At 44.1% G+C, this 1,118,729-nt stretch overlaps 13 protein-coding genes, 4 long non-coding RNA genes and 1 pseudogene across 62 annotated transcripts; 11 read left to right on the forward strand and 7 right to left on the reverse strand.

The window, feature by feature from the left end:
• Positions 1-12,371: 12,371 nt before the first annotated feature.
• Positions 12,372-12,957, forward strand: LOC311604133 (fatty acid-binding protein 5-like; the record flags this gene model as incomplete). Its single annotated transcript, XM_084793652.1, is given in 3 exon segments — positions 12,372-12,593; positions 12,597-12,622; positions 12,624-12,957. Coding segments are annotated over 3 exon segments (582 nt in total).
• A 9,476-nt stretch (positions 12,958-22,433) lies between these two features.
• On the reverse strand, positions 22,434-65,812 carry LOC311602812. 3 transcript variants are annotated; one of them, XR_014780855.1, is made up of 6 exons: positions 64,708-65,812; positions 64,526-64,616; positions 62,332-62,395; positions 57,589-57,723; positions 53,291-53,375; positions 22,434-23,710 (listed from the first exon to the last, which is right to left on the reverse strand). It is a non-coding gene; the product is annotated as an uncharacterized lncRNA (long non-coding RNA). The 3 variants fall into 3 exon arrangements; XR_014780856.1 differs by lacking the exon at positions 64,526-64,616 and having other exon boundaries at positions 64,636-65,812; XR_014780857.1 differs by having other exon boundaries at positions 64,526-65,812.
• Positions 65,813-65,832: 20 nt separating this feature from the next.
• Positions 65,833-360,406, forward strand: KLHL29 (kelch like family member 29). Of its 2 annotated transcripts, XM_084791398.1 has the most exons (14): positions 65,833-66,075; positions 148,648-148,755; positions 232,937-233,266; positions 301,144-301,285; positions 303,891-304,403; positions 337,132-337,270; positions 344,823-345,025; positions 346,171-346,430; positions 348,453-348,651; positions 348,785-348,967; positions 349,172-349,352; positions 355,496-355,689; positions 355,988-356,132; positions 358,193-360,406. In XM_084791398.1, the coding sequence occupies exons 3-14, from the start codon at positions 232,982-232,984 to the stop codon at positions 358,374-358,376; spliced, it is 2,628 nt and encodes an 875-aa protein (XP_084647524.1). In that variant the 5' UTR covers positions 65,833-66,075; positions 148,648-148,755; positions 232,937-232,981; the 3' UTR covers positions 358,377-360,406. The 2 variants fall into 2 exon arrangements, with proteins under 2 accessions (XP_084647524.1, XP_084647523.1); XM_084791397.1 differs by lacking the exons at positions 65,833-66,075; positions 148,648-148,755 and adding an exon at positions 178,985-179,005.
• On the forward strand, positions 102,306-105,740 carry LOC311603353. Its single transcript, XR_014781066.1, has 2 exons — positions 102,306-102,860; positions 103,278-105,740. It is a non-coding gene; the product is annotated as an uncharacterized lncRNA (long non-coding RNA).
• LOC311603690 lies at positions 200,580-209,308 on the reverse strand. Its single transcript, XR_014781214.1, has 3 exons — positions 209,094-209,308; positions 203,380-203,465; positions 200,580-202,053 (listed from the first exon to the last, which is right to left on the reverse strand). It is a non-coding gene; the product is annotated as an uncharacterized lncRNA (long non-coding RNA).
• Positions 360,407-381,890: 21,484 nt separating the features above from the next.
• ATAD2B (ATPase family AAA domain containing 2B) lies at positions 381,891-522,454 on the reverse strand. 7 transcript variants are annotated; one of them, XM_084791892.1, is made up of 29 exons: positions 522,350-522,454; positions 520,870-520,983; positions 488,619-488,770; positions 485,985-486,034; positions 485,441-485,594; positions 481,388-481,490; positions 479,782-479,890; positions 478,207-478,323; positions 472,676-472,751; positions 469,975-470,073; positions 466,639-466,750; positions 463,619-463,734; positions 463,078-463,252; positions 460,374-460,462; positions 454,235-454,394; positions 451,779-451,869; positions 445,352-445,663; positions 442,442-442,577; positions 436,914-437,100; positions 424,233-424,418; positions 420,090-420,225; positions 415,161-415,357; positions 411,775-411,934; positions 404,165-404,287; positions 401,760-401,897; positions 396,848-397,531; positions 394,769-394,896; positions 394,319-394,447; positions 381,891-385,244 (listed from the first exon to the last, which is right to left on the reverse strand). In XM_084791892.1, exons 5-29 carry the CDS (start codon positions 485,524-485,526, stop codon positions 385,203-385,205), a joined length of 3,891 nt encoding a protein of 1,296 aa, XP_084648018.1. In that variant the 5' UTR covers positions 485,527-485,594; positions 485,985-486,034; positions 488,619-488,770; positions 520,870-520,983; positions 522,350-522,454; the 3' UTR covers positions 381,891-385,202. The 7 variants fall into 7 exon arrangements, with proteins under 7 accessions (XP_084648018.1, XP_084648019.1, XP_084648016.1 ...); XM_084791893.1 differs by lacking the exons at positions 520,870-520,983; positions 522,350-522,454 and adding exons at positions 512,953-512,971; positions 513,440-513,462; XM_084791890.1 differs by lacking the exons at positions 520,870-520,983; positions 522,350-522,454 and adding an exon at positions 512,953-513,542 and having other exon boundaries at positions 415,176-415,357.
• A 59-nt stretch (positions 522,455-522,513) lies between these two features.
• Positions 522,514-550,279, forward strand: UBXN2A (UBX domain protein 2A). The gene is made up of 7 exons (XM_084791894.1): positions 522,514-522,700; positions 527,687-527,740; positions 530,668-530,809; positions 534,542-534,648; positions 539,898-540,035; positions 541,220-541,378; positions 545,972-550,279. The coding sequence occupies exons 2-7, from the start codon at positions 527,700-527,702 to the stop codon at positions 546,159-546,161; spliced, it is 777 nt and encodes a 258-aa protein (XP_084648020.1). The 5' UTR covers positions 522,514-522,700; positions 527,687-527,699; the 3' UTR covers positions 546,162-550,279.
• A 1,439-nt stretch (positions 550,280-551,718) lies between these two features.
• Positions 551,719-563,494, forward strand: MFSD2B (MFSD2 lysolipid transporter B, sphingolipid). The gene is made up of 14 exons (XM_084792588.1): positions 551,719-551,791; positions 554,790-554,915; positions 555,821-555,945; positions 556,620-556,743; positions 557,056-557,134; positions 557,220-557,350; positions 558,441-558,531; positions 558,639-558,760; positions 559,259-559,342; positions 559,585-559,665; positions 559,881-559,990; positions 560,262-560,405; positions 560,706-560,879; positions 561,914-563,494. Exons 1-14 carry the CDS (start codon positions 551,726-551,728, stop codon positions 561,936-561,938), a joined length of 1,482 nt encoding a protein of 493 aa, XP_084648714.1. The 5' UTR covers positions 551,719-551,725; the 3' UTR covers positions 561,939-563,494.
• A 5,620-nt stretch (positions 563,495-569,114) lies between these two features.
• WDCP (WD repeat and coiled coil containing) lies at positions 569,115-585,858 on the reverse strand. Of its 4 annotated transcripts, none has more exons than XM_084793422.1 (4): positions 585,761-585,858; positions 577,356-579,189; positions 572,600-572,714; positions 569,115-570,944 (listed from the first exon to the last, which is right to left on the reverse strand). In XM_084793422.1, exons 2-4 carry the CDS (start codon positions 579,168-579,170, stop codon positions 570,700-570,702), a joined length of 2,175 nt encoding a protein of 724 aa, XP_084649548.1. In that variant the 5' UTR covers positions 579,171-579,189; positions 585,761-585,858; the 3' UTR covers positions 569,115-570,699. The 4 variants fall into 4 exon arrangements, with proteins under 4 accessions (XP_084649548.1, XP_084649547.1, XP_084649546.1 ...); XM_084793421.1 differs by lacking the exon at positions 585,761-585,858 and adding an exon at positions 585,184-585,318; XM_084793420.1 differs by lacking the exon at positions 585,761-585,858 and adding an exon at positions 584,677-584,796.
• FKBP1B (FKBP prolyl isomerase 1B) lies at positions 585,290-596,423 on the forward strand. Of its 5 annotated transcripts, XM_084793456.1 has the most exons (5): positions 585,290-585,395; positions 585,583-585,724; positions 590,263-590,310; positions 594,639-594,751; positions 595,817-596,423. In XM_084793456.1, exons 4-5 carry the CDS (start codon positions 594,641-594,643, stop codon positions 595,943-595,945), a joined length of 240 nt encoding a protein of 79 aa, XP_084649582.1. In that variant the 5' UTR covers positions 585,290-585,395; positions 585,583-585,724; positions 590,263-590,310; positions 594,639-594,640; the 3' UTR covers positions 595,946-596,423. The 5 variants fall into 5 exon arrangements, with proteins under 5 accessions (XP_084649582.1, XP_084649584.1, XP_084649581.1 ...); XM_084793458.1 differs by lacking the exon at positions 585,583-585,724 and having other exon boundaries at positions 585,307-585,395; XM_084793455.1 differs by lacking the exons at positions 585,290-585,395; positions 585,583-585,724 and adding an exon at positions 586,360-586,587 and having other exon boundaries at positions 595,772-596,423.
• A 3,890-nt stretch (positions 596,424-600,313) lies between these two features.
• On the reverse strand, positions 600,314-611,013 carry SF3B6 (splicing factor 3b subunit 6). Its single transcript, XM_084791235.1, has 4 exons — positions 610,719-611,013; positions 607,876-607,994; positions 600,666-600,804; positions 600,314-600,552 (listed from the first exon to the last, which is right to left on the reverse strand). The coding sequence occupies exons 1-4, from the start codon at positions 610,746-610,748 to the stop codon at positions 600,463-600,465; spliced, it is 378 nt and encodes a 125-aa protein (XP_084647361.1). The 5' UTR covers positions 610,749-611,013; the 3' UTR covers positions 600,314-600,462.
• Positions 611,014-615,220: 4,207 nt separating this feature from the next.
• Positions 615,221-625,798, reverse strand: PFN4 (profilin family member 4). Of its 4 annotated transcripts, none has more exons than XM_084793452.1 (5): positions 625,675-625,798; positions 624,737-624,947; positions 620,294-620,431; positions 619,331-619,436; positions 615,221-616,816 (listed from the first exon to the last, which is right to left on the reverse strand). In XM_084793452.1, exons 2-5 carry the CDS (start codon positions 624,851-624,853, stop codon positions 616,788-616,790), a joined length of 390 nt encoding a protein of 129 aa, XP_084649578.1. In that variant the 5' UTR covers positions 624,854-624,947; positions 625,675-625,798; the 3' UTR covers positions 615,221-616,787. The 4 variants fall into 4 exon arrangements, with proteins under 4 accessions (XP_084649578.1, XP_084649577.1, XP_084649576.1 ...); XM_084793451.1 differs by having other exon boundaries at positions 625,472-625,682; XM_084793450.1 differs by having other exon boundaries at positions 625,120-625,682.
• Positions 625,784-651,097, forward strand: FAM228B (family with sequence similarity 228 member B). 12 transcript variants are annotated; one of them, XM_084793435.1, is made up of 10 exons: positions 625,784-626,115; positions 626,551-626,684; positions 632,507-632,575; positions 633,348-633,539; positions 635,937-636,017; positions 642,044-642,131; positions 642,218-642,374; positions 645,060-645,167; positions 647,179-647,323; positions 650,937-651,097. In XM_084793435.1, exons 2-10 carry the CDS (start codon positions 626,586-626,588, stop codon positions 650,952-650,954), a joined length of 957 nt encoding a protein of 318 aa, XP_084649561.1. In that variant the 5' UTR covers positions 625,784-626,115; positions 626,551-626,585; the 3' UTR covers positions 650,955-651,097. The 12 variants fall into 12 exon arrangements, with proteins under 12 accessions (XP_084649561.1, XP_084649551.1, XP_084649550.1 ...); XM_084793424.1 differs by lacking the exon at positions 625,784-626,115 and adding an exon at positions 626,123-626,464; XM_084793428.1 differs by lacking the exons at positions 625,784-626,115; positions 645,060-645,167 and adding exons at positions 626,123-626,464; positions 645,210-645,272.
• A 1,045-nt stretch (positions 651,098-652,142) lies between these two features.
• FAM228A (family with sequence similarity 228 member A) lies at positions 652,143-671,009 on the forward strand. 4 transcript variants are annotated; one of them, XM_084793446.1, is made up of 8 exons: positions 652,143-652,271; positions 652,787-652,897; positions 655,918-655,986; positions 657,758-657,946; positions 659,949-660,036; positions 660,157-660,316; positions 666,949-667,090; positions 670,258-671,009. In XM_084793446.1, exons 2-8 carry the CDS (start codon positions 652,805-652,807, stop codon positions 670,420-670,422), a joined length of 906 nt encoding a protein of 301 aa, XP_084649572.1. In that variant the 5' UTR covers positions 652,143-652,271; positions 652,787-652,804; the 3' UTR covers positions 670,423-671,009. The 4 variants fall into 4 exon arrangements, with proteins under 4 accessions (XP_084649572.1, XP_084649573.1, XP_084649571.1 ...); XM_084793447.1 differs by having other exon boundaries at positions 652,179-652,271; positions 652,773-652,897; XM_084793445.1 differs by having other exon boundaries at positions 652,201-652,338.
• Positions 671,010-672,006: 997 nt separating this feature from the next.
• Positions 672,007-783,148, reverse strand: ITSN2 (intersectin 2). 6 transcript variants are annotated; one of them, XM_084793402.1, is made up of 40 exons: positions 783,130-783,148; positions 759,357-759,419; positions 752,227-752,319; positions 750,360-750,423; positions 748,985-749,148; positions 747,315-747,521; positions 747,117-747,213; positions 746,293-746,432; positions 745,055-745,118; positions 744,108-744,245; positions 743,614-743,699; positions 742,436-742,698; positions 741,473-741,622; positions 739,484-739,624; positions 738,099-738,186; positions 734,545-734,684; positions 733,238-733,318; positions 725,486-725,622; positions 721,556-721,692; positions 720,566-720,663; positions 718,820-718,995; positions 718,412-718,556; positions 715,311-715,516; positions 713,421-713,485; positions 711,572-711,738; positions 710,211-710,256; positions 710,004-710,125; positions 708,205-708,301; positions 707,615-707,806; positions 686,701-686,822; positions 683,704-683,810; positions 682,773-682,956; positions 680,268-680,366; positions 679,465-679,632; positions 678,852-679,070; positions 678,210-678,331; positions 677,464-677,546; positions 674,401-674,484; positions 673,321-673,494; positions 672,007-672,902 (listed from the first exon to the last, which is right to left on the reverse strand). In XM_084793402.1, exons 2-40 carry the CDS (start codon positions 759,385-759,387, stop codon positions 672,745-672,747), a joined length of 5,055 nt encoding a protein of 1,684 aa, XP_084649528.1. In that variant the 5' UTR covers positions 759,388-759,419; positions 783,130-783,148; the 3' UTR covers positions 672,007-672,744. The 6 variants fall into 6 exon arrangements, with proteins under 6 accessions (XP_084649528.1, XP_084649527.1, XP_084649526.1 ...); XM_084793401.1 differs by lacking the exon at positions 783,130-783,148 and adding an exon at positions 782,060-782,081; XM_084793400.1 differs by lacking the exon at positions 783,130-783,148 and adding an exon at positions 781,617-781,799.
• LOC311604012 lies at positions 680,982-686,478 on the forward strand. Its single transcript, XR_014781358.1, has 3 exons — positions 680,982-681,342; positions 682,824-682,958; positions 684,967-686,478. It is a non-coding gene; the product is annotated as an uncharacterized lncRNA (long non-coding RNA).
• A 25,190-nt stretch (positions 783,149-808,338) lies between the features above and the next one.
• Positions 808,339-809,239, forward strand: LOC311603017 (small ribosomal subunit protein uS5-like; annotated as a pseudogene). The gene has a single exon. The product of its transcript is annotated as a small ribosomal subunit protein uS5-like (transcript).
• An 83,623-nt stretch (positions 809,240-892,862) lies between these two features.
• On the forward strand, positions 892,863-1,113,419 carry NCOA1 (nuclear receptor coactivator 1). 7 transcript variants are annotated; one of them, XM_084793413.1, is made up of 25 exons: positions 892,863-893,272; positions 895,745-895,817; positions 959,926-960,059; positions 990,812-990,895; positions 1,019,462-1,019,619; positions 1,026,238-1,026,343; positions 1,031,974-1,032,140; positions 1,034,926-1,035,023; positions 1,039,188-1,039,365; positions 1,045,456-1,045,635; positions 1,047,209-1,047,304; positions 1,052,153-1,052,293; positions 1,062,239-1,062,386; positions 1,063,615-1,064,944; positions 1,068,664-1,068,844; positions 1,080,011-1,080,128; positions 1,081,697-1,081,865; positions 1,082,061-1,082,375; positions 1,085,740-1,085,841; positions 1,087,972-1,088,377; positions 1,094,650-1,094,824; positions 1,098,804-1,098,987; positions 1,106,973-1,107,062; positions 1,110,935-1,110,991; positions 1,111,079-1,111,218. In XM_084793413.1, exons 6-24 carry the CDS (start codon positions 1,026,255-1,026,257, stop codon positions 1,110,977-1,110,979), a joined length of 4,212 nt encoding a protein of 1,403 aa, XP_084649539.1. In that variant the 5' UTR covers positions 892,863-893,272; positions 895,745-895,817; positions 959,926-960,059; positions 990,812-990,895; positions 1,019,462-1,019,619; positions 1,026,238-1,026,254; the 3' UTR covers positions 1,110,980-1,110,991; positions 1,111,079-1,111,218. The 7 variants fall into 7 exon arrangements, with proteins under 7 accessions (XP_084649539.1, XP_084649538.1, XP_084649533.1 ...); XM_084793412.1 differs by having other exon boundaries at positions 1,111,076-1,111,216; XM_084793407.1 differs by lacking the exon at positions 1,110,935-1,110,991 and having other exon boundaries at positions 1,111,076-1,113,419.
• The last annotated feature ends 5,310 nt before the right edge of the window (positions 1,113,420-1,118,729 follow it).

The raw sequence follows: 1,118,729 nt of genomic DNA on the forward strand, positions 1-1,118,729 counted from the left end.
TCTTTGGTCCTGTGGATTGTAGCATGGTTATCCTGTACTTTATGGCTAATATCCACTTATAGGTGAGTACATACCATAAGTGTCTTTCTGAGTCTGGGTTACCTGACTCAGGATGATCTTTCCTAGTTCCATCCATTTGCCTGCAAATTACATGATGTCTTTATTTTTAACAGCTAAGTAGTATTTCATTGTGTAAATGTACCACATATTCTTTATCAATTCTTTGGTTGAGAGATGTTTCCAGTTTCTGGCTATTATGAATAAAGATGCTATGAACATAGTTGAGCAATTGTCTTCGTGGTATGGTGTAACATCTTTTGGGTATATGCCCAGGAGTGGTATAGGGGGGTCTTGAGGTAGATCTATTTCCAATTTTCTGAGAAAGCTTCATATTGATTTCCACAGTGGTTGTCCAAGTTTGCACTCCACACAGAATGGAGGAGTGTTTCTCTTGCTCCACATCCTCACTAGCATGTGCCATCCCTTGAGTTTTTTATCTTAGCCATTCTGACAAGTGTTAGATAGAATCTCAGAGTCATTTTGATTTGCATTTCCCTTATGACTAAGGATGCTGAACATTTCTTTAAGTGCATCTTAGTCATTAGAGATTCCTCTGTTGAGAATTCTCTACAAGGCTCTGTACCCCATTTTAATTGGGTTATTTGATTTGTTTGGTGTTTAATTTCCTGGGTTCTTTATATATTTTGGATATTAACCCTCTATTGGGTGTAAGGTTGATGAAGATCTTTTCCCATTCTGTAGGCTGCTATGTTGTTCTATTGACAGTATGCTTTGCATTGCAGAAGCTTTTTCAGTTTCATGAAGTCCCGTTTATTAATTGTTACTCTTAGAGGCTGAGCTGTTGGAGTTCTGTTCAGAAAGTTGTCTCTTGTATCAATGAATTCAAGGCTATTCCCCTACTTTCTCTTCTATTAGATTTAGTGTATCTAGTTTCTCCTTTTTCTTTTCTTTTCTTTTGTTTTTGTTTTTGTTTTGTTTTGTTTTGTTTTTTGGAGACAGGCTTTCTTTGTGTAACAGAGCTCTGGCTGTCCTGGAACTCTCTTTGTAGACCAGGCTAGACTTGAACTCACAGAGATCATCCTGCCTCTGCCTCCTAAGGGCTGAGATTAAAGGTGTGTGTCACCACACCCAACTAGTGTATCCAGTTTTATGTTGAGGTCTTTGAAGAAAGTAATGCTAAGAGGAAAGTTCATAAACCTAAGTGTGTTCATAAAGAAACTGGAGAGATCTCATACTAGTAATTTAAAAGCACACCTGAAAGCTCTAGAACAAATACACCCAGGAGGAGTGGATGGCAGGAGATAATCAAACCCAGGGCTGAATTCAATAAATTAGAAACAAAGAGAACAATACAAAGAATCAACAAAACCAAGGGGTGGCTCTTAGAGAAAATCAACAAGATAGATAATCCCCTAGCCAAACTCACCAAAAGGCAGAGAGACAGTACACAAATTAACAAAATCAGAAATGAAAGGAGGACATAACATCAGACACTGAGGACATCCAAAGAATCATTAGGTCTTACTTCAAAGCCTGTACTGCACAAAATTGGAAAATCCAAATGAAATGGATGGTTTTCTTGATGATGATACTCTAATACAGACTCAAGCATGAAGAAAAAAAAAAAAAACGAAGTGCCCAGGAAGATAAGACACATCTCTGAGAGTATAGATATGGGCGTCTCTAAGGGAAATCCACAGAAAATAAGACATACCAAACTGTATAAGCACAGACCCAAGGTAGAGTCGCCCCTTCACATTTCTTAAACCCTATCTGCCAATGATGAATTCGGGAACAGATGCTTGCAACTCCCGTACTCAACCCGGCTGCCCCCTCTCTGAAACTCTTTAAAAAAAAAAAAAAACACCTAAAAGATGCCCTCGTTGTGCTTCCCAGTCTAAAAGTAATGCCTGTTCTGTATGATTTTTGTACTGTGCATATATACACATACAGGGGGACACATGCCTCCTGGATGACCCTGCTGTAAGTTCCAGGCAGACTGGAGACCTTGAATCCAGGCATAGAGCCATCCCGTCGATGTTTGCTAATATGCAGGCTGCAGGCTGACTTTCCTAGTAGTCCTGACCTTTTCGGGGCTCTTTGCAGGAATGGCTTATGTGGACCCAGCAAGGGATAGTGATAAACTTAGTCACACAGCCGTGCCTGGCCTCCGGGACAGGGTGAAGGCAATCCTCCAACCACCAGCAAAGGGGGCAATCTCCTCATTCCCCACCACCTTCACTCTAACTGCATGAACCCTAAGGGAAGATGCAGCAAAATCCGCTCCATGAGTAGATTTTCTGTCCCTCTCACTGCTCTGCATTTTTTTTTTGACTTAAGAAAAAGGTAATATGGCCTTTCCTTTCCTTTAGTTTACAAAGATTTTATTCCTAAATGAATTATGAATAATTAAAACTCTACTCCATTTGTTCTATATTGTTGTTAATTGAAAAAATTAAAGATGCATGTGCTGTAACCTCCAAGGTTGCCCCGGGAGAAGCCAGAGGATTGCTGGGAGGGCAGGGAGGGGGTGGGGGGTGGGCGGTGTTGGGAGAAGGCAGGAACATGCCCTGATATCTCCCAGGCCCGCTGCCAGCACTACCTTTACCAGGGTCCCCGCTGACTGCTGGGATCACTCCCCTCTCCTGTCCTCACCACTTCCCATCAAGCGCACTGAGAATATAATGTCATTTCTTTCCTTAATGCACATTTCTCTTGCGCCTGTGTAAAAGCCACAAGGTGAAAGGAGTATATTCATCATATGAGAAATGGAGAGAGCTGCCCTCGTTTCTCTCCGGTGGCCTCTCAGGGAAACCCGAGGCCCCAGATGCCAAAGTGACCTGCTGGGTGTGAGATGGGATCAAGTCTGAAGTGTGAAGGCCAGACTGTTGCACTGTCTGGTCCCTGCTGCCCTCAAAAGTCGGCTATAAGCCTAGAGCTGCATAGAGCAAGGACAACGTATTATCCGTCCGATGCGAACTCTGCGTAGGAACACACTCAGTAGGGTGTACCTCCATCCTTGAGATCCTCCTCTTCACTCTGGGGTTCCCTCCGCTGTTTTCAGGTTGGGTTCATGTAAGCTGCCCCGCTATCTTGCTTAGCATGCAATTGTTGCCTGAGTGATCTGTACCCCTATATCCCGTTAGGCCAGATAAACTAACAGTGTAACAATCAACCCAGAATCCTAGTGGCCCGGCGCTATAAACATTCCTCAATTACCTCCAATGCAACAGTCCACTGCTCTCTGGGTGGCTTTCAAATAGCAACCCAGATGTCCAAGGCCTTCCCTTCTTGCAGCGTCTTTACTCCCTGCTGGCTCCTGGGAGCATTTTCTATCCAACTGGTGAATTGAAACATTAACAAAGGACGCCCAGCCATGCTCTGCCAGCCCTTCTACACTCTCCTCTGCCTAGGGGAGGGGCCGATGGTGGCTCACATGACGCTCCTAGATCCCAAGCCTACTGCTCTTGCCTGTTCAGCACTGATGATGCCGCATCTCGTAGGAGTGCTGAACCATGATCTCATAGATTTTCTTCTCGGAGTTTCCCTAGCATGCTACGCCTTAACACGCTCCCCATGGTATGAGATGAGCTACTGCCACTGATAGGAGCCCTACCACTGAGGAGAGACCTCGCTGCTGCGGCGGCTCAGGGTGACCCTTCGGCAGAGACTCTGTCATCTTGGCAGGCGTCCTTCACTTCACGGATAGATGAAAAGGCCCTCCCCTAACTATCCTGTTACCAAGCTTACTTGTCACGACAAGCGTGAACAGCCCCTTTCCCAGGCAAGTGTACAACACGTGGAACCAGAAAACATGATTACTTCTCCAGGACAATTGCCCAATGGGAGTTTTGTTTCCCTTTGCACTTTTGGCAGTCCTGTGAGGCAGGGACTTGGAATTCACATCCGGGAGCCCAGGGAGAGCCACATTCTAATTAGTTGCTTTTCTGCTTGGTTGGTGAGCAGTGCTTGCTCAAGGTTGTGCCTTGCTGTGAGTCCCGCTTTATGCATTTCACTCCTCTACCTTTAATGTTCCCGTGATCCAATTTCCTTTGAAATAAATAAATAAATAAACAAACAAATAAATAAATAAATAAAATTAAACGTTTCAGCCGAATACAAACCCACTCGCTGCAAGAAGCCTGGATGGCACGCTAAACTACGAAAGATTCGTTTTCTTCGTTAAAGCAGCCAGCCCTTAATCTCCACATTTTTTTTGCCTCCCCCTAGTCTGGCCTGCTCATATGAAAATAAAATCCCAGCGTCCTCTGGGAGAGCTCAGTCTCAGAGACTCAGACACTCTCGAGCCTCACAGCCAGCCCAGGGCGTAGCAGTAAACAAGCAGAAGGATGGGAATGAAGGTTCTGGAAGCTTGTCCCTGGAGTTTGTTTTGCTGTACATACGTCTCTGCAGCAGGAGGTCCCACAGGATGCATTGGCACTACATAGAGGACATGCGCCCTGGGCGCACTGCACCTGCATGGCCCTGTGATGCCGCTGTGAGCACTGCCTCACGACCACCCCACCTCCAGCATTTCCTCAAAGCAGCTTCTAGGACATTCTTTACAGGTTTCAGGGGGGCTGTGGCTGCACCCCAAAGGCTTGTCCTTGCCTCCGACACTAGTGGTACTGTCACCTGCTGCCAGCCTGACGGGTGGATGGATACAGAGCTGCCTTGGACAGGATGCTTTTCAGGAGAGCTCAGAAGCGCCTCCAGCCTCCTTCAGGGAACTGAGTGTTTGGGTGAGCAGAAAAGGTTTGGATAATAATTAGCACTGTCCTGCTCAGCGCAAACCCACCAGGCTTGGCTAAGCATGGCTGGATCTGAACTTTTTGCAAGGCTGCCTTAATTAGACTTATTGACTTGCATCAACCAGCCACCTGTTGGTGAGCATGTATGCTGGGCCTTACCCTATCCTAAGATAGGGGTAAGATCAAGATGGAGCTTCCGTCCTTCCAAGAGCTCAGATTAGCCCAGTGGGCCAGGCATATGACCAAAGGACAAGGTGAAACAGGAGCAGTTTAAAGCCAAATGAGAAGCTTAAAAGAAGGCAGGAAAAAAGTTATAGCAATAGCTATCCCCAAATGCACTCCCACTCTGAGTCTCTCAACGACCTTTCATCTTCACGAACACCTTCTAACCTCGGGAGTGTCATTAAGCCTGCTTCATGGCGAACCCTGGGTCTAGAGCTGTTATGTAATTTTACTGAGATCACACAGCTAATAAGTGAGAAATTGGGCATTTCAGCTCCACTCAGTGGGTTCCAAGGCCCACACACCTAATCACCACACAGCTCACAGGCCACCAACCAGGGGACTAGTTTCAGGAGTAGCTTCAGCAGACAATGGCTCCTTTAAAAACCTTTGGTAGGTGTGTGTGTGTGTGTGTGTGTGTGTGTGTGTGTGTGTGTGTGTCCATGCGTGCATGCATGCATGCGTGTGTGTGTGTGTCCGTGCATGTGTGCATGCGTGTGTGTGTGTGTGTGTGTGTGTCCGTGCATGCGTGCATGCGTGTGTGTGTGTGTGTGTGTGTGTCCGTGCATGCGTGCATGCGTGTGTGTGTGTGTGTGTGTGTGTGTGTGTGTGTGTGTAAAAGTGTATCAGGAGCATATTGGGTTCCCCCGGAACTGAACTTAGAGGTAGTTGTGAACCAGGTCACACAGATACTATAAAAAGAACTCAAGTCCTCTCCAAGAGCAGTACACACTCTTAACCACTGGGCCACCTCTCCAGCCCTAAGGACCCATTTTTTTTTTAATGTATTTTTACATTTATTTATTAAGTATGTTTGTGTGCGTGAACACCATGGCACTCACTTGGAGGTCATAGGGCAAATTAAAGGAGCTGTTTCTCTTCTTCCACTAAGAGGAATATGGGAACTGAACCCAGGTCACTGAGCATAGGAGTGAGTTCCTTTACCCATGGAGCTGTCTGACCTGCCCAATGACAGTTCTTTTTAATTTATTTTTAAATTTTGTTGTTTAAGTTAGCATATAAATGGTCATGGGTTTATTGTCACATTTTCATACATATGTCATTTACTTTGCTCTTATTGCCCCTCCTGCAGCCCTCTCTCTCCCTCCCCCCCCTTCTGTGGTCCCTTGCCCAGCCCCAATTGTTCCTCTTCTGTCTTTATGCCGTTTATGTTCCATTGTTCTCTCTCTTTCTTTCTTCTTCTCTTTAGCTCTCTTCCCCCTCTTGCACAGTCCCCCTTTTACTTTCATGTCTAACATATGTATAACATATACAGACAAAGATTAAATAGTACATAAATATACATATATTTTTTAAGTCTAGATTCCATATATGGAAGAAAACTGTTTGTTTTGTCTCCTGAGTCTGGTTTACTTCACTTAACATGATCGCCTCTAGCTCTATTTTTCTATAAATGTCATTTGTTGTTCTTTATAGACAGATAAAACTACACTGTGTATATCTACCATACTTTTAACCCATTCTAAACCAATTCTTTATCCCAGGTGTTGTGAGTAGAAGAGTAATAAGCAAGGATGTGCCAGTATCCCTGTGGGTGCTGACTTACCATCCTTCGGGTGTATACCCATCAGTGGCACTTCTATTTTTCTCTTCTTCTTCTTCTTCTTCTTCTTCTTCTTCTTTTCTTCTTCTTCTTCTTCTTCTTCTTCTTCTTCTTCTTCTTCTTCTTCTTCTTCTTCTTCTTCTTCACCCCCATACTTATTTCTACAGGATACACTAGCTTACACTACTTAGCCAGCAGTATGCAAAAGTTTCTTTTTCTCTGCATCTTTACCAGCATTTCTTGTCATTTGTTTTCTTAATTATAACGATTTTGACCAGGGTTTTCATTTCCCTACTGGAGAAGGATGGTGGGCATTGTTTTTCAAGTATTCTTTGGTCCTTTTCATTTCTTCCTTTGGATACTATGTATACAGTTCATTGGCCCATTTGTCAATTGGATACAGATATAACAAAAAAGAAAACTATACGCCCAATTCCCTGAGGAAAATAGGTGCAAAAATGCTCAATGAAATTCTTGAAAGTCAAACTCAACAACATCAGGATGTCATTGCTAAGGCCCAGATTTCCCAATGATGGAATAGGCTATGTGTAAAATAAATAAGGAGCTCAGAGTCTGCAAAGTCCTCTTGCAAGTGGAGAAGAATCCAGTCTAAATGGAGACCGGACAAACTCATTCAGATGAACGATGTGACATTGTTAACGACATAGGATGTGACAGGCCCAAAAGAAGGAAAAGCAAGCTGCTTGGCAAAGATGCAGAATAGGACTTATGGATGTATTTGTTTGGTAAAGCTGATTGGTGAACTTAGCCAAATTCCCCCCTCTCAATGGGCAGAATTTAGCAAGGTACTGGGGTTAGGGAAACTTAGAACAAATAGGGAAGGTGAGGAGAAATGAGCGTTGTTGCATCCTTGAGAGAGCCACAGTACAAAGACAGAGAACTTAATCTCAGCATTCAAGGCTATCTGCTCACAGAAATAAGAGGTTGGGTCACCACAGGGTCAGAGTCAGAAACTGGTTAATAAGAGCCAGGCTCTTGGAAGCGCCACTGGCTTCAGTGTCCGTTCTACACAACCCTTCCCTCAGCCGTGTGGTTTGCAGGTACTGGAGTTAGAGGCATAGTGTCACATGTGGCCAGTTCCCTTTATGCAGTGGGACTGGCCTTACAACCCAGGAGACGGATGACCCAAGAGATGGCCCGCCACCCACGGCCTAGCAGAAGCCTGGAATGATGAATAGACAATCAGTCTCAGGGACCAGAATGCCCAGCACAGAGCATGGTGACATGGCTCCTGTCCCGGAACATCCATCTGGCCAGAGACAAGGAAATTGCATGCCTGAATCTGCTCTTTGCCATTTTCTAGAAAATGGCTTCACTGGTTCACTTAGAGAAAGAAGGAAAGTAAGGAATACCGGCCAATTCCGAGGGCTAATTGCCTTTGCTCTCAACGACTGCCCGTGCTTTTTCCGGCAAACATTCTCCCCTGTCACTATGCCGCCAGGCGCACTCTCTGTTTCCAATCAGCCCTGAAAATAGTCCTTGATAGAGATAATAGGAAGAACAAAGAGAAATTTGGAGGAGCAGAGAGAGGCGAGCAAAGCCATGCCTAACTGGCGTACAGGGCTTGTTTTCATAAGAGCCCTCCAGGTAGGCCCTGTCTCGTCCCCAAGTGCAAGGTATTAAGTAAACCCTAAGGATCAGACCTGGACTGAGACCAAGGGTACCTTGCTCGTTCTTTTTCTTTTTCTTTTTCTTTTTCTTTTTTAGGTCAGAGGTTCTTTTGAGAATCTAGAAAGGCCATAGACCCTTTCTCATTCATCAAGACAAAAATGCATACACACATATGTTCAGCATATATATTCAGAGCTCATGGGCTCCCCTGGAAGCCATGATATACACAATCTTTTTAAAAGTCTCTGCCCTTTCCCCTTGTGTCTGGAAGGGCATGGAGTATGTCTGTGTGTCTCTGTGTCTCTGTGTATATGTATGAATATGTCTCTGACTATAGGTATATATGTGCATTTGTATCTGTGTATACATATGTATATGAATGTATCTGTGTATACATACATGTACATGTGCATTTATGTTTGTATGTCCGTACTGTGTCTGTATGTGCATATATCTGTGTAAGTATTAGAATATGTGTAATACGTGCTGTGAGTATATTTGTGTGTCTGTCTTTGTCTATGTATGTGTATGTGTTTATGTGTGTGTCTGTATGTGTGCAATTGTATCTGTCTGTATCTGTGCATTTATGTGTATGTATCTGTATATCTGTGTGTGTGTGTGTGTGTGTGTGTGTGTGTGCATTTATGTTTGTGCATATCTAGATGTATATAGTTGGGGCTGTCTATATCTGTGCATGTATGTATCTATGTGTATATATCTGTGTGTGTATATGTGTATATGTATTTTTATGTGTAGCTGTGTCTGTGTCCACATGTTATTAAGGAAAAGTCTGAGCTGCATTATTTCAAGCAATCTAATGGCCAGAGAAGCACTAAAGGTCTTCTTGCTAATCAATGAATGTGAAAGTCTAAAGAACAGGAAAGACATTTGTTCCATATGAGCCAAACTCAGAAAAGGCAGACACAGTCAACACTCAGTCCTGGTACCGTAACAGGAGCCTGCAGACATAACTGACTCACTCACAGGCCTAAGCAAGAACAGGGAGCAAGCAGCAACGGAACAAGTAGCAAGGACCATGGGCTGTGGAGGGGCTATAAGAGCCTCAGTCCTCAAGCCAGGTGACAGGCTGTGACAGGGCTTGGAAACTTCCAGCATGCAGGCACACATGTTAGTGTGCAGGTTCTGGTTCAGCCTGGGACTGAGCTGCTGTCCTGCCTTTCCAACCAGCTCCCGGATGAGGCTGGAGCTGCTTTGAACAACAGGAGCCTATGCAATTATCAGCTCCAGCCGGAAGCCCCAGCACAGACCGTGAACTTTTATCCTAGCAGACCTCTGTCAGGATGCTACAAGATAGAAATGTTTCTTCAATTAGGTGTAGTGCTGACAAAGCCCCTAAGACAAATGCGTCCCCATCCAGGGCCTGAGAATGGGACCTCTTCCTTAGTCAGGCAGGGGTGGGTATCTTAGCATTACTATCGCTGCAATGAAGCACCATGGCCAGAAACAATTTGGGAAGGAAAAGTATACTTAGCTTACACGTCCTGAGTCAGAGTTCATTGAGGGAAGCCAAGACAGGAATCCGAACAGTTCAGGAACCTAGAGGCAGGAGCTGATGCAGAAGTCATGGAAGAGTGCTGCTTACTGACTTGCTTGCTCCCCATGGCTTGCTAAATAGAACCCAGACCAGCCCAGGGGTCTCATTAACTCACAAAGAATGGGCTGGGCCCTGCTCCATCAATCACTAATGCCCTACAAGCTTGCCTACAGCCTGATTTTATGGAGGTATTTTCTCAACTGGGCTTCCCTTCACAAAACAAACCAGCACAGGTGGTATCGTGAGTTCTCAGGGTTCTCCCTACAGAGCTGGACTTCTGAAAGGAGGGCGGAGGGCCTCTAAGGGCCTGTTTGTTCTCAGAGGTCTGGCCTGAGGCAGAAAAAAAACCTATCCAGTTAGTCTCTTTTTATTAGATGCCATTTGTGCAACCACTTCTGTTCTAGGACATGGGAGCAGAGATGAGCAAAGAATAAGAAGGAAGCAGAGGTCAGAGAGAAGATCATTTGGACACTCTGTAGCCCCATCAAGTCATTTTACAGATGGGAGATACTAAAGCCCAGAAGGGCACTTATGACCTCATAGTTGGCTGACAGCTGAGCTAGGACCAAACACTGGTCCCCTGACCCCTTCTAATCTCTACTCTCTCCTGGGATCAGCTAAAGAGTACATAGTGGTTCTTAATGAAAGCAAAATGGTAGTTTAAATAAAATAATCCTGGGGTGCCTGGCACCGTAGGTCATGTGTCCATCATGACATCCTCCCAGGGTAGCCTGTGGTAGACAAGGCTTGAAGCTAGGATAGCTCAGATGACCCAGATATAGCTGGGGAGTGGGGCTTCTATTGACCAGAGGTCACCATCAACCTCTGTTGCCAAGCAGGTCTCCTCTCTAAAGCCTGAGGTCGTTGACGATGGCCCCTCTCTCAGTTTGGCTGCCAAGCAGCTCCTACTCAGTCTGGCACAGGTCCCAGAGTACTGTGGGTGTCAGAGAGCATCCTGGATGCAGCAGACGAGGGACAGAAGAGATGCTGACCCAAGAGCAGCGTTGACACAGGCCTCTCTAGACACATTACAGACTGTCAGCCTATTAGGCCAGGTGCCAACTGCCCGGGGGAAGATCAGTTCCAATCAGGCCACGATCTGTGGCATCAGACAAACCCAGAGTGAAGGCAGGAGATCTAGCTTTGCAATGAGAGTCGGCCTGGCCCTTGTACTCCCTCGAACAAAGCTCAGTTCCGGAAATGAGTATGAAAAATGAAAATTGGATTTTTCCCCACAACCAGTAAAAGAGCCTCTCTTCCACATTTTTTTTTTTGATCCAAAAACAGCATTAGGAAGATAACTAAAGGCTTGGCTCTCTCAAGACACTGAAATGGTCAAATATTAGTAAACCCCTAGCCAGGGCAGCCCAGGCTCAAATTCCTGACCTGTGTCCATGGGCCTCAGAACCACAATCACAACCACAATCCCTGCATGAGTAGGCACATTTCTTCCGAAAACAAACAGAAAACACTTGGCCAGCCCTGAGACCTCAGATCACAAACACCTAATTAAAAAAAAAAAAAGCATATGAAGAAGCCAGGCATGTTGGTGCATGCCTATAATCCCAGCGCTGGGGTGGATGAGGCAGGTGGATTGTGATTTCAAAGCCACCCTGAGCTACACAGTGACAGAATCTAAGTAAACAAACAATAAAAGAAGGAATCTTGAGGAATGTGAAGGAAGCCAGAGACAGACAAGACCCGCTGACTTCTTTGCAAACAGACTCAGAGGCAGGTGTACATCCCTAAGTAGTGGCTCCAATTAGTTTCACAAATGCCTAAGCACTCACTGTGGGCCGCTCTGTGTCTTCTGTTGTCCCAAGGCTGACCCAGCTTGCCTGAGCTCATCTTCCCTCACACAAATTGAAAGAATCCAACGCTACAGTGCCTTGCTTTCTACATCCAAAACACACCATGAGAGACTTGCCTGATGTGGCTACATTTCAAATGAACAGCTGCCATTAGCCTTTCAAAGGTGTGCATGCCTCCCTTCAGAAATCTTCAGCTAGCCACCCTGTACCAGCCTCTCCCCCTGGAAAGCATCCTTACCATCACTTCTTGCCTCCAACTTTTAGCATCCCACTCCCAGCTCACAGACTCAGACCTCAACATCCCCATCTCTTTTTGAATGCAAAAGTGATTAGTTGTACTCATAATCCTCCAAAAGTCCCAGCATCCTTGGGCATTATTATTATTATTATTATTTGCTACTAGGATTAAATTTATTTATAATTAAGCAACTCTAAGCAGATCAGGGGTAAGTTATTAATTAACAAATAGAAAGATAAATACTGGATAGGGCAAATTTGGGCATTATTGATACCCACACATTGGAGCTGGTGTGAAAGCCACTTTAGCATGCAAACAGTACCAAGAAAGCCCTCACTAGATGTCAGCTATATTGTCAAAAAGATGAGAGGCAACAAACACTGGTAAAGGTGTGGAGAAAAGGGAACTCCATACGCTGTGGAGAAAATATAAATGAAGGTGAAGTGACAGGTTAGGCTTACAGGACTGATTTGATCATTCCACAATGAATAACCTCACATTGTACTCCATAAATGTGAATAATTATTTTTTTCAATTACAAATAACTTAATAAGTAGTAGCTGTGGTTGTGGTCCTAATGGATGGGGCTGAATATGTATGGCAGCAGTGGATGCAGACCCTGGCCCCTGGTTTCCCTCTCTTTTTCCCCTGTTCTTTCCAGGAGCAAGAAGTGGAGGCAGATAGCCCCCCTGCCACGCATCTTCTTGCTGCTTTTGTGCTTGCCCGCCTGCCAGGCTGCCGGACCACCCACCTGCCCACCGTGGCCACCATTAAGGACCTCGAGCACAAGTGGCACCTGTAGGAAAGCCAAGGCTCTGAGGAACACATGAGAGATAGTAGTAGGACTGGCACTTAGGAAAGTGGGGGCCATGGCCAATCCAAACTGTATCATTTGTGACGGCAACAACAGCACCATCAAAATGGACAGCACTTTGAAGACGACACAGTTTTCTTGTGCCCTGGGAAAGAAGTTGGAGGAAACTACAGCTGACGGTAGACAAATTCAGATGGTCTGTACCTTCAGAGATGGTGCCCTGGCTCAGCACCAGCAGAGGGATGGCAAGGAAAGCAAGATAACAAGAAAACTAAAGGGTGGGAAGTTGGTGATGGATGGCGTCATGAACAATGCCACCTGTACTTGGGTCTATGAAAAAGTGGAATAAGGATTTCTTCATCACCCTGGGTGGGAGTTAGCTTGTTAGTAAGCTCAGTTCAATGAGCAGGTCATAAACATCCCACACTGCATCTTTTCTTTGGTTTTATTTTTTATGACTGTTTGACTATCTTTATCACAATCACATTATGTGAAACCCATGTCAAAGTGTTGATTTACCTAGAATCATTCCTTTGGTTAGTAAACAAATGTGTTTGTGCGAGAAGATGGAAGAAGAAGAAGAGGAGGAGGAGGAGGAGGAGGTGGTGGTGGCAGTCAAACTAGAACTAGAAGCCACTGGATTTCAGTTGTTTTATACCAAATCAAGACCCACTCTCAAAAAAAAAAAAAAACCCTCTGTCATTTCTGGTATATACCATCCCAAGAATGGTCCCCCCTGAAAGAAGCCAGCTCAGAGGACCGCACTGGTAGGAGGAGACCTTGGGACAGGGCCCAGGCCTGTGATTGAGTTGCCACAGCTTGCAGGAGTATGTGATGTACTTAGCTTTATTAAAATACAACAGAAAATGGCTTTATCCATCACCTCCCAGGGAAGCGAGACTGGCAGAACTCTAAGACTTCAGTGGTGCTGCTTTCGGAGCCTTGTCTTTTACACAGACTATTTTTAGCATAAATAATGTGCTCTCCATGTATTGTCAAGCTGACAGATGAGCATGTTCCTGGTACCCACAGACCACTCATTCACTCGTGAAAATGCTAGAGACCGTCCAATAGGCTGCTGTCGACTATGCAGCAAGAAGCCCCTCCATCCTGGAGGTCCACAGCCTCTCCCCTCAGAACTCAGCCAGAAGTGCCATGATCTCTGAACGTTGCAGCAGGAAATGAGGCAACACACACATACACACACACACACACACACACACACACACACACACACCAGCCAGAAGAAGGCAACTCCAGGAAACCTAGATAGACAACACATTGTCAGAAGTGTGTATTACAGAAATGGAGAGCACATAACGAACTCTCCCCTGCCATCATGGGTCTGTGAGACTCCATTACCCAGAGTTAGATGTCCTCCTTGTTGTCAGCCACTGTCCAAGGATGCTGAGAAGGTCAACAACTCATTTGACTACTCAATCAGCCCATTTCTCAGATCCCGTTGAAATAAATACTTTCTTTTCCTCTTTGATTAGATCATAATATCATTTCTGTTTTCTCTTCCCCCTCTATTCATTATATGCTGCCAAACTTGAATTGTAGCAGGCTGTATTGTGGCCAGACGCTTTTTTTTTTCTCCTCTTCTCACCCAGGCTAATTCTTGCCATTCCTTGGAGCTCTACAGAAATGCCACTTCTGCAGCCACCTAACTAAAGTAAGCCCTCCTAGCATTTACTTCTCATTACTCTCCCTTGTTAGTATGCAGGGTCCCCAAGAGCAGAGTTACACTTGCTCTGTTCGACACCATCCAGCATCTCTCAACACAGGCGAGCAGAGGCTCCAGCACAAAGCATGGATCCCTTAAGTGACATTTGGTGAGAGGAATGAATGAGTGAAAAAATGAAGAAAAGCGGGGGAGGCAAGATAGTCTAAGCTAAAGGTCTTAGCTTTCCAGAATTCATCACATTGCTTACCCCCATTCATTCCATCACCCATTTTTGTCATCTATAACAGATGAAATACATGTTAGGATGCAATTATCTATCCTTCTCAATGACTGAGAAAGAGCCCAAGGATGGGCAGTGAAGACGCAAAAAAATGTTTCTCCCGACATTGAGGGGCACAAGCAGATCTATGGATGGCCCCGTGAGGCTTATCACACAGTCTGCATTCAACCAGAGCTCCATAGACTAGCTGCCTCCCTCTGATACTGAGGGCCCTTCCTAACTGCCACAGCTGTGCTGACCTTGTCTCTTCTGGGCACCTTTTGCAGTTAACTGCATTACAATGGGACTGGCCTCACTGTGCTTCTATACCATAATCCACTAAAAGATGAATTCTAAGGACTATCTGTTGTCACCCCAAGCGAGCAGGGGTATGAGAAGCTCATCAAGGCTTGTTAGTTTATTGGTTGATCATCTGTATAGGAACACAAATGGAAAAAATTCAAGTCCTAAATAACATAGAAGAAAAAAAATGCAGGCTAGAAACAAAGAGCAGAAACTAGAGACAGGTCTCACTGGCCATGTGTGTCAGCACAGATTCACATCCTGCCTCTTTTCATTTGTTCTTTTGAATCGCAATGTGTCCCCCCCATTGTGTGCTAGAAACAGATCTGGAGATTGAGAGGAAGGAAAATCAAAAAGCACGTGGTGGGGCACGAAGTAAGCAGAGCAAGATTCTACTTGGAAGAGCCCTGTCTGGTTAGTGCTAACAGTAGACATTGATGCTACTCCCACTGTAGGTAAGTCATAAAGAGAGCCAAGGAAGATAGTAAATGTGTCTCACACTTAGTAGAAGTCTCCAGTGGGTGTGCCCTCCACAGTGGCACCCCAGAGCATTCCTTTCTTCCTGAGGTTGATAATCAGTCTGAAATGACTGAACATGAGATACAGGTAGACGTGCGGGCAGTAGAACACCACAGGTGGAATGGAAACAGAGAAGAAACACTAGGCCACACCTGCTAGCAAGAGGAGGGGGAGAAATCAGGCCCAGAGGACTTAATGTTAAAAAGAAAAACCCAAAAAGAGGAGGAGGAGGAGGAGAGGAGGAGGAGGAGGAGGAGGAGGAGGAGGAGGAGGAGGAGGAGAAGAAGAAGAAGAAGAAGAAGAAGAAGAAGAAGAAGAAGAAGAAGAAGAAGAAGAAGAAGAAGAAGAAGAAGAATTATTCACGTGCACATTCAAGATTTCTAGAGTAGGTTGAAATCCAAAGACCACCATCCCAAGACAAGGAATGTTATATCAAACTCCCAGACATCTCACAAGGCCCAGAGATGCAGAAAACACTAGCAGGAAGCTATAAAGGACCGGCAAAAAAAGAGAAAAAGAAGGAAATGGAGACAGAGAGATGGCATAAGTGCTCACTGAAAGCTGGTGTGTATGCTGTTCATTACCAGGCATGACAATGGCTTCCTACAAGTGAGCATCGCTCTGCTCCTTTGATAAAGAGTTCACTATGTAGGGCTGTAAATGAATGAAAAGGTCCTATACCTTATCCTATTTATGAGTCATCAAGATGATTTGATGTATTGTTGCAATGCTGGTAAAAGCCTGAGGCTCATAGGTCAGAAACAAAGCATGTTAACACTCACAGTCCACCAAGCAGCAAGGTTGTGGCATTTTAGGGATTCCTCTTGCCTGCCTAAGTCTCGGATGGCCATGGGGAGAGGACCAAAGGATAGAATGTTCCTTACACAATGGGTTTGCTTCACAATGAATGGCCTCATGGTTAGGAAACCCAACCCTACCTAAATGAACAGAAACTTAGATGACCTGAGCCCAATTAACCCATGGAGAAACACCGTCTCTATCCTTCAAGGCTGTCTGCTACATGGAACACAGGTCCTTAGTGCCTCTGCTTACAGCTGTGCAGACATACAAAAGGTCTACAGAGAATACCTCTCATGTTCCCTTGCCATGAAGAGAGAGTCCTACCTAGCCCTGTCCCTTCTCTGAGTCAGCGCAAGGATGGAGAAAGTAAGGATGCTGGGTGAAAAGGAAGGAGGAGTAGCAGAGACACCTCGTGTGATGGGATAGCTCCCCTTCCATCTCCTCTGAATTCCACTCTAGAGCAAGGACCAGCAGGATGCAAGAGCAAGGACCAGCAGGAGGACACAGAATCCCTGACTGGCCCAGAGAGCAAGGCATTCTAGGGTGTTTAAAACCAGTCTCCAGCCACTGAATGAGCAACTCCTTGGAGACCCTGATATCTTTGCATTCTGTCTTTGGCAAACCTCACTCCCATTGCCCGGACATTTCAGCTATCCAAAGAAACATATAAGCATCCTGCTTTCCAGGCTCATGGGCAGCCAGAGGAGGAAGTGTAGCAAATGTGCCTGTCTCTCACTAAGAATGAGGGGTAGTGTCTAACATAGACTTCCGCTTTTGTTTGTTTGTTTTTGCTTTTGTTTTTCCAGACAGAGTTTCTCTGTTTAACCCTGACTGTCCTGGGACTCCCTCTGTAGACTGCCTGTCTCTGTCTCCTCAGCTCTGGGATTGAAGGTGTGTGCCATCAACAGGTCTGTAATAGTGTCAAGTCTAGAGTTACTTGCTTTCTCATCTAGGCACACTGAGCCCAATGCTAACTCACAGACTGCACTCTTAAATGGCAGCTAGGAAGCCATTGCAGTTACTCCCTCCGATCTGTTTTTTCTTCTGCAGCCTACCTACCCAGAATTCCAATCCTGAGGCCCTTGTTCTGATCTCCAGATTTTCAACCACAAGGCCCTGCCTAACCCCCAGCCTTCCCTTTTTCATTGAGTTCACAGCAGGGAGTCTACAAGGCCCTAATCTTCTTTCTCACTCTCCCCAGCATCTCTTAAATAAACGTTATATGATCAGTTACAGCATTGCCCTATTTAATTGATTTATATGCACTTTAAAAAGCTTTACACTGCACGGAAAATACATCTATCATAATGCTTGATTGAACTGAAGAAAGGAGACGGGAAAGGGGGGGATTAAAATTTATTGAGTGCTTACTATGTGCCAGGTAATGCACAAGGCACTTTACGTGCATTACCAACTTTAATCTGCACCATAGTCCATGAGCAGGGCACTTCTCCCTATACAGTAGATGAGGATGTTGAGACCAACAGAGGTGAAGAGACTTGGCTGTGACGGAGCTTCTGGCTCTGAGCAGGATTCACTTGCAGGCCATCTCTGATTCTAAGCCAACATAAGCCTCAGTACTAGTATCCAGTGCCTCTATAAAATGGGGTAACATAAATAGAGGCTGAGGAGACAGCTGGGGGCTGTAGAGTGCTTGCTTTGCAAGCATGTGGACCTGAGTTTGGATCTCCAGCACCCACATAAAAGCTAGGTACGGTGTAGATATTTATAACCCTAGCACTGTGGTGCCAAAGACAGGTAAATCCCTGTACCTTGCTGGCCAGCCAGTGTAGCAGAATAGCGAGATACAGGCTTAATGAGGGACTCTATCTCAAAACATATGATAGATATCAATAGAAGACAACCAGCACTGAACTCTGGCCTATGCGTACATATCATAGCAGTACACACATATGCACACACAAGAACATGTACACATATATGCACTATATGCATGTACACAAACAAAAACATGCTATAAATAAAAAAAATCCATATTAGTATTGTGGAAGTTTTTGGCTTCTTTAAAAACTCAGTTATGTTATGTAAACATGTTTTTGCTTTAATCCCAGGTGTGGGATATGGGTGCTACTCCAATTTGCCCACAGCTGGTAACAGCCTAAGGAGACGGCAAGTGTTCTTTGTCAACAGAAAACTGCCGCCTCGTGTGGAGGTGTGGTCTTTGCCAGTTGGGAAAAATACTAGAGTCCGGGGATGAGTGAGGCGGATGAGGATTGCAAGAACAACACTTGGAGAAGATGGTCAAAGGAGGAAGAGAAGGTTACTGCTGCTGCTGCATTTGCTGTTGCAGGCTGAATGTACTGACAATGGAGACTGGTGTTGCCCCAAAAGAACATGAAGATGCTAAACAGCAGGAAGCAGCCAAAGAGAACTGTCTTCCTTCTCCCCACTAACCTTTCTCTCCTACCTAGTGTTCAGGTGTTGGAAAGGATTGGGTGGGATGGAGAAGAGAGAAAGATATATAAGATATATATATGCAGATATAAGTGAGTATATACCATTTGAGTCTTGAAAGCCTTCACTTACCAGGAAACTGAGACAGAGGGGAGGACATTCTAGTGGGACTCTAGATGAGAGAATCATGGGAGAATGGCAAAGTAGAAGGATCCAGAGGGTCCTAGAAGCCTACAAGTAGAACATTATGATAGGCAGATTTGGGCTTAGGGGTCCCGTTCAAACTAAGGCACCAGCCAAGGACAATACAGGCGGTAAACCTTAAACCCCTACCCAGATCTAGCCAATGGACAGAACACTCTCCACAGTAGAGTGGAGAGTGGGATATTACTTTCTCACATACTCTGGTGCCTCACCTTTGACCATGTCCCCTGGAGGGGGAGACCTGGTGGCACTCAGAGGAAGGACAGCAGGTTACCAAGAAGAGACTTGATACCCTATGAGCATATACAGGGGGAGGTAATCCCCCTCAGGAACAGTCATAGGGGAGGGGAGTAAGGAGAAAATGGGAGGGAGGGAAGAATGGGAGGATACAAGGGATAGGATAACCATTGAGATGTAACAAGAATAAATTAATAAAGGAGAAAAAAAGAAAAAAAAAATATATATATATAGAGAGAGAGAGAGAGAGAAGGGGGAGGGATAGAGGAGGAGAGAGAGAGAGAATTTATTGGAATGATTTGCAGGCTGCGGTCCATCTACTCCAACAATGACTAGTTGTGAAAAGTAGTAGTTAGTTGCTCAGTCCCACAAGGCTGAGTGTCTCAGCTGCCCTTCCGTTTATGCTGGAATCCTGAAGGAGCAGGTTCCAATGGATGTGCTGACAAGGTGAAGACAAAAAGACAAAGAGCAAAACCTCCCTTCTTCCTTGTCCTTATACAGGCTTCCAGCAGAAGGCGTGGCCAGACTAAAGGCATGCGTCTTCCCACCTCCATATCTAATCAGAGGTGTGTCTTCCTATCTCAAAGGTCTGGACCAGAAGTGGATTCACCTACCTCAAACCAAGCATAAAATCTGTCACCGGTGTGCCCTCCATAGTTGGACTGTAGTTCATTCCAGATGTAGTCAAGTTGACAGCCAAAAACAGCCATCGCACACCCCTTGTCAGAAAGGTTCATTGAGAAAGAAGACGTCACTCTCACTGTTTCTTCAGATTGTATCTGTTTCTGTAACTGAATTTCCTGAGTACTTCATTTGACCATGACAGGACATGAGCAGACTCGGGCCATAAGCTATAAACATTTCCAAAGTTTTCTTTCTATACGGTTAACACTTTCATAAAATGCTATCAAAAAACAAATAGGAGATGGCTCAGTGCTTACTGTGAAAGCAAGAGAACCTGAGTTCAAATCCCCAGCATCCACTTTTTTAAAAGGTGGACATGGCCACTTATGCATCAACCCCTCCCCCCCTCCCCCCCCACCCCCGGCACAGGAGAGCAGAGACCAGAGGCTTTAGGAGCCAGCTGGCTAGTTAGCCTGGCCAAAATGGTGAGCTTCGGGGTCAGTAAAGAAATACTGTCTTGAAAAATAAAGTGGAGAGAAATAGAGTGATCCTCTTGTCTCTTCATATGGTGGGGGGGGGGGGCAGATACCCCTGCATGTGTGTGCATATGTGTGCATGCAAACACACACACACACACACACAGACACACACACACACAAACACACATACACACCCCTCCTAAACAATTTCTATCCAATATTACTGTGGGAAGCTAGAGAAAGCATTTATTGGTTTCGAACTGTGTTTATGAAAGACAGCGTGTGGACAATAATCAGCTACCCAAGGCCCCTCAAAGCTGGCGTCCTAGAGGCTGGAGGGACACACCATAACTGCAGCAGACAGCTAGGCAGGGCATCGGGGGTAAATGAGCAGAGGACGCAGTGCTGGACAAGCCCAGAGAGAGGGCAACAGAGACAAAGCAGAGTGGCTTTCACTCAGGACATAGGGTGAGAACCTCAAATTCTTCCTCATGGACCCTAAGACCAAACAAAGCAATCCTTGACATGTACTTGGCCCTTGTACTGAAGAGAAGTAAACTGCAGATTACAAATACAAAATATGCCATGGAGAAAATCAGATGGTGAGGCATTTTTTTTCCATAATAGCTATGACGTTATACTCGTCTCTGCAACCAAAAGCCTGACTTTTTTAAAATGCAATTTATGGGAGGAAGAATTGACTTTGACTCACAGTTTGACAGTGTAGGGAGAAGGTGTAGTGGAGGGAGTTGCTCACGGCGGTAGCGGCTGGATACGGGGTTATGCCTTCATAGCACAGTGGACCAGAAAGTGGAGAAAACGAAGCAAAATGGGGCTATAAACTTCAAGATCTACTCCCCAGTGGCCCACTTCCTGCAGCTAGACACCTCCTCCTAGGGCAGGTTTCACCACTTGCCAAAATGCTGCCACCTGCTGAGGCCCAAGTGCTCAGACACCTGAGGCTGAGGAGGCCATTTTATATTCAGACCCTAGCAGCTCTCTCCTAGTACATCTGGGAGACTTTGTCTTATGGTGTCTCTAATTGGAGCCTGGTAACTCTAGAGGTCCCTGACCCTGCACATACAGGGACCTTTCTCCAAATTCAAATTCACTCTGCCCTTGGAATCATAGACTCTTTCCACAGGCCTGCGTTTAAGATGTTCGAATGCCCACGATGGAAGGCGAACCTGTGTAGACATCTCTCCGTCTTCTCAGGTACACTTTGCCTCTATCCTGAGTCTTAGCCCTGTGACGTAGGCAGGGGAAGTATTCTAGACTGCTTTCTGCTGCTGTGATAAATGCTATGACCAAAGCATCTTCGGGAGGTGAGGGTTTGTTTCATCTTGCACTTCCAGGCCACTGCTTGTCCTTTAGAGCAGTCTGGACAAGAACCTGGAGGCAGGAACCATGAAGAAAAGCTCCCCCTGGCGCATGCTCAGCCAGTTTTCTTATTCAACCCAGAAACATTTGCCCAGGGCTAGCCCCTCACACATCAATCAGCAATCAAGAAAATGACCCACGTGCCCACAAGGCAATCTGCAAAGGAAATCCCCGAATTAAGATCCTCTCAGCTAACTAGGGGCTGTGTTAAGTTGGCAGCTGGCGCTAACTAGGTGAGGAGATTTCCGGCTATTAGAAGGCTTTCTGTACCAGGATGAATCAAAACAAAATTGTTGTTAACAACATAAAGGGTGACTCGTTGGTGCAAGATGTGTCTACAACTTCAGTTAGTAGGAAGGACCCGAAAATAGAGCAGAAGCGAAGCGAAATCAGCCACACAGAACTGACACCCCAGACCCCAGATCTTTCATTTGTTTAATTTTACCCCAGGAACAATTAACCTGTTCTCAAGTCAACGGAAGAAAAATCCTCTGTGGTTTCCCATTAAACTGCCAGACAGGTTTCACTGAAGAGTTTCCCAAAACAATGGGTTTTTACTTTCATGAACCGATCAGAACAGTCAGTGCTGAACAGGCAAAAGTACCCGCCCCTCTGCTCAGCACCATTTTACCAAGTACGAGTGTCAAATTCTTCACAGCTTCAAATTAGCAATGAGGAGCTGCAATTCCAGTGTTTGTGTGTTTGTTTGTTTAAAAAAAAAAACAGCCGAGATTTTTCTTTGTGTTTGTTTAAGCTTCATTTAATTCGGGCTCCAATCTGCCCGTCTTTGATTGCATTTCCAAATCCTAAAGAAAACTGATAACTCTTTCTGCCAATTGTAACAAACCACTGGTGTCAGTTATTGCTTTGGGGGAAGAAAAAAAAAAGGCAAGAGGAAAAGAAAAAATAAGACAGGGAAAGGAAAAAAGAAAATCTTTTAATACTTAGCTGACAGCTTTATCCAAAAGCGGGGAGAAAACCCTGGCTTTTCAGAAGCGCCCGCTATACTTGTAACAGCCTCTTTCCTGAGTTCATGTATCTTCTTTATTGTCCTTCATAAACAGCCTATTGGATCTCGCCAGCTTGCAACGTGAAAAATGAAAGAATTTCCTCCCATCCATGCCTCTCTTATCTCATAATTGTTTTGTTCTGAGACGTGGGGGAGACCTGTATAAGTGTCTCTGCTGTTTTATTTTGTCCTCTCCAAGCCTGTCTGTGCTTTCCTCTGGGCCTCTGACTCCTTCGGTTTTGTTTCTGCCTGAATCCAAATCTCTGCTGACTGTTCGCCACATCACAACCGACTCGGTTGGGAGCGATTTCATTCCAGAGAGCGAAGCGAGCACAATAAGAAGCAAAGGCACTGGAAACGCCACTCCCCATCTGCCAGCGATGGGTAGCAGGAAGTGGCGAGTGTTTACATGATGCCCACCTCCCATCACAAAGAATACCCTAGTTCGGACACGTGCTGCTTCACCTACGGTCACGGTAGGCGGGCAGCCACTCCCCTTTGCTGCTCTCCCAGGAGGTCTACCCCTGGCCCAGCCAACCGAGGGTGTCTGTGCTTTTGCTTTACCTTCAAAGACCCCCCTCATCTCTCTGAGTTCCACCTGCTCGGTGTTCTCATACACCTGATGTCTTCTCAGCCCGGGCAAAGCCACAGGCAGGATTGAGTGGCTACAAATGGCTGAGTGGGAGGGAGAGGAATCTTACAAATGTGATGGGTTACCCCGTGGGCGTGAGCATGCGTGCTTCAGGAAAAGGTCATAGAAGGAGTTCTTCACGGTAATCATGAAAAACATTTCCTAAATCTAGATGGCATGAAGCAAAGCAATTATCTCTGCTTGATGCCCTCAACACAACGGTCTAGGCGATGCAGTCCATGCAAAGGGCGCTATAACATGCCCGTCAGTTAGTTTTACTATGCTAATGCTGTATGGCAGATAATCCCAAGTCTCACAGCCTTACAGGAAAAGCCTTTCTTTTCACTCGTGGGTTTGCAGGTTTTCTGGGGTTGGCTGCACCGGGCTGAGCTTGAATTGGGCCAATTGCTTGAGTCTTTTCCTTCTCCGACTGTGGCTTATCCAGGTTGTCTCACGCTGAGAGGAGAAGGCCAAAAATGCAGACGCCAGCAGCCCAAGCCTGGGTATACTCTCACCTCCATGCCCTGTTCCCGAGGTGATGAGGATACACCATCCTGGGGAGGAAGGAAGGGGGAACACTAGGTGATTATTTACTCAATAATAATCCAATCTGGAGCTAGAGCGACAGATCACTCAGCTGTGTAAACACAAGGGCCTGCGTTTGGTTCCAAGGACCCATGCCAAAGGCCAGGCCTGATGACGTATGAATAGCTGCAACCACAGTTGAGGGGAGAGGAAGACAGGAGGCCCCAAGAGCTCATCAGCTGGCCAGTGCAGCTTAATCAGTGAGTCCCAGCTCCTAGAGAGACCCTGCCTCAAAAACACAATGTAGACAATTCCTAAAGAATAATACTGAGGTTGAACTCAGGTACATATATATATATATATATATATATATATATATATATATATATATATATGTATGTATATACACACACATACACACGCACACGCACATGCACACACGAACATGCATATATACAAAAAATAATGACCCAGTCTGCAAAAGTTGCTACAGGTGTGTTGTGGTAGGGTCTAAAAGACATGAAGTAATAAACTTGTTAAGGAGGGCTGTGTTCTTTCCATGCTTTCCTCTGCTGATTGAAACTACCCTCCAAAGACATTTCAGAGTCATTTTTCAATGTACAGACATTTCAATTTGATGGTAACTTCAAAGGTCATCTAGCCCCATAGCCTTCCAAAAGGAAATTTCTAATATTGTCTCCACTGATGAGGAGATCACTTCCTTTAAGGCCTGCTACACATACACACACACACACACACACACACACATACACACACACACACACACACGCACACACATACACACAGAGCACATGCACACATGCGAGCAGGTATGCACGCACGCACACACAGTACATCGTCTCTTTCTACAATATGGCAATGTTCCAGCATCAATGGGCAGCTGTTAGGGATCCCAAGCCTTCTGTCTCGTTACCCTTGCCAACTGGACACAGCCTAGAGTCATCTAAGAGGAAGGCATAAATCAGATTGGCTTGTGGGCATATCTGCGGGAGTTGTCTTGACTGCTAATTGATGTAGGAGGGCACAGCCCCAGTGGGTGACATCATCCCTAGACAGGTGGTCCTGAGTTATATAACAAAGCTAGCTGAGCAGGAGCCTGTGAGTCCTCTACGGTTCCTGCTCCAAGTCCCTGCTCTGATTCCCCTCCGTGGTGGACTGTGACTTAGAAGCATAAGCCAAATAAGTCCTTTCTTCCCCTAAGTTGCTTTTTGTCCGTATTTTATCACAGCAACACAAAGGACCCTAGCACACCTTCCCCTTTCCAAGTGAGAAACAAAGTACCGAGTTGCTTTTCCTTAAAGCCCTCGTTCCCAGCCACCATGTTTCCCACACATGTGCAGTTCTGTTGTTGTGTTACTACGCTAATAGCCTGTGTCTGATCCCAGTGCTCCAAAACATCAGCCAGAAAGTGACAGGTCGTGGCTTTCTTGGGTTGAGGTGAAGTTACTGAGAGTACAGACATGCTTACACATGCTGTTCAGCTGCTCATCTACTGACTGGCCATGAACTGTTGCACACTTTGCTTCCCACTGGGCTTGGGGAATGCAATAGCAAATACAGCTGACGTGCCCCAGATCATGTGAAGGCTACCTGGAGATGCAGATGTTTGTTTGTTTGTTTGTTTAATGTGGAAAGGTGGGTACCATTGCCAGGGTAATCTTCGCTTAAGAGGCAACATCTTGGCTGAGACCTAAAGCACAAAAAGGAAGCTGGCCAAGGGGGACACTCAAGGCCATCTGGCTGAGCAGCGCTGGGTCTTTAGTTTGGGCAAGAGCTTGAGATATTCAGAAACCAAAGCAGGACGGCCAAAGAGGAAGCACCACAGCGGCAGAGTGGAGTTCCACAGACATGGCCGGATGTGGAAGGAGCCCAGAACTTATTCTGTGCACAATCGAAAGCCACTGGTGCAGTTGAAATAGGTAAGGGTACGCAAAGCAACAGCTCCCACATTCCTTGTACATATACCCATGCTGGATTTGTGAAGAGATAAGCCTACCCAAAGAAGCTGATAAATTAGGCCCCATTAATCTAGCCTATTAGCCAGCAAGCCTTACGTTTCCCTCAGGACATACATAGCAGCCACATTTGCGCCATGACTTTATGCAAACTAAGAAAAGGCACAACTATAAAGAGGTGAACAACAGCGCCCCAGGAGAGAAAGAGTATAGTAGAACTGACAGGGCAACTAAACAGCAGAGCCTTAAGGGGCTATAATTTTCATGGCCAAGCAGTTTATCCGCTCAACTGGCCAGCCCAACCACCAGAGGTTGGGACTAAATCTTAGGTGACGAGATCTGGGTGTACAAAGGTGCACACTCAGGAACCCCCTAACGAGAGCATCTGTCCTGGTGCGCCATGTACAGTTGCTGCCTTGTCCCATCAACTACCTCTGGATTGTGGTCTCGTCCTGTCCAAGAGGCCCAGCTTTATGATGCGCTTCTCATCCAAGGTCACCTACATGTTGGTCAAGACTGCCCGATTGGTGGCCCAGTTACACAAAGATGCCAATGCTTCTAACTTCTCCCCTCTGTGACTACCAATGTCACCATCATCACTGGCCACTTTGTGAGACTTGATTGTATGGAAAGGATGTGTGAAGTCAACAGTCCTTAAAGTTCAGACCCTTGGCCGAGGAGACATGGAATTCAGACAGAGGAAGAACTATCAGTACAAATAAGTCAGGCCACGGGAGAGCTGGGCATAATTACAGGCCTGGAGTTAGCACCACAAGGAGGGACCTTAGGATAGACAAGGAGACACCTGGGAGCCTTGAGAAGCCCAGGTGACAGGTACAGACGTGGATGTAGATAGGGAATAGAGAGACATATAGAGATAGATATAGACATATAGATATGGATGATTAAGATATGGATTAAATAGATGTAGATACCAAGATAGATAATTGATAGATGATGATAGAAATATAGGTGATCGATAGATAGATAGATAAATGATAGATAGATAGATAGATAGATAGATAGATAGATAGATAGATAGATGTCCCTGTCTTTTGTTATGGTCTGCCTCAAGAATCAGGGAGCTCTCAGAAATGGATAGCATAATCACATCCGAGACAGTCGCAACTTTTGTTGCAGGATGTTGGCATCACTCTGTTCCTTTCTTTGGTTCCTGTCCTACCCAGCCCAGGGTGGCACCGTCATAGCCCCAAATGACATCATTCCCTTCCTGTCCCTTTGGTTATGGAGCATCTCCCCAGTGCACCCCTCTCCTCCTGACCTTAGCTCACACATGTACAGACTCAGGAAACCAAACATTCATGGACCTTCGATACCAGACAAGGCATAGAATCTGTGTGACCAGATACTGTCTGGTTCATATAGCTTCTTTGATTTTTTTCTATTTTTTTTTCCTGTGTATCTGTTTTCTCATTCTTTATGTGAACATATAATGACAGTGTATCAAAAAAGAAAAAGAAGGGGGCAGCTTCAAAGCTGGCCTTCTTGGCCTGGGGTGAACTCTGTACCCACTTCTACCACTCTTCTCCCTGAGCTCCTGTCACTCAACAAGGCCCTTCTGCTGGTGTAACATAGCCTCAGCTTCTGGCTCCATTACTCCCCACTGGTCTCAGTGTCTGTTCATTGCTCACCAGATGCCCCTCCCCTCTTAGGCTCTAGGAACTCTCAGAGCTGGGGTTGGACAGCTGTGCAGAGCCCCATGGTCTCGGAGAGGACACGGGGCTCTTGGTTCACCCAACAGTGGAGAGGCAGAGGCAGGAAAGGTGCTAAATGGAATTTCTGCTCAATGAACTGATTCTGAAAATAAATAAGTTCTTTTCTCCAAAGACCTGAAAAAAATCTGTCTTCTCATTCCAATACACAAAAGTTATATTCATTTAATAAACCTCCTCATGGACATGAAGTGGGTAGGAGCTTATTAATCATTAAACCCATTTTGTGGACTGGAAAAGCAAGACCTAGAAGGAAACTGGAGCATGTAAGTAAGCACTGGCAGTGCTAATATCCCTGAACAGCATCCTACATAGGGAGAAGGCAATCAGAGCCCCATGCTGGCAAGGGGAGCATAGGACCAGAGCCCTCCTGTAGGTCCCTATGGATCTGTATTGAATCTATAGGGAGCTCTGTGGCCACCTACTTTCTCTCATTGTGAGCTCCCCGAGGACCAGTGTCAGCATCAATCCTGCCCTCTTCTCTGTCCTCCTAGAACCCAGAAGAGCGAGAAAATGACCCCCCTGACCTGTGGATCATCTGAACCCTTGCAAAAACCTTTTGTTTAGTCTGGGATCTCCTATTTTCCAGTGAGGTTTCCAGGCCATCTTCTCCTGTTCTGCCTCCAACTGTCAGAGCTCCCAGCCTCCAGGTAACCATGGCAATCACCAGCAGTGACAGGAGCCTCAGCAGGCCCATTCTGACCTGCTCCGTGCAGATGGGGTACCATCTTCCTGAAGCTTCTGTGCGGAGCTGTGGGTAGGCTCATATCCAGCATCTACCCCTTATACACCTGCTGCTAATGCTCAGGAGCTGCTAAGAGAATCAGTCTCCCAGACTCAAAGAGCCAGTGCAGGAAGGGGAAGATGGGCTTTGAGCCTCCTGCTGCTATTAGAGTAGGGCTTGGATCATCAGAGAGCTAGTATGTGGTCCAAGAACACGGAGGGCATCTAGGTGGTAGCCAAGAACAAAGGGCTTTGCTCGGAACACCCACCATTTCCAGTCTTAGGCACGCTTCCCAAAGGAGGCTAGCACATAGGACACTAGCACAGCTGAACGAGTGGGGAACCTATCATGCCCCCAAAACAGGGGCATGCACTAGCCATCCCATGCTCCTCTTACCCAACGACTTGTTAAAAAGCCAAAGCGGAGATACTAACAAGCCACGGGTGCTTGCCCCACACCCACTCTCCGTGCCTTCGGCAGTGCTAGTCCCCTCTTTCAGTTTCTTCAGCCAGTTCTCCAAGCTCTTTCCAGTTCTTTCACATTGGCACAACATCTACCAGTCTGACCTCACTTTACTTCTCTGTCTTCCCTCTTCCTGTTAGGCACCCCAGGGTTATACAGGCCTCAGTAGGCACCCCCAAGTCAAGATCCATAAAGCAGGGGTGGGGTGCTCTGCAAGCCCTGCCCAAAACTAAGGATTTCGGGTCCAGTTTCTTCTGAAACATCTTTAAATGGAAAGCGCAAAGGTGAAGAGAGTGAGTTCCTCAAGAACACCCAGTCCCACAGTTGCCTCGCTGCCAAAGCCCTGGCTTCTGGCTAGTCCGCTTTGCAGCCCCAAGAGCCCAGTGCGGATGATGTAGAACGTCGCAGTGCTCCCTCTAGCGGCCAATGTCTCGCACGGAGTCTGCTCTGTGCTCTCCCGCCAGATCGACGCAAGGCTACTGCACCCCCCTAGTTCTACACCGGAGAGACGAGTATTTGTAAAAACAGGCTTCTTCAGCTAGATCTCCTGGCCTGGGAGAGGGATCCACTCTGTTACCCTGATCAAGCAAGCCGGAATGAGGAAAACTGCCCAGCCTGCCTCAAACTGAGCTATCCACCAAATACGAACACCTGAACTGCCTCACCAAGCCAACTTGCTGAGTCAACTTTCTTGTTTATTTGTTTGCTTTATGCAACGTTAACGTCCCAGGAAGTCCTCCTGGGGAAAGGCCCCGTATCCCAGACTTCTGGCACCTGTGGGTGATGGCTGTGTGCCTCACACTCAGCCCTGGAGAGGCTCTTTTGTTCATCTCTGCACTTCTGGCACCCACACAGCCGATGTCTGCTGAAGTCACATAAGGACTCTTTCAGTGTATTCGCTGTGACTAAAGATGTTTCTCAACACACTCTCTGAGGCTCCAGAAATGCCCAGTTTGTGCCCACTGAGCAACATCCTATTTCTAACCCCTAACACACCTCTTTGGCACTCTGCTGGCCACGCCTCAGCTCAGCTCTTGAAAGATAACCACCCACCTGACCCAGCTCTGGGTGAAGGTTCCAGAAGACTTAAGTGGAAGATGGAAGGAAGAAAGGAGAAAGAGGAGGGGGGGGGGTGATCAATTATCTACACATCTAATCAAAGCTGGCGTTTGACACAAAGCCCCACCTCGCTCCCTCTTCAGTCACGCTGTCATCTGAAAGCCAGGCTGCTCTCACTTTAATTCAATAAATTAATTAATTTGAACAGCTTTATTGAAATATAATTCACATACCATTAGAATTCACCCACTGAAAATATAACTCTATAGTTTTCAGTATATGCAAAAAGTTGAGCATCCATCACCACCATCCATTTTAGAACATTTTCATTACCCCAAATAGAAATGCCACATCCATTAGCAGTCACTCCAAATTCCTTCCAAACTCCACAGCCCAAGGCTACGAGTAATCTACTTTCTTTCTACTTCTGACTCAGTGTCATAGCCTGGCATCCTACATGGCTAGCTTCTTCCCCAGCATGTTTCAGGGTCCATCAATGCCGTGATGTTCATCATCATCTCATTCTTTATTGCTAAGTGATACCTCACTGTGTGGATTATACATTATATACATAGTATTCATGCATCCATCAGTTGATATATATAACCGGGTTATTTCTACTTTGGGCTATTGTGATCCAAATGAATATACATAATGATCAATTATCAAAGTGAGTACTTTCATGGTACTAAGAACACATGTTTTCCTCCCTCCCACCAAGAATAAGAGGCAGTCTATCATAAAAATGGTCAGGACATGGTAAAATACAGGAGTATTACAGGATATTTGTATTTAATTTTGGACTTCTCTGTAGAAGGCAGAATGTTAAGTATCCTCAGATAACATCTATTTCTAACGGAGAACTTTGTGCTAATTTTTGCATGACAATTGAGCCCAGGTGAGACAAAAACAGAATAAGATTAAGAAAATGTAAGTGACAAACTTGCCCATTGTCACCACTGTGGGGCTGGAGCCATGTCTAGAATTAGGACAGCAAAGCTGTCTTGTGTTTTCCCTCTGTCTTAGCATCTCTTCCCTAGTGTCACCGTCACCTGCTTGTTTCAATTTGTGGGCTCAAAATTGATGACACTATTTTTTGGCACGATGAAGGAGATACAGACAGTATTGCCCTCCTGGATTTCATGCCCCAGGCAGGAAGCCAGGCCATGGGGAAATGGACAAGCAGGTCATTCCACAACCCGGAGCACTGTGACTGATACAGGAGGAATCTGTGCCTGGTCTGTCACAGTGGGCAGAGAGGCGACTCCCAGGGAATGGCCAGGACAGACCTAAGGAGGATATACTGCCAGGGAAAGGATGGCACTCACTGCAGAGATGGCCACAAGCAAGCCAATGCAGTTGAAACAGATGGAGGCTATTAGAATTCTCCCCAGGAGAATACAGTTCAGGGCTAAGGATGTTTGCCTAGCAGGCATGAGACCCTGGGATCCATCTCCAGCAGAGTGACGGGAGTAGAAGAAAGGTGGGGTAGTGTGGACAAGAACAGGAAGGAGCCACTGAGGAGAGAAAGCAGGAGGAAGCACAGGACAGGGTCCCAAAGATACTCAAGAACCTTGCAGATCTGGACACAGAATTCAGATTTTATTCTAAACATAACAGGAATTCAATGATGAGTTTTGGCCAGGTCAGTGTTCTAGCCCAACTTCAGATTGTTTGTTGGTTGGTTGGTTGGTTTTTTTTGTTTTGTTTTGTTTTTGTTTTTTGAGACAGGGTTTCTGTAAGCAGCCCTGGATATCATGGACTTGCTTTTTGTAGAGCAGGTTGGCCTCGAACTCACGGAGATGCCACTGTCTCTGCCTCCTGAGTGCTGGAATTAAAGGCGTGCGCCACCACGCCCAGCTCCAACTTCCATTCTAAGACTGCCATGAAGAGAGAGTAGGTTCTGAAAGCAGAGTCAACAGGGCGGCCAGGTGAGCTGGCAGACACCTGCAATCTTAGCACTTGGGAGGCAGAGGCAGGGGGAGGCCATCTTCAGCTACAATAGGAATTTTGAGGCCAAACTGGGATACATGAGAGTTCATCTCAAGAAGAAAAGAAAAGAAAAAATATATATACTAGCAAAGGGACTGGCTGGTGAATGGGCTGTCAAAGGGACTAAGGATAGGGACAGGAGGAAAGGGTCACATGAGGCTACTAGATTCTGGTTTGTGGGAGCACCACCCCCTCGGGTGGAAGGATGGCAAGAGGGATGATTTGAGGAGACATTGTTTTAAGATCTTGTGCAGCAAGCATGTGGAGACTCCAAGCAGGTGGCTGAACGCAGGAGACTGAAGCACTTCCTGGAGAGGGAATTTCAGTGGAGTGGGGGATGGGGGGCAGTGGAGTTAGGATGAAGCAAACATTTTTTTTTTTTTAGGCATGGGTACAGATGAGACGTTTCCCAGGAGACATCACTGAAGTTTCTAAAGCCTTTTCTGTATGTTCTACATTGTATCTCTCAGGTAACAAAGTGGTAAATCACTTCCATCCATTGGGTGTGGGATGGGGGGGGGGGGGGGGTAACCTCACAGGTGAGCCAGCCTGGCTATGTGATGCCATGTAAATCTCACAGGCAGATTTTCTTTGGCCAGTCATGAGTATCTTTTCAATGCGGGACACATAAAACATTCCCACTCCCTGGCCAGATGATAGTGAAATGGGGACTTGGCAGCTGGCCTGACTCCAGACAGCATGTAGGCTAGCCCCCAACATGGGGGGGGGGGGAATGTCCTATCATAGTTAGATGGCATTTCGACAGGTTACCACAGCAACAGAGAAGTTATCACAACACAACCATGGCTAACCAGCAATGCAGAGCAGGATGACACATTTGAGACAATGAGAAAACAAGAGACTGAAATTCCATGTGTCCATGCTCCATCAGGAAAGGGAGAATAGGTCCAGCCAGACCTGGCCACACGCTCACCGCCGTCACTGTTGTTGTCGTGTTTAATCTTGAAACAGAAGAGATGTGCTGTGTTTTCTAACCTCTATGGACAAATTCCAAGACCTTATTTTCCAAAAGAATCATTTGCCCTGGCTCCTGATGGAAGATTGTCACGTTTCTGAGACACGGTCAGTCTTTTCATTCTTTTCCCAGAAAACCTGGGTGAAAAGAATTCTCAAGAATCTCAGTGCAAGGCCAGGCATGGTGGCGCACGCCTTTAATCCCAGCACTCAGGAGGCAGAGGCAGGCGGATCGCTGTGAGTTCGAGGCCAGCCTGGTCTACAAAGTGAGTCCAGAACAGCCAAGGCTACACAGAGAAACCCTGTCTCAAAAAACCAAAAAAAAAAAAAAAAAGAATCTCAGTGCAGAGATAAGACAAGTGTACCTTTCCTGTCTACAAGCAAGACAGCGCAGCCACCTCTCCTCAGCCACAGGGACCCTGCATGGGAGGGAGTGAGGCAGTAAGTACACGCTGAGCTGGGGGGAAAAGAATTAGCCAGGTCACGTTCCAATTTGGCTTTGTCCAATCAGTCTTTGAATGATGAGGGTGATTCAGATATAAACGAACTAGTGTCGGTCGGGTTTTAGTTTATGGAGGGAAAGAAAGGTGTCATCCATCACCCAATTGTCAGTTATTGATTGCCATGATGGACGGAGACCCAAGGTGGATGACACACGAACAGGGAACAGAGAAACGTGATGGTCTACTCCTCAGGAAATCAAAGAACATTAGAGCTGAAGGCGAGGCCCACGTCCGTCCTGCAAAGAGCGGGCAGCGGAGCCCACTGTGGGCACTGAAAGTCCAGACCTTCTGGATCCAAAATGGCTGGGAACCGAGGGCAGAAATCACACCTTCCAGAACAGTGGAGGCAGCCCTGAGCAGGGAACAGCTGGATTTGAAAGGCACCTGTAAGATATATTGAGAAAACTGGAGGTGGCTCCCCACTGCCGGGGAAGAGGTTAGACACAGTTCCACAGGCCCTGCCTCCGCAGCTGGAAAGGGAGACAGGGTTTGGGCAAGCATCAGAAAGATTAGCCTAGGTAGATACAGAAGGGGAGGGAACCCAGAAGGCCAAGTGACAGGGAGTTCCCAAAGGAAAGGCAAAAACCAAAACAACAACAGCAACAACAACAACAGCATTTACATGGGGTCTAATCACTGACTTCATTCCGTGATTCACTCTGTCCCCCCCGGAGCCGTGCAGTGGCCACAAGGAGTCCTGTTCTAACTGTATTCTCCCTCCAAAGCCAGGAGGCCAGCCATTGCTGGTCCGAACAGAGAGGCAATTTGTCAAAAGGTCTATCAGGGCCCTCCTATGCTAAGCTTTGCAATTACGGGTGCCAGGCATGGGAGAAACAGGTTGACAGATCTGTGTTTCTATCCCAAAGTAAACCACGACCCCCTCTGCGAGCCCCGCATCCAAACCTCCCCGTGATAACAGACTCTTACAGAGCCATTGTGTTTATACTACCCATGATTTGTATTTATTCTTAAAGACCACAAAGATTTCACAGGGCACAGGGCACCTCTGGGGCAGTTTATTTACTGAAGACTTGACCCAGAGTGAGTAAAAACATGTTTTGTTTAAAAATGTGTATTTTTAAAAAGACAGCTTCAGAATAGTCTTGTTTGGATGCTTGCAAAGAGACATTAGAAATTAAGAGAGCAAATGTGAAACCTTCCACAAACGTCGAAGTACTATTTGTGCTACTCACAAGCACAATTTTGGGCAGGCGTCTCTACAGTACGTGAGCTCAGCCCATACAGAGGCTAAGGCAGGAATGGGGGTCTGTGGCCTTGGTTCGTTCATGACGTTTGGCTGCACGGTCGTCTATGGCCCACGCGGAAAGGGAGCCAGGTCTGGGGCTATAGGAGACACACTCAAAGGTAACCGAGTGACCACGTCCAAGGCTTCTTCCATCCATGCTGTCACTGACACTACAAAATACCGTGGCATTTGGGAAATGACATGGGGAAACAAAACGAAATTACGTTTCGGAAATCAAATTTCACTAAACCAGTTTTTGGTTTTCTTTCTTTCTGTGCCCTGCATCCCTTCTGCCAGTCTAGATTAAACAGCTTGTTGCTTACTGAAGATAGAAGGAGGTCACAGAATGCGCAAGCCGAATGTGGCATAGATACACCCCCAGTGAACTGAAGGAAAGTGGGTATCCTTGCCATGATAGCAGGGCCAGGAGAAGGCGAATAAAGGCAAAGACTCCCCGCTCCTTCCAGCACGTGGACGCTCTAGGGTAATGTGAACTTGACAGTCAGCCTCAGCCTCCAGCTTCACTAGAAAACCCCAGCAAACAGCCAGGGGACTCCTGAGCTCCAGGGCACAGCCCAGGAAAATCAGATGGTCCTCAGCAAAACAGTATGTGGGCTGGGCGTCCAGCATGGTAGAGAATGGTAAATCAGAAATGGCTGGTTCCGGGTGTGGTAGCACACTCAGGAGGCAGAGGCAGGTAGATCATTGTGAGTTCGAGGCTAGCCTGGTCTGTAAAGTGAGCCTAGGATAGCCAAGGCTACACAGAGAAACCCTGTCTGGAAAAACCCAAAAAAAAAAAAAAGGCTGGTGTTTATTCAGATTACATCCCAATTGTTATCCCCTCACTTGTCTCTTCGTGTTCCCATCCTCTCTCCCTCTTCTGTCCTATTCTCCTCCCTGAGACCTCTGACAGAAGGGGACCTCCTCCCCCACCATATGACCACAGCCTATCAGGTCTCATCCGGATAGCCTGCTTCCCCTTTCTCTGTGTGCCGCTGGGCCTCCCCACCAAGGGAAGGTGATCAAATTGGAGGGCATGCCAGAGTTCATGCCAGAGGCAGTCCCCGCGCTCCCCACAACCACAGAGAGAATGAGCTGCGGTCCCAGTGCCTCCGTACAGTGCCTGGCAAACAAGCAAGTTTGTTCAATAGAGGCAAGAACTAAAAACTCTGTCTACTCAGCACCTTGGGTTCGGTTTTATACCGTGTACATAGTGGGGGTTCAGAAGGTGGTAGCTGTTTATCTAAATAAAGATGGAACGTTCTTTTCCTTGTTTGTAAACAGCTTTTAACTAATCTGCTTGAAGGAAATAAATTCATTGCTACAAAGTTAAAAAAAAAAAAAAAGAAAAAGAAGTGGCTGGTGGAGTTTTCTAAGGGGCCAAAGACACCACCCCCATCTTTCCAGGCTCCATATTGAGCACTAGGTAGGAACTGAGAAGTTACCTGACACCAGGGGACTTGAGATCACTCCCCAGGCTCGGCTTCAGCCAAGAAAATAGGCCACAGGTTTTCCATCAGCTGTGGCCAAACAACGAAGGAAAGAGGTGGACAAAGACGTCCTGGGCACAAGTACAGACAGCACAGTGAGTGGGTCAGATGAGTCCAAAAAGGACAGCGCTGTCTCAAGCCCAGATACCTTCTTAGGGAAAGTGGGCAAAACCAAGAGCCTGCTTGAAGAGGGAGTCCCACACCAAATCGGGGTATGAACTGTCACTGGCTTATCCTTTCTCTGGGGCATTTTGAACTAGAAGAAATCTGGTTAATTAGACTGGGTGGTCAGTGTGGTAGGCATTGTAGCCATCTTTGGGATCGCCACCATTTTTCGTACTGTCCCCAAAAATGAAAGGTCGAACCCGTTCCGGACGTTTTCCCAAAGCTTCATTTTCTTACATGCATCAATATTTCACTTGAATTTCAGCCCTTCCACCACCTACAATAGCCTAGAGCGTCTATGATAAAAGGCCCACACCACCACCACCACCACCACAGGAAATTCAGGATTGTGCCAACTGGCAAAACCCCTTTGGTGACAGCAGCTTTGTTGCAGTTCAGGGCCAGCTCTGTCGAAAGAGAACTCTAGCACCAGCCACAGGCACAGGGCAGGGACCCAATCTTTAGCAGAGATCGGGTGCAAAGTCCAGCCAAGCATTCGGCACAATAAGCAATGAAGACCAAGGCTGAAAATTGGCATGACAACCCAAAAGACGGTCTGGAGAGAAATGCCGTGGGTTCCCAGGGAAGCCAGCTGGTGGGGAGGCACGGGCCTCTGCCAGACCTTCTCACTGAGAGTAATTTCAGTGCCCGCTTCTGATAGTGCACCACCCACCTTGGGGGCTTGACTCCTATAGAAACAAAGATAGATAGCTCAGTCCCCAAAGAAGCCAGCTTCCTTGCTCTCCCGCTCCTTCAGTCTCCCACAGCACACGATGAGAAGAGATAATGGATTCAAAAGCACAGTACAAACAGCATAAACTGCAAAGCACCGTACAAAAGCTAGCATAATTGTTAATATTAGCAGTGGGTTTGTTTTTTCCAAAAGGCAGAGATGCCAGCAAGCACGTGTTGATGAAACCATAAAAAGACTTTCTGCCTGGGCCTGCTTTTTCTCCCATTCTTTTTTCCTTTGACCTGTGAAATTCTCAGTGAGTCATTCCAATGTGGATTGTTTTTTTGTTTGTTTTTTGTTTTTTTCCTTATAGCAAATGAAGAGTTGCTCATCTTAGGGCCCAGACCACAGGAGGCCTTTGATCCAGGCAGGTGGAACTAAACAGAACACCCCTAGGCCAGTATGAGAAAGCTTGGGCAAGAAGCATGGTAACCTCAGCAAACACTGCCTGAGGCTACCCCACCAGGAGAGGAATGTCCCTTATCTCTGCAGTGTTCCTGCACACAGTACCTCTCAACCCACCAGTGTCCATGCCAGGACTTAACAGACACATGCACAAGACAGCGTGGTGATGCACGCCTTTAATCCCAGCACTCAAGAGGCAGAGGCAGGTAGAACGCTGTGAACTTTGTAGACGCCTGGTCTACAAAGTGAGTCCAGGACAGTCAAGGCTACATAGAGAAACCCTATCTCAAAAACCCGAGAGAGAGAGAGAGAGAGAGAGAGAGAGAGAGAGAGAGAGAGAGAGATGCATATCACAGAGGAGATGCAGGTCTAAGGGACATGGGTCACAGCTCTGGTTCTTAACTGCCAGGATTAATATGTGACTTTGGATAAGTCCACTCCATTCTCTGGACTTCAGTCTCTTCATCCGTAATCTTTAAAAAGTGAGCACAAAATCGTTTCCCTGCGAACCCATATCCTACGATCTCATCTATGTCCCTAATCTCCTGGGTAATGCAAACAAAACAAAAGCCAGCAAAATAATCTCAACAATTTAGAAAAAAAAAAAAGAGCAGCCCTCCTCTTAATGAGATTCCAATGAGGTTAAGGCTGGCTTTTATTAGATTCTGCAATTGTTTAATGCTATTAGAATATTGTTTGCAGAATGATTAAAATTATGAATAAAATGTAAATAAATGATTCATTGAAATCCGAATCCAAAGAGGCGAGAGAGCCACTGAGGACCGGGAGTTCAGTCTGTTAGGGAAGGCAAGAGGATGGTGAGTCCAGAGCATCCAGGGCTGGCTCACCACGAGACTCACCTGCAGCCTCAAAAATGGACACAAAGCCAGGTGAGGTGGCACACACCTATAGTCCCAGCACTCGGGAATCTCTGTGAGTTCGAGGCCAGCCTAGTCTACAAAGGGAGTCCGGGACAGCCAAGGCTACACAGAAAAATCCTGTCTTGAAAAAACCAAAGAAAGAAAAGAACGAACACAAACAGGAGAGGGATCTAGGCCCTTTCCCAGATTTTTTTCTGAACCTAACAGCACAATGCTAAATCACATTTGGCATACTTTGAGACTTCGGTGATTAGAAATCATCAAAATTGATAGTATTGTCATACACACACACACACACACACACACACACACACACACACACACACCCCTCTGAGAATCTGTGGAAATCCTGGCCTTAAGATATGTAAGAAGTGAGTGAGCCCTTGACTTCAGTTGCTACCTGGAGTCCCCCATAAGAAGCCATCATCTAAGGCCCACAATATAATGGGTGCTCAACAGATATTAACAAGGAGGAAGAGTGTCCGTGCCCTTCCTGATCAGCAGGAATAAGACTCAAGACAACCAGGTTCCTTCTCAAGGCGGTTTACTCAGGAATGAAGTTACAGCAGTATCGCTTTGTGGAGAATGGCCCCGCCCCCAGGCGGGCAAAGGCTTATACCCTCAGCAAGAGCCAATCAGGGAGAGCCACGTGTAGCCTCTCCATAGGTCCGAAATGAGTCACAGAGACCGTAAGGCTTGATGCCCATGCTGATAGCCGTATAAGGACTTGTTTACCAGGGAGAGCACTCACCGGCGGGACGGTGGAAGGCGAAGCCAGCGCCATCTTTAGGCGTGGCAACATCGCAGCTCTCGACAGAAGAGGAAGGGGGAGAAGAAAAGAATAGGAGGAGGGGGCAGGGAAGAGGAGGGCAGTGACTAGAGTGACATCATCATCATCATCATCATCATCATCATCATCATCATCATAACAAGAAACCTGTAACAAGAAGATCTAGCCCAGATGAGAAGCCAATGGCCCTTCCTGGAGGAAGTGACAGCCTGACCAAGCAAAGTAGGAAGAAGCCTCCCACTTCCACTCATACACAGGCCACGGCATTAACTGGCTGCCAGGAAAGCTCTCCAGTGATGGAACATTCATTTGATCACTGTGTGGCCCTCCTAGCAACCTTCTAGATCTAAGCTCTGGACTAGAGCCCTTCTTGCTTCACTTCTGGCTCCCTGACTGCCCACCTGTCTCACTGCAGTGCCGAGTATATCCGCCCCTGGGAGCTGCTTTTAAAAATAAACCTTTGATGTGAGTTTGTTTCCTGGGCATTTACTCCTTATCTACCAGCAACCCATTTCATCATACACGATTCTTTAAAGCAGGTAACATCATCTTTGCTGAATGGGAGCACATTAGGAATCACGTGAGCTGGAGGCACTGAGAGTTCCTCTACGAAAGAGAAAACTGAGGCACCTGTGTGTAATATCCCTTGCACAGACTGACCTAGCAAACTCTGTGAGACCCCCCTAACTCGGTCTGTTTAGACACACCTTAGTCTCAGAATTCCAGGCTGTTTTGCCCACCAAGCTGTGAGCTCTACAGGGCCACAGGCATGGCCTTTCTTGTCCACAGCTGTATCCCTCAACACAGTGCTCAACTAGAGTATTCACCCATGTCTCAATAGATATTTGTTGGATGAACAAATCATACTGTTTATCTCGGGAGGTGATAAAGGAATGGAAGCAAATGTGTTTCAGAGATGCTTATATTACATATGGACAAAAGTAAAAGATGTTGTAAATACAGTGTTTGGCTACTACATCAATCAGAATCTAAATAATAAAGCATCAGTCCTCAAGGTGCTCAAACAGAGCATGCTGAAACGGTAATGCTGGCTAGTCCACATAATGAAGAAGTTAGGGTAAGAGGCAGAGGCCCCAGAGGCCTTAGAGATGCTCACAGTTCCAATCTACTGGCACCCTCAGGCTGAAGGAACCAGAAAAGCCACAGGGTTGCCTGAGCTGGGATTCAGATCACCCAGGAATGCTCTAACCGTTGCTACTCCATCTTAGAAGAGCCAGGGCATGGAAGTTGCAGCTTTTGCTGAGGATGGGGCCCAAGGCAGTGGAGAAGGGGGAGGATACACTGACTCCCTCTGTCTCTTCCCAGCACTCCATCACTAAATCCAGCCAAGAACCACTAGACAGTCAGCCTTGACCTGCCATCTTCCTACAACGTGGAGCTAAGAAGGGAAAAAGAAGGAACATCTCCGAAGCTGCACCAAGGCTGACTGTGAACCCAAGACTTGAACTTGGACCAGTATTGGTTGCGGGGAGCCGGCGGGGGAGGGGGCTTCTTATAAGACCACGTATAAGAGACATCAAGAGGCATATTCTTGAAACAAGTTTGGAAGGAGACACTTCTAGACATGAAATTCCCATCAGGACGGGTTGGATGATGAAGGTTGGGGACCTGATGATGCATGAGATGTTTGTTGTCGTTCTCTCAGGAGTCCCTGTGAGATACACTGGCATGTTGTATGTCCCTTCCCCCCATCGATAACAGACCCCACAATCACAAGGCCAGCCAATTTAAAAGAATAAGTTCTATGGCCCTAAGAACCATTGAAGTGTCTTGTTGTTTTGCCAATTCTACCCAAAGAATAAAATAAAATAAAAAAAACAGATCCATCAGCAGAGCCAGAAGGACCCTGCGAGTGTGCCTCATTGGACCACCTCCTCTCCATCACCCCTGTTTCCCACGAAGATGCTGACAGCCAGGGACTGCAAGAGGCTTCACCATAATCAAGAGGAATCAGAACACCAAAGCCAACATTCCCAGAGGGGGAAGGAGGGTAAGTATATGTGTGCATGTGTGAGTTTGTGTCTGTGTGTTTCAAACTCAGTGCTTCACAGGACTCTAAAGGAAAAGGCCGTAGACTCCACAGAGCGCTGTTGAAAAGGTGTTAGAAAAAAAAAAAACCAAGTGACCCAGTGAAGAATAATCATTCTTGGCATATCAATCTCAATTTTAAAGCACTACTTGCAAATCCCACTCAGCAGTACTTACTAAGATGTTTTGATGGTGCTGAAGACACCAAAAGACCTTGCCAGCCCCACACTGAAGATGGCTCCCATAGATACGGGAGATACAGCTGAATGTGCAGTGGCCTCGGGACATATCGTGAAAACCACTTTTAAAAATAAATCTCTGGAGACTTTGCTTTCTGTCTATGACAGAGTAGCTTGTGTCAGGTTAACTGTCCTGCAGAGAGCAACTATAAAAGTTAAATATATTGCAGAAAACAGCTGTTGGGAATCATCAGAGAGTCATAAAAGCAAGCAGGACTTCAGGGACCAGGATACTGAAAGAAAGCACAGTGAGAGAGCCTTCTATTTCCTTCACCGCTTCCCCTCCAGTTCCAAATGGGTGTCATGAGACTGCGTCAATGTCGAGCTAGAACCACAACAGTCACGCCAGCCTGAGCAGACCAAACCTAGAATTCATAGCCACTAAGAGGACCCCCGACCCTGGAGAAAGAGACCGGGCAACACCAGCCTTCAATTTCCTTTCAAAGAATCTTCCTACTCCAGAACATCGCATGTGAAAGAAGGAAGCCAGGAAATCAAGCCGCAAGAAGCTTCTAGAAGGCAGGATAGGAAATAGTTTCAACATAGTGGGAAGAAAGCTGAGGACACACCAGGGGGAAGGACACAGGAGAGTCACCCAGACTTGTAGAGACAGCAGAAGGGCTGCGTGCCAACGGAACAGATAAGGCAGCTGTAGCCCTGGCCTGACACAGACCGAATCCCAGTCCCAAAATCTCCGTTCGTGATTGGATCAAGGTGATCTATTATCTCTTCACCTCCTGCTAGGAAAAAGAAAAAAGGAGAAAAAAGTACTCTGTGAATGACAGCAGCATCCAGAGGCTCAACGATTTCTCATTCACAGTGCCTAATTTTCAGTAAGGCATTGCCCAGCCTGCCGGGAGACATAAAAATGAAAGGAAATTTAAAAACAAAATAAAATAAAACACTAGAAAGAGACACAGAGTTATACTGTCAAAACTTTAAATGTCCATAATTGACAAAAAGTTTAATTTGTTAATATTAATAAATATGTTCATGCAAACAAAATGAGAAGATGGAGAAGAGAACTAAGAATTCTGGAGCTGGGAAGGAAATAACTAGCTAAGGATTCAGTAGGTGTGTTTAACAGCGGAAGATGGGGTTTCTAAACCAGAAATCAGGTCCGTAGAAAACGTAGAAAAACAGCTAGACGGAAGGACAAAGGAGTAAAAGTGTACATATGCACATACAGAAATTGAGAGAGGGAAAGGGAATGGGGAGGCAGAAAAGGGGAGGGAGGGAGGAGAAGAGAGAGAGAAGGCAGAGAGGGAGGGAGGGAGGGAGGGAGGGAGGGAGGGAGAAAGAAAAGCAACAGATACCAAACCAGCAAGCTAGAGAGGGGGAAATGGAGCAGACACAGTACTTGAAGAAAGGCCAGGGACAGTGGCTCTAGGGAAACTCACACTCAGGCAAAGGGGTCTTTCCACCTACTGCCACCACAAACAAGGACAAAGGAACTTCCAAATGTATAGAGAAAAGGCAGGAGAGCAGCAACGACCCTATCCAATACCAGCAACAGGAATTTCCCATCCAGTGAAAATACCATCGATAAAAGCATAGCCGGGCATGGTGGCATACACCTTTAAGCCCAGTGCTCAGCAGCAGAGGTGGACAGATCCGTGAGTTCAAGGCTACATAGCCAGTTCCAGGTGCCCCCACCCCCAAGGTTACATTTTTTTCATTGTTTTCAAGGAAATGAAAAACAGAGAAATGTGTTATCAATATTTTACACATTGGGGAGAAAAAGGCAGGAAAATAGAAAGGCAGGCTTTGGAGGAAGAAAGCATTTAGCAGAAATGGGAGGGGCTACAGGAGAGGATAATATGGGTGGATATATTATCAAGATGGATTATATGCATCTATGAACTAAAGAATACATTTTAAACTGTGCTTTTTTTTTTTTAAACGAATACTACAGGAGTTATTCAGGGGAAAAAATGATCCCAATTTGAATACTGAAGTGGAGAGCAGCAGTAAGAGCCAAAAGAGTAAACTTGAGAATGAGGGTAATTGAGTATAGACTATTTAAAACAGCAATGTCTTGGAGGATCTCAAATACGTAAAGAAGTAACGTGCATGACCAAAATAGCATAACAGGAGAAGAGTCAGGAAATGGGATTAAAGTTTGCAAGGCCCATGTATTGTTTAAGAACCATGAAATTATTAATTGAAGGATGAATTCTGTTGAGACGTACAGTGAATCTCCAGCAGATACCGACAGACTAACAGCAAGGCCCACAGTCTGTTGGTCCATCCTGGAAGCTAAGAAATGGTGAGGGCGGGGAGGGAGGGAGAGAGGGAGGAAGGAAGGAAGGAAGGAAGGAAGGAAGGAAGGAAGGAAGGAAGGGAGGGAGGGAGGGAGGAAGGAAGGAAGGAAGGAAGGAAGGAAATGGGGAGAAAGGGGGAAAGGAGGCAGAGGCGGAGATGGGGAAAGAGAAGGAAAGGAGAAAGGGTTGTCTGTGGTCATGAAAGCTTAAAATACATAAAATAAGGAAATAGAGTGAACTCTCAGAAACATCTGGAATTCATTCGATTTAAGTAGACTCAACACCCAATTTAAACAGACTGTCAGACCACAAACAAACAGACAAACAAACCCAGCTACGTGTTATTTCAGAGTCTCAGTCACAGTCATAGGGGAAGGGAGTAAGGGGAAAATGGGAGGGAGGGAGGAATGGGAGGATACAAGGGATGGGATAACAATTGAGATGTAATATGAATAAATTAATAAAATATATTTTTAAAAAACAGAGTCTAAAAACTGTTAAGGGGAAAGATATAAAACAATATGCCATGAAGACACTAACCCAGAGAAAGCTGGCTTAGCTCTGCCGCTATCAGGCGAAACAAGACTATGAAGTAAAAAGGCAAAAAAAAAAAAAAAAAAAAAAAACGAGGCGAAAAGTATTCCCGCAGATAAAGAGGAAGCGCTCACAATGACAAAAAGTCAATTCGGCTGGGAGATTGGATCATCTGAGGCCTGTGCGTATCTAAGACATGCAAAGCAAAGGAAAGGCAAATCAATTATCATAGGTGAAGATTTCCAACACATCCTTCAGCGACTGATAGAAAAACTTACAGACAATAAGCCCAGAAAGATAAAGACTTGAACGACACGATAAACAAACTTGACCTCAGTGACATATGTAACCGCACGCTCAACAACAGCGGGGCTGCATTCTTTTCAAGTGTGTGTGGAACATCCCACAAAGGAAATTTCAAAGCAAATTTCAAAGGACTGAACTCAAAGAATGTCCTCTGACAAGAAAGAAAATACACTAGAAATCAATAGGAAATACTTTTAAAGGCCCCAAATGCTCGAAAATTACTAAGTACTTCCAAGTAATCTATGTTTCAAAATTAGTTAATTAATTAATTTTTTTAATTAAAAAAGAGAAATGTCAATTGAAGTTAGGAAAACATTCTGGATTGAGTGATAGTGGAAAAAAAAACCCAACATTTTTAGGCTGAGAAGATGACTCAACACCCCATAGTACCTGTGGCCGGGAAGAGTAACACCCAGTATAATCTCACCCCCAAGGGGTGCAAACAGGTGGAGCCTAGGAGCTTGTTGACCAACCAGTCTAGTCTGTGAGTAAATTCCAAGTTCAGAGAGAGAATGTCTCAAAAAAAAAAAAAAAAAAAAGTAAAAGCAATAAGCATCACCTCTTACCTGCGCACATGTGTGTTTGGCAAGTACCAAGAAGAACCCACAAGATAAAACTGATACCCTTAAGGCAGGTGTGGAGGCTCACACATGATCCCGCACTTAAAAAGGTGAAGAAGCGAGACTGTGCTGTCCAGTGTGTCGCCAACCTGGGCTACAGAGTGAACTGCAGACCAACCTGGGCAACGGAGTGAGACCATATCTCAAAGCAAACAAAAAGAACGACGCTCTCAAACATATATTAGGATGTGGGGCAGGGAGTGGGGTGGGGCGGGGCGTGGGGTCCGGTGAGGCATGGCATGGGCGGGGCAGAGCGTGGGGTGGGGCAGGGAGTGGGGTGGGGCGGGGCGGGGTGGGGGCGGGGCGGGGGGCGGGGTGGAGCGGGGGGGGGGCGGGGCGGGGGGCGGGGTGGAGCGGGGGGGGGGGCGGGGCGGGGCAGGGAGTGGGGTGGGGCGGGGGAGGGAAGAATAACAGAAAAGCAAGAAACTAGGAAGAACACCAAATTTAAGGCAAGTAAACTGGATGGAAAAAAAATAATAAATACATAAGCAGAAAAGGGAATAGAAAAACAACATAAAGTAGGGAAATGATCGGCCTAGTCAAAACATGGTTCGTTAAAAACTAATAAAATCTACAAATCCTTAGAAATATTAAGAAAAGAGAGAACGCAAACTATTAACAATGAAAGAATTTTTATCCTTAGAAACATGAACAGTAAACAGTTAATGAGATAGCATCATGAACAGCTTTGTGCTGATAATAAAATGTGCAAGTTAGATAAAATGGACATTTCTAAAGCTTCTGTGGTTTGATGTGTAGGAGCCCCTTACGTTCGTTCATGTGTCTGAACACTAGTCCCCGGCTAGTGGCACTGCTTTGGAGGGTTGCAAATTCTTTAGAAAATGGAGACTAGTTGGGAGAAATGAGTTACTGGGGACTGATCGTGAGATCTTACAGTCCAGACCCACTTTCCATCTGCTCCAGGCCCCCTGAAGGCACAATATGGTCAGCTTCTTCTTGTGTCTGCTGCTGTATCTTTCACATTGCGATGGGCTGTATTTCTTCTTAATCTGTAAATCAAGTGAGCCCTGCCTCCTCCCTTCAGTTGTTTCTCATCGGCTATTTGGTCACAACAAGGAAAGTAACTCAGACAGTTGCCCGTGTGGGTTCACTGTGTAATGCAATGTTGAGGAGGCCGTCATACAGGTGAAAGGCTGCAGACTGCCCAAAGAGAAGGAAGGTGTGTTTCTACAACAGGACACCACACACAATATCGTAAAATCTGAGCTATTGCCCGCATGGTGGCACACACAATTCCAGCCCTCGGGAGGCAGAGGCAGAGGCAGAAGGATTATGTCAAGTTGAAGTTCCACTAGGCGAGTTCCAGGCAAGCCAGGACTATACATGCCCTGTCTCAGAAAACCTATACAAAGAACAACTGTTCTAGGCAATGTATGATGAGCAGCACAGACAGGGCGATTAAACAGTGAGATGAAAAAAATGCATACTGTGATTCTATTTTAGTACATCAAAAAAATAATCAGGTTTGATAGAAAACAGATGTTGGTGACTTTGTGGAGGTAAAGACTGTGCGGGACATCAGAGAAGTCTTGGGTTTTATTTGTTCCCTATCTTGATGTGAGTTTGTTCATAGTGTAGAGGCTGTCTCTTTAAGGTAGTAAACCTTTTTGACTGTATGATACATTCTGTTTTTAATTTAAAAATAAGTAAGTCTGTAATGCACATTTAGTTTGGGGTATCTGTCTTTGTCTCATTAAAGTAGACAGTAGAACCATGTCCACCCCTCATGTCCTCACAGACAAGACTCCAGGGCATTGGAAGGGTTTCCAACATAAGGGCGTGCATTTTGGTTTTGTTCCTCAACTTTGATAGGAAAACTGATTCTATTTCACCTAGGGATAGGTTTCATCTTTCATGAGCCTACAGTCTAATAGCAACAGAGCAAGCTGATGAAGGGCAGGAATGTGTGGTACACTCAGCAGGAAGGTTCTTCTGAACTCCCCCCTCTCTCTCTCCCTGCCTCCCTCCTGCCTGCCTCCCACCCTCCCTCCCTGTCTCCATCCCTCCCTCCCTCTCTCCTTCCCTGTCTCCCTCCCTGCCTCCCTCACTCTCTCCCTCCCTCCTTCCCTGCCTCCCTCCCTCCCTGACATTAGGGTTTGAATCCAAGGCTTCATACATACTAGGTAAGTGCTCTACCACTGGGATACATCCCAAGCCCTCATTTTTCTTCTCAGTTTGAAGTAGGGTCTCCTTAGGTTGCTCGGATCGATCCTAACCCTGCTCTGTAGCCCAGACAGGCCCTGCACCTGTGATCCTCCTGCCTCAGCCTTCTGAATAGCTAAAATCACAGGACTGCACCACTAGGCCCAGGTATCCTAAAATGGGTGTGTATAGCAGACACCACAAGACTGTGTCTGCAACTCCACATTCTCTTCACTCCCGGGGGCCTGGGTGACTACATGGCACCTTTCATGCTGTGAGTGGCCACTTTCACAAAGGCTTGGAATTGGGGTGCTAGTCACCAACAAGCCAACTCAAACAGTGACTTCTGGAGAAGAAGAAAATCTTACTGGAAATAAATAAATTAAATTAAAAAGAAAAAAAAGGTAAAACTGTTTTTACCATGGTAATGAAGATTTGCCTAGACCTACATCTCTTTCCTTGGCTGGAGTGGTTTTGTGGGTGTAAGTGATTTTTGAAGAGCAAATTAAAAAGACTTCTTATATGTCCCAATAGGCAACAACACAGCACTGGCTAATGGCACTTTCCATCTCTAAAATAATTACTTTTGTAATAATCTGTTTATTAATGAAGTGATCCACAAAATAGATAATGATTTCTTAAGATTTTAAGCACACAGATTCTTCGCCCTTCTGCTTCGTTTTACTTTTTTTTTCCCCAAAAGCATACCACGAAGTAACTACTCAAAATACACTGACGGATTTTCCTAGGTACGACCACTTCCAGTAATGTGTGTTCAAGTAGGCCCTGTGAGAGCTCACATCCACTGTATTGTGCCCTTAAATTATTCTCTCTGATAATTGAAATGCTCTGAATCTGGATGTGAGGGCAGTTGCACATTTCTATAAATTTACGAAAATTCATTTCGTTTCATACCTAAATGGATGGCTTTTATGGTATATAAATTATCACTTAATGAGGTAGTTTGTAAAGAAAGTCAATTGAACAGCTTTAGAAGTTGTCTCATGTTGCTCCATCTAATCACAGGCGTGCTGACTGTCAGGATAGGATGCTTCCAGGGAATGATGCTGACTAGGAAAAAGCTGATTAGGCCCACACACAGGAGGATTAAGGAGTCCTGAAGGGGAAAGCATTACTACTACTATTTTGCTGAAAGAACATGGTACCAAACTGCCTTCTAAATGCCTCTCTGTACATCCTTAGTGTCGTATAAGTCTCACTCCTCATCAGAGACACTTCTTACAGGAGATGGGGTTAGCACAGAAGATAAATGACGGTGGGCTGCTCTGCCCTAAATGGACTGTATTACACTCTGTCCTTGCTCAAGGCTCAGGGACCATTTCAGAAGAAGAACCATAAACATAAAGAGCCCAAGATCCAAGAGTACCAGGCCTAACGCTGTCTCCCAAGCACGACAGGACCGTTGCACTTGTAAACTCACAGTAGATGTGGTTGCCTGCACAAGCTCTGCACAAGATCAAGCCAATCAATACTACAGTTGCAGGGGAGTGGGAGGGGTACTCACTAACCTTCAAAAAAAAAAAAGAGTCTTTTTTTCCTAAGGGTGTGGCCAGTGGTAGGTTGCCCATATTCCAGTAACTGGCCCTACACCTATGACAGGCACTAATTGGGCTCAGTAAGTTTCAGTAAGAGAGATAGAAAGAGGGAGAGGAGAAGGAGGAGAGGGGATGAAAGGGTTTAAGGTGGTCCAGGAAGGAGTTAGAGAGGTGGTTAAATGAGAAATAACTATGACCAAAATGCATTTTATAGATGTGCATGATGGAGGAATGGTCCAACTGGCTATAAAGCCATCAGTGAGCACAGCAGGAGGGTGTGAATCTTAACAAACGGGGTACTCTTGGTAGATGAGTTCTGAAAGTGGCACCTCTGGGTTAAGGTGTAACTCAGTGACAGAACATTTGCCTAGCCTGTGTGAGACCCTGATTTCAAACTGCAGTAGTATGTGTGTGTGTGTGTGTGTGTGTGTGTGTGTGTGTGTGTGTGTGTGGTAGGTGTGTGTATACATGTGTGTGTGCATGCATGTGTGTGTGCATGCATGTGTGTGTGCATTTGTTGCTGTGATAGCCTTAATATCCCAGTGCTGGCTTAGAAAAAGAGGCTTGATGCTCCTGGACACAGCTCTCCTTCACGTGTTCTGGGTTACTATTGCTACACTCTTTATTTTCACTGAGAAGTACGCTGTCCAGTCCCTGTGTTGCCTGAGGGTATAGCCTTAGCCTTGTAAGGTTTGCTCTATCTGAGGGAGTTGTGTTGTATTCTTCCTTGTCCCCAGAGTCAGTGTGTGTCACAAAACAGATGCCCAGGAAGGGCAGCTTCTATCCTTCTAGCCCAGTATCTGGTGATTAATTTTTTAAGTATTTTTTTATGTTGTGTTCTTTCTTTCCTAGAATCTGAGCCCCCCCCCCCCATCACTGGTGGAGCCCATGGAGTGCACGCGACAAACTTTCCACAGCAGTGCTGTGTGAATCATCTAGAGATCACTGGCTCAGGCAGTCAGGTACTGCCCACAGTTGGAGAAGGTCCGAACCCAGTGGGTGGGAAGCCTTTTAACCACCTTCCCTCACCACAGTGGACGCAGCTCCTAACTTGAAGCCATCCCTTCCTGAGTGCTGTGATGCTAGCAGATACTTCCTGAAATCCTGCCCACCCACCACCCACCCCAGATATGCACCTAAGGCATTTTTCCTCCATCCAGCTGGGCACCGTTCATATGCAATTCTGCTTTGTCCCAGGGCTAGTGTAGCACAACATCGGCCAGATCTGGGCTGTGAATAGATAACGAAGCCACCAGTGATCAAAATGAAACCTGTTGCAAACAAGACCAGGGAAACGATGTGACACACTCTCTGCCCCAGGGACAGAGTAGAACTGGGGTCCCTGAATGTGCCTCGCCCTCTACCCTGAGTTGGTTATGCAAACCACCAGTGTTTGAGGCTCAGGATCCCATCTACAGAGTGGGGGCCTCCCTTCATTTTTTTTCTTGCTTTGCATGGAGGTAAACCAGGCCACTGATGCTCAGATGTGGGAATACATGTCCCAGCACAAGGGCCCTGAGCAGCACTTGTTCATTGCCCACCTCCGCAGGGCTTGAGCACCTGTGCAGGAAAAGCAAGCGCTTCCATTGGACGTTGTGCACCACATCACCTACTCCGGCTTGTGGTGACATCACTGCTCCTGTTGGCTGCCCTGAAGAATCGCAAGGCTTTTGGACAGAGTTTCTGGAAGCCTTGTATGTTCTACCTGACAACTCTATTACTTTGGGTTAAAAACAAAACAAAACATTAAAACGTATGCAGCCATGTAACCTTTAGTCTGCAAAGACTGTCAGATCCTAACTCAGAAAATAGCACTGTTCCAAACTCCTGTAGCTGAGAAGGCCCAAGGTGACAAAATCCAGGAAGGGAAGAAGCTGCTAGCTGAGGAGGTTGGGAAGATAGCAAGAGAAGATTTAATATTAGCCAGACATGTCTGACTTATGTTACAGTTTATAAAAATAAATCACAATAATGTCACAAGTAAATTAACACTAGTAAATAAACATAATTATTATTACTCTGGCTGAGCACAAGATAACACAGTAGTACAACTCATGGTGGTCCAGGACCTGACAGTGAGCTAGAATCATCTGTGAATCCCAGCCATGGCACTGGTGGGTCTACTTACCTTCTCTGGACTGCTCCTCTCTGTTTGAGTAGAAATGGTACCCAACCCCCAAAGCCAATGAGGCTGGGGTGGTGTTAATTCTTAATGTCCAAAGCTGTGAGCATCTTGCTTTACATGAAAAGGGAGCTACACAGATATGGTCCAGGGCCTTGAAATTGAACCATCAATTGTTACTATCCAGATGGACCTATACAATACCAAGGTCAAAATCGTGATATGAGTTGCTGAGGACCTTGAAGATGAAGGGAAGGGCCAGGAACCCCAACATGCAGGGAGACCCTTGAAACTTGAAGAGCAAGAGAAAGGATTCTCCCCTGGAGTATGCTGAAGCAACAGCCCTGCAGATGCTATGAGTTCTAAGTTCCCAGGTAAGATAATACATGTGCAGTGTGTCAAGCCAATGGCCTCTTGATAATTCGCTACACAACACAAGAAAGCCAGATGGAGTCTTTTGAGCCTGTTTTAGCTAATGTCGGGCACATGTTAAGTTCTTAGAGATGGCATCCAGCAATGGCAGCTACTGACATCTGGAAGGGTGCCAGGCATTCTTCTCTGCTAAGTCATCACACAGAGGGACCACCTACTCTCTGCTCTCTCCATGGGCAGCCCATCCCTGTGGGCAGCTGATAGTGGCTTATAGAAGGTTCATTTCTTGGAAGCACCTCAATTGCCCTCTAGGCCATTTTTTCCTAAGCCACTTTGCTTCTGAGGCCCCTTCAGATAAATACATACAGGTCTCAGGTGACCCCAGAGGCTTCACGTAACCCCTGCATTTTCTGGACATCAGACCCACTTTTCTCACTTCTTTAGATACTTTTCAAGTGAAAAGATTTTGACACCCACCAATATATCTCCACCTGGTGAAACCCTGGCAGGCATCCTCTGAACATCTTTAGCATCGTACAAAAGGGAAGTCATGCCTAAATTCCACCTTCCAGGTAGGGCATGAGTCCCAGGAAACCTAGAGAGCTTCTCCATCAGGCTTCCCTCAGTTAAATGGCTTCGTGACTGGAGCAGCTAAAAAGTATGGCCACTAATGCCACGATGTCATTCATGTGCTGCACACCCTTGCATTGCAGCCGATGCCCTCTCTGTATTGCAGCTGATGGCTCTCAACCTAACCGCTCAGGGGACTCTTTAAGGCGTGGATGTCCAATGCTACCATTTCTTTGTTGCATCTCATACCATGAGGTTTACCTTAGTACTCTAGTAAGTTCTTTGGGTCTTGTCATGTCAATAAAAGTATTTTTTTCTGCATTTCACCTAAAAATCTGTTAAGTATGAAATAAGTTATATATGTCTGTGATGCTAGTAAGGATATCAAATGTATTTTTTTACAGTGCCATTGGTCAGCATATTTGTGTATGGCCATAAACAACTCTAAATCTACCTATTGGGTATTCTAGTATGCAGTTAAAATTACAATTGCTGTTTGCTGCTGTCCTGGGAAGTATTCCAGTACCTCTGTAAATATAAAACCCAAGAATTCCCAGATCCCTTATATAAAGTGCCATCACTGTGTACCATCTATACGCATGCCCTATATGTATGGTATATCATCTCTAGATCACTTATAATACCTAATGCAATGTAAATGAAATATGAGTAGTCACTACGCAATAGTGTTTAGGGAATACAGACCAAAAACATTAATCCATTTGATGTTCAACATAGATGTAATTTCTTCCCACTAGTTGTGAGCCTTAGTTTGCTCTACTTACAAGTGTGGAAGGCCCACTGTACTTCATCTTGTGCACAAATTCATCATGAGATACCCTAACACATATTCAGGCTGGCTATGCTTTATGTCTACCTAGCTAAAGCAGCTGTCTTTGTTTGCTTTCTAATGATGTGATAAAACACCATGACCAAAAGCAACTTGGAAAGGAAAGGGTCTATTTAGCTTACACTTTCCAATCACAGTCTATCACTGAAGGAAGCCAAGGCAAGAACTCAAGCAGGACAGGAACCTGGAGGCAGGAACTGAAGAAGACTACTGCTTACTGGCTTGTGCCCTGTGGTATCAGTGCCCAGGAACACCAGGACCAGGGGTGTCAATGCCCACAGTTTTCTGGGACCTCCCACATCAAGCATTAATCAAGACTTGACCACTTTGACCACAGGCCAGCTGGTGAGACATTTTCTCAATTGAAGTTCCCTCTTCCCAGATGACTCTAACTTGTGTCATGTTAACAAAAAGACAAGTCAGTACATGAGCTTACGATAAAACTGGCAATACGACAACTTTGTTGGGCTTTTACTTTTGGCTTCTAGAGAGTTCTGCTCCATTTTTTTTTAATGCGCTCATGAATTATCCTCAATAATCTGATCAGGGAATTTAATGAGGATGGATGGAAGAAATTTGCTTCTGTAGATGCAAGCTCTTTTCCCATCTTTAAAAATCAGAGCTGTTTTGTCATCTCTAGCATTCCTATTTCTTTCAGTCTCTACATTCCTTAAACATTACCAGTGGAAGATCTGCACTACATCTTCAGTGGTGAGCTATCTCTACTCCCTGGAGTATAATTTGTCCTGGCCAAGAAACTTGAGCTCAATTACAGCAGCTTGGTGTTGTTAGACTATCTTTCCTCATCTCAAACTTCAATTTTCTCTTACCAAAGTTCTCTTTTTCTCTTTCAGTCAGTAGATTGTTCTCTTCAGCAAAGATAAGGAGGCAAATTTCTTCTCTCGGCTTCCCATCCTACAAGGCCAATAGCATTGTGTTACTCGGTCTGCCATAAATCTGCAAATGACTGGGTCTGCTTTGCCTCCAGCACTGATTCTCAAACTCTCCTGGAGTATTTGCATATATATATTTCTCCAAATCTCTTTTCAGAGGCTGAGTCTATTGCTATGTTGTGGGAAGAGTAAGTGTTAAAACTCATCTCAGTGTGCATGGTAGTTCAGTAACAGAATCTATTTTTCATTCTCTTTTTTAAATGTTTTTATTTTTTATTTAATTAATTTATTCAGATTACATCTCAATTGTTACCCCCTCACTTGTATCCTCCCTTTCCTCCCTCCCTCCCTCCCTCTTTCACTCTATTCCCCTCCCCTAGGTCTGTGACAGAAGGGGATCTCCTCCCCCACCATATGGTCACAGCCTATCAAGTCTCATCCTGGTAGCCTGCTTAGCCTTTCTCTGAGTGCCACCAGGTCAAAACTCAAATAAACTTACTAGATCAGTGGGCAACCATCTACAAAGGTTTCTCCAAGTGTGATGATCTGCAAGTCGTTCAACACTAAAACTCTAAGGTACTTTTGTTTATCTAAACTTTTTTTTAAAAGAAGAAAAAGAGAATGGAAAAGGTGAAGGTCAAATTTTAATGGGTCAGGTGAGGAGATAGCACAGGTTACTTCCACTTGCGTGCCGTTGGCTAGACCTCAGTCACATGAGTACACTTAACTGTAAAGGAGGCTATATGAAATAGCATAGCACAGCTGCAGAGGATGGTGGGAAATGTAGTCTAGCTTCACCAAAGGAAACTGGGAAATGTAGTCTAGCTGCAAAGGAATCTGGGGAGTGTAGTGTAGGAAAAGAATTGTGAATAATCTGCTCAAGTGGATGAGAGGTTAGACTTAGGAATCTGTATTTTCAGGATTTCCATTCGCTTCTTATGCAAGTCATGCTTTATACAACTCTGCTCTGCCCATTCTGAAATCTGTTCAGGTTCCCAGGGATCTTTGCAGAGTGGCCTCCACCTTCCTCTCAAATTACTGTGATTAACTTGCTGTAACCATATAAAGCACAGCATGTGCTCTGCACCACCTGTAGGTTGGGTGGCTCTTGTTTTCTCTGCCTTTCTTTCCTCTGACTGCTCAGCAAATTCATACTCTCCAAGATTCTTGGGCAAAGTCGTTCTTCTGTGGCTCACCTGCCCCTAGGGGGCACTGATGTGGTCTTTCCTGCCCACGTTCTACCTGGACTGCATCTCATTATGGTATTGATCATGCTGAGTGGCATTCATTTAGGTTTGCTATCCCATTAGACAGGAGATCCTCAAGGGCAGTGTCCTTTTCTTAATTATCTCTGTATCCTCAGCATCTGGCACCTTGCCTGGTTCATGGTAGCACTCGGTAAGAGTTTGCTCTGCAGAAATCCTTACCATTAGACAACTTTCTGCAACCACTTATCTGTCCCTTTTTATTATTTTCTGCTCGTGACAAGAAAAGCTTTTCAATGTGCTTACAATTTTGCTGCCCTGATTAACATAATTAGCAAAGGTCTCTGTGACTCTTACATTTGCGCCCCTTCATCCCGCCCCCTTTCCACTCTACTCAAAGGTGACCTTCCACATGAGCCACTGGGATCTCAACAACAGGTATTCCAACACTGGCAATTACACATTAAGAATTCTACTAGGATAACCTCTACCATCTTGAGCCATGTTCATTTCAAGTTCATCTTCAAAATCCTGAATTCTTGAGATCCAGGAAGTACATCCTACCATGCTTATTCTTCAACTTAATAAACAGATTGGAATCTAAGCTCTTGGAATGTCCAGCCTTTAAGAGGCTCTCTCTGAACTCTGACTCTCTCTCTCTGACTTTGTCTGTCTGGCTCTCTGTCTCTGTCTCTTTCTCTGTGTCTCTCTGTCTTTCTCTGTGTCTCTGTCTCTCTCTCTCTCTCTCTCTCTCTCTCTCTCTCTCTCTCTCTCTCTCTCTCTCTCTCTCACACACACACACACACACACACACACATACACACACACACACTTGATTTCACACCTTGAAGCAGCCATGTAAAGACATACTCATTGACAAGGGCCTAAGGCCTACAGCCAATAGTCTCATGAATGAGCTTGGAAGTGAATCCTTTGTCTCAGTCCAGCCTTAAGAGTTCAGAATCCTTGGGCCAGTGACACAGCTCAGCACATGAAGCCAATGACCTGATTTTCATTCCTGGTGCCCACGTGGTTGGAGGAGGGAACTGACTTTCCTCTAACTTCCAGAAACGTGCCGTGGCCTGTGCACACCCACTCACACACATAGTGCATATATACATATTCATACGCAAAAGAAGTAGATGAATGTAGGAAAGAGCTAGGGATCCTGCATATCATTTTGGGGCTGGAGATCTCAACAGTCTTAGATTCTCTGAGGCCCATGAGTGGAAGAATGTGCTTCCTGGATTTCAGGAATGCTGAGTTCACAACTCCAGCTCATATCTAACGGCAATGTTATGAGCGTCCCTAAGCCCCCAAAGCACCCTGCTATACTCCAGGACATCTGGTACTGCGGAAAACAGTAACTATTTGCTATTTTAAGAATTTTAGGTGATGCCTAATACAACTGAGCCTGCCATGCTCGTTGACATATTAACTTCCAAACTTTAGGTCAGAGTACAGCACCACAGAGATGCGATCATCAGCCAAGAGCAGCCAGAGTTTACCTGGGGGAAGGTACAGTACAACTTCCATTTGTGAGTTTGAGACTTGTGTCTACAAGGAACCAACCACATCCTCTACCTGTTGGATGGCTCAAACTCCCTGGTAACGGCAGACTACCTCCCTTCTCTCTGTGCGTCTGCACTGAAAATTTTATACTCTGGATTCATTGATTTCCACATCTTTTGACGTGAGGATTAAGAAAAACAATTTAACATTTAAAAAGGAAGAAAGGAAAAGGAGTTTTGAACAGCGTCTGACATATAGTAAGTGCTAAGTGAACGTCCGCTGTTATTGGCATTTTCATCATTGGTACATCTTTATTTCATATTCTTTCACCTCAACTCGTAGGCCTCATGCTTTTGAATAACACATACACATGTACCACCACATGTCATTCTTTATTCCCAATAAAAACAATCTGGATCGCAATTATGAGGTCCTATCGGCTACCATTTTGAAATCTTAAGTTCCGCTGAGTTGGATTTATCCTGTAGATTGGTGTACAAAGATCCTAGAACCAAACAGTATTCAAATTCTGAGCTTTCTGCCCAAGTTGTTCTAACTTCCACCCCTTGTTACGTTTAAATCCTAGTCGTTTCTACCAAACTTTGATGTCACCCAGAACTCTCAAGATAATCTTGAAATTGTCTGAAACCATACTGACACTGACTGAGGGCTGAGGTGCCAATGGGAAGACATCTGTTGCTGTCTAGAAAGACGCAGGCACCTACAGAATGCATCTCATTTGCCCCTTTCCCTGAATCTGCAGCCAGAAGACCTATAAATCATTAGGTCTTGTAAAGAAAACCCTCTGGTAAATATTGTCCAGTGCTTTGAGAGTCATGAAGAGAGTGAATGTACAGGGTTATGATAGCATGTCACTTTCTTCCCAGAGTGCTGGGGCTGAAACCTTTTTTAATCTCAAGAATACTCGATTCTTCCAGTAACAATGGTTTATCATGTTTAAGTAGTTTCCACTCAAGGCGGTTTATGACATGATAAAAATGCGCCTTCTTTTGTATAATCAGATGGTGTGGCACACCTGACCTGTTTTCCTCTACAGCCTAATTGTGGTGCTTTTTTTGTACTTTGGCTTGCGGCTTCTCCCCTCTATCTTCCTTTTAGGTGCCATCTAATCTACCTCACTCTTGAAGACCTCCTTTCACCGTGTGTTTTAACCTGTGAGTTGCTTCAGACCTCTTAGAAGTCGGTAAGTGGTAAGTCTTAAATAAAAATAGTGTGTTTCTGAGCAGTCATATGTGAGTGGGATTTTCAGTAAGACAGCCAGCAATGGAGCATCCAAGAAAAAGGCTACCCTTAGCAAGGGGACTGCATGCATCCTTTTGGTGTGAAAGATAGCAGAGTTTCTGCTTAATCGTTTAGACTTTTCATTTTATGTTTTCTTATAGCAAGGTATTCTTGGGCCAGGTGGTGGCTTGTATCACAAGTTTGAGGCTATTCCAAGGATGCAGCGGACACTCAATGACCTTTTTTATGAGGCTAAATACATCTTTCTCTACTTGCCTTGTCCCCCGTGGTTCCAGCAGTGGAGCCTCTGCACCATGTTGCTGACAGTCATCTTTCTACTGGCCATTGATTCAGGAATTCTTTCTCCCGACTTCCTCTATAGAGAAAGTGCATGGTGCAGCTTCAGAAGTTCTGACAGAGATCAGTAAGGAAGATAAAGTGAAAATTTACATATCCAAAAGATACCAAACAGCTAAAACCATTAGATGCTTTGGCACTGCAAAAACAGATGTATCTCTGTTGGGGTTGGTCTGGAGCTACTATGTATTCAAATGTTAATTGCTTGTCCCTCAAGATTCGAGGAACAAACTCTTACAAATCCAAAATGATGTTGTGGTTGTATGTAAACCTTGCCTCCCAAGTCATCTCTGATTGGCCAATAAAGCTGCCTACACCTAGGCTGGGCAGAAGAGAAGTAGGCGGAGCCAGAGTTGGCACGCTTGGGGGGGAGGGGGCCACAAGGGGAGAGAGGAAGGGGGAAGAAAGACAGCAGGTCGCCATCCGTTAGTGTGAGCTAGAAGCAGGCAGTGGAGAGCAGCTTGCTCTGAGGATTGGCATGACGGAGAGAAGCGACCCAAATAGAAAACATGTGCAAGTATTTATGGGAATTTTGGCTGGGAAATGGACTAGATAGGTTATTGGGTTAATATCTGCCCAGCCCCAGTGCGTTAAAGCTTATCAAAATCTAACAGGTTTCTGTGTGTTTTATTTATATAATAGCAGGCTAAGGAATAACTGCCACCTTAATAATTATATGAATCAGTATTAATTATTAATAAATCATTTTATGTGTCTTAAGCCTCCATTGACAGTTAGGCATCATATTCTATTTTCAATTTGTGGAGGCCATAAAGGATATATTCCCCAGAGGAAGGACTTGTGTGTTACTTGTGGGTGCCATAGGATGCCCCTGCTTTGAAAGTGCAAACACACAGTAACTCCTTAGATGAAGCCCTGGCCCAGGCTCGATTGTTAAATGGCTGATAGAAATAAGACTTGCTGCCTAAAGCTGACCACTATGATCCTCCTGCCTCAGCCTGTTACTCTTCCAAAGCACATAGGGGCTGCAGCATACAGCCAGACAGCCGAATCCTAGTGACGAACATGGAATAAGGCAATAAAGCAATGATTTTCAACCTGTGGGTCTAGACCCCTTGGGGGTCTAATGATTCTTTCACAGGGGTCATATATCAGCTATTATAATTGTGATGTAATAGTAGCAAACTTACAGTTATGAAGAAGCAATGAAAATAATTTTATGGTTGCAGGTCATCACAACATGAGGAATTGTATTAAAGGGTTTCAGTATTAGGAAGGTTGAGAACCACTGCTTTACTCATTGAATAAAGGGAGCAAAGAGACTACAAGATCCAGAAGATGGAAAAAGAGTGGTGTGAACTCTGTCTTCTGGACACTACATAACCATTGCATTGATAACTCTCAGCAGCTGTGGTTACCTACACAAGACCCACGCAAGATGCAGCCTGTCAACACCCCACAATGGATAAGGGGAGGACCCACAAAGCCCTACACCTCCTAGAAGCACTACTGACAATTCATGGTTGCTGGGAGCAGGTGAGTCATTTTTTTCCGTGCTGCAGCCACTGCTTAGTTACCCATGCTCCAGCAAATATCCTCCCACTCATGCGCGCACAAACAACCCTAATTAAACCTAGCAGGTCACTATAAACAAAACAAACAAACAAATGACATAAAAAAAAAAAGGAGGGAGAGTTGGAAAGAAAGAGTTCCACAGAAGTGGGAAGAGAAGGAAAAGGAAGGGATAAAGGATGAAATAACCAAATTATATTATGGACATGTATTAAATTGTCAAAAACTAGTAAATGGATGGATGGATGGATAGATAGATAGATAGATAGATAGATAGATAGATAGATAGATGATAGGTAAAACAAGGAACAATCTGGGTCCCTATTCTAGACAGGAGGCCACTGCCCTGCCTCTGATCTAATTCAAGGCTTCAAAATGACCAGTCATGACATGATCCTAGCCTTCAGCCCTGCCAAAAACCCAAAGGGAGTTGACAAACAGTGGCATCAATGGACTCAGGAAGACAGCAGGGGTCAAGCAAGCTCATTGCCTCTTTATTCTTAAAAACAGCTCAGAAATGTCAGAAGCCATCAGGGCTCAACCTTCTCTTAAAAGTCTCCTGAATTTTGTCCTGACTGAACAGGCCCCGGTGAGTAAAAGAATCTTCTAAAATGCAATTAAAGTTTCTTTTCCAGATCCCTCCAATCATTTGGGTTTTATTTTTATACTCTCTCATAAACACTGGCCTCTTCTTAAACATTCAAAAGTAAAGTTGAAGTTTGATCATTATAAATAATTCATCAGCCAACGACTGCGTTCTGAGCGCCAGCCCTCCATCGGCCCCCTCCCCTGTGGATGTGTCACGGCATCAATGGGGAGTGAAGAAGCCGAGCTCAGAAACACATAGACTATGTCTCCTGCCAGTTTGGGAGTCGGTGCCACCCAGGAAAATTGTTAGTGGCTCTGTTTAATTAGCACTCCTGCCACCTGCAAACAAGTGGTACTAAAAAAGGGTGCTGAATCCCTGCCATTGAGAATTCCCAAAAAAGACAGCCGTGAGCTTCATTCTGAGCCCTAGCATCTAATACTTCACTGATTTAGGCAGCAAGGGAGTTATACTTTCATTTTCACCCTTCCCTAAAAGGGTTTTTAGCAATGAGTTCTGCTTCAGAAACTGCCTTCAAAATCAGTCCCTTAACCCAATGCTCAGACTACCCCTGACCTGCTAGAACCTGCCCCATCCAAGAAGCCATCCTGACCAGCCTTGCTCCTGGGGATATCCGATATCTGTGACCCCCTTCACACTTGGAGACTCCTCCCACGCCTGAGCACTAAGGCATAGTTCTTGCTAACACCGTTGTTATTCTAACCCTGATAATGAGCAAGTCAAAAATGCTATCGAGTTGCCTTAATCCCTTTGAGGGGAATAAACAGGGTGAAAATGATGACCATCTAACCATCTTATGCCATTAAAAGTCCCCAGCTTAAATGGTTGCCATGTGCCTTTGTGGCACATCAGAGAGTAAGGTGGCCCCAGAAACAATTCAGCAACTCTGTCTTCCTTTTTGAATCAATGGCGTGGGGTCAGATTGCAGGACACATAGTAGGTGCTAAACAGATTTTTATAGGCTGATTTAGCCACTGGAAGAACAGTTGGTTGATTTATTAATTCTTTTGATGCCAAGTAGCAGTGGTTTTAGTGGAGCACTACAGCAGAAAAAGCAGGTTTGTGATGGAAACACAAACTCCAGCTAGCACAGAGGCTGGCAGCTGCTCTGTTTATATCCACGGTGCTGCTGGAAACAGATGTCCTGTCAAAGCTGAGGGTTCTGATGAGCCTTCCACTCTTCCAAGTAGCCCATGCATTCACGGATCTCACACACACACACTTGCCCCTCGTCTACATGAGCGCTCTGTATTCTAAAACTGTTTCTAGCTCTTGGTCCAGAACTGACTATGAATAAAGACAAAAATCAGCAACCACATGCCCATGGCAAGGGGAAGACAATGAGCGAAAGGCAAAATAAATTGCATTGGTATTTTCAGTAGAGTGAAACAAACAAACAAGCAATGGGGTTGGAAGTAAGCAGGCTGAAATTCTACTGATATCACCTGCTTGCTGTGCGACTGCGGGAGCGCATCGTACCCTCTCTGGATTTAGGCGTTGATAATTCCACAGGTCGCCGTGATGACTGACGAGGTAGCTTTTAATAAGAGCAGTGGTACGGTGGTTGGCATGTAGTAGCTACCAAGTAAGTGTCTATGTTGCTGAGGTTGTTGCTATAAATACAAATAAAAGGAAAAGTCCATCCTGGCACAGAAGGTATATGTGTCTCCCTGACCATCCTGATGGTGGCTTCCTACAGATAAGATCAGGGGATTTCCAGTGCAAAGCCCCTGTCTGTTTGGCTGCACAAAGAATGTCATACACTCTGAGCAGGAAATGGATGTTCTGGAGTGTTCCAGTGTACTTCCCTGTGTATTATGAGTTCATTCTTTCCTAATTTGTCCACATGATACATGCATATTAATCTTGATCCTAGAACTCAGCTTACAACTCAGCAGAGGAAGGGCTGGCCCTGGAAGCTACAGAGCCAATGGAGAAATCCTCAGCTATGACCAGAGAGGTATCTGTGCACAACCAACAAGACCCAGGTACCATGCAGAGAGATCAGTGGTAGACAGACATGGGCTTTGACCCAAGGAACACAGAACAGGGCAGTGGGGCAACGCAGAAGAGATCTAGACACAAGTCAGATCTATGAAGGCAGTAAAAAGATTTCCCACACAGCAGGGACCCAAGGCTTTGGGTGCATCTCAAGTGGTGGAATGAACTACAATGATCCAGCTAGAGTGGGGTTCTTGACAGACCAGGGCTGTGCTAGTCTGCATCCTATTGATGTGATAAACAGCATAGCCAGAAGCACCTGGGGAGGAAAGAGCTCATTTCATCTTAACAGTTAACAGTCCCTCATGAAGGGAATTCAGAACAAGACCTCAAGGCAGGAACCTAGAGGCTAAAACCGAAAGGACCCTGCAGGAATGCCACTTACTGGCTTGTTCCCCATGGCTTGCTCAGCCTGCTTTCTTATAGAACCCAGGTCCACCTTTCCCAGGCATGGCACCGCCCACAACAGGCTGAGCCCTCTCACATACATCATTAATGGATAAAATGCACCATAGGCTCACCTGGAGACTCATCTGATGGAGGCATTTTCTCAGTTGAGGGTCCTTCTTCCCCCATGATTGCAGCCTGTGTCAAGTCGAAAGAAAAAAAAAAAGAAAAGGCAAAACAAAACAGCACAATTGATCTCTTGTCAATCTGAAACACAAACACATCACTATTAAACCAATAACCTCCTCTTTCTGATTTATTCCAAGACCTCCTACTAATGTCACAATTGAAAACCCAGTAAAATCATCTTTTTAAAGTTTTCAACATGTTTAACAGTCCAAGTTCTTTATAAAAGCCCAACATCTCTTTTGACGTCTACAGCCTCTCAATTGTGGGTTCCTATAAAATAAAATCAAAACAACTTAAATACGTTCTTACTACAAGAAGGAAGGCCAGGGCACAGTCAGAAGCAAAGCAAAGCAAAACCAAACTCCAGCATTGTAAGTAACTCAGTGTTCAACATCCAGAACTCACAATCTTCTGGACTCCAAACTACTTGGGTAGATCCACCTCTCAAGGTCTGACACCCACAGCACATGCACCTTTTTCTCCTGGCCATAGGCCAGTCTACTCCACATATCTTTGGCAGTTATCCAACGCTCCTGGGGTCTCCACTGTAACTGAGGCGGTACCTTTACCAATAGCCTCTCTTGGACCCTCTAAAAGCTCTAACTCTGTCCTATGTGACCAGACACAGACGTTCCTTCAGATCACGCAGGTGGAAGTACCTTCTCAATCCAAGTTCCCTCTTACAAAATAACTATAGCTTGTATCACGTCAACAACAACAAAACTAACTGGCACCAAGGGCAGAGTGTTGTTCCAACAGTAAGCTTCACGGCAAATGGCTGGTAGCTAGGTTTCTCAAAATCCTATTTGCATTCAGGCTCAGATGAAAAGACGGTAGGATGAGAAAAATGTGGACACACCCTCCGTGACTCTAATCCACATAGCTCACCTCTCTCCCCCTGACATTTTGACCCCCTTGTGAGCGAGCAGGCATTGTTATTACCAAAGAAAGCCGTCCTCTGGGCGAGGCTACCAGCCTGCCCCTCTTCTCTAGCAATGCTTAGCTGGGCAACTGAGAGAGTTTTTCTATCCTGGATTCCTGGAGTGTGCTGCCCCTTCATTCACTTGAGGACTCTTCAAAAACGGTTGGTCAGAATCTATTCATATCCAACTTGCCAGATTCTAACCTGTTTCAGACCCTCCATGTCTTGGCCACGTTCTGTAATGCCCACAGCTAACCGTAAGGAGAAATTGCACAGACTATAGCTGGCGAGATCACCCTTGGTGAGCACACGCAAACTATCTCGGAGGATGGCTTCCCACTGAGCTGGCACTGCTTGTGGCTTCGTTCTTCTCTTTGCATTGAGTTGCCTGAGACATTGCCTCGGCATCTATTTTAAATCCCCAGTGATCCCTGCCTCTCTTTCCTACACTCTATGCCCGTCTAATACCTACCTCATTCACCATGTTGCCAACTTAGTATTCAAACCACACCCATCATTCACCTTCGGGTGTAGTTTGAGGACTTCTAGGAGTTGTTCTTCTCCCAAACTCCCACCCTGTCTCCTTTTTTGAGGAGCCTCTGTCACTGCCTTAAAGTCTCACCAGCTAGCTGCCCTGGACGTCCAGTCATAGGGGTAGAGTCCTGTGGGATGCAAGCACTCTGCGCCTGCCCCCAACCCACCTTTCGAGCTTTCATACACCAAAACTTCTTCTGATTCCCCCCACCCCACCCCACCCCACCCCGCCAGGAAATGCAGTTACTCTAACACCAACCAAATGGCCATCTCCCGGGTGTCTTCCTCTTCGCTGACAGTTCTGCTACCCTCAGTAGATTATTATTATTTATTATTTATCAGCACGACACTGTACTGTGCTTTCTACAAGATATTAAAGGATACACAGCCTCTGCACTGAATTTACAGCCAAAACAGCAGAGCTGTGGCTTTGACATCACAGGAGGCCACTGAGAGACAGGACCTTTGGGAGGACCTCCTGCTTCCCAGGCCAAGACATGGGTGGAGCCTAGCAAAGCCTCTCAGGCCAGCCCTCCCAGACCAGCCCTAAAAACCAGCTACAGTCTCTACTAGTACCCACCCCACCCCCTCCCAATTTCTAGCCAGACCTTAGGCCTCGGAGTATTTTCGGGAGGGGTGTGTGTTATGGGTGGAGAGAAGTGAAGGAAGGAAAACGAACCCACCGACCGACTGAACTGAATCAGACTTTTCCTCTGACTCTCAAAACAGGAGTGGCAGGTGGCGGGGGGGGGGGGGGGCGGTGGCGTCTGGGGTCTGGGAATAAGAAACAGACCTGCCTAGTTAGCAAGCCAAGGAAGACAGGCACAAAAGAGAAATATTCTGGCGGAATGAAAAAGCTCACAACCCAGTAGCCACAGGTCTCCAGCCAAAGTTTCCACTTAGTGTTCCAGTTAGGGTCTGCGTAGACAGCTTGCATTGGGAGAAGGGAAGACTGTCGGTGTGGACCTTGGGAAGGCTGGCTGGGTGTTGGCGGCAGCTGGAGTGTCAGAGTAGGCAGACAGGCTTGTGTGGTCTGAGCAACCCAGGGAGGTCTGTGAAAACCGGAAAGTTCCCATATGCTCAGGAGTCAGGGCAGATGCAAGAAGACAGGTTTGGCGTGTCTCGCGGTGGTCCTTCCGAGATGTGGACATTTCTCCCGGTCCTTCCCGTGGCTGGAGTGTCATAGGGAGGGCGGAAGCTGAAAGTCGATTGGACTTCTCTTTCTCAAACTTTTCCACCAGTTTCTTCTGGAGTTGAAAGCAGAATGAAAGCCCCCTTCAGTCTGGGTCCTTCAACCCTGGGCTCTTGAAACCCGGAGGCCATGGCCCAGCAGATCGGCCACGCGCCGGGATTCTATCCGGAGCAACCACAGAGCCCGGCGAGCCGGGAGTCATCGCAGGGGGCGGGAGCGGCGGATGGACGATAGACACACCCGCTGGCACTGAGCCTGGGGCCCGGCGCGCGGCTGCCGGGGATCCCTGGGGCCCCGGGAGCCGAGCACTGAGCCGGGTCGGGGGCGCCCCGCCTCCCCCACCCTCCGCCCCCGCCTACTCGGGCGCCTGTGATTGGCTCCGCCCGCCCCTGGCTGCGCGCCGAAGCCCGCCTCCCTCGCAGCTAAAGCAGACGGTACCCGGAGAGGAGCGAGCCAGAAGGGAGCATGGTCCCCGCGCCGCGGCCGCGCCAACCCCCGCGCCGCCGCCGCCGTCGCCGCTGTTCCTGCCACCGCCGCTCTAGCCGCAGCTCCAGTCCTGGCCGCGGCTCCCTAGCGCAGGTCCGCAGCCCCGGCCATCGCCGAGCCTGAGCTCAGCCCCCGCCCGGAGCCCGAGCCCCGAGCCCGGAGCCAGCCCCAGCCCCGCGGCCGCCGCGGCTGCGGGGAGAGGGCGGGGGCGATGCTGCCGGAGCCGCCGCCGCTGCCTCCGCCTCGATGAGAGCCGCGCTGCACCGCTCATAGCCGCGCAGGCTGACAGGCAGAAGGACTGACTTCCCTCTCCCGGGCATCCTCCCTGGGCTGCCGGGAGGCGGCGGCGGCGGGGGAGGAGGAGGGAAAAGGGGAGAAGGCGGAGAGCAGGAACGCGAGGAGGTGGACCTGGATCCGTTTCTCCCGGCCAGGACGCGAGCGGCCCCAGCTACCGCTACCCGCCGGCGCCGTCCCCTATCCATCAGCCCTCCTGCACCCATCCGCGACCCTGGGCTCTCTGCGCGTCGGGCCGGGGCCGGAGCGGCGCGGCCGCAGGTAAGAGCCGGGTCAGGTTGGAGCTCTGGGGATGTGGAGCCGGGCGGTGGGGCCGGAGGGGGGCGAGGGGAAGCTAGGGTCCTGGTAGCTGCTGGGCCAGGCAGGACTTGGGAACCGGGCCCGGAGCCCCGAAATGCTGGGGGTCGTTTCTGGCAGCGGCGGTGGCTGGAGCTGGAGCCTCCCGCGTCTAGACTCGTAAGCCTGCAGAAGCCCTTGCGCCTGCGCTGCTCCGGGGATGAAAAAAAAAACGGGGGAAAAAACTTCCTGCCCCCGGGTGTGTTATGCAGGGAATGCTTACAGGCACTGCCGCGGTAGTCGGAGGTGCTGGAAGCAAATACGATGCCGGAACCGGGTAGCACTGGGCCGGGCTAAGCAGTATGCGCCCTTCTCCTGGCCACCACCCCCTGCGCGGCCCAGGGCCCCAGCAGTGCCGGGGGCCCAGGAAGCACTGGAGAGCTGGTCCCCACCGCTGCTGAGTGCCCTGCCGGTATAAGAGGTGCGCGCCTGTGTGCCAAGGGAAGCTAGATGATGGATTCTACCCCTTGCTTTCTCACTCAGCATCTGGGGACCGGGCTTCTTCACTGGATCCCAAGTAACTTTCGAGGTGAAAGATCTTGAAAATCATCTGGATGGAACCCACACAGACCGTGTTGTGACCTCCCCTTCATTCCCTTGACACCTTGTGGTTTCCAGCGGGGGTTGGAGGTGGGAGGACAGCTTCAGGGATTCGAAGGGCGGGGAGGTGGTGGCGAGTGGGGAGGGGTTGTTTATGTGTGGGATAGTGGACCCTGAGACACGTAGGTGGGAGTGTGGCCGCGCGCCCGGACTGCCACGAGCGGTGAGGGCTAGCCGCGGGCTCACGTCCGGGTCTCGGTGGCCTGGAGCTGGCCGAAAGCAGGAGGGTTATCTGTGGTCGCGCTCGGCTGCCTGCGCTGGGCAGTGTCGGCCCCAGGGCCCCAGGGGAGAGAGGCGTGCTCGCTCCAGCCCAGATCTCGGAGCCCAGAGCCCAGTTTGGGTCCGAGGCTGATCCCGGGGCAGGTTCGGGTGTATGTTTCCTGGGGAAAGCAGAGACGCACTGCCTGCCTGCGGCTGTTCTCAGTGGAGCGGGCTACTGCAAAGCATGAGTCGTGGATGCCTGGGTCCGCCTGCTGAGAAGCCCTTTCTCTCTCTTTGCTGGCCTCTGGAACCGAAAGGCAGCAGCGGTCAGTTGACAGATCTCCCGCGGGTCCCCAGGGATGAGGATGGGTGAAGAGCAGCCGGTGCTGCTACACGCGTGGCTCTGCGAAGCGTATCCTCTTTCCCTGTGGTGTTTGCGACGCGGCGCGCCCGGGGCGAATCGCGAACGCAGATATTTATGTAGCATTAGGCGAGACCTCTTCGCCGGAGGGACTAGACGTGGAGGACGCCAGGCTGCGGCTACCGAGAAACTTCCACACCTCAGCTCTGGGACATTCAGCTCTACCACTGCAGGTTCCGGCCCCTCATCAGCTGAGCCACGCTAGGATTTGGACTCCTCTTGCAGTGACAGATCTGTCCTGGTTACAGCTGTATTTATCCTCATTTCATTCTCTTTAAAGCCATTTGTCTAGTCACTACAGAGTTTCTCCCCTGCCGTGTGGTCTTACTGCTAACTCAGCCTGGGGAGGGCAGATTTGAGAAATTCTTTCCGTTCAGGATGAATGACAGCACATTTAATTAGCCTACCTCATTCCTGACTTTTTAAATTTAAATTAAGGGGGGAGATGAAGAGCTAACTTTTTAATTATTTTTCACGGGGGGGGGGCGAGATGCTGAACAACTGTATAGATTGTTCATCCTGACACTTTGAGAAACGTACGTGATAAGCACAGAATAATTTAAGGGTTGGTTGCCACGCATGCATTACGGAGCAGTGTCTCAGCGTCTATGGTCCCACATATTGTTCTGGAGTGCATTAGATTTACCACCTTGCTACAAATCAGGAAACCAGTAGCATGTGAGCTCTTAAACCCTATATGAATTTAATAATATTTAATTTGGCTTATGGGCTGATGCATTTAGCCAATTTTAATAACTTTTCTGCACAGGGATCTTACTAGTCCACGGTTCAGAAAAACATTGTCTTTGGTCCAGTCTTTCCATTTTTACTCTAGTTGTGGAAATGAATAGGTCTCCAACTTTCATTTGCAAGCAACCACCCAAACGAAATGCCTAAGAGTTTTACTGAAATAAAATATCCTATGGTAGCCATGGAAACAAATAGATTAAGGGTTATTGGTTTCTTCTGTATGTGGTGGGGGTGGGGACTCAATGTTGGGTCTCTTGAGTTATGTTTCTAATGAATGGTGGTCACACTCCAAATACTCAGTGTGGGAGATAAGCCACACCAGATTTCAGTTTTGTTGGGGGCTTATTAGAACAAAGACTACCGAGAAGCTCAAGAGAATGACTTCTGCTAACTGCGGCTCCTCACATCCAGAACAGAAATGCATAAAGGCATTTTTGGGTTTTTGTTTTGTTTTGTTTTGTTTTTTCCAAGTAGATGAGACTTGAGTCTGCATTTTTTTTAAGACTAGAGGATGTATTTGGCTTGTAAGCCATTACTAAAGGAATCATTAAATCCAGTCCCTATTTTCTAGGAATAAGCATGTTAGAAGTGTCGATGTTGGTGTAGATGGAGCGTCACAGTTACTATCAACACCTGTCAGTCCAAGTGAGGCGTCTCATTAGTCTATTCAAATCTTGCCTGCTTCAATATTCATACATTTCCATGGTGATCCATTCTGGCTTTGTTTACTTAATCAACCTTATAAATCTTTGGCATCAATTTCAGTTGTGCCATCTTTTCCCCCTCCCATTTATCATTTGATTTGGCTGCAGCTCATTCCTAATTGAAAGCATTGCCCTGTCTCCCTTAACTACTTCCCAAAAGTTTATTTGATTCCCAGTAACACAGAGATAAAAGGGTTAATGCAGATAACACCATCAGTATCTTACTTGTTACAGCTGTGTGTGTGGTGGTGGGGGGGTGTTTTTCTTTTTCCTTCCACAGGCTTACTATAAAGCCTTCTTACTTAATGACCAAGAGATGTCAGTTTTAATCTAACAGAATTGACTAAAGTTTTGCCTTCCTGCTTTTCTCTCCCTTTCCTTTTCCCTCTTAACCTCTTTTCTCATCCCCCCCCCTCCTTTTGTGGTACAAAGATTCTTTGTGTCTTTTCTGTCGGGCTTGAGGAGCCATCAGAGCCGTGTATCAGAGTCCCTCTATAAGACCTTTTCTCTCCCAGTAATGGTTAGAGCCAGAGGTTCCAGAACGCCAGAGGATTTCCCCAAATACAACATACATTTAGTCATAGTGCACAGCCCCTAGGATCAGGGTAACATTGTAAGTCCTCAGAACAGGCAGTTTTACTTAACTGCAAGCGATGATTTTGCTCATCCGCTTTCAACTTTGCTTTCTAATGATGCAGTCCCAAGCTAATCGCAGCCCTGTATATTTCAGAAATATCAAGGCAAGCATTTGCACGCTGCTGACTTATTAGGATCAGGCAAAGTAATTGGAACACTTAAGTTCAAAGTCAGAAGGAGAAATGGAATTATAGCCAGCCCTATGATTCTATAATCAGTCAACTAAGCGCCTACTTGGGGGTAGGAGGAGGGAGAAACACTGTGAATAAGGAATCCAGCCTTTGAGGGCCGCAGAGGAAGCCAAACTGCTGTAGTTACAGTAAGGTGACTAGAGAAAGAGACATCTCTGTAACAAATATGCCCTCTCAGACCTTCCTTAGTGCTAAGCACAGCTCAACACAAATGTTTAGAAACTGGGAAAATATTTCTACTAGATACAGATGAGTAATTTTCTATGGCTAAAAAACAAAAACAAACAAACAAGCAAACAAAAACTAAGGTCCCCATAAAAGTTCTTCATATGCAATGACTTTTACCCTAGAAAATGGTTAAAATGATGTTGGTTGGTAAGGAGAGGTATATGTTAGAATTCAGCACTAGAATCAAAAATGCTGAGATCACAGCCATCTTAACGTCAAACTCCAAAGCTCTCCAACACTTGCTCTCCTCGAGTCAGAAAGGCAGACTCTGCGCTCTTCGAGGAACCCATCTGAAACCAGGGCAATTGAAGCTTCAAGTTAGGAGGAAGCCAGGTGATCACCAGAAGCTGCAACAGAGTCACTGGTGAGATGAACTACATCATTCACAGGCATTTCCACGTTTAGGGTGGGAAAGGAGAGAGTTCTCTCCGGTGAGGCAGAGTAGCTGTGTGAAATACAAATGGTTCCGAGAGGCCATGCTGCAGCTGCACAGATGACTCAGACATGGAAACAAGAACCCTGGAGCATGGGCCCTGCAGGGATCTGGGTTAGCTGAAAAGGACAGATCCCCAGCCGCTAAAGGCTACCGCTGGCCCTACAGGTGTCTCTTCTAGCTTTCATGTGATGAAGTGCCGAGACCTTTAAATCATTGGCCAATTTTAGATAAACATACACATATACATATAGACATGTATTTGTCTTTATGTACACAAATATGTACTGTGCCACTTTTAAAAGTCATGATTTAAAACAATAACCCAGAACTTAGCATCTTCACCATTTTTATGTGAACAGTGTTGTGGTATGCTCATGTTACTGAAACTTGCTCATCTTGTGGTACGGAAATCCTACACCCCTTAAGTGCCAGTGTTTATTCTCTCTCCATGCTGGGCAGCCATCATTCTATTTTGTGTCTCAGTAAACTTGACCATTTTAGATACTGCATGTAAGTGAAATAAAACATTCGTCATTTCATAATTAGCTCATTTCATTTAGCATCATAGGATCACGCTTTCATCCATGCGGTATCATATGTCAGAATGTCCTTCCTGAAAGACTGGTTAATATTCCATCGAGTACATGTATGTTTTGTTTGTTCATCTGTGTTGGTGAGTGTAGGGGTCATTTCCACCTCTTGGCTACTGTGAGTAATGATACAGTGAATTTGATTGTGTAGATATCCTTTGAAATGAGGCGTTTCATTCTTTGACGGTATGTACGCAGAAATAAGATCACTGCATTCTGCCACATTAGCACTAACAAATATGGGCCTCTTGTTTTAAGAACTTGGTAGGATGCAGTCAGTCGAATTAATGTCAAACGGTGACTGCAATAGGTTATCACTGACATTTTTCTTTCTTCTTTGGTGTGTGCATTCCCTCGCAAGCCTGGAGATTGTTTCCCATGCTTCGCCTTGGCAGGGTTTGGCTGAGTTTCAGTGACAGGTAGAATGGGTAGCTGCAGGGGTCTCATGTAGATGTTGGATTCCACTCTCCATGTAACCTTGGGACGAGCTTTGTCTCACAAAGCCCCTGTTTATAAAAATGGGAGGAAACACAGTGGCTGTGTAGTGCTAGACGGGACACCGTTGAGCCCGTGAGGTAGTTTAGTGAAATGGTTCTCAACAAGGGTCGCATATCCGCGGTTTACATTACAGTTAATAACAGTATCAAAATTACAGTTACGAAGGAGCAACAAAAATAATTTTATGGCCAGCACAACTTGAGGAGCTGTATTAAAGGGCCACAGCACTATGGAGGCTGAGAACCACTGACTTATACTTGCTGCCAAGCCTGAGGACCCGAGTTGGATCTTTGGAATCCATATGGTGGAAGGAGAGAGCAAGTCATGCATCCCCCCCCCCTTTGCCCTGCAGCCTGCTGTGGCACGTGCATACACAATTAACATTTTTTAAAAAGACTCAGACACAGAAAAATAAATTAACTTAAAATATTTTTTTTTAAAAAATGAAGAGGGAACCCTGCTAAAACCTATACCACACACACACACACACACAGCGAGAGAGAGAGAGACAGAGACAGAGACAGAGACAGAGACAGAGACAGAGACAGACAGAGACAGACAGACAGACAGACAGACACACACACACACACACAGACTCTGGAACATGGACATTCAGAGAAGTGAAAGCAAGTCATGGAGCGGATTGAAATGGGACACTGAGCCTCCAGGTGTTGATCTAAGTATTTTAATGATATGTCAGGGTGTGTGTCTGCTGCAGTGGGTAAGCATTATATGATAATATGAGTTCTAAAGCGCATAAGATGATTTGCATCACAATTCCAGCGGTTCAAAATACCCTTCATGGATTTGATGTATGAATTTTTAATTCCATTTTTCGTATCATAATTTTAGCATTGTCTTGGATTTCAGAGGTCAGCTAATCTACCTATTATTCAATCAGCAAACCTTTCTCAAGCCCCAATAATAAAATAATAATAGCTTCTGGCTATGGCTGCCCACCATATTTTAGTGCTTTACATATATTATCTCTAATCCTCATATCAACACCATGAAGTAGGGATTATCTACACTTTACAAATGATGATGAAGCACAGAGGTAATCAACTGGCCTGTACTCACAGGCCCAGCCAGCCACTGATGTAGCCGATCAGATTTCGAACACAGAGCCCTCAGCTACTAATTCTCATGTGTGTGTGTGTGCATGTGTGTGTGGGGGGGGGGTATGCGCACACACGTGTGACAAAGCTACACAATGCTGAGGATGGAACTCAGGGCTTCATGTAAACTAGGTAAGCACTCTACCAACTAAAGCACACCCCCAGACCTCTGTACATTTCGGACAGCATACACAGAGTCTCAGGATACTTGTACCAGTTCCTGCCGCCTTTTGCGTGTGAGGGGTACTTTTAAATTTTATTTTAAATTTTAAATTTTATTCCCCCCCCCCTTTTTTTTTCCTTTTTGATACAGGGTCTCTCTATGTAACCCAAACTAGCATAGAACTGGCTATGTAGACCAGTCTGGCCTTGAACTCACAGAGATCCTCCCGCCTCTGTCTCATGAGTGCTGGGATTAAAGGTGCCTCACTCTTGCTAGTTAATAGTTAATATATTAACATTAGAAGGAATGTGAGTGTAAGACTATTGACCTAGTCTTGCCAACGCTCACTGTCAGGCTTAGTTTTTGCATTGGTCTACCTAGTTCTATTTATTCCTGGAAGGCCAATGAGAACAACTTTCATATGCTTGAGTGGGACCTGTTTCTATAGTGCGTCTGTGTAGAAAAGAAATTGCTGCAAGGAAAAAAGCAATAGAGTGAGAGTCAAAGATGTACTTAGACCTACTAAAGACTAGCTGGACTTAACTTTTTTTTTTTTTCATGTCAGGATTGTCTAGCGCAGTGTCTGGCATTAACTTCCTCAGTGCAAATGTTTGCCTGTGTGCCTTTCCATGCAGAGACGGTATCAGGTGATAAACATTAAAGCCTACAACGGTTCAGATTTGCTTTTCACTCAGTGACTGTGTAGTTACATGTTCAGAGTTTGTCATTGTGTAGAATTTTAGATGCTATATTTGGGCCTATATCTATTAAATATGCTTGTTGATGAATTCTAAGTAATCTAAATGGAATCTTGGAGGATTTATGACTTGAGACTTTGAAGACTAATTTTCTCTTGGAACTTACATCATTCTCATGATAACTAGAGCTGTCTGGGACTTTGGAGAGCCCACACAGTCTTGTCTTTCACAATGTGCTCACTTGTGAAGTTTCTTCCCTGTACAGATTTTTAAAATCTGTGGTGTCTCAAAAACTGCATTGTTTTAAACAACAAAATAAATAAATAAATTATATTAAATAAAAATAAAACCACAGCAAATCACAGAGACAACCTTGGGAGAAGAGTAGCCCTGCGTCTGCCATCCATTCCTCTCCTGGTTTTATTCTTTGTGATGTGTGTCTTCTGGGAGACAGGAAAGGCCATGTACAGAGCCTCCAGCGCCGCCACAGAATCATCTCTGCTCTCTCTTTTAAGGCTCCTAACTCAGGTGCATCCATGCTCACTGGACAAGGGGTATTCATTCAAGACCTGAGGTCAAGCCTGTAAGGAAGCCATCACACCAGCAGTGCTGGGTGAGGGCATCCACTACAAGAGCTGGCCACCTCTGGGCTGGCAGGCCCCTCCTATAGGCCTACCCAGCCAGCACACCACCTGCCTTCTTCCCTTTGCTGCGTATAGAACAGCAGTTCCCAACTTTCCTATGATGCCACCCTTTAATACAGCTCCTCATGTTGTGGTGACCCCAGCCAGAAAATTATTTTCGTTGCTGCTTCATAACTTGTAATTTCACTGCTGTTACAAATCGTAATGTAAACAGCTGTTATTTCCAATGGTCTTAGTCAACTCCTGTGGCAGGATCATTCAGCTCCCAAAGGGGTCATGACCCACAGTGTGAGAACCTCTGACATAGAGGGTAGCTGGGGGTGAGGATGAGGCGCTTTATCCTTAAGGCGTCCAAGTTTGAGAAGATGAAAAAAAGAGCACACGGGAGGATGCTGTGGCTGTTTTCTGAAAATCAAATGCCAGCCATAGACTTGGACTGAATTAAAGACTGAATAGCTTCCTTTTTGGTCATTTAGTAACAATGACAAGTGTCCAGGAATAGTGAAGTTTGGGTTTGAGAAAAAAAAAAAAAAAGAAACAATGTTGCTTTTTTTCCTTTCACTTTCTTTGTTCCCTTCTAGCTGGAGACACTGGCTTCTGAATCACAATGGCTATTAAACCACCGAGGGAACCTGACTGGTACACTCTTACTGGTACATGTGCCTTGAGCGTAGATGCAATTCCTGTTTGCAGAGAGGCACCAAGAAAGGAGTCCTCTTTGTCCTGTGCTACCTTATCCTGTTGCTCACCTTGTGTGTGAGTGACGTCATTCCCACTTTGTGGATGAATTAGAGAGGAAGACATGTGCCTAAGGTCAGATCAAGTATGGGAAATGGATATAAGATATCCAGGCCTGTCATCTACACAACTGCCTGCCTATAGAGAAAGGGGAAGGCCAATATGTCTTCTGTAAGGACTATAAATGGCCTATTGTATTATGAAAAATCCTCTCATGTTTAACCACATGGCTTGCTAATTACCGTGGGTGATATTATAATAAGTAGAGGTCCAGTTAATTTTCTCTTCAGGTGTAAATAAACTCAAAGAAACAGAGAGACCTACTATTGTACTTTATCACACATAAAATTATTACCGTAATCTTTTGAATTGAGCAAAGGTTTGAGCATGAGTCTATAGCTGAGGCTCAGTTCTCCCTGGTGCCTATTCTTTGAGGTCAGAGAGGCCCCAGGGGTGCTCACTTGCATATATGAGGATTGAATATTTTAGGATTAATACATTCTTATTTGCAAAATACTTATAACAGTGGCGGCATATACCAAATACTGGAAAGAAGCAGTTATTTCTGGATGCATAGAGTTTGTGATCCTAAAGAGATAAAGGAGTGCCTTTGTCATTAGACCCAGGTTTGGCTGGGCACATCTTGATAGTTACTGGTCACCTACGCTGAAGAATCTCTGGTCTACTTGGAAATTGACAGATGTTTCAGGGAGGAGATTTGGCTCATGAATACAATGTTGCCCTGACCCCTGGCATCCATTCACCTGCTGCTATTGCTCAGTCTCTCCAAGTCAGTGGAAAGGTGTCGCCAAAGGTAGCTTTCCAACAGCAGCTGGTGCCAAAGTAAACAGAGAGCGAGCTGTTAGAACCTAGGGTTGCACTTAACATTGCTTTGGTGATCAGGAATACACTGGACGGCTCCTCTCGCTGAAGTAAGCAGATAGCAGTTGGAGTAGTGTGAAACGCGCATCAACAGAGCTGTGGATGGTGGTCTAGCTGTGCATAGTAGGACCACGTTTCGGTTGGTTGGTTTGTTTTTGCGATGTGAGGGGATCAACCCCAGGGCACATATCACTGAGCCACATCCCCAACTCTACATGTCAGTTCCTGACAGACTGGAAATAAAAACAAAAACAAGATCTGGGGGAGATGGTTCACTGGGTAAGAATGTTTGCTGCCCAAGTACAAAGACCCCAATTCAGGTCCCTGGGACTCAGGCCAAAAGCTGGGTGTTGCTATATGTTCCCCAGTGCTGGAGAAGAGATGGGGTCAGGACAGGAGGCTTCTTCCGCTTGCTGGCTGCTAATCTAGGTGAAGAGGGTGCGCTCCAGGATCAGCGAGAGAGCTTGTCTCCAGAGAGAAGACAGAAATGGGTAGAGTACAGCACCTGCACCCCCCCCACACAGTAAACACATGAAACTTAATGCACGGAGAAACACAGTGCACACATGCACACACACAATAAAAACATTAGAGACCAGAGAGATGGCTCATTGATTAAGAGTACTAGCTGTTCTTTCAGAGAACACGTAGTATCCACATAGTGTGTTAACCCTCAATAACTCCAGTCCTAGAGAATACAATGCTGTTTTCTGCCCTCCACTTATACGAGGTACACTGGTATGTGCTCAGACAAAATACCCAAATGAATACATTTTTAAGTAAACAAAAATAAAATATAAAAAAAAAAATCCTATACCTCTTATTATCAGATAGAGATAGAGAGCACTGTAGAAACCTAAATATAGTTGTTTGGTCAAAGCATGGGCAGGATTTTAGAACACTTGGCACTTAGAATCTTTTATTATCAAGGCCAGGTTTTCCACCACTGGGGGGTAACAACAGGTGGGCTGACTTCTGCCTCGTTCACTAGTGCCCAATTTAGCAGGGGCAGCTGCCCGCTGTCTTCTGCCTAGTACATGATTACCATTTCTGGTAAACTGGCTTCATATGCATGCTCAGTGGCTTCTCTAATGTGACCCTGAGGATCCTAGCTCAGGCACCTTGTAATGCACCCACCCACTTCCACATGAAAGCCGTTCTGTTAAGATGCCTTGTCTTGAACTCTTGGGATTTAAGGGGGCGAGGGAGGATATTTCATCATTGAATTTGCTTATTGGAGTAATAGAAGGAAATTTATGATGACCTTACTCACAGAGCCTGAATTGGGTTTTCTGAGCAAAACTCAAGGGCCCTGGAGTTTGGGGAAGTGCAAGGGCCACATTTAGAAACTAGACTCGTTAGACCAGGAGGCCCTGCGTGCAGCAGCGTAGCTAGCGTGCCCTTTTAGTGAAGAGCTTTTTTGTGAGTGGAATGCTATAATCTATTTGGTTCATGCTGTTCCAGCCAGCTTTAATCATCAAAACTGGAAAAAAATATTCCAACTGTGAAAGGAGCACCGCTCTTGCTAAAGCCTCGATGTGCCACAGGGACACGCCGGAGCCTCTCAGTCCACCAGTCCACGCAGCGTGCTGTTGAAAAGGAGCGTGGCTCACTTCATGCGGTGTGAGGCAGCTGGCTTTTTCCATGGTGAAATGGCACAAAGGCTTAACAGTTTCTCTTCCCCCAGAGGAGAAAAATGATTTTCCTGGAAACCATATTTGAAGAAGTCACGTTTTGCTCTGTACAGTCTTCGCCTCTCTTGTGACAGGGAGGGGCATTTCCTCACCAGCCCCAGGTGTCTGACGAGGTCCGCTCGGGCAGCCCTGGTTTAGGAGTCAGATGGTACAGTAGACAGAGTGCCCAGGAGAGGAGAGATTTGGCTGAGAGACTGGCAGGCACCATGGACTAGGACACAGAAAAGAAGGAAGCAGGCAGACAGGTGTACCCAAAGCAGCCCCTGCTGCCGCCTGGCTGAGATAAAGATATATCAGATTCCCATTGGCTGTGAGCTGTATCCTCAAGCAAGCGTTGCAGCCCTGGGGTCCAGTTGAAGAAGGCGATGATGAGCTGTTACTCCAGCTAGGCTCTCCTTCCAGACCGTGAGAGGCCATGGTGGGCTCTCCTTACAATGCATGAGAGACCAGGGCATTCCAGAGCCTTGGCCCTGCTCTGGTTCCCACCTAAGGATTTAAAATTGCAATTCAACTCTGCAGAAACCACAAGAGGAGCTGACTTTAGGAGTCCTAAGGGAGGCTTTGGGGGTGGGTGGGCACTCACTGAACTGCGAAGTCACAATTCAAGGGCTTGTCATTGTTTTTATTCTTGGTTTGCCTCCCAGAATGTGTGGTCTCTAGACACTTTCTTTTTTTCTTTTACTATCTAGAGTAGACACCTGGGCCACTTAACTCTCCTTGGTCCCAGGCAAAGGGAAAAGCAACTCACCACCTGGTGCTTGTTTCCGTACTAGACGTGACCCATGTGCCCCCTGGGATCAAGAGCAGGGTAAAAAGGAATAGGGACAGAAAATTGTCTAGAGACTGAGCATGTGACAAGGAGGGAGGGCAGGATTCTGTTCTCGGGACTTCCTGGTAACAGCGAAAAATTGTTCGACTCGACAACAGTGTGATTAAAGGATGAGCTAAGGGACCGAGTGTGTATTTCTCTAGAGGAGATAGCCCAGTGTCTACTAACACTCAAAACCACATTCAACGCCTCAACGATGAGAGAAAGGCACTTCAGCAACACGGTGAGATGCCACACGGTGCGCATCAGGATGACCGTTATCAAACAGAAGCAGCACATACCAAGTATAGGGGAGGGTGTGGACAACTGCAAGCCTCGTGTGCTGCTGACACAACTCATAATGGGGCAACCACTGTGGAAAATACAATGGATCCTCAACAAACTAGACATAGAGTTATCACATGGTCTAGCAGTTCCACTTTTGAGCATTATCCACAAAGAAGCAAAAGCAGAGACTGGACCATGGTCCCGTATACCGTGCACCCCACCACCCCACATAGCAGCAGGAGTAGTCATGATTTCCAAACGTTGAAGTAAACATGTACATCAGTGGAAGCAGTACCTGCATAGCGAGAAATAGCACCCAGAATGCAGTACCTGCATAGCAAGGAATAGCACCCAGAATGCAGTACCTGCATAGCAAGGAATAGCACCCAGGAAGCAGTACCTGCACAGAGAGGACTAGCACCCAGGATGCAGTCCCTGCACAGAGAGAAATAGCACCCACGATGCAGTACCTGCACAGTGAGGAATAGCACCCAGGAAGCAGTACCTGCACAGAGAGGAATAGCACTCAGGATGCAGTACCTGCATAGTGAGGAATAGCACCCAGAATGCAGTACCTGCATAGCGAGGAATAGCACCCAGAATGCAGTACCTGCATAGCAAGGAATAGCACCCAGGAAGCAGTACCTGCACAGAGAGGACTAGCACCCAGGATGCAGTCCCTGCACAGAGAGAAATAGCACCCAGGATGCAGTACCTGCATAGTGAGGAATAGCACCTAGTCTTAGGAAGGAAGGAAGTCCTCTCACATATGTGAAATGTAGGGGCATAATAGGTGAAATATACCAGTCACAAAAGGACAAATGCTGTGTGGGTCGACTCGTATGAGGTATGGAAATTAGCCACATGCACAGGAAGAGAGACAGAATGGTGGCAGTCAGAAGCTACTGCTTAATGGATTAACAGTTTCCATTTGGAGAAAATGAACGTGTTGTGGAGATGGCTGGTAGTGACCTTTACCCAGGAAAGTGAGTCTATGAAAGGCCATGGAACTATATTTTGATAACTGGCTGAAAAGCTAGATTTTTTTTTTTTAGTCTTTGTGCTTTATTGTGATTAAAAACAGATTTCCAAATATTCCCAACTGACTCTTTTTAAATTAAAATTTATATTTTATTTTATGTGTATGAGTGTTTTGTCTGCATGCGTATTTGTACACCACCTGTATGCAGTGCCCAAGGAGGCCAAAAGAGGGCGTTTGTTCCTCTGGGACTACAGTTAACATACAGTTGTAAGCTGGGCTGGAAATCTATCCCAGGTCCTGTGGAAGACCAGCCAGGGCTTCAAACTACTGAGCCATCTCTCCAGCCCCCACCCAGACTGAGTCTTTAATTGCATAATTTTCAGAATTCATTTTGGGGAAAATAAGTTTCAAGAGTTCAATAACGTTTATATGGTACTTGCTGTATACCTCGTCCCAACCCCGTGCTGCACACGTACTTATTTGATTTATTTTGTAACAATTGAGGCAGTATAATGAAATTCATAGATCGGAATGTTCATTACCCCAAGCTTCAATAATTGCAGATGCCTACGTGGTCATCATTCAAAACAATAGAAGGCTCTCGCCGCTCCACAAGTTTTCTCGTGCCCTCTCCAATCAGTCTTCCTTCCTGGCCCAAGCACTTTCTGGTTTGACTTACTGGATGGCCTGCATACTTAGAGGTAAAGGCATGTTGTTGATTTTTCTCTCTGGAAGGATGACAAGAGGGCCAGATGCTTGTGTTGCTGCTGAGCAGACATCGCCCCTGCAGGAACCTAAAGCAAACTTGGGAGGCTCCTCAGTAACTGCACGGGGATAAGGACTTGATGGGTGACCGCACATGTCCCTGAACTGTAATAGCTTGATACACCCATTGATCCCCCAGATAATTCTGTCAGTTACCCACAGAACTGACCAGACACCCATCTCCTGCAGGCAGAGGGGTCAGGTGGCCAGTGCACGGCTTAGCCTCTTGGTTTTTGGCTTGGGCCTTTGGGGCTGGTTGAGACATTCTTTAGGCATGTTGATGCCTTTAGTTCTGGAATGAAGCACGGGGCCCAGCTCTGCAAACCAAGGCCTGGACACAGGGGACTCAGGGCAGAGAAAAACACCTGCTTTTTAAGAGACTTGCTTTCCTGTAGAGGCTGGAGGCTCAAAAAGGTCACTGCTGAGCAAGAGGGCCTCTAGCTAGCTGCCTAAAAGAACTCAGTTCTTCTTCCTCTGCCCTGCCCCCTTCCGCTTTCCTGTCTGCCTTTTCTGGTCCTGCTCACCATTCTAGGCTGGAGGGGACTCCCTGGTACAGGAGGCTGTTTCCCCTGCTGGAAGCCCCCTGCTGGCCTGCCTTGTGCTCCTGGGGGAAATGGTGGCCTCCGCTTTTGTGTATATTCCTTTGTTGATTTTCCTCTAAAGATCTAGGCCAATGCTTGCGTATTACAGTTTGGACACAGGAGGCCGAGAAAAGGTTGCCACGTCTAAGGTGGGTTAGGTGGAGCCAGAACCAGTCCCAAATAAGCTAGCACGTGGAAGAGCCAGGAAACAGCCAGGCCTCACTTCTTCAGCTTCCTGCACTGCTTCCAGCTGTCCTGCGTGGAAAAGTGCAAGCCTCTGTAGAATTTCCTCTCTGAACCTGTTAGCCTCAGTCACATGCAAATAGGGATGATTTCTTAAAGCCTGTGACTTGATAAGGGATCCCCCTTCAGCAGGGCGTGAAATGACTTTGCATCTGAATCAGACCCAGGAAAGATAGCTACTGGTCCGTTTCCTCACAGGCTGGCACGTGGCAGGCTGTGCAGTTCTTGGGCTTCCTGGTCAAGTCCAGCCTGTGCTTTGCACATCTTGTTCCCATGCCTCTGCTTTGAGTTCCCATCTCCCTGGTACCCACCGGAGTACTGTTCTGCTGTTCTGCCTGGTCATGGACCATAAAGCCCGGCTCATCACGGGAAGAGCTTGTTCTTTTTCAGGCGTTCAGTACAGAGGTGAGGTTTAAATTAAAAAAAAAAAAATAGCATGAGAGTTTTTCTCCAGGAGCTTCTTTGAAAATTGAGAATGAAGTTTCTAACGTGACTTTATCATATGTTTGGTTGAAAGAATGGTTTTTAATTATGATGGAAACATGATTAATATTAAAAGAAACCAGAAACGTAATTACCAGTATATGATGATGAAACTGAAGCACATACACAAAAAAGATGAAAATACAATATAATGCTAATAGCAACTGTCTCCCTACGTTAAAAATTTCCAATTATTAAAATAATCCTTATTTTTTTTATACTGAAAGGAAAACTTACCTAGCCCAGGAATGAAATGTTGCTGTAAAAGAAGGCTAATTTCTCTACTTCTCTGACCCCAGAGTGGGCAATAGGTGCCTATGTACAAGCCCACATTAATCCTAACAGAAACAGGGAAATACCATCTCATAATATAGAGGAAAAACTTAAACAGCCAGTTTTTTTTTTAAGGGAAGGAATCTTAATCAGCTTCACATAATCTACTATATAAAATATGTGCAGCACAGTGATCGAAGTCTCCCCTTAAAAACTAATTCTCCAGGGTGCTTTCCATTTTAGGTCTTTTAAAAGAGTCAGGTTTGTGGACTGCCTTAATGGTAGCAAAGCACACTTCAAACCTTAGGAGCTTGCCTCTCACAGCGATGGCAGTGTTCTCAAATAACTGTGCCCCCAAGTGGTCGCGCCGACCTGTAAATAATATCCAGCAAAAAATGGTTGCAGTTAACCAGGTCTGGGACTGTAGAGCTTGCAATTTAATAACCATAATGAAAGTAGCAATATGGTAGAAAGGAAAAAAAAAAAGTAGAAAGAGGGAGGAAAAACCCCCAAATGTGGTGTGGTATGTGTGTGTGTGTAACATAGTGAAAGAGGGAAGAATTGTTTCAATGTTTTCCTTCCTGTAGCTTCTTGTTAAAAGGATGATTAGCTATGAGGGTGTGTGTGTGTGTGTGTGTGTGTGTGTGTGTGTGTGTGTGTGTGTGTGTGTGTGTGTGTGTGTGTGTGTAAAAAATAATGAAAGAGGGAAGGATTGTTTTCCTTCCTGTGGCTCCTTGTAAAAAGGGTGGCTATGGTGTGTTGGTGTATGTGCCTGCATGTGTGTGTGTATGTGTGTGTGTGTGTGTGTGTGTGTGTGAAATAATGAAAGAGGGAAAGATTGTTTTCCTTCCTGTGGCTCCTTGTAAAAAGGGTGGCTGTGGTGTGTGTGTGTGTGTGTGTGTGTGTGTGTGTGTGTGTGTGTGTGTCTCGGGCAGGGCTGGTCAGCAGAGCTGGAGTAGGAACAGGCAAACTCCCCCCCCCCACCGCCCCACCACTAGAATCGGGAGGCTGCATCCTCTTTCTTGGGAGCATCCTCGGTGCCTTTGACAAACTGCTTCTCTGCAGCAATAGCTCCATGATAGTCTCCTTGGCAGACTGCCAGAGGCTGTGAGCGGACCGAGAATTGTGTTTTAATAGAAGGCTTTACCTCTGATACAGATTTAAAATGAGGAAGAAACTTTCTGTTCCTCAGCCGGAGCAAAATGCATTTTGCTTCTTGTAAAATGCAGGTGATTACAAGCTCATCTTACATAATTTTATTATTTTCAATTGCTGCCTGTCAATCTCAGGTGATGGGTTCCTAGGAGCAGAAAGGAGGCAGATTCTGAGTGATGATTAGGGGGAGAAAAAAAAGTCACCCAGTCATTATCAAATTGCATAGAAGTTTAGAAAAGAGAATAATTATCTTTGTAACGCCGCACATCAGCAGAACTTGCTAAGTTGGATGCGGCAGACGTGATCCTCAGTTCATTTAATGGCTTCTCGAAAGATGTATTTGCGCTTTAACAAAGGGTTGGTATTTGAGAATTAAAAAAAAAAATACATCTTCAAATCAAATGAAGGAATTCTCCTGAACAGTCACATTTTCAGAAATCTGTGACACCACCGAGGTGGTCCACTGTCACGCCCACAAGAGGGCATTTTCTCATCAACTTCTGATAAAAGATATTCGTTTTATAAAGGGAAATGGAGAGGTCTGGGGTGAAGAGAGTGTTAATGGGGGGGAGGCTGGAGAGCTGCTTGCCACTGAGGCATGTGTCCGCCTCCAGGTTCCATGTCCTGCTGTGTGCCAGCCCGAATGCTCTTCCTGTGTGTATTCACTTTTTCAAATGTCTTAGTCCCACTGTGACTTGGTCTGAAGAATCCTTTCCAAGAGTTATCTCCAGGCCCAAGATCCAGAGGACTCCATGTAAGGAGTTTACCGCTGAATTTGAATATTTAGAATTTTGAAACTCTGGTCAAAGACCCTTCACCGCCTTCAGCTTCCGGTCTCGTCTCTATTTATTTGACCCATATTTATCAAGTATCTACCCCACGTCAGTGTTAAGTCCAAATAAACTTATCTGCATGGAACATACAGTCTCCATAGGGAGACTTGACATTTAAAAAAAAAAAAAAAGAAACAAAAAAATAGATACCATCCAGAGTACAGTTTAGATAATTGTAATTACAGGAAAATATAATTGGCAGAGGAGGAAGATGGTATATTGTATTGAGTGAGAGATGCTTCTCTGACGAGCGGCAAACAGTCCAGCTCTCTTTAATTGGCACTAATATTTGGTTTGCAAAGGTAATAAATTATTTAAACTCTCTCTTCCCATTCAAAAAAAGAAAGATTAGCCTTAATATTTATTCTTTTATGGAGCTGGAAACATGAAAAATAATAGAAGGAACATGTGATTGTCAGGCATCAGTTTGAGAAATAACACTAAAAATTCCCCCTCTATACCTCATTATTTCAAAGCACAGTATACATTTTTTCACTAATGAGTAGGAAGGCTATAAGCCCAGAATTTAGAACAGTTAAATCCATTTAACTGTTTTGGAAAATTCACCACATCATCTGGAATTTTCTCACCCCTCCCCTCTTTTTTTTGTTTTTGTTTTTGTTTTTGTTTTTTGTTTTTTGGGTTTTTTGTTGTTGTTGTTGTTGTTATTTCTTCCCAGACAGGCAGCCAACATTCAGGTTCATAGCTTCTGCTCATGATATCATCTCTGCCATCCCCCTCCATGAAGTCTAGGCCACACTCAGGGATGGCATTTCTGTGGGCACCAGTTCTGCCAGCCACAACATAGGAGGCTCCAGAGGAGGACTAAGATCTTGACAGGGAGTCCAGTCCAAGAGCCATGATGTCATAAAGAGACACAGGAGAGTTTCTGAAGCCACGAGCCAAAGTTTCACTTTGTTGTTGTGTATTTACTCTGTGTTTGGGTGGGCACAGGCGTGCCGCAGTGCACGTGTGGGGCTCAGAGGAGAACTTTCCACAGTCAGTTCTCTCCTTCTACAATCTGGGTACCAAACTCAGGTTGTCAGGCCTGGCGGCACGTGCCTTTACCCATGGAAGTTCCAAGCTGCACTTGGAGCTTCGTGGTCTGACCGAGACAAGACTGCTTCACGGGAGAAGTACGCTTTGGCCACGGCCTTAAGGGATCAGCAGGGATCAGGAAGAGGGATGTGGGAGCAAATAAATACTCACTGTGTAAAACGAATGTGGAACATATTTTGATGCATAAAGTAGAATTTTCAGGTCTGAAGTAATAATGTCTAGTTAGCCTATGGTCTGGAGATAGCCGTTATTAATATATCTCATCATATTTTCTTCTGGCCTTCTGTTTTACATTTCTCAACAGTTATCACCAGGATTGCCTATGAATTTTTTTTTTTTTTTGCATCTTGCTTTTTCAGTTCAATATAAGATAAATATCATGCCATCATTAAAAATAAACCCCAAGCTGTTACTCAGCCATCCCCATTGCACGTACCTGGTTTTCCTCTCCTGAGACACTAAGGCGGCGGCTATTCTTACTTACTGTTTTGGTTCACAATTTTGGTAACAGGCAGATCTGCCAAGACCCAGTTCTGAGGGCGATATCCAGGCATGTCACTGCACCCGGATCTGTGATTGAAAACATTAATATGAAAATAATAGGACCAGGCTATGGGATGGTTGAGTGTTAGCGCCACGTTCGGATGGAATTCTAGAAATAGAATCACCAAGGTTTGATCTTTTAAAACTTATGCAACCTTCCAATTATGAAAGTAATGTTCTTTATGGGAAAATTTGACAGGAGGAAAAACCAAGCACAGTCTTACCACTCAGAGATAAAAATAATTAACATTTTACGATCTACTGTGTTTCGCCTTCAGTTGAATTGGGGTGAAACTATGTATCATTTTATATCATGCTTTTTCCCTTCTGCATCTTGTATTGATTGTGCCATTCCTCATTCAGAAAAAAATATCTTAGAAAACTGTAGTTCATTATCCTAATGTATCATGTTTTATTTAATTTCACAAGGTTGGCTATTCAGAACATACGGTTATTTAATACTGTAAAATTTTACTATAAAATACACTGCAATAAGGTACTGTTGAACACATATCTGCGGACACTTTGGAGTATTTCTCTAGGAGTAATTCCTGGAAATATCAGTTGTCATACAGAGGCAGGCATATAAGGAAGGGCTGGAGGGCTGGGGTCTTTCAGCACCACGCCCAGCCACCCACCACCATAAACAGCGTGAACACATGCTTTGCCCGACTCCTGCCTTTTGTAATTTTTAAATTGGAGTCTGTTAGGTGGGTGAGTAATGGTATCTCGTGGCCTTACTTTGGACTTCCTTAATTACCAGTGAGCTAGGACATTTGTTTCAGCATTTATTGACACTCCTGTCCTTTGCTTTTCTTCTATTTATATTTATCCTTTTTTCCCTATTGATTTATAAGAACTCTTTATGCATAAGAGGATATTAACCTTTTGGTGTAACACTAGAATATTTCTCTGGTTTGTCATTTGTCTTTGAAATTCATTTATGGCTTCTCCGGTGCTTTGAAGGCCTTATTTTTTATGTCCTATTCATCAGCTTTGTGTGCCGGTTCCCCGACCCCCCCACCCCCGGCCCCCCCACCCCCCCACCCCCTCCCCCCCCACCCTCCCACCCCCGCACCTCTCTCTTTCCCCCCTCTCTCTCCCTCCCCCCCTCTCTTTCTCATGCTTACAAGATCCTTCCCATTCCTGGTTTTAGATTTCTGTTCATTTGCATTTTCTTCTACTTGTTTGAGGATTCATTTTGCACATTCAACTTTTTGTCCCGGTTTCTCTTTTTGTTCTGAGACATAAGAGAAATTTAACTTTTTCTTAATAGCTAATTTTTGCAGCCCTGATTAGGGGAGGATTTTTTCCCCCATTAATTTAAATCACTGCCTCTCTTACACTAAATTCTTGAAGGGTGAGCCTGTATTTTTAAGCCCATTTATTCCTTCCACCCTGGCCTAGTACTAAACCATATTGTTTTAATTACAGAATTTTTATTTGTGTATTAAAGTCTGGTAGTACAGACTATCTATGTCAGTATTATTTTCCAGAAATAATTTTTGGCTACTATATCTGACACAACTAGCCAACCAGTTGAACTTTAGAACTGTTTCCCTCCCAAAACTAAAAAATAGCTTGTTGAGTTAGCATTGCATGATGTCTGCCTGAATTAGACGGTAGCTATAAATTGATTTATAAAGAATTGACATCCTACTGACAATATTGAGTCTTCTCCTTCAGGAATGTGCTCTTCCATTTACTTGCTCTGTTTATTTGAATCTGCTTTCATATGCTCTGTAAACATCTGTACGTTTCCTCATATGAGCTCTGCACTGCTCTTTAAAAACCTCATCCCTAGATGTTGGATGGAGTGAGATATCTCTGTCTCACCTTGATTTCTAATGATTCATTACTGACAAATAGGGAAACTGTTAGTATGTTGTTGTGTTGTTTTTTTTTTTTTTTAATTATTGAGTTTTTTTGGGCTGGGCTAGGCTTTTTTTCTTTTCTTTTTTTTTTTCTTTCTTTCTTTCATTTTTTCTTTTGTTATTTTGTTTTTTTTTTAAGTGGTTTTTCAAGTCAAGGTTTCTCTGTGTAGCCCTGGCTGTTCCAGAACTCGCTCTGTGGATCAGGCTGGCCTCAAACCCACAGAGATATGCCTGCCTCTGCCTCCTGAGAGCTGAGATTAAAGGAGTCCCTGGTAGGTAGCTAGACTCCAGAAAGACGCTGATAATTTTGCTCTGTGTTTAATCTGTAGTATCTGGTGTCGTAGTTTTTTTAAGAGTCTATTTATTTGGAAGCAAAGGGCCTATCATGTCTTGTACACATTTCGATGCAGATTCGTTCTGACTCTGGCTTTCCTTGAGACATACCATCTTATCGTGAGCAGTGTTCCCCTCAAGCAGTAGACAGCAATGGTGACTCTGATGGGCTGAGAGGGAAAAAAACAATCTCCAGACAGGTATTTGGGGTTCACAGCCCTGCTTTGTGTGAGAAGAACTGACCATAAAGAAACCCCTGGGATCTGGCTCTACGCGTATGTCCCGGGATGCGCAGAGAAAGCCTACTGATGTTAGCATTAGATTGCACATTGCCGAGATGGATGCTCACAGCCGCTCAGGCATCCCTTGCTCCCAGAGTTGGTCCCCAGTGGATACTCAGAATTGCCATTCACAACACAAAGGGAACCAACCCCTTGAAGAGAGTAACAGAGGAGCGATGGCCAGAGATGTGACTGTACTATCAAAACACCCCTTCCCAGGCTCGCTTGGTGTGGTTGCCTTCGGGACATTAAGGCCTCCTCTCAGGAGTGAAGAAAGAACGAGTTTCTCCTAGCCTGATTCTCCCTGGCATATGGCTTTAGGTGGGGGTGGAATCTCCCCCCATCCCACACAGACGGCTTGCGAATGTTCCGCTCGCGTGCATTTCCTCTGTTGGACGAACAGCTCATCTTTTTTACTCTTTGCTTTCCATGCCAGTTTGGGAAGGTTGTTTTTCTCCCACTTGAAAATCTTCCTCGGAAGGGATATGTTGCCATCAGCAATGCCTCTGTGTTGTAACTATCTCCTGGGAAGCCAGACTGCGAGGAAGCCGTGTCGCCCCTCAGCAGAAACCCAAATCCATTATTTCGCACTTCAACAAATATCTGAGTGCCTTCTAGGTGCCCAGCACTGTGTGCGGCACTAGAACTGGACAAAAAATTAAAATAAAAATAAAAGGAGAGCTGGTTCTTTCGATTAAGGACAGCGGTTCTCAACTTCTAGGTCACGATCCCTTTGGGGTGTTGAAAGATTGTTTTACAGGGGTCGCCTAAGTCCGTCAGAAAATGCATAATGTGCAATCAGATTTACATTATGATTCATAACGGTAGCACTGTGACAGTTATGAAGTAGCAACAAAAATAATCTTATGGTTAGGGATTGCCACAACATAAGGAGCTGTATTTAAAGGTCACAGCATTAGGAAGGTTGAGAACCACTGGCCTAGGGGCTTAGAGTTGGCTAAGGGAAAATAGGTGTTTCTATCGGCCGCATTCACAGCACTGCCACCAGGAAGGAAGGTACGCTGTGCTGTTACAGGGAGTCTTGCCTGTCTCAAATTCAGAGAGTGGGCGGTGACTGATCTGAGATCTTAAAAGAGCTGCTAACCTTGATTTAACTGTTACAGCTGAGTTTTAAAGGGCAGGTGTGCTGGATGGAGCCGTGGTTCTCAGTCTTCCTAATGCTGTGACCCTTTAATACAGTTGTTCATGTTTGAGTGACACCCCCCACCCCCCCGCGCGCTGCTTCCCCACCACCGTAAAAATATTTTTGTTACTTCAAAACTGTAATTTTGCTACTGTTAGGAATTGTAACGTAAATATCTGTTTTCTGGTGGTCTTAGGCAGCCACTGTAAAAGAGTCTTTTGACGACACCGGAAGAGGTCACGCCCCACAGGTTGAGAACTACTGTGCTAGTGGTAGGGTCGGGATAGTGGACTAAGCAGAAGGGGAGCCCTGTATGGGAGAGACTACGGGACATCCAAGCAAAGGAGAGAAGCCTTCGCTGCCGAGGCTGAGCTGAGAAAGCAAGAATTAATTTGACAGGGAGAAACCACTGAAGAGTCTCGCTGGCCACCTAAAAAAATCGATCTGTCTTTATGTAAGAGTGTGGACTGATTTTTGCTGGCTTTTAAGAATGTGTCACTTTGGGCTGCTAAGATGGCTCAGTGGGAAAGGCACCTGTCTCTAACAGCCCCGGCTGCCTGAGTTCAATCTCTGGGTTCCACATGGTACAAGGAGAAAAACAAGCTTTGCTTAGGGCAGGGTTGACGGAGCCCAGCCCCTGGGCTGCATGGTAGGCGCAGGAGAGCTGTCAGATGTGTGAGTCTCTCTCTCTCACTCACAGGAGCGAGCAGGGTCAGAGATATACATTCCAATAGATCCCCCTCAGTTTGGAGACATTCTTAGTGCTAAGGGGCATGCTGCTGGCCCCCAGTCCTCCAAGGACTGTCCACTCTTTAATTCCCAGAGGTGAGGCTTTCCTGGGCGTGAAGGTGGATGGACATTTCCTGTGTACCTTCCACCATATGCAGCTGCACAAGGCAAAATGGTAATAAAGTGGTCGTAGACACAGGAAGCACACAGCTATAGAATCCTGGCTACCAACTCCTGCTCACTCTCCAGACTCCCAAGGCCTCCTTTGGGGTATGATCCTGCATTCAGAGGGGGAAACCAAGGAACCTCTCTTTCCCCTCCTCTCCCCTATCCTAAGCTCACCCTCCTCCCCTGCCTCGTACAGAACCATGAACTTTAAAATATATTGATGATATTTAAACATGTTCATAATATAATCTTGTTACTTAGGCCAAGAGGAAAATTAAGCTTTCTTGAATTTGAGATCATTTATACATTGAGCAGTCAATAAATACTCATTAAAGTCCAGCTGTGTTCGAGGCATAGTATCATGGATAAAAATGGGAAAGAAAACACACACACACACACAATCTAGTACAAGGCAGGAGACAAAAGACAAAACTGATGGGATTAGAATATTAATGTAGCAAATATTGAAATGGAAGGGTACCCAGAATCCCTTGTGAGGCCACATGCGGAGGTAACCATTCGGCTGACCAGGAGGCAGCTAAGGATACATGTGATTAACAAGGAGCTAAGGGTAAAAAACGGGGCATGTGAGGGCAGAAGAAGCAGGAGGTACTCAGGTCAGGCAGAATGGTGTCCGTGGCTGCTGTATACCATGTCTCTTGGAAAGGGGTGTGTGAGGAGGAGAAGCAGGGGCCCAGGTAACCCATCGTGGAGAAGATACAGGGATGTGGGGTATGACATCTAAGCAGCCAAGGTGAACAGCGTCCAGTTAAAGCCAGACCTCAGGAAGAGAGCCCACGAGGTCGGCCCGATTTCCTTCTGCTGTTGCGTATGCCAGAAGACTTTTCTCAGTCTCGTCGCTTCCTGCTGTCAGGAGATGAAACGAGACAAAAATATCCTCACTCTCCTTGCACTGGGGCACAGAGGCTTGGGCTTGGATTTTAATAGGTACTGATAACATCTGATGTCACTGTCCCCAGATGTGAAAATGGCAGCTCCCAAGTGTCAGCAGTGTTGAGTGATTGACTCTGAGGGTCTCCTCAGGCTATTTTGGCAATGTGAAGATAGAGTCTAATCTGGCTCATGTAAGCCAGTGCACAGGCCCAGGCTCGTAACTAACAAACTGGGGAGGAGCCAAAATTTTAGGCTTGGGTATTTTCCGACTCATGTTGACATTGGCTTGACCTCTATTTTAGTTCCTTTCAGGCTTCTTAAGAAGTGTTGCAGGGCCCTGACGTAGGGCAGTTGGAGCTGGCCTTCCTCCAGCACTCTGAATGATGCCCTGGCCTGGCACCCTGAAGGGTTGTTGAATGACCAGGTCGTGCCTCGCTCTGCTCGAAGACCGTCCATAGCTGAGGAATTTCAGGGTTAGTGAAAAGAAGGCCACACCATTGTTCAGAATCCGTGTCCCAGCAGAGTTAGTGCATCTTGGGCCACAAAGAAGGGGCAAGGATAGGAATCTGCCTAACCAATGCTGATAGGTGGGTCACTCTCCAAAGCTGAAAAGAGGCAAGAGGATTACAGTCTCAGAAAGAAAGGCCCGGAATTCTTAGACAGAGTAGAGCGATGAGAATTGGGGACACTGAATGCATCGTGGACCGGATGCATCTTGGAAAGTTTCCCAAACACCTGGGGCTGGACAAAAAGTACTTCTTAGTTTCTTTAAAAGCAAATCATCCTGCATTCATCAGATTGCAAAGGAGAAAGTAGGCGCCAGTGTCAAGCCAATGCAGGGAGTCAAAGCACTATGGAAGTTCTCTTCCAGGCTGGCGAGGCTGGCCACATGAGGTTCTAGGGATTCACTTCTCTTCTCTTCAGGTAGCTTGTAACCCAGGTATCCATTTGCAAATGGAAAAAATGGCCAGTGTTGGGCCTGCCATGGCTGATGGCTGGTTTGGGGCTGGCCCAGGCACCCTTTTCCCTGACTGGTGGGCAGTTTCTGAGTCACCTTTAATGTTGTAAACCACTGCTTGTCACCTCGCCAAATTCCCATGCACTTACTGAAAAAGTGATGCCCACACTAGATGCTTTTGACATTTGAAGATTGCTTGCTTCTCTGGGCAATTTTCTTGTTTGCCTTCAGGAAAATGCCTGTAGTTCTCCATTCATTTGGGGGAAAGGTGAGGCTCAGGATGTGTGTAAGAAGTGGGTAGAACTATGAAGGGGTCAAGACAAGTGACTCATGGGATGTAGGTATGGTGTAAGATTTTTGCTAATACACAAGGATTATAGTGGCTTCTTAATGTCATGTTAGGGGTCATTTTGAAGCAGAGATAATTCATCTATAGAGTCACACCAGCACTGAGCTGGCCACATAAGGCCCGTCTCTCTACAGGAGCTAGTGATGGGATGGGTCCGTGGATGGAGAAGCAGTAAAGGGCTAGATGCCAGGCTTGCTTTTCCTACTCTAACCAATGGCCCCCAATGCTGTGCGACCATATTTCTGTGTGGCAAAGAGCTTGTCGCTCCAGACCCATGGACATGGTTGCCATAATATTATCATTTATTGATATTTACTGAACTGGGGAGATGTTAGTTAAGACTCAAAGCTGGAGAACTGATCACTGGGAAAAGCACTTACCACCACACAAGCCTGAGTGCCCAGGTCTGAGTGAGTCTCCAGAACCCACACAAGCTGGGCTTAATAGCACATGTCTATAATCACAGAACTTCTACAACAACCTGGGAGACTGTCACAGGTGAATTCCCCAGAAGCTCAGAAGCCAGCTAGCCTGGTAAACAAGCAAAGAGGCTCTGTGTCAATCAAGATGCAAGGCAAGGACCAACACCTAAGGTTATCTTTTAACCTCTACACGTCTGCCTTGGCAAGAAAGTTAAGAAAAATATTATATATATATATAATTTGTCCACTTCCTCATTATTGTCCCCCTTCCTATCCCTTCTCTAAATCTAGACACAAGAGGAGACAGAAGAAGAATGGCATGGCTCCCACTTTCATTTAAGAAACAAGTGATGTAAGGGTGAAAAACCCCTAGCTTCATGACTAGGTAGCTTTACTCCCAAATTATCACACATTCCTTCTCCTCTCAATTCCCTGTTTAGATCTTGCATTTCTTCCCCCGGAATGCAGTGTGGGGCTCTCGGTGTTTGGGGACCCTTGTTTTGCTTCTGGCTAACCCCCCTCACCTGGAGCTGAACCTCCTCCTCCTCCTCCTCCTCCTCCTCCTCCTCCTCCTCCTCTCTGGCTTCTGTGGGACCAGGTGCTCTGCCACTGTGGGGTGGGGTGGCATCAGGCTAGGACACAGTGAGCTAAGTCTGGTTTGGCTCAAAAGCAAGGCCGTTTCCCTTGACAAACAGTCTGAGAAGAGGCCGCTGTTCTTGAAGATGCCTGTAAACCCCATGCCTGCACTCCTCAGCCCTCCCAGCTATGTTGCTCCCCGGATGGAGTCCTCTCCATAAAAGGACCGGAAAATAGAACTCTTGAAGGCAGGATAAAGGATTAGGGATAATTTCATTTCACAGGAAAGAGGCTGAGGAGGGACTTAATTGTCTTTGAAGGATCCTCCTGCAGCGGACAGAGATGGGTTGTTCTCCAGTTCACCAAGACAGAAAACAAAGTGGATCTTGAATGGGTGGGCAGAGCCTCCAGTCTCTTTCATGGAGGGCTCGGGGAGACAGGACAGATGAGGTGGCTAGTTCTGATGGGGGCATTTTATTGGAATGAAAACAATTTACAGCAAGGAATTCCTACGGAGAGCTAGGCTGGAATACCTTAGGAGCTGGAGAGAACAGCAGAGTCAGAGGCAGTGGGTGTTCAGCGGGCTGTTAGTACCGGTGGAAAGCGGGTTTGATGCTGACTGCCCTCCAGACAGTGGAAACCACCTCTCAGATAAAGGACAGAGCAGGAGGCAGGAGAAGGGGCGGGAACATACGGCTGGAGACCAGCATGCACCGGTAATGCTTTACCCATTATGGTAATTGCTTTACTGGCCTTATAAAGACAGCGCCTTTTGAGGAGGCAGACGATGGCTGCCCCAAACTCTTCTCTGCAGGACCTGACCTGTCTCAGATGGGTCTGCAGCCAAAGGAGAAAAATGCAGACACCGCAATTTCCGTAAAACCAAATGCACTCCATTTGAAGTGCTGGCCTTTGTTCCGACTGTGGTCCATCAGTCAGAACTCTTTGTTGCAAGCAACAGAAATGGATCCCAGCTAACTGAAGCAAGAAAGGGAACTTTACAAGGACGTTAGGCAGTCCAGAGTCTTGAGGAAGGTAAAACACCAGGCTCACTGACCATGTGGTCAAGAATGACTGACATCCAGGCACACCCAGATCTGGCCCAGTGAAAGTCCCTTTGCTGCATTTTTCCCCCTCCCCAAATTCCCAGCATGTGCCACCAGCACTTTAGTCCCAGACAGTGGGTGCTACTACCACTGTCACGCCACACAATTCACACTCCTCTGCATCACTGGCATTTGATGGAAAGTGTGTCTGTGTGTCAGATTGGTAGAACAGCGGAAGCAGGTGGGCTTGCTTGCACATGCAAGTCTGAGTGTATATGTGTGAGTGTCGAAAGTGTTCTTTCTTCTGTTAAGATGACTAGCTATGATGTTTTACACTAGACTGTTACTTTGCAAAACCTGATGCTGACAACCTTGGTATATACATGCCCAGATGCTTTAAGAGCCTGGTAGTCCATGAGACCAAAGACTGGAGAGTTGGGTACTAGGACACGCGCTTATGAGAACAGGTTTCTAGGAGTGACACAGCATTCCTCAATCCCATTTCTGATGTCCAGGGTCATAGTGACCAGTGAATAGGAAAGCATGACTAAAATGTAAAACCAGCCAACCAAGAAGAGACTACTGGGAACTGAGGACTGGAACTGATGAAGTCAACTCTCTGAAGGACAAATCATGCAGGACACCTGAGAACCAGCTCTTGTGCCTGCTGGAGGCATACCACTGCAGTGATTGGTCCCTAGGGATGCTGACAGTCCCCCGAGGGAGCATGCTTATTCCTTCTCTGTTTCCACCTGTAGGCTGGAAGGAAGCTGCTTCCTTCCCAAATGCTATACACATCATCTCAATTCAGAAACTTTAGCCTGAGAGACAGAGGGTCCCCCAGTGGGTGAGTTGATGGTGGAGTTCAGGCAAGGCCTGTCCTGGCTGGAGGGCTCCAGGCTCCTCTGACCTACGACGAGGTTCATGCCGTGTGGTTCAACATGCTTAATCTCCTGTCAGCAGATCTACTATGGCTGCCTGCTTCCTGCAGCAGTGGGTTTTCTAAACTAAAGAGACCTTACCCTTCCGACCCACCTTGTCTGAGTGCCCTTCCCGTGCCACCTGTGCCTTCCAATTGGCTAAGGCCTGGCCCCTATATTGGATGGATTGGCCAAGGGCTCTGTTATGTCCACCTACTGTGGAAGGACTATCCTATAGTTGGCAGTCCTCAAAGGGATCTTTGAATGAATCCCTTCCAACCTCCTGCCTCCCCTCCCCCCCCCCAGCCCCCAGCAGCAACCTGTGGCCTGTAGAAGGGCATCATGGGAAGCTGCCAGGAGCCAGCAGACCAAGGGCTTTGCTTTGGAAATGTTAGACCTCAGCATGATTTAGTGGCCTGGCATTTCTGGGCTAGTTTACAGTAATCAGGCATTTGTTAATGCTCACTTTCTCCTCCACGGACTGGGTTGCTGACACAGGAACTTTCTTTGTTGATTAGATTTTTTAGCCCGTGCTAAACAGTAGCCAGTGCGGGGTAGCATAGACTCCAACAGCTGCAGCAATGTGCAGAACAGAATGAGCATGCCGCCCCTGCCCCTACCAACTCTGTTAGCAGCTTAACCCAGAGTCACAGCTATTTCCTCTATGAGACGGGGCAGCCACACTTTTCTACCTTAAGGGTATTAAGAAGATTAAAAGAGAAAGAAAAGCTCAAAGCTTACATCATAGAGGTTCTTAAAGCTCTAGATCCCTTTTCCTTGCCCTTTAATGGCCATGCTAGTGCCACAGAAGGACCGCAGAGTCAACTTCCGGTCCCCAGCACATACGTACGTATGTACGTACGTGAGATAATCATGTGAAAGAGAGAAATGGTGAGTTGAGTCGGGGCTCCAGAGACTTCAGTTGGTCCTCTTGCATCTGTGTCTGTGAGGAGGTGTTACATCACGATGGGGAGCACGTGATATTATAGAACTTCCCTGATGCCTGGGAAAGGAAATGATGACGAGGAAGATGAGTCTTGGGCCCCGCATCCCCCTCCAACTGCGTGTCTCTGGAGATCCGAAGACCACCTGCTATGTCCCACCTAAAGCGGGGACCAGCTGAAAGAAGTGACTTCGCTGGAGACTGAGCCTTTACCGGGACTTTTGCAGGCACATTTCAAATCCATATTATAGCAAAGCCTAATAAAGAAGAGAATCTATGGGTTGTGAAAGGATTTCCCTGTTTTCTCAGTATTGGGACCTCTGTCCTGCCCCATTCACCATCAGTTTTGGTTTTGTTTTGTTTTGTTTGTTTCTGGTCTGCACTTCTAGATACTGGTAAACTGTCTTGCCAACTAAATTAAAATGAATTCAGTCAGCGTGCCAGGCTTCTAGATTCCCAGGCTGATGTGACCCACCAACAGAGAGCTTCTGGGAGTCCAATTTTTGACCGGAAGTTCCTCTCTCTTTCTCTCTCAGCTCCATCCTCCGCATGGCTCAGAATCACCCCACAGCTTCCCTCCACTTCTCTCTTGCCCTCTTAGCATCAGTCTGGCGAGGGCACCATGTCCCTAGTGGCGCTCCCCCTGGCTGGAGAGTCCCAGTTAGGGTGTAGACAGCCGCAACATAACTGCCTGTCCACACTTTTTAATGGGGCCTCACCTGGGACAGTGGACTGCAGGAGGCCGCGCGGCTCCCGCTGTTCTTATCCATGTCATATCACGCTTGATTTATCTTCCTTTAATCACTCTGGGGCTTGGGTGTTTTATGTTATTTTCAGGATGTCGGCTCAATTCCTTTCTAAAAGTATGTCTTTACTGCATTCAGAATAGATTTTTAATTGCCCTTTTCCTGAGAAATGTTGAGCAAAGTGACTATTCAGGATAATGGTAGCCTTAATGAGGAGCCCAGGGCTCAGTTTAGCACCTTCCTGCCCTGCTGAAAAGCTTCTGGTAGGCTGCACTTTGAGGAGTAGCCAGGTTTGTTTTTGGTTTTTTTTGTTTTGTTTTGTTTTTTCTCATGTCAGCCACCATTGCCTCAGTTCCAGGGATCCTGTTACTAGCTTGTGGCTACTTGGTTGAGAGAAAAAGACTGGAGGCTGATTCTCTTGCTTAGAGTCGGACTACCTCTGCAAGCTTGGTCTTCGCGTGGCTGGGTGATTCCTTCCTCAGAGGCCTCACGGACAATGCCCATGGAAGTTAGTTGTGTTTCTTGATTGATTGATTGATTGATTCATTCATTCATTCATTTTTGTATCCCTGTATGCAGAATGTTTTCCCATACTCTGGGATCCAGGCTCCTTCTGTGACCAGCCTGGATTATCTGGCTGCCCAGGCACTGTGGAGATGATGTCAGCACCTGGTGCCCCCCTCCCCCCAGTTTCAATCACTGTGGGACCTTCAGGACCCCATACCCTTGAAGAACCTCACTTGCTGTGTCCGTGTCCTCTCCCGGCCAGTTCTGTCCACTGACCCTCACTGAACCCCCATGACCAATCACAGAAAGTTGGCTCAAAGCTGTGCACTGCTCGGATCCACCCGGCACTCTGCTTGACCACCCCTGCCTCCCAGTGTTCTTGGTCCCTTGCCTTCCTCCAAACTCACCACGGCCCTGCCACCTCTTGCCTGTGACTCTCACCATAAGGGGGCCCCCAGTTGAGTCAAGATCCACATAGGCTACAGGGAGAAAGATCTTGTTCTGTGGCCTGCCAGGTCCCAGCAGGGACCAGAATCTGATCCCTCCAAGCACCAGGTCCTGTTGTTGGTCCCTTTCTCGGGCCACAGGCGCTCGTGTGTCTTTATTCCAGTGTTCTGTGGACAGGCATTGGCCCTCTCAACCCAACTTTTCATTTCATATCTTGCCTGTGTTGTTCCTGCTGCCAGCTAATGTGTTTAGTTAACTGCTGCTGCTCCTCGGGGCGGAGTCCACTGTGCAGGGGCCTCTCCCCGGTGCCTCTGAGGCAGTTGAAGTGATTGCCAAGACAGTTGGGCCCAACCATGGTCCTTCCTTGTCTACCCTTTGTTCTAGCAATGCACTGCTGTGCCCTCTTCCTCAGTGAGGCCTCTGATAATGACAGGCATGGTGAGTCACACGTATAGCATGCGTTCTCTAGTCATCCCTTAAGTCCCACCTGGTTAATGAATCACAGCAAGAATGAATTCTGGCCCTGCAATGGACTGTCCAGTTTGGCGGTCACCTTCGACAGAGGCCACAGAACGTGAGCCAGGGCTGGGCTAGATATATTCCTTGAGACCCTGCATCATGCCCATTCTATCCTGTGTTGAGTCCTTTGGACCATCCGTTGCAGTTACCTGTTGAGTGAAGTCAAGGATGCTATAAGCCATCCTGTGGTATCTCCTGGATGTGTGGGTAGTTTATCCACTGCTAGAAGGTAAGTGGGGGGCGGGGTCAGGTTCTAGGCAGTCCTGACTCCCTCATCCTCTGCCTGCTTGTAAACTCCTAGAAGGAAGAAGAGATTTCTTGTCCAAAGAGTGTTCTGCTTCTCCTGAGTATACAGTGGTGGTGGTGGTAGTGTGTGTGTGTCTGTGTGTGTGTGTGTGTATGTGTGTGTGTGTACATGTCTTAGTTATAGTTTCTATCGCTATAATGAAACACCAAGTTGGGGAGTAAAGGGTTTGTGTGACTTCCATTTCCACATTGTAGTCCATCACTAAAGGAAACCAGGACAGGAACCGAAGCAAGGCAGGAACCTGGAGGCAGGAGCTGATGCAGAGGCTATGGAGGAGTGCTGCTTACTAGCTTGCTCTCATGGCTTGCTCAGCCTGCTTTCTTGAAGAGCCCAGGACCCACCAAGCCCAGGCGTGGCCCCACCCACAATGGGCTGGTTTCTCCCCCCCCCCATCAAAACAGTAATTAAGAAAATGCCCTACAGCTGCATCTTATGGAAACATTTTCTCAATTGAGGTTCCCTCCCTTCCTGTAACTCTAGTTTGGATCAAGTTGGCATAGGACTGGCCAGCACAGTACACTAATCTAAGTTGTATGGGTGTTTACGTGTGAGTGTTTCTGAGGATGGTTGCGTTCTGTATGGCCATTTACTGTGTCTCTCTTGTGTATTTCTAAATATGTGCATGTGTGTATTCATGCATATGAGTGTCTGCGTGACTGTGTATGACTGTGTATGGATATCAGTGTCAGTGTTTCCATGTGAATGAGTATATCTGTGTCTATGAGTATGTCCGTGTGCATAAGTGTGTCCGTGTATGCCCATGGTTCGTGAGTGTCTGTGTGTGTGTATATATGAGCATGTCCGTAAATATATGAGCAGGCAGGCAGGCAGGCAGGCAGGCAGGCATGGCCTGGTTCCTAAATCTACTGATGATGCCTTGTCCCTTCGGCAGCCTCTAATTTTCTGTTTGTACTGTGCCAGGCCTGTGAGGGATCCAGTCACTCGCCCACACCTCTGTCTCTAAAATGCCAAGCAGACGTTTATGTTCCAGTTTCTTAGAAAATGAAAAACTTAAGTCATTCAGCAAAGGCAGCCTATGAATGGTCCCTATTGAGTTGCCTTTCAGGCCCTTGGAGGCCAGCCTCTGAGAATGGAGACTCAGCTAAGCTCCAAGCCACAACTGCAGGGGAAAGTAGAGCATGCTAGGGCCTGTAGATGGATCTGGAGGGTGTGTGTGTGTGTGTGTGTGTGTGTGTGTGTGTGTGTGTGTGTGTGTGTGGTGTGGGGGGGTATGTGGGTGTGTGTCTGTGTGTCTGTTGTATGTGATGTGGTGTGTGTGTGTGTGTGTGTGTGTAGAGCAGAATGCTTGGCTGTGCCTAAGGGTGGGAGGACCTGGGAAGAACTGGGTCAGCCTGAGCCTTAGCTAAGTGTGTTCCGCCTTCAGAGACAGTGGGAGCCCAGATTCCTGAGCACAAGGGGCCCACATTGAATCCCAAGGGGCAATGATGTGTTTGGGGGTAACTGAAAGGGGGGGCTTATCTTAAGACTCTGATTCTATTACAGCACTGCCTAGGTGGAGACCTCTGAGGTAACCGAGGTGAGGCAGAAGGCATGGGCAAACAGAGCTGATATTACAGCCTGCTGTGGAGCTGCAGCTGGGTTCTGCTCTTGATTGTGGCCCCTAGAGAAGCTGTTTTGAGGCTTCTCTCCCACTTGTACACTCTTCCCTTTCCCTCTGGAATGCCAGGGGCTGCTCTGCTGGGCCGAGCATACCTCCACTGGGGACAAAAGAGGTGACTGACTGCCAGCTGCCTGCCACAGCTCAGCCTAGTCACATGACCTCAGGGCCAGGCCAGCTTCTGTCCTGACTTACGGTTTGTTCAGGTGCTTGCATTCACATCCTCTCTGAGAACTTCCTACGATCCTGTTCGGTAGTGTTTTCGCCCACATCCTCGGAGGATCTAAGGACTTCTTGGCCTGGGTCCCGTTCAGAGGAAAACAGCCTCTGATTTCTTCCGTGTTTGATTCCTCTCTACAGTTGAGGCTGTGTCGGTGTTGACTAGATTAAGCCATCGAAGCTTGGCCTCAGAGTTGGGGGTGGGTATAGCAAGGACATACCTTCCACCTGCCCAGTGCCAGCTTGAATGTGTGGGAGTTCGTTGTTTGAAGCAATGCTCAAAGCCTTTGCCTTTGCCTTTGCCTGGAGCATCCTAGCCATGTAGCTAGCCCACACACAGTTCTGTCCCTTTAGCACCCAGGCCCCATCAGGGATGCATAGGACACATCCTTCCCTCTGAGGAAGGATGCAGAGCTTGCTTCAGAGGGGCTGCAGCCAGCTCTACCTGTCTCTTCTCATAGTGCATCCAGAGTCCCATTGGAGCTTCTCACCTGGACATTTTCTAGAGCACATCACAGCTCAAACCTCTCCGGCTTGTCATCTATAGTGATGTTGCTAACGGCTCTACCCACCCCACCCTCACTCCCCTCCTTTGCTCAGATCTCCGTACCTCTCACCCACCACAGACCTCACTTACCATCTGCTCCCTGAAGGACAGCATCACGCTCCTTGCTCTTCCTGTTATAAATGACAGTACCACCCAGCTCTTCTCAAGCTAAAGAAGAGTAGACTCAACACTTAAAGAACAGATGCTTGGAGCTTGCTGTTTAGAAAGGTGGGAAATGCATCAGAGCCAAAAGATTATTAAAATCCACCAAATGGATAGATATAATTGCACCTCAAATTGAACTTGGGTGGCCTCTATGCCCAGCTGTGTGTACCCTGTGTGTGTGTGTGTGTGTGTGTGTGTGTGTGTGTGTGTGTGTGTGTGTTATGCATGCGTGCACGCCCGATCGTGTGTGCCTGTGTATGTACACATTGGGAGCAAGTGCGCAGCTAATGGCAATCAGACCCAGCCACCAATTAGTTTCTCACTTTGGTTCATTTTGGCTGCCGTATGCTATGAAGTTGTCTTTATTATTTGTTGGATATGGTTTTGTTTGTAACCAACGTAGACCGGTTCAGCAATAAAAAGTGACAAAGACAGGAAGCATAAAGAGTTTATGTTGAGCCACAGCCCAAGTTAATGAGGAGCCGAGGAATGATAATTCTGCAATTCACCTCAAGGTTATTTTTACCAGCTCCATAAGTTAGGATCACCTGATGCGGGCCCTTATGTAGGTCATTGAAGTGTCTTTAACACATCAAATGAAGAAAGAGACAGGGGCAGGGGTGGGGGGAGGAACAGACAGGTAATGCAGAGATCATTTGAATTGCCTTTTTTATTGATTAAAGAATCCTGTGATTGGTGTGTGCATTTGGAGGAATATATGACTGCCTCTGTATCTTGTGTTATCCTTTCATTTAAATAGCATGAATGTTGCAAAAACATCTTTGTTGAATTTTCTGTGAAGCATAAGAGGTGAAGATTCTAAAGACCAGGTCACCAAAGTAGTTTATAAATTTACTTTGGAAGCTGATGCATAATTAAGTTTTAATTGTGTTTTAGACATATCTTGGCCCCATAACCAAGAGTGTCATTTAAATAAAAAAAAATTGTCAACAAATTCACCCTTTCCTGCACAATTAGCTTAAAGGAAATGGCATGTTGTGTATAATTTATTAAATGGAAAATGTTGAAATATGCCCCTATGTGATGAACATTATTAAAAATAGCCTTTTCATGCTCATTTAATATAATCTGAATAATATACTCATATAAAATATTTAACTTAAAATCTTTTTAACGTAAGCCATGTAAGAATGAGAAAATGATTTGTTTAATTGTAGGGGTTTATAAAATTATAGATGACTCATTAGTCAAAAACAGGATTAGAAATACTGATCTGGAAACCTGGGACACTCGATAGGAGGTGGGGACAAGGAAAAATGGGTGAGGACAAAAGAGACATCGTACCTGCATGGCATGACAGGCTAAGTTCCTCACTGGCCTCTGGCAAAGGCCTGTCACCCAACATCTACTAGACCTAGACCCAGTAATAAATGCCAAAAGCTAAGCAGGGCTGAGGGCGTTTGTAATGCTGTCTTCACCTCATTTCCTCAAAGCAAATCACAGTAAAAAAAAAAAAAAGGGGGGGGGGAGTGCATCGTTAGAAGAGTGCAACCTCCGGGAATGTCCCAGGGCCGGGTCCTCTCTTCTGCCCAGTTCTAAGGGCAGAGAGTGAGCTACAGCCACAGATGGGACAAAGGGATCCCACACACAGAGGCCAGGGAAGGCGCACCCTCCTGCTGATCCCACATAAGCTGCTTTGCCAGCCCAGGGCACACGAAGTCATTTCTGAGAACTGGCTGTCATGTGACTTGGCACAAGTAGCATCGGGCAAGGTTTCATCCCCTGCACAGTTTGTGCAAGTGGGAAAGGACCGCAGGACACTGGTCGCTGAAGTGAGTTCTCTTCATTTTATAAGAAACAAATCAAAGCTTTGAGGTGGGAAGAAGCTGCCGGGGGTTGGGGGGCGGTGCTCTTAATCAAAATCAAATAGCATCCCAAATGCGCCTTCTTCCTGGGAACCTCCACGAGTGGCCTAGGGCAGGAATGCCTGCCATTTAAAGAGTGCTAATCATGGAGGATGATGGCGTCCTTCCTGTGCTCTGGAAATACTTTGAGCATAAGGAGGTGACCTCAGGGTCATGGGAAAGGCTCTTGGGAGGCACAGCGCAGACCCTTGTAGGCAGGCTGGGAAGCAGGCTGGGCTCAGGACAGAGGATTTTTCTCAGCAGCTACAAGACACTACTGTGGTCAGGGCTCTGCAGGTATTCCGTGGCCCATCCTGAGGGAACATTTATTTGTATCTATTCCAGTTGGTTGACCTGCCACAGCCCATCCTCAAATGTATCAATCCAAGGTACCATTATTTATAGAATCATTGGCTCACGAGCTCCCTACAGGCTCTCCTGCCAAGTGACTTCCCCAACCGCTGCTGGTCACCTCCAGGGACGAGAACAAGCTGCCTGGCTGTCCATATCTGCCGGCCCAGCCTGAAGGAGGGGAAGTCTCTCCATCCACTTGTCCTCTCTCCTGGCTTGTTCTGCTCCGTGGATTCCCCCGCCACACTCAGGATGGCCTTTCAGACCGGTATAGACAGTCACAGTGTCCTCCCCACTACTACAAATAAATGCCCAGGCTGCACTAATGTCTCCCCTTCCTGCTCTTCACACTGAGTGTTCATGTCATCTCAGCATCCCCGGCACGGGTCTCTAAATGGGCCGCAGTTTGTAGACATCCTATGGAGCGCACGGCCTGGGAAGCAAGTGTAGCTGCAGAAGCCACCAGGACAGCAAAGGGCAACCTTGCCAGCTCCCCGTGCCAAGACCTCAGCGCACAGCTGGTCCCAGCTACAGCTGACGGCTCTTCTGGACGCTTCTGTGTTCTAGCAGAGGCAATGCAGTTTGCTAGGACGGGTGACGTGTTCCACGGTGGGGAGGGATACGGTGGGGGGGAGGGCTGGAGAATCTAATCTCTATAATGGCTATATCTGATGTTAGAGAGAACACTGAGATCATTTTCTTTTCTATTCTATAAAATTAACTTTGCTTTTTTTGTGTGTTGTTTTTTCCCCCCCTAACAGTGTGGTACGGACTTGAGTTGTTTCGCTATTTATAAAATCATACTCAGGTCTTTTGATCCGGGGTTGTTTCATATGTCAGGTGACTGCAGACTGTGCCTACTCTCTTTCCCAAACTGAGGACCTTAGACTTAGAGCCCAGGTCCCCTGAAATGTCACACAGGGCATCAAATGGGTGCACAGTGGGGGAGCTCCAGGAGCTGCGGCTAAGAGACCCCTCTGAAGGACTGTTCTAGGCCGAAAACTCTTACAGCTCGCTTACCTTTACACCAAAATGGAGGTGAACGGAACAGCATGGCTGCTGCCGCAGGAAACGAACAAATATCTGTTAAGGAACAAAAGCAAAACAAAAGCCAATCTGTCCTTCCTGCATGACTTCCACCTGGGGTGCCAGAAGAGCCTGCCGCAAGTGGAACGCCTAATTTAAATGAGGAAGAGAACGTGATAGTGGTGGAAATAATATTTTTAAAGCTTACAGGTACTAACAGTAGCTTTGCGCTTTTTTTACAAGGGGGTTTGTGGGGTGTAGGTTGTCTGGCATGTCCATGCCCATGTTTTTTGTTTTTATAACTTTCTGCAGTGGCGCTCCATCATCACAGCAAAATGGCAACCTTTCAGGGCCTGTGGACAGTCGGGTTAAAACGGCTTTGAGGGAGAGATGGCTCATGTGGTCAGGCAGTTTGATGTCACACTCAATTGGCTAAACATAGTCATTTTGGGTTCTAGTATTGACTAATTTGGGTAATTCACCTACTGGGAAATGTTTAAAGATAAAAATGTAAAAAAAAAAATCCTGTCAGTGTATGAGCGAGGTCCTTGATGTCAATTTTGTGACATATTTTTAAACACTGGAAACTGTTCTGAGGGATATTCTGTCGCGTGGCAGTTAAGCGAAATAGTGTTGGAAAAGCCCATCAGCTGTCTGTCTGCCCCTCTCCCTGGGCTCACGCAGGTTGCTATCAGGGCAGCTATTTTACACCTGGGCGGCTCTGGTTTAATGGAGACTGCCATTAACAAGTGTGCCAGAGTGTGTCCCTGTCTGCAGCCTTGATTAGCCATCGGCATGCTCGCAAGCTCATTTCTTGATTGGTGTTGAAATATGTCACACCCTGACAGAGCGTTGCAGGCTGTCGCTGCTGATGGATTAATGACAGAGCACCTGCTGCACGTCCTCACAACGGACGGACGGCCGAGGCCCCAGAGAAGTGCCTCCGCCTTGGCAGTTCATGGCGCTGTGCTAAGGCTCCCCTTTGGCTTTCAGAGTACAGGACTACTTCAGCAAAAGTTTAAGAAGTAGAAACACAGGGAAGGGAAGCCAACGGTCACGCTCCCTCCCCTACAGCTCCAGCTCTCGTGAGTCAGTTTCCTTCCAGCGGCTTCCCAGTCTAGAATGCTTCCTTGCTACTTGGCTCAGGCCCTTGTTATAGATCCAACTACTGGAACCAAACACCCCTAAAATCCACTGGATAGGAATTAATGACGCCCATGTTATAGCTGAGAGAAGCGATTCCGTATTGAGTTCCCAGGTGTGTCCAGATGCTAGATCTGGGATTCGAACCCCCTGTGCCATATGACTGTACAACCCCTTTCCTTCCCTGGCTGTCCTGGAATGTGCTCTGTAGACCAGACTGGCCTCCAACTCAGAGAAACCCGCCTACCTCTGCCTCCCAAATGCTGGAATTAAAGGTGTGCGCCACCACTACCTGGCTATTGTTGAGTTTCTTTTCTTTTCTTTTTCTGTTTATTTTTATTTATGTATTTATTTATTTATTTTGGTTTTTCAAGACAGGTTTTTTCTGTGTAGCCTTGGCTATCCTGGACTCATTTTGTAGACCAGGCTGGCCTCAAACTCACAGTAATCTGCCTGCCTCTGCCTCCCAAGTGCTGCGATTAATTAAAGGCATGTGCCACCACACCCAGCTTTTTTTTCCCTTTTTTAAAAAAATAATTTATTCAGATTACATCCCAATTGTTATCCCCTCACTTATATCTTCCCATTCCCTCCTCTCTCCCTCTTTCACCCTATTCCCCTCCCCTAGGTCTGTGACAGAAGAGGACCTCCTCCCCCACCATATGATCACAGCCTAACAGGTCTCATCCAGATAGCCTGCTTCCCCTTCCTCTGAGTGCCACCAGGACCCCCCACGAAGGGGAAGTGGTCAAATAGGGGGCATCAGAGTTCATGTCAGAGTCAGTCCCCACTTTCCACACAACTGTGGAGAATGCGCTGTCCATTGGCTAGATCTAAATAGGAGGTCTAGGTTTACTGCATGCATTGCCCTTGGTTGGTACAGCAGTTTGTGCAGACCCCCTGAGTCCAGATCCGCCAGCCTTGATGGTCTTCTTGAGGGTTTCAAGACCCTCTGGGTCCTTCTGTCTCCCCATCCTTCCATACCTCTCTCACCTGGAGTCCCAGTAGCCAGTCCCAGCATCTGTCCTAATCCCCTGCTGAGTGAAGACTCTCAGAGGCCATCCATGTTGGGCTAGTGTCCAATTGTAAGTGAATAGATACCATGTGTGTCTTCCTGGGTCTGGGTTAACTCACTCAGGACGATCCTTTCTAGTTCCCTCCATTTGCCTGCAAATTTCAAGATTTCCTTGTTTTTTATAGCTAAGTAGTATTCCTAGCATAAATGTACCACAGTTTCTTTATCCATTCTTCAACTGAGGGACATCCAGATTGTTTCCAGATTCTGGCTATTACACATAAGGCTGCTATAAATATAGTAGAGCAAATGTCCTTGTTGTGTGGTGGAGCATCTTTCGGGTATATTCCAAGGAGTGGAACAGCTGGGTCTTGAGGTAGAACTATTCTCAGTTTTCTGAGAAAGCACCAGATTGATTTCCAAAGTGATTGTATAAATTTGCACTCTTGCCAGCAATGGAGGAGTGTTCCCCTTTCTCCACATCCTCACCAGTATGTGCTGTCACTTGAGTTTTTGATCTTAGCCATTCTGATGGGTGTGAGGATGGAATCTCAGGACTGAGGCTAGACTTTCGGTGAGCTCACAGGCAGTGTCATGCAGCCAGCATGGAAACCTCCCACGGAGAAGCCATGGGTTTACCCACACTGCTGCCAAATACAGATGTGTTTCTGTATCCCGGTACCCCCAATCACAGCCCCAACCCTGACCTATCTCTGCTTGTCCTGGATGAAGTCCCTGCTGTTGGTATTCAGCATCACCATCATTGCTTTTGGCAGCTACCTGGTATGGCCCAGGCTCTGTAAAATTATCTCTGTGAATAATTTGATGCTTTGGGATTCACAAACCTGCCCTCAGCTTGGAGCCCCAGGAAATCACCCATGGCTAGAGCCTGTCATGAAAAGGAGGGTCCCCAGGCACTCCACCTGCCTGAAAAGGGGCCAATAGGGAATCAGTGCCTAATACTATCTTTAACCACCTTAGCACCATTTAGCTGCCACCTCCCCCAGGAAGCCCGCCCTGCTCACACCAGCCCACAGGGATCATGTTTTCCCCACACTGAGCTCCCAGTGTCTGTGCTGAGGCAGCATATAGTCTAACTTAGCATCACGCCCTGGAGCAACAACAGCCTCTCAATGCCACAAAACGCTTGCCTCCAATGGCCTCACTTGATCGAAGGCGAAACTGAAGTTCAGGGAGAAGATACTGTACCAGATTCCACCGAGCCTGGTCCATTTTAAATTAACTCAGGATAACCGTAGATTTGGTCTTTGTCCTTGTGGTTGATTTTCGGTTAGCGCTGAAACGGCTTTTCCAGCTATCTCAACACTCGATGATGTGGGCCAGATACAGCAGCTTTCCTTACCCTCCCTGGCCTGTGAGCAGGAAACTGTCCCAGCAGCCATTGGTGAGGTCTTAGGCAGGATCCCATTCTGGATGTTTATGAGGTGTCCGGTGAATCCAAGGCCTCATCAGCTCTTCCCGGGATTAGAGCCGAAAGTCCAGGTGCCCGGTGTTGGCAAATGGGTCCCTTCTCTAAGCATGGAGCCCTGCGTTCAGAGCTTGGGGTGGAGAATAGCTGCGGAGAACCACACGGAAGGCAGCCACGGCTGCTCTCTCTCCGCGGGAAGGAATATGCCCCGGGGACTTCCGCTCTTATTATCTAAGAAGTGTATCTTCTCTGAGGTCGGCTGAAAGTAGGAAGAGACTTGCTATTCCCAGCAGTTCTGTCCAGGGATTGGCTGTCTTCAGGGACTCTTTGCAGGGACCCCGCTCCCCCCCCCTCCGCCCCGCCCCTCTACCGCGCCCCCTGCCGCTGTTCCTCAGTAGGTGGTGTGAACCCGTCTGGCGGATTACCTTGCCTTCCACCGTACTCTTGCCTTCTCTTATTGTGGAAGCCATACGCATTCATTATTTAAAAACCAGAAAATATGAGCAAAAGAAATCAATTGAAATACTTCATAGCACCTGCCTCGGAAGTAAACACAGCTTAAAGCTGCGGGGCTCGAGCCCTGATCATTCTCACTCGATTTTTTTTCCTTTGCTCTCATTTAAGTTTTTTTTTTTTTTTTGTGCATCTATGTATGTGTGTGTTATTAATATTAGAAGGGTTTTTTTTAACCGTCACTGAATCATGCCTATGCATACTGTAACCTGCTTTTGTTATAATATCTTGGGCATCTTTCCACACCAGTGCTTGAATAACTAGCTCATCCATGCTAAATAGCATTCAATAATTAATCATGCCAAAGCCCTGATTGACACGAGCCTTCTTTTGTTGGCTATTTAAATTATTTTCTTCTTTCCCCTTATGAGCAATACTGGCATGTGTGCCCTTGCCCAGTTACCTCCAGTCATTTCCCAGGTTTTTTTTTCCAAACGGTGAGACTTTATTCATTTATGAAAGCAAATATTTACTGAGCACCTGCTACGTGCCAGCCATGGCGACACATGCTGGGGGTGTGGTCGTGCACGCAGAAGCTTGTCCTTTCACTTCTGGAAAGGGGACGCGAGTCTTAAATAAGCAGCAGATCGCTTAAAGGTGTATTTTTGGATGGTGATGAGTGACACTCAAACTCCACAGGGTGCACAATAAGGTCATTAGGGGAGGAGGCATGGGATTACGGGGGACAAGGTATGCGGGGGAACCTTGCTGAAGAACATGTTTGGGCTGAGACCTGGAGGGGATGAAGATGGTGTTGCTAGGAATGAGGATGGAATGGAGTGGGAGGTGGTGAGGCGGCCAGGACATTCAGCCTAAGAAGAGGATGCGATTGACTGAAGTCAGATCACTACCCAGTGTGCTGGTTCATTTATTGTCACCCTGGATGGCACAAGCTAGAGACATCAGTTGAGAAGATGCCCCCATGAGATTAGCCTGTTGGTAAGCCTGTGAGGCATTTCCTTGATTAGTGATTAGTATGGGAGGGCCCTGTCCACGATGGGCAGTGCCACCCCTGAGCAGCTGGCCCTGGGTTGTGTAAGAAAGGTGTTCTTAGCTGATAATGACAATATGTGATGGAGATTGATTTACATTCAGAAATTTAGATGCACCAAGATAGGAAAGATGTCTTCTTCAAGGCTGTCAAATACAAATAGCCAAAACACTAAGAATGTGACATTTATATAATTCCTGATTGTGTCACAGTTCTTCTTGCCATAGATAATGTAGTGTGTGTGTGTGTGTGTGTGTGTGTGTAATATAAAAGTATGTGTACAAAAATAAAATAATTTTTTTTTAAAAGAAAGAAAGCAAGTTTAACGAGCCAGGAAGAACAGGCCAGGAAGCTGCATTCTCCCACGATCTCTGCTCCTGTTCCTGCCTCCAGGTTCTTGCCTTGAGCTTCCTCCCTGTCTTCCCTCAGTGGTTGACTGTAACACAGGAAGTGTAAGGCAGATTAACCCTTTCCTCCAAGAACAGTCAGGGGTAGGGTGATGAAGAAATGGAAAAGGATCTGGGGGTTGTTTCAGACTTAGTGAAAGTGGCTGAAGGGATGGGGGCTGGCCCCTCGCCTTCCAGAGTCATGGCCTGAGTTGTCACAGGGGTTGTGGCGAGCGCCTGTCAAAAGGTCTCAGGGTCTCACAGCACATGTCTGCCTTTGTGAGGATCCCCCAGATTGGCCAGCCTGGCTCCTGCACCCGAGCAAAGCAGTTAGCGCAGCAGAGAGAACGCCCTGGAAAGCATCCTTTTCCACAGTTACCAATGCTCCTGCACTGTGGTGGCTGCAGACCCCATAGGAGCCTTCATCAGAATGAAAGGAGCCTCTTCTCTCTTCTCTGACCCTTTGGTGCTGCTGCTGGGGAATGGGGCAGCCGCAAAGGGCCCAGACACATACCCAACCTGGCATGCCCATCTCCCCCTGAACAGAGGACTGAGGGAAACTGCAGCTCTAACAGCAGCTGGTATGAGAAGTGTGGCAGAGAGAGAGAGGCACTTCATGCAGAGGGACAGAGTCCCTGAATGCAATGCTCAAGCAAAGTAACACTCTCCCCTTTGGATGCTGAGGGCCATTGGGAGTGTTCAGCATCATTTATAGGACCGCTGAGCCAGGATGCTACTGTAAGCCTCTAGTTTCTACACTCCAGTGGCTGATGTAAGGGGGATCACAAGTTCAAGGCCAGCCTGAGCTACATAGCAAGAACCTGTCTCAGACAAACAAACAGGAAAGGAGCTGCGTGGCAAAGCACAGCTTCTCCACATGACAGAGCTTGTTCCTGCTCAGACTTCTCCTGGGGCTGGGATACCAGCAAGGAGTATACCCCTAGTTACAACCCCAGGTGGTCAGCGAAAGACAACCCAGAGTGGCTAAAGCTCTCCCAGTTTCGTGCTTGGGCCTTTTACACAGGAAGAAAGAAATGGAAATATTAAGATTCCTCCCCCCCGGCTATTTCTGGTGAGCCAGTTACGGGTGTTTTATATACACATTTTGTACAAAAGGAGAAATATTTGGGTCAGATGAAGTGTCTTTGCAGGGGGCTGGGTGTTGACGTGCTGTAAGTGATTATCCATAATGGGGTAAGACCAGTTTGCTTATCTGTGGCTGGAATTAAGTTCTCCTCCTCCTCCTCTTCCTCCTCCTCCTCCTCCTCAGGCCTGTTTGCTGTCAGTCTAGCTGTGAATAGAGTACCTCTTCCTGGCATTCTGCGGTAAAGCCAGGCTATGCCTGTCCAAGCCTAGAGAGGGACAGTCACTATCAATGGCTGTCTTGCCACCTGCCAAGGCCTCCGCTGGGCCTGACTGGGGAGACTGATGGCATTGGCATTGACAAGACACCCGCTTCCCCGCACACACTTGCACAAAACTGACAGAAGGACCATCTCACAGCTCTGCAGGCTCAATGCTGTATGAGGAATAGACTGGGTGTGATGGAGGGGTGAAGGGTGGGTGAGAATTTCCTGAAAAGAAAAAAAAAAATCTAAAAAGTAACAGCATTCCCGATCTGGGGAGATGTCTCAGCCAATGAAGTGTAGGGTGTGCAAGGGTGGGGTCCTGTGTTCAGATCCTCCGAACTCACATAAAGTTGGGCTCGGTGCCATATGTTTGTCATCCCAGTGTTTGAGAGGGTGATGGGAGGTAGAGGCAGGACACTCCCTGGAAGCTCATAAGCCGACGAGGCGTACACAGCTACCAACAGCAAAGAGACTGTCCCCAATGAGGAAGAAGGTGAAGGCCAGCACACAAGGTTATCCTCTCATTGCCAGACTCGTGCTATGATATATGCGTCATCTTCTCTACCATCTCACACACACATACACACACACACACATACATACACACACACATACACACACATACACACACACACACACACACACACACACACACACACAGAAAAAAGGAGAAAAAGTGACCTTCAGAATGAGCCACTGTGTTGAGCAAGAGACTATGTTGGGGAGGAAGTATTAAGATGAACCAGTAAAGGCAGATTTAAATGCCCTGGAGGCTGCTCTGAAGTGAGTCTTTTTCGGAGTATAGGGAGCCCCTTGGGAATTCTGTATGTACTAGCACTGGGCCACTGGTACACCCTGAAAAGTAATATTGTTACACCAAGGCCAAGCTAGACTGGACTAGGCTACCTACCAGAGGCCACAGTGTCCAGGAGACAGCTTGCCATAGTGAGTATAACGGAATCCCCAGGCCTCGAGGAGTTCTTTGGGTGACATGGTTAAGGGGAAGTTAAGGTCAAACCCCAAGTTTGGGAAATGAGCTCTGGTTGCACGTAAATCAGTTTTCCACCTCACTAAGTGTATGCATTTCAGTGCCCACACTTAAATGAACTCTTTTTGGACGGCAAGTTTTCCAAATAGTGACCCCTGGACACCAGCCTCTTGCCTGCTTAAACAATGGATCTAGAACTTGCGGGGAGCACAGCATGATGGGACATTGCTATGAATAGTTGTAGCTATCCTCATTGCTCTCATAGAGTTGCCTCAAGGCCTGTGGAGGTGTTTGGGTCCCTTTGCCCCATCCTTAATGGCCCCAGGCTGTTGTACTTGGCTGGGCCGGTGGCTTCTATTTAAGAAAACAAAACTATTGCTCGCCTCCCTGCTCTTACTTCCTTTGCTGTCAGCCCTCATTTCTCCTCGAGATTCATCCTCCTGCTGTTTCTAATCTTCTGCCCCAAGCTTTTCAAATCGGTAACTTTTCTTAAAACGCAGCCGATAGCCATTGTGGTGTTTACGCCTTCGTCAGCTGGTGAGTTTCTTACCAGTATTTCCACTTCCATGGCTCTATTTAAGAAGACCAAGGAGCACTGAGACCATGGGTCTGTTCTGCATTTCTTTGGCATTACCCCCAATGCCTAGAACTGAGTTCACTGTCCATACTCCGGAACATCTGTACACTTGTTCAATTTTCTCTTCTTCTAAGGAGTCTATCGTTAGTCCCTTGAAAGTTGGCATTTCTAACACACATACACACACACACATACACACACACACACACACACACACACACACATACACACACACACACACACACACACACACACACACATATATATATATATATATATATATATATATATATATACATATATATGCAAGTTTTTCCCTCCCTTAAATGCAGTGTTAATAGCATGGCAGTAGCCTGAGACACGGCATGGCAGGCTGGGCTTCAACTCTGGGTAACTCTGACTTCTGTCCTTCCCTCCTGTCTGTGGGTTTAGGCACACCTGGAGATGAGTCCCCAGTGTGAATCTGCCAGGCGGCTCTCACGGAGAGCAGCACAAAGCCACAGGTGTTCCTTCAATGCTACAAAGCAAGAAGAGATGGCTAGCCAACTGTGTGGGTCTAGGTCAAGTTAGTTACGGCGGAGACTGGAAAAATGCTTTAGAGAGGAAATGCTGCCAGTCTTCTGCAGCCATGGAGAAAAATGAGAATGATCCTCCTGTTTGCCATCGGGACACCATTTATGCCCATGTCTTGCTAGGTCACCGTTTTCACGGCCTGAGCTGTAAGTTAAAAAGAGAACTCAGACTTGGGTGCTGGTTCCCTGACTAGAAGCTGTGTCCATTCAGTCCCCGGCAGCTGCTGGAAGCATTTGTAGACCCAGAAGGAAGCGAATGGACGATGAGTGATTAGAAAGCATATTTTCCAAGAATAATGAGACCACAAACAAATTCTCACGGCACGGAAAGGAACTGGTCTCCTCCCAGTCGCGTAGCAAAAGCTCGCGGCAAGATCAAGATGCCGAAAAATCAATCCCCTGGGCTACGGGTTAGCTGAGCCAGTGGCTTGATGGAAGGCCCGGATCAGCAGAATATATGGACAAAGTGTAGCAAGCAGGCCAAGCTAACATCTGAGTCAGACACTTGAAACAATAGCCTTGGGTGGAATTGACAATCATGCTCATCTCATTGAGCTGGGAGAAGCCATCTATCTCACAGAGCGGGCACTTAGTGGTGGGGGGGGGGGGGGCTAGATGCAGGCTTCCTGGTATATGAGCTTGTGACTTCCTGTGGTGTTCTAGCCTCCTTCATTCTAATGTGGCCATTGTTGATTTCGTCCCTCTGTTAGAAGACGTGGCGGCCTCAGTCTTGCTACAACGACAGGAAGGAAGGCACTGCCTTCTCACGAGTAGTCTTTGTTTTATAAACCCTGAGAGTGTTTAATAGATACAACGCTCTATCTAATTATCATAATCAAGGGTTGATGGCCCACAGTGCAAAGCTGAAGTTAACGTGCTTGATGCATATCCTCCAACATTTCTCTGGTTTAAAGCAAACAGCTACCTCAGTTTGAGTGTTAATAGCGTAAGAGAAGAACAGTCATCCATTTGCTTATGGTTTGGGCTGGGCTCAGCAAGGAGGTTCATCTCACTCTTCCTGAAGTCATCCGTACTGACTGGACCAGGAACAGGAGGTGCATTTCCAGGATGGTTCCCTTGCCCATTAACAGCCTGGCAAGTTATGCTGGGTACGCCCAGAGTCATGTGGCCTCCCCACTGCCTGACTTGGGTTCTCCGCTGCCTGGTGGCTAGGTTCTAAGAGAAAGAATCCCAACGGCAAAACATCAAAGAGGAAAATATTTCTGTGCAAGTACCTTATCAAGCCTCTGCTTGTATCTTGTTGACCATTACAATCACCTGTCCCAGCGGGAGTACAGTGGATCCCAAAGATGTCTGCACCCTAATCCTGGCTGCATTATCCTTCAGAGAGTGGAGATTTTGCAGTTTTTACTCTCAAATTGAGGATCTTGAGATGGAAACGTTAGCTGCAGTTACTTGGATAGGCTGGTTGTCATTACAGGGGTCGTTATAAGTCAGAGGCAGGAGAATCAAGGGCAGAGAAAAAGATGCTGTCACCGTAGTATTTGTTTTTGAAGATGGAAGAAGGGGCCATAAGCAAAAGAAAGCAGACAACTTCTCCTCCCCTGAGCCGAGCCTCTGGAAGGAACCTCACTTCTGGAGTTTTGAGTTTAATCTTCAGAGGAGTCACTTCAAAATCCCCGCTTCTGAAAGCATAAGGTAATAACTCGGTAATGTGGAAAGCCGCTGAATTTGTGGCAATAGGACACTGTGTGGGGGTGCCCTGGAGCGGGGGCTTCATTTCATTTAGAAGTCACCAAGGTCATGGGTCGTACCAAAATCAGAATGTCATCTTCAGAAACTAACTTTGTATAAATGTATGAGTTGTCCTAGTAGATAAGCTAATTACCTAGTCTCTGTAGTCATTTGTCCCAACCTGTGAAATGGGATACCATTTTAGCCCTTGGACTGGAACCATTCTAAGAGCTGCCCTCCAAAAGAGGCTAGCCTTAAAAAAAAATCTGCCCCAGCCTCCTGAGTGCTGAGATTGTGGATATACATCAACACGCCTGATTTTTCCCCTAAGTTTTTGTTAGGGGAAAAAAAAACATTTTAACTAGGTGTGGTTCATACTTACAGTTCCATGACTCTTGGAGGCAGAAGCAGAGGATCAACAGTTTGAGGCCAGCCTGGGTTACATAATAAAACCCTGTCTCAAGGAGGAAAAAAAATTAACTCAAATATTAAGACAGCCTTAAGAATAGTACAAGGCTAGAGCCAGAGCTCCAGATGGAATGTTTGCCTCATGTGTGGTCCCCCGACTGCAACTTTAAAGAAGGAAAAGAAAAAAGAATGATACAGTGAAGCGCTCGGCTGCCCCCCAGATCAATGGCTGTTGATATTCGCCGTGTTGGCCTAATTCATATGTGCATGCACACACATGTAAATGAAGGAAGTGTGGATCATTCTGCGTGCGGATTGCTGAACTGCTCTACGCGTGGGGTGCCGAGCCTCTTAAATTCTTTAACTGGCCATGTAACTACTTTATCTCCGTACTGCTGTATCACAGCTAAGAAAATGAATAATTCATTTCACGTGAGGTCCACATTCAGATGTCCCCATGGCCCCAAAGTCTTCTGGGTAATTTTATCTACTCGTCAAATAGCACTGAGCTGTCGTCTTTCTGGTCCTTCTTCTAAAGCAGCCTACTCCCTTGTTCTCTCTTTGCATGGCATTGACTTTCCTGGGTATCGATCGGCCCATTTGTCCCATATCCTGCCTTTGCCCAGTTATTTTCTTTCATCTAACGTGCCCACCATTGCTGCATTGCCTGCAAATTAGAAGTTATGCTTAAAGGCCACATAGAGTGAGAGTGTGCCCTGGGCACAAAATTTGCATGTAGGATGCTGTGTGTGGCACCACATTTAGAGGCTCCATGCCAGGTGTCACTTGCAGGTGAAGTGGTTTCATCCCTGGGTTAAAGTGGGAATCATGAAGTCACCCCCTGGAGAAGAAAACTTTTTTTTCCGGGAACTAACAGGGAACTATAAGGCTACAGTTTGACGTGGGGCAAGTCAGCTGTTGGCCTCTTTCCTGTAGATGGCTGCTGTACTTTTTGATAACTTGGAAGGGTGGGACGGTTTTTTTTTTGGTTTTTTGTTTGTTTCTTTATTTTGTTGGTATTTATGTTTTTCAAGACAGGGTCTCTCAGTGTAGCCCTAGCTATCCTGGAACTCACTCTATACATGTGAGGCTGGCCTTGAACTCACGGAGATCCTCTTGCCTCTGCCTCTTGAGTGCTAGAACTAAAGGTGTGCGCCACTTCTGCCAGGGGATGCTTTTTTTTTTTTTAACTGTTATTCTTTCTGTGTTTATTAGCTGAAATTTGTTATACTTGAGCCTTTCCTTGGTTTTACACACAGCCTTTATATTTCCACGGTTTCAAACATAGAATCAGTCCTTTTTCTGAGCTATTTTGTTTATGCTTAATAAGGAACATAGTAAAAATCAAGATATAACCCTCCTTAGAGATCTGGAACCCCTTATTGGATAAAGCTAAGAAACGTGTTTTTATGTTCAGTCCAAATTTAGCACATAAAGTGTATCCTGAAAGTTTTTAGTTTTTAAGTGTTTTGTGTCATGTCTTCTCCAACTGAAATTTTGATTCTTGTATATGAATATATCTAAATAAAGATACCTGCATAAAATAGCTTCACACTGATAACTCACATATTATTACTAACAGTGAAATGACCAAGTGAATTTTTTTCATTGTAATTTGTGTTTGTGTGTTTGTCTTTATGACATAGCCCGTTACAGACCCAGAGCACTGGGCTTAAAAGCCATGTCATTTATTTCTTTATGTGTTCATACTATCAGTCTGATAAACAGGTTCCCTTTTGAATATATATTTTATTTTTTAATTGCGTATATGCATGTGTATCTGTATTCGGCAATATTCACATGAGTGCAATAAAAGGGTGTCAATGTGTCCTGGAACAGGAGTTGAAGGTTGTTGTGAGCCCTTTGACATGGGTACTGGCAACCAAACTCAGGCTCTTTGCAAGGGCAGTTGGTGCTCTTAACTGCTGAGCCATCACTCCAGCCCCAGGTTGTGTGTTTGTGGGTTTTGGGTTTTTAGCATCTATTTACGATGGCTAAATCTCTTTCACCAAATTAATTTAGTTCTTTTGGACAATGTAAAATATTTTCAGGACTTAACATAACATAGTAACCTCATAGGAATCAATATCCTCGTGTCTTTTCCAAGACCCCCTCTACACGAGTTTGCTTTGTTTCTTTTTGATTAGTCCTTGGGCCTCTTGCAAAATAAACATGGCTCACGTCCGTGCCTGTTTCCCTTCTCTCCTAGGCAGGACACGCATACCCTGGGTGTCTTCTTCGCCTTGCACTGTCTGCTTTTCATTACAGCCTGGAAATTGTTCCTTGGCGGCCATGAGGGCTGTCTTCTTTCTCTTCGGTGTGTAATGGTTCATTGGGTGGGTGAACGTGAGCAGATTCAGCCAGCGTCTTATCAGTTGACTCGGGTTATTTCTTATCTCTTATTTGACAGACAGCACTGTAATGAGTCATCTGTAGAGCCATAGTGTCTTGGTACCCAGGAAGGTGGTATCTTCAAGTGCAAATGATGTTTGAGAAGATGAAAATTGGTGGGGTTTGTTGCTGTTTTATTTTGTTTTGTTTTTTGTTTTGTTCAGTATGACTCGGTTCTCCACCCAGGGCTTCCAGAGCTTTGTACTTTCCTGCCCTTGAGAATTTGTGGGCATGTCTGTGTGTCCACAGAGAAAAATGCTTTTCAGAATTTTGGCTCTTTGTTAATATGGTAAGTGAGAAATAATATTTCATTTAGTTTTATGTTTATTCTTTTATCAGAGAAGTTGTATAGTTTGTCTTAAGAGTGTGTTTAGGGGCGGGGAGCATTTCCTTCCTTTTCCAGTAAATGATACACACCTTTTATTTACTTTTGGGTCACGCTTTAGCCTCTTGTATCCTATATTTTAAGAGCTTTTTCTAATATTAGTGAAATTAGACTGCTGTTTCTGACATAAATTGCAAAAGAGTTCCCATCTTAGTTTGGGCTTTTCTTAAATATCCTCTTTTCATTGTGCTATGCATCCATTTTATTTTACTTTTATGCCGACAATTTTATTGGTCTTGTGAACAAATTTATCAGTCTTGCATAGCAAATGATAGTTTCAAGGGCTTTTTTTCCCACTTCTGTATTATTAAGGATTCACCAGTGCCTTCCATGTTTAATTTCACTGTTTACTAAATATCCAGTACATGTGAAGGTTTTTATGATGACTGCCATGATAGTTGGATTGGGTTTGATGCTATTCTAAAAGACCACTCATCCTCCAGCCCACCCCCCCAAAAATTTAGATAACAAATTTCTACGTGTTTGTCAACTTCCTGTTCTGTCCACTGATCTGTAAGACCCAAGAGTTGTTTAAGATTGCCTTAGTATATCAGTACAGAGAGGGACGGAACACCTGGCTGTGATTTCTACAGTCTGGAGCCAGCCCAGCTCCAGATGGTGAAAGCCCATAGTGGAGCACTTGCCCTCTATTGTAGAGTAGTCGTGGTCTATACTATTAAACCTGTAATTGGCATATCAAACTCTGCAATGCACATCTACCAATAGATTCATCAAAGGCAGCAGCATCTTCAGAAGGGGCCTGGGAACAGCTGGCACATCCCTTCCTCAGAGGGAGATGCTCTCAGAGCTCTTCCCGAATCATGCTGGGCTCTCTGGGTACCATGAGCTAGTCTATACTCTTTGGCTCTCTGTGGAGTTGCTTTTGATGAGCAACACTGTAGTGACAGGTCAGGGTTCTATATTGAGAGATGTGCTTTAAATAAAAAAAAAACCCTGTGAAACTCAAGAGTGTCGAGAATTCATTAGATCGTTCTCCTGCTCCTGGTTTTATCTTATTTCTTCTATATTTATCCCGATTTCCCTACATTACTTTCCCTTTCTTATTTATATAAATCCTTGCAAGCTGTTTTGGAGTACGGGAATGTATTCCAGCTGGGGGAGGAGAGGAAGCAGGGGACTCGCACAAGACTGATGGCTTCGTGCCGCTGAAATATTTGAGCAACACACAGTCCTTGGTTTCGGGCTAGATTTACTGCACCCTTCAAAATAACTACTGTTGGGCAAGTTTAGTTCACGCAGGAGAACACCTTTGCTTTCAGGTCAAGTGGGTTTCGTCCTTTAAATCTTACCATGTTACACAGGGTAGGAATAAGTGCCGGAAGGTGTTTAAAGTCTACACAGGTGCAAACGGGGACTTCAGTGGCCACAGTCAGCTGAGGCACTGGCTTCGATTTTGTTGAGCGCATCTGCATCTTGGCTCGGTGCTGGTACCATGCAGGTGTGCTGGAGTGAAAGCCAATCCTTCCCTGGGAACTGATGGTGTTTCTCTTGGGCTTCCGCCTCTCACTGTCTACCTCCTGGGTTTGTTAAGAGTCTATGTCTCCCTCTCCTTGGGGCATTTTGATGACCCAGCAGCCCTCCTGACCTGTACAAGGGCTTCAGGAGAAAGCTTTGCTTGCTTTTGCCCTTCATGTTCCCTTTGGTTCTAGTCTTCCAGCCCTTTGGGGAGTTCTCGCACTGTTGCATTTGAGCAAGCATCCCTGCAGATATAAGAAGGCAAGCCTCCCCTGACTCAGCCTGAACGACAGTGGCTTTGATTGGAGCCCAGGTGACCCTGCGTAGCTGACCCTGCTACTCTCCGTCTCAGCACCGTACATACTCCTGCGTTCCATGTCTTGTCAGAGAACATGAACCAAACTGTCATAGGGCAGTGTTTACTGCGGTGGAGGCGGACGCCTTGGCCTTTGCTATAGTGACATTCCTCTGGGGCTGGGCTGCCAAATGGCACTTGTCCTCTGAATTCCAAAACAAATCTGGTCCCACGCTCAAGAATAAGGGATCATAGTCCTGGAGAAAGCCAGAGGCTCAAGACACCTGTCAGCTGACTCAGTGAGACCATTGGGATGGCTCCTTCCATAGACTTGGCCCCTGTGTGGGAGCATGTGATGCTGAAGACTGATGCTCAGGCCTTGTTAGCACAGGAGGAGTCTGCATCCCTAGAAGATCCAGGACGGGCATGAAGCCTAGGAAACGGGTCCGGAACTCAGAATGGATGCTCTTCAGCCTCCAGAGTTCTTTTTAATATTAGAGTGCCCCAATACCAGCAGTTCTCAAGATTCATAAATATAATAAACATTAAGAGCTTGAACATTTTTCTGTGCGTCAGGCGCTGCTGCACCTTGATTAGATAACCTAATCAAATCTTTAGGCGATGGTCCTCTGAGGCAGCTGATCTCTGCGCGCCTTTACAGATAAGGAAACCAGAGGTGTGTGGAGGTGAAGGGAATCCATTTCAGTTCGCCGGGGAAACAGAAACTTCTGGGTAATGACGTAATCAGAGATTAATGGAGGGAGAGGGACTAGGAATTTCCTGAATGATTCGGTGACACTACAGAACAAGACCACAAGAACACTCTTGGCTTCAGAGTGTCAGGAGTCAGAATTGCAGGCACACTCACTGCAGCAGCAGCAGCAGCCACCTCCTGGACTCCTGGAGGGGTTGCGGCGACACGGTTTGCATATTTATATCACTTACTCGGGGTCTGCGCTGCTTTTCAACACGCCCATAAAAGCAGTACCTGCTCTCCTTGCATCTGCTTGCCAGAGAACTGGAAAACTTGCAGCCATGTGGTTCCTCTCATGCCCCTGGGCCCTCAGACCTACACAAGTGCATCTGCTCGGGTAGCTCTAAAATCACATCTAGAATCTGCATAGTGCCAGGGAGTAGGCTGTTGTTGCTGCTTTCTCAACTCGGAAGCACAGGAAGGCACACTAGGAGGATGGTGTAGTAGACGTTGGTGAGGCCACCTGCAGAGCCACATGTTAGCACACTCCTCCCCTTTTCCCCTCCCCCATCCCCTACAGTTATACAAACAGTGCTGTGCCACAATTCAAAGGCAAGGTCTGGGCTGGGCAACCTGCTCTGCCTTTCCCATCGCACATGCTCAGGACTACTGGATGACTATGATGGGGATTATTTCCAGTCTCCCCCTTCACAGATCTGCAGTTGGTCCTTCTATGCTCTCTCTGAGTCTGGAGGTAGCCTCCCTCCAAGTCTTGGGTAGGGCTGGGATTGATGCTCTCCGCCTTAATGTCAACTAGCAAGTATCAGTTCCTTACTGATATAATGGTACTGTGTAAAAAGCTGTCCCTAAACTCGTTGACTTAAACAACAAACAGATTCCCCCCCCCCCCAACTGTAGATTAGCTAGGTCTTTTGTCCTTGCCTGGTTTTATTCATGCAGATCTGGCCAACTATGGGTCAATTAAATAGTCTTGTTTTTCTTTTCTGAGGTCTCTCTGATACTTGGAGCAAGTTGAGAGTTCTTGCACTGGGTGAGCCAATCTCTCCAACAGTCCTGGCCTGAGAGGCAGAAGATGAAGTAGGAGGTCACATGCATTTCTTCCAGGGCAAGTTAAGTGGTCTTGCCTAAGGTCAAGAGGGAAAGAGCCTCCAAACCTGCAAGCTAAAGCGTGAGATACCAGGAGTGATTTCCTGAGGCCATCAGTGTAAGCATTTTGCTTTACCTGGGGACTTGAGGCACAATATTCAAGTGAACACCTTAGAAAACAGAAGACACAAAGGGCCTTATGCACCCAGCTCACGTAGACTGAGCACCCAGGGGCTACCCAGCAAGGCTTCTTATAGGCCTGTTCCTTCTGGCTCTGAGTTGTGTTCAAGCCAGGACTTCCCCACCCCCACCCTACCCCCACCCCTACCCCCACCCCCACCCCACCCCAACTCAGGGACACAGCCATTAACTGGCAGCGCCTCTGCTTAACAGAGCTGCCCCTGAACAGTTTGACATCTCAAGCGGCACACTCGATTGCCAATTAAAAGGCCCGTGTCCTCAGTGTGACAAATACCAGTGAAAACAATGCTCCGATTCAGAACACAAGCAGGAGAGTGCTGGCCATGCGCTGCAGCGTTCATCTGCCTCTCAGCCAGACAGAACATGACACCCCCAGGATTTCCAGGGTTGACTTGCTCCACCTGGGTAAGACACGCCACTGCCAATCTCAGAGAGCTTGCCCCAGCCTCTCAGGATCACGTGAGGGGTCAGGATTGTTTTTCTGTAGCTTAGACTTCGGCTTGCCCATCTGATGTTTTCTTAGTTCATACGTAATAACTCTCAGACAGCCGTCTCCTAAGAGCAGGGGACCATGACCTGCCTGAAACCTGATCCTCTGCAGGATCTGGAGGACTGCCTGGAGCCCCAGAACTGGCAGGGCAGGAGGGAGGCGCAGGGGTGTGGTTAACATCTCTGATACTGGAAGAATCTAATGAAAGTAGACTAGATGTTTCTCCTGGTTTTCTTTTGCAGCCATTTTCCTTGAAGCAAAGTTGTCTACCCTGACCTTCACATGGCTTGGTCATCTCAGATTTGTTTTAAGTAAAATAATGATGGTGGTGGTGGTGGTGGTGGTGATGATGACAATGACGATGACGATGTGACATGTGGTTTGCAAGTTGTACATTTCACCCATTTGGAGTTTACAATCAAGTGCTTTTTAATATATTCACAGATATGTGTAACATCATGGGCACAGCCAGCCTCAGAATATTCTCCTCTCCCCATTACAAGTCATCCCTCCATTTCCCTGGCAACCACGAATCTACTTCCCTCTCTGTGGTCCCTACTGTGGATCACTGGTGTGAAAGGAATCGTATATCGTGAGCTCTTTTGTTGACTATGCTCTTTCATTTGCCACAAGCTAGGTAACATCTTAAATTTTTATCAGCATGTACAAGTAGTGCACGTGCATGTTGGAAAATATATGGGTATACGTGTGTGCAGAGGTAGGTGTGTGTGTGTGTGTGTGTGTGTGTGTGTGTGTGTGTGTGTGTGACTCACATATGTACACTAGAGGTTGACTTCCTTGATCACTCGCCACCTTTTATAACGAGGCATAGTCTGCCATTTAAACCAGGAACTGCTTGACTGGCTAGCCAGCTTGCACCAGGAATCCTCTGTCTTTTCCTCCCAGCTGCTTGGATTACAGACTTGTTGTCGCACCTGCCCAGCATTTACGTGGTGCTGGGGATATAAATTCTCATCCTCCTGCTTATGTGGCAAGCTCCTTACCTGCTAACCTGTCTCCCTGCCCCTCTAAGTAACATTTTTTTAAAAAATACTTTGCTAAGAATCCTGGCTTCACAACCAATTGGCTATGTGGTTTTTAAGCAAATGACTTTTATTTTGCTGTGCCCTATTTCTTCATCACAATATAGGAAGCATTCCAATGTCCACTCCTATGGGGCTCCTGAGGCTTCAGGCTGTGTCTGGGACGTGGGAAGGGCCTAAGAAGTCAAGTTCCCTGTTTTTCTGGTAGCTTTTTCTAGAGTGTACATGTGCTCTCTTGTTCTCTCTCTCTCTCTCTCTCTCTCTCTCTCTCTCTCTCTCTCTCTCTCTCTGTGTCTGTCTGTCCGTCTGTCTGTCTGTCTGTCTGTCTGTCTCTCTCTCTCTCTCTCTCTCTCTCTCTCTCGTGTGTATGTGTGTGTGTGTGTGTGTGTAAAACCCTTCTCTCTGGGCTTTCATCTTGCCAAACAAATCATTTCCAGCATTTTACTCAGATTTTCCCATATGCACCACACTGTGTCCTAGACACAAGCTCTCGCTTATTAGGAACCTTCGGTACATATACCACCCTCCCTAGGGCAATCTTAAGGGCCCTCTTTGCCTCTGGAGTCCTACTGTTGGAGACGTATGAAAATGTGGATTTTCCCCCATGCTCCCAATAAAAGCACATGTTTATTTGTTCTGACACACGGGGCCATGCCTGATGTCAACTGATACTCTGTACATAGTCTCTAGTAGAAAGGGAGAAATTTGGGTTTGGCACTAGTCTATTCTGTCATCTTCCTTGGGTCATGCCTGTAGAAAGAGTTGTTCGGTAGGCTGCTAGTAGGTGGGCATTTGGGAAAAATAACAGCTGACCCTAAAGTAGTTGTGGGGACATTGGCTGGAAATGGACTTGAGCCCATTCAGACTGTTGACCACTGACCGTGTCCTCAGGCTGAGGTTGTGAGAAGGATAAGTGTAACCGCAGCCCGGCTGAAAGGAGCCATTATCACACTGCCCTTCCTCTTGGCAGTGCCTCACAAAGTGACTGGTGACCTCCAGTGATGCGCTGACTATTAACATCAACTATAAAAGTGACACCAACACATTTAGGAAGGTCAGAGGATAGAACAAAGAGAAATACACCCTTCAACTCCAACACACTTGCTCACTTCTCATTTGCGCATCCTTCTCAGATGTAGCTGGACAGAGCTTTGTGACAATCAGTGGACTCCGCTGGGGTACTCAGAAGCCAGACCTGGAGAGCTAGCTCCAGGCTCCTGAGTAAGCCAATCAGTTCTGGAACTGGAACTGTGGTTTCTTTGTGCATTTTTATGTCTTTTTCTCGTCTGGGTTTGTCTCCCCTGAGACACTGATTTTAAACTTGTACAGACCAAGAACTGTGTTGTGTCCTTTTATAGGAGTGTGCATTTTGTCAGACATAAGTAGATTTTAAAAAAAAATGTTCATGCCCACACTGTTCTTTTATTGACTTGTGGAAATTATTTGGCCAACATCTGTGGAACCCACCACCACCACCACCTTATCATCTTAGTTGACACAATCCCAAGGGAAATTCAGCATCAAGCCAAGCAGAATTTCTGTGACTACCCCACTCCCTGGGACTTCCTACCCCTGTGTGATGTCACAGACCTACCCCTGTATGGTGTCACAGACCTACCCCTGTGTGATGTCACAGACCTACCACTGTGTGATGTCACAGACCTAGCCCTGTGTGATGTCACAGACCTAGCCCTGTATGGTGTCACAGACCTACCCCTGTGTGATGTCACAGACCTACCCCCTGTGTGATGTCACAGACCTACCCCTGTGTGATGTCACAGACCTACCCCTGTATGGTGTCACAGACCTACCCCTGTGTGATGTCACAGACCTACCCCCTGTGTGATGTCACAGACCTACCCCTGTATGGTGTCACAGATCTACCCCTGTGTGATGTCACAGACCTACCCCCTGTGTGATGTCACAGACCTACCCCTGTATGGTGTCACAGACCTACCCCTGTGTGATGTCACAGACCTACCCCTGTGTGATGTCACAGACCTATCCCTGGTGATGTCACAGAAAACCTGTCTATATACTTCAGAGGGAAGGAGTAAGGTCTCCTTGCAGCTTCTAGGCTTTGCTGGAGGTGTGGCTCCCGTAGCAGGACTTCAGAAATACTTTTGGAGCACGCAGCAGAATGTCTTTGTGCTGTAAGGGGATTCTGTAGCAAGGACGGATGGAGCAGAGCCATCCTTGCCTGGAGTGGAGAGCCGTCCTCTGCGATGCCTGTGGGCCCTGCCTCTCGGAACACTCTGAGAAGTGGAGTCCAGTGTACCTGATACGCTAAGACACTGTTTCCATTAAGCTGGAGAAACACCGCTTATGACCAGCATGCTTTCTGTCTGTCGCAGCCAGTGCCTTGGAAAAGTCAGCTTATATGACTATTTAGAAAAGACAAGGCTACAAAATAAGAACTTGGTAATTTGCTTGTTGGGGTGTTTTGTTTTTCTTTTCCTATGAAGAGGAAAATTCATGCACACCGGTAACTGTCATTTCAATTACTGTTCGTCTTTTTTAAAAGGAAGCTGTTTGGGAACTGCATTTAAAGAGAACTTCTGTGTGGAAGGATTTGCCAGTGTTGCGACCCAGGGCAGTGAGCTCTCTCTCCTTGGGATGGCAGTTTCATAATGGCTGGTGTCCACAGAGAGGGTGAATTAGGAGTCCAGGCCTGCTTTTAAGGAGTCCACTGCATGCTCAACTGTTCTGGACTTGTTTCAGGATGGCTCCCATTTCACTAGGAGCTTTAAACCTGTGAGTCATCTTTGGAAATACAGATGTGATGGAATCAGCTCTCCTTTTGAGACTTCTGTCGGCTCCCCAAGATCCTTCACACAGCTCTGGCTCCTGCCTTTCTCTTTAGCCTCCTTGCTCTGCCTCCCTCCCCTGTCTCCAAAGTAGGGAGACTCAGTGGATTATGTTGTAGGATAAGCTTAGGAAAAGATTAAGCTGGTATGTTTATTCTTTATTTCATACAGCAATTGTTTTTTTTTAAAAAAAAAGAATCCCGTTTTTATGCTTAGTAGAATGGATTTTACTTAAACCTCTGGGCAAAGTCTGTTTAAATATGTCTAGAAAATATATAGTCTTGATGGTTTGTGGAACCTTGATATACTTTCTTTATAAAATCTGGTTTTTTTTTTTAAGATACAGATTGTACATTTTAAAGCAATTATTTAGTCAGCTCTTTCAGATTCTTCCTATAATCATACCAGAAGATGGAATAATGATTTCAGTGTTTCATTTGAAGTCTCTCATGCCTGCTAAAAGGCCTCACTCGTAGATTCTCTGTCATTTATGTAGTTTCTCTGTTCTTGTGATTTTTCTAACCCCTCCCTAACCCAGATATCTCTTATGATAACTTTAAAAAAATAAAATAAAATAACAGCTATTTCTTGGTGCCTCTTGCTTATCTGGCCTGTAGCATCATGTTATGTGCTGATCAAACAACCACAGGGCTCACCCCTGGCACTTGGCCCCCAACTGCCTCTTGATTAAAGAAAGTAGGAAGCTTTGTAACAAGTTTGACAACTTAGAGCGACAGGAGCTGGCGTGAGGAGACATAGTTATTTTTTCACTTGCATGAAACATTGTGCAATGAGCTTGTAGCCTTTCGAGATAAATTGGTAGTGAATTAAAGACTACGCCCCACTCCTTGAATGAGCCTTCTTCTGAAGCCTGGCTCCTCCTGCACCAGCTGGTGACTTCAACCTCTTATGTAAACAGTAGCAAAGCTGTAGTTCACTTACAAAATTGCATCACTTGGTCCAGGGGCTCTTGAGACTGATTTATAAAAGCTCCATTTAATAAAATTAACTGAAAAATATTTTTAATGTTTATTTTATTTGTGTTTCTGTCTCTGTATCTCTCAGTGTGTGTGTGTGTGTGTGTGTGTGTGTGTGTGTGTGTGTGTGTGTGTGTGTGTGTGTACATGAGTCCAGGCGCTTCTACAGCCCAGAAGATGTCAATGGACCACTGTTCCCAGGAGCTGGAGTTCCAGGTGGGAGCTGCCCAATGTGGGTCCTGGGAAGTAAACTCCAATCCTCTGCAAGAGCAGCAAACTTTCTTAACCACTAAGCCATCTCTCTAGGCCCCAATTTAAAACAACAACAGCAACAACAACCAAATGCTATGTATTGTAATTCATAGTTTCATTTTGAGTCTAATGTTTTTCAAACTTGAACACTGTGGTTTTGCTCAGTTGTATTGGTTGCTGGTTACTGTTAATGTTAACACAATTAGTACTGTCATCAAAATTGATTTGTCTGGTTTTCATGAAGGCCTGAGTTGAAAAAAAATAGGAATGGAAATGCATGGATTTAAGATACTTGAAGCTTAGAATTTAGTTCAGCTTTCTGCTGAAGAACTTCCTGAGGACGGGAGGAAGTTTGCCATTATATAGTGAAGAGCGTAGGTCAAAGTGAGTTTCTGAGCCTATTGATGCTGCCATGACGTGGACAAGCATGCCCTGGCTTTTCTGACTCAACAATGCTTACAAGATGTGTCATCTCCACCACACCCATACTCCAAAGCCCTGATCCCCTGGACCTCAGATGGTGACTGTATTTGGACACAAGGCTCTTGGAGGGGCAAGAAAGGTTTAAAAGGTCATATGGGAGGACTTCAATCCATCTGACTAGGGACATTATGGAAAGAAGCCCCACAGAAGACCGAGTGAAGATACAAGGAGAAGGTTGCTACCTGCAAGCTGTGGAGAGGGCAGTCCAGGAGACCGCCAACCCGAGGACACTTATCTTGGACTCACCAACTAAGAAAGCTACTTTCTGTGGTTTAAACTTCCAAGCCTGTGGTATTTTATCACGGCAGTTGTAGCAAATGCTTGAGGCCGGTGTGCACATCTTAAAGGAGTCCCCCCCCCCCCCACACACACACACACTTGGCAGTTTCCTGTGTAGTAACCAAGGCAGAGAAGACCCGAGAGCAAGGTCCCTTGGCACAATGGGGCAGTGCCAGCCACAGGCTAATCAGGACCCATTTTCACAGAAGCCCAGCCTGGTCCCACAGGCAGAGTGCTCATGGGACTATGCAAATGACCTGGGAAGAGGCAAGTAGAAGCATTTTGTTGCAGGGGACCTTGTGGCAGGGAACTGGCCTTTCTTTGTTCTAGAGGACTCTTTCTCTCTCTCTCTCCTCGGTGGATCTTAACATCTAAGAACTAATTCTGAGACTCTGTCTATCTAGCAAAGCTGCGTGATGTGCGTCTAGCACCCGCGAGTGAGGAACGGAAACGTTCCTCTGCCAGTTGGGCAGGTTTCTGGCGATTAGTGCTCAAGTTGGCGTTTTCCGTTCCTGACATACTGAACGGCTTCCGCCGCATGCAGCTTTGCCACCGCTATGAGGCTCTTGGACAACTTAGGAATGTTAAGATGTTGGAGTCTGCCCCTGCTGTAAAATGCAGGCAAGGTGGCTACTTCTCAGCTTTGGAAGTTTCTCAGGATGGCACCTCAGAGGTAACTTCAATAGATGCCAGTCCTCCACAGGGCAGGTCGTGGATGTGCCTTTCCTTGTGATCGCCGTCTGGTTCCAAATGTCCGAGAAGAACTAGAATGGATGAAGGCGGAAGAGAAGCACAGGTCCCTCCATCTGCAAAGGCCACTGCAGAGACCGGCAGAGTGCGCCTTCCGTGGGCATCACATGTGTCCAGGGCAGAACGGCAGTGACGGGTACACTCAAAAACCCTTCCCCGGGCATTTCCTAAGCCCCTGTTATGTACCTGCCTGCCTCTAATGTCATCTGTATCCAGGGTTAGCCTTGAAGGATCTGGTGACAGTCTCTGGAAGAGGACAGAGTTAGACTTGCAGGGTATGTCCATAGCAGATGAGGTCACCAAAGCCAAACCCATGTGGGCTATGAATGCGGAATGGCCAGGTCTTTGGGGCTTAGGTGCATCTTTTCTTGTGGGAAGCAGGGCTGTGGGCCTATATGGAGCTGAAGGGGAGGTGGTCGGGGGTTGCTAGGTCTTTCCTCTCTCTTCTTTCCCTTGGTTCGTTCCTCTTCACCTGGAGGGATTCTGTGAAGGTTTCTTTGTCACTTAGAGCTCTTTTTCTGTAGAGTTGAGACTTCCCCCCAGAATCACTGCTTCTCTCGAAACTGGGTGTGCCTTTAGGTCTGTCACAAGGATTGTGACAAGGTCCCATACCAGCCTCTTCCAACAAGAGTTTCCCCAACTTGAAACAGCAAGGATAAGGTCTCCATAGTCAAATGGAAGATCTGAAAGAGCAACCTGCCAGTGAGCTGGGAAAATGAAGAAAATCCCAGGGTTCCCATTCCTGAGGAAGAGTGAGGGCAGGGTGATGATTTAAATATAAGTTGCTCACCATGGGTCCTTTTGTTGAAGACCAACTGGTGGTGGCAGCATTCTAGGGTGGGAGGCTAGCCTGGGAAAGTTGATCCCTGGAGAGTCCTCCCTGGGATCCCTTTGGCTCCCTGTAGCTTTCTGTCTGCCCAAGGCGATCAGCTTTGCTCCCACCGGCTCTCCACCATCAGCTCTGCCTCACCACACTCAGGCCCAGAAGCAAGTGGGCCAACGTGACTGGTTGGAAATTTCACTGTAGCAACAAATGGCTGAACAGCACTGTTGGTGGCTGTGCCCCCAGACTCCAGTACTGTGCAGGTGGCCAGCATTACCTGAGAGATGGAACACTGATGTTTCTTACAGTGCAGACTAAGGATCTACTTGAAGCTTCTCTCTATCTCCAGCTTGCTCCTCCAAGCATCCATTTAACGAGCACTCACGGAATGCCTGCTTCCTGTTAAGCACTGTTGCTCCGGGCTGTTTTAACAGAGTTGGAAGACTTCTATTGCAAGTCAGTATTTGAGGCCGAGAGGACCATACATCAATCACAGCTACTCATTTCTCATAGGTTAAAAGCAGGGCAGATAGTGCATATGTACCTGAATATAGCTTTGGGGGTGTTGTTGTTGTTGTTTTGTTTTGTTTTGTTTTGTTTTGAGACAGGGTTTCTCTGTGTATCTTTGGCAGTCCTGGACTCACCTTGTAGACTAGGCTGGCCTTGAACTCACAGAGATCCACCTGCCTCTGCCTCCAAGAGCATTAAAGGGGTGCACCACTGCTGCCACCACCACTACCCGAGGCCTTGGGATAGTTTACTGACCTCTAAGCTAGAAACTGATCTGACACAGACAAAAGAGGACATTATCTACATGGAGCTTGACTTGAAGGAAGGAACTGGCCAGAAGCAGTCATAAGTTATAATCAGAAACAAGTTCTATGGCTCCCCAAAGAGGTTTAATTTCACCGAGCCTAGGGCTCACCAATCCTGCCTAGTATAGTCAGTTGTCCGAGGGATTATCTGTTTCTGCCTCTTTGATGCTGGGATTGCAGGTGGCCACCCTACCTGCTTGATCCATACATGGGTGCAAGGGCTTTATCCAGTTAGCCATCTTCAACCTGCTTTTTTGTTGTGCATGTGTGTGTGTGTGTGTGTGTGTGTGTGTGTGTGTATGTATGTGTGTACATGCGCGTGTGTGCTTGTGCCTGAGCACCATGGGGTATAATCATGTGTATGTGTTCATGTGTGTGTGTGCAAGCGTGCACACGTGTGTGTGTGTGCTCGTGCACATGCACTGTGTGGTATATGCATGTGTATGTGTTCAGTGTGTGTGTTCAGTAGTGCACACATATGTGCTGTGTGTGTGTGTTTGCGTGCATGCACTTTGTGGTATGTGTATGAGTTGATGTGTGTGCATATATGTGTGCTGTGTGTGTGTGTGTGTGTGTGTGTGTGTGTGTGTGTGTGATGTGTCTTCTTATCACTTTCCACCTCATTTTTTGAGACCGTCTCTCACTGAACCTGGATGTCACTGATAAAGCTAGTCTAGCTGGCCACTGAGTGTCAGAGATCCCTCGGTCTCTGTCTCCTCCAGCACACACTAGGATTAAGGCACCAACTGTCACACTCCACATTTTTTGTTTCACATGGGTACTGAGGGTTAGAACTCAGGTGCTCTTGCTGTGTAGCAAGCACCGTTACTGACTGAGCCCAGCTCTGCTTCTTTGTTTTGAGTTGCCTGGGTCAGAGAGGGCCATGATGGGCTCTAGTCACCTTTGAGACAACGTAAGAGTAGAGGTGTCACGTAAGCAGGTCAGGGGCATGGCTGTGGCACTTGGAGGTGGGGCTGGAGATAGTTCATTTGGTCAGTCACAAATCCATGGAGGGAAGTTATTGAATCCCTGAGCAGAGATTAGATCCTGAGGAGGAGAAGGGAGCTTTAAAAGAAGAGAGGGAGTAAGAGAGCATCCTGAAGAGCCCTGTTGCTTGATAGCTGGAGAGGAGATGCGTCCTGATAGGCCAGGAAGCAACAGAGGTGATGGAGAACGCGGACGGTGAGGGAGTTAGGGATTCCCAGGAGCCATTCTCGCTGGCCAGGCTTGCCCCAGAGGCAGTGCCCAGGCTATCACCAGTCACTACATACCTCAGTTATCCTCTCCGCTTTCAAGAATGGCCACCAGTACGGATGGAGGCTTCTTGGAATAGCAAACAAGCTGAAGAGCAGAAACTGACCGCTGACTTAACAACAACATGGAGACCCCTGCAGACCTCAGCAAGGAAGCAGACAGGAAGCCCAGACAACACTGCCAGAAACTTACTGTGACGTGGAAGAGATGCACAGGACGACTACATCGTACTTTTGAGGAGTATGTTTACTGTGAGTTTTAGTTCACTCCTTTCTTTCCTTATGGACAGGCATTTATTGAGCATTTACTTTATACCAACCATGAGACAAGGCCCCAAGGACAGAGATATGAATTGGGTATAGCCTATAGGTTTGTAAGGCATGCAGCTTAGTTTACTTCACTGATTCTCTGACAAAGACGGCTTTATTTTTTATCTTCCTCCTCTTCACCCTTAGGGACTTTGAGCAAAGTCAGATGTTTCTGATTTCTCTGACTCAGAGGGGAAGTGCTACTGGCACCTAGTGGGTAAAGGCCAGAAATGCTGATAGCCACCTTCCAGGATCAGAGCGTCCATGACCAAGAGTCCAAACTGTGTGTGTATGGTTGCCAACAGGGGCTTAGTGGGTAGGCGCTCGACCATGGGTAGAGAAGCTGAAGACGAGGAGCTGATGGGAAAGGGGTGGACACAGATGTGATGTGACAGAGTGACACTAGCCCAGGAGCCTCCAAGAATTCACAATAATAGAAGCACCATGGCTGCTAAGGGCAAAAGTAGGGGGCTAACCCTAGAAACTGTGCTAGATGGTTTGGATTTTGCCTAGGATTCCACACAAGAGGAACCAGATACACATCTTAAGAATAGCAGTTTTAAAAACATGTTGATAATATTTTTTTATTTTGTGTGTGTGTGTGTGTGTGTGTGTGTGTGTGTGTGTGTGTGTGTGTGTGTTGTGTGCTAGTAACTGAAGGAGCCGAGTCTTGACTTCAAGATGAAGTTTATAAACAAACCTGAGCTAGCCTGTGCTTCTTTCTGCCTCTCCTTCCTTCGGGTCTTGACTCGAGGACCAGTTGTGAGCATCACAAGACCTCAGTTTGTAATTCTTATGTACTAGAGATTCCTGTGGATGCTCCGAAGATGCTAGGCCTCCAGATTGCTGAGGAATGGCCTTCAGGCAGTCGCTTCAACTCCTCCTGGTTGGGAGTTCTCACGGAGCCCTTAAGTGTTAGGCACTCTGGCTGCAGTGGCCCTGTCACAGATAGGCTCTTCAGGGAAGTGTGCTCATGGGGAGTCACAGTCACTGCTGCTTTGATCTGTGTGTGAACCTAGTGCCCTCCCATGATCCCTGTGCAGAGTGCTCCGTATTCTGCCTTCTCCGGGAGGCCACTCCACCCCATCATCCGGTGCATTCCTTCTCCTTCATCTCCTGGAGAAACGTGGCTCGGCATAGTCAATGAAATTTAAAGGAGGCTTTGGCTCCCAAATCTCTATCCAGTACAGGTCACACTTTCAAGCCGCCCTTCCTCTTAGGAGGCCCTGACTGTATATGATAGTCTCTCCCCACCCAGGACCAACTGGGAAAGAGAGACCAAGGCTTGCAGGTGGAAGGGACTGGTGGGGCCAAGAGGGATAAAATTTTACCTAAGTTTCCAGGGAAACCAGGGGTGAGATAATCGCACCCGAAAAACTCCATGGCTAAGCCTCCCATTAGGAAAGAAGTACCGAGGCACATTTGCTTGTTCACTAAATGCATCTTAATTCGTTGTATAACCCCCAAAGTGGGGTTCGGATGGGGCCTAGGAAACGTATGGGCACATGGGCACATCAGTGGCTAACAGAGCTCCCTGCAGGTGCGGTCTTTGAAATGTCTTAGTACCTGTGTGTCCACAGCCTAGGATAATCCCTGCCTGGAAATGAAGAAAAGCCAGGAGCTTGATCACAGCGAGTCCATGTGCGAAGCGAGCTCTGATAAACAATGCTCTCTTGTCCTCTTCCCGTGGTGATCTCATAATAGGGAGCAGAACCCTTTGGGTTTCTGTTTTCCCATGTGCAGAGTGAAGGGATCGTTATACTAAGAACTTGTGGTGTTCCTGGTGGCTTTGATTGTGTATTAAATTCAGACTTTTCCAGGGTGCTAGTCACCCACCTGTAGAACTAAGAAAATTAATTTTATACCAAGCTCCCCCCCACTTCCCCTCCCCCCAAAAAAAGTCTCAAAAAACGTTTAGTAACCCAAATGGATTTTTTTTTGGTAGATGGAATTTTTAAATTTTGTTTATTTGTATTATTTAATTAATTCTTTGTGTGGCATAGGTTTAAAGTTGCGCACTATATAAACTGATAGTCTATAGATACATAAGTTTTCCACTTATGTTCTGTGAGTCATGAGTGATACTTGTCCTTCACAGGGCCCCCTCCTGTGTGTGTGGTTCTGTGTATTTTCTTAAGCACTGGGCAGCTTCTGGTTTCCTCCGACAATTCTCACAGCTTCACTACTCTTAGAGAGGCAGCACTTTTTGAATCATAGAGTTACTTAGACTTTCCTTGAAATTTTTAACTCCAATCACATGTCCCAGGTCCCAGAAGTGGTTTGGATTTTGTTTGTTGTTTGTTTGTTTGTTTGTTTTGGGAGGTGTCTTATAGATGAAGATTTGCGATCTCTTGCAGCAGCTAACCCCAGCTTGGGTTGCTTTTAACCTGATCTTTAGAGGTTTGTCTATGGGGGCGGAGAGGTGACTCAGCATGCCTCCTCCTGTGTCAGAGGATTGGAGTTCAGTTTCCAGCCCCCAAGTCTGGTGCCGCTGTGTTTTCAGCTCCAGCGCCCTTCTTGTAGTCTCTGGTGGCACACATATGTGGATGCACCCCTGCAGACACACACACACACACATAAATAAACATTAAATGAATCTCCAAAAAGTTTTTATATAAAGTAAATTATATACTTGCATGAAAATGACCTTATGTAACCCAGTATAGTATAATTAATAAAGAAAGAAGAAAAAATGTTTATAACTATACTAATATGGTGAGGCCATAACCCCAAGACTACTATGGCTTATGTCAAATAAATTAATCAATGGGTCCTTTTTACTCTTATACATTCCATTAATTGATATAATTGGCTATATTAAATAAAAGGCATCATACTCTTTTGAGGGATAATAAAGGATGAGAGAAAGATGGCTGTGCATATAGACATAGACAAAATTGCTAATATGCAGAATTCTCACATAAAGCACATTAGCTTACTATATGGCACGCTGGTGCATTTCTCATTGGCCCCTTGGTCACTGGTGCCTGTGAAATAGGTCTGCGAGGACCAGACTGGGTGGGCTGGGCCCCCTAAGAACTCAGGCCGATCTTTACTCCATTCCAGACACCAGGAACTGTGAGGCCCTCCTGACCCCTTTCTGTGGACCCTCCACTGGGCTTTTGTGTCAGTTAATGAGCTCAGAGTCATTTGGAAATCCGCACAGTGCTCCACAAAAGGAAATAGTAATATAATCAGAAATGATTATATTTCAGCACTTCAGCACTATTGCTGCTATTAATGTCCATTATCACTATATTACCTGAAATGTGTTTAACAATCACAGCCACTAATCAGGGTGCCTGTCCTGGAAAAAATGTGCATTCTCTCCATCTGGATCACACTATGTATTGTGCCATTTGCTGTTTTAAATGTTTTTCAGATAATTGGAACCTGCTACCTCAGACTTTGAAAAGTAATGTAGCGGGTGAAGCCCTGAGAGGTTCAAAGCCGGCACTTCCATCGGGCGAAATAATGCAGTTTTCAGGCAAAATGATTATGATATTATTCCATGATTACATGGGGGGTTGGGGGTAGTCTGTTTTTGTTAAACTTTTGAAAGGAGCAAATTGAATCTCATCCAAGTAATCAGAGGTTATGAAGCCCCAGCACTGCGTGTTTGCACTCGTTGGAGACTCTGCCCCCAGACTCCTTGAACCCTTTGCTGACCACTTGGGGCAGGCCCTGAGTGCCAGGGAGTTCATTCCCTGCCAGTGACCCTCAGCCAAGGGCAAATGGGAGCTGAACAAAGTGTTCCAACTTCCTGGCCTCTGTGATGAGATAACAGGAAGATGTACTCCCCTTAGCGCTCTTACCCACACCGTGTTCGGCCAGGGCAATTCCCATTGGCTCCTTCCTTTCCACTTGCATCCCTAAAGCCCTTCTGGAGCATCTAAGATAACTCTTCAAATAAAGCTCGCGTTTCACATCCTTTCCCCGGTTCTGACGGGAGAGTCCACCTGACCTCGCCATTCTTTTTTCTCTTGTTCTGGAGCCATCTAGAGTCTTATGTCCCCCTGCGCTATTTGTGGAGGACCTTGGCAATAGCCAGAAGCCTTGATGTTTTAAGTCACCATCTCAAGACATGAAAACTCGCAACGTCTCTTCAGGTCTGAGAGGTAGCAGGCATAATTTATTTTTTCCCACCTCCTTTCTTAAACATCACTACTCCATTCAAGTGCGGCAAGATGAATTAATCCAGGCCGCGTGTAAAGTGCCCAAGATCAATGCCCTCCTTCTGAACATGTATCCATGTACTCTTAGGTAATTTATGGTTAATTTTAATAGATTTGTCAACAGCAGCCCTTCCTCATCTAAACAGGCTGCTTGCAGACAGACCACTTAATTTGCTCCTCAATGTTATTTTTCATACATGGTTGCTGCTCGGCCGACAGATACCAGATGATCCCATTATAAACACATTTGACATGGCTCCCACTGAAGGGATGGGCATACTCAAGGTCTGCTCCCGTGGCAAGCAGTGCACTCCCAACCCTCACATAATAGTCTGAGAATAGACACTGAGGCTGTAGTCACTACCCGCGAATGCATGCCGATGAGAGCCCAAGTCAGCCGCTAGAACCAAGAGAGTGGTTACCTGCTAGCAAGTCCTGCTTCTTACCTGTCTCTGCATAACGGTGATTAGCCCACTCTTGGGGCAAGCTGGGGATGTAGGGTGGGACATTGTGCATTAGTAATAGTTAGAAGAATTATCCCAGCTTCCTCAGGTCTCGGTGGACAGCTCTGGGGTGCTCCCCACAGCCTTTCATGCAGAACTAAGTCCAGGATGCCTACGTGGTAACCCAGTTACTAATATACTCACTATTACCTTTTCCTTTCTCAGATCCCTATTCTCTCATGATGCTTCATGAGTTAACTCCCAAAGAAAGAATTTAAATCCAAATCCTTGTTTTGGGACATTGTCCCTCTGGCTAACTCTCTATTGGTCTTCGGACTCTCTGATCCTCCCAGAGTGGATGGGCATCATGCCTTCCCGGTCCCGCCTAGCCCAAAAAAAAAGCTCTCTCACCACCAACCACAGTCAGTCTGGCCAGCAAATTGGATGGAGGTGGGTCAACTAATGGGGCAGAGGCCAGCTGGGCCTGCTTCCAGCTGCCTTGAGTGTTTGACTCAGAGGTGAGGGTGCTCTGTCCAGGTCATCAATTTGGAATGAAGACCAGAAATGGAAGGTGATCACCAGGTAATGCCAACAGTACACTCTTAAGAGGGAGAGATGTTCCCTTTCTTCCGAAGACTAATGGGAGTGCTGATGGATTACTTGAGCCATTTCTGTTCATTGTGGTAACTTCAAGGAGTGCCCAGTGCTGTGAAGGAAAAATGTTCTCTGGGTGGGGTAATCTCCACAGTGCTTCTTCATGACAGAGAGAGCAGCATCACTTTCTAAATTTTCTCAATGGAATTCGATGTGTGTAATGTGTAATAAAATATAAATAGGCCCTTCAGAAGCATCTATGTGTTTCATTTTATCAACCTTTAGATGCGTTAAAGCCAAGTACGTTTTTATATGAATTCTAGATGATATGTAGTATTTTTATTTGCTACTCCATTGCTAAATGTTTCATATAAAACTGAAGAGGGAAAAAAAATACACAGTCCCACATAAAAAAAAGAAGAAGCAGATGGCTAAATGTGACCGTGGGAAGAGACAGAGAATGGAGGGCCCCTCCTTGCCGGGGTGAGATGGGGGCGGAGCAAAGAGAAACTCACTCATTAGCCATTGGCGGCTTGCCCTGCATTGGGAGTAGACTGTCTGGGTTCATAAGAATCTACAGGTGTCTTTGTTATTCCTTTATCCTTTAAATGTACATCTAAATGAGTATGTATTATTTATAGATGTCTTTGAATTTAGAAACATCAAGCTTGAAAAGTAATGCAGCAAGGAAGATTTGATTTAATGCTTTCTGGAGAGCTGGAGAAAGGGGTTTCCTGCAGGAAGGCTCCGGTGTTATCTAACCTTTTTGAGGGACTTTCCCACTAGCTTCTCGGTGACAGTTCAAGGGTGGAAATATCCTAAGGTGGAAGAAAACACAGGAGTCAAGGAGCTAGCAAACCTGAGTTCTCATCCGAGCTCGTCTCCTGCCTAGTTGTGTGACCTTAAGCCTATCGTGCACACTTCCTTGCAGGGGTTCTCCCTGCCTGCATCAGGACACCATCCCAGCCAGTCTATGGTCCTGAGACTGAATACATTCCCACAGACCGTCCTGGACTTGGCCTGGCTCCATAGTCACTGCTTTAGTTTGCACAAGAGCAGTGTGATAGATCAGTGAGCCACAGTGGTGTGTGTGTGTGTGTGTGTGTGTGTGTGTGTGTGTGTGTGTGTGTGTCGGTCTTCCTATGCATGTGCACATGTATGGTACTGGAGATCAACCCCAGGGAATTATGCATGTTAATCAAGCACTTAAGCACTGAGCTACACCCCCAGCCCTGCCCCCACAGTTTTCAGGGAAGCCCCGAAGCCCCAAAGCCCCGAAGACCCTGTACATCAAGCCACTTACCTGTACATGTCGGGAGAGATCAGGAAAACCAAGTCAGCTTCTCATTCTATTTTCATTTCCTCGGCAGTTTCTACATTGGCCAAGAAAAACAGCATACTTACAGAAATTCCTGGTAATAACTGCTTTCTGCTTGGGTATGGAGAAACATGCCTGTCTGTGGTTTTTTTTTTTTTTTTTTTTTTGAATGGATAATTCATCATATCTGGGGGAAAAAAATCTCATAATCTCCATAGACTTTCTTTCACAATTTTGTTTCCTTTGAGAGTATAGGAACAAACTCAAATCCATTCAAGGGAAATAGCTCTTTAGTGGCTTAGAAAGCAATGCCTCTCAGACCCATTTGAGGCTAAAAAGGGGAATTCTGAGATGCTGGCCTTAAAGGCTTGGACTCTGGGCCTGGACTTTGATTTACCAGTTGCAGGGGATGAGTGGGGCCAGAGGCCCAAACTGAATGTTAATTAACTCTCAGAACAACCCTGATGTTTAGTGTCATCACCCCTTTCAGATGGATGAGACTGAGGTGAGTGGGAAAGGCAGTTGGGTATATGGAGTCACCGTGCAGCTAGATAGCAGAGCTGAGACAGACCCAGGTGTCTTAGAGCAGGGGCTCTCAACCTTCCGAGTGCTGCAACCCTTTTTAATACAGTTCCTCATTCCGTGGTGACTCCCAACCATAGAGTTATTTCTCCTTGCCATCTCATAACCATAATTTTGCTACTGTTGTGAATCTTAATGTAAATATCTGTGTTTTCCAATGGTCTTGGGCAACCCCAGTGAAAGGGTCATTCTACCACGAAAGGGGTCGCAAGCCACAGGCTGAGAACAGCTGTCTTAGAAGGCAAATCTTCCACCCACAGTACAGAGATAATCTCCTGCCCCAGTGCACCTGAGACATGAAACTCCAATTATGCCATGCAACTTATAAGCCAGGTTCCAGGCCCTAAACCTAGAGAAGAGCCCAGGCCTCTATCTCTTTGAGGAGGCAGAAACCTACAGAGTCTGAAGCCTCCGTGGCAGTACCCTGCAAGGTGACTTTCTGTTAACACTCCTTTTCAAAGCTCTTAAGAAGTCAAGGCCCAGGGAAGCAGAGGATGCTGAGGGATGCTGAGCAGTACCAGGTGCAGCTAACCTAGGATGATCCAGGTAAGAAGATCTCCTAGCCCTACTCATTCTGATACTGTCTCAGCCCCAGATGTGCTCACTCCAGATGTGCTTCTGGGGCTTTGTAATGCACTGGCCACCTGAGAAGTTGAGGTGTGGATTGCAGGCTCCCCTAAATAGCTAGGTGAATGTTCCCAGGAAGAGACAGGCCTTAGATGAAAGGAATCATGCTCTCAGCTAGGTGTGAGGTCCCTTGGGGTTGATGCTGAGTCCTGGCTCCTGCTAAGCTGCACCTAATGCTGAGGCCTGGGCTGTCCTGCAAAGCTAAGCTGAGCCTAGCCAGAGCCTATGGCCCCCTGAGAATAAGCCAGAGGCCAGCTTGCCTGCCTGTGGGTTGCTTTCCTTCCGTGGCTTCCCCCCTGCCTCCTGGCCTGTTGTTTGGTTTCATTCCCCAAGACTCTCAGCAAGTCTTGATTAAATGTTACAGCCTGGCCCCAGGAGCTGTCATGGGGAATCCAGGGGAGAAACTTGTCCACACTTGAGTCGGAGCTTTAAAGAGACAGCATCCCTGAGAGCTGTGTGGAACAGGAGCGGGCATGATTACCACACATGTCTACCTGGACGGGGCTGGACAAAGGGGTGCCATGTATCTCCCTACACGAGCAACGAAGGGAGCCCACACCCACCCTGGTCTGCTTGGTAGAGCAGCAGCTGGCCTGCCTGTCCGTGAATTAGGGATGTTGGCGCTGTCCCGCCTCTCAGGGCACTTGAGGCGGTCTAATGAGGCAGAGGAGATGCAGAAACGCTCCAAACGGCCCACAGTGCCAGGCAAATGTGAGGCGTCATCATGAAAAGCTTAAATTTATGGGTCTGAAGGAGAAGCAACATCTGGGAAGGAATTATTGCAATTTAAAGGGAGGATGTGGGCCTGTTTATAAGTGCGGAATCTGGAAGCGATGTCTGGTTTTTTTTTTTTCCCCACAAACTAATTTGTATTCCAGTCAGAAAACTATGGTGTGACTATCTTCCAGATGTTCAAAAGAAAATTGTAGAAGATGAGTTACATCTTGGAGGCATTTTCTGTCTTTCAATAGGCTTCACTGAGCATCTACTACATGCCAGGTGTAACCCTCTGCTCACATCTTTGAAGCCACTGTGGGCAAGCCAGGCTGTGACAAGTGCAGTCAGTGCTTTACGGGCCCACTCACTGTGGAGACTTTAGGAGGTGCAAAGATCCTCCCAGATTGGCTGCAATGACAGAAACGCCTTTATAAACATGTGGTGGGGACAGCGGGTATGTGAGGTGGCTGAGTTTGCTGCAACCACTGTTCATTTTGGAAAGGCATTCCGTTTAACAGTACAAATGGTTTGGGCAAGCGTAATCCGTAAACTCTTTCCTGAAGTGCTTTGCCCCCAAATATCTGGCAGTCTTGTGGTAGCATAATAGGATCTATTCAATCCATGCGCACCTCACTTTCCTTCTCTCTGCATTCTTTTACCCCAAGACAATGAGGAGCCTAAGGAATGGGGCCCATTGAGGCCACGTTGGCTTGTTAGGGAGGTTTCGTGGGTGACCCTCGTGCTGATATTGGAACTGTCACCATTGTTTGCCAGCAAAGTGTCTGTGCCCCCAGAGTATGCTGGGAAACCTCTGGGGGTCAGATAAATGGTGAGTTATAGGCTAGAGCCGGGGAGTCTGAGATCAGGACACTAGGAAGAGCCTTACTCACCACAGGACTCCCCAGGCTCCCAGGACTATGAGTGACGCTTCTTGGCTGAGAAGCTCTGTGACCAGCCCCAGGGATTAGCACAATCCCTGTAGTAGTAACAAGGCTACTCTGGAGCCTGTTGCCATAGGACAGGTGTGACTTGGCTCAAGCTGACATCACAGAATGCCACAGTCTGGGCAGCTTCACCATTCAAAAATGACTTCATGGTTCTGGAAGCTAGCAAGTCCCAGAGCTGCCCTCATAGGCAGCGTCTATTATGGTGCTCTCCCGGCCTCGAGCACCTCATGGGAGGTGTGGGGAGACCTGTGAACGAACGACTCTTCATTCTTTAGGATGGTACCAGCTCAAACATTCTATCCGTGTGGGGGCTCTACCCTTTATGTCTACTCTTACAACAACTGCAGTAAAGTCCCTACCTTCATACACAGTCACGTAGGGCATTCAGGTTTCAACACCGACGGGGTTGGGAGCAGGCAAGTCAATCTGCATAGTAAGATGAGAGATGAAATGGCCTAACTTGAGCATCAGTAACACAAGCCACTGGTAGCTAATGTGTCTGCTTAGCCTTCTGAGTAGTGAGTGCTCTGTGTGTCACAGAGAGAGGGAAAGAGGAGTCAGGGCTTTCATGACAGGTAGGTGGCGAAAGTCATGCCCTGAAATAAGCATCTAGGAATAGCGTTTTTTTGTGTGAACCAGTCGGTACGTGCGCGTCGTCGTCGTTATCTCGATGGAGGGAGAGAAGGAGGGAAGACCCCAGGAGGAATGAAAATTGGTCCCTGAAGTTAAGGGAGGGTGAAGAAAAAGCTTACACATCAGTGGTTTGTGGCTCCAAAGCTCCCTCTGACAAAAATCTTACTCTTCAGAACGTAATTCCTCTTATTAGGAAGAATTTAAATGCCATTTAACTCAACTTTGGTCTTGTGGGATGGAGGAGGATAACGAAAGGACTGAGTGGCGCGTGCTGGGGTAATCGTCTTACTGATTGCAAAGACCTGAAGAGAGTGGCTCACTGTTGACAAGTGCGGCCGGGGAGTGGGGGGGGGAAACTATGTAGCAGGGCGAGGCCACCTGACCCAACCAGGCTTTTGGGAGCGCTGCGAAGTGGGGTGTGGATTCACCAGGGACTGATGCAATGAGATGGCTCCCTAACACCTTAGGGTGGTGACTGCACAGCAAGCACAGGACAGGTCCAGAACAAAGGTAATAATACAGAAACGCCAAGCACCCCAGTTTCGTCTCGCTCATTGACTTTCTGTGTGACTCGGGGTGACTTCTTACTTGCGGGGAGCCTCTGTTTCCTTGTTTGGATAATGGGGGATAATAAAAGCAATCAGTTCATCAACTTGTTAGGAAAGGTGAAGGAGAGAATGTGTGTTGAGGTAGGTTTTGCAAACCTCAAGCACTGTGGAAATGTTATTTCTCTAAGCAGGCAGCATGGCCTCAGCAGACACAAGCTTGCTTTGAGGAATCTATGTCCACAATAAAGCTTGCCAGGCAGGGCCTCACTAGCAGCTGAAAACAAGTAATGGATCTCATCAGTGGCCAACTCTGGACCTTAATGGAAATGGGAAAAGCCTGCGTGATGCTGGGTGGACTTTTCAGACTGTGCTCTGTCTTTGCCTCTTCACTCTCCACTTTAAAAGCAGAGCCTTCTGGACCCCTCGGCCCAGTGAACTCTGAGGAACCTAATGGATAAACCTGATGCTTAGTTTTGTATTGGCAAGATGCCTGCCGGTTTTGGTGAGCCCATGCTTGATATTATTAATGGATGGTCTGTTTTTCTGTCTTCTTAAAAGAAAGCAACTATGAATGAGCGTTCCCTCTGCGGGATGTGTTTGGAGCGGAAGTCTGAGCCCGATGCCAAGGCTGCTGGGGAGCCCTGCATCCAGGCTGACGGGAGGTGGGCTTGTGGCTAGTTCTCTCCTTTCAGTATATGGCCTCGAGCTCCTTTCCTTTGCTTTCCAAGAAAGACGGAATCTCTGTTCCCTAGCCAGTCGAGGGGTGCTGGACTGCCGAGTGCTGGAACCGTAATTGGGTTGTATGGTCAAGAGTCAGGCATAGCTACTTTCTGATCCGGTATCAAACCGGAGACTCTCCCTAATTGGTTTCTCTTCTCTGCGGGCAGTTTCTCTCAAAAAAAAGAAAAAAAAAGGTGTCTTTTATAGAGACGTAAAAACTCCTAGGGCCTTTGTTTATAATTCTCCTGGCTATCAGTTTGGTTTGTGTCAGGAATCACCTACAGATTTTGAGTTGAAATGGCTCTCTGAGTTAGATGTTGAAATCTTTTCAGCATTTAACCCAAAGGGCCCATTCCTAGTTCTTGTCTTCATAATGGTCTTTGTCTTGTCAAAGGCAGTCTCATCGGGTAAGTACCTTGGGCAGGTATAGGCTATATACCCCCATTTGAGCTGTGGCGTTAACCTGGTGTGATTGGGGTTTTTGTTTGGTTGGTTGATTGGTTGGTTGGTTTTGTTTTGTTTTAAGAATCTTCTGTCCTTTTTTTAATGTTATTTTTATTACGATTATAAGTTGTCCTTTGCTAATTCAATTAATGGAAGAGAAGGGGTCAGTTTGACTTGAAATAAGCAAGATCAAGTCCCCAGGTGAGGTGCTGGTGTCATGTTCCCCGAGACTTCTTGGGTTCCATGCTGAGATGCTTTCCCAGGCCACGAGCTTCGGAAACTGAAGGTCCTACAGGGTTAACTTGGGATCAGAATTATCACCAGAGCCAGAGCCAGACCTGATGGCGTACCCATTTAAGCCCAGCTCTCAGAAAGCAGAGACAGGAGGATCTCCATGAGTTCGAGTCTGGCAAGGTCTACACAGCGAGCTCCAGGACAACTGGATAGGGAGACCCTGTCTCAAAACAACAACAGGAACATTACTAGAAAAAGGGTTATTCATTTTTATTGAATTTTTACTTTTTTAATTCAAATCTGATCATATAATTTTCCTCCTTCCATTTCCTCCTTCCACTCACATTCGTGTACTAGCTCACCCCCTCTCAAAATAAAGGACTCTTTAAATACACACACACACACACACACACACACACACACACACACACACACAGTCCAAATATATAAACGCAACCTGATCCATTTCATTTAGCATTACTTATATGGGTATGATTTCAGGGCTGACAATTTGGTATTGGGAAACCAACTAGGGAGCTTGGACTAGACTGCTTCTGCTCTCAGCATCCTTCCTTAGTTGCCTGCTGCTCTTTGTCTCTGAGTGCGGCCTGTGGGATTTCCCCCTTCCATGTTAGCAGGTCTGTTGGTGTTGTCATTGTTCAGGTCTTGTGTAAGCAGCCATGTTGTTGAGGCGTCATGACTGAAGCTTCCCTGCAATTTCTAGGAGACAGACCTCACACCAGCCTTCTTATTCCTCGCAATGTTTCTGCCTCCTCTTCTGGAAAGCTCCCCCAAACCTTAGGTCCAGGCATTGTGTTGTAGTCGGGATGGGCACCCCACACTTGTTCTTTTTCTTTTAACATCTGCTGTAATGGGGAGTCTCTTTGATGAGGAGTGAGGGCTATATTTATCTGTGGGTCTAAGGATAAATATTTAGAATGCAGTTAGGAATTGTCCTCATTTAGTAAGGGAGCGGTAGTAGGCTCACCTCCATGATCCGTGACCTGACCAGCCCAGTTTAGCAGGCTAGATTTCTAATACCAGCCATGACTTCCCTCTCATTAGGCATTGCTGGTTAGCACCAAGATATGAGCACCACCATTGCACCCTTTCGGCTATGGCTCCACTCTGGCATCAGTTGTGGCTCATGAGCATAGAAACAGGTTTCTGATCATTGTAACTGGGTTTCTAATAACGTAAAATTACTTCTGACACCAAGCAGCTCATTAAAGCAGAGTGTGGATGGGTGAGTGGGTGTAATTTGTAGACCATCTTAGAAGAAAAGACGATGAGTCATGATCTATTGTGCACAGCCACAGACCTGAGATTCAAGTAATGATACTATCTGTTTTCAGCTCCCCCCCCCCCCCGCCGCCACATCTGACTGCGAGAAATAGAGGTTGGATAGGATGAAAAACATTGAGAATGGAAAAATATGACGAGATAAATAAAACCACTGAAACATGGACTAGGGGTGGATATAAGCTAAGAATAGTTGGGTTTTTGTTTGTTTGATTGGTTGGGTTTTTTGTTGTTGTGGTGGTGGTGGTGGTGGTTGGTTGGTTGGTTTTTGTTTTGTTTTGTTTTTGTTTTTTCAGCCCTTAAGGGAGGAGCACAGGGCAGAAACAGGCTAGAGCATGATGGCATGGGAACTCGTTGCTGGGGTGACTGGTGGTGCCCTCGAGTTAAGTGATGCTGAAGAGAGGATGATGCTGATGAGAGGAGGGAGCGCTCATAAACCCCTTCTCTAGTTTGAGAAATAAGAAACAGGCTCTTAGGAAAACTAGTAACTCACCTGGCATCACAAAACCATGTGGCTACATACAAATTACTGTTGTAAAATCCTATGATCAATCCTCTCCAAAAGTAACCAATAGGCTCAAATGTATCCATTGAGGGGACTCAAATAAAAGAACAAGTCACAGGAGTGTAGGTACAGTATAAAGGTACCACAACAGTATAATAGTCCAGTACTAATAATACTAATTATTACTACTACTACTACTAATAATAGTGATACTTACTGCCTATAAGCTTCAGGATGCAGAGGAGGCAGCTAATACTGGAACCTATTGAGGAGGGGGGGTGCCCTCTCCCTCACGTAGCGCTACCACCTCCATCTGAGGAGCACAGCTAGCACCTGAAGACACAACAGGGCCAAGGCCAGTCCATACCTGGTCTCCTACTGATGCCCATGTAGGTTGAACCTAGCCAGAAGTCAACGGCTATCAGGACCAAAGCGATGCCCCCTAGAGATCAGATACAGAGCAGGTGGTGGGGTAAGGAGCTGGCCTGGATGAACAGAACGGTTCCAGCACGCTAGCAAATGGGTCATTTCATATCAGGAAACAGCCTGGCTTTGCATGTGGCTTATTCCATGCAGGACTCTTACATGGTCCCCTCTACAAATGAGACCTAACAGATTAAGAGGAGGGACACAAGGCCATTGTTGTAAGTCATAGACGGCTCTGTTCTGCCTCCCCACCATTGCTCGTTTTAGCTTCCTGTCTAGCCTGTGCCATATTCATTCTGGTACAGCCTGGAGCATGGGTATCATCTGCCTGGAGGGATATGAACTACCTGGATTGAGGAGAAGAGAAGCAGGTAACCTGACTTGGATTTCTAAGAGATTCTTCTCCGATGTCCGGTAGCCAGGATCCTCATGCTTTTAGTTACTAGCCTGTACAGTGGCCTACAGTACCCGCCACAACCAGAGTACCCAGCAGTTGAGTTTCATCTTCTTCTGCAATGTCCCAGGTCCCCCCCCCCCAAGACTTTCTCATTGATCTTAGAATGATGTCCCAATTCCCAGAGTCCTTTGCACTGCCTCTTCCCTCTGTGCTAAACTCCTATGGGACCCATCCCCCATTCCCTCCCAATATGTACATAAATGTCATCCCCTATGATCCTGACCTCACACTATTGGAGTTGTACAGCAGTCCCCAGATAGCATCCTCACAACCTGTTCTAGTCCATCCCTACATACAAGTCTCACCTTCTTCTAATACAGTTTTCACCTTTTAAGTTCATTGTTTCTTGTTTGTTTCTACCCACTAAACCGTGAACTCCGTAAGGGTGGTGATGTTTGTTTTGTTTTGTTTTGTTTTGTTTTGTTCATTCATGCATTTCCATTCCCTAGAACGTGTCCTAATATGCTATAGACACTTGATAGTTGTTGGATGAATGAAAAAGAATGAATGAATAAATGAGGGAATGAATGAGTGAGTGAGTGAGGTTCTTGAGACCCTAAAATCAGTGTGACCGCTATCTTCTAGACTTTTCTCTCCACCAACACCTATCTGCTGAGGGCCTTTCCCAGAAATTCATTGATCCTCCGATCACCATTGTTGCCAATACCTTGTGGCTGGAGTGATCAATGTCCCCGCATGCGTCACACTGGCTTGGTGGAGGAAATGTATTCACGACTTTGGCTCTGTATCAAAATTAAATGGTGACCTTGGCTCCCTTTGCCTCCCCACAGAGGTTATTTCTTAATCATAAAGGGAACACTCTGTCCTTGGGAAAAGTAATATTTCTGCCACCTTCAGCTTTCAAATGGCTATTTGATATGGCTCACGGGTGTCCCTGTCAGAGGCAGCTGAAAAAGCTTAGGTAGAGAGAGGATCAGCAAATGACCTGTCGTGTCGTCAGAAGCTGGCCATGAGGTGGGATTCGTTTACAATAACTTATTTACCTGTCCAAATCCTTCATAACACATTAAAGCTTTCTCCTGCTATCCAGGGCCCTGGAGTGCTAAGGGGGAAAAAGAAAATCAATTGCTAATGATATATTCCATTAAAAAAATATATTGATTCCAGGTAATGACAGTCCCATGCTTTTGCAGGGAGGGTGCCATTTCCCATCATGGCAATGGCTTTCGCATATATTACGTTTGAAAGCATGAACAAGGAATCACCCTGCCTTGCCATAACAGATAGCCTCTTCCTAGTAGGTATTAAATCTATATTTAAAACATTTCTCTCCAAGGATTTCATTCTTTGCCTCCTCAAGGTCTTCTTCCCCATTGTCTAAAAAAAAAAAAAGTAATGATTTGTTATTGTAATTCTGGAGTTTATGGCCTTTTCAGCATTAAAGACCAAGTTCCTTGGGGTTTTTCCACCTTGAACTGCTTTGCGTGGATTAGGTGGGCAACACCGCCATCATTCTTAGTCGTGTTCCGTGGCAATGGCTCAGGAGTGGGGATTAGGGCTAGCCTGTTTGGAAGATGGGCAAGATGACGAGGTATTGTTCACTGTACCCCGTCATCCTGGTGTGTTATGATAGGGTGAGGTACCCTCGTTTGAGAGAGTCCACAGGAGGAGGGTCAGCATCAGGGGAAAACCTGAGGTAGGGACAACGTCCATTAAGGGTGGGGCCATCTAAGATACTGGGACTCAGAATATATAAAATGATGGCCGTTCCCCACCCCAACCCTGTTCTTTCCCCCTTTCTCTCTCCAGACTGGCTGGCTTCCCCGTTATGCTCATGCATTGCTAAGTGCTGGTGGTCATCGGAGGTTTTGCATCCTGGGGACGAATCCTGAGCTCACCAGAGACGGACGGCGCAAGGTAGGTCCCTGCTTAACAAACCTGGAATGAGGAAGCCATCCACCTGGACAAAGCTGGCTGTCTTCTCTCATTCTGAAGGGCTAGGGGAGAGGGAGATAGATCTGGTCCCTTACTTGATGGTTGATGAGAGTATTACCACAGCCATGTGAACCAAGGATGCCCAGGGCTCTCTGAGCCTTCTTGGCCCCAGTCAGATCTCAAGTGTCTGTGGGGAGTTCAGCAGCTACATCAAGTACTTCAAAACTGTTGTTCTTTTTGTAGGTTTAAAAAATTCAAATGGTATAATTCAGCTTTTTAGTTATTGAAATGTATCATTAATTATCATAAAATACTGTGTTTTGCCAGGCATAGTGGCACACATCTGTAATTCCAGCACTCCGGGAGACAGAGGCAGGTAGATCTCTGTGAGTTTGAGGCCAGCCTGGTCTACAAAGAGAGTCCAGGACTGCCAAGGCTACACAGAGAAACCCTGACTCAAAAAAAAATCAAAAATTTTAAATTAATTAATTAATTAAAAATATTTTTAAAATATCTGTTTTAAAAGACCATCTCTAAAAAAAAGTGTGGGCATCGCTCAGAGGAGTTCTTAGCATACACAAGGCCCTGGATTCAACCTCTAACATCAGAAAAATCCTTGTGTGTGTGTGTGTGTGTGTGTGTGTGTGTGTGTGTGTGTGTGTGTACACATACATATGTACATAGAGAGAAACCTGAAATTATATAAATGATATAATTATATTCTACAGAGATAAACATGTTGGTCTCTTTTCTCATGTACGTGTGCACATAGGTCTGCATACATATGTACATGGGATCACACTGCACCCACTACTACTTGGTAAATGCTGTTTTGACTCAACAGTATGTTAAGGCAGCATTTTATCTCAGTGATTCGAAATCTGTGTCATTTGTCAAAGCTTCCTATTTTTAGGGATATATAATATACATACATCCTATACATAACCTACTTAATGCCCTAGAGATGGACTTCTAGGGTATTTTGAGTCGTCTACTGTAGCAGTACCACAAAATACATTTCTGAGAATGTCCTTTGCATAGCCATTTATTTTCTGATGTTAAATTTAGAGAGATCTGGCCTAACATTCAGATGCAGGGCTGTCAATCCAGGAGAGAGCGGGCTGGGGATTGGCAGGCAGGGGTTCGGGGGGAGTTGTGACCTACCTGGTGAGAGCATAAATCTTCTGAAAAGCAACTGCAGCATTGTTCTGTCACCTGCCAGCAAGCCAGACACATGCCTGCAGCAGTGATGGAGCCTGCAACTGAACTCGCCAGCATGCACACATTTGCAACCACTCAGGGGAAGACCCTCGCCTGCGAGGAGGCAGGCTGAGGACAGGGTGGGAGTGTAGGCTTTCAGGATAACTACGGCTCGGCTAACCTAGCCCCATGTTCTTGAGCACCTCTGACCAGGAGCATCTACCCGAGACCAGCAGATGCTCTGAACTCAGCTTAGACCATCAGGATAACAAATTCTCTTGTTGGTCAAACTGCTGTATCTTGGGACCCAGTGACAGTGCAATTGAAGGTAGCAGTATATTCTAGTATTCTTCAGAGCCAGGGAAAAGCCTGTGCTTCTAGGATCCCAGATTTTAAGTGGCCGAGATTGTATTCAGGAAGTTACAGGGGGCTACAAACTGGTGCTAGATGCCACCATGAAGGTGCCCAGCACCCACCTATGCCTGCAGCAGCTACCTCCTAGTAATATAGCAGGTATATCACAAGAAGGAACTTGTGGGCCCCTGACCCAGAGACCTGCTGGGCTGTTTCCATGCACCTAATACAACCTCTGACGGGAGTTGGGTGGATGGATGGACTGCCTTGTCCATTGTCCTAGGCCTTGGGGGAGATGTCTGACTTCTGTGCTGTTGGGTCAGTGAAGCATGGGGTTTGGGAACCATCTCCTTCCCAGCTAACAGAGGGATAAAGAAGAAATGTGGAGGTGTGCTTCACTTTAAGTCAGCTTTCATTGGCTTATTCTGCACTGTTTGTTTGCCAGGAAAGAAGGGGCTGGGGCCTGGGGGCACCTGGAGTAGTGTTTGGGTCCTTAAATGTTTACCCTTAGTTTGGTTCTTCTTATTCCCTGTTGCCACTGCAGGTTTGCCATGGGGCTCAGATTCAGGACGGGGGAAGAGGTTGATCTGACAGTTCTCACGTGGTATGCCAAAGAGAGAATCCTTTAGAGGGCTTTAGTATCTGTATGCCCCTAGACTGTTGTCCCTATAGTGGATATTTGTCTGACCCACCACTGGTCCATTCCTGAAGGGTGAGAGCTGTGTCTAATGCAACTCTGAATTACGTCTGTCACATCCCACCAGCACCAGCTCTGCACCCAGCCAGGACTGTCCCTGTGAGTTACCCATCATACATGGGCCCTGTACTGGATGCACTCTGTATTCCTGGTTGGAATACCCACTAATACCTATAGAGGGTAGGAGAAGATGTGGAAGCCCACTATCGTCCCTATGGACCAGGAGAAACATTCCTGGACCGGTTTCCTGGGTCCTGCTATAAAGCAGGCCAGTTTAGGAACAATGTGTGGAGAGCTGCTGCCCGCCCTCTGAAGTTGATGGAAATCACTCAAGTAATAATAGGGTCCCAGAAGCAGGGAAAAAGAAATCTAACATCTGTGCCGCCAGGGGTGGTGCGCTGGAGACTCGAGGCTGTGCAGAACTGAGGGTTGAGCTAAGAATGGTAGGAACCGATCTCTGAGCTCTTGAGCAGGTACAAGGTCACTGCCAATCTCCCTCGTCACACTGAGGGCAAGCCTGTGCTGTCCCCCTTGCCTCTGTCACTGGAACTGTGGAACCATCCCATACAGTCCTTCCAAGAATCCTCCCTTTCTCCCCTCCCCCCGCCACCCCCAGCAAACAAAATCCCCATATGTCATACACCTTCAAGATCCCAACACGTGCCTCCTGAGTGAATGGGAGCTGTTCGTATGCAGGCTCTGGGTGTCCGCACTCACTACAGCTTCACTTCCCGAGACGTGACCATCCCCCAAGGCCTAGGACAATGGACAAGACAGTCCATCCATCCACCCAACTCCCGTCACCACACACTGTCCTCTGCCAGCCTCATGCCCCCCACTTAAGGGAGCCTCATTTTCCTGAGCTACCCAGTTCTTCCTCTCCCGTACTGGCTTCTTGTCCATCTCTGTTAGACCTCTGTACCCATGACCCCAAGGATAAGCCATGAAGACATCTCAGTAATGCTCTGGACACCATATATGCTCTGCCATTCCCTTGCTGCCTTTCTTGGTCTACCCTGGGGACCCCCATAGCCATCTCCTCCACTGGACATGTGAGCCCTTGAGAAAGCAATGTAGCCATGGCCACCGTCTGGATCCCAGTCCCTCATCATGGCCTTACCTGGGCCCCGCCCCTGGCTGGTATGTTCTTGCATGCCCTCTGTCTAGGACCTCTTTGCCTTTCCGTCAAAAGTTTCTCCAAGACCTCAGTGGCTTCCTCTTATCCTTATAGAGTCCTAGGGCCTTGCCCTCCCTTGCTGTGTGAACTGAAGATCTCTGGCTCCTCTTCATCCCTTGCCCTAAGGCAGTGGTTCTCAAACGTACTAATGTTGCCACCCTTTAATACAGCTCCTCGTGTTGGGGTGAGCAACCATAAAATTATTTCCATTGCTACTTCGTAACTGTAATTTTGTACTGTAAATCTCAATACGCAAGATATCTGATACAGAACCCTCTAAGGGATCGGGACCCACAGGTTGAGAACCATTGCCCTAAGGCTTCCCCCCCCCCCCCCCCCCAGTTTTTCATCTCTCTGTTGTCCTCTGTTGTTTCTGCATCACCTGTGCCCTGGACTCAGCTGGGTCTTCTGTCACTGTCTTTCAGTTACCTTTCAGAGTCCTTCTTGAGTTAAACCCTTCTAAAATAAAGTCCCTTTGTTGCTATTTCCTGTGGCTTTTATAGGAGAGTCCTCGGCACTCCACATTCTGACTGTGTTTACATCCTCTGTCTTAGGGTCTCATCTTCCTTCTCTGACCGTTAGGTTCTATGGATCAGGGTCAGTCCGTTCCTCCACAGTGCCATCACAGGGCTGAGTTGGTACCTGAGTATAGAGGATCATGTTCTGACAGACCCTGGAGAACCGCAGACCATACCCTCATAGGCAGTATGATGGAGAGGCCCCTGGAATTGGAGACAGTGCACCAGCTTCAAGTCCAATGTACCAGTAACTGTGAGAGCATCAATCTACACAGTGAGACTAACCCTGACCTCTCCTGTCAGGAGACTGAGGAAAGATGCGGGGAGACCATGAGGGACAATGAAGGGAAACTGAGAAAAGACTACAAGGGGACGCTGAGGGAAGGGTCACTTATGCCACCCAGGCAGCAGTGCCCAGCCTTGGGGTACAGGGTCATGGCCCAGACAGTTTTACCAGTCTAGAGGTTTGGGTCTGTCCACCAGGAGCTCTAATTGAATTGTTCTCACTGGATAGCATCTAGCTTGAATTGCTGTTCCCAGTTTAAACTGTCACCCAATACCTGGGCTCTCAGAAGGCAGGAGATACACTGGAGGGAACCCAGGAGCTCAGAGCTTAAATGTGCACAGAACTTCCACTTAGCTGGTAAAGAGGGGTGAAGAGGCACACCCCAGTTCCTTCTGTCTTCAAAACCTTGTTTTTCACCTAAGCTGGAAATACTTTCTCAGAAAACCTCAGAGTTTGATTTTGTGTCAAAGTTTGACTTTTTAAGTGGCCTTCCTTAGCTCCTAGGCACTCTCGCTGGGAGCCAAGACTGCTGGGAACAGCTGAGAGTTTGTCCCCTCTGTGGAGACAGCTGAGGGTAAAGCATTGAGGTTCTCCCCAGCCTGGATTCTGTGATATGCCCAGGATGGAACACTTGTCCCTTTTTTTTTTTTCAAATTTGGAAGGAAAGAAAAAAAAGAGAAAGAGAGAGACTAGACTCACAGCGACCTTGCCAGTATTGCCTGGTAAAGGACCACACGTGCATTTTTGAGTGGGCATGCTCTCAAACTTGTGAATCTCCATCCATGATAGATGATCAGACATCACCTACAATTAAAAACTGCTCAAAAGTACTTTTAATCCATTTTATTAATATATGCCTATAAGCCTAGTACTAAGGAAGCAGAGAAAAGTGGATCTTGAGTTAGAAGTCAGCCTGGGCTGCATATTGAGATGCTGTCTCATTAAAACAAATAAAACATTCTTTTAAACTTTCACTTTATCACCCTGAATTTCTCTCCACTCCCTCCACCACCACCTCTGCTGGAGCAGACATACCGGAAGCAGTGGGGGTTGCAGGATGCACGCTCGGCACACCGTGAAGCAGAAGGTTGCCACAGCACTCGGCCCTTCATCCCTTGAGGCATTATTGGCAGCCACGCTATGTATTATCCCACATCTGCTACCCAGATTAGCTTCGACCAGTGCTCTGTCCTTAATGAGATTTCCTGCAGGGAAACCAGCAACCAAACATACTGTGATAACATGGGAAGGATGCAACGAGACTTTACCCAGAGTGCTATGGGAGAGTGCGCTTAACAAATGTTCCTGAAGCAGTTTCTATAGCACAGGGTACCACGCTAAGCATGGGGAGATGCTGCAGTAACCATATGGAACTCCCAACCCAGGGCTCACACTGGAAACTGAAGTAGCATCCTAGCCTGGAGACCATGCCGCTTGCTTCTGGATCCCCCAATCTAGGCTTCCTGGAAGCTGCCAATAAGTCTTTTGACTCTCACCTATAAGCAAGCTGGATATGAGAGGATGGAGATATGTAAGCCTGCCTTCCCAGCCGTGTGAGACTGAAGCAGCCTAGCAACCCTCGTGGGCCCTTCCTTTGATTTGTAGCAACTCATTTAGATAAAAGCATCTGGATTGTAAGGTAGCAGCAGCAACAACAACAACAAAAAGAGAGAGAGAAATCATTAAAAGCATATTTCTGCTTTTACAAAGTAAACTAATAACAGCACAGAGGTAACAATTAACCTGCCCCACCCCCACCCCAAACCCCCGCCCCTTCCCCGGGTACCCAGGCAGATGCTGACCATGGGAAATAAAATCAGAACACAGAGAGAGTCTTCAGAAGGCTGCTTCTGGGGCTCAGTGCCCGCCTGGGGATGTGCGTGCATCAGGCAGCCCTGGAGCCCCGCCCTCCCATTAGCACATAGAGTGGTACCCTGCCTCTCCATCCCAGAATAAATAGTGTGATTATTTATTTAACACCAGTTCTGAGGCTTTCTAACATGCATTTGGAGTGCTCTGCCATCTTGCATAGGCATGCGCTTAGGTGCAGCTGCTGACACATTTGGATCCAAAGAGAGAACACTGCCTTGTGCCAGCCAGCGTCTGATGACTTTGCTCCCATCCTGACTCGTGGGCTAATAATGTGCTCCTTGGAGCGCTTTGTCCTCTTCAACCTAAGTGACTCATCTTTGCTGGCGCAGTGCTTCTGTGAGAATGCCCTCCTCTAGTGAAAGCCTGAGGCTGAGACACTCCCAGCACCCACTCAGCCGCAGGCTTCTCTCGGTGCTGCTGTGGGCCTTCCACTGTTTCCTGTGCATCCTCTTCACCTGGTGGCTGTCCGGCTCTAGGCATGCGAGGGTGGCCCAGCAGAGCCAAGCCAGAGCCCACACACACCAGGAACTGCTGGCTGACTGCAGACATGATCACTGGGGCGGGGATGGGGCCCTGGTCCCATCCCATCCTGAGGACAGTGGCGGGAACTCCATCTCTGGGAAATTCTCCGAGGTGTGTATGTCACAAAGAAGATTTGGAAACATGGTCCATGGTTTAGGAGTCAGGAAGATCTCCCTAACCTTCGCTGTAACCCAGACCCTCAATATACTATCTCGCATTCGAGCCACACTTAAATGTACAATACTGACATTTTCATCTACTCTTTCTTTCATTCTGGACACATTTCCAGTGAGCTGCAGAGGTTCAGAGCGTTGCTCCCTTCCCAGTGCAGACATAACCCCGAAGCCTCAGTTACGTCAGATGCAAATAAAGGTTCTGAAAATGTTTATTTAACGTTATGGAGTCCTATCTGGAATAGTGCCTAAAGTATGGCACTATATAGGTATCTGCTGTTAGTCTGAGGGGCCAGGGCCCCAGCGGAGCAACGGAAGCTAATGCCTGCTCTCTTCAGTACTAAATGCACCTTCCAAGAAGGTGTCCTGGGTGTGCCTATCCACAGGCCTCCACTAGTCCATCCTCCTGCTGCAGTGGCTTGCTGAATACATCTGTCAGCTGGTGAGGTTGGCCCTTCATACAGGAGGATCCCGGACAGCCACCAAGGAGCATCCAGTTCCCATTGCCCATGGAAGCACAATCCTCCCGCTGATTGGAGCCCATATTCTTTACCTGTATCATGGGTGGTTGGATTTACTGTGGATCCCGTAGGGCCTGTCAGGCTCTGTCCCCAGGAGTGACACTAGATATGCCTCCATGAGAGCTTCTGGGACTCCACCACAATTAGCACTGTGGCTTTAGAAGATATGTCAGCATGTCCTTGGGGCATCTCTCATTAACAATTATGAAGTCATTATCTGGTAAATAATTCATAACCCGAGAGATGGAATAAGCGGCCAATAAACAATAATCCATTTAAATGAGGCTTGGAAGGGTGAGGGTGTGGCCATGAGGAAGTTCTCCTCTCCTCACCTCCGGTGTCATTTACCTGTCCCTAAGAGTCTTGCTCAGGCTTGGCCTCTGCTACCCACTCCAAGGTCTTACCTACCTCTAAGCTAAGGCAGGAGACAGTCTCTATGGTGAAAAAGAAAGGCTACGTGTAAAATGCTGTATTTGCCCATGGGTCCTGCTCCACACCGCCATCACCTCACCCTCACCCTGTGCTTGTCAGTACTGCCTTGCTCTCTACAGAGGAATAACCTTGGGTTGGGGTGAGGTGTTGAGTGCCTTGCCACAGTTTCTTTTGTCAGAACCGTGGGTCTGGAATCCAGGGTTCTATGACATGAGAGCCGTGACAATTGGCCAGAATGTCTCGCTCCTCTACTGTGAGTCTCATTCTTTTCATCGCTTGCCTAACCCTTGTCTCTGTACGGCCCATGACTCCCCAGTGGGACAGGGAGCATGGAAGGCCCATGTCCCCTGCCAGCCCCATGACTGGGTTGGACCCTAGAGGTACCTGTATAGACTACTCTGTGTGGTTGCTAAATTATGTAGTTAGGCTTCTTAGTGGTCTATGGAGACACAACCATGGGTACCAGGGAGGCAGCGGGAAAGGATTTTTTTTTCAGGACGCTAATCCCGAATGTGCGTCTTCTAACAGACTTGTTGGTTTATGCCCACAAGAGTAGAAGCTGTAGCCTCTGGCGGTGCTCAGAGCCAAGAGTCTTGTGTACCATATACCTTAGTTCTGGCTGTGCACTGGTGATTAGGACCAGGTTAGCTCCACAGGAAGTGCCCCTCTCCTGCCTAACTTATTACCCTATCCACAGAGCAGGCTCCACCCTCTTATCTGCGGGGTCCCTTCAGAGACCTGCCAGAGAGCCTCTGGGTTCCAACCTCACTGCTAAGAGGCCCCATTCTTCTTCTCCTGGATGCTGCTGCAGCAGACAGGGCCCTTGCAAGGTGTGGGTTCATGCAACATACTCACCGGGCTTCCCAAGCAGTCTTGGAGTCGAGCTGTTTCCTCCAAAGAACAGGGTGGGGTGGTGGTGACTATGTAATTGTCACACATCTGGAATGCTGCACAGATGTCTTGTGGCCAGGCTTTGTGGTAAAAGTGGCCACAGTGTAGACTTGCTTAATTCTCAGTGGCCACACTAACCAGCTCCAGGCGAGGAGGTTCCTCCTGGCCTTTTGACCTCTCCTCCTGCAGGCAGCAGGGTGGTCGGGCAAAGGAGGGCGTGAGGGCAGGCGACTGCTTGCTTCTTTCTAGAAGAGCTTAAAGCAGCTGGAGCTCCCACTCCCATCCCCTCACCCCCACCTTTGAAGTGTGTTGCCCCTCGGGATGCACTGGCCCTCACTTAATTAATGGCCAGGCTACCACCGAGGCATAGCCTCCACTTGGAGCCGAGCCCCATGCTTTCAAGATGAGGGTAAGTGCTATCCTGGACATCTTCTGCCTCTCCGTGACCAATTCCAATCGCCTGCAATTTTCCACCATGAATGTCCTAAAAAGGAAGCTGCTGCCTTTATTTCTAGGGCCTGGGAAGGATGCTGGACCCAGCCCTGAGCCAGGGAGGAGCATGGAACACCGACACCTCGCTCCCTCCTGCCTACAGCCTTGCTTAGTTCTAGAAAAGAATTCAGGGGACACAGAGGGACCCATTAAGACATCATAAATCAAAACAGGAGTGAGAATGAGTGTAGGAGAGGAAATGGAGCAGAGAGTGTCATCTGTGGGAAACACATATAAAAAGCTGCATACACAGGCTGTGAGCTGCCACAAACCTGCCTCCAGGCCTCCTTTGGAATAGCCTGGGATTCTGGTCGTGAATGTGAAACCATCTGCCTGTCTCTTGCCATGCAGAAGAGAGAGTGCATCTCCAAAACTGTGTGCTCAGAGGCTTGCCCCAGGCTACTACTTCCTCTGCTTCTCCAGCTTGCCTGGTCCTGTGGAGGCTGGGGAATTGTCACTCCAGCCCACTGGGACAGGAGTTTGTGTGCTTTGGCTGTGGGCAGATGGACAGGGCTGGGAACTATATCACAGGCAGGGGAAAGGACGATGCTCAGCCCCAGTGGTAGGCGTGAGAGAAAATGGCTTTTGTCACAAGGCACAGAGAGGATGGCATGTCTGTGGATTACGGCAGAGAGGATATCCTGACAGCCCCAGGAACAGATGATCGATGACAGCCACGTCCACATACAACACAGAGTCTCCTGCTCTCAACGAGGGGTCCTCTGGGCTGCTAACTGGTGTTCCTGGAGAGCCCTGCTCAGAGGTGAACTTTACTGGGCTTTGCTAGTCTCCCTCCTCCATCTACAGCAAGCCCTGGGGATGGATTGCCTCTGACACTAAAGCCTCTGCCCAGACATCTCCAGGGAAGGAAATTCCATCAGCTCCCAAAGACCCGTTCCAGTGGCTCCTGAAGGCTTTGCTTCTATCTGACCTAAATCTCCCTTGCTGCAATTTAAGCCCATTTTTCCCTTGTTTTGTTTTGAGTGGAAATGGAGAACGGCTAGTCCCCAGATGCCTCAGAAGGCAGGGTGAATTAGAAGCCCTACTCTATCTCCTGCCACACGGCAGCACGTACAGAGTCCTGTCCTGTTGGATCGGTCTCTGCGGCAGCCTCCAACAACACGCACACTCATGACAAGGTCTCGCCCTGGTGGGTGCAGGGAGCACAGCGGTGAGTGCAGCAACCACTGAGGTGCCCCCAAGACCAGGGTGTGGCTACTGTGGGGTCAGGAAGACAGGTGTGTGACCAGAGCGGCATTGTTAAGCAACATGAGATGCCGGGGTGGGTTGGTACCTGTTGGGGGCCTCCCCTTCTCTGAGAAGAAGAGGAGAGGAGTAAGGGGAGGGGCATGAAGGTAGGCCTAGAAGGAGAGGAGAGAGGGGGCTGGGATCAGGCTGTAAAGTGATTAAATAAATAGACAAATAAATGGGGAAAAAGTAAGTCTGGTTAAGCAGCCAGGGCGTCCTCAGTAGGGATGTGCTATGGAAGGGATGACGAAGTCTAGAGGAAGCAAGGAGTCACGAAGAAGAGTGAATTACCAAGAGAACTTTGTCAACTTCAGGTCACAGACTTAGGTTTAAGAAAACAACCCCCTTGGTTGTAGTCCCCTCTACTCCTCTAGCACTCAGGTGGGAACTCCCAGCTCTCCACAGCTCATGCAAGTCCCAAGCTCTGCATACCACACATCGCTCACCCATTCACCTGGTGAAGTCTGTGGAAAAGGGGTGCCTCAGGCAAGGACACCCACTCAGGTGCAGATTTTAGCACTTTCTGCTGACATTCTGGCCTCCTGGCCCACTCAGTTTCTCCCTCTCTCTTTCTTTCTCTCTCTCTCTCTCTCTCTCTCTCTCTCTCTCTCTCTCTCTCTCTCTCTCTCTCTCTCTCTCTGTGTGTGTGTGTGTGTGTGTGTGTCTGTGTATCTTTTTTCCCTGGGAGTAAATAACCTCCTTTTGTTTAGGCTAAAGATTAGCCATTTTGTAGGCCACTGAAGCCAGTTCCTGGAAGAGCTGGGTTCATAGTGTGCTTGTTTGTTTACTCTGATTGGGAAGCAGTTAGAACTTGCAGCCGCTATGTCAAAAAAGCAACAACGTGAGTAGCCCTGACAGCACTGGGACGGCTCATAACGAAGGCAAGAGACGAATTTTGATTTTTTCCTAAGCCAATGGAATTAAAACCTTTCCGCTCTAAAGGAGAAATGGAGAGAAATTGAATCCTTTTTCCTACTCAGTTATCTTTCTGCAGTACTGAGATGTGAGCAAGGTCATTGGACCTTTTTTTTTCCACTGCTTAGTCAAAAGTTACCCCACACACACACACCCACACACATACAATACTTGGCTTTAGTACAATAGAGGTGGGGGTGCTGTCTGCATTGATTGGATTTAAATAATGGAATTGCCATTAATATCTTCCATAAAAGATGATTGATTCTGACTTGGATTTATGGGAAGTTGGGGCTTATGAAAGTAAACAGAGTGGCAGTCGTTCAATATGAGGGCTACTTTATGCACCAGCTCCCCCCTCAGGGCTGGTTAAAAGGATGGGCTCCCAGCCTAACCTCCCCTATGCCAGCAGCTGGGTCATGATGGTCCCTGCAGGCTTTGGAAGGCTGCCTCGGCTAATCCAGGAGACAGGCTGAGCTCTCCCCCTCCCTCCTCCCTTGCCTCAGATCTGAGGGTGAAACTCTCTGACTATGTTCCCAGGGAGAGCAGCTCCCATGGCTATTGTACAGGAGCCTATTGTCCCTTGTATGGCAGAGGACTCCTAGTAGCATAGAACTTTTTCCCTACTCTTTTTTCAAGCTCCCTCGCCACACAGACACCCCAAGCCCTATGACAGGTGGGCGCATGTGTAATAGCATCTCCTGAGATGTGTTCTTTCTAGAACCTGAGAGTTCAAGTGCAACGGCTTTTCCTATAGGTGTTAAAACTCAAGCACTCCCCTAGGCAGCCCTCAACAACTCAGAGTTAGCAGCCACGTCATCACTAGCCACGGACACATGTCCCCTTTTCAAGTGCCACCCTATCATGACCTCCCCGCCCCCCACGTTCCCACTCAAAGGTGGCCTTTCAATGAATCCCCTCCCCGCAATAAACCTCTTTTGTGAGATCTGTAGTGTGATGTGATTGTTGTGGTATACCCTAGCCCTGACCTACCAAGACACTCTGCCACAAAACCCTAACAATAGGGACTTCAGTGCTGCCTGGGGACCCCGAACAACTTTCTCTAGCTGTTTTCCTCCTGTTTGAGAAAAAAAAAAGCCCTCTAAAAAAGGAATAATGGGGTTTTGAGGAGCCTTGGTGAGTGATGGAACTAAAGGGAGGGGTCCAAAGCATTAAGTTTTGAGCCGCAGTGTCTAAGACTGGTAGCTTGCACAGGCATAGGGCTCTTCAGTGCTGGTCATCAGTCCCTAATCCTCTTACACTCCCAGGTGGCCTCTTTCATCCCTACAGGTCTGGATCCCTTATCACTCTCTTCCAGCCTTCCAAGTACAGTTGATCTCCTGTCCCTCACCTATAAATTGGCAACTCCCAAACCTGTCCCTAAGCTCCTGTCCCACAAGTCTGTCCACCCTCTCCCCACTGCCCCCCACCACCACCACCAACGTGCCCCTCAGGTACCATAGACATGGTTGGACACACCTCTGTCCTGAAGCCCCTTCCTCAGCGGTGCCCCCAACTCCTAGGAATGGCAAAGCATCACCTACTCAGATCTGTGTCACCTAGCCATACTCCAGCTTTCCCTCCCTGCCTTTCTGTGCCACACACCAGACTCTGGGCTCTCTCCTACTTGTCCCTAAGTCTCCTTCCTCTCTGCTACCTACTGCCCTTGACTTTCCCCGCAGGCTCTCGCCAGTCTAGCCCAAGGGACTACTGAGTTCCCCTGCATCTACTGGTTCATCCCCCTCGCTGACCACATCACACTGTCCGATTCCCTCATTCCCTGTAGGCCAAGGCGAAGCCAGGCATTTGCCCCTCTCATGCTAAAAAGTACACCAGAGGATTGCACTCTGGAATTTCTCGACACCATGCCCCTCATATGCTGTTGTCCCCCATTGAGAACTTTGCTTCTGCTGTCCTCTCTGGATGGGCCCATTCCCTCCCTTTGCTCCTTCACTCTGCAGGCCAAACCTCTAGGTACAGGAAAGGAAAGAAACTTCTGATGGCCTCTTCCATTACACATGACTAGGGCCACCACCCTGGCCCACCCCCACCCCACCCCCATCAAACAACTGCGCTCACTCAGTACCAGCTGTTGGCAGCACTGTCATCTGGTCTCAGCAGGCAGGGCCTGATATCTGAGTTAAAGGACGCCCCTCAGTTCTTAGCGACGCAAGATGGGGCGGTCCTGGGTTTAAGAAATGAGCTATCAAAATGGGATTTCTGGAATGATGACTGTGGAACTAAGAGGACCAGAGAGGGCTACTGGGGCTCTCCGTGGACATGGATGTAAGGAATATTGCAGAGTTCTGTGAAGAGCGCATTTGCAGCTCAGAGGCTGATTGGCAGGGAAACTGATGCCCCAAAGGAAGAGGTGTGTTGAGCAAGAGGACCAAACCTCTCTATGGTCTTTCCATGGCCTTACAGAACCCTCCTTAAAAAAAAAAAAAAGATTTAGTTACTTATTTATTATGTATACTGTGTTCTAACTACACGTACACCTGCACACCAGAAGAGGGCATCAGATCTCATTATAGATGGCTATGAGCCACCATGTGGTTGCTGGGAATTGAACTCAGGACCTTTGGAAGAGCAGCCAGTGCACTTAACCTGTGAGCCATCTCTCCAGCCCCACAGAACCCTCCTTTAATAGGAGCCATTGTGAATGAGACCTCTGTGGTGAAACCCATAGAACTCTTATAACTTTCACTGGTGTTGTTTTGTTTTGTTTGTGGCAGGGTTGCACGGTGTAGCTCTCATTGGTCTGGAACTCACTATGTAGACCAGGCTGCCCTCGAACGCAGAGAGATCCACTTGCTTCCTGTGTGCTGGGAATAACCTTTTGAGTCCTCATATAACCTTTTGAGTGCCTTGCAGTAACCCTGCCAAGTAGGAATTGTTCCCATTTTCACAGATGAGTCAATAGAAGCTGAAAAATATTAGATGGCATGTTCAAGGTCACAGAGTGAGTGCTAAAGCCAAGTGCACACCAGTCTCTGACTGGAAACAAGTGGTCCTTTTTCAGCACTTAGCAGTTCCCATCCTGTGTCCGGCTCCCTCTTCTCAAAGGCGCTGGCCTTTAGTCAATGTGACTGTCGCCTTTGGTCAACCATGGTCATTGGCAAAATGCGGGCACTCATATACCTGCTGAGACTTTTGCGGTCCATAGATACAGCATTGGATCCTGAGCCTGCAAACCAGAATTCAAGTCCAGCCTCTCCTTGATGCACTGTGTAACCTTGAAAAGCGAATTACTTCTACCTTTATTTCCTCTGCCATGGTGGAGGCAATCCAAGACATAATGGGCCATTGACAAGACGAGCTCCAAGGTTCTTTTCTGCCTCAGCATGTCATAGCTCAGCCATCTTGCCCTGCCTTCCCGCCCCCACACCCCCATAATGACAGGAGGCGCTGCACAAGTGCAGAGCTAAGTTCACCCCAACCTGGTCTCACCCGCAGCACCACCCCTTTACTGCCAGGAGAGCTCTCAGGAGGTTCCAGGCCAGGGGGTTTGCTGTCTGTGCCACGTGCTGTACCACGGCTAGGCAGACCACAATTTTCATATACCCCCAATGGCAGCTTTATCTAATGAGAATGAGACGCTTACACATATTTTCATTTTTTAAAAATCGGCTATTAATTTGTCAGAATTATTCATATTTTACTGATGATATTTTCCATGTATCTAATCAAGGAGCTCATGAATAGAAATGAAACTATTTAAATACAGAGATGGTGTACATTGTAAGATCTTGTTTTCTCAAGCTGTTTCATAATGCAGTGAATACATTTATTTCTTCTAAAAACAGGTTTTGCAACCATCAAAAAACATTTTTGAAATCCTTGTTTAAATATGGCTCTATTCAAATATGCTAAATTAGTGTGAGCGGTGGATGCGTGCGGGTGTATGTGTGCACATGTATGTGTCTCTGTGGTACTAGAAGCAAGTGCTTTGTCTTCTGGGGACTGGAGATTGTTTTCTGTTGAGAAAACTGAAAATACACACACACACACACACACACACACAATTTTGGATCAAATCTTAAGGACAGATAGATGGCAAAGTGGAGGTGCAAATTAAAATTGGACAGAATAATATTCAAGATAATTATTTGTACAATGTAGACTTTTCACCTGCTCAGAATTCCAGCAGCACTTACCTACATTGAAGGAGGGTTAGAATCATTAAACAAAGCCAGATATTAAATATACTACTGCTATCTCTCGAAACATTAGCAAGTAATGTAAAACACATGGCGTCTACTCAATGGAAAATCTGAGAATACAAATTATAATAGTTGTCTTAAAAGACCTCTGGGAAGCTTGAGCTAAATTGCTTAATTCCATTAATAACAAACTATTACTCTAGCTATTAAAGTAACATAAGGTAATAGAGATCATGTCGAGAGATTGTGCCGAGGCTCTTTCTTCACCTAGCACAAATTTATTCAGGGGCATTGATAGATTTTAATTGACTATGGCAACTGAATAGCAACAAAGGAAATTGAATGTCTTTTTGAAAAGCTCCACATTTTGTAGAAGCAAATAGCAACACCAAAATGAGGGTTTGGGGGAGCTGGGATGGGCGGGAAGGGATGTTGGGAACATCTGTTCCAGCTGTTCCTCCGAGGAAACGCCTTCTTGTGACCCTAAGGAGACATTGTATGGGACCAGGCCCATCACAGCCAAGAATCCTTTTCAAATATAAAGCCCATCAAACTGAACCCAGACCAATTTAAGCTGCTGAGGATCATGTGACTTATCATGAATACCCCCATGGGCATTTTTCCAAGAGTCTGGACTGAAGGGACCTTCCTCGGGCCTGCTGAGCTCTCTTTAGAGAACAGTGCTTTTTATTCTTCCTTAAAGCTTGACGGTGGTGCGGATGACCCCTCATTATGGCCTAGTGATAGAGTGAATGGCTCTTAGTGGCACCCTGGTGATGCACCCTAGATTCCCTCAGCTCCATCTAGACACTAGTATCTGAAGACTTTTGTCTCTCCACCTCTTGGTATTCTCCCCATACCCAACCACATTCCTGGAGTCTTTTGTGTCTGACTCCTGCTGGCCCATCTCCACCCTGCCTCTTGGATAGTGGGGGGCGCCTACTTCATCCCTTGGGCCTCCTTCCCCCACAGAAACCTAACCTCAGGTTCCTCTGGTACCTCAGGTAGCTCTGCCTCTGGACCATTTTTGGAAGGAAACTCATTTTTAAAGGAAACTGGAACTTGCCCCTTAAGGATGGCCACAGGAGGTCCGAGGGATCCCTAGTCACACCTTGCTTTGCTATGATTGAGGGGGTTGTAGGCCATTGTCGCTGGTCCCAGGGCAGGTGAAAATGTTGCTGCTGAGGTGTGGGTTGTCTTCTGCTCTCTGCTGGGTTTTCCCCTTTGCTTTTGTAACCATCCTGAATGGCATCTCATTGGAAGCTATCCAGTGCTCGTCCATCTTCTGCCCTGGGTGGCAGAAAGCGTAATGATTATTCTACTGTGTCTCCTGAGACCAGGGACCTTCATTCTCCATCAATTTCAGCTCCTCACAGTGGATCAGAGAAAGGCCTTGGAAATGTAGCTCACCACTGCACACCCCCACTGCTGTCCCCACACCTCCAGCCAGGGTAGCTCTTTTTCCACTGTGTCAGAACCAGAGCTCTGGGGTATGAGCTCAGAAGCAAGGCTCCAACTCGCGGACACCTACTTCATTGGCACTGAGAGAATCTAATCCCACCATGCCTGCCGCACTCGCATGTGTTTGAAAACCTCCTTGGCAGGCAGGACCTCCTAATTTTTTCCACTTCTTGTGATTAGCGTTGCAGACTAATCCTAGCACCAGACTCAACACCAGCTGTTCTTCCCCCATTGCTTGTTTTTACTTATAAACCAAAGCCTGGAGCCGCTGCCTGTTCCCTGTGCCCAACTGCAACCAGTCACCTATGGCATGGACTTGGGTGAGTGATCTTTCTGCCTGGATGCCTTCACTGCGCCTGCCAGGTCTTGGGGGGTACGAAAGGGGCACACTCATGGCAAAGGCGATGTCAGCTTTCCCTATGTGCTAAGCTGCATATCTAAGTGAGGACAATTTTAAAATTGCGATTTTTTTTTTACTTACCGGCATACCATAGACAGTTTTTACAAGACAGGACGTATTTGAGATAATACATTGCCACATTTAGATACATTTTCTAAAAATAACAACGATATGCACGGGCACGATCCATAACACCCTGCCTCTGCCTTTAAGACCCAGAACATCACTGGATTGTTGAGATTCCCAGTTTTCCTCCTCCGTTCTTTGCAAGTCCTCCTGAATTTGGAACGAGGCATGAAGAAACTGATCAGCCCTCCACCCATGAGGAGGCCACGCACTAGCCCCCTTCCTAAAGTATGGCGAGAAACTGCCCCCATACTTAAAGATTGGGAGCCTCAGAGTGTCTCCAAAACTGCGGGAGGGGCTGTGCCAGGGAGCTCTCTGTGTTGTGCCTTTCTCTGGGATCTTTCGCTCCTGCCTGGCTCCCCTGGCAGTTCTGGGGAGAGGTGGCTATTTCCTCAACACAGACAAGTGGGCTGTTGCTCCTGCACCTACTCCGTGCACTGTTATGTTTCTATACGGGTATCTTTGATACCAGCAAGCCCTACAAACCAATCAGAGAATGTGGCAGAGGGCACTTTGACCATGCCAGCACAACTGATGAGTTGTTGCTCATCAGAAATAATCATATTCCTGTCAGAAGCACGTGAAGCCAGCCCTGTTACTTGAGAAGAGGAAGTCACATTTATATTTATTCTATAACCACATAAGAATCACGAGTTTCTCATACGGTAGAGGGGGAAGTCTAAACTGCAAGCCCTTTTGAACGACTTAAGGTCCCATCATAGTCGCTCCTGCCCAGCGCTGTTTCTCTTGGTAGGAAATCCTGGCTCCCTTCAGGCCTCGCGGATCTTGGCTGAGTTGATTTCTTTCTTGGCAGCTGCGATCACTTGAACACAGAATGAAAGAGAGTGACTCTTTTTTTTTTTTTCTCCCTGGCAGTCTGTCCGTGTTTTACATCTCCAGCACACTGTCCATTTGGTCCACCTCCATTCCTCCTCCCCTTACTTGGTACAGAAGCCCCACTGGGAGCCAGGACAGGGATCCAGGGTTTCCTGCGGCAGAGCAGATGTCTGTTCCCTTGGGCAGTATACTTGGGCTTGAGTGGGCCTGAAAGCATTTGAGTGTACAGACTTATAGGAGGCTCCCGCAGACAGGATTAGCCTTCTATGGGCCCAGTGCACACAATAAGCAGGGAACATGCCCCCCTTTCTCTACCAGGAGCTACAAGTGCTGCCCACACACAGAAGAGGCAATGACACAGAGGACTGGGGTGTGTGTCTGGGAAGGTCTCTCAGCACCCTGGGGTGTCTTCCACTGAGTCTCAAAGGTATACAACCCTGAGCCCCATGGGAAAGAGGGAAATTTTAAGCTATCCCCAAAGGGTGGCTGGGCCACGCTCTCACGTATGCAGAATATGAGGCACACCTGAGCTGGGAGTGCTCAAGGGTAGAAAGCTAGGCTACCATAAGGATGCTCAGTTTTAGCACACCAACTGAGTAGTATTAGGGACAGACTGGCCACTATAATAAAAAGAAAGGCCCAACTCAAGCTTTCACGCCAGTATCTTAGGATTTTTGCCCTCAATTTAAAGTATACAATATGTTTTTGATAGACTTGTACATAGTGAGATGGTTCTTGTAGTCAAGCAAAGTAACGTATGACAGACATAGGATACATAAGTGCCCTTTCATGTATCTGAAAATCTGCATCATTAGCAAATGTACAGTTCAGAATATAGTAATTATATGCTAGCATTGAACAAGATACTATGAATTCTCAATCTCAAGTATCAAGTGGGAGGGGGTCTGTTGTAATTTTAGATGTGAAAGTCATTTCTGAGAAATCTAGTGTGGTGGTTTGAAAAAGAACGACAACCACAGGCTCACGTATTTGAATGCTGAGTTACCAACGAGTGGCACTGTTTGAAAGGTTTAGTATTAGGAGGAGTGGCTTTGTTCAAGTAGGTGTGGCCTTGTTGGAGGAAATGGAAGTGTCACTGGGCTTCGAGGTTTCAAAGCCCAGGCCTAAGCCTTCTTTCACAAAAGTTACCTTGGACATGGTGTCTCCTCACAGTAATAGAATCCTGACTAAGGCAATTCGCAAGGATTTTAATGGAGATCATAGAGTCTCAGGTTTGGGCAGAAGCAAACCTTCCTCAGAGATCCCCAGACTCCCTTGCCCACCTCTACCTCTTTACCTCAGAACTTTAAGGCAGAGGGAAGCCCCTTATCCAGGGTGAGTAAAGGGCTGCAAGGTTGGAGAGCAAAGTGGAAAAAAAATTTGACTCTGCTATATCCAGCTCCTAGATTTCTCCGTGCTTTAGGCAAATCTAGAAAACAAAACAAAAACAAAAACAGGACCTTTCCGCAACCTCTTCTTCCACAGCCTAGAACTCTAAGCAGTAATGGAGCTGTTCTGCATCATGCTGCTAAATGCTACCAAAAACTCTGGATGCAGCTCATATAACTAGGGAGCTCAACCTCTAATTCCTCTTAAGTTAAATTAATTTTAAAAAGAAATAGTCACGTTGGCTTGTGACTACTGTATTAGGTACAATCACTCTGGGAGACCCAAGGAAAGGGCCCTAGCGAGGCTAAAGACTACAGACAGGCCAGGCGTGGTGGTACACACCTTTAATCCCAGCACTTGGGAGGCAGAGGCAAGTGGATCACTGTGAGTTCAAGGCCAGCCTGGTCTACAAAGTGACTCCAGGACAGCCAAGGCTATACAGAGAAATCTTGTCTTGAAAAACCAAACCAAACAACAAACAAAAAACTACAGACAGATCTTTCTGTTTGTCACTTTCTGTTTCTTAAAGTGACACAACATACAGAGACCTGGGAAAGAGATTATCCTGAAAAGTCATACCAAATGGGCCAAGCATGCCCAGGTCCCTGCAACACAGCTGGTCCCACAGTGGCAGAGAGTTGCCTGAGGCTTCAGATGAGGTCACCCCAGGTTTTCTCCAAAGCCCCCCTCTCCTGCCGCGTCAAGTTTCCGCTCCTGTGGCTGCCCGAGGAAAGCAATTTGCAAGGCTTTATTATTGTTGTTTTTTATTTTTATTATATATTTATCAGTTTTGTGGCACACACGCTGAACTTGTGCCTGACTTTGGTTTCAGCTCTGGGTTTGCTCAGTCAGGCACAGGTGGTAGGCTCTCTCACAGCCCATCCAGCTAGGCTTGTGTGGCATTTTTAATGCTGCTCCCTCCCATGGTGGCTCCCTTTCTTGGGGTGACTGGGGAGGACTTCGAGGACCCATGACCACCACTCATGAAAAAATCTGCAAACTGGAGTAGTTTTAGCGAGCATTCCACTCATGGTCCTGTCTCTTCTGGTGTAAATTGAGACTTCCAGGCTGGGTGTTGCTCTTCTTACCCCAGAGTTGTCAGACAGCTGTTAGCTGGATGGGTTAACGATGTGCCCTGGGCTCTGGGGCACATCAAAATGATCCAATCTGAGAAATCAGACTCCTCGGAGGGGCCAAGAAAATGGTTCGGCGGGTAAAGATCTTGCTGCACAAGCCTGAGAACCTAAGTTATGAACCGTAGAACCCACATAAAGCTGGGCACAGTGGCACTTATCTATAGTCCCAGAACTCCTAAGAGGAGGTGGGGAGGGGGGAGATGTGAGACTCTTTAGACGCCCCCAGGTCAGCCTGCCTGCTTCTGTGCAGCAACAAGAGACCCTGTGTCAAGCAAGGTAGAAGTCAAAGAAGAGCACCTGAGATTGTCTTCTGAATGTTCTGTGTTCTGTATGATGCGTGTGTCTACACTCTTACATGTTTTTACACACACACACATACACACACACACACACACTTCCTTTGAACTGGACAGGGTCTCACTGTGTAGGCCAAGCTTGCTGTTCAGTCTCCTAGACGCTGAGGTTACAAGTGTGGGTCACAAGGGTGTATCTAACAAGATACAGATCTTTAGGCAGTGGAGACTCAGAACAGTATTTGTGTTTCACCAGCTCCGTGTAAGTCAAGGGTGGCCCTGAGATTCTGGATCTATAGAACCCTGGGCTATTTCTTAGAAGGCAAGGGTGCAAAAACAGTGGGGCAACGTTGCTGTGTTGTGATGCGTCTTTTCTAGGTTCTGGTTGAGGTTCAGAGAACACCTGGGTAGGATTGATCGACTTTTTCTAGGGAAGATAGCCTCGTGGTTTGTTGAGTGCATTTATTCTGGGCAAGGGTCTTGCTTTCTATGGTGTTCTTGCACCTGTGTGAATTCTTACTGCTGCCCCTTGGCCAGTAGACCGTGATCTTTCTACCAAAGAGTTAATGGTGGTGGAGAATCCCTCTTTCTAGTATTTTCCAGCCTGGACAGGGAAGGCTAAAGAAGGAGGTGGTACTTAGCGCACCAGCAAGGAAAGACATAATGGGGTACATTTGTGGTAGACAGGATGCCCAGAGGCGGGTGCCCGGGACGTGGTGCCCGGGGTGTGGTGCCCGGGATGTGTTCAGGGAAAAGGGAGAAATGAGGTAAGAAGTAGACTTTTGAAGTCTGGAAAGAATATAAAGAACTTTTGACTCATCAGAATGAAAGAGTAGAGAGTAGAGCTGCAGGTAAAAGTACAAGAGGCGTGAAGAGCATTTTGCCATCATGGTTTCTACTTATTTTGGTGCCTCGGATGTTTTATGCCGTATGGATTTACACTTCTCCCGGTTGGAGTCTTACTACGTCCTGGCTTTGTGTTTCTGACAACTGCAGTGGGCATCAAGAAAACCATGTCCTCACTGCTTAGAGACACCACTAATTATCACACCTGGTCTTTTCCCTCCCCCGCTCCCTGTCCCTGTGCAAGATGAAGGAATGTCCAGCAGTGATGTCATGATGCTTACGTGTTACACAACAGCTGTGACTCAGAAATCACGTCAACGTACTTTTTCTGATTTAAAAACCTATTTGGTATTTTGGGAGTTACTTGGGTGTTTTTTGGGTTTGGGGTTTTTGGTTTTGGTTTTGGTTTTGGTTTTTTTGGAGGGGAGGTTGGTTTTTGTTTGCTTTAAAAAACTAGGCACTTACAGGTTTGGAAACATAATTCTTAAAAACCGGATTTCTCCAACACTCTATCTCCTCCGATCAGTTTGGAAGGGGAGGGGGGAATGATGGGCCAATCCAGAACTCAAATTGTGCACGTGGCGTAAAAAGCCTGTCCAAGATCATTGCACGAGCTTGCACTCTGACATGCTTTTCGTGATTTGAATATTTTGACAAATCATGATTCTGCTCCTTTTCCCTGAGAACATAAGTAGAATACCATCTGCTTGCCTGCCGCACAGCATCTCCGGCCCTGAGCGTGCTGTCTGAAACAGAGGTGGCCCAGCCTGGAGCTGATGAGGGCCTTGATGAGCTCAGATTGCTTCCTGCGCTAGTTTGGGGGCGGGGGGTGGGGTGGGCAGCAGTCCTGAGACGAACTAGGTCATCTTGGGGATCTGGAATGCAGAAGTCACCTTGAGTTTCAGAGGGGCTGTTGGTCCCAGGCCATGCCACAGATACCTGGGGCCTCTCCACGTGGTCATGTGAACCATCTTTCCTTCGCAGGCTAGATCAAGATCTTGGGTTCTGTTTCTTAATGGGCTGTGTGCTTCCCTGGGGCTGTAGTTGGGACCCATCCAAGTTGAAGGGAACCTAACTGTGAGGCACTGTGGAGATGAGGCTGAGCCAGCGCAGGTAGACTCTCTAAGGTGAAGACCAACAGTGTGGAAAATGCTCTACATAGGCCACCACTTTGGATCACTCATCCCATTGAGTCATTGCTGGGCGTTGTCGCTGCTGTTCAGGTTGACAAAAGAGTTTAAATAATTAGATCTCTTTTATTTACTAAGCTTTTACACTACCCTGTTCCAACTAGTAAAACTATTTTTTAAATCCTTAGAGTATTGCTATTCTTATCCGGTAAGTTCTCTGACCTGCATCTCTTACCTTACCATTGGCAGATGGCCTGAAACTCCTCTAGACAGAGTTATTTTTATTACTTTTATACAAGAAAAATCAGAATCTAAAGCATGTGGTTCAGTCAGTCTTGCACAGACCTATGCCGACCTCTGCTGCACATGTCCCTATCAGGAAAAAGAATGTTTCCATCAACCGCCTTCGAGGCCGGCATCTCAAACCAGAAGCAGTGAATGGTTTGTTTTGAACGCACCTTTTAGCGTAGTGAGAGCTTTTAAAACATCACCTGCATTCGAAACTGAACATCTTCCTCTGGGGACAACGGTCTGCTGCCAGCTCCTGGTACCCAGGTTCCATTGCTGCAGGCTGGTCAGAAGGACAGTCTTTCCATGTGGTGAAGTCCCCTGGCTGGGTGGGACCCAAAAGTCCTGAAGTCTAGTCAGTGACACACCTCTCTCTCTACCTGGAGCTGCAGGCATTCGAAGGGCCCCCCAGAACAATGGATGGCAAGGAAGCATATCCTGTTTCCAGGATCGCTTGCCTGCGATTGTGCCTGCTGAGGAGGACTTCGGATTAGAGGGAGAGAGGGAGAGGCCCACTCATCGGCCTGCATAATCAGCACTGAACAGATTTCTCCTCCAACAAAGAGAACAGTGTGTTCCCGAGACTGCTGTGCGTGCTGAGGCTCGCTGGTGGGCGGTTCTCCTGTGAGGGAATCAAGTTTTTCAGCATCCTTCACATCTACCACGTCCCTCTCTGTTGGCCCCAGACTTTGTGGCTCCTGAGAGCTGGTTCTTCACATGAGGTGGCTTTAGCCTTGGTGCCCCTTCATCTCCTGATTCTCTTATACCACCCCACCCCCAGATCCAAGGAAACAGAGTCTCATAAACTCACCTACCTGATGGACTTTTCTGTTAAGTCCTTCCTACTCAGGTTACTAGGTGGTCAGTGAGTGTTCAAACCACCATACGGTCCCTTTGTTTCTCCTTTTATTCTGATGATGATGGCCTGATGGCCACTCCATATGCTTACAAGGACTGCACCCTGCCTACACCTATAACCCCTTGACTATTCCCCCACACACACCCCCACACCCCTCTCTCTCTCTCCCCCTGACCTGCACTGTGCTGGGTGCTGTGAACACTTCCAAATGGAAGCAATCAGATTGCTGACTTTCAAGACACCAAGAAAGAACAGCCAGATTGCCGAGAGATTTTAGACCCTCCTAGGTCTCTCTCCCATGACCCGCTGCAGGTGGTTCTTTTCTGGTTCAAATGGTTAAAATCTCATTGGAACTCAGGGTTGTTTGGAATAGCCAAGACTGTGTGTGTGTGTGTGTGTGTGTGTGTGTGTGTGTGTGTGTGTGTGCACGCACGCCTCTCTTGCAATTGTTTTTTCCCTCTTTAATCAAAGGGATTTAAATGACCTGAGAATGTATGTGCTTTTTTTGAATGTCAGAGTTGTGCCCTTTATAAAATTACCCCAGGGTATGAGAAGAGAAAGTGTAAGCAATTAAAATGCACAGGACAGCAGCAGGGGAAAGCAATTCAGATGCTAGTGCCGGCCTAGAGACCCAAGGGGCCTGGGCCCTGGGTTGGAGGATACAGGAGGTCCAGGCCTACCCCGTGTTCTCTTGCGAGGGCTCTGGTGTGGCTCTGACCTTTGACAAATTGCCGGGTCCTCGGTCACCCCATCTGAATACAGACACTGGACCAATGGTCAAGAATGACCCATGTTCCTTTAGCTGTTGCCTGAGATCATGGCCAGTTTAGAATGGAAATGCTTAGGTTTTCGATGCGCAGAGTGGTCGTAGATTTCCTCTTTCATCAGTGGTGTGTCACTGCCCATGGGAGCCAAACCAAGGCAAAGCCCTGTTGTCCAGAGCGCAGCACTGTGGAGAACTCATGGCCCCTTCATTTCGGCAGGCGCTCTCCTCGCTGGTGCTCTGGCTCCCGTCAAAGCTCCTGAGAGAGAGAGAAGCCACAACAGCTACCAGTGAAGAGGAAGGGAAAAGGCAGATCTTTTATGCCAGCTCCCAGACCTGAGTCCCCAATAACTCCAGACCCTGCCCATATTGCTGTCTCTGTTTATATAGGAAGGGGGTGGGCCTCACTCTGCCCAGCAGCTCCCCATCTTCTCAGGGATCTTCTTGTTCTAGCCCACTGCCTGCGAAGGCCACAGAAAAATTACTCTTGAAGCTAGTCAAAGACCCCAGAGCCTCCATGGTGACTCCTGGGAGCCTGGGAGGGGCTGCCCAAGTCCAGAGCTTCTGAGTCAGCAAACTGTTCTTTGGGACAATTTGAGGTCATGCGGGGCAATTCCAGGTCTGTCCAGGGGGCCAGGCAGAGCCTGACACATTTTAGAAGTGGTTTTCATTTTTTAAAATTATTGAAATGTCTTTTAAAAATAAATATTTGATTCTTAAAGAGACAAATGTCAGGGACCTACCCATCCCGTCATTCGGACAAAACTGGAACCCAGGCAGGTGCCATCGGTGCACTCTTCCAAAGAAGATCCCAAGACACGAGAGCCGCTGTGAAGATGTAGGTGTCACCAGCAGATCTCTGACTGCTCCGTGGCCCACCCTCTAGTTTCTATGGCTAAGGTCAGGGCGTTTATGTCCACGGAGGCTGGGGGCTGAGAGATGATGGGCTGGGCCAAGGGCAGAGGTACAGCCTTCTCTCAAAATGGCTCCTGGCTCTTGCTTGCAGTTGGAGCTAGAGAGATGGCTGCTAGTGGGGCTGGATAAGGGCTTCTGCCCGGTGCCAGATTAAACTCGAACTTCTGATATTCTGGGGGAGGACTGTCTTTGAGCCAGCAGGTGACTGAGGGGCCTCTACTGACGGTCACTGCCCCCTGTCCTCGCAAGCAGCTACTTCAAACCCTCTCAGGGCTAGCACTCTCCACCTTTCATGTGTCACCCCCCCAACCCTCCAGGACATCTGTTTGCCCTCTGTCTTGCCTGGGAACCGACACCCCCACCTCCCTCTCCCTCCTCTCCCGGAAGTCCTTCTTTTTTTTTTAATTATGTTCTTCTAGGTGCTGAGGCTGAACATTTCTCACCTTTCAAGATTATTGCTGTTGTTCCTCCCCTTCTGTGGTTGACCCGAGCCTTCTCCGGGGCTCCTAAGGCCCTGTGGGGGCATTGAGGAAACGGTTGAGACCCTAACATTCATGGGGTTCATAAATACTGTTCTCAGAGCATTTGCCAGCCCCATGGACTGCTTCTCCTACTTCCAAGAGGTATCTCTAAATTGTGCTTAGAGATTCCCTCTGCTTAGATGGGACATACCGGGGCCCAGCAGCACCCTAACCCCAAGATCCACTCTGCTACTCCAGTGTCCTCAGCTGCTCCCTTCCGTCAAGCAGGCAGTGTGCGGCTCCTCAGCCCATCCCACTCCGCCTCTGTCCATACCTGATTCCGTCCCTCTGCCCTCAAGAGAGGCACCTTATCACATTGTCCGAGCGACTCTCTTGGTACAGCAGAGCACCCTGGTGGCCCCATTACTGCATCTTCCGTGGGCTCTCGAAACCCTGTTATCCAAATCACCCTAAACACATGCAGAGAGCAGCTTGTAGAAGGTTCCGGACAGAAACAGACATTCCCAGTGCACAGCCTAGGTGACGCATTAGTTCCTTGGGCTAGAACAGGCCTCAGGCATCCCCACCACAGGCAGGTGCTCAGTGTGGCTCAGAAGAGAGGCCAGAGCTGGGTGGGGACTTCGCATCTAGCTATGCTCCAGGTTCCCGTCCTGACTGTTTGAGCTTCACACGGTGATGCCTAGGCTGCTTCAGAGGCCACTGCCCTGGCCTGGAGATCTCTGATAGTCCTTCTGCGGCCACAGTCGCCAAGCAGCTCTAGGCATGGCTAATTAGGTCGGCTTCTCCCTCCTCATGCAGCCTGTGGCTGACCACGAGGACCAGTCTCCAGAATAAGGAAGCAGCTTCAGCTTCGTGAGGCAGCTCCGCACCACTTCTGCCAGCAGCAGGGAGAGTGCTGTGCGCCGAGAATCCCTGGAATCCTTCTGTCCTTTTCCTTTCAAGAAATCACTGAGAAAGCAGGCCAACTTTTCCAGGAGTGGTGGGCAGGCCCGCCTGTACTCCTAATGGTGAAAATCTGGTTACTTTTCCCCACAGGCCTATGTTGAAGGGTCTTGCACTACTGGGTATGATGGACTGACGTTTCTTGGTGACCCTGAAGGCACGGGAAGCCTTGCATCCTGTCCTGTCAACCATGCACGCCTATCACCATGGTGTCTCTGCCTCACACCTGCTGTGTCCCTTAGTGAAAAAAGGTCCTCCACCTCCAGTTTGCAATGAAAAGAATCCTACACGGAGGATGGCCATGGGGCCATCACCCTTACCCTCCCTGAGAGCCACTGCTCCCATAGCCTTCACTTAGTAATCCGTGTCACTCCATTCTCTGCCAAGGACTCTAGTACTATCTTTTTTAATACAGTGGCATAAGTGAGGTGTGTATGGGGGGGCCGGGGGCGCTACTGGATGCTAGACCCTTCTCTCTAGCTGTTGATATGGTCAAGGGGGCATCCTCGAAGGCCACAGAGGGAAGCAGGAAGGTGAACTCAGAATATCACACAACTGGATGGCTGGCCCCTCCCACACGCCTTTCCTCTAAGAACAGCCAGCTCCCGCTCTCTGGGGTCCAGCCATGTACTTACTGGTCACCATCATGATGTCCTGAAGCACACACCTGAACTGCCTAGCTACTCAAAATATCCACACACAAACAAGTTGGGAGAATTCCAGGCTTATGCTAGAGACCCTAGGTATTCGAGTCCTTCCGTAGCCTCTTTACAGAATGTGAGGAAGCTGTGGCTAGAGCCAGCATGGGGGAGGGGACAACCTGGGCTTCTGAGCACAATCATGAGGTGGCCCATGCTCTTACTCACTCTGCCACACATGTAGTCATGGCTTTCTTGGTGTAGGGAGTGAGCCTGAGAGTATGTGCATCAGGGTCCTGTGACATAAGGGCCAAGAAAGTGACAAAGGAGCCCCCACCCCAAGAATGGTGTAGGTGAGAGACAAAACAAATCCCAGGAAAACAGGATTCGTCTTCAGATTGCCCATCCTCCATCCCCACCCCAGATGTGCCAGAGCCAAAGCCAGAGCGCTGGGGTAGATATCTCCCTGGCCCTCCTGCTGTGGCGCATCATCCTTCATCCAAGTGCCATTCCCTAGAACCACTCGCTTCGCAGGGTTCCTGTAGCACTAGGGAACCAGCTTCCCTGAATCCACAGAGCTCAGGGAGAGTGTCCTCCTCTATGTCTGCCTTGGGTGTTACTTCAGCCATCATTTAGTGCAGACTGAGGGCTCAGGATGGCCTTCTGGCATCCTCCATCTGTCCCACACCACCTTTGCGTCTGTCAGGCCCCTCTTCTCAGTTTCCCAGCAAAGATCTGGTCCAAGGGCCCACGAGACCCTCCCTAGACCAGGAAGATGCACCAGTGCCAGGCACCATGGAGACTACGTGTGACTCAGCATCCGTTCTAGTTCCCGTTGACACACAACAAACTGCCCCAAAACTAGGGGTACAAGAAGCCGTCCTGTTAGTCATAGACTTTGTGGGTCAGGGCTTGAGACAATGCAGAGGCTGGGAGGGTTTGCCCTCACCAATGCGGAGCCTTGACTGGGAATGCCTGGAGAAATCGCTTGCAAGGAAGGACCAGGGACAATCCAGAAAGTTATAGCTTAAATGTGAAGCATCTCCCCTCAAAATGACCCCATATTGAGGGCTTGATCCCCAGCTGTAAATGCAATTTTGGGGAGACAGTGTACACTTTCAAAGGATCTAGCCAGAGGAAGTAGGTCACTGAGAGTGCTCTCCTGGAGGCACCACCCTGGCCCATTTCCTGTCCCTGTCTCTCTGCATCCTATCCAGCATGAGAAGAACATCTCTCCCCCACCACATGTTCCCACTGTTAATGGTCTTGTCCCTAAGCAGATGAGACAAACAGCCACTGCCCAAAACCATGAGCCAACATAAGTCTTTCCGTTGTTTCTGTCCGATGTTTTTATTACCATGACTGTCTTACTTAGAGTTTTATTGCTGTGAAGAGACACCAGGACCATGGTAACTCTTATAAAGGGAAACATTGAACTGGGGCTGGGTCCATTATTGTCATGGTGGGAAGCGTGGTGATGTGCAAGCAGACGTGATACTGGAGAAGGAGCTGAGAGTTTCTGTACATCTTGATTTGCAGGCAGCAAACGGAGACTGTGTGTCACTGGGCGTGGCTTGAGCATATATGAGACCTCAAAGCCCGCCTCCACAGTGACACACTTCCTCCAACGAGGCCACACCTACTGCGGCAAGGCCACACCTCCTAAGAGTGCCACTGCCTATGGGCACCCTTGTTGCTATGGCTGAGCTGAGATGCCATCGATGTTGTCCACTGTTCACACCTAAGAGGAGCTCAGCCTCCGTGGAAGAACCCACATGACAGGTCAGAGCTGTGTTGCCTTTCACAGGATGGCTTCAGAATCAAGCCCTGTCACTTACGCTTTATTGTTCCACTTATACACAAACCAACAGCTTGTCTCAATTCAAAAACAAAAAAGAAAGCATAGACTCCACTCCTTGCTGGCCATAAGGCTACGACAAGACTGTAAAATAACCCCAGGTTATAGCCTGCCACAGCACCTCTGCTGCAGGTCCACCTCGCAGATGAAACCCAAGGCCTGGATGAGGGGTCTTGTGGGTCCTTCGTGTGCAAACCCCTTGGGTGTGACTGCCTCCAGGTCCTCACCAGGTTCCTGTAGTCCACGGACTTAATTCAGGCCATTCAGCAGACATGGCTCAGTCGCTGTCATTTGCTTTCCTGTATCTCAAACCGAATCGATGGTTCCAGTCTCGGATCTGTTCCCTCCTGCTCGACCTTGAACAAGTTACTAAAACTCCCCGTGCCTCTGATCCCTTGCCTGAAGAACGTAAGTAGTGAGAATAGTACCTCAGGCGTGAGAATCGAATGAGCTCTGAGAGGTGTCTAAAATAGTATGTCCCATGCGATCCCGGCTACACAAATAAGGGGTTTGTGGCTTCTTCAGGCCTGGGGTGTGTGCTATGCGGTGCTCAGAGTGTTTGCTCAAAGATCCAGGGCAGGAAGCAGCTGCTGCAGTGTCTACGGGCTGGTGGAGTCCTGGGGACATAGGTCATTTCTGGCTCTGTGTTGCAAGGACTCATCTTTAATGAGAACGGTGAATCACTCCCACATGGGCCATGATGTGCAATAGTGTCTGTGTGTGTGATGCGGGGGATATGTGTGATGAGACTGCCTGCCAAGTTCAAGGTCTTACATTGGATTACAAGATGGATGAAGACTTTTTCTTTCCGAGAGAGAGAGAGGGGGAGAGAGAGAGAGAGAGAGAGAGAGAGAGAGAGAGAGAGAGAGAGAGAGAGAGAGAGAGAGAACGTGTGCACGCACGTAAGCTCACAACTTATCCTCATCCATAGATTCGAGAGAGCATAGGAGAGGAGCCAATGATGTCTTTAATTAAATATTGCCACTCCCTCCTCCTTAAGGTCATTACAGTCGATAAGGGGGAGGAGAAATATCTTTTTAGAAGGCCTTTCAAAGGAAAAGGGAAACGAACCACTGAATGCAAAAACAGCCTTATCTAGCCAGCGCCCTTCCTTCGGCTGTGATTTAATATGTGCCTAGTGCTATACAAAAAATACAAAGCAGCTTGAGAAGTCTCGGCCCTAAGACTCTTACAGTGTTAAAAACTCAAGTAATCCCACACAATAGAAAAAAATACAGTAATGCCTGAGCTTGGCTCCTGCAGACCTGAACACCCCAGCCCTGTAACCCAGGGACTGTGGGACATCTCCCCAGTCACTGCAAGCTACTTTTGACAGTTGAGTTTTATTAACTGGTTTTTTCCCCATTACTCCTGACGGACTTGGCAATGAACTCTTATCAGTGTATTGTGGTGAGTACAAGTCAATTAATTTCTTTTAAATAACTTCAACCGGAAATCTTACTTGATTTATATTCCAAAAATGATTTCCATTCCTCTGCTTCCTGAGATTATAGTCCCAGTGAGGTTAATCATACTGGCTGTACAACCACCCATACCCCAGGAAGAAAACAGGATCAAGGGGAGGAAGAAATGAGAAAGAGGAAAAGCAGAGAGAGCATCCTAAAGACTGTTTATGTAGGATGAGGCCACATGACAGTGACAGGAGAGCTGGCTTAACTCCTGCCTTCCAAAAGCTTGACTCTACTCCTTGTTCTTGAGGATGAATTAAGTGGTACCCAGAGCTATCCAAAGTATGGAGAAGAAGCCAGTAACCAGTGACAATGCCTGCTGTAGTTGCTGGAATTTGATGCTGAGTCTCTCTCTTGTTTGGTACCCAGAGTTTAATGTATAGTTCTGGGAACCTCTTGCTTCACTAAGCGTAGTTCTGAGCACCTATGCTGTAGAAAGCCTGCCGTGTAGGGATCACCCTTGGCAATGAGTGGGTCACTGTGGATTGGACTGTCACTCTTGAGCAGCTTTGCTGTGGATCTGACCACCTCCCGGACACAAGCAAAGGTGCCACCTTTCTGAAAGCTGGCCCTTGGAGCCCTGATTGTCACCAGCCTAGCCTTATAGGTGATAATACCAGGCTTATCTAGCAGGCAGGAGGGGCAGCCACACCCTGTCCAAGGAGGTGGCATGAGCTGGCATGAACAGCGGCTGTAGTTAGTGTCTGTTGAGTGTCAAATGGTTGGAGCTCTAGCAGGAGAATGGCTTATACCCTCAGGGAGAAGCGAGTGGCTGAAACCCAAGGCGGGCAGGTGTGGAGCCGATGAGAGATGTCTTGTCAAGCCATCTTCTGTGCCAATGCCAGGCTGCCATATAGGGTCTAGCAGGCTGCTGAGCACAGCAGGGCAGTGGGAAAACTCAAGTGAAGGATACAGGCAGTTAAATAGCTTGCCAAGGCTGAGTTTAGAACCCAAGAGGGGAAAAAAAATGCATTACCTGTGCATGGTGGGCTCATTTCCTGGAGTGACTACAACACAGAAGTGCAGGCCAGAGGGCCTACTCGATGGAACAGTTTTGTCTCATGACCCTGGAGGGTAGACATCCAAGATCAAGATGGCAACATGACTAGTTCCTTCTGAAGGTTATCACAGTGCCAATCTCAGAAGCTTCTAGAACATGCTGTGTGTGTGTGTGTCTGTGTGTGTGTGTGTGTGTGTGTGTGTGTGTGTGTGTGTGTGTGTGTGTTCTAAAGACACACACCCCAAATAAAAAGTCTCAGGCTAGACTCATTAAAGCCATTAATTATGGCTCAGCCATTAAAGGCTAGGCTCAAAACCAAAACAATATATATATATTTAAATCTCTAAGAGGGATCCTAGAGATGTGTCACAGTTAAGATACTTGCTGCCTAAAACATGAAGACCTGAGTTTAACTTCTTGGCACCCACATGAGCAGTTAGGCACTGCCATGCTCTTACTCATAACCCAGTGCTGTAGGAGACCGGAGGGAGACTCACTCGGGATTGCTGCCTGCCGGCCTAGCTCTAGGTTCAGAGAGAGACTCTGCCTCAAAGAATAAAGGGAGAATGACAGCAGGACATCCAGCACCTTCCTCTGGCCTTCACACAAGTGTGCATAGGCATACCCTATGCATACACAAACACCACACACACACACACACACACACACACACACACACACACACACACACCACAGCACACTCATGAATGGAGAAGAAAAGCCCCTATATGCATGTAGAGCAGGACTTACCATTTAAATAGACCCTGAGCTCCCAGGAAAGTCTGGTGCCCACAGAGGTTCTGCTCCCTGCATGAGGAAACGAGCCCTTGTGAGACAAGTAAAGGAAGCATAAGACGCCATGTGCTGGGGTGACCAATGGATGCATGAAGAGACACAGAGCCTTGGAGATAGGGAAGAAGGTCAGCAGAGGAGCGGAGAGTTAGGGAAGCCTTGTTCCTTGTGCGTCCACACAGGAAGGCTTCAAAGCTGAGGGTCAGAAACATGTTTGGACAGGCACCCTGGGATGTGAGGGCCTTCATGAAAACTTAAGAACCGGGAATGTCTTTGAGGCATGATTCACTGTTGTCTTTATCAGAAAGCAAATTTTTGTGTCTTCTGCAATTGCTGTTTGCTCTCTGGGGACATGCTATCAGAGTGTGACACATCAACGCCCGTCAAAGGCCTGCCACCGTGACATTTTTAGATGTTCTACGTGCCTCGGAAACCGACCGGATTTTATCTCAAGAGGGAGAGAGGCGGCTGGGAGGAGACGGGGAGACCACTGAACAGTATCCAGGCAGGGTTTGAATGTCGACAATGACTTGTGACGCTAGCAGATGAATGTCAATGCCGTTGTTTTAGGTGACATTCTTCCTGTCTTAGTACACATGTATTGATCCAGCCACCAAAGATGTGAGAAGGGACCTCGTAGAGAGAAGCCTGGCAGGGCTCGCAATGGAAAAAAAAATATGTGTGGCTAGGTAGAAAGCAGACCAGGTTCCGTGGACTTCAGAGCTGAGTTCACAGCGCCTTCAGCACTCAAACTGAGTCCCTGTGACTCAGTTTCCCCATCTTTACTGTAGACGTTCATCTAATGTAGGAATACCCATCACCCAGCACTGGGAGGGTTAAACAGGTTAATTATGAAAGGAGTTTTAACAGAACCTAGAGTATACATCCTCAGTAAACGTTAACAATCAATACGTTTTCTTTTTCCACCCAGACAAGTGGTGTTCAGAGAATTTACTGCAAGCAAGATATCATGGCTGTTCTCAGAGGGCTGGGCAGTCACTAACAAATCCATTTTTCTTATCGGGATCTGTATAGTTCAGTGATCTTTCTGCTTTCTGCTCCAAGCTAAGAACAGAGTGCTTCGCCTCCCAGCCTGAAATTACATGTCAGCTGCTACAGAGCTATGTGTGTACCTTTCAATCCCCAGGGCCCAGGGCACTGGGGTTGGTTAAAGGGGGTCTCTTTAAGGTCCCCAGAGATTCCAGGTGATGCAGCTTCAGTGCCCACGTCCTGTGCTTTTCTGTCCACGCAGTGGGCGCTCTGCTTCGTAGGAGGAGCCTCCCAGTGCACTCTTTACACTCAGTACACCTTCATATCAAGTCCCCGAGTTATGGCCAGGGTCGCTTGGAGCAGCCTAGCCACTGTCGTGCCTATGGAGCCTCAAGTGGGTGGGGACAACAGCGTCAGAGTGTCTGCTCTGTGGGGCCTCACTGGAGTACTCTCCTGGTATGTGCTGGTCCTTGTCCCTGTGCTGTTAAAATCAGGAGGAGATGTTGAATTCGGTGGAGTGGGGGCGGAGGGGCGGGATAGGTCAGAAGCAGAATTTACTTTTATTGGAAGACTAGTCCTCTGATCTAATCTTTCCCCGAACAATCTTATGGAACACACTAGTGCAATAAATAAAGGCAATTCCTTGAAGCTGGTGTGGCTCTTTCAGGGGACACTAAAAAGCCCATATATGATCCTTAGACTTCTCTGGATCCAGTTTGAAAACACCAGTTTTGATATGGGAATCACGCTTGCTTCCTAATCCCATGCTGTGTTGCTGGGCCTCTGTTCCTTGAACAGTGGCTAGAATGCAGGAGTCAAAGGGGCACTTAGGCCAGAGAAAGCAAACTTTTGTTTTTTGTTTTGTTTTGTTTGGGTTTGGGTTTGGGTTTTTGAGTGGTCACTGTAGACCTCATAAATCAAATATTCTGTGCCAACTTGGCCTTTTAACTTTGCCGGAATCTAGCTTCAAGGGCCAACTGAAGCCAGAATGAGTATATTGCATAGCTTATGTGACAAGCCAGGCTGTCACTCACCCCACTCCAATTATCAGTCTCTTCCTCCATCCCACATCACTAAGGAGGACAGTGGGAGGAGTGCTGGGCATCCGGAAGTGAGGACTCACTTAGGGTACATGAGGCATGGTTGTGGGGAGCCTACAACCCCCCACCAATGGCCCTATCTTTGGAGTTTCACATCAGCCTACAGCTATCCCAAATTTTCTATTATTATTGTCTTAACATCACATTGGCCCTATTTTTAAAATCTGCTGCATTTGAGCAATTTTGTCTGACGTCAGCTGGCTGCCAGCAACTCTGGCTTGAAAATAGGAATAACCAAATCTTTTCAAGAGTAATGCCAAACCTGCTTCAAATGCAATAAATCACACACACACACACACACACACACACACACACACACACACACACACACGGCCCATTGTTTACGATAAGTGGTATCTTATTGCTGTTAGAACCTGTGTTTATTGCTTCTCTGCATTATGGTCTGTTGTAATTTGGACAGCCAGGAATTGTATTCCTTTATGTAGCGCGTAGGAAGGGTTTGTGAGGAGGGAGACATCTGTAATTACGCTACCAGGGAGTGGGGCTAGGGAGCCTCCAGGGAGTACAAAATGCAATTGCCTGTTTGCCATCTGAGGAACTTTGCAGCAAGCTCTCCACTTTCTCCATGCTTGAAACCCTCCAGGCGCCTCAGAGAGACCTGGGCAAGGGATTAAAAAAAAAGAGAGAGAGAGAGTCTCGGAGACAGGAAATCCTGGTCTGAGAAGCTTTAAGTCAATTCAGGAAGCAGAGCACGAGAGGGGCAGGAAAGAAGCTGGGCTGATAGTTTTCCTTGGGAGTTGCCGCCAACATCCTGCAAGCATCTTCCTTTACTCTAGCCTGTCCTGAACGGCCCCACTGGGCTTCATAGGCGAGGGCTCATAGCATGGATCCAAGAACAGCTGGTGGCAGCGATTTGACACCCCGCCTCTCTGAACACTTTGAGAAGCATCTTGACAACACAAGATGCACAGCCATCACTGTAGATGTCACTGAATTTCTTTCAGGTACTGTGAAACTGGTGGAGTGGCAGTGCTTGGGGCTGGGGTCTGTGCTTCCATTAACTCGAGGCCCCTAGACTCTGAAGATAGGGTCTAGTCTTTCTCTTTGGCGGAGACCATGGGCCTCTGTCCTTGCCGCTTTTTCCTTATTTGGTTCCCAACATGAAATACCCCTTTTCATGTACTTCCTCTGTACGAAACCTGCCCACCCTTCAAGTTCCTGCTCATCCACTGAGGACTTCGCTGCAGTCCCTCCTCTAATACCCTCAATCTCTTCCACTATTCAACACCAGCTTTCTGGTCTTTCAAACATACAACCTAGGGTTCGTCTTCAGTGGGTCACTCCCTCCATGCAGTGGCCTGGCAGCCACAGGCTCTCATGAACTATATGATGAATCAACTAATGATCTTGAGAGCCAATCAACTGCCAGGGCTCGCCAGAATCACTTGCGGATATTGCTCCAAAATATTGATGTTTTTCCCATTATGACCATCCTAGCCCTAGGGAGGATTCTTACTGGTTCTCAGTATCTTCAGATACCCCTCAGTGCCCTCCCATATCCCCTGGCTCCCTGTGATTGGACAGTTTGGAGTGTGTTGTGGTCTCTGCCTCCCCCTCTACCTCCTCCACCTGCCCCCACCCTGCCTGTTTTGTTCAGTTGGCTAAACCCCTCCCAGATCCTAAGCATACGACTCCTACCTCCGTTTTCATCACCAAGGACATCTTTTCTGCACTGGACATCCTTCCCCCTCTCCACCTTGCTGCCTCTCTTCCAGTGCTGGACTCAGACTCCATTTCCTCCAAGAATTCTTTTTCCAATCTGTGGCTATAGGCCTTCACGGGGGCTGGGGTTGTCCCTGCTCTACAGCACCCATGTCTCTCTGTAATTATTCTTATCACAATTGCAGCAAGCCCCTAATAGCCCTCTGTAAAGGTCTGAATGCTCTGCTGCCTGTCCCATCTTGACAGCCTCGGGACCCAGCACAATGCCTGGATGGGAGAAGATCTCCCATGAGTGAAGTCATAAATAGAATTGACAACACTGCTCAAAACAGCATGCAAAGGGCAGGGTTCAGCTCAGCATGGCGTTGTTGGCAATTGTATGCTGGCTTAGAACAAGTTCATAGACAGCTACCCAACAGAACAGGCCCTCTGCATAAAGGAAATAATGCCTCACACAGCCTATCAGTGGCCCCAGTGCAACCCGTCTTTCCCCCGGGGACCTCAGCCATCCTTTAAAACAAGGAGGAAGTGTTGCCTGAGAAAAGACAGCCCTGAGCGGTACCCAACCCAGAGCTCATTTTCCTTAGTGGCTCCCTGAGTAAGTGGGTCTGACACACTGATTAACAGGTAACCCCAACAAAGCCTGGAGCCAGAGCAGCATGCCTTATTAAATAAATAAGTTTGTGTGCCTCAGAAGCTGTAGGTTCTAGTCCAATCACCCAAGCCCTGGCATTAATTAGACTCTGAGCTGGTAAGCAGGGTCTCTTACCCCACCTTAGTACTGAGAATGGTTCTCTGAGGCTCCTAAATTTGAGCTTCAGGATGACTACAGACACCCACACACACACACAGCCCCACCTGCTCTTGTCTAGCTTAGTCTGCATAGCTGAGCAGTAAGGGATATCCTCTCCCTTTGTTGGCACCAACAAGTAGAGTAGATGTAATCTTTTCTTCCATTATCATTATCATCGTCATTTATTATTAGCATATGTATATATGATGGGGGATGGACATATACCACACCACGCATGTGAAGATAACTTTGTGGAGTCAGTTCTCTCCCCCCCACCTTTACATTGGCTCCAGGAACCAAACTCCCCGAGCTGTTGACCCCATTTCTCCTCCTCTTCCTCCCTATACTGCAGACATTCTTTTGCACCATGGCTCAGCGAGCTCCATTGTGGCTATATCCACCTCCTCGGTCCAGTCAGACACCTCACGACCACAGTCAGCTTTGTTTCCACAGGAAAGTATAATCTGCACTATAGACAGCTGGCTGCCTGGCAGATGTTTTAGGGTGCACGCTGTCTATGAGCAAGGGCTTGGGAAGCAGACCCTTAGGACAGTTGGTCAACCAGTAAATCCTCCACCATTCTAGTCCTGGCCTGGTCTGGGCACTGGGGAGACCACAGAGGAATTAATGGACAGACCCCAGCTTGTCATCCGCTACTAGGCTGATTAGGGGGTGGCACAGGGGTGGAAGGACCTCTCTGGCTATGGGTGCAGAACCCCAAGCCTCATTCCTAGCACCCACACCAAGGCTCCAAGGGAAGGGGAGGCAGAGCAGCCTTAGTTTCACTGGTAGCAGACATCCTGGGAGCAGGAACCTCCTCCGCCATGCCTGCCTATTACACAGATCTTTGATCCACTGCTTCATGGCACTACAGCCTCACAAGCTACAGAGAAACCTCACCCAGGAAACTGTGTTCTTCCTAGGCTGCTGTGAGTGTGATGTACCCCGCTAGCCTGGAGCTTGCCATCTGCTGACATGCTTTTTTCCCATGAAACTTAGAAACATAAGCAATTTGACTTATTTTTTTTTAAGAACTTAATTAATATGAACTTAGAAGTTGTTGGCCTTTCCAAACTCTTGCCCATCTTTCCAACAGAGCAGATACTGGGTTGTTGTGTAGTTTGGGGTTTTCCCCTAATGGGACCTCATGTGTCATCGGAGGCTACATTAGGTAACTGGGTGGCCATTAAGGAACTTTCATTTCTAGCTTATGTACCAGCTCTTTGTGTAAAAGATGTCTGGCCCCACTTTCACCACTTGAAAATCACATTATTATAATATCTTTCCCAAAATGTTCTGGTGTTCCAGACTTTGAGCCTAATGCAGCTAACTGTCGGGTCCAAAGAAAACCCTGTTTCTTCAAATTTCAAAAGGCAGAAGGGACAAATGGCAATCAGTGATGCCTATTCATATATCAACGTGCATGCAGCCTCCAGGCTTCCCCGGAATCACAAGTACCTGCCACACATCTCAGCGTCCCTGCTAGCATCCTACCCTACCCTTCTCACCCCCTACCCTACCCTTCTCACCCCCTACCCTACCCTTCTCACCCCCTACCCTACCCTTCTCACCCCCTACCCTACCCTTCTCACCCCCTACCCTACCCTCAACTCCTCCAGCTGACGGGTTGCCCTGCCCCGCCCCGGCTACTCATTCTCCTCAGAGCCAAGCTACTTCAGCTGTGCTCTTCTCTTTGTCTTCCTAAGCCTCCGCTCTATCTCATCTTCCTCCTCCCCTTGTCTCTGCTCTCCTGTGCTCCCCTCTCCTCTCTCTGAGCTCTGCTCCTGCCTCTCTCTCTCTCTCTCTCTCTCTCTCTCTCTCTCTCTCTCTCTCTCTCTCTCTCTCTCTCTCATGGCCAGGACCAGTCTGCTGGCCTTGTACAGTCTACTGCTTTCCCACTCTGCTCTGGACTCTTCCAGATTTCCCCCCCCCCATATATCTATAGTATTTTTTTTTATATAAAACCTGCCCCCTTGACAATACCATGGAGCGGTCACATCATCAGATTATACACTAACCAGATAGAAAAATGAGATTGGCACGTCTTTCCCTCAGGTTGTATTGTTCCAAACTTGACCCACTTGGCTACTTCTTGAAAACATCATTTGTTACCTCTGAATCAGTTTTCTTGTCAACAAAATGGAGTCGCTGGGGATGCCTAGTCCATGGTATTTGATCCCAGGAGTAAATGAAATAATATATGTCACATGATAAATGGGGGGTGGGGAGTTAGTATAGAAATACCAACTGTAGTTGTTATTTTTAGTAGCTGTAGTAATATTGAAAAGCAGTTTTGTGAGCTGCGAACCTACTTTGCCATCACGCCTGCATTCTCAGGAACACACACTTAGCTGTGGTGGACCCTAGCTTACCCTAGCTACTCTCTGCATTAGCCACTGTGTGCTGATCCTGCGTGGGGCAGTGGGGGTGGGGGTGGCGGCATTAGCGGTAGCCTGTGATTCCTTTTTTTCACGTTAGCCCTGACCCTAACCCTGACCCTTAAGGAGTTGTATAACATCCTTTGTGGGAGGGAGCTTATGGGAACATTTTCCATTTTTATTTTTCTTACTTAGAAATAAAGACCAGCTGTTGCTCACCACGCCTCCTAGCTGGCTGGTGTCTGAATACAGAGGTTCCCTGGGAGGGTCAGCGTCTGGGCCATAGGGCTTAGGGAGCAGGAACGAGGCTATAAGGAAGTAGGGAGCTGGAGCAGACTCAGGCCTGCCTGCCTCTGTCTGCCACATCCCACTGTCTTGTGTAAACCTGTGCTTCAGATCTCTCACTGGCCTGGAAAGACAACCGAGGCATCCTTCTAAGGCTTGGGCCCTGACATCTTTTCCAGGAAGGCTACACATCTCCTCCATCCTGAGGTAGGCTCCCTGCAGCCCAGTCTGAAATGACACCCCCTTCTCGTGTGCCATGCTCAGCACTTTAACACTGTCCGATCTGCACTGAAGCCAAGAGCATCACGCCGCCCTCCATGATGCCCTACCTGTGCTCAGGGGTAGTCCCCGCTGGGCACACCCCCACAGCTGCACGCCTAACACATACCCCTAGTCCTGGGTTACACCCAGTCCTTGTCCACCACGGTCACTCCAAGCTGGCTGGTTCCTGACAAATCAGGTGACCATCCCTGAATGTGGCTGAGGGTGCCTTGCATCAGAAGCAGGTGGCGTCTCTACGGAGTCCTGTGGGAAACACTCTGTGATGGTGACTTCCTGTGGGCAGTCCTCATGATGGGAGAGAGGCTGGACCTTTTGAGGGCCCCTGATCCTGCCAGGCAATTCCAGGGAACCAGCTCTGGGATCCTGCATCCACTGTGGCCTCGAGTGCATTCTCCAGCTCCAGGTTCCTCCCAGGCCTGGACCCATACAGTCTCCAGCCTCACACAAAAGACCCTTTCACAGCTAAGTCCAGCTTTTTCTTTTTTGGTCAGGATTAGAAACCCTCCAGGGTCTGAGCCACAGCCCCTCATTTGCCCCTCCCATGGGGCTCTGCAAGCTCGGTTCCACACAACCAACTCTATAGTATCTGATAAATCCAGCTGGCCAGACCAGAACAGCCTCTAGTAGGCTGACGCAGCATCATCAGTCCAGGACTACCCAAAAGAGCCCAGACATGAACACAGGCCTGGTATGCCACTGCACCTGGGATCTGTCATCAGAGAGGGTGTCAGTATTAACCCTTTTGTGATGTCACCTACCCGGCCCAGGAGAAAAGGCAGGCAAAGAAGTAACAGAGAAAGTGGGGGGGGCGGGGTACAGACCTCCTAGACCCACTAAAGGTGAGCATCCTAGGGGAGGGTGGAGCCTCATTAGATAGACTGCAGTCCACCAGGCTGTCTAAAGCAATGCTTCTCAACCTTCCCAATGCTGGGACTCTGGGATACGGTTCCTCACATTGCGGTGACCGCCAACCATAAAAGCATTTCATTGATACATCACAGCTGTAATTTTGCTACTGTTATGAATCATAATGTAAATATTGCACATGCAAACCCAAGGGAGTGGCGGCCCACAGATTCAGAACCACTGAACTCCGCTTAGATTCTTTTTTCCCCCTGTGAAACTATTACTGTCTAGTCTTCAACCCCATCAGAGACTTGAGAAGGAATAAAATACTGCTTAAGTAGGACGTGCAGGCAAGCACCTTCTAAAACTAAGACATGACAGGGACTGAGTGGAATACTCTGTGAGATATGTGCTGTGTTCCTTTTGTCCACTTTGGCCTCCTCGTTTTCAGGGGACTTGGGATCAGCACTTGGGACGCAGCCGTGTCTCCTTCACCCGGGTGTTTCCATCTTGGTAGACATTTGCTTGCCTGCCCCTAACGTAAAGTCAACAGGGATGATTGGAAGAAGAAATGTATGTGGTGTCCTGTGTGTTTCTTCTGTTCCCTTCCGCCTGGAACCTGGGGCAAGAACCTGTGGTGGGTCATGTGCAGGTTAAATGGCAGGGGGTGTAGGTGGGTACATGGGGCTCCCTTAGGTGGCTTTCCTGTGATGATCCAGAAGGCCCTGGGGCAAAGTGTAGTGGGAGGGCTCGGGAGGCAGAGGGGCCTTTCTGCCTAGGCTTCCGGGTTCATGGACAACTGTCAACAGAAGCTCGGCTCCCTGGGCAGAGGAAACATTGAGAACAGAACATATTGTGCTGGACGCTAAGAGTGGAATTCCCCCTCTGGTGAGAGGCCAAGGTCAGGCCACTGCCCTGGCCTCTGTTTCCCGGGCCCTGAGACTTCAGTAGCAACAGAGCCTTCTGGGAAAAGCAAGTGTTGATAATTAACACCAGGCATTGTTTCCTTCGGGAGACTCCTTATGTACCCAGGCATCAGCTGAGGTGCAGCTGCATGAATGTTTTCCCTTGTTTAAAGCTGCTTTTTCGTATACTTCATAGTAGGACAAGCTCCCATCCTAGATATCTTCGTGTTTTAGAAAAAAAAAAACTTCAGCTACAGTATTAAGAGCCCCCCACTGCAAATAAAGTCACTTCATTTTCATGTTTTCCCTCTCTGAATATTAAGGCAGCTAAACATGTTACATTATCATCCACCAAAGCTGAGGTTGTGGAGAGGGCTCTGACAGTGGTCCTTTGTCTCGAGACACAATTTCTGCCGCAGCCGTGTCTCCTTCGCTTGGGTGTTTCCGTCTTGGTAGACATTTGCTTGACTGCCCCTAACGTAGAAGCAGCAGGGATGGCTGGGAGAAGAAATGTATATGGCGATGCCCTGTGTGTTTCTCCTGTTCCCTTCTGCCTGCCTGGAACCTAGACCTGTGATGGGTCATGTGCAGGTTAAATGGCAACGGGTGGGTGCATGGGGCTCCCTTAGGTGGCTCTCCTATGACAATCCAGAAGGCCCTGAGCCAAATCCCTCCTGACTGGCCAACCTGTAGAAAAAGGAGACCAGAGCAGGGGGTGTGGGGTGCGGAGACGTAATAGAGTGCTCTTGGAAATGGGGTTCATCCACTGGGAGCTTCCAGGTTCTTCTCTTTCTAAGGGGTCTGAGTCCCCACTTGCTCCCTAGGACACCGAAGCTGTGGGTGTGGCTTGCCCTTTAGGCTCCTTTGCTGGCCTTAGATCCAGCTGAGCAAGCATGCCGGCGGCCCTGAGCCTGCGCAGGCCGGGCTGCTCTTTTTGCAGCTGGTCTGGTTTAGAGCACACAATTCAGTGTGTGGATCCTGGTTATGAGCTGCGCAGCCCTGGGAGAGCCCCTTCCCTTCTGTGCAAGATCCATCACCACCAGTCAGCCGGTTTTACAGCTGCCACAGAGCTAGGACGGTGAGCGAAGTTTGAACGGATGTGTCAAGCCCTTCGCGGAGTACTTGGAAGCCGAGGTGTGTCTTCTGGAAATAGGGCATGGGCCTTCCTTGGTTGCCCACCTACGCATGTGTCTCTTCTGGCTTCTTCTTACATTTGTCATTTTGACTCCCATTAAAAACCTAAACTTTTACTTTAACCATACTGGGGAAATCTTTCAGGAAGAGGACTAGCTGTCTATGCCTCTCTTCCTTGGTTCCTTGTATATAGGGCATAGCTTCTGTAGGGTCCGGGTGCTAAGCATCTTCTTATAGTACCCTACTTCCTCAACGAAGGAACTGCTTATTTTCTCGTTTCTTGAGATGAAACAAGCTCAAATAGTTTAAGCAAACTGCTCAAGGACACCCAGATGATAAATATGAGATGCTGGAGAGAAAGGCTATTCGGAAGGCAGACGCCCACGCACACTTTTACCTGGCCCATCGCCTTACTAGAAGCGTTTGTTAGACAGTGAGGTGTGGGTTCTCTGGAGCCTGGAGAGATAGTTAGGCCACTGGCCCCTGAACCAAATGGCCAAAGCTGGCTCTGCTTGCTGAACCGTGTGCCTGATCGTCACGGACTTCCAGCATCTTTTCTCTCCTTGTCCTTTAAGCTTGCCATGGCCGTTGTTCTTGTCTGAAGCCCCCAGGCCCTCACGGTTTCTCCAGACCTGCTCAGTGGAGTGCTGTGCAGAGACCTCCCCAAGCCGTAGGTTATCAGGCAGAGACTCCCCCGAGAACACTGAGCTTACGCACTGTGACGTCATGATGGCCTTCTACGGCTTTGGCTAGTGGGTTCTTAACTTTGAGGAATGTTTAGAATAAACAAAGGAGGCTTTTTGTTTTGGGGGGTTGTTTTGTTTTTCAGTTCTGGGTGTCCAGTTCAAGCCCTCACATGTGCAAGAGAAGAATTCTACCAATAAGCTATATCCCCAGCCCTAAGGTGGCTATTTTTCATTTTGAACATATTAGATACTTTTGCTTTTTTTGTTTGTTTGGTTGGTTTTTGTTTTTCAAGATAGAGTTTCTCTGTGTGGCCCTGGCTGTCCTAGACCTCTCCCTCTCCCTCCCTCTCTCCCCTTCCCCTCCCCTCCCCCTCTCCCTCTATCTGTAGACCAGGCTGGCCTCAAACTCAGAGATCTACCTGCCTCTGCCTCCCAAGTGCTGGAATTAAAGGTGTGTGCCACTGTTGCCTGGCTACTTCTTGCTTTCCCAAGCTTAATCAGAAAATAATAATGAGCCTGGTCACAGGGCGGAGAGATATTCAATCAAGTTGGACGGGAAGACAAGTTAGTCTGATATTCCTCCCAACTAAAGCTCAGCGGCCAGCCTCTGTGGAGGGAGCTTTGCCTCTTCCACCTCAAGCCCTGGCGTTATGAAATGATTCTTCCTCCTGAGGATAGAGTCAGCTCTCTCCAGAGAGAGGAAAGGCCTCTGCCATCCCCGCTTCAGAGCTCACACAAGGTCCCAATTCTCTGTCAAATAGTCATACTTCCCAGAGCAGACCCTGCCCGAGGTTTACACCAGCTGAGCCCACCCTGCAGTCGGGACAAGCTGCGTGTGGATGTCAGGGCTTGACCTGTCAGTGCGTGGATTGCTGTTCTTGCATTGCCAGCTACATGCCAAAGTGTTGGAGCCGTCCCTAGAGAACAGGGTGTGAGAAATTCGTGCCTGCCCACTGGTGTTTATAGGCACTGGGAGGAGAGGGGGATGTTTTCCAGAACCAGGCATTTGGGATAGCACAGGCCCCCTGAAGTGCCTGGCATCCTGACCTCCGCTGCCTCCCTTACCGGTATCCACCCTCACCCCCCTACACACTCAGAACACTTGTCGCCTGGTTGCTAGCCCATGGCAGCTCAGTACATCCATGGGAAAGAGACCCATGTCCCACGGAGAAAGGGAGCAAACTATCTGAAGAGTAAATTTCCCAACTGCCTACGATCCTGCCTTCATTCTCAGCAAAGGACATAAGTGCTAAATCCGGCCCTTGCCAGCGCTAATGAGAAAAACCAGAGAACACGGGAGTCTCATTTTTAAAATCCCAAAATTTCAGTCTTATCACCAATGCAACATAATACAGTAAGTACGTTAATTCTAATCTCCCTGGGCCCCCCCCCCCAGAATCCCTTTCAGCTAAGGCTGGCAAGAATGAGCCGCCCACTTGCTGCAGACAGGAGCCAAGTCCTGATTTGGATTCTGTCCCTTGCCTAGGCTTCGAATAGTGACTATCAAGTTTGAGTGGACATGGCTTTGCCCCCTCGGCTCCCTTTACAGTTATTCAGTTCCATACACAATGAACAGAAGCCTACTGTGTGCAAGGCATAGTCTTAGAAGCGAGGAAATGTCAGAGTCCAGCCGAGTTCATCTCTCAGTGTGAGCCAGTAAGCCGAGGAGGGCACAGTGATTTATAGGCCAAGCCTGCCAGCCGACCTTGTCCCCAGCAAAGACTCATTTCCACAAGCCTCTCTTCCAAGCGATTATTCGCTGTTTGTGCTGCTTGGGGCTTGGCATGCTTCTGCAATTCCTTTGACCAAAGAGAAAACGGGAACCTTGAAGTAAGTACTTATCTCGCAAAGAGGAGGTTGGTGGAGGCAGAGCTGTGCCTCTTTGCCTCTTGTTGGGGGAGCCTGCCTGGCCCCCTGTCAGTGCTGCACTGTAATGATAATGGATTTCTGCAGTCAGAGCTTTCTCCTGAAGAAATCCTTCCTCACTCAGGGCTTGCTTTTCCCCCCCCTCCTTCTCACCTCTCTGAGGCAAGTAAAGGGAACCCTTACAAGGCCAGGGAGGTGGTTGTCTGTGTTGTGTGAGGGTGTAGCAGAGCCCGCCCAAACTGGAGCACCCAGCTTTTTTATCTGCATCTCTTTCCACTACACCAAACCCAGAGCTGGCAGGAGGGTGGAAGAGACACAGGCCGAAGTGCCTGCTTCACCAGCTATGAGCGCCGCCAGGGAAGACGGGAGGTGTCCCACCCTGAAGTGAAGTGTCGAGCTGCCCTGGATCAAGAGGTGCCGAGGGGAAAAGAAGCTGTGAACCACGGTGATGGATGTTCACGGCTCATGGGTGGGTGACCGTGTGCACACCAGTGCCAGGGTGGCCCAGGGCTGGCAGGAGAGGGCAGGTGTCCCATTTCGGCAATATGATCTCAGTATAGTCCATGAGGGAGGCTAGAACAGTCAGGGAAACCGAGATGCAGGAGAGACCTCTTTGCTGCTGTCTGGTAGCATGACAGTTCCTGAGGACAAGGATTGCTTTGTGTCCCTTCCAACGTCCCCAAAGAGAAGACTGGCTTCAAAATTCCAGAAGTCTCTGAGGGACCTCACAGTACAAGGAGCACGTGTGGTTTGGAGATATTCTAAGAATTCAGACCTTCTCCTTTCTCTAGCTTCCACGCAGAACTGGGAGGCGGGCTCTGTGGGGAGGGGGGAGAAGGGAGGCTACTTTTAAAAAGTAAGTTCTCCCCTGTAATTTCCATCCAGACTTAAGTTGTTGTTCCCGGCTTGATGACTTGGTGACGCTGTAAGAATCCATACCGTTATTTCCAGAGCATGCTTTGTTTTTTATAATACTTCCCTGAGCTGGCCAAGTGGTCCAGGTACAGCCACAGTGCTGACACTCCGGTCAAACGTGTGACTGACTCCTAGGTACAGAAATCTGAGTATTCCTATCTAGACACATGGTGGGGGGGCGGGGGGGGGGAGAAGAATCAGAGGCAACCTGAGCTCTGAAGCTTTGAGCCTGGGAAAGAGCACCCCCTTTTATTCCATTGCCCACTGTTTTTCCTGAGCCCGCAGTCTGGAGGGCACTGGAGATGGTAGGCTTTGGCCTTGAGGACAGCCGGCTTCTTTTCTGCTGTACCTCGTGACCACAGAGCAGGGCATTTCCATTTGATGCTGTCAGTGCCTTGGGCTGAGGAGAATGTCTGTGTTGCGGGGTCCCTTGGCCAAGAAGGGCTGCCCAGAGCTCATTGGCATCTGCTCATGTCCTGCCTCCTTTCCCTCTGCCACATGACCCAGCAGCAGCCAAGGGACAGTTCCTTCCAGCTGGCCAGGAGGACAGAGCTAAAAGGGAAGAGACTCAGAGCCAGGCCCCAAACCCCACCCCCAGTCGAGATCTTTTATGCTAGCTGGCTTTCCCCTTTGCCGGGAAAGGGGAAGGTGCGGGAACAAAGACTTGTCTCCCCCTTTAAAACTTAGTTAGCAGCCACTGGAGCCCTGCCCCTGCTCCGAAGGAGCCTGCAGAGCCAGGGCCCCTGGCTATTTTTAGAAGGTGATCAGGTATACAGTACCCAGTTGTCTTTTCCACGTGCTGGGCTTATTACAGCGATCCAGTGTCGGGGTCCTGGTCCCTGCCAGTATTGCAGGGGAGTTCAACAGCAGCCTAGGCCAGCATGAAGTCCCTCAGGTCTTCTCAGTGTAACTCGGCCATCTTTCTGGCCCCATCTTGCCATGCAAGTGACATCACCAAGATCTTTGGGAAAACAGACATTTTGTCCTTAAGCGCAGATATTGACACTGATGCTAGCTAGCTTCCTCTGCTTTGACAGGCAGGGGAAAGGCCAGGAGGTAAAGATGTTTTCCGGAAGATTCTTGAATTAGAAGTCTACCATAAGGAGTGTTGAGTCATGGAGCAGAAGGTTCCAGAGTTTTTGTTTTATATCCAGAAAATGCACGGGGTATACGGGGAAGCCACGGCATGCCCACGAGCACCTACAAATGCAGGATATTGTGGGTACTCAGGAAATTATAGAGAAAAGGGTACAGGGTGTGCCCTGGAAAGAGACTGACTGGGCTGTGGTGCAGGAGGGCCAACACTGCAGCAAAGGGGCTGCAACAGCTGCACTTGGAGGAGATTCAAGGTACTGGTATGGAGTGATCTTCGGAGACTCTGTTAGGGTTTCTATGGCTGTGATGAAACACTGTGACCAAAATCAAGTTGAGGAGGAAAGGGTCTTACACTTCCATGTTGTAGTCTATCACTGCGGAGAAGCTGGGACAGGAACTCAAAAGAGGGCAGGAACCTGGAGGCAGGAGCTGATGCAGAGGCCACAAGGGGTACTGCTTACTGGCTTGCTCCCCTGGCTCACTCAGCCTGCTTTTGTATAGAACCCAGGACCACCAGCCCAGGAGCTGAACCACCACAATGGCCCGGGCCCTTCCTCATCAATCACTAATTAAGGAAACGCCTTACGGAGGTATTTTCCCAATCGAGGCTCCCTCCTTTCAGCTAACTCTACCTTGTGTGTCAAGTTGATGTAAGAGCAGCACAGAGACATACGAGGTAAGCTGAGCAGTAACAAGTGTAAAAATCCAGGAATTCTAGGAAAGGTTGTCAGAATGCAAGAAATGCCTCTGTGGCTCAATGCAGAGACACAAGGGGCATGAAGTCCTGGTTGGCTGCTCTGTTCCCTACCCCGCAGAATGCCCTGGGTCCCCTTGGTTGCAGCACCATCTGGCTTAGACAGCATCTTCGCCCCTGCACCTGGTTCACAGGTGAATCTCTCAAGCGTAGTGAGCTAGACCTGGGGATGGAGCTGACCTGACTGGGGTCTGTGAGTCCATTGTTAATGTCTCCGCCCAGCTTCACGATCAGGGCCATCACGTAATTCAACATTATCACAGTGGGAGTATTTATGCAACAGAGACTAGTGAATGCTACTAATCAGGGACAGGGTGGGTTTTGTTTGTCTCTGTTCCTGTCGCCACCACAGCTGGGTGTTAAATGTTTACCAGTACAGCTGTGGGGATGGGAGCCCAAGGCAGGGTTTCTGCTGCAGGATCACCAGGGTGGATCAGCAGCAGCCATAGACACTGGTACAGTCTGTGGAGATGTGTGAGACATGTTGATGAGTCTGGGCATAGGAGAAGGGTTGAGGCACTGCTCATTGGTTGCCCCATCATTCTGAAGCCGAGCTTACAGAGAGGAGACAGACAGACAGACAGACAGACAGACAGACAGAGACCGGCAGACAGAGACAGACTTCCTGCCTTTCTGCTCTGTTATCAGAGTACACTCTGCCCCAGCCACATGAAAATTCTTTCAGCTCCTTAAATGTGACCTGCTACTGAAATGGTAGCATCCAGGGACAGGAACTGGGGTGTTGTCTAGACTCTGTGTGCATGCCTCTCAGTAGCTCCCCTGTTGTGTGCATGCAGGGCAGAGGAGGCTTAGAGGGGTCAGCAGGTCTTAGAGGCTGCTGGACTTTTGAGCAAAAAACTGCTGTCTCGGTGATGAGTCTACCTGGTGCAGGGTGAAGGGCAGCAAGATTTGTTCAGAGATTTTGAACTACAGAACGGCCCTCAGTAACCCTGTAAGGTGAGGGGGGACTCCGTTGTAAAGATATGGAAACTGAAGGCTCATACACGGCGTGAGAGAAGTAGGTAGACTCCAGGCCTTGAACCTGACTCCTGGAACCTCAGATCCTAAGTTGGTTCTCTATACTGGGGGCTTTATGCGATTGGTCCAAATAAACCCAGATACCCGACTGAAGCCAGTAGTGGTGTGTAGACTGTGCCAGCACTGTCCCTGTGGGACTTGCTTCTCAAAACTGGACATTAAGCAGCCGCAATAAATACACTGTTGCATTTTGTTGCTCTTTTGGAAAAAAGAAAACCTGGCTTCTTAGAGCTGTTGTATTTTATTTTTCTATAAAGAAGGAATTAATTTTAGTCTTTCTTTTTGGTTTAAAATGTTGTTCTTTGCTTTTTCCGCCCTACAATTTAAAAGGAAACATTTGTCTGTTGAGAAAAGAAATGATAATTATAGACTAAAAATTGTTTCTATTCTGATTTGAAAAAGTGACAAAAAAAAATTCTATCGCACAGATGGGGCCCTGCTGACAGAGGGGGTTTAGCAATGAGGCCCTCGGCCAGTTTGGGGCTCAGAATGGCATTTAAGGGGACTTTGGACTTGGTGTGTTGTTGGGGCAAGGGTCTGTTTTCAGGGCTGTAGTCCTTCCTGTGGGGTCTAGAAAACTCATCACCCTCCTGTGGTTCCCCAGGAAGAGAATCATGTCGTAGGGGGAGGTGGCATCTGGGTGGCACAGCCTGTGTCAGATGAACTGCGTGCGAGAAAAGGCAGGGGCGTCCTTGCATGTGTCTGAGCCCACAGAGCCACTGGCTTTGCTCCTTCAGCCCGGGGTCTTGCTTTTCAGCCTCACACCATTGCAATTGCTCCAAGCCTTTCAATCGATAGAGCAGGAAACTGATTAGACTGTGAAAATTAAACTAATAATGCCTCGCTATTAACCTTCAATCAATGGGGAATGAGCTCAGAAGGAAGGCTATTTCCTGGATCCATACCAACCTCTAGATACATGTGTGTGCTTTTTGGAAGAAACGTCAAGATGCACACACCTACACATGCACACACCTACACATACACACACACACACACACACACACACACACACACACACACACACACTGACCACCTTTCTTTTCTGCAAAAGCAACGTGGTTTACAGTGCTGTCCCTGGCAACCCTGGTGAAGTGGACAGCCTGTTTTTTTATTTTTTATTTTTTATTAATTTTTTTCTTGTTACATCTCAATAGTTATCCCATCCCTTGCATCCTCACATTCTTCCCTCCCTCCCATTTTCCCCTTATTCCCCTCCCCTATGACTGTTCCTGAGGGGGATTTCCTCCCCCTGTATATGCTCATAGGGTATCAAGTCTCTTCCTGGTATCCTGCTGTCCTTCCTCTGAGTGCCACCAGGCCTCCCCCTCCAGGGGACATGGTCAAATGTGAGGCACCAGAGTAAGTGTGAAAGTCATATCCCACTCTCCACTCAACTGTGGAGAATGTTCTCCCCATTGGCTAGATCTGGGTAGGTGTTTAAAGTTTACCGCCTGTATTGTCCTTGGCTGGTGCCTTAGTTTGAGCGGGACCCCTGGGCCCAAATCTGCCTATCATAATGTTCTACTTATAGATTTCTAGGACCCTCTGGATCCTTCTACTTTGCTGTTCTCCCATGCTTCTTTCATCTAGAGTTCCAATAGGATGTCCTCCCCTCGGACAGCCTGTTTTATATGGGGGTTAAAACAGGGAGACACAAGGCTGAAGGTTGGCTGCGTCTGGGACTTTGGGAGGGTGAAAACTCCTTTCAAAGCATCTGCTTGTGGGCGTAATTGCCATGGGCCCCTGCCCAACCTTAACCGCCCTGTGTTACCTAAGACTTTGAGGTTAATACCAGTTTTCTACATCTGTTTTGTGATGCTATAGCTGTATAACTATATATAGTTATATATATAATATATTATATATGCATAAACACATATATAATTATATATAATATATTATATACAGACATATACACACACACATATATAATTAGTTCTGGAGACTGGGAAATCTAGTGGTGAGGACCTCCACACTGTGTCATCCAATGGCACAAGACAGAAGGATGAGAGCCTGCACAAAGTAGATGGGGAGAGCAATAACTCATCATTTTATCTCATAGTAATTAACCCACTGCAGCAACGAAGACATTAATCTCCTTCTAAGAGTGAAGCCCTTATGACCCAGACATATCCCAGTAGGTCCCACCTCCAACCCTGTTATTTTGGGGCATAAATCCCCAACATCCAAACTTTAGGAAGCACCTCCAAACCGTAGCACTGGGTCACCTGTTAACCAGAGTATGGACCCAAGTATTTATGGTTCTTCATGGCTAGGGGAGTTGGGCCCTGGCAGTGTTTTCTAAAGAACCCTTTGTGGTTAACTTCGGGAAATGGCTGAGTTCAATCCTCCTCGCATTCCTCCCCGTCTCCCTCACCTGTCTGTCTATCCCAGGTGTACCTCAGGTGAAGGATAACATCAGTGCCTGAGAGTAAGGGAGGATGCTAAGAGCAAGGGAGGAGGCTGTGGCTGTGTCCTGATACAGGTGGCTCACCACTGAGACTTAACTTGTATGTCTGGTCCAAAATCCCAGTACTCAGCTTGGACCAGCCTCCTTCTCTGAGCCTTCCTCTGGGGCACATTGAGACTGGGTCAGGCTCCAACCCTGAGCTCGTTCCCTTTCAGTCTGGACATAGACAACCTGAGTGGCCATCACTCGCAGACTACCAGTGACACCTGACACAGTGTCAGAGGCTGCCTCTCGGATAGTTCTGTGTCCTGAGAGGCCACCACTTGTCACTGTCCAAAGTGACAAACGGGGAAGGATTTCTCTGAGCCCTGAACAAGCATCAAGACCGGTTCAGACGTAGTAGGATGTTAGTCCTCTGCTTCTTTTTCATTTGCTCTTCACTTCATAGCCTCACCCCTGCAGACCACTGAGGGCAGTTGCTCACCCCAGTTTCTAGAGTAAACTAAAGCATGTGATCAGAGAGCTAGTAGTTCGGGTACCCTGATTGTCTCAAGGGCTAGCCTCGAATTTGCATGACCTTTGCCCTCTTCTGGCCAGAACTTTCAGGAGGAGGGGTAAGAGGCTAGCATGCCTCTACCAAAAGCCCTTCCCCCGGCTAGGTCTCCCAGCCAGCCTGTCAGTCCCATCACGGTGGAGCGTTGCCAAGGATCAGACCCCGTCTCTAAAAGTGGTGATGGTATTTAATAACTAATTACTCTAATGATCCTGCAGAAATGCTGGAGACCTGTTGTAGGAGAGATGTCAATTAGAGCCATCTGCACGGTGAATAAAGGAGCCCTACCCCAGCTGTACTGTTGAAACATGTTAGCGTTTTCCTACCAGCGGCCATATGGTACTTAACGAAAGTGAATTGTTCACACTGCACAGCCCGCGCCTCCTGATGAATACTAGCATTTTGTTTTGGAAAATAGTTCTTCCATCGTGTGGAATATTTTTCAATGCAGTAAACAGCAAGTTGGAAACTGGCAAGCCCTAGAATGGAGGGGGGAAAAAGAAAAGATTTCCTATTACCTTAAGATGCCTTTCCTTCAAGCCCAGTCCTGCCTGCCTGCCTCGCCCAGCTCTGCACCCCACCTGGACCCAGTTCTAAGCATCTGTTTCTGAGTCTGTTCTGGGAGCAGGGGCCACGGAAGGTTCTCGCCCTACCCATCTCTGCTTTTCTACTCTCAGGGAACCAGGAGCAGGAGATCTGCAGCTGTGTGAAGTTGGAACCCCACACTCCATCTGGAAGGGCGCAGACCTTGGGTCAAGGGGTCCCCCTGCCAGAGGCAAAAAAATAAGTAGGGAACGATGTTTCACTGTCTGTGTAGCTTGAGAGAAGGAACATTCCTATATGGAATGTGCTCAGTGTCAGAAGTGCTAAGCAGGCTGGCAGTGGAGGGTGGGGTCAGCAGGGGACAGGGGGAGTCAGGAGGTGGGGGGGGGCAGACTCAGTGAACATAGCATTCACTTACAAGTATTAGGACTTTAATACTTGTCTAGGAGTTTAAATCCTAGAACCCACATAAAAAGCCAGGCAGGCATGGAAGAGACAGGGGGATTCTTTGGGCGAGCTGGCTATCTAGACAGTACAAAATCAGTGAACTTCATTCAGTAAATAAAGTAGAGGGTAACTGAAGAAAACACTAAACACTCACAGGCAACTTTGGGCCTCTGCACGAACACATGCATGCACCCCACCCCCACCTACCACACACACACACACGCACACACACACACACACACACACACACACACTTTAAAAAATAATCAGTGAAAAGCACGGGTTGATATCAGGATGCTAAGTGAGACTTAGGGGGAGCTGTTACTAGCCTGGGCTGACAGTCTCCTCTTCCTTGTCACCAGTGTAGACAAACTTTGAAAGCCATGGTGGACAAAAGCCATGGCCACATAGAAACTGGACAGCTGGGGCGAGAATATGGGCACCCTGTGAACTGAAGACAGGCATGTTGGGGTTTTGTCATGTTGGATGTTTCAAACAGTGCTGAACTCAGGGCCTGTCTTGTGCTTCTGGTCCGTGTTTCTGCTTCACATGTGATAAAGGAGCCAGCCAGGGCGCCCTGACTGCTGCTGTCAATCAGAGCTTCATGGGAGGAGCCATTTTAGTGCAACCTGCTCGAGGACCAATAAGATCTCACTCAGCAGCTGCAACTATTCTGGAGCTTGTCTTGAAAGGAAGCCACTTATTAAAACTCATTAAACAGCAAGGTTGACTTGACTGGCAACAGAGACCCTCCGCTGTAGGTTAGAAACCTGAGACATTTTTCCCACATCCATAGGCCCATAAATCTCACTTACCTCCAGCTCAGCAGGAACTGATCCCACGTTACAGAGATGTTCCTAGGATTCTGCAGCACGGGTCTTCAAAGGAAATCCTTTGGGGCCTAAAAAAAATTTTCAGAAACATGTTCTCACATGCTCCTCATCCATAGGATACACCGTTTATCTAGTTTCATGTCTGTGTCCCGGGCATTTTTCCATGCCCTGTACAAGATATATCCTAAAATAACCATGTCACCATGAGTCCCAGGTAACTTCTCGCCAGGCTACCTCAGCTAAGCCAACAAGCTCCTCCAGCATTTGTCCGTGGAAAGCGCATCTCACATGTGCCATCTACCTCTCCTTTTATCGTATCCCAGTAGAATCCCACAGACAAGAACCAGTCATAGCAATTTCCCAGAAGAGTCACCCTTTCCTAAAGAGGGAGAGGTGGGAGGTGCCAGTGTAACCTGTGCCACCCAGCCTGAACATGAGAGCCGCGTTCAGACACTGATTTTGATTAATTGCATTATAAACTTCACGTTTGAAACTCAACTAACATCCTGTAATGGCCTCCCAGAGCACAAAGGCAGTGGGGTTCACTGGTGGCAATGGGAAACATGCCAGTTCGCAGGGTGCTTGGTTTTGCAGAGTGGGGGCCGAGGGAGCAGGGACAGCAGCAAGTAGCGAGCCAAAGCCCTTCTGCACCTTTCCCTGTCACCTATACCCAGGGCATGCTTGTCACCAAGAGCAGACTTGGGCTCACTCAGGCGCTCAAATATAAATTTGTTTTCTTCTGACCTTGAAAGGCTTCCTTTAAAAATGATCCACAGAAGCTGAGCCAGCCAGCTACTTGAGAGCTCAGGCGATCTGCAGATCCAAGGCTTGCCTGGGCTATAATTTGAGTTCAGGGTCAGCCTGGCCATGTGAGCAAGACCCTACCTCAGAAATAAAAGGTGAAACGAGTCTAAGGCTGCAGCTTAGTAGTAGAGTGCTGCTTGCCTGGCATTTTGGAGGCACTAGATTCAATTCCCAGTGCTGGGGAAGTGAGAACAAACCACAAGAGTGACAAGGCTATAGGATTATCTAATTTGAAGAGGTTGGGGAGCCTGGAGACACCAGTGGCCTGTGGTTTGTGGGTTGGCATATGAGTGTCAGGCTGAACAAGGCTGGGTCACCCACACTTGGGAAGAAAGGCCACAGGGCAGGGCGTCTGCAAACAGAGGAACATTATTTAGGCCATGAAGAATATTGGCTCAGCTCCAGGCCACCAACTGCAGAGGGATGGACTCTTGTTGGGAGCGGAGATGGGCCTGAGGCTGTGTGGGCACAGGGACAGAGAGAAGGGGCTCAGCTGGCATTGGGAAAGCTCAGGGAATGAGGGGAGAACCCCTTCTGTGCGCGTTCAGCTCGGCAACCTCTGCTCTGTAACGTAAGAGGTTCTGCGTGGCTGGCCTTTGGGGAACTCTAAAGATACGTTACTTACCAGCGGGTGCTGCCCAGCCCTTTTCTATGCAGGTAGTGTAATATGGTGATGTGCACGGGGCTGGATGGCCACAGGCAGCGGGAGGGGCCATGTGTGCTGAAGTGGGAGGAGCTGCAGATCTGGGCGTGTACTGGTAAAGCGTGGCTCCTCTCTGGCAATTCCTGGAGCTGCCAGTTAACATGGACTCTTGGATCTAGCAGCCGAAAGTGTCTTCTTCCAAAGCAGTAGGGAAATGGTTCGTTTAAGGGGATCGTTTAGGGCAGGTGTTCTTCCTGTTTAAGTCTAGGATGTACTGGATCAGGGTAGCAAGGAGACTCAAAGCTTCCAGCCCAGAAGGACTGTAGCTTGTGACATCAGAGGATACACACACACACACACACACACACACACACACACACACACACACACCCCTCACATCTCTCTTGGGAGACAGCTGATCCAATGCAGGAGGCTCTGAGTCAAGCGTCCCACCGCTCACAGTCTCTCTAGAGCCTCGGCAACAGGTAGCAGCCAGGTAGACCAAGGGGCTCTGGGTAAGTGGGATATCCAGAGTGGGTAGAGAAATGGTGTCCATATAGTTTGAGGAGCCCCCCCCCCACCTCAGGAGATGAGCAGTGTTAATAGGAATTAGGTTTTGCAGGAATGGAAAGACCCAGATCTCTTTGCGGTTACCCACTGTCCGTACTCTCGGACAGTCAGAACGCTAATTACAAGCTAGCTATGCCTGCAACCCCTGTGAACCTGTTTGGGGCTGTTTTGCATAAATAAGACTGCTCTCAGCACAAAAACAATCTTACTAATTAACTTTAATTTAAATACATGAGTTTTCATGTGGAATTTTTAAAAAGAAGTATATGTGTGTACAATGTAGGGTTTGCATAACTCTTTTTGTGGATATAGCATTATTCCTACCATTTTAAATTGTAGTTTGAGCCAAGTGAGGGCTCAAAGTTATAAAGTCTTTATTTGATTCATTTGGTTGGTTGGTTGGTTATGGTTTTGTGCATTTTGTTTTGTTTCGTGGTTTGCTTTTGACAGAATCTCATGTATCCAAGGCTGGCGCGGAACTTACTAGATAGCCGAGGATGACTTTGAACTTCTGACCCTCCTGCTTCCATGTCTGAAGTCAAACCCAGAGCTTCATGCATGCTAGGCAAGGGCTCTACCAATTGAGGCACATCCTCTGCCCTGTGATGTCCCAATTTTCAGGGCACCACTTAAGAAAGACAGTGGCCTTTTCCTGCTTTCCCGCACCGCCAGCACAAGCACCTGATGCTTCAAGGTTAGTACGCTGTTCCCCACAATGCAGGAAGCAGAACTATACAAAGCGTCAAAGCCACCCCAAGCTCTTCTGAATCTAGGGGTGATGTTTTGTGAACCTGAGGATGTCACTGGCTGAAAAGCACCAACAATATTTACCTTGTCAGATACTCCAAACCATCACCATTTACTTTTTTTCTTCTTCTTCTTCTTCTTCTTCTTCTTAAATCACACACTTTGTACCCTGTGCCTCCTCCCTCATAGGCATTCATTAGATGGTTGTTCTCACCCCGTGCCCCTCCCAGCCTTTGGCTGAAATCTTAGGCATTCTTTTTAAAATGGGACTGCTCTGAATACCCCCTATCTCTGAAAAGCCTTCAATATTTGCCTTAACCTTTCAAGCATTGCAAGATTCCAGCTTGTGTTCCAGCCCCAGATGGCTTTCTTCCTCTGCGCTGTGTCTCCCCGGCTGCACTCAGCATCTTGCCTCATGTTTACCCCTTTCCCACCATAGCAGTGCCCAGCCCCGTTCCCTGACACGGAGGGTGCTCTGAAGACAGACCTAGGGAGTGGATGGACTCTGAGTTGTTGAGTGAAGAAGGGAACTCCCGTCTATTTGGGGGCTTAAGGGCTTCAGAACGTCCCTTGCCAGGCAACTGCAGGTGGCTAATCAGTTGCAGAATTAAAAATAAAAAGTGCCATTTGCAGTAGTTCGGGGCTGAAGGCATCGTCCATGTTGCAGCTAGATCTCCTGCCAGGCTCTGCCAGCCCCTCTGCCCGCTGCAGCTGCAGTAAGTCTCTGGCCCTAAGAGAGGCTTGTGGAAAGAAAGTACGGGCTGGCAGAAGAAACCTTCACGGCTAATGGAAAAGGCCCATATCCTGACTGGGGTGGTGGTTGGACAAATGCATACATTTGTCAGAACCCATCAAATTATACACTTCAGATGGGACTAGTTACTTTATGGAAATTATGCCTCCATAAAATCAGCTAATTAAAAAAAAAAATGTGGCCAGACTAGATAGGGCGGGTACACAGGGCCCTCGCTCTGGTTTTCCTTCTGTGATCTTGCCTCTGCTGTGGGAGAGGTGGCATTAAGAAGTGTGGCTAAAGCCAGCGTGTCACAGGATTGCTCTGGAGGGAAAGGACAGAACAGCTTCTGTGTTTGTGGCACTGTAATCCCTAAGTCATGAGCCGGGGCTCCAACGCATAGGCACCTCCCCACCCTATCCAAAGACCTTGTCCTCACCTGCCCCTAAAGTCAGCAGAGCCAAGCCTCGGACAGCTTTAAGCGGGGTGTACCTCCCCCGGAGTGGGGTGGCTTTGAATTCATCTCTGACAGAGACGGAATACTGTGCTTCCAGAAGCAGTACTCGCAATAGACAACAGGTAAAAAGGGAAATGTCAGCCGGGGGTGTTCACCCGCAGAGGCGCTCATAAACAAGAAGTGACCGGCACACACAGACCCTGGAGTGTTATCCAGCCACAATAAGGAAAGACACTTCAGGCTGGGAAGATGGCTTAGTGGATAAAGTATGTGCTGGACAAGCCTGGAAATGTGAGCTCAGATCACTAGCACCCATATAAAAACCAGCTGAGAGTGACAACTCACCTGGATTGACACTTCTTGGGAAGCCAGCTAGCTAGACTACCCAAGCCTGTGACCTCTAGATTCAGGCTGAGACACTGCCTCAGAAAGGAAGACGGAGAGAGGTCAAGGAAGATGTCTGGCATCAGCACGTGCACACACATCCACACACATATGGATAGTGGTGTATACACAATACTGAGAATATATTTAATGTTCCTAAACATTTAAAATGGCCAGGAATGTAACATGTGGGTGTGTGTGTGTGTGTGTGTGTGTGGGTGTGGGTGTGGGTGTGTTTTGAATTTTGGTTGTCTTAAATTCTGATGCCCCACAGGTCAGAGCCACGACTTGACTAGAGATTTTCGTTTCTGGTCGGTGCTGGAAACCATGGGGTAGAAAACAAAGCCTATCTGTGACCGCCAATGCCATTCTTCAAATCAAAATGACACTCCTTTCACCTGACAAGAGTTGTTCCTGAACACCCAGGGCCCTTTGGTTGAAACAAAGGCATACTGTCACCCCCCTGGCCAACTTGATTTCCTCGTGTTGACTAGCTTAGGCGCTGTGAAGCCTCAACCTGACAACCAGTGGGTGGATTATACTTTACCACTCTGGAAAGTCACATCATCATAATTGGGGTGACCCCGTGCTTAAGACCCAAGGGGCTGTAAGCTGCTGTAAAAATTAGAGCACATTCTATAGTAGGCAGCCTGGCTGTCAGGGTGGGTTGGCTGGTGCCCTGTAATGCAGAGTGACACGCAGGCACTTGTCGCAGCAGGGAGTCTGGAGCTGGGACTGTCTGTGCCCTGCTGAGCACTCTTTGGGCGTAGGGTAAAGGGTTTAGAGGAGGCCGCGCTCCCACCTTCGCACAGGCTAGCTTTTGATGTGTTCCTGGCATGCGCAACCTGTGCCCCTCCTCACCCCACTCTGCAGCGGCACTCTGTCTGCTTGGAGGAGTGAGAGCCTTGGGGCAACGAGTTGGACGGGGCTGCTGACCTTTGTGTTTGCAAAACAAAACTGGAATTCTCAGCCCCCAATATCACTCCATAAAAGGTCTGTTGCATTTAGGCCTTTGTAGAACAAAGAAGATCTGTGGAAAATTCCCAAGCCTATTCTACAGGAGACTGCACGCTCCTCACCCTAGGGTTGACGTACGTAAGTGCATTGTGCACATTATAAAGAACAGTAGATTCTCCTCCTACCTAGTAAAGTAGTGAAAAACAGAACACACACATGCACATGCACAGGCATGCATGAAAGCGCGCACACGCGTGCACACACACACACACACACACACACACACACAACTCATGCACATGACCTCGTTCCAGACTGTATGTCTGGGCTGTGATGTACCTGACTGGTATTTCTCTTTGTCTGCCTTTTCCCTCTTCTCTGAAAAGACTTGACATACGTACATGGTGAGCCATCTCTGGAAGCCCCTCTTCCGCAATGTGGCTCCTATATCTGCTTTGGCTGAGTTCTTTCTGGAGCCCATTGGTAGCACTCAGGTTCAGCTGATGACTCCTACTGTAGGCCTGGGGTCAGAGCTGCCGCAAACCTGCCTCTGGCTTCTTGGACATCCTGTGGCCTCAAAGGAGGAGTGTTTGCACCCCTTTTCCCCTTTCATTATACCTCTGTGAAGAAAAGAGAATTTACAGGCTTTTAGGGTCATGGCTAGAGGTGAATATGAGCAAAGTACATGAAAATGTCATAATGAAATCCATTATTTTACAATGGTAGTTTTTAAAATGCTGCAAAAATAATCATAAAAGCCTTTAGTCAGGGCAACTTACTCTCAACTGGGTTGGAGCTGTAGAGTGGGCAGAAAACATGAGATCCATGACGCTTTCTGTGGAAGAGAGGTGATGGAGACGAAGGAAACCCTGAAAGGAGCATCTTCCCTCCATAGCCACCTGCTCCCCAGGTTGTGTTGTAGCATTAGTGCTAGAAGGCAGGGCTGGACCCGTACTTTGCCGGGATCGAAGAAGCTCCGTGTTGAAGGACAACTAAAGAGGCAGGACAGGGACAGCGAGGAGCTGGCTCGGCAGGCCTGGTAAGGAGGGAAGGGTTGGCCTCTGGTCATTCACAGTGCATCTTGGTTTGCTATTCCTGGGTGCAGGAATGAGTGCGGGATTGTGTCCAGCCACTGTTAGAATCCACTCTTGAACCTTTGTGATGTACCATAAGTGTCCCATAGTGAAGGAAAGAGGCCATGGCCTGCAAAAGAAGGTTGCTTTGGAGACAAGAGTGCCTGGGGACACTGCATCAAGGGTGAGGATATGAGCGGGTCATTGGGCTGATTGTTCTGGGCCCTAATTACCGCTGGGAAGGACAGGGGCCAGAGAAAGAGCATTTCCAAGTGCGTACCCACAGTGGACACGTGAGGCAGGACCCCTCATTGATGGCTCCTTTATTTCTAACCAGCTCTCAAGCAAAGGAGCTGCTGCAGTGGAAATTAGGACTGCACTTTGAGAAAACGAAGATGCATGGCATCAAACTTCACTCACGGCAAGCCCAGCACCCTTAGCGCGAGGCTGGGATCCCCAATTCTCCATGATATCTAGTTGTCCCACTGTGCTGATGGACCCAAAACCACTAGCCCAGACCCTCAACAAGGAAACCAAAGTCTGTCCCTTTGTCGGAATCTTGCTGTGGACACTCCATGCCTATTCTGCCTTCTCTCTCTCTCTCTCTCTCTCTCTCTCTCTCTCTCTCTCTCTCTCTCTCTCCCCCTCTCTCCCTCCCTCCCTCCCTCCCTCCTCCTCCCTCTCTTCTTCCCCCTCTCTGTCTCTCCCTCCTTCTTTCTCTCTCTCCCCCTTCTCCCTCCCTCCCTTCCTTCCTTCCTTCTGTCCCTCCATTCCTCCTCCTCCTTTTTTTCTTCTCTTCTTCTTCCTTTCGCATCTCTCTCTCTCTGTGTCTCTCTGTCTCTCTTTCTCTCTCTCTCTCTCTCTCTCTCTCTCTCTCTCTGTGTCTCTCTCTGCCTCTCTGTCTCTCTGTCTCTCTCTCTGTCTCTCTCTGTCTCTGTCTCTGTCTCTGTCTCTCTCTCTCTCTCTCTCTCTCTCTCTCTCTCTCTCTCGCCCTCTCGCTCTGTCACGTGAGGAAGCAGGATTCATGACTAAACTATGCACTCCAGTCTCTGGAGGAATTTGCTTGTGGCTCTGTGGAGGTGAACATGAGGGATGATCTTTGTGGCAGGGGATATGCTGTAGAGTATGTCACTGTGTCACTTGTCTGGACTTAAACACAGTCTGCCCTTCGTGATTGTGACAGTTTGTGCCACTGACCTCTTTCAGAATAAGAACTCAGTCGTCCATGGTAAGAGTACCAGGGGTCTGTCTTTTCCACCAGGTGTCTCTGGTCTGCAATTGTCTTCCAAAACTTTGGAATCCCGATAGAGACAGAGCAGATGGTGCCTCAGAGAGGTTGTCTGTACAAGTAGGAATCATGGCATGTGTGCACCCAACGTCCTAGCCACAGTACTTTTCCTTTCTTTAGTGTGACCAAAACTAAACCCCTATTGGCTCCAAAAATGTGTGTCCCTGGGCTTCTGCTACCTCTCTTGATGTCCTCCCACTCAACCCATGTCCAAAAGTGCACGTGCTCATGCGCACACACGCACGCACGCACAAACACACACACACACACACACACACACACACACACACACACACACACACACCTACCTTTCTCAAACCTGCAACCTTTTCTCCTCCCTGATTTCTATGGATGGGTCACCAGCCGTGGACCTAAGGGTTAACTCAGGGTTAACTCAGCCTGCCTCCCTCTCATTTCCCATTCCTCTTGGTCTTCAGCACTACATAGACCCTATTTCATTTCCCCCCACCCCCTCCCTGGGCCATTTTCATCAGTGTTTAAATGTCCTCTAGTTCCTGGTTTCCCATCTCCCAAAGAAGCTCCAGCAAACCTGCCCCAGCTCCTGAGAGGTACTGTCTCTCCTCTCACATCTTCTCTGTACTTGGACTAGCCAATACAGTAGCCACTATCCAGGCGTTCTATTTAACTTACATTTAATTTGCTATTTAACTCAAATAAAATAAAATCAATTTTAAAATTCACTTACTCAGTCACACAAGTCAGTTCTGTGTTTTGGTTTGGTTTAGTTTGTTCCGTGGTGCTGGGGTGGAATGCACAGCTACACCCTCAGCCCTTGAGTGAGGCTTTAAGTGCTCAGCAACCATGAGTAACTCGTTACAGAGAACCCAATCATCACAGAAGTTAACTGGCAGCGATGGTCCACGTCTCTTTCATCTTCAGCTTCTCTCTGTCCCTGTGCTTCTCTCTGAAGTGAAGCCTCCCTCTTTCTCAGAGTCACAAAGATACATCCTGTACCTCATCTCCAGCAGCACAGGACTTGATATGTCTCTGACAGTATATTAGTGCCTTGAATGCTTTGGGGTACAGCAGATAGATGGAAAGCCAGTTCACACTAACTGAAGCAAAAAAAAGGAGCTATGTTGGCTCTTGTCGCTAAAAATCCCAGCAGAAGCTTTTGCACAGCTAGAGCCATAGTTAGTTCATATGACTGTAAAACTGCTAGTCTCTCATCTCCCTCTCTTCCAGGCTGGCTTCACTCTCTGCCCTACATGTTGCTTTCTCCCTGCTACATGAGGCGAGGTAGCTGGGGAGTGAGCCCAGTCTTCAGCATCCTTGATTTTGAAAAAAGAACAGTTTCTAAGTTCATATATCAGATTCAGAAATTTGGATCCATTTGAGAACTGGACCTCAAATCACTGATTATGGCCAGAAGATAAAACACATTGATAAGCCTGGCCTGGTCACACCTTTTCCCTGATGGTTAGTTAGAACAATCAAACCATTTCCCACGGGCTCCACATGGGTGTCTGATGAAGGGAGAAGGGACATCAGATAGATAACACAACACCCACCACTGACTCTGTTGGGATCTTTCTTGCCTTCTTCATCTGGCCATAATCTGCATGTCTGACAAAGTACTTAGCCAGATGCCCACGTCTGGTGTGCTAATGGGTGAGAGAGAAGTGAACTGATAGGCAGGTGGTGAGTGAGTGGGCGAGTAAATAGATGGATAAATGAGTAGACATGTAGGTGAATGGATAGATAGGATGGATGGATGGATGGATGGATGGATGGATAGATAGGATGGATGGATGGATAGATAGGATGGATGGATGGATGGATGGGTGGATGGATGGATGGGTGGATGGGTAGGATGGATGGATGGATGGATGGATGGATGGATGGATAGATGGATGGATGGATGGATGGGTGGATGGGTAGGATGGATGGATGGGTGGATGGATGGATGGATGGATAGATAGGATGGATGGATAGATAGGATGGATGGATGGATGGATGGATGGGTAGGATGGATGGATGGATGGATGGATGGATAGGTAGGATGGATGGATGGGTGGATGGATGGATGGATGGATAGATAGGATGGATGGATAGATAGGATGGATGGATGGATGGATAGATAGGATGGATGGATGGATAGATAGGATGGATGGATGGATGGATAGATAGGATGGATGGATGGATGGATAGATAGGATGGATGGATGGATAGATAGGATGGATGGATGGATGGATAGATAGGATGGATGGATGGATAGATAGGATGGATGGATGGATGGATAGATAGGATGGATGGATGGATAGATAGGATGGATGGATGGATAGATAGGATGGATGGATGGATGGATGGATAGATAGGATGGATGGATGGATAGATAGGATTGATGGATGGATGGGTGGATGGATGGATGGGTGGATGGATGGATGGATAGATAGGATGGATGGATGGATAGGATGGATGGATAGATAGGATGGATGAATGGTTGGTTCATTGGATGGATAGGATGGATGGATAGATAGGATGGATGGATGGATGGATGGATGGATGGATAGATAGGATGGATGGATGGATAGGATGGATGGATAAATAGGATGGATGAATGGTTGGTTCATTGGATGGATAGGATGGATGGATGGGTGGATGGGTGGATAGATGGATGGGTGGATGGATGGATGGATGGATGGACGGATGGGTGGATAGATCGATGGATAGATGGATGGGTGGATGGATAGATGGATGGGTGGAGGAATGAAGAGATGGTGATAGGTAGATGGATAGAGTAGTGAATCACTGCATAAAAGACTGAGTAGTTATCTGCCTACCTTCATCCAGGGAAGGCAAGAGGAGACAGACTTCAAGGGAGTCATACCAGTGCCTAGCAGAAGACACAAGTCTTGTTTCTCCTAAAGCAGTGGTCCTCAACCTTCCTAATGCTGCCACCCTTTAATACAGTTCCTCATGTTGTGGTGGCTTCCCACACACACCGTAAAATTATTTCATGCTGTCTCATAACTGTCATTTACTACTGTTATGAGTCAGAATGTAAATATCTGATATGCAAGGGGGTCTCGACCCACAGGTTGAGAACCACTGCCCTAAAGAAATGGTCCAACCCTGCCAGATAGAGTAGCCTTTAACCAGCTTGCTTCCCAAAACTGAGACCCACCCAGCAAGGCCTGGCTAGAGGACTAGAAGTCAAAGTTCTGTGTATCTCTTTGTTTCAGCTGGGCAGAAGGAGCAAGCCAGCAAAGTAATGAGGTTCTGGGGTGTCTGAGGCAGCCACTGTCCCAGGACTTCTGTTCTCAAATGCTCACTTACCACTCTTACTCAGGCCCCTAGCAATTAAAAACACGTTCTTTAAGAATGAAAGGGGAAAAAAGAGTTGCAGCCTTAAACACACATACACACACACACACACATACACACACACACACACACACACACACACACACACACACACACACACACAATTGGTGCTCCCAACAGAAGCAACCAGGCTAGAGCCTTCATGTGCAGGAGGATTTGCAGACTCTGGCCCCAGGTCCAGATCCAGGGAAACAGTAGGAGTGTCTTTCTTCCAGAAGCCCTTGTTTCTGGCAGTGGCTATGTTGCTGTGGCTGCTGGAACTGTCTAGCAAGCTGCAAAATTAATCCTGGGAGGTAATTAGCACTCCTGGGAGGGGTGGGCTGTGGACCGCCTGTTGTTATGTCATTGTAGTCCCACTGGTGGCCTTGGGAGACAGCATCCAGGCGCCTGAAGGGCTCAGGCAGGCACCTGGGGTTGTGGTGTTTCCTTTTGTTTTGTTTTAATTTCCATCCCTGTAATCTCTTGTCTAAAATAGCCTCTCAGAATTTGGCAATCGTGTTTCTTCCCTGGTTAGTCCCTCTTTCCATCCTAGCTTTAATTGCATCTTTCTCTGTGCGTGTGTTTATTAAGGACCAAAAATGAGCTAGGCATTTAGAGGACTTATTTCAGTCTCATTAGACCCGCCCGACTGGAAGATTGGATGCCCAGGGCAGCTTCTGCAGATGAGAGGGCACAGTCTGTGCAGGGATTAGCCCCTGGGCTGTCACCAGGTCTGATAGGGGTGGCTGCTGTCCCTCCTTAGGCTGACTGCGTCTCTGGGATAAGCTCTTGGTTGGTTTCTGTGGCGTATGTGCGTGCTACTGGGTGGCTTTCTCAGAGTTAGGCTATTCAGGGAACCGCTGAGCCTCCTGCTTTCTGGTCTTGACCTTTGCTGCAGAGCACGTGCTGTCCTTGGGGCTTGTCAGCATTTGGAAGGAGCCAGTTGGTCCCCAGGGAGCCAGTATCCAGCCTCTGTCCTTCCTGCTTTTCTCCCCAGAGTAGAGTCAGAGAAAGGACAGGTCTTGCAGGGACATTCCTGGCTGCATCCTCAATGCTCCCGCCTGAAGGAACTGAACTTGGAAAATGGACTAAAAGCAGCTTTATAGACCTTATATCTGGCACACTTCAGGGGGAACCAGGTCTAGTTAACCTAGCATGTATTTAAGTGAATTCAGGGTTTTTGTGACCTTGGCCAACTGGCTTCCAATTCAGGATCTGTTGTTTTTCCGCCTGATAAATTAAGCTTGTCTGAGTTGCTACAGGTTAGCCGCTAGAGCACCAACCCAGAGCTGTAGTGGCTTCCTCTCAGAAGGAGCTCATTTCTTTCCCAGGTCACAGTTTGGGGTGGGCTGATGGGAGGTGCTATATGCTGTGAGCCCTACAGAGAACAAGGCTCCTGCTGTGGTTTGTCCCTGCCGTCCCGTCTCATTCTCCTCTGGGGTGAGCAGGGAAAGAGACAGTAAAGGTAATGAATGCTCTTGCCTCTAACTAACCAAGCCTGGAGGGACCCAGTTCACCTAGACACACACACACACACACACACACACACACACACACACACACACACAGCCAAGACAGGGCTGGAGGGGCAGAGAATGGAATCCAGCTGTGGTCCCCAAGATAGAAGAGGTCAGGGACACAGAGCTCCAGTGGCCTCTGTCTCAGAGATGGTGACACAGCGATATAGTGTGTGTGTGTGTGTATGTGTGTGTGTGTGTGTATGTGTGTGTGTGTGTGTGTGTGTGTGTGTGTGTGTGTGTGTGTGTGTACACGTGCATGCATATCTGCTGCTCACAAGAGTAAAATGTAAAATACAGTCATTCTTCAGGTGCAATGCCCGGCTCCCAGTAGACAGGCAGGTTTTGCTATTTTTCTTGTCTCTTCCCTACTGGTTATTCCCTCGAGGTATATGCAAATAACAGACCAAAGCAAGAAATTAAATACACGTCCCTCACCTCTGCAGTTCCTTATTTCCGCGTTCCTCGCAGTGTAACATTTCATTAGACCTTCCAGATGGGGAGAGAGCAAGCTGACTGAAAATCAGACAGCACCTACAAGCTGCTTCATTGGTTTGGGGAGAGAGGCTGGAGCTTCTGAGCAGCTCGATGAGTGTAGTTGTGTTTTAATAAATGGCTGCCTGAGTCATTTCCCTAGAAAGAATGGCACCACGGATGCGTGTGCCCCTGGCAAGAGCAGGATGCTCACTCTAAATGTTCCTGGTACTCATACATTAGGGATAGGATGCTTGGGGTGCTAGTAGCAAAGCGGAGTCCCAGGCTTCCCAGTGCTTAAGGAGAGACAGCACAGGAAGAGTACAGTGGGAGCCTGAATGCACCTGTGTGAGGCTTAGGCCCAGCTCAAACGCTGTGACAATTAATTTGTTTATCTGATCTTGATTCAATTTTGGCAAGTGGAATCGATCTGTGAGAGAAGAAGATGGGCAAGGTACCCTGATGGCGTGGAATTAACAGCACTCATTTCTACTGAGCCCTCCAAGGAGCCACTGTGTCTGACCCCTGACACACAGTGAGTAGAGATGACAGTTAGGGATCCTAGTGACAGAACTCAAGAGTTATGTTGCCTGAGTCCTGTCTCTGCCACCTTCTAGCTGGGTGACATTGGGCAAGTTGTTTACCTTACCCCCGTGCCTCAGTTTCCTTATATGGGCAGCCATCCTAAGAGCTGCTTCCCAGAGCTCTGATGTGTTTATAGTACATTGCCTGCAAGGCCTGACATCCCAGTGTTGAGGAGATAGACCTCTAAGTAAATTACATAGGCTGAAAAATAAAATAAAACAGCCATCCAAAAATAAGGCGTAGGGGTGGTGGGGGGCGGGGGAAGAGTCGCCCTTTTAAAAATAGGATAGTCAAGTCAGATACAGTGGCACGTGCCTGTCATCTCAGAGACAGAAAAAACAGGAGTTCAAGGTCAGCCTGAGCTACATGATATTGAGGTCCGACCTCATAAAAGAAACAAATAGATAGGATGGCCAGAAAAGGCCTCCCTGATCTGACAAAGAGACCGGAAGGAAGTGAAGGCACTAACTATGTGGCTAACTGGCAAAGGAGTAGTATGTTGTATGAGGTCTTACGGCAAGAAAAGTCCTGCGCTGGAAGAACTGGAGGAGGCCAGTCTGCTGGAGCAGAGGTAGTGATGGGGAGACAGGTCAGGATGAGAGAGTGAGCGCCACAGACTTTGAAGCTTTGAGAGTTTTTGATTCTTTGTCTGGTGATTTGAAAACCATTGCGGGACTTGGGAGGCATACCTCGAACTGACTTGCGTTAAGCACTGTTGTGAGGCATGCACAGGCAAGATGGGGGGAGACCAGTTAGGAGACTGGCAGAAATCCTGGTGAGAGGCTCAGAAGAAGGCATCCGAGATGGGGGTCAGTGAGAAATGAGGTTGGAGTCGCAAGGTCACCCACAGCTGTTAAATGTGGCTTGATCTGAATAGAGCATGTTTGTCAGAGTGTTGCGGGTCTGCGAGCCAGGCCAGCAGGGGAGGCCCCCAAAGAGTGTGTAGAAAGAGCCCTCAGGGTGGAGCTGAGCTTTTGTCCTGAGCCAACACTTGCTCCTTCATGGCTGGGGACCAGCCCTCTAATCTTTTTGCCTTAATTTGCCCCTCCATAAAGGATAGCCAGTGACTTCTTGGCTGCTGGGCATGCAGCACTGCCCTCTAAGTACTCCTTGCCTGTTCTCCCTTTGCCACCTTGCTCCAGTATGAAGCACAGACAGACACCAGCCAAGGTCAAGGATGTGGAGAAGGACAGCAAGAAAAAGAGGAGGGGGTCCCCCCTCAAATGTGATGAGATGTCCACCTTCTAAGTGAGGACCATGGGATGTCTGCTCTAGGGAGTAGAGTCTCTTCCTAGTGCCTGGGAACAGGGCACCAAGCCCAGCATATTCTTTGGGAAACTACTGACACTGAGTTCCTAGGCCATCCTGTGGTGCCTGGCTAGTAGACACCGACCCATCCAAAGCCTGATGTCTGAAGCACCATTGTTGAACTTATTGGACACCTGGACCAGCCCTGCAGTGTGCCATGACTACTGGCTATAAATGGACTGCTGTGTATGCAGATAGAGCGAGTCCAAGCCAAGAACAGATGGTCACCTCCTCATTCTGGGGGCTACTGCAGTTGAGCTCTGGCTTGTCTGTAGTTCCGCATAGCCCACTTGGGGGTCCTGACCCTACATTCGCAGTTCTCCACAGGGCCTGGCTCTCTCACGCTCAGGAGACACAGGATAGCTCTGGGCGGATATGTGAGTCAGGCGGTGCCCAGGGCTTCCACTCAAGAAACTGGCTGAGTGGGCTATGTTACGTAACTTCAGAGTATGGCAGATGATAAGGCACATAGGACCCTGTAGAGTGAGGGGACACAGGATGGGGGACACAGAGCAACATGGACTAACCAGGCCTCTTAGAGGGGGTAAGTGGAAATGGAGGTAGGCGGCCTTGGTCACAGCAGAGTGTTACCAAGGCCACCCTCTATGCAGAAGTCTCAGCTGAAGTGCCAGGCTGAATATGAAGTATGTAAGAGCCCCCATTAAAAAGAGGGATTGGTACCAGGCGTGGTGGCACACACCTGTAATCCCAGCACTTGGGGAGGCAGAGAATCTCTGTGAGTTCAAGGCCAGCCTGGTCTACAAAGCCAGTTCAAGACAGCCAATGCTGCACAGAGAAACCGTGTCTCCGAAGAAGAAGAAAAAAGGGATTGGCAACTTTAGGGCCCCTTGGAGCTCTTTATGAGATTGGCCATGTGTGGTGAGGTGTGCCTATAATCCCAGTATTCCAGAGGCTAAGACAGAAAGACCACAAGCTCCGGCCCTACCTGGGCTAAGTGGTAACTTTGAAACCACCCTGGGCTACAGAGCAAGAGGAATAGAAAGAGGAAGAGAAGAAGAAAATTGTTAAACTACCAAAAAAAAAAAAAAAAAAAAAGAAGGAGGTTGAGAACAGATTTGGGAGGGCATATAAGACCATGCCCTTCCCCAGGCGAGGAACTCTTACCTGGCATCCCCTCCTTGTAGCACTTGGTCCCTCAAGCCTTTAAGTACATAGGCCTCTCCGTGCCTCAGTTTAACAAAAGTGCTCAGAGGTTTGCTCCTCTGATGTGTTGAGGGCCTATAGTTCAGCACCAACTGAAGCTTACTTTCAGCCCAGCGAGTGTGGGCTTTCTGGGGGCGGATATAGTTACAGCATCACCAATCATGCCTGGGGTACCTCAAAGTCACCCCAGAAGTAGTTTGGGTTAGACAGGGTAAGTTGAGATGGAAATAATGGGAGAAGAGGATAAAAGAAGAAGAAGAAGAGGAGCAGGAGGAAGAAGAAGCAGCAGCTGACATCTGCTGCCATCCCACTGAGTCTAGCTGTCTAAAGAACTGGTTGTGTAACCATTGTGTCATAGGCTCTGCATTTATGGTAGGGCTGAGGCAGGGAGTCCTGGCTCCACTGTCCTCACACGCAGTAATCAAGGAGGGCTTCCAGGAAGAAGGTCACCAAAGTAAGGTGGGACCAGTACAGAGGTTATAGGTTGTAATACCTTGAGGTAAGAACACAGTCAGAGGTCTTCATTCATGTCCCTTCCCACAGCTCAGGACAGCTCGGTGGAGCCTCTGCTGTATGCCATGGCAATGAGACGAGAGGCTCTCCTACTGGGCTAAAGATAAATGTAGAGTTGCATTTCTCGATTTCAAGTTAGACAATGGCCATGTGATTTGCTTTGGCCAATGACAGGAAAACAATGGGGCTGGAGAGACGGCTCAGAGGTTAAGAGCACTGACTGCTCTTCCAGAGGTCTTGTGTTCAATTCCGAGCAACCACATTGGTGGCTCATAACCTGTTATGAGATCTGGTGCCCTCTTCTGGCAGGCAGATGTATGTGCAGGCAGAACACCATATACAAAATAAGTAAGTCTTTTTAAAAAGAAAAAAAAAAAATTAAAAGCCAAGAAATGAATGGCCAATCCATCTTTCCCTTTGCCACAGTGGCCAGCAGTACCCGGATAGCACCCTGAAGGACCCTTGCTGGCTTGCTAAGATGTTCACAACTGAATATTCGTTATAGTCTTATCCCGATTGAGTGGAACACATGTAGGAACCTAAACCAAGATGGTGCTGAGGCTAAGGTGCGTAATAAGCCCTATCTAATATTTTTAAGTGATAAATTTTAAAATTAAAGTAACCCTTAAAATGGCCAAAGTGGCCCAGTTTAAATCTTTTCTCCAAGCCCCGGTTCTTGCTTTATTTTAGTCCCTTTGTCCCAGGCATGGACGGACGCTCCTGGTCTCTTCATTGGTCACCACCAGGGTGAAAACAGTAGATCTCTGTTTGGCTAGTCTCCCAGAGCTGCTGTGAAAGTTTAGCAAGTCAGAGAGGAACCATCTTCAGAAACACGGAAGGTGGAGGGCAGCCCTCATCCCTCAGTTTCCCTGCCTGGAGACCTTGGTCAGGAGGGTGATCACAGTGAAAGGCCACTTCTGCCCAGAGTCAGTCAGTCAGACAGGAAAATCCAGAAGGGAGACCCTGAGGAAACATGATCCTGGTGTACATGAGGCCAGCAGTCCTGGGCTGCCAGGTGGGGTCCAGCCTGGCAGCCAAGTATCCTTGCCTGGCTAATGTAAAAAAAAAAACAAAAAACAAAAAACAGAAAGGCAAAAAAAAAAAATCTATGTTTCAATTACTGCACTCAAGCTGTTCAAACAGCCAGCTCAGGACTGGGGATGTGAACTTGTCAACGGAGGCCGCCTCGTTTGCATGCATGGGTGGCCAGGAAACTCAACCTCGCAACAGGCTGCCCTCTGCTCTTGGCTCTTGCTTTTTTTTTTTTTCTTAATTTAATTAAAAACATGGACATAGAATCAAGACAAGGAAAAAATCATAGGCAAGAATACTAGAGTGGTGGCTTCTAAGCATAGACAAAGAAGACTCTGTGGTCTGAAACTGGCTGGACATTGGCACAGAGGTCAGCGGGAGGGTGGAGAAAACATGTGGTCAGTGGCCAGGACAAAATCTCTCCCATGTGGCCCCAAGCTCTTTTCTCCTGAGACTCATTGGAGACCCTATAAAAGCATGGGCCTTGGGTTCCTGAAGCCAAAGTGATGGCCTGATGGCCTTTGAGCGAAGGGGATCATTCTTTGTCTCGGGGAGAGGTCTCTACAGGCAAAGCCAGGGCTTCTGTCCACAGCCACATGATCTGTACTCACTCACATGCGGCCGTAAGCAAGACACAGTCTTCTCTCCAGAGGGAAGTGAGTCCCGCTCCACTGCCTGGGTCCGGCTGTGGCCGGCTGCTCCCTCCCTTAAGTCCATAAGGATTTTCTACCTTCCGCCTGGCCTGCGCTGTGCTTCTAAGAAGCACTAGTCGCCTGCAGGCAGGAACCAGTGAGGTCCCTGCCCTTACCTGCCCCTCTGTGTCTTTCAGCCAGCCAACGGTGATGGGGAAGGATGTGGGAAGTTTCTCCCTGCAGCTCCCTGAGATTTGGCTAGCAAATCCCACCCAGAGCATGCGTGGAGATTTGAGTGTGAGCGACAGGGTGCAAGGTCCCAACTCATGGGAGGGAAACCCGCATTGACCAGGAAGGATTTGTATAGGCAGGACACCTCCAACCCCAGGTCCCACCAGAGAGAGGAGCCCAGAAAACCAGGCAGCTGCACTTAACTCCAACGAAGGCTCCACAAATCCTGCACGCTGAAGTAGCTGTCGGTTGGTTGGTTCCGCGTTCGCTCCAGACAGGGATTTTTAATGTCCCCAGCCCCTCGGAGCAATTCTGCAGCCATCAGCCCAGACGCTAGTTACTTGGCGAAATAAAAGAACAGGCAAGTCTCTCCCAAGGAGGATAATATCCTGTCATGGGCAGTATGATCTGCCGGCCATGTGACAGTCGTTGCCTAATGTTTCCAAATAGACTTTTGAATAGACTCTTGTCTAGAAGAAAGCAAATTGCAAGGGCATTTTTGGCAGCCAAATAGAGCACGCGCATCAGTCTTTTTTTTTTTTTTTTTTTTTTTTTTTTTTTCTTTCTTTCTTTTTTTCTCAGCAACTGGCTGCTGGGTCTGGTTCCAGGCACCGAGTAGGATCCATTCATCAGCCAGGGTCACTGATGGACACCATTTCCTGTGGAGCGCTAGCGTGTTGAATTAGTCAATTCTCCAAGATTCCGCATAATCAGGCCTGCCTGAGAGGCAGCCAGGAGCGAGTGGGAGGCCCACTCAGAGGAGGAAAGTAACTGCAGAATTCAGCTCCAAAGACCTCTGCCGGGGCTTCACAACACTGTGGAGGGAAACAGGGCTCCAATTTCAGGAATTCCATCCTCTGCAGAGCCACAGGAACGCCAACAAGAAGGAGCCAAGATGGTTATTCATAATGAGAACACTAGTTAGTCCTCGCAGACCCACCATAGCTCCCTCATCGATCCTGGTGTTTACAAGACTCTAATTTATACGCGCCTCCCCCTGGTCCCTCAGTTTATGCTGATATTATGTTGCAAACTGTCATTTCCAATATCTTTTTTATTTTTCATTATCACCATTATAATGATTTACACCAGAAGCGATAGCACAAATGCCTAGTCAATTAGTCCCGTGAGAAAAGTCTCTGAGTCATGTATGCTTTTTTTGGGGGGGGGGGTGGAGAAAGAGAGAGGGAAATCAGTGCTACATCAAAGACCTCAGCCAGAATCTCTCAAACCAAAGGTGCACACAGAAGGAAGGGAACAAGGAAGCTGCTCTTTCAATATTGTTCATCTGAAGCAGGCTAGGTGCAGCCTCACCCAGACAGAGAGATTGCTTTTTTTTTTTTTTTTTTTTTTTTTCTGGTATGAGAAATTGGGCCCAGAAAAGGATTCTGTGGCATTTTCCCTCAACCCTATCATCAGAAAAGCATTTTGAACATTTGTCATTTTAGGTCATATATTAAGCCCTGAAATTATGGAACATGGTTCCCCCCCCCCCCCAAAACACCTCCACTCTCTCCCACACCACAAGGCCATCCAGAGTATTGAAAGCCTAGCCCTAGGGCCAAATCCTGGCTGGCTAACCCAAATGGCTCCCAGGCTGTTGTGTTCTACCTACAACCTGTTAAAAGACGCAACTCTGGCCAGCACTGCTGGAATGGGGTCTGAAATTCTGGTTCTTTTTTCTGTTCTTTTCAGTTTCTCGAGGCAGTGCTTCTCTGTGTAGCCTTGCCTGTCTCGGACTCACTTTGTAGGCCGGGCTGGCCTAGAACTCACAGAGCTCTGCCTGCCTCTGCTTCCTGAGCGCTGGGATTGAAGGCGTGCGCCACCGCCTCCCGGCTGATGCTGTGTTTCTAGATGGGCAGCTGCTGGCCGACTGACAGACACTTTGAAGGAGTCTATAGAGTTTATTAGGAGGCCCGTCTCCAGCCATAACTCTTCCTCACTTACAAAATGCCAAGATGAACGCTACCCTACCTCCAACCATCAGGACACTGTGAAGAAAATATGGTTGGCTTTAAAAGAAGCTTTTATTGGGGTGGGGGTGGGGCCCAGTAAGTTCTTATAAATCCCCTCCAAGCGCATGCAGAAGACAGTGCAAATGCCCTGTGGTTTGTCGCAAGCGATAGAACCCAGGGGATCACCGCTCCTTCTGCAGTTTCTGTAGCTTTTGACAATCGCCACCTGATACAGCGCAAAAGGAAGAAAGGAGGAGCAGTCAGAGCGAGCTATTAAAGGTGACGGCCGTTTCTGTAGACAGGGTGGGTAGCTGTAACGTCTTGAAGGCTTCTGGGTACACACTTGACTTCAGTCACATCAAGTTGTAACACTAAATATCTGCATCTCCTTCTTTGTCAGCCAGGCCCCAATACAGCAATTTAAAAGAATAATGCTCTTAAAAAAAAAAAAAAAAAGGTCAGAGATGTGGTCCATAAAGTCAGGCTACTGTCATGGTAACCCACTGGGTATTTAACAGAGGACTCCCCTATTACTAGCTGAAACCCATCTCACCCCAGGTCACCAGGTGGCCTGGGGACAGGGAGATGCTGCCAGATTAGCTGGCGTTGGAGAAAACCTGCTCTGATTGTCGTCTTTAAATAACAAAGGCCATCCTCTGAAGCTCTCCAGTACAGAGAATCGTGCCACAGGGGTGGGGAGTGGGGGAATGGGGGTGCATGTGTCCAGGAGTGGGCACAGAAGTCGCAGGTCATGGCTCTGGTTTCTAATTGGATTTGTGGCATTCCTGGCTTCCCTCTCCACTGCCCCCTTTGCCCTCAGCCTGGGGGTGGGGCAGGGGGTGGAGGGTCTGAGGGAGGTTGCTTAGCTAAGTCCAGTAGCTGTAGTAAGGCTTGCTGGAGCCTCCTGGATACTAAGCTTCAAGGAAAGGCTGGGGGTTCCAGCTTGGGGTTCATAGTGGGGGAGGCCTGACTCGGAGCAGCGGTGGGGTGGGGGGAGGTCCACACTGGCCCCTCTTAGCTGGACAAGGTGTGGGGGCAGAAAAGATCTCTTTCAGAATGGTGTTGACATAGGACGGCAGTGCCATGTATGGTTTATCTGGGGCTTTGCTATTTTAAGTAAAAGAACTAAAAAGGCCACTGCCCTCAGGTTCCTCACCTCACAGAGGGCTGAGGGAGGCTGGGTAATCCACAGTTGCCTTGGTTTCTGTGCATACAGAGGATTTGAATGTGGCACCTGTCCCAGGCAGGCATCTACATGCGTCCCCCATGACCCATGTCCCTGTAGAGGCCCTGACACCTGCTCTCCCTATGGGAACACATCAACCTTGGTGTGTTGTACAGGGCCAGGACTGGAGCCTTACTCGGGCTGTGAAAGTGAAAGTGGGCCCCAAGATCAAGGCATACTCAACTGTTGGCACCAGATGCCTCCCTCACCTCTAAACCTCCTCCCTGCCCTGCCCGGTACTCCATGATAAAGAACACTTGTCACTTTAGTCTGGAGGCTCCTGGTCCCTGCCCTTGGATACCCAACCATGCGAACTATCAGCTGCAATGACAGAAGCAGGAGGAGCGAGACAGCCTGACCACAGGGGTGGCACCAGAACTCATGCGGGGAGTTGGCCATGCCGGTTCATCCCTGAGGCAGATGCCTGGTAGTCTGGACTCTGCCTCTGTAAACAGAGGGCTGGCAGAAGAGGCAGGAGGGGGCAACGTGAGGCCTACACCAGCCCTAGGCAGAAGCGAATCATTTAGCTACTCGGAGTGGGCGTGAGGGTCTCTGCCCCGGGTCACATCACATGTACATCCAGGAAGTACAAGAGCATTTTCCAGGGCCATCCTCAGCTCCCACCAACATCCATAGCAAGCAGTGGCCAAGCTGGCTCCTCAGAAAGGCACCCAGAGAATTCCTTTGTGTTGCATTTGTCAAGACAGCGTTCTGGCTGCCGTGTAGTGTTTTGTTCCAGAAGAAAAGCTAAAAGATGCAGAGAGGAAAACGAAAATAATAAAGATGGGCACAGGCTGTTCCAATTGACTTGGCAGCACGTCTTCCCCAAATGAGGCAATCATCCATTTTCCAATCGGGCCGGACGGCCATGGCTCATTCCTCAGCCAGCCACCTCGGCTCCCTGAGTCTGGAGGCAGCCAGGGCTCCCCTGCCTTCCTGTGGATTAATCACGCCTTCAGGGCTCTCGCAGCCAGCAGCCCACTCCTTCGGCGTGTCTTAATGATAAGAATGAGGAAAGGGTCATTAGCCACCTGTGATCCTGTGTGCAGCGTGTACACACCACGAATGTTAATATGCGAGGGCCAGCATCGACATCCAGAAACCACAGCGAGCCACTGGGCGCAGACCACAGCTGTCTTGCTTGTATATTCAGATAGACACAGCATACTGGTCCTGAACAGGGTTTTCAGGGGCCAGTGCCCAGAACTCGGGAGACATTACTTTCTGGGCTCCAGCCCTATGTGGGCAACACACACACACACACACACACACACACACACACACACACAGTGACACATGGCAATCCTTAATTATTTACTGATGAATTATTCATGATGAAGGCTTTCCAAGCAAATCTGTGTAGCAGAGCTGCGATCTGGTATCTAGCAAGAGTCTAACAAGTGTCCAGGAGGTGGGGCCAGCCAGCAGCTGCTAAGACATCAGAGGCACGGCTGGGTACCAGCACTGAGTATGGCTGTCAGCTGACTCCCCTCTCGTGTCCATCCTCAGACTCCCAGACCTTCTCTGAACTGTTGTGGTTCTCCCTGGGCTACAGGGAGACGTCCATCCATCAAGGCAGTGCCTGAGACTAGCGACATTAGTCCCCACACCATGGCCGTTAGCTAGCTAAGGATAACCTTCCTCCTACTAGCCCTGGGTGAGACTGTCCTGAAGGCTCCCAGCTGCCTAGCACAGGAGGTCTCAGTAGCTGTGTGCATTTGCTGTGTGCACCAGACATCCACTCGGCCTCAAGATTGACAGTTTCCTGTGGACTCGGTGCAAAAGCCTGTTCCTGCTGTCCTTGAGGCTGCAGGCCTATCCTTTCTACCTGAACTAGGGCCATGGCCATCCCAGTGATTGCCTCATTCTCATGTGCAGAGGCTCACAGGATGCATTTCTCAAGCCTTGTAATAGTCCAGCAAAGGGGCTATTTTTATTTTTATTTTTATTTTTTTATGTTGGAGAGGAGTGAGAGGATATGAAGGCCCTAAGGGAAGGTGATAGGTGAAGATTTGGGGAGGCTGGAAGTCGGGGACTGAGGTCATTTGCTTTCCTCAATTTGGTCCTTAATGATATCTGGTGCCACCTGCAGGGGAAGGGCACGTAGCCTCTGGAGATGGGCCAAGCCTCCGTTCCTGTATGTCTCAGATGCTCTGTCTTCCTGTAGTGTTGAGCACAGTGAGGACATAGTTCCACCAGTCACCAGGGAGTAAACCACTGTGACCATCCACTTCCAATGAATGAGGGAGGGGCCTGGAAGGAAGTAGATCCATGGAGCCACCAAGTCAAGTAGCACACTTGCCTGAAGGAAGCGGAACTGCCCTTTGCCCTCTCCAAGCAAGGGTCAGTGGAAGAGAAAAGGCCCTTCCCTTGGGAGACTTTATGCTAGTGACACCCAAAAGGTGGCCTTTGTGCTGACTCATGGGGTAGCTGGTTTTCCTAAGAACTGGTCAGTGTGACATGGCTGGCTTTGAGGCATGCTCAAAGACTTAGCTCTGGCATTTGGTGTGCTCCTGTGTGTGAGACCCAGAAACACAGATAGTTCTAGGCTAGGGGATGCGTTGCTAGCAGCGACTACATTTTCAGAGCGGTGCTTCTTGCTGTGTGCTGTGATGCTCTCAGGAGTCGGCTTCCCTAGGGAAGGGGAAAGGCCTGACCCAGCTTCCTGAGATGTATGCAGAGCCTGGGTTTCAAGTCCTAAACTGGATCTGATGCTGAGAAGCAGCCAGCAGAGTGTCCACATAGAGGGTGCTATAAAAGATATACAGGCAATACACAGAAAGAGGAGGCAGGCAGTCCTGAGGAGACTCGTAGTCTGGGGCCAGTTGGTAGGGGAGAAGGGCTCCTCCTCTCTGAGGACAAAAAGGAAGAGAATAGGGAGGAGGAGAGAGGGACAGTAGGACCAGGAAGAAACCAGGGAGTGGGGGGGGGGGGGTTATGATTGGGATATAAAATGAATAAATTTTTTTAAACAAATTTACATTTTTTTAAAAAGGTATACAGGCAAAATCATGGAGATGCTTGGTTGTTCTGGAACAGTAAACTATACATAATGAAACTTAAATGAAGTGGAAGCAAGGGCCCCCTCTATCCTGCACCCCAGGCAGTCGGCTGGTCCTCTTCCCTCCTCTCCTGCCTCTGCATCCTTAGGATAATTCAAAGACAGTGCCGCAGCAGGGAAAGAGTTTTGCTGCAAACAAGATCCAGAGCCAAGTTGCATACATCACGTGTTTGTCACCGAGATTTCAGAATTAACCTGGGGCATGAACAAACCATGCTCTCAGACCCTGGGCCTCAGTATGGCCTTCTTCCTCTCTGCCTCCGCCTCTCCACAGCCGGGATAAGTACAAGCTACCACACTAGGCCTGGAAGCATTTTTCATGACACGTGTGTGTTACACAAACAGGTGCTGCCAAGGCACTCTCTCACCGAGGTATGGGGCCTGGATTCTCTATAAACTTGGAGACTGCTCATTACACCTCCCTTCCTGGTGCAGGGCCCCATGCCAGGCCCCACCAGTGCATAGGCCGCCTGCCAGGAAAGGGCACTCCCTCAACAAGGAAGCATTTTTTTCTGTGTTTTGTCTGGAATTGCTTAACCAGTCTGGTCTGAGGCACCGTGTCCATTCGGAGCCTCCTTCCTCCACATGGGCACTTCCTGTGCCTCCTGCAGTACCATTCAGGTACACGTGGATGTGCACACGAGACCTGTGTGACATGCTGGCTCCGTGCCCAGCAGGAAATACTTACATTGCCACCTCTGGAGCTGGCACTGTGCCGACTGGCTCAGAGTAAACTGCCACGTGTGTTTCTTTCATTCATTTGAAAAGGGAAATTAAACTGAGGAACGAGGTCTGACCCAAGCGCTTGCATGCGAATGGTTGACCTTTGTTTTGAATACAATTAATGAGACTGAAACCAGATTGTGTGGCCTCCAGCTGCCTGAGTCTCCACTTCCTCCCTGGCATTTGAAGGAGACTGAAAGAGGTGGCAGAAAGCTGAGGGTGGTTAGGAGGGTAAGCTTTGTGGGCCTTGTTTTCCTCTTACACGCCGGAACTGTGAGGTCTAGCACGTGGTCCCTGAGGTAAGCAGCTACATCCAAAAAGATCCCTTTGACCTGATCCCAAGTTGCTCAGCTGCCTTAAGACACATCTTGGTACAGGGGTCCTGACCTCCCTGAGCCACTCTGCCCCCCCCCCCCCGGAGAGAAAATTATTTCTCCGCGATATGTGAGGCTGTGTTGTCCTATGGAAATGAAGGGAGGCTGGTTGAGTGTATTAGACTAGATGAGACTGTGCTGAGGTAACAAGTGGACTGTCACTCTCAGCATCTGAACATGATACAGGTTTATGTCCCAGGCATGGGACACCTGGTGCAGGTGGGGCGCCTCTGGCTGGGAACAGCTGCACGGCCTTGAAGGTTTGACTTTAAAGTTGTTCAGGTGGCAAAGGGAGCTGTGGAGTCTCAGAAACTAGCTAGGGGTGGGAGCTAAGGAGACACCTCAGTTGGTAAAGTGCTCACCTTGCAGCAAAGACCTAACTTCAGGCCTGCCGAGTGTGAAAGCGCTCCCTCGAGGTCCCATTGCTGGCTTGGCAGATGCTCATTTGCTGCCCAGCCAGTCTAACTTAGAGGTGAGCTCGCTCCAGCCTAGTGAGACCCTGTCTCAAAAGAGGTGGGTGGCATTCCTGAAGATGAAGTGGGGCTTATCCTGCGTGAGCTCCCACACACTCATCCGCACACCCACATGAACATACATGCATTTTTTAATTAAAAAGTTTTATTATACTTATTTGTGTGTATGTGCCCAAGCATGTGAGCACGCGCGCGCGCACGCACACACACACACACACACACACACACACACACACACATACACACACACATTCACACACACATCCTCGCTCATGCTATGGCACATGTGTGTAGTCAAATGATAACTTTCAGGAGTCATTTCTTTCCTTCCACCAAGTGGTACCCAGGGATTGAGTCCGGGTCATCTGGGTTAGCAGCAAGTGCCTTTACCCAATGAGCTAAACTGCTAGTCCAAAAAGAGACATATTGTCATAAAACCAGGTATAGAAACCATCTTCATCACCCACCCACTCTCTTTGTCTGCCAGATCCAGGTGAATCAACCACCGAGGTATTTGGGGGAGATCTTCCTGGGTGCTTAAAGTGAGAACAGAACATGATCTGGCAGATACACAGCACAGGCTCTGCCCACCTAGGACCCAGCCAAGGGAAATCCTGAGACTGTGGCCACACAGTGAGCTCTGCCTTAATGGGCAAAGATGGGGACACAAGAGCCCAAGGTATGAGGTCCAGTATACCCTCAAAGTGCAGATTCATCTTCCAGAACTGCTCTTGGAGGCTCAAGGCCTACTTGTTTAATCTAGTGCCTCCAAATTGCCAGTCAGAAGACTTTAGGATTAATGTCTAAGATCTCCCCTTCCACGCAGATGTGTCTGTCCTGTATGGAAATGCTCAGTTATAAAATAGCACGTGCTAGATATGGTTTCATGTCAGACACTGCATGTTGGGAGTAAGAGAAGATTCTAGAACTGTGGGCCAGTCCAACTCTCCAGTGTCTTCTGGGCCATCAAGGAGAGTTGGGGCTTTAAAAGAATGGGCTTTATGCATGGAAAAGTAAAAACAAAAACAAAACACTGTACCAGATTTGTGCTTTTAAAACAACTAAGTGGAAGAAATTAGGGAACAGGATCACATGTTTGAGGGTCAGCCTGAGCTACATAGAACTCTAGGCTAGCCTGAACCACAGAACATTCTAGGCTTGCCTGGGCAGCATAGGGAGACCCTATCTCTAAATAACACATAGTGTAAGGAGGCAGGATTTGGGGGCAGGAAGCCAAGTCGATCCAGTTGACACGGAAAGATTTCGCAGACGGAGTGGCCATCAGATGAGGACAGATTTGACAGCTGGTGGGGCAACAGGATCTCAGACTCCACTGTGACAAGGTGGCTATCTCTGAGGCAGCGCATTCCTAAGAATGGGGGTTCAGGTTAAAAAATGATGAGCGTTTGTGGACACGTGGCCTTTAGGAACCTGGGGTGCAGCCAGGTAGTATAGAGCAGGCTCAAGGAAGATGGGGATGTACTCAGGAGTGGCATGGATAAAGGGGAACTGTTACGTGAGATCATCCAAGGAGAGGCAGACTCAACAACTGGGGGGGTGGGGCAGGAAGTGAACCCAGAAAGAGGAAGGTCAGTTGTAAATCACATGAAAGAGCTCAAAGAAATAATGTCATGATGGTGCATCCGATTTAACAAATAGACCATCTGTGACCTTAGCAAAAGCAAGTTCCTCTGGGGTGGACATATCAGGGGCTACAGGAGCAGGGTCCAGCCCGAACAGGAGCCCAGAAAGTAGAGCTAAGTTTAGACCACTCTTCCATAAGCCCCCGTTGGAAAGTGTGAGGGATGGCTGGCAGGGGGTTAACAATTATTTTTTTTTACTGTGGAATATTAAGTCAACGTTTTAAATGAAATTTTTGTGACATTTTACAACCTGGACACCCAATGATGAACTGAACAGGGAACCAATATTCGTCTTCAGAGGCACCACTCATCTCTGCCACAGGCAGAGGTTCAGCCCAGGCCGCATTTAGTCTGCTCTGCACAGATTTACAGAATGACTCACAGAGCCAGGCCATCACGTAAGCAAAGCATGGTAGCAGGTTTCCTGGGCCAGGTCCAGGCTCTGACTCCCAAGCACAAGTCCTAGGCAATGAAGGCAGATATGCGAAGACCAGAGGAGCCTCCTGTCTCCTAGCCGGCAACTCCAGAGCTGCACTGGCAGGTTGGGAGGTAGGAGGCTGCAACCTAGAGAGGAAGCGGATGAAAAATGGAATAAAGCCAGAGCACACTAACGGGTTCTCGAGCCACGACCAGGGCTGTGGGTGTGAATTGTCAGGCAAGCCCTAACCCTCAGCCACTCGTCTCTGTCCACCCCGCTCCCCTACTGCATTGCCTTGCATTCTCCCCTCTGCCCCACCCCCCGCCTCTCCCCTCCCTCTACAGCTTTGTCTCTCTCCTGACTAGAGTAACTGGTCCCTGCCAGAGTAGGAGCCTGCACTATCATAGTGATGCTGAGCAAAACACAGTTCCTGGTGACTCAGAGGGCCCTTCCCATACCATGGTGCGTCTGGTCTCCATGACAACCCTGAAAGGCCTTCTGTTCAGATGCTCAGGAAGCCGCGTGGGAGATGCAGGGAGTGGAGGCCAGACTACCCAGGCCCCAGAAGTGCAGCATTGAATCATAGGGTTGAGGTTTTGAAGGAAGAGTTGACCCCTAGAAGCTAACATCTTTCGGAGACATAGCGACCTTTTTCACCTCTTAGTTCCCTGACTTCAGGGGGAGGGTCACTTGTTCTCTATGAGTCTCCTTGTCTGTAAATTGGGGGCCAGCCGAGCATTGCTGCCTCACAGGTACTATATGGAACAAATGAGTTTTCAGTCAAGGCTGTGTCCACTGTAAAGTGAGTACGTGTGTGGGTCGTGTGACCTGTGCTTGGAGAGTGCACGGTCAGAGGCCTTCTATCACAGTGGGGATGGCAGAGAATGCTGCCCCTGCCATAATTAAAACGTGGACTTCATGTTGCTTAGGGCAGGGTGACATGGCAGAACTAAAAACTACTACTTGACTATAACGGGGTTCAAATCCTGCTCATTACACTCTGCCATGTGCTCCCGGACAATCAATTCTTCATCATCCAAGAAGTGGGGCTGACAGATGATGGAGGATTTACCAACTTGCTGAAACTCTGAGACTGGCTAATATTTGAAAACCCATTACTGAGCCCAGCGCAGGGGCCTGAACATAAGTTACTGGGGGTGGCCGCCTCCCTGTGGCCAGGCAGAGCTACTCTTCGCTTAAACCGTCCTCCCGTGTTCTGTGCTGGCAGGTCCGGGCTCTGGTTCCCTGTGAGAAGCTGCCACGGCCCACCGAGATGTCCAGGCACCATAGCCGCTTTGAAAGAGATTACCGTGTAGGCTGGGACCGCCGTGAGTGGAGTGTCAATGGGACCCATGGGGCCACCAGTGTCTGCAGCGTCACCTCCGGTGCCGGTGGCGGCACAGCCAGCAGTCTCAGCGCACGACCGGGCCTCCTGCCACTGCCCGTGGTGCCCTCCCGGCTGCCCACACCCGCCACAGCTCCTGTTCCCTGCACGACCGGCAGCAGTGAAGCCATCACCAGTCTTGTGGCCAGCTCGGCCTCTGCAGTCACCACCAAGGTAAGATATGGTATCCTTTCTGGGAAGGAACCAGGTAACCAGGTGACAACACAGGTCCAGGCCATCGCGCAGGCCTTATCCCCTGGTCTGTGTTCCCACAGTCGTGGCCTCCATGGGATGCAATTCAGTTGGGTCTGAAAGTTAAAATGGCCTTATTTACCAGACAGTCTCTATCTGTAACTAACTTGTCAGAAGACGAGCAGATGCCGACGCCACACACGTGCTGATTAAAAGCTACTGCGTGAGTGAAGAGTACTGCCAAGCTGGCAATACTCACTTCCCTAAATAGGAACTAAAAACATCTAAGTCCCCCTGAGGGTCATCAGTGGCCTGTGGTTTACAGCTGTACTAGCCACACAGGGTCAAGAGCCCATTGCAGACTGACCACCATGGTGGGTATTGTTATATCTACAGTCCCTATGAGCCTCACAACAAACGTGTAAGGTCAGGGTACACATGCCTGCCTGATTGAGGGTCCCCAGACATTCTCAGCTCATCCCAGCAGTTGATTGCAGTGCAGAGGTATCACCTCCCTTGATCCTTCTTCTTTTTTTTTTTTTTTTTTTTTTTTTTTCACGAAATGGTTGCAGAAGCCTCAGGAATGGTGGCAGAAGCCAGTCTGTATAAAATGGAATGTGGAAATTAATGTCACCAAGGCTCTTGGCTGGATTTGGGCTGAATGGAGGGCTCCGAAGCCCCCTCTTGCGTGCTGTGCCAGGCCCCTCACAGACTGAGCCCCAGAGGGACAGCTGGTGGCCAAGGCAAGAAACACATTCATCCCATCATGCTCCTGGGCCGAGCAGAGGCTCTCTAGGCCGTCTTTGCCTCTGCCAGCCAGTCAGAACCACTTCCCAGGAGCCCTCTCTAGGCTTACGTGTGTGTGTGTGTGTGTGTGTGTGTGTGTGTGTGTGTGTGCTGCATGGGTGTGCGCGCACACGCCTTTCTTTCCTGCTTTCATAAAGGTTGCAGGAGAAATTAAAGGCGGGAAGCCCCAGGCTGGCCATTGTGAGGCAGCCGTAGTGGGGGCCGATGCTCTCCAGGTGCTCTGTTCCTTTGTCTCTACGATTTTCAAAACTCCCTTTCAGCCCTGCTTCCCATTAATAACAGCACTGCTGGCCGCAGAGCCCGGCGGAGCCCCGAGACAATGGAGCTATTGGAGGCCAGCTTGCAACACACTGACATCTTGCTGCAGTGTCTTATTGATTTTATTTTCCTGTTATGAAAACACCACCCCACCAAGGCAGGGAAGGAAGGAATACCAGACAGGAACAGAAATGGAGGAGTATTCAGGCACACTTTCCCCAGGCCGGCCAAACACATTCCTGTCCTGGGCGCCAGGTCCTGGCCACTCTGACTTGGTGACCTCTGTCTAGGATAGCCTCCTTGCCAGCCCTGCTGGCCACATCTGGCAGGCAATCATCAAGGCCAGCTGTTCGCCATCTGGAGAATGGCGGGCCTCTGGTGCCAACAGACAGGGCTCCAGGTATGAGAGAGAAGCTGGACCTGCAGACCCATTTGATGGCTTCCATCCTTTCAGGGTGAGTTCCTCAGAGCCAGTGTTGAGCTGCTTCTGGGCCTATAACCCAGGCTTCTGCCAACAAAAGACAGTGCCCACGCTGCCCCTACCCTGGGCACAGGACATCTGATCTGTTCCAACATTCACTAGCCCTCCTCTCTAGCCAGACCCCAAACCATAGCCACATGGGAGGAAAAGAGAGAAAACAACAGCTGGGATGAGGAATGAGCCAGTGGCCAACCAGTAGTGGGAGAAAGAACAGGCCTGCTAGGAAGGTGAGCTCCATGGCATGTGACACCACAGAGGCTAAATGCCATCGCCACTATGAAAGCATCCCAGCCTGGTTTAATACCTGCAGGGCATAGTTTAGATCTGGTCGAGGTTTCAGTTCTTTGGGTTACTGGAGAATTGTACACAGGGAAGGGTAGGGCAGTAGCAAGATAGTTGTCCATGGTGGATTCTAGCCAGGGCCCTTGTTCTCAGCCTGTGGGTCCTGCCTTTCACAGGAGTCACAGATTAGATATCCTGTATATCAGATGTTTGCATTATAATCCATAACAGTAGCAAAATTACAGTTCTGGAGTAGCAACAAAAAATAACTGTATGGGTGGGGGGGGGGGGTGGGGTCACCACAACATGAGGAACTGTATTAAAGGGTCGCAGCATCAGGAAGGTTGAGAACCACTGTTGTGGGCACTGGTGTGGCCTCCTGTCACTCTGGTCTTACTGCTACTGGCCCAGATGCCTGGCCTCTAGCCTGTGTGTCTACCCCTCTGCCAAGGTCACATCAGTGGAGACCCAGGCCAAACTCCGGTGTCTATCAGCAGTTTCCCTGTTCACCCAGCCACGTCTTCACCAGGCAGCCACTGAAGGGCTGGTTCTTACCATTGGGGAAAGCATGGGCCAGTATATACTCAATGTGGGACCCAGTATCTCTCGTATTGGAGGTACTGGTAGAGGCAACTCAGTGGAATAGATCAAAGCAGACTCCAGAGACTGTCTAGATTTTATTTCCAGTCAGCTTCTTGCTGAGCGATGCTGAACAATTGTCTGCCCCACCTGAGCCTCAGGTCGAGGATTGGGAGGAAGTTACCTGATTCCCAGACTTAGCATGAGTATTGCGTGCATGGAATTCCATCTAAAGTGCTCAGAACAGAACAGGGTGGTGGTCCATCCCCTCGGAGATGAGGTCACCCCTTCACCATTCCCATCAGGCATTGACCCTGGAGGAACAAAGTTGTGCTGCTGTGAGGAGAGGTGTTCACTTCTAACATCACCCCCTCCATTCCCCCCCCCCTGCCCCCGTCTCCCCTCTCCAATGGAGTCGTGAATTCTCCAGATGAAGTACAAAAGCTGGAGCCATGAGCAGATGAAGAAGGGAACTGCTCGAGTGGTTAGGATTCAAGAGGACGTGGAAGTAAGAGCAGACCTAGGAGGGGCGAAGAGAGGGAGAGGGTGACTTCTTGACCCCAACCTGAAACTGAATCAGCACACGTGGCAAGCAGGTGATCAAAGCAGGGGACCTGAAAGCTTTTTATCAGTCCAGAGGGCTTTTTACTTGAAGGAAAGTAGAGACCCCATCACCCCAGACGGCGAGGAAAAGAGGGGGCAGTGATAGGATTAGAAGCAGCACTGAATTCCCGCTGTTGTGAGTATGTTCGCTGCCCCGAGTGTGCTAAGGCTACTTGACGTCATTGACCTGGCTCTGGGCAGAGAGGACCAGTACCACTACTCGTGGGACAGGACCACCCCTAGCAACCCAAGCATGCTGACGCAGACACAAGGGGCAGCTCTCAGGGCTCTGGGGACAGGAAACAGGTTGGACATTCCAAGCTCCAATACTCAGGGCATCCCCACCACTCTCCAGGCCAGAGGTCCAGTGTGAGGGTCTGTCCCTGCTCGGAGCCAAGACTGAGGGTCTAGACTCTTGTCTGGAAAGGCATTCATGCTTCCAGAGACTGGGGAGCAAGATAGTGACAATTCTTTTTTTGTCATGGCTGCCTTCAGACCTGGTTTGATTCTTCTGTGTCTTTAGTTGTCTTCGACCTAAAGAATTCCTGCATATTTTGATGAAAAGCCAGGTGGGTAAACATGGATTCCTATGCTACTAAGGTAGCAGGAGGGTCTAGCAGGCTATCCTACCACGCCCCCAACACATAGGCATTGCTCTCCAGCTTCTAAGTCATGAATAGCCCGAGCCTGAGGAAACTTTCTTGTTGACCACCCACCCAGCCCTAATTTTGCAGCTCAGAATAGTGAAGCTCAGAGAAAAAGCAGCACAACGACTTCCCAAGACAGAGCCAGCCTGGGCCAGCCTGCTCCACCCCAGGCTGCAGAGCAGCATCCATTCACCATGGAAACCATAGCTGCAAGAGGATGACAGCAGCTTTGCCAGCACCAGTCCACCTAGTGACCATAAACTCTGAATTTCAGACCAGAAAATGGGCACATTTGCTTCGAGTGTCATAGAAGGGAAAATGCAAGTCAAAGATTACGTCAACTTTCACTGCACTGCCGGCATGAGCTTCTGGATTAGACAGATTCTAGTTGAATCCTGCCATTAGCAAGTGAGGCTTCGGTTTCTATGTCTATAAAATGGACATGATAATAGTATCTTTAACGTAATTAATATGTGTAGAAAACCCTAAAACGATATGTGGCATTGAGGAAGCATTCAATCAGAGTTCATCTTAGGGCTGGAAAGATGGTTCGGTTGATAAAATGCCTACTGTGGACCTGAGTTTTGGTCCCTAGCACCCACATAAAAATCCCAGAGATCCCAGAGCTAGGTGGCAAGGACAGATGGGTCCCTGGGATTCCCTAGCCAGCCAATCTAGCCAAACCTGTGAGCTCCAGGTTTAGTGAGAAATCTGTTTCAAAAAACAAGGTGAAGAGTGACTGAGGAAGACACCTGATGTCAACCTCTGACCTCCTTACATATCTGCGCACACATGCATGTGCGTGCGTACGTACACACACACACACACACACACACACACACACACACACACACACACACACCCCTAGCAGTTAATTCTGTCTGAGAAGTTCTCCATCTGGGAGAAATCAGCCTGGTGCTTGCTGCTTGGAGGTTGAAGGAGCTATCCTGTCCCGCACTGATGTGGCCAGAGGTGAAACTGAGGAACTGGCCCGGCAGCGCATTCTTACTCCCACTGGCTGTCTGGGCACGGGGAGAGGACACTGCTGAGGAGGAAGCATGGCTCCATGCCAGGCCTGTTTGTGAGAATGGAAGGGAGGCAGCAGTGCTCTGCAGTTGCTGCTGCATGAAATTTAAATTATTCTCAGCAAACCTGCTTGACAGATGAAAACAGAAAAGGGACGGCTTCATAAAATGCAATTCTGTTAGTGAAAGAATAGGCTGGAGCAGCCTCTCAGACGCCTGCAAAGCGAATGTATGAGGCCTCTTTCTCCTTGTGGTCGGGGGCATACAGGCTGAGACATTCCCAACACCCCTTAGAGCTCAGCCTTTGAACATAAGTCTGGCTAAGGAGCAGCAATGTAGCCTGTGTTAGAAGCCTGAGGAAACCATAGAGGGGCTGGGAAATCAGTGCTGAGAGTACCAGACACCTGAAGGATTGACATTTATGACCATTGGAGGCTGCCAGGCTTAGCAACTGCTCACCTTAAAGGATGTGCCTCCCCGAAGTACACCTCAGCTTCCTGGGGAATGCTTCTCTTGAGGGGGGTGACCTGGGGGCCTCCATGGACATCATGGGAACAACTATCAAGCCTCATGCACAGCCCCTCTTTCTTGCGGTTCTGGAATCTGTGGGTGAAGAAGAAGAGGAGGAGGAAGAGGAGGAGGAGGAAGGAGAAAAGGAGCTTTCTCAGCTCTCCAGTCTCTTGTATTCATGTTAGAAGTCAAGGCTGCAGAGCAATGTGCTTGGAAGAGTGGCTTCAACCCTTTTCATAGCATATTTCCCAACTGTGGACGATTTTCAGCCCAAGGCCATGGGTTGGTCTACCAACAGGTGTTCTTGATTTCCCTTGTGATAAATTATCAGGTCAGATAAAGCATTGGGAGACAGCTTGCGCATCTGAGTACTGAGCTAATGGCTTTCGCCTGCACCTTAAGTCCTGTTTACACTGTGGATTGTATCTTCATTGACTTAAAAACCATCTGTCAGTCACAAAGTGTGTACAGAAATGAGAAATGTCACGTCTCCAAAACACTCGTTTCAAGGCTGCCTTTTGGGGAGGGCAAACCTGAGTGGTTTGAACTTCAATTTTTGACTAAAGAGGGAGACAAAAGTGTGTGTGTGTGTGTGTGTGTGTGTGTGTGTGTGTGTGTGTGTGTGTGTTTAGTCACATTTCTAAGAGATAAACGTAAGTCAGGAGAAAAGGCAGGGAGAAATTACAAAGCAAAGACGTGAGAAGACACGATGGGCAGGATTCGGCAGGGTGTACAAGTTAGTTTTGCCATGTAACAATGCCCCTTAGACTGAGATCTGTGAGCCCTTGTGGCTTAGCCTCCTGAGGATGCTGAGGGCGTAGCTGCAGCTGGCTCAGCTGGGCTCCACTGATAAGGTTGCCTTACCCCCACACCTACAGGTAGTGGACTGTCAAACCTCAGTCCTCGGTTCTCAGCATGACTTCCGGCTGTCTGGGAGGTCTCTTTCACATGGTGGTTTGGGGTTTCAAAAGCAGCAAGAAGGCAAGGCCAGTGCTCGGGTGCTTTTCTAGCCTTGGCTTGAAACTAAAACCCCATTGTCAAAACCAGAGTCCCGGAAAGAGGGAGAGACACCACAGCACCACACTGCTAGAGGCAAGCTTCACGGACGGCTAGACTTGAGTTCACTTTCATGGTATACCTCAGGTCCCCAGCACATTCTTTTTTACCAACATATTATTGTTGATTCTTTGAGAATTTCACATCATGTGCCCCAATCACACTCACTTCCTGGTCTTTCCCCACCTTTGTGACCCCGTACCCCAAAATAAAAAAATATGTTTTTAAAAGTCCAATCTGTGTTATCCATGCCCTCATTGGATCACAGTCAAGCTCCAAATGCCCTGCCTTTTAAGTAGAACTGAGTCCTTCCCCTCTCATACCACCCCACAAGAAGCCATCATTTGTAGAGATCTACACTTTAAGAGCTTCCTAATTAGGCTATTACTTTTTTGAGGCGGAAGGAATTGTCACAGTAGCCTTCCATGTCCCTCTTTCCCAACTGTTCAGCACATTTATTTAGCCATGGTTTATCTGCCCTCTGGCTTCTGGTTAAGGCTTTTGTGCCCCAGGCAGGAAGCACAGAACCCACCTACTCCCCCAACCACTTAGCCTGAGATAGGGCATCAGGATGAGACACCCGAGACCTAGACAATCCCAGTGTTACATCCTGTCTACAGAGACCAGCATCGGAGAGGTGTCCGACACAGAGAGAGGGCTGTGCTACTAAGAAGGCTGGCCCCTGCAGCTCCTACGGGACCAGATTTTGACAGAGCTCAAGAGTCCACAGCTAGGCCAACATTGTGCCCTTTATTCTGAAGGTCACATTTGACCCAGTCATTGCCTCTCCCCCCCCCTACCCCCACCCCCAAGTTGGAGAGACAGGGACATTTCTGTCCCCCAATATAGGGACAAAGCTAGATGCCAACCTACCAGTTTGGGGTGTTGATATCGTTAATGTTTGGGGTAGTTGGTTTCTTTTCTTTCCTTGTTTCTTTCTTCCTTTCTTTTGTTTGTTTGTTGTTGAGACAGAGTCTCAGTCTGAAACTCCCAGCTAGCCTGGGTCTCACTGTGTGGTTTAGGCTGGCCTTGAACTCTCAGCAGTTCTCTTGCCTCAGACTCCCAAGTGCTAAGAATTACAAGCATGTACCTTCATTCCCGGCCTGCTGATTTTAAATTAAAATAAATAATCATCCCAAGGAGATGCCCTTCACGGGCTTGTCCCCAGGAAAACTCACAGAGGGAAAGATTCTTTCGGGAAGACTTTGGGAGGAGAGTGAAATCGGGAAAGGGAGCTAGCAACGTGACACAAATGTTTAGCAACCACAGATTCAGTCTGATGCCTCTTTCCCCTAATAGAATAAATTTGATACAGTCCCTGCCCAAACCCTCAGAAGGGCCCCATCTTCCATGAAGATTTGGGGAACAGCATCATTCAAGATCAACACAGATCTGCTTCTTATTCAGTCGTAAAGGTTTTCTGTTTCATTTAATTACTCATGTTGCAATTAAACATTTTTTTTCTCACTGCACAAGGACAGTGTTTAAGCTACATTATGGGTCAAATAGGCTTTGGAGGACCAACCTGAAAGTCTGGTCACAATTTGTCACGTTTGTTTTTTTGTTTTGTTTTGTTTTGTTTTTTAATAGGGAAACTATGTTGCAAAAATCTAAACAGCCAAATCGCCAGTTGAACTTTCAGAGCCCAGCGCATTTGTTACAAGGAGCTGTCTGCACAGCCAAGATTAACCCAGGGAGACAAAGTCCAGGATGGCTTCTGACACTTAAGTGTCATCTCTTCTCCGCCTGCCCCACAGAGGGCCCTCCGTTTCAGTGAGGGAAATGTGGCTTGTTGACTTGTGTTGTGAATTCACCTCTCTGGGATCCATGGACCAGAAACCCTGAGAACTGGGCAAGACATGTGGGCAAGGCATCAGGCCTCTGCTTCCTAGAGAAAGTAGGTGAATACTATGTACCCCTTAGCACCGTGAGGAGGCTGTGGGGCTGGGACTTGAGCTAGAGGCACGTGTGGGAGGCAGAAGCCAGTCTGTCCCTGCACCCTGACTCGAAACGTCAGCTGTTGCCTGCCACCCACCTCTGGGAAACTGTTCCTACTGGCCACCCACACCTGTTCCTGAGGCTCCAAGTGTCTTGGATTACTCAGTCCCCCAACTCATCTGCTCTTTTGTTCACAGACAGCCACAGGTTGGCTATGTTTCCCTTTAGCTGTGAAAGGTAGGCCTTCCGTGCTCAAGGTGAGCATGTTGGACAAGGCATGTAACCGATGCTCCTAAGGTATCTAGCCCTGGGCTGCAGCACTGATATCTATGTAGTCATCCCTGCTAGTCTGGAAAAGCTCCAGACTTGCAGTTCACCCAACTAAGGACCAGACTGGCACAGAGCACAATCTTCATTCTTGACCTGCTACTTAAAAAGAATCCTGGCTTCGGGTCAGAAGTGGTCCTCCAGCAGGTGGGAGAGATGGGACTTAGGGGTGGAGTGGTGATGAGCTCAGGGGTGAGCAGAGCTAGAAAAGATCCCAGGTCTGGGAAGCCCTTGTCCTTGTCTATGGCAGACGTTGCTAGTCGCCTGCCTGGTGTCTGCTCTCTCTCCATCTGCATTCCTAACGGAACTCCTTCTGGTTCAGCATCTAATGCCTACTAGGTCTCAGGTCAACAAACTCCAGTCCCAGCTTGGATTACAATGGTTCTGAAATAGGTATATGATCCTAACAGCCCTGTCCATTATTGAGTTCTGGAAAGGCCATGTGACCCAGTTCTGGCCAATAGGTCCTGAGGGCTTCTGGGAGAGCTTTTCTTGCTTCTAAGGAAGATAATTCCTACCTCTGGACCATGTCATTTCTGGATAGGATGCCTTGACCTGCTGTTGCCATCATACCGTGAGCCTGAGGATGGAGCCAATAGCAGGAACATTCCAGAGACAATAGAGCCATGGGGCAGCGTTCTCCGGGATTCTTGAATGCACAGGTGGGAACCACCTCTGTTGTAGGGGTGCCTCATTAGGAACAGTGGTGCATCCCTCGACCCCCCTAGACCTCTCCTGGATTTTGGGGGTTCCTAAAACAGCTGCAGTGGGCACCGTGAGCATGCTCTCCCTATTATCCACCCGTGAGTACTTACTACTACATACAGGAAGTTAGCTCCCAGGTACCTCCCATAATGCCAATGGCCATAGCGTGGTTTTGCTACCCTCCTTAATCTTTTTACTCTTAGGCCTTCTGAGAATGTGCTGGTGTCTGAGGAAACTCCCCCAACACACACACACACACATGCATGCATGTACATGTGCACATGCGCATGGGTGCACACACACACACACGCATGCATGTACATGTGCACATGCGCATGGGTGCACACACACACACACACACACACACACCAGACTACAATTCCTTGACCCTATGAAGATCTCTCACACCCCAGGGACTTTGCACTTGCCGCTCCTTCCTAGAATCTTAATTCCTTCGCTTGTCTGCCCAGAAGATCTCCTATTCTTTCTACAACTGACAGCCTAAGTATGACCACATCAGAGACAGAAAAAAAAATGCTGTTATTTCTCTTGTCCCTATAACAGTATTGCTATGGTACTATTTGATTAACTAAATAATACACACCCATTTGTCTCCTTATTAAATGTAAGCTCCAGGTGAGGCTCAACATGTAGAGGTTCTCAATGCCTGTTTGAGAGCAGAATAAACGAATGAATTTATAATGCATTTTTTCATTCATATGCCTCTACCATTGGGTGAGGGAGGATGATTTTTTTTTCTTTTTACATCATCTTTGCCTGTCAATCAAAGGACTGCAGTGGAGCAGCCATTCGTCAAACAGAGAGTAGTTTCTAGGGCTTCTCTTGATGAGGATGAAGAAGGAAGGACCACATGGTGAGCAGCTTGGCTCAATGTTGGTACCCACATTCGATGAGGTGATATTGGCAGTATGGATTTTATACCACTGAAAAGCATCTCTTTCCTTTAGGTCCTCCATCTCTCCCAAAGCATGTAGGATCGTGTGTGTGTGTGTGTGTGTGTGTGCCACTGTACATGTATAAAGATCAGAAGACAATTTGGGGTGTCAATCCTTATTTTCCACCCCAAGCCAGGGTCTCTTATTCTCAGGGGTGTAGACCAGGCTAGCTGGCCTCTGATCCATCTTACCACAGGAATACTAAGATCACACATGTGTTGCTGTCAGGTCCAGCTTTATGTGTTTTCTGGGGATCCCAAATTTAGGCCTTGATTTCTGTGTCATAAGCTCTTTACCTATTGGGCCATCTCTCCTACCCTCAATGCATCTTTTTACACATACCAGTCTTAGTAAGGCAATCATGCAATAATTGGTTTGTTCCAAGCACTTTTAGCACTTTGCACCCTCTCCTTCAGTCCCCACTCTAACCCTCAACAGCATTGTCATTAACTTCACTTGAGAGAGGAGACAAACTATGTTTCTTACCCACAGTCACCCAAGAGAGCAGACACACATATCTTGCTCAGGAGCTGAGACCCAGCCCGATGCAACATACAGGGAAATGCTGGATGAACAACAGAATGAATAAACACTGGTGACAGTCTCCTTCCAGGGCTGGGGATAGCACCTAAAGGCTCGGCTCGAAGCTCATCCCAGCAGCTTTGTTCCTCTGCGGTCTGAAACAAGGCCACATGGGAGGACCAAAACATGGATGAGATGCTGTGGTCCAGCCCCACACCCCCTGGATGCCAGCTACAGTTCTCTTCAGCTTGTCTGATTGAGCTACACCTTTTCCTTACACTCGGCTCACACTCAGTGGCATGGATACTGATCAGGTACAAGATGCCCAGATGAAGAGAATGTGTGTGTGTGTGTGTGTGTGTATGTGTGTGTGTGTTGCTGCTCCAGGATGTCACTCAAGGCTGGATGGCTAGATGTAATGCTTCTGTCCTTCAGTAGCTTGAATCCAGGATGAGTTAGGTTGGGGTGTAGGGAAGCACTCCTGAGAAGTGGGCTAGAAGATGCCCCAGCCCTAGGGGAGCTTTCTGGGCAATTGTGAGCTTGACGCCCTCCATGAGGACATTCCCTGACTCAGGTGATGGGCCAGAGGAGAAACGCTCTCAGCTCCCCCATTTTCTCTTCCCCAGCCACAGCTGCTCCAGAGGCACTTGGCTCCCATGCACAGTAGCACAGCAGGAAAGCCAGGCCCTCAAACGGGAGGGTTCTGGAGAGTGCTGGAGTCGTCAAGGACAATGTTCAGGGTCAATACCTCTAGCACCGCCAAGAGCCTCAGCTGCACTGTGTGTGGAGGTGGCTACAACCTCATCATCTTCAAGAGGCTCCCTGAGAGTGAGCATGTTGACCCCGAGGTCTTACAAACCATCTCAGAAGCTAATTAAGAGTGCCAGCCAGCCAGGCAAGACCCAAAATGTGCCCGTGGGTTTGTCAGTTTCTCTGTCACCGGCTTTTATTGAGTGCTTGCTATGAGCTACCCACATTCTAGCGATTTCGCCTATTGTTACTGTGTCCTCACAGCTATATGAGGTCAGTGCCATAATAGATCTTATATAATCTCTGGAAAGTAACTTGATACCCAGGGTTGCATCGCCAACAAGGACCTGGACCTAAGACCTCCACATCTGAGGTCGGGATACAAGAACTGTTCTGCTTTGGGTGGAATATTCCCCTGTTCTGTGCATGAGTCTGATTCCGAGAAGAAAATAATGGAGGAAGGAAGATTCACTATCCAGGATGCTAGCATCTTGCCTTCCACCAAGATATGTTTTTCCATTCCCCAGCCAGGAACACCTAACCTGGCAAAGGAAACAACTTCCTGCCCCACCATCGCCTCTTCCATCAGAAATATGCTGAGGATGTGATTTTCATTCCCTCAAAATATTAAGTTGAGGAAATTATATTGGGCAAAATATATTGTGCCCGTAATTCATATTAATGGGAATTCAATAGTGGCAACTTGTCATCTGCTAAGATTAGGGGAGACTGTTGAGAATATTGTATTATAAAGGCATTAAAACACATCGTGAATTAGACTCCATTACAGCGCATCATGTTCTTTGTAAATAATTGAGGAAGAAACTGGTGCTTGAAATTTGGGATGTTCCATTTTTGAGACCCCAGCAGTTTCCCCTACCAGGCTGATGAAGGCTGTTGATCTGACAGGACTGCGGGGAAGATGTGCACCTGGCAGGTCTGCAGGCTCTGCAAAATGAGTGTTTTGCTTCCTCCCAGCAGAAATTAGTAACTGCCACATCCAACACTAGACTATGTGTTTTTCTTGCCAAATCTTCACAAGTCCAGATATCCCATGTCCCTTGTCTCCCATCCATGGAACAACATTAGTTTCACGGTTGGCATCCAGGTGGGCTCTGAGAGCATCACAGAATTAGCAGCTGCCTTCCCCCACCCCCACCTCCCACATGCCCACCTCTGCCCCCCCCTCCCCAACTGACAAAGACTTGAGCTCCAACAACAACCCCACAGGCAGGCTATCAATCATGTACCAGCAGCTTCATCCCTGGTGGATGATGGGCTCTGGCTGGCCAACACCCGTTTTCAGGTGTGTTCCTCAGCCCTGCTATCCCAGCCTACTCTACCACCTGCTGTAAGGCATCCTGGAGTGTCTCAGGATGTTCTGCAGGGATCCTCAACTTTAGCTCAAGCATTAGGTTACCATGTGGCTCCACAGAAGTTAAGCATTGCCCCCTGGATGGGGTTAGGCTCTGTCTCTCTCTCTCTCTCTCTCTTTTTTTTTTTTCTGGTTTTTTTTTTTATTTAAATAATTTGTTCAGATTACATCTCAATTGTTATCCCCTCGCTTGTATACTCCCATTGCCCCCTTCCTCCCTCTTTCACCCTATTCCCCTTGCCTAGGTCTGTGACAGAAGGGGCCTCCTCACCCACCATATGGTCACAGCCTGTCAGGTCTCCTCTTCCTGGTAGCCTGCTTACCCTTCCTCTGAGTGCCACCAGGTCTCCCCACCAAGGGGAAGTGATCAAAAAAGGAGCACCAGAGTTCATGTCAGAGTCAGTCCTTGCTCTCCACACCACTGTGGAGAATGTGCTGCCCATTGGCTACATCTGAATAGGGGGTCCAGGTTTACTGCATGCACTGTCCTTGGTTGGTGCAGTAGTTTATCAAGTCCAAGAACATGGCTTGGAGCAGAGGTTCTCGTAGACAGTGTGAGCTGAGATTGGGGATTGGGAGTTCTGGGAATGTGCCCCTCACAGTCTTGGGTTCTTGACTGTTTAGAATACACTCTGTGAGTGACGCTCCCATCCAGGGTACCCAAGAGCTGGAGAGAGATACTCCTGGGTCTACCCCGAAACCTCAGGGCATTGGTGAATGATACCTAACCACCGTGTCATCTTGTTTGCTCCACCCTTTCCCCTCGCCTCCTGCCTGATGGCATGCCTGAGGGCTACAGAAGGAGGAGGAGAAGGTTGTGGCTGATGCCTGGAAGGCAGTCAGGTCCAACAAATTATCTGTACACACAGCATAAAAGGATCCGTTGGTTAGCCTACCACATTAGCCGGTCCCAGTGAAGGGTACCAATTGCTTATCAGCTGTGTACCTCACAGCGATGGGCTAGCAGCCCAGACCAATCAGATGACCCAAGTCTGAATCCTCGGGTCTCTGCCTCCTCGATGTGGGCCTTTAGCCTGTTAATTTGCTCTCTCGCCAGCTCGGTTTCCTCTCCTGTAAAAATGAAATCACCGTCCTGTCGATTTCATTGAGTTGCAGAGGTGCTTAAATAATTTAAAGCTCTGGCAGTGGTGTGTCTGAGATGTACTCGGTACTCTGTTATTTTGACCGTGGCCTTCATTGTGTGACCTTCTCCTCTCTCCTCATCCGTCTGCCTCAAGAACGTAGGTCCTTGAGACAAAAGACCTTGTCTTCCTGAGTTTTTGAATTGCTCATACCTCACACTTGCCGGTTATGTGCTCAGTAAATATGTGTTGAACGATCACGTTGAATTGTGGGTAGAAGAAGGTGTAGTCATGGAAATCCATTCGTTTCAAGAAAGAGGCGGGGGAAAGCTGTACAGTTCTGGACTCACATTCAGCTTTTCCTCAGCATGCTCTCAATTCTGAGCAGCTCCATGGCTGCCCCTTGGCTTCCCTGTGACTTTATGGTGGTAGCAGCCAGTTGTCCACAGATAAGTCAAATCTGTACTGAAATACACATAGCAACCCCCCCCCCCATTAAAGGAATTCCAAACTAAGGGATTTTTGCCAAGCAATTTCTATACATGCACGAAATGAGAGATCACTCACCCTTTCCCCATCTCAAATCCAAAACCTATGTCCTTGAAAATTCTGAGTTCTGACTCATGTCCTGTGTCAGTGGTTGTGATTATAGGTGCATTTTGGGTTTTTTCTTCTTTCTTACTTGTTAGAGGCCTTTACAGAGCCAGGAACTGCATTGAGAGCTTTACACATTTTACCTGAGGTCTTACAACAATTCCATGTGGCAAGTGCCCTCACTAACACTGGGAAGCCGAGTCTCAGAAAGCTGGGAGTTTGCTCGGTGTCGTAGCTTCTAAGACATGGAAAATGAGATTTGAACTCACAGTTCCCTCAAAGCCCGGGCCTCTAGCTCCTCCCTCTTTGCCCTGGGTGTTTACCTGAAGCTTATTCCGTGTACAATGTTCAAAGACAACCTAAACCTACATTTCCCACTCTGTGCCTGGCTCAGGGACCAGGCTCACCTTCCACCTGGCTGTGTAACCCCGGAGGCATCTCACTTTGATCTTCCCTCATCTTCCTATTGCCTATCATAGGACCACCTTCCATCATCTCTTCAGTCTATCGTCCACTCAGTTTCTCCTCCTGTTGCACAGTTCAGGCCCCTACTGCATCTCACCAGAGGGACAGAGAGTCTCCCAGGTCCCTATAGTTGTACTGACATCCCTAAGCTTTGCGTGTTACCTCTGCACGTGGGCACACGCGCACGTGCACACACATACACACACACACACACACACACACACGCGCGCGCGCACGCGCGCACACATACACTCACCCACTCACACAGCTTCCCAGATGGACATCGGTTGCATACATCAGCTCTTGCACACATGAGCTGAAGCAGGTATGTATCCAATAAAAAGCTGTGGGCAGAGCAAGTACCACGAAGAAGATAGGCATTCAGGTCAGGAAGCTTGGGGTCCTGTCCTGCCATGGCTTAGTGTCTCCACCATCCTGTGGCTCTATCTTGCTCATCTCTGAGAACTACAAAAAAACTCTACCTCTCAGGAGGTTCGGGTCTGTTCAAGAAATGCCAGGCAAAGAGTCTAGGACATTGCTGGGCCAACAGCAAGTGTACATGAAATACAAATCTTACCTTATGGATAAATCCCTTCGAAATATGGAAAACATCAACATTCAATGACTTGCTGATTTTCCCCATTCCTAAGATGGCATCAGTCATCTCTTGTACTGTGCTGCAGCCAGACCCAGCTTTGGCCTTTCCTTGTTTGTGGCTGATCTTCTCTGGTCTCCATCTCCCAGCTTCCTCTGTCTTCTCTCCTGCCATCTTGGATCCTTCTTCCTTTCCGATTTCAGCCAACCTTCATATATACTTCACTTAGCAGGTTCTCACACCCGGCCTGTTTGGGTGGGACCTTGTAATTAGAGAATTACCTCATTTGTAACATAGAGACACTTCATACAATAGATAGACAGGGACACACACACACACACACACACACACACACACACACGTCCCTATGGTGCCAACAAAGCAAGCAGCTACTCCTTGGTGCCAACCTTCACCAGAGGCCTCGCAGAGGAAAGATTCCGCTTCTTCTGCCTCCTCCTCCAGCCCTTCCCACTCCAGGAGTTTGCTCATCCGAGCAGACCACAAAATGAGGAAGAAAAATCTTTTTAGACTGGAAAAATAGGGCTGCTGCTGTTTTATGGTGGGGTGGTTTATGGTTTTCAAACATTTTAATTAGTTTCATTTTTTAATATAAATGCACCCTGATGTTTTGTGCAGGAAGGGCACCGTTCTTAAAGTCTCCAAAATAAAGTAGGAAAGTGATAGATCGGCTATTAAAGCGTCATACTCAGATGTGTTATTATTATTGTTGTTATTTAACATTTCTAAGCCCCAACTCTGAACTAAGAGTAGATGGGGAAGCCCAAGGTTCCTATAGCTCAACGGAATGGGGAGGGAGGTTTGGTGGACTTGGCAACAGTTCTGTCAGCTGCCTGGGTTGTTTTTCACCATGGGGACCATCTCGGAATGCCAGCAGCTGGCGGAGGGGGGCCTGCGCTCCATGCCACACCTGCCCTCCCCTCACTTGTGTCCCGTCTTATTCAGATATAAAGAACAGGATTTTAGGATGGGCCCATTCCAAAGAGTTGAGTCTTTTCTCTAATAGTTGAATGAATGACAAAGCAGAGTGTGTGGTACTCTCTGTGTGCTAAACTGTTACATTGCCGCAGGTCAAATATTACCCCTCAATTGTTATCCAGCCTGGTTCTTTAGCCGTGACCTTAGTGCACCTCACCCTGCTCACCTGGCTCAGGGGTCAGGCCTATCTTCCTCTTAGCTCTGAAAACTAGAGTTCTGGAGTCTCCCTCTCTATGTCTCTATGTCCCTCTGTCTCTCTCTCTCTCTCTCTGTGTCCCTCTCTGTCTCTCTCTCTGTCTCTCTCTCTGTCTCTGTCTCTCTCTCTGTCTCTCTGTCTCTCTGTCTCTCTCTCTCTCTCTCTCTCTCTCTCTCTCTCTCTCTCTCTCTCTCTCTCTCTCTCTCTCTCTCTCCCCCTCCAGCATTGTCCATCACTATCAAAGGGTCACCTTCAGACACTTCTGCAAAGCCACACATTTACCTGGGTGTGGCCTAAAGCAAGAATAGGCTTTCTAAGAAAAATACAAGTAGGTTGATGTAGTAGCTTATAGAAGATACCATTTAAAGCGAGAGGCAGAGACTAGAGTGGTGCCCTCAAAAGCCCAGGAACATCTAGAGATGCCAGATGCCAGTAGAAGGAAAAGACTCTTCTTTAGCATTTGGGGGGCGGGGCAGGGGGCAGAGTATCTAGCTTAGCCAATTCCTTGACTTTGGAGAACTGGTCCCCAGAACCACAAGAGAACAAACGTTTGTTCTTTGAGGCCCCTAATCTGTGGCCCTTCATTCCAACAGCCGTGGGGAATTCTCATGCCCAAGGCCCTCCTGAGTGAGGCTGTGAGTTCGGGCACCCAGAGCAGATTAGATGACCTTCAGGCCTGCCCAGCGCTGTGTGGAAAGGAAGTACCTTCAACCTTTCCCTCCATGTAGAATGTTTTCACTGGCATCCTACAGACCATGTGCTTGCTTCCTGGAACAGATGGACTCCACTCTGGCAGCCTTCCAAAGGGCAATTAAAACAGAAATCTGCGCCACTAGCAGATACCCCCTCACTACCCACAGCAGTGTCCCTCGGGAAATGCCAAGGGCTCCTGCGCCACCTCTGTGTACAGAGTCCACAAGAGGGTACAGAGCGGGGATTGGGTGAGGGTGAGACTTCTGCGTGGCCTCCATTCACGGCAAGCCCTTGGTGGGACTTCTTGCCGTGTCAGAGAAGGAAAATGGACACGGCTAGTCTCTGATACTCAGTCGAATTGGGAGAGCCACCAAGGAAATTCTTGAGATCAAACACCACACAGGCCAAACAAAAGCTCCAAACACTGACCACTCTCCTCTTGTTACCATGGCCACTCACAAGAAAATTCTCTTTGCCACCGTCTCTGCTTCTCTATATCACTGGAATAAAAAAAAAGAAAAGAAAAAGAAAGAAAGAAAACTGTGCTGGATCTGTGGACATGACACTCCTCCCATTAGAGTTTGTCCCTGAGTAGGCTGTTTCCAGCTGTGTGCTGCATAATTCCCCGGGGAAGCATGTCCACGATCCAGGGTGATGCAGGAGGCCTTGGCATACCGACACACCTGCCTAGAGGAAACTGGACCCAAATGTCAGCCAGGCCTTCCAGGCCTATTGCGGAAGATTTGGAATCCCACATCGACTTCTGCCGGCTCCTAGCATCTGTGATGCTGCTTTGCCCAGTGCTCACCGAGTCTGGGCCTGGAATTAGATGACAGTTGAGTTTGTTTGCCCAGCTGCTGCTGAACCCAGTGCAGCCATCTTGCTGCTCGTGGGATATTTGTTCCTCAGTCACTCAAGGCTATCAAGCAGAGCTGAGCTCTGTGCCTAGAAGGAAGGAGGCATCACACATGCACCTGGATTTGACCACTAGGGTTTAGAATGCAGAAGCCCCGGATGGAGGAAGGCCTGCATTTGGATAGCACTGATGTTACTCAGTGTTCACACTAATACCTTTTATATTGGAAGTAACATAATGACTTAACTTTAGTTTCTTCAAGAGAAGATATGGACTATGCCTTCTGTCCATGTCTTTGTGGCATAGGTAAAGTCAAATGGTACAGGCAGAAGCAAATCTTTTGGTGTGCCATGAGTATAGGGGCCAGAAGAAAATGAGAAGGGAACAGCATTCTGTCTAGAAAGTAGACTTAGGACATGGTTCAGTCGGTAAGGTATTTGCCTTGTAAGGATGTGGACCTGACTTAGGTCTCCAGAACCTCCATTAAAAAAAAAAAAAAAGATATGGTGGCACAAACCTGTGATCCCAAACACTGCAGATGAGAAACAGAAAGACTGAATCCATGGGGCTCAGGGCCGAGCTACCCTCACCTACCTGGCAAGTTCCAGCCCAAGGTAGGCAGTGCTGAGATAGTCTTCTCATCTGCACACACACGTGATTGCACATGTATGTGCCCCTCCGTGTGTGTGTGTGTATGTGTGTGTGTGTGTGTGTGTGTTCGCACGCGCGCGCGCGCGCGCCACCATCACCACCACCACCAAAAAAGTTATTCCCAGCCTTTGACACAATACAACAAAGCACGGAACCAGACGCCACAAAGGACATGGCCATGAGAGTACACATGTGCCAGTGATGCCAGGCGGGCCCTCGGCAAAGCTCAGGAATGAGGGAATAACCAGGCTTAGTTGGCCTAATCGGCAAGCAGCTGCTCTGGAGAGGAGCCCGGAAAGGTCAGGGCGGTTCTCCCAAGCGCTCGGCAACATGGCAGCTGAGGTGGGTATAAGAAAGGAGATAGATGGCAGGAGGCAGAATCCCTTCCTGAAAGATTCTTGGAGTCTAGTGGTGATAGCTGCAGCTCACTGCTAACCAGGAGATTTATGTGACAAGATTATCGATGGTATTAAGCACATTTAGAAAAGGGGATTAGACCTACTTCTGGGTCACTTCGATGCCACCAGGCCCCAGTCTGGCCAGCGTGTTAACAGATGGACTGCCGGCTGCTGGCTGGCTGCACGAAGGTGAAGCTAAGCTTTTGCACAGTTACAGGAAGGGGGTGGCTCAAAGGAGTTCAAGACCAGGGGATGGCTGAGTTCAAACCCACGGGAAGGATCTGGCTTCAGGTTCTGCCAATGATGTCTACTCTACGCCTTCCCTTTCTTCTCCCTAGCTTACCCCACCCCTGCCAGCCAGCCCAGATTTTTGGCTTGGTGAGCTCCCTCGCCAAGGGAAGGAAGGGCCCATATGTAAGTGGGAGGAAAGGGAGGGGGGCTTTGGGAGGCTTCAAGAGGTGACAGGAAGGAGACAGTGCCAAGCCACCAGCCACTCTCCCGGAAATGAACTACTTCTTCTTCTTCTTCTTCTTCTTCTTCTTCTTCTTCTTCTTCTTCTTCTTCTTCTTCTTCTTCTTCTTCTTCTTCTTCTTTCTTTTTTGGTTTTTCGAGACAGGGTTTCTCTGTGTAGCCTTGGCTGTCCTGGACTCACTTTGTAGACCAGGCTGGCCACGAACTCACAGCAATCTGCCTGCTCTGCCTCCTGGCCAGAAATGAACTTCTAAGCAAGCACAATCCCTACTCAGGAACTGTAGTGGCGTTGTCATGGGAAAAAAATTTAAAATTAGACGAAGCAGAGCTCAGAAGGATATGATGCTGAGAGCCATGCCTGGTGGCCTTTAGAGGCAATGGCTGCCCTGTGACCGCCCCTCCCTGCCCCCATCGGCTTCTCCATCCTTTTGGCCACCCAAGAGACAGAACTGTGTGGAACAGGATGGGGACAATTGACCTTTTAGGGACAACCTCTGCCAACAACCAGGGATTGCTGAGGGAACTCATGACGCAACTGCAAAGTAGGACCTACGTGGACAGTGACCTCAGAAAACCTTGGATTTATTTTCAGTTATGCTAAACTACACACAAAATCAAATTTACCATCTGAAAGTATATAACTCAGTGTGTTTAGAACTTTCACAAGACTATGCAACCGTTAACTGCTGTCTAGTTCCAAAAGATCTTTATCCCCCTCCTTCCAAAAGGAAATGCTGCAGCCAGAGTTCAGCTGTTCACCAGCTCCTACTTCATGCAAAGCGTTGTCACCGTCAAAAAGCATTATGCGGGCTTGGGGGACTGCTCAATGGAAAAAGTGGTTACCCCACATGCATGAGGAACTGAGTTTGAACCCCAGAATTCATGGTGGTGCATCTACCTGAACTACCAGTGACAGAGATAGGCAGACCCCTGGGGCTACCTGCCTATCTAGCCTAGCTAGTCTGATTGGCCAACATCACACCAATCAGAGAACCTGTCTCAAAAATCAAAAACCTCTTCTGAGAAACTCTACCAAAGGTTTTCCAGCCTCTACACACGTGTATGCCCCCGTACACATGTACAAGCACCCACATGCACAAAGGATCATGGGCTGACCTCAGAAAATATTCACTTAGCCAATGTGATAGGGAGGAATAGCGTCCGTTCTTGGGGCATCTTCTCTTCTTGATGCCCTGCAGCCCCTTGGGCACAAAGAGCATCCTCTCAGCACACTTGGTACTGCGTTTAGCCTGAACTCCATTGTGCATGCACCATCTACCGATGGTGTCCCTATCCCAGCCCCTAAAGCCACCACTGCAACAGTGGCCCTCAGCCACTCACACTGGACGGGAGGATAGCGGACCACAAATTCTGTGGCTGCTCTGCCACCTCGCATTGTTTGGGGGCTGTACCTCTTCGGCGTCCTTGTGTTGTCATACTTTTGATTCCCTGCACAGGAAGATGTAAAACTCAGACCAGGAAGAAAAGGCCTTTCATGTCGCTCCTCTTAATTAGCTGCCCTGTTAAATTGCAGCAATTTTGCACGGTGCTTCCTTCTCAGCGTGCTAAGGCACTCCAGTGATGCTCCTAGCCCAAGCCGTCAAGAGAGCTCGTCGCTTGGTTTTCTCCCATATTCTCTCTCAAAGGCCAATTTGCTTTTTTTTTCCCCCCTAAGACGCTTTCCTTTCTCTGCTCTGCTGTTTGGAGAGATTTGTGTATGATGTGACAATGCTGTGTTCACAGAGGTTAGTGTGTGGTGTACGGGGTCCCCACTAATCACTGATGGAGGGAGACTGGGAGGGTCAATGACTCCACCTCAGTCTGAAGAAATCCCCCATCCTGTCGCTCTCTTACAAGGAGACAAGCGTGCAGACCTCCCGCTCCCCTCACCTCCACGCCTCCACCCCACCCCCATCCACCCTCTGCTCCCTGGTGGGACCTGGAAAGATCAAAGGGACAGATGACAGTGCTTGCTGCCCATTTGTCACTCCATTGGAGGGAACCAGTTGCAGCGTTAACAGTCAGGCCCGGTCCCATGTTTCATGAATATTTTAGAATGTTTGCTGGCAGAATTCTAACGGCGCCGTGTCCTCGGCAGTGTACGTGTCACCCATATTCCAGAGTTTAATCGGAGCTCTGGGGGAAGGAAGCATTCACCATTAGATTCCTTTATTATCCTAAAACATGCCGGCTAAGCTGTTTCGTGTCCAGGGTCCAAAAGTCTGTGTGGTCCTCCTCATCACTGCTCCTCCTTGAATCCTGACACGTGGGCAAGGAAAGTGGTTTTGTTTTTATTGACTGATAATCTAAGGGCTCAGGATGGAATAGCCTGTATTACACACACACACACACACACACACACACTCTCTCTCTCTCTCTCTCTCTCTCTCTCTCTCTCTCTCTCTCTCTCTCTCTCTCTCTCTCCACTTTTCCACTCCCTTGGATTTTTTTCCCTCAGGTGGTTTCTAGCAGATTTTTCTGGATTTCTTTTCTGGAATGGCTCCTGACCTCCCCTCTGCACCCCCTCCGTGCCTGTCCAGCATAATCCTGTGGTGACGCACACAGCCTGTCGGTATCACAGTGACCTCTAACAATTTAGCCACTATTTCCTAGAGTGTTCTGACACCCTGAACACAGGCCTACAGTGGCAGAATGTCCTCATCTTCCTATCACAGTCTCCACACTAGCCAGGCACAAAGTCAAGGGAAACTGAATCGGTAAAAGGCCAGATGAGATCGTCCTGTTTCCCCTCTTGGTCCAAGGGGAAAGCACCATGGCACAGTTGGGAATAGGCCTCAGTACCACCATGGCCTCTACTGGTCCCCCTCTGCTCCACGGGGATGCCCACCCACTAAGGGTCTTGTGAGCATCCCCTAAGGCACCTGGGCCTTGGAGGCATGTGGTCCTGTGTGTGGCTTTCTCTTCACACAGAAGTAGTAGCTCTCTCAGCTTCTCCCCAGAATTCTGCCCCAGAAGTCCCAGCAGAACACTGTACCTATCAGCCTGCTATCCAGGAGCTCTCAAGCCCCTGAGGGGTTCGTCTCATAGTCAGACCCTCAGACGTACCAGTGTTTATTGATTACGCATCTCCTGGGCTGCGGCCAAGATTTGTATCTTTAACCAGCTCCCTCAGGACCTTTTATGCACTGGAGTTTATATTCAGGGCTTGTCCAGGCCCCGCTGGCAGAGGCAGAGAGATTGTAACCCTGTCTCCCACCCCAAGCATGGAACACACATCACCCCCGAACCCCAGGGAAGCTGGCTGACTAGAAATGCCCTGGCTTGGCACGGAGGAAGGGAGGGCTGTGCCTAAAGACAAGTACTTCAGGCTCTTTGTCTTCCAGCCATATCCTAATGGCCCACTTCCATGGGCACTGTAGCAGTTTATGCATCTGTCTCCTGGTGTCACGCCCTGGTTACATGTGACCTCCCAGACCCCCAAGGATACCTCTTATTCATCTGTGTCCCCTCCTGGCCTTTGCTGGCTTTGAAACATTGAAGGCTCATGGTAAACGTGTGCTAAATTTAATGTAATCAAATTGCTGGGTTGAGGCGGAAAGTGTACTGGTGGACTTTGTTTCCACTTCCCAGGCTCAGGCCTGGGCCGGGAGAAGATAAAGGGGGCCTATCCTACAGTCCGAAGACCCTACACCTCCCTTGGTGAAAGAAATATTGATTCTGCTGTTTGTTTTGCAAGGAAGCTGTTCCCACAGGGACAGCCAGATCTGGTGCAAGTGAAATGGAAACTCTGAAGAAGGCGGGGCTTGTAGCTGAGCTATTAATAGGGCTGCCCAGGCACTGCAAAGCCAAGAAGATCCTGTAGCCTATGTCTGTGTGATGCCCCTAGAGCAGTGGCTTTGGGGACCAGGGTTGCTTGGGCTAAACTCAGCTCAATCCTGTTCCACTCGCAGAATGTGGTAACTTCTTTGACAGGATGCCTTTAGTGGAAACTGAGGTGAGCAGCCTTGGCCCCAGGATCCCAGGCAAGAGTTCCTGCCACCTGTTGGCCATATCAGAAGAGTCCGCAGACAGAAGGCCCATTTGAGGTCTGGAGCCGGGCGGGGCTTGGGAAGCAGGCTTTTTTTACTCTGCCTTAGAGGAAACTGTGAGTTGAACCATGATGGGATAAGCTCTCTGAACGCTGCCCAGCGCGGGAGTTAACTCTGCTCTGCCAGGTACACAGAGCAAGTCTCTGAAGAGCTTTTCCTAGTTTAAGACTCAATGATCTTTAAAGGGGGTGCTCATGATACCCAAGTCCAGGACAGGAGAGGCTGCCAGGGGCAGCTATATATGGGGTACAGTTAACAGCTATCCACATCCATCCTAGTCTCTGCCATCTCTTGGCAGTTTGCAGAGGCACACAGCTGACTTAGTAGGAGAACCTAGCTGCCTCTGCTGAAGGAGAGCTCCCTAGCCAAACCCCTGCCTTAAAAAAAAAAAAAAACCAGAAGCCTCTAGACCCGTGGTTCCCAACCTTCCTAATCCTGTAACCGTTCCTCATGTTGTAGTGATCCCCAACCATAAAATTATTTTCTTGCTACTTCATAACTGTAATTTTGCTGTCGTTAGTATTTGATCTGGACCCTGTGGGAGTCGCAACCCACAGGTTGAGAACCGCTGCTATAGGGGCAGCAGGAAACTCACACGGCATCTTGGTCCTTAGTAGGGCAGCTCACATTCTGAAGTCAGAATGCCGTGTCCTAAACTCTAGAAGGCCCTACACTGCCTTGGCCCTTCTCCCTGCTCTGTTTGCTCAGGCTCTGGCCCGTGTGTTTTGTGCATCTCGTGTTCCACCTCCAGCTCTCCCAGGATTGTTTCCTGTAGGCTTTGATTTGGGTGTTTTGTTTTATATCTACCTCCCCCCCCCCAACAAAAGTATGTGAGTTGTTGCTATTCAAGACCTTCAAACTCAGGAAGCTGCGGGTGCAATAAATTCCATCCACACTCCAGGCGTGTTGCCCAGGCTCTGCATTCCTCTCCAGGCCTATTTGAGGGTCTGAATGTGGCCAAGCATGAACTGAGATCCCCACCCACAGAGAGGCTAGACTGTCTCTCTAGGCCTGGACTTTTAGGGGCAGCGTCTACTATTAGCCCTCCAGCAGCCCAGCCTCCCTCTAGGGCCTCATGTCTTTAGTGGCCCATGCCCAGAGCGCACCACAAGTGAGCAGCAGACAGAACTGTTCTTTACCCAGGGAAGGTGGGTGAAGCTGTAAGTAGACATTTGTGTGTTTATTTCGACCAGACTCTATGCACGTATTTCGTTAGTGCCTCCTGCGTGCAGAGGGCACTGGGAGCTAGAAGGGAACCAAACCTCTGCCTTTGTATAGAGCTTTCTTGATAATACGGAGAGACAGATATGATATTTAAAAAAAATAAATACGATTTTTAAAAAACCAGGTCTGGTTAAAAGTACATACTGCTCTCGCAGAGAAACAAAATTCAGACCTCAGCACCCACACTGGGTAGGGTCAGAGCAACCTATAACTCCAATTCCAGAAGACCCAACGTCCTCTTCTGCACTCTGAGAGGACCTGCACTCAAATGTATACATACACACATATACATCTATTTTTTAAAAAATAAAAATAAATCTTAAAAAAAATAAGAACCGTCGGGAAGCTGAAATATTAATCTGGGAAGAGAGGTTAGAGAAGCTAAGATGGGAAGTCAGACTAAGATTTAGCAAATAGGAGAAATGTCTGGGTCTCTAGGTATGCTAGCCCTGGCCTAGTGCTATGGCATAATTCTTTAGGCTGGATCACTTGTAAATTGCATACATTTGTTGCTCACGCTTCTAGAAACTGTAGAGTCCAAGATCAAGACATTAGCGTAGTTATGTCTGAGAGAAGCCCTCTTCTTCCAATATGGTGCCCCCTGGGTACATCAAGACCTGGTGTACGGCCCTAAAGCTCTTCAGGAGGGCTGCACACTCCTGACATGCTCACCTCCCAAAGCCCCCACCTTCAGATGCCATCACCTTAGGGTAGGTTTTCAAAGGCTAAGACTTGAGGGGGAACATTCAGACTACAGCCCCAGTGAGAACATTTGTAAGCTATGCCAGGCTGTCTGCTGAAAGACAAGGACAAAGCTGGAACTCGATTCCTGGATTTTACATCCTGCCCCAAGGCCGTCCAGCCCTCCCTGAGATCCACTCTGCTTTCTGGCCAAGGCATGGGATTCAAGAACACTTGCCTTACTTCACCCACGTGACCTCGTGAGTTTTCATAGCTCAATGTTTTTCCTGAAAGGCCCCACTCCCACTACTGTTCCCCACTCCTCACCCAGGCATTGCTTCTGGGTCAGGAGCTAGGTATCCTCCCTGCTCACAGCTTGGTCTGGGAATTCAGCTCTTGACCCATAAGCCCCATCCACACCAGTGTGTGTGTGTGTGTGTGTGTGTGTGTGTGTGTGTGTGTGTGTGTAGTGTGTGTGGTATGTGTGTGTGGTGTGTGTGTGTATGTGGTGTGTGTGGTATATGGTATATATGTGGTATGTGTGTGTGGTATGTGTGTGTGGTATGTGTGTGTGGTGTGTGTGTATGTGGTGTGGTGCGTGGTGTGTGTGTGTGTGTGTGTGTGTGTGTGTAGTGTGTGTGGTATGTGTGTGTGGTGTGTGTGTGTATGTGGTGTGTGTGGTATATGGTATATATGTGGTGTGTGTGTGTGGTGTGTGTACACACGTGTGTGTGGTATGTGTGTGTGGTATGTGTGTGTGGTGTGTGTGTATGTGGTGTGGTGTGTGTGGTGTGGTGTGTGTGGTGTGTGTGGTGTGTGTGTGTGTGTGTTCTTTACTATGTAGGGTTGTAGGTCTTTAAGGTCCTCCTAACTCTTCAGGGACATTCTTGTTCAAAAAGCAAATTCTATGGCCTTTGTGTTCATTGTGGAGTGACACAGAAGTGACCAGGTGAAGCAGGCGAGGACATTTAATACCACGAAGACTTGGAAGTCACTCCAGATCTCTGGTGAAAGGGGATTTCCAGGCGTTCTTGGCTGCACAAAGGGCATTCCAGTCCCCAGGGAGCCTCAGATGGAGGCTTTTGGAATGGTCAGTGGCTCCCTGTCTCAGATTCAAATATGCAGAAAAATCAGTCACGGCCCTGAGGTTTTCACAACAAACCCTGTGTGGTTGGGAGTTATTCAAACACTAGGGGAGTTGGGTTAGATTTCTTCCATCCTTTTCCACCTGGAAGAGCGACACCATCACATCAAGAGTTGAACGTGGTCTTAATTGAATGGTTTTAGAGACCCTTTCCTCTCCCTGAGGCCTTGGCTCCCCAACATGCTGATGATCCTGAGTCCCCTTGAAGAACAGTTTCAGCTCTCTATTTCTTGGGGTGCAGTAGTACGTCTCACTACTCCTTTGTAGCAGTGGTGAGAGGGGGAGGTGATAAGTGGGCATAAGGAGACATGAGGCCCGGACCAGCATGGTCCAGAGAGTCGGCTGCCTGCATAGTTCCATCAACACACAAGACACAGACTTTGAAACAGTGGAAAGGGCTCCATGGGCTATTTTTCCTGCTTAGCTTAGGAAGACTGAATTCCAGGAAAGGATCCGAGGTTTAAATATACAGGACAAGAGAAGCAAGGTGCACCTGAGATGCACACCACCTAGGTGCTTCTTGCCCGCAAGCCTCAGACTTTGGAGAACTGATGCCTTCCCTGCCACTTCCTCACCTGTGGGCTCAGTGCCTCTTTTCCTGAAGTGTCAGAGGCAAATAATCACCTCCGCCCAGCCTCGCAAGGTTGAGACCGGCATGAAAGGCTATGTGGAGCAGCCCCTGGAGAGTGGTCCAAAGGAAAAGCCTGCTGGCAAGTGCCTCAGATGGTGCCATTGCCAGCGGCTGAGCTTTCCACCTGATGCACTACCCTGTAACTTACAAGACAGACCTGACCTGGAGAGGGATGGCGCTTTAGGAGCAGGCCTCATGGAACATGCAACAGTCTCGCTATTTAGCAGGTCACTTGGCCGTCAGTGTCAGGGGCATCTTCACCTGAAAATGATTGCCATCATCCCAAAATCCAGACTTTCCTCAGACTTCCTGCTCTGGAACCACTCTTGCCCTGGACCCAGCACCAGGGACATTTCATTTCCCACCCCACCCCCCTAGACAGTTGCTATTCCAAGCCCTCCAGAGCTCACCGCAGCCAGCACCCCAGCAGGCTATGCCAATGTCTCTGTAAACATGTCAGAACTGCCTTCCGATCCTCCGCTCTCTGCCTGCCTCTCCTACCGTGCTCTGGCCTCCCCCGATTTCAGCCTCCAGGAGTGAAGTTCTTCCTGCTGCTCTCCATGAGGAATTGGTGGAACAGAAAATGCAGGAAATTAATGTCCCAGCCTCGAGGCTCCACACAGCATTAGACGGAATTAAAGTAGAATAATGAGTCGATACACACACAATGCTGTTGTTCTTTGATTTTCCTTTCAAAATTCATGTAGTGAACACTCCCGCCATTCCACACTGTCTTGGGCTGGGAGCCTTGCTAGCATCCTGAATGAATTTACATACCAAATGGGTTTTAATTTTATATTTTCGCTTAAGGTCAGGACATTTATTTATTATCATTATTTATTACTGAAGCACGAGTGGTTTTAATTATTTTAGTGTCCCTCCTACAAAGCAGGAGTGCTGCTAGCTACAGAGCATTTTCCGTTTCCGCTCACATAAATAATATAGTTTTTAATTTCATGAAGATTTAGTATTCATCTGCTTTGTAAATTAAAGTCATCGTTTACCACAACAGAGACGGAGTGTTTGGTGTGTCTTGGTGGACTTTTTCTGTCAGCTTCCTCTGGCCATCACTTTTCCTATCCTTGGATCTCTGGTGAATGCCTAGAAAGAAAAAAAAAAAAGCAGGCTAGTGTCACCCTGCAGAGGGATTCATTCAGATATGCTGAGGTTATCCGACCTCAGGAGCTTTTACAACACGACTCCCTCAGCTGTGGCTCCTAATTCCTTCCCGTTGCACTTTCCCGCCTCACCTCTGTAGGGAAGGCCATCATGTCGGGAAGTTCTGTACTCTTTGGACCCTGCCCAGATCATGCCCCAGCCATATGGTGATTCCCTGACTCGTCAGTCGCCTTCCTTCTGCCTCCGCATGACTTTCTGGAGCTAGCTTCATTCTCAGAAGCCACAGTGAGATGTTTGCACACTTGACGTTGTTTGTCAGGAGGACATTGTTTCGTGCCACTGGGTTTATGTCTGCTGCCAGCATAGCCTCTGGAACATACAGGCTGTTTGTGGTTGCCATGGAGAAGCGGGGCTGATTGGTAGTTTAAACTGTGCGATGTGTATCATAGAACGCCCTCACCCGCCAGCCAGGCAGCAGGCCTATAGCAGGGCAGTAGCATCACACCCAGGGCCGCTCCCTAGGCTTCGGGTACCTGCTGCTCGGACACACTCAAGAAGCTGCCCCTTGGGGCTAATATCAGATCAAAAGCATGATGTATTTAAATGACGCCAGCTTCGTTCTGCGGAGGTTTTCTTGAGCCCTCCTCCAGCCTCCAGTTACCCATCAGTCCCTGGGAAACTCGGTCTCCAAGCAGAGGTCCTGTTTCCTAGTAGCTGTGTCCCGTGGGAGAGGGTGAGGGACCTGAACATCCTCATGCTCGTGTCAGAGATGAGCGGATGAGGAGCTGCTGGCAGCCTCCTGGGGCTCTATCGAGGGCCCTGCCACACTGTCCTTGAACACACACCAAAGCTTGCAGGCTTCCTCACTCTGAGCCGTCTGAATCACAGGAAGAGGAGACGTGCTAGTCGATGCACCCAGGGAAACACACAGACACACTGCGGTTGGGCATCTCCACCTGAGTGAAGGAGGCAAGAGAAGTGCACAGAAGGGCAGAGTGACTCCCACACAACAACAGCGGGACTTGGCTCAGAATCCAGCTTCCCAGAAGGACATAAAGGGAGAGGACATTGCAGGTGCACACTCTGCCCCTTTTTCTGATTTCCTGCCTTCTTACCTTGGCACTGAAAAAGGAGGCACTTGTGGACTGGATCAACCATCTAGGAACCTGGGGACACAAGAAATCTCTAGATTGTGGTTAGAAACGAGCAGAGCGAAAGGGCAAAAAGGTCTCTTCCCACCGAAATGGGAAGTGAAATACTTGAGGGTTGGATAGTTCACTGCATTGCACAGACATTCTGCTTTGGGGATATGGGCTCCTTGTGAACCCTGAAACAGATTTAAAGTAGTCAGAAGACATTTTCCTGTTTAAAAAAAAAAAAAGAAAAAAGAAAAAAAGAAATAAAATGCAGCCAGGCAACTGTTGGCCATTTTCCCTGTAGATCAGAAGAGGAGGTTGACATCTCTTGGCTGGGAAGAAACAGCGCCCCCTACTGCACTCTCAAGGGTACCATTTTTGCCACTCTGCCTAGCACCTAAAGGACCCTGTAATCCTGCCATGGAGTTAGACAAGACACAGCAAAGGTCAGGGAGCAGGATGGGGCCACCTATAGCTATGATGACAGCTCCAGCAGGCATCTCAGCTATCCTGAAGGTGTCTGGGAAACGCAGACAGAGGGGCTGAAGGACAGAGGATGGCTGGAAAGAAACTCACCTGTGAGAGAGAGGGAGAAAGGACCAGGGCTCAAAACTCCAGGAGGAGATCTGGACCTAACCCAACAAGGGAGTCCCCACTTGGGAAGGCCAGGCATAGAGAGCTACAGTCACAGAACTCCTCCAGGTCGGGTCTCAAACTCACCCCGATCCATTTCCTGTTTCTAACATAAGAATCTGCAAGGTTCCATCTAGATCTGACTTCAGACAGACAGACAGACAGATATTAGGAAATGGAGACACCTCCACCACCTAGAAGGTTCTTCTTTTCTACAGACTGGAGTCTTCTTCCTGCTTCCTTCCATCCCCTGCCTTACAGCTCAGGGCTTTGTCCCCTCTTTGAGGCCCTGAGGCCAGACTGAGGCTCTAGTCAGCAAGAGATGAGGCTGGGTGCTCCAAAGGACCTGGATCTGGAAAAAGCATCAGCAGCCATGATTAGCACCAGATTGTGCAGGCGAGGCTGTCAGTAAGAGCAGCCGTGACAGTAGTTGCCATTTTTGAATCTTTACTACCTGCCAGGTGTGAATAAGTGCCTTGCACACACTTGCATCAAATCCTGTGAGCCTGGTTATTATCATCAGGATTTTAAGATGAAAAACTGAGGGTTATGGAAGTTTGGGTTTTGTTTGTTTTGTCGTTGTTGTTTTGGGTTTCTTTGTTTATTTGTTTGTTTGTTTGTTCGTTTGTTTTGACCCAGATCATTCGCAAGCCTTACAAGATTTTGAACTCAGGTCTGGCCTGTTCCAAGACAGACTACCAGTCCTTGCCAAAAACAAAATTGAAAATACAATTGGCATTCACTGTTAGAGCACACACACACATGTTCACACATGCTATTGCAAAGCACCCGTACCCCTTTCTTGCTTGTTCCCCCATCCCATGATATCTCTGCAGCCATGGCCATGTGAGAGCCGTCATCGTCACACAGTCACAGATCTCACTGAGGTCAGATCATAGCAGGATCTGCAACAGAGATGACTCTCGGGCCTCCCGTGGTGAACACCAGCTTGCAGGTCCACAGGCAGGCTTCAGCTTGGCTGCTTTGGTGTTTTAGACAGGGTCCCATCCTGTAATCTAGGCTGGCTTTGATCTCATGATCCTCCTGCCTCAGCCTCTCAGGTGTTAAGCTAATAAGCTTGCACTGCCATCCCCAAATGAACTGCGGCTTCTCGTCATTCTAAGCACCTGGGCTGCCCTCCTGCCAGGGTGGGTATAGGGAGCCCGATAGATCAAAATGGCTAACCCTGAAATGGGCTCAAGAATTACAAAGTGCCATTGTGTCTCTGGTGGATCATGGGACAGGAAGCACGGACAGGGGCAGGGGCACGGAGAAGCCAAATGTGGCATGACAGCCATCAGGAACTGCGCCACCATCCACCCAGCTTGCTTAGAGCCCTGGGAAACCTTGGCTCTTATCCCAGGCCGTCTGTCTGGTTCTAGGAGCACTCGTTCCTGAAGCTGAGACCCTGGAGCAGGCAGAGGCAAGAAGAAGTGGGCAACACTGGTTTCCATTCCAAAGAACAGTAAAGCTGGCAGCAAGGACTCTGGCCTGGCCTTCCAGCTGCAGGCTCAGGACCACAGGCACCCCCTACTTTGCCTATGTCTTTTAGTGTAGCCTTGTCCACTTTTTCATTTCCTATTAAGCAGAAAAAAAATAAAATAGACCTCACAAGGAGCTGAAAAAAAAAAATGTCAAGGAGCTCTCCAAATGAGGAATCCAAGGCCTTTCTCATCAGCACTGACAACGAGGACAAATCATGGGAGGACCTGTCTGTTTCTTTAGCCATCTTTTCAATGGCCCTTGGCTCCTAAAGCTATAGAGTATCTTTAATATAAGTTTTTATCATAGTATAATTTAATATATATTTCACATGTTTAAAATATCAAGTATAGCATTTTATATATCATATTGTAAATGATCGTTATATTTAACAGTAACCATAGTTTTTACATTATGACACATAATTATGATTGTTTACACACTTAACTCCCTGAGTGTATGCATGGATACAAACAACATGTTTTGGAAAAGCAAATGAATTCTAAATATGAGTACCAGAATTCCTCTCAATGGCAGGAGTGATTCCCCCCCCCCCCCTATCCTCTAGTCTACGGCTAGGGAGTGTTCTTATGTGTTATTTTAAGATGAAGGAAACCGAAGCCCAGTGCCTGGGATCCATGGCCCTCCTCTGTACATCTTTCTGTGTGGCAGGTGCCTGTGAGCCTCGGCTACCCAGGTGCCTCTTTCCCTGCCTTCCTTCCAGGGGTGCCACTCCCCCTCACATGCCCCACTTCAGGCAAGGCGGCACACTCACCCAGAGGTTTTCTCCTATTTTAAGTGCAGGGTTAGGGGAGAGCTGAGGAGGGAATTTGTTCTCACATCTTAGCTGGAATGCAGCCTGAGCTGGAGGTCGATGACACTGGAATAATTGGAGGTAAGAGCTGTGAGGCCATTAAGATAAATTTTTGACATAAAAATGTAGGCTGGTTCATAAAAGGTTGCAATGACAATAGGTTATAGTGACAACTTTTCAACAGTTGTATAAGCCTCCAGATGGAGGGGAATTCGGCGTGATGAATTATGGGCGATTGGGATAACATAGCATCCTTTTATAGGCACGGATGTAAGGAGGAAACAAGGTTATTCAGACTGCTCATATTAACTAACATCACTGGGAAAGCATGGGGTGGAGAAAGAGCGAGAACAGCAGCGGCTCAGGGACTCCGCTCCTGGAGCTGAAAGGCCTTGATCTTCCAGCCTGAGCTCACTGGTCAATTCTCTGGTCTAATGAGCATCTTTGTCAGCCAAATATCAAGGCTGAACCTCCACACCCTGCTGGCAGGCTCCAGGGCCTTCCAGCTGAGGAGGTCCTGTTCCACCCCCAGCCTGGCTCTTGTGCAGTTTTGCCCCTTGAAAAGACACGTGGGGCCCTTCTTAAGTAAAGTGTTCTCTGGATAGGAGACTCCTGCCCAGAAAGAAGGAAGCTTCTAGAAGGAGGGTGGAGAAAGACACGGCTCCCATGAAGTCTACCCACCTTCAGGTCATCTTTCTTCCCTAAGCCAACTAGTAGAAGCCACCAATGCTCCCAACCACCTCTACTAAGAATGTTAATGACTATATATATGGTGACCATCACTGTCTACCCACAGTGGCTCCAAAATGGCTGTAAGTGCTTCCCAGTGCCTTGTTGCATCTCACAACAATCCTAATGTAAATATTATTATCCCATTCTACAGCTTAGATCACTGAACCTACAGCAAGTGTGCAGATTGTTGAAGAGCCCAAACCACTGACCATTCATTGAGCTACAGTGATCTGTGAATACACACACACACACACACACACACACACACACACACACACACACACAATTGAATTAAGGTGTTAGAACAAAGGATCCCAAGTGTGTTCTAGGGGTCCCCAGAATTCTTTCCAGCCTGTACCCTACCCCCACCCCACAATTGAAGGCAGCCAGAATTCAGGGCCTCTTTATCCTGTCAAACTAGGGGACAGCTGTGCACCTGGTCAGTGAGACATGGCATCGTCCTCAAGCCTCAAGGATCTCCTGAGTCATCCCCCACCCCCACCCCCAGCTTTAGGGCCTGTGCAAGGCAGGCATGTGCTGTCTGTATCCTTGGGCTTTTCTTAGTAACAGCAGTGGCCGCGGCTGCTCCTGGCCTTCCTGAAGACCGGCTGTCCTGGACAGCTGAAGGCTGTGCCTGAGTCAGCAGGTCCACTCAACCTAACAGGCCCCTCCTCCTGCCACCCTGGATCCCACGTGAGGTCAGCGGAATACCATTCATAAGCCACCAGAAAAGCTGGGAAAGCCAGAGCCCATGGCTCAAGACAGGTATCCTAAGTGAAAATGTTTATTGAGAGGCTGGGTTCTTTCTTCCCAGTGGTCTGATTCCTGGAGGGAGGTGTGAGGCTAGGTCTCATGTGGTTCTCCGGGGCTCAGCTGGAGAGTGGAGGGTAGAGCATTCCATTGACTCAGAAAGGCTGGTGATTGAGACCTCTCTTCCCAGCCTGGACCAGCTAGGGCTTGCCAGCAATTCTGCAGTGGCTGGAATCCTCTGATTGCCGAGGAAAGGCATTGCAGCTTTTGCCAAGCTGGAAATGAGTCGCCGCCGAGTGTGAAGACAGCTGCCCCTACACCTGACCTGATTGTAGGGAATCCGGTAAGGTCACAGATCAAGACAGTGCCTTTCAGCAAGGTGGCGACTGAGTCCCTCCTCCGAGGCTTAAACAAAAAGAATTGATAAAGCAGGTCCAAGGTCACAGAGAGCTGGCCACAATTCTCAGGACCCTAGGATGTGAGTTATACCCAGCTTACAGCCATTTCTATGGCTAATGGGGCCAGGAAATCTGACAGAGGTGAGACCTCTGCCAGTAAATCCTACTGGTCTCCTCAGGATTGGCCAGACCCCCCACCCCCCTCACAAGGTACCAGAGAGCTTTCTGAGCTTGTGTACTGAAGGCTGGGACAGAGAGTGCCTGCCCAAAAGCCATCAAGGTTATGGGCCATGAAGGACAGCCTGGCTCAGAACCATTGAGCTCTCAGGGACCTCTGCTTGGCTTTGAGCCCTGTGCCTGGGGATAAGAATATTAGACCCCAGAACTGCAGGAGCCCTGGGGTCTTCTAACCCAGCTGTGCTTCCCAGGTCGGCTCTGAGCCCAGGCCTCACTCACTAAGCACTTGGAGTAGGAACTCTGAAAGAGCCAATTTTTGAAAGAGGGAGATGGAGGAGCCTGACGAAGGGGAGCCTCTCCCCTCTGGGGCTGCCAGCTCTGGTGCTGGCACCCATAGAAGCCATAAACTGAGTCAAAAATCCACCCACCCCGTTCCCAGCCAGGCATCATTGTGCCCATGCCTGTCTTGTTATGACGCAGCTGCAAGCAGACTCCAGAGGGAAAAGGTGTGCACATTTGGTTTAGCACAGAGCTAAGTACAGGAGCTTCTGGGGTCTCCCTGGCCACCTAATATTGTCCCTGTCCTTCCTCCTGGAGGATTGTGACCAGAGGCATCCAGGGGACTTATGAGGAGGTAGGTGTCAACCTGTGAAGTCAGTTCCGGGCTCAGGCCTGGGCATGTGAAAGACAGTCCTAGTGTGTCCTGGTCCTTGGTACCCAAGGGCTGGCATAGCCCCAGTGGGGACTTCATTGCTATCGAGCATGAAGTGCCTGTACCAAGGATGCCTGGACAACGAGAAGGTAATGCCTGCTCTCAAGACTGAGGCAGGTGGTGTTGGTAACAGGGATTGCTGATAAGTGGTCCCATTGGGACATAAGTGTCACCGGAGAAAAGAATTGATGTGATAAAAGTGGCAGATTTCACGGGAGACAGCATCCCTTCCAGGCAGCAGCAGGAGCCCTGGAGGTGGACACAGGGACCTGCTCCTTCTGGTTCTGACACTGAGTGTACCCTGAGGTCTTGGGCCCTGGGAGCACTGATGTCCATCCGCCAAATAGAAAGCCCAAGTCACTTCGGGGGCAGTTTGGCTAATGTTCATATATATGAGTAAGCAGCAGAAATGGAACACACAAGAGGGCCTAGAACTAGGTATAAATTCCACTGCAGGCCTCTGATGCCCCAGGCGGTCACCTCTCTTCTCTCCCAGGCAGCCTTCTCTCTACTCCATGGCTGGCTGCCATGACCCATGCACGCCCTCTGTCCTCACTCGGGCTGCAGTCGAGGCCTAGTGAAGAAATGTCCTCTCACCACAGATGGGACAAAGGCCAGGCCCCTCTAATGGTGATACAAGAAAGCCCTAAGGGTTGAGCAGCCAAGCCCGTCATTGACTCACTCGCCTGTATTTCTGGAATGAGGCCTTCTTCAGCCTGCCATTCTATTCGACCCTGGAGTAAGCCCTCAGGAGTGTGGATGGCAGCACAACTCTGCTCCCCATTGGGTGGCTTCTACTGTAGGCTTGTTATCATGGCTATAGGTGGTCCCCAGAGGAACCAGGCCAGAAAACGGGGAGGGGTCCTGGATCCCCATCAGGGGCTATATTGTGAGGAACAGAACAAAGGAATCTTGTCCCTCCTTCAGTTTTCCTGTTGGGGTAACAAATAGATTAGGTCCTATTTGCAGAGCATGTAAATCCTTACTGATTAAACTGCCCATGAAAATTGACACATATCCTAGCCTCTGGGTTTGAAGAAAGAGGATTATAATGAAAGTAGGAGTTATATACAAGCCTTCTGTCTCCCCGGTACTGTGGCATCACAGAACTTCCCCGTCTCTGGCAAACCGCAAATCTTTCATGAAAGAAAAATTTGAGTATTATGGGAGTGAGAGCCAACCTGTGCCAGGAGGAGGGGGACGAGAATGACTGATTCTAAAGCATTCCCTTGTGTGTAGGTGTGTATAGTTGTGCATATTTGTGGCAGTGTTAAGTGCACATGTGTGCATGGACATATAAAGGTCTCAGTGCAACCTCAAGTGTCATCCCATAGGTACAATTGCTTTGTTGGGGGACAAGGTATCTCAGTGATCTGAAGCTTGCTAGGTAGGCTACTGCCTAGCTGTCAAGCCCCAGAGACCCACTGGTCTCCAGCTCCCCAGCACTAGGATGACCAGCCTGTGCCCAGTGCCTAGCCTTCTGTATGGGTTCTGAGAATCAAACTGGAGTCCTTGAGATTGTGTAGCAAATACACAATAGACTGAGCTATCTTCCCAGCCATGCCTCCCTCTTCTTTTAGATGCTAAAGACTGACCACAAGACTTCACATCTGCTAAGCAGTACTGAACCACCGAGCTACATTCCCAGCCCCCAAATAGTCCTTCGACACACAGGGGCTGCCATAAGAGGCTGTCCTCCCTGGGCACAGCTGCATCTTGCACGGAGCAGGTGTTTGGGGGAAGCTGGGAGCCCTTTCCCTGCCCAGCTAAGATGGAGGTGAAGAGGCCTCTTGAGGTCATTTTTAAAAGGTCTCCTGTATGGCTCTGAGCGCCCTTCCCGGGCCTCCCTCTGCCACTGCCTATTCTGCCAGCTGATGCTCAATTCCCCATAGCCAGCAGACCTGAGGCCCGGCGTGAGGCACTGCCTGCAAGCATCTTGAGGGAAATGCCCAAAAATTCTGTATTCATCCTGACCGATTTAACAATTAAATGTTCGCTTTATGAAATTCCTTTTCTTATAAGACGCAATTAGCAGTTTTAACCTCTGGAGGGAACACATCACTCACAGCTTGGTGTGAGTTGGTTTTTTATCAGAGTTCTTCTTCTCCAGCTAAGCTGAAATAGGAGCAGAGAGGAAGGGAATGATCAATTCGAGGCGTGTGGGGGGTAGAAAGCCAGCAACTATGGGCATGTCAGCAAAGAAAGAAGCCTGGCACCTGCTGAGCTGACCCCAAAGGCCAGCGCTGGGCTAGTACCTCAGATGCTCCCCAGAATCCTTAGGGTGTGTCTCAGTCCCTTGTAGCTGCTATAACAAAATCCTATAAACTAGGTAGCTCCCGACCAATAGAAACACCCAAGGTCAAAACACCAAAAGTGTTTTGATGTCTGTGAGGACCACTTCCTAGTTCATGGACATTGTCTTTCCTGTGTCCTCCCTTAGCAGAAGGGATGGCTTTTAGACTCTTAAGCCCGTTGGAAGGACACTAAACCCATTATGAAGTCTCCACTCTCGTGACGTATTCACCTCCCAACCACCCTACCTCCTAATTCCTTCACGCTGGGGATCTGGCTTTCCAGCACGGAGACTTTGAAAGTGTCACACCGTTCGCATCACAGCAGAGCATAGCCACTCTACAAGTAAGGAGGTGACCACTCAGGGAGTCTTCCCAGAGAACACAGGAAGTCAGAGATGGACGGAAGATCTGCAAGAAGGGTCACTCTGACCCCACACAAGAATCTCTTCTCTCTCTGCTCTTTATGAGGTGCCAAGAGGAATGGGGTGAGCATGCGCAACTCTTGAGAAGCACAAGGGAGCATACAATCTGTCCCAGTGTTTCAGCCTTGGGCCAAATGGAAAGGTCATTTTTAATTGAATATCTGAAATCAAATCTCATTCTATCTACCCAGTATCTCGCTCTTGTATGTGCACATGCATGTGGGTGCTCATGTATGTGGGTGCACATGTATGTGGGTGCTCATGTATGTGGGTGCTCATGCATGTGGGTGCACATGCATGTGGGTGCTCATGTATGTGGGTGCTCATGCATGTGTGCGTGAGAAGGCTTAAGGTTGTCAACAAATCTCCTCCTCTACCACCATCCACCTTGGTTTTTGAAAGAGGCTCCCACGGAACCCGGAGCCCAACAATTCAGCAAGATTAGCTGGTAGGTAAACTCTAGGAATAGGTCCTGTCTCGCCCTGTGCCCTGGCCAGTTGCTGGGATTACAGATGCTCACCACCACATCCAGCTTGTTTGTGGGTGTTGGGGATCCAAGCTCAGGTCCCCAGAAAGCATTTTGCCAACTGAGCTATCGCCTCAGCCACAGCATCTCAGTCATTGGAGGGTTCTGGGCTCATTTCTTATGTGAGCAAGGCCCTGTCCTTCTGTGAACCGCCACGCTCCCAATTTACCCCTTCAGTCAGTTTAGATTCTCAAGCACTCTTTTTTTTTTTTTAAACTCCAAGTAATTTGAGTTGTCCAAGGGCAGGAAAGGGGAGGTGTGGGGAGAGGGGAGAGAAGCTGATGATTTAACCAAGAGGTTATCATAACTGGTCCCAAATGTCACCTTTTGGTATCTGTTCCCAGCAAAGCACCAATACCCATATCTTTCCCTGAGATGATGCAGAAGAAAAAGGCAGGACATGAGAATCATCTGACCAGTGTTCCTCAGAAGGGAGTAATGCTGTGTCTGTACGTGTGGCGACTGCAGCTTTTCATAGCCCTGGGGTCTTTCCTGTTGGCTTGAATGCCTCTGCAGCACTTGCTTTTGTGTTGTCTCCTTCCCCAGCAAGAAACTGGTCTCCTTGGAGGTGGGGCTCAGTCCTGGTCCTCTTTGTCTTATCTTCAATGCCTGCAATATCATAGGAGCTCAGAAAATGTTTGTTGTTTTGTTTTCATTCAAAGTTAGAGCTATAATTCACAAAATACACACCTCACATTTACTCTGGTAAATTTATCCTTTAATTGAAATGCATTCATTTGGAGAACGCAATGCTGATAGGAACCAGATAGCTACAAGACTTGATGGTTTTCCGAGTGCAGTGGGCCCCTTAGGGTGTAAATTACAATATGGAGCATTTAGATACCAAACCTATTGGGGTGACACGGAGGATAATCCATCCTCAAACAGAGCACTTGCTACAAACCCCCAACTCCTAGTAATTAAAAATTCTAAATCACACAATTGAGTTTTTTTTCTGCAAATACTTTTATTTTGTTTTATTTATCGCCATCAATAATAACAGTAATGATGATAATAATAATAATAACAATAAAACCACTGTGTGATTAAGGTGTAGATAAGCAATTAGGAAACAAAATATTTACATGTTTTTGGAGAGCCTTGTGCCAGGAATGGAAATAGAACAATTACAAAGGAAGTCAGTATGAACTCTGGTTCCAGAAGATTCAGCAGCTGGGAGATGAAGCCAGGCCCTGGGTTCTGTTTCACTGACCTCATCTCAAGAATTATTTAGTCATTTGTTGATCTGACAAATGTGTGTTAGGTGTCGTGAATGTGTCAGGCAGTGTGCTAGATCCTGAGTGTGTGGTAGTTAGGGAGAACTGCCCTCACTCATGTGTTGTGCATGCTCCGAAGATAGTTACAAGCATCTGTTCTGTCTGTTACAGCAAGGTGACCGTGATCTGCAGTGACTGTGGAAGACACTGCGTGCTATACTGTCCCTGTGGGTGTTATGTCTAAGCCAGTGGTTCTCAATCTGTAGGTCCTGACCCCATGCATATCAGCTTATTTACATTACAATTCATAACAGTAGCAAAAGTACAGTTATGAAGTAGCAATGATATCATTTTATGTTTGGGAGTCACCACAACATGAGGGACTGTGTTAAAGGATCGCAGCGTTAAGACGGTTGAGAACCACTGAAACCTGTGGCTGTAAGGAGCTGGGGGAAAATGAGCCAGCGAAGGCACAAGAGCTCCCTGGAGGGGCCCAATGATAAAAAGCAAGCTTCATTCCTTTGAGGACTGAGAAGTAGATCATTCACTTCTTGGAAGAAGTTGACAAGCCTAGAAGGAGCAGCTACTGTGGAGTGCACCCCAGGGCCTTGGAAAATCACAGGGGGACTTCCATGGCACAGCAGTCTCAGAAGCCTCTCTCTGGATGGCCAGGAAGGAGCACCCATGTGGAGACCCATGCAGAAAGCCACAACGGTGGTAGCCTAGAAATCTGGAATAGCAGTGGGAAAGGGGGAAGTGGGAGGATTTGAGAAATTCAAGACAAGTGACGATAATAATGATGATGACAGATGCTTCATAAATTCGTAGTGTGTGCCAAGACCGAAAGCAGACACTTGGCCTGTTCACTTGGAAGTCTTTAAATGAAATCTGGAGGTAGGGTCTCTTATCTATATTTTATGGCTGGTGGGAACTGAGACACAAAGAAATTAAAGGAGTACAACACTGCACCACTAGCATACGTGAAAAACGGGAGTCAGACTTCTCTTTAGACTTGAACTCAGACCTTTGTTTGATCCCAGAGCCCACGGGCAGAACCTACTCTATAAGTTACCTTGCTCTTTGCTATAACCAAATAACGGACTTAGCAGGAACTTAAGAGAGGCACGCTGCATCCTAACGGCCCAGCCTCCTGCTGAAGACAACTAGAAAGTTAGCAACATGTGACAGCCATGGCATTGAAGACTCTGAAGAGCTAATTGGATGGTGAGATGATTGTTAGATCGGGGTCCGGGGAAGCAATGAGGCCAATGGCAGGAGACTGGGTGTTCTTTTACAGTCAGGTTCCATAGAAGGAATTGTCCGCTCTGATCAGACACCCAAAAGCTTAGCAGGACGTGTGACAACAGTCTGGCAGGGTGCAGGGATTGGAACCCAGAGGCAGCCAAGAGATCCAGTGGGTATAATGACCCCTCTGCTGCCTCTGTGGGACTCAGAAAACCATGCCTGGATGCCCTCAAGGGCTGCCTCTCTACTTCAGGTCATCTTGAATTGAGATGACTTCGTGTTGCTGGTGTGCCCCGCTGCCTAGGAAGAATATGTCCTCAGAGCGTTTTGGAAAGCCACGTGCAAAGGCATAATCTGGAGTTCACTTGCTGGATACAGGGAAACAGCATTAACAAATGTCTCTAGACCAGAAATATCAAATATTGAAAGGAAGACGGTGGGGCTTCAGATATATTCACATTACCAGATTATTGTTAAACTATGCCATGGCATAGCTAAGGGATTAAAAGACAAATTTGGAGTTGGTTTTGGGTTGTTTGTTTGTTTGTTTGTTTGTTTTTCATTTTGTTTTTTGTTTGGGTTTTTTGTTGTTGTTTGGTTTTTTGGCTAAGAACAAGCAACCCTATGTTTTCTTAAAAGAAGCAAATAACAAGTAACTCCTTATTACTTCTGACTAAGGTGCTAATAGTTACTTTAACAGATGCAATGGGGCAGAATTACCAACCAAAAGATTGATCTTTTAAAACACAATCCAAGAGCCAGGTGCCTGTAATCCCAGCACTCTGGAAGGCAGAGGCAGGAGGATCTCTGTGAGTTGGAGGCCAGCCTGGTCTACAATGTGAGTCCAGGACCGCCAAGGCTACACAGAGAAACCCTGTCTCAAAAAACAAACAAACCAACAACAATAAAACTCAACAAAACAAACAAAGAAACAACAAAACCAATCAAGAGTTCAGAAGAGCTGGGACATGGTTTAATCCCAGCACTCAGGAGGCAAGTTTCTGTTAACCCAAGGCTAATTTGGACTACATAGTGAGTTCCAGGTCAGCCAGGGCTACATAGTATGAGCCCGTCTCAAATAAATAATAAATAAACCAGATTTTTTTTAATGCAGCATTAAGACGAGAGACACAAGGGGTGATACAGAAAAGGAAGGTAAGAGACACTGGAGTTACACAGTAAAATGTCTTAATGCATACAGAGTGGTACCCTGAGGAAGAGAGAGAAAGTGAGGTAGAGGCAGTACTTCAAGAGAGAATGGCTGACACCGTCCCTAAACTGTTGACGACTTGAAGTCACAGATGCAAGAAGCACTGAAGCTCCAAGAGGGATAACTGAGGAGAAGCCACATCAAGGTACTCATAGGAAAACTGTCAACAATGAAAAACAAAGATGAAAATCAGAAGAGCAAGAACAAAGAGACGGTTTGCTTTTAAAGATACAGTAGGCAGGCACATGACGCTTTTCAACAGAGATGCTGGACACCCAAAGACAACAGGATAGCGCCTTTAAAGCCCTGAAACGGCCGGCTTCAAACTGTATGCCCAATGAAAACGCCCTCAGAACAAATAATATGGGTAAAAATTTTAAAGTAATGAATAAATAAAACACATTCAACAATCTACACTTAAAGGATAGGCTAGTGTGTTCTGAAGACAAAAAAAAAAAACTAGTCCAAGAGGAAAAGTTAGAGGCTGAGCAATTAAAAACAATGAGAAAGTCAGCCCCTGCCTTCATGAATATTGACCACACTAAGCAATTTAAAATACTCTTCTTGGGAAATGGCGTTTTTTAGAGACGGAGAATGGATGCAAAGAAGCTTAGAGATGGGGTAAACAAAGTTAAATTATTTTGAGGCTTTTGAATTGGCAAGGAAGCAAGGTAGGTATTTTGAGACTTTGGTAGATCCAGGGTAGTTGGGATAAAATAATCCAAGGCACACAACGCACAAGCAGGAAAGGACAAAGGAAGAAAAGACAAAAGAGATGTAGAGTGAGATGAACAGAGGACACTGAGCAAAACGGCGACTTTAAACCTGAGGGTATCAGGTTTAAACATGCTGACCCAGTAAAGAGAAAAGGATACAGGGAGGTTAATGGTAGCATGGTATATAGCTTTGATTTTCACTTTTAAATCAGATTTTATTTTAAATCAAAATTAGACATTTTTTTTAGGTAGGTTTTGTTATTTTGGACAGTTTTTCATTTGATTTTTTATTTGTGTGTGTGTGTGTGTGTATGTGTGTGTGGTGTGTGTGTGTGTGTGGTGTGTGTGTGTATGTGTGTGTGTATATGTGTGTGTGTATGTGTATGTATGTGTGTGGTGTGTATGTGTGTGTGTGTGGTGTGTGTGTGTGTATGTGTGTGTGTATGTGTGTGTGTGTATGTGTGTATGTGTGTGTGTATGTGTGTGTGTGTGTGTATGTGTGTGTGTGTGGTGTGTGTGTGTGTGTATATGTGTGTGTGTGTGTGTGTGTGTGTGTGTGTGCATGCATGCATAGTGCAGCACATGTGCTGTACTCACCATAGAACTCACCACAGCTTTTGGGAGTCAGTTTTTTGTTCCCAGTTTGGGTTCCAGGGATCTAACTCAGTCATTGGGCTTACGTGGCTAGCGCCTTGACCCACTGAGCTGGCCTGCTGGCTCTAATACTAAAGTTAGAAGGAATATGTCATGGTTATTTTGTAGCAGCTCTAGCTCCCAAGATAAAGAAAGGGAGGAAGGAGGAGAAGAAGGAAGGAAGGAAGGAAGGAAGGAAGGAAGGAAGGAAGGAAGGAAGGAGAACCAATCTACAATTACTTCAGTTAACCTAGAAATTATAATTGCTTGCATTCAAGACCATAGAACATAGCCTTGAAATATATTGAGGGAATACTAATGGAATTCAAGGGAAATTTTTGTTTAATTCATAATCATTAGGATGTTTTAATACACTCTCTAAGTAGCAGAACAAGCAGACAAAAATAATAATAAGCAAAGGCACCAAAGATTTGAAAACATAATAAATGTGACTTACAGATACTTAGAGAATATTGTATCCAAAGTCTAGTTAACACCAGATCTTTGGACTCTCACAGCATTTGTAAGCACAATTGGATAAAATAGGCATGTAATATTGGGTGTGAGGGAGTGTCCTGTTCTGTTTGTTTGGGACAGGGTCACACATAGCCCAAGTCAGCCTAGAACTGCTTATGTAACCTAGGAAACCCTTGAACTCGTGATCTTCCTCCCAAATTCTGGAATTATAGGTGTGTACCACCACATCCTACTTGGGTGTAGGGTTTTAAACAATGGAGTAAAAAGAGACTGCCACACTGGAGGGCTGTGGGGTCAGAGACCTAAGAGCCTCCCACATATCTCAGAGAGCAGCTCATTGCCAGCTCAGGACTGAGGCAGAGCCAGGCTGGTGGGTAGAGGAGTCCCCAGAACCCACCAGGGTGAGAAACTGCAGCTTTACCCTATGTAGGTAAGAGGTACCTGCACCCGGACACTGGCCATGAGACTTAAAACCCACTGTTCCCTGCAAAGCAACGTCAGCTTGGCCTCCATCCAAACAGAATTCCTCCAAAATTCTGCGGGAGCCATCAGATGTCCCTGCAGCCTACCTCCCGCCTCACAGATCAGCCTTTCCTCTTGTGCCGCCACGATGTCACTTGTCCAGGGAAGCTGTAATATCTGGTGTTGGTGAAGGGTCTTGTTGCTGCTAAGCCTGAAGTGTGACTGGCCAGCCCTCACCTGTGCTTCAGATTTCAAATGGCCTCTTTGGGTGTGGGAATAGGCACCACTGCCCCCACTTCGCAGATGGGAAACCTGCCTCTGAAAACACAGACCTCCTGCCCTTCCACCCTGACACTGGGCTCGGCCGGCACAGTCCTCCTAGCTGCACGCTGGCACGGTCCTCCTAGCTGCACACTGCACTTAGCCTGGTAAATATCCTCCATCCTCCCTCACTCAGCTCTGCAGATGACCAGGAAAAACAGTATGTGTTTGCTCTTCAGGGTACCCAGCTCTGGGAGCTCCAGCCTTCCTCCTCTCACAGAGGGTGGTGGTCATGGGGGCCTGATGGAGCAGACCCATCTGCTAAGAGCCTTTGCCTGGAGGGACTGCTGAGGCAGCAGCTTGTATGACCGCCACCAGCTCTGACCCTTTATTCCGGTCTAGGTGGCTTCACATCCACAGATCCCCCCCAACACACATTCCTCGTTTGCGGCTGGGTGGCCGTGCACTTGTCAGGGTCACTGAGCAGACAGCACTTGTGCTGAGGGTGTTGGATTAAAATGAGCGCATCAGCACGGTTCAGCAGCACCAGCTTTGGGGCGCTGCATTTTCACCGCCCTCTCTGTTCAGCAAGTGCCATGGGTGGCTCCTGTTCGTGTCAACAGATATTCTGTCACTTGTCCTAAGGTCCGGTAGGACCCACTGGGCTTCTGTCCTGGGAAATTGGGCTTCTTATGGCCTCCAGGACTTGCAGGCCTTGTTTTTATAATTCCTTCTCTTGAGGGATCCCAAATGTCAACAGTCCCTTAAACATGAATGGCCTTGCTGGGCTTGTGGGACCCAGGTGGCGGTGTGGCCCTGTGAGCCCTATGCACGATGTCACCCTGCCAGTACCCTGCCTTCTCCCAGCCCCACGGGGGCTCCAATCATCTCCTGCCCCGGAAGCAGGGACCAGTCCCTCCTCCGTTCTGCTAGGATGCCCCGCAGAAGGTCACACGAAGCCTGGGGCCCGTTTGACTCATCAGCGCCGTGGCGGGAAGGCTGCAGAGGATGTCAAGGCCTGGCATACTCATTTCTTCCAAGTAGCGTTTCTTGCAAGGGAAAACAAGAGAAAGATAAAGGCGAAAAGCACAAACACGGCAATGTACGTTAGCGGGAGAGATTTAGCGAGTCTCTAAATATTATCTTCCACACACTCCCGAGGTAGAGTGCCCTCGGGCCCTTTTTAAATCAAGATTTTTATTAAAAAGAAACATGGCTGCAATCATCAAGCAAACAATTCACAGAGACATTTTCTAGAGTGATAAGAGTAATGGAGGCTATTATTTGAGGGATGGGGAACAGAGCTGACACCAGACCTAGGATGTGGCTTTCCCAGCCATTATTCTGTGCATGTGATGGTGTGTGTGCCTGTGCCGGTGCCTCTTCTTTCCTGTCTTTTTGTTGCGGCTAAAATCTAGACTCTTATATGGTGTGCTTTTTGTCTGTCTGGTTTTGAGTTATTTTTTCCAGTTTCATGCCTCAACCGTGTGTATACGCCATACCCTCTGTAACCATTCGCCCACTAGTGGGTACCTAATCTGATGCCATCACTTAGCTATTGTGACTGGTGCTGCAGCGGATGTGACTGTGCAGGAATCTCTGCTGCGGGCTGGCTTGGCTTCTTCCTGTATATACCCAGGAGTGAGTGGCATAGCTGGATTATATGCAGACTCCACCTTATTTATCTGAGGAGCCTTCCATACTGATTTCCACAGTGGCTGCGTCACCACCAGCACTCCGGCAGGGTCCTCCGCCCTCACCCGTCCTCACCACCACTTCTACTTTGCTTTCTTGACCCAGCCGTTCTGACCTGCGGAGAGACAGAATCTCGATGTAGTTTTGCTTTGCATTTCCCCAGCTCATCTATATCGTCCTTATCCGTCCCGTAAAAGATCAGGAACTGGGCTCAGAGCAGTCTAGTGATCCACCCAAGGCCACGGAGCACCTGTGCTGCAGCGTTGATCTTTCCACTGGTCATTCACAGCAGGGCCCATTCAGAGCTGGGCAGGCCGCAAGAGAATCGCATAAAAGCATCTGGTTTCCAAGGCTAAGGGGGCACCTACGTTGTGTCCCTGCTCCCCGTGTGCCTGGGCTTTCTCTCTCTGTGTTAGAGCAGTGACCATATCCCAGGCTATTTGCTCGGCCAGGTTTAAACTGCGAGATAGAGAAGTGGGACTATCCTGCAGACAGAGGAACGCCATCCACTTAGCAGAGGCAAAGGAAATGTCTCCGTGCTCTATTTTCAGGCTTTTGTCTCCTCCTCGCTGCTTGCATTGATTACCCATAATACTACCTTCAGAAAGAAATGAAGGTAAATAATACAGCAAATCCAAGCGTCCCCTTTCCTGCCTTTTTGTGCTCCTCTGGCCAGGTGTGGCACATGCCACAGACCAGGGGTGGGGGCGGTAGTCGCCTACAGAGGTCTCTGCATATTCTTGCACCCCAATGCATGCCGGAGTCTGGTCATCTCCACACTCATACTAAATCCATTGAACTCTCCCTGTTTCCTGGCTGGCTTTTGCTTTGCAGAAGCCTCTTCGCAGGTCCTTGCTCACAGCTCCACGTTGAGGCGGGGAAAGCGGGGCATGTTACTGCTTGAGACAGGCAGTGTTATTTTCAGGGATATGGTGTTAATAGGAGAAGGCTGTTTCTTGGAAATCATTGCCTCTTTGAGTCCTGTGACTCTTTTCAGACTCTGTAAAAAAGCCCATTAGGCAAATACTCCGACAGGCAGCCGCTTCCTCCAATGGTAGGTGGAAGGGTGCTGGACCTGGGGCGTCAGCCACAGCCGCTGGGAATAAGAACTGGCTGCAGTTACCTTCTTAGCCAGCCCACACAGCCTGGATAATATCAGCAATCCTAAAGGTTACCGCCTTTCCTGTGATGTATCGCTTCTTCAGAGAGTATTAAAGATGTTTTGAATCTATTTTTTAGGAATCTTGAAACCGCCAGTGGAACATTTTTGATGTTGTAGTAATGCTCCGAGCCGCAGCGTGGGAAGGCTGGGCCCCTGAGCTACCCCCGGGAGCTGGAATGGAAGACACCGCTTGCCCGTTGTAGTTTTAGCAGTTAGGAAGCAAGCTAGGCAGAGCATATGCCAAGGTGTGGGAGCAGATGTGCCGGGGAACTGTATTATTTCTTTCCTTTGCCTGGGGGTGGGGGAAAGTCACACTCTGTGTCTCCAGGGATTGGGGGCGGGGCAGGGGCAGGATTTATTAGGAAAGAGAGTCAAAGGGAAAGTCCCATCCATCCTGGTGGAAGGAGTTCTCCAGCCCTGTTTAGTATTCTTATTGTTTGCCTCTCTCTGCCCGCCCCCACCTCCCCCCCCCCCACCTGGGCCCTTCTTACCCAGAGCACAGATTCAAATAAAAATTCAACCAAAGGCAATATAATTGTGGGGGTTGTAGGAGATGGTATGATGGTTAATTTTATATGTCAACTTGACGGGCCTCCCAGATATTTGGCCTAACGTTATTCTGAGGATGTCTGCGGCAGTGTCTGGGGAGGAGATTAACAATGAATCTGTAATCAGTAATCAAAGAAAAGCAGGTGGCTAGTCCCAGTGTCCGCTCAGACCACAAGGCCTAAGTGGAACATCAAAATGGCCCAGCCTTGACTACGGGGAGCTCCTGCCTAACTCTTGAACTGGGACCCTGGCTTGTTTGTTTGTTTGTTTGTTTGTTTGTTGCCTTTAACTGAACTGAAACACCAGCTCCTCCTGGGTTTCTAGCCTGCTAGCTTTCAGAGCAGAGGCTCTCTGAGGCTCTCCTGGGTCTCAGGCCCTTGGACTTAGATGAGAGCCATGCCATCTTACCAGTCTTCAGTTCCTTATAAAATGTCAGCTGCGTCTGGATGCCAGTGATTAAGGCAGGGAGTGAAACACTGACGCTCTCCCTGAGTCCATGGTCTGGCCCTGGAAAGGAGTGAGTCACCAAACCCCAAAGGATTTGCAATGAGGCTGCTATCTTCAGAAAGTGCTTCACCTCTCTTCGCTGCTGAGAGAAATGGGAGCCTTGAAGCATGTGAAGGGAATGCTGTCTTCACAGGCAAGTGCTGGCCCTGCCCTTCAGGGAGGGGGCCAGGATTGTGCACACTGGGGCCCCTCCCCTGAGGCAACCAGCTGTTAAGCCCAGCAGCTGCAGGCTCCTCAGCCGGGGAGGGCAGCATGTCTGTTGGAGGTTGGGAGTATTCTAGCTCTAGTCCCTGTTGCTCAAGCTTGGTGACCACCCCTCTAATCCCTGCCTACTAGAAAACAGGAGAAAATGTGAATGAAACTTTGGGTGTGTGTGTGTGTGTGTGTGTGTGTGTGTGTGTGTGTGTGTACACACTTATGCGTGTAAATGTGGATGCACATGCCACAGTGCAGGTGTGAAGATCAGAAGGTAACCTTAAATGCCAGCCATCGCCCACCTTTCAAAGCATCAAATCTGTATTCTCAGTTCTCACCCAGTAGTCATGGCTGAGGAACCGCACTTGGCCTCCCTGATGGAAGTGCTCTGGGGCGGTGATTGGAGATTGCAGCCACGCCTAGGCCCATTGCTGCTTTCCAGCTGCCATTATCCCTTTCAGCTGAGGCCCCACAGGGACAAGCGGGCTCCGCGCTAGCCTGCATCTCTGCACTCCCTCCGTGTTGCCTTCTGGGGAGCTTGCCAATGGCTTTGGCAGAGACTGAGGGGTTGTCCGCTATGGCTGTCTGGAGAGCCTGGGAGAAGAGTAAGGAGAGAAAGGTGAGGTGGGTGACAAAGAGGAGAGGAGAGAAGGGAGGAAGAAAGGAGTGAGAAGAGGAGGAGAGAGAAGAGGGGAAGGAAAAAAGGGGGGAAAGGAGGGAAAAGTCAAGAGGGAGAGAGAAGAGGAAGGAAGGAAGGAAGGAAGGAAGGAAAGAAGGAAGGAAAGAAGGAAGGAAGAGGTAGAATAGTAGGAAGAAGAGGAGGGGAGGGATGGGGAGAAGTTGGGGAGAGCCCTGGTGTGAAGGCGACAGACTCCTCCCTGCTGGAAACGAGCACCCCTAAAATGTGATGCTGTGTTGCTGAGAACAAACGGAAGCATCGTGCTTTCGAATGAACAGCCCGTGGTGCCCCCACTCTACTCTGGAAGTGGTACTAGAGGGGCTGTGATGCACGCTGGTATGGGGCAGCCCTAGATGTGGTGAGGCAGGGAGAGAGAGGCCTCCAACCCGGAGCTGCCCCAACTTGCTTCCATCTGACACTCCCAATAAGCCTGGAGTGATATTCCTCTAGGGCAGCCACAGCCTTTCCCAAGGCTAATAGGAGCTTGGCAGAGAGCAAAGCCAGAAGCAGGTGTCACATGCCAAGGTGCCTGAGGAGACATGTGTATGACAACCTATGTGTGTGAACATGTGCAAGATGCCTGTGAGAGAACATCTGTGGTCACTGGCATGTCGGGGGGGGGGCCATTTCTGCTGCATGGGGGGTTGTGTGAGGAACATAGCAATGTTCAGGGGAGTCTGGTCCAAAAGGCAGGGGTATAGCAGCAGCCTGCGGTGAACCATGGGGCATCCTAGGAACCAATGGATGTAACCTACAGTCTCACCAGGCCGCGGATTCAGAGACTGTAATTCTCAGAGTACCAATGACAAAATAGCACTTATGGAATGAAGGGATAGGACAAGCCCCTCATTACTGTACCCTGATTTTGTGATTCCACCCCCCCCAAAAAAAGCACTGGGTATCCTTTCCTGGAAGGGCACATCATCTCCATCTCTTGTGTCCACACCCTTAATCCTGACAACAACCCACCCCCACCCCTGCCAGACAGGGACCAGTCATAACACTGGGCCTCCTTGGATTGTCTTTGTTTTCTTGGCTGACTCTTTGCTCACTTAATATGCTAGAGAGCAAAGCCCTCATCGTACCTTTACCACAAAGGGTAGACACTTGGCAAATCCAGTAGGATGGACCATGGTAAAGTCTTAACTCAGGACTCTGGACACTGGCCATCTGCTCTCAGACCCAACCCTCCAGCCCCCCAACTCCACCAGCAGGCCTTACCCTCTCAGCTTTGATTCAGTGTGTCGCCCCTGCCTTCGTGACCAGCTGGAGGCTGCCTCCTCAGCCCTCCACTTGGCAAGTGTCTAGGGCTGTTTACTGAGCAGCAGACACGAAGCTGGCCATCTGCATGGGGACCGACTGCCATCGGAGCTTCAGCACACAGCACCCACTGTGCTCTGGGTGTGGCGCTGGGACTTCTGCACACATTTATTCACAGTCATATGAGGAGGGTACTTGAAATAGCTGCATCGTATGGGGTGAGGCCAGGACAGCACCAGCAGTTTTCTTAGTTCACCCCAGGCCTTCCTACTCATAAATGGCACTTGGGCTTATACCCAGCAGCCTGAATCCAGAGCCCAGTTCTTAACTGCCATCCCGATTGAGAGAGAGTAACCCCTGTCCTCAGGACCCAGTGTATGACATGGTGTCATAAGGAGGCGGAAAAGGCTGCCCAAGCAGCACCCTGCTCTCAGGCCTCTGGTGATGGGGTCCCAGGTTCATCTAGGACAGCGTAGAATGTCCAGGAAAGGCTTTTCTTCCCTCCCTGGAGAAGCACGAGGCCTCGGTTTCCAATGGACTTGCTTCAAGGTGCTCTGTAACCCTTGTGACCCCTGTAGTGCTGGCCTGCCCCTTGGAGTGGGGATTGGCCCCCCGAGAGAGCTCCATGCCCACGTCTACCCCAGGAGTGGCTGGAAGACAACCGCTGTCTGGGGAGCAATATGCTCGCCTGCCCCTGGTAGAGGGAGCGAGCTCTGTTTTCTCCCTCCTGTAATTGTTACCATCTGTTTCCCTGCCTAGTGTTTGTTGATGTTTTCTTGTTTTAAAACTGAAATGAGTCAGATTGGAAGCTGATTTAGGAAAAAGTGTCTGGGTTAGGGAAACTCCAAGTGGCCATGGGAGACTGTGTTGGAGCCACTGAGGAAGAAAAGTTTCTAGAGCCACAGAGAGCTGTTGGCCAGCTGCTCCTGCACAGTGAGGCTGCAGGCCCCGTGTGTGTGTGTGTGTGTGTGTGTGTGTGTGTGTGTGTGTGTGTGTGTGTGTGTCCCAAGGTATGTGTCATTTGAGGACTGTGGCTTGCAGGTTCGCTGCAGGCCCCGTGTGTGTGTGTGTGTGTGTGTGTGTGTGTGTGTGTGTGTGTGTGTGTGTCCCCCAAGGTATGTGTCATTTGAGGGCTGTGGCTTGCAGGTTCGGTGCTTGATAACTGCCTGGGCAAATAGTCCCTAACTCTATCTCTGTTGACGTGTGTGCAGCCATCAATAGATATATAGGTTGACACTCCAAAACTACTAGAAAGGTGTCTCAGTGCCCAACAAAGACAAGCAAAGAGGCTGGGCTTATTTAACCAAGCATTTAAACTCCGTTTTAAGAGGTGATCCCCAAATTCTAGTAAGAAGCCATGTGACCTCGAGTGGTAGGCTGTGATAGTGACCACCTGCACGGTGCGCCTCTGTGGCACTGAGGACCAGAGTTCTTAATCCAGCATTTTCTGGCCCTTCCTGTCCCTGTAGGACTAAACGTGGAGCAAGACAGGGCTGGAGCTGGCTTCCCAAGACCAACAAACACACAGCAATGGGGCCACTTGTCCCCAGTCCCATGCCAGCATCTCCCAGTCACCTGGACTCTTGCTTTCCTAATTTTGGTTATTTAAGCAAAAGGAAGGTGACCTGTGGTATTGCTCCTGGTCACTGGGTCTCTAAGATCAATGCATGGCTAAAATGTTCCATGGAATTTAGCTTAGCCACAGAGGCCACAATGCCCTGGCTGTGACCTGGTACCCCCAAAAGCTTGGCTTCCCAGGCATCCTGAAATTGGCTTCCTTTCCTGGTGATCTAGAGCCTGTGGGAGATACCTGGGCCTCAGCAAGCCAGAGAAAACGGATTCAGAAGAAAGACTGGTGCTTGAAATGCCTTCCTTCTTTTCTTTTCTTTTCTTTCTTTTTTTTTCTTAAGATTATTTATTTATTACGTATACAGTGCTCTGCCTGCATGTTCGCCTGCACACCAGAAGAGGGCATCAGATCGCATTATAGCCACCATGTGGTTGCTGGGAATTGAACTCAAGACCTCTGGGAGAGCAGACAATGCTCTTAACCTCTGAGCTATCTCTCCAGCCCCTGTATTCCTTGTTATAAAACATTTGTGTGTTCTTGGATCTTCTGATAGCAATGACTGCTACCACTTGCTGACATCCACCACCAGCACCACCAGCACCACCAGCACCACCTCTCCCTTGTCCCTGGCAGTAGCAGGTGACCATTTTTCACTGAAATCTGTCTTGGGGGAAGAAATTCTCATGACTGTTTATAGATCACGTTACCAACTTTCCTGACAGCAGTAAACTGATGAAGAGGGAAAGGTCATCTTGGCTTACGGGCTTTAACGTTTGCGTTCACAATCAGTTGCCCTGCTGCTTTGGACTTTGCACAGTACATCATGATGGGAGCCAAGGGTGAAGCAAAGCTGCTCACCTTATGGCAGCCAGGAACAAAACTGCAAAAGAAACTACGTCTCCAGAACTAACCTAAAACCTCTCACTAGGCCCCTATGCGGAGCTAGGGAACCTTTTTTTCTTTTTTTTCTTTTTTTTTTTTTAATCTCCAATCTTTTCCCCCATAACATTTTTATTTTTTATTTTATTGATTGATTCACTTTACATTCTAATTACACCACCCTTCCTCTCCTTCCGGTCCCCACTCACATATCCCTCCCCCGTCCTCCCCTTCTCCTCAGAGAATGGGGGAGCTCCTCCATGGGTACCAACCCACCTTGGCACATTAAGTCACTGCAGAACTAGGTGTGTCCTCTCCCACTGAGGCCAGACAAGGCAGCTCAGTTAGGGGAATGGGACCCAGAGGGGTGCATCAGAGTCAGAGAGGGTCCCCGCTTTAGTTGTTGGGGATCCACATGACGACCGTGCTGTGTATCTGCTACATATACATGGCATCCAGTCCTTGCATGCTCTTTGGATGGTGGGAACCAATCTTTTAACACATGGAGGTTTTTTTGGGAGGGGAAGCATTTCAGATCTACTTTATGGCATAGAGGAAGGAAGGTAGCAGGAACACAGAGAAGCAAAACGCCTTGTAGGCAGGTCTGGGCATTGTGAAGGCAATTGGGCTGGCACTTGTCCCCCAAGGCCCATGGTACCATTAGCCAGGCTGGGGAAGTTCTCACCAGACAGCCTTGCATCCTGTTTGTACCCTTGAACCTTCCCTTCAGAGTTTATTTCCGAGGAGCCACAGGACCTGTGCTTAGCCCTACAGCACAAGACAAGGTGCAGAACTCAATCCACTTAGGGTAGTGTTTAGGCACAAGCAAAGGAAACTTCTTGTGTCTGCATATTTAAGCACTTTTATTAAGTGGAACAAGCTATTTCTGAACACGAGAGTGGCCAACAGCCTTAGAGGAAATTAAAATGAACCGTGACAATGGAAAATTGCACAGGGGCACGGCGGATTCTACAGAGATAAATACAACAACCCTCTCAACAGCGTACAGGAAAGACAAGAGATCACGGAGATTATGTTGTTGCGGCGGGGGCGGGGGATGCTGAGGGAGACGCTATCTAAAAATTAGAGCTCTGGCTGGTGGGCACGCTGATTGGCATGCTAGTCAGGTCTCAGGGTAACTCTCTCCATTAAACACACCCCCAGGGTCTGGTGGGCAAAGTGGAACCAGAGAAACAACAGACAGGCAGGCCGTGTTGCTGAACACCCACTGCGTGCCTGCTGTGTGGGTGCTGTGGGCTGAATTCTGTACCCCGCAAATCCATAGGTTGAAGCCTTTGCCCTCACTGGGATGGTTTGTAGCACTCAGAACTTCAGGAGCTATTACAGTTTAGATGAGGTCATGAGGGTGAGGTCCTCCTCCTATAATGCCCTTATTCTCCCTCAATGAGAAGTAGGAGGACACGATTCTCCATCTCCCTTCATATCAGCACAAAGTCAGAAGGGCAGGAGGAGGAATCTCAGGAATCCCTGAGACCATGGTGGCACCCTGACCTCAGGTATTCCAGCCTCTGGAACAGGCTGGGGTGGGGGTAGGGGGCGGGGGGGGGGTCGCTAGGCTACACAACTGCATACTAGGCGTGTGATATACTGTTGTGTTATGGCATCCTGAGCTAAGACAGTGAGAAACAGAGAGGGAGAACCAGGTCTTAACCTTAAAGAACTCTCAGGCCTTGAGAGCTTGAAAGCTTAGCCTGTTTACAGATCCTGTTGCTGCATGTGTTAGGATTGTGATTGGACTGTGCTCTCTGAGGCCAGAGACTGCCGAGACTGTGTCTCCAGCACAGGTTAGTTTCTATGGACCATAGGTACAAAATGAGTGGGTGGACAGATGATGGATGGGCGGATTGAAAGATGGATTGGTGGATGGATGAAGGGGTGGATGAGTACGTAAGTGGCTTGATTGGTGGGTGGGCACATGGATGAGTTAAATAGGTAAGTAGATTAGTGGCTGGGTGGCTGGGTGGGTGTTGAGTAGAAGGAAGGCTACACGTGGGCGTTAACTCCTCCCACTTCTCCTTAGTGTCAGTCCTGAGGAAAGGGAGTCTGTCTACACCAGGGCAGAGCTTCTGTTTCCCTGTACGTCTTGGCCCTTCCAGAGCCCCTTAAGCCTTTACCACTGTCAGTCTTAACCCTGGACCTCCTGAGCGTGGATAGACTTGATCTGCCCAACAAGATAACCCTAACCTAAAGAGATGAGTCAAGACTGAAAGAGTGTTATCCTATTAGATAGATAGATAGAAGATAGACAGACAGACAGACAGACAGACAGATAGATAGATATCACTTTTAACTGCTTCCCTTCTGAACCAAGGAAGCTGAGCTGGACTGAGGCAAACAGATTGCCTCATCCTCAGAGCATGCCTGGCCACGTGTTACTGTCATTACAGAGACTACGCGGGCAAAAACCCAACGGGAGAACACCAGGGACCTGGGAATGCAGCCAGAGTCCACATGGCATTCTTCTGGGATGTCCACACTGGGGAATCCCACTGAATCTGGAGCCCCATGCTCTGCTCAAGTATAAGCTCCGGCTCCAAGAGTCTTAACATTTCTCCAATAAGTCCGTCTCCACTCCTTCTGCTGCGCTCCCTGTCTGCAGAGCTACCTGACATGGATATTTGTGCCCTGTTGTTTGTTTCTTTGTCCCCCGTGTGACGCTGCCACAGTCCCCTCTCTTGCTAGGCCTCTAATGAGGTCGCTGAAGACATCTGTGTCAGGACGGTGTCACCTAGCGTAGAGCCCTGCTCTCAGCCGACAACGTGAGCTCATGCAGAGGGTTTGAGAAGTGAGAATGGTTCTCTCTGCCCAGAAAGCCTTTGTAATTATATATATATAATATATATATAATAAATATATATATACACACACATATATATAGATCTGTTTCAACTACAACTAGAAAAATGGGAGTGGCTCAGAAAGTTGGGTAAATGTGTGAGAAGGCTCTACAATAAGGGGCTGGGATTCAGTTTTGGGGTCCTTCATGGTAGAATGGCCCATGCCAATGAGGAGGGCTTAGTTGATTTTAGAACGTCCTCTGGGAAGGCACTTGGTAGCCATGGTGGGCAGCAGGCCAGGCCAGCCCATGGCCAAACCAGTCTAAAGAATCTACTGTCTCCCCCGTATGGCTGGGAGGCCCAGAAGCCTGGTTCAGGATTCATACCGAGCACCTGGAGTGAGTCTAGACCTAGGCGGGCCAGGCTTAATTAGCAGGTAGTCCAGTCAGGGAGCCTGTGTGCCTCTCCAGAGTCATGTTTAGCACAGTTGCCCAGGACTTTCCTTCACAAAATTTGCCGAGATATTAAATCTGAACTTAACAAAGCCCCTCCCTGCCACCTCTCAGAAGTGGGTGTTGTCAGGTGTGTGTATTTGTGCAGCAGAAACTGATGGGGGGGGCGGGGGGAGGAGGGGGAAGGAGGGCAAGCAGTGGTCCCACACTTACTTCCTGCAGGGTTGGCATTTGGGGAATGTCCCATCAAAGGCCAGAGTAGGGGCTGTTCTGACCACCTCCCGACCCGCCCACCTTGGTGACAAGAATGAATACAGTGTCTGATGTGTGCTGGAAAAGCAACTAGCTGCCCGTGCCCAGGAGAAGGAGAACCTGCCGGGTGAGACAGGCAGGTTACAAGGAGCAGCTGTTGGGGGCGCTGCGAAGGCTGAATGAATGGGGGGGGGATGAAAGGGCCATCCCAGCTCCATAGCAGCTGCCCCTTACTCCCCTCGTCTGTGTGTCTGTCTGGGCCACTGGCTCCCTCACATCACAGGCATCCACTGAGGGCCAGACCTGCCCTGCACCTCCTGTAAAATGAAAGGGAACGATATCAGAGGGGAAGCTGAAGCGCAGGAAAGGGCCTCTTTCCTTTCAAAGACTTTCGTTTGTGATAGGTTCTTTTTTTTTTTTTTTTTCCTTTTCCTAGGTGATCTTATTTCAAAGCCCCTTTGAAAAATTTGTGGGTTTTGTAATGGATGAAAAGTTGCTTGGAAATAGGGCTAAGAAGTTTTCCGTTGAAAGTTGTTAGAGGGAAGTTGAAAGCGTGGAGTTGTAAAGGTTCTGCCAGATTTATCATTTCTTTTGTCCACAAGACCCATCGTGGAAAGGGGGTTTAGAGCAAGAGCCCAGATCATCTGGATGGGGCATGTGCAAGAACGCGGTGCAGAAGCCAGCCCTGTCCACAGTTGCTTTACGTCTGCAAAGGAGGCTGTCTCTGCTGAACTTTGAGCCTATGCGTCTCCAAGGAATAGACTTTGATGTTGGAAAAGGAAAAGCAAATGTACTCCCCGAATACTCTAGAAAGCTGGGTTCAGGCAAAGACGAGGGCTACCACACAAGCGTTTCGTATTAGGATCAGAACTGTCAAAGAAGAGAGGGCCCAAACAGAACCTGCTTGAGAGGGGCCAGGCCTGGGGGCTGATGTGGGCACTGGGCATGACCCAAGGCCAGGGACTGAGGGAAGAAGAAACAAGCAACTACACAAAGAGGGGTGTGGGTGACGTTTAAGCGAAGGAAAGCGCGGAAGACAGAGAGAAGGGGGGAGAGAATTTTGAGGGCAAAGGTACCCAGTGTTGGGGCTCAGAGGGATGGGCATTGAGGAGTGGTTGCCATGGAGACGGGGTGAGTTCACTGAAGTTCAAGTTGAAGAAATGGGCGTGGAAGCTGAGCACCAGGCAACAATAAATACCAGGCGCTCCTAGGCCTGGGCAAGGCCATAGTCTAGGAAGAGGCAAGAAGCCCATAGAAGAGGAGATGGAAGATGAAAGGGTGTTGAACTTGGCTGGACTGTTTGACTCTCGTCGGTGAGTTGGTGGGAAGAATACAGAATTCTTCCTAGAGAGAAATGAGCTATGCCCACCTTTGGCATAGGGGAGGTGGTTTAAGTATGAGCCAGGTGACAACTGGCCCAGCAGCCCTCTCCATCTGGCATCTGCTTACAGCCCAGTTCGCACAGTGATGCAAGCATGGCAAATGGCGGGTGTTCCCAACTTAAAAGCACTTACAGGTGGCCTTCAGGACTCCACATGAAGTCAGGGGCTCACAGAGCAGCGTCCCAACCAGGTTAGGTCTCTGAAGTTCTATCTGCCACCGGAGCCAGACTCTGAGGCTTCCTCCTCCTTGCTAAGCCCCGCCCCACCACCCACTCATTTGCATTCTCTATACCTACCTAGGCTCCTAGCGGGGGTCATTTACCCGCCAGAGACATCATCATATTCTGTAATATGATTGGAATCTGAATATATATTTAAAATGACAAGATGGAAATTAAAATTTAAATAAAGAATTACTTTTCTATAAGTTTCTCTGAAAGCAGTAATTTAGCAGCAAATTGATAGAGAAAGGTAAGCGTTGGTCCTTTAAACTATCGTGCGGTTTCCGGCGGCCAAGCCAGAAGTGTCTCAATTTAACACATCATTGGTTAGTATTATTAGAAATTTCATCAGGCTCTGCAGTGCATTCTGGTGGAGTTCAGAAGAGGAGGCCAGGGGCACAGGCCTGGGGCTGAGAGAAGCCACCCTGGTTAGAGAGGGTAGGAGGGTCACAGGAGACCCCCACCGCAGCACTATGGGGGACTCTGACTGTGCTTTTCTTATTTGTAGCTCAGTAGCAGTTAGAAATAAGAACTGAGGTAGCTGGGCATGGTGGCTCATGTTGTAATCCCAGCACTCCGGGAGGCAGAGGCAGGCGGATCTCCAAGTTCGAGGCCAGCCTGGCCCACAAAGGGAGTGCAAGATAGACAAGGCTACACAGAGAAGCCATGGAAAGAAAAAAAAAGGAAAGAAAGAAAGTAAGAAAGAAAGAAAGACAGGGAGAGAAAGAAAGAAAGAAAGAACAAACTGAGGCACCCTTAGGGTGCCACAACTTTGCAGGTCAACACATCCTCTAACCCACTGGTTCTCAGCCTTCCCGATGCCGTGGCTCTTTAATACACTTCCTCATGTTGTGGTGACCCCAACCGTGGAGTTATCTTTGTTGCAACTTCATAACTGTAATTTTGCTACGCTATGAATCATAGTGTAAATATCTGTGGGTTGTTTTCATGGTCTTAGGCAACCCATGGGAAAGGGTCATTTGACCCCCCCAAAGGGGTTGCAGCCCACAAGTTGAGAACAGCTGCTCTAGCCACTGGAAACCTAGGCCCAAAGCAGGAGCCCTTGGCAGTGGCCTTCCCAGGAAGCTGGCTCCTGTGAACCACATGACCAAGGCCCCCAAATGTGCTCCAGTAAGGACCTAACAAGCAACTGTAGCCCCTTAGAACCCCATATTCTGTGGCACAAGTCCGAGAACATAGCCAAAAAGACTACCATGGCTCCCTAGGTTGGGGCTGAGTCAGCAACGTTGTAGGCTTACGAAAGTGGCACATTTGGGGGATTCCAGAGCTACAGAATCAGAACTTCTAGGAATATGGTCCATTTCTAGCAATCCTCCCAGATGTATTGGGTCTCCGCCTCGTGTTGGAGACCACTGCAGTGGTGGCAGCTGGACAGTTGAACCGCTATGCTCCGGAGTGAAAAGTCTAGCAGTCTGGTAACATATTCATGGGCTTTATTCTCTAAGCACCTGGCCACCAAAAGATCTCCCACCACACATGAATTCCACCATTAGCACACCATTCCTTTAACTAAGACTTGCCTTCCTCAGGGTTCACCCATGTGCATGAGCACCCCTGGGAAATAGGCATGCGTGGTCCCCAGCAGGAATGCCTACATTTACTGGCCTCCACAACTCCCACAGGTGGACCTGGGCATCAGGAAATCCCTAAGGGTCTGGCGAAGAAGGGGATCGGAAAGATAGGAAAGGGGAGCCGTGTGCGAAGAAAGGCTGTCTATCCACACCCAGCCTTGGTGCTGACGCCTACTCTCAGGTGCCTGGTTCCCCTGAGCAGCCCAAGGGCTGGTGGTCAGAGGTCTGAGCCCTACCTGCTCCTCTACGTGCAGGCATCAGCTCCTGCCATTCTCAGAAAAGCAGTGGGAGTGACAACCTCCAGCTAAAAAGAAAAATGAAATGGCAGCATTCATTACTCCCATATCCACTGGTCTTCGACACCTACCTTTGCTGAGCCGAGCCATGTGTTCTCAGAGCCTTACTAGCCTCTCTGGGCGGCTCAAACTTCCAGACCACGATCTATTTGCAAGGCAGGTCAAATCACGGTGCCCTGGCTGTTAGGTGAGCTTCCCGAGCAAGGTGTTCAGGGGGAGGTGTTTAAAAACCTGCAAGGCAGTCAGAAAGCATGGCTCTGACTAAGATGGAGCCCAAGCCACCCTCAGTAGTAACGCAGAGCTGCAGGAATGGGGCCACCAAAGATGTGTTCTCCAAATTTGGGTGGAAACAAGGCTGCAGATCCAGGTCAGAGTGTTGCAAGTTCCAGGTTCCCTGCTGGCATTTTCCTCCCTGTGGCTTCTCAGCTTTTCATCCAAGGCCACTTTACTCCCACCGCCCATCTGGGGTAGCTCCAAGGGAGGCGGCATGTACTCATTTCAGTATTTACACAGTAACAGCCCCCTTCTGTGTTTACGGTGCCCCTAATCCTCTGTGAAATGCTGGGGGATGCAGATAACTCGGGCTGTGTTTGCCAAGAGCAACACACAAGTGACTTTTGATCTCTTGTATCTTATAATATACACAGTAAAGCGTGTGTCTCAAGTTTTTTTTTTCTTTTTTCTTTTCCATTAGCAGCTTAACAATATTTTCTAATATCTTACAATTTTGTGTGGTGGGATGCAGCAAAGGCTGGTTGGGACAATTCTACAGTGCCTAGGTTGGTGCTGGTCAGCAGGTAGTAGTCGCTGATCCAGTGTCTGTCCTCTAGGGCAGAAGCTGTGGGTGTTCCTAAATGCAGAGCGGGAGGGGCGATGGGACCTCTTAGTCAGGCATGTACTTGCTGTTCAAACTGGAAGATCTGAGTTCAGACACCCAGCACTCACGTTTAAAAAAAAGGGGGGGGGGGGAGGGTGCAACATCACACCCCTGCAATCCCAGCACAGATACAGATATGGTGCACTGACACATCTCCCATGCTCTGTCAAAGCAGTTACGGGCCTACGTTTTCTTTTTTCTTTTTCCATTTTTCTTTTTTTCTTTTTTTTTCTATTTGCAATTTGAGTTTTGTAGTTCAGTGTCACATTGAAGGCTAAGAGCCCCCTTGGCCTGCATAGTTAGCATTTCCCAATGTAGCTTTGACTCCCCATTATGCCTGGTTTGGTCTTCCTTTGTCTTTATTCTATCTTTTCTTCTTCTTTTTGGTTTGTGCGCACGCACACACACACACACACACACACACACACTCTCACCATATAGAGAGCAGAAGGCAACTTGCAATTGGGCAGTGGCAGTGCATGCCATTAATCCCAGCCCTTGGGAGGCAGAGGCAAGAGGATCTCTGGGAATTCAAGGACATTGTAGTCTACACAGCCAGGACAGCCAGGGCTACACAACAAAACCCTGTCTCAGAGAGGAGCGGGGGCGAGTGCTCTTGCAAGAATCAGTTTTCTCCTCCTACCGCGTAGGTCCCAGAGATCAACTCCAGATCATCCGGCTCAGTAGCAACCACCGCTGCCCTCTGAGCCTCTCGCTAGCCTCCACCTGCTGAGTGCTGGGATTGCAGCGGTGGATCTCCACATCCGGTTTCACGTAGTGCTGAGGGTCAAATTTAATGGGCTCCTACACCCTAGTCAAGGGCTCTACCTACTGAGCTACACCCTCAACACTTTGGGGTTTTGTTGGTTTGGGTGGACCTGAGTTTGTTTTGTTTTGCTTTGCTTTGCTTTTGAGACGAGTCTTGCTGTGTAGCTCTGCCTGGCATACAACTTACTATCTAAGCCAGGCTGACTTTGAACTCACAACATTCCCCCTGCTTCAGACTCCTGAGTGCTGGGGTTACAAGCACAAACCACCATACCAGTAATTGCTGCCATTAGCAAACATAGGAGTGAGGCATCGTGGGAAGGCTCCCTGCAGTATCTCTCCAAGCCTAAGTCCCTCATACAAGCCCTGAGCCAGGAGTCCCATGGCACTGTTTGTAAGTCTCTCTAGGAGAGGACCTGGACCATTCATTGCTGAACGCAGTTCCCCAGCAGTACCTCTGGGCTAGAGTAAAACCAGAAGCAAACTGAGATATGGTCTGGTAGGAAGGAGTTCTCCCAGCTGAGAGGTATGGCACTGGAATGGGGTGCACCATACTCAGTGACACTCGGGAGGTGCAGCCATACCAGCTGTGTGCTCCACACAGTGACAAGGCACAGGCTCGCAGTGTGGAAGCACGTCTGTGAGGTATAGGTATATTGCCCTCAGAAACGGGTCACGTGAGGTGGGTGAACTAGGTTCTGTCCTGCTCCAAGGCTAGAAATGTGTGGTGGGTGCAGGGTCCCGTGATGGTGACCTTAGCCCTAATGCACTGACATTATGCAGTCCTGCTGGCGTTTTGTGACCCACTGCCAACACATCTATCCTGGAAGCGTTCTAGGATCCCCTGGCTCTTTTGGTGTCCTCAGGAAAAGAGTAGAAGATGCTGGGTTTGGGAGTCCTAAGGATGTTCGTGTCCTTAGCAAGAGCCAGCCTCAGCATCCCACACCCCTGCCACACCCAGGCACTCGGAGGGATCGATAGTCTCCAGCCACTGTTAGTGGCGTAGGTTAGCCTCGCCTCTGAATAGCTTCCATGGCTACGGAGTCAGTCTTTGGTCCCTAGCAAGGAGAGCCAGGCTATCCATGGCTCGCTCACCTCTATGCCCTGCTGCATGTTCCAATATTCCTGGAGCATACTCTGCAGATCCCATTCACTCCCTGAGTGACTAGTGATGTCACTGCTCCCGTTGGCCCGTGCTGTGGCTCCGAAACCCTGCTTTCATCCTGGGGACAGCTATGCCAGGTGTAGCACCTGCTGGGCCAGGCATGACACTGAGCATCTGTCTTCTTGGGGTTTGCCTGTCAGGACAGGGTCAACAGGACCTTTGGGGCAGTATGTGCCGAACACTGTGGTCACGCAGAGAGTTGAGGTGAGAGCAAGCAAGTCCCCATCATCACTCAAACTCCCTGACCACGTGGTTGCTGCACATCTTTGTGGTGTTTCTGTGCAAAGTAGAGGGAAGTCCTCTCTCTGGTTGGACTGGCCAGCAGAAAATAGGCTCCCTGGCTACTGTAGACTGTACCGCTTAAACAGAAGGTCCTCCATGGGAGGTCAAGTGCCTCTGCCTCCTCAGCTGGGCATCGTCTCCACTGACCCCTCTGCCAGGGATCTGTGTGTTCTTAAAGCAACGAGCAACGTAGGGTACCTGATCTCCCCAGGCTGGAAGAGGGTAAACCCTCGTGCCCTGTGAAGCTGCTGGGGCCCGTGGCAGGAGAGCCCAATGCCAGCAGGCGCCAGCAGCCTGTGCCACCGCCTCACAGAGATTCCGCCATAAAGGACCTGGGTCTTTAGTGTTCTTCAGTCTCTGAAAGAAGCAGGACGCTGTCAGCCACCGCAAAAATGTGACCTTTGAAAATTTACAAGAGCCGGGGTTTAAAAAGCTGCTGTGTTAATGATGCATCCCATTAGCATCTCATTAAAGGGGAGCGGAGAGAAAGCAGCTCAGGCCCAGTGATGGGCAGATAGGGCCACTGTGCAGAGCTGTTCCGGCCAGCCTCTCCTGATGAGTACCACCATGGTACTGGAGCAGAAGCCATGGCCAGGGAAAGGTGACTTGCCAGGCGTCCCAGAGAATGGCAGCGGGAGGAAACAAGGGGTGAGGGAGACCACTCCTTCCCTATGGCTGCGGAGCTGGCAGCCCTCCCTCTATCCCCACCCCCACCCCAGCTCCCACCCCTACCCCTACCCCTAGCCCTGTGTTCCTTTCCTAAGGCAAGCCCTCACTCAAGCTAGGAACAGCCTCAGTTGCCCCCTCGGGATTCCAGATATGTGGGAATTCAAGACCGTGAAGGGGAAGTTCTGAGCTAGAGTCACAGACCCTTGGCGGGAAGAGAAGCCCCCTGGTCAGTCTCCCTGCCTCACATACTAGTGGTCAATCCACCTGGAAGCCCTGGGCCCTTTAACAAAGGGCATGCTCCTGCATCTAAGCTGATAGTGGTCAGTCCATGTATGGCTCACCTGGGAGCCCTGGGCCTCTCAGCAAAGGGCTCACTCCTGCAGCTCAGTTGTTTGTTGATGGAATCAAGAAAGGAATATTCACTTGATTGCTTTAATAAAATAAAACTCCTGAACTGCACATTGCTTTCAGCTTAAGATGTTGCTAGCGCAGAGTAGCTTATTTATCATTCCTAAACAGCGGGGCTGGGGGGGGCGGGGCCGGGGGCAGGGTCAGTGGTGAACTTCACAGAGGCTTTCTTCAGTCTAAGAAGTTGCTTGTAATGATCGTGAGAGACACAGAGACAGAGACAGACAGGACGCTGGCAGCTGGGTAATCTCATCCCTGTGGCTCTGGATCAGCCTCTGCATACTCAGAGCACCCAGCTTCTGCTTGGGGGTACAAAGGGTCTTGCATTATGCACCGAGCATCCTCTGCTCCATCTGAAGGCGGAATAGGACAGAATGACCACTGCCCTGGCCAGTTCAGAAAGCAGGACCCCAGCCCAATAGTTACTTGCCAAAGAACAAGCCAAGGCACAAATGAGCAAGCACGTAAGTCTAAGCAACATGTCAGGGACCATGTACAGTTTTTCAAGTTCAGAAACTCCCCTACTTTCGGGGCAAACATTAGAACTCCCAAAGATTTATAGCACAGAACCTGATGACCCAAAGTCAAGGGGGAAAAAAAAACCAATCAGAGCAGCCGGACGTGGTGGTGCACACCTTTAATCACAGCACTTGGGAGGCAGAGGTAGGTGGATCGCTGTGAGTTCAAAGCCAGCCTGGTCTACAAAGTGAGTCCAGGACAGCCAAGGCTACACAGAGAAACCCTGTCTTGAAAAACCAAAACAAACAACAACAACAACAAAAAAAAATCAGAGCTCCTGGCAGAAGTAGCGATCTCAGGATATGTTTCTAGAGGCTTCCACCCCACCCCACCCCCGGTTAAGTTGCCATGAGGACCTGTGGGTCCAGCAGTGTAGAAACGGTGGCAGGGACTCAGAAATCTTGAGCCAAGCTGTTTCCTATGTGGAAGCCTCTGGGATATGGGCAGTAAAGAGGGGCTGCAGCGCCCCCTCCTGACAAAAAAAGGTTTCCATATTGTCAGCGAAGAAGCTTGCTGGCAAGGAAGCTGGTGGTCCTAGCGTTCAAAACTGTGCCCTCTAAACAAGGCTCCTAAATAGGCATAGCACAGTCTCCTTCCCCGTCGGATGCTTCTGTATTCCGCAGCAATTTCTGTGCCTCCGAGCTGAGCCCACCCCGATCCTAAAGCCTGGGGACAGAGAACGGGCTGCAGGTGCCTAGATGGTTTCTGCCTCCAGGCTGGGCACATGTTGAAAATTGCCTCTTCAGAGAACTAGAAAAAAGCCTCCCCAATATTTCCTGTGCCTTGTCATGATTACGGCTATATCCCAGACCCCTGCCCATTTGGTATCTCATCCCCCACATCTCATCCATGCCACAAGTAGGCATAAGGCCTCTGATCAGGATGCTTTTTGTTTGTTTGTTTGTTTGTTTTTTGTTTTTTGATTTTTGGTTTTTGGTTTTTGAAGACAGGATTTCTCTCTGTAGTCCTGGCTGTCCTGAACTCGCTTTGCAGACCAGGCTGGCTTCGAACTTACAGAGACTCTCCTACCTCTGCCTCCTGAGTGCTTGGATTAAAGGTGTGACCTACCACACCCAGCTGTTCTTTCCTTCCCCCCCCCCCCCTTGGGAGACTCTTCCTCTTTTCCATGCCCTGTTCACACAAGTGCAGCATAACACAATTAGATCCGCACTGCCCCACCCCACCCCCATCCCCCACCGCCACCTGCCTGGGTCCTGCTCTCCCAGCGGGCCCTGCTTACAGGCGCTGTGTGCCAAAGTGTGATACAGCAAAGACTCCAGAAGCCCCGCCCAGCCTATTGCCCGCACCCATGATGTGTCCCAGGCCTAGAACTCAGGCGAATCACCCTGCTCAAGAGCCCAACAGGAAGCTCTGCCTCCAGCTTCATCGTTGGGCCAGGCACTATCAGAAGATGCTAGAAGAATGTGCGTTTTACTGAAGATGCGTGTGTCCCTAGAGAAGAGCCTCTGCCCCTCAGCCTAGTCACGTGCTTGCTCAGGCCTAACTGGGTTCCTAGGAGCTGTGACAACTCTTCCCAAAGCCAGCTCCGTGGAGGTCCTCACACCCTTTGCATCCCAGCCACTACAAGATGTTTAGAATTTTTCTTTTTCTTTTTTTATTTATAAATAATGAGCATCGTAGAAAATTTAGTACTTAGATGTGATAACAACTACAACCCTAGCACTTGGAAGTGAGAGATAGGAAGGTCATGGGTTCAAAGGCAGCCTGGAATACAAACCCTTTTTAAAAAAAAACAAAAAAAAAAACAAGAGCTAGGGATGTGGGTCAGTGTGGAACACTTGCAAAACATGCGCAATAAGAAGTTCTATCCCCCCGAATCATTTATTTTGACAAATGCCTACAAATGTAGATAAGAAGCCACCCAAATACTATCACCCAAAGATGACACCCTGGTGACATTTGGGTCACTCACCTCTCACCCATATTGTTCTACAGCAGGGTGGCTGCATACGGAGGTCCCACGGCTCTATTCTTATGCCCCGCTTTTCTCATCAACATCACAGTGGGAACATTGTGCCTTCTCCTTAGAAATTTCTAGAAAGTATGCTTTCTAGTAGCCAATATTCTATCAGGGACTATAGCCTGGAGGTTCCAGCACCAGCTGATGTTTGCTTTTCTTCTGAGAATCCCTTTCCTGCATGTCTAGATACATAAATCAGTAAGTGAGCTAGCACAGCACACACGCCCCCCTCAAGTCCGTGGGTTCTTCCTACCTAGGACCATAACCTGACCTGTCCTACCAGCTCCCATAACTCCTCCCCTCCATGGCACGCCTGGGTCTCAACAGCCTGTAGGAGTAGGGTGGGGAACGTGCCATAATTAAAAGTCCTGGGCACATGGTAGGCTGTGAATAACTAGGTCCAGTCAGTGCTCAGCACATACCGGGATAAGTGGGTGGCATTTGGGTCTAAGGGCCTCAAGCCAGAGTACAGAACGCCTCATCAGTTGCAGTAGTTGCCCTGGGATGGACTTGGCAAGGCACTGCCTTGGAGTTCCTGGAGACCAGGAACTCATCAGAGGCTAAACCTTGGGCCGGGTTGCAAGCCATCCTCCCGCTGTCTCCCCTTCCCCTCCCCCTCCCCCTTCTCCCATAAACCCAGTAGATAAAGCTCATGGTTCAAGAATATTGCTGAGGGAACAGGTTCCAGTCAGGGTCCTGGGATAGTCTATGTTCACCGTTCTCATCTGTTTCCCACAGGCTCCGGGCATCTCCAAAGCTGACAATCAGTCCCAGGGACTCACGACCAGCATCCGATGGGGGCAGACGCCCATCAATCAGTCCACACCCTGGGACACTGACGAGCCGCCCTCCAAACAGATGAGGGAGAGCGACAATCCAGGTGCGTGTTCATCAGCTGATAGACACAACTACAAGCCCAGATACAGAGCTTGGGGTGTGTGGGACCCCAAGTTTCTCAAGTCGCACCTGGGTAGATTTTTGCCTTGCTCCTGGCTACCTGCGCACCAGGATGAGTACTCTGAGCCCCCAGGACTTGGATTTCTCCCACAGCATTTTGGTCCTCCTGTTGACTGCTCTGACAAGAACAAAGGACCTCCCCTTGTCCTTCCATTAGTCTTGGAGCTCCCTCACCCCCACTTTGGTACAGATACCTGGAGACACCCCCAGCTCTGTGTCTTCTGCCAGATAAACACCCCCAAGCCCATTCATCACTCTTACCCTAAAACCCATGAAGTCCAGTCCCCTTTGTTTTCTAGACAATTACGCACGTCATATCCCCTCCAGTGCAAAGCCACAACTCAATGCTAAGAGCCCTACTCGCTGCCTGAGCCACACTCTTCCTTCTACACCTCACATGGGTCACTACTTCCCTAGAAACATAGCCATTCAGCCCACAGACACATCACACCCTGTCCCAGCAGCAAAACTCAAGACTGTCACAAGGCCGCCTCTTCATAATTGAGCTCAGGTTTGAGGACACAAGAGCAGATCTCTCCAATCTCTGCCAAACGGGGCCACTGTGGTGTCAGGTGCTGGTTCCCTCCCTTCCTCCCCACCCCCATCCCCCGTGATCAGTCAGTCCCCAGTTTTCCCCAAACTGTGACCTTTGTAGCCTGTCCTGGTAGCTCCCAAGTCATTAACTAAAACCAGATCTCAGGGCTTGCAGTACGTGATTACAGGCCTCTCTGTAGGTCTCCGGCCCCTTTCAGGCATCCATCTTATCAAAAACTGAATCGCCCTCACGGCACAGCATCTTGGAGCTGTGTGGGGCCTTGTCAGCCAGGCTCTGAGATTTTGATGCATATTTCCAGGTTTCCATAGCTAGTCCTGGGGAGCACTGAGTTTGGGGTGACAGCCCTTGGCCTTGAGACGTCTAGACTGGCTCGTGGTAATCTCACCTCTTCTGTTTAGCTTGGACGCGGTCCTCCTCAGCAGCCTATTTTAGAGTCTAGCCAGCAATACTTTGCCAGTGTTTCTTGGCTCGCGGATTCCCTCTCTCATTACGCAAATCATAAATATTTCTTGCACATTATTGTGTGCCGTGTTCTGTGTGTGATCTCAAGGCTTGCAGCAGTCCGACACGCTGGTATTATTGTGCCTGCTGCAGATGAGGAAAGTGGCACATGTGTCACTCATCTGGAACCAGAGCCAGGACTCAGGGCTGGTTCGTTCTGACTTGCTCAGTGCCCCTGCTAGTTTGAGGGTTACTGTGCCAACAGGGCTCCTGTCCTCCCTTTTCACCTTATGCCTGGGGGGGGGGGGGACTCCCAGGCCTTCCTTCTAGCCTCCAGAGCTCCCGGTCTCCCCGTCTCAACCTTCCCGTTCTCAGTTTATACCCAAGAGAAATCTTGAAAACCAAGGTCAAACCGGGTAACAGAGGCCCAAACCAAGACTCAGTAAGTCTGAGATGACGCGGAGGAGACTTCTGTGTCATTGTACATTTCAACTTCTTCACAAGCCCCCTGAGTCACCTCCATGTCAATTAAGCTCTAGGTAGACCCAGCCCCTGCTCTGCCTGACCTAGACACAACTGGCCTCTCATTTTGCATCACACCTTAAGAGGGGTGTCTGGACTTCCTTATCCTGTAAAATTACCTTAAGAGCCAAGCTGGGCTCCTCCTGGTTCGAACAGGGGTGGCTGTGTAAAGATGTTTAAAACAAAGCCGGGAGTCCCCTCAAATCTCTTTCAGTATTTCTCAGACTCCATCGACCTCTCCCCTGGGGCCTGGGAACACCATGCCATCTTCTGTGCTCACCTGAAACCCCATCAAACCATGTCCACCGCCAGCACCGCCCCCCCCAACTCTGACTCCCACATACAGTTGATTCTCCAGCAAAGGACATACAACACCTTTGTGACATCTGCCACATCTGCCACGCTGTTGGCTTTCCTTTGTTTTCTTGCAAATGCTCTTTTTTGTATCCAGTTCTCGGTCCAGAATTAAAAGATAAAAAGAATGAGGCTTGGAGACCCAAAGCAACTAGGCAGGGCTCTTAGCTCGTAGGTAGAGGAGCTGAAATGAACAGAGGTCTCTTTGAAGGCTTCCGATTACTTCCTGTCTGCTTCACTGTTTCCCAGTTCCCCCAACATCCTTCTTCACTCTCTGTGCCCCCTCCTGTAGTCATTTGTCATTTGTTCACACCCTCAAAAGCACCTAGTCCTACAACTGTCAACACACATTCTTTTTTTTTTTTTAAGACAGAGTCTCACCATATTGGCTTGGTTGGTCTGGAACTCACTATGTGAACTGGGCTAGCTTCAAACTCATACAGATCCGCTTGCCTCTGCCGCCCCCCAAGAATGCTGGGATTAAAGGCGATTGCCCCTGTACCCTGCTCTATCACATTAAACTGCTGGACCCTTGAACATGACTCTCTTAACCACTGCTGTTACTCCTGGTCCCAGCTCAAAGCCCGGGACAGTTGGTGTTGGTTGAATGACTGTAACTGTCACCATAACATTTTTTCCCCCATCTCCCTTACAGGCACAGGGCCATGGGTGACCACGGTGGCCGCCGGGAACCAGCCTTCCCTGATCGCACACTCCTATGGAGTGACCCAGCCTCCCACCTTCAGTCCGGCTGTGAACGTCCAGGCCCCAGTCATCGGGGTGACTCCCTCACTGGCTCCCCACGTGGGGCCCCAGCTCCCGCTGATGCCGGGCCACTACTCACTCCCACAGCCGCCCTCCCAACCACTGAGCAGTGTGGTGGTGAACGTGCCTGCTCAGGCCCTGTATGCCAGCCCTCAGCCCCTGGCGGTGTCCACTCTGCCTGGAGTGGGACAGGTAGCCCGCCCGGGCCCCACTGCTGTGGGCAACGGCCACATGGCAGGGCCCCTGCTGCCTCCAGCTCCGCCAGCCCAGCCATCTGCCGCTCTCCCCACTAGTGCTCCTGCCACCAACGGGCCCCCCGCAACAGACTCAGCCCATGGGCTACAAATGCTTCGGACCATTGGAGTGGGAAAGTATGAGTTCACCGACCCAGGGCACCCGAAAGGTAAGTCCTACTGTCACACGCGCACCCCCACTGTGCGCCTGGTTCGTGCCTCTGCCCCTTCCTGCCTGCTCACCCCAGCACCGCGAGGGCGGGAGTGTGCTTTATGGTAGCTCTTGCATCGGACTCATCTAACCCAGAGAAACTCCCTATTTAGTCAGGGGAATCCAGGCAGATAGCCAATGTGGAGGTTGGGGCAAGCAACAGCAGGATTCGCAGAGCAAGAAAAGATGAGAGGACAGAAGGGAGGAAGGAAGGGAGGAAGGAAGGAAGGAAGGAAGGAAGGAAGGAAGGGGCCTGATCCAGTGCCCAGGTCTTAGGGGCCACTAGAACAGTCCATGGAGGCTTTTATCACTTTCCATCCGTAAAGACTGTCTGCCTCTGCCCATCAGAACAAGCTGTCCCCACCAAGCTATTGACAGGAAGAGGACCAAGGCCCAGGCATGTTCCTACCACCCTGAGCCACTCGAGGTTTTGGCGTTTAAGGACTGAAGGGGGTCTCTGTGAGTCCCTGGGAAGAACAGATCTGGACTAACCTTCAGCGTGTCCGAACCCCCAGTACCAGGGGAGCTTCCTTGCAAAGATCACAGAGGCAGTCCCTTGGGAACAGAAACTGGGGAAGGGATCACTCGGCAGCACGGTTCTCAGCCCATGCTGCAGCCTGAGCAACAGGGCACAGGACATTAGACGTGTGTTATGCTCTCAGTGTCTGAGCAGGACAGCAGGGCCAGGGCCAAGGCCAGGCTTTGAGACTATCTGTCTTAGATTTGCCTTCGCCTAGTGCAGGAACATCCCGCAGACACAGGCCAGGTCCTGATCCTGAGATGCGCAGAGGAAAAGTTAACAGTCCTCAGCCAGGGCCAGGCAGAGCCAAGAAGGTGGGTCTCTGTTGAGCACTCTGGGCTGCTGGGGTAGCCATGCCTCCTTCAAAAGAACCAGTAGGTGGCGCTAGATAGTGTACACAGCTTAGCCTCAGAACCCCTGAAAGTCCACCCAAGGGGGCCCTGCCTCTTAGCAGAGCCATGCTGCCATCAGCCACTCACTGCCTACCGTTCTCCAGACATTTGTCACTGTCCTTCTTGAGCCATTCTGCAGCCTTGCTGAACTCCCCAACCACAAAGCCGGTGCCTAACTCCCTGTGGGGCTCGTTCTGTACCTGCGTGAGCCCTGACTGCCTTTGTTTGGGAAATCAGTACTAGTTTTAAGTGGCAAAATTGTAGAAAATTACATCTAAAATTTGGTAAGTTCTTGCTTTGTTTAAATTTTATTTTTTTTATATATAGAGAGAGACTAAATTGATTTCTTCTTTAAAATGTTTTGGTTTAGCAACCTCTATCGAGAGAGAGAAAGGGGGCGGGGCGGGGAGGAGGGAACGCTAAAAGAGCAAACATATATGCACATGCATACACACACACAAAACTCTCACTCCCACTTTATGGGCCATCAACTCTGACGCAAGAGGCTGTGGGTTCCCAGCTATCCAAGGCTGTGCCCCAGCTGCACTAGGTAGCTCCAGTGTCCCCATAGCGAGAGGCCTGCTAAGGTCAGTGGAAAGGTCTCACTGGCTTTTCGAGTCCCAGACTTATATCTCAAGAAGAGGAACTGTTCTGTACGGAAGAGAAGCAGCTTAGCTGGCCCTAGAGTTCCCTGGCCTAGGGCCGGAGTCTGAGCTGGGATCCATCTCTGAAGATTTCTAGGAGCAGACTATCACTGAACACCCTCACCCCTGAGATAGGACGACACAGGTTAGTAAGGTCACGCTGCTGGGCCCACTAGGTCAGTGAACCATTGCAGAGATGTCCCTAGGGCAACTGTGGGAGGCCAAAGAGCGTGGCCTGACCTCTGTGGTCCCAAGCCTACAGGTGGAAAAGGACAGGAAGAGCCACATGACATGTTGCTCTACCAATCCCCACAGGGTAGACCGGGTCTGAGTAAGGAACAGAAAGCAGAACTCAGAAAGTACATCCTGGCCTCTCTTGTGGGAGCCTTCGGGGTCCTCTAGTCAGTGGCCGTGGGTGACCTGTCCAGCACACCGCTTTCTGTTGGTGTTCACCAGACCAACTGTTTCTCCAGGGATTTCATTAATTCACATGTCTGTTTGTGGCCCTCGAGGGCAGGCAGATCCCCTTGTCTCTGTGAAGAAAGATAAGGAACACCTACGAGTGCTCGACGCTCGAGCCTGGGTGGGTTTTTGTTTTTTAAGTAAATTCTCCTTTCGTTTCTAATCTTAAAAGCCTTTATTGCTGAAGCTATAATTTATCTGTCAGGTCTAATGTCAAACAACTACATTTAGGGGGGGGGGGAAAGAAACCCAAATTTTCAAACCAAATCTTTGCTTGCCGTGGGAGAGTCCTAATCCTGACGGCACCACGTGGGTTTGGATTTGGGTCACTTTTAATTTTTGCCCCTAGGGATTTTTTTTTTTTTAACATCCTTGAAACCCAATTGATTTCACACTTCTAAATGACAGACAGCTGGCTCCAGGCGGGAACAGGAGGTACCACATGATGTTATCAACACAAATCAGAACTTCACTTTAAAAAAAAAAAAAAAGGAAAAGAAAAGAAGAATTTTCCTTTTCTCCCAGTCTCTGTTTGAAACCTTGCCCAGCGTTATAATAAGCTCCACCATGCACTATCTAGCTCATTATAATCCTATGATTTTTTTTTGCCTTACTATTGTTTGATGAGACAACCTGGCCTCTCGTGGGGTTGAGTAATTATGCAGAGAGATTCCCCCCCCCCTCCATGAAGAACAGGTCTTGCCAGCCAGAGGGATGGGCCCCTGGTATTTTTAGACTTCATTAGTGCCCTGATTTAAAATTTCACATTTTGTTTCTTGTAATTATCTTCCAATCGACTGCACGAAATTTTCAGTTGAGGCTCTATTAGTCCGCCTTCCCAAAAAGGGCGTTGGGACTTTAATTTAAAACTTAACCAATTGAAAAAGAAAGGTGGTGTGCAAAATGCCTTTTGATTTGCAGTAGGTCAAGCGATTGTCTCTCATCTGTGACTAGAGAAGCCAGCATGCCTGCGGTTTGCTTTAATGAGTGTTATTTAAATGCATTGAGCACATATAGATTTTCTTAAGAAACTTACAAGATAAATCTTTCTTTCTCTAAGAACAATTTGAGGGTGGGAGCAAGCTGTGGAATTTTTTTTTTTAGATTATATATTGAAAGGTAATTAAAAATAGATTTCATGTGTGCAAAGTGATAAGGGAAGAAAACGGAATTAGTTCCGTTTGAGTCTTTATAAAAGGCCTGCTGTGTTTGTCTTGTCATTAGATGGAGGTGGACCCCAGGCTGATCCTCTGGGAGAAGTACAGCCAAACAAGAAATTTTGAGGTCTAATGACCCTGATCCCAGAGATCACTAGAAGGTCACAGCAGAGCTGTGCACTAGGGGGAGGTGATTTCTCCCATCTTTCATCAGGGATTGTTTGTTGGTGGCTTGGGCCAAGGCTGGAGGCTTCTAGAATCCCCTGACCCTGGGTCCAGAGGTGAGCTGCAGAAAGGCTGTCTTCCTTTCTTCTGAGTGTCTGGGGGAGAAAAGAGCTGAAGGCACCCACCCCCTTTCTTCCGGAGTTGGGCATGTGTGTTCTGGTATAGACGCTGCCTTAGGCTGTCATCATGTAGAGGCCATGATGAGCCATCTGCAGAGTTTGGCTTCTCTGCCTCAGGACCAAGGAGCTACATGATGCGTGAATTGTTCCATTTTTTTTCTGTGGTTACAGTTTCTCTCCTCCATCCCTGACCCTAGACCTGTAGCCTGAGGTGCTCTGTCCATCCTCTGAACGGCATCCCGCATGAACCACAGCTACTCCGACTCTAGCAGCAGCGAAGACGGACTCTTAGGATGTACTGAAGTGTGTGGAATAGTGTTGGGACCAGAGTAGGCCTCCTGATCTCCCTGAGACCCCCTTTCCTTCTCTTGGGAGTGTTACCTGAGTGTGGTTGTTTATGCCTGTCATCCTATCATTCAGGGAAACTGAGGCAGGAGGACTGCTATGAGTTCAAGGCTAAACTGAATTACATTGTGAGTTCCATCCAGCTCAGCCTGGGCTAAAGAGTGAGACCCTGCCTCATAAAATCAACATATACATACGTACATACGTACATACATACACACACATACATACATACATACATACACACATATATACATATACATATACATATATATGGTATATATACAATATATAAAATGAGAATGCTGATACTACCTCCTGGTGTCCAGGGAAGGGTCGATGGGAATTGTGGCTGTGACCATCCCTCACCCCTTGCCTGCTCACTACCACTGAAATCTATTCCAGTGTTCTGTCCAGGGAGTTTAGTAGCAGAGCAAGCCTATTCAGTGCTCACAAGGCCTGCCGTCCTGTGGTCGACACCCTTTCTCAGAGATGGTGTGAGTTGCCTTCTGGCAGAGTCTAGGAAACTGTTCTCCCAGCCATGGGCCTAAGGCCTATCCCATCCATCCTTGCCCCACCCTCAGACGAGTCCAGAGCGCACCGTTCTCTCAGTAACCTCATAAATACCCTGGGAGGAGGCGAAACACATGACAAAGCTGTTTGCCCACACACTGCCCATGCTGCAGTAACCCTCACGCAGCCCAGCACTCCCCGAGTCACTCTCCCAGAAATGTCACCCTGAGTCCATCCAGCCTTTAAACTCAGAGCCACCACTTGTCCTTTACTGGCCCAGAGTGTGTTATCCCTTGAACACAAGCCTCAAAACTGAGCTGCAGTAGTCTTTTTACAATGCAGAGTTTGTCCTGCCATGCCCCCTACAAATGACTCCAAGGTCCCAGTTGCTCTAGTGTCTGATGGTCACCCTGATGTGATTGCTAAGTCCCGGACACCCACTTGCCCTGCACTTTATCCTTCATGACTCTGTACATAGGCTGAGTTCTCTCTCGGGTTCTCTCTATTTGAAGCGTGCCCCATATTTTGAATCATTCACCTTACAGGCAGTTTGTGCCTGTCCCTTCTCCCTTCCTCAGACAGTGAGCCTCCAGCCTGGGGTGGGTAAGGCCTTCACTGGAGCCCCATGCTAGCCCAACAGCCAAAACAGACCTCCACGTCGAGACTTAAAAGGATTGGGTGATGGATAAAAGCACAGAGCTAAGGCTCTCTGCAGCCTGTCTTTGTTGGGCAAAGGCAGTTAGTTGGTACCCTCGGGCATCCAGGTAGGCAGACATCTCTCAGGGAAGTCATTCTGCAGTCCCCACACCCGCCCCACACAAAACGTCTATCTATTGAGACTTCCTGTACCCACACAATACCGCCTGCCCCGGAGCATAATGGGATCTGAAATTCTGCCCCAGTTTCCTCATCTTTAAAATAATAATGGCAGAGCCATTTCTTACAGTTGCTGAGAGGATTGACTCATTTCATTTGCAGCCCCTAGCGCAGTGCCTGGTATAGTCACAATAAGAGTGTGTGCGGTCCCTCACTCCACCATCAGCACCACCTTTCAGCACCAACGGCCTTTTAGGAGTTCAGGTTAATGTGATGAATCAAAGACCAGTTTGCCTTCCAGAGACTTAGGAGAGCATGTTAACATCATGGTGTCTGAAGGCCTGGTTCCCAGGGGTCCCCTTTGAATGGCAGAAAATTGCTTTCCCCCATTGTAGCATTTTACAATCCTCCACCATCACCATAACAACCAGAAGAAAACAGCCTGTTGCTAGCACCATCCCCCTAAGTCCAAGAACTGTTCATCCTTTGGGGGGGGGGGGGAGAGGGTTCCTCAGGGGAGGCCAGCATCCTGTAACCTTTGGCTTGATAACGGGGAGCCAAGGTCACCCAGGCAGGATTAGGTACACGGTCATGGGTGTGGCAACAGATTGAACAACTAACATTGTCTGATTCCCATGGATCAACTAGCAAAGGCAGGGAGACTGGTCAGGTGCATATAGCTGGCAGCAAGGAAGGTAGTCGGGAGGCCAGCTCGGCTGCTTGAGTAGGCTTCCCAACCTTCCACACACCAAGGCAGCAAACTTGTGCTGGAAAATGGGATTCTGCCTCCCTTTTCAATTCTGTCACCCGACCCTCCTGGGAATTAGATACGAAGTCCGGCACCATGCCTGATGCACCATAGGCTCCTGCGCTGCTATGGCTCCTCGGCGTCTTAAAGAATCCTCGGGAAGAAGGGCGTTGGTCTCCACTGCTTTTGACTCATCGCCCTCACTCTACCCAGTAGGCCCCCACATCCTGCACACACACCCTTTCCCAGGTGCCAGGTGTGAGTCAGCTTATGGAATTTGCGGTTTTGTCCACACCCACAAAATATTTTCTCTTCACGAGACCAAACCCTGCCCCAGCCCATTGTGAACCCCTCCTTGCCTTCCCAGGGCTCTGTCCTCAGGGCTTTGTTCTTCATTAATTGGAGAGTTGTGCAGGGTTTAACGGTTTGGTTAATAGATCATTTGGCTGTGACTGAAACAGGCAAGCAGCGTATTGCTGTACAGGCGGCCAGACCACCCAGAGACAGTGTCATCCTCATAGCAGGAGGTGACCCAGCCACACACCCACCTGCTCAACAGGGCACAGGCAAATTGAGGGCTCTGGGCTTTCTCCTGCTGCTGGAAAGACATACTGACTTTCTGCCTCTAATATATGCCCAGCATCCTCCAGGTCAGAGGTCCTGCCCCACCCACCTGCTGGGCGTGGCTAGAGGAGTCAGACTGCTTCTAAGAGTGAGAGGGAAGAAAAGGAAGCGTCTTGGGGGGTTTTTTGTTTGTTTGTTTGTTTGTTTGTTTTGTTTTTTAACTAAATGGCACTGACCCACAGTGCAGAAACCCACTGCCCCAACCCAAGTAAGCCCTGGCATCGCTCAGGAGCCTCAAGCTAAAGCAGACAACAACAGAATGACTAGCTACACACTAGGCCAGAGATACTGAGAGGCGATGGGTGAGTTGGAGGCCTGGCACCTCCCTCCCTGGGGCTCCACTGGGTATTTATTGAGCTACTCACCACGTTCTGAGACACCAACCTCTATGTAGAGCCCACGCATGCTTCTCCCCTAAGCTAAACAAAAAGGCACAGGCAGCATGCTGGCTGTGTGCCCCACACAATCTCTGCTCCTACCGATCACAAGGCCCTGGGTGACTCAAAAGTGCTCCAGACATGGGAAGAGGCCTCAGGAGAAAGGTAAGGGCTGGCCCTAAGAAAGGCTGCACTCCCCTGGGGGAAAGAAGAAGGAAGCGGCAGTGAGAACTATGGAGGCCAGGAGGAGAAGGGGCAGGAGAGATGAAGACCTTAAAGGCAGTCAGGCAGGAGGGTAGATGAAGGGAAGAAAGTGGGATACAGAATTGTGTATCACAGAGTCTCTCTCTCTCTCTCTCTCTCTCTCTCTCTCTCTCTCTCTCTCTCTCTTTCACACACACACACACACACACACACACACACACACACACACACACACTCATACATACCCACATTTCTTCCTCTTCTTCGTCTTCTTCTTCCTCTTCTTCTCTCCTCCTCCTCCTCTTCCTCCTCCTCCTCCTGCTCAAGTGGTCCACAAAGAAAGCCATGACTGGATTGCTAAGTGATTTTCAGAATGTCTGTTTCTCTGAGCACCAGGCACTCAAAGCCTGACTGTACACACAGGCTGCTTACTGGCTGACCTCCCTACCTCAGTCAGACCATGTTTGGTAGGCAGTAATCCGTCCACCTCCAAGCCTTTGTGATCTTAGAAGGTGAATGTTTACTTGATCATCCTAGACTTTGACCTAGGTATCAGACTCCTGGCCACCATTAAATCTTGAAAGGGAAGTCAGGGACACACGCAAAGTCCAAAAGTACACTGTGTACCTCTCTCTCTCTCCTGGTGTGACAGAAGTTTGATGGCAAAATTCCTGGTGCCTAACCACTCTCTGAACAGGCTTCGCCTGCTGGTTAATGGTACTCCTAAAGGCATGAAGTCAGGGCTGGTTCCAGAATTTTCCTCTGCAAAGGCTGGGGTCAGTTCTGAGCATGACATTTTGATAGAGTGTGTGGGGTGCCTGCTGTTTGCCCCTGAGTGATGGGGAAGGACCAGACAAACAATATACCACACCATGAAGCAGAACTGGAGGAAACATGGCACAAAACCAGTTCAATGAGAAGCGCTTTGGTTGAAATTGCATCCCATTCAGGAGCACACTCCCTATTCTAGAAACGTAAAAGGTAAAAAAATAATACAAGCGTAGTATTTCAGGGACACAAAAACATCGTGTAAATTGCTTGAAGAAAAACATGGCCAAAAGGTTGCCATTTATTGAAATAGTTGTCATTGCCTGTTTTCTTGGTGTAAATCTTCTTTATAAGGAAAAAAAAGGTGTGTGTGTGTGTGTGTGTGTGTTACACCCACCTCAGAGAGAAGTGCAAGAGTTTCAGGGCATAGCTGAGCAAGTTTTCTTTACTCTCCTCGTCTCCTCACAGCATGGTGGACAACCGGGCACAGCCCTGTGAACTGCCTACTGGCCCCTCCTCATTTCTGAATGACTTCCCACTTGTCGTTGCCCAGTGCCTCAAATGTAGTCTGCAGGAAAGGCCAGTGCACACATGCTTTTGCCAGCTTCAGCAGGGTGGGTTGTATGACCCTACTGGGGTAGCTGCAGATGGGGTGGCTTCAAACAGAACGTGCTTTCTCACAGCGGCAAAGACTGAAATCTAAGGCAAAGTGAGTCAGGGCCGCTGTCTCCTGGCACCTCTCTCCTTGATGCTGTGTCTCCCTAAGGTTTTTGCTTGATGAAGGTGTTTCTGTGCTGTGTCTTCTTAAAGGGGCACTACCCCTATTGGGTTACGCTTGTAACCTCCTTAAAGGCCCATCTCCAAATGCAGTCAGTCACATTATGTAGGTAGGTATGAAGGTATAGCTTTGACTGGACCCAAGTCAGTCTGTAATAGTCTCTGTTTTCTGAGATTTTTGTTTTGTTTTGTTTTTAAATAAGATGTAGACTTATCTGTCCAGGAACTCATAAAGATCCTCCTGCCTCTTCATCCTAAGTGCTAGGACTAAAGGGATGTGCCACCATGCCTGGCCATAATTGTTTTTAAATCCATCTAATTGGCAAACAGAGAGGGTGGCCCCTCACCACAGCACACTTGCCATGCACATAACATTTTTTTTTTTTACCTCAAGTTAAACTTTGCACTGAAATTCTAAAATTGCTTTTCTTTAAATCACTTGGGATAGGTGTGTCCCAGGGCAGCCTGCTCCCCCACATCCCACTCCTGTCCCAGCTCTGCTCTCTGAAAAGCTACCCACCTCCCTGTCTTCACGTAAGAATCTTCTTCTAACAAGCCGTTCATCCTTCACAACCTTCTCCACGTGAGCATCATAGTGGATAACAGGGGAGGGTATTGCCTGAGCCTTCATTTCACAGGCAGGGGAAGTGAAGTTAAAGGCATCACAGAATATCACATCATCCCGAGGGATTCTCTGGCAAGTTCCCAGGGAGCACACCTCTATTGCCTGGGTGGCCTGGACAGTCACTTCCCTGCTGCTGGGCTACCTCCATCCTAGATGGCTTTTTCTCCTCACAGTGACAAACCCAGAGCCTGCATGCCTGTGACCTGCAGCTGGGACAGAGCCATGCACCCCATAGGAGCTGTGTGTTCTCAGAGGCAGGGCCACACTCTCACCCAAGGCCACATCCATATGGGGCCACATGGACTGGATTGGTAATGGCCCCTGAATATGTCACTAGGGGGACACTCGTCTTAAAAGGAGAGGGAAAAGTGACCTGGGCAACCCTAATTCGGGGACACGGGGCCTCACCTTATCGAGTCTCATGGCGGATGCCTTCTTTGGACATGCCTGCTTGGTGAACTTGGTCTCCCGGGATGGAGCAAACGGTCAACCATGACCATCCATTGTTGCCCAGAGTACCTTCAGGGGTCAATCTCAGGGGCCCAAGATGCCTTGCTACCTATTCAAATCTGAGCTCCAGGACCTTAGACACCCCTGGATTTTGTGGTCATCTTGTAGTAACACTCAAGGCTTCTGATCCCACTAGCCATTTGAACAGGCAGGTTCTAAAATTTATAGATTCCAGAAATAATTCCTGGGTTTTTAACATTTCTTTCTTTGTGTGTATGTGTGTGTGTGTGTGTGTGTGTGTGTGTGTGAGAGAGAGAGAGAGAGAGAGAGAGAGAGAGAGAGAGAGAGAGAGAGAGAGAGAAAGTGAGAGACAGAGAGACAGAGACAGAGAGAGACAGAGAGAGGGAGGGAGGGAGGGAGGGAGGGAGGGAGACAGAGAGAGACAGAGAAAGAGACAGACAGACAGACAGAGACAGAATGTGGGTGTATGTGTGTGGTGTATGTGCACATGGTGGGTACACACTCTTGTACATGGACACGCAAGCTAGAGAGGAGCATCCTCTGGCATTCTCCACCTTATGCCTTTGAGGCATGGTCTCTCACTGAACCGGGAGCTCAAGTTTCTTTGGCTAAGCTAAAGGCCAGCAAGCACAGAAATAACCCCGTCTTCCCCTTTCTCTGCCGGGTGGGCTTGCAGCTGTGCTCAAGACCACACCCCACTTGCTCTGTGGGCGCTGGGGTCTGAATTCCAGTCCTCAGGCTTAGAGTGTAAGTGCTCTTAACTGCTGAGCTGTCTCCCCAGGCCCAGGTCTTTGTTCTGCATGAGGGTGTTCATGACCTTCGGACTTCCCAGTGCCGTGTCGCTGGTCCCACCAAACAGTTAAGTAGACATGAAATCTACACCCCACCCCACCCCCCGCCAGGTCTTTCTAGTAATGATATCTATCAAGGAAATGAAGCTGACCTTGTGGAGTTTCTCAAACTATGGTCAGGGGCTACTGTTACAGACAAGATATGGGTTGAGCTGGAAAGTGTAACGTTGTCTTCCAGAAGGGTGAACAGCAGGGACAATAGCTGCCATGTGTTTTTCTCGCTGTGTGTTCATTCTGCTCTGTATTTATGTACTCCTTGAAGTTGTCCCATTTCGGCAGAGTCCTAGGTGAAAACACAAAGGCTCAGACAGGGCAGATACCCAGGGGCCGGTGGCATGATGAGAGTGGATCTCCAGTGACTGTGTTCCTCCTACCATTCCACACCTGTAGGTCCCTGTTGGTTGTCACTAGGGCTAAAGATGGATAAGTCCTTTGGTGGCTGCTTTATATATCCTAGCATCATGTGAACAATAGGCTCCTGGAGTTCTTTGTTCGTGGACCGTTAGGTAGATGGATAAGATAGATGTGTGGAATTCCCATGGGGGTCGGGAGAGCACTAGGCTACTTGAGGAAGCTGCCGACAGAACACTGGCCACAGAAGCCACTGGAGCTTGGAAGGCAAGCGGCCGGCCCTGGGAATTCTTCCCTGTTGCTGCATCTCCCACGCCTTACTCAAAGTATTGCCAATGCAATAAAGTTAATGGAGCCAGTCATACTATGAAGGATCCAGCTCTGAGCAAAGATGATACATCTTTGAAGTTAATGAGGTCTATTAATTGAGCTTATGCCCTTTTAAATGAACGAAAGTCTTGAAATCTACTAGACGGCAGCACATCCATTTAGAAGTCGTTATTGACGCCTCATGTCTCTGTCACCAATGGATGAGGAGCCACCAGCGCAGGAGCTATAGGAATTGGCTGCCTGCCGACATTTAACCTTCAACTTCTGCGAAGCTCAACAGATGCCATGTCTGGCCAGCCATTTGTGTCCTCAGCAAGGTCTTCCACCCAGCCCTTTACAGCCACAGAGGTTGAACACCCCCATGATGAATATAGCGCAATGGCTGATCCATGTAACTGGAGGATGTTGAAGAATGAGGTCCCCACAACCAACACTGAAGAAATGGCCACGCACAGTGGAACTGCTATAGGCAGTCCCCGGGCCACACAAGTATAGAGAACTGGCTGAGCAGGGACTCGAGCTTGGCTGTAGCCTGCGTGGGAAACAGCACACCATGGCCCCTGTGCCCCCCTGAGCATTCACCAAAGCCCCGTTTCCGGCTCCTCCCGAGTTACCGCCAGTCACGGTCGCTTAAGAGCACAAAGTGGCACTTGTTGTGCCCACAGAACATCTGCTAAAGACAAACTTGTGTTTATAGCTCTTCACTTCAAAAGACTGGCCGTGTTATAAAAAGAAAGGGACCATCTGTCCCTCTTCTGGACCCCAGCGCCTCTTGGAAGAGATCACTGTGCAAGAAGGCAAGTGAGAAGTCAGCGTCAACTTCAAGAAACTATTTTGGAGCCAGGAAAGAATAGTGCTTTCCCGCCAAGGGGGGACTGGGGCCCACACCTGAAGGCCAGCCTGCAGGGGAACGGGTGTGTGGCGACAGATGCTGACCAGAAGGAGAACCACCTGGGATCCGGTGGAGAATCCCACACGTTCCAACATCACAGACTCCGGAGCAGATAGACTGGGGAGAACTGTGGGATACGACGGAAGGTGAAAGGGAAGGGCCGTGGGGTGTGGCAGCCCCAGGGGAAGACAGAAGCAGTGCCCTGGGCAGTTTGCTATTATACTCAATCAGTTGTCCCGCTTTTCACCCAGTTTGGAGTTTTAGGCCCTGGGAGCCTCAGGCTGAGCGATCTCCTCCCAGTGGCAAAATGCTGAAGACCTCCAGAGTGCAGAAGGGGTTCAAAAGTGTGTGACTCCTGCTTGGGGTTTGTCTGTCTCATACCCTCCAGCAGATACAAAAATTCCTTTGAAGCCAGACATGGCAGTACACACCGGTAATCTTAGCACTGCAGCAGCTCTAGTGGGAGAGTCATGAGTTCAAGACCACTCTGGGTAGCATGAAGAGGACCCTATCTAGTAAAAGACCGAGAAATAAACGGCCCTATTAAATCCAGAAAAGGCTAGGTGATGGGAGGTTAACAGAGATGGAACTTACAGAGGAAGAACGTGAACTTCTGAGGGATACAATCTCACAGGAGATTCCTGGCCGAATCGTTATGAGGAGCCGCCCCTGGTGTTCCTGCTTCAGAATTGTAGACTATATATAGAAATGTTGTCCCCTGGACCTCCAGCCCGCCACATCAAGAACAGCTGTGCTTTCTGACATAACCTGCAGATTACAAGAAGCTTTATTTTGTGTGCATTGGTGTTTTGACTGCATGTATGTATGTCTCTGTGAGGGTGTTGGATCCCCCGGAACAGGAGTTACAGACAGTTGTGCGCTGCCGTGTACGTGCTTTGAAAAGAACCTGGGTCCTCTGGAAGAGCAGCCACTGCTCTTAACCACTGTGGGCCTAGATCTGGTGTTTCCCTTATTTCTGATGAAAACCTCCTGCTGACATGGGGAGAAATTGGAAGATGAGGGGATGGGTCTAGAAGTGGGATGCTCTGAAGACGCGCCTTGTCCTCTTGTCCTGTTGGTCTCTGACGGGACACTCCTTCTGGCTCCTCCTGGTCCTTGTCCTAGGGAAAGTGCAAGCATTCTTGTCCACGTCTTAAATGCCCCCAATTCTGCCCACTTGGGCACTTACTCCCATTTAGATTCTGAGGACAAAGGCAGTTCCTGGCATAGTGTATTCAAGGCTCTCAGACTCCTAAAAGGTCACATTCCTTTTATTCTTGCCTCTCTTCAGTGCTTGCTGTGCTTATTGATTTCTTCCGGCATATAAGAAAACACAGTAGGCGAAGCCCACTACCTCCATAGAAATAAAATATTCTGCAGTCAAACCACACACCATAAAGGAATAATTGCAGCCTGTATATATTGCTAATGGACATCTCTCAGCAATTCCCTGTCTCATAAGCTTTAAACACAGACATTAGTATAAATATGCAGAAATCCCCATTCGGGCAAATTACTCTGCATTTCTGAGCAAAAGGAAGATTAACCATGTGCTGATATCTTTGCCGGAGCTCAGCAGAGTAGAAAAAAAAAATCCCTTGGTCCTCCTTGGGAGGGAGGCTTGAGACTCCTTCCATGGGAACTTGGTGCAGAGCTGGAGGCCTAGCCGCTGTCTCCTCCCCTGGGCAGGTGCTCCCCTGGGCAGGTGCTCCTCTGGAGGACTACCTACAGCTTCAGGAGGAGGACAGTGCCTTCCTTCCCCCGCCCCCCCGCCCCTCACCCCCACCCCATTGCATCACTGTTACTTGAGGAGGCTTGTTGGTCACCCAACATCCTTTCTCTTGAGTTTTCCGGGCTCCAGAAAGGGACTCAGTGGGACAGATGAGGATGTTTTTTTCCCCTGACCTCTCAGCTGCTGGTCAGAGGCTTCTGAGGTATATGTTCCTTGAGTATGGAGCCAGCTGATGGCGAGCCCCAGGCCTAGAGGCTCTATGCCATCTGAACCCACCTTCTTCCCTGAGCCTCTTCCTTCCTCCCCTCCACAGCTCTCCTTCCTACGTGTCCTTTACCCTCTCCCTCACTAGCCTCCTGCGCCAGGCTTACTCCCACCAAGGAGGACCCTGTGTTCCCAGTCTAGACCAGCACAAACTGAACCATCTTGTTTTCCAGGGCTCCCTCTGTTGACTCTGAGGAAGGCCCCTCCCTTTCAGTACAGGCCGAGTGACAAGATCTTAGCTTCCACACTGACTGCTGATGAGGGAGCTGGCAGCCTGCTGCAGGGGGGGCAGTCCAACCCTGGGGTCCCCTGTGAAGTTCACAGTGGCCTTCTTCCCCCTGCATGTGCCTGGCACAGGCCGTTGTGTCCCCTTTCGGTACACTGACCTCTGCACCTCCTTCCAGGCGATGGGGCTGCCATGAGATCTGCCTCAGGAGCTGGGAGCCTCCTGATAGCCAGCACAGAACATGAGGTAAATTATGAGCTAGTCAGGAGTCACAGCTCAGGCAGGAAGTGTGGCACACAAAGATCTGGGTATCTATTTTGTATTCAGTGCCTGCCTTTTCCACGGGGGACTGAACACACAGAGAAAGACTCCACATTGATAACCTGAGCAAAGAGACTTGGGCCTCTCCGGGATGCAGCCCCGTCTGTCTCCCGACTGGGGACTATTGGAAGGTCTGAGAGCAAAGGTTTCCCTCATGAGATACACCAGTTTGGGGGGCAAGGGGAGAGTTCTGAATCATTGTTTCCTAGTGGGAATTTTCTGAGGCAGCAGGCTCAGTATGGAAGAGCGAGCCCTCTCCTCAGCTAACCCTCAGGGACACGTGCAGACTCCACCCTTCCTCCTTACCAGAGCATCTTGACAGTCTATTTTCATGTCTGTCTCCCCCACCCAACTGTGAATGACTTTAGAACACCCCCGCCACCGGCCAATTTAGTAACTTTACGTGATATGTAAAAAAGGTACCCTTTTCTTAAGACCCTTGCCTGCTGCCTACCAGAGAACGGCGAGGGTAACTCAGGAACCCTGTGAGAACTCTCAGGGGAGTTACGCTCCCTTCAGTTGTACAGTGTGTGACGTGGCTGACCTCTGAGCCGCAGTCTGGTGGGGAGGGAGGCTGTGGATGCTGTCTCCCTCCAGAATGTTCTTCGAAGCTCATTGCGCATATTGACCCATGCATCTTGAACTAGGGGCTGTTTGACCCCCCCCCCTACAGATGAAGCTATAGCTCAGAAACATTACATTACTATCTTATGGTTACCCAACTGGTTGGGTCACGAAGCATCCTTTAACCTGCATTCACCTTATACCCTCCGTGTCTGGTTCCAGGAATGGCTGGGCGGGGGGGGGGGGGGGCTGTTCCTCATGGCTTTCTCCCATGTGACACCATCCCTGATAAGTAGGCTTTGAATTCGTAGAGATGTCCCCCATGGAAACTCAGAGTGGCCATCCCTGAAGAGCTCTACTCTCTCGTGAGGACGCCTAGCCTGTTACCTCTTCCATATGAGGCCCTTCAACTCAGCTCACTGCCTAGCCTCCTGCACCCAGGCCTCCTCCCGCCATAGGCTCCCCCTCCATGCTCTCCGCTTCCCTGGGTAGGGAGCCGCCTCACCTTCCGCTGATCCCTGGCCAACTCTGCACTCTGCACACAGGAGTCTTTCCTTAGAGACTCGGATCAGGCAGTCCTCCACTCAAGTCCTCTGGAGGATCTCTCGGCAAGCCACTCCAGGCTTCTGCCCTCTCCACCGGTCAGCTCCCTGGGACCTCTGTGGGACAGTCACGGCTCTTGCGCAAGATGACATCCCTACTACATCCTCACCCTGCCTATAGCCAGTGCGTCCTCCAGAAGCCTCCCTGAACCCCACACAGAACCCCCAGGCCAAACGCCAGCCTAATTCCAGGCCTGAGTCCTCTGCCACCCGTTCTCTCCAGAGTCCTGGAAGTGGTGTCTCATCAGTGAGCACCCCAGTTGGGAGCATGGGATGAGATTACACCCAAGCTACCAGAGAGATCCCTCTGCCCAACTCCACCTGGCTCCCACTTCCCTCACCTGTGCTGATTGGCACAGATGCTCGCCCACAGTCTGGTAGCGGTTGCCTACCCTTCGTGGGGAATTCGGAAGACATCCTCAGAGTTCTCTAACTACGGTTTCAGAACCCCTGCAGCTACACCCAGAAATCTCTCTGGGAAACTGTAGAAACAGTGTGTCCATGCTTTTCCGAGAAGCCTGGGAAGTCAGAAGTTTCTGAGTGGAACCAGCAATAGCTGGGTCTCATAGCCAGGAGTGGAGAGAGGTCAACTTATGAGCCACCAACTGTGTGAATCCAACTAGTGTCCTAGGGCAGGTGGCAGCTGAAGCCCCTGTTGACAGGGACCAATCAGAGGCACCATGCAAGCATCTCTTACCCACTCCGAGGCAATGAAAGAAGCTCTGATAGAAGGTTCCAAGTGCCCTAGAGAGCCCCTCAAGAGGCTGTTATCTAGGCTGCTTCCACACGCATGGCATGGTCTCCACTGCCTTCCTTGCTCACCAAGTCTGGCTCTGCCATGCTACAGCTGGGACAGGACACCACAGGGAGGGACAGGAGTGTCTTCCACTTCCTAGAAAGAGGTCATTTCAACAGAAGGGAATGGCCTTACCCGGTGGGGAGTGCAGGTGCCCCCACTGACTCTAGTTCTATGAGGAGCTTTGGCTGCTGTGAGAGAAGGGAGGAGCCACGATAAGTCAGAGCCCCGTGTGCCTCTTGTAAGCCATCTGCCCAGAGCTCTGGGTCTAGGTACAGTGAACGCCTGAGTAAGGGCACCACCCACTCCTACCTCCCCCATCACTACCCAGCCCTCCTAAACTAGTTAGCCGCCCAGCCCTAGAGAAAAGGCACGCCTTGTGGGTCACCAGATACCCTGGAGTGAGAAGTCGGCTCCACAGCAGCCTTCCCATCTGCTTCGCTCCATTCTATAGTCCCAGTGTTGGCACATAGCTGCCCTCAGTAAACACGTGTGTGGTGCATGCGTGAGTGCATGCACACGTGGATGAACGGCTGGGGCATTGTGATCAGGGCTATCCACAGAAGCAGAGGTATCTGGGCAAAAGTCACCCTCAAGAAATCTGCTTCGCAATCGTCAGTTTCTATAGGTTTCCAGAACTGCATTCAAATACCCTGCCCTTACTTTCTCTCTTGGCCAGGTTTTGTTTTGTGTTCTGTTTGTTTGTTTGTTTTTAATTCTCTTTTTCACGGATCCCTGCCCTGTGCAGAGCCACATGAGGAGGGATGTAGATGAGATAGGCTCTGGACCACTAAGGCCTTAGACACTTCTGGTCACTGGAGGATGGGTTGACCAGTCGCCACTGGGGTTCCACAAGCCCCTCCCAGCGAACAGTGCCTTCCCTTCCTCCCTGATGCCTAACATCCCCTCTGCAACTCAGAGGTAGAGCCAAGCTGCCCTAGCTGGCTCTAGACCTCTTCTCAGAGATCCCCTTCTCCCCCCACACCCCACCCAACCACCGTGGGTACCCGCCAGCCAGCCCCCGCCCCCAATGCCTGCGAGCCATCTAGATACATACAGCCTAACCCTAGCCCATGACAGCCACCCGTTTGTTTGCTTGTTTGTTTGAGCGTTTTGGTTTTTTGGTTGTTTTGTTTTGTTGTCTACATCAAGACTTTACTGTGCCCTTCAGACTCCAGGCTTGGTATTCCCAAATGAACCCTAAACTTTCCTGGGCTGCCGCACCTGCCCTGCCCTACAGAGAGTGTCCACGATGAGAAAACAAACAAACAAAAAACAGCAAAAGGAAGTCGTTTTTAAAAACAGCTTGATCGTGGTCCTGAGGCTCACAAGCTTCGAGGTCTTGGACAAGTTCTTTTCTCTGGAAGTTCCCCACCCACACCCACACCCACACCCCCACCCCTGTCCGGAGAGATAAAGGAAATAAGATAATGGCTAGTCTCCAGAAAGAAAACATGCATCCTCGGACAGGCTCGTCCAGCTACAGGATACAGATGAACGTCCGGGTTGCATGACGCAGGTGTCGTTCTAGGTGGCCTTTTTCCTTCATTGGGTCTTTTCACACCGGAGCCCTGCCCTCTTGTCAGCCTAGCCCCCGCCCAAGCTGCGGTCCGCGGATCGCGCAGGCGCATATGCAGGACAGGCGTGCGGTAGCCCCTCCCAGGTGCCAGTGAGGCACCGCCCACCCAGCCCCTCGCGCCGCCGTCACGTGCGGCAAGTCTCCACCGGGAGGTTCCCGCGCAGAGGTAGCGCGTCTGCGAGCTCCTATTTGCATATGCGCACGCCGGATATTTATATCTTCTCCTCAGCCAGTCCAAGTTATTGATGTCTTAAAGTGACTTTAATCTGAGCCTTCTCTTCTTCAAATGGGCTTTTGATTTCCGGAGTGATATTATACATGGCTGTAAGCTATTGACTGAGCGATTGCGTTGTGTTCTCAATGTGCTGATGCTGGGAATCTGCGATATAAATAAACTTCCTCTGGTAGAATCATTATAAAGCACAAGCAGCAGAAATTTATGGAAAGAACAGATTAAATGCTTAGACTTAAATTCTTCAGCGTGCGGCTTGCCCTAAACTGCTGTGTCTGGAATTTGGGCTGCTGATTCAGGTGGAAAAAATCAAACGGACACATCGCTTGTCGGTGCATTTTTACTATGATCTATTGTGTTGCCAAAAGAGAAAGCTCAAAAGCTGCCATTGATAATCCTGGTTAAAACTTGGAGCATAAATTATTAAGACATGTAGTTTCTTTTCGGAGTGGTTGGGGATTGGGGCGGTAGCGCTGTAAAGAAATACAGCATCAATATGTGCTTATGCATTGTAATGCGGGACATTTTTATGTCCATAATAAAACATTCCGCCTACAACTATGTTTATGAAAGCAACAGATAGGAAGATCCATAATGCCACTTAATAGAGTTAATCACCTCCCATCGGAACGTTTTAAAAGGCTTTTTATTGCATGTTGAAAAGCTTTGACCATAATTAATACCCTGCACACTGTCAGGTGCCAGTCAGAGACCTGGAGGCAGGGGAGGGAACTTCACAGCACCAAGGAGCTGAGAGGATTCTCCAGACAGCTAGCTACCTCATGGCTGAGCTCCCAGGTTGATGGCTAGCTTCCCCGTGGCTGAGCTCCCAGGTTTTAAATCAGAAGGCCAGCCTCCAGAGCTAGGCTGTGTCAAGCCCTGTTCTCTCCGTGGGCCATGGTACCTTGAATTTTAAGTTCTGGGCTTTAGCTAGAAAATCTGTCCCTTGTTTCGTTCTTAAGGGTTCTAAGGTCTAGACTGGTCTGGACTCTAGACAGTTGTCCCCCGAAATGATCTGCCTAGGAGTCCTGGAGTCCTGGAATCCTAAGTAAGGTGGCTCCATTGCTCAGAGTCTCTTAGTTTGTTGTCAGCTTGGTGACTGCTATTAACTACAGAAGTTGACACAGGGCACTCAGCGTCTCCCCCGCCCCCTTCCCCAGAGCTGGCCCGCCTTTGGTCTACAGGTGGATGAGGTCAAGTCATACCAGCCTGCAGGCTCTGGAGGTGAGGATTCCCCTTCCTCTCCAGAGGACGCTTAGCACCTGTGTGACTGAGGCAGCCAACCTCCTCAACGGCCCAGAAATACTGAAGAGGTAAAGGGTCAGCCTGAAATAATTAAAGAATAGAATTGCCCTTTAAAACTGAATTTAAGCCACCCAGAGAAAGGAGAAGAGGAAAGAGACAGTACCCTTGGAGGCATCGGCCCTCTCAGAGGCTGGGCGACTGACTGGTGGTCAGGCTGGATCCAGCTGATCCTCTGCAAAGTAATTTCCTGGTGTGTAAAAGCTGCTTTCTTCCTGGAAAATGTTGAGCCCACAAGAACTGTGAATGAATGACCTGTGATGTCAGAAAGGCTGCACTGTCTTCCAACCCAACATGGTGGAACTCCCATCTGCTCTCAAAGCATGGGGTATCTTAGTTAGGGTTTTGTTCCTGTGAAAGAGACACCATGACCATGGCAACTCTTAGAAAAAAACATTTAACTGGGGCTGGTTTACACTTTCAGAGGCTTAGTTCATTATTGTCATGGCGGAAAGCATGGTGGAAAGCATGGCGGTGCACAGCCAGGCATGGTGCTGAAGCTGAGCATTCTATATATGGGCCAGCCAGCAGCAGGAAGAGAATGAGACACCCTGGGCCTGGCTTGAGCTTCTGAGACCTTAAAGCCCGCCCCCAGTGACACACTTCCTCCAACAAGGCCACACCTACTTCAACAAGGCCACACCTACTCCAACAAGGCCACACCTCCCAATAGTGCCACTGCCTATGAGCCTGTGCAGCCATTATCATTCCAACACACAGGGGGTGTTAGGGCTTAGGTGACTAGTGGTCACAGGAGTCCAGGAAGGTTGCTGGGACAGGTCTTTGCTGACTCAGAATCATACCTGAATTCTGAACTGATGTCTGGTTTCTACCTCTCCAGGCTGAACATATTGGAAGCTCTCTGCTTCTCCCACACGCACAGGCAGCTCTCCTCCTTTCTGAGGACAATTACCAGGATGGAGTCAAGCCAAACCTTGCCCTCCCCAGGTTGTATTTGTAATCACAGGAGAGCTAAGGTGATAAGGCATGGTGGTGAGGTGAAGTGAACGCCTCCTCCTGTCAGTCAGCGGGAGCATATTAAACACCTACTGTATGACACAAGCCAGAATCTTACCTCCGGGAACCTTACCTTTCAATGTCCTGAAGCCTTCCAAAGGATGGTGGCATCTACCTCCCAGGTGGGGCATCTGGAGATATAAGAAATTGTGTGTGACATTCCAAAGCTATACAAAGCAGGCTGATCTAGGATCCCCAGAGGCCAGCACACGGCACTCAAGTAAGCTTTAAATTCACTCACAGCTCTCCCCACTTGCCGAGCTCCCCGCACCTTGGACAGCACTAGGGGTACGTGCAGATGTGTGCCACCTCAGTAAGCTTGACAGAGAAGTAGATGCGCAGCAGGGCACCCATCTATAATCTTGGCTGGGCTGTGTTTTCTTCTGACATATGTCCCCTGCTGAGACAAATGAGCTGTAGGGTATGATCAGGCAGACAAAGAGAGTGGGGCACGCAGTCTAAGCAGGACAAGTGCCTCGCCACATGCCAGCCCACCCAGACTGGCGCTGAGCTAAAGCCAACCAGCCTTTGTCCTCACAGCAGCTTCCAGCCACCCATCAGGGGCCGTCGCTGCTTTCTCTGACCTGGTAGCCTTGGCGTGTCCATTGGGCAGCTGTTGATGAGCCTTCCCTCCCCTGCAGCCTTGAGTGAGTAGCAGGGACCCGTGTGCCTGGGGGAGATGCTGAAGCACACAGAGTTCAGTTCAGTGTTGTTCCATAGGACTTATGAGATGAGGTTGCTAATAGATACGTCATTCTGGGAGGTCATGATACCACTTGTCATTAACCCAGGACCCCTGCTGGGGTTCTCACCAAGAAATTGTAGGTGGCTGCTTGCAGGCAAGTGAGTGATTTGCAGGACCACAAGAATATTTGCATAAACATATGTATGAAAGTGTGTATTTATTTGCATTCATTTGCATGAATTGCTGGCACTTGGAGCTGTCGAGCTGTCATTCCTTAATTTTATTTTATTTTTTTCAGTAAATGTCTTTGCACTCTGAGAACAGATCTGGACACTTGAGGAGTGAAAATAAAAAGGCAAAACCAACAGCAGTTCACAGCCGCGAAACCAGAGGTTCTGGTTTTGTTGTGCGTTAGCGTCTTCTGAGGAGTGCTTAGGAAGGCCGAGCCAGTGTTGGGGAAATGGTGCTGGGGTAACACACTTGCCGTGCAAACCTGAGGACTGGAGTTTGAATCTATAGAACTCACATAAAAGGCCAGATGGGCATGGCATCCAACCTATAACCACAGAGCAAGGGAGATAGAGACAGTGAATCCTCTAAGCAAGCTGGCTGGTCACACTAGCCAAACGCTGAGCTCTGGGTTCTTGGGGAGGCTCTATCTTGGTATATAAGATAGAAAGCAACCAAGAAAGACGCTGGGGCTTCACACACGCACTCACACACCCATGAAGATGCACACATCCTAAAAACTGTTTTGTAAGAAATCCCAGTGCTTAAGTTCACCCTCCACATACTGTTGACTCAGACACTATAGAGGGTAGAGCGTAGGCATTTTTCTTGACAGAGGGGTCTCTATGTAGTCCTGTCTCTCCCGGAGCTTGCTATGTCGACCAGACCAGTCTCAAACTCACAGACATGCCCTGCCTCCACCTTCCATGTTCTGGGATTAAAGGTATGCACCACCATGAGTCTTTTTTTTTTTTAAGTTTCCAGGTGAATCTTATGCCCAAGTCCATCTTGTGACATGCCTGTGAAAGCACTGTCTCCCACCTCTTTGCTTTGAGTGTCATGGACCACTTCTGTGTCTTCCCCCTCACATGGGATCAACTCACAGTGATGCTCTATAAACACTGTGTGACCTTGGCTCATCTTTCCAGCATTTGGGTCTGAACAGGGCCGGTGCCCTCTACTATGTGCCCACTTTGCCCACCTTCTGCTAACTGAGGCATAGTAGCCAGGGCCCAGTGTCTAGCCAACCCTAAGCAAGAGGCATGCTCATAGGGATGTGTAAAAGCCCGGGCCCACTAACACAGGATAGCAACTATTGAGTAACTATACTCCATGTATTTGTAAAAGGTGGGACTGTTAATTTAGTATAGAGTTTGGTAAGTTCTGCCTTCTAGGAAAAGCCAACCATCAAACTAGAGACCTGCAAGAAAATGACCTGGGCAGAAAGAGCTGTGATTAAATGCAGTACTCACGTGAAGAAACAGGAAACAGTACCAGGCTAAGGAAATTGATCTAGAGTGTCCAAGAGCACTAGCTATGTACCCACAGCTGGTGCGTGCTTGGGGTCTGTAACAGTAGGTTGTCACTTGGAGCACAGAATCTGTAGCTGTGTCCAGAATAGATTTGGGGACCAGTGATTGCAGATACATAGTGAAAGTCAGCGGTTTTACCCACCAGCACTTGTCCAGAAGACAGAAGTGGACGGAAGAATGGATTGGCATAGGACATTGGGGAAAAGGCACAACCAAAGTTGGGAGAATAAGGAGGGTCAATACAGCCCCTTGTTGATATTTCCAACCCCAGGCACCCTGTCACATGATAAAAACCACTGGGGACTATAGCCAAATGATGGGCAGGATGGGTAAGCTGGCATGCAGTCTGTGACTTGATTCATCCCCAGCTGAACAAGGCACTGGCTCCTCACCTGCCACTGTGCTGTCCCGTTGGCTAGTGCCTGACCTCCACTCTCTCCAGGGCCTGAGCGACTGGAGGCAAATCCCCACGTTCTTCTTTATGCTTATTAGGATCCCCTAATTTTCCTGGGATGGCAGCAGACATGACTTGTATGATGCAAAAGACCAATAGCTTCGTGAAAAACTAGAAAAGAGCCCAGGTTTTCATAACCTGAAAGGGTAGGAGGTGGGTGTGGTTCCCAGACTTGACCTGTCCGCAGATGGAAAGGGAGGTGGTCACAGATGGAGAACCAGGGAGAGACAGTCCCCTAGGAGACTGTGGAGGACACAGATGGGCAGGAAAGGGTCCTTGCACCTCAGCCACACACAAGTGCAGGCCCACTCTCCCCTCCTACCTCCTAATCCAGTCTGATGGGCTGCTGTGAATTCCCCGTCCATAGCATCTGGAGTTGCCATTAGCCCCTGGCTTCCAGGGCCTTCTGTTTCATTTCCCTGTTTACTTGGGTACTTGAACCAATTGTACTTCCAGCTCTGGTTCACTAATTCTTGCAAATCCTTTAAAACTATTGATTTATTTACTGGGATGGTGGCTGTCAGAATGCTTTGGAAATAATGAGAGTAGACTAAAGCAGATGGAAGGTATCTATGGAAGGATTCCCCCTGTCCTTCTGTCTCTCCTCTACCTATCCCACCCCCATCTCTGGGCTATCTTGACAGCTGTCCTGTTACTGGAATCAGTGGCTGGCTTTCCCAAATCTAAGTGACCAGCCTCTATAGATCCTGCTTTAAGTAGCATTAGCGACTGGTGTGTCTGCAGTCAGGAGCCTGGGTTATCGGCCGCAGAATCCAGCTCTGACAAAACCACAGGGAAGCCATTGGCTGGAGCCCAGGAGTTGGGCTGGGGATTAGGGCAAAAATGGAGGCCACAGAGCCAGATCAACCATAGTGCCAGCCCTTTGGGGACCCCACAGTGGCATACAATGGGCCCCATGAATGCACCTCAGGCTGCAATGAGTCGGCTCACGGCAGTGCATCACCACACATGCCAGAGCTGTACACGTCCTAAGCAAAGGCTGTAGCACTGTGCTGCAGCTTCATCTGCCTCGTGTGCACTCATCTCTTCATTTGACATAGGCAGAAGCTATTCCTTTGCTTCCTGGCCACCCTTCCCTGGATCACCTGCACATAAAAGACTCCAGTAACCTGTTTGATGGCATGGCAAGGGCCCTTTCAAACCTTGGAGCCTTCTCAACCTGCACTCCAGCCACCTGGAGAGCTCCTGTCTTCCTTCCCTATGAGGCTGTCCCAGACAAGTACACACCCTCATGGTGCCTCCCTGGCTCTCTCAGGCAGAACCAGCTGTCGCCTCCTCTGCTCAGTGCTTGTCCCCTGTTGGCACAGTTTTATCAGTGTATCTCCCAATAAACTACCTCGCACTGCTCCAAGGATGCATGTGTGCTCATTCATTCAGATGTGTCCCTGGCACACACCCAGTGCCTCCAGTATTGGCGCATGGGAGACATGTTTCATGAATACACCACAGAATACTTGTACCGCCCCAAGTGCTTGGAGCTCAGGGTCTTAGTCAGCCCCACCCCCCAGCCCCCAGTCTTATCCACAGCGCTGGGTGTGTTAGGTTGCTTCAGGCTGCCCTGTAGCTATCTCTTTACCTTCTTCTGCCTGCACTACTGGCTATGTGTAGCTCTCCAAGGTTCTGAACTTGGCTCTTTCTCTTGGCCCCAAATAACTGTCATGACTTAACTCCGGTCCCTCCAGTGAAGAACTATCTGCCCCCCACTACCTCCCAAAAGTCCAGCCACCTGTGGGAAAGAAATATAACTTCTAGGTTAATATACTACAGGCCAAATAGTCTCATAAAGACAAGAGCATTTATGAGAAAACGTGAGTGAGCTCTCCACCCCAACTCTTAATCCCCGGGACCATATTCAAGTCTCACCCTCCCTTTGTCATTAGGATCTATGTCCTTCAAGACACCACCCTCCCTTGCTACCAAGCTGAATTCTTAGAGAGATCTTATAAGGATTATGGGGGTTCACTAATTCCTAAATGCCTCCTGGCTGCTGATAGCCCCTCTGCCTCAGTTTCCCCCCTGGCCCTTCCATACTCTACATTCAGGCTTTCAATCCCTCATAGCCTCCCAGTGTCCTGATTTGGCCCTTCTGACAGTTCATCACACTGCAGTTCTTCTTCATATTCCAGGAAGTCACACCGGAGTCCTACCTCTCCTCTGTAGACTCCTTCACGCCCTGATTTTTTTTTATTAATTTATTCATAATACATCTCGATTGTTAGCCCTTCCCCTGTTTCCTCCCATTTTTCCCTCCCTCCCCACTTCCCCCCTTCTCCCTTCCCTTATGTCTGTGACTGAGGGGGACCTCCTCCCCCTATATATACTCTTAGAATATCGAGTCTCTTCTTGGTGACTTGCTATCCTTCCTCTGAGTGCCGCCAGGCCTCCCCATCCAGGGGACGTGGTCAGAAAAGAGGCACCAGAGCTCATGTGAGAGTCAGAGCTCACTCTCCACTCAACGGTGCACGCCCCGATTTTTGATCTCCCTTCTCACCCAGTTTCTCCCAAGCTCTAGCCTTCTTCAGATGTCTCTCAGCACAGAACCTTCATGATGTTTTCCTCCTCTCACCTCAGAATATCACCTCCTCAGTTTCCACCCTCCAAGCAGAAAAAGGAGCCAGATGAAAGCATCTTTAGCCAAGTGGTGGTGACCCACACCTCCCAGCTCTCAGGAGGCAGAGGTTGGGAGATCGTTAAGTTCAAGGCCAGGCTGTTCTACAGAGTGAATTCCAGGACACAGGGCTACACAGAAAATCCCTGTCTTAAAAAAACCAAGAGAGGAAGTGGGAGGGTTACATCTCTATGACCTAGCCAGTCACTTCCTCTGATTGCAGCCTCAGGGGTTACCCAGCAGCCTTCCTTGCTCTGCCAAGGGTCTACCTCTCCACCCTATGGTGGAAACCACCATCTGGCCAGGTCCCTTGGGCCGGATCCGGGTCATGACATTTACGGTAGTTTGTATGAGAAATGTCTCCCAAGGGCTTGTGTGTTTGAACATGTGCTCCCGGGTCAGTGGTGCTGCTTGAAAATATTATAGAAACTTCAGGAAGTAGAAATGGGCTGGCGGACGTGTGTCACTGGAGATGGTCCTTCAAGTTTTATAGTTTGGCCACACTTACTGTTCTGCCTGTTCCGTCTTGCTTCGCACTTCCTGTGCGAGGATGAAATGTGACCAGTCTGCTTTCTGACTGCCATCTTTGCCTCACACTTCTACTGCCTTGCTTTGTCCGCCATGATGGATTGTACTCTCTCTGAAAGCTATTGGTTGAGAAGTGACTCCACTCTCTACCGTTGCCCTCCTCTAAGTCCTTCTCCCATGCTGATCTTTCCAGGCGTGATCTGCTGATGCATGAGACCGGTTGTTGGATTACATTTGGGTGAACCTTACCATCTAGGCTGCTAGGACCTGACGTGTTAAAAGGACTTCTCTCTAGCCAGTGTGTGTCAAGGCCACAGGCCGGAGCTGTCGCTCAGTATCAGCTGAGGTAGTTGGTCCTTCTAAACAACTGGAGCTGAGCATAATAGTTTATAGTCTCTTCCCAAAGATCTAAGTCACAAGTGAGACAATGCTTTCGCCATGATACATTACCCAAATTGTGGGGCTACCACTGTTGTTAGTAGCACTGCTGTCTCCTTAGAGGGGCCTTCAGTCCTACAACCAATCCGTCCGCTTCTACCCATCCTCATGATTTAGTTGAATCATGTTTAAGGACATTCTGACAGCTTCCCGTGCCTTCCCATGTGTTTTGTAGCCCACCTGGATTCCAATCACAAAGGAAGGAGTTGTTTTTTATTTGGAAGGGATTGTTCTTGGTGTGTGTATGTGTGTGTGAGAGAGGGGGGGGGTGGGGAGAGAAACATTATGCCATGTACTCTATGGCCACCGAGACAAGCCATTCAGATTACACCCGGAGAGCAAACAGGTAGATAAGGGAGTCTCCTCTAGACTGAGGCAGCCAACTATCTCTATCTGATACTGAGGCACCAACAACGCCTCCTGGGACCACAGGAGAGGGCAAAGCATGATGTGACTGAGGGGACTCTGTGAGAATCCTTAGAGGATGCTGCATAAAGCTGAGGCTTAAGGGAGCTGTGAGACCCTAAGTATAACAAATGACTTGGTCAGAAGAGCAGGACGGGTGGAGCATAAATTCAGAGGGTGGGAACACATGGGATGATGAAGCTGTTAATAAAGGAGAAGACCCTGGAAGGTTCCGCGAGCCCACAGAGAGGAGTTTAACAGTAACGACCAAGCCATTTCTCCACCCTGCCCGACCCCCAGAGAAGGAAAAGATTCTTGTGGTAGCAGCAAAATGTAGTGACTCAGTGATGACATCAAATGTTTCCCATCAAGCTCTCCCAAGGCACAAATTGACAAGTCCTAGACAATCCTCGGGCCTTGGGAAAAGAGCACTAATTTAGGGGAAGATGATGGGGCATGCTTCTGTATGTTTTGTGAAGGCTTCAAGGCTGTAAGGAGAGCTGGCTCCTAGAACTCCATGGATGGCATAGCTGAGGAGGCTGTTGGTGCGAAGCTCTCATTTGTCCCCACAGTGTCAACACACATGCAGCCTCTTTGCTCCCAGATGTATTACCCTCTGGGTGTTCGTGGCACAGTCTTCACTGGGCATTCTCAGTGTATTTTCCAACTGCTCTGAGTTTATAATGTTTTCAGGCCCTTTATCAAATATGTGTCATAAATACCAACGGGACCAGGAACATTTATCACCTAGCTGGGTTCCTGCTTGAGCGCTGGAAAAAAAAAATTATTTGGCTACACAACCTTTCTCGGGGCACTGATTTAATGGGCTTCTCTGCTGCAAAGCCACTGGAATTCTTTGCCTTTTAATATTTGACACCCCTTTCTCTTTATTACCGCATCGGACAGCCCTTCTAGGCCAGCTGGAACGAGCCCATTAGTCTCTGACAAATAACTTGTGTCATTTGGTGAAAAATATGCGGAAGTTTTGCTGCAGCTTCTTCTCCAGCTTGGGTTCTGTCTGTGGTCTCACTGTCCTCTAAAGAATCACATGGCTCCGGGCAGGCACCTCTTGGCATCCCCTGGCCTCTTGTGCCGCGGTAGCTGGGTCTATGGGGTTATTTCATTCTAACCAATTCTAATGGAGCTGAAGACTGGGGTGGCTAGAGATACCCGTAAGTGGGTGGAAGAATTAGGCTTGGGCCAGCATCAGTCACAGCAGCTGAGAAGCATCTACTCACAGATGAATGATATCTGCTTTACCATAGGCTGTAAATAAGGAGGAAACTCTGAGGAACGGCACAATGTAAGCAAACCTTGAAGGCGTTCAAGTAAAATAAGCCAATCCCTGGAGGACAAATGTGTATGGTTGCGCGATGTCTCCAGGGTGGAGTCCAACTCAGACGCAGAAGTAGAAGCCAGGGCTGGGGGAAGGAAGGTAGGTAGGTTACTGGATATACAGTTCCAGTTTGGAGAGCGATCCTAGCAATTAGATGTAAAACAGTGTGCATGTGCTTAACACCACTAAGCTGCATACCTCAGAGATGGGCACGATGGAATGTTTGCACTTTTTTTTTTAATGAACCTCACACCAAAACTAACAAAGGGAAAAACTGACAGAGGCAAGTTCTCCAAGTTCATGAGTTCGGCCTTCATTCCTACCTTCTAAGCCAAGTGGTTCTTGCCAACCTAAGCTAACCACAGTCCTCAGACATATTGGCTTAAAAGGTAACTGGCTTATTTAGACTGTGGTTTCTGGTTGAGAGCTGGGTCAGGCTGACACTGGCAGAGGCTGGCTGGTCTACATGACAATCTGGGATGGCTTATGTGCTTCCCTGCCGTCTCTCATCCTGTACCAGGCCAGCCCCAGTTTATTTGTGGGGAGGTTACGGCATGGATCTCCAGAGGTAGCAAAGGCAAGCAGAGCCCCTTGAGGCTGTGGTTGACACCCATATAACATCCTTTCTAGTGCATTCTACGGCCCAAAGCAAATCATAAGGCATGGGGGCGGGGCATTCCACTCAAAGCCAAGAAGGCCAGGAAATGCCCCCAGATGCCAGCCAGCAAGGACGGAAGCCAAAGCTATGGCTATCCACATGAGCTCAGGCTATTGGCCCCCTCACTAATACAGTGCCACTGAGTCTTTGCATGGGGAAGGCTAAATCCTACAGGTGTGGGGTGCTGCCAGGGGTCCCTGAAAACCCAGCCTTGGTCAAGGTTCCATCCGAATCCTGCAGCCCTTCCCCTACCAGGCCCTGCTTTTTTTAGACTGTTTCCACAAGATGCCTCAAAAAATTCAGGAGGGTATTCTGCTCTGAGTCAAGGGTGAAGAAGCCAAGCATCTTTCACCTGAGCCAGTAGGTCCTGGCTCCCTCCTGTGGATTCAGGGTGTGCTCCTGACAAGTATAGACTGTGGTGCCCACCCTCTCCGCCAGCACGCCGCGGGCAGTGGCAAGCACGTACCAACTGATCAATACTTGGAATGCACTGGGCCTGCTGTGAAAAGGAATCCCCTGGTGAGCACTTTCATAAATTGAAAAATTCTTGTGGAAGTGAATAATCGTCCCCAACTATTAAATCAGATTTCTGAAAAGGTAGAGCTGCAGAAAGCCGGAAAACACCCACCGCCATGTGGAGAGAGGTGATGCCTGCGTTGCAGGCACCTTGCCCAGCTCTGGAGCTGGATTTGGGATTCCTGGAGCAGCCAGTGTTGCTGCTAGGACTCAGGCTGTGGCTGGAGTCTTTGCCAGAACCTTGACCTGCCTGGTGCCCAGATCCTCCTTGAGCTCCATAGGCTCCGCTCCATTCTAAGCCTTTTGCCACTGCTCATGCCTTACAGTCCTTTCTCTACAGGCTTAGGCCAAGTCAACCTCTCCCCTCCCCTCCTTTCTCAGATGTCCCTTGCCCCCTCCTATGTCATAGCAGCTGAGGCCTAAGTGCTTCCTCTTCAGTGGGATCAGGGAAGGGCCGCACCACCCACAGCAGCTGCAATCTACTTGAGTGATACCAGACACAGTTGGTGCTCACCCTATGCCGCATCATTAACTTTTAACAAGCAAAGCTTGCCGGGAATCATATTTCACTTACCTTCTCAAGGCTGCGTATCTCACAGAAGGCAGGGTTCAGGTTCACCCTCAAGTCTGTCTCCAAAATCAAGGTCTCTGAAAAGAGGGTGTCTTCCTGCCGCCTTTTGGGTTTCCTAAATCACTCTCTTCCTTCCTTTCTGTCAGATTACAGGAAAACAAGCCTAACCTCTCCACTCCCCTGCCCACAATCCCCTGCAGCAACCTCATGCCACAGGATTAAGCTCAAGCTCCTTGTCACGACTCTCTGCCACCTCCCCAGCTCCCCTGCTCACCTCTATGCACCCACACAGCCCACACCCTCCAGCCTTGTCTCTGTGCCCTGCCAAAGATGGAGGGGCCCAGTCAGAGTATTCCACATGCACACCTCGAGGCATTCTCCCAAAGTCCAAGCCAGCCTGACATGTGACGAGGGGCCCATGGTTTAGCATGGCTTGCAGCTCAGAGGGAACAGTTCCACCACCTCAGTGGCCACATGCAGCATGTTTTCCAGGACCCACATCCTCCGTCTTCAGCAGAGCCTGAGCCCACTGTACCCTTGTGAAGGCCCACTAATCCTATTCTCATGACCTGATCACATGACCTGACTGGTCTCTGAAGATAAATGTAGGAGCCTCAGCTCCCTGTTGACAGATTTAAACAGAGAGGCCCAGGGAGTCATAGAGGATCTGCCACAGGTTAAGGTAACTCCCCCAGGGCCACCTAACTACCCTGTCACAACTCCAGAGTGAGAACTAGGGGTTAGGAGATTCTCAGCACTCAGCTGGTACTGACCCTATGTTCAGGCTTGAAGTAGGGAACCCCAGGGAGTAATTCTAGAAAACCAGTGTCATTCAGCATAGACCTCGAGGGCTTGGGGTGATGGTAAGGGGACACTCCTGTCGTCGTGTCCCTTTACCTGTCTACTGACAGTCCAGGTCACCCTGACGCAAGGATCTAGGCCTCTGACGTGATGTCCAGCCACTACATGCAAAGGATGAGGAGTCCTGGATGCAGCCAGATGTGGTGGGGCTAGTGAGGAGTGATGGTCAACCAAAGGCCCTAACTTCAGCAGAGGGAAAAGGACACCTAAATAAAAGGGCTAGGCTAGCAGGCCCCTTTCTCCTGCTCCCTTCTAGCCCTTGGGGCTGGTGGGTCTGGGAGATATTGACCTCCATAGGTCTGGAGCCCACAGGCCCGGATTCTGCCTGTGCCAGCCCCGGTAGCCAAGACTCCGGGCAAAGGTAGGTATACATTGGGGAAGGAAATAATCCTCTCCCATTCCCAGGCCACTTCCTAAGACCTGCAGCGGCTGCAGACCAGCTTCCCATTGTCAAATGCACAGGCAAGGCTGGGCGTCCTGGAAGGCGGCAGGCCTAGAAAGTGGGGCTGATGCAGAGAAACAGTCTACCCAGCCCCACCCTACCCCTTGCTTGCTTGCTTACCCCAGAAGTGCCTGAAAGAGTGAGCTGGAAGGAGGCACTGCCACGCCCTCCTGGGCCCTTCTGTTCTCTGCCTTCCCTTCTCCTGAAACTTGTTCCACGCCATGGCTTGAGTGTCTGACAGGAGGGGTGCTGGTTTTGCAGGGTTTGTGGGTTTTGTTCCTCTGAACCATGTCCCGCCCATCTTGCATCACAAGGCCATGGTTTACTTGAGACATCGGCATCATTGGCATTTGGAGACCTTATTCTATGGTTCTAGGGTAGATTTTTTTTTTTAACTGTTTGTGGTAATGTATTTTCTGTTTCCAATTGTCAGTATGGGACTCTTTCCCTACCCTACTCCCCGATCTGGGTTTGTTTTTTATTTTTTTTTTAAATCATATTCGGGTTTGGTTTGGTTTTGGGATTTGTTTTGTTTTGTTTTGTTTTGCTTTTTTAAGTTGTTACTCCCTTGGTTATGTAGCCCCTCCCAGTAGCTGCTTGTTTACGCATTGTTTGTGACCTCTTTTGACTGTCAGTGTTCAGCCAGCCTTGCCAAGAAAGAATATGAAGTATTTTCTATTTCTCTACTTCTTGAAAAAAAAATAATAATTAAAATTTTTAAAAAAATAAAAACCTCTTAATGGGAACCTGGCCCTGTCTGTCTTCTCTATTCTGCAGAAATGTTGAAGGAATTGAACCAGCAACGCAGAGCGAAAGCGTTTACAGACCTGAAAATTGTTGTTGAAGGCAGAGAGTTTGAAGTCCACCAAAATGTTCTAGCTTCCTGCAGCTTGTATTTCAAGGACCTGATTCAAAGGTTTGCCTTCCTTCCAGCTGTGGTCGGGTCTGTTCCTTCGTAGGACGCTTTTGTGTCGCTTTTCTCCTCCCCTCTCTTGCAGGTTCCTGAAGTGTGACTCCCTGTCACAGAGCCAGTAGCCATCTCTCCTCCCCCTCCCCAGTGCCCACACACCACACACACACACACACACACACACACACACATACACACACTCACACACACACACAGCCTCAGAGCAGCCACTGCCCTTGCTCCCACACACTGCCTCACTGGCCACCAGGGGTTAGCCCATAGTAGGCTACACACACACCCAAGCCCCATGTTCTTAGCAGACTACAAGCCCTCCCTGAGACTAAGAGGACTATAGACTCCCTTTTAAGGGACCATTACACACTGCTCCACCCCTCAGGGTCCCCAGATCTAGCATCACTGCTGTTGATGGTGAACGAACCTAGTGCCGGGAAGCCATACTGAGCAGGCCATCCCCGCGAGGGACACCAGGCACCCCAGGGACCGCTCCTCCTCAGGCTGAATCAGGGAGATAAATGTGTAGGCCAAGCCTCATGCTTGAACACTGGGCATTGAGTGCAGACCAGGTGTGTCCTAAACACGGTCTCTCAGCCTTCACTCCCCCTCAGCCCGCCCTGACCTCACCCAGCCATTTCTACCTGGATCAGTGTTAATGGTGCCTGAGTATCTCTGCTTTTCCACTTTGTTGATTAAAAATAATAATAATTGTTTTGGGCTGTTTCATACCCTTGCAAAGATGTCAGGGCCACCTCCTAGTTCCTTAGGGAGGGAGAGCAGCCGAGGGGCTAGCCCAGGGTAACGCTCACATTTCTCTCACCCATCAGCAGATTAATGCCGCTGCTCATTTTGCCTTGCAGCCTCTCCGGGGAGGACGCTGAGCCTGGACAGAGCTCAGAATGAGAGGACAGGACCTCTGCTTGCTTCCCAATGCTGTGTTTGGACTTGCCAACTAACCCCAGAGCGACTGTGTTTTGTTTCAGGATGGCACACTGGCTGGCATCTCCTTTCCTATCCCTTGTGTCCTTTGGCATAGAGCCAGGCCACCGGCTGTGTGTGAGGTCCCACTCGGCCTCACTGGCCCTGTGCCACACTGGAGGGGCAGGCTCTTTGTGACATCCCATTTCCTGGACAACTCCGTTTCCTGCCCCTATGCTTAGGTGCTCTGTGTCAAAGGGCAAAGACTTGAGGCATAAGTCTGGAGAAAGAGGCCATGTCCAGGGGCCTCTTCAGCCCAGAGGCTCTTTTTAGGAAATTCTGGGAAGCAGTGGCCAGCACCTGGCTACAGGGACACAGCTAAATAATAATCTAAGACCTTGGACCCTTATCCAGATGGGCTGCAGAGCATGAGGTTAATGGAGAGCAGGGGTCCAGCCCTGGACTAGAAACCTTTCAAGATAATCAAAGCCAAACTCTGCCACACAACAAGAGGACCCCGATAGGTAGGAAGGAGCCTTCTTGGAGAGGCAGAGGAGGAGGAGGAAGACCCTTTCAGACAAAGAGTGACAAACACAGATATCAGCCAGGGACAGGAACAGGTTGCCTCCCCCAGAAGCAGATGTGAGCAGTCCCGACCTCCCCCACTGACCTCCTGAGCTTGCTGTGAGGGTGCCCACCTACCTCAGTAGCCCTTTGGGGAAAGGATGGCGGATGGTGTTCCATCCAAGTAGCTGCTGTGAGAGGGAGAGAGAGAGAGAGAGTACTTGGAAGCCAGGAGACCTGGGTCCTACACTTGACTCTGCCACTCATCCTGGGATTCTGGTCTGGCTAAATCCTCACTCTCAGGCCTCTGGCTTTATCATTTGTAAACCAGAAGTCGATCAAATAATGTTGAAGGTGACAGGCAGTGGATGGACAAGAGCAGCGTAAAGAGGCTTTACATGTTTGAATGCCAAGGTGTGAGAGAAGAAGGTGTCAAGGTCCTAAGAGGGAAGCGAGCAGATGAGCAGTCCAGTGTCAGGGGTTAGCTGGGCAGGATGGCCAGTAGAGCACAGGACCTAAAGGGCACCCAAGTCCCCTGGTGGTAGGCAGAGAGGCATATGAATCTGACTGAGTCAGGGCTAGGTTTAGCATGCATGGACTATCTTCAGGAATCAAAGGAGAAATTGAAGCTGTGTTTGTTTGTAGCCGTTTTTAATTTCCTTGCTCTGTCCTGGCCACAGGGTCCATGTTGCCATTCACGCTAGTGGCTGCAAACAAATACTTTTGAAAGAGGGAAGCAAAATCTTCACAGGACAATGGTATCTTGATGAGCCACGTGGCCCCAAATTCTTTACAGTCAGGGAGCAGCTGATGTCACTGTGTTGTTTCAGTCCCCACCACATCAGTGACCCTCAAGGCCTGGAATAGCCTCGCAAGGATAAAGAGACCCAGAGGCTCCTTTGCAGGAGCTATTGTCTTATGAGGTTGAGGAAGTAGAGACAATCTGTGTTCGGGGCTTTTATGGGTCAATACTGACCTGGCCTGGCTGAGCATTGTCAGAGCAGGAAACACACCCCCTTGTTGCACCAGCACCCCAAACTTGAAAATTCAAGCTTAGTTCCTTTCCACCACCAACCTAGGTCATGTGCCCACTGCTCCATTCCCATTCTCAGGGTGACTGCCTTTCCTGGATCCGTGGAAGGGGCATATAGGAAGCTAAACCGCCTGTTCATTCCTCTGTACAAACAGGCAGGGTCTCTCCTGGGCCAGAGCCTACCCAAAGTCCTCAGCAACACTACATGGATCAGAGAAGGAAAGTATGAAACAGAGAGACTGAGAGGAGCTACACCATAAGCTTTGCAGTAAGCCTGGACACAGACAGACAGACAGACAGACACAGAAACACACAGACACACACACACACACACACACACAGAGACATACACAGAGGGAGACACATACACACACACATGCAATGCACAGTATCAGTGTGAGACTGAGCAGAAGAGCTGGGTCTGCCCAGTGTGGCCTCCCAGACAGCAGTCATGACTGCCTGACAGACCCGAGGGCCCTACCTCATCCAGGCTCTTTCCTCCCCTGTGTTCACTGATAACCCAGAGCCTTTACGCCATCCTTCACCACTTCCTTTTTTTTTGACAAGATTGCCACCTGCTGACAAGAAGCTTTATATTTATATTTTGGCTTGAGGAGCTTGTACAGTTAGTATCCCCATTTTACAGATGAGGCTCTTGAAGCCTTGGGCATTTAAGTGACACATAAATACTGTCTGACACAGAAGCTTCCTACCGTCCAATCTCTAACCTAGAAAACCAAACTGTGCTTTCTGTTTGTAGGCAGAGTCAGTGAGGGATAGAAGGGATTGACATTGTGTATGAGTAAGGGCTGTGAACACACATGTGTGTGTATGTGTGTGCTCTCGCATGTGTGGATGCGTGCATGCGGTGTACAAGTGATGTTAGGAACCCTGGCCACAAGGCCTGCCCAGAAGAACAGAATTTTCCTTTAAGACAGGCACTTGTGTGCAGACACACAAGGGGACTGGACCCTCTAGTGGGGCTTGGAGGCCAGGGAGACCTCGGACACGAGTGCAGCAAGCCAGGGCAAAACCAAATCACAGGTCTGCCCCACCTGACCTTTGGTTGGCCAACCTGAAATCCACAGGGTGATCAGAGGGGAAACTGAGAGATAAGGGTTGGGGACACTGCCTTTGGACAGTGAGGAGGGACAACAGGCTGAGGCACTGCCTGTAAGGAAAAGAAGCAGCCATAAAGACTTGAGGCGCCACCTTTGGATGGTGAATGGGGCATTTGTCCTCCCCTTATCTGCTTGCACACTGGAGGGAACCCAGGCCCTGAGCCACAGCTCATCCCTACCTAGCCTGCACAACCTGCCCTGGCTTTTCTTCTTTGGCCCATGGCAAAGTCCCTTCATTTACCCTCTGGGCACCAAGAATCTCCCAGCATGTGCAGATGCCATAGAGACACTAATAAAGGCCAGTCACTTCCATTTAATGGTTGTGAGCTACAGGCCCCGTCAGAGAGGGAAGGGCCGTTTTTCTTAAAAGATGGAAGCCATGTCTCCAGCCTTCACTGGCACTTCCCAGGACATCTCCTAAGTCAGGGTGTGGGAGAAGATGCCCAGCACTTGAGAAAAGCTGTCCCTCGCCACATCCAAGAGGACAGAGGCCTGAGCATGGCAGGAAACCCTCCAGCTGAAGCGCCCCCACCTCACAAAGCCTACTGAAACATGTATGACGTGTGAATTCGTTTCCTTTCTTATCGAATGAAAGCAATGACAAGTGAGTTCCCTGGTTTTTCTAACCTGATGTTCACAAAGCCTGAAACTAAGCTCTGGGCTTCTCCTTCCTTCTTCAGCCATGATGGGGGAATCTGGAACGGATTCTTTCTCAATGACCCACCTCACCAGCTGACGGTGCTTTTCATGTGCCTGTACCTCTTTCCCCCAAGTGCCTGTCTCCTTTCTCATCTAGAGTACACACATGTGCCTTGAAAGCAAAGCAACAAGAAGAGGGATTGACACCTCTTGAGCGCTGGCAGAATGATGCAGACCAGAGCCACTGCCTTGACTCCTCTCAAAGAGTGGTCCAAGGCCTGCCAAAGTCCACAGGACCCAGTGGGGCTTGGGTGTGCCCAAACACAGTGTTCTGAAGCTAATGACATGGGGCAGGGTAGAAATCACATCAGGTGGATAGAACAGAATGCCAGCTGTCTGTCAGCCACCAGGGCCCTATGCTTCTGGACAGTGCCCAATTCCAGTGTGTGTTGTGCAAACATCTGGCCACACAGGCCGATAAGGGAGAGGGCAACCTACCCCTAGAGGAGTCCTCTGCTACAGTTGGTTCTTCAAGATCCTACTAGTTCAAGACAGGTATCTCTGACGCATCCATAGACCCGGCCCGGCTGAGCATCACCTGTGCCTTAGGAACCTGAACACTCCTGGGAAGCCCCACTTGGAAGAAAGTAACTTCATGCAGTGTCTAGTCTCAGACACTGTGTGCTGGAATGCCACACTTCTGCCATCCCCCAAGTGTGAAGATCACAGATAGTACGACTACTGTCTATTTCTGTGGGTCTGTACAGCTTTGTATCATTGTGTCATGACCCTCAAGGGGCCAGCAGCTCACTCAAGAACCAGTTTAAGAACAGGACAGAGGACAGAGCATCCTTCATGCCTGTGAAGAACGCAGCATTGTAGCCATGATCAGAGTTTACTCATCAGCTGAGGTATCCCCTAGGGGGCCTCTGCTCAGAGTGAAGAGACCTAAGGCGTGCTAGGTAGAGCTACAATTATCTAATGACTGGAGCTAGTCATTGCCAGTCTTTTGTGGCCACTACAGTTCTCTGAGCTACACATGAATCATCCGGTAGACACCAGCAGGGGGATATGCAAGCTCCCATGGCTCCTCTAAACCTTGAACTCCACTACTGATAAAGACTTAGCGCTGCCTCGTAGCTCCTTTGTAGCCAGGTGGAAGGAGCTAGCTCTACCAGTCCCAGGGGAGCTCCAGCACTCTCTTCAGATCATTTGCCCAGTGGAGACAGCCACAGCCATGAATTCTATGGTTGAGGGCCTCTCTGATTTAGCTGCGTTACCACACTCTTCCACTCCTGCACTTACCCTCTTGTGCCCGGTGCCCTTCAGCAGTGCATGCAGCTCTGTCTCCAAAACCCTCTCCCAGGCTCAGCCTTGAGAAGCAACAGTTGCCAGCAGTATAGCAGTGCCCGTCCCTTATAGCCATCATTCTGGTTCTTCTGGGTTAGCCAAAGGGTGTGTGTGTGTGTGTGTGTGTGTGTGTGTGTGTGTGTGTGTGTGTGTGTGTGAAGTCACCAGTCACCGTAGCATTGAGTACTGAGTGAGTATGTGTGGGCTTAGAGGACCTTAGCCTAGACCCTCTTATGTGGCCAGTAACTTTGCCTCCTCTCTTCCTGGACTTGCTGTCAGGCCATAGAAAGCACCAGGCCTTAGGGCCTCTGGTCACACGAGCCATCTGTGAGAAAGAAACCTTAAGTACCATCTCAGCCTCAAGTCCCAGTGTAGCCTGCACACTGTGAGTTGTGTCTGGGCTTTGAAGGCCTTAAGCATTCCAAGTCAGGTGGTAGAAATGCAGACGCTGTTGTATAGAGGGGGGGTCTCCTGGGAAGGGGTTTCTCTAGCTAGAGCTGCAGCAGGACCTTAGGTCTCATCTGCTTCTATCTTGTGCAGAATAGGAGGCCAAGGGCCTGAGAGGCTCAGGATATCTGCCTGTCAGTGGCAAAGCAGGGTACCCAGGTCCCCTTGCTCCCTGTTAGTGCCCTGCCACATACCCTGTAGTTGCCCCCGGCCTCTTGAGCCAAGCTACTGTCTTATCAGGCATTGGCACACCTCTGCTGCCTGCCCCCAGGGGCACCCAAGGCACCAGTGTTAAAGAGTCTCGGCCCCTGGCTTTTGCAGAAGTCAGTAGGTAGGCAACAGAGCTCACTGCCCTGCCACAGCCTCAGTCAGGCCAGGCTCAGTGAGGGAAGCTGGCCTGGTGAGGATAACCAAGCTGGGGTGGTCCAGTCCATGGCCTCTGAGAAACCTGCCTCCTCACTTAATGCTCTGGGTGTTTTTGGTTTTGGTTTTGGTTTTTTTTTTTCCCTCCCGGCCTCACTTCTGTATCGGTGTGTTCTTGCTTCGTCTGATCTGTTTCCTTCCAGGTCCAGCTGTAGGGAGCGGCTGCCAGGCCTTAGGGGCCTTTGCAATGGTTTTGTATTTCTGTAGACACCAGATATAAACATACTGATATATTTGTGTCCCTCCCCTGCTCTCCCCCCCTCAACCCCCAGTTCACAAGCCCGATGCACACTCTACACGCAGGCCACTCTGACCCCGTGTTCCATGTGGCAGGAGGGCCACCTCCCCGCCCCGGGCCAGGCCCCAGGTCATGGCTGCTGGCTGTCTGTGGCGGAAGTCCTTGGTTGTTCCCTTCTTCCCCTTCCCAGCTCTAAACATTCTGTTGTCTATCTCGTCTCTAAGCAATGTCATGAAGGGCTTCCCTTCCATGCCTCAAAGGAAACAATATGATTTTTGGAAAGCTTGGGGTTGGGGGCACTTCCTGGGCAGCCTTCCCAAGGCCCTGGGCCTTCAAGATGTGCTCAGAGGAAGCCTTCTGGTTGGCTAGGATGGCTGCCAATCAGGAGCCGTCTGCCAATGTGAAGAAGTAGTGAGTCCTTGCCCGGGGGGGGGGGGGGGGCGCACGCTGGCACCATTTGGTGTAGACACCAGGTCCAGCCGGGAGCTGAACCGTATTGTTTCCCTTTGTGGCCGGTCCTGGTCCTTGTCCCCCATCTACAGCTCATGCTTTTCTGATTTGCATCTTTTTTGCATGGACATGCCGAGTAGTGCTAAGCAGGGTTTTCTGTTCTCTGGGGCGCCTCTGGCCAGATTCTTCTCTTTCAGATCCTGTGTCAGGTCATTAGGTTCAAGTGTGTCATTGCTGTGTCCTTTGAGTCCTAAGACAAAGGGCGTGACTGAGGTGTACAGGGAGCTATGGCCCTGTGAGGAAGCGGCGGCAGCGGCCGCAGGGGTGGCAGGTGAGGACAGCCTGGTCTCTGTGCCTTAGGTCGGTGCAGGACGGCAGCCAGGGCAGCCGGGAGAAGCTGGAGCTGGTGCTCTCCAACCTGCAGGCCGACGTGCTGGAGCTGCTGCTGGAGTTCGTCTACACGGGTTCGCTGGTCATTGACTCCGCCAATGCCAAGACTCTGCTTGAGGCTGCCAGCAAGTTCCAGTTTCACACCTTCTGCAAAGTCTGCGTGTCCTTTCTCGGTGAGTGGGGCGGTGAGCCTTTGCATGGTCATGTGGAGGAAATGGTGCATATGCATGAAAAATGTCTGGCCAGCTGTGTCCCCCACCCCCATCCCCACCCCCACATCATGCCAGGATATCTAGATTTCCCCCGAGCATGTGGGTGGTTTGATGGAATGTCATGCACAGAAGGGGTCACTGTGGCCTTGTCAAAATCAGTGGCCACTGGGATGTGTAAACAGCCTATGCATGGGTCAGGGTCGGGGGACCTGGCCACTCTGGCCTGGCCTCTAAGCCATGAGTGAATCAACCACACAGTCTGTTTCCCTTTAACTTACTGGTTCCCAGCCCACCCAGATACGTGAACGCGCCAGGGCATCTCATGTAAACCTTCAAAGCCCAGAGCTCTTTTGCAAGACATGGATCTTGGCGTAGGGCTCCACCTCAGAGCATGCTCCACTTTATACAGTTTGGTACTGCTCCGCTGGGCTGGGAGGTGTGGAGCAAGGGGACATGGATAGCATCACAGAAAACCGCACAGCCCGGGATGTGGCACACAGAAAGAAAAGCCAGAGGTTGGGAGCAGATCGAATGAGGACCTGTTGCAACCCAGGAGAGTCCAGGAGCCTTAGTGGCAGGATGAGTCACATACCTAGTTCTTTCCTGAAAGAGCCACTAGCCAGATTTCAGAAGACCAGTGAGCCAGACCCCAGGTTCTAGATGCTGGACTAGAGGATTCTGGGGGCCACGGGAGACAGTGGATTGATATATGAGGGCTGCTGTTCACAAGACTTAAAAAAAGGTGACATCGGTCATGCTTGTCATCATGGAAGACATCATCATACATGTCAAGGTGGCCACTCCCCACAGCCCAGGCCCAAACCCTGAAGCCCCATCCCTCGCAGCTCTGGTTTTGCTGCTGTGGTCTGCAGAGAGAGAACTAAGCCCTGGGAGGTCCACATGAGTCAGGGCAGAGAAAAACCTAGGGAATGTCTCCGAGTCCCAGGGTCCCAGGTGTCATCACAGGCTGATGACAACTGTGGGGGCTGGAGCCAGGGTCACAAGGAAACGGGTTGGGCTCGGAGGAAGAGCCAGGCATGGTGACGGGAACAAGAGGCGGTTCTTCCAGGACTCCTAGATCAGTGACCATTCGCTCTTAACTCCAGAGAAGCAGCTGACCGCCAGCAACTGCCTGGGAGTGCTGGCCATGGCTGAGGCCATGCAGTGCAGCGAGCTCTACCACATGGCCAAGGCCTTCGCGCTGCAGATCTTCCCCGAGGTGGCCGCCCAGGAGGAAATCCTCAGCATCTCAAAGGATGACTTTATCGCCTACGTCTCCAATGACAGCCTCAACACCAAGGCTGAGGAGCTGGTCTACGAGACCGTCATCAAATGGATCAAGAGGGACCCAGCAGCACGTGCACAGGTAGGCCTGCTCCACCTGGTCCCCTACAGGGTGGGACCCGCTGCAAGGATGTAGGAAGGGGAAGGGGGCAGGGCTGCAAGGATTGCATAGGAGTCAGGAATAATGAGAGTGTGGAAGTCTAGTGTACACACACACACACACACACACACACACACACACACACACACAGTAGCAGAGATGGGAAAGAGAGAGTGTGGATGAGACTCAGTCTCTAGAGGACTCTTAAGGGCTTCCACTCCACCTAAAAGGAGTCTCCAAGCTTGCCAAGGGGACACAGGGCCTGGGTGGGAAATACCTGGGCCCTTCACAGAAAAGTGGGTACCAGGGGATATGGGGTCCCACGAGGACAGAGCACATGCTCTGCCTGTCAGGCGGATAGAGAGCAAACAGAAGCCATCCTGGAAGTGGGAAGCCACTGCGTGCGTGTGACAGGAGAGAAGGTGAGTTACCAGAGAAGCCAGGATAGACACCCAGAAGGAAAGAAAAAACACAGCCGTACCCTCAGATAGCCACCCGAGGGTCAGGGAGCTAACTGGCCCATTCATACCCAGAAAGCCCCAGCGGAGACCCTGTGCAGAAAGGAATTGCCATTGGTCATTTGGTGAGGAGTCTAAAAGTCAGGGCAGCTGCAAGAAGGCCCTTGGGGGTGGTCAGAGTGTCAACCAGCAATGGGGACAATGGTGGCAGTAAGACCTTAACCAGCAAGGACAGAGTCTAGAAAGTCAGACCCCAGAACACACTGAAGCCACCAAGTGCTGGGTGAGGAGGACTATCAAATTTCCCTGGGCATAAAAAGAAGGACAAGGACAAGTCAGGTGACACATGCCTGTAATCCCAGCACTTGGGAGGTAGAAGCAGGAAGGTGAGGAGTTCAAGACCAGACTTGACTACATAGGGAGCCTCAGCCTGGGCTGCGGGAGGCTCTGACTCAAGGGAAGGGAGGAGGAAAAGGGAGGAGGGGGGAATGAGGAAGGGGAAGGGAAGGAAAGATTGGAGACAAGAATGAGAGAGAGATGGAATACAAAGATGGCTCCCTGCCCCCACCTCCATCCCACTGCTTGAGTCCTTAGAGTCTAGGAGGAGCGGGTTCCCAGGGCTCCTCATCTGATTAGCTTGGCAGGAGGCAATTTTTTTTTTTTCAGAGAAAGGAATGGAAGTTGTGTAGATAATGACAGTAACTGCCACATTTCTTCTCTGCATCTCCGAGTGTGGTACGAGCTCAGCCATGCTTGTCTGGAGACCCTGGTCTCATGGCTTCCAATCTGCTAAGTGCTACACCCCTCCAAAAAGACCCTTTGCCCCCAAGAATAAGCCCCATGTAATTCTCCAAGTGCCGCATCTCTTTTCACTCTCCCGTGCCTCCGGATGTCCTCCTCCGCCACCTGACAGAAGTCTCCAACTCTTTTACCTCAGACGTTGTCTTTCCTGCAACACCTCTCACTTCGGCACCTTCCACAGCCCTAGCTATCACCCAATAAACTGTGAACACTTTTAGATCAGAGGCAGGATCCCATCAGCCTGCGCGGCTCTGGCAACAAGCTTAACATATGGTGTATAGTGGCTACCAAATCCTCCCGCCTGTCATTCTCCGGACGAAACAGAAGTGGGTGGAGTGGTGAACAGTTTGCCTGTCGCAAGGGAAGTTCACAGGAGCTCAGGAAAAGCCTTGAGTGAAGGATAAGAGGGTCCAGAAGCCAGGGTGAGACGGGGGTGACACTACTAAGGAGCTGTGGTAGTAGGTGTCACACACCTAAGTTCTTCTGGGTCCTCCCACCTGCTCCTGTCACACTCACACCTCTTCAAGACGGAAGGCTCCTGCTCTCCCAGTTTCAGCCGCCTGGCAGTCTGATATGCAGCCAGGATCTACAACGTAGATGGACACGAGAGGCTTAAAGGGTAGGGGGATAGGCTACTCTGGGGTTGGCTGCACTTCTGAGACACACCCAGATGAAGAGACCTCCTCCACTCAGCTCCTAAGAGGTGCCTTCTTCTCAGCAGAATCCCCCATCTTCTGTCCCACAGTATGCAGCAGAGCTCCTAGCCGCCGTCCGCCTCCCCTTCATCCACCCCAGCTATCTGCTTAACGTGGTGGACAATGAGGAGCTCATCAAGTCATCAGAAGCGTGTCGGGACCTGGTCAACGAGGCCAAACGCTACCACATGCTGCCCCATGCCCGGCAGGAGATGCAGACGCCCCGAACCCGGCCTCGCCTCTCTGCAGGTATCGAGGGACATGCCCAAATCCCCCAAATTGCAGATACTATGGCGATCCCCCCCTCCCCCAGATTGGAGCCAGGTACAGATGCTGATCATGTCAGGGTGTGTCCCAACGCTGCCCATCCATATCCCTGCAGGTGTGGCCGAGGTCATCGTTTTGGTCGGGGGACGCCAGATGGTGGGGATGACCCAGCGCTCGCTGGTAGCTGTCACCTGCTGGAACCCGCAGAACAATAAGTGGTACCCCTTGGCCTCTCTGCCTTTCTATGACCGCGAGTTTTTCAGTGTAGTGAGTGCCGGGGACAACATCTACCTCTCAGGTGAGGCTCCCAAGGGCTGGGTGGGAACTGGGATGGGCTTCCCAAAGGGACTTTTGCCCACACATAAGGCCGAGGAAGGCCAAGGCCCCAGGGTATCTGGCTTTGCTGATAAAGCCTCTTGCTGTTGTCACTGGAGATGGGTATTCTGTCCTCCAGCCCTTTCTGAGCCCCTGCCTGGTCTATGTACCTCCATACTTTCCGCAGGTGGTATGGAATCAGGGGTGACGCTGGCTGATGTCTGGTGCTACATGTCCCTGTTGGATAACTGGAACCTGGTCTCCAGAATGACTGTCCCCCGCTGTCGCCACAATAGTCTTGTCTATGATGGGAAGATTTACACTCTTGGGGGACTTGGCGTGGCAGGCAACGTGGACCACGTGGAGAGGTAAGGCAGCCACAGTCCCTGAGCTGGCATCCTTAGCAGTCACTGAAAGCTAATGACATATCACTCCCCCAACACACAAACATATACACCCAATGTCTGCCTGATACCGATGGCCCATAGACTGGTCCATTCCAGGCTCATCACACATAACAAAAAGAAGTGAACACAAGATGTGAGCTCATGAGTCACTAAAGAGGAAGTTCTTGCCAACATCCGCTCAGGTGTAACACAAGAGGGTGGCCCAAGGTCCAATCGTGGGAGGACATGTGTGAGCTTGGATCACACTACATGCAGATTGCAAGTTATCAGCCTAGAGACATATTAGAATTCAGGAGAAAAATTAGAACCCATGTCTCAAGTATGGGCCATGCCAGAGGTTATGTCACTTTGTCCAACCAAGTAAGGGTAGCACACATCCTCCCTCCACCCCACACATGCCAGGCTATTAGTAGTAATACAGGGAAGAAAGACCACCTGCCAAGCAAGCAATGCAGGGGCACAGTCTAGCCATTCCTCCAGGATTCTCCAGGGAGAAACTAGAAGCCAAGGAGCTCAAGATCTGAGGGTAGCCTGCCCTTTGTTTCGGGTCCCGCTCTGTCTCTCACCCCAACCCCAGCCAGGCTATTGAGGATTTGGTAAGAGTCAGGCAGAGGCGGTACTGCCCCGGGAGGAAAATGCCGAGACCCTTTCCTCCAAGCCAGGGAGACTGCTCCTGTAAGAGGGTGGGCAGGTCACTCAGAGAAAGATGCTCTCTACCTCTGGGAGAGGACCACTAGTTAGCAGAGCAGGAAGTCTTGCTTCAGGAGAAACCAGTGCCCCGGAGAGTGACAGGAGGCTGACCTGGCCCTAGGTCACAGCCCCAGTTATGATCAGAAGAGCGCCTCTTCACTCTTTCCCCTGTGGGCCCACACCATTAGAAAGCACTCTGCAGTGTGACACCCTTTCTTGCCTGTGAAGCCACACATTACCCCTCAGTTTGAATTTTTTTCCTCCTGGGTAGCTAATTGGACACTTGATGAATGTTCCAGCAAGCATGGTTTCAGAGTGAGACAGGTTCTGAGTGTTCACTGTGGGCATTTAACTCCCCCAAGTGGAGCCAGAGATGGCTCGGTAACAACATTTAATTGTCATATTGATTTGATGATAATGGGAAATCTCTGGGAGATTATGAACATATTAATACTGTGCTTGGACCCAGACCAGCCCTAACACTGGGCGGGGGGGGGGGGGGGATCTTCAGCATAACCTGCCGCCGCATGTCCAGATGTGCCCCTAAGCTCCCCCAGCAGCGTCGGCTTCCAGTCATTTGTCACCCAATAATAATAAACACACGAGCAAGGAGACATTTTCTATGTAGGAGTCCGCTGAGTTGGATGTCATCCGGCTTTGCCTCCGTCAGCTATTTTTAATCTCCTAAGATGCTGATTACTCATTTTGCAAAGTTCTCCTTGTTGATAAATACAGGGATTTGTTGAAAAGATCAAATGCACTGACGACTGGCGGGAGAGGCAAGCTCTCCTCCTTTCGCTTTTCGTGGGCCCTGAAGCAGTTCACCGAGGCCCCAGGGGGCTGCCTGTACTGGCCTTCCCTACAGAGCTCAGCCTTCCAGCTGGCTGGAAAACAAATGTCAGCTCTAAGACCACCCCCGAGGAGGCCCAGTGAGTGGAAGAGCAGCCAGGGATCACAGAGAGACCCGAGGGACCCTGAGCTCTCCCTCAGCCCATGAAGATCTGTCATCTGTGCTGCTAGGATGGAACAGAGAGTGAAAAGACCCTCAGGTAGAACCCATGCAAGGGAGTGGAGGGTGTGGGGAAAGAGGCACCCACTGCTACCCAAGGAGCAGGCCCCTTTGGGTGAGTCACTCTCTGGGCCACGTGGCATCAGTGATGAGAATTCAGGGTGACAGGAAGGTCAGTGTAATGGGGACAGACATGAGGGCGCTTTGTTCCCCAGGAAGCACTAATGGTACAAATTGCTATTATATTGATAATGAATGAGATATATGGTGTATTATAATTATATTACATTACTGTGTTACAGGAATAGAGCAAGATTACATAATTATAGATTAAAACAACAGCGCCATAGACAAACTTGTATTATATCATTATATAAATAACTGGGTCTAATATTTTATAGCAATATATTGCAGGAGCTGTGGTTACTGCATAAATGATAGTGGAACGCCTCACTCGGCTGGGTCATTTGCATGTCATTAGCATATCCTTCTCAAGCAGGAAGCTGACAGATTGAGCTGACAGGAGGGCTCATGGCTTGGCAATCAGCCACCTGGAATAACAAACTCTCAGGAAATTTGTGTTTGGCGGAATGTGTCATTATGCCGAAAGACTGAGGACTAACAGCCACATAATCTTTCTCATCTCCCAGCTCTTTCTGTGGGAGCGCTTTGGCTCGCTGCCATATTGGCTTAAAAAACAGATATCTGAACTTCTGACACTGCCCCCAAAAGACACTTACTCTGTTGTGTATTAGCTACATAGCATCCATCCACAACTGAACAGCGTCAGCTCTGACTGCCCCATAAGAGACTTTGGCTTCTTCTTATCCAGGTCCAGAAGTGGATGTCACATGACCACCCCCTCCCCACACACTCAAGAACCAGAAAAGACCCTCTGCCCAGAGCACCCAGCTCTGAGCTAATGATGGTGCTTGTCCAAAGGAGGCTCACAGGGGGAACATGGGAGCCATGGGCTAACTGAACTCCCTGGTGTCTCTGTGAGCAAATTCAGGGTCTTGCTTTTTGGTGCAGACACATATGGAGCAGAGAGAAGTGTGCTAGTAGGTCTACAGTAAGCGTTGGGCAGCTACAGTCAGGTAGGAGCATCAAGGGGCAGGAAGCTCTGCAGAGCACTGAACAGAGATGCTGGTAAGCAGGATATGATGACGCTGTCCTCCAATAGCAAACCTCAAGGACAGTAACCTCTTGGCCAAGCCACTTAGCCCCAGTTCTGTTTGCCCCAGCCCTGCCCTCTGCTTCCCCTCCCCCACCCCCACCCCCACCCCCACCCCAACCATTAAGGGAAATCCTAGCATCCTACAGACTAGTCCTACTATGCACTGAAGACTCAAGCCTCCACACAGCCCTGGATGCTGTAAGGCACTCTTGGGTCTTCCGTATCAGCCATTTCTTCTCAAAAGCAAGCAGCTCTCCTCCCCTCTCTCCTCAAAGCCCAGAGTCTGTACACAGTCTCTACCCCGCCACCTCGCGACTACCTTCGCCCACCCTACCTCCTGCTTACCAGGGTAAATGGGGCCATGGATTGAGAACTCAAATGTTCCGGGGGTACAGAATTTGCTTAGAATGAAGGTAGCCCTGTATTTCCACCCTAGCACTATGCAAAGTAGTCATGGTTGTCCACATTTGTAAGGTCAGAATTTGGGGTATCTCAGAGGTTACACTCATCCTTGGCTAATTAGAAAGTACCAGATTAGCCTAGGATACATGAACCCCCTCCCAAACAAACAAACAAACAAACCTTCCACATCTCGCCACGTACATGCAACTCCTTTTGCCTTAATTAGCATCTTCTAGATTTACCAGAAACCTTACAGGACCCAGGAGTCTTCAGTTCTTTGTTATGTCCTACAAGGACAAATAACAAATCCCCAGTGGCTAGGGAGGACTCAGGGCATTTCAGGGTTCCCGGTGGTCCACAGCTGTGTGTTCTCTCTCTCTCTTCAGGTCTCCCTCCTTCCTTCCCAACTTGTCCCTCTCTTATGCATTCCTCCCCCCCCCCTCTCATTCTTTCTCTCTCTCTCATTCTTTCTCTAACTCTCTCTTTTCCTCTCTCACTTCCCCCCCCCATAGGATCTACTCAGGGTGGTCTGGGTCAACATCTGAGTGCTGGGACTCAGTTGTGTACCATCTTCTCTTGTTTATACTGCAAAGTCCCCTTGGTACCCACAGGGGACTAGTTCCAGGATGCCTCCAGACCCACATTTGCAAGCGCTCAAGTCCTCATATAAGACGGCATAGTATCCACATACAAATACCTGTGCATATCCTGCTGTAGACTCTAGATGCTTCGAGTCATTTCACATACCACTTACAATATCTAGTACAGTGCAAGTGCTATGTAAAGAGCTGTTATACCGTATTGCTTTGGAAATAGTGGAAAATCGGTACATGTTCAATAGATACAAATTTTCGGCTATTTCCTATCTGCACCTGATTGCATCTATGGATGCTAAATGCACAGATTTGGAGCCTGGCTGTTTAGTTAACTTTTGTTTGTTCTTTTGGACTTCTTCCTATCTATACAAAATTGTGTTTAACACTACTACCACCACCACCACCCCCCCATTAAAGCAAAGCCAGTGTTGTGCCAGAGTTTATCTCCATGGGCTGAGGAGAAGCAACTGATAACATTTGGAGAACTGTGTAACCCAATTATTATTAAAAATTAGATTTCCATATTAAAATGCAGATAATCCATCCCTCACAATGCATCACTTGTGGGCTAGCCACCTTATTTTCCTGCTCTCTAACTGAGGTTTCACATGACTGTGGGAGCTGCCTTGGAGAGAGCATCTAGACTGCAGGAACCACTGCACCGGGTCTTCTTCCTCACCCCCACGTCCCACTGGTAGCTCAGGCAGGTGGGAGGGTTTACATCACAGAAACCAGCAAATGTTACCAGGATGTTTTTCTCACAGAGGTGGCTGGAAAACATGGAAAAGCTCCCTCAGGATCCCATGTCCCATCTAGGTACCCCGGTGTCTGCCCTCTTCGTGGCTCAGCTTCCTCAGGGAGAAGTCTGCGTTTGCTCTCTCTGCGTTGAGCACACAGTACCTTCCGTGCCTCTCTTTTCATCTATAGCGCCCTTGACCTCAAGAACACTGTGACCTGCTCAAGACGGCATGCCTTAACCCCATCTTCCACAGCTCAGGGCCAGCACCATTGCTGGCTGATGACCTGGGGGGTCCCGGCCCCCAAAGAGGGCACTTCCCCACCCCTCACAGCCAGCGTGCCTCAGAGCTTGCCCTCAGCCTCAGGGCTGCCGCAGTCCCTGGTGCACTCACTCCTTAGCTCTCACTCACATCTTCGTGCTGGTGAGTGACCCCCAAAGCTAAGTACTCAGCTCAGATCTGGGTAACCAGTTGCCCTAGTTGCACAGTTGCACAGCCCTAACATGTACCCACAGACAGATTAGAACTGGGGTCCTCCTTCTCCACTTGCTTGCTCCCCAGTCCTTCCAAGACAAGGACCCCAAGGCACCCTATGGAGCCCTGTCTCTCTCAGTTATAGCATCTTTGCAGCAAATGGACCTCTCCTCACCTCTGCTGTGCCCAGTCCCTCACACTCGTCATCCTTTGACCCAAAGCCATCACTTACGGCTTCTCACTACGCTTCCTGTGGGTGACTAAGTCTAACTGGTCTCCCTGTGCTCAGGCTCCTCACTGCCCCTTCCCTGCCCGGCAGTCACAGTGGTCTCCCTCAAGTGTGTGTTGTTTCCCTGCTTAAGCCTTCAGTGCTTCTGCATTGTTCTGTATGCAAAGCCCGAGGCCCTGTGCTTGGCACACATGGTTCTCTATTCTACCAGACCTCCAGTCACTCTGAAGTGCTACTTGATGCCCCTCAAATACCACTGGGCCCACGTTTGCCCCTTCCCCTTCAGTGAGTCTCCAGACCCCGTTTGTACCTGCCCAATCTCTGCCTGGCATCGATAGCTCATCCTCCCATCCAGGCCCAGCCCTAGATCACGCTCCAGAGAGAGGAAGCTGAGTGTCCTTCTGTGTGCATGCTGGCTCACACCAGCCTTCACAACTACTGGGTTTTGCATGTTGGGTGTCGCTGTCCTTCACACTGGGCCAGCAGCAGCTTGAAGGCAGAAATATCATTTAGTTCACCCTGGCCTCCCGCAGTGGATTGCCACAAGGATGCTCACTGTGTAAGCAAGGGCAGGATCTACACAGAGGTTGGACAGGCAGCAAAAGGCCCACTGTAGCTCAAGAGCGTCTGGAGCAACGCCTGGAAGTGACTCAGTCCTGTGTGCCCATCTGTGGGCTTTGGCTATGCCAATGATGCTGAAGGCTGAAAACTGGTGCTGGATTCCCCAAGTTCTGGTGCCCCGGGCTGGGGCCTCCCTCCCTCAAGGACTGTCTCTTTCTCCCCTTCACAGGTACGACACTATCACCAACCAGTGGGAGGCAGTCGCCCCTCTGCCGAAGGCAGTGCATTCAGCGGCAGCCACTGTGTGCGGTGGTAAGATCTACGTGTTCGGTGGGGTGAACGAGGCAGGCCGAGCCGCAGGTGTCCTTCAGTCCTATGTGCCACAGACCAACACGTGGAGTTTTATCGAATCCCCGATGATAGGTAAGAATCTGCTATCTCTCCCACAGTCCCACATCCCCGACAGACTCGGACTAAGCCCAATGACTCTGCAGAGCCAGGTCTAGGTATGGGAAGTAGGTAGCCCCAAAGCCCAGGGCGCAGCGGGGATGCCAGTACCTGGAAAAGGGCAAGCCAGACAGGAAGGCTCAGGCTGCTCCTGTTTCCAGCCTGTCCTGGGGGCAATCGGTGACATACTGCCATTGCAAACACTGCTGGAAAAGAGGGAGGGGGGGATGCAAACCTACATGCCTTGACCACCTCCCTCTTGCCCTTCTCACAGACAACAAGTATGCACCTGCTGTCACTCTCAATGGCTTTGTGTTCATCCTGGGAGGAGCTTATGCCAGAGCCACCACCATCTACGACCCAGAAAAAGGCAACATCAAGGCGGGGCCAAACATGAATCATTCTCGGCAGTTCTGCAGGTGAGGGGGTACCTCAGCTGGTGTTGTGAAGGAGCGAAGCGGGGGAGGGGTGCACGGGTCACCACAATAAGGAGAATGATTGACACAAGGACTAACTACCTCCCCCAAACAGGAGCAATTTCAACCCCTCAGTGGATCAGTGGATGCCAGGGCTGGAGTACAGTGCAGAGCAGCTGGGATAGGATCTTATGATAGCCGTTGGCTCCATATGACCTCATCCCACACTGGAAAGGACATCAAAGCCACCGTCCCCACAGTGAGAAGCAAGGCCAGCTTTCCCCCACAGGGTGCTTCCAGAGGCATGTAAGGACATCTAGGCTCTGACCGTGACGGACCAGGCAAGAGCACAGGACAGATCTGCTTTAGAGTCTCAAGGGCTTCCTGACTACCGAAAGCACCTAGGAAAGAGAGATAGAAAGCAGGTGGCTTCCTAGCGCCATGATCCCAGCTCAGTAAGACACACGGTCCTTGCTCTTCTGGCCTCCCCCCTTTTCTGGCCTAAGAAGAACAAGGAATAAGAGGGGTCCCAGATACCCCTCTACCTGCAGTTCCACATCAGGTCGTCTATGCAGAGGCAATGACTGAGGTTTTCAGTTATGAATAACAAGAAGCATTTATTGGGTACCCAGTGTTTGCATACTTGCCATAAAAGACAAAACCCTCACTCGTAACATGTTGCTACTACCTGGAAAAGTAGCTTCCCTGACCTGAGAAAATTCTGTCTCCTCTGGCCGATCAGAGAACCATGAGGCTCCTGGTGGGGTTCTGAGTCCTCAGGTTTTAAACAGTTCTTCAGAGCCACAACCACCCGTGCTCAGACTGTTCTGTTGCTAACGGTGGCAACTAAAATACTGAGTCAGTGATGAAGAGGCCCGGGCTTCACCTGAGACTACAGGAGAGACTGAGGACCAGGGGTGGGTGGAAGCTGCGCCTTCCCAGAGAAACAGGTTTCTTGTTTTGTTTTAAGGGGCATGAAAGCTCAGAATAGTAAGGAACTAGGAGATAGCCATGTGAAAGCCTCGGCGTCTGATGAGAAATCTAGGCATCTGGACATGCTCTGTTCAAGGCCTTGCTAAAATGAGCAGAGCCTTAGAAAACTTATGGGACTGGTTTTTTCAAGAAACAGCCAAGAGGAAATGGCCAGTAGATGGCACGAAAGAGAAGTCTGGGGTAGAAAAATGGCTACAGCAACAGTTGAAAGGCTCACCTGTTGCTCTCGCAGACGGGGGTTCGATTCCCAGCACCCACGTGGTGGCTCACGACCCCCTGTAATTCCCGTTCCAGGGGATCTGATGCCCTCCTGGACTTCTGCAGGCACTAGGCACGCATGCTGTGCACATACATGCATGCAAGCAAAACATATCAAATAAAACAAGTTAACTGAAGAAAAAGTTAAAGAAGAGCAGAAAAGGCAGGGCTCTAGACTTTCGGAAGAGCAGACTGGACTAACAGGCCCCAGTCAGCGAGTGTCACTCAGGGATGAAATCCAGGTAGAGCTAAAACGGTCACCCTGGAGAGCGTGCTCGGTCCTCGAGTCCGAGGTGGAAGCAGCCCAGGTCACATATGTGGAGAGCAGAGGAAGAAGGTGGGACTCTTGTGGCCCCGTGCAGCTGCGAAGCTCCCTATCACACTTGGTTAGCTCCTGACTGATTCTTGGCATTTTGAGTCATGTTTCCAACTTGGGTTGAACAGTCAGAAGGCTCTGTATACACACAGGAAAAGGGGCTCCGTGAAGGCCCCGACCTGGCCAGGCACCTGTATAAGAAGCAGCCCCTTTGCAGCTGCCCTCAGTCTCTCAACGGAGCTGGGAGGGGAGGCTAACGAAAATGAGTTTATCTCCTCCTCAGCATAGCATTGCACGATGTCCTGGGTGATGTCCTGTAAGAAAATGTTATTGTTTATTGGCCCAGGTTAGCAAGATCCCACACAACCCGCGCAAGAGGGTCCAGCCGCCCTCCCCTGCCCCCAGCCAGCACAGTGTTGGGATTTGTCTCTAGAACCAATATGGAAATTCAAGGCCTAACTCCACCCCCTCCCCCCCCCCACTTTCCTTCCCATAGTGCTGTGGTGCTCGATGGTAAAATTTATGCAACCGGAGGCATCGTGAGCAGCGAGGGACCAGCCCTGGGCAACATGGAAGCCTATGAGCCCACAACTAATACATGGACCCTCCTACCCCACATGCCCTGTCCTGTGTTCAGACACGGCTGTGTCGTGATAAAGAAATATATTCAAAGCGGCTGACATCCGCAGAGAGCCCCGGGACAAGTCTACGGGACAAGTCTGGTGAGGCAAATGCCACAACACCACGGTTATCTTTCAACACCAACGAGAGGCCCACAACACACAATCAAGAAACTCACTGCGCTAACATTTCGAATATTCTCTACATTGAATGTAGAAAACCATCCTCGTCTTTTGGGTGAAGCGGGGCACAGTGCTCCGCTCCGGGCAGCAGGAACCTGGAACGCTCGGAGCCAGGGCTCCCTTGGCCAGCTGAGGCGCTTGCTCTGAACAGGAGGCGCTCGCTCTGCCTGGTGCAATAGTTTCACATATTTTTCAACTAGGAGAGAAGCTGTTTTTTTCCTTCTCGCAGAGCAAGCTTGATCCTTGAGCCACCATAGATCAGTTATCCTGTGACAATACTGGGCATCAGGCTCTTTTGGAATAAGGTCAAAGTGTCCTTATCACTTTGATCCCTACTTTTTTTTTTTTAACCAATCTACACTTTCAAGTGGCCGAGAGAAAAAAAAACGAGGGATGGGACCGTGCAGCACCAAGGCCCAGGAGTGGAGGGGGGCTGGTTGCCACCAGACAGGAAAGAGGGCCAGCTGCTTGTGCAGAGCCAGGGCTGGCAACCACAGGGGGTCGCTGGGAAGAGCTGCCTGTCCTTCATGGGTTTTTTTCTACCATGTTTTTTGCTGCGAACGGACATGGTGGATATGCTAGCTTTCTCTTAGCCAGTATGAATTATTTAGATATCCAAGGCATTTTCTTGATACACAAAAGGCTATTTTTAAGTACTGAGAAGAGGGGGTCAGAAGAGGGACAACGCTGTGGGACTTCCCAAAGCTCTTTGTAGGTAGTGCCAGAGGTGGGGCACTGGCTCTCATTTTTTTTTCTATGTGCAGAATAGAGGATCTCTCCTGAGGTGGGCCATGCCCCCACTTTATTTTTGGAAAAAGTTAACTCCCAGACAGTCCTGAGAGACCGTGCCTTGCAGAGGCATTGTCAGAGGGAAGGGTCCGTTGTAGAATAACACGATTCTGGCTTCTGAGACCAGTCCAGCTCCCTCCATGAGGTAAAGCTGAGGACCCAGGCCCGGGACAGAGGCTGAGGACAGAGGGAGGGAGAAGAGATGTCTACAAAGCACAGGAGACTATTTTTGATATTTATAGCTATATAGTCAAGGCACCTGCCACGAGAGCTCTCAGGATGGGGACAGCCTTCTTAGATGAGCCATGACAGCCACAGCCTGAGGGGCACAAGCAGGACCACTCTTCTTGTTGCCTTGTTGCGTAGTAACCTGAGAGAAAAAAGGAAAGCCAGGAGAGGTTCCAACGAGGCTCAAAAGAGAAAGGCCTTCCCGTTAGTCCTTAGACCCTCAAACCTCACCCGGTCATCAGTTTCCATTCCAGGGCAGGAAGAAGGCCGCCTCCGCTGCCGTCGCCACCGTGCTGTTTAGTTGGAGTTAGTACCAAATACACATCATTTTTCTACCTGGAAAGTCAGCTCGCCATCACTTCATGGTAAGAACCATTGCCAGAGAGAAAGAGACAGTACACGCTTTCCATCATTCAGTATTGGATGACACAAAATTCCAGTCCTGACGACGGGCATCAACTTCTAGCGTTAACAAGTGTGGCTCCCACTTGACAAGATACCGAGCTTCGTTATGCAGTTTTTAATATTATTTATTATTTTTAAAAAAAAGTAATAAGCACAAAACTACATACATTGTATGTCATTTAAAGTATTTATGTCAAACAGGGTGCAAGTGTGAACCCAAGGACTGGAGCACAAAAAAAATTTCTAACTGCCTGGGGCAGGGCGAATGTGAGCATTGGTGTGCGTCTGCCTCCAAGGGAGGTGTTAGTGGTCAACCAGACTCCGCGGATGACGCTGAAATTCCGTTTCTCTCCTCATCTATCACACTGGAGCAAAACTGGCTATTTCTGTGAATGATATACAACAGGGTTCTCTGTAATGGTATTGTATATAGTATATGTTTATTGTTAAGTTGTTATATTATAATAAATATATTTATAGATCTAGACTTGGAAGCCAATGCAATGTCTTTGTGTACCATCGTCTTTGCCCCAGGAACACTACACTCCTGGGCAGGCCTGCTCTTCCTCTTGGTCGTCAAGAGTGTGTGTCCTCTTATAGATGTCCATGTAGGTTTTGATGACTAGAGAGGACCCTTTCGCCAGGGGACAGAGACAGATGAACAGTAGTAGCCTCCAGTAAGGGACAGCTAAAAGTCAAAATGTTGAAAGGACTTGGCGGCAGAATGGAATTGACCCAGGCTCTTCCCCTAGCACCTGTGCTGTCCCGTCACAGGCAAGCATCTGAAAGCTCCACAGCTTGCTTTCAGCCCTTCACTTCTGCCCTGGCGCCCGCCCGCCCCCCCCCCCTTTATTTTCTCCTAGCGGGAGATACAAGACACTTCCTCCAGGAAGAAAGTCAAGTGTGATTTTCATGCTAAGATCCAGGCAGGGTAACCTCTCCACTTTCTCAGTTGTGCCTGAAGGGTTCTCTAGTCTGTCACACAGACCCACGTTGCTGTGCCCAGGACACCTAGGCAAAGTGACTTAGCCTGGAATGTGAAATGCCCCTATCAGGAAGTTTAGGAAAAGAAGGTAGATTTTTCCAGCACAGTCATCCACATGAAGCCTCCATGCACTTAAGCCCTAAGTCTTACCAAGACCTAGTGTTGCTTTGAAAGCAAAACCTGAATAAGAGGAGGAGGTGAGAGGAAGGGCTCTCCTGAGAACTAGGTTGAAACCTTGAGAGGAGAGGGCCGTAGACCTGTCCAGTAAGTATTTCCGGAGGAACATCAGTCCTGCAAGGAAGGATGGAGAAGATGCCACTCATGAGGAGCCAAAACAATAAATAACCTGTGATAAAAAAGCAGTGTGTTAACACCATTCTCATCTGCTTCGTTTACTTAAATGAAGGAACATGTTTTGTGGCCCATGAAGCGTCTCTGTGTTTTATATCTAACTGCGGGTGTTAAACAAATTCCATTTTACCATAAGAAGACAGATGAGTACACCAGATTAGGAGACCCACCAAGAGAGCTGTCAAGGCACAGCCGCTTGAGCTAACAAAGATGATGAGAAGATAGTTCACATTGTGTGTGAACTTCTTAAAAAAAAAAAAAAAAAAGAACTTCAAAAGAAGTGGCCAAATCAAGAAAAATATCTATTATTGCCTGTGTGATAAACAGTATCTTCATTAAAGGGACTAGATAATGCAATTGGAAGATGTTAGTTAAGTAGAAATAGGTGTTAGATGTAAAGCCAAAAAAAAAAAAAAAAAGGTGTTGGCAATCAGAATCCAAAAGCAAAAAAGTTGAACACTCGCCAAACCTAAAGGGGGAGCTGTGCAGAGGGGGAGCTGTGCAGAGCGGGAGCGTGGGGTCCTGACCTAGTGCTGAGGGTTCTGCAGAGGGTCAGCAAGGCAGCAGACGGCCTGAACCTGTGCAATGGAGGAGCAGCCATAAAGAAATGACATGGACTCTGGGCAGATAATGCCAGCTATTCTACCAGGGCGCGTGAGCATGACTGGTATTTGTTTATTGACACTAACAACGTGCTGGCCACCACACTGAGCGCACAGAGCCCTGGAGCCTCACAATTCAGGCACAAAAAGACAGAGAAAAAAAAAAAAACAAAGAAATTTCGTATTTGTACAAGATTGTAGCTCAAGCTATGCAGCTCTTATGGAAGCTATGTATGCACCTGTGTAAATGTACATAGAGGAACCTCCTTCCACAGACGGCCTAGAGATCTTAGCTCTAACAGCTCCGAGACCAGGGTCCTCCTTCCTCCCCGAGCTACCTCAGAAACTCTTACACCCGTACAAAATGACCAAGTGTGCAGTCCTATCGTTGTGCTCATGGAATTCCAGCATTATATTATTTTCTCTTTTTAAGAATTTATATAATTATATAATTACTTCTATAATAAAAAAGGTAGATGTGCTATGCATATGGGCTTTTTTTCTTTCTGTTTTCTTTTCCTGCAGCACTAGGAGATCACACCCAGGGTTGCATGTGATGCCCCTGAACTATGTCCCCGGTCCCTGCGCATGTGCTTTTGTTTTAATGAGAGAAAGAAAGTAATGCTTCCCTGAGTTTCAGTCTAAGGAATTCTGTCTGTGTGTGCATGTGTGTGTGCGCGCGTGCACACGCGTGTGTGTGTGTGTGTGTGTGTAGACCACCATAAGCAGTAAAGAAATCAGAAAGAATTAAAAATAAAGTTATCTGAGAAACTAAGAAGAAGAAAACAGATTGCCACACGTACATTACCAAGACTCTGTAAAGGTCTTTACTTTCTCCTCCTCCTCCTCCTCCTCTTATTCTTACTACTACTACTCCTCATTTTCTTCCTCTTCCTCCAAGACTGGAGACTAAACAAGCTTTACACATGCTAGACAAGCACTCAAGAGCTGCATCCCTAGTTCATTTCTCTCTCCTTTCCCCTCTCCTCCTCCTTCCCCGCCCCATCTCTCTCCTCTCTCTCTCTCTCTCTCTCTCTCTCTCTCTCTCTCTCTCTCTCTCTCACATTTTGTTTTGAAACAGGTTTTATTAAGTCCCCAGACTGGCCTTGAACTTAAAACCCTCCTGTCTCAACCTCCTGAGTAGCCACAGTTGTAGGCCTGCACCAGTAGAGCAGGGTGTGAAGGTCTGTAGGTCACAGTAACATGCTCATATACGGCACGACAGCTGCCTCGGCAGCCCAGGGCAGCATCTCCATACTTAATGAGGTGAAGGAAGTAATCAGCACAAAGGAGGCTGTAGGAAAAGAATGGAATGGGAACTGAATCCTGACACAGTCCTGCAGAGGCTCCTCAGGTAAGCCCACCAGGCTCTGCGACTGCAGCAGGTCAGCCTGTGCCCTGCCGGGGACTCCGGACCCCTTGCTGAGCACATGGCTGCCCAGACAGCCCTTGCTAGCTCTCCATTCCCATGCCAAGGCCCAGTCTCCTTCCCTTCAGTCACCTGTGTTTAAGTTCAAAAGTGTTCACAGTAATTCTAGCATGTCATTAAAATACCACGTTAAAACATAAAGATGTTTTATTTCAAACTTGCCATGAACATTTGTGTTAGCTGACAAAATTACAGCCAACTCTAGCCATAAAACCTGGAGACTGGGGTTGAAATTTTCTAATACTTTTTTTTTTTTGGGGGGGGGTCTGGTTTTGTTTTGTTTCTGATAACAACTAAGTTCAATCAATGTGGAAATCAGTTCAGTGACCAATGATCTGGAATGGATATTTAACTGTGTGATAGGCAATTGTTTCCTTTTAAATATAATCATTTGACACCCTTAGTGATGTATGGTAAACTACAAAGCTACCAGACAAAATGATCTGATGCTCCCTTTTAAATGCATGGAAGAATTTGAGACTCTTTACACCAAATAACCTTTATTCCAGTGACACACTATGTATAATGCTATATATTCTTTTTCTTTTCTTCTCTTTCTCTTTCTTTTTTTTTTTTTCTTTTTTGTTTTTTTTGTTTTTTGTTTTATGAGACAGGGTTTCTCTGTGTAGCCTTAGCTGTCCTGGACTCACTTTGTAGACCAGGCTGGCCTTGAACTCACAATGATCCTCCTGCCTCTGCCTCTGAGTGCTGGAATTAAAGGCGTGCACCATCACCACCCGGCCCCACCCCCCCCACCCCCTTTTTAAGGCAGGTCTCTATACATCCCAGGCTGCCATCCAAACTACTATGTAGCCAAAGCTGGTCTTTAATTTCTGATTGCCCTGCCACCACCACCCAAGTGCTGAGATTACCAGCCCCTGCTACCACGTCAAGCTCTTGCATTTACTAATATGTAATACTTAAGCTATAAACAAAGTAACTTTACACAGTGTTTAGAAATACTAAAATTTAATTTACTTTTTTGCCACAGTGAGTATGTTGGGAAAGGACAGTGGCCAGTGAAACACGACGCAGGGTGCTCGTGTGTTTTAATGGAGCCCGAAGTTTCTTGGGGCTGTGTTTTTCCCTGTAGCTTTTGGACTCCAACCATAACAATTTCAGAGCAATGGCTACCGATTTACCACTGCTTGAGAAATTAGGAGCTCAGGGCATTTTGTAATTTAGGTCGAATATATTAAACAGCGTGTCACTGGGCATTGCTTTCGGTCTTCTCTGAATCCATTGTTCCTATGAAATCACAAGCACCACACTTTGACACAGGCTCTTCCCAGGGCAGCCATACGTGTGTGGCCCCTCTTAACGTGCTGGCATTTTGTTGTTGAGACAAGGTCCAGTGTATCCCGTTCTGGCCTCTAACTTATTATACAGTGAGGGTGATTTTTGAACTTCCGGTCCTTCTGGTTTAACCTCCTAGTCCTGGGATCACAGGCGTGTGCTAACCCAGGGTTCCATGCACGCTAAATAAGCACGGCCACACCCCCAGCCACTGTATTCCCCATAGCCTTCGGGTCTCCCACTTCAGCAGCCACACCTTGAGTTGGCCTCTCAGAACTGCATCCCTCTCCTTGAGCGTTAACCTTAGCCTTGTCACACCCAAGTCCTTCTTCCAGAGCCAGGAGACAAAGCACAGCCCTAACAATATAAGCCCCAGCCTCCCCTGCGGCTTCTTTTGGGTAAGAGAGCTGCAGGGCTGCAGAAAGCATTTTCCCCTTGATGATATGCCTCATTCTTTCCTCTTTTCCTCTGTGGCTATGCTGAACCTGCACGTCTACCCGGTGTGTTTCCCACCACACCATGCTCTATACAGCCAAGCTTAGCTTGTCAGGCTGAGGGAGGGAGGGAAGGGGCAGGGGCAGAGGCCCGGAGATCTGAATTGAATCTCAGGCACATAAAAAAAAAAAAAAAACAAAAAAAAACAAAAAAACAAAAAAACAAAAACAAACAAAAAAAAAACCACCCTGGCGTGACTAGGAAGGCCTGTAACCCCAGCAGTGAGGAAGAGAGGCAGCATTCTGTATCTCTAAGCTCAGCCTTTGTGACAGCCAGAACCCCAGAAGAGAAATTCTCACTAGATTACGCAGACCCAAAGCCAGGTGAGTTCCAGGAACAACTTCGCGTCCTTACAGCAGCAGTGGCCATAGAGAAGCTGAGCGCTCTCTCCAGAAGTGCCTGCGATGCTGATCTGTACATGTCAAGAGCTGGCCAGGACCCAAGGAGCACAGCTCTAGATCTAAACTCTGAGGCTGACCACCCCCAGGTCCTTCCGGGTATACACGTGGCTGCTCTTCAAAGTTCGCAGCAACCCTGCAGCTTATGATAATACATTTACTGCCTTATGGCTCTGGTCATTGCTAGTCTGAATTGGGGTCTGGGAGCTAAGAGAAGGCCTCCACATAACTTTCCTGTGTCCGTGTAGTAAGCCCCTCCTGTGATTACATCTGACCCCTACAACAACCCCCAATAACCTCTCTGTCTAGTGTTCATCGTGTCTTCAGTGTCCCTCGACCACATAAGGCGACGTGCAGGAAGCCATTTCAGCTTACCGAAGGGACAGAACATAAAAGTACTTCCAAGCTATTAAAACGTGGCTTTGATGATGGAAAGAAACACAGGCACAGAAAGCAGCTTGGGCTTCTGGTCTGCACGTAGCCAGGTTGAATGCTAAAAACAAAACAGAAGTGGTCAGCCTTCTCCACAGGATCCTGGCCTAGCCCAGCACTTCTCAGATGATATTCAAGATGCACAGCACACAGTCCAAGCTCACTTGACATTTAATGCTAGGACTACATCAAGCAACTCTCAGGAGAAAAGGTAATCACAGATAAACACCAGCCGGGAAACTGCAATGATTTTTTGTTGTTGTTGTTGTTGTTGTTGGTTTGGTTTTGTTTTGTTTTTTTGAGACAGGGTCTCTCTGTGTTAGCCTTGGCTATTCTGGACTCACTTTGTAGACCAGGCTGGCCTTGAATTCACAGTGATCTACCTGTCTCTTGCCTCTTGGGTGCTGGGATTAAAGGCATGAGCTACCACGCCTGGCGCTGAAATGATTTTTTTTAAAAAAGAATAAAAATCATCAAGACTGAAGAATAGAAAGAAAAAAATCTTTATTAAAATAAACAGTGGCTCAAGATGTGGCTCAGTGGTTAAAATTAGAGCAGACTGCAGAACCCATCGGCATCCCATAGTAACCATCACAGGTGCTTCTTTTCCCTAGTAGAGTCTTAGCAGTCAGCTTGACTGCACTAAGAAAGACCTATGATATTAATGGAGCACATCACTGGCCATTTATTTCTGACGTTGACGGCATTTGTAGAGAGGTTTAGCTGAGGCCCGTTCTGAATGTGTGTGGTATTCCATGAGCTAGAGTTCCATACTGAACTAAAACGGGGAAAGGAGAGAGGCCGGCAGAGTACTGACATTTTCTTTTCTCCATTTTGTTGGCAGCACCAAAGACTGAGCCACTCCCAACACTCGACTTTCTCACCATGGTGGACTGTAGGCCTTTAGATTGTGAGCTAAGATAAACACACACACACACACACACACACACACACACACACACACACAACTTTTCTCACTTTTCCTCAGTTGTTTGGTTACAACGAGGATAAAAGTTAGGAATACATCTAGTGACACCCAGACTGACAGGTGTATCTGACCCATGGCTCATGGACAGAAGCCCAGGACAAAACTGTAAGTTTACATCGTGATGAGATTTCTTTTGTAACGCTGCTGCACAATGCTCAGTTAGAACACCCTAGGCGTATCTGGTAACAACGTCCAAAGGCTGGGCATCTGCTGTGCCCATCACTTTGCTTCTTCAAACACCCTGCAAAAGGGCCTTTGTCTTCCACGCCTGAGCACCCCAGCTTCCGGGGGCAGGGGCAGGGGGTACTCACTCAGACCTATCTGAAGCTGTAGTTCTCAAACTGAAGTTCCCAAGACTCTAAACAAAGTTCTGTTTCGGCTTCTGAGTTTCATTAACACGGCGTATTTCTTATCAGAAGCCATGGGGTCTGTAAGGCCCTGAACATTTGAAAATGCTGAAAGAACACAACTGTCAACCCCAAATCTCCACCTAATGAGGGTTTCCTTCAGAAACAGACTCTCTGGTGAAGGGAAGCTAAGAATTTGCCCTTACTAGACTTGCTTCAAGAAATCCTGAAGAAAGTCTTGAAATTCTACTTATTTATTCATTTTTTCCGTGTGTGTGCTTGCTTGTTCGTATATTCATATGCGCGCGCACACCCACATGCACATGCACACACACACAATATGGGATCCAGGGATCAAACTCAGGTCATCAGGCGCAGTGACAAGTGGCTTTACCTGATGTTCTATCTCACTGGTCCTAAAGGAAATTCTTTAGAAGAAATAAGGAAACGTGGGACTACAGTACTGAAAGAAAAACAAATGTCTGTTTAAACATAACAAATTAATTTTACTCTCAAGTTCCTAAAAGTATCTGTGACACTTGAAAGAGAAACATTGTCTGATGGAGTTTTCAACGTATGTAAATACAATTCATATGGCAACTATTGCATATGGATTGAAGAGTTTTATATTTTGTATAAGGTGGGAAAATGTTAATTTTAGGTAGGTTGTGAAAACAATAAAAAAAAACCCACAGATTGTCCAGACACAGCCAGAAACTCAAGAAATTAAAATATAATAGTAAAGCGATTTAAATAACCCAAAAGAATCAAGCAGAATAAAAAAGGAGACAAATAGAAAGCATAATAAAACAATATAGTAATATTCAAACATATGCTTAATTACTTCAACTGTAAATCCCAGATCATACCCATGGCTGCTTCGTCCCTTCCTCTTCTATCCCACCCCCAGCCCCCTAAACCCCAGAAAATAACAAACATCAGTGAGGTTGTGGGGAAATTAAAACTCTGTGCACCTTCTGTGAAAATAAAAATGGCTCCGCTACCGAGGAAAACAGTATGGTAATTCCCCACAAAATTAAAAATGGAAATACCATCTGATCCAGCTGCTCTACTTTTGGACATATCCATAAAAGAATTGAAAGCAGGGACTTCACGGAATATTCATAGCATTATCTGCAATAGCCAAAGACAGAAGCAACCACATGCCCATTGAAGGACGGGCACATAAACAGATTGTAGAGTATTACATATAATAGGATATTCTTAGACTTTAAAAGGGAGGAAATCCTGAGGGGTGCTACATCGGGGATAAACCTTGAGGACATAAGGCTGAGAGAAATGAGGAAGACAAAATCCTCCTTATACAAGAGACCAAGAAGAGCCACATTTAAGCTGGGCATGGAGGCACATAGCTTTAATCCCAGGACTCGGGAGGTTTAGAAAGGAAGATGTGAGTTCAAGGCCAACATGGACTCCATAGTAAATTCCAGACTTGTCAGGGCTATATGGCAAAAAGTGAATAAAATAAATAAAAATAAAAAGAGCAGTCAAATTTATAGAGACAGAAAGTAAATAAGTGTTGTGTTTATTTCAGTTGTTTGGATTTGAACCAAACTTCTACAAACCATTTACACAAAGTTCTGGATAATTAAACAGAATGACAAAACAGGCAAGTCCAGAATTAAAAACAAAGGAACAAGCTTAAAGAGAAGCAGAACTCCTAGAGATTGCCAGCAACCAATCAGGAAAGGCTCTGTGCATCAGAGCAAGCACAATAAATAAGGTCTCTGCTCCAGCCCTAACTAGCCTGACACCAACCCACTGGGCTCCATTTCCATTTCAGCTTTCTATGGCCCTTTGCTACCTACGGAACCAGCTCTTCTGCTCAGTGGCTGGGATCACCCATTCTATCTAACAGAATGGGATGTTGCACAGTTCTACAATCATTAATTAAAAAACAAACAGCCAGGCCGGCCGCGGTGCACACGCCTTTGATCCTAGCACTCAGGAGGCAGAGGCAGGCAGATTGCTGTGAGTTTGAGGCCAGCCTGGTCTACAAAGCAAGTCTAGGACAGCTAAGGCTACATAGAGAAAGCCTGTCTCAAAAAACCAAAACACACAAAAACCAGCCAACTAGATCTTTAAAACGAATTTGTTATAATTTTGACATTGACCAATACATGGAAAGATGAAAGGCTAGGTGAAAAAAATAAAATGGTGGGAAACTCACTCTATTTTTAAGAATGTATTTGAATGATATTGCTGCCTGAACAGTCACCCAAAACTCTCTATAACTTTGGAGCATCATCTTCAGCCTTCTGGCCCAATATATCTGACAGACATATTTGTGAGGCAGGAACTATTGAGGACTTGCTTACCCTGTCTTGGCAGAGTTTGGCTGTATACTCTGCCTGCATCCAAAGCTTGCCTATTTTTAGGCAGGATTCTGTAACCAAAACGAGGACATTTTGCCCAGTGTCCAATTTGCCACATTTGAAGCCATCTCCATAAGGAGGTTCAATGATGCTCATCATCTTCTTTGAGGTAGGCTGGGTGCTGCCAGGAGTTAACCTGTCTTATTGTCAATACTTAAAACAATAAAAGCATCTTTAAATGCCATGTTCTGTAAGACTCTGAGGTTTTTGAAGACCTTATCTAATTATTTTCCTTATCTATCTATAGAATCATATCTATCTGTTACACCTAGGGTGTATAGTCTTGTGATAAAAATAGACTAGTAAAAAAAAAAATAGACTAGTAAGTGCCGGACGTGGTGGCTCATGCCTTTAATCCCAACATTTGGGAGGCAGAGGCAAGTGGATCACTGTGACCTTGAGCCAGCCTGGTCTACAAAGAGAGTCCAGGACAGCTAAGGCTACACAGAGAAACCTGTCTAAAAAAACCAAAGTAACAACATTAAAAAAAAATATATAGACTAGTAATTGACATGACCATGATTTGATTAACTAACAATTAACTTGTATAATTTACTGTCCTGTCTGTGTAATTTTTTTTCAAGTTGGAAGCTGCTAATCTGCACTTCCTATTTACTCAGGTAATTATTTTTATTCTTTCTCAAGTCTGTGATGGAGTTGAAGACCAGATAGCTTAGTTTTACAGTTAAGCTTAGTTGTTTAGGGGTTAAGATGTTTTTAGGTCTAGATAGATGTTTTAAGTTGATAGAGATGAGATATGATAGATATTGCTTTACACTCAGAATTTTAGATGCACCAAGATAGGAAAAAATGTTTTCTTCAAGGCTGCCAAATACAAATAGCCAAAACACTATGAATGTAACATTTATATAGTTCCTGATTGTTTTGTGGTTCTTCTTGCTGTATGTAGTTTACCTTATATATGTGTAGCAATATAAATGTATATGTAAAAATTAAAAATATTAAAAAAATAGACTATGGATATTAATGACAGGCAGAGCAGGCTCCTCGACTGCGCAGTTACTGGCAGTGTAACACTACGACCACCTAACAGTCCTACATGTGGTGCAACCAACAATAGAGTGCCGAGACACAGGAAGCAAAGCGCAATAGAACCAAAAGGGGAGGCAGACAAATCCACGCTTGATGAGCGCTATGCACCTCTCCCAGTAAGTGATAGTGGAAAAAAAAAAAACTTAGCGAGGGTACAGAAGACCCGAGAAACATGGTAACCCATGAGATACTTAGAGAACAATCCTAACAAGAACCAGGGGCACATAAGACATTTGCCAAGAAACACCATACTTATGGCCACAAAACAGGATAAATCTAAAATAATTGGAATTACATAGGTCCATTTTATAATTAAATGAGAAATCAGTAACAGAAAAACATGGGAAACGCTAAGTATCTCAAAGTTAAAGAGCGTGCACCCGAATAAGTTAGGAGCCGAGAAAGTTTCACGGGAAACTAGAAACATTTTGAACTGAAAGAATGCAAATGAAAATGAAAATGTCAGTACGTATAAGACACAGCTAAAGCAAAGCTTAATGTTTAACATGAAATGTTTATATTAGAAAAGAAAGTAGGTTCCAATGGGTGAACTCATCTTCCAGCTCATACTAGAATAAAAGTAATAGTTAGGAACGGAACTCAGAAAACAGAAAAAAAATCCTTGAAACAAAACTATTTTGTATGAACAGATTATTTAAAAATTGTTGACCAAAAGCTGGGGTGATGGTTCAGTCAATATAGTATTTGTTTTATAAAGTATAAGGACCTGAGTCTGGTACCCAGTACCATACAAGAAGTAGGCAGCCAGGCCCTTCAGGCTGGTATCCTACAAGCCTGGGGTCTAATGAGAGATGCTAACTCAAAAAATAAATCAATAAGGTGGATAGCTCTGAAGAATGATGCGCAGTGTTGACCTCTGGCTTCCACATGTGCATATGCATGTACACACTCTTCCCACACATGTACATGTCCATACATCCACAGGATGCACAGTTACATACTGACCAGGAAACAAAACATGAAGACAATTGCCAGTAGCTGGGGCTGGAGACATGGCTCAGTGGTTAAAAGCACCAACTGCTCTTACAGGTCCGGGGGACCCAGCACCTACAACTGCCTGTAACTCCAGTTCGAGAGGTATCTGATGCTGTCTGGCCTCCAGGCCATGATGTACATAAACCCATGAAAATCTACACATATAAACACATTAAAAGGCTTTTAAATTGTCAGTATCTGAACACAAAGACGATAACACAACCATCGTGATGCAACAGAGATTAAAAATAACAGAGATCAGTAGGGTTGGACTCAGGAGCTAACTTGAAATGACTACCATTGCCAAATGGGGCCATTTTTTTTTTTTAGCACATCAAACAGTAATGGTAATGACCTGAACCATCCTAGGGTTAGAAAGATCATTTAAGAGTGCTTACTGTGGGGGCTAAAGAGATGGCTCAGAGGTTAAGAGCACTGGCTGCTCTTCCAAAGGTCCTGAGTTCAATTCCCAGCAACCACAAGGGGGCTCACGACCATCTATAATGAGATCTGGTGCCTTCTTCTGACCTACAGGCAGAATGTTGTATACATAATAAAATAAATAAGTAAATCTTTTTTTTTTTAAGTGCTTACTGCTCTTGCAGAGGATAAAAGACCAATTCTCAGCACCCCCATGGAGGGGGCAGGGCTCACAACCACCGGTGAGTCTAACTCCAGGGAATCCATCACCACCTGCTGGCCTTCATAGGCACTTACACTAATGAGCACATACCTACACAGTAACACACAGACACATTATTAAAACTAAACAAAAGCAAATACACCTTGTATGCTTAAATCTATGGATTCACTTATCATGACTAAGAAAATGATCTCATAACCTTTGGTTGTCAGGGGGATAATTAAACTGGTTCGGAGGACAAAGAGTGAGCCAGACTCATGAGTATGACTACCTACTCTAAGTAGTGTTCTCCTGGGACTTGAGTACAGGCAAAAGCCACCTGTTGTCATGCTTTACCTGCAACAAGCTGAACCTAGAGAGGAAGAGCATCACTGGCATGGAGTTAGCCTAGTGAAGAAACATTTTGGGTGGATGGCAAGACCATCAAGGCTCAGATTGGGGACACCGTCAGCACCGCTGGTATATGGCACAACCAAGCACATGGCACATGAGAATGTGGATGAAGGAGCTATGGGACCATTCAGACAGCAACACTGTCATCGTGCTTATGGGCAACAAGGGTAACCTGCACTACCTGCAGGCTGTGCCCACTGACAAAACCTATGCCTTTGCAGAAAGGAACAACCTGTCCTCCATAGAGATGCCAGCCTTGGGTTCTACCAATACAGACAAAGCATTCAACAACATCATCACAGAAATCAACCGTGCTGTATAAAACACTATGTGGCCCAATATGAGTTTCCTGGCAACAGCATGGTAAACATCAACATGCCACCTACCATAGACAGACATTCAACAAACTTCAGTGCTGCCAGAACCTGTGATCACCCTGTACCTCTGCCCAGAGTGCCTGCACATGCTCTGTCCTCAGCATTAACCAGGTCCTCACCACTGTCCTCCTGGCCTCTCTGGAACAGGCTGCTTCCACCCTCATAGTGAATGCTGCCTCCTAGCCAGCTGGCCCAGGAAGAGCAGGAGCCAAGTAGGATCTCTTGTCCTATTTGCTCAAGAGAAGCTAGAAGGCCCCTGCTTATGAACCTGCTCTTGAGTCTTGTGGGCATCTTGAGGTTGGTGGGATGGACAGGACCAGCCAGAGGAGAAGATGAGCAGAAGGTGTGAACATCTCCATAGCAGTCTCCAGAGTGATTACCTTCTTCCTTTGGTCTGCTGACCCAGCTGCCCTGCATCTCTATCCTGAACCCTCTTTTTTTTGCTGATACCCAAAGAGCAGGCATTAGCAGCTGGACAGGTAGATAGTCCCAGCTGTCTCCTGCCACCTGCACCAGCATAACCAGCATGGCCTCTGGCATTCTCCAGCTTGCCCACTCTAGCACCTACCTATAGGCTTATGCTAGGAAAAGACCCCTCCCTGCCTCTTCCCCTCCTCATCTCATACCACAGTGCTCTCCCTCTGCTCACCTTACCCCCCTCCTCTCTCTCATGTCCCTGTCTGGTCAGGAAGCCTGTTTCTAAGTGTATTGCATATACAATTGCTCTTGAAGCCTTTGATATTTGTTGTAGAAACTTTTGATTTTTTTTTTTTGTATACTTTGTAAGACCTGTGAAGGAGAAGGAAGAGGAGAAGGAAGTAGAAAAGGAAGAAAAGAAGAAAGAAGCAGTAGCAAGTAGGCTTCATTCCAGGCATGCAGAGATGGTTCAATATATGGAAATCCATCAATGTAATCCACCATATAGGCAAACTGGAAAAAAAAAACCCACATGATCATCTCCTTAGATGTCAAAAAAAGCATTTGACAAAAATCCAACACTGGTTCATGTTTAAAGTCTTGGAGAAATCAGGGATACAAGGCACATACCTAAACACAATAAAGGCTATATACAGCAAGCCAATAACCAACATCAAATTAAATGGTAAGAAACTCAAAGAAATTCCACTAAAATCAGGGACTAGACAAGGCTGCTCACTCTCTCCATATCTACTCAATATAGTACTTGAAGTTCTAGCTAGAGCAATAAGACAAAAGGAGATCAAAGGGATCCACATCAGAAAAGAGGAAGCCAAAGTATCGCTATTCACAGATAATATGATAGTTTAAATAACTGACCCAAAATTCCACCAGAGAACTCCTACAGTTGAAAAGCACCTTCAGCAAAGTGGCTGGATACAAGATTAATTTTTTTAAAAAAATCAGTAGCCCTCCTGTACACAAATGACAAATAAGTTGAAAAAGAAATTAGGGGGCTGGAGAGATGGCTCAGTGGTTAAGAGCACTGCCTGCTCTTCAGGAGGTCCTAAGTTCAATTCCTAGCAAACACATGATGGCTCACAATCATCTACAATGAGATCTGACGCCCTCTTCTGGCCTGCAGATGTATGTGCAGGCAGAGCATTGTATACATAATAATGAATAAAAAAAACCTTAAAAAAAAAAAAAAAGAAAGAAGGGAAACTGCACCCTTCACAATAGCCACAAAAAATAAAGCATCTTGGTATAGCTCTAGCCAAGAAAGTAAAAGACTTATGTGAAACAAAACTTCCAATCTCTGAAGAAAGGAATTGAAGATATCAGAAGTTGGAAAGATCTCTTATACTCATGGATCAGGAGGATCAACATAGTAAAAATGGCCATCTTATCAAAAGCAATCTACAGATTCAATGCAATTCCTATCAAAATACCTACACAATTCTTTACAGACATTCAAAGATAAATTCTCAAGTTCATATGGAAAAAAAACATAATAGCCAAAATAATCATGTACAATAAAAAAATCTGGAGAAATCTCTATCCCTCATCTCAAGCTGTACTCTAGAGCAACAGTAATAAAAACAGCATGTACTGGCATAGAGATAGGCTGGTTGACCAGTGGAATCAAATTGAAGACCCAGAAAGAAACCCACACATCTACAGACACTTGATTTTTGACAAAGAAGCCAAAACCATGCAATGGGAAAAAATGATAGCATCTTCAACAAATGGTGCTGATCTAGCTGGATGTCTACATGTAGAAAAATGCAAATAGATCCATATTTATCACCATGCACAAAACTCAAGTCCAAGTGGATTAAAGAACTCAACATAAAGCCTGAGACACTAAATCTTTTAGAAGAAAAAGTGGGGAAGAGCCTTAAACTCATTGGCACAAGAGACAACTTCTTGAACAGAACACCAATAACTTAGGCTCTAAGATCAACAATTAATAAATGGGATCTCATGAAACTGAAAATCTTCTCTAAGGCAAAGGACACTGTCAATAGAACAAAGCAACAGCCTACAGACTGGGAAAAGATCTTCACCAACCCTACATCTGACAAAGGGCTAATATCCAAAATATATAAAGACCTCAAGAAATTAAACACCACCAAACCAAATTATCCAATTAAAAAATTGGGTATGGAACTAAACAGAGAATTCTCAATAGAGGAACATCGAATGGCCGAGAAACACTTAAAGAGATGTTTTACATCCTTAGTTATCAGGGAAATGCAACCAAAATGAATCTGAGATTCCATCTTACACCTACCAGAATGGCTAAGATCAAAAATTCAAGTGACAGCACATGCTGGTGAGGATATGGAGAAAGGGGACACTCCTCCATTGCTGGTGGGAGTGCAAACTTGTACAACTACTTTGAAAGTCAATCGGATGCTTTCTCAGAAAATTTGGAATAGTGCTACCTCAAGATAGAGCTATACCACTCCTGGACATATATCTGAAAGATGCTTCACCATACAACAAGGGTATTTGCTCAACTGTGTTCATAGCAGCTTTATTCATAATAGCCAGAATCTGGAAACAACCCAGATATCCCTCAACAGAGGATCAGGAAGATGACTCCATGGGTAAAATCACTTTCCATGAATGTTGGACGATGGTCTGATGTATTTTGATGCTAGCTACTGCTTGCTGTCTCTGTTACCCACCTTTTGACCAATAAAAGGCCATTCACCTGGGTAGGGCAAATAAGATAGGCATGGCTAAGGTTCCAGGGCTTAAGGAGACAGAGAGGATCCTGGGAAGAAGAAAAAAAGGAGAGAGACCCAGAAGAGAAAGGAGCGGGAGAAGGCCACTATGAGTTAGATGGAAGAGAAGCACATGGCTGGTGTGGATGGAGATTTGGCCCAGATGAAGAACATTAGCAAGTATTTGGGATTATGGATGGGAGGTAGCTTGATAGACATTATTAGAAGCAGATGATATGGGATTGAGGCAGAGATCCTATACCTGCCCCACTGTGGGAAGTGGTTTGAGGGATTAATGTCTGCCCTGCTCCAGGTTAACTAAGGCTATTTTAAAATATAACACGTGTCTGTGTCTTGATTGATTGCTAGCGGGATATATTGAAGTAATAATTATAGACCTGATGAGAAACATTAATAGGCCGAACAGATAATTTAAAAACAACACACAGGGGAGGGGAATAAGGGGAAAATGGGAGGGAGGGAAGAATGGGAGGATACAAGGGATGGGATAACCATTGAGATGTAACAAGAATAAATTAATAAAGGAAAAAAATAAATGTAAAAAAAATAATAAAAGAAAATAAATCCTGAAAAAAAAATAAAAATAAAATAAAAACAACACATGAAAGCCTGGTCTGAGTTCGATCCTTGGAATCCATGTAAGGTGAGTGAGCAAGTTTTCCTCAGACCACCACACATGAGCTGTGCCATGTGTGTCCACACACATACATAACATACATACGTAACAACAATAAAAAATTATAAAAACTAAAGGGGAAAGAGAAAACCTCAGAGAAAATATTCAATGTAGCATTTAAATGCACAAAAGCATTAAAACGGTAAGGAAGGCGAGAGTCGTCACCACAAGTACTAAGAGTACATTTGAGAAGAAAAAGAGCAGAGTCCAGAGACGCTCTGGGTGATCTAAAATGCATCACTTTGTTGCCCTAGTTGCATCTTATATTATCCATGATTAATCTATACATTTGCTTTAAGGAATTTCTCATAGTTGTTGTGCTTTAATAAAAAGATAAAAACTCAGTAAGGAAATATGTGGGAGTGCTTGAAACCATCGGGTTTTGATCTCTTAAGCCCATAACACTCTCCCCAAACATAACCCCGAGTCTCTGCCTCCAGTTTTGGGCTTCTAAAGCACTCTTACTCAAGACAGACACTGCTAGTCTCTTGGAATTCTGGCCAACTAACCACTGCGCCTCCTTCCCTTCTTCATCAGCCTCCACCCTCCTTTTGTGGCACTATAGTAGAGTGAGGAGTAAGTGGGGACTCCTGTCTTAAATGCAGAGTTCGTATCTAGGTTGTGCTATTTAGTCACCTGACTTCCAGCCTGTGATGATCCTCACTGGTTCCCCGCCAGCTTCACCACTATCTCCATCCCTGGTGTACAAGCGTGCTGCTTCTCTGCGTTTTTAAAAATCCTTTCGTCAACTGCGCCCCTCTAGAGTTACCACTCTTTCTCTTTTCTCTCAAAGTATCAAGGGTTGCCAAGTTGCCACATACACTTGTAGTAGAGACATACCATACCTCCTCCACAGACGCATCCATCCACTAGTGATGCTTGGACCTCAGGCTCTCTAGCCTTGAGCTCTCTGGTGCTGCTCTTTGCTGTTGCTCTCTTGATTAGGCATGAGTAGTCAGTTCTCAGGCATCACCTACCTGCTACTTAAACATGGCTTTCCCTCTATTTTCATTCTGCCCAGAAAACACTGTTTGAGCAATCTGACTCATACTTGTGGTTTGAGCAGCCACTTCTACACAGCTAACCTCCAAGGCTAGCTCTCAACTGTCCTAAGCTTTAGCTGCTGTATGTATCTAAATGTCTGCTGGACCTGGATGTCACAATGTCCAACACTACATTTGCTGCACCCCAGGTGATGTAGTGTTGGACATTGTGACATCCAGGTCCAGCAGACATTTAGATACATACTGTAGCTAAAGCTTAGGCAGAAACCAGGAGCAACCGCAGCCCCTCAAATGCCAATGTCTATTGACTGGCTCCTAGTGATTTTGCCTCTTTCTTGAAACTCCTTCTTATTGTTACTTCTCTACCATTCTCTATTTGGGATCTGTAGCATTTCTCATCTGGAACAACAACAAAAAATGTCATGTGAAGTCCTTCTAACTAACACTAACACTACATTCCCCTCTGTTTTGTTCCAAAGCAAACAAGAACTGGCCATGGCCATCCAAATGTAACATTTGCATTTTTCTGTACCTTTGGTTTTGTTATTTGAGACAGGGTCTCATGTAGCATGGGTTGGATTCATATACACTTTAGAGTCAAGAATGGCATGAACTCCTGATCTTCCTGCCTTCATCTCCCAAGTTCTGGATTATAAGTGTAGCACTGCACTTGCCTTCTGTGCTTTCACTATCCTGTTGTTTTCTCTGCATGGAATGCTCCCACCCTCTGCCTTTTCTTTCCTATTATCTCTTCATCTTTCTTTTTCTTTCTTTCTTTTTTTTTTTTTGTTTGTTTGTTTGTTTGGGTTTTAGTTTGATTTGGTTTGGTTGTTTTGCTTTGTTTTTCGAGACAGGGTTTCTCTGTGTAGCTTTGGCTGTCCTGGACTCACTTTGTAGACCAGACTGGCATTGAACTCAGATAGCCACCTGTCTCTGCCTCCCTGGGATTAAAGGTATGAGCCACTGTGCCCAGCTTATTACCTCATTTCTCAAGATGCCGTTAAGACACTGTACCTACCAGGGAGAAGCTTTCCCAATAGCCTGAGATGTCTCCTCCAGCAGTGTCTCAACTAAGCAGTCATCGTTGCATTTAATCAATTTTATTTTTAAATTTTCTTACTCTACTCAACAGCTGTTTCTACAGGCAAACTGGCTAAGTGTAGCTAGCTCCTTTGTAAACACCAATACCTAGCACATCCTTGGCTAGAGCAAGCTTTCTTGCTAAAAGGAGGTAAGCTATACTTCATTTCATAAATTAGTACTAAATTAATATCAGAAACTCTGTCTTCATCACGTCACAGTACTGTTCAAAAAGTTAAGATTCGTCACAGGATGAAGTACAGTATCTTTGGCCTTGCCTTCCCTAAGACTCCAAGCTTCCTGTATAGTTTTTTTTTTAACATTTTATCTATCTTTAATAACTTATTTAATTACATCCTTATTGTTATCCCCTCACCTATATCTTCCTACCTCCCCCCACCTTTTGCCCTAAAGCTCGGACAGAAGGGGACCTCCTTCTCCAACCATATGACCGCAGCCTATTAGGTCTCATCCAGATAGCTTGCTTCCCCTTCCTCTGTGTGCTGCCAGGCCTCCCCACCAAGGGGAAGTCAAATTGGGGGCACCAGAGTTAATGTCGGGGGCAGTCCCTGCTCTCCCCACAACAGTGGAGAATGAGGTGTTCATTGGGTAGATCTGAACAGGGGGTCTGGGTTTATTGCACACATTGTCCTTGGTTGGTGCAACAGTTTGTGCGGGTCCCCTGGGTCCCGATCTGCCAACCTTGATGGTCCTGTATAGTTTTATCTCACACCATACTTCCTCATCCAGGACTCTTAGTTTGTTCAGTATTCTACATTGGCCTCCAACACCTCTCTTCCCAGAAGACTACAACCCATAACCATGTGGGTCTTTTTTACTTAGCTTCTCAGTAGCAATTACTTTATGGTGCTGTGTGACATTAAGAACGCTATTGTTATGGACACCTGAATGAAATGTTAACCAACAGTTTTCATGTCTCCAACAGATAATTAGTAGGGCAAAGCCTTAGGTTTTCATTCATTCAAGTCATAAAACATGTCAGCCACACACTGAAAGCACTGCTTTTATCTTCTGTTTTAACTACATTTTTCTCTAGTCCCACCTTCCTTTGCCTTCTGTGTCTTACAGCTCTCTGTGAATGAGGAATGAAGGATAGGCTACTACAGGATTTCTTTTCTGGAAGCTTTTACTGCTTGTCAATCAACTGTCTCATATAAAAGAGTTCCAGGCAGTGATAGAATTATTTTTTAACATAATATTTTTATTATTTGGAAATTTCACATAATGCACTCCAATTACATTCACTTCCCAGACCTTCCAGGTTCACCCCAACTCTTGTGACCTCCCCCAAAACAAAAGAAGAAAAAAGAAAGAAAAATAGCAGGTCCAATTTGTTCTGCCCATTTATTCACTGGAGCATGGTCAAACTCCCAATGGCCAGCCCTTTAACAAAACCTGAATCCCCACCGCCTCGCCCTGGCCCGTTCCACCGCCTCGCCCTGGCCCGACCCACCGATACCTGAAGCCATCATCTGTGAAGAGCTACACTCCAGAGTCCCTACAGTGAAGGAACTCTAGTTAGAGCAATTTCAGCAAGAAAACCAGAAGTCTTAGACCAGTGAGATGGCTCAGCAGGTCAGCGTGCTTGACACACAAATCTTAGGGTTTGAATTCAATTTCTCTGGGAGCTGTACCATGGCACACATGTTCCACCACCCAACACATGATAATAGTTTGTTTAAAAAAAAAAAAGAAAATCAGGTGTCTTAATCATAAGACATATGTGTTCTTTGGGCCCTGCCATATACATTAACACCTCCAAGTGGCCCTACATAAAAAAGATATAAGCTTTTGGAATAATGAGTACTATCAGAAAAATAGTGGGCACTAATTTGGCAGGAACAGTTGCCATTAAGTCAAAAGCAGAAGGAATCCTGACCCTATCACCCCCAAGCATTCCAAAGTAACTGCGCTCTTAAAAGGCGAGAGGGAGATGGCTGTGAGAGTCTCAGAAGAACATTTTAATCCCTCTGAGTTCTAACACAATGTACTGTGAGTGTCATGGGAGGAAATTCTAGTCAGGAAGTTAAAAGTGGAAGAGAAAAGAGTGTATATATTCAAAGCCCTCAAAACCATTTCCAAAAATAAATGCACTTCAAGTGAGATTTCTATTGTAATAATCAACCAACTACAAAACTGCCGAGATCAGTTCATAAAAAGAACAGACAGTAACATTAGCCAACGTTTATTTTGTTTTCTGTTTCCCTCAGCAGAGCAGAGGCTACTTAAGGACAGAACCATATCACCTGCCTACCCCACACCAGCGCACAGCTGATGAAGTCCACCTCACAGGGCCCGAGATGTAACAAGCAGCACATGTAGCTAAGAGAGGATATATGCATTAAAACAAATAGCATGACGTCACTCAGGCCTAAGAGTATAGCGATAGCATGAAATAGATCACAAACCTTTGTCTTTGCTATAGTTTTCTATGGAAACTAAAACTGGATAAATGAAATTTAATTTTATTTCCAAACTCCTAAAAGTGTGGTTGAGCTCCAAAAGCAACTTTAAGGTCTTTTTAAACAAACATTCAGATAGAAAAACAAAATTTTGAAGTTATCCACTTGCTTCTATCCAACATATTTTAAACACTATACTACCCAATTAAATTAAAACTATACTTTCTCGTGAAAAAACAAAAACAAAAAACAAAACATTAAAAAAAAAAAACTTTCAGCTAAGAAACCCAGAGGTGCACTTGAAATCTAGCAGACGCACACGAGAAGGCCTGGGGGGCGCTTCCTAAGCACAGCACGCACACTCTATTCACTTCTGCCAGAAAGCAGCCCTGCACACGCCCCAGAACCACTCAATCATGCTAAACAGACATGTTTTCTTATCATCTTTATTCAAGTATTTCACAGCAGTTATATTACAAATTACAGTAAATGTTTAAATTCCAGAATTCAAAATTAAATAATTTACTCCAAACTAATGTAAAATGAAGTCAAATGCAAAACATCAATTTAACACAATTCTAAGTTAAACTACAAACCCAAAATAGAGCATAGTTGATGAAGCCTACTTAATCTACAAAGTAGACATACATGACCAAAACCAAATAGGACTCCGAAAGTCTAAACCAAATGTACAAAATATAAAAGATGCAGGTACAAGCCCAAATTCAAGCTTACAATATGATTACAAATAATAATTATAACAGCAATGGCATTCAGCTACGGGACCTGACACTGAAGAGACCTACTGATTAGCACCATAGCTGAACCAACTTAAAAAAAAAAGGGGGAAGAAATTACCACCCCACTCCCTAAAAATAAAATCCAGTAAACCTACAAATACATTGGCATATGAGAAAAATCAAGTCATAAAAGGACATTAAAAAATTAATCACAGGTAAGATTCAAGCTCAAAAACACAATTATTCCACAGCCATCAGTTTCAAACCTAATGCAGTTCCATCATCTTCAAGAAGCTCCCAGGGTCCCCGCAGCTGAGCACAAACTTTTGCTTGGCTGGGCTGGGATACATAATTTATTGATCTGAGAGCAAGGTTTTACACAGGAGCTTATCATTTATAATGCTCACATAGGAAGTAAGAACAGAGGTCAATTTGTACATTATTTTTTTGCCAATGCTATACAGCAAAAATTAAGAACTTTACAGGAAGGTAAACAAAACTGAATCAACTTGGATATTTCACAAGCTGTTTTAATCTATTGAACCACCATATATCTGTGAAACAAGCAAAACTGGGATAGTATGTTTCTCTTTGGGGGGGAAGGGACCTAAAGAGTTGGTGCACTTTCAGCTCATTTCTCCCCCCTTGGCATGAGACTGGCTTTGTCTTTGAGACCTAAACTGTTCAAAGTGGCAGTTCCTAAGCTGAGTTTGCTGCTGATTTCTCCATCTACATCAAGGATAAACATAAACTAAGACGTGATCTTTTGAAAGCATTTTTAATGCTGTACATAAATAAATTTCCCTTGTAAAACTCACTGATGGCTAAAATCTTAATTCACGTGCAGGATTTGGAAACCTACTTAGAATATGTGCAGTTTTCCTCCTTTCACAAGTGCTGCTGTTACTTGAACTTCTGAAGTAGAGAAACTGGAATAAACACTAAAGAAGAAACAGCGCAGCAAGAACCTGAGACTTGCAAAAACCCTTTAACCAGAAACTTGCTACAAAAAATCTGCTACATCTTATTTCATCAAATCTTTAAATTCTGTAACAATTTCCATCAAAATACAAAATGCTAATGTGTTAGACAGTAAAATAGTTTGCACTGGTACGATGGTAATAAATACTAAAGAAAGCATGAAAATCCTCCCACTAACCAAATTAGAGGTTTCAAATCACCTCCCCTTTAAAATGGTTCATCGTTAATCACACTTGCCCACCTTAAAAATACAGTGTGTCTACATGGTAGCAACTTGAGTTACATGACTAAGTATCATGAGAACCTCAGACTAGGTATAAAGAAAACAAGGACCATTTAAAAAAATGAAGCTAGAAGATGGTGACCACGGAAGTAAATGCAAAGAAGCACTTGGGATGACTGCAGCAGCTGAGGCCGGTGTGAGCTGTCTGCGCACTACACAGCCAGAGACAAGGAGCCAAGACCTTAGCTTCAGCATGAAAATGGTGGCAAAGTGATACAAGACCTTGCAAACGCTGTTTGTTAACTAAAGAAAAGAAGCTGAGGTAGCTCAGTGTCTCTGCAGTAGTCCTCGACCATGTGCTGTAAGTAAAATCCAAGTATGTGTTGCATATATTGGAAAGACATACCTGCAGCTAACAGCTATAGTAAAGGGATATAGCAAGCCAACTTGTCTGCAAAATTTTCTGTATTTTGTTTTAAAATTATCTCATAAAAAATGTCACTGCATTCCCTTTGCCTCTTTGCAACTGCCTAGACTGTGTTTCCAAAATTTTAGAAAGTTTTGTAAAATTAGTAACCCATAATTATTTTCAGGTCCACAGAAATTATTTCACAATCCACAGAAATCACTCAACAAGATCTAGAAGGACTCCAAACAAACTGAATCACTGTGAAGATGGACGCATGGCACAGGACGTAGGTGCTAACACTGTTATCAAGGACATACCAGGGCTCGCTTGCAATTATACAGAAAAATGAGTTTTACAGAGTTTCTGACAAATTCCTCTCTTTTCTGTTCATTTGGCAAGTCCTGGCTTAAAACAAAACAGCAACAATTGACTATACATGAAAACCATTTTTCTCTGGTAACTCAAACATGAATAACTATTAAATTGCATCTGACAGAAGACTGGCCACCATCTATTTATTTTCTGGTCATCATTGTAGGTAATACAAAAAAGTACGTGGGGTTTTTGTGGACTGTGTATAATTTGTTGCTGTTTTAGCATGAGTTTCTAAACTAGAAACGAACCACAGGAAAGCTTGCCAACCTAGCATATTACCTGGCTTACTGAGTATCTTGATTGTTTTGACAACAAGACAGGCATTTAATACAGAATACTGTTGTCTCTTACAACATTGAGTATCAAAACTTATTTTCAAGGTTGTGACCAAAGAAAAACTCTAATTAATTTGCTACAAATGAGCCCATCCGTTCAGCCTCATCTTTCTCAAAGGAATAAAAAGGCACATTACAGGCAGTTCTAAAGAGCCTCATTTCACCCAGTTTCTTCAGCTGTCCACCAGAATACACCATAGCCAATTCTAAGACAGGTTTAGTCCATTACCCGGGGTGGAGTGGGGGTGGGGTATGATAGGAAAGAGAAAAAGAAGAAGAGGGGGAAAGGTCGCCCATGGTTTTCAACAATTCAGCACAGTTAGAACTGCCCCATCCAGTTTCCTCTGGTTTGTTGGTCTGCTCCCTAAGAGACTCTCCAAGAGTGCAGAAGAGAGGAGCAGAGCAAAAGCAGTTTCTGTAGCACCAAAATCTCCAAGCTGTGGGGTTGTATTTTTTATTTGTGGAAAATACAACATGTTTCTGAAGTTTTGTTTGGTTCTTGTAGGCTGGTTGGTTTCAGGTACCTGAGACAATAGCACCAAATTCAACAGAGAAAGAATGAGTGAGCGAGCACTTTACACCAAGGCTCTGCGCATAATTGGTGCAATTTGAAAGTGAATGGCTCAGAAGACTGCTCATCAGGAGCAGATTGGAGAGGATGAACCGCCCATCTTGAGAAGTTCATAGGAATGTCTCAAACATATGAACTGTTCTTTCCATCTCCTGTAAGAGAAAGGCGTGCATGTTATGCTCTATGGAAGACAAAGGAATTCCTCACCATCAACGAACTCACATTAAACTTTTAGACAAAGAATTTAAAATACAAGTTTAAATTGGAATATTTTTACAGCTATGCTGCAAAACCATCTGCCCTAGACAATTCTAAGTACTTCTTATTTTATTCTTTGGCAATGGGGATGACGAAGATAGCAACACTCAATGAGTAAGTTACAGTGCCAGATATTGCACTAAGAAAGATATTCCAAATGTATTTATATAAGTAAATATAATAGGTATATATATTTATATGTATGTATGTACATATAAAGTATATATAAAGTGTGGTGTGTGTGTATGTGAGTGCGTGTGTGTGTGTGTGTGTGTGTGTGTGTGTGTGTGTGTGTGTGTGTAAAAGTTAACCTAATTCCTACGATAATGCTGAAGGATTGTGGACAGGTATTATTATGAGGCCCATTAAAAAAAGGGGGGCACATAGGAAAATAATTTGACGGCCATTAAGTGGACTCTTCTTCTCATCACATCCTATTGACTACTAAAGCAAATGGAATGTGCTAGCTGTAGCAAAGTTTAGGAGAAAAGTAGACTGCATCTTGTTCGCACACCCTTCCATTCTAATCCCAGCTGAGGGGGAAGGGCTAGAGGGAGCTGCCACTACCACCAATCACCACCAGCCAAGCCATCCACTGCGCATGCTACCAACCCGCCCACTCACTAAAGTAGGCCTACATTATAAAGGTTCCAAATCCCATTCAAAGGAATATGCATTTTATTCCAATTTCTTTGAAACTTGTAGAATTAATGTATGTATGTATGTATCTTAATGTAGGTACAGTGTATGTATGTTATATGTGTGTATATACATACACACACACACATACACACACACACACACATACACACTGTACCTACATTAAGATAGGCAGCTCTCACAAAGTCCAGCCAGCTTATGTCAGCTCAGATCCCCACCATGCTGACTGTCATAAAATCTACTTGCTTTCTACCATTTGTTCTTTTCTTGTCCCCGCCCCTCGAGATAGTCTTAGCTGTTTGATCCCCAATAAATCTCACCTATAATAGCCTCTAGATGGCAGGGCATGGCAAGGTTTTTATTTTTTCATTTCTGGAAGCTTCTACATAGTGTACAACTTATATAGTTTGAAAAAAATAAACCTTATAAAATGTGATTATGAAATGATTGGGAATTCCAGGACAGCCAAGGCTACAACAGAAGATCCTACCTCAAAACAAAAACAAAATATGGTTGAATTTCACCAGTCTAGAATACAAACAAACACATTGTGTTTGGTTGTGTTTTTTAAAAAACTACATGTATTTATCGTGTGCAGTATGCTTTAGAATGTACTTTTGTGCGTATATATACGTGCACACATATTTATTTTTTGTCTCATTGATTCTAACAAATGTGTAATTTTTCTTCTGGTGGTTTTAAGTTTTCAATTTATTTAATCCCAACTAGCATTTATTAATTATACAAATTAACACGATTCATTATATTTCTATATATTCAGGTATCATGAATTGATCGTATCTGTAGTGGGCTACTAAAATACAGTTATAACATCTTAGGAAAGCATTCCTAAGAAGACTTTAATTGTTAAAACTATATTGGGTAAAAACTGGTCTCTGGACCAGCCATAAATTCCTATACAATGTGACCCTGACCTCAAGGTTTATGAGAGCTGCCTGGCCACTTAACTGCTACCTCTCTGATTCTGTAAACAATGGTTGCTTGCTGCAGATGTCCAGCGCTGCCTTTGTGTATACATCACAATTGTTACCCTTTTCTTTAACACACCAAACAAACTAAGGGTGAAGGTGGCTTCCTGCTACTCTGGTTGAGACAGTCTCGCTGGTGGTGAATAAAGATCCCATTTGACTCTCCAGGCATCTTGGGAGTTTTTCTCTTAGGTACCCTTCTTCTCTCCACCCAACCCAACCCTAGTAATCCAGAACCAGGAACATATCCTTGTTGTTTTCACATATAAAAGGAACATGTGATACTTATTATGTCTTTATGTAGTTGGCTTATTTCACTTAACATGATCCCATCCAGTTCTATATGGCACAACTATATTTTCTTTATGGTTGACCGATAATACATTGCATGCATGTGTGTGTGGGGGGGGGGGGGGGGGATGCGCGCACACGCACTTTATCTACTCATCTGTGAGTGGTAACTTGAGCTCATTCCAAATCTTGGCTTTGGTTTATGATGCTATCATTACAAGTGTCTCTTTTCTATATTCTGGTCTCATTTATACCCAGGAAAGTGACAGAACAATAAAATGGTTGTTCATCATTTTAGGTTTGTTTTGTTGTTTTTAGGGAAATATCTGTATTATTTCCCAGAGTAGCTATATAAACTTACATTCCACCAACAGTGTCTAAGGGTCCATTTTCTTCAAACCATTGGTAGCATTTTAATATTTTTCTACTTTAAAAACTACCATTTTAACTGAAGCTGTTGGGAGCGGATAAAAAGAACTTGTCCTAAGTACAGCCATTTTGACTTCAGACTCCAAATTACCAAAGCTGACCATCTCTAGTATCCCAAAACATACCTGTCATCAACCCCCTCTTTAAGCAACAAGTTTCTCAAAGCATACTACCTATTCCTAGCCACAGAAAGAACAGATGAATTTGATTAGTTGAGCAAATATACACATTCGATGTCAGCTGACTTCGGAAAGCCCCTCATCCCCAAGTTCTGATTGGTAAAAATTGTAATTGTAACTTGACCCAGGTGCTTGTGGCATTTATGCTTGTAAACACTGCTTCAGCCCTGCTTGGAGCAGCCAGGAGAGTCCTGAGTCCTTGTCTGATGGACCTGATCTATCAGTGACTCTGCTTGTAAGGTGAGAATAAGAAAAGATTTTGCTATTTTATGAGCCACTGGTGTTTCCTCTGCCAGTCCTCTCGGGTGCACAATGGACACAGTGTAACAAAAGTAAGACAGCAACTCATTTGCTTTGATTTACACTTGCCTGATGACTAATGACGCTGGGTGTTCTTTTGAATGTTTAGATCTTTCTATTCAGTTCTAACAATCTTTTGATCTAGTCATTAGGTGTTCCTATGTATAGTAGCTGTGGCACTTTGAATAAGAACAGTCCCCAAAGACTCATGTTTGAATGTTTAGTCACCAGGGAGGGAAACACTTTGAAAGGATTAGAAGCATTAGGAGGTGTGGCCTTGTTGGAAGGAGTATGTCACTGGGGGTGGGCTTTGTTGTTTCAAAAGCCCATGCTAGGCCCAGTCAGTCAGTCAGTCAGCCTACCTGCCCCGCCCCACCCTCTCTATCTTCCCCTCCCTCCCTCCCTCCTTCCCTCCTTCCCTTCTTCCCTGCAGATCAGGCTGTAGCTCTTTTTTGGGAGGCGGGGGGAAATGTTCCAGACAGGGTTTCTCTGTGTAGCCTTGGGTGTCCTGAACTCCTTGGTAGACTAGCTGGCCTCAAACTCACATAGATCTGCCTGCCTCTGCTTCCCCAAGTGCTGGGATTAAAGTATGTCACCGCCTCGGCTCAGGATACAGCTCTTAGCTACCAAGCCTTCAAAGCCTGCCACCATGCTCCCTGCTTCTGAAACTGTAAGCCAGCACCAATTAAATGCTTTCCTTTATAAGAGTTGCTGTGGTCTGGTTGTCTCTTCACAGCAATAAAAGAGTGACTAAGACAAAACCGTATTATTAACATATAGGAATAATTTTACTTCATTTTTGTCTTTTAGTTCTTCTCTAACTGTACTATCTAAAATTTCTAGTAATCTTTTGCATTCCTGCAGTAAAACAAATATCCTTGTCTTGTTTCTGATCTTAGGGGAAACACTTTCTGTTTTTTCCCATTGTACTTGTTAGTTCTTGTCAACTTGACACCTAGACATATCTGGGAAGAGGAAGAGTGAGTTGAGGAACTGCCTGCTTCAGACTGTCTTGTGGGCATGTCTGTGGAGCATTTTCTTGATTCATGATTTATGTGAGACCCAGGAGGAGATGCCACCCATAGGTAGATGGTCCTGGGTTATATAAGAAAACAAGCTGAGCTGGGCAGTGGTAGCACAGAACTTTAATCCCAGCACTTGGGAGTCAGAGGCAGGCAAATCTCTGAGTTCAAAGCCAGCCTGGTCCAGGGCAGCCAAAGCTATACAGAGAAACTCTGCCTGTCTCTGTCTCTCTCACAAATACACATGCATGCATGTATGCACACATGCCAAAGAAAAAAATAAAGGAAAAAAGTAAACAAGCTGAGGTTGTGGATAGGTAACTTAGCAGCTAAAAGTACTTGTTTTCTCAGAGGTCCTGGGCTCAGTTCTTAGCACCTACGATAGCACACAATCATCTGTAACTTCATTTCTAGGGGATTCAATGCCTTCTTCTGGCCTCTGTAGATACTGCACACACAAGATACACAACATACATGCAGAGGGAAGACCCATACACATGAAATAAAAATATATCACTCTTGAAAGTAAGCTAGTAAGCAGTGTTCCTCTGTGTTTCCAGCATCAAGTTCCTGCCTTGGCTTCCATCAATGGTAAGCTATAACTGGTAAGCCAAATAAACCCCTAAATCCTCCAAGTTGCTTTTGGTAGGTGTTTTATCACAGCAACAGAGAAGCAAATTAGAACAGAAGTGGGTTCAGAGAGTAGGACATTGTTATGAGAGATCTGACCATGTTTGGGAGAGGACTGTTGCCAATTTTGGAACTTAGGCCTAGAAACCCATTAAATACTTGGATCTTAGTGAGCTGTTGATATGGAAGCTCAGAAGGTTAAGAATACTAAGAGAAATGTAGGTAGTGGTTTATGAAATTTCAGAGGTAAATTTGAGTGTCACTCAAAGACTCTATGGAGGCCATCTTTGTGATATATTTGAATTAAGAATGTGTTTTTTGGTCAGCTGAGACTAAAGAACCTGCTGTGTTTAGCAGATCAGAACCACTGAGGTGAAACCTTTACTGGGAGCACTGATAGTAGTTAGCTGAAGCTGAATAATCAGTTGTTATTAATGAGAGACCAACATCACTGAGGCAAGTCTTCTGAAGCTGTGGTCCAGAGTTAGAGGCCCAGGCTGCATCTTAAGCTGGCAGCTGAACAGTCTCCCATATTTTACTGGCTTTGGTAGAAGGAGAGTTGTAGGAATGAAGGGGACATGGAGACCACCTGAGGCTTGGAACTGTGCACTCAGGAAGGTGTCGCCCAGTTAGATGGTGACCCCAGCATATTGGAGATGTCAGAACCGTGGGATATCACCAAGGATAGCACCAGAGCAGCGTGTTGTTTCAATGGCAGAGCGTGAGAGGTGGAACTACCCAGATCGTAGACACTGAGCTATTTACACGGGATTTTGTTTTTGCTTTGATCTGATTATAACTGTATCCTAGTTTTTCACTTTAAAAATAAAGTATGTAATTTCTTTTAGATTTTACAGAAGCCAACAGCTAAGAGACTTTGAATTTTAAAGAGAACTTAAATTGTTAAAATTTAAGAACTTTTAAAGTTATACTGTGTTTTATATTGTGATATTACTACTAACGAGATCCTGAGGACAAGGAAAAGTTATTAATAGTGATGTGTTTTTCTCTTAAAGAGGCTAACACAAACCACAGACCTGGAAAAGAAGAACCTAGAATCAGGACTTGCTTCCATCAGACTGACCTGTGAGCATGAGTGCAGAACATTTTCTAGATTAGTGTTTGATGAAGGAGGGAACTGCTGCCCTGGGCAGGTGGTAATGTGTTGTATAAAAAAGCAAGCTGAGGAGGCTGGAGAGATGGCTCAGATGGCTCAGTAGTTAAGAGCACTGGCTGCTCTTCCAGAGATCCTGAGTTCAATTCCCAGCAACTGCCTGGCATCTCACAACCATGCATAATGGGATCTGATGCCCTCTTCTGGCCTGTAGGCATTCATGTAGACAGTGTCCTCATATATATTAAATAAATAAAGATGATAGGTAGACAGCTTAGATAGATGATAGATAGATAAATAGATAGATAGATAGATCAGTCTTTTAAAAGCAAGCTGAATAAGCCATAGAAGCAAGCAAGTAAATATTCTGTGGTTACTTTCTCAAGCTCTTGCCTTGAGTTTCTACTTTGACTTCCTTTGATGATGAGCTACAACTTATAAGTCAAACGCGCGCGCGCGCGCGCACATACACACACACACACACCCCCCCACCAAGCTGCTTTCGGTCAGTATTTTATTATAACAATAGAGAAGCAAACTAGAACTCGTGTTGTATGATGCTTCCTATAAGTTAGTTATACACAAGTTTTAACGAGTATAAATCTTTTATACCTAATTTGTATAAATTTTTTGTAGTTTTTAATTATAAAGTAATATTGAATCATCAAAATTTTTGCATTTATTGAGAAAATAAGCTTTTTTATCCTACACTGTACTTACAGGGATATATTACACTTATTATTTGCAATATGTTGAGCTATCTTTACCTCCCTGAAATCATGATCATGGTTTATGATCTTTTCTGACAGACTGTTGAATCCAGTTTATTAGTATTCTGCTAGGGATCTCTACACGGATGTTCACTATGATATTAGTCTGATTGTCTTCTGTCACTGTAGGGTTTTGAAAATAAAGCAATGCTACTCATACAGAATAAGTTTGGAAAATTTCCCTTTCAGTTCTATAGAAAAGCTTGAGAAACACTTGCGTTGGTTAGTTTTTCTTTTAAATTTTTAAAATTTTATAATATTCAGTATGAAGCCATCTAGCTCATGGAGATATTTACTGATTCAATTCCATTGCTTGCTATTGGTCTATTTCATTTTTTAAAAATATCTTCGTAATGGTAAGATGGCTCAGCAGGTAAAGGCATCTCCAAGCCTGAGAATTTGAGTTCAATCCTGAGCCCCACAAAGTAGAAAAGAATCTACTCCCACAAGTTGTCCTTTGAACTCCACAAGTGTGGCTAGGCACCATTACCTAAATGAGTCTCTGGTATGGGCTGCTCCATTAGTGGTGAGAAGTCTGAAATATCTGTCTACCAGCTACATGTATGAGTTCAAAGGCTTCATGGAGAACCATAGCACCAACTGTGTGACACTTACACCTAGTCTTATCAGCAGAGTGTATAATACAGAGTACAGGAACAACTAATGAAGTTTACCTACACAGTACGCAGTGTGTTGAACCATGTAGTGCTATTCTTAATGCTGCTTTTGCAGGTGTGTCCAAGAGCAGAACCCCAGACCCACCCAACATCCCAAGCTGTGTGTGCTTAACGACGGAGGCAGCTTGAGATCTTTTTCCCTCAACTCTTGTTACTTACAGTGCCCACCACAGATCAAGGTGAGATATGGGGAGTGGGGTGCAGCTGAGGCTAAATAAAACAATCATCTCAGCTGAGGTGCTCAAAGGAACAAGAGCAGAATATGGCTGGTGCCAAAGTTCTCTGAACTTTAGCTTGTACACCTGGAGGAGAAGAGGCTGCCATCTATGGAATCAAAATGATACAGACTGAGACTTCTGTGAGTGGTGGATCAGTGAAATATCAGAGTTCTTTTTTAGGTCTTGTTATTGACAAACACCCATGCAAGACAGTGAGAGAAGGGGGACAGGAATCCTACATCTGACAGGCTCTATCCTAGGTCTCAGAGGTCACCCTCTGCTCCCCTCTATATTGTAATACCCTTTCCCCACAAGGTGGCAGTGTCCATGGTTCTATGTGAGTTATTACAGGGCAATGAGGCATGATATATGAGGCAGCCACAAGTTGAGAAGAGCCAGTGCAAGGGAAAGTCTGTGGGGGTCCTAGAGGTCGGAATACACTGGAGTTTCTGCCCCTAGAGTAGTCCAAATTCAGAAAATAGGTCCTTTCTCAAGATAGCTGTGGAACTGGGAGAATACGTGACAGAATATTTTGGCTATGCTGCAACTAGTCCAGTTCTCTAGATTTTTACAAAGCCTCTGTTTTTCCTACTACTAAATTTCAGCATTCTTCCATGGCCACTCACCTCCACATGCAACTATCCACCTGTTGTTCTGCTGCTTCAGTGTGGTGGAGCAAGTGAGTGCTGGGGGTTTCTACTCAGTCATCTTGCCCTCCAAAATAATTTAAAATGCCACCTTGTTTTGACTCAAATCTAATGCTCCTAAGGCTAAAGGTGTAATTCCGTGGTAGGACGCTTGTCTAACTTACGCAGGGCTTGATTGATGTTCAGTTGCTGGTACCACAAGACAACAAATCTAATGTCCTTATTACACATGAAAAATAGTTGTATCTTCTCAAGTCTTTAATAACCTCAACATTGGAAATGTTCCTTTAGAAAGGGAAATTTTTCATGCTTCGCATTCCAAATACATAGCACAGTTCTGGTACTGGGGACTCTTGATAAATATTTCATACTAAGACCACCATATCACCTAATAAACTAAGAAAATCTAAGTTGTTCAGCCCACACACTAGGTTGATGTGAGCAATTCAGTGAGCGGATGTGGGATTACATTTGCTCAGGCAACATTAAAAAGCAGGAGTACAGACTAGATATGTAAAATATATGGAGACAAAATCTCTTTTATGAGGAAGAAATTTCTCTGTGGTCCAGAGCCATATAGAAAAGGAAAGGCCCATGTTTAAAGCATGTAAGTTGAAGGACACATGCTATCCTCTGGACAAGGTCTGATCAAACAAAATGTTTTTAAAGTTTTTTTCCCAAATACTAGTAGGTGGCAAACAGGCCTCATTTCCTACAGTCACACACACACACACACACACACACACACTTTTTTTTTTTTTTTGAGACAAGGTCTCATGTATCCCAGACTAGCCTCAAACATGTTAGGCAACTGATATACTACCAACGAGCTACAGACTCAGTCTCCAATTTTTCTAATCTTAAATCTTCACAGCATTGTTGAGTTACTTAAAAGAGAAACTATGGAATTAGCATGAATGTGGTATATATACATACATGCAGGTAAAACATTCATACATTAAATCTTTTAAAATAACTTTTCTTTTCTCTCCATTAAAGCAAGGAAAAGCACACACTCTATGGATGAGCAAGACACACTTACCTCTACAAGCTGCGATTTGTCATAATCTTTACGATGGCGGTAGATGCACTGACTAAGAAGGGAATACAATCTCTCAAGTTGATCAACTGTCAAGTTGTTGCTTTTATCTACCAACAAATCAAGCAACTTCTGGGTGTGGGGGAGAAGTGAAAGAAAGAAGATAAGGTGTAGTTGATATCATTGGTCAAACTGAAACTCTTACATTCAGATTCCTAGACAACAGGCATCAAAAGACATAAAGTGACACCTGTGCTTAGAAGATTCTAGACTTAACTCTACTAACTAATTTCAAATACTCAAAATACACTTAGCTCCTAGGTAGGAGAAGTCCTGAGACAGTTATCCCTAGGTTAAAGTAACAATTACCAAAACTAGTTTCATCAAACTGCTTTACAAACATCCAAATATTATTCCAGTCATTAAAAATGGACTGTGATGAGCTGAGCATACCTTCAGTCTCTCGTGATCAACTACCACAGGTGGCACAGGCTCAGATGGCTCTTCTGGAACCAGTTCGAGGTTTGTTGTTTTTGCCTGCTCTAAAATTAATTTACGGTATTTCTTTACTTTAGAAGCACCTACAATTGAGGAAGGAAAAAAATGTACTATAGTCAATAACAGCATAAGAAAATCATTACTAAGGAAATATAAATTCTTTTGCCCGTAACAAATATTTTTTGGAGTAAATAACAATGTATCTTTAAAAAGTAATAGTTTATTTTGGGATGCTTCCCTTTTTTTTTTTTTTAAGTAAGAATAAGTAATCCAAATTAAAGAGAATTAAACCATAAAAGTATGAAAGCAAAGTAATACTGAAATATCATGAAATACATATATCCATGAAAAAGAAATAGAAAAAACACCTGACTCTAAGCTAAGATATGGCTCAGTAACATATTTGCTCTGCAAGCATAAGGACCTGATCTTAGATTCCCAATACTTCAGCTACAAAGCTTATGACTACATGTACTCTACAGCAGTGCTGTGAGAGATGGCTTTAGGAACAGTGAGACTTTCTGGCTACAAGTTCACCTCTAGTTCAGTGAGAAACCCTATCTTTAGGGAGTAAGGTAGAGAGTGGCAGGTCAAGATGCCTGTTGTCTTCCTCTGGCCTCTGAGCATGGCCATGGGTGTGAGTGTCTGCACCTACAACACAGACAGTATACATACACACATAAAAAAAATACAGAGAGAGAGAGACAGACAGACAAGACTTTGAATAATATGTCTCATATCTCTATTTCTTAATTCTACCACACAGCTTAGAAAACTGGCGAGATTAAAAAAATTCAACATGAGCCAGGTGGTGGTGGTGCATGCTTTTAATCCCAGCACTCGGGAGACAGAGGCAGGTGGGTCGCTGTGAGTTCAAGGCCAGCCTGGTCTACAAAGTGAGTCCAGGACAGCCAAGGCTACACAGAGAAACCCTGTCTCGAAAAACCAAAAATCAATCAATCAATCAATCAATCAACACGGCATAAGGTACTCCACACAATTTCAAGACATCCTAGTACAGGAAGAGAACCTGTTCAGGTAATACACATATTTCACAGAGCAGACCTCCAACTCATCCCATCCCACCGTGCAGTAAAGAATAATGGTGGGGACAGATGAGCCAGATAACCATTACTTCCCTCTTCTGCTTCTTCTTAAGCAGCTCATACAGTCATGAAAAGGGAGGGCTTGCAGAAGGCTCTGCTGCCCTAAGAGCAAGGTAAGTCAACATGAGTCCTGCATGCAGTCATGAAAAGGGAGGGCCTGCAGAAGGCTCTGCTGCCCTAAGAGCAAGGTAAGTCAACATGAGTCCTGCATGCAGTCATGAAAAGGGAGGGCTTGCAGAAGGCTCTGCTGCCCTAAGAGCAAGGTAAGTCAACGTGAGTCCCGCGTCCTTTCCACTGCTGCCATACAAATCAACGACTTAACTGGATCTGAGACTCAGTCGAACAATGACCACTGACAGAAAATACACTGCAACACGTTAGTAACCAGAAGAGGCAGCTACTTATTACTAATTGCAGCAACAACATGTTCTAAAGTTTAGTTTACAAAATTAAAAAAAAAAAACCAGGCACAGGGAATTAACTCAAAGTTGCACAATTACATGAACAAGAGAATGGCCTAGTCTCAGTTGGTATAACTTTCTAATATATTAGACTACTCTGCTAGCCACATCTCTGCCTGCTGGAATTCCGTCATCTTTCCACATGTAAAGTGACATGGCTCATGACTGCAAAGCTTTTAGAATAAGAGTGACAATGAGACAGGTGAAAGAAGAGTAAAAGGCCAAGAAAGCAGAGCATTCTGGACCATGAAACCCTCTGGAACTTTCAGTAAAATTGTGTGTGTGTGTGTGTGTGTGTGTGTGTGTGTGTATGTGTGTGTGTGTGTGTGTGTTTACAGTTAACTATGGAATAGGTTAGAAAATGTTAAAGGCCTGTAATTGCTACTAGAAACCAGACAGTATATCCGATAAGTTAACTCTGGCATTTAAACCTTCAGAAAAAACATGTTTTAAAACTTTAGCTCTACCTTCTTTATCCACGTCTGTGTCTTTGGCCTCCACATCAGGACCAGACCCGACCTTCGCACCACTGCTACACTGCAGGGCTTCTAGTTTCTCAGCATCATCTCCACGGTTTTCATTTGAAGTTTCTGGTTTGTCTTTTAGCTGTTCCTCCAAAGGAATATTTTGTTCAGAATTAGATTTTTCTCCAGCACCAGGGACAGGAACTATTTCAGGACCTTTGCCATTCTGACACTCCAGAACAGGAATTCCATCAAAACTGTCAGTGGAGGCTTCGCCATTCAGACAGTTGCCTTTAAGGAAGGACTCTTTCCTAGATGTCTGCTCAGGATTGAGGGAACCGCTGCTGTGGACGAGCAGAGACTCATTTGAACTTTCCTCTTCAGTCGATGCAAAGTTCTCTTTGGTGCCTGCTCCACTACTCAGCCTCTGAGCCGGGTCCATATCCATAATGTCACATGAAGATTCGTCGTTGGTCATAGATAAGTCTCCAGTCTCTTCTCCATTTTCCTCATGGCAATCAGTGCTTACCTCAAACTCTCCATTCTCCAGCAGCTTCCTGTCCTCTGTATGGTCATAGTCTGCAAACTTGGTGTCCTCCTCATCTTTCTTTAAATTATTGACTTTCCTTTTCTTAATAATTCCTTTACCCCACTGTGATCGCCGCCTTGATTTTCTTCGAACTCGAACTGTTTTATAAAGGGGGAGGCATGTAGAATTTAGATTGGAATGTCTATTTTACATTATAGTAGACCCCCCCCCCGCCCCCCCATGAACCCATACTGGTCAAAATACAAACAAAAACTCTTGGCACTTAATATCCATGCTGACTAATTATCACAACCTGTAAGTAAAATGAAGTTAAGATGAACTTGGAAGAATGCAAACTTTTAAAACTTTACTTACTGTATGAGTTTGCTTGGCTTTAACCTTTTCTACTACAGAATCTACTTTATAGCCATTTCTAACTTTCAATACTCAGGAACTAACCATATAATCCAGTTAGAGAATTATCATATTACCAAGCTACATAGAAAGTTTGGGGCCAAAGTCTTGGATTTTCACCAGAAAGGTAGGTGTGTTGTCAGCAAGAGCATGTAAAGACAGCACCTCAACTATGGCGGAAACAACAAAGACAGAAAACCCTTAAGCTAACATTACAAGACACAATAGTTACAGATATCCCCACAGACAGACAGACAGACAGACAGACATCTGTTGTCCCTCCTTAAAGAAAAAGGTATTACCTATAGGATGAATGCTCATGAATAGAACAATTTAGTTAGCAAACTGTTAGCCATTTCTTCTAATACAAATGGTTTACCCAATAGAGTCAACTTATTGCAAAGGTCTCTCCAAATATGTAGAATAATGAAGCTCTCTGCTATTAAGGCAACAACATCAACAAAATATCAAAGATAACCATTTAGTCAGTTATTTGAAAAAGGAGACCGATAAAGGCTGTATGGTCTTCGGTGACAGAAATGATCATGAGCTCTTTGAGTAGATAGTTGGGCTTCCGGGTGAGAAGATGGAGCCAGGGGTTTTGATCTCCTTTATATGTATCAGAGGTAGCTGATGAAGCAGTTTGACTCCACTGGGAAGTGCAGCCCTTTAATATAAGCTGATATTCTATCAACAGTATATAGTGGGTTTATACTGTATATACTTTAAGCATTTAAACCCTTTCTAAGAGTAAGTATGAATAAATTTATTATTCCTTACTTAGCAACTATCATTCCAAAATTCAATTCACTTAGTCACTTGGCTCAAATTTACTTTTTCTTCAAAATTCAATGATTTAAAATTTTCTTTTCATGCTTTCTTCTCTATTTCTATTTTAAAATTTACAGTTATAGGTTAATTAGCACAAGGAGGAAATTTTCAATATTAATCTAATATTAAAAGCTGATACATAAGCTTAGGTGACAGACATCTACAACAAGCTCATTAGCTAAAACTAATACAGTCCACATTAGAGTGAAAGAGAGACGGCCATCTTGCTCCAAAGATGTAAAGCTTTCACTATGTGAACAGCTAATTCTCAACATTGACTACTCTCATTTTCAGTCATGAAACCAAAAATTATGAATTCTTACTCTACTTTTTTAGCCATGAAACACCAGAGCAAGAAAAGCCCGACCTCTGTTCAATCCAGAGTTAGCTCGATTCTTTGTATGTATCACACTACGTGACGGCCAGAAGCTCACTGAGACGAGTATCCTCCTTATTCCTTCATACTGGTTAGTGAGAGAGAGTGTGCAGCCCGACTCCAAAAACAAGCTGGGCAGCACAAACTAGAGTCCATGGATAGGGTCGGGAGGAGGGGCTTGGACTCACAGTTGGTAGAAAGGGTGGCTAGATGTAGGAGGAGTTGCGGGACAGGGATTAATATTTTCAAAGTTCACTGTATGGAATTCTCAAAGAATTAGTAAAAATATCACTGAGAAAAGAGACCATGTTCCCATTCTTTGGAAACTAGACAATGTAGCTCTTCCTTATATCATTACATCTAATAGCAGGATCTTAGAAAATTGATCACATAAGTACCATGAACATGGGACTGTTAGTTTGGGTGGATGCTTCTTTTCAGTATGGAGCCTGGGGTAGTTGTACGTGAGTATGTGGACCAAATCCTTAACATACCAATTCCTTTATTTACCTAGGTCATCCTATTGAAACACCCGTTTAGGAACACAACTTTTAAAGTCAATATTTATTGTACCACCAAGACTGTTTCCAAAGCCAAGACCCTAGAAAAGCAACTGTTCCTTTGGGACATTAGAGTCAAGATTTGAGTGTGTTATTATAAAACTGACAAATGCTGTGTTACATGTGCCATCTACTGGTAAAACTAAATCCCACTACAGATTTTTAAAATATTTTTAATATTTAAAGAATTTAAACCTCTTTTTTAAAAAATTGGTGTCTTAAAGAATGTATTTGCATTCCCCGCCCTGCCCCCTTGTGTGTGTGTGTGTGTGTGTGTGTGTGTGTGAGAGAGAGAGAGAGAGAGAGAGAGAGAGAGAGAGAGAGAGAGAGAGAGAGAGAGAGAGGGGGAATATGTGCACCATGGACACACATGCCATAGAATGCATGTCAAAGGACAACTTTCTCTCCTTGTTTCCTATGGGTTGTGGGAATTACATTCTGGTTATCAGCTACCCAAAAAGTACCACTGTCTGCTGAGCCATCTTGCCTGCCCTAGTGATTATTCAATGTATTCTCATTAGTAGGCATTAGTATCAAATTCAGAGACTATAAAGGATTTCAAAGTGGAAATGAGAGTACAATATTACATAATGGGACACAATCTGAGATACAACTAGGCCAATAACCTTTATTGCCTTCAGAGCAACTAAATGCATCATTCAATCCTTTTTCAAGCCTGTTCCATATGAATGCTACTTACCCAAAATGGTCAAGGTTTCTTGTGGTTTGTTTGTTTGTTTGTTGTTTTGTTTTTAAGTAGGAATATAGCTCTCAGAGCTAAGAGAAGTATCTTTGTGCAGCCAATGGCTAACACAGAAATTGACAGCTCATCCAAGTACAGAGACTCAGTATCAGTGGAGTGCTCGGCCACAAATGGGACATCTGTGTCACATTCCCTACTTCCTCACCCGCCTCCAGCCCATGCCCTCAGCTCAGGGACCATTGCAGAAAAGAAGGTGGAAAAGCCAGAGGGCAGGAAGATCAGAGCAAAACAATGTCTTCTGGACATTCCGGGGCCACTGCACTCATGAACTCAAGGTGGCTGTGTAACAGTAGCACAGAGGCAGGAGGGGCTCAAGAGCCCCACCCCTAACTGAGGAGCTATTGACAGTTGTCCTCTGGAAGAGAAGGAGTCAAATTTTTTAAGGGTGTAGCCACTGATGGGTTCCTCTGTGCTCCAGTGACTAGTCCCACGCCCAGAACAAACGGCCTTTGTGAGTTATTTTTTAAAAAGAGAACAGTTGGGAGAGATTGGGAGTAAGGAATGGATCTGGAAGGAATTAAGAGGAGAAATGGGGTAAATATGGCAGATTATATTGTGTGAAGCTCTTCAAGAATTAATAAAAAATATTTTATTGTTTAAAATTGGATATTATTCATTCCTTCAAATTCACTATCATTTGGTAAAGAGCATACTATGGCCAACTTTGTTGGCAGAGCAGTATCATCATCACAGTTAGATCAGAAAAACAGCAGTTATCTTTAATGAAACATGAAGCCCACATCAAGAAGATATTAGGTTCATTATTACTTGTCTTTTGGAAATATAACAGACCAACAAGAATAAGTTTTTATGAAGATCTAGAAACTAAATTTTCCTTGCCAATACATCAAACAAAGTTAAGATAAGTTAGGCTGCTCAGATTTATCAAACTCAGCAAAAATATTCCCTTTAAGAACCAAACTTTCACCAGGCGCAGTGGCACACACCTTTAATCCCAGCACTCAGGAGGCAGAGGCAGGTGGATCTCTGTGAGTTCAAAGCCAGCCTGGTCTACTAAGCAAGTCCAGGACAGCCAGGGCTACAAGAGAAACCCTGTCTCAAAAAAGGAAAAACAAAACAAAAAGCAAGAACCAAACTTCCTATAGCCAAACCATGCGTTTCCACGTCATACTCATTGCACTTCTCACTATAAAGAGAATACCCTGTATATTACACAAGGAGTGGGGAATAAGGACCAGATGGACCAAAAAACAAACAAACAAATAAATAAATATTTTAAAAAGTATCTGTTGCCTCCATCTCTACCCAAAAAGCAGTGTTGGGCACAAAAATGTTTCAAGTGTTTCAGTTATTTAAAAAAAAAAAAAAAAAAGTAGCACTAAGTATAAAGAGCTGTGGACAAAAGTCTGTGTTGTTCATGGGCCTAACCTATCAAGTGTCAGCTGTAGGCATTATTGGGCAACACGCTCACAAATACTCACACGCACACTTATTTGCAGAGTTGTGCCAGGCATCCATTGGGTTTCTCTGTTTGTGCCGAAACGCCTCCTCCACTCTAGTCTCTGTCTTGCGGGCACTAGCGCCATGAGGAGTTATTTGTTCTGCTGTCACTGATAAGCCTGCAAGCAGCAGATAAGCACTACCTAGTTAGATGGTCCCAGCTGCACAAACCAATACAGTTAGAAAAGTCTGAAATATAAATCTGAGTTTTAAAGTCATTAATTAAACCTGAGCAGTTTGTAATTCTGGTGAAATGAGTGTCTTTTGTTTTAAGATGAGAAAGTAACTTGATATAAAATCATAAAAATGAAAATACCTAGTAGGCCATTCTTATCCTTAATGCCCAAATGAGTCCTGTTTTCACTCATTTTAATTCCAAGCGGTATATTTCATGATATGACCGTGGGATAATAAGGCTGTGTCAAGACTAAAAGTCATGATTTCTGCTATCCTAGACTGTACAGTAAGTGTACAGCATCACTAAACTATACTTCTATGAAGAGGTCCAAACTAGCTTGCTGCCTATCACAGACACCACAGTGCCCTGTTTCCTTCCCTGGTACCATCTTCCTAAGAGTAGCGATTCTATCTCAATTTTCTTCAATAGAACCTTGCTTTCTACGTGAACTTTAAATGTTTCTCACAGCTATCCATTAACTTAGCTTCTTATTCTAATCTACAAGAAGTGTCCTTTTATGTATGGTTTTTAAATGATGTTATATAATAATTGTTACATCTCTTTAATCCAAAGATCTCTTGCCTTACTAGGCATATTTCTACCTGCCTACTTGAAATCTCCAAAAAAGCATCCTAAAAATAGGTCAAATTAAAGATAACTGGTTCATCTTTATACACACAAACAAACCCAAACAGTTTATCTTCTGTATTTTGACTAGCAGAATTGGTATCTGCTCATTCATTCAAACAGAAATATTCTTTCCCTTCAAAGCACCCTATATAAAACTAGGGATATAACTCAGGCTGGCAGAGTGTTTGCCTAGTGTGTACAAAGTCCTGGATTTGATCCCCAACATTAGGTATGGTAGCACAGTTCTGTAATCCCAGCTTTCAGGAGGGAGGGAGGGAGGGAAGGAGGGACGGATGGAGAGGGGGAGGGGGGAAGAAGAAGAAGAAGAAAAAGGAGGAGGAAGAGGAGGCCAAAAAATTCCACAAAATGTTTTCTATATATGCATCACTCATATGCTAATCTTGTTTAGCTCCATTCTTCATTAATTAAAATGTGCATTATTTCACCTTTTCCCCTTGCAGTCTTACTAAGATAGTTTATATATCATAAAAAATCACCCATTTTAAGCATAAAATTAAATGTTTTTAGCAAATGTACATATTTGTAGCCACTCACAGAAATCTAATTGGAGATGCCTGTCCAGGCAGCCATTGCTATATGTTCATCTCAACATACATGCCATTTTACAGGAGAGGACCACATTCAGTAGATGAGCTTTCATTACTGCCTTACTTCACAGAGCACTGTTTTTGAAGTCCTGTGTCATTTTATGGCAGTACTTTGCTGAGTAATATGACTATGGATGCACTATGCTTTGTTACTCATTAACCAGTTAACAGACATTTGTGTTATTTCCTGTTCTTATTTATTATAAATAACACCCTTATGACTATTCATGTACATGTTTCATGTGAGCACATATTGATTTTTCTTGGATAGATTCCAAGGAAGAGAACTACTAGATAAAGCAGCAACTCTATGCTTGCCTCTGTGGAAACCGAAACATTGTTTTCCATACTGGCTCTCACAGCTTTTAACTCAATAATCTCTCATTTTCCCTAAAACACTGAGAACATGTTGTTTCTTGCTGCTAAAGTGATCCAGCCAATTCATTCCACTGCTTAAAATTCTTCAGTGGGATCTACTGCCACTGCCATTTCTCTCCTCCTACTTAAGTTCCTCAAGGACACAGCTGTACATCCAATAAACAAGCCATATGCTCATTTTGTGTCTCTAATTAAAAATATATACATAAATGTTAACAGACTGGGGAAAATATTTGTAAAATAAAGGCTTTAAGTATTGGTATTAGATGTGAAATGATGAAAACTACAATCTCTTCAGCTGTAAGTGCAGCTATAATATGTAAATCATTTGAGAAAAGAGATCACTGGTCAATAAAGCTGTACATCTGCAAAGAAATCTTACTGAGAAACACTTTATTTCTCTAACATGCACCACTGCACTCAAACTTTCACAGGTAAAGTTTTGAAATATCCTTGAAATTTACATGACCTATTGTCAGTATTAAAAACTAATAAATACAAAGAATACTTTCTGGTGTTTTTCCTGTGCCACAGGAAGATGAATATAATGAACAGAGACAGCTTCAGTTATAAGTCCATTTCTCTAACTTACCTCTTTTTATTCTTGCTTCCTTAATTTCCTCACAGAGCTTATTAAACTCTGGATCCAGTTCGGCTGCAATGATAGCATGTGCAGTGTCTTTCAGGGTACAAGCTCTGTGTCTAATAATTTTGTCTGTTAAAAAAAGTTGGCATAAATTTATTTTAGATACAAATGGAATAAAATTAATGCAGGATACTTTAAAAGAAAAGTTTAAAAAGACATAGACAATTAAATTATAAAAACATTTTTAGGAAAGAAAAGATTCATATTTATATTCTGTCTTTCTCCCTCTCTCCCTCTTCCTCTCTCTCTCTCTCCCTCTTTCTCTCTCCCCCTCTCTGTCTCAGTTTTTGAAGACAGGGTTTCTCTATATAGACTTGGCTGTCCTGGACTCCCTTTGTACACAGGCTGGCCTTGAGCTCAACAGTGATCCGCCTGCCTCTGCCTCCTGAGCACTTGGATTACAGGAGTGCACTACCATGCCTGGCAGAAAAGATTCTCCTAAGGGGTAGGTAAAAATATAAGCTACTCTATCAAAATAGCCTGGAAAGCTGAACATTTATAACCCCAAATACTAACTCCATTAAATCATTACCCCAAATAAGGTTTTGCTTTTAATTTCTAAAAATTAAACAACATACAATTTTCAATAAAAACTTTAAAGAATTAGGATATTCAATGTGTGCCCCAGAGTTTCTACAGACAAATATGAGGAACTCAGGGGGCCAGTGAGCCAGCTCAGTGGGCAAAGCATTTGCTGTGCAAGCTTAGCGACCTGACTTCTATCCTTGGAACCCAGAAGAGACTTAACTCCACAAAGTGGTTCTCGACCCCACACTTACCATAGGATGTGCATGCATACACACACACACACACACACACACACACACACACACACACACACACACACACACACACACACCTCAGCTGGAGAAGTGGCTCAGCAGATAAGAGTGCTTGCTGCTGCTGTTCCAGAGCACCAGAGTTCAGTCCGCAGCACCCATTCCCAGTGGTTTGCAACCTCCTGTAACTCTAGGCGCAGAGAATGTGAACTCTCCTCTGGCCTCTTCAGGCACACGTACACACATGCACATACCCACAAAGGTACACACGCATGCACATACATTGCTTAATCTTTAAAATAAATATTTCATACCTAAAAAGCCTTCTCCCTCAAAACAAAACAAACTAGCACAACAAAAAAACAAAGCACCAGTCCTGTCGAACAACTAGAAAGAAATTCAGCAGGGGTTGGGTATTGTGGCAGGTTTCAATGAGTCCTGAGAAGCTTCTCTAAAGTGCCACTGATGGAGGAGGAGAACCACTGCAGGTACAGGTCTCATGTCCAAAAGCCAGGAGAGGTCCTGAGATTGAAATGTTATCTGATGAGAGAACTCAACAGCTGAGATGAAAACAAATACCAGACCTTCTCCAAAGAGTACAGACCTCCTACAATTACTGAAAGGTCACTGAGAAGCTGTGAACAAGGAAGTACCTTACTCAAACTTCCATCATTAAAAACTGACTCTGGTTGATATCTAGAGACTGGATTGAGAGGGATGAGGATACCACTCAGAAAAGGCATCACAAGCTTCCTCTCGACATGACAGAAGACCGTGACTTGAGCTGGGGTGATGGTTGTGATGAGGAAGAAAGAGGACAGACCTGAAATGAGCTCTCAACTATAGGTGAGGGGGTTTGATAAGTATTAAAGATGATTCTCTAGCTTCTTGTACCCAAAAGGGGGAAAGGAGGGAGGGAAGTACTACTTAAAAAGGCATATGCACAAAACCATGGGATGGATACGGGAAGAAAGAAGGGAAAAGTTAGAGACTACTTTTAGTGCCTTTAGCTTTAGGCACTATTGTTTTAAGATGCTTGAGAGATACCCTGATAGACATATATAAGCACAGGCTAGACAATTCTCTGTATGACCAAAGAACCACAGTGATTTCTGTGACCTGCACTTGTTATATTTTCTGTCTTTTTTTCAAAAAGATTTATATATCTTTACATATATGTATATACGCGCACATGTACAGGTGCCATGAAGAGAGTGTCAGATCCCCCCACACCTTGAGTTGCAGACAGTTATGAGCCATCCAATATGAATGCTAAGAACCAAAGCCAGATCCTTTACAGGAGTAATTCTCCTGCCTCATCCTTGCAAGTATATCCAACTCTGTCTTTAACTCATATGTCTTTTGTTCTTAAATGGGGTATTTACTATCTATTAAATTCTAAAATATGGTTTAATATCTTGCATATAAGTTTAAGCTCTTACATTTTGGTATATGATCCACTGAGTCAACTTCAGAGATAGATAGATAGATAGATAGATAGATAGATAGATAGATAGATAGATAGATATAGAGATAGAGATCAGGGAATTTTGATTGCATATTGATACCTAATCGTTCCAGCACTATTTATTGAAAAGATTCTATTTACTCTAGTTTCTCTACTGAATCTATTCGGAACCTCTGTCAAAAAGAAATTGACTTTCTGTATTATGTCAAAATTCTGCTCAAATTCCATTCTGTTTATTCCAGGACAAAAACTTGTCTATCAGTTTTTATGCCAACACCATGCAGTCTATATTACTGTTACTTGTAAGTCTTGAAATAAGGTGGTATTAAGTCCTCTCTGTGTTTTCCAACATTATTTTGATAATATTTACATATGCACTTTAGAATTTGTTGGCTACTGCTTATCAAATGGCTTCTGGTGGCCAGGTGTGGTGGCTCACATCTACAGTCCCTGCATGTGGAAGGTTGAGACAGGAGAACTGCCACAGTTCAAGGCCAGCCTGGAATTAAGAGACTTTGTTTCAAAAAACTATAAAGAGGGAAGGCTTAGAACACTAACAACCAAATTTTGCTCCAAATGACTCCTGGTGTTTTAGTCCAGTGATACTGAAACTATAATTTGATTCAGATTTAAAAACTTGGATTTAAAAATTTTACAGTGCTGAGTGTTCTAATCCATAAACACAATGTATACCTTCATTTATTTAGGGCAAGAATTTTCTCAGCCATTTTTTATGCTTTTCAATGCATGTATTTTATTTCTTTTGTCAGATTTCTTCCTATTTCACGGTTTTTGGGGCTTTTTGTTTTGTTTTGATATTTTGAGATAGAACCCTATCTCTGTGTAGCCTTGGCTGTACACCAGATTGGCCTAGAACTTATAGAAATCCGCCTGCCTCTGCCTCCCAAGTGCTGGGATTAAAGGTGTATGCCACCACTGCCCAGCTTCTATTTCATGGTTTTTGATGCTAGAATTTGATTAACTATTTCTCTTTTTAGATTTAATCATCTGATGTGTATGAGTGGTTTTGCCTGCATGTTTGTTTGCATACCATACTCATGTCTGGTGCCTAAGGAGTTCAGAAGAGGACATCAGAAATGGAGTAGATATGATCCAACATACATTATTCATGTCTGAAATTGTCAAAGAATAAGTAGAAATATTCTAAAAAGTAAATAAATAAAAGTGATAAAGCTCTAGACAGTTGGGATTGTGTTATATGTAACTGTGTTACAAGGTGAACCGCATCTCCTCAAAATGTATATATCGAAGTGTGAACCCCTAGTACTTCAGAATATGAGTGTATTTGGAAACAAGCCATTCTAAAGAGGTAACTAAGGTAAAAAGAGAATGGGCTCTAATCCAAAGTGCCTGGTGCCCTTTAAGAGAAAATCTGGCTACACTAGGAGTGCACAGAGACAGAGAAAAGGCAGCAGGAGAAGCCATGAAGTAAACCATGGAGAGCAGTCTAGGGAGGAACCAAACCTACTGACTCACTTGGACTAATTCAACTCCAGCACTATCAGGAAAACCTTTTGTTGTTCAGGCCACTTGGGCTTTCTTCTTTGGTATGCTGGTCCTAACAGAGAATACCATGACATACAGACTAACATTTGCCATACAAGAGTTCTATTACTGATCTATCATAACACTAACACAGGTTACACACCTCTGTCTCAAGGGGTAGGAGTACCCTGCTCAGTAATTAGAACACGATAGTCAGAAGCACTAACAGAAATAAATACACGTGAGTTTGGTTAAGTCTGAAATTCATGAGTACACCATGACAAATAAAGTTGGAAATGACTACAGATGGCTCCAAAAAATGAGTGACTCTGAGGACTCTGATACCATACAATTGGTACAAAATGTTAGAATTCTGTGAAGACTGTTAAGATTAAGGGTGACATTTCAGCAAAACTGGTCAAATGATGACAAATCTAAGAATTAGTTGTCCTAGAGGTAAGGGAAGAATATGTTACAAGACCAACAATGCAGAGTAGTCAAACTTAACTCATCTTGTACCTATCCCTAAGATAATAATTACAGTCAAATGGCTGGTTCTGGTTACATTCAGAAACTACAAGTTAAGTTTCTCACCACTTCACATTTAATTTCTACCACATTATTCTTATGCATGATAATCTGGTAAACATGTAGTCACGTATGACTTCCAAAGACTTTTACTTTCCCTGTATAAGCAGTTCCCTCATGTCCCCAATGTCCATGTGTAAACATTTAAATACTCATGGGTTGTAAAAGCAATACAAAATTCAGGCAATTTCTACTTGCTGCACAAAAGACCCTGTGGTTATTTTCCAGGTGCATACATAACAAGTGACTCTGCTTCTAAGAGGAAAAAAAAAAGCTCTCTGGTTGGCTAAAGATATAAGAGGGGTGGAGTGTGAGCCAACTGAAATGACATTCTGAGCTGTAACAGTCTTTGCATTGATCTTAAAGAGCAGAGGAGGAAAGTCTCAAGGATAGCCTCACGTAAGCTCCACCTGTGAGACAAAGTCATGGCCTCTAGCAAACCATCACACTCTACACTGAAAGGGTATGTAGCACCAGAAATACTGCTTCTTCCTTGAAACAAGTACTTATATCAGCAGGGCTATAATAAACTATCTAGGGGAAAACTGGATTTGTTTCCTCAACTAGTTTCCTGAAACAAGCATTTAGGCTCATTTTCATAGTCCCTAGATATATTTCCAAATAGGTTTAAATTTAAAGTGTAATCCAGGAACTGTAATAACTAAAGTGGGGGCCATTATAGAGGAAATATGTAGGTACCTACTATAGAACTACAAACTTAAACTACAATTTAAATAATGATGATAATATAAAAATATAAGTAGAAACATAATATACAAATATAAATATAAGCCAGGGGTGGTGGTGTACGCCTTTAATTCGAGCACTCTGGGAGGCAGAGGCAGGCGGATCTCTGAGTTTGAGGCCAGCTTGGTCTACAAAGCCAGTCCAGGACAGCCAAGGCTACACAGAGAAACCAAAACAGATTAAAAAAACAACAACAACAAAACAACAAAACAAAAAACAAGATAGATAGAAAGACAGACAGACTGACTGATAGGTAATATAATATGGTATAATATAATATAGTATATAAATATCAACAGCCAATCTTTATGGAATACTTCCCAAACTCAAGGAATTATGCTAGGGGCCTAATCTCATTTGAACCATAGGAAAATGGAAACACCATAAGATTCAACATAATACACTTTCTTATTTAATCCTTACAACCTCATAAAAGAGTTCTATTGTTATCCCTACTATATAGATGGGACAACTAAGCTTTAGAAAACTTGACTAATTACAGCTAAAGAACTAGAGGATAGAAGCACAGCGCTCACATCCACATCACATCACACACTGAGAGCACAAGGTCAACGCAGCCACTCCCATCTGATCCCATTTGAAGGGCAAAGGGAGTGAAATGGCCTTGAAATTTAGCCTGTTTGCCACCACCTACCCTGATGCAGATGACATGCATACTAGAAGTGGAAGAAATCGTCATTACTGCACTGGTTAACAGAGGCTCTCATGCTTTTTGTACTTTTTCAAGATTTTAAAAGAATTTAATAGTACTAATTAAAAGTCTTAAAAGCTGTATAGTCTTTGATGCAGAAATTTCACTTTAATGAATTTATACTAACAAAAATATGAAGATATACATTCAACTACATTAGAATTTTTATTTGGGAGGTAGTAGGGAATGAAATTTAGGGCCTCACACATTTTAGAAAAGCCACCTATTGTGCTATATCTCCAGGCTTTTTTATTACTATTACTATTGTCATTACCGTTGTTATTATTTTTAAGAGTCTTTAAGTTGCTGGAATTAGAAATCTGCATCATGCCGGGTGTGGAGGCGCACACCTTTAATCCCAGCACTCGGGAGGCAGAGGCAGGTGGATCGCTGTGAGTTTGAGGCCAGCCTGGTCTACAAAGTGAGTCCAAGACAGCCAAGGCTACAAAAAGAAACTCTGTCTCGAAAACCAAAAACAGAACAACAACAAAAACAAACAAACAAACCCGAAAGAAATCTGTGTCATGTTATAAAAATATTTATTCACATTTCTGAGAGATGGGAAAAGAGCTAAAAGACAGCATGTTCAGGACTAGGCCATTACCATATCACATCTGTATATAATTTTTAAATGCGAAACAAATCTAGTCATTAATGAGTTTCAAAAATGTTAGAGGAATAAAAAATATACACAAGAATTACATCATTTTATAGCAAAGAGATGTATGAAACTGTTCAACCTTAGCCATCAGGGAAATGGAAATTAAAACTACACTGAGTTTTCTCAACCCAATCAGAATGGCTGCTAATGAACTAGCTCTGTGTGAACAAAGACGAGCCCTTATCAATGCTGGGGGAAATGTAACTCTGTGCGACCACTATGATATACACCAATACTGTAGTCCCTCAAATAAACTAAAGAGAGAACTACCATATGACACTAGCACTATCTTCTCCTGAAACCCATCAGAACACCACAGACACTGGCTCACCCATGCTTACTGCAGCACTGTTCAAGGTCCCCAGGGACTGAAATCAGGCTTGATGTTATCAACAGGTAAAAGAATGAAAAATGTATAAATACACATTGGCATTTCATTTATACATAAAGAAGAATGGCTTATTTATTTTTATTTTATGTGCATTGATGTTTGGGCAGCATATATGTCTGTGTGAGGGTGTTAGATCTCTGGAACTGGGGTTACAAGAATACCTCTAACCTGCAGAACAGAAAACATTCCACAGGAAAATTCTGATACATAGTATTAGGCATAGTGACATGCCTCTAATTCCTGCACTCAGGAGGCAGAGGCAGGAGGATCTCTGTGAGTCTCAGACCTGTGTAGTTTACATTAATTATCAAGCTCCAGGCAACCCAGGGCTATACAGTGAGATCTTGGTTTTTTTAAGAGTTTGATATATAAACTTATCTGATCCCAAGTTCCACAAATTAAAAGTCCTGTGTTTAGTGGCTCTACTTACTGATGACTACTGATACTGGCTAAACAAACAAATTTTAAGTTAAGTTCATGTGCTAAATTTTCTATCAATCTGAACAAAATTACAATCCAGTATAAAAATTAAAAGATAATGGAAAAACATCCTGGACAAAAACATAGTGCCTACAACTATAGAACCTTCTGACTTAAGTAAGCACAGTGTTTCCGGGTAGACTATTATTTCCTCAGAGTTCCTAAACACATTCATTTACCAATCTGAATCAGGCAAACTTTAATGTTGCCCTACGTGTCCTTACCTCCAGGGTCCTTATCAGGGTTGTATTCTAAAGCATTGCTACAGATGAGGTCAATATCTTGCAGGAAATCTTTAGCCGTTAGGTAATTATGTTTATCGATTTTAGTTATTACTGTTGATAAATCCATTGGTTCTTTGATTACTTCAAGATAATCTGAAACCTACAACAAACGGGACACTTCAATGAAAATTATGTCTGGCTATTCATATGCTTTAGTTCATAAAACCACAAATTAAAAACAGAATACTTTAACACTTAAACCCGTGGAGCTAATTACAGAAGGGTAAGGCACACTGCTCCTGGGCTCCTTGTGCTCCTGCAGTCACTATCTGACGCACTTTCCATGAAAAGCTTCATATGCTCATCTGGAAATCTGAAACCCACAGTCACTTAAGAAGAGAATATGTGGATAAAGTACCCAATAAGTATTAGTGTGCTAACTCAAAAAAGAAAAAAAAAAAAAAAAGAAAAAAGAAAAAGAAAAAGCTGAGATTTTTTTTTCATACTAATAGAAAATTTCTGATACTTATTTCCATTTTTTCAGCAAAATTTTCCTTTTTTGGCTTTATAAGGTGAACCATTTCATGGAAAGTATTTTCTACTCCTTTGGAGTCATTACACATATTTTTGAACCAATTAAATAAGTATGTTTTTTCTAACTTGTAAAGGATTTGCTGGACTTGTCTCCACATATAAATGATTCTACAGTGAGACATTAAATTGGGATTTATACGATAAGTTTTGTTTTATGTCACATCCTATGTCTGCTGTTTTCTCAAGTAGAAACCTAAAGTCAAATAGTAACCATGAAAGCAGTTTCAGCAATTCCTAAAACTAGCTCAGGACAACCTTCCGGGCAGTCTCTGCTCTGTGGAAGTGAGGATTTGCTTTCTTACAGCACTGATGCCATTATTTTAAGTTTATGCACAAACACGTGCACATCCATGCATGTAATTTGCATACATTTTGTTCCAACTTTAAAGTCATAGATAAGGTGTGACTGTCAGCTCTAGGGGGCAGTGGAACTATTTGTTGGACTCTCAGATCTGGCCCAGGTATTAAAGTAGAAACAGAAACATTAATAAACAGAAAACACACTTTTAAGCTTTATACTATTAAGAGTATGAAATGCTTAACTTTTAATTCAGTATGTTTTTTAATGTTTAAACGCTTTCTGCAGCTGATTTTATATTTAATTTTATTTACTAATTTTAAATATAAATTTAAATTTTATATTTTTAAAATCTAAATTAAATTTTAATTTATATACCCACTCCTAATTTATTATTTGAATATATTTTTATGGTTTTCTTGTTTTGTTTTGTTTTTTCCAGACAGGGTCTCTCTGTGTAGCCTTGGCTGTCCTGGACTCGCACTATAGACCAGGCTGGTCTTGAACTCACAGAGATCCACCTGCCTCTGCCGCCTAAGTGCTAGGATTAAAGGCGTGAGCCACTACCACCTGCCACTATACTTTTATGTTTTAAGGTACTAAGCAAATCCTTACCACGAGTCATAAAACTTATACTCTTAAAAAACAGATGACAAAATCTGACAAAATTTTGTGATTAGGGAAAAAAAAAGTTTCTTAAGCAAGAAGAAAACTAGTTCATCCAGCATGGCGGGCTGGCTCTCCTGTTAAATACCAGGTTCCAAATACACTCAGAGGAAGTGATTTGTTTGTTCAAAACAATCTTTAGGACTGGGGTATAGCTTGGTTGGTAGAGCACTTAAAAGACCTTGGGTTCAATTCTTTTTGTTGTTGTTGTTTTTCAAGACAGTGTAGCCTTAGCTGTCCTGGATTCACTTTGTAGACCAGGCTGGCCTCAAACTCACAGAGATCTACCTGCCTCTGCCTCCTGAGTGCTGTGATTGAATGTGAATGCCACCATACCGAGCTCCTGCGTTCAATTCTTAGTACCATTAAAAAAAAAAGAAAATCTTTAAAATTTGCTGATAGTTTCAAATGAAAACACTATTAGTAAAACTATCTTCTGTGTGTGTGTGTGTGTGTGTGTGTGTGTGTGTGTGTGTGTGTGTGTTTCTTAAGTGAAAAGGATATTCTCAGTATATCTTACATGTCCTGTTATTCCATTGAAAAAGAGGCAGAAGGTAGCTACAATGCAAAGGATGAAAGACTGTGGGCTTTCAAGCATGGTGGTCATGCCTACAATCCCAAAATTTGGTAGCTGGACAATTGCAAGTTCAAGGTCATCCAGGTCTAAATAATGAGACTCTGTCTCAAATTAAAAATGAAATAAAATAAAAAAAAGACTATGGGTTTTAAATTTGAAAAACTTCCAAAACTTGGCTATGTCACTAGCCAACTTCCTCAACTGTAACATTGGAAAAGTAATAAAATGACCTTGCTTGTTTTCTGAAAGTATCAAATGGAAACCACTACATATTATAGATAAACATTCAAATAAAAAATGTGACAGTTCCTTTATTCCAAAAGAAGGGGAAGACGTATGTTTTCAGACTTTTTGGAGGAGATATATAAGCTAACTCATTCTTCCCAGTCACAGATGACGTAATGGTTCCAAAGGAATCTGCTCAGGTCCAAAAACACAGATTTCACAATTAGGACACAACATTAAACGTTGAATCATTTTATAATTCAAATATTCTTAATAACAGAAAAGAAAGAACTAGACACCAAAACTGCTCAAACATGGAGTCTGAACTATAAGGAGAAGGCCAGGAAAGAGTATATTGTGCTCATCCACACTATATTATCCCAGGATAAAAAAATTTTTGTATTGAGGGTATTCTTATTTTTCCAAATGGAAAATTCCTTTTCTCACCATCACAAAGCAAGTTCCCACGATTACACAAACAATACACATACAAAGTGAGGAGTTTTCCATTGGGAGCAGAGAAAATCTTTGGAGAAGAAAATAGTTTTAGGGACACGGGATGTGCTTAACTCCAGCAGCACCTTAGCAAGAGGCTTTTCTAAAGCAGAGTGACTAGGGCAGGCACAGGCTTGTCCGCCTTTTCTCACAAACAGCTAAGGAAATGCCAATAGTGGCCCTGTGGGTTGACACCAACATACTTTTAAAGCAGGATTTATCCTGGAATAAAAATAGTCTATTTTGGACATTTCACAAAAGTAAATTTTAATCCTCCTCTTAAGTTAAAGAGTAGGTGACCACAGAGAACAATAATAATTAAGACTATGGATACAAATTGGTAATTAATTTCACTCAGAAGTCACCAGATATTTGCTGGTGACACTGGTAGTTATCACATGGATTAAAATTTTATAGGCTAGGGGTAATATTCATCCATGCCTTTGCTTTTTTTCCTTCCAAAAAAGATGTCAATATTTTTTTTCTTTTAGCCAGTTCAACTTCACTGTTTGCACACTACTGAAACAAGACCTCTTCAATATCCACCGGTTTGCTGAAGATGCTAAAGCGTTTATCTGTGGCCAGCCTCTTGGTAACATCCCTGAGGAACAACCGCAGCTCTCTTAATGTATTTTCCTCCTGATCTTCCATGCGATTTTTTTCTGATTCTGATAACTGACGAGGAGGAGAAGGTAGTGCGAGTGGAAGTACTTCCATAGCACGAAGAGCTAAGAAAAAGGAAAAAAAGAAAAAAAAGTTAAGATTTAGCATGGTAAGCCGGGACTCAATTGGTCTTCTGGCATTCTCCCAAAACAATCTTTAAAGAAAAGGAAAATTACAAGTATCTTTAAATCATAGAAATTTAATAAGCAAAACTTTGAATGGAAATTAAAAGGATAATTCACCTCATTAAATAACTTACATTAAGTCTACTAACCCCTAAGAATTCTACCCTCTTATTCTGAGAACCACAAGGAAGAACAGTGAGTAATACCTACAGGGATGGGAGAAAAAAGAAACGTAGAAACTGTGTGCATGCCCATCCGTGCATGTGTCTGTATGTGTCTAGGCCAAAGGAGGTCACGAGTGTCCTCGTCCACTGTTCACTGTCTTATTCACTATTCACTGTCACTATTATTTAGTGAGAGAGGCAGGGTCTCTCACTAAAGCTGAAGCTTACATTTTGGGGCCAGCAAGCCTTAAACACCCTTATGTTTCTGTCCTCTACACTGGGGTTACAGGCAACACTGGACCATCCTGGCTTGTACATGTCCCAGTGCTGGGACTCTGAATTTCAGCCCTCATGTCACTAGGGTATCTCTCCAGGTTCACAAAGCAGAAAGCTTAAATAAAATAAAATAAGGCCATGGAAGAGATGGAAACCCAGGCTGAAGTACCATATGCAATATCTATGCACTAAACATCTTCTTAAGACATTATGAGTGCTCTATCTGCATATACACCTGCAGGCCAGAAGATGGCTTCAGATCATGTTATAGATGGTTGTGAGATACCATGTGGGTGCTGGGAATTGAACTCAGGACTCTAGAAGATCAGATAGTGCTCTTAATCACTGGAGCCATCTCTCCAGCCCCATCGTCTAATTTTTAAAAATATTTTCCTGGCAAAATAGATGGACACAGACTGCATAATATTAAGCAAGGTCATCCAGTCACAGAAAAGAACTTACATCATTTCCCTCATACATGGATGCTAGCCTATAATGTGTATATATTATGTGTATATATAATGTGTATATCTATATTTAAACAAATATACATGTGGTCACATGATGTAGAAAGAAGAACAAAAAAGGTAGTAAGTATTAGGTGATGAGGAAGGACAGATCACCTGAGTTGTCAAAAAAATAATAATAAAGCTATTTATTTTTTTAGTTTTCACTCTGTTGTGGATTTTGTTTGTTTGGTTTTTTCCTGTGGCAGATAAATGCATAAGAATGTAATTAATAGTGAAAGTGTAAAATCTGAAATGACGCTCCCCTGCCTCAGAGTGGTTCTCACTGTACAGTAGGCCATTGGAATGTACAGACTTTGGGACTGGGCAAGTGCCTGTCTGAGTGACCATTAAGCTACCTCTGTGGTGCTTTTTATTATAAGTTCATTACAATAATGTAATCTTTGTATTTTTAAAAAAGGAAATAACATAAGGAGATCTAATACAACCTTTTTCTAAACTTTACCTGCTGATGAAATCTTGCAAAACTACGATATCCTAACGAGGGTGCTGATGTTAAAACTTCCACGTTATCAGACATCGCCATCACCACATACAATTCTATCATGGATTTATTTACCATCAGTGCGTTGAAAATCATTTAAACATTATATTACTGAAATGATTTATTTTCTCCTGTAATGTGCTGAGAGATGTTTACATAGTCTCATCATATTCCTTTGTCAGGGATATGAATTACAAAATTATCTTTCAAGCTTGATGTGACAGCACAGCCTTTACACCCAGTTCTCTGGAGGCAGAAGTGGGTGGATTTCTGTAGGTTCTAGGACAACCAGAGTTACACAGTTGAGATTCTTTCTCAAACGAAACGAAACGAAACAAAACAAAACAAAGCCATCTTTCACAAAGCTTTTAACTTCAATTAAAAACATTTTCGGTGCTAGAGAGATGGCTCAGCGGTTAACAGTACTGGCTGCTCTTCCAGAGGTCCTGAGTTCAATTCCCAGCAACCACATGGTAGCTCACAGCCATCTATGATGTGATCTGATGCCCTCTTCTGGAGTGCAGGTGTACATGCAGATAGAATACTCATGTAAAATAAATAAATCTTTTTTTAAAAAAATTTTCCTTGGCATCACATTAAGCCCAATTGGGACTCAAATGCTAAGTATTTTCACTGAACCTTTAACATGAGAAATGAAAGCCAGTGAAGCAACTCGAAAAGGAAAAATACACCAACAGTGGTGGCATACACCAGTAATCCCCCTATTGGGGTGGTATAATAAGACAATCATGAGTTCAAGGCTAGCCTGAGCTATATAGTAAGACCCTGTCTTAAAAAACAAACAATCAACAAAACCATAAAGAAGGCCAATAAGATGGCTCAATGGGTAAAGTTCTTACCTTGAGGATTTTAGTTTAATTGCCAAAACCCACATAAAGGTAGAAGAAAATAACCAACTCCACAAAGTCATTCATCACACACACACAATAAAAAAATTACACATAAAGAAAAAAATTACTCTTAATAGAGAATTCAAGCAAGACATGGTGACTCAGTCCCTGCACTGAGATGATGAAGCAGAAAGGTCATAAGGTCAAGGCTGGCCTGGGTTACAGATGAGTCTGTTTCAAAATAAATAAAATAATAAATTCAGATCAATAAGACTAAAAACATATTTATCTAATTGTATATTAAAAAGAAAAATGGGGAACTGGAGAGAAGGCTCAGAGGTTAAGAGCACTGATTGCTCTTCCAGAGGTCCTGAGTTCAAATCCCAGCAACCACATGGTGGCTCACAACCATCTATAATGAGATTTGGTGCCCTCTCCAGGCCTGTGGGTGTACACGTAGACAGAACACTGTATACATAATAATAATTAAATTTAAAAAATTCTTTAAAGTAAAATGGGCTAGCATAATGGTGCATGCCTTTAATCCCAGCACTTGGAAAGTAGAGACAGGTGGATCTCTGTGAGTTTGAGGCCAGTCTGGTCTCCAGAGTGAATTCCAAGACTGCCAGGGCATGGAGACATCTTGTCTCAAAAAAAAAAAAAAAAAAAAAAGCTGAATAAATCAATAAACAAGTAAACAAGTAAAATTAACTGTTTTCAAGGTAAATATTAGTATTTGATATACTAATATAAGTAGAAAGGGAAAAATATTTAATATCCTACAAGAACAGATAAGAGAAATGTAAAAGGGTAAGTGGGCGGGGAGTGGATCTGGGAGGAGTTGGGAGAAGAACAGGAGTGAATGTTAAAATACACTGATGTATGTAGACAAATTAATTATAATGGCATTTTAAAAAATAGAACAAAGCAATATAAGCTTAAATCATTTTTAACAAAAATGTTATTATCTTGTAGTGATTGAACAATTAAACAATAGGGCCTCATCTTTTATGCACCTTTAAAAGTAGACAAAGAAATCCTCCTCAGTGTTTTGGACTGCAGTCTTTCCCTAATTAAGAAAGATAAAAACCAACAAACTCTTGAGTTTTTCTTAATATTATGGCTCCAAACCCAAGAAAAATAAAATGCTTAAAACAAGGTTATGGTAGACTTTTAAAATATCATATACTATACTATATATATATATATATATATATATATATATATATTTTTTTTTTTTTTTTTTTTTTTTTTTTTTTAAAGTTGCCAAGTAAACTGGAAAAGACTTTCACTGCTAAAGTTTACTGTCAGTATGCCTGGATCTGGGATCTCTGGCTGTGTCTGTGAGGACGTGTTTAGAGGGGTAGAAATGAAGAGGGCAGACACCTCAAATGTGAGTAACACCACCCCATGGACTGGGACCCCAGCAGGAAGAGGTAAACTGAGCGCCAGCATTCCATCACTGAGCTTCATGCCGGTAGACATAGCATGGCCCATGTCCTGTTCTCACGCCACTGCAGTGCTTTTCTTATAATGACTGATTCCATCTACTCAAACTGTGAGCCAAAGTAAACCCTTCCAGGGGCTGGAGAGACGGCGCAGCAGTTAACAGCACTGACTGCTCTTCCAGAGGACCCAGGTTCAATTCCCAGCACCCACATAGCAGCTCACAACTGTCTGTAACTCCAGGATCTAACACCCTCACATAGACATACATGCAGATAAAACACCAATGTATGTAAAATAAAAATAAATAAATTATAAAAACAAAATAAACCCTTCCCTCCTTATTTTTGTCAGGCATTTTGTAGCAAGCAAGAGAAAAGTAACTACCACACTACCTCTCAGCTATCAAACCTGTCCTGGTCCAAGGAGTAATCAATAACCTCTGTTATTCACAACCTATCATTTCAACCACCAGGTACTTCAAATGACTAAAACAGAGAAGAACTGATAACTTTTCCCCTTGGCTTTTTGGGCTGTTGAATGCAGAATCTACCAGAAGTTCCGAAGTTGTGCTTAATAAAACGTTAACAAAGACGTAATTCTCAATCTTTGATTAGGTAAACGCAATGGCCATTTTCATCTAGGAAGGTGAGATGGCTCAGGGAGTAAAGGTGTTTGTCACCAAGACTGATGACCTGAGGCCAGGCATGGTGGCGCACACCTTTAATCCCAGCACTCAGGCTACAGAGGCAGGCAGATCTCTGTGAGTTCAAGGCCGGCCTGGTCTACAGAGTGAGTTCCAAAATGCCAGGGCTACACAGAGAAACCCTGTCTTGAAGGAAAAAAAGAAAGAAAGAAAAAAAGACTGATGACCTAAATATTTCTTAATTTTGTTCTTTTTTCTTATAAAGCTTTGGGACTTACCAGTATGTTTCCTTCGTGGTGGTGCCATTGATGCCTGATGGAGAATAAGTTCTTGGAAAAATTTTCTTCGATCTTCTTCAATAGGCCTTTGAACATATAATACCTCTTCATACTGTATTCTAAAGATACACTTAACCTACATACATATATACACATACACAAAGAAAGATAATTCAGAATTAAAAGCATACATATTAAATCAAATTACAATCCCTTCCATTTCTAGTACCATCCCTTTTTGGTTGCTTGTGTGTTTTGGTTTTGGTTTTTCAAGACAGGGTTTCTCTGTGCATCCCTGGCTGTCATGGACTCACTCTGTAGACCAGGCTGGCCTCGAACTCACAGAGACTGCCTCCCAAGTGCTGGGATTAAAAGTGTGAGCCACCACTGCCCAGCTCTAGTACCATTCTTAATATGCACAGAACATCTATCTATTCTGCAGACAAAAGGTTTGACTTCAAAAACTAACCACAATGAAAAAATGCCCAATTGTCCAACCATTAAAAAGTTATAGTCTACGTAAAAATCATCAGATAAAAACAAACTGAATAATTGATCACAATAGATTTTTAGGAATAATCTCAAAGAGCTATTACATGGTTCCAAAATATAATTATTTAGAACCTGCAGTAAGGATCTAGGAGCATGTTAACAATAACTGTTTAAATCTACATATTTCTTTGTATTCCCATCCTCTGTCCTTTCCCTAACAAGTCTATTTCATTATATCCTCTGGGATCCTGGTTCTGCTGTCAATAAACTAGAATTTTAAACATTTCACAGACTATCCCATCATACAGCCTTACGTGAAAATTCAAAGTCAGCCAGCAGTTTTCATCTCTCAGCATCTACTGTCTGATTACCTGCCTCTCCTCTGCTTACATGCTCTATCAACCTTTCAATACACAGCTCACCTTCCAAGACATGCTGCTGAAATCCTTCTTACACCGTTCACATGTGTCACTATCACATTTAACACTGCTTTGGATTTTGTTTGTTTGGTCAGCTTTAAGTCTAACTTCTACCTTCTAGACTCCAAACATTCTGATAAAAAAGCTTTTCTTACTGTTTCAATTATTTTTCCCATCTCATGGTTTACCTTTCACTCTATAAACAGTACCCACTGATGTACAAAAAAGTTTTTAAATTTTTGCAAGATCCAACTTATTTATTTTTAGTACTTCTTGTTTTTGCTTTTTCAGTGCCATGTCCAAGAACTCACTACCATGCTTACTTCTAAAAGTCTTTAAAGTTGTAGCCCTTACATATTGGTGCTAGATAAGCATTCAACTTTATTTTTTTAGCATGTAAAATAGACTTTCCCCAATTTACTAGTCTTTTTTTTTAACTTATTCTTGTTACATCTCAATGGTTATCCCATCCCTTGTATCCTCCCATTCTTCCCTCCGTCCCATTTTCCCCTTACTCCCCTCCCCTATGACTGTGACTGAGGAGGATTTCCTCCCCCTGTATATGCTCATAGGGTATCAAGTCTCTTCTTGGTAGCCTGCTATCCTTCCTCTGAGTGCCACCAGGTCTCCCCCTCCAGGGACAGAGGGGAGGACATCTTATTGGGACTCTAGATGAGAGAAGCATGGGAAAATAGCAAAGTAAAAGGATCCAGAGGGTCCTAGAGACCTACAATTTACTACTCTTAAAACCCATGTCATTTGATGGAATTTAAAGGTAGAGAAACCTGATAATTTTTGTTCTGTCATACATACAATGTCTAGTAAAACATTGTTTGTATTATAAACTGTATAAACATTGTTTCTATTATAACATGTATACACACTAAGTACTTAAGATAATATGAAATTAACCTGAGTAGAAGTTCTAACATTCCTCTGGGCTACTTGACTAGAAGATAGAAACATTAAGAGAATACAAAAGGGTTCAAAAGTTTGACTGTATTTGTAGTAGGAACACACAAGTCTCGTGGGAACAAGCCTTTTTTAATAAATAGAGCAGAACCAGGCATCATAGCTCACACTTAGGAGGCTAAGGCAAAAGGACATCCAAGAGCTTGACACTAGCCAGGGAAGGATGGTTAGATAAATGGATGGATGGATGGATGGATGGATGGATGGATGGATGGATACAGACAGACAGGCAGACATATATAAAATGGATAAAAACCTCTTCCATTTATGATCACAATAGTACTTATTACAGAATTTTTTAAATTATATAATTATATAATCAGTATACAGAGAATTCATATAATCTTCATCTCAAAAATGTATCTACATGACTATAAGAGCAAAAAATACAGAACAATAACACAACAGGAAAAGAAGCTAAAATCTCAGGTTCAATGCTAACAAACTTGTGTTTCAGCTACCAATTAAGGATAATCAATCAGTATCTTAGTTTTTCTGACTACTACATACAGCCAAACTATGCCCTATATGATGATAAACTAAAAGCTATGACCAATAGTGTTTATATACTATCAGATAATAAATAATCAAAAGTTATTTGGGTCAGATGACTGGCTCACAAGTTAAGAGTGGGAGACTACTCTTACAAAGGACCCAAACTGAGTTCCCAGCACCTATGTCAGACAGCTTAAAACTAACTACTTGTCACATGAATTATTTTGTTTGTCAGTATGCACAGAGCTGGAGAGATGGCTCATAGGTGAAGCGCACTGGCTGCTCTTCCAGAGGACGCAGGTTCAGTTCCCAGCACCTACATGGCAGCTCACAACTGTCTGTAACTCCAGTTCCAGGGGCTCCAACATTCTCACAAAGGCATACATGTAAGCAAGAGACCAATGCACATAAAATAAAATCATTAAAATTTGTTTCATCAAGTTGGGCAGTCATTGCACACCACTTTAATCCTAGCACTCAGGAGGCAGGGGCAGGCGGATCTCTGTGAGTTTGAGGCCAGCCTTGTTTACAGAGCATGTTCCAGGACAGCTAGGGCTACACAGAGAAATAATGTCTCAAACAAACAAAAATAAGTAAATAAACATAGATAAGAGAGATAATTTTGACCAGTTCCATTCAATGCCAGTTTTCCCCTGAATCAATTAAAGCTTTACTTTTTATTTGAACTCAAAAGTAAATTTCAGATATATTTTTTTAAAAAGAAAAATGCACAATAATATTTAACTCAAATAAAATTTAACTTTACCAATGAAAAGCTACAGGTGAAATCCCATCAACTGATTACATAGAATGAAGGAGGATATTATAAAGGGACTGCTGAAGGAAGAGCTTAGGCTTTTGTAGGAAGGAACATGTTAGGCTCTGCTTTAGGCATGAATTGTCTCAATCTTCACAACAATGAGGAAAATTATACCAAATAAGAATGGTAGCAAAAAGCTGTAGATCTGGTATGAAAATCATGATTTTATTCTAGCTAAAAGTTGTTTAGGGATTGGAGAGATGGCTCAATAGTTAGAGCACTCACTGGCTGCTCTTCCAAAGGACTCAAGTTCAACTCCCAGCACCCACATGGCAGCTCACAACTCTCTGTAACTACAGTCCCAGTGGACCAGATGCCCTCACACAGATAGACATGCAACCAAAGCACCAAGGCATATAAAAAAATTTTAACAGCTGTTTAAGGAAGCTGGGCATGGTGGCACATGCCTCTAATCCCAGCACTTGGGAGTTAGAGAGGCAAGTGGATCTCTGTGAGTTCGAGCCCAGCCTGATCCTCAAAGCAAGTCCAGAATAGCCAAGGCTAGATAGAGAAACCCTGTCTCAAAAAAACAAACAAATAAAAAACAAAAACAAAAAAAAGAAAGAAAGAAAGAAAGAAAGAAAGAAAGAAAAAGAAAAAGTTGTTTAAGGGCTGGAGAGATGGCTCAGAAGTTAAGAGCACTGGTTGCTCTTCTAGAGGTCCTGAGTTCAATTCATAGCAACCACTTGGTGGCTCATAACCATCTATAATGAGATCTGGTGCCCTCTTCCTGCAGGTAGGCACACATGTAGGCATAACACTGTATATATAATAAATAAGCAAATCTTTTTTAAAAGAAGTTGTTTAATAAAAAAAAGAAGTTGTGTAATTTAACAAGGCAACTATTTTTTAACAATATAATAAGGTGGGCTGGAGAGATGGCTCAGCCAACTGAAGGCTAGGCTCACAACAATATAGTAGGTCAATGTTTGTTAAAGCACTTACCTCTTCAGGCAGCTCACTGTACATGGTTTCCGAGGTAGACAATAAAAATATAGGTGAAAAGGATGGTATATCCTGCAGCAGTGTCAGAAAAGTTGCTCTCACAGTCTCACTGACAGCTTCCCACCAGTCACCAATATGAGGCATGTAAACAATACTGGGTACTGTTCTTCGAGCTTCTCGAAATATCTAAGGAAAGAATCAGTGTTTAAAAGCTCAAACAGCAATCCCTGGATACATTAACTATGTCAATTACCCCCAAACTTAATTTCTTCAAGATAGGATGCACAAGCCTGTATATGTAACTTCTATGTACTCTTACCTCAACACACACACACACACGCACACAGTATTTTGTTTAACTAATCCTATTCAGTACATATTAATGGCATAAATTAGAATATTGTTTTCTTTACCGTGAACAGACAATAAAGCACACCACTATGAAAATATGCTGCAAATAAAAAATTAGCATAGCATGTCTATTATCACCCATATTAAGAGTTATTAGTTAACTTCAAAAGAAAGAAAAGGACAGCATAGTGGAGCACTTGAGCCAGTGCCTAAAATCAATCAACCATGAATACATGTTAGCCAAGATGCACTAGAGCTTTCAGTTCCCACGCTTTCTGCTTACACACGCATTCACCTCTTTGTATTCCTTCAATTCCTCATGGTCACAAAACAGTCTTACTTCTCTAAAGAACAACAAGTTAGCAAGGAGCTGTCAGAAAACTCAGAGCAGTGTTTTCCTCGGTTGTTAAAAACCATGCTTCCCATCATACTCTGCCAACATACAACAGTGAGAACCAGCGTGGCTGTTAGTGAACGGCTCTGCCAGAACTGCTCTTCTCTATGTGTAGGCCAACAGCTGTTGAGCTCATTACTAGATCTTGCATGTTAATATGCAATCTTGTCATTGTCTTTAACAGGTCTAGATAAATGTCCTCGTTCCTGCCACAAACAGAATCTGCCTAAAAATGGGCTAACGTAGATGCAGGCAGAGTCGACGGCCACACTCTGCCAAGTCAGGGTAAGCAAGGCCTCAATAGTTCCTGCCCTGCAAACAAGTCTGGCAGAGATATTAGGCCAGAAAGCTGAAGATGAGGCTCCAACGTTATACAGTGTAATGGGGGACTGGTCAGGAGGTAAACTGTCTTAAGTCAATTTGTACATTTTGGAAGCTGCTAACCCACACTGCTGGTTCACTCAGGAAATTAAGTTTTATTCCTTCTCAAGTCTCTGAGGGGCATTGAAGACAAGATAGTATAGTTTTACAACCAAGTTTAGTTGGTTAGGGGACAAGATCATTTTAGATCAAGATAAAGAAGTTAAGCTATTAGAGTTGAGATAGGATAGATACTGAATCTCATTCGGAAATTTAGACTCAAGACAGGAAAAACACTTACTTCAAATGAGACGAATGCAGATGGCCAAGTCACTATGAATGTAACATGTATAGAACTCATTATTCTCATGATTGTCACATGGTTCTCCCTGCTGTATGTAGTTTGTTTTATACATGTGTAATAAAATAAATATATTAAAAAATGTTGAACATCTGACAATGTTTCTTCTGTCTAACTAGAAAATTCTGCTCTCTAGTTATTTCTGTTAAACACATTTCATGAGCCTATGCAACGTAAAAGATAAATAAGAAGGTAACACAAATGATTACGAGCAGATGTAGTAATGCATGCCTATAATTCCAACATGTAGGTGGCTGGCGCAAAGGCCTGCAAGTTCCAAGACAGATGGGGTTACATAGCAAGTTTGAGGCCAGCCTGGGCTATACAGTAAGATTTTCTCACACACACACACACACACACATACATACATACATACATACATACATACATATTTTTAGAAATTTCCTAAAGAACAAAAAAGACTACTTTTCTTTCATGAGCATGCTTACCAACCAATTACATGAATTTATTTAATAACATTTTATACATTAAACCTTTTGAATAGCCATGTGTGGGTGACACATGCCTGTAATCTGCACTCAAGGAGGCAGAAGCAGGAGGATCTCTGTGAGTTTTAGGCCAGCCTGGTCTACAAAGCAAGTCCAGGATAGCCAAGGCTAACACTGAGAAATTCTGTCTTGAAAAAACAAAACAAAACAAAACAAAAAAACAACTTTTTGAATAAAACCAAAGGTGCTGTCAACTCAATAAGTGACCAGAGGAAAGCGGCTCCAATAGCCTCTCCCAGGTTGGAAGAAATACAGATGCTCCTGTCACATGTCTCTCGAGACATCTGCTCCTTCCTTTACTTGATATTTGCATATCCACAATCCAGAGCAGCTAGAGAATAGTTTCTTTAGGACTCACAAATTCTGACCTTTACTGAAAATACTCTTACTCTAAAACTTAGAAATCTATGATTTTTTCCCTCCTCAAAGTTCTTACAAAAAAAAAAAGAAAAAAAAGAACAAGTATGAGCCAGACAGGAATACAAAAGCAACTGAGACACTCATGTTTTTTGTTTTGGTTTGTTTTTTTTTCATTACTACATGCCACCAAGATCAGGCATGGTGTGAGGAAGAGAGTAACTGACCTTTACTGCCACTTTCCAAGCCCTCTATCTATGCTGATCATTTTAAGAAGATGAGAAATTAAGAGGAGTGATCAAAGAAAAAAAGACTAGCAAACAATAGCTTACTTGCAAACTTCATAAATGAACCTCTAAGTTTAGCCATGCAAGTCACCACATGCGCAGTATGCAAGAGAAAAGAAAGCATGCCTTGTATTCTAGTACTTCTGTTATATTGTCTAGGGATGTATGCTAGAAACACCCACCTACTACCAAGCACAAGCGTGAATGGCCACTCCAACACAAGGTTAACGATAATACACACTTCAGAAAGCCAGAAGCTAAATAATGCATTCCAGCAAGTGTTCTGTCTGCCTGGCAATTATGAACTACATACAAGCAATTGCCAATTCTCAGAGATGAGGTTTTGATTTGTTTTCTCTTTTCTTTTTTATCAAATCCTCTTCAAAATTTACAATTTGAACATGACTTTGCTGTTATTTCCAGTGCCTCCAGGAAAATATTCTCTTTTTATAGAATTTTTAAAATTGTATTAGAAAACCCAGAGCATATGAATCTAACACAACTGTAGAAAAAATCCAAAAGGCTTATTAGCCTTTCTAATTCATGAGTATAATGATATAATCAGAGAATTAACCTTAGTGTAGGAGACTACATAAAATAAACAACATCTAGAGATTATTTCTATCTTTTTTCTAAGCCTTTAGTTTGGAAGCATGTTTACTTTCTAGAAAAGTAAAAAAGCAGTACTGAAATTATTTTCCTTTTAATTTTTCAGTATCTCATGTTATTACAGTACAATTTCATATTTTTAAACATAAAACAACTTGTTCTAATTTCCAAGCTTTTATACTACAACTTCAAATAGAGACCTGGAAGTTTAGCTTAGTGGGGATGTTGCTTGTGTGTTAAGATCCTACGATCAATTTGGAGCACTTAAAAAACAAACAAACAAATCAATCAATAAAGGGTACGACACCGGCATTTTAAAATTTTAGAGTATAAACATCAAGGAAAAGAAATGCAATCTTATTACAAATTGTGAAGCGGTGGTTTGGAATAATGTAAAAGCAGCCTTTCAATAGTTTACCCGTGATCACTACCCAATGTTTTGGTGTTGAGAAGTGGGGTCCTGGGGATGGAACCCGGGGCTTCACACAATAGGCAAGTACTCTGTCACTGAGCTTCATCTCCTGTTGGCACCTTTTAAAGCTGAGGACTAAAATAGTCTTTATGGAATCAAATACCTGTTAATTCAGAGTAGAAAATAGAGCCTAGTTTTAATGAAGTGGCAACTGGCTGGGAACAACTGATGCCATTTGAGAACTAGAAAAATACTCACCTATAAGGTGTCTTGGATTGGTGGGTGTGCAAGGTGTAGTAGAAAACAGAAAAACTGTTATAGAGAAAAAAAGACAGTAGGCCAAATTACTGAACCAACCGTTTCAAAATACCTCTGACATGACCAGCACTCTTGCACAAGTAAAATGAACACGCTCCCGTGTTTGCTCACACTGCTTGTTTCCTTTGGCCTCCTCTTGACCCGGCTGTTATAGTTCTTACCCAGGTTTTCTTTTCCCTATGGTTTGTCTGTTTGTTGTTTTAATCACTTACTTAAGCTAAATAACAAATGCAAACTTCAGCCTACTGAAGCTAGAAGAACCCATTCGAGGGAGCACTAATGATATAAGCTGCACTTATATTTAGAGAAGGTCTAATTATCTGAAAAGCTAAACTGAGAAGACTGTAAGTACTTTGGCCACTGAACGGAAATGTTTGGGAGCTGGGAGCAGTGCTCAGTGGCAGAGCGCTCGCCTCATGTGTGTCAGACCCTTGGCTTGATTCCCCAGCACCACATGCACACAAATTCAATATATGAAAAATTTGCCATTTTCTTTATTTTGGCAGCTCTGGGAATCAGACCCAAAGTCTTGCACAAGCTTTTCAGTGTTTTACCAATAAGCTATATACCCAGTCCTTCACATGTCTTTAGTTAAGAATTTACAGCATCATAACAAACAATTCTGTTTAAAACTTAAAATCTAAATGTAAAAAAAATTCAACCATAAATGTGAATAAAGCAGAAAACTCAAAGCCAGTTGTGCTCTAACTAAACTAAAAGAGGCTATCATAAGAAAGAAGCAAACAGCTTTACATCAGCAAGAAACTTCTACAATTTGTCAGTTGCTTAATATTTTAAATATACTAAAATTATATAACACAGTTGAAATTATTTGGGGGAGGTAAAACTCAAGTTTTACAAAAACTTCAAAGCACTAATGAGTTGAATTTTTTTTGAATCTTGCTATAATAAGCCGTTACATAGTATTACTAGTGATTTATTCTATTAATATCATTTTACTGCACTTATATTCTATTCACCTAAAATTTACAGAGCATCTTATGTAAAAACAAGACACGGTATGACCTGTGAAGATCAAGAAACCAAAAGAAAAAGTTACCAAACTGTTGTACATAAGCACAAAGCCAGCCAGTGATGAAACACACCTATACTAGTTTCTGAACTTTGGCAAAAGTTCTACAAACCAACCTCTGTGAAAGTTAGGTTTTCTGATATTTTCATTCCTCGAAGACTTCAAAATTTACTGTTACACATTTTGAGGCAAGACAATTTAATTTGCTTACAAACTCAAAAGCCACAGAATAACCCTGACACCCATGTGAACAAACACAAAACAACCAGAGTATGCGCTTCAGCAGCACATATACTAAAACTTGAACATTACAGAAGATTAACATGGTCTCTAAACAAGGATGACATGCAAATTCATGAAGTGCTCCATATTGGGGGGCATGGAATAAAGTTGGGTGGGTAGGAAAGTAGGGAGGATTTGGGGGACGGAAAGAATATGATCAAAATATATTTATGAGAAAAAATTTTAAGTAAACTAAAAGGGGGCTACACTGAGATAAACATTAATCCTTTAATATTATTCAGTCAAAGGGGGCTTTCTCTAAGAACTTCCAGATATATATCTTTCTGTGAATAAAAAAAATACTAAAACTTTCACTAAATAAAGTATTTAATTCACCACTTCAAATTATTCATAACACTATACACAGTACCCCACGTTCCAATCTTTTGATTGATCCTATGTAAGGGCTGGATAGATGGCTTCATTTTTCTTGCTGTATTATCTTTCTGTTTTTTCAAAACAGGATCTCTCTGTGTAGCTTTGGCTGTCCCAGACTCACTTTGTAGACCAGGCTGGCCTCGAACTCACAGTGATCCTTCTGCCTCAGCCTCCGAGTGCTAGGATTAAAGGCGTGTGCCACCACACCCGGCTGAGATGGCTTCATTTTTTAAGAGCACACAGTGCTCTTCCTGAGGACCTGAGTTTGATTTTTAGCACCCACATCAGGTGGTTTACAACTGGCTGAAATTCCAGGTCTTTCCACACAGTAGAAAGAACAAACCATCTTCCAAAGGTTGTTCGCTGACTTCCACATATATACATGGCACATGTGTGTGCACATGCACACATACACATACAAGAAAGTAAATAAATAAATATGAAAAATCACATACATTAGAGAAATGCATGCTAACAGTAACTTGGCACAGACTGACCCTTCTGTTACATGTTTACTTAGGGTTGATGCTCAGGACAGAGTCCTAGTCCAAGGAGAGAAGGCAGAAGGGAGGAGGCAACTTTGAAATAGTGTGATTTAGTACCTGAACCACACCCACTACCGTAGGATTTTTTTTCCATATCTATTTAGAGCCAGACTTGCTAATCTTTGTAGGTTATTTTTAAAAATTGGCTTTACTAAATAACAATCTTTTTTGATAAATCGTTTTGAAAAACTACTATTAAGTTTATGAACAGTGATTAGCAGGTTCACAGCAAAGTCTAGGTCTGAGCTGGCCACTGCCCAGCCCCAGCCAAGGCCTTGGAAGCTGATGCATATTCAGCCTAAACTCAGCTTCTTCCAAGCTCTTGAGCTGCCCTAAGATGACTTTTCTCAAAGTACCCAGCCAAAAGGTGAAACCAAGAGTTTTTATTATTTTTCTCCTATCAAATGATACCTCTTTCCCCATCAACATGACCAAAAACAGAAAGCCAATAATGAACGAAAACAGAGAATATGAAGTTAAAACTCATATTTAGCAAGGCCTAGGATCCCAGTACTATGAAGCTACCACATCCTGAGCATTCCTCATGTGTGCTTTACCACACTAAAGCTCAACCTCAACATACACACCAGACACACCAGACACTACACAACAGAAATGCTCTCATTTTGAAAATGGTTCTTTTAAAGTGACTTTTTTAGTGGCATACACTCTAGCTACAGCTGAGATTTACTGTTTGGAAATCCTCTTACCTCAGCCCTCCAGAGTCCTGGAACTACAGGTGTGAGCCAACTCAACCCACCGAAGCCATCTTCTTTCATTACTTAAGGAGACAGGGTTTGAGGACAGCTGGGGTAAAGTGTTTACCGACCTGACTTTGACCCCACCACTTACATCCAGAGACACACACGGGGGCATGAACTTGTAATCCCAGTGCTGGGAAGGCAGAGACAAGAAGATACTTGAAGCTCTCTGGCCAGCCAACTTAGCCTAATCAGCCAATCCCAGGTGCCAGTAAGAGACCCTACCTCAAAAACAAGGTACAAGGTTCCTAAGAAATGACACTGGGGGTTACTTTCTGGTCTCAAGAGGCACCACTGCGTGTGTGTGTGTGTGTGTGTGTGTGTGTGTGTGTGTGTGTGTGTGTGTGTGTGTGTACACGTGCCCAAGGAAGAAAACAGAGGGGAGGATGGTCTCACTGCACTACTGTGGATTAGCTTGGATGTCAGGGCCGAAACTATCCTCCTGCTCCAACCTCTACATAACTGGAAATATGAAAATACCACACCAGCTCCTTCAGAATTATTTTATCTTTCATTTGCTTGATAGTCAAACATAAATGTCATAAAAAGAAAATGGCTCCAAACACTACAATAGTTGCTATTTTAGGTGTGACTTTTCCTTCCTTTATATTTGTAATTATAGTCTGCATAAATAAACAAAGTTGGCTGAAAACTTAGCTCAGTGAAAGAATACCTGCCAAGCACACACAAGTCCTAGGTCTGGTCTTCATCACTACAAAACTAAAAACAGAAAACAGAAAGAAAACAAACAGACATTAAAGCTTAATCATTCTCAATTACATAGATCCCTGCCCCTAAATCAAAGCAGCCATTTATGAACAGATCACACGCATGCACACACATACACATCTCTTCTACTTTCCCATATCAACCTGCGTAAATCAACCTCATCTCTGCCATGGGCCCCACAGTGTATCAAGCTATACCTGACTTGCTTTGTCAGCCCTCTATTAAAGGACTTACAGTTTTTCTTATGAATTATTTTGTTTGTCACTATGCACAGAGCTGGAGAGATGGCTCAGCAGTGAAGAGCACTGCCTGCTCTTCCAGAGGACCCGGGTCAACCCCAGCACCCACACGGGAGCTCACACCTGTCTGCAACTCTAGTTCCAGAGGACCTGACACATCCCTACAGATATACATGTAGGCAGAACACCAATGCACAGAAAATACTAAAGTGTATGTGCACAGAGTCATGATTAATATCCTTATGCATCTGACAATAACTTTTGTTTGTTTGTTTGTTTGTTTGTTTGTTTGAGACAGGATTTCTCTGTATAGCCTTGGGTGTCCTGGATTCACTTTGTAGACCAGGCTGGTCTCAAACTCACAATGATCCACTTGCCTCTGCCTCCTGAGTGTTGGGATTAAAGGCATGTGCCACCACGCCCAGCAACAATAAATTCTTTTTTATTTAAATATTCTTTTCCTTTTTACTATTTACTTCTTTTTTAAAACAAATACATTTATATTATTACACACATATAAAATAAACTACATACAGCAAAAAGAACCACAGAGCAACCAGGACCTATATTCATGTTATATTTATAGTGTTTTGGCTGTTTGTATTTGGCAACCTTGAAGAAAACATTTTCCTCTCAGTGACAATAAATTCTTAAAGCTAATAAGTCTTTAGGTGACAAAGTTCCTAAACATATAATTCTGGCTCAAAAGGTATACATGTATTTGAAATCTGACAAAGGTTAAAAAAAAAAGACTAACAATACTCTGAAATAGGTAAATAATTTTACATTTCCATTTAACTAAGTACAAATACCCAACATTTCCAGCGTTTCCATAATGAAGCAGTTTTTAACTAACTAAAATCGTGAGCCAGGTACAATGGTGCACCCCTATAATCCCAGTACTCTGGGAGGCAGAGGCAGGCAGATCTCTGTGAGTTCTAAGTCAACATGGTCTACACAGTGAGTCCAGAACAACCAAGCCTACACAGAGAAGCTCTGTCTCAAAAAACAAAAAATCTTGTGAATTTCATGTATATGTAAAGGTAAAGATCCTTTTTTAGTTGGTTTTTTTTTCTCCTTATAAATACAAAGAAAAAAATTTTCCCTTTTTCTTCTTTTCCTTTTGACAGAGGTTGGAGCAGAGTAAGATAGGTACTCACAATATAGTCTGGGCTTATCTTGACTTCTTGGTCCAACTGCCTCAGCTTTCAGAATGCTGAAAAATTACAGATGTGTACCACTATACCTTGCTATGTTTTACAAATTTTTATGTTATACTTTTATTCTTTCTCTTTCCTGATTTAAACATTATTTATATTTAAGAAATTTGTTCTTGATATATATATAACAAATATATTTTTCACCAATGTATATTAATTTTATTTTTAAAAATACATTTGTTATGTGAATTTAAATTTTTCTGTAGTCAAGTTTCTTTATTTGGGTTCTGGTTTTTATGTGCTGTTTAGAAACAACTTTTTTGGGCAAATGAAAATAAGTATATGAATCTTGTGAATTTTCCTAGTACTCTTGTAGTTCCAAAGCTGATCTAGAATTTGTTTGCATTTACATATATATAAACAAATAGGAAATGGAATTGCTTTGTTTTTCTACTATCCTTGTTAAGGACACCTAGTTTTCTGAGACCATTTACTTAAATAACCCATTTCTTTTATACTACTGATATGAACTGTATTGTCATCATCATATACTATGTCTACAGAGGTCAAGGTATAGATTTTTTTTGTCCTATTATTTTTTCTATTCCTGTGCAGGTACAAATTTTTTTATTATTGCCATCCCAATATACCCATAAAAATGCAGCAAAGCTCCTATATTATTACATTTTTTCTCTAGAATTCACCTTATGATTCTCATGTTTATTATTTAGAAGAAGCAATCTTGTTAAGTTGCTCCCTCTAAATTATGGTGGTATTATAAATGGGGTAACACTTAAAACTTATGAATAACTAAGAAAACAACTCACAGCATTCTCATTTTGTCTTAGCAGCAGTGAAGATGAAACCATAATTACAGCTAAAGTTTTGAGAGCACTGATATCAAGCCTATTTGATGTATTCTTATTTTAATACAGCCTCATACTAAGTATCGTCATCTTCATCTCATATGTAAGGAAGTCAAGGTTCAGTTAGGTTAAGCAACGTGTTCTAGCTCACAACAATGAGGCTGTGTAGCTGTGGGTCTACCCGTTTATCTGATTGGAGTATATATATGAATTGAAGTGTAACAAAATAATTTAAAACAAGGTTTGGTTTTTGTTTTTTATTCAACTATCCTTTTCAATTGAATTTTACTTTTCTATTAAGGCCTTGCATACTGATTCATTCAGTTAATTCCTAGGTAAGTTAGTTGCTTAAACGATCCTCTCTATCCATTGTATTTCTAACTTACTGTTATTAAAGAGAAAGCTACCAACTCCCTTATAGAGTCCTCTTATTGTCCTGAACAATTTTTAGTCAGTGCTATAGATATTCTAAAAAATAGTGATATCACAACCAATATTAATAACATTACTGCATCCTTTCTAATATTTAACCCCTCAATGCCTGAGTCAATCTTGCGTGCTTTAGTAATAACCTTTCCCTTTTCCTAGCAGGCTCCATTACTGTTGTTTTCTTTAAAACTACTGCCTAGCGGGCCTTTAGCACTCTTTGCATTTATTTGAAAGGCCGTGGCTGCTGTTTCTGTCAGTCTCTCAGCTTTCCTCCTTCCTGTGTTTGGAACAGTTTAGCATTAGAATGATAATACTCTTTAAAAGTAAAAAATAATTCACCTGTGAAACTGTCTAGGTGTTTATGACACTTCTTCAATTTCTTCTCCCATAACTAGTGCAGTTTAGATTTTCTTTTCTGGAGTCAATTTAGATGATTTATACTTTCCTAGTACATCATTTGGAGTTACTTGAAATGACACTGCGTAATTCTCTTTTTTGTACAAACCAGCAACATTTTCTCTCAAGAAAAGTATAAGCAAACATAAAAGTAAATGTTACTGGAAAAAATTTACAGCTAGGATGTGTCAAACTGTGAGCAAAATACTGGTATACAGTTTTATATTAGAACTACAGATTTTAGGGGGGGGGGGACTTTAAACAAAGCTTTATAAGAAGTACAGCCGGGTGGTGGTGGTGCACACCTTTAATCCCAGTACTCAGGAGGCAGAGGCAAGCGGATCTCTGTAAGTTCCAGGCCAGCCTGGTCTACAAAGTGAGTCCAGGACAGCCAAGGATACACAGAGAAACTCTATCTCAAAAAACCAAACCAACCAACCAGCCAACAACAACAAAAAGAAGTACTGAGAGGCTGGGCACAGTAGCACATGCCTGTAATCCCAGCACCCAGGGAGGCACAGACAGGCAGATCGCTGTGAGTTCAAGACCAACTTGGTCTACAAAGTGAGTCCAGGACACCTACACAGAGAACCCTGTTTTGGAAGGGCTGGGGGAGAGTATTGTTAATGACCAGAGAACTCTAAATAAAAGACAAATTAAGCCAATCAACTATGAACTCTTTAACAAACGTGTATTTCCTGCTATAAGAGTCCCACCTGGGAATGACTTTCAGTTAAGTAACTACAGTACAGTTATCAAGTATTTATAAATGTCACCTCACTAGTTATACAAGCCATATAAACATGGGTAAATCATCCAAGTACAAAGTAACAGTCATCTTATTTATTAGAAACATCAAAATTTCAGATATTTAACAAGCACCTACTGTGATCATGCTATCAGACCCCTGAAGTCCGAGCTACTAAGGAGATTGAGACTAGGAATTCCAGGCCAGTCTGAACAAGCAAAATACTATTACAAAAATGAAGGAAGGGCTGGCGACATGGCTCCATAGTCAAGTATTTGCCAAACAAGCCAACTGGAGATCAGATCCCTAGAACCATGCAAATGCCAGGTAGGCACAGTGACCCACCTTTAATTCCAGCCTCAGAGGGCAGAGAAAAAGGGATCCCCAAAGCACAATCACTGAATAACATGAAAGTACTACCCAGGACATATCCCAACCTAAGGATTCCACATGTGTTTTCACCCATTACAGTGCCCACACACATGCAAACAGGCATGCACACACAGAGACATGAAAATGGAAAAAGACAAAAAGAGAAGGAAAAAAAATCTAATGAGCTCTCTACATAGACACTGTGTATAGATACAGAAATCATTACAACATGGTCCCCTCAGCTCAAAAATTTATTTCCCTCATCATTTCCTAGTTCCAGGATGATACAGTTTATAATGTGTATTTGGCTATATATAAAAAACCTCAACAAATGCAAATAGCCCCATTTATAACCTTGCTTCATAAGGCACAGGATTTCATAAGAGTTAAAAATCAAGTAACAAAACCACTAAACTACAAACACAAATATTCAAGGTTTAATTACTATCACTATTCTATTATAAATCCTGACATCTCAACTAAATACTCATCCCCTTCCTATGGTGAGGCTCAAAGTAAAGATATCTAAAACATTTCTGAAACCACAACTCTGAAAAAAGGATCTGAAAAGGAGAGGAAAGCCTTTTTTTCTTTTCTATAAGACATTTCATTTTTTAATAAGAAAATATCATAGAAAAAAACATGTTAAGCTCACTTTTAAGTATTACACACTGTACTAACATAAGAATGTTAATTAATAGCTAATAAAAAGTTACTATTTGCCATCCACTGAAAAATTCATATCTTACACACTATAGCAAGACAAAAGCAACGTGCAAACCTACCTGTGCACAGGATTCTTCAGGTGTTTTGGCACTGACTGAGTAAAGTGCTGGGAGATCAAGCCGATGCACAGAGAATCTTTCTAGTGTATGCAAAAGTGCTGGAGCAAGGTGAGACGTTTGCCCTGAACCTCGTTCTCCAGACAGCAACAGTCGAGGCCTATAGGAGGTTGGCTGATGATATGGTGACCTGTAAGACATAATAGTGATTTTCAAATTACATATTCTGAAAGTTAATATGCATGAAATTTCATGAAAAATATCCTATTAAAATAATCAAACTTCAAATTCATAAAACATCTTTATTTTAGCCTACTCATTTTTCACTACTCATGACTCTAAAATATTAACTATCTGTGACTATAGTAATAACCAACAAGTGAAAATATAAAACTCACTCTAAAAGAAAAGAAAAAGTCAGCAATATTTCATCCCTTCATAATTTTTTTTTTAACTTGGAGGGTGCAAGACTATATTCTTTAGCTATTTATCAAACAGGAAGGATCCTGAAAAAGAAATAGATTTGGAGCAAGGAGAAACCTAGTAAGAAAAAAATATAGATCTGAAGATTATTACAGATATGACTTAGAAGAGAAATTATTAAAGCTGGGCATGGTGACTCACACTCATAATCCTGGCATGTATGAGGCTAAAGTCTGACCAGGCTGTCTAGTGAGTGAGTTCTGGATGTCTAAGCTACAGCTCCATCACCCACCAAATCAAAATATGGTTAAAATACTATATTTTACGTTAAGTACATTTCTTGTTGCTATATTCTATGCCTCCTCACAAAGTCACTTTGAAACTCAATTAGTAACAAAAGGTAGAACAATTAGCAGGTGATTATATTATGAAGATAAGACTTTTTAAGCTAGACATAACATATAACTTTGGATCCAGCATTGTGAATGCAGAGGCAGGAAAATTTCTGCGAGTTTTGAGGCCAGCCTGGTCTACATAGGAAGGTCCTAGACAGTCAGGGCTACACAGTGAGAGCCTGCCTCAAAATAGAGCTTTATAAAGGATTCAGGAAAATGAGCTGGCCTTATGGTTTGTTCTGTCATGTAAGGAGACAGAGCCTTGAAGGTATCATCCTGGAAGAGAGACTAGGCCATCATCAGATACACTAGTGCCTTCCCATCCCCAGCCTCTCTACAGGTGACAGTTATGCTTCTTGTAAATTACCCAGTTTAGTGAGAATAAATGGGCTGAAACACCACAATTTGGGGGGGGGGGGGAGTTGGTTGGTTGGTTTTTGAGACAGGGTTTCTCTGTGTAGCCTTGGCTGCCCTGGAACTCACTCGGTAGACCAGGCTGGCCTCGAACTCAGAGATCCGCCTGCCTCTGCCACCTGAGTGCTGGATTAAAAGTGTGCGCCATCACCGCCCAGACACCACATTTTTTTTAATAGAAAAAAAAAGTTTTCAGAGATGGCAAATTTTGTTTCTGTGACAATAAAAATGAACAGTTCTTATCCTAATATGACACACTAAAAAAGAAAAACATATTAAAGAATGTTAATGAATAGCTAATAAAAACTTATTCTCTATTACCACTAAAATAATAAACTAAGAGGCTAGAGAAATGACTCGGAGGTTAAGAGTGGTACAGAAGAATGGGAAGAGAGAAGGACCCACAGGGCCCAGGAGCCCCACAAAACCATTAAGGCTGGCGGACCTAAACCCAAGGGGCCTACACTAACTGTTATACGAACCAAGGACAATGCGCACAGTAAACCCAGATGCCCTATTCAGATCTAGCCAATGGACAGCACATTCTCCACGGTTGTGGGGAAAGTGGGGACTGACTCTGACATGAACTCTGGTGCCCCTTATTTGACCACTTCCCCTTGGTGGGGAGACCTGATTGCACTCAGAAGAAGAGTACGCAGGCTACCAGGAAGAGACCTGATAGACTGTGATCACATGGTGGGGGAGGAGGTCCCCTCCTGTCACAGACCTAGGGGAATAAGGTGAATGGGAGGGGGGGGAGATACAAGTGAGGGGATAACAATCAGGATGCAATCTGAATAAATTATTTAAAAAATAATTTAAAAAAAAAAAAGAACGCACAGCACTCTTGCAGAGCACCTGGGTTCAGTTCCCAGCACCCACAACAGGCAGCTCCTGCCACCTGGGACTGCAGCCCCGGGATCTGCCACCCTCTTCTGAGCTCCATATGGGAACCTGCATACACTTGTGCATAGGCACAGACACAGACACACACACAAACATAAGTAAAATCTTTTAAAATAAAACAAATAATAAAACAGATCTATTCACTATAATACTATAAACCCTGAGACAATGAACAAAACATAAAGAAAAATAAAATACATGGATGGAAATGGGAGAAAAACTGCTACCTTTAAAGGAAGAGATAAAGGTCTAAATACAAGAGAATAACTAGTTGTACTAGAACCTACCAGCAGAGAAACAAGACAAAAGGCATTAAAAAGAAAAACCAGTAATTTTACTAACTAGGCCCCATAATCAATGTAAAAAAGCAAACAATAAAAAGAGATCCTACTCACAATTGCAAAAACGACATAAAAGGTAACACAAACAAGAACAAATAATATTAAGTGTTATAAACTTATGAACATGCCAATTTTTACTAAACATTTATCTTTATTTTATAAATTTGATGAGCTCTAAATAAAAGTGAGGTGATAACACTTGAGATATAATCTGAAAAAAATTAATAAAATTAAAAAACTTAAAACTTAAGAGAATTTGGGAAGGGAAAAATTAAAACTTATTCTCAACATTATCTAAAATAATGAGAACATTATTTTGAGGAAAATATGCTAATTTAGATCATTCAAACACTTTGGTATCAAGCACTTCATATAGCTCTCTTCCTCAACTGTACAGTTTTGAGAGTCTCCAACTTGCAATCTTCCTACTTCATTCAGCTTTCAAGTTCTGGGATTACAGGTATGAATCATCATTTATGGCATCAATTTTCTTTCAAAGTCTAGAAAATATAGTTTTATTTTATTAAGCAAATGGGGTAACCAAAGCTCAGAGCAGTTCAGTTTAAGATGGTACAAAGGGGGAGGCAGAGTTCAAATTCCCATTCAGGAGTTCAAGGCAAACGGGGAAAAGATAGTCATGTAAGGATTTCTTATCGAAATCTAGGTATGTGTGGTATGTTAATGACAGGCTGAACAAGAATAGGAAAAGAGACAGCAAAAAGGAAATATCCTGCTATGAGGCCTACAATCCATTAGGCAAGACCTCCTGGACTTTTTACGTCCACACATGCTTCAGTTTCCTTATCCATAAAATGGCACCACAATTACATGGCTTATGTATATAGCACATGTTTAGTTTGTAGTTTTAGATGCCACCTCCTAGTCCTTCATTCTCATAAAAAACATCAATTGTGACTACACATCCTCCTAAAGCTTTATTGCACTTCCCAGCAGAAATTTACTTTCATGGAACACAGAACAACCTTTGCCAACGCTAACTCTTCAGACTAAATTAGTTGTATCTAGATCCTTCTTGTGCTTTGCCGAACCACAAGCAAACAGAAAATGTTTAGAATGAATAAATAAAGAGATAAACTTTTAATTGCAGCATTAGGGAAGCAGAAGCAGGTGGATCTCTGTGAGTTCAAGGCCAGCCTGGTCTATAAAGCAAATAAGTCCTGGACAACAAAGGGTACTTAGAAAAACTTGGGGGGTGGGGGAGAGGTGACTACTGAATATAACTGAGGCATCTAAAACCAAAAGCACTATGCCAGGCATGCTGGCAGGTACCCACTATTGCAACACCTAGGTGGTGGAGGCAGGAAGATCAGAAATTCAAGGTCAGCTTCAGCAACATAGTGAGTTTAAGGCCTCCTTCCTTAAAAAGAAAGGAGTAAAAAACTTGCTCTAGAAATCAACTCAAGCCAGGGGGTGGTGGCACACGTCTTTAATCCCAGCACTCAGGAGGCAGAGGCAGGCAGATCTCTGTGAGCTCAAGGCCAGCCTGGTCTAGAGTTCCATGACAGCCAGGGTTAAAACAGAGAAACTCTGTCTCAAAAAAAAAAATCAAAGGGGGTAAAAAAAAGAAAGAAAAAAAAATTAAATTGCTAAACTAAAGTAGCTTGTGTAAGGAAGTTAAAATTAAGCCCATTTTTCTAGAAAAACTGAACTAAACCAACAAGGCAGACCAATGTCACACATTAAATCAGTAGCAGAATGTTCCTAGCCTAAGAAAAAAAAAAACCAGTACGCAGCAGTAACAAGTTTTCTAATAACAAAATCTATTTCTGTGTTCCTTTACTGGCAGGATCTCTTGCAACACTGAAATAAAAGGCTTCTGATGATTTCCTACCTCTCGCTAATGCATAATTCAAATCTAAACAACTAAAATTGTTTGCTTGTATGTTTTTTTTTTAAGCAACACATATATATGCAGACAGGCTAGCCAGGTAAAAGGCAGAAAAAAATATTTAGCTTGCCTGTAATGATCAACAAAACAGACTTACAAAATGCTAGAGAAATCTAAGAAAGCTCCCCTATAGGCAGAAAAGGGAAGATGTAAAAAGAAAGTAGATGTAAAGAATTTAAGCTCATTTTTAAAAACATGATCAACAAGAAGGAATTAACAAGGCATATACATCAAATCAACCTTTCATCACAATCTACAAGGGGAAACTCTAATTCAAGTTGAAGGTTTAAATTTGTTCAAAATCCTTCTTTAAAAAATTACTTCAAAGAATACTAATCTAGCTAAACATGGAAACTCACATCTGTGATCCCAGCAATTAGAAGGTTGAGGCAGAAGAATTAACACAAGTTTGAGGCAAGCCTGTTTGACTTTGAAATGTTAGGCCAGCCTAACGTTACAAAGTAGAATGGGGGGGGTCAGGGAGGGAGACTAAAAGAGAGAAAGAGAAAACAAAAGAGGGCACATAATACAGTCTCCATAACACAAGGACTGTTAAACTTATTTGAATGGAATTTTAGAGTCCTTTAACTATGGTACTAATTATGAAAATAACTTGGTCTCTTAATTAAGCATTACATTTTCAAGAAAAATGTTTACCCATTACAGTGTACAACAAAAACTGCTATAACACAGACAGTAAAAAAGATAAAAGTAAATAGAAAAACAACAAAACTCAAATTACGAAAGTATAAACTAATGCTCTGTTAAGAATCAGAACATTAACTGGGTGTGGTGGCACACGCCTGTAATCCCACCACTCTGGAGGCAGAGGCAGGTGGATCTCTGTGAGTTCAAGACCAGCCTGATCTACAAAGCAAGTCCAGGTCAGCCAACGCTACACAGAGAAAACTGTCTAGACACACTCTGTCTAGAAAAACAAAAACAAAAGTATTGTTGATTGCCAAAGAACTGTGAATAAAAGACAGATTAAGCAACACACAAAAAAGCCAACACAATTAAAGCCTTCCTGAATTATGTGCAAAGAAAAATACCTCAAGAATATAACCACCAGCAAACTGCAATGTGTTCTAAGCATAAGGTAGAAAGGCCATTCTAAACTGAAAGAAGTTTAATATAACTTACATTGTAAAGTGAAGATAAGGTTTAGTGACAGCAGCAGCTGGTGATGGTTTCTTTGGTGATTCCGAGTGACAACTTGTCTCAAAAATTGATAAAGTATTCTCATCTTCACTATCATCTAAAATCAGACTTTCTACATCTGTCAGAAGAAAAAGCACAAGAATTGGGAGTCTTAGAAACCCATGTAATAATAATGCTAAAGTCAAAGGAAATGGGATTAAAATCAAGTGTATCAGCTAATATACTATCTAGCAAAAGTAGAGATTAATCAGGCAAATTGATAAAACTATAGCACTTAACTAATTTATAAATATAAGTAGCAAGACTCTCTCACCTTTATAAATCATTCACACTATGAACTGTAATTTGGGAGACTTTGCTGACTACTAACAGTCTTGAAAAGAAATAGTGCCTTCACAAATGCCCCCTGTGAGATCATTTGGATCAAGCCAGCCTATTTTATATCCTGTTCAGGTAATAAGGCAGTTGAGCAAAAGCCAGTTCTTAGAAGAGCAACAATAAGCAAGCTGATCTGTACTTTTTAAATGACTTCATGATTCAAGGAAAAACTTGCCTAATTAAGATGATGGGGTGGGTGCTTGTATCCCAGCACTTGGGGAAACAGAGACAGGTGGATCTCTATCAGTTCAAAACCAGGTTAGTCTATATAGCAAGTTCCAGGCCAGCCAAAGCTACCTAGAGAAACCCTTCCTTAAACATAAATAAATACATAAAAAAGAAAATTGGAGTCATTGGAGAGATGGCTCAGCAGTTACAAGAAAAAAAATAAGACGCGGAATTACGTAAGTAAACAGAGATATTAGTGGCTTTTAAAACCTAAACATTTAATAAAACTCATAGTTTTAAATTTATGTGGGAAATAACTGAAAATCTTTTGGGTAGTATCACAAACAAGAAAAGAATATAGGTCTAAGGCAAAATAATAAAAAACAAAGAAATCAGGAAACACATATAAAGTAATGAAAGATATAGATAAAGATAAAGTCTAAGAAAAAAATAACAACGCCACAAAAAGGGAAATTCTCAAATGGAGAAAGAATATCAAAATCTCTCACAAAGGTGATTTTTTCATACTTTAATCTAAAGTAACATAAGTTTTTGTTTACTTTGGTTTTAATTGAAGAGTTTTAGGTAAGGCAGGTGCACTGGCACATGCCTATAATGCCCGCACTCAGGGAGGTGGAGGAGGCAGAGCTCTGTGCGTACAAGGACAGCCTGGTACAAATGGAGCCCAGGAGAACCAAAGCTACACAGAGAAGCCTTGTATTGAAAAACAAAAACAAAAAACAAGAGAGAGAGGGGGGCGGGGAGGGAGAAGAAAAGTTAAGTTTTAGTTAAATATATTTCTATGTGTGTTTCCAGTTATAAAAATCATAGATAGGCTAGGGCGATGACTCACATCTGTAATGTCTGCACTCACAATGCTAAAACAGGAGGATTGATATAAGTTCAAAGCAGGCCAGACCTCCATAGTGCTCCAGAGTGAAACTCTGACTCAGAAAACAGAGACAAAAGTATACCAATTGTAGATAAACACACACATTTCACAGCACAGGAATTACAGATATGCACAGGAATAGTTGTTCATACTCTACCTGCCAAAAAAAAACTTTAAGGAACAAAGAGTTCTATATAGTATTTATGCAAAGTTTTCCTTTAAAAGATTAGTCCCTGAAAAAAATATATTTATAATGACAATTAAATTGAATAATATTCATGATTCACTGAATACACTCATTTGATAGTCATTAAATAATGTTGATGAATTTTAATGTTATAGTTCTCTGAACAATTTTCTATTTGGTATAAACTATAACCCAAGTAAAGGAGAAATCAAAATAATCAAAATACATTTTATTTCATGCCAGGTGCATACCTTTAATCCCAGCTAGAGACAGAGGCAGGCAGATCTCTGTGAGTTTGAGGCCAGCCTGATGTACAAAGTGAATCTCAGGCCAGTCAGTAATATACAGTGAGATCTTCTCTTAAACTAAGCAAAAATTAAAATCCTCACTACTTCCCCTTCAAACTTAATGAGTCTTATTTGATTTCAACATAAACCTAAATTTCTTTATTAGGGAGAAGGGGGCAGTGACACAAGGTTTACACAAGGTTTGTGTGGTCCTGCTGGCCTGGCCCTCCAAATGTAGCTAAGGATGACCTGGAACTTCTGACCTTGTTTCCTGACCTAACTTCCCCAGTGCTGGGTACAGGAGTGCACCACCACATCCAGCGTACAAAGGCTGGCTGCAGGCAAGCCAGACAAGCAGGCCACTTACTGACTTACATCTCCAGCAAAAATGTCCTTCCCGACCCCCATGAGAATGGGTGATTTTCAAGATAGTACTTTCATTTCATCTCAGGTCCAAAACACAGACTTGAGGCTTAATTAAATTTAAAATCATGGACAATCAGGTTGAAATTTACTCTGTTACTGACAGCTCACACTTTAATCAACACAGCACACTGAAGAGTGTTCTGTCAACAGAATCAAAATGTATTTGATGAACTGAATACACAGCGCAGGGCTGAAGCAGACGCTGTGCAGGCCCTGAGCTACAGTTGGCCTCAAATCTTACTGAGTGACTTACATAACCCAAATTACCTTCCAAAGTGCCCAATTTCCTCCTAATTCATAGGACTATTAATATGGATTAATAAATGATCATTAATGCAAGAGCTTTATAATATACGCAAGCTATTATTACAGTCACCTTTCTGATTATAGTGACACACCTATATTAAGGTGGTTAAACTGTAAGAGTGAAGAAGCACTCACCAGACAACTACCAATATGGGCAACATTCGAGTTCTAAAACAGATAAGGTTCTAACTAATCTTATAAAGAAACTATTTTCTTACTTTCAAAATACAAAAAGTAGTTTGTAGTACCTTCTTTCTTGTCGCTCTGGCTAATTTCTGCATGAGGAAATACTTTTTGGAGGACTGCTAAAATGTTGTTGAAACTTCTTTCTAGCAATGGCCTTATAATGGGAGACAGCGCCTGTCCTGAAGACATCACAGCACGTTGGGAAGCAGGCACAATATTCTGCATTGCATGGTAAAAGTCCTGGGCACTGAGCACTATCGAGGAAACATCCAGCTGCAGTTTGTGACTGCTGGCATAGATCTGAGGGTAGCGCCTCCGAAGGGCGATCAGCGCAGCTTCGGTACACAGGGCCTTGATGTCAGCTCCACAGTAGCCTAATGCACAAAAGGAGAAAAGTAACAAAATTAAGCTAATTCTTCCAAAGACCATTATGGTTGGTTAATATATACATTCCTATCTAAAATAATAACAAAAAATCAGTAATTGTGTACTTTTTTATTGGCAAAATTTAAATTAACTTTTTTAAATGACCTAACAAAACTGTTCAATTGCTAGGCATGGTGGTGCACACCTTTAATCCCAGCACTTGGGAGGCAGAGGCAGGCAGATCTCTGCAAGTTCAAGGCCAGTGTAGTCTACAAAGTGAGTTCAGGGCATGCAGGGTGACACAGCGAAAGCCTGTCTCAAAAACCAAACCAGCAAACAAAAACTGCTCAATTAAGGGTTTAAGACTAAGTACTTCAATGAGTGAAACCATAAGCTAATACCATTAACGTATGAAAAATCACTGACTAAAATGCACAGCTTTCTGCAGGGCGAGTTTTAAAAGAATTGCAACTTCTCTTCAGTCTTCCATAGCCCATCCTAATGGGCACGCTAAGCTCACACTCTACCACCCAGCCACACTCTTAGTCTTTCTTTGATTAGTTTGAGACAGAATCTTACTAAACTTCCCAGGCTAGCCTTAAACTTGTGATCCTCCTACTATGGCCTCCCAAGTACCTGTGATTACAGGTGTGTGTCACCACTCCTGGCTTATTGTTTTTATATATTACTAACTTCCTAAATACATAAGAAGTGGTACAAAGAAAAGTGGTAAAAGCAGAATCTTTAAAAAAAAAAAAACTTGTAAATCAAATCTGAGTATAATGCAATGGTAGTTAACATGCAACTATCCAAAACAGTGTAACTTAACATTGTAATTCACCCAACAGACATTAGAAGAACTAAGATAAAAAAGCCTTTCCATTGTTTCCCATATTGACTTTCTTTTTTAATTAATTAATTTATTTATTCATTCATATTACGTCTCAATTGTTATCCCATCCTCTCTATCCTCCCATTCCTCCCTCCCTCCCACTTTCCCCTCCCCTATGACTGTGACTGAGGGGGACCTCCTCCCCCTGTATATGATCATAGGGTATCAAGTCTCTTTTTGGTAGCCTGCTATCCTTCCTCTGAGTGCCACCAGGCCTCCTCATCAAGGGGACGTAGTCAAGTATGGGGCACCAGAGTTCATGTGAAAGTCAGTCCCCACTCTTCACTCATCTGTGGAGAATGTCCTGTCCATTGGCTAGATCTGAGTAGGGGTTCGATGTTTACTGCACGTATTGTCCTTGGCTTGTACCATAGTTTGAGCAGAACGCCTGGGCCCAGATCCGCCCATCATAATGTTCTACTTGTAGGTTTCTAGGACCCTCTGGATCCTTCTATTTCCCCATTCTCCCATACTTTTCTCACCCAGAGTCCCAAAAGAATGTCCTCACATCTATCCCACTTTCCTGGTAGGTGAAGACTTTTATGGGACATGTCTCTTGCGCTAGTGTCTAGTTATGTGAGTATATAGCATTTGATTGACTTTCATTAAATATATATATTTAATCCCCAAAAAAGATATACTTTAAAAAACATGATTTGCTAAAGGCACATGTCACAAAATGGAAAACAAACAAACAAAAAATTTCAGATTAGCTAGAAATTGTCTTTTCCTATCAGCAATTAAACTTCACTTGGTCACCTTTATCAGTTACACCAGCAGGGGGAGCCATTTGAACAAGTTATGGAACATTGTGTATAAACTCAGGGATCACTAACAAGTTTCTCTTTCTCTTTATACTACTTCACATTGACGTTACACAACTTACAAATACCAAAATGAAAATGGTGATTGCAAAATAAAAAATGACTAACAAGTTAGGATGGGAAATATTATCTGTAAGAACTTGTCTCAAAAATTATAAACAGATTAAGCATAAATAGCCTAACACTCTACCTCCCAAATAATTCTTAAGAATACTTGTGTTTATTGCTAGAATTCTATTTTACACTTCCCCATTAATAAATATTTAAAGTACAATTTCTTTAGCATACAGTTATTACACTATTTCAGCAAAATGAGTACAGAACACTTGTGTAAAGTTATGAAGAGGAAAATAACCACAAGTTCATTAATTTTGTAAAAATAAACTACCATCATCAAATAAGAGCAACTACAATTCTTATAAATCTCTGCATAGTTAATGCACATGAAGTGGTCCTGTGTACAAAGAGTCTTAAGTTAACAGGGAAAGCTTGGAGATCAGTGAAATGCAACAGCAACTACAGGACTATTCAGTCATAATTTCTCCAAGAACATAAACTCTATATTTGTCATACTAACATGCTAATTATATACAAAAGCAATTTACTATTCATTCTTTCCTAATGTACCCTAATAATTGAGTTTATTAACAATAACAAGCCCTTTTTTTGTTTTGGTTTTAGTTTTGGTTTTGGTTTTGGTTTTTTGACACAGGGTTTCTCTGTGTAGCCGTGACTGTCCTGGACTCACTTTGTAGACCAGGCTGGCCTTGAACTCACAGAGATGCACCTGCCTCTGCCTCCCAGGTGCTAGGATTAATGGCATGCACCACCACGCCCAGCAGACCCCAGTTTCTAAAGTAAATTTTCAGTGGATTATCACAATCAGTAGACAAGAAAAGACAGGAAATATTTGCTTCACATTTGCTTGTGAAAAAGTTACTGGCTTAAATCTGTGGTTCTAACTTTTTAAAAAACATCAGAATAAACAATAAAATGGAAACAAAACTACAAACTCAGCAGAGCATGGTTGTGTAGGACTTTAATCTCACCACTCCGGGAGACAGAGGCAGGTGTCTCTGTGACCAGGCCAGTATGGTTTATCTACAAAGCAAGTCGAGGCCAGCCAGGGCTATTCAAAGAAACCCTGTCTCAAAAACAAGGCAAAACAAAACATACACACCCAAACTCCACAACAGTGAATCACTCTCTGAGAACTTAAAATTTTAAGTATGTATTTGGGAAATATTTAGAAATTATTCTGACACACAAAAAAGTTGAGAAACATCCACTTAACATATGCTTCACTAGACTCACATACGGCCTCAAGGTGCCTCAGAATCATGGCTGGAACTGCCATGCTTGGGATAAACACAGGCTCTATGCAGGGCTCCTGTCTTGTTGTAAATTATAGCACACACTTGTATTCTCAACAGTGTTCTCTCTTAGGAAACAGATGATACTGAAAGTATACTATAAGCTTGTAAGAGTTAAAACTTGATGTTTTTTAAAACACATCACTTTTCAAGACCCAGATTTCACCACTGCTAAACAATGCTCTATTAAAACACGCAGAAGCAAAGGAAAGCAATTCTTGCATGGTACTACTGTTACAATTTTTCTTTTTTTAAATTTTATTTTATTAATTTATTCATATTACATCTCAATGGTTATCCCATCCCTTGTATCCTCTCATTCCTCCCTCCCTTCCATTTTCCCCTTACTCCCCTCCCCTATGACTGTGACTGAGGGGGACGTCCTCCCCCTGTATATGCTCATAGGGTATCAAGTCTCTTCTTGGGAGCCTATTATCCTTCCTCTGAGTGCCACCAGGCCTCCCCATCAAAGGGATGTGGTCAAATATGGGGCACCAGAGTTCATGTGAAAGTCAGACCCCACTCTCCACTCAACTGTGGAGAATGTTCTATCCATTGGCTAGATCTGGGTAGGGGTTTGAAGTTTACGGCCTGTATTGTTCTTGGCTGGTGCCATAGTTTGAGCAGGACTCCCGGGCCCAAATCTGCCTATCATAATGTTCTTCTTGTAGGTTTCTAGGATCCTCTGGATCCTTCAACTTTGCTATTCTCCCATGCTTCTCTCATCTAGAATCCCAATAGGATGTCCTCCCTTCTGTCCCAGTTTCCTGGTTAGTGAAGACTTTCATGGGACAATTTTTCTAAAGATGAAAATATGACTTATGAGTTTAGATTAGAAACAAAGGTAAAAAAAATTTTATGAAACTTTCTTACAAAACAATTTCAAATAAAATGAAGTCCCAAATAAAAATATTTCATACATATTTTCATTGTTTTAAGCCTGTTATTGAAAATAATTTTTAAAAATCTTTTTATTAATTATAAACTCCTATTATTTGTACAAATGTTCTGGATACCAGTTCTTTTTTTTTGGAAGGTTTCTTTACTACTTAAAAAATATATTGATATGCATGCAAAATCTTGCAAGTTATTTCAAAGTAGAAGTTACCAAATCCATAGCCTATAAAAGACCAACTATCCTTGCAGATATTCCTCAAGACTGCATAATCTTTTGTTAGGCATAAATCTCACTGAACTGAAACCATACATATTGAAACATGTTTGGGGTTATATAGTAATATTCACAATGAACTTAAAATTTTTTACTTTTCTTTTCCTACTTGATGACCTGCATCTATTTTTTAAATGCTATAACTGAACCATTGTCACTTAATTTCATTCTCCAGGAAGCCAATGGTGTATGTATGTGTGTGTGTATGTATATATCACACGTACACACATACACAGATTTACATACATACTGCCACCACATGGGGCAGAGGAAAGCAAGAGAAAATTTTCCGTCCAATAAGAAATTACATCATAAATATCTTTTAAAGACCAACTATAAGCTAAAATAAATCACTTAGAGAAGTGAGTACTGGCTGACCTTTGGAAACATATATGCAAACTAAGATTCTAATATTTAGGACAAAGAGTTAAACTACAGTGTGTTACATCGCAGATGGGAAGTAGAGTAATAGAACAGGATTTTAGAATAGCTACTTCTTTGAAAATTTACTTCCTAAAGACGTTTGTAAACTTCAATTAAGGATCATTCTGTGACAGTCACAGAAAAATCTACAAAGGGCTCCCAGTCTGATCTGGACTCTAATACCATAATATAATAAATAAAAGGGGATAAATCTAAAAAGGGAAAGACTGGGTTTGTTTTTGCTTTGTTTTAACCAAGTACCACCCTCTCCCATAAAGCAGCACGAGGCTTTGCAAAGATCAAGCCAAATGTACATGAGATGGATCTGGCGCATGCTCTCTTATACCAGGCAAAGCTTAAACTGGAGTAGTGCTGGAGAGATTTACGTTTTCTCCTCACCAGAAGATGTCGAGGTCTTTGTGGTTCAAAAGCTGAGGGATGCTGCTTCGGAGATGGAAGTCCCTGTGGATGAAGAGGATAATTCGGATGTAGCTAACTGAATGGACTAATGTTCTATTTAAGTTTTAATTATTTGATAGTGGATCATAGTGATTTTTTTTTTAACTAAGTTGTTCTTTTTGGTTTTGGTAACTTTAAAGTTTTCCCAAATAGACATTATTGGTGGATTTATTTGAGGGGTTTCTTTATAATACTTAAAATATTCATGGTAGAGGTAGTTTTCTTGTTTGTTTTTTATATTTTGCAGAGTATGAAAGGAAAACATGAAACCGGTTTGGCACATGCTCTCTTGCCAGAAAGATGGAGGAAGAATGACGGAAATTTCCTTCATGTATATTCAGTTACTACTGATCTCTTATTTCAAACCTAATTAGAAGAAAGTAAGCCTTGAGTTCTATCTTCTATGGTTATCAATCTCTCATCCTTTTAGGACAGCAATGTTTATTTACTCTGTGGGTGAGGTTTTCCACTGTGATGAATTTAAATTTAAGCTTTATATTTGAGACAATATTGGCAGATACCAGTAAGCATTCTTTGACGACCCCTCCCACCCAACTTCTTTCTAGATCATAGGAGTGAGGCTGAGCCCAATTGTCCTGTCCATAAAGCAGAGGAGACTTCAGTCTTGCATTCTTGAATCTACATGGACCTTTTTCCTCTTATGCTTAAGAATATTTTTCTTAATAACATTTCTGAGAAGGGGCAATTCCTGAAAGGAGACACTGTAGTGATACGAAGGACGCCAGCGTTCAATGAAAGCCATGTTGCTGCTAAGCTTTGTTCATCAAACACCTGATATAACGAAATTTCAAGTTAAGTGTTCAAACATTAATGAAACATTTTTATAACTTTTAGATATGAATGCAGAGCCATCTAGACACAGAGACATAAACCTGTACTCATTCACATTTCAACATGAGAGGACAGGGTGCTGAGTAGACCAGGCAATGTCACTCAGAGAATATAAGTAGGAGCACTCACCAACACATTTTTCTGCCAATTCTCCTAAAAATGCATCAGATAGTTTTGGATTCCAATCCCTGGTGTGGATCTGCAAGATGTGCTTTCTGGCCTAAGGAGAAGAGTACAGTGGCATAAGACAACACCCACTTCTCAAGTATTAGCTGCAACAAGTCCTAACTATAACCCCACACTAAGTTGTTATTTGTTTTAAAAGAAAATTAAACACCTTGGCATTTACCATCAACCCATGAGTTATAAAAGCTAAGATATTTGTTTCTGTTCCGTAAGTTTAGACAATTAATATTCTAAGAGGTTAAAAAAAACTATACTGGTGGCATAAAATAGTAAGGATATCACTAATGTGTGGCTAGAATTTAAAACTAAATTTTATTTCTATCATACCATTTGTTTTTTAGAATTTATTTTTATTTTATGTGCACTGGTGTCTATGTGAGGGTGTTCCTGGAACTGGAATTACAGCCAGCCATGTAGGTGCTGGAAACTGAACCCAGGACCTCTGGAATAACAGCCAGTGCTCCTAACCACTGAGCTATCTCTTCAGCCCCTATAATACCACTTTTTAAATTGTAATTATTATTATTAGTGGGTAGTAGATTGAACAAGCTCTATTTCAACCAAATTTATGTAGCCATGGTGAAAATTGTTGGTAACTTAAGCATGCTACTAATACAATGCCTGAACTTTTTTTCCTCTTCTCATTAGCAACAAGTGACAAATTGATCACATCTATGCCCAGACTGATGATCTACTCATTTGGCTCCAAGAACATCTATTGATTCCTGAATTCCTCACCCCAACTGTCTATTCTGTAAGACAAAAGATGCGGTAGCTTATCTAGTCTCAGGGCCTTAAATGCTATGTAAGAGCAGAGAAGTCAGCATAGATCTCTTCCACAAGCCAGGCCAAGAACACTTACAGTGTCCCTATAAACTAAGCATATTCCCCATGGACTGGAAGGGCCAAAGCCCTGTCTTTGCCTGTTGTTAGATGTCACAAATTGATGCTTCTCTGTACCAAAGCAGAATGTACCAACTCTGGCCCTATCTCCTACAATTAAGTCCACCTCTAGCCACTGAAACGCCTCTGGTAGCTGCATCTGGGCAACGAAAGTGAGACTATATACACCCCAAGGCTCAGTAAGCATCACAGAGGGGACAGAAAGAATGGCGGAGTGAGAAGCAACAGTGCTGTACAATGCTGCTTTCTCACATGATGAGGCTGCTGAATTCATGAATTCATAACAGCTGTCATTACCTGCACACAATCTGCAAAAAAAAGCAAGACAGTCAAAATTCTAGCTTAGGGGGAAAGGATTGCATAGAGCTCCACCCCTAGCTGAGAACTGTTAGGGGTGTGGCCACTGGCCAGTTGCCCATGCTCCAGTGCATGACCTCAAACTCATTTACTGTGTTAGTATGGACAGCACTAAGTAGACTCAATGAGATCTTTCTTTCTTTCTTTCTTTCTTTCTTTCATTAGCTATTCACTTTACAACTCGGCCATGGCCCTCTCCCTACTCTCCTCCCAGTCCCGCCCTCCCTCCCTGCTTCCCCCTTCGTCCTTCCCCTACTCCTCGGAGGAGAGCCCTACCCATCCACCCATTCCAGCATGTCAAGCCGCATCAGGACGGAGTGCAGCCTCTCCCCCTGTGACTGGCAAGGTACCAAGGGAGGATGCTTAAATCTTACTCAGAAGCGGAACTAGAATAGACAGAGGATGGTTAAAGAGAGGGAACATGGAGAGAAACAGGGTCGGCCTCAGACCTGGGGAGAGCCAGGGCAGGGGGACAGAGCCTTGCAGAGGGAAGAGAAACCTTGGGCAGGGGCTTCTCTGTGACAAGCTGGAGACCAATGAGATTTTTTAAGGGGGCAGGGACCTAAAAGAAGATGAAGTTGAGAGGAAAATGGGTTGTAGTGAGAAAGGATCAGGGCAATCTGAAGGGAGAAAATGGTGGGTAGATATGACCAAAACATTATATACAACTATGAAATTCTCAAATAATAAAATTAAAATATTTTTTAAAAAGGAAGAGAGGCTCTATGTATGCTGTCCTGACAAAGATAAACTTGGCACCATTTGAAAGCCATTTAATTTGCTTGTGGATCAACTCTAAGTCAGGTGGTTATGCAGACGAGAGATGTTGGGGGAGGGAGGGAGGGAGGGAGGGAGGGAGAGAAGGAGGGAGAGAATAGTGACTCCTGAAGGCAAACCTAACAAAACCAGATTAATTTAGGGACAAATAACTTGGGCCCGTGGAAACATGCCAAATTCCGATGTAACCTTCCTACAAAGGCCATTGGCACTGAATCCATGTGATGATGCACTCTTCCTGAATTTAAACTAATGAAAAGTGAATAAAGAAAAAGGGGGGAATAAAACCTTCAAAGTATATGCTTTGTAACTGAGTTCCATGTATACCACATATATCAACAACATTAAAAAACCTCTCTTACCCTTTGATCAGGCAGGTTGAAAAGGAATTCTCTGTCAAAACGACCAGGTCTCCTGAGTGCAGGATCTATAGAGTCAAGTCTGTTTGTAGCACCAATAACAACAATTTCACCTCTATTATCTAATCCATCCATAAGAGCAAGGAGGGTTGACACTATAGAGCTGTTAAAAAAAAAAGTCCAGGTAAATCTTAATGAAAGAAAAAGCGCAAACATTAGAGCTATAATAACTAAGTCTTAAATATTATTTGTATCACAAATACATATTAATGTAATACAAAGAAATCTATATTGAAAGAGCACAGAATATTGGGAGTAAGGGATTACAGTAGCCTATTTTTAGTAGAGGACAATCTTGGCGTTATCCATTTGTTTCCCTATCTGGAAATGTATGGTATCTATAGCTCCCTTGTTTCTAGCAACAGTGTTTTTCATAGTTTGCCAACTGTTTTCACTCCTATTCTTGTTTTATTTTTACTGCTGAAACAATCGCCGGAATATGCAAACCATGTCAAAAATAATTTTTCCTCCCAAACACTCTGTATTCTAACTGCATTTTTAAAAATTATAAACAAAAGAGAAATGTGCTAGCAGTTTATGTTTAGAGAATGTCTGTAACTTGTGTTTTCTAATTGGATGGCTGAAAATTTATGACATATACATCTTACCAAGAAATAAAAGTGGGGTAGTATCTGTAATTATAAATCTATGTTCAGCCACTGGTCTGATCTGAAACTGAAACAACTCACACAGGCCCATGTTTTGGATGCTAGGTCCTCAACTGATGGTACTGTTGTGTTCCTGAAGTTCCCAATCTCACCATTAGCTTAGAGCCTATTTAGAATTGGTTTTGTATATAGTGGGAAGTTGAGGTAACAATTCAACTGAGGAAATACTAGCACCATTTATTGAAGAGTCCTCTTTCTTAAATGTTTGATTTTGACACTTCTGTTGGAAATTAGTTGACTACAGACACATTGGTTTAGTTCTGGCATCTCTTCTACTCAATTAGTCTATGTATCTTCTTTTAGGCAACAGCATTCTGTTTGGGTTACTATGTCTCTACAGTATGTCTTGAAATTAAATGTTATAATGCTTCTAGTTTTCAAGTCCACAGGATTTCTCGTGACTATTCAGAGTGTTTTGTGCTTTCCCATCAATTTTAGTGCTCTCTTCATCTAGGTTTCTGAAGAGTGTCAATGATAGTCTGAGTGGAATTGCACTGAAGTATAACTTGCTTTAGGTAGTTTGAACCTTTTAATGATACTAACCAATGAAGATATCTTTACATTTTTGCCATTTCCATTTTGTCTTATTCAGTCTCTTAAAATTTTTAATTTTTTTTTTTTTGTGTGTGTGTGTGTGTGTGTGTGTACATGTGTATATGGGAGTCTGTATAGACCAGAAGAAGGTCCTCTGAAGTTGGAGGTTACAGTTATAAACCACCCAATATCGGTGCTGGGAACCAAACTCTGGTCCTCTAGAAGAACATCAATTGGTCTTAACCAGTAAGCCATCTCTCCAGTCCCCTTCTTCAATCTCTTTATCAATGTTTCATATTTTCATAAATAGATATTTTGTTTGTACTGTGCTGCACTTAGCACTTACTTTCTTGATTTCTCAACAACTTAGTATTGTTGTAGAAAAGCGCTACTAATTTTGTTTCTTTTAACATTTTATTTGTGCAAAGGAATGCATGCGTATCACGGCATGTGGATAACAGAGGACAACTTGGTGAGCTGGCTCTGTCTTTCCACCATATGGGCGCCAAGGATTGAACAGGCTTGGAAGCAGGCACCTTTACCCACTGATGCATTGTGATAGAGTTGGTAAATCAGTTTTGTATACTGCAACCTTACTGAATTTGTTTATAAGTTCTAAAAACCTTTCAATGGAATCCATTTATTTTTCTATATAATGAATCATGTTATCCAACAATAATTTGCATGCTTTAACATCTTTTTTTTTTTAAGATTTATTTATTGTATTTATTGTATATGAGTGCTTTATCTGCAGAAGAGGGCATCAGATAACATTATAGATGGTTGTGAGTCACCATGTGGTTGCTGGGAATTGAACTCAGGACCTCTGGAAGAGCAGGCGGTGCCCTTAACCACTGAGCCATCTCTCCAGCCCTGCATGCTTTAACATCTTATTTACACACTTTTTATTTCCTTATTTTGCCTAATCTGGCTAAAATTTCAAGTACTAAACTGAACAAATGCTGTGAGGGTAGACACACTTAGGTTGTTCCAGATGATAACACAGCACGCAGCTTTTGTGCACTCGGTATGCTGCCAGGCTTTTGTCATACACAACCAGCATTATGCTGCAGTTGGATCCTTCCATATCTGATGGATTAAAAAATTATCAAATCATCTGCATCTTGCCCTTCATTCAATTGAGTACTCAGTCAGACTTGAATATAAATTGTCTCCCACAAGCCCACATATTTAGAGGCGTGGTTGCCAGGTGTAGCTGGTTTTCAAGAAGTGACCCTGGAAATTTTAAGCAACAGATCAATTCCTTATAAGCGCCTAACATCATACATGTTGAGAGGTAGTTAAAAGTAAAAAAGTAAGGTCTAACTAGGGGAAGAAGGTCACTAGCACCTATTGGGTATTTTATTTTCCCCTGGTTTCTGTTCATTCTCTCTACTTCCTGGCTCACATAAGATGGGCAAATCTGCTCCACCATTTGCACTCACTCCTGGGCTCTCTTATCACACACCTAGAAACAAAAGAGCTGGCCATGACCAACTGAGACATCTGAAACCATGAGCCAAATCTATCTTTCCTCCTTACTTATGTCAGGTATGTTGACACAGTAATGAGAAAGTAAACCATGAAGATATAATATTGTGTTTACTGCTTTTTATATGATGAACCATCCTGAAATCACTAGAACAACTCTCACTTGATTGGAATGGATGGTTTCTGATGTGCTGTGCTAATGTATTTATTCTATAAAAACGTTGGCATTTATACTCATCAGAGACACTGGTCTATATGTTTTGTTGTTGTGTTTTTGTCCAGTTTTTAATATTAGGATGCTGTTAGCCTCATAAAATGGGTTTGGAAGAGGTCCCAACATTTCAAATTTTTGGAACAGATAGAAAAGAATTAATATTAGTATTTTCTTTAAAAGTCTGGTTAAATTCAGCAATGAAGTAACTGCTCTTGGCCTTTTCTCTACTGGGTGTCTTTTTCACTAATGATTCAGTTTTTTGTTTGTTTGTTTTGTTTCATATTTAGTTTTTTGTCACTGTTTTGAAACAGGGTCCCATCCCCCCCGGCTAGCCTCAAATGCTAAGGCTGTCCTTGAACTCCTTATCCTCCTGCCTCCACCTCCTAAGCGCTACGGCCTTATACATGTGTCTCCATGTCGAGCTCAGTCTTGTCAGTTATTAGCAGTCTATACAAATGTTCTGTTCTCAGTGTTCAATTTCAGTAGGTCATATGATCAAAAATTGTTATCCTTTTGTTTTACAGTTTCCTGTTAGCATATAGTTTTCCATAACAGTCCCCAATGTTATATTTTATACTAGCGATTAAATATTTGCTTATTTGAAATTGCATTTATTTGAGGATTTTCTCTATTTTTTTCTGATTATTCTAACTTGAGGTTTGTCAATATTATCATTAAAAATAAATCTTTCTGCGGGCAGTAGTGGCACATGCCTTTAATCTCAGCACTTGGGAGGCAGAGGCAGGGGGATCACTGTGAGTTCGAGGCCAGTGAGTCCAAGACAGTCAAGGCTACGCAGAGAAACAGAGAAACCCTATCTCAGGAAAAAAAAAATCTTTCCCATCATAGATCTCTTTATTTTTATGTTTATAAATTTCCATTTATTTCTCTCTGATTATCACTTCTTCCTTTTACTAATTTGTGTTTGGTTTATTCTTGCTTTTCTATATCCACTAGATACACCACTAAATTATTTATTTGAAATTTAATTTTTATTTTGGGCTTGTTGCAATGAATTGCCTTTATAAGTACTGCTTATATTATAACTCTTAGATTCTGTTATGTTATATACACATTTTTGTTTGGTTGGTTTTTTTTCCTTTAATCTACTCTGTTTCACCAATCTTTTGTATTTTTAAGGGGTGACTGTGCATGTGTATGTGTGTGCGTGTGTGTATGTGTATGTTTGTGTATTCATGTCTGTATGCACATGTACATGCAGGTACACATCAAACGTTGGAGGCCAGAGTGGCACCCAATCCCTTAGACCCTTAGAGCCAGAGTCCTGAGCAGTCCCAAGATGCATGGACCGTTCCATGTTGTGTTGGGATCTAAACTTTGGTCCTCATGTCCACCAAGCACTCAGCCAGCATCCCACTTTGATTTATTTTGAGGAATCCCCTTTTCTCCTCTAATATTATTTTTTACTTGAATTATTGAGTTTCTTATATCATGAATTGGTTTCTAAATGTTGTCTGTATTCACTTGAATCTCATTCAGTTTCATTATACTTACTCTGCAGAATTCTTTCTTATCACTTATATTTTTTCCTTTGAGGTCTATTGCTTGAGAGCTAGCTACTGAGCACCATTGTCATATTATTGCTTTTCTCATGATTTTTGTGAGCTTACAGGGACATCCATCAATCTGGCTGACAGGTATCTCTGCCCCTTTATCTGGCATTCATATGAGACATCTGTCTTTGAAAATGTGTCTACAGCTGCTGGTTTTGTAAACTATGTAGGCCTCGGTTCCAGTACTACAGAAGCCTCTCCAAGGCTTCTTTTATGGCAATCAGTAGATCTGGATGTGGCACGTGGGCAGAGGGTCAGAACTCCTTCTATTTCCAAAAGCCACAAGGATAAAACGGCATTCTAGAGTCAGATGTCACATACCCAAAAATATTGGTGGCACTCACTGTGGTTCGTAAACATGCAAAGCGATGCTTTCCGAGAATGGTGGCAGTTTCCTGGGCCCAATAATGGCCTGTGGCACTAGACAAAGATGGGCATAACTACGTGGACGCTGAGGTTACAGCGGTAGACGAGGGTGGAGGATTTAAGCTGACCACAAGTCATGGACAGATTGTGGCAGAAACCTGACTAACTAACCACCTTCACAAAGAAAAGTAAAATAGGGTCACTGTGGCAAAATGTGCATGATCAATCAATGATTAAAACATCATGTGTGGTAAATGACTGTATTTGTGAATTAGACACCTTTCTAAATAATCGCTGTCAAATAAAACAACAAGAGTGGGATGAATAACCAAAAAGCTAGGCATGGTGTCACACATTCATAATCTCAACTCTGGGGATAAAAAAACAATTTAAATTCTCAAAGATCACAGGTACATAGCACAGGACAGTGGGGTAAAGGCCCTTGATGCAAACCCTTAAAGCCGAGTTCCATCCCTAGGACCCACATGGTAGGAGAGAAGTAACACCCAAAAGTTGTGCCCTCATCTCCACACACACATGGCAAAGATGTGCTCTGCTGCTTGAGCTATACAATTTAATAAAAAAAAAAAAATTAAAAAAGAACAAACAAACGAATGAATGAGTGAACACATAAACGCTGTTCTTAAGATTTTTGTATAGTGTGGTGGCATATGCCTTTATTCCCATTACTCAGTAGACAGAAACAGGGAGATCCCTGTGAGTTTGAAGTTAGCCCAGTTCAGTGAGTTCCAAGCCATGGCTACATAGTATGACTCTATCTTAAAAGAACAAAGTTTTAAAAGTTTGGCAAGATGACTAAGCAGGTAAGATAGCTTGCCACCAAGCATGACAGCCTGAGTGTGTGTACACACACACACACACACGTATAAAATGCAATTTAAAAAATACTTTTTAAAAAAGTGTTAACTTGTAAATATAAACATTTATTATAAATACATAATTGCTATTTTAGATATCTATCCAGAAAGAATTGAAATACACACACAGAATTCACAAATACAAATAATCACAGGAGGACTATCTCAGTAGCACAGACCAAGGTCAGCCAACTCACTATGGATTATAAATGAATCCTGTGTTTAGTGAAGGAACCTCCAAGAAATAGACAAATTTAAAAATTCTTATAAGCCTTTAAGTATGTAACCAAGGACTAAAGCCAAATACTACATCAAAAAGTGAAAAGAAGTCAATACAGTCAGTTCAGGAAAAATTACCTGTGGATCTGATCTTGTCTACTAGAGCGAACTGGAGCTAATCCATCTATTTCATCAAAAAATATTATAGAAGGCCTCATCAAATATGCCTAGTAAAAGAAAATTAATATTAATTTCATTTTTGAATTATTTAATAGTTTCTTAATAATAAACATAAGAGCAAACAGTACAACATGCAGTAAGGTATTAAAAGCACACAGTAGAGCTGGGGAATATAGCTGAATTGTAGATCATTTTCCTAATGTGTACAAGGACCTGGGTTCAATCCCTAGAATCTAAAACAAAAACAAAAACAAGAAACACCACAGTAAAAAGGAAACATTATCAACAGAGTAAGGTGTTCCACAGCCCGCCACTACTGTTTACAGGTATTTGTTTATCTCTTTATAATAATGAAAATTGAACCGAGGGTCTCACTATGTAGCCCTGACTGGCCTGAAACTTGCTACGTAAACCAGGATAACCTTTTAGTCATAGAGAGGATCCCTCCCTCTGCCTCCTAGGGGCTGGGATTAAAGGCGTGCCCCACTAGGCCCTTCTCTACGCTAACTTTTAAATGATATTTGAATTGTTTCACCAGCCATGTGTCACATTATTGAGTAAAGGGTATTTTGTTTTGAGATTTTCATTTTGTAGTCTATGAGGACCAGGCTGGCCCCAGCATCTCAACTGCTGGAGTTAGAGGAGCTGGCCACCAAAGCTGGCTTACAGAAGGTTTTACACCTATCACCACAGAAATGCATGGCTAATAAATTCCTTTGGGGAGGGGGTTTCAAGACAGGTTTTCTCTGTGGAGCCTTAGCTGTCCTAGACTCACTTTGTAGACCAGGCTGGCCTCGAACTCACAAAGATCCACCTGCCTCTGCCTCTGCCTCCCAAGTGCTGGAATTAAAGGCGTGCACCACCACTGCCCAGCTAGCTAATAAATTCTTAACCACATTTTTTATTCACATATATTTAATGGGGCTTAATCAAATATAAAATGAATTGTCAATATAACACTTCCTTCACTAAATGTAGCAATCACATGAAAACTTAATATTAGGACTAATTTTTTGTTTTGTTTTGTTTTTTGGTTGGTTGGTTTGGGGTATTTTTCGAGACAGGGTTTCTGTGTGTACCCTTGGCTGTCCTAGACTCACTTTGTAGACCAGGCTGGCCTTGAACCCACAGCAATCTGCAAGTCTCTGCCTCCCTAGTGCTGGGATTGGATCAGGAATGAGATTCCCTTTATTTTACTTATTTGCTATGATTCTAGAGATTGAACTCAGGGCCTTAATACATACTGTAATAATAATAATAAAAATATCTGGAACAATTGTATATTGCAATGTTCTATTTTGGAAAAAAAGATCACTGTTACATTTAGTTTCCTCATTTCATTTCATTCTGCCTTTTCAAAGCACTCTTTTATTTCTGAATCCTACCAACCATGTATTTATAATCTGGTATGATTTTCTGAACCTTTAGGATGGCACTTAGATTACAAGGTAGTGAAATATTAAGGAGGTGGGGCCTAATGGGGGCCCACAGGACACTGAAGGCACATCTTGAAGGAGACTGTGGGACCCTGGTCTACTAATATTTCACCCTTTCCTTCTTGGCTAATGAGCTAAAATATCAAAAGTTTTGTTCTGCCATGTCCTCCACCATCATGCACTATCTTACTATCTTACCACAGGTTGAAACCCAAGGGACCAATCAGCAAGGACTACAGCCACCAAAAGTAATACCAGGTACACTTGTTCTCCTCATAAGCTAAGTGTCAGGTAATTCACCACACTGACAGAAACACACCTACTATACAACTAAATCATAACAAACAGCACACTGTTTTATGAGATTCCACAAATACTTAACATTTTATATCTGTACCATTTCTTCAATAAGACTGTAATCTAATACTGCTTTACATCACAGTATTCCAGTGGTACCTAATATGGTACTGTACCCACAACAGTCACCACAATAAGTGTTATGAACAATCATAAATATTCAAATGTACTAGAGAAATAGGGTTAAATATAAGCAGTTCCCACATCCACAAGCCCTGCACAACATATGCATGTTTCAACCAGCTACAGATAAAAAATGTATTTTAAAAAACTGTCTCTGTATCAAACACATACAAAGATTTTTTGTCCTTGTCATTATTTCCTAAAGTAACAGATATGTCCGACCTATGACCGATGTGCCACATATCTATGAATACAGCCCAACACAAGATTGTAAATTTACTTAAAACATTATGAGATATTTTTGTGTGTGATCGTTTGGGGTGTTTTGTTTTGTTTTAATTCAATTGTACGGTTCTAGAGTGTGAATTCAACACAGAAAACATGTTCTTGTGATGTCAAAAGGTTAGACATGCCTGCCAAACTATTTACACAGTATATACCAGGTATGAGATATAAGAAATATAAAGATGATGTTTAACATAAGAAAAGATGTCTATAAGCTACATTTAATCCTTTATTATTTTACATGCTAGACTTGAACATCTGTCGACTTTAGAATCCTAGGGCTGCTGGAACCTACTTCCCATAAGTAACAGAAGATAAGTACGCCTTTAAGGCTTACAATTTAAATTACTGATCCTAAATTTCACATACTAATTAGAATGTATGTCTCTTCATAACTGCATTTGCAGACAAAATATAATATTCTTAAAAAAATATGCCCACGAATTAGTTGGTTTTCTTACCTGGTCAAAAAGAAGCCTAAGCTGCCTTTCCGACTCCCCAACCCACTTGCTCAAGCAGTCTGCTCCTTTTCGCATGAAAAATGCCACCTTTTTGTCTCCTTGACTGCATTCATTAGCTAATGCTCTGGCAACCAAGGTTTTACCTGTGCCAGGAGGACCATAAAACAAACAGCCCCTAGCAGCAGAAGAAATCAAAGAAAATAATTAATGTTATCACCAATGATTACCAAGTTAGGATAGCTCTCTCCCACATATACTCTTAGATTACTATATAGTAATGAAACACTGCTAAGGCTTTTTCTAGTGCATCTGTAAAAATTTCACTTTGCTGAGTCCTCAAAGGACCAAACTCCTACAACAAGAAAGGGTTAAAACTCCAAAACAGAAAGCAAGCCTTTGAGCTCTACAAAGTAACTCCTAATCGTCATTGTCAGAACATGTCAAGTAAATATATATGTGAAATGTTTATAATCGAAGACAAATTGACATTCAATCATTTAAAAATAATAGTACAATAATAAACATCTAATACATGACATACCTTGGAGGCTGAATTTTAAATTTTTCAAAAATTTCTGGATATAAAAGTGGAAAAACTACCATCTCCTTCAAAGCATGGATATGATGGCTCAATCCGCCTATGCTATCAAACCGCACCTTGGGGAGAGAGGGGGAAATTTAATATAAAGTGACTTGACAGGTTCTATCATTCTGTCTGTTTGGTTTTGAGTCAAAGTCCTACTATACAGCCCTGGCTGGCCTGGAACTCACTGTGTAGACCAGGCTGGCCTTGAATTCAGACATGTGCCTGCCTCTGGCTCCCAAGTGCTAGAATTAAAGGCATTTAACACCACATCCAGCCCCATTCTATACATTTTTTTAATTTATGAGTTTTATGATTAAGAAATAGATTCCTTCAGTTTTGTTTTATTTTCCTTTTTGTTTGTTTGTTTGTTTGTTTTCTTTTTTCAAGACATGGTTTCTCTATGTAATCCTAGCTGTCATGAAACTCACTTCTGTAGACCAGGCTAGCCTCAAACTCAGAGAGCCATCCGCCTCTACCTCCACCCTTCAGAAGTGTTTAAGCACATATACAAATAAGTTTTGACTATATACAGATAACTGTAAAAAAAAATAATAAAGTAAAATGTAAAATTTAACTGAGGCAAATAAATCAAGTAACTCAGGAATAAGATCAATGCCCAACCTAAAACATTAACAAGTCTATAGAAGAGTTATTACATTTATACACTAACACTTCAAATGCCTTTCAATATCTCACATATCTTATGCATCCTCAGCTGGGGCGATACGGTCTCCCCTACCCCAGACAAAACTTAGTTTGTAGACAGGGCAGGAAAACCTTACCTACCACAGGGTTCTCCAAAACACAATATAGTCAAACAAAAAAGTTACTCTTCAGTATTTAATTCCTCTACTAAGAAAGAAATTTAATTTTTCTGCATATGGAAGAACAATGAAGAAACAGGAGAGCACTGATACACCAGAAGTGACAGACACTGCTCCTCTCGCTCATAGTAGTTACACCAACTAAGACTTTGTAAAGAAAGTACACAGAAAAAAAACGCCAAAAGAAAATTTTGCAGAATGTTAATAGGTATTGCCTTGTGGGCTCTGCTAGAGCCCTTTTTCTGTTTCTCATTCTACTGTGGAACTTGAGAATGTCTTACTTATTATGACAGGAAAAATAAGCTGTAAAAATTGATGCAGATAAAAAACAGAAATATTCTAAAAGAAGCTAAATTTTCTTATATATGTTATCAAAATAAAATTGACAGGCAGAGACATAAAGTTAATAAATAGACTTTTTTTTAAATAAATAGACTTATAAGAGTAAAGTATTGAGCCAGGTGTGGTGGCGCATGCCTGTAATCTCAGTACTCGAGGAGGCAGAGGCAGGTGGATCATTGTGGGTTCAAGGCCAGCCTGGTGTTCAAACCAAGTCCAGGACAGCCAAGGCTACACAGAGAAACCCTGACTGGGGCAGAAAAAAGAGTAAAGTACTAGTAAACCAAATCTAAAGAGAAGAGAGATAAGGTCCTCAAAAAACTATTCTATTTTCTAGGGATTCAGTATATACATAATCTAGATTTTCCTCTAGTCCTTCCTAGTTAATGAAACAAATATTTTACTCTATCCCTTTGATTGGAAGATAATATATATGAAGATAGCCGAGTGTAGTGGCACATGCCTTTAATCTCAGCACTCGGGAGGCAGAGGCAGGCAGATTGCAAGGCCAGCCTGGTCTACGAAGGGAGTCCAAGATAGCCAAAGCTACATAAAGAAACCCTGTCTGGGGGGAAAAAGAAGTGTGTGTGTGTGTGTGTGTGTGTGTGTGTGTGTGTGTGTGTGTGTGTGTGTGTGTATCATGGAGATAATATATACTTGGAGATAATGTATATGCAAGTCTATTTTCATAACTTCTTTTAAATCACATATAAGAATTAAATTACATTGTACAGAGATGCAAGAGACCCATAAAAACACAGATTCTTGGTTATGCAGTAATATTTCAAATTACCCCAATATGAAACATTGTGGTCAGTGGGCCACATCATCATGAGCTTGTGGTCTTCTCACACCACATCCCTTCCTTGGGGTACAGTCATTTACCGTCCATAGCAACTTCAACAGTGCTTACATTGATGACACCTAAATTTCTAGCCAGATGTTTCTACCTTATACCAGACAATTGCTTACAAGTAACTTCTCCTTGGGGTATGCCACAGATACCTGTAACATGTACAGTCAATCAGCCCCTTCCCGTCTTACTCCTCATCTCGTACACTCTACTTCAGATAATGAACACCCAATGCCTCTGCAGTCCATGCTCTATCTACCTATTTAAGTCAGAAACCAGCACAGTACACTGTTTCTGTCATTCTCCAAAAGCAACGAACTCATTACATTCCATCGCCTTTGAATTCCTTAATTCTCTCGAATCCATTTATTTTGCTGCAATTAGAAATTACAAATAATGCCGAACCAGCCCCTGTAATACCAAAAACTCATTAGCAACATCACAGCCAGAGTAAAGTACATAAAACCCAAGTGTGATTATGGAAACAGGTGCTTTCAACAACAGCCATGGGCTCCTCTGGTATACAGAGTCGTAAAACCCTCTCAGCTTCATTTCCTATCTGCTACATGTTCTTCTTTTCTTTTTGGGGTTTTGTTTGTTTGTTCTTTTGTTTTCTGGTTCTTTTTTGAGACAGGGTTTCTCTGTGTAGCCCTGGCTGACCTGAAATATGCTTTGTAGACCAGACTGGCTTTGAACTCAAAGATCCACCTGCCTCTGCCTCCTGAATATGGGAGTTAAAGGCCACATGCCTGGCATCTGCTACATATTCTAATAACAAAAACAGAAAAAGACTTGACTAAGTGGCACATGTGACCAAGGTTTTGAGGATCCAAAACATACACATAAAAGTATTAATACTGGTTATATATAAGTTTCTACGTTTTCATGTTGTTTTAAAAATAAGGAAAACTTAAAAACAAAACAAAAAAGCTACTCCAGGAAAGCATTTACAAACTTACTGATTTATCAATGTTCATCGGATCAACATCAGCCAAACTTGCACCCACTTTCACCCGTTCTCGGAGAATGTCACTAGCTAAATCTTCTGCTCTGAAGTTCATAGGCAAACATCTGAAATGTATAAGACATGAAGATAAAAGGCATTAAAACCTTTACATTTAGGGGACCAGTGAGATCACTCAATGGGGACAGGCTCTTGCCACCAACCTGAAGACCTGAATTGGATCCCTGGGACCCATGTGATGGGAGGAAAAGCATCAGCTCCCACAGGGTGCCCTCTGACCTTCACACATGTGCATGGTGGCGAACAAACACAAAATAAACAAATAACTGTTTAATTTGTTTGATCCTTCACATTTTAATGTCAAAATAAGTTAAAAATCTTTAACATGGGCCCTGCACCTTCCCTGGGCAGCACAGTGGAGCAGGCCCTGGTGGAGGAGGCATGGGTGAACCAAACCTGGGGGTGAGAATGAAGAAGAACTGGCCCCACCACTCATCGGCCAATGGATGCAGGGGTGATGACTTACTGTACAAGGCCATGAGAGCCAGGGAGTGCTATGCCTGCCCCTCATTGGTTGTAGTACCCAGGAGAACAGACAGGCCCTGCACCTCCCCTGAGCAACACAGTGGAGCTTGCCCTGATGGCAAAAGCATGGGTGAGCCAGCCTTGAGGATATGAGAGCAGGAAAGCTGGCGCAGCCCCTCGCTGGCTGCAGCACTTGGGAGAATGGACCCCATGCCTGGACTGGGCAGCACAGTGGAGCTGGCTCTGGAGGCATGGGTGTGTGTGAGCTGGCCCCAAGGACATGAGACCCTGAGAGCTAACCCTGCCTCCTGCAGATGACTGCATTGGGTGGCCTAGCAGAAAAAGGGCTGGAGAGCTCACCCTCGTAGTACAGATAAGGGAGAACTGGAGGGTTGACCAGCTCAGCTACTACCCAGGCCGGGATCCAGGGCTTTGAGTTGGCCCACCTTAAAATCTACATCATATGTGAACTGTTGGGGTGCATCAAAGGGCTGGTCCTGCGGATCCAAAACTGCAGGATTTCCATGACACAGGGCAACAACAGGATAACTAGGAGGAGTCCCGGTGAGGATCCAATATTGGTGGTGTCACAGAAGTCAGAGACTTCTAGCCAGACCATTAACTCATTGCAATGAACATTTGTAAGTGAAGATATGTGGACAGAAGGGTGCACTGTTGGACACACTGCGACATGGCTTCCATGATGAGATGTTTTCTATGCTTTGTCTTGTATGTGTGTGTGCTTGTATGTGGGAGTTTTGTTTTTGGAAGGAGATTGCAAGTGTGGAGTTGAGTAGGACTGGGTACATGACATCAAACTCACAAAGAATCAATGAAAAGTTTAAAAAATAAAAATATAGAAAAATCTTATACATGATTTTTCATCTGCTTTATTATAACCTAGAAAGCACCAAAGGTTTCATATTGTAAACTAATCTTCCTACATGCTTTTCAAGTGACCAAAATCAGTTACTCACCAGGTATAGCAAACATGATGATTAATCTATTTTCTCAAAGAACTTAACATCTCCCAATAGGAAAAGCTGGGAGCTTAGTCCTCAGTGTAGTGATATGAGTCGTAGGACCTTTAAGAGGTGGAGCCCAGGCCCGGCTACTCTAGCCCAGCACTCGGAAGGCACAGGCAGGGTGGTCTCTGAGGGGCCAGCCTGGGAAGCACAGAAGACCCTGTCTCAAATAACTGAACAGACTGAGACTCTTCTCTCACATCTTCTCTCCATCATTCAAAAGATAGCATAAACCTGAAAATGGTTATCTAAAATTGTTGTGTTTCTACAATAGCTGTTATGTGGTCAAATCACAAGTACTTGCTAAATGTCAGCTCATTAAAATTACCTCATTATAAATGTAAAATAGAAAATTTAGGCGGGTGAGGGTGGACACCTTTAACCCCAGCACTCAGGAAGAAGAGGCAGGCAGATTTCTGTGAGTTTGGGGACAACTAGGGCTATACAGAGAAACCCTGTCTCAAAAAAAAAAAAAAAAAAAAAAGGAAAAAAAAGAAAGAAAGAAAAAGAAAAGCAAAAGAAATTTTTACTCAACTTACTGCAGTTTAGTTAGCTATTGATTAATCAGTCAATTATTCTACTTTTTACACGCACAAACAGCCAAAACTCTCATATTGGATGGTGTACACTGGAGATCTCAAGCATTTAATAGGCTTGAAATAGGACAGTTAGTTCAAAGCCAACCTGGGCTATGTAACAGAACCCTGTTTTGGTTTGGTTTGGTTTTTTGTTTTTTGGTTTTTGTTTTTGTTTTTGTTTTTAATCCAAAGGCTCCTGAGTATGTATGTATGTATGTATGTAAGTATGAAAGTATGTATGTAAGTATGAAAGATCAGCCTCATGATATGTGTTGAAAGGAAATACAGGGGAAAGAAGGCACTACCACACAAGCTAGCCTGATGTCCTTTCCTCTCCCTCCTTTTCCTTTTCAACATTACTTGACCTTGGTGCTTATAGAATAAGTAATTTAAGGGACCTATCACAAGGTTAGAGTCCCACTGTAAGAATTATAAAGTAGTACTATCTCAAGTGAAAAAATATTTAAAATACTGAGGTTGAAGCCAGATGTGGTGGCTGACACCTTTAATCCCTACACTTGGGAGGCAGAGGCAGGCAGATTCTCTGTTGAGTTCAAGGCCAGCCTGGTCTACAAAGTAAGCCCAGGACAGCCAAGGCTACACAGAGAAACTTTGTCTCAAACAAACAAACAAACAAACAAACACCAAACAAAACCTGACACTGAAGAAACAGCTCAGTGGTTAAGAGCACTGGTTGTTCTTGCAAAAGACCGAGGTTCAGTTCCCAAGACCCACACGGCAGCTCACAGCCATCTGTAACTCCAGCTCCAGGGATCTGATGCCCTCTTCTGGCCTCCATCGGCACTAGATATGCACATGGTACACATACATGCATGCAAGCAAACACACATGTAAAATAAAAGCAAACAAATAAGGGCTAGCAAGATAGCTCAAACGGTAAAGGCATTTATCACCAAGCCTTCAATACCAGGAGCACATATTGGAAGGCAAGAATTGACTCCAAAAATTGCTGAGCAAATAAGTACACACACACACACACACACACACACACACAGAGAGAGAGAGAGAGAGAGAGAGAGAGAGAGAGAGAGAGAGAGACAGACAGACGGACACACGCGCGCGCGTAAAATATTTAAAATACTAGCATTAATAAAATGTTGCTATAGATGAGAAATCTATCTTTTAAAAAAGAAAAATATTTTTCTCTTCTACCCCAGAAGTATCACTAAAAAATTTACTAACCTATTTCTTGCTCTTGCCATACTTTTTGATTTCCTTCTTTCAAAGCGTTCTTCATCAGAAGAAGTAGTATCACTACTATGAATAGCATGCTTCTTCCTCCTATTGGAAAGGAAATATGAAAACCATTATAGTATCCACTAGCTTTCTAACTCTGTCTTCTGTGTCCTTCTTGCTTTGGTGGTGCTCTTAACCCCAAGGCCTTCCATATGCAGAGTACCTCCTCCACCACTAAGCTAAGACCTGGCCAGAGATAGCTTTATAAAACATTCTTATTATATCTACAATTAGCTCAGGAGAAAAATCCATTTATTCACTCAGCAAATATTTACTCAGATCACTGTCTTTATGCAGTCTACATTTACTAAGAAATGAAGGTTAAATTTCACAGAGAAGAATAAAAACAAGAGAACAGAACACCTGTAAGTTTTCAATGCGGTAGTTTAAAATCAAGCAACAAAATTACATTCAGATTTAGAGAAAGTATCTGCCATTGTTATAAGATCAAATTCAGAAAGCAGGACATTTGTTGTCTTCCTTATTATTCTTCCTTTTCCAAATTATCAGAAATAGTTCAATCATTTTAAAAAGTAAAAATACTTGTTTACAGGAAAATAAAGGCTTTAATTTCTCACCAAAGACTCTTCTATCCACTCTGAAGTCTTATGAAATGCATAAAAATATTTTTAATGAAAAGAATATATTTGGTCAGACATAATGATATATGTCTATAATCTAAAGTATTTGGGAAGAGTATGAGGCAAGGTATTCTGAACCCAATCAGCTTGGACAACATAATAAAATTCTATCTCAAAATAAGTAAAAAGGAGCTGATGTTCTGATAGAGGACGCAAGTTCAGTTCCTAATAATCACATCTGACTCACAGCTGTCTGCAGCTCCAGGTCTGAGAACCCAATGCCCTCTTCTGGCCTCCAAAGGCACCAGGCAGTAAGTGGTTCACAGACATACATTCAGGTAAAATACCCATACATAAGATAATAAAACAATAATTATTCAAAGAAACTAAATAAGAAAGACTAAAATCATTCCAAAGAGGAAATAAAAGTGTTAAAGTATTATGTAACGGGCCAGGCATGGTGTCACACATCTTTAATCCCATCATTTGGAAGGCAGAGGTAGGCTGATTTCTCTGAGTTCAAGGCCAGCCTGGTCTGCACAGCAAGTTCCAAGATATCCAGGACTACATAGAGAGACCTTGTCTTAAAATCCAAAAGAAAAAAAATTATTACATAACTATGTATGTAGTCTAGAAACTACAATAATTTTAAAAGTTTACCACATTGCATCCCTTCAACAAGTCCTGACAGAATTTATTACGGCCATATAAAATTTTTCATTCTTTTAAATTGTATACTTCAAGGCACAAGCACAACAATGACTTCTGAATTAAGATTCCAATAGCTCAGCGGGTGCAATGGCACATGCCTGTAATCCCAGCACTGAGGAGACAGAGGCAGGCAGACTGCTGGGAGTTCAAAGCCAGTCTGCTCTACAAAGTGAGTACAGGACAGCCAAGGACAGACAAAGAAACCCTGTCTCAAAAAACAAAAAACACCAAAAGGATTCCAACACCTCAAGATATAATAAGAACAAATGAAACAGAATCTTAAAACCTTCTGATTGGGTACAGTGGCACAAGTGTAGTAATCCCAGCACATAGGAGATGCAGAGAAGTGAGTTCTGAGACAGCCTGGGCTCTATATTGAGATCCCGTTTCAAATAAATAAATAAAAAAGCTTCTACATCACAATGAAAACAATTACTAGAGTGAAGAGACAGTCTAGAGAAAGAGAAAATCCTTTACAGTGATTTAACAAATAGGGAATTACTATCAGACGTGTTTTTTTAATTTAAAAATTGTATATAAGTTCAATCTATAGGAGGCACTATGGTAGAAGAAGCAAAATGATCACTTCAAATTCAAAGCCAAAGTGATATAGCAAGAAATTGTCTCCAAAAATAAAAAGTAAAAATAAAATGATACATTTCTGAATTTCTAAACTTCTGTACCTACTAATTTTTCTTTGTTTGGTTTTTAAGTGTACAAAGGGGGAAGTGTCAAAGGCCTAACGTCGAGGCGTGACTGCATGAGTGTCTGTATCCCCGCTGCCAGGGAGCAGAGGCAGAAGAATCACTGGAGCTAGGAGCTGCAGACGAGCCCGGGCAACAAAGCAAGATTAGTTTTCTCCAGGGAAAAAAACAAAATAAAACCAGTCCGCCAGGCATAGTGGCACATGCCTTTAATCCCAGCGCTCTCCTAGGATAAGGCAGGTGGCTCAGTGTGAGTTCAAGGCCATCCTGGTCTACAAAGCAAGTCCAGGACAGGCAGGGCTACACAGAGAAACCCTGTCTCGAAAAACAAACAAACAAAAAAAGGAACGAGTCAGAGTCAATGTCTCAAAAAAGAACATCAAGTGTTAGCCCTTCTCCACTCAACTCTTAACAAGATCAAAAGTCTGATCTTTGTTTCAGGATCTCGAAAGCTAAAATTAATTTAAAATTTAAATTTAAAAATAAACTGTAACCCAAAAAAGTCATGTGTAGGGTGATAACTATTAATCACTAATAACAGAAAGGACAAAAGAAAGCCAGGAAGAAAGAAAGAAAAGGAAGCAATTAAGTTTCTCATTTTCCCATTAATATATGAAACTCTTTTCTTCTTTCAAATCAAACCCAATTTACCTGATATGGCTTCTTCTTGCTGGAGACCTGTGAATATCAAATAGTGTGTTTTCCCTCTTTTTTTGGTGAGCTGGTACTAAAAGAAAAAAGAAAGATAGAAATAACTAACAATAAACAAATAAGTCCATGTACTAAAAGAGCATAAGTTGCCTCTGTTAACTTTCTACGAGAGCCTAGTCCTGTATCTTCAACTTCTACAATCTTGACTGGAAACATAACAAAGACCAACACTTTCTGTTAGTGCTATTTTGCTTCAAATAAATATCCTAATATTCCAAAAAGTATAATTCATTTTTAAAAATTTGTAGTAGGGAACAAAACAGCATAATAGTATCCCCTAAAATAGTATCCCACAAAAACATAAATGTGAATAAATCTTTTTGTGTGTGTGTGTAATAAATCTTCATGCATGAAAATTCCTTCACAAGAGCTAAGAAACCAGGATGGTACTTGGTTACAGCATAATACAAAATATGCATTAGAAAAGCTTTGAGCCGGGCAGTGGTGGCACACGCCTTTAATCCCAGCACTTGGGAGACAGAGGCAGGTGGATCTCTGTGAGTTTGAGGCCAGCCTGGTCTACAAAGAGGGTCCAGGACAGTCAAGGCTACACAGAGAAACCCTGTCTCAAAAAAACAACAACAAAAAGATAAGAAAAGCTTTGAATAAAAAGTTTACATTGGCTACTTCATGCCTCCCCTATCTCCAAGCAGTAAAAACCAAACAGGCACAAATTCCACTTGGAGGAAAGAGACAGAAGGAAGCACAGAACCTTGTCTTACTCTCCAGGACCAGGGCCAGGCACAGTAAAACTCTATCAGGTGGCATTTCCACAGACCAACTTCAGGCTGGCTCCTGCTTGTGGGTCAGGATATCAGTGCTCACGCGTGGCAGTGGTAGCACACACTTTTTAGTCCCAGCACTTGGGAGGCTGAGGCAGGCAGATCTCTGAGTTCAAGGCCAGCCTGGTCTACAGGCTGGTCCAAGACAGTCAGGTCAACACAGAGAAACCTCGTCTTGAAAAACAAACAAACAAACAAACAAAAACAACAAATATATATATATATATAGGCTTAGCTGTTGCCCCAGTCTTTGCTACCATCAATTACATTGTCAGACTCTAACCCTCAATTAAACTCTTTTATAAGTTGCCTTGGTCACAGTACTTTATTACAGCAACAGAAAGTAACTAAGACAGCAGCTAAGCTTCCAACTTTTGACAGGAAAAAGCCTAAGGAGTTGCTTGCTCCTAGAAAGCAACTGTTTGAAAATAGGAAAGTTAAAATAATGTGGTTAAAGGGGTTAAGATCCTACCCCAAGATGGAAACCAAACTGAGCAGTATCATCCACATGGGGCAAGCTTTGGAGGCACTAAAAAAAGCAAGAGTGAGTGTTGTAAATTCATTCTCCAGTTTTAGAGAACCACTAAGACCAAGCAACATGTGTTAATGCTGAAGTCTTTGTCAGAAAAAGATCCTAAGAATCTATTATGTAAGCTGTGAAAGTGAAGCTTGGGTTATGGTGGAGACACCAAGATGCTGAAGATGATAGAGTCATGAGACATCTGCTGGAGAGAGTTGAATACAGGGAATGCAAGGAGAGAGAGAGAGAGAGAGAGAGAGAGAGAGAGAGAGAGAGAGAGAGAGAGAGAGAGAGAGACACAGAGACAGAGACACAGAAAGAGACAGAGAGAGGGAGGGAGAGAGAGAGAGGGAGAGAGAGAGAGAGAAAGGGAGAGAGAGAGAGAGAGAGAGAGAGAGAGAGGGAGGGAGGGAGGTGTGTGTGTGTATGACAGAGAGCCATCTAAGCCCTTTAAAAGTAAAGTCACAGATGCAAGACAAAGCTACAGAATTTGGCATTTATCCTACTGGGTTTCTATCTCGCTTTGGTCAAGTATTTCCTCATCATGTCCCCATTTCTCTCTTCGGAATGGGAGGGTGTGCTCCATGCTACCGCATATTCGAAGTATGTAATTTGTTTTTCATTTTACATGGCATCTCAGCTAAGAGTTTTTTTTTTATTTTAAGGCATAACCTCAGGTTTATTGGAATAGATGAAAAAAAAGATTCCAGGTTCCAAAGATCAGAAAATATTTTTCCTTTTTTTTTTATTTTATTAAGTTATTCAGATTACAACTCAATTGTTACCCCATCACTTGTAACCTCCTGTTCCTCCTTCCCTCCCGCTTTCACCATATTCCCCTCCCCTAGCTCTAAGACTGAGGGGGACCTCCTCCCCAACTATATGGTCATAGGCTATCAAGGCTCATCTTGGTAACCTGCTTATTCTTTCTTTGAGTGCCATCAGGCCTCCCCACCAAAGGGAGCTGGTAAAATATGGGGCACCAGAGTTCATGTCAGAGTCAGTCCTCGCTCTCCACATAACTGTGGAATGTTCTGTCCATTGGGTAGATCAGAGTAGAGGTTCGATCTTTACTACTTATATTGTCCTTGGTTAGTGTTAACTAAGAGTCTTCAAGTTAGATTAAAGGTATTTTGCATTACTATCCCATGAGCCTATGGCACCAGAAAGTGAAACGAGAATGGCCATCATAGGCTCAAGATATTTGAAAAGCAGCTGGCAATGCTGTTTGGAGAGGTTATGGAACCTTTAGGATGGCTTGCTGAGAAAACATATCAATAGGCTTTCAGAGTGTATAACCTCACCTCACTTCCAGCTAACTTTCTGCTGTCACCATGTGTTTTAAGATGTGATCTCTCAGATGTGATCTCTAGCCACCTGCCACCGTGCCTCCCCCACCATAATGGACTACTCTGGAACTGTAGGCCCAAATAAATTCTTTCTTCCTTGAGTTGCCTTTAGTCTTGGCACTTATCACAGCAACAATAACAACAAAAACTAATACAGTGATTGTTGAAGACACTGATGTTGATACATACACACATGCACATACATACACTAAATGCACATGCACACACACATACAAGATTTGCCACTGGCAAGTAAACATGAAAAAATTGTTCAACCTCTCTAGAGAAACACAAACTAAAACTAAATATACACCCTATAATAGCTCGGTCTTGCTCATAAGCCCAGCTACTTGGGAGACAGGAGAGGTATAAATTCAAGGTCTGCGTGGGCTAAAATGAGTTCGAGGCCAGCCTTTCAGCTTAGTGAGACCTTGTGAGGGAAGGGGAGGAAGGAAATGGAGTAGGGGAGAGGGAATCTAGCTCAGTGTTAGAACACTTCCAGGAAATGCACAAAGCCCTAAATTCAATCTCCTGAACCACCACCACTACCACCACCACCACCACACACACACACACACACACACACACACACACACACACACACACACACACACACACCAAGCATTTGTGAGTACATGAAACATAAAATTTTTTAATAATTTTTAAATTAATTTATTATCAGGGGAGTAGTGAGAGGCTAACTCTGTAGTCAGTTTTCTCCTGTTTGTCCTTGGTTTTTATCAGTCTCAGGCTCTTATTTAGTCCTACTGGCCTCAAAATCTAGATCCTTCTTCTGCCCCAGACTTGAGTACCGATATTAACAATGTGCTGGTACCACCACACCTAGGTTTATAACCAAAAACTGGAAGTAATCCTAATGTCCTTAAAAAGTGAATAATGAGACAGTTGTGCTGGCTCATGCCTATAAAGAGTATTACAATAATTTTGATGAATAAAAGAGAAGGCAAAATGTAGTGTTTCAGTATTTCAAAGCTGAATATGGTGGCTTGTGCATAGAACTGCATCACATGGGGTACCAGGAGAATCATCACAAGTCTGAACACACTATTTCAAAAAATTAAGACAAAAACAAGCAAACACTTATAATTTCACTTGTATAAAACTGAAGACATATAAAGCTCATCTAAAGTGAGAGAAAATAGACTAATACAAGGAGAAATACACAGAATGAGGACATCGGGGGCCTGGGCAGTGATGGGTGTGCCCGTTATCTTGACTATGGTGAGAGCTTCTCAGGCATGTTCATATTATAAAGCTACCAAAATGTAAACTACAAGTGCGTGCTTTGGACTTCCTTTAAGTTAAATAGTCAAGTAAGAAAAAAATAACAAGGAAAACATCAGAATAATGAAGCTTAACTTTTTTTCTTCCATAACACAGCTCTCTCATTAGCGACAGCGCTATCTGAAGCAGTGGCTCCTAATGGGAAAAGAGGGATGTCTGAGCACTTGAACGGCTTCTAGAGTCAGCACACCTCTACCACACAATCACTACAGAATATAGTTCAGAAGATAAAACTATGAGTAAAGGGGTTGAAGAGGCGGGTCAGTGGTTAAAAACACCAGCTGCTCTTCTAGAGGATCCAAGTGAGTCCAATACCCACATGATGGCTCACAACCATGTGTAACTCCAATTCCAGGGAATCTAATGTCCTCTACTGGCTCTTGTGTGTACCAGGCATATACATGATGCACAGATATACATGTATACACACACACACACACACACACACACACACACACACACACACACACACACGAGACAGATTCTGTCTACATAGTACTGGCTGCCCTGGAACTCTCTATGGAGACTCTCTATGGCCTCAAACTTACCCAGACCCAATTACCTCTGCCTCCTGAATACTGGGAGGCTTGCACCACCATGCCTAGACAATTTATGTATTTTTTTTTAATTCTAAGTACATTGTAATAAGTGAAAAGGGTAAATAAAATGTCACAAATAGAAGCTGACTCAATAACAAAGCACTTGCCCAGCATGCACAAAACCTTGTTTAATTACTAACAACAAAACAAAAACATAGAATACAACATCTATACACACAGAAACTAGAATGTAGTAGCCAAAGGAATGAGTTAGAGGAAAAGGAAGAACAAGCAATAATGCTATCCATGGCCCATCTGCAAGCATGCACCTTAACTATCAGCAGCATGTGCACACAGAATTATGTCGTGAAAGGTATACAAGACATAAGAGGTTTCACTGTTTTAAATTTAGCACTATTTTGTTTCTTTTGTTTCTGTTGTTGTTGTTTTTCTTTTTTTGAAAGGGGGATCTGGGCTGGAGAGATAGCTCAGAGGTTAAAAGTACTGGCTGCTCTTCCAAAGGTCCTGAGTTCAGTTCCCAGCAACCACATGGTGGTTCACAGCCATCTATAATTTGATCTGATGTCCTCTTCTGGAGTGCAAGAAGAACATTGTATATATAATAAAAAATAAATAAATCTTTAAAAAAGAAGAAAGAAAGAAAAGAGGATCTTAGCTGAGTGCAGTGGCACATGCAGAGGCAGGCGGATCATTGTGAGTTCGGAGCCAGCCTGGTCCACAAAGTAAATTCAGGACAGCCAAGGCTATGCAGAAAAATCCGTCTCGGGGAAAAAAAGAAAAAATAAAAGGGTATCTTGGCAAAGATGAAGACCTGGGCTCAAGGGATCTTTTAACTTCAGTCTCCTGAACTACAGAACACAGGACTACACCACTGAGCCCAGAAAAATGCTTTTTTCACAAGAGTTGTAAAGCTGCTTGGTTAAAAGGAATAGAGAAGTTGTTTAGAGTCACCTACCTATTGGTGGTGCTTGGTACCGATCCACTGTTTTTCTTTGTCTCAAGTTATATGGCCTATCATTTTCTTCTCCTTCTGCTTCTTCAACTTCTATGTCTCCATCTTCCTCTTGAGATTCTAGATTCCATATTTGAAAAGGGAGAAATATTTTTAATATTTATTTATTTAGTATTATGTATACAATGTTCTGCCTGCAGAAGAGGGCAGCAGATCACATTACAGATGGCTGTGAGCCACCGTGTGACTGCTGGGAATTGAACTCAGGACTCTGGAAGAGCAGCTAGTGCTCTTAGCCTCTGAACCATCTCTCCAGCCCCAGGAAAAATATTTTAACACACAGGTATGATCCCATTCTCAAGTAAGTATTTACTTTCATCTCTTATTTTTTCTAGACAAGTGACATTTAAATTTTTTTTTAGATTTTATTTTTTTACTTTATTTTACATATATGAGTGCTCTGTTTTCATGCACACCAGAAGAGGGAATCAGATTCCATTATAGACGATTGTGAGCCACCATGTGATTGCTGAATTGAACTCAAGACCTCTAGAACAGCAGTCAGTGCTCTTACCCTCTGGCCCATCTCTCCAGCCCCACAAGTGACATTTAAAATGTTAGCAATTTATGATACAGCATAAACTAATATAACCAAAAATAAGTCTAAATAAATATCAAACCAAAAAGGTTCTTTCTACCAATACCCAATACAATTCTCTGAGAAAATAAGCCATTCTGAGCCAGGTATGGTGGCACACACCTGTAATCCCAGCACTCAGTAAGTGGAGGCAGGTGTATCTCTGTGAGTTTAAGGCCAGCCTGGTCTACAGGGCTAGGTCCAGAATAGCCAAAGCTATACAAAGAAAGCCTCTCTCCTCTCTCTCTCTCTCTCTCTCTCTCTCTCTCTCTCTCTCTCTCTCTCTCTCTCTCTCTCTCTCTCACACACACACACACACACACACACACACACACACACACACCCTGAAAAGTACTACTAATCTAATCTGTATTTTCAATATACAAAGTCCATCCTATGAAGATCACTGCTTAGAGAAGTAAACCCTATGAATTTATAAACTGTTTATAAACTGACAAAGCCAATATGCTTTCTTCATGTACCTAGTTCCAGCCCTACAAAGTCACTCTGTGTTTTTCAGCTCAGAACTAGACATATGTCAGGCAAAAACACTACAGCTTCTTCCACTACTATTAGCACTTCAATTTTTCTCTAACCATTCCTCAGCCTATAACAAAATTTGAAATCTAAATAATCAGAGACTAGGAGGCTACTGACCACAGAATAATCTCTTAGCTAGCTCCCCACTGGGCGGACTAGCCCATAGCCTAAGAGTCTCCATGCTATATAAGAAAGGGCTACCCACAGCCTCTTCATTTTGCCAACTGAAGGAAATGAAAATTCAGGTGCCAGATGAATATAAATTACTTCAGATTATACATTACAGACCTAAGAGACAAACACAAAGCCCATAGCCCCCTTCTCTAACTACACATGCATCGTGTGTAGTCTCCTCCCTCCCAGAGATGCCTAGTATTCCCACCACAAGGAGCTTCACGGACCTTCTTCCTCGCCCTCAGTAGAAACTTCATGATGATTCTGTATCCCATAACTGTTTCTTCTCAGTGATTTTCTTCGCCTTTTTACTCTTGAATACATATCCATATTTTCCTTTTAAAAAAAGAAACTTGTCAAATATTAACATAGCATTATTCTCTGCTTATATAACAGTAAATAAATTAACCATATTTGCTCAATATAATTCACTGTTCTACTTGCAAGTCACAAATTCATGAAAAAAGACCTTCCTAAATTCAACAAGAATAAAGGAAAAAGGAAAACAATACAGATTGGAAAACTTAGTTCATAGAATTGTTGTTTAATATATATAAGGCCTTAGGTTCAATTCCATGGTGCTTTTTTTTTAAGTTTGTTTATTTATTATTATGTATACAGTGATCTGCTTGTATGTACACCTGCAGGCCAGAAGAGGGCACCAGATCACACTATAGATGTTTGTGAGTCACCATGTAGTTGCTGGGAATTGAACTCAAGACCTTTGGAAGAGCAGACAGTGCTCCTAACCTCTGAGTCATCTCTCCATCCTGGGGTATTTTATTTTATTTTATTTTATTTTATTGAAGAAGGGAGGAGAAAAAAATAAAAGTTAAGAGAGAAGAAAGAGGGAGAGAAGAAAAAGAAATTGGGGTGGGGGGTTTGAAGAGGAAGCAGCAAGAACAGCAACAGTAAAATCCCAAACCAAACATGAAATGAAGAGCAATAAACAATGTTAATTTTAAAATATCTGACACTGATAGGGCTGGAGAGATGGCTCAGCAGATAAGAGCACTGGCTGCTCTTCTAGAAGACCCGGGTTTAACTCCCAGCATCAGCATGGCAGCTAACAACTGTCTGTAATTCCAGTTCCAAGTGATCCAACACAGTCATACAGACATACATACAGACAAAACACCAATGCACATAAAATAAAAATAAATTTTAAAAAAACGTGCTGTTGGGCTGGGATAGCTCAGTTGGTAGAGTGCTTGCCTAAAATGCACAATGCCCTGGGTTCCACCTACAGCACTCCGTGAACCAGGCAATGACAGCACATACCTAGAAGCAGGAGATCATTTTTGGCTATATAAGAAGAGGAGAGAGCCTGGCGTGGTGGCGCACGCCTGTAATCCCTGCACTCTGGGAGGCAGAGGCAGGCAGATCTCTGTGAGTTCAAGGCCACCCAAGTCTACAAAGTAAGTCCAGGGCAGCCAAGGCTACATAGAGAAACCCTGTCTCAAAAAAACAAAAAGAAAAAAAGGAGAGAGGGGGAGAAGGGGAGGGGAGGGGAAATCAGATCTACTGCTGCTCATCCTCTTTCTCGGCTCTTAATTCTTTGCAAGTATAAAGAAAAATACTTCTGGGGCTGGAGAAATGGTTAAGCAGCTAAGAGGGATTACTCTTACTTACCACACAAGTTCGCTTCCCAGCACCCACATGAGGGAGTTCACCACCAACTCCAGATGTAGAGGATCCAATGCCCTCTTTAGACTTCTGTGAGCATCCACACATGAGGCACACACTCACACAGACATACACATATACATAAATAAACACTAAAAAGACAACTAGAAGGAGGAGAGAAAATGTTCCCACAGATAATTTACTCACAAACTCTGTATCTGTCCACATTCGAAGCCGTTCTACTTCTCCTGATCGACGATTTCGTCGGATATTGATATTATCCATTTCTTGTAATACAGCTTCAGCAGTACTACAATCATATAATAAAGTGAGTTTAGAAAACGGTGGGAACATATACCAAATCATAAACATTAAAGAGCTCATCAAACCAGTATTTTAAACCATCTCTTAATATGTAACTACATACAATATCTCAATTGAAAAACTTTCATAACCAGAATTTACCAAATCACAATTTCCAGTTTATAAAACAAGATGGCCAGGTGTGGTGGAATACCCCTTTAATCCCAACACACAGGAAACAGAATTGGGTGGATTTCTGTGAGTTCAAGACCAGCCTGGTCCACAAGGTTCCAGGTAAGCTAACACTAAATAGTGAGATGCTGCACTAAAAGATGGAAAACTTCTATTAGAGGACAATTCTCAATACCAATATCAGGTAGCGAATTCACAAACACATGTAACTCCAGCCCCAAGGGATCTAAATCCCTCTTCCACAGGCACTGTATATGCATACACACACACACACACACACACACACACACACACACACACACACACACAAATTTTTAAAAAAGAGATGAAAGACTATCTTCAACTTTTATATATTTATTAGCACTTTAAAATTGCACCAGGCTTTAATCTTAACACTTAGGAGTCAGAGGCAGGAGAGGATCTCTGTGAGTTTGAGGCCAGCCTGGTCTATAAAGAGAGTTCCAGGACAGTCGGAGCTGTTACACAGAGAAACCCTGTCTTAGAAAGGGGAAAAAAATGACAAAAAGAATATATTTGCTGGATGTGGTGGTACACGCTTGTAAATCCCAGCACTTGGGGAAGCAGAAGACAGTCTGGTCTACAGAGTGAGTCAGGATAGCTGGGGTTACATAGAGAAACCTGTGTCTCAAAAAAAAAAAAAAGACAAAGACAAAAATAAACAAAAAAACTTTAAACCTTTTGTTTTTAAGGCTCAAAATAAATAAGCACATTTGCTTTTTAAAACCCATAATGTAGGCCAGGCGTGGTGAATACCTTTATCTCAGTACTTCAGAGGCAAAGACAGATGACTATAAATTCAAGACCAGCCTGATCTACATAGTGCGTTTCAGGCAAATCAGGTCTACATGGTGGGTGGGACCTGTTGAAAGAAGGAAAGTGAGAGGTAGAAGGAAGAAAGGGAAGACAGGAAGGAAGGAAGGAAGGAAGGAAGGAAGGAAAGAAGGAAGGAAGGAAGGATCAACCACCATAATGTCATGACCAATAACTACTAGATTCATGGTACTGAGTGGAGGAAAAAAAAAAAGAACTGAATCTTTTTGTTTGTTTGTTTGTTTTGTTTTGTTTTTGTTTTTCAAGACAGGGTCTCTCTGTGTAGCCATGGCTGTCCTGGACTCACTTTGTAGATCAGGCTGGTCTCAAAATCACAGCAATCCCCCTGCCTCTGCCACTTGAGTGCTGGGATTAAAGGCATGCACAACCATACCTGGCTTGAATCTTTTAATATGAAACTGTTAAAAAAAACATAGAAAAAAAAAGATACATTTAAAAAGTTGAAAGCCAAGGCGGGGGCGTAGTGGCGCACACCTTTAATCCCAGCACTCAGGAGGCAGAGGCAGGTGGATCACTGCGAGTTCGAGACCAGCCTGGTCTACACAGCGAGTCCAGGATGGCCAAGGCTAAACAGAGAAACTCTGTCTCAAAAAACAAAACAAAACAAAAAACAACAATAACAAAAAAGGTAAAAGCCAGTAAGATTAATTAAACAGATAATCTAAGAAACCTAGGATATTTTTATATAGGTTTTTCATTTTGTTTTGTTTTGTTAGGTTTTCTTAGACAGGTTTGATTCCTAGCACCCACACAGTAGTATATAACCATCTTTAACTCCAGTCCTAGAGGATCCAGCACCCACTTCTGACCTGCATAGGTACCAGCCACCTATACAGTGTATTTACACTCAGTATTTACATACACATAAAATAAAAATAAGCAGTAATTAGTTCACAAGAGTCTGCCCTCTAGAGGCAGAGACAAAAGGATCTCTGAGTTAGAGGCCAGCCTGGTCGACATAGCAAGTTCTAGGACAGTCAACGTTACATAGAGACCCTGTCTGAAAAAAACAAAAGTAGACTCGCCAACCTCAAAAACTTAAAAGTAAAACTGGCTGGGGCTATAGAGATGGCTCAGTGGCTGAGAGCACTGGCTGCTCTTCCAGAGGACCTAGGTTCAATATCCAGCACCCACATGGCAGCAACTCACAACAGTTCCAGGGTAATCAACATTCTCAAAGAGACGTAACAACCATGCACAGAAAAATAAATAGATAATTAAAATTTTTTTAAAGTAAAGCTGGGCATGGTGGCACACACCTTTCTTTAATCCTAGCACTTGGGAGGCAAAGAGAGATGGATCGCTATGAGTTCGAGGCCAGCCTGGTCTACAAAGTGAGTCTAGGACAGTGAAGGCTACACAAAGAAACCCTGTCTCGAAAAACCTAAATAAATAAATAAAGTAAGGCTGGCTGACTTTAAAAAAAAAAGTTCATCATCCTCTAACAAGTAGCAAAATGCAAAATCGAAACAACTCTGCGATTTCATCTTACCTCAGTCAGAATAGAAAAGACCAACAAAACAATAACAAATGCTGGAGTAGGCGTGAAGAAAAGTGAAACTCTCACTCGTTATTTTGGGATTGCAAAGTGGTCCATCCTGGGAACCAGTGTAGAGAACTCTCAAAAAAGCTCAAAATAAATTTATCATGACCAAGCTATACCACTGCTGGCATGCGCCCAGAGGACCCAGCATCCTCCTGCACAGATTACTCTTCTTCAGCAGTGTTCATTGCTGCTCTATTCACAATAGTGAGGAAATGCAAACAACCTAGGTGTCCTTCAAGCGAGGAATGGCTAAGACTGTGGTACATAAACACATGGAATAATATTCGGCTATAAATTAAACGTCTTGTGTTTATTTAGAAATCTGACATTCTGTTACAGCAGCAGAAAAAGGACTAAACAATGCATAACGTATAATGAAAAATAGTTTCATGGATGTAGATGCTAAACTGATAGTTAAAGAGGCTAGGTGCCTCAATCACGCAAATATAGGCCCAAAACACCAATTTATTATCTTGATGAAGAAAAGATATAATTCACTACATATCAGTAATAGAACTTAAGATTGTCTCAAAACAATATTGTTTGAAAGTCAGGTGGTGGTGGTGTACACCTTTAATCCCAGTACTCCGGAAGCAGAGACAGGTAGATCTCTTGAGTTTCAGTCCAGCCTGGTCTACATAGAGAACCCCTGTCTGGGGCTGGAGAGATGGCTGAGAGGTTAAGAGCACTGGCTGCTCTTCCAAAGGTCCTGAGTTCAATTCCCAGCAACCACATGGCGGCTCACAGGCATCTGTGAGATCTGGTGTCCTCTTCTGGCCTTGCAGGCAGAACACTGTATATATAAGTAAATAAATCTTTAAAAAACAAAACAAACAAACAAACAAAAAAAACTCCTGTCTGTAGTGAAAGAAAAAGAAAAAAGACATGGTGGTACGTGGTTGTGATTTCAGCACTCAGGAAGTTGAGGTAAGTGCATCACAAGTTCAAGGACAACCTCCACCTCATGCCCCACAAAAAAGCAGAGCTTGGAGAAATGGCTCAGTGGATAAAGTCCTTGACATGCAACATATAGACCTAAGTTCAAGTAAAAAATGGAAATGGCACTCATGTAAAAAAAAAAAAAAAAAAAAGTTAAAAAAAAAAGTTGGGGGGGGTTGGATAGCAACATATGTGAGCTAAGGAGATCCCTGGAGCCAGCGGGTGGCCAATCTAGCCAATTGTTTTGTTCCAGGTTCAGGGAGAGTCTATCTCAAACATAAGAGCAATTGAGGAAAGAAAACAGTCTTAACACTGTCAACCTCTGCTCTCCAATGGCCCTCTCCATATACTTTCAAACAGATACGCACACACAAACAGCTTAAAATTAAAAAAATAAATGAAATTGCTTAATGCATAAACACTCATACCTATTTACTAGTTGGTCAAATAATAAGCTCTGATTCACACTTTCAAATCTGTTTTTCCTGGACCGACAACTTTTTCTGACTTCCATGTCACCATTTATACACGAAAGGTCGCCATCTCCTTTCTTTTCCCCTCGAAGGGGATGGCTTCGAAGGGCTGCAAAAGAGAGAGTTTCATTTCAAAGTGCTGAGTACAGAATATTGGGGGGGGAGGGAATCAAAAATTTAAAAGGCTAAAAAAACTAAATATAACCTCTTAAATGATATTAATATTAAATAATCAAGATTCTCAGGTTTTTTGCTATAAATGAAATTCAGTCATTTTCAATTATATGCTGAGTATTAATTCACTCTGAGGTGTTGAAATGTATGGCTCAGAAGTGGGAAACTTTTGGGTCATGCAGAAGGACCACAGTTCAATCCCTAGTAGTAGTAGTAGTAGTAGTAGTAGTAGTAGTAGTAGTAGTAGTAGTAGTAAGCTTTCATGCTTAACTTAACATCACTGTAAGAATTTCAATACTAACCAGTTTCCCAGCAGGATACTTACACAAGCTACTGTGTCCGTTTGGTAATGTAGCACCAGGCTGAGAAGTTAACCTAGAATACAAATATATTTACTACACAAACATGTCAATATTTGTTTAGATAAGCAAAAGTGAATAATGCTATCATTTTCCATCTTTAAAATGTTTATTTGTGAAATAAACAGTTTACTTTGATAACATATCAGTTACAATATACTAGCTAAGAGTTATTTTATTATTTCAAGAGAAACTCCAATAAATTATAAGCTGAATTAACTTTGTTGTCAACTGCACCAATTCAAATCCTATTAAAAGATTAAGGTTAAGCAGCATAAATTTAACCAAGACCATAAGGAGTCACAGCAACAGACAATAACTATAGGCTTCACTGAGAAAATAAATTCTGAGCTGTGACAAATTTATTCAAACAAACTGTAAGAGAGAAAAAATTACTTTAATATCAAAAACATTTGATAATTTTCAAATTATGACATATCTTCAATCCATTTTAAAACACACACAAAGATCTTTTCTCTGGAAAACAAAATGCCTGTCTTAGTATAAGCTCAAAAGTAAAATTCCACGTTTTGCATTTGGTACCCATATGCATGAACTCCAGGCATATGCACGTGAGTGCAAAGCAGCGCTGTAATACACATGCTCTATGTTGCTGCTGCACAGTGCTTTTTGGGGATGCTCCAAAACCATTCTCAAAATCAACTTAAAACTACAAAGAATCACTTTTATTACCTCAAAAGTACACTTTGGCACTGGCCCCAACATAACATTAACTCGGTTTATTTTCAAATTATCAGTTTATTCACAAGTCTTGGTGCCAAATAAAATTTGGATGGATGTAGCTATAAATGATTAAAATTTTACATCATAAATCATTCAAAACTGGAGGCTGGAGAGATGGCTCAGAAGTTAAGAGCACTGGCTGCTCTTCCAAGGGTCCTGAGTTCAATTCCCAGCAACCACATGGTAGCTCACAACCATCTATAATGAGACCTGGTGCCTTCTTCTGGCCTGTGGGTGTTAGATGGAGGCTGAACACTGTATAAATAAATAATTTTTTTTAATTATTCAAAACTGAAAGAAGCAATCTTAAAATCATTCCATAAAGTAATTAACTAATTTTTAAAAACAAACTTTTCTGGACACCAAAAACATCACTGGGAGGAAAAAAAGCACACTGGGGGAAAAAAGCACAATATGGTTCTGTTCTGCTCTAAAGACAAAAGTTTACTTATTTTGTTGTTAATGAAAAACCTACTTTTAAGAAAGAGGACTGGGGGCTGGAGAAATGACTCAGCAGTTAAGAGCACTGACAGGTCTTCCAGAGGACCCAGGTTCAATTCCCAGCACCCACATGGCAGCTTACAACTATCTGTAACTCCAGAATCTGACATTCTCAAACAGACATACATGCAGGCAAAACACCAATGGACATAAAATAAAAATAAATAAAATTTTAAAAAAGGAAACAACGAGGGCTGGGTAGCTAGCTGGTTATGGTAGTGTACATTTGTAATCCCAGCACTCAGGTAGGCAGAGGCAGGTGGATCTCTGTGAGTTCAAGGCCAGCCTGGTCTACAAAGCAAGTCCAGGGCAGCAAACGATACACAGAGAAACCCTGTCTCAAGAGAAAAAAAGAAACAAAGAAAGAAAGATCAGGTAGTGGTGGCGCACACCTTTAATGCCAGCACTAGGGAGTCAGAGGCAGGTGGATCTCTGAGAGTTCAAGGCCAGCCTGGTCTACAGAGCAAGTTCCAGGACAGCTAGAGCTGTTACACAGAGAAAGCCTATTTTGAAAACAAAACAAAACAAACAAACAAAAAAAAAAAAAAAAAGAAAAAAGAAAGAAAGGAAGAAAGGAAAGGAAAGGAAAAGAAAGAGGGCTAGGGCTGTGTTCAAACTTAACTACCATTGCCTCACCAGGAGATAGAGACAAAATGAAAACAAAACATTCAAGCAATTCAAGTACCTGACAATAACAATCATTGGCGCCATTTCTCTTTATAGAGAAGAGCTGAGCAAAATAGTGCACTCATATACCCCAGTACTTTGGGGGTGGGAGCAAGAAAATCCAGAGTTCATGGTCCGCCTCACTACATAACAAGCCCTAGGCCAGCCTAGGCTATATGAGACTCTCTACCAAAAACTAAGTAAGTAAATAGGGCCAGTTAGACGGCTCTGTGGATAGAAGCCCTTGCCACCAAGCCGGACAGCCTCAGCTTGATCCCCAAGAGCTACATGATGAAAGAGAACAGAATCCTGCAAGTTGTTCTTTAACCTCCCACATCCACTATAATGCACTGTGTACAACATGCATGCTGATACAAATTAAATAAATGCTTTAAAACGTAGGGCTAAAATGAAACTCAGAATTATAAATATGCATGTATATTCAAGACCCACAAAATCCCTATTCCTTTAGTAATAATAGTCTCTGGTACATGCTACACATGTCTTTATAAAACAAATACATATTTGGAAAAATAAAATTACAGAAAGTTTAAAATAAGTCTACTATCAATTATAAATATATATGAATATTTATAAGATACTTTCATTTTAAAGAAAATTAACACTGCTATCAGCCTAATCATAGCAAATAACCCATGAATTCGTGAAAGAAAAAAATGAGTCCTCACCTGGCCTGACCAGTTGGTATGTTCCATTCCTCTCGCTGACCAGTACTTCGTGATTTTGATTTGTCTTTGCAAACAGAATCTGGCTGTTTCAAAGTGCGTTTGGCTGGAGGAGATACGTGGCTATCACTTAAGCTACCGTCCACTTCAGCTTTCTGAAAGACAGCAATAAAAATGTACATATTGCTCCTATCAGGATTAATATGCTTGGATAATAATGCATTTCTTTTAATCTATATATAAGGAATTTGAACCAGCCTATAAACATGTCTCAAAAAATAAAGAAGTCTATGGCTGGAGTGCCTACGTGTCTCTCTGTGACCTGATATCTCACACTTGCCTAAATACTCCAGCACACAAATCCCAAAGCAAGGGCATTTTAGTACCATGGAACTTTCCAATTTAGGAAATCATAACACATAACAACCCATTCAAAGTTTACAAAGTTTCTCCACATCTCTTTCAAGTCCAAGATCCTGTCTAGGAGCTCACTGTGTTTAATGGTCAGATCTCTCTCCTTCACTTTGCAGCAAAACCTGTCTTTAATTCTCTTTAACAATCTTGACTGTATGAATACCGAGTTTTCAGCCTCGCATGACGACAGTTTTCAGGCTAGCACGATAGCTCACACAGTAAACCCACCTCAGAGGCTGAAGCACAAGGATTAGCTCAAATGTGAAAACAGCCAGAACTACAGTGAAGACCCTGTCTCTGAAAAACCAAGATAAAAGGGAGGGGAGCGTGGGAATGAAGGGAAAGAAGGGCAGGACAGCTAGGTAACAGCTGTCATTTGCTAAGCCAACCCTTCAGTCTGGGTCTAGGTGATCTTCCTCATAATCTGATTTAGACCATACATTATAGAAAGAATGCATGTAAATTATGTTATTTACACTACACTCACTCTTCCCCCATCACTTGACCATAATCACCAGGTCAAGCTGGTATCTGTCAGGTTTTTCCATCTATTTTACTACATAATATTCTGATAATTTACCAACATCCTGGCTGACTCTGAAGCAAGCCTTCACCCAGAACTTCACTGTGACAGTGACTCTTGTTTACACTTTTAGTTGACATCCTGCTTTAAGAGAAACCATTCTTCTTCCTCACTAATTTATTCATTTCCATCAATATAGGTTCCATGGATTCTCTACGTTACAAATCTTAACACTTTACTCTTATTTTGTTGCTTTGGCCAAAAGAAGCCACTTGAAAAGTGATTCCTACATCTTTTGCATATCCCATCATTTTTAATACTTTTTTTTTTTTTTTTTTACAGAATTCCCTCATTTTGTATTTTCTCTTTCTGGCTCTATAAATAATCATTCCTGCAAGGATCCTCGGTTCCTTTTGGTAAAAGATGGTATTTGAAAACCAAGAACTAATACTAAGTGTGCTTGCTGTCCCTGGAGTTGCACCACTAGAAAGCCCTCTCCAGAAACGGAGAACCACAGGCATTTAAGCACCAACAGATACAAAACTATTTCTAAGACATAAATAATGAAAGACATAAACTTATCCCAATGCTGCTCATTTCTATCCCACATCTTAATTCCACCCTTTATTTTCTCTTCAACATTTATAAACCCTTCTCAGATATAAGCCTGGCTTCCAATATTATCTATACATTTATTTAACTGGGCTTGGTGGCTCATACTTGTAATCCCAACACCTAGGAAACTAAGGCAGGAAGATTTCAAGAATTCAGCCTAAACCTTTGTGTGTGTGTGTGTGTGTGTGTGTGTGTGTGTGTGTGTGTGTGTGTGTGTATCTGAGAGAACAACAGCAGCTGGTCATGGCGATACACACCTGTAATCCCAGCACTGGGAAGGTGGAGCCAGGTATCATCTGCCATTCTAGATAAGTATTTCAAAGGCACATATAACCAGCAGCAATATGCTTAACATTAAAAAATTTTTTTTGCAAAAATCTAAATCTAGGCACCGGAGGCTGCTTAGATCAAGGACAGCCTGGGAAACATAGGGTGACCCTGTCTCAAGGGAAAGGGGGGGGGGGAACCTTCAAAAATCTAATTGTTTCCTTTTATTCTATACATTAAAAATGCATTAAAATTATCCAATTTGTAAATGTACATTCAGTGGGCTGGAGAGGTTAAGAGCACCAGTTGCTCTTCCAGGGGACCTGAGTTCAATTCCCAGCAAACACATGGTGGCTCATAAGCATCTAAATTGAGATGGTGCCCTCTTCTGGTGTACAGGCACACACGCAGGGAGAATACTGTGAACATAGTAAATACATAATTTTTAAAATATGTAAATACACATTTTTATATTTTCCCAAAGCAAGATATCAGTATTATAATAGCAGAAATGTAGTTATTAGGAGCTGAGACTGTAGATCAGTGGTAGCACTTTGTGTCCATGAAGTACCATCAAGAAAAAGTTACTAGAAAATGTGATTAAAGGTGTCCATGGATATCTAAAGACACCCATTAATAGATAGTTTTCCTCTAGTTCCGCTAGAACTATACAAAGCTAGCTGGCCTCAAAGCTGCCTTTGCCATCTAAGTGCTGGGATTCAAGGTGTGTGTCATCCCACGTGGATGTCATGAAGTTTGGTTTTTTTCTTTTTCTCTAAAAAAAAAAATTGTACTTTATTTTTCAACATTTCTTCTTTCTCTTTTGTCCTTTAAAGTGACCATATGCCCCTCTCTACATTCCTTCGAATTCATGGCTTCTTTTTTCATTAATTGTTACTGCATGCATAACATACATATACCTAAATATGACCTACTCATTCCTCATAATGTTACTTGTATATGTATTTACAGAGCTGACCATTTGGCATTGGACAACCAACTGGTGTGCTCTTCTAGAGCACCTCTCCTGCCCCCCCTCTCTTTCCTCGGCTGTGTATAGTTCTCTGTGTAGGGTCCAGCTCATGTTTGGGAGGTCATGGTGGGACTTTGTGGGTGTAGCTTCTGACATTCCTAGGAGACTGCAGTCTCACAGAAAACCCCAAGATCCTCTGGCTCTTACAGTCTGTGTGCCCCCTATTCCACAATGTTCCTTGATCCTTGCGTGCAGGAGTGTTTTATACATGTATCCTTTGGCACTTGGCTCCACAACTCTGGGTTTCAATTGGTTGTGGCTTGCTGCATTGCTCTCCACCTGTTGCAGAGTGTGAACTATTTTTAAAGCCACAAGTACTAATACTGACAACACAAAAAGAAAAGCAATTACTCAACATAGGAACTAAGCATGGTAGCACATGCCTGAAATCCCAGCACTTGGGATACAGCAAGAAAACCACAAATTCAAGGCTAGTCTGGGAAGGAAGGAAGGAAGGAAGGAAGGAAGGAAGGAAGGAAGGAAGGAAGGCACCTAAAACTCAGTCCTTTCATTTCTAAAATAGGTTTCTTTATTCTACGTCAGAAACTGCATTCTATTATACTTATGGTCTCCCAAAGAGAAAATACCTTAAGAGCCACTAAGTCAATGATTCCTCCAAGGCATTCATAATAACAGTGTACTATGAAGACCAAAACCGCACAGGCATTGTCAGTCTGGGGGCTATTAAAAACACAGTTGTGAAGCTGAAGTGACGGCTCAATGGTTAAGAGCACTGGCTACTCTTCCAGCTGATCTAGGTTCAATTCCCAGCACCATCTGGTGACACGTTACCATCTGTACAGCCAGTTCCAGGATATCCAACACTCTCTTCTGGCACCTGGATGCATGTGATGCATAGGCATATACGCAGCCAAAACACCCATGCACATAAAATTTAAAAATAATTTTAAATGTTAAGGGGGAAAAAGAAAACACAAAATCTGCTGAACCTGGTAGTACACACATTTAATCCTAGCACTCAGTAGGCAGAGGCAGGTGGCTCTATCTCTATGTGCTTAAAAGGCCAGCCTAGTCTACATAGGGAATGCCAAGACAGCCAGGGCTGCACAAGACCTTGTATCAGACTTCAGGGAGAGGGGAGAGAATACAGACACACAGAGAATCTTGGACTCCATTCTCAGACTTCTTGAATCAGAAATCATTTTAACAACAACAACAACAACAAAACAACTAGTGACTTCAGTGCATATTAGACTTAGGTTGTATACAATGGCCAAGTGCTTGCTTAGTGGTTCCTCCCTATAACAGGGAGAAACTATCACAGAACATATTCTAAAGTACTCAATGAGAAGAAATGCCGCATCTTCTAAGCTCAAGTATATTGTGGTATAGTAACTAATACCTATAAGCTGCTTTACCAATATAGATGATACAAGTCAGCAATATTCCTCCTCCTTTTCTTTGATACAGGATCTCACTATGTGGCTCTGGCTGGCCTGGTCTTGCTCTATAGACCAGGCTGGCCTCAAACTCACAGAGATCTGCCTCTCCTTAGCCTCTGCCTCTCTCGCCCCTTTCTGTCCCTCTCTGCCTCCAGAGTGCTGGGAGTACACCATCACATCCTGCCAGCATGAGTCCTTCTAATCATATCCTATTACTCACCATTTAAGATTCTCTTTTTTCGTTGCATCTTCCTGAAAAAAAAATCTAACCTAAATTACTGTATCTTCCTCACATCTACAACATTTATACATCATTATTTCACAGCTTATTTGACCAAGTTCTTTATCTGCAAATATTAATGTGTTAAAAAAAAAACACCTCTGAAGACAAGTACTATGTACTAAGGAATTAAAAGTACAATTTTTTTGAGTTCTAGTACCTTTTAAGTAATCTGTCCACATAATTTTCTAATATCAATAAGTGAGCTTTCATATTTGTTCCTGGTCATTCTTGTATCTCAGTAGACCTTCTCATTCCAGCATTAAGAAGTTTTGGGCCAGCCAGGCAGGAGAAGCTGTGGCTGGGATGTATTATATGAGAGAAGAATAAATAAAAAGAAAATAAAGAAAATATCCTTTACATTAGAAGAAGAAGTAGTAGTAGTAGTTGTTGTTGTTGTTGTTTTGGAGGTTGGGGGTTTAGCTTAGTAGTAGAGCACTTGCCTGGCAAGTGCAAGGCTCTGGGTTCAGACCTCAGCTCTGGGGAAAAAAAGAAAAAGAAAAACAAAAGTTCTGGGCTAGGCACGATGGTGCATGCCTTTACTCCGAACACTCAGAAGGCAAAGGCAGACAAATCTCTGAATTGGAAGACAACCTGGTCTATAGAATGAGTTCTGGGCTACACAGAGAAAGAAAACAAAATAAACAAAATAAGCTTCTCTCAAACTGCTGTCCAAAGATCACCCCCATCAGACCATGCCTGTGTTAGTCATCATAGACTACAACCTGCTGAACGAGACTCTCTGGAGGCGGGGTGAGTCTAAGGAGGGCCTTTAAATGGTGCTTAGTGTGCAAGTTTGAGGGCTTCAGGTAAATAACACAGCTCAAGTATCATCTGAGCACAGCATCCTAAGGGGTGTACTAGACCTACACATTCCCTTCTTTTATCATGAGAGGGATTCAACACGGACATAATGAAGACCAGATCTCAGCATAAATAGTATTACAAAAGGCTTCCTCCTTCCAAAGAATCTAAGGATTTAGGTCATACAAATAACCAGATGTAAATGGGTACAAAATAATTATTTTAACACCATTTAATTATCTTCAAGGTTTGGGAAAGCTTTTATCTACAAACCTGATACTAACAATTTACCTTTAATAAGCTGATCATATGCTCAACCTTAGCGTCTTCATCTTCAAAGCACTTTACTAGCTAATTATAGCCTAACCCTTTGAGAGTAGGTGTTACTAGTTTCATGACAAAGATATTTCAGAGAGATTATGCAATCTACCCACAGCTATTTAGCAATCTGTCAGAGTAATTACAATCCATGTGTAGGAAAAGATATTAAACTAAGAAAATAAATTCAATTAACAAACATTTATTGAAAACCTACTATGTACAGAAGACATTAAGAGGGGTAAAAATGACTTGGTAGAAATCAATAAAATTCATCAGGTTGATAAAAAGTCACAATTCTCAAAAAATGAAAAACCAGAAATAATAACTATTAATAGATACAAAGTTCTCACAGTTAGAGCATAAACTCTGTAGGTTTGAACAGTCTTTTCCAATTTTCTTAGTAAGACCACCTGTTAGTCTACCTTTTAAGTGAGGGGGGCACCAGGCATATTCCAGGTCTCATTAGAAAGCTGATCCTTTTTTTTTCTTTCTTTCTTTCTTTCATTTGTAGGAAGAACCACAGAGGTAGCAGTTACCGTGACTGCAGAAAACAAAACTCGGACGGCTTTTTATTTACTTGAAGCCAGCCGTTGTCTACCAAGTGCTGAAACTACAGGCACACACAATGTCCTGAATAATCTTCAAATATCACAAAAGCAATGCTAACTATACTGTTTCTAAACAGTCATTACAAAATATATATAAGCCCAAAAGAGACAGACATGCAAGTGACAGTTGCTAGAAGTTACAGAAAAATAAAATCAGTCTACAATAACTTAAATGCACTTCTTTCAGACAGAATTCTCTGGATGGTAGATTTTGCTTTTAATCGTAAACTGTTCCATTACCAGAAGATGAAAAAGAGGCTGGAGAGTGTGGCTCAGGAATATTCCCATACAATGTTCTAAGTTTGATCTTAAATAGTAGTGAGCAGTGGGGATAGATACCATATAATGTGAGCCATGACTGAGTAGAGAAAGTACAAAGACTTGGGAGTTAGCCTCCGCCCCACAACTGCAGCACCACCACTATGAATGTGAAACTGTAACGATTAAAAGAGTAAGGGACGTATGGTCTCAAGGGTAGATACTTATAGCTTTTACCTTCACTGACGCATACCTTCAACATCATTTATTAGGTACCTACTCTTGTTTGATATACTAAAGATTACAAGGAGTGGCAGCCCCTGCCTTTTAAGAAAGTTAAAACCTAACTCCTAGGCATATAAAAATTTAAATACTGAGACTACTGTAGAGCGAGGATAATTTTATTTAGTCTCTTTGTAGGGCAAGTCTATACAAATTAAAAGAGATCTAACAAGATGTCTCTCAGCAAGAAAAGCTGCTTGCTTCATAAGCCTGGCAACCTGAATTTGATCCCTAGGATCCACATGGTGATAAATGGAGAGAATGGGCTACACAAAGTTGTCCTCTGACCTCCACATGCACACTGTGGCACATGTGCCCTACACACACACACACACACACATACACACACACACACACACACACACACACACACACACACACGATCACAAATAAAAATTTTAAATAAAATAGAAACACCTCTAGGGCTGGAGAGATGGCTCAGTGGTTAAGAGCACTGGCTGCTCTTCCAAAGGTCCTGAGTTCAATTCCCAGCAACCACATGATAGTTCACAACCATCTATAATGTGATCTGATACTCTCTTATGGCATGCAGATATACATGCAGACAGAGCATTCATACATTAAATAAATGAATAAATCTTTAAAAAATACAAACATCTCTAACGCAGTGATTTCACTTGCCCCAAAAGAGAAGAGACATGATAGCACATCGCACATACCTGTAAAGCCAGCACAGAGAGCAGAGGCAGTTCAACTCCAATCTCTTCTACATAAAACTCCAGAACAACCAAAGCTACATAGCAAGACCCTGTCTCATAAGAGGGGGCAGGAGAAAGAGCAGGCTTCCAGGCCCAGGAGGCAATGGGATACACTTTCTTGGATATGGAAGCTAATAAAGACAGCCCAGCATGAGCTAGGTGAAGCTGTAGGTTCTGGCAAATGGTTGGCCCTGACCAAGTACCCCCAAGATTTCTATGGTGGTCACTCCCCTGGACAGTACTTAGGGACAGCCAAGACATTGCTAGCCAGCCTTTCCAGTAACTGCTGCAAGTGGAGCCACAAGAGGTAAATCTGTGATAGGCCAAAACTGGGCTATGGGACATCCACTATCCCATGTTCGTCTATAGCTCCAAATGATAGGTGTTGAGGGGTCATCTGTTTTCTCATATACACACATTCAGTGAACCTTGACCTTTTTCCAACCTACCTTGTACCAACCAAACCAAGCAGGAACTTGATCATCATGGCTGACCTCGCTCTAGCCTCAGAGCCCCCTGCTGTAACCAACTCCCAGCTCTACTCAAACTGAACACACTGAGACCCCTCTGACCCTGCCCAATCTCAGGTGCTACAGCTGTGCCTAGTAAAACTGCTCCCTGCCTTCAGCACCTCTCTCTAGTCTCCACATTTTGACACCATAAGAGACAATCCAAGGAAGGTGGTAGCAGGCTCTGCCATAAATTAAAGCAGGCAGAAGAGGCTCAGAGACACAGGAGAAACTTTTCACATCATAAACCATTCAAGAAGTGAGGAGAGGCAGGGAAACAGAAAAGGAGCATCTTTTTTCTTCTCTTTTGTTGCTGTTATTTTTGAGACTACGTGGCCCAGGCTGCCCCTAAGTCTACTATGTAGCCAAGTTAGCCTCAAACTTAGTAACCATCCTTGCCTCAGTCTCTCAAGTGTTTGGATTATAGGACTAAGCTATAACACAAACTTTCTGCTACATTACTTTATTGATAATGTTTTTTTTAATGTAATATACTGGACCTGATGGTGATACATATCTCAAAACTCCAGCACCTGGGCAACTGAGATAGGAGGACTCTCCCAAAGTTCTAGGCCAGCCTAGGCTACACGAGACCCTGTATCAAAAATAAAAAGTCATTCTTGGAAAAGATGTAACAGGAGAATTTAATAGAAAAATAAGATAGAGAAGATGGCATAAGCTTGTAATTCCAGCACTCAGAAGACAGAAGCAAAGTAATTGGGATGAGTTTGAGTCTAACCCAATGGTTCTCAACCTATGGGGTGTGACCCCTCTGGGAAACTGCTATCTCCAGTACTATTTACATCATGATTCATAACAGTAACAAAATTATGGTTATGAAATAGAAATAAAAGGTTTTTGAAGATATATTTATTAATGTATTAAGTATACAGTGTTCTGTCTGAATGTACACCTGCAGGCCAGAAGAGGGCACCAGATCTCATTATAGATGGTTGTGAGCCACCATGTGGTTGCTGGGAATTGAACTCAGGACCTTTGGATGAGCCATCTCTCCAGCCCCAGAAATACAAAGTTTTATAAGCCAGGCACAGTGGTGCATGCCCTTAGTTGCAGTACCTGGGAGGCAAAGGCAGGTGGACCTCTGGGAGTTCAAGGCCAGCCTGATCAACAAAGCAAGTCCAGGATGGCCAGGGCTATTTTGCACAAAAACTCTGTCTCAAAAAATAGGAAAAAAAATTATGGTTGTAGGTTACCACAACATGAGGAACTATATTAAAAGGTTGCAGCATTAGGAAGATGGAGAATCAGCATTCTAACCTGTGCTATGAGACCTAGTCTCTATTTTTTAAAAAGACAAAAAAATATCTGAAGGGCTTAAGTTTTAGGTGGATGTTTTTTAAAAAGCTGGTTGGTTGGTTGGTTTGGTTGTAGTCCTGGCTGGGATTAAAGGCATGTATGAAGTGGAAGTTTCTGGTTTCTTTGAAGACTCAGCTGTGTTTGCTGGAAGATGTCTTGTAAGAGAGTATGCGATGCTGTGCTGGGAACAGATGCCTGCGAGAGCATGGGGCTTGGAAGGATTATAAATAGAACTCCATGGACAGTGGGATGGGGCTTCTGCATTTTTCGCTGGTCTTCCCTACTCTTCACTTTGCAAAGAGAAACGTTCCAGAGAACTTCTGGCAGGTTCTGCTGATTTGTGCTGTTTCTGCTGGATCATGCTATCTCTACAGATTCGTGTTGCTGTTTGGTGTTGGCTATTCAACTGGACTACTGGGATCCTGACAATATAGAGTGGAACTGACCCAAGGAACTATGTCTAAACAGGTCCACAGCCCTTTTTCCTATTAACATTCTTTCTCCCCTTCCTCTGGTCAGTGTGTTAGAAGTGGGGTTGAAGTGTTTAAGACACCTAAATAAAGTAGGCTTGAAAAAATCTAAGCCTACATATATATCTGTCACCATGATTGCCTTTTTAAAAAATCATATGTGTATATATGGCTTTGAAAGGGTTAGGGCAGGGGGAGTACGTACAGATGACCAAAGAGCCAGAAGACAGTATCAGACCCCACAGAACTGGAATTACAGGTGCTTTTGAGCACAAGATGTGGGTGCTGGGAACCAGATGTGGGTCCTATCCAAGAGCAGGAGTCACTCTTACCCACTTGATAGTTCCAGTCCCCTGGGTAGAATCTTAATTGGGCAGTGGGGATACAGCTTAGTGCCAGGCAGCTACTCTGAAGTGTAAATCCTGAGGACTTGGGCCCTGGATTCAAGACCAACTTTGCTAGCTAGAGATGGCTCAGAGGTTAAGAATATTTGCTGTTACTGCAGAGAACCCTGGGTCTGTTCACATCACCAACATGACAGTCCACAGCCATCCATAACCTCAGTTCTAGGGGATCTGACACCTTCTATTGACCTCTTCGGTTACTGTACACATACATAATACGTGCATGTAAAACACTCATAGATATAAAACTTTAAAAGTCTTAAATTTTAATAAACAGATAAACAAAGAAATGGCTGAGCATGGCATACACTTTCAATGCCGCCACTTAGTAAGCAGAGGTGGGCTGATGTTGGTGAGTTCAAGGCCAGCACTTAGGAAGCAGAGGTGGGCTGATGTTGGTGAGTTCAAAGCCAGCCTGGTTTACATAGTGAATTCTAGTTCAGTCAGAGCTACATGGTACAGTCCTGTCCCAAACAAACATCAACAATAACAGATAGAATTCTGACATGGGACAAAGGACATTTTAAATATCTGGGGCTTTGTTAGTTTTGTTTTGTTGGCTATGGTTGTTGTTTTTGAGACAGGGTCTCACTGTGTTGCCATGATTGGCCTGAAACTCACCATGTAGACCAGGCTGACCTGGAACTCACAAAGGTCTACCTGTCTCTGCCTCCCAAGTGCTGGGATTAAAGTAATAATGCACCACTCATACCTGACTATTATGATTGCTTGATCAATAAATAAACACTATATTACTTCCCAGTTTTTACTGTTTTAATGTTTTCTATTACACTATAGTTTGGTGTATCACAAAACAAAACAAAACTTTTTGAGGCAAAAAACTTTTACAAATCTTAGAATTTGAGGTCACAAATAAAGCATCAACTTCTACAAGAATAAAAGAATGAAAACTAGCCAGGTGTAGTGGCACATGTCTTTAATCCCAGCACTTGGGAAGCAGAGGAAGTGGATTTCTGTGAGTTCAAGAGTGAGTTCCAGGACAGCCAAAGCCACACAGAGAAACCCTGGGGCAGTGGGGGTATTCTGGAGAGAAAGCTCAATACATGTTGCTCTCGAACCCAGGATCACTTCCACACAAAGGCTCACAACCAACAGTAACTCCGGTTCCAGGAGATTCAATGCCCTCCTCAGCCCTCACAGGCACCAAGCGCACCAATGGGGCATAAGCATACTCGCAGGCAAACACTCGTGCAAGCTCTCAGCTACTTCAAAACTGAGACAGAAAGATCATTTGAACCCAGGAATTCAAGCAAGAACAGCCTAGATAAAATGACTAGACTCCATATCAGAAAAAGAAAAAAGAAAATGGGTGGGGGATACAAAAGTTAAAACTATAATGCATATGCAAGGTCAAAAACAAATAGTAGCCCCCATCATGGAATAAAAATTATTTTTAAAAAATCACTGGGCTTGGCTGGACAAATAGTTCAGCGGTTAAGACTGCTTGCTGTAAAAGCATGAGCACCTGAATTCAAGTGCCTAGCACCCACATCAAGAAGACAAAAAGCTAGGCATGAGAATATATATGCCTGTAATCCCAGCAGAGTGGTGGGAGGACAGCGGGCAGACACAGGAGCACTCCTGGAGCTCGCCTACCACCAGCCGAGCCAAATACAGTGAGGCCAGGTTCAGTGAGGGAGCCTGTCTCAAGGAAAGAAGACAGAGAGTGACACACAAATGTCCTTTTCTGACCTATTCAGGTGTATGTGCGCACATACACACAGTACTCTAGAATACTTTGAAAAAGAAAAAAATATTGACTTCAACAACAAAAAATAAAGGGGGTTTGGGGGCAAGACCTTAAATGGCATGTTATAAGCAAAATCAAGATAGAATTAGCATGGGTATAATGAGTTGCTCAAAACCAGTAATTAAGGAAATATCTAAATAGTAATTAAATAAATTAGTAAATAAGAAATATCTAAATATCCGCAGATATCTGCAGATACAGGAGCTTTTATATACTGTTCCTAGACACAAGAGACAAAAACAGAAAATATGAAGTGCCATTATTTAAGTGCGGACATGGTCTACTCATTCCTGGGGTCTATCTCAAAGCTATCCCCACACCAAATCCACAAGAGGCTTTGTATAAAAGCTTTACTTGCAGCAATATTGAAGCATTCTAAGTACTCACCCCGTGAGAGTATAAATGCAATGAATACACTCTATGAAGATATTAGGCGGAAATTAGATGGTGAATATATGTACCCACAACTATTCAGAGGCTGAAAATAAAGAGTTAAAAACTAAAACAAGCTCTAGAACTCATATAAACTTAAGTGAGTGCACATAAAGCATGTTCAGCTGAGTGTTGATAACACTGATCATTCTCCTGGCACAAGCACAAGTGTAAACTGACTGCAGGCACGTAAGCACTGTCCAAAAACTAACAAGGACATTCGGTCACCCTACCTCGTAAGCAGTGTTTTCTGTAACCTAGAAAGAATAGTGTTTCTGGGCTGGAGAGATGGCTCAGTGGTTAAGAGCACTGTCTGCTCTTCCACAGGTCCTAAGTTCAATTCCCAGCAGCCACATGGTGGCTCACAACCATCTATAACAAGATCTTGTCCCTCTTCCACTGTGCAGGCACATGTGCAGGGAGAATACTGTATGTAATAAATAAGTAAATAAATCTTTTTTAAAAAGTGTTTCTTAAAAAAGATAAATACTTCATTATTTTTTAACTGTGCTAATGCCTATATAGCAGATCACAAATGAAATATTAAGTACAAAAAATGTGTTAACTCCCAACAATGAGAACAAAAGATAATGAAATATATGCATGAAAATATTCTAATGAAGGGCTGGGGAAGTAGCTACGTTAGTAGAATGCTTGCCTAGCATGCATGAGGCACTGTGTTTGATGCCCAGCACTGCATGAATTAGATGTAGTAGCACACACTGTAATCTCAGCACTTCAAGAGAAGGTCATTATCAGCTACATGGCAAATCTGAAGCCAGTATTGGCTATATAAAGCCTCATCAAAAACAAATAGCCCTAATGAAATCTTTACTTTGTGCGCTAACCTAAAAAACAAATCAAAATAATAAAAACATAAGCCAGGCACAGTGGTGCATACCGTTCTCCCAGCACTCAGAAAGCACAGGCAAGTAGATATCTGTGAGTTCAAAGGTAGCCTGGTTCACATAGCAAAGTCCAGGACAGCCAGGGCTATACTGTCAGACTCTCTAGAATAACAATAACAACAACAATAATATTTTAGGGTTAGAGAGATGGCTCAGTGGTTAAGAGCGTCACCTGCTCTTCTAGAGGTCCTGAGTTCAATTCCCAGCAACCACATGGTGGCTCACAACCATCTATAATGTGATCTGATGCTCTCTTCTGCAGATAAAGCACTCATATGCAATAAAGAAATAAAAATCTTTTAAAAAATAATATTTTAAGCCTCCTTACGTAAATTACTTAGGAATTATGTCCGTTTATCAAGGTGGACACTTATAAACTATTTATACCTAATAGCAAAACTTGGTAAAAAATAACTTTACATTCTTTTGTTTTTGGTTTTTTGAGACAAGGTCTCTCTGTGTAGCCTTGGCTGTCCTGGACTCGCTTCGTAGACCAGGCTGGCTTTGAACTCATAGGGATTCGCCTGCCTCTGCCTCCTGAGTGCTGGGATTAAAGGTGTGTGCCACCAACGCCCACCACCTTTATATTCTTAACCTGTGACTTTTTACTGAAAATTTATTCTAAAAGAACATAAGGCTCAGACATTAAAATAATAAAAATCCAAAAATTTAACTAGAACCAATTATGGTAGCCTACATCTACAATCCTAGCACTTAAGAGAGTAAAGCAAAAGGATTTCCCAGTTCAAATCCAGCTTAAGACTTAAACAGGACAAGATACTATACCAAAACTGAAATAGGTAAGTAAGTCTAAAGAGTAAACACTGAACAACGTTGTAAAACAAAGTCCAGTCTAGAACTAACCTCTGTGTTTTACAGTTGTTTATGTACTGTGTGTACCGATGTGTGGCGTGAGCAGGTCGACAGAGGACGACTTCTAGGAGCTGGGTCTCCTGCTCCATCACGTAGATTTCAGGAACCAAACTCAAGTCATCAGTGTTAGTGGCGGGCACCTTTATCTACCACGCCATTTCACCACTTCATACACTGCTTTGGACTATTTTTTTTTTCTGTATCTTTTTGAAAGCCAAATACTTAATAAATGATTCAATTTTATTAATTCATCTTTAGTGCTTTAGGGGGAGGGTTTCTCTGTTTAACAGAGCCCTGACTGTCGTGGACTGCCTTTGTAGACCCTGCTGGCCTCCCCAAGTGCTGGGGTTACAGGCATTCTCCACCATACCCAGCCATCTTTACTACTTTTAAAAGAAAGAATTGGCTAGCACTAAAGACTTTGCAATAAATAAAAATATTAACACAAGAACTTTATTTCCCTCTATTTCTATGAAATTATATTTCTACAAAAATTAAACATAAGGGCTGACAGACAAGTTTTTAAAGTAACTTGAAAACTTAAGGTCCAAAAGTACCAGAACCCTCCCTTCTCTCTCAAATACTCTAAACTCTTACGGCAAAGCCAGATCACAATAAACTCACTAACCATGAATGCAAGGAGCCTGGGTAGCATATGAGAGCCACGCTCTAGCCATAGGCTTCCATCATAGCGCTGCAACAGTGCTCTTTTATTGCCTTACTTAAATCTAAGTTTGCCACCAAAGGAGGTGTCCAAGACTTTAAAGACCTAAAAAGAGACAAGAATGGGTATACAATTCTGACACAATGAGTTGTAATTTCCAGATGCTTTTGGCCCCGTCAAAACTCACACAGGAACTGAGTGTGAAAGTGGTAACCCCAAAAAAGGCTGATAACTTATACAAATAAATGTAGACATGAAGGCACCAGAGTTCAAAGAAGGGTTAATTATATTTTTATAGTATGTACTTTTCTTCCTCCCACTAGGCTTTAAAAATTAAGAGGCACAGATTTTGTGGTATACCTATTTCACCCCAAGCACTATGCTGGAGGTATGGCATTCAAGGATGAAACTGTAAAACTACAGGGAGGGCAACTCACACCGACTATGTTGTTAATGGAATCTACTTGCAAAACACGTCAGGTAAGATGATGTATGCTTAACATGCAGCAGCCTGGGAAACAGTACAAGTTCAAGAACAGCCTAAGCAATACAGAAGACCCATATCTCCTTTGAAGCAACATCTCAACAACAAAGAAGATGAAAGAAGTCCACCAACGGCTGGAGAGCTGGCTCAGTGGTTTAGAGCACTGCTTGCTCTTCCAGAGGTCCTGAGTTCAATTCCCAGCAATCACATGGTGGCTCACAACCATCTATACTGGAATCTGATGCCTCCTTCTGGCATGCAGGTGTACATGCAGATAAGATCAGTCGTATACATTAAATAAATAAATCTTTTTTAAAAGGGGGAGGCTGGAGAGATGGCTCAGAGGTTAAGAGCATTGGCTGTTCTTCCACAGGTCCTGAGTTCAATTCCCAGAAACCACAGGGTGGCTCACAGCCATCTATAATGAGATTTGGTGCCCTCTTCTGGCATGTAGTTGTACATACAGACACAACATTGTATACATAACTTTAAAAAATAATTTTAAAAAAAGAAAGAAAAAGAAAAGAACTCCACCAAAACATTCAGTAGGCAGAATCCATAACTGTAATTGAAGTTATCTATGTCAGTGATTTTTGTCAGAACCAATTCATTCTGTTTTCTCATATGCCTAACACATATATATTTATAGACCTTAATGCAGGGGTTAAATTTTGGTTGTCCTCTATTCTTAAAGCCTATTTTCACAAAATAGGCCAATACTTTCTCATCAATATGCTATTTATTCACCCATTAGCGGATACCTATTGAGCATCTTCATTATGTCAGATGTAGGAATTCAAGGGAAAATAAGATACAGTGCCTACCCTCATGATACTTACAGCCAATTCTCTTACAAATAGTCTGTGGATACCAGGTACACTGTCTATAGTTACAATTACTCAGAGAGCTAAGGCAGGAGTTCAAGACCAACATAATCAATATAGCAAGATCTTTTCTCAAAGAGAAAAACAACCTAAAGAAAAAAAGGTACTTTTCCCCCCTTGAGACAGGGTTTCTGTGTGTGCCCCTGGCCCCTGACCTAGAGCTCACTCTGTAGACTAGGGGCTTCAAATTCGCAGAGATATGTCTGTCTCTGCCTCTAGAGTACTGGGATTAAGGGTCTAGCAAAAAAAAAAAATGAGCTTTTTCTATTGTTGGTTTGGTTTGGTGTCTGTTTGTTCATTTGTTTATTTGCTTTTTTGAGAAGGTTTTATAGTCTGTGGCCCATGATGGCCCGGATCTCACTAAATAGCCAGCCCAGTCAGCCTCAAATTCATGCAACCTTCCTCCCTCAGCCTCCACAGTGCTGGGATTACAGGCATGCGCCATCATGCCTAGTTAGTTAAGACTTTAAGCAAAATCTACATCTTGTCTCCAGATAAGTACAAAGCAATATGAAAAACACTATCAACGTATTTATAACGCAAAGGCACCAAAAGTTTAGAATCTGACAGCAGCATACACTCAAAGTATTTAAACACTAATACAAACCACAACCTGTCATTGTATATAATATCCTTCAGAAGCATCTAGACTGGGGGGGGGGGGGGGGGTAGGAGTAGAGTGTGTGCTTTGCATGTGTAAAACCCTGGGTTCAGTCCTCACCACCTCAAAGGAAAAAAATTCTAGTTTATGCTTTTCCTTGGTTTTTCTTTTGTTTTTTGTTTTGTTTTGTTTTTGAGACAGGCTATCATCCAGACTGGCTTCAAATTCATAAGGATCCTGTTGACTCAGCCATCTGACTGATGGAAGCCCAGACATGTAGCACCATGCCCAGGCTCCCTACTCCACACACACAACTTGATTTTCTCAGACAGGTTCTCACTGTGAGCAGTCCCAAATGGTTATAAACTCACTCTGCACAGCAGGCTGGCCTCATTCTCTAGACAATCCTTCTGCCTCAGTGTCTCTCTCAAGCGCCCAATTTTACAGGCATACCATCACTGCCGGCTCTAGCTTACACTTCAAATTAACACATATCATATGCAGTTCCTCCACCAACTTTGTACTCCTATATAACATTTTATCCATTAAATCTTTCCTCCCAGGTAAGGCATTTTGCACAAAATTCTCCCTGAGAGGGTAAACTAAAATTGTAAAATACTTTCATTATAAAGCCAAATACTTGCCGGGCAGTGGTGGCACACGCCTTTAAATCCCAGCACTTGGGAGGCAGAGGCAGGTTGATCTCTGTGAGTTTGAGGCCAGTCTGGTCTACAAAGCCAGGACTCTAAGGGACACCCTGTCTCGAAAAACAAACAAACAAACAAAGCCAAATGCTTTGTATCAAGAGATAAACTCAAAATTGACTGTGCATATAAATGTGTTTCCGAAACAAAATTTCCAACTACTCAGAGTAATGCAGCACTTTGAGGTGGCCCCTTAAATAGCATCACTTTCCATTCCAATACAGACACAATTGGGCTCCAATAGTTCTCAAAACACCTGCCCAGATGGCTGCCAGGAATCTTAATTTATCTATAATGAATTATTGAAGAACATCCAGTAAAGGCTCTAGGGACCTAGTAAAAGATGTAGTAGAAGCCGGGCGTAGTGGCACATACCTTTAATTCCAGCACTCGGGGGGCAGAGGCAGGCAGATTGCCGTGAGTTCAAGGCCAGCCTGGTCTACAAAGTAAGTCCAGGACAGCTAAGGCTGACATAGAGAGATCCTGTCTTGAAAAACCAAAAAAAAAAAAAAAAAAAAAGATGTAATAGAATACTGCCTTCCACTGTCTTACTCAATTCCCAGCATCAAAACAAACATACACACACATTAAAAAAAAAAAATTAAAGCTGTAAAATAAGACATAAAAATGATTAACAAGCATACTGGAAATTTGCTTATTACTACTACTCACTAGGGAAAAACAAAAACAAAAACGCCAGGCATGGTGGCACATGCCTTTGGTCCCTGCACTTAGAAGGCAGGCAGATCTCTGTGAGTGTAAGGCTAGCCTGGTCTACAAAGTAAGTCCAGGACAGGGTATCTGTTACACAGAGAAACCCTGTCTCAAGGGGAAAATATCCAACAGGTTAAAACACTTGCTACCAAACTTGACAATCTGAGTTTGATCCCTGAAACTCATAGTGTAGCAGTTAGAACCAATTCCTAAAAGTTTATCCTCTGGCCTCCGTACATGTGCCATAACATGCAAACTTCTAAAACCAGGAAGTGTAATATTTTAATTTAATAATCATTCCACATAGAATAGCTATTACAAAAAAAATTTTTTTTCTTGAGGGGTAGGGTGTAGAAACCACTCTGAAATTTTGGTTTCTTTAAAAACACAGAAATACTCTAAGAATATGTTTTCATAGCCAGGCACAGTGGCTCATGCCTTTAATCCCAGCACTCAGGGAGGCAGAGGCAGGTGGATCACTGTGAGTTCAAGGTTTTACAAAGCCAGTCCAGGACAGCCAAGATAACATAGAGAAACCCTGTCTTAAAAAACCAAAAACAGGCTGGGGGTGGTGACACATACCTTTAATCCCAGCACTCAGGAGACAGAGGCAGGTGGATTGCTGTGAGTTGAAGGCCAGCCTGGTCTACAAAGTGAGTCCAGGATAGCAAGGCTACATAGAAAAACCCTGTCTCAAAAAACCAACCAACCAAACAAACAAACAAACAAAAAACCCAAAAACCAAACAAAAAAATCCCCAAGAATCCCCCATCCCAAGCGAGGGGATATGGTGCTGCTTTTCAGCAGCTATGATTTGCTTTAGCAGAGGCATGGTTTTACCAGCTGCTAATAGTTTCTGCATTATTTGACGTTTGGAATTTTAAGAACTCTTCAGGGGGTATGTAAATGCTAAAGCCCTGATAAGCCAGATTGATGATTGTTGGCTGTTCAGGGAGGTTGGTTGTGGTTTGCCGATGCTCAAATAAGAAACAAGAAATTAGACTTAAGGATCTCTATCTCTCCTCTCCCCTCTATCCTCCTTTCTCTCCTATCTAATGATAGAGGGTGAAATGGGGCACGGGTAAAAGGTGGGAAAAAGAAGAAACCACAAAGCAGCAAAGACCAACATGGGGTTCATGTCAAGGTCTCACTACAAAGCTCTAGCTGTCCTGAAACTCACTATGTAGACCAGGCACACCAAGTTGGCCCCTAATCCACAGATCCGTCTGCCTCTGCCCCCTGAACCGAAAGGCATTCTCCACTACACCCTGTCTAAAAACATTATCCTTAAAGCATCTATGAAGAGGCCGGGCGTGGTGGCGCACGCCTTTAATCCCAGCACTCGGGAGGCAGAGGCAGGTGGGTCGCTGTGAGTTCAAGGCCAGCCTGGTCTACAAAGCGAGTCCAAGACAGCCAGGGCTACACAGAGAAACCCTGTCTCGAAGAAAAAAAAAATCTATGAAGTAGTAGGGTGTGGTGGTATACACCTTTAAACCCAGCACTAGGGAGGCAGAGGTAGGTATCTGAGTTTAAGGCCACCCTGGTCTACATAGCAAGTTCCAAGACATCCAGGGCTACACAGAAAAACCCTGTGTTGGAGGAGGGGAAGACATCCATCAAGTGTTGGGGTGGATGTGCGACCAAAAGGAACCCCATTTTATTTCATATCAGTGGGAAGGGAAAATGGTGTAGCAACCCTGGAAAACAGTGGAGGGTCCTCAAAACAGTAAAAATGGAACCACTACATGATTCAGCATTCTCACTTCTGTGTATTTACCCAAAGGAACTGAAATCAACATTTCAATGAGGTGTGCCTGCTGTGCCTTTAATTTCAGCACACAAAAAACAGAGGAAGGCAGATCGCTGAGTGCAAAGCCAGCCTAGTCTACAAAGCAAGTGCCAGGACAGCCAGTGCTACAGATAAATCCTGTCTTAGGAAAAAAAATTTTTTCAAAGAGGTAACTGCATTTCCATATCCGCTGTACCATTATGTACAATAGCAAAGATATAAAAACAATACTAATGCCACATGCTAAAGAAAGAAAGAAAATACAACCGGGCGTGGTGGTGCACACCTTTAATTCCAGCACTCGGGAGGCAGAGGCAGGCGGATCACTGTGAGTTCGAGGCCAGCCTGGTCTACAAAGCGAGTCCAGGACAGCCAAGGCTACACAGAGAAACCCTGTCTCAAAAAACCAAAAAAAAAGAAAAAAGAAAATACAGTGTATGTCTATAGAAAGCATATACATTGGAATATTATTCAACATTTTTGGGTTTGTTGTTTGGTTGGTTGGTTTGGTTTCTTTCTTTCTTTCTTTCTTTCTTTCTTTCTTTCTTTCTTTTTTTTAAAGACAAGGTCTCTCTAGGTTAGCCTTGGTTTCCAGGAGTAGCTTGGTAGACCAGGCTGGCCTCGAACTCACAGCAATCCGCCTGCCTTTGCCTCCCCAAGTGCTGGGATTACAGGGGTATGCCACCACTCCTAGTTTAATCAACATTAAAGAAGGAAATTCTTTCATTTACAGCATAGCAAATTCGGAGCATATTACACTAAATGAACTAAGCCAGACATGAAAAGATACTGTATGATCTCATTTGTATGTACAAGAGAAGACAGGCAGAATGAACAAAGATGACTGCCAAGGGCTAAAGGGATAGAGAATAGGGGGGCATTGGTCAAAGCCAACAAAGTTACATTTACGCCAGATAAATAATTCTGGAAAGCTACTATACAGCATATTGACTATGCTAAAAATAGTGCATCACACCCAAAAAGAAATATACTCACTATATCATACTCATAAAGGAATATACTGTATCAGAGAGAAAAGGAAGCAATTGTATCATTTCTAAATATAAGATTTATAACAATGGAAGTATTAAGGAGAGCAGGAACAATATGGAAGTGACTGTTGTGCCTGTGGTTTTCATGGTGGCGACAGCTTTACAGGTTTATTCTCAACCCCCAAACTCCTCAGGCTGCATAATAACAGGGGCTAGGATGATAGCACAGGAGTGCAGTCCCAGCACTCACAGAGCAGAGGCAGGAAGATCAGTTACCACAAGGTCCTGGGCAGCTTGGTCTACCTAGCAGATTTCAATATAAGCAAGATCTCATCTCAAAAACAAACAAGGGCAAGAGAGATGGCGCAGTGGTTAAGAGCACTGGCTGTCCTTGCAGGATCAGGCTTCAATTCCCAGAACTCACATGGCAGCTAACAACTGTCTGCTAACTCCAGCTCCAGGAGATCTAGTGTGTACACACACACACACACACACACACACACACACACACACACACACGCAGAAAGAACACCAATGACATAAAAGTAAATAAATCATTTTTTTAAATTTTTAGTCAAAACTCTAGGAATAACCCTTGCTGATACGATTTTCTGAGGCAAATTAACAAATAAGTAAAATGAATGAAATGTTTTAAAAATCATGAGAAGGGGAGAAAAGTTAACACAAAAGGTAGAAAACAGTGCAAAAGTAGGGGGAAATGGAACTCCGTAATCACTATTGTACAAAGAAGAATACACTTCTTATTATAAAAAGGAGTGTCTTCTAAAGCAACAAAGCAGTAATCCAATTCCCATCAAATTAGGCTTTGCAGACAGGAAGAAATGTTCATTAAAGACATTATGTTTGCTGGGCGGTGGTGGTGCACGCCTTTAATGCCAGCACTTGGGATGCAGAGCAAGTGGATTGCTGTGAGTTCGAGGCCAGCCTGGTCTACAAAGTGAGTTCAGGACAGTCAAGGCTAACACAGAGAGACCCTGTCTCCAAAAACAAAAGCAAAAATGAAAAAACAAAACAAAAAGACAGTATGTTTAAGGACCAGAAAAGGTGGCCTGGGAGAGCAAATTCCTGTAACATAAAGACAAATTAAAGAAGGGCTAATCAAATTCAAATCGACTCACTTCAGGAATACCCAACAAAGAAACATACACATAGCCGGGCTTGGTGGCGCACGCCTTTAATCCCAGCACTCGGGAAGCAGAGGCAGGCAGATCGTTGTGAATTCGAGGCCAGCCTGGTCTTACAAAGTGAGTCCAGGACAGCCAAGGCTACACAGAGAAACCCTGTCTCAAAAAAAAACAAAACAAAACAAAACAAAAAAAACAACAAAAAAAGAAACATACATGTTTTGAATACATAACAATGCATAAATGTAATAAACTCAGTCTGTAACTTTTCCTCTTCTACAGGTCCAATAGCGCACAGTACGAAATGAGAATATCTCTACAATTTCTCAGAAGGCAATTAAGAACCATCATCTGCTATAGCTGTAACATAAATCCCACTAAGAATGAAAGGCAAATATTTCAAAGTAAAACCTAAGAGCCAACTGTTTATGATCTTTTAAAACACTTTTTTTTAAATTCTCAAAATAATGTTTCATTGGTATCCCTCTAGAAAAACAGAATCTTTCGTTCTTCTGTCCATTCCAAAGCTACCAAGTGTTCATTTCTACATTAGACTATTGATTCTTTGCCTTTTAACATCTCCATAACAGCTGCCTGACAAATTACCTCACCTTATTCCTCAGGGGGTAAGGACAGCATGAGAGCCCTGAATTCAGAAATGGGACCACAAACTGATCAGTGAGAGAGGAGCTAATTGCTTCAGATGCATTTGACAAGGCTCTAAGAAACCAGGCATTCATGGCATGATACAATCACATGCTTACACTTCAAATATTTTATTTGCACTTAAGTGCAGAGAACATACTGGTCCTTAAAATTATTTAAGTATGTGATAGCATCATCTTAAGTTAAATATATATATACGTTAGGATAGTTTCTACAGAAAAAAAATTATTCAGAATATTTAGCTCAACCAAAAAGATCTATACACTCCTAAAAGTCTACTAAATTAAGACTGCTCAAAAATGCTTTCCAGATTTCTCACAGAAAAATGTTTCTAAGGACACAATAAATGTATTTCATAGCATGGTAAAATATTTCTGCTGTATATCCTAAGATTCATTCTGATTAGTGTCAAAGCATAAAATACAGAGACAACGTATAAACAAACCACAGCTTTGTAAACACATACAGAACCTTACATATGCTAGGTAACAAAATGGTGTGAATTTAAAAGAATATTTTAAATAAACAACACAGTCTGGCCAAATGACTCTAAGAAAGCTAACCTCTTTCTAGGCAGAATCAACACACTGTTTGAATTCAGAGCCAATCTCATAGTAACACAAACTTCTCGCTAACTTTAAAATGACATTTGTGCTAGCCTCGTGTTTTACGCTATGGGTGATAAAAGTTCAGGAGCTGAGATTCCATCTTTTTAAAGAACTAAAGCATCTCTTGATTCTTCAAGTGTCACTTCTGCAACTGTACGGACCACAACAGTGCTAGTTTGAGTTTGGTAAGCCACTTCATAGCAGAAATGTAGAAACCATGTCACTTTGGAATGACGGTAGCCAATCGATAACAGGTTTCTTTCTACATATTCCTTTTGTGACTTTTGTGCTCGCTACTGGAACCTTCCTTAGCTAGGCTGACTTATCCCACAGCTTAGAGCCCGGTGTCTGATCTGCCTTGCCTAGGAGAGGCGTTAAGCGTTGGTTTTGTTTTTAAAGTTGGTGTCAGAGCAGCTACAAACTTTTTTCAGCATCCTTGCCTGCCTGCCAACTTCTTTACCAACTTGAACCACCCCCAAACTAAGTAAGCTCAGTTAGAAAGCGGCAAGAGCTGACACACTTTTAAGAACGGCTTGACACCGCAGAAAACTTTCACTTCTCTCTTCTCCCTTTCCAAGCCGGGGACTGCAGCCCTACATTCTTACTTCCTCTACAATTCCCCGCTGAAGCAGAGCAAGGACACGGATGGCAGACCGTTCTAATGTCCCCGAAAAGGACCCCAAGAGCCCTGTCTCGCGGACTCAAATGCTGTTCTTTACACAAAAGAACCGGGCCGGCACTGCAAAGGTGCTGGAGTCGCGCGGCCCTTCCGCGGCTGCCACCCTCCACCGCACCCGCCGACGGTCTCCGGCCAGACAAAGCCCGGGCGGCCGGGCCGGCACTCGCAAGCCTCGGCCGCGGACCGCCGCTCTTACCCGGGCCTCTTCCAGGGCTCCGCCGCTTCCCCCGGCCTTGGCGGCGGGGCAGCTGGCCGCGCGCGTCTTGGAGGAGCGGGTCCGAGAGGAGATGAAATGGCTGCTGCCTCCTGTCGCCCCCGGCTCCGCTCCGGCCCCAGGCCCAGGCCCAGGCCCAGGAGACTTGGACCCGAGAAGGCGCAGAGAGCTCTTCCGGGTGTTCACCATGGTCTAGCCAGGGGGACCGGGTCCACGCCGCGCCCGCCGCTCCCGGGAGAGGCGAGGAAGGCCGGCCCGCCGGCGGGCAGGGGCCAGCGGAGCCTTGCCGGGCCGGCTCGCGTTGCCTCTCCGGGACGCAGGCCACGACAAGCAAGAGCGGAGCAGGAGCCGGCGGCGGCGCGAGGAGGCGGGGAGCGGGAGGCGGGAGCGAGGCTGCAGGCGCGCCGCACAGACCCTGCGCCCGCTCGGCCGTCCTCAGCGGGAGCCGAGCGGAGCCGCCATGTCTGCCCCTTTCTCTCTCGTTCTCTCTCTCTCTCTTTCGAGCTCCGTGCGTCAGGGCTCCAGGCGCCGCAGGGCCGACGAGGCCGCTTCTAAGCACGGCCGCTGCGGGGCGCTGCAAGGACGCGCAGCCCTTCCCTCTCCGCAGGCCCCGCCCCGCCGTGACGTCAGCGCTCGGCGGGGACCCTGGGGCGGCGCTCTGGGCTGTGAACTCGACTGCGGGCCGGTTTCGCTGGCCTGTCTAGACTGGGGGACGGGACGCGGGGCGAGTTTCCGCGTGGGACGTACTCGGGGCCCTTCTACGCCTAGCCAGGACAGAGGAACCCAGTTTCCCGCGACTCCTGCGGTGACCTGGATGACGCAAGGAGCGGCTGACAGAGCTCCGGGTAGAAAAGGGCTGGAGAGGAGGGCGCGGTGAGGGGAGTTCCAATTGCTTAGCTACTTAAGGCAAGCCCCTTAATGAACTTGAGCTGCACTTTGTAGTACTGTCCAAATGATGATGGATGAAAGAATGAAAGAGGCCTCTATGGCAGTACATGCAAGGTAAACAAACAAACAAACAAACAAAAAAGCACCCTAGGAACCCTGCATCTTTTTTTAATTCACTGTGGAGACCATGCTGGCCTTGAACTCTGCCGGGATTAAAGGCGTGGAGCACTAAACTCAGGAAGAGGTCTGCGTCTTTAAAGAACGTGAGGCAGTGTTGTTCCCTTTGACCTTAGCCAGATCTACTGGAGTGATTTTGGCAGCCTCGTTTATCTCCATCCCACCCTTGTGCAGAATTAAGCCTAACCACTCACTTCCAAAGAAAAAAATTAAAGTACAGGCAGTATGAAGATCTGCGGCTGCTATAGAGGGAAGAATGAATGCTCATTTCAAAGCATCACAGTTTATCAGAAGCAGAAAGCCTAGCCTACTCTTTCTTTAGTCAGAAATTCCCCTGATTATTACACTGAAAAAGAATGAATAAGTTCCTGTAAAAACCAAGTGGCTTCATAGTTACAGCAATGTTGCCATGTCAGTCCCTAGACATAAAAATTAATGAGCCTCCTTCAGCCCTCACAATAGAATGTCTGTGTCCAGAGTAGTTTAAATTCCAGAAAAATCTTTAAAAAATAAATAAATAAATAAATAAATTGCAGAAAAACAAAACATTTGGGAGGCAGATACAGGGGGTTCCATCTGAGTTCAAAGCCAGCTTAGTCTACATGGTGAATTCCAGACAGGCAGAGCTACATAGTGACCCTCTGGCTCTCAAGATAGTTCACTGACCCAGCCTGGTCTACAAAGTGAGTCTAGGACAGCCAAAGCTACACAGAGAAACCCTGTCTTGAAGAAACCTAAAAGAAAGTGGGGGGGGGAGTTCACTGACAAACAGACAAGGAGCCAGTAACCTGCAATGTGACATGGTAAGAGACAAGGGCCGCTGCGTCAAGCAAGGATTTAAGGAATGCCTCTAGAGATGCATTTTGAACTACAAAATGAGGGGAAAGAGATCATGGGGGAAAAAACAAAAGCTTGGGGAACATAGGACATAGTTGTCTGTGCTAAAGAAAAAAACAAGTCAATAAAGTGTTTTTTGTTGTTTTGGTTTGGTTTGGTTTGGTTTGGTTTTTTGAGACAGGGTTTCTCTGCATAGCCTTGGTTGTCCTGGACTCGCTTTGTAGACCAGGCTGGCCTTTGTTTGGTTTTTCAAAACAGGGTTTTTCTGTGTAGCCTTGGCTGTCCTGGACTCACTTTGTAGACCATGCTGGCCTCGAACTCACAATTATCTGCCTGCCTCTGCCTCCGGAGTGCTAGGATTAAAGGTGTGAGCCACCATGCATGGCTCTTTTTTTAGTTTTTAGAGACAGGGTTTCTCTGTGTTAGCTTGTCTGTCCTGGACTTTGTAGACCAGGCTGTCCTCAACCTCACAGAGATCCGCCTGCCTCTGCTTCCCAAGTGTTGGAATTAAAGGAATGCGTCACCACGCCAGGCAAGAAGATGTTTCTTAGGCAGAGGAAGGTGGGTCTCTGTGTGAGTTGGAGGGCAGTCTGGTCTACAGAGTGAGTTCCAGAACAGCCACAGTAGACAGTGAAACCCTGTCTCAGACAGGAGGAAAAAAAGACAATTGTTATAAAGGACAAAAAAAAACCCACAAAAATAAAAACTATAAAAGAAAAGATAATAAATTGTCTAAATTTTTAAAAAGCGCTTGCCCTCTAAAAACTACTTTTCTTTTCTTTCTGATTTTTCAAGACAAGGTTTCTCTCTACAGCCCTGGCTGTCTTAGAACTGGCTCTGTAAACCAGGCCAGCCTCTGATTCAGAGAGTGCAAATGTTGTTTTTAGTTTCTCAAATGATGGGATGAAATAAGAGCCACATCCAAGTTTTACTAATACATAGCTTGGGCTGAGCCCAGAGCAGTTCGTGTAGCCCTAGTGTCCTGACGTTCACCCTGTAGACCAGGCTGGCCTCGAACTCACAGAGATCTGCCTGCCTCTGCCTCCCATGTGCTGAAATTCAAGGTAGCACACTGAGAACCTGTATGGAGGAGAGGTGCTAGGCAAATGCTTCACCATTTAGAGACGTCCCTAACCCTAATTTCTTCAATATTCATTTTATTTTATACGTAGGTGTGTGTATATGCAACACATAGATTCAGTGACAGCAGAGGTTGAGAAGAAGGCATCAGATGCTGTTAGGGCCTGCTCCTTGTAACATAGATGAAGCTATTCAGCTTCCATTTTGTTTATAAGGTGAAATTAAGTTCACTTTTTTTTTTTTAACTCTGCTGCTTAGAAGTAGCTATTCATAGCTGACACTAAAAGACCTTATCAGGGCCTAGAGAGATGGCTCAGAGGTTAAGAGCACTGACCCTGACCCTTCCAGAGGTCCTGAGTTCAATTCCCAGCAACCACATGGTGGCTCACAATCATCTATAATGTCATCTGATGCCTCTTCTGGCTTGTAGGTGTACATGCAGGCAGAGTACTGTATCCGTAATAATAAAATTTTTTAAATTTTTATTTATTTATTACTTATACAATATTCACCTTGCATATGAGCCAACAGGCCAGAAGAAGGCACCAGATCTCATTATGATGGTTGTCAGCCACCATGTAGTTGCTGGGAGTTAAACTCAGGACCTTATGAAGAACAGCCAGTACATTTAACCTCTGAGCCATCTCTCCAGCCCAAATAAATAAAATCTAAGATTTTTTTTAAAAAGAAGAAAGAAAAAGAAAAAGAAAAGAAAGACGCTGCCAGAGGTCAAGCTAACCTGCATTGTACTCTGACTCAGTGGAGTCCTAACTCATGCTCTGTTACACAGTCTTGGACTGAACCTTTGAAATCATGAGCCAACACCAATCTTTCCTCTCCTAAGTTGACTTTCTTAGGTGTTTGCCACAAGATGAAAAGCAAATCAACACAAGCAATGGCAATTTCTTCAAAAAGGACATTTCCAATGGAGGAAAAGCAAGACACTCCAAGGCTACAGTGAATTCCTCAGTGAAGAGGTGATCCTGATTTAGATGATCCTGAGATGCCCGGCCAGGAGACCATTTTTAAGCTTGATGTATGTGAAGAAACATTAAGTGACAAAGCAAAATTTATGACATGAAATGTAAGATTTGCGTACTGTCCAATGTGTTTGCTAGCCATGTATAATTTACATCTGCAAAACTAAAAATTGAAGCCAGGTGTGGTGGCCTTTAATTCCAGCACTCAGGAGGTGGAGGCAGGTGGATCTCTATGAGTTCGAGGCCAGCCTGGTCTACAGAGTGAGTTCCAGGAAAGCCAAGGCTACACAGAGAAACCCTGTCTCAAAAAAACAAAAACAAAAAACAAAAAAATTAAAAATTGAGTTCTTCCAGATGGGGTGGCTTATCCCTGTAGTTCAAGGTTCAGCATAAGCTGAGACAGGATAAGTTCAGGACCTGCTGAGCGACACCAGAAAACCCCGAGTCTTAAAAAAAGAAAAGTGAGGGGCTCGAATGATTGCTTAGCATGCCAAAAGTCCCAGGTTCCCTCTCTAGTACCACATTAGCTGGGGGGGGGGGGGGGTAGGGGTGTATGGGGGGGGGCGGTGGTCGGTGCATGCCTGTAGCGATCTTGCCACCTAGGAAGTGCAAACAAAAGGACCAGAAATTAAAGTCATCCTTGGCTTACATAACAAGTTTGGGATGCCAGTATGGCTTATATGAGATCCTGCCTCAAAAAATAAAAAAAATTAAAAATGATAAGACAATACTGTGAACAATTGTGTACAAAAAAATGTATAATGGATGAACAAATTATTGAAATACAAAAGAATAAAAAATTTAAAAAATTATTGAAATACACAAACATCCAAAGTTGATTAAAAATAAAAAAAAAAAATCTAGCAAAGCCTTCAAACCCTTCAATACCTCAGTCGGAGAGCAGAGGACTGTAGTGGGTAGGGAAAAAATTTTTTTGAGACAGGGTCTCTCTGTGTAGCCTTAGCTGTCCTAGACTTGCTTTGTAGACCAGGCCATCCTTGAACTCACAGCTATCCACCTGCCTCTGCATCCCGAATGCTGGGATTAAAGGCGTGTGCCACCACATCCGGCTGTGAATAGAAAAATAAAAATATAAACAGTCTTAGTTAGTTTTTGTTTGTTTCTTTGGTTGGTTGGTTGGTTGGTTGGTTGATTTTTCCAGACAGGGTTTCTCTCTATAACAGAGGCCTGGCTGTCAAGGACTCACTTTGTAGACCAGGCTGACCTCAAACTCACAAAGATCTGCCTGCCTCTGCCTCCCTGAGTCCTGGGATCAAAGGTATGTGTGCCACTACACCTTGCTCCTGGTTGGGTGCTATTGTCAACTGCAAATAACCTAGAGTCACCCAAGATGAGAGACCCTCAATATAAGAAGTGCTTGGGAGCCAGGTGTGGTGGTGCACACCTTTAATCCTGCACTCTGGCAGAGGCAGGAAGATCTCTGTGAGTACAAGGCCAGCCTGGTCTACTACAAAGTGAGTCCTGGACAGCCAGGGCTACAAGAGAAACCCTGTCTCAAAACAACAACAACAACAACAACAACAACAACAGGGAAAAATGCCTTGGGCAGATTGGCCTGTGGCCATGTCTGAGGAACTCTCTTGATTTAGCCCACTGTTGATGGCACCATCCTTATTCGGGTACTCTGGCCTGTATAAGAGAGCTAGCCAGTGAGCAGAATTCATCCATGGTTTCTGCTTGAGTTCCTGCCCTGACTTCTTTCTGTGATGGACTGCAACACGGAAGTGTAAACCAAATAAAGCCTTTCCTCCCTAAGCTATTTTTGGTCAGTGTTTTATCAAGGCATCAGGAAACCAAACTACAGCACCTAGTATAACAAGAAATTGAGTCAATAATCAAACAGGAGGATCTCCCATTTGAAGCCAGCCTAAACTACATAAGACCCTTCTCAGAAAAGAGGAGGCTAAGAGGGTGAAAATCACACACTACATTGCAGATGACCCGAGTTCAGTCTCTAGCACCTACACCAAACGGCTTAAAACACCTGGACTCTGGTTCCAGAGGATCTGATGCCTTCTGGATTCCACAAACTCTTGCATGCACATATGCAGACACACATATATACATGTTTTTTTGAGACAGGGTTTCTCTGTGTAACCTTGGCTGTCCTGGACTTGCTTTGTAGACCAAGCTGGGCTTGAACTCACAGAGATCTGCCTGCCTCTGCCTCTCTGAATGCTGGGATTAAAGGCATGCACCACCACTGCCTGGCCATAAATTTTTAAAATAAGAAAGGAAGAAGTATTTTCTAACCTGTTCTATAGGAACAACATTGTCTTAACAACACAGCCAGACAAAAAATTCACAAGAACTATAAAATATCCCTTGTAAAAAAATAATAATAAAGCAAAACTAGTTGTTTTTGTTTGTTTATTTGAGACAAAATTTCTCTGTGTAGCCTTAGCCGTCCTAGAACTCACACTGTAGACAAGGCTGGTCTCAAACTCAGAGATCTGTCTGCCTCTGCCTCTCAAGTGCTGGGATTAAAGATAAACACCACCATCAAACAACTAAAACAAAATTCTTTTTTCCCCCAAGACAGGGTTTCTCTGTGTAGCCTTGGCTATCCTGGACTTGCTTTGTAGACCAGGCTGGCCTCGAACTCACAGCGATCTGCCTGCCTCTACCTCCCGAGTGCTGGGGTTGAAGACATGTGGTACCACACCCAGAGCTAAACAAATTTTTAAGCAGAAACAAAAAACCTGGCTTTAAGTTTGTATGGATTTGCAGAGGACCCTGAATAGCCAAAACAGTCCTAACAGAAGAGCACAGCTGAAACACTTCCTGGACTCAAGACCTCCACACCACATGCAATGGTACATGTGTGCAAGCCTGCACTCTTGGAAGGTGGAAACGGTAAGAATAATTCAAGGTCATTCTTGGTTAAGAGGCAAGCCTGACCTGTTTCAAACAACATTAACTAATAGTCAGACGTGTACACCACTGTTCAAGTTAAAACTGAGTGCTGGAGCTCTTGCCAGGTGTGCAGGAAGCCATAAACCTGGTGTGGCAGTGCCTTTAATCCCAGCACTTGGGACATAGGTGCTGGCAGACCAAATAAACATCAAGGCCAGCTTTTGGTAAATGAAGCCCTATCTAAAACAGAATGAAAAGGAAAATACAGAAATAAACCTATAGTGTTATGGTCAGTTGATTTTTGTTGGTTAAGACAGAGTCTCACCATGGAGACCAGTCTGACCTTAAATTAATTAATTAATTAATTAATTTATTTATTTATTTATTTATTATTTTTGAGTCAAGGTTTATCTCTGTAGCCTTGGCTGTCCTAGACTATCTTTGTAGACCAATCTGCCTGCCTCTGCCTTCCGAGTGCTGGTTTTAAAGGCCACTTGACTTTAATTTACATTGTTCTGCATCCTCCCAGTGCTAGGATCACAAGCAGATGTCACCACACCAGGCTGGTTAATTGACTTTTGGCATGGAGAAGAATATTTTCAATTGCTTCTAGAACAAAACATTTAATAGGACTAGGGACAAAATGACAAACTATTAGAGGAGGCTCATAGACGGATCAAGGAAATGTCTGGGCAGAGTGGCACATGCTTATGGTATTTGACAGACTGAGACAGGAGGATCTCAAGATGGTAGTATGCAGACACATAAACAGGCAAAATATCCATACACATACACATAAAATAAAAAACAAATCTCAAAAAAAATATATATATAGGTTGCATCTAAGTAGAGGTTTCTGTAGAGAATGCCCCAGACCAACAATTATTTTATATATATATATACATATAATAACATTTGTTATTATATATGTATAATTATTGTGTATAATATATTATTATAATCCACATGATTATGTGGGCATGCATCTTTCTCTGCTGGTAAAGAAATTAACTCAACAGATAAAAAAGATCAGGAGCCCTGTTCTGAGAGCTAAACTCACCACAGGATGCCTGAGCCGCTCAGTAGGTCTTCGAAAGAATCCCAATTGCTTTTACCTGGATGGGAATGGTTGGTAGGTGAGGCCCAATCTCAAGATGACTCCAGGCACTAACAACTGTCAAATAAAAAGCAAATCCCAGTTTAGGTAGTTCTAGGTTCCAAGAAGAAAGACTGTTGCAGTGGGTGGGAAGGGGTGACCCACTGCAGTGAGGAATGCTTTTGCCAGAGGCCAAACGTGCAAATCCCAGAGGGAAAACAAACATAAGATGGGTGGGAGGCCGGGTGTGGTGGCACACGCCTTTAAGCCCAGCACTTGGGAGGCAGGGCAGTCGGATCGCTGTGAGTTCGAGACCAGCCTGGTCTACAAAGTGAGTCCAGGACAGCCAAGGCTACACAGAGAAACCCTGTCTCGAAAAAAAAAGATGGGTGAGAGTGTCACTTGGAGTACCTTGTCTAGCAGGTAAAAAACTACAGTTCCATCTCCAACAATTATATTTTTAGATTTAAGAGACTACTGTAGCAGGAGACGTGGCACACACCTTTAATCCTAACATTCAGGAGGCTGAGGCAGGTGAATCTCTCTAGCTGGTCTACATAGTGAGTTCCAGAACAGCCAGAGCTACCTACTGAGACCCTGTCTCGAAAACAAACAAAAAACAAAACAAGACAAAAAACCAAAAAAAGGGACTATCCAATAGAAATAAATCAATAAGATCTGCAAGAGGTTTCTAGGTTAGGTAGATTCGGGCTTTTTTTTTTTTTTTTTTTTTTTTGAGGAGGAGGAGGAGGAGGAAGAGGAGGGGAGTGCTTTTCTTGTATAGGGAAGAATAAATAAGGAGAGAAAACTTTGTGTATAGGAAAATGGGACCAACCAACAGTAGGGGACACTGGACCAGACAGGACATCAGAGATATTTTGCTTATTCCAAAGTCAACACACTTTCTGGAGTGACAAAAAGCAGGGGGGGGGGGCCTCCTGGCTCAGGCTGAGGGTGTGAGAACTTGGAGTAGACGGTCTTCACTAAAGTTTGGTACGTCAGGGCAGCTGGTATTTGACAACATGTAATGACAAGCAATTCTGAAAATCATTTATAGAGCAAAGACCGGGAATTTGGAGAGTTTGTGCCTGACCTTGTCTTGGGCATCCTGAAGTCATATCTACAGCCTATAAGAAACCAAGTCAGTCCGGAGGCAGAGGCGGGAGAATCTCTGAGAGGCCAGCCTGGTCTACACAGAGAAACTCTTGTTCGAAATACCAAAAAGATAATAAAATAAATAAATACATCCTAAAGAGGAAAGTGGTCTTTGCAGAGAGTCCTTTCAAGAACCCAAAGGGCGGAGGGGTTTCTTTAACTGTCACTCTAGAGATGATAGGGCTCAGGTGAAAGTTCGCTAACAGAACGCAGGGAGATCTCTGCAAGGAAGAGGAGAGGGGGCATGGAGAGAAACAGGCAGAGGCTGGGTTGTGAGGTGAACGCCCACCTAGCTCCTGGCATTTTTCGCGCCTCCTAAGGAGGCAACAAGCAGCGGCGCCGGCTGCAGGGAACAGACCGCCGCCATAAGCGCGCGCCAGGCCGAGGCCTGCGGTGACTCGCCGGAGGAAGCCCCGCCCCCAGGCGCGTGCCCGTCGGCCAGGCGCGCTCCCGTCGGCCAGGCGCGCTCCCCGGCGCGTGCCGGGCGGGCTGAGGGAGGCGGGTCTGACCTCCGCGGCGGGCCGCGGGTCCGGAGAGGGTTTCCCGGCGCTCCTGGGCGGAGGGGCTTCGGCCCAGCGGCGGCTGCGACGCTCGCCCGCCCTAGGAGACGGAGGACTAGGCCACGGGGCCGCGCCCTGAGGTGAGTTTTCAGGCTCGCCCGGGTGAGGGGTCCGGCGGGCGGGCAGGCGGGCAGGCGGGCGGGCGTTTCCCCGGGGTGCGCACTGGGCTGTCGCCCCACGACCGCGACGCGTCTGGGCCGCAGTGAGTCGGCCCTTGGGGCTTCGGGACCTCGCGGCCGCGGCCAGGGAAGGACGCCGCTCGACCGAGGCCTCCCGGTCCCAGCCCCCGGGCCAGGTGAGCCCGGACCTGCAGCTCCCGGCTCCGCTGGCCGCCAGGCTCGCCAGCTCGGCAGAAGCACGTCGCGCTTCTTTTCCTGGAGGCGCCCAGAAACTTCGAGTTGGGTGCTCTAGGGACGTCTCCATTTCCAAAGGCGAACGCTGCGAAAAGCGCACTCCAGAAATACTGAATGACTGGTTCGCTGGACGTTTCGTAACTGACTTCACCAGCCTTCCTTAGCTCACTGTAACTGATATTTTTGTAAATACGATGTTCGGTGTCTTCCTTGTTGTTTTCCCTTCTTATATCTTTTTTTTTTAAACTAGTGGTAATAAAGTTTCTTACTTATTAGCAAAAGTGAACGTTAGAGTGGCCTCCAGCGTTGGTTCGTTTGTATGTAATTTGAAATGAAAAAGAGTGAACTGGAGATCTGTATTGATTCGGGGTTTTGCTTGTTTGTTTTGTTGTTGTTTTTGTCGTCATCAAATCACAGGCTGAATTTGAACTTGTGATTCTCAGACTCTCAAGTGCATGGATTACAGATTTACAGCACCCCTTTTGAAATTTTTTTGTGACATTGCCCCCCCCCCCCCAGACAGGGTTTCTCTGTGTAGCCATGGCTGTCCTATACTCGCATTGTACACCAGGCTTGGCCTCGAACTCACAGTGATCCACCTGCCTCTGCCTCTTAAGTGCTGGGATTAAAGGCGTGTGCCACCATGGCCATGCTTGTGACAGGTTCTTACTAATTAATTTTGGCTGCCCTGGAATACACTCAGTGGACCAGGCTGGCTTCAAACAGAGCTGGCTGCCTCTACTTTCTGAGACCTGGGATTAAAGGGGTGCAATATAGCAATTCCCCACCCTCAAACCTCCAGAGACAGAATATATGTAGCCTTGGCCATGTGACCTCGAATTTAGGAATTTACTAAGTATTATATTGTGGCCTCAAAGTGGCATTTTCCTGCCTCGGTTTCCTAAGTACTGGTGTAACAGATGTGATTCATCTTCTGAGTTGTGTTGTTGATGCAGGGAATGCCGGTGTGATAACGCATTAGTGGTAGGTACTGGTGAAATGCAAAAGTCAGAACTGTGTTCACGTAGGAAAGATCGGTTGAGTACAGAGTACTAGGAACAAGAGTACTGTGGATAGCAGTTACTACTTGAGCGCTGACTCTTTTGAAAATATTATTTATTTACTTTATGTGCACCAGCCTTTTGTCTACATGTATATCTGTGCACCATTTTTGTGCCTGGTACCTGTGGAAGCCAGAAGATGGTGTCACATTCCTTTCAAGCTAGCTACAGATGGTTATGAGCCACCATGTGGGGACTAGGAATTGAACCCAGCTATGTTCTCTGGCAGAGCAGCCATTGGTCTCGATGGATGATCTATCTCTCCAGCCCCTTGGGCATTTGCCTCCTGTACCCCACCCCCAGATAAACAAACAGACAAGCAAACTGAACACTAAGGAAATGGTGATGTCAATTATAGATTCTACATTTAGATTACATGATATCATTAGGCAAAGAATTATTAAACACAGAAATAAATGCCAGTAAACCAAGGTAGAAGCTAAAAGGAAGAAATAAAAAAAGGTGTTTGTGAGAGGGTGTTAATAAGGGATTTACCCCAGCTGAGGAAAACAGTTTCTCTAGGAAAGTAATTTTTGTTTGTTTGATTGATTTTTGTTTTTCCGAGATAGGGTTTCTCTGTGTTAGCCTTGGCTGTCCTGGACCAACGTTGTTGACCAGGCTGGCCTGGAACTCACAGTGATCCTCCTGCCTCTGCCTCCCAAGTGCTGGCATTAAAGGCATGTGCCACCATGCCCGGTGGAAAGTAATTTTTGAGCTGAGAGTTTACTGGTAAACAGGAATTAGGTGAAGGATGAATTCTAAAAGAGGGAAAGGACCATGCAAAGGAACTGGAAGCCACAGAGGCTAAGAGGCTGGCCATGTCAGGAGTGTAAAACTCACAGCATCTGGAGTATGGAGAGCAAAGGGGGGCTGAGTGGTGAAGGTGATCAGGACCAGGCAAAACATAGCACCCTTTTACGTAACATTGTAGATTTAGGAACAATCTTTTCTTTTCTCAAAACTATTATGTTAGGTTAACTCAAGCCATGAGTTTCTTTGCTAATGCTTATTATTGTACTCAACTGGGCAGAGTAAAGATAGCACTGAACTGACTGCTCTATGGCATGGTTAAAGGGAAGGTTTGTATTGTGCATAAGAGAGGAAGTACCCAGAATCCAGAGCTGAGAGAAAGAGAACCAGCCTGGACATGGCCAGGACTGTCTACCAGAGAAGAGAGAATAGCATATAGCTAGAGAGCAAGAGGAGAGGGAGAGGGCCTGAGGGAGCCTGGAGGTGTCTGCGGGCTTTGATGTACAGCACAGGTATCTATCAGTGGAGCTCTGCGTTCCTTCTGTCAGAGGTAAGGGAAATGATTCCTTTTGGCAGATGGGAACCAGTTTCACAACTCCCTGAGAAATGCTGCCTTTCATCTAAGTTCCTTCTATAGTCCTAATTGAGCTGGGCCTAGACTCAATTTTGGACCCAGTTAGTGGGCGTGTCCTTTTGTGGGTGCTACTGGATACCTTTTGGACATGATACCTGTTATTATCTCTCTGTTCTTTTTGCATTAAATAAATACACACAATAGCTGTATAATGATAAATACATGAAGTAATAAAGTAACTTAATTATATATGACTATTTTGGCAAATATCTAGTAGTAGTGATGATCATAACAATGAAGATCTCTATGGTATAATTAAGGGAAATAAGTGCAACTATGATAAAAATGTAAAGAACTATATTAGTTCTCCTGTAATATTGCCCAAAGGGTTTGGACCTTATTCTAACAGCAGTGGGAATCACTGAGGGGTTTTTAGTAGGGAAGTCCAAAAAGCAGACTTGTATTTCAGAAAGGTTACCCTGACAGCGTATAGCGATCAGTTTGGATGAGGATAGGAATGGGGATGACGGTCTTTGGAACTAACATTCCAGACCGTCCAAGGATACGTAGTGGAACCTTGTCTCAGAAAAACAGGCAAACCAATGAAAAACCTCTGGAAGCTGCAGAATGGTTGAGCCAAGCCCTACATTCCGTGGGCAAGCGTGAAGACCTGAATTTGGATCACCAGCATCCACATAAAAGTCAGCTGTACTGGTGGTACAGAGCAAGTGCTTCTCTGGTGTTCACTGTTCTGCTAGTCCAGCTGAGTCAATGACCCCTACGGTCTAGAGAGACACACTCTGCGTGAAAAAATAAGAGGGATAGTGTCTGAGGAGGAAACCTGTGTAATTGCCCTCTGGCCTCCACATGCACGCACGCGCGCACACACACACACACACACACACACACACACACACGGTGGGAAAATATCCAGGAAAATACCTGATATTGGCCTTTGGGCACCACATGCCTGCCTTCATGCATGCATGCTACATGAACACTTAAACATAGTACACACACAACAAAAAAAAGCCCTTCAAAAATATTATTATTTAAGGTGTTTACTGGGGACAGGAGTGTGGAGATACACATATAGCAGACATAGAGGAAAAATAGCCCTTGGGAAGCACCCCTCCCAAAACAGTCCCCCTTTAAAATGTTATTGGTGTCTTTGTGGTTTGGGGTTTTTGTTGTTGTTGATGTTGTTTTTGGTAGTTGTTGTTTTAAAGTGTGCGCCATGTGTGTGCCAGGCACCCTCAGAAGTCAAGGTGTAACTCTGGAGCTAGAGTTATGGATGGGGTGAGCTGCCAGATAGGTGCTAGAACCTAACCCCAGGCCTCCGAAAGAGCGCTAAGTTCTCTTGATTGCTGAGACATCTCTCCAGCCCATGTCTGTTCTTATAAAGAAAAAATCCCAGTCGCTTGATTTTTACCAATGAAGACTCAAGAGCCAGATGCTGGGGTGAAAACCTACTAGCTCAGGGAGACAGAGAAAGCACCCAGTTGGCCTTACTACTCAATGGACATGCCAGAAGGAAAAAGCTCCTTTTCCTTCTCCACGCTGTCTTAAATATACTTCAATTCAATGTTCCTCCTTTCTACTTCCTGTGTTCCTCTCTGTGCATCTCTGCATCTGTCCTCGGAACTTCCTCTCACTCTCTATGACTTTTCCCCCCTGTTCATTTTCTGTCATTCTGGTTCCTTGCACCTCTTGACTTAGGGTTAACTTTATTTAATCCTGTTTACAGAAAGCTCTGGAATTAAAGGTGTGTGCTAGGGCTGAGCCATATGACAAGTACTTGTTTACAATAAACAGAAAGCTCTAGGATCAAAGACTGAGCCATGCCACAATTATAGACAGGTTTTTACAGTCTGAGTTCACAGTGGGATCAAATATCTCGTTGTTTTGTTTTACTTTGGGACAGGGTCTCACTGTGTGGCACCAGCTGGCCTAGAACTCAGAGATTACCTTGCCTCTGCTTCCCCACTGGCGAGGGTTAAAGGCTTACTTTGTTTCATTTTTTCAAACAGGGTCTTTCTTGGGGCCCAAATTTTTCTTTAGCCACATAGCTAAAATGACTTTGAATTTGGGATCATCTTTCCTGTTTCCCAGGTGCTGGGATTACAGGCTTGTACCACCACACACTGTTGGGTGTTTTGTTTTGTGTTTTGTTTTAGATAAAAATGACTATGTTGAATTTGGCCTGTTGTTCAAACTCGTTTAGTACTACCTTATGGTTCCATGACATGTTAAAGAATACCGTTACATAGGAATAAGTTTTTTGATACTATTGAGAACTTTAATGTTTGTTTCTTTTAACTTTTGCAGTAGCAGAAAGAGAATGAAAGAAGTAGATAATCTTGACAGTATAAAAGAAGAATGGTAAGTTAACTCAAGCAATGAGTTTGTTGATGCCTTTGTTATTTTTTTTTCTGGTTTTCTTGCATGTCACTGGCAGAATTAATAAAGCAGCTTTTAATTATACATAATCACGTCCACAAATTGGTAATAGTAATATATTTTGAGAGTGGTTTGTTGGTTTTAATGAGAGCTGTATTGAATAAATTGTAAAAGTTTATTCCTTTAATTGTATCCTAGAGCTCTTCTTTTGATCATAATTACTTTTTCTCCTGTTTAATTTCCTTTCTTTTGTACAGATTGAACCTAGGACCTCACATATGCAAAGCAAGCACCCTGCCACTGAGCATGGGCTGCATCCTGAGCTTTTTATTTTTAGACAGGGCGTCACTAAATTGCCCAGGTTTGCCTTAAACTCACTCTGTATTCCACACATTCATTGAATTTGCAAATCTGCCCCAGCCTGGGCTTACACCATCAGGTCAGACTATGCTTAAAAACTGCTGTCTGAATAAAATTCACTATTACTACTGCTGCTGCTGCTGCTGCTGCTGCTACTACTACTATCATTATTATTAGTGTGTGTGGGTATTCATGTGTACATATGTATGACTGCATGCTACAATGTGTATGTCAGTTCTCTCCTTCCATGATTATATGGATTCTGGGTCTTGAACTCTGCCTTACATAGTAAGTACTTGTACTGGCTAAGCCAACCTACTGAACACTAACTATAATTTTTTTTTTGTTTTTTGAGGCAGGGTTTCTCTGTGTAACAGCTCTAGCTGTCCTGGAAGACTCTCTGAGATCCTCCTGCCTCTGCCTCCCATGTGCTGGGATTAAAGGCGTGCGCCACCGTCGCCGGGCTCCTAACTATAGTTCTTTAAGTCTTGTCTTCAATCCTTAATATCTTTTCTTTGGCCTCTTCATATCTCTTTACAGTGCTTTTCGTTGAGTTTTTAAAACTATTGATTGTTTAGTTGGTTGGTTTTTAAGACAGAATCTTTCTGCGCAAACCTGGAACTAGCTCTGTGGACTAAGCTGTTCTGAAGCTCATAGAGGTCCTCTGTAGTTAAAGGCATGCACCACCACTCCCAGTTTTATTGTCTTTTATTGTCTTTTTCATTTAATCTCCAGGACCATTGTCCTGAAAGTATCTGCATCTTTGCTTCTTTTTTAAGGCAGTCTCACAATAGCGCTGGCTATCCCTGAGTTCAGTATGTACCCATGAATCACCTTGAACTTCTGATCTTCTTGTCTTTCCTACCAAAGTACTGGAATTATAGTCATGCACCACCAAGTCAGGGCTGAACCCACGGCTTTGTGAATGCTAAGAAAGTACTCTACCAACTAAGCTACATCCCTAACCCAGGATCTGCACTTAGAGATAAGAAAAATAAATTGTATAAATTTTTCTTATTGAGACTTAGTTTTTCTTACTCCAACTATGTAAAGGTATCTAAACATGAACCACAAAGCCTGGACTTTTAGACAATATGCTATCCATAGATATTATTAAAGAAAAATCATTAGTGTCATTGTTTTGGAAAGGTATAATTAATATTAATAATATGAATCTTTTAATAGTATATATAGGAGAAAGAATGGTCTAGGGAAGTAAAAAGAATACATCTAACTTAAAGCATTACCATGAATATGAACCATCTCTTCAGCTGGAACACCTGGCATTATTGTTTGTTTAATTGTTGAGATAGGATCTTACTGCATAGCCCTGTTTGGGCTGGAACTTGTTTGTAGACCAGGCTGGCCTAGAACTCAACAGAAATCTGCTTGTCTCTGCCTTGAGTGCTAGGAATCACTATCACACCCCTGTATAGCTGGGTGATGGGGATCAAACTCAGGTACTTGGTTTTTTGATTTTTCAGGATAGGGTTTGGGTATCCTTGGCTGTCCTGTACTCACTTTGTAGACCAGGCTGGCCTCAAACTCACAGAGACCCACCTGCCTCTGCCTTGCTGAGTGCTGGGATTACATGAGTGTGCCACTGCGCCCAGCTAAATTCAGCTACTTGTGAGCCAGCCATATCCAACTGAGTTATATCCCCAACCCTGAATGCCATCATTTTAGTAACAATATAACAATGGCTATTTTGAGAGATTGTTTGACATAGTGATAAGAGCATAAGCCTTGCATAAGTAAGCAAATTACTGAGCATTTTTCTTCATCTATTAAGATAAAAATGACACTTTCTAGGGTCATTGTGAAAATTGAATGAGTTGGCATGTGAAGAGTGCATAGAATAGCTCATTATAGAGTATCGTGGTTAGAAGCAGACTTGAGATTTAGACTAGCAGCAGGATTATAAATGTAGCCTTACAGTTCCTATAGGTGAGGCACAAAATGTGGATATGCTGGATCTTTACCTACAGTAACTGTGAATTGCCATTTGTAGGTGTTGGAAACCAAACTCACTCTTAACCTACGAGCCATCTTTCCAGCCTCCTAGTGACCTTTTTAAAAACTCTTTTTTAAATTCTAGGGCAAGTGTGGTAGCTCCCTTGTGGACAAGCTGGACGGCCTGAGTTTGATACTGGGGACCCACACAGTAAAAGAGTAACCAATTTCCACTGTTCCACAAGCTGTTCTCCAACTTCCACACGTGCTTCCGCACATGCACACACATTCTCATGCTTATGCACATTAGTAATATGCTAAACATCATATAGTTTGGGAGCTTTTACATTAACTTTTTAAGTTACAAAGCAATGGGCTTATGATAGCATTTTCATACATATTTATAACTCTACTTTGTTATCATTCCTGCCTTTCACACTGTCCTTGTTATCAGTACTGTATGGATAAAGGTCAAGGGCCCTGCTACACATCCTAAAATACAAACGATGCCTTACACAGCAAATAGTCTTTCCCAAAGATCACCTACTTATTAACTTAGAGGTAACAATATTTGATTTATTTTATTTTATTTTTAGGGTTTGTGAAACAGGACCTCCTGACAATCAGCCCCTCAATGATAATCAACAAAAAGACTGTGACTATTTTGCTCACAGCCTTTTTGAGGAAGCAGAGAAGGTTGGTGCCAAATGCTCATCCCCCACTGAACAGAAGAAACAGGTAAATGAGTGTTACTTATTCCTAAAGTCAAAACTATTTTTGTAGTAGTAATAGCTACTTTTTTAAAAAACATTTTCATTATGTTGAATTTGCACAGATGCCAGGAAAGTAATGGTAGGTAAAGCTATTGGTCTCAGCAGGAATCAGAGCAGCCAGTTAAAATTATTGTATTACTTGCTTGATTTACAAACCAAACAAATGTTACTCTCAGGAATACTATGTGGATAAATAGATAGTAGACAGATAAGGTAAAATATTTAGATTAAGTCTTCAAAAACATCAGAGACCTACAGAATATGGCATTTAAAGATATTTTACTTGTTTGAGGATTCTTTGAAAATGAGACAGGTTGACTCCTGGCAACACCCCAGCTGCCTCAAAGAAGTTAATAAGCATTGAGGAACCTCCTTAAGGAGATGGCTTCAGATGTGGCAAACCCACCCCTGGGCAAAAAATGTCCTTATTGTCTGCCGCAGACGGAATTCTGCCTGAAACGGGCAAACTTGGATGCAGGTGGAGTTGACGGCCTAACTCTGCCAAGACAGGGTAGGCAAGTCTTCATAGTCCCTGCTTCACAAACATGTTTGTCAGATAAAGTGGGCCAGAAGGCTGAAAATGCTGCTCCAACGTGTTAAAGAGTTTCGAGTGACTATTCAGGTAGCAAAGTGTCTCTGTCTTTTTTTTTTTTTTTTTTTTTTTTTTCCTCATTTTGGAAGCTGCTAACCTGCACTTCCTATTTACTCAGCTAATTAATTTTATTCCTTCTCAAGTCTCTGATGGGGTTGAAGACAGCAAAACATTATAACATAAACACAATGATTGTTTTGTGGTTCTTGTGTATATATATTGTATATCGGTGTAATTATATAAATGTATAGGAAAACTTTTTTTTTTTTAAGACTAAAAGGGGGAATTGTGGAGGAATGCTGAGTGAATGTATCAACCATCAATAAAGTGCTGTTTAGCCAATCAGCTGGGCAGAAGGACAGGAAGTGGGAGGTGGGACTTCCTTGCAGGGGAGGAGAAAGTTTGACGGGGTTGGGGAAGGGACGGTGATTGGAGGAAGACAGTGGGGACTTGACGAGGACCGGCCCAGGGGTCATAGTGGTGAGTGCTTGGAATATATGTATGTTATAAGGTTTAGAGTAGTTTGTTTAGTTTACGAGTAGATTAGAATCAGTTCAGACTCGCCCAGGGAAGTGCTGGCAGCTTTAAAGTAGGTTTCAGTCTTCCTGTGTCAGTTATTTGCTTTGTAGGCCTAATAGATACAAAATACTGTAACAATACTGTGATGGGGCTGAGGATGCAGCTCAGGTGGTGACATGCTTACATAGCAAACACAAAGCTCTGGGTTCAGTCAACACCAGCACTGCATAAACTGGTCAAGGTAGTAAGCATCTGTAATCCCAGCACTTGGGAGATGGAGAGTCAGGGGAAGTGTAGAGTTGTCTCCAGCTATATAGTGAATTCATGGCTAGACAGCTAGGATGGAAGGAAGCTAGGGAGATGACCGTTGAGAGTGTTCGCCTCACAGACATAAGTGTGAGGACCGTTAGAGAGTGTGCGCCTCACAGACGTAAGTGTGAGGACCGTTAGAGAGTGTTCGCCTCACAGACGTAAGTGTGAGGACCGTTAGAGAGTGTGCGCCTCACAGCCGTAAGTGTGAGGACCGTTAGAGAGTGTGCGCCTCACAGACGTAAGTGTGAGGACCGTTAGAGAGTGTTCGCCTCACAGACGTAAGTGTGAGGACCGTTAGAGAGTGTGCGCCTCACAGCCGTAAGTGTGAGGACCGTTAGAGAGTGTGCGCCTCACAGACGTAAGTGTGAGGACCGTTAGAGAGTGTGCGCCTCACAGACGTAAGTGTGAGGACCGTTAGAGAGTGTGCGCCTCACAGACGTAAGTGTGAGGACCGTTAGAGAGTGTGCGCCTCACAGACGTAAGTGTGAGGACCGTTAGAGAGTGTTCGCCTCACAGACGTAAGTGTGAGGACCGTTAGAGAGTGTGCGCCTCACAGCCGTAAGTGTGAGGACCGTTAGAGAGTGTGCGCCTCACAGACGTAAGTGTGAGGACCGTTAGAGAGTGTGCGCCTCACAGACGTAAGTGTGAGGACCGTTAGAGAGTGTGCGCCTCACAGCCGTAAGTGTGAGGACCGTTAGAGAGTGTGCGCCTCACAGACGTAAGTGTGAGGACCGTTAGAGAGTGTTCGCCTCACAGACGTAAGTGTGAGGACCGTTAGAGAGTGTGCGCCTCACAGCCGTAAGTGTGAGGACCGTTAGAGAGTGTGCGCCTCACAGACGTAAGTGTGAGGACCGTTAGAGAGTGTTCGCCTCACAGACGTAAGTGTGAGGACCGTTAGAGAGTGTGCGCCTCACAGACGTAAGTGTGAGGACCGTTAGAGAGTGTGCGCCTCACAGACGTAAGTGTGAGGACCGTTAGAGAGTGTGCGCCTCACAGACGTAAGTGTGAGGAGCACGACTGGCACTGCAGCCGCCACATAAAAAGCCACGGACTCACAGGGCTGCAGAAGCAGAGGTAGAAGAAAGTCCCTGTGACTTGGTGGCCAGTCAGTCTAGCTGAATTGGTGAAATCCAGATTCTGTAAGAGAGTCTGTCTCAAAATATAGAGGAGTGGTGAGAGATGGCTCACTGAGTAAGGGCACCTGCTTACAATTCTTCCCACAAGAACTGACTCCCATAAGTTGCCTTTGACCTATATAGACACATATACACTCTAAATGTTTTGTTTTAGGTTTGCTTATTTCATGTGTTTGGGTGTTTTGTACGAATATATGTACATGTGTACCTAAATGTAGGCTCATTAGATTCAAGTGGTTTTGGATAATTTAATTATGGTGTTTTCTGTTTTTCCATCTATGAAGAGATATGTAAATATCAACAGGCATACTTTTATGTAGGGAAACTCGTATGTATGCAGTGCTTTGCCTGCATGTACACCTGCATAGGGAAGCCATCATCATGTGGGGCTGAAACTGAACCCTTGTCTTCTGTAAGAGCAGTAGACACTTTTAGCTGCTAACCTATGTCTCCAGCCCAGTTTGTTTGCTTTTTGAGGCAGGAGCACACGTTGTAGCTCAGACTCACCTGGTTGGCACTTGGTTTTTAGCCCAGGCCAGATCCTGGAACTCACAGTGCTCCTGTCTCAACCCCCAAGTGCTGGAATTACAGGCGTGCATCACCATGCCGTCCTTGCATATTCTTCTTGCTCAGAATCATTTCAGATGAAGTCCTCTACTGGTGAGAATCTAAAAAGCTTTTCATCAGGTGTCCTTTGAGTTACAACATGGCACAGAACTTTTTTCCAAGTGAGTTATCCCAAGTTATTACTAATGAATTTTAAACCATATTATTTATGTAAATACATGGTTATTTTTCTATTTGATGTTTGCTTATTACATATAGAACATAGAATGATAGGGGGCTGGAGAGGTGGCTCAGCAGTTTAGAGTACTGGCTGCTCTTCCAGTGGGTCTGGGTTCAGTTCTCAGCACATGTACGGTGACTCACAACTTCCTGTGCCTCCAGCTCCAACACGCTCTTCTGGCCTCTGTGAACACTGCACTCAAACTGGTGCACAGATACCCATGTAGCCAAAATGATCACATACATAAAATAATAATTTTGAAAACTACAGTGATAGGAAACAATTAGGAGGGCTTCATTTGCTGCTGTCACCCTTTATTAACAATGCTTTTCTGCCTTTACTGCCTTGTAGGTAGATATAAATATAAAATTGTGGAAAAATGGATTCACTGTCAACGGTGATTTTAGAAGTTACTCTGATGGTGCAAGTCAGCAGTTTCTGAACTCTATCAAAAAGGGGTAAGCAGGCTTTATGAGAGAAGCGCGTGTGATGATGATTGTGCCCCTTACTCATTCACAAGCATACTAGTTATTTTCTTTCTTTTTTATTTTGTTTTGTTTTGGGTTTTTTGGTTTTGTTTTTCCGAGACAGGATTTCTCTGTGTGGTACTGGCTGGTCTGGACTCACTTTGTAGATCTGGCTGCCTTCAAACTCGCAGATTTCCACTTGTATTACTACAAAAAGTATCTGACTAACCCTGGTGCCGCATGCCTTTAATCCTAGCATTCTCAAGGCAGATGAAGGCAGATCTTTGTGAGTTCAGAGACAGCCAGGACTATATAGTGAGATATGTCTCAGTTTGTCTGTTTATCATTGGCAAGATGTTTGGGTCATTTTCATATTTAGAGCTTCTATAAATAATGCTACTACAACTATTTCTGTGCATGTGTTTTGCTTTTTGTTTGTTAGGTTTGGGTTTGTTTTTGTTTTATGGGGCTGTTGATCAAAGTCAGAGCTTTATGCAAGCTAGGCAAGTGCTCTATTACTGAGCTACACTCACATACCCTGTATGAAGTAATTGGTTTGGAGAGATTCCTGTGTCTCATGTAGCCCAGGCTGACCCAAGTTTATTACTGAATATGACCTTGACTCCTTTTCCTTCCTTCTTTTGGTTTGTCAAGACACAGTTTTCCTGTGTAGCCTTGGCTGTCCTAGACTGCACAGCTCTAATTCTCCCTTGACTTGCTCGCCACCATCTCTGACCCACACTCTCTGCTTCTTTGATGCTCCTTTTTTGTTTGTTTGTTTCTTTGTTTGTTTTTGTTTTCTGTTTTTTGTTTTTGAGACAGGGTTTCTCTGGATAGCCCCGGCTGTCCTAGACTTCCTTTGTAGGCCAGGCTGGCCTCGAACTCACAGCCTGCCTGCCTCTGCCTCCCGAGTGCTGGGATTAAAGGCGTGCACCATCACACCTGGCCTTATCCTTCTTTCTTTACCACTCAAATGCTAGGTTTACAGGCACGTATCACTAACACAAGTACGTTTTTGTTTTTCAATGTATTTTTTAATTATGTGTATGCAAGGGGAAAGAATGCATTGTACACATGTGTGAATGTCTGAAGAGACCAGAGGCATCATATCCCCTGGAACTGTAGTTAGAGGACATTGTGAGCCAAACTTGGGTCCTCTGGAAGAATAGACTATGCTCTTAACTGCTGATCTCTCCAGCCCTTGGCTAAGTTTTTATGTGTTTTTAGTTAGACATATGCACATACATATATATTTCTGTTGGCTCTGTTTATTAACAATTAAACTTTATTATGCAACCCAACTAGCATATACAAGAAGGAAAAAAAGGTTAAAGGAACAGAAGAGTAAACCTCCTGGAATCCGGCGGCAGGACGGGTCCTTAGGTGTCTGTCCCACGAGCTGGTCAGGTCCCTTCCTCTCTCTCTGCGCCTTGCTCGCCTTCCCCTTCTCTACCTCTTGTTTTTCTCCTTACCCTTTCCCAGTCACATGCAAAGGGCGGTCTCCTTCTCCCTTCGAGGGTCAATTAGGAAAACAATAGCCACGGTGGGGTTCCCAGGTAGGCTTCCTGAATTCCAAGCCCAGGAAGGCTCCATACAGTCTCTCACAAGGTATTCATGGTGTGCCCCAAGGGTAAAGCCCGCCAAGACTGCTTCCACCTGTGACAAAGCTTAATCTTTCCCACATATTTCTTTTTCTTTTTCAAGACAGGGTTTCTATGTGTGTACCCTTGGCTGTCCGAGACTTGCTTTGTAAACCAAGCTGGCCTTGAACTCACAGAGATTAAAGATGTGTGCCACCGTGTCCAGTTATACATATACATCTCCAAAAAAATTTTAATGCTATCTTTAACTTCTAAAGTGGCTATACCATTTTAAACTACCCCAGCAATACACCAACAATTATGGAAGTTACAGTTTTTCTGTCTCCACTAATGTCTGTGCATGTCATTCTTTTTAAATTATAGCTTTTCTTATAAGTAGAAAACAATGTTTTATTCTGATTCTTTTCATTTTCCTGATGACCAGTAGTGTTGAATGGTCTTTCTGTGTTTATTAGCCATTTATAAATCTTCTCTGGAGAAATGTCTATCTCAACTATTTGTCCATTTTTTCTTTGCCTGTTTTCCAGATGTATTTATGATTTTATGTGTATTGTTATTTTTCTTGAATGTACGTGCACAACATGCATGCATGATGCCCATGGTAGTCAGAAGAAGTGTCAAACTCTTTGTCTGGAGTAATGGATGGTTGTGGGCTGTCCTGTGGGTTCTGGGAATCCAACCCAGGTCCACAAGAGCAACCAGCGCTTTTAACCACTGAGCCATCTCTCCAGACTCTTTGCCTATTAAATATTAGATTATTTGCTTCACCCAACCCATTTCCAGAGAGAATCCAACTTGGGCCTTGCACATCAGGACCATTGTTCTACCACTGAGCTATAAACCATAAGAGGTTTTTGTTGTTGATGATTTTTTGGTTTTGTTTGTTTGTTTGTTTGTTTGTTTTGTTTTTAGTTTTATGAAACAGGATTTCTTGAATCCTGGCCTTGAACTCACAGAGATCTGCCTGCCTCTGCTTCCTAGTGCTGGGATTAAAGGCATGTGCCACTATGCCTAGCTGAGAATTTTTATATGTTCTATGCCCATATTCCTTATTAGATATTTGAACTCAAAATTTTAAAAATCTGATTATTGAATTATTACACGTATAAAGAATATTTAGGCTGGGTGTGGTGGCCTACACCTTTAATCCTAGCACTCCAGAAGCAGACCAGTGGATCGCTTGAGTTTGAGACCAGCCTGATCTACATAGGGAGTTCCAGGACAGCCTGGGCTACATAGAGAGACCCCATCTTAAAAACAAACAAGAAGCCAGGCGTGGTGGCCTACACCTTTAATCCCAGCACTCAGGAGGCAGAGGCAGGTGGATCACTGTGAGTTTGAGGCCAGCCTGGTCTACAGAGAGAGACCTTGTCTCGAAAAACAAACAAACAAACAAATAACAAGAAAAGGTATCTGAAATATTAGACAAAGCCTGGGGCTGGAGCCAATCTCTGTTATTTACATCTTTAAAAGGATGAAATGTGCTGGGCGGTGGTAGCACACGCCTTTAATCCCAGCATTCAGGAGGCAGAGGCAGGCGGACCATTGTGAGTTCGAGGCCAGCCTGGTCTGCAGAGTGAGTCCAGGACAGCCAAGTCTACACAGAGAAACCCTGTCCAAAATCCTCCCCCCCCAAAAAAGATTAAATGTGAGCTGGGTGGTGGATGCTCATGCCTTTAATCCTAGCTTTTAGAAGGTAGAGGCAAGTAGATCTTTGAGTTTGAGGCCAGCCTGGTCTACAGAACAAGGTCTAGGACAGCCAGGGCTACACAGAGGAACCCGTCTTGCAAAACCAAATTTTAAAAAAGGGGAGGGGGAGGATGAAATGTGAAAAAAAAAGTTTTTTTAATTCAGTAGTAGTAGTTTGTATTTCACCTTTGTCATTATCAAAGTAAATCTGTTTGTTTTGGTTTTTTCGAGACAGGGTTCTCTGTATAGCTGTGGCTGTCCTAGAACTCACTTTGTAGGCCAGGTTGGCCTCGAGCTCAGAGATCCCCCTGCCTCTGGTTCCCAAGTGCTGGGATCAAAGGTGTGTGCTGTCACACCTGGCTGTAAATCCAACTTAGATGAGCCAAGAAAGTGTCCCTCCTATAACCTATGCACTCGGGAGGCTAAGGCAGGAGGATTGTCATACCTTTGAAGCTAGAAGTAGTAACTATTATGAATTCTAGGCCAGCCTATGCTACAGAGTCAGAACCTGTCTCAAAAATGAAAACCACAACTAGCCAAGTATGGTGGCATATGCCTGTAATTCTGCATTCAGGAGGCAGAGCCGTGAATCAGCGATTTAAGAGTAGCCTGCCAGACATGAGGCCCTATCTCAAAAAAGCAAAGAATAATAACAAAACCAGATCTGAAGCTTAATATTTCTACTCATCTTTAGTCCTTTGGTCACGTATTTTTTTTTTAAATGTTAAAAACTAATGGACTTTCATATGGCTCATCTGATCAATCAAGCCTGAAGACCTCCAAATACCTGAATCCAGAGTGAGTGAAAGGAGAGAACTGATTCCCAACAGTTGTCCTCTGGCCTCTACACATACCATGGCACCCACATGCCTGTAGTCACACATGTACATCATACATACACACAATAATAATAATCTTTACGTGGGGTAGAGATGACTCAGTTGTTCAGAGCACCCGCTCTGCACCCGTGAGGACCTGATGGTCATTGTCTTATGCACCTGTAACCCCAGCACTGTTGCAGAGCAGAGACAGAAGGATTACTGGTGCTTACTTGCTGCCGGGCTAGCTAAAAACATGAGCTTTGGGTTCACTGAGACACTCTGCCTTAGATTGAGTAAGGCAGGAAGTAATAAGACACCTAGTGCCTTTCTCTGGGTTCATGCACATGTATGTAGGTACAAGCACTACCCACAGACATAAGCATATGCTCATTCACACACACACACACACACACACACACACACAGCAACACCAAAACTATTTAAATTTAACAAAACATAAGTATTATGAATTTAATACTATTCTAGATAATGCTATAAAACTGAATATATGGCCTTTAACATTATCTCACTTAGGGTTTGTATATTCATATTATTTGGTGATATTTAAATACATTCCATTATTTCATTGTAGAGGTATTATATATCATTTCTATTTCTTGTTTCATGTATTTTAAATTTTTAACATTTATTTATACATACATACATGCATGCATACATACAAACAAAACACCCCTGTGTGCCATGGCATTCATATTAGAAGTCAGAAGACAGCTTGTGGGAGCTGGTTCTCTCCTTCCACCATGTGTGTTCCAGAGATGAAACTCAGTGGTCAGGCCTGGTAACAAGCACCTTTACCAGTCCTATTTATTTTTTCAAGGGTCTCTTGTAGTCCAGGCTGACCTCAGCCATGTCATGTGGTCAAGGATAACCTTGAACTTCTGATCTTCCTGCTTCTGTGTCCCAAGTGCTGAGATTATAACATGTACCACTATGTCTCATATATGTGGTGCAAGAGATTAAATTCAAGACCTGCACATACTAGGCTAATGTTCTATCAGCTAAACTACCGATACATTACACTTCTACAAATCATGTTCTTTTGGCATATAGAATGTATATTTCAGAGAAAGTGAAAACAGGAGTTTTTTCATTTTCTTTTCTTTCAAAGGGAATTACCTTCAGAATTACGGGGAATTTTTGATAAAGAGGAGGTGGATGTTAAAGTTGAAGATAAGAAAAATGAAGTATGTGTATCTACAAAACCTGTGTTCCAGCCCTTCTCAGGACAGGGCTACAGACTAGGAAGGTGAGCGTGGTTATTATCTGTGCTTTCCATGACAAATGTTCTCTCATTATTCTGACCATACAGAACTTAATATTTCTCCTGGTAGAATGAATTTTTTTCCTGGTGCTGAGGGTCACACCTAGGGCCCATACATACACATGTGAAGCAAAGAAAGTACTTAACTAGTGAAATACATCCCCAGGTCCCAAGTCAGGTTGTCTTTGTAAGGTTGATTTGGTTTTGGTTTTGGTTTGCTCTGTTTATTTTAGGCAGGGCCTCTATGTATCCAAAGGTGGCTTTGAACTTCTGATCCTCCTACCTCCACCTGCCCAGTCCTGGGATTATGTTTGCCAAATGCTCAGTTTTATGGGGTATTGTCTATGTTAAGCAAGCACTCTACCAACTGAGGTAGATACCCAGGCCCTTATATTATACCTAGGCCCTTATATTAATTTTTATAAGGATTCCTAAGGCCTATTAACCTTAGTAAATATTAATATAAGACAATACTAGTTTTGGGCATTTGGTGGGAGCCTCAGATCAAAAGTTCCTATTAAGGACAGAACTAGGTAAATCATTTTTTTCTCCCTCATTCATACCACTAGAGCACCTCTGCTAACTCTCTTATAGTAAAATTCTAGTTTTCCCTCTGCTCTGGAAAAATCTCATGGCTTCTAGTGCCCACCCACTTTGTTCTAGGATGACTGCTGAATTTTAAAATATTAAACATAAGAATATACATGATACAGTATCAGTGTCAAAGCTTTGTGACAGAGACTAGATATGAGGCCACCTGGCTTTTTATAAATGTCATATCTCAGTTATTAGTAGTGGGAAGGTATATACACTTTCAACTTTACATACAGGAACTTATAGGTGTACCTTTCAAAATTTTTTGTTTACTTTGGTTTCCTTGATAACTCAGGGGCTAACCTCTACAGAGAATTTCTAATTTCTACTAGAGATTCATCCTGTATCTAGGGTATTGCTAATTTACATGTCATTCTGTAAATTTACAGATTAATTCAATGTGCATATTTTCCTTTGCTTCCTAGAACATCATATGTTGTGACCATAACTAGCTTTTCTTACTGAGGGAGTAGTTGTGATTTATAAAACTCTTCCAGTAAATGAGCTTGATGTATAATCTTTATAATAATGAAAACATATGTATCTGACTTTGTTGTTTGGATTTTTTTTTTTAGTGCTACACCAAAAATCGTTTCTAAAGCAAAGAGTATCGAGGTTGACGATCAAAACACTTTGTCTGCTGTCTCACTGAACAATTTGGAGCCCATTACCAGGATCCAGATCTGGTTAGCCAATGGGGAAAGGACCGTCCAAAGATTTAACGTTTCTCATAGGTCAGTCCTTTGTTGTCTACTCATCTGTTTTGTTTTCCAGTTTTAAATTTCATTTCTTCATTTAAGTCTAGACAACATTGATTTTTGAGAACCAATGAAGGCTTTTAATAAATAGCTGTCTAAATGCATTGTGTCGTGCATCACAGGGTTCTTAGATTCTCCTGTTTACAGTCTTGGGTACTGTTTGCTTTGTTCTATTAGCATGTTTTGCGTGTTGATTTGGGCTTCTGCACTAGCTGTTTCTTCTGGCTTTGTTGTTGTTGTTGCTGGGGACCATACTCACATGCACTAGGCATATATGCCCTACCCGTGAGCTCCAGCTCCAGCCCAACTATTTTTGTCTACTGTATTCTATCATTTATAAATAATTGTTTATCCATTCTGTTTTTATTGCCAGTAGTCCAAGTTTAAGTTTATTCATGCAAATGTGTTGTCAGTCTTCCTATTGTACAGTACTGTCACAAAAATCCTAAAAAGCATGATACTGAGTTCTAAGAAATTATAGAACAGGGCAGGTTGTGATGGTGCAGGCCTTTAACACCATGGCTTGGGATGCAGACAGTGTATCGCTTATGAGTTAGGCTAGCCTAGTTTGTGAGATCTAGGCCAGCCAAAGCTGCACGGTGAGACCCTGTCTCAGAAAAGGGAAAAAAAGTTTATAGAACAAGTTCACTATAATTCTATTTATATTGTTAGAAAAAGCACAGCCCTTGTTTCAAAATCTTTGACCTGTGTTTCCTGGTATGGCTTTGTGGCGCTCAGCTGAGCTCATTTTGCAGGTCGCTGACTCTGGATCTGCTCCTTCTGTCTCCCACTTAAACCATCAAGGTAGAGACACAAGAGGCAGCCTCTTGAGTAGGAGTTCACCTGTTCCTTAGTGTTCTATCTATCCTCTTCCCTCCCAGTCAGATGCTTGTGACTGTTCTGGACTCTCCATACTATGTTCATTGGTCTGTTCTCCTTTCTGCTAGCTCACCGTTGTTTTAAATTACTGCTTCCAGACAGGCGAGGTGGCACATGCCCATAACTCCAGCACTCAGGAGGCAGAAGCAGGAGGATCTCTGAGTTAGATGCCAGCCTGGTCTACAAAGACAGTTTGGGATAGCCAAGACTACACAGAGAAACCCTGTTTTGAAAAACTCCAAAAAATAAAATGCAATAAAAAGAAAATTTAAATTACCTCTTCCCCAACATACACTTCCAAAGCGAGGGACCAAACCTAGGACTTCCTTCATGATACATATCTACAACATTTACTTATTTATCCATTACCAAGAAGGCTACACTAAAATCTCCAACTAGAGCTAGGAATTGATCTATTTTGCCTTTTAATCTCCCCGCCCCTCCTTTGTTTTGTTTTGTTTTTTGAGACAGAGTTTCTCTGTGTAGCCTTGCCTGTCCTGGACTTACTTTGTAGACCAGGCTGGCCTCAAACTCACAGCAATCCATGTGCCTCTGCAGGTGCTGGGATTAAAGGTGTGTGCAACCATGCTCAGCTACTTTTTAGTTTCTTAGTATGTGTTCACTTGCTAAAGCACTTTCTTCCTTCTCTACATCTGTTTTTATAAGCCCCAGTCTCACTTTTTGCCCTAGTCCGTTTTGAACTCCTAGACACACATAATTCTCTTTTCCCATTGTCCAAATGACATCCAGTTTGCTCTGTATATCTATAAACTTATATAAAATTATTCTGTATATATAATATATAAACTTATATAAAGTTATTCTGAATAACTTAGCTTCCAGGGGATAAAATATGTCTTCCTCACCATTGGAGGGTTAAGATCTCTACTGGCCTGTAGTGTTTATTAAGTGGATAGTTAATCAGCTTGCATGGGCTGTTTGTTTTTTGGTTGGTTGCTTGGTTGAGGCAGGAGATTGCTAGGTAGCCCAGGTTGACCTATCTCTCTCTATAATTCAGGCTAGACTTCAACTCAATACTGCCTTAGCCATTCTTCTGCTAAGAGTACATGCAGGCGTGTACTATCATGCCCGGTTAGACTTTGCTTTTGTTTTTGTTTGGTTTGGGGGTTTGGGTGTGTGTGTGACAGTTTCTCTATATAGCCCTGGCTGTCCTGGAACTCACTCTGTAGACCAGGCTGGCCTCAATATGTAGTCTGCTTTTTAACATTCATTCTATCTATCTGTCTGTCTGTCTTCCTATCATCTTTTTATCTATCTATCTATCTTTTGTGAATAGGTGTGGGGGTAGGGAGCACATGAGTACCATGTGTTTGTGTGGTGGGTGTGTCAGAGAATGACTTGAGAACCTTTTCTTTTTCCATCTTGTGAGTCCTGGGTATCTAACTCAGTTGTCAGGTTTGGTAACAAGTGCTTTTATACACAGTTATAGCCTTTAAATTTTGCATTTCTTCTTTTGGGTGGGTGGGTTGGTTGAGTTTTTAGAGCAATATTCTATCACTGAATTATCTTGGTTTTTTTTTTGGGACAGTCCTCACCAAGTTGCCAGCCAGGCTTTGAACTTTAATTCTTCTGCTTCAGCCTCCATAGCAACTGGAATTACTAACTTGTGTCACCAGGCTCAGCTTAGATTTACATCTTAGATTATTTATTATTTTTTCTCATCTTTGTCTTCTTGTTCATTTGTTTTTGAGCTAGGATCTTATGTATCCCAGGCTTAGGAAGTAGAGGCAGGAGGATCAGAACTTCAAAGACATTCTCAGTAACATTGCAAATTTGAGACCAGCCTGGGCTACATGAAATTCTGCCTTGAAAAACTAGATTTTGCTGGGCGGTGGTGGCGCACGCCTTTAATCTCAGCACTTAGGAGGCAGAAGCAGGTGGATCTCTATGGGTTGGAGGCCAGCCTGGTCTACAAAGCAAGTCCAGGACAGCCAGGACTACAAAAGAAACCCTGTCTCAAAGCACAAAAAGAAAAAGAAAGAAAGGAAAGAAAAAAATGGATTAAAAAAAAAAATCACCAGTTGTGGTGGCACATGCCTTTAATCCCAGCACTTGGGAGGCAGAGGCAGGTGTATCACTGTGAGTTGGAGGCTAGCCTGGTCTACAAAGTGAGTCCAGGACAGCCAAGGCTACACAGAGAAACCCTGTTTCAAAAAACAAAACAAAACAAAAAAATAAGGTTGGAGATACATTCCAGTGCTTGCACAAAACCTCAGGTTTAATTTCCATCATTAAAAAGAACGGAAAAAGGGCCGGGCATGGTGGTACACGCATTTAAAATCCCTGCACTCAAGAGGCAGAGGCAGGCAGATCTCTGTGAGTTTGAGGCCAGCCTGGTCTACAAAGCAAGTCCAGGACAGCCAAGGCTACACAGAGAGACCCTGTCTCAAAAAACCAAAAACAACCACAAAAAAAAAAAAGTACAAAAAGGTTTACGTCACTAACCTTGTGGTGGAATCAGAAGTGCCTGGGGTCTGAGTCTCAGTAGTGTTCAAATCTTACCTACTTGGTGTGCTCAGGATGCTGTTCTTTGTGGACGTACTTGAGTGATTTGATAAATGCTTGCAAAACTAAATCTAAAAGGACTCTGTTTCAATAAATACAAAAGTTCCAAATGTTAAAATATTTTTGAGGGCTGTAAATGTAGCTTCAAGGATAGAGCACTTGCCTAACATGCACAAGGCCCTGGGTTTGATCCCCACCACTGCAAAAGAAAAGGAAATAGAAGGGAGAAGGGGAAGAAAGGAAACTATTGTGGCATCATTTCTTTTTACAAAGACTTATTTATTATTATGTATACAATGCTCTGCCTGCATGTATGCCTGCACGCCAGAAGAGGGCAGAAGATCTCATTAATAGATGGTTGTGAGCCACCATGTGGTTGCTGGAAATTGAACTCAGGACCTCTGGAAGAACAGCCCGTGCCCTTAACCTCTCAGCCATCTCTCCAGCCCAGTGGCATCATTTTTATTTTAGGAATTTCATAGGACCAGCAAGCAGGTTCAGTGGTAAATTTTTTTTAAAGCACCTGCTGCATAAGCCTGGAATCGTGAGTCAGATCCCTCAGTAAGGTGGATAGAGAAGGCCCACCCACACACACTGAGGAGAATAAATTATTTTAACTAGTAATAAAATAATGCTGGGCTAGAAAAAAGGCATCTTAGTTTTGATCAGTGCCATGTGCAATTTCCTTTAAACATACAATGATGAGCTTTGAGCAAAGATAACTTTGAACAATGTTCAAGATTACAACAATTATGGGCAGAGGACACAGAGACAGGGACAGAGACATCAAATTTAAAAGGTAACAAAACTTGGGCTCTGGCTGAGTAGTAGGAGTTCTTGGCCAGCATGCATGAGCCTCTGGGTTCATTCACAAATGAATGTAGCTGTGCAGCTCAGATGGTAAAGTACCTGCCTAGGATGCTGAAGCCCTGGGTTCCATCCACAGCACCATATAAACTGGGCGTGGTGTCACATGTATGCAAATTCAGCCCTGGCCCGTAATCCCAGCACTCCTTTAAAAGCAACAGCAAATGACTAGTTGTGTCATATAAAACTTACTCTACTCTCTATTTTAACAAATCCAAATATCTATACAAGGTAATGTGCTACCTTACATTAGATAGTTTGGATTTTCATAAGTTAATCGTTTGTGCTGTTTTGCAGGGTGAGCCACATCAAAGACTTCATTGAAAAATACCAGGGATCTCAGAGAAGCCCTCCCTTTGCCTTGGCAACAGCTCTTCCTTTCCTCAGATTTCTGGATGAGACGCTCACATTGGAGGAAGCAGATTTGCAGAATGCTGTAATCATTCAGAGACTCCAGAAAACTGCCGAGCCTTTTAGAAAACTCTGATAGTTTTGATTTCGAGAGGCTGAGAGAAATGATGGTTGGAAGTGGACATGCCGAAGTGGGAGACAGAAGTCAGTGTGACTGAATTTGTGGTTTGAGCACTACTTAATTCCTTATGATGGGGGTTCTAATAATCACAGATTAGGAGAGTACATATGGCTGGAAGCCACAGCTTGCATACTTTTCTCAAAAGGCTACTCAGAAAAAAAAAATACCCATTTTCAAGTACTAGTTAGCAGATACGATATATTAAATAGCTGTATCATTAATCTTAATGTGATCTAAATTAGCAGAGCATTCACAGCATCAGCATTCAAACATTATTTCTAATAGCAGATATTGTATAAGTGTGAGCTATCTCAGTTTTAAAATAGCAATACATTAAAATATTACACATGGCACGTTAAAAGCATCAATGGAATTATTATATTTCCTATGCCTCATCTTCAGAGTTTCTCAGTTTTCACTCTGTCATGGCAAGAGAATTCAAATGTTCATTTGGCAACAGTATCCAAGATGTATACTCTTTTAGGAATAAAATTGTGTAGTTTAGTATAATGTCAGTATTAATCTGCCTACACACTTTTCTATACCTTCTATATGTAATCTTATGGGCTGGGAATGTAGTTCAGTGGTAGAGTATTTGCCAAGCATATATGAGACCTTAGGTTCAATCGACCCCAGCTCCACACACACAAGCCCTCAAAATTTTCAAATATTTATTCATTTAAAAATAGTAGCTTCGAAACTGCCTACAGGGGTGCATGCCCTGTAGCTCTAGGTCACACCAAGCTGAGTGGAGGGTCACTTGAGCCCAGGAGTTCAGCTCAGCCTAAGCAACATAGGAAAAACCCTGTCACTTAACAGTAACAACATTCACTCCTAGAGCGATGGCTCAGCAGTCACGAGCACTGGCTGCTCTTGCTGTGGATCCAGCTTCAGTTTCCAGCATCCACATGGCAGCTCACAACCATCTGAAGCTCCTGCTCCAAGGGATCCAACTCCCTCTTCTGAGCTCTGTGAGCACTACACTCAAGTGCTACATAGACTTACCTGCAGGCAAAATACCATACACATTAAATTTTTAAAATTTAAACTAAATAATAGTAATTTACAAAGCATGATAAGATTTATTGAGAAAGATGGCATTGTATTTCCTTTTTTCCTAAAATGTAAGATAAATGATTCTCATCTGTTTCCACATTCACTATGTTGCACTGTCACATATTTTTTGTTTTTGTTGTTGTTTGTTTTTTGAGACAGGGACAGGGCTCTGTGTAGCCCTGACTTCCTGACTCACTTTTTAGATCAGGCTGGTCTCAAACTCACGAAGATCCTCTTGCCTCTGTCTCTTGAGTGCTGGGACTAAAGGCATGCACCACCATGCCTGGAACAGCACTTTTTATTTGAGAATGGAAAAGAAACATCTATCACTATATGATTAGAAAAGGCATTTTGGCAAAAGGTCACTTAGGAGTCCTTCCCAAAGGGCCAATACCTGGCCAAACATGATAGCTCACATATATAATCATATAACTTGGGAGGCTGAGGCAGGAGGATTACCAAAGGCCAGCTTGGGCTATAGAATGAGACTCCATTAAATCAAAACAACCAAATCTATTCTTTCCACCTACCACAAGCATGGTTCACTGTCTGAGGTGGGAGCCAACTCCATTTGGAACCTTGAGTGATTCATAGGTATTTACTAACTGCAGGAATTCTGTACTAGGTCTGAGTCTGTTCTGTATCCTTCACCACAGTGGACAGCTCCGCCCAAATGCAGCCTCTACATCTCAGCTTGTCCTCTTCCCAATTTTACTCAGGTTGTCCCTCCTTAAGCTGAACTGCTCGTGATGTCACCTGTTCCTTGCCTCCCATCTGCAGATGGGACAGGGCTGGGAAGTGTGATGAGGTTTTAGGTAAGACTCAGGAATAACAGGAGGAAACCTATGTACATAAGAAGATGTCCTGGCTCAGCTCCTTCTTCTGCAGCCTTACTTTAAAGATGCTCTCCCCCCCAGCCTTCCACATGCTAGACTATATATTTTAGGTGGGCAGTGTGGAATAGAGGATAAAGGAGAGCGGTTTCATTTTGCCCTTTACCTAGGAAATCGACAGGTACATAATAGAAAATTAAATATTTGTCGATAACCTTTACATAACAGTATCAGAGCCCTCCTGACCAAAACAAATAATTACATACTTAAGAAAAAAGAGGAATAAGCCTCCATGTAGTTGGGCAGTGGTGGCACACGCCTTTAATCCCAGCACTCGGGAGGCAGAGGCAGGTGGATCGCTGTGAGTTCGAGGCCAGCCTGGTCTACAAAGTGAGTCCAGGACAGCCAAGGCTACACAGAGAAACCCTGTCTTGAAAAGCCAAAAAAAGAAAAAAGAGGGGGCTGAAGAGATGGCTCAGAGATTAAGTGCACTGGCTGCTCATCCAAAGATCCTGAGTTCAATTCCCAGCAACCACATGGTGGCTCACAACCATCTATAATGAGATCTGATGCCATCTTCTCTCTAATGTTCTCTTCTGTCATGCAGGCATACATGTAATAGAGTGCTTATATACATAAATAAATAAATCTTTAGAAAAAAAGAGGATAGTAAAATCCGTGGTTTTATCTTTCAGATATAGGCAAGAACTGTTGATTGTTACTATGTTCAGGGATATCTAAGGGAGTGTCTCACATAAGCCTATCATGAAACCTATTTGCATAGCTATGATTTATAAACGGTTCTCTGATCTTTGTGAGGAGCCTCTCACAAGAATGTTTCTCATGTATCTACAAAGAAGACTCCTTTGTGGATTTTCCCATTTCTAATTAACAGAAGCCACAGTGGGGTTTTCTTGGGTGTCCATTAGAGTACATGCCAGGGAGATGCTCTAACAGGAAGAGTGGTCTTCAGCAATAACTTGCTTTTTTTAAACTGTGAAAATGTTTGTTAGTGTAAATAATGTTCTCAAAGGTTTCCTTAAAGATAATCATTTGATAAAGCTTTTACTTGAAAATTCAGAAGTTGTAAATTCAGAAGTTGCTGATGTATAGACTCCTTACTATAGTTGACTTTGGAAGAATAATTGCCAGGAAAGCAAAACTTGAAGTAAGTAGACATCTCAGGACTGGGGTGCAGTTTGACTTAAGTCATTGCTTTAGAATTGTCATCAGTCAGTTGTCTTACCTTACAGATGAGATTAACACATATCTGATTGCAGACATCCTAATTTACTAGCTAGATTACTATGCACTATCAAAGCTAAAATAATCGTACTTTATTATCACAACTCATTCAATACACTTCATATTTCCATACATTGACAATATAATATTTTGTATTTATTTTAGTGCCTTAATATATTTTTGATGTGGTATTTTGCTAATGGTTAAGTGAACTGTTAAAGATAAAATGCTGTTCCGTTGAAATGGTCTATTAAATAATTTACAGTTGTTATAAAAGAGTTATTTGTAAATGCTTTTGTCATTTTTTATTTGGCTAAGTCATTCAGTTTGAGAATGATTATTTGATCTATTGATTATTAGATGCCTTTTCTTTAGCCAATGTTATTTTCATTTTATACTCAGAAATGTAAAAAATGACATTTTAATAGCTGTCCAGTGATAAATACATTCTTAGGGCATAACATGGAGGCTTTTTTCTCCTTCAAGACAAGGTTTCTCTCTGTACCCCTGGCTGTCCTGGACTCACTTTGTAGACCAGGCTGGCCTTGAACTCACAGTGATCTGCATGCCTCTCTCCTGAGTGCTGGGATTAAAGGCGTGTGCCACGACTGCCCAACTACATGGAGGCTTATTCATAGTGTTTACTCCTTTGTTCTTATCTGCCACAGAACAAACCATTCCAGTAATAAATTGTTCATCCTAGCTGGTCCATGGTGATGCACGCAGAGGCAGGCAGATCTCTGAGTTTGAGGCCAGCCTGATCCAGGACAGCCAGGGCTATACAGAGAAACCCTGTCTCAAAAAACAAAAAAAAATGTTCATCACACTGAGTCTTTGGAAGCGGGTAACTCATTACATTTATATCTGGCTCTTTGTCATTTGTTTTAAATTGCTTTGGCACAGACAATTCATGCTCATAATAAAAAATTATAAAATACAGATATTCTAAAGATAATTTCAGTATAAGTTGACTTGGGATCTCAAGATAACTGTACTGCCAGGCACAAAAAAATAGAATGAATGATTTTGTAAAAATGTACTCAACTATATTATTCAACCATGATGTAATTTTAGAAATTTGCATCTCCTTGAAAAGTAAGTCCATCTGGGCAGTGGTAGCGCTTGCCTTTTAGTCCCAGCAGTTGGAGGCAGAGGCAGGCAGATTTCTGTAGTTGAAGGTTAGCTTGGTCTACATAGCAAATTCCAGGACAGCAGGGGCTTCATAGACACCCAGCATGGACATGTTTTTATGTGCTTATAGTTTAGATATCTTCAGGGAGTATCACTTTTAAATGAGATTTTTTTGTTACGTATATCTCAATACAAGTGCTTTATAATTTGTGTTACCTCCCACACTTGGGAGAATATGTTTACCTTGCCACATGTGATTATCTGCAGCACAAAGCTTTTCATCTTACAGTAGTGCAGTTTGTTCTGTGTCCTAAGGAGCAACTGTCTAATCTAATATTTATACTCACCTGTTGTTGCTGGACTTAACCATCACAGCCTACGCCCCCAACAAACCAAGTTGAACCATCCACCCTCCATACACCAATTCAAAGAGTCAAACATGAAAAGTGAAAAGGGAGGTGCGTTCAGTGTGAGCACACTGAGGGAGGAACCCAAAGATGCGGTAACTTGCCAGCCCAGCCAAGGTGGACTCTTAAGAAGTTCCTCCTCTGGCTGCCCAGGTCCTTTGCTCCAAGGAGGAGTTTTTTGTTGTTGTTGTTGTTTTGTTTTGTTTTTTTGGGGGGGGTTGTTTTGGGAGGGGGGTGTGACTAATTTCTGGGGCCTATTGTTTCAGCAATCCAATAATACAAGGAAGGCTGTTTTCTTTTCCGAGTCTTTTTTACAGTGTAGTCCTTTGCCTTTCAAAGCACTTCCTGGGATATTGCACTACCCACGTTTCATTTAGAGGCCAGGACTTGGTTGCACAGCCATACCTATAGGTTACTTATAGGGAAGCCTGGGAAATGGGTAATTCAGGCAGAAAACTTACTCAGCCATCATTTTAGTCTGAACAAGTGGAGTATACGGCTTCGTTTAAAGAATAAATTTCTTTGCTGGCTTTCACGGGAGTTAGCTGAGGGTTTTTGTCTACAACACATCTGCCAAGGAAAAAAATGGTCGTTGAGGACTTGGCAGCTTTTCCCCAGGTGCGTGGCAATTGGAGAGTTCCTTCTTGGCGAGGAGAGGAGATCCGGAAACTTCCAGGTCCCGGGTATCCCCCCCACCCCGCTGTCTCAGGCAGCACGCGGCGGCGGGGACTCCTGCGGGCCCGGCTGACTGCAAGGCCCCCAGCCGCGCCCACTTGGCCGGATCCACCCCTGGGGCGATAGCGCCCAGAGAGCTGGGGCTGTCGGAGCAGTGTGGAGCAGCTGCGCAATGGCGGTGTCCGACGGACTCCCGGATCGCGTCGCAGAGCCGCCGCACACCCCGGAGCCAGGCTCGGTGAGCGCCAGGGGAGCTAGAGGGAAGCTGGGCTGCTTGGCGCTCCTATGGGCAGAGAAGAAAGGTATCTGTCATAGTACTTTGTCCAGATGTTGGGCAGAGTGCAGTTTGGTGCCACTGGGACACCCCGGGGAAATTAGGAAGGCATCCTGAGCCCTGACGTGAAGGAACAGGGCTTCATTCAAGTAGCAGGAAGGACCAGATCTCTAGTGCCCTGACTGCAAGCCACTGCAGGTCCCCCTGGAGTCCTCTTCCTAAACAGCTCCCTTGGGCTTAGCCTCCCCTCAAAATCCTGCTGCTGCTCAGTTTCTCCTTTCTAAGCAGACTAAGCTCTCCTTCAGAGGCATGGGTTGAGGGCAGATAGGGACCGAAGGTATTCTTAGACACTCTGAGTTCTCTTCACTGACAGTGCTAGGGCTGGGGCTGGTGTGGAGGCTTAAGAGTCTCTGGGCTGTGTCTTGCAAATTTCAGTCCCTACTCCAGTTCCACCTGCAAGGCAGGTGTTTCTGTGACTCCAATTGATACTCCATCCCCTATCTTGCTTGACTCTGTTTACTTTCAGGAATCTCAGGTGGGGGAAAAGTGGCCATCAATTGGGAGACCCCTATGCTTCAGTGTGCCTGTAGTCCCAGTTCCTGACTGGGGAGGCTGAGGCAGGAAGATCCCTTGGTGTCTGGGAAACCCATTAAGACCCGTTGCCTTAACAATTAGAAAAAGTAGATGAGTAGAGATGCAGCCCAGTGGCAGAGGATTTGTTTAGCATATTAAGACTCATATACTGGGGTGGGGGTGGAGGATAGTAGAGGACCCTCTGGGAACTCTGATTTTCCAGGGAAATTTAGAGAATTGAGGTGATATTAATGACAAAAAAAAAAAATCCAAACAAAAAAACAAAAAGACAAACCCTTAAGACTGCCATTAGGCACCAGTGTTTAATTATCTTAATAACAGATATATATATAATAGATAGATAGATATGCATTTTGCTTGTCAAGAAACTGAAGTTCAGCAAGGCTTTGTGCCTTGCCTAGGTTGCAAGCCAGTTTGCCAGTCTATAAAATGTAGATTCCACAGACTTTAAAGGGCTAATGGGGTGAGGAGACCAAGCATCATTCAGAAGACATGAAACTGTATCATCTCCGTTTCAGCTGGAATTTGTTCTGATGGCCCTGGGTTATCTAAAACTTCCACAGGCCCATTTAGGGGGAAACGAGACTCACTATGGGATGGCAATCCACTCACACCAGATTCTGCCAACTAACTTTTCCTGGAAGTTGTAACAATATTCACACAAATGTCAGAAGAAGAACGCACCCAGCCTTGAGTGCGGGCTTTTCTCCTGGGTAGGAAGCATGTCAAGTGTGTGATAGCCCTTATCTAAGAGGGCCGTCCCTTCCACTCGGCCTGCCTGTGGTTCTAGGAGATACTAAAATGAAGTCCTGGTTCCCTCCCACCCAACTTCTGTCCCCAGGCAAAAGATGAAAAAAAGATTCCTAGGGTATTTGAAAATAGAGTATTTTACAGTGTCCTCATGACCACTTCTTGCTTTTTAAACATATATTGAGCACCTACTGTATGCCTAGGTACTAGAAGCACCACAATGAGTGAGAAAGCAAATGTTCTCTCAGCTTACATGCTGGTGGGGAGAGGTAGGAAATAAATAAGAGTTCCCAAACAGTTTAGGGAAAGTGGGTTGTCAGGGAATTCCTCTGAGGAAAAAACGTTTAAACTTGTACCTGAATGGCAAACACTTGACTCTTGAAAGGCACACAAGTACCTTCCAGAGAAAACAAAGAGAAATACAAAGAACCCAATGAAGCAAAGTGGTCTCAAAAGGGTTGAACAATAAAAAACTCCCACTGAGAAAGCTGTTTGAAGTGAGGAATGGAATGGGAGCAGAGTGGGCTCCTTTGGCCATCCTGGGTTTTAAACAGACAGCCAACATAGTCTGGTTTATCTTATTCAAAGGGCACTGGCTGCTGCTGGGAGAGTACACCAGAGGCAGAGGAAACACAGAGGGGCTCGCCTGATAGATGTGGCAGGGGAATTAGAAAAGAGCAACCAAGGATGACCAAGGCGTGTGGCCTGAGCCACTGGGCAAACATCAGTGTTATTTAATGCAATGTGTCAAATGCGGTCGGAGCCGGGTTTCATAGTGGGATAGTAGTAAGGAGCTGTGTTTAGACTGTAAGTTGGCAGACAAATGTTTAAGATTCCCCTGGATGGCTAGAGACTGTAATAGCCCGCTTTCCAGGCTCTCAGACTATTTGTGATACCACCGCATTGATAAACAGCCTTTCCAGAAGAAAAGAGGAAAGCTCTGATTTGTAAGGTTTGCTGATGTCTACGGTGTACACACGCCCATCACGAACTGATGCCAGCAGCTCAAGAGGTGGCTTGCAAGTCACAGGCATTGGACAACTGAGTGGGTAAAAGCCACCTGCCACCAAGGCTGATGACCTAAACTTGATACCTAGGTCCCCATAGTGGAAGGAAAGAACATACTGTGACACCCTCCCACACGTGTGTGTTGTGCATGCACACCTCCCCACACACAAAAAACACGTAAAATAAACCCAGATGTCAAACAGTCAATTCTCTCTCAGAGCCACTGTCTCATTCAGTCATTACAACAACCTTGTGAAGCTGGAAGGAAGATTGCTTCTGACAGACAAGGAAATCAAATCCTAGAAGAATAAAGGTATTTACTCAAGATACCGGAACCCACAGCTCACTCTGATTACTGACTCATTACAGACCGTGGCTCTGGCAGGAAGCATGGGGTCAGTATGTGAGGAAGAACTTCCCCCTGGCATGGTCTAGAGGTCATGGTTTAGAATTCTGTGGTTAATTCTCTCTCACTTTCCCATAGGAAGATTTGGGGGCTAAACGAGTCCCCAAGCCATCACTGAACATAGGATGTTTATGGAAGTCACTGGGGTGTGAGGAGCTGTTCTGTGCCCATAGGGATAGGGGTTAGTTCCTGTGTCTCCCCCAGGACAACAGAGATGGTCACCTCTCAGTCTGTACAAAGGTGTGCTATGGCATTGGTGGGGTCCCCAACCAGGTGGCCTCCAGCGCCTCAGCCTTCTACCTGCAGCTCTTCCTACTTGATGTGGCACAGGTGAGTGTGGGCAACAGCCCGTGGTCCCCAGTCTCTGCCTTGTCTCCACCCCTCCCCCCCATCCCCCCTCTCCCCCGTGCTCCTCTTTGGTTTTGGTAGATAGCCCTTTGACCCAAGTTTAGTAACAACTGCTGTGGAGGGCCATCTCTTCAGGGATACTCATTACATCCGCTTGTACTAGGAAAAAGAGAAAATAGGCAGGTGTAGTGACAGACACTTGTAATCCCAGCATTTCAGCAGAAGCTCAGAGGCAGGAGGATCAGGAGTTCAAACCCAACCTCAGCTACATGGTTTGAGGCTAGCTTTGGCTACATGAGACCCTGTCTCAAAACAAAACAAGATGGAGGAGAATGTAGTTCAACAAGTAGAGTGCTTACCTAGTATGCATGAAATGGGCACAGTGGTAGAAGCCTGTAATCCCAATAGTAGAAACAGTTGGAAGTTCAACGTCATCCTTGTCTACATAATAAGCTTGAGATATGAGACCCTATCTTAGTGATTCTCAACCTCCCTAATGCTGTGACCCTTTAATACAGTTCCTCATGTTGTGGTGACCCCCAACCATAAAATTATTTTATTGCTACTTCATAACTATAATTTTGCTACCACTGTGAATCCTATGTAAATATCTGATATATAGAGGTCATGACCCACAGGTTGAGAACCACTGCCCTATATCAAAAACCAAAAAGAAAACCAACAAATGGTGGCAGGCATCAGCTTTACCCCTCTTCTCACTGGCTGTGATGTCCCTCAGAGCTTTATGCATTCATGTCCTGGGCAGGAGCTTTTCTACAATGACACTATCCCCAGATGAATTCCCAGATCTTTATCCAGACATGCAAGCAGGCCTGGCTGGATTGTCTGTCTTTGTGGACCTTTGGCTGTGTCCTTGATGGTTTCAGATCCCCGCTGCCCAGGTGTCACTTGCCTTGGTCGGAGGGAAGGTGTCTGGGGCAGTTGCAGACCCTGTGGCTGGCTTCTTCATCAACAGAAGCAGAAGGACAGGATCTGGACGGCTAATGCCTTGGTGAGCAGTCCCCTCCCACGCTGCCCTGTGTCTGTCACAGCCTGGGGATGGTTAGAAGAAAGCCTGTGCAGTACAGATAGGTCAGAGCATGACTCAGAGAAGTTTAGAGACAAGCTTAGAGATCATCTGTCCCTCATCAGGTGGCTCTGGGCTAGACACTTCCAGGGTTCCCAGGTCTGTGAGGCTGGCCATAGAGCAGTGGTTCTCAACCTTCTTGATGCTGTGACTCCTTTATTCAGCTCCTCATGTTGTGGTGACCCCCCAACCATAAAATCATTTTGCTGCTACTTCATAACTGCAATTATGCTACTGTTATGAATTGTAATGTATAAACATCTGGTATACAGGAGACTGCTATTTGACCTCCAAAGGGGGCCGTGACCCACAGGTTGAGAACCACTACCCTAGAGGCAGCCCAACTTGCTTGTGCTCTACCACTGAGTAACCCACCCCCAAGTGGTCCAGTGTTCTGAATACAGGGAATGGCACCACCAAGAGCCCTGACAGAGTCCCAACAGTGAATGCCCCTCCATCCATTACCCTGTCTTCTCACTGTCTCCATGGCTCCCTAAGGTTGCCCAGCTCCAGAGCCTCTCAAAGGGCAGAGACAGGATGTCCCCCTTGGGTCCTTGCCCCTGTGTTATAGGCATAGTACCTCAGCTGTGCTTCTACAGGGTGCTGGGCTGCATGCCCTTGATTGCATTGGCCTATTTCTTCCTGTGGTTCCTGCCCCCGTTTACCAGCCTGCGCGGGCTCTGGTATACCACCTTCTACTGCCTCTTCCAGGCCCTGGCTACGGTGAGTGTGTTCTGCTGAGCCCCTCTGCCAGCTTTGGTTACTCTCAGTGTAAGGATGTTGGGAGCCTGGACTCCACTCTGCTTTGCCCAGCGGTGCTCAGAAACCCATCATGACCACTGCTGGCCCTGCTCAGGACCCTTGCTTCTGAGCCGGGAGCTCTGAGATCCAGATGCTTTGGCCTTTTAAGAACCTCAGTGGGACGGAGTAGCTGCTGGCTTTTGTATAGTGAAGTGGCAGGGGAGTGACATTATGGATGGTAGAGGCCATCCTAAGCTCTGAGGGGCCATCCTAAGCTCTGAGGGGCCATCCCAGTTCTTCCAGGTACCCTACACGGCGCTCACTATGATCCTCACACCCAGCCCCAGGGAACGAGACTCTGCCACTGCGTACCGTGAGTACAGTTCTGTGTTCTGGCCGGGAGCTGCTGCCTTCAGATCCAGCAGCTTGCCATGTCAGCTTGTACATGCTGTCTCCAGGGATGACCATGGAGATGGCAGGGACCCTGATGGGAGCCACTGTCCATGGGCTCATTGTGTCCAGCGCCCATGGGTCTCAGAGGTGTGAGGACACTGTGCACCCCAGGAGCCCTGCTGTCTCCCCAGATGCAGTAAGTGTGGGAGGTATCCAGGACCCCCTTTCCCCTCTGTGGGGTCAACTCCTTCCTACAGGGATGCTCTTCTCAAAGGGGGATGCTTACTGTACTCTCACCCTTTTCCTGCTTCTCTTCTCTTATGGTGGTACCAAGCTGTCATCCTAGTGCCTGGGAACTTGAGACAGGAAGAGCAGGAGCTCAAGGCTGTCTTTGGTCATATAGTTAGTTGAAGTTCAGCCTGAGCTATATGAAACCTGTCTCAAAAACCCCCAAGTACTCAGTGTGTGTGATTCTGTGAAAAACAAACAAACAAACAAACAAACAAACACCTCACCAATAGGCAAGAACAGCAACAGAAAACACAGGGGCTGGGTTACAGCTCAGTTGGTGGAGTGTCTGTCAAGCAAGTATGAAGCCCTTCAGCATGGTAAGCCAGGTATGACGGGTCCCAGCTGTACTCCCAGCATCCAGGCAGTGGAGGCAGGAAGATCCCAAGTGCAAGGTCCTCCTTGGCTATACAGTGAGCTATAGGCCAGCATGGCCAACACAAAGAGTCTGCCGCAAAAGAATTTTTTTTCACATACAAAATTACCAACAATTTCAGGACAGTGAAAGCAGAGCATTAGAGCCAAGCAGGGTGACTGCTTGGTGCCCAGCTGGGAAAGCCATTCTGGACTCTCCTCCTCCTCCCAGAAGCACGCTCATTCCTTATTGGCTATCACCCCCATGCCTTTCTTTATCTCCGTTTTTTCACCCTTTGTATTTCATCCGGATCACCATATGTCATGCTCCTGTTACCTGCCTGTGGATCTGCCTACTCCTCTCCACCGCCCATTGTAACCTCAGGGTCTAGAACGCAGAAGTTAGCAGCAATGCCTGTTTGCTCACTAGGATGGGGCGTGGATGTTTCCTTCCATATGGGGCAGAGTCAGCAGAAAAGCAAGTTTGTACTGAGCCCCTAGACCTAACTGAGAGAAGCAAAGGAGCAGAAGCTGGCATCCCTGGCCTTGGAATGATGATCTTCTCACTGGCACCGAGAGGTGCCCCTGTTTTCCTCCATGGGCTAGAGGCATTACCCCCAGTGCAGTTCTGTCCTGTCCTGCAGGCTCGCCTCTATTGCATTGCCGCTGCTGTGGTTGCGTTGACTTACCCTGTGTGTGGCAGTTTGCTGTGCCTAGGAGTGAAGGAGCAGCCAGGTATGGCAGTGCAGCGAGGACATTGGAGGCAGAAGCTGGGAGTGGGACTCCTCCTGGGGCTGAGGTTTGGACTTTGCCAATCTAGGGATTATCTTCTCATTTTGTAGCTGCTTCTGCCCCAGCCTCAGGCCAAGGCCTGAGCTTCTTCACAGGCCTGGCCGTCACTTCCCGGCACCCACCCTACCTGAACCTGGTGGTCTCCTTCTTGTTCATCTCAGCTGCCGTCCAGGTACCGCTGGCCAATCAAACTCTAATTTGCTCTTGTTGTGCTTATTGTAACTGGGCATTTGAAATAGGGTCTCATGTAGCCCAGGCTGGCCTTGAGCTTGCTATGTAGCTGATTCTGGTCATCAGCTCCTGATTCTCCTGCCTCACGAGGGCTGCGATTTTAAGCATGCATCATAGTGCCTAGTTTAATGGAGGATGACACATGGCTGAGAGAGGCTGGTGCCAAGAGGAAAAATTTGTATGTGGCTCATGTGAGGGGCCTCCTAGGAAGTTGATGGTGTCTGGGATGGCATCCTCTCCTATTACCTGAGGTCTAGTAAAGCCCGTTTGGCCTTAGCTATGCAAATGGGGACAGTGGACTGGGAATGGCTCATATTTACGTTGGGGGGGGGGAATCCTTTGAGTTCAAGGACTGTCCTACTGGAGACTGTCCTCTTACACATGACTTCAGAGTTCCTGCCATTCCCTGCATATGACTGTTTGCTGTGCATCTCCTTAGGTGGAACAGAGCTACCTGGTCCTGTTCTGTACACACGCCTCCCGGCTACAAGATCATGTCCAGAGCTTGGTGCTAACCATCCTGGTATGGGGACCAGGGGTTGGAGGCTGGGAGCCCGACTGGAGAACCCTCCATGGCTAAAGTCTTAATGGTTATATTTTGTTTGGTCTCATTCCAGCAGAGGGTGGAGTTGGGGCCAAGCTCAAACTCAGTGGCTACTGGTTCAAACCAGACAGTCTGAGGCTGGGTATCAAAGCAAGGGCTTTTAGATCTGGGAGACGTGGTGGGCTTCAGGGCCCTGGTGGGATGGTGCTGTCTGCTCACAGGTCTCAGCCGTGCTGAGCACTCCACTGTGGGAGTGGGTTCTCCAGCGATTTGGGAAGAGGACATCTGCGCTCGGGATCTGTGTGAGTGAAGCAGGAAGCAAGGCCTGATTTGGGGGGAGGGGATGAGGAGGTAACCATGGAATCTGAGCCCAGCAGGGATAGACCTGTGTTTCCTGGGGTCTGCTGGGCCTAGCCCAGGACCAGGTGCAGGGCTTATCATGAATAGCAAAGGCTGAGCCTCTTAAAGCAAGCCAGGGAAATAGTGGAGGGACCAGCTCACAGGTCTGTCTCCCCAGGTGATGGTGCCCTTTTCTATCTTGTTGGCTGCTGTGCCCTCTGCACCCGTGGCCTATGTTGTGGCCTTTGTCTCTGGCGTGAGCATTGCTGTGTCGTTGCTGCTGCCCTGGTAGGCTGGATGAAGGGACAGGGGTCGGGGGCCTCATATCCTTCCATTAGGGCGTCTCTCTTCCTCCTGCTGCCCTATTCCCTGTGTGGGGCCACCAGTTCCTTCTTTGGAGCCAAGAACAGAACAGAGGGGAACACAGACATACTGTTGGGTGGCTGTGGGCTCATTCTGGGCAGAGTGGACTCCAGCTTAGGCTCTGCGCCCCTGAGGCCTGGCAGGCTGGCTGCTGATGTTCAAAGGGGGAGGGCTAACCCCATGCACCTGCCCCTAGGTCCATGCTGCCAGATGTGGTGGATGACTTCCAGCGGCAGCACCATCACGGCCCAGGCGTGGAGACCATCTTCTACTCATCCTATGTCTTCTTCACCAAGCTGTCAGGCGCAGGAGCCTTGGGCATCTCCACCCTCAGTTTGGAGTCAGTCCTAGGGCGGGGGTATAACAAAAGCATGAAAGACCTGGAGGGTGTGGGAAGAGGAGGCCAGCACCCCCCCATGAGTCTGGAGTGCATGCTACACTCCATGGAGAAGGGGGAATCTCATCATCGGGACTAAGGGGCTCTGAACTCCTTTCTGGCTCTGCACACACCCTACATAATAGCCTAAGCTGGCTAGAAGTCAGTTTTCAGGAGAGGGTGGGGGTGCCATGCCTGTGACTTCTGCACCCAAGCAGCCATGCTCAGCAAAGCTGACCAACAGGAAGGGTGGTGTTTCTCCAGGTTTGCAGGGTATGAGGCAGGAGCCTGCCAGCAAGCAGAAGAAGTGGTGGTCACCCTCAAGGTCCTCATTGGTGCTGTGCCCACCTGTATGATCCTTATTGGTCTGTGCATCCTCCTGGTTGGCCCGGCTGCCAAGATGCCACGCCAGGACGCCTCCCAGCTAAGCCTTCGGAGGTGGGCAGTGCTTGTACACGGGTACACATGGGCAGAGTTACCAAGCTAAGGGATACACATACATATGTACCCTAATGCCTAACGGCTAACACCAGCCTGCAGGTGTGCTGAGCTGGCCAGCTGAGCCATCTGGTTTCAGGCTACCCTCCTTTAGTGTCAGTGACACTCTTTGCTCCTAGATTTCCTTCTATCTCTAGTCTTCATCCTTGGGCTACCTGATAGAAGGGGGATGTGAGGGACTCCTAGATCTCCCCTGTAGCCCATCTACTCAAGGGACCTAGACACCTCTTCCCTGGTGTGTTGTTCCCCTCCACCCTGCACGTCCACCAAGTTCCACATCCAGGGGCATCACTCATTGCACAGCTGTACTCACAGCCCCGCCAGCACATCAGCCAGTGAGGGGTCTCCTTCCGGGGCTCCATCTCAGAGAGTAGAATCACTGTCTGCCCCAGTGCCGAAGCCTGGGAGGCCCCTGCTCTTCCCTCCATAATTGTTGAGTGGCTGTCTGCATGTGTCCTTCCCTTACCACACATCCCACTACATGCAGAATGTGTACACGGCCTGGATTTCCCAGGACACTGCAGGAATCTTGCAGCTGGGGATACATTACATTAATCTCTGTATTCCAGGAGCTCAGCACAGAGCCCAAGGCCAAATATGTACTTAGAGAGTGTGTGCTGCCACAGTCAACTCACATCCGGCCCACAGATGTTCCTATTTACAACAACTCAAGTTGGTGACCATGTCCACACAGGACACACAAGGCAACATTATTAGCAGCCCCTCACTTCTCATGGCTGATAATGTCAGCCTTCAGCAAAGGGTCCAGAGATCGTGTTTTCCACTCTAGCAATGCGAGGGGAAGGGGGGACTTGCTTGATAGGAATTAGAGGGACTGGGCTTTAACAGAGCTGTAAGTGGAGAGTTGCTGGCAAGACATGGGACAGCCACTGAAACTTGTGTGGCACTTCCTGACAGGGCAAAGACCCTCACCTCACCTCTCTCTTCCTCCTTGGCTTCTTTCTTTCCCTTAGGAGGACTAGTTACAGCCTCGCCTGAACTTTAAAGAGGACCTCTGTGAGCTGGAAGAGCAGAAACCTTCATTTCCTGGAACTATCTTTGCAGCCCCACCCCACCCCTAGCACATGCTGGCAACTTGGTACAGAGTAATTTTCCTTGTGCATGGAGACTTCAGTGACATCTCCTAAAGGGGCTGGCCCAGGTCCAGGAATCCTATCCAACCCCTCCTTGTCTGTTGAACCTGGACCCTTTTAGGCTTGTACCCAAGACTGCCCCACCTTCAAGAAACCTCAGACTCTGAAAGCATCCTCCTCAACGATTTCTGGCATCAGGAAGCCCCAGCTACCCTGGCCTGCACAGGAAGCTCCAGCTACCCTGGCCTGCACACTCCCTTTGCTGGGTGGGAGAACTCCCACACAGGAATACATATGCAGACCTGGTTTGCACGGAGACTCCAGTGTACCCCGGGACACAGTGCAAGTGGGCAGACTGAGGACACACGACATGATGGAGACCAAGCAAGTGTTTGTGTAGCATTTTTCTCGGTTCACTAGTTGGGGTCACTTCTACCAGAAGACAGAGAATGGATGACATGGAACTACCAGAGGCCAGCTGGTAGTAATGTAAATATATTTTCTGAAATTCTATGTTATAATAGCATATAATACAAATTACAGCTCTCCAGGCTGTCTTTGGGGGAGAAAGATTCACTGGGATTTATATTTTTTCAAAAACAAATTGAGCTAGGTGTGGTGATGCACACATGTAATCCCAGCACTCAGGAGGTAGAAGAAGGAGAATCAAGGGTTCGAGGCCAGCCTCAGCTGCAAATCAAGTTTGAGGCCAGCCTGAACAACTTAAGACCCTGTCTTAAAGGCAAACAATAGTTAAAGAGCTTATTTCCTGCAGAGTGGGTAGCTGTGACGGTGGACAGCTTACATCCCACGCTGAAGTCCCCTAGGAGAAGTCATTAAGCACAGTTCCTGGCCCAGGCACATCTTTTATAGACTCGGCATCATGGTGTGTGCTGGATGAATGAGTAAATATCTGGACCACCCTCGCCGCTGCAGTAACAGCTTACTTTTCTTATTGGTCTCCTCACCTCTTGCCATTCCTCCTTACTCACCACTCCTGAACCCATTAAACTTGCCTTCAAAAGCTGGGCGTGGTGGCGCACGCCTTTAATCCCAGCAGTTGGGGAGGCAGAAGCAGGTGGATCGCTGTGAGTTCGAGGCCAGCCTGGTCTACAAAGTGAGTCCAGGACAGCCAAGGCTACACAGAGAAATCCTGTCTCGAAAAACCAAAATAAATACATACATAAATAAATAAATAAACAAACTTGCCTTTAGCCTCCATAATGGAGGAGACAGACAGTGTAGCCTGGCAGGGTGAACTCCGACACACAGAAGGCGAGAAGGAAGTTGTACATTGTTTCCACTTTTCCCACAAGTAACCACTTGACTTATTTGTTGTTTTTTTCTAAACATTTATTTCTTTTATGTATATGTATTTGTGCCTGAGTGTACATGTGTGCCACATGCATGCAGATGCTGCCAGAGACTAGCAGAGGGTTACTGAGGGTTTTTGTTTTGTTTTGTTTTAAAAGACACCTCACTTTAAAAAAAAAAAATTATTTATTATGTATACAGTGTTCTATCTGAATGTACACCTGCAGGCAAGAAGAGGGCACCAGATCTCATTATAGATGATTGTGAGCCACCATGTGGTTGCTGGGAATTGAACTCAGGACCTTTGGAAGAACAGTCAGTGCTCTTAACCGTTCAGCCATCTCTCCAGCCCACTGAAGTTATTTTTATATAACTCTGCTTCTTTTTCTCTCTCTTTTGGTTTGTTTTTCTGCTTCTCTCTTAATCCTGCTATCACACAAATAATTGAGACTCTATTTGTTTAATAATAAGCTTCACAGCACAATAATTGAGCAGTTTTATTCTATTCTTAGCCCTCTAAGCTAATTTGGGTTCTTCCTAGAGTATCCCAGAGATACTTACACTTTGTAGCTTTCATTTTTATTTTTTTATTTTATTTATATTTATTTATTATTTATACAAGTATTCTGCTTGCATGTACACTTGCACACCAGAAGAGGGCACCAGATCTCATTATAGATGGTTGCGAGCCACCATGTGGTTGCTGGGCATTGAACTCAGGACCATTGGAAGAACAGCCAGTGCTCTTACCCTGTGAGCCATCTCTCCAGCCCACTTTGTAGCTTTCATACTCTGTCTCCCTCTGATGTCTCTTGCACCTCTGCCTGTGGCTGAATCCCCTACTTCCTCCTCTAGTTCCTGCTCCTCCCCTACCTGGCAGGAAGTCCCGCCCTATTCTCCCCCCTGCTCAGCGACTGGCTATCAGCTGCTTTATTGGCACAGAAGGGGACAATTGGGGAGCAGAGTTTATGCAGCACTGAGAAGGAGAACAAGGCTTACAACCAGATACGGGGTATACAGAAATCAGCATTTAAGTCACACAATAACCTTATGCCAACATAGGGCATCAGAGCCCCTGGAGCTATAGTTACGCCTGGTGGTTGTAAGCTGCCCAGTGTGGGTGCTGGCAACCAAACCCTGGCCCCCTGCAAGAGCACCAAATGCTCTTAACCCCTGACCCATCTCTCTAGCTTGTATTTGTTACTCTGTTGTTTGTTTGAGACAGGATCTCATATAGCCCAGGTTGGCCTCAAACTCTCTATGTAGCTGAGACTGTCCCTGAATTGATCCTGCTGCCTTTACCACTCAAGTGCCAGGGTTACAGGTATAGATCACCACATCTGGAGAACTTATTTTAAAAATCTGAGTTTAGTTGTTTAAATTAGAGGTATGTTGCCTAAGCTTGCTCAAGTCCTGGGCTCAAGCAATCCTCCTCTTTCAGGTCATTTCTTGTTTGAACAAATATCTCATGTACATTTCAGGATAGATATGCCAGTTGAATTAATAATGCCTGGCAGAGCATCAGAATTACTGATTGCCAACTTGGGATTTAGAATTACATGGGAGGCAATTAGACTGATTAGGATGACTGAGGTGGAAGACTTGCCCACTGTAGGTGACACCATTACAAGGGCTGGGGTCTGAGGCTGAAGAAAAAGGAGTGAGCAAGCAGAGCGTAAGCGCTCACCGCCCTCGGCTTCCTGACTGTGGATGTAATGTGACCAGCTGTTTCAAGCTCCCGTTGCCACGCCTTCTCAATCCTGGATCTCTGAACCAGAATAAACCCTCCCTTCCCTACGTGGTTTTATCAGGGTACTTTAGCAGAGCCGCGTGACAGTAACTAAGACCCCAAGGAAACCCTCAGCGCTGCTTAACTAATGCTGAGCACTGCGCTGCACAGCTCTAGTCTCCCTTGACCTGTTTGTTCTCCGCCATCGCTGACCCACTCTCCGCCTTTGCTTCTCTGATGTTCCTTAATCTTCTCTGCCTTCCCCGGGCAGTGTGATCTCACTTACCACAGACTCCACTTCACCCCGGAGCTCTCTGCTGACCTTCAGCTCCCAGACCAATGCCTCCCTGAGTGCTCTTCAGGCAGCCCCAACCCCATGTGTTGGAACGGAGCGCATCATCTTCCTCCACAGAAGAAATGTTGGGTAGGAACTACATGCATTCAAAACAGAAGTACTTAGTAGACCAAGAACAGGAAGAAATACTTCTTCCTGAAAGAAATATCTGCCAAAATCCCTACAGCAAATCTTTTCTATGTGTGAGACAGTGAGACAGGACTTTACTGTTTAGTCCAGGCTGGCTTCACACTCGCCGGAGGAGGCTTAGCTCGCCAAGCACTAGAACGCAGGCATGTGCCCAGCTTGACGGTTCTCCCCGCAGCTGAGGTCTGACCCTACAGCCTGAAGTACATGCTAGACGGGCTAGGGCATATGAGGTATATCACGTATGTGTCCTCTGAACCATAGCCCTAGCCCACCATTCCTCATAGAAAAAGGAAACAAGCCGGGCAGTGGTGACGCACACCTGTAATGCCAACACTGGGGAGGCAGAGGCAGGAGGATCTCTGAGTTCAAGGCCAGCCTGGTCTACAGAGAGTTCCAGGACAGCTAGAGCTGTTACACAGAGAGACCCTGTCTTGAAAAACCAAAAAAAAAAAAAAAAAAAAAGAAAAAAAAAAAAAGAAAGAAAGAAAAGAAAACAAAGCAATCCTTATATTCATCTTATATTCATATGGAAACATACAAAAATACTAGTACTTACATCAATCTTGAGCAAAAAAAAAGAAAACAAAAACAACAACAAAAGAAGAAGCAGCATTGTAATACCTGGCCCCAAAATATAAAGCAATTTTTAGTAACCAAACAGTATAGCTGTGATAGTCATTTCTAGATAAAAGACCACAGAGAGATGTCTCAAATATTTGCATAGATATATTTACAAAAAGTATCCAAAGCAATATGTTTCATAATTTCAAAAATAAAGCCAGGAAACAACCAAATGTCCATGCCAGCAGTGTTGGAAATTGTGCCAACTCACAACAGTAAAAATAACACACATAAGGAGGAGGATGTGTCTTACAATCAGTATTGAGTGCGGGCTATGAGGTGGCTGAGTGAGGAAAGTGCGTCTATAAAGCATGACAACTTGAGGTCAGACCCGGTCAGGAGACACTTGGGGTGGCATGAAAGTGCTTACCTGTGACCAGTATTTGCATGGGTCGGTGGGGTAAGAGGGCTGTAAAAGGGACTTGTATTCGCCTGTCTCAACTGTCCTCTGGGAGGCTTACTGCCTCCTGCTAACCTAGGCCTTGTCCTGGAAACTTCTAGACTCTACAATATAACCTAGGCCTGGAATGTTTAAGCTTCTGAGACTTACACTTAATAAGCTCACCCTTACTTGTTCTTTCTGAGCTCTGGGCTGGCTGGCTCAACTCAGCTGTTCTGGCTCAACCTCTTCTCCCAGCTGATTTATTTAATCTGGCTTCTCTCTCGGCCTGTAGTTGCTCTGCTTGGCCTCAAACTAACTCAGCAGTCTGCTCTAATCTTCTGGCTTCTTCTCATTTTCTGGCTTGTTCTGTCTTCACCTGAGTTCTCTCTCTCTGCAACCCATCTCTCTATTACTGTCCTGGTTAAACTTCCTCTCCATGAAAAACTGCCTCTTAAGTAGCTTTTCTTTCCTCTTTCTTCTCGTGAGAGTTAGGCGTATCCTATTCTGTCAAATCTTCTCTGATTTGTCACCTTTTCTGCCACTCAGTTAGGCATCACTTTCAAACATGGCTGCTTCCTGCTACAAACTAACTTTACCTTCATTGTTTGGGATTAAAGGAATGTGCCATCACTCCTGGACCTACACTTTTCTTTACCTGATACTTGCTGGCCTTGAACTCGGATCTGTTTGCTTCTGTCTCCTAGATTAAAGGCCTGTTTGTATTCAGCCAGATCACACAGACCTAGAAGATCTTTGGGTATGATCTCTTGCCAGATCAGCCATGTTCTGAATTAACATTCCTAGGGGCTCAATGGCCCGACAGTCTAGGCAAAATGGTGAGACCGGGTTCACTGAGAGACACCGTCTCAGAAAACAAGGTGGAAGAGCTGGAAGGATGGCTCAGTGGTCAAGAACAGTGGATGCTCTCCCTACGTGCTTGGCTCACTTCCTGGCACCCATATGGCTCAGTATCATCTGGAACTCCAGTGGCAGGGAACCTGAAACCCTGAAACATGAAGGAAAACATGCACACACATAAAATAGGTAAGGCATGATTGCGGACCATACTCAGTACTGGTCCCCGGCCTCTACACGCAGACCCATGGGTAAGGGCACTGCACATGTACATGTGCATCAACCACACACACTGGAAAGGAAGGCTGCCAGGCAGACAGGCAGGATAAGAAGTCAAAAGGTGACTCAGTAAGAAGAACACCACTTGCCTTTTAAATAGAAGGATCTGAGTAAGATTCCCAGAACTCACATTAAAAATCAACAACAAAAACACCACATATGGTGGCATGAGGTTGTAATCTAAGTGTTTGGGGGAGGTAAAACCAAACACCCCTGGGGCTGGCCGGCCAGCTGGTCTAAGCCTACCAGGTGAGTTCCAGAACAATGGGAAATATTATTAAGAAGGGGGTGGCAGTGGACGGGACATGAGGAACAGCACCCGAGGCCTCTCTACAAGAATGCACCTACTTCCGGGCATGGTGGCACACGCCTTTAATCCCAGAACTTGGGAGGTAGAGGCAGGTAGATCAATGTGAGTTCGTGGCCAGCCTGATCTACAAAGCGAGTTCAGGACAGCCAAGATAACACAAAGAAACCCTGTCTCAAAAGACAAAAAAACCAAAGAATCTGAGCGCACACAGAGAGTCAGAGGAGGCTATATATAATATACCTCTTGTTTAAAACTCAAAAACAAGAAAAATAAGACTATGTCTAGGCCAGTGTGTACACATGGTGGAGAAACTCCCTTTTACAAAGGAGAGGAATGAGGAAGCACTAATTACTACCATCAAGGCATCTACCAGCCGCCCTAGGTGCTACGGAGACAGGACTAGAAGAGACACACAGGAAGCTTGAAAGGATTCTGGTAATGTCCCAGCTCTTGAGAAAGACATCATCATCATCATCATCATCATCATCATCATCATCATCCAGGGTCCCTCTATGTAGTCTTGGATAGCCTGGAACTAATTGTGTAGACCAGGCTGGCCTCCAAATCACAGAATCTGTCGGCCTCTGCCTCCTAAGTGCTGAGATTAAAGGTGAGCACCACCACCACCTGGCCCCTGCAAAATATTTTTCTCTTTTTAATTTCTTTATTTTTATTTTACATGTATTGATGGTTTTGCCTGAGTGTATGTCTGTATGAGGGTGTAGAAGCTCCTAGAACTACACTTACAGACAGCTGTGATTTGCCATGCGGGTGCTGGGGACTGAACGTGGGTTCTCCCGAAGAGCAGCCAGGGCTCTTGACTGCTGAGCATCTCTCCAGCCCCTGCAGAATCTTTTTCATAGTGAACACTGGACTCACTTCTATTGTTCCAATGACTCCAACAGCAGAGGCCAAGGAAACACCTGTGTAAGAGTTGTCATCAGGGCCGGGCGTGGTGGCGCACGCCTTTAATCCCAGCACTCGGGAGGCAGAGGCAGGCGGATTGCTGTGAGTTCGAGGCCAGCCTGGTCTACAAAGCGAGTCCAGGACAGTCAAGGCTACACAGAGAAACCCTGTCTTGAAAAACCAAAAAAAAAAAAGTTGTCATCAGTTGGATTCAGATTTATTATAAAAAGAAAAAGCAATTAACATTCTGTGCAATGTCCACAGAGGGAGAAATACAGAAACGACGATTATACACGTGCAAATCCAGACCACTCCTCTATACCAGTAATAATACAAAGACCACATCTTCAGAACATTTAAAACAGCACAGCTGCTACGTGAGATTTCACTGAAGACTCACTTGAGTATTCTGCCCTGAGACTATAAAGTGCATCTTGAGGCATCACATTGACCTCACTCAGGGCCCCTTAGTCCCTCTCCTCAGGACTCATAATGGCAGTGATTTCATCTTACCGCAGACACTTCCTCTGCAGATGGAGCCAGGCCCCAGACGCCCCTCAGCCACCACCCTGCAGGCCGCTGATTACAGACAGGCGGCCTTCCCATCCATTATCCCAGCGGTCGTCTAATGCATCTGAACCACAAAATAGGCCTCTGCATCTTTCCTAGCCCGGCTCCATCTTCATAAACTGCAACAGACAGACAGGAGTCCCCAAAGGCACAAAAGAGTTCCTCTCTGGGTAATTTTAAAGGAAAAAGGCGGGGGAGGACATGCGTTAATGGAGCCTCGATGGCTGAAGCAACGTATCTGCAGATGTGCTGCCCTTCCACAGCCTGGTCAATCTGCTGACTGCAGTGAGTGATGCAGCTATGTGTCCAGTTTCAGAGAAGAGGGTCCTTCGCACTGCACTAAGTCAGTGCCTTATCAAGTGTACACAAACTGAGCCTTTCTAGAACTCATTTCGATTCTGTGAAACTTTCAACTTTTTTAAATACTTTCTGTCCTACACTGGTCTCTTAGGTTTGAAAGGAGTTTGAAAGAACAATACCAAAGTTAAAGTGACAGACTGGGTTGGCGGTACCTGGCTCAGAAGGGACCTGAGCCCCTACTTCAAAAGCACACACACAAACAAAAGTTAACCAAGAAGGCTGATTCCTGGGAGGGAAACATGGGAAATTTCGTGATCCTCAGACTGGAAAATAAGAGAACACATCTCAAGGAGAAAACCATGAGTGGCAAAGGCAAGAAAACAAGGCATGGGGCTCGCCAGGTGAACAGCCGCACACATTCATGCAGAGTCAAATCTTTAAATTTTATTTAAAATTTGCCCAGAGCACTTATTTTTTTAAAAGCAGGGTTTGAACCTCTGTTAGTCAGAATTGTTCACAGAAGCAAGAGGGCGGGCTTTAGAGCCGGGAGGGCAGACTAGCCTCAGAACTTTCTGCTGGACTGGGACAAGCAACTACGGTGCCTTTTGGACCACAGTGGACCTCCCAGGTTCTCCCGTGGCCCCTCCCTGCTGTGCAGCCTGCCCTTTACCCTGAACTCCCCGGGCCAGGGGCAGGGCCTTCCCTCCTTACTCACTGTATAATCCAGACATTTGTTTCCCCTCCATTTCTCCTCTTGCTCACTCTCTCTTCCTCCTTTCTGCATTTTCTCTCTCCTCTTCTCTCTCTCTCTCCTCCTCCCCCTGCATGGCGGCCGAGAGCTGCTTCCAATAAACCTGAATTTATATACTTTAACTTGTCCTGCATTAGCTCATTTCAGCACTTTCAAGCATGGTCACTACTTCCTCCTGCGCGCGGCAGTCTTGAGAGGGGAAGTGGAGCCTCTGACGTATGGAAGGCCCAAGCAGGGCATCTGACTTCCATTGTACTGGATCCCTGCTGCCTCAGGAATTGGAGTGCAAGGCTGTGCTGACTTACAGGCTCCCCAGCAGCCGCCATCTCTCACCACGACTGTCTGGGCCGCTGTGAAAGTTAACGGGATGAAACCTTGGCTGTCAGCAGAGAGGAGGATCCAGTGCGAATCTACAAAGTAAATAAATGCACAGCAATTTAGGCACCACACAATTCTATAAGGACAAACAGATGGCTGCAAACATGGCTTGCTCCTGTTGTTAGGTCTCAGTCTGTAGCTATGGCCGCTCTGGTACAATGTTGCCCAAGGCTGGCCTCAAACTGGTAAGCATGACTCACTGTTGAGTGCTGGGACCACAGGTGTACACTATTCCATTGGCACTAACTTTTCAAAAGTGAAATACAATAGTTGATATTAAACCTGATCATAAGCCCCATTATCTAACACTTTTCAGAAAATGTGGAGATGAAAGGATGGAGTTAGTTGTATTAGGGTCAGGTCACACGGCAGCCCAGGAAGTGGGTGTCAAAGACAATCACCTCAAGTGAGGCACTCAAAGTTAAGAACATAGTTTTCCTCAGAACTGACATTTACCTTATAGTGCTGTGCATAACAATAATGTGTATTTTTTATTTTATAGGTATAAGTGATCTACGTGTGTGTGTGTGTGTGTGTGTGTGTGTGTGTGTGTGTTGAGCATTCAGTGACTTCAAGACTGGATCCAAGGCCTTCTTGTCTCCTAGACCACAGTGTATCCATCATGCATAGAAATATGTACAGGCAAAACACTCATATATGTAAATAAAAAGGGAGCTGGAGAGTTGGCTCAGCAGGTAAGAGCACCTGGTCTTCCACAGGGCCAGGGTTAAATTTCTAGCACCTGTCACACCTGTCTCAGGGAATTTAATACCCTCTTCTAGCCTCCATGGGTACTGCATGCATATACATGCCCAGAAAAACACATAAAATAAAAAACTAAAATAATACATTTTTAAAAGTAAAATAAGCCAGGCGGTGGTGGTGCACGCCTTTAACCCCAGCACTCGAGAGGCAGAGGCAGGAGGATCTCTGTGAGTTCGAGGCCAACCTGGTCTTCAAACAAGAAAATATGAGGAAACAAAAATGGTACCTCAGAAATAATATTAACATATCTGTCAAAGTGACAATTGTAAAGCCATATCTAATAAATGTATCTGTCAAAACAGAAAAGTGTTACAATGCTAATGGGAAAAGTAAAATGTCTTATGTTCAGTGTGGTGGCTGCTGTTAAAAGAAAAAGGCATACAAACCACCCATGTTCCATGTGTAATGAGTGGAACATCAGGCAGGCCTTGTGTGTAGGTGTGTCTTTCACATCTTCCTGTTTCTATGACCCCTGCATTTGACTGCAACAAGCACACTGCGGCTACTACATATTGCCTTGCAATTCATTTCTTTCTTCTTTTTGTTTTTTTTTTGACACAGGGTGTCTCTGTGTAGCTCTGCCAGTCTTTAACTCAAATTGTAGACCAGGCTGGCCTCAAACTCACAGAGATCCACCTGCCTCTGCCTCCCTGAGTACTGGGATTATAGGCATGCACCACCACACACAGCTCATTTCTATTTCTAAAAAGGAGTGCATTTTCCCAGTTTTGTTTAAGTTCCCTCAGGAAAGGACTCGTTTTCAAGGGGCTGTAATATTTCTAATAGGTCTAGGTATTAGCAGACAATTAAACATACTTATTAACTATCTAGTGAATCACTTGGAGGGTTGGACAGTATCATTTCCATTTCTAAAGCTGCAAACTAGAAGGTACAGGGAGAAGGTGCTCCGGCTTTAACCTACCGTGCAGCATTTCAACAAGGGAGAGGCCAAACATCTGTTGAACTACACTGAGCCTCAGTTTGCCATCGCAGAGAAGCACAGCTCTTTTTTCATCGGGACCTGCAGAAGGAGGTTTCTTCAAGTGCAAATAAAAATGGTTAACCAACTGTAAAAGCAATGCAATGACATTTCCTAAGAACAATGTAGTATAATCCCAGCACTCTTTATTTTGGGGGGCCCTCCCTGTGTAGTCTTGGCTGTCCTGGACTCGCATTGTAGACCACGCTGGTCTTAAATTCACAGAGATTTAACTGCCTCTCCCTCTCCAAGTGGTGGGATTACAGGCCTGTACCCACTGCCTTGGCTCACAAACTTTTTTAAAGTCATGAAAGAGTGAAATCATTTTAGAAGTGATTTATACATAGAGGACAATATCTTTAAACTGTTACAGTTCTAACTTAAGATACATTATGGGCCTAAATGCATAATCAGGAACATAGAATAAAAATATTACTTCTAGCCGGGCGTGGTGGCGCACGCCTTTAATCCTAGCACTCGGGAGGCAGAGGCAGGTGGATCGATGTGAGTTCGAGGCCAGCCTGGTCTACAAAGCGAGTCCAGGATGGCCAGTGCTACACAGAGAAACCCTGTCTCGAAAAACCAAAAAAAAAAAAAAAAAAAAAAAAAAAAATTACTTCTAGAACCAGGTGTGCTGGTTAGTTTTATGTCAACTTGGCACAAGGTACAGTCATCCGAGAAGAAGGAACCTCTACTGAGAAAATGCCTCTATAAGATTGAGCTGTGTGTAAGCCACTAGGGTCTTTTCTTTTGTTTGTTTGTTTGTTGAGACAGGGTTTCTCTGTGTAACTGCTCTAGCTGTCCTAGAACTTGCTCTGTAGACCAGGCTGGCCTCGAACTCATGGAGATCCACCTGCCTCTGCCTCCTAAGTGCTGGGATTAAAGGCCTGCGCCACCACTGCCCAGCTGGCTTTCAACTTTTCATGTATCTTTTTTTCCCCCATGTTTTTTAACAACTTCAAGATTCAAGATTGAAGGGGGAGTCTAGCCCTTTGTGGGTGGTGCCATTCCTAGGCTGGTGTTCCTGGGTTCTATAAGAAAGCAGGCTGAGCTGGGCGTGGTGGTGCACACCTCTAATCCCAGCACTCAGAAGGCAGAGGCAGGTGGATCACTGTGAGTTCGAGGCTAGCCTGGTCTACAAAGCAAGTCCAAGAGAGCCAAGGCTTCACAGAGAAACCCTGTCTCAAAAAACAAAACAAAACAAAACAAAAATCCAAACAAAGAAAGCAGACTGAGCAAGCCATGGGAGCAAGCCAGTAAGTAGCACCCCTCCATGGCCTCTGCATCAGCTCTTGCCTCCAGGTTCTTGTTTTGTTTTGTTTTTGTTTTTGTTTTTTTGAGACAGGGTTTCTCTGTGTAGCCCTGGCTCTCCTGGACTTGCTTTGTAGAGCAGGGTGGCTTCAAACTCACAGAGATTCCCCCTGCCTCTGCCTCTCTAGTGCTGGGATTAAAAGGCGTGCACCACCATGCCTAGCTGTGTATCGAGGTTCTTGGCCCGCCTGAGTTCCTGCCCTTGCTCACTGCCTCACTGCTTCTGATGATGAACTGTTACATGGAACAGTGAGTGAAATAAACCCTTTCCTCTTCTAGTTGTTTTTGGTCATGGTGTTTCATCACCGCAAAAGTTTTATTACTAAGAGCCATCTCAGTGGGAAAAGCACTTGTCACTTATGGCTGTAACTCAACTTCAGTTCCTAAGACTGAGATAACTGACTTTTTTGTTCTAAGACAGAGTGTCACTATATAGTCCTGACTGGCCTGGAATTGGCTCTGTAAATGAGGTCGGCCTTGAACTCACAGATTCACCAGCCTCTGCCTCCTCAGTGCTAGGCCCACAGGTGGGTGCTACCACACCTGGCTCTTATTCTTGAACATTGTCCTCTGACCTCTACACACATACCATGGAACAAGCATGTCCACCTCACACATACACATTATGTGCAAACATACAATAATAAATAAAAGTTACTTTCACATTTTATATTATACATTACTTTATATTATTTGGAGAGCAGTGTTACAATGGAACTGGAGATCTGGTTCAGTGAAATGAGACCCCAGCATGGACTCTGGAGGAGGGAGACATGTAAGCAGAAAGGGACTGCTAGGGAAGACGACACGGCTCAGGGAATGCGGAGGGGAAAGGGGCGAATGTGGTGAAGGGTTATAATAAGTTATAATGAGCACATTATTTTATACAATTAACATATGCTATTGGAAACAGTTAGAAGGCAGTTATGCGTTTAACTTACTTTGTTGTTAAAATTATTAACTTTTTTGTTTGAGTCTCAAACTTACAACTCACCTTGGCCATACAGAATTTCACTACACAGGCTGATTCTCCCTTACCTGAAACACTTGAGAATAGAAGTACTTCCAGTTGTGAATATGTGTATGTAATGAGGTATCTAAGCCTTATTTATGAGGTATTTATGTTCTGTATGCCCCTTAATAAAAAATGTTTTTGTTTGTTCTGAGATAGGGTCTAACTCAGCTCAGGCTCCTGGCCCTGAATTTCTCAAGTGATCCTGTACCACAACCTCCTCAACAGACGGAACTGCACGTACAGCTAGACGTACCCAGCTTTCTTTGTGTTTCCCTTATGGTGCAGATTCATTATGTACCCAGGTTGGCTGGAATTCCCAGGGCCTCAGCCTCCAGAGCACTGGGATTCCAGACGTGCACCACTACATCCAGACAATCACCTGAAGTCAGGTGTGGCGTTCTACACTCCACGGCAGAGCTGTGATATTTAGGGCATTTCAGAGTTCAGACACTTCGATCAGAGACACTCAATCTCTTTTGTCTTTCCTTCTATTCATTTAGTCTTAATTTTTTACATTATTTATACCACATGTGCACTAGGACCAGAAGAGGTCAGAAGCGGGCTTGGGCCCCCTGGAGCTGGAGTCACAGGCGCAAGGAGCCAAACTCTCGTCCTCTGGGAGAGCAGTGCGTGCTCTCTTGCTGGCTTCTCTCTCTCTCTCTCTCTCTCTCTCTCTCTCTCTCTCTCTCTCTCTCTCTCTCTCTTTCTCTCAGAGTTGGGATTTTTTGTTTTGTTTTTGTTTTTGAGACAGGGTCTCACTATATAGCCCTGGCTGTCCTGGAACTTGCTTTTAGATCAGGCTGGCCTCTAACTCACAGAGATCCTCCTGCCTCTGCCTCTCAAGTATTGAGATTAAAGGAGTGTGCATATGACCAGCCCGTTCACGTTCTCAACTACTACCTCTGTAGATCTTAATCACTTTCTAAATACGCACACTAATAAACACACACACACACACACACACACACAGTATTAAGTAGGCAATTCTCCTCAAATGGTAGAATGCTGGCCTGGTATACAAATGCCCTGAGTTGCTCCCCTAGTACAGCATAAAACCACGTGTGGGGGTATACAACTATAATCCCAGCACCTCAGAGGTGAAGGCAGAGAGTAAGAAGTTAAGGTCATAGTCTGAGAGATGGTTTAGGTAGTAAAGTACCTGCCACAAAAGCATGAGAACCCAAGCTTAAGTCCAAAGCACACGTTTTTAAAAAAAGCATGTGCTGGCTGGGGTGGAGACAGGTGACCCTTAGAACTCACTGGCCAAATCAATGAGAGCCAGGTTCAGAGAGAAACATAAGGTGTAAAGCAATCTAAGACATGTGACCAACTTCTTGCCTCCAGACAAAACGTGCATGTCCTCCACCTCCACATGTACACACACACACACACACACACACACACACACACACACACACACACACACACACACACGAGAAGTTCAAGGTCATCCTTGAGAGGCCAGCTTAGGCTACATGAGTGTTTATCTTAAAAACAAAAAATGGGCTGGGCAGTGGTGGCACACGCCTTTAATCCCAGTACTCAAGAGGAAGAGGCAGGCAGATCTCTGTAAGTTCGAGGCCAGCCTGGTCTACAAAGTGAGTCCAGGACAGCCAATGCTCTACAGAGAAATCCTGTCTCAAAAAACCAAAACCAACCAAACAAAAAATGGTAAATTTGCACTTCATTTCTGGCAACCAATCTAACAAAAATAAATACACTACACCAAATGAATAAATATACTATTTTAGCTCTATTTGAGGTGCCCAAATGTTTACTCAGCTTGAGGTCCAGTGCACCCCATGACCTCACTGCTGTAAAGCAGCGACAAAGCACTCCACACATGCTGCATGTATCTAACATATAAGGATCTGTGTTAGATTTTATAAGTATAGAGACAAATGAGCGAGGGTCCACATTAGGCCACTGGTTCAAAAAAGTGATGGATAGGGTAGAAGAGAGCCAGACTCAATGTGAAAAGAAGCATCCATGATAAATTATAAAAAATAACTGTGTGGTGTATTTGTATGTGCAGAGATGCATTAAAAACATTTACAGTGATTCTCACACACATATATGGAAAGGGTTTTCATAAGGAAATGACACAATTAAACCTATTTTTTCCCTTAAATATAAGTCACCAGAGTATAGTCATTAGTTTTCACACCAAGAATATGATAAAATCATGCTACGCCCTGGTGTGAGCACTTTCGGTAGGGTAACATGGAACCAAGCGCCCAAATGTCTGCCACCCTGCCTGGAGCACAGCGAGCCCGATCAGCCACACTTCACTCAGGGCTCCACTCCTACCCCTCCTCCCCACTGGATGCAAGAGCTTCCTGCACGGTGGAAGCTTCTCGAAGGAGATGTTACCTGGCAAATGAGGTGAACATAGGGAGGGTCTTGAGAGGGTGGGTACACGGGAGAGCGCGGCTTCGCCTTGTGTAGAAAATCCATGAGTTCAGAAAGGCACTGCTGTGTTCCCACCAAGCGGCTAGCTAAGGCCTCCAGCTCCCCTGCGATCAGGCGAGTTTCCCTTTCTTTTGATAAGTTCTCTCTTTGAGGTAAATTTGGTTCTGGGGTGCTGGTGTAGTCTGAGGTCCTGCTGGGTCTAGACAATGCTGTCCAAAGCCAGGAAGGCCTGTGAAGGGTTTCAGGGACAATGGGCTCACTGGACAGAGGGGGCAAGGGACTTTTAAGTTCTTGGATAAGGGCTCTTCCAGACCTCTCACTCCGAGTGCTGGAGTTGGCTGTTAGCAGGAGCCCTCGGCGCAGGGCACTCAAACCGGGGGAAAGACTCTCAGCGAACTTTTCTTTATCTGCTTCATCTGACAGCGCGCTGAGGGCAGAGGAAGCACCCTGACTCTCAGCAGACATTCCAGAAGATTCTTTTCCCAGTGTTACTTCTCTAACTATCAGGTGAACGGCATACTGATCGGATTCTGAAGAAGGAAGAAACGCTGTTTCAGTGGGCCTTTGCTTCCCTACAGCAATCAGTACTAATCTGTCTGTCAGGAAGCACATGCCTTTTGGTCTTTCGTTGCTCTCCAACTGAATTTGCTGGGTGTTTGGCATAGAAGCTGGAATGACGGAATAGATCAAGATTACATTCCACGTATTGGAAGCCACAGCCACTAGCTGTGCTGTCACGTTAAAAGCTATTAAATCAGGAACCAGAAGACCTGGCACAGCGACCTTTTTTGTCGTGGTAATGGCTTTCTTAAAGGTCACCAGGAGCAAGTGTGAGGAATCCTGGCCAGTTCCTGTCAAGCAGTCCTTTTTTCTTAAACAAATAAGAGACCTCTCCTCAGCTTGTGATCGGTTGAAATGTATGTGAGTCAGATCCAGAGGACCAGAAGAGGGGGAGCCTGTCACTTCAGAATCCGTTTCTGAGGCGGCGGCCTGCTCATCCGCAGAGGGTGTTTCACCCACAGGAAGAGTCCACATGCCAGCATCTTCACCATTAGGTGGACTGTCAAAGGCTTCAGACGCATTTAAGCTACAAAGCTTATGGAGTGGAAGTTCAGTTGCTATAGCAACCTGTGAGTCCACAGTGGCAGCGATGGAGCGGATGGCACAGCTCACAGGAAACACTGGGCAGGAGGAGCAGCTGAGAAGAGACTTCTGAGCACTGTCCCAAATGTACGAGTGAAGGCTGCTGTCTACTGCCACCACCAGCCTCTGGCCATCCAGGGTCCAGCATGCACAGTAAATGTGGCCCGTGGTGTTGATGTCCACTTTCACTCTGGAGTTGTTGCTGTGAACGTTAGGAAAAACGGAAACGTCCTGTGCAGTCAACACGGTCAGGACAGCATCTTTTGGGTGCCACACACAGCCTTGGGGAAGGATAGGGATTGATTCTCTGATTTCAGAGGTCTGAGACATCTGCCATTTGCTTGATCCTGAAGTGCTGGGACACACCTGCCACACAGAGACATGCTTCCTGTGTTGGACGGCAAGCAGAGAGGGTATGTGTGCTGTGCTGAATGGGGCCCAGGACACCCCGCAGACATATTCAAAATGTCCAATGACTTGGGAGTCCCCAAACTTGGCCTCTCCACTATGAAGGCGTAAATCAGTGAGGACTACACGACTCCCATCCGTCCAGGCAAGGCCCTGGGTTGGATGGATTGCTTGGTTCAGTGAGTTCAGTCCGGTCCTCAGCAGTTTTCCGTTTCCCAACTCCATCCTTTCTGATAACGCCTACCTGAAATGATTAAGGGGGAAGGTTACGGACGTTTGGCAAGGTGGCGAGCACACTTAACGTTCGCACTCAGGAGGCCAAGGCGGGAGCGGCTCCACGAGTTTGAGACGAGCTTGGGCTGCACAGTGAGTTCCAGGCCACAGTGGGAGGGGGAAGAAAAGTTCCACCCTGAAAGGATAATCAAGCCGATGCAGACGATAGGAGGTCGTTACGAGAGCCGGACCTTCACAGGCTAACACTGCCGGGACACAGGCAAGCAACTTCAAAGAAAGCATGATAAGCCATGCCAGGAGGGAGCATCTTTAGCGCTGGAGAACTCTGAATATGGAACGGATATCAGAAGATGCTGAGCTTGGCGGGGAGCTCAATGACAGGGCCTGTGTGTAGTGTGTGAGGCCCTAGCTTACAACCCTGGCACGGCACAAAAATAATTAGCGTGTAGAATTATTGAAAACACAGCAGAAGTGCCCAGTATAGTGGTGTACACCTTTAATCTCAGGTCTACATTGTGAGTTACAGTCCAGCCTGTAATATAGTGAGACTCTCTTAAAACACCCCCCCACACACAATGCTCGAGCACACACAATTAATGGGTTTAGATTTAAGAGTTTATTCTGGTACTTAAGAGTTCTTTTTCTTTACTTCCTCTCACTTTCTCTGTTTCTTTCTTTCTTTTAGATTTATTTACCTTATGAGTATGAGTATTTGCCTGCATGTATGCAGATGTACCATGTGTGTGTCTGGTGCCCGCGGAGGTCAAAAGATGGTATCAGATCCCTTGGAACTGAACTATAAAAGGTTATGAACCATCAGGTGGATGCTAGAACCAAACCCTGGTCCTCTGTAAGAGCAACAGGTGCTGTAGATCACCGAACATTCTTTCAAGGACCCTCTTTTAATTCTTTTTTTGGGGGTGGGGTGGGGGGGTTAGTTTGAGACAGAGTCTCTCTATGTAGCTGTGGCTATCCTACTACTCACTGTGTAGACCAGGCTGGCCTGGAACTCACTATGTAGACCAGGCTGGCCTTGAACTCAAAGAGATCTTCCTGCCTCTGTCTCCCAAGTGCTGGGATTAAATGTGTGTACCATCACTACTACCTGGCTCTTTTAATTCTTAAAAAAACCTCTACTTATTGATCCCAGTTTATATGTGTGTGCATGTGCTTAAGTGCACAGAGGTCACAGGGCAACCTGGTGAGTCTGTCCTTCCACTATGTGAGTTCTGGAAACCAGACTCAGGTCTTTAGGCTTGGCAGCAAGCACCTTTACCCACTGCGCCATCTTACCAGTCTCTCTCTCTTTTTCTTGACTGCTTTTGAGACAGAGTCTCGCTCTGCAGCCCATGCTGACTGAGAGCTCACTATTAGCCCAGGCTGGCTCATATTCTTGGTAAACCTCCTACCTCAACCTTTCAAATGCTAGGGGTTAAAGGTGTGCCTATCATATGCAGTTATTTATGGTACTTTCAAGTTAGAAAAATTTTAATTAAAAATTAAAAGTTAAGGAAAGTCTATTATCTAATCCCTAGTCATCCCTTCATGTAAAATCAATGATATTCACGCCTCTGATTTTATTAGCACTTACTTCCTCAATTCTTTCAAAGGTAGCTTTTACCTCTTAATTGAAATGACATTTAAAAAAAAAATCACTATTTGATTTCTCCTTCATCGCATACAAACAGCACTTAATAAATTTCAGGGCACTCCTACCTTCTCTGTTAGGTTTGATCTTTGCAGTAATTCTTCACAATGCGCAAAGCACCAACTTCTCTACTCTGAGTATTATCTTCTCACACCCAGAAATTTACTAAAGAAGCACACTAGATAAAGGGTTTGGATTCTGCCAGGCATGGTGGCACACTGCTCTAATCCCAGCACTCGGGAGGCTGGGGTATGAGGGCAGCTTGTCTCTGGGGAGGCAGGGGCAGCGCCGCCTACAAGATGAAGAACTGACAGAGGTGGATGGCAGTTGTGGTTGTGCAGCACTGTGAGTGTATTTAATACCAATGAGTATTTAAGCATGGTTAGGGTAATAGAGCTGGGTATTTTACCACATGCACAAACTGGAGTCAAAGAAGGTGGTGAGGGCTGAGAGAAGGCTCAGTGAGCAGTTGGGGCTCTTCCAGAGGACTCAGGTTCAACTTCCAACACCCACACAGTAGCTCACAACTGTCTGCAGCTCCAGGCCCAGGGGGTCCAATGCCCTCTACACACACACACACACACACACACACACACACACACACACACACACACAAACACTGAGGGGAAAAAAAAAGAACCAGGCTATGATAATAAGCAAAAATCAACTGAGACTGGGTAGGGAGAAAATGGGAGGCACCTCTTTAGCATTGTTTATTGGTATTTATCTATTACTGTGTGTGTCCTGGAGATGGAACTCAGGCACTCGGTTTTGACAGTAGGTGCCTTTACCCACTGGGCCGTGACATCAGCCCTGGTGTAGCCCTAGCTAGCCTCAATCTCACTCAGTTGTCCAGACCCTCTCTGAACTTTGAAATCATCCTGCATCAGCCTCCCACAAGCTGAGGTTACAGGTGTTGATCCCCACACCTAATCTTACCTAAGGCTTTCAAATTCACATCTAATCTTTATGTTAGAATGGCGACAAAGCAAAAATAGTCCTTAAATTCCTATTAGTCACCAATACAGAAGTTTTAGGTTTGCCTTTTTGTGCTGTCCTGGGTATCAAACCCAGGGCCGTGTGCATGCTAGACACCTGCTCTATAACCTGAGCCCTGCTGTTATTTTATATTAGAACTTTATTAATTTCAATTTTGATGCTAAAACTTCATGAGTATCCTTCCTATGAGCTGTAAAATGAAGGAAAATAGACAGGTAAACATAGTGAATTTAAGGTTTAAGGTTAACAGATGAGGGAAATTAGAGAAACACTGGCATCAAATATATGAAAACTGACCATGTTCATTGTATAAACACAACCCAGAGGTTACCTGGACTGTTGCCTAAACTGCAGGAGAATCAAGGCGCCTTGTTTGTGCCATTACGTGATGCTGACTGGCCGTGATTTCAGTACAACCCAAGTACATGTCATGAAAAAGAACACAGTTGTTTTTGTTTGTTTCTTTTTCTTTCTTTCTTATTAATTTTTTTTTAGGTTTTTCTAGATAAGGTTTCTCTTGTAGTTCTGGCTGTCCTGGACTTGCTTTTGTAGACCAGGCTGGCCTCAAACTCACAGCGATCTGCCTGCCTGTGCCTCCTGAGTGCAGGGATTTGACAAAATGCACCACCACGCCCAGCTCGTTTGTTTGTTGTTTTATTTTTTCCCCCCAAGATCTTTCTATTATATAGGTCTGCATGTCCTAGAACTTGCTTTATAGACCAGGCTGGCCTTGAACTCACAGAGATCTGCCTGCCTCTACCTCTGCCTCCTGAGTACGGGAATTAAAGGCATGCACCACAATGCCGGATAAGAGAATAACTTTTATTATAGATAATAAAGCTGGAAACTCCAAAAAGTTAAATATTTACAACAAAATAAATAAGCAAGTCTGCAAAATATAACACCATTTTACAATGTTGCAGTAAGCCAACCACATATAAAATGTTCACTTACAGCAGTAATCTTTGCAAGTGAAAAAAACTAGTGTAAACATAGAGCTCAGTGGTAGAGCATTTGCTTGGGATGTTCTAGGGATAACTTCAGTCACTTATACAGCAAACATGCAAACAAGTTAAGTGGACACAGTAACACGGGAAAGGGACTTATGAGGTCATGGTAATAGATGGGCTTTTAGAAAAGTAAATAAATATTTGTTCATATGCCTTAAGAAGAAAGTTGACATATTTTCTCAAAATCTTAACAGTTTCAAAAATCTGCTCTATTCCTTTCTACTGAACATATCTCCTCATCATCTCTTCCTTTTTATCAGGGCAAATGGAGAGTTCCTTCCAGTTCGTTCTTTCTTTCTTTCTTTCTTCTTTCTATAGTTTTTTTTCTTTCCAAATGAATTTGGGGCATTATGTGTTGTTAGGCAGATTTTTTTTAAAGTGCAGGATTATTTTGTTGTTGTTTTGCCTTTTTGAGACAGGGTTTCTGTGTAGCCTTGGCTGTCCTGGACTCACTTTGTAGACCAGGCTGGCCTCAAACTCACAGAGATCCACCTGCCTCTGCCTCCTCAGTGCTGGGATTAAAGGCATGCGCCACCTCACCTAGTTTATAGCACAGGATTATTAAATTTAAATTTTTTAAACTACATTTATGTGTGTGTGTGTGTCACACGTCATCACACCCATCTGATCTCTTTGGTCTAAAGGAGGCAGAGACAGTAGGATCTCTGAGAGTTCAAGGGCAGCCGGAATTAGTAGTAAGACCCAGTCTTTCAGAGAGTAAGGGGGTGTGGCAATTAGTCTGAATGCCACAGTAATAAGGAGAACAAAGAGCCAGTGAGGTGGCTCAGCAGGTAAAAGTGCTTGTCACACAAGCCTGAGGACTTGAGAGTTCCATTCCTGAATTGCACCAAGCTACCAGGAAAGAACAAGCTCACAAAAGCTTGGATGTACCTTATTTGGAAGCCACTGACATAAAGTTAGTAAAGCCAAAGCAATTAAGATTCTCATCATTAAAATAAAACAAAACAAGTGGCCAGGCAAGGTGGCGCATGCCTGTAATTCTAGCACTCTGAGAGGCAGAGGCAGGTGGAACTTTGTGAGTTCAAGACCAGCCTGGTCTACAAACTGAGTCCAGGACAACCAAGGCTACACAGAGATACCCTGTCTTGAAAAACAAAACCAAACCCCCAGAATGCCAGCCAAGAAGGTCCAGCAGTTCACAGGGGCTTGTGCATAACCCTGATACCTGAGTTCAAACCCCGGATCCCACAAAGCGGTAGGAGAGAACCAGTTCACAAAAGCTGTCCTATGACTTCCAACTACGCACCAAAGCAAGTCCACGTGCGTGCACAAACGCTGAGGCACACACACTGCCTCGAGTTCGAGGTCAATTAAGACTATACAGTGAGGTTCAGGCTAGCACAGACTGGAAAATGACACCAGTCTCAAAAAGACCAAAGCAGATCAAAAGAAAACAATAACAACAACAACAACAACAACAACAACAACCTCTACCTCCCGAAAAAGATGCGAGAAGTAAAACTGATTAACCGGTTAGAGCCTCTTGCAATTAACTAAAAGCTTGGCGACTGCGATTTAAAACAACAAAACTTCTTAGTCCGGTTTGTTCAAACACCTCTGAGTTCGTAGGCGACTTTACAAAATAAGGCTATATTCCTTAGGCTTTATTATCAGAAGTATCATTCGTGCATCCCGAGAGACACATTCACTTGTTAAAACCCACACCAGCCTGGTTCTACTCCTGCTGCCTGGTCCCCCGCCTTCTCCTCCACTCCTCCCCACGCTTGCATGCCTGGGCCTTCAGTGGCTCCCACTCCCTCCCTGCCCAGCCCCAGCCTCTCTACACCCTCCAGGCTTGGCCGCAAAAAGCACGGAATACCTTCGTCTCTGCCTCCCCGCCCCACACATAAAAATCCCGTGGGCCGCTCACGTCACAGGATCAGAAGTCCCGGGCAATTAACGGAAGCCTCTGCCCTAGGTCCTCGGCAGTGCCTTTAGACTATTGGCTATTGAATGCGTCACGTTAGCGGCGGGTCCTTACGCTGGCCAGTAAGCACAGGGGGTTTCCAGCAAGGATTTCTGGGAGTTGTAGTTCCCGTGAAACCACCGCCCTTAAATCTTAACACTCCGTCTCTAGTGCTTCAACCTCTTCTCCCATGCATGTACGTCTTAACCATTCTCTTAGAAGTGCTTGTTAAGAGGGAATCGAAATTCGACGGTCAACATTGGTGAATCATTTTTAATTTGGGAGAGAGGAATCAGGGACCTGTATTTAAAATCACATAAACTATCGCTCCCAAAATGTAAATAGCATCCGTTCAACCTGAAGCTGCTTCCTAACCCTGCCCAAGTAGCAGATCTGTTCTAAGGCCTAATCTAAAAGTACCTGTTCAAGGCCGTAGTCAATAAGTTGGGGGAGTGTCTCAAGCTTTAGTAGCGGTGAAGACTCTAGGCCACAGTCGCGGGGTATTTCCGGTCCTGACCCGCACAGTAGTAGTACAGTCGACCATCTTTCCTGGGCGCTAACTTTCAGTCTTCTTTCCTGTATACTGACAACCTCATCTAGCCACCTGCAAGAGTGGAGGTGGAAAACCCCAGGTAAAGGCCTCAAGTTCCAGTTCTGGGTCTTTGAATAGGTCTTTCTCCCGTACTCACTTCCCAGCGTCTCTTGTCAGGATCAAATTCATGCCGATTTTTGCAACGATGTAGAAAGGTTGGGGGACATTTCTTAAAGTCTCCTTTAACCTTCAAGCCAATGCTACCTCCTCCCAATGTATCTTTCTAGGGGCTGTGGACGCAATCTCTGTTAGCTTAGCGTGTGTGAAGAGGCCCTGGTTTCCCTGGGTCCAATTCCCAGCACCAAGGAGGCAGAGGACACGGGAAGGACAAAAGCATCTTTCTAGATTCCGGTTCGGTTTGGGTAAGAGGTAAAGGAATCCATTCATTCATTCTGCAGCACTCACCTCTCCAGGCTGTAGCTGTGTCCTCAGTTAGGACCCGTAGCACAGCGATCCTGCTTTAATTCAATTGGAATCCCCAGGGAGCAGTCTTTTGCTTTGTAAAGTGAGACCCCACCCCACCCCCCACCCCCAATACAAATACCTGCTGTAGAACTTTAAGAGATGATGAATATGGGTGGTTGGGGGAGAATCATCAATTACTGGTTCTTCCCTCTCCCCCCTTTCCGGCTCTGCTCCTATAGATTTGGGAATCTTAGCCAGGGTAGGTATCAGTCTCAGGTGCTTCCGCTGTGCTCTAAACCCCATGGCACTGAGCACATGTATTTAAAGTGTTAGTTTAATTACCGGCTTTCTCCTCCTCGTCTGTAAGACTGAGTGAACTCCCTGGAGCTTTGCACCGAGTAGGTGCTAAATAAACATGCATTGAACAGATAGATGGATAGCTGTGTGGATGTGCTAGTGCTGGCTCGCCTCGTTCACCCTCCTCCTCCTCCTCCTCCTCAGCCAGTGCATTAGCAGTGTGCTTAGTCTACCCCCGCTGGGGAGCAGCCACGTCAGGGTCTCTTCCCCCGGGCCCCGCCCCGGCCGACCCCACCTTGTCTCACGGCTCCACCCCGCCGCCCCCTTCCCGGCGGCCCCTCCCCGCTCAGGTCCTGACTCCAGCCGCACCTCCTCCGGCTCTGCAGTGGCGGCCAGAAGGCGAGCCGGAGCGCCTGGCGGGGTCGGGCCTGAGCGGAGCCGGGGCCGGGGCAGCCGCGAGGACCCCCCTGGAGGCGGGGCCTGTGGGACCGCGATGGGCGTGGAGATCGAGACCATCTCCCCCGGAGACGGTACCGAGCGGCGGGGCCCGGGAGGAGAAGGGGTCCCGGGGTGGAGTCCGCGGGCAGGGATCTGATTCCGAGGTAGCTCCGGGGACCTGAAGGGGGATGGGGTGGGCAAAGATGCGGGCAGCAAGAGGAAACCCACACACACACCCTGATTCTCGAGGGTTCTAGAGGACAATTCTCCATCTCTTACTGCGCCCGCTCACCTTGCGGAGTGAAGGCGGCTACCTTGGGGCGAGGGGGTCTGTGTCCTGCCACTCTCCTAGACTGCGGTTGCTGACGCTTGAACTGCAACCTCTCGGTTATCCGCTGCTGCTGACTTCCCAGGTTCGAGTTTCAGCTCCGTTTTCCCTGTCTGGCACCAGGGATGGACCCGCTTTGGGGTGAGGGTGGGGGGTCCCTGCTGCATAGAGAACCCCTCCCCCTCCCTCCGGCCCTCTTGCCTGGCGGCCCCCAGGGCTGGACAGCAGTGATCTGTGGAGAGAGAGCCAATTTGGGAGCAGGCCACTCCTTTGGCTGCTTTTGCTTCTTATTTCACGCTCCGGGTCCCACTCAGCCTCCCTGATCATCTGCCCACCGCCATGCCCTCCGCAGTCAAACCTCAAAACCCAGCCTCTGGACCAGCTGCTTGACCCACCTGGAGGGTCCAGCCAATCCAAAACAGAACTCGTGTTCCCTAACTTTGTTCACCGCCCAAATCTATCACTGGGTCCCCTGTCTTCTGTCAAGAGAACCAGCACAAAGTTTGTTCGGCTACTTAAAAAACTGGGTCTAGCCAGGCGTGGTGGCGCACGCCGTTAATCCCAGCACTGGGGAGGCAGAGGAAGGCGGATGGGTGTGAGTTCGAGGCCAGCCTGGTCTACAAAGTAAGTCCAGGACAGTCAAGGCTACACAGAGAAACCCTGTCTGGAAAACCGGGAGAGAGAGAGAAAAAAAAAAAAAAGGAAAGAAAAGAAAACTGGGTATAGATATTCAAGGAGTAACTATTTCTTAAGCAAAATGTAATCCAGATCCAGAGCCACCCCCAAGGTCTACAGTGCTTAACAAGCAAATTTGCTGTTAGACATTATTGGCATGCTCCTCCCCAGGAAATTGAAGGGCTTCTTGGTTACAAAACGAGGGGTTCCTCAAGGAATAAACTACTGCCCAGATCACTTTTTTGGAGTACAGATTTCTCTGCCCATGCAAAGCATCTTGGTGCTGGGGTGGAGGAAGCCTGTCCCAGGCCTTGTCACCTGCACAGCCTCTGAGCTGACTCCCCACTTTATCCTCATCTCCCCGCCTTCCAGTTGACTTCTCCTCACTCTCTCTCTCCTTCTAAAATGCAGAGCTCAACAAGCCCCTCCCTCAGGCCGGAAATTATTAAAAGACTCTTCCTCCCATTGCTGCAAGCAGTCTGCCCCCCACCCCTTGGTGATGGATAGGGTGATGGTGGTCCACATTGGCACTTCCTGAACCCTCAACCGACCTCACCACTCATTTAGTAAATACTTATGGGATGAGTATGTGTGCTGGACCCTAGGGTTACAGGTGGAACCAACAGACTCCCCGTGACTGGACTCTAGGACCACCGAGGTGCCTCGGGGTGGAAGCCACAGCCTTGGGCATTGCTAGGCAACTGTTGTATATTGAGCTGCAGCCCAGCTCTGGTTCCAGGCTTTTGAACAGGTCTTACGAGTCATTTCCCAGCTCCCCTTACTTCTCCAGACAGACGGCTGCTCATCCTTTAGCATCCAATTTAACTATGTTCTGCGAGGCTTTCTCTGGCTCCCCGTAGTACACTAAAACATTGACTGTGTTGTTAATGTTCCAGCCTCATGGCTTTATATTCCACCCAACTTGTTTATCCATTGTCGGCTCTGCATCTGCCTTCTCGCAGTGAAAACTTGCATGTCTAATAGGCAGCTCAAGATTGCCACCCGCACAAATCTGTTCCTTCCCAGTTTTCTCATCTCTCAAAAACAGCTCTACCACCCTTCCAGTCACCCAAACCCCAAAATTCAAGCATCGCTCTTGTTTTCTTCTTTTCCCTCATCCAATGGTGAGATGGTTGGTGGGCTCCTTCTCTGCTCCGTTTGCATGCCCTTGGCAGCCCTGCTTCCAAAATATCTCTCTGGTCTGTTCACTGCCTTCTCTGCTGCCACTGCCTCAGTGCGTACCATCATTGATTTCTTGTCTAGATTATCACAGCAGATGTCTAACCCACCTATCCCACACGCAGGAGCCAGAGTGATCTTATAAAATCTTAATTCAGCTTAGGTCATACCCATGCCTTTAACCCCTTCAGTGCTTTTGCAGTGAGTGTCAAAGCCATCTCTGCAAGCTGCATGGTGCATCTCTTCGGCGTTTCTCTCCTCCGTCTCACCCTCTTCTTTTCTATTCTGAAGACATGGCAATCCTTTCCTGCTTCATGGTCCTTCCCGAAGCACCAGCTCAAACATCACAGTCTCCAAAATGCCTTCCTGGCATGCCCTTTCTGAAATTGCTGGCTCACAGTGTCTCTTTGAAATTGGTCAGTGTGTTGATTTTCTCTAGAGGACTTGCCCTCACCTGTAATTATCTTATTTACATGGGCATTGTTTGTCTCCTTCCATTAGAATATGAACTGGGGAGACAGATGGCTCAGAGGTCTAGCTGTGTGAACATGAAGACTTGAGCTTCCATCTCCCATCATTCATCCAGTAAAGCTGTGTGTGGCCTGCCAGTGCCTGCCACTCCAGCACTGGGCAGCACATCGTCCTGGGAGCTCTGTGGCGAAGCCTCTGGGCCAGTGAAATAAACTGGAGAGGGGGATAGAGGAAGGAAGACATGCTATCGTTCTCTACCCTCGGCATGCAAGTTCATGGGCGTGCACACCTGTGCATTCAAATGCACGCAACACACACACACACACACACACACACACACACACACACCACCACCACCACCACCACCACCACCACCACCACCACCACCAGCACTACCAGCACCACCCCACATGGCCGTCCCAGGTGCACCCAAGTGCACAAGAGAAAGAATGTAGACCCCAGAAGAGCAGGGGCTCTGTCTTTACTGTTCTCTGCTCTATCTCTGACATGAGGGCACAGGCCTGGGTCTTTTCTTATTCATCCTTGATGGAGACCGTAACTCTATAGCAATCTGAAATTTATGCTGTGGCTTCTCTTCTTCCTGGGTTCATATATTACTCTCTCTGGAATCCACTTCAGGCCTGGCACATAGTAGGCTATTCATGAATACTTGTAGAATAGTTGAAAGTAAAGGGAGCAATAAAGAGATGGGGTTTTGTTTTGTTTGTTTGTTTGTTTGTTTGTTTGTTTGTAGACTAGGAAAGTTCAAATACAAACCAGAAAGGAGACATCATGGGTTCTGGCTCATACAAGGCACAGAGACAGGTATCTCTATAGTAATGAGCAAAAAGTGAGTTAATCAGGGTCGTGGTCAAGCTTGGATGTGCCAGGTGAGTTTCTCTTTCTCTTTATTTCTTTTTTATTTCAAGAGGAGGTCTATGTATGCCTGGCTGTCCTGGAACTTGCTCTATAGACCAGGCTGGTCTCAAACACACAGAAATCCACCTGCCTTTGCCTCCCACGTGCTGGGACTAAAGTCGTGTGTCATCACTGCCCAGCTTGGTGAGTTTTGCTAATATCTTAAGTTTTCATCTGCCTTCATCTCTCCCGACAGGAAGAACATTCCCCAAGAAGGGTCAGATATGTGTGGTGCACTACACAGGTAGGTTTCCTTCCCTCAGCCCTGGCCCAGGCCTGCCCCTAGGGTCTTGTCCATGGATTATCCTCCAAGTCCAAGGCAGCCAAGTTCCCTGTGACCAGATTTGCTTTTTCCTTACCCATGAAGACCATCTGCGGTGCCAGCCTCCTGTAGTGTATAACACCTCCAGTGTCATTCCCTAATGGTGGGCAGGGCGGTACCCTGACCTTCCAGTTCTGTCTGATGTTTCAAACTTATTCTGAAAGATCTGAGCACCCTCAAAAACCTCCCTTTCCCCTATTTGTCTTCTTTTGTGCCTCACATCCCTGCCAATTCCACTGCAGTGGGAGGAACGGGGGGACAGTATGCTGGGAGAATCCAGAGGAGGTTGCCACATCTCTGCTGACTCTTCTTGGATAATGGGTTTGAAGAATCACGGACCAAGGGACTTTCTATATCTATTTGTTTGATTTGATGTGTATGGGTGTTTTGGCTGCATGTATGTCTGTGTGCCACATGCATCCCTGGTGGAGGTAAGATGGAGCCATATCCCCTGGTACTGGAGTTACGGATGTTTGCAACCCACCATGCGTGTGCTGGGAACGGAGTGGGATGCTTTGGAAAGGCAACAAGTGCTCTTAACCGCTGAGCCATCTCCCTCCTCCCTACCCCTAAGTACATTCTAGATGAGTTTTTTAGGACTGCTAGAAGGAAGATTGCCAGCAGGTGTTTGCTCTTAAGGTGTGAGGACTCAGCCTTGTGATTCCTAATGTGGCAAACTCTATGGGTGTCGGCCATTTAGCATACAGCAAGGCCAGCTTAATTCCTGGAACATATTCAGATGGGGCCATTTTTAGCAGTTCTTTAGGCCAGTGTGAGGCACCAGATTGGCTCCAGCAGATGATGTGGCTTTTTTTTTTTAACAGTTTTATCTCCGTCTCTGATGTCAGCACACCAGGGCTGTTTTATCTCCTGGTGATGTGGCCTCATTACCTTGGGGCCTCTGGAGTCTCTGGCCGGTGTAATTGATTTATCTGTTCTACATGCTGTGGACAGACCCTTGTTTATCAAGTTAATGAAACCAGATGGCCTTTTGCAAAGTTCCCCTACAGTATTTATATCGAGAAGGCAGTACACATTCAACACTACGTCAGCTACAAATGGTTCTTCTGCCTTGGGAGAATCTGCCTTATCAAATACAGCAGGAGACTATGTAAAAAACTTCTGGTAAACTTTTAAAATATTAAACATAAGCTGCGCCTGTGGCCCACACCTATAGTAGCCACGCTTGGCAGTAGGAACAAGAGGATCAAAAGCTCAAGGCCAACGTTGGCTACGTAGTGAGTTTGTGTGCCTAGCACCTACACAGGCCGGAAGAGCACACTGGAGCCTCTCAGATTGGAATTACAGACAGATGTGAGCGGCCGTGTGGGTGTCGGGAACCCTGGTCCTCTGCAAGAGCAGCAACTGCTCCTCATCACTGAGCCATCTCTCCCGCCCTGCCGTTAATCTTTTAGCAGTATCTTTGAAGCAGAACTTCTTAATTTTAATGATGTCATACTTATCAGTGTTCGTGCTTACTATTTTTCTGTGTTCACTCAAGAAATCTTTCACTATATTATGAAGATACTCATTTATTCATATGTTTATCATCTAGTAGAAATGGTGGTGGTGTTCTTGTTCTTTTTTTATTGTGTTTGTCATTTGAGACAGGATCCCATGTGACTCAGGTTGGCCTTGACTTCCTGGTCCTCCTGTCTCCACCTGAATGGTAGGATTACAGGTGTGCACCATTGCACCCAACAACTTTGTAGAAACGTTGTTTAGTAGGATTTTGTGATGCTAAGTATCGAACTTAGGTCTTTGAAAATACAGTTAAAGCCGGGTGTAGTGGCGCATGCCTTTAATCCCAGCACTTGGGAGGCAGAGGCAGGTGGATCGCTGTGAGTTCAAGGCCAGCCTGGTCTACAAAGCGAGTGCAGGACAGCCAAGGCTACACAGAGAAACCCTGTCTCAAAAAAATGGAAAAAAAAATAAAGAAAAAAAGAAAATAGAATTAAGTACCCACCACTATACTGCATCCCAAGCCTGAAGTTTTATTATTTTATCTTTCTTATTTAGGCCTATGATTAATCTGGAATTGATTTTTGTGTGTGGAGGTGGTAGAGGCTTAAGTTCAATCGTTTTTCCCCATGTGGATATAGATTTGATCCAGCAGTGTTAATCCAAAGGTCATCCTTTATTTGATGTATGACAATGGCATCTATTCAAAGAAGTAAACATGTTTATGTGGGCCTGTCTCCGGATTATGTGGCTTTGGCTGAATTTATAGCCACTGATAACTGTTGCATGGCTTCAAGTAGATTCAGCTTTACGAAACCTGAAGGCACTGGGGACAGGGAAAGCCAGTGTATAAATGGATTGTGCGCGTGCACATATTTAAGCATGTATTTGTCCACGTGCATGTCTGTATGAATATATGTAGGTCTGTCTATCTAAATATTTTCTTAGCATATGTTTGACCATCAGGGCTTCTCTCCTGAGTGTCTGTGTGTAAGTGCATGTGAGCAGCATAAATATCTCCGTGAATATGCAATCTTACCAACTGTGTACGTGCGTGAGCTTGTGTTTGATCTCTGCATCATCCATCTGTGTGTATCTCTGGGTACCCAGAAGGGTTTCTCCTTCGCCACATTTAGAACTCAAGGCAGAAGCCCAACCTATTCTACCCAGAAGGTAGGTAAATAAGACTCTCTGGTACACAGTCAAGTTGTAGGAATTCAGAAATAATGGATGCTCAGACACTTGTAAGCTGGCAAGGCCTCCTATATTAAATATGGAAAACACGAGGCCCATTTCTCCAGTATCAATGCCAGACACAAGTCAAAACCCTGTGTCAGCTGGGTGTGTCACTCACACCTGAGGTTCCACACCTAGAAACTCCTGCAAGTACAGGCCAGCCAGGGCTACATACTGAACTCCAGGCCAGCCTGGGCTACAAAGTAAGACTTCGTTGAAACAAAACAAAATCTTAAAACAATAAGAACTCAGTTTCTGAACGTAACAGGCCAGGCCTTCCTATGGTCCCAAATTATCTTACGTGCTGGTTCAGCAACTACAGAAATCCTGGACTAGCATGGTATAGAGAAAACTGAGCCTGGAGCTGGGGAGACGGCTTACTGGTTAAGAGCACTCACTGGCTGCTCTTCTAAAGGACCTAGGCTTAATTCTCAGCACTGACATGTTGGCTCACAATCCATCTGGAACTCCAGCTCCAGGGTATCTGATGCCATCTTCTTGCGTCCAAGGGCACCAGACACACATGCAGGCAAGCACTTATACACATAAAATAAAATTTAAATTGAAGAAGAAACTCTAGTCTTTGAGTGAGAGGACCAGTAAGCCACACATAGAACACTAGGTCCTTGGGCTGTTGGCCGGTGACAACACATGGATGTCAGGGATTACTGGGCACCAGCAATGAGAAGGTAAAGGCTGATACAAACTGCCGGAGGTCATTCCTGGGTGATCCAGGATAAAACAACTGTTTTTATGGGGGCTGGAAGCAACCGCAGATCGGCTGAGTGGCCTTGCTCTTTCACTGGAGCAGGAGATATGATCATGTGGGCTTTGGGCTTTGCAGTCTGAGGCAGCACCGAGACCCTTAGGTGAGGGCTGAACCTGAGAGAAGTCGCACGGAAGTTTAGATGGTGCGGAGGAAGTGGAGAATGGTGTGCTCTGAGTAGGCAGGGAGAGCGGGAGTGAGGGGAGAGAGAACTGGAAGGCAGGTATCATCAGCCTCAGGCTCTGGGGGCTACCGAGATGTTCTAAGCAGGAAAGTAAATGTCAGAATTGTGTTTAAAGGGGAAAACAGAAAATCTGTCAATGTGGAGAGTGAAAGATTGGTGAGGAGTGGAAACGCCAGTGTCTAGAGGCTGTTCCGGTCCACAGATGAGACGTGGCAGTGACTCAATGAGACCACACAGTGGTGGCCGTGGCAGAAAAGGAAGAAGTAGGCGGATTTTGTTTTGCTTTTTTTGAGACAGGGTTTCTCTGTGTATCCTTGGCTGTCCTGAACTCATTTTGTAGACCAGGCTGGCCTCAGACTTCCAGAGATCCACCTGCCTCTGCCTCCCCAGTGCGGATTCTAAAGAGGTAGAGGACTCGTAAGGCAGAGAGAGGGGTCCAGGTTTCCTGATTGGCAGGGGAGCTGGTGGGAGGAGTGAAGAAGAGGAGCGGATTTACGCAGAAGAGGAATTCCTGCCGAAAAGGAACTCCGTTTAGACCTGCTCAGTCCAACCGTTGTTCACGCACAACCACAGCTCTTTTCTACCCTCTTCTTACCTTGCTAGGAATGCTCCAAAATGGCAAGAAATTCGACTCATCCAGAGACAGAAACAAACCTTTCAAGTTCCGAATTGGCAAACAGGAAGTCATCAAAGGTTTTGAAGAAGGTGCTGCCCAGGTAGGCTGAAGATGCGCACTAAAGGTTTTAAGGAGGTTGAGGATGCGCAGTAAGGTTTTAAAGGAGCTGAGGATTCAACTAAGGTTTTAAGCAGTGATGGATTTGGTCTCTCCACTTCCCCTCTGCCCCTAACACAGACCACTGCTTGACTCTACTGCCAGGGTGCAGCAACGCCACCTAGCGTTCACTCCTAGCTCTGTCCTTTCCCCTCTTCTGGGCCTGGCACATCCGTGTCTCATCCCAAGCACCCCTCCTGGGCTTGCTTGAGCAGGCTGAAAAGCCAACCAGCTGTCTGAGCTAAGAGGAACTAGAGATGGATAAGCCACAAGTGCTTTGCCTTTTGCTTTTTAACGTTTTTGAAGCTATTTCAGACATATAAAAAAAAATTACAGAAATAGTGAAGCTCCTATCTATAATTTTCACTCAGCTTCCTCAAATGTTAACATATATAAACCATACTACCGTGATTCAACTAGAACATTAATATCGACACAATATTAGCCAGTCAACTCGAATTTTTGGAACCCTTTGAAATTCACACCTCACAGCTATCCTGCTAATGGATGTCTAGTGGGCTGACAGTGCTGATGGGATTTGGTTCTAACGCTCCCTCGGTTTGTCTGCAAAGTCGGAGGATGCTCCACTCCTGCAGCTTTGCCTCTGTCACCTTGCTGTGGCCTTTAGTCCCTGAACTGTAACTATTCATGTCACAGTGTATTTGTTGCTGCTGTATATTCCTCTTAGGCTACTTCAGAAGAGGTCGATACAAGTGATGAGCAGACACAGGTGTTTGTGTCATGCACTAGTTGGATAACCAATAACATTTGCTGCTTGAATGACTCTGAGACTACTTTGTAGCTGTCAACTGCCCTAATAATCAAGTATATTTTGAGGCAGAATTTAAGCTCTTAGCTGAACTTTAATGTGCCACATATAAACTTAATCTCAGATCTTTGGAATTACCCTAAAGATGGTTTGGGGAAATGACATAGTTACCTTACTTTTTTCTTTTAAATCAAGCTGGGTCCTCTTTCTCCTCTCCCCATCTGCCCCCATCCCTGCTAGATGAGCTTAGGGCAGAGGGCGAAGCTGACCTGCACCCCTGATGTGGCATATGGAGCTACTGGCCACCCTGGTGTCATCCCTCCCAATGCCACCCTCATCTTTGACGTGGAGCTGCTCAACTTAGAGTGAAGGCAGGAAGGAACTCAAGGTGGCTGGAAATGGCTCCTGCTCTGTCCTAGCCTGCTCTGCCACTGGGACGGCTCCTCCTGTGTAGGGCTCTTGATCAGTGTGCTGACCCCTTGACATTATCTGTTCTTTCTGCCCAACTTGCTTTGTATGTGTCCGCCATTTGATTGTTCCCACGCCTCTTTTGCTTGAGGAAACTTTAGTTACGGATGCAAACATTTCAGGTTGTACATTTTGTGATGCATGTAGTGGCCATTCCTGATCATAGGACACAGATCTTGTTTGCACAATCTATATTGCCTTACCTGCACTTAAGCCAGACATACAAGGTGCTCAGACATGCACTGCACATGGTTACACAGAGGGACTTGAGCCAGTTGCCTCTGCTGTCACTGATTGTCTGTTGGCTGCTCACTTTAAGCAGTGCCCTCTTTGGAAATACTATGTAAAATAAAGGCTCTGTGCTTGGCATCTTCCTGTCCATCATGTTGTAGGAAGTTCTTTAACGACGCACAAGCCGACTGCTGTTGGTGAAGAGTGAAAGGGGGCTTCTGTGTAGACCGAAGTGTAAATAACAGCTCCGTGAGCAAACTGCTGGTACCAGACCTTCTTCCTTATGCTTCCGACAGGAGGATCTCAGAGCCCAGGCTGGCCTCTGTCAGCCAGCCTCCTGAATGCTGAGGTCTAGTTTTACTCTTACAATAAATGATCACAAATCCTCTAAGCACCTCTGTAAATTAGCTATCACCCTACTAGACTCACCGGCTCAGAGTCCTCTGCATCTGCTTAACTAAGCCCGTGTTCGCAGGGCGGACCTGCAGCTTCATCTGTTTGAAGAGAATGAGGGCTGAGCTTCCCTCACCAGACAGGAACTGTGCGCAATCTGAGCAAATGAATGTGCTGAAGGCTTGAACCCTTGTACTCACATGCTCTGGGAAGTTACTTTTGAAAAGAATGTGTGGTTCTGAGGCTTAATCTCATAGGCACCACTTAGGTTTGCCCTAGCTTACCATGGAGAGTTACTTCTGACAATGCAGAATGTGTGTGTGCCTGCATGTGCCCCATGTGCAGGGGCATACAGAGGCCAGAGGACAACCTAGAGTGTTAATCCTCAGTGACCATCTGTCTTGATTATTTGAGACAGGATCTCACTGTGTAGCCCAGGATGGCCTTGAACTCAAACTCAGAGATCTGTCTACCTCTGTCTCCCAAGTGGATTAAAGATCCACTGATTTATATATCACGTAACATGGTATGCAGGACGTGGGACCACAATCAGGGCTACGGTGTCCACCACTCATCTCCAGCCATCACGGATGGATTCCTCTGCTGAGGGGCTCATGAAAAGGTAATGCCTTGAATGGAAAGGAGTTACCTTCCTTTTACTCATCCAGTCAGTGGGACCACAGCGGCCAAAAGATGCTGTACCTATCCTCTCTGGGGGCCTCCTCTGGGATGCCCTGCTTCCTTACTCTCCTTGATGATTCCAATGCCTATAATCCCTGAGAACTCGTCTGTAGAGGACAGGATGAGCAGAAATGGCACCAAAGACTATTTCATGAGCCCACTGTAGGGCACACAAAGATCTGTCCATAGTAGTATGGCCTGGGTGGCTGTGATGACACTGGTCAAGAAGCCCGGTTAACTGGCACCTGAAGGCTACACTAGGCTTCACAGGCAAGCAGAGAAATGGGTGCTTTCTCAAGTCTGTGGGAGATGTAGAAAGATTATGACACAGGCCGAAGAGTTCAGACAGTGTCCTGAGAGATGCATTAAAGGCAGAGCAGTAATAAGATCTGTTTTCACAGAATTGTTAAGACACTTGAGACTCGGCCTCACTGAACATAAAGCAAGGTGAATATAGGGACACAATTGCTGCTGCTGCACTTTCTGTCCTTTGAGAAAAGAGTTCACCATGTAGCCTAGGCTGGCCTCAAATGTATGATTCTCTTGCCTCTGCCTCTTGAGTGGATTATAGGTGTGTGCCACCATGTCCAGCTCCGTCCCTTAAACTATTGGCTTGAAAATCTGAACTTTAGATGGCTAGTGCACAAGACAATCATCAACTAGAGCCTTGGCTCTAGCCACACCCTCCTGCAGAGGGGGGGAGGAAGGGGGGCTAGCTAAGCCCTTGTAACTAAATCACACAATTCCAAACATTGTTTTTAATAGTGCGCACTCAGAAAGCCCTCTTCTGTTGAGCTATATCCCCTGTCCTAGTTTTAAAATTCTTTGGGTCATGATTAGCTAAGAGACACATAATCCAAATGACAGACTGTTCGTATCTGCTTGCTTGTTTTTTGTTTTTTTGAGACAGAGTTTCTCTGTGTAGCCTTGACTATCCTGGACTCCCTCTGTAGACCAGGCTGGCCTTGAACTCAAGAGATCCACCTGCCTCTGCCTCCCAAGTGCTGGCATTAAAGGCGTGCACCACCACACCCAGCTCCTATCTGCTAATAGAAGGAATTTTCCTCGTTATTAATAAATACCATTAGAGGTGAGCTGGCCTGCCATTTGGAGACATCACTCTGAAGTCAGTCTAATTTTTGTTTTCCCCTGACAAAGAGGTCTTTCAGAACACTGCTTCTGTCTGCAGACACCTAAGCCACAGCATACATTATGGAGTTAATAAGGAAATCATAAAGGTGCTCACAAGAAAGTTACAGCTGTGGCCTGCTTATCTGCCCACCCTTCTTAGAAATGGCTGTTGCTGCCTGTGGTGCCACGGTGGCACACACCTTTAGCCTTGGGAGGCAGAGGCAGGAGGATCTATGCATTCCAGTCTGGTCTACAGAGTCTGTAGGTGAGGTCTAGGACAGCCATGGCTACACAGAGAAACCCTGTCTTTAAATAAAGAAAGAAAGAAAGAAAGAAGGAAGGAAAGAAAGAAAGGGCTTTCCCTTCTCTTTCAAAAGCCACTCAGACATAATAAATCATTTCTTCATTTTTGAGTGAGCTTTGAAAAGACAGTACAAAATCTAGAAAAGCCTATTTTCTTAAAAGGAACGACAGACTTTAAATGCATTTAAAAGTAGGATATCTCTGTCCATCAACACAAGCCAGACTATGTAGCCTTCAAAGTGACTCTAGGTTCTGGGTATACAAAACAGCCAGTCTACACATCTCCATTTGGCCTGTGCCTGAACTATAAAAAGAAAATTTATAGCTGTCCGCTACCAAGCTGCCAAGCCACAATGAATGTGACAATTATTACAGACTTCTAATGTCATGGAAACTCCTACAATTACACATTTTATTTAAGGCAAAGACATATTGGGAGCTAAGTCCAAAATATATAGATGGTTAAAAATGAAAAGGAAAAGCTACGTAAGTACAATCTTGGCCAGGTAATGGCACCACTGCCTAAACAGCTTCTCAAATTTCTAACATGCTGCCCTCTGAGTCATCACTTCTATGACAGACATCGGCTGAAGGATAATGACCTCTACGGTAAGGACAAGGGCCACCACAGTGACAGGTGTCTGGTCTGTCTTTGTGGCTCTCATACCAGTCCTTTCATGTCTCTGCCTTTGTTTTTTGAGACAGGGTCTTACTCTGTAACCCAGGCTAAGACTGGCCCAGAATTTACTACATAGCCTAGGAAGGTCAATGTAGTCTATTCACAGTGATTCCCCTGCACCAGCTTCCCAAGTGCTGGAATTACAGAGGTACTAGTGCTAGCTTTTTTTGCGGGGTCCGGGTGGTTCTGTGTAGCCTTGGCTGTCCTGGAATCACTCTGTACACCAAGCTGGCCTTGAACTCACAAAGATCCGCCTGCCTCTGCCTCCCCAGTCCTGGGATTACAGGCATGCATCACCGCACCCACCCTAGTGTTAGCTTTTTATGAAAGCATCTTATTCAACCTACAGAATGAGCTTTGTGTCCCCATGTGTGACCTACCTCACTGGGTTGTTACTAGTTAAAAATGAGAAGTCTAGGCTGGATTTGGTGGCACATGTCTTTAGTCCTAGCACTTGTAGGCAAAGGCAAGAAGAGATCTCTATGAGTTAGAGGACAGCCTAGTCTACACGGAGAGACCCTGTCTCAAAATAAAACAAGACGTGTGTACCGGCTCCTCTGAAAGCCCAGAGGTTAGTAAAGGCATCTGCTATCAAGCCTGACAAACCTCAATCCAAGCCCTAAGACCCACATGGTGGAGCCAGAGATCCAACTCCTACAAGTCATTCTGATTACCACTCATGTGCACGCCCACACACATACAAACAAACACATAAACACCACATACAATAAAGAAAAAAGAAAAGTCCATGTTTTCAGGACCTCAGTCCCTAGGCCCACCTACAATTCTCCTGTTGTTTTTTTTCCTGGTATTAAATAAGAGTGAGAAGTTTCAGAGAAAACACTGACATGTCTTAGAAAAAGCTACAAGTTTATTAACATAATATATTCTAATGCTTAGAAAAGTTTCAAGCAAGTCATTCTAGGTTTCAAATAAGAAATCATAATATTAAGCATTAACTAAAAAGAAAGAAGGTAAGGGGGCCACACAGGGCTGCCGTTCATTTGGGGGGGTCTGTGTTGATGCCATACTTTTCCTTGAGGAGCTTCAGCTGCTCCTCCTTCTTCTTGGTGTCCATCTTCTGGAACGCCTGCAGGTGTGACAAGCACCACGGTTGACGGGCACGGAGCGGCCGCTACAGGAGTTCACCAGCAGCCCCAGCCCAGAGGAGACCCACACCCTTCCCTTGTGGGCGGTACTTACCCGGTTAGCGTTATAATACAAAACCACGAGGTATCTGTTACAAACGTTGAATCCCGACAAGTGGTCACATGCATTCTTAGCATCGAAGATGTCTTCGTAGACTACATAGGCCGTCCCTCTGGTTTCAGGTGTATTCCCTCTGCAGAAAAGTTAGAAGACAAATTTACCCAAGGACCAACAATTTTCAGTCTTTCTGAACCTGTACCTGGGTTGTTTGTTTTGGGATTTAATTTTTAAAAATATAAACTATATATTCAAACCCTCTATTCCAAGCGCTCTACCAGTGCCCTCAGCCCTATAACAATCATTTGGACACAATAAACAAAAATATGTTTTTATTTAAATAACTGGAAATTACCCTGAAAAAATGCCAGAGAAAATTAACATTATGAATAGATATGCAAAATGACCTATAATTTATTTAAACTGGTGTGTTTTGAATGAAGTATCTTGAAACTGCAAAACATGAGTACTATCCAAGCTGTGTGAGACCAGCACGCACTGCTGCTGTGTCCAGCCTTCTCTGTTTCTCATCTCGAGTAACTGCTCGGTCTTGCTGGGTGTACAGCACTGAGGGCTGAGTGCCTGTTAGCCACCCAAGGCAGTCACCTGCTGTCAAAGCTGTTTTTCTCCCAATCCTAGTTTAATTACACAGGTTAGATACTTCCATCAGAAATTTCTGGAGCCAAAGGGTTTCAGATTTCAGGGTACTTGCATGGACTTCACTGGTTGAGGAACCACCAACCCAAAGCCATTTCTGTGATAGGTTGGCATTTTAGAAGATTTAGCTTTCGAGTATTCTGAATTTCAGATCAGGGATTCGAGAAAGTGACCCACTATCTATTCCCTCGCTTACTCATACGCTTACTCATGGAATCATTTTGGACAGGTAGCCTACATTAGCCTTGGACTCAAGATCCTATTGCCTCACAATGCTGAGTATTAGTTTGTGCTACCATATTCAGCGTATAGTTTGACTTTTTAAAAATTACTTTATTTTTATATGGTGTGTGTGTGTGTGTGTGTGTGTGTGTGTGTGTGTGTGTTTAGATGCACATGTGGTGGTGAGGGGACAACTGTGGCAAGTGGCTTCTCTCCAGCCACTCTGTGGGATCTGGGGAATCAATCTCAAGTCATCAGGTCTCTGTACATCAGTGCCTCTAATCACAGAGCCTTCTTGCTGGCTGTTTGTTTGTTTGTTTGTTTGTTTTTGTTTTTTTGGTTTTTCGAGACAGGGTTTCTCTGTGTAGCCTTGGCTGTCCTGGACTCACTTTGTAGACCAGGCTGGCCTCAAACACAGAGATCTGCCTGCCTCTGCCTCTCGAGTGCTGTGCACCACCATGCCGGGCTGGCCCTAATTTTAATTATTAAAAATAAGACAAACTATGACACAGGCCATATACATTTCTACACAATATTTTACAAGGTTTATTAAACTGATAAAAATAAGACATATTCAGTATGTTGGGGAGTGAGGAGAAAGCATCTACCAAGACGGCAAGATTTAAGTGATTTGTAGAAAAAAATCAGCCAGGCGTGGTGGTGCACGCCTTTAGTCCCAGCACTCAGGGAGGCAGAGGCAGGCAGATCTCTGTGAGTTTGAGGCCAGCCTAGTCTACAAAGCAAGTCCAGGACAGCCAAGGCTACAGAAGGAAACCCTATCTTTAAAAGCCAAAAACAAAAACAAAAAGTCAACAACCATCTTGTGTGTATGTGTATGTGTGTGTATACTCCCTAATGTGAACAGTTATACTTTTTTATTTTTTGAGACACAGTCCTAGTCTGTGGCACAGCCTTTCCAGGGATTCGCTATGTTGACCAGACTGCCAGTGGCAATCCTCCCACCTCAGTTACCCAACTGTTGGGATGATGTAATAGGTGTGAGCCATCACACCTCTTTTGTTGTTTTGAGTAGTATTGGTCTTACTGTGTAGCCAAGATGGCATCAAACTCACTCTCCCTGCCCCGTCCCCTGAATTCTATATTAGAGCATGGACCTCCATGCTCAGCTTCTTGTACTTTGCTCACTTTGCCTTTATATGAGCCTTTAGCCCATTTTAAAAGGCTTATTTTTAAACCAACTGAAGCTCTAGTGTACTCACTGTTCAGCCCCTTGGTTGAGGAAACAGCTTCAGCTAACAGAGCAGAAGTATTCTAGGTTGTCAGAGTTAGCTGTGAGCCAGGCAAAATGCTGGCAGGCAGCTTGCCCTCCGCTCACAGCAACGGGCTGCTTCTAGGGTGGGTGCTCCTTGGCATAGCTTCTGCTAACCCTCAGGCTTTCTTGGAGAGGTAGGGAAGTGAGAGAAGCAACAGGAGCACCGACCTGCAGGCAGGAGGCAGCCAGGGCCTGTCAACAAATATAGTTGTCACAGAGCCCACTTTTCCAAAGGTCTGCTCTATAAAACAGACCTTATGTAGCCAACGGATGAGGTTTGGACCTGTGGGCAAAGTCCTTGAATGGGCCGAGGGAAGGCAGATGCTCCACAGTAGGTGAGGCATCTGCCAGACTCAGCCTATAGCAAACACTATTCTGGCTCAGAAGGACAAGTTAAAACATGCAAAAGTCTGACTTCAAAATTGTACCTCTGGAGCTGGAGGTGGTGGCACACACCTTTAACCCTGACACTTGGCGGCAGGGGGATCTCAGTGAGATCAAAGCCAGTCTAATCTACACAGTGAGTTCCAGGACAGCCAGGACTATTACACAAAGAAACCCTGTCTTGAAAAACAAAACCAAAACCAAACACAAACAAAATCGTACCTCTGGGCATGGTAGCAACCACCTTGAATCCCAGCACTTGGGAGACAGAGGCAGGTGGATCTCTGTGAATGCAAAGTCTACATACTGAGCTATGCAGAGAGACTCAGTCTCAAAATACTAAGAAAAAGAAAGGGAGAAAGGAAGGAAAGAAAGAAAAGAAAAAAAAAAAGGACAGGGAGTCAGCATCATTAACTGACACAGCTGCGGAAACACAGCAACTCCCTTCTCAAAACAAAACAGAATTGTAACCCTACTCCCACCTCCCATCGAGGCGTGCTCAGAGGCGTGCTGCCTATAAACGGGAAAGAACAGGTAAAGCTGACGGGTGTAGATAATGAGCCCAGTGCCAATGAACTCGCTTCATTAAGTTACTGGGTCTAGCTGGGAGTGGTGGTGCACGCCTTTAATCCCAGCACTCGGGAGGCAGAAGCTGGCGGATCTCTGTGAGGTCAAGGCCAGCCTGGTCTACAAAGAGAGTTCAGGACAGCCAAGGCTACACAGAGAAACCCTGTCTTGAAACCGCCCTGCCCCACCAAAAAAAAAAAAAAGTTGCTGGGGTCTGATAGGGATGTCTGTTTCAGACAAGCGCTCCCTGTGCACTCTAGCCTGGCCCTGCCTTGCTTGCACTCAATCTTCCTGTCTCAGGCTCCAGTGCATTACCATGTCTCACCTGAGGAGGCACTCTTTGTATGCTTTATTCTCTTGGTATAGTATTAACAACTATTAACAAGTTAATCATTTTCAGGACTGTATTAGGTATGGAAGTTGACAACTGTCTAAAGGGTAAAAAGAGTTTGCATTCCTTAAGGGCAAAGGTAAGGTTTTTCTTTCTTTTCTTCCAGAAAGAATCTGCATATGCAGCCCATGCGGCTGCAAACTCAGTCTACCCACGTTAGCCTCCCAAGTGCTGAGATTCTAGGCACAGACCACTCTATCCAGCTCAAAAGTGATTAATACAGTTTATTACCATAATACTTTGCAACATACTGCACTTGCTAGTATTCATTTGAAAGACAGAGATCTAATTTCTCCCATTTAAAACACACTATTCTATTATTGTTGTTGTTCTGTGTATATGCACAAAACAGGGTGCAACATGTGCCACAGCATGGATGTGGAGGTCAGATGTCCTAGTTACTTCTGTCTGGCCACTCTGGGATCCGAGCAGGAGCCTTTACCTGCTGGAGGCAGCTCGCCCGCTCACCCTCTCTGCTGTTAGTTCTTTCCTCTATTTTCGCCTATTTCTTTTTACGAACTGCAACAGTGAACAAAAGCTAACCGTATTCCTTTCACATGCTAAGCACGTGTTTTACTACTGAGCTATATATAACCAGCCCTCAACTTGATTTTATTTATTTACTTATCTATCTATGTGTTTTTGTTTTGTTTTGTTTTGTTTTTTTTCGAGACAGGGTTTCTCTGTGTAGTAGCCCTGGCTGATCTGGACTCGGTTTGTAGACCAGGCTGGCCTCGAACTCACAGAGATCTGCCAGCCCCTGCCTCTCGAGTGCTGGAATTATAGGCCTGTATCACCACACCCAGCTCCCTTAACCTGATTTTAAACATTTCCTACTTCTCTTGTTATCAACCTTACACTTTGAAATTTGAAATCTACACTATAGTTTGAATTTTATTTATTTATTTATTTATTTTATAATTTGAATTTTAAAAGCATGTATTTGGGATGTGCCATGCATTAGAGACTGAGCTCAGTAACATTTTACTGACTGGTGGTAAACAGGAGTGAAAAACCTTATCACACAATTTAGCCTTTCTAGCTTCTGCTACTTTATGTCACACACTGATCTCAGTGTCATTTGTCCTATATTATATGTTTTTATTTATGGACATATGTGCTTGTGTGTGTGTAGATGTTTATATGTGAGAACAGGTGCCCTTGGAGGCTAGAAGTGGATGCTGGGTTCATCTGGAGCCGGAGTTACAGCCAACCAGTGTGGGTACTGGGAACAGAGCTTGCACCTCTGGAAGAGAAGGAAGCACTCTTAACCACAAAGCCATCTTCCCAGCTCCTTAATGTGTGACTTTAATAGAAAAGGCAAAATATTAAAAGGCTTTAAAGCATACAAAGTACCATGTGTCTACTCCATGTGAGGCAGAGCAATTAGTTGCCGTGGTGTGCTTAGAAGCATGGCTGGGTTTTAAAGTCCTATTCTAGAAATCAGTACTAACTGAGCAGGTAGCACAACCTGTAATTCCAGCACTCCAGAGGCAGAGGCAGGCCAGTCTCTGAGTTAGAGGCTACAAACTGGGTATACACAGAGAAATCCTGTCTCAAAAAACCAAAAAAGCAAAGTAAAGAAACCTATTGCTAGCACAGTGTTTGGCACCTAGTAGGCAACAGAGGTTGGTCACAGTGAGGGAGCAGAATGGCTGTTTCTCATTCTGCAGTTCAAGTCCAGGTCTTGTGCCTCAGAATCCTATAACTGTATTCACACTGCATCCTCCCTACGGCAGGCAGTAAAACTAAGAGTGAAAAGGCAGGCTTCATCACTTCCTTCAAGCAAGAGAAGGACACTACATAAAAAGGATGGATGACAGATCACGTGGAGCCATGTAAGGAAAGGAGAGCTGTGACAGAGACTAATGAGAGAGCTCCTGGAACTGAGGTGCTCGCGGGAAACCTCTCTGAAAAGTCCTCCCTGACGCTGTACTTTTCTTTTTTTGGTTTTTTGAGACAGGGTTTCTCTGTGTATCCTTGGCTGTCCTGGACTCTATGTAGACCAGGCTGGCCTCGAACTTACAGAGAGATCCACTTGCCTCTGTCTCCTGAGTGCTGGGATTAAAGGCGTGCACCACCATGCCAGGCTTAACCCCCACTGTTTATTTTACCCCCTTATACTGCCCAGACTGGTCTCAAACTTTCAATCTCTCTGCCTCAGTCTCCAAAGTGGCTCCCGTTCCAGGTGTGCTCCATCACCACTGGCTCTTTTGCTGCACTTCTGGTAACATTCTCTAACTTCAATTTAAACACCTTTCAGCTGGGTATTATCAGTCAGCTTTATAATGCCTTCCTAAACTAATCATAACCATCCTGCTACTACTTCATTCTTTTCCTGTTATGATCCTGGGGACTGAAACAAGGCCTCGCACACTCTGCTAAAGAGCTGTCTCTCCAGCCCTATTCATTTGCTTACTATGAATCAGGCACAAATGCTATCAATATAAAGCTTGGCGGCAATGATCTCTGCCACAAAAGACAGGTGAGTTCATGGGCAGTGGCACACCACTTATTAACTACCAAACCTTAGGAGTAACTGAGTTATAGTAACTTAGTAACTAAGTAAGAGTAACAAAGGGATGGACAGACAAGGTTCAGTGGCTTTATGGAGTGGTGATCTCACTGACTGTAATTTGACCCAAGCTCAGTGTCTCATAGACAGCTGAAGCCCAGATGGAGCATTTTGCTCAGTTTCACCTAACTTGTAAGGCTCCATCAGTATCTGAACCCAGGTCTAACAACACGTCCAGTCGATTTATCTATCACACTGCCTCTACATGAAGACCCCCAAACCATCCAGATAATCTTACAGAAGAAAGAAAAACCTAACAAGTCTGGCTGCCTGTCACAGAGCTAGTCACAGGCTTTGATGGCAGACTCTTGTTCCCTGGCTCCCAGAGTCAGAAACCATCTACATGGAGTTGTCACATGCCTCAAAGCCCACACATTTGCTCTGGAGGAGTCCAAAGCCCTCAGCAGCTGCTCAGAGGACTGATATCTTCTAAGAGGAGCAACTGTTCTGTAGTACTTCTGTTTTATCCTCATTTGGGTGCTAACGATGATGATGTTTACTCCCAGGAGAGATTGAGATCATTCCAACACAAAGCCTCAGGCTCTCACAGTCCTAAAAGCCAGGAATGGGCCTCTCGGGTTAAAAAAACAAAATTTTGCCCTGCTTTGTTGACATATGTTCTTAACAAGTCCAGGCTGACCTCAAAATCACTGTATAGATGAGAATGACCTTGACCTCTGGCCTCCCCTGAGATTATAGGCATGTACCACATTGCTCACTTCAGAAAACTTACAACAAGGTAGTGGGGTTGGGGCTATAGCTCGGAGGTATAGTGCCAGCTTGGCAAGTACAGGGCCCTGGGTTCAAGCCAGCAGGACCTACCTAAAGGTGCCTTCCTAAAAACAAATGCTGTGACTACAAAGAAAAGCTTTAGAAATCCTCCCAGAAGGCCCCTTACATGGCACAAGTTCAGGTACTACATAGTCTAATGGTTCAATAGTTCAGGATTAGAAAATTTTTTATCACTAAACATTACATGATACTAGAAAGGTACTTCTTGCTACTCAAGGGCCTTGGTAGTGTCCCTGTAAAACAGACACATCAGCACACGGCGCACAGCGCAGGCCTTCTGGGAGCTACCATTCTAGGATTACAAATCAGACAACTATGTCCTTTAAGTCACATTTTAAAGACTTACACTCTGATTTGACGAATAGGTCCATATTTTCCAAATATATCATACATTTCTTCTGCTGTGATTTTGTATGGCAAATTCCTTATATACAAAATCCGGTTTACTTCAGGTGGGAGGCGAATCTAAAATGAGAAAAATGTATCATTATACTGAAGGACAGCAGTGCTGCCATGAGAAAGAACCCAATGATGCCGAGTAAGACGCCAAGAACAAGAACTAGCTCTGGATGCCACCTGAAGCAGCTCGCTCTTTAGAAAAACAACAGAGGGAAGACAGCAGTAGAACTGAAACCCAGGCTTTTGGTCACTCTAATTTAACAAGTATTTCCCACTTCACTTACAAATCCTATGTCTCCTGGGAAAGAAAAGACAGCAAAACCCCGCTCATAAGCCGCCTTCTGTCCTGAGAATGACTTCTCTTGTTCGTACAGGCCTTCCTTCCCACCAGCGTCTAGTCCTCCCAATCCGCACATAAAACAAAACCCTGGGCTCCACTTACTCATCAAATAGTTACCAAGTGCCGCTTAAATGTACACAATGGCTGGGTGTTAGAGATACCCTTCCCAGCTCTCTCTGCTTACTTTAATTTGCTTTGTTTTCAGTCATGCAAGTAGAAAAGGGAAGTCTGTATTCACTACTCAAGTCCTTTATTAGACACCCAGACTCAGCTACACCTAGCTGTCGCCTCAAGGTGCTTTTCATCCCAGCATTCTATCTCCAACCTTCTGGGGTGCCTGGTTGTTGTTCTTCCTCCACACTTTACTTCCTCTCAACACCTGTGTTTCCTCACAATCTTCGACATTAAAATACCATTCCATAGCCTGTTACTTTCCTTGCCCTGTTGTATAGTCCTCACTATTACAATTTTCTTACTCTACACTGATGACTCGTAGCCTGTTAATACAGTCAATTATATGCCAGACACAAATTCTTTCAATAGCTGCTTATTAAACTGACACGACTTTTAGTATTAAGTTAAATACTATATAAATGAAGAATAAAACATTTACTCTCAGGCTGGCAGATGATTCAGCATGTAAAAGGCACTTGCCAGCAAACCTGGTAACCTAAGTTCATCCCTGGAATCTACACAGTAGAGAACGGACTCCCCAGAACTGTCCTCTACCCTCTACTAGTGCTCTGTGTCACATGCACATACAATAATAAGTAAATACAAATTCTAAAAAGTTTACTCTCTATCTCAAATAATAGTGGTGATAATTATTAAACAAATTAGAAACATTTATGGTTTCTAGGTCAAGTTTCATACTCAACAACTTCTAGACAAATATATTCCTCTAGTAAATCTGCTTTCTCACTCTGCGACACACTGTGTAACCCTCTCTTCTCTCCTAAAACCTCACCACCATCACTCCCTGTAAACTGAAAAGGCTGTACACGCCCTTCAGCCAACCCAGGGTATGACAGCTATCACCAAATGGCAAGGACTATATATTCCTATGGCTAAGCTTTCTCCACCTATGTCCATCCATTTTTCTTCTATTGCCATACCAACCATGTATATATTCAAAGTCACTTCTTTATTTTGTTTTTTTTTTTTTTTTTTTGGTTTTTTGTTTGTTTGCTTGCTTGCTTGCTTGCTTGTTTTTTGGTTATGGTTTGAGGTGCTGGGAATCCAATTCCTGGACTCACGCATACTAGGCAAGCACTCTATTTCTGAGCCACATTTCCAGCTTCACTCGGGAATTTAATACATTGTTTTTCTTTTATTTCCCATTCTATTGGCATACTCTTGTTGGCATGTAAAAAAAAGCACTTTAGGTATTTTAGAACAATTCAATTTCTCTATTAATAAAAAAAACCTCATAGGACCCATTTGCAGTTTTTTCTTCTCTTTCTTTCTTTGTATTTTAATTTTTTCAGGTTTTTTGAGACACAGTTTCTCTGTGTAACAGCCCTGGCTGACTCGTTTTGTAGACCAGGCTAGCCTGGAACTCATAGAGATCCGCCACCCTCTGACTCCCAAATGCTGGGATTAAAGGAGTGCACCACTGCACCGGCCCACCCCACCACGGCAAAGGGTTTCTCTGTATAACAGAGCCCTGGCTGTCTTGGACTCGCTTTGAAGTTTTTTTCTTTGTTTCTTTTTTATTAATTCTTTTTTTTTGGAAGAGTTATCTATTTATTTTACGTATGAGTACTCTATCTGCATGTACTCCTGCATGCCAGAGAGGCATCAGATCCCAGTATAGATGGCTGTGAGCCACCATGTGGTTGCTGGGAATTGAACTCAGGACTTGTGGAAGAGCAGACAGCTCTTTACCGCTGAGCCATCTCTCCACTCTGAAGTTATTTATATCTTAAAGATTTTTGTCGCTCGTTGACAACAGTAGAACATAAGTAAGTATGACTTTTCATTTAATTCTCTGCTGTGTCCCAACACCTATCATTGGCGTGTAGCACATACTAGGTGTTGAGTAGGTACAATTGATTGTTTCCCGTCTATAAGACCAGAGACACAGCAGGTGCTTAAATATATTAACATGCGAGAAAAAACCCAGGTTCCACAGTGAACCACATAGTTATTGAGTACGTCTGTTCTATCGACTTTTTAAACGGAGATCTAACGCCTGGTCCTAGGTGTAGGTCAAGCAACAGAGACGTAGACCCTACACTGTCAGTGACACCAGGGGCCTTCCAATATAGGTGGGGGTAGAAAAGCCGCTCAAGGAACAACCCCTGAGGATAAACACAGGACAGATTCTCCGATGACCAAATAGGAATTGGGCTTCCCCGCCTGTGGGCGGAGTAAAAAAACTCCCACCCACGCAGCCACAGTCCTGCAACGAGATTTCTTCCCTTCCGTGCAAAAAGCAGGGTACTCACATTCGCCCTCTTGGCCGCTTGCATCGCCATCTTGGCGGGCTGATGTTGGTTACCGTAGGAGTCCTCCTAGTATCTCTAAAGCTCGGTAGCCTTCGAGGGCGACACAGCGTCAGAAACAGAGTATAGACAGGCAGGTAGAGGCGGAAGCTGTTACAGGACTGCTGGAAAGTCCGCGTCTCAACTAGGACGCGCTGACGTCCTAGAAAAGATGCTCCAAACCAAACTACCAGGAGAGCGTACTCAGGCCGGAAGGCGAAAAGATGAGTTCCCGGACGCTTCCGGATGCCGGACCGGAAGGGGCGGGCGAATGCCACAGGAAAAGAGGCGTTCCACTTGAGGGGGCGGGACTTGAGGACCGAGGGGCGGTGCATGGGCGAGAAGCCCGGATACCCGCAACCCGTAAGGGAGGCTGGCAACCGCGAAGCGCCCCGGACGCGAAGGTGGGCGTGGTGCGCTTGCTGCAACTTTAGCGAATTCTACTGTGTTGCGAATTTGAGCTTTACCCTGAGCACCAGTCCCGGGGCCTTGGCATCACTTGATGGTCGGACTCTATCTCTCTCTCGCCTACCGCGGCCCCGGTCCATACTTACAGAGAGCACCCCGCCCTTACATTCACTCTTTTATTTCCTTAGACCATCTTTACAGGGGCGGACCTGGGAGTAGAGCCCACTCCCAAGTTTGCTCTGGGGTCTTCCTTCACTGGGGCAGGTCCAAGACGATTTTTGCTCCTGTTCCTGTTGGCCTCCACGTACTCGTGGGCCGCTGGAGTATCAGTCGCGGGATAGACTCTGTCCAGAACCGGCTGCGGACATTGGGAGCTGTCCGGGGAGAAGTAGGGCAGAATCCTCTACGTGTAAGTTTTCACCAGCATTTGTTTGTATTAAAGAACCTAATACGTGAAGAGAGGCCTTACACTCCCGTTCCCCATCCTGCTTAGCCTTAATGCTCTGTGAGCATCTGAAACAGCACATCCCTTCATTTTTCATCACGAAAGCATATGCTTTCAAATGCGCAACCTCATTCTGTACCATGTAAGACTGAAGACTGCAGTAAAATACTAATGCATGGGCTGGAGAGATGGCTCAGAGGTTAAGAGCACTGATTGCTCCTCCAGAGGTCCTGAGTTCAATTCCCAGCAACCACATGGTGGCACGCAAACATCTATAATGTGATCTAATGCCCTCTTCTGACATGCAGACATACATGCAGGCAGAACACTATATACATAATAAAAAATCTTTAAAAAATTGCTAGTGCAACTGACAGACTTACCTAGTGCCAATACAAAAGGAATGCTTATCTTTCCTATTACGTGCAAAACTGATAGAATAAATTCCCAAAGCTGGTGCCTGCTAGAAGGGTACAGAAGATTTTAGGGACATAAATCTGTTGAAGGTACAAGCTTACTCACCCGAGTAAGGGCTTCGTAGTACACTGAGAGGAGGCCTACCCTGAAAGCAAAGTCTTGGACTTACGTGAAGACCTAATACCATAGCTGATGTTTTGTTCATCCTGATAGAATGTTTCGTATACGAACTATGGGAATATGCCCGAGGCTTCAGTTGCCTAATCTGGATTACTTCTCTGAACACAGTTACTCATCTGTCCACAGGGTGGCAGGTTTCTTTATAGGCTTCCTAAAGTGAGTTATGACTAGGTAGATACAAAAAGAGTTTTCTGGGTGACAGTCATACTTTCTTTTCACTCATCACTCACTTTATTAGCCTAGATCGCAGCAAGCTGGCGATCAGACTAGCGACCAGACTTCCTCCTTTAAAATGTAGTTTTGAAAACGGACCCACTAACATCAGCTCCTATTGTTAAACCGTGAGAGCCCCGTGACCATCAAAAGCCAGCTCATTGACATTATTCTCGCAATAGGCTCCAGCTCTGCAGTCCAGAACAACAACAACTCCAGCACTTTCCAAAGGGGAAAGATTGGCAGGAGTTTAGACACCAAAAAATGGCACAGATAAGATTTCATGGTGTATCTGTGGAAATGTGGGTAAAAATAAATGTAGGTTTGGGAGAGCATGCCTGTAATCCCAGTGCTTGGAGGTTGAGGCAAAAGAATCTCAAAGTTGAGGCTAGCCTGGGCTACCTAGTGAGACCTTGCCTCAAAATAATAAATCAATACAAGTGGAGGTGGTAAGTGCAGTTGGAACTAAAACCACTGGCCATAGAAGTACTGTTGTAAATGGAATTATATAATAGCACGCACAATTATCTTTTGTTTGTTTTGAGGCAGGGTTTCTCTGTCCTGGACTCGCTTTGTAGACCAGGCTGATCTCGAACTCACAGATATCCACCTACCTCTGCCTCCCGAGTGCTGGGATTACAGTTAGACTGGATGGCCAGCAAGCCCCTCATCATCACAATGAAGACTTGGAGTCAAATGGTTTCTGATATGCTAAGAGCTGGTGTTGACAGAAGAGCTACAGTCATGCTAGGAACTGAAGTAGGGCTAAACAGAGGGGCTATAGAGTTTAAGCAGGTTAAGCAGCTTACAACAGTAGGCTGCCTCAGTGGTACATGTTTATAAGGTCAGCATTCTAGAGATTGAGTTGGAGAGAGGTCTCAAGTTTGAGACCAACCTGGGCTACATAGGGTGACTTCGTTTTAAAATTTAAAACAATAAATAAAAGTTGCCTGTCAGCATTCTGTCTTAGGGTTGAACTGTAACTCCACCCCACCCTACCCCACCCCCACTCCCAGAGCCAGTGAGTTCATTTGGTTTACCTACAGGAGTATGGGTGAGAGGTTGTTTACAGTATAACTTATTAATCAGTCCACACTGGTGCACACAGTTGGTTTCCTTGGCTGGTCCTATGCTACCTGGAAGCCAGCCTATTTTCAAGAGTCTGTTAAAAAGAGGTCATAGGCTAACTAGGCTTTGGATGGATTAAATTCAAAGCCCATGTAGAGAAAAATCCTAACTACAGTTTAATTAGCAAGCACTTCATTCCAATTTGGAGTCCAGGGCACAGTAGTTATGATAAGTCATTTATGAAACCGGGGGTGGGAATCTAAAGGGACCATGTCTGACCTTGTTCTAGGTCTTGCTTGGAGACTTTATCTGTAAAATATAAAAAGGGTCATCTGGGAGCTGGAGAGATGGCTCAGGGGTTAAGAGCACTGGTTGTTCTTCCAGAGCTCCTGGGCCACAGAGTGAGACTGTGTCTCAAAAAACAATAAATAGAAAAACCTATAGCTCTGTTTACATTAGAGAGTACACACATACACATGCAGGATGATTGTTGACTTGTTTTTGTCTTTTTGAGACAGAGTTTCTCTGTGTAGCCCTGGCCGTCCTGGAACTCACTCTGTAGACCAGGCTGGCCTGGAACTCCCAGAGATCCTCCTACCTCTGCTGAGATTAAAGGTGTGTTCTACCACCATGCCCATATTTTTATTCTACTTTTGCCATAGAATAAATCATACCCAGCTACTTTTTGCTCTTTACTGGTTATTCATATCTTCAAAACTATGCATATAAACATACTAATTAAAGAAATTATTTCCCATGACTATAGGCTATCAAAGTCAATTTCTAGAAATTTTAGTGAATTAAGTAATATTGTAATATTCACAATTTACAGTAAATTACAATTTAGGAAAACATTTATTTTAAATATTACTACTTATTAAGCATAGAAGCAAAATTTTATTGGAATGACATTTCCTCCTACTTCTTTTTTGGAGATGGTGTCTCACTATTCAGTACTGGCTGGCCTGGAACTTGCTATGTTGATCAGGATAGCCTCAAACTCACTGAGATATTCCTGCCTCCGCCTCTCAAGTGCCTCTTCCTGGCCTGGCATCCATCTTTTAATGACAATTAGTAGGGCTGAAGTTCTCCCAATACTTATTAACCTGTTGATGAATGTGGGACCCTTCTGTAAGATCTAAGCCTGGCATTTCCAGATAGTGTCTGAGCTCAGTATAGGACAATGGACTCCCTTTCTCTTTGCCGGATCTGGGGAACCCTAGACCCCCTAAGGGCCATCACATAGCCTTCAGGGAGATGACAGTACAGACCCTTTCCTTTAAGAAACCCATCTAGCAAGCACCTGGGAATTCCTGGAAATAGCTACCTATACTAATACGATGTCTTGGCTTTCAACCAATGACCTTTAGTTGTACCTGGAGATTCTCCTCCACCCATGGGATAATTAAGTACTACTTTTTCTTCTTATGATATGTTTTTGTTGTTACATGTAGATTAATATCCCTGGTCACTCCAGCCCCAGAGAATCAGACCCGTTTACCCTCAACCTCCACCCCCAAAGGTTTATAAATCCATAAAGGTTTGCTGGCTTGATTTCTTACTCCACTCCTCTGCCACCATCTGATGCTCTTATTCTGGGGAAGAATCACCATTGGATGCCTAGGGCTTGACAACGGGTCTTTTTTTGGTAGGGGAACAAGGCAGACCTGGGAGACTGGGAAGTGATTGTGATCGGGGTTCATGATATGAAGTTCCCAAATAATCAATACAGATATTATGAAGAGAAAAAGACCTTGAAAATTAATTTTATAAGCATCAAAAGACATTTCCCCAGAATAGAATATCTTTGGGGCTCAGGACACTGTATCTATCTTTCTACCTGACAATGTCAAACTGCAAAGGGTTTAAGATTTGATTTTACTCTATCAAAGCTAAAAAGTTAGACCAAGGAATTATCTTGCAAGATTGTGGCATTGAATCTAGGAGACAAAAATCATTTAAAGAGCTCCACCACTTTCCCAGCCTGAGTGCCAGGCCTTCTGTGTCCACTCTCTGTGTAATTGGGGTATCCATCACAATGGTTCACTCTCTAACCCAGTCCCAACTGGTCTGTTTGTATCTAGACATTTTGTGTAGAAGAGTCCTATGTGAAGTCAGAGGTTTCTTACGATATCTATAGATCCATTATATGTCCCTCTCGGCCCATGTAAAGTATACTGCAGAGGGATCTGGAGAACAGTGTGCTCACTTAAATGGTCATTATCCTAAAGGATCATGGTAACCCAATCTGGCCAAAGCAGAGTTAAGTTTGTATTTCCCAGGCCCTCTCTAGGCCAAAGACTCAAACTATTTCCTCCCTAGAATCAATGCCTGAAGGGTCCACTGAAGGGGAAACTGACCAGCCTGGCCTGGGATTGCTGTCAGGGAACGAAAGATGCTTCCTTTCCAGAGTGTCTACAGCAGAGACCTACATTATCAAAAATAGGTTCTCTCGTTGTCCTGATCATCATGTAGCAGGTGGCCAAGAGAGGAAGAGCCCTTTCTCAGCAAGGTTACTCAGTAGCCACTCTGCCTTACTGAGACGTAGACTGAGAAGCAGTGAGGGAGGTGAAATGAGACGTCTCCTGAGTTTTGAGAAGGCCTTTATGGTGCTGAGCAATATCAGATGCCTGAAGATAACAGTGGGTGTCCGTGCAATATTCTGATTAGTGGCCCATGATTGAGTGAACTCTACATTGGCTCCCTTCCCCACATGCGTGCTTAGAATAAGAAAGCTGTCATACATGCAGTGTGATCTATACTTTAATGAAGGGCACTGAATCAGGAGCTCTACCTCTTTGACAGAAAGTACTTAACAAGCCTTTTAAGATAACACGACACTGACATGGCCTAGGTACAGAGTGGTACAGAGTGGTTAGGGGAACCAGTGAGATGGCTCGGAGTCCCATTCCCACCATGGTGGGTGAAGTGAACTGACTCCCAGCGTTGCCCTCTACCTTCGATGTGCTTGTGCTTCACACACAGGACATGGCTAGGGCCTATATTCTCGGCATATCTGGCAAGATGTGTGGGGACTTGGAGGTAAGACTCTCAACAGACTTGCCCTGTGAAAGCCCATTAGTGCACTCGGCTTTCATGTCAGTGACCAATGCTTACAGAAGAGGAACAAGCTGCTCAGGTGCTTCCAGACGGTGACCTCTTTGAAACAAGAAAACTTGTTTGCTTAACTCAGTCTTTGTTTTAACTTTCCACTCCGTGCTTTTCAACCACAAAATATTTTTCTTAAGGATCTATATTTTTCTTCCAAATAACAAAGTTTTCTTCAATAGTTGTCTCATGACTTAACATCCTTTATTTCTTAGATAATCTCCTGAAAGAAAACACAGCATGTTAATAATTTATGGGCAGTGAACTGCCATGACAAGGTAGTTCATTCATCTTTCAATAAACAGTGTTGGGTGATTTCCATGTGCTAGCACAGTCCTGTGGAGTGGAGTAATAGGGATGAGCCACAGGACGGGAGAGTTGGAACACAGCCCTGTCCCTGTGCAGGTCTGTGCCTATTAGAAGAGACGGATGTGTGCAGTCCTCAGTTCTGCTTCATATGGTAGTGATGTTTGATCTGCCTGACAGGGCTGGCTCTCCACGCAGAGACTGAAGGCGCATACACTATCATAGGAAGCTGGATGGGATGGGCTAAACGAACAGAAGCTGCTGCCTGGTCCTTAGAGCAGGTTATATTTACATTTAAAACTGGTCAACAGCACCATTAAAAATTTAAAAAAAAACCTATTAATAAGAAAAATTTGAAAGCTGTGTTTCATTCATCAAAAATTCTACTTGTTTTCTTAAGCCAACTGATGGGTATTATTCCACTTGCCTTCCTCTATGGTGATCAGAATAGATGGAAATGGTGGGAGATCAGGTCTATAGTAAGTATAGGTAGACTTTTAGTCCAGTATGGTGGCACGCTCTTATAATTGCAGTACTTGGTAGTAAGAAGCAGAGATATTGCATAAAGTTCAAGGCCAGTCTTATCTACATGGTGAGTTTCAAGTCAGTCAGGGAAAAAACAAAACAAAACAATATAAAACAAAAACAAAAACAAAAACAAAAACAAACCAGTAAAAATATCTTTAAAGAGCCAGGTGTGGTGGCGCACACCTTTAATACCAGCATTTGGGAGGCAGAGGCAAGTGGATCTCTATGAGTTCAAAGCTAGCCTGGTCTACAAAGCGAGTCCAGGACAACCAAGGCTACACAGAGAGACCTTGTCTTGCAAAACCAAACAAACAAATAAAATGCCTTTAAAAACTTAACTTACTATAAGAATCACTGCCAGGCAATTCACAAAATGACTTATATTTTCCTATCCATCTATGTTATAAATCTGGTAATAAGGTTTTGGATGATGTTCTCAGGAGAATGAACAAAAGATCCAAACCATGAAACATGTTTCTTTCTATGTAGCTGCCAAAACACAGAGCTAGGAGACAGGGTTTCTCTGTGTAGCCTTGGCTATCCTAGAACTCACTCTGTAGACCAGGCTGGCCTCAAACTCAGAGATCTGCCTGCCTCTGCCTCCCTGAATGCTGGGATTAAAGGCAGATGCCACCACGCCCTAGTTTCTCACATGTGGATTTAGTTAAGATCGAGGCAACTTTCATGTGCAGAAACTAGGACCTTTGGTTGTCTACCTAGGAATGAAGTATTAGAAGTTTAAGAAACAATTATAGTATTTTAATAATTTCATAATAATCTTTTAGAACTGAGGCCCTAGAACTAGCAATGTTACTATTTCACCAATGCCTACACTTTCTGCACCTACTCTGCTGAAACTGAGCCTTGTTTTCTGGTTCTTAATTTCCCATATATTCACTTGCGGTTGGCTCACTAGGCTTTCCTGGATTCTGCTTATCAAACCTGTATCAATTTCCTACTCAAAATCTGGTACTATATCAGGTATCAGGCAGGAGGATGATTAACAAGGCATGTTTCCTTCTGGGTTCATAATCCAGATTAACAAAGAGCTCTAATGGGAATAACAGTGGCAGTGCGCATAAGATATGCAGCACAGCAAGAGACGTCCAGGTCTGACTTGGCCCTTCAGTGATTATTACGAATGTGCTAACTAGAAACTAGATGTGAAGGGCATGAAAGGAACAGAAATGTACTTCTGGCAGGTAGGATGGCATCTACAGAGGCATGAGAGGCAGAGAGTCTGTCTTATCCAGGTTTGGTCTGAAGTAATGCAGGGCACTTGACTGGACACCATTGCTGCAAGAATGAATGAGTGAATGAACGAACAAACGAACGGCTACTTTTCTTGCTAGAAGGCCCAACTATTTCGAAGGACTGTTTTACGCATTCTAAAATGAAATGGTTTACCATTTGCTATGTACAGTCCTCTCTTTAGTTCTCTATTAAGCCTTATCTTTATATTTTTTAAATTGTCAACCAGGGATGGGGACTGGAGTACATGCCAACAAGATGGCTGCTTCTCCTTCCTAAAGGGTGGGTCCCCAATACTTATTTGCTTTTTAACCTGCTTCCCATCTGCTCCCCTGCCCATCTCTCTTGCATAGCTTACTGATGTGGGAGTAGGGGTAAATTAGATGGTCCTCAGAGAAAATAAGGGGTAGGAAGGAGGCTCCACCATGATACCGGGCCAGGGAGAAAGCAGTTACATTGCAAGGGGACAGACCAAGCTGACTCTCTTAGAAGCAGAGATAAGGCAGAATCCCAACAGTGGTCCATATGTAGCTCAATACTTTCTGTGGCTATGTGAACCACCTCCAGATCTCCCCAGTACATTTCTCCTCCCTGTCCACCCCCCACCCCCACCCACTCCCCGGTCTCACACCCCAATGGGAGGTGAACGTACCCAGCTTCTCTGTGGCTTCCACACAGACACTAGGATACATGCCTGCCATGTAAGTGGCCACCAGGAGGTACTTCTGGGTCTTCACCACGATCACACCAGTGTTCTCCTGGATAAAGAAGGAAACAGAACCCTTTGCCTTCGGTCCTAACCACAAGACCAGCAGTTACCCACAGATACTTTTAAAAAATATTTCCTGACTTCTCTGTATTCATGTATTTGTGCTTTAATCTTCCACTCCTTTTTAGAAATTAAGTAGTGTTTTCTGAAAAGGTTTCAGCTTTTTGTACGACTGTTGTGCATATTAGAAAGAAACTGTACAGCACACTGACAGATTAGAACTCCACTGACTGTACAGAGGTTGGAGTGTTGCATGTCCAGGGCCTAATAACTATGTACTCTGGGCTCACTAAGGTCCCTAGTAGCCATCCTTTGCCTGTCTCTGTGTCTGACATAACATTATTGTTACATCATAACAATTCAGGGGCATAAACTCTTGGTAAGTGTTTAAATACTCTCATCTGGTCCCAGCTTTGTTGTATCAATGTGCCTGTCCTTTCTTTATTCCCTCACTGCCCTAGTCAGGGTTTCAGGACCCAAGGCAAGCAGGTCATGGCACTATGAAGGACCATGAAGAGATAGCTCAGTCAAGAGTCTAGAATATTTTTAACAGCCAGCCTACCGGCCTGAGAGTACTTTTGGACAAGGAGTGCTTCTTTTTCTCCACTTCAGTGCTAGAGATCAGATCTAGAGCTTGCATATGCTAGGCAAGTTCTCACCCTTGAGGTCTATCCCCAGCACTTCGAGTATTTTTCAGATATACCTTCATGGCACTAGATTGCTATCTGAACGGCTCAAGTAGGAATGATCTATTCTGTTTTGCAGAGAGCATTAGGAGGGTTAAAGAAAATAGAAGTAAAAGTCTTAAGTTTTTTACCCATCTGTCTTCAAAACTTGAATACTTACATTCTTAGCATAGAGAGAATGGTCATCTGCTCGGACACATTTGTAATCCTTTTCCTTGAAATACAACCCTTCCCTTCGGGTTATCAATGGGTTTTTGGCAAATCCATTCACAAGTGTTCGAACATCGCTTGGCATCATCTACAGAGGTTAAAAAGACCAAGTCAGAAGAGCATGTCCACTGGACAGTCAAATTTGGTTGACTTTTTTAAATGGCATGAAGGTTGAGGATGGTTTTCACTTGTTTGTCTGTTTTCTGAAACAGGGTCTCTCTGTATAACAGTCCTGGAGAGTTGGCTCAGTGGTTAAAAGTACTTGCTGCTCATGGGGAGGACATAGATTAAATTCCCAACAACCCCATGGTCGTTTACAGCTCCAGGGGATACTACACTAGTCTTCTGAAATCTGAAGGCACCAGGCATGCATGTGGCACACATACATAAATGCAGTTAAAACATTCATACACAAAATAAAAATTACAACCCCTGCTTTAAGATTCCATTATATACCAGTCAGAATAAGTATCAAGAAAACATGTAAAAAAAACATGTAGAGGAATGTTAATTCAGAACTTGGCTGTTCTGGCAAGCGATCACATCCAAAGACTTTCTAGGTCTGTGTGATCTGGCTGGAATTCAAGCATGCCTTTAGTCCAGGAGACAGAGGCAAACATCTGAATTTTAGGCCAGCCTAGTATAGAGCAAGTATCAGGTAAGGAAAAGCTTAGACCCAGGTGTGGTGATGCATGCCTTTAATCTCAAATGAAGGTAAAGGTAGTTTGTAGAAGGAAGCACCCATGTCTGAAAATGATGTCTAATCGATTGGTGGAAAAGATGATGAATCAGAGAAGATTTAACAGAATAGGATATATGCCCAACGAGAGAGAGAGAGAGAGAGAGAGACAGAGAGAGAGAGAGAGAGAGAGAGAGAGAGAGAGAGACAGAGAGAGAGAGACAGAGAGGGAGAGAGAGAGAGAGAGAGAGAGAGACAGAGACAGAGACAGAGACAGAGACACAGAGACAGAGACAGACAGAGAGAGAGAAAGAGAAGAAGCTACTTAAGAGGCAGTTTTTCAGAGAGAGAGAGAGAGAGAGAGAGAGAGAGAGAGAGAGAGAGAGAGAGAGAAAGGAGGAGGAGGAGGAGGAGGCAGTTTTTACCAGGACAGTAATAGAGAGATGGTTGCAGAGAAAGAACTCAGGTGAAGAGGGAATGAGCCAGAAAATAGGAAGCCAGTAGAGCAGATAGCTGAGTTAATTTGAGGTCAAGCAGGACAATTCCAGGCTGAGAGAGAAGCCAGATTAAATAAGTCAGCTGGGAGAAGTGTTTGAGCCAGAACACTTGAGTTGAACTAGCCAGCCCAGAGCTCAGAGCAAGGGTGAGTTTATTAGGCAGTAAGTCTCAGAGGCTGAAAACATTCTAGGCCTATGTTAGATTGTATGGAGGCTAGAAGTTTCCAGGATGAGGCCTAGGTTAGCAGAAGGAGGCAGTAAGCCTCTGACAACAATTGAGTCAGGAGAATAAAAGTTACTTTCATAAAAGCAAAACAATTGAGGGCAGAGATTTAGCTCAATAGGTAGTCTGCTTAGCATGCCAAAGCACTGGGGCCCCAGTGCTGCAGAAACCAGACATTGTGTTTCATGAATACACTCCGAGCACTTGAGAGGTGGGGGAAGGAGGGTCAAGGCCTGGGCTATATGAAGCTCTTTTTAAAAATAGAAAATAAAGAAGAAAAATGACAACAAATGCTGGCAAGGATGTGGAGAAAGATAAGAGGAACTCTTAATTCACTGCTGGTGTGAATGCAAATCATGCAGCCACTATGGAAGTTCCCAAAAACACTGCGCCTAGAACTACCATGTGACCTAGCCATACCACTCTTGGGTACATGTAACTGGAAGACTTTGAATCAACAGCATATAACCATAGGCAGGTACATGTAGGGGTTTATTAGATTTTACAATAGCCAGAAAATGGAACCTGCCGATGTATGAATGGATAAAAAAATAAAAAATGTAGTAGTACATGTAATGGAAGTTTTGGTTTCTTTGTAAACTCAGTTGTGTTATGTAAATATGTTTTTGTTCTAATCCCAAGTGTGGGATTTTAGTTTGAGCTTTAGCTTGTCCACGCCTGTTAATTGTCTTGTGAGGGGTGTGGCTTTTGCTAGATAGTAAGGGCCTTCCTCAGTACAGCCCAGAGAGGGGCGTGGCTTTGGGCTCTGAGGATATAAATAAGAGTGTGGTGTGGTGTTGATGTGTGGTGTGTGGTGTGTGGTGTGTGAAGAGACCAGAGATGGATGGTGTTTGGAGCAGACAGATGGAGAGAAATGCTTCCGGACTCAGCAGCTTTGAGGGGACTGCTGGCTGTGTCTGCTGTTGATGGAGATTGGTACAGCCCAAAAGAACCCTATTGACAGCCGGGCGTGGTGGTGCACGCCTTTAATCCCAGCACTCGGGAGGAAGAGGCAGGCGGATTGCTGTGAGTTCAATGCCAGTCTGGTCTACAAAAGTGAGTCCAGGACAGCCTAGGATACATAGAGAAACCCTGTCTTGAAAAAAACCAAAAAAAAAAAGAAGAACCCTATTGACCCTTAACTGCCAGGAGAACTAAAGAGGCCCCCTCTGCCCACTAACCTTCTTTCTCCTACGTAGAGTTGGGAGGTTGAGGCCTAAATGCCCCAAATAAAGTAGAGTTAAAAAAGAGTGCTACAAGTACACATATACAATGCAATTTTATGCAGCCATACAGAAATTGAAATTGCTGGATATGGTGGTACATGCCTTTAATCTAGCACTTGGGCGGTAGAGGCAGACAGATCTCTGAGTTGAGGCCAGCTTGGCCTACATAATAAAACCATGTTTTAGGGGAAAAAGGAAAAAGAAAAAGGAAATCATAACATTTGCTGAAAAATAGGTGTAGCTGAAATTATTAAGGGTTAATAAACCATACTCATCGAGACAATTATCACAATTTCTTTTTTACATGAAACCTGGACTTTAAAGTATGTGGATGAGGCTGGAAAGATGGCTCAGCAGGTAAGAACACTTGTTGCTTTAAAGAGGACCCAGCTTCAGTTCCCACTGACCACGCACATTGTGGGGCTACCAACTGTCTTGTTCTAGAGATCTGAAGCCCTCCTTTGTCCTCTGTAGGCACTACATGCACATGGTACACAAACATACATGCATTAAAACACCCATATGCATAAAGCAAATCTTTCCAATTATGTATATACACACACACATATATGTGCATATTTATGTGTATGTTTGTAGGTAACAAAATTAGAAAGATCTCTTGAGGAATGAAAAGAAAACAGAAGGATAAGGCCAGGCGTGGTGGTGCACATCTTTAATCTGAGCACTTGGGAGGCAGAGACAGGCAGAACTCTGTGAGTTCGAGGCCAGCTTGGTCTACAAAGCGAGTCTAGGACAGCCAGGGCTATACAGAGAAATCCTGTCTTGAAAATCCTAAAAAAAAAAAAAAAAAAAAAAAAAACGGAAGAAAGAAAGAAGGAGGAAGCTGAAGCAAGAGAAGGTATAGAAAAAGGCACTGGGGATGAGAATGAATAAAACTAGGCAAAATGACATTTTGCATGTTGGGATTAGACTGTGCTTTGCCCTAAGCTACTGTATATTTTGTGAAACAGTAATTTTTCCATGTGTCTTGCCTTGAGAGACTTCATTTTGAAGATGAAGGATAACTTCACGCACCACCCACACAAGACAGACAGAAAAATGACTTATTCCTGTGCTGAGACAGTAGAGGCATGTGGACATACTAAAATTATATCAGAAAACCAGGCCCAAGAATTATTATATGCAACAGACCAAGGAAAGGGTGCGACTCCCTCACCTGACTCCACAAAGAAGCAAAAACCTAGCACTGAGATGGTGTTGGTTCCTACTGCCCTGGTCCTGCCCCATCTGTCTGTCAATCTGTTGGATACTCCTTGTCCCTCTGTCCCTGGACCTGGTCTTAACTTTGTAGCTTCACTCTCAAACTTGTGATCCAAAGGAGCCTAAGTCATCACTGTAGCTTCTCTCGATTTTTTCCTGAAGTTCTGGTTCTGCTAACTTATCAGTATGTATTATCAAAATTGCAAGTAGTCTACCAACTTTCCTGCTTTTCATATATCTATGTCTATGCCTATCTATCTATCTATCTGTGATCCAAGAGTTGATATTAGTAATTAAAATAGGAATAAAAGAGCCTGTGTTCACCTCAGGGATACCAAGGAAAGCAGGCATCAAATTGATGTCACAGAAACTATTGTACCTTGTAAATTTATCATTACCCAGTAAATTCTGACATTGTTGAAACACAAACATGTTCGTAGTTTTACATAGCTCACTCACAAAATGTATATGAAAATAACATGATGAAAATACTTTGTATGCTAACCTAAACAATATTAAAAAAAAAAAAACTTTCCCCCCCTCTTACACTAAATCCTGGTGATGTCACGCACAGGCTCCTTTCATGGAGTTTGATGAGGGCTGCGCTGTCCACATGCTTCGTCCCCAACAGGGCATCTAACAGTAAGTTTTGCAAGTGACTCATGGTTCCTCAGCTCTGAACTGGAAACTAGTTGAAGCCTCCACGTGTGAGGCTACAAGTGCATCTGACACTTCCGTTTTAGTCTCAAGAGTGTGTCCTTCAAAATATTGGAAAAGTGAAAATGGTGGTCCGTCATCCAGTGTTCGCCAATACTCAGATGGAAAAACAAAAACAACTATAAAACTATCATAATTCACAGAGTGGCTTATGAAGCTGAGTTTGAAAAAACAAATCAGCGCCTCCACATTTTTAGCTATGTAATGATTTACCTGAGTTTTAAAAGCAAAAGTCCATTCCTATTATTTCAAGTACACTAGGGGAAAGAAGGTCATAAGTTCGAGGCCAGAGAGACTCTCTGTTTAAAAAATAAAAATAATAAAATCTGCGGATGAATCTCGTTGGTAGAGCTGGAAACGTAAAGTCTCCCACTCAGGCCTCAGACCCGCAAAAACGAACAAGTAAATAAATAAAAGTAAAATAAAGCATAACCATAAAAAAGCAACCAACTATCCAAATAATCTCAAAACCACCCAAGGAGGAGATCCACCGAGTTAAAACAGATCCTTTCATTCCTCCTCCGTGACCAACATCCACGCTGTAGACAGACACTGGTCAACAGACCCGATCTCTGAGATCACTGGGAGGCTCTTTACAGCTACATTTCCTGGCCATGTGCCGCCATCTTGGACGGCTCTCATAGGGTCAACCGCCACAAACGCTAGTTCACCACAGCCACCGAGCACCACGAACGTCCCTCTCCTGCCCACTCCCTTCTGAGATGTGACTGAAGGGAGACAGGGCAGCCTAACCGGGAACTAAAATACCGGGAACCCGGGGCCACCGAGGAGGCGTCGCTCCGCTAGGGGCGGGGCCTAGGGACAGGCGCGAATCTGATTGGCTGTCACAGCTGCCTGTTAGAGCGAGATCCGGCGTGCCGCCTTCGATCCGTCGGTGCCTGAGGGCCGTACTCCTCCGCGCTACCGGACGGGGTGCGCGCGCGTTCTCGTCTTCCCCCCCCCCCCCCCCGCCCTCGGCGTGGCCCAGATCGCGCGGGGGCCGCGTCCTGGAGACAGAGGACCGAACGTTCGCGCCGCGTTCTGAAGCCGCGGTCGCGGGCGCGCTGTGGTGCCGGAGAGCCGAAAACCCTGCCCTCCGCCAGAGGGGGCTGAAGGGCCAGCGGAGGCCTGCGGGGCAGGGCTCGCCGCGCGCGGCCTGCGGCAGAGGCCCGCGGATCGGGGACGGGGCCTCGCGGGCCCTACTCCCTGGTGAGCGGTCCCGGTGCCAAAGATGTCACCTCCACCCCACGCCACCCCATCCCCGCCACGGACGCAGGCCCTCGGGAGGGGTGTGGGCCTCTCGCAGCCTGAAGGCCCGAATTTTTTGTCCAGACTGCCCTTCCTTCTCCAAGAGCTCATTTGTCAGTAGCGTGAACGTCCCAAGTCTTCCATTAAGGGTTTGCCAGACTGAGAAAACTGCTGGGAACTAGATTCCTAGATTCTGATGACTACATGGCTTGAATGGCGCCTTGTAGCCGGGAGGGTTCCAAGAGAGCCCTGCTTCAAGGCAACTGGACCGGAAACGCTCGCCGGTGGCCACTTTCCCCAGGCTTGTTCCGTAGGTGCCCAAGGTCACGAGTTTGATTATTAAACGGAAGAGAAAAATTGTTGTGAATTGTGATTACAAAACAAACGGTATTTTAGCTTTTCTAGGGGCTCTGTTATACTTGGTGACCACAATGAAAAATGGGAACCAAGATGGTCTGGTAACTGGCACGCCTCCCAAGCGGAAGAGCTCCAAAGAATGGTTGGAACCACAGTCGCTTTCTTTTATGGAGGTACAGTTGTATGGCTTTTGAGGGCCTTGCGTGGCTGCCTGGTACAAAGTTTTGCCCCCATCCCGCCCATATTTTACTCTATTGGATAGAGCCCATCTCATTTGCTTTACTCACTTTGTATTTCCTTACTTTGCTCTAAATTTAAGAGTTTAAAGTAGAATCATAAGCCATTGGTCATAAATCTTTCCAATATAACAAAGCTGTTAAAAACCTGTCAGTATGCTGTAATTTTTTTCTAAACAACTTCTTATTAAGGTATATTTGGTATGCAATAAATACATAGGCTTGAAGTGCATAGTAAATAAAATTTGACATGTATATGCTCCTGAAACCAATATTACATATAAACCTAACACATAAATCCAGTATTCTCAGTTTCCTCATCCTGTCCTTTTGTAGTACCCCTCACTTCCCTCATTTCCTGGAACTACTCTGTCACTATGGTATTATTTTTAGAGACAAAGTTTCTCTGTGTATCTATGTAGCCCTGGCTGTCCTGGAACTTGCTTTGTAGACCAGGCTGGTGAGGAACTCAGAGATCAGGCTGCCTCTGCATCCAGAGAGCTAAGATTAAAGGCATTTGTCCAACACACTTGGATTCTTTCACTTAAAATTATTTTTCAGTTCATCTATATTGCTTTCTTTATTTTTGCTTTTTGAGACAGGCTATCTCTGTGTAGAGCCCTGACTGTCCTGGACTCACTTTATAGACCAGGCTAGTCTTGAACTTATAGATAGCCATCTGCCTCTCAGCCTCTTGAGTGCTGGAATTAAAGGCGTGCACCACCATGCCTGGCTCATCCATGTTGTTGTATGTATCAACACCCTAGTCCCTTTTAAAGCAACCGTTATTCTATTCAATGGACATATCCCAATTTGTCCATTGCATTGATGGACATTTGGGTTGTTTGTTTGTTTTTCCAAGACAAGGTCCCTCTGTGTAGCCTTGGCTGTCCTGGACTCACTTTGTAGACCAGGCTAGCATCGAAATCACATCAATCCGCCTGCCTCTTCCTCCCAAGTGCTGGGATTAAAGGCGTGTACCACCACCTCCTGGCTCATTTGGGTTGTTTTTAATTTGGTGCTATTAAAAGCTCTTCTAAGCATTTAATTAATGTCATTGTATAGACACGTTTTTATTTTCCCCAAGTAACATTTAGTTGTGGGATAACTGGTCATATGGTAAATTAAGTTAACTTTTTATGAAGTTACCAAAGTGTTTTCCAAAGCTGTGATTTTATATTCCCATTAACAGTGTATAATAGTTAGTTTTTTCATGTTCTAGCCAATTTTTGGTATAGACTTAAGTTCTATTGTATAGCTAAAAGACTATTAATGTAAGTAGTAATTCATTTGTTAGCTACTTTTTTTTCAAGTTTTGCTATTTATATATCTTCTTTGATGAAGTTTGTTTAAATATTCTTTCTAAAATTAAGTTCATTATTATTGAGATTTTAATTTTAATTTATAAGCCATAACAGTCACTACTTTAAAGTGTCCATTAGGGGCTGGAGAGATGGCTCAGAGGTTAAGAGCACTGTTTGCTCTTCCAGAGGTCCTGAGTTCAAGTCCCAGCAACCACATGGTGGCTCACAGCCATCTTCACTGGGATCTGGTGCCCTCTTCTGGCCTGCAGGTGTACATGCAGATGGAGCGCTCATCTACATAAAATAAGATAAAAAAATAAAGTGTCCATTTAGTCTATTCACAAGGATGTGTAACTTCTACCACTCTCTTAATTCCAGAGTAGTTCCATCCTCCCTAGGAGGCAACTATACCCTTCGGCAGTCAGTCCTCATTCTTTGCCTCCTAGTTAGTGGTCAGTGAACTCCCTCCTGTCCTCAGGAAGAGCAGCAAGCATGCTTGGCTGCCCTGCTGGCTCCCTAGTCCCCTCTTCATTCTTTTTTTTAAAAAAGATTTATTTATTTATTATGTATACAGTGCACATCAGATCACATTATAGATGGTTGTGAGCCACCATGTGGTTGCTGAGAATTGAACTCATGACCTCTGGAAGATCAGTCAGTGCTCTTAAACCGCTGAGCCATCTCTCCAGCCACCCCCCCCTTCATTGTATTTATGATGAAAGACGATCGCAGTGCTTGGACACCACGCTTTACTTCATCAATAGCTGAACATGTGAATGGTATCTAGTTGTGAACGTTGATCTCATGAGCACTGTGTACTTTTAGTTTGAACGTGTTTTCAGTTCTCTTATAACATGGGATACGACTGGGTGGGTCAAATAACTCTGTACCTAAATTTCTAGGAAACCAGCAAAGAGATTCCTACAGCAACTGTACTAGTATATATTCCTAGCGATGTGCTGTGGCTTTAATTTCTCCACTACTTGGAGTTTACTGAATTTCTTGTACCTGTGGGCTTACAATTTCTAAAAATTTCTTTCAGGTACTATATTTCCTTTCCTCCCTTGACACTCCTCCTTCTGTCTCTCCAACAAGGTCTCTGTATTGTCCATTCTGTCCTCAAACTCTAGTCCTCCTGCCTCAGCCTTCTGGGGCTGGGTTTCCAAGCATGTGCCCTCAGCTCGGGTCTCAAGTGAGATCTATCTTTCTTTCTTTCTTTCTTTTTTTTGTTTTTTTGAGACAGGGTTTCTCTGTGTTAGCCTTGGCTGCCCTGGACTAGCTTGTAGACCAGGCTGGCCTCGAACTCACAGCGATCTGCCTGCCTCTGTCTCCCGAGTGCTGGGATTAAAGGTGTGCACCACCACGCCCGGCTAAGTGAGATATTTCTAATGCTGTACTTTCACATTTACTGATCCTTGTTTATGTCATCTCCAGTCTTTTTATAAACTCACTGAAATGTTTCCTTTTAAAATTTAAGAATCTGTTCTTTTGCCAAGTCGGTCCATTCATTGTTAGCACATTTTTAGCTATGCCCCCCCGCCCCTACCTTCTTAGATAGGACCTCACTGCACTGTGTAGCCAGACCTTCAACTCTGTCTTCCTGTTTCAGCCTCCTGAGTGCCTGAAGTAAGCATGTGTACCAAGCCTATACTCCCCAAGTTTTATCTTTCAGTTACAACATATGGACCATCTGATTTTCTGCTGATTTTTTTAAAAGTATGGGTCACATTTTCCTGTTCCTCTATTTCTAGTAATTTTAGGTTCTATTTTAGGTGTTATGAATGATTCATTATAGAGGACCTGGCTTCTTTTATGTCATTATGAAGACTGCTGAACTTTGTTGTATTCAGGCTCTAAACTTTGTCCACCAGTTAGCAGTTGGCAGAGCCACTTTACTTTTCTTAAGCTTTGGTTGGGCTACATAGAGCATTGTCCACAGACAGTTCAAATGCTTACCAGAGATCTGTGAGGTCTAGGACAGCCTGGTCTACAAAGCAAGTCTAGGACAGCCAAGGCTACAATAGAGAAACGTTGTCTCAAAAAAAAAAAAAAACAAAAAACAAAAAAACAACAACAACAAAACCTTGTGAGTGACAATTGAGGCATTAAGTTGAGGAGTGGATTTACTGTTTCTATATTTCCCCTTCTTTCTTTTCAACCCCTATCTCCAAACCTAAGAATGGAAGATAAAGGAAAAGAGAGACATCCCTGAGTCCAACCTTGCTTTCTCTCTAAATAAGACCAATAATAACTTGTAACCAACTCCCATTGAAAATAACTTTATATAGCCCAAGAAAACAAACAAACAAACAAACAAAAAACCCTGCCCAATCCACCTTAAAGGAAATGGGATGTCATTCTCTTTAAGGCTTCTTCTAGCTGATTTGGGATGAATAATACCTCTGTAGGGGCTCAGATAAAATTGGGGAAATGGTTGAACAAGTTAGGAATAGCATTTGTGGTCCGGCTTCTAAATGTTGAGAAATTCCAGGCTTAATTAGAGTCCTGTGTGGGACAGTCTGAAATGCTGGACCAGTTGGGATTGGAAGCTTTCTTCGAAGGTCTCCTGGAGCTGTCTTGTTCTGATGAGGAGCAGCAACTGAAGCACTTGGTGCTGGAACATGAAAGATGCAGGATGTCAGTGTCCAGCATGCTGATAGGAATGATCCAGCCAGGTCCGTCCCAATGTCAGTGTCCAGTTTGTTTGTTCTGTAATTTTTCACAAGCATTATACAGTCCTAAAATTATAAATGTATAAGGTGTGCATGATGCACAAAACAATTAAGGCTGGCTTTCTGCTCTTTGAGCAGAAAAAAAAATCTGTAAATCTCCATGCCATACAAAGAATGGCATCTAATAGTCATTCATAGGGGCTCTGTAGCCAATTAGAAGCCTTGTCTATGCCTAGATGTTCATGTCTCACCAGTCTCAGCACTATTCCCGTTTAGAGGGATTAGCAATATAAGTTACCTGCTTGTTCTGCAGTTTGAACATGTATTTATTTCAATTATATTTATATCCCTATGGCCTTTGAGAAAAAAAGTTTCACTCTATCAAACAACTGGTCAATTGTCATGAAAAATTAGATAAAGGAACATAAGATGGACTGAGTTTGTGGCACAGAGCTGTAATCCCAGCGTTGGGGAGACTGAGACAAGGAATGGATTGATCCTAGTTTGAGGTTCAGCTGGGCTATATATTGCGTCCTGGCCAGCCTGGGTTACCTCTTTTCTTATTTTATTTCTGATTTTATTTATTTATTTTTACCTTCTGTCTTAAAACAATGTAAGAAGACTTTAGGAACAAATGTCTTTGTGTTTCTATACACCATTCTTAAAGTTTATAAAGATCCAGCCATCTATTTGATTATACTTTTACATTTTATGTATATTTGTACATTTGTGGGTAAAAGTTAATCCATGATTCATTCTGTCCACAACTTTTACATTTTAGTTTAGTTTAGTTATTTTATTTTATTTTTTATTTTTTTGAGACAGGGTTTCTCAGTGTAGCATTGGTTGTCCTGGACTCACTTTGTAGACCAGGCTGACCTCGAACTCACAGAGATCCTCCTGCCTCTGCCTCCCGAGTGCTGGGATTAAAGGCGTGTGCCACCATGCCCAACAGTTTTGTTTTTTTAAAAGAAGCAATTTCTCTGGCCATAGTAGTGCATGCTTTTAATCCCAGCACTTGGGAGGCAGAGGCAGGTGGATTGCTGGGTGTTCCAGGCCAGCCTGGTCTACAAAATGAGTCCAAGACAGCCAAGGCTACACAGAGAAACCCTGTCTCAAAAAACAAAAAACAAAAACCAATTTTGCCAGATATGGTGGCACATGCCGTTAATCCCAGCACTTGGGAGGCAGAGGCAGGCGGGTTGCTGTGAGTTTACAAAGTGAGTCCAGGACATCCAAGGCTACACAGAGAAACCCTGTCTTGAAAAACCAAAAAGAAAGGGGGGGGCAATTTCAAATATAAATTAGCAGACAAATTTATTATAAGACAGTAAGAAGGGGACATCAAGAAATGGAATGCTTGGCTGGCTTTTTCTAGGTATAGCTTTGTCTAAAGCGGTGTTGAGTTGTCATAGTCATTATATTAGATGTACAGTGAAATTAATCTGTCTTCTATGTTTAAAATGCCTCAAATAGAGGCCTGTGTGTATCTGTCTTAGCCCAGAAAGGTAAAAACATCAGATATGGGAGAAGATGGTTCTAACTATGACATGACTCTGGGAAAGTAATTTGACTGTCCTGGGACTGAAAATATCTGTGAGATGAATTATTTCTTACCCTGGAATGAGCTGTAACAGAAAGATCAAAATAGCCTTTGAAAAAGTGTAAAATTGATTTACAGAGAACACTTCAGGGATATGCCTGTCACATAAAAATATAATAAGCACAGACAAGGGTAATGAATTTTCAAGATTTGAGGTTTGGACTAATTCTTTTCTTTTAGGCTTTAGCGAAAGAAGATACGGATGCAGCTGTTCGGTCAATATTATATAGAGAAAATTATATAATGAAGGTAAGAAATGCATCTTACCTGCTTACCTTAGAAGGTTACAAAATATATCTTAATTTTTTCATTTTCAATGTAGTATTTACTCAACAAATTTGAGTTAAACTCAAAGTTTTAAATAATATAGAAATAGAATTAAAACACCCATTAGCAATTGGGATTAAGTGGAAGACATCTCCAGGGATGTTTGAATGAGTGAGTACCTGTCTCCTGCACTTTGGAGGACTCCCCTCAACACTGCACAGGCAGGTACACCTGCACACACACACTAATTTTCTATTATGATTTCACTTACAGTATATACTATATTGCTGTATTGATTCTCCTTCCCCTGTGTGATATATTTAATTTATTTAAATAAAAATGTTACTTATTATTATTGTATGTGTATGATGTGTGTGTAGACACAAATGCCACAGCACACATGTGAAAGTCAAAGGACAACTTGGTGGAATTTATTCTCTTCTTCACCTTTATAGGGGTTCTGGGGATCACACTAAGGTTCCAGGCTTGAGTGACAAGTGTCTTTTCCTGCTGAGTCATCTCACTGGCCCCATATATTTGATTATCAGGAGGCAAGTTGCCTCCACTTCTTCTTGGTTTTGGCCATGTGTGCCAAATGGTGGAAGCCAATTAAAGGACTGACGGATGGATGGATGGATGGATGGATGGATGACTGGGTTATTCTTAGGAATGACTTAGACCTATAACATTTGAATCTTACAATATTTTAGGAAATAAAAGCCCCAGGGTGCTATATTTGTCTTTCTGCCACTAGGAACTAGATAAGTATTTATACCATCATGACTTCTTAAACACAAGAAGGAAAGAGATGTTGTATAAAAAGTGGGTTGAACGTGTGTCAGATCCTCTCCAGAAGAAAATTATAGAGAAAGTTCGTTCACATAAGAAGATCAAAAAGAGGAGACAACAAGAATTAGACAATTATTTGAAACATGTAAACAAGAAGGTAATCATTTTATGCCTTTTACAGTGGTTTAAAAATCAAGGTTATCTTTGTTCTCTTCCTGTTTAGTCATCCATTCTGCCTCTGGCTCTCTTCTATTTATATTCAAGCTATACTCTGATTTAGATAAAATATTCTTTTAAAAATGAAATTGCATTTATTTATTTTTCTTTCTCTCTTGGGTCCATTTGCTTGGAAAGCCTTTTTCCAGTACTTTACCCTGAGGTAATGACTATCCTTGCTGCTGAGGTATGTTTTTATATACAACAGAATGATGGATCCTGTTTTTGTATCCACTCTGTTAGCCTGAGTCCACTGATGATGAGATATTAATGACCAAATTCCTGTTATTTTTATGTTGGTGTTGGTAGAGTATATGTGTGTATGCTTCTTTTTTTTTTTTCCGGTGTGGAATTATTTCCTATGTTTTCTTGGGTGTAGTTTAACCTCCTTGGGTTGGCGTTTTCCTTCTAATATTTTCTTTTCTTTTTTTTTTTTTTTAAGGTTTATTTATTTTTATGTATATAGTGATCTGCCTGCATGAACTCCTGCAGGCCAGAAGACAACATCAAATTATGGGGTTGCTGGTTCCTTCTAATATTTTCTATAGTCTGGATTTGTGAATAGATATTGTTTATATTTAATTTTGTGGGTTTTTTTTTTTGTTTTTTGTTTTTGTTTTTCAAGACAGGGCTTCTCTGTGTAGCCTTGGCTGTCCTGGCCTCAAACTCACAGCGATCCACCTGCCTCTGCCTCTCAAGTGCTGGGATTAACAGCATGCGCCACCACTGGCTTTAATTTTGTGTTTTTATCTATGGTAATTGAAAGTTTTCCTAGGTATAGTAGTCTATGTTGGCATCTGTGGTCTCTTAGAGTTTGCAGGACCTCTACCCAGACCCTTCTGGATTTGAGAGTCTCTGTTGAGATGTCAGGAGTAATTCTGATAGGTCTGCCTTTATAACTTACCTGGCTTGCTTCCCTTGCAACTTTTAGTATTCTTTCTGTGTTTTGTACATGTAGTTTTTTGGTTATTATGTGGTGGGAGGATTTTCTTTTCTGGTCCAATCTATTTGGCATTCTTAAGCTTCTTGGATGTTTATAAGCACCACTTTCTTTAGATTGGGTAAGTTTTCTTCTATTATTTGTATGAAAACACTTTCTGGGCCTTAGAGCTGAGAGTCTTTTTATTATTATTATTACTATTATTATTATTATTATATTTTGGTTTTTCTTTTTTTTTTTTAAAGGTTTATTTATTTATTAAGTATACAGTGTTTTGCCTGCATGTATACCTGCCCATCAGAAGAGGGCACCAGATCTCATTTTAGATGGTTGTGAGCCACCATGTGGTTGCTGGGAATTGAACTCAGAACCTTTGGAAGAAGAGGCAGCGCTGTTAACCTCTGAGCCATCTCTCCCATATTTTGGTCTCTCTGTGTTAGCCTTGGCTGTCCTGGACTTGCTTTGTAGACCAGGCTGGCCTCAAACTCACAGTGATCCTCCTGCCTCTGCTTCCCGAGTTCTGGGATTAAAGGTGCCACCACGCCTAGCCTATTCCTATTATTCTTAGGTTAGGTGTTTTTGTTTTTGTTTTTGTTTTTTTAGTTTTTTGAGACAAGGTTTCTCTGTGTAGCCTTGGCTGTCCTGGACTTGCTTTGTAGACCAAGCTGGCCTTGAACTCACAATGATCCACCTGCCTCTGCCTCCCAAGTGCTGAGATTAAAGGTGTGTGCCTAGGCTTTTTTTTTTTCATAGTATCCCAGATTTCTTGGATGTTTTGTGTCAGGAGGTTTTTAGATTTAGTGTTTTCTTTGACCAATGTATTGATTTCTTTAATCATTTCTTCTACCCCTGAGAGTCTCTCTTCCATCTCTTGTACTCTGTTGGTGATGCTGTGTCTGTAGTTCCTGTTCTCTTCCCTAGGTTTTCCATCTCCAAGATTCCTTCAGTTTGCGTTTTCTTTATTGCTTCTATTTCCATTTTCAGGTCTCAAACAGTTTTATTAATTTCCTTTACTTGTTTGACTGTATTTTCCTGTATTTCCTTAGGTGATTTATTTGTTTTCTCTTTAAGGCCCTCTATCATCTTTATGAGGCTGGATTTAGGGTCATCTTCTTGTGTGTTGGCTGTGTTAGATTATCTGGAGCTTGATGTAATAGGGTATCTGGGCTCTCTTGGTGCTGTACCGCCCTGCCCTAGGCCATCTTCTCCATGAAGGGATGCATTGATCCATTGATGCTGTTTCGAAGCAGAAGACTGGAATGTGTGGATCTGGAACTGTAGCTCAATGCCCTTAGAACTGAGGGGCACGTGGCACAAACTGTTTATCTTTTGAGTTCTGATGTCCTCAAAATCAATGTGTACCTCTTTCTTACATATGGTTTTATTTTTTTTTAATAGGGAAATGCATTTATAGAGCATTATGATCCAAAAGAATATGATCCTTTTTATATGAACAAAGAGGACCCCAATTTTCTGAAGGTAGGTAGGTTTCTTAACTGTGATGGTATATGTCTGGTTGTTATGAGCAGCCTTAACATATACATTGCTTGCTCTATAGTGATTCATTAAAGTTTAATTGTTAGAATGGTTTCCTATCTTTGTATTTTAGAATGGAATAAAAAACCCAAAGGTCAAAGATAAGTTAATCTCCAGAAAACATGAAATTTGTATTATTGTTATTATTATTATTATTATTATTATTATTATTATTATTATTATTATTAATGTATATACATGCATATGCCATGGTGTATGTGGAGTTAAGAGGACAACTTTGGGAGTGGGTTCTGGGGATGAAATTAGGGCATCAGGCTTGTATGGCAAGCATCATTATTCCTGAACATCTTCCTGGCTCCACTTACCAGTTTTTAAAAAGAACACTTAAAACCCACTTTTAGCAATCTTAAAAAATACAAAACATAAATATTAACTATAGTCACCATATTACATAATAAAATTTAAAAATTTTATTAATTCATTCATTTGCATAATACATTTTAATCTTTTAAATATCTTTTAAAGTTTTTATATGTGTGTGTGCATGTTCTGTGTTAGGGATATATGCATTTGAGTGCCCACAGAAGCCAGAAGAAGGTGTTGGATCATTTGAAGCTGGAGTTTCAGGCTGTTATGAGCTGCTTAACTTGAGTTCTGGAATCTGAACTCTGGCCTTCTGGAAGGACAATATGAGTCTTACCTGCTGCTAAGACAACGCCCCACCCTACTCCCCTTTCCTGATACAGGCTCTCACTGTATAGTCCTGGCTGTCTGTCCTGAAGCTCACTATGTAGACCAGGCTGATCTTGGGTTCACACAGATCCATCTGCCTAAGTCTGAAATATCATATCCAGTACTGTCTGAAAGAAAATTTATGATTACATTCAAGTAACTAGTTTATTAGTAAAGCTTTTATATGGGTGTGGTTTGTTTGCCTGTAATTCTAGCTCTGCTGGCTGGCTAGGAGGGTCTACAAGTTAAACCCTCGCCTGGGCAACTTAGAGATACCATCAAATAAAAAAGGACTAGGATGACTCTAAAATGTTTGCTGCTCAAACATTAGGCCTTAAGTTCTTTTTTAAAATTAATTTATTCAGATTACATCTAAATTGTTATCCCCTCACTTGTATCTCCCCATTCCTCCCTCCCTCTAGACCCTAAGTTCAGTTTCTAGCATTCATATAAAAAGCTGGGCGTGATGATGTGCACTCTCATAGGCTGAGACAGAGAGATCTTGGGGTTCACTGGTCGGCTAATCAAGCTTAACCAATGAGGCTCAGGTCCCTATGAAACCTGGTATCAGAAAGCAAGGTGGATGGCTCCTGAGGAATAATACCCGAGGCTGCCCTCTGGCTTCTACATGCATGTATGTGCACCTATACACACACCCATATGCAATTTTAAAAATATATAAACAAATAAAAAGGGATGGGCTTGTAGTTCAGTGTTAGAGCACTTGCTCAGCATGTATAAGGCCCTGTGTCCAAATTCCCACCATTACAAATATGCCATTTTTCTCATGCCATCAAGGAATTTTATCATTTTGAGAGGCATCTTATTAGAACTAATGTGAGTATGTGTCCAAGTAAGTATATAATCTAATACAATATACTAATCTAATCTAATATATAGAAAACCAATATAAATATAGGTCTTTGACCTGTATTTTATAGTAGATTCTGAAAAGAATCCCTGCAGCCTTCTAACACTTGGTTGGCACAGATTCAAGGTCGCACCAGTCGTCCTTGTGGCCCTGTGATGCTGTGGCTCAAGTGTTGGCTGTGTTTGTAGCCTTAGCATTGCTCCTCCATACCTTCAAGCCCAAGCCCTTGCTCAGGCTCCACCAAGGCTCCGATGGGGGAACCTGGGGAAAACGCCCTGAGACTGGGCTTCTGATGGCCCACTCTGTGCTCTTTATACACGTGATATCTCCTTCAAGACCTTGCCCTTGAGTTGCTGCAGTATGAAAGGCTTGTTCTTATTCTCCACTTCCAGCTTACTAAGCTGGGCTATCTACTGTTAGCCCTCTTTCCTGTGTTGACCTCCCTTGTACAGAAAATGGTTCATCTTACTCCTAGCAACCAGGGGCTGATGGCCCAGAGATAGCCGAGGTCAATCAAAATGAGCCCATCTCCTTTCCTGGCATGGGAAGGACCTGATTTTTAGGAATGCAGAGGATTGATTCCTTTTTTCAAATCATTGTGCAGCCTTTCTGTGTATCTAATATGTACAGCTCTACTCAAGAGTTGTTCAGCTTAGAGAAGGGCATGCAGGCACATTCCCGCAATCCCAGTAGTCAGAAAGCTGAGACAGGAGGGTTTCAAGTTCAAGACCACCGTGGGACACATCTCAAAAAACTGAAACAAAACAAATCCACAACAGTAACACCATGGGCCTGATGGGATGCCTGAGTGCTTCAGCACTTGCTGCACTTTTAGAGGACCCAGGCGGCTTACAATTGGAATTCCAGGGATCCAGTGCTTTCCTCTAGCCTCCAAGTCCTCACATGCATGGCAGATGCACACAGACACACATGTACATAAAGAAAAATAAATATTAGAAAATTTGTATTCATTCATGTTCCTTAAGTATACCAAACCATTTTACTATTTGACAAATGAAAGTGAACAGAGGAGCACTTCTATGTGTGGAGTGAAGTGAAATATTCCTGAATCGTCGAGAACAAAGCAAAATAGACCAGCTTTCTCCTTTTTCATGAGACACCATTTTACCCAGAAGAATTGCTTACAAACCGTGGTTATTAAATTTTGGTTGGTTGGCAGACATTTTGGAAAATGACTGGAGTGGTGATGGCAGTGTTCACTGCTAGTGACAAGATGTAACTTTCAAGCAAACATTTGACTTTTGACGTGATTAGTGTCTGACTGCTCAGACTGGGTGGCCAGCCAGACAATGCTACTAGTGAACTCCAGCCTTGACATTAGATAATGAGATGTGTAAGCTCTCAGAAGACCTTATGTGACCCAGAATATTCCCCAAATAACCAATGCATTCTGCGTTAGAGTCATACACAGGAAAAGATCATCCTAAATGTTTTCTAATATGGCTTTATATTCCATATCATGACTAATGTTGATGAAACTTGGGGATGGAGAGAGGGCTCAGTGGTTAAGAGCACTGGTTGCAAGTGCTCCTGCAGAGGACCTGGGTTTGATTCTCAGCACACACCTGGCAGTTTACAGTTGTCTATAACTCCAGTTTCAGGGGATCTGATGCCCTCTTTTGACCTTTGTGGGTACCAGACACACACATACATGCAGGCAGAAACACCTATATACATAAAATAAAAATAAAAATATGCAAAAAAAGATCATTTGTTAACTTTGAGTAAAGTGTCAAAAGCATTCACAGTAGGCCCAGTGAAGTGGATCTGCAAATAAAATTGCTTGCCACACAAGCCTCACAACCTGACTTCCGTCTCTGTAACCCATAATGGAAGATAACTGTCCCTGAAAGCTGACCTCTGACCTCCATATGTGTACCAGTACTCACATAAAACAAACACAGTTTTTAAAAGAGAATACCCACAGTGATCTGAAAAGGGTATTAAAACCCTTTCTTCCAGCTGGGTGTGGTGGTGTTCGCCTTTAATCCCAGCACTCGGGAGGCAGAAGCAGGTGGATCTCTGTGAATTTGAGGCCAGCCTGATCTACAAAGTGAGTCTAGGACAGCCAGGGCTGTTGCACAGAGAAATCCTGTCTAGAAAAACCAAAACCAACCAAAAGACCCCGTTTTCTTCCAAATATGTATGGTGTGTGCATTTTTCACAGTGTTCAGCTACAACAAATCAAAGCAGATTGTATGCAGAAACAGGCACAAGAATTGGCTGTTTTATTTTAAGCAACACATTAAAGAAAGTTACAAAAATGTAAAACAGTATTACTTTTCTTACTAAGTTTTTGTTTTGGAAAATAAAGTTTTTAAATAAAACATATTTCAAATATCATAATTTTTTAATTAACAAAAGAGATTTTTTAGTCTTAATTTCAATATAAATGTATATCTAATATCAGGATATCTAAATGATATAGATACAAGTTCCTTGGAACTATCAACAAGTCTTTATGGTTTATTTCTTACACACAGAAAAAATATGGAAAGCAGAGCTTGGCATAGTGGCACATACTTGTGTTCCAGGCTACCCTGGCTACACAAGTCCCTGTTTAAACCCAAGCAGACATGCAAAATGCTACATGAGTTTGTGTGTCCTCCTTACACGGGGCCACACTAATATTTTCTGTATTCTAGTATTAGTATATGTGCTGCCAAAGTGAGTATGATAAGTTTTAAATCATTTTTAAAAAATATTTATTTTTATTTTATGTGCATCAATATTTTGCTTGCATGTATGTCTGTGTGAAGGTGTCAGATCTTGGCGTTACAGACAGTTGTGAGGTGCTATGTGGGTGCTCGGAATTAAACCCGGGTCCTTTGGAAGAGCAGTTAGTGCTCTTAACCACTGAGCCATTTCTCCAGTCCCCTTAAATCATTTTTAAAAGAATTGCTAGGTTAAAATATTTTCAATTGGGTTCTGTGGTCTACAAGTTAAAACCTTAGTCTTTTGGGGGCAGAGGCAGGTGGAGCTCTGTGAGTTTGAGGCTAGCCAGCCTGGTGTACAAAGCAAGTCCAGAACAGCCAGTGCTTGTTACACAGAGAAACCCTGTCTCCAACAACAACAACAACAACAATAACAACAAACAAACAAACAAACAAAAAAACAAAAACAAAAAACCTTAGTCTTTATTATATATCCCAAAATGTAAAACTTTAGTAGACATAGGAAAATGTTGTTGATTAAACGTTAGATTGTTATAACTCTTTAGAGTTTAAAAGTTTATGTTTTCATTTGTCAAAAAGTCACATACAAATTGAAGATGATAGCACTGTTTTTGTCTCTTCACAGCAAATTAATGTTTTCTCATCCTGTAAGTAACACTCTGTAACTTGTGTAAAAGCAAAACTACAGAGGACAGTCTGCTTACTGTTAAGTGTCCATAGTCATGTTCTATGTTACAGTCACTCAAGAAACCAAGTCTAATCATGAGTGGAAAGACACAGGTGCAGGCTAGATCACTGCTATGACAGCCTGAATGCTGTTGTTTTGTGTTGAATTTTTATTTTAGTAATGTTGGCCAGCAAAAGGCATTTAATTCTTTAATGCTTTACAGATAATCTGCATCTTGAATATCATATGAAGTTTTATATGATTATTGTGTTGCTGATTGTGGGTGTTAGGATCAAGATGAACATAGATATGTACCTATCTATCTTTCTATTTCCATTTATTAAAGGAAAGTGAAAATTTAAATTTATGGCTCTATGATGTGACAGGAGAGTTTTTGAAAACTAAACCCGAACTTTGAAATAAGAGCATACCTTGCCTTGGGCTGGGTAGATAGTTTAGTTGGTGAAGTGCCTACTTGCACAAGCACAGTGCCTACTTGCACAAGCACTTGCACAGGACCTAAGTGTGGGTCCTTAACACCCTGTGAAAGACGGACAGACATCACAGCTTAAATCTGTAAGCCCAGTGCTGGTGTAACAGAGACAGATGGATCCTGGAACTCAGTTGCCAGCCAGTCTAGTCAAAACAGTGATCTTCAGGGTCAGTGAGAGGCAGTGTGACAAAAAATATGGCAGAGAATGGTAAAGGAAGGCATCTGACATCAACCTCCGCACTCCACAGACCCATACACATATATGCATCTGCATACGCATCTGCACATACAGGTGCATATACCCACATCAACATGAACACATGCATGATCCCCACCCCACAGAGCTACCCTTTCCTCTTTGGCTATACGACCTCATAAGAGAAGTGTCAGAGTACCCCCATCTCTTTGTCATGTGTTAATAAATACATATAGTTTATAGGTCCTTTATTCTTAACTCTTCTGCACAGGAACACACATGGGTGCTTAGGATAGGCTAAATGTTAATACTCAGACCTGCAGCTCAGTCCTCAAAAAATTCTTCTTTTGTAGGTTATCATGCCACCATTTCGTGACCCTTTGAAAAAAGCACAATATGATAAGGATGATGAAAAAAGAACTCTTCTTCAGTGTGAGACTGGTACTTAATTCTTACATGGTTTCCTGGCCTGCACACAATGGCAGCTGCAGTTACACATGCCGATTGAGGTTACTGTTTTCTTTCAGGCAAAATGTACACAATGAAAGAATTTAAAGAGATTGAGAAGGCCCAGCTGCACTCTAGATTCCCGAGTATTTCTACTTCACGGCAACAGATGACTCCAAATGAGTGGCTTAAAGTGCCCATGAAATATATAGAAAGTGAATTTTGTAAAAGGAGCAGGTAATAATTGATGTAAATAAGATGTGATCTTCTTAGGCTTGGAAAATTCTTTCTTGAGGCAGTGATATACTTCAGTGATAATTTTTAAGGTGACGTCTACTGTGATTCATTGTTCCTCTGTATGCGATGGTACTTGGGTACTGTTAAGGTTCTCCAATTTTGGTTTCCATCAGGAAGACTATGAGATATCTAAGCTTATTTTATTTTTTCTTTAGAGTCATCTGACATTTTCATTTTCGTCGTTATACATAGTTCACTAAATTAGGTGAAAATCTAGACCATTATCACTTCAGACATTTCTTATATACCATTCTATCTGCTTTTAACTTCCAAGATCCAATATCTGTGTGCACCTGGATAGCGTCACAGATCTGCCAGTCTTTGGTATCGGTTGACTTTCTCTTTTCACGTTTTGGTTAGATGATTTCTGCTGAGCTGTCGGCAAGTTCACTGTGTCTTCTTGTGTGCTGTCCACTGGTGAACTCGTCAAACACACCATCTGTGATGTCACAAAACTGATTTTTCAGTTTTCACCTTTTCTGAAATTCTTCATCTTTTGGCATACAATGTCCACTTTTTCAACCAGATGTTTTTCAAAAGCCACACTAATCATAGTTACTTTAAATTTCCAATCTGGCCGGGTGGTGGTGGCGCACACCTTTAATCCCAGCACTTGGGAGGCAGAGACAGGAGGATCTCGGTGAGTTCAAAGCCAGCCTGGTATAAAAGTGAGTCCAGGACAGCCAAGGCTACACAGAGAAACCCTGTCTCGGAAAAACCAAAAAAAAAAAAAAAAAAAAATCTAATCTGATAGATCCAACATTAGGATTATTTTTGAATTTGATTCAGTCTGTTTCTGCTGACTGCTTTATATCTTTGCTAGGCATTTTACTTTTTACCTATTTTTTGCATGCCTTATTTTATAATTTTAAAAGATTTGTATGGATGTTTTGCCTGTATGTATGTTTATATATCATGTGTGTGCCTGGTGCCTGCAGAGGGTATTGGATATCCTGAGACTGGAGTTAAATGTGAGCTGCCATGTAGATGCTAAGCATTGACCTAGGTCCTCTTGAAGTACAGCCACTGTTCTTAACTGCTGAACCATCCTCCAGCCCAGTATTTTGTTTTGTTCTGTTTTGTTTGTTTGTTTTTTATTTTTCAAGACAGGGTTTCTCTGTGTAGTCTTGGCTGTCCTGGAACGCTTTTTGTAGGCCAGGCTGTCCTTGAACTCACAGAGATCTGCCTGCCTCTGCCTCCTCAGTGCTGGTATTAAAGGCATGTGCCACCATGCCTGGCCTGGTTTTGTTTTTTGAGACAAGTTTCTACTATGCCTTGTACTGGCCTGGAATTCCCCATATCCATCAGGTTGGCCTCAAACTCTCTTCTAGAGATCTTCCTGCCTCTGCTTCTAAGCACTGGGTTTAAAGGCATGCACCACACACATTAGATTTTTAAATTAAATATCAGATACTTCAGATGGAAAAATAGTAAAGATTGAGTAGCTTTCTGTAGAAACCGACATGCCTCTTCTGCCACAGTAATATTAGGAGGTTTTGTTTGTTAGTCAGAAGTTGACCTAACTTTGGGTGTTATTATAGTTGTTGCCTTTAGACCCTACAGACCTTAAAAAAAAAAAACAGATTTATTTTATTTATGTGTACCTGTATGAAAGTATACCATGTGTGTGTAGCTCACAGAAGCCAGAAGAAAGAGTCAGATCCCCTAGGCCTGAAGTTTCAGGTAGTTGTGAGCTGCCCATGTGGATGCTGTGAACTGAACCTGGGTCCTCTGGGAGAGCAGGCAGGGTTCTTTATGGTTGATTCCATCTCTCCCGACCCCTGAAGAGTTTTTTCAGAAAGATGTTTTTATTTTACTGTGTGTGACCTGTGTGAGCCTGCGTGTGGGTGTGTGAACATGAGTGTAGGTTCTTGCAGAGTGCAGAGGAGAATGTGGGCTTCCTGGGGCTGACTGTGAGCTGTCAGAGAGCTTGCTGGGACCAAACTCAAGTCCTCTGGAAAAGCAGAATTAGCAGTTTAGCCATTTCTCCAGCCCTGGGATTTTGTTCTGTTTTTGTTTGTTTTCAAGTATAAATGTTGTGTGAGGGCCTCAGGATGATGGTGGAAGGATAAAATAAAAAAAGATTGATGTGATAAAAGAAAAGACTTATTCAGCTTCATAGCTAGAAGGGCCAGAAAGAAAGAGAAAATTCAAAGTTGGAACATGAATACTGAATCCAGAGCCTCATGCTTGTTGGGCAAGCTCTCTGATACTGAAGCAGGCTTCCAGCTCAGTGTTCTAAGAGGTATTATCATATGTTTTTACCTCCTATGGCTGCCATACTTGTGGCAGTCCTCCTGCCTCTGCCTACAAAGGGTTGGGAACACAGGCCTGCTCTACCACACCTGGCTTTAAGACTTCTTTTCATATTAGAATATAAACTCCCAGTGGATAGAGGGAGGATTTCAACTGTGCCTGCCTCATCTTGGCTCTCAGAGGACAGCACATCAGTCTCCATCATGGTTTCAAAACTCTTAAACAACTGGTATCATTGACCAGGCACAGCAGTGTCAAGTAATGGTATTTTGGACCATATTTATGGCAGTCAGTTTCTAACAATAATTAATGATTACATGCCAATGAGCATTGTTTTGCAATATCCTGACACATGTTCTCTTGTTAAAGGTTCAAAGTGAAGATGAATTTTAATGCTAGTACTTTTGATTTGAACCCATTGAAAAGGGTGCCTAATATTGTGGTATGCCAGGAGGAAGAAAAGACAATCAGTTGCAAGTAAGCCTGTTAATTGGTAAATTTGCTCCTCTTTCATTTAAGATGCTTCCCCTACCATCCTTTCAGATTGCTTGAGTTAGTGCCAAGGCCTCACCACTATTCAGGGTAAGGTAACTTTTCTTTGTTTTTGTTTTTTTTAATGGTTTAAAGGGATAAATAGCACTGAAGCAGAAAGTTCAAAAATGGACCTGGGAGAAATTGTTGACCACTTGTACTAAAGTTATGAGCGTTTTAGTCTGAGACTAGTTTTAGTAGGTAGACACTACTACCTACAAAAGCACTGTACTGAGGGTGAAAAGGTACAGCAAAGAAGCAGTTCATTGGACGGTGCATGCAACATGGAAAACCAGTTAACTAGGTATTGAGTTCAAAATGGGAGACGCCATACACACAGAAGAACTGGGTGTGCTAGTATCCATCCAGCTGTACTTCCAGTCCTTGGGAGGCTGAGACAGGAAGATCTGGGCCACAGCCTGAGTACATACATAGCAGATCCTGTGTACGAATCTTTGGGGTAGAGATTTCTCTACATAATTGTAGAGAAAGGTAACTTCTTATAATCTGATTATAAATAATGTGATCCCTTATCATTGCTAGAAAGACTGTAAAATAGTGCAAAATTTTTGGGAAACAGCCTGTCAGTTTTCCAAAATTATAAACACTAAGTTACCATGTGACCTAGAAGTTCTACTGAGTGTGTGTGTGTGTGTGTGTGTGTGTGTGAAAGAGAAAGAGAGAGAGAGAGAGAGAGAGAGAGAGAGAGAGAGAGAGAGAGAGAGAGAGAGAGAGAATATGAAGGAGGGAAAGAGAGATAGAGGGAGGGAGGGAGGGTGGGTAGAGCGAGCATGTGAATGTTTTCCACAGCACTCAGGTAGAGGTCAAAGGACAACTGCCTAAGTTAGCTTTCTTTTTCCACTATGTACATCCCATGGATCAAACTCAAGACATCAGACTTGGCAGCAAGTGTTCTTACCTACTGAGCTATCTTGGTGACCCAGTAATCGACATCCTAATTGTAATTTCTATCAATGGAAAAAAAGGGGGATTTGTTTTCATAAACCTCTCAGAGTATGACCCAGATTAAGTATATTTTTTTTTCAGTACTTGGGAACTTCTGTTTTAGACTAGAGGCTTAAGTCTGTCACCCCCACCCCTAGAAAAGGAGTAAGACTAGCTTCTATGAGTGAGAGAAGTAACCCAATGACAGCAACAGGTGTGGAGGAGGTATTGTATAGTTTGGCGGCGGGGGGTGGATATAAAATTAACATCTGCTCACAAACTGGGCTGGTGTCAACAACCTCCAAAACGACTTATTCCAGCTCATCTTAATGAGTAAAATGAATTTATTAGAGGTTGCTTATGGAGCAGTAAGTATGGACAGCTCCATTCTGCCCTCTCTCCTCCCAGTCACTAAGTCCCTTCACCAGCCCGTGTTCTGTGTGTAACTTTAAATATTAAGCAGAATTTATATAACCCAGGGCTTAGAGTGCAACCTAGTGTTAAAGCAGCATAGACAACAGCAGGCTTGGCCAGTATGAGACACAGGAAACAGATTCTGGGAAAGATGCATTGATACGTGCTCCATCCTTGATCTTATTAGGGCCTCTGTGGTCTTGGCAGACACTGCGCAGACATGGGAGGATGGCTTGTTTAGCTGCTGTCCAGCATGAGGAACAGCTAAATGGCAGCTTGCTGCAAGGCAGAGTCCCTCTGACCACGATTTGTAGAACCAATTTCACTACATCAGGCTTGTTTTAGGTCAATTAGACCTTCCCAGGGACAGCAAATGCACAACTCTCAGGGGTCATTCAGGACAAAGGGCCATCACCCAGCTGTTTGATTACATAGCACAGAGGTTTCAGATAAGGCTAGAGCAAGGTGATTTTATAAAGTTTTCTTTTCATAAAATGTGAATTCATACATACTTCATAAACTTTTATTTTTAAATAAAAATATTATGTTCTTTACTGAATTAAATGTTTAAAGGATTTCTCCTGGCCCTTCCCTACAGAAACAAAGGGCTCTCCTTTCTGGACAATGAAGCTCTGTGTCCCCAGGAGGGAAAGAACCCAAGTCCCAAAGGGATCGACTCTGAAGGGCCCCATTCTTCTGCAAACCTGTGCCAGGAAGCAGAAGGAGATGGGGGCCAGGATTCGGTGAGAGCTGCAGAGTCAGCCCTGCTTGTTATATGTGGGGCCGCATTTGCTGACAGCCAAGGCTAAGCTTCTGATATGGCAGGCCCTTTAGAAGAGAGGAGGCAATGCAGCACCCTCCAGTGGGTGATAAGAGTCGAAGAAACTGAGCCGGACGTTCTTACTCCGAGGCAGTGGAGAGAGTGTCCTTCCAGCTTGGTGGTGCCATAGTGGACATGCCCAGTGCTGGGGGTCTTGATTGCCTCCTGATCTTTATACCACTTCTACCCTTGTTCTCCCATTTACCTATAGTTAACCCAGGCCCCCAAAATTGTTTCTTTTAGTTCAATCAAGAATTAGTTTTCAAAAAGAACAATACTAAAAGTAGTAAGCTGTAAGAAGGAAAGTAATAGCCCCCAAGTGTCAAGTGTCTAGAGATACAGTGTTTATAGAGACTTCTCATCCCTAGGTATCTATGGTATTGAGGTGGTCATTTGACACCTAGGCCTAGTCCGGCACCCAGTCCCACACATTTAGGAATAGAGGATATGGTTACTTGTCAGTTTCCCCTCTCATTGCTGTGTCCCATGGGGACAGTCTCTTAGGAGTGGCTTGGCCGCTAAAGGATATTTTTTAATCCACGCATGAAAGCGTATTAAAGTTGTCAGCACTGTGTTTTACCTTCCTTTCCTGCCTTTAGCATTTTCCCAGATGGTTGTTTTGTTCTTCTACATTTTCACAAATACCTCTTCTGATTCAGGCAGTCTGTTAAAGGCCTGGAGCCATAGTAGTGAACAAAACAGGTAAACCTCTGCTCCTGTGGAGCTTACATTTTGCTGGCAAAGATAGAAAGCAATCAGAATAAATGTCTAACAGGCGAGTTAATGCAGTGAGGCGGAGAAGAAGAAAGGGGGCAGCAAGGAAGGGTGTGGACAAGGACACTATTTCAAGTGCAGAAATCAGGAAGGCTTCTTGGAAGAGGGGATGTTGTAGGTGACACTGGCCTTAGAGACTGAGGGTGGGCCGTGAAGAGTTTTAGGGGAAGAGTATCCAGGAGGAGAGACTGGCTCAGGGAGCAGATGGAGGTGGAGTGAGGTTGACAAGAGGGAACAGGAGAGGAGGCAGCTGCCCACTCATATAGAAGCCAGCCAAAAGCTTGGAGTAGTGAAACATCGAAATAATTTTTGGGGATAGTTTTTATTTTGCACTCCCCCCTTTTAAATTGATTGTTGTCTAATTTTTTAGAGACAAGGTATCATGGCTTCATGAAGCCTAGGTGGGCCTTGAACTTCTTATATAGCTAAGGGATGCTTCATCTTTCTGCCTCCACCTTCCAAATGCTAGGATTACAGGTGTGCACCACTGCACCTGATAAAATAACACTATCAAATGAAGAATATGGCTGCTTTCTAGACAATTATACACAAGCCAGAACAGAAGCCAGGAATCTAGCTGGCAGGCTAGGACACTGGGTCAGGAGCATAATGACCTCTGAGGCCTAGAATGGCCATGTGGTCATGGGGCCCTGAGGAGTGATCACGCTAACAGAGGGTCTTAGTGTTGGATACGACAAATGAGTGACCTGGATAGTCCTACTCACGACTAGAGAAGTTTGAGGGGAACTCAGGGCAAGCTAAAGGAAGAAGTGCAAAAATAAAGATAATGCTTTCTGGAGCTAAATTAAAGATACCTTTTACCATTACAATATACATTTATAAAGTATGATTATTAAGCAATTTACTTTTTCTCTAGCTGTTCATTTAAGCATGTTTTGGGGCCAGGGATGTAGTCCAGTTTAAAATACTTAGCAGGCATATGCAAAGTTCAATCTCCTACATCTCAAAAAAGAAACAAATGAACAAGTGAGCAACACACATGCTCTGTTAAAGGCCATTTTCCCAACCTCAGTATTCCCAAATGCTAAGAGCTTCTGCTGGCAAAGGGTCCCGCTTCAGACGTTACTGTGCCCAGGTGATGTAATGATCGACAAGTCAGGTCACTGGGATGCTGCAGTTACTGGCATCACAAAGGAGAAGGAGGTGATGTCCTCTCTTTCCTCATTCATCTTTTATCTTAGTGTCTGAACACTGATGCTTCATCTTTTTAGAGTCTTGGTAGGAGGAAGGACAGCTGTGTAGTGGGCAGGAAGTTTCTTAGCCAGGCTTGGCACATGTTGAAAGCAGCTCTTTTTCCCTCATCGGCACTAAGAGAAGATTCTTAGAGCTGGGAGATCTCACTCACCATGACTTCCTTCCAGCTAATTTCTTAATATTGTCTCTGGCCTCACACCTCTGCTGGAACTCCCATTGCTTTCATCTGGAGACAGGCTTCTCCAGGAATGTCACTTGGATTCGTTTCTAATCATCTGGTATGTTGCCATAGGTAGAGGTGAGTGTATGTGTGTGAGGGTGGGTGTGTATTTGAGTGTGAGTGTGTGTTATGGTTTTTTTTGAGACAGGCAAAGGTCTCATGTAACTTTGGCTGGTATCAAACTCACTATCTAGCCAAGGAGGAACTTGAATTTCTGATACTTTTGTTCCCACTTCCTGAGTGTTTTCCATGTGAAAAGTTTATGCAGTGGTGGGGATCAGACTCAGGGCTTTGTGCACCTACATAAGCTACATTCCTAGCTCAGCAGTCTTCACCTGGGGTCTCTGTACATGGGAGGGGCCCTGTTAAGCCATCTGAAGCTTGGGAGAGGGGGACGCTTTCACTTCTCTGTATTGGTGGTTGAAGAAAGGGACCCAGGAAACACCAACACTTTTCAAAGAAAAAAATCCCTTTCTTTCATTAAACCTCTTACTGGTTTAAAAAATTATTTATTTATTATTATGTATATAGTGCTCTGCTTACTCATACACCTGCAGGACAGAAAAGGGTATCAGAGCAGATCACAGTACAGACAGCTATCAGTGAGGTACCATGTGGTTGCTGGGAATTGAACTGAGGACCTCTGGAAAAGCAGCCAGTGCTCTTAACCTCTGAGCCATCTCTCTAGTCCCCTTTTTCCTGTTTTTAAACAAGTATAGATGAGTTTATTGCTTGCTTGGTTGGTTTTTGAGACAGGGTCTTACTGTGGCTCTCTTCCTAGCCTGGGACTTGCTCTACTGACCAGGTTGGCCTCAGAGTCACAGAACTCTGACTGCTTCTGTCTCTGGAGTACACACACATACACACACACACACACACACACACACACACACACACACACACGTTCTTGATCTTTTTGTAAATCCTGTAAAACTCACCTTCTCACATGTAGAACATGACATTTAGTCCCTAAAAAATACCAAGACTAAAGTCAAGTGCATTGTAGTAGTAACCAGCTCCATTTAGCAGCATTTAGCTTTTAGCCTCCCAGGGAGCAGTGAAGTCGGCTGATGGATTAGCCTGGAGGTCAGAGGAGATGCTAGGTTGAAAAGCATATTTGAGCCATCCTAATATCATGATGTTTGAAGTCATGAGATAATCCGAGAATGAGTGTCAAAAAGGGCAGAGGGCTGGCTTCTGTGAGAGGAGTCAGCTGTGGCCAGTGTGGCTTCAGAGGATTGACTTCCTTAGAAGTCAGTCTTTCTGGCCCTGTAAGCCCTTTATCCCTATGGCACACTGAACTCTTTTCTTTTGTCGCTTTCAAAAGGTTACAACAACCACATAAACTGATTCTTGATCTGTGCAAGTGTCCACCAAAAAAGGCTGCTTTAGGCGAAGTTACCTGCGGCCAGGAATCCTGAGAGGAACCAAGGAAGACACTCAGCAATCATTCTGTTCTTATCTGCAATAAACTTCATTTGAATTTGAGTTCAGTGTCTGTGATGATTAAGAAATGACAATACTGCCTTTAATCCCAGCACTCGGGAGGCAGAGGCAGGTGGATCACTGTGAGTTTGAGGCCAGCCTGGTCTACAAAGAGTCCAGGAAGCCAAGGCTACACAGAGAAACCCTGTCTCGAAAAACCAAAAACAAAGCAACAACAACAAAACAAACAAAAAACATCCTGAAAATTAAAGATATCAATTGTACTGCTTCATTCCATAGTCATTACCTGCTTTATTTCATTGGTACAGTTATCCAGTCTCTTAGAATCTTGCCTCGAATCTGCATATGGAGTCAGGCAAAAACTCAATTAAAAATTTAAAATATATTGTGGGAAACTTCAGAAAAGTATATACAAGCAGAGATAATTGTGTGAGACCCTCATCCAATTTCAATAATGAACACATGGTCTGCCTTGCTTTATCTATTGCCGCAGCCAGTTTTCAACCGCAGCTGGGTGAGGAAGCAGCTCCTGGATATGTTTGCACAGAGTGCCTTTCCAGATGGTGGAGAGAGACTCCTTCCTTTCTCTGCCCTTGCATGGAAATAGTACTTCCAAACACTACACAAGTCCTTTAAAAGAGCCTTTACCTGGTTGTGCATGCTTGTAATTCCCTGCTCTGGAGGCTGATGCAGGAGGATCCCAAGTTCCAGGCCAGCCTCTGGGTACATAGAGAGGCTTAAGATGGAGTAGGAAAGGTTCTCAACAACTACCTGCGATACTGTTACATTGTATATTTTACAACATTTAACATTTGTCGGGTGTTTACCATTTGCTATCACGACACTACTACATCTATGTTCATATTACATTATTTTTAATATAAATAACTACTAACATGAGTTTTAACTAGAGATTCTGACATCCCACACACCCACAAGCTGAGGAGAAACCCCTCTGAAAGGCAAGGGAAAGCCTAAGTTTAAGATAGTGTTTGTTTTCTGTGGATTCGCCATTCTCTCCAGGGACGTTGGTGGCGCAGGCCAGCTAGACCACGTGACCTTTGCTTCACGCACTCACTGGGGCTGAGACAACACCCACCGGAACTGGCTGAGGCTGAGTGCGGAGCAGGCCAGCCTCGAGGCAGCCTGGGAGGCCTGCGGGCCTCAGGTGACCAGTGACCAGTACAGGAACATCCATCTGAGGGCAGGTCCGCAGGTCAGCTAACCGCACCCTCCCCGGCAAGGAGTCTTCATGTGATGAGAGGGGAGGCCTGTAGCCTGAGGTGAAGAGCAACCTGCACAGCACAGGGGCGTCCTTGGGAGGGGCGGCCTGCGGGCATGAAGAAACCAGCCAGCAGCATAGGGGCAGCCATCTGACGGGAGGCCTGTGGGGCCTAAGGTGGAGCCACCAGAGCAGGAGCTTCCCTGTGAGGCCTGAGGTGGCCACCCTTCCCCACTCACCAGCCCAGGAACATCCAGCGGAGGAGGGGCGGCCTGCACCCTGAGGCAGCCACCTCTCCCTGCTGAGGGCCCACCCTCACCCTCACCCTCACCCTCACCCTCAGGCTATGCAGCAGTGTTGATGCCTGCTTCAGTCCCCAGGACGGTGTGGAAGGGGTTTCCAGGACAGGAGAAAGAGAGGTTTCTAAATCAAGTTCCACGTCCCTACCTACGGCCATGCTTTTTTCCACATTGATATACTAATAAGTCTCCTCAGTTTTTCTTGTTCAGGGATTTTATCTACTCTTTATGGCTGCCACAAAAACTTCCAAGTGTGATGAACATTTCAGTGTGGAGAAACTAAAGGAATGGCCAGACCCGGAGTCTGTTTCTTTAATGGAGGTAACATGGCACCGCTTTTTGTTTTTTGTTTTTTGTTTTTTTTTGTTTTTGGAGCTAAGTGATAGTTCTATTTTTTGTTTTGTTTTGTTTTTGGTCTTCAAGACAGGATTTCTCTGCGTAGCCTTATTATGGATTCATTGTCAAGAGTGACATGTGTTCATTTGAATGAGAGTACTTACAGGCCTCTTGATTTTCTTTTTGAGACATTGTCTTTCAATGGAACACAAAATCCTTTGAGTTTAGGACCGATTTGGCCCCACTCGCATGTATGCTTCCAGTGTTGGAACAGTGGTTGGTTTAGATTAGGTATGCAGCAGGGTACAGTGAGTGGAAATGCCTGGGTACAAAGTCATCCTGACGGACGGGGTACCAGCTGGCTGCCAGGTAGGTAATGTAGGTAGGTAAATATGACAGCCCAGAGCTTGCCTTCTGTGTCTGATAATGATTTGTTCATAAAGCTTAATTTTATAGGATTCTTTGGTTTGCCTCATTGTAAAGGAAGGCTTGAGAATTTATCTTGGCCCCTTTGTCATGGTGGCAATAAGAATTTTGAAATATAACTTTAATATTTTTGTGTTTACAAACAGTGGATTTCAGAGGAGCTTCTATGAGTCACTAACATGTCTATATTTTCTGGGGAAAAATGCAAAGAATGACTTATCAGTAACAAAGACTATTTAGACCTCTCTTTTTAAATTAAATTACATTTATTTATATGTCTGTACATGCGGAAGGCATACACACAGGGACAGGATGCCAAAGGACAGTTTTCAGGAACAGGTCCTCTCCTACCACGTGGGTCCCAGAGATTAAACTCAGGTGGTGAGGCATGGTGGCAAGCACCTTTACTGACTGAGCCATCTTGACAATCTCTATCCTCATCACTACCACCACCCCCACCACCCCCACCACCATCACCACCACCATCACCACCACCACCATCACCACCACCACCACCATCACCACCACCATCACCACCACCACCATCACCACCCCCACCACCCCCACCACCACCCCCTGCACCATCCCCATCCCCACCACTACCACCACCATCACCACATCACCACCACCATCATCACCATCATCACCACATCACCACCACCACCATCCCCATCCCCACCACCATCATCATAACAACAACCACCACCACCATCATCATCATCATTTTATAATAGACTTGGCTGGTCTGGCATTTGCTATGTAGACCAGGCTGTCCTGGAACTCACAGAGATGTGCCTGTCTCTGTCTACTGAGTGCTGAGACTAAATGCATAAGCCTGCATGTCCAGCCCAACTTTTTTTTTTTTAAATAAAGAAGGTCATTGACCAAGAATGTTTATAACATTAGGTAATTTAGTTATAATCTTACTAAGAAGGCTAAAAAGTGTGATTTTCCAATGATACTTATCAACATATATGTTTCTACTTCTCTAGTGGTTATTTTGCATTTACAGAACAGTATCAAGGGAACATTTTGTTTTATTTACCTTTTTCATTGCCATCTTAAGATTATTCTGACCAGACTTTAAAGTAGAATTGTACATATTCTAGAACTTATATTGGAGAAGATCCAATTAGCTTTCCAGATACAACTTTGAATTTCATGTGAACATATTAAATTATAGGTAGAAAGTGCAACGCTCCTTTTGAGACTTCTCTTACTTACAGATGTGTTGTCTGAGTTTAAGATTTAGTTGGTTTTGGGGCTGGAGAGATGGCTCAGAGGTTAAGAGCACCGACTGCTCTTCCTGAGGTCCTGAGTTCAATTCCCAGCAACCACATGGTGGCTTACAACCATCTATAATGTGATCTGATGTCCTCTTCTGGCATGCAGGGTACATGCAGGCACAGCATTACATAATAAATAAATAAATAAATAATCTTTTTAAAAAAAGATTTAGTTGGTTGTGATGCATCCAATGTAGGAGAACAGAAGGATGGGCCACAATCGAATACCACAATTCTAAGAAGTCAGGAGTTTCCACTAGAGACCATTTTAGGAGCTAGTGCATCTCTTCCAGACACTGGGTTTGCGTTGCCTTTTCATTTGTTCCACTGGCGATCTGCTCATAGTGGTGCAGCTGAGAGTGCACCATAGTGAGGGCTCAGTGCATCCACTCTAACTCACAAGGGAGGCGGTGAGCCGCTGCGCCAGCCCTGAGCCTCTGGGACTGTCTCACTAAGGCAAGAGTTTTCTGCTTTTTGGGTCCAGCACTAAACTGAACTCTCTGAGTTTTGCAGTTTGTTTGCTGTAACCCAGGCTGGCCAGGTGTGGCACCACCACGCCTACCTCATGCCATTTTGGGGTTTGGACTGAGGGCTTAGAGGGCTTCATGTCTGCCAGGCAAGCACTCTACCAACTGGACCCCATCCCAACCCTTGAGGTTTTGATACATGACAAGACCTAGCAGAAGGCAAATCTTCTGCTTCTAAAATATAGTTATATGAATGTGTGAAAAGAGAGCTCATTTTATGTAAAAATTATTAGTCGGCTTCTCGGGACTTTATTATTTTATTTTAAATTACGTGCTATATGTAGATAAGTGCACTCTAGTGCAGGTGCTTACAGAGGCTAGAGGCGCTGGATCCCATGGAGCTGGAGTTACCTACCGGCAGTTGTGAACTGAACTGTTGGCCATAGGGGTGCGGAATCAAGCCTGGCCCTCTGCATGAGAAGTGTGTGCTCATAACTGCTGAACCGTCCTCTCCAGCCCTAGCTTCCTGTAACTTTAACAAGATGATTCAATGATGCAATGTCAGGGATATGTTTCAGGTCAATCTAGGTGGATGACAGAAAAATGAGTAGGGTTTGTATGAAAAGAGACTGAGTTACAACTTATTAAAACTAGGCTGTGGGGTCATGGAGAATAGTACTGAAATGTTTTCACAGTAACGAGTCAGAACTATGTTTTGAGATACAGGCATCAGATTTGCGGTAGCGGTATTGGAATATTGCCCTGGGACTTGTCATTCCAATTGTTCCTTCAGTTCTTTTGACCTACTCTTCAATTTTGTTTTTAGGTACTAGCTAGAGAAGACATCGACGAGGCTGTGCATGCATTATTATTTAGAGAAAACTATATTGTGAAGGTAAGATCTGGCTGCACACTCTGTTGTGGAGGAGCAGGAGGGAATGCAGCACAGTGTGACCAAGAGTTGATGTTGTCATGCTCTGCAGCTATGAAGATTAAAATGCTTAAAAGAGCAAAGATGGAACTGGGCGTGGTGGCACACGCCTTTAATTCCAGCACTCAGGGAGGCAGAGGCAGGCAGATCTCTGTGAGTTCGAGGCCAGCCTGGTTCAAAAAGCAAGTACAGGATAGTCAAGGCTACACAGAGAAACCCTGTCTTGAAAAACAACAAAACAAAACAAAAAGGCAAAGATGTGTTTGGCTCAGAGATTCGGGGGTTCTGTGCGCTGTCACTTCAGTCCCTCACTCTTCATGTATGATGGAGCAAAGCGTAATGGCAGGGCACCAGAGCTGCTCCCATCCATCTGGGCATCCAGGAACAAAGTGAAGGCAATGAAGAGGCCAGAGTCTCAGTACCTTTCTCAAAGGCTTGCTCTTGACAACCTAACTTCTGGCTGCCAACCCTGCCTTCTAAAGTCTTCACCTCACTCCCGAGACCCATCACCTGGAAACACAAACCAACACACAAGTTTGGGGGACATTTGACATTCAAGCTGCAGTATTCTGCCAGAGAGACCGATGGGCAGGCAGAGTGCGCCACCTCTGATGTACACCTTTAAGCTGTGTGGCCCTGAGATTATGCTACCTCCTTCCTTGTAGGATCACTAAAAGCTCCCAGAGGTCTGCTCTTAAAGAATCTGCGGGATTATTTTAACTACTTCCCCTCTTTGACTTGTACTATGAAAACTTGCCTCTTTTTCCTACTTTCCCATACTGCATTGGGTTATATAAAGTCACCAAAATCAATTAGTATTTAAAGGTAATGACTGATTAAGTGACTGATCATCTCTATGGAGTTAACACACTTTAAAGGAGTTAACTCCCATCTGAAAGATTGCAATTTAGTATTTTAGGAATACCTTGACATTTTCATTGTCATTTGTAATTTACAAAATAGATGAACATTCATTCTTTTTTTAAAAATTAATTTATTTAATTCTGTATAGTGTTCTGCCTGCATGTACACCTGTAGGCCAGAAGAGGGCATCAGATCACACTACAGATGGTTGTGAACCACCATGTGGTTGCTGGAAATTGAACTTAGGACCTTTGGAAGAGCAGGCAGCACCCTTAGCCACTGAGCCATCTCCCCAGCCCCAGAACATTCATCCTTTCTCTCAAAATATACTGTTAGAGAGCAGTGGGCCAGGCAGTAACTAAATTACTTGCCCATAAATTCTTATCTGAACAGCATAGACTTAGCCTCCAGTCACAGGTCAGAGAGTGGTATCAAAGCAGGTCTGGTGTCTTTCCTCTTCCAGGTCAGGCACAGACCTTGTGGTGACGCCTAGATATGGAATGCATGACTGGGTAACATTTTGAAAAAATTTAAAGGAAATTTGGTGCGTTGGGGAAAGTTTCATAGGGTTCATGAGTTGGTTAACAGTTCAATCCCGGGCTGGAGAAATGGCTCAACCATTAAAGGCTAGGCTCACAACCAAAAATATAACAGTGCGAGGGCGTAGGGTGGTTTAGAGTTTCCCATATTTTCCTCTGCCCTGTGTTCCCAAGTTCTCTCTCTCTGCAGTTTATTCTGCGTTCCAGTTACTTGGTGTGAGACGCTAGGCAGCATTAATGGGAAACCTTAGGATGGGTTTTTTCTCCCTCACTAATAAAATGATAGTAAGTGAACATTCTCATTATCTGTCCTGTTTATATTGCTTTGTTAGAGACTGGATAAGTATTTTCAGCATCTAGATGCTTCTAAGGAAAGAAGAAAAGAGATGTTACATAAAAAATGGGTTGAAAATGTGGTACAGCCTCTTCAGCAGAGAATTATAGAAAAAGTAATTTCATATAGAAGACCTGGAAAACGTCAAGTGAAATATGAATACTGCTTAAAGCACGCAAAGAGACTGGTACTGGACTTTATTATCCCTTTTACTTAACTGTGATGTCGTTGCTTTTCTTTTCCTCCTGCTGGTTTCCTCTCCTTCCTAACATGTCCAGGTCATCTCATCGTTCTCATGTCTGCCTGATGCTGCTCGCAGCTCTGGGTGTTAGGTAGAAAGAGGAAGGGAAGGTGTCCAGGACTCGATGTTCCCTGGTCCTTTGGTCAGGAAGTCTCCAGCACTCCCGCCCTCCTTTCAGCTCTCCATAGCAGGTCTGGGCCAATAGCAAGCCCGAGTTCTGCGCAGGGCCAGGAGAATGTGCGCCCCTCCAGTCCCTGCAGTGGGAGGAAGGGGCTGACCGGCCATCTCCTCAGGTGGCCGTTAGGTTTCGGGACAGACAGTGCTTTTCTGTTGTGTTTTCCACTGTGAGGTCAGGAACCTCCTCAGGGGTTTATGTCTTCCCCACAGTGCCAAATTTAAGTCCGCCGGTTTTAAATGTACCCCATAGGGTCGTTGCTCTTTGGTTTCTTTGGTCCGCCACAGCCCACATATTGACTAGAGAGGAAAGGCTTAGATAGAGTGTTGGAGTCATTGAGAATTAGGGCCCTGAAAAAGTGGCGGAGCAGCTAAGAAGCACTGGGAATTATCAAGTATATTTATGAACAAAATTTCAGAAAATGTGCATTGAATATTAATTCCTAAGTGTCTTCAGAGCTGGAACTCAAGATGTAATCTAAGTGTCTTGAAATCAAAGAATGTGATCTTTCAGGAGTGTAAAAGAGGAGAAGAGCAAAAGAGGGTGTCTTCCCAAGGCTATGGTTAGGGGATAGCATTCCTTTTTAATAGCATCTGTGCCTCCCACCCCCTGACACTAATGTTCCTTAACCCTGCTCTCCTCCGTAACTCTGCTGTCCTCATTGTCTTTTTATATTTTTAGCCAGGGTTTCTCTGTGTATCCTTGGCTGTCCTGGACTCACTTTGTAGACCAGGCTGGCCTCGAACTCATAGAGATCCACCTGCCTCTGCTGCGATTAAAGATGTGCACCACCCCCCATCCCCACCTCATCTTTCCTCTTAAGAGGGTGCTCCAAGGAGGACTCCTCCCAGGACTGGTTAGAATAGTGCCTGTGCTCCTAAAGGTGTAAGCTGGTGCTGTCATAACTATGCTGCTACGTGGTGTGATTTGTCTGTGAGGATAGAACTTGGCCTTGGTGGATTATGGAATGGCTGCACAAACATCATTGACTGATATAGTGATTTAGTAAAACTGCAAGTAGATGCTGTCTCTTCCATGTGGGTAGGCCTCCCTCCTTTCTCCTACCAGCCCTCCCATCCAGTGAGACTCTCCCACTGGAGGCAGGTGTGGCAGTCCACTGGAGGCGGGTGAGGCCGTCCACTGGAGGCGGGTGAGGCAGTCCACTGGAGGCGGGTGAGGCCGTCCACTGGAGGCGGGTGAGGCAGTCCACTGGAGGCGGGTGAGGCAGTCCACTGGAGGCGGGTGAGGCCGTCCACTGGAGGCGGGTGAGGCCGTCCACTGGAGGCGGGTGAGGCAGTCCACTGGAGGCAGGTGAGGCAGTCCACTGGAGGCGGGTGAGGCCGTCCACTGGAGGCGGGTGAGGCAGTCCACTGGAGGCGGGTGAGGCAGTCCACTGGAGGCGGGTGAGGCAGTCCACTGGAGGCGGGTGTGGCCGTCCACTGGAGGCGGGTGTGGCAGTCCACTGGAGGCAGGTGAGGCAGTCCACTGGAGGCGGGTGTGGCAGTCCACTGGAGGCGGGTGAGGCAGTCCACTGGAGGCGGGTGTGGCCGTCCACTGGAGGCGGGTGAGGCAGTCCACTGGAGGCGGGTGAGGCAGTCCACTGGAGGCAGGTGAGGCCGTCCACTGGAGGCAGGCTCTCCTGCGGCGCTGCGGGCTGACATTTAGGTCTTGACCGGGCGGCTTTGGTAGATTAAGGCGATACTTCTGCACTTAGCACCAGATTTAAACAGTCCACTGTAAATTGTGACCTTAAACAGTCGTTTTTCTCTGTAGACTGAAGCCTCTCCATTGTGCGAATGCCTGTTTCAAAGACAGCAAGAGCTCAGAGAAATGAAAGGAACCAGTTACCAATATGGCACAGGTGCTTTGTGACCAGAGGCGGCAGGCATTGAAGACACAGCTAAGTGTCAAATACTCCCCACCCTAAGAGCCCCGGACTTGCTGTTAAAGAGTTTGATTTTGCTCTTATGTCTTCCTGCAGGAAAACAGAATGACACAAAAAAAGAAGCCAAAGAAGCTAAGAGGGTCCCCCTATTCACCAGATCACCCCAGCTCATGCTCACCTCCCATAGCATCGTGCCCAAAGAGAGGCAGAGAGCCCCTGCCCGTGCCGCATGGAATAAGCCTGGTGGTGCATGCAGGTACTGAGTAGCCAGATAAGCCAGCCAGCGCGAGCTCTAGGAAGCAGCCGGGAAAGCGGACAAAAAAGGGAGTAAGAGGAGGGAAGGGGGATGGAAAGCTGTTGGTGGCCAGTGAACCTGGGTGATACAGTCAATATGTTTTTAGGTGTTTATAACAAAGCAGTTTTTGAAAACCAATGTGATTTTTCACTTCAACAGAACAAAGTAGGAGCCGAGTCATAATAGTTTCAAAAGTGTAGAAAACTAATGTAGCTAAAATGTAGCCACAATACCCCAAATTAGCTCATAGTATAGGGAGATAGAAATTAACGTACTTAATTTGCAGTAGAGAAATCACAGTGAAACACTGAAAGTTTTTTCCTTGAGTTTATGAATCAAAGAAACTCACTATTGCCATTTCAGCTTTGTGCCATCGATCTTAATTAATAAGACAAGGGGAAGATCTAAAAGGTAAAAGAAATGGAAACCAATGAATAAAACCTTTCATATGTAACAGAACATATAATGCTCTATATAGAAAAACTCAGAGCCAGGCATGGTGGCGCACGCCTTTAATCCCAGCGCTCTGGGAGGCAGAGGCAGGAAGATCTCTGTGAGTTCGAGGGCCGCTTGGTCTACATAGTGAATCCAGGACAGCCAGGGCTACGCAGAGGAACCCTGTTTTCAAAACAAAACAAAAAGACAAAAAGAAAAACTCAGAAGGCTATAAATAATTTTTTTGTTGTTTTTTTAAGACAAGATTTTTCTGTGAAGCCCTGGATGTTCTGAAATATAGTAAAATATTAAAAACAAAAGAATTTCAGGGAGAGACTCAGGAGCTCCCACCCCTAACTGAGAGGCGTTTGACAGTTGATGGCTTTTAGGAAAGGGGGAATGCCTTTTTCTTGAGGCCCTTGGTAGTTGACCATGCTTCAGTGGATGGCCCCGCTCTCGGGAGTATATGAGCAGCACAGATTGGATTTGGTGAGTTATTAACAAAAAGAAAAAAAAGGGTATGAAGTTGGGAGGCTGAGGGATGAGAGATGGGGAGGAATCGGGGAGGAGTTAAGGGAGGAGCGAGGAATCGGGGAGGAGTTAAGGGAGGAGCGAGGAGTAACTGTGATCAAAGTACATTGTATATACACATGTGAGGTTCTCAGTTAACTAAAATATTAAAGTAATAAAGTTTAGAAAGACTATCAAGTACAAAGCCAATTTACAAATCATTTTTATTTCTCTCTATCTAGCCAGAAACTTAAATCATGTATGATAGTAACAAAATAGGAATACTTCTAACTATCCACAGGACCACATCACGATTTCTCAGATGCAGTGCTTCCTGGTACTTGGGACCAGAAGATGTTTTATACTGAGGAACTTTGTCACAGGTTTCATAGCAGTATCCAGACAGCCTCACTTCCCTGACAGTGAGAACTAGCTCCAAATGCTCTGAGGATAAAATCAGTCCTGAGAAATACTCCTTTAAGAGAAATAAAATAAGAACCAAATTAATAGGAAGACATACTATGTTCCTGATCAGAACACTGGAAACTGTAAACTTGAAAGTTTTCAAATTTATCTATATATTCAATGTAATCTGAATAAAATTATATTTGGTGTTTGTGTTTGTGTGTGTGTGTGTGTGTGTGTGTGTGTGTGTGTGTGTGTGTGTGCGTGCGTGCTTATGTTTTCATGGAACTTGAGCTAATTCTAAATTTTATAGGAAGCCTATTCTATCAGATATCAAAGTTATTTAAACCTTGTACCAAATCAGCAATTAGACCAAAGTAGAGAATGCAGAAATTAAGTACACATAGACAGTTCGTTTGTACCAAACTAAAGCTATAGTGCAGAGCAAGGGGGATAGTTCAGTATTTTCAATAATTGCTACTGGGACATAGGTTTCATTATGAGGGGATTAAATTGGATTCCGTCATCTATACAAAAACTAATTACAATTAGATTCTAACAAATTTTGGAAAGAAAACCTGAAATCTCTAGGCCTGCCATGCTGTCAGCCAAACCCCCAAATAGTGGAGTCCGGAGGATCAGTCTCTAGCCCGATACTGTACCTTGTACTTGAAATATTCAGACTCTGAGGGGAAATATATCAGTGTCTTGTGCTTGAAATGGTCACAAGTTGAAATAGTTTGAGGGTTAAGAATTCTCTCTCCCTGGGGCTGGAGAGATGGGTTATTGGTTAAGATCATTGGCTGCTCCTCCAAAGGACCCAAGTTCAAATCTCAGACCCACATGGTGATTTACAACTGTCTAACTCCAGTTCCAAGGAGATTTAATGCCCTGTAGAGGAATTTTAATTCAGAACATTTAATTCAGAGGACCTCCTCTGGAAAGAGATCATATCCAAAAACCTTCTAGATTTGGCCCGAATACAGACACACCTTTAATCCCAGGAGACAAAGACAAGTAGATCTCTGAATTCAAGGACAGCCTGGTATAGAGCCAGGTTTCATGTGGTCCATGGTGGTACTGTTCTGGTCAGTTCAGTTCAGGCATGTCGGTTGAGTCAGTGAGTTGAGAGGCAGTGCAGTAGAGTTGAGTTCATGGCAGTTCAGCTTGTTGAATTCAGAGACAGTTTTTACTGGGAGAGCTTTACAGAGACAGGTTGAAGAGAGAACAAGCCAGACACAGGTGAAGACGGAACAAGCCAGAGAATGAGAAGGAGCCAGAAGATTAGAACAGATGTCTAGATTTAGTTTGAGACCAAGCAGAGAAGTCCAGACAGAAGCTGAGAGAAGCCAGTTTGAATCAGTCAGCTTGAGAGGGGTTTGAGCCAGAATAGCTGAGTTCAACCAACAAGCCAGAGTTCAGAAAGAGCTAGAAAGGGTGAGGTTATTCAGTAGTAAGTCTCAGAGGCTGAAAACATCCTAGACCTAGGTTAGATTGTGCTGAAACTACAAGCTTCCAGTACTAGGCCTAGGTTAGCAGAATGACAATTAAATCAGGCAAATAAAAATTACTTTTATAATGCTTTCTGACCTCCATGGGGACTACATATGTGTAATACATGGATATACATATAGGCACAACATTCACACACATAAAAATGAATGAATCTCTAAAACAAGCAAAAACACGCAGACACATACATACATACACACACATACATACACACAAGAACTCACTCCTGGAAGTCTCTCCTTCCTGGTACTATGTCTGCAGCTATCCAGTGACTTCACAGTCATGAACGTTCCATGTAGATTTCCTGGTTGTTGCAATAGATGCACTCTGTGCAGATCTTACCTCCTTGCAGAAAATCACAAGTGTCTCACCCCCCCTGCCCCCGCTTTTGAGGCAGGATTTTGCATTAGGATTCAGGAATACCCACACACTGACCACTCACATGCCAGACTCAGGTTGATGGAAGTTTATACTGAGGAGGCTATCTCAGGCTGATCCCCAAATGTTGTCGTATAAGAACAGCCACATAAACCACTCAGACACCAATCCCAGTCACATATGAATGATTTAGTAAACACAGCATCCCGAGACTGACCATGGACACAGTGGACTTGGGAGCCGAACTATGACACTGGCCTGTTTGTTTGTTTTGTTCTTTTCCTCCTCCTCCTCCTCTTCCTCTTCTTCTTCTTTTTGGTTTTTTTGAGACAGGGTTTCTCTTTGTAGCCTTGGCTGTCCTGGACTTTCTTTGTAGACTAGGGCGGCCTCGAACTCACAGAGATCCACCTGCTTCTGCCTCCCGGATTCCTGGGATTATAGATGTGTGCCACTGGGCCCGGCCCAGCTTCCTGACCTGTTTCCTTTTTCTTCTTGTCTTTTTTCTTTTTGGTTTTTCTTTTTCTTTTTCTTTTTTTTTTTTGAGGCAGGTTTTCTCTGTATAGCCTTGACTATCCTGGACTCACTTTGTAGACCAGGTTGGCCTTGAACTCACAGGGATCTTCCTGCCTCTGTCTCTTAAGTGCTGGGATTAAAGGTGTTTGCCACCACCACCCAGCTCCTGGCCTGTTTCTAAGGAGGCTTTTTATAAGAAAAACTGTAATCAGGTAACAACCAGGTAACCAGGTGGAAAGCAAGGGGAGAACAGCACTGAATTATTTTGACAAGCTAAATGCAAGAAAAATCAATTTTGTTCCAAGTACATTGTCGCATTTTAATCTGATTGGCTAGGATATAGGCTTGGGAACTTTCCAGTTTCCCAGCATTCCCTGAGAACCTGACTTTAATTTCACCTTGTGATCAAAGAGACTTAAAAACAAAATGGCTTCTGTTATGCTAACGATGAAAGCAGACTCTGGTGCCCTCTGTTTGATTACTTCCCCCTGGTGCAGGAGGCCTGGTGGCACTCAGAGGAAGGGGAAGCAGGCTACTAGGATGAGACCTGGCAGGCTGTGATCATATGGTGGGGGAGGAGGTCCCCTTCTGTCACAGACCTAGGCGAGGGGAATAGGGTCAAAGAGGGAAGGAGGGAGGGGAACAGCAAGATATAAGTGAGGGGATAACAATGGAGATGAAATCTGAATAAATTGTTAAAAAAAAAAAAGAAAGCAAAAAGGAGTAGGATATCTGTAGGTAAAATAAATGTAAAACCATAACCTATTTTTAAACTGAAAGCTTCAATTGCAGAGTGTAAGCCTGCACTCTAGGGCGATAAAATACTGAAGAAATGACTACTATAAAAAAATAGAATGATGGGTAACCTTTGTGGAAAATAACTGGGTCCTTATTAGGATATAGGTCATGCAGGGGTATCTGAATTAGAGCTGTCTTTTCTGACTAAGAAGTGTATTGTCAAAAGTTATTCCCTTTGGTTTGTGTGTGTGTGTGTGTGTGTGTGTGTGTGTGTGTGTGTGTTGTATTATATCTCATAATAAACAGGTACACTAATGAAAAAAAAAAGATGGAAGCAGATGTTAACAGAGGAGCTACAGTTCTAAGCAGGTTACAACCGGCTAAGTCTGGCCCTAGACTCTCCGCCCCACCTCTGCTTCTCAACAGGCAACCTCTGCTCCTGGCATCACGTTTTCCTGCCGGCTTCATCTCATCCCCCAGTGGCTTGCATTGTGTTCTGCTCCTCCTTCACAGTGCCCTCCAACTTTAAGACCACTGTTTATTTAAACACTAACAATTACGTGTCTTCTCATGGAAAAGGAGGCTTTGTCTTACTCTCTCCTCCTCACCCTCCCTCGCAGCTCCTCAGCCTCTGTTGTCACAGCTCCACTAGCCTCCTTTAGTCTGGCCTTTTTCACTGAAAAGGTTGAAAGATCACTTCCCAACGGAAACTCTTCAGTGGCCTCCCATAACCTTCACAGTGGAGTTCCTTCCTTACAGCCTGTGAGACACTGTCTGACCCCTGCTACCAGCCTGGCTAGAAGACTGGAAATCCCTTTTTCTTTTTCTTTCTTTCTTTCTTCTTTTTTTTGTTTTTTTTGTTTTTTGAGACAGGGTTTCTCTGTGTAGCCTTGGCTGTCCTGGACTCCCTTTGTAGACCAGGCTGACCTTGAACTCACAGCGATCTGCCTGCCTCTGCCTCTTGAGTGAAAAATCCCTTTTTCTTAAGGCAGATAAATACATACTAGTCACAAAAACCTCTGGGTTAAACCAACTGTTTACCATGGTCTGATCTAACAGGCCGTTGTGTATTTTTGCTCCTCGGTTGCCTCGGTTATGTTAACACAGGCAAATGTAACTCCCCCCAACACAGGCCTTGAGTGCTGGGCTGCGTCTTATTTATTTCAGTGTTTCCAGTGGATGGACGATGAGCAAGTTCCTATGATATGAATAAGGGATGAAGAAAAGAGAAGGTTTATTTCCTTAGTTGGAATAGGCAGCGGTGGCAACAACTCTCTGAGAGGACATGTCCGGAGGGTGCCTTGTTTCATGAGGCAGGAACTTAAGAGCGATAGGCTAGATTAACCAGGGGTAGTTGGTTACAAAAAGCAGAATCTTTCTCAAGTACCAAAGGGGAGAAGGCTAGGTACATCAGAAAGTCCCTTTATGTCAGACCATCAGCAGGACAGGCAGGATGCTGAGGGACCACGCGCCCATCCTCTCCTCTGAGGCTCTGTGGTTCTCACCATCTCTCCTTCCGAAGCTGCTTCATTTCTGTTTTCTTTGTTTTGTGCCTGTGCTGCCAAGTGCAAGTGCAGTTGTCCCTGCTCTCTGGTCAGAGTTTCCACAGGCTGCCTAGTGGCTCCTCTGTTCCCATCCCAGGTCTCAGGGCCGAGGCACTGATAGTTTGCCTTAGCCCCCCTCCACCTGAGCTGCTTGGCTTACGGAAGGTTTATTTAGCTCATAGTTTGGGAGGGAAGTTTGCAATCAAGTAGCCTTAATTGCTTTGGGCCTCTGACGGCAGGAGTTTCGGAAGAGAGAGACTGCTCAGGAAGCAGAGAAAGAGAAAGGAAGAAGCCACGGTTCCACAGTCTCTTTCCCCCCAGAGCTCAGGACCTCCTCATCTAACCTCATCCTTTAAAGGCCCACAGCGTTCCCAGTGCCAACTCCCTGGAGCCCAGGCCTCCCCATATGGACATTATCCCAGCCCGGGCAGAGGGATAGGCACCAGTGAGATCTAGCCAGCTCTTTGTTTTCACGAAATGAATATTGGGTTCATCCAGTAACTTCTGAATGGTAGAATTGTTTGTGCTGAGTTGAGTTTTTTTCTTTTTTCTTCTCAGTTCTATAATGCTCGTCAGTACATCAAAGCTACATCTGCCTCAGGAAGAGAAGACCGTCAACCTAAGCCAGCTTGCTTTTGAAAGGCAATTCCGGTCCTCAAAGCTCAACCAGGAGAACAGAGAGTCTGAAAAGAAGGGTCTAGTAAGCTGAGGTCTGGGAGTGGGGCTGGGTGGGTGTGGTTTGCAGCACCCAGTGTGCAGCAAGCACCAGTGCAGAATGGAGCCTGGCAGATCCCTCCCCACCTCAAAGAGGAGGTGGTAGCCAAAGTCTGGAATGAAGCTCCGCAGTGGTGGCGCACGCCTTTAATCCCAGCACTTGGGAGGCAGAGGCAGGTGGATCACTGTGAGTTCAAGGCCAGCCTGGTCTACAAAGTGAGTCCAGAACAGCCAAGGTGACACAGAGAAACTGTATCTCAAAAAACAAAACCCCCAAAAACCCCAAAACAAAACAAAGCAACAACAACAAAACAAATTCTGGAGTGAAAAAGTAGAGGCAGCAGGGAGTGTTCAGTTCATGCAGTGAGATGGTGGGTGGCTAGGGGCTCGGTTCCTCTGCCCTGATGGGCACTGAGCAGGGAAGGGACCTAGAAACACAGCCTATGTGGGACCTGAACCCCACAAGTGTCTATCTGTCCTTACAAGGTGAGGGCCAGGAAGACTGGCCAGAGCTGGCTCACCACTAACTTCAGCTCTTCTTTCCTGAGCCTTCATCCCTCTCAATAGTTTTCTGCTATTTATTATTTACTACACCAAAGACAGATCAAAGATTTTGTTCTTAGGCTGGCATAATGGTGCACACAGCCCTGGGAGCCGAGGGCAGGAAGATAAAAAATTCTAGATTAAGCCAGGCACTGTGGCACATACTGGTAATCCCAGCACTATGGGAGGCAAAGGCAGGCAGATCTCTGTGAGTTCAAGGCCAGCCTGGTCTACAAAGCATGTACAGGGCAGCCAAGGCTACACAGAGAAACCCTGTCTTGAAAAAAAAAAGAATGAAACAAACAAACAGTTCTAGACCAGAGGCTGCAGAGATGGGTTATCTGTTAGGAGCCCTGGCAAGGACTCGCGTTTGATTCCCAGCATCCACACGGGCTAACAACCTTCCAGTTTCAGGAGATGTGATGCCTTTTTCTGGTCTCTGTGTGTATTGTATATATACAGTACACAGATGTACATGTTGGCAAAACACCCATACACATAAAATAACACCTTTAAACAGAATTTGAGGCCAGCTTGGTCACATAGCAAGACCCTGTCTCAAAACACTACCTTACCACCACCAGCAACAAAAATTCTTCTTAATTCTGTTATAATAGGGAATTTAATGAAATAGGGAATTATATGAAAAAGGGATGGAGGGCAAAGTGAGCTCTTCTATATTTTAAAAAGGAATTTTCCAAGCACAGATTTGCACATAGGACTAACAAATGCATGGGCTCCCAGCGTCCTTCTCTCCCCTGTCTCCCTCTCAGAAGCCTGAGGCTTAGAGCCCCCAGGCCTGCAGCCCATCCTGCAGCATGCAGCATGTGAGTGCACGCCTCTTCTTACTGGCTGCTCCTTTTACCTCTGCCACATGCCAAGAGCCAGAACAGGTCCCTCTTCAGCTTGGAAACAGAAAAATTGTTATATTAACCTTTTTTGTTCTTGATAATTTCATATGTATATACAATGAAACATCATTTATGTACCCCATATTTCTCCCACCTCCCCCCCCAAGTCACTCTCAACACAGCCCCTTCCCAAATTCATGTCATCATCTTCCTCTGCTTCCTCTTTGATAACACATTAAGTGCAGTCAGTGCTGCCCATAGGTGTTTGCTTGTGGGGCCAGCTGCAGTGTGTGTGGAGCCTGCCTAGCCCTGGCAACACATTAAAGCTAAGAAAGAGATTCCCCTGCCTCAGCAGGTATAAACTGTCATAGCTCCTCAGTAGGGCATGGGGTCTGGTGACATCCCCATCAATGCAGAATTCTGGCTGGATTGACTAAGTATCACAGCTGTTGCAAGTTCATGAGGGCAACAGCCACAGCCTCTCCCCATTGTCAATCAGGCACACACACACGCGCACACACACATACACACATATACAACTTTGTATATTTATATACTTTTTTGAGAAAGGGTCTCACTATGTAGCTCTGGCTGTCCTGGAATTCCCTGTGTAGGCCACACTGGCCTCAAACTCATAGTGATCCACCTGCCTCTGCCTCCCCAGTGCTGTGCCACTACACCTGGCTCTTACCTTCTACCTCCTCTTTCTTAGTGTTCCCTGAGCCTTGGTGGTGGTTGGGGACATTGAGAATGGTGCTCCATTTAGGGTTTGGGACACTCAAATCTCTTATTCTCAGCACTGAATCAGACATTTTGTGACCCAGTTTCTACTCAGTGTGATGCTCTCAGTCTCTTTAGAAACAAATTCTCCCTTCAGGCAGAGACAGCCTTTTAATAAAGAAACAGGACACTGCCATCTATGGCGCTTACTCAAGAACTGAGCTGTCAAGTTACATATAAACAGCAAAACAACAACAACAAAAACCAACTGACCAAACAAAAAAACAAAATAACAAACCAACCAACCAACCAACCAACCAACCAAAAAACCAAAAACCAACCAACCAAAAAACCAAAAACCAACCAACCAACCAACCAACAACCAACCAAACAAAAAACCTCCTAATGTTTAAGTAAGTTTTTGGTTTTTGTGTTGGTCCTCACTTCTTGTGACCCTCAATCACTGTGGTCCACAAGCCACACGTTGGACACGCCCTCTGGGATGGAAGCTGACTTATACACATCCTCCTGTCTGTCTGTGCCTGTCTCTTTTCAGTGTTTTAAATGCAATAGTTTATTTCTGCTCAAGTACCGGTAGTGAGTGGATTAGCAGGTCAGGAGACTGTCCTGCTTCAGGACCTTGGGGTCTTTGCTATCTTCAGCACCAGGCTTCCAAGGACTCATTCCTGTTAATGCTTTTTTGTTTGTTTTGTTTTTAAAATGTAGGACAGGTTTAAAGGCAGCAAGTTTTTTCTTTTATATTTGCTGGGTCCAGTCACATGGCTGTCCCTAACAGTGGGGTACAAAGGTGTTAAGGAACACCGTGGAGGGGGATTGTTCTGGGGCCAGCTAGTCACTCAGCCACACCATAAAGGTAGGTGGAGCTGCAGACATGGAGAGGCTCTTTAGACCCACACAAACCACAGAAACTGTCTGAAAGGGCAGGAGGGCTGGGTATGGGGCAAGGTCTGTGGGGTCCTTTCTCTTGTGGGGGCCTGCTTCATCAACACTACATGCAGTCTTTTTCTCCTGTGAACAGGTTTCAGGGACCCAACCACAGAGAGCACGATCCTGGGCAGCAGCAGACAGCCGACATGCGCAGGGGCCCCCACCTGTGGCAAGAAGAGTGATGACAGCAGAATTCCTGGGGAAGCACCTGGCGTCCCTGCAGGGCGCAGCCAGGTCAGGCCTCCAGTGGTCATAGAGCTTCAGCACCCTCGCATCGCACATATGACTGACATGTACCATACTGAGAATGATGCTTTTCCCTAGGTAGGAGGCTACTGCAAGAAATATCCATGTAACAGCACTTAGTGTTTTGAGCTCTGGCTGTGAACTAGGAAGTGTGTGTGTGTGTGTGTGTGTGTGTGTGTGTGTGTGTAGTGCTTTTGTTTTACTGTAACACTTAACAGCAAGACAGCTTTATCTTCTCCCAGTACTTGGCGCTCAGAGGGACTCTGAGCCTGGCTTGGGGCCAGTCCCAGCTCAAAGGCATCAGGGCTTTATTCAGGTTCAATCCTGTCCGTGCTCCAGGGCGCACCCTCCCCACAGGTAATCAGGCATGACAGTGGGAGCCAAACTGCTAAGAATGCGGCTGTCACTGCATGTCGCCTCTTTGGGCACTTGAAGGGGTTTGACGGGGACTCAGGTTGTGTGAGGGCTCCCTGCTTCCTGGTGGATGGAAGGAGTCTCCTCATATCCTCTAGAACACTGGGCTCCCATTTCCGTAGGGAAGAGAACTTGATTTCCTCAGAGGCAGATCTGGGTCCCTAGGTAAAGGCGACAACTGGAGTTCCTGGCTGTAGCCTCTCTAACCATCAAAGTCATGTGACTCAGATCCTGGCTTCAGTGTCCTAAATCTGACCAAGTATCCTGATTGTCGAGTGACAGGGACATGACACTTGTCACACTTACCCACGGTCCTGAGAAGTGTAGCCTTGTTGTGTAGCTAAAGCTACAAGTAACCTCAGAGCTTTACTCTTGCTGGATGGCCAGGGTCATGCCTCTGCACTAACAAGACATGCTCTGCAAGCCCAGGAGCCACAGCGGCCATGCTCAGCAGGCTGTCACAGCGGCCGCGCTCAGCAGGCTGTGCCTGGTTCTTCAAAGGTCCTGTAGATAAGCAGGGTGCCAGTTGACCAGTGGGTTGTGGGTTAGCATCTGGAGTCAGGAAGGGATGAGTCTGTGAAGTTTCAATACGCTGAACTGTTTGCAAGTGATTCAGCCAAGCGACTATATTGAAAGAAAAACAGGGAGAATGGAAGATCCTTGAGCCCCTCCTGGTTACTTAGCTGCTTGGAAAACCATCTGTCGCCTTAGAGTGCAAGTGAGTCTTTCAAAGGGTGAACCTTTCCTCTGTTAATCTTCACTAGAGGAGTTTGTGTACAAAATTTTAATTAACTATTTTTAAAATTTCATGTTTCAGTGTTCAAAAGTCAAGTGAGCAGTGTGAATATGGCAGCGGTAGGACAGGGGCAGGATGTGACTGGGCCACTGGAGCTTCAGGGCACATATCTGCAGACAGCCCTGGCCTTTGCACTTCCTTGTAGGGCGCCCCTTTGGTTCAGAAAGGCCAGGCATAACTCCTATGCAGCTCATTCGCCCACAGAAGCCACCAGTGAAACCAAGCCCAGAAGCCTGACAGAGATGCCCCAGAGCCGTGGGCAAGCCAGTGGGAGGGTTAGGCAGATCTCTTGGCGCCATCTCACCTCATTCTGGCTTCATTATGCACAACTTCTGAAGGTAACAGTCAAAAGCCTTTCACACATAGAATCAAACTTGAAAGGAGTTACAGTCATAAACTTATACCTTTATTCTCTTTATGTACATGTTGGCAATGATAAAGCTTAGAGATGTATGTTCTATGAAATATGCAAAACAAGGGATTTACATAAATAATTTATACTTCAGAAAATTAAAGTTGAAAAATATTCCCACATTATTAGAGTTCACAGTATATTTAAAGTACATCAAGCTTTCCTCCTTATATTTCAAACTATATTGTCTTAGCAGAGAATGATAAAATCTAATCAATGAAACGATCAAGTTTCTGTTTATTCAGTGCAGAAGTGGATGCTATTTAAGTATCAGGCTGCCCAAGCCCCAAGGCCGCAGCACTTCACCCCAGCCCTTCACCTCCTGAGTGCTGTGACCCAGCAGAGGTCACATGGTGTGGAATGGCTCCAACATCACCAACTCCACAGAGGACACATTTGCCGAGTGGTAACATGTGGTGGTCTGATGCCGCATTTCCACATAATACTTTTATAGCCCTGAAAATGGAAACCCCGGCATCTAACACAGCTGAACATGTTAGCACTAGTACAAGGCACTGTGCTGTGGCGTTTGTTTAAAAGATCATTTTGCATAGACTGCTAGCAACTTAGTGTGCAATAAAACAGAGGCCCAGCGTGTGTGGCTTTGTGATGGATGAAGCCATGTGATGCTCCCGGCCCAGGAGAGCACAGTTTCTCAGTCTTTAGACACAGCCTTGCGGGCAGCTCCCCTGGTGCTGGCTTCCTGACCCTCAAAGGAGAGGTTTTTGTTCGAAAAGTTGCAGGTCAAAGCGGACCCAGACTTCTCCAGTGGGGACTTCATGCAGCAGTAGTCGGCGAGTCGTGGGGCCTTTGCTCTCCTGTTCTGTTCGAATTTTTGCCACTGGAACTTCAGTACGACCCAGAAAGTCTGGGGGATAAACATCATGTGAGAATCAAATATCTTTGTTCCTCTTAAGATTTATAAATGTCCCAAGCACAAGAGTCTGAACTAGGGTTTAGAAAATTTCCAACACTGAATAATGAGTAGCGCATTTGCTTGTGGGTGTTTGCTACGAACAGTGGACATACGCACCATGACAGCTGCCTACTTGGAATTCAAGTCTACTGAACAGAGAATGTTCTACTGTCCCCTTTGTGTGCAGGTAGTGCCTGTATTCAGAGGCCATGTCCTCCCCCAAATACCCATCTCCTGCCAAAGTGGGCTGCCATGGGCCCGTGTCATTTCCTGTAGGCGTCATGTATGCGCAGCTTAGGACCCCGGGTGCAGACTCCAGATCCCAGGAAAGCGGGAATACCTTTAGGTCTCCATGGCAAGCTATACTCACCGTCTGGAGAAAACTGGTCCCTGTCAAACATGGTGAGGCACAGGACGTCCTGGTAAAGATCCTTGATGAAGAACTGGCAGTTGAAGTTCCACTTGGGATTCAGTGTGTCTTGGAGGGTCCTGGTGGTGTAGCTCTGGGAGCCCATGCTGACTTCACAGTACGGATTACTCTTTCCTGCACAGAAACAGCCCAAGGACACGGGCAGCATGGTGAACACGCAGGGCAACCAGGGCAGGGTGTGACATCTGCTAACAGAGCCCGTGGCAGGAAGCACCACTGCCTGGAGGACACTTTTTAAAAAAATTTTATTAATTTATTCATATTACATCTCAATGGTTATCCCCTCCCTTGTATCCTCCCATTCCTCCCTCCCTCCCATTTTCCCCTTACACCCTTCCCCTATGACTGTGACTGAGGGGGACCTCCTCCCCCTGTATATGCTCATAGGGTATCAAGTCTCTTCTTGGTAGCCTGCTATCCTTCCTCTGAGTGCTACCAGGTCTCCCCATTCAGGGGACTTGGTCAAATATGAGGCCCCAGAGTACGTGTGAAAGTCAGACCTCACTCTCCACTCAACTGTGGAGAATGTCCTGTCCATTGGCTAGATCTGGGTAGGGGTTTGAAGTTTACGGCCTGTATTGTCCTTGGCTGGTGCCATAATTTGAGTGGGACCCCTGGGCCCAAATCTGCCTATCATAATGTTCTTCTTGTAGGTTTCTAGGACCCTCTGGATCCTTCAACTTTGCCATTCCTGGAGGACACCTTTGCCTTAGTGTCTAGCAGCTGTCTGGCCCCGTGTTCCCATGATGCCACAGTCCTGGCAAACAGTGTATGCTCTAACAGCAGTCCCTACAAGCCTGGGCCAGTACCTGGGTGGCACACTTCATGCATTTTCATGTGGTAGCAATCAAATGTTCTTACTGGTTAACAGTGAATGACTTGGGCCCAATGGATAGCTTATGAGGGTTCTAGTAACACCAGAAACACTGCCTTTTAAAAACTACCCATCATTCCATATTCTAAAGAGGTACCAGTAAGGAACAGGGTGCCATCACATCTTTGAATAGATGCAGGACTCACCATTTGGTTTGCAGGCTTTCAGTTCTGTAGCTTCAATGACATGCACCATGAGACGCCCGATACCTGACGTCTTCTGGGAACGGGCTACAAAGGACAGCGAAGAAGCAACGCTGTGGGGCTTGGGCTGTTCTCACACTCTCTTTCTCTGATGCTGGGAACTGAACCACATGCTCCTTAACCGTGCTCCACCTGTGGCTACGCGGCCAGCTCCCGCTGCGTGTCGTTCTAATCAACCAGAGCTTCAGCCCTGGACCGACGCTATCATCATCTGCTGCTGCTCTGGGGTTAGCGGCCCCACGTCTGGCTCTGCCCCCCCTCCCCCGCCTGTGCCACCCCTAGGGATGCCTTTCTGGCCACCTCTGCTCATCCTCTCATCCCTGAAGATCCAGGCTAGTCTGAGTCACCTCAGCCACCTTCCTGCCGTGTGCCACCAGCCTTGACTGAGGAGCACCCCACAGCCTGCTGGGCCTGACATTCTGCACCCTGTCTGTCTCGGCCATGGAGGAGCCACTGTGTCACATGGAGTGCTTTATCTAGGCTTAGTAACCTGCAAATGCATGGATAGTAAATATTGATTAAAATGCACGCTGTTTCAGTACTTCTTGCAGAGAACATTTGCTGGTTACTGCGTGTTAGGCATGTGCCAAAGCTTTGCACAGGCTCTATTTAATTGCACAGTTGCCTTACAAGGTGGTTCCCATTTTATAAGTGAGGAGACACTGGATCTTAGAAGGACCATGTGCTCAGCTCGCAGGCTTCTCAAAGGCAGGGTCTCATGCTAGCACAAGCCGCTGGCCTTGAACTTGGAACCCTTCTGCCTCACTGGCCTGACTGTTCAACTCAGTAGTTTCCCCACTCTGCTTTTCATTTGAGACAAGAGACTCACTGAGTAGCCCTGACTGGCCTGGATCTTGCTACGCAGAGCGGGCAAGCTTTGGACTTACAGAGATCTGCCAGCCTCTGCCTCCAGAGTGGTGGGGGTAAAGGTGTGTGCCATCACACCTGGTCCAGAGATTTTTAGATGGCAAGGTTAAAATGCAAACGTGGATAACAAAGTGTGGACCACTCATTGAAATTCCAATTGCATGTAAGCATTCTGTCTTGGTGAGCAGTTTCATTTCAGGTTTGATCTATTTAGTTCTCGAACTATTTTAATGTGGACAGAGTGTATCCTGTGCTTACACCACTGGCAAACACGAGGTTCAGCCAAGCAGAAAAAATATTTGAAAGTAGAAAGGGTGCTTGCTATCTGGGCACGTGCAGCCTTCTCACCTTTTCTTCTTCTTCGTTGTCTTTGTTTTTGTTTTGTTTTGTTTGAGATAAGGTGTTGCTAAGTTTGCTGGGCTGGCTGGCCTCTTGCCTCTGCTTCCGGGGCATGTAGCTTAGTCTATAGGCAGTGGGCTTGCTCCCCAATGTCCCTGAGTCTCTACCATGAACCATGCCCTTGTTCCCTGAAGGCAGAGCCTGACCTCACTATCTCCGCAGGGCCCAATATGCACATCACAGGGCCTGACACATAGCAAATAACTGTGTCTGAAGGATTGTACGCACCGAGAGTGCACAACACACACACAGACAGTGAGAAACTCAGGGAAAACCTTGATTTTTGACAAATTAGGGGATCATTATATGTTTTTGGAATGATTCAATCATTGATTTTTCAATAGCAAGCTTTTAAAATAGTATTCAGTTAGGAAAAACGATTGACACGTACCTTCAGGAGCACAGAACAAGGTAAGGGAAACCTGAATAGAAACACATAAAGAGCTTCGGCTTCAGCAGTGGGAGCCCAAGTGGGAGCACTGGGAGGGCAGGAGGGGGAGGGCGGAGGGGGAGGGCAGGCTGTGCCAGGCAGAGGCTGAGGGAGACAGAAGATGGGGCTTGGCATTCGCATGGAAGTTGGGGGCCAGGGATGCTTCCCAAGGATCCTTTAGGACACTGAGCTGCTGGACGGTGTGCCCTATGGACAGAGGACACAGTGTGACCCATCCCCTCCTCCCAGGAGTCAGTGGTGACTGGAGAGAACAGTGCAGACTTAGCCCAGCAGGGCTGCTGTAGGTGCAGAGGAGGCAGAATTCCACTAGGGCCTTGAACAAGGGGAAGAGTCCTGAGGAGAGGGCCTGGCTGCAGGCTGTGACCTAGCAATGGGAGAAATAGTGGGAATTGGGGGCTGGGTGACAAGAAGTGTTGGAGATGAGCCTGAATTTGGGGTAAAAAAAACTGTTCCTTAATTTAGAGGCCAAATGGAGCCTTTGCAAAGGATACAGGCCTTGGGAGGGAGGGGCAACGGGGCTGATGGAGAGGGCTTGTCTGGAATGCTGGGATTGCAGAGTAACCATAATCCACCATTGAGCCTGGCAGGATGTCCGTTCCATGGAAGGGTTGTCTGAGGGGCTCAGTGCTCAGCGGAGGGTAGACTTCCAGGAAGACGGGAGGAAAGAGAGCTGAGGAGTCACATGAAGCTGTATAGAGGAGCCTCAGGGTATGACGAGGGACAAGGGGAAGTGTGTGTGTGTGTGTGTGTGTGTGTGTGTGTGTGTGTGTGTGTGTGTGTGTAGAAAGCTAGAACAAGCAATGGGTAGGCTATTAGTGTTCTTGAAAGCGCCACCTACACAGCAATGGGGGAGAGATGTTGTGAGCTTAGTGTGCCAAAGAGTGGTGGAGCTAAGGTGCTGGAGGGGCTGGGTACTGGGTCCTGGACACCAGGAGGGGAGGCAGAGCCTGAGAGGGGAGGGGCAGAGTGCCGTACTCAGCAAATGGAGGCAGGTGGGACAAGACATGCCCCACCAGAGTGAAGTTAGGGTTAGAGTCTGGGAGAAGAGCAGGGGCAGGAACAGCTACAGAAAGAAGGCAGGACCTGCATCTGGTCCCACAGCATGTGAGAGCTCGGCGCAGTGTGCAACAGCTGCAGAGGGAAGGGGAGGGACCCGGGCTCTTCTGCTGTGATCTGAATCCATCTCCCAGGCTTCACTGCAGGGCAGCAGCTGGTGGTTCTAGGCCCAGGCTCCAGTCTGCCCATACCCACCGACAGCCGGTGCCCGCCCATGGGGCACTAGCAGGTACCTTGATAAGCCTTTTCCCGTTTCTTCTTCTCAGTGTCGATGTACTGCTCCGAGGCAGCCTTGATCTTCTGGACCCAGGCCGTCCTGGAGGCAAAGCAGAATGGGGGCCATGAGGCCGGCCAGGCCGCCCCTGCGCTCGAGCACAGCCCCCAGCGCCACACCTTCTTCTGTTGCTAACTTTGGCTTTAAGCTTGTTTAGCAGGTTTCCAGTCATACACCTAATCTTAGTCCAAGTGACAGACTGGGCTGCTAATTAAAGTTGAGCTGAGACTTTCTAAAGGCAGCCTTCAGCAGCACGAGGTCCTAGTGAGCGACTGGGAGCCCAGAGTGACAAGACACAACCACACTGATGGCAGCCCAGCATGAGTTGCTGCTTACTGTAGAGGGACAGCAGCATCCCCTGGGACTGTCATCAGAGGAGCTGATGCTGGGAGTTCCCCTGCAGGGCAGCATGGCTGGTGGGTATGTGGCAGGGAGGGCAGCCATCTGGCAGGCTGCAGGTCTGCAGGGTGCAGGTGTGCGGGGGTTCAGGCAGCCCTCAAGGCGATTTCAGTGGGGACTGAGGCATGGTCTGCCATTTGGGGAGCAGGTACCTATTAGTAGGCAGCTGTGTGCCTAGTGTATCTAAGCCGGGGCTACTGTGGGGCTGGAGAGGCTGGGGCTGGGGTTAGTGGGACTTGACTGTGAGTGGAGATGGACTCATGGCACTGGGCCATGCCCTAGACAGGCCCCACCATCAGGACTGACCTCTCGTTAATGTTGTCTGTTCGGAGGGTGTACACCCGATCGATGTGGGAAATGTGGAAGACAGGCTCATCGCTGGAAGGGTCTGTGGGAAGTTTCACCAACACTTCATTCAGGAAAATGGGCTGAAAGAATGAGGGCCAGAATACTGGCTGTGAGATGGCCACAACGCTCCACCCACCCGTGTCCAGAGAGCTCTCTTAAAAGTTCTGAAGCGCCTTGTGGGGAAGCAGAGAGGGGCCTGGTGTCCACGGTCTACACCCAGGAAGAAAGCAAGCCTGGTGGGCAAGGCAAATACCCAGGACCAAGCGAGTGTCACTGAGCTGGGGACAAGAGCTCTGTGTGCCTGTGCTGCTGATGTGACAGGCTGTCTGCACACCGATACCTGGCTTGACATCTCCAGTCACAGAGACATGGATGCTAGCTGTGGCCTGATGTTGTGTCTGCCAGGAGGAACCAAACTCTAAAGCTGGCTCCTGCTGTCACAGCAACAGGCAGCCGAGGTCTGGCACACAGGGCTCCTTCCCTTGGGAAGTGGCAAAGGACACTGCAAGCCACCTGACTGGGCAGGACCAGGTGGAGGGTGTGCTCTGTCGAGGTGCAGCCTTGGCGGGTCTCATCTATGCAGCGGACACTGGGACTCACCGTTTTATACATTTTGAACTGAGCACTGGATTTGGAGCTGAAGAGCTTCTCAGATGCGGAGGAGGAAGCTGCGAACTGCCTGACCATGCACGTGAGCAGCAGGAAGTCGTTGAAGAGGAACCCGAGCAGCTCCTTATTGCTCTTGGTCTTATATAACTTCCCGCTGTGCAGGAGCTTCCGGGGGCCCAGGCAGTTGGTGAGGGAGTTGAAAATAAGTTGCTTAAAGAGAGGAACATACACTTTGTAAGTCTGACCACAAATAATCCCGCCGCTGTGAAAGGCCCATGAGTGCCCAGCCCTGAGGGCACCATAGTAACACCTTCTGGGTACAATTAGATACAGTTCTTATAGACACACTTAGAATTTCTCACCTTCCCAGAACAAACAAACAAAACCCTTCCATTTATCACTTCTTAGAATTTCCACCGACCCTGTGGAAAATCAGGAGTCTACTGATTTCTGCTGGTAAAATTCGGAGTTCTCATAACAAAACCCCCAATTTGCCGCTCCCCAAGGCAGAAAGGTAACCCACAGGATGTCCCTACAGGGCAGGATGGTGTATACTCCCTACCCAGAGCCCGCCTGGTACGTTCAGCTTGGCTCACAGCCTCACCTCTGCCAAGCCTTCGCACTGCACGTGTGTCTGGATCCACTCCAGCCGGTCTGAATTTTCCTTCTCTCGAACTCCCTCATTCACCTGAGAGCACAGCTCCTCGGCTCGTTCAAGAGCCATTTTCAGGGAAGAGTGGTCAACGTGACTCTGCGGAGTGTTCTCCAGGATCTGGAATAAAGACAGTGGGCAGGGTCATCGAGGTCACTGTGTCCTCACCTGCCCCCCAGCCGTCCACTGACTCCCTTCACCCTGCCCTGCTGCTCATCACATGACTGTGGCCTCAGGTGAGACTCCCAGTGAGAGGAAAGGTGATGTCGTATGTCCTGGGAAGCCGAGTCCCACAGTCCATGTGTGAGCAGGGGCTGGTAACCACAGCCATTAGGGGGTGACAGAAGGCTGTGGGTCTGAGTCTTAATAACAAGTCATGCGATTTTTGAGCCAGGGTCTCTTAGGTCCAAGCTGGCAGAAAGTTCACTATGTTGCTTTATAAAACCTGCGCCTCAAATAGCATGCTGCCTCAAGAAGAGAGGCCAGAGCCTGTGGTTCTGCTAATAGTGACTCCACATTCTCTCTGGGTTGGTGATGGCTCCAACAGCCAGAAGAACACAGTGACCATGGGGGACGCTAAGGTAGTTTCTGAGGAGGGGACAGCATTAGACCCTGCTCTGATCTGCCCATTCCAAGACATCAGTCTTTAGACCACACACACAGGAGCCTGGGGCAGGGGCAGAGGTGCTGCCTGGGTGCCTGGTCTGGCCAGCCAGGTGGGTCCTTGTCCTGAGTCAGACCACCCGAGGACTCACACTTCTGATGAGCAGAGGGTAGCGAGTGATCCTCTGCATGGGCTTCAACAGGAAGCTGGACAGGGGCATGCCCTTGCACCGTGGATCTGAGGCCAACTTCTGCAAAACAGAGAAGCCAGTGAGGAAACAACAGGAGTCTCCCAGCTCATGAGCCCAGCCCCACCCTGCCCAGCTTTCCCAGTGGCTGGCAGTCCACTCTTCCTCTGCTTCTAGAGCTGATGACTCCGGGCCACCCCAGCCCACCCCAGCCCCACCCCAGCCCACCTCACCCCACCCCAGCCCACCCCACCCCAGCCCCACCCCAGCCCACCTCACCCCACCCCAGCCCACCTCACCCCACCCCAGCCCACCCCAGCCCCACCCCAGCCCCACCCCAGCCCACCTCACCCCACCCCAGCCCACCTCACCCCACCCCAGCCCCACCCCAGCCCCACCCCAGCCCCACCCCAGCCCACCCGACCCCAGCGCACCCCAGCCCACCCCAGCCCACCCCACCCCACCCCAGCCCCACCCCAGCCCCACCCCAGCCCACTTCACCCCACCCCAGCCCACCTCACCCCACCCGACCCCAGCGCACCCCAGCCCACCCCAGCCCACCCCAGCCCACCCCAGCCCACCCCAGCCCCACCCCAGCCCCACCCCAGCCCCACCCCAGCCCACCCCAGCCCACCCCACCCGACCCCACCCCAGCCCCACCCCACCCCACCCGACCCCAGCGCACCCCCAGACCACATCCTTCCCCTCCACTTTCAACATAGCTGCTGTCTCAGGCTCAGAACCTTGAGGTTCAGCATCTGTAGCCAGTCAGTCTCTGGAGTTCTATCATGGCTACATCACACTCTCATGAAATGTTCCAAAGGCACCTACCTCAGCCTCTACACCCCGCATGACATCACATTCCCTCACGGCAGCCACATTGTCTACCTCTTTGTCTCACCTTCCCACACTCACACCAGAAGTCCTCACTTCCTCTGTCTGGTGGACGGCTCTTGATTTCCCCCATTTCAGCACATCTACCATTCCTACTTCATCAGAAACAACCGCAAGTGCCTACTGAGGACCTACTGTGTGCCAGGTAATGCATGTATAACCCTTTGCTGGCACCATCTCTACTGCCCTTTTCTCGGGTGCCTGATTCATGTTGATCTCTTCAGACCCAGGCTGTGTTTCTCGGTGGCCACTTTCCCCCGGGACACCTCCCCTCTCCTCTGGGCACCAGGTCATGGGGTGGGGGTGGGGGCCCATGCTTTAGTGTCTTCCCTGTTGGCCTGTCAATACCAAGGGTGGCCTGTTGGCAAAGCAGCTGAAGATGGTCACCAGCGCCCTGGGGCGAGCACCTTCATGATTTACTCTAGTCATGGACAGGAAGACTGTCTTCCTTTTGGTTTTTGGATAGATATGCACCTACATATTTTGCTATAAAGATATCTTCATGCTTTTTATTTCTGTTAAGAAATCATATTTGGGGGCTGGAGAGATGGCTCAGTGGTTAAGAGTACTGATTCCTCTTCCAGAGGTCATGAGTTCAATTCCCAGAAACCACATGGTGGCTCACAACCATCTATAATGTGATCTGATGCCCTCCTCTGGCTGCAGGTGTACATGCAGCCAGAGCACTGTATACATAATAATAAATAAATACATCTTTAAAAAAAAGTCATATTTGGGGGCTGGGGTTTTAGTTTGGCAGAAGAATTCCTGCCTAGAATGAGCAAGGCCAACAAAAATATAAGGCAAGCTCTTTTGTTTTCTTTATGGAATAAGATGATTTCCTCCCCGTTTTCTGAGACAGGGTTTCTCTGTGTAGCCTTGGCAGTCCTGGACTCTTTTTGTAGACTAAGTTGGCCGTGAACTAACAGAGATCCACCTGCTTCTGCCTCTTGAGTGCTGGGATTAAAGGCATGTGCCACCACTTCTGGCAAAGATGATTATTAAATAAACATTATTTGAAAAATTAAGAAGTGATATTACAGTGTGGCTGGAGAAATGCCTCAGCAGTTAAGAGCACTGGCAGAGGATCTGTATTTGGCTCCCAGCACCCACATGGGGGCTCACAAACATCTATAACTCCAAGTCCAAGGGATCCAATGCCCTCTTTTGACCTCTGCAGGTGTCAGGCATGTACGTGGTCCATAGACACACATGCAGGGACAGGCACCCTGCCCCCCTTACACAAATCAAATCGTTAAAAAAAGAAGTGGCATTATTGATATTTTTTTCGAAAAACAAAGCAGTTGATACACAAGGTTGTTTAAAAAAAAAAAAGCAGAACAACAGTATTGTTTAACCAGGATATAACATCATGGTTACAGTGCCAAGAAAAAAAAGCTATACTTGGGACAACAGCACATAGTTAGGAAGCTGCTCGCATGTGCTCGCTTCCTCTGGATACTGACAGGGAAGCTCCTGTCAGTTGCTGAGGTTGCTGCTCCCTCCAGGCTGAGGAGGCTGGTGGGCCTGCTACTGCAGCACAGACACCCAAACGTCGTCCCCGGCTGGACATACCTTTAAAAATTCCTTGAAGTCCACATCCTCATCTGTCTTCTGCTGCAACAGGGTTGCCCCATTAAGCTGACAGCTGCAGAAGCGGATGTAGGCCTGCATGTGGGACAGCTCAGCCGCCAGGATGTCCCCGATCATCTGAACTGGCATCTTCTCGCCCCCGGTCTTCTTCCGCACCCGCAAGGCCCTGTAAGTAACTGACGGTCACTCCGTTCTCCACAAGTGTCCTTCCTTGGCAATTAGAAGGTGAGAGCCACAGAGACCAATAGCAGTGGCACCCAGCGCATGACCTAGGCGCCACTGGGAGCGAACGGCTGGTGGTATGGGGCAGAGGCATGGCCTGCAGCCCTGCTGGCTGAGCCAGCCTGGGGCACATTAGCAAAGAAGAAAAAGGCAACGGAGCCTACACATTCGGTGCTTTCTAGGCCTTTTAGAAGAGTCATCAGTTTACCTCACTTTCTTAACAAAGTTCCTTTTGAAAGATTAAATCTGATTTTCCTCATTTGAATCAAAGGGAAAGAAATTCTCAAGGGCTTAGGAGCCACAGTGGCCAGGGGTTGGAGTGTAGGACTGGTGACTTCATGGTGGGCGGTGGCCCTGGCAGGGCAGGGATGCAGCCAGGGTTAGACTGGCTGGGTGGCCTGTGTTGTCCCTGTAAGTGTAAGGACAGGAAGCTCCCCTAGGACAAGGACTGCACATGAGCACCATGCTTCACCTGGCTGTCACTGGAACCCTCTCCTGCCTGTCACTCCCCTGTCGAGCTGCGTGCTGTTCACTGGCACAGCTTTCCTTGTTTATTCAAAGTAGTTTCATGTTGTATTTCTTTACTTTTCTCAATAATTAAGCATTAAGTTACATTTCACCAGATGCTAGTGGGATACAAAGCGTAAGGGAGCAGAATAGAGCTGAAAGTCACGTGACGCCCACAACTCACTTCAACAGCTTTGTGTTGGACATGATGAGCTCTTTCCAGTTCACAAAGATCAAGCCCATTTCCGCTTCAGTGAGGAAGCCCGACTCTGCCATCCGCTTCTGGAAAACCTAAGTTCAAAACACAGCCCTATCTTAGCTCGCGTGTGAGTGCTCAGCCATGTGTGCCTTCCTGCACTTCTCAACCAGCATCCTATGGCTGCTAGATTATCACAGGGTTATTTATTATTATTATTGTGCATATGAGGGAGAAGAGACAGAAACAAAGGTAGACAGAGGTGGCATGCATGCCACAGGACAGAGGACAAGTTTTTGTCCCCTTTTGAGGCAGCAGGGTCTCACTGAGCAGTGCACCTGGCTTACAAGCTTCTGGCCGATTCTCCTGTCACTGCCAGCTATCTTGCCAAAGGAGATGACAGATGTGTGTGCTACCACATGTGGCTTTGTCACATGGACTCCAGGGACTGAACTTAACAACAGCTCCTTTTATGGGCTGAGCCACGCTGGCTTATCATTGGATTTTAAGCCGCACAACTTCCCTACTTTTACTAGTTAGAATCCTATTAAGGCTGATTTTTAAGGGCTGAGTCTCCTTGCTAAGGAGGTTGTCCCGCCTCCCTGCCAGGCTTGCTGTGGGGACCAAGCAGAGCTGGGCACAGGGCCCTGCACAGTGGAGCCTGCAGAACGGAGAGAGGGTGACTGCTGTGGAGACGACTGACGCAGAGTTCTTGGGACCCTTTGTGTTTGCTGGGCAAGAAAACGGTGCTGCCCTCTGCCGTCCCACAACAGCCCTGAGCAGAGAGATGCACGTGGCAGGAGAAATACTCTCCACCTGGATTCCACATGGATGCACATGTGTGTGAGGCACACAGGTGTACAGGGGTGCCCACTTAACTGCATGGACAGCACAGGTGAGACAACTCAGCTGTTGGTATTTCTCAATGGCTTATGAAGAAATCCTGGCTTACAGAGTGATTTGCCCAGGGTTCCATATGACACAGGGCTCTGTAGTGAACCATGCAAAGGCTCCACATTCGTCAAGTGAGGAGATGCAAACCCCAAGGCTCACAGGCCTTGAACTCCATCCCTGCCAACTCATCACAGGCCACAGGTCTGCGACACTCAGTAAGACCCTCTACACGCCCCCACTTCCACTTTCTCCTCCTGGCAGAACAGACTCACGGTGTCTGAGCACAACTGGAGAGCCCGCCCTGGTTGCAGTGGACCTACTCTCTGGGCTCTAATCCTTACTGTCCCTCTTTTGTAGTCCTCCAACAGGACCGTGCAAATGAAGACAGGCACTCCTTGGCCGCCCGTGTTCTCCGGCACAGAACTTATTCAAGTGTTTGCTGAGTTAGTGTGGGCCACCGCTGTCAGCTGGAAAGGCTGTGAACCGTGGACATGTCTCAGCTGCACACGAGATGGAGGACGCCAGGATGTACCTCCAACAACCCTGTAAATGTGGTTGTTCTGCTCACAGGTTGCCGCTGAAGGTGGGGGAGTCCCCAGCTCTCTAGTCACTGTGGGGCTGTCTATGCAGAAGCTGTGTTAGCAGGCTCAGCGAGGGAGGCAGAGGGGAAAAGATGGTTGGGTCTTCAGAAGCTTCCATGAGAAAGCTGTTTTAGCACAGTGCCTCCACCCTAAGTCCCTGAAAGCTCCTGCCCCTTAGATCACGGGGGAGGAGGGCAGAATGGTGCCTCGCTAGAATAGGCTGCTTATACTCTGGGTGAGTGCTTGAGACTCCACAGCCATTCACCGCCCCCTTGGACTGAGAGCTGACTGGCAGCAGTGCTGAAATTCCTAGGAGGTTGGTTGGGACCATGGGCTTTTCTTCCAGGCCATCTGTTCTGGTGTAGGGGAGTCCAGATAAATGCATCTAATCCATTCAATACTTATCCAAAGGCTTACCAGGGCCAGGATAAGTGTGAGGATGGAGAAGGAAGGACAGACAGACAGGAGGGGATTTAGCTCAGCTGGTGGGATGCCTGCCTAGCAGGCATGAAGCCTGGGCTTCAGTCTCCAGCACCACATAACCAGGTATGATGGCACGTGCCTGTAACCCCAGCGGCTGGAAGACAGGGGGAGGAGGATCAGCTGTTCAAGGTCATCTTTACTTACAGAGCAAGGTCAAGACCCTGTCTAAAAAAAAAAAAAAAAGGAAATATCTAGGGAGCTGACAGGTGTGAGGCAAACAGGCATCCTAGCAGAGGAGTCAGGCAGTGTACGTGTGGAGGAGGACCAGGTGCTGCAGCTGGCTGAGGGCAGGACTTACGGGGCAGATGCAGACAGATGCAGCCCCTGCTGGACTCTGCTCTCCAGGCTATGGCAGGGAGCACACCTTTATATATTTCCTGGCGACTGAAAGCCATGGAAACAGAAGTAGTGTACAAGTATAGAGTCCCCTTCTGTGCTTTCAGAAACAAGTCACTGTAAAGTGTCCCTCTCAAGAGGGCACTGCCATCAGCTTAGATGCCACTGGCCACATGGACAGGTACTGACTGTAAATACATGATCTGGGAAACTGTGTTACGATTTGCTCCTGTTTGGGTTCCTAAGCTGACATAAACAATAGCTAGAGGTATCGAAGCCAATGGACACGTCAGGTTTCCAAACGGCAGTGCCACTATAGTTGGGCAAGAACTGGATCAAGCCCAGGCCTCCATCCATAACCTCTCCATGCCTGCCCTTGTCCTTCAATCACCCAGGGAGGACATTCCCGGGCCCTTTTCCCTTCTGAGTGGCTCAGCTGGGGAAGGGCCCACGTCTTCACCAGGACCTTTTGTCTTCTGCTTTACCAGTGAGCAGAGGCAGCTTTAGGCTACAGGACCTTGTTACTGTCTGTGGGTCACATGGAAGTGGTAAGACATGTATGTGGCATGTGAGAGGCCCTGAGCTTCACACCCAGCACAGCAAAACAAAAGAAGGCGGCTCCCTCCCTCCCGACCGCTTTCCCCCAAGCAGGCAGAGCCAGCAACAGCGGCTCACCACGCTCACCGCTCACCTCGATGACCAGCTGCAGATCGTCCATGTAGCGCTCTTCTGTCTGAATCAGCTCGTGGATGTAGCCCTGTCTCTTCCTCTCCGCAGGCTGCATTGTGTCCAGGGCTTGGAGATCAGCACACCCTGCAGAGAGATCGGACCGCAGAGCTTAAAACACCACCTTAGTCACCTCACAGAAAACGGGCATTTCTCAGCAGACATGCTGGGTCGGCGGCACACGCTGCTCTGAAAGGACAACATTGCGGAGAGCTGGTGTGAGACACTCCTCGGTGCTCCCAGAGGTGAATCTACCACACCTATGGACACAGCTCACTCCTGCTTGCTGAGCAACAGTGAGTGAATGCAGGATTCTAGAAATGGCCCCAAAGAGACCAGACCTTCAGCATCTAATGGCTTTTGAAAATTACTGAAATGATTAAATAAATCAGTATTTGAGACTCATGTCTTTACAGCTCATGAGCCATCACTGGGTCATCATAAATTTAGGCCCAGGATTTACAAAGAAATATGGTGTACCAAGCACACGGTGCCGGTAAGTCCTGTGAAAGGCTTTAGCAGTACATTTACTTAGTTATATACTTATATGATAAAAAACTCACTTCGAATCAATGTTAGGAAAACAATAACAAAAAGGTCCGAGAACAAGTCTCTAGTTTTCCAAGGAAAGTTCTAAGGACAGAAAATCTTAGGTTCCCAGGACCAGCCATTACCCATAATCCCACGGAAGCCCGCAGGGTTGGACACACCACGGGATGCGGACATAGCCACTCAGAGGAGCCACCAACAGCTCAGGGGGAGAGGTACTGCATCTACTCTGCATCCGTTTATGGGCACATCAGAGTCTGACATCACAGCCGAGGGTTTGCCTGGACACAGCAATCCCCCAGAACTCCCCCAGGAAGGCCTGCTTTAGGCAAAACGCAGAAACAGGCAGATTCTGCAAAATCAGGTTTTCAGGAGGTTGTGATTGGATGGGGGCAGCTAACAGATCAAACCAATGTAGAACTTAATTACATAATTGGGTTCTGGCTGCAGGAGGCCCTGTGGTCAATGATAGGATTATCCTTACTTTTACTATTTACATGTATATACCCAAAGGGGTCCTCTGGAACATGAGTCACAGGTAGTTGTGAGCTGCCTAATGTGGATGCTGGGATTTGAACTCAGGTCCTCCGTAAGAATACACTGACTTAAACACTGAACCATCTTTTCCAGCCTAGTCACCAATTAAGCTGTAACCAGATGACGGCTGTAGTTGTTTTCTGCAGACCGCCTTTCTGTTTTTTGATAAAAATCATAGTAAAAAAATAATAGAAATCATGGAATCATAGAGAAAAAGAAATAACAACTGGCGCCAGTGAGCTAGCCTGGCAGCTCATCCGACAAGCTTGATGCGCTGAGTCTGAGCTCTTGGACTCACATGAAAGAAAGAGAAAACTGACTCCCACAAGCTGTCCTCACACACACACACACACACACACACACACACACACACACACACACGCGCGCGCGCACACACACACACACACACACGCGCACACACACACACACACGCGCACACGCGCACACATACACACGCGCACACACACACACACAAGCACGCGCATACACGCACGCACACACACACACACATGCGCACGCAGCCCAGGGCAGTGGGAAGAAAGAGCACTGGCCAGAGGGAGTACAAACAGGATTGGACGATTTTTTCCTGTTTGCTGGGGGTGAACCTGGGGTTCACACGTGGCAAACGCAGATTGCTTTCACCTTTTCTAACCTTTTTTCCCTTCAGGACCAGAGACTAAGCCTAGAACTTTATGCATGCCAGGCAAGCACTCTACCATTGAGCTGTGTTCCGCCCTGTATGAATTTAAAAAATATTTGGCTGGGCATGGTGACACACACCTTTAATCCCAGCACTCAGGACAATCTTTGTGAGTTGAAGGCCAGCCTGGTCTACAGAGTGAGTTCTGGGACAGCCAGAGCTACACAGAGAAGCTCTGTCTTGAAAAAGAATGAAACCAACAGAGTGTGTGTGTGTGTGTGTGTGTGTGTGTGTGTGTGTGTGTGTGTGTGTGTGTTGTAGATATTCGGGCTAATATACAGTTTACTAGGGTAGTTTTTCTAATTCTACAGGCATGGATGGCAGGTTCATTAAAAAAAATTGATGAATTTAGTGGGTGACATGGGGGTGCTAGCCAACCAGAAATCATAATGCTACTGTCATACTCAAACTGCCAACTTTAGAGCACTTAATCCTGTTCTGTCTGCCAGGGAGAACTGTGGAGCTGCACCTACAAAGTGAATCGAAAGGACCAGTTGGATGCTGGCTTTACTGGGCTGTGTGTAGCACAGAGGACAGATAGCTCATGAGCAGGGCTACTCATGACAGCGTCAGAGACGCAGGTCACAGCCAGGTGACTGCTGGAGGCAATCAGAACCTTTGCTGAGGCGATCGCAACTTTTACTTTAAAACATAAAAATGTAATTGTGTGTGTATGGGTGCTTTGCCTGTGTGTGTGTGTGTGTGTGTGTGTGTGTGCTTTGCCTGCGTGTGTATGTATGGGTGCTTTACCTGTGTGTGTGTGTGTGTGTGTGTGTGTGTGTGTGTGTGTGTGTGTATGCTTTGCCTGCGTGTGTGTGTATGGGTGCTTTGCCTGCATGTGTGAGTGTGTAGGTGCTTTGCCTGCATGTGTGTGTATGGGTGCTTTGCCTGCATGTGTGAGTGTGTAGGTGCTTTGCCTGCATGTGTGTGTATGGGTGCTTTGCCTGCATGTATAGCTGTGCACCATGTGAGTGCCTGGGACTTTCAAAATGGGCAAAGGGCAGCAGGTCCTCCAGAGCTGGACTGCAGGTTTGTGGGCCACCATGGAAATGTTCTGGAACCTCAGCCATTGCTCTTAACCACTGAGCATTTCCAGCCCCTCACTGAGTGTTTTATAACCTCAGCCCTTCATGGTCCTTGTTCTGGATTTTTGAAATATCTACATTCCACCTCTACTATTGCTTAGTACTTTTCTTTAAAATTCTTTCTTTCTCTTTCTCTTTCTTTTCTTTCCTTTTTTTTTTTTTGACACAGGGTTTCTCAGTGTAGTCCTGGCTGTCCTGGAACTCACTCTGTAGTCCAGGCTGGCCTTGAACTCACAGAGATCCATTTGCCTCTGCTTCCAGAGTGCTGGGATTAAAGGCGTGTGCCATCACCTCCAGCGTCAAACAATTTAAAATTACATTGTAAATGTTTTTCATTGTGTGCATGTGCGCATGTGCATGCACGTGCCACTGTGCACTGTGTGTGAGAGTGGAAGTCAGAGGGCAGCTTTCAGGAGTCTGTCTTTCCTTCCACCATCTGGGTGCTGGGGACTGAGCACCTTGACCAGCTGAGCCACCTCATCAGCCCTTAGTGCTTTTCTGTATATTTACTCATGTTTAGAGTTAAATGTCCTTGTGTGTGTGTGTGTTTTTTTTAAAGTCACTAAAGTGAATAATTATCATTAAATGAGTCTGCATGAGTTTGGGGTGCTAGGGCTCAAATGTAGAGTGCTGTACACACTAGGCAAGTGCTCTGCCGCTGGGCCACATCCCCAGCACCGAGCCTGGGCACATTTTGTTCAGCATTGCGTATCACTGTGCCCATATCACGTTCTCAATGACTCCCTTAAGGTGCACTGTTGCCGGACATTTGGCCCCACTCTGAACTTCGAGATTGTGAATGGTAAGACCCCGTTTCTTCTTTGGTGTGGTTGAGCCCTAACACACACGTCCAACGCAAGAACTTTCTGGTTATTGTAAACAGGTGATTATGGTGTGGCTCAGCCCTACCATACTCCTTTAATCCAAGAGCTTTCTGTACACAGGATTTAAGAAAGTTAAGCCTAGGTCAAGAGGCAGAGCAAGAAACCAGCTGACAGGGGTTAAAGAGTAGGAGGGACTTTGAGTTGAGGGGTATTTAAGAGAGTATGGATAAGAAGAAGCAGCCTTTTGAGGTTTGAGCTAACAAGCTCTTTGGCTTTGGCTTTTTCCTTTGAGATGTGAGCTGAGTAGGAAGGTCAGCTGGGTGCTTTCACTGCTTCTCTGAGCTAGCAGGTTTTCACCCCAGCATATGGCTCCTGAGTCTTCATTGGTAAAACTGAACGTTTGGGATTTTCATTTTTTAAAACAACAGTGTACCCACACTGGCCTATCTAGAACAGCTTAGAGACACAGGAAGAACGAACCTCAAGTAGCTTCCATTTCTACAGCTGAGATGCACACGACAGGTGCTTCGTTAGGATGCGTGTGGGGTTGACGTGTTGCTATGCCACCCCGACCCCTTGCATGTCATCCAATGGCCCTTAGACTTCTATTCTTGGTTCGGTTTCCTTCCCTTCACCTCAGGTGTTCAGGGGGATAGAAAGTGTCCCCTAAACTTTCTGCCCTTTACTCCCTCATTCCACAGTTCCTTTCTGGTCATGGCACTAGATGTTCCATTTCTCTGCACAGCCAGCATCCTTAACTGGTCTTCTCTTCCATGGTGCCCCTTTGTGCCCTGCCCCCATATTCAGTTTTACTGCTTCATTTTTAATCCATAAGCAGGTTAAATGCCCCTCCTACTCATCAGTTAAGACAAGCACCCCAGGACATTTCCGTCAGCCCCACTCCCTCTTCAGCACCCCTCTTTTTCATGTCATTGCCAAAGTTACAAGAAGGTCTACACTTGTGACTCCCTCTCATTTCTCTAGCTGGCTACACCGCTCTGCTGACACCGCTCTTGGGGGGGTAGGAAGGACCCCACTATTGCTGGGTTCCGTGCCCTCTTCTGGCTCACAGCCTCCTCCACCTGCCCCTGCACAGATACCTGGTAAGTGCTGCCCCTTCAGAGTCTTGCTGCGTCTCTTCTCAGCCTTTGTGACCTTCCTCTTCCTGGTACCTCCTTCTGAATGTCTCCCTCTGTCTGCTGCCAAGCTCTCCGGTTCTCCCGAACCAGCAAATGCCAAAATAGGATATGGCATTCCTGTCCTGTAAGGTCACAGGAATCCGGCCACACTGAAGGGGTAAAGCTTTATTCTTGCTCTTCGTGGGCCACAGTGCACATTGGCCTACTTGATTCTGAGAAGCCCTGCACTACAGACGTATGCAACTCCAGGCAGCCAGAGCTGCCAACGGTTACCTGACAACAGAGGGATGACCTGAGGACCTGGGTTCTCACTCTGTCATCCTCGATACCCGACTGTCTCTACACTCACTGGACAGGCACGTGACTGACCCCGTCCCATGTAGCCAGTCTAGCAGAGAGGTGCTGCAGAAGTAAACCACACACTGGATTTTGAAGACATATTTATATATGAAATGTAAAATATTGTGTCAATAGTCTATTGGCCAGATGCTGGTGAAATTTACCTATGATCCCAACACTCAGAAGATGGAGGCAAGTGGATCTGCCTGGGATACACAGTAAGACTCTCAAAAACAACACAGCTAACCAACCAACCAGCCAGCTGACCTACCAAACCTGTTGTATATCAGAGTGATATTTTGGATATACTAGATTAAATACTATTGGAATTTTATGCATTTTTACTTAAAAAATTGTGGCTGCTAGGAAAATTTAAATCACGTATGGGGCTTCCCCAGCTCCTCACTTATTTCTGTTGAGCAGTTCTAGCCAGCCACTGCATTTTTATGTTCCTTTCCTCACAAAATGCTAAGTGGTTTCCGCTGACTGAAGAATTAAGTCCTAACTCAGCAGCATGCCTCTGTGGTCCAGCCTCGGCTTGCTTCCTGGCCTCCACATTGACTGTTCTGCCTACCTCCCGCTTCCCCCACCTCTTCTGGTCTGAGGCTCAGTCCTTACAGCACGGCACACACGCTTCCTGCAGCTCTGTGGACTTTTGCTTTTCCTTCCTTATTCACAGTTTGGTTCCCACATAGAGAATCTTTCAAGGTGAGGCTGGAGGGATACCACTGTGGCGAAGAACCTTTCCCATCCCTGGTCCCACTGATACCCAGACTTGTTTCTCTGTGGCTCCTTGTTATTGGTTTGTGTCTGTATTCAGTGGCTGCCGTGGGTGGTGGTGGCATGTATTCTGCCATGGAGCATAGTTCTGGCCCCGATCTGTATTTTAATACGCCATATGAACTAGCTCAGATTGTCCTTAGTCCATAAGGTGAATACGTCCCTTGGTCTGGGTCTAACGCAGGTCTAAATATGAAACTGGGTAGAGTTCTTTGACCCCAGGGAGCAGCCGTGCTTGTTAAGTGGTGAAAGCACAGTGCTGGCCCCAGGCTGTCTGTTCCCACCTTCCTGCCTTTGATCTGGGCTGCACAGCGGCAGAGCCTGTAGGCTGCCCTCTCTATGTTCTCGCTGTAAGCTGGGGATCTGGCAGGGGACTGAAGGTGACAGAGTATCATTCCTCCCACCAGAATGAGGGGCTAAGAAACTTCTTTGTCCCTGCTGAGGGAAGAATGAAAATGTTGGGCTTAAGTATCACCCAAAACTTGGATTTTATGAATTCTCAAGCTGATGATTTAACACAAAAATTAACCCTGGCTGGTGATAAGTTCAGGGGTGCTCAAACAAAGAAAGTGTATGGTGTGGTGGGAGGATTACTCTTACTACCTGGAAACCAAGTGCCACTGAAAAGAAGCTAGCTCAGAGTACAAATCTCTCTCTCTCTCTCTCTCTCTCTCTCTCTCTCTCTCTCTCTCTCTCTCCCTCCTTCCCTCCCTCCCTCACACACACACACTGAGAACCTATCTCAAAAAATAATAGAAGAAGAAACCTGACCTCTGGCTTCCACACCAATCTACATGTGCACCTGCATGTATACACACACACACACACACACACACACACACACACACACACCCAAAGAAATACATAATACACACACACATATGCAAAATACTGTTGCAAAGGCAAACAGTAAATATTCTCATGGAAATAATATATTAATGGATAAGATCCCAAATTAAACACATCTAAGAATTATTAAATGTGAGATTTAAAGAAAGTGTTTAGAAAGTAGCTTAGAAAAAAAAGGCAGAAAACACAAATTTATGACAAGGCTAGCACCCCCTGTGTAGGACACAGAGTGACAATGACAAGGCTAGCACACCCTGCATAGGACACAAAGTGACAATGACAAGGCTAGTACACCCTACATAGGACACAGAGTGACAGTGACAAGGCCAGCACACCCGGCGTAGGACACAGAGTGACAATGACAAGGCCAACACCCTGCATAGGACACAGAGTGACAATGACAAGGCCAACATCCTACATAGGACACAGAGTGACAATGACAAGGCCAGCACACCCTGTGTGGACACAGAGTGAGAATGACAAGGCCAGCACACCCTGTGTAGGACACAGAGTGACAATGACAAGGCCAACACACCCTGTGTAGGACACAGAGTGACAATGACACAGCCAGCACCCCCTGCGCAGTGGCTGAGGCAGGGACAGTAAAAGAATGGCAGGCAGCATTGAGATTACACCAGTTAACCCTCTTATGGACTGCATCATTAATGCCGTATCTAAAGAGCCATTAGCAGGCCAGGTGTGGCAGCTCGTGGCTGCAATGCAGCATTCAGAAAACTAAGACAGGAACACTGAGTTGAACTGGAGGTCAGCCTGGCCTACGTAGTGGGGTTCAGGCTAGTGTGAAACTACAAAAGCTTATCTTGGAAAACTTAGAATCAACCAAATTAACCAACAAAATAAAATAAAACAAACCCCAGAGGATCTGCACGAGATGCTGCCAGCAATCACCTGGAAGACATGACGATCCTGAGCTTATGCATGACAAACAGAAAAGCCTCAAAGTATAACATAAAATGATGGAATTTTTCTGAAAACAAATATATCTATTTGCCAAAAGAAGAAGAAGAAGAAGAAGAAAAAAAAAAGAAAGAAAAGAGAAAGGCAACAATAGTGTCAGTAGTAAAGTTGATACTTTTCAATGAAAATTGCCAGTATGAGCAGTTTGAACAGTTAATGAGTTAGACATATGAACACACATAAGGGAATATACATTTCAACAAATATCAGGGTCTATGGGACAACATTTACTGAACATAGCAGGGAATGTATAAATTTAACACCACTTTCAAGTGTTTCTTTTAAAAATTATTTATGAGGCCGTAAAGATGGCTCAGGGGTCAAAGGCACTGGCTGCTCTTGCAGAGGACCTGGGTTGGATTCCCGGCACCCACATCAGGCTGGGCACGGCTGCCGGTAATTCCAGGGGACCCAATGCTCTCCTCTGGTCTCTTCAGGCATCTGCACGCACATGCACATATCCACACACGCATGCACACAACTAAAAATAAAATAGATGAAAACCTTTTGTTCACTGTCATTCTGTGTTTGCCGGGTGCACCACGGCATGTCTGTAGGCAGAGGGCCACTCTACGGAGAGAACCGAGTCTCCTTCCTCCTTTACGTGGACTCCAGGGATGGAGCTCAGGTCACCCAGCCCATGTGGCAGCTGCTGTACCACCGAGCCATCTCGCTGGCCCTTTAGATGTGTTTGCTGTAACCGTGTTTATGTATGCGCATGGGCACGTGCGTGGAGGGCAGAGGACAACTCTGTGGATTTGGGTTTGCTCTTTCCTTTGGACTCGTGTTGTCAGGATTGTGCTGGGTACGCTTTTACCTTGCTGGCCCCAGGTACTTTTTGCTGAGAGAAAGGCAGCTTCCTGATGTCCCCGGTGGTTATTTTGTTGGTAGCTCATTTTTTCTGACCCACCAGTAACTCTTGTGGTCCCTCTCTCAGGTTCTGGAGCTCCTCCCAGGGCCAGGCAGGAGGCGTGCCACCCAAGCCGCACCCCCTCGGCTCCTCTCTCGGGGTTCACTTCTCTCCTCATATCATCCTCTCTCTGGGCCCAGCCTTTCTAGGTCTCTCTTCCCCATCTCCCCCCACAGCCATCCAGACTCCTCATGGTGAGTGAGTGTCCTGGTCCAGGCCTTGGGACTCTTCTCTGTGGACTCAGCGATCTGGTTAAGGATGTGCTGGCCACTCCCACATTTATACTCTTGCCTGTGTGGGACCTCCTTCACCAAGGGAACACCAGGCACCAACCATGTCCTTACCACTGCTGCCTAACTGGCTCCTCCTCCATCACCTTCGAATTCAGTACCATTCTCCTCAGCTCGTGCTAAGATCTTTGGTTTGCACCACATGTACCATCACCATCCAGACCCCAGCCGCTGCCGTCCATCCTTCGCTCGGATCACTGAGAAAACTCCCAGTGGACCTCTGTGCTTCTCTCCGGTCCCCTTTCCTCACTTTAATCTAGCAGGGCGATCCTGTACAAACACATCAGACCGTGGCTGTCCTTTGATTGAAACCCCCTAAAGGGGTTTGCTTGCACCACACAAAAGCCAAAGTTATCATAAAACAGACCCAAAGAATCTCACCTACTGCTCCATCTCCCTGACTGCCCTGTTTTCATGTCTCCTTCCTGCGTCCCCTCTGTTCCAGGCCACTGGCCACCTCCCTGTTCCCTGACCATCACAGACACACTCCCATGGCAGGTCCTAGGGTGCCCTTCAAGTATCTGCTCCTACATCATCACTTGGGAGACATTTTTGACTGTCCTGTTCAAAATGAAATCCTTTCACCGCCTCCCCGCCCCTCCCCCCTGCATCCTCTCTTCCCTCCCTACTTTATTTTCCTGGGATACAGCATACTTGGTTAACCTCGTCTGTTCACTTTCTGCCTTCAACTGGCAAAGGGCAGCATTTTTGTCTGTTTTATAATGTGCTCTATCTGCAATGCCTGGCACCCTAGTAGGCTTTCCTCAAGGACTGATAAAATAGATGAACTCTGACCTACAGAGCACAAAAGGTGATGAAAATGTCCTTATAGGCACTGATGGATAGGAGGAACAGAGAGAGAAGAAACGACAGACCCAAGTTCCTGACCAGATAGTTGGAGCGAGCTGAACTACAAGCCCCTCACAGCGTGGGTAGACATGGAGACTGATTATGAGTCACAGTTAACGAAAACTCCGTCCCACAGTGATGGCTGTGAACCTCTGTAAATCCCTGGGCAAGCCAGAAGCAAAAAGAGGGGTGCTTAGGAAGGAGATAGAGACCTGGGATGATCCCCAAAGGCAGAGGACAAAGGACAGTCTGTGTTGGCTGATAGAGGCTGTGTTTGTTCAGATGAGGTCATAAGTACCAGAAAGGCCTTGCCCGTTCTGAGGAGAGCAAGGCCACTGAACAATGCCATTCTCTGTGTGTTCTGCTCTGCGAGGCGCTCTGAGCATCGTAGAACAGTTGTTGGGTGCACTGTGTGGAAACTCCATGAAGTGGCGAGCTTCCAACAGTAAATCTAGAAGACTTAACTGTGTGGCTCTCGGCAGGCTGCTTCTTACGGAGCCAAGTCTCATCAGGGCTTTGGAAACCTGCTCTTGTATGAAACAAGTTTCTTATCTACTTGGTAAATCTTTACTAAGGATGAACAATGTATCAAGTAGTATGCTTTTATCATAAAATAATGGCTAAATATATAATTTTTAAATTTAAATAATTCTTTAACACAGTTTTATTTATTTGCTGGTGTTGGTGGGAATCAAAACTGCAGCTTCAGGGATGCTAGGCAAGTGCTCTGATTCCAAGCTATACCCCAGCCCTTTAAAAACAAACTGAAAAGCTCTTCTTCCTTCCTTCGTTCCTTTGTTCCTTCCTCCTCCTCCTTTTTTGAGACACTTGCAAGCTGTACTGTTCAGGCTGACCTTGAACTCTGATCATTCTGCTTTTCCTCCCAAGTGCTATGATTAAATTCATGTGCCATGTACTCTACCAATTTGGGCTCTTATATTTTTCTGGTGTCTATCAAGTTGCACATCAAGCCTTAGGTTTCTTATTTAGATGCAATTGTACTGAAATGTTTTAGAATATTAATAAGCTCAGCATGTAACAGCAGTATTTCAGAACTTCCCCGAAGCAACTGTGGATACATTTATCAGATTTCGTTTTATTTCCTAATCTGTTGTAAAAGATCATGCTGGGCGTGGTGGCGCACGCCTTTAATCCCAGCACCCAGGAGGCAGAGGCAGATGGATCTCTGTGAGTTTGAGGCCAGCCTGGTCTACAAAGAGAGTCCAGGACAGCGAAGGCTACACAGAGAAACCCTGACTTGAAGGAAAAAAAATAAGATCATAAGCCTAAGGCAACAGAGAACTCTCTTGTGTGCACATATGTGTGGTATATGAATGCATGTTCACATGCATGGGTGCACGGGTGTGTACATGAGAATGTGTGGAGGCCAGAGGCTGCGGTTGGGTGTTTTCCTTCACTACGCTCCACTTGATTTACTGAGGCTGGGGCTTTGCTGAAGCCGGTGTCTGCAGAGTTTACTCTAGCCAGCCAGACGCTCAGGGGACGGCCATCCCTGTCTCTGCTTCCCGAGGCTTGGATTACAGTTTTTAGTCCATGGCACTGGGGAATCTGAACTGTGGTGCTCACATTAGTGCACGTGCTCTAGGGCACTGACTGACGTGCACACGCTGTCCCTGGCAGCTACCTCAGGCTGGGATCTGTGGGCCCCCTACCCAGCCCCTTTCACCACTGACTTAACTGACATGCTCTTCAGAATTCAGGCTGCAGGCAAGGGATGGAACAGGAGGGGGAGTTCCTTCCTTGCTCCTAATCCAGAAGTTTCGATTCTAACAGTACGTGACCTGTCTCTCACTAACATAACATGGAAACCTCTCGGAGAGAGGATGGAGTTCTGTGGCTGGGCAGAGAGCAGCACTTCAGAGCTACCAGGTCTCTCACAGGAGAAGGAAAGGCCATGTGCAGTGGGACTGCACCACACTCACTGGGTGCCTGATATGGGCTGCACACTGGACCTGGGTTGACCCTGAACTGATTTCTAAAGGAAAAAGGAATTAGAAAAAAATATTTGGAATGTCAAATAACCATAAGCACTGCAAGAAAAACCAACACGGCCTTTTCTTTCCTCTAACTTTTTGTGTCTTAGAGACATAACTGGTCCTTTATACACCCTCTACCCCGTCACACAATTAGAACCTTGTGGCTACTTGCTGCAGTGCTCAATCAGACTGTCTGTGGGCAGAGGGGTTCCACAAGTCTATTCTTCCTTGGCGTCACTGAGTGGCCTTTTAATCTCCCCCATGGAATATTCATACTGTTCACATTTCCAGTGGCTATGACTCCGTAACTGGAGAGTACCCTACACTGCTGGGTTTCTCTCCTGCCTCTGGTTTCACAATGCTGACAGATAACCACTGGTGACACTCAGGTCCAGTGGCAGGATCCTCAGGGCCAACCTGAACTCACCTGAAGCTGTGCTTTTCATCACTCCCCTCCCGTCCCTTCCCCTCCCCTGCCCTGCCTACCCCTCCCCTCAGCTCACATCGACTGGGGATTGGTCTACTTTTCTGGTTTGGAGGAGAAGCAGACTGGTAGCCAGGAACATGGTTACAGCCAGGAAGGGCTTGAGCTGCAATCGGTCAGCCCCAAATGCCTGGTTCACTGTGGCTTTCACCAACGCTGGCGGATAAGGCGTGGCCTCCCAGGGCAGCTTGCTTATTCTCCTGCTTTGAGAGACTGAGTGAGTGTTGCCTTTTGACAGCAGTAGGTAGTCTCTTTCCTAAGAATATCTCAGACTTTCTCGTTCTTGTTTAAGACAAACAAAAAAGTGATTCAAAAATTAATTCTGATGTTTATGTCAAGAGGCAAAAGTCCCAGAAAAGTCACCACAGTGTGGATAAAGTCTCAGCACTGAATGGTAGGAACCGAGACCATGTGCTATGAGCAAGAGAACAGGCAGGTGGACTGACCGCCTCTGGTACAAGAGCACAGGCAACAACAGAGCGCACAGTCTCAGCAGCTGGCTCTGGGACATATGACAGCTACACATGGAAGGCTCTAGAGCAGTGGCTCTTATTCTTCCTAATACTGCGATCCTTTAATACAGCTCCTCATGTTGTGGTGACCCCCAAACCACGAAATTATTTTGCTGTTACTTCATAATTATAATTTTGCTGCTGTTGTGAATCATAATGTAAATATCTGATATGAGGGAAAGATCTATATGCCTTTGGGCTAAGTGATAAACTATGACAAAAAAGGCATAATCCACAAAATAATTCATATATTGGACCTCACTAAATTTATTTATTTTTTTGTTTTATGAAGAGAAAAAAAGAGACAAGTCACAGACTGTGAGAAAATACTTACAAACCCTGTATCTGACACAGGGCTGTTACCCAATGGATACAACTACCTCAACAATAAATAAAAACATGTGACTTAAAGAACAGGCCACAGACCTCAACACTTCACCGAAGATACGCAGGTGGCAAATGGATTAGTGAAAAGATGCTACCGCTGGGTGATGCTCACCTCTAATCCTGGCAATCAGCAAGCAGAGGCAGGTGACTTTGAGTTCAAGTCCAGCCAGGGCTCTTTAGTGAGATGCCACCGTAAAAAGGGATCCTGCACACCACTTATCTTCAGGGAAATGCTTATTACAACACCAGCACACGTATCAGCTTGGCCAGAGGCCACAGCACAACAGCAACTGCCGAAAGGACTGGGGCAACAGAGACACCTCCCCTGCCAGCGGGAGCCACGCACGCTGCAGCCACTGTGGAACAGTGTGGCTGTTACAAAAGAGCCTGCTACAGGATCTGGAAACTATTTACTAAAGAAACCCAGAATACTGCACAGCCAAACAAACTTTATCCTGACCATAAGAGTGAATAATGCATTGATACATACTCCTACACAGATGACGTTATGTGAAATAATATAATCCCCTGCCCCCCCCCCCCGGCCCCTGTATACCTTATAACACACAGGAAGCATTCTGAGAAGAAAGTAGATTAGTGGTTTCCTAGGGCTAAGGGCTGTGTATGTTGTGTGCATGTGTGTGGTTCCAGGGAGAAAAAAGAGTGACAATTTAAAGGTTTTCTTTTTTGAGGTGATGAAAATATTTTATAATTGATTATAGCAATGGCTGTGTATGGCTGTAAAGATACTAAAACCTACTGAGTGTATTTATTTATTTACTTATTTATGGTTTCTCAAGACAGGGTTTCTCTGTGTAGCTCTGGCTGTCCTGGACCCACTTTGTAGACCAGGCTGGCCTCGAACTCACAGTGATCCACCTGCCTCTGTCTCCTTTAATCCCCTTGGGGTTAAAGGCATGCACCACCACACCCATCCTGAGTTGTACATTTTAAAGAGGTATATGAATTACATCCCAACAAGACAGTGATAAAGGCCAGCCTTCTCCTTCCTGACGCTATTGCTACAGGCTCTAGCTGTTATACTCCACCCTTGCCTCTTCTCAGTGCATATTTTCCCTCTTTTTACTGGCATGAGCAAGGTGTACTACCTAGACTCATGATTATAAAGATGGTGGTAGCATTAGCACACAAGTATATAAGGTACATGGCATGAACTCAAAAGCCAGGTGACTAAGCCAACTTGTCTTTTACTGAGACTTTAGCCCATTTTAGTTAACCCATCTGTAAAAATGAAACAATCAGTGACTTTGTTCATGGGTCTTAGAAAAGTATCTGACCACTCCTATTTTGACACAGGCACCTTGTTTTCCAAACTGTAGCCCCACGGCACTCTCAAGTCTCCCAAATCCTACTGCCTGTAGTCCTGGGTCCTCTTACTTCCCAACCCTCGGCTGAGGATCGCACACAGCTAATCCTCTCCCTCAGGAGCCTCAACTACCAAGGTGTTGTAAAAGCAACAGTAGGCACGGTGGGGCCCATTCCCAGCGGATGCACATCTACTGCGGTGCCTCTGGATTGCCTCTTTCTGGAAAGCCCATGCCTGTTTTGTAGTAAAAAGAAAACCTCATCTTCCCTCCTCCCTGGATCCATACTTATAAAACCACTGACTTGATATCAAATGTAGTTCTCTGCTCAACTCTGAGGTCCCGGACTGAAGAGCCGCTGCAGGCTCTCCTACTAGCCTCTTACTTTGTATTGAAATGCCTTCTGAGTTTCTTTCGATACTTTTAGAAAAAAACGTTGTAGAAAAAAACTGTAAAGAAAAATATTCCTATTATCTTTGATTATATTTGCTCGGCAACAGCATAGCAAAATAAGAATCACTTTTGCTTCTGAGATATGTATAATTATCTCAAATTATATGAATCTTGACTATTGGTCTGTACCCTGATATTACATAAAGAGAAAAGCAAAGTCCCAAAGACATCTAATCACACTTATATCTAAGCAATTAAAATAAGTTTTAAAAGGATGCTTCAAAAGAAATACACAATACAAGTAATGGAGTTTGTGTCCTTTTAATAAACACACTTGCATAGTTATATTACAGTTGTGTAAAAATAAAAACATTAATTCATGCCAAGCGTGCCCAGCATTTGCACAATCTCAATACCTTTAATACTATAGTTCTCAAGACACACAAAATAAAAATTTAAGGCAAATACATCACTTTGCAACAATTTGATAGTTTATTACATCACAGTAGCATCACAGCAGATCTAATAATGCCAGCTAGGCAAAGGGGTCTCATGATTTCCCTTGTTTATTTACAGAAATTCATAACTTGGTAAAATTCATTCTAAGAAAACTTGGCAAATAAAGCTTTGGACTGGATTTGGCATCTTTTTTACCTTTCCTCCCCACAATCTCTTCCTGTCTAACTCTACTATTATACTGCATTTTAAAACAGCTACTGTCTTAAGTGTTGCATTATTTCAAATGACTCAAAGATTCGGAGAAACTATATAATCAATAAGCTTAATTTTTAGTTTTTAATTTTCTAAAAATAACAGCTTTGCCTGCAGCCTTTTTCCTCACTGCTGAAAAACACACTGAGTTCAAACACATGCTTTAGAAATGCCTGTCTCAGTGTGCTCTTAAACAGGCGTTTCCTGCAAGTTCCAGCTGATTTCACTCTGTTCTAATTTTAAAATATTGTATCCAGTAAACTCTTTCCTTCTAAGCAACAGAAAGCTGCCTTACATTAAATCAGGAAGAGAGCAAATACATGGTTGGATGAGGTACTGCAACAGATCGCATGCACTTATAAGAATGATTTAAATGATTATAAGTCATTCAACTTCCTGTCTTACAGCTTTCTATCAGATATATGACAAAACACCTACACAGAGCAGTATTCAGTTAACACAGTGAGTTTACTTGCTAGACTGACATTTACCCTGACTGTTGGGCCAGTGTGTCACTGAGGCCACAGGTACTTGATGAACATGCTATTTTCAGATTGATTGTAGATGCTGAGCTCAACCTGAATGCCAGTTCTAGCCATCTACTTTTAGAGATGGAGAAGTAAAGTGATTTGGCCTATGAAATATTTTTGGAATAATTTATCAGTAGAGAAGCCCCAAATGAAAATTATGAAGAAAAAAAAAGGCGCCTTACAAAACAATGTAATTAATTAGCAGTGCTGGATTTTTTACCTCAGTATATAAAGCAGCAGTCCACACACTGAATTCAAGGCTGCAAAGTGAAAATGTTCAAGAGACAAAAAGAAAGATCAGGTAATCTATATACTGTGGAAAAGTCAGTTTGGACTCAGTCTTTGCACTGTCTCTTAGTGACTGCAGGCAACTCTCTTATCCATCTGTAAATTGATATTATTGCTTTCCTATGAGTGTCATATAAAACAATATGATGGCAAATGCTAAAATGGAGATGGGCTAAGAACTCTAACAGAAACCCCCACCCCAGAGAGCACACACACATATCTCCCAACACCCCAATAATGTGAAGTTTTCCAGTACAGATATTTGAGTTTTGTAAAGATGTAACCAAATTGTTGTGGTTTTTTCAAGTTATGATTTAGGCAATGTATGATTATAATAATTCACTCATTATAATAGGCACATTAACATAAATATTGCACAAAATATGCCTTTAAGTGAAAGTGAGAGGTATAAAAGCATGTTTCACTTTCTCAAAGAACTCTATGATGAATAAGACTCTGTGATTGTATATACACTTATCTGACATTCCACAAACAGTAGATTGCACTGCAATTTGTAAACATTTTACATTGCATAAACTGCTCATTGATTTTCAAATATGGTTTAATACTGTATTAAAACTTTCTCATTTCAGCTAAGTGCTATCACACTTATTAGTTAATAATAATGTCTATTATGTGTAGAGTGCTTTCCATTTAAGGGAAGAAGTAAAATTCTATGCCAAAGTAGGCAATGTGGGAGAAGAATACTCGCCAGGAGGCGTAGATAGCAACGTCAATATTCCAGCCCCAAAGAAGCCTCATGGGCAGAGGAATGGCAGCTCTCACGTGCTCTCCCCTTACTATGGGGTCCTTGGCTAGAGCCTGCATGCCTGCTTCAGGTCTGGTTCAGACTCTTCAAAGACTCCTTATGGACTTTACTAAGTGCATTATGAATGCCAACAGTGTCATTTTGTATACTAGGGCAAGTAGTCACCTGACTACAAGAGATAACAAATTCTACTTTAGAACATATTATAGATATAAGTGCTCTAAGCTAGGGACGGTCTCTCACCTCACAGTCAGTGATGGACACTTGCCATTCATGAAAATAGCCTATGTTTATGTCATCAGTAAAGCAGTAACTGTGTGCTGGAGCATAGCTCTGCAGACTAGAGCACCTAAGACCGTCAAGACACTGCCCAAGCCCTGCACTCATTCTCGGGCAGCAGAAACAGACCAACATATACTACTCTGCAGGCAGTGGCCAGAGCATACCGCGTTTCTCTTCTGTGAGACAAGAAAGGCTCCCCAGTGTTATTGCTCCTATTCAGATCACACAGAAGACATAGAAAAGGCTATTTCCAGTTCTTGGCCTTCAAACAAACCTACCTATTGGTACTCATAGTGGCATATGAGAACATAATAAACAGTGCTTATTTGAGAGCAAATCACAGATTGAGCCAATCATGGGCCCTTCTGATTAGGATTAGATAAAATATAATAGTAGAACATAAGCAAACATCATCTGAATTCTGTAATGAATATACAATTTGCACGAGCATTGGAAAAGCATTCCAAACCAGAGAGAACAGTTTGTGCAAATAGTGGGTCTTTGTGTGTTTGTACTCCCACCATGTAAGGGCAAACTGAATATGCATGCTAATGACCTACAAGTGCCAAATTAAAAAAGAAGAAAAATGCTAAAGGATGCCAGAGTGAACAGCAGGGAAAGCCACACAAAGACCCACTATCCTTGAAATTGTTACAAATAAATTTTAACTGTAAATTAGAAACACAAAGAAATAGTCACAAGTGGCTCTAACATTCAAACGAAGTAAAGGATTGTGTAGGAGATATTTGATCAGGGCTGCCTGCCCTGCCTCCACGCTAGAGTCAAACTTGGATAGTGGGTCTCTGGGGTGCTTTCACAACTGGAAGACAACATTGGGTCCTAAAAAAAGAAAATGAGGAATAAAATGAACATAATGTAAATTAGGTGGGTGAGAAAAAATTTGACTAATAGTCACATGCAATATCAACTAAGTAAATTTGAACCACTAAAATCCTCAACCTTAAAAAATGCCAATTGTATATTAAAATGAATACAGTGTTTATAAGGGCTAGAAAAACACAATTTTCTAATCTACAGTGTAACCAGCACTAATACCTCAAACAAAGACCACTAGTAAGTGATTTACTTCTAAATATCTAAGTAGCTGTAATTCTGTTCTCAAGTGAATCCCTGACTACACGCATGAAGCATTTTCTAGAGCACATCCCGTGGAAGCTGGAGGCTTATGTAAACTTATGTTTGGTGAATCTCATAGCTAGGGATTCAGTGAACTCTGGACATTGCTAAAAAGCGATTATGACTCTCCAGTTGCTAGTACAACAGCTATTTTGAGCAAACATAACAGACGTTCTGCAGTCTCCTTGGTGATTTAAACAATACATATATATAAAACTTCAGAGGATCTGGTTGGAAACTGTTCCCAGTTCTTTTATTCCAGGATGGGTGACAAACCTTTGCCATTCACTTAGGACAGTAAGAAGTATTGCTTTTAGATATACTCAAACTACACAACCCCAAATATCTTAGCCCAAACCAAGGCATGAGCCGTAGAGAATAACTTTACAACACAGCACTTTGGAACTACTCTAGTTTGACCCGATCCCTTGACTGTTCCATTTCCTCATCTCTAACTAGGTAAAATGATCAAGAAAATAACTAATATCTCCTTTCAACCCCATTTTCCTTTCTAGCAAACAGCACCTCCTCCTTCTCTTGGGCCCACTGAATGCACTCTGGGAGCCTTCTGCAGCAGCATGCCTTCTTCCCACACAGGGTTAGGGATCACCCCCAGGTTCATATTAGTGCAAATACCCCCTAAGGCAACTGTTGTATTGCCTGACTGCTCCCAACTGAAGTCCAAAGCTACTTTAGAGCAAAGCATGCCTCTGAATATTTGGATTCTAATGCCTGAAGTGTGTGGCAGACACCTAAAGAATATTTATAAAATGAATACATTTCTTGACTGAAGCAAATGAGAATTCCATTTCTTTAAAATTAAGTAGAACAATAATAAATCAAAGATCTTCCTCCTCTTATTTGCTCAAATAATTTCTTCATATTATTTCAGAAAGGGCGTGGTACTAGTTATCTTGGAGAGCTGTGCTAACACAGAAGCCACTAGCTATAATGGCTAGCTTGAAACGGGCTCCAGTGTATGGTCCTCCTGAGTGCTGGGGTTCCAGGTGGGGGTGTTGACCATGCTTGAACTGCCAAAAGGTAATTTGTCATGTGTCCCTAGATAACTAATTTATGCTTTCTACATAATTTGTGTACCAAACAAACTCCAAATTTTGTTTCTCTTAAGAATTAGAATTGGGCTGGGTGCCATAGCACACACCTGTAATCCCAGCACTCAGGGAGGCAAAGCAGGCAGATCTCTGAATTCCAGGCCAGCCTGGTCTACAAAGTGAGTCCAGGATAGTCATGGCTACACAGAGAAACTCTGTCTTGAAAAACAAAATAAGAAATAAAGAAAGAATTAGAAATTGGGAATATGGCTCAGCAGTAGAGCATCTGCCTAGAGTGCAGGAGGCCCTAGGTTCAATCAACCCCCAGTACCACCCCTCTACTGGGGGGAGGAGGAGGAAGATGAGGAGGAGGAGGAGGAGGAGAGAGAGAGACAGAAAGTTTTACTGGAGCACGGAGGTGCAGGCCTATAATCTAGGTATTTAGAATCAGAAACAAGAAGCAGAAGCATCTGGAATTCAAGGTCATCCTCAGGCATACACCAAGTATGAAGCCAGCCTGGGCTACACACAACCTATATACATCTTTTTAAAAAGCTATTTCTCAAGTTAGGTTAGTTTTCTAGGAGTTTTGTATACCTGAGGTAGAGTTCCTTAAAGCAATGGCTTTCTTTTTATCTCCCTCTCTCCTTTGTACGTATCGGGTGCAACTGTGAAAATGATCTTGCTTCACACATATTTTGTGACATGAGATAGTCTCTAAAGAATCACCTAGTGCATGTTTTGAAAGTTTAAAATGGGTTATTTAATTTTCCCAAGCTGAGTGATATTTAAATGCATAGAAAATAAATGAGGAGATTCCAAAATTAATGGACTGTATCCACTAACAGGATATGTCACAGTCCAGGAAAATTATAGCACCAGCTATTTTGTATTAAGCTGTAAAGGGGTGGTAGTGATGAAGGGAAGCTACAGTTTAGGTGACATCACACCAAAGAAGTCACACAAGAAATGACACAGTTCTGTGAAGAGAAAAACTAGCACTAAGTGCTGAAGCTAGCCAAAAGCATTCTTGGTTGTTATCATTTAGTTTTTCTTATTTGAAATATTAACTACATCTACTGTGAGTGATGAATTTAAGATCTGACCCAGAATAGTAATCATGCAATATAATTAAGATTTTTTTTTTAATCAGTTGAGAGAGAAGTAATCTGATGTTACTCACACTGTTGACTTGGATCTGAGTCTGTTGTCATCTTAACATAGTTTGAAGGAAAGAGACCGGTCACCCCATTGATTTCTCCTTGCCACCAGTCAGGGTCATCTTTGTTCATAACATTAATAAGCTGTCCCTTGGAGAAATTGAGCTCATCTTCATTATTCGCTATATAGTCATACATAGCGATCACTTGACATACTAGCAAAAGAACAGCAAAATAATTAGTTAAGTATTCCTACAAGGACCAATCCTGCCTCTAGAACTTAAATTATTATTAAATTCTAAAATTAGGCTAAATTTTTATTTTACATGCTCTTTCCCCCAATCTCTGCCTCACAAAACAAAATAAAACAAAACAACCTCCAAAGCCTAATCAACTCTAGGTAAAAATCCAAGTAAACTCTAATATGACAAAGCAGCAATTTCACATTTCCAGGAGTAACAGTACTCTGCAGGAAGATGTTCCCAGAGTACACTGCTCTGAAGCAGAGGGAAGGAAAGGCAAGTTTTCCAGGCCTTCCAAGAAGTTAGCCAATTTGAGACATCCTGTGCTGTAACAGTCTTCTAAGACAAATGCAAGGTAAGCCCTTTCATACCCGCATGAAAGGCAGGCGTGGTTCTCTCACTACTTGGACCCAGTAGCTTGACATGGCTGGCAGGAAACCATCCTTTCTGTCGTTTCTTCCCTCTGGCCTATAAAATTAGCAAAAGAAACAATTAAAAATAACCATCGAGCTACAACTTAAAACCAAAAATTCTAGGCTTTCTAATGACAAGTTAACCTTGCCCATGTATTGGCCTTTGGACTTGGCTCCTCAGATGGAATCTAAATCCTGGGTGTAGTTACTAGCAAGTGACTCTGTTTACCAGTGAGGCTTGGGCAAGGCCAAATCCAGCAATGTGACCTGCTCTGTGTCCTGCTGTTTCAGCTCACTCTGATGACAGGGCTGGAGTGGCTTCACCATCGGATCATTCAACCTTACACGTGTGATAAAGTCCCCATTAAAAACTCCAGACACCAGGGCTCCCACTGCCTCTTCTGGAGAGGGGAACCACCAGGTCCACTTTGGGGGTCCTCCACATGTGACCCATTGGCTGGCTTCAATCTGTCCTGTTTCACAGTGACGAACAGTGAGATAATAGCTTTCGGGGAGCTCTGAGGACGCTTCTAGTGAACTACCAAATTTGAGAGCAGACTCAGGGACTAGTCATGGACCCCTGAACTCCTCACTGGGCTTCCAGGTTAACTTTCCACAAGGGGAAGCTTCATCACAGTGAGCCTCAAAACACTGCCGACAACGCCAGCCAGCCACGGGTGCCTCTAGAGAACTCCCAGGCACAAGTTCTCCAAACACTCTGCCCAAGTACCAGGCTACAGAGAGCTCCCACGGCTCCTCGTGAGCTCCAGTCAACTGTTAAGGGTTTGGCTCAACCTGGAGCCTTGTCAATAATCAGGAAGTCATAAAAGCATTTCTGGAAGGTTGTATTTCCCATTTAGTTAGTTCAAAGTTAACTAGAAGGTTGAAATTAAGGGGCTCAGTCAAGAACACACCGAATCTGCACATCTCTGTTCTTAAGGATTTCTGAGACTACAATGCCAGAACTAAATGCATTCCCACCACACCTAAACGTATAATAAAAACACAGCTGTTACTTCTCTCATCATCTTTTAACTTTAAAGTGCATTTAGGCTGGGAAGGAAATATTAGAAATGAGAGAAGAAAGCTTTTTCTCTATAAAAATATATGTGACAACTATCTGCTAAGATTTTCAGGAAAAACTATGCTCATCTATGTCCGTACTGTTTCCTGTGCTGCTATTTCCAAAGTCTAAGACCTCAGGGGTGGGGTGGGGCAGCTGGGGAGTATTTTCAGGGCTGGGGAGTACTTCCTCAGCACAGGGCCTGGTCTTTTCTTTAGAGGGATATGGCAAGCTGGGCATCCCAGGCAGAGATGATGTTATATTTTTTTTTCCTTTAAGAAAAGGATCTATGAGGTGGGTGTGGTGGCACAAGCCTGTAGTCCCAGCACTCAGAGAGGCAGAGGCAGGTGAATTTCTGTGAGTTAGAGGCCAGCTTGGTCTACAAAGAGAGTCCAGGACAGCCAAGGATGCACAGAGAAACCCTGTCTCAAAAACCAAAAACCAAAACAAAAAAGAGAGAGAGAAAGAGAAAGGAAAAAAAAAAAGAAAAAGAAAAAGAAAAGGGCCTGTTGCCTAGTAAGTGGAAAACACTTAATAGGTCAACTAAACTGTGTTAGAAAACAGTGGGAGACTAGAGAGAAGCAATGTACTTAAATGTTGACTGATAACCTCCAAGTGTTATGATTGGGGGTGGCTTTTTAAAATTATTGCTCTTTTTTATGAGCCTGAATTTTTACCTTGCAAAGAAAATTACCTGTAGCTCTCCTTGCCACCACCCACTTGTGTTTTTCTTCAAGATTAATATTAGCTGCCCTGGCGCAAGGCTGAGCTGCTCAGCACCGGAAGCAGCATATGCCGAAGTTACTTGAGCGATCTCTGAAAAGGAGAAAATAGCACTGTGAATCCAAAACTACAAACAGAGTAAACTCTAGTCAGATTTCAAGGTTACTATTATACATACCAGGTTTTTTGTTTAATGTTCCAGATTTGCTAGCATTCCCAAAATTCTACAATGAAAAAAAAAATATAGTTGTTTTTCCCCCCAGAAATCCAGACATGACAATGCAAGTTTACTAGGAACTAAACATTTCTAACACCCAGGGTTCTTGTTTCTTTAAATGAAGACCAAGATGACAATGAACTTTGTATTAGCCAAATAACCAAAGGATCCAGAGCCAACAAACAGATCTGGTCTGCTAATGCAGCATTTTATATGCAAGCAGCTCAAGCTGGCATGCACTAATGTAACAGGAAGTGCTCACTGGTTGAAGCTTTCTTGGCATTAAACATGGCTGTCTGGAGTATCCTCACAGCACATGGTTTCTGTGCTGTGATGCAATACGGTAGCCAAAAGCAACTTGAGGAGGAAAGGGTTTGTTTCATCTCTCACTTTCAGGTAAGAGCCCATCACTGAGGAAAGTCAGGGCAGAAATTCAAACAGGGCAGGCACTTGAAGAGGCCGTGAGGGGTGCTGCTTCCTGGCTTGTTTCTCCTGGCTGTCTCAGGCTGCTTTCCTATACTAGGACCACCTGCTCCAGGGGTGGCATCACCCATAACGGGCTGCCCTCCCCAACAACCATTAATCAAGAAAATGCCCAACAGACTTGTCCACAGGCTGATCTGACTGGGACATGTTCTCACTGGGAACCAAACTTAGGTCCTTTGTAAGAGCAGCAAATGTTCTTAACCACTGAGCCATCTTTCCAACCCCAACTCCTAACCTTTACACACATTTTCCCCCAGTTGAGACAGGGTCTCTCGTAGTGCAGGCTAGCCTTGAACTTGCTGTAGCCAAGGAAGACCTTGAGCTCCTAATCTGCCTGTCTCCTAAGTGCTAGGATTGTTGGCCTGTACCACTATATTCTGCTGGATATACTTTCCTTTTAAAGAAGTGTACCTGCAACATGTCTACTATATACCATACGCAGGAGTCTCAAGGGAAATTATTGGTGTGGGTAAATGCCTTTAGGGAATAGTTTACTTCAAAGAACTGACAGAAAAATATTTAGACAAGAGTTAGTAAACATTTTCTCAAAAATGAGTTAAGTATGCCCGTCACTTCAGGGAAAAGAGCTGACAGGACTTGTTGCCAATGTTAACACTCATGCTCAGTCCCATCTCTGGCTCCTGCTCTATAAAGTCTATGAAATCCTGTGTCCTTGTCTTCTAACTGGGGCCCTAAGAGAAAGCTGTGTGACTGGAGTGACTGTGAGTAGTTTCCTTGTAATGACAGCAGCACCACCCAAACCGTAGCTCTCTGCACCAGCACAAACCCTGGTCGGTGACAATGGACTGCTTTTGCTTTAATGCAGAGAACACTACCTCTTGATCTTTTGGTTTGACATAGTTGGATGGGAAGATTCCAGTTCGATCTCCAATCCTTCCTGTCCACCACTCTCCATCCTTTTGGGTCACCAGTATTTCTTCTCCTTCAGTGAAAGTCAAATCTCCAGGCTCTACACTTGAGTATGGATAAAGTGCAATATACTCTGTAGGGAACAAGGAAAAGCAAATGGGTTGGATTTTAAGAAAACTAAAACCAAAACCAACCAAACAACAACCCGCTGCCCCAAAAATGCACAGATGTAAAAAAGAAAATGAGGTAATCTCTAAGACATAGAGGTTTACTGTAAAAGACGTTGCACCGTATCTAGGTGAAGGCTAAGAAATTTTACCCAAGGCTTTACATTTTTTTCAACTGCTGTTATCTTGTGAAATAAAGGAAAGATTATTGCTTGTGCTGCAGGGTCAGTGGGCTCTGTGGCAACAGGAGCAGCAACAGTCAGTCTTTTACTTCAGTATGAGATAGAGCTGGCCTAAAATTCAGAGAGCTTCCCCAGTGCTGAGATTAAAGGTGTGACAGCTTTGTCAGCTGTTATTTTGGTAACAAAGAATTATTATCCTAAACTACAGACATACAGCATCTCTACATGGATAACGGAACTGAGGCTTAGTGGGAGTGTTACTTGGTGATAACGGAGTCAAAACAATCTTTTAAACCTTTCGTGTAAAAGATACCCCACCCACTGTGCGAACTTCTCTGTTCTTTAACTGCTCTGTACAGTTAAGGAAACATCAAGTCCTGCCACAAGGCCCCACTCCTAGCATGGTGCTTGGTTCCCAGCAGATGCTAAACAAGTCTGTTACCGAATGACCTCATGGGATAGGTCTTCAGTTTTAGATTGCCTGTGATTCTTGTTCCTGTGGTTACTATTCCTTTGACGAAACAGCAACTGGGTTTTAGAAGTCCTGTTTTTTTTTTTCTTCTATTTTGCTCTTTTATCATAAGTAGAGATGGTGTGAAACCCTAGGAATTCACACTCCTAGTCACTGTGCCCAGCTGACTTCATACAACTAGAAGTAGCCCAGGGTCTAAGGAAATCACAGTAGAAGGCGGCCCAGGCTCTACGTACTGCTCGCCTACACGCATCTCCTCACACTCGACCCCAGTGCAGACACGGCACCAGCCTCTTGGGTGGCCTTGCTTCTAAGATGCATGGGTATGCCTTGGTTCATTCTCTTTTCTCTGTGAGAAGCCCTTTCTCACTCTTTGTCCGTGCTGGCATTAAAGGCATGCACCACCATATCTTATTATTTTTATTTGCAAGCGCGCGCGCGCACACACACGTGTGTGTGTGTGTGTGTGTGTGTGTGTGTGTGTGTGTGTGCGCGTGCGACTTGTCTGGGGTGTCTGCAGAGACCAGAAAGGGCACCAGAGCTGTAGTCCCGGGCAGATGTGAGTAGTGTGCTATGAGTGCTGGGCACTGACTCAGGTCTTCCACAAGATCAGCAAGTGCTCTTAACCCTTTAGCCACCACCCCAGCCCCTAGGCTGTTTCTGTTCCACGAACTCTAAATATGCCAATTTCAGCCATGTACTTTTTGTGTCTTCAATATTCATATGAAGAAAAGAGAGGCAGGCTTTTTTTTTTTTAATCTCTTTTTTTTAGACAGGGTTTCTCTGTATACCCTTGGCTGACCTGGACTCACTCTGAAGACCAGGCTGGCCTCAAACTCACAGCAATCCACCTATGGGGCAGGCTTTCTTAATCTCAAAAACATTAAAAAAAAAAAAGAAAGAAAGAAAGAAAGGAAGGAAGAAAGAAAGAAAGAGACACGAACAACAAATGTTCAAATAATAACTGAACTAACTCCTGTTTAAAGCAACTTACCTTCTCCAACTGGGTAGGCTGAGGAGGTAGGTTTCTTATTTACAGCTGCATACAAAGCTTCTGGTCTACCAAATCAAATAGAGAAATAAGACACATGCACACACAGCAACAGAAGCTCAACAAAGGTGAGCCGAAAACTACTACAGGGCTAGCAGCATCTCGTGCTCGCTCAACCAAACTGCATCTCCGTGCACACTCCAAGAATATACTTAGATATGAAATCCTCCTAGATTAAGTGCTAATTATAAACCACTCCATATTGAAACAATTTCAATAAGACATAGCTTTCACTTTATAAGGAACTTAACAGACATCTGCACACTAGCAAGTGCACAAACAGAGACTGGCTTGGCTTACAGATAAACATACATATATGAATGTTATTATTTGATTAGTTTATTACATCTTAAAATATAAAAATCTTTAAAAAATCTCATAGTAGGTAAATAGTAATTTCCACATTAATCTATGATGTTGGTTTAAAAAATTTGGAAGAACTATCATGTTTAAGATATAGATACCAAGGGAATACAGAGGACTCTTCAGGACCTGTCCCTGAACTGTGGAGTGGCACAGAAAGGAACTTTACTAACCCTCATGATGAGACTGCCTCGGTTAATGCTAATGTCTCCATTAATGCAGGCTTTGGTTGTTATTTTTTGTGCCTTGTGTTTTGAGACAAGGTCTTCTGTGTTGCCCATGCTAGTTTTGAACTTGTAATCCTCCTGCCTCAACTTCCTAAGTTGCTGAACCTACAGGCATGCACACCCATGCCAACCTCGATTGCAGGCTTTTAAGTAACATGACTCATCTCTTAGAAAAGATCAGAAATTAAACAGAAATTTAAGGGGGCAAATGCCTCTAAAGCATTTAAACTTAATCTATCTTTTGCTTAAGCTTTCGTCTCTATAATATGTTATATGGATAACAAAATAATTGCTATAAAGGCTCTAGCGTGAAGACGCCAGGTATGTACTGTGACTTACTACTTCATCCTTCCAAAATCCCAGGTCAGTCTGTGAAGTTAACGTCCACATCTGAACTAGACAATAGTAAGCAGACACGCAGCAGTGAAGTGCCCTACAGTCTGTTTAGTTTAACTCTGCATTCAGTCAGAGATCTGAGGTAAAACAGGCTGCTGAAGACAGGGGAACTAGGGCACACGCTTCTTGATTTGTACGGCCAGGGTCTGCATACATCAGCTGCTCTATTTCAGGTCCCCTTCCGTGCAGAGCACAATAGACAGCTGCCCACAGAGAACAGTGGGACTTGCCTGTGTTAAAGCCACCTGGCAACCTGACACCCTGACAGACTTAAGACCTAAGTCTAGCTAGAGTTTTGGATTTTGTAGATTTGCAATTTCATTCACTTGCTTAACTCATTCTCTCCTGTCCTCATTCATTAAGATGATTCAGCAGTTGCTATGAGTTAATTTTATAGGAGACATGAAAAAATGGATCAAAAGAGACATTATAGCTTCATGGGGCTTATAACTTAGTAAGGAATATGGGTCAAAGAAGTCAGTCACTATAAAGACATGTGCTGTGAGCAATAGGAAAGCTGTATTTAAAGAGCCCTGGGGGCCTAGGTATGAGAATGCTCCAGTATGAAAGGGTGAGACCTCAGTAAAGAATCCTTTAAATACTGATAATTTTCAGTAAACAATGGAGAAATCCTGAAATGAAATGCTGTTTCTCTAATTGATCTTATGGTAAAAAGAAAACAAAGATCTAGAAGTTGATAATTTTGAAACCTTCACAAGTTTGAGAAGGCTAGAATGAAAGATTCTAAACAGATACAAACGTGAAGTGATTTTTAATGACAGGAATCACCCTGCGGGATTTGAACCACAGCTATGTGGTGAGGACGCCAACACCAGGCCTCACTTACTCTCCTCGCTTGACTTCACTCCCAGGAATGATCTTGACATAGGATTTGGGGAACCATCCTCTTCCTCCATGCACCTCCCCAAACCACCAGTTTTCTTGCTGCTCCAGGACGGTGATGACATCGTGCTTTGAGAAGTTCAAGTGGTTCTCTTTCTTTGCCGTCCAGGAACAAAGGGCCTGAGCTTTCAGGTTCTCTACAGCCTGCCCCTAGGATCCAAAGCAGCACAACTTAAAAACAGAGTACGGTAATGGTGATTTCTGATTTCTAGCACATAACAGGGAGCATATCAACTTGGTCAATCTATGAATTTAAAATGACGTATGACACACAGCCATGTGAATGGCCTTGAGCATCCTACTATTCAAGGACACATCATCATGATACTGACAAACTGCATGGTCAAGGGAGTATTCACAAAGCCATTTAAAAAAAGTTACTGAAACATTTTTTCTGTCCTCCAGCTTCCAGTGGCTTCTCCCTGCTGCTGGCCCCAGTAGGAGTGGTCAGACTCAGCCTCTCCCTTGCTGTGTCCTCTTAACAACAAGGACTCCTCCTCCCCTCACGGGTCAGCTCTTCACTCTAATTTATGCCTGTGGCCTTTAAAGTCTATAATTTCAGGGTAAGTTTACCTTTTGCACTCAGGATGTACACTAACCGTTCCCACTGGGTTGTGTTGGTGTGCCTGAAGGTAATCATTTCTACAACCTAAGCCTCTTCCTGAGCTGTCTACCAGGAACTGTTACTGTTCTTTCAGTTGTTTACAAACAAGCTATTGTTTGAAAAAAAGTAAACATTTTAAAATTGTGTGTGTGTGTGTGTGTGTGTGTGTGTGTGTGTGAGAGAGAGAGAGAGAGAGAGAGAGAGAGAGAGAGAGAGAGAGAGAGAGAGAGAATGTGAATCCAATGCCTGCAGAGTGTCAGATCCCCCTGGAGTTGGAGTTACAGGTAGTTCTGAGCCTCCTGATGTGGGTGCTAGAAAAAAGTCCTCTGAACACAGCAGTACATGCTCTTGGTTGCTGAACCATCTCTCTGGCCTCTGAAGAATTACTTTGAAAAGAATCTGCTGTCTGAATGTCTGCCTATGCAACAGGCAGAGGCTGGAAGGCATCTGTAGGACACCCAGCTTATCCTGTGATTGCTGGATCTGAATCTCAGTTGTCATGACTGAACAGTGAGTGCTCTTAACTGCTGAGCCTTCATACCCTGAAGAACTATTTTAAATTCAATTTCCCTTTTACTATCCACATTCAAAGGATTATTTTATGTTAATTCTCAATATTCTTCTACATGCTGTTTCCTCTCTGTGTATTTTCATTACCATGGAACTAGTCCAAACAACCACTGCTTCGTAGTTGCTATACTATTCCCCCTTGCCTGTTCTTTCTTCCTCCTTCTGTCAATCTGCCTTTACATTGTTGCTAGAGTTTGTTTTGCTGGTCATTTGTTTGTTTGTTGGTTGGTGGTTAGTTAGTGTTTTGAGACAGGGTCTCTCTATGTAGCCCTGGTTGACCTGGATCTGGATCATTCTGTATATCAGGCTGGCCTTGAATTCAGAGAATTACCTGCATCTGCCTCTTCAGTGCTGGGATTACAATGTCTAGCTAAAGTTAGTGTGTGCATGCGTGCGCATGCGTGTGAGACAGCATACCACAGCATGTGCGTGTAGCTCAGAGGACAAGTTCTGGCAGTCAGTCCTTGCCTCTCCATCTCGTTTGCTATGTTGCATATTCTGCCGACCAGCAGGCCCATGAGCTCCTGCCTGACTCGTGTTCCCACCTCCCGTCTTGCCACAGCAGTAAGTGCACATTTCTGCATCAAGCTTTCATGGAGGTTCTAGAGGTGCAAATGCAGGCTGTTGGCCTTGTGCACCACGTGCTTTACCCACTGAACCGTCAACCTGGCCACAGTTTCATAGGTGTAAATCTTTTACAAGTGTAAGCTTCTCTCAAAAATCTCTTTTGTTTCTCACTGTCAAATTGTTTAGTACTGTATTAACTACCTCTCTCTAACTGCTTACCTTAAAATGTTATTTGTTGGTTGATAATTTACTGATTGAGACAGTGTCTTGCTTATGTAGCTCAGGCTAGCTTTAAATACTCTTTATAGCCAAGGCTAGCTTCAAAACCCACCGTCCTTCTACCTCAGCCTCCTAAGTGCTGATGGTAAACACCATCATGCCTGGACTGACCTGAGTTCTTCAGACTTTCCTTAACACGTGTAATCTAGCTACATATAATCGAGTATCATTCTGCAGACACTGCTAACTCATGAGCCTCAGTGGCCTTCCTCATGCTGCTCTGTAGTAGAGACTTCTAGGTGTGGTGAGGCCTTGTTTCTGCTGAGGGTCCAACAAAAATACCTTCCCTTCACAGGGCATGCTTTAATCTCACAGATTGGATGAGATGCTCTCCTCCATATGCCCTCAGAACTTTGCAGATATATTCATCACATTTTTCATACTTTACGGTTACATGCATGTATGATTCTCTTATTAGGTTATATATTACTTAAAGGCAGACTTTTTTCAAGCATGTTTTTCTTGAATTTTTAGCACATAATTAAATGCTGCAAAGCTGGGCAAAGTGGCGCAAGCCTGTAATCCCAGCCCTCAGGGAGGTGGAGGCAGGCAGATCTCTGTGAGTTTGAGAACAGCCTGGTCTACAAAGTGAGTCCAGGACAGCCAAAGCTACACAGAGAAATACTGTCTCATAAAACAAAAACAAAATAAAACCAAGCAAAAAAGTTTTTTAAATGCTGGAAACTATAACCATGTACTAAGGATTTCTAAATAAAAGTGAAATCTGTGCTTCTGGCTTTACTGTGATGAAGTCTGCCATTTCTTTTAGGTAGTACTGATGTGTCAAGTACATACCCTGAAGCAGCAGGGTTCCTAGACAAGAGAAGACACTGGCCTCCCGGCCCAGCCCTTAGGGACGGCAATGCTGAGCAATACGTAGAAATCAAGCCTCAGCCGCACATCACTTGTGAGTAAGGACAGAAACTGGATGCTGCAGCCACTGCTTAAATGAGGGGAAGATGGATGCCTCTGTACGGGGTCAGAGCAAAGTCAAGAATAAAGCACACAGAGCTACACTCACTTACCTGTCCATGAATGGGGGACACAGATCCAGGGGACACAGTGCGAGTAAAAGCTGACTTTTGCTGCCACGAAGTGTTAACGGTAAGGTTTGAGAAAGATACATTTTGATAATCCGTCACTGATGCTGGTTGATTTGAACAAAGTGGTCTGCAAATGTAAAACTTTAATGTAAGTATGCGTAACTGTTTAGAACCTGATGCAGTACCCTCAGTTTACCCACAGGCCTACTATACACCGTGGTTAAACATGATTTGTAGATAAGACGGACTTAGGCACTCTGAGTCACTTAATAAATTTTAGCATTAAAATGTTGGAAGGGCCAGCCCGGACTAAAAATATAATCAAGAATCAGGCTGACACAGCTATGAATTAGTGAGTTACGTGAACTGCACTGTTAGCTCCCCACTCACTGGGAGGAAGTTGAGGTAGCAGAGAGAGACACTGTAGGAGGAAGTAAGGCCTTCTTAGGAGACGGAGCTTTTTCACTTGACGGCATTTTCTCTACATAGTTGCACGGAAACCAGCCAAACTTTCCCTGAAAGCTACCATAAAGCCAACCAGGCTCTCCTACAGTTTTTTCATCAACCTATGGAAGAAGAAAAAGAAAAGTTCAGTGCTTAGAACGCTATACATTTACAAGAGTGTAGATTGCTGCACAGTATTCTTAGACTTATAATTAAGCCCATTTGAAATCAAAGCATTTCCTACAAATTATTAGGTTACTATTTCTCATCATATACAAATTATCTTTTTAAATCTTATCAAAGTTAATATATGAGGCCAAGAATGTTGGGACAAGCCTTTAATCCCAGCACTCAGGAGACAGAGGCAGGTGAATCTCTATGAGTTTGAGGCTAACTTGGTCCACATAGTGAGTTCCAGGTTAGCTGAAGTTACAGGGTTTCTCTGTGTAGTCTTGGCTGTTCAGGACTCACTTTGTAGACCAGGCTGGCCTTGAACTCACAGCGATCCACCTGCCTCTGCCTCTCGAGTGCTGGGATTAAAGGTATGCACCACCATGTCTGCCTTCCTCCATAATTTTTAAAAACAGCTTTTTGAGATGTAATTAACATAAATTAAAGATAGTAATTTAATGCTTTGGTTATACTTATATGCCTTTGATAAACCACCATATCCAAGATAATAAGGGACCCATCGCCTCCAGTTTCTTCTTGCTTAGCTCTGAGTTCGCTTTCCTGCCCCTCACCATACTTCCCGGGAAACACTGTCTGCTTTTTGTTACTGCTTTGCATTTTCTATGAATAAAATCATGTAAATTTTTCTTGTTTTGTTTGCCTCCTTATATGTAAAATATCTGTTTTTAGATCCATCCATGTTGGAATATGAGTGTCATCCTCTTTACTGGAAGTTATTTGGATATATCATCATTTGTTCATGCTTTCTCTACCAATGGGCATCTGAACTGTTTCAAGTGTCTAGCTGTTATAAAGCAGAATGGCATGGCCAGTGTGTTCACATGGTGTGTGCTTTCCAGTCTCTGAGGTAGGTACTTGAGAGTGAATGAGTGGGATGCATATTTAACTTTTTGTTTTAATAATGGTTTATTGAGTATTACCTTGACATTCAGGGCCTAAGATCCCAATGGGTGACTTTTAAAGCCTGTGCTTTTCCAATGTACTACCTTTATCAGTGTGACTCTCTATGCATTTTTTTATTCACCTATCTCATGCGTTATGATAATAGAACAAAGACCATTCGTCCCAAGGAACGAATGACCCAAATTCAGTCAGGATTGTAGAACTTCACTTCTTTTAACAGTTGCTAGAAAATAATCAGCCCCTCAGACTCCTACAGCCTGTCTGTTAAAGCACCACAAGTGGTGCCATCGTTTACGATAGGAACTGACGCGGCAGAGAGGAAGGAACGCTGGACAGAACCAAAAGACAGACGCACTCCACTCTGCCACTGCGGTGCTGGCACTTATAATTTGTCTGAGTGGAAGTTTCCAGTTTCGGTAATATTATTGGAGTAATTACTGCCCTGTGCAGCTATGAGAGGCGCTGTAAGGGCTAAGTAAGATAATGTTTTCAAAATATTTTTAGAAGCATGTAAAAATCAAAGTTAACATTATAGAAAACACAGCACAATGTATTGAGATTAGCTTTCTCATGAGCAGAAAAGGCTTCGTTTCTTACCTGAATTACATCCCCAGAATTAAAACTCATCTCATCATGGTTCCTTGCTTCAAAGGGATACAATGCTCTATAATTCACCAAAGCACTAGCTGTCGCACCTGAAGAAAAGATAATTGCCATAATTTGCTACTTCTGAGTATACACATCTTTACTATGACTCAATAAAGAACTCTTAAAATCTTTAATAACATCCATCTAACAGTATAACAAAAATCTGCTTGACTTAGATTTGTTAGGACCCAAATATCTTGACTAGTCATAGAGTCAGTATAAAGCAAAGAATGTTCATCTTAAGTGGAGGAGGAGGCAGCTAGCCACAGTGATGCTTCACAGACTGAGAAGGTGTGGAGTCAGTCAGCAGAGCAAGCTGTGTGCCGTGGAAGGCCTCTAGGCTGGGGAGAGACATGGCTAACTCTGTGGAGGTGAGACTATCACAGGGAAGTAATGGGCATGAGGAAGCCACGAATGAGACAAGTGAGTAAAACAGGCTGGATGAAGAAACAGCCATAGATGCACTAGTTTGTCCTAAAGGGAAAATTAGAAGGAGTCACAAATATATTAGACTTGATAAGTTTAGAACTATTTTGTTAAAAAATTTGAACCCACTGCATCACTATTATGGATCCAAGAGTTTATTCATCTAAAAGCATGTTAGGAACAGACTCCATGGTGTATAAGTAAATGTGTCTTCTGAGAAAAGGTTGATGAAGTTTACTGTTGTTTCACTCAAATGAATGGCTCAGCTACACTAGCTAAGTAAAGTAAATATTTAAGGTTGCATAAACTCTGAAAACTGAAGTAGACCTTTTATGTTAATCAATTAAATCGCTCTTTGTCTTGTTATGTAAGGTTTCTACCCTCAGCCAGTTTTCATATATATATGCTTTTCACCCACATTTCATGTAAAAGTTTTTTCCTAGCTTAAGGATGCGTATTTTATTGCTTATTATTTTTACTGTTTGCTCGCAGCAGATCGACCTGTAGCCTTACTTTGTTTTGCTTCAGCTTTTCGTTCCTCTTCTTGAGTTTTCTCCTGTGATTTTTCTTCTTGAAGCCGCTTTTGTTTTTCTTCTTCTTCCTTTCTAATATTTTCTCTCCACAAGTTTTCTTTTCCTTGCTTTGCTTTCCTTTAAATAAGAGAAACTAAGAGTTTACATAGCATCCTAATATGTGGCACACCCAAACCAAAACAAGTTAACACGCACTCGGAAGATCTGGTTCCCACTGGCTGGAGAACTAGCAAGGACCAGCCAAGGGATGCGGAGAGAGGAGTGGAGGGAAACCAGTTAGCCAAGAGAAACCGCAGACTACGATGGAGAGTACAAACAACAACATTCCAGACCCCAAACTCCCTCTAAACCCAAGAAAAAAGTAAGAAGGGATCCGTTCAGCAAATCTAAAGCTTCTTCCTGTCTGTACTTTCCACACATCCTCCCTAAGCCTCAGCTCCATTAGACTGGCAGAGACTGCGGCCAGAGCAGCCCTGGGACCAGCTTTCTTTCCATGATTTCAGACCCCTCAACCTCTGTCCTATGCTTCCTCTAGAAGCTTTGTACAGACAGCTTTGAACCAAATCTGCGTTCAGGATAATGAACCATGAACATGATGTTTAAAGCAATTTGAGATCCTTACCCAGACTTTCTAAATTTCTTCAGCAATTAAGAAAGATAGAGATTTCAGAATAAGTCAAAGTTCTCACTTAGGTGGGGTATAAACGTGCAATCCCAGGGATATATCCAGGAACGATCTCTGCTACTCTGACAGAGCTGAGGTTTAGGAAGATGCTAAATGTAGTAGTGGCGACTCTTTCTCTGAATGAGGTCATAAAAATGTATGTGAGAGAGCTATAATAAATGTTAGTTCCAGTACTCAACTGTCATGTGTCATAGAAACATGCCTAGGGGTGGAGGGAAAGCTCTGTCTAAGTGAATGTAAAGACTTTTGAGGTAACAATAGAAAAAGTAAGTTTTCTTTCTGGGTAATTAAAAACGTAGAAGGATCTCGAATTGCTTTAAACGTCATACTCCTGGTTCATTATCCGGAACGCAGATTTGGTTCAAAGCTGTACAAAGCTTCTAGAGGAAAGCATGCTGTAATAGGACAAAGGTTGAGGGGTCTGAAAACATAGAAGGCATTTCTCTTACCCACAGCTGTGAATTAATGCCTGAGATGGGGACTACATAGGATAGAGTATACAAAGCCAGGGATGACCTAGTGGCCTTGGTATGATTACCACAGCATCATAAACAACTCCAGAAAATTCATTACATTGTGGTAAATGTTCTGAGGCAAGAGTGAGTAAAAACCTAGTCCAGAAACAGGTGATGCCCATCCTCAATGTGAAGCCTTACCTAGCTATTACCAATAGGCTGGAAGAGGAAAAGGACCACACGTAGGCAAATGGCCGAGAAACCAAGATGTGGTACTAACATGAAGCTCTGGACTGATAAGATCCTACATTACTTCTTTGGTTTACTACAGTAAGACAAAGTGTACAAAGATGAATAAAATGAAAATGCGTATGACTAATAAGAATTAAAAGCCTAAAAGGAAGTGTGAGTTGAATGTATCAACAGAAAAGTCTCATCCAATGAGTGTGTGACCACTGCTTAGATCCCCTCGTAATGTCGAATGGCACAAGGTAAGTGCTAGGTGAAGAACTGCACTATCTCTATTTCTATATTATTCTTTAAAAAATGCATATATGCGTGTACTTGTGCCTACATGTATGTGTGCTCACATTTGTATTTTTGTGTGGCCATGGTATGTGTGTGCTCCCATGCCCGTATGTGTGCTCATGCATGTATGTGTACATGTAGGAGCCAGAGGACAGCTTCAGGCATCACCCTCAAAAGCCGTGTCCACCTCCTTCAAGCCAGTGTCTTTCTTGGGCGAGACTGGTTGGCCAGTGAGTTGGAACCGTGCACCACCACACTTTTACCTGGACTCTGGGGCTCAAACTTAGCTCATCATACTTACAGGGGAAGCCCGTTACTGACTGAGCCCCTCCCTTCTGTACTATTCTAGTCTCTCTGGCTAGGAGGCCGTGGATGTCGGGTACCTCAAATGATACTAAAGCTCTTTAGCTGTCTGACCTCACAGCTGTGTGAATGAGGAATCCCTTGTGGATCTGCGTCACACCCAGAAGCTGTCACTCCACAAACTCGTGCTGGCACTGGTCATTTTGCAGCCACTAAGGACAGAGGCTCACTAAGTGGAGATGTGCTTCTTACCTCCACAGTGTCTGTTAGCTCTGCCACAGATGCCACTCATCTGTTCCTTACTAAGGCAGAGGATTACTGGCTCATTAATATTTGTTTACTAATTATACTAATTTCTGACACTGGAGAACTTGGGAAAACCAAAGGATTTTACTGACAAAAGTAAAAAGACAAAAAGCCCCAAACAACCACATACATCTTCTAAAGGAAAGGCCTGTGTTTCAGATGTCCTGGGCCTCTTCCCTCTGCTCTAATGGAGACAATCAGTGCACCTTAGTGGCCTAGAGAAAACTGCACCAGCAGCATGTGACAGTCTTTTTAAAAAGTAAAATCACTTTATATGGCTCTTTTCTAATGATCTTGCAGGGAACAACAGATTTATTATCAAGACAGTGTTGGAGGTTGGTCTGATGTATTTTGATGCTAATTACTGTTTGCAGTCTCTGTGACCCACCTTACCTAAGAGCCTAACCTGTTTGACCAATAACAGGCCACCACACCTGGGCAGGGCTAAGGTTCTTGGGCTTGGGGAGACAGAGAGAATCTTGGGAAGACCGGAGGAGAGGAGGAGAAGAAGGTTGCACCATCATGGGTTAGGTGGAGGAGAAGCACATGGCTGACGTGGATGGAGACTTGGCCTAGATGATGATAATTAACAAGTATTTGGGAATTATGGATGGGAGGTAGCTTGATAGAAATTATTAGAACCAGATGGCATGGGACTGGGGAGGTGTTCCCATTCCTGCCTTACTATGGGAAGTAGTTTAGGGGATTACTATCTGCCCTGCTCCAGCTTAACTAAGGCTATTTTAAAATATAACAGGTGTCTGTGTCTTGATTGATTGCTAGTGGGTTAGAAAACTACTCCCATAATAATAATAACTATAGGTCTGATAATAAACATGATTAGGTCATACTGGTAAATTAACAACAACAATAGAGAACTAATGAGGGTTGGCTATGTGCAATGCACAAGACACACATGATTCCAGCTACATTATTTTCTTAAGGCCTACAGTTTTCTATGAGGTAAACGGCAGTCTCTTTTTTCAAATGGAGAAACCAAGGTTTAGAAAGAGCAACAGTCTGCTTGCTAGTGTCCCTCAGATAGTAAAGGAAAGGCCAAGAATCCCAAACCAGGCTGCACTTCCATGCCCTTATCTTTCACTAGTAGGCCATGTACTTGGGTAATGAAAACTCAGTACCTAAAAGGAGAATTAAATTGATGAAATTTGGAATCTGATCAGTATCTACATTTTCATAAACAAGAGCAATGTGCAACAAAGCTAGATTGATTGATTTATCTATTTATTTATTTGTAGACAGGGTTTCTCTGTGTAGCCCTGACTGTCCTGGGAACTCACAGAGATCTTGCCTCTGCCCCTGAGTGCTGGGATTAAAGGCATGTGCCACTATTACCCAGCATAATTTTAATAGTAATATAGTACATGTATAAGTCTCCTCATGCATGTATATGCACACATGCTCATTCATGTATAGGGGTGCTCATGCCTATATGTGTACATGTAGGAGCCAGAGGATAACTTCAGGTATTACCCTCAAAATACATTTATTCACACATTCACAACACATCCATAATACAATACAGTCATTGGACATACACTGCACCTCATACATTCATTCATATAATACATTCATTTAATAGTAATATAGTATAAAACGAGGTTATATTAATTACCTTGCAGCCTCATCTTCTAGTTTCTTTTTTTGAATTTGCTCTAATCTTTTTCTTTCAATTTCCTTCAATTTGTCACGTTTGATTTTATGAAGTTGTTCAAGGGCTAACTGCTGTGTATTATAGCTTTCTCTTAGTTCCTACGGATAAAATACAAGTAAGTCAATACTTAAATATTTTAATCATATTTACAATGTAGTATTTGCACTAAAAACAAATTACCTAGATAAGTATAATTAAAAGATTTAAAGGTCTACAAGAACTATTTAAATTATATAAAAGCCTAAATACAATAAGTACTTCATGCATCTACTAAGACAAATACATGCTAAATTCACTTATTTCCACATCAGTTCATGTATAAAGAACATAAAATAGCTAATAAACCAATTATTTGAAGTATTGTTTTCAATTGAAAATATAATTCATCAAAATATGGAAAAATTTGCTTGTAATAACATTTAAAGAAAAAATTTGTAAAGTAAGTGTGTGTGTGTGTGTGTGTGTGTGGTGTAGGCCAGAGGCCTAGGCCAACCTTAGGTATCATTCCTCAGGCACCAAACTCCTTGTTTTTTGCAATAACTCTCTCATTGGCCAGAAACTTGCCTAGTACCTTGCACTGGCTGGCCAGCAAGCCTCAGGGACCTGTCTGTCTCTGCCTTCCCAGTCCTGGGGTCACAAGAATACATAGCGGATTTTGCAGTCCCAGTGTTCCTTGTATTTCCATTCAGAAGCGATCATTACTCTTGGTCTAAACAATTACAGAACTTCATTTCTGTGCTCAGAATGACTGGTCAACAGGACATGAATATGATCCAAGCTGGGTCAGAACTTTTCTGGGATACAGACACCTTGATCAGGTAAAAAGAGAGACTTCTCTGGCTCATTACACTGAGATAAACTAACCCTGGCTCCGTTACTGCCAAGTGAGAGCATGAGTGACAGAAATGAAGTCAGCATGAAGCAGAGGTAGAAATTAGAGACCGAGCAGAGCAGAGCAGAGGACCGGGGAGCCCGGTCTTCAGCTCCACTGCTCAGCGTTGCAGGAAGGGCCGTTTCCAGCAGCCATCCTCCCACTCACTCATCCTGGTCTCCTTTCAATAGCCACCATTTTGAACTGATTTTCTTTCCCTTGGAATCTACAGAATAATTAACAAGGGTAGAAAAAAAAGGAAAAAAGAAAATAAAAAGAGAAAACAAAGCTGAAGGAAAGAGAAAACTAATAACAACCAACAACTAAAACAACAAACAAACAAAAAATAGAGAAAGAAAAGAAAGAAGGGGGTAAATCCTAAAATAATCAAAAGAAATTTAATAGCAAATTAGGGAGCTAAATAATATTTGAACATGTTTTAGTTTGGTTTTGTTGTTGTTTTTAAACTGTATGGTGTCCTTTCACCCTCCTAGTCATAAAACTCTTAAACCCAAACCAAGACAACCTGTGTATTTCCAGAAACAAGCTACCTGGCCTAAGGGTAGCGTGGTGACTGAGACTGTCCAAGTGTCTGCGACTTACACAAATGCTATGTACAGGCCTTAGTTTCCATGATTTTATTTGTTATTTTTGCCTCTAAATTTAACTGAAAAGCAAAAGAGCACAGTGGCTATGTGGAGAAGCAGGCTGGCCTAGCGTTAAGAAGCGTGCCTCTAGGAGGAGCCTGCAAATGTGAGTCAGGTTCTGTCAGGAACTACTTGTACTATCGAAGTGAAGTTTTACAGTTTCCTTATCTGAATGTGTCTCACAGAGTTGCCAGGCAGCAAAATGAATTAATCCTGGTCAAGTGCTTATAGCATTGCAGGCCACATTCTTAGATTCTCAATAGATATTAGCTATTAGTGACAGGAGCCAGGACTCAGGAGAATACCACCAATTTTGAGGGAGTATAAAGAGCAACCCAATTAATGTCTGAACGTAACCTGTGTGCCCTTAGCCCTCCAACTCATCCTTTGAGATTGAGCTGCAGGAATTTTCCAAGGAGGTTTTATTTCAAGCCTTTAGTCCTTGAAATGGACCTTCTTCCAATGGCTGGCTAAGGACAAAAAGTCTAATAACTGGGACCTTTCCCAGCAAAGACTGAGTAATCTTACAGTTTCAAGTTCTGCCAAGAAGTAGGAAGTTGAATAAAATATAAAAAGTACTTGTTTACATGCACTGGAACACTGTCAAGGCACCAGAGAGAGGCGAAAGACACCTGACACCCAAGCTTTCTTTTTCCAGGCACTCATCCATCTGAGAAGCTGAGAGAAAGCAGTGGCTAGGGAGCTAAGCAGAGCATCCACCTCTCGGAAGAGCTGTGGTAAACAGGCTGGAATTCCTCCTGAAGAGGAGGGCCCATTTTAATTGTCTATCATGGACCCCTCAGGATTAGGGAGTAAGTAAGGGGCCAATGGTTCCAGAGAGCTACAGTCCACGCCCATCATGGTAAGGAACGTGGATCAGGCAACAGACATGAGCTGGAGCAGTAGCTGAGAACATACATCTGATTTACAAGTGTGAGGCAGAGACAGCTAACTGGGAATGGTGTGGGCTTCTGAAACCGCAAAGCATACCCCAGTGACACACCTCCTCCAAGATGGCCACACATCCCTGTCTTTCCTAAGCATTTAAATATAGCCTACGAAGGCCGTTCTCACTCAAACCATCACAGAAGTCCCACTTTGAATCAGCTCAGTCAGTAATTGAATTAAGGTGATTTGTGCCATTTTGTTTGCCCAAAGCAAAAGAAAATTGCCTCTGGAAAGAAGAGGACTCATTTATCAAAATAAAAATGAATATCCAATCAAGTATACCAGAAGTCAATGAAATAAGAAAAAGGGCTGGAGAGACGGCTCAGCAGTTAAGGCTGCCCTTCCAGAGGACTCAGGTTTGACTCCCAGCACCTACAGTGCAGGTCACAACCATCCCCAACTCCAGTCTCAGAGGAGCTGACGCCCTCTTCTGGTCTCTGCAGGCACTGGGCATACACACTGCATACAGACATTAGCAAATTAATATTGATACTAAATAGATCAAGGATGAACATTGTAAGCTGAGGATACCTAATACCAGAAAAGAAAACAAAAAGGTATAATGAGGCTACAAAGACCAGTGAAGTAGAGTTAAACAAAAACATCCCTCCCTGAAGGAACTCCTGACAATTAATGGTTGCTGGGCAGGGGTGGGTGTAACCATTGTTAAACCGCCATAGCTTAAGTAAAGTAAATACCTCCCCACCCATGCTCAGGCAGAATCCTGATTACATGAAGTAGGCTTTTAGAAAATGTAAGAAGGAGGAAGACTTTTTAGAAAGGATAATGGTCAGCGACTATGCTCAGAGTACATTAATATATATGCATGAAACTGTATATAAATAAATAAACTAAAAAAGGGCAAGATGAGAAAAAGAAACACAAAATAGATGAGACAAAAGAAATAACAGAAGAAATAAAATGACATTTTACAGTCCAAATTTGTCAGTAAATATATTAAACAGACCAACAATTCCAACTAAATATGAAACTGAAATTATAAACTATAACTATGTTGCTTATAAGATAAAATGTAAATGAAATAAACAACAACTTATACATAAGATGGAAAAAGATACACCATGCCAACAGGGCAAAAGAAAGTGGGGCACGTTTAGACTAATATATCAGGAAATATCCCTCATAAAGGTGTGTGCGTGTGTATTGTGTGCACACTTATGTGCGTATGCATGAACACAGGCTTGCAAGCAGAAGTCAACCTTGAGTATCTTTCCTCAGGACTCTCTACCTTGTTTTTGAGACAGAGCCTCTCACTGGGACCTGGGAGTCAGCAATCAGGATAGGCCAGCTTGCCCCAGGGGTTACTCTGTGTCTGACTCCCTCCCACACTGTATCTCTTACTTCCTGCACTAGGGTTATAAGCATACCTCCAGGCCCAGACTTCTCTGTGCATGGTTGTGGTTGAATTCAGGTTTTCGTGCTTACATAGCCAGCACTTTGCCAAGAGAGCTATCTCTCGGGGTAGCTCAGGACTTGCCTGAGTCTCCCAGTCTGGGATGATAGGAAAAAAAAAAAACCAACTAGTCCTCAAGGCAAGAAGCATCTCTAGAGGGGACACCATGACAAAGGGACCCATGCACCAGTCAACTACAATTGTAAATCTATTCATACAGCAACATAGCCTCAAGATCTGTAAGTAACAAAGTAACAAAATTATCAAAGCGGGAATCCTATCATCCTGATCTCTTTAACAGAGAAAAAAGCAGACAAGAAAATGAGCATACCAAACCACTTTGCTTTCATTCTGGGGCAACAGTTTGTAATTTGAGGGTCAATATACTAAGATTTTAAAATTATTTTTAGTACGAGTCAGAAGTCCATGAATGTGGCTAGGAACAAAATTGATTTTTATTTTCACTAACTTCTATTTGAAACCCAGGATTTCCATCAATGTCAAATGCAAGCAATACACCACCATGGTATTACTAATATTTATTACATTTTCAAAAACAGAAACTGAAGATGTTCTTATCATTATAGATTACTTGATATCTTAACTTAAAAATAGTATATTTGTCACTAGATCTTATCAATTCATAAACATAAAAACATATTCTAGAACTTTTATGTTTGATAATTTATTTTTAAAGCATATAATGTTCACACACATATACATGTATATATGTACACATACATATATATGTGCACACACACATGGTAGAGTTGGGGATTGGACTTAGGGCTAAGTGCATGCTAGGCAAGTACTCTAACCTTAAGTTACACCTCCAGTCCCTGTGATCTAGAGAGGAGTCCACAGCATAAATATGAGTAAGATGCTTTGCTTCAGAAACCAAAGTTCCTATCACATGACTCAGAGCTCTTCAGGCTCACACTTTCTGCTACTATACCTCATCTTGGAGAGAAGATGTATAACTGACATCCAAGTTGCCCTTTGCCACCTGGCAGGTACCACTAACAATTCTAGTGTTGGCAGATTCCGTTTTCCTTCTATGGAAAAGCACTTCTTCAGTTACTATTCAGAGTCAGTGGTAGTGGCTTTTTATCACATGATAAGAACAAAAGTATTTGTGTAACACATGGGGGTTCACAAAGTACCCCACCCTGTGTCTGTGAGCATATGCATGCTATTTCATCACCACCTACTGATCACCTGGTCACTAATTTTCATTTATGCATGTCTTTTTACCTCTGTGTTGATGGCCCAATCAAAACCTAACTCTGAGGATAGACTTTTGAAATGCTTCTAAATTGATCATTCTTACCATTGTGCCTTGAATTCTATAATCATCAAAAACAGAACCACCACTAGCCACATACCTTTCTCCCACATAAGCTGTTAGCCTCTGAGCTACTTTGCCTTTGCCACGTCAAGGATTCCTCAGTTTCACTGAGACCCCCACTCTGTTGGCTTTCTTCATCAGCACCTGTTCCTTTAAGATCCTTGTACAGCCAGTTCCTATTTCAGCTTATCTTTATCATAACTCTCATGTTAGGATCTATAACTCCCCTTCCCTCCCATCTTGAACAACGTCTGCTAAAATCTCAAACCTCTATGAAGCCAGGAGCCTACTTCACTAGCCGAGCCATCTCTGTGCTTTATCATCCCAGCTATATATTATGAGAGAGTATCATGTAAGTAGGCATGCAGTCTTCAGTTTAAACTCATGACCTGGAATGAAACAGGCTTTTAACACTGCTTAATACATTGTTTTCTTCTCTCACGTGTGTACTCATTCACGCCTGCCCACCAATGCACCTACTTTAGGCTGATCTCCTTCCCTCCTGAAAATTCCTAATCCCCCATATATTCTTTTTCCTAAAAATCTCACCTAGAAACGACTCCTACTGATCTATCCCTCTAGCATGTAGAAATATTCTTTTTAAAGAAATCCTTTAATCTATGCTCTGGAGTTTTCTTTTTTCCTTCTTTTTTTCCTTTCCTCTTTGTGTGTGTGTGTGTGTGTGTGTGTGTGTGTGTGTGTGTGTGCGCGTGCGCCAAAGTTCAACATAAGATGTCTTCTTCAATTGTTTTCCAGATTATTTTCTAATAATGTCTTTTATTTATTCGTTAAGAATTTCATACAATGTGTTTTGATCATATTCAATCCCCTCCCCCAACTCCTCCCCCAATTCCTCCCCCAACTTCCTACCCACCCAACTTCATATTCTCTTTCTCTTTTAAAACCAAAGACACAGACAAAACCCCCATGGAGTCCAGTTGTGCTGGCTGACTGCTCCTAGGTGGGCCTTCCCTGGAGTATGGCTGACATAGCATTCACCATATGTTTTGAAATGGGATCCCTTACCATCTAGTCTCCCTAGCACTGGGATTACAGGTAGATGTGCAACATCTGGCTTTTTTTTTTTTTTAACACCAGCCCCTTTTCATGGCATAGAGGTAACCAGGGACTGTGATTTATCAATTATAATACTTATTTATAATCAGCTTCCTCCCTGTGGTCTTCTTTAAGGTCTCCTTGTGCCTTCATTTAACACCTGTCAGCCTCATGCCTTCTTCTTAGTCTCTTCAGAGCTGCTCATACACACTTAACAGTATTCAATCCCACCCACTGCTCACCCAGCTTCTGTTTACTACTCAACTGAAATGGCACTTTCAGGAGTCCTCAACGGAGCTGCTGTGGAGTCTATGGAATTTCCCAGCACTGTGTTAAGTGATCTCTCTGTATCACCTTCCAGCATGACTACAAAGGCTTCTTTTCTTGCTTTCTGTAACCACAGTCAAGCTTCCTAGCCACTGCCTTACAGATTTCACACCCCTTTAGCGTCCTAAATTGCCTCTTTTGAAAGTATCAATAAGCAATAGGCAGGAAGCAGAAGGAAGAAAGTAAAGCAAGACAGGAGAGGCGGCTGCCTGGAGAGAACCAATGCTGGCTCGAGGAATCAGACTGTTCTGCAATGCGTATAGTCCACAAATCTGCACTGAACTTCATTTTACAATGAAGAAACTCACACTTCAGTCTCTATGTGATCTATAGCAAAATTCTGAGACCAGATAGCCTGGTCAGTCACACTCTACTCCTATATATCAACATTTGGGCCCCTGCTGCTGCTACCTTCCCAAGAGCTGAGGTGTAGTTACTGTGGGAGATACATGAAACTGCCTATTGCATACATTTTAGCACTGAGTAGTAGGGGAGGCAAGTGGTCAATATAAATCACCTTTCTTTAAACTACACTAAAGGTGGAATTCATTGATATTTCAAATAGTCTGTGAATTACACATGGCAAAGCATATAATTTACACATATTAATTTCTACTTCAAGTTTAAGTATGTTAGAACACATGGCCTGACAAGTAATGATGCCCTTGTATTACTGATTCTTTACATTTTTCCTTATTCCTTAATTAGGACGCAGCCTGGTACACACAAGACATGAACCTGCCCTAGACTGCAGATAGAAACTTCCTGGCTTTAAGGGATATGGCGATTTGCTCTCACATTCCCTTTGTTTTCTCCTGAGTCATCCCATTAGTTAACCCAATGAGCAGGGATAATGTAAGGAGCCAGTGGGCTCTACATGAAGGTGGACACTGCGGGCAGCTTTTCCTGGCTTCTGGCATTAGACTCAATCAGGCAATTAGACAGCAGAAGGACATTAGAGCAAACAGAAGGGAAAAAAAGGGTTTCTGGTTTATGGTTTTTCCAAACAAAGATAATCAGATAAAGGCAAAGAATAGTCCAGTTTAAAAAAAGAAAACAGTAAAGTAACATAAAAAAAGGAAGCTAGATATTAGAAAATAACCTTAAGTAAGAGGAAGAGGTTGTTGAGACAGCTTAGCAGAGACAAAAGGCACTGAAGAACAGAGTCATCCATATTCCCACACTGTAAGATAAGGCAGACAAAAGGCCAGTTAAACTATGTACAGACTTAAAAAGAATTTAAGGAAGGTAATTTGACTGGCTTGTTTGACCATCAGTGACAAATGATCATGTTTTAATTTTCTAAAGACTCTATCTTTGTGTAAAGTACATTATCAGCATTATTCTCAGCTTTCTGTCCTTCACTGAAGCCACCACGATGCCTTTTTTTTTAAAATCACGCTGTTTATTCCTAGTTGTTGCTAATGTTACTCTGAATAAGCCAACAAGATAAAAGCCATATGAAGAAAGTTTTCTTAAAGAATTACCATATAACACTGTGTGCTCTGATAATTTTATGCATAGTTAGCAAAGGATGAACTAAGACTACTCCCAAATTGGAATGAAATACCATTAGTCTAGTTTTTAGCTTTTTTTTTTTTAACCTCCATTCATAGTTTCAGTATCCAACTAACATTTTATTGTCTCCATTCGTATGGCTTCAGTACCCAATTAGGAAAAGGAAAGGACACACAGTGTGCTTGGGCACCTGCTCTGCCACAGCATCAAACAGTAAACTAATGAATCGTGAACTCCTCTTTTCATATGAAGTTAATAGTCTCAGATTCCCTTTAGATTTCACTAAACACTAGGGTTAATTATTTTAGAGCAAAGAGACAAACGAAAAGAATTTAGGATGTTAGAAGAAGATCTACCATTAGAGAAAATTTGAAATTTCCATGTTCACCCCTCCCCCCCTTTTGAGACAGGGTGTCATAAAGCCCAAGCTGGTCTTAAAGTCTCTAGGTTGCTGAGAAAGGGCCTTGAATTCTGACCCTGATGTGTCAGCCTCCCAACTTCTGGGGTTTACAGGTGTGCACCCCCACAACCAGCCTGTTTTACACTTTAGGATGTTGCTGAGATTACTTCTGAAGTGCTGACAATGGCAGTTGTTTTTGGTTGTGAGCCTAGCCTTTAACGGCTGAGCCCTCTCTCCAGCCTAGGCAGTTGTTTCTGAGATACATGGATGCCAATAAAGAGAGCACATAGCCATCAAAATCTGAAACTCAGGGGAAAAGATTTAGTCTTATGACACAATATTTACTAAAATTTTAGAGAACATTAAAGCAATATTATGATGATTCTGGCAATTGCAGTGGTATAATCAACTATGAAAATGTAATACATGTACTAACAGTAGCTCTTAAAGGAAGCAGCTACAACAATGTGAGGATAATAGAAGATAAATACCTTCAGTTGATTGTTAAATGAATCCATTTCTGAAAGCTTAGATGCAGTTTCTTTTTCAAGAGCATCTAATTGTTCTTTAAGTCTTTGGCATAATTCTTCCTTTTCTAATGATTTTTTATGAAGTAAACTGATCCCTGAATCTGAAGTACAAAAATATCAAGTCAGTTCACATTTGACAGAAGTTTATGTCATTTCCTGTCTGGTCAAAAAGATGTAACTAAAGAAACACAAAAGGTATATATTATTAACATACGTGAATAGAAGAGACACTACTTTCTACTCCCAAATAATATCTTGCAAAGGTCCTCAAAGTTAATAGATATAAGTATTGGTTCTAACTGAAAGGATCGGGACTTGAAAAACTCCACATTAGAAAAAGTTTTTGACCAAAGCAACGGGCATGATACCATTCACCTTGTTAAAGAAGGTGAATATACAGGCATGACAGAAAGTGCACCTCAGGTAACAGGTATGCAGAAAGTGTACTGAGGCAACAGGATGTGCTGCTGAAGTCGTTTTGTACATACTCATAATGATCTCAAAACCAGAGGACCACCCACAGCAAAGACCCAGTAAGCATTGCTGACAGGATTATTTAACAACTCATGTTAAGATGTACACGATTTTAAAAAATTTACACAAGGATAGAGAAACTAGGCATAAAAATAGTGTTTTACCTTAAAACAAAATAGTAACACTACTATATAAATTCATATCCTAAAATTTTTATTTTTAGGGTATGGAAAGCAAGTACAGAATTTGAATAAAAATAAACATACAGAGTAAAAAGCTAAGTCCTCCTGGATGTGAAACCCTAACTTTTCCTTTCAGTATTTGTTATGAATGAATACACACTTAGATATGTGTGTGCTCATTCAGCTTTTACTTAGTAGACCTACAGTATCTACAGCATTCTGTAACACACAAACCTCTATTTACTTTTACTTAGTAGACCTACAGTATCTACAGCATTCTGTAACACACAAACCTCTATTTACTTTTACTTAGTAGACCTACAGTATCTACAGCATTCTGTAACACACAAACCTCTATTTACTTTTTAAATTTTGGTGTTAGTAGAGATAGACGCAGGGCCTCACACACACATGCCAGGTAAGCACTCTGCCCCTGAGCCACAAACCCAGTCTTAGGTTAATTTAAATTTAACAATATATTTTATCAATTAGGACATGTAGCTTTAGTTCCATTTCCATAGAAGCTAGACTGCGGCTATCCCATTTAAGCATAGGCACCATTCTCCTGTGTTTCTCTGAGTTCAGCTTGTTTAGAGTTCACATGTGACACAATGCACTTTCTTATTTCCATGGCTGACTCATCTGACTGGATTACTCATGATGTCACATATGGCACTGGATCCCTCTTGTGTTTGGTTTTGGTTCTTTGAGAAAGGGGTTCTCTGTGTAGCCTTGGCTGTCTTGGGCAAGCTTTGTAGACCAAGCTGGTTTCGAACTCACTGAGATCTACCTGCCTTTGCCTCTCTGGGTGCTGGGGTTACAGGTGTGTATCACCTCACCAGCTTCTTTGTTGTTACTGTTGTTGTTGTTTAAGGTATAAGATGTGTATGCACACACTTTCATTTCCTATTGATGGGCATCTGTTCCCAACCTGGCATGCAGATGCTACAATGAACATGGAGTACCCACGCCTTTCAGACAGCGATTTACTTCTTTCAGCTCCACACTCAGATATGGGCCAGATGGCAGTTTAACTTCTAATTATGTAAGAATATGCTTTATTATTTTCTATAATACCTGTTCTGATTTACCTTCCCACCAATGGTGTGCTAGATTTTCCTTTTCTCTCTTGCCAACACGTATTTCTTCCCTTCCTGATAACATCTATCCTTGAGGTATGAGATGATTAACTATACTGACCACTCTTCAGATACTCATTTTTATCTGTTTTTTGTTTTTAAATTGAGCCATGTGGGGGATTTTCTACTGTTTGGGGGATTTTTAAAAATTGGGTTGTATGAATTCCTTATATATTTGGATATCAAAGCTCTAACAGGTACATGATTCTCATATATTTCCTCTCAGTCTGTGGGTCACCTTTTCATCTTGGGCATTTCCTTGGCTGTGCAGAAAACTTTTAGTTTGAGATAGAATGGCTTATTTCATATTTCTTGAGCTTTTGATGATATTAAAAGATCATTTGTATGACAGTTTCTTTTTGATGATTAAAAAAAAATCTGTTACTAGGGCTAAAGAGATGGCTCAGTGGCTAAGAGTACTGGCTGCTCTTCCAGACATCCGGGGTTTGATTCCCGGCACCCCATGGCTGCTCATGGCTGTATGTAAGTCCAGTTCTAGCAGACCTAATGCCCTCTCCTGGCCACCCAGGCACCGCACACTTGCAGTGTCTAGACATACGTGCAGACAAAACACACAAACATATAATTTTTTGTGAGACAGGGTTTCTCTGTGTTAACAGCCCTGGCTGTCCTAAACTTGCTCTGTAGACCATGCTGTCCTTGAACTCACAGATATCCACCTATCTCTGCCTCCTGAGTGCTGGGATTAAAGGTGTGTAACATCATGCCCAGCCAAAATAAAGTCATTTTTAAAACGCCTGCTAAACAAAAAGGAGGAACTGAAGGCGAGCTGGGGAGGCAGGGGTGGATCTGAACTGAAGGTGAGCTGGGGAGGCAGGGGTGGATCTGAACTGAAGGCGAGCTGGGGAGGCAGGGGTGGATCTGAACTGAAGGTGAGCTGGGGAGGCAGGGGTGGATCTGAACTGAAGGCGAGCTGGGGAGGCAGGGGTGGATCTGAACTGAAGGTGAGCTGGGGAGGCAGGGGTGGATCTGAACTGAAGGCGAGCTGGGGAGGCAGGGGTGGATCTGGGAGGAGTCAGGGGGAGTGGGACTAAATATGATCAAAGTCCACTGTATGACATTCTCAAAGAATTAATAAAAATATTATACTAAAATGGTTGTAAAAGATGTCAAGGTACTTTTGTCTGTTCTCTTCTGAGCATTTTATAGCTTGTGTCTTATGTTTAGGTTTTGATCTATCTTTGTTGCTTTGGGTTTTGAGACAGGGTCTCATTCTTTAGGCCAGGGTGTCATGGAATTTGCTATGTAGCCCAGACCAGTCTGACTTCACGGCACTCCTCTTGCCTCAGTCTACCAAGCGCTAGGACAGGCATGAGCTACTATGCCCAAGCTCAGGTCTTTAATTCATTTTCAGTTGATTTTCATGTCTAGGATAAGATAAGGAGCATTTTACTGTTTTGCATGTAGTTATCCACTTTTCCTTACACTATTCACATATGAGATCACGCTTTCTCATTGATTACTTGGTACCTAAACTGTGAGTTAAAAATAAACCTTTCCTTTCTTCAGTTATTTCTTGTCAGGTATCTGGTCACAGCTATGAGATAAGCAGCTAATACAATTTGTGATAATATTTTCCACATTATTCTGAAACTTTTAACTTATAGACAAAAACTTAATTTAGTAGAATGCCATTTTAAAAATAATAATATATTAATAATTATTTAGAAAAGAAACACAACAAAACTTAGAGACTTACCAGGTGTGTTATTGAGCTGCATGTTTTTAATTCTTTCATTTAATAGTTGCTTTTCAGGTACGAGATAGATAAGCTTATTTTGATATTCCTTTAAAAAAGAAAATTAGAATCTCATTAAAACAATACAATGTCCAAGAATATTTTTAAAACTTTAAAATATGACTTAATCACTTTTACACAAAATAAAAATGCTACTTGGTTGTAGTGTAGAATTATATAGGATATAAAAAGAAAATATTTAGGCAAATACTTAGGAATGGCTGGCTGAATTTAAAGGAATCAAGAATGCGTTCATCAATGCGTGTCTAGAGACTAAACTTTCTGCACTGTGATGGATGACAGTTGGCAAAGAACGAGAGGGCATCTGTGTACTAGACAGCATGTGCACACAGGCCATGGCACTCCATAATGCCTATGTGTACATCAAAGAGGGGCTGAAATCCTAGGGAGAAATAGGGAAGCAGTTTTAAACCATGTAAGAAATGGCTTTGCTGTGACCATGGGAACCCTGATTATCCATCCTTTCAGTAAAAAGTTACATAAGAGGGCTCTCAGGTGGACAATACTTGCAGCGTCCCTACTTTCAAACAGCAATAATTGGACCAGACTCTGCTTCAGAAGCAAAGATGTACCTGGGTCTCTGAGAGAAACATTTAATATTTTCTCATCACTGTTCTGAAAGACTAACTTCTAATCAAAACTTCCTAAAAGGCATAGCAACACTTTATTGCAATGTATAATGTGGTATGAACACAGGTGTTCTGCCATAATCCAGCGCTGATACTTGATTCCCAGAACTACAGTGTTCAGGGGTATGGCTGAAGGACGTGATTAAACTCCGAGGACTGTCCCTCATTAAGGGGATTTGGTCCTGCATTGCTCACTGGCATGTGAGAGTACAGCAAGAAGAGGCTGCTTTTGTGGTGGAGTACACCTGTCAGTAAGTATTAGTGCCCTGAGCTCCAAATGGACAAAAACAATACATAAAGTTTTGGGTTGTTGTTGGTGGTTTTTTTCTTTTTTGTTTTTTTGAGACAGGATTTCTCTGTGTTATCTTGGCTGTCCTGGACTCGCTTTGTAGACCAGGCTGTCCTCAAACTCACAGCAATCCACCTGCCTCTGCCTCCCGAGTGCTGGGACTAAAGGCGTGCGCCACCACCACCCAGCTATAAAGATATTTTTGGTGAAGTTCGAAGTGGTGAGTGTTTATGTATAAATTTAAGCAGAACCTAACCATGTCAAGCCCAGTTCTAAGAGGGAGTAGACTTTCCGATCTTTTCTATCACAGGTATGCCAGAAACTCAGATTCCCAAAGCACATCACCCACAGGAGGAATGGCAGGCGACGGCACGTGTCTACAGACCACTGAGCAGCAGAACACCCACCTGAAGTTCCTGTTGGAGCTGTTTGATTTCCATAATCTCCAGGTCACACTGTTTGTCCAAAACTTCTAGCTCAGTCTTTTGTGTTTGTTTTCTGATTCGGACATCTTGAAGTCTGCCTGAGATCTGTTGATGTTTTCCATTCTATAGGAAGATCATATACACATATATGGTTTTTTAAAAAGTGCTAACAGGATATATTCCCTTCAGGAGAAAAATCCTTTCATTTAGCTAAATTTCAGATGACATTTATGATTCATAGTCTGAGGAGAAGAAGGTCGATAATCCAGTGGGATTCACTTCACATTCATTTATATGAAGAGTTATTACCAAGAAGCAAGTCATTCTGAGAGCAAGAGCCTATATGTCATGATGAAAGTTCACAAAGACATCACACTGGATTTTTTTCTGGATCATGTATTCACAACTACATAAACACTCTCAAAACATATTTAATTATTCTTTAAATGCTTGCATGTGATATTTAGCATTAGCCTCTCCTTCTCTGGTTTCAGTGTTATTTTCTAATCTGCGTTAGCTAACCAGTGTCCAGAAGGAAGTTCTGGGTTTCACTCCATTTATCCTACACTGCTCTTTTCCTTATGTGAAGAATACCCTATTGGCCCTGGGGAGGCCAATAAAGCAGAGAGAAGAAATTGTCCATAAGATCCAGGAAGGAGCATGGGGTGGGTAGTAAAGAGTGAACTGTCACTTCACCCTCCAAGCCAAATTTGTCTAACACTTAGAGAAACACACTTTAAAGAGGAAATTAGGGTAAAAACAAAACAAACAAATAAAAAAAAGTCTTTGGAATAGGCCCCAATCTAACTGGAGCAATTCACTGAAGGAGAAGAAGAGGACAGAAAGGATTCTAGAAATGCGCATGCACAGAGGAAGTCACAGGACAGAGTGAGGCCTCACCAGGAGCCACACCTTGACTTTCTGCTTTTGGGATCTCAGCCTGTGGTGTTTTGTTGCTACAGCGCTAGCAAAAATGCAGTGGAGTGAGGAGAAATGGGTTGTCACTGATGAAAGTTTGACTAGTTAATGTCTTATATTCTGAAAACTGCTCACTAAAAGGAGTATGTTATAGAAGTTCTAGAGCTCATTTTATCTTCACCATGTGGAAGCACAGACTGGCCCTTCCGGATACTGACCCATGCTATTGTGCTGCTGTGTTACCTCAAGCCTTAAGGCAATGTTAAGTTTTTTTTTAACATTAATTTTTTATATTTATTTATATTGTGTGTATATGTGTGGGTGTGCACAGAGGTCAGAGAGCAATTGGTGGGGGTCAGTTTCCTCCCTGAACTATGGGTCCCAGAGTCTAAGCTCAGCTTGCCAGGTGTGGCAGCAAGTGGCTTCACCTGTTGAGCTACCTGGCCACTCCGTTTTCTCCCATTTTTAAGAAAAACTAGGCCATCAAAATAATGGTTCTGAGACATCCATATTGCATACAGAAGCTCAGGGCTTTAGACCTCTGTGTGGCACTGTGGCATGATTAATAGTCATGATATTCCTATAAATTAACTTAAAGCCACAAAATAGCATCTTTCTGACCAAAGAGATTATGATGATTTATTTTAAAAAATAATTTCAATGCAATTCAAGCCATCCCTCCACCCCACCCAAGGAAAAACTCAGCTGCCACTGCACAAGATGCAAATTTGGTTCTGGCACATAGGTAAGCACTCGTTATGAAAAATCCTGACATATTCTAGCACAGGTTCTAGATCTCTTTACCTTCCCATTTCAAAGAACCTGACCCTCTAACATTTGCTGTGTAAAAAGCAGTTAATTAGAATGACTAATATTAGTTAAAAATTAGCTTTTCAAACTGAAGGAAACAGCAAGAGATATTTAGGTAAGCTATTTGGTTTTGTTTGTTTGTTTGTTTTCCTACTTAGCAACCGAACTCATTTTATTCAAGCAAACCCTGGATAGGAAATACCAGCATTGCTCAGATAAATTCCATGCAAACTTTAGCCTTACCACTGCTTCCAGCTCAAGATGGAGACTCTTCCTTTTAGAGGTCAGCCTGATGATTTCTTCTTGCTCTCTATTCTTCTGATTGAGAAGCTCCTGTCGACGGATTCTTTCCCATTCTAACCGACGCTGTCTTTCAAGCTCCTGTTTTGCTGCCTAAAATTAACAAATTAATGAAACTTTTAAATTTACAAAATCTGCATTATCTAAAATGTCATGGAATGACGGTGTTTAGGAGTGAGTGGCAATAGTGCCTAAGGGTAGGTGAGCAAATGTTGCTTTCTCAATGGGCCTTAAGACAGCCACAAAAGTGTCTTTTATTCATCACTGAACCATCTTTTTGTTGTACTAAGTATAAAAAACAAGAGAAGTAATTATCCCTTTATTCTGGAATCAGAGGAGATACAATTCCACTTATAATTTTCCCCAGCACTGTAATTCACTGTGTTCTGTTCCTGGCTCTTTAAAAATACAACCAGTGTTTCTTTTATTTATTTATTTATTTATTTATTTATTTATTTAGTTTTTTTGAGACGGAGTTGTTTTGGTTTTTTGAGACAGAGTGTCTCTGTGTGCCCTCGGCTGTCCTGGACTTGCTTTGTAGACCAGACTTCTTGTTCCTCTTTGCATCTTCATCTCCCTGCACTTCAAGTCAGACCGTGACTGTGAGTTCTAGGCCTGCTTTCCCCCAGTGTCCTCCTCTGCCTGACCCCCTGCTCAGCCGTGCAATCAGTCCTCTGACTGAGGCCTCCCCAGCTCTGCACCAGGAAGCCTTCAAGTCCGTACACACAACGAGCCTCTTTCCCCCATCAAGGGGAGTGTGACTCACTCTTTAACTCTGTACAGGATCTAGAGTGACATGATACAGACGGAAAAGCACAACAGGACTGAAAAGGTCAGCAGATTCTTAAACAAAATGTACTCGTTTATTAAATCAGGGATTTTCTTAGGAAATAACTTGAAAATTACCTCTCGTCTTTCTATCTCTTTTCTCCGCTCTTCCTCCCGCTGTCTCTCCAGTTCCCTCTGTTTCTCCAAGCGCTTTTCCAATTCCAGTTGCTTCTTCCATTCCTGTTCTTGTAGTTCTCTCTGCTTCCGCTCCCACTCTTCCTTTTCTTTCTGGGCTTTACGCTCGGCCTCCCTCTGCTGCTGCTCCATCAGGGCTTGGCGCCGCTTCTCCAGTTCCATGTTTCCTCGTTCGTAGTTGGCTTTCCGTTTGTCCTCGAAAGTAACTAAAAGAGAAGAAAGAAAGACAGACAGACAGACTGTATGCTTCTCCCGCAGCCTACAGAACCTCTCATCTAGTTCAATATACTCTGTCCTGGTAGTCATTTGGGTGTTCTTATTTCCCCTAAGGATTCTTTTAACTCAAATGTAAACAGGAAAGATTTATTTCCTATAAAAATACTCACTTCTTCAAATAACCAAGGTTGTGTTGTTGTGTTTTATCTCTTATATGTCATTAACATTTTGAAGAAGTTTTTTGTTTGTTTGTTTGTTTTGTTTGTTTGTTTTTCAGTGCTGGGGAGCAAACTTAGTTCTGGCCAGTCTACAAATGAGCTATAACCCCAATTTTTTTTTCTAATTTTCAAACAATCATGTGTATACTCTTTCAATCAATCAATTTTTCCAAACTAAGGATTTCATTACAGAGCTTGACCTGATTCTTCTTAACATGGAAGAAACACAAATTTCCCAAATATTCACATGCTCCCCTCTTCCGTTACCATTTTCAGTTTTACTCTTCATTAAAATGAATAAATAATTTTTAAAAACCCACCCAATGATCTGGTGATGCAGCTCAGTGGTGGAAATGCTTGGATGGTTTACATTAAGCACAGGGGCTTGATCCCCAGTAATATATACATACATAGCTACAACTCTCATCCACTGGTTTTTTCATATAGCAGATAATTTTTAAGTCTATAAACACTCTATTTATACTTCAAAAATAAAATTTCAGCTGTGTGGTGGCTGCGCACGGCCTTTAATCCCAGTACTTGGGAGGCAGAGGCAGGCAGATCTCTGTGAGTTCGAGGCCAGCCTGGTCTACAGAGCGAGTTGCAGGACAGCTAGAGCTGATACAAAGAGAAACCTTGTCTCAAAAAGCCAAAATAAAATAAAATTTAAAAGTATAAAATTAAAACCTGGCAATTTCTTCTGAGGTTCTTCTTCTTGTGTTTTCTGATATGAAGGCAGAGTTCCATTAATGGAATCAATTTGCTTTCCTCCTCTAAGAAGAACAAACAACAATCAGTGTCACAAAGTCTGAGAATTTTCAGACTAAAAAAATACAGATTACCAACATTTAAAACAAGTTAATATTTAATGTATAATACTAGAGATACTTGAAATACAGTATGGCCATTAGTCATACTGTGCAAAGTACTTGGGTGTTAGAGAGATCTGGATTCAGTTAATTACTGTTCCTGGGCAAGTTTTTCTTAGTCAGATAAACTTTTCCCTATCACATAATGAAAACAACGCCTCTTATTTACTTCCCAGTGTCACTCATTAAGTATGAAAGTTGAAGGACAGAGCAAATATTAACTCTCCTCTAAACTAAAGCACAGGCTTCAACAAGTTCCGAAGTAAAAATGACACATAAATGATGAAAACACAGCCCTGCAGAACTGCATACCTGAAAGATGGAGGGACGAGCTCGGGAGGTAAGGTCAGTGGGAGTGGCTGTCCAGCTTTGGCCATGTCGGTGAGGTGCATCGCCAGGATGAACTCTTCAGCTTTCAACTGTCCATCACCATCAATGTCAGCCAGAGTCCTAAACGAAATGTGAAAACTCACAATTTACAAGTCTACTGAGAGTTTTTACTGACTATATTAAGAGTACAGCTTTTATTTTTAAGAGTAATGACAGTATAAATGCTAAGTTAATATGTTTTAGTGAAATGTAAATATATACAAAACAATGAGTCAATTTTTACCCTTAATTTTCATAGCCCAAAAGAAAGGGAAGGCATTGAATCATCACAGCAAATGCCCATTCTGAGGAGGTGATTTTTCATACTTCATGTTCAGTTCACTACATTAAAATGAGATAATCTCTGGACAGCAACCTAAATCATTATAGAAAACTACAGGCTGGAGAGATGGCTCAGCGGTTAAGAGCACTGTCTGCTCTTCCAGAGGTCCTGAGTTCAATTCCCAGCAACCACATGGTAGTTCACAACCATATAATGTGATCTGGTGCCCTCTTTTGGCCTGCTGGTGTACATGCAGATGGAGCACTCATACACAAAATAAGTAAGTCCAAAAAAAAAAAAAAAAAAGAAGAAGAAGAAGGAGGAGGAGGAGAAGGAGAAAAGAAGGAGGAGGAGAAGAAAGAAAGAAAGAAAGAAAGAAAGAAAAAGAAAACTACAGTGTTACTTATAAAACAAAGGTGAAGTTCTCAAGAATGCACGCTTCCCCAAGTGAACAGAACTTTCAAACGCCCACTCTTATGGAGCATACTTGAGTCACAAAGTTTTACAGAAACACTGATTTTCTGTTTGGTTTTTCAGAAACGATCTTCAAGAAAGATTTCTTACAATAGAGAATCTATAGTTTGAAATCATCAATGGACAGACTCACCAAATAGTAGCTAGCTGAGTTTGAGAAAGATTCGACTGAAGAAGAGCATTTCTAGCTTGAAAACCTGATTGAGTGAGAAAACCACAGAAGGAAACTTCTTTAGTCTCTTTTAAGCCATGCAAACAATGCTGCTGTTTTTTGGAACATTCACTACCCAAATGTTTGTGCCAGGGGACAGGTACTGGGCATTCCGTGGTAATCAGAGATTGCTGAGGATGCACTGTTCCTCCACCTGCTTCCAGCACGGCAGCTCTGAGAGCACGGGCCAGCCACAGGCGTGGAGGGGAGAGGCTCTCCAGCCCTGACCTCCCGTACACTTCCCTGCATGCATGCTCTTCCCTCGGTCCTGTCTTCAGTTTCTCTCTTCCTGCATGATCTATAAGGGCTGCCACTCCTCTGGGAACCCCTGAACACACTTTTCTATCTGTTTTCAACAAGCATCTACAGCCTGATGCCCCTGCTTGTACCTCCACAGCCCAAACCTCACCTCCTCTCTATTTATACTGCTACATCCAACCACATACCTACATATGTTTCAATGGGCATCTCAAAAAAAAAAAGTATGTCTAAAACTTCTGTCTCCATCATGTCCCTTTCTCCAATTTTCACTCCAGACCGCTCTCTCCTCTATAAATTGCGCTACTGTCCATGCCATGACTCAAGACATAAATCACAGTTCTTTCCTGACCCCTTTTCCTTTATCCATCATTCACTTTGTCCTACATAAGACTTATTGGCTGGGAGAAGAGGAAGTGTGAAAGATGGTTGAACACACTTGCCTATTACAAGTATATATCTTGTGTATAACCACTGTAAATTTATGCAATATGTTTCTGTAGAACATTTGAGTTAGAGCGTAAAGCATGAGCAGGGAAAAGGGCAAGTGGAGAAAATGCGTTCTCTCCAGGAGCTAAGGCTAATTGCTGCCACTACCGCGCCCTGCGGTTTGGGGATTTTATTTACTTCAAAGCTTACAAGATGAAATATGATCTTTCTGAGAGATGCTTTTCCAAAACGTGTGGTGTATACTCCTTGTACTTAACTTGGTGTAAGTACTTGAAGAAAGCAATCAAGATGAATCCATCTTTCAATAATTACACACTTACAATATTCTTATGTATGAAATGCCTTCAGTGTTAGAACTTTAGGTAAGACATAAAGTACAAATTCAAGTATCAGCTTTTCAGAAGTTTACATGAGCAACCAACCCTCTCCTGTAAGCACTGTACGCCAGTTACCTGAGAGGTATCCGCTCATGCTTTTGTCTAGGCTGTTGAACTTTTGCCGATACTTTAACCTTGAAGGCTGAGGAACTGCCCACTCTGAGGTCCCAGTCTTGGGCGAGTTCCCTGAGAGGGAAGCAGTTGAGGAAGTTGAGCTATAATAAAATGTATTTAAAAGTTTACGTTACTAAATAAATACATTTAATTAAACTTTATAAGATAAAGACTTTAAGAATCAATATACAATATAATGCCAATAGATACATACAACTCCATCTATTAAGAACCTATAAGTTCAGGCAGTTTGCTGGCCAGGGACTTTATAAATGGCATTCCTTATCTTCCAAGCATACTTAAAAGATATTGTCTACATTTCTTACTTTGTTAAACTATGGTTCAGTGATGTTAAGAGGGGAAGAAAGGTCACAAAAGTCAATGGCTATTTAAGTTACAATACAATATTTTTCTGGATGAAAGGTAACACCATTTTGAAGAGAATTATGATGATTTCTATGGAAAGTAATAAATGATACTTTTGTGTTTTCTAAAATTTAAAAAACATCACGTCAGCCAGGTACGGCAGCACACACCTTTAATCTCAGCACTCAGGAAGCGAGGCAGGCAGATCTCTATTTCGAGGACAGCCTGGTCTACAGACTGAGTTCCAGGACAGCCAAGGCTACACACAGAAACCCTGCTTCAGAAAACAACAACAAAAAGAAAACTTAAGTATAAGTATTTATATTTGTCTATTACAAAGAACAACCTGGATAAGCAAGGGCTTATTAAGTGGAAATCCACACTGAAAGCAGACAGTTCTGTGCATTAAGTATTCATACCTACTAGATCCTAGATCAATCAGAGACTGGGCCTTCTGGATACTAGCACCACCAAATCCTCCCATCATCAGACTGTAAGATGATGCATGAGGCAATGCTGGGAGGAAACGATAAAAGGGAAAAGATTTATACTAGGCAATTCCACAAAGAAGGACATAGCAGGTGCTTCTTCACGTGTCTGACCTACTAGACACTTACTTGAAGAAGAATAAGGAATGGATAAAGGCTGAATGAGACTGGCGGTTCCATTTGGTAGTGAAGATGTACTAACAGAAGGCACTAGGGGAGCAGGCATCATTAGGGGAGGAATACTGGTCCCTGAAGTTGCAGAAGACAAGGGTGTTGTTATCGGTGCAACTGGAGGCAATGGCTGATGAATGGACAGGTTGGGCATGCTTCCCATCCCTAAAGACAGAAGAGGAGAACACATTTTCAATGGTAGCAAATCAACTATAAAATACATGCCAAAAAAAAAAAAAAAAAAGAAGAAGAAGTTACAGCACAAAAAGCAGCTTCAATTTTGTAGAAACACCATGGGCAAATGATCCTTACAATGTTCCTTAAAGCAGCTTTGAATCTGAAGTGAAGGAGATAAGCTACTGCTTTGAATGTTAATCTTCATGTATGGACAAAAGCAGGCATAGTCGTCATTTTGTCTTCCTTCTCTTATCTCAAAGATAAAATGTCTTACCTGACTAAAAGGAGTAGAGAGACTTACTCAGGCTGGTACACTACTAGACTAATACGCATGCTCACTCCTCAAACAGAATGTGGTCTAATTAGTAGATGGAATGGTTTACATAGTGGGCATGTTTATATGTATGTATTACTGGCAAATGTGCTATATGCTCATGTTTCTTCTAAGAACTCAAAGATAAGCTCCCCCCCAAACCCCGGAGACAGGGTTTCTCTGTAGTCCTAGCTATCCTGGACTTGCTTTGGTAGACTAGCTTGGCCTCAAACTCAAAGAGATCTGGGATCCCGAGTGCTGGGATTAAAGGTGTGAGGCACCAACACCTAGCACAAAGTTAAGTCTTTAAAAATAAGTGATGACTTCTATTTTCTTAACTGCAGAACACTAAGTATAATATAAAAATATGGCCACTGGGTAATTTGGTGTTTATCTTTACGCTGAGCACAACAATGGAAGAATAGAGTGTTTTAAAAATTTAACATCTGATGTAAAGGAATGCATTCTCAACACAGACACACCTTACTGAATGCTTTCACATAGAGTGCTTTCACATAGAATTAATAAGAAATTGGCTAATCAAAATTATATGGAAAACATACCAACCTGTAATCTCTGATGACTATATAAACTAAGTTGGGCAAAGACTACAATTTTTAGGCCTCAATTTAGCTGGTTAATTAATCTTTAAAGAAATTTCTACTCATCTATGATTTTTAAATTACCCACACAAATAAATTTAGTCAATCTTCTTGTTTTCTTTATTTAATATTAAGGACACATACTGTATCTATCTATGAGGTATAGTGTGGTGTTATGATACAAGTATACATATATGATAACCAAATCAGGGTATTTATAATATCTATCATCGCAAGCATTTATCATGTCTCTATGCTAATAACATTCAAAATCACTGGGTGTGGTGGCACATGCAGGTGGAGCTCTTTGGGTTTGAAGCCTGCCTGGTCTACAAAGCGAGTCCAGGACGCCAAGGCTACCCAGAGAAACCTTGTCTCAAAAAAACCACAAGAAGGAAAAAAAGAGATCTCTTCTCTTAAAGGCATGATACGTAACTGGGAGTCTGGATTATCATTTTGTGCTAATACATCCTTTCTTGATCCCCAAGGAATCAAGCTTATCAAGCAATACAGCTGCTAAATTAATAAATACATACCAAAACGAGCAGAGATTAGTGGAGAGAACATAGGGGGTTGTTTCATGACAGGAGGGAGAACTACAGGCAGCTGCTGGCCTTGAAGCTTTAGCTTTATGAGTTTCATAGCTATGGAGAACTCTTGCTGGTCCATCTTCCCGTCCTTGTTCAGGTCTGACAAGGCCCTAGAAGGAGAGAGAGGTGAGTAGATCCGTGTTGGGGTGGTGATGAGGAAATAAAAATTACTGTTAAGGTTGAAAAAAATAAAAACAATGACAAAGCATTCACATGTAGATCATCACTTAATTAAATATACATATATATGAATAACAGAAAACCTCCACAGTAAGAAATACTAGCCGGAGATAGTATCTAACAAAATGCTCACAGACTGTACAGAATCTAGATAGTCTGGAGAGGATTTCCAACAATCTGGATATAAACTAATATACCATATGAGTATATTAGTATATACAGTATCTCAAGAATACTATAATCGTAAACTAGGAACGACAGATTGCACATTATAGAGGCAGAGATAAAGGGATTGTTCCATGTTGGAGGCCAGCCTGGTCTACAGAGTGAGCTTTAGGACATCCAAAGCTATATAGTGTGTGTATTTTATATAGGTAAGTAAATTCTAAATTTAACTTATTCACTTGTTCAAAGAATTAAAATGTTTGACTAGTATTCTATCAAGCACTCAAAATGTTCCTACGGAAAAAGAATGGGGTAGAAGTTATTATTTGTTATAAATACATTTTAAAAGCATAATCCCAGATACTCTTGAAGACATGTTATTTCTTTATGGGTATGAGTCCTTTGCCTACATGTATGTATATGCACAACATGTGTGCCTGGTACCCACAGAAGTCAGAAGAGGGTGTCAGCTCTCCTAGAACTAGAGTCATAGATGGGTGTGAGCTGCCATGTGGGTGCTGGGAACTGAACCAGGTCCTCTGCAAGAGCAGCCAGTGCTCTTAGCCACTGAGCATCTCTGTTGCCCCTCTAGAGTATTTTTAAAGTAAGATCAAGGGAAGGGATGGCTACTTTGGGGCTTACAGATGATGAAAAGTAACAAAACTACAATAAAATAAAAGGGAATTTGAGATTTTTGTCAATTATATAGAAATATTTTCAATAATTTATACATCCTTTCTTGAATTCTAATGGAATTAGAATTTGTTCTATAGCATTTCAAATTATTTTCAATCATTTATTCAGCATAATTTATTTTTTAAAAAGCTAAGGAAATATTCTTATTTAACAACTGATGAAATAACACAAACATTCTTATCCACAATATGAAAATAATTTGATGTTAATAATGTATTATTTAAAAAACAACAACAGCCCATCAGAAACTTAAGTGCATTTATAAAAGAAAGTATTTTACCATATTTCAGCTAAAACTGGGGCCGGCAGACCTGATTGTAAGAAAAATGTACGGGCTTGATCACCTGAAAGTAATAAACACAAATGCCAAGTGATACATTAGTAAGTGGAATTATTCCAGTATTTATGAATAATAACAGTTGGTACAGAATGTTGATTTTAGCTCTTATCATTAAATATGTGAGTTATAAATGTATATACAAAGTTATTTACATTTTAGAGTAATATAAATCGCCACTAACAATCAGTGAAGAAAGAGTATATTATTCATTTAAAAGAGTTTACCCTAAAAGAGTTCTATAGTTAAAACTACTAAGTGCTAGGGAAACACTCCCCATGGGTTTCCCCATATTTGTATGTAAGCTTGCTGTGCAAGCCAAGAACACAAAACCCAATTCCTCCTGTTTGGGTTTTCAGGATGGGGTTTGTAAATGAAAAATCTTCAAGACTGAAGCAATAATGTCTCCCACGGGAACAAGGAGCAAGCTTGCCACAGAACAATGGCTTCTCTGAGCTTAGTGTTCTCCTGCAGCACCCACAGCACGCACACTTATCTTTCTGGCCCTCTGTATCATCCTGGTCAGACTCAGGGAACAAAAGAAGCCAACAGAAACAGGGCCATGGCCATGATGCCAGCTGTTCTGTTAGTGGTAAGTCCTGACTCGGGAACCTCAGATCTTCTGGTAGCAATGGATGATGACTGCCCATTATTAGCTTGTCAGCAGAGTAGTCAGACTAACAGCAGTACAGCACAGCAGGAATACAAATGACATCAGACTGTAGTACGTAGGAGAAGGGACTCCACAGTCAGTCTGACAGTTACCAGCAGTGGTCACGATAGCCTTAGGCAAAGCCCACAGCACATCTCAGTCTAGGCTTTGCCCTGTGTGCACACAGATGAGCACAGCACCTGCCACACTGGGGTGCTGTGACGGTGAAGTGCAATAGTGCGTGGTACAGAGCTGACACATGCTACAGGCATCATTACTGTGACAACAGTTCCCCCACAACCCTCACCCCAAGACAGGGTTTTTCTGCGTAGTGCTGGCTGTCCTGGAACTCCCTCTGCAGGGCAGGATGGCCTTGAATATATAAAGCATTAAGATGCAGTTGCACAGAAATGGAGAGAAAGGAAAGGCAAATGCAAATCAATCACTTTTTTGTTCTGCTGGTCTTTCTACAAAACAAGTGTTAACACCAACAATTAACACTTAACACAGGCTCAAAAACATGAGAAATAGCAGTGTGGAAACAGATTCAATGGAGGGAGCTGAGGCAGAAGGAGAACAAGTTAGAGGTCAGTCTGAGCTATAGAGCAAGACCATCTCTCAAAACAAAAACAAATCCTAAATAAATGCAAAAAATGTAAAGTTTCTGGGGGGTGGAGTGGGGGAATCTCTGGGAAAAATATCTGGTATAAGAAGGAAATAAAAGAACTAGGCAGGGTGGCACACACCTCTTTAATCCCAGCACTCAGAAGGCAGAGGCTGGTGGATTGCTGTGATTTTGAGGCCAGCCTGGTCTACAAAGTGAGTCCAAGACAGCCAAGGCTACACAAGGAGACCCTTTCTTGAAAAACAAAACAAAACAAAAAGCCTTCTTGAAATAGTATTAATATGTAATAAAACATCCTGACTACCACTTAGAATTCAAGAAAAGCATTCCCATATGCCAAATTGAATCAACAAATTAAGACAGTTTCAGGAAAAAATTATTTTTTCAGGAAAAAGTATTTTTTTAAATTCTAGAGTTTTGACAGATATGAATTTTATTACTTAACACAAATTTCATAGCATTTATTAAAACTAACTGTAAGATATATGAACAGGAATATAATTTATAATAAATAACAAAGAATAAATACAAACCTGTTATGTAACCTCCTGAAGGCTTGAGGTTATCAAACTGTTTGTCATGCTTAGTGCGTTCTTCAGATGTAATAGCCCACATATTTGGCCCTCCTAAAAATATATGAAAGGCCAAGATATTATAGTATGCAGATGAGCCTGCTCAAAATGGTATATCCGTAAGAATGCAAAATTCTAGCATGCAAATATGAATATTAAGCATCCATTTAATGAGACTATTTAATGTCTGAAGGACATTAAAAAAAAGAATTCTATCAACTATATACTACAACCCTAAGGCTTTCAGTCACCCACTCAGTTAACATCTATTGAATAATTGTATACCACTCACAAAGATAAGGTAAAAATGGCAACAAAAAGATTAGAGTATTATTCTCATTCTCAAAGAATTCATATCTAGAAAATAAGCATCATCATTTACTGTGTAAATTGTGAAGGACCCTAAGCACAAGTATGACAAAGCTGTAGAATTCTAAGTTAGAAACATCAGACGTGAGATCACAGGAAAGATTAAGACCTAAGCAAAGGCCAGAAGCATGAGCACTTTGCCATGTGCATAAGAGCACTTCCCTCACACAAAAAGGGCATGGCTCGAGAGGGGTGTGCAAGACGCTCTAAGTACACCAAGAGGCTACTCCCCACTAAGGTCCCATGTGAATACACAAAGTAGCAGGAAATAACTAGTTTGAATTTACTGCAAAGGGTTGTTTTCTTTTTCCTTTATCACTAGGAACTGAACCTAAGGCCTCCCTGTACTAGGTAAGATGTCTCCCACCAAGCTATAACCCTAACTCTCCACTTGAGACTTTCTCAAGTTCAGGGCACTTCCTTCAGGGGGACTGATATGTCTAGATGACAATGATTGCTTCCTGTTGCAGATTCTCAAGAGAGAGTCCATGCTTCTGCGGAGCACTTATGGAGATGCTGTCTGATGTCCATCTGCTCTACCAGACCTTGAGGCCTGGGAACAGGGGCTTTTTGTGTGTTTCTTTCTGTCCCAAGGACCAGTTAAGTACTCGGAAAAGGTTCATAAAAAGTGACTGCTGAATAGATCTCTGTATCAATAAAAGAAGGAGCAAGGGAGGAAAAAAAGTGTCTTACTACATAGATCAGGACTGGAGGGAACATAACACTCACAAATTAACCCTTTTGCTGCCTGCCCTTCAACTACAATCATTAGCAGTTTCTGGAGGAGACTTTGGAAAGCTTTATACATTCACTTTGGCTAATAATCACCTATATATCACTCTGGCTACTCTTTCAGTTTACTCAACATCTGTCAACAAGAAGCCATATGTATTTAGATACATAAACTCACATATCTACTATCCACCCTGAGTTAAAAATAATTTTTTAAAAAATCAGTATTAGAAAGGCAATTTTCTTTTTTGTTTTTGAGACAGAGTTTCGCTGGGTAGACCTACTGTCCTGCAACTCTTTGTAGACCAGACTGGCCTCAAACTCACGGTGATCTGCCTACCTCTGCCTCCCAAGTGCTGGGACTAAAGGCATGTACCACCATGCCTAGCTTAGAAAGGCAATATTCTCTCTCTCTCTCTCTCTCTCTCTCTCTCTCTCTCTCTCTCTCTCTCTCTCTCGATATATATATATATATATATATATATATATATATATATATATATATATATATATCTGCATGTACACCTGCATGCCAGAGAAGGGCATCTGATCTTAGTATAGATGGTTGTGAGCCATCATGTAGGGATCGAACTCAAGATCTCTGGAAGAACAGACAGTGCTCCTAACTGCTAAGCCATTTCTCCAGCCCCTTTAGAAAGGCAATTTTCAAGAAACATCTACCACTGAAAAATAAAGGTCTACTCTAATTATAGATCCTAAAACTGATTTGATAACATTTCCTTAGCCCTAAATGACTAAATTAAAAAAAAAAACTATAAAAAGAAGAGTTAGAGTTAAAAATAAAGAAACAGATATGTTGAAGAATCTAAAACAGCTAAAGCTACACACTTCTGAAATAAACACATATGTAGTAAAACCTTCCTTGTCTTATCAGCTTTTTATCAGTGAGATCGAGCATATTGTCCATGCAATACACAATATACCTATAATAAAATAACACTAAACATCATCTTTCACCTATTAAAACTAGCAAAACAAACAAGGTACATGGAGGAGGCCAGTGTGTATAGAGGAATGGCTGAGAACAAGTATAATGTCACAGTGTGAATTCCATTACAACAACTGTCAGAAGTCTCATGCAGAGACGGACAACTGTGCATATATTTACTATGTATGACTTTGGGAAAACGTTGACTAAAATGATGAAAATGACCACAAAGACCAAGAACAGCTGTAAACCCCAGCACTGTGCTATAAATTAGGGTATTGCTATGGAGAAGGAAACTAAAGGCAATGGTGGAAAAGTAATGCTTGAGATAACACAGTAAGTAGGAGATCTGAGATTAGAACTTGGGGGGTTGAGGATAGCTCACTGGTAGTGTGTGGCTAGCATGCACAAGGCCATGAGTTTGGTTCCCAGCATGAGGGGAAATAAAAAACCAACTTTGACCACAAAAAAACTGAGGTAGCCTGAACTGCCTCAATTCTATCAGCTCCAGCGTACATGGACAAGTTGCTCAAGCCCTCTAAACTGTAGCAGCCACCTTCCACAACTTAGGAATGCCACCTAACTCAAAGGGTTTCTACAGAGACCACATGGAATACACAATATACCTCAACAAGATAATGACAGGAATGACAAAACAAAATGTAATGACATACACGTATGAAAATTCCATTTAAAAAACTCATTACTTGGTATGCTAACCTAAAAAACTAATTAAAATTTTTTTTAATGGGCAAAAAGGTGTCACTATGGAACTTGCTATGTAGATCAAGTGGCATCAAACTCAACAGAGATCCACATGTCACTGCCTGAGATTAACAGTGTGCACCATCATGCCTGGCTATGGTGCTCTTTTATACACAACTATCTTTTCAACTGTTCTTGGATGCTTGTTTTCAGAATATTAAATTCACCCAGCCTGTTAATATATGTTGCTTAATTCCTCATGACTCCAAGCAACAATCATGACCTCTTCATTAAACATATAAGGGGAACAAAACCGAATATGAATCCCCTTTTAAAGGGGCTCCCAGCCTTCTTAATATTTAAGACTTCACCACCATGAGAATAACAAACAACTGAGGCCTGGCACTCAGAGGAAGGATAGCAGGCTACCAAGAAGAGACTTGATACCCTATGAGCATATACAGGAGGAGGAAATCCTCCTCAGTCACAGTCATAGGGGAGGGGAGTAAGGGGAAAATGGGAGGGAGGGAGGAATGGGAGGATACAAGGGAGGGGATAACCATTGAGATGTAATATGAATAAATTAATAAAATAAAATTTAAAAAATTAAAAAAAAGAAAATAACAAACAATAGACACTTTTATTATGATTAACATTATCTGCAAATAGAAATACTCAATAAGTAAGTTAAGACATGGAATAACTTAAATCATGTTCAAATCATTTTCAAAACAAAAGACCACTTTAAAATTTAAAATATTAATATACCAAGAATTTTCTAGAAATTAGATAGCCACAAAATTTAAAAAAATTCAGAAATGTAGATGATTCAAAGCCAATTTTTAAATAGTTGATACAATTCTAGCTTCCTTACTTAAAACGTAGCACTAACAGAACCTTTCAAAGAGCTAACTATTTGGTATTCTGCACCTGAAGGACAGAAAACCTCCCAATCTGTCTATTTTTGTAAGTCTTATGGAATGACAGTATAACAAGAATGGGGGTTGATGCCGGGTGTCGTGGGACACTGAAGGAGCACTCAGGAAGGCAGAGGCAGGCAGATCTCTGTGAGTTCAAGGCCAGTCTGATCTACAAAGCGAGTCCAGGACAGCCAAGACTATACAGAGAAACCCTGTCTGGAAAAACCAAAACAGGGGAGCTGGAGAGATGGCTCAGCGGTTAAGAGCACTGTCTGCTCTTCCAAAGGTCCTGAGTTCAATTCTGAGTAGCCACATGGTGGCTCACAACCATCTATAATGAGATCTGGTGCCCTTAGAGGGGGGAAAAAAAAAGAAAAACCAAAACAGGTTAGATGTGGTGGTGCATGGACTGTTAATAATAATACTTAAAATACTTTTTAAAATACCTTAAAGCCAAGCGGTTGTAGCACATGCCTTTAATCCCAGCACTTGAGAGGCAGAGACAGGTGGATCTCTGTAACTTTGAGGCCAGCCTGGTCTACAGACAGTCCAGGACAGCCAGGGCTCTGTGTAACAGAGAAACCCTGTCTTGAGGGAGAAAAACCAAGCAAACAAACAAAAGATAGTGACCTCTTACACTGCCTGATAATCATGTTAGGAACCCATCAAAATTCCTCCCACTTCCTCCTCATCACTAAACTAAAGATGGATTTTCAGAAAGATTTCTGTTGCTTATTCTCTTCTTGCCTTTGGCTCTGTTAAGCACATTCATAAAACCAGTGAAGAAGGAAAAGTTCTCAATTTATAGAGAACCACCTATATGCTGGTCAGTAATATCACCCTGTTTTCCCATGTGTAGATACATATACATATCTATAAATATACAAACATACATAAAGAACACAGCTAAATAGTACGTCAATTTTACAATTCTAAATGTACATAATTCAAACACGCTGTATTTATATACAATTAAAAACTAAATAGTAAACATAGTCTGCATTGATATTTATCTCCAGTTTAAATAATATTTAAGGCAAATTTAAACAAATAACACTTAAGATAAATGATGTATACTGACCTAGCACTATTTTATATCTCTAAAACATATCAGTTACATTGTTCCAAACAGACCTGTAGCCTATGTTGTGGAATTGACTAATAAAAATCTGGGTTTTCCAAGTATGGTGTAATGCTGCATCTGATTGCACACACCCAACACCTAGCTCTGCTGATCCCCAACCACACAGCTGAAAGACTATTGAGTCTAAAACTCTGAAAAGATAATAAAGCTCCAAGAAAATGGGAAGGAGGTATTATTCTTAAAGCTATTGGAGGGTTTTTGTTTGTTTATTTGTTTGTTTGTTTTGCTTTTTTGTTTTTGTTATTGTTTTTGTTTTTCGAGACAGGGTTTCTCTGTGTATCCTTGGTTGTCCTAGACTTGCTTTGTAGTCCAGGCTGGCCTCAAACTCACAGTGATCCACTTGCCTCTGCCTCCTGAGTGCTGGGATTAAAGGCGCGTACCACCACCACCCGGCTTTATTGGAGTTTTTATTCTGTATTCTTTCCTCTTTTTTTCTAGATTATGGATAAAGTCACTATGATGGGTTTCAGAACTTCTTCCCCAGTCAGTCTTCAGCACCCCATAATTCTGAGTCTGAAACAAGCTATATCACACTGTAATATCAACCAGTAGCAACATGTATCTAAAATAACCGCTTGCCTAGCACTTGGAGGCCTATCATGTTCTCTCAATCTGCAAATGTATTCCATTTTTGAAAAGCAGAATGCAAAGCAATGTGATTAAGAAGGCTTTGGGAAGGACGGTTCTGCAGTGCAAAAGATTAGGAGCAGAGCTGCAGTTACAAAAACATTAGGCACTGACACCCTTTCTAGTCTTAATTTTAAAAAGAAAGGGGAAAAAAGGGAAGTAAAGCACCAAAGACTAAGTAAAAAATATCTTGTTTGTCCAATATGGCAGCCTTAGCTACATACGGTTTTAAGCACAGGAAATGCAGCAGTGTGATTTACTTAATTTTTATTAGTTTAAACTGAAACTGAAATAGACAGACGTGGCTACTATATTACACAGACGGCACTCTGAGAATCAAAGTAACCTACAATGTCTGCAGTTAGCCTCGGAATGACAAAAATATACGTGGCAAAATCAAATGAAAAGGTCACAGCATTAACACAAACACCTGGGTCCAGCTGTATTTTTCAGGTGTCAGGCATCAACAACAGCTATGGCAAATGATTTCCTAGAGGTGTCCACCCTGCTTTTGAAGTTTGTGCTGTACATGGATATGACTTTCCACAACATTTTAAATCCTGAATGGAACTTAAATTAGATATTTACAAATTACTCAACTAAGTACAAAAAGATAACCGTCTCTCTGCTATCAATTTCTCAAGATTATCTTTATTCCTACATACCTTTTCCTAATTAATAGTATCTACCTTATTCACATGGGCATTTTGTTTTGTTTCCAGTAATTTTTATATATAATGCAATGAGCTATATAATAGACATAATATTTATGGAATAATAGGAGGACTGGGATCATACTACTTGCATGTTTGATTTGTAAACCTCATTAATATGCTGATTGAAATTTGTAAGTAAACTGAGTTTAGTGAAAACATTTCATATGAGGCACAGAAATCCTCAAACCTGGACAAGAGCATTGCTGTCTTAATCTTGAACTTATGTATCACTCATTATAGAAAAATAATTATTATTTTAAAATGTCTATAGCATCAATCCCTATAATTTTACATCATTTCCATAATGGAGACAATATTCATTGTAATCTTACAAAGTTTTAAATTACATACATTTATTTATTTACTTATTTATTTGAAGGGCACATGTGAGGAGGTCAGAAGACAACTTGTAGGAGTCACTTCTCTCCTTCTACCATATAAGTCCCAGAGATCAAACAAAGGTTGTCAAGTTAAATAACTATACAATATAAACATTAAGTAATATAAATGTTCATAAAGAAACATTTAATATTATATCTGTATTACTAAATAATTATGTGTTGGCCTGGTCTATTTGCAATCATCTGTGCAACTAAAAACACCCTTACTATTCACCTAAGAGCATTCAGCTTTTTGTCCTGCAGTTTCATGAATTAGGCAGAATATACCTTTAAATTATTCTCAACTATTCAGTGGGAAGAACATATTCCAGATAGTACCAAAAATGTTTCAATGGAATGTGGAATTTATGTATAATATTAGTAAGAAGATACATATAATGCTTTAAAACCCTTGGTGTTTTTAATCAGAATACTTCCAAGTTTTACAATTAAAAAGTCAAAATTATCTATACAAATATTTCAAACAACAGGCTCACCCCCACAACAAAACCCACATCCTCTCATCTTACCAGGCACAAAGTTACTTACCATTCATAGCTGTGGGGAACTGAGCCATCATGGTCCTGAATTTTTCTTGCAGCTCTCAGCCATCTGCAACATGAGATCGCGGTGCCATTAATACATCAAAGGCAGAACACAGCTTAGTGCACTCACTGAGCTGTAGGACTGTCTGTCCCCTTTAGCACACACATCCAACAAAAACCAGCACAGAGCTCCTGCTGCTGCTGCTGCTGCTGAACAAGCAGAATTCATGGTTGGGGGCACTGAGGGGATTCTGTTGGCAATAGTGCTGCCTTCATTCCATGGCCATTTAAAAGAAACAGTATATGCAACAGCCAACGCAGAATGAAGAAACCCTCGGCATTAACCAACATTTCTGCAGAAATCAACTCAGGAGAGAGAAAGCTGTTATGACTAGGCAAGAATTGATTAAAGGAAACCAAGTGCATGAAGTAAGTATATTAAGAATCACATGGAAATCTGTAATACTCTTTTTTTTTATCCCCATTAAAAATAATTTCCAAAATAAATGTAATGCTGCTTTTTAAATTAAGCTCTATAGGCTTAAAAGTATATTGCAAAGCATACAGACACACAAAGTTTAAAAGTAATTTCAAAAGGCATCATAATTATTAAAACACATACATGCTTACTTAAGCAAGTACACTAGTAAGAGAAGGGTCTTTATAGTAACAGCTCTAGATTTAGATGTACCTGGCTCTATTCCCATCTCTGACTACAGAAAAGGTTTTTAACTTTTTTTAAGTCTTAGATTCCTTGTCTACAATACTTTTAATCAGTATTTTATTAGTTATTACATAACCCAACACAGGGCCAGACATAGTGTGTATTCAGTAAATGACTGTTTTGTAAACATCCAGAAAAAGGGAAGTATCATTCTAACACCCCCCCATTCATTATTTAACTGTAAATAAAGGCAAACTTCAAGAATCTTGAAGAATATATTAGTCAGATAAAGTTTAAAAAGACCACTCAGTACCTCATCTATCTATCTAAATAATGTAATTATTAATACTTTTAGGAGCCTCTGAAAGGTACTTATAGGTGATTTTAAACAGAGCAGTGAAGAAAGGTTCACATGAAGCTATCACCAGAAAACTGGCTGACTGTCAAAAAGTGGCTTCAAGGTAACATTATATTGATGTTTTCAGTAGCATCCTTTGCTACCAAGGATCCAATCCTCTAATGACTTTGATAAATATTGTTAAATTTCATATTTATTTAGTGATTTGCAGTGACAAAAAAACTGGTACATAAGTGCAATTGATTTATTTACAGGAGAATTCACAGCTGCCTTCCCTCCTACAGAGCAAATTAATTCATCTATGACATGTTAGCCACATCATGTGGTGAGTAAACGGAGAGGTGATCAGAATGGCTAATGGCAAAAAGCACCCATCTACACAATAAAGAGAGGCCGGGACAGTGGAACTGGGGAACGTGCACAAGGCCTCCGATGGCACTGGCAAGTGTACTCTGCACTACCACCCTCCCATCTAAACGCATGTTCATCCTCAGCTGACAACAAGCTTTAGGGCAAGGGACTGTAAAACTGTCTCCTCAACATGCTTTTACTCCTTCTGGGTAGGAGTAAATTTATCATGTTAGTTTTCTTCATTCCTTTCTTTAAAAAGATAAATTCCAAGTATTGGAGTTATTGACAGAAAATTAATGTCCAAACTCTGGTAGAGTGGCTGAAAGTCCTTTAGAAGGTATGGTGTCGAGCCTTACAACACAAGTAAGAATTGGTTGTAATTACAACGTTTAAAATCTTGAATTTAACTGCAGCAGACATGCATTTTTAAAAGACTTTAGAGAAAGAAACATACACTCCATTTAAGATAGACGCTCAACTATGAAAAACGACAAAGCAAGGCGATCAAGCAATGCAAGCTGCAAACAACGCCTGGCACCCACTAGAGAGCAGAGGCCACGGGAAGAGCTGAGCTGACAAACAGTGCAGGGCTCAAAAGAAGCAGAACTCACTGACTCTCTGGAAATGAGTGACTGTGTAATAAAAGAAAACAGAAAGACAGCTCTCAGGATTATAGAGGATTATAGAGAGGGCTTGGGGTGACCAGATAAGAGAGTTAATTAACACAAAGGAAGTCTCACCAACTACTTATGCCTATCATTTCCTTAAACACAGAACAGTTCTGCAAATACATGTTACTTCTTCCATGTAAATGACCATAGAAATATAAAAGAAAAATAACATTCATGCCTGAAAGTAACTTATCTACTTGGATGTGGGGCATCAGACACTTTCGTCTTCCTAGTTTCCTGTAACAGACAATTACACATGGGAGAACACTTGTCCAAAGCATTATAGATAGCACATTACGTAACCGTCTAAAGCAACACACATGCCCACGATGACTGGGATAAGAGAAAGACCAACTGAAGACAGACTCCCATGGACAGAAAGCCTTTCATCAGTTAAGGTCTAAACATACAAACCATCTGCCTAGCACTTTTGGCTGAGTATCGGGTATTCTGAGAAGATAACCAAATATCATGTCATAGATACTTAATTGTCACAATTATAATCCTGAAATAAAGTTAGAAAATAACCAAATAATACAATGGAAAGGGAGGGCAAGTCTCCTGGGCTAAGATGAAAGTACTAATATTGCCAGGTGGTGGTGGCGCATGCAGCAGAGGCAGGCAGATCTCCATGAGGACAGCCTGGACTACAGAGCAAGTTCCAGGATAGCCAAGGCTATACAGAAAAACCCTGTCTCAAAAAACAAACAAACAAAACCCAAAGTACTAGTATAGATCTTTTCCACCTTGCATGTAGAATTCACCTATCCATGCATGTAAGCACCATACTGCAGCATTTATGCATATACAGCACTCAGTTCACTCTGGTAGTATCTAGTGATGGTAAAATAATTCATTGGAATGAACAAGCCTTCAAAGCATACCACTGCATCTGTTTTAGTTACATTAATTTTCTGTCTCATTTTAGAATCATTAATTGCATCGTGCTTAACAATTTTCCTAGTTTACAAGCAGACTTGGAGAGCTACTAAAAATCTGGAGGTGGAGCTCAGAGGTAGGGCGCTTGCCTAGCATGCACAAGACCCTGGGTTCGATCCCCAGCGCTTCACAAGAAATCATTAAAACTGAAATTTTGAAAAACATGACAGATTACACAAGTCTTTCACATTTTTAAAATAATTACTAACACTTGCTTAAGTTATCTATTAATTGAATACACTTCTATTAATCACCTACCATATGTCATGTTTAATTAATATTCATTAAGAAGCCAACATTCCAGCTCTGCACATGGAGCTTCAGGCGCCCAGTGCTAGGTAGCCTGTAATACCCTCCTGCAAAATCCTTGCAGGGCAGATATCTTACTCATCTCACAGACAAAGGAATGGAGAGCTTCAATTACTTGCCAAGATGCAATGTCATGAAACCATGAGGAGATTCCAAGCCTTTCTCATTCTAAAACCTGTGCACTCCTCCGTTTGGCTTTGGCTTTATGCATCTTTTCCTCTCCTAAATGAATATAATAATGATGAGAAGGTTATATGTTCATACAAGCAGCGGGCAAACTGTCTGCCCAGGCTGCCACAACACACAAAGCCACGTCAAATAAATTAGGAGTGCCGATGTTTCTGGCCTCTTGGCATACAACTCTGAAGGGAAGGTGACTAACCAGCACCTCCTTGCTTACATGATTCACGGGTGTCCAACAAACACCCTGCTCTACGTGTGGAGATGATACCGTGTGACGAGGGGCAGTTTGTGGTCATGCTTTGAACTATTAATTACAGCTGTGGAGCACTGGCCAGACAACCTTTGAAGAAACCCTACCTGGTGGATAACAGGTATAAGGCAAAGACTCATTTCATTAGATTTAATCCAAATGCAATCTGGAGATGTCACCAAATATAATTTTGGTTTTGGAGTATATGATCCCGAAGACAGAGAAAAGTGGGACTGCTAGGCCTACAGTCATAGACTCTTCCGTCATGGGACTTTAAGACCCAGGGAAAAAAATTATAGCCATTTAAAATTAAAGCTGGCTCAGTAAAGGCTGGGGGTTTTGTTTGTTTAGAAGCACACAATTATAGAAAGGAAAAATGATAGCCATTTAGTCCAAAGGCCACAATTTTCAAGATAGGAAAGCTGTAAGAGAGTTGTACAAGCCCACAAGTTGGTAAGCGAAAATGGACCTAGAAATCACACACCTCTAGAGTCTTGCCTGTAAGACAGTTCCCCAGTCTGGCCAATCACATCACTGGGAACTTTAGCAATTCAACAGGCATCTCCTCACTTGAGTCAGTAGCAAGTCACAATATGTGCATTAGTAGAACCTTCTAGAACAGTGTTCTACCCTGATATATTCTCACACAGCTACTAGTTTTGGTCTTCCCTCTAACTTCCCTCCTGCTTAAACTACCCCAGTAATTACAAGTTTGAGTCTAGCGTTCTTGGGTGAAATACAGGGCCTTTCAGAACCTCACTCCAATCTGCTTTACCTAACATCCCCCTTGATGGATGTGGACATCAAACTTTCTTGGAACAGGAATGCTTTTTTCTCTGTCTTATTCCTCTGTAAAAAAACTATTGTCTGTCACAGTCACCACTCTGGCTTCTAATCCTTTAAGACTCAATTCAAATGACATCTTTTCTTTAATATAAAAAATTCCTAAAAAATAAAAAGAAAGAAAGAAAGAAAACTATGAAATAAAATAAATTACTTTGGGAAAATATGAAAAAAAGAAAAGAATGCTATCCTCCCTGGCAGTTAATCACTATCTCCTATGCACGTCTATAACACTGTTCAAACACAATAATCTCTCTTATCATACTGCACTTGAATTTCCCATTACCCTTGTGTTTGTCTGTCACATGCTCTAGCATAGGCCATTTTTATTTACTTTGTTATGCCTAGCTCTTAAACCATATCTCTCATACAAAATACTTTTAAATATTTTCTGAACAAGTTAATTTGGTAAATAATAATATGGCTCACATAGAAATAAGTGAACAGTAACAACAACAACAACAAAAAGAAACAAACAAAAGGAAGCAAGGAGGCAATATAGCTGGACATATCAGCCTGGAGAGGGGCTGAGAGGGTGAGAGCACTGGCCGTGCCAGACCCAGAGCGCATCATAGGAGAGAGCCAACGCTCAAAAGGCTGTCATCTGATGTCAACAGCATGCCCCGACACATATGTACCCGCATGCATTACACATACACATGTGCATACATACACACATATGTACACACACACAAATAATAAAATATATCTATAAAAGATTGACTATATAGAGGAGTATATCTGGTAGAAAAGCAGAGGAGGCTCTGAACTGCCTCCCTGAAATCTTCCAGGCATCAGGGATACAGCTGTCAATCACATTGTCCCCTGCACCGTGGCTCTTCTAAAACTGGCTGGGGATTTTTTAAGTATGCTTTTAAATATAAAAGTTTATTGGTTTGTCATTATATTCCGAGGCCTTTTACATTTTGAGTACAGAATAAGCTTGGGTTTCAGCTCTACTTTAAATCATAATAATTAAAGTTTAAATAAGCTTGACTAAAGGCCTGGCATCCAAAACCATAATAATACAATTCCTGAAGGCATATATTTTAATTTGTTACTACATTATCATTTATTTTATGCACACTTGTGTTTGTGTGTAGACATGGATGTGTACAAGCAACAGCAGACAAGCGGAGGTCAGAGGTCAGTTCTCTTCTACCATGTGAGGCCAGGTGAACACACTCAGGCTGTTAGGCTTGGAAGTAGGTGCCTTCAACCACTGAGCCAACCAAGGAGGCATTATCATTGTCACATGATACTCAAATAAAGGCCAAGGTGTTAATCTTAGCAACCTGTCAAGTTCGGTTCCAATACAAGTATAGTTCAAAAATCAAATTGAAATGGATTATGCAGTAAAGGGAAGTGAAGTGTTCATGACTCAAGAAATATGTAGTTGCCAAGCATAGTGGCACATTTCTTTTAATCTCAGCATTCAGGAGGCAGAGGCAGGAGAATCTCTGAGTTTGAGACCAAGCCTGGTCTACATAGTGAGTTCCAAGTCAGCCAGGGCTACATATGAGACCCTATCTCAAAACCAAACCAAAACAACAGAAGAGGTATGCTGCTAAAGAAGAGGGGCAGGGGAGGCACGCACTTTTAAGAAAGGGGAGGAGGCTTGCTATCTTTACTTTTTAGACAGGAAAGCAAAACTCTTTTTCTAGGGAAAATGAAAAGAAGTGAAAAGAAGCATTATCTTTGTAAGTGGAACTAGTGCTTGGGCATAAAGTTCTACCATAGGGCAGATGCTTCTGGCTCTGGGGATAAAGCTCAGATATGGCAACGGGGATGAGTATGGAGAGTCACAAGAATGGAAGTAAGAAAACAGCATCAGAGAAAAGACACATTTCTTTTCTTGCCACTCTTTTTATCTTTCCCTCTCTTCAAAGGGAAGGGCTGAGGACTAATTTCTTGGGCTCTCTAGTATCTATGTGAAAATTTCTTTTCTGAGATAGAAAAAGGAAGTTCACATACAAATCAGTTCCCAAGAATCAGGCAAACGTGTGTACATTCGAATCAACCTTGGCCCTACACTGTCAGACATTTGTTACGTGAATGAGCACGGGAAGACAGTGTAAACAGAGCTGAGCAATCCGGATGGTTTCTGGAGCCTGGGAAATAAATGATGACTTACTCACAATTGATAGTAACGACATAAGGAACCAAAACCCCTAGTGATGGAAATGCAAACAAATACTTTATTTTTGAAAGAAGCTTAAAAACCACACAGATTTAAAATGAAAGCCAATCATCAAGACAACAATCATTAATATATCTGCATATATTTTTCGAGATATTTTCTTGTTTATATAGTAAGAAATGTTAGTTTACAAAAAAAAAAAACAAAAAAAAAACAAAAAAAAAAAAAAAAACAAGCAAGCGAGCTGGGCCTAGTGGCCCGCAGCTACAAGCCTAGCTACTGTGGAAGATGAAGCAGGAGTGCCAGAATCCAAAGACTGCCTGCACTACAGAGTTAGTTCAAGGCTAGCCTGGGCAACACGACTTTACAGAGGGGGACAGTTGGATGCTGGGAGGATCACACTTCATTGCTTTGCAACCTATTTTTTCGTGTTACCAATTTTTTTTTTTTTTTGCCATTACAACACTATAATAGAATCCCTTTTTTTTTTTCTGAAATGCTTTTTAAATTTTACTTTTATTTTTGATTGTGTGTATGTGTGTGCGCCTATACGTGGGTATGTGCACGTGAGTGCAGATGCCCTTAGAGGCCAGAAGTATCAGTTTCCCTAAAGCTAGTTTGCAAGTGGTTGTGAGCTGCCTGACGTGGGTGTTGGGAAACAAACTTAGGACCTCTACCAGGACACTACACACTCTTAACTGCTGAGTCACCTCTTCAGCCCCAATAAACATCCTTAATGCATGTATTCAACATAAATATGTGTACACTTATGTGATGTTTCCAAAGATAAATACTACATATGGAAAGTGGGTTAGAGTGATTTGACATTTTAATACATATTACCAAATAACTTAAATTGGACTTTATCGATAAAGTCTCTCACTATAGCCTGATGGCATAATTCCAGTAAGATGGGGCTTAAATACAAACCCTTAACCCTGGTTTAATTCAGGAAGACATTGGCCTGGGGAGATAGTTCCGTGGGTAAAATGCCTGCCGTACAAGCATGAGGACATGAGTTTAGATATCCAGTACCTACGTACGTGCCATGCATGGCAGTACAGTCTGTAACCCCAGTGCTGGGGTAGAGTGCGGGTAAGGAAATGCATCCCAGGTGTCTGAAAGGACATTCTCTAGTCTCAGTGGGAGACACTGTCTCAAAAATTAAAGTGGACAAAGGGAAGATAAGATACCGGTGTGCAACACACTACAGTGCCCCTAACCTAAAGCATGAAAAATCTACTAAGCAGACAATGCGGTGACCTGAAGACCTCTGTCTTAGTTTATTTTATTGTTGTTGTGATGGAATATGCTGACAAAGGCTACTGAAGAAAGGGTTTACGCTGCCTCATGATTTTTCTTCTGAGAGCTAAGATTACAGGCCTGCTCCACTGTGCCCCAAAGTATGCATCTTTCATATACTCATCCTGTATAGATTATTCTGTGAGATAAATGAAAAAAAAAGTCTTTTATTTTTACTATTCTTGTTTTTTTTTTTTTTAAAGAAACAGCAGAAATTGGTGTTAGTATCTTAATATCCCTACATATTATAATTTCATTATATGATCAGGACAAAACATAAAACTTTTTATATATTTTAATTGTCTTTGAATTCCACTATGTATTATTTCTTAATTATATTAGTCCAAGAGTAGTGGGGAAACAGCCAGCTCAAGCCAACGCCAACGATGCAGTGTTTATCCACCCAGGTGGGCATGTATAATAGAAATTTTCAATAATAGCAAACCTTATACAGAGGAAATTTTTTAAAATTAGTCTTCAGTAAGACCTAAATAACTTTAGCTTATAAATTCTAACTTTTAATGATCCTTGGCAAATTAGAGTCTTAATAAGTAGTAATAACCAAGTATCAAAGTCTGGGGACGGTGGCCTGAGAACTACCAAGATGAATTGCATATTCGGCTCATTTTCCATCAGGAAAAGGCTCATGACTTGGTATCTTGGACTATAATGGAGACTGATATCTAATCCAATAATTTTCAGAAATCATCTTCATTATGATTCTTGTAGTGGCTCATCAGTCCTACAAAATATACTCTCCTGAAGTAGAGCCTTCCTACACTGCTGGTGGGAATATGTGTCTACTACTTTAGAAGACAGTGTGGAAACTACTTAAAATGTTAGAAGCGGGTTATCAGATAAATCAGCACTCCAACTCTAAGGACGAGCTTAGGAGAAATGAAACAAACAGGCCCACACAAGAACCGCACACAACTTCTTATAGTACTATTATTCACAATAGCCAAAAAGGTACAAACAGCCCAAATATCCACCTAACAAGGTATGGCAAATGCAATTATACACATCATAAGGGCGATTTGGGCACTTAAAGGAACAAAACTCTATCTTTTCCCTTACTTCTTTCTCAGAAAGTTATAAAAGTTGTCAACTAACTTGGTGGAGTCTAGACTCGTCTAAGAGACCAGCCTCTGCGCATGCCTGTGGAGGATTGTCTTGATTTTGGTAACTGAGGTGGCAACCCACTGCTGGGTGGCACCATTCCCTGGCCAGGATCCTGCACTATGTAAGTGGTGAAGAGGGTCTGAGAAGCAGCGTGACTGCATCACTCTCTGATTCCTCGCTGTGAACACAGTACGCTCAGATGCTTCCCACCGTTAGGCTACTTTGTCTTCCCTACCAAGATGGACTGTACCATTAGCCTGAGGACTGTGAGAATAAAACATTTCTTGCTAAGTTGCTTTTGTCACAACAGAAAAACAAAAAACCTAAGATATTGGTATATATACATGCTACTAATTTTTGTATGTTGATTTTATATCCTACAAATTTACTGAAAGTGTTTATCAGATCTACAAGGTTTCTAGTGGAGTCTGTAGGACCTTTTAGGAATCTGCAAATAAGAATAATTTGGTTTCCTCCTTTCTCATGTGTACTCCTCTAATATCTTCCTCTTGTTTTATGGCTCTAGCTGAGACTCTAAATACTATATTGAGTAAGAGCAAAGAAGAGTGAGGGATGCTTGGGTTTTCCCCCATTAGTGTGATGTTGGCTACAGGTTTGTCATATACACCTCTTTCTACGTTTAGCTATGTTTACTTCCATTTTCTACAGAAATTTTATTCTGAAGACATGTTGAACTTTATCAAATGCTTTTTTTTTCTTTATCTATAGAACTGATGATGTGATTTCTATCCTCAGGTTCTACATTTGTTGATTTGAGCATGTTAAAGCATCCTTGGGATGAAACCAACTTGATCATGATGTACAAATTTCTTAATATGATCTTGAATTCAGTTTGGCAAAGCTGGATAAAGGCACAACAACAAAAAGAAAGCTGTAGACCAATTTTCTTTGTGAACATAGCCATAAAAACCCTGAACAAGATACTTGAATACTGGCCTTGTAACTAGTTTGGTAGTATCTCCTTCCTTCCTATTTTGTGAACAGCTTAAGGAATACTGCTATTAGATTTCCCTTCAAAGTTTGGTAAAAGTACACACTGAATCACTTGAAAATACACTATTTACTATAACTTCAAAAAGTAAGAAAGAAAGAAAAACAAATAACCAACAAAAACCTAGATGGCAAAAGACCTCTACAGTTCTGAACAGATAGCTGTGAGAACTGTACAATTCTATGAACATATGTACTAAAAACCATAGAACTGTGAACTTTAAAATGGTGGCATGTATTGTAAATGAACTATAAAGCTGTTATTCCAAATAGTCTAATATTCTTTACACTTCATGCAATGTTTTTATAAGATTCTAGTCTTACCGGACATCAACAGGGTATCCAAGAGGAGTCCTGGTGAGGATCCATTATTGATAGTGTAGCAGCAGCCAGGGGCCTCAAACCAGACCAATGACTCACTGCAATGAACATTTACAAGATGTGTGGACAAAGGGTATACTATGGGACGCACTGTGACACACTACAGCTTCCATGATAAGATTTTGTTTGTTTGTTTGTTTGGTTGGTTGGTTTGTTCTGATTCTATTTTTTATTTTCTTTTTGGGAGAGGTTGCAAGGGCAGAGGGCAGATATGGGAGGATGGGGAGATGAGTGGGGTACATGATGTGAAATTCACAAAGAATCAACAAAAAGTTTAAAGGGGGTGTCTCCATTTCTACCTATGAAAGCTTCCTTTCACTTCCATTTCTTCTTGTACATAACATCTAATATGCTAACTTCCGTTTTCATACTTGCTCACCTCTGTAAGACTGTCAACCCCTGTGATTATCTCTTCATTTTCATATACCTACTGTCCAGTTGTCAACCATACGGTAGATACTAACATATTCTTTAAGAGCAAGCTCCTAAGAGATCAGCATACTTTCAATTGCACATTGGACAAGCAGGCTAAAGTTACTTTGAAAATAGATCACCTAACTGGAGTTGAGTCCCAGTACATGTACTCCACAGGTTTGTAGTCTCGTTCACAACACAGACATAATTTTCTAATCCATGTGTTTAACTGTACCAAAATGCAAGGTTATTTTAAGACTAATATATCATATCTGTAAAATACGTGGCACATAAAATATCCATATAAATATCAGCTATTATAACTACTAAAAGTAACATTATTTCCAACTAGCTATTCATCAGCTTTATTTTATTGAAGTAAATTAGTTATGTCAAGTACTAGTAAAAAGAGTATGTTTTTGACTCCAAATATTGAAAACATATTGATCCCTAAGAGTCTCCTCATACAAACTTTTAATTCTTGTTCTGGAACTCACTCTCTTCAGTCTAAGATGTTTAAACATAAAATATACACTTCAGTGTTCATAAACTCTAAGTGTAACTAACAAAGCACCAAGAAGTCAGAGGGCATAAAAAAATAGAAATGATGAACTAATATTGCCTTAGGATTCAAATTCATACTGAGGCTTTAAGACAATTTTAGCAGAATCAGTCAACAACTGTGAACAAGACAATTCACCCACAGAACAGGGGAAACACACCTAAGAATAGCCTGTGACTCAGCCTCTGCCCCAAAGGAGGGTGAGGACCAGGCAGCTCTGCACTCTATGCTCATCTGTCTCATACAAAGAGCAAATATTTAAACAAAACTATTTACTTGGGTTGGATAAAATGTATGCAGAGAAAATCTTGAATAATATGTTTGACTTTCAAGTAAAATGTGACTTCTTTGAAATAATTTAATTTTCAAAGTTTTAAACCTTTATAAGAAAACACAAAGTGGGGTGCTGGAAAGATGGTTCAGTGGTTGAGAGCACTGGCTGCTCTTACAGACCCAAGTTCAATTCCCAGAACCTACATGACAGCTCACAACTGTCTGTAATCCAGCTACAAGTGATCTGGCACCCTCACACAGACATGCATGCAGGCAAAACACAAATGCACATAAAATAAAAAGAAAGAAAGAAAGGACGAACAAAGGAAAGAATAAACAAATTCTTCTACATAACTATTTCAAAAATATTTTCTAAGTAAAACGTAATCAAATAGGGGGAATTACACACAGAAGATAACCAGTTAATGTTATTTAATGTATAGGGAGCTATTAAAATTAATAATGTGGCAGGCGCAGTGGAACATGCCAATAATCCCAACACTTGGGGGAGGCAGAGGCAAGTGGATCTACAAACTGAGTCCAAGACAGTCAAGGCTACACAGAGAAATCCTGTCTCAAAAAAATAAAATAAAAATAAATCAACAAACAAATAAATAAATGTTAACCTGGCTAATAATGAAGAAAACAAAAATTAGCCAGGCAGTGGAAAGTGGATCTCTGAATTTGAGGCCAGCCACTTGGTCTACAGAGAAAATTCCAGGACAGCCAGGGCTATAGAGAAACCCTGGAAAAACAAAACAACAACAAAAAACTCTTTTTATGTACACACACACACACACACACACACACACACACACACACACGAAAGAAAGAAAGAAAGAAAGAAAGAAAGAAAGAAAGAAAGAAAGAAGAAAAAGCTTTACATTTTGCATTGGTTTTACTTATAAATTTACCAAACAAAATAAAAATTCCACCCCTCATCCTCGCTAACACCCAGAGCTAGAAACATAAGAACAGGCACAGCCTGTGGGAGTACAAATGTAACTTTTCATAAGGTACCTGAAACATACTCAAAAAAATCCTACCACCATCCATACAGAATTCCAAGACAGCCAGGGCTACACACAGAAAAACCCTGCCTTGAAAAACCAGAAATCTACCTTTTTTCTTTCCTTTTTCTTTTCTTGAGACAGGTTTTCCTACTTAGCCTTGGCTGCCTGGAACTTACTCTGTAGACCAGGCTGGCCTTGAACTCACTGAGATCTGCCTGCCTCTGCCCTATGAGTGCTGAGACTAAAGGCATGTGCTACCATATCTGGCAAATCTCTACTTTTTAAAGAAAAGAAAACACAATATTAATGAAACTGTTACACTTATAAAGATAATAACCTAAATCGTAAATAACAAAATCTGTGTTCTCAACTTCAATGTTTGGGGCACACTCATGCAGGCACACATACACACCCACAGAATGGAGTCTAAAAATGACTGTCACTGGAAGATGGACTTGGAATATATTTTTATCTAAGTTTCACCAATTAGCATGTACTACTTTCATAAAGAAAAAATATTGGTCAGGTGTTATGGTACAGGCCTGTAATCCAAGCATTTGAGAGGCAGGGGCAGAGGGATCCTGGCAAATTGGAGGCTAGCCTGGTCTATACGGCAAGTTCTTGGCATGTCTCAAAAAACAAAAACAAAACCAACAACAAATTAAACTATCTACTGAGAAGTTAAATTTAAGAAGTTTAAAGCTTAGAAAAGTATTTCTAGCAAATGAGAGACCAGCTATCAGTATATCTCAAAATTAAACTAGTAAATTAAGAGTAGACTGTCTTATCCAAGACGGCAAAATAGAAATCAGAAGCATCATCAGGGCTAGTGAGAAAGAGCTGACATCTACGCTAAAGCACTAGCCTAGGAAAACCACACTGGAGCAAAGGTTCCAAAGGCTTCCAGCTCACCAGACTCCTGAGCACTGCAGAGCCTTGGCAGGATAAGGTCGGGACCCTCCAAGTTCTTCGCCATCTTAGTAAAAGGCCTAAGTCTGCATGTGAGCGGAGCCCTGCGCCATAGGAGCAGAGGCACACACTCTAGAAGGAAGAGTCGCCATTTGGAACACACGTGTAACCATCAGGTGGCTGCAGCAGCGTGTGCTTGTGACCCCAGCTACTGGGAAGGTGTCAGGATGGGTGGGGCTCAGGAAACTCACTTGTAGCCAGGGGGTTGAAAACAACCTGAGCAACACCGTAAGACCCTTTCTAAAAGCAAACAGAACAAAACAAAAACAAACAACAACAACAACAACAACAAAAAACCCACAGTGCCAAAAAAAGAAGAAAACCAAAAAACTCCATCTGTACCCACAAATATATATTGGGGCTCCCAGGGCTTTGCTCCTTAGGCTCTCCCAGAAGTGGGGTTCGCAATACTCAAACCGTTGTAAACAACTCACTGCACACATAATGGGGATCACCACTGGTGCTTTCTCTCAGTTTTAGCTTCTGGCCCTCTGCTCTTCTCCCCAGGAGCTTCCAGGCCTGTTTCAATGTTACTTCCTCAGGCCAGGTTTCTACTTCAAATACTTGGAAGGAAGAATCACTTCTTTTGTCTTTGGCAGGAGGGTGTGTGTGTGCACCTGTGTGCACCTGTATGCACAAGCGCTTGGCTTTTGATACCGGTGCTGGGGATTCAAACTCAGGTCCCATGCTTGTGGAGCAAGCCCTTTATCAACTGGGCCGCCACCCAGCCTTTCACTTCTTGACACCATCAGGATCATGAGCACCTTTAAATCAAGTCAGTGTATCTGCCCAGTCAGTAGACGTACAAGATTAGAGAACAAAGAAGAAGAAGAACATACCATAACGTAGAATTCCATGCAAGTGCTATGGGCATGAGAACGAGATGAGCGCCTCCCTTTGCCCTGAGAAACTAGAACGTTATTAGATGAGCAATCTCAGAGGAAATGACTCCTACACTGAGTAATGAGTACTGAACAATAGGTTTCAGACGGCAGGTTACTGGGAACAGGGTGAGTTTTAGAAACTGAGAACAAAAATAGGCAAAGGCAGAGGAAAAATCTAGGCTGTAAAAGACAATGACCAGGCACATGCCCTTAAGTCCAGCCCTTGGGAGGCAGGTAGGTCTCTGTGATAGAAAGTTAGTATACATAGAAAGTTCCAGGATGGACAGGGCTACAAAGTGAGATCCTGTCTTTAAAAAAAAGAAGAAGAAGAAGAATTATTAAATAAAAAACACAGCATATATAACATATATGTACTTGAGAAGTGCTATAGAGATATTAGCTACCATCATTATACTTTTCTTAAATTTATAAACAAAGCTTTAAAACAAGCTTAGAGAAAGTGTATAACTACAAGAAAGATATACAATTCTTAACATACATCTTGTTGTTCTCAGGAACAAACAAGATGGCTGCTGATATGGCTCTGTAGAATGATTGTCTACCACGCAGCAAGCTTCAGGCTTGCTCCCCAGCACCACACAAACCAGCGGCAGTGGCATGTGCCTGCAATCCCAGCATTCAGGAGGTGGAGGCAGATGGATCAGAAGCTTCAGCTACCTCTGTTATCGTTGGTCACACAGTATATCTGAGGCCAGTATGGGCTATATGACTGTCAAAAGAAATTAGAAAAAAAGAAAGGAGCCGGGCCTGATGATGCAAGCCTGTAATCTCAGCACTTGGGGGGGGGGGTGGAGGCAGCCTGGTCTACAAAATGAGTCTAGGACTGCCAGGGCTACACAGAGAAACCCTGTCTCAAAAGAATAAAAAAATAAAATAAAAATAAGAAAAGAAAAAAGAAAGGAGAGGGGAGGGAAGAGAGAATAGGAAAGGAACAAAAGGACAAAGTAAACATGCCAATAAAATGAGAAAGAAGCAGAAATGGACTTTTTAAAAGAAAAATGGAAAAGCAATGCTCTGATATTAACACTTAGAGGAAGAAAAAGTAGTTTTAATGAGTTAGCGTATTTTTAAAAGGCAATGTTTTTAAGGGTGTGGGGAAATAAGACTGGTTTCATTCACACATTGATGCTAATGAATTTTCCTGTACAGTCACCCGACAGTATGCTTACCCAATGTCTACTATTTGAAACTTATTCTGGGGAAATGCTCATAATCATGAGCACAAATACAGCTACAAGGATGTGAACCATAGCATGGCACTAAGGAAAGATTACAAACTACTTTAGTCTACAGAAGCAATGTAAGACATCGATTATAAGCAGAAGATCAAAGTCAAATTCATGTCCTAGGTCTCCTGCTTACTGGTTTTGTGACTCTGGGGAAATTACTACACTATGCTTGCTCAAATTCCTCAACTATAAAGTTCTTACAGAGAGGCTAAAGACTAAATGAATTTATGTAAAGTGTATCCTAAATCACTAGTATATAGCTACTGCTCTGTAAATGTTAGACACTATTACTAATATTCAGTAGTAAGAACATATTATTTACCAATAAAAGTATATTGTAGATAAGTACATAGTAAAAACAGAGCCAAATTTTGATAAATGTTACTAAGATAAAAAGAAGAATCACAGAACAGGAACTGGGCACATAGTTCAGTGGAAAAGCACTTGCCCAACATGCCCAGTTCCATCCCTAGCACAGCAGAAAAACATTAAGCTATAACAACATAACAGGTCTGACAATCTGCAGAGACAAAATTCTAGGAAGAGACCTACCAAAACATGAGCAATGGCTATGTCTGGAAATTATCATAGTCTTTGCATTTCCCTATAGTGTTCCAATTTTCTACACAGAACATTTATTATTCATCATAATAAAAATAGTACACATAAAAAGTCAATAAAATTTTAAACCAAACAATACAGTTCTTTTAGGAAAAATCAAATTAAGTGCCCATTGCAAACCATTTGGCAAATCTCTGCTTTAAGCACGCGTTGTACCGGGGAAGGTTTTTCTGGTTTCAGTAACCAGAAAAACTATCAAGAGGTCTGCTGGTACAACCAAATAAACAACAACAACAACAATAATAATAATATAACCACCTTAAATATGGTATCCTTAAATATGAACAAACTTATTTACATTAAGGCTACCATTTATCTACTTGTACATGCACACTACAGATTTTCTTTGGTCTTGAGTTCCTTGATAATTTTGAAGGTAGCAAATGTACTTCTCCTAATTATTCCACACACAAACATACTCCAGACACCTATTTTCTGCCTTAATGTTCTCCACAGTACTTGGCAAATTCTAAATTCAAGACATTTCTTCTCTCTTCCCGAATTTAAGTGCCACTACGGCAGAACAGGGCTGAATATTTTATTCACTGGTTACATAAGCAGTATGTATATTGGACATTTCTTGCAAGAAATCATGCAATATTGATGAAATGAGAGAATGACTTCCATGCTATGAATTATGAGTAACTTCTGTTGTCCTCAACTTCCAAAGAGAGAAGACAGTGGCTGGGAATAAAGAAAAGAAAGCTGATGCAGAATGTGGAGAAAGAGAAAGAGGAAAAGTTACATTAGTGAAGATCGAGCAGCAATACTCTGCAAGAGAGGTTGTCATCGCGCTATAAAAACTAGGAAGGCCAGATCCTGGAGAGTACGATCAGAAAAGGCCTGTGGTTACCCAAATCTCATCCAACGCCTCTTTACATCTCAGTTCTCAGAACCCCTGGGCAACCCTGGGCAACCCTGTAGGAACTAGGACACTTGGAAGGAGGAAGTAACGCCAAGTCAGAATCACTGGAGTGAACTAGGGGAGGGCAAGGAAAATTCCAACACAGGTTGTTTCTGCAGCAAGACCAGAATCAATCTATAAGCATTTCCCTAAAAATTCAGCAGCGGACAACCTAAATTGTGAGAAGCTTTCTCTTCTACTGCTTCAGTTTTCAGATCGTAATAATATTTAGGGAAGTAATACTACTTTGTATTCCTACACCGTTCTTGGCAAATGTGATGGCTAATACTGAAGGTCAACTTGATAAAATCTAGAACCACCTTGGAGGTAAGTCTTTGGCCATGCCTATGCAGGGTTATCTAGGTAAGGTGAAGGGAAGAGGGAAGGCCCACCCTGAATGTGGACTGCTACTCCATGGCCTGCGTGCACAGGACGAAGCCAGGAGAGCATGGGACTTCAATACACCTGACTACATGTCTCCTTCTCCTGAGGCGATGCACTACACCCTCAAGCCCTGTGTCAAAATAACCCCTTCCTCAAGCTGCTTCTTCGTCACAGCAACAAGAAATGTAACTAACAGAAAACGCCACTTATCTTTGAAGTGACATAATCTCTAAGAATTATTTCGCAGTTACTAAAAAGCAATGGCACCAAATGTTACAGAAAATATGAGATTTATTAACTTGCCTTACCCGGTTCTTATACTAAGGCAGTCATTTGACAGATGCACAAAAGCACTTTGGATGGAAGACTGAGAAAGGAGGACAGAGACTCCAAACAGCAGAAAGAAAATGGCCACGCAAAGGCTGCTCCTTCCTACTGACCAGCCCAGAGCCTTGCAGGCACTTGTCACTGTTCTCTCAGCCCCAACCTCATCCTGGTTACCTGCACTTCACACTGCAAAGAATTTAGCCACCTGAACTCAAAGGCTCTGACATGATAACCCAAAGTAGTAGAAAGGAAGGGAACTAAAGGGGTAGAGTGTTAGACTGAACTGAAGGTCAGGCCTTGTATCTATTTTCTAGCCTTCTCATATGGCTCATTTTGATGCTGATTAAAAACTGAGCACCCAAAGAAAAACTATTTTTATAGTTATTAGGATAAATCACAAACCAGAGAGAGAGACAGAGACAGAGAAGGACAGGCTAATAACTTGAAATTTCTCATTGAAGCTGGAATGATACCAGGTAACTGGGCACTTACGCTGCGCACAGTCCCTAAGCACTTTATATTCTATACAACACTATGAATAATGGGTTCTGTTATTACCCCTGGTTTATAGATGAAGAAGAAACAGAAATAAGATAATTAAAGAAACCTTAGGTCATTCAACTATTTGGAGCCGGAGCTTGGTAGGAGGGTCTAACTAGAGAGCCTATGCTTTTATCCAACAGAGTCATGAATATACATGCAATTTTTATTAAACCAGACCTTTTCTCAAATGAATATGCATTCACAATGAAAAGGACCCATAAAACATAAAACAGGTGGCTAAATACAACAAGTTACATGTCTACCATCTGGTGGCAGACCCCCTAAATGTCTGCCACAATCATGGTTGAATAGTTGTATGGTAACTAGCCCAGTTAGTCAAAGGCTTCATATGGCTGTGAAATGACGTTTTAATCGAGTCTCTCAAAACACTGCAAACAAAATACGCTGCACTCTTAGAGTTATGAAAATACTTTATCTCTTGGTCTGTTGACTGTCCCACTTCTACTCGGTTCCCTCCCTTCCTCCCCCATTTCCTCTCAGCCTCATATCCTTTAGGGCCAGCTCAGTTCCTCTTTCTCAAGAACACCTATAGGCACACTTTACCCCAGAGAATGCTAAGATTCGCCCGTGTGCAACCACCGTAGAATGGTACAAACTTAACAACAACAACAAAAAAAGCCAAGTAGAACTACAGTTCTGGTGTATGCTCAGCTTCAGATCTAAAGCAACTGCAGAAACAACTGAAATATTCTGGATTTCTACTTCATACCTGGAATCTGCTTTTTATCAATTAGCATACCCAAAAAGTTTCCCCTTGTTCAGTCTTTTTTTTTTTTTTTGCAAAATTGTTTTTCAAAAAAAAATTCCGTATTTAAAATACAAAAATAAGCCCCAAACAGGTGGGATAGAGAACAAATATACCATATTTTAGAAACATAGTTAGCTTATTCTTAATAATGTGTAGAGCCCAGTGTAAATGTTTTCAGGTAAATATGTAAAACTCCTGTGTCGGGTGTGAAGTTGCATACGTGATACTAGCAGTGGGTAGGATGAGGCAGGAGGATCATAAGTTCCAGGCCTGCCCGTGCTAAACAATGAGATGCTGGCTGTGTAAACTGAGAGCTTGAGAGCCAGGCAGTGGTGAGGTACTGCAAGCACCTGGAAAGCACTCAGGAAAAGCTGCAAGGCCGGGCCCTGGCAGCCCCTTCCTGGAGCTGACAAATCCAGCTCACCCCCTCCTAACGTAAACACACACACACAGATTCATGTGTTCAAAAACAAAACAAACCTGTACATATAGACATATATAGGCACATATATATATTTCCATATATATACATATACACACTTTTTTTTTTAACCTAAGCCATGATGTTATGAACAAGAGCATAGGTGTTCTAAACTCAAACAGAACACTTACTATTATTAGTGCTGAGACCTGGAGCAGTCTGTTAAACTTTTAACATTTCACTGCTCAGGCTGATGGGAGGACATTAATTACTTGTAAGGCTTTCATGTGCTTTAAATAATTATGTAAAACACCGAGCATAGGCTCTAATACTAGTAGTAAGTGCTCTATAAATGACCACCACAGGTGATACTAAAGGAAGTTTAGGTGATGATGAACAATACATATTCTTTTATTAAAAGGATGGCACTCTCTGGGCGTGGTGTCACACGCCTTTAATCTCAGCTAGCGAGCAAGAGGCAGAGGCAGGTGGATCTCTGATTTCAAGGCCATCCTGGTCTACAAAGTGAGTCCAAGACAGTCAAGGCTAACACAGAAAGACCGTGTCTCCAAAAACCAAAAACAGAAAAGGAGGATAAGGAAGAAGAGAAAGAGGAGGAAGAGGAGGAGGACAGAGAACATGCTCAGAATGTGTAGAAAGGTTGGTTCGCCCCCATTACACACATACACTTACATTCACACACACACACACACACACAAACACACACACACACACACACCTCTAAGAGTTCTAAGATTATATAAGAAAATGTCTATTTTGTAATAGAGATACAATAACTACAGGATAAAATGACAAGATAAACAAAATCTTGAAAGCTTCTTAGTTTGGGTAATGGGTGTGTATGTAAAGATGCCTTTTTAAAAAGAACAAATCCAATCCCCTGAATGTACATAACACATTTCTTCACATTCAAGGGAAATGAGGATTTGAGTCTTGAGACATGTTGAACAACGGCATTTTTCTACTCAATAATTCAATACTGGTCCAGTTTTTACTAACCATTCTACCTTTCATCATAAAGATGAGCAAAGGGAATGCTTAGGACTGCATTAAATGGTTAAAATAAACACAATATTTTCAACTGCAAATCGATACATCAAACGGCAGCAACACACACTTTTTTCTTCATACATTTTTCAACACACATTTTTTTTTCATTAAAAAAAGGGGGGGGGGGAAAGACTTCCACTTTGCTTGTTTAATTACAAGGCAATAATAGGAATAATCCCCAACCTACAGGTAAGCAAATAACTTTGAATTCTGCAGGCCTCCCATCAGTTCGGATAAAGGTTGTAGGTGGTGTTTCTGGATTGCTTTTAGGTTTTATCACTGACTGACACTATTGCAATCCTTCAGAGGGAAGTTAGCAATTTCTCCGAGGCTTAAGTAGGTAGCTTGGCCTCCAGTCTGTGCTACCTAAATTAAGCTAACACCACAAAATTCTAAGTGACATCTTGCCTCCCCTGAGTAAGCAACGAACACTGTGAAACAGACAAAAAGGGATGTATTACAGCACTAATTTCCGTGCGATCTCCAATTCCTATTATAAAGTAGATGGTTCTATCCAAAATGTTCCTTTTCATTATAAATCCAAGTTTCAAACGAACATATTGGCCACGGGCAACCACTGAACAACACAGCGCATGATCAATACGTGCAAATACAGCGTCTTTCTGCAGAATGAAAGCCATCTGCACTTTGCAGTCTCAGTTTACCCGTTCACTACACACTTGCAAGCGTCTTTTCTCTTTTCCCTAAATAGGCAATGAACTTTACTCTGGCTACAGAGATTCCTTCGCGCCGAGCTTCCTGCAAGTGCATAATGCAGAAGTCAACGCTTAACACCTCTCAACTTTAGCTGGTAAAAGGCGAGCCGTGGACGCCAAGCATCCGCCCACTGTCCTCTCGTGACTCGGGCTACTTTGACGCACCGGGATGCGGCTCACCTGACACTCTGCACCAACCCTGACCAAGAAGGAAAGAGAGAGAGAGAAGGAAAAAAAAAAAAATCAACCTAGTCAAAATAAAATGAGTCCCCAAGGCAACGCGCACCCAGGTGCCCCTACGGAAAGCTGCGGACCCGGTCGCCCCCCAGCAATAGGCGGAGGCCGTCACCTGCCAAGCGAGGCCGCGGCGGCGAGGGGCCCCGGCGTCCCGGCCTCAGAGAGGAGCGGGGACAGGAACCGGGGGGCCCGAGGTTTTCCGCCCGGCGCCGCCGCCGCCGCCCGGCCGGGGCCTAGGGCGGGGGCCGCACGCGCTCCCGAGGACCGGAGCCGGCGGTGTGCGGCGCGCGGCCCCCTCTGCGCGGCCCGTGGAGCCCCGGGGACGGCGGCGCCCACACCTGCCCGGCTCCCCGCAGCAGCGCTGACGGGCGGCTTCACCCACCTGGCGCCACGCGCACGTCACGGCGCGACCCCGCGCGCTCCTCAGCAGCTGCCCGCGCGCGAGCGCGGCCAGGCGCGGGGAAGACCCTGCCGTGCCGCCGCCGCCGCCGGGTCAGTCGTCAGGCCGGCCGCAGCAGACCTGTTGCGCAGCCTGTCACGGCCGCTGGGCTCCGCCGGCGCCGCCTCAGCCCCACAACAACATGGCGGCCGCGGCCTCCGCAGGAAGCCGGGGGGCGGGGAGGGCAGTGACGGCCCGCCCGCCTGGCCGCGGGGCACCGACGCCCCGCCGTGGGGGAGCGCCGCGCAGCGTGGCGTTCTTCTTCACCGCGGGAACCGTGGAGCCCAGGGCCGCCAAGGCGTGAGCTGAAGTGCTTCTTCTTCCCCCTCCTGCGGGGTCCCGAAGCTCCGAAGCTGACAGCACCTCCAGGAGCTACTACGACCCACCTGGCTCCTCCTCCTCCGAGGTGACATGCGGAGGCTGGGTGGGACGTTTCCTGCCACACTTGGACCCCAAGGTTTTTGGAAAGGGCCGAGAGATGTCCCTGTTGGACCACGCATGGAGCTTGCTCTCTCTCACACCCTGGAGCCTTCTTATTCACCGAGGATCTCTTCGTTAATATGGGAGCGAGGATTTCCTTAGAATGGGGAAGCTAGAGGCACGAAGGAGTTGCCTCCACCTATGTGGCGACCCTTCCCAAGGACTCCCCTAAAGGATTTAACCACACCAAGAGTCACTATTACTCATATTCTCTCTCTCTCTCTCTCTCTCTCTCTCTCTCTCTCTCTCTCTCTCTCTCTCCCTCCCTCCCTCCCTCTCTCTCCCTCCCTCCCTCCCTCTCTCTCCCTCCTTCCCTCTCTCTCTCTCTGTCTCTCTCTCTGTCTCTCTCTCTCTCTGTCTCTCTCTCTCTCTGTCTCTCTCTCTCTCTGTCTCTCTCTCTCTCTCTCTCTCACACACACACACACACACACACACACACACACACACACACACACGGAGGGAGAGAGAGACAGACAAGGAGCATCCCCTAACCCTGTTCACCAGCAAGAGCAAGCTCCTCACAGGACAACTGTCCAAGACTTTTCCGCCTGCAGAAGCTAAACATTCCTACCCATTTGATAGGAGAAACTCAAACTCAGAATTTCTATCACCCTTTTCTATTACATGGACTCCTCACAAAGACCAGACTCAAGTCACCATTTCATGCCTAAGGCTAGCCAGTTGACAAAGGCAACAATACTCCTGCGACAAAAAAGGCTTTTTTTTTTTAAAAGATTTGGCTAAGGTAGGTCCTGTGGGGGCCAAGATATCGGTTGAGGAGGCTGTGCTGAGATGCAAAACCCATAACCTAAACTCGTGAGAAGGATCATGAATTTGAGGTCAGTCTAGGCTATATATAAACTGTTTCAAAAATCTCAGAATTAAATTGATTTTTAAAAAAATTCATATCCCTGTGATTCCTGTTGAAGTGTGAGAGGTCCGTGTAGACCAGATGAGCCCAGGCTTCATTTCTTACCTGTTGAGGCAGATGAAGGTACGGAGTCTGATTTTTAAAGAGATGGCTCAAGTGCTCAGGCCTAACTCAACTGGACAACCAACTCTTGAGAGGACTTTAGCAAATGTGGATGGTGACAAACAGGCTTTTCTTGCTCTCATGGTACTTTTCTTAACTCTTCGACCGGGACTTGACCAAGACCTGATAGACAGGTCCTGAACTTCAGTGACACAGAGGCACATGACTCCTTGGTATCAGTCTGGGAGGTCCCTTACTTCCTGGAGAGCAGTTAATACTTCTCAGTCTGCAAACAAGCCGCTTGGGTTAAGAAGAGCACTCTTGGGTACCTGTTACCCTCTCTAGGCCAGTGCTCTCTTCCCATGCCCATATACAAAAGTCTAAGCCTCGGAGTTCTTCTCACCCCAGTCCTGTAGGGAGTTGGCTTGTAAGGTAAAACTGACTTTTTATTCCTCACGGGCAGACAGTTAATCTTCACTTCACGCCCCTCACTGACCAGTGTCACTTGGTCTTGATGTTCTGGACCTGGTAACCTTTACCTTGTCTTCTTTCTGATGAAGAATCTGCCAGATCCTTGGGAGGAGGAGAACTGGGAAGTGGGAGGACCATTTAAAAGTCTCCCTTAAAGAAACTACAAAATCGGCCAGGTGGTGTTGGCACATGCTTGCAATCCCAGCACTTCAGAGGCAGAGGCAGAGGCAGAGGCAGAGGCAGAGGCAGGCAGCTCTCTGCAAGTTCAAGAACAGCCTGGTCTACAGAGCGAGTTCCAGGACAGTCATAGCTACACAGAGGAACCCTGTCTCCAAAAACAAAACAAAAAAGTGCAAAACTGACAGCCTCTGATGGGAATTGGGGTTCTGTATGCCTGCTTTCAGTATCCCAAGTGGTAAATCAACAATTCAGGTTTCTTTCTTTCTTTTGTTTTTTTTTTAAAACATGATTTCTGTGTGTAGCCTGGCTGCCCTAGAACTCACTCTGTTGACCAGGCTGGCCTCACACCCGGAGATCTGCCTCCTGAGTGCTAACAGCTCTGGATTCTCTTCAGAACTTGAGACCCATCTATCTACCCTGGCACAACATCGAGTATGAGGGTCTCCAATAGCCTAGCCTCTTTTATATTTACATATGTGTTTCTGGAATAAATCCCGGCTGTTTAGCGCTTGGTGGTTAGGTGTAAGTAATGACGGAAGAAAAGAAGTGAAGGATTTTGATTCCTGGGCAGGCCTTGCTCGCAGTAGTTCTGTTCAACAAGCTAAAGATGGAATTTGGGAGACAAACACAGAAGCCATCCAAGAAATGTTCTTGCTGTTTCTAGATAATTCTTTCCCACTCAAAAAAAAAAAGTCCTTTTCTTTTGAGGCTTGCAACATCATCAACACCCTTATTCTCTCCATATGCCTTTAGCCAAATTCCAGGGCACTCAATGTCTACCAAGAAGTTCAGCATCTGAAGCAGTCCGTCAGCCCTCTCCACCCATAACTCTCCTCATCCTTGGCCTTTCAGACTTGGTGATTCACGTAGGTTCACCAACTTGCGCCACTCATGGGCTGATCTTGAAACTGTGCCTGTGAGTTCCCTCAGAGTCCCCAAATTTGACTGTCTTTTGTTCACCTCTGGCATGGACTGGAGATGAGATAGCAAGTCCTGCCTAAGTCAGAGATATTCTTGTTGGTTCTATAAAAGATTAACAATTCGTGTAGAGTGAAAAGGTTAGGAAGTTGGGGGGGGTGGACTGTGCGTATCACATTTCTCCTCTTTTGATAGGCTCTTCGGCTTATTACTGTAAACCAAGGTTTTACCATTGGGGACATCTCCTTTCATGCTCTTCTCTGCCATAAAAATCCCATTTCCTCTCAATTTCTCCTTTTGTAGTTTTCAAAGATCCCATTCTTTATCTAAAAACCTACCCAAGTCTATCCTCAAAATAAGACTGTCATGGTGAGAACAGGCCAGAGTAGACAGAAGTAAAGTGTCCAGATTTCAACCACTCCGTAAGATAAATATGTTATCATATAAGAAGACTGTGAGGACTTGGGGCTTGTCTTTTTCATAAGACCTTTAGCATTAATAGACCGCCTATGGCAATGCTAAACCTTAGTTTTAAACAAATAATTTATAAAGAAATTAAGGAGCCGTGGCCAACAGAAATCATCCAGATTTATCCAGATATTTGTCACTTCTGGTGTTCTTTATTCTTTCTGAGGACCAGAGTTTCAACTTATAATTTTCTCTTAAATAACTTCCTTTAGTGTTTTAAGGTGCAGGTCTGTTGGCCACAAGTTCTTATATTTTATATGAAAATGTAAATGTTATTTATTTTCATATTTGAACATGAATGATTTACGTGGGTTAAAACACTGAGTTGAGTCCAGATAGATGGCTCAGTGGATGAAGGTGCCCACGGCCATGCCTGATGCCTTGAGGTTGCTCTGTGGACCCCACAGGTGGAAGGAGAAAACTAATGGCCAGATGTGCACCATGGCGTGGACATACCTGCACATAATAAGGACATGAAAAGGTAGAATATAAAATTCTGAGTTCCTGGGTTTTACTTGTTTTTGTTTCCCAATATTTTAATGATATTTTTCAGTTCTCTTCTAGGCTCGTAGTTTCTCTTGATAAGTGGGCTGTTCATCAGATAGCTCTGTTATAATCATCTATCATTTTTCTTCACAGCTTTCAAGTCATGTACTGTGTCTTTGCTTTCAGCAGTTTGGCTATGTATGATACACACCAACATGGACTTTTCTGTTTATTCAGCTTCATGAATCTCATGTCTGCAAATATCTGTCTTTCACTGAATTTTTTAAAATATCAGTCATCATCCACTCAAATGCCTTTTTTCTATTCCATTCTCCTCTTTTGATGTGGTTGATGTCCTTGTTAGGTGTGTCCCATTCCATATGGAATACCAAAAGCCCTGGCTCTACCCTCCCCTGTGCACAGGACACCTCAGGATAGGAGTAATGGGGAAATGATCTTTTTACAGTCGTGTTTCTTTGACCTTCTTTGGCAGGAGCTTGTTTGTGTCTACTGTTGGCTCAGCATCTATTCTAGTGGCTTGTAAGAAAGCCTCCCCCTACCCCTCTCTCTCCGGAGAAACAGGTGAAAAGTGAAAATTTCCCTTTCTCAGTTCCTTTTTCCTTTCTAAACTTAGAATGAACTACTGACAATAGTGATTTTAACACCTGAAGATCTAAAGTCACATCAGTCTGAGAAACCAGGTTGAGGTTGCCCTAGTATTTTATGATAAGGATTATATATATATATGAAAAGTAGGTCAGGGTAGGGATTGCTAGTTCATAACTACGGGCCATGGGACATACGGATGCTTGGGTTTTCTTCTCTACATGTCAGTATTACAAACTCTTTTCCAGAGTAGTGGAAGTAGGAGTGGCCTGGGGAAAGGGATGGGAAGGGGATCTGCAACTCTAGCCCGGGAGGAGTGTTACCACTTCCAGGCTGCTGGTGTCCTATATAACTTGAGACTCTGGATTGAAGCCGGAAGGTACTAAAAAGGCAGCGCCAGCCAAGCTGGGGAGGGAAGTCAGCCCAGACTGGGTTCTGTGCCAGCACTGCAGGGTGGAGCCAAAGGCCTGTTTCCTAAGGCCCAAAAGCCCTGAACAGGATGTGCTCGTTCATGACTGAAGCACCAGGGGCTTCCAGTCTGGCAGGTGTAGCTCAGCAAATGGGAATCCAGTCTGTATGCAAGAGTCAGACGCGCTTCCCGTCTGGCATGTAGCCCCAGCTCTCTGCTTATGTCACTGTTACTGTCTGCAGACAAACCTGATACACGTTCACTTCTTAGAATAAACTAACAATACAGGGAGGAGGGGGAGAGTTGAAGCCAACCACAGTGTCTGTAATTCCAGCACTCTGGGAGGCAGAGGCTGGTGGATCTCTGTGAGTTTGGGCCAGCCTGGGTCTACAAAGTGAGTTCAGGACAGCCAGGACTACACAGAGAATGTGTGTGTGTGTGTGTGTGTGTGTGTGTGTGTGTGTGTGTGTGTGTGTGTGTAAACATTTGCAGTAGACAGGGCTTTTTTTTTTTTTCATTTTTGTGGCACTGTAAATGGAACTCAGAATCTTATACATACTAAATATGTGTTATGTCATAGAGCTGGACTCACAGCTCCTGAGTTTTAAATTTTTTACTTAATTCTTGCAACAAAGTTGAGAACTGAATTTCTGTTTGTGAGCAGCTGACCTTGGTTGGCATGTAAGCAAAAGAGGCAAAAATCAGACCTCACCTTAGTTTGAGAATTTTCTCAGGCCTAGTTTTGATTTTCTTTTGTTCCTTTACCTAGACAAGAGATAAGACATGCTCTTCTGTGTTCAGATAGCAGCATTGTTTTATTGTAAAGCATGCAGGAGATTAGATCCTTTGGCACTGCTTGACCCAGAGCAGGCAAACAAACTTTGTTTCTAGTGTTAGCATTTTTTTTTCCAAATAAGACAGTGCCTTGAGATGAGTCTTAAGAGGGATAACTGCTGGACCCTGGCATACATGCCTGTAACACCAACTACTTGGGAAGTTGAGGCAGGTTCACAGGTTTAAGGTTTGTTTGGGCTACACAGTGGATTCAAAGCCAGCCTGAGAAACGCAGCAAGACTGTGTCTCTGAAGAGAATGGGGAGGGAGGGGAAGAAAGGAGGGAGGAGGGAAGACAAGGAAAAGCAGGGTAAGGAGAGGGGAGAAAAGAGGTGTGGGAGGAAGGGCAAGAAAGGTGCTCCATGTCTGTGTTATTGCTAGTTCTTTAAAGATTGAGACAAGAAGGCCACAGGTTTGGAGCTAGCCTTGGCTACACAGCAAAACACAGGAAGGAAGGAGAGGAAGTGAGGAAATAGAATAAAACCAGAAGTGGTAGTGGGAAGGCTCAAAGTAGCCCAAACACTAGCACTGTAGCAGGGGGAACCACAGGTAAATGTGATTTTGATGCATTTTGATAATTTTAAAATGATGTGCTTTTAGACATGCCCTGTCTTGACTTCACTTATGAAAACAAGATCCAAGGTATGAAATTATAGCCCAAAGTAGACTCAGCAATGTGAGGCTGGTCAGTGTCCTCACCTGCCTGGGGAGGAGCTGCTGGATCAGGAGTTTTCTCCTGGGGACCCTCACAGTGACTGTGCCCTGGGTGTTTGGTGCTACTGGCCATTCTGATTTCTTCCTTTTGTGTTGAATGTGTCCAATTGCTAGGCCTTTTCTAGTCCTTAAGGTTTGTAGCTGCTAAGTCAGTAGACCCATGGAGGGAAACAAGAACAAGCAGAAATGGACTACTTGCAAATTGATTTATCAGCCTCAAAAGCCATTCCTCAGTGGGTGAACTTTTTACTATTCTCATAAATGGAAAACTTGAATGTCAGAGAAATGCTGTCGTTTGAACAAGTCATTCATCTGCAGGTACTGTAATCATAGTCTTATATAATTTGGTTTGTAGCTTTTTTTTTTGGCTTTAGAAGAGTATTTATTTATGCTGCATAATTAGTTTCAATAAAGGCACTTTCTTCTGTTTTTCTCCATTTTTTCCCTTAAATGAATAACTGGATTGTTTTTGGGTTTTGGAGGGTTTGGTTGGTTGGTTGGTTTGGTTTTTTGAGACAGGGTTTCTCTGTGTAGCTCTGGCTGTCCTGGACTCACTCTGTAGACCAGGCTGGCCTCAAACTCACAGAGATCCACCTGCCTCTGCCTCCCAAGCGCTGGAATTACAGCATGCATGGTCATACCTGGCAACTGGATTGTTTTATAGCCATAGTGTATTTTCTATATTCATACAAAACTTACCTTACTATCTTTGACTGGAGCTTCCTAATTCGCTTAATGAATCTCTTGTTAGTAGCTGATTCTAACTTTTTATTATAAATAAATAAGCATTTCATTTCTAAATATGCACATGTAGATTATAAACTTTTCATGGTAAATATTTCATATTTCCCTTTTACTAGAGTTTAACTATAAAAATGTCCCATAAAAGCGCTTATTTTAAAGACTTGCACCCTGGCTTGAGGGACTACTGCAAGGTGGGGGAACGTGTAAGAAGTGGGAGCCGGGCGTGGTGGCCCTCACATGTAATCCCAGCATTTTGGGAAGAATTATTATAGAGGCAAGAGAATCAAGAGTATAAAGGTTTTCGTGACTACATACTGAGTTTTAGGCTAGTCAGAACTATATGGATCTTGTCTAAAACAAACAAACACACCGAAATAAATAAATAGGAACAATTTGGAACGAAGCGGAAGCCAGGTGTGGTGGCACATGCCTATAATCCCAGGGCTCTGGGATGCAGAGGCAGGCAGATCTCTGTGAATTCAAGGACAACCTGGTCTACAGAGTGAGTTCCAGGACAGCGAGGGCTACATAGAGAAACCCTATCTTGGGAATAAAAGAAAAGAAAAGAAGTAGAAAATAATGGAAGTTAGGTCATGGGAGTGTACCCCCCCGGGGGGGATATTGGGGTCCCAGCCTTATCCTGTCTTCCCTTTGCTTCCCAGTTACCACAAGGGGAGCAGATCTCCCTTTCCCGTGGTCTACCGGTGCACACTAGCCCCAGTTACCATAAGCTGAAACCTAGACAACTATGAGCCAAAATAAACCTTCCCATATGTATGAAGCTTCCGTAATAAAACCCGTTACTTTGTATATTATCTTAAAAATTAATGAATTAAATAAAACTTGCCTCTTCTTAGGCTGATGATTTCTGCTACCACAGAGATAGATGGCTGATTAATTACCAAGTTTGGGTGCCTAGTCTTAGGATTAATTTTTAAAACCTTAATCATTGAATGAAAATAATTATTGTAGTTTTATAAAATATATTAATCTAAGATAGCAGCATTGGAACATACCACTTCCACTGTCCCCTCCTCAGTTATATTTTATATGCACTTAAACTTTTACTACTTAAAATTATTTTAAAATTTCACTTGTTTTTCTTCTATCCACTAAAGATCAGCATTTCTTTTGTGTGTGTGTGTGTGTGTGTGTGTTTGTTTTTCGAGACAGAGTTTTTTTGTGTAGCCCTGGCTGTCCTGGAACTCTCTTTTTAGACCAGGCTGGCCTCAAACTCACAGAGATCCACCTGCCTCTGCCTCCCTGCTGGGATTAAAGGCGTGCGCCACCACTGCCAGGGAATCAGCATTTTTATTACTTTTGTTAAATAATATAATTACATTTGAGTAATAATTTTGTTCAATGAACTATTCATATACTCTCTCTGCTCCTGAATGTTGTATTTCTTCAAAACTTGTATGCTGAAACCCTAAACCCCTAAATTATAGTCTTAGAAGGTGAGGGTTTTGGGATAATTAAAATAATCGAACCACACTGGTTGGTCGTGGCACACACCTTTAATCTCAGCACTCGGGAAGCAGAGGCAGGCGGATCTCTGTGAGTTTGAGGCCAGCCAGGTCTACAAAGCAAATCCAGGACAGCCAAGCTACACAGAGAAACCCTGTCTCGAAAAATCAAAACCAAACCAAAACAAAACCAAAAAAAACCCATTAATTGTAAAATGTAATAAGCTAAACTACGATTTTCCCATAAATGACGTTAGCACCTGTTGATCATACCCAGCATTCTTCTGCCTTCCCCTCTCTTCTCCCCAGTACCCTTTGTAGTCCTTAGAAATATTATACTTTCAGGTCATCGTAAAGATTTTAAAGTTTTTTCTTTGTTTCCAAGACAGAGTCTCTCTATGTAGCCTTGGCTGTCCTGGACTCACATGTAGACCAGGCTAGCCTTGAACTCACAGAGATCCACCTGCCTCTGCCTCCTGAGTGTTGGGATTAAAGGCATGTGCACTGCTGCCCAGCTCTTAAAGGATTTTTTAAAAAGTTATTTAAGTATTATTAGCAATCCATCACCTTAACCACTCAAATACCTCATCCCACACAAGTATTATTATTAATATGCAAGTGTACGTATGTTTTTGAGTGTATGTGTGTATGTGTGTGTGTGTGCGTGTATGTGTGTGTGTGTGTTTGTGTTTAGGAGACAGGTTTGGGGAGTTGGTTCTCTTTTCCATTGTGTGTTCTGGGGGTCAAATTTAAGTTGTCAGGCTTGAACAGCAAGTGATTCTACCCACTGAGCCATCTTGCAGGCCCAACTTTTATTTTTATTTTTTGAGTTTCCAGAGATGATAGAGAATGTGTGACACTTGTCACTTTGTGACTAGTTTATTTTTGCTTAACATCGTGTCCTCCAGATCCATCTTTCTGTTTTGCTGCAAATGACAAACTTTTCTTCATGCGTACGTACACTGCTCTTGTTTTGTTTTGTTTTGTCTAGTCATCTGCGGATGGGCATGGAGGGCTGCATCTTAGGTGTTATGAATAGAATGGTGCTGTGATATATGTGGATACACAGGTTTTGTACGATGACTTCATTTCCTTTGTTCCTGTACCCAGACTGGCATAGCTGTTTCCTGGGGCGTTGTTTTAATTTCAGTGTTCTATTCTAGACTAGTAGCAGTAGGATTGTTAAAAGATCTAAGCAGAAACACAAAATGCTACTTTCATATCAACAAGCTCTGGTAAGACTTGTAGCTCCTTAGAGATTTACAAAAAAGGTCCATGAACTTTGTGCCTTTCAAGTTTAGCCTTGCTTTTAATTTGATGTACTGTGTAATCTAAATTGATTTGGTTTTATAGAGTAAGCCTTGGGGCCGAGACCAGGTTTTAACATGTACTTAATAGCTTCTACTGTACTTTCAGTTCTTGGAAAATAATAATTAATGGTTAGGCATTGGGTGTTTGGCACAAAACCCTGACTCTAAGTGTAATTAACTTTAAGAGCTATTTCGGTATCTGTTGAAAGTGAGATGTGAAATGCTTTACAACTTCATAGAAGGAGTCAGATATTTACTCTGTGCTTGGGCCATGTTGAAAACTGTAAGATGTAAGTAGAATTGCCTGATGAACATGAACGCTGTGGTTTTAGTTTAAGAGCAGTAGAAATTCTAGAATTAGCCTCACAAAAGTCAGACTGACAGTTTAGAGTCTCTAAACACTAAGCTGTAAGTGTTTAGAACCCATTTTTGTAGTTTTAAAAAACAAAATCTGGTGCTGGGCACAGTGGTGCACACCTGTAATCACAGAATTCAGGGAGGCAGAGGCAGGTGTGTGTTTGTGAATTCGAGGCCAGCCTGGTCTACAAAGTGAGTCCAGGACAGCCAAGGCTACACAGAGAAACCCTGTTTTGAACCACCACCACCCCGCCAAAGTCTGGAAATACATTATATCTAAAAAAGAATATCAGTAAATCTAGTAAATTCTTTAATGTGTTTCATAACTTTGCATTATGAGTATTTCTAAAAATTTTTTAATTTATTTATTTTTTGGTTTTTCAAAGCCAGATTTCTCTGTTTTATTCCTGCCTGTCCTGGAACTCACTCTGTAACCAGGCTAGCCTTGAACTCAGAGATCTACCTGCCTCTACCTCCCGAATGCTGGGACTAAAGGCATGTGCCACTATGCCTGCCACATTATGACTATTTCAACACCAGTTTTTGGTTTTTTTAAAATGATCAAATGTTGAATAATTTCCAAATAATATATGTACATAGATGCATATGAGAATGTGTGGGAGAGAGAGAGAGAGAGAGAGAGAGAGAGAGAGAGAGAGAGAGAGAGAGACAGAGAGAGAGAGAGACAGAGAGAGAGAAAGAAAGAAACTGCACACAGTGTCTTCTGCCTTGTAGGCTAGGGCTCAGTGTTGAAATTGAGCATGAGCATTTACTCACATATGGTGCTACTAAATGAGAAATTGCAGGAAGTCTTGTGCGGTGTTCCTATCTTTTTCACCTTTCTCCTACATTTAATTATTTACCCACTCAGAGTTAGAATGCCTTTTTGCAATTTTTGAAAATCACATCACTTGTGTAAACATGTAAGTACATGAGTAAGTTGCCCTTTGAGATTGAAGAGTGTTTTTGGCTCCTTCTAAGACACAGCATGCTATAGGCCACTGTGAACTCACTATATAGTAAAGGTTTGTGCTTGAACTCTATATTTTTGAGTCAGGGTCTCACTATGTAGCTCTGGCTGTCCTAGAGCTAAATAGATAGACCAGGCTGGCTGTGAACTCACAGAGATCCACCAACCTCTATGTCTCAAGTGCTAAAATTAAAGGTGTGCATCACTACACATAGCTTTTTGAAAGTAGAAGATTAAGAGAATAAGATCATCTTTAAAGTTAAGCAATCCAAATACAAAATTGCAGAATAAAAATTGGCAAAAAATATTTTTTAAAAAATGCAGTGTGTCAAGTTTTACACAGGCCTAAAAACTAAGACCCCCAAAAGGAGAGAGTTTCCTAGACTGGGGTTGATATTCCTGCCAACAAAACTACAGTTTCAATATTCTCATTGCTAAGAACTATTTTCTGTTTCTCTCTAAATTCTAACTACACTTCACTCCCAAAATAAGAGTCCTCAAGCATAGCAATGGTTGCTATGAGACCCTGGCCCGAGACTACAGCCAGGGACTGTCTGTGGCCAAAGTAGTTCTCCTTCAGTTCCACTTATTTAAAAAAATGACTAAAAATTAATCATTAGTTAATAAGTTGTACTATGGCCTACAAAAAATTAAAATATTTCAAAAAACTCCGGATAAAACAAACAAACAACAACAACAACAAAAACATCCTGATACACAGATACTGGACACAAGTTTCATTTAAAAAAAAGACATTGACCCTAGTTAAAAAAAAAAAACAACCCACATATATATTAATATCAAGCCAATAACTTAAGAGTGATGACGTCTTTCTGTTATATGTCCCTGTACCTTATATTGTTTCATTCAAAGTTGTAAATCAAACTATGACAACACAATAACTTCTCATTCTGTACCTGTATGCTTGACTGCTCACTGACTTCCATAAATCTGCTCTATATAAAAATACTGTAAAAAATGTAACCAAAACCCCCCCTGCTTTCAAATAAATATTACTAGACAACTTGACTGCAAAATACACTCAGATAAAGACTTGATCTTAAGTTTTGTCTGTGTGTCACTATGCCTTATCTCTGTTCACCAACGCTCCAAAAAACTCCCGACCCCAAAAACCTATCCCCGACTATACTAGTGGTCCGTGACAATGCAGTAGCTTCAGATCAGAGCAATGTGAAAATTAAGGGTATAATCAAAAGAAAATAGAAGTTTATTAGTTTGGGTGCCCTTTCTAAAAGCATGCTCTTCATGAAACAGTTCAGCAGCGTGTGTTTGTGAGGTTATGAAATATATATTTGGCCTTCTCCTTTCCCTGACCTACGGTTTCTAAGACCCTTGGAACCTCTAGGCTAGGAGTAGTATGCCTTTAAGCCCTTGGGAGGCAGAAGCAGGCAGATTTCTGTGAGTTTGAAGCCAGTCTCTGCTCCCCCACCCCCACTTTTGAGACAGCGTCTCATTTTATAGCTCTGATTGTCCTGGAACTCACTACGTAGACCAGAACTCCCAGAAATCTGCCCTCCTTTGCCTCCCAAGTACTGGAATTAAAGGTGTGCGTCCCAGCCCAGCTCTGTATCCTTTCTTATATTTTATATTTAAAAACGGATGGGCGGTGGTGCTGGTGCTGGTGCACACCTGTAATCTCAGCACTCAGGGAGGCAGAGACATGAGGATCTCTGTGAGTTTGAGGCCAGCCTGGTCTATAAAGTTAGTCTAGGACAGCCAAGGATACACAGAGAAACCCTGTCTCAAAGAAAGAAAATGGGTAAATAAAGCGTCTCCTTGAGTTCTGGAGGAAGGAATGTTTGGGATCTCAATTTATAAACAGAGTTGATCAGAAGTTGCAAACTGGCATCTGAAATAGGGAGCGTTCTTAAGGGGCTGAGCTTGCCCTGTCGCACTTAACACTACTACTTCCAAGTAGACCAGGCCAGAATGCTGAGTGAAATCAGAGGCTACCTGCTGGTGTTCCCTGGAGAATCTACTGCAGAATCCATTGGTTGGGGCGTGTGCAGGGTAGCAGAATTGTTTTGTACTGTGAGAGTGTAGGAAGAGAAACTGAGCTTGGTTTAGCCTTTATCCTTACACCTTCCAGTCACTAGCTTGGGAGGAAAGAGCCTCACACTTGGCAAGACTGGGTTTTTCAGAGGGATACTACCAGTATTTTACCCTTTATACTTTAATCCTTTACACTTTTTGAGGTACAGCCTGTCCTAGTATTGGTCCAGACTGAGCAAGCATGTTCTAATCTTAATTTGATTTTTAAAAATAAGTTCTTTTTGGATTTATTTTATTTCATGCGTATGAGTATTGCCTGCATGTTTGTAAGTGTACAAGCATGTCTGGTGCCCGTGGACTTCAGAAGGGGGCACCAAATTCCCCAGAACCGGAGCTACAGATGTGGTGAACCACAGTGTGGGTACTAGGAATTGAACCTAGGTCCTCTGCAGAGCTGCAATACTTTTTTTTTTCTACATATACATTTATATTATTACAATAGATTAACCACAGCAAGAAGAACCACAAAACAATCAGGAGTTTTATAAATGTTACATTCATAGTGTTTGGGCTCTCTGCATTTGGCCACTGAGCCTTCTCTCTAACCCCACAGTTTGGTTCTTCTTGTAGGTTCCCCACAGGAGGAAGAGACTGATGAAGCTTGAAGCACTGGTTGGCCTGGGAGGACTGCGGCGACCTTGAGTACAAACAATGCATTTCCCCAGCTTGTTCATCAGCTCTGTGAGTTTAATTAATAGACTCTCAAGTGGGTTTTGGAGACAAGAAGGCTATGAGCCAGGGGATGCCAGCAAGGAATGTGCCCTTTGCTCTGCTAGAGGCCAGACTGTATCTGGATCTTCTTCATCCCTGGTTTACAGCCAAGGCCCAGCCTAGTAAAGGTTGATTTATCTAAATATCTTTACTATTAAAGCCCATTCTATAATTGTAACCTTGTTTTTTAATTAATAAAAAAATCACATAATCCAAGATTTTTCAACTTTTAAAAATGTACCCACATTAACCTATTGTTTTATACACTAATTTAAGGAAATTTTGCAGGGTAAGCTAAGGGTATATATAGCCCAGTGGTAGAGCACTGGTTTAGCATGTGCAAAGGCCTGGATTCAACCCCTGGAACTAGAAAATATATGTTTAAAATTATATATATTTATATATATGTGTATATATATACACATATATAAAATAAACAAATAACTATCCATATTTTGATTACATAGAGGAAATTTTGTTGACATTTTACTATATACTCTGGGTAATTTTAGTAAATATGTACAAATGCATATATAGTCTTATAAAAAAATGGAGTTTAACCATAATGTAGTTTTGTGCCTTACCTTCTTCTTGCTGTTTTTGGGGTAGAGGAGGGGTTGAGACAGAATCTTTCTATGTAGCACTGGCTGGCTTAGTCTTGGCTTTGTAGCCCGAGAAGGATCCTGAGTCTCCTAGGCACTAGGATCACAGACATGCTTGGCCGGCTGCCTGCCTTTTAAAGAACTTAACGTAGGGGCTGGAAAGACAGTGCAGTGGTTAAGAGCACTGGTTTTCTTGTTCCTCTAAAGAACTCCGACTAATGCAGATTTTGGCACCAGGAGTGATTCTAGAGCAACAGAAGTATAAGAATGGATTAAAAAAAAAAGAAAAGATTTATTATGTATAGTGTTTTGCCTGCATGTACACCTGCACGCCAAAAGAGGGCACCAGATCTCATTATAGATCTCCAATGGTGGTCGGGAATTGAACTCAGGACCTTTGGAAGAGCAGACAGTACTCTTAATTGCTGAGCCATCTCTCCTGGAACAAGCTTTCCAACTTGCTAGCACTTGCAGTTTACCAAAGCCTCTCTTAGAAGCTTGGAGACCACTGAAAACCCATGGTGTGAACTGTTTCCCAAACCTACTGAGACAAATGCATTTGATAATCCGGATTCACCTATTGTGAGAAGCAAGAAATTTAGTAGCTCTATATATAAGACTTTTGACCATTTGTAGGAAAATAATAATGCATCTCTGAATAACTTAACAAAGAAAAATAATTATATTTCTGATAAAAATTAACCAACCTCTAGCATCCAAGGATAAAGGGACTGAAGAGAGCAGTGAACTCGGTGATAAAATTGAGAGGTTCCAGATGTACAACAACAGCCTAAGGGTTTCTTGTTGTTGAAGAGAACCTTCTCGTCCGCAGACACAGAGCTCAAATGGCAGAAAAATCACAATGAAGTCCTCCTTGTAAGATGAGCTGAATTATAACAAAAAATGAAGGCTCAGCCTCAGAGGGCTTGGGGAGTTAAAATAAGAGAATTAGTTCGCTAAAAAATAAGAATAAAAAATAAAAATAGGATCTTGTAACAAAGATAGAGATATATGGAAAGATCCTACGGAGGATGAGAACTTTGTGGGTTTTTTTTTTTTTTAGTTTTTATTTAATTAATTTATTCAGATTACAACTTGATGTTAATCCCATCACTTGTATCTTCCCATTCCTCCCTCCCTCCCACTTTCCCCCTGAGGATGAGAACTTTGAATCATCAAATTCTCAAAGATCTATCTCATCTAAAGAAGGACTCTCTCCATGTTTAGCAAAGGATGCACTACCCCACCCCCCCACAGCCTGAAGTATTGCTTTTTCCTTTTGCCTGAGGAAATCAATCCTTCAGTGTCTGCTAAACCAACAGTGGCTTTCCCTGAAGGAGATGCCCAGCAAGACAGTACTCATGTCCCTCAGGGCCCACCAATAGTTGTGCCTAGATCTATAACCAGACTTAAGAAAAAGCAGGCTCCTAGAGGGCAGGTAGAAACTGGAGTCCAGGAGGATGTGTATTATATACCACTTAATGAATTTGCTAATTCATTCAAGCAGCAGCCTGGGAAATATGTGTGGAAATGGGCTTAGAGGTGTGGTATAATGATAGAAGGAACATAAAACTGGATCAGACTGAGTTTATTGATATGTGCATACTGAATGGAGATTCTAGGTTCAGTATAGAAGCTCAAACAGTTTTTTTTAAAAAGGTATTAAGAGTTTGTTTGAGGCCAACTGTGGTGCACACCTGTAATCCCAGCACTCGGGAGGCAGAGGCAGGCGGATCTCTGTGAGTTCAAGGACGGCCTGGTCTGCAAAGTGAGTCCAGAACAGCCAGGATACAGAGAAACCCTGTCTTAAAAAGAAAAAACAAACAAACAACAACAACATACCCACCCCAAAACAAAACAAAAAGGTGTTAAGAGTTTGTTTGAGGCCAGGTGTGTAGTGCAGGCCTGTAATCCCAGCACTCAGGAGTCAGAGGCAGGTGGCTCTCTGTGAGTTCAAGGCCAACCTAGTCTACAAAGTGAACCCAGGACAGCCAAGACTACACAGAGAAACCCTGTCTCAAAAAAAAAAAAAAAAAAAAAAAAAAAAAAAAAAAAAAGCCTGTAATCCCAGCACTCGGGAGGCAGAGGCAGGTGGATCACTGTGAATTCGTGGCCAGCCTGGTCTACAAAGTGAGTCCAGGACAGCCAAGACTAACACAGAGAGACCTTGTCTCGAAAAACAAACAAAAAACAAAACAAAACAAACAAACAAAAAAGTTAGTTTGACTAGTTGGCTGAAGGATTTGTCAAAGATGGCCAACTGAAATGGAGTTGGAGATGGCTGATGTCCCTTGGCTTTAGTGTTGATGAAGGAATTTTAAGGCTCGGGGAAATTGCAGAGTGGGTACCACGTGTAAAACCTAATCTACAGTGGGAAGGCCCAGAAGACATGCCTTCATGGATCCTATAAGATGCAAAATGGTGAGAGGGCGCTAGCACATTTGAAGAGCTTTATTGTCATTGCCTTTTTCCTTGTGCCAGCCCTTAGGGTTTGAGATGCTGCTACTCAATTGGGTATATTAAATGCAATGGGTTTAATTGGGCTCCAAGTAGTAGCAGGTGCCAGGAGGCAGCACTGAATCACCAAAGGTAAGAAGATCATGCAATGGGCAGCACAGGCAAAGTGCTTTTTATGATGACATGACTAGCATAGACCTTTGGTATTGGCTAATCAGTCATGAAGTTTCCAGGCCTGAAATAGAAGAATAAAACCTTCAGCTTAAAAGGCAACTTTGGAGGTTCTTTTGATAAGTTCAACATATATTATTTGGGGAAAATGGACCATAAGGTATTGCTGTGATTTCATTTTAAGTTTAAAATGTATCTCTTTAAAATGATAGGAATGATTTTCAGGGCTCACCTTTAGACCTCATTTAAGTTCCTGATTCTAGGGCCTGGAGAGACGGCTCAGTGGTTAAGAGCACCACCTGCTCTTTCAGAGGTCCTGAGTTCAATTCCCAACAACCACATGGTGGCTCGCAACCATCTATAATGTGATCTGATGCCCTCTTATTCAGATAAAGCATTCATATACAAAAGATAAATAAGTAACTTTTTTAAAGTTTATTGGGACATAGCCTCATTGTAAATCCAGGAATGCTTGTATCATTTAGGTGTGGGAGAGAGTTTGGATCCTTGACCTTGAATATTTTACTACCTACCCAGGTAGATGGTCTATTGTATGAATAGAAGGTATAGATGCCATTTACTGGCTTGTTTTGTTTTGTTTCAGGCTAGGAATTTGACCCATATCCCTAGAACAATCTGCTAAAATGAGCAGGTCTTCAAGTTTAAGAAGGATTTCAAGACTAAGGTCTGTGTAGAAACAGGTCCCCTAGGCCCTTTGCCCTCAGGGGTACACTTTAATTATGTTCTGAAAGAACAGTAAAGAGAACCGAAAGGAAAAGAGCACTTTCTCCTTTAGCCCTTACAGGACTGTCTCTTTCACCAAACTTTAGTTAGACCCCCTCTGTCCTTTTTCACAGCGGGTATAGACCTTGGTACCTGTCCTTGCTAGGCCTGACCAGCCCAGGTTAAGAAGAATGTTGCTAAGTCAGCTTTATCTGATCAAATTCTTTGTCCTCCAGCCTAGTGTTTAAGTCCTTAACTTTCTTCAGTAAGAGTCCTATCAAATCTGCTTAGTAAAACATTAACAAAAGTAGAGGCAGAGGCAGGTAGATCTCTGTGAGTGTGAGGCCAGCCTGCTCTATGTAGCCAGGGCTATGCAGATAAACCCCCATCTCTAACCCACCTGCCCAACCCACAAAAAAGTTTCCTATCTTTTCATAGTAACTCTTGAAGATGTTCTATCCACCGATAGCCTTCCTTCTCGGAGGCTGCCAATGCCTCTCTGTCCTTACTGTGTTCAGGGTTTAGACAGATTGCTTCACGGGCTACAAGACAGCATTGTGGTTGCCCCTCAGAATAAAATCTACCTATTTTTAAAACAAGTGTCAGAATAATTTTTTTTCTTTAAGAATCTTAACAAGTATTCCATAGTGTGCAACAGTAAATGTCGAACCCCTACTCTGACCTACCCAATAGACAGGACATTCTCCACAGTTATGTGGAAAGCGGGGACTGACTCTAACATGAACTCTGGTGCCCCATATTTGACCACCTCCCCTTGGTGGGGAAGCCTGGTGGCACTCAAAGAAAGAGTAAGCAGGCTACCAAGATGAGACTTGATAGCCTATGACCATATAGTGGGGGAGGAGGTCCCCCTCGGTCATAGACCTAGGGGAGGGGAATAGGGTGAAAGTGGGAGGGAGGGAGGAATGGGAGGATACAAGTGATGGGATAACAATTGAGTTGTAATCTGAATAAATTAATAAAATTAAAATGTAAAAAGTGGACAAATTAATAAAAATTAATTCCTTTAAAAAAAAAAAAGAATCTTAACAAGCCAGGAGTGGTGGTACATGCTTTTAATTCCAGCACTCAGGGAGGCAAAGGCAGGTGGATGTCTGTCTACAAAGTGAGTCCAGGACAGTCAAGGCTACACAGAAATCCTGTCTTGAAAAACCTAAAAAAAAAAAAAAAAAAAAAAAAATCTTAACAAATCCAAATCCAGTCCAGGTTACTACAGGAACCATTTTTTAAAATCCGAAGTCTTAAGTAGGAGCCAGCCAGAAAGGGCTTTGCGTGGCTAGGCAAATGCTTTTTACTGCTTAGCACCTTCCATTCTTAGCTCCACCCTTGGCAATAAAACCCCAGGGTGTCCTTGACCTGTTTAAGGCACCTCCCTCTCCTCCCCACCCCCGCAGCATAGCAACGGAGTCTGTGTAAGCAAATCTGTGTACTCCCCCTAGAGGTCAGAATACGTGTGGAGCTGTGTGTGTGTGTGTGTGTGTGTGTGTGTGTGTGTGTGTGTGTGTGTGGTGTCTTGTTGCTGTTTTGCTTTTAACTAAAGCAGGAATTTCCTTTTCTGTCTCCAGGAAACTAGCAGAGGATTAGAAAGGTCCTGTCTCTGAGCAGCTGTTTTCTCAATTCTTGCTTAGAAGGGCAGTCAAGCCTGTTTTTGAAGTATCCTTTGATGTTATACCCAGGGAGCTAGCAAACTCCAACAGAACGTTCTGTCAAGTAAAACAAAAACAAAAACAACAAAACAAAACAAAACAAAACAAACCCAAATGGTTCTTCAAGTGTGTTCTGTGTCCCATCTGCAGAAAACATCCCTGCTGAGTTTGTTTGAATTAAAGATCTCAGCGCCCTGCCCCAGGACCTTGGGCGCGGTACGATAAAGCACAGATTTAGGTACAGGAACCACTGGGAGACATTATTCCAATCCATCTCTCATTTAAAACTGTTCAGAACAATCCTGTAACCGAACGCAGACAGGATTTTATCCACAGCAAGCCCACTACACCTGCCAGTCTCTCTCCCTGAATATAGCTCTTTCACCATGGCCGTAAACCCAACAAACACTGTTCTGTTTTCAGTCTAGATCCTTGAATATGCTTTCAGTACCTGCCTTCCTTATCTGCCTTCTCCTATTCTGTCTAGATAGAGGTGTATCAAGTGGGTCGACTGATCTAATGTCAGTCTTCCACTGATTCCAGGAAGCCAACGGGAATAATTCCTTTTTTAAAAAAGGATTTATGCTGGGCATGGTGGTGGCATATACCTTTTGATCCCACCGTTCAGGAGGCAGAGGCACTAGGATATCTGAGTTCAAGGCCAGTCTAGTTTACAGAGCAAGTTTCAGTACAGCCGGGACTACACAGAGAAACCATGTCTTAAAAAAAAAAAAAAAAAAAAAAAAAAAGCAAACCAAACAAACAAAGTTAAAAAAGATTTATTTAATTTTATTTTACACGTATGGGTGTTTTGCCTGCATGTATGTCTGTGCACCACCTGTGTGCAGTGCCCACAGAGATCAGAGAATGTCGGGTCCCCTGGAACTGGAGTTGCCGATGGTACCTAGCTGCCATGTGGTGCTAGGAATAGAATCCAGGTCATCTGGAAGATCAGCCGCTGCTCTTAACTACTGAGCCATTCCTCCCACCCTAATCACCCCTTCTTTAAAAGTATGTAAGAGGGGCTGGAGAGATGGCTCAGCAGTTAAGAGCACTGACTGCTCTTCCAGAGGTCATGAGTTCAATTCCCAGCAACTACATGGTGGCTCACAACCATCTATAATGTGATCTGATGTGCATTGTATACATAATAAATAAATAAATCTTAAAAAAAAAAAGTATGTAAGATTGAACTAATTGTACACAAGCACCGCCACTTAAGTACCTAAGTATAACTTCTGTTTCGAAGTATGTTTAAACTGCCCATTCAAAGAACTTATCCTCAGGCCTTCTGGTTTGTTAGATTTCGATTGGTATGAGTGTCCCAACTTGATCATTCTGATACAGGTGACTTGGAGACTTTTGCTGGCCTTTTTTTCTTTGAGGTAGGGCCCCACGTAGCCCAGACTGGCTTTGAACTCAAGGGTGACTTGGGTTCTGATCCTGCTTCTACTTCCTAGGTGCTGCAACCACGGCGTTGTGCCACCACGCCCAGTTACATGTGGTGGTGGTGAGGATGGAACCCAGGGCTTGGTACGTGCCAGATAAATGCTCCACCAAGGAAGCTCCATTCTAGATCTCCTCAATGGCATCTTAATAAGTACTGTCTTATATGCCAGACTTTCCCGATAAACAACATTCCCAGAGTGCTGTACAATCAAGTCCGCACGGAACTTACAAATTACAAGCCTTTAATGTGAGTTTGAAGAGAGATAGTAGACTTAGAGTGACATATAAGTAGCGCAGTGGTCACAGTTCCACACTTCTTCTCTCACTATTCTTTTCTTTTTTATTCTAATTTCATATACTACATCCTGATGGCAGTTTCCCCTCCCCCGCCTCCCCCTTCCCCAGAGCCACCACTCCCCCTTTTCCCTTCAGAAAAGATCAGGCCTCCCAGAGATATCAACCACACATGGGATAGCAATTTACAATAAAACTAGTAACATACCTTCATATGAAGGCTGGAAGAGGCAGCCCAGTAGGAGAGGGTCCCCAAGGCAAAAGAGTCAGAGACAGTCCTGATCTCACCGTTAGGAGCCCCAGGAGAACATAAGCTACACAACCGTAACATGTGTGCAAAGGACCAAAGTCAGACCTGTACAGGCTCCCTCATGTCCAGTTCAGTCTCTGCGAGCCCCTGTGAGCCGTGGTTAATTGCTTCTGTGGGTTGTGTTCTGGTGGTATCCTTGAGTCCTCTGCCTCCTACAGGTCCTCCCTCCCTCTCTTTTGAGGGATTCCTGATCTCTGCCTGATGTTTGGCTGGATGCAGTCTCTCTGGTGATGATTATGCTAGGCTCCAGTCTACCAGTATAGCAGAATGTCATTAGAAATCATTTCATTGACTTTTTATTTTACTTTATTTTACCAGCTGTTTTTGGTTCTATCTAGGACCCTGGGCTATCCAGCCTCTGGTTCCTGGCCCTCCAGGCAGTGTCAGAAGTGGGCCCCTTCTCATGGTGGGGAGTCTCAGGTCGGACCAGTCATTATAGTTGGCCACTCCCACAAATTCTGTACCGCCTTTAACCTCAATCTCAACCCATCTTCTAAGCAGGACAATTGTAGGTCAAAGGGTTTGTAGCTGAGTTGGTGTCACAATCCCTCCACTGGAAGCCTTGCCTGGCTACAGAAGGGTCCATATCCGCCATTACTAGGCTCACCGCCTCTCCCAATGCTCTCTCCCTCCATCCCCCTCAACGCCTGATCCCTCCTGTTCCCTTCCCACCTGCCTCCAGTCTACCAGCAAAATCTATTTCCCCTTCAGATCTTTGTGTCCTTTCTTGTTACTTAGCCTTTCTGGGTCTGCAGATTGTACTATGATTATCTTTTACAGCTAATATCCACTTATAAGTGAGTACATACCATGTTTGTCTTCCTGGGTCTGGGTTACCTCACTCAGGTTGATTTTTTTTTTCTAGTTCCATTTATTTACCTGCAGCTTTCATGATGCCATTTTTTTTTAAACAGCTGAGCAATACTCCATTGTGTAAATGTACCACATTTTCTTTATCCATTCTTTGGTTGACTGATGTCTAGGTTGTTTCCAGGTTCTGGCTGTTAGGAGTAAAGCTGTTATGAGTGTAATTGAACAAGTGTCCTTGTGGAGTGGTATAGCTGGATCTCGGGGTAGGTCAATTTCCAATTTTCTGAGATACTGTCATATTGATTTCCAAAGTAGCAGTACAAGCTTGCATGCCTGCCAGCAGTGGAAAAGTGTTCCCCTTGCTCCACACCCTCACCAGCATGAGCTGTCAACTTGTGTTTTTTTATCTTATCTGACAGGTGTAAAATGGAATCTCAAAGTCATTTTGATTTGCATTTCTCTGATGAGTAAGGTTAGGGTTAGGGTTAGGGTTAGGGCTTTATACCTGTAATCCTAGTACTGGGAAGGTGGGAGAGATGGAGAGCAACTGAGGAAGACACCTGATGTTGACCTCTGGCCTCCACATATACACTATGTACACTTACACACACACACACACACACACACACACACACACACATACACAGTCACACATACACATATATATTTAAAATTTGTGTACTCATATGTATAATTTAAGATACATAAGAATAATCTGCAGATGTAAACACTTTTAAATTCTGAGATGATGAAAACGTAAAAACTATTACAAGAATCCAGGTATGGTAGGATACACATAAAATACTGTGGTTGCTTGAATAGATAGGTGTGGTCCCCAAAGACTCATGTATTTTAATGCTTGGCCCATAGGGAGTGGCACTACTACGAGGTGTGGTCTTGTTGGAGTAGATGTGGCCTTGCTGTAGGAAGTGTGTCACCATGGGGGCAGGCTTTGAAGTCTTTTGTATGCTCAGGCTATGCCCAGTGTTGTATAGTCTCCTCTGCTGTCTGTAAATCAGGACAGAGAACTCAGGCTCCTCCAGCACCATGTCTTCCTGCACACCACCGTGCTTCCGCCATGATGATAAATGTTTTTCTTTATAAAAGTTGCCATGGTCATGGTGTCTCTTCACAGCAATGAAGCCCAAACTAAGACAAATATCAATACTTCAGAGGCTGAGGCTGGATGGTCAGAGAGTTCAAGGCCATCCTGAAATACCTGAGACCCCATCCCTCCCAGACCCCAAGCAGCCACTATACAAATAAATATAAAAGGCAAATGAGTGGAACTAGAAAGATCATACTGAGGGAGGTAACCCAGACCCAGGAAGACTCTCATGGAATGTCCTCACTTATAAGTGGATATTAGCCATAGTACAGGATAACCATGCTGCAGTCCACAGACCCAAAGAAGCGAAGGAGGGCCCAAGGGAGGATGCTTGAATCTCACTCAGAAGAGGAAATAAAATAGACATCTGGGCTGGAGAGATGGCTCAGTGGTTAAGAGTCCCGCCTGCTGTTCCAGAGGTCCTGAGTTCAATTCCCAGCAACCACATGGTGGCTCACAACCATCTATAATGTGATCTGATGCCCTCTTCTGCAGATAAAGCACTCAGAATACAATAAATAAATAAATTAAAAAAAATAGACATCTGAAGTAGATGGAGGGAGGGAACTGGGTGGAAGAGGCTGTGAGGAGGGTTGTGGGGATGGGGGTGGGAGGAAGACTGGGAGAGAGAACAGAAATCAGTGGACGGGCATCTCTGGGACAGGGGAGGTTCCGGGGAGTCTATGGGGGTAACCCTTGCAGAGACTCCTAGCAGTGAGTAGGGGTTAAGGAGCCTGAAGTCGCCACTCCCTATAGCCAGGTGGGACTTCCAGTGCAAGGAGGAAGACACTAACCCACCCATAAAACCTTCAACCCAAAATTTGTGTTGCCTGCAAGAAGTATAGGAATAAAGATGGAGCAGAGATTGAGGGAATGGAAAGCCAATGACTGGCCCAACTTGGGACCCAACCCCATGGGAGAGAGCCAACCCACGATACTATTAATGATGCTCTGTTATACCTGTAGACAGGAGCCTAGCGTAACTGACATCTGAGAGGCTTCATCCAGCAGCCGATGGAAACAGATGCAGAGACCCACAGCCAAACCACAGGCTGGGCTTGGGGAGTTTTGTGGAAGAGTGGGAGGATGGATAGAGGAAGCCAGAGGGGTCAAGGACACCTCAAGAAGACCTACAGAGGAAACAAACCTGGGCCCCTGGGGGCACACAGAGACTGAACCACCCGCCAAAGAGCTTGCATGGATTGGGCCTAGACCCCTACGCATATGTAGTAGACGTGCAGCATGTTCAACATGGGAGTCCCCTGACAATGGGAGTAGGAGCTGTCTCTGACTCTGTTACCTGCCTTTGGATCCCTTTCCCCTAGCTGGGCTGCCTTGTCAGGCCTCAGTGGGAGAGGATGCACTTAGTCCTGCTGCTACTTGAGATGCCAGGGTAGGTTGGCACCCCTTGGTGGCCTCCCCTTCTCTGAGAAGGAGGGGTGGGGAATGGGCGGGGAGAGGGGGACATGAGGGTGGGACTGAGAAGAAGGAACAGAGGGGGCTGGGATCAGACTGCAAAGTGATTAAACACATAAAAGAAAAATGAAAAATATAAATTAAAATTGCCATAGCGTTTGGACAAAGGGACAAAATGATGGAATTTAACACATAAACATTAAAAACATTTGTATCGCAAAGCAGCCAGGAGCACCTCATTGGGAGAGGGCTTGTCTGGCATGGCTGAAGCCCTGGGTTCAGTCTCCAAAATTACAGTAAAAATAAGATTGTAACATCTGAGCCTCTGACTCCCATAGTTAAAAGCATGCTTTTAGAATAAAAGAAAGAATAAAACCCCGCTAATGAGGGTGTCCTTAATAAGTAACACAGCTAGAGGAGATTCTGCTAGAGCGGTATGTGAGGAAGACCCAGCCATGACTCTAGCCTGTTCTCTGACCTGTTCTCCCGCCCTCCCTCCCTCCCTCCCTCCCTCCCTCCCTCTCTCTCTCTCTCTCCTCGCCCCCCCAACTTAAATTCTAGGAACTGCCCCGCCCCCCACCAAGCAGCGGTAATTTCTGTGGCACTGGCCAGTCCCAAGATGATAACCAACCAGACCACGTCTCGCCAGGATTACTAGCTATGCAAATCCCCTAGACTTTGGCCCTTCTCTAAATATAGCCACAAAGCTGCTGCTTACACCTCAGAGGCAGGTTTTAGGTCACCAGACTGTTCTTCCTGGTGTTTCTACACTGAAGATAAACCCTTTCCTACTTTCAACACTGTAGTGATGAGGGACCAGGTCAAACTGTTGGGACACCCAGAACCGTGTCAGTACCCAGGTTGCTGGTAACAGGGGCAATCAGTTTGAAGGAGGCTATCAAAGAAATACTATCCTACACTTTTTTTTTCTTCTTCAAATGAACTGCCAAAATCTGACTTAAATAACATAGTATTAGCATAGAGAACTAGAGGTAAAGATACATGGTAGGATTTGAGGTTAACTTAGTTCAGGGACGCTGGCTCCGTTTCCTCCTTACTAGTCTATGACTTTTGTCTTTCTTTGTGTGCTCAACCAATCCCCTGAGTGCAGTGAGGCCTCATCTGCTCTATACTGTATCCAGAGGGGAAACCATTTCCTGAGGTGCTTACTCTTATTCTCTTTCCTCATTTACTTATTTGTGCGTGTGTGTGTGTGTGTGTGAGAGAGAGAGAGAGAGAGAGAGAGAGAGAGAGAGAGAGAGAGAGAGAGAGAGAGAGAGAGAGAGAGAGAGAGAAGAGATCAAAGGACAGTTTGTAGGAATCAGTTCTCAGTTCTCTTCTTCTATCTTGTGGGTTCTGCGAGTTGAACTCAAATCCTCAGGCTTAGGGTCCAGGGTTCTTTGCCACTGAGCCATCTTGCCAGTCCATCCTAAGGCATTCTTAAGAGTGAAGGGACTTTTCCCCTTCTTCTTCCTTGGGAAAACACCAAATGGCGGATGACGCCAGTGCAGCAGGAGGGCCTGGAGGACCCGGGGGCCCAGGGTTAGGAGGGCGAGGCGGCTTCCGCGGAGGATTCGGCAGCAGTGTTAGGGGCTGCGGTCGTGGCCGAGGCCGTGGCCGTGGTCGAGGCTGCTGGGCTCTTGGAGGGAAAGCTGAAGACAAGGAATGGATCCCTGTCACCAAGCTGGGCCGCCTGGTTAAGGATATGAAGATCAAGTCCTTGGAGGAGATTTATCTGTTCTCCCTTGCCCATTAAGAAATCCAAGATTATTGATTTTTTTTTCCTGCGTGCATCCCCAAAGGACAAGGTTCTCAAATCATGCCAGTGCAGAAGCAGACACAGGCTGGCCAGCGGACCAGGTTCAAGGCTTTTGTCGCTATTGGGGGCTACAATGGTCACGTTGGTCTTGGTGTTAAGTGCTCCAAGGAGGTAGCCACTGCTATCCAAGGGGCCATCATCTTGGCCGCCATCTTGTGCGGAGAGGCTACTGGGGGAACAAGATTGGCAAGCCACACACTGTTCCATGCAAGGTGACAGGCCATTATGGCTCTGTTTTGGTGCGTCTCATCCCTGCCCCCAGAGGCACTGGCATTGTCTCAGCTCCTGTGCCCAAGAAGCTACTGATGATGGCCGGTATTGATAACTGCTACACATCAGCCAGGGGCAACTTTGCCAAGGCCACTTTTGATGCCATTTCCAAGACCTACAGCTACCGGACACCCGATCTCTGGAAAGAAACTGTGTTCACCAAGTCTCCTTATCAGGAATTCACTGATCATCTTGTGAAAACCCACACCAGAGTGTCTGTTCAGAGGACCCAGGCTCCAGCTGTGGCTACCACATAAGGGTTTTTACAAGAAAAACAAAGTGGATTAATTCTGTTAAAAAAAAAAAAGAGTGAAGGACTTTCCCTCGTAGCCCCTGACACATCCTTATAGGACACTGATTCAAATTTGGTCATACCTGTTGTGTGACTTTTCCTGGAGAAACACGACCTACCTCAGACCAAAGTAACAATTCCATCAAAATACAACTTGGGGAGCCAAAGTGTAAGTGTTATTTACAGGTGTGTAGGAGAAGGCTACTCACAGGAGGCGTGGGTGGTTACTGAGGGCAGCATCCGTGGAGCTCCTGCCCCTTCTAGGCCCTTTGCAGGTGGTCAAGCCTCCTGCAGGTAGCTTGGCTGATGGGAAAACTGAGTTGTTTCACTGCTTTTATGGCTTTGGGAGGAGCCTTGGGCGTCTTGTAAAGTTCAGCTTTCCCAGGTTTGTGAAGTTTCTTCTTGGGTCTCATGAGTCTCTCTCTTCCTTCTAGTAAGGAATGTTTCCATTCTAAGAAAATTGCTGCACACAATGAATTCAAGCCCGAGGTCCAGAGATGTCACACGCCTGTCCATTAAAGGTGAGAAAATCTTCTCTGAGATCGCCCTTGGAAGGAGTCACCATGTCCCACCCTTCCTTCTGGCTGTGGCTCACTGGCTACAGTGCTTATCAATTCTGTTCCTCACCTGTCTGAAGCTCTCCTGGTGAGTTCTTGAGAACCGCATCCCTAAATTCTTGAGTGATCAAAAATGTGGATGAGATGGTGCTACCACTGGAGTTAAACAACTCACCTGCTGTCATAATAGCCGTTCCACCACGAGATTAGGCATGCCACATTATGTCACACATCTGGCCACTACTGCTGAAACAACACAAGGAGGGGCAGCATGGTGCTTTATAACCTCACAGGTGTTGTCAGCTCTGTGACAGAGCAAGGACAGTCCTAGGCTGCATCATGTCTCCAAACAGAAGCACTATACTCCAGAAGACTAGAAACCCTGCACCCTGGGGCCCAGGGAGAGTTGAGGCCACACCTAGACACAGGTGTCTTGTAACTAAGATGGCTTTAGGAGTCATGTAGTGGACAATTGGATGGCCACAGCAAAGCACATTACAGCAGATCTCTTGCCATCTCAGCATGCTATGTCCCTCTGTAAAGCCGGGAGTTCAACGTCCACTCACTGATTGTGACCCAGCGTTTGCAGTCACATTCAGGTCTACTCCTCAGTGGTTGTCTCACTGTGAACTTGATACGGTCTTTCTTGATACACTCCCCAGCTTGTGAGCAAGATGATGCCTTGGGACCAGCTGGTTGTGCTTTTATAGTCTGGCTCTGAAGGACTGCAGCGTAAGCAGGCATGACTTCATTACAAGTGCGGAGCTGTGCTCCTAGGTGTAGGTGCCGAGACAACTCTTGAAAGAACCATAAGGCGGTTGGAAGAAATGCACGGGGACAGCCTCCCTTGCTGGAAAGCACTATGGCTTGCTGGCCATGAGGACCTGGCTCCTAGAAACTGCTCCAAATCTTCATAAAGTCGCCACGAAGGGAAGGCTGTATAGTGCATTCCGTCATTATGGCTTCAGTCAACGTACTAATCAAGAAATAGAGAAAGGCCCTTCTAGAAGAACTTCCTCTGAAGAACAGAAGCTTGGTGCCGGCAAATGCCTATGAAGCCCTCAGTCCTTCAGGAGAGGGTGAGGGTCCCACTCCTGATGCAGCTCTCAGTGCTTTGGTGGAAGCTCTCTGCCTACAGTCAGAAAATTAGGGAAAAAAAATTGACTAATCCCCTCAGTAGACTAGAAGGCCCGTGTGTGGGAAGATGAGCCCAGGGAAAACACCAGCCAGGCTCAGCAAGCTTGTATGCAAATAAAAAGCAAAGGAACAGATCTTGAGACGAACGAGACTGTGAAAACTTGTTTGATACCAGCAAATCCTGGATCCGGAACAGTATGAGTCGGTGATAAGGATGGCTCCCAAGGAGGCTGGGTTGGAGTTGGAGTTTGTTGAAGTTAGGCTGCGACACAACTTAAAACAATACAAGCTGTTGCCAGGGCTAGAGGTTCCACAGACTCTTGGAACTTAGGCCAAAGCCACCATGAAGCTAATAGCAAAATTTGTATTTCTAAGGGGTGAGGGCCACATGGTTTGTATGTTTATATATTAGTTTCAGATTAAATTCATTCCTATTTTTTATTCCTGCAATGCTGTTCTCCTTTTGGTAAGGCAACTTCTTTTGTATCTAGAAATGAAGTGGGGCAATATGTACATAATTAAATAAACAAATGTCACAACTTTTATCTTTAAAAAGCTTTACCTTTTATCTTAGGGCTGAGTTTATGGTTGCTATGTTGATTACTTTAGCCTTATAATGGGTCTGAAAATTAAGTAGTATGGAGCCAAGTGTGGTGGTACATTTCTTTAAAGCCATACTCAGGGGGCAGAGGCAGGCAGACACTTATGAGTTCAAGGCCAGCCTAGTCTACATAGAGAGTGCTACATGTAGCTAGCCTAGGCTACATGGTGAGACCGTGTAACCAAAACCAAAACTAGATAATGTGATTCCTTTATTTTTCTTTTTTCTTTTTTGTAGGGTAGAGATGCTTTTATTTTGTTTTGCTTTGCTTTGTTTTGTTTGAGACGGGGGTCTCATGTAGTTCAGGCAGACCTCGAACTTGCTATGTAGTCAAGGATGGGCTTGAACTCCTAATCTTTTGTCCTCTGTCTCCTGAGTGATGAGATTATAGGCATGTGCCAATTATTTATTTCTTTATTTTAAAATTTAAGTTTAGTTTAGGTTTAATTACTTTTTTATTTTTAAAGTTTATGTATATGAATTTTTTTGCTTGCATGTATATCTGTGCATCACATGTGTGCTGTGCTCTCAGAGGCCACAAGAAGGCATCAGGTCTCCTCGATCTGGATCTACAGATGGTTTTGAGCCACCATGAGGCTACTGGGAACCATACCCTGTTCTTTTACAAGAGCAGCCATGTCTCTTAACTCATGGATTGTTCCCCTGCCTCAGTTATTTGCCCTTTCTAGAACCTTTTAGATTTAGAACCAGGTGTCTATATTCATAAAACTATTGTATATTTGTGTTAGGATTGGGTCATTGCTATGTGTATTTTGATGCTTTTCCTGTTTTGTTTGCTTTGTTCATTGACTGCCCTTGACCTTTATCCTCCACGTGGCGGGAAAGCAGGCACAGAACGAACACTCCTTTTGGCAGGCTGTTTCCTAGTCCGTTTGACCTGCTTCCGCCCACGATATTTGGTTTTGTCTGAAGCCTTTGTCCTCCAGGATGCTTCTGTCCCACTGTGGACAAATCTGTGCCATGATCCTTCCGTGGTAGCATCCCAGAAACGTGGAGCTCGAGGGAGGCTGGGCATGGAAGAAGCAAGAAGCCCTGACAATATGAGTTGTTTGGATAAATTTTTATATCCTGATTTACACTTACAAGTTCAGTATATTTAAAGCAATAACCTAGAGCCAGTTAGATAGTTCAGCTTACCACTAAACCTGACAATCAAAGTTTGACTCCCAGAACCCAAATGGTGGAAGGAGAGACATGGTTCCTACATGACTACCACTTGTGCAGAATGGTGCAAACACACACACACACACACACACACATACACACACACACAGACACACACACACATACACACAGACAGACACAGACAGACACACACACACACACAGACACACAGACACACACACACAGACATACACACACACACATACACACACACAGACAGACAGACAGACACACACACAGACACACACACACACACACACACAGACACACACACACACACAGCATATGTGGTTGGTACCCACGGAGGTTGGAAGAGGCTTTGGGTCCCCTGGAACTGGAGTTGTAAACCAGTGCTGGGAACTGAACCCTGTCCCTCTGCAAGAGCAACAGGTGCTTTTAGCTGCTGAGCCATCTCTGCAGCCCATGATAGTTATTCCTTAGAAAGAAAAAAACAAAGAAAGAAAGAAAGAAGAAGGAAGGGAAGGGAGTGAGTGAGCTATTGAGAAGGACTAGAGAAAGCGCTTTAATTTTTAATTGAATACATGCACAGGCATGCTCTGAATCATACAAAGTTTTATAATGTGTTTCTGTTCAATGATAAAAGCTCTTCTGAGTGAAATTAAGCCAACAAAATGAGGCTATGTATTCTTAAAACTATCGCTACAACTTTCACTTATCTTTCATTTCATTTATTTATTATTTACCTTTTGTTATATTTTATTTTATTAAAAATAAGTTTAAAAATTATTTTTAACCAGGCGTGATGGTATATGCCTTTAATCCAAACACTTGGGAAGCAGAAGTAGATGAATCTTTGTGAATTCAAAGCCAGCCTGGTCTACAAGTGAGTCCAGGACAGCCAAGGCTACACAGAGACCCTCTTCCCCAAAATTGTTTTATTGTGTTATATACGAGCACACATGTCTAGAGGCCAGATGTTGACATTGCATGTCTTTCTTAATTTCTTCTGCACTTTATTTTTTGAAACAGGGTCTCTCACTGAACCGGGGCTCACAGGTCTAAGTAGGCTCGTTGGCTAGCAAACTCTGGGACCCCCTGTCTATGGCTCCTCAGTGCTGAGCTGTCAGGATGTGTGTACTGCTGTGCCTGCGTTGTCCTGTGAGGCTGAGGATCTGAGCTCAGAAGCTCACACATTCCTGGCAAGCATTTTACCAACCAAGCAAGCTCCACAGCCCTCAATAATTGTTTGCTTTAAGAGCTGGAACTTGTAGTGCATAATTTCAAATCCTGGGGAGAGGGGGGCACATTTTAAAATTAAAATAAAAAATAACTAGTTTGGTTAGTTAGTTTCAAGGATTCTTAAGTGGCATTAAACCATTCAGCCCAGTTCCTTCACTTTGAATGCAAGGCAACTATAATCCAAGAAGAAAAGAAGTTCCATGCTGGGCTTTATGTTTTACAGCTATAAGAACCTCTTTAAAAATTAGCCACTGTGGGGGCAGACAGCACGGGGTCTGCTTCTCCAAACACTGCAGTACACACCAAGGCTGTTATGTTGTTTTGGAAATAACTTTTAGTTGGAAAAACTTCAAGGGGTTCAATGTAAGTTCAATTACATCTAAAGCAAAATAATTTATTATAATTTATTAGTCATTGAATATCCATGCACTCCCCCACATTTCCCAGCTCCCTTGCTGTTAGGTGGATCTGTGTGAGTAGTTATGACACATGAGAGTGGAAATGACATTTGTCACTTCTGGGACAAAGCACCTGTTAGTTCCTTGAAGTCTCTCTTTTTTTTCCCCTGCCATGGTAACCAGATGTTGAGATGCTGTCTCAAAGAGATGTGTCTGGAAGATGGAGCAGGGCACCTGCAGCCGACTTTGAGTGAGTGAAGAAAATACTGGTTCGAGTGAGCGAGCTGGTAAGATCGGGGATTATCCCCTACTGTAACAAAACAGTCGGCTCCAGCTTGTATTTGACAGCAATGTTATAATCACCATGTCTATGACCTTTGACATTCACACAAACTAGAACATTTAACATTTCTATGAGTAAAATATCCCTTGTTGAAATTTTTTTTACAGCAAAAGTATTCTTATTTTTTTTCCATCATTAGTGAGAAAAAGAGTCCAAAGAAAAATATGTCAGCTATGATTAACATGGAACATAGTTATATTTATTCTTATCTAAGAATACTGAATGATTGGGTGCTCACAATTATTTTTGTCCTGTTCAAAAACTGCAAATATATTTCCTACATCATACAGATTAAGACAGTATGGAGAATAACACAATGCTTTCCCCCTGAGCCAAGTGGTTTACCTTATACTTTCCATTAATTTCCTTTAGTTAACCTTCTCTTAATTTCCTGAAAGGCAGGAATTTAATATTAATTTGTTTCCACAGAATTGAAAATAAAAAGTTAGGTAATTTGCTCTAAAATATACAACAACAACAACACACCTGCAGAAATCAACATCAAAACTCAACTTGTACTTTTTATCCATGTATTTAGTGTCTGTAAGAGTTAGAGGATGGATCAGAGGAGGAAATGAGAAATCTGAAATTAGACTTCCATTTCCAAAAATGAGGTTAAGTAAGTGATTAGCAACTAGTGTTCCTGTTGAAGACTGCTTGAGAGAGCTGGAAGAGGCTATGAAGCTGTCTTTCAAGAAGCAGACAGAGCGCAGAGCAGTAGAAATCGGCATCTAAGGTCACAAAGAGGGTGCAGTCTGCAGCCACTAGCCTGGACTGTGCCGTTTTTTGTCTTGAGACTATTCAGTCACCCCGATCAGTGCTTTGGCGTGCAGGGAGCAAAAGCTAGCATCCAGAGCCTATGCCAGCCAGGGTAAGTGCCCATACACCTTGAGTTGGGATTAAAGGGGCACGCGTAAGAAATGAGGGCAAATTTAATGGTCCAGCCACACAGCAGGTTGTAGTTAGTGCCCCATGTGCCTGGCAGGAAAAAAAAACTGTCTTTGGAGAAAGAGACTATCATTGTAGACATCTCAAGTTACTTTTACAAAGAATTTAAAATACAATTGTCAGAACACAGGGAAAACTAACCAAGCATACAGAGCAATTAAAACACCTTAAAACAGAAAACAGGGCTAGAGAGATGGCTCAGGAGTTAAGAGCACTGACTGTTCTTCCAGAGGTCCTGAGTTTAATTCCCAGCAACCACATGGTGGCTCACAAGCATGTGATTGATGCCCTCTTCTGGCATGCTGGTGTGTATGCAGGCAGAGCACTGTATACATAATAACAAATACATAAAAATATATATATATAAAAAACACCACCACCACCACCAACAACAACAAAAAACTTCAAAAAACAGACTATAGAGATGAGCCTTCAAGCCGGGTGTGGCGGCACACGCCTTTAATCCCAGCACTCGGGAGGCAGAGGCAGGCGGATTGCTGTGAGTTTGAGGCCAGCCTGGTCTACAAAGGGAGTGCAGGACAGCCAAGGCTACACAGAGAAATCCTGTCTCGAAAAACCAAGAAACAAACAAACAAACAAACAAACAAAAACAAAAGAAAAAATTTTATTTTAGAGAAAATATTGAGGGCAACCAGAGGCAAAAATGTTTAACTTCATAGCAGGAATAGTTTGCTAACTTCTGAGCAGCAATCGTGGGAGCCAAAAACACTAAGCAAGGACTTGATATGCTGATGTGATTACCTGTCAGCTTAGAAGTAAATATCCAGTGAAAATCGACTCAAACTCCAGAACCAGCCTCATTTCAGTAATTAAATGCCTTCTCCTGTGGGTACAAATCTGTGTATTGTGCCTTTCTTCTTTCTTTCTTTCCCTGAACCTCTGATTCTCCTGCTTCATCTGCAAGCTCTAGGATGCCAAGCATGTATGACTCCAATTGGGCTTTGTGCTGTGGGTGCATCCTAGAGAGTTTTTGTTTGTTTGTTTGTGTTTGTTTTTATTTTCTCCTCCACTGCTTCTGAGCTTCATGTTCTTTGTTAGTAACTTCAAGGACAATGGATATCCCCCATTATCACCTGCCGTTTCTGGTGATGCTGCAGGTTAACCTTGGCCTCTTTCTGCTTTTATTGTACAATCAGTCAGTAATATAAAATTTCTTTTGGGTTTTATAACTTTGTAGCATTTTAGATAAGGTTGTGCTTGTACTTGTGTGGAGTGAAAGGATTGTGTTGAGTAAACCTAGGATTAGACTGCAAATTGGAAAAAAAAAGTGAGAATAGGTGTAGAAAGAAGCTTAAGAAAGTTCTCAGTTGCCTGACATGTTTTTAAAGCTAGTGAGTTTCTGAAATTGGCCCTCTGAAAGGGAGTTTGCATAATTCATGAATATATAAACTTTTTATTTATTGGTAAGAAGGTGTTGTTGTTGTTTTTGAGACAGGGTCTTACTATGTAGTCGTTGGCTGTCCTGGAATCCAGTGTGAAGACCAGGCTGGCTTCGAACTCAGAAATTTACCTTTCTGCCTCTTGAGTTCTAGAATTAAAGGTGTGTGCCACCATGCCTGAATAGTAATACATTTTAAAAATCACATTCTAGATACAGTATTATTTGATTAATAAATATGATTTCCACTCACCAACTTGCTTTTCCTTTCTGAATGGGGCCTTGATAAATATGTTACTAATTTTCACATATGTAGAATAGAATTTATCATTCTTTTCCTTCAATACCCCTCCTCTTGACAGGTTAATAAACAAGCCCACCCTTTTACCGTGTGTGTGTGTGTGTGTGTGTGTGTGTGTGTGTGTGTGTGTGTGTGTGTGTGTAAGGATCCTGTACACATTTCTCATTATTTTAAAATCCAGGTTTAGTATCCTTCGAGGTAGCTCAGTGGATAAAGGCAAGGCTGACAACCCGACTTCAATGCCCAGGGCCCACATGGCCGAAGGAGAAAACCAACTCTCACAAGTTATCTGCTGATCTCCACGTATGCTCTGTGGTACATGTGGGCCCCCTTCCCCCATCACCACAGAAGAGAAAAATAAAGTCCAAGTGTAACTGTATACTGTTGTGCAGAGGTCAGTGGTCTAACCAGCACCCGTTTCTCCCTCCTTCCCTAATTGTAAAACAAAACTGATGAGCGAGGGTATTAAGGAAAAGGTAAATCTTAAAATCATAGGTTGTTTGGTCAAAGATAACCCGCGTGTGAGCCATTGAACCAGAGTTCTTGTAGCAGAGCTTAGAAGTTCAGAATTTTCAAAAGTCCCCCAACCCCATAAGGGGTTATTATACTAAGATTGCAAGCCAAAGGAGGAGGAAAAAAACCCAACCCAAACACAAATGCTTAGAATGTTGTAGAACTAAGGAGATGTTTCTATTTGGAAAAGACGTTCTGGAACAGAGTCCAAGGAGGATACAGAGTTTAAAAAAAAATGTGTTGGGTTTGGCTTGAATCTCTAGTCAACTAGTAAACTAAGAGCACTCTCCCCATTGCTGGGAGGACGGAATCCAGGGTGTATGGCATGAAGGGCGAGGAGTAGGAAGGAGGGGAAAATACCAAGCATCTAAGGAGATCGGATGGTAATAAAAATAATTTTGCTTAATCAAAATATTGTTCTTCAATATTTAACACTTGTGAGCACACAAATTTTCAACCTTTAAAATTTAAAGTTGAAGGAAAGCACACAGACCCTCTGTCTGAATTCCATCTGAGAGTTAAATTTTCCTTCCTGTTTAATAGTTAACAATATTTTCCACATTCCAAAAAGCTAGAAGCATTTATGAAATTATTTGCCATAAAGAAAAGCTAAGTATTTAATAAGTCCATCCAATCTGACCGAAACATTACTTAGTGCATTAAATGTATCCAACAATGCATGTATAGTACTTTAATGATTTAATGTATGAGTCAAAAGTGATTTTAAAAATTAGATTACGTTTTAGTGAAAATTCTTCTTTACCATAAGCCCCTCAAATTTCAGCTGGTTGTCACAGTTGAGACAGAAGGACAGGTGTCAGCTGTGAGGGAGTGTTCTCTTACTAATAAACTTATTTAATGGCATTCCAAAGGAAATGATAAAAAGGCTCTAACTTGATTTTTTTTTTAGACCCTGAGATCAAATTTAAATGAATAGGATAGTTGGAAAAACAGCTGTTGGGGAGCGGGAAGGAGACCGGGACAGAGAAGGAAATAGACAATTAACCAAATTTCACAATGTCTGAAGAAGGCTTATGGATTCTACTGCTTTGTAAGCTAATTTTAAAAAGGTATGTGAGTGGAGGTGCCCCGCATGGGTGGGTAGCATTGCTTCCAGAAAGCTTTACATGAAAACCCAAGGGTCAGGGATTGGCTGTTGGTCAAGGCGACCCCTGACCCCCAAGCATGCAGCCATTGATGCTACTCTTGGCTCCCCATGAGAACAAAACAGTAACATCCTATTCCTAGAGCACACATGCTTTGCCTGTAGGGTGGAGAGGCATCAAGCTGAACTAAACTGGAAGCTTCCTCTGCACTAGCTGGCTTTCAAAGTGCTCACAGATGCACACTTCAGGTGACCAGGAAAGACAAAGCCTAAATGATCTCACCCAGCTGTAGGGCCTGCGCGCTACAATCTGCCAGGCAAGGTATGCCCAGTAGTGTGATAATGGTATGAGTATTTTGAGAGTAACCAACCACTTTCTGCTTGCACTCCGCAGGGAGTGTGTGCACGGTATTATAAAACTGATCAATTAGACCGTGGCTGGCGAGACCATAGGCCCTGAGCAAGGAAGCTATGATGACTGTTGGTTTACTAAGTGGACGTGTTGTGCCATCAAACTGCCTTTAAGTATTTATGTTTATGTCCATGGAGCAGTGCTACTGTCAGCCTTGGTCAGAGACTGCTGAGTGCTCAGCCCTAAATGAGACACCCCCATCTCCAAGGCTTGGGGGTGACAAGAGTGGAAGCCAGTCTGCAGGACTGGACCCTCCCAGCATCAGCACCTGCAGAAGATGCGCAGGTTAGGCCCATCAACGGTCCAGCATGGGTAGGTGAGGGACTTCTCCCACCCACCCCTCCTTGAAGAGCTATCTGTAGTCCCTACTCTGGTAGGTAACCTCACCTATGCTCACTCAAGCAAACATAGTTAAACTCAATGCGATACACATCAAAGTTAATGGGGACCTGGAAAAGAAGAATAAGGGGTCCAGTGAGGGAGGGAAGGAACAAGAGGAGACAATGAGGTCAAAATACAATGTACATATTTGTGAAATTGTCAGAAATAATTCTTAAACGCCTGCTCAAGACTGAGTTGATCCTTTTTGTTGTTGTTGTTGTTGTTTAGCTTTTACAAGGCAAGTATATAACCTTAAATTTGAGCTGTGTGACTTTTTAGGATGTCAACCTTAAATAAAATTATCTGATGGTGGCGCATGCCTTTAATCCCAGCACTTCGGTGGCAGAGGCAGAGGCAGGCGGATCTCTGTGAGTTCGAGAGTCCAGGACAGCCAGGACTACAAGAGAAACCCTGTCTAGAAAAACCAAAAAAAAAAAAAACCTATAAAAAAAAGTTGAGAAGATGTCGTTTTGGGACTATTTGGGTTGGAAGTACAAAAAAAGTGCAGCTAAAGGTGGCTGGGTCCCACCCACAATGTGCCATTTAAGATGTCTAGAAACACTGAGGGGGCTAGAGCTTCTCATACCGTTCCTATTGTTGCCACAAGATGGCGCCAGTGCTCAAAATATCGCTCCAGAGTGCCAAGACGCAGGAAGAAAGGCGAGCAAAGGGGCTTTCTCTTCATTTTAAGTTTCCCTAAGAAAAATGGAGGCTCCCAGCAGAATTCATGGGCAAATTCATCACACGTCCTTTTTTAGGGGCAGAGAGAAAACGGAGCGCTGCGGTTTACCAAGACCGTGCAGCTGAGCTCCTGGTTTGCACTTTGGAGCAAATAGGGCTTTTATTTACATATTTAGCGTTTTTTGTTTGTTGTTATTTTAATCAAGAAAGCTGTGGGAAAGAGGGATTGGATTAGGCTATGGATAGTGCATGCCAGAGGGGATCAGGAGAAATCGCACACACCAGATTCCCTGCCTCATGTTAACGTTTGAGTCAAGGCCGATTCAGAAATGGTTATTCTTCCTTTGATAATTACTTATTCTTAGCAGTGACTTAGAAAAATGATTGAACTAAATTTCCTGCCATCAGAGACTTGATGAATATAGAAATTAACAATAAAACTATTTTTAAAAGTCACTGTTTCAAAGCCAAACTTCTTACTCTAGCTCTCACTGGGTTGTACGGATCACCTCCAATTTACATATTACAGAAGAGAGAGCGCCTTACATGGAGAATAAATCATTTTCAAGCGAGACATTCCATCCAGAGCTGACAGTAGTTGGTTCCCAGCACGTCTTTTATGTCTGACATGCTTTTAGAAGAGTAATCATATTCCCAGGGACTCTCAGGATAAAATTTTCTTCTCAAAGCTCATTTTATGTAGGTTTTTTTTTTAAGTTCTGAAGAATAAAGCAATTATTCTTTCTATTTGAAATTACATGTCAAATCCAGAAACATCGACTTCTTTAAAGTATTAACACGGAGTGATTGGGGAAACTCTCTCTCGTGTCCTTCCCACTCTCCTTCCGTGTCCCTTGCTTGTTTTGGCAGACCCTCACTCCTACTAGATTTCCATCGCACACCAATTATCCTAAGCCACAGCTGCCCACAGACAGCTGCTCTCACTGCCCTCCCCAAGGCCGGGCTTCTGTGGGAACCCCTGCCTCTCCAGTGTGGCTCCTTCACTGGGGCTTGACCCTGGGCTCGGGCGCGGGGCTTCGGATGGGAGCTCTCGATGCCAATGCCCTTGCTCAGAGTGATGGACGGTTTCATGGGGCGGGACCCGGTAAGAAGCGGTGGTAGATGTGGGAAGCTGCACCGCACTCCCGTGTCCTGCCTGGTTTTTCCCAGGGGCTCTGAGCCTGGCAAGTGCTAGTGCAGTATTGATGGTCTGAGTGGGAACCAGCCTGCGAACAGAGCTGAGAGGAGGAAGCAAGCCCTGGACTTGTGCTTGTTACATAATCCTGAAAACCGTTGCTTTGCCTGCGCCTCTGTTTGGGTCACATGTTTTCTTACGTATGAGGAAGAGCATTCCAGTTTATACAAGAAAGTTCTCAGACACTGAAGACAGGAAACATGCAGGGAACAAACACATCATCATCTATTTATCTATCTATCTATCTATGTATCTATCTATCTATCTATCTATTGAGACAGGGTTTCTCTGTGTAGCCCAGACAAAATCTCACTCTGTAGACCAGGCTAGCCTTGAGATCCGAGATCTGCATCTGCCTCCTGAGTCCTGGGATTTAAAGACTGCACCATCACTATGCAGCACAAATGCATTTATAACTAGTGTCCAAAATTTTAGTCCACCTCATCAAATAATTATTCCCACTTGTCATAGGAGAGTTGAAGTTAGCACTCTCTATAGCTTATGTTTAATACAATCTGATCTTTACAGCAACAGTGGGCCTTAGGAGCAGTTCTTCCAGACAGGCCATGCTTATTTGTTTCCGTGGAGTAAGATGGTGTTGGCCATACCTAGAAACAGTGACAAGTTATTGGTATACATAAGCCCCTCATTCCGAAGTTATCTTAGCGTGTGAGTCTCAAGTTTCTCTAGCCTTTTGCTCCAGCAGCACCCTGTGGGAAACAGGCGCAGCAGGCTCACACAGCTGCTGTGACCACACTCTCTGGCTGAGGGCCATTTGAATCTGAAGATGCAGAGCATTGTGGAGAAATTTTTCTCTGCAGAAAAGTTCCCAACTCAGTGCTGCCAGCTTTCATTTTGGGGACTCTATCCCCCCCACCCCGCACTGTCCCCACCCCGCACTGTCCCCACCCCCAGCCCCGGGGAGCTGAGGCCTGAACTCAGGACCTTTTGCTTGCTAAGAAAGCTCTCTACCACTGAGCTAATCTCCAACCCCTCCCTTGGGTGACTTTTGCCCCTCTCTACCTTAGGTGTGCCTATCCTTGTCAACTTTAAGGAATTTTTGTGCTAGGCTATGATAATATAGGGAAGGCTGGCCGTGATAACCAGTTTATCCACCTGGACTGATCCCCAGAAGCAGCCATGGTTTGTTTATTTTTTGTTTGTTATATGTATGTGTGGTTTGCCTGTATGTATTATTGTGTCCCACAAGCCTTGCCGTCCCCATGGAGATCAGAAGAGGTATCAGAGCCCCTGGAATTATTAAATAGTTATATAATAGTTACGGGCAGTTATGAGCCAGGGTGTGGGAACTGGAAATTGAACCTGAGTCCTCTAGAAGAGCAGCCAGTGTTCTCAGCTGCTGAACTCTCTCTCCAGCCCTGCTTCCAGTTTGCTTGCTTGTTTGTTTGTTTGGTTTTTTCTTTTCTTTTCTTTCTTTCTTTTTTTTTTTTTTTTGAGACAGGGTTTCTCTGTGTAGCCTTGGCTGTCCTGGACTTGCTTGGTAGACCAGGCTGGCCTCAAACTCACAGAGATCCCCCTGCCTCTGCCTCCTGAGTGCTGGGATTACAGGCTTCCATTTTTATTATTTATTTATTTATTTTTAATGACTTATTTATTTTTATTTCATGTGCATTGGTGTTTTGTCTGCATGTTTGTCTGTGTGAGGGTGTTGGATCCCGTGAAACTTGACTTGTAGACAGTTGGGAGCTGCCATGTGGGTGCTGGGAATTGAACTCAGGTCCTCTGAAGAGCAGCCACTGCCCTTAACCACTGAGCTATTTCCCCAGTGCCCTTCCATCTTATTTTTTATGCACAATGAAAAATATACCATTCTGTCTCTTTATGACACTAAAGGACACATTGATTATGCTATTAATTAAAATTATCTTCATAAGCAACTCCTCTGTTGAACATCATACAACTGTGTTAGTAGTGCTGCACCAGGATGTGGAGTTTCATCTATCTATCTATCTATCTATCTATCTATCTATCTATCTATCTATCATCTATCTATCTGTCTATCTATCTATCTATCTATCATCTATCTATCTATTATCTATCTATCTATCATCTATCTATCTGTCTATCTATCTATCTATCATCTATTATCTATCTGCCTATCATCTATGTATCATCTATCTATCTACCTATCATCTATCTAATTTTTTGTTTTGCTTTGTTTTGTTTTTCAAGACAGTGTTTATCTTATAACAGCCCTGATTGTCCTGGAACTCTCTGTAGATCAGGCTGGCCTTGAACTCGCAGAGATCTGCCTGCTTCTGCCTTCTGAGTGCAGGGATTAAAGGCATGCACCACATGCCAGAATATTCTTTTTAACAGATAATTGTTCCCAAGCCTCTAAAGTCAAAGGTACAAACTTTCCCCCTCATTTCCATCCTCTCTATGTGCAATTGCTCTCCCCAGAGGGGATTTGTCTTAGGGTTCTGTTGTTGTGATGACACACCATGACTGACAGCAAGCTGGGGAGGGAGGAGTCTGTTTGGCTGACACTTTCATTTGTGGTCCATTACTAAAGGAAGTCAGGGCAGGAACTCAAACAGAGCAGGAACCCGGAGGCCTTGGAGGGTACTGCTTACCAGCTTGCTCTTCAGGGCCTGCTCAGTGGGGTGGGCCAGATATTATAGAGGCATTTTCTCAACTGAGGTTCCTTCTCTTCAGATGACTCTAGCTTGTCTCAAGTTGACGTAAGAATAGGCATCACAGTGATCAAAACAAGCTGGAGAGGAAAGGTTTTGTCTCGATTACACTTCACATCACTGTTCATCATGGAAGGGAGTCAGGGTAGGAACTCAGGGCAGGAAGCTGGAGGAAGGAGCCAACGCAGAGGCCATGGAGGGGTGCTGCTTACTAGCTTGCCCATTGTGGCTTGCTCAGCCTGCTTTCTTTGTTCTTTGTGTTTTGATTTGTTTTGTTTGTTTTGTTTGGCTTTTCTGGGTAGCCTTCCTTGGCTGTCTTCAGCCTGCTATCTCACAACAACCAGGACCACTAGCCCAGGGCTGGCTCCACCCACAATGGGCTGAGCCTTTTCCCACCTATCACTAATTAAGAAAGTATCCTACAGGTTTGTCTACAACCCTATCTTGTGGAAACATTTTCTCATTTGAGGTTCTCTCATCTCAGATGTTTCTAGCTGTGTCAGCTGACATAAAAACTAGCCAGTGGGAGCTGGAGAGATAGCCCAGTGGTTGAGAGTACTCGCTGCTCTTTCAGAGGTCCCAGGTTCAATTCCCAGCAACCACTAAGGAGGGAAAACTTAGCCAGCACAAGATTTTTTTCCTTTTTTTTTTTTTTTTTTTTTTTTGAGCTAGGTGTGGTGGTTCGAATGAAAATGGTCCCCATAAGCTTGTGTATTTGAATACTTGGTTCCCCAGGTGGCAGAACTGTTTGGGAAGGATTGGCGTGGCTTTATTGGAGGAGGTATGTCACTGGAGGGTGAGCTTTGTCATTCTTAGTTAGCCTGCCCTGCACCTGTCTCTGCTTTATGCTTGTGGATGAAGATGTGAGCTCTCAGGTCCTGCTCCAGCCATGCCTATTTGCCTGATGCCATGGACTATAACCTCTGGAATCATGAGACCCAAATTAAATGCTTCCTAAATTAAGTGCTCTTCTGCCTTGCCTTGGCCATGGTGTTTTGTCACTGCAATAGATAAGTAACTACGACGTAAGATCTCACTTTGTAGATCAGGCTGGCCTTGAACTCTGAAAGATCTGCCTACTTCTGCCTCCCAAGTCCTAGGATTGCCACTACTAAATATGAGTAAATGTTACCATCCCTCTTACCTCAGCAGTCGGGCACCTTACTTTTCACTGAAGATTCTCTCTCTCTAGTTTTTTTTTTTTTGTGTGTGTGTGTGTATGGTATATGTATGTATGCATGTGTGCATGTTTGTGATCATGTGTGTGAGTGTGCATTAATGTGCATTTGGAGGCCAGAGGTATTTTCTTCACTTGCTCACCACCTTTAAGTTTTGAGGCAGAGTCTCTTGCCAGCCTGCCCCAAGGATCCCCTGTGCCTGCCTCTCGAGTGCTGGGATTCTAAGTGGCTGCCACACCTGTCTAATTTTTATGTGGCCCTCACTCTTGCACAGCAAGTGATTTTCCTGGGGAGCCATTTCCCCAGGTCCACTGAAGGAGATGTGGACTCATTTCACTCTTTATGCCTGCAGAGCTTCCTCCTTCCTTTTGGCCGCCTCTCAGGATGTCAGAGTTTCGTAATACCTGGTTTCAACAGCAGCCTACTGTGGGTATTTTGATTGACTCCAAACTTTGGCAGTTATAAACAATGCTATCACAAACCTGTACATATGTCAACCTCACCTTGGGGCTTACTATCTTATTTATTTATTTATTTCAGTGCTGGGGACAGAACCTCAGACCTCCTACATGCTAGGCAACTGCTCCATCACTTAAATACATCCCAGCCCTGGAGTGTATATTTGAAATAAATTTGTAGAAGTGGAGTTTGTTCTCGTGTACCAAGGGTATATGTGTTTGAAATTTTCTCCCCAAGACTCTTGTTTGTTTTGTTGAGATGGGGTCTTAATATGTAGCCCTACTTGTTATGTAGATCAGGCTGGCCTCAGACTCACAGAGATCCACTTGACTTTGCTTCCTGAGTGCTGGGATTAAAGGTATGAGACACCATGCTTGGCCTCTCCCCCAAGTTTTAAAGTCTTATTATACTTGAAAAATAATGCATACCATAATTAATATGCACAGAATATGAACATGAACAGGAAAGTCCATCTTCTGACCCCACATCTGCTAGGCTTCCCCTCCAAAGGTCATTACTGTCTGCATAATTCTACACATAACACATGTATATATAAAGGCATGTATGTATATATGACTAAATATATATGACAGCTTTTGGGTTTGCTTAAAAGGAACATCCTCAGATGCATCCTCAGGTTTTCATTTACTCGTTTATTTAGTTGGTAGTTCTAGGACAGATCTCACTATAAAACCAAGCTGGCCTGGAACTTGCTGGGTGGCTCAGGCTGGCATTGATGCTTTCGCCTCAGCCTCCCAAGTGCTGGGATCACAAATATGTGCCATTATATCCAGCTCTTCAGCCTCAGTTTTTAATTTACTCTATCTGAATGTTCATTCCATAGCATAATATTAGGTCAGACTCATTCTCTTTAAAGTCACTTTGAGATTTATTTCAAGGACATCCGCATTTTTTTTTAAATCAAGGTGTAATTTATACAAAATACCATTGTGTGTGTGTGCGCGCACCTTTAAACAAACCTGTACACTGTAGTGTAATTTGCTGGGAGTTGAACTCAGGGCTTCCCCCATGATAGGCAAGCATTTACCACTGAGCTACACCTCCAGCCTGGACAGCCACTTAATGGGTGTTTTCTAATTACCCCCTGAGGAACTGCACCAGCTCACACTTGCACCAGCCGTCTATGAGGCTTCCTCCTGCCGCCTCGTCAAATTCAATGTCATCAGGCTTTTAGATCCCGGCAGTCTATAAGTAAACGTAGCAATGCATTCTCATTTAAAACGTCACTCTTCACTGTTGTCTGAGGCAGGGTCTTGCTGCTGTAGCCCAGGCTGGCCTTGCACTCACAGTCCTGCCTCCGTTCCCAGGAGCTGGCGTTACAAGCATGCGCCATGACTCCCAGCTCATTTCACTTAGCCCAAAACTCAACAGGCTTTTTTTTTTGTAGATGACCAGTTTCTATCTCTTTTTTTTCTCCCTGAGACTTAGTCATACTTTGGGGGATTATTTTCTATCATTGGTTTTTTTTTTAATGTACTGATTATTACTGTACACGAGCGTGCATGGTGTGTTGGGCTCCTGTGCCACAGTGCTCATGTGCAGCACGGTGAGGCAGATTTCTACTTCCACCTTCGCGTGGGGCTTGGCGTCTAACTCAGAGGGCCAGGCTTGCACGGCAAGACTCTGACTTTCTTATTTATTTAGAGGGACATTTAATAGTTTAGGAAATCTTCCCTTTTCTGTGATATGAATTAAAAAAAAGTGGGAAGTTTGGTGTGCATAGAAATAGCATGTGAGAACTGTACCCCCTAGTTAGGCATGGTGGACACACCTTTAATCTCAGCACTCAGGAGGTAGAGGCAGGAAGCTCTCTGTGAGTTTGAGATTGGCCTGGTTTACATGACTGAGTACCAGGCCAGCCAGGATAACTGGAAACACTGTTGGAAAATCCCCTTTAGTGGCTCTTTTGAAAGTCATGACTAGTTGCTGTACAGGATAGTTAAGGGGTACAGCTTATTTTTGTTTTTTGTTTTTTGTTTTTTTTTTTCAAGACAGTGTCTCACTATGTAGCTCTCGCTGTTCTGGAACTTGCTCTATAGACCAGGTTGGTCTTGAACTCACAGAGATCGACCTGCCTCTGCCTCCCAAGTGCTGGGATTTAAAGTGTGAGCCACTATACCTGTTTTATATGCAGTGTAACAAACAAGTTTCTAATTAAAACATCTGAATATGGCTCAGGCATCCTGAAAGATAAAAAGTCACTTCCAGTACTTCCTACTATATCTTCCCAGGGTTACAGTGTCACACTCAAACAAATGTTAAGTTCACAGTTTCGCTGTGCTGTCCCTAGCCTGAAAATCTGATGTTTAACAAAGAAATTTATAACTCGGGGTTATAAAGGAGAAGGGTCAGGATTTAAGAAAATAAAATACTTATTTGCATGTGATCTGTAGAAATAAGCTGTGTTGTTGGGTCCCCAGCACAGTGGGAGGAAAAGGGTGTGGGAACTAAGGATGAGGCACAGACAACTGTACTTGGTTTAGTTCGATAGTTACAGAATGTTGAAGAGCCATCTCCTTTGATGGGCGTGTGTGTGTGTGTGCATGCATGTGCGTGTGTGTGTGTGTGTGTGTGTGTGTGTGTGTGTGTGTAGACAGGAGCTATCTTGCTTCTTGCGTGTGGAGTAGTGGATGGAATAACAGATGCAAGGCCATTAATTAAGCTTCCTATGATGAGCGTGAGCTGGGGGAGCAGTGGCCACTGGCTTTGATTTTCTTTTGTTTATTCTTGACATGAAACACATCATTCACTCTCTCATCCTATGTAGCTTTCTTTAAGCATGAGTAATTGGTGGAAGCCAGCCATGCTCACAGCCTTTTAATTCTTTCTTTTGAGCGCTACACACATGACCAGGCTCTATCCTTAGTGCACATGGCCAGGGCTTCCTCATCATTAATGACAAGAATGGCTAGAATGGGAAAGTCACGTGCTGAAGTTTAAATCTCTGACTTTGCTTTCAAAGAGTTCTTTTGTGTAACTGGCTCCTTGAACAAGTAGGACTTGTGTTTTGCAATCATAGAGACAACCTTATTTCATCTCCACTATCCATTTAAAGCTCTCAATGCAGGAAGGCTTCGCTGTCCTCTCTGGATGAGAACTCAAGCACGGCCATCACATTTCTGGCTACTTTGAGGAATAAACATCTTTACCTTGGTTTGGCATCACCAACACAGCGTGACTCTGGTCTTTGCCTTCAGCTGGAGATGACACAGGTAAGGGTTTATGCAAGTAAGAGCTTAAGGTCTGGGAAAGGAAGGAGGGGTAATTTCAACCACCACACCTTTCTCCCTCCCTCCCTCTCTTTTTTTTTTTTTTTTGTTTCTTCCCCTGCCTTTTCTAACCCTCACCCTCTATTTATTTATTTATTTATTTATTTATTATTTTTGGTTTTTTGAGACAGGGTTTCTCTGTATAAAAAAGCCCTGGCTGTCCTGGACTAGCTTTGTAGACCAGGCCGGCCTGGAATTCACAGAGATCTGCTTGCCTCTGCCTCCCAAGTGATGGGATTGAAGGTGTGCACCATCAGGCCCAGCCCTGCCATTTAATCCCAGCATTTGGGAGGCAGAGGCAGGTAGATCACTGCGAGTTCGAGGCCAGCCTGGTCTACAAAGTGAGCCTAGGGCTGCCCAGATAACACAGAGAAATGCAGTCTTGAAAAACTAAAATGAAAAAAAAATTTTTTAATTCTCATTTTAACAAAACCTACAGTCAGCTGGGCATGGTGGCGCATGGCTTTAATCCCAGCACTCAAGAGGCAGAGGCAGGCACATCTCTGTGAGTCTGAGGCTAGCCTGGTTGACAAAGTGAGTCCAAGACAACCCTGTCTCAAACACCAAACCAAACCTAGAGTCACCTTGAAAGAGGGAACCTCACCTGAAGAACTACCTCCATCAGACTGGCCTTTGCCATGTCTGTGGAACAGCATCTTGATTATACAACTGCCTCCATCAGACATGTCTGTGCCCAACTTCCCTCGGTGATGTACAGTTACCTGGACATATAAGCTAAAATAAACCCTTTCTTCCTACAAGTTGCTTTTGGGCCAGTGTTTTATCACAGCAACAGAAAGTAAACTAGGACACTTCCTTTCAGCCAGTTTCTCTGCATGAGAGATTCTGCCAGGAGCCAGGACAGAAGTCTGCACAGCAGGAAGGAGAGGAGAAGTGGACACACAAGAGGCACTCTCAGCTGGTCTCCGATGGCTCCCCACTGTGGGTGCAGGAGACACACCTGCACGTGGGAAGACTCCTTCTTTACAAAGGTACCTAATCAGTCCAGTTAAACAGTGCTGAGCTAACAGCTGTGCATCTAGAAAAAAATGATCATGATTTCCTGCATCGCTCCACACACTGATATTAATTTGAGAGACATCATGGGACTAAATGTGAATGTTAAATGAATAGAGCATATTTTTTAAAAAAGATTTATTTATTATTTATACAGTATTCTGCCCACACATGTGCCTTCCCACCACAAGAAGACACCAGATCTCATGACAGGTGGTTGTGAGCCACCATGTGGTTGTTGGGAATTGAACTCAGGATCTTCGGAAGAGCAAACAGTGCTCTTAACCTCTGAGCCATCTCTCCAGCCCGAGTAGAGCATTTTTACAATGGGAGAATTTTCCCGTATCAAATTTTTCGAGGTAATAGTGATTTCTTAAACAGGTTACAGAAATTATCAAATACACACACACACACACACACACACACACACACACACACGGCAAAAGACTTCTCTACAGAATGTATAAAGAACTTTCATTTCAGAAAGGAAAAGATAGACAATCCAATTAAAATAGTGTGATCTTTGCACATTACAAAAAATAAACACTAACATGATTCACACTTGATCTTAGCTAAAAGGCTGAGAAATGGCAACACAAGATTTCTAAACATCAGGGAAACGCAAATACAAATGAGGTCACAGTGAGCTGAGACTCTCAGAACACCTAAAACTGAAAGGATCAAAAATACCAAGCAGGGGAAAACTGTGAGGAAGAGTAATTCCTGGTCTAGACTCTACAACCCCATCCCCTCCTCCAGGATCTCAATATGGAGGCAGGCTGGCCTTAAAACCCATGCCTATCTGGCCTCAGGCTTCCTCATGCTCAGATTACAGGTATGTAAAACTGTTAAGATTGAAAACATCTTAATGGTGCCAAAGCTAAATAAACATACTGTATGACCTAAAATGTTGCTCCAAAAATCCCAATGACATTCTTCACAGAAGTAGCAAAAAACAATCCTAATATTCATTTGGAAGCACAAAAGGCCCCAAACAGCTCAAGCAATCTTCAGAAGAAAGATTAATGCTGGAGAAATGAATACTTGATCTCAGATCACACTGCAGAGCTATAGTAACAAGACAGCACGGTACTGGCCCTAAAACAGATGTATAGACCAATGCGATAGAACACAGCACTCAGAACAAGGCATACTTTATTGCTGATAAATGTGTCAAAAACACGCACAGTCTGACAAATGACGCTAGGATAATTGGATTTCCACTTGTAGGAGAATGAACTGTGAAAATAGATCCATACCTCTCACATACGCTAACACTCTGAAATTGCTGTAGGGAAATAAAGAAAACATGTCAAGATATAGGTATTTGCAAGGGTTTTCTGAACAGTTCAGTAGCAACACAGGGACTAATTCTAAGGATTAGCAAATGAGATTACATTAAATTAAAAAGCTCCTGCTTTTTAATTGGCAAGATGCCTCAGTGGTTAATATCAATGGCTGCTCTTCCAGAGGATCTGGGTTTGATTCCCATTGCCAATATGGTGCCCCATAATAATCTGTAATTCCACTTCCTGGTGATCTGACACCCTCTTCTGGCATGTGGTGTACAGACATATGCAGGCAAAACATCCATATACAAAAAAGTAAATCTTCTTTTTTAAAGTGCTTGCTCTGCAGGCATAAGGACCTGAGTTTGAATCCCCAGCATCCCTTTAAAACCCTGAGGCCAGGTGTGGTGGCGCATGCCTTTAATCCCAGCACTTGGGAGGCAGAGGCAGGTGGATTGCTGTGAGTTCAAGGCCAGCCTGGTCTACAAAGCGAGCCCAGGACAGCCAAGGCTAACACAGAGAGACCCTGTCTCGAAAAACCTAAAATAAAATAAAATAAAAACTTGGGTGTGGCCATGTGTGTGCCTGTAATGCCAGTGCTACAGAGGGAAGTGGAGACAGAAGGCTTTGGGGCGGGGTTGCTGGCTGCCAGTCCAGCACCAGGCTCAGTGAGAGATACTATCTTAAAGTAGGACACTTGCTGGAAGGTGATGATCCACACATTTAATCCCAAAAACTCAGGAGGCAGAGGCAGGTGGATCTCTGAGTTCAAGACCAGCCTGGTCTGCTCAACAAGTTCCAGGACAGCCAGGGATACAAAGAGAAACCCTTTCCCCAAAACAAACAAACAAAAAACAAAAACCAAAACAACCCAGTAGACACCCCCCCTTGGCCTTCACATGGTCTTGCCCACCTGCGCACTTATGTGCACATACACTATCAAAACTCACATATGGCAAAACAAACAAACACAGCCTTCTGCACAGCAAAGGAAACAACTCTCAAAGTGAAGAGACAGTTCATGAAGTAAGAAGAACATCTTTGCTTACTACATATCAAACAGGTAATTAATATTTGGGGTCTGTAAAGAATTTCAAAAATTAAACAGCACAAAACCAACCCACTCAATCAATACATAGGCTTATGAGCTAAATAAATATTAATCAAAAGAAGATGTGTGTGTGTGTGTGTGTCTGCCTGTCTGTCTGTCTGTTTACATATGTATATGTAGATCACTAAATTAAAAAGGGAATCATGAGAAGGGAGGAAGAGATCTTAATGGAGGATGTAAACAGTAATGAAATAAACTCGGTAAGAAAGCAGATGTTGGGAAGAAAGAGAATCAGCCAGAGAAGGCAGTAGGGCAGGGGCACAAACAAGAACACGTTATAAAAATGCATGTATGGGGTACTATGATGAGACCCATGATTTTGCATGCTAACCTAAAAAAATAAAACTACTTCTCCATATATTTCCAGCAGAAATGCATTCTTACATTTAACAAAAGACATTTGGCATCTAGGGAGCATGAAAAGACTTTCTTGGGTGAGGGTACTGTCCCATATCTGTGTCTGAGGCCTGAGTGCATGGGTATGGTTTCTTTGAGAAGTTACCACAGTGTGTGTGTGTGTGTGTGTGTGTGTGTGTGTGTGTATACACCTGGGGCCGGGGTGGTGGCCTACATCTTTAATACCAGCACTTGGGAGGCAGAGGTAGGCGGAGCCATATATATATATATGGCTTTGTCCTACGAGACTCTTCCCCAAAGGAAAAAATGCCACCTTGGTTTTCATCTTCCCTTGCCTTGACTTCCCCCTCTTGACCCTTTTATCTCTGCTCTGAGTGCCTCTTAGGTAGAGATGTGTTTTCTTTAGTACCTAGAGCTCACAGAGATTAGTTTTGGTCATGATTTTCACCAGTTTTGTGGTAAGATACTTCTGTGTGTCATCTCCCAGTTGCCCATGGCTTGGCCCCATGGATTCGAGTATTTTTGTAAAGATCCATGCTGTTTCCTTTTCAATTCTTTCTCACCTTTGAATGAGGACACCTTTTCCTGCAGGGCTGACACACTCCCATTTCCAGTGGACAACATCTGAATTATATACTCTTTTCAAGGGGTGCTATTCACATGGAATATAATCAAGAATAGTGTTTATTGGGGACCCTGCTGCCTAGACAATTGTTGGCTGGAATACTTGTGGGGGAAGGCCCCAGAGCAGTGTGCCCCACCTCTGCCTGAACCCCCTGATCCCAACAGGTGTTCCTACATGTGCTTGTGTAAGCTACTTTAGCGTTTCCTTTTCTGCAGAGAAAAATAGCTACCGCTGTGGGGTTTCTCCTCCTCCCCCCATTTCTCAGTGGCAAGGTAGTGTGGCTGGGTATAGAAGACCCTCTTTTACTCTGTTACTTCTGTCTCACTTTAGTTTAAAAATGGAGCCCAAGGGAGCTTAGATGGCTGAACTGTACAAAGCCCTTAAATGATTTCTATTTATTTAGATGTATGTAAATACATGATGTATTTATTTATTTTGTGTGTGTATGTAGGCACCTGCATGGATAGGTGCTGAGACTCATTCCTGTTCTCCTACATTGGGCGTCCTGGGGATGGAATGCAGGCCATGGGGTTTGGCAACCTGAGCTCTTACCTGTGGAGCTGTCTTGCTGGCCCACAAAGCCTGTTCCAAGCAAGGTATTTCATTTTGCGTGAGCCCCCCTCCCCCTGTGTGTTTGTGTTTCCTCTTAGCAGCTCTGCATGCCCTATGACATCTCCAGCACTCTGTCTGAATCTCTTATCCTAATAAGGATTATCACTTCAGAAGACAGCCTTCCTTTACATAGCGAGGCTCAGCATGAAGGCAGCTTAGCTATTTGGTCAAGAGATAGTTTCCTTTTCTCCTTACTTTCAGAGGATATGTGAGTATTTATTTTGCTCTCACACACATACTGTAATTGACCATAATTCAATTTGTGTATGTGTAAGTGTATCTGTAGACTAAATTCCCAGAGCTGGAATGCCAGTAGAAGTCTTTGTAATTGTAACTTGCCTTCTAGAAGTCCAATTTATACTTTTACCAATAAGTATACCCATCTCCCCAACTCTTGCCAGCACCATGGTTTGGCCTACATTTTTGTCTGTAGCATTCTAAGAGGTTAAAAAAATGGAGTGTCAGCATAGTATGTGAAAACCACATTTTTTCCTTTGCATATGTTAAAGAGTAGTTTGTCTTAGTATTTTCCTTCTATTTTCTTTCCATAAATTGTCTCTCTGTTGGCCTAGTTCTCTTTGGGGGTAATTTAGGCCTTTACTTTATTGATTTTTCAGGATTTTTTTAATGCCAGGGCATCAGCCATTTGTGATATGAATTGCAAAGATTTTGTCATTGGCCTTTTGACTTTGTTCAGAATGGTTACTGTTCTGTTGTGATTCCTCTGTTTTTGTGAGGAAAAAGTCTGTATATTGCTAGAGGGTCTTTGTGGTCATTGTTCATGGCAAAATAGGGAACAGAATGAATCCCTCAACATCTTTACAGCATAAAGATCAGCTCGTATGGGAAAAGCCTACAAGCCTGGGAAAAGCAAGAAGAGCCTCACTTTCTCACCCCACACGGCACATACAGGACCAGGGCAGTCAGTCAGATACAGGGTGGGTGTAGATTTAGTAGGTGAGTCCTCCCTTCTCCCCATTCTCTTCCTTTTTACAGCACGGCCATAAAACAATCTGTGGGAGGAGAATCAAACTACCTGTGCCATGAAGTCTCCGAGTGGCTTTTATGATTATAACTATTTACAGGAATTGTCTAGGAACGTCAGCTACTCAGAATTTGGGGACTTTGGTACCAGAGAGAAGTTGCATAATCAAAACTGAAGAAGATAAATATGTGCAAATCTTACTCCCTCATGGCCAGAGGTTCAACAAATTTTATTTACAGGAAATAAAACAGAGATATAATACACTTAATAGTACTAGAGAAAGCCCCGTATAATCTACAAAGTGGGGTCAGGTTTTTGGTTTCAGCAGTGAAACTAGCTGAGACTGAAGGGGTTTATTAAGCACCTCACGTAAGCACAGAAGCTGGAGGAACAGGCTTCAGGCCGAGCTTCCCGTAACAACCCCAGGCACCCCAGACACACATGTGGAACTGGCCTGGTGAGACGTTTCCTCTAAGCTAAGAGCTGCACCTCCCATTGCAGAAATGTCTACCCAGGTTCCTCTGCGCCCACGCTGTTGCCAGCTCCCACTCTGGGCTTAACTCCCAGCTGGTATTCCTGCCTTGGTCTCAAGCCAGTACCTCCAGTTGGGTGCTTCTTTCTGCCTGTTCAGCTGGGTTTCTCAGACATTCCTAGGTGCCATATGGGAGGCTCTGCACCTCACAGTCAGTCAACCAGTATGTCCTCTGGACACACAAAGCCAACTTGAAAGGTAAGAGCTTGTCCAAAGGCTGAAGACAGGCTCATAAAGGGAGCTGATCTCACGCTCATGGCTTCTCTCTGAGTCTCTCTCCTGCCCAGGTCCTCTCCAAACCACCCACATGGGAAGCAGGTCAACGGACTAGGGAGGGAGTGGTTAAGGGCCAGGGATGCAAAGACGAAACAGGGAAGGATGGAAAAAAAATTCTGTCTCTCACAAATGAACTTATTGCTGAAGTCAAATACTGATCTGAGATTGAAAAAAAAAAAAAAGGAGAAACTGGAGAGATGCTCAGTGGTTAAGAGCATGTTTTGTTTTTGCAGAGGACCTAGGTTTGCTTCCTAACACTCATGTCTGGTGGCTCACAATGTCCTGTAACCTCAGCTCCAAGGGGAATCCACTGCCCTCTTCTGGCCACTGTGGACAACTTCACTCACATGTACATGCCTACATACATACACAGATATATATATATATATATACACATACATTAAAAATGAATATATATGTTTTTAAAAATATATTTTTTTTAAAAAAGCAAATGAAAAAGCAACTTAGATTGTTATCTGGTTAGGTGAGCCAGACATTAATAATAGAAGAATCCATGATCATGTTGAGAGCCATAATCATAGTCACAGAAGAGGGTCAGGGAAGCCATGGGGGCTTTGGGAAGGCAGCTCTGAGGTACCAGGTTACACTGCTCAATATGGTAAACTCTGGCCACCCAGGCTCTTGAGATGTAGCTAGTAGCACATATTGAAATGACAACATTTCAATATTTTGGGTTAAATAAAATGTATCATTGAAATTAGTTTCACCTGTTACATTTTTCCCTTTCTGTGTGATATCAGAGAATGTAAAAATTTCATATGTGAAATATATTAATTTCTATTGGATATTGCTGAGTTAGCCAGCTGAGAGAAGGATCAAAGGCTAGTACCCACAGTATTTTAAATCATTTATTATTTAATAGTGTCAAATATATTTTTACACATGTGGGACAGCTGTTTGATGTTAGTGAAATCAAAAGGTAGGCCCCAGTTGATTTGTGATGTCATTCTCTTATGCAGATCCCCTGGTGTGTTCATCCTTTTCCCAAATGTGCACACCACATTAATGCACTCTGTGAAGAGATTATTTTTAGTCATTAAATTCTTAACATGTCGGCGATGAATTTCTGCTTAGATTTTTTTTTTACTTGAAAAAAATCAAATCACAGCGTGAGTTTCATCTGGGAGCCACATGTCTAAGAAAGTGATTATCGCAAGCCCATGGGAATGACCTACAATAGCTGAAATTGATCCAGTTTATGGTTCTGTGTACTGCTAACACTGCACCCCCAAGAACCCACTGGGCTACACACTAGCCACCAACTCTACATGTGTCTTCCCGGGTGACTCTGGTGTGTGCAACTTGAAGTGCGTGGGGGTGTTTAGTCTGTGGAAACAGGGAAGAGGAACTTGATAAATGTTGATTTTGAGGGATTTTGGGGGCCATGATATACAGCTGCAAGAAAACAGAACTATAGAAAAGTTTCAGGAAATCTGCCACCTGTGTCAATGTGGTTATAGAAAGAAACTAGGTTTAATTTCTTCTGGAGCGGAAGTGGCTGGTTCTCAGCGAGTACTTGTCTGGTACAGGGGCTTTGATGATAAAAAGAATTAAAGCTTGGCATCATGGAGAAAAGAAGCTAGTGTCCCCTATAGCTGTCATTTAATAGATTGTTACCACATGACCCTTAAGGAGTAATCCTGTTTTACTCTTCATTTGTGCTTTACAAGCACCCATTTGGTTAAACGTCAGCTTCCTCAGAAAACGATTTTTTCCCAACTGAGGAAAACTTTGAATGGAATTGGAAGACCTGGATTTTGATTTTGAGGCTTCTGGGTGACTTTGAATGTGCCGCCATATGTCTGTTAGGCTCTGTGTATTTTGAATAAGTCATCTATGGAGAATGATGGGCCTGTGGACCAGTGCATTCCCTTGCAGAGCGGGATGGCCTTTTCAAGAGAAACAGCCCTGCAATGCGCAAGCAGAAGCTCATCGCAGGCACATAAGGTCATCTTTATGAAGATGTTTATAGCTTGCCTCTTTGGGGAAACCAATAACTGAAATGTGAAGGATATTTTTTTTTTTATGTTTGTGTGTGTGTGTGTTTGTGTGTGTGTTTGCACCCATGCGCACGTGCGTGCACATATATGGAGATCAGAAAGTCTTCCTTTATCTCTCTACCAAATTTTTTGAGTCAGGGTCTCTCAGTGACCCTTGATCTTGTTGATTCAGTTAGATTGTCTAGCCAGCAAGTCCTAGGGACTCTCTTTTTTTTTTTTTTTTTTTTTTTTTTTGGTTTTTCGAGACAGGGTTTCTCTGTGTAGCCTTGGCCATCCTGGACTCACTTTGTAGACCAGGCTGGCCTCGAACTCACAGCAATCCTCCTGTCTCTGCCTCCCGAGTGCTGGGATTAAAGGCGTGCGCCACCACCACCCGGCTCCTAGGGACTCTCTTATTCCAAGGGATCCTCCCAACACTGGGATCACAGGTGCACACCGCCAGCCTTGGCTTTTTTATTTTTATTTTTAAGCCATTAAGCTTGAATTCTATTTTTTTTAACTTTTGAGATTATAATTTAATTACAAAATTTCTCCCTTCCCTTTCCACCCTTCAAACCCTCTCACACACTCTTTTCCACTTACCACTAAATACATGGCCTCACAGAGGAAGAGGATACAGGCAGTTCACGTGAGACTTGATAGGCTGAGGTCAGATGTTAGGGGAGGAGGCTCCCCCTTTCTGAGGACTAGGGAAGGGGGGAGGGGGCATGAGGGAGGGAGGGAGGGACCAGGAGGCGATGAGAGAGGGGGCTACAATTGGGATGTAAATTGAACAAATAAAAAAATAAAATAGAATAAAAACAAATACATGGCCTCCTTTCCCCGCCCCCACTAACTGTTATTGCATATTCCTAAATGTAACCTGTTGAGTCCATATAATGTCACATGTACGTATGTTTTTATGGTTTACTGTTAGGCACTGGGCAATGTATTGCTGTGCTCTTCCCTGGGGAGGGCCACCTCTTCTGGGCAATGTATTGTGTGCTCTTCCCTGGGGAGGACCACCTCTTCTGGGCAATGTATTGCTGTGCTCTTCCCTGGGGAGGACCACCTCTTCTGGGCAGTGTATTGCTGTGCTCTTCCCTGGGGAGGACCACCTCTTCTGCTGCCAGCTTTCCTTAGTTGCCTCTAGTTCTTTGTGCAGGGCTGAGCCTGCCTGCTTTTTCACATGGATGTAGAGGATCCACACTTAGCTCTGCATGGCAAGCATTTCTCTAACTGAGCTATCTCCCCAGTCTGGTGGGAAGGCTCTTGATCATAAAATACTCTGTAGTAGTTAGGTGTGATAATAAGAGACATAAGAACAATATGGAGCATGGGAGAATGGGGAAATAGAAGGATCCAGAGGGTCCTAGAAACCTACAAGTAGAACATTATGATGGGAGGATCTGGGCCCAGGGGTCCCGCTCAAACTATGGCACCAGCCAAGGACAATACATGCAGTAAACTTAGAACCCCTACCCAGATCTAGCCAATGGACAGGACATTCTCCACAGCTGAGTGGAGAGTGGGGACTGACTTTTACACGAACTCTGTTACCCCATATTTGACCACGTCCCCGGGATGGGGAGGCCTGGAGGCACTCAGAGGAAGGATAACAGGCTACCAAGAAGAGACTTGATACCCTATGAGCATATACAGGGGGAAGAGGTCCCCCTCAGTCACAGTCATAGGGGAGGGGAGTAAGGGGAAAATGGGAGGGAGGGAAGAATAGGAGGATACAAGGGATGGGATAACAATTGAGATGTAATATGAATTAATTAATAAAATATATATTTTAAAAAAGAACAATATGGCCGATCACTTAAAACAGCCTTAGCTAGACATAGTGGTGCGTGCTGGTAACCCCCAGCACTCAGAGGCCAGGGCGTGAAGATTTTGAATTATAAGTCAGAATGGCTACATAGTGAATCTCAAAGACAAACTCATAGCCTTGATTAAGGAGACACAGAACAATGCCACACTGGACAATTAAAATCTCACTCATGGAAACCACCCATGTATTCCTCAAATAGAACACCCATCTAAGGACAGAGGCCAGACATACTAGAAAAGACACCTGTGGAAGTGAAGATCAGTAACAGCACTGATGTGAACTAGGACCCAATAATGGGAAAGTGGCACCAGCACTTCCAGCCTAAGAAGCCCCCAGACCTGATACTCATGACAGCCTGAGCATCCTGCTTGCTATAATGGGCTTCTTGCAAGTTGTGCTGTGGGGTTCATGGGTTTCCCTGTGCTCTGTCCAGCAATACCAGTGATGGAGCTTAAAGTTCTTGTGTAGTTGCAAATATCCACTTGTTCTGTAGATTTTCCTAGTTAAATTAAGTATTAAACATGAACATGATGAATTTTAAAACTTCATGAAAATTAATGTTATTTCTTGCAAAGGAGTCTAGCTGTTCTGCCAATGTTGAAACATTTTGGATCTCCCTCTCTCCCTCCTCCCCTCCCCTCCCCCTCCCCCCTTTCCCTCCTCCCTCTCTCCCTTTCTCTGTCTGTTCTCCTCCCTCCCTCCCTCCTTCCCTCCCTCCCTCCTCTCCTTGTATGTGTGTGAGAAAGTGAGATAGAGGCAGAGAGAGGCATGATGTGCTTAAGGGTCACCCAAACTCTGTATTATTTTCAAATCTGTTTTTAAGTTATCTTGCTGCCCACGTCTCCAGCCTCCACCCTCCTCTAATTCTATTCTCCCTACATTTCCTAGTGTTCTAGGCACCTGTGCCTTGTTTTGGATTTTTCAGTCTATGTGATACATCCTTCCTTGGGGCCTTTACACATAAGTGTCACATCCTTAGAGACCCTTTCTCTGACCACGCTACTAAAGAGAAATCTGAAGACTCACTGTCTGTTATGCTGTAAATCTTAAATGTTCTCCGCGGCTCACGTTTTGAGTGCTGGCTTCCTAGCTGTACAGCTATAGAGGGGAGCTGTGGAGCCTTTAGCAAGTGAGGCTTTAGAGGCAGATGTAATTCACGAGGGACAGGCCTTGGACAGGGCTGTCTTCTGGTCTACCATGATGTGAACAGTGGCTTCTTCCTGCTTCTGCCACCACAGATGGAGCTGCCTCACCATGCCTTCTCTGCTGTAAGGGACCAGAACCCCCTGAGCTGGAGCCAAAATAAGTCTTAAGTTATTTATATCAGGCAGGTCTCTTGGTCACAAGTCAGCAAAAGCAACCAAGAGAGCATGTTGGCAACAAGAGCGTTAAACCTGACCATATGGTTCCCGGGTCTTTGGAACTGGTGAAGGAGGAAAGGGGAGGCGTTTGCAGATGTGAACTAGAGAAGCTGCCAGAAGAGCTCAACGGGGCAATTTGATTGGATCCTAGAAGACTGGAGTGCCGACAGGAATGTGGATAGTGAGATTCTTCTTAACTTTGTTCCCCTTGTAATGTGCTCACTCAGTTGTGTCAGTTCACCTTTCACTCTGCACCTCGTATGTCTATTATAAATGCATCTGTTTTTATACCCAGCTATGGGCTCTGAGGAAGGAACAACCTTGTTTCTAATTTTTCACAATTTTAACCTTATTTTCATAATTTCCTAATTTTAACACAAAGATATTGTTTGAATAGGCTTTTCTCTTTCTTTCTTTCTTTCTTTCTTTCTTTCTTTCTTTCTTTAGTTTCCTATGATTTTTAGGCTGGTTTGAAGGGCAGCTTGTATTTAAAAAGTACAGTTTTGACAAAGATCACATTTCTTGATCATGTTTTCATAACAGCTTAAGGTCTGCACAACAGAAAACAACTTGGACAAAATGTGACAAGGCCGTGTACTTAAGAGGGTACATTAAACAATGGCATAAGGGACATAAGAGGGCTAAGGCCACAGAAACTTGGGTGTCCCAGTTGTTTCACTGGGACAGGCGGAGCAGACAGACTGAGATCTTTTAAGGACAGATCCTGTGTCCTGCAGACCTTTCTCTACAGTGACTGGCTGAACATACAACATATTCAGGGTCCTTAACCAAAGCTTACTAAATGATGGATTAAATCGGGGGAGGAAATTGGAGAAATGAAAAGCAATGAGATCAATTCTTTTATATGACTCATAAATTGGCTCAGAATACACTCAACTGAAGAAGAAGAACAAGAAGAAAAAAAGCTGCATCGTTGACCTAACTGTGTGGTCACATTCAGCTGCACAAGTGGCACTGCTATCCATCAAGTCACTGTCTTCCAGAGACTCAAGCGAGAAACTTTAAAAGCTCACATGAGTCATCCACTCTGCTCCCTTCCTCATTGAAGCAGTCATTAAAACTCCTGCCAGGTTTACATCAGCAACATCCTCAGCCTCCGTCGCCTTATTGTCTAATTTTTGAAGCACAGCTACCAGTCTTTTTCCTCTTGCAATCGATCCTCCCCCATTTCATCAAAAAATGTCTCCTGGAACTAGTGTCCTTAACAAGGTGGGCATGAGAGGGCCCAAACAGAAGGCAGTTCTTTGTGCATACGTGTGCACATGTGTGGAGGTCAGAGGTCAGTATCAGCTGTCTCCCTCCATTACTGCTCACCTTGGTTGTTGAGAGAGACTCTCAACTGGAGATCACGTGTTTTGCTAGATTCTTTTGGGCAACAAGCACCAGGATCTGTTGTTTATGTCTCCCCAGTGCAGGGACCTCAGGTGCACAGCGCCTCACTTGGGCCTTTCACCTGGATGCTGCAGATCTGAACTCGGGTCCTCCTGTTTGTGTAGCAGCCATTTTACCAACCGAGTCACCTTTCTAGATCCCTTGAAACGCTCTTTTAAATATTTTCTTCCTTGCTTTCGGTTTTCTTATTACCTTTGGGTATTAAAAAGTTCAGTCTGATCTAATGCCAAAACTTCCTTATCCGAATGAAGTGCTTTTCTCCATTAGTGTGGACCGTATCCAGACTCACAGACCTGCTGAAGAGAGAGGCCCTGATCATCACCATCTCTCATTGGCCCCGGATGGAAGGAACCAGGGAACCGGAAGTCAGGACTTCAGTGGCTCTTGCCGTTGTAACCCCAGAGTCCTTGGTGAGCAGCAGATGTATCTCTAGCTGCTTTTCTAGTTTTAGGGTTTAAAACCCTTTCTCCTCCTGGACCTCTCTTTGTAGCAGTCCCTGTGTGGACAATGATCACTTTAGTTAGGGTACATTTCCTCCTTGTTATCCGGATGCCAGCAGAGCCGTATCACACAGTGTTTTCTGTGTTGGAGTCTTCTAGAAGAGCCTCTTAGAGACGGTCTGTGTAGAAAACAACTGAGGCCCGCCTCTCTTCCTCATGGATCCCTGCTATACGCCTTCCCGTGGTTTATGTGAGTGCCGTGTGTTCTGTTGGGACGCCCAGATTTTTTCTCCTGCCTAAGACATCTCCAGCAAGCTTTTCACTGTAGACATTTTTTTTTTCTTTCTTTCTGGTGAAGTTCAAATGCATTGGCTGGGTTCCTTGCTTAGCTTTTCTCTTATGATGCCTAGAGCTGTGTGCAGGTCTGATCATGGCTCTCGGCTGCTCTGGAGGACCTTCCTAGGCAGTCTTGTACCCCATTTAGGATGTTGAGGTGGGGCTGGGGGAGGGTACTTCAACCTATTGTTTTCAGCTTTGGAGCTTGGGCCAAAACTCCCAAGAAAGGAAGAGGCCTATTTTAACACGTTGCTACATTCCTTTAAAAACATCAGATACTGTTTTGTTTTAATTAACTGTTCCAAGTTTACAATGTTTGATTTTCTTTTTTTGAAGTTCAGACTCAGAACAGACATCTGAAGTGGATCACTGGACCTTGATCACTTTTCAAATTGGGAAATAAAAGCCTGTGGGAGTCAGTTAACTTAGAGAAGATCGCACACCTAATCGGGACTAGACACGGCTTGATCTGAGATCTCTAACCCTCAAATCTCATGCTTTTCCTACCACATTACCCTTCCTGCCGTGCTTCTCCTTAAAGGAGACCAGACGTACTTGCGCCTAAGGTGAAGCGATTTGTGTGAGAGGATCAATGAAAATCAAGAGGTGTTCACTCATTATCAAAACGTCTCTGAATCAGCTGGTGTGTATGAATGCTTTTAATTCGGAGGTTTATCTATATTTCACATACTCTATAATCAAACATTTATTATAAGAAAACAAAATCTTTAAATTTATTCTTCTGGGCCAGGTTCATGGCTCAGTGATTAAAGTGTTTGCCTTGCAAGCAAAAAGGAGGACCAGAGTTCAAATTCCCCAAACCCATATACAGGTGGGCATAGTAGCCCATGCGTGAGAAATTCCAGCCTTGAAAAGTAGAGATGGAGCCCCCAAGTTGGCCATCGAAACTGGCCATATCGGTGAGCTCTGGATTTGATTGGAAGACCTTGCTTCAGTGAGGCGAGTGGAAGAATGGTCAAGAATGGAACCCAACATCAACCTACAGCTACCCCATTTATGTGCACACATGTGTATGTGTGTAGGCGAACACACTCACACACACATACCTGCAAGCATGCACACACATCACACACAAATCACACACACATGAAAATGGAAAAATAAAAATATGCTTAATACCAGGGGTGCATGCTATAATCTGGACACTTGTGAGTTGGAGGTGACAGCATCAGGAAGCCATGGTCTTCCTTGACTATACAGTGAGTTTGAGGACAGCCTTGGCTAAAAGACTCTTTCATCCCCCTCCTCCCGCACTCCAAACCCTAAAAACTCCAAAAACCAAAGTGATCCCCGACCCCTGCACATCTTTGGCTTTTCAAGATAGAGTTTCTCTGTGTAACCTTGGCTGTCCTGCACTCATTTTGAGATCCACCTGCCTCTGCCTCTCAGAATGCTGGGATTACAGGCATGTGCCACCGCACCCAGTCAAAAGTGATTCTTTTTAAAAATGTAGGTATCTATTATAGAAAATCATGATTCCATGCATGAGCTCAATCCCCAGCACTGCCAAAAAAAATAAATAAATAAATAAAAGTTAAAAAAAAAAACCACATCAATGAAAACTGCAACTCCATTGGAAAATAGTGAGGCCTGAATTCTACACCTGACTATAGTTGACCTTATGTTAGTCTTCTGGCCTCTTTGGGACTCAGTTTTTCAAGTATAGTGCTGGAGCCTACAATATATAAAATTAAGTGTTTACCTATTCTGAGAATAGAAGTCGTTTCTTGTGAGTGGGCTGAGGGTGCAGCTCCGTGATAGCTAGAGCGCATGCATGTCATACATAAGGCCCTGGATGGCGTGGTTAACAGGATGCTTGTGGAGCAGCCAGAGAACTTTTGTGAACAGTTTCAACATCTTGTGTAAATCTATGATGATAAAGGACTGTGACATATTCTTCAATGTGAACGCCCAAATAAGTGATGTCAGCCTTATCAGTTTGTCCGAGGAACGCGCATCTGTGTGTTTGCCTGCAGTCTCCGCTTGGCCCACTGCTTGCATGTAGTCTCCTCGACTTCTTCAGCCCACATCAATCCCACTTCACCTCTACAGCCTATGTCGCACCGCTTACCTACTCATTTCATGTTCTTCTGCCTCTGCACTGTGATTCTATGCATATTTGATTTTCTTTAGGGCATTTGCCTGCAGCCTGCAGCTATACTTGCTGTCTCATTTCCTTACTCTTGCTGAACATAGCCCAAGCACACATTTGTTAGCGAGAGGTGTTGCTGAAAGGAGAGGAAAAGGTCTAGTTAAAGACTGAGACCAGAGCTTTGCGACAAACAGAGTTACTACCTAACACGCAGGAGGCCCTGAGGTTGACTCCCCACAACCACAAAAGGCCTGTAGAGTCCCCAGCTGTCCCTGGAACAGGGTGCCCTTGACAACCTATCTTGGCTCTAATAGACGATGAAATAGATTCCTTTTCCTCCAGCTCCCTTGGGTCTCTCCCCAACCTGGCCTTGGGCAAGGCTGACTCTGGGTTGCATTTCTGTTGCTATCACTTCCTGGAACTGGACTCATGGTTTGAACCTCTCCTGGAAAAAGGATCATGAATCTCTCCTTACACGCTGGCTCCAGCACACCTTGCTCGGGCCAGGCTGAGGTAGTGGAGTCGGCCAGAGTATTATCAGGGGTATACTCTGGGCCTCTTGGCTGAGAAGGCCCAAACACTCCCCATTGCTTTTCTGTCTCCCTCAGAAGCCGGGCAAGCTCTGCCTTCCTCGCTGCTCTGAGACCTGCCCTGTTCCACTCCTGACTCTCCCCCTCCCCGCCTCTGTCCCCACTCTCTCTCTCTCTGGCCAGAATCCCTGGCGACCTTTTAACATTCAGCTTTACTTTCCTTCCTGTTGTTCACGTCCTCTCCTTGCCCACCCAGCTCCAGCTCTCACCCTCAGACAGGGGACAGGAGTCGATTGTCACTTTTGTGATCCGGGTGGCAAGATAGGTGATTCTCCACACCCCCCGCCTCCCCCTGCGCCCACCCCCCCCACCGCCATTTTTGAGAGCTAGGTGTTGTTTCAATCGTAAGGTGTGGGAGACAGAATGCTTACAGCAAGCTGCTCATTTAGAAAGCAGCGCAGGGTCCCAACAGGAGTAACCCACACGGTGTGGCACAGAAATAGCCTGGAAAGGGCTGGGGGAGCAACCGAAGCACCCCCCCCCCCGAAGTAGGCCACACATGCTTCACTGCACAGTTCTGAGCTCTCCCAACCAGCCTTTCCTACCACACCGACTCAAGCCACACATCCAAAGTGAAATGTGGGTGTTTTAATCACTGAAGAGAATCCTTAATAGTGCTCCTTCAGCACAGAGCTGCCTCTCCAGTGCCAGGAACTGCGGGGAGCCTATTGCTTCCCGTCCTGAACTGGCTCCAGAAGCGTTAGGTGAGGCTCAGTACAATTTTCAGTTGTTATCATACGAGGCCCTTAGAGATGCTTCTCAATCCTAGCAATTAGCCACATAGGGGTCAACCAAGTGTTCTCAGCTCTAATTAACAGCTGTGTTGAATCTGGGACACATACAATTCCTCTGGGTACACACTCCTCAAACAGAAACAAAACCAGAATATCAGGCTCTTTCCTCCTTATCAGAGGCCATGAAGTCTGAAAATTATTGCCCAGGGTATATGCAATTAAAAAAAAAAAAAAGCTCAGAAAACAGGAAGCAGAGGGGCTTCTGGACGGGATGCACGGATTTAAAGGCAAAACAAATCTCTACTTTATTCTGAAATTACCCAGTGGGCCCCGGAGACTCAGGCAGTGCTGGGGGAGTTAGTTGCCTCTCAGCTCTGCGCCCCGAGCTCAGCTACACCCAGCAGGCTACATGATATCATCGCCACACAAATCAAAGGCTTCTCTCTGGCTTCAAAAGGAACAGGAACAGGATACTTTTGTGTTGAGAGTTTTGCACTGAGCGGGAACTACACCGCCTGTGCCTGTTCGAGTTGTTCGCTGGGTAGTCTGGCTTCATGCCCTGCCCGACAGCTGCAGGGGTTCTGTAAGAAATCTGGGGGAGAATTTCCTCTGCAGCCATGACTGAGAAGCCAGGATCAAGAGCTTTGCAGACAGAAAAGACATTACCCGCGCCTCCCCACCAGCCCATGGTTTATTAGGCTCAACAGACAACAGGCAAAAGCTGGACAGCTGGCCCTTTGGCCCTGGATGGGGAAAAAAAAAAGCATTTCACTGGGATCTAGCTAGCTGGCTTCTTTACTAATTGAGAGCAACTGCACAGCATTTAAAAATAAGTTGTCTTAAAGCTAAAGTATTTCAAATAAAATAAACAACAATGTAGAGCATAGTATCTATGGCCCCAGATCAGTGCTACTTTTATTTCATATGTTTCTCTTAGGAGTTTGCAACCTCTCACTCATACTGCCCCTGACCCCACTCTCCACTCCCGTGCTGCTGAGGTGGTTGGTTTGGACTTTTTTTTTTATATACATGTGTGCCTGTGAGCATGTTTACACATGTGTGGGTGGTATGCAAGTTGCTTGTAGAGACTGGAAGTTGACATCACATGTCTTCCTCAATAGCTCTCCACCTTTTAAATTGAGGCACTGTCTCTTGCTGAACCAGGAGCTCACAGTTGACTAGTCTGACTAGCCAGGATGTCTCCATACCATATGAGCTGGGATTATAGTTGGGAGCTACACCCACTCAGTTTACATGGGTTCTGGGGATCTGACTCAGCCCTCACACATGTGAGGCAAGTAGTTTACCCATCACCCCATCTCCTGCGGCTGGGTTGGTTTGGACCTTCCCGGGTGTCCCCAATGATGGGTATGTGGTCTTAATATTTATGGCTGTATCCATAAGCAATAATGCCAGACTCTCTGGTTTGGAAATGTATATAAGTGGTAACATTGTGTCCCTTGCTTTTTTTTTTTTTAACATATTTTTATTTCTCAGAACCAGCCACATTAGTCCAAGCACACCTAACACACGCATTTTAATTTCAAAAGCTACTGTATTATATGACGCAAGACACTTACTTATTCTCTTATTGACATACATTCAGTAATATGTTTTTGAAGAGGAGTCACCAACACTGGTGCTATGAGTAGTTTTTTTCCCCTTGCTCTTAAGGAGGGGGCATGTGGGAGATTTTTATCTCTAGAGTAAAGAGTCTCAAAGTTTTTTCTCTTGGGATCCTTTTAACACTGTCAAAATTATTAAAGACTCCAAGTAGCTTTTGTTTGTATGGGTTGTGTCTATTGATTCAAAAGTGAAACTGAGAAACAAAAATACTTTAAAATTCATTACAAAATCACAATAAGAAATTGCATGTATTTTTGAAATTGTGTGTCTTTAAAGGAAAAATAAGTATTTACCATATTAAAAACTAAGTGAGAAGAGGGGCATTATTCTGCATTTTCCCAACTCTCCCCAATGTTGGTCTTAGCAGTCTGAGACTTCTCAGATCTGCCTCTGCATCCAGTCTGTTGTATATGGTATCTGACTGGAGTACACGAGGAAATGCAGGCATCACACAGATGTGCAGTTGTAAAAGGAGGCAAGCTCTAATAGTCTCAGATAACTTTGGATAGTCTTCGCCAAAGAATTGAAATCCAAATTCAACAAATAATAGATTTTAAAGGTTACTTTATGCACACTCTGAAATCCTTTGTGCTCATTTGAAAACATTAGTTTCCTTTACTGATCTGCATGTCCCGTATGTGCCGACAGATTTCGTTATGCGATGTCAAAGAGCACACTTATTTATATCACTTCTGATTTGATAATCAAAGTTAATAAAAAAAACTGTGAAGTTTGTGGTGATGGACATAACTTCCAAAATCCTGGGTTTTGCCTGAAAGCCCAACATTCATCGCTGGCGACAGATGTAGCCGCTCTCCCTCCCTGCAGTAACAGGCTCACTTTGTTCATTTTTTTTTTTTTTAAAGAAAATGCCTGCCAAATTCCCAAGTCTGAATAACCATGGTTTGTGAGTCTTTCTTTCAAGTGAAAATGGTATGCCCTGAAAAAAAAAATAGTGGCAACTTCAGCTCATAGTTCAAAACAAGTCCAAACATTTTTCTTTGAAAGACCCCTATAAAGCCTTGGCAGGCAGATGTTTGATACATGTTTCTCATTTCATTAAACCCAATATTAAAAAGATGTGCATCCAAGACAACTCCTGAGATTTAATAACATTTGCTAACAATTTTATTGCTTCATTTATAGTACTGAATTTATTGTCACTAGTATTATTATTTTTGCTTTGAGTGTAAGACTGTAAAGAGTACAGTGATGACGAGAACAGTTAGTGCAGCTGCCTTGCTTTGTGCTCAGGTGCTAACGGTGTTAGCCGGTGTTTCCTTTGCACGGCAAGAACAACTAAAAAGCACACTGAAAAAGGCAAATGGTATAGAATGGAATTGTTGGGAACTACGAGATGTATGCACATTTACAGAGAATTTTGCTAGTGTTGAGGATTGGAGCCAGAGCTCTTGCTTGTTGTAAGTGATTGCCACTACATTAAATCCCTTGACTTGGGTTGTTGTTTTTTTGTTTGTTTGTTTGTTTGTTTGTTTGTTTTGAGACAGCATCTGGTTGTGAGGCTCAGGCTGGCCTTGAGTTCACTAGATAGACTATGCTGGCCACCAATGTGCAACTCTCCTGCTATAAGCTCCCAACTGCTGGGGTTACATGCATGTCCTAACACACTCAGTTAATTGGACTTGGTGGCTGATTTTCTTTTTCTTTTCTTTTTTTTTTTTTAAAGACATGATGTTGGGAGGGGGCACGTGGGGTGGAGCTAGGGGGAGCTAGAGGGGCAGTGGGGGAAGATATGATGAAATACATTTGTATGCACACATGAAATCCTCGAGAAATAAGTATAAATGTTAAAACATTGTCTTTGTATTTTTCATACATACTTTTTGTCTTTTGTTAGATTGTTACCTTACAGGTTTCTTTCTACAGTATAATTTATTAACTGCATTTTTCATTTGCTTTTTTTTTTTTTTTATTTGAGACAGGTTTCTCTTCTGTAGCCCTGGTTGTCCTAGAACTCACTTTGCAGATCAGGCTGGCCTCGAACTCAGAGATCTGCCTGTCTCTGCCTCCCAAGGGTGGAATCAAAGATGTGTGCCAACACCATCAGGCTCATTTGCTTGTTCTTAATAAATAACGATGCTGTTGGATTTTATGTATTTATATATAGAAACCATACTGAACTCTCTTTTTAGTTCTAATAGTGGATTATCTTGGACTTTCCATGTAGATAATCATGTAAGTTATTAATAAAGCCAGTTTCATTGGCGCCTCCTGGTCTCCGGGCTTCAGGGTAAGGCTAGCAGTTGCCAGCCCTGCTGGGGGCGGAGCTCAGTGGTTAGAACACTGGCCCAGAAGCATTAACCCAAGGCTCAGCTCCATATGGACTGGATGTGTGGCACTTGCCTATGGTGCATAGGCTTTCAGACTATGCAGTCAGAAGGATTTGATCAAGGGCACCACTGGCTACACAGCAAGCCTGGGCTACACGAGACCCTGTTGACAATAGATAAATAAAACAAAACAAAATAGGAAGTTATTACCTGAATCCATAAGAGAAAAGGCCAATCAAGCTGAAAAATCAAATATGTAAAAATATACTTATATTAATTATTATGTTAATATATTAAAATTTATACCCATATATCAATTAAGTAGGTAACATACAGATGAATATAATAATGTATATTAATCCAAGAAAGAACTGATGTCACAGAGAAAAACCAGTACCTCCTAAACTGAGATCTAGAAAGTGGAACAAGAACATCACAGCTTGCCAGAGCAGAAGTCTAGGAACAGAAACGTCCCTAGGAACTGGGGTAGGAAAATTTGGGCTTAACTTGAGTTGTTGGAGGCTCGATGTGTCAGAGGATGCAGTTTCCGTGGCTCCTCTGCACTTCATGAGGTTTTTTTTTTTTTTTTTTAAGATTTATTTATTCATTTTATGTATGTGAGTGGTTTATTTGCCTGCACGCCTGCAGACAGACTCAGGAGCAGACCCCAGTATAGATGGTTGTGAGCCACTGTGTGGTTGCTGGGAATTGAACTCAGGACCTCTGGAAGAGCAGACAGTACTCTTAACCTCTGAGCCATCTCTCCAGCCTCCACTTTATGAGTTTTAACATCCTCTACACTCACATTCTCATGGTGAACCCTAGAGAAAAATCCCCCTGGGCTTCTGGCTGGGAGAGATGGAAAGTAACTGTTTTTGGAAAATGCCCACACATTTGTTCTTTCCCTTGAGAGAAACTATTTCACTGGCTCCTAACTGGTTAGGACTTTACTGAAGACTAGGCTGGGGTCTAGGAATTACTCTTAGTCCCCACAGTGTTTCTACAAGGGGAAAGAGAAAGACCCTCGCCCTGCTTTAGCCTCAGGTACTCACAAGGGCTAGAGGGGGGGATGGCCATGGACAAAGAAAACAAATATCCTTATGAAGGTCACAGTGCAGGGGTACAGGCTCATTAAAAGCCTAACCATAATTTTTCTAACTTAAAAAAAAATTATTTGGCCGGGCGTGATGGTGCACTCTTTTAATCCCAGCACTGGGGAGGCAGAGGCAGACAGATCTCTGCGAGTTTGAGGCCAGCCTAGTCTACAATGTGAGCCCAGAACAGCTAAGGTTACACAGAGAGACCCTGTCTTGAAAAACAAAAACAAACAAACAAAAAGAATTATTTGCTCATTTAGTCAGTGGAGGGGGGGGAGGGTGGTGCTCACACCCCGTGGCTTACAAGTGTTAGAATTAATTCTCTCCTTCCTCTATGTCCAGGCTGGGGCTAGAACTCAGTTCCTCAGGCTTGGTGGCAAGCTCTTTACATGCTGAGCCAATTTGCTTGCCCCTTATTCAAAAGCCTAACAAACCTCTTCTCCTCTCCTTATACTGCATCATTATATCACTTGAATCCCTTTATTAGACTAGAGAATATAACTGTCAGGCATTACTTATTAGATTATAGTGGAGAACCCTAAAGCCAACAAGAATCAGAAACAAAGACACAAGAGTACATTTTAGTTTCCAGTCCCTACAGCCACAGCCAACAGTAAATAGGACTTAACCCCCCAACCTATTGACTTCAGTTTCTTGTATCCCATGTATATCGTGTCTGGCTTTCAGCAGAATACTTCAAGACATAGAAAGGCAAAACCACAGACCAGAAAGCTAGAAAAATCATCAGAATCAGGCTCCAATATGGCAGAGGTGCTGGTGTATCATCCTGGGGATTTTAATTTTAAACAACTGATCAACAGGTCATGATAGTTTTGGCCCCATGATTATACCGACTGCATATTTTATGTTTTTAGGACCCTGTTAGCCGGATGTGATAATAACAGCCACTCTTTTTCTCTGAGTTTAAAAGTGCTTCTAGCATTTGACTATTGAGTATATCTCCCTACCCCCAGGCTTAGGAAAGTCTCTGTTTCTCCCACTTAGCTAAGCGTTGTTTTCAAAAGTCATGAATGGTTGTTAAACTTTATTGACTACTTTTCCTGTGTCCTCAGAGAAGGTCACATAGCGTGCTTCTTTTGTTAATGTGCTGTGATAAAAATACATATTTCTTTCCTTCTGGTAATCACTCTTTTCATGGTAAATTCAAATTGGCATAATTAAAAAGCCTCATGTATCTGGATTTGAATTGTTAGGACTTTTCCTTTGTATGTTTATGGCTTGATATGATTGATTTATGTTTTCCTTTTTTGTATAGTCGTTGCCTGGTTTTAGTATTGAGGATATACTAGTCTCATAAAATGAATTTTCCATTTTTTAGTTCATTTTCTGGAAATGTACTTGACTATAAAATCACATGGACCTCATGTTTTCTTTGTGGCAGATTTAACTATTATTCCATTTTTGCTTATGATCATAGGTCTAGTATATTTTCTATTTCCTAAGTTAAAAAATAAAACTTGTGTGTGAATGTGTGTGTGCTATATTGATGAAAGTGTTTTTTATTGTGATCATAGCTAAGTTTTCTGTTTTCTTTACAGTATTTCTCATTTGAGCTTTGAGCCTGCTCTCGTTTTGTGTTTGCTTTTATTGTGGATCAACTTTATCATAGGCTACTATTCCATATTTGTTGAATTTTAGATATCACCAATTATAATTATTTTTGATACTTAAAGTATGCAAGAGTGTCTAAAAATAAGTTAAAATAAAGTCGCTTCTTAGTTTTGTCCAAAGCCTGCATTGTTACAGTGTTTGATTTTCATTTAACAGATTTCTGCAGTTTTCTTTATTGTTCCTTCTACTTTCTAACAACACCATGCATTTTCTAATGCCTAGAGTTAGTGAATTAATTTTAATTTAAAAAATGTACTCATGGATAAGTAATTGCCTCTTATGTGCTCCCTGTACTTGAACTTGTTAAGGCTGAATGATTAAAAACATGTTTTGAAATTTTCAAACATTAAAAAAAGAATGTTGCTCAGTGTGGTGGCTCATGCCTCTAATCCTTGCATTTAGGAGGCAAAGGCAGATCTCTGAGTTCAAGTCCGGGCTGGTCTACTTAGGGAGTTTTAGGCAGGCCACGGCTACAATAGTAAGACTCTTTCCCAAAACAACAAGAAAAGATGTTTTGCTTATTTTTACCTTTACTGCATTATGCTCAGAATACATGATGTGTGGTTCGTAATTCTTTTCCAAGATTTTCTCTAAGGTGTGTCTGTGTTTTTCTGCCTTCTCACAAATGATCCTGAGAAATGCCATCTGTGGTTGTTGGATGTAGTAGGGACGGTGTATGGCATTACTTAGGCAATCTCACAGCAAACCTCCATGTTCTGGCCCTTACAGTCCCACTGCCTGTCCTCCCACAATGTTCCCGGAGCCTTCAGTGGAGGAGCTGTCTTGTAGATGTATATTCTTTTTTGTTTAGTTTGGTTCTTTGGTTTTCTGAGACAGAGTTTCTCTGTGTAATAGCCCTGGCTGTCCTGGAACTCTCCTGTAGATCAGGCTGGCCTTGAACTCACAAAGATCCACTTCGCTCTGCCTCCTGAGTGCTGGGATTAAAGGCATGTGCCACCTCTGCCAAGCGATGTATGTTATTCTTAACTGGTATTTTATTTGAAGTTTGTTTTAAATTTCCAATTGGTTTTCTTTTCTTTTCTTTTCTTTTCTTTTTCCAAGACAGAGTTTCTCTGTGTAGCCTTGGCTGTCTTGGACTCGCTTTGTAGACCAGGCTGGCCTTGAACTCACAGAGATCCGCCTGCCTCTGCCTCCCGAGTGCTGGGATTAAAGGTGTGCGCCACCACCGCCCGGCTCCAATTGGTTTTAAAATATCAATACTATTATTTATGTGAGTGATATCTGTATACATTTTAATCTATTTGTTTGACAGTTTATCACCTTTGTTTCAACGATTTTCTTTTGTTACTCCAGAGAGAAACAACTTCAAAAGGGCTTCATAGCTCTTCCTGTCACTCCTGGTGAACCCACTTGATCTGTTTTAGAGTGTCTTCTTTATTTCTGATATTATAAAAGACATTTTAGTTACTTGTATGATTGTAAGTTTTATCTTTCTTTGAAGATATCAATCTATTCTTGAAGATGCTATTGTTCTCTTGATCTAATAGTTATTCTTTTTTTAAAAAGTGTGTGTGTGTGTGTGTGTGTGTGTGTGTGTGTGTGTGTGAGACACACTGTGCCACAGCATGCATGTGGGTGGTCACAGGATGACCTTGGGGGCTAGTGTTTGAGATAGGGTCTTTTGTTCAGTGCTTTGTATACCAGGCTAGTTGTTCAACGAACCTTTAGGATTTCTTCTGTGTCTCCTGACCATCCCATCACAGGAGCACTGCAATCACAGACAAGCTATAATACCCAGGTTTACATGGGCTCTGGGATATGAACTTGGGTCCTGGTAAATGTGAGGCACCTTGCTTTTACCTACTGAACCATCTCCTAATAGTTAATAGTTAATGGTTACATTTTCTTTTGTCTCTGGTTACTTTGTATATAGTATTCTACATATTTGTGTGTGCTATCCTGTGTGTGTGTGTGGGGGGGGTGAGGTCCCTGTTTCTTCAATATGAGGGAGGACTTACACTTTTACATCTTTCCCTAAAGTATTGCATAATTTTGCCTGTTATCTTAACACTAAACTGTCTCTCTTTCTGTGTTGGCAGTCAGTAACTCCTATTAAAGGTATTTAGTACATTCTGGTTTCCCCCCTCAGTACTGAGGATTGAACTCGTGCATGTTAAGTGTGCACTCTACCACTGTGGTGGTCAATTTTATGCCCACCTGACACAAGCTGGAATCGTTTGGAGAGAGGGACTTTCAATTGAGAAAACGCCTGCAGGCTAGTCTATAGTGCATTTTCTTGACTGATGGTTGATGTGGCAGAGCGCTGATCATGTAGGTGGTGCTCTTGTGCGCTATGGAAAGCAGGCCAGGCAAGCCTCACCCTTCTTTTTACTTTCAGTTTTGAGACAGAATCTCAGTAAGTTGCCCAAAAATGACCTTAAGCCTGCAGCCTTGCCTGGAGAATCCCTCCGCCATTAAGAACACTTCCTGTTCCTATAGAAGACCAGGGTTTGGTTGCCAACACCAACACAGGGTGACTCATAACCACCTGTAACTCCAGTCCCAGGAGGTTGGACACCCACTTTGGGATTTAGCAGACACCTGCACACACATACACTTGAGAAAAAAAAAAACGGCAAAAAACAAAACAGAAACCCAACAACTCCACAGCTCCCCTGCTTCAGCCTCCCAAGCGGCTGGGGTTGTGGGCCTGGTAGCCCCAGGCCTAGTTTTCATCGTCTTGCTCTGTGTGTGCCTGTAGCTAGCTCTTAGGATGCAAAGCTCCCCTACTGCTGTGTACCTGTGGGGTCTCCCTCATGCTGGCTTGTTTCTAAATCTCTTTTGTCCACTGAGAATTCCTGTGGGTGTGAGGGGGGAGGGTGTTTCTTAGTCTACTTGTGCCCTGAACTGTGAGACTAACTCTACCTTGAAGTTTTATATTTTTCTTGCCAGGGCTTGAGACATTTTATGGGTCCTAGACTAATCTGGAGATCAGTGTACATTGAGGGTGCCCCGCCTATTATATGTGCCTGACGTTCCATGCCTGGCTCCTATTGGAGACTTAGAGAGCTTTCGCTGCGTCTGTGAGCCACTGGGATAGCGTTTATTTTTATCCTCCCTTGTCATGGACAGAGCAGGACTTATGCAGGAATTGCAGTCGTAACTCCGCCTTTCCCAAGTCTGTGGGCATGTGTTATTTCCCTGTGTGAAACAACCCTGGGCTCTAGGTTCTTATGCATAAAACCAGTACCCCATGCATAGCTGGAATCCACTGCCTTCGTCTGAGCTCACTCTTTTCTTTTTGGCATTTGGGGCCTCCCTTCTCCTCCCTCCCTTCTTTTTTTTTTTTTTTTTCTTCTCTTAACATTTGTGGCCCATGTTGGTTAGCAGTAGTATAGTATCTCATGCTGTCAGAACCAAAACACGCATGAGATTATGCATAAGTAGAAAGTCAGAGAATAAAACTTAAAAATGAAAAAAAAAAAAAAAAAGGAAGAGAAGATCAGGTAAACTAGTAGTTCTTAGCCTGAAGGTTGAGACCCCTTTGAGGTTCCAGCAGCCCTTTCAAAGGGGTCACCTAAGGCTATCAGAAAACATAGGTATTTGCACTTATAAATGTAGCAAAATCAGGATTATGAGGTAGCAAGGGAAATAGTGTCATGGTTGAGGGTCACCACAACATGAGGAAGTGTGTTAAAGGGTCGCAGCACTGGGATGGTTGAGAACCGTGAGATAAACAATGGTGTTAAAAACAATCCAAGTCTGGCCTGGCTGGGAAGCCCCTAGAGTTTCTCTGTCCATTCAAGTATAGGTTTGGATGGAAAGCACCAAAGCTTTTCAGGTCTCTCTAATAGTCTTCAGCCCTCTGGTCCCAGTCACACAGGTTATGCATAACTGCAGGAGTCCAGCTTTGTCTTGACCACCTTTCCTGAATGCCCTTCATATCCTCAGTCCTGATCCTTAGATCTTTCCTTCTAACCCCACACGACTTCTGGTCCTCCAGCCACTTCCCAGGCCTGTGCCCTGGGAACTAGGTTTAGTGATGCCATTGCTAACTTTATATTTGTAGTGCCCAAATTATACACTTACTGCTCATGCCACAAAGCTTCCTAGTCTCTTTACGGGTAGGGTTTTGATAAGCAGAAGGGAAAACAGGTCCCTCACAGGGAATGTGAGTGAAGAGTCACGACCAAAGTGGAACCACAAAGGCTTTACATAGTGAAGCCAAATATTTCTTTATTCCATACTTGGTGTTCAAGCTCACATGTCTTTGTTTTTCTTTAAAAAAATATATTTTTTTTTTCTAAAAATTATATGTGTGTGCTGGCCATGGTGCCTTTAATCCCGGCATTCAGGAGGCAGAGGCAGGCATATCTCTGTGCATTTGAGGTCAGCCTGGTCTACAAAGCAAGTCTAGGACAGCCAGGGTTATTACACAAAGAGACCCTGTCTCAAAAAACCAAACCAAACCAAGTCAAAAATGTGTGTGTGTGTGTGTGTGTGTGTGTGTGTGTGTGTGTGTGTGTGCGAGCACGTACATGTGCATGCATTTGTGCATGTGTATTGTTTGGTCCCTGACATATGTGTAATAGAACCAAATGAAGAACATGGCTATGAGAAAAATCAAAATTTAAGAGTGGTTATCACTGATGATGACTGGGGAGTGGCACAGGGAGGAGAAAACAGGCCAACACAGGCTCTGGAGAACTTGTACAAAACAAAGCAGGACCCAATTAGATGTGTTTTATGGAAGGACCAAGTGCCCAGTGTGGCCAGCACACTGTTAATAGGAATCAGGGCCCAGATGAGACCAGTTTTGTCCTTCTGAAGTTCATAGGTCAACCATGCCCCTTGTGAAGTTGCCTGATTTTCTTTCTCTAAACTAGAAAATATAGACATGCTATTCTTTGTGTACCCAACTGTTTCCTGGTTTTAAAAATAAGCATATCATCATCATCATCATTATTGAAACAGAGTCTCGCTATGTAGCTCTGGCTGTCCTGGAACTTGCTGTGTAGACCAGGCTGGCCTCTAACTCACAGAGATCTGCCTGCCTCTACCTGCTCTTGACACCTTACATTGCCTGTTGCCTTTGTGCCTAAGGATGGACTGATGCCAGACATTTTATTGACTTTAACGGACTTTAAACATCCACAGAGGACAGCATTGAGCTGTTCCCTTGCACCTACTCAGTGTTCCAAATGTGTTGAACTGCTGAGGAAAATAAACTTTCTAAATGACTACATTTTCTGCAAAAATAAGCTCTTTCACGAACACTTCCAATTTGCTCTAAGCAGCTTTACTTGCTTTGAGCTAGGATCCTGAGCTAAGTTGAGTTTAACGTTCTTGAAAGTCATTGTTTCTGAATTATTTACCAGTGTTCTCATTAGAGCGAATGCAGGAAGCCAAGTGCTGAACTGGTTTTTTTCCTCCCTTCCCTGGGTTTCTTTTCTAAATCAGGTCACGGAAAATGGATGCTATTTCTTTAAATAATATAACCGAGCTGATCCCTGGATTACAATTAGGTTACGTCACTTGCTTATGAGCTGCTTTTCATTAGGACTTGCAGTGGGCAATGGGGCTTTACCTCTCAGAGCGAAGCTGCAGAGAACAATCCTGCTAGCAGCCAGAGCACATGGGGCGGCAATGGCAGGGGCCGTGGCCATGTCAGCCCGGAACTGAGTTCCCTGTAGGAGGGTCCTTTTCTCTTTACATCCTTAAAACTGCCTTTGTCCTGCCAAACCCTCTGGTTCTAAATACATTGGAAACACACACGCCAGGGGCCCACACCTAGAGGGAAGATTGGGGTGGCCGGTCTGCGGGAAGCCGAGCAACAAGAAGCTCCCCAGGGAACGCACTATCAAGTTTCTGCAGAACTGTGGCTCTGTTTCATTCCTTGCAGAACACAAATTACTAGGAAGCATTTAAAAGTTGTGGTCAAAAGAGGTAACAGGAATCCCAGCTCCACAGCATAGCTGCGTCTTTGTAAATAAGCATTTTGTAGCTGCAGCAGGCAGAGCATCGGCTATCAGGTCAAGCACAAAGCAAGGAGTTTCAATAAATGAAATCTGAAGAGACTCTAGGTCCTGATTCATTAAAACACACAGACTTGTATCCTTAAAAATGGAGGCAAAGGCTGGGAGTGTGGGTGCATGGAGGCAGAGCCAGGCAGGTCTGTGTGTTCTAGGCCACCCTGGTCTACAGGACAGCCATAGCTACAGAGAAACACTGTCATAAATAAATAGATAGATGATAGATAGGTAGATAGGTAGGTAGATGGATGGATGGATGGATGGATGGATGGATGGAAATAAAGGCACAGCGTGGGGTGGGGTGGGGGGAATGGACACTGATGGAGATGGCCCAGTGGATAAAACACTTGCTGTTCAATGAGGAGGCAGAGAGGCAGGGGGACCCAAGTGGGTGTGGGAGTAGGAGCTTGCTGGCCAACCAGTCTACCTGAGCCTGCCAGCCCGAGGTTCAATGAGAGACCCTGTCTCAAAGCAACACACACACATGGGTGCACCACACACACACACCACACAACAAACAAACAAAAATAGAGATAAAACCTATGTTCTGATGTTGTTCATGGCTACTATGCAGAATATTCACTGTAGGGTTGGGCCACTTTTTTTTTTCATAAAACCACCTCAGGCCAAGTGTGTATAACTTGTATCTACAATCCCAGCACTTGAGAGAGTGAGGCAGGGGGATTGCTGTGAATCTGAGATTAGATTAGGTTACATAGTGAAATCCTTCTTAAAAACGTAAGACAAACGAAACCTTGCACAAAGAAAGACAAAACAAAAAACAAAAAACAAACAAAACCAACCAACCAAACAAACAAAAAAACCCTACTTCATAGAATATTGAAGTTGTAGTCGAGTGTGGTGGCGCACGCCTTGGGAGACAGAGGCAGATGGATCACTGTGTGTTCGAGGCCAGCCTGGTCTACAGAAGAATCAAGAACAGCCAAAGCTACACAGAAACTCTGTCTTGGGAAAAAAAAGAAAGAAAGAAAAGAAAATTGAGGTTGTCTGAGAATGAGATCCATGAGGCCAGAAGAAGGGACAGGACAGGTGTCATGGCAAAGACGCAAGAGGAAGGCTCAGCTCTCCAGAGAACCAGCTCATGGGCTGACAGTGAGAAGCAAAATGCTTCCTTGAAATGGAATTACTACATAGCACACTACTTAAATGGGAACCAGGAGTGTTTAAAGGAACTTGGGCCACTTCACGTCCTTGAAGAAACACCTCTAATTTACTATATGAGAACAGCCAAAAGAATTATTTCGTTAAGTAGCTAAATTCATGCCTGCTTCTTAGTTTTTGATAAGCACGAAAATCTAAAAATCTGAAAGCAGAGATGGATATTTTACATAGTTACACAAAAAGTTGGTGAAAGAAAACTTGTTTCTTTTAACTCATGGTTAACTTTAAAACTTACATCCATCATTCAACCTCCAATGAGATTCTTAACTTAAAAAAAAAAAACAAAACAAAATATAACAGTCAGTACAACCAATGTAAAAGTGAACTAAGTGCTTGAATGCAAAGTAGTTCATTAATTCTAATGGTGTCTGCACATTAATCTTGGCTTCAACACAGTCCACAACTTGCCTAAGCTCTGTTGGTTGCTGGGGAGTCTTTGATTCTTATGTGTGTGTCCAATTTACTAATGAATCTTGATGTCATTTAGGGCTGAACTCAGCACATCTGAACGGGTCTGGGCAGCTGGGGAAGGGCACCCACAGTGTTCTGACTGGGGTTGGAAGAACACCAGCGCTGAGATGAGTCAGAAGTGCTCAAAGTGTGTAGTAAGTCAGAACAAATGCCTCCCCCTCCCCCAACCCTCCCCCCCCAACTACCCCAGAACCAGAGGGAGAATGTGAAAGAAAGGAAAGTAGTGGGATGCGGTTCTAGAAGAGAGGGTGTCAGAGAACTTACTATACAACCCCTCCCTGGGGCCTCTTACACCCTGAGTGCTGCGGTCTAAACCTCGTCCTAAAGAGGCCCAGATCAGAGGCCACAATACAATCTAAGTGAGGGGCCCGAGGAACATCCAGAGAAAAGTTAGCCCCAATTCTAATTTTAACACGATGGAAATCAAGGAAACAGGGACCGAAACCTGACACTGTGGTGTGCAGTGCACTTTGGGATGTCTTCAGGTGATCTTTGAGAGCTCTGGGACGCACTGTGGAAAGAGCTTGGGGCCTAATGTCCCAGCAACTTGAAATTAAATTTACATCCTTCCTCTGTCACTTACGTGAGCGCTATCAGGATAAATAATTTGGATGTCGAACCATCCTGTTTTCTTATCTGGAAGGAAGAATATTCTTCATTGTTAGTGGTTGTAGGCAGTGGGGAGGGGGAAGGGGGCGCAGGTTGCTAAACTGGATTTCGTAGTACAGTAGAATTCTCAGTAGCATGGTGAAATTAGTGCTGTGCTGTTCTGTCACACATGGATGTGAATTAGTCCTCTGTCAAGTTGTATCCGCACTGTATATGTTATCTGCTTGTTGACTGGTCAGTAACTTAGCTATTTCTGTGATCAGGTGGACTGTGGCAGTATGAAAGTGCTTATATTCAAGAAACCCTTATTCTACTTAATAATGAACGAAGAGCAAAGCTGGAGATGCTAACATTTTAAATGGGCCAGAAAGAGATGGAGAGACAGAGACAGAGAGACAGAGACAGAGTATTATCTGGGGTTTCAGGTCTTGGGACTCATTTGCTATTTATAATAGGGAACCATTATGTGTTGCTTAGCTCAACAGTGGACCGAATATAAAATTGGTAATTAATAAAAAAATAACTGGATAAATATGAGTGGCACTCCCACTAGACCATGCAGCTGGGGATATGAGTGACGCCCTCACTAGACCATCCAGCTGGGGTTCTGCTTGGTGCCTTGTTCATGTTTTCCAGGCACACTCTCTTTAGACTTTACCCTCCATCTTCCAGAGATCAAGAATTAAGTCTGTTTCTTAATCTGGGAACTGTTGATATCCAATGAGGACAGATTATGTTAGCCCATACTGATAACCTCAGCACTTAGTAGGACAAGCAGAAAAATCTGGAGTTCAAAGCCAGGCCCAGCTATATGACGAGTTTGATGTTGGCCTAGGCTACGTGAAACTCTGTCTAAAAGAAAAGAAAATGCCAAAGGAGGCCAGGTCTAGTGGTGCACACCTTTAATCCCAGCACTCAGGAGGTTGAGGCAGGAGGATCTCTGTGAGTTTGAGGCCAACTTGGCCTACAAAGTTTGTTCTAGGCCAGCGATGGTTACATAGTGAAATCATGTCTCAAAAGGAAAAATAATATCAGAGGAGGAAGAGGAAGAAGAAGAGGAACAATGGTGAAAAATATCTAAGCATTCTAAGATCTATTCACAAGGAGGGAAGTAGAATGAGTGCTTACTTAGCAGAGGTAAAGCCCCAGTACCAGAGACAAGCTCAGTTCAATACACAGAACCTTTGTAAAACTGGTTGTTCCTAGCCAAGAATCTACCACTGACAATTAACATCTTGGTGATGAGAGAGCCTGAGGCCTTTGAGTTCTATTTTAGTATGAATTCCTTTTTTTTTTTTTTTAAGATTTATTTATTTGTTTGCTATTTGTTACATATACAGTGTTGTGCCTGCACATCAGAAGAGGGCACCAGATCTCATGATAGATGGTTGTGAGCCACCATGTGGTTGCTGGGAATTGAACTCAGGACCTTTGGAAGAGCAGACAGTGCTCTTAACCGCTGAGTCATCTCTCCAGCCCAAGTTCCTTTTTTTTATAGAGAGGAAAAATCAAAACCAAACCAAACCAAAAAACCCAGTCAGCGTTCCGTTGGCCACCTACTACTGAAGGCCATCCGGTGCAGGGCTTTGTTCAGGCCGACTTGGCAGGAAGGCTACGGATAAAGCCCAGAAGCCCATCGCAAGCCTGCGGTTGGGTGGAAGAAGGAAGTGACTGCACAGACGATGGTGGCCACCAGGCAGGCCGTGGTGAGAAAGCTGCGAGGACAGTGTCATGAGGCTGTCCTGCTAATAATGCCTGCGATTCTCACGGGGCCTATTGTTCTGTCACACAAGAATAATGATAATAATAACGATAATGATGGCGATGACAGTGTAATGGCAGCATCCCGAGTGCTTGCAGTGTCTCCAGCACTGCGCTAAAGAGCTCTGTGCGCTCATACACTGCTTCATTTAATTTTTACAACAGCTCTGTCTGGTGGCTTTTATTAAACGAGATTACGGCGGGGGGGTGGGGGGGGAATGAAGGTGGAATTTTTCTCTGGTAGAGACTGAAAACATTTATTTGCTTGACCATCAGAGCTTCAGCGTCATATAAAAATTGGAGCAACAATAAAACCAAGCCGGAAGGAAACGTTTTGTTCCCTGGTGTTGCTGGATCCAGTTTGAAGGGGAGAGAAAAAAAGAAGACCTGGGTTCTAATTTATGCCAAACACCTTACATATAGAGTCTCACTTGCTCTCTTGTCATTTCACGGGTGAGGAAAGGGAAGGCTAGAGAGATCCCATAACTGGGTCCCAAATAGTCCTGACCCCAAAGGATGCCTTCTCTCCATCCTACCCTATTGATGCAGTTCTGGCTCTGCCACCCAAATCATTTACAAGCTCTAGGGTTCCTAACAGTAAAGTAGGATTAAGATGCCACTTTTGCCTCAGAGTCACTGAGAAACCATGCGAAATACTGAGGTGGTCTTCAAAGAGGAAAGAGGCACGTGTCATAGGAGCAGTGCTGAATCCAATTCAAATGAAGGTGCTCTAAGCTGCAATGGTCCAAAATCTTATGTGTCCTTACATCTGCTTGGAGGATAGGAAAAAAAGGGTTTGTTACGTGGAAGAGTCTGTAGAGAAAGAAACATGTCAGCTAAATCTTTAGAACAAAGAGGATTTTGTTCTGTTAGGCAAAAAAAAAAAAAAGGGGGGGGAGAAGTAGACTGTCGGGGGGAGGGTGTTGTAAGGGTAGACAACAAGAGAGGCAAGAGCATGGAGACATGAGTTTATGATAGAAAAGTGCAGAAGAATGGAAGAAGGAGAAAGGGAGCAGAGACCCACAGCACTGAGCCTGGCAGACAAGAGTCTGGGGTTACTGGACCAGACTGAGAAGGACCTTGAATGCTGTGCTAAGCCCTTTGGACTCAATTCTGTAGGCTCCTGGAAGCCACCAAGGGTGACTACCCCAAGAATCTATAAGGACAAAGAGCCTGAACAGGGCCTTTTGCCATTCTGTTCTTGTGAAGATCACAAAGTCCCATGTTCAGAACATCACAGTCTGTTGCCATGGAAATAGTAATGGGCCTCACTATGGGAATAAATTAGCCTCATCACTATACCTTTCTTCCAAGGAACTCAGAGTGTTTGTTGTATGTGTTTTCTTCTTCTCCTTCTTCTTTTTAATAGAAGCACCAGATGGTGGTTAAGGGAAAGAAGGAAGCCTAAAGACTCTCGAATTAAAGGAGATTTCAAAGAAATGGAAGGGAAAACACAAGCTGAATTTTGAAAGGTTTAATCAAAACAGATGGCAGAATATCTCAGCCTGAGGGAAGGGGAAAAGTGTCTCAGAACCCATCTGATTTGGGGGCTCCCTTGTCCTTGCTCCCTGGGTCCCTGGTTGCACCTCTCTGCAGGCTGACTGGCACTCAGGCTGGTTACTGAGGAAGAAAAGATGTGTGGTGTGTATGCATGTGTGTGAGAGTGTGCATGTGTGTGTGTGTGTGTGTGTGTGTAGATTTATCACAGATAATATATATGTGCCTGACTTAAGAATTAACATTGTTGAAATGCCTTTTAAATTAAAATTACTGTAAACATTGATTTGTTACGCATATTATCTTCACTTTCAAATTGACTTCAAGAAAAATAACTAGGGACTGGAGAGATAGCTCAGCAGCTATGAGCACTATCTGTTGCTACAGGGGACCTGGATTCTATTCCCAGCACTCATATGGTGCCTGACAACCATTTATAACTTCAGTTCCAGGAAAATCTGACACCTTCTTCTGGCCCCCATGTACACTGCATGCATGGAATGCAGAGACATACATGCAGGCCACACACCCATAGTCATAAAAATAAAACATAGAAAGGAAAAATAACCAGTGAAAAGGTTTATCATTGTCTTACAATTATCTCTGCAGTGTCCACTCTGGGGGAGTAGAGAAGGAAACTATTACGTTTGTCTGTTGTATATATTCTTTTCTATGCCAACCTCTTGCCATTCAGCCCTAGAATAAAATAACTATAAAGAAGGCATCGTTCCATTATCCACTGTTAGAGAGAGAGGAAGATGAGGTCCAGAGACCTCATACGTTGCCCAAGTGATGCGTAGGTGGCAGAGCCCAGCATCTTTCTAAAATTCCTGACGACTTCTTGCTCTACCACCACAAAACAGAGAGAACTCAGATGAACTACTCTGCCTCCAAAGGCTTCAGTTTCTCATACAGGTTGGAGAAAAAGCAGAGACTTCTCTACAGTCTTCCCTCAGAAGTGTGGGCATGTGTGGGAAATGGCCTTGATAGACATGCATAGTGGTGAGCTGTAGGGAGGGCTAACGTCCTGTGCTTCTTGTTCAAGGCCCCTGTGCCCCAGCCTTGCCAGGCTGGCTGTATTATTTTCAATGGCCAAAAGTATGCTGAAGCCATAAAATATAAGATGCAGGGAGAAGTCAGAGCATTAAGATGACAGAGTGATTACACTTATGTAACGAAGATTTAATGAGCGTCTCCTGAGTACTATGCACTGTACCAGCTGGTGGGGATCTTAAAACAGGGCTTTTGTAGAGGGTATAGAAAATGTACAGTCAAGCAAGGGATCTTATCTGGAAAGTAACATTCGGAGCGAGGTTTCAGCTGTCACCCTCCACGAAAGCCTGCTTCCTAATTTTATATCTCATTTCTGCTTCAAAGAAGTTAGGACAGTATATCGCCCCTAACCTGCTCTGACAAATATGTCTTAGGCATCTGTCCCCATTTTCAAGTCTTCTCCCTGAATACCGTCCCTTCCACATACTGCCTCTCAGCTTCCTGAAGACTTCTGAGGTTCAGATGTGAACCCCAAAGTAGAAGGCTCAGAGGGGGTGTGGGGGGGAACGGCTTGAGTTTGAATCTTTTATCCTTCTGCCTTTTATGGGCTGCACTACTTCATGGAGATGTGCTCGCTGTTGGCTGATAACCCAACCGTCTGGCTGCAGATGGCGGTGCTACTGTGAGTGGGACGGGAAAGCGAGAGGGCGAGTGAGGCAGCTGCAAAGCAAGAAAGCAGCAGAATGGGTGGCTGCAGAGAGCCCGGCTCCCATGTCTGTCCCTTTATCTTCAGGATGATCTGGACTTCTTCCAAGCCGCCTCAGCACAAGGGCATTCCCCCCCCCCCTCCCCGCCAAAAGCTGTACCTTTAGGGTTATATGCCTCAACACACACACACACACACACACACACACACACACACACACACACACACTCACATGCACACGTGCGAGCTAAGTAAATGGTTTAATTGGCTCGCTAATCTGCCTTCCATAGTTCTGGGCAAAACTAAATCCTACTGAAGTGTAAGTGACTCAGAAATCTGTTACCCGGGATCCTTGGGTGAGGGGCTTGGGAGGATGAAAGCTGAAACAGAACCAGAGAGGCACATCCCAAATAGGTGATAAGGCAGGTATTTATAAAACCGGAAAAGCAAAGACAAAACCATAATCAAACCTGGACGAAACAGAAGGGTTGGGGGCAGGGAAGAAGGCGGCGGTCAGAAAGAAGGGGAGCTAGAAATGGTTTTGTGGAGTTTCAGGAGTTTATTCCTAGGTGAGGAGAAAAGAACTTAAGAAAGACTCGTCCTGGCGATGGGTACAAGTATTTAGCTTTGATATTGGGGGTCAAGGAAGAGGAGAGACCCAGAATACACACAGTAGACGATGCGCTGCTCAGACAAGGGCCAGGGCCAAAGGGACCTAAAGAATTCGTTTTGCCTTTGTTAAGTTTGAGCTGTGTCTGACTGCAGAGGTCTGAAACTTGGAGGAGAGGTTTGGGTGGAGTGATGAACTCGGGAGCTGTCCAAATGCCTCTGTGTGTGTGTGTGTGTGTGTGTGTGTGTGTGTGTGTGTGTGTGTATGAGTTGTGTTTATGTATGTGTGTGTACATGAGTGTGTTTATGTACATATGTGTGTGCCCCTGAGTGTGTGTGTGAGTGAGTGTGTGTGTGTGTGTGTGTGTGCATATGACTGCAGGTGGCAGGTGCCCCTGGAGGGCAGAGCTTGAGGTTCAGGTGTTTGAGTTGCCCAGTGTGGGTGATGACAACTGAAGGCGGGTCCTCAGCAAGAACAGTCCAGGCTCTTAACCACTGAGACATCTCTCCAGCCCCACACATCTATTCTTCATACTATGGGGGTGGATATGATCACCCAAGAAGAGAGTGTTAAAACCCTTACTTTTGTCTTCATTTTAGAAGAAGATAAAATGGAAGTTGTGGTGAGGGAGTGGCCACATAACGTGTCGTCTATATCCATTTACACCAGTGAATTGCACTACTAAGACTCAAAACCAAAGCCCACAATAGACAGAAAGTGTAGGGTTTTGTTGTTGTTGTTGTTTTGTTTTTTGTTTTTTTGAGACAGGATCATGCTATGTATCCCAGGATGCTCTCAAACTCCAGATCCTTTTGCCTCCGGCCTGCTGCCTGCAGAGGTGGCAGTGCTGTACCTATTTGCCTAGCTGCCATTATTATCGTTTGTCACTGTTGTTGCAGTTACTTCTTGCTGAGGCTAAAGGCCTGCTTCTGTTCATTTATACTTGATCCAAGAAGTGATTGCTCCATCCATTTATGTAAAACCAGCTTAGCATCCTAAACAGCCTCATAAAAATCCCATGTGATGACACTCTAGTGCCCTGGGAAGGCCCAAGGCTCTACCTCCCACCTGTTGCTGGAAATGGCTGGCTCTGTCCTGGAAGCCAAGTTCCTGTTCCTTTGCCCAGCACCTGCCTGTTTCTGCTCTTTGCCCAGATCCTTTGGCCCCATTCTTCCACAGGACTCACTGTTTGTCACACTCCCAGCTTTGCCCATGGATGCTGTCTTTCCCTTGGCTCCATCAATTACACCCACGGGCCAATCTTGCCTCATCTCTGAGATTAGTTTTGGCTCCCAAATCTCTAAAGCAAGTATGAGTCCCTGGGTACTTGCCTGTCTAAGAGGAGAGTTCAAACAATATCCTGTTTCTGTCCATGTATGTCTATATGTATGTATGTAGTAGGTCCTTTGCACTAAGTGTCCTTTTGATGCTCTCCTCCTTTGAGACTTGGGCTGATCCAAATACTCCATGATTTTCACTCCATTGCTTTGTAGCTTCTAAGCCTTCCTTTTGGCTCTCTCTTTTTCCTTTTCCTGTATACTTTAATGCTAGAAAGATGGCTTGGCGGTTAAGAGTGCTGGCTGCTCTTCCAGAGGACTTGGGTTTGATTTTTAGCACCCATGTGATAGTTTATACTGTGTCCTAAGTCCCAGGAAATCCGAAGATATACATGAAGGCAAAACATCCATATGTATAAAAGTAATAAATGATGTTTAAGACCCTCGATACCTCCTTCTTGTCGGCAGCTGTCCCTTTTCTCATGACTTTTTGCATTTCACTTCTATGTATTACTTTCTCAAACGTAACTAAGTTATTCCTAGCTTCAGTGTTTAAAAAATATAGCTTAAACCTCACCATTATCTTTTGATATTGAGGTGTCTTCTAAAAATTAATAAATTCTAGGTATGATGTGTCTTCTCAAATTTCACAAACATTGCTGGCAGGAATCCTACTTTACTGTTCCTCTCTTGCCAAGTACATGTGACCTTCAGGAGGAATGTACCTACTGGGTTTTGTCTGCTTGTTTTGGTGTGTTTTTGTCTTGTTTTTAGACTCTCTCTGTGTAGCCCTGGCTGGTTTGAAACTCCTTATGAGCCTAGTATGTCCTCAAACTAGGGCGCCTCTTGCCTCAGTCTCCCCATTGCTGGGATTACAGGTGTACACAACCACACAGTTACCTAATGGATATTGGTGGTCAACCTGCCTTCATATTGTCCAGTAGCCATGCTGATCAGATAGCTAACATTTTAAAGAGCCCCTCACTCTAGCTAAACACCTTAACATTTTTTTTTTATAGCAGACCCATACTGAGACCAACAACCTCTTCACTCTAATAACCTGCCTGAGAGTTCATCAAACCTAAAGACCTCTGGTGTAGTAGAAGTTCTGGTTTCCTTTAAAAACTCAGTTGTAAACATGTTTTTGTTTTAATCTCAGGTGTGGGACATGGGGCTGCTTCAGTTTGTTCATAGCTACTAATTATGATCATCTTGTTCATCTTGTGCTCTATCAGAGGTGTGATTTGTGCCAGCTGAAGATAGTTTAATTGTGGGGACTCTGGGAGGGAATAAATACCAGGACCCTTAGAGAGCCTGTTGGGGCATCTGCCCCCCCCCCCCCCCCCCGCTGCCGCTGGTTCATCCTGCTGCTGTGTCTGCTATTGCTAGGCTGCTGGATATCCTGATTACAAAGATTAGACTTGCCCCAAGGAACTACGTCCTTAAACAGCAGGAAGTAGTAAAGAGACATATGCTTTCTCTTTCCACTCTAACCTTTTTCTCTTACCTAGTGTTGGGAGATTGGAAGGTATTAAGGTGGTTAAGGGTTGGAAGGGAGGTAGAGATATAAGAACCCCAATAAAATAGATTTAAAAGTACACCTAAATCTTGGTAGCCCATTGATCTCCATAGTCTACCTAGAAACAGTGAGATGAGATTCAGATCAGTAAGGGGGAAATCACAAACAGCATCTTTGAGGTCCTTCTTGTTGAAGATTTATGTAGCTTCTACCATTCAGGAGTGGGAGTTTTTCAGCCAGGAAAAACTTGGACCTTGGGAAAAAATAAGACTCCAGGTTCAGGGTACTTTGAAAAAACACATTTACTAGTAGACTATACAAGTACTAGAATATACATTTGAAAAATAATGAGGCCTTTTGTCTTCACGATCTGAAGTAAGGAAAGTAAAGCTGGACATGCCCAGAAAATAATCTCCAGAAGAGAGTAATTCTCAGGAAGAGAGAAGCATTTTCTACTTCTTTTGTTGTGAACCTCTCTAAGAAATAAAGTTTCTCTTCAGCATAATGTGTACATGACTTTAACTAGGACAACAATTTTCCTTAGTAAGTAATCTTACTTTTTCTTTTTGTTTTTTCTAGACAGAGTTTCTCTGTGTAGCCGTGGCTGTCCTGGACTTGCTTTATAGACCAGGTTGGCCTCGAACTCAGAGAGATTAAAGATGAGTGTCACCATGCCCAATTATACATATATATCTAAAAAAATGTTAATTCTATCTTTAATTTCAGGAAAAGCTGTCAAACTGTATTCTAAAGTGACCATACCATTTTAAATAACACCAGCAATACACTAACAATTATGAGAGTTATAGTTTTTCTGTCTCCACTAATGTGTGTGCATGCTAGTCTACTAAATTTTGTTTGAGAATTTCCGCATTTAGGCATTTGTGTTTTGCATGGCTAACTATAGCTTCAAAAAGTCTGCCACGTGAATGCTCACCTGGGATGATTTTGTTCTTACAGAAAGGATTAAGGGTAAAGTTAGTTTCCGTTTAAACTAAACTGCTTTTTGGAAACAACTTTAAAAAACCAAGTAGCTTTGGAGGTGAGACAGGCCTCCACCGGCCTGCACAGGTTTCTGCTGACTGCGAGGCTGAGAGCAGCAGTGCCTCTGGCCGAACGCTGTCCAGACAAGGGGCTATTCTACCCTAATTGACCCCACAGTGACTTCCCCGTTTTGCGAAGGCCTGATTCACTAACATAGGCTCTATCAGTTATTATAGCACTGATGCCAGTGACATTCGATAGTGGCTTGTGACCTTGAGCCAGCTACTACCTCATTAGGTCTTAGATCTCATCAGCCAATAGAGATGATTGTAATGCTGGATTCACAGACACAATGCAGAGAAAACACACACACACACACACACACACACACACACACACACACACACACACACACCAGTGCAGGTAATAGAAAGCTTGGATTCCAGGAAGTTCTCAGAAAGTTGTAGCCACTGTTGGATATACACCTGGGGTGAAGATGTGCATCATAATCTGTACGTCCACGCATGGATGCTGAAATCAGAAGGTTGTCTCCTTGGCACCAAATACGTCTTTCTTGGCCTATGGCTTTTAGGCTTCACTCTGCACTCCATTTCCCTTTTTCTATTGATAACTTTCTTCTGCTTTATCATCCCCTCCCTGCCCATGTCTTTTTGGTCGGCAACTGATCATTCCTTTTGTTCCAGCCATGACTGCTGTGTTTCTTAGACCATAATTCTTTTTTTTATTAATTAAACATTTTTATATATACATTTATATTATTACACATATATACAATAGACTACCTATGGCAAGAAGAACCATGACACAATCAGGAATTATATAAATGTTACATTCTTAGTGTTTTGGCTATTTGTATTTGACAGCCTTGAAGAAGACATCTTTCCTATCTTTGTGCATCTAAAATTCTGAATGTAGATCAATCTCCATTACATCTTGTCATTATCAACTTAAGACATCTATCTATACCTAAAACATCTTAACCCCTAAACAATTAAGCTTAGTTGTTAAAACTAAGCTACCAGGTCTTCAACTACTCCAGAGACTTGAGAAGGAATAAACTTGATTACCTCAGTATGCCAGGAGTACAGGTTAGGAGCTTTCCAAATGAGAAGATGACAGAGGCAGTTTGCTACCTGAATAGTCTACCCAAAACTCTCTATAACATTGGAGCATCATCTTCTGCCTTCTGGCCCAATATATCTGACAGACATATTTGTGAAGCAGGAACTATTGAGGACTTGCTTACCCTGTCTAGGTAGAGTTTGGCCATTGACTTTGCCTGCATCCAAGCTTGCCCTTTTTTTAGGCAGAATTCTGTCTGTGGTAGAAATGAGGAAAAATTTCCCAGTGGCTTGTTTGCTACATTTGAAGCCATCTCCATAAAGAGATTCTTTGATGATCATCATCCTCTTTGAGGTAGGCTGGGTGTTGCCAAGAGTTAACCTGTCTCATTATCAGTGAATCTTTAAAATAATAAAAACATTTTAAATGCCATATTCTGCATGCCTTTGAGGTTTTTGAAGACCTTATCTAACTATCCTACCATATCTTTCTATAGAATCATATCTATCTGCCACACCTAAGATGTATATTCTTGTAATAAAAGTAGACTAGTAATTGACATGACCATGATTTGATCAACTAACAATTAACTTGTATAACTTATTTGTCCTAAACAGCCTGCAATAGCACTTTAAAAGTATTGGAAGTAAGCCTTGTATTATAACTGAGTTATATGTGTGTGTGTGTGTGTGTGTGTGTGTGTGTGAAGAATAATCTTACATCTGAATTCTATACCACTGTATCTAGAATTAAACTGATTTTGTGTCAATATACAAAATTCTTTACAAGTGAATTAAAAATAACCTGTGAGTGACAACTGAAGCATTAAGTTGAAGAGTAGATTCACTAATCTACTTTTTGTTCTATCTTCCCTATATATTTCTATATTCCCCATTCTTTCTTTTCAACCCCTATCTCCAAACCTAAGAATGTTTGGGAATAAAGGAAAAGAGAGACATTGCTGAGTATAACCTTGTTTTCTCTCTAAATAAGACCAATAATAACTTGTAACCAACTCCCATTGATAATAACCCTCTATAGCACAAGAAAGCAACCAAAAACCTACCCGACACCCCTTAAAGGAAATGGGGTGTCATTCTCTCAAGGTTTCTTCTGGCTGATTTGGGATGAATAGTACTTCTGGAGAGGCCCAAATAAAATTGGGGAAACGGTGGTTCAGCATTTGTGGTCCAGTTTCTAAACGTTGAGAAATTCCAGGCTTAATTAGAGTCCTGTGTGGGACAGTCTGAAATGCTGGACCAATTGGGATTGGAAGCTTTCTTTGAAAGTGTCCCGGGAGCTAGACCACAGTTGTCAGTGATGGGTCTTGACTTGCCTAGCTCACCTGTCTGAACATAATGGTCCAGCTCTGGGCACACTCCTTCTTAATCCCCTCTATGTTTGGTTACTTTTGAAAAGCAATATGGTATACCATCATCTCCAGTGACTGTAACACGTGGTATAACATCTCTGAGAAGATATGCCTGGGAGAGATGATAGAAAATGCTGTCTGGAGTTAAACCTCAGTTTGAGACACACCCTTATTTTGATGTAAAGGGTCCTACTAGAAGTTGATACAGAGCTAAAAAAAAAGTGACAAATTGGGCAACTAATTCGTGCGTTTGTTTCACAAACTTCAGCAATTGTTCACTTTATGTAGAGGACTGTGCTTTACCTGAAGACCTATCACAGCACTCTTCCAAACAATGCATTCTCTCTTTTGCACATACAAAATGATTTCGTTTACAGAGTTTCTTCTCAAGAAAACAAGTGGAGTTTGTTTCGTTTCCACCGCTTGCTTCAGAGACATAGCCTTGTGCTTCCTAGGCAAGTGCTCCATCACTGAACACATTCCCAGCTTCTGGTTTATTAAAACAGAGCCTGAGAAGGAATAAAGTTATTAAGTAGGAAATGCAGGCAAGCAGCTTCCAAACCTAAGAGATGACAGAGACAGTTTGCTGCCTGCTCAGTCACCCATTGTCTCTATAATATCATCTTCTGCCTTTTGGTTCAGTATATCTGGCAGACATAATTGTGAAGCAGGACATATGAAGGACTTGCCTACTCTGTCATGGCAGACCTTGGCAGTTAACTCAGCCTGCATCACGAGTGTCTGATGGGGCTGAAGACTAGATAGTTATAGTTTCCCAGTTAAGCTTAAGTTGTTTAGGATTTAATAAAATGTTTTAAGGTCTAGAAAGATGTTTTTTAAGTTGATATAAAATATGACAGGTAATGATTTAGGCACAAAACTTTAGACTCACCTAGATAGGCTAGATTGTATTTTTCCCCTAAGGTTGCCAAATGAGCTAAAACATTTTGAATGTAACTTTAAAATATGGCTTTTCCTGATTGTTTCATAACTGTTCTTATTGTATATAGCTTATTATAAAAAAATAAAGTTCATATGCAAAAAAAGGCAGAGTCTGTGCTCCTCAGTCAGCCTTGAACTTGCTATGTAGCTCTTGTTGTCCTCCAACCCATGAGCCATCTACTTCAGCTTCCTGAGTGCTCAGGATACAAATATGCATCACTATGTTTAGCTAAGTCATAGTTTTTATACGAAACTCACTCCAGTTCACGGATTTCCATCCACAGGTGTACACAAGTCTCTTATCACTGGTTTATTTGTAGTTGAGTCTAAAGAGAAAATATCTTTTTCTCAGCATAGTCCCCCACCATTTTATACAAATATCTCTTTATTAGTCCTTTGGGAATTTTGTATAACATGTTTTAATCATTTTCAACCCCTTCCCCGACACTTCCCAGATCCACCTTTTCCCTGCTCACCCAACTGTGTTTCCTTGTTTAAAAAAAAAAAAAAAGGATAAATTAAAAATAATCAAGTCCAATTTGTGCTGCCCAAATACTACTGGATGTGTGACCTTACACTTGAGGGTTGTTAACTTATCGGGGGCCAAGGGTGAGACTTCATGCCCACCTCCCCTCTCCATGCCTGGATCAGGTCTGCCTGGAGCTTGGCACAGGTCTTGCGCATCAGCCTTGCTTTTAATTTCCCACTTTATTCTTGCGTTGTTTTCTTTTTTCTATTGTTGCCTATGCCAAACACCATCATTTCCGTCTTACTTCCTTGGGCTGCTTTGTGAGTGTGTTGCACTGCCAAACATGCAAAGATCTTGATGAGAGAGGCTCTAGTTCTATGTAGGTTTTCATTGCATTGAAATGTCACTAACGCTGCTTCTCGGGTGTCTTTGTATACTTACTCTACCATGCAAGTGTGTGTAAACTTTACTTCCTGCTGAGCCACATTCCAAATCATGTGAAAAAACTGAAGACCTGCATCCTTAAAAAATGTGTGTGTGTGTGTGTGTACATACATACATACATACATACACACACACACACACACACACACACACACACACACACACACACATATATATATATAAAGGTTCTGACTCCTAAATCCCTCACATCTCCGTTATCTCCAGGTAATGTTAGGTCTACACTTTGGTGTATTTACCATTGATTTTCCTGGATTCTTATGCAAATTGTATTTCCTTCCCAGATTCCCTCCTGACAATGAGGACCCTGATGAGTTGCACTGTACTTTCTTCTATAGCCTCTTATGTGTGCTTCACAAGGGGTTAAATAAAGGCATTTTATAAAACAGGAAGCTGTGGTGGTGCAGGCCTTTAATCCCAGCAGGTGGAACTCTGTGAGTTCGAGGCCAGCCTGGTCTACAAAGTGAGTCCAGGACAGCCAGAACTACAAGAGAAACCCTATCTCGAAAACCAACCAACCAACCAAACAAACAAAAAGGAAACTGAATCAAAGTGGAAAGTGACTTGCCCAAAGTGATGAGGACACGCCTCCTACCCTCATCCCAGTGCTCTAACTGGGGATCATGACCCTGTATCTCAAGTTTAGAACATCCTGGTTGTCTCTGTCCCCTTTCTCCTCCACACCCCATATCTAACCCATCCAAAGGTTCTGTCTCACACTTGCTATTATGAAAGCAGTTAAAAAGTGACGTTCCAGGGCCAGTTCCTCATCTTTTCATCCTTAATACCTGGGGCTCCTCGGACTTACCGTATGTCTACTCTTTTCTATAATCCATCTAGAAGGCATGCTTTGCAATATTTCGCCTATTTTCTTTCTTTTATGTTTCCTTCCCTCTTCTCCATTTACATTTCAAGGTATAGCATTACCTTCCCATGAGGACACCCATGGGGCTCATACGGCAGCTCTAGGGATAGCTCACTCAGCTGCAGCTCTCGGTTCCAAGGAAACATAATCTAGAAACACCACACGTGCGCACGTGCATACACACACACACACACACACACACACACACACACACACACACACACACACACCAAAGCAGACAGAGACACAGAGACACAGAGAGATGACAGAGAACACAGAGCACTGTTTCCAGGTTGCTAGAACTCATCCTCAGAGGTGTGTGGGACGAAACCAAAGAGACACATTTCACAAATATAGCAGAAGAGACAGGACCAGAAAAACGGTAACTATTGTGATTTCAGTTGATACATTTTCAGCTGCTACCCGTCTTGCACTTGGCATGGCCAGGGAAGTAATTCACAACCACTTTCATCTTTATTATATGCTGAGAAACAGGCTCAAGAAATGTTAAGTAACTTGCCTAAATTTATACAATTAAGAAATGGCAGAGCTGTAATTAAGATTTAATTAATGGTAGTTTATTCAGCATATGTGTGTGTGTGTGTGTGTGTGTGTGTGTGTGTGTGTGTGTGTGTGTGTTGTATATGCTTATGTGTATTCATAGATATGGAAGGCAGAGGCTGAAATCAGTATTTTTCTTGTTACTCTCCACTTTCTTTTTTTAGGCAGGGTCTCTCAAGTGAGTTCAGAATTCACTGAACTGGTTAGACTAGATGGCCAGCTAGCTCCATGCCTACTTCTGTCTCACCATACTGGGATTACAGACACATGTTGCTCTACTTGGCATTTTGTATGGGGGCCAGACAACCATTTTTAGAGTCCCTACTACATGTTTAGTGTAAGGGGCAGGGGGAATAGAAAATGAACCTACCTCCAGGGCAGAGATGGTGACTGTTCACCAAAGCCCACAGTCTCCTAGACTACATTTCCCAGTTTCCCTTGCAGTTACATCACCAGTCCCTGGAAATGATGACAGTGAATGTTGGGCCTGGCCCATAGGAACCTCCCTCCCCTGTCATGTTTCTGTGTGATGAGATTACCAATACAACCTTGGGAGCTGCATGTGGAAACAGCCGAGTTGTTCCCTCTGATGAGAAGCACATGGATTTGGCTGTTCCACGATCAAGAATCAAAACTAAATTGTGTTTGAGAATTTTCGCATTTAGGGATATATGTTTCGCACAGCTAACTGTAGCTTCAAAAAGTCTACCATGTGAATGCTCACCTGGGATGATTTTGTTCTTACAGAAAGAATTAAGGGTAAAGTTAGTTTCCATTTAAACTAAACTGCTTTTTGGAAACAACTTTAAAAACCAAGTAGCTTTGGAGGTGAGACAGGCCTCCACCGGCCTGCACGGGTTTCTGCTGACTGCGAGGCTGAGAGCAGCAGTGCCTCTGGCCAAACACTGTCCAGACAAGGGGCTATTCTACCCTAATTGACTCCACACTGACTTCCCCGTTTTGCGAAGGCCTGATTCACTAACATAGGCTCTATCAGTTATAACATCGTCATAATAAGGTAACGTTTAAACTTTCTCCACCAATTTTTGGTATTAGTTTCTATTTTTTTCAGACTTAGTCTGGGAAGGTAGTTGCTAGTTATTGGGCTTCCCTTGCAGACCTCAAGACTTACTGTGATTCTTAGATAAACTCATAACCAGTGCTTATATTATGATGGGCATCTAATATGTGCTTTTAGCAGGCTTGTCAGTAGCAAAGCTCTACTGTCCACCTCCAACATAAAGAGTGACATTTGCTCATGTATTGGGTATTGAGTGGCTAATAATTTTTACCACAGGGGCATGCATGTTGTAAGGACAAGGTACATAAGGTGAAGACAGGGCCAAGGACAGGATTTATGTGTCGTGATGACCAAGAGCCTAGAAGTTGCTTTGGTGCTGGCCCATAGAAGCCAAGTGATCCGCCAGATCTTTTTATTCTCTCACCTGCTCAGTATCCTTGCAATGGGTTATGTGTGTTTCTGTAAATTCATGTGAATAGATATACATGTATATAAGCAGCTATGTGTGTGCACATGTGTGTATACAGGTGGAGATCAGATCTCAGCAATCCTCCTGCCTCAGTCCTAATGCTGGGATTTCAGGTATATGCTACCATGCCTAGACAATAAATTTATTTATTAATTATTTGTTTGGTTTTTCTAGACAGGGTTTCTCTGTATGTACCTCTTGCTGTCCTGGACTCAATTTGTAGACCAGGCTGGCCTCAAATTCACAGAGATCTGCCTGCCTCTGTCTCCCTGAGTGCTGGAATTAAAGGCATGTGCTACTAGCCTAGCTTAATAAATTATTTTTAAATTTCAGTAACAAATATATATGCACTGGTTTCCACCAAAGAATTCCAAAGCAGACTGTAAGCTCTTAAGATCTAGAAACTCTGTCCTATTAGCTCATTGGGCATCATTGAGCTGCATAAAATTGACCCACATGGGCCAAATGCAGAGGAATTTGATATATGAATCATGGTATTCATTTGTTCTTTATTCTAGGAGACAGTAGAAGGACAAAAGCACTTGTTTTTCAGAGGGCATTTGCTTCATACTTATCGTTTATTGAATAAACTCTGCTTATTAGACATTATTGTGAACAAAAGAGAGATCAAAGTAGGCATTTTCAAAAACATCTTTCTAATATTCAGATCATGTCTTGATATGTTAGTCCTTTGGTACCCCATAATTCACTTTTCTAAAAGACTGTTTTGTTGGCCTGTGGTCAACAACCTTCACAATGGCCCTTCACTATCGATGCACTATCCGAAAAGCTCTCTTTCTCTGATGCCATCCTCCCTGTCCCTAGCTAAGACATCCATGGAGGCTTTGTGCTCCATTCTGGGGTCTCAGGGGGTGTCTCCAGGTATGCTCCTCACTTCCCTGATCTATACCAGCTCCATTAGGTCTCTCTGGTGGCCTCATCTCTGGTTCTGACACTGTCCTTGACCTTGATGCTGGCCATGCTGTGTCAGTTGTCCTCTACCCTTGGCTTTGCAAATCCACCTGCCAGCCTTTTCTTACTGCTCGCCCTGTCTCAGCTGTCTGCCAGATACAGCTGGGTAAACTAGCTGAGCTTTCCTCATTGAAGAAGAGAGTAAGGCTTTTCCTCTGTGAAACATGCATCCTTGGAGCCTTTTCATCCCCAAATTTCTTCTCATCACACATATTCCAGAAAGATAGAAATGGGGTTTATTCTTAGAATAATCATCCTTTTAGAGGCCCATGCATCAAACATGCTCAGGTACCGGAAGCTAGGGCTTCAGTATATCACTCTGGGGGAGGGGCTTATTTCATCCCCTAATGTTATGGAATGCTGGTCAACTATCCTACAGGATAAGCCTGCATTCCCTGGAGTCAAGAAGGTCATAGACTTACCTGTGAGTTTCTGACAAACCTACCTACCATCAGAGATACTTCAAGTGTTTTGTTGTTTTTTTAGATAGAGTTTTTATGTGTAGCCTTGGCTGTCCTGGAACTTGCTTTGTAGACCAGGCTGGTCTCGAACTCAGAGAGATCTGCCTGCCTCTGCCTCCCGAGTGCTGAGATTAAAGGCGTGCACCACCATGCCTGGCCTACTTTAAGTTTCATAATACAGAATATAATGTAAGGCCCAGAGAAGTTCTTAATCCCACAAGCCATGGACAAAAGTGTATTATTTTTTGTAGTTGGTTCCAGTCTTTTAAAAATAGAAATGGGGTCTCTTTATATGACCACAGAAAACTAAGGTGATTATACTCTTAGTTCCTAGTTAAGTCACGGTCAGTCTGCCATTTCTTTTTGTTTTGTTTTTTTTGAGACAGGGTTTCTCTGTGTTAGCCTTGGCTGTCCTAGCCTTGCTTTGTAGTCCAGGCTGGCCTCGAACTCACAGTGATCTGCCTGCCTCTGCCTCTTGAGTGCTGGGATTACAGGAGTGTGCCTCTGTGCCTGGCCAGCCAGTTTTTTCTTAAAGTTTAGGTTTTCCCTCCAGTGCTCCTTCTTCCATGTCACACATATTTCTGGCCCTGGTCCATGGTTAAGCTTTGTTAAGAACCTGGTCTGTTAGGTACTTACTTGGGGTGGGTGCTGATTGTCAGGATACTTGCAGGCTAGCGAAAGGAACTAGCATTAATGAAGGTCAGGTCTCACAGGGGTGCTGCTCGCGTAAGAGCCAGATGACTCAAGGAAGACAGAGATTGGGCAAGTGGCCAGTTTGGGGGGCTGCCAGTGCCTGGAGGACAAAGTTGAAGGAACAGTGAGTTTCTTCTCTAAAGGATAGGGAAGCATTAGGCTGAGATTTAGTGGAGAAGCCATATTGCCATATACATCCTCTCTCTCACCCTGGTAAAACCATTTTTACTGGGATTGCTGAGATAGCACGATGGCCTGAATTTGAGCCCCAGAAAAGCTGGGGAGCTTGATACATATGAGAAGCTGTATGTGGTGGAGCTTGCTGTAATCCTAATCCTGAGGAGATGGAGATGATGAAGCTGGTGGAGATGGAGATGGATGGGAAGATTCCTGCACTTGCTGGCCAGCCAGCCAATCTAGCCTAGTTCCAGGCCCGAGAGAGACCCTGCCTCAAAATAAAAATGTTGGATAGCACCTGAGGGACAACACCCAAAACTGTCCTCTGGCTTCTGCAAGCATCTGTGTGTATGTGCACACAGGCACTCACATTCTCAAACATTGCATGCATACACACGCACGGGCGCGCGCGCACACACACACACACACACAAGCACACACGCATGCACATATAGACACACTCACATGCACACACACATATTTTCACGCTGTAAGTCTCTGAGCCTCAACATAATTAGAAGCCATGACTTGATACTTTGGGCAGATGCAACCATCCGCACTGGTCACTTTAGCCATGCTTTACAGCCAGGCTTCTGGGTCACACTAGTCAATAAATAATTTTAATATCATCCCTGTAAAGCACACACACACACACACATACACACACACACACACACACACACACACACACAATTCAGGTAGGTAACATTTCTGTCAAGGGCACCAACTACTCTGTTATTCACATCAAGATTTGCATGATAAATTTCACTTCACATTTAGAACTTAGGATGATAAATAGCTTTATGCTGTAATGTACAGTTCCAATTAACATCAGCACTGAAGTCACCAGAACTGTCAGTTTCTCTCTATGGCAGCCACCACTGACAATTTGTCTTGGCTTTCTGGATGTCGTCCAGTACATTGGCCAAGGAGGCCAAAGCAGGCATCTGTGCTATATAGCTCAGCCTCTTTTTCTTATTGCTTCTCCCTCTGTCCCTTCTTTAATTTGGGTCTAAATTTTTGCTACTGAGTGCATACATACAGGACTGAAGTTTCTTTTTTTATTATTTGTTCAGTCATTTACTCATCCAATAGAAAGCACAGAGTTCCTACTGTGTGCCAGGAACCAAATGCAGTGTCAAGTAGACCCTTAAATGGCGCTTATCCTTACGATGTTTTGAGTCAAAGGCATTGCTCATGGGAGAATGAGCTAAGAAGTCATGTTCCCGCTTATAGCTTTTATCTTATCTCCTTCCATTTCTTGAAAACCTTCCTTGGTGAGTCTTTAGTCTCACAATTCGAATCTTTTCTAATAAAGAGCCGGTCTCTCTGCCCCTCAAACCTGCTCCTGTTTTACATATGCTACCTGGTAATCCTCTTATTCCACTTAACTTTAAAAAAAAAAAAAGATTTACTTTATATGAGGAGTGTTTTGCCTGCATGCATGTGTGCATGTGTGTCCCTGGGGCCTGCAGGGGTCGGGGGAGTGCATCGCATTCCCTGGAGCTGGACTTTGTCTTAAACACCCAGCCACCTCTCCATCTGTTGAACTTGTTGGTTATCATCTTGCCATCAGAAGGCTGTTCAGGGGAGTCATCGGGGGCCCCTCACTGCCTGCTCGCGTTTTCGCTGCATGCACTCCTGCTTCCTCACCTCTCTCTCTGGCTGGCTGGTGACATTTTGTGTGTGCACATGTTTGTGTCAATGTCAGGTGTCTCCCTCGGTGGTCACTTTTCACCTTTGTTTTTGACACAGGATCTCTCACTGACCCCGAGCTGCCTGGTGAGCAGACTCTGGTGGTTTGCCTGCCTCCACCTCCCCATGCGCGGGGTTACAGGCCAGCACCACAGCCCCTGGCTTCTAACATGGATGCTGGGCATGTAAACTCAGGTCCTTATGCTTATATAGTGAGTACTTTATCGACTGAGCCATCTCCCTCACCCCTGGCCGGACGACTACACTTGGACTTATCTTTATTTAGTAACCTGAAGGTTCTGGCTTTTCATTTTGATAAGGAGCAGCAGGTAAGTACAACGTTTTAGGCTTGTAACACTGGCCTTAAAAGCCTTTCCCTAGACTCACCTCAGGGGTGGGGACGGCCTCCTCTAGGGCAGCAACCAAATTAGCCATTTGACACTGGATGACTTACTTAAGTTCTCTCAGCCTTAATATGAGTGAGTTGGACCAGGAGGTTCTTCCAGCCTTAAGGGTTTTTGTGAATATAGCAAGTACCATCCAATTAGAAGAGGAAAGAACTAAGGGAGCATGTGTCCTAGGGTCCTGAGCTTCTGGAAATAGTACAAAAGCAAGGAGATGGCGAACTCTGGCTTAGCCCACAGAGAGAGGATAATCAGGGCAGAAGAGACAGGGAGAACAAGAACAGGCAGTGTGAAGGGAGGACGGCATCAGCTCTTCCTGGAATCATTGCTACACATCCTCATTGGAGGAGAAGTCAGATATCTGCAGGCTCTGAGCTGGTGAACCCAGGATACACTGAGCTTGAGGCATATCCTTGACAGGTGCTAGCTCTGTAAGTGAAAATACAGACATCGCTCTCCTCCCTCTTAAAAAGCAGTTAATGATTATTGACATCACAAAATGGTTTGAGCATCTGTCTACATGGCAACACCGCTTGGAGTTAAAAAACATGACTCACATTTAATTAATATGCCACTTCAGGAACTGTGCATTGGTGAAAATAAAAGGAGGGCAGAGAGAAGACAGAAGGGAAAAGGTAACAAAAGCCACATCCCCTCAGTGTCTAGGGCTGAGAATTCCCAAATATTAGATGCAAGGTAAGGCTAAAGGAGGCAGGTTGGGTCAGGGGATAGCAGTCAGCACGCTTTCTCTTCAAGTGGCTAGTTATTCCTAACCTGCGTCTAGGCTTAGCTGAGGCCGCAGTATGAGGGTTTAATTCCCTCACCAGGACCCTGACTGCAGGCAGAAGTAGTTATAACCTAGGAAGCTGAGGCAGTGGACAGTGTATGTCCCTGCACAGACTAGAAAGATACGACACCTTGGGCACGGTACAACCACCAGCCATTTGTTTAGTTGGATGCATCCAACTTCCCCCACTTAAAGAAGAGTGCCCCTGAGGGCAGCAGGTAGCCTCTCTTTTCAGTCTTCTTTTTGGTTTTTGGTTTTTCAACTTTTATTTATTTATGGTTTTTTTTTTTATGTGTATGAGTGTTTTGCCTGCAACATGTGTGTGCAGTGCTTGCAAAGGCCAGAAGAGGGCATCAGATCCTCTGAGACGGGTTTACAGAAGGGTTTGAGCCTTCCTGTGGTTGCTAGGAATGGGGCCCAGGCCCAAGAGCAGCCAGTGCTCATAACCACTATGCCATCTCTTGTCAATTTTCAATCACAGGACTGAGGCACTTAGTCTATGAAATTGAACTCAATAGTATTCTTAGATTTTATTTAGTTTAGGGCTGGTGGAAGTACTCAGAGTAGTTAACACATTGAATTGCTTTGATACTAATGTTTGTACTGTATCCATCCTATTTATATTAAGCCTTTCCTTGTTTATTTACTTATTTTTTTCATTTATGTGTTTCCTCCTGAAGTGCAAGTTATTAAGGACAGAAATTTTTGTCAACTGCATCTAACGCTTAGAGAACAATATTTGGAATAATTTTAGATTAGGTGTTAGTAATGTTGATTGATGGTCACATGACTGACTCTGTGGGTGAAATACCTACTTATGGTTCTTACATTTCAAAACTCAGTGCCTGCCAGCTACTTAGGGACTGAGGAACTAAATCTAGTACAGCTGAGCTTCTCCGGTTTCTGGTGCCTTTCCTTTGCCTGAACAGCACAGTTTGAGTAGCTCTAGAAGTTGAGAGAGGAAAGGAGGGCTTCTCTTCTCTCACCACTCTGAGAGAGTGGGCTTTTGTCACCACTACCCAGAGAGTCCTTCATCTACCTGCCCGAATCGCACACTGTCTGCAGATCAAGAGAGTCGCAGAAATGTGGCCAGTCCCAAACACATCCTCTAAGGGCTCTGAATGGTGCCACTAATGGGCATCACTAAGAGATGGGCAGCTGGTAGGTGGGGCCATCTTGATAGAAAGTTCTCAGTTATCACTGATAACACAGAAATCCAAAAGAACAAATTGGCTCGTCAGCGCCTCTTAGTAGCAGCAGTGCGGGAAGAGCTCAGAAAGCCAAGTCTAAGGGAAATGAGGCAGCTGGTTTTACGCCATCCTGCAGCAAGCCCTTTCCTCTAAGACCTATAGGTGGTAGAATCCAGCACTGAAAGAAGGTGAAAGGGGATTAGTCCCAGGAACCAGCCCTGCTGTCCTCAAGAAGACCTGGCTGAGCCTTTCCCGGTGGCCTTTGGTTTTGTTTGGTGACACATCCCTTTCAGCATTCCTACCTCCACTAACTGGGACGGAAGCCGTCCACTTGATTACATCCACAAGGATCTTAAGGCAGATTACCCGACTCACCTTCTTGCTCGAATGAGTGACCATTGTGTCTTTTGACTTCATAACTTCTTTGAGGAATAAGTCCCAGGAAAAGAAGTCAGAAGCAAGAATGAGGGAAGAAAGTATCCAAAAATCAACAAAATAGAATATAATAAGCTTTAGAAACCAAGAAGTCTGAGGCATATGTACATAATACATGTGTAGGTATGTGTATGAAATAATAATTGAAAACGAAAGGTAGATTGTAAAACAGTTAATGCTCAGACTACTCGTTTGATCACTGACTTGTAAAAATATATGCATATTTATGTATTGATAGAGTTCTGTAGCTTTAATCAGTGTTTATCTGAAGAACACTACTTGCATGTAATAGGTACTTAGTAATGCTTATTGAATGACAGAGGGAGCTGGAAGTAAATTTAGAAAAATGCTTGGAATGTGTACTCATCAGATTGCTTTTACCATAACCTGTTAAAATGCATAACAAGCAGCATTCATAAAAAAGATTAACTTTTAAATTTCAGGTTCAGGTTCAGGGAAAGGAGCAAAACAATAGTGGTGTCTGAGTTGTACATTAATTTCTATTTTCACTTATCAACTTAATGAATTTAGTTGTTCTCAGTTTTCTGCAGTATCCAAGGAGGAATTATTTGTCTCAAAGATTATCCCAAGATACCAGGTTACAAACCTAAGGGAATGAATCTTCTTGTTGAAATTCCAGGCACTATGGTAAGCTTGGGGGTGGGGGTGGGGATGCGCCTGGCATTTCCCAAAGCCCACAACACGGGCTGCTGCCAATCCTATGTTCCTACTTGTACAACTGACTTTGGCATCCAGACTTCAAATTTGAGCTGCAGCCACTACAGCAAGTCTGACTGAAGGCTACATATGCTAGGGAGGCAGGTTTGTGTTTCACATCACTAATACCTGGAAACAGAATATCTCGTAATCTCAGTAGAGTGCAAGGAAACAAGTCATTGAAGTGTGCTCTGAATAATAAAATTAAAAAAAAAAAAACTAAAATGTCCACCACAGAGAAGATACTCTCCACACGTCACATGTAAGACCCAAAAGACGTTGGTGTGGTATGACATGCCTGAATTGTTAAGGCAGGAACATTGCCAGGTCAAACTCAGCCAGGGCTACATAGAGAGAGACTCTGTCTCATAATACCAGCCAAGCATGGTGGTCCATGCTTGAAATCCCAGCACTCAAGAGGAGGAGGCAGGAGGATTGCTTCAAGTTTGTAGCCTGGGTTACATAGTAAAATCCTGTCTCAAAAAAAAAAAAAAATCTAAAATGGAGCCGGACATAGTGGTGCACACCTTTAATCTCAGCACTTGGGATGCAGAGGTAGGTGGATTACTGTGAGTTCAAGGCCAGCCTGGTCTACAAAGTGAGTTTAGGACAGCCAGAGTGACAGAGGAAAACTCTGTCTCGAAAAAACAACACCACCACCAAAAAAACTGAAAAGTAACAAAACTGAAACAAACAACAACAATCAAGGCCTGAGGCTCTGGCTTGGGTGGTCGGGCCTACGCCTATTCCACACAGGGCCTTGGGTTTGACCCCAAGCACCACAAGAGCAAAACCAGCAACGATGACAACCCCACATGAATTTCATGGTATCACTGCCTCCTACAGTGAGGATTGTGTGCATGGATAACGTCCGCCTTAAGAGAAACAAACCATTTGGTCAGCAAAGGAAGCCGTCATCTAACCGCCACGGTGTTTAAGGTGTAGGAAGCTGCACACACTGGGGGAGAATTCGCCACCCAAAGCAAGATAATGTTGCCATCACACAGCCATGGGAAGTGTATGAACTACCACAGAACCCAAGAATGTAAAATAAAGAAATCATAACTACTGGCTGACCCAGGAAGCCATGATGGCGGCTCACCAGTTGAGGAGAGATCCATGACTCTCGCTTCTGATAATAAGCCTTGACAGTCAGCTGTCTCTCTGTCTTAAAGAGCCAGCCTCCTGGGCAAATAACTTTACTGACCAAATAATGATTAAAGGTATTCTAGAACTGAGAGAAACTCTAGGACATTTAATACAAAAATCAGTTTCATGTGAGGCAGAACTCACTCAATTTACTAATAGTTAACAAGTCATCCGTTCACATGGTTAAAACTTCACAAGACTCCAGATGAAACTGTATGCATATTTAATACCTGATTCTACTTAACAACGTAGAACTATAACCCTAGGCAGAGTTTAGAAGCAGTGTAGTTAAAGCCGAATATTGATAGGCATAAAGCCAAACGGAGCCGTTTGTAAAAGGGTCAACCCCCACCCCCGCACACCCCCAGCCCTCGTTTGGACTGCAAAGTGGATTCAGGGTTCTGTTGTTTGGAAATAATAAAGTTAAGATAGATGCATCTTGGGTTCCTCCCGCCCACTGCCCCTCCCCACTGCGGCCCATTTCTGAAGTGCTGCACCTGGGTTGTACATTGAGGCTTTATCTTTGTTTTGTTTTTTTAAAAGAGGCTCGGATAGTGCTGTAATTACAAACACCAAGGTTTTTGATACCCATGATTTCAGAGAACAATGTTTGTGAGTGAATAGGCAAGCAGCAGTCACTCGGAGAAGGGAGTGATTATGACATATACAGCTGCAGTATGTCCTCAGAAGACTCGGCGTCCCGTTAGCTCCGCAGCTGGTGTTATCTGTGCCTATTATCCATCCCCGGCTGATGAGTAGCTGGGCAGATTTCTACCTTCTCTGTTTGAGCTAAATTTTACTTTCCATTGCGATCCTAAATGCCAAACGCTGTATGAAGTATTTGGCAGACATTTTACTTAATCTTCGCAACAATCCTCTGAAGCCAGAGCTAGCCTCCTGTTCTACAGATGAGGACAATGGGGCTTGGAGACGTTGAAGTGGTCAGTACACAGGTCACAAACTAAACCGCCGCCAGGGACATCTCAAACCTGGCGCTGTCTAATTGTAAACCTTGTCCTTCCTTTGACTTCCTTTTTCTCCTTTCACTCTTCTTTAAAACATTTTCCCCCTTCTTTTTGTTTTGTTTTGTTTTGTTTTCAGACAGGGTCTTACCTTGTAGTTTAGGCTAGCCTAAATTTTGCTATGTAACCCAGTTGGCCTCCAACTTGCCTCAGCCTCTCAAGTGATGGGTTATAAGTGATAGCTACCATGCCTCTCTCTTACCTAATCTCCTTAACATCTATACCTCAACCCTAGGTAGAAATGAAAGACTATTCAATGTAAAATAGATAAAATCCAGGGCAGGCTACCTGTAGGGGAGTAGAAAGCTCATGTACTATAAGATTATAGTTTGGGATAATTTTTTATGGAGGTCAGTTTGGGAAATAATGCACACTTTAACTTAGCAATTAGAATTTAAGAAAATAACTTGAAAACTGTACAGAAGCATGCAATTATAGAAGTACTAAACACACACACACACACACACACACACACGCACATATACACACATACACACACACACACACCCCTGAAACATTGTAAACAAACTTTTGTAACACCGTGTAAAGGCATCCAACCATTAATGATGAAATTATATTATACAGCAAAAAGATACCAGAGCACCAATAAACATTTATAGTGTGATTTTATTTTTGTACATAAAATTGAATAATAAGAGTTGAAAATCTAGCTCAGTTGGTAGACTGCTTGCCTTAGATGCATGAGGTTCTGGCTCCATTCCCAGCCTGTGGGGGGGAGGGCATAAAAGCACCAAGATGAAATTGAATGTATGTACAGTATGTACAAAACAAAAATATACATATGTGTACGATGTATGAAAAGGTACTCACCCTAATTTTATCTGGCCCACCAGTTTTTTTCTGTCTTTCATTTATTTACTTTTGTGTGTGGCGTATGGTTGGATATCAGTATGTGGGCATGCCTGTGAATGCACACATGTGTTTTCCTACACATCTGTCTTATTGCCTTGAGACAGGAGCTCACTCCCTTGGCTAGACAGGATGGCCAGCAAGCTCCCGGGATCTGCCTGTCTCTGCTCCCCACTGCTGAAGCCACAGGCACACGTGTTTGTTTGTTCACGTTTTTGAATGGGTGCTGGGGATTCAAACTTAGGTCCTCATACTTGTAAAGCAAAGCTCTTACCTAGTAAACTTTCTCCCCAGTCCTCTTTATTTTTTTTTAAACTTCCCTTATTGTTTACATATAAGTCAGTATCATTGTTACAAAACAAAAACTGCTTAAAGAAAAGAGACCAGTTAAGTCAGTTCTTGCCTTAAAAACTTGAGAACTTTTATGCATGCTAGCCGTATGTTTTTTGGAACCGGAAATTATTAGCTTTGGAGAAATCCAATAGGTAATGTTACAGATCCTACTCACAGAACTAGTATTTTTTTTTTTTAATATCAGCAAAGGATTATTACTAATGTGTAGGGTCAGTAGTGCCTGGACTAAGATCACATCTCTTTGAGCCATAAAAGCTAAATACTGTGTTAGGTCTCCATTTTCAAGCCTCTCCTTAATTCACTTTCATTTAATGGGGTTAGTTCTACTTGCTGATTGACGCTGTAATTTATAAGGAAAGAAATTTTCTCTTAGATAGCTAAAGCAACTAGACTTTAGAGAGGCTATCTTGAAGTTCAAGTCGTAGATCTAAGCGATAAATCTTCAGCTCTGGCATGGGAGGTCCTGGGGGAGGGGAGGGCTAGTGGGACTTAAGGAAGTAGGCTTCCTTAGTGAAAGCAAATGGAGCCAGAGAGAAATCCAATTGGGACAGAGAAAAGGCAAACACTCAGGAAAGACAAGCACGTGATGTAACTGTGTTAGCAAGTGATTATAAAGGCGGGAAGTCAAAGGGTTAAGAAATTTCACTTCAGAGATAGACTTTTCTTTAGCATCTGTGAATCTATAGCAATATCAATGCTACTTAAGCTACATTCATAATTCAGTAAAATCTCAGCACTTGCTGGGCAGGGTGGTACACATCGGTATTTATAGAACTTGGGAGGCAGAGGACTCAGACTTTGAGTGAAACCAGTCTGCGCCATGTAGCAAGATACTGTCCAAATAAATAACTGCAAAACAAACAAACAAAAAATCTCAGTACTGAATAGCCTGAGATTGTTTTGAAGATAAATATTTTATTTTATTTAAAAAAATTTAAAAAGATACATATTTTAACATTTTAATTTATTTTATGTGTATGGGTGTTTTGCCTGTGCACCACGTTTGTGCCTGGTGCTCAAGGAGTCCAGAAGAGGATTTCAGATACCCTGGGAATGAAGTTATAGACGCCTGTGAGCGAGCCGTCATGTGGGTGCTGGGAATTGAACTCAGGTCCTTCGGAAGAAGAGCCAGTGCTCTTAACCACCGAGCCATCTCTCCAGCCTGAGAATGCTTTAAAGTGAAGACAGCTACTAATAGTTAAATCTGTAAACACAAACCAAATCAACTTGACCGAGAGAAGAGGAAAGGAAGACAAATAAAAAATGTGAAAACATGACATTCACAACACTACCCTACTCTAAAAATAAAACAACTTGGGACTGAGAAGATGGATAAAAACTGGACCCAAACAGAGATGGCTCAGCAGTTAAGAGCACTGGCTGCTTCCAGAGGTCCTGAGTTCAATTCCCAGCACCACAGAGCAGCTCACAACTGTCTGTAACTCCAGTCCCAGGGGATCTGATGCCTCCACACAGACACACATGCAGGCACAATACCAATGTGCATGAAATAAACTAAAAACAAACAAACCAACATGACAGGGACTTGAGTTCCAACCTCCAGCACCTGTGTAAAAGCTGGTTTCACCCCGTGAGTCCACCGTGGTCAGGACTGAAGGCTGGGGCACAAACGGGTGGGTTCTTGGAGCTCATCGGGCAGCCAGCCTAGTCATCTGGAGAGTTCCAGGTTCAGTGAAAACACTCTAAAAAAAACTAAGGTGACCCACAAGATGACTCAGTGAGAGAGGGAGCTTGCTGTCAATCATGCCTGACCCCTGGGACCAACATGGTGGAAAGAAGAGAACCAACTCCAGAGAGCTGTCCTCTGACTGCCACGTGCACATGCATGAGTGCACATTCACACACACACACACACACACACACACACACACACACACGCATTTACACATGCATAACTAAATGAAATTTAAAATAAAAAAGCTAAGGGGACACACTATTGAAGTTGACACACATGTGCACATACCCACATGACCCCCCTCTACACACACACAAAGGGGAAGACAAGAAGAGTGCTAGTGAATCAAAGTTCAGACAAGACAGGAGGAGAGGAAAATAAAATGGGAGGGGCTAGAAGCATCCAGTAGAAAAAGCAAGAAAAGGCTGATGTACCCACTGCATTTATCAGTCAGCAGTTACTGAAGTCCAGTGGGGACAGGAGTATTGCCTGCACTTGGCTCATTTGTAAGCACCAGAGGGCAGGATGAGGCACTTTGCAGAGTCTGGATTGTACTAGACCAGGAAAGAGGCCCTATAGAAGTAGACGAAACTCAGAGACCTTCAGGCATTTCAGCTCTTACTAAGTTTGTGGACTGTGCAGGTGAGAGCAAGAGCTAGCCAAACGCACTAGGATAAGAATCAACTGGGTGAACGCATGGCTGGCTGGCTGTGAAGATGAAGGCCCAGTGTGCTCTAGTGGCTGCTTTAGGAGCACGACCAAGACAGGAAGATGGAAGGCAGCACGTGAAGGCAGCAGCAGCAGTAGTATGGAGGTACCTGCTTTGTGCAAGACGTCACAGGCTGTCTAGAGAGGCGCCAGGGAGGTAGGAGTGTTTAAACTTTGCCAGGTTTTTGTCAAGGAAGGGCCCCGGAGGACGTAAGGATTTATACAGACTGCTTTGGGGTGTCGAATGCAGGACGAGGAACAGCGAAAGACAGCAGCCAAATAAGTAAAGGCAGCTAAATGAGGACAAGAACGCGGGTGGATGGCCACACTTTCTGCACAGCACTTTCACCTCCAGGGAGAGAGCAGTGAGGGTTATGTTGCCAGTCTTGGGATAAGGGCTGCTTTCCAGATAAAGAGATCAAGGCTTAAGGAGCTGCTCTGTGGCTGCTTGATTCCTCTGGTGACAAGAAACACTACTTTTGAAAGTAGCACTTCCATTATAGAATAAGAAAAGGTAGAAAAGAAGAAAGACGCGGCCCCCTCGAGGGGAAAGATCTGTGAATGACAGACATTTTAGTCAATTCATGCAATTGCAGAGCCAGACACTGTCAGTCAGATCTTTTCATCTTCAAAAAAGGAAGGGGGCAGACGATCTTTCTTTTCTCTTGTCTAATAGTCTGTGAAATCATCTAGGCAAACCACCTCTCAATTTTACGGGGGGGAAAAAAAAGCCGAGGCCCGAGGGATGTCTCTTACTCAAAGTAATACAACTCACGAGTGGAGACAGGCCCAGGTCAGACTCCTCGTGGATCCCCAGGGCCTCAGGTCGCTCCCTAATCTTCCCTAAACGATAAAGAGCAGCGGGAGGCTGCAGGTCCCGCTGCCCGCCTGGGGGCACCCTGGGGTTCCAGGCTTCCTGGCAGCTGACAGAGGACCGCCCCGAGGGGGAGGATCAGTGCGGGAAGAGTTCGGGCCTCCCCTCTCAACACACTTCCTTAGGACCCCGGCCCCGGCGTGGCTGCTGCCGGCAGAGGGCGCGGGGCGACTCCACGCTGCACGGGGCCAGCAGGGTCGCGCTGCCCGGGGCGCGCCGTCGGAGCTGGTGGGCAGCGAGCGGGGCTCAGGGCCGGGCCCGCGGAGGGGGCAGGAGCGAGGGCGGGGCCGCGAGCGGGTGGGGCGGGGCTCGAGGGCGGGGCGCCGCGGGCGGGGCACGGGGGGCGGGGCCGCAGGCGGGGGGCGGCGGCGGCGGCGGCGGCAGCGGCGGCGGAGGCCGTGGAGGAGGAGAACATGGCGGCCGCGGAGAGCGGCTGAAATGCCTGTTCTTCAGGCCGGGCAAGCGGGAGACTGACGCGATTCACCTCGTCCTGTGGTCCGTCGGTTGGAGCGCGGCCTCAAGCGCTTCGGCTGCAGTTCGCTGCTGTTCCCTCAAGCACAGCTTGCGCCGGGGTGGTTCTGCATCCCCCCCTGAAGTGGGGGGGGGGGACACCTCCTGCTCCGGAGGAGGGGGCCGGAGAGCGGCGGCGGCGGGCCGCCTGGGCCCCGGGGACGGGCGCCCAGCCCGAGGAGCGGCGGAGTCTGCGGCGGCGCCGCCACAGTCGCGAGCGAGCGCGGCGCAGGGGAGCGCGGCCCAGAGGCGGCGGCGGCGGAGGCAGGTGAGTGGCAGCGGCGGCGGCGGCGGCGGCGGGAGCTTCGCGGTGGGTGCAGCTGTCACGAGCCGCGCGGCCGCGGCGGCCCTTAGGGGGCGGGGAGCAGCTGGCGCCCTCCGCCCGGGCTCTGCTTTCTTTGGGACCCATCTCCCGCTGCCACTTTTCCCCGAGTTCCCCTGCTGGCCTGGCGCGGCTGCAGGGGGCGGAGGTCGCAGCTGTCACGGCACCAGCTGGGGGCTGCTCCGGGGCGAGCCACGCGCTGCAGAGCGCCGTCCCTGCGGCGCACTCCAGTTGCCCTAGTTAGTGGAGTGCGAGCATCCGCGGAGGGCGCGCGACCGCGGCCCCGGGTGGGGAGCGAGTGCCCCGAGCCGCCGCCGAAAGGGGGAGCCGGAAGTAGGCGCGGGCGCCCCTCGGCCCCGACGAGTAAGCACGGTGACCTTGGCCAGCCCGTCAGCTTCTGAGTCTTGCTCGCCGGGACAGCGAAACCGGGGCGACCTAGGCATGCCTTTCTGTGGGTGCAGCTTTCGACGGCCCCTTGGCTTAGCCCAGCTACACTTGCCTTTCTCCCCTTGGGACTAGGGCTTCGGAGGTAGGAATGGGCGGATAAAGGAGATTTTCCTCTTGCGTCTGGGATTCGGTCCCCTTGCTGGGTTCTGTTGAAAGGACCCAGAAAGGGAAAGAAGCACACACGTTGGCCAGACGATTGGAGGTAGGGCTGGTTAGTGGTCAGTGATGGAACTTGAGCTCTCCATAGTGGTTTGGAAGAGACTCGGAGAAACTGGACACCGGGGTCCTCAGCCCTTACCACTCATCTGCTGTGGCTCAGTTAATTTTATTTGTAAATGCATTTTTTTTTTTTAGCAGTCACTCCCATGGGCCAGACACCCTGTAGTCTGACGATGTTACGGGGAGACAGAGGAATTGACAATACACCCTGTGTGTGACAAGGGCAAGCCGAGATGCTGTGGCTGAAGAGTTTGGTAGGGAGGGAAACTTTAAGCTGGGGAGTATCTGTTAGCCTCTCTGGCTTGGCTGGCTATCCTTATAGACACTGAAGAGGCGAGGCAGGTGTCCTTGTGGAGAAGGTGACTTTTTTTTCCTCTCCTTTAAAACAGTAAGTAAAAAAAAAAAAAAAAAATGAAGTCTGACTGATGTTGGCAAGTAAGGAGTTCATGGGTGAGTCGCTGTCCCAGCGCCCTGAGCAGTTGACAAGAGGAGTCTGGTGACGATTTGTGAGGCATCATGCTTTCTTACTTCAGCCAGGAAGAAGTCTTCTAAGTATCTGTGCAAGACAGTACCGCAGTGAAGTCTAGATTATGTTGTAGAGTCGTAGGGGTGGATTTCAAGGGTTAAATTTGTTTGAGGTTTGCTTCCTCAGCTTGGGGGGAAAAAAAAGTTGGCCAAAGGGGCCTCTCTTCTTCACAGAAGCTGTGATGTAGTAGGAGTGGGTCGGATTTCTTCGTGTTGGGAATAAGGTGAAAAGAAAGTATTTGCGTATTTGCTTGGGTCTTTGGCTCTCGAGCTAGAAATAGTTTTGGGTTAAAGGTAGCCATGGGATTTGATTCAGTTTCATAAATAGGCATTCCTCTAGTAATTTGTCATGAAGTAGGTAAAATGGAAGTGTTTGTACTTAGTCTCTACTTTGTGGGAAGGTCCAAGTTGGTTCTGTGACCTAAAGTCTGCAGTCTTTTCTCTCCATTTCTTATTCAGACTTCAGGAGCTTTGAGAGAAAATCGAGGCCCATGCTTGTAAGAGTCAGCATTTTGTTTGATTTTTGCACACATTTTATGTTAATCTATTACACATATTTAATCCACATTGAACTTTGGTTTATAGATGCAAAGCTTGAATTTTACATAATTTACAGTTAATCTCTTCCTTATTTCTGAGAAAATTTATAGGGCTGTGTCGGTAGAATTGCTTTTTTGTGTATGGTTTAAGCCAAGAGAATGTTTTTAGACCTACAGTTTTGGGTAAGCGGTTTTATTGAAAGAAAAAAAAAGCTCTATGGAGCTAATGATGATTGTTCACTTAAACTGGGATTATATAGACAATGCATTTTTTTTTCTTCTTTCTGCCAACATTTGTTTTCATTTCTCCCTCAATTCCAGGATTTTATTTCTAGAAATCTGGGCTGGAAACAGAAGCAGCAGTTTGTATAATCCTGAGAACTTGCTTATGCCAGGAAGCTGTAATGGCAACGTGAAGTGGGTGTGATGTAAAGACACCGACTGCCACTCCTTGAGACATTTATTTGACTGCTAAAGGAGGCTAGGGTTGAAGTGTTTTTTTGTTTTTTTGTTTTTTTTGCTGAGCCGCCCATTTTCTTGTATGTGTTGATCTTTTGGTGGGCAGAGTATTAGGTTGCTATGGTGCTGACTGGTGTATACTGTAAAAATGTTGGCAAAAGTTCATGCTTCTAACTCTACAGTGAAGGGTGGCAAACAAGCCTAAATAACTTAAATATGTCGTTCCCAGGATGGAATGTTCTCTGCATGTCCTCTTGATCCTGCTAATCCAGTGAGCGATCTTCACCAGGACTAAATGTTGAGTAAGTGATGAGGGTGGTGGAGAGGCGCTGAAAGGTGGAGTGGGGCAGCGAGGAGCTCGGACATCCCTGCAAAAATCTTTTTTCAATTAGGCTCTATACCAGGTTGTCCTACTAATTGCCTCTGAAGGGCATTTGGCTCTCCTTGCTCAGTTGTCGTCAGCTTCACTCGCCTTCCTGTGGGCAACACTGCCTCTGTTTCTTGCTTCGGTTTGCGTTTGAGAGCGTTGCATGTTTTACAGAGCCGGTTGGCCTTAAGCTGTGGTCCATCGTGTGTTTCATTGTAGGGCGAGTATGGAAGGTCAGCCCGAGCACCCAGGGCTCAGTAGCATTTCTAGGTTGTGACTAGAGGAGCTCCCTAGGATGCTTGTTATTGTCTTGGCATTGATAACCACAGTCATTCTCAGAGGGCCAGCTATTACTTTCCTGGCAGAGGTCCAAAATCATCATGGTGGGAGCTTTTCTACTTTACCTGCAAATACTACACACTATGGGGTTGGATAAAATACTTCAGGAGTTGGGTGACAGAGCCCTATATCTGGTCTGGGTTACAGAACTGTACAGAGTTTTCTCCACTTAATAGCTCTCCGAGTTCGTGTAGACTAGACGAATGGATTTCTTCATTGCTCTGTCACGTTAACCAATCATTTGCCCCTTTGTCACTGGCCATTGAGGACAGGCCTTGTGGACTCTGACTTTTTTTTTCATTTTCTTTTTTCTCTTACCATTGGAAGTGATGTCTAGGCATTTCAAACTTTATATTTTAGTTAGACTGTGTGCCTATTCCTTATTATATAGTGTTGGGTTATAAAATGGCCTGGTAGCGGCTGGGTACTGTTCTTAGTTCCTTAATTTAAGGATATGCACCCCCCCCCATAACCTAGTGTAGTTTTTGAAATGGCTTGTGAGGTGTGGTATTTGAGTTACTACAGAGCATAGAAATGATTATTTTATATTTTTTTCTGGACATATGGATTACTTTAGGAAGTCGTTATTAAACACTGACACTGATGTGTAAGTTTTGTTGCATTAGTGCAAGTAAAGGAGGCTGTACCCTCGTTCCCTCCCCGAGCCTACACACAGCAGAGTGCTTTTATTTACTTTGTGATAGGCGGAGTTGAACCCAGGACTTTTTGAGTGCAGACAAGCCATCTGCCCCTCAGCTGAGCCCCCCGATTCGTTCCTACTTTGATTCTGAGGCAGTTGTGCTGAGTTGCCCAGGCTGGTCTCAAGCTTTCAATCCTCCTGCCTCAGCTCCTAGTATACAGGATTGTAGAGGTGTATGTGCTCAACTCACAGAACAGAGCTTTTGAGAGTCTTTGAAGGGACAGGTTTTCTTAGTGTATTCATCATGCCTAATGATAAGCAGCTTATACCAAAATAGACACTGTCGTTCTTCCAGTGAAATTAATCAGCCTGGTCATGCTCACCTTAGATATATTTTATTCTTTTAGCCCCCCCACCCCATGCACACACACACACACACACACCATCTTTTAGTGAAGAGGGGAGGGACATTGATGTAATTGAGTGCCCTGAATTCTATCTCTAGGAACAGAGATCAAACGGATAAAAATAGGTGCAAGAATAGTGACGTTATCCCAGCGTCGGAGTCAGCATCCTAACAACTGCAGATTATCTGGTCTTCCCACAGTGGTGCCTTTATTTGTGTGTGTGTGGTCACACTCGTGCCATGGCACATGTGTCTAAGTCGGAGGGCGACTATTGGGAATTGGTTCTCTCCTCCTCCCATGTGAGTTTCGGAGGTTGGAGTTGGTTCATCAGACTTTTAGGCAAGCACCTTTACCCACCAAACCATCTCATTGGCCCAGACGCTGTATTTTTATCCTGTTTGTTTGTAGCTTTTTACCCATTGGTTTGTAATTTTGAGGCAATTTTAAAGATTGTTTTGGAAGTCGAACTTGGACTTGCATCAGAGAGTGGGTTGGCTCATGGCTCTCCCAGAGTGCTAGGTCATGTAACCTTATGTATTTAACTAAACTACACCTTAGGCTTTCATATTTAAATTTTGAATAATGTACTTACTCTCATATTATTGTGCTTTTAAAGATGAAGTTAAGTTACGTTGTTTAGCTGTGGTCTGGCATATACACTAGTTAGCAAAGGGACATTTCCACTCCTAACCCATCACCAAGTCTCTGGTTCTTTTCTTTGCAATTTCGTGAATATTCTTTTTTTCCCCCCCTGATTTAATAATCTGGTCCCTGGTCATTTGAATGTGGAGTAATAGGAGTCATTTGTGAGGGTCTGAATTTCTTTGCCACCAAGTAAACTGCTGGTCAGATTTCACCTTTGTTTTTGTGCTGAAATTCTAATTTGTACATTTAGAGCTATTTGCCTGCATGCATTTGCCTTTTAATTTATTCTACACATAACTACTGGAAAAAAAATCCTTTCTAAATGTCATTTGATGTTTCTAGTGAAGACTCTACAAATTTATCAAACCCTGAGACATTTAAATGGAGTCTTTTATATCCCGTTCCAGAAAGTTTGCTGTAGATAACATCAGAAATGCTTTGTAATCTGTAAAGGGCTACATATATGCAGAATGCATTATCGTCTCCCAGAGTCCAGTCTGGGGGATAGTTAAGGCCCTGCTTTACAGTCACCTGCAGGCACAGTGCTTCTTAGTTTACGTGTTCTTTTTTCTTGACTTATATTGTGTTTCCTTCTCTTTATGTTCTCTTGATCTTCAAAAACACCATCAAAGCTGGTCTGTTATGCAGCTTGATTTCCTGATTTCCTCTCCTTTAGCATCAGTCACTGTCCAGTATCATCCATCCTTCTTTCTTTCCCTGCCTCCCTCTACCGCCTTCACCCCCTCCCTAATTGGACTGGAAAATCCCTGAGACTGAAGAACCACAGGGTTCAGAGTAGAAGAGTTTTAAGGGTTATTTAGAACAATCTCCTTAATATTATAGAGGAGATGACTAAGTCCAGGCCAAAGATTTTGGCTACCAAGATTTAAAATTTTAGGAATTCTAGTAAATTCGAAGTAATCTCTGAGCTAAGGGAGGAAGGAATATAGTCAGCCCACTGTTATCCTGGGATCAACCAGCCATTTATAGAAAATATCCATAAGGGCTGGTGACGTAGCCTAGTGGTGAGCACTCTCGTAGCTTACGTGGAACTTTGTGTTCAGTCCCCACTAATGGGAGGTGAAGAGAGAAAATATTTTTTAAAAAATTGTGTCTGTATTGAACATGCACAGATTTCTTCTTGTCTTCATTCCCCAAATAATACAGTATGATAAAATTTAAAAGCCTTGATGTTGCGTTAGGGTCTGCAAGTAATCTAGTAGGTCTTTAACATGTACAGGGTCAAGAATAGAACTTACATGGAAACACTGTGCCATTCATGTAAGGCGCTTGAACACCCATTGGTCTTGCTGTCTCCACAGCTGTCTGGAATCAGTCTCTCACAAATGCTAAGAACAACTTTATTTTAACCAGGAAGTAATTAAGAGCCTTTCCCCTCAAAAGTTCCAGAAGATCTTTGGAGAGGAATGCCTGCTTTTCTTGTATTGCTCTCATTCAGAATCAGCAAATATTTATTGAGTGTTGTCTCTGAGCCAGGTATTATGCTAGCTCTACAAACTACATTTTTATAGGTGAGGAAATAAAGTTCAGGGGAGTTCCGTGGCTGGTGTAAGATCACATAGCCTGTGGGTGTTAAGATGGCATTGGAGCCTAGGAGTATGGCTGACTGGAAGTCTCGTTCATGCCTTTAAACTGGCATCTATCCAAGAGTGCTGCCCACATTTGACTGCATTAGAGCACTCTTTTCTGGACTTTCTTGGGGTTCCGTACAGATGCTGTGAAGATGCCTGCAACTTTATTTCTTCCTGGTAGCCTAGGTACCAAGTATACATCAGTTACTGGATGAAAGCGTCACTGTAAGATCCCTGTGCTCTTTCTGGCCTCACCTTTGTACTTTAGCAATGTTGATTCTTCTGTGCTTCTGTCCAGGAGAGCTTATCTTTGAATGGCTGGTTTTGGATTCTTAGCAATAAAATTCTGCCTCTTCAGTTTTGATAGTGTTTAAATAAAGCTTAAGGTATTTTCTTTCATTCGGAACAAATTGTTTGACCATTCTCTGTGTTTGCAGTGTGTTTTGAGTGGTCAGTCTTACTCTGACTGTGTTAAAAATTTTGGTTTGCCTATGTGGTTGGAGTATTTACATACTTGTATTATCAATCATAGATTTCATTGATTGTACATATATTTGAATATATCAGATGATATTTGACCAGACAGTTGAAGGATAAAATGCCCTTTGTTTTTTAAATGTATAATGCTGGCTTTACTCTGGCAAGTTTGATTGGAGGGAAGTCAGGGGAAAGTTATTTGTTCTACAAATTCCCAGGTATATCCCCACTCCTACTTTTGATGACACAGGAAGTCTGTAATTGATCCTAAGTAGCTACTTGGCCGTCCAATGAAGCACTAGAGTACATTGTTCAAGGTACTGTGCTGTTAAAAGATAAGGACATGGGACGATAAGATACAGATTCTATTCTTAAGGTGATTATGACCTAAGAGAAGCGATAAGACAACACAAATACCTGTAATATTAATTAAGTGTGGTGAGCGCTGTGAGAAGCATGCTGGGACAGTAGTGCACTTGAGGACCCAGGAAGAGAAAAAGCAGTTCTCCCGATTTGAGGGAGGATCAAGGCAGGCTTCATGGTGGGCTTGCTGGCGAAGGAGCAATGAGACCGTGGCATGGTTTCTGTTAGGGTGGGATGGAGAGAGCGCGTACTCGGAAAGGAAGTGAGGGCTTGGGTTTCTTAGCGTGCTACAAAGGGGAGCATCGACCACCTGGGAGCGGACACTGAAGTCATGTGATGCTGGAGGGCTTCCCATGGGAGGGGAAAGCGGGAGCAGTATGCAGTCAGTATGTTCATCTGGATAAGAATGAGAAATATCGATTTTTCCAAATTTATGTGGATCTTTTCTTGGCAGGTTTTTATGCCTCAAATTTTATATTTTCATAATTTTTGAAATGATTCCACACATGTAAGGTTTACCACACTGGGAACTTTTTTTCTTTACTTGTTTTTATGTCTATTTAAAAACAGACCATGTGTCTTTGAGTAGAAGTTAGTATAAAATCTTTTTTGTTGCCTTATTCTGTTTTTTTTTTCCCTAAAGCAGCAGCTATTCAGATAGTACATAATCATTTGACACTCTTAAAACATTATTACTCTTTTATATTTTGTGTATGGGTATTTTGCCTGCACATATGTCTATGTGCATTTACCCAGCACACCCGTGCCTGATGCCCCGTGGAACTGGAGTTGCATGTAGTTGTTACTGCCATGTGGGTGCTGGGAATTGAGCCAAAGTCCCTCTGGAAGAGCCGTCAGTGTTCTTAACCGACCAGCCTCTGCCGCTGCCTCTCCAGCCCTTAATTTACTGGGTTTTGTTTCAGTGTTTTGAGACAGGGTTTCACTGTGTAGCACTGGCTGGCCTGGAACTTACTGTGTAGACCAAGCTGGCTTTGACCTTTATTGTGCTGCCTCTCCTGAGTGCTCGGATTAGAAGAGTGCACCTCCGTGCCTGGCTTCATTTGACATATTTTAAATTGATGCAGTAGAGTTGTTTTTCAGTCCAAAAATATCTCCTCCTTGTCTAACGGTACCTGACTGTATAAGTGAGATTGGTCATACAATTGGAAACGCCAGGCTCTCAAAAGTCTTCATGATTTATGTCCTACTGTGTTCCAGAAAGGATTTCACTAAGTCTTAGGGCTGGGATGGTTGAGAAGGTTCAGTATGTAAATGTGCCTGCTGCCAAATCTGACAACCTGAGCTCAATCCCTGGGACCCACGTGGTAGAAGAGAGCCAGCCCCTCAAATTATCTTCTGATCTTAGCCCAATACTGCCACACACACACACACACACACACACACACACACACACACACACACTTCTGAAATAAAAAGAGTGTTAGACCTTGTTACAGCTGTGTGTATTCAGCTGAAGCCCTTAGCCAGGTGTAAGTTGAGAGAGTAGTATTGTCTTATGCCAAACATAGTATTTTGGCTATGGCTACAGTATAGTCGGAAGGTAATTGCACAAGGGAAATTGGATGTAAGACACTGATAAAGGGTATTAGAGTGAGGTGCTGATGTGTGACAGCATTTCTGAAGTCAGATCTACATCATATTGTTGGGAGATGCAAGAGACATTGGAGGTGTGTGAACAGGTCTCTCACTTTCAGCCTTTTGTGATATTGTACAATTTAGGAGGCGTGGGTAAAGAGAATTCTTGATTTACTGTTTTACATGGTAGACAGATTCCTGTCACCACGTTGTATGCAGTGGTCACCATACAGCGCTGTATTTCATAGCGATTAACTGGTTACCTTAAGGCAAGCAATTTAGGAACTGTCTAACTTGATAATGGCTTCGTTCACCAAAAGGCAAATATCGATTGCTGACATTTTCTGTGATACGTGACTGTGTGGTATGCAGTCCAGCATAGAAGCACGCTTAATTTGCCCCCTTATGATAATGGCGCTTTCTTAACAGTGGCTCAAAAAGTAATTACCTTTTGGAAGAAAACAGTTCAATGCTGTGGAAAGAGGACATGGAAAATAGTGTTTGGAAGCATTTCTGTCCTACTGGATTTAATTGCTGCTAACGACGAGTGCTAATTTGAAGAACTTTTTTACTTGAACACTTGTATTCATGAGCGAAGTTTTCTAACCTGTATAAAAACCTTGTAAAAGAGACGTTTTAGTGGTTTTGAGCCCATCTGCTGAAAATATAAAAAGGTAATTTCATCTGATTAGCTTGTAAGAACAACTGATTGCCATCAGGAAATATGGAAATGCAGTAGGAATTTTAGCAAAAAGCCTTTGCATAAATGGTGAGAGGAATTGCAATTGAATATCATGTTTTATTCAGTGCAGCCAGTAATGGAGTTCTTTGGGTTTTATTCATCTTTGCAAAGTATGTTTTTCAGCTGTGCTAACCATTAAAACCAAGCAAAATAGTTGTTTATTATAAAAATGAGCTGAATTTAGCGCTAGAGCCCCAAGCTATACTATTTAAAAAAGTGTGAAAGCAAGATTCAAAACAAAACAAAAACAGGATTAGTTGTAATACTGACAAAAATGTAGTAGAATTGATAATAGCATTTATTAGAAAGGGACCATAACTTTTATGAATCAGTAAGTAAAGTAATTGTTTAAAATTGTTTGTTGTAATTGATGATTCTTAAACGTATATTTTGTATATGTTTTATAAAGCACATAATTTGTCAGTTTGGTATCCAGTATGTATATATCATAAATAAACATGTGTGATATGCTGTTAAAAATTTTAAAGCTATGGGATAGATGATAAAAAATAGTTGGCACTATTTTGTAGCAGAGGTTCTTAAGTTGGAGTTCCGGGTTAGTAGCCTCTAGATTGGCTTTAGTCTGCAAACACTTCACATGTAAGATCTTACGAGTTTATCATTTCTCTGGGAGAGAGTCTACAGATTTCACCAAACTCCAGAAAGGATTGTTGAGGACAGGGACCTCAGCAATACCATTCATCCAGTCTTACCCTCTTGCCAAGTTTAATGGATATATCTGATGTCACTCTTCAAGCCCGCAGTGTGACTGGTTTTGCAGTTTTTCCATTTTGCAATAGATGTGATTGCAAATGCCTTTGGCCTTTACAGGTATTTGAGCTCTGTTTGTTGCACAACTGCCTGGCTCTGCATTATTTGGTTTCTTTTATATATAATTTTTTCCTCAAGCCCTTCTTCCTCAATTTTACAAAAGTATGAATGAGGATATAGGTGTGTGTGTGTGTGTGTGTGTGTGTGTGTGTGTGTGTGTGTGTGTGTATGCACGCACATGTGTCTAGGAAGTTCTGCTGAATGGGTTGGGATTCAGAATTGTTTGCTTAGACACCCATTAGCCCCTGAATCTCAGCCATGCTGGAGTTCTAGGCTCTGATCTGACATACTAAAAGCTTTCTGAGTTCTGTGGGCTTATTACCTTGTCCTTTCTTTCCCACTATAATTATAATTCAGACCTAATTACAAAGGTAGTACAAAAGTGGTCCCATAATCCATACTGAGTTCCTTCTTTGGTTGTTTTTATTTTGTTTTATTTTCAAAGTGTTTATTTAGTTCTGAAGAGATGGCTCAGCAGGAGAGGCCTTGGGTTCGGTCCCCAGAACCCACATGGTGATTCACAGCTGTCTGTAACTCCCATTCCTGGGGATCTAGTGCCCTTATGTGCAGGCAACACACACATAACACAAAAATACTATTAAGTAAAACAGTATTTCCTTGTGTGTGTTGTGTGCCATATGTACATATGTACTTCCAGGAGTTGTTTTCTTCCCGAGCTGGGAGTCCTAGGAGTGGAACTCAGGTCGTCAGATTTGGCAGTAGTACTTTTGCCTGCTGAGACATCTTGCCAGCCCCCTCTTTTAGCTTTTGCTAAATTTTATTGTAAAATGATCGTTCTGATATTGGGTGGGGAGATGTGCATGGCGTTCCTGTATGTGAATGCATGTGTGTGAATGCACAGATGCGTGTGTGTGAGTGGACGCAGCAGGTGCATGTAGAGGCAAGAAGCCAGAAGTTGATGTCTGGTGTTTTTCTTGATCAGCCTCCACCTCCTTATAGATTGAGACAGGGTCTCTCAGTGGAGCTTTCTTCCACGGCTCCCACACCCACCTGCTGTTTACATGGGTGCTGAGGACTCTGGTACACATGCATGTGTTTTTACCTACTGAGCCATCTCCCTGGTCCCTATCATGCTAATTTTTACTTGTGTTGTATTGCTTTACTAAAAAGACTTCCATGGCCCTCATTATTATCAAAATAAAGTTGTCTCATAGCCTAAAGCTTAAAGCTTTCCAGTGTCTGGCACCAACCCGTTCTCTGGCTTTATTTTCAATTAGTCTTCCGTAGTAGATTGTATGAAATGATATTGTTGGCTTATTGTTCCCTAAATATCCTATTTCTTTCTTTGGAATATTCTCTCTTATTCTAAAATATACCCCTGGAACTATACCTATTCTTTAAAACTTCACTCTGATTTCTCACTTCTTGTTGTTAATTTAAAACATAAAGTTAACATGTTCCTTCTATGAACTCGTTTTAGTTTTCTTTATATATATTTTGCATGTCCTATCACCCATGGTATAAAATGAACAAAAAGGTTCATGTTTTATAATTTTGTGCTCTGTGGTATCTTAGATTCAATTAAAACATTTAGCAACTGGTACCAATTCACTCATAATACTACTTGTGAATGCCCTTACAGGTGTGTGTGTGTGTGTGTGTGTGTGTGTGTATGTGTGTGTGTATGTGTGTGTGTATGTGTGTGTGTGCATGTGTGTGTGTGTGTATGTGTGTGTGTGTATGTGTGTGTGTATGTGTGTGTGTGTATGTGTGTGTGTATGTATGTGTGTGTATGTGTGTGTGTGTATGTGTGTGTATGTGTGTGTGTGCATGTGTGTGTATGTGTGTGTGTATGTGTTTGTGTGTATGTGTGTGTGTATGTGTGTGTGTATGTGTGTGTGTGTATGTGTGTGTGTGTGTATGTGTATACACTTCTGGAATACTCATAGATTATATATTCTAGGGATTCTCTTTATTGGTCTCAAGATATTTACTGAAATGAAAATGGAATATTACATGGAGAACCATCGTGAGTGTGAACATTGAGTATAAAGGGTTATGCTGGAATGTCTGGAGTAGCTGTATGTGGTCATCCATGCTGGTGCCTAGGAGACTGAGACAGGAAGATTTTAAGTTTGAGGCTAGCCTGGGGAATAAGCAAAACCTTGTCTCAGTATTTTTTAAAAGGTGGCAGTGGCTAGGGATTTAAGCTCATTGGCAGAGTACTTACCTAAGCATGCACTGGGCTTTGGGTTCAACTGTTAGAACTGCTGCTCAAAACTTGAAAGCCAAAGAAAAAGAAATCTGAGATAATCTGGTAAATTATTATTCTTAGTATAGAGCTCCCCCATCATGGGTCGGACAAACAAACGTTTGCTCCCTTCTGCCTCTGTCCTTAGAGCTATTGAAGTAACAGATCCTAAGATCTTGGTCATTACTACTTTTCTGTTTGTTTTTGTTTGTTTAAATATATACTTTACACGAGAAGGTATTTTCTTATTCAACACCCATTGTTTGAGTGGAAATATGAGGCACCATAAAGTTATTTCCAAATACCTGTCCACTGGGAAGATTATAAGCAGGCCTGGAGACATGGCTCAGTGGTTAAGAGTGCTGGTTTCTCTTCCAGATGACCTAGAGTCAATTGCCAGCACCCACTGGCAGTTTACAACCATCTGTGACTCCAGTTCCAGTTGGTGGCTCTGATGCCCTCTTCTGGCCACCACGGGCACCAGGCACACTCCTGGTACACAGACAACAAATGCACATAAAATAAAAATAAATAGACCTTTAAAAAATAAAAAAGATTATAATCTGCATACGAAAGTCTTTTGTTTTAAACTTTACACAAATTAAAAATAATATGAAACGGTGCCAAAGTGTCACAAGGCAGTATGTATTTCAGCACGCATACGTTCATCACCTGCTTGAAAATGATTATTGTTGGCTTGTTTCTGTTTTTACCTGTATTCTTTCCTTGCAGCCCAGTTGCACATTACAAATGGGAGAGATGGTTTTTATCCAGTTATACTTCAGTGCTTTCCTAGTTCTCTGCTCACAGTGTATGCTTACACAGCCGTCGCTGATGGAGCTTGCAGCCCAGCGTGGTTTGGATCGACTTCCTGGAAGCTGTGGATTTGAGTTAGAGTTTACGGGATTTGGAATGATGCTTATGGCATAGTTCATAGGACATGGAGAAGGTGTTTGGTACGTAAGCAGATTGTGGAGGTTTGATGTACTTTCTGGAACATGAAATAGCTTCTTTGGCTATTGTGGATTTCCCCAAGGTGACACATGTTACTTCCCAAAATAGTCAAAGAGCACTGCATAAGGGGCTAGGACATATGGACAGGAAACATAAACTCGCAGAGTGTGGCTTTGTCTGCCATAGAAGAACTAATTTTCTTCATTGAAGTGAATATTGAAATAAGGAGGCTCTGTTTGAGAGTTATTTAACAACAGTAAGCCCTTTATATCTGGCTAAGTAAAATTTTAAGAAGATTTATTTATTTTAATTTTATGTGTATGAGTGTTTTGGATGTATGTATGTTTGTGTACCATGTACCTGCCTGGTGCCTGCAGAGGCTATAAGAGACATTGGATCCCCAAAACTGGTTATAGATGGTTGTAAGCCAAAATGTCGGTGGTGGAAATGGAGTCTGGGTACTCTGGAAAAGCAGCCAGTACTGTTATCCTCTGAGCTTTTCTCTAGCTCCTAAACACAAGTTTTTATTGTTAAATTAATTTGGAAAAAGAGTTTTTAAATGCTGAATTTTGAACCCCTAGGTCAATTAAAGGGCAAATTTTACTAATGTCTCTACTATAGTGGTATATAAAATAGTAAGCTTTAGTTTGCTATTGTAGAATAGATATTTGAAAGTCATAGAAAACAAATCTTTGGGATAAATGCTTCAGAACTTTCCTACTTGCAAGACTTCATTGGTAAGATTATAGGGCGAGGAAAGACGGGGTAAAGGGCGTTGGGATGCCCGTGGAGACTTTTTGATGTCTGAAAATTTTTTCTATAGTATCTCTGGAGGTCTTCACTTTTCTTTCTTTCTTTCTTTTTTTTTCTCGAGACAGGTTTCTCTGTGTATCCTTGGCTGTCCTAGACTCGCTTTGTAGACCAGGCTGGCCTCGAACTCACAGCAATCCGCCTACCTCTGCCTCCCAAGTGCTGGGATTAAGGGCATGTGCCACCACTGCCCGGCCCTTCACTTACCTTTCATCAAAATTGATAATTAATTTAAGTCAGTGTTCCTTTTTTGGTTGCCTTTCTAATGCTTGCTTTGATAAGGACTGTTGGGGAGTTTTAAAGATTCTGTTCAGTAACTAAGAGCTAGGTCATTACCTTAGTTACTGTTCCATTGTTATGAAGACACGTCATGACCAAGACAACATATAAAAGAAAACATCTACTGGGGGTCACAGTTCCAGAGGGTTACTCCATGACCGTCATGGTGGAGGGTGTATAGTGGCAGATAGGGTGGACACCGGAGCAGTAGCTAAGAGTTTTCATCTTATCCCACAGTTGAAGGCAGAGAGAACACTAACTATAATGGGCTGGGCTTTTGCAGCCTCAGAGTCCACCCCCAGTGATACATTTCCTCCAACAAGGCCACTCCTAATCCTTATCAAACAGTTCCACCAACTGGGGACCACACATTCAAACACGAGCCTCTGGGGGCCATCCTCATTCAAACCACCACAGACACGTACATGGTTTCTTTTTCTAAGACAGGGTTTCCCTGTGTCCTGGACTTGCTTTGTAGACCAGGCTGGCCTCAAACTCACAGAGATCCACCTGCCTCTGCCTCCTAATCATAGAGATCTTTATTTGTAGTTGATGAAACTATAAATACATTTCCATCTGTTTATTTTCTAAATTTATTAATCCTGCACTTTTTAGAACTTGTTTGTTTTATTGTATGTTGTTTTTTTCAAGACAGGGTTTCTCAGTGTAGCCTTGCCTGTCCTGGACTCGCTTTGTAGACAAGGCTGGCCTCAAACTAACAGTGATCCACTTTCCTCTGCCTCCCTGAGTGCTGGGATTAAAGGTATGTGCCACCATTCCCAGTTAGAACTTGTTTTTTTTTTTTTACATTACAATATTTTCTTTTTCTTTGAGTTAAAAAGTAAATCAAATATATGATACTTGACTGCATTCTAATAATAAATTCAAATAAATGAAAGTATGTAGAGTTAAAAGGTGAAATTCTGGTAAAATCACATGGCATGTGTTAATTTAGGCTGTCTAATAGTCACTGCTCTGTTTTTTTATTTTAGGTAGTAGCATGGTGTGTCATAATGTCTCATTCCCTTGGACATAGTAATTGTTGCAAAAACGGATGGCTATGTGACCAAAGTGTACTTACCTGAGATTCAGAACCACACAGGAACCAGACTCATCCCAGTGGAGTTGCAGGGTTGAATGAGTGTAGACAGGTGCCATGGGAAAGAATGGGGCTGTTAGCTTCCCGCCATCCCATCATCTCAAAGGAGGAAACACTCAGTCTGGCCTATCTCTTGAGCGGTGTTAGGCCTCGGGCCCTTGTTTGTTCTTCCTGGGGTACTGTGAGGCAGAGGTGGTGGCAGGGATCGAACGGTAAAGCAGAGCTGCACATTGAATGGGACCCAGAAAGCAGAAGAGGAAGAAGGGCCCTGGGAGAAAGGCATGCCTCCTAGTGACCTGTCTCTACTAATTAGACTCCGCCTCAAGTTTCTACCATCACTCATCAGTACCACTGTCTGGGGCTGCCAAGCCTTTTCCACACGAGTCTTTGGGGGAACGTTCCAGATCTGTATACACTGAGAGGCCAGCACACAGGTTGGCTGAGCACACTCTTGTATGCATGAGCACAGAGACTCTTTGGAGCCTTTGGATCCTGTTGAATAAGACCTTCTCATTGTTTGTTGGTTAAATGAGCTCATCGGTCAGTTAATTTCCTAGTGCTAGGGTGACTTGGGTTTCTGGCTTTTGGACTCAGAAGACTCTTGACTGCTCTAGATCCCTGTAGGTATATCTGTGGCTCACATACAGATGAACACATACACATTCACTTATACACAGAAAGGAAAATACCTTGTAAATTTTTATTATTGGCCTTTCCTCTGTCCCCCTTACACTCATGGGTATTTTTGTATGCTAGAATATGGAGGAGCCATTTTATCTTCTCAATGGTTGCCTAACTTTACAATGTATATATTTGAATGTATATTATGTCATTCATTTAAGCAGTGCCCTTTTGCTGAACATTACGTTTTTCTTTTTTTGGAGACAGGGTTTCTCTGTGTAGCCTTGGCTGTCCTGGATTCACTTTGTAGACCAGGCTGGCCTCGAACTCACAGGGCTCCACCTGCCTCTGCCTCCCGAGTGCTGGGATTAAAGGCATGCGCCTACCCGCCTGGCCATTAAAGTTTTTTAAAAAGATACCTGCTTTTAAGAAATATTTATTTAATTTGTGAGCATTTGTATATATGTGTGTGTGGGCATAATGTGTGCTGGCATGCTGTGGAAGCCAGAGGACAGCTTGTGGCAGTCAGCTCTCTCTCTCCTTGTCCGTCTCCATGTGGCATCTCAGGTCCTCAGGCTTGGCAGCAATTACCTTTACCAGCTGAGCCAAGCTGCTATCCCAAGTAAAACAATTTTTCTTTTGCAAAATATATTTTAGTAAGTATCTTGTATTTGTTTCATATGTATGAGAACATGCCCATGAGATTATTGGATATGCACACATAAAAGCTGATGTTCATCAAATTGTCACTTCAAAGGCTATATTAATTTACATTTTACTAACAGTATACAGATCCGGTTGCTTTCCTCACTTTTGTTAGTTCTGTATATTACCCATTATTTCTAATTGGACGTATCTGCTGGTTGAAAATGATAACTTGGTAGTTTGTAGTGCCTTGACTATTGGTAAAGTTGATAATCTTACCAAATATTTATTGTATTTTGGATTTCCCATACTAAAGTTGTACTGTTCATATTTGTTCACTATCCTCTTAGGATGCTTGCCTTTTTTATTTATTACTATTAATTGCTTCTTTCAAGGCCTTAATATACTTAGGTAGTGGTTCTATTTACACCAATTAAGGATGGCTCTGGAAGACTGCTAATTAGTTGTTTCAGAAATATGAAACTACATCAAAACTCTTTTATATCTCTAGATATTTAGTTGACATATTTTATAGCTAGATATCTACAGAAGTCAGTTAAGCAGTCTTTAGGTGCTTACCTTAGTTAATTTTACAACTGAGCTTAATTTTTGGAAACTCTGGAAATTTTCTGTGTCAAAAGTTTATGATCATTCCAGCCAAGCATGGTGATACAATTGTAGCCTCAGAACTTAGGAGACAAAAGCAGGGATATTTCCAGTTGGAGGCTAGCCTGAGTTACACAGTCACTTCAAGGCCCGTCTACAGAGCTAGTGAGAATCTATTTTAAACCAAAACCAAAGGTTAAGGATGTAGCTTAGTGGTAGAGCATTTGTCTAGCGTGAGGTCCTATGTTCAGTTCCTGGTAATATGCATGCATATGCACACACAGGCATGCGTGCGTGCGCACAAACACACACACACACACACACACACACACACACACACACATGCACACGCACGCATGCACGCACGAGTTATGACCACATTGTGTTGCTGAGTGTTGGGAATGAACTGACTGCTAGTTAATTGGTAACTATTCAGAACTATTTTCAGTTGTGGCCCTTGGCCCGCCGCCATGAAAACGTGGGTTGGCTGCCTACTTTGATTCCTTATTTTTTATAAGAAAATATTATTCTGTACTTTATTGTCTATGAAATATATGTATATATGCATATATTATCATTTTGTGTCACTCAAACAAATGTTGTATCTACTTTCAGAGATGTTGTTTAATTAAAAAAAATATCTCTAGTAATCAGAATTTTCATTTCCTGGAGAATTAGTGAAGACACATTTAATACATTGCTTTAAAGCCAATCAGTTTTTACCTGGATCGAATCAGACTATCTGAGAACTATGTGTGTTGACTACATTGTTTTAGAGTGGGGTTCTTACAGAACCTTTCTTTAGTATAAAGCAATCAACATTTATTGAGAGCCGTTAAAACAAACAACATTGTGAAATTTACTACACTTCTTACTGTGGCGTTCTTATTGAGGCATTATCTCCTTTATCATAGCGCCCTTGTTATTACAGCTACTTCGGGAACTATTAACAGCTGATCTGGAGGGCTGCTACTCAACACCAAATGAGCTAGTATTTGATAGACAAGTACAGCTTGTAGCTGAAGGCAGATGCTTACGTGCTCACTTTATTGATGAGGATGAGTGATTTGAGGGCTAGGCGGGGCCTCTGAACTTGACTCTGTCCTGCTGACTCCTGGATCAGGTAGCTTCACCTGTCGGTGGTTTTGATTTTCATCTATAAAATGGCAATAATGGTGATTGCAGCTACTTCTGCAAAGTAGAGAGTGTTTCCTGAGATTTCACAGGCAAAGGCTTAGCACATGTCTGACTGGGGGGCAGGTTCAATGAAGATGAAATATTATTATTTTCTTGTTTTGTTTCTCAACATTGTTAACATTAGGACCCTTGTAGTAAACTGCCCCTGATCTTGGTGCTAGGAAACGCTATTTTTTCTTTTCTCTTTTCTTTTCTTTCTTTCTATTTTCTTTTTTACTTTTGACCAGCTTGTTTATACTACATAGTCCTCACAACTCTTGAAACTGATGGTATTTCTCTCTTTAGAAGGGAAGCTCAGAGCCTGATGGGTGGCCTTTCCCTTACAATAGTATGGGAATTTGTTACATATGTTTTAAATGGTGAATTTACTGTTGACTCACTCTTAATATTCTTCCTTTATTTCTCTTTGCCCAGTTTAATTTATTTTTGTTTATTAGTTACCTTTGTGTAGATGTGACCAAATACTTGACAGGAGCAATTTAAGTGAAGAAAGGTTTATTTTGGTTTGTGATTTCATAGGCTCCATCCGTGGCTGCTTGGCCATTGTGGCAGTGGGTTGATGTGGCCGAGGAGCGTTCCTTTCCTCATGGCAGAGAAAAGGACTAGGGACCTAGTGTAACTTTAAAAGTCACACCCCAGTGACCTACTTCCTCCATCTGTGTCCACCCCCAGAGTTTCCACAACCTCCCAAAGCAGTATACCACCAGCTGAAGACCAGCCGTTCACAGCAGGGGGCTGTGGCAGACACACTTCATATTGAAACCATCACAAATTGTAATGCACCCTGTGAGCTGTCTCAGATATTGGGGTGGGGGCAGGGGGATGGTATGGAAACAAGTGATTTTAGTATAATGCATGTCCATTCTGAAATGTCACATTACTCATCATTAACTTACTCCTTGACAAGTAGGTATTAACATTTCCATCTCTACTAGTAGATCAGTTCCTGCTATAGCTAATCCTGTTGAAGGCGTGGGGTTTCTCTCAGACAAAGGAAAAGTTACATACATGGTCCTTTGTGGCTTCTCTTGTACTTTATTTTTATTTCCTTTGATCTTTGCTTCAACCATCTCTTACAGATTTGGGGGTGGGACTCATTTTAAAAACTCGTGAATCTGAAGTCTTTGGACTCACTCTCTAGAATAAGACTTTCCTGTTTGGCTGCAGCATAGACAGTATTGAAGGTTACATGCTGGTTATTCTATTTCTTTTTTAAAACATGTCAATTGATTGATTTACAAAGACATGTTCCAAAGTCTAAATATTCCTAAACCTTCAGGCTATGCCACTAGTGTATTTGTTCCCTCAGGATAATGTACATGAGGTTGCACTGCGGCCTCTTTTTGTGGGAGAACTACAGACATTTAAATCCTCTTAAATCCTCTCCCGCTTCCCCTCCTCCTTTCTCCCCTCTTCCTCCCTCCCTTTGTAAATGATAACTTTTGAAGAACGTGGGTGGTTTGCTCTGTGGAATATTTTGCAGTCTGGATTTTGATTTAGTTTACCGTGCTGCTGTGCCCCCTGAGTATCCGGTAAGTTGATATTTTGATGTGAGAACATAGCAAAGGCTTAATATGAGGGGAGAGGAGTACAAGATATATATAGTGTCCAGCTATCCTTGTCTGATGTTAGCAGTTGTTGCACTTGCTATTGGCTTTTTATTCTTAGAATACTAAAGCGATCACCATGGTGTTAGCTGAAAAGGCAGTGTGCGGTAGTGGTGTCATACACTGGAAACAGAAGTACTCAGACTGTTTGGGTGAAAAGCAGTGTTGTCAGGAATTGAAGAATACCTAGTTTTGGTCTTGGCTCCCTGCATAGAGCTCTTTGTTAATTTTCACATAATCTAACAGCAACAAGGGTGGCAGCAGCTAATACAAGTATTTTGTACCAGGTTCTGTGCAAAGTAGTTTGTGTGTGTGTGAGTGAGTGTATGTATGTATATATGTGTATATATATATTATATATAATGTATCCTATTTCTGTAACTACTCTATAAGGCAGACATTATCATCTGTATTTTGCACTTCAGAAAGGTTAAATGTCCAAGGCCATGACACTAAGAAGTCAGATATCAAAGGCCTGCAGCTTTGCTCCACACCACTCATCTGCTAATGAGCACCTTGCTCTTTCATGTCTATAAAATGGATATATCGGCCTTGCAGAATAATGATATGTTATTTGTAAAGTTGCCTTGAAAAATGGTGTCAATGTTAAAACGAGATGCAACTGAGCTGACAGTACACGAGCAAAGGAAGATGGTAGAAGCCTTTCTTTCTAAGAGTGAACATTTTGGATGGAAGGAAACCTCTAGTCATTTTCTAACTTACTTTCCCATAACTGCCGCTGTTGAAGTATGGGAGAGTTTGCTTCTTTGCTAAAATAGAATGGCAGAGATTTTGTAGGGGGTGAACATCACGTGTCAGGGTGCCTAAAACTCCCTGTGCACTGTGACACCAATTACTCCATGGGCCAATTGCATAGGCGCGATAAAGATATGCTTAAGCGAGTAAAGAGTAGAGTAACCATTTATCTATTTCTCTAAAAGGATAGATACTACAAGTAAATTAGTAATGGAATTTATAATATCTACCTCCTTAGCTGAGTATGCTGGTGTATTATATATTAAAATTATTTTTAACATGATTTTGCATATTTGAACTATTTGGTAATTAATAAATCTGTTTGAAGTACGGAGCATTACTGTTTGCATATATAGTAGATTAAGATTTAAAAAAAAGAACTATGTATTATCACTTCCAGTAAATTGCAAGTGAGTACATGGAAAACTACTGTGAGATCTGTGACTGTGGCCAGGCTCAGTGGCAGAGGGGCTGATGAATAATTACAGATATGCAAAGTGATGAATATATCATTTTTTTCCTGACCTTTGGAAATAGGTTACTACAGTGTTCCAAGGCAAAACTGGGATATTTGGGTTTTAAATCATTGCTTTTTGCAGTTCTTTCGTTAAGTCATATAGCCTTATGCCATTTATTATGTTGAAAGAGCTAGGATTTCATTGTGATATTTCTAAAGGAGCTTTCTTATTTATTTTTAATTTAAAAAACTTAAGATTTATTTTATTTTATATGTATGGCTGTCTTGCTTACATGCAGGTATGTGTACCATGTGGGTGCCTGGTGCCCACGGAGGCCAGGAGAAGGCACCGGATCCCCTGGAACTGGAGTTACAAATGGTTGTGAGCCACCATTTAGGTCCTGGGAATTGAATCTAGGTCTTCTGCAAGAGCAGCAAGAGCTCTAAACTGCTGAGTCAGGTTTCTAGCCCCTGCACACACCCCCTTCCCCCCTGCCCCCTCTCCCCCCTTCCCCGTTTTGGGAGACAGGATTTCTTTTTGTATTCCTGATTGGCCTGGAACTCTTAGAGATCTACCTGTCCCTAAGTGTACCTCCATTCTTGCTCCTCTTCATTTTTATACCACAAGTCGCCTTTTGAAAGTCTATGGCTTGGTGGCCATTGGTGTTTTCACCAAGTTATACAAGAATCACTACTACCTAATAATAATAATTATTATTATTTCAAATATTTCAGAAGAAGTTCCATGTCCAGGAGAAAGCACTCCTTGTTTTCCATTTCTGAGCCACTAATATATCCAAAGCCTCTATAGATTTCCCTATTTGGAATGTTTTATATAATTGGCACTATTCAATGACCTTTTGTCAGTTTCTTGTAACTTTACACTTTTAGCAGATATTTGTTTTTAATGACCAAATAATATCCTATTGCATTCCATTTAAAATATTTAAAAAGTTCATTTATTTTATGTGTAAAAGTGTCTTGCATGTATGTCTGTGTACCATGTGTGTAGTTGATGCAATGAGGCCAGAAGAGGGTGTGAGATCCGGAGGAACTAGCATTAGAGATGCTTGTGAGCCACCATGTAAGTGTTGGGAATAAGGCATGGGTCCTCTAGAAGAACAGCTAGTGCTCCTAACTACTAAGTCACCTCCCCAGCACTTCCCTTTTGACTATGACTGTAACCTGTTTTTAGCATAGGCTTCTGTAGCCACAACAGGCTAGGCTTGCCTACCTGTCCCCAGTATGCTAATTAAAAGAGCAAGTAATTGTGAAAAACAGAGAAAGAATTATTTTTTGAGGTCATATTAGGAAGAGACGTGGATAAAAAAGCTTAATGACTCCAAGTCCAGCTTTGAGATACCTATTGAGCATTAGACGTAGATAAAAGAACCTGGGCAAGAGGCAGGAGCTAGTCTGCTCAGAGTAGTTCCAGTCCAAGTGTGATCTGGTTGGTGATGTCTCAGTTCTGGTTCCTCACTGTGGTCCAGAGACATTCTGTTGCTGTCTTTGCTTGTGAGGGTTAGTCTGGTTCCTACACAATCATTCCTGATTCTTGGTACAGCCTTGCCTTCCTGGATAATTTATCTGTATTCACTCCCCATCACTGAGCGAGTGAGCGTGCGTGCGTGCGTACGTGTGTGTGTGTGTGTGTGTGTGTGTGTGTGTGTGTGTGTGTGTGTGTGTGTGTGAAGAGAGATGCTCTAAGTCTTCTAAGAGGTTTTGCAGTTCCTGGAATCTTGTGGTGGCCTAAGAGGAACACTTAAGGACAATGACTGATATCCGAGTCTTCAGCCAAAATAAGAAAAGTGACAAACACAAAGTGAAGGCTTTCATCCTGCTTTTAGTTTCCTTCTGGGCCCAAGTGGGGGACAGTGTTGCTCACCAAAAGGAGCTGCAGCCCAGCCATTGCCTTTGAAGAATGCTGCTACGATAGTCATGGACAAGTTTTTACTTGGGCATATGATTTTATTTTTCTTGCGTGGACAAGAATAGAATTGCAGATCATATGGTAATACTGTGTTTAACAATTTTACGAATTGTGAAGGTGTTTACCAAAATGGCCTTTTACACCTACCATTAGCCATCCTTCTTGGTGACATATCACTGTAAATCTGATTCTGACCTCTGAGTCGAAGTTGAGCAGCTTCTCGGAGGCGTCTGGACCATTTGCACATCTTCCGTGGGTTAACATCAGTTCAGATCTTTTGCCCAGTTTTAAAAGTTGAGTTGTCTTTTTATTGTTGAGTATACAATTTCTTCATGGTTCAGGTTGCAAGTCTCACATTAGATGCATGATTTTCGAATATATTCTCCTCTTCTGTGTGTGTTTTTAAAACTTTCTTAGTGGTATCTCTTGAAATACAAAATAATTAAGTTTTGATAAATCTAATTGATTTTTTTTCTTGTCAAATCTAAGAAACCATTGCCTAGTCTAGATTCAGTGTTAACATTTATGTCTTTGCTAGCTCAGGTTATTTTTGCTGTGTAGTATGGGCTAGATCTTAATTATTTTTCAGTAAGATAAAAGCTATGATGGGCAGTGGTGACACACCCCTTTAATCCTAGCAATTGGGAGGCAGAGGCATGAGGATCTCTCTGAGTTCGAGGCCAGTCTAGTCTACAAAGTGAGTTCCAGGACAGCCAGGGCCTCACAGAGAAAGCCTGTCTTGAAACAGACAAACAAACAAAAAACCCCGAAACAGATAAAGCCTACTACTATCTTCCAAATACACATAAAAACAGCATTTTGTGACTCAGTTTGCTTAGCAACATTGTAATTGCTTTATGATTCTGCCACTTCCTTAGTTTCTCCTCTGATTCCTTGCTAATGCATATTTTGTTGTTCTTTAAATGGAGTTTCTTTGTTTCTTTACCAAGACCATATTAACCTTTGCCCTTATGGTAGAATGTGGGAACTAGTCTAGCCTGTTTTCAAATCAGAGCTCTGCACGTCTGGTAGCTGGCCTTTAAACTTCTTGGACACTTGCTCATGAATGCATATGGTACTGTATACAATATTGGGGATAAGGGGCTTCACCTACCCAAATATTATTGTAAACATGGTGTTTCAGAAAGAATACAGGGTCTGGAGCTCATGTGTTTATAGTTGCAATCAATTTTTGTTTTTCTTGTATCATTTTAAGTGAAAAGGAGTTGAGTTCATCATAACTCACAATATTTAAAATTTAACCAAGAACATTATATCCATCAGTATAGTAGGAGAAATAGAATTCCTAAAGCAGTTGGGTTTAATTTTTAAACATTTGAATGGTTAAAATTATTCCTGCTGGGCATGGTGATACACACCTGTAATCCCAGCACTCTGGGAGGCAGAGGCAGGTGGAACGCTGAGTTCCAGGCCAGCCTGGTCTACAGAGTGAGTACAGAACAGCCAAAGCTACACAGAAAAACCCTGTCTCAAAAAACCATAAGAAAAAAAAGTTGATTTTTTTTTTTATTCAGCTAGGACCTGCTCTTGGTATTGAGTACTCACCTCATCAAAGCCCTTAATTCCTAAACCCCAAATTCAACTCAGCGCCTCATTAGGCCAGAGCAGTACAAAGTAGTGTCACCAAGCAGCTCTTATGTTTTGCTTTCCTTCTCATATAATTCGGAATTAAGCTGTTTTGAGGAGACAATGATTATTTGGGGGTTCATTTGGAGTTAAAAAAAAATCAATGAAATCCTTTTCTAAACCAAAAATTTGTGTCTTGTCCCTTTGAAATGCCAGAATTGTTATGAAAGTTGCTTTGTGACTGTGTGTTTTCTGGACCTCTGCTACTACTTGGCTATGGGAAATTATAACCACCCCCACCCCATCCCCTATTAATGCTGAGCTCTGATACTTCAACTTACAGTACGGTTGGATGATTAAATGAGGGGATTTGTGCCTATGTTTGCAGGTAGCTAGAAAAGGAACTTTTTTTCTTGTGAGCATAAGTTTTTATTTATGTTGGAGCACTGGACCTTGGAGTCAGCAAATGCCCCCATCCAGTGTTATTCTGAATTTTCATAATGGCTATTGACAATGAGAGTTTTCTCATGTGTTTATTGGCAACTCTTTTTATTTTTTAATTTGTTCACTTTACATCCCGATTGTAGCCCCCTCTCTCGTAGCCTCCCACTCCCCCTCCCTCCCTGATTCATCCTGTCCCCTTGCTTAGTCCTCAGAAAGGGGGAGCCCTCCTCCCCTCCCATCTGGCCCCAGCCTACCAAGTCTCATCTGGACTGCTGCATCCTCTTCCTCTGTGGCCTGGTAAGGCCGCCCTGCCAGGGGGAGGTGATCAATGAGTGGGCAGCAGAGTCCATGTCAGAGGTGGTTCCTGCTTTCCGTGTTATGGGACCCACTGCCTATTGACTGCATCTGAACAATGGGGTCTAGGTCCTCACCGTGCGTGGTCCTTGGTTGGTGCATGTAAAAGAAACTTTTATTTGCCTGTCTCAGTTGTTGTCTGGGAGGCTTACTGCCTCCGTCTGCTAACCCAGGCCTAGTCCTGGAAGCTTCTAGCCTCCATACAATCTAACCGAGGCCTAGGTTAGGCCTACGATGTTTTCAGCCTCTGAGACTTACTGCTGAATAGGCTCACCCTTTCTTGTTCTTACTGAGCTCTGGGCTGGCTGGTTCAAAGCAGCTGTTCTGGCTCTAATTCCTTTCCCAGCTGATTTATTCAATCTGGCTTCTCTTTTGGCCCCTGAATTTCTCTGCTTGGCCTCAAACTAACTCCAGTAATCTGCTCTAATCTTCTGGATCCTTCTCATTCTCTGGCTTGGTCTGTCTTCACAGGTTTGTGTCTTGCTTGTTCTCTCATTCAAGCTTTCCCTGTAAAACTCTCCTGGTAAAACTTCTCTCTCTCTCTCTCTCTCTCTCTCTCTCTCTCTCTCTCTCTCTCTCTCCATTGCCCCTTAAATAGCTTCCTTTTCCTCTCTCTTCCCATGAGAGTTGGGCATATCCTCTCCTGTCAAATCTTTCTCTGGCTCTTCACTTTTTCTTCTACTCAGTTAGGCATCACTTTCAAACATGGGTGCTTCCTTATACAAACCATCACACTATTTGGGATTAAAGGTGTGTTTGTAATCCAGCTGGATCACACAGAGGGTCACACAGACCTAGAAGGTCTTTGCATGTGATCTCTTCCCAGAGCAGCCAAGTTCTGAATTAAAATTTCTCTACAGGTAGCTTTAGCAGAAATGGAATTAAGACTGTAAAACATCTGTTTGCCACAGGTGGTTCTTTACTGGCTTTACATATTCTTGGTCAGGTCTTAACTCTTTGTTAAATAGCATCATCTATTTCAAAATGCACCAAAATCAAGGGATAATCTATCAATTATTCCATGTACTGTTCGTCCAGTTTATTTGAATCCTTAACATTTGTCCTAACATGGGGAAGTGTGGGGGTGGGATCAGTCCCATTTCCTGAAGAAAATAGTATCACAAATGCTTTTGTCTCCATGGGTAATATAATTGTTTTGCGTGTTTTAAGCTTTAGATATATACTGTAATATGGTGTTTCTCAACCTGTTGGTCAAAACCCCACTGGGGGTTGAATGACCATTTCACAGTTGTCACTTATCAGATATTTTTATTACAACTCATAACAGTAGCAAAATTACATTTATGAAGTAGCAACAAAACAATCTTAGATCGGGGGTCACACTATAGGGAGCATTAGGAAGGTTGGGAACCACTGCTGTAATATACTGTTGTAATATGCATTTTTCTCATCGTTTCTCCCCTGTGATTTCTATTTCATGGTTATACCACAATTTACTTCTCTGTTCTCTTTAGTGCATTTTGTAGGCAGTCTTCAGTGTTGTCTTATTGGACAGAGGTACAGTAAACACTTAGTCTGAGACATTTTCATTTAAATATGCATTCCTTTCTATAGGGAGTGTATGAGAGAGCAATGGAGAGAGAATAAGTGAGAAAATTTGTGTGTATTTGTAAAGATTAGGAATCACTGTGAAGGAAAAGTATAGCATATACTTCCTAAGCTGTGGGAAGTAATTTGACATTATTTTAAGGTTTTAGATTTTTATTGTTATTTTTAATAATATATATGTGAGGGTTTCTGAGGATACATTTATGCACAGAGTCCAGAAGAAAGTGTCAGATCCCCTGGACCTGGAGTTAAAGGCAGCGTTGAGCCACCCAGAGTGGGTTTTAGGAATTGAACTTGTGTCCTGTGCAAGAGCAGTACAGGCTGGTACCACTGAGCCGTCTCTTCAGCTCCTCACTCTCCCCTCATGTTTCCATCACAAAAGTACATTAAAAAATAAGATTCATGAGGTTCTAAATGGTAGCACTTTTTTAGGTTCAGCAGTTTCTTTGGCTAGTTCTGGAAGAGTTTGGTATGGTAAGGAAATATTTATCCTAACAAATGCTCAGGCTTTGGAGCTGTGCGGCTCAGGCCTGTGACTGATGCACTCTGGTACAAGGCCAGTAGTATTTAACAAGGTTAGCTGCAAATAGCAAATTCTTTTGACAACAGTCCAATCTTATACATATTGCTAATAGTTTGCAAATAGTTTACATTGCTTGCATTTTATTTGAGTAAACCTCATGTAAAGCAAATAAGGGAACAAGATTATAGCCCCTAGCAGTTATGTCTTCAAATGAGTATTACTCATATCAATAAATACGATACTTGATAATAAAATATGCTTATATGTATTAATAATATATATATAATTGTTAGTTTGTATGGCTTAAAATTTTAATATAGAAAGATACCTAAGGTGATTTCATGCCAAATAAGTATGATTAAATGGAGTGTGATGAGTGTCCAGTGAATCTGCAGAATTAGTACAATAATAATTACCATCTGTAACTTAAAGATAGAGATGCTTATAGCATCCTAACACATTCAGAAGAAGCAAGGTTTTGAACTGGAAGTAAGGGTGCTTAGCACATTTTGACCTTTAAACTCTTGGCATAAGAAGGAAGCAGAAAGAGCAAATTAGAAATGGTGAAAATTTTAAAACTCTCAAAACCACCTCCAATGACATAGGCTTCCAATAACGCCACACCTCCTAATCCTTCCCAAAACAGCGCCCCAACTGGGGTCCAAGCATTCAAACCACTTAGTCTGTGGGAGGCAGTCTCATTCAAACCATAACACTAAGTAAAGGTAGATTGTCCATTCATAGTATTGTCCCTAGACAAGAGCATTTGTTAATTTTGTGTCTTTTAAAAAGTTGCATTTTCCAGATATATTCCAAGGAGTGGAATAGCTGGGTCTTGAGGAAGCCCTATTCCCAGTTTTCTGAGATAGCACCAGATAGATTTCCAAAGTGGCTGTACTAACCATTGAGATGTAACAAGAATAAATTAATAAATAAAAAAATAAAAATAAAAATATAATTTCAAAACACTACACTATAGTCTGGAAATGAGGGATAAAGAACATCTAGAAAATTTTGAAGAAAAAAAAAGTTGCATTTTAGCAACCCCTGCCCCCAGCATGCACCCAAGCACACACTCACACACTTTTCCTTTTTAAGACAAGGTCTCTTGTACCCCAGGCTGGCCTTGATATGTAATTGAGAGTAACCTTGAACTTCTGATTAACCTGCCTCTGCTTTCCCAGTGCTAGGATATCAAGCATGTGCCACCACAACTGGTTTATGTGGTACCAGGGATCAAACTCACAGCCTCATGTAGGCTGCTAGAGAAACACTACTATTTGGGCTCTATCCCTAGCCCCCTTTTTGCTCTCTCTCAATAATACATTGGACTGGTTGTTAAAAACAAACCCCCAAAACTCTCAGTGAATCTTTTACAAGAAAGAAGGTTCTAGAAATTGGTCATTTACTTCTGTTCTTTTTTTTCTTTTTTAAACATTTATTTATTTATTATTATGTATGCAGTGCTCTGCCTGCATGTACACCTGCAGGCCAGAGGAGGGTATCAGATCATATTATAGATGGTTATGAGCCACCATGTGATTGCTGGGAATTGAACTCAAAACCTCTGGAAGAGCAGTCAGTGCTCTTAACTGCTGAGCCATCGCCATCTCTCCAGGCCCTTACTTCTGTTCTTATCCAAAACAAGCCATGGCTGCTCAGACAGTTCAAGCTCAGGGCTGTTTGAGTGTGGTATGTGTGCTGTTTGGTAGGTGTAGCAGGCTGAGCCTGGCCTGAATGCTGGGAAGATGCAGGCACCATGAACCCTGGTGTAGAAAATGAGGATATAATTTCTTTTCTCTCCTTATTATTAGTTGTTAGCATAAGGTTATTGTGTAATTCAAATGCTGATTTCTGTATCCCCCATATCTGCTTGCAAGCCTTGTTCTGAGAATGTCCTGTCTCAATGTTGTATAAACACTACATTCCCAACTAGTTGATCACTTCTCTCTAGCAGAGCTGCCTTACCAGGCCACAGAGGAAGAGGATGCAGACAGTCCAGACGAGACTTGATAGGCTGAGGTCAGATGATAGGGGAGAAGTGCTTCCCCTTTCTGAGGACTAGGGGAGGTGGGGAGGGGGCATGAGGGAGGGAGGGTGGGACTGGGAGGCGATAAGGGAGTGAACTACATTGTAAAAATAAAATAATATCCAGTTTAAAATAGAAAAAAACCCCACCCTGCTCCCTAGTTCTACCCTTATAGGCCAATAAAGCAGCTTACAGCCAGTTGCTGAGCAGGGGAGAGAAAAAGCTGAACTTTCTACCAGGTAGGGGAGGAGGAGTTAGAAGAAAACGTAGGGGATTCAGCCACAGGCAGAGGTGCAGGAGGATGAGGCAGATTCAGCTGGAGCAAAGAAAGAACTAGAAAGCAAGGAACCTGGGGATTTTGGCAAAGATGGAGTCACGATAACATAGAGGGTTAAGAATAGACTTAAACTGCTCAAGACTGTGCTGTAAAGCTTTATAAACAAATATAAAAGAGTCTCAATATTTTGTGTGAAAGCTGGGTTAAGAAATAAGCTAAAAAAAGAAATACAGATATATAAAAATGAGTGCAACAGGTTTTGTTTTTGTGTTTTAAACTGAGAAGAGGAGCATTAGCTGCTGTTAACCAATGCAAACTAATGCCCATACTGAGAAACGTTAGTCAGTCAGTGCTTATAGTAATCGGTAAGTACATTTCACAGGCTTGTCTCGACTCGCTTCAGTTCTCATTCAAATCATTGCCCTTTTTTCTTTCCTACTTGTTAGTGTCATTTTTTTTTTTACTTTTATTTTCTACCTCCGATGTACTCATTGCTGTGAAATTGCTTCCCTAACTGTATCTCTTTGTACTTTCTGCTTTCTATCCAGATTCCTTTTTATTACAATCTGTATCTCTATGTACTGCTGTTTTTTCCCTATATACTTCTCTCAACCATATATATGTTTATACACACCCTTCACACACCATTATATTGGGCTACACAGAGCTTTAGTATCTGATGATTTTGAATGATAGAAGGCTGTGTGTACACTTGACATGGGCCTTGTGTTTTCCCAGTGGCTTAAACTGATGTCATTTACACACACACACACACACACACACACACACACACACACACACACACACTATATTTTTACTTTGACTTTTATAAGAATTTCAGTTTGTAAACTTTTACCTTCCTGTTCAGGGTCCCTCTTTTCTGATATGCTTTGATCCCATCTGCTCATCACTCCCTGTCTTTGCACACTATCCACCATCTTCTAGATCTGGTGTGTACCAATATTCTTTGTGCCTGTGATTAGGTTTATATCCACGGCTATACTTAGCTTCTTCTCTTCTCCGCCAGGTCTTCTTGGACTTCCTTCATTTGGAGCTCAGGTCCTTCTCACATGTGTGAGGTCTGTCCATACTGAGAAGGTAGTGATGCTACTCAGAAATCAAAAATGACCCAAATAAAAAGGGAATGAATTTTGTGTTTATGCATCAGAATACTAGCTATGGGTAGGAGCTTACTACTCTGCAAACTGTTCTATATGCAGATGTATGTAGACCAATCTCAGTCAACCTCAGACTTTTGTTTGTAGTTGATAAGCTAACTGTAAGATTCATATAGATATGCAAAGGACCTACATTAGTCAAAACTATTTCAAAAAGAAAGGAAAAGCTGTAGGACTCATGCTCCCTGTTCTCATCAGGCTTTTCCAACAGCTGTGGGTGTCTACAGTTAAGTACTGACCTTTGAACCATACCTTATGCCATGATTAAAAAACCACAACAAAAACAAACAAACAAAAAACAAAGCTCTAATTGAATCATAGAACTAAATATATTGCTTAAAGTTATAACATTTATAGGAAAAAAGCATACCTCAAAGTTTGTTTTTTCCTGTGTGGTTAGAAAAAGATTTCTTACAGCACTACGTAGTCTTTAAGGAAAACACTGATGCACTGGGTCTTGTCAGGTAAGGACCTCATCCTTGGAAGGGCTGTGAGATAGATAGATGCAGAAGAAAGAGCTAGATCTATCTCGCACAGATCTGAGTTCAAGGCCAGCCTGGTATAGAGCAAGTATCAGGTAAAGAAAAACTTAGGTCCAGGCATGGCGGTACATGCCTTTAATCCCAAAGGAAGGGGAAGTTAGTTTGTAGAAGGAAGCCCCTGTGTTTAAAAATGATGTCTAATTGAGTGGCAGAAAAGGTGGTGAATGAAAGATTTGACAGAGTCTTTTCAGAGAGAGGGGGCAGTTTTACTAGGACAGTAATAGAGAGATGGGTTGCAGAGAGAGAGAGAAAGAGAACTCAGGTAAAGATGGAACAGGCCAGAAAACGAGGAGAAGCCAGAAGATTAGAGCAGACTGCTGAGTTAGTTTGAGGCCAAGCAGAGCGATTCTGGGCTAAGAGAGAAGCCAGTCTGAATAAGACAACTAGGAGAAGAGTTTGATCCAGAACAACTAAGTTGAACCAGCCGGCCCAGAGCTCGGAAAGAACAAGTAAGGTTGAGCTCATTAAGCAGTAAGTCTCAGAAGCTGAAAACATTCTAGGCCTAGGTTATATTTTATGGAGGCCAGAAGCTTCCAGGACTAGGCCAAGGTTAGCAGAAGGAGGCAGTAAGCCTCGGAGACAACTGAACCAGAATACAAGTTACTTTTTCAGTTACCCAAAAGACACTAATCAGCATATCACAGACATTTGCATATCAGTGTTTATTTTATTCTTCACAGTAGGTAAGCTATGGAACCGAGGTAGGTGTTGGACCAAAGGGCACAGGTTAAAAAAATGTGATGTGCACAATGGAAAAATTTCAGCCATAAGAAGAAAGCTTTGTTGTTTGTAGGATAGCAGATGCAGCTGGAGATAATCATTAAGCAAAAGAAGCAGTCTCAGACAAAGACATGCTCTCTCATTTGTGGTTCCCAGATTCTATATAAATATGTACAATCATTTATGTATATATGACATGAAAGGAGAAGCAAAACTGTCAAAGGGAACAAAAAGGACTAATGGGATGCAGAGGAACGAGGGTACTAGGATAATGTATAGTACATACTTGGAGGAAAATGCCCTTGTATCACAGTATCATGTACAATGGACATGCACAGTGAAAGCAACCCTTTACCATTTGATTAATCTAGTCAAGGCTTTTATCAGATAAAATATAATCACCTGTACAAGGACCACTGGGAGCCATTTTCTCCAGCTGTGCTTACTCTTGGAGACACTGCACCCTATACTCTGGGATGCCAATGTTAGAAAACAGACTTATTAAAGGATTTGAAATCTAAGAGTCAGAGGAAGGAGAAGAGTTTATAAAATAGTTCATTTGTGAGAACTGATTCCATACAGCTTAAACTTAAGATGGATTTTCACAACAATATCTTCATATACAGTGGTGATTTTAAAATGTTTAATTTATGTTGCTTGAACTTCTGGTTCATTAAGCATTACCTTGGAGGTACCTCTGAGGGGCTCATTAGAATGCTTGCTTAACATATATGAAACCCTCGTTTTATTCCCAGCAATACAATCTCTCCCTCCCACCCACACCCAAAAGACCTGCCCTGAGTTAGGCTGCTTATAATTTTTTAAATTCTTCAACGATATTGCCCTATTTTACTTAAAATTAGTTTATTTTGTGTATGTGTGTGCACCATATGCATGCAGTGCCCTCAGAGGCCAGAGGAGAGGGTTGGATCGCATGGTTGGGGAGTTACAGATGGTTCTGAACCACCAGTGAACCTGGGTCCTCAAGAAAAGCAGCCAGTGCTTTGAACCATTTAGCCATCTCCTTACACCCTCCTGCTCCCCAACACACCTTCTTTAAAGTTTCACAACAGAGCTGTACTTACGAGTGAGAAAAGTAATTTTGGAAATTTACCACGGAATACAAGGGAAATTGGCATCAAGAGGAAGGTTAGAATTTAGTCCTGTGTATAGGGAACTTGGAGATTTTAGAGTGGTATATAGTGGGGGAGTAGGAAATAGGGATGTGTTTTATTAAAAATGACTAGGGCAGTACTTCCGGGGAGCAACAACTTAGGGGAAGTAAACACTTTCATCAAGTCCTAGTTTAATGATTCCTGTTCATTAAACCTCCTCACACCTCAGGCTTCTTTAGCGTTCCCCCCCCTCCCCTCTGAGGCTAGATGTAAATGGAGATTAGGAGGAATCTGAAAAAGATAAAAGCAAATAAAAATAGATTCAGTTCTAATTAAAATAGACTCAGTTGTAATTAATGCTGTAGTAAAGCTTTGTAAAGCAAGCTTTGCGGACTTGCCTGCCAATTGAACTATAACTTACGACGTTTGTTTTATGAGTAGATGCTCATAAAATGCTAATAAATGACTAACATGCAGTTAAAACAGAATATAATTTGTCTTAGAGGACAGGGATTTCAGAATAAGGATAAGAATTAAGGGAGCAGCCAGCCATGGTGGCACACACTTGTGATCCCAGCACTCAGGGAGGCAGAGGCAGGCTGATCTCTGGAGTTTGAGGCCAGCCTGGTCTACAAAGCAAATCCAGGACAGCCATGTCCTGTCTCAGAATAATAATAATAATAATTATTATTATTATAGCAGTCTGAGATGTGGAAGAGATTGTTGTTCAGTTTGTCTCACCTCTGTTTGTCTCTAGTATGAAATAGCTGCTCAAGTTATGGTCTTCCTGGTCTTAGGACATTCTGGTAACCACCCATACCTCACTTTATCATCTACTCACAGGCCTTAGAGCTGCTCTCTGAGGTTGTGTAGGGCAAGTCTGGGTACATTTATATAGGTCAAGACATGACCATTTCTTTGCTAATGACTTTGAGGCCTTCATTTTTGGAGAGCTAGTCTGTCCTACTCTGTGCTTCCTGTATGCAGCTGCACTTCACTGGAGCAGTTGCTCCCCTGTATCATTGTTCTTGGGTGCCTGGAAGCCCTCTTGCATAGTCTCTAATTTGTACGTCTTTTAAATTATGTTATTTAAAACCTTACATAATGATTTACATTAAATCTGATAGTTCAGATTAAAATGATTATTTAATCAGTGTGATTAAGATTGTCTAAATTTGTAATTCACGTTTTCCCCCTAATGCCTCTGCTCCCTGTTTTGTTTGCATTAATCAGCTCTTTGATCATATAAATACCTGTAGATAAACCAATCAGCCAATTAGCCTACCTACCTGATCTCATAATTGGCTACTAAATCAAGTAGATGGTTCTTCCTGTCTTCATTTTAAACTAATTGAGGACAGTGGCTATCCTCATTGAGCTTTGGGCTTTAGGGCCAGAAGGATTAGGGCACTGCCACTTATTAGTCAAGTACCCTTGGACTAGTGACGATTTAAAAATCTTAATCTCTCATTCCTGATATTGTGAGGGAACAGTGAGATAATCATTAGAAAAAACTTCACCCTATGCTTTATCCAGTAATATTATACTGACCTTTCATTTTTTACCTCTATCTGTTTATAAGCACATTTTATTATTTGTGCATACTTGGCTTTCTAAAATTATAAATGAAGTTAAGCAGTATCTTTTTTTTTTTGGTGTGTTTGTATTATTTCACTTAGAACAGTACCTTTTGGGTTCTTGCATGTATGGCTAATGGTAAAAAATTTTGACTTATTGGAGATTGAATCATGTTTCATCATATAGATGTACAGATTATCCATTTGTCTGTTGAAGGATACTTAAATTATTTCCATATCTTGTCTACTGTGAATACTGCTGCGTTGAGTGCTGAGAATGCAAATATCTTTCTGAGGCAATTTCATTTTCTTTGGGCTCATACACAGAGGAAGAGGGGTTACAGAATCATGTGGTTCAGTGTTGCCCACTTGTTTCAGTGGATACTGCCTGTGACATCCTCATCCATGGATGCTTAAAGCCTTCACAGACTTCTTCTTTCCCTGTACATGAAGATCCAATGATAAATGGTTTGTGATTGTACACTTACAGTAAGAGAGTAAGAATTGAAATGAGTATCAAAATAAAGAATTATATTAGAAGTACAAATGTAGTTTGTCACTTTTGAAAGCGTCAAGACAAATGCCTGTATTTCTGGATTGTAGTTTCTGTATGTACTTGAAACTATGGTAAGTCAAATGAATAGGGGAGACTGCCACTGTCCCATCCTAGATTTCCTTCCGGAAGCATCTCTATACCATTTTCCTTAATAGTCACACCAGGTCTACCTAGCAGAGTACAAGGCTCTCTGTTCTTCACACCCTCAATAGCACTTACCTCCTGGGTCTCAATAATTCCTGTTTTGGGATGCTATCTTGAGGAGTGTGTAGTGATGATATCTTGGTGGTTTTCATTTGCATTTTCTGATGAGTAATGATGTTCTGCATCTTTTCATGAGAATATCTATTCAAGCCCTTTGCCCATTTTAAACATTGAATTTCTTTCCTTTGAGTTATATGAGTTTGTAAAATCCTACTTTCATGCTTTGAAATGTTAATGCCCAGCTGCTGCTCTGAAAAGGTCCAGGGTGGGGTCTCTGGGGCTGGATGCAGATGCCCTTCCAGTTCGTTTTATCTCTTGGGTGGCCAGAGCTGATGGCTCAGGCAACTGATCAGGATTGAAAGAAGAAAGAGGAAAGGGAGCCCAGGGTTTCTTCTCTAGGGACTGGCTGTACTGCAGCCGAGGAGGAGAACTCAAACTGACCACATTTGTCCTATGGCTGAGGCTGTAAAAGCGGCGTCTAGCTATAGACTGCACGGGGGTCATAAAAGGAGGCTCTTTGATCTGTGGATAGGCCTCTTTGTGGAGATCTCCAGTAAGCTAATGTAAACTTAGGTTTGCTAGCTGTAGAAGGCTGGTGCTAAAGCCTTGAGTCCGCTAACTTATTTGCTAATCTACAGGGAAATAAGAAATAAGAGAGAGAGAGAGAGAGAGAGAAAAAAAATAAACTACTCACACACATACATTCAAGAGAAAAGGTGGATGAAATTAGGTATCTCGACTTCAACTGAAGTCAGGTGTCCCAATCTCAGCACCATTTATTGTTGGTCACCATACTTACACTTCTGAGAAAAGGGTATTACCTCATAGTTGAAAAAGGCAATTAATCACGAAAACAGATGAATTCTAGAATAGAACAGGTTACATGTTTGAAAACTAAACATTTCTTATCTAAGTATCCATTACATAAGTTCACAGTGAGTTCAGAGTGACAAAGGTAACATATGACTTTTCAGTTAGGACTGATCTAACTATCCATTATCCAGCTATCTCTTAGTTCATAATGAGTTCAGGACAATAATTTTTATCTGTCTTTCAATCTAAGAAGCAGAGTAGATTCAGACATCTCTAGGTAGTTTCATTTCAACTTGGGTTCATGGGAAGTGTAAACCAACTTGCCTATATTTATGGTGAAATACCAGGATTCGTGGTGCCATCTGGAGTGGAGGCTTATCTGAAGCCACAAATCTGCTACAAGGCTATCCTTAGTGAGGCGTCTGGAGGTCCACTAAGGTATTTATTGCAGCTATAAACCCTCTAAAATTGTTTTAGATCTTCTAAAAGAATTTAACTTTTAAAACTATTTGAATCAAATCAGGAATTCCATAATCAGGGATTAATTCATCTGAACAATAAACAGTACATCCTCAAGATCCTGTAGGAAGTTTGCTCAATCGGAGCTGGTCAATACCCAGAAAGTAACAATTCACACCAGATACTTTTTCTTTTTGTTTGAGACAGAGTTTTTCTGTGTAATCTTGACTGTCCTGGACTCACTTTGTAGAGCAAGCTGGCCTTCGACTCACAGTGATCCACCTGCCTCTGCCACACGGGGTGCTGAGATTAAAGGCACGTGCCACCATGCCCAGCTTTAATGCCAAATTTTAGAGAGATGCAACAAAGCACAATTGACAGGGTAGTCAGAGGTTGGAAGCAATTCTGGGGTACATCACGATTCAGACCTGGCAAATACCAGATCACCTCCAGAGATCTCTCATGCCTGCTGAACTTCCCCAAATCAGTGGCTCCTGACAGCATGTCAGAGGAGGGAAGCAGTTCCGCGGGTGCATCGTGGTATAGACCTTGCAAATACCGGATCACTTCCTAGACAGCCCACAAGCCTAGTGAGCTCCCTTAACAGGGTAGCTCTTGGCATTGAGAGCTCCATACATTTATGCAGTATATATTGATTACATATCTATGCACCATGGCTTCCTTCCAGTTCTTCTTCTTGCTCCTTACCCAATCTCTCTCCATGTTCTCTGTTTTATTAATAGAAATCCCCATGAGTCCAGTTACTGCTGTCCATATGCACACGAATGTGTGGCCATCTACTGGGGTATGAGAAACCTATCTGCATCCACTCATAGCAGCTGAGGGTACCTATAGAAGACTTGCACAAGTTACCCTTTTTTTTTTTTTAATACCAGCTCCTTATCAGATCTATGGTTGCAGATGTTTTCCAGGGCCTACGTTATCTTTTAATTTTGTTGACTGCTTTTTTGCTTTTGTAGCCTCCGTTTTGGTGTGATTATCAAAATGTCGTTTCCAAAGCCAAAGATGCTCTCTCCATGTTTTATTTGATTTTACTTTTGTTTTTATATTTTGAGACAGGGTTTCTCTGTGTAGCCTTGGCTGCCCTGGAACTCTCTCTGTAGACCTGGCCTCAAATGCAGAGATCAGCCTGCCTCTGCCTCTTGAGTTTAAAGGCATTACACTACCACCGCTTGGCATATTTCCATTTTTTAATTTAAAAGTTTAATGATTTTAGGCTTTATGTTTCCTTAGTCATGATTTTGTTGTATAATATGACATTTGAACTCAATTTATTCTATAGGTGATCATTCTAAAATCCTACTTGTTTATTTATTTAATTGTTGGAGGGGTAGGACCTTACTTTGTACTCTGTACTGGCCTCCAGCTCTCAACTCTTGTCTCTGCTTACAAGTCCTGGAATTACCGGCTATACCATCATGCTCAGCTAAAAATGTTGTTACAAATAAGACATTAACTAGATGAAATGGCACAAATAAAAACATTCAGGTATGAAGACTACAGCAGCCATGTACTGTTCTCAATTTTGGTCTAGCTTGCTTTTAGCACAGTGGCCTACCCTTCAATTATTTGCCATTTAAACTTCCTTTGTTATATCATCTGATTTAGCTTTGTGTTGTTAACAGGCACAGTGAACAAGCTTTTAAATTGTTGTAGCAAGTCTCGAAAACGGTTAAACAGTGTAGCCTGGGATGGAGCAGAAGCAGAGCATACGGTCCTGCTTCCTGCCTGGCTCTGTCTGAGTGGCCTCGGGGGCCTCCCAGGATACAACTTTTCTGATCTTCAAGATCTATCCTTGGTCTCCTCTCTATAAAGAGTCTTGAAAGGTGGATGTCACGTGTATATTCTCTTTGATATTTTCTTGATTATTCATGGAAAATTTACAGATATTCATCTTATGAAAAAGATCAGCCATATTTAGCATAATGAACTTGAACTCAGATTTTTTTTTCTAGTGGCAAAATATGGACATGTTTCAGTTTTGTTGTATTTCAGATTTTAAAAATGTTTTAAATAATTCCTCATAGATATTATTTTTAGTTCTCTGTGCAAAACACCATGAATTATTCTTTCTTAGAAAATAATCTTATTAAGTGGGATCCAAGATTATAAAATATATCAGGTACAACCCAGTATTTCCAGTTTTAGAGTTAACCTTAGCTCCCACACCCACCAGTTTCTTTGTATGTCTTTTGTAAACAAGCAGAATATCTGAATGACTGCTGGGCAATTAACTTAAAAATTTCCCACCAGCTTGCTTACTATTAAGACCTAGAGATGGATCACTGATAAATAATTGCATTCTTATTTATTTCTTTATAGGCATATTAGTGAGATGCCTCTTTTGCAACCAATATTGCAAATTTTTTAGCTCTTTTTTTGGAAAATGAAGGTTTATCTCATGGGGAGAAAAACCTATTTCTTATATTTTATCCTTTCACAGTACGTGGGTATGTGTTTCAGTTTTTTGGCTTTTGCCCACCTTGACTTGTAGGTTGTTTAGGTCTTTTTCTCCTAGAGAGAGAGTGCCATTACTTTAAATCTAGTCTGGTTAGTTTATTTCTTCATTCTGTGGTGCTAGGAATTGAATCCAGGGCCTCCAGTTTGCTAGGTGACTTTGAGCTACACCCTTAGCCCATTTGCTTTGCTGTCACACAGCTAACTCTCTACCGCTTGATCTGTGTACACATTTAACATAGTACGCTATGTAGTGACATTCCAGCCACTGTCCTAGACCCACTGCTCAGTCTCTTCACTTTGCTCAGTACATCCTTAAAGACTGCAAAGTCCAGAGTCCGTGTGGATTTGGACTTAGGTTTGTAGCAGCCTGAAAAACTCTGCAGAGCTGCTAGGAAGGGAAGGACTGAGTGGACCTGTACTTTCAGTGGGAAGGGTGAAGAGGCAACAGTGTTGGGGTGATTTCAAGTAGACTGGAAAGGTTTCGGGTTCAAGGGGGATTGCCTTTTGTGTAAGGGGTTTATTAGGTGTTAATGTCACAGAGACAGCATGCTGCAGGCTCTGAGGGGAGGTCAGCATCGATTGGGTCTTCCTGAGTGGACAGGTGTCTTCCCCAGTTTCTTTCATTAGCGCTTCATATTTTTCTTAGCAGAGACCATTTATTTCCTTGGTTAAGGTTTTCCTTTCTTTTCTTTTCTTTTCTTTTCTTTTTTGGTAGGCATTTCATTTTGTATGTTTCTATGGCTATTGTGAATAGTACTGCTTTCTTTATTTTACTTTTTAATTTATTGTTTATATATGTGGTGTATTCATGTCTACACAGGGATGTTTGCTTGTGCCTGTGTTTGCGGAGGCCAGTGGTCAGTGTTGAGTGTTTTCTTCATTGCTCTCGACCTTAATTTCTGAGACCGGATCTCTCACGGAACCTGGAGCTTGCTGTGTGGGCTAGACTAGCTGGCCAGAAGGCCCCAAGGCACTGGCTGTGCCTGTGCTCCTTCTCCACGCCCGCCCCATTGTTGGGATTACAGTTAGGCATCACTGCACCTGGCTTTTTCATGGCTGCTGTGGATCCAAATTTATATCTTCATGCCTATGCAATAAGCCATTGAGCCATCTCCTCAGCACCCAGGATTGCTTTCTTGACCTATTTCTCAGCAATTTTGTTACTGCTAAAGGTTGATTTTTGTCTCTTGCCACTATACTGAATTTATTTATTAGATTTTGGCGGCACTTTTAGAATTTTAGAATATAAAACTTTGTTATCTGAAAATGGCTAATATGACTTCCTTCTTTCCCTGTTGATGCCATTTATTTCTCGTCCTTGCTCAGGCTAAGATCTCCAGCCCTGCGCTGAATAGCAACAGTGGGAGTGGACAGCGCCCTCTTCTCTTTAGATGGGCAAGGCCTTCAGGTTCCCGCTCAGTTTGATGTTGCCTATGGTGCCAAATGTGGTCTTCATGGTATCGCAGTACTTCCCTTCTGTGCCGTTTCTTTTTTCTTTTTGCCATGCTAAGCTAGTGGCTTTTCTTGTTGAGATGGCCATGTGGGTTTGTCTCTCGGTTGATACGATGTCATGTATGGACTGATTTGCATACGTTGGATCATCCCAACTGATCTTGATGCATAATCTTTTTTTAAAATGTGCTGTTGATTTAGTTATGTTCATCCAATACGTGAGCTTATAGCTTCCTTTTGTAGTGCTCTTGCCTGGCGTAGGCATCAAGAGAATGCTCGCCTTATAGGGCACTTTTGAAGAGTCTCTTCTCCTTTCATTTTTGTGACATAGTTTGAGAATTGTTTGTTCTTTAAAAATTTGTTAACAACATAACTGACATGATCTGTGTGCTTTGCAGATACTTAAAAATATTATTGATTTAGTCTCATTACTCATTGTTTGCTTCTTCAGGTTTCCTATGTCCATATCATTCAGTTTTGGTAAGTTATGTGTTTAGAAATGTTTCAGCCTTTCTGTTTGTTGGCACACATTTGTTTATAGTATTTTTAATGGTCCTTTGCACCTCTTGGTAGAAGTCAGTATGTCCCCTTTTCATTTCTGATTTTTTAAAAATGAGCCTCCCTTTACTCTTGGTGAGTGCAGCTAAGTCTCCATCAATTTAACCTTTTAAAAAATCCAACTCTTAAAAAAATTCAAACTCTTCATTTTGTTTTATATTCTGTATTATTTTAAACCATACTTGTTTATGTTCTAAACTTTATTATTCCTTTTACTAATTCTAGGTTTGGTTTGTACCTACTTTCTATCTTTTCAGTTGTATCATCAGGTAGTTTTTATGAGATATTTTGTCCTTTATGTATGCATTTACTGTTATAAACTTCCATTTTAAAAAAGATTTTAAAATTTCAATTATGTATATGCGTATGTTGTTCTTTATGGGGGTATACACACAGGTGCCTATGGAGGCCAGAGGCATCAGATCCTCTGGAACTGAGGTTACAGGTGGCTTTAAGCTGCCTTACGTGGGTCCTGGGAATTGAATTTGGGCCACTTGCAGAAGCAGTGCATGCTCTTAACAGCCAAACCAAACAGTTACGGTATCGCCAACACCATAACTTCCAGCTTAATAGTGCTTTTGCTGTATCTTGCTAGTTTTGGTTTCTATTTTCATTTGTTTCAAGAACATTTTCAGTTCCCTTTTGGTATCTTTATTGGCTCAATGGTTAGTAGAGTATGTTGTCTGATTTCCATGTTTTTATACATTTCTAACATTCCCTTTGCTGATTTTTAGTCCAGCTCACTGTGGCCTGAGACAATATATGTTATGGTTTCTGAATATTTATGTATTTATTTATTTAGTTAGTTTTTGACTATTGTGACTTGTTTCATGGCTTAATACCTGTTCTCTCCTAGGGCATGTTCCCTGTGCTGATGAGAAGAATGTATATTCTGCATCCATTGGGTGAACTATTTTAATAATGTCTGATACGTTTATTTGTTCTATAGTACAGTTTAACTTCAATGTTTCATTGTTGATTTTTTTTTCCTTGCTGGGGGAGTCCTTGAATGACCTCTGTCTATTGATGAAAATGAAGTGCCATTGTTCTATTATAGTCTACTCCTTTATGTCTCATTTGTTTGCTGTACATTATTGGGTGAGTTCAAGCATTGGATGTATATGCATTTATAGTTACTACTTTATGTTGTTGAATTGACCCTTTCTCGTTGGATGGGAGTTTCTTCCACTTTAAATATATTTCATTAAATAGAAGTATTACTATTTTTTTAAATATTTGATTTCTGTTTGCATGGAATATTCCCCCACCCATCTGCTCTAAATCTCATAGGTTTCTTGACTGGTACAGTCTCTTAAGGTAACAATGACATCACTGAGTCTAGGTATGTTTATGTATTCAGTTAGTCTAAATATTTTAGTAAGTTTAATCTGTCTGGATTCAGAGTTATTGATGCATTAAGAGATTACTGCTGCAATTTAGACTTTTTTCATATTTGTTTTTATATATGATTGCTCCTTCTCTTGCTGTCTGTTTTTGTACTTTGGTCACTTTCTGTGTTGATATATTTTTTCCCCTGTATCTTTTCTATACCTGCTCTTTTGGTGGGTTACACATATTTTTGTGTTTTCATGATGCTAGTTAAAATCCTTTGACTTCTGAATTTAGGATTGCCTCAGGTGTTTATTGTAAATGCCTTTACATTCTGTTTTGGAAATTATTGATTGCTGGAGGGTGGCTTTTCTGAGTATTGTTTTCTTTGGTAGCAAGTTTTTTTTTTCTTTCCAGATCTGTTTTTGCCTGGCCTATAAAGTTTCTATTGAGGTGTCTGTCTAATGAATACTCCCTTATATTTGAGGTGCTACTTATTTTAGATTTCATTGTACTGCACTTTTTATAATATGAGTATAATAATTCATAGAGGGGATCTTTCATGGTCACATGCGATTGAAGATCTCTTCGGTTTGGATGTCTATATATTTGTCAAGATTTGGAACATTTGTGCTGTTATCTCATTAAACTTTATTGTGTACCTTTTCATTCTCTTCTCCTTTGGAAGTATCTATAGTTCTGATATTTGTCTACATAATTATTCTTTGTAAGTTTCATAAGCTGTAGTACTTCTTCCTTGGGGGGGGGAATGTAACTCTAGACTGGTCTTTTGAATCTTGCAAGGACTTAGGTTAAATTCTCAGTACCTACAACTCACATGTAGCTCCGACTTCAAGGGATGCAGTGCTTCTGGCTTCTGTGAGCACCTGCACTCACATGCACTTACCTATACACTGACATATAATTGAAAATGAAGTAAATCTTTAAAAGAAATCTGAATCTGACTGGCTAGTGTAAAAAAAAATCTCAACTCAAGCTCATAAATATGCTTCCTGCTTTTATCTGGACTGTTGTTGAGATTTGTGCATGAGCACACATATGTTCATGCATGCATGTGAACACATGGGCACACACACACACACACACACACACACACACACACACACAGTACACTGCTCATATTCACTTCTCCCACTACCCTTTCTATCCCTTCACTCTACTTGCTCATTCCATGCTTCACTTCAAATAGTCTCTGCTTTTATGTCAAAATCTAGATTCCATTTATAAGAGAAAATATATGATATTTTAGTCCTCCATTACCTCTTTATCTCTAAAGTTTTTGTTTGTTTGTTTTTTTCATGACCTGTTGGATCTTTTTCATGATCTCTATCTCTGGTGAGGTTTTCTGTTTCCATTGACTCATCTGTGTTCTCTTATGTCTCTGGGGTTCCCTTCCCCAAGGAATCATTGGCTACTAGTCCCTGAGGACAAAGAGAACAGAATAAATGGAGCTGGGCTTGGAAAGTCTGTGACTAGGACAGAATAGCTTTCTGGGACCAGCTTCAGTGAGACTGCTCAACTATGTAGTTCTTTGGCAGTGGATGGAGGGCTCCCAGGGTAGACGTACACTATTGGCTGGGGGCTGAACTGATAGGGATGCTTTATTTGCGTCTGGCAACATGACCTTATCATATGAGTGGGAACATAGTACCTAATTATCCTATAGGCGCAGCAGGGAGAGTGCTACCACGAAACTGTGTCAAAGGTCATATTCCAGATATGTTTAGAGGCATATTCGCTCAAAGACACTTTCCAGATAAGGTCAGGCATAGACAAAGTAGCCCCTGATGAGAAAGGGAGTCCTCCATTCTGCACTGAGCTTCAGAGAAGCTGTCCGGACACAGTGGAGTGCAACTTCAAACAGCAGGGCTCACCAGCATATGTCTTGTTAAATTGTTAAAACTATTATTTTAAAAATATTCAGGTACGTTTTGTCTTTTCCTTTAGAGTCTGCTTCTGGGGTTGGGATGTTCTTTTGGAGCCATTCTTACCTTTATTTTTTGTTCTTCTTGTGTCCCCACATTTGCACATCAGGTGGATCTTGCCCCACATTACCCAGTTTTTTTTTAACTTTTTTTCTCCTTTATTAATTTATTCTTGTTACATCTCAATGGTTATCACATCCCTTGTATCCTCCCATTCTTCCCTCCCTCCCATTTTCCCCTTATTCCCCTCCCCTATGACTGTTCCTGAGGGGGATTACCTCCCCCTGTATATGTTCATAGGGTATCAAGTCTCTTCTTGGTAACCTGCTGTCCTTCCTCTGAGTGCCACCAGGTCTCCCCCTCCAGGGGACATGGTCAAAGGTGAGGCACCAGAGTATGTGAGAAAGTAATATCCCACTCTCCACTTTACTGTGGAGAGTGTTCTGTCCATTGGCTAGATCTGGGTAGGGGTTTAAGGTTTACCGCCTGTATTGTCCTTGGCTGGTGCCTTAGTTTGAGCGGGACCCCTGTGCCCAAATCTGCCTATCATAATGTTCTACTTGTAGGCTTCTAGGACCCTCTGGATCCTTCTACTTTGCCATTCTCCCATGATTCTCTCATCTAGAGTCCCACTAGAATGTCCTCCCCTCTGTCTCAGTTTCCTGGTAAGTGAAGGCTTTCGTGGGACATGCCCCTTGGGCTAATATGCAGATATAAGTGAGTATATACAATTTGAGTCTTTGCTGGTGGGAATGCAAACTAGTACAACCACTTTGGAAATCTATCTGGTGCTATCTCAGAAAAATGGGAATAGGGCTTCCTCAAGACCCAGATATTCCACTCCTTGGAATATACCCAGAAGATGCTCCAGCACACAACAAGAAAATTTGCTCAACCATGTTCATAGCAGCCTTATTCATAATAGCCAGAACATGGAAACAGCCTAAGTGTCCCTCAATAGAAGAATGGATAAAGAAACTGTGGTACATATACACTATGGAATACTATTCAGCTATTAAAAACAAGGAATTCCTGAAATTTGTGGATAAATGGATTGAGCTAGAAATGATCATAATGAGTGAGTTAACCCAGAAGCAGAAAGACTCAAATGGTATATACTCACTTATATCTACATTACCCAGTTTTATCTAGTGGCTTTTGTGGTAGTAGCTTGGCTCCTAGCAGTTAGTCTGGGTTAACTTTTAGGTAGTGTAAGACTAATGTTTATTCGCCTGTCTAACTGCCTCTGTCTGCTAACCTAGGCCTGTTCCTGAAAGCTTCTAGTCTGTACAATCTAAGCTAGACTTGGAATGTTTTCAGCTTCTGAAACTTACTGCTGAATAAACTCACCATTTCTAGTTCTTTCTGAACTCTGATTGGCTGGTTCAACTCAGCAGCTCTGGCTCAAAACTCCTTTCCAAGCTGACTGGCTTATTCCGGCTTCTCTAAGCTCTCATGGACTTGCTTGGCTTGGCCTCAGAGTAACTCCAGCAATCTGTTCCAATTTGGCTCCTTCTCATTCTCTTGCTCATTCTGTCTTTACCTGTGTCTTGCTTGTTCTCTCTTCAGCCTCTCTCTGTAAAGCTCTCCTAATAAAAACTGTCTCTGAATTCCGCAAACTGAACTGCCATGAACTCAATTCCATTGCACTGCCTCTCAACTCACTGACTCAAACAAACTGCCTGAACAGCTCTGACTAGAACTCAAATCTGCATACCTCTGTCTCCTGAGTGCTGGGATTATAGGCGAGTACCACCACACCTGGACCTAAGCTTTTCTTTTCCTTAAATTTGCGCCGGTGGAGACCCTGGAAACAACCTAGATGTCCCTCAGTTCAAGAATGGATAAAGAAACCATGGTACATTTACACTATGGAATACTACTCAGCTATTAAAAACAAGGAAATCCTGAAATTTGCAGGCAAATAGATGGGACTAGAAATGATCATCCTGAGTGAGTTAGCCCAGACCCAGATAGATACACATCACATATACTCACTTATAATTGGCCACTAGCCCAACAGATATATCCCCTGAAAGTCTTCACTTAGCCAGAGATTGGGACAGATACTGGGACTTCCCATTGGGACTCTAGGTGTGAGAGGTAAGGAAGAATGGGGAAATAGAAGAATCTAGAGAGCCCTAGAATCCTACAAGAAGACCATTAAGGCTGGCAGATCTGGACCCAGGTGGATAAGCTCAAACTACTGTACCAACCAAGGACAATGCATGCAGTAAACCTAGAACCCCTATCCAGATCTAGCCAATGGACACCTCGTTCTCCATACTTGTGTGGAGAGCGGGGACTGACTTGGATATGAACTCTGGTGCTCCCTATTTGACCACTTCCCCTTGGTGGGGAGATCTAGTGATACTCAGAGGAAGAGTAAGCAGGCTAACAGGAAGAGACCTGATAGGCTGTAATCTTATAGTAGGGGTTGACAAGGTCCCCCCTTGTCAAGATCTAGGGGAGGGGAATAGGATGAAAGAGGGAGGGAGGGGGAACAGGAAGATAAAAGTGAGGGGATAAAAATTGAGATGTAATCTGAATAAATTACTTAAATAAAAATTTTAAAAAAAAAGAAAGTAAAAAAAAATAATTTCTCTGGTGGTTGGTCTTGAACTCAGAGATCTGCTGGCCTCTGCCTCCTGGTATTAATAGCCTTTACAGGCTTCAGCTTGTGAAATTGCTCAGAGTGGATCACATAGCTACTTCTAGGCTGCAAGTAGATGAACTAGACCACTTTGTTTCTTTGCTGGCATTTAGGAGTGATATTCCTAACCTCATAATAAAAAATTATCTCAGAACATCCTGATTATAGTACAGGACTAGTTACAAGAGCTGGGTGTGCTTCGAAATTGAAAACTATCATGGTACAAATTCTACTTCAATTGAAATTCTTTAGCCTTGCTCCTTTGCTTCTAAGAGGAGGAAGGTGACACTCCATTACTAAAAACAAGTAGGCTAAAATATATTTTGCTTTTGTGCAAACTAACAATGTTCAAGTTTAGGGACTTGATATTGCTTTTAATATTAGGAGATTCCATTTTATGCTTGTTTTTACATTATGTTTTTAAGACAGGGTCCTACTATATATGTAGTCTTAGCTAGCCTGGAATTCACTATGTAGACCAGGTTGGCCCTAAATTCACAGAGATCCACTTGCATTTACCTTCCAAGTGCTGAGATTAAAGGTGTGTGACTATACCTGGCTGTTTAAGATACCTAATGAAACTGTATAATCAGCCATAAAACTAGCAGGCTATATCTTGGTATGTTATTTGGGTTTTGGTGAAGTCAGTAGCCATTGAAAGAGTGGCTAGGAAAGGTACAGATTCATTCTTGCCGACTTTGAAAGACAGACGGAACACTCACGACCCTTTTTTTGCGCTCCTCTGTACCAAATCTATAGAAAAAAAAAAACCCACCCATCCATATTTAGCTATGTTGGTACAAGAAGGGGAACTTTTGGTAATTCAGAAACTGGTGAATTTCTAAAAATAGGATGTTCTGTGGGTGATACTCATGTCCAGAGAGGTGGGATATGAGTAGGAGCAGAAAAGTTCCCAGAATAATTAATAGGGTGATTGTTTAGCATTGCTGGAACTTAGCAACCAGGCAGCTCTGAGCGCTGTACATTCTAACAACAGTTAGATCCTCTGTTCCATGGGTGAGAGGCATGGAACAACTTGGCACTGCCCTTCTGGGAAGCAACCTGAGTAATCAGGTATGCTTATGCCTGTAAGGCCAGATAGTAACTTTGCCTAATGGCATGTGTGTTCCCCCTCCACTCCCACTGTAAGCAGTGTGATATGAGTGTTCCATGCATTGTGAGGAGTATCAAGTTCAGCAGAGTGTAACAGAATCCCAGTACAGAAACAAGGATTTCCAAATGTTTCACTAAAGCCAACACCATAAAATGGAACCAATAAGCAGGAGACCTTGGGGTCAAGTAGTAAGTTACAGCAGAGTTCTAACATAATGTAGCTAGTCATTTTATACAATGAGTTTCTTATACCCTTTGAAGAGACAAGAAGTTTCAAAACAAGAGTAAGCTTTTGTAAAAAAGAGACAATTAGGGGCTAGAGAGATGGCTCAGTGGTTTAGAACTTTGGCTGCTCTTCCAGAGGACCTGGGTTCAATTCCCAGCACCACTGCTTAAATTGTGAAGATTGAATGTGGGATTAGAAAGGAGAATGAAGAATCCTGGACTATTCCTTAGTTTCTTAATATTGGTTATGTGGACAGATGAGGTCACTTGAGAGCATGGTAATAGAGCAAAATCAAGGTTAGAAGCAGTTTCTGAGGGAGAATTAAAAATACTGTCATGGCACTTGGGTTTATAGAGATTAAGGTATTTGTAAGGTAGCCATGTGGAAAAGCATAGTCTGCTGACTGGTGAGGGCATGGATTTTGGAAACAATTGTTTGTACTTCATTAAGATTGAGAAGTCATATCAATGATAGTGGTAGTTTGATCTGTTTTTCATGTGTGATGAGGCTCAGGAAGTGTTGATGGACTGCTTTCATTTGGTAGCTGTGGAAAAACAGCTGCAGGCACAGGCAAGAGAGGGAAGAAGCGTTGTTAGTGAGAGGTAAAGCAAGAGCAGTATCATGGAAACCAGAGAAAGAAAGGAGTGGCCGTGGCCAACAGTGACATTACCAAAAGGTAAATGTGAGATGACCAAACAGGAACAGCTTCATAGAGAGGTGGTGGTGGTGGTGGTGTGTGCCTCTAAAAGTGGGTTACAGGGCATTGAGTACGTGGACGTTAAGATGGAGGTCACTGTATGTGCTGCAGGCACATAGAGGCCTGTGGGCACTGGGACAGCAGCAGTGGGATGCAGAGCTGAAGGAACTAGTATCCATTAGCCCCATTTTCTCCAGCCTCTGCCTTTCTCTGCTAATTTCTTACTGTTCCGCTATAAACATTATAAAATGGTATCTTTTTATTTGAAGTTTAACCTCTTCCTGTTTTGATCAAATATATGGCTTGAACAAAAGTATTTTCTTCACCTGTTATGTGCTCATTTTTTTTTAGCTACCTGAAATGCAAGTCTGTCATGGTCTAAGAGCATGCCCCTTTCTGCCTTCCACATAACCATGATGTCAAAAAGTATTCAATTAAGAGTACTTTGAAGCCAGGCATAGTGTTACACACCTGTAACTATCGCTAAAACTCTCAAGAAGTTTAAGGTGAGTTTGAATCTAGGCTGTAAGCAAAACTGCCTCAAAAAAAAAAAATCAAGCTGATGTAGTGGAGCACACTTTTAATCCCAGCAGGTGGATTTTTATGAGTTCAAGGCCACCCTGATCTTCATAGCCAATTCCAGGCCAGTTAGGACTACATAGCGAGACCTTGCCTTGAGGCCATCCTGGTCTACAAAGTGAGTCTAGGATAGCCAAGGCTACACAGAGAAACCCTGTCTCAAAAAAACAAACAAACAAAATCTTTTAAAACCAATTATGCAAACATAGTGTGAAGCGACTCTGTTTTGTCATGGCATTTGAAAAAAAAATGTTTTAAAGTGTTTGTGGCTTGATTTGTTTTAAGGGAAGACTAAGGTTCTGTCTTACCTAAAGGAACAATCAGCTGCCTGAGGGGGAACATGTGCTGCATCCTTCTGGTTTAAATTTGTAGTATCATAATTAAGAATACTGAAAATCTAGAACCTTGTTTGAGATAGGAAAAAATGATGGGGTGGAGCCTGCTGGTTACCTAATGTCTAGTCTCTATTTTTTTCTTAGTAACATGACTGCCATATTGTGGGTATGTCTTGGAGCACAGCTGTAAAATGACACTTCCTAGAGGCTATAAACAGAAGTCTTTGGGCAGGGCTTCTAAGAAAGTCCTCTAAAGAGAATGGACTCATCTGGAAAGCCTCACAGGAGTTCTTATTCTTCCCTCCTATCTTCTGCTAGGGCATGGATGTAATTGCTGCAACTTTAGTGGTGGTTTTTGTTTGTTTGGTTGGTTTGGTTATAAGATGATGTGGAACATTGGATGCTGTGGAGCAAGGCTAAGAGGAAGAAAAAGGAGAAAAACCCAGGGTTCTGTGTAGCTATTAAGCTGCCAGTCTATCCCAAATGACATTTTTCTAGACCTTTTATGAAAGAAAAATAAAACAAAACCACAGGTATTTGTTCGTGTGGAAGTGGAGCAAATCCTGCTTGACTTAGGGAGTCTGCAGTGACTGTAGCAAGTCTGCTTCTCAAGGCTACCCTTGGGAATCTCTTCCCAGGTGCCATAGGAGGCCAGCCTCTTCCCAGATGCCATGGGAGGCCAGCCTCTTCCCAGGTGCCATAGGAGGCCAGCCTCTTCCCAGGTGCCATAGGAGGCCAGCCTTTTCCCAGGTGCAATGGGAGGACAGTCTCTTCCCAGGTGCCTTGGGAGGCCAGCCTCTTCCCAGGTGCCATGGGAGGCCAGTCTTTTCCCAGGTGCCATAGGAGGCCAGCCTCTTCCCAGGTGCCTTGGGAGGCCAGCCTCTTCCCAGGTGCCTTGGGAGGCCAGCCTCTTCCCAGGTGCCATGGGAGGCCAGTCTTTTCCCAGGTGTCATGGGAGGCCAGCCTGCAGCCTTTTCTGTGCAGATGGAGAGAAGGTTGTGGAACCAGCTGATTTGGTCTCCAAATTTGACACAAATGAACAATTAAAAGCATAGTTTAAACATAGGTCCAAATAATTCTTGAGAGAGCCTTTCACAGCTTCAAGTTCTGACAGAGTGGAAGCAATTCCCTTTGTAGATGTGAGCAGACTGTAAACTAGTAGGAGGAGAGATGACTCAGTGACTCAAAAGAAGGAGGGAGTTGAGTTTTCATAGCAGATGACTACCTGCCTAATAGTTACTGTGCTATAGCATGTTTTAAAAACCGTGGAGTTCTTAGGTTTAATGGGAATGTGTCATGCTTAGGAGTATTCTGATACAGGTAAAGGCTTTTGGAAAATGACACTATTTATTATGAACTAAAATTATAGTGAAAAGAAGCTTAGACGCTCCAGAAAAATCATACTAGTGGATAAAGGTATTGTTGCAAATGAGTTTTGAGAATTATGGGAAGAGTGTGAGATTTTGACAAAAGAAGATAGCACACATAGGAGACAGACGCAGGGGTTCTGCTACATATAAATGTTTCTTGACAGGAATAATGTATTCATAATAATCAAATGCTCAAAGAAAGCAACAAAAGCATTGCTAAACAGAAGTCTCAAGATTGGACTTAAGCTAGTAAGTAAACAAGTAAACAAGATTGGAAATGAGCTAGTCACACTGCTATTGCTTAAGGCTAGGAGAAAATTCTGCAGTCATGGGTGGGGTTAAGGGTTGGGGGAATTACTTTCAAAAGGTAATCAGATTGGTTGGAATCCAGTCTTATTTAATGGAACATGCTGCACCTTTGGATTCAAGGACTAGCAAGATTCTAGATGAAAATTCAGCCTGCATGTGGTAGTACATGGTTATAATCACAGTAGCCAGGAGGCAAGGGTAGGAGGAAACTGATATCTTAGATTACTTCCATGCAGAGGATATGAATTGAAAAAAATAGGCGATCTTGCAGAGGTAATTAGTGTGGGTGTCATGCAGAACCTGGAAGGCGATGCCAGGTATCTTGGGGTTTATCTTCAGGGGAAGGGGAAGCTTGGAAGGGCTGTCAGTGGTGCAGAAGCAATGTAAATATGATCCAGTGTGTTTTATAAAAGACCACTTAAGCTAGAATGTGAATGCATTAGAGGCAGGTGAAATTGCAGGCAGAGAGATTAATTAAGGGATTGTCTTACTAATTCTTTTGCTCTAGTAATAAATACTTTTAGGCCATAATAGAATGGCTATAGTAGGATCATAAGGATGGAGATCATAAATAGGGTTAGGTTTTGGTGGTTGGATGCTCGATTGATGCTAGATTGAAGCAGAGGCTTTTATAAGGTAAGTGGATGATGATGATGCCATTCAGTAAGTGAGCCCTGATGAAGACTAGGGAAGGATGCTAGTTTACTAAGAGTTGCTCAACCGAAGTTGCGACCTCACTGATAGTTATTTAGATGAGCAGTGGTCAGGAGAAGCTGCCCAGGCAGTGTCTTTATGAGCATCGTAGCAGCTTTATTTAGCTGTAAGCTTTGTTTTCAAAGAAGTTTCTGTGAGGCTTGTATGGCAATCACAATCATCCTTCACTTAATCTCAACAACTTCTTAGGCTGCCAAGCATGTTTCAAAGGACCACTTAGTACAAAAGCTAGTAAGCACGTGAGGGGGCGGGGCGGCTATCTTACTGCGGATGGTGATTATACCAAACTGTTGGTTTTCATTAAAGACAAAATTGTTAAAGTAAAAAAAAAAAAGTTTAGAAAAGAGACTTAGGTAGAAACAATGTGGAAAGTGTCTTAGCGACTTTCCTATTGTGATGGTAAAGCAGCATGACCAAGGTAGTGTATAAAAGAAAGCATTTATGGCTGTTTCAGAGGCTCACAGTTCATAATGGCAGAGTGAAGGAGCAGCTGAGAACGCACATCTTGATACACATCCACAAGGGAGAGAGAACTAACTTGGAATCACATGAGTCTTCTGCAACTTCAAAGCCCATCCCTCAGTGACACACCTCCTCCAGCAAGGCCACACCCCCAATCCTTCCCAAACAGTTCCACCAACTGGGGAGCCTATCTAATTCAAACCGCCACAGTGGATAAAGTTATGAATATGAAAAAATCAACTTGGGAGAGTAAACAGATAATCTAGATCATATTGTTAGACAGTACATCTAAAATGAGGATTCTACTGGTAAGATTTTGTGATTAAAAAAAAAAAAGAAAAATTCAGAAAAGTATGGGCATTAGAAACACAAACTGACAATTGGTGGAAAATAGGTTTCTCACTTTGAGGTGTGAAGTTTTAGTGAAGCTTTAGTTTACTAACGTACTAAAGGCGTTAGTAAGAGTGCTTGTTCAGTTTAGTATAGTTAACAGCTACAGACGTGTTTGTGGCTGTATATGAATTGATGTTGCATGTGTCCTCATTCTTTCCCAGTTCTGTCAGGAGGACCTGGAGACAGTAGTGCCGAGTAGTATACACACAGAGCACTAATACTTTGGGGTTAATAACATTCTCTCATTTTAAATGCTAAGGCTTTCTGGAGAATGGCTGCTTTTAGGGCTGGGGCAGGGAATACTCAAAATCTTCAGGGGCAGGGTCTTGGCAGAAGGGTAGGGAAGCCATCTGAAAAAAGCACTCAGTGACCAAGGCTGCAACAATTTTTAGCAACAACCAAACCAAACCAAGCCCATAATATTAGATTGTAATGCAAGCAAAAATTAAATATTCTTGAATTCATATTGATAAAAATTAACGATTAAATTATTGATCCTATTTACCTATCTTACAATGAAGAATCCCAAGTGATTTGTGCATCATTTCCCCCCAAAGGACTGGAATTTAACTAGGTGCTGCGTTAGTGACTGAGAAGAAATGTCTCTTTGAACAGATGCTGTTTAACATTAAATATGCCAAGATCAAGGTACTTTTGTGGGATATGTTAAAGAATATAAGATATTCATTATGGAGTAGTCAAGGAGACTTTGGGGCCCTAAATATACATCCCTCTAACTTTGACCAATATTGTAGAATATTTATTATAAATTTAACCAGAAACTGAGAGTCATTTTGTGTCTATCAAAATCCACTTAAAACATCAACTATGAAGAAGACAGTCTAGCAAATCTCCTAATTATGCATTCATCTAGTTTCTTGTATTAAACCTTCAGAGAACAAAACGATCAAGATCATGTCATCTTGGTCTCCCATGAAATGAAAAAGCCTGTGTGTTCAGCACTGATTTAATATGTCATCTGTCTGTACAGAACCTCTCTGCAAGAAACATCATTTAAATAATGTGCATTTTCTAAAATTACTTCTGGAACTAAGTCCACTAGGCTCATCATTTCTTGAATAACTTCATACAGTTCAGATAAAAAATTTTACATGTTTTCTTCTTGTCAACAAATGAGAACTTACAGCCTGGCATAGACTGAATTTTGACATTCAGATTTGTAATTTGCTGTTACCATAAGCCTGATAGTGTCTGTTTCAGTTGCTTTAATGACACACAACCAAAGAAATTACTTGATGGCTTAAATGGTTTTTTCTTTTGAGCAGTTAAGGGGGACCAGAGTGTGGGCAGCATTTAGCGGGGCTCTGCTCTCATGTGCCTCACCTGGGGTCACACTTACTCAGCGGCTTGCTTCTCTGGGCTGCTGTCTTTAACTTCACTCATGTGACTAACACTTCCCAATATCTATGCATGGCCTTTTCACTACACTGTGATGTTCAGATTTCTTTCATTGTCTTTTGGCTTCCAAGAGGCAGAAAGAGGAAGCTGCTGTTCCTGTCCATCTCTGGAGTTTAAGGGCATAATTTCCATCATATCCCCTGGCCAGAGTAAGACACGGGACTATGGGATGAAGTTTCATCACTTGGAAGGAGGAAGTCCTTGACAGTCATCTTTGGAGAAGAGCATGTGGCCATAACATCTATCACACTATCTGATACTTTAATTGTATATATCTGGTTTTGATTGATCGTATGTTTTAATTTGTAATCCTATTAGAAACTAGATTTTATGAGTGTTAAATAAAAACTATCTTAATTTAAAAGCTTTTAAGGTTACAGGAGACTGTGCCTTTTTAGCCTGGTATGGTAGCTTATGCCTGTTCTCCCATTGTTTGCAAAACAAAGACTTTAAGATTGTGAGTTCAATGCCAGCCTGGGGCAAATAGTCTTTTCTAGGCCAGTCTGGTCCCTAGAATGAGACCCTGTCTTGAAAGATAAAATAACTATATTTTTAATAAGCCTCTTACTGTTTTTACTCTGTATAAATTGATCCTGGATTAGAGCTTCAAAGCACCTTTACTTGTTAATTGGAGCTGTGCTGTGATACTTTATCCGGATATGGAAAGCTAATGACACAGTCCCTATTCTCCTGAAGCCCAGGTAAACTTTGTGGAACACAGTTTACCAAAACTATCATAATTAATCAGTTATGATGGCATATGCCTTTAGTCTCAGCACTTGGGAGGCTGAGGCAGGGGGATCTCTCTGAGTTCAAGGTTAGCCTGGTCTACATAGTGAGTTCCAGGGTAGCCAGGTCTATGTAGAGAGACCCTGTCTCAACAAAACAAAAACAAATTACCATAATTAAATTGTGGTTACTCTTTACCCAGTAATTCTGTTTCCTAAGTAAAATAGCATTGATGGCAATGTCAAAATATTGGAAGCAATACCAGTGAGAGACTAATTAAATTACATATATTATGTAAATATATTGTGAAATTGTTTAAAGGACGAGGAGAGTCTATAAAAAAGATATGAGATGAGCTGTAATGCACAGGAAGAGTCTGGGACCGAGGCTTAATGGAAAAGGATATGGCTAGTGTTCCCAAGGCTCTGGTTGGGTCGCCATCATGCAGGTGGAGTGCGGGACTGAAGCGTGGCTACTCTCCTGTAGGGACTCTGTACTTAGCCTTCAATAATGACAGGAGATGCTACAGTGCCTGTGTGATGAGCTGAAGTAGGGTGAACAGCCGTGTGACAGCCTCGGGCTACTGTTGGCACTCTGAGAACGCCTCAAGAAAAGTGTCCGTCATCTTCATTTCCGATTGGGGTGGCATACAATTTAAAACTTACTGATTACTTTTGGAATTTTCTGTTTGCTATTTTGGACTACCATTGACCATGGATCTTTCAAACTGGAAAACAAAACCACAGCTAAGGGGAGAGTACCTTGTTTTGTTTCTGGATAGTTCTTTGTTTGATGTAGAATATAAATGCTCCATTCAGACGGGAGTGGGCAAGTGAGGCGACAAAGGATTAGCAGGAAAGAGTCAACACACCAATTGGATGCCTGGACTGTGTGTTAGAGCTGTCATCTTTGCGTTGTTCATGTATTTTCCTGTTGTTTTATCAGATATTTTATTTTCTTGCTGTATTAAACAATTACATTCTAGAAGTAGGTTCTTTGTCAGATATTTTATCTTACAGATAGTTATGGGTTGACATCCTGTTTTGGGGACAGTATCTTTTTTGTTTTGTTTTGTCGTTTTGTTTTTCTGTGTAGCCATTGCTGCCCTGGACTCACTTTGTAGACCAGGCCGGCCTCGAACTCACAGCGATCCACCTGCCTCTGCCTCCCCAGTGCTGGGATTAAAGGCGTGCGCCACCATGCCTGGCTGGGACAGTATCTTTTGAATGGTAGAAATATATGTTGAAGTGCTTGGTTTATTTTGAGCACATGAATCTTTCATTTATTTTTTTGTACTTATCCTAAGTATTTCTTTGCCTTTTGTGCATGTGGTATGCATGGGTGTCTCTAGGCTTTGTTGAAAGTTCTTTGTGTGCGTAGGATGATGTTGGGAGAATATTTGTTCCTGGTGAGAACTAGTACTCAAGCTTTTAAAAGGTACATAGCTTAGCCACCTTCAATCCCAGCACCTAGGAGGCACAGGCTGGTGGATCTCTGAAAGTTTGAGGCCAGCCTGGCCTGCATAGTGAGTTCCAGGACAGCCAAAACTATATAGTGATACCCTGTCTCAAAAAATTTTTAAAACATACATGTCTTCAGTATATCATCTTGCTTAAAATAATGTGTTACTCCATATGTCATATAATAAGCTTATGTCAAGTTCTCATTTTTTACCTTCCACTTTATGCTATAGTACATTTTTTATTTTTGTATATATTCTGTGTCCTACAATACATTATATTATTCTTTGTTTAATTAGTAAATAACCTCAAGTGAACAAAGACAAGAAGAAAGCTGGGGAAATGAGTTAGTGGTTAATTACTTGCCCCCACAAGCATGAGGACCAGAGGTCTGACCACCCCCCCAGAACCCATGTAAATAAATGTTTGATGTTCACAGCAGCTGACTGTAATTTTAGCTTTGGAAGACAAAGACCCTAGGGCATCCTTAGAGCAAGCTGGCTAACAAGTCTAGCCATATTGGTGAGTTCTAGTTTGACTGAGAGGCCCTCCTCATTAAGATGGAAGACCGATGGAGAATGTTTCCTGACATCAGCCTCAGGCTTCCTTCCACGTGCGTGAGTAACAGTGTGCATGTACACACACACACACGTGTGTACCCACATACATGTAAACATGTACACGTACATGTACATGCATGCACATCACACACAAAAAAGAACAAAAGAAGAGGAAAAATAATTATATTTATTTTTCTTTCCAGCACTCCTCATTTGTTTTTGTAGATACAGGTTTTCACCTGGCATTATGCTCTTGCCTGGAGAGCTTCCTTTAATTTTTTTTTAAAAAAAACTAGTTTGTTTAATAATATGGTTACATTAAAGTCTGTTATGGTGAGCTGGGTGAGGCGACATACACCTTTTATCCTGGCTCTGGGGAGGCAGAAGTAGGCAGATCGATGTGAGTTTGAGGCCAGCCTGGTCCACATAGCTAGTTCAGGACAGCCAGGGCTACACAGAGAAACCCTGTCTCGAAAAACCAAAACAAAAAGTCTGTTATGGTTTAAATAATTTTATTACTTCTGATTTTATTGTTTTTTAAAATCTCTTCACAGAGGATTCTTCTTTAGAATTGTTTTATTATTATTATATGTGTGTGTGTGTGTGTGTGTGTGTGTGTGTGTGTGTGTGTGTCTGTCCATGGAGGCCAGAAAAGAGTGTTGGATCCTCTGAGCTAGAGTTATAGGTTGTGGATGCTAGAAACTGAAAATTGGTCTTCTGCAAGAGCAGCAAGCACTGAGCCGTCTCTGCTGCCCCAGGCATCTGTTTTCTTGCTATTGTTCATGCTTCATAAGGTTTTACTTATACTTTGAGCCATGTGCAGAGGAACAGAGGAGACTCAGGTGATCCTCTTCTGCAGCGCCTCTCTCTGGTCATCTGTGTGTGTGTGAGGAGCTGAGCTGGGTGCGCGTTTGCAGCCATTACTCTAGTATACCTGTGGTTCAGATTCCCTGTACCCTGCTGTCTGGAGCACAGCATCTGGCATCACAGGCTGTGCCTTCTGCGTTCTGTTCCACCTCACCTTTCAGCTTTTGCACATCTGTTCTGCAGAGGACTTCTACTTCATGTGGTTGTCCCTGTCCTAATGATAGATTGTTGCTTCTCTTTGTTGTGTTGTGGAGAGGGTGGGCTTCTCTTTTGTTCTGATCTAGACTGAATTGCAGTCAGGCACTGAGGCTTGGCTTTGTCAGCATTCTTGCGCTCACTCCCTGATGGAAGTCATATTCTGCTCTTTATTTGCGGTTAGTCCTGGACAGGCATACCCTTCCCTTCCCCTAGTTGTAGGAGATGTCTCCTTGTGATTGGTGCTTGTTACCTTTTCCTGTTCCTCAATCCTAGCAACAATATTCTTTGTTTCTCATGCTGAGTGTTTTTCCAAACCACATCCCCTCCCCAGAGGCCTAAGCATTTTGATTTTATTCTCCCTTTAAGCAATGGGCTTTGCCTGGACACTGAAGTGAAAGGGTTTTTTATTGTTTCTCTAGGTTAAAAAAATTTTTTTTTCCTATTGGAGAACAGGCAAGCTTTTAGGCCTGTTCCTAGACTCCTCCTGCACACTGTTGTAATAATACAGGGTTCCTCTGGTCTCCTGTCCTTGTGTGTGTGTGTGTGTGTGTGTGTGTGTGTGTGTGTGTGTGTGTACATATACATGTGTGCACATATACATGTGTGCAGATGCATGTGGAAGTCATCTGGTATCGTCAGGACTACTATCCATCTTTATTTCTTGAGATAGGTTTTCACTAACCCTGAAGTTCACTGATTCTAGTAGACTTGCTGGACGGTGAGCTTCAGGGATCTGCTAGTCTATCAGCCCTCTGCATGAGATTACAGGCATTTGCCACCATGGGAATTACTGGCTTTTCAGGTGGGTTCTGGGGACCAGAAGTTGGGTCTTGCTTCCTGTGCCGTGGGTGCCTTACTGACGGAAGGCAGCCCTGCCTGTCGTACTTCTAATCTTCCTTGGGACACCTGTGAGATACGTGGGTCATCTTCCAGTTACGTATTTGCGTCATGGATCCTCAGCTATTCCAAACCCACATAGTGGTTTATACTAGATTTTTGAGGAATTTATTAAAATTTCAGCTCTGTTCTCATTAAACTGTTGTATATTGGCCACTTCCTTTTCTGTGTTTACCAAATAGTTTGCAGTCTGAAGTAATAAATTTACTTGGTTGCTCCATTCTGTGCCATTCTTTGTTAGAATAAGAGAAGTGGTGTGTGTGTGTGTGTGTGTGTGTGTGTGTGTGTGTGTGTGTGTGTGTGTGTGTGAGAGAGAGAGAGAGAGAGAGAGAGAGAGAGAGAGAGAGAGAGAGAGAGAGACAGAGAGACAGAGACACAGAGACAGACAGACACAGAGACAGACAGACAGAGAGACAGAGATAGAGACAGAGACAGAGAAAGATGGGGGAGAGTGAGTGAGCACCCACCCCACCTCAGGGATGACATGCTTTTGTGGCCTTCTGCCTTCTGGGTAAAAGTGGAACTGCTTAAGAGTCTGAATTAGCTACTTTTCCTGGTGCTGTGATAAAATACCCTGACAAAAGCAACTTAAGGGGAAAAAGGTTTATTTTAGCTCATGTTTCCAGAGAGCTAGAGTCCGTTGTGCTGGGGACAGCATGCATGGTAGCAGGAGCAATAAAGTGACTGATCGTATTTTCACCCCCACACAGGAAGCACAAAGAAAGAACAGGTTCACAGCCACCTCGTTGTACACAGTACATTTAGTCCAATTTCTTCAAAAGCTCCCATGATCATTACTGTTCAAAAGGCCAAAGTTCAGAGTGTATCCTGAGACACAGAGCAGTCTCTTAACCGAGACCCCTGTAAATTAAAAACAAATGAACAAACTACATAGTTTCTACATACAATGGTAAAGAATATACACTAACACTCCAAAAAGGAATGTAGGACACAATGAGAAAAGAATTGGACCAATGCAAGACTGAAACCCAGCAGGGCAAATGCTGAATCCTGTCATGTATCTAGGTCTTCAGTTTTGCTGCCTGTCACATACATGTTTTCTTCTGGGCTGCATAGACTCCCAGTACGCTGCTCTCCATGTGTATATCTCAGCCCTGGCATCTCCAGCATCTTCCTGTCTCCACTGTAGTCTAGGCTTCACCTTTACTGCTTTACTAGTGCTCTCGTAAGACCTGCGCATGGGGGGCCCCTGGTCCTGCCCCCCACTGCCTAGCCTCTGTGCATGGGGGGCCCCTGGTCCTGCCCCCCACTGCCTAGCCTCTGCGCATGGGGGGGGGGACTCTGGCCCTGTCCCCCACTGCCTAGCCTCTGCACATGGAGGGCCCTGATCCTGCCCCCCCCCCACTGCCTAGCCTCTGTGCATGGGGGGCCCCTGGTCCTGCCCCCCACTGCCTAGCCTCTGCGCATTGGGGGCCTTGGTCCTGCCCCCCACTGCCTAGCCTCTGTGCATGGGGGGGACCCTGGCCCTGCCCCCCCCCACTGCCTAGCCTCTGCGCATAGGGGGCCCTGATCCTGCTCCCCACTGCCTAGCCTCTGCGCATGGGGGGCCCTGGTCCTGCCCCCCCTGCCTAGCCTCTGCGCATGGGGGGCCCTGATCCTGCCCCCCACTGCCTAGCCTCTGCGCATGGGGGGCCCTGATCCTGCCCTCCACTGCCTAGCCTCTGCGCATGGGGGGCCCTGGTCCTGCCCCCCACTGCCTAGCCTCTGTGCATGGGGGGCCCTGGTCCTGCCCCCCACTGCCTAGCCTCTGCGCATGGGGGGCCCTGGTCCTGCCCCCCCTGCCTAGCCTCTGTGCATGGGGGCCCTGATCCTGCCCCCCACTGCCTAGCCTCTGTGCATGGGGGGCCCTGGTCCTGCCCCCCACTGCCTAGCCTCTGTGCATGGGGGCCCTGATCCTGCCCCCCACTGCCTAGCCTCTGTGCATGGGGGGCCCTGGTCCTGCCCCCCACTGCCTAGCCTCTGTGCATGGGGGGCCCTGGTCCTGCCCCCCACTGCCTAGCCTCTGTGCATGGGGGGCCCTGGTCCTGCCCCCCACTGCCTAGCCTCTGCGCATGGGGGCCCCTGATCCTGCCCCCCCACTGCCTAGCCTCTGCGCATGGGGGGCCCTGATCCTGCTCCCCACTGCCTAGCCTCTGCGCATGGGGGGACCCTCATCCTGCCCCCCACTGCCTAGCCTCTGCGCATGGGGGGCCCTGATCCTACCCCCCCCCACACTGCCTAGCATCTGCGCATGGGGGGCCCTGATCCTACCCCCCCCACACTGCCTAGCCTCTGTGCATGGGGGACTCTGATCCTGCCCCCCACTGCCTAGCCTCTGTGCATGGGGGACTCTGATCCTGCCCCCCACTGCCTAGCCTCGGTGGCTCTCAAACTGTGGTGGGAGGATTCCATGACCTCTTCAATTTTCTTTCTGGTTTCTAAAACTATTACCTCATCGATAAGACTACCATGCTCAGATGTTTGCTTAGGATGTCCCCTGTACCCTTGGACCACAACTGCAGCAGCTGCTACACTTGAGGCTGATGAAAACCTTACTAGGCAATTGCTTGCTAGGAGCAAGTTACCCCTTGGTTTCTCTTCACTAGTTGGAGGCTTACCTGGTGGGTCTGGCCCTCAGGGCACTTTTTCAATTTTTCCAATACAGAGCAGGAGGGTCTCTCCAGTGATTAATCTCTTTAACATAACTGCCTCTTTGAACACACGACTGGACTGCAGTCTTAAGCTTCCGCACCGAACTGTACATCTTTTATTTCTTTCTTTCTGCCTCACTTGTTGCTGTAGAACTGCATAAGAGTAATCAGTAATAACCCCACCACAGACTCAGTGTTGTGCTGTCTGGAAATTTTTCTGCCAAAGAAATTAGCCTGCTGCATTTTAATTTCACTGTTGCAAATTCTCAGAGCATTGGCAGAATAGGCCAGGTTCTTTGCCAAAATATCACATGAAAAGCTTCTAGGCCGGTTGTTAATAGAGTCCCATTCACCCCAGAAACCTCATGCGCTGGGCCTCCACTGTCTCCATTACCTTCCACAGTACTGCCTTCACGGCTTCTGTTGGAATGGTCCACTAAGCTCTGCTTACAGCATTCACCGGCCTTTCCAGCCCAAAGTTCCAAACTCTTCCACATTCTTCTGAAAAAACAACATAGGCAGGTTCTTCATAGCAACAACCCCAATTTCCTGGTACCCGTTTCTATATTAGTTACTTTGCTGCTGCTATGATAAAACACACTGACAAAAGCAACTTCACAGGGAAGAAAGGGTTTGTTTTAGCTTGTGGTTGCAGAGGGACAGGGACCATCATGATAGCAAAGGCATGGTGTGGAGGCAGAAGTAGGAAGTTGGCCAATCATGTATTTTTTAATTTATTTACCTTTATTTTATGCGCACTGGTGTTTTGCCTGCATGTATGTCTATGAGCATTAGATCTTGGATTTACAGACAGTTGTGACCTGCCATGTGGGTGCTGGAATTTGAACTTGGGTCCTCTGGAAGAGCACTCAGTGCTCTTAACCAATGAGCCATCTCACCAGCCCCGGCCAATCATATTTTTATTTATGCACAGGAAGCAGAGAGAAAACAGGAAATAGGATTAAAGGTTCTGTAACCGTCCCAATCAGTGTCACCACCTGGGAGCTAAGGGTTCAGATATATGAGCCTGTTGGGGACATTTCTTATTTAAACCACCAGAGTTCTTGTCAAGGTGTATGTTGTTTCAAATGTCTGTTCTTGCTGATCTTCTGTACTGTCTTCCATTTTCCTTTATTTGTGTCATTTATGAAAATTCATCTGGAGAGACTACCTCTGTAGTGAAACTCTTCTGCTCCCCCAAGACGAACGGAACCTTTATCTCTTGTACTGTGTGCTTCATTTTCCTCAAGCCAAGTGAAAACAATCTCCAGTGAGGGTTGGATACTTTCCGATTTTTAGGCCCTTCACTTTGAGGAGCACCCCTTTATTTTCAGCATGTGTGACAGTTAATTAACTTCAGATAGGATCAACTTGAAAGGAAAGATGAACTGATATAGAGGAGACCTCATTTATTAGTAGAAAAAAAATTTAAGATTTTAAAATGTGCATGTGTTTTGTGTATGTGTGCATGTATCTGTGTGTCTGTACACAAGAGTAAGCACACTTATAAGTGTGTGCATGTGGAGTCCAGAGGTCAGTATTGGGTGGTTAACACTATATTATTTCCTGGGCGTGGTCTCTTCACTGAACCTGGAGCTCATTGGTTCAGCTGGGCAACTAGCCTGTCAGCTCTGGAGTGCCGCCTGTCTTCACCGCTAGTTACTTGGGTTGTGGGTGCTCACCAAAATGCTCAGATTTTTGTGGGTGCTGGGATCTGAGTTCAGGCCCCGTGCTTGTGCAGTGAGCTCTTGGCCCACCAACCCATTTCCCTAATCCCAATTTAAGATTATTCCACATGTATTTTTTTTGTTTATACACAAACCATACAATTATATTAATGGGTTTGAACTTTTAAATGTATCTTTTTAACTGATGAGTGAAAACATGAAAATTGTACTTATTTGTGGGGTGGCATGTAATTTTCTCCCTTCTTTGTGTGTTTGTGGATGCACATGTACATGTATGCACGTGCATGTGTAGCTCAGAGCATGGTCTCAGCTGTTGCTCCTCGGCTACCATCTACCTTGTTTTTGAGACAGAATCTCATTGGCCTGAAACTTGCCACATGAAGTGTCTAGCTAGGAAGCTCCAGGGCTCCACTCACCTTGACCTCCCTAGCATGTGATGGTGTTAATACATGTACATTTTCATTATGCACTTTTTTTTACTCAAGTTAAACATTTGTCTCCTCAAACATTTACCATTTCTTTGTGGCAAAAACAATTTCTCTAGGACAGTCAGGGCTACACAGAGAAACCTTGTCTTGAAAAACAAACAACAACAACAACAAACCCACTTATTTTTTTATCCTAGCTCTTTGAAATATATTCTACATCTTTTTGCAGTGATACCACTGTACAACAGACCACCAGAAAGTCTTTAAGTTAGTACCTACTGGTCAGTCTCTTCCCATCCCTCCCTGCCCCTAGTCTCCACAGCTTCTGGTAAAGACTATTCTACTCTTAACGGCTGCAAGATCAACTTCTTATATTCCACATGTGAGTGAGATTTGCAGCACTCATCTTGCAGTTACTGGTTTATTTCAATTAATGTAATTACCTTCAGCTCCATCCATGTTGTCACAAATGACAGGATTTCAATCTGTTTTACAGCTGAATGTATTCCGCTGGGTCTGTATCCCACATTATCCTTATCCATCCATCCGCTGATGGGCACGTCACTTGGTTCCATTTCTTGGCTATTATGAGTAGTGCTGCAGTGAACATTGGAGTGCAGATGTCTCTTTGATGTACTGATTTCATTTCCTTTGGATATATACGCAGAAGTGGAGTTTCTGGATCATATGGGAGTTCTATTTTTAATTTTTGAGGAATCTCCATACTGTTTTCCATAATGGAGGTAGTAATTTGCATTCCCAACCACAGTGTACAAGGGTTCCCTTTCCTCCACATCAGCACTTGCTGTCTTTTGTCTTTTTGATAGTAGCCATTCTTATAGAAGTGAGTTGATATCTCATTGTGGTTTTGATTTGCATTTCCCTGTTTATTAGTGATGCTGAACACTTTTTTTGTATACTTGGCCATTTGTGTGGAATAAAGAACAGCAGTTGTGGAATAAATGGGGTGGGTGAAAAAGCAGAGAACACTGTGGGCATGAAAATAGGAGAGAAGGTAGTTGTCCAGATGGTTAGTGTTTTGAATAAAGCTGATTGAATGTCAGTCCTGGGAACCACAGATAGAATTAAGTAGCCCAGGCTCCTAAATTGATCTGATAGAGTGATCATCTCTGCAGCTTGATTATCTGTTTCTGTGATTTAGAGAAATGTTAATGAAGAGCTAGTGCTTAGGGCTGGGAACACAGTTCGATTCGTTGGTGGGGTTAGTTTCCTAGCATGCAAACCTCACTCTGAATGGTAAAACTAACGCCATTAGGATCCACACTCAAAGGCCCTGTCTGTAAAGTCCCCACTGTTTGGTGGCAGTTTTGAGGTAGAGTAGGAACACTTAGCGTTAGCAGTGGCCCAGATATGAGCACCAGCCATGACACTGGGCTCTGTGCTATTGCAGAACGATCTTATTCTGGAACGCCTGTTTCTTCCTATTGTTTGCTTTACCTGGGGCAGGGTGCCGGGGTATACAGGCTGCTGCGCAGCTCTCTGTGTGAGCACAGTACATCCAGTTTGCTGCAGACTGCCATAAGAGATCTGACCTTTAAAAAAGAAATCCAGTCAACTTCTTAGCAACTTCACACATTTCTTTGTTACATCTTTAATCTTTGATTTAATTTCTTTTCCACCTGCAGCTGTCACATGAATGAGAACTGGCATTTTTTTTTTCAACCAATTGAAGCACGTAGGAGTCTTTGTGTGCTTGCAGGAAACCAGCGAATCCATCATGTTTTCCGTGGCCCAAGTGTCCTTTCTTCTATTTTAGACCTGTCCATACTAGTGGAAATGTAACTGGAACCAATCTGACGATAAAACCAAGGCCCTTCAGACGAGATCGCATAGGAGGAATCCCTGCTTCCAAATGAAGACACCACATTCAGAGTTTCTACTTATTCAAAGGTACTGAGGCACAGTTTTACTGAACTTGACTTGTTGGTAGTGATTTTATGATGTTGATTTCTGGATGTAGGTTTTATAAGTTTAAATGTTCTCACATGTTAGAGTGTTTAGCTTTTAAAAACAGTTCACTGCTCCCCAAGTCCTGCCTCACTCCACTTTCCCCAAAACCCAGCAGAGAAAAAAATTTTGATTTTGGAAGATATGTTTCTTCTAACTAACAAAATCTGTCAATGATAAGAAAGAGGTTGAAGATTGGGATGCAGTAAGCTAGCACTGAAGCAGATGTATCCTGAGAGTCCTACGCACACCTGCATTCCAGGACTAAGAGAAATGAGCTAGGGGAATCATCATGGCTACACAGTGAGACCCTGTTTCCACAGGAAAAAACTAACCACCAAATCCAGCAGCCTACCAGGGCCTACCAGAGTGAGGCCTTTAGTAGTAGTCATTCTGCGGTTCAGTTGGAAACTTTTTTCTTTTCTCGTAAACTCGCTGTTAAGGATTTTCTATACAGCAGAAGTGTCACTGTTATTCCCGTGGTACCTTTGGACCTGATGGACTAGTTTCACTTGGAAGAGAAAGACGAGATATATAATTAGAGTCAAGTGACTCTGCTGAAACATAGGGTCGATCCCTACTTTAAAGAATGCATAAGACAAATAAAACCAAAAAGGAAATATAATGGCAGAGGAGACGAACACAGCAGTCGTTACTTAGATTTTTAGAATACATACAAATTATAAACAGGGGAGAGTTATTTATGTCTTTTGTTTAAAAACTAAATGTTTGGTTTTTCACTATATCTTTCTACGTGGATGGAAAGAATGCATGTTGGGGTAGGCAAAGATGATTGATTTCCAAGTTTTTTTTTTTTTTTACAGAAATTTAGAAAACAGTATTTTGTTAGAATATAAAGGTAAAAAACTGAGAATAATATATCTCATTATTAGATCCATATTTTTGTTTTTTTTTTTAAGAAAATATGGGGGGCTGGAGAGATGGCTCAGTGGTAGGAGCACCGACTGCTCTTCCAGAGGTCCTGAGTTCAATTCCCAGCAACCACAGGGTGGCTTACAGCCATCTATAATGTGATCTGGTGCCCTCTTCTGGTGGGCAGGTGTACATGCAGGCAGAGCACTGTATACATAATGCTAATATGCTGTTGTTTAGGGACAGTGAGAGGACAGGTGGGTGAGGGAACCTGCCACCAAGACTGACCACCTGAGTCAGAAGGGAGAAGTGACTGCCTCCAGTTGTTCTCTTGACCTCCACGTACAAGCCGTGGCATTCGTGTGCACATGCACACGTACAAAGTATAAAAAAAAAAAAAGAAAGAAAATATGGAAAACAGTATATTAAAAAGAATGAGAAGCTGCCATGCTGTGGTAATCCTAAACTTGCTTAGCTGTAAAAGGTTTCCTCCTAGAAGAGGATGGTGCAATCGATTACTTCCTTAAAAAGAAGTTAGCTCATATCAGGTAGAAGTGTGTTGTTGCCTTAGTAACAAGCTTTACAATGTCACTGGCATCTAGTAGATTGATACAGTGTACTTTTCCAAGTTTATTTTGTGTGTGCAAGTCATTTTGAATAAAAAATAAATAATGAGTAAATATATGATGACTTGTCTTACTATTAGAACCACCATGCTTAATTTTTTTTAGATATGACATTTCTTCTTTATTAATATCAGCTGGATGCCCAAGCTTTACACAAAACAAAACAGAACTGTTTTTACATTTGCAGAGAGATGTAGGTTACTATAGAACGTCATTAGGGATGGTGCTGAAGACATAGGTATCTTGGAATGGCCACCCTGGGGCCAGCAAGACTGAATACACATCTGAAACCAGCTATGTGTGACCATAAAATCATAGGGTAGGTTCTCCTTCTAAGTGGTACAGTTCAGTTCTTTCTGAGAACTTACCAATAGACAAGATTTGAGTTTAGGAAATTGTGACCATTTGAATTTGTTTGCTAATTGGTTGCGGATGCTATGATTCTGCTTCTGAAAGTTCTCCGTAGTTTAAAATAGATTGCTTAAATTCTTGTTGAAAATTTTGAATTCAATTTCACATACTTCCCCAATATTGCAAGGTCCTGTAGGGTAATGCCCTATTCATATTTGTTTCCTCTTTTGAAAATAAAGAGAATTGAAAGTTTTATAATACCTTTGAACTGTATTCGCTGACAGTAGTTTAGAGAAGTTTAGATATTGAGATTAATGGGATTGATTGTGCTGCTTGGGTGGAGTCCATTAAAGTGAAATCAGGAAAACTTGAGAGAATGAGTAAGGCCCCAGAAAATATACTAGAGTATGTGCTCTTTATTACAGCGTAACGAACACCAGGTTAACTTTTTAAATTGTTTTGTCTTGACTGAGGAAAGGGTTGGAAACAGATTTTAGAGAAGTCGGTGAGGAAGGTCTAGGCCTGTGCTGCGCTGTTGCTGCCGCAGCAGGGAAGGAAGGGCACAGGCTTCTGAGCTTCTTTCTTGACACTCTGGGAAACATTTCATGCTTCTTAGGTCTTTATAATAATAATTAGCATTTGGACTTGTGATTAAAAAAGATGAAATGTGTGCATAAAACAACACAAATGGGTTTAGAGTGATAGTAAGGATTATGATTACTAAAACCAGAATGCCTTACTACTAGAGTATCTAGAAGTTTCCTTTTCATAGAAAAACAAAACTCAGTACACACAAAGAATGAGAAGCTTGTAAAACCAGTTTCAAAGTTAATGATAAATATTATGCTTGGAGAGAAAGTAAAATGAGCTTTTGGCAAAAATGTCTTATCAAAGGCATACCATCTGGAAAAGCAATTACTGTCATGCGTTTGCTAGTGAGTATTTTGTTTTTTTGGTAGAAGGTAAGCTCTGATATTCAGAGCGCATACCAACACTTCACTTAGGTGTTGCTGGTTAGCGTTGAAGATACAAACAAGCTCTTGTTTGTATCTTGTTTTTATTGGTTGATTTATTTTAAAACCATTTATAGCTCAGAGAAGCTGCATTTTTTTCCTTCAGCACAGACTACAAAAAGACTACGAGAAGCTACATGAAAGAGTGTCTTGGGCCATTGATTACTAGAGAGTACACCATATCAGTTTATGCCTGCTGTTTTCCAGGGATGGAATTAGTAATCAATAATGTATTTTCCAATCATGATTGAAAAAAGTAAAAATTTTGGCTGTAAGCAGTGTCCCATATCTATTCAGAAATTGTAAAGAACTAAATGCTCAGCAACTATAGAATTATATTTTGCCACAGTATTGTCTGCTGTTTACACAAGGGAAAGTTTTTACATGTTTGTAAGTTATATTTTGGTAAAATTGAATAAATATTTATTTGCAAATCATAATTTTATTTCTTTTATTTCACGGGGCCTGATCTAGTATTTCAAGTAGTCTCAAATTAGAGTTTCATTAATATCACAAGTTTCTATGTTAAAAATGATATACATACATATATATGTATATATATTTTTTTAAAGGTCTGATTTATATCACAGAATAACTCAATTTCTAAGAGTTTCACTGTTTGCCTATATTTAATTATTTTATCAAGTTATAAAAACAAATAAGGGAATTAAAAAATTCCTAGAGACAAGTGACAGTGGCAAAGCCAGTTCACCTGATCCTTTGGGATACAGCCAGGTCACTTCTAGGAAGGGAGTGTAGCTGAAAAGGTGCAGGGTTATTGAAGAAGATGCCCAACTTTAACTTCTGAACTCTGCACACACACGCACGCACGCACGCATATATCCACACAAACATAAATAAACACTTTAAAGAAAGAAGTCAAGTGAACTTAAGTAACTGAATAATCATACCATAAGACCTCAGTAAAAGAACAAGGCAAAATCCAAATTAGTAGACAAACACAAATAATAAAAATGAGGTGTAATTGATAAAATAATAGACTGACTAAAAAAGGAAGAATGAATGAAACAAAGAATTTGAAAAAAATAATGTGATCAGCAAACCTGTAGTTAAATTAACCAAAGACCCAGATTGATAAAATTAGAGATGAAAAAGGAGACGCTAGGACATATTCTACTGAAATCCATAGTTCAATTAGAGATTTTTTGAAAACCTATATTTTTTAAAAAAGCAAGCAAGCAAACAAACAAACAAACAAAAAACCTGGAAAGCTTGGACATAGATGACTTACTAAAATGAAATGAAGAGGCCATATACAAACAATTTGCAAGCCGTGGAATGAAGCAGTGATAAAGAGCAAAAGTGCAGGGCAGCTGTGCTCACTGCGGAATTCTATCAGACCTTTCAACTAACACCAGATGGAATGTATCTCAACTTAATAGAGGATATAGATGAGAAACCTATGCCAACATTATACTAAGTGTGGAGAACCCCAGAAGCGTTTCCTTTAAAGTTGGGAATGAGACAAGGCTGCCCAACTCTCTACATCCTTATTTAATATATTTACAGTCTTAGCTAGAACAGTAAGTCAAACCAAAGAAATAAAAGATACAAATAGAAAACGAAGCAGTTGAAATATCCCCACTTGTAAACACACAAAAGACTGCAAAAAAGTACCATCGAACGCTTAGATCTCACCGGGTGTGGTGGTACATGCCTTTGGGAGGCAGAGGCAAGTGGCTCTCTTGAGTTTGAGGCCAGCCTGGTCTATAGAGAGAGTTCCAGAGCAGGATAAAAACAAATCAATATTGATAGCCCATCTACCAATAAATAACAAGCATGCCAATGAAGAAAGCAGAACAGTCCTAGTTACAGAAGACTGGAGGTGGGGGTGGGGCAGAGCAGAAAGGGTAACATTGAAGAAGATACTAGAAGGTCTAGAGACATCCCAATTCTTGGATTAGCAGAATTAATATTGTGAGAATGGCTATATTATTAAAAATGATCTAAGAGTCAGTATAGTCAAAATTCCCATGATATTCTCTCCAGTAGGAAAAAAGCTATCCTAAGATTCATATGGCAGTACAAAAGAGCATCAATAGCTAAAGCCGTCCTTTGCTAAAGGAGCAGTTTTGGAGGTATCATCAAATTAAAATTTCGAGTTATACTACAGAACCATCATGTCAAAAACAGCATGGTAATGGCACAGAACCAGACATGTAGACCAGTGTAATAAAATAAGACGTCTAGGAATAAACACACACAGCTACAACTATCTGATTTTTGACAAAGGTGCCCAGACCATACACTGAAGAAAGATAGCCTCTTCAACAGAATCTGATGTGTCCATATGTAAAACAATAAAACCATATTCCTGTCTTTGGCCCTGTATAGAAATCAACTCAACATGGATATAAGGCTTTAATTGAAAACTTGACGCTGAAGTTGGTCAGGGAAAAGCAAAGCCTTTCTGAATAGGACTCTCAGAGTTCACAATGAGGCAGCAAGAGTGGGCACATGAGCAAGACAAAACCACCCTGCTCCTCAGCAGAGACTCAGCCCGCCCATCCGCAGAGGAGACTTCCAGCTGTACATCTGACAGAGTCTAGGGCCTAGAAAGCCCAAGAAACACAAGGCATTAAGGGAAATGATTTAAGTAATAAATGTGTGAATGAAAGAACAGAAATTTCTCAAAAGAAGTACAAATGGCCGCATAAATATATAAGGAAATGTTTGCCACATTGAACCACCAAGAAAATGCAAATCAAAATTATATTGAATATTCATTCTTATCCCAGTTGGAATGACTATCAATCAAGAAAACAAATACTGACGAGAATGTGGGGAGCAGGGCTTGTGGAAGGAAACTGTTGGTGAGGCTATTAATTTTAGGTGCAGCCACCATGGAAATTGGTAGGGAAGTTGCTCAAAAGACTTAAATTAGAAGTGCATTATGATCCAGCTACGGCACGCCTGGGTGTGTACGAATGGGAACCCAAGTAAGCAGACAGGAGAGAGCCCCGGGTGTCACGTTTTCTGTTCACAATAACCTAGGTGCTCTTCAACAGGCGAATGACATGATGGTATTAGCAGGAAAACGGGCAGCAATGGAGATCATCATATTAAATGAAATAAGCCAGGGTCAAAATGTCAAGTGTCATATGTTTTTTCTCATATGCAGAATCTATGCTAAAGGGTGTGCGTGTATGACAGGGAAGAAGGAGGAGACCATTTGAACAGAGGGAAAGACCAGTGTGGGAGGCATGAGAAGGTGGTGAGCAGAGAGAATTATATGCATGTAACATAATAGAACCCACGTGTTATACACTGAATATACTCATAAGGAAAGAAAAACAATAAAATTGTAGTTTAGCATTAAAATACTTTCTATAACCAAAGGCAAACAAAGAGTAGAAATCTTTGTCTTCCAATCAGATTAAAGCATTTAATATGCTTTAAATTTTTCTTAACTCAACAGAATACTGGAAGTAGATATAAATGAAAAATCTTGCTTAACATCTTATTTCGGGTTCCATCATAATAGCCAATCTAACGATAGAGATGATTTTTAATTAAAAGTTTTTACCTTAGTAAAAATTAATGATAAAAAAGAAACAGGCTGAAGAAGATTGGTTTGCATCTCAAACTGATTCCAATCTGTGTTCATAAACATTTTGCAATGAGGCTATCAAAAACAAACAAACAAAACAAATAGGGGTTTGGCAAAACAATCTAGATGCAGGAGCAGTGGGCTCTGGCTGGTCAAGGATGAGACGGTTTGCACATTGCTAAGCATAGCAGTACAATGGGTCACATTGACTGCGCTTACATGTAGGTTCCTAAGATGCTTATAAACATACAAATAAACCACCATGTCTACTTTTGCTTGAAGTATACTTAGGAACCAGCTATACTTCAGGGTAGCCACATAGTTGGCAGCTGAGAGGAAGCTTTTCTCAGGGATGTTTTAGTAAATGAAGAAAGAAAGGGTGATAGAACAGACCTCGCCATTTTAGAACAAATTCCTGATCCTTAGCAAAAGTCACCACTGGCTGCTGGCATTACAGGACGGTTTAGTGGGCATTTACAGTACAACCTTCCTGTGAAGTAACTGTGCCTCCAAATTAAATTTGAACCCAAATCTGATCAAGTCTCTACTTCTAACGGCTATTTTATTGGAATAGGGAAATATATGAAATGATACACTGGATATTTCCAGCAAAATACATGTCCTTGGTACATAGGCTTTACCCCCAACAATAAAGTATGAGTAAAAGGAGGAACAGAAGAGAAAACATTAGGCTATTGGCAATGTTTGAACTTTTAGATGGTCCAGGTTTTGTCCATAAATGTCTATGACACAATCATGGAAATTTGAATACTGATTGGATATTTGATATTCAAGAACTATCCTTAGTTCTAAATGTGATAATAATAGTATACAGTATGTTTGCAAGGTCCTTATATTTTGGGGGACACATTGAAATATTCATGGGTGCAAGGGATTTGATTCACTATTATTTAGCAAGAAGATTAGTGAGATTTGATATATGACGATTGGTCATTGTTTATGTTAGGGGTTTACGACTGGAACAGTGTACTGGTTGAAGGGGGTAAGGGGTAGTGTACAAGTTTCTCAAAATTCATCCTGTAAGTGAAAGGTCCAAAAATTAGTCTTTGTTCAGTTATGTTCATTTAGCAATGAGCTGAATTTTTAATTCAAATAATTTCTTAAGTATTCAGTAAAGAAGATATTTCTCACAAAGGACAGATTGGCTGTGTGGTATTTATTATTTAAGGCTCTATTCTAAGCACTTTATGCAGATTGAGTCACTAGACTCTCAACAACTCCGATGAAAAGATGCTAACTGCCAAAAGTTAATTATCTGCTGTACATGAGGCTGGACTTACCCCCAGGGCCTCCAGCCTTGCAGTCTGCTGCTTCTCTAGTTTTGCATCTCTCTTTGTAACTTTTTAATTCTAATGACATATTTTTAATTATTATACTTAATTATTTTTATATTTGTTTTTTCAGTATACTGGTTGATGAGGCCAATTTTAAAAGAGCAGTTTTCATTGTAATTTTTATTTTGGAACCTGTCTTAATACTTAAGAGAACACAGAGGTCTGTTGAGTTTACTCCTTTATTACTACAAGGAACTGATTAACAGACTAAGAATTAGTTGAGTATGTAGCAGAAAAATCAGAGAGTCAAGTGTGCTGTAGCAGCATCTATAGTTTCAAAAATATGTATTTCCTTGTTAATCTGTAATTTGTGGCTCATTTTACTTCAATTACTTGTTGGTTTTATCGGTTCTACTTGGTGAATTTCTTTGTGCCTCTATAACATTACACCTCCTCCCCATAATGCCCACACCTATTACATGATTTCGTCCTACTTGACATTTTATTGGCTACTTAAGATAAAATAAGCCAATCTACTTACTACAGTGTTTAGCACATCCAATATGTATTTAGTAAATATACCTCTCCATTCAAGAAACAACTACATACCAGTGTTTAAAAATTGTTCTTTATCCTTTAATGTTTAAAACTGTAAAAGAAAAAAATGTCTTATGAGTTAAGAAGTCCTAGGCCTGGGCATGTAGGGAAACTCTGAAGATGTGTGATGGTGATTTTAATGCATAATTGCTATGATCTGTATAAAGGATGCAAAAAAAGGGGGGGCCACTAGTGGAGTGGGATGCCAGAAGAATACTTGCCTATTGGCAGGAGGGGGGCACTTCAGGAGGAAATCCGGCTCTTCCCAGCTGGCTACAAAGGGCAGCATAAGATGCTGATGAGATGGTTGAGCTTTATGAGAGGAGGCACATAGGCTCTGAGAAAGGAAAATTTTGATTTCATCCACAAGAGAGAAGAGGTGGGTCACAGGGTCACATTACAGACAGCCTTTTCCTGAAGTGTCTTGAACGTGGCTCTGATGACCTGGCGTCACTAACTAAAAGTCGTGTTGTTTTTCTGTGCATCACCACCCTCCTCCCTGCAGCTTACCTGCACCTGTCTTTGTGTAGTAGTGGATCAGAGAGACCTGCAAATGTATCTTTAATGGTATTTTTGAAAAATGCAATTAAACACCCCCAAACTGAAGATTGTAAAGAATAACTTCTTTCAAACCCCAGCGTATACCGTTATAATTCTGGAGTGGTAGCATGGCTTTTGAAATTGTATATAAAAAAGGCTTTACTCCTGGGGCATAGGTCAGTGTTTCTGATGTCAAGCTTATGACTTTAGCGTATTTTTTTTTAATCTGTTAACAGATATTTTGAGAGAACAGATGAAATGTTCTCCTGACAGAGTCTGGACTCTACAGAGCCAGAGTCTAACGCACAAGAATGAGCACTCGTGAGGGTGTTTAGTTCACCTTCTGTCGGTTGCTGAGGATGCGGCATGAAAGATGATCCCACGTGGAGTGTGGCTGTGTGGTTCAGGGTGTGAGCTGCAGGGAGGGTGAGAAGAAAGAGAGCCACTAAGAGTGGAACAGAAAGATGATAGCTGGTATTTAGTTATTGCCACTTCACCTTTGAGAGGGAGTGTCTGTACGCCACCCAGGCTGACTCAGAACTGGGCCCAAGTGATGCTTGTGTCTCAGCCTTCTGAATAGACCATAGGCGCCCCATGCCACCATGCTTGACGGACACTATGTGTCTTAAGATGCCATCCCAATTTCCATATGCGGTGCAAGTTACTGTCTCTTCTCTGTTTTATGTAAGAGGAAACGGCTGCAGGAAGGCTTACTTAGAAGTTACACGTCTCAGAGTAGACTAGGATTTACCCATCTCTTTGCCTTGGGATGAAACAGAGTTTGAAGATCAGGTTGTTGAATAATAGGTTGGTTTTTTTTGTTTTGTTTTTTTTTAAGTGCAAACAAACTGCAGGGAATTTAGGTTTCAGAAAACAAAGGACTTGGTTCACTGCTTCAATTTAAGGTTTTGATACAGTGGGGCTGCTAGAAAGCTATTACAGTCACAAATAACACTAGTTGTATGGTACTTAAACAAGAAAGAGCATGCTTTTAACATGCTTTTCACTAGTCAAACTAAATTTTTTAGCTTTAAAAAACCATTTTATTGGTGTCTGTCAGTTGCACAGAATAATGGGCTTTATACTGTGACAGTTTTACATTCATTAGTGTGCTTCAGTCATGCTCTGGTTACAGGAAGGATGCTTTATTGATTTTGACAGTAGTGGGTTTTGTTTCTAGTGCATATTTGTGCATTTGTGTGTCTGGTACTGTGGAGCACACCATAGGTAAGTTCTATATGACTGAGGTATACCCTTAGCCCATGGAATTTGACATGGCATGAAAATTTAAATATTTTATCACTTTAATTTCCTCAAATAAAAATGAACATAGATTTGGGTGGCTCTCAGTGACAGAGTCTTGCCTAGTATGTGCAAGACCTTATACTCAACCTCTACACCACAAAAATAGAATAAGATGGAGAACTTTAGCATGGGAACACATAATATACTATTACATTTTGAAATTCAAAGCTTTTTTTGAGAGTCTTTTACTGGCTGGCAGGGTGCTTCGGTGTGTAGAAGTACTGCATTCTCCTGGACCCACGTGGGGGAAGGAAAGAACTGAGTGCTGCAGGCTGTTTGGTGACCTTCCCACTGCGCTGTGGGTGTAAAGCACCATCGCACATTAATGAGTAAATGTAAGACATGTTTTTAATAGATCCTAAGAGGCTGACCTCAAACTCAGAATCCTGCTGCCTTAGTCTACCAAGTACTAAGGATGACACCATATGGCTTTGTGTGTGTTAATATAAGTGTGTGTGTGTGTGTGTGTGTGTGCACATGTGCATGTTAGTATAAGTGTGTCTGTGTTCATGCATGTGTTCATGCACACGTGTGTATTACTATGTGTATGTATTAGTGTGTTAGTATGAATGTGTGTATATGTGGGTATATAGGATGGAGGCTGATGTTCGGTACCTGCCTTAGTAACCATCCACCTTATTAATTAATTAATTTGTTTATTTTTGAGGCAAGGTCTCTCACTGAACCTGGAGGTCTTTGATCTGTGTATACTGGCTAGCCTACAGGGACCCACAGGTTTCCCTGAAACACCCTTTCCAGTACTGGGGTTACAGATGCTCAGTGCCACTGCCTTTACACAGGTTTTGGGGTCCATGGTATGTGGCAGTCACTTCACTTTTTATTTATTTAGTTTTGGCTTTTCAAGACAGTTTTTTTCTGGGTAGCCCTGGCTGTTCTGGACTTGCTTTGTACACCAGGCTGGCTTTGAACTCACAGAGATCCACCTGCCTCCCAAGTGCTGGGATTAAAGGTGTGTGCCACCCCCACCCCCTACTCTTGACTTTTTTAAATTTTAATTTTATTAATTTATTCAGATTACAATGCAATTGTTATCCCATCACTTGTATCCTCCCATTCCTCCCTCCCTCCTGCTTTCACCCTATTCCCCTCCCCTAGGTCTATGACCCAGGGGGACCTCCTCCCCCACTATATGGTCGTAGCCTATCAAGTCTTATCTTGGTAGCCTACTTATTCTTTCTTTGAGTCACCAAGCTTCCCCACCAAGGGGAGGTGGTCAAATATGGGGCACCAGAGTTCATGTCATAGTCTCCACATAACTGTGGAGAATGTCCTTTCCATTGGCTAGATCAGAGTAGGGGTTCGATGTTTACTACTTGTATTGTCCTTGGTTGGTGCAATAGTTTGAGCAGAATCCGCATGGGCCCCAATCCACCTGTCTTGACTTTTTTTTGAATTAAAAATTTCTTATATTAAGAAGTACTTTTTTCCTGTTTCAAATCTAGTGAAGTATACATAAAATTAAGTTAGGTACAAAATTCAGAATTGCTTTTCTTTTCATACTTAATAGATAATTTTCAAGATTTTTAGATGCATGTCTATGCATGTACCTGCATGTGTTTATGTTCACTGTGTGCATGCAGATGCCCTTGGAGGCCAAAAGAGGGCATCAGATCCCCTGGAACTGGAGTTACAGGCAGCTGTGAGTTGCCTCATGCTGGGACCAAACCCCAAGTTCTTGCTAAGCCATCTCTCCAGCCCCTCTATAGATGGATTTATTGCTCGGAAGGATTGCAACCCTTAAGAAGTACAACTGATAGTGCAGTCTTAGTTGCTTAGTCAGGTTCCATTTTAATTTGAGATTAAAGATGCTTTTCCACTTGACTGTGGAACAGGGAAAAAAAAAAAAGCTCCAAACAGCAACAAAACAAACAGGACAACTTACTAAATTCTAGAAAATGAACAAAACTGAAAATATATAACATTTTTTCTAACTATAACAGAAGTTTTAAAATGTTTAACTCTGGGCTGGAGAGATGGCTCAGGAGTTAAGAGCACTGTCTGCTCTTCCAGAGGTCCTGAGTTCAATTCCCAGCAACCACATGGTGGCTCACAACCATCTATAATGTAACCTGGTACCTTCTTCTGGCCTGCAGGTGTACATGTGCATAGAGCTCTCATATATACATAAAGTAAATAAATAATTTTTAAAAATGTTTAACTCTAATAATTTGGAAAAACCAGATATTTTTTAAATAACTACTTAATAATAGAAAAAAATTATTTAGTAAGCTGTAATATAACTTATGCTAAGACCAATGCAGTGCTTAAAGTAAACTTCATAATCATAATTGAATGTACTAATGGTAAAGAAAAAATAAACTAAACTAAATTAAAACTAAACATGCAGTTTCAGAATTCAGTAAAATGACCAAAACTCAGCAAAATAAAGAATACTGAGTAGAAAAGGTACTAATAATAAGATAATAAGGCAAACTAAGAACAAAGGAGTGGCAAGACAGAAGCCACAGAAATAAATAGGATTTGAGGTTAAAAAAAAAAAAGATATTACTAGGGAAAAATGTTGAAAACCAAAAGAGATTACAAAAAAATTAGAATTTTTAAGAAGTTGTGAAAGGGAATACTATTAATTTTATGCCAATTTACATGAAATCTTTAAAGTTATTAGGAGATACTCAAATTTGAAAGAAGGAAAAAAGGAAGGAGAGAGAACAAAATAAATCTGGGTAAACTAAAATCATAAGAGGAAGTTAAAGGGATTTTCATCCTAAGTTGATTCTAGGGTCAGATTGTTTTGCCAGTGAATTCTTTCATACTTTCAAGAAATATATAATGTCTATGATGAAAAATACTCTACTGATGTTAAAAAAAGATGAAAATATACCCAGTTAATGCTATAAAATTATTCTGAAAAAATACAGGGAAGTTTTTAATTTTGGGGGGTTTGTTTGTTTTTGGTTTTGTTTTTGTTTTGTTTTTGAGATAGGATCTCTTGTAACACAAGCTGTTCTTTAATTGCCTATGTAGCTGAGGCTGGCCTTGAACTCTTGGATCTTCCTGCTTACCCCTCCCAGGCTCTTAGATTATTGGTATGCTCCAAGTATACCAGGATCAGTGATTTCGTTTCCTGGGGAGCCTTATTTTTCTTCTTAGCTCACTCAAGTAGTCAAGACAAGTCAGCTCTGTAGCATGCGCTAGATGGAGCTCACTGGGGACCTGACAAGGAATAGCAAGAAAACAAGCAAACAAGGTAAGTGCTTCTGGAAAATGCCCTGAAGACAGTGCAATGTGGCACAGTTAATGACTAGAGGGCTCTAATGACATGGCTTTTGAGATAAAATATGAAGGGGGAGAAAGGAAGAGAAAAAAGTGGGACCATACTCTACTACAAAAGGCCCTCACAGCATGTGAGATGTTGACTAGTATAGGTGAGGTCTTTTCTTTGTGTGTGCATGTGTGCATGTGCAGCGTATGCACATGTGTATGGAGGTCAGATATTGTCCCCTGTAGCTCTCTACCTTATTTTTTAAGACAGTGTCTCAAAATTTGGTAGACTGGATAACCAACAAGCCCCAGATAGCCTCCTGTCTCTGCGCTCCAGCACTGGCGCTTCAGGCACACACTGCCACGCCTGCGTTTCTGTGTGGGTTCTGGGGATCTGAATTCAGTCCCTCATGCTTGCTTGGCAAACACTGTACTGGGTCGGCCATCTCCCAACCCCCTTGATGAGTTTTAGTGAGTGTGTCTTACCTGGTCCACATAGTGAGGTCCAGGATAGCCAGAGCTGCGTAGAGAGGGCCTATCTCAAAACAACAACAAAAAACCAGATGTTGTTCATTTGAAGTCTCAGCTTTTTGGTTGTCTAATCTGAGGGGGTGCACTGGATCCCTGTTACTTTTTCATGGCAATTTGTGGAAATTCATGATCATCTTTCCCATTTTCCCCTCCATGCGGGCTAAGATGTGAACCTAATCAAGAAGCAGAAAATTAGTGACCAGTGTGGCCCAGCCCCGAACAAGTCACTATACCACCCAAGACTCAGGAAAAATTGTGAAGAAGGGACAGGAAGTATTAAGAACCAGAATATAGGTGAAAGGCTACAAAATGCCATTCCCCAGACTTCACATAACTCCTATAATCATTAACTCACATCAGCTAGAGTTACAATACAGGGCCCACATTAACTCACATCAGCTAGAGTTACAATACAGGGCCCACATAGGCCCTGTCAAGCCATATAGGCAGTCAGTCAAGGAATGGGGAGGGGTCCATAGCCTCTGCACTATTGGCTATTCATTTACCCCTGAACTATTGGCTACTCAATAGATTCCAGGAGCGAGGAATTACTGTCTTCAGTTGCTTACCCTCTGCAGAGCCCACCAGGGTTCACTGCTCCAAGTTCAGGCACTGGTCCTGCTCAATCTTCGTAGGTCATAAAATCAAATGAATAGGCATGAGCTATCTGGAGAGATTTGTAAAGAGAGGAAAGGGTCAACAAGTGTGCTAGGGAGGTAAGAGGCGAGAATGGTCACTATGCAAAGCATACATATGTAAAATTGTTTTTAAAAATTAAAATACAAAACTATGTGGACCTAAGAAAGAGAGGTCAGAAGAGCAGTTGGCAAGTTCTCAGTGTTTTAGGTAGTGACTTACCTGTAGCTGACTAATGGAAATCTGGTTTTCTATGCCTCAAGCCCTTGAACAATAATAAGCAAATGGCCCAGGCCTGGGGATGGGGTGCAGAGCAGTGTGCGCAGTGGTCCAGCTCTTGATTACCTTGCACAAGACTCAGATTCAGTCCCCAGGATGTACACATAGACAAATGCACAAATAGGATACTTTGCCCTTGGTCAGTTACTACGCGGTCTTTGAAAGTTCTTACTACTTTTGCTTTTTGCTGACTTAAGACCCATATTCATTAGCTTTCTCCTCAGCTATTTTTATATGCTTTTCTCCATCTGCAATTTATGAGGTTTTCTTGATGGTGTTTTTTGCTACTCTGTTACTTTGCTGGTGATCAGTCATTTTCCAGTTGGGATGAATTTTCATCACTCCTCATGTATTTTTTTTCCTGTGCCACAATAATTTGATCTTTATGCATTGTGTCATTGATTTTGTAAGCTTCCTCTTTGCGCATGTTATTCTCAAAGAAGAAATGAATGAACAGATGAGTAACTGAATAAGTGTAGATAAATATAATACAGGTCATTTGTTCAATTCTCCTATTAATCATAGGCGACATAGATTTAATATTGATTACTAGTGCTACTTGTCAACTTGGGAGACAAACTTCTGGGCATGCTTGTGGGTGGGTGTCTTGACTGGTAGGTAACGCTGGAAAACTCACCTAAAGTGTGGGTGGAACACTGCCTGGACAGGAGATTCTAAAATGTATAAGATGGAGGAAACTAGCTGAGCGCATGCTTGCATTTCCTCCTCTGTTTCCTGATTATGGATCCTCAAGCCCTTGCTACCTTACCTTCTTGCCAGGGTGGACTGTACATTGAACTGTGAGTTAAAATAACCCCTTTCTTCTTTAAGCTTCATGTGTCGAGAGAGTATTTTCTCACAGCAACAGGAGAAGCGATAGGTATTAATAAGTGAGGTCCTTATCAGGAAAGTGGGACAGAGAGGAGGACATCCTATTGGGACTCTAGGTGAGAGAAGCATGGGAGAATGGGGAAATAGAAGGATCCAGAGGGTCCTAGAAACCTACAAGAACATTATGACGGGCGAATCTGGGCCCAGGGGTTCTGCTCAAACTATGGCACCAGCCAAGGACAATATGTGCAGTAAACATCAAACTCCTACCCAGATCTAGCCAATGGACAGGATATTCTCCACAGTTGAGTGGGGAGTGGGGACTGACTTTCACACGAACTCTGGTGCCCCATATTTGGCCATGCCTCCCTGAGGCCTGGTGGCACTCAGAGGAAGGATAGCAGGTTACCAAGAAGAGACTTGATACCCTATGATCATATACAGAGGGAGGAGGTCCCCCTCAGTCACAGACATAGGGGAGGGGAGTAGGGCGAAAGTGGGAGGGAGGGAGGAATGGGAGGATACAAGGGATGGGATAACAATTGAGATGTAATATGAATGAATTAATAAAAAATAAAAGTAAAAAAAAAAAAGAAGAAGTGAGGTCCTCTTTCTCCACATCCTCACAAGATGAGACTTGATAGCGTATGACCATATAGTGGGGGAGGAGGTCCCCCTCGGTCTTAGACCTAGGGAAGGGGAATAAGGTGAGAGCGGGAGGGAGGGATGAATGGGAGGATACAAGGGATGGGATAACAATTTAGTTGTAATCTGAATAAATTAATAAAATTAAAATTAAATTAAAAAAAAAGAACTACAGGGGGAAACAAATCCATTAAGATGAAAAAGAAAGGAAGGAAGAAAAAGAAAGAAGTGAGGTCATGTGATAAGCCTGGCCTGTGCTTCTTAGGCCTTTGGAACTGGTTTGTGAGAGAAACGGGGAAGAGTTTGGAACTTTGGGTTAGAAAAGCCATTGAATACTATAACCAGTTTCTCCCCTCCCCCGCCCCCCACTCTAATGAGAGCTTAGAAGACAAGAATGCTGAGGCAGACACAGACAGGCGAGGCCTTGATGCTTGACGTTTTGGAGAACAAGGGTTCTATCAGGAACCAGGGTCATTTGCATGATAGCTTGGCCAAGAATTTGGTTTCATTCTGCCCGTGTCATAAGACTGTGAATAAAATTGAATTTAAAGATAGTTAACTAAAATTTGACAGGAAATTCAGGACAGGTAAGCATTCCGGTTGCTTCTGAGAAAGCAGCTGTAATATTTAAAGAGGTAGTGTTATTGGAGGAGAAGCCTTTTCTGCCGCCCTGGGATGGTAAGTGTCCTGGGGCTCCATCTTGTTTATCTTCAGATTCCTCTGAAGGAAACAAGCCTAAACTGAAGGGGTTCTCACTTCTCAAAGCAACTGCCTGTGACAGTGCTTTAGCAGAGTGGGCACACACAGTGCTCTGTCATCTCTGGTCCACATCTCTAGCTGACTACAGAACCAAGCATCGTTGGTGTGGTACCGCTTTTTGTAGCATCAGTGATGGGAGGTTGAGGGGTCATGGAGTCTTGCTTCTGCTGTGGCTTCAGAAAGCAGCCGAGGCCAATAAGAAACAGGATTGGAGTCCCTGCCAAGGAGAGACCGCTGTGTGGAGCTGTGGATGTGAAGCCCACGTTGCCGTAGAGACACCAGGATAGTTGAGGTGTCAGCACCATGGGCTACCCACCAAGAAGAGCTGAAGACACGGCGTGTAAAAGAGAGACCCTATGTGCTACTCCAGGCTGCAGAGCTGGAGGGTAGGATTAGATTACTCAAGCTCTTTAGAGCCCTGCCAATTTTATCACAAGCCCCAGATGTTGGACATGGCGCTTAGGATGTGGTGTTTGCCTGCTGTGCTTTGGACTTGCTTTGATCTGATCATTCGTGGTTATCGTCTGATCTCTTTTGGAGTAAGGTTGCTTCCAAGCAGCTTCAAGCTCCTGCTGCCTTGACTGCCCTGCCGTGATAGACTGTACTTGAACTTTCTGCTAAAATACGCCTTTCTTCCTTTTGTCAGAGTGTTTAATACACCAACAGGAAAAGAAAATATGATGACTATATATGTTTTTAAAGGCCAGGCTTAAAAGCAATATTTAAAAGATTTGCTGACAGCAGTGTATACTCATCCACATAACCATCCTCGTTGGAACCCTAAGGTTAAGTTTAGCCCTTTTTCACATTTGGACAGGCCACTTTCCATCACCTGTGTTTGCTTTACTAGTTTCTCCACACATTATAATTTTCTGGATGAATTTCAGTAATATGGGAAGTTCTTGGAATTTAACTGCTTTTCTTTTTTTGGCTAAAATCACAGTTTCAATTTTCTATAGAGAAAGCATGAGTTAAATAGCTTCTTTTTTCAGTCAGCTGGAAATTTCTAACAGATTGGTATCCAGCACTTGGGGGATAGTACTTGATAAAATGCAGATTGGTGACACCAATATCTTGCAACTGTGATAATTCTGTGGTCTATTTTGAGAAACTGCGCAATTTCTAGGGCCTTTAATTGCCTGTGCTTGGCTTACAACAGGAACTTTTGCATCACAATAGCTTTTTATTTTAGTGCTTTATCATGATTCAGTCTTTCTGAAAACTGTTTCAAGTAAATCAGGCTTTCAAATTAAGATGAAATTCAGCTGCATGTGAGTTTACCTGAGCTCTTAACTAGCTGTGGTCCTAGTTAGACATAACGAAGGGGAAGTGCTTCCCACAAGGTCACAGCTCTTAAGTAGCTGTGGTCCTAGATAGATAAACACAACGAAGGGCAAGTCCTTCCCACAGGCTCACACACAGAAAATAGTAATTTTGTATTACAGCACACTCTTTCACTTGTCTACTAGTTAGGTTTTTTTGAATTTTAATTCTGAGATTAGCACCTAATATGTTATTTAAGAAAAATACTTCTCTTTAGATTTGAGGCAACATCATTTAGGGATTAATTACAATAAGCATAAGATCTGTCAATGGTATAATTGCTTCCGTTTCAAGATAATCAAATAGCATTAGAAAATGTAGTGTTGAGCCTGTCCATATACTGCCCATGGCTGTGTTATGGTTAACTTTGAAAATTGAAAAGCTAGGAGAACTGTAAAAAAATCAAGACTCTAAGGCACAAAAATTGTAAAATGGTAATTGTACAAAATGAAGCATGTTTTATAAAGAAATTATTATAATTAAAACTTTTAAAAAGGATTAACAAATGTAACCTTAAATTTTTACTGTTATATAAAAATATTCTAGCAAGCATGGGACATTCCCATAGGACAACATAGAACAAATAGACATAAGGAAACGAGTTGAACCTTATTGGAAATTTAAACAATAATAATTTTTTTCTTACTGAGCAACAATAAGAGATCTATAGGGAACCGAATAGTTCACATTGCTTTTTGATATTGGAACAGCTCATCTGGAAGCAATATGGTAGTACATGTCTCACAAGCCATACACATATCCACGACGATGGATCTAATGATACTGCTTTTGGGAATTGACCCTAAGTAAACAATCCAGGAGACAACAAAGCTGTGTGAGAACTATATTCACAATAGTAGTACTTTAAGAGTAAACGCTAAAGATGATCTATTTAATTAGCAGCAGCAAATTTGATGCCATAGTTCATATTGCTTACATGGAAGTGTAGGTGCTGTTGCGACAGAGATGACGTCATTTTTGTTCTCTGCTGTTAAGCCAATGCCAAGAACAGCTTGAAGTAAAGTGGTTACTCAACAACTACTTAGGATTGATTTTAAGATCAACAAAGCCATGGAATAATGTGGAGATTTTTTTTTCCTAATTAACACATATGATGAAGCCAGTGTGGTGGAGCACACCTATAATCCCAGCACTTGGGAGGCAGGGGCAGGCGGATCAGAGTGTTGTGTGTTTGAGGCCAGCCTGGTCTACAAAGCAAGTCCAGGACAACCACGGCTACACACAGAAAACCTGTCTTGAAAGAAACCAAACCAAAGCAAAGCAAAAAAAAAAAAAGTGAAAATTTTGTTTTTTAAAATAAGGTCTCATGTAACTCAGGCTGGCATCAAACTCAATATGTAGCCAGAGATAGCCTAACTTTTGATTTTCCTTTTTTCACCTTTCAAGTGCTAGGATTGTAGACTTGTACCCCTACATCTGACTCAGAACCCTTTTAAGAAACTTACTGGGAGAGATGGGGAACAAACATGTAATTTGGTAGATTTTTTTTTTTTTTTGAGGAATTTGAAGTAGGCTTTGGAAGTTTGGTAGGCTCTGGATCCCCTGGTGAGCCTGGAGGTGGGAAAGGCAATTCAGACAAGAGCAGGAGCAGCCTGGCAGGGAGAACTGGCTGGAGAACAAGGGAGGAGACGTGGGCACAGATGAGGGCGGGGCTCTGAGTGGGCTCGCAAGTCAGTCTGCTTAGTAGGACATCATTCCTCGGTACTGGAAGTCTCGGAGGTTTGTCAAACAGAATTAATATCAAAAGAGCTACATAATTCCAAGAGTTAGTCTGGCTTAGACATGGACACCGGACTAGGAGCTAAGTGTCATGTGTTGGGAGTACGTTAGCGCTTCATGTGAGTTGTTTCAGTGGCAGCTGTAATGCTGTGGTCCTCATTTTAAACTAAGAATAGAGTTCTGGCCACCTATGTTTTTGGACAAATATTTTTGTTAATTCTAAAAGATGAATTTTGTTTTGGGAAATGATAGTATTATAGCCAATTAAAAAGCAATATAGGAATTATACTGATAACTTTAAGATAACTTACAAAATGTTTATTGACAAAATAAACCTGAGTTATGAACTGTGCATTGATTTTACCCAACAAAGGTGTGAATCTTTTCATTTGCTTCTTAAAATCTTCTGTCTCTTCACTGAAGACAGAAGAACACAGCCAGCTGTCATTGTTTTGTCAAGTATATTGCTAAAATATGTTTGCAAAATTATAATCCTTCGGTGAGGAATCCAGTTTAAATTTTTTAAATTATAAACTGAAGCTCAGGTTTCCCTTTAAAGCTTTTGGAGAAGCTGGCTTGTTTCTCCAGCCCCTGACATGTTAGCAGCAGTTGGGTGGTGAGAAGTGACATTTATGAAGCAGGCTGGTGTGCTGAATTAGGATCCTGAAATTTATTTGAAATGAACTAAGAAGAGATTTTAAAGAAAAGCCAATTTGTTTCCCATCATTGTGTAAAACTAATTCCTCATTGTTTATGAAATGGAAAACCATCATAAATTATCTTTAGATAAATATATACAGACATTTAAAAATGACATTCTATAAGCAGTTGCACAGTGTTTCTAAACGCTTGTTAAAATTCAGGGTGTGGTGTTGCACGCCTTTAGTCTCAGCCCTCAGAAAGGCAGAGGGAGGGAGATCACTGTGAGTTCAAGGTCAGCCTGGTCTACAAAGCAAGTGTAGGATAGCCAAGGCTACACAAAGAAACCCTATCTCAAAAAACACATAAACAAACAAACAAACAAAATCAGAATTTTAAAAATTAAATGAGAACTTTGTACTATCAAATGGTGAGTTTTTAAGTGAATTAACTATGCAGTTAAGTTGTTTGAATAGTAGTTTAGAAGAATATGCCGAGGGCCTACAAAACTATTGTATCTCAGAGCTAGGTGCTGAGTTGAGGTTTACAGAGTAGGCTACCCGAGTCATGAGACAGAGCGGTTTACTCATCCAGCATGACCATTTGCTGTTCGTGCCAGATGTTGTATTTGTGCACATGTATAAGGCGTGATAAGGATTATGTTAGTCCTTAATGTTTATAAACTGCGTAACAGATTTTGAGATGAAAGTGGTTGTAGTTTGTCACACGAACATAGAGATTACTTGGAGATGTACAAGAGGAGAGAAGAGTTAGTGCTCTGCAGAGAAGGTGCGGGAGCCACAGCGTTAGCGATGAATAAGAGCACGCTCTGGCCCGGGAGATGGCTTTGTTAGTAAAGTGCCTGCCACACAGGCATGCGATTGAATTCAGATTCCCCATGTAAAAGCCTGGCTCAGTGGCACACATTCGTAACTTCTCAGCGTTGGGAAGTGGTGCAGGAGGCAGGAGAATACTTGGAGCTAGCTCATTGTGAGTTCCAGCTGAGAGCTTCCCTAGGGAGAAACCCTGTCTCAAATACTAAGGCAAAAAGATCAGTGAAGACACCCAATATTGACTTCTGGCCTGAATGTGGATGCACACACAGTACACATGCACCACCCCCAGAATACACACATGTACGCACGCACACACACATTCTCTCTCTCTCCCTCTCTCTCTCTCTCTCTCTTCTTGGAGAAGAGGAAGAAAGATGTGTAGAGTTGGAGGAAAGTAAATACATATGTATTTTGATTTCTTTAATTGGTACACAGAGAATAAAACTGTCATTAACCAAAGCACTTTTCATTGAAGTCATTGAGGACTTTGTATATACTGAAGCTGAAGTTGTCTAGATTATAAAGAATCATGAAGACATTTGGTGAGATAACAGCAGTGTTCATGGTAGTGATCATATAAGGTGCAGTTTCTGTTTGTTTAAAGCTCGTCTGTTCATTTAAACTGGGCACATTTATTGTGTGTTAACTTATCTCAATAATATTAAAATGGTGTGTGAAATCACATTTCTTTTAAATTAGCACTTTAAGAAATGAGTTCCCAAGGAAGTAGTTTTCAGTTATCCATTACCAAATAAAAAATCAGGCATAAATTATATGTCAGAGGCCAGAATCTCTAAACTCCAGGCTTTTATAGAACAGACTTTTTAGTGGAAGAGACAGATATTAAAGAGGAAAAATACTAGCCAGGTGTGTGGTGGCTCATGCCTGTAATCCTAGAACTCGGGAGGCAGAGGCAGGCGGATCACTGTGAGTTTGAGGCCAGCCTGGTCTACAAAGTGAGCCCAGGACAGCCAAGGCTACACAGAGAAACTCTGTCTCAGCGGGAAAAAGGAAAGGAAAGGAAAAGGAGAAAACCTTAATATCAGGTACTTAAGTGTTGTGAAGAAAACTAGACAGATTGGTGTGCCACCAGCCCACTTGTGGAAAGGAGGAGTCATCATCCTTCTTAAGGAGACCAGCTGAAGCCTCAGTGAGTCAACACGGCTCTGGCTCACTGGCCATGTTCCTTTAATCTGATGGACCCTGAACTCACTGTAATTTGAAGAGCTATGGCGCTTACAGTTATGGTTATTACACAGAATCTAATGCTGGAAATGAAAACAATGAACCAACAGAGTGGGATGTGGGAGGTAAGGATGGAGGGTCAGCTTTGTAAAGTGAGTCGGGCAGTAGACACAGTCCATTCTCTTTCTGCTCCTTTTGGAACTTAGAAGACAAAACTGTTACATTTTCGCCGATTGTTCCCCACTTCCCTATGGTTCCATTGATTGTTTTTCTATTTAGATTTGATTGATTCTATTGATCTGTCTTCAAGTTCACTATTCATTCCTCATGCACCTTCCTTTGCTAAACAGTTAGTCCTGTGGGGTTAATTTTGAATATTGTATTTTTACTTCTAAAATATCCATTTGTTAATATATTCTGTTCCTTTGCTAAAGCTGTGTGTTTTCCATCTGTTTCAGCTGTTTTCATAATTGTTTTCTGGAACACTTTACTGACGCTGCTCTAAAATCCTTGCCAGATAATTCAGATATCTGCATTATCTTGGTATTGATATTTGCTAATTTTCTCACTTAATTAATTTTAATTAATTAATTTTTCAGAAATGGTTTTATTTTTTCATAATGAGATTATTATAAAGACAAACTAGGAAGATATAACTAAAGAAGGAAATAAAATCAATTGAGCTGTGTAAGTTCAGTGTTTTTCTCTGTAAAGCAGAAATAATACCGACTATTGGGACTTATTGTAAAGATTTTTACCTAAGGACATATGTATAATATATCCAGCCCTATACAAAGAGCATGACAAATGTTCAGAAAATATTCAATTTGCTTTTCCTTTTCTGATCATAGCATTTTGAAATTATTACCTATCAACATAGCATTTCAAGGGAAACCTCTCTTTAAAGAAAATCTTTACATTTTTGCCCCACCTGTTCTCTACGTTGTGTTTTTAAAATACATCTCTTCCTTTCTTTCTTTCTTTCTTTCTTTCTTTCTTTCTTTTTTATTTTTACAGGTTTTTTTTCTACTTGTTTCTTACTTAACAGGCTTGAATCTGTTTTCCATCAATAACCTGAGGTTGTTTGTTTGTTTGTTAGGGGCTTTCATTTTAATACGGATGACAGTCCAGTATGATTTCAGTATTCCAGCCTTTCTGGGCCAAATCCTAGATTCTGTCCTACACTTTCTCCTAATTAAAAGTTTTAACAAAACTTGTCTGTGTTAAATACATTTCTTGACGTTGGCTTAGCTTTTCCAGGGGAATAAACCCTTTTGTTGTTAAACCTGGCTTTGCATTCATATGCAAGGAAAATGGAGTGTGATTGTACTTATATTTCATATCTTACAGAAGCATTGACTCCAAGAATGTTATACATCTAAGAGTGTGAACTGTGAAAGCGTCCAGCCTCAGGAGCAAAGCATAGAAAGCAAACCCTCACAGCGTAGGCACAGGAAGGAGCTCAGACAGGCCACAGCAGTGTGACCCACTAGAGAAGAATGGCAGATTGGGCTCCATAAAAAGTAAAAGCTTTTGCTGTAAAAGACCCTGTTTAGAGAATGAAAATACAATCTCCAAACTGAAAAGTATTTGCGAATGACATGCCCAGTAAAGGACTTGTATCAAGCTTATACAAAGAACTCTTGAAATACTACAGTAAAGAAACACCAAATTTAAAAATGAACAAAACAGGGATTTAAGAGATGGTTAAGTCAGTAAATGCTTTCTGTGCAAATGTGAGGTCTGAATTTGGATCCTAACACCCATTTAAAAGACTGGGTGTGATGATCCTGGTGCTGGGAGGTGGAAAGACAGGAGGACCCCTGCAGCTTGCTGAGAAGCCACCCTAGCCAAGTCATGTGGTTCTAGGTTCAGTGAGAGACCCTATCTCAAGAACTCACAGGGTAATCGGAAACTAATTCCCACGTTGCCCTCCACAAAGATAATCTACACAGACATGACATGTGCAAACACATACATACAAAATTAGTAAAACACATAAATATTTCAGCAAAGGTTGGTAAAGAATCTTGGTTGAAAAAATATTAGAAACCATCAACCCTTGCAGTCCTTCCACTGCCTTAGGGAAATTCAGGTTAAACCCACAATAAGATACTACTAAACAACTATTTACATAACTAACACAGGAAATCATGTCTGTATCAGGGTCATCCCAGAGACAGAAACTCTCATACAGGACTGGAAACAATGAAAATATTGCATATGTATAATTATTTCATTAATTAGTACTGGAACAAATTTACACTCTCAGATAAGTTGCAAATACAGGACAAGATTTTCATATATTCCACTTTCCCCTAATGGTAACAGTTGACTAGAACAGTCAACACTGGTGCATTATTTTTAATTAAGCACTGTATCAGTGTTTATGTCAGTTCCATTCACAATCACACATACTGAAAGCAACCAAATGGTTTTGAAAGGATGAAATGATAAAGTTGGTGTATTTATAATTTGTGACTAAGCAATGAAACATGTACCAGCTTGGGTCTTTAGAGGCATTGTGGTGGGTGAGCAAAGGTGGCTCCAGGCGGCTTTTATAAGCCCCTTCTGATGGAGAGCAGGTATAAGTTAGGCATTTTAGGGGGTATGAGTTATAACATATGAGGAAATCTTAGTTTTATGGGGTAGGTGAGTATAGAAATTGCAATTTTCACATAGTGGTAGTTTTTAATTTCTATGTACACATTTATATTCATAGAACTATACTCAAAAAAGTTGCTTACTGCACAATCACTTAGAAAACACTGTTCAAAAGTAAAGCTAACATAAGAAATTTGACATACTTGAAATAGAATAGCAAAAATGATATGATGTAAAACTAAATAGAGAGGAACTCTGTCTTGTAATATTTATGGATTTTAAGAGTTTTGAGGAATTATTGAATGGTTTAAAATAGGTGAATGACCTTCTTAGATTAAATCTTAAAAAAAAAAATAAGATCGTTACTTATTAGTGAGTGTGTGGGCACATGTGCAAGTGTATATACACATGATGAGGGGTGTGTGCCGCAGGGCAAAGGTCAGGGGACAACTTTGTGAAGCTGGTTCTCTCCTTCCTCATGTGGGTCCTAGGATTGAACTCAAGGTAGTGACAACAAGTACCTTTATCCATTGAACCATCTTGGCAGCCCCTATTTCTGTGCTTTTTCATTTTTAGAGACACAACCTGTTCTTTGTTGTTTATTATTTATTGGTTTTTTAGTTTAAACTTTCTGGTTGTGATATTTTGTAAGTTCACTGTGTGAATGCCTGGTACCCAAGGAGGCCAGTAGAGGGTGCCAGATTCTCTGGAACTGGAGTTACAAATGGTTGAAAACTGCCTTTGTGGGTGAAGGAACTGAACATGTCCCCACACAAATCCCTTCTCTGTAAGAGCATCATTGCTTTTACCTGTTGGGCCATCTCCCCAGCCCCAGATTAAACACAGACCTGCTGTGGTGTAAGATACTATGGCTGAGGCTGGCCTTGAACTCACACTACTCCATCTGCTTCCTAATGCCAGGGTTACAAATGTCTTATCACACCTGCCCTTTTGTGTTGCACGTCCTACTTAATTACATTAAAACTAATGGGATTTAGCAACCAATATTCCATCTAGATTATCTATTGAATATTTTGATTTCAGAAGTATTTCCATCTTTTGGGGGGAGGGGAGCTGTTAAGAGCTACCACACTCTGCCAGCTTGTGCTTTTTTAAAGACAGGGTCTCATGTAGCTCAGACTAGCCTCAAGGTAGTTATGTAGCTGAGGATGACCCTGAACGTCTCATCATCCTGCCTCCAACCCCCACGGCCTCGAGGTGTAGGCATGTTCCACTGTTCCCGGCTTGATGTGGTGCCTGTGGCTGACCCTAGGCTCCTGCCTGTTAGGCAGGCATTCTCATCAGCTGAGCTGCGCTCTCAGCCCCAGGCTTGGGGCCTTTGAAGGATGTTATCTATCCAGTTCTTGGAGTGTTACTCCACTGCTCCTGATTTTGAAAGTAGCCAAAAATAGATTAACAAACTCCTGCCTGTCTTAAACAATTAGAATGCAGGGGCAACTTTGTTTCCATCCTTACTTCTATACTTTCTACTCCCGTATTTTTGAAATAAATCCAAACATTATGCCATTTGGTCTGTAAATACTTCACTATGGATCTGGAAAAGGTGAAGTTACCTATTTTTTAATAGCATAACCACAATACAATTATTACAGTAAAAATTAGCTGTTTATTTACTAATAATATGTAATGTTCAAAATACATATAGTTAGATTTATCAATTTTTCCTTATATCTAATGTGCACCTTTTTATTTTATAAAGGCAACTTTTCTCAGATGCATAGAAAATATTCACTTACGTGTTTCCAAAAGCTGGTTAGAAAACACTTCATAAAATCTATTATCTTACTCATTTTTAGTGTTAGTTCATATTACTGTACAAAAAAAATCTCCAGAACTTCTTTTGTATTACTTTACAAATAACTTTATATTCACTAGCCAATGTTGCCTCCTTCTCTCTTCAATTACACTTTTTTTCTAATAATGAGATTTAATTTCCACATCGAGGCATTTAATCCATTTGACCTTTTTCCTTTTTCTGTTTGCAGGTGTGGTATATAAATCACATTTACTTTTACTCAAATGGCTCAAATGGCTTGCCCTTTGTGCCATCATCATTTACTTACTGCTAGTCATCTCAGTCGGGGTATTACTGCTGCGATAAAACACCATGACCAAAAGCAACTTGGGGAGCAAAGGGTTTGTAGTCTTACAGCATGTAGCCCATCATCCAGGAATTGAGTGAAGGCAAGGCAAAAACCTGGAGGTGGGAACTGATGCAGAGACCATAGAGGAGTGTGCTTGCTGGCTTGTCCCTAGTGTCTTGCTCAGCTTCCTTTCTGGTGCCCTCCAGGACCACCCACCCAGAGGTGGCCCCACCCCCGGTAGGATGGGCCCAGCTGACAACAATCATCAATCAAGAAAATGCACCACAGCCTTGCTGACAGGCCAGGCTGGTGGGAGCATTTTTCTCAGATGAGATTCCCTCTTCCAGATGTCTAGCCTGTGTCAACTTGACATAACAGGATAATAGTCTTTTTGCATAGTTTCGTGGGACTAGAGGGAGAGGAGTCTTGGTCAATACTATAGGTTTTTATGGAAGTCTCTGAACAATTACATCAGAACAGAAATAGACCACGGTCTCAATGAGATTGAAAGTAAGCTTCAGATTATTTTAATTTCTGGAAATTTTTCCTAATACCAACCAGAAACTAATCTCTTCCATGAAAAAGTAGTACCATTCATATCTCCCTTTAAAAAAAAAAAAAGTCACAACGTCTTACCTTCTACTATGAGATTCCAAGCCTTCCAAGAAGCAGGAAACAAGAGAAAAAGAGTTAGAAATACACAGATGCTCGCACGGGCTGCAGTTAGAGGTTGTATGGCAGTTCCTTCATCCCTCCTTGCTTTGTAACAAGAAGTCAACTGGTATGTGAGTTGTTTCCCATTGTAGGCAAAGCATGGCTTCCCTTCCTTTTTTGTGTCCTCGGTTTTCTGAAGTCTAACCGTGGTGAGGCTTGGTGTGGATTTTATTGTGCATACCTCACTTGCCTTCTTGAATCTGTTGGTGTCTGATACTCTCTGGCAGGGAGAGCTGGCCTTCCTGTTGTAGCCTGAGCAGTGCTGCAAACTAGGCTTCCGTGTGACCTGTGCTGGCAGGGGTGGAATGGGGACCACAGAGCCCCCCAACTCTACCCACACCCAATGTTTTTGTGTTTGGCTAAGTAAAATAGCTCGTGTCTGATTGTCTTGTTCCTGATTGTTTGGCAAGGGTGAGCAGGGTTTGGTTTGGTTTTGGTTGCTTGGTTAGTTGGTGTTTTTAGGGAGGTCTTGGCTTCTAGGTGTTCTAGGCTGCCAACTTCTTTGCGTCCAATTCTATCATATACAAAGTACAAGAGAAAACCCATAAATCTTTCATGTGATTTTTCTTGGCTCGTGAGATCCATACATGGTCTGTCTTCAGTTTTCTTATGTGTGTGGTAAATATGTTCAAGGCTTTTAGTTTTACTTGGAAAAATAGGAAAAGGTACTATATTTTTCAGACCATAAGATGCATTCCCCCCCCCAAAAAAAGTGGGGGTAAATTAGGCTGCATCTTATGGTCCAATTGCTGTCTATTGGGCATCAACAAAGAGGTCACTTACCTATGTCTTCAGTGTGCCAGCCGAGGAAAGTGAGAAGGGTTCAATGTGTCCAAGGGAGCAGGAAGAGGGTGAGCAATATTGCTGTCAAAATCCCTTCTCACACAGAGCTTGGTCTCCTCACCTCACCCCCCCCCCCCATTGTGCTGATCTAAGATGAATGCCAATCTTAGCCTGCCGGGTAAGCAGGTGCATGTCAGCTTGCTGCAGGGAGCAGGGCAGGGGCAGTGTAGTAAAATGTGCAGCAGTAAGGAAGCTCTGGCTACCATTTGTCCCTCCTTGACTGCAGTGGAGCCACATTGCTATGCAGAAATAGTTACTGGGCATATGGGAGAAGACAGAATTGTTCATTCTGCATATGTGAGAAGACAGATGGATTGAAAAAGTGTGGTCCAAACGTCCTGGAGGGCTTCTGAAAAACATCTGCTTTATTAGTGCTTGACCAGTTCAGAGCACATATTAGCGAAACAACAAAAAACAGATTTAAAGAGGTGAAGACTCATCTAGCTATAATTCCCGGGAGCCTTACCAGCCACTTGCAACCTCTTGATGTTTCAATCAACAAACCCTTTAAAGTCTTTATGAGAGAAGAGTGGAACGAATGGCTGGCTGCTGGGAATCATGACCTGACTCCAACAGGACGAATGAAGAGGCCCGCTGTCACTCAAGTGTGTGATGGGTTATAACATCATGGCAGTCAGCGAAGGAGGAAACCGTTATATAATCATTCAAAAAATGTGCCATTATCAATGCCTTAGATGGAACTGAAGATAATATCATAAACGAAGATAGCAAAGAACGTGATGCAGGTGATTGTCAGCAACTGAGCTTCCTAAATCCTGACACTTCACGATGCTGGGTGTTTGGGGTTTCCAGAAAACTAGAAAAGTGCTTGAGTCCCTTAAGTCTTTCCTCCTGTTTAGTTAACACTGTTTAATATTACCATATTTTGTTATATTTTAATAAATATTTTATTATACTAGTACTAATTTGGTTCAGAATATGTTTTTCTTGTTTTACTGCTCTAAAAACTGGGTGCATCTTATAGTCCAAAAAATACAGTACCTGCTTTCCAGAGGTGGAACTAAGCATGTGTGTGTGTGTGTGTGTGTGCGCGCGCGCACGTGTGTGTGTGTGTGTGTGTGTGTGTGTGTGTGTGTGTGTGGTGGGGGCAAACCCAGGACATCATACGCTAGGCCAGCACTTTACCCCAGAACACTACTGCCAACTCAAGTATTTTCAATTACTTTGTTTTCGTTTTAATTATAACTAAATTTCTCTCTGTATATATGTTGATTGGGTAGCATTTTGTTCCTGCAGCTCATTTTTTAGGACTTTAATTTTTTTTAATGAAAATTTACATTTACATTTCCAGATTAATCTCTTACTTTTAAGAATTGTTTTGTATTAAGAGTAATATTTCTGCAATGTATATTTTATTAAAATGTACATATAAGTTCTCTGGTTTTGCTTGCTTCAAGAAAAATGTAAATTGTACGTTAGTTACACTTTTGTGTATAGTGCTGGGGTGTTCAACCAGTTACAAATGACTTAATGAATCCAGAATGGTACTTTATTTTATGTCTGCTTACTATTTTCTATATTGGATTGCATCAGCTTTAGGTGACTAATTCAAGTAGACTCATCTGACTGTCATTCTTTTCCTAATTTCAGGTTCTCTTTATGGCTGTGTCAGAGAATGGATTAATCTCCTATTATTTGCTGTATACTCCTGTATCAGATTTAGAAATAAACAGGGTAAGTTTAACGTCATCTCAAATAGTACCTGGATTTTGGCCTGTCCTGGGCCATGCAACAAGGTAGATACTAGAAAGAATGCATCTGCTGTTGCCTTTTGGCTGCCTTCGGCGGGGCTCAATTTCCACCGGATCAGGGACCTCTGTGATGGTATTCTTAAAAATATAATCTTTTCACAAGCATTCACATGTGCAGTCAGATTTGGACCTTCTCAGTAAACACATGCGTGCATGAATACACACACAGGCAACCATAAATAAAAATATAAAGGTAAACCTATCTTTAAAATAAAATAGTGTATAACTTCTTTAGTTATGAAATGTGTGACTGGAATTTAAAGATTTTTCCCAAATTGTAAAAATTCCCTCAAAAAACATCAGCATTTCTTGAAGTTCTTACCATGTGATATAAAATTGGCCCCTAATAAAAGTTCCAGCTTTTTCTCACTGTCAGTAAGTGACCGTTCCTGTTTCACCACACTGTCACAACCAAGTGCACTGCTACTACAGGCACACAGATATCAAATGATCGAATTTGGTTCCTAATGTCTGAAAAGAGGAAGATTTTATAGAAATCTTTTACAAAACAGTGGACAAGAATGACATAAGCTCGGCGTGGGGCATGTGCAGTTCTGGCGCTCGCGAGGCTGATCCAGGTGTCTCTGTGAGGGCAAGACCAGTCTGCTCTACATAGTGAGTTCCAGGCCAGCCCTAGGGTTGTATAGTAAGGTCCTCCTGGAGGGAAGGGAGGGAGAGAGGGAGGGAGGGAGGGAGGGAAGGAAGGGATGACACAGACAACTTTATAAAAAATAATACATTTTGATCATGTTTTTCCCCTTTCCCAACTCCTCCCCGATCCTCCCCTACCCACCTAACTTTATGTTCTTCCTCTCTTTACAAAAAAGGAAAGAAACCAAAAAACCCCACAAAAATGGTCAAAACAAGCAGACAAAAGACCATTAAGCTTTTCTTAAAAAGTCAAAACAAAGCAAAATGAAACAAAAAGTTCCCAGAGATACAGTTGTTTCTTTTGTGTTAGCTAACTACTCATAGGCATGGGGCCTGCGGGTGACGGATGATTGATAGACCTGTGACACCCATTGGCGAAAGCTGGCTTTCCCTTTGTTAGTGGGTATCAGTCGTAGGTAGCTTCTGACTGGGGTGGCACCCTGTGTCTACTTCCCTTCTCAGCACTCGCTGTCTTTACCTGTGCAAGTATTGTGTGTGTGTGTGTGTGTGTGTGTGTGTGTGTGTGTGTGTGTGTGTGTGTGTGCGTGTGTGTCCTTTTAATTAATGTTCTAGGTACCATGTCTGACCAAAACTCATCTATCACTCAGAAAGCAACTTTGTGTTCTTAATTTGTTTCTACCTGTAAGTATCTCTGTTACAAATCAAATTCGGCAGTCTCCTCACAGAATTATTAGTTGGGTTCATAAGGTATGACATAAGTGATTGCATCACCATTGGGGAGGATTACTCCTGGTTGAGGCAAAGATGCTAAAACTGTGGGGCTGAGACATCAAGAGCCCTGACAGCCTGTCTGAGAATCACAGTGTTGAAGCCTTGTCTTGTTACTCTTAGCTTCATTTCCCAAGAAATCTCAAATTATTATTCCCTCTTACTTTTGAATTTTATATTGTTTTGAAGTAGTGACCTTAGTTACTAACTAGTAGAGGCTCCTCGGGAGCTTTAGTAACACAGTCAGCCTCCCAACTGGGAGCAATGCCATCTAGATAAAGGTGTAAGACTAGAGCCGCCCCGTAACTTAGTTCTTTCAGTACTGAACCCTTCACATCAAGTCAAATTTTCTTTGTTGAAGCTAAAATTTTCACTTAAGTCAGTCTCCTTCAGAGACTGGAAGGCGGGGTTCCCACTACCTGCCCTTCCCCTAGGCCGCTCTGTCTCTAGCCTTTTCTTTTCTTTGTCTCTATTCCTTGTCATCTTTTTCTAAGTAAGTGATAGGAATAATTGGCATTCAGGGCTCAGATAGGATGTAATGGCTTTGGATTAGTGGTGAGAAAGAAATGAAATAGAACTAAAAGTTTGATATAGGGCATCATGCGTCTGTTTGCCAAGACCACGAGTCAAGGACTTCAGTGCTTATCAGAAGGCCAGAGTAAGTGATTTCTAGAGAGCTTGGCAGTTAGCATTGCCTTAATGGATGGTACTGTTAACAAAGGAGAGGAAGCCTAAGTGTCAGTAAGCATATTGTAAAATTTAAATCCTATGTAAACTTTTGGCTGTGTCACATTCCCACTTATATTGTGCTTGTATTTGTCAACATTCTGAGAAACTTAAGGAAACTGATCATTTTAAAGAGTTTTCTATTTTGAAACTTTGCCTCCTTAGTATATAGTTGATTTTTACATGTCTTGTTTTGCTTTAAATGATCTAGACCAGTAGTTTGCAAACTAATTTATGAAGCGAAACTGGATTTTGCAGCCTGTGTCTTACAAGTAAAGTTTTATTGAGCCACAGTGCCCATTAGTTTATATACAGACTGTGACTGCTTTCACATCCGGATAGCAGAACTGAGCTCTTGTACTCTGCAACCTATGAAACATAAAGTATTTATTAGTTGGCTCTTTACAGAAAAGACCCACATTTGTTCTAGAGCAGTGACTCTCACCCTTCCTAATACTGTGACCCTTTAACACCCAGCCATTACATTAACTTCATTGCTACTTCATAACTGTGGTTTTTCTACTGGTTGGAATTGCAATGTAAATATCTGTGTTTTCTGCTTGTCTTAGGGGACCCACTGTTGAGAACTGATGCTCTAGGTCGGTTATATCAGGGGTGGTGATAATTAGACGAAAGTGCATGCTTAGTATGATAGCTGCTGTTGAATTGCTGTGTCAGATGCCAGGGGGAAGAGACCTGTGATGGGGGAATTATTTATTCGCCTCAGTGTTTCACAAGATTTAGTACATGGCTGCTTGTGCAGCACCTCAAGGTAAACAGTAAACAGGAAGGGCCACGGGCATGATACTCACTTCAGAGACAGGTCCCCAGGGTCCCACTTCTTCCAAAAGGCCCAGCCTGCTACAGTGTCTACCACCTCCCAGTCGTCTGCACCAACTTTGAATCCATCAGTAAATTAATCCACTCGTCATGTCAGAGCCTGCCCAGTTTCGTGTCCTCTGGAAGCCCCTTGCAGATACACCCAGAACTGTGCTTTATCCCCTGCCTCTCTCAGTCTAATGATACTGACAGTTGAGATGAGCTATCTCCCTGAGATTGTATCCTTGTGGGCCTTAGGGTAGCAGAAGCATAGGAGGAGGATGCTGGGAAATTGACAGAGACAAATGTGTCCTCTGGGCCTTTATTCTGTTTAAACTCAGATTACAAAGAGAAACTCTCAAGTGCACATTTTGCCTCTTTCTATTTCTGCATGTGTTTAAGTTCATGTTCTCAGGAGGATTTGCTCTGAATCTGTTACTAAGTGACCCTGGAGTTCATAGTGCTCCAACGGCCTCATTTTAGGGATGGAAAAAATTGAGGTCCTTTGAAATTGTCATATACCTGGAGCCACAGAAGCAGACTAGTGGTAATTCCCACTTTCCCAGAGGAAAGTGCTGGGTTTGGTAGTTTCTTTTCTTATTTTAAAATATGTTTACTGTGATGCATACAGGCATTTACATATGAAGTCATGCGTAGTCTATATTTACTTCTAAATACTACTTAGAAAAGTAAGGAAACAGCCGAAGAGAGAAAAAAAAAAACTTAAACCTAGACTGTAAAGTAACTCTGCTACTAATACTTTCGAAATGGCTACTTTTTAACAAACAGGAGTATGAGTGGGAATATGCACTTGGATTGTAGGGTTACTGTAAAGTAAGATCTAGAGATGCTTTTCCTTTCCCAAGCCCTTTACAGAGTGTAGTTCAGGTGAAGGAAGTGTTCAAAGAAACAAAGCACTGTACCCGCGATTCCTAAGGAATTTCTCAGTGCAGCATTGAACCAGAGTTCACATTGCTGTTAGAAGGCTCGATAACTATGCTTAAATGTTTTCCTTTTGTGAAAAGAACAAATTGTAGTTTGTATTTTATAACAAACATACTCGATTTCTGATTTCATAACTTAATAAAAGACCCACTAAGAAAATTACATGTATTTTCACTAAAAAAGAGACAAAAGAAACACACCAGAAATTTTAGCCAATTTCCTCTTATATTCCTGGCAAGGTTATTGCTATCACAATTGAGGCAGAGCTTTTATTTTCCTCAAGATTCAGTATTAGAAAGGCCTCTCCCTTTATTGCATCAGAAAATAATTACAGAATTTCTTCTTGCTGCTTCCCTGGGGACCCATTTTAGACAAGAGAAATCCTAAGAGAAGCTTGCGCAAAAGATGTGTACTGAAACTAGGCTATACAAGCCGATACTGACGCTTCTCGGGCCTCTTCTGAAGATAATTTAGAAAGCCTTAACCCCAGTATATTTGCTTCTAATTAGACTCTAAAGAATTATGTAATTAATCTTCCTTTTCAACTACAGGAACTCAGAGATTTTTATTTTCTTTCCTTCTGCATTTGAAAAGTGTCTTCATTTTTTCATAGAAATATAATGGAAATTCATATTCTACCTTAACATACTCAACTTATCTTAATTATAAATTAGGATGTAATAAGACTGTGTTCCAATTTTAATGTGCATGATTGATATTTAATCTTTCAGAAGCGTAAACCATTGTCATAACTTAATTATTCTTGTTAGTTTTGTATTTTTATTCAAGTTCTGTCTTCAATTAGATTCCCCACATGAAAAGAATAGAATTGACCTAATGTTTTGTTTTAAACATGAAATTCTAAATAAGTATTTTCACCATTGTTGGCTCATTAGAATAGAAAGTGACATTATAGAATCGTAATAGTCTGGTTATCACACATCTGAACCTTTGATTTACTATAATAGTTTAATTAGCTAAGTTGCATCTTTGATTATTTCTATTCTGAAACCCTTAAGATTGGATGTGTTAGATTCTTAGATTTTACATATACACAATAAGATATGAATGTATACACTATGAATTGAAGCACAAAATTTATTTATATTTCATATATTATCTCACACTAAAGCCTGAAGATAATGTTGTGCAGTATCTTTACAGCAACGTCATTTAGACCAAGACTCATCCCAGGTCCAGGTGTGGCACTTCCTGCTTGTGGTGTCACGTGGTTGCTGGAAGAGCTCGAGAGTTGAAGCATCAGATTTCAGATTTACATGTTAGAGATACTCAACTTGTAACACTGCTTAGTCCTTGTGAATCTTGGTTCTCTTCCATGCCCGTAAAAATAATATGTTCCAGTAAGGTATGGTGACATATGCCTGCAATCCCAACTTTGGAGGTGGAAACAGGATTTGAGTTCAGCCTGGACAATTTAGGGAGTCCTTGTATCAAAATAACAGTTTTTAAATGGTGAGGGTATAGCTTAGTGTTTGAGTGCTTTTCTTACATGCATAAAGCACTGGGCTCAGTCCCAGTGCTGCTTTGTTTTGAAACTTATTAACACACTTCCAATTTGCTGAATTCTATTACAATTACAGACCATAAATCCATAACAAGGTTCATGAACCTTTTCAGACATCATTAAACTCTCCTGGTAATTTTCACAAAAGTTTGCTCCTCTGGGAATTCTGTTGAGGTAAAATGTCTCTGGCCTTTATTGAGTTTCATAGCTAACCGTCACCAGACAAAGTCAAAGCCATAGATGTGGGCCTCTGAAGCATCATATCCCTTCCAAAAGAATATCCAAAGCAGATTTGTTTTCTTTTTCTAAAGTCATATGATCATAGAATTTAGAGCAGTCTACCTCCATTTTCACATTTGAGGAGATGGAGACCCCTGTAAGTTAAATATATTGAGACTTAATCATTGTTAAATTATTACTTATTAGGGAACCCACTAATAGCAGTAACCTGTAACATCCTGGTTGATTATATTAGTGTCTTTTTATCCTTCCACGCCCTGCAGAGGTATTATTGAACTTTTAGCATCGTAAGAAGTTGTCGGTACCTGAGTACAAAGTGTTGCTGGGCGCAGTAGAGTCTCTAATCTTGCCTCAATTGTGTCATAAAGTGACAGAATGGTATGATGTGTCCTAGAGGATGAGCATGTGGAGGCCCCTGTGTGTGGGCGGTGTCCATGTTGAAGGAAGCTTTTAAAAACATGGTTGTGAGATTTCATTTACACATAAGGAATTCAGGTGTGCAAGCATTTCACTGACTCCCTTAACAAATACTGACTGTGTGCATGCAATTACGATGTTGGTGTTACTGGCTGAGAAGGACTGTGTATCTGGGTATGTAGTTCAGTGTGGAGCCCTTACATAGCTCCTTCTGCCTCCTGTGTTTGTTCCCAGCACAGCATATACTGTGCACTCACACAAAAGGAAGTTTTGTAGAAAATGATAAGCAAACACTGTACTCTAGAGCAACTTTTATAACAAACGTCGTGAACCCACAGACTTTCGGGAAGCTAGGAAATCTCACGAAATACAAGGCCAGTGGCTACTAAACATTTTGGTTTGGTTGCCATTGACTACTTTCTGATTTCAGTTGAACTCTTAAGTTCAGCCTGTTAGTCTTTTAATGTTTTGATTTGGAGATTGTATTTTATATTGTGAGCTTACATCCTGGATTTTTACATCTGGTGATATATGAGAATATAGTTATAAGTTAAAATATAGCAAATTGACTCAAAGGAATCTTAAATGAACTTGAATTTTAATCATTGTTCATACTTAGAATGATTTTGAAATCATTTGAATGTGGTATTTCATACAACTAAATGTTGTTGCCGTTTTATAATACTCATCTTACATGCACGCTGCAAACACTAGCTGAGAGCTTGCGTGTGTTCTCAGTCTCAGGTAATCTGTTAGTTTTTGCAGCTAGAACAGGAGTCTTCAGCATCCTAAGTCCTACTTGACAATTCTTCAGCCACTTCAGCTCATGCAAAGAAATAGCCCAGAAGAAATAGTCACAATATTCTATTTATAGTTTTACATACTGTGCTTTCATTTGTATTTTACTTTATACATCCAGTGTATGCAATTTGTTCCAAGGGTCAGTATATGATGAACAATGTTCTAGAAAGAACTATAAGAAATTGGATTCCATTGGTGTGGGACTCTCAGTTATATGTCTCTGTTCCATGAACAGAAGCCTAAGCTTATAACTGTAATGATATTTATCATATAATTTTAGTTATCTGTATCTCGATGCTTTCCCAAGTCCTTAAAGAATAGTAACATTGAAATCAATACCAGTTCTCAAATATTTTTAAAATGATTGAGCCAGTTGAAGGGCTGGGTCTTCTCTAGTTGCTCTAAAAGAGTTTAAACTCTGCATACTGTAGAAAATGAAAATCCATTCTCTATCTGTCTGTCTGCCTGCCTACCTGCCTGTCTGTCTGTCTGCCTGTCTGTCTATCTGTGGGTCTCTGTCTTACCCCAGCCCTGCAGACCACTGTGGGCAGTGCCACCCCTGGTCCTGGGAGGTATAAGGTAGCTGATGAGAGTGAGCCAGTAAACAGCATTCTTCCGTGGTCTCTGCTTCAGTTCCTGCCTCCAAACTCCCGCCTTCAGTTCCTGCCTTTCCTTCTCCCAATGCTATTTAACAACCTGTAAGCCAAGATAAATTCTTTCCTCCCCATGTTAGTTTTGGTCATTGTTTTATTATAGCAGCAGAAAGCAAACTAAAGCAGGCAGCACAGATGATACATATCCGTTAGTCCTAACTATTAGTATTCCTATTGTTAGTACTTAATTCTGGAATTAAGAAGTTGATTCCAAGTTCTTCATATATATGTCTTTATTCCTCACAGTACTCTGTAGCTACCACTATCCAACTTTATAAACTAGCACAGAGGAAACAAATTACCCCAGATCACCTCGTTAGCAGGTGGCAGAATTGTACTGAACTGTCTTCAGATTCCAGAGCAAGTAATCTTCACTCTTATCTCTGTGCTTTCCAGATAATTCACCAAGTTATTTTATTGCTCTCTAACACTGTAGAGTGCAGCAAAGAAGAGAAACCTGAGTCATTACGTACATGTTCATGTTGATGCAGTGCAGACAGTGGGAAAGCGGAGTGACAGTGGAGAGAGAGATGGTTGCAACGCATAAGTCGGTTTGGGTGTAAATCTATCTTTTCTGAGCTGATCCTTTCATTAGTAAAGGAGGATAATTATTTTTACTTATAATTTTTTTGGGGTTTTGAAGAAATACAATTGAATAGAACCTGAATACATGTCTGGGAATATTGTAGGTTGTTAGTGTCTGACTTGCGTGTAACACGGTGTACTAACCTTTGGGGAGCAGAAGGAGCCCTGGCCTGGTTGTCGTGGCTGATGTGCCGCTGGAGGCTGATGCTGGTGCTTCTGGAATCTGCTTGGTGCCAAGCACTGTTGTAAGCTTCAGCCACATTTAGAAGACCACATAGACAATTACGTTACTAGATGCTTTTCTGTTTGTTTTTGTTTTTCAAGATGGAGTTTCTCCCTGTAGCCTTGGCTGTTTTGGACCAGCTTTGTAGACTAGGCTGGTCTCAAATTCACAGCGATCCACCGCCTCTGCCTCCCGAGTGCTGGGATTACAGGCGTGCACCACCGCTCCGGACTGTGCTGTGAGGACACATCAGAGGGCTAATCATCCAGCAGTGCTAGACGAGGAGTCAGTTTCCTGAGGAAGGGTGAGAATGTGAGGTTAGGATGTGGATCCAGAGAGAAGCAAAACCAAAACGGGGAACATTTGTCATCGCAGTTATCTACTGTGACACATCAGGGACTCTGGGAAAGCACATCTTTAGCAGGTTGTGTTGGAGTATTAAGAGCTTGACTTTAGGCTTGGGCTTTATGAAAGCAGTTTTCTAAAGAAAATGAAAATGACTATTTACATAAACATTGCATTTTTCTGTTAAATGCCGTCTTTTGGAATCTGCTTGCATCTTGTTGGGATATTGTATTATATGTCTCGGGGAAAGAGGGTAAGAAAGAAAAGTAAGCTATCTTCAGAGGGTGACAGCGGCCAGTCGTTCACTGGGTGAATAACGCCCCTTCTTCACAGGTGACGAAATCACTTAAGTGTCTCCGGACATGGTTTTAATCTGGTGTAGTTTACTCCTGTGTACACATGCATGTGTATAGTTTACTCCTGTGTACACATGCATATGTATAGTTTACTGCTGTGTACACATGCATATGTTAAGATTCCTTTCCATCTTTCCATCTTTCTTTAATACTTTTTCCCAGTAAAATAGCATGTTTAAAACCTTACAAAGACAGCAACTTATGTCTAAACAGGGATGAGAAAAGAAAGAATGAAGAATTTGCTTGTTCTTCCAGCTTGTGTTGTCTTTCCCTACAAATGTCACAGCGTTTCTGGAGTACAGGAAATGCGTTCTCCTTTCTTTGTTGTGTTGTGTACTACACGGCAGCTTCAGTGTTAGTGATCCCTTCCGTGTTAGTTTGTAAATCCCCTTCCTTATAAGTTGGCTACACATATCTCCTTAGATGTCCTGTTGCCACCTCATAATTAATGTGTACATAATTGAATTCATTAGCCTTCCCTCAGACATCTGTTATCTGCCATATGCCCAGGCTTGGCTAACTGACATTAATGAGCCTCCCATGCCAGGAACCTTGGTATTTCCAGGAGTGTAAACAGTTTCAGCCAGAAGATGCCTTATCACAATGTTGTTGGGTTATATTTTATTTTATTTTATTTTATTCTATTCTATTTTATTTTATTTTACATGGATGACTGTTTTGTCTGCAGGTATGTGCCCCACTTGTGTGCCTGGTACCTACAGAGGTCAGAAGAGCTATCAGATGCCCTGGCACTAGAGTTGTGGCTGGTTGTGAGCCACCAAATGGGCTTTGGGAAATGACTGTGGGTCCTCTCGAGAGTAACAAGTGCTCTTAACTGCTGAGGCAGCTCTCTGGCCCCATAAAGTTAAAACAAAATGGAGCAAAACTGAGCCCTATACATGATTTCATGAATATGTGCACCATAGTTTTATAATCATTAAAACTACTGTATCTGTCTGTGTATCTAGACCATCTTTATCTAGAACAGTGCAGCTACTTGGTGAATTCTAGGTAGTGCAGTACGATTTTATTTAGTCCTCTCCATTCACCTGCATGCTCTAACAGTATGCGATAAACATAAATAGCATTTGTAGTCTGCACATGCTGGCAGCTAACTTCTTTTTTCTTCCCAGTTCTTGGTGTCCGATGTCTTGTTCACCCAACTATTGTTGCTCATTGTATCTGGGTTGTTCTGTGATCACAACTTGGCATTGCTCAGCTGCCAGGCCCATGTTTAGAAATCATGGCTGGTGGAGTTCTTCCTCTGCTTAACTTTCCAGTTAAGTTGCTTCATAGTTAATCACCCAAGGCATCAAGAGGGAACATGAGTGTTTGTCCTTACTGTCCAGACTTCCAGCCAGCTGGACGTTAGCTAGGAGTTCATATTTTCCAATCTTAACAAATAAATTTTTCTCTCCTGTAGTACTTGTACTGGCGTTTTAACTCAAAGCCTTGCACATAGCCAGCAAATGTGATGTAATTGAGGTACATCCCCAGTACTTAAGTCAGTTTTTACCAGAGCACAGAAGTAGGCCAGATTTGGAGAGGGGCAGAGGACAGCAGTGGAGGAAGAGAGAGGGAGGAAATTACACTTCTGTTCTGCCTCCCTATGTGTCGTGACTGTGCCTGTAGTGGGGTACTTGTTGGTTTGCTTTGCTTTCCTTTCCTTTTCTTTTCCTATCCCTTTCTTTCTTTCTTTCTTTCTTTCTTTCTTTCTTTCTTTCTTTCTTTCTTTCTTTCTTTCTTTCTTTCTTTCTTTCTCCTTTGAGATAGAGTTTCTCTGTGCAGCCTTCCCTGTCCTGGAGTCACTTTGTGGACCAGGCTGGCCTCGAACTCACAGCGATCCGCCTGCCTCAGCCTCCCCGCATGCTGCAATTACAGGTGTGCTCCACCACGCCTGGCTTCTTGCTTTTCTTATGCCTCCTCTATTCTATGGACAATTTCTTGGTTTTCTTAAGAATTTAGTAAGAACAAATAGCCAAATAATGAAGCCTGTCATGCAAGTAGACCCAGAATGTAATTATACTTGCAAATTTTTCATGCTTTCAGGGAATTTGTAGTATATTCCAGATGGTCAAATAGCAAAACATAGATTTTTTTTTCTGTCTTTTCATTTGTGATTAAGAATTTGATGTTACGTACTACTTATATTACGTTAACTGTTTTAGTGAACTTAAATCCGAGAAGAATTTAGACATGTGTTTTAAACTGTTCTATGGCCAATGTTTTAACAAGAGTCTTTAATAAATTATTTGTCCCTATTAATTGTTTAATTATGTCAACTTAAGCATCATTCAAATAAGCCAATTGATTGTTCCTTTATGAATGGTGTCCTAAATTTATTCTTGTCAAGTATTCTAGACTTAAAGTTATATGGTAAACCTTCTTGAAAAAGAGTGATTTTCCAAACTGTTGAGTTTTTGTATGTGTTTGTTTGTTGTTTGTTTTTACCTTTTCCAAGTACTAATATGGCCTTAGACTCAAAATCGGTAAAGCAATGTACTTTCAAATTTAATGGTAATAGTAGTGATGGCTTTTCCTTGATCCATTAATCCTGACTTTACTGCCCCTCTGATCTTCCACCGGCTCTCATTTCAAGAGTTAGCTTACCAAAGATCTAGCTTGTGAACCCAGCACAGGAGAGAGTTAAAGAATCATGGCGTTCCAGATCCAGAATTCAGATCTACTCAGAACTATTTTCCTTTTTAAGGTGTTTTAATATTTATTTTTATTATTTTAAATTGTGTATATGTATTTACACACATGAGTTAAGGTGTTGGGTACCCCAGAGCCTGTAGTTACAGATGGCAGTCAGCTACCTGATGTGGGTGCTGGAACCTCGCTTGGGTCCTCTAGAAGAGAAGTACATGCTATTAAGTGCTGAGCATCACTCCAGGCCTTGCCTTCCCTATGAGAGCAATTCCACTTAACCACTGTGTGCATGCATGTGTTTGTGTGTGTGTGTGTATGTATGTGTAGCAAATTTTATATAATTTAGTTCATTTAGCTTATACAACAAATACCATGTTCAAGGTTTTAACAGGAAATGTGTTTGTGGATATTAATAACACAGTGGAACAATTAGTTCTTGTTTTATTTTACATTTTTGTTTTTAAACATTTATTTTGATTTTATTTGTATGACTGTTTGCCTGAATTTACATGTACCATGTGCATGTAGGAAGCAAGAAGAGAGGGCGGGGTGTTGGGATCTCTTGACCTGGAACCATGGATGACTTCTAGCCATCGTGTGGTGCTGGGGCTGAGCCTGAGCTGACCCTGAGCGACTGTTCTTAGCTGCTGACCCTGAGCGAGCGTTCTTAGCTGCTGACCCTGAGCGAGCGTTCTTAGCTGCTGACCCTGAGCGAGCGTTCTTAGCTGCTGACCCCAGCTGCTTGACCCTGAGCGACTGTTCTTAGCTGCTGACCCTGAGCGAGCGTTCTTAGCTGCTGACCCTGAGCGAGCGTTCTTAGCTGCTGACCCCAGCTGCTTGACCCTGAGCGACTGTTCTTAGCTGCTGACCCCAGCTGCTGACCCTAAGCGAGTGTTCTTAGCTGCTGACCCTAAGCGAGTGTTCTTAGCTGCTGACCCTGAGCGAGCATTCTTAGCTGCTGACCCTGAGCGAGTGTTCTTAGCTGCTGACCCTGAGCGAGCGTTCTCAGCTGCTGACCCTGAGCGAGCGTTGTCAGCTGCTGACCCTGAGCGAGCGTTGTCAGCTGCTGACCCTGAGCGAGTGTTCTCAGCTGCTGACCCTGAGCGAGCATTCTTAGCTGCTGACCCTGAGCGAGCATTCTTAGCTGCTGACCCTGAGTGACTGTTCTCAGCTGCTGACCTTGAGCGAGTGTTCTTAGCTGCTGACCCTGAGCGACTGTTCTTAGCTGCTGACCCTGAGCGAGCATTCTTAGCTGCTGACCCTGAGCGAGTGTTCTTAGCTGCTGACCCTGAGCGAGTGTTCTCAGCTGCTGACCCTGAGTGACTGTTCTTAGCTGCTGACCCTGAGCGACTGTTCTCAGCTGCTGACCTTGAGCGAGTGTTCTCAGCTGCTGACCCTGAGCGAGCGTTCTTAGCTGCTGACCCTGAGCGAGCGTTCTTAGCTGCTGACCCTGAGCGAGCGTTCTTAGCTGCTGACCCTGAGCGAGTGTTCTTAGCTGCTGACCCTGAGCGAGCGTTCTTAGCTGCTGAGCCATCTCTCCAGCCTCCATTCTGTATGTTCTCAGAGAGCTCTGTTCATTTACTTGTCCTGTACATATTAAATTTTGTTTTTATACAAAATTTAAGCTATGATGGGTTTCATTTTGAAAGAATTATTTACACTAGGAACCCCCTGAAGGAGATGTCTTTATACCTACAGGGTAACATTTAGAGAAAAGAGAACAGGATTTGATATTTAACTGTTCAGATATCACTATATATGACTTTTCTAAGTAATTATATTAAGATGTATCTGCAGATGATGGATTAGTGGGAAAATATATCTCTGGTTTATAGGAAGCTATAATTGCATGGTGCTTGAGAAGAAGTGCTGGTTTTAACACACAGTATCATCTTTCTTCTGGGTAGCTAAATGAGACTTTGTTTTTCTTTGTAGTACTCCAGTTTCTATCTATCTAACCTAAATAATGGGCTGGAAAGAATTATTACTATGAGTTTAGTGAAGTTTGCTTGTCCTGCTTATAGGCTGCATTTAAAAACCTGGTTTTGGCACATGTAGAAAATTGCTCTTTACAGGGGAGGAGATGGTTTCCTTAGCTCTCACACTGTTTACTCGTCTGCACTCTTGAGGGTGTTTTGTTGATGAATGGGCAGTTCCCCTTTTCGGGAAGTTCCTGCTAGAGGAGAGGAAACCACACACACAATAGTAGTCCAGGTGTACCCTGGCCCCGGGTAGAGATTAGGAGCCTAACCATGGAGGGTGGACAGCACTGATGCCTAAGTGTGCCGTGTCGACCGCAGACAGTAAGTTGCCTGTGCTAACTTGGTCATCTTTTTTTTAACTGCTGCTTTGTTATCATCTCTGTTGTTTGATTCTTTGAATTGGTTTCTGATTATAGTTATTTTCTTCTTTGGTTCCTTTCATCTTTTTGCCTTTGTTTTTAGATTTTTATGAGTAAAACTTAAAAATCTGCTTTTGCTTAAAATAATAATTTAAGGCAATGACATCCCCTGCATTAATTTTTAACATATGTTGTTTGGATTTTTTCATTATTATTTTTTATTATTTTAATTTTTTCAAATTCCATTTTTTGTTAGAATGTATTAAACATTTGGAGCTTTTGAATTTTTTTCTAAATGTTATGTACTGACTTTTAATTTATTTCAGTTGCATTTACCACATTCCAGAGACTTTAATTCTCTTAAATTTACTTTATTTTTTCAATATTTAGTCCTTATTGGTGAAATGTCTACATGTACCTGAAAATAGTACATAAAATTGTGAGTGTGTTGTTCAAAAAAAAAAATCAGTCAGTTGTAAAGGGGTGGATACTGTAGCCAGACCTCTTAAGTTGTATCTGATTTTGTTCCCGAGGCATCTGTCCTTCTGTCACTTGCTGAGAAGAAGGTCTTGAAATTCTCCGATTACAGGCCAGCAAGATGCCTCAGCAAGCTGAAGTTCCTGTGTGCAAAGGCCGGCATCCCTGAGCTCGGTCCCTTGTCTCATACAGGTGCAGGAGAGATCCAGCTCCTGAAAGCTGTTCTCTGATCTCTGCACGTGTGCACTTTGGCAGGCAAGCACCTGCCTTACTCGCGAGTACACACCCACACCCACCCATCCTCACACACATACGAGGGACAGGTGGAGAGCAGGGGCACTATCAAGAAAAGAAAATATTCCGTTATAATGGTATACTTCTCTTTCTTCGTTTATTTAGTTTACTTTTTGTTGTATTTTAAAGCTCTGTCATACAGGCTATGTTGACAGGAGGCCTTGAATGGTAGCTATGTGAATGCAAGATGTGACTTCATTGTGGAAAACTACTAAAGGCGCGAATGAGCGTTGGTGAGGAGCATGCTATTGTGAGGCAGACTGAGGACACGGTCAGACCTGTTGTCGAAGTGCTTCAGAGTCAGGTTGCTAGTGATATGGAATGTAACGAACATGATATTGGTCTGACACACAGCAGACAGAATTAGTAGGAGCAGGTGTTTTGGCATCTGTTTGTAACGTCAGCATTCAAGAGAATGAGGCAGGAAGATAGCCATAAGTCCAAGGCCAGAGATACAGGGAAAAGGTAAGGATAGAAGTGACTTTGAGTGATAGAGGTGAGAGGTTTTTTTGGCCCATATTTATTGATTTATTCTACATTTTTGAGACAGAGTTACTTGCAGCCTAGGCTAGCCTCGGATTCTTCAGATGCCTGAGGCTGACCCTGAACTCCTAAGAAGGCTGCAGTTCCAAGCATGCACCACCACACTCTTTTATGCTGTGCTGAGGATAGAACCTGGGATCTCCTGCTTGTCTGCTAGACTTGACTAGCTGAGCGACATTCTCAGTCCACATGGATATTGCCTGGATTGCCACATTGCTGGAAGAGGATTAGAATTACTCAAATAATTTCATAGTTATATATATATATCAGTAGAGCACTTGCCCAATGTGTATGAGTCATGGGTCTGATCCCAGTGTAGAAGAGTGAAAAAAAATACCTTTTATATGTGGTCTCAGCTGAGACTTCACTTTTATTTACTAACTTTGCTTAGTCACCCAATCTAAAGTTAAAGGAGAGTAGAGGCGTTGCCTCTCTTGTCCTCTGCTGTAGTCCCAGCATTTGATACAGTGCCTACACATACTGAGTTCTTGGATATTTGATCACTAAAATACTGTTACCCAAAGAAAGGATGCATGCTTAGTAAGTTAAATATATATTGTCTTTAAACTACCTCAGTAATGTCTGTCACATATTTTCTTTATGTGACAGGACAGGCCCCTTGTTATTCCTCTTCCCGCTCCCAGGGACTGTGCATGCTGCTGTGTAGAACAGACAGTTAAGTGTGACCATACGGTAGCACACCTTGTTACATGGCTGCAACTTTTCATTCCATAAAGAATGGAGTTAATTGCAAAATCCTCTAAGTATATATGATAACCACACCTCTGTGTCAAAAGGTAATTTGTAATTTAGGTATATGAAAATGAAATAGAAATACCTAGATAGAAATAATTTATGCTTTAACGAGTATTTGCTATCTTAAGTACCAAGAGGAGCTTTGCATGCCAGACTGCTTTTGTCAATTAACAATATGATAGAGTAGATATAAGCTGCATAAAGAAAAAATCAACAATGTAAACACATCTTATAAATATATACTAATTTTAACCATTAGATTTAATCTTGGTTTTGTTCTAGTATTTAATAAAATTACTTCTAAACTGTAATGAGGTTTAAGATACCTGAACAGTGTTTTGGGTGCTTTTGTTTGAGATGGGGTCTCATTATGTACCCTTGTAGCCTGGAAGTTACTGTGTATACCAAGGTGACCTCAAACTCATAGAGATCCTCCTGCCTCTGTCTCCTGAGTGCTGGTATTAAAAATGTGCACCACCTTGGCCGGTCTTGTGTTAAGTTCCTAACATGATTTGGGTGGTCCCCGCCAGCTGTTTTCTAATTTGGTAGAACTGTTCTTTAGCAGAGAGCTAAGTCCTTGCAGTTTAGGTGTTAGGTTTAGTTTTCAGTTATTTGAATATGGGCTCCTAATACTCAGGTGTTTTCTCTTACATTTCTGGAAAAGGGAGAAGGAGAAGGGAGGAGAGAGAGATTACATTGTCTGAAGCTTTCTCTACGTTGTGGGGACTCAACCGGCAGCTTTACAAACTTACTTAGTTTTTCTTTCTCTCCATGTTCTCAGATTTAAAATATCCATAAAATATCCATAAAAAAGCTTATGGCTTCGTGGGAAAGACATCAGTAAACACAGTCACACAACAAATATGTACATTTAAAATGTGATTTTAAAACAAAAGGAGCATTCACAGCAGAGGGCATACTGGAATGAAGGCCTTGCAGTGAGGGAGAAAGACTGGAGGGGACCAGGAGTGAGTTTGGGGTTTTATAGTGAGACAAGGACCACATGGAAGAGAATGAGCAGCAGTGGGTGTCAGGTCATACATGTGCACATTTGTGGTTTCGTTTTTGATAAACTAAATGGTTTGTTTGAATGTATGTAGTATGAGAGTGGAAGCTAATTCAAGGATAATACCATGTACATTTTTGGTTACAGCAATTACAGGATTCTTTATGAGAAAGGATGAAGGGAGAAAGATCATATGAAAAGGAGAATGAAAAAATTTAATAAAAAGTTAGTTTAAAATTAAGTTTTAAACTTAAGAAAAAAAAAAAACAGAAGGGATAGCAAGGTGGCCTTGCAGGTGAAAGTGCAGGCCTCCAAGCCTAACAACTTGAGTTTGATCCCTGGGGTCCACATGGTAAGAGAGAAACTCTATATGTGAGCTATGCATGCATGCATGGTCACACACACACCATGTAAAACAATTAAGGCAGAGGAACCCAGATATGGGACTTAGAGAGCATAAAAATAGTAGGAGTAGTCTTTTAAGACTCATCTCTAGGATGAACGTGCTTATAGTATACCCAGAGTTAGTAATGCTAGAATTTACTACTCTGGGGCTTTCTCATTATCTTTTATACTATATACTAGTATATAGTATATACTAATACTCATTAATCTTTTAGCCTTAGTAGTTTATATGCAGACTGTTGAATATACAATTTTTACTCTAAATTTATAATCTGTCTTCTTAAAGAGGAAATGAGAAATGAAATTCAAGATTTTAAGAAATGGATTGGCTTCTTTGTATATATTTTAAAACTTAGAATTTAAGCATCAGTATCTCCCTTGAAGCATAGTAAGAGTGAAAACAAGACATGAAGGCATGTAAGCCTTCTGGAACAGAAAATATTATGGGCATAAAGGGATAAACAAGTTAGGTGAAAACGGTAGGAGGGGCTGGGGGAGAGAGCGTAGTGGGTAAGAGTGCTTAAGCATGTGACAATCTGATTTTGAGTCCCTAGCACCCATGTTGAAAGAAAAAGAAAAGAAAGCCAACCGGGCATGGCTGCCAGTCTCTACACTGGTGGACCAGAGATAGGCGTATCCTAAGATCACCGGCTAGACTAGGAAACGTGGTGAGCTTCTGGCTTGGTAAAGGGCCTTTCTCAAGGCAGTAAAACAGGAAGCACCTGCCGTCCTCTCTCGCCTCCCCTGTGTGCAGGTACTTCTGCACTCAGTCACATAAGACCAGACACAGATGCAGACAACACATAGCCTGCATATACACAGGTCTTGATGGAAAGTACATTGGTTTACATCATTTATTGAAAGGTGGGTTAATCAGAAGGGTTAAACTTAGTTGGTTAAGGTCTACTTACTAATCACTTTCACAGTGTTCATCATGTGCCACACACTGTCTTAAGTCATTTAAAAGTATTAAGTGTTTCCTCTCCTAACACTTCTTGGCTAAGTATTTTATCGAAGATTAAAAGTCCAAGTCCAGAAAGCATATAGTAGAGTTGGACTCCAGAACTGATACTTTTAACCCTATCCCTGTCCTCCCCCCATTGTAAGAAAGGAGTTTGGATGCTCGTAGGCAGATGTTAATAGCTGAGCTTCTGTTCATTTGTATTAATCACTGTGAGGTTTTATTGTAATAATATTCTAGAATTTACTAATCCATTCTACTGTTGGTAGACAGCTTACCATTATAAAAATTACTGCAATGAACGTTCTACACTTTCTGTATTTTTTCATGTGCCAGAGACTTGCTGCTGCTCACTGTAGGAGTTATACCACTTACTGAGCATGCTTAGAGCAAGACTTCTAATACAATTGTTTTTTTTTTTCCTTCTAAATGTTCTCTAGAGTTACTCAGATTTTTAAAAGATACCTGAAAATTTGTATGGAGCAATAAGTTTTTGGGGTTTGGGTTTTTTTTTTTGAAAGGTGCAACAAGATTTTCATAAATGAGTTTTGTAATCATAAAATCCAATGATCCTTAAAAGAAAAAATAAAAAGGAAAAAAATTTTAATATTACAATTCTGTAATAAAAATTAAAGAACTTTTTTTAATTTAAAGATTTATTTATTATGTATATAATATTCAGCCTGCATGCCAGAAGAGGGTACCATATCTCATTATAGATGGTTGTGAGCCACCATGTGGTTGCTGAGAATTGAACTCAGGACCTTTGGAAGAGCAGCCAGTGCTCTTAACCTCTGAGCCATCTCTCAAGCCCAAGAACTTTGCTTTTAAAATCTTTGTTTTCACAGTCTTTTCTCTATAGAGGTACTTATAAGGCAAGTGAATGCATACTATAGCAAAACCAAAACCACTTAGTTCTGATTATAAATTTAATATTAATATAAATGGTTTTATTTCCATTTTTATTTATATCATTTTCAACTTAAATTTAGGAAACACAACACATCTGTCATTATTAATAGAAAAAGGTAGTAGCATCATTTCTCATGAAGAATTTTATAGTCTCTTCCAAGAAAAATTGTTTTTCATGTGTCTTTTCCAAAATGTATTTGGTATAAATTAATAAGTATGGTATGGAATCATAACTTTATGTTACTGAAAACTGTTACAGTTGCCACAAGGTGTTCATGACGGTGCACTACTGGGTGGCAGTATAGTTCATCTAATCAATTAATTTGAACACACTGGGAGTTTGTATTTACTTTAACTGTTTCTAGCTTGTGCTAGTTTTCTGTTGCTGTAATAAAATACTATGACAAAAAGCAACTTTAGAAGACAAAGAGTTTATTTTGGCTTCTGGTCCGGAGTGGTAGAGTCCAGAGTCTGCCATAGCTGGGAAGGCATGGGAACCAGTAGAGGAAATATGGCAGCAGAAGCAGGAAGCTGACCCATCACATTGTGTTCAACACACAGGAAGCAGAAAAAAAGATCAAGAAGTGGCCTAAGGCTATACACCCAGTGATATACTTTGTGTAGCAAGGTTCTGCCTGCCTAATTTTCATAACCTTCCCCAAACATCAGGGACCGGGGGTAAATCACAACCCTGTGGGAAGCATCTCTTACTCAAACCACCGTGGACCCATATCAGAAAGTATGGCCCAACGAAAGCAGAAATCATCTTATAATGAAAACAACCCTGAATCTGTACCAATTTATTAAAACAATGTAGAAATGCTCATATTTTAAATGTTATTGATAACAAATGACTTCTATAATGCTCAATAGTTGATATACCTGGATAAGACATTAATCCACTGGGCCGCAGTTTCTTTTGGTAGCCATCTCATAAATCAGCTGTTCCTGGTGGAAAAGAATCGTTTTTGCTGTGCTCTCTAAAAGTCATAATTCATAGTGCTATGCTTATGTACAGAGAAGCACTGCTTTGATCTGTGCCTCTTTCCAGTCAAATTATTGCATAGGCTTTGCTGCGTGTCACAGCTGCTTAAAATTTTCATTTACCCAATAATTTCACTTCCTGGATGGTTTTGTTTGTTTGTTTGGTTGGTTGTTGGTTTTTCAAGACAGGGCTTATCTGTGTGCAGCCTTGGCTGTTCTGGAACTCACTCTGTAGACCAGGGTGTCACCAAACTCAGAGATCTACTTGCCTCTGCCTTCCAAGTGCTGGGATTAAAGGTGTGCACCACCACCTTGCTTACTGGGTGTTTTAAAGAATGTCAGAATGGTGTATTTTAAAATGATCAAAACTAATTTGTTTAAAGACATATGAAATAAAATGTTGACTGTTCTAAAATAAAATAACAGTAATATTTTAAAGAATAAAGTTAGAAATAGCATTCAACATTCAATACTAAATCTGGGTAAACATGATAGTTTGAATAGGCATTGAGTATTGGTCCCTTTCCAAATCACACTTAAGACATCAGCAGAAATAAAATCAGTAAGGAGTTTTTAAAGTCACAAATTAGAGAAAGAGGAAAGTGGGAGCAATCATCACAAAAATATTAAAGTAGGAAACAGCCTAAGTACTGATAACAATCATATAAAACCTAAGAAAGACCAGTTTTAGGTAGAAAAAGCTAAGAACCAGTTAAAACTATACTGGTTATTCTTCAGAGGGCTCGGTGTAAGAATTTTGTTACTCTGAGGGCTGGGGTGGTGCCTAAGTGGTTAAGAGGACTGTCTAATCTTCCAAAGGGTCAAACTTCAAATCCTAGCACCCACATAGTAGCTGGCAACCATCTGTAGCTCCAGCCCTTGGGGATCTGATGTCTTCTTGTGGCCTCTGTGGGCACTGCATGTAAATGATGCAAATACAAAAAAAAAAAAAAAAGATGCAAATACTTGCAGGCTAAATACCCATTCACATAAAATAAAAATGAAAGAAAGAATGAATGAATTTTGTTACTCTGACAGTGAAGGCAAAAGAAAAGAGAATAATGGCCTATTTAAACTACTTTAAGGTAGCAGTTGATGGCCAGGCCTCCTTCACTCTTTGCCACTGTGGTAATACCCTTTTCTCTCTTTAGTCCTGGTTCCCTAAACTGTTTCTGCATTAAAGCTCTGAGGGGAAAGGTATCCTAGCAGTCAGAAGCCAAGGAATACCACAAAGTCACACTTTGCAACCAACCTCACACCAGAGGTTGGGAGGGAAGAACCCAGGAGGGTGGCTGCCTCTGCTCAGGCAAGAAGCAGCAGAGAACTGAGCAGAAGACAGAGTTTATATGTTTCTTGGGGGCAGAACTTTCCAGGGTAGAGATTTGCAAGGTGGTGTGTTTTTGGCCTTCCTGCTTGGAAGGAAAGGTATGCTGGGACTCGTGAGCCCAGGAACCATACAACTCTGAGAGGAGAAGTTATCCCCAATGAAAGTGTTACAGCTCTGAGGAAAGGTATCCTAGGACTCAGAAGGCAGGAACCAGACAGCTCTGGGGTGGGACAGTGTCCCAAGGGAAGGGTATCCTGGGACACAGGAGCCCAGGAACCACACAGCTCTGAGAGGACACCTCCTCGGCAGAGGTGTTGCAGCTCCCGGGGGAGGGTATCCTAGCTGCGCTGAGGAGTTCAGGAGCCTCAGCCCTGCTCCTTCCTCAATGTCTTCAATTCTTTTCTTCTTTTCTTCTTTGCTTCATCCAATGAATCATACTAGGCAGTAAATCTCTTAAGAGAGATTTATTGGAGAAATGAATCTAAGAGTGCTGCCTCTATTCCTGGGAGAAGGCAGCAGGAAAACAGGCAGACACAGCCTTTATATAGGATTTCTTAGGGGGCGGAGCTTTCTAGGCAGAGATTTCCATAGTGATGATTGGGGGGACTTCAAGTCCTGAGTTTGGGGAGTTCAGGGATTGGTGGTTCTTCTGTTCAGGGATTGGTGGGGTTTTGTCCAGACTTTTACCTCAAGTTAGCATAATCTGAGATGGGTCCTATTGAGGGGCTGGAGATGACCTTAGTTACAGTTACAGAGGTCTAGGGGAGGGGCCAGGCTGCTGGAGCTTCCTTAGGCAGGGTCTGGCCACTTGGCTGCCTTTTAGGAATTTGAAGAGTTTACTAAGTTCAGCAGTGGCCAGAGGTACATTCTTATATTTGAATTCAAGGAGGTGTAGCTTTAATACCTCATTAAGCAAGTATTGGTTTTTTAAAATATTTATTTATTATTCATATAGTATTCTGTCTGCATGTGTGCCTGTATGCCAGAAGAGGACACCTTACCTCATTATAGATGGCTGTGAGCCACCATGTGGTTGCTGGGAATTGAACTCAGGACCATTGGAAGAACAATCAGTGCTCTTACCCTCTGAGCCATCTCTCCAGCCCCAACAAGTATTGTTTTAAAACCCTGTCTTTCATAAGCTGAATCCAGTGACCAGAAGACCCAGATAAATTCCGAGCTCTGGCCATCAAACAGCCATAGCGAGCAGCTTTAGCAGTGGCTGCTCACGACAGCAGAGAAAGCAAAAGCAAAGCCAATGAACACAGAACTCAGAAAGCTCACATAGTTAGAGAAGACCAGTCAGAAACAAAACATGCCATGGCCACCATCATTCACCCATTCAACTGAGCCTGGCTGATTTCCATCTCAGCTCCCACATTTACAACAAAAATTACAGATACACCAGAAAACAGAGACTGATCTACACACAGAAAACAGGTGGGGAAAAAACATTCCGAACAACAAGAACCAAACCTCCTCTTTTGCTCTGGATGGGAATGAAAGGGTTTTGTAATTGGATGTGAGGGAATATGCTCAGCTCTAGAGAGGGTTGGATGTCCCATACCCAGGGATCCACCTGGGAAGCTGGTAAGGGAAAAGGTGTGTCAACTGTGTGGTTTGGAGGAGAAGGGGCGGGCAGGGGATGGCTGTTGATCCTCCAGGGTCAGGAGGATGGGGGGGGGGGGGGGGGGAAGCAAAAGAAATAGAGGCTCCTGTTTTAGCTAGAAGGTAGCAGAAGGAGAGGACAGGTTGATAGCACAGCTGAGTTTGGGTCGCTGAGGCTGGTAAGGCTGTCCCTCTACTCTGACAATAGAGGAATGAGCAGGAGAGGACTGAACAATGATCCTGGTGTCCAGAAGGAAAGAGATGGGTCGCCCTGATACTGTGAGGACTACCCAAGGCTCCCTGCTGGAGATGGGATGGTTGGGTCAAGGCTGGCCCCGACCCCTTCAGTCGTCCACGGCAGGACCTGGGAGATCAGCTGGAGGGTAACTGGGACTTGATGTTCTCACGCCACAAGGCACAGGAGAGTGATGAGTGACCCAGTGTCCCTTTTGGTGGCACCGTGGGTATAGTCAGAACAGTTGGCAAGGGTTTAGGCAGACCAGGGCCCACTGACCCTCCTGACCACAGTTGAAACAAGGACCTGGAGGCTCTCGGCCTTAGGAGCCTGGGCAGCTGCTGTGGCCAGCTGAAAGCCGAAACTAGAGTCCGGTGGTTTTGGTTTTGGACTCTTTCATCTCTCCCACGGTACATGTTGAAGGCCACGGCTAAGACTTCTGCCTGTGGAGTCAGAGATTCTTCTTTTAGATGGTTAGGTTTGGCCTCAGTGTCAAGGAAACCCCGGGGGGAAGGTCATAAGGAGCCGTTTCCATCTGGGGGTCTCAGGATCCAGACTGTACGCTGCGAGGCAGTCTAGGAACTGAGATGGGTTTTCATGCTTGTTCTAGGCGACCTCTTGGATTTTTTTCACAATTTACCTCTTTAAGGACAGCCTTCCAGAGACTGGGCAGAGGACAAGTTATAAATTTTTCCCTACTGTAATTTCATCCAGGGTCCTGGTCAGGGACTGTCTCAGCCCCAGCTAAGTGGATCGTGTTAGTTTGGTCTGAACTCCACCCTCAACTCTGTCTGCCCTCCCTCTCCTACCTTGTTCCTTCTCTTCAACCACTACTCCTGCCTGTTCTACTTCCCCTTCCGGGTGAGATGTAAGCGTCCTCCCTTGGATGCTCCTTGTTACTTTTCTTCCTTGGGTCTGTGTACTGAAGTATGTTTCTCCCACAGTATATGGCTAAAATTCACTTATGAGTAAATACGTGCCGTGTGTCTCTCTGGGTCAGGGTTACCTCCTTCAGCATGATCTTTTGTTACGGGTTTTAACTTAACCTATTTGTTACACATTTTACAGGGTGGTGTTGCTTTTGTTTTTTGTTTTTGTTTTTGTTTTGTGGTTTTTGAAAACAGGGTTTCTCTGTGTAGCCTTGGTTGTCCTGGACTCACTTTGTAGACCAAGCTGGCCTCTGCCTCCCAAGTGCTGGAATTACAGGTGTGCACAGCATAGCAGGAGTTTAGAGAGTGTACCCAGACCCAAAGGAGGGTACGATGAGCAGCAGTAGGCCCTGGCGGGAGCAGTTGTCCCTTTACTTTGTTTTGCCCTCCTTTCTCTGTCACACAGTCAGGTGACACAGAGATGTTGGAGGAAACCTTTACATGAGCGTGTTGGGGTCTAAAGGAGGGGGAGCCATACCCCAACTCCAGAACCAGCTGTGAATTGAAGTGGGACAGCACAAAACAACAGTCTAATGGCACTCGTACCTAAGGGACATCTGAATCCGTGTAAAACTGCATCCAGTAAGTTGAGAACAAAGAAGGCTAGAGATAGGAAACTTTGAGCTCTGGATATAGACACAGGGCACTGCAGGAGGGAGCTGGGCAGTGCACCAGCAGAGAAGAGTGTGTGCCCGTGCAGCTCTCCTACGCCTTTGCTTTCCCTGCTCCTCCAGGTCGGGCTCCCAGCTCCCACTTTACAACAAACTATAGACCCACCAACAATAACTTAAAAGACAGCACATTTACATGGTGGAGGGTGGGGGCGGGGAGACAAACAAGAGAAAAGAGAAATAGGCGTTGGGGGGATCGCTTTCCATTTTCCTAATCTCTAGCAGTATTTGTAAAGATCCTAGATAATATTAGGATCTAGGGTGCCATTAAGTGGTCATTTGGATTGATTATCTAAGGGCTATTGAGGCCACTTTTGATTGCGAAAGTGAATACATTTCGGGCCCTCCAGGGTGAGTGTCAGATGTAGAGGCTGGAGGTTTTCTAAAAGACATTCCAAGGCAAATGAGAGGGTGTGGAGGAAGTTGCCATTCCCGTGGATGAGAGAGGGTAAGAAAAATGTCACTGCAACCTGTAGTTGTGGGTGTTCCCAGGACTCAGGGAAGACCTGAGGAGGACACAAGGCATTCAGTGGATCATCACTGCGCTCAGCAGGGGTCAGGGGCTTAGCCTTAAGGACAGACTCAGGGCCTGGTACCAGGGCTTTTCTGGAGGCCAGAAGATGAGAATGAAAGCCAAGCTCCGGGAGGAGGGTGTTCCATCCACAGGAAAGGGTTGGAGAGCAGAGTCACAAGAGCCGTGAGGGCCTAGAGGAGCTGTGGGTGTAGAGTGAGCTCCACAGTGAAGCTGGAGAAGAGGGCAGGAGACATCACACTAGCCTGCTTGGGCCTGAGGAAACTGCAGGATTGCACGCCAGGGTCAGGGGATAGGGTCAGATGAAGGGGCCTTAAAAGAGTGTGTCCAGGGGTACCAGAGGGGTGCCAGGCACTCAACAGTCACTTCCTTGGACTCAGGGAAGCAGTTACACCAACCAAAGGAGAAACTTAGCTAATGCTCCTGATAGATGGTGTGCTGAGCTGTTGGTGAGCTGGAAGGTGAGTCTGTTGTGGATTGACCAGAGATGAGGGCTAGGGTCCCAATGCAGCTTAGACCCTGAGGTGGAGCACGGACACCAGGAGAACCTAGCCAAGTCACAGCATCAATCTAAGTATTATAGCTAGGAGACAAATGGTAATCTGGCAGTCGGGAGCCAAGGAATACCATAGTCACACTAGACAGCAAACCTCATATGAGGCTGGCTGGTGAGAAGTAGCAGAGCACTGAGTGGAAGGCAGGGTTTCTTTGGGGGCAGAGCTTTCCAGGGTGGCCTGGGATTGGAGAGATTATGTGGCCTGATATGGCAGCAAGCTCAGGAACTGGTAGGATTCTGTGGCTTAATCTTAAAACTCAGGGATTGGTGGCATTCAGTGCTCAGGGATTAATGGGATTCTATGGCAAGCTCGGGGATTGGTGGGATTCTGTTTCTTGTCCCTGATCTTAGGTCAGGTTAGGGTCAAGGTGTTTTTCCTTTGTCTTTTACCCTTTACAGCACATGACCCAGCAGCCTCTTCTAACCTCTACAGGCACAAGGCAACAGGTGTTGCACATATGTATATGTAGGCAAAACGCTGACACACATAAAATAAATAAATCTTTTTTTAGAAGATTAAATAAAGGATGAAATCCTGGTTGAATGTTTGATACTACAGGATGCAAAGCATCTTTGGCGTTTTTCAGAATTGATCAATATTTTGATTTTTTTAAGTTGTCAGTGCTGAGAAAGCTGCTTCATATAAATATGTAGTACAAAATGGCAAAAGCATATTTAGGACCATTTCAGAAATTACTGGAAATTCTAACCCAATCACAAGCCAAAATTCATTTACTTATCTTTAAAAAAAATTGAAAGTGCTGGAAAAAGGAGTCAACAGTCAAGAACATTTGCTGCTCTTCCAGAAAACTCAAGTTTGGTTCTCAAGACCCATAGCAAGCACCTTACAAATGCCTATAATTTCAGTTGCTGGGGATCTAACACTGTCTACTGGCCTAGAGTGGGGACACACAGACACACAGACACATACACACACACAAACACACACACAGAGAGAGAGAGAGAGAGAGAGAGAGAGAGAGAGAGAATAAAAATAAATCTTAAAAAAAATCAAGCCAGCCACATAAACAGCCATTTTCAAATAATTTTTTCTAGTAATATAATAATACAAATATAATACTAATTTGAGACTTAAATGTTGAAGAATGACATTTGGAAAAAGGCTGTCTTTGTTTTTCATAATTAAACGACCATATTCTCTAAGAACAAAAAGGTTTGTGTGTGCAGTCAAACACCATGATTCACAGACTCCAATGTCTGAAATCTGAGCTGAGGTGTTTCAGACATCATCATTAGCATTTTGTGGTGTGCAGGTACATGTGGTGCAGCATGTGCATATTGTGTGTTCAGAACCAAAGCCACAATGACGTCACGAGGTGCGACATGAGTAAGCACTGCCAGAAACATTTTAGACACATTATACATTTAACTTCAAATTAGTTTTTTAATTTGAGTGTACAGAAATCTTTTACTGTTATCAAATTTTCTGTAGCTTTCACATTCAGTTGTATGAATGTGGAGTTGCTTGTGTAGATAATTCTGTCAACCAATTTCAAGTTCCCATTAGCTCTGATGTGCATTCAGTAATGACTAAAGCCTATGAGACACGGCTTTCTGTCTTGACTCTAGCTTCCCAGCACTTAAGGGAAGCCTTGACAAAGTTCCTACAGAGAAAACCTTCTGAGTATGGGTTTCACCCAGCGTGGCTCCCTTCCTTGAACAACAGTCAGATCTACAATTTGAGTCTACTTTGATCACTTTCCAGTATCTTCAAATAGTTACTTTTATATTTTGTTTGCAGTTTATAATTCTTATCTATGAGCAGATTAATAAATACAGTACAAGAGAACCCGTTGTTGTGGGAACCAGAGCTCAACTCACTTTAAATATAAAGGTCTGTAAGCTTTTCCAACAGAAAATTTGAAAATAAAATGTTATAATAATTTCAATACATGGGAAGCATATTATATAAACTGAAAGAATGAAATAATTTGAAACATGAAAATCCTAACTTACAGGTAATAAGAAGGATAAGCATGCAAATGTTGCCAGAGATGATTTTTTAAAGGCTTCTCAGTGAGTCTCTTAGAAGTTGAACAGAATGTAATTATGCATTACCTTAGTGGCAAGCTGTCTCAGAGAAGACCAGCAGGAAGGTCTTTGCCTGCAAATTCAGATCTTCATCCACTGTGTTTTGGAAATATTTTTTCATTTGATTTGAAAATTTGCATTTCTTTTATTTCCTACTATTTCTGGCCTTTATTATTTCTTGAAGAATAAAATGGCAATCTAACCTCTCGTTTGCTTTTTTCTTCTCACTTTAGTTGTGTGTGTAATTGGCCTTAAATGAGGTGAGAGCAAACCGACGAGCGCCACCTCTGGACAGCACTGCATCACTCCACTCCCCCAGAGCTGCCCTCTGCAGCACTTGGTTTGACCATATCCGCTTTGAGGACTCATTATGAACAGAGAAGTCTCCCAGGTAGGGAAGAGTTGAAGGACTTTGTCACTGTCAAAGTGTGGAGGGAAAACCATTGCCTGTTGAGTTTTGTTTTGTGTGTGTGTGTGTGTGTGTGTGTGTGTGTGTGTGTGTGTGTGTGTGTGTGTATGAGCTTGGTCTGGGAAGCTTGAAGGTTATTGTAAAGTAAATGCTAATATTCCTAAGTGGAAGTGTTGGCAGATAGGCAGTGTGTTTAGAGTAAACGATGAGTTTAGGAGATAAAGGTAAGACCGTCAATTGAACAAACAAGTCTAAGATCTCTTATACACAAGTGACACAGCTGACGTAGTTACAGCAGTGTATTGTACTTAGAACTTGAGTAGATGATAACTGCTCTTGCAGCAGTGAAAAATGTTTGTGTGAGATTATGGGGGTTAATTTGCTTCACAGTAATAACAAGCTTACTATTTATTTGCGTCTGATGACATCGTGCCTTACTTAGATGGGCACAATAAATAATTAAACATAGTAAAATTTAGTATAAAAATAAGTAAAAGTCCTGAATGAGACATGTTTCCATTGGAGATACAAGGAGACCAGGAAGTACGTGAGAAGATGCTCAGAGTCACTAGCAATTAAGGAAACATATATCAACGCCATAAAGAAATAGCATTTTATAGCACCTGAGTGGGATTTTACAGAGGGCAGCTGCCTTTGACAAGGATATAGAGTTGTAATCCTCATGTATTGTCACCTTAAAAATGTATTGTCCCAATGGGATGTCCTCCCCCTCTGTCCCACTTTCCTGATAAGTGAAGACTTTCATGGGCTAGTGTCCAAGTATAAGTGAGTATATACCATTTGACTCTTTCTGCTTCTGGGTTAACTCACTCATTATGATCATTTCTAGCTCAATCCATTTGTCCACAAATTTCGGGAATTCCTTGTTTTTAATAGCTGAGTAGTATTCCATAGTGTATATGTACCACAGTTTCTTTATCCATTCTTCTATTGAGGGACACTTAGGCTGTTTCCATGTTCTGGCTGCTATGAACACGGTTGAGCTTATGTCCTTGTTGTGTGCTAGAGCATCTTCTGGGTATATTCCAAGGAGTGGAATAGCTGGATCTTGAGGAAGCCTTATTCCCAGTTTTCTGAGATAGCTCCAGATAGATTTCCAAAGTGGTTGTACTAGTTTGCATTCCTACCAGCAATGAAGGAGTGTTCCTCTTTCTCCACATCCTCACCAGCATGTGGTGTCACTTGAATTTTTGATCTTAGCCATTCTGATGGGTGTAAGATAGAATCTCAAAGTTTTTTTGATTTGCATTTTCTTGATAACTAAGGACGTTGAACATTTCTTTAAGTGTTTCTCAACCATTCGATATTCCTCTGTTGAGAGTTCTCTGTTTAGTTCTGAGCCCCATTTAGAATGGGGGAAATAGAAGGATCCAAAGGGTCCTAGAAACCTACAAAAAGAACATTATGACGGGCAGATCTGGGCCCAGGGGTCCTGCTCAAACTATGGTACATGCCAAGGACAATACATGCAGTAAACTTCAAACCCCTACCCAGATCTAGCCAATGGACAGGACATTCTTCACAGTTGAGTGGAGAGTGGGGACTGACTTTCACACGAACTCTGGTACCCCATATTTAACCATGTCCCCTTGATGGGGAGGCCTGGCGGCACTCAGAGGAAGGATAGCAGGCTACCAAGAAGAGACTTGGTACCCTATGAGCATATAAAGGGTAAGGAGGTCCCCCTCAGTCACAGTCATAGGGGAGGGGAGTAGGGGGAAAGCGGGAGGGAGGGAGGAATGGGAAGATACAAGGGATGGAATAACAATTGAGGTGTACTATAAATAAATTAATAAAATATATATATAAATAAAATAAAATGTATTGTCATCCAGAAAATCAGAGTTAATTACTATATAACATGACAATTCTAGTCCCAGTTCTACACTCAAGATGATTAAATCTTACACACACACAAACACTTATGTGATAGGTTCACAACAATATTACTGATAATGCTGAGAAATAGAAATAACTTCAACGTTCACCAGCTGATGAATGGTTAAATAAACTAAAGAGAGTATCTCCAAGCAAGGGCAGTTCCCTCAGCCATGAAAGGTCAGCGAATATCCTAAGTCCTCATCCTTTGTTGCCACCTGAGGAATGTTTCAGTGTTTGTGGAGAATGCAGGTGTCCGGAACTCTAGTCTGAGAAACACTTCTGTGCAGCAGTTAGCCTGCTGGGGAGCATTCTGTCATCATGACTGCTCTTTATGGGAGGGCCAGTTTAGGGGTCTGTGGTTCCTGGGGTGTCACCTTCATCTTACATCTTTTTTTCTGTGCCACTTGTTTGCTGGGCGAAGGACACTCTTAGGGTTGTTTGTTAGCTAATTGGTGCTGATTTTTTAAAATTATGCAGTTGTATGCTCAATCTGGGAGACAAGTGACAAATTCCTTTTGTAGAGAAATTAACTGAATTTAAGAGTACTGTCCTATTTTCTGTTGCTTCACCTGTTAGTTAGTCTGGCACATTTGACCAGACATAGATGTAGTTTCTGGTCACTGGAATTCCTCTGTGGAAATTGCATGAGATTGGATATAATTTAGCAACTTTTTAAATCAACAGAGTGCTTTTACTTAGACACGTTCAGTCTGCTTAAAAAGTGATATGCAAACTGGCTTTGTTAATTGCCCTGACTTATATCCCTAACAACCAAACATAAAGTCATTTCACAGGTGACGGCACTGATAGCTTGTCCCCACTGAAGGCCTTGTGTTACAGTGTGTGTTGTGTTTTGTAAGGATAAGACTCTTAATACAGGAGTGTACCACCAACGGATTAGTTGGGGGCTCTCCTATGGCTCTTTGAACACTGCCTCTTATTTTTGTAGGGTGCCTGTTTGGCGACTGCTGCTTTGTCTGCTGTCTCCACTCCAGAATTTCAGAAAAATCCAGCAGATACTTAACTTGGGAATCTTGTCTTAAGGCTCATCTTAATAAAAACATGTAAATGTACTTACATTTGTTGATGTGTGAAAATGAGGCAGCATCTTCTGTGATCCTGCGCTAACCTTACTTCTGCTTGTTTGAATTTCCATGGTTAAAAAAAAAAAGATTATTGTTTTATTAATAACAGCTGTCTTAGCTGGTATTCTCCTATTTAAGTCCTAGCCGGGCCCAGCCCTGCTGAGCTTCTAATAGCAGATGAGCCGGGGCATGTTTAGGGTGTGAAATGGCTGTCCACATAACTGATAGTCTTACTGTGCGGTCACTTACAGCAGGTATGTTAACAAGAGCATTGTCAGACCTTTTCTCTGCTTGCCAGGGTTTGCCGCCTGTTGCCTCTCTGACTTCATATTCCACTCTTCCATCCCTGCCCAAGCCATGCTTATTACTGTTTCTTAGAAGAAAAGAAAAAGCCAGTGTTCTGCTTTCATCTGCTCCTGTTGTCACAGTCCTGCGTCCCTCACTTCCGCCAACTCACCTTTCCCACTGCATCCCACTGTCCCTTCACACCCACGCAGTTAAAGTCTACTTTCCCCTGATTTTTCTCCAGAGCACTTACTAGCTTGTTGTTATTGTTGTTGTTTGGTTTTTGTTGTTGTTTTGGTTGGTTTTTAGTTTTTGGTTTTTTGAGAGTTTCTCTGTGTAGCCCTGGCTCTCCTGGACTTGCTTTGTAGAACAGGGTGGCCTCAAACTCACAGAGATCCCCCTGCCTCTGCCTCCCGAGTGCTGGGATTACAGGCATGTGCCACCACACCTGGCTCTTATTAGCTTCTTAAACGTACCATGTAAATTACTTTAAATTTTTATCATTTTCATCCCTCAAAATAAAAAGAAATCATGAGAATAATGATTTTATAAATTGATTCACAGTGGGTATCCAGGGCTTAGAAGAGAAGTTATTATAAGCATAGAGCTCAGTGGACACTAGACACTCATTTACATTGGACAACTCCTTACACTAAGGTCAGTGTCTTAAAATTTTGTCTAATTTTGTCTAAAGTTACCTTTGCTGGACATATAGCATGCAGCCAAGAATTTTATTTTGATTTTTATTGAATATAAAACTGAACTTCCTATCTGTAATACACTTTTACATATGCATAATTTGTTTCTATATAGATTACATAGACATCCCAGCACTTAGATAGAGGCAGAGATAGGTCAATCTCTGTGACTACAAGACCAATCTGAGATGGTATCTAAAACAACAGCAAGAAAACACAAGTTGTGTGTGTGTGTGTGTGTGTGTGTGTGTGTGTGTGTGTGTGTGTAGCACTTGATTGGGCATGCGTTTAGTTGTTCCCTCAGCAAGCTCTGTAGTGCACTGGCACACTAGGTGAACTGAACCTGTAACCTGTGGAGGAGGAGATCTGAGTAATGAGAAGTTACAGTGGCGTTTCAGCCGGGCTCCGGCTTGCCTTTAGTAGGGAAGATGGGGGCTCTTTGCAGTCATTTAAGGAGGACAAGGCTGGAAAAGGCCATTTGGAAAACTATTTCTGTAGTACACTAGATAGTGACCTGAGCTCCACATGATGACAAAGGAAGGGGGCGGCTAGATTTAGGAAACGAAAACAGATCCTGGTGTGTTCTTGCTTGTAGGATATAAGACAAGAGACTAAAATGGCTCAAAGCACAAAAACACACAAACAAGCAAAAAACATACGGAGCAAATACGTTTAAAGAGACATTATGGACTTAGACCACGGACAGGCAGGTCATAGTTAAACTGTAAATTAAGTGAGGTTTTTCCTCCCCCTTTCTTTTTTTGATCATGTTTCCTACAGTAAGGGGGAATCCAATGGACTTTTATGAAAAACAAAATAAAACAGTGGTATCTTGGAAATGACATCAGGGCAAGTGGTTTTGCTAGCTGAGTGTGGTGGTGCACTGTACACCTTTCGTCCCAGGACTTGGGGAGGCAGAGGCAAGCAGATGGCTGTGAGGTCAAGGCCAGCCTGGTGTACAAAGTGAGTCAAGGACAGCTAGGGCTACACAGAGAAACCTTGTCTCAAAAAAAAAAAAAGAGTGTCTTTGCTGCTGTTTATATGACATATTAAAAATGAGGGTGAATAGAACTGAAAAGCAAGAAAAAAAATCTTTCATTAATCTAGAATCCTTGAGATTTTTGGTTCCAAGCTAGGATCATAATTATATCTGAGACTGAAGAAGGAGACAGTATAAAATCTCTTAAGAAAGAATTGGCAGAAAATGTATAGCAGTTACAAATGATGAATAAACAAGAAAAAAAGAATTAAAAAGCAATTGCATGATTGCATGAGGTAGTGGGTAGGAAGACTGGGACTTTGAGGCCAGCCAGGGCTGCAGTCTTAATCCCAGGCCAGCCCAAGATGCAGAACAACCCTGTCCAAAGAACAGACTATTTGGAGTGTTGGATAGTTTGAAAACTATACTTCTAATAGGGAGAAATTGGAAACATTCTCTCTTGTCTGCATGAAGTAATCTCCTGATTAAAACTGCAGGGATTGTTTATATAGTGAGAAGAGGGCAATGCTCTTTGGCCTGTGGAAGATCTATAAAGAGTGAGCTGTAGAAGTCGGAGAGGATTACAGCTGTGCGAGGTTGCCACGGATTTCCACAGTTGTCTCAGTGTTCCCAACCCGACTGCTGACGTACAGCGCTATGTTGTTTAGTAACTTAGACTTAAGGAAGAGCTCCAGATTTTCTCATTTCATGAGTTTCCTCTCCCCTTTTGAGGGTAAAATGGAGTTAAAGATAAGGGTAGCATTTGGCACTATTGAAATCCAAAAGGCAGTGATGACTCTACGGTCAAGGATAGGGTTCTGAGTTTCCTCAGGGCTCTGCCTCTGCAAAGCAGTGATTGATGCGGACAGATCAGTAACTGGCACATGTGAAGACCTGGCTGACATGCTAGGGGAATGACTCTGTGTTCTCTGGCATCCATACTAAGATCCTAACATAGACTAAACATTTGATCTTGGTCTCTCATGATATAAACATGAGGTTGGGAATATGGAATTCAGAGTGGAAAAGTACAATTTAAAAATCCAAATTGAGCTTATCACTTTAACTTTGATCATGTGTACATTGTTCGTTTCACTTTAACTTTAATCATATATATATTGTTCATTTTCTATCAGTATAAAATCTCCAGATTCATGAATAAAGTTGTTTAAAGCCTTTTTGCAAAGTAGGTCTAAGTAGTAATTTTGAATCTGAGTAATACTAATAACAAATATTTTTCAGAGCCCAGTTTTTAGATTTACACATGAAAGTGATTTTTTCACTTGGTAAAATGTATTTCTACTTAATTATTCTTAAAAAAATCTTTATCCTGATTGATTATGGCAATTTCACAAGGGATTGTTAATTTTATTTCACTGACTTAGAAAATAAGTATAGCAACAAGTAGCTGGTGTCCTGTGGTTCTGTGGAAGCTGGTGTTTCCATGATGGCTGTTGTCACTTAGTCACTGTCTAGAGACATTTGTGTGTGTGTGTGTATGTGTGTGTGTGTGGTTGTTTTGGTTTGGTTTTTTGTTGTTGTTTTTTGTTTTTTGTTTTTTATGCTTACAAATAATAAGGGAGCTTCCCCTACCCTTATTTAGTTTGAAATGTCATGAGAGATTTATTTTTTTTTTACCCTCTCTGTTTAGGTGTGAAGTTTATCAACATGAGTGGCCTTGGGGACAGTTCATCAGACCCTGCAAACCCAGACTCACATAAGAGAAAAGGATCGCCATGTGACACACTGGCATCAAGGTAGGGATGCGTTTGTCTCTGGCAGAGCTTCTTGTTGTTACTTCTCCAGCACTTTGGAGCTTTGTTTCATCTGTTCCACGTTGAGTGGCCACCTGCCTTTTGCTTATTTAGCACATCCTGCCGTTCCATGGAGGGCATGTACTTCTCCTTCCTTCCCACTTGCATCCTCTTTATTTCCACAGTTAATCTGTAACTGTGTTGCAGGTGCTGTGTTAGCCATTACTTCCTTAAAGGGAGGCTTCTCCTCCTCCCACAGCTATTAGCTCAAGTCTCCCCTCCTCATGTATCCGTCCTGTACATCCCTATGGCTTTGACCGTGCCCTAGCTGCAGGCTGTTGCTAGCATATGTGCTCTTTGCCTAAGTTCTTAGCGTCTTTGCTAGACTGCAGGCTGCTGTAAGGTAAGGCACTTCCCTGTTCCTGCTCGCCACCGTGTCCCTAGTTCACAGTGCAGTATGTGGCTCTTAGCTAGTAAGGACAGTAAATCTCGTCAAATGAATAAATGAATGTATTGAAGATCTTTAAATGCTATAGTAGGAGCTAAGAAGTACGTTATTATAATATATTAAAAATTATTTATGGCATTAGCTATTTGCTGTGCTTTTTAAATAACTATATTAAACAAGCGAAAGAAATTTTGTACTAAGGTAACCCTAACAAGTGCCAGATAAAGGAGGAACCTCACTCAGAATAAAAGCATTTTCTCAGCTAACAAGAGGAAAATGCAGATTTTATTATGTTTGGCTTCTAGGAACCAGATTGAGTTTTGTTTGTTTTGTTGTTGTTCTGGTTTTTTTTTTTCCCAGTTTCTGCACTAGTGACATCCTTTGCTGTGAAGGCTGTGTGTGTGTTGAAGGATGGTTAGCAGCATTACTGCATGTACACCTAAATGCCAGTAGTGTCCTAGTTGTAATAACAAAAATGGTCTGTAAACGTTCCCAGATGTTCCCCCAGGGGCAAGGAAAGCAAAATCACCCCAGCTGATGACACTGATCTCAGAGAAAAGCTGCAGCAGCATTTCAGCTGTTAATTGCCTGCTTTTCTCCCTCAGGGAGGGAAAGGAGAGGGCTTAAAGAATGCTATGGGCTTAGTTGCCTGCTTTTTGATCACTTCCCCCTGACTGGACTGCCTTGCCAGGCCACGGGTAGAGGATAACTCAGTCCTGATGGGACTTGATAAGCTGGGGTGGGTAGGTAAGGGGGCTCCTGTTTTCTGAAGAAAAGGGAGGGGGAATGGGAGAGGGAAGTGGGTAGGAGGAAAGGAGGGATGGGTGCTACAACTGGAATATAAAGTGAATAAATAAATACAGTTTTAAAAAAGCCAGTTGTAGTGGCGCACGCCTTTAATCCCAGCACTCGGGAGGCAGAGGCAGGCAGATCGCTGAGTTCGAGGACAGCCTGGTCTACAAAGTGAGTGTAGGACAGTCAAGGCTACACGGAGAAACCAAAAACAAACAAACAAACAAAAAATGCCTATGTCTAGAGGCTGGAAAACGAAGTGACCATTCCTTACAGAGCAGTCACCTAAGTGCTCAAGCACATGTGTCCACATGCTAGGATAAAGGTTCATGCCATGGTGTGAACCAGATGTGTGTTGTCAAAGTTAGTGCATTGTTTATTTCCATATATAAAGTCAGTCTTTCTTAAGGGAAAACTTAGGAATAAACAAGATCATTGTCTTTTATGTTTAACTTCTCATTTGAGGCAATTTTGAATATATAAGAACAGAGACTAAAAAGCTACATGTAATAACCATATAACATTGGTAATATGCTGCCATATTAATATCTTATTACACTTGCCTTTCTCCTTTTTCTGTAATTTCTTTGTTGTTGTTTTGGGCAGGGTTTCATTCTGTAGTTCATACTAGCCTTGACCTTGGGTCAGTCCTGCTTCAGCTTCAGGGGGGCTGGGGTTCTAGGCATGGACCATCACGCCCATATTGTATTTTTGAATTGATAGTTACTAATGTATATGAGTGCTAACAGTTGTGGACATCAATAACATATCTGCCTATTGTGCTCAACAATCTCCTTGCCTTTGTTTTTGTTCTGTATGTGTGCATGTATCTGTTCATGATAACATCGTTACAGATAACAAAAATTCTATGTACTCTTTTTTCTCCTCTTTGGATGTTTTGAGATAATTATCTTGATGTTTGCTTGAAAGATATTTGAAAGCACTGACCCCTTCAGGTTTATATGTACGGGCTTCAGTTTTAATAAAGCAATATCTTTGATATGGAAAGTCAGAAATGTATTGCTTTGAAACTGTTTGTGTATTAATGCAACCTTGCAATGCTTCCTCTGGTCCTATTATTATATGCTGTCTCCCCAAACAGACTGTGAGCTCATTAGTCATAAAGAGCATCTGTTAGGCCTCACAAGATGTTGCCAGCCCTGTGGCAGAGCCAAATAGTACTGTCTAAAGAGCCCAAGACAGAACGGCTTCTCAGTTACAGTTCCTTGTGGTGAGGTAGCTCGAGCTCTCCAATCCCTCATTTGTCCTAAGAAAATGAAGAGTAAGATGCTAGTTTTAAATGGAGGTTGGCTATGCGTTATCCTTCTTGAGCATTTCCAGCCTAGCTCAACAAGTGCTTATTAGGTGCTGACTGCTGAGCCGCCACCATCTGCGTGCTGTTGGAAGGATCTAAGTGAAGTGAGAGGCTGGCCTTCTGTCTTTAAGGAACTTGCAGATCTGGCCATGCCAATGATTCTTCTTACATCCTCTTGGGCTCCGCATTTTTGAAAAAAAATAAATCATTGTAATTAAAGTCATAGTAGATGGCATTTATTGAGCCAATAGGACATTCCAAGAACTTTGCAGTGCGTGTCACACATCATATCTTTTTTAATCCTCACAAACCCTGGGAGGTAACTAATGTCGTTATCCCAGTGGCTCAGATGAAGAGAGTGAAGCCTAGAGGCTAAACTGCTGTTCACTTCTCTGGAGGTGATAGCTAGCCAGTGAGTGGAAGCGCGAGCCCATGCCCCTGAGCAGCGCTCACACTGCGCAGGACCCTGCCCCCCCCCTCCTGTCCATGTGCCTCTGTGGCCGGCCATACGCAGCGGTTACCCACAGTGTAGAGCCTCATACTTCCACTCTCGCTTTATACATATAACTACTTCCTAGGGTTTGTGAGGATTAAAAAAGATGAGGCATATAATATGCTTTGTATGTAAGATCTCCCTACATCTAACTTTGTGCCATACTCTTTCTGGGCTTACCCACCATTTCTGTGAGTTTCTATAGATTTTGGTTTTGTGGTAACATATTACAATGGCCTGTTTCCTTTTATTTCCTTTCAGGTTACATCTAACTTACTTCAGAGTGTTAGGAAATATCACATAATTATCTGTCATATGTTAAATTTAGGAATGTTTATTGAGTTTGCTAGTACATTAATTAAGAAAGAATACAACATGATCCCTCTATAGCCATAGGATCAAAAGTATTCTGGAAAAAATGACATCTGTATCAAACATTCATTGACTTTTTTGCATAGTGTTATTGCCTAAATATAGTATGACAACTACTTGTACAGCATTTGCATTACATTAGGTATTACAAGTAATGTGGAGCTGGCTTTAAGCACGGGGAAGAACTTCCACAGGGTATGCAACTATACCATTTCATATAAAGGACTTGCAAGTGCTCAGATTTTGATGTCCACGGGGCTCCTGGAACTGGTACTGCACCATAGAATATTGTGAGCCCAACTGTACTCATGAGAATTTAGCTCAGGACAGCATTAACTTGCTTGTCTGCCACATAAAAGGTAATAACTGGGTTTAGCAAGTGAGGGAAGTTAGTCTAAAGTAGTCGAGGGGGCCTTCCCCATTCAAGCTAGGGTTTTTGTGTTCTCCAGTTCTTCCGTTCTGACTTGGAGCATGTCTGCTGTGTTTCTTTCCTATGTGGTTATTGGCTGCTTCACTTAAAGATGGTTTTTATTTCCCTACTCTGGTTTTACTGGTGTCTGCTGTTCCTTACTGTGTATAGCTAGTGTTCCAGCTCCTCTCTTTATTGGGAAACAGTTCTTTTACTCCATAATGGCTTCAGGGATTTCAGTATTACACAAAACCAAATGGCAAAAACCTGCTTGGTGGCTGAGTGTGGAGCACACACCTGTTACGTGCAGGTAGATGGACGCTGGTCACCAGCCCCAGAACAAGCTGCAGTGTGTAGTGAGACTTTCACTAGCCACTCACACTTAGACTTTTTAAGTTTCCACAGCTCCTGCTCTATACCGAATCCACTAAGTGTGTCTGCTGTCTGTGAGGTTCCCTAAGGCAAAGTCGCATGTCCTCAAATACTGTCATGTTACAGATAAACCCTTGTGAATATGAAAATATGTTCTTTGTTTTATTTGTGCTTTGCTTCAGTGTCTCAGAGTGAAGTTTGTCAGGATGCCTTGCTGTGTTCTGTTTAAGTTATTAAGATAGAGTTTTACTGTGCAAAGTGGAAATAATTCCTCAGTAATGAAAGATTTAACAGATAAAGTCAGAATGTGTGGTTGTTACAGTTTTAAGTCTGATTGTGTTTGGGGATGTGCACCATTTGTTGGTACTGTGTTTTATAGCAAACGCAGTAAACTAGTTGCCTGGGTTTTTTCAGCATAAGTGCTTTTGCTTTTAAAGTCTTTAAAAATGTTTAAGAAAAGAAAAGGGCTTTTAAATTGTTGTTTATTGTATGGTTTTTAGCAACTGATTTTTCTCTCCCCACAACTATTTTTTTTCTACCACTTTTATGTGCAGCTAAATGATTTTAACTGCTGTTTGTAAAACAAAGCATGTCATGAACAGTCTTTCCTATTTTATTTGGATAATGGAAAGTTTCAGAATACTATTTTACCATCTTTGAATGCATTACCTAAAGCAAAGATGACTTGGTGAAATAAATTAGGGATAAAGATCAAAAAGAAAAAATGAGCGACAATTATCCCACATGTTCAGTAGACTTCTTCTAAAGCGCTGCCTTCCTGTGACATCACCTTTCTTTTTCTTTGCTTCAAGGTGATCGTGCTTGACTTGGTTTTAATGTTGACAAGAACTTTCATGGAGGGTTAATTTTCTGCTGTATTTAGAAAGGAGCTGTAGCCGACTGCTCTTCGCTCTTTTTGTAGTTGATTTACTTTTTAGAGTGTACTTTTGAGAAGCAACTAATGTTCCTATCAAAGTAAGAGTGAAGGGCTTACCAGAGTCACCAGTACAATTCGCCTGAGCTACAATCATTAGCGCTCTTTAAACTGTAGCAAAATTACTTGGAAATTACAATTCTATTCCAAATACACAGTATCCCCAAGCATAAGAAGTCCATTTGATGTTTTCTGGTTCCTTTAAAACCTGGTAGCCATTTGTTGTCTGAAAGTGTTGAGTGCATACATCTTTGACGAAACCCATCTGGCACAGTAGTCATTCTCTTTACGTATTTTAGCCAGAATTATTTTGTGTACTCGAGCATTTTGTAGTGTTTGAGTTTTAGATGTGATTTTAATTTGATTTTTAAATCTGGTTTTGTATTTCAAGAAAAACAAGATTTCCTTCAAATGTGTGCCATTAACATGTTTGATAAGAGAAAGAAATAACATGGTGCAAGTGCGTGCTAACTGGATTTTTTTGTGTATGTGTAACAGTACCGAGAAGAGGCGCAGAGAGCAAGAAAATAAATATTTAGAAGAGCTAGCTGAATTACTGTCTGCCAACATCAGTGACATTGACAGCTTGAGTGTAAAACCAGATAAATGCAAGATTCTGAAGAAAACAGTAGACCAGATACAGCTAATGAAGAGAATGGAGCAAGGTAAAAATAAAATAAAGGCCACGTTCTCAGCTGATGTGATATTTGTGACATGTTACTCTACTCCTCCAGGATTGTGACCTGCATTGCTTCATGCTTTTAATGTTTTTGTTTAGATGATTTTTATTTTATTGAGTCAAAGAGCCTTTCTTGGTATTTCTGGTAGCTTACTAGATTAACTTGAAAACTAGTGAAGTAATTAAGCAAGCCCAGGAGATTTTATAGCCCGATGTCATAGCCCCTTAGCAGGAAACACAAATTGTGGGGTGGGACCTGAAGCCCTTGCATCCAGCTAACATACAGTAATTTCTTGGTGAGAATTTCTCTGGCTTATCTGAGAAAGCTTGCCTCTGCCTGGCTCACAGTGGGGTAAATAGTTCTCTGGGCAGGGAAAGAAATCCCATTGTATTTTTTGAGGTTCATATTTATAGCACCCAATTTACTGGGAACCCGACACCTCTAATCCCTTGGTTTACCTGCCAGAATAAAGGTAAAGCAAGCTGTGGGGCACTTCTACTCATGCAGTGCTATAGGTTTTCAGGAGAGTGTGCTAACACTTTCATTGTGTATGAGGAAATCATCTGTGGTGGGTAGGAGTGCAAACCCCAGACCTTCACATTAATAACAGTAGTGTGAAAAGACTACAGACAACTATTACCTAAAAAGACTCAAGGTCCATGACTTAAAGATTTTAGAAACTGCAGAGTAGTCTAGCGACAGTTGATTTAGCAAAGAGGAGAAAGTAGAAGCCTACAAACACCAGCATCCTTGCTTGCTCTTAGTCTGAAGCCAGAGATGGTGGGATCCTTCTGTGGGACCTGAGCAGACCCAGGGAAGGATCATTTGCGAGATGCCATGTGAAAACTCACCTCCTTGCTACGTACTGATTGCCAGGTGGTGCTTTTGTGCGTCTCATATGAACAAAAGCCACAGGCATCACAGGGAAGGCTGCAGTTAAAAAAAGAAAGGCAGAGGAAAGGAGATGGGGGGGGGGGGGTGAAGCAGAGACAGCCGGCAGGGGGCAGCAGCAAAGCTGTGTGTCAGCCCCTGGGACAAAGGAGAAATCACACCCTTGAAAAACAGTAACTTTTGGAAGTTAAAACAGAGTGCTTAGGAAACTCTTAAGCACATTATTGTGTTTTGCTTTTTCGCCTCTTATGCTGCCTGCCCCACCTACCTCGGGCACAGTGGTCAGTTGTTCAGGATTGATCTTCCATGGCTCTGATGGTCTCTTCCTAGGTACCCACTGTCTGGATGCCCACTCCCACCCCTTCATGCCCTGTCTCAAATGTCTTCTCATTGGAAGTGTTCCCAACTGCTCTTAAAAAAAAAAAATTAAGTGGAAAATACACATATCCTTCAACGCCTTTCTTGATTTCTTTTTCCCACAGCACTTTTTACATCTACCATATAAGTTAATTTTAAGAAATCTCTTAAAAAGTAAAATTATCAGAGAAGTAATGGAAAATAAGAGAAAAAGATAAGAAATTTACACATTTAGTTCAAGACTAGGTAGAGGATGATAAATGACAAGAGAGATTTTTTTAAAAAACCTTAAAAACAACAAAAAACTTTTCTTGAAAATAGAAGGATCTGATTCTGGATCAGAAATAACTCCTGTAGCTGGGCGTGGGGATGAGCGCACCTGTAACCCCAGCAGTTGGCATGTTGGGACAGGAGCACCACAAGTCTAAGTCGACCCATTCTGCATAGGGGGACCCCATCTCACAAGGGGCGGGAGGAGGGAAAGAAGGAGAAGAGGGATGCTGTGAGGAGCACCCACTCACACAGGCCCAGCCCAGTGAGCACAGACTGCTCACACCCGTGCACAACTTAGTGATCTGTTAAAACACCAAGGAGAAAAAACAAGGAGGAGGAAGGTCTCAAGCATAACATTTCTGTTGTTGGGTTTGGGTTTAGTGATGTGGCTGCTGCTTTGATTTGGGTTTTTTTGTTTTGTTTTGTTTTGTTTTGTTCTGTTTTGCAGCAGGATCTCATTGTGTAGCTCCGCCTGTAACTTTATTTTGAACAGGCTGGCTTCAAACTCAACAGAGATCTATCTGCTACCATCTCCCCAGTGCTAGGACCAAAGGTGTGTGCCATCATGCCTGGCCAGGCGGAGTGTTAAGGGATAAGCTAAGCAGCACGCAGAAATCAAAAACGTGAAACTACGCACAAAGTATACAAATAAAATGGGTACTGTATAAAACATATACCTGGATTTACTTATAAGGTGTGCTTATAGCCATTGTATGGAGATACTAGACATTGACTCCTATAAAGCTGTACTTACATACACGGAGAGGATGTAATCCAGGAAGCGTACCTACTATAACTTGAACAGGATAATCAGGTAGATGTCAGGAACTCAGACACCCTGTGGATGGCACTGCCATCCCTAGGCTATTTCCATCACAGTGTATAGTAAACATGGCTGGCGTGTCTGCATGCCAGCTGGCCAGATTAGAGTAACGGAAAGCAGACAGGCATACCTTTTCCTCTAGAGACAGGGTGCAGAACTGTCCATCATCGCCCTTTTCCCATCCCTTAGGCCGTTCTCGTGCATAACTATTCCTAGCTTAAGTTTTCCTAAAACTTTAAATGCTTTGCTTTCACATAAAGTAATCGAATCTACAGGAGTTTAATGAGTTTTTAAATGTTTTATAATTTGTTTAAAAAGTAAAAAGTATTCCTTCTATCAGTGGTATAAATCTATGTGTCTTCATAAACTGGCTCTTAGGAAAACAAACTCTTTGGATGTGTAGTTTTTAAAGTTTCATTATTGCAGAGAAATCAACAACTGACGATGATGTGCAGAAGTCAGACATCTCATCAAGTAGCCAGGGGGTGATAGAAAAGGAGTCGTTAGGCCCTCTTCTTTTGGAGGTAAGCATCCTTGTTGAAAATCTTTGTCTTTACCAATTTAAGTTTTCTTTATCTTCGATGTCATATGTCCAATTAATAACTTAAGAAACAGAGTAGTTATTTAATCTCTTAAAAATAGTATTTTTGTTATATTGGTTGATGGTTGTTATTTCAGAATTAATGTGAGTAATGGACATAAAAATCTTTTCCTAGAGGTAGTCCAAGAGTCTAATGCAAACCAAAGCCTACATGTGGCTTTGCTTGTACTTCTGGAGTGATTAGAATTGCCTAGGAAAAGAAAACTGAATTAGGCTATAACCTGATTCATAACTAGTTTAGCTATCTAGTACAATGTATGTATGCCATAGAATTTCACCTTTAAGTGAAAGATGCTCCACTGCATTGGACTAGGTATTTTCCTAAAATATTTTCTGGATAAAGTAAGTTTAAACTGATTTTACACACACATGCACACATAAACACATACACACACTGTAAGTAAGAATTAAATTACTATCTAACTTTATAAAGTGAAAACTTTTTAACTTGAATTACTTTGCAACTACTGTATTATTTCACCACTGTCTTTTCTCTGATATAATACTGCCTGGATTTTGGAAATAGACACTTTTTTTCTGCACCAACCCATCACCTTCAACACTTTCTCTTGTACATGAATGTAAAAGCACTTATCTGTGTGTGCACTCACATGCTTTTCTCTCTCAAAAACAAACTGCATATTTGTTTACCAAAATATATGCAAACTGAATCCTTTTCTTGTCCTTTCTCAGGCCCATCCTTCTGGAGGCCCGGGGTCTTTCTAACAAAGTTTTTCACGTCTCTATTTTCTGATTCTTGCACATGTGTTGTTCTGTTACAGTAGCTTGCATGGTTTTTGCATATAGTTCCTTCTACCTGGTCAAGAGTAGTGATGCCTTCTAAAGATACTTTTTCAAGGGACTCTTTACCCTGCCCCCTTGCAGGATCCTCATTCTGTCTTTAACCTTTGTAAATTTCTCCATTTCCTTTGCCTACTTGGGTTCTGTAAATGTATTTGGACTATGTACTTTATTCCTAGACCTCTGTCCAGTGACCATAAGTGACAATCTCATTTAAAGCCAGGCTCTGCAAGAAGTCTTGCCCAGTATGAGCCCTGCTGGGACATCCTGGGCAGATGGGAGTGCTCTCGGGGTGCTTGTGTTGTGCTTGGTGAACAAGCATTTCTTAGCATCTCTGTGTGCAGCACATCATAAGGCCAGCTGTCAGGAAGAGTCTTCCCCAGGAGCACATGTGAACAAAACTTGTCGAAAAAGAGCGACGGCAAGTTGTCTTCATCAGGCACAGTTTAGAAAATAGAGACATTTGTATATGAATAGTCACAACACCAGTCCCCAAAACATTCCCTGAATTATTATCATTTTTTGAGATTGGGATTGGGGTATATCTTCTACTATTGACATAATTTTTATATCTTAAAATGTATATATGCATGTCCCATTTATAATAAAAACAACAATTAGGAACATAAATGGTATGCAACACTGATTCAGTTATTATCCAAGGATATCCCAGAATAAGATTTAGATCTACTTTTTTTTAAATGTGTATTTTAATTATTCTTATTTTTATATTAACTGCAAAGTAAATAAATAAATACTGAACGCCCTCCATGAAATTTATAACTAACCTGACATCTTAAAAGTTAGTTGAATTTGCAGGTGCCTTTGCATGTCCATCAAAAACTCAAAATAGGGCTGGAGAGATGGCTCAGAGGTTAAGAGCACTGGCTGCTCCTTCAGAGGTCCTAAGTTCAATTCCCAGCAACCATATGGTGGCTCACAGCTAACTATAATGTGATCTGATGCCCCCTTCTGGCCTGCAGGTGTACATGCAGGCAGAACACTGTTCGCATAATAATAAATAAATCTTAAAAAAAAAAAACGCAAAATAGTTGACAAAGTATTTATTCAGTTGCTGAGGTGTGCAGAGTACCACACCCCTCTCTTTTGCATCTTTAGACTAAGTGAGAAACAGCCATAGCAATCAGTTTGAATACAAATATATATTCCCTTTTTTCTCACTAAAGAAAATCTTACTGGAGTCACAGTAGCTGAATGGTTAAGGTGTTGGACTTAAAAATGGTACAGTAATTACTAAAAATAGGATTGTGCTCTTTAGGAAAATCTTGGTTGTATGCTTCGTGGTGTTTATCTAAAATGTAATTCTAAATTAAATGTAATACTTTAAGCAATAACTCCATCCCTTGTTTATTGATGGACACTTAGGCTGATTGTATATCTTGGCTATTTTGAATAATGCTGCAATGAGGGAGTGCTAATACTTCTTCAAGGACTGACTTCAATTTCTTTGGCTAGATCTACTGAGGTGTAAGATTGCTACATGATCTAGTGTTTGTGGTTTTTGTTCCGTTTTTATTTTTGAGGATCTTCCACGTGGTGTTGCATATTGACTCTACTAGTTTATATTCTGACTAGCAAGTACAGAGTCCCTGTCTCTAGATCTTCATCTGTAGGGTTTTTTTTTTTGTCTTTACAAAGTAGCCATTCTGACAGGTGTATGATCATGTATGTTCTAATTCACATTTCAACTCAAGTGTCCATTAATGGATAAATTAATTAAAATGCAATTCACAGTGGAATACTATCCTGCCTTTTAAAACATAAGGAAATGTTATTTATGACAACACAGATGAGCCTGGAAGATACTATAGTAAATGGTATGAGCCAACTAACAGAAAGATAAGTGCTTCCTGAGGTCACTTACTCTATGGAGTATAAACTGGACAACTTACAGAGGCAAAGGGCAGGCTGTAGGGGCTGGGAGGGAAAGCAGTCCAGAATGGAAGATGTTGTCTAAAGAATTAAAGTTTTCAGTCAGAGTGCTTGGCACTGATGATACATCAGCACTTGGGAGGTTAAGAAAGGAAGATTAGGAACGCAAGGCTATATAGTAAGGTTAAGGCCAGTTGTTCTCTCATTTTGAACAGCTATGGCTTTCTTTCATAGTGTCCATCTTCTACAGAAAGAAGCTCCTTTGATTGGGGCAGGCACTACACTTATTTGTGGATATACAGACACATGGTTTAGGAAAGTGGCAGTCGTACACTCCCCTCCATGACCCTTGACCTCACTAGCCGCAGGTAGCTGGGTAGGTGTACAGTACCAGTTTTAGATTGCAACCTGAGGGTTCTAACAGAGTCTGTGCCACTGGAAATTTTTGGTGCCCCTGGGGGCTCATATACCTTCTCTTGAAGAGCCTGGCTCCATCTCTGCACACAGGAGGCCCCTGGAACCTGGCTCCTGTTACACATCCCAATAATGTGTTTGCTGCCCACGGGCCTCACTGTACTTTGTATCCTCAGCCCCACGCTGCTTATGCCTTGCCATGTGCCATGTGCATCTCTCTTCCTGAAATAGCTTTCCCTAAGCCCTCTTCCCCTCCCCCACTGTGGTCTCCTTTAGTTTGGTAGGGCTTTGTAAGGTGCTTCTCACACCGCCACCACTCCCAAACTAGGCATCCTGGATTGTGCCCATAGTGTTCCTTATATCTGTGACACCACATTGATCACTAATGCTTTCTTATGCACATCCACTCTTTCACAGGCTTCTCAAAGGTAAAGGCCAGGTATTAACCTACATAATGTAGAGATTTCCAAGACTAAATGAGTCACTTACTTTGCATTTACTACTATAAAAATTCTTCCTGGGATGTAGAGACTGTTTGGTAGTTAAGAACACATACTACTTTGGCAGGAGACGCAGGTTTGATTCCTAGCACCCGTGTCAGGCAGTTCACAATCACCTGAACAGTTGTTACAGGGCATCCAACATCTCTGACCTCCAAGGGCATCTGCACTCATGTGTGCACACGCACATGCATAGCACACACACTTAAAAATAATAAAAATAAATATTTAAATTGTTTCTAAGAAAAAAGGTTGATATCTTTTCATTAATGCCCACTGAAAACTTTAGTGTATAGCCCATTTGAAAATGACGGCCCCCTCACAGAGAAGCAGTTCCCCTTCTAACTTGACATGGATTTATTTCTAATATCTTTTTAAAGAGAAAATAACCTCCCAGTGTCTTCATGTCTAATCCTTTTCTTTTTCTTTCTTCCTTTCTTTTTTTATTTTATTTTATTTTTTTCTTTTTGGCTTTGCAGGCTTTGGATGGATTTTTCTTTGTTGTGAACTGTGAAGGAAGAATTGTGTTCGTGTCAGAAAATGTGACGAGCTACTTGGGTTACAACCAGGAAGAACTGATGAACACCAGCGTCTACAGCGTACTTCACGTGGGCGACCATGCAGAATTCGTCAAGAATCTGCTACCAAAATCGCTAGGTAGAAAGAAATTAACTTTTCCCCCCTAATTCTTAGTCTTATAACATATATGGAGGATGGTAGTATAAAATAATATACCTAAAATATTTTTAATGTGGTTACAGCTTCAGATTTATCAATAGCTCATAAGAGTCTTCGTCATCAGGGTACTGCCATGTCACGTGATAGTGCAGGAGCCATAACAGTTCCAATAACTCCTACTGATTGGATTCCTAGTAGGTATGTTTGGAGTAGTCAGTGTACATGTATTTAGTGGAAAATGGGAAAATTTTCATATTTAGTTTCAGATTCCATTCATTTCAGATTTTTGTACCTGTTTTCCCCATCATTTCTATGTTCCACTAACTCTGAAATAAGACCAACTTATCACACAGCCAAATTGGTCAAACATGAGTTTTTCTCAGGGACACTGTGTGGTAACACATGTGAGTAGCAGATAGGAGGGTCCCCACCACCATTTAGTGTGGGAGCTGAGGCCGGAGCTCAGGGATGTGAAACTAGGGTTCCTTTCGCGCGGTACCTGGGTTTCATCCTCTGCTCCTATACATTAGTTGCTTTTGTTCTGCCATCCCGAGGACCTGGCATGTGGATTTAATTGCGCTATCTCATTTTATTGTTGCTGTAAACTTCCTGATACTCCTATCTGTATTAACAAAATATCTGTTGAGCTCTCCTTGTTAGGAAGAGAACCAAGGTCACAGAAAACAAAACTGAGCTGTCTTCTACCCCCTCAAGAAGGGGTTCGTTGCGCAGAAACACATTGCTCACTCCAGCATGGGTACTGCAATATGTTTCCATTCGGTTTGCCCACACCACTACCAGGCGGTAAATAAGACCAAGGTGTCATCTAATATCTGATGACATGGTGATCCTGCCCCTGGCCACCCGTAGGGCCTGGACTAGCCGTCTCCACCCAGCCTCCACCAGAGCTGGAGGAGATGGTCTTAGTTCTGCGGCAGCAGCGTGCTTTCCTCATGCTGCCAAAGAAGGACAGAACAGAAACAGAAACAACACTGACAGCTGCCTCTCCGGCCAGGTACAGGGGGGTAGACCCACAACCACGGGCCGTGCCCGGTAGTCCCAGAGCACAGCATCGGGTTCTGCAGTGGCATTTGGTCACACTGGGACGAATAAAGCCCATTGTACTAACCTAGTAGCACAGATACTTTTTATAAACATTGAAGAAAAAAATATACTTCCACATCCATTCTTAAATCTCCATTATCAGAACTATCAAATCATTAGGAAATCAGAAAGAGGAAAAAAGGTAAAATGTTTATCAGCCTCCAGAAAAAATAAGGACTATGAAGAAATTTGAAGAATTAAGATCATTATTTACAAATATGCAATTTGCACTTACATATTCACCTCCTGTGTGTGTAAATCACTAACATGAATCAAAAGATTATGTTCTTGTTTTCACTTATATCAAGAAAAATTTGTATCAAGAAAAAATTGAAAGATAGCATTAAAAACTTGTTTCAAAATTGCTTTTGAATTTATTGGTATAGAAGATTTCAGTGCCTAATTTGAACACTGAAAAATACATCACAGTAAGAAGTTTTGTCCAAAAAAACAAGTATAGAGCTGGAGAGGCAGTTCAGTGGATAAAGTACACAAGACTTGACTTTAGAACTCCAAAGCCTATGAAAAGAAATTGGTGTTGCTGGGCACGTCTGTTATCCCAGTGCCGGAAAGGCAGAGGCAGAGGACTCTTGGAACTGGCTGGTTAGCCTGTCTAGCCAAATGGGGGAGGTTTAAGTTTAGTAAGAGACTCCCTGTCAAAAGAAAACACAAGGTGGGGTGCTATTGAGGAAGGCACCCATTGTGAACCTCTGGTTTCCATATACACCCATATGCATATACCTACACAGGTGTGTGCATACACCACACACATACACAAAAGCCTATGTTATGAAAGTTTAAGGTTTATTTGTGAAATTCTAATAAGCTGTAACTTGAAGTTTGGAAAAAAAAATGAGATTACGTTCTCACGATTCAGCACTTATTTCCTAGTGATGCAGACACTGTAGAAGGAGAGCACTGACACACTGACATGTCACTGGCATGGCCAAAGCATCCTTCCTCTGCCACCCACTAGCAGTGTGACCTGGGAACACATTTAATCCTCTGTTCGGCCTCATCTTTCATAGGAAGTTCGGAGGACATTCAAATAATAACTAACCTGTCACCTAGCTGAATTTCCTTTAAATTTAGTTAATACTATGATTATTGACTTTATCTAAATGTTTTGGAACTTTCAATTTCATGAGAGATAGATCTATAATTTTGTATCATTCACAACTGCTTGATATTTTAGATACTTTTAACTCAGGAATTGATGTCATAGAAGGACAGTCTTGTCCTTTCATAATATGCTCCTTCGTCAGCTCCCCACAAAGTTGAGGCAAATATTTTTATAGAACATGTCAATAAGAAAGTCCAGTTCTCCTTAGTTCTTTTTGAAGTTAAACTAAATAGCTGCTTCTTCTTTTAAAAAGGGCTTTGAGATGAGCATGCATCTCAGTGGTAAACACTTGCCTTGAATGTACACAGCAAGCAATTAGGCCCTGGGTTTAATTTCCAATACCGAAACAGTAAAAAGAAAAAAAAAAGCCTTCAGTTTTTTTGTTACCAGTTTTTTAAACGTTAGTACTTGCATTTATTTTTTTCAAGATGAACTGTAGTAAAAAGGAAAGAGCAACTAATGAAGATTAGACAGCCCTCCCCCAACATGCTCAAAATAAAACACTGAGTCTCCTCAGCACTTTATATCTCTAGTACAGATCTATCCTTTCCTTGTCCAATAGAGAACACAGGGCCTGTGTTTGTCTTTTCATGAAAATACAGTCATTGTAAGTAAAAACTTGGTGTTTAAAAGATTTGTGTTCAAGAGAAGCCTTGAGCTCTGTTGTAATAAGTTAATTTAGATAATCCAAAAGAAATTTAATGAATATTAAGCTATCTAGGGGATCTAGAAATATCTGGGATATCTACCTGTATATGTTGGAAGGGTCAATATGTTTGGAGGTAATCTTACTTTTATTTAAGAAGTCATGATAGTTAATTTATTGTCAGAATAACTCTAGTGGCTTTAGTTATAAGTTTTCAATATGTTTAACTAAACAACAAAAAAGTTTCTTACCGTCTTTCTGCCCCCTATTCCTCTATGGTCCCTGAGCCTTGGGAGAAGGGGATATGCATGACACTGATGTGTCATTGAGGGCTGAGCATGTCTAGCCTCTTATTTTCTGTACATTGACCATTTGTGGGTCTATGTGCTAATTACCATCCACTGCAAAAAGAAATTTCCCTAATGAGGGTTGAGAGATGCCCTAATCTGTGGGTGTAATGCTGTCTTTAGGAGTCAGTTTAATACTATGTCCATGTAGCAGAGAAACAGTAGCTTCTCCTTATGGCCTGTGACCTACCGAGCCGTGGATTCTTGGCTCCATTAACAATGCAAGGAATTAGTTCTGTCGTGTGAAACAGGCCTTAAATCCAATCAGAAAGTGATTGGTTACTCCCGTAACATTTTGCCACTATTAAACAATAGACATAACTTTCCAGGCTGGCTGATATTGTACCTACATGGTTCCTAGCTGAGAAAGACTGAGGATTATCCTTCTTTCCTGGTAGCATGGGTAGCATCCTCCAGCACTATGTAAGCTGGCAAATAGGGGTGAAGCTTCCAGGTTAGTACCAGCTTGACTAAAAACCAGAGGATTACCACAGCAAAACAGGAAGGCAGAGGTGCACACATGGACTCACGGTGGCTGTGACTGTACACACAAGCCCTGCACAAGTCCACGCCAGATAAATTCCCAGTTTGGAGAGAGGAGGTCGTCATAAAGCCCTGTGGCTGTCTGAGGAGCTGTTGGGAATTAAAGGCTGCCGAGAAGAGTTAGATTTTCTCAGAGATGCCATCCCTGAGGGGATACCTGTGTTCCAGCAGATGGCCCTGCACACCGTGCACGCACTGGCAACACTAAGCAGACTCAGTGGAGTTTTATGAAGCAAACAAACAAAAGAGTCTAAAGAGGTGACTCGGCAGTTAAAAGCACTGTTTGCTTTTCTGGAGGACCAAGGTGCAATTCCCGGCACCCATGTGGCAACTCACAACTGTCTGTAGCTCCAGTTCTGGTGGATCTAACACCCTCTTCAGACTTCTGTGGGCACTCTTGGTGCACAGACATACATATAAGCATAACATCCGTGTATATAAAATACTAAAACTACAAATATATCTGTAAATATATATTTATGTTGGTATAAATATAAACAAAAACATGCAACCGGGATGAAATAGTGGTGGGACTAGAGGGGATGGGAGTGGGCTTGAGCAAAACATGTTACATGCAGTTATCAAACAGTAAAAACATATGTTATATGAAATTATCAAACAACAAAAGCGTTTTTCTAAAACCTTAGACATAACAGGTTCTGAAATTAAACTTGAAGGACGTCCCTTCACCCCTCTGCTGCCTTTCCCCTCACGGCTTTTTATGCTACGCTTGTTCTAGCCACTTCTCTGCCTGTTTTTCTTTTTTCTATAGTTTCTCGCTATCTCAACTGAACTAAGCAGATATTTAGCTGAATTTCTTCTGGCAACATTTAACAAGGAGCTTTTCTTTGCAAGTGCATTCAGCAAGCTGAGATTACCCCTGGCAGTTGGGTGAATCTGGGGAGCTACCATATAAACCAAGTGACAAATCTTAAAGAAAAATTATTTTTTATCATAGGCTCTTACTTTAGTTGGAGAAGAAAGCTCTAAAAATGAATAAGCAGGTTAATTTTTATATTAACTGTACTGTCTACTTCATTTACTATAGCCTATATGTGTTTCAAAAGTAAGGTAAAAAGGCCCTAGCCATAAATTCTATATAAATAAATTAGACACACACACACACACACACACAGAGAGAGAGAGAGAGAGAGAGAGAGAGAGAGAGAGAGAGAGAGAGAGAGAGAGAGAGTTGTCTGTGGTTTATTTCCCACATTCTTCCCTCAGTGGAATAAAAACGTATCTGTTCTTTGAAAAGAGTGGTAACGGGGGGACCTGAAATGATTGCCTCCGTAAAGTCTCTAGTTTGATATTGGAATTCTAGAATCAAGGACTCCTGGGTGTTTTACTGTAGCCTAGAGAGTACAACTGTCTTTAGAGCTTGTAAAGTAGATCCTTTATTTTCAAAGATTAAGCAACTGGGAATTAAGTATTAAGTGACCCAAACCTAACAGCTTGTAGAAAGCAGAACTCCTTAGTGCGAGAGAAGTTAGTTTCCGTACTTCCCTCTTGATGGATGGAGGGAAAGCGAGTCAACAGTGGGAGAGCAGCTTTCAAAGCCCTGACCACTGGCAAGCCAGGACCTGGATAGGTCACCTGGAGAGGGGGCTGTGACTTGCAGCAGTGGTTCTCACTTGAAATATATGGCATCCTTTCTAAAACTAAATTGTTTTCTTATACTAAAGGAGATCATTTTGTTTCTTAGCAATCTTTTGATGTTACTTGCTATTTACATATTCAAAGTATTGTAACATAAACTATGCTAAATTAATGAAGTAATTAATGGCTGTAAGAAATCAATATTGCTCTTTTCTATTCTAAGTCACAGACTCCTTGGACAAACTTTTAGTCTCCCACACCCCACCCCACCCCACACCCCACACCCCACCCCCCACCACACCCCACCCCCATGCACAAAGAGCCTGCCCTTTGGATTGGCCTTTGATGGGTCCTGCTTATCACAGTTCTTGTGACCTTAATTTTTCTCATTTGAAATGCATGGCTGCAAATAAAAAGAGTTAGCTGCCATGCCAGTGATTTTTAATTTTTGTCTTTGTTGCTAAGTTCTGTTAGTGACGTAGTATATTTGTTATATGAGCTCTTATACATTTTCCTGGAAATGTTCCAGTGTCTGACTGGTAGATGTACCTTATTGGCTCAATACAAAGTTAGAGCTGAGGACGTATGCCAGTCTTTTAACATGAATATCTAACTAGCCAGGTTCTTTGAAGTATGTTTTTGTGTCTTCAGAGTTTATGCTTTTCTCACTTTATTCACAAGCATGTAAATCAATTTTGCCTCCCTAGTAAATGGAGTTCCTTGGCCTCAAGAGGCAACACGCCGAAATAGCCATACATTTAACTGCAGGATGCTAATTCACCCTCCAGATGAGCCAGGTACCGAGAATCAAGAAGCTTGCCAGCGCTATGAAGTAATGCAGTGCTTCACGGTGTCACAGCCAAAATCAATCCAAGAAGACGGTGAAGGTAAAGGGTCATTTTAAAGTGATTATCTTTGGCTTGAAGGATCTGGGGGGAGGAGTAGAATTGATTGCACACTACCTTCTTGAGATAATGTTTTTGGACTATTATATGTCATACTGTATGTCATAACCACAGTTCAATCTTCTACATTTCCTTTCTTTTTTTTTTCCCCCCTTGAGACAGGGTCTCCTTGTGTAGCCCTGGCTGACCTGGAGCCTGCTGTGTAGGCAGGGGAGCCTCAAGGTCACAGAGACCCACCTGCTTCTTCCTCCCAAGTACAGATATTAAAAAGCCCGTTTGGATTTCTGAGATAGGGTTTCAGTGTGTCTCCCAGCCTGGCCTTCAACTCACTGTGTAGCCTTGATTATAACGGAATTTAGAAGCAAGTCTCATGCCCCAGCTTCATAAGTGCTGTGATTACAGGAGCAAACCACCATGCCCAGGCTCAACCATTTGCTTCATTCTTTAAACTATGTTACAGATATGTAGAACCACTCCGTTAGCCATGCCCCTACAGCCTTAGCACTATGCCAGCATTCCCACTAGGATGTCAGATAATTCAAACCAGTTTGCTGCCGTGAAATAAAATAGGTATCTACCTGCCTCAGTTGGACATGTGCCAGATACAACAGGCTTCTGAACAACCCTGGTGGTTAGAAAAGTTTCATTTAGAATTCAGGAGGCACTGGAGGACAGCATTGGCATTTTCAGACTATGCAGCAACCCAGGAGAAAGTTTATGAATAAATGAACGCCGTGGCTGAGGCACTAGTATGAACATGATATTGGCATGGCTGAATGTCACAGTGGGTTGCAGTATATAATGGTGGATGGGTGTGTCGTCCGTGTGAACGTAGACTCAGGTTTAGGAACACCACAAATTGGGATCTGGAGTAAGGACCAAGGAAGAGAGGAGACAAGTCAGTCAGCGGCAGTTCAGTGGCAGATTTTATCAAGATGGAGGTGATGATCAACTGGGAACTTTTCACACATTATTATTTCATGTCATTACTGGGCGGTGACCTAGAGGACCCAGGTTTGATTCCCAGCACCCACATGACAGCTTACAACTGTCTGCAGCTCCAGTTCCAGAGGATCTGATGCCTTTTTCCGGCCTTTGTATACACTGCATGCACATGGCGCACAGACATACATGCAGGCAAAGCACTCATACACATATATTTATTTTAATTTAAAAATAGTACTGGGGACTGGTGATAGAGCATGTACTTAGCAAACCTAAGTCTCTTGAGTTTAGTTCCTAGCAGCAAAAATAACAAAAATAAAATTAAAACTAGTGCTGCTTACATTTAACCAGAACGGTGGCATTGGGCTGTTAGCATCTGTCTCTCCCAGTTTATATGCAGTATATATTTAACGGGGAAAGCCTACTTTCTCCTTGGGGCACCCAGATTTGTGTTGCCAGGAATCTTATTTCTCCTGTGCTATTATGTTAGAGTGATCCTAATACTACGGTAAATCCTGAAATGTGCAACTTAAAAAATAAAAACTATCAAGTAATTGATGTAAACATTTTCTCTATACTTTGTTCAATTTTCCCTTCTTGTTTTGGGCAGATTTCCAGTCATGTTTGATTTGTATTGCTCGGCGATTACCTCGGCCTCCAGCTGTTACAGGTGTAGAGTCCTTTATGACCAAGCAAGATACTACAGGTATTCACAAAATTAAAAATGCTCCATAACTATTAATATGTAAGCTTAAAACTGCACTGATCATATCCAAATGTAATATTCACACTCTGCTTCCTAGTCTCATACAGAAATCATTTTTGAATAGTCAACCTTGATACTGATAGTCAGATGCTTTTATTGTTGCCATGGCAATCGTGCTGTAGAGCCAGCTCTTATCAATGTTCTCATGAGTACATCTGTTTGAGCATGAGTCATCTTTATAATCAAGGAAGAATTGTTTAAAGAAATTTGAATTTGTTAGTATATATCTATATATTTACAAATGGATATAAATATGGTAAGTTTAATATTGTTTAAATTTATTTGGTGGGCCATCCAGAGGGATCAGTGGATAAAGGCATTGATCCTTGAACCCAACTCTTATCACACACAAAGCATACACATGCATACATGTATACACATAAATACATGTAAAAATTTTAATGTATTTGCTATTTTTCCCTTTGCTTTTTAAAAAAAAAATATTCTATACATACCACTTGAGACTGTAGAAGTAGTTGTTATGAGATCACTCAGGATGTCTGTGGTGAGTAAAGATCAACAGTAAAATGTGACCTCACCAGTAGATGCATTCCTACAGCACCAGCTCCTAGGCGTGCTGAAGTGAATATGTTGCTTGAACCCACACGTTAGGAAAAGCCTGAGCAGCGTAGCAAAGCCTTATCTCACACAAGCAGAGAGTTGAGTGCTGTAGGTCCACATTGAGCTCTATTTGGGGGGATCTTTTTTGAAATTAGGTGGTCATTCTAAAAGAGTTGTGAGCTAATATGGAGCTCATGGACCACCAACTACAAAGAAGTGCCCCACACCCTAAGTGTAAGTGTCAGGAGTAGCCAGTGTGGAAGGTCTTTGTTTTACAGTGAGCGATCCTGACTCAAGAAACAGGTGAACTAACAGGCAGGCAGTAGGGCAGCACTCTGTAACAGGAGAGTGCCTGAAAACAATACTTTTTCCTTAAAAGCCACCTACGTTAAATAAATAAATAATTTAAAAAGATTGTATTCCTGGGCTGGAGAGATGGCTCAGCAGTTAAGAGTACCCTGGTTCAATTCCTAGCACCTGCATGGCAACTCACAACTGTGTGTAACTCCTGTTCCAGGGGTATCTGACAACCTTACACAGACATTCATGCAGTCAAAATACCAATGTACATATAACAAAAATGATTATTAAAAACAAAAAAAAATATTTTATTCCCATCTAGAACAAACTGCAGCTATTTAAATTTTCTCACAGCTTTTTCCTAGTTAATTTATCTTCAAACTGACACTCGGGTTTTCATATTTTTGTGTACTCAGAGTTACATCTCCCAGTCACCTCCTTAATTTGAAAACAGAGATAAATGGTAGAAGATGTATTTTTGAGCGGAAATTTTAAAAATGAACTTCAACTAAATTTCTTCTTTCTTTGTCCATTTTAATGTGTATTCTTTTACAATTCTTTAAAGATTCTATTTTATTTTTAACAACTTTTTAACTCTCAGAAATCTGATACTATTGTAATATATGCTTTATTCTTTTTTGGTTTTTTAAAGATTAAAAATCCCAAGTGATCTTCCTAAAAAGAAAGTGAGAAGTAAATTAGCATAGATATAAAAAAACAGTAAAGAGAGGCCTGTGAGCACGGAGAGACTGCCCTGCTCTCCATCCCTTTTTCAGTCTACCATGTGCTCACTTCCATTTCTTCCATGAGCAACACTGGAAAAAGTCAATGAACCCTCATTGAAAGCCAGAAATATTTTATATGGAGGAAAATAGGTTTCATTGACAAAGAAAACTGGTCTTTTTGTCAGTAACTGGTTGACATAAAAAGAAGCCATATAGGGCTTGATGAGACACAGACTGAAAGCCTGCTGGGAAGTATGTTTGTCAAGCTGCAGAGGAAGTGTCAGACATGAGAGACTGAGTTAATGAGAGCCAGTGGGATGGCCCAGTGGGGTGAAGGCACTTGGCACAAGCATGGCAGCCGAAGTTCCATCCCCAGATCACACACACAGGAGGAAGGAGAGTCCTGATACCTCTGACATGTCCCTGCCCCCATTCATGCCACATGCCACATGTACCTATGCCCACAAACACACATGTGCACACATGGTCCTGAGATAGTTCATGATTAGTGCTTTTCAACTCATTCTCATTTCTGTACATTAAATCAGAGAAGAATTTAAGTTACATGTATACGTAAAAATAGCCATGACCATTTAAAATAAGAGCATTTATTTCTTAGTTTCACAATAATTATTCAACTAGTAAGGACATCAAAAATAACACATTCTGGGGTCTGTAAAGGTAACTCAGAAGTTAAGCACACGGGCTGCTCTTGCGGAGGACCCAGGTTTGATCCTCAGCACCCGCATGGCAGCTCAGAGTTGTCTGTAACTCCAGTCCCAGGGGAGCTGATGCTTTCTTATGGCTTCTGAGGACCCCAGCCACACAGTGGTATACAGACATATATGGAGACAAAGCACACATACACATGAAATAAAATTTTAAATACCTTACGACTTATTTTTTACAACAACTAATACAAACTTTCTTACTTTATGAGTGGGAAACAGTAACTGATTTGCTGGAGGTGAAAAACATTTATCCCTAACGAGCTATTCTTTACATTACATTACCTTCGACCACAGCACTCTGCTTCACCTCTCGATACCAAGTTACCAGAGAAATAGAACTCAGACTTAAAATTTAAAGCTAGTATATTATTATATTATATTATATTATTACATCATATCTTGTCATATAATAGAGTTCACTGAAAATAATAGTGAGGTGAGGTAACTATTAAATACTTCATTTTAATAGTACTTTTTAACTATATGTGGAGTGGCTCATATCCCTTCCCCTCCCCCCCTTTTGGTATTTTGAGACAGGATTTCTCTATATAGCTCTGGCTGTCCTGGGACTCACTCTATAGACCAGGCTGGCCTCAAACTCATAGAGATCCTCCTGTCTCAGCCTCCCAAGTGCTGGGATTAAAAGCTTGTATACCACCATCCCATGTGCCTTTAAACAAAAAAGCTGTCTATCAGGAAAGATTGAATGGTGAGTTTTGTTTGTTTTCTTTGTTGTCTTTTGTTTGGTTGGTTAGTGGTGAGTTCAGCTTCCATTTGGCAAGTAGACATTCTAAAGCAACTGCATGATTGTCTTCTAAGCAGAATTATTTGCATAGCCCAATCATTTAGTACCATTGCTGAAAACATAATCACTTTCTTTTCGATAGCTCCACAATTCAAGATTCCCTTGCTATGTTGTGGACCATTTTTGCATACACACATGTATGAGCATGCGTACACACACACACACACTTCCCTTAGTCATTGCCTATGAGGAGTATTTATTGTATATGAAGATTACATAACAGTAGAATTGTTGCTATAACAAAATTTTTTATATATGGCATAACTTTTAGTTACACTAGTCACCAGACTCTCTTCACATTATTTTAAGTAACAAAATTATCTTACTTGATTTTCAACTGGTTTCTTTCTATCTACGTTTATTCCAATAGCTGATGGGTGGGATCTTCAAGAAGGATTGGATACATTAGATTTCGAACCCTAACAAGTTAAAGGAAAGCAAACAAATATTTTATTACTAGGAAAACCAAATTGAAGGAGGAGAAAAGAAAGTGTAATTTTAGTTAAATTAAGAAGCATACACATTAGGCTAGACTTGATTGTATAAAAAGAAGAACATAAAATCAGGCATTCATAGAAGAAACATGAATAGTGAATAAACATGAAAAGTATTCAGCTTTGTTAGTAATTAATGAAATTCACATTTTGATAGCAGTGAAGTGGCAATTTTTCAGGAAGTGCTGGGAATTGAACTCTGGCTCTTGTGTGTATATATAATAAAAATAAGCCTGAAAAATCACAAACTATATTAGTTGGTCCCCCTATTAGCTGAGAAATAACTTACCCAGAATACCATCATAGCCAACAGGAAATTTGACCAAATATGATAACTATAGCGAATTACCAATGAATTTATAAGGCTTTTTTCCAATAGTATGATGCCTCATAAATCTTAAGGTTTTGGTTTAGTGCCTTATCTGGGTGCATTTTCATTGCCTTTAGTCTCTGTTGTAGAGTTGCCTATGAAGATTAACTGTAGGTTTAAAAGGGTGAGGAAAGATTGCTTTTTTTTTCTCATATTCTCTTCACTTGGTCATTGGGAAATAGCCTAAACTAGGATAATATACTTAATTATTACTTCTATTCCCTAATTGTTAGTCATCAATATGCAGAAAGCATCAAAGAGGGGCAGACCTTGGGGGATTTGAACTGGGTGTCTCAACAGCTTCAGATGACTTGGGTGACTGTTCCAGGGGACTATTTGTTTGTTTGTGACAGGGCTTCATGTAGCTGGGGCCGACTTCTACTAATCATGTAGCTGGGGATAGCCTTGAGCTAGCTTCTGCTGCCTCCACCTCCCAAGTACTGGCATTGTAGGCGTAAGTCACCATGGCCTGCTTAGCAGTGCTGGAATTGACCCCGGAGCCTCATTATCATAGACAAGCACTGGATCGACTGAGCTACACCCTTCACCCTGATAGGATTTCAATACCAGACTAGAACTGAACCTACACAATAACATATCACAATCCAAGACCACACAATCTTTATCATGTCTCTAATATACTACATTACTGTGTGTAATAAATGAAAATGGTATTTTACTACTTTTGTCTAACCAGTATTTGGAAAGAGAATACTCTATAGATTGGATATATCTGGTAGTTTTGAAGTGTGGATGATTTATATCAAGATTCTGTCATAAATGCCAACCATTCTCTGTGCAGGTAAAATCATCTCTATTGACACTAGCTCCCTCAGAGCTGCTGGCAGGACTGGCTGGGAAGATTTAGTCAGGAAATGCATTTATGCTTTTTTCCAACCTCAGGGCAGAGAGCCATCTTACGCCCGACAGCTATTTCAAGAAGGTAAAACACTTTTGTCTCTCTTTTTTTTTTTTTTCATTAACCTGTATGTTGCTATTGAGTAATTTTTCTTAGAGTTCATAGCTTGATAAGTATTTTCTCCAAATTACAGCTTCTATAAGTTTTAGGAAAGGAAGAAATGGGTAAGCAAAGTAACTCATGAGTGGATCCTGAGACCCAGGATGCACATCCTAATGACTAGGATGTCATGTGGCAGTCACTCATTCATTCATTCATTCATTCAGCAGATGTCTCAAGTTCCTTACATGCATAGAACACTATGTATATAAGTTGCCAGGGGTAAGTGGTGGCTAGGAAGCAGGTTCTGCTTCGAGGGTATTAGGAGAATATAGGATAGCTCTAAAAGCAGTGTGACCCTGATGATAACAGAAGGATAACTATTAAAAAGTAAATTCAAATTTGATGATAATTTGAGAGAGCAAGGGATTTTGTTTGTTTGTTTGTTTGCCTCCTAAAGATTTTTCCCCCCAGGAAAACAAGTGTGTCCAGGGCGTGTGGCTGACAGAGGCCTCGGTAGCACTAATTTTAACTTCATGACTGTTGAGGATATATCTTGTGACTTAGACTGCAGTTCTGGACTTAATACTGTGTCCTGTGACGTTAACTGTTGCACAGCTGCCATGTCTAGGAGGTTCGCAGAAGCACAAAACGAGTATATCCATACCTGTGAAAAGATTAGAGCATTCACAGAGACTCAGAGCTGAGGGCTTGTTTGTGCACTGTACAATACTGTCATGTATGGCAGCCCTAGTGTTCCTGTCCCAATGTGAGCTTTAGTTCGATAGCCTCTATCAATTGCTAGTCCTAAAACACAAGAAAATGTTTCATTATTCTCACACCCTTTTTAATTTTAACATTTTCCCCATAACATTTCCCCATAACATCATGTCTTCAGTTTCCTGATGACATATCATTCATTACATTGTAGGTTAATTGTTTCCTAACAGGAAGAATTTTTTTGTAAATTGATTGTATAAATCTCAAAGTTGTAGTTATTTCTGGAACAGAGTAGTAAGTAGTTTTTCAGATGGCTCCTTACTAAACTCTGTGCCAATCCTCAAGACTATTTAATTACAAAGAACCAAAAATCTACATTATTTTTAACTTCCCCCAGGCAATCCCAAAGTACATCCTGGCTTGGGAGCCATCATAATAATGATGGATTCCCTCTACTAAGTATGAACTTAGGCTTCCTCTGCATAGCGATGTTTGACTTTTGAGTGAGTGTGGGACTCAGCACAGCCTTCACTTACTACTTAATGTGTAAAATAGTATATGGGTCTTTGACTTTTGTCATAATTTTCAGGGTGGACCTTCTGTGGCACAGCTGAGAAACAATTTTTTGGTGTTGTTTTTTTCGAGACAGGGTTTCTTTGGCTGGCCTTGAACTCACAGAGATCTCCTACCTCTGCCTCCCTGAGTGCTGGGATTTCAGGCATGTGCACTGTGCCTGGCTAATTTTATTTGCCTATAATTTGTGTGAAATGGTATCTATTGTCCAAATGAGTACGCTCCACACAAGTGTAAAAGAGCCATCGTTCATAAAGCATTATGAAGTAGGTTTATTAAAATCTAATAAATAATCTCTCAGAATATAAAATACAATTTATGGGACAGTATAAAGAAAAAGAATTATAACCCACTTGCTTTTCCTCCTTGGGCATTTCTTAATATCATATCCTCCAGTTTTTTAGAAAAAGAATTCCTTGGTAGAAATGACTTGGGGTTTTTTCTTTTTTCATTCAAAACTAAGATGGCCAAAGTTCATATGACTCTGGTTCTAGAGTTTTAAAAATTAAGACAATTTACTAAACATCATGCTATGGATAGACAGCATTTTCTAGTATTTTATATTGAGTAGATGTAGCCTGGTAAGAGAGATGTAGTCTTTGGAAACATGTAAATCATCTGTTAAAAAGTCCCACTGATTTAAAATCTCAGATAAGGGCTAGATATGTTAACAGACCTTGAAGGTGATGCTTAAGTTTAAGAACCTATCAAGAATGAAGATTGTAATTACTTACATTTGCAGGTTGTTTTATTTCTGCTGTCTCTAGCACTTAAGGACAGTGTGAGGCCAGTGAGACATGTTCATGTTAGAATATCTGTGATCAGACAGATAAAAGATGAGCATGTATGTACGTGGAATTGTAAATTAGAATAGTCATTAGAAAAAAAAAGTGTAGTGAGTCCTCAAAATATTTAAAATAGAATTGTCATAGGAGTTAGGAATCCCATGTCTGAGTTTATAACCAAAGAGAACAAAATCAGTATAATAGGTACCTGTAGATCACTAGCCAAGATATTGAATCAACTTATGTGCTTATCAACGGGTAAATGGAAATGAAGAAAATATTCATATGTATATATGTGTATACGTATGTATATGAATGATATACATTGACATACAATGATACTCCTATGTTAAACCTGGAGATCATTACGATAAGGGAGATAGACCAGACACAGAAATACAAGTACCCTATGATCTCTTACACATAGTCTAGAAAAAGTAGGATGGTGGCTGTGAGAGGCTGCAGCGGTTTGTAGGGATGGGAGGGACTGTTGAGATGATGTCGCTCAAACCACTTCATTAGGTCCAAGGGATAAGGCTAACAGGTCTGTGTGTGCATGATGATTATAGCTAATAACAACATGCTATTCTTGAGGAATGCAAGGAGGAGAACAGATACTAAGTCTTCTCACCGTGAAAGTGAGAATTGTCATACAGTGTGTGTTAATTAGTTAGATTTAACCATCCACAATGAATAAGTACTTAAAGGTATCATAATACATAGGAAAAATGAATAACATTTTATTTGTTGACCTAAATAAATTTAGATTTAGGAGAAAAAAGAGGCACATTTCACCACTATCTCCTTGATTTTGCATAAATTTTTATAGTGATTGGTCTTTAGACAAGAGAAAACTATCTTCCATCTGTCGTCTTTTTTCTTTTCCAGTAATGTACTATTTGAAGATGGCAATTGCTATAAAATCCTAATGTTCCTTAGTGTTTTTGTTCTTAGCTTAGTTTTGTTTTTTCTTTTGTTTTGGGTTGTTATTGTGGTTGTGGTTTTGCTGATTTTGGTCTTGGTTTGGGGTTCGGGTTTTTGGCTGCTTTTGGCCAAGACAACTCTCATTGTGTTTGAGTCGGGAGCACAATTGGTGCTGGGGATTGAACCTAAAATCTCATACATGCTAGGCTAGTACTTCAGCACCAAGCTATCCCCAGCTTTTGTTGTTTGTTCTTTGATGTAGGCTTTCCTGTAGCCCAGGTTGATTTCAAACCTATTATGTGGCTGAGAAAGACCTTGAATTCCTGACCTTCTTACCTTCTTACCTCTACCTCTCAAGATCACAACAGTAAACTGCCACACCATGCTTATAAAATACTTTCAAAGGAGGCTTACTGCTTCATCTTCCAGGGTCATGTGTAGTATCATTCCAGCCAAGAACACATGGGAACACTTACTTGAACCAGACTGAAGCCATGGTTCTACACTGAGACTGGGCAAAGAGGGTATTAAAACCACTTGGGGGACTTTGAAGTCAGAGAAAGATGATGCAAGTGGAAATAGCTTAGAGCTTTGTAGGTTCTGCTCTTTCTTTCTTTATTTTATTATATTTCTTTTTTTACATATACATTTATATTATTAAACATAAGTAAAATAAACTGCATACATCAAGAAGAACCATGAAGCAATCAGAAATTATATAAGTGTTACATTCATAGTGTTTTGGCTATTTGTATTTGGCAATCTTGAAGAAAACATCCTTCCTATCTTGGTGAGTCTAAAATTCTGAATGTAAATCAGTATCTATCATATCTCATCTCTATTAACTTAAAACACCTATCTAAACCTGAAAACATCTTAACCCCTAAACAACTAAGCTTAATTTTAAGACTAAACTATCTGGTCTTCAATCCCATCAGAGACTTAAGAAAGAATAAAACTTAATTACCTGAGTAAACCGCAAGTGCTAGTTAGCAGCTTCCAACATGGAAAATAAAAAAATAAAAATAACAGAGACAGTTTGCTGCCTAAACAGTCACCCAAAACTCTCTATAACATTGGAGCATCAACTTCAGCCTTCTGGCCCAATTTGTGAGGCAGAAACTATTGAGGACTTGCTTACCTTGTCTTGGCAGAGTTTGGTCATCGACTCTGCCTGCATCCAAGCTTGCTCATTTTTTAGGCAGAATTCTGTCTGTGGCAGAAATGAGGATGTTTTGCCCAGGGGCTTGTTTGCCACATTTGAAGCCATCTCCATAAGGAGGTTCATTGATGCTCATCATCTTCTTTGAGGTAGGCTGGATGTTGCCAGGAGTTAACCTGTCATGTTGTCAAAGAATCTTTAAAATAATAATAAAAAAACTTTAAATGCCATATTCTGTAGGTCTCTGAGGCTTTTGAGACCTTATCTAACTACTTTACCTTATATATCTGTAGAATCATATCTATCTGTTAAACCTAGGATTTATGTTCTTGTGATAAAAACAGACTAATAATTGACATGACCATGGTTTGATCCACTAACAATTAACTTGCATTACTTAATTATCCTAAACAGCCTGCAATAGCACTTTCAAGGTATTGGAGTTAAATTGTATGAGTACAATACTTCATAATAGAGTAGAAATATATATCATGTGGATGATGAATAATCTTAAATTTGAATTCTGTACCAATTATTAAAATTACATCAATTACACCAATTACATCAATATACAAAATTCTATACCAATGAGTTAAAAATAACCTTATTTGTGAGTAACAATTATGGCCTTAAGTTGAGGAGTAGATTCAATAATCTGCTTTTTGTCCTATAATCACTATATATTTCTATATTCCCCCTTCTTTCTTTTCAACCCCCATCTCCATACCTACGAAAGAAAGATAAGGACAGTGGAGAACAGGATGTTTCCCATTGTCCTGAGTGAGATGGATGCAAGCGGCAGTTGTCAAGTCAGATTTCCTGGCCCTTCACCATACTGCCAAATGAGCATAAGATGCTCTCTTACAGAGAAATTTGGAAAATATAAAGCTAGGCTTCATAAGGTTTTAACATCTATAATGAGGTGGTGTTGTTTTGTGCTTAATTGAGTTGGATAGATGTTCTGTTCTCCTGTTTTAGGAGATTCAAGGCATAGTTAAGGTATTTTAAGTTCCCAGGAGTTCCACAGTAAAGGGACCTTTTAAACTTCATTACTCAGTGTACTTATTTTTCCAGAGTGTTTTTTTTCTTATAGCACATCCATCAGCAGAGTACCAGTACGGGAAGTGTTTAGATGGATGGATGGATGGACGGGTGGATGGATGACCCGTGTTTTATCGAAGTTTTGTTTATCTATTTATAGTTCTATAATAGATCATAATTTATCTTTTAAATGCCCCTGATATATTGTTACATGAAAAACCAGCTTAAGAAAGCACAGTATATATAATATAATCTCAATCATGTATCTTTCCAATTCTATATTAATAAAATGTTAATTTTACCTCAATGATAGAATTACAAATAACTTTATCTTATTCATTGTTCATCTTTTTGTTACCTTAACTTTATATTCATAAAATAAAGCATTAGGAGTGGCAACTCATGCCTCTAATTCTAGGATATAAGAGACTAAGGAAAGAGGCAGACAGATCTATGTGAGTTTGAGGGCAGCCTGGTCTACAAAGAGAGTCCGGGGCAGGCAAGGCTACACAGAGAGACCCTGTCTGGAAAAAAAGCAGAGACAGAGAGAGGAGAGAGAGAGAGAGAGAGAGAGAGAGAGAGAGAGACAGACAGACAGACAGACAGACAGACAGACAGACAGACAGACAGAGACAGATAGACACTAAGGAAAGAGGATTGTCACAAATTTGAGGCCAACCTAGGCTACATAGTGAGTTTCAGGTTTGCCTGGGTTACAGAGTCAGATCCTGTCTCAAAAAATAATTGTGTGTATGTGTGTTGCCATTAATGATTATCAAAAATATTATTTGAGGTTTATATAGTTAATATAAAGGTCCACATGGCCAAAAAATATTTTTATTTCAAACTTTATTGAAATATTTAAAATATTAACTTACTTGCCTCCTGTAGAAATTTTGATTACCAGAATAGGATTTATTCATTGGTAATTTTGAAATTTTTATAATATTCAGAAGGAGGAGAAAAATTAATATTCATCTAGGAACAATTTTTTTCTTTACCTAGTAGCAGTTTTTGTTTTAGTTTTGGTTTGTTTTTTGTTGTTGCCGCTGTGGTTTCTTTTGTGTTTTGCTGTTGTTTTTATTCTTCTATCTGGCAAACACTAATTGGAGCAGGTGCTACCACACATTTGCTACCTGATCAGTCAGTTGGTAAAGCGAGCCTGATGCAGGTCATCTCAGTGCCACATTAGGAAAGATCCCATTCTTAAACAGCTGTACTTCCACAGTTTCTCTGACCAGGGAATAATTTTTTAATTTTTTTCTTGGTTGAGGCCTCTTATAAGAAAAAATGAAAACAATTGTCAAGTTCAAGATTTAGCAGAAGACTTTCCAGGTGTCAGCAATGCCCTTCAGCTCTAGCCCTCCCTACTGAATGTTCTAGAGGGTTAGATGTAGACACACACAAGGTAGGAAGTTGGCTGGGATTAGTCACACACCTATGTGTGTACAACTTAGCACTCGGCAGGCTGAGGACAGAGGATAATTTGAGGCCAGCTTGAACTAAGTAGTAAAATCCTATAAGAACAAATTAAAAAAAAAAAAGAGGAAATCAGAGACCAAATATCTGCTGAATAACTGACGAAAACCGATCAGGAATCCTGGGATAGAAATGGAATTCCAAGCCTAACTTTGAAACCCACTTAAAGGAAGCTGTGGAACACTGAGTAAACAATTACTTCACACTTGTAGTGTGTTACGGCTACCTTATCCTTAATCCAAAATATTAGTCACACTACTGATAGACGCACTGGAAGGCATTAGCATGAAGGTAGTTTAAGAGTTGACTAATGGAAGGGAAGGAACATTGCTTCTTCCTCAAGTGGAGTGTTTACACCTTCCTGTAACATTTGAACTTTCACAAGAGATGTAATAATTTTGACAATAAAATTCTTAACCATAAAAAAAAAAGAGTTGACTAATGTGATTTGGGCCATTTTTACTCTAGCAGTTGCTTATTTTTCTTTGTTGGTTATGCAGGAAGTAGTCATGCAAATGCTACTGTGTGCTGGTGTCCACACTAGATAGAACCTCGTAACATCACTGGCTCCGCTTTAGTGGTGGATGAACTGAGAGCGGACAAAGCCAGAGGCCGTGTGTGAATCTGACTCCTCGCCTTCTTCCTCTCTTTACCCATTGCTTCCTACTTACTGCCTGCTCGTTTGAACCAACAGGCACTGGAAATCTAGTTAACTGGAGAGTCATGTCTTGATAAGTTCAAGTTTTAAGAACTAGGGATTTTATAGCCCAACATGTCTGAAGTCTGAGCTGGATCCCAGTTACTGGGGAGGAAAGAGAGAAAGCCTTGCTGTATCAAATAATTACCTTTTTTCTCAGTTCAAAGAATAGTTCTCAATGAGTTCTAATCCACACATTATCATCTATAATAATCTAACTTCAAAGCTTTAAGTTCTGAATGTAAATTAAGCAAAAGTTTAATTTAGTACTTAAATTATTTCTAAAATTTCAGTATTTTTATAGGTTTAGCTGCAATCCTACAGGTTTATGCAGTGTAGTTAACCAACGCTTATGTTTCTGTAATCCACGATAAATACCCTCAGGCTCCCATATTATTACCCCAAGTTTCTGATTGTTTCTCACTTACAGTTAGTGATCAATAAGGATTTTCTTCTCAATTAATTTCCTTTATAAAGTTAAGTCTTTATTCCTATAAGAGTAAAAACATAAGTTGAGGTATAGGAGTTTCAAAATGTAACTAAGATCGAAAATCTGTTCTTTAGGAAGAATTGTGGCATTCGATCACATGCCAGTGTTAGTGTAGTTACTCACGGTTCAGACTGAAGATCACCAGGCAGCGCTTCCTTCCTGGCCAGCTTTATGGCAGAGCACTGGAGAGAGGTCAGCAGGGAGTAGCGAGCAAGGCAGGCTAGATCATCGACCCTTACACTAGCTAATGAAGAATGGCTTGAAAAAAGCCACTGGAAGGGCATTTAGGAAGAAGAAATAATGGTGAAAATGAAAGAAGAGTCAGTATCAGCGTTATGTGGGTATCAGGGACTAAAACTGTGAGTGAGGAAGTGAATTTTACATTATATTTCATTTCAAATGAATACATGTAGGTTAGTGATGCTGCGTTGAGCAGTGCAGCTCTATAAAGTAATTAGTGTTTCCCTGTGTAATAAGGAGATCTGGAAAATGAACAAAATAAAGAAATCAGTAAAATGGAGTAAGTAAAACCATGTAAGATGTTATGTTTTCTCAGCCCTTTAAAATCTTATGTTAATAATTTATTGTACGATACCACTTGTCTGTTGAAGTATTTTTCTAAATATATTATTTAAAGATATAAACAGTTTGGGTTGTTAACATAATTTTAGGACTGATTTGCTTATACCCTCCAACAGAAATTGTCAGTGTCCATGAAAGATTCTTTGATCTTTTATTGTCTTATTAAATACTGAATTTCTCTATGCACTGCATTCGGCGAACATGGAAGTGTCTCAGCTGAAGGCGCAGGGTTTACATCCTCATTTCTGTACTTAGGCAGATTTATCATTCTGCCGACTTAAACAGACTGTCCTCAGTCGGTGCTAGGTACTTGAGATAAAAGAGAACATATCTTCTCTTATCTTGAATAATGTGTAGCTTGACAGATATTAGTTGATCATTTAAAATCTCTCCTATGAGATATTTAGGCTGTAGTTGAGCAGGCATCCTAGCACAGGTTTTTAATCTCAGTACTTAGCAGGCTGAAGCTGGAAGAGTATAAGTTTGAGGTCACCCTGGGCTATATGGAAAGTTCTGGGCTAGTCTGGGCAATAGACAGAGACTCTATTTCAAAAAGTAAAACGTCTTCAAAATATTTCTTACAAGCTAAACTTTAACAGGTGTTTGTGATAGTAGTTCTTGTATTTCAGTGAATTTGGTTTTTTTTTTTTAATCTTCCTATTGCCAAGTCTAGTAAGCCTCAAGATAGAATTCTGTGGTGTTACTAAGACATCAATGACATTTCAGTCCTTCAGCCTTGGGTAATCTCCACATATTTCATAAGCACTCGCCTCAGTGGCTAGATTCTTGCCTGCTGTTTAAGACAGAAGTTAAGTGATGTTGTTCGTAAAGTAATTTAGCTGCCAGCCCAGGTTTTGTTCCTTACTAGTAATCATTGACTTTTATCTTAATTTGCTTATTAAACTTCAAAAATTATAATATTAAAAATAATATAGATATGGAACCATTTGTCAAATGGGACCTGAAGGATTCACTCTCCTCAGTAAATAAAGAATTCTTCAAACCACTTAAAAAAGAGAGGGTGAATTTTATGGCATATGAATTACATCTCGGTAGAGCTATAATTTAAACCATCAGCCAGCCAAAGATAATAAAAGAAAACTTGTTAGAGATGACACTGAATGCAAAAGGCAGAAAAGTACTTCTAGTGTTTTGAATGGAGACTTAATAAATTTGGATAACTTTCCCATTATAGAGAAAGATTTAAGATTTTACTAGGTTGGTGTTTATCACAGTCCTAATTTATGTCAGGAGGCAACCATTCAAATCACACCCCTAAAACCTGTCAAGAGGTGTGTTCTAGCTGGCATTCTCCCCTCCCCCAAATCTTTGAACTATTCTTTGAGTCAGAGCAGGCAGCGATTGGGAGGGAGCAATTTTCAATGAGGTTCTTGGTAAAGATGAGACCTGGTAACTCTCCTTTGCCCAGCGTTCAAGTATCAGAATTTTAACTAGGTTTTTCTTTTGTTTGAAACAGTGATGACTCGTGGCACTGCCTCCAGCCCATCCTATAGATTCATATTGAATGATGGGACAATGCTTAGCGCCCACACCAAGTGTAAACTTTGCTACCCTCAAAGTCCTGACATGCAGCCTTTCATCATGGGGATTCATATCATCGACAGGTACTATTTATTTGGAGAGAATTCTAAGTTAGTGTAAGAACAGTATGATGAGTATATCCATAATTAATATTAATTATCTAGTAGTATATCCACACTGGGTTTTACAGTTTTGTTACCAAATAGCTTTGCTGTTCATAAAGGAGACAGGAAAGGTGGCACTGAAGTCATTTTTAGGTGGTGAAAACAAAATGGTGCCTAAGATTTACAACGTTCTACATGAGCACTTACAGCGTCAGCAGAGACTCAGAGTTTATAACATTGTTGTTTTATTTTTAAGGGTACTTTATTAGGACATTTATGGCCCTTGAGTTCAAGTTGACAGTTTACCATAGCCGCCTTACTCATTAAACTCTCAACTTGAAGTCTCTCAATATTGCTTCTAATTTGTTCCCTATCTCTAAGTAGGTTCTGATACACATAGCAAATTCACGAAAGTATTCTTTTATATTGTTATTTGTTTCAAAGCCCTAAGTTATAGCTGTGTAAAATTTAGCATTAAAAACAAAGACATTTCCCCTCACTTCATCTTTTTCCCATCTGATGTTTTGTGTATTGGAACATGGTAATGCCAGTCACAAATCTGTTGTCATAGTTACACATTTGAGTAAAGCACTCCATAAAACCTGAGTTCAGTATTCTGACTTTTTCTAGTTTTAGTTGAAATTTTTTCTTGTGAGTGGAATTAGCACAGTTCTTTTTTCATATTGTGATTTCTCTTTCAAAACATCTGCTATGTCTGCATATCACCCTTTTTAATTTTTGCATCAGTGACACAGTATTTTCCTTACCCAGTCTTCCTCTTTGGAGTTGAAATACTTAAAAGCTATAACAGGGGAGTCATAAATAAAATGCTTTCTAAATAAAGGTGTGGGAAGTTTTTCTTTTCAAATTAAATCATTACTGCAATAATAATTATTTATATTAATTTTAGAAAAGTTTATTAGTATATCTATTGTATATTTTCCCAACACCAAGAAAGACTTATTTTTCACACCACTGAAACTGTCATGATATAAGAGTCCATAGGAGCCGTTTCCTAGGAAATGGTACTGCCCTTTTACAGTGGCATTGGCAGGCTCCTGGATTCCTTAATTTAGGGTGATACGGAAACTGTCTACTTGCTAGTTTGGAACATTAATGAGCCTAATGGCCCTTCTTATAATATCATCATAAAAATGTAATAAAACAAATTAAAATGATTGAATAATAATGTATTTTTCTCCCCTAGGGAGCACAGTGGGCTTTCTCCTCAAGATGACACTAATTCTGGAATGTCAATTCCCCGAATAAACCCCTCAGTCAATCCTGGTATCTCTCCAGCCCATGGTGTGACCCGTTCATCCACGTTGCCACCGTCCAACAACAACATGGTCTCTGCCAGAGTAAATCGCCAACAGAGCTCAGACCTTAACAGCGGCAGCAGCCATAGCAATCCTAGCAACAACCAAGGGAGTTTCGGATGTTCACCTGGAAATCAGATTGTAGCCAATGTTGCCTTAAACCAGGGACAGGCAGGTTCCCAGAGCAGTAATCCGTCCTTAAACCTCAGTAATTCTCCTATGGAAGGTACAGGAATTTCCCTTGCACAGTTCATGTCTCCGAGGAGACAGGCTACTTCTGGCTTGGCAACAAGGGCCAGAATGTCAAACAATTCATTTCCTCCAAATATTCCAACATTAAGCTCCCCAGTTGGCATTACTAGTGGTGCCTGCAATAATAATAACCGCTCCTACTCAAATATCCCAGTAACATCTTTACAAGGTATGAATGAAGGACCCAATAACTCTGTTGGCTTCTCTGCCGGCTCTCCAGTCCTTCGGCAGATGAGCTCACAGAATTCACCAAGCAGATTAAGTATGCAACCAGCAAAAGCTGAGTCCAAAGATAACAAGGAGATTGCATCCATTTTAAATGAAATGATTCAGTCTGACAACAGTGCTAACGATGGCAAGCCTCTGGACTCAGGACTTCTGCATAACAGCGATAGACTCTCAGATGGAGACAGTAAATACTCTCAGACTAGTCACAAGCTAGTGCAGCTGTTGACCACAACTGCAGAGCAGCAGTTACGGCATGCTGATATAGACACGAGCTGCAAAGAGGTGCTGTCTTGCACCGGCACGTCCAGCTCTGCCCCTGCTAACCCGTCAGGGGGTACCTGCCCCTCTTCCCACAGCTCTCTGACTGAGCGGCATAAAATCCTGCACCGGCTCTTGCAGGAGGGCAGCCCCTCAGATATCACTACTCTGTCTGTGGAACCCGAGAAGAAGGACAGCACGCCAGCCTCCGCTGCTGTGGCGATGCCTGGCCAAGCCCAGGGAGGTGCCAGCGTAAAACTAGAACTGGATGCTTCAAAGAAAAAGGAGACAAAAGACCATCAGCTCCTGCGCTACCTTTTAGACAAGGATGAGAAGGATTTAAGATCAACTCCAAACCTGAGCCTGGATGATGTAAAGGTCAAAGTGGAAAAGAAGGAACAGATGGATCCTTGTAACACAAACCCAGCCCCAATGACCAAACCTGCCCCCGAGGAGGTCAAACTGGAGTCCCAGAGCCAGGTGGGTGATCCCGTGCTTCACAGAGGGGGCTTTTCATATTTCCTCTCCAGTGTGCCTTTTCTGCTCCCTCTGAAGGCCACATCCGGGTGGATTGTATTCTGTCTTCTCTTTCACACTAAGGAGTTAGTTCAGAGAAGTGGTTCTCAGCCTGGAGATTGCATACCAGGAATCCTGCGCATCACACATTTGCATTACAGTTCATGACAGTAGCAAAATTATAGTTATGAAGATGCAACAAAGATAATTTTATGGTTGGGGGTCAGCACCACAGGAGGAACTGTATTAAAGGGTTGCAGTGCACGGGAGGCTGAGAACCGCTGGATGAGAGGATGAAGCCACGGAGTACCCTTGGAGTGCCCTCAGACAATCCTTCTAAAACTCTAGCGGCCACAACAGCAATGTGGTGTCTTTAAGTCTTTTCTTTTCTTTTTTCTTTTTCTTTTTTTTTTTTTTGGTTTTTCGAGACAGGGTTTCTCTGTGTAGCCTTGACTGTCCTGGACTCACTTTGTAGTCCAGGCTGGCCTCGAACTCACAGTGATCCACCTGCCTCTGCCTCCCGAGTGCTGAGAATAAAGGTGTGTGCCACCACACCTGGCTAAGTGATGACTTTTCATCCTTCCTTCCTCTCTTTCTTTCTGCTCTTTTTTAATCAGAGCTCATATCTTAGAACTGTTTTTTATATTGTCGGTCTTTTAAAGTAAGTCAATCTAGGATATATGCACTAGCTACAGGGTCTGACTATGTAGACCAGGCAGGCCTTGAACTCACAGAGATCCTTCTACCTCTGCCTCCTGATTAGACTGTGTCCCCACACCCAGCATCTTAGGACATTTAAAAATATATCCTCATCTCTTCCCAATCTCATATATTAAACCCCATTCTGGGGCAGAATCTAAGACTGTATGCATTTTTTAAAGAAATTCTCCAAAGAGCTCTGGGTAACAGCTAATTTGAGGAGCCTCTGATATAAATGAAATATGAGAGAAATGTGAGAACATAGGTAAGGCAACCTGGTGAATGCGTTTTTCTTTTTTCTTTTTCTTTCTGTTTTGTTTTGCTTTGCTTTGCTTTTTGAGACAGGGTTTCTCTGAGTAGCCTTGGCTGTCCTGGAACTCGCTCTGTAGACCAGGCTGGCCTCGAACTCACAGAGATCCACCTGCTTCTGCCTCCCAAGTGCTGGGATTAAAGGTGTGCACCACCACTGACTGGCTTGTGAAGGCGTTTTTCTAAGGCCTCTTTCTCTGTACTGTTTCTGAGCATCCTCAGCAGAAAATGGACACTTAGATTCTCTGGGTAGCAGTTGTTGCCTTCCCACAGCATGTCCTGAGACAGAAGTAAATGAGAAGAAACTATTCATAAGTGTTAAAACATCTATGTTTAGGATGTTGTGTAGCTGGTATTAAAATTAATAAGATTTGTTTATTGAGTAATTGCTTATAAACTGTGAAAATTTTTCAGAAAACGATGAATCTTTCCTTCTCAGAGGAAGGCCCTTCCCTTAACACAGTCTGCGCCTGGGAAGGCCCTTCCCTTCCCTTCCCTTCCCTTCCCTTCCCTTCCCTTCCCTTCCCTTCCCTTCCCTTCCCTTCCCTTCCCTTCCCTTCCCTTCCCTTCCCTTCCCTTCCCTTCCCTTCCCTTCCCTTCCCTTCCCTTCCCTTCCCTTCCCTTCCCTTCCCTTCCCTTCCCTTCCCTTCCCTTCCCTTCCCTTCCCTTCCCTTCCCTTCCCTTCCCTTCCCTTCCCTTCCCTTCCCTTCCCTTCCCTTCCCTTCCCTTCCCTTCCCTTCCCTTCCCTTCCCTTCCCTTCCCTTCCCTTCCCTTCCCTGAGCCGTATCCCTCTCCCTCTTTTGAATGTTTCTTTACACATTTGCTCTTTGAAAATAAAGCTGTGTCTCATGGTTTTAGTACAATAAAACTAACATAATTTTTAAGCAGAATAACAGCTTTAAATATTAAGTATATTAAAACTACTGAGCTTTAAAATTAAATTTGAAAAGAATCTTTGTAAAATAATGTCACTGTATATCAGATATGCTCATAAATCTGTCTCCATGCTGTGTGTACACATTCCTGCTGAGTTTATACTGAAATTGTGCAATACTAAATTGATCATAAACTCGTTAGTAGGTTTGTGGGTTTTTTCTATTGCTTCAGAAATCCTTGTGATTGTTCTAGATCCTTGGTAGTGCTTGCTATTATCCATCTTTTACACTAAGGCACTCTAGGACATATGTGGAGCAGCTCATAGTTTGGGTTACATTCTCTGGTAAATGTCCGTTGTTCATGTGGGTATTTTCTTCTGTAAATTGCATAGGCTAATCATCCCCTATTTGTAATGTACTGTCTTCTGCTGTTGGCTTTCTTATAAGTGGTCCTCATGTGTGTGAGAGATTGGTTGTTTATTTCTAGATGGCCTCTCTGTGCTGTGGCTTGTGTTTTCATTAATAGCTCATAGGATTTTGTTCTGACTTTGTTTTGTCTTGGTTTTATGAAGAAATTTTTTTATTTTAATATAGTTGAATTTGCTCATTTTTCTTTATAGTTACTGCTTCTTGCACAAGTGTTAAAAGACATGCTTAAAACTCTTCACAAGGTATTGTTTATATTAGCACGCACACAACCAACCACAAATATCCCAAAACTCCATCTCAGAAGAGTGGATGGTTATACTGCGACATGTTCATATAAAGGAATACTATGCAGCAGTGAAAATGAAGGCGCTCCTGCTGCCTGTGACCGAGTATGACATATAACGTTGAAAGCACTCCGACATGTAAGATGCACACATGTAATTCCACTTACACAGTCTAGAAGGAAAACTTCAGCTTAACAAAACAATGAAACTGAAACAGGCAGACATTTTGTGGTAATGAATTAACTCACAGTGTTCATAGTACACATGAGTATAAATAAAGGCTTTTATTATGTATAACCTCAGGCAGAAACTCTCTGCCCTGTTACAGTCTTGGATTTTCTGAGATCTTCGGCATTTACATACTTTAAAATTTTTTTCCACAAACTTCCTGTTATAATTTAAAAAGACAAAATCATATAAATTTAAAGTATTACAGAATTTTGAAAACTAGGACAGAAAGACACTACAATACATCATAGCGTAGTCATCTTTATATCTTTTTCAGGCCAATCTTCCTCTTATAGTCACACTTTCCACCTAACTATATTAGATAAATAATTTTACTACATTCTGTTTTATATTAATATTATTTGATAGAGTCTAAATTTTCTCCAGTAGAATAGATAGATCATATCATTTCTTTTTGTTGTGGTGGGTTTTGGTTTTGGTTTTTCGAGATAGAGTTTCTCTGTGTAGCCCTGGCTGTCCTGGACTCACTCTATAGACCATGGTGAGCTCGAACTCAGGGATGCACCTGCCTCTGTCTCCTGAGTGCTAGATTAAAGGCATGTGCTCCACATCAGTCTAGCCTCTGTCACATTTGATTTCTAGAATTGAAGAACACACTTTCTTCATTCTTTTTCTTTTTCTTTTTCTTTTTTTTTTTTTAACAGGATTTCTCTGTGTAGCCTTGACTGTCCTGGACTTGCTTTGTAGACTAAGCTGACCTCGAACTCACAAAGATCTGCCTGCCTCTGCCTCCCAAGTGCTGGGCTTACAGGCATGCGCCACCACTGCCCGGCTCCTTTCTTCATTCTTTCAGATGAGAACATAAAATGTTTCTTCTAACTGTTGTTTCTCTTCTTAGTTTACAGCTGACCTTGACCAGTTTGATCAGTTACTGCCCACACTGGAGAAGGCAGCGCAGTTGCCAAGCTTGTGTGAGACAGACAGGATGGATGGTGTGGTCACTGGTGTAAACATCAAGTCAGAGGTCCTGCCAGCTTCACTTCAGCCCACCACTGCCAGACCTGCTCCCAGGCTGAACAGTATGTGTTCTAAGCAGAACTGTGTCTCGTAGAACTGTGGGGTAGCACTTTGTCTTGCTCTATTACTGCAGAACCATCTTTTCACAACACTGCCCTACACATTAAACGGTTACCTTTAGGCATAAGAACATAACTCATCATGCATTTTCCTTTAGATTGGGTCTGATGCACCTCAGAGTAGCCTCAAATCCACTTTGTAGCTGAGGATGACCTTGAACTTCTAATCATCCTTTCTTCATCTCCCAAGTACTAGGATTACAGGAATGCACTGATCTTGTCCATGTCTAATGTGGTATGGAACTCTGTCCTTTTGTTATGGATGTAACAGCAGGCGGTTTGTGTCCTTATCCAGAGCACCCATAACGACACTCAGAAATACAGTATTCGGTCAGAGCATGTTTTTTCAAGTATATTTCCTGAACATTAGTTCTATAAATTATAATACGCATTTCTTAATGAAACTTTACTTGGCTATTAAAGTTTCTAGCTAATTTTGAATTAGAGAAACAAATTCCTATTTCTTTAACTAGCATTTACCAAACTTTCTAGGTAGAATTGCTTTTCCCAAGTAATAGAGTATCCCACAGAATGAGTTTTCCATGGAATATTATTTAAGAGACCACGGTGTTAAAATATGTCACTGTTGTTTTGATGCAGGTTAGCATTTCCTAACTAAAGTAGACTGATAATATAATACTTGAAGTTCATGAAACCGAGACTGTTAGTCTTTTTTCCACATCAGTTTTCAATTTGAAAATACCATTGATGATAAATCCACTGTGTGACCTGAAACTAAAGGGGACTAATCGGTTAACTTGTGGGATGTGTCTGAGCCCCTGTCTCCATAGTTTCCAACCCCTAATGGGCTCCTACTTGGGTCTTCACTCACTTCCTTCTTATTGGAGCTTTTAGCTGTCAGGACCCAATTCCTAGAAATTCAATATTTCAGGCAGCTGCAAATAAGACTGAGTTGTCTCGCTGACAGATCTAGAAGCAGAATTTCAGTTAACCAGACTGCTAGAGGAGGAGTCGAGAGCCTACATTCAAGCCCCACATTCTCCATTTATTAACAAAAAAAAAAATTCTAAGTCTTGCTCTCTTTAGGTACAAAGTTAAATTTAGATGATATGATCAAGCCAAGCTCTGTAATGCATGCCTTTAATCCTAGCAACTGGGAGGAACAGATTCAAGGTTGTCCTCTGCCGCATGGTAGTGTAGAGACCATCTGGCCTACATGAGATCCAGAGTCAAAAGAAAGAAAAAAGAAAGAAAGAAAGAAAGAAAGAAAGAAAGAAAGAAAGAAAGAGAAAAGATAGAAAAGAAACAAAGAAAAGAACGAAGGATCAAAGTTTCCTCCAACTGAAACAGAAAGCCTTCAGAGGCTGGGCCAGCTGGGAATACAGTAAATTGCAGGACTAAGAGATAAAATTAAAACCTCTGTATTGATTGATTAGGATTCCTGTTCCCCTTCCCTATCAAGAGGAAGAAAGAATGTGAGAGGTTTCCTCAGGAAACACCGAGTGCCCAGAAAGAAGACATAGGGTATAGATACATACAGGGGGACCCTTCTGCACCCTGTGTAGAAGCCATCCTGCCAAATGACCAGCAACAGTGAAGACCGCTAGAACCGAGAAGATGACTGCCACGTGCGGGGGCGCTGGCTGAGGAGACACAGCTAGGGATCACCACAACCTTAATCAAGCTTGAAGACAACACACCAGCCGGCAGTGCTGCAGCCACCTTTAACCTCAGCACTCAGGGGGCAGAGGCAGGCGGATCTCTCTGAGTTCTAGGCCAGCTTGACCTACAGAGTGAGTTCCAGGACAGCCAGGAAGAAGAAAAAGTAGGAGAGGAAGGAGAAGGAAAAAGAAAAAAAAGCAGAGAAAAAAAAGAGATCAGAAGAAACAAGGTGTGCAATAAAAGCATACAGTGAGTGCAGCAGTGCGTGGACTAAAACGCCTGGAGAGATACAGGTCCCATTGTCATGGGAAGGAAAAAAAATAAGAAAGAGCTTTTGGAAATGAGATATACAAATTAAAAAATTAGATGGCAGAGGCACAAAGATCATCACGAGCTCAAGGCCAAACTGGCATATAGTCAGTTCCAGGACAGCAGGACTACATAATGACATTCTGTGTGGAAAAAATAAAAAGCATAGGTGCATGTATGTGTGTATAGCTAGGTAGGCAGGCAGACAGATAGACAGACTGACCAATAGAAAGAATAATGAAGGAATTGTGAGAAAAGACAAAAAAGGAAAGAAAAGGTTAAAAGAATTGCAAGATCTACTTAAGATGGCCAGTTATTAGTAAGAATCCTCTAAACAAAGAGAAGAGAATAGGAGGAAAAAAGGATATCACCAAATGGAAAAATAGGAGAAGTTTTCTGGAACTAATTGAGGATATGATTCTCCATATTTAAAGGCTTCAACAACTGCCTAATACAAAAAGTCTGCATGCCTTGTCATTGTATAATTCTGGAACAGTAGACATATTCTAAATACTGTCATTTTTTCACAGCCAGGTATGATAGCACACGCCTTTAAGCCCAGCACTCTGGAGGCAGAGGCAGGCAGATCACTGAGTTTAAGGCCAGCCTGGTCTACACAGTGAGTTCCAAACCAAGCAGCACTACATAGTGAGGTCTTCTTTTAAAAAGAAAAGAAAAAAAGTAAGAAGGAAGAGAGAAAAAAAGGAAGAGGAAAAAGAGAGAGAAAGGGATAAGAATTGCATATAGTGAATTGAAGTTTCCCAAAGTAATGTTAGAAGCAGACGTGAAATGAGCCTGTGTTACGATCTTTAAAGGGCTTCCAATCATTTTACCAACAGTGGATGCTAGACCAGCTCTTCCCTTATAAGCCCTGGGGGTGGGGGGTAGATCTATGGAAGAGTTCTCAGACAGTGGTGTGGCATTGTGGTCTCTGAGAAAGCAGCACACAGGCCAGCTCTACAACCAGCCTGCTCTTTTTAAGGGTTGATTTGATTGTGTTGTTTAGTCTTGCTGTTCTGAGGCAGTCTTGCTCTGGAGCCTTGTCTATATGGACCAGAATGTCCTCAAACTTACAGTAGTTCTCCTGCCTCTGCCTCCCACCAAGCCTAGACAACCCATCTTTTTCTTGAAGACATTTACCAAACCAAGTACAGGTGGAGGAAACCCAAAATAAGGGGAGGGGGGCAGGATATGGCACGTGCCATGAACAATGGAAAAGGAAAATGTAGTCAAAATACCTGAAGGCAATTAAAACCAATGATAAAATAAAAATCTTTAAAACAAAGAAAAGTGGTACATTATATCAAATGAACAAGACAAAAAAGATGTAGAAGTGATGGAAGGCAAATAAAACACTGGCTTTCTGTATCCAAGGTCACTTAGAAATAGATGACGTAAAGATGTTTAGAAAGAAAAAATTGTTACCATCAGAGTAACAAAAGAAAGAAACTCAAGATTGAAACTCTCATCTATATGAAGTATTAAAGAGAACCAAATAAAAAAGAAAGAGAAAACAAGTTACAGTAACTTAAAAGAAAAGAAAGTGAAGAAGTAATATAAAATAAACCACAAGGTTAAGAATTCATGGAGGGGTAGCTGGTGGCCCACACATTTAATCCCAGCACTTGGGAAGCAGAGGCAGGCAGATCTCTCTGAATTCAAGGTCAGCCTGGTCTACAAAGTGATTCCAGGATAGACAGAGCTACACAGAGAAACCCTGTCTCAGAAAACAAAACCAAGAGTTTATGGTAAGTGGATAAAATAGCACAATGAAGGAGAGAGCCAGGAAAGAGAAAAAGAAAGAAGTAAGGTTTTAAAAAGACAGGGAAGGGAAAGAATGTGAGGAGGAAGACCTTTGTGGTGGTGCTTGCCTGTCATTGAGGGACTGTCTGTCAGTGGCGGGGGATCCAATTATAAAATAAAGAAAAATATGGAAATGAAATTAAGTAAACTTAAGAGGAAAAATGAAAACAAAAGATTTTTTAAAATAAGGTAAAACAGTACTAAAAAATATTGTGATTAAGAACTAAAGAAGTCAGAGCTGGAGAGGTGGATGGCTCAGTGGTGAAGAGCACTCGGTGTCTTGCAGATGGCAGCCCAACAGTCAGTAACTCCATTGTCAGGGTCGGATGCCTGCCCTCTTCTGGCCTCCCCAGACACCAGGTGTGTCTATGGTACACACATATATAGGCAGGAAGACATCCATACACATAAATGTAAACTCTTTTGAAAGAGGAACTGGGGAAGCTCCTTTCCGGGCCCTCTACTGCTGGGTTCCCCGGGCCTTGGGTGGTAGTGGCACAGCTGGGCTCTGCTGTGAGTCCTTCCCGCTCCTGCTGTACAGAGTGGTGCTGATATGCACTGAGGACCACTCCTACTTGTCACTGTCATGGCTGCATTCACTCTCGTGGCTTCCCTTGTTTGCATCCTGGAACCCATTACTGGCCCCAGAGAGCTTTGTGGCCTGGTTAAACTCCCGCTGGCTCCAGAGCCTCCTCCTCTAGTTTGTCTATCCAGAGGGCCAATGCCCAGGCCTGAGGCGGGAGGGGGCTCTCCCAGTGTGTCAGGAAACGGGAAAACAAAATAGTGACTTCACACTGGAGGGGCCTGGACCCCCTCTGTCAGGCTTCACTCAACAGTACCACCTCCTGAATATCGGAAGCTGGGAGGAGTCAGAGTCTGTGTGAGGATCTTTATTGTTTCCTTATGGTCCGTCCATTTCTGTTCTAATCTTTATTTCTAAGTTTCTTTCACTGTGAACTGCTTGCTCTCTCTTTGCTGCTGTTGGCATTGCTTGAATTGTAAATTTTCACTGTCTCTTAGTATAGGCCGGAAAACTTAGCATTTGAAACCTCTGGTGGCCAGCATGTTTCCTGAGCTAAAGTGAGCAGCGCCTTCTTCTGGCAGTGAACGGTAGATTCTGATCATGAAGCCTCGTTTCTCTGTTGTTGGAGGGAACAGAGACTGGCAACAGGGAAACTCCTTTGGCAGCCCTGGCACCCTCTTTGGGAGACTCCCTGGGCTGAACTTCTACCATGAGTCACAGATTCGCCATTTTAATCCATGGGCACATTCCAGAGTCAGCTGCCTCAGAGCAGAGGTCTGGTGACAGCTGCTCATTGTCCTTTAATTGTTCCAGCAACGGCCATGGCCTGTTGTTCTGGTGCTCTCCTGCTCCCTGTGTCTTAATTTAGTTGCAGCATCAGTTTGTTTCCGTCTGGGTTTCATCCTTCAGGTTTCCTAATTCTGCTCCTCTCTTCATACTTCTTCCTTCCTTTCACCTGTGGATTTTCTCCTCTTTATTTTTCTTATTTCACTGATTTTTGTTTTGTTCTTTTGGGCTATTTGTTTGTTTGTTTGTTTGGGCTTTTGCTGTTATTGTTTTGAGGCAGGTTCTTGCAAAATAGTCCAGGTTGGCCTCAATCTCTTAGTTTTTTTCTCAATCCTTGGGTGTCCTTTTGAACTGTCTCTAGATCCCCCTGTCTTTGAAAGTCAGTTGAATGTTTGATAATCTGTAAAGTTATTTTTAACTAAGCTTGTTGATCAGAGAAATAATACCAAGGCTAGAGAGATGGTGGTTTAATTGGCATGGTGACTGCCATGCAAGCACAAGGACCCAGGTTCAATCCCCAGCACCCACATAGAAATAAAAAGCTAGACATGCCTGTAATCCTGGCACAGAGACCGGAGGTTCCCTGGGACCAAGCCCTTGGGAGTGGAACTAAGCCTAGGGGTGCCATGTTTTACTATTTTCAATGTGATCTTTTAAAAGAACAATGCACCATGTTGTCCATGGTTGTTAATGCTTTTGGTAGGATCAGGGGCTCCCCAGATCTTAAGTTTGTAATAAAGTTTTGCAGCATTCAAATAAATAAGTAAATAAGGTAGAGAGTACACACACTTAATGGTAAATGGAGACGTAGCACAGCTGGCAGAGTGCTTGTCCAGCATGCATGATGTCCTGGGTTCTATGTCTAGCAGCACTGAGTATAGTGGCACATGCTTGCAGCCCTTAAATTTATTGTAGTAATTAAGATAGCCACATACTTATAAATGCAAAACAATACCAACAAAACTATGTACTATTATCTATATTAGGTGCACAGACTTCTCACATCTTCTGTGTATGTGCATGTACACTCTTAAATACACACACACACACAAACACACACACACACACACACACACACACACACACACACTCACACACACACATGGCAGGAGGATCACCAGTTAAAAGCCAGCCTGGACAACGTGAGCAAATTCAAGGCAAGCCTGAGCTACATATGAGTGGGTGCAGGGGGCGGGACATCATACTATGCACATTGGCTGTTTTGTATGTTAACCTTTTCCTTGGATGCATGCTGTTCATAATTTGCATGTAACTGTATGAGGATTAGGGTTTGTTGAGTTGACTGGTATCTTTTATATTACAGAGCTGTAATGTGTAACCTTATATAGAGATGTTATTACTTATGAGGGTATATCTGAAGTATAAATTCTAAATATAAATGTCTGGATCAAAGAAAGGATACATAGGTAGTACTAAATGATCTTTCCTACAAATTATACCGCTGGTGTCCTTATCTCTCTGTGTGTCTTTCTCAGAACTTCGAATTATGTATTTTCTCATCTTTGTAAATATGAGAAATTTTGTAAAGTTTTGTTTTCACAATATAATTTCAAACTCCATTTCTTTTACTCTCAGTTAAGTTGCCCATTTTCAGTGATTTTATGTGATCTCTTCATAGTCTCTGGCCACTGTCTACTTGGTCATTACACTCCTACTAATCTATGGAAGCTTTTATTTCTAAAGGAATCAGCCTTTGTCTACTTAGTGTTTAAAAGACCACAGTGGCACTCTAACTGCCATGCACAGCTCCTGCCAGATATCACACAGGCTGAGCCAGGGTTTCCCTTTCAACAGCTGAGGAGATTAACCATGAATGTGAGAATGAGGTGTTGTAGGATCAGCCATTGGAGTAGTACCTCAGCAGAAAGCCACCTCCTGAAAGATGATGCCTTCTCCTTGCTATTTGGAGGAACGTTTTCTAATTATTTAATAACCTTTTTCTGGATTCATTGTAGCTAATGGGGATACAGAGTTTCTCTTTGGCTGAATTTAAGTTGATGAAATGTAATGTGGAGCTGATGGCAGAGCCATGCCTGGGTGACTTGAGCCCAGGAGTCATAGACAATGCAGTAAACCATCATCTGAAAGGATGACGTCATATGTGTGGATTGAAGTGCTCTTTGGGGCTCCTTTAACCCCACCTTAGCTACCTCCAAAAATACCCTTTTGTCCTACCGTACACACACACTGTCTCTACAGATACTCATTCATGTTTGTGGTGAGAAAACAAGCATGACTAAAAATAGCCGCCCCTCCCCCAATGAAACAGAAGAGAAAACTTGGGTATTTCCTAGCTTCTAATGAATAACTCAGATTTTCTATAAAAGGAAGTTTCTGAAAGAAGTCTAAGGACTGAAGTGGCCCTGGATAAAACCAAGTTTTTTAAAAAGCACATTGCCTATATAAACAAAACGTGTAAGTGAATCAAAAGGTTGGTTTTAGGTTTTATTGTTGTTTGTTTTTATTTTCTTATGTTTGCCTGGACATCAGACTCAACACATGAATCGTATTCTCTTTGTTTCTTTTTGGGCTTTAGTTTTGTTTTTTGATTTGAGATAAGGTAGGCTGACCTCCTACTCCAGGACTCCCTGCCTTGGCTTCTTAGTGCTAAGATTATAGGCATATGTCACTATGTCTGGCTGTGTTTTGAAAATATTTTATCTAACTTATTCTCTTAGCATTTTCCACCAAGACTAGTGAGATAAGACATTGTGTCCTAACATCTAGTTAAGTAAACGATCTTACTGCAGTGCTTGGCAGTGAGAGTCCACAGCTGTTTTCTCAAACTCAAGTGTAACTAACTTTTTCTAGGCTATATTTCTTAGAGCTAGTTCTAAAGGTCTGCTGTTAGAGCAGAACAGAAAGGCAACTTTAGGAAAACTGTAGCCACAGTTTATCCTGATGTAGATAGTGATAGAAATCAAATGATGACTTTTCCCTCATCACTGTGTCTTTCAGAATCCTACAGGATTTTATTTTTGGGTCCTTTGTCCCAGTTATAGTTACACACATTTAAGTGAATTAAATGTCAGGCTAGACAGTTGGTTATGCAGTTAAGAGAACTTGTTGCTCTTGTTAAAAAAAAAAAAAAAAAAAAAAAAAACAAGGCCAGGCATGGTAGCACACGCCTTTAATCCCAGCACTTGGGAGGCAGAGGCAAGCAGATTGCTGTGAGTTCTACAAAGGGAGTCCAGGACAGCCAAGGCTACACAGAGAAACTCTGTCTAGAAAAACAAAAACAAAAAACAAAAAAAAATAAAAACAAAACCCAGGCTCGATTCCTACCACCTACATGTCAGCTCACAATCATAAGTGACTCCAGTCCTAGAGGATATGGTGCCCTTTCTGGCCTCCAAGAGCACCGGGCACATAGTCTAACAGTGCTTCTTAGTTACTGTTCTTTTGCTTTAAGGGACACCATGACCAAGGCAAATCTTATCAAAGAAAGCCTTCAATTGGTGGTCGTTTGCAGTTTTAGAGGGTGAGACCATGGCTGTCGTGGGAGGAAGCAAACAGGCATGGCACTGGAACACTGGCTGAGAACTGTACATTCTGATATGCCCACAGCAGGCAGAGAAAAAAGGGAGGGGTGGAGACTGAGCCTTTTAAAACCTCAGAGCCCGCCCCATTGACACACCTCCAACAAGGCCTTATCTCCTAACCCTTCCCAAACAGGTCTACTAACTGAAGACCAAACATTTAAACATGTGAGCCTGTGTGGGCCTGTGTGGGCCTGTGTGGGCCATCCTTACTCATTCAGACCATCACCTAGTGCACATACATACGTGCAGACAAAACACTCATGTTCATAAAAATGAGTAAGTCTTTTTTAGAACTCATCATCAGGCCAGGGAGGTGGCTCAGTAGATAAAAAGCTTGCTGTGCAAAGGAGAGGATATGTTCCTGTGAGCTCATGTGAGGTAGGTCTGTAAGGAGAGGATATGTTCCTGTGAGCTCATGTGAGGTAGGTCTGTAAGGCCAGATCTGGGGGCAGGGAGAAGAAAAGAGAATCCTAGAAGGTTGTAGGCCAGCCAGTCTAGCCAAAGTGGTGAACTCTGGGTCCAGTGAGTACTATCTTTAAAACAAGGTGGTTCAGAGCATGGGGCTGTTCCCAGCACCCACGTGACACCACACAGGTATCTGTAACTCCATCTCAGGGGATCTGACGTCTTCTTCTGGCCTCTGCCCTGGGAGAACACTGAGTATAAAGACATACTTGTAGTCAAAACACTCACACACATTTTTTTTAATTAAGAAAGAAAAAGAGGGGGAGTAGGCAATGGAAGACACCCAAAATCAGCCTCTGACCTACCATGTGTACACCTACACACATACATGACCATACATACACCAAGTAAAAGGAAAGTAAATCTATGTGTGAGGTAGGATTTGTTGTGTTAAAAAGTGAAGTTTATGTGTTTTGTATATTTTTTAAGACATCCTCAAATCTATTCATTCATAATTAAAATGGGGAATTTGGGCTTTTGGTTTTGCTTTGAGACAGATCTACCTATGTGTTTCAGGCTTGCCATGAACTTAGTATACAGGCCAGCTGGCCTCAAACTTGTAGCAATCCTTCTGCCTCAGCCTCCTGGGTGCTGTGATTACAGGTATGTGACACCACAGCCTATAAGAAAGTGAAATTCTACTTAAACTGAGTGTGAAATTCTAGGTAAGTAGGTTCCCTCTTAGAACTTTCAAGGCCTAGATTGCATACACAACCCGGTTCCTAGAATTCATGGGCACTGGCTTCAAACCCTAGGACTGCAGAAACAGCAAACTTCAAGGCCCCTTTACTTTTAAAAAACATTGTTTTAGTTGTAACAAAAGACCATAGATTATTTTCTTGGAGGCTAGGAGCCCAGGGTCAGGGTATCAAAGTAATGTTTCCTCTGAAATCTCTTTCTTTAGCTTTGGAATGGCTGCCTTCCCTCTGTGTGTTGACATCCTGGTCTTCTTTTGTTATAAAGACATTAATTATATTGAACTCACAGTCACACTAATGTACCATTTGCATGAATTAGCTTGTCAAAGGTCCTATCTCCAGTTAGTCATATTTTGAGGTCCTGAATGTTAGAATTTCCACATAATGAATTTGGAGGAGGGAAATACTACTTGCCCTATTTAACAGTACATTTTCAGTGTCTATACCTTAATTCATTAATAAGTCCCTGAATTTCTGAAATTTAGGGTATTTTTAGTTTTTTACCTAGTGTAAATAGTATAGAGATAGTCATAAAACTTTCAGAAAGCTGCTACATTGGAGCTAGAGGGTGCTCTTGAGTGGTCAAGAGCACTGGTTGCCCTTCCCGAGGACCTGAGTTTAGTTCCCAGCATCCACGTGGTAGCTTACAACCGTATGTAATTCTAGTTCCAGAGGCTCTGGTGCCCTCTTCTGGTCTCTTCAGTCACTACATGTATCTAGTGCACAGACTTATATGCAGGCAAAACATCCATACTCATAAAATTGTTTTGTAAAGCTGCTATGGATAATTTTTCTAAAGTGCATGTATTGTTTTCTTCAGTTCTAAAACAAAATCTAGCCGGTTTTTTTTTTCATCTGAATTCCATAAGCATTAGTTGGCTGCAATTATGTATCTAGCCTCTTAGAGCTGTACCTACTTGCTGAATAAATAGCCTCAAGCTACAGTGCCTTTCAGTGACTCCTCTTGCCTTTGGTAGATGTATTTTGCATTTTGATTGTTGCACTCATTTCATGGTTCAGGTTGAAAAAGCAGCTAACCAAAATGTTATCTTTAAAACAAGAAACTCCTACCAGTTTCCTGATTTTCCTATGGTGACATCAGCTTGTGTACAGGAAACACCAGGTTTTGTTGTGATGCAGACACCTATTCTCACTTTCTCATTTACTTTTTATTATACAAGGACACCATACACTTTAAGTTTCTGAATACGTCCCCTTTATATCATCAGAATAACATTTTTATAGGGAAATCTCACTCTCCTGAATGGTGTGTCACTTCTGAAATGCTACCTTTGTGAAATCTTCTCCTTCATGACAGTGGATTTTTCTCTTCAATCAGGATTGCCTGAACTAGAATTAGAAGCAATCGATAACCAGTTTGGACAACCAGGAGCAGGTGATCAGATTCCGTGGGCAAATAATACTGTGACAGCGATAAGTCAGAATAAACCAGAAGAGTAAGTAAGACACTTTGTATTTTATGCACTATCAGATATCAACTTCTAACCTAGGCACCACTCTCCCCAAACTGGGTTCCAGTCTGCACTAGTATTTTTGAGCTATAAATTGATGTGAATGTTTAGCTAAAAGGGGAGTGTGCGAGGACAGTGTGAAGCAGATGGAGCAGCTACAGTTACCATATGACCCCAAGGCAGAAACACTTTGTAATCACCGTAAGATTGACGTGGCATACAAGTCTCACTTTGCATTTCATCTTGTGCATTTCTTTGATTTCCGTGTATTTGTCCTGTAGATAAATCCTGTGGATAAACTGGCCTTACTGTACCAGTTATGCTGCTGCCCCTAAGCTTTTACCTGTGGTTTATTTTGTCCATCATTTGTCTTTGTTTGGAGCAAGAACATGTAAGAAAAGAAAATATATCTGTTCAGTGTTCCGTTCTCATTGGAGTTTAATTTCTTAATTTGCACAGGCACCTGCATTTCACAACACAAACTGCATCTCATAGCTGGCAATCAAAGGAAGAATAAATATATTTACAATGTTTTCTGAACTGTTTTTCCTTTTCTTTTCCCAGAAGAATAATTCTTTGTCATATTGCTCATGTAATAATATTTTTATTATTTTCTATATATGTCTAATTTTTATACATCAGTTAATGTTAGTTTGGATTAGACTACAGGTTGTCTTCATGAATCAATGAGTAATTTGGGGTATTTTTCTGAACTACTAGCATGTTAATGTTTTCAACTTAATTTCTTTTGTGTATAATCACTTTATATTATCAAGATAATGTAATCATCTTTCAAGGCATAAAATGAATTTTCCATTTTGATTATGATTCATAGTATTTAATGCTATCCATACAATAAATAGAATAAAAATAAACCTGAAGGTCTGGTGAGGTGGCTCACTGGCACCCAGGCAGGGGAGGGGGGAGAGAGACAGACATCTAAGCATAGCTTTGCTATAATTCTAGTACTAGAGAAGCAGAGCCCGGAAGATACCTCAGGCTTGCTGGCTAGCCAGTCTAGCCAAGGCCCAGGTTCAGTGACATACTCAGTCGCAGAAAAATACAGTGAAGTGATGATTGAGGAAGATACCCAGTGTCAACCCAGTGTGTGGCCACACACACACACACATATGAATAAATCTGAAAAATATAATCCCGGCTCTGGGAGGCAGAGGTGAGAGGTGCTCAGAGGCTCCCTGGCCTGCAGTCCAGCCAATTGGTGAGCAACCGATTCAGTGAGAGACTGTTTCTCAGAAGCTAAAGTGAAGGACTGTTAGAGAAAAGCATCTAACATCAGCCTCTGCCTCTACATGAGCACATAAGGGAATATGCACCCATGCCCACACATACATATATGCATATACATCCAAAAAACATGTTCTTTGAGTCTCTGCACACTGACTGTAGAGCATTTCAGTATACTAGAATTCATCACTAACTTCGTAAAAGAACTTTAGAAAACCAGATTTGTGCGTCTATGTATATACAGGTACACATTGCATTCTTAAGATTAAATCCTTTTCTCCTGCCTTTCTCTCCTTCTGCTCCCGTAGCCAATGCATTAGCTCACAGTTAGACGAGCTCCTCTGTCCACCAACAACAGTAGAAGGAAGAAACGATGAGAAGGCCCTTCTGGAACAACTGGTGTCCTTCCTCAGTGGCAAAGACGAGACGGAGCTGGCCGAGCTAGACAGAGCGCTGGGGATCGACAAGCTTGTCCAGGTGCTTGTCCAGGTGTCGCCTGAGCCACCACAGGGATTTCAAAGCAGTGCTTCCTCGGGTGATGGGTTTGCGAGGGGCATGGATGTGCCCTGAGCCTTCCTGGAGATAGCCTGCTCCCACATGCCGTTATAGAGACATGCCTCTCATTTGTTGCCAGACTTTGTCTATAAACCGTGTTGGCTTCTTTCCTAACAGGGAGGTGGATTGGATGTATTGTCTGAGAGATTTCCGCCACAGCAAGCAACACCCCCTTTGATGATGGAAGAGAGACCCCCCATCTATCCCCAGCCATACTCATCTCCCTCTCCCACCGCCAGCCTCCCTGGCCCCTTCCAAGGCATGGTCAGACAGAAGCCGGCGCTGGGGACCATGCCAGTTCAAGTGACCCCTCCGCGAGGCACCTTTTCACCCGGCATGGGCATGCAGCCCCGGCAGGCTCTAAACAGACCTCCAGCTGCACCCAACCAGCTTCGGCTGCAGCTGCAGCAGCGGCTGCAGGGACAACAGCAGGTGAGTGCTGTCCTATGCCGTTCATTTGTCCTCAGAGTCTGCCAGCGCGCTCCCTGACAACCCAGTCACTGCAGCGAGAGCTTCTGGTCCACTTCTAGACTCCAGAAGCCATCTTGGGTCTGCTAGGATGGGAGTAAAGGGACCCTTTTATTAATGAATGCTGATTGTAGCAAAGTACTTTGAAACCTACAGGTTAAAAGCAATAGAGGTTTTGTGTTTCTAGATACAAACAAGTTTTAGATTAGATATCATGTACTTACTAAATTGATAAAGAGAACTATAACAGTTTATAAAGTAGAATAAGAGATAGCATTGGGTTGTTGAGACAAAATAAGATTTATGTTATTTAAAGCTGGTGAGATTGAAATCTAGTGATACTGTGAATGAGGGAAAGACTACATGTTGGAAGGCCAGGGATTTGTGCATGGTTTAAACCTCTTGTGTGACAGGAAATGAACCAGTGCAGTGCTACCAACAGTTAAGACTGTGTCAGCAAGAGACAGGCAGGTGACCATCAAGGACCACAGAGGCAGATTGCTGCAAATGCTGTCATTGAAAATCATGACTGGGGCTGGAAGGCATTGCTGCTTGTTATTATTTTTTCATCTATACATGTATATTTCATTGAGTTTCTAGAAAAGTGTTTAAAGAATTGCTTAGAGGAAAGAAAACAATAAGATACATTAGAAAGATACAGTGATAGAGAGCATCTCCAGCATGCGCAAAGCCCTGTCCTCAGCCCACACAGCCTAGAAAAAGAAAGGGCAGTGTGGCATAGTGACTATAAGAGTAACCAGTTCTGAATGCAAAAACAGTCAGGTAATTCCTTTACCTCATAAAGAAACACATGGATCAAGTGAGAGAGTATAAAGCTCTCAGCACAGTGCCTGGCATGCTGGAGCAGCTGATGAACAGTAGCCCTAAAAAATTGTATTCAGCAAGTTAATGAACTGTGTAAATGTATTTCTATTCTATAAGCAGAAGGAGGTAATGAAAGAGAGGACAAGGAGAGATGAAATGGGAAAATCTAAATGATACAACAAAAAAGAAAGGGCTGTATTTGTAAGTGCTAGGACAGACTAAAGCACTCAGCGATGAATTAAGAAACTAGAGGAAGAGATCTGAAAGTCCTATTCCTAAGGAACTAGTGACGACAAAGGACTTCTTGTTAGAGTTGCTGGTTCCTTGGTTCTTGTTGTAGATGTGGGGTTCTCTGCATTTTTGTGGGTTTGTTTCTGTTTTGTTAGCCTTTCTGACAAAATCCATATTATTACTCATGCTATTCGCAAACAAATTCTCCCACCTTAGCCTACCAAGATCTGAGACTGCAGGTGGTACAGCATCACACCCAGATCAGTTTCAGAAAGGACATAAGCACAGAGACACTGACCATCTTCACTAGGCACACTTGGGGTGCACGCTTAAGTACCGTAAGGAAGTACAGAAAATAAATCATCCAAGGAACCTTAGTAGTCAGAACTCACTGTCTGCCTCAAACACCAAGTCACACTGCAAGCAGTGTGTGCTGACTGCTAAGTCAAGGGCAGAGAGATGCCGCATACTCATGTGCAAGCTGCAGCTAAGGCAATGCAAGGCCCTGCAAGGAACAAGGCCAGTCAGGCTCCCAAGTTAATGAAATTATTCAGTTCAGGAAAAAAGCAGGGTTTACTTCCAGTTCTTCCAAAAGTGACAGAGGCTGGCAAGCAGAGTGTCTGCCAGGATTACACATGAGATGCCACAGAGGAGACTGCCTCAGCTCTGCTTCCTTTACATCTCACGAACGCTCCTTCAGTGGAGAAGTATTTATCAACACAAAGAAGCAGATGTTGCTTTATGTGCTCTTAGTCCATAGGCTTCTGAGTGTTCGTAAGAGCTTACTTAGGTTTGGGTACTAAGAACCCCTTTGACTTTTAAAAAGCATCTTTATTTTTAAATGATTGTGAATGTTTGATCTTATTCCACACTCTTGGAATTTTTATTTTAACATTTATATTGTGTTAACTTTTCCTCAAAGTCTATTTTTTTTTTCTGATCTAATATGAGTCAGAAAATAAATGAATCCAGAATTAAGAGGTAAGCTGTTAGGCAATAAGAAACAGAATCAGTGCTCATAGGGCTTTGGGTTTGCATATATATATGCAAGGCTTTCCCCTTACATATAGTTCAATAAAACATATGTAAGATCATCCATTTTATAACTTTTAAGTTATGAAATATTATATAAACATCAAGTAGCATAAAGTTGAGTATCATGGCATATGCTAGTATTTCCCACTACTCAGGAATCCTATGCAGGAGGATCATTGGCACCCAACAATTTAAGATCAATCTGAGTAATGTGGTGAGACCTCATTATAGCTCAGAAGTAGAGTGCTTGCAGGGCATATTCAATGGTCAGTCCCCATCATTGCAACAACAATAATAAACAGCCCAATAATGTAGTACTGATGTTATTGTTACTGTTACCAAATTATATTGAGAAAAATGTAATTTATAGATTATTTGCAGTGAAGTCTTCCAGGTGTACTTATCAGGTACAGTAAAGGGACGCATTGCCCTGTGACACCAGCCCGATCTAGACTGAACAAACCAGTGTCCCACAGGTTGTTCTGGGAAATAAATATTGATTTGTGATGGACAAATTGCAGCCTACCCCTTCTTGGAGCTGCACAATATGTTTTGGCCAATTAAAGGCACATAAAATTACTGCAGTAACTAAATGGTTCACCTTATCTGACACTCATTTCCAGTACTTCCTACAGCACAGAATGCTACTTCCCTGGCACATCTATTAATGTCTTGAAGAACAATGTTCTTTATAACACCAATTTGGGAAGTGTGGGTCTGAAGTGATTACTTCTTCAAGTTAAATAAATAATCCATTTTCTCAGAGCATTTGTTTCTTATGTAATTCTCCCTGGCTAATGATATCGTGTTGGATTTCCCCCAAAGTATAGTTAAAGATACAAGTGGGCACGCTGCCCAGGGACTGTGGCTTTCCGTGTGTCTCCCAGACCCTTGCAGGGTTGTCCTCACTTCATACCTGCCTTTTGCTCACGGTGTTATAAGATTTAACGCTGTTTCTTTTCCTCTAATATGATACTTGCCCGAAGTAACTACTCACGTGCTTTCAGAAGTGCACTGATGTTGTATCTGTGTATACCCCACATTCAAATGTTCTGAAAGCAGCACGTATCTGATGAAGAGAGGGCGTTATTAGTCCTTTCGACAAACAGAATCGGGGATGGCACTGAACCCACACTGTTAAAACGTTTCAATAATCAGTGAAGTCTGTGTCACTTTATAATGCCATGCTGTGTTTGCCGGTAGAAGTGTGACCCTTCCTTGTCTCCATTTCCCATAGCTGATGCACCAAAACCGGCAAGCTATCTTAAACCAGTTTGCAGCAACTGCTCCTGTTGGCATGAACATGAGGTCAGGCATGCAGCAGCAGACCGGACCTCAGGTAAAGCAGGATCCGGGCACTGGTAGCACTTGTCTGGCTCCATCAATGTTTCTTAGCGTTGACCTGCGTGTTGTGGGGATGCCTGGGAGCTCAGCTACAAATGTCGCCCGCAGTGAGTGGCTCAGTATCCTACTTGGGATGCTCTTCCCTGTACTTCCTGTAAAGCCCCAGGGTCCCTGCTTCACTTTAAGCTTTGTTGTTGTTTCATGATACTGGATGATCAAGTAGAAAACTGTACACCTGATCAGCCTAAACACAGCATTTTCTGAATTTATTTATTTTAAAGATCCTTGTTTATAAACCTAGAGTCATAGAATTTTTACACTTAAAAATAACTGGATGGGGAGGCAGAGGCCAGCAGATCTCTAAGTTTGAGGCCAGCCCAGTCTACAGCCAAGGCTACTCAGAGAATCTCTGTCTTGAAAACAACAAAAAATTTAAAAATTAAAAAAACAAAAACTGGATGGGGGCCAGTGAGACGGCAGAGGGTAAAGACGCTTGCCTCCTAGCCTGGCAGCCTGAGTTCTCCAGAAGGAAAGAATCAACTCAACAACATCTTCTGACCCCTATCTGTGCAATATGGAACTCATGTGCACACACATGCACAATAATGCCATAAACGTTTTGTAAAGAGCAGGATGGATCCAGGTGTGGTAATCCCAGCATCTGGGGAGCTGAAGCAGAAGGAGTCCACGTTTAAGACTAGTCCAGGCAGAAGGGGACCTCCCCCCCCACCATATGTCCACAGCCTGTCAGGTCTCATCCGGATAGCTTGCTTCCCCTTCCTCTGTGTGCTCTTGGGCCTCCCCACCAAGGGGAAGTGATCGAATAGGGGGGCACCAGAGTTCATGTCAGAGGCAGTCCCCTCTCTCCCCACAGCTGTGGAGAATGAGCTGTCCATTGGCTAGTTATGCTGGGGGAGGGGAATAGGGCAGAAGAGGGAGGGAGGGTGGGAATGGGAAGATACAGGCAAGAGGATAACAATCGAGATGTAATCTGAATAAATTATAGCACGTTTTTTAAAAGAAAAGAATTAAAACCGTTTTTCTCTTTAAAAAAGAGAGTGTGTGTGTGGTCTGGGCTATATGGCAAAACCATACTATCTTCTGATCCTCCAAAACCAACAAACCTGGATGGCTTCTGAAAGAGATCTAGTATTCACTTGCACATATATTTTAACGTTTTTACTTCAGCAACTGAAGCTTTCTTAAGCCAAGTTGATGTAAATATTTGAGAGACAAGAATTATAAAGAAGAATCGTTGGAGGAAGTGGGTTTCAAGACAGGGTCTCTCTGTGTGGCCTTGGCTGTCGAACTCACAGAGATCCACCTGCCTCTGCCTCCTGAATGCTGGGATTACAGTCGTGTGCCACCACACCCGGCTATAAAGAAGAATCATAGTCATACATAACTCTTTATAGGGCCAGAGAAATGGGGTAGCAGATAAAGGCAGTTGCTGTTCTTCAGTAGTACCCATGTTTGATTCCCAGCATCCAGGCCAGGGGTCTCAGAGAACCATCTGTAACTCCGTTCCCGGGGATCTGACACCTCTAGGCTCCAAGAGTACCTGCACTCAGGTGCACATAACCATGTGCAGCCTTACACACCTGTACATAGTTAAAAACAACAAAAATATGGATCTGGAGAGATGCTGGTTGATCTTCTAGAGGCCCTGAGTTCAATTCCCAGCAACCACTATCAACAGAAGTATTTCTTAGCTACTTGTGGCCTATTAAATATATTAAGGGGCTGGAGAGATGGCTCAGCGATTAAGAGCACTCACTGGCTGCTCTTGCAGAGGACCCAGTTCTGGTTCCCAGCACCTACATGGTAGCTCACAACCACCTGTGGCTCCAGTTCCAGGGTATCTGACATCCTCTTCCAAGCACAGCAGGCTCCTGCATGCGCATGGTATACACACATATACATAAAATTAGTAAATATTTAAAAAATAAAATGTACCTGATTTATCTCCCCGCTGTGATTTTACTTAAGGAACCCTCCACTTAGTCTCCCTTGCAGCAGGATGGTGGCTACACTTTATTTGGCTCCAAGCTACCGGGCTTCGTCTATAAGCATTCTAGGATAGGTAGGTGATTATAATAAGTAAGATATTTTTGCTTCTTTGTAGCCACCCCTCAATGCTCATATGTTGGCACAGCGCCACCGGGAATTGTTCACTCAGCAGCATCGACAGAAGCAAATTATACAGCAGCAAAGAGCCATGCTGATGAGGCACCAAAGTTTTGGGAACAACATCCCTCCTTCATCTGGACTCCCAGTTCAAATGGGGAACCCCCGTCTTCCTCAGGGTGCTCCACAGCATTTCCCCTACCCACCAAACTATGGTACAAATCCAGGAACCCCACCTGCTTCTACCAGCCCTTTCTCTCAACTGGCAGCAAATCCTGAGGCCTCCCTGGCCCCCCGCAGCAGCATGGTGAGCAGAGGCATGGCAGGGAACATGGGAGGACAGTTTGGCACTGGCATCAGTCCTCACATGCAGCAGCAGAATGCCTTCCAGTACCCAGGATCAGGTATGCGGTGCGAGAGTAGCCTTCCATCCCACTTTGCATGTGCTTTTTCTCCCTAGCTTTGGGGCATGTGCTGAGGAGGGCAGATATAGGTGGTGACGTCAGGAGGCCAGGCTCCAGCCTCAGACACCACTGAATGCCTGAGCACTTCGAGACTTTTCTCAGCTTGGTTGCGGGGATTAATAAATTAGGGGATCTATAAAGATTTCTGACTTGAAAACTTTTAACGTTTTATGTACAAAGCAAATTCACTTGTTTTTCTCTCCCAGATCCCTATGAAATCTACTCAAACGAAGTTCTTCTTGGGTAGCGGGTTTTAGTGCATTAACTCAGTCACTGGATGATTTTGCCTTGATAGTTTATATAAGTATAATCAATATTCACAAAGTGTCTCAGACTTCTTATCAATGATACCACTTTTAGCTAAGTAAGTTATAACCTCCTCCATAGTGAATATTCTGATTTATAGAAGTTTTGGGGTTTTGTTTGTTTATTTGTTGATTTTTTTCCCTGTTTTCCATCCTCTTTATCCTAGTTGGTGACCCTTTTTATTCATTATCACTTTGAGATTCTAAAAAGGCTGTGGTGATGATACATACTTGATTAATCTATCATGTTTTAATCATATATGCAAAATTAATGGCCAATTCCTTTTAAAAAGGAACCCCTTGATTATATAAATGAACTAAACATGAATTTTAAAGCTGCTTAGAAATTAACTCCATGAAAAGACAACTGGTGGACATGTGCATGCAACATGTGCCCCAGCTTTGGTACTTTATCTGGTACCTGCATTTTTCTTTATTGCAGACCAGCTTTTCTGGTTATAACCAAAACAAACAAACAACAAAAACCAACCCTTTTACAAAAAGTAGTTTTACATTATAAAATCCACATTTAGAATGTAAACAAAACCCAGAAGGTGGGTGCTACAAGGAGGGTAGCTTTATTGGAAATAGCGGAGTTCTCAGTTCTCCAGTGAGCACCTTCAAAAGAATACTTACTGTAAATTGGCTTCCATTTTTCATGTCCACTGTCTAGACTGTAAGTGTCTTAGCATGACAGCAGTCAGCTGACAGGGCTTTGAAACCAGGTCTTAAGTTAGTGTGAATCCAAGTTCCAGAAAAGCTCAACCTTTTCAGATCCTCAAAGAAAAGAAAGATGAGGGATGACAGAGCAGTACAGGAAGCAGCAGAAGGAGGGCGGGGCAGGAAAGCAGGGGAGCAGGAGAGTGCGGGCAGGGAACGGGAAGGAAACACAGTGTAAGGGCTTCTCAGCAATGTTGCTTTTATGCCTCTGTTTCTGTTTGCAGTAAATTTGACACACTGAGACCAGAGCTACAACTCTCCCTCAGATTCTTTACCAGCCAGCTTCTTCCTACTGGACTCAAAACACATAACCATGTCATGTCATGTAGGTTAGTCAGCTGCAAGCAATGCCCTGTGCTAGTAGGCAAAGGGGAGGACAGGAAAGCTGCACATGTGAAATGGCAGAGTGAAGTGCTCCGGTCTCTTCATTCAGTTTTGCCTTTAACTTGAAAACTACTTTTAAAACTCCTCTTTTAAAATTATTCTAAAACTGGGGACAGGGAGAGACGGCTCAGACCCAGGTTTGGTTCTCAGCACCACATGTTGGCTTATAAATACCTGTAACTCCAGTTCCAGGGGATCCAGTGGCCTCTTCTGGACCCCACTGGCACCAGGAACACACATTGTATATATACATGCATGCAGGCAAACACTCAAAAACATAAAATAAATATTTTTAAATATTTTAGATGATAAAAATAAAATTAAAGGGCCAACATTAAAACAGCAAGAGTAAAGGCAAGCATTCTAAAATATACATTATAGTATAGAGCTGGTAGAAACATCAACAAGCATGGTAATTGGGGCTGAGGATTTAGCGCAGGTGGTAATAGTATATATGAGGCCCTAATATTGTGTAAACCGCACATGGTGATCCATACCTGTAGTCCTAACACTGGGGAGGTGGAAGCGGGACCAGAAGGCCAAGGTCACCCTGAGCTGCATACCCTTTATAAAGGCAGTCTGGAATATATAAGACCTTGTCTCAAAACGGAAGTATTGCAATGTGCTCTGGTATCTACCCTTTTTCTCAAAGAAAGTATTTCATCACATATAAAGTCAACAATACATCAAACACAAATATTTTAAGGCTGCAAGCAGAGAAAAATGTAAATGTAGAATTCTTGCAAAAATCATCCACTTAAAAGTGAAAATGATGTCAAAACCAAAAATGTGACCTCAAGATTCATAAATCTTTTACATATAGAAGAAGCATACATACAGACAAAGAATGCATAGCTTTATTATGTATTTTTTAAATCATTAAGCATTAAGTGAAAGGAAGTTTAGAAGCTACACAAATTACAGCTTTCACTGAAAACCTAAAGTATCTTTAAAATTATCATCTGTGAAAAAATAAAATGAGTAAATTAAGTGCATCTCTGGCAGATGAACCATGCAAAGAGATTTTTTAAAAGGTCATCATCAGTGACAGGCACAGTAAAATGCTATGTGCAGAGACCTGCAGCTGTGTCTGTAAGGATGTAGGAACATAGCACATGCCATGTTGTGGTATAATGGCAAGCGAAAGCAGCAGGTCAGCATGACGTGTGAGAGGGCTGAACGTTCGCTGCTCTCGTAGAGGACCTGGGTTCAGCTCCCAACATCCACGTGGCAGCTCACAACTGTCTGGGACTCCAGCTCCAGAAGACCTGACACTCTCTTCTACCCTTTGTAGGCACCAAGCACATACACACTTGCAGATACTCACATAGACATAAAATAAAAATACATGTTTTTAAAGAATATACATGACTTTCTGAGGAATACTTAAAAGAGCTACACTAAATTACCAGCTGCTTATTCTTTTCTTCTAGAGTTTTATAACTTTATCTGCCTAAAAGAAAAAAAAACCTTCAGCTTTGGGATGCAATTTTTTTAGGGAAACACATGAAAAAATAGTACTAGTGTAACAAAAACATTAAAAGAAACACATTTTTAAAAGACTTCTCAAAAAAAAAAAAACAACTTCTCCTAGGGGCTGGAGAGATGGCTCAGAGGTTAAGAGCACTGTCTGCTCTTCCAAAGATCCTGAGTTCAATTCCCAGCACCCACATGGTGGCTCACAACCCTCTATAATTAGATCTGGTGCCCTCTTCTGGAGTGCAGGCACACATGTAGGCAGAGCAGTATATACATAATAAATAAATCTTTTTTCTTTTTTTAAAGACTTCTGCTTTAGCCTAAGATAGAGTAACAGTGGCCATATTTATTCTACCATGTGAAAGAAATCGTATCAGACCAAAAACAGCAAACAGCAGCCGTAGGGAGGCTGGAAGGGCTGGGAGAGCCAGTCTGGAAGGCACGGTGTGAGAAGACAGGTACCCAGAGGAGGCTGCGGATCCATCAGAGGGTCCCGCTCAGGTCTCAGCCTGCATGCACGCATGCGCATGTGTGCACAAAGCCGGGCCAGAGCAGTGACCTGGTGATTAGAAGGACAGCACTCAGAGTTCACACGGGGCCACTTGCTCTTCTAACCAACCTGGAAAACCTTATAACTCATGGGTGTCAAGTAGAATATTGTTGTGCCTCGGTAGTGAGGCGAAGTAAGTCTCAACCCAAGTCCTGTTCTTGATTTCTCTAGGTACAAGACCCTAAAGAGCTAAGGTTTCCATATAACCTAACCACAGTCCTGATAATAAGCTCAAAAACACTTAAGAAATACTTGTCTTTTAAAAGTGCAGCTTTTTTTTAAATGCACAAAGAGCTTACAGATGACATTTATTTAACACAGTTACTTAGTTGTTGGGTAAAATATTTTGAAGACTACATATTTTCAAATCAAAGAACAGATGTGTTAAGTAAATCACTTTATGTTGCAGGATTCTATAAACATTACAATGGACAGCACGCAGATTTTTAAAAAGGTAAAATTGAGAGAATCTTAAGCCTGGCTTTTAAAACTACCAGGCAGGCAAAGAAACAGGAAAGTGTAGCTTGTAATAGTGAGAAAAATTAGCCAATCAAATCCACCCCAGACTATTTGAGAAGACAAAGGGGACAAGAGAGGGCAATGAAGGAGCTGAATATAATCAAAGTACATTACATACATATGTACAGTGTTACAGTAAGACCTATTATTTATATAATTCACACACACTAATAAAAACTGTACAGATGTTAGAATGAGATAGGAACTTTAAGGAATTAGAAACTTTGAATGTGTTCTGTGTATTCAGTAAGTTAGAAAGAAGCTTGAGCATGTTAAATAGAAGTGTACATAAGTAAAATAGGAGTCAGACTTACCAAGAAGAGCATAGGTAAAAACCACAGTAGACGGATATGGTGAACAGCTGAGTAACAACTACATAGGAAGAGAATAACAGTGGGAACTAAAATAGCAAGATGAAAGCAGAGAGATTAGACCAGGGGTTGTACCTCACACCGTTAATCCCAGCACTTGAGAGGCAGAGGCAAGTGGGTCTCCATGAGTTCAAGGCCAACATGTTGAGTTTCAGGACAAATCCAGGACTACATAGAAAGAGGCCTTGTCTCAATATCCCAATTGTGATAAAGGCTGGAGAGATAGGTCAGCAGTTAAGGACACCTGACTATTCTTCTTGAGGGCCCAGGTTTGATTCCCCACACCCACGACTGTATCTCTAGTCCCTGGATAGCCAACACCCTCTTTTGGCCTCCATGAGCACCATGCGTGTAGTGCACAGACATTCAGGCAAAAACATCCATGCACATAAAAAAAATAAATAAATGAAATGCTCAATTTTTTTAAAAAAAAATAAGAATCAGAGTGAAAGACAATCCTGATAATTCATTTGTAATTGATCCTATAATTCATTGCAGTCCAAAATTTCAACATGTTTCTTAGCAAAATTGACAACTTATCCTACATTTTACATTCTAATGTATATGGAAATTTAAAGGACCTAGAGTAACCGAAACAGTTTTGTATAGAAAAGATAAAATTAGACAACTGCATTTTTTTTTTTTTTTTTTTTGGTTTTTCGAGACAGGGTTTCTTGGTGTAGCCTTGGCTGTTCTGGACTTGCTTTGTAGACCAGGCTTGAACTCACAGCGATCTACCTGCCTCTGCCTCCCTAGTGCTAAGATTGAAGGTGTGCACTACCACACCCAGCGACAGCTACATAATTTCAAAGATTACATACCCACACCTACATAAGAAGTCTGTAAATAAACTAATTTTATATCAGTTGCTTGTTAACATAATTATATTGATGTCTGTCAATAAGCATGTTTCTAAATTTAAAAAGGAATGAACACTGAGCTGACAAATGCTACAAAATGATTGAATCCCAAAAGTGCTATGCTAAGTGAACGAAGCCAGACACAAAAGACCAGATATGATATATAAAGATATCACTATGAAGTCTGTAGACTTGGCTCCATTGGATGAATGTTTGCCTAACATGCATGGGCCCTGGGTTTCATCCCCAGCTTCACATAGTGGCATACGCACTTCTCAGTAGTTCAGGAGGTAGAAACAAGAAGGTTAGAAGTTCAAGGCCAGCCTGGAACTCTTTAGACCCTGTCTCAAAAATAAACAAAAAACAGTTTTATATGGAGACACAGTGCAAATCTGTGTTTGCATGAGAGCAGGGATTGCCCATTAGAAACAAGCATAGGGGAATCAGATGTGATGCAAATGCCTACGCTGCATTGTGATAAAGGTTGCACAGCTTTGTACATTCACTAAATTCACTGAATTCTATGGATCCCATGAGTGACTTTCATGTTTATAAATAAAGCTGTTTCTGAAAAGCAGGAGGGGAAGCCAAGCACACAAAGAAGCCTGGGAAGGAGTGGCCAACAACTTTCTGATGAGTTTGTATTTCACAAATAGGTTTTTCTTGTCTAATTATTTTCCTTTCTCGAGTTATTTTTATCAGACAAGTAATCTATTATGTATATCCATTCTTTTTGCACTTGGAAACTCTTATTACCAAAAAAAAAGCACAGAAGGTCAAATACCGTCCTGCTGTACCAGTGTGTATCTCAGCCACTAAAGCCCTTCTCCCAAACTTTGTGCTTGCTTATCTACTTGTACTAAGATTTCCTGCCATGTTTTAAGAGACCACTCTTCCTTAATTTTTGCCCTGTTAAAGAAGGCATTTCTAAATAAATTATAAGTAAATAATAAATTTATTATTATTTTATGATGTTGATACATTTATAGTATATTTACATCAATTAATGTGTGTCAATTTTCAGGACTGGTTCCCCAAGGTGAGGCCAACTTTGCCCCATCTCTAAGCCCTGGGAGCTCTATGGTGCCGATGCCAATACCTCCTCCTCAGAGCTCTCTGCTCCAGCAAACTCCACCCAATTCTGGGTACCAGTCACCAGACATGAAGGCCTGGCAACAAGGAACAATGGGAAACAACAAGTAAGGGAACAGTTTTTCTATATGAAAGTCCCTGCACTCATAAGAGCAGCCAGACTTCTTTAAGGTGGCTGTGTGTTCACAGTCCAGATAGACTGGTTCCTGCCATTTCTGTGATAGAAGGAACAGAGTTTTGTTATCAACAAAGGAAAATAGGATCGCTAAATGCTGGAAGTATTAGTTCATTATTTAGGCAAACTTGTGTATTTACAATATAAGGGTCTAGTGGCCTGTGGCCTTTTTACCCTAGTCCTCACACACCTGAGGGATGTGCCCCACGCCCGTTAGTAACAGCTTTTCTAGGAGAGATGTGGAAGTAGATATATTTTTTCCCAAAGGGAAATATTTTATTATCTTAGTAGGTACAGAAAAAGATCAAACTTGATACCCACTGATTAAATTCTCTGTAACTATGACTATAAGAAAAACATTTTTTACTGAAAATAGAGTAGATAAGTTCACAAAGCCGTACTAGTAAAATGCTGGAGTTCATTAGCACAGAGACGCTCACAGCCTCCTTCTGCTCAAGTGTCTGAAAGCTCTTACATGACACCCAGCGATCCCAAGGTTTCTTGAGTCATTCTGCCTCGTCTGCTCTTGCCTGTCTGGAGTTTTAGTGGCCTCGGCTTACCCATCTAGCTTATAAAATTACCTCACTGAAGTTTCTTTTTTTTTAAATTCTGAATGTTGAACTTTTCACACATCACTTGATTTTATAAGGATTTTAATTTGGTTGTGTCTTGGTTCTGATGACAGGGAAGCCATTTAGTCTGACAACATAATAAGTAAGGCAGTTAAAGTTGAAAACATAAAACCATATTCTCCTAAAGTTCACTGAAAGGTGAGAGAGGAAATCTTTTGTGGGAACTGTGTAGCTCTCAGCAGGACTGTGTGAGTCGGATGGGAGTGGAACCATCTCTGAAACGTGCTAGAAGAATGTAGCCTCTGATGTGTTCTACCCCAGCTCTCTAAACTCACCTGTGGCCCCACAGCCCGTCCCGCAGCTCCTCTGCCCAGCTCTCCTGCTCCACTTAGATGCAGCATCTCTCCAGTGAAACCCGTGATGACTGCTCCACACGGCGGGCACCTGTGTGTTTAGTTTAAACATGATTGCGGCCAGCAGGAGAGCTCAGCAGTGGAGTTCCTGCTTAGCACATACAAGCCATGAGGTAGAGTCCTTAGGAACAGAAATGGGGACAGAGAACAGGGATAAAGAAGAAAAAAAGAGACGAGAGTGGGGAAAGGAAAGGAAGGAGAGAGACAGGGCAAGCCATGCTGGCAGGTCTGTTTCTCTTCCACCTTGCAATTTAATTCCTTAAAAGACCATGCTCTGTTCACCTCTGCCCACGCCCTGTCGAGGCAGTCAGACACATCTTTACCACCAAAAATGTTCCTGCCAAGGTAGTTAGTGTCCTCTGTAATGCCAGGTGCAGCCCTTGTCAGCAGTGTTTGACGTAGTTACCGCTTTTTAAAGTTCTTTTGTATTTTGGAAGCTTTCTCATTCTCCTGCTCCTGGTGACTCTCCTCCTGCTTCTCAGTCTCCTTGCTGGAGACCATCATGTGCTGGGAGCTCATCTTCCTGGCCTCCGTGCAAGCCCAGGAATTCACCCTCAGACCTCTTTCTTGTAACTACTTCTTCTCTTGGTTGTACCACCCAGTCTTAAGGCAAGCATTGTGGCAACCCTATAATCTCAGTACCTAGCAAGTGGAGACAGGAAGATTAGCAGCTCAGGGTTATCTTTCATTACCTAGTGAGTTGCAAGGCCAACCTCAGCTGCAAGATGCAAAAAACAAAACAAACAAGCAGACAAACCCAGAGTGTTGAGGTTGGAGGGATGGCTCAGTCAGTGAAGTACTTGCCTTGCAAACTCAAGGACCCAAGTGTGAACTCCAGAAACCACATAAAAATGCCACCACGAATTTATAATGCAAGACTCGGGGGTCCCTGGAGCTCTCTAGCCAGCCACACTAGTCTAATTGGTGAGCCTCAGGCCAGTGGGAGATCCTGCCCCGAGGGAAGTAGGTGATAGCACTGGTAGAGAAGGGTAGCTGACCCCTGGCCTCCACCTCCACGTAGAAATGCATGCATAGTCATTCCCGTATTTACCCACCTCTCTCCTTCTACACTTACTGTGCAAATGTCTGTGTGCCTATACTTATTACTGTCAAGTTTTCATCTCTAACCTACACATCGCCCCAAGTGCCACACTGCACATCCAACTGCCTAATTGACATCTACACTTAGAAGTCTAAAGTCATCACAAAGCTAACAAGACAAAACTAAACTGATACTCCTCCTAAAACCTGCTCTGCTCCTGCTTTTCTCCATCTTAATATATGACAGCTCCATTCTCCTAGTTGTTCAGAAGAAAAACGTTCCTGCTTTTCACGTCTCAGTCCCAAACCAACAAAGCATGCCACTGCCCCGCTACTTCCCGAGTTTAACACACTATAGCACACGATAAGTCTCATCACTTTTGTCCTGAACTATCACAGTAGCCTCCCGTCTCAGCCCAGACTCCCAAGACAGGCTGTCAGAGCCCTAGCAGTTACAACAAAGCGTTATGTCCTAGAACTGGGCTGTCTCTGTGTGACACTCATCTGGGAGGAGCCACACTCTGTTGTCCTTTCTCAGACTTGCTTAAACAGGGACCTCGTTGGTTGTTACTAACCTTTGGTATCTGCGGGAACCCTTCTGGACCAGTGTCTTCATCTTTCTCATTCTTTCCCATGTTTAAGGGTTGACAAACAGGCAGTGCTGCTTAAGCAAACAGTAATCGTCCCCATGAGGGAGACAGAAATGCAGTGCTCATGAAAATTGGACTTCAGTGAGCCTAGCTGACCAAGAACAGTGATTAAGGCCACAGAGGGTTCTGTATTCTTCCTTTAATGGAAGAGAGCAAAATGTAATTAAGAACAGTCTGAAGGAACCTAAGTTAATATATAGTTCCACATGTAAATCTGAAAGAAAATTAAGCCCTAAGCTTTCCTCAGTGTGATGTCCCTGCAGTTCTTAGAACTTGTGCTGTGTTAACTTACAGAGCTTTGCTCCCCACAGGGATGAGTTGCATGTGGTGCTGACTGACAGATGAATACTCTCTAAGGCGAGATGTTCTCGTTAGAAAGTGAATATTGATTAGTAGACATATTTAGTTCCTTTAGTTGTGGGAACACTGCCTACCAAGTGTACACACTGTGCAGACAGTAAAGGTTCATAGATGCACAATTGACCATTTCTGATGCATGTAATTTTCAGTGTTTTATAATTAACTTGGGGAGGAAATTGCTACTTTTTTTCAGCCATGATGAATAGACTTCTTGGCTTGTCAGCTTTGGTATGGTTACCTTAATTGACTAAGCTATAAATGTCATGGTGTCCTACTTACACTAAAGAGCTAACAGGGAGTAAATAAATAACAATAAGGGAAATTGCTCTGGGAATCAGTTTTACCAGAAATAAAAATTGAGTAATAATCAAAATATTTGGTATTTTTAGATCTCATAAAACACAAGCTTCACGTTATATTCTTTTCAAAGTATACATTTGTGTCATTGAGAATTTTCAGAGTTCAAATACAAGGTCCCAACTTGATTTTACTTATAATTTATTCCAAATTATTTTAACTATTAAAACAAACTTATTTTACATTTGAGATCTTTGGATTAGTGACAATCCAGACCCTGACCATGGAAGAAGAAAGGAAGTCAGTAAAACAAGCCCTCTGAAAATCATGTGTAAAATTTATCTGTGTTCACTCCCTGAAGAAGGACCTTGACATGACCCTTTGTCGTTATTAAGCCCATTAGACAGAATTCAGAATGTACCTATGTGCTCTAATATATATAAGTTACAGCCTTACCTATATTTAAAAATGCTAAATATCTTATTTGGAATACTGTCTAATGAAAAGCAAACTCCAGTCCCATTAGCCCCCATATTTATGAACAGTATGTGTAATCTGGATTGTTTTTGAGTTAACAGTGTGTTCAGCCAAGCTGTCCAGAGCCAGCCCACACCTGCACAGCCAGGAGTGTACAACAACATGAGCATCACCGTGTCCATGGCAGGTGCAAACGCAAACGTTCAGAACATGAATCCAATGATGGGCCAGATGCAGATGAGCTCTCTGCAGATGCCAGGGATGAATGCTGTGTGCTCTGATCAGGTAAGCGGCACAGCTGGCACACTTGCCACACCTACCACAACATGGTCTATACCCAAGAGGAGCCAGGTGTGTTGACAGTTACCAGCAAGAGCCTGGCAGAGGTGGCACATGCCTTTAATGCCAGCACTCAGGAGGCAGAGGCAGGTAGATCTCTGTGAGTTCGAGGCCAGTCTGGTCTACAAAGAGAGTTCCAGGACAGCCAAGGATACACAGAGAAACCCTGTCCTTGGGGGAGGGGGGGGGGTGCGCAGACAGTTATCAGCAAGAACCATGCTTCTTTATTCCTTCTCACCATCTGATTATTATTCTTAAAAGATAGGAAGGTGGGTGGAGAGAGGGCTCAGAGGTTAAGAACACTGCCTGATCTTCCAAAGGTCCTGAGTTCAATCCCAGAAACTATATGGTGGCTCACAACCATCTATAACATGATCGAATGCCCTCTTCCAGCCTGCAGGTGTACAGGCAGGCAGAACACTGTATATGTAATAAATAAATAAATCTTTAAAAACAAAAAAGGTAGAAGCCAGGCAGCAGTTGCACACGCCTTTAATCATAGCATGCAGGAGGCAGAGGCAGCAGATCGCTGTGAGTTCAAGTCCAGCCTGGTCTACAAAGTGAGTCCAGGACAAGGCTACACAGAGAAACCCTGTCTCGGGGGGGGGGGGGGGGGGGGAGATATAATGGGGACCCAGTGGACCAGGGCTTAATTCCCAGCATCCACATGAGGGCTAACAACATCTATAACTTCAGTCTCAAGGGATCGAACACCGTCTTCTGGCCTCTGCATGTATGTGGTACACAGACACATAAGCAAAACACCCATACACATAAAAGTAAAAAATAAAAAGATAGGATGGACTAGACAAATGGCTTGACGGATACAGGCGCTTGCTAGACAGGCCTGGCTACCTGAGTTCAGCCCCTGCGACCCCTAGGGCCCACATGGTAGAAGGAGAGAAGTGACTTCTGCAGATTGTCCTCTGACCCACTTCCTCACACACACATACTTAGGTAGACTTTGTAAGTTAGATTTTAGTCTCACAAAATGCTAATCCTCTCACTTACTGTAAAGTGGCATGCACATTGATTTGGAATGCCCCCGTATATTCTGAATATATTTTCTTTTTTTTTTTCAAATGCAACATTTTTATTAAATTCTTGAGAGCTTACTGTATTTTATTATATTCACCCTCCACCTCTCCACCCCTCCCAACTTTATGATTCCTCCTTTCTTAATTCACTAAGCCCAATTTGTGCTGACCACGTACTCCCAGATGTGATGCCACCTTTACGGAGTTTGGTTCCCCTACCAGGGGGCACACCCTTTAAAAGATGTTTCTGCCTTCCCCATGGGGCATCAGCTAGCTCAGGTCTTCAGTTAGAGGAGGGGCTCATGAGCTACGCCCTCCCATGCTAGAATGCTGGCTGCCCTGATCTCGTGCACTGACCATGACAGCCATGTCATGTCCAGGGCACACTAATCTTCTCCAGGCCCCCCAGCCTCTGGCTCCTATGGTGTTTCCTCTTCCTCTTCTGAGCCTTGAGGCCAAGGAGGTTAGCACTCCTCTGACACTTCCTCTGAACACATTTCCCCCCTTTCAACAAGCACTTATTCAGTACTTGTTATACACAAAAATCACTCCATGGGACATACATATTAACATGCTGAGCCATGTGCCATGCTGACACATGGGCAATGGAGCCATCAAATAATATGACAGAACAGCTACATAAGAGGCGACCCCTGCCCAGAGCTGGGTATGGTGCATGCCTTTAATCCCAGCCCTCAGGAGGCAGAGATTGGTAGAACTGTGTGAGTTTGACATCAGCTTGGGCTCCATAGCAAGTTCCCTGGAGCCCTGTGAAAGACAGAAAAAAAAAAAAAAAAAAGAGGTAAACTCCAGTAGAACCATTTAGATCTGTCAGATTAAACAAATATGTATAATTTACTAATAAGTGTTTTAAAAGAAAGGGGCATGGACCTGGTCAGGAAAATCATTGTGGATAAGTTGCCTAAAACACTGAAGCCAGTCTGTGTGCACAGGGGACTCTGGTCAGTAGTGGAGAATGAATATCAGTATCGAGAAGCCAGATGTGGTGACATACACCTATAATCCCAGGACTCAGGAGGCTAAGGCAGAAAGATTGCCATGAGCTCAAGGCCAACCTGTTCTACATAGCTAGTACTAGGCTGGCTAGGGCTACACAAGCAAGACCCTGTCTCCAAAAAACAAGACAAAACAAAACTTTTAAAATAAAAATCAAGAAAATATAAGAATTAATGGCTAGGGAGGGCAGAATATGTTCCTAACATGTGAGGGCCTGGATTCAGGCCACAGCAGAACAAGAGCAAAGAATGGAGAGAGACAATATAGATGTAAAACAACATTCAGGATTGGTTAATAAAATATAACCTAGGCAGAAGCAGAAGGCAAAATGCTGGGTATTTATATTTAGAGCAGAATTAATGTGATAGGTCTCTTGTGAGATAATGCATGCTAGCCACACATTTGAGTTTATCCTTGAGCTGCCTGCACATTTAAGGACACAATGATTAAATTGAAAATGGCTTTAAAAGACCATTAGAATAACCACCTAGAGTACTTTCATCATTCATATTAGCCAGCACAAAGTAGATTATGAACGAGAGTGTTGGCATGCAGCCAACATACGTACACAGAGAGAGAGACACACACACATACACAGAGAGAGACAGACAGACAGACAGAGACAGACAGAGAGAGACACACAGACACACAGACACACAATGTTTTCTTTTGTATAGAATTCCTTTTTTAAATCCCTGTTTCCCAAGAATTACATAGTAAGCCTAAGGAAACAGAACCTAGTAGCTTAATGATCTGTATCATTTTGTTTACCCATTTTTCAATGTAGCTCAGGCTAGCCTACAACTGACTATGTGAATGAGGGTTACCTTGAACTCCTGCTCTCTTTGCTCTATCTCCCAATTACAAGGTCTTAAATGCCCATGTTGTAACCTATAACATGATAAAATCAAATTATTTGTATCCTTGTTATTATTCAGTTATTAGGGTTATTTAGATTAAAAATATATATAATGAATTGGGTAAAGATATGATATCTTAACAGGTGCTCCTTATATAGTTGGGTCTTACCTTATGCTCAATACAAAGTCTTTGCATTTTAACTAGACTGCTTAGTCCATGTATATTTAATGTAGTTATTTGTATGATTGGATTTTTTTGTTTTGTTTTATTTTGGTTTGGTTTGGGTTTTTTTGAGACAAGGTTTCTCTGTGTAGCCTTGGCTGTCCTGGACTCACTTTGTAGACCAGGTTGGCCTCGAACTCACATCCGCGAGTGCTGGGATTAAAGGCATGCACTACCATGCCCGGCTTTTTGTTTTGTTTTTTGAGACAGGGTCTCACTATATAGCCTTTCTGGGCCTGGAACTCACTATGTAGACCAGGCTGGTAATTGAACTCACAGAGATCCACCATGCCCCATGGTTGAGTCTAAATAGCCCATCTTAATCATTTTTGTTTTGTCCTTTTTTGCTTTTTTGTGTGTATAATTGAATGTTTCTTTGTTTTATTACCTTTGTTGGCTTATTCACTATTAAATATAACTATTCAGTTATCTTAATCTTTGCTTTAGCATTTGTATTTCACTTACCATGGCCATCTTTCAGTTGTGTTAAATCTCCTCATGTGTAGTATAAGAACCTTACAGCAGTGTATTTCCTTTAGCCCCTCCTAGGCTATGTTATCATTCATATTGTATCCGCATATGTTCTGTATGCCTCACTACATTGTTATTTTCTTCAGTCAATGGTCCTTAAATGTTTAGTGATTTGTCTATATTTGGTGTAATTTCCTTCTTCCTGGAGTGTTTGCCATGATGCAGGTCTGCTGCTGATTCTCTGCTTTATGTCTGAAAAGGTCTTTGTTCCTGCTTGGTCTTTGGAAGTGCTTCTCTGGGTCCCAGCGTGACAGTGCTCATTTTCTGAACTTTAAACTGCTGCCTCACAGCCCGCTCTGCTGAGGGGTCTGCCTCTACTGTCACTGTATTCTTTTTGTAATGGACTTTGAGTAATTTGATTTTGATGAACAGAGACAATACCAGTACATCTAGGGGCAGGGATGAGACTCACCAAAACAGAGCTGCAGCAGCCTGTGCTTTTCTGTTTCTTATTGTTGGTGTTTATTTAGAGTCTTGGTCCATGAATGTATAATTTTCATCAAATTTAGGAAAATGTCAGTCATTCTTCAAACTTTTACCTGTCACTAGTCCTCCCCTCCAGGTATACTATCTGAAGGTATCCCATCAGTCCCTGGTCCCTGAGGCTGAAGGAGGGAGTTGATTTTAGCACAAAATTCAGTCACTTACACATAGAGAGAGAGAGACAGAGAGAGAGACAGACAGACAGACAGAGACAGAGACAGATGGAGAGAGGGAGAGACAAAGACAGAGAGAGAGACAGAGCGGGGGATGGGGGAAAGGTGGGTCATATAGCCCAGGCTGGTCTCAGTCTCACTACACAGCCAAGGATCACCTTAAACTTGTGATCTTCTTGTCTCTTCAAGTATTGTGATTACATTCTTGTGTCACCATATCTGATTTTTTTAAAACATACTTACTTCATTTTATTTTTCTTGTATAAAAACATCTATGTGGTAGCCACAGCTGGAGCCTGGGTCCTCTTAACAAACACTCTGGTGTGGGTTTTTATAAGATGATCAGTGAATTCCTGATAAGGAGACTTGGTGAGCACAGCCTCTTTCCAAAGGTCAGGTGGCTGTAGGTGTTGGAAATGGTATCAAAAGTGGCCTTGGCAAAGTTGCCCAGGGTGGCAGTGCACCCCTGGCTGATGTGTAGCAGTCATCAATACCGGCCATCATCAGTAGCTTCTTGGGCACAGGAGCAGAGACAATACTAGTGCCTCTGGGGGCAAGGATGAGATGTACCAAAACAGAGCCACAGCAGCCTGTTGTCACCCTGCACGGAACCGCATGTGGCTTGCCAGTCTTCTTCCCCCAGTAGCCAATCTGCACAGGGACGATGGAAAGCTTGGCAAGGTGATGGCCCCTCGGATAGCAGTGACTACCTCCTTGGAGCACTTAACACCAAGACCAGCGTGACCATTGTAGCCCCCAATAGCGACAAAAGCCTTGAACCTGGTCCGCTGGCCAGCCCGTGTCTGCTTCTGCACTGGCACAGTCTTTAGAAACTCATTCTTTAGGGATGCACCCAGGAAAAAGTCAATAAGCTTGAATTCCTTAATGGGCAGGGGAAACAGGTAGCTCTCCTCCAAGGACTTGATCTTTGTGTCCTTAACCAGGTGGCCCAGCTTGATGACAGGCAGCCACTCCTTGACTTTGGCTTTACCTCCATGAGCCCCATGGCCCCTAAGACCGCAGCTGAAGCCTCAGCAGAAGCCACCATAGCCTCCTGTTCCTGCCACCCCCACCCCCAGGCCTCCAGAACCTCCCGCCACACCAGTGTCATCCCTTGGTGTTTTCCTGAAGAAGAAGGAGGAGGCATTCCTGATTTTTTTTTTCCTGATTTTTTGAGACAGGGTTTCTCTGTGTAGCTTTGGCTGTCCTAGACTCGCTTTGTGCACCAGGCTGACCTCGAACTCACAGCGATCTGCCTGCTTCTGCCTCCTGAGTGCTGGGATTAAAGCCGTACGGCACCATGCCCGGCACATCCCTGATTTTTATGCAGTGCTGGGTATTAAATCCAAGGCTTCGTGCACACTAGCAAGCACTCTATCAACCGAGCTGCATCCCCAGGCTCCTGTGTGTTCATTTTAAATACTTCCTATTCCTGTAGCTTAAGGTTCACTTTTTTTTTTCATTATCTAGTCTGTTAATTTTATCCAGTATGTTTTTCATCTCAGACATTTCAATATCTAGATGTCATATGTCAATCTTCTTACTGTTTCAAATTGCTACTGTATCTTTCATCTTTCCTCTGTGTGCTTCTTATATTATCAAGCCAGCTCCCTCCTCCACGCGTCTGCAGATCTGGAGGTGGAGCTCGGGTCTTAGACTTGTGCAGAAGGTGTTTCCCCTGCTGAGCCATCTTGTTACATGACTGAAAGGAGAAACTGAGTCACCTTGCCAGCCCCATTTCTCTTTTGAATGAGCCAAGTTTTTACTTTTTTTTTTTTTTCATTTCTTGAATTTGAAGTATTCTTTAGGTGCATCCTTGGCTTAAGATTCTTTGCCACAAACCTTAGCCATTATACTACAGCAGCAACCATTTTATAGGTTTTCCCCCCTCAATCAGTTGTGCAGAAGCCTACCTGCCAGTGGTAGTTTCTTACTGCCGTCAACCTGAATTAGGTTGATTTGGTGTTCAGCCCAGAGGGAGGCCTCCACCAACTTTACGTCTGTCAGCTCATCACAGTGGGATGCAGTGCATAAAGATGGACTTGAGGCTTCTTTGGGGCTTTAGCGATTTTACAGTTCATGGCTAGACCATTGTAGATGTCTTCGGGACAGTCTTCAGTCCCTCCTGTGGTCAGTGTTAGCATCCATTACAGCTCTACCAGCAACGCCTTCCTTGGGTATGGCAGTGAGTTACATGCGAAGGTGAATCTTGAGTACACCAGGCCTCTACCTTGGTAGGACTTGGCAACGACAAAGGAAGAGCTCTTCTTGCTTCTTGGATGTTTGGGACACGATTATTACGACTATCTTAAATCCTCACCTGGCCCCTGAACTGTTTTGGAATTGACTTCAGTTCATTGGTTTTCTTTTTCATTATGGCTCATAGGTGTCTGTTCTTTATGTGGCTGGAAATTTTTTAACATAAGACTATGAAGTTTACCACCTATATTCTTACAAATATATTTTATCTTTGTAATGGGAAATGGTTAGGTTCCCTGGAAGCAATTTGGTCCTTTTTGGGTTTTACTTTTTATTTGGTGGGACAAAGTAGTATGTATTCTCTATCCAATTTTTCTTTAAATAGTAAGGTTCTACTGTATTTTCTGCTACCTCATGAATCTGACATTTTTTACTCTGGCTGTTGAGATGGAGACCTAGTCCCAGCCCTATGTGGTCTTTTAGAATTATCCCACTTATTTACTCAGGCAGCTCTTTCCTCTGCATTGTGACCCACAGACCAAAGGACCTTGCACATTTTCAGACCTGTCTCTGGACTTTTCTTTGATATTCTGCCCTGTGGGTTCCAGCAGCTTCTTACCTGGAGGGACCTGCTCAGCTGTAGACGAGGAAACTGCTGCACTAGTGAATTCCCAGCAGTCTTCCAGCGCTCAAGAGATCTGCTCGGCGCTGCCTTTGTCTGGTGTCTTAAATGCCTTTGCATATGATCTTTCCATTTTCCCTGGTGGATTCAGACAGTGGTATAAATACGATCTTTGCTGCTGATTCTTTTTTAATCTTTTTTTAAAGTGTGTGAATGTGTTTGCGTGCAGATGTGTGCATGCATCCGGATGCATGCATTCGTGTGGGTATGTGCACCCACGTATACATACAGTTGCCTGCAAAAGCCACTGGATCCCCTGGGGCTAGAGAATAGATGGGTTAGGTCGCCCGGTGTGGGTGCTAAGAGCCAAACTCAGGCCCTCTTCACGCTCACCATGCCTCCAGCCCTTTGTTACTGATTCTTAGCTGTGGTGCTGAGTCAGCTTGAGTGTATACCTGTGTGTGAGAGGAGAGAGAGAGCAAGATAAGGAAATTGAGACAGACTGATTCAGAGAGAGAAGATATTTTAAATGTGTGTCAAATATCAGAATATATAGGAAAAGTATACAACGCAATGCGTTTTGCAAGCTGAACACTCCAAGCAACCACCCAGGTCAGAAGCAGCATCAGAAGTTCACATAGTCTCCACCCACAAGGGAGCTGCCGTCTGACTGATTAGACTGTTAACAGGCCTCCTAGTACTTTTCTGTCAGTGTTCTTGTTGGAAAATGTGGTTTTCAGCTTCAACAACTAGCTGATAATTTGGTCTCTCGTTTATCCTTAATAGATGAATGATCCAGCACTGAGGCACACAGGCCTTTACTGCAACCAGCTCTCCTCCACTGACCTTCTCAAAACAGAAGCAGATGGCAACCAGGTCAGTAAGAAAGAAAATCCAAGTGCAGAGCTGGCGATGCACTCTGGATACGTGGAGGACATCACATAACATGAGGCTGAGAGCCTAACCCTGGAAGTCAGACGTGGGTGTGGTCCCTGGCTCCTCCCTTCTCAGGGGAGAGAAGGGGACTGTGGGGGATTCTAAAGACCTCTCTTGAGCGTTGTATGATGTTGCTTACAGGATGCAGCGAGGGTTAAATGAGATAAGCTGCTTCGGTTCCCTGGTTAGAGGGTAGCGTCACGGATGTGGACACTAACCAACTCTTAAACTCTGCAAATGAGTGTTCTACAATGCTGTAATCGAAGACCTCAGAATAGTTCAGTAAACTGAGATAAGGAAGAGTCTGCTGTGTACATTATGTGTGCATTCACAAAGCTAGAAGCACTCCTTAGCACGGTGCTTCTTAACAGCACCAGTAGCAAGGGGGGGTTTCTTTTCTAAATTTGGGGGGTGGGATTAATTCACTTTGGCAGCTGCTTTAGTCTTCAGTCTCTTAATATTAACATAGGCATCAGGTACACATAGACATAAAAGTACACACATCTTTACTATAAATGTTGTGCTTTGCAGCGCGCTGCTCTCCAGTGTGGGCTTTATCTCATTTAACCTTCCATCATAACTGTGGAGGCTGCAGTGTACTCCTTTCCTTCACAGATGAAGAAACGGGACCTGAGGACCTTTCACTGTGCGCAGTATTCACAAAGCTAGAGAGATTCAGACCCAGGTCTTCCCAGCACCAAAGTCCCCTTGGGGCCTCTTAACGGTGTAGCACAAAGATACATGCACCTAAAAAGACATGTAACCAAAGGCAGACTACCAGATGTGTCCAGTAAATGACAAAAACCAAGCATTTATCAACAGGAGGAACAGAGACGGCATACAGCTCAGTAATAGGGCACACATCCACCTTGTGGAAGGCTCTGGGTTCCATTCCAGTACTGAGAAAAATAGATGAATAAAGCTAAGATGGTCTGAGAACATTTGCCCAGGAGATGGACTAAACTAGCCTTGAACAATTCTCAGGCCCTGTGAAGGAGAAAAGAATGGCAGTTGTTGGCAGGGAAATAGTAATAACTTCACATAGTTATAGGAAGCCAAATCCACTGAGAAAAAGAAGTCTGTAATAAGAAATCACAGGAATTACCAGGTGGTGGTGGCATACACCTTTAATCCTGGCACTCAGGAGGCAGGCAGATCTCTGCATTTAGGGCCAGCCTGGTCTACAGAGTGAGTTCTAGGACAGCCAGGGCTACACAGAAAAACCCTTTCTCAACAGAGAGAGAGGGAGAGGGAGAAAGAGAGAGAGAGAAAGAGAAGAGAGAGGAGAAAAGGAGAGGAGAAGAGGAGAGGAAGGGAGGGAGGGAGAGATTAATTATAGGGATCAAAAGATAGTAGATGGCACCACATTTCTAGATGACTTGAACACTGAGATCAGGAATCTGGGCTCTGTCCTATAGACAAAGTCATCCCTGAAAGAGATGACTGATCAGATACTAGTTTGGCTTGCTCCTTGGTTGGAAGAGGTGAAGGAAGGCATGCTGGGGGCTATAAGTGGGAAAGGTGAGCCAGGCGGCTGTGTGCAGAGGCTGCCCTGTAGGAATCATGCCTGAGTCCTGTGAGGTAAAGAAAGGGCATTTTGTGACAGTAAATGGAAGTCAGTCTTCATTCCTAGAAGTTGACAGTCACCCTCACAGAGACATGTCCCAGGCAGCAGGACAGACTAATGCAGAACCAACAGATTTTTCAGGTTCCAAAGTTGTCAGACAGTGCTTGAACTAAATAAAATGTATGCAGCACGCCTTCAGCTCCCCCCTCCTGCTGTGCCTATCTGTGCAGACATGATAGTTTAAAAACCCTTTGCGATCTGGTCATAGGCACTCTTACTTTAGGTAACAGTTCTAAGAGGCTAAGATGAGGTTTGGAATCTGGCTTAATCATTGTAATTTTTATATGCTTTTAAAATATTCTCTTTAAAGAAGCAGCTTTTCCTTCTACTTTGTTTTATAGTTCCTTTCTTTATCAAAATTGTTTTAAAATATTTAGGGAAGAAAACCACCTTAGATGCTCTGCTCCTAAATTTCCTACTTAGGGGGCTGGCGAGATGGCTCAGTGGTTAAGAGCACTGGCTGTTCTTCCAGAGGACCCAGGTCCAATTCCCAGCACCTACATGGCAGCTCAAAATTGTCTGTAACTCCTTTTCCAGGGGATCTGACACCCTCACACAGACATACATACAGGCAAAACACCAGTGTACATAAAATAAAAATTTTTTTAAATCTCTCATTCTTAGAAATAAATAAGCATGAAATTTTATATGTTGACTTAAAGTAAATCAGTGCCTGAAAAGCATCATGGTTTATAGTCATGTGATGCTCCAGTGGGTTAACGTCCACCTGTTATAACCATCATGGCGTCTCTTGTTATGCTCTCATTTCTGTGTTTGCCAAGCAGACACTAGTTAGACAGAACTGTAGCGATCACGGGAATGCTGGCATCCAGACTGGCAGACAGAAAAGACAAGAAGACCAAGGGGGTACCAAGTTCAGCTGTGTAAGTCCAGACAGGAAGACAGAGTGGAGACGCAGGAAGTGGGCTGGGAGGTTGCTATGAGAAGAGACGGCTCCCTGAGTCTTCAGAAGAAAAAGAATGGGAGTGGCAGCTAAAGAGCAGCACACCACGAAAAGGACACGGGGCAGCTGGAAATAGAGCAGGATGGGGTGTGGTGCTCATGAGACGAGCTCAGAGGAGGAGTCCTGGGGACACAGCAGAGCAGGAGCAGACCCTGGGAAGCTGGACAAAGAGGGCGATGGGAAGGCAGGGATGCCAGCCTCACTCACTCACTAGACACGGAGGGCTCCAGGGCGGTCAGTCTTCCCAGAGAGGGAGTCAAGGGGGCATGCAGCGGTCACCTGAGGCAGGAACTCAATAGCAGGACCTTGGCCATTTGGCCAGTGGAGGTAATGGAAAACAACTTATATTCCACTTAAGATAGAGATTTTTCTGAAAAGTTGAATGTAAATGGCATGCATTAGTGATAAATGACAGAAAAAGATAATGTAACATCCTTTACACGCTATTAAATATGAGGCACATTTGCTGACAGTCTTAGTCACTGAGCTACCCTAGAAAGCATTTCTGTTCCACATCTAGAGCGCTCAGAAGTTCAGCCTTCTAGTCAGCTCTGTAGACAAGTTTTTATTAAGGCTCATGCAGAAAGACTAATAGCTGGCTTTGTTTTCCAGTAGGAGATGCCGAAACTATGTAACTTTAGACATTTTTTTTAATAATACATACCATTGGAAATAAATTTCACACTGTTCTCAGCTGATGTTTGTTGTTGGTTTTTGGTTTTTGTTTTGTTTTGTTTTGTTTTGTTTCTCGTGTGTTTAAGTAAATTGTCTATGAGGGGAAAAATAAACACAAAACTTCTCTGCTGATATTTGTTATAAATCTTAAGTCAATGTGTGAGGGAGCTGTGTACAGCTTCCTGCACTAGTCACCTGGGCATGGGCCTCAGGGACACAGTGTTGGTGCTGGCTTTAGTTTGCTGATGCTGGGTTACAGCCCCTGTTTACTCAGTGACCAAAAAAATAAAGACTTTTCCCCTATTAAAGTTATCCATAGAATGCTTTTGATCTAGTTTTCCAATTAGCATGCTATTTTTAAAACCCACCACTGTATCCCCAAACTCTGAAACTGGGCTTTTTGCAGCCTTGGCAGTGTTAAGGAAGACGCTCTGAGTATAGACGGCAGGCCTAACGGAGGCGCAGCCCGTCCAGTCTTGGTTTTATTTTAAGTGTGAACTTCCCAGAACCCTGAGCAAAATGAGTGCAGCGATTTTCTTTTTGTAGGACAAGAAGACAGAAGAGTTCTTCTCTGTGGTGACTACAGACTAGAGGAATGCTCTAGTGAGTTTCCACTTCACGTAGTACCCACTCATAAGCGGGGGGGCAGGCCCTTCTGTCTAAACACATCTTTTATCTGTGTTCCAGCAGGTGCAGCAGGTTCAGGTGTTTGCTGACGTCCAGTGTACAGTGAATCTGGTAGGCGGGGACCCTTACCTGAACCAGCCTGGTCCGCTGGGAACTCAAAAGCCCACATCAGGACCACAGACCCCCCAGGCCCAGCAGAAGAGCCTCCTTCAGCAGCTACTGACTGAATAACCACTTTTAAAGGAATGTGAAATTTAAATAATAGACATGCAGAGTTATACAAATATATATTTTTCTGAGATTTTTGATATCTCAATCTGCAGCCATTCTTCAGGTCGTAGCATTTGGAGCAAAAAAAAAAAAAAAGAAAAAAGAAAAAAGTTCACTTTTGTTGGGAGATTGAGAGATGTTTTTGTTTCTTTCTTTGTAAAGGCCTTGGATATTGGAAAGAATAACAAGGCAGAACAGTTGGACAATCTTATTTCTTGAGCCAAAAGTTAATTATTCTTATTTTTATAATCAGTCATTGGCTTCTTGTCTGGATGAAGGCTTTTGGAGGGAAACCAAAATAACAAGTTCCGAGGGGAAGACGAAGCCCTGCCTCACCGGCTCAGCCCGGCCCCTGCCCTGGAAGAAAAGCCCCCGAGGCTTTGCCTGTCAGTCCAGCAAAGGCTGCCGAGGCCCTCCCGCCCGCAGCCTCCCTCCCCAGCCCCAGGCAGCTCGTGTGCACAATCAGCTTCTTCAAGCAACTCTGTGTCTGTTGGCAGCAAGAGAACATTTTGCTTCTACACATGTACCCCTTCTCCTTTTTATAAAGATGGGTTTAAACCAAGATGCCTCCAGGAAAGAGGATGAAATGAGTATATTCACTGAGGAATCTAAAAAATGCAGCTTGGGGGAAAATGCAATAATTTTTGATGAGATGGGTGAAGGACAAGAACCGAGTTCTATCAATTATTGTAGATACAATTTTTCTGATTAAGTCCGCGGGGGAAGGCAGCCTGTTCTTTCTGCGTTTACTCTGTTAACAGCGAGGTAGCTAAAGTTATTTAAAATAAAATTAAATTTATGATCCGAGTAGCTTATTTTTTTCCTTAAATCTCACTGTAAATATATTTTGATTTCTTGTAGAAACTGATTTTGTTCTGTTTAATTTTATGCTCTTTTTTTCATCTTCTTGGTTTTTCTAAATTTGTGTGTGAAATATAATGTTGATTGAATTGCAATTACATTTGGCTAGTAATTTCATTATCCCAGGACTGTGAAGCCATGTATGGATTTACTTTGGGTCTCATCAAAGTGGCACTGCTGGAAAGAGCTAGAGCCGGCCACCCCGGAGTGTCCAGGCTCGGCTGACAGGAGTACATAGGCCCTGTGTATGAAGGGAAATCAGTGCTCAAAGAAAATCTTTTTTTTTTTCCCCTCTCAGAATGACTTTGGGAATTTAATTTCCATCAGTGCAAATGTATTTCTCTGTTCTGCTCCAAGGCTAATTGGTACCATGTTCCCCCGTCGTCTTGTTACTCTGTCACATCCCGTCTCATCCTGGCCCCCAAGAAAGGAGCCAGCGAACTGACTGTAGTGCCAGAAGTTCTGCCGCAGGCTGGGAGAGCTTGAGCAAGGCAGCGCGAGAGAGGCCGAGGGAGACCTCCAGCGCTGACCTTGATCTGCATCCCCGGGGGCCTGCGCGCGACAACACTGACCTTCTGTGCCAGCTCCCTCTGCTCACACAGCAGAGAAGGCTGTAAGAACCCGTGCGGATGAGGAGCATAGACTCACGACTTCAAGGAAGAAGCCATTTGCCCAGGTCCTTCCTTCTGCATCTCACCACCCCAAATTTCAGATAACTCCGTCGAACAGCATCCACTCAGAAACTGCTTGAGTTTTGAAAATGGTGGAAGGGCTCATGTGGTAGCAACTATGAAACAGAAATAGGACCTTCGGTTACAAACATTATCTTTTTTTAGTTTTTCAGAAAATGCATCCCAGATCTCATTCATTTCCAGCTTGAAAGCCCAGCCATATTACCCTAGTTCCTACCAAACTGCGCTAGGAGGTCGGTTCCATTTTGTCTGTGATGCTAAGCGTGCAGACTTCAGGAAGCTCACCTTCAACTTCAGCATTCCAGATGAAGTTTCCTGACTCAGTGCTTTTGCCTAAGGACCTAGAAGAGAAAAGCATAAGGAAAATTGGAGATGCTAGCGTCCTCCCCATCCCCACTGCACCTTAAAGTATGCATGTCACCTTCAAGGTTTTATAATTGCACTGTTTGTTTTATGTATGTACAGATTAAAATTATTGCTACATTTGAGGAAAATAAAATTGCTTGCTTCTATGTAATTCCTGTCATTCCACAGGAAATTGACTTTTCCAGCTACTGAATAGAATTTGTTTAACAACCTCACGGGCTAGCTCTTCATTTATGCGCGGAGGGCAGGGGGAAGAACGGCTCTAGAAAAGCTGCCAAATCTAGGATGACTTTAAAGACTAAAGGTTAATAAAAAGAAAGGATCCCTGTAGCCAAAAACCCTTAAAGTCACTCTAAGATGAACTAGTCCTGTAAATTTTGGTAAGATCAAAGTCAGGCTGTGATTGGGGGCCTTGAGGAAATGCTAACTTAAAACTGGGCCATTTGATGAGTAAAGTGTGCTGTCTGTGGGGCTAGGATACTTACTATCCAGGCAACACTAAAGAACCACAGAATCCCATGCCTCTCTCAGTGTGTTGCCACAGGTGTGGAACTGTACTTGAGGATGCTGTTTGCCTGTGAGAATGCATTTCATAAGCGTTAGGCCCTGGCCAGTGAGATGGCTCAGCATCTGTAAGCAACAACTGGAGCTCTGCTCCTAGAACCCATGGAGGAAGGAGAGGACTCCTGAGTCCTGAAAGTTGTTCTCTCTGGCTTCCACATGAGTGCTGCGGTGTAACACACACACACACACACACACACACATACACACACACAGAAATTTTTGTTTAAACTTAAACCCTAAGTAGAGCCAATTCCAGAGGCTAGGGCAGGGCCTGTTTGTCACATACCCACATGTAACTACTACAGACTTGGAATGTTCTGTTTAGAAGCATATTTTGAGGTAAAGTAATACATTTTACCTATAGTTTGGATAAGAGGAGAATGGTGCGTCTTTTAGATGAGGCCTCCCACTGACATAGAGCTATCCTAAGTGGCAGTGAAGCGAGAACAACGAATAGAAACAGTGAGGGAAACCAAGATGTTGAAATGAGGAGACGACCTTCTTTGTGGTCTTGTCCAATGAAGAGTCCATTTATAAAGAAGTTCCTAGAAGCTGCGTCTTGGGTTGGCCGAGCAAAAGAAAGGACAGTTGTCTGCTTACCTACTGCTAGTCCTATGCTGACATTAAGTGGGCTTGCCAGAAGAGCACCTGCACTTGAATATACTCAATGGTCCGTGGCCATTACTCTGCCTCTAAATTTCACTGGTTTAATTGATCCCATGTGCTCTTTTTGTTGGAGGTTGAACCTGTTCTGCCAGCAATGTTAGTTTTCTTTGCAATATTTTCTTTTCACTGCTACCATAGTTCTTAGGAATATTGAAAGCATAAAATCTCTATCACCATTCAGTTACTCAACACATTCCTTATCCAAGGCTCTAGGAGTAAGAAAGCATGAAAGCGGAAGCGGACCCTGCCCTGAGTTCACTTCCATTCCCTTCACATGAGGGGATGGAGAGCAGTTAGACGCAGGATTGTGGGGAGTCGTACAAAGGAGAGCTCCAGAGGGAAGCCATGCCTGGAGGTCTGTGCAGGTATCCTTGCACAAGAGATGGCCTTGGAGGTGAGGTGCTTAGAGTACAGCTGACATAATACTGTGAAGACTGGATCCAGGACAGACGGGAGGAGCATGGGAGAGCGGAGGTGGACAGGGGCCATAGAGCCCTGGCTTCTGAGACTGTTGGCTGATGCATGGGATACTCACAAGCAGGCAGGCCTGCGCAGTTTTGTCAGCCAGGAGGCTGGAAAGCAGCGGAAGGGGCTAATGACTGCAGTAGGAAGGAACCTGTGCTAGGCTTGGAGGCCTTGTTTGGAAATCACAGCCGCTGATAGCTGAGGTCTCTTCCATAACCAACCCTACCCAACCAGAAGCAGAGGCTTCTGTTCCTGCTGGCCCCCCATCTGTAGCTGGTGACGATATTAGAGAAACTGAGTGTGTCCTAACAATTTCCAAAGTGCTCTCAGGAGCATCGCCTCCCCCTCCACAGACCTTTGAGTGAACTGTAAACAGGAAACGAGCTCTACTGCATTATGATACAAACAACCGTGTGGGGACTTGAAATCCAATTTTTAAAATTTAGTGTATGTGAGGGAGGGTTTTGCCTGCATGCTTGTGTTTGTGCCACACGAGTGCCTGGTGCCTGCAGAGGTTAGAAGAAGGCATTGGATCCCCTGGAACTGGAGTTGCAGATGTTCGTGAGCCACTGTGGGGGTGCTGGGAACTGAACCTGGGGCCTCTGCAAACGCAACAAGCACTTTAACCACTGAAGCATCACTCCAGCCCCATCTTTTAATTGCAGACTCAGGGTTACTGTCATGGACTAGATGACTCAAGACTGTTACAAGTCTGTACAGACTTTAATCTCATGTATGAACTTAAGCCCAGCTCTCTTCCGTGAAGAATGCTAAATGCAGCCTTGAAATGAAGGGCAAGAGGTTAAAAGTGGAGAAGAGAGAACCCAAGCCTTTTTCTGGAGACTGTGAGAACTTGTCCTTTGGGTCCTCGAGGAAATGGGGGGAGGGGGGAGACGCTCTTTGGCATGTAGTCAGAGTGTCCCAGTGTGGTTTGCCTCTGCATATCTAAACAGGAAATGTAGGATGGACTCTGTGAAACAGGGTCAACACTTTTTAGCTCAAAAGAATTTTCAAAAATTAGTTAGAGACAGGTACAATAAGAATGCCAGGCAGGATTTGAGGCACAGCTCAACTGTAGAGCACTCACCGAGCACGTAGGAGACCCTGGGTAGGTCCCCAGCAGTGTGTCGTTTCCGTGAAACTTTAACTGTAGAGTCTGCAATTCTAAGACAGCAGGTTCATGGATCACGGTTGGAAGCACCCACTCTTCTGGGCTCCTGATCCTTTAGTTGGCGAGGCCTCCCCGCATGTTGCGGATTCCCTGGTGTAATATCTGTGCTCATTTCAGGAACCTATAACAAGGAAAAACAAGTATCCATAGCATAAAATGTTGTAAGGAGCAACTACTTTCTCATCAGCTATTCCAGAAATCCTAAGATTTAGAATAAAGCAAAAAAAAAAAAAAAAAAAAAAGAAATCGTAGGCCATAAAAATAGCTTCTGTTCTTTATGAGCTGATGTGTGACAGGAACAGACAGCACCAGAGAGACATGCGTGAGCTGTCCATTTCCCACAGTGGGGACTCCATAACCCTAAGCCAGTGGTTCTTAGACTTCCTGAGACCCTTTATTTCAGTTCCTTATTTGACCCCAACCATGAGATTATTTTGTTGCTACCTCACAACTGTAATTTTGCTACTGTTACGAATCATGATGTAAATATCCGATATGCGACCCCTGTGAGAGGGTCGCGACCCACACATTGAGAACCGCTGCTAGGAATGGAACTCTGGTCCCCTGAAAGATCAGCGAGCACTCTTAACCATTTAATGTTTATCCATTTCTGTAGCCCCAACACTGGGAATGCTAATGAATTTAAAATTATTCCCCAGAACTTAAGTCCCATAAAGGCTTCTGAAGGTTTCTATTTTGAAAAATAAAACAGCACTGGTATTAGACATGTTTCTAAGTTGCCTGCAGGCAATATTTCCAATGCATTTGTCTTGAGTACACTCTGAAGCCAGGACATTCTGCAAGACCCAGCCCTAAGCTTAGCACTGATGAACATGAGTGCAGCCCGTGCCTCAGCCACCTCAAAATGAAGTCTCGAGCCAGCTGACTTACTTCCCTACCGTATAGTCTTGTGTCACTTATCCAACCAGCTGGCCTGTCATTTTACTAGTCATTGGCAACAACTAGCTTGTTTCCACAGATTGCAAGATGCTGTGGTTTTCATGCTTTGCAGCCTCTCTTCTCCTTTCTAGCCCTATTAATCACAGGCCGACTTGAAATTGTTCTTTGGTTAAGAACCACCTTCTGCCTCTTGTGTGCCCCTTCACATGATCGTCAGAGGAACCTTCCCAAACAGCCTTCAGAAGCTACCGGTGGTGGTGACTTCATGCCAAGAGCAAATCTCAAATCAGCCTAACCTCTGAGGGTGGAGACCTCTGGTTTCTAGAAAGCAAGTGCTCTGGTCACACACTACTCTGGTCTTTATTCCTTGTCTGTTGTTGAGGCAGGATCTCACTACATAGACCAGGCTGACCTTGAACTTGAAAGCACCCTCCCTCGGCCTCTAGAGAGCCACCACACTCAGGCTACTGCTGATCCTCATGCTTAGCCGTGTTCCCACGTTCATTTCTGCCTTGCCCGTGTTGCATCATTCAAGGCCCTTTTCCAGGATCTTTCTTCACTAAATCATTAAGTCTCTTTTAGAAGAGGTATCCATCCTTTCCCCTTCTCTGCAGTGGCCTCCTGAATGCTAATTGGAGCAGTAGATAGTGGTTCAGCTGCTAAGGGACAAGCTGACTGAGTTGCCCCCCTGCAATCAGGATCACTGCATTTGTAGAATATTACAGATATATGCAAGACTTGCGTAGTGTGGTTCGGTTGCCATACTTTCCTATTTTTCATGAAATGTGAGGGAATACTTCTTCACTGGTCTTTGAAAGTCTCTAAGTGCAGGAACTGAAACAGGCTGAAGATCTGTTATACTTCTAGGCTTCCTTCCCAAAGGAGCAGACAGTGGGCCCCGTCTCTTTCTGAGCTGCAGTATGGACCTCCGAAAAACAATGCTTGGCATTAAGATTAAACAATAAAGAGGTGGCTCTGGGATTTCTTTCTTTGACTCACCTTTAAAGACGATGACTCTGAAAGCTGCCCACTCAGAATGTGGGGCAGATGGATTGGGTCAGCAAACAGGGAGAGCCCAGATGTCAGATGTCCTACCTGGGACAGCGTTCCTCAAAAACAGCGCAGCCTGGCTTAGCTCTGCCTTGCTCTCGGTTCTAAAATGGCTGCCAAACACCTGCCTATCCCCAGTCTTAGGCTCCTCACTGCCGCTCATTTTCCATTCTAACCTGTAAACTTGTATAAACAGGAGCCTGTTTAAATGTGTTCCCACTTGAGCATTCTTCTGATGTTGGTAATTACATCTTAAATGATAATTACTCAGTAATCTAGAATTTAAAGTAGAAATCAAACTGTGGAAAACACTCCTTACTGAACGTGCTCTATTTAAAGACTCATGTGGCTCCCTGCTTAGGCTTCAAATTGTCCTCCTATCTTCCCTTGAAAGCTTTTTTTTTTTAAAGATTTATTTATTTATTTATTATTTATCATTTTCTGCCTGCATGTGTGCCTGCAGGCCAGAAGAGGGCACCAGATCTCATTATGGATGGTTGTGAGCTACCGTGTGGTTGCTGGGAATTGAACTCAGGACCTTTGGAAGAACAGACAGTGCTCTTAACCTCTGAGCCATCTCTCCAGCCCATGCATATATGGAAGTAGAAGCGATAGTGTAAAGAGCTAGTTCTTGTTTGTGGTCTTATGGTCCTAGGTGATCTGTCGTCTTAAGTGATCTTATGATCCATCCTAAGTGATCTAATGATCC

The sequence above is a fragment of the Acomys minous genome (genome assembly GCF_964271855.1).
Source record: "Acomys minous genome assembly, chromosome: 8".
Lineage (NCBI taxonomy): Eukaryota > Metazoa > Chordata > Mammalia > Rodentia > Muridae > Acomys > Acomys minous.

Excerpts from the sequence above, each read along its gene's own strand:
- KLHL29 (XM_084791398.1), top strand. The coding sequence starts at position 232,982 with ATGTCCAGGCACCATAGCCGCTTTGAAAGAGATTACCGTGTAGGCTGG. Across the intron at positions 304,404-337,131 it reads CGACCCAGGGCACCCGAAAG|AAATGTTGAAGGAATTGAAC; the intron begins GTAAGTCCTACT and ends TCTATTCTGCAG. Across the intron at positions 355,690-355,987 it reads TATCGAATCCCCGATGATAG|ACAACAAGTATGCACCTGCT; the intron begins GTAAGAATCTGC and ends CCCTTCTCACAG.
- ATAD2B (XM_084791887.1), bottom strand. The coding sequence starts at position 513,159 with ATGGTGAACACCCGGAAGAGCTCTCTGCGCCTTCTCGGGTCCAAGTCT. Across the intron at positions 486,035-488,618 it reads ATACCAACTGGTCAGGCCAG|GTTAACTTCTCAGCCTGGTG; the intron begins GTGAGGACTCAT and ends TTTGTATTCTAG. Across the intron at positions 478,324-479,781 it reads TACTGAGGGCGAGGAAGAAG|AATCTCAAGAGGAAGATGGA; the intron begins GTCCGTGAAGCT and ends TATGGAATCTAG.
- UBXN2A (XM_084791894.1), top strand. The coding sequence starts at position 527,700 with ATGAAAGAAGTAGATAATCTTGACAGTATAAAAGAAGAATG. Across the intron at positions 527,741-530,667 it reads GACAGTATAAAAGAAGAATG|GGTTTGTGAAACAGGACCTC; the intron begins GTAAGTTAACTC and ends TTTTATTTTTAG. Across the intron at positions 530,810-534,541 it reads CCACTGAACAGAAGAAACAG|GTAGATATAAATATAAAATT; the intron begins GTAAATGAGTGT and ends ACTGCCTTGTAG.
- MFSD2B (XM_084792588.1), top strand. The coding sequence starts at position 551,726 with ATGGCGGTGTCCGACGGACTCCCGGATCGCGTCGCAGAGCCGCCGCAC. Across the intron at positions 556,744-557,055 it reads TCTTCCAGGCCCTGGCTACG|TTCTTCCAGGTACCCTACAC; the intron begins GTGAGTGTGTTC and ends GGGCCATCCCAG. Across the intron at positions 560,880-561,913 it reads TCCCAGCTAAGCCTTCGGAG|GAGGACTAGTTACAGCCTCG; the intron begins GTGGGCAGTGCT and ends TCTTTCCCTTAG.
- WDCP (XM_084793422.1), bottom strand. The coding sequence starts at position 579,170 with ATGGAGTTGGGAAACGGAAAACTGCTGAGGACCGGACTGAACTCACTG. Across the intron at positions 572,715-577,355 it reads ATGTTCACCTCATTTGCCAG|AAACCTCCTTCTGCAGGTCC; the intron begins GTAACATCTCCT and ends TTGCACTTGAAG. Across the intron at positions 570,945-572,599 it reads CCTTGTTGAAATGCTGCACG|ATTCGCACTGGATCCTCCTC; the intron begins GTAGGTTAAAGC and ends TTTACTTTGTAG.
- FKBP1B (XM_084793454.1), top strand. The coding sequence starts at position 586,551 with ATGGGCGTGGAGATCGAGACCATCTCCCCCGGAGACG. Across the intron at positions 590,311-594,638 it reads ATGTGTGGTGCACTACACAG|GAATGCTCCAAAATGGCAAG; the intron begins GTAGGTTTCCTT and ends TTACCTTGCTAG. Across the intron at positions 594,752-595,816 it reads TTGAAGAAGGTGCTGCCCAG|ATGAGCTTAGGGCAGAGGGC; the intron begins GTAGGCTGAAGA and ends CATCCCTGCTAG.
- SF3B6 (XM_084791235.1), bottom strand. The coding sequence starts at position 610,748 with ATGGCGATGCAAGCGGCCAAGAGGGCGAAT. Across the intron at positions 607,995-610,718 it reads AAGCGGCCAAGAGGGCGAAT|ATTCGCCTCCCACCTGAAGT; the intron begins GTGAGTACCCTG and ends TTCTCATTTTAG. Across the intron at positions 600,805-607,875 it reads CCTATTCGTCAAATCAGAGT|AGGGAATACACCTGAAACCA; the intron begins GTAAGTCTTTAA and ends ACTTTTCTGCAG.
- PFN4 (XM_084793452.1), bottom strand. The coding sequence starts at position 624,853 with ATGAGTCACTTGCAAAACTTACTGTTAGATGCCCTGTTGGGGACGAAG. Across the intron at positions 620,432-624,736 it reads TGACATCACCAGGATTTAGT|ATGATGCCAAGCGATGTTCG; the intron begins GTAAGAGGGGGG and ends TAACCTCTGTAG. Across the intron at positions 619,437-620,293 it reads ATTCTCTCTATGCTAAGAAT|GAGAACACTGGTGTGATCGT; the intron begins GTAAGTATTCAA and ends TTCTTTATCCAG.
- FAM228B (XM_084793424.1), top strand. The coding sequence starts at position 626,368 with ATGGCGCCTTGTAGCCGGGAGGGTTCCAAGAGAGCCCTGCTTCAAGGC. Across the intron at positions 633,540-635,936 it reads TGAAACATGTAAACAAGAAG|GGAAATGCATTTATAGAGCA; the intron begins GTAATCATTTTA and ends TTTTTTTAATAG. Across the intron at positions 642,132-642,217 it reads TCTTCTTCAGTGTGAGACTG|GCAAAATGTACACAATGAAA; the intron begins GTACTTAATTCT and ends GTTTTCTTTCAG.
- FAM228A (XM_084793446.1), top strand. The coding sequence starts at position 652,805 with ATGGCTGCCACAAAAACTTCCAAGTGTGATGAACATTTCAGTGTGGAG. Across the intron at positions 657,947-659,948 it reads TAAAGCACGCAAAGAGACTG|ACTGAAGCCTCTCCATTGTG; the intron begins GTACTGGACTTT and ends TTTTCTCTGTAG. Across the intron at positions 660,037-660,156 it reads CAGTTACCAATATGGCACAG|GAAAACAGAATGACACAAAA; the intron begins GTGCTTTGTGAC and ends GTCTTCCTGCAG.
- ITSN2 (XM_084793402.1), bottom strand. The coding sequence starts at position 759,387 with ATGATGGCTCAGTTCCCCACAGCTATGAATG. Across the intron at positions 707,807-708,204 it reads CACGCCTGCCTTTCATGCGG|TATGTCAAGTGATCGCTATG; the intron begins GTATGAAAGGGC and ends TTCTTTTGCTAG. Across the intron at positions 673,495-674,400 it reads GAAAGCCTGCAAACCAAATG|GAAAGAGTAATCCGTACTGT; the intron begins GTGAGTCCTGCA and ends GTTTCTGTGCAG.
- NCOA1 (XM_084793407.1), top strand. The coding sequence starts at position 1,026,255 with ATGAGTGGCCTTGGGGACAGTTCATCAGACCCTGCAAACCCAGACTCA. Across the intron at positions 1,039,366-1,045,455 it reads TCTGCTACCAAAATCGCTAG|TAAATGGAGTTCCTTGGCCT; the intron begins GTAGAAAGAAAT and ends TTGCCTCCCTAG. Across the intron at positions 1,107,063-1,111,075 it reads CAGAAGCAGATGGCAACCAG|CAGGTGCAGCAGGTTCAGGT; the intron begins GTCAGTAAGAAA and ends TCTGTGTTCCAG.